The sequence below is a fragment of the Lonchura striata genome, chromosome W, assembly GCF_050655825.1.
Source record: "Lonchura striata isolate lonStrDom1 chromosome W, ASM5065582v1, whole genome shotgun sequence".
Lineage (NCBI taxonomy): Eukaryota > Metazoa > Chordata > Aves > Passeriformes > Estrildidae > Lonchura > Lonchura striata.
The window spans coordinates 36,449,185-37,565,682 of record NC_140743.1 but is presented as its reverse complement, the minus strand read 5'-3'; the positions used below and the strand labels follow the sequence as shown (position 1 = coordinate 37,565,682).

At 56.3% G+C, this 1,116,498-nt stretch overlaps 2 long non-coding RNA genes across 2 annotated transcripts; both read right to left on the bottom strand.

Moving 5' to 3' along the window:
- Positions 1 to 308,222: 308,222 nt before the first annotated feature.
- On the bottom strand, positions 308,223 to 311,135 carry LOC146763169 (uncharacterized). Its single transcript, XR_014952566.1, has 2 exons — positions 309,290 to 311,135; positions 308,223 to 308,862 (listed from the first exon to the last, which is right to left on the bottom strand). It is a non-coding gene; the product is annotated as an uncharacterized LOC146763169 (long non-coding RNA).
- Positions 311,136 to 327,212: 16,077 nt separating this feature from the next.
- LOC146763168 (uncharacterized) lies at positions 327,213 to 328,478 on the bottom strand. Its single transcript, XR_014952565.1, has 2 exons — positions 328,280 to 328,478; positions 327,213 to 327,852 (listed from the first exon to the last, which is right to left on the bottom strand). It is a non-coding gene; the product is annotated as an uncharacterized LOC146763168 (long non-coding RNA).
- Between the last annotated feature and the right edge of the window lie 788,020 nt (positions 328,479 to 1,116,498).

Sequence of the window (1,116,498 nt, the reverse complement as noted above, 5' to 3'; positions counted from 1 at the left end):
TAAAGCAGAACGTCCTCCCGAGCCTTACATTCGAACTTCGGCCAAGTCCCCTCGCCTGACTCTACTACTAGGCTTGGGAAGCTTGGTCTCCCTGGTGAGGTAAGGTCGAACGTCCTGCTGAGCCTTACACTCAAACTCCGGACAAGTCCCCTCGCCTGACTCCTACTAGGCTTAGGAAGCTTGGTCTCCCTGCCAAGGTAAGGCTGAATGTCCTGCCGAGCCTTACACTCGAATCCCAGCCAAGTCCCCTCGCCTGACTCTCCTACTAGGCATAGGAAGCTTGGTCTCCCTGCCGAGGTAAGGTGGAACATCCTTCCAAGTCTTACACTCAAACTCCGGCCAAGTCCCCTCGCCTGAGTCTCCTACTCGGCTTAGGAAGCTTGGTCTCCCTGCCAAGGTAAGGTCGAATGTCCTGCCGAGCCTTACACTCGAACTCCGGCCAAGTCCCCTCGCATGACTCCCCTACTAGGCTTAGAAAGCTTGGTCTCCTTGCCGAGATAAGGTCAAATGTCATGCCGAGCCTTACACTCGAACTCCGGCCAAGCCCCTTTGCCTGACTCTCCTTGTTGGCTTAGGAAGCAGGGTCTCCCTGCCTAGGTAAGGTCGAACGTCCTGCCGAGCCTTACACTCGAACTCGAGCAAAGTCCATTCGCTTGACCCCTAATAGGCTTAGGAAGCTTGGTCTCCTTGCTGAGATAAGGTCGAAGGTCCTGCTGAGTCTTACACTCGAACTCGAGCCATGTCCCCTCGCCTGACTCTCCTGCTAGGCTTAGGAAGCTTTGTCTCCCTGCCGAGGTAAGGCCGAACGTCCTGCCGAGCCTTACACTCGAACTTCGACCAAGTCCCCTCGCCTGATTCTCCTACTAGGCTTAGGAAGCTTGGTCTCCTTGGCGACGTAAGGTCGAAAGTCCTGCCGAGCCTTAAACTCGAACTCTGACCAAGTCCCCTCGCCTGACTCTCCTACGAGGCTTAGGAAGCTTGGTCTCCCTGCCGAGGTAATGTCGAACGTCCTGCCGAGCCTTACACTGATACTCCGTCACAGTCCCCTCGCCTAACTCCTACTAGGCTTAGGAACCTTGGTCTCTTTGCCGAGTTAAGGTCGAACGTCCTGCCGAGACTTACACTCGAACCCCGGCCATGTCCCTTCGCCTGACTCCTACTAGGCTTAGGAAGCTTGGTCTCCCTGCCGAGGTTAGGTCGAACGTCCTGTCGAGCCTTACACTTGATCTCTGGCCAAGTCCCCTCGCCTGATTCTCCTACTAGGCTTAGGAAGCTTGGTCTCCTTGCCGAAGTAAGGTCGAATGTCCTGCTGAGCCTTACACTCGAACTCCGGCCAAGGCCCTTTGCCTGACTCTCCTTCTTGGCTTAGGAAGCTTTGTCTCCCTGCCGAGGTAAGGTCGAACGTCCTGCCGAGCCTTACACTCGAACTCTGACCAAGTCCCCTCGCCTGACCCCTACTAGGCTTAGGAAGCTTGGTCTCTTTGCCGAGGTAAGGTCTAACGTCCTGCCGAGCCCTACACTCGAATCCCAGCCAAGTCCCCTCACCTGACTCTCCTAGTAGGCTTGGGAAGCTTGGTCTCCCTGGTGAGGTAAGGTCGATCGTCCTGCTGAGCCTTACACTCAAACTCCGGACAAGTCCCCTCGCCTGACTCCTACTAGGCTTAGGAAGCTTGGTCTCCCTGCCGAGGAAAAGCAGAACGTCCTCCCGAGCCTTACTTTCGAACTTCGGCCAAGTCCCCTCCCCTGATTCTCCTACTAGGCTTAGGAAGCTTGGTCTCCCTGCCGAGTTAAAGTCGAAAGTCCTGCCGAGCCTTACACTCGAACCCCTGCCTAGTTCCTTCGCATGACTCCTACTCGGCTTAGGAAGCTTGGTCTCCCTGCCGAGGTAAGGTCGAACAGTCTGCCGAGCCTTACACTTGATCTCTGGCCAAGTCCCCTCGCCTGATTCTCCTACTAGGCTTAGGAAGCTTGGTCTCCCTGCCAAGGTAAGGTCGAACGTCCTGCCGAGCCTTACACTCGAACTCGAGCCAAGTCCATTCGCCTGACCCCTACTCGGCTTAGGAAGCTTGGTCTCTTTGCCGAATTAAAGGCGAACGCCCTGCTGAGCCTTACACTCGAACTCCGGCCAAGTCCCTTCGCCTGACTCCTACTGGACTTAGGAAGCTTGGTCTCCCTCGCGAGGTAAGGTCGAATGTCCTGCCAAGACTTACACTCAAACTCAGGCCAAGTCCCCTCGCCTGACTCTCCTACTAGGCTTAGGAAGCTTGGTCTCCCTGCTGAGTTAAGGTCGAACGTCCTGCTGAGACTTACACTCAAACTCCGGACAAGTCCCCTCGCCTGACTCCTACTAGGCTTAGGAAGCTTGGTCTCCCTGCCAAGGTAAGGCTGAATGTCCTACCGAGCCTTACACTCGAATCCCAGCCAAGTCCCTTTGCCTGACCCCTACTCGGCTTAGGAAGCTTGGTCTCCCTGCCGAATTAAGGGCGAACGCCCTGCTGAGCCTTACACTCGAACTCCGGCCAAGTCCCTTCGCCTGACTCCTAGTGGACTTAGGAAGCTTGGTCTCCCTCGCAAGGTAAGGTCGAATGTCCTGCCAAGACTTACACTCAAACTCCGGCCAAGTCCCCTCGCCTGACTCTCCTACTAGGCTTAGGAAGCTTGGTCTCCCTGCCGAGGTAAGGTCGAACGTCCTGCTGAGACTTACACTCAAACTCTGGACAAGTCCCAACGCCTGACCCCTAATAGGCTTAGGAAGCTTGGTCTCCTTGCTGAGATAAGGTCGAAGGTCCTGCTGAGTCTTACACTCGAACTCGAGCCATGTCCCCTCGCCTGACTCTCCTGCTAGGCTTAGGAAGCTTTGTCTCCCTGCCGAGGTAAGGCCGAACGTCCTGCCGAGCCTTACACTCGAACTTCGACCAAGTCCCCTCGCCTGATTCTCCTACTAGGCTTAGGAAGCTTGGTCTCCTTGGCGACGTAAGGTCGAAAGTCCTGCCGAGCCTTAAACTCGAACTCTGACCAAGTCCCCTCGCCTGACTCTCCTACGAGGCTTAGGAAGCTTGGTCTCCCTGCCGAGGTAATGTCGAACGTCCTGCCGAGCCTTACACTGATACTCCGTCACAGTCCCCTCGCCTAACTCCTACTAGGCTTAGGAACCTTGGTCTCTTTGCCGAGTTAAGGTCGAACGTCCTGCCGAGACTTACACTCGAACCCCGGCCATGTCCCTTCGCCTGACTCCTACTAGGCTTAGGAAGCTTGGTCTCCCTGCCGAGGTTAGGTCGAACGTCCTGTCGAGCCTTACACTTGATCTCTGGCCAAGTCCCCTCGCCTGATTCTCCTACTAGGCTTAGGAAGCTTGGTCTCCTTGCCGAAGTAAGGTCGAATGTCCTGCTGAGCCTTACACTCGAACTCCGGCCAAGGCCCTTTGCCTGACTCTCCTTCTTGGCTTAGGAAGCTTTGTCTCCCTGCCGAGGTAAGGTCGAACGTCCTGCCGAGCCTTACACTCGAACTCTGACCAAGTCCCCTCGCCTGACCCCTACTAGGCTTAGGAAGCTTGGTCTCTTTGCCGAGGTAAGGTCTAACGTCCTGCCGAGCCCTACACTCGAATCCCAGCCAAGTCCCCTCACCTGACTCTCCTAGTAGGCTTGGGAAGCTTGGTCTCCCTGGTGAGGTAAGGTCGATCGTCCTGCTGAGCCTTACACTCAAACTCCGGACAAGTCCCCTCGCCTGACTCCTACTAGGCTTAGGAAGCTTGGTCTCCCTGCCGAGGAAAAGCAGAACGTCCTCCCGAGCCTTACTTTCGAACTTCGGCCAAGTCCCCTCCCCTGATTCTCCTACTAGGCTTAGGAAGCTTGGTCTCCCTGCCGAGTTAAAGTCGAAAGTCCTGCCGAGCCTTACACTCGAACCCCTGCCTAGTTCCTTCGCATGACTCCTACTCGGCTTAGGAAGCTTGGTCTCCCTGCCGAGGTAAGGTCGAACAGTCTGCCGAGCCTTACACTTGATCTCTGGCCAAGTCCCCTCGCCTGATTCTCCTACTAGGCTTAGGAAGCTTGGTCTCCCTGCCAAGGTAAGGTCGAACGTCCTGCCGAGCCTTACACTCGAACTCGAGCCAAGTCCATTCGCCTGACCCCTACTCGGCTTAGGAAGCTTGGTCTCTTTGCCGAATTAAAGGCGAACGCCCTGCTGAGCCTTACACTCGAACTCCGGCCAAGTCCCTTCGCCTGACTCCTACTGGACTTAGGAAGCTTGGTCTCCCTCGCGAGGTAAGGTCGAATGTCCTGCCAAGACTTACACTCAAACTCAGGCCAAGTCCCCTCGCCTGACTCTCCTACTAGGCTTAGGAAGCTTGGTCTCCCTGCTGAGGTAAGGTCGAACGTCCTGCTGAGACTTACACTCAAACTCCGGACAAGTCCCCTCGCCTGACTCCTACTAGGCTTAGGAAGCTTGGTCTCCCTGCCAAGGTAAGGCTGAATGTCCTACCGAGCCTTACACTCGAATCCCAGCCAAGTCCCTTTGCCTGACCCCTACTCGGCTTAGGAAGCTTGGTCTCCCTGCCGAATTAAGGGCGAACGCCCTGCTGAGCCTTACACTCGAACTCCGGCCAAGTCCCTTCGCCTGACTCCTAGTGGACTTAGGAAGCTTGGTCTCCCTCGCAAGGTAAGGTCGAATGTCCTGCCAAGACTTACACTCAAACTCCGGCCAAGTCCCCTCGCCTGACTCTCCTACTAGGCTTAGGAAGCTTGGTCTCCCTGCCGAGGTAAGGTCGAACGTCCTGCTGAGACTTACACTCAAACTCTGGACAAGTCCCAACGCCTGACTCCTACTAGGCTTAGGAAGCTTGGTCTCCTTGCTGAGATAAGGTCGAAGGTCCTGCTGAGTCTTACACTCGAACTCGAGCCATCTCCCCTCGCCTGACTCTCCTGCTAGGCTTCGGAAGCTTTGTCTCCCTGCCGAGGTAAGGCCGAACGTCCTACCGAGCCTTACACTCGAACTTCGACCAAGTCCCCTCGCCTGATTCTCCTACTAGGCTTAGGAAGCTTGGTCTCCCTGGCGAGGTAAGGTCGAAAGTCCTGCCGAGCCTTAAACTCGAACTCTGACCAAGTCCCCTCGCCTGACTCTCCTACGAGGCTTAGGAAGCTTGGTCTCCCTGCCGAGGTTAGGTCGAACGTCCTGCCGAGCCTTACACTTGATCTCTGGCCAAGTCCCCTCGCCTGATTCTCCTACTAGGCTTAGGAAGCTTGGTCTCCTTGCCGAAGTAAGGTCGAATGTCCTGCTGAGCCTTACACTCGAACTCCGGCCAAGGCCGTTTGCCTGACTCTCCTTCTTGGCTTAGGAAGCTTGGTCTCCCTGCCAAGGTAAGGTCGAAGATCCTGCCGAGCCTTACACTCGAACTCCGACCAAGTCCCCTCGCCTGACTCTCCTATTAGGCTTAGGAAGCTTTGTCTCCCTGCCGAGGTAAGATCGAACGTCCTGCCGAGCCTTACACTCGAACTCTGACCAAGTCCCCTCGCCTGACCTCTACTAGGCTTAGGAAGCTTGGTCTCTTTGCCGAGTTAAGGTCTAACGTCCTGCCGAGCCCTACACTCGAATCCCAGCCAAGTCCCCTCACCTGACTCTCCTACTAGGCTTGGGAAGCTTGGTCTCCCTGGTGAGGTAAGGTCGAACGTCCTGCTGAGCCTTACACTCAAACTCAGGACAAGTCCCCTTGCCTGACTCCTACTAGGCTTAGGAAGCTTGGTCTCCCTGCCGAGGTAAAGCAGAACGTCCTCCCGAGCCTTACATTCGAACTTCGGCCAAGTCCCCTCCCCTGATTCTCCTACTAGGCTTAGGAAGCTTGGTCTCCCTGCCGAGTTTAGGTCGAAAGTCCTGCCGAGCCTTACACTCAAACTCCGGACAAGTCCCCTCGCCTGACTCCTACTAGGCTTAGGAAGCTTGGTCTCCCTGCCAAGGTAAGGCTGAATGTCCTGCCGAGCCTTACACTCGAATCCCAGCCAAGTCCCCTCGCCTGACTCTCCTACTAGGCATAGGAAGCTTGGTCTCCCTGCCGAGGTAAGGTGGAACATCCTTCCAAGTCTTACACTCAAACTCCGGCCAAGTCCCCTCGCCTGAGTCTCCTATTAGGCTTAGAAATCTTAATCTCCCTGCCGAGGTAAGGTCCAACGTCCTGCCGAGCCTTACACTCGAACCCCTGCCTAGTTCCTTCGCCTGACTCCTACTCGGCTTAGGAAGCTTGTTCTCCCTGCCGAGGTAAGGTCGAACAGTCTGCAGAGCCTTACACTTGATCTCTGGCCAAGTCCCCGCGCCTGATTCTCCTACTAGGCTTAGGAAGCTTGGTCTCCTTGCCGAGGTAAGGTCGAATGTCCTGCTGAGCCTTACACTCGAACCCCGGCCATGTCCCTTCGCCTGACTCCTACTCGGCTTAGAAGCTTGGTCTCCTTGCCGAAGTAAGGTCGAACGTCCTGTTGAGCCTTACACTCGAACTCCGGCCAAGGCCCTTTGCCTGACTCTCCTTCTTGGTTTAGGAAGCTTGGTCTCCCTGCCAAGGTAAGGTCGAAGATCCTGCCGAGCCTTACACTAGAACTCGAGCCAAGTCCCCTCGCCTGACTCTCCTACTAGGCTTGGGAAGCTTTGTCTCCCTGCCGAGGTAAGGCTGAACTTCCTGCCGAGCCTTACACTCGAACTCCGGCCAAGTCCCCTCGCCTGATTCTCCTACTAGGCTTAGGAAGCTTAGTCTCCCTCCCGAGGTAAGGTCGAACGTCCTGCCGAGACTTACACTCGAACTCCGACCAAGTCCCCTCACCTGACTCTCCTATTAGGCTTAGGAAGCTTTGTCTCCCTGCCGAGGTAAGGTCGAACGTCCTGCCGAGCCTTACACTCGAACTCTGACCAAGTCCCCTCGCCTGACCCCTACTAGGCTTAGGAAGCTTGGTCTCTTTGCCGAGTTAAGGTCTAACGTCCTGCCGAGCCCTACACTCGAATCCCAGTCAAGTCCCCTCACCTGACTCTCCTACTAGGCTTGGGAAGCTTGGTCTCCCTGGTGAGGTAAGGTCGAACGTCCTGCTGAGCCTTACACTCAAACTCCGGCCAAGTCCCCTCGCCTGACTCTCCTACTAGGCTTAGGAAGCTTGGTCTCCCTGCCGAGGTAAGGTCGAACGTCCTGCTGAGACTTACACTCAAACTCTGGACAAGTCCCAACGCCTGACTCCTACTAGGCTTAGGAAGCTTGGTCTCCTTGCTGAGATAAGGTCGAAGGTCCTGCTGAGTCTTACACTCGAACTCGAGCCATCTCCCCTCGCCTGACTCTCCTGCTAGGCTTCGGAAGCTTTGTCTCCCTGCCGAGGTAAGGCCGAACGTCCTACCGAGCCTTACACTCGAACTTCGACCAAGTCCCCTCGCCTGATTCTCCTACTAGGCTTAGGAAGCTTGGTCTCCCTGGCGAGGTAAGGTCGAAAGTCCTGCCGAGCCTTAAACTCGAACTCTGACCAAGTCCCCTCGCCTGACTCTCCTACGAGGCTTAGGAAGCTTGGTCTCCCTGCCGAGGTTAGGTCGAACGTCCTGCCGAGCCTTACACTTGATCTCTGGCCAAGTCCCCTCGCCTGATTCTCCTACTAGGCTTAGGAAGCTTGGTCTCCTTGCCGAAGTAAGGTCGAATGTCCTGCTGAGCCTTACACTCGAACTCCGGCCAAGGCCGTTTGCCTGACTCTCCTTCTTGGCTTAGGAAGCTTGGTCTCCCTGCCAAGGTAAGGTCGAAGATCCTGCCGAGCCTTACACTCGAACTCCGACCAAGTCCCCTCGCCTGACTCTCCTATTAGGCTTAGGAAGCTTTGTCTCCCTGCCGAGGTAAGATCGAACGTCCTGCCGAGCCTTACACTCGAACTCTGACCAAGTCCCCTCGCCTGACCTCTACTAGGCTTAGGAAGCTTGGTCTCTTTGCCGAGTTAAGGTCTAACGTCCTGCCGAGCCCTACACTCGAATCCCAGCCAAGTCCCCTCACCTGACTCTCCTACTAGGCTTGGGAAGCTTGGTCTCCCTGGTGAGGTAAGGTCGAACGTCCTGCTGAGCCTTACACTCAAACTCAGGACAAGTCCCCTTGCCTGACTCCTACTAGGCTTAGGAAGCTTGGTCTCCCTGCCGAGGTAAAGCAGAACGTCCTCCCGAGCCTTACATTCGAACTTCGGCCAAGTCCCCTCCCCTGATTCTCCTACTAGGCTTAGGAAGCTTGGTCTCCCTGCCGAGTTTAGGTCGAAAGTCCTGCCGAGCCTTACACTCAAACTCCGGACAAGTCCCCTCGCCTGACTCCTACTAGGCTTAGGAAGCTTGGTCTCCCTGCCAAGGTAAGGCTGAATGTCCTGCCGAGCCTTACACTCGAATCCCAGCCAAGTCCCCTCGCCTGACTCTCCTACTAGGCATAGGAAGCTTGGTCTCCCTGCCGAGGTAAGGTGGAACATCCTTCCAAGTCTTACACTCAAACTCCGGCCAAGTCCCCTCGCCTGAGTCTCCTATTAGGCTTAGAAATCTTAATCTCCCTGCCGAGGTAAGGTCCAACGTCCTGCCGAGCCTTACACTCGAACCCCTGCCTAGTTCCTTCGCCTGACTCCTACTCGGCTTAGGAAGCTTGTTCTCCCTGCCGAGGTAAGGTCGAACAGTCTGCAGAGCCTTACACTTGATCTCTGGCCAAGTCCCCGCGCCTGATTCTCCTACTAGGCTTAGGAAGCTTGGTCTCCTTGCCGAGGTAAGGTCGAATGTCCTGCTGAGCCTTACACTCGAACCCCGGCCATGTCCCTTCGCCTGACTCCTACTCGGCTTAGAAGCTTGGTCTCCTTGCCGAAGTAAGGTCGAACGTCCTGTTGAGCCTTACACTCGAACTCCGGCCAAGGCCTTTTGCCTGACTCTCCTTCTTGGTTTAGGAAGCTTGGTCTCCCTGCCAAGGTAAGGTCGAAGATCCTGCCGAGCCTTACACTAGAACTCGAGCCAAGTCCCCTCGCCTGACTCTCCTACTAGGCTTGGGAAGCTTTGTCTCCCTGCCGAGGTAAGGCTGAACTTCCTGCCGAGCCTTACACTCGAACTCCGGCCAAGTCCCCTCGCCTGATTCTCCTACTAGGCTTAGGAAGCTTAGTCTCCCTCCCGAGGTAAGGTCGAACGTCCTGCCGAGACTTACACTCGAACTCCGACCAAGTCCCCTCACCTGACTCTCCTATTAGGCTTAGGAAGCTTTGTCTCCCTGCCGAGGTAAGGTCGAACGTCCTGCCGAGCCTTACACTCGAACTCTGACCAAGTCCCCTCGCCTGACCCCTACTAGGCTTAGGAAGCTTGGTCTCTTTGCCGAGTTAAGGTCTAACGTCCTGCCGAGCCCTACACTCGAATCCCAGTCAAGTCCCCTCACCTGACTCTCCTACTAGGCTTGGGAAGCTTGGTCTCCCTGGTGAGGTAAGGTCGAACGTCCTGCTGAGCCTTACACTCAAACTCCGGCCAAGTCCCCTCCCCTGATTCTCCTACTAGGCTTAGGAAGCTTGGTCTCCCTGCCGAGTTAAGGTCGAAAGTCCTGCCGAGCCTTACACTCAAACTCCGGACAAGTCCCCTCGCCTGACTCTCCTACTAGGCATAGGAAGCTTGGTCTCCCTGCCGAGGTAAGGTGGAACATCCTTCCAAGTCTTACACTCAAACTCCAGCCAAGTCCCCTCGCCTGAGTCTCCTATTTGGCTTAGAAATCTTGGTCTCCCTGCGGAGGTAAGGTCCAATGTCCTGCCGAGCCTTACACTCGAACTCCGAACAAGTCGCCTCGCCTGACTCTCCTGCTAGGCTTAGGAAACTTGGTCTCCCTGCTGAGGTAAGGTCGAACGTCCTGCCGAGCCTTACATTCGAATTCTGGCAAAGTCCCTATTCCTGACTCTCCTACTAGACTTAGGAAGCTTGGTCACACTGCCGAGGTAAGGTCGAACGTCCTGCCGAGCCTTCCACTCGAACTCCGGCCAAGTCCCCTCGCATGACTCCCCTACTAGGTTTAGAAAGCTTGGTCTCCTTGCCGAGATAAGGTCAAATGTCATGCCGAGCCTTACACTCGAACTCCGGCCAAGTCCCTTTGCCTGACTCTCCTTGTTGGCTTAGGAAGCAGGGTCTCCCTGCCAAGGTAAGGTCGAACGTCCTGCCGAGCCTTACACTCGAACGTGAGCAAAGTCCATTCGCCTGACCCCTAATAGGCTTAGGAAGCTTGGTCTCCTTGCTGAGATAAGGTCGAAGATCCTGCTGAGTCTTACACTCGAACTCGAGCCATGTCCCCTCGCCTGACTCTCCTGCTAGGCTTAGGAAGCTTTGTCTCCCTGCCGAGGTAAGGCCGAACGTCCTGCCGAGCCTTACACTCGAACTTCGACCAAGTCCCCTCGCCTGATTCTCCTACTAGGCTTAGGAAGCTTGGTCTCCCGGGCGAGGTAAGGTCGAAAGTCCTGCCGAGCCTTAAACTCGAACTCTGACCAAGTCCCCTCGCCTGACTCTCCTACGAGGCTTAGGAAGCTTGGTCTCCCTGCCGAGGTAATGTCGAACATCCTGCCGAGCCTTACACTGATACTCCGTCACAGTCCCCTCGCCTAACTCCTACTAGGCTTAGGAAGCTTGGACTCTTTGCCGAGTTAAGGTCGAACGTCCTGCCGAGCCTTACACTCGAATTCGACCCAAGTCCATTCGCCCGACCCTCCTACGAGGCTTAGGAAGCTTGGACTCTTTGCCGAGTTAAGGTCGAACGTCCTGCCGAGACTTACACTCGAACCCCGGCCATGTCCCTTCGCCTGACTCCTACTAGGCTTAGGAAGCTTGGTCTCCCTGCCGAGGTTAGGTCGAACGTCCTGTCGAGCCTTACACTTGATCTCTGGCCAAGTCCCCTCGCCTGATTCTCCTGCTAGGCTTAGGAAGCTTGGTCTCCTTGCCGAAGTAAGGTCGAATGTCCTGCTGAGCCTTACACTCGAACTCCGGCCAAGGCCCTTTGCCTGACTCTCCTTCTTGGCTTAGGAAGCTTGGTCTCCCTGCCAAGGTAAGGTCGAAGATCCTGCCGAGCCTTACACTAGAACTCGAGCCAAGTCCCCTCGCCTGACTCTCCTATTAGGCTTAGGAAGCTTTGTCTCCCTGCCGAGGTAAGGTCGAACGTCCTGCCGAGCCTTACACTCGAACTCTGACCAAGTCCCCTCGCCTGACCCCTACTAGGCTTAGGAAGCTTGGTCTCTTTGCCGAGGTAAGGTCTAACGTCCTGCCGAGCCCTACACTCGAATCCCAGCCAAGTCCCCTCACCTGACTCTCCTAGTAGGCTTGGGAAGCTTGGTCTCCCTGGTGAGGTAAGGTCGATCGTCCTGCTGAGCCTTACACTCAAACTCCGGACAAGTCCCCTCGCCTGACTCCTACTAGGCTTAGGAAGCTTGGTCTCCCTGCCGAGGAAAAGCAGAACGTCCTCCCGAGCCTTACTTTCGAACTTCGGCCAAGTCCCCTCCCCTGATTCTCCTACTAGGCTTAGGAAGCTTGGTCTCCCTGCCGAGTTAAAGTCGAAAGTCCTGCCGAGCCTTACACTCGAACCCCTGCCTAGTTCCTTCGCATGACTCCTACTCGGCTTAGGAAGCTTGGTCTCCCTGCCGAGGTAAGGTCGAACAGTCTGCCGAGCCTTACACTTGATCTCTGGCCAAGTCCCCTCGCCTGATTCTCCTACTAGGCTTAGGAAGCTTGGTCTCCCTGCCAAGGTAAGGTCGAACGTCCTGCCGAGCCTTACACTCGAACTCGAGCCAAGTCCATTCGCCTGACCCCTACTCGGCTTAGGAAGCTTGGTCTCTTTGCCGAATTAAAGGCGAACGCCCTGCTGAGCCTTACACTCGAACTCCGGCCAAGTCCCTTCGCCTGACTCCTACTGGACTTAGGAAGCTTGGTCTCCCTCGCGAGGTAAGGTCGAATGTCCTGCCAAGACTTACACTCAAACTCAGGCCAAGTCCCCTCGCCTGACTCTCCTACTAGGCTTAGGAAGCTTGGTCTCCCTGGCGAGGTAAGGTCGAAAGTCCTGCCGAGCCTTAAACTCGAACTCTGACCAAGTCCCCTCGCCTGACTCTCCTACGAGGCTTAGGAAGCTTGGTCTCCCTGCCGAGGTAATGTCGAACATCCTGCCGAGCCTTACACTGATACTCCGTCACAGTCCCCTCGCCTAACTCCTACTAGGCTTAGGAAGCTTGGACTCTTTGCCGAGTTAAGGTCGAACGTCCTGCCGAGCCTTACACTCGAACTCGACCCAAGTCCATTCGCCCGACCCTCCTACGAGGCTTAGGAAGCTTGGACTCTTTGCCGAGTTAAGGTCGAACGTCCTGCCGAGACTTACACTCGAACCCCGGCCATGTCCCTTCGCCTGACTCCTACTAGGCTTAGGAAGCTTGGTCTCCCTGGTGAGGTAAGGTCGAACGTCCTGTCGAGCCTTACACTTGATCTCTGGCCAAGTCCCCTCGCCTGATTCTCCTACTAGGCTTAGGAAGCTTGGTCTCCTTGCCGAAGTAAGGTCGAATGTCCTGCTGAGCCTTACACTCGAACTCCGGCCAAGGCCCTTTGCCTGACTCTCCTTCTTGGCTTAGGAAGCTTGGTCTCCCTGCCAAGGTAAGGTCGAAGATCCTGCCGAGCCTTACACTAGAACTCGAGCCAAGTCCCCTCGCCTGACTCTCCTATTAGGCTTAGGAAGCTTTGTCTCCCTGCCGAGGTAAGGTCGAACGTCCTGCCGAGCCTTACACTCGAACTCTGACCAAGTCCCCTCGCCTGACCCCTACTAGGCTTAGGAAGCTTGGTCTCTTTGCCGAGGTAAGGTCTAACGTCCTGCCGAGCCCTACACTCGAATCCCAGCCAAGTCCCCTCACCTGACTCTCCTAGTAGGCTTGGGAAGCTTGGTCTCCCTGGTGAGGTAAGGTCGATCGTCCTGCTGAGCCTTACACTCAAACTCCGGACAAGTCCCCTCGCCTGACTCCTACTAGGCTTAGGAAGCTTGGTCTCCCTGCCGAGGAAAAGCAGAACGTCCTCCCGAGCCTTACTTTCGAACTTCGGCCAAGTCCCCTCCCCTGATTCTCCTACTAGGCTTAGGAAGCTTGGTCTCCCTGCCGAGTTAAAGTCGAAAGTCCTGCCGAGCCTTACACTCGAACCCCTGCCTAGTTCCTTCGCATGACTCCTACTCGGCTTAGGAAGCTTGGTCTCCCTGCCGAGGTAAGGTCGAACAGTCTGCCGAGCCTTACACTTGATCTCTGGCCAAGTCCCCTCGCCTGATTCTCCTACTAGGCTTAGGAAGCTTGGTCTCCCTGCCAAGGTAAGGTCGAACGTCCTGCCGAGCCTTACACTCGAACTCGAGCCAAGTCCATTCGCCTGACCCCTACTCGGCTTAGGAAGCTTGGTCTCTTTGCCGAATTAAAGGCGAACGCCCTGCTGAGCCTTACACTCGAACTCCGGCCAAGTCCCTTCGCCTGACTCCTACTGGACTTAGGAAGCTTGGTCTCCCTCGCGAGGTAAGGTCGAATGTCCTGCCAAGACTTACACTCAAACTCAGGCCAAGTCCCCTCGCCTGACTCTCCTACTAGGCTTAGGAAGCTTGGTCTCCCTGCTGAGGTAAGGTCGAACGTCCTGCTGAGACTTACACTCAAACTCCGGACAAGTCCCCTCGCCTGACTCCTACTAGGCTTAGGAAGCTTGGTCTCCCTGCCAAGGTAAGGCTGAATGTCCTACCGAGCCTTACACTCGAATCCCAGCCAAGTCCCCTCGCCTGACTCGCCTACTAGGCATAGGAAGCTTGGTCTCCCTGCCGAGGTAAGGTCGAACGTCCTGCCGAGCCTTACACTCAAACTCCGGACAAGTCCCCTCGCCTGACTCCTACTAGGCTTAGGAAGCTTGGTCTCCCTGCCGAGGTAAGGCTGAATGTCCTGCCGAGCCTTACACTCGAATCCCAGCCAAGTCCCCTCGCCTGACTCTCCTACTAGGCATAGGAAGCTTGGTCTCCCTGCCGAGGTAAGGTGGAACATCCTTCCAAGTCTTACACTCAAACTCCGGCCAAGTCCCCTCGCCTGAGTCTCCTACTCGGCTTAGGAAGCTTGGTCTCCCTCGCGAGGTAAGGTCGAATGTCCTGCCAAGACTTACACTCAAACTCAGTCCAAGTCCCCTCGCCTGACACTCCTACTAGGCTTAGGAAGCTTGGTCTCCCTGCTGAGGTAAGGTCGAACGTCCTGCTGAGACTTACACTCAAACTCTGGACAAGTCCCAACGCCTGACTCCTACTAGGCTTAGGAAGCTTGGTCTCCCTGCCAAGGTAAGGTCGAATGTCCTGCCGAGCCTTACACTCGAACTCCGACCAAGTCCCCTCGCCTGACTCTCCTATTAGGCTTAGGAAGCTTTGTCTCCCTGCCGAGGTAAGATCGAACGTCCTGCCGAGCCTTACACTCGAACTCTGACCAAGTCCCCTCGCCTGACCTCTACTAGGCTTAGGAAGCTTGGTCTCTTTGCCGAGTTAAGGTCTAACGTCCTGCCGAGCCCTACACTCGAATCCCAGCCAAGTCCCCTCACCTGACTCTCCTACTAGGCTTGGGAAGCTTGGTCTCCCTGGTGAGGTAAGGTCGAACGTCCTGCTGAGCCTTACACTCAAACTCAGGACAAGTCCCCTTGCCTGACTCCTACTAGGCTTAGGAAGCTTGGTCTCCCTGCCGAGGTAAAGCAGAACGTCCTCCCGAGCCTTACATTCGAACTTCGGCCAAGTCCCCTCCCCTGATTCTCCTACTAGGCTTAGGAAGCTTGGTCTCCCTGCCGAGTTTAGGTCGAAAGTCCTGCCGAGCCTTACACTCAAACTCCGGACAAGTCCCCTCGCCTGACTCCTACTAGGCTTAGGAAGCTTGGTCTCCCTGCCAAGGTAAGGCTGAATGTCCTGCCGAGCCTTACACTCGAATCCCAGCCAAGTCCCCTCGCCTGACTCTCCTACTAGGCATAGGAAGCTTGGTCTCCCTGCCGAGGTAAGGTGGAACATCCTTCCAAGTCTTACACTCAAACTCCGGCCAAGTCCCCTCGCCTGAGTCTCCTATTAGGCTTAGAAATCTTAATCTCCCTGCCGAGGTAAGGTCCAACGTCCTGCCGAGCCTTACACTCGAACCCCTGCCTAGTTCCTTCGCCTGACTCCTACTCGGCTTAGGAAGCTTGTTCTCCCTGCCGAGGTAAGGTCGAACAGTCTGCAGAGCCTTACACTTGATCTCTGGCCAAGTCCCCGCGCCTGATTCTCCTACTAGGCTTAGGAAGCTTGGTCTCCTTGCCGAGGTAAGGTCGAATGTCCTGCTGAGCCTTACACTCGAACCCCGGCCATGTCCCTTCGCCTGACTCCTACTCGGCTTAGAAGCTTGGTCTCCTTGCCGAAGTAAGGTCGAACGTCCTGTTGAGCCTTACACTCGAACTCCGGCCAAGGCCCTTTGCCTGACTCTCCTTCTTGGTTTAGGAAGCTTGGTCTCCCTGCCAAGGTAAGGTCGAAGATCCTGCCGAGCCTTACACTAGAACTCGAGCCAAGTCCCCTCGCCTGACTCTCCTACTAGGCTTGGGAAGCTTTGTCTCCCTGCCGAGGTAAGGCTGAACTTCCTGCCGAGCCTTACACTCGAACTCCGGCCAAGTCCCCTCGCCTGATTCTCCTACTAGGCTTAGGAAGCTTAGTCTCCCTCCCGAGGTAAGGTCGAACGTCCTGCCGAGACTTACACTCGAACTCCGACCAAGTCCCCTCACCTGACTCTCCTATTAGGCTTAGGAAGCTTTGTCTCCCTGCCGAGGTAAGGTCGAACGTCCTGCCGAGCCTTACACTCGAACTCTGACCAAGTCCCCTCGCCTGACCCCTACTAGGCTTAGGAAGCTTGGTCTCTTTGCCGAGTTAAGGTCTAACGTCCTGCCGAGCCCTACACTCGAATCCCAGTCAAGTCCCCTCACCTGACTCTCCTACTAGGCTTGGGAAGCTTGGTCTCCCTGGTGAGGTAAGGTCGAACGTCCTGCTGAGCCTTACACTCAAACTCCGGCCAAGTCCCCTCGCCTGACTCTCCTACTAGGCTTAGGAAGCTTGGTCTCCCTGCCGAGGTAAGGTCGAACGTCCTGCTGAGACTTACACTCAAACTCTGGACAAGTCCCAACGCCTGACTCCTACTAGGCTTAGGAAGCTTGGTCTCCTTGCTGAGATAAGGTCGAAGGTCCTGCTGAGTCTTACACTCGAACTCGAGCCATCTCCCCTCGCCTGACTCTCCTGCTAGGCTTCGGAAGCTTTTTCTCCCTGCCGAGGTAAGGCCGAACGTCCTACCGAGCCTTACACTCGAACTTCGACCAAGTCCCCTCGCCTGATTCTCCTACTAGGCTTAGGAAGCTTGGTCTCCCTGGCGAGGTAAGGTCGAAAGTCCTGCCGAGCCTTAAACTCGAACTCTGACCAAGTCCCCTCGCCTGACTCTCCTACGAGGCTTAGGAAGCTTGGTCTCCCTGCCGAGGTTAGGTCGAACGTCCTGCCGAGCCTTACACTTGATCTCTGGCCAAGTCCCCTCGCCTGATTCTCCTACTAGGCTTAGGAAGCTTGGTCTCCTTGCCGAAGTAAGGTCGAATGTCCTGCTGAGCCTTACACTCGAACTCCGGCCAAGGCCGTTTGCCTGACTCTCCTTCTTGGCTTAGGAAGCTTGGTCTCCCTGCCAAGGTAAGGTCGAAGATCCTGCCGAGCCTTACACTCGAACTCCGACCAAGTCCCCTCGCCTGACTCTCCTATTAGGCTTAGGAAGCTTTGTCTCCCTGCCGAGGTAAGATCGAACGTCCTGCCGAGCCTTACACTCGAACTCTGACCAAGTCCCCTCGCCTGACCTCTACTAGGCTTAGGAAGCTTGGTCTCTTTGCCGAGTTAAGGTCTAACGTCCTGCCGAGCCCTACACTCGAATCCCAGCCAAGTCCCTTCACCTGACTCTCCTACTAGGCTTGGGAAGCTTGGTCTCCCTGGTGAGGTAAGGTCGAACGTCCTGCTGAGCCTTACACTCAAACTCAGGACAAGTCCCCTTGCCTGACTCCTACTAGGCTTAGGAAGCTTGGTCTCCCTGCCGAGGTAAAGCAGAACGTCCTCCCGAGCCTTACATTCGAACTTCGGCCAAGTCCCCTCCCCTGATTCTCCTACTAGGCTTAGGAAGCTTGGTCTCCCTGCCGAGTTTAGGTCGAAAGTCCTGCCGAGCCTTACACTCAAACTCCGGACAAGTCCCCTCGCCTGACTCCTACTAGGCTTAGGAAGCTTGGTCTCCCTGCCAAGGTAAGGCTGAATGTCCTGCCGAGCCTTACACTCGAATCCCAGCCAAGTCCCCTCGCCTGACTCTCCTACTAGGCATAGGAAGCTTGGTCTCCCTGCCGAGGTAAGGTGGAACATCCTTCCAAGTCTTACACTCAAACTCCGGCCAAGTCCCCTCGCCTGAGTCTCCTATTAGGCTTAGAAATCTTAATCTCCCTGCCGAGGTAAGGTCCAACGTCCTGCCGAGCCTTACACTCGAACCCCTGCCTAGTTCCTTCGCCTGACTCCTACTCGGCTTAGGAAGCTTGTTCTCCCTGCCGAGGTAAGGTCGAACAGTCTGCAGAGCCTTACACTTGATCTCTGGCCAAGTCCCCGCGCCTGATTCTCCTACTAGGCTTAGGAAGCTTGGTCTCCTTGCCGAGGTAAGGTCGAATGTCCTGCTGAGCCTTACACTCGAACCCCGGCCATGTCCCTTCGCCTGACTCCTACTCGGCTTAGAAGCTTGGTCTCCTTGCCGAAGTAAGGTCGAACGTCCTGTTGAGCCTTACACTCGAACTCCGGCCAAGGCCCTTTGCCTGACTCTCCTTCTTGGTTTAGGAAGCTTGGTCTCCCTGCCAAGGTAAGGTCGAAGATCCTGCCGAGCCTTACACTAGAACTCGAGCCAAGTCCCCTCGCCTGACTCTCCTACTAGGCTTGGGAAGCTTTGTCTCCCTGCCGAGGTAAGGCTGAACTTCCTGCCGAGCCTTACACTCGAACTCCGGCCAAGTCCCCTCGCCTGATTCTCCTACTAGGCTTAGGAAGCTTAGTCTCCCTCCCGAGGTAAGGTCGAACGTCCTGCCGAGACTTACACTCGAACTCCGACCAAGTCCCCTCACCTGACTCTCCTATTAGGCTTAGGAAGCTTTGTCTCCCTGCCGAGGTAAGGTCGAACGTCCTGCCGAGCCTTACACTCGAACTCTGACCAAGTCCCCTCGCCTGACCCCTACTAGGCTTAGGAAGCTTGGTCTCTTTGCCGAGTTAAGGTCTAACGTCCTGCCGAGCCCTACACTCGAATCCCAGTCAAGTCCCCTCACCTGACTCTCCTACTAGGCTTGGGAAGCTTGGTCTCCCTGGTGAGGTAAGGTCGAACGTCCTGCTGAGCCTTACACTCAAACTCCGGCCAAGTCCCCTCCCCTGATTCTCCTACTAGGCTTAGGAAGCTTGGTCTCCCTGCCGAGTTAAGGTCGAAAGTCCTGCCGAGCCTTACACTCAAACTCCGGACAAGTCCCCTCGCCTGACTCTCCTACTAGGCATAGGAAGCTTGGTCTCCCTGCCGAGGTAAGGTGGAACATCCTTCCAAGTCTTACACTCAAACTCCAGCCAAGTCCCCTCGCCTGAGTCTCCTATTTGGCTTAGAAATCTTGGTCTCCCTGCGGAGGTAAGGTCCAATGTCCTGCCGAGCCTTACACTCGAACTCCGAACAAGTCGCCTCGCCTGACTCTCCTGCTAGGCTTAGGAAACTTGGTCTCCCTGCTGAGGTAAGGTCGAACGTCCTGCCGAGCCTTACATTCGAATTCTGGCAAAGTCCCTATTCCTGACTCTCCTACTAGACTTAGGAAGCTTGGTCACACTGCCGAGGTAAGGTCGAACGTCCTGCCGAGCCTTCCACTCGAACTCCGGCCAAGTCCCCTCGCATGACTCCCCTACTAGGCTTAGAAAGCTTGGTCTCCTTGCCGAGATAAGGTCAAATGTCATGCCGAGCCTTACACTCGAACTCCGGCCAAGTCCCTTTGCCTGACTCTCCTTGTTGGCTTAGGAAGCAGGGTCTCCCTGCCAAGGTAAGGTCGAACGTCCTGCCGAGCCTTACACTCGAACTTGAGCAAAGTCCATTCGCCTGACCCCTAATAGGCTTAGGAAGCTTGGTCTCCTTGCTGAGATAAGGTCGAAGATCCTGCTGAGTCTTACACTCGAACTCGAGCCATGTCCCCTCGCCTGACTCTCCTGCTAGGCTTAGGAAGCTTTGTCTCCCTGCCGAGGTAAGGCCGAACGTCCTGCCGAGCCTTACACTCGAACTTCGACCAAGTCCCCTCGCCTGATTCTCCTACTAGGCTTAGGAAGCTTGGTCTCCCGGGCGAGGTAAGGTCGAAAGTCCTGCCGAGCCTTAAACTCGAACTCTGACCAAGTCCCCTCGCCTGACTCTCCTACGAGGCTTAGGAAGCTTGGTCTCCCTGCCGAGGTAATGTCGAACATCCTGCCGAGCCTTACACTGATACTCCGTCACAGTCCCCTCGCCTAACTCCTACTAGGCTTAGGAAGCTTGGACTCTTTGCCGAGTTAAGGTCGAACGTCCTGCCGAGCCTTACACTCGAATTCGACCCAAGTCCATTCGCCCGACCCTCCTACGAGGCTTAGGAAGCTTGGACTCTTTGCCGAGTTAAGGTCGAACGTCCTGCCGAGACTTACACTCGAACCCCGGCCATGTCCCTTCGCCTGACTCCTACTAGGCTTAGGAAGCTTGGTCTCCCTGCCGAGGTTAGGTCGAACGTCCTGTCGAGCCTTACACTTGATCTCTGGCCAAGTCCCCTCGCCTGATTCTCCTGCTAGGCTTAGGAAGCTTGGTCTCCTTGCCGAAGTAAGGTCGAATGTCCTGCTGAGCCTTACACTCGAACTCCGGCCAAGGCCCTTTGCCTGACTCTCCTTCTTGGCTTAGGAAGCTTGGTCTCCCTGCCAAGGTAAGGTCGAAGATCCTGCCGAGCCTTACACTAGAACTCGAGCCAAGTCCCCTCGCCTGACTCTCCTATTAGGCTTAGGAAGCTTTGTCTCCCTGCCGAGGTAAGGTCGAACGTCCTGCCGAGCCTTACACTCGAACTCTGACCAAGTCCCCTCGCCTGACCCCTACTAGGCTTAGGAAGCTTGGTCTCTTTGCCGAGGTAAGGTCTAACGTCCTGCCGAGCCCTACACTCGAATCCCAGCCAAGTCCCCTCACCTGACTCTCCTAGTAGGCTTGGGAAGCTTGGTCTCCCTGGTGAGGTAAGGTCGATCGTCCTGCTGAGCCTTACACTCAAACTCCGGACAAGTCCCCTCGCCTGACTCCTACTAGGCTTAGGAAGCTTGGTCTCCCTGCCGAGGAAAAGCAGAACGTCCTCCCGAGCCTTACTTTCGAACTTCGGCCAAGTCCCCTCCCCTGATTCTCCTACTAGGCTTAGGAAGCTTGGTCTCCCTGCCGAGTTAAAGTCGAAAGTCCTGCCGAGCCTTACACTCGAACCCCTGCCTAGTTCCTTCGCATGACTCCTACTCGGCTTAGGAAGCTTGGTCTCCCTGCCGAGGTAAGGTCGAACAGTCTGCCGAGCCTTACACTTGATCTCTGGCCAAGTCCCCTCGCCTGATTCTCCTACTAGGCTTAGGAAGCTTGGTCTCCCTGCCAAGGTAAGGTCGAACGTCCTGCCGAGCCTTACACTCGAACTCGAGCCAAGTCCATTCGCCTGACCCCTACTCGGCTTAGGAAGCTTGGTCTCTTTGCCGAATTAAAGGCGAACGCCCTGCTGAGCCTTACACTCGAACTCCGGCCAAGTCCCTTCGCCTGACTCCTACTGGACTTAGGAAGCTTGGTCTCCCTCGCGAGGTAAGGTCGAATGTCCTGCCAAGACTTACACTCAAACTCAGGCCAAGTCCCCTCGCCTGACTCTCCTACTAGGCTTAGGAAGCTTGGTCTCCCTGGCGAGGTAAGGTCGAAAGTCCTGCCGAGCCTTAAACTCGAACTCTGACCAAGTCCCCTCGCCTGACTCTCCTACGAGGCTTAGGAAGCTTGGTCTCCCTGCCGAGGTAATGTCGAACATCCTGCCGAGCCTTACACTGATACTCCGTCACAGTCCCCTCGCCTAACTCCTACTAGGCTTAGGAAGCTTGGACTCTTTGCCGAGTTAAGGTCGAACGTCCTGCCGAGCCTTACACTCGAACTCGACCCAAGTCCATTCGCCCGACCCTCCTACGAGGCTTAGGAAGCTTGGACTCTTTGCCGAGTTAAGGTCGAACGTCCTGCCGAGACTTACACTCGAACCCCGGCCATGTCCCTTCGCCTGACTCCTACTAGGCTTAGGAAGCTTGGTCTCCCTGGTGAGGTAAGGTCGAACGTCCTGTCGAGCCTTACACTTGATCTCTGGCCAAGTCCCCTCGCCTGATTCTCCTACTAGGCTTAGGAAGCTTGGTCTCCTTGCCGAAGTAAGGTCGAATGTCCTGCTGAGCCTTACACTCGAACTCCGGCCAAGGCCCTTTGCCTGACTCTCCTTCTTGGCTTAGGAAGCTTGGTCTCCCTGCCAAGGTAAGGTCGAAGATCCTGCCGAGCCTTACACTAGAACTCGAGCCAAGTCCCCTCGCCTGACTCTCCTATTAGGCTTAGGAAGCTTTGTCTCCCTGCCGAGGTAAGGTCGAACGTCCTGCCGAGCCTTACACTCGAACTCTGACCAAGTCCCCTCGCCTGACCCCTACTATGCTTAGGAAGCTTGGTCTCTTTGCCGAGGTAAGGTCTAACGTCCTGCCGAGCCCTACACTCGAATCCCAGCCAAGTCCCCTCACCTGACTCTCCTAGTAGGCTTGGGAAGCTTGGTCTCCCTGGTGAGGTAAGGTCGATCGTCCTGCTGAGCCTTACACTCAAACTCCGGACAAGTCCCCTCGCCTGACTCCTACTAGGCTTAGGAAGCTTGGTCTCCCTGCCGAGGAAAAGCAGAACGTCCTCCCGAGCCTTACTTTCGAACTTCGGCCAAGTCCCCTCCCCTGATTCTCCTACTAGGCTTAGGAAGCTTGGTCTCCCTGCCGAGTTAAAGTCGAAAGTCCTGCCGAGCCTTACACTCGAACCCCTGCCTAGTTCCTTCGCATGACTCCTACTCGGCTTAGGAAGCTTGGTCTCCCTGCCGAGGTAAGGTCGAACAGTCTGCCGAGCCTTACACTTGATCTCTGGCCAAGTCCCCTCGCCTGATTCTCCTACTAGGCTTAGGAAGCTTGGTCTCCCTGCCAAGGTAAGGTCGAACGTCCTGCCGAGCCTTACACTCGAACTCGAGCCAAGTCCATTCGCCTGACCCCTACTCGGCTTAGGAAGCTTGGTCTCTTTGCCGAATTAAAGGCGAACGCCCTGCTGAGCCTTACACTCGAACTCCGGCCAAGTCCCTTCGCCTGACTCCTACTGGACTTAGGAAGCTTGGTCTCCCTCGCGAGGTAAGGTCGAATGTCCTGCCAAGACTTACACTCAAACTCAGGCCAAGTCCCCTCGCCTGACTCTCCTACTAGGCTTAGGAAGCTTGGTCTCCCTGGCGAGGTAAGGTCGAAAGTCCTGCCGAGCCTTAAACTCGAACTCTGACCAAGTCCCCTCGCCTGACTCTCCTACGAGGCTTAGGAAGCTTGGTCTCCCTGCCGAGGTAATGTCGAACATCCTGCCGAGCCTTACACTGATACTCCGTCACAGTCCCCTCGCCTAACTCCTACTAGGCTTAGGAAGCTTGGACTCTTTGCCGAGTTAAGGTCGAACGTCCTGCCGAGCCTTACACTCGAACTCGACCCAAGTCCATTCGCCCGACCCTCCTACGAGGCTTAGGAAGCTTGGACTCTTTGCCGAGTTAAGGTCGAACGTCCTGCCGAGACTTACACTCGAACCCCGGCCATGTCCCTTCGCCTGACTCCTACTAGGCTTAGGAAGCTTGGTCTCCCTGGTGAGGTAAGGTCGAACGTCCTGTCGAGCCTTACACTTGATCTCTGGCCAAGTCCCCTCGCCTGATTCTCCTACTAGGCTTAGGAAGCTTGGTCTCCTTGCCGAAGTAAGGTCGAATGTCCTGCTGAGCCTTACACTCGAACTCCGGCCAAGGCCCTTTGCCTGACTCTCCTTCTTGGCTTAGGAAGCTTGGTCTCCCTGCCAAGGTAAGGTCGAAGATCCTGCCGAGCCTTACACTAGAACTCGAGCCAAGTCCCCTCGCCTGACTCTCCTATTAGGCTTAGGAAGCTTTGTCTCCCTGCCGAGGTAAGGTCGAACGTCCTGCCGAGCCTTACACTCGAACTCTGACCAAGTCCCCTCGCCTGACCCCTACTATGCTTAGGAAGCTTGGTCTCTTTGCCGAGGTAAGGTCTAACGTCCTGCCGAGCCCTACACTCGAATCCCAGCCAAGTCCCCTCACCTGACTCTCCTAGTAGGCTTGGGAAGCTTGGTCTCCCTGGTGAGGTAAGGTCGATCGTCCTGCTGAGCCTTACACTCAAACTCCGGACAAGTCCCCTCGCCTGACTCCTACTAGGCTTAGGAAGCTTGGTCTCCCTGCCGAGGAAAAGCAGAACGTCCTCCCGAGCCTTACTTTCGAACTTCGGCCAAGTCCCCTCCCCTGATTCTCCTACTAGGCTTAGGAAGCTTGGTCTCCCTGCCGAGTTAAAGTCGAAAGTCCTGCCGAGCCTTACACTCGAACCCCTGCCTAGTTCCTTCGCATGACTCCTACTCGGCTTAGGAAGCTTGGTCTCCCTGCCGAGGTAAGGTCGAACAGTCTGCCGAGCCTTACACTTGATCTCTGGCCAAGTCCCCTCGCCTGATTCTCCTACTAGGCTTAGGAAGCTTGGTCTCCCTGCCAAGGTAAGGTCGAACGTCCTGCCGAGCCTTACACTCGAACTCGAGCCAAGTCCATTCGCCTGACCCCTACTCGGCTTAGGAAGCTTGGTCTCTTTGCCGAATTAAAGGCGAACGCCCTGCTGAGCCTTACACTCGAACTCCGGCCAAGTCCCTTCGCCTGACTCCTACTGGACTTAGGAAGCTTGGTCTCCCTCGCGAGGTAAGGTCGAATGTCCTGCCAAGACTTACACTCAAACTCAGGCCAAGTCCCCTCGCCTGACTCTCCTACTAGGCTTAGGAAGCTTGGTCTCCCTGCTGAGGTAAGGTCGAACGTCCTGCTGAGACTTACACTCAAACTCCGGACAAGTCCCCTCGCCTGACTCCTACTAGGCTTAGGAAGCTTGGTCTCCCTGCCAAGGTAAGGCTGAATGTCCTACCGAGCCTTACACTCGAATCCCAGCCAAGTCCCCTCGCCTGACTCGCCTACTAGGCATAGGAAGCTTGGTCTCCCTGCCGAGGTAAGTTGGAACATCCTTCCAATTCTTACACTCAAACTCCGGCCAAGTCCCCTCGCCTGAGTCTCCTATTAGGATTAGAAATCTTGGTCTCCCTGCCGAGGTAAGGTCCAACGTCCTGCCGAGCCTTACACTCGAACCCCTGCCTAGTTCCTTCGCCTGACTCCTACTCGGCTTAGGAAGCTTGGTCTCCCTGCCGAGGTAAGGTCGAACGTCCTGCCGAGCCTTACACTCAAACTCCGGACAAGTCCCCTCGCCTGACTCCTACTAGGCTTAGGAAGCTTGGTCTCCCTGCCGAGGTAAGGCTGAATGTCCTGCCGAGCCTTACACTCGAATCCCAGCCAAGTCCCCTCGCCTGACTCTCCTACTAGGCATAGGAAGCTTGGTCTCCCTGCCGAGGTAAGGTGGAACATCCTTCCAAGTCTTACACTCAAACTCCGGCCAAGTCCCCTCGCCTGAGTCTCCTACTCGGCTTAGGAAGCTTGGTCTCCCTCGCGAGGTAAGGTCGAATGTCCTGCCAAGACTTACACTCAAACTCAGTCCAAGTCCCCTCGCCTGACACTCCTACTAGGCTTAGGAAGCTTGGTCTCCCTGCTGAGGTAAGGTCGAACGTCCTGCTGAGACTTACACTCAAACTCTGGACAAGTCCCAACGCCTGACTCCTACTAGGCTTAGGAAGCTTGGTCTCCCTGCCAAGGTAAGGTCGAATGTCCTGCCGAGCCTTACACTCGAACTCCGAACAAATCGCCTCGCCTGACTCTCCTGCTAGGCTTAGTAAACTTGGTCTCCCTGCCGAGGTAAGGTCCAACGTCCTGCCGAGCCTTACATTCGAATTCTGGCAAAGTCCCTATTCCTGACTACTCTACTAGGCTTAGGAAGCTTGGTCACACTGCCGAGGTAAGGTCGAATATCCTGCCGAGCCGTACACTCGAACTCCGGCCAAGTCCCCTTGCATGACTCCCCTACTAGGCTTAGAAAGCTTGGTCTCCTTGCCGAGTTAAGGTCGAACGTCCTGCCGAGACTCACACTCGAACCCCGGCCATGTCCCTTCGCCTGACTCCTCCTTGGCTTAGAAGCTTGGTCTCCCTGCCAAAGTAAGGTCGAACGTCCTGCCGAGCCTTACACTCGAACTCCGGACAAGTCCCCTCGCCTGACTCTCCTACTAGGCTTAGGAAGCTTGGTCTCCCTGCCAAGGTAAGGTCGAAAGTCCTGCCGAGCCTTACACTTGATCTCTGGCCAAGTCCCCTCGCCTGATTCTCCTACTAGGCTTAGGAAGCTTGGTCTCCCTGCCGAGGTAAGGTCGAACGTCCTGCCGAGCCTTACACTGAAACCCCTGCCAAGTCCCTTCGCCTGACTCCTACTCGGCTTAGGAAGCTTGGTCTCCCTGCCAAGGTTAGGTCGAACGTCCTGCAGAGCCCTACACTCGAATCCCAGCCAAGTCCCCTCGCCTGACTCTCCTACTAGGCTTGGGAAGCTTGGTCTCCCTGGTGAGGTAAGGTCGAACGTCCTGCCGAGCCTTACACTCAAACTACGGACAAGTCCCCTCGCCTGACACCTACTAGGCTTAGGAAGCTTGGTCTCCCTGCCGAGGTAAGGCTGAATGTCCTGCCGAGCCTTACACTCGAACTCGAGCCAAGTCCATTCGCCTGACCCATACTAGGCTTAGGAAGCTTGGTCTCCTTGCTGAGATAAGGTCGAAGGTCCTGCTGAGTCTTCCACTCGAACTCGAGCCAAGTCCCCTCGCCTGACTCTCCTACTAGGCTTAGGAAGCTTTGTCTCCCTGCCGAGGTAAGGTCGAAAGTCCTGCCGAGCCTTACACTCGAACTCTGACCACGTCCCCTCGCCTGACTCTCCTACGAGGCTTAGGAAGCTTGGTCTCCCTGCCGAGGTAATGTCGAACATCCTGCCGAGCCTTACACTCAAACTCCCTCACAGTCCCCTCGCCTAACTCCTACTAGGCTTAGGAAGCTTGGTCACTTTGTCGAGTTAAGGTCGAACGTCCTGCCGAGACTTACACTCGAACCTCGGCCATGTCCCTTCGCCTGACTCCTTCTTGGCTTAGAAGCTTGGTCTCCCTGCCGAAGTAAGGTCGAACGTCCTGCCGAGCCTTACACTTGATCTCTGGCCAAGTCCCCTCGCCTGATTCTCCTACTAGGCTTAGGAAGCTTGGTCTCCTTGCCGAGGTAAGGTCGAACGTCCTGCCGAGCGTTACACTCGAACTCGAGCCAAGTCCATTCGCCTGACCCCTACTAGGCTTAGGAAGCTTGGTCTCCCTGCAGAGGTTAGGTCGAATGTCCTGCCGAGCCTTACACTTGAACTCCGGCCAAGGCCCTTTGCCTGACTCTCCTTCTTGGCTTAGGAAGCTTGGTCTCCCTGCCAAGGTAAGGTCGAACGTCCTGCCGAGCGTTACACTCGAACTCGAGCCAAGTCCATTCGCCTGACCCCTACTAGGCTTAGGAAGCTTGGTCTCCTTGCCGACATAAGGTCGAAGGTCCTGCCGAGCCTTACACTCGAACTCTGACCAAGTCCCCTCGCCTGACTCTCCTACGAGGCTTAGGAAGCTTGGTCTCCCTGCCGAGGTAAGGCTGAACTTCCTGCCAAGTCTTACACTCTAACCCTGGCCAAGTCCCTTCGCCTGACTGCTACTCGGGTTAGGAAGCTTGGTCTCCCTGCCGAATTAACGGCGAACGCCCTGCTGAGCCTTACACTCGAACTCCGGCCAAGTCCCTTCGCCTGACTCCTTCTGGACTTAGGAAGCTTGGTCTCCCTCGCGAGGTAAGGTCGTATGTCCTGCCAAGACTTACACACAAACTCAGGCCAAGTCCCCTCGCCTGACTCTCCTACTAGGCTTAGGAAGCTTGGTCTCCCTGCTGAGGTAAGGTCGAACGTCCTGCTGAGACTTACACTCAAACTCCGGACAAGTCCCAACGCCTGACTCCTACTAGGCTTAGGAAGCTTGGTCTCCCTGCCAAGGTAAGGTCGAATGTCCTGCCGAGCCTTACACTCGAACTCCGAACAAGTCGCCTCGCCTGACTCTCCTGCTAGGATTAGGAAACTTGGTCTCCCTGCTGAGGTAAGGTCGAACGTCCTGCCGAGCCTTACATTCGAATTCTGGCGAAGTCCCTATTCCTGACTACTCTACTAGGCTTAGGAAGCTTGGTCACACTGCCGAGGTAAGGTCGAACGTCCTGCCGAGTCTTACACTCGAACTCTGACCAAGCCCCTTTGCCTGACTCTCCTTGTTGGCTTAGGAAGCAGGGTCTCCCTGCCAAGGTAAGGTCGAACGTCCTGCCGAGCCTTACACTCGAACTCGAGCAAAGTCCATTCGCCTGATCCCTAATAGGCTTAGGAAGCTTGGACTCCTTGCTGACATAAGGTCGAAGGTCCTGCTGAGTCTTACACTTGAACTCGAGCCATGTCCCCTCGCCTGACTCTCCTGCTAGGCTTAGGAAGCTTTGTCTCCCTGCCGAGGTAAGGCCGAATGTCCTGCCGAGCCTTACACTCGAACTCCGGCCAAGTCCCCTTGCATGACTCCCCTACTAGGCTTAGAAAGCTTGGTCTCCTTGCCGAGATAAGGTCAAATGTCCTGCCGAGCCTTACACTCGAACTCCGGCCAAGCCCCTTTGCCTGACTCTCCTTCTTGGCTTAGGAAGCAGGGTCTCCCTGCCAAGGTAAGGTCGAACGTCCTGCCGAGCCTTACACTCGAACTCGAGCAAAGTCCATTCGCCTGACCCCTAATAGGCTTAGGAAGCTTGGTCTCCTTGCTTAGATATGGTCGAAGTTCCTGCTGAGTCTTACACTCGAACTCGAGCCAAGTCCCCTCGCCTCACTCTCCTACTAGGCTTAGGAAGCTTTGTCTCCCTGCCGAGGTAAGGCCGAACGTCCTGCCGAGCCTTACACTCGAACTTCAACCAAGTCCCCTCGCCTGATTCTCCTACTAGGCTTAGGAAGCTTGGTCTCCCTGGCGAGGTAAGGTCGAAACTCCTGCCGAGCCTTACACTCGAACTCTGACCAAGTCCCCTCGCCTGACTCTCCTACTAGGCTTAGGAAGCTTGGTCTCTTTGCCGAGTTAAGGTCGAACGTCCTGCCGAGACTCACACTTGAACCCCGGCCATGTCCCCTCGCCTGACTCTCCTACTAGGCTTAGGAAGCTTGGTCTCCCTGCCGAGGTTAGGTCGAAAGTCCTGCCGAGCCTTACACTTGATCTCTGGCCAAGTTCCCTCGCCTGATTTTCCTACTAGGCTTAGAAAGCTTGGTCTCCCTGCCGAGGTGAGGTCGAACGTCCTGCCGAGCCTTACACTTGATCTCTGGCCAAGTCCCCTCGCCTGATTCTCCTACTAGGCTTAGGAAGCTTGGTCTCCTTGCCGAGGTAAGGTCGAACGTCCTGCCGAGCGTTACACTCGAACTCGAGCCAAGTCCATTCGCCTGACCCCTACTAGGCTTAGGAAGCTTGGTCTCCCTGCAGAGGTTAGGTCGAATGTCCTGCCGAGCCTTACACTTGAACTCCGGCCAAGGCCCTTTGCCTGACTCTCCTTCTTGGCTTAGGAAGCTTGGTCTCCCTGCCAAGGTAAGGTCGAACGTCCTGCCGAGCGTTACACTCGAACTCGAGCCAAGTCCATTCGCCTGACCCCTACTAGGCTTAGGAAGCTTGGTCTCCTTGCCGACATAAGGTTGAAGGTCCTGCCGAGCCTTACACTCGAACTCTGACCAAGTCCCCTCGCCTGACTCTCCTACGAGGCTTAGGAAGCTTGGTCTCCCTGCCGAGGTAAGGCTGAACTTCCTGCCGAGTCTTACACTCGAACCCTGGCCAAGTCCCTTCGCCTGACTGCTACTCGGGTTAGGAAGCTTGGTCTCCCTGCCGAATTAACGGCGAACGCCCTGCTGAGCCTTACACTCGAACTCCGGCCAAGTCCCTTCGCCTGACTCCTTCTGGACTTAGGAAGCTTGGTCTCCCTCGCGAGGTAAGGTCGTATGTCCTGCCAAGACTTACACACAAACTCAGGCCAAGTCCCCTCGCCTGACTCTCCTACTAGGCTTAGGAAGCTTGGTCTCCCTGCTGAGGTAAGGTCGAACGTCCTGCTGAGACTTACACTCAAACTCCGGACAAGTCCCAACGCCTGACTCCTACTAGGCTTAGGAAGCTTGGTCTCCCTGCCAAGGTAAGGTCGAATGTCCTGCCGAGCCTTACACTCGAACTCCGAACAAGTCGCCTCGCCTGACTCTCCTGCTAGGATTAGGAAACTTGGTCTCCCTGCTGAGGTAAGGTCGAACGTCCTGCCGAGCCTTACATTCGAATTCTGGCGAAGTCCCTATTCCTGACTACTCTACTAGGCTTAGGAAGCTTGGTCACACTGCCGAGGTAAGGTCGAACGTCCTGCCGAGTCTTACACTCGAACTCCGACCAAGCCCCTTTGCCTGACTCTCCTTGTTGGCTTAGGAAGCAGGGTCTCCCTGCCAAGGTAAGGTCGAACGTCCTGCCGAGCCTTACACTCGAACTCGAGCAAAGTCCATTCGCCTGATCCCTAATAGGCTTAGGAAGCTTGGACTCCTTGCTGACATAAGGTGGAAGGTCCTGCTGAGTCTTACACTTGAACTCGAGCCATGTCCCCTCGCCGGACTCTCCTGCTAGGCTTAGGAAGCTTTGTCTCCCTGCCGAGGTAAGGCCGAATGTCCTGCCGAGCCTTACACTCGAACTTCGACCAAGTCCCCTCGCCTGATTCTCCTACTAGGCTTAGGAACCTTGGTCTCCCTGGCGAGGTAAGGTCGAATATCCTGCCGAGCCTTGCACTCGAACTCCGGCCAAGTCCCCTTGCATGACTCCCCTACTAGGCTTAGAAAGCTTGGTCTCCTTGCCGAGATAAGGTCAAATGTCCTGCCGAGCCTTACACTCGAACTCCGGCCAAGCCCCTTTGCCTGACTCTCCTTCTTGGCTTAGGAAGCAGGGTCTCCCTGCCAAGGTAAGGTCGAACGTCCTGCCGAGCCTTACACTCGAACTCGAGCAAAGTCCATTCGCCTGACCCCTAATAGGCTTAGGAAGCTTGGTCTCCTTGCTTAGATATGGTCGAAGTTCCTGCTGAGTCTTACACTCGAACTCGAGCCAAGTCCCCTCGCCTGATTCTCCTACTAGGCTTAGGAAGCTTGGTCTCCCTGGCGAGGTAAGGTCGAAACTCCTGCCGAGCCTTACACTCGAACTCTGACCAAGTCCCCTCGCCTGACTCTCCTACTAGGCTTAGGAAGCTTGGTCTCTTTGCCGAGTTAAGGTCGAACGTCCTGCCGAGACTCACACTCGAACCCCGGCCATGTCCCTTCGCCTGACTCCTACTCGGCTTAGAAGCTTGGTCTCCCTGCCGAAGTAACGTCGAACGTCCTGCCTAGACTTACACTCGAACTCCGACCAAGTCCCCTCGCCATACTCTCCTACTAGGCTTAGGAAGCTTGGTCTCCCTGCCGAGGTTAGGTCGAAAGTCCTGCCGAGCCTTACACTTGATCTCTGGCCAAGTCCCCTCGCCTGATTTTCCTACTAGGCTTAGAAAGCTTGGTCTCCCTGCCGAGGTGAGGTCGAACGTCCTGCCGAGCCTTACACTTGATCTCTGGCCAAGTCCCCTCGCCTGATTCTCCTACTAGGCTTAGGAAGCTTGGTCTCCTTGCCGAGGTAAGGTCGAACGTCCTGCCGAGCGTTACACTCGAACTCGAGCCAAGTCCATTCGCCTGACCCCTACTAGGCTTAGGAAGCTTGGTCTCCCTGCAGAGGTTAGGTCGAATGTCCTGCCGAGCCTTACACTTGAACTCCGGCCAAGGCCCTTTGCCTGACTCTCCTTCTTGGCTTAGGAAGCTTGGTCTCCCTGCCAAGGTAAGGTCGAACGTCCTGCCGAGCGTTACACTCGAACTCGAGCCAAGTCCATTCGCCTGACCCCTACTAGGCTTAGGAAGCTTGGTCTCCTTGCCGACATAAGGTCGAAGGTCCTGCCGAGCCTTACACTCGAACTCTGACCAAGTCCCCTCGCCTGACTCTCCTACGAGGCTTAGGAAGCTTGGTCTCCCTGCCGAGGTAAGGCTGAACTTCCTGCCGAGTCTTACACTCGAACCCTGGCCAAGTCCCTTCGCCTGACTGCTACTCGGGTTAGGAAGCTTGGTCTCCCTGCCGAATTAACGGCGAACGCCCTGCTGAGCCTTACACTCGAACTCCGGCCAAGTCCCTTCGCCTGACTCCTTCTGGACTTAGGAAGCTTGGTCTCCCTCGCGAGGTAAGGTCGTATGTCCTGCCAAGACTTACACACAAACTCAGGCCAAGTCCCCTCGCCTGACTCTCCTACTAGGCTTAGGAAGCTTGGTCTCCCTGCTGAGGTAAGGTCGAACGTCCTGCTGAGACTTACACTCAAACTCCGGACAAGTCCCAACGCCTGACTCCTACTAGGCTTAGGAAGCTTGGTCTCCCTGCCAAGGTAAGGTCGAATGTCCTGCCGAGCCTTACACTCGAACTCCGAACAAGTCGCCTCGCCTGACTCTCCTGCTAGGATTAGGAAACTTGGTCTCCCTGCTGAGGTAAGGTCGAACGTCCTGCCGAGCCTTACATTCGAATTCTGGCGAAGTCCCTATTCCTGACTACTCTACTAGGCTTAGGAAGCTTGGTCACACTGCCGAGGTAAGGTCGAACGTCCTGCCGAGTCTTACACTCGAACTCCGACCAAGCCCCTTTGCCTGACTCTCCTTGTTGGCTTAGGAAGCAGGGTCTCCCTGCCAAGGTAAGGTCGAACGTCCTGCCGAGCCTTACACTCGAACTCGAGCAAAGTCCATTCGCCTGATCCCTAATAGGCTTAGGAAGCTTGGACTCCTTGCTGACATAAGGTGGAAGGTCCTGCTGAGTCTTACACTTGAACTCGAGCCATGTCCCCTCGCCGGACTCTCCTGCTAGGCTTAGGAAGCTTTGTCTCCCTGCCGAGGTAAGGCCGAATGTCCTGCCGAGCCTTACACTCGAACTTCGACCAAGTCCCCTCGCCTGATTCTCCTACTAGGCTTAGGAACCTTGGTCTCCCTGGCAAGGTAAGGTCGAATATCCTGCCGAGCCTTGCACTCGAACTCCGGCCAAGTCCCCTTGCATGACTCCCCTACTAGGCTTAGAAAGCTTGGTCTCCTTGCCGAGATAAGGTCAAATGTCCTGCCGAGCCTTACACTCGAACTCCGGCCAAGCCCCTTTGCCTGACTCTCCTTCTTGGCTTAGGAAGCAGGGTCTCCCTGCCAAGGTAAGGTCGAACGTCCTGCCGAGCCTTACACTCGAACTCGAGCAAAGTCCATTCGCCTGACCCCTAATAGGCTTAGGAAGCTTGGTCTCCTTGCTTAGATATGGTCGAAGTTTTTGCTGAGTCTTACACTCGAACTCGAGCCAAGTCCCCTCGCCTGACTCTCCTACTAGGCTTAGGAAGCTTTGTCTCCCTGCCGAGGTAAGGCCGAACGTCCTGCCGAGCCTTACACTCGAACTTCAACCAAGTCCCCTCGCCTGATTCTCCTACTAGGCTTAGGAAGCTTGGTCTCCCTGGCGAGGTAAGGTCGAAACTCCTGCCGAGCCTTACACTCGAACTCTGACCAAGTCCCCTCGCCTGACTCTCCTACTAGGCTTAGGAAGCTTGGTCTCTTTGCCGAGTTAAGGTCGAACGTCCTGCCGAGACTCACACTCGAACCCCGGCCATGTCCCCTCGCCTGACTCTCCTACTAGGCTTAGGAAGCTTGGTCTCCCTGCCGAGGTTAGGTCGAAAGTCCTGCCGAGCCTTACACTTGATCTCTGGCCAAGTCCCCTCGCCTGATTTTCCTACTAGGCTTAGAAAGCTTGGTCTCCCTGCCGAGGTGAGGTCGAACGTCCTGCCGAGCCTTACACTTGATCTCTGGCCAAGTCCCCTCGCCTGATTCTCCTACTAGGCTTAGGAAGCTTGGTCTCCTTGCCGAGGTAAGGTCGAACGTCCTGCCGAGCGTTACACTCGAACTCGAGCCAAGTCCATTCGCCTGACCCCTACTAGGCTTAGGAAGCTTGGTCTCCCTGCAGAGGTTAGGTCGAATGTCCTGCCGAGCCTTACACTTGAACTCCGGCCAAGGCCCTTTGCCTGACTCTCCTTCTTGGCTTAGGAAGCTTGGTCTCCCTGCCAAGGTAAGGTCGAACGTCCTGCCGAGCGTTACACTCGAACTCGAGCCAAGTCCATTCGCCTGACCCCTACTAGGCTTAGGAAGCTTGGTCTCCTTGCCGACATAAGGTCGAAGGTCCTGCCGAGCCTTACACTCGAACTCTGACCAAGTCCCCTCGCCTGACTCTCCTACGAGGCTTAGGAAGCTTGGTCTCCCTGCCGAATTAACGGCGAACGCCCTGCTGAGCCTTACACTCGAACTCCGGCCAAGTCCCTTCGCCTGACTCCTTCTGGACTTAGGAAGCTTGGTCTCCCTCGCGAGGTAAGGTCGTATGTCCTGCCAAGACTTACACACAAACTCAGGCCAAGTCCCCTCGCCTGACTCTCCTACTAGGCTTAGGAAGCTTGGTCTCCCTGCTGAGGTAAGGTCGAACGTCCTGCTGAGACTTACACTCAAACTCCGGACAAGTCCCAACGCCTGACTCCTACTAGGCTTAGGAAGCTTGGTCTCCCTGCCAAGGTAAGGTCGAATGTCCTGCCGAGCCTTACACTCGAACTCCGAACAAGTCGCCTCGCCTGACTCTCCTGCTAGGATTAGGAAACTTGGTCTCCCTGCTGAGGTAAGGTCGAACGTCCTGCCGAGCCTTACATTCGAATTCTGGCGAAGTCCCTATTCCTGACTACTCTACTAGGCTTAGGAAGCTTGGTCACACTGCCGAGGTAAGGTCGAACGTCCTGCCGAGTCTTACACTCGAACTCCGACCAAGCCCCTTTGCCTGACTCTCCTTGTTGGCTTAGGAAGCAGGGTCTCCCTGCCAAGGTAAGGTCGAACGTCCTGCCGAGCCTTACACTCGAACTCGAGCAAAGTCCATTCGCCTGATCCCTAATAGGCTTAGGAAGCTTGGACTCCTTGCTGACATAAGGTGGAAGGTCCTGCTGAGTCTTACACTTGAACTCGAGCCATGTCCCCTCGCCTGACTCTCCTGCTAGGCTTAGGAAGCTTTGTCTCCCTGCCGAGGTAAGGCCGAATGTCCTGCCGAGCCTTACACTCGAACTTCGACCAAGTCCCCTCGCCTGATTCTCCTACTAGGCTTAGGAACCTTGGTCTCCCTGGCGAGGTAAGGTCGAATATCCTGCCGAGCCTTGCACTCGAACTCCGGCCAAGTCCCCTTGCATGACTCCCCTACTAGGCTTAGAAAGCTTGGTCTCCTTGCCGAGATAAGGTCAAATGTCCTGCCGAGCCTTACACTCGAACTCCGGCCAAGCCCCTTTGCCTGACTCTCCTTCTTGGCTTAGGAAGCAGGGTCTCCCTGCCAAGGTAAGGTCGAACGTCCTGCCGAGCCTTACACTCGAACTCGAGCAAAGTCCATTCGCCTGACCCCTAATAGGCTTAGGAAGCTTGGTCTCCTTGCTTAGATATGGTCGAAGTTCCTGCTGAGTCTTACACTCGAACTCGAGCCAAGTCCCCTCGCCTGATTCTCCTACTAGGCTTAGGAAGCTTGGTCTCCCTGGCGAGGTAAGGTCGAAACTCCTGCCGAGCCTTACACTCGAACTCTGACCAAGTCCCCTCGCCTGACTCTCCTACTAGGCTTAGGAAGCTTGGTCTCTTTGCCGAGTTAAGGTCGAACGTCCTGCCGAGACTCACACTCGAACCCCGGCCATGTCCCTTCGCCTGACTCCTACTCGGCTTAGAAGCTTGGTCTCCCTGCCGAAGTAACGTCGAACGTCCTGCCTAGACTTACACTCGAACTCCGACCAAGTCCCCTCGCCATACTCTCCTACTAGGCTTAGGAAGCTTGGTCTCCCTGCCGAGGTTAGGTCGAAAGTCCTGCCGAACCTTACACTTGATCTCTGGCCAAGTCCCCTCGCCTGATTTTCCTACTAGGCTTAGAAAGCTTGGTCTCCCTGCCGAGGTAAGGTCGAACGTCCTGCCGAGCCTTACACTGAAACCCCTGCCAAGTCCCTTCGCCTGACTCCTACTCGGCTTAGGAAGCTTGGTCTCCCTGCCAAGGTAAGGTCGAACGTCCTGCCAAGACTTACGCTCGAACTCCGGCCAAGTCCCCTCGCCTGACTCTCCTACTAGACTTAGGAAGCTTGGTCTCTTTGCCGAGTTAAGGTCGAACATCCTGCAGAGCCCTACACTCGAATCCCAGCCAAGTCCCATCGCCTGACTCTCCTACTAGGCTTGGGAAGCTTGGTCTCCCTGGTGAGGTAAGGTCGAACGTCCTGCCGAGCCTTACACTCAAACTCCGGACAAGTCCCCTCGCCTGACTCCTACTAGGCTTAGGAAGCTTGGTCTCCCTGCCGAGGTAAGGCTGAATGTCCTGCCGAGCCTTACACTCGAATCCCAGCCAAGTCCCCTCGCCTGACTCTCCTACTAGGCATAGGAAGCTTGGTCTCTTTGCCGAGTTAAGGTCGAACGTCCTGCCGAGATTCACACTCGAACCCCGGCCATGTCCCTTCGCCTGACTCCTACTCGGCTTAGAAGCTTGGTCTCCCTGCCGAAGCAAGGTCGAACGTCCTGCCTAGACTTACACTCGAACTCCGGCCAATTCCCTTCGCCTGACTCCTACTGCACTTAGGAAGCTTGGTCTCCCTCGCGAGGTAAGGCCGAATGCCCTGCCAAGACTTACACTCAAACTCAGTCCAAGTCCCCTCGCCTGACACTCCTACTAGGCTTAGGAAGCTTGGTCTCCCTGCTGAGGTAAGGTCGAACGTCCTGCTGAGACTTACACTCAAACTCTGGACAAGTCCCAACGCCTGACTCCTACTAGGCTTAGGAAGCTTGGTCTCCCTGCCAAGGTAAGGTCGAATGTCCTGCCGAGCCTTACACTCGAACTCCGAACAAATCGCCTCGCCTGACTCTCCTGCTAGGCTTAGTAAACTTGGTCTCCCTGCTGAGGTAAGGTCGAACGTCCTGCCGAGCCTTACATTCGAATTCTGGCAAAGTCCCTATTCCTGACTACTCTACTAGGCTTAGGAAGCTTGGTCACACTGCCGAGGTAAGGTCGAATATCCTGCCGAGCCTTGCACTCGAACTCCGGCCAAGTCCCCTTGCATGACTCCCCTACTAGGCTTAGAAAGCTTGGTCTCCTTGCCGAGATAAGGTCAAATGTCCTGCCGAGCCTTACACTCGAACTCCGGCCAAGCCCCTTTGCCTGACTCTCCTTCTTGGCTTAGGAAGCAGGGTCTCCCTGCCAAGGTAAGGTCGAACGTCCTGCCGAGCCTTACACTCGAACTCGAGCAAAGTCCATTCGCCTGACCCCTAATAGGCTTAGGAAGCTTGGTCTCCTTGCTTAGTTATGGTCGAAGTTCCTGCTGAGTCTTACACTCGAACTCGAGCCAAGTCCCCTCGCCTGACTCTCCTACTAGGCTTAGGAAGATATGTCTCCCTGCCGAGGTAAGGCCGAACGTCCTGCCGAGCCTTACACTCGAACTTCAACCAAGTCCCCTCGCCTGATTCTCCTACTAGGCTTAGGAAGCTTGGTCTCCCTGCAGAGGTTAGGTCGAATGTCCTGCCGAGCCTTACACTTGAACTCCGGCCAAGGCCCTTTGCCTGACTCTCCTTCTTGGCTTAGGAAGCTTGGTCTCCCTGCCAAGGTAAGGTCGAACGTCCTGCCGAGCGTTACACTCGAACTCGAGCCAAGTCCATTCGCCTGACTCCTACTCGGCTTAGAAGCTTGGTCTCCCTGCCGAAGTAAGGTCGAACGTCCTACCGAGACTTACACTCGAACTCCGACCAAGTCCCCTCGCCTGACTCTCCTACTAGGCTTAGGAAGCTTGGTCTCTTTGCCGAGTTAAGGTCGAACGTCCTGCCGAGACTCACACTCGAACCCCGGCCATGTCCCTTCGCCTGACTCCTACTCGGCTTAGAAGCTTGGTCTCCCTGCCGAAGCAAGGTCGAACGTCCTGCCTAGACTTACACTCGAACTCCGGCCAATTCCCTTCGCCTGACTCCTACTGCACTTAGGAAGCTTGGTCTCCCTCGCGAGGTAAGGTCGAATGCCCTGCCAAGACTTACACTCAAACTCAGTCCAAGTCCCCTCGCCTGACACTCCTACTAGGCTTAGGAAGCTTGGTCTCCCTGCTGAGGTAAGGTCGAACGTCCTGCTGAGACTTACACTCAAACTCTGGACAAGTCCCAACGCCTGACTCCTACTAGGCTTAGGAAGCTTGGTCTCCCTGCCAAGGTAAGGTCGAATGTCCTGCCGAGCCTTACACTCGAACTCCGAACAAATCGCCTCGCCTGACTCTCCTGCTAGGCTTACTAAACTTGGTCTCCCTGCTGAGGTAAGGTCGAACGTCCTGCCGAGCCTTACATTCGAATTCTGGCAAAGTCCCTATTCCTGACTACTCTACTAGGCTTAGGAAGCTTGGTCACACTGCCGAGGTAAGGTCGAATATCCTGCCGAGCCTTGCACTCGAACTCCGGCCAAGTCCCCTTGCATGACTCCCCTACTAGGCTTAGAAAGCTTGGTCTCCTTGCCGAGATAAGGTCAAATGTCCTGCCGAGCCTTACACTCGAACTCCGGCCAAGCCCCTTTGCCTGACTCTCCTTCTTGGCTTAGGAAGCAGGGTCTCCCTGCCAAGGTAAGGTCGAACGTCCTGCCGAGCCTTACACTCGAACTCGAGCAAAGTCCATTCGCCTGACCCCTAATAGGCTTAGGAAGCTTGGTCTCCTTGCTTAGTTATGGTCGAAGTTCCTGCTGAGTCTTACACTCGAACTCGAGCCAAGTCCCCTCGCCTGACTCTCCTACTAGGCTTAGGAAGATATGTCTCCCTGCCGAGGTAAGGCCGAACGTCCTGCCGAGCCTTACACTCGAACTTCAACCAAGTCCCCTCGCCTGATTCTCCTACTAGGCTTAGGAAGCTTGGTCTCCCTGGCGAGGTAAGGTCGAAACTCCTGTTGAGCCTTACACTCGAACTCTGACCAAGTCCCCTCGCCTGACTCTCCTACTAGGCTTAGGAAGCTTGGTCTCTTTGCCGAGTTAAGGTCGAACGTCCTGCCGAGACTCACACTCGAACCCCGGCCATGTCCCTTCGCCTGACTCCTACTCGGCTTAGAAGCTTGGTCTCCCTGCCGAAGTAAGGTCGAACGTCCTACCGAGACTTACACTCGAACTCCGACCAAGTCCCCTCGCCTGACTCTCCTACTAGGCTTAGGAAGCTTGGTCTCCCTGCCGAGGTTAGGTCGAAAGTCCTGCCGAGCCTTACACTTGATCTCTGGCCAAGTCCCCTCGCCTGATTTTCCTACTAGGCTTAGAAAGCTTGGTCTCCCTGCCGAGGTAAGGTCGAACGTCCTGGCGAGCCTTACACTGAAACCCCTGCCAAGTCCCTTTGCCTGACTCCTACTCGGCTTAGGAAGCTTGGTCTCCCTGCCAAGGTAAGGTCGAACGTCCTGCCAAGACTTACGCTCGAACTCCGGCCAAGTCCCCTCGCCTGACTCTCCTACTAGACTTAGGAAGCTTGGTCTCTTTGCCGAGTTAAGGTCGAACATCCTGCAGAGCCCTACACTCGAATCCCAGCCAAGTCCCATCGCCTGACTCTCCTACTAGGCTTGGGAAGCTTGGTCTCCCTGGTGAGGTAAGGTCGAACGTCCTGCCAAGACTTGCGCTCGAACTCCGGACAAGTCCCCTCGCCTGACTCCTACTAGGCTTAGGAAGCTTGGTCTCCCTGCCGAGGTAAGGCTGAATGTCCTGCCGAGCCTTACACTCGAATCCCAGCCAAGTCCCCTCGCCTGACTCTCCTGCTAGGCTTAGGAAGCTTTGCCTCCCTGCCGAGGTAAGGCCGAACGTCCTGCCGAGCCTTACACTCAAACTTCGACCAAGTCCCCTCGCCTGATTCTCCTACTAGGCTTAGGAAGCTTGGTCTCCCTGGCGAGGTAAGGTCGAAAGTCCTGCCGAGCCTTAAACTCGAACTCTGACCAAGTCCCCTCGCCTGACTCTCCTACGAGGCTTAGGAAGCTTGGTCTCCCTGCCGAGGTAATGTCGAACGTCCTGCCGAGCCTTACACTGATACTCCGTCACAGTCCCCTCGCCTAACTCCTACTAGGCTTAGGAAGCTTGGTCTCCCTGCCGAGGTAAGGTTGAACGTCCTGCCGAGCCTTACACTTGATCTCTGGCCAAGTCTGCTCGCCTGATTCTCCTACTAGGCTTAGGAAGCTTGGTCTCCTTGCCGAAGTAAGGTCGAATGTCCTGCTGAGCCTTACACTCGAACTCCGGCCAAGGCCCTTTGCCTGACTCCCCTTCTTGGCTTAGGAAGCTTGGTCTCCCTGCCAAGGTAAGGTCGAAGATCCTGCCGAGCCTTACACTAGAACTCGAGTCAAGTCCCCTCGCCTGACTCTCCTACTAGGCTTGGGAAGCTTTGTCTCCCTGCCGAGGTAAGGCTGAACGTCCTGCCGAGCCTTACACTGATACTCCGTCACAGTCCCCTCGCCTAACTCCTACTAGGCTTAGGAAGCTTGGTCTCTTTGCCGAGTTAAGGTCGAAAGTCCTGCCGAGCCTTACACTCGAACCCCGGCCATGTCCCTTCGCCTGACTCCTACTCGGCTTAGAAGCTTGGTCTCCCTGCCGAAGTAAGGTCGAACGTCCTGCCGAGACTTACACTCGAACTCCGGCCAAGTCCCCTCGCCTGACTCTCCTACTAGGCTTAGGAAGCTTGGTCTCCCTGCCGAGGTAAGGTCGAACGTCCTGCCGAGCCTTACACTTGATCTCTGGCCAAGTCCCCTCGCCTGATTCTCCTACTAGGCTTAGGAAGCTTGGTCTCCTTGCCGAAGTAAGGTCGAATGTCCTGCTGAGCCTTACACTCGAACTCCGGCCAAGGCCCTTTGCCTGACTCTCCTTCTTGGCTTAGGAAGCTTGGTCTCCCTGCCAAGGTAAGGTCGAAGATCCTGCCGAGCCTTACACTAGAACTCGAGCCAAGTCCCCTCGCCTGACTCTCCTACTAGGCTTGGGAAGCTTTGTCTCCCTGCCGAGGTAAGGCTGAAATTCCTGCCGATCCGTACACTCGAACTCCGGCCAAGTCCCCTCGCCTGATTCTCCTGCTAGGCTTAGGAAGCTTAGTCTCCCTCCCGAGGTAAGGTCGAACGTCCTGCCGAGACTTACACTCGAACTCCGACCAAGTCCCCTCGCCTGACTCTCCTATTAGGCTTAGGAATCTTGGTCTCCCTGCCGAGGTAAGGTCGAACGTCCTGCCGAGCCTTACACTCGAACTCGACCCAAGTCCATTCGCCTGACCCCTACTAGGCTTAGGAAGCTTGGTCTCTTTGCCGAGGTAAGGTCTAACGTCCTGCCGAGCCCTACACTCGAATCCCAGCCAAGTCCCCTCGCCTGACTCTCCTACTCGGCTTGGGAAGCTTGGTCTCCCTGGTGAGGTAAGGTCGAACGTCCTGCTGAGCCTTACACTCAAACTCCGGACAAGTCCCCTCGCCTGACTCCTACTAGGCTTAGGAAGCTTGGTCTCCCTGCCGAGGTAAAGCAGAACGTCCTCCCGAGCCTTACATTCGAACTTCGGCCAAGTCCCCTCGCCTGACTCTACTACTAGGCTTGGGAAGCTTGGTCTCCCTGCCGAGGTAAAGCAGAACGTCCTCCCGAGCCTTACATTCGAACTTCGGCCAAGTCCCCTCGCCTGACTCTACTACTAGGCTTGGGAAGCTTGGTCTCCCTGATGAGGTAAGGTCGAACGTCCTGCTGAGCCTTACACTCAAACTCCGGACAAGTCCCCTCGCCTGACTCCTACTAGGCTTAGGAAGCTTGGTCTCTTTGCCGAGTTAAGGTCGAACGTCCTGCCGAGACTCACACTCGAACCCCGGCCATGTCCCTTCGCCTGACTCCTACTCGGCTTAGAAGCTTGGTCTCCCTGCCGAAGTAAGGTCGAACGTCCTACCGAGACTTACACTCGAACTCCGACCAAGTCCCCTCGCCTGACTCTCCTACTAGGCTTAGGAAGCTTGGTCTCCCTGCCGAGGTTAGGTCGAAAGTCCTGCCGAGCCTTACACTTGATCTCTGGCCAAGTCCCCTCGCCTGATTTTCCTACTAGGCTTAGAAAGCTTGGTCTCCCTGCCGAGGTAAGGTCGAACGTCCTGGCGAGCCTTACACTGAAACCCCTGCCAAGTCCCTTTGCCTGACTCCTACTCGGCTTAGGAAGCTTGGTCTCCCTGCCAAGGTAAGGTCGAACGTCCTGCCAAGACTTACGCTCGAACTCCGGCCAAGTCCCCTCGCCTGACTCTCCTACTAGACTTAGGAAGCTTGGTCTCTTTGCCGAGTTAAGGTCGAACATCCTGCAGAGCCCTACACTCGAATCCCAGCCAAGTCCCATCGCCTGACTCTCCTACTAGGCTTGGGAAGCTTGGTCTCCCTGCCAAGGTAAGGTCGAACGTCCTGCCAAGACTTACGCTCGAACTCCGGCCAAGTCCCCTCGCCTGACTCTCCTACTAGACTTAGGAAGCTTGGTCTCTTTGCCGAGTTAAGGTCGAACATCCTGCAGAGCCCTACACTCGAATCCCAGCCAAGTCCCATCGCCTGACTCTCCTACTAGGCTTGGGAAGCTTGGTCTCCCTGGTGAGGTAAGGTCGAACGTCCTGCCAAGACTTACGCTCGAACTCCGGACAAGTCCCCTCGCCTGACTCCTACTAGGCTTAGGAAGCTTGGTCTCCCTGCCGAGGTAAGGCTGAATGTCCTGCCGAGCCTTACACTCGAATCCCAGCCAAGTCCCCTCGCCTGACTCTCCTGCTAGGCTTAGGAAGCTTTGCCTCCCTGCCGAGGTAAGGCCGAACGTCCTGCCGAGCCTTACACTCAAACTTCGACCAAGTCCCCTCGCCTGATTCTCCTACTAGGCTTAGGAAGCTTGGTCTCCCTGGCGAGGTAAGGTCGAAAGTCCTGCCGAGCCTTAAACTCGAACTCTGACCAAGTCCCCTCGCCTGACTCTCCTACGAGGCTTAGGAAGCTTGGTCTCCCTGCCGAGGTAATGTCGAACGTCCTGCCGAGCCTTACACTGATACTCCGTCACAGTCCCCTCGCCTAACTCCTACTAGGCTTAGGAAGCTTGGTCTCCCTGCCGAGGTAAGGTTGAACGTCCTGCCGAGCCTTACACTTGATCTCTGGCCAAGTCTGCTCGCCTGATTCTCCTACTAGGCTTAGGAAGCTTGGTCTCCTTGCCGAAGTAAGGTCGAATGTCCTGCTGAGCCTTACACTCGAACTCCGGCCAAGGCCCTTTGCCTGACTCCCCTTCTTGGCTTAGGAAGCTTGGTCTCCCTGCCAACGTAAGGTCGAAGATCCTGCCGAGCCTTACACTAGAACTCGAGTCAAGTCCCCTCGCCTGACTCTCCTACTAGGCTTGGGAAGCTTTGTCTCCCTGCCGAGGTAAGGCTGAACGTCCTGCCGAGCCTTACACTGATACTCCGTCACAGTCCCCTCGCCTAACTCCTACTAGGCTTAGGAAGCTTGGTCTCTTTGCCGAGTTAAGGTCGAAAGTCCTGCCGAGCCTTACACTCGAACCCCGGCCATGTCCCTTCGCCTGACTCCTACTCGGCTTAGAAGCTTGGTCTCCCTGCCGAAGTAAGGTCGAACGTCCTGCCGAGACTTACACTCGAACTCCGGCCAAGTCCCCTCGCCTGACTCTCCTACTAGGCTTAGGAAGCTTGGTCTCCCTGCCGAGGTAAGGTCGAACGTCCTGCCGAGCCTTACACTTGATCTCTGGCCAAGTCCCCTCGCCTGATTCTCCTACTAGGCTTAGGAAGCTTGGTCTCCTTGCCGAAGTAAGGTCGAATGTCCTGCTGAGCCTTACACTCGAACTCCGGCCAAGGCCCTTTGCCTGACTCTCCTTCTTGGCTTAGGAAGCTTGGTCTCCCTGCCAAGGTAAGGTCGAAGATCCTGCCGAGCCTTACACTAGAACTCGAGCCAAGTCCCCTCGCCTGACTCTCCTACTAGGCTTGGGAAGCTTTGTCTCCCTGCCGAGGTAAGGCTGAAATTCCTGCCGATCCGTACACTTGAACTCCGGCCAAGTCCCCTCGCCTGATTCTCCTGCTAGGCTTAGGAAGCTTAGTCTCCCTCCCGAGGTAAGGTCGAACGTCCTGCCGAGACTTACACTCGAACTCCGACCAAGTCCCCTCGCCTGACTCTCCTATTAGGCTTAGGAATCTTGGTCTCCCTGCCGAGGTAAGGTCGAACGTCCTGCCGAGCCTTACACTCGAACTCGACCCAAGTCCATTCGCCTGACCCCTACTAGGCTTAGGAAGCTTGGTCTCTTTGCCGAGGTAAGGTCTAACGTCCTGCCGAGCCCTACACTCGAATCCCAGCCAAGTCCCCTCGCCTGACTCTCCTACTCGGCTTGGGAAGCTTGGTCTCCCTGGTGAGGTAAGGTCGAACGTCCTGCTGAGCCTTACACTCAAACTCCGGACAAGTCCCCTCGCCTGACTCCTACTAGGCTTAGGAAGCTTGGTCTCCCTGCCGAGGTAAAGCAGAACGTCCTCCCGAGCCTTACATTCGAACTTCGGCCAAGTCCCCTCGCCTGACTCTACTACTAGGCTTGGGAAGCTTGGTCTCCCTGCCGAGGTAAAGCAGAACGTCCTCCCGAGCCTTACATTCGAACTTCGGCCAAGTCCCCTCGCCTGACTCTACTACTAGGCTTGGGAAGCTTGGTCTCCCTGGTGAGGTAAGGTCGAACGTCCTGCTGAGCCTTACACTCAAACTCCGGACAAGTCCCCTCGCCTGACTCCTACTAGGCTTAGGAAGCTTGGTCTCCCTGCCAAGGTAAGGCTGAATGTCCTGCCGAGCCTTACACTCGAATCCCAGCCAAGTCCCCTCGCCTGACTCTCCTACTAGGCATAGGAAGCTTGGTCTCCCTGCCGAGGTAAGGTGGAACATCCTTCCAAGTCTTACACTCAAACTCCGGCCAAGTCCCCTCGCCTGAGTCTCCTACTCGGCTTAGGAAGCTTGGTCTCCCTGCCAAGGTAAGGTCGAATGTCCTGCCGAGCCTTACACTCGAACTCCGGCCAAGTCCCCTCGCATGACTCCCCTACTAGGCTTAGAAAGCTTGGTCTCCTTGCCGAGATAAGGTCAAATGTCATGCCGAGCCTTACACTCGAACTCCGGCCAAGCCCCTTTGCCTGACTCTCCTTGTTGGCTTAGGAAGCAGGGTCTCCCTGCCTAGGTAAGGTCGAACGTCCTGCCGAGCCTTACACTCGAACTCGAGCAAAGTCCATTCGCTTGACCCCTAATAGGCTTAGGAAGCTTGGTCTCCTTGCTGAGATAAGGTCGAAGGTCCTGCTGAGTCTTACACTCGAACTCGAGCCATGTCCCCTCGCCTGACTCTCCTGCTAGGCTTAGGAAGCTTTGTCTCCCTGCCGAGGTAAGGCCGAACGTCCTGCCGAGCCTTACACTCGAACTTCGACCAAGTCCCCTCGCCTGATTCTCCTACTAGGCTTAGGAAGCTTGGTCTCCTTGGCGACGTAAGGTCGAAAGTCCTGCCGAGCCTTAAACTCGAACTCTGACCAAGTCCCCTCGCCTGACTCTCCTACGAGGCTTAGGAAGCTTGGTCTCCCTGCCGAGGTAATGTCGAACGTCCTGCCGAGCCTTACACTGATACTCCGTCACAGTCCCCTCGCCTAACTCCTACTAGGCTTAGGAACCTTGGTCTCTTTGCCGAGTTAAGGTCGAACGTCCTGCCGAGACTTACACTCGAACCCCGGCCATGTCCCTTCGCCTGACTCCTACTAGGCTTAGGAAGCTTGGTCTCCCTGCCGAGGTTAGGTCGAACGTCCTGTCGAGCCTTACACTTGATCTCTGGCCAAGTCCCCTCGCCTGATTCTCCTACTAGGCTTAGGAAGCTTGGTCTCCTTGCCGAAGTAAGGTCGAATGTCCTGCTGAGCCTTACACTCGAACTCCGGCCAAGGCCCTTTGCCTGACTCTCCTTCTTGGCTTAGGAAGCTTGGTCTCCCTGCCAAGGTAAGGTCGAAGATCCTGCCGAGCCTTACACTCGAACTCTGACCAAGTCCCCTCGCCTGACCCCTACTAGGCTTAGGAAGCTTGGTCTCTTTGCCGAGGTAAGGTCTAACGTCCTGCCGAGCCCTACACTCGAATCCCAGCCAAGTCCCCTCACCTGACTCTCCTACTAGGCTTGGGAAGCTTGGTCTCCCTGGTGAGGTAAGGTCGATCGTCCTGCTGAGCCTTACACTCAAACTCCGGACAAGTCCCCTCGCCTGACTCCTACTAGGCTTAGGAAGCTTGGTCTCCCTGCCGAGGAAAAGCAGAACGTCCTCCCGAGCCTTACTTTCGAACTTCGGCCAAGTCCCCTCCCCTGATTCTCCTACTAGGCTTAGGAAGCTTGGTCTCCCTGCCGAGTTAAAGTCGAAAGTCCTGCCGAGCCTTACACTCGAACCCCTGCCTAGTTCCTTCGCATGACTCCTACTCGGCTTAGGAAGCTTGGTCTCCCTGCCGAGGTAAGGTCGAACAGTCTGCCGAGCCTTACACTTGATCTCTGGCCAAGTCCCCTCGCCTGATTCTCCTACTAGGCTTAGGAAGCTTGGTCTCCCTGCCAAGGTAAGGTCGAACGTCCTGCCGAGCCTTACACTCGAACTCGAGCCAAGTCCATTCGCCTGACCCCTACTCGGCTTAGGAAGCTTGGTCTCTTTGCCGAATTAAAGGCGAACGCCCTGCTGAGCCTTACACTCGAACTCCGGCCAAGTCCCTTCGCCTGACTCCTACTGGACTTAGGAAGCTTGGTCTCCCTCGCGAGGTAAGGTCGAATGTCCTGCCAAGACTTACACTCAAACTCAGGCCAAGTCCCCTCGCCTGACTCTCCTACTAGGCTTAGGAAGCTTGGTCTCCCTGGCGAGGTAAGGTCGAAAGTCCTGCCGAGCCTTAAACTCGAACTCTGACCAAGTCCCCTCGCCTGACTCTCCTACGAGGCTTAGGAAGCTTGGTCTCCCTGCCGAGGTAATGTCGAACATCCTGCCGAGCCTTACACTGATACTCCGTCACAGTCCCCTCGCCTAACTCCTACTAGGCTTAGGAAGCTTGGACTCTTTGCCGAGTTAAGGTCGAACGTCCTGCCGAGCCTTACACTCGAACTCGACCCAAGTCCATTCGCCCGACCCTCCTACGAGGCTTAGGAAGCTTGGACTCTTTGCCGAGTTAAGGTCGAACGTCCTGCCGAGACTTACACTCGAACCCCGGCCATGTCCCTTCGCCTGACTCCTACTAGGCTTAGGAAGCTTGGTCTCCCTGGTGAGGTAAGGTCGAATGTCCTGCTGAGCCTTACACTCGAACTCCGGCCAAGGCCCTTTGCCTGACTCCCCTTCTTGGCTTAGGAAGCTTGGTCTCCCTGCCAAGGTAAGGTCGAAGATCTTGCCGAGCCTTACACTAGAACTCGAGTCAAGTCCCCTCGCCTGACTCTCCTACTAGGCTTGGGAAGCTTTGTCTCCCTGCCGAGGTAAGGCTGAACGTCCTGCCGAGCCTTACACTGATACTCCGTCACAGTCCCCTCGCCTAACTCCTACTAGGCTTAGGAAGCTTGGTCTCTTTGCCGAGTTAAGGTCGAAAGTCCTGCCGAGCCTTACACTCGAACCCCGGCCATGTCCCTTCGCCTGACTCCTACTCGGCTTAGAAGCTTGGTCTCCCTGCCGAAGTAAGGTCGAACGTCCTGCCGAGACTTACACTCGAACTCCGGCCAAGTCCCCTCGCCTGACTCTCCTACTAGGCTTAGGAAGCTTGGTCTCCCTGCCGAGGTAAGGTCGAACGTCCTGCCGAGCCTTACACTTGATCTCTGGCCAAGTCCCCTCGCCTGATTCTCCTACTAGGCTTAGGAAGCTTGGTCTCCTTGCCGAAGTAAGGTCGAATGTCCTGCTGAGCCTTACACTCGAACTCCGGCCAAGGCCCTTTGCCTGACTCTCCTTCTTGGCTTAGGAAGCTTGGTCTCCCTGCCAAGGTAAGGTCGAAGATCCTGCCGAGCCTTACACTAGAACTCGAGCCAAGTCCCCTCGCCTGACTCTCCTACTAGGCTTGGGAAGCTTTGTCTCCCTGCCGAGGTAAGGCTGAAATTCCTGCCGATCCGTACACTTGAACTCCGGCCAAGTCCCCTCGCCTGATTCTCCTGCTAGGCTTAGGAAGCTTAGTCTCCCTCCCGAGGTAAGGTCGAACGTCCTGCCGAGACTTACACTCGAACTCCGACCAAGTCCCCTCGCCTGACTCTCCTATTAGGCTTAGGAATCTTGGTCTCCCTGCCGAGGTAAGGTCGAACGTCCTGCCGAGCCTTACACTCGAACTCGACCCAAGTCCATTCGCCTGACCCCTACTAGGCTTAGGAAGCTTGGTCTCTTTGCCGAGGTAAGGTCTAACGTCCTGCCGAGCCCTACACTCGAATCCCAGCCAAGTCCCCTCGCCTGACTCTCCTACTCGGCTTGGGAAGCTTGGTCTCCCTGGTGAGGTAAGGTCGAACGTCCTGCTGAGCCTTACACTCAAACTCCGGACAAGTCCCCTCGCCTGACTCCTACTAGGCTTAGGAAGCTTGGTCTCCCTGCCGAGGTAAAGCAGAACGTCCTCCCGAGCCTTACATTCGAACTTCGGCCAAGTCCCCTCGCCTGACTCTACTACTAGGCTTGGGAAGCTTGGTCTCCCTGCCGAGGTAAAGCAGAACGTCCTCCCGAGCCTTACATTCGAACTTCGGCCAAGTCCCCTCGCCTGACTCTACTACTAGGCTTGGGAAGCTTGGTCTCCCTGGTGAGGTAAGGTCGAACGTCCTGCTGAGCCTTACACTCAAACTCCGGACAAGTCCCCTCGCCTGACTCCTACTAGGCTTAGGAAGCTTGGTCTCCCTGCCAAGGTAAGGCTGAATGTCCTGCCGAGCCTTACACTCGAATCCCAGCCAAGTCCCCTCGCCTGACTCTCCTACTAGGCATAGGAAGCTTGGTCTCCCTGCCGAGGTAAGGTGGAACATCCTTCCAAGTCTTACACTCAAACTCCGGCCAAGTCCCCTCGCCTGAGTCTCCTACTCGGCTTAGGAAGCTTGGTCTCCCTGCCAAGGTAAGGTCGAATGTCCTGCCGAGCCTTACACTCGAACTCCGGCCAAGTCCCCTCGCATGACTCCCCTACTAGGCTTAGAAAGCTTGGTCTCCTTGCCGAGATAAGGTCAAATGTCATGCCGAGCCTTACACTCGAACTCCGGCCAAGCCCCTTTGCCTGACTCTCCTTGTTGGCTTAGGAAGCAGGGTCTCCCTGCCTAGGTAAGGTCGAACGTCCTGCCGAGCCTTACACTCGAACTCGAGCAAAGTCCATTCGCTTGACCCCTAATAGGCTTAGGAAGCTTGGTCTCCTTGCTGAGATAAGGTCGAAGGTCCTGCTGAGTCTTACACTCGAACTCGAGCCATGTCCCCTCGCCTGACTCTCCTGCTAGGCTTAGGAAGCTTTGTCTCCCTGCCGAGGTAAGGCCGAACGTCCTGCCGAGCCTTACACTCGAACTTCGACCAAGTCCCCTCGCCTGATTCTCCTACTAGGCTTAGGAAGCTTGGTCTCCTTGGCGACGTAAGGTCGAAAGTCCTGCCGAGCCTTAAACTCGAACTCTGACCAAGTCCCCTAACCTGACTCTCCTACGAGGCTTAGGAAGCTTGGTCTCCCTGCCGAGGTAATGTCGAACGTCCTGCCGAGCCTTACACTGATACTCCGTCACAGTCCCCTCGCCTAACTCCTACTAGGCTTAGGAACCTTGGTCTCTTTGCCGAGTTAAGGTCGAACGTCCTGCCGAGACTTACACTCGAACCCCGGCCATGTCCCTTCGCCTGACTCCTACTAGGCTTAGGAAGCTTGGTCTCCCTGCCGAGGTTAGGTCGAACGTCCTGTCGAGCCTTACACTTGATCTCTGGCCAAGTCCCCTCGCCTGATTCTCCTACTAGGCTTAGGAAGCTTGGTCTCCTTGCCGAAGTAAGGTCGAATGTCCTGCTGAGCCTTACACTCGAACTCCGGCCAAGGCCCTTTGCCTGACTCTCCTTCTTGGCTTAGGAAGCTTGGTCTCCCTGCCAAGGTAAGGTCGAAGATCCTGCCGAGCCTTACACTCGAACTCTGACCAAGTCCCCTCGCCTGACCCCTACTAGGCTTAGGAAGCTTGGTCTCTTTGCCGAGGTAAGGTCTAACGTCCTGCCGAGCCCTACACTCGAATCCCAGCCAAGTCCCCTCACCTGACTCTCCTACTAGGCTTGGGAAGCTTGGTCTCCCTGGTGAGGTAAGGTCGATCGTCCTGCTGAGCCTTACACTCAAACTCCGGACAAGTCCCCTCGCCTGACTCCTACTAGGCTTAGGAAGCTTGGTCTCCCTGCCGAGGAAAAGCAGAACGTCCTCCCGAGCCTTACTTTCGAACTTCGGCCAAGTCCCCTCCCCTGATTCTCCTACTAGGCTTAGGAAGCTTGGTCTCCCTGCCGAGTTAAAGTCGAAAGTCCTGCCGAGCCTTACACTCGAACCCCTGCCTAGTTCCTTCGCATGACTCCTACTCGGCTTAGGAAGCTTGGTCTCCCTGCCGAGGTAAGGTCGAACAGTCTGCCGAGCCTTACACTTGATCTCTGGCCAAGTCCCCTCGCCTGATTCTCCTACTAGGCTTAGGAAGCTTGGTCTCCCTGCCAAGGTAAGGTCGAACGTCCTGCCGAGCCTTACACTCGAACTCGAGCCAAGTCCATTCGCCTGACCCCTACTCGGCTTAGGAAGCTTGGTCTCTTTGCCGAATTAAAGGCGAACGCCCTGCTGAGCCTTACACTCGAACTCCGGCCAAGTCCCTTCGCCTGACTCCTACTGGACTTAGGAAGCTTGGTCTCCCTCGCGAGGTAAGGTCGAATGTCCTGCCAAGACTTACACTCAAACTCAGGCCAAGTCCCCTCGCCTGACTCTCCTACTAGGCTTAGGAAGCTTGGTCTCCCTGCTGAGGTAAGGTCGAACGTCCTGCTGAGACTTACACTCAAACTCCGGACAAGTCCCCTCGCCTGACTCCTACTAGGCTTAGGAAGCTTGGTCTCCCTGCCAAGGTAAGGCTGAATGTCCTACCGAGCCTTACACTCGAATCCCAGCCAAGTCCCTTTGCCTGACCCCTACTCGGCTTAGGAAGCTTGGTCTCCCTGCCGAATTAAGGGCGAACGCCCTGCTGAGCCTTACACTCGAACTCCGGCCAAGTCCCTTCGCCTGACTCCTAGTGGACTTAGGAAGCTTGGTCTCCCTCGCAAGGTAAGGTCGAATGTCCTGCCAAGACTTACACTCAAACTCCGGCCAAGTCCCCTCGCCTGACTCTCCTACTAGGCTTAGGAAGCTTGGTCTCCCTGCCGAGGTAAGGTCGAACGTCCTGCTGAGACTTACACTCAAACTCTGGACAAGTCCCAACGCCTGACTCCTACTAGGCTTAGGAAGCTTGGTCTCCTTGCTGAGATAAGGTCGAAGGTCCTGCTGAGTCTTACACTCGAACTCGAGCCATCTCCCCTCGCCTGACTCTCCTGCTAGGCTTCGGAAGCTTTGTCTCCCTGCCGAGGTAAGGCCGAACGTCCTACCGAGCCTTACACTCGAACTTCGACCAAGTCCCCTCGCCTGATTCTCCTACTAGGCTTAGGAAGCTTGGTCTCCCTGGCGAGGTAAGGTCGAAAGTCCTGCCGAGCCTTAAACTCGAACTCTGACCAAGTCCCCTCGCCTGACTCTCCTACGAGGCTTAGGAAGCTTGGTCTCCCTGCCGAGGTTAGGTCGAACGTCCTGCCGAGCCTTACACTTGATCTCTGGCCAAGTCCCCTCGCCTGATTCTCCTACTAGGCTTAGGAAGCTTGGTCTCCTTGCCGAAGTAAGGTCGAATGTCCTGCTGAGCCTTACACTCGAACTCCGGCCAAGGCCGTTGGCCTGACTCTCCTTCTTGGCTTAGGAAGCTTGGTCTCCCTGCCAAGGTAAGGTCGAAGATCCTGCCGAGCCTTACACTCGAACTCCGACCAAGTCCCCTCGCCTGACTCTCCTATTAGGCTTAGGAAGCTTTGTCTCCCTGCCGAGGTAAGATCGAACGTCCTGCCGAGCCTTACACTCGAACTCTGACCAAGTCCCCTCGCCTGACCTCTACTAGGCTTAGGAAGCTTGGTCTCTTTGCCGAGTTAAGGTCTAACGTCCTGCCGAGCCCTACACTCGAATCCCAGCCAAGTCCCCTCACCTGACTCTCCTACTAGGCTTGGGAAGCTTGGTCTCCCTGGTGAGGTAAGGTCGAACGTCCTGCTGAGCCTTACACTCAAACTCAGGACAAGTCCCCTTGCCTGACTCCTACTAGGCTTAGGAAGCTTGGTCTCCCTGCCGAGGTAAAGCAGAACGTCCTCCCGAGCCTTACATTCGAACTTCGGCCAAGTCCCCTCCCCTGATTCTCCTACTAGGCTTAGGAAGCTTGGTCTCCCTGCCGAGTTTAGGTCGAAAGTCCTGCCGAGCCTTACACTCAAACTCCGGACAAGTCCCCTCGCCTGACTCCTACTAGGCTTAGGAAGCTTGGTCTCCCTGCCAAGGTAAGGCTGAATGTCCTGCCGAGCCTTACACTCGAATCCCAGCCAAGTCCCCTCGCCTGACTCTCCTACTAGGCATAGGAAGCTTGGTCTCCCTGCCGAGGTAAGGTGGAACATCCTTCCAAGTCTTACACTCAAACTCCGGCCAAGTCCCCTCGCCTGAGTCTCCTATTAGGCTTAGAAATCTTAATCTCCCTGCCGAGGTAAGGTCCAACGTCCTGCCGAGCCTTACACTCGAACCCCTGCCTAGTTCCTTCGCCTGACTCCTACTCGGCTTAGGAAGCTTGTTCTCCCTGCCGAGGTAAGGTCGAACAGTCTGCAGAGCCTTACACTTGATCTCTGGCCAAGTCCCCGCGCCTGATTCTCCTACTAGGCTTAGGAAGCTTGGTCTCCTTGCCGAGGTAAGGTCGAATGTCCTGCTGAGCCTTACACTCGAACCCCGGCCATGTCCCTTCGCCTGACTCCTACTCGGCTTAGAAGCTTGGTCTCCTTGCCGAAGTAAGGTCGAACGTCCTGTTGAGCCTTACACTCGAACTCCGGCCAAGGCCCTTTGCCTGACTCTCCTTCTTGGTTTAGGAAGCTTGGTCTCCCTGCCAAGGTAAGGTCGAAGATCCTGCCGAGCCTTACACTAGAACTCGAGCCAAGTCCCCTCGCCTGACTCTCCTACTAGGCTTGGGAAGCTTTGTCTCCCTGCCGAGGTAAGGCTGAACTTCCTGCCGAGCCTTACACTCGAACTCCGGCCAAGTCCCCTCGCCTGATTCTCCTACTAGGCTTAGGAAGCTTAGTCTCCCTCCCGAGGTAAGGTCGAACGTCCTGCCGAGACTTACACTCGAACTCCGACCAAGTCCCCTCACCTGACTCTCCTATTAGGCTTAGGAAGCTTTGTCTCCCTGCCGAGGTAAGGTCGAACGTCCTGCCGAGCCTTACAATCGAACTCTGACCAAGTCCCCTCGCCTGACCCCTACTAGGCTTAGGAAGCTTGGTCTCTTTGCCGAGTTAAGGTCTAACGTCCTGCCGAGCCCTACACTCGAATCCCAGTCAAGTCCCCTCACCTGACTCTCCTACTAGGCTTGGGAAGCTTGGTCTCCCTGGTGAGGTAAGGTCGAACGTCCTGCTGAGCCTTACACTCAAACTCCGGCCAAGTCCCCTCCCCTGATTCTCCTACTAGGCTTAGGAAGCTTGGTCTCCCTGCCGAGTTAAGGTCGAAAGTCCTGCCGAGCCTTACACTCAAACTCCGGACAAGTCCCCTCGCCTGACTCTCCTACTAGGCATAGGAAGCTTGGTCTCCCTGCCGAAGTAAGGTGGAACATCCTTCCAAGTCTTACACTCAAACTCCAGCCAAGTCCCCTCGCCTGAGTCTCCTATTTGGCTTAGAAATCTTGGTCTCCCTGCGGAGGTAAGGTCCAATGTCCTGCCGAGCCTTACACTCGAACTCCGAACAAGTCGCCTCGCCTGACTCTCCTGCTAGGCTTAGGAAACTTGGTCTCCCTGCTGAGGTAAGGTCGAACGTCCTGCCGAGCCTTACATTCGAATTCTGGCAAAGTCCCTATTCCTGACTCTCCTACTAGACTTAGGAAGCTTGGTCACACTGCCGAGGTAAGGTCGAACGTCCTGCCGAGCCTTCCACTCGAACTCCGGCCAAGTCCCCTCGCATGACTCCCCTACTAGGCTTAGAAAGCTTGGTCTCCTTGCCGAGATAAGGTCAAATGTCATGCCGAGCCTTACACTCGAACTCCGGCCAAGTCCCTTTGCCTGACTCTCCTTGTTGGCTTAGGAAGCAGGGTCTCCCTGCCAAGGTAAGGTCGAACGTCCTGCCGAGCCTTACACTCGAACTTGAGCAAAGTCCATTCGCCTGACCCCTAATAGGCTTAGGAAGCTTGGTCTCCTTGCTGAGATAAGGTCGAAGATCCTGCTGAGTCTTACACTCGAACTCGAGCCATGTCCCCTCGCCTGACTCTCCTGCTAGGCTTAGGAAGCTTTGTCTCCCTGCCGAGGTAAGGCCGAACGTCCTGCCGAGCCTTACACTCGAACTTCGACCAAGTCCCCTCGCCTGATTCTCCTACTAGGCTTAGGAAGCTTGGTCTCCCGGGCGAGGTAAGGTCGAAAGTCCTGCCGAGCCTTAAACTCGAACTCTGACCAAGTCCCCTCGCCTGACTCTCCTACGAGGCTTAGGAAGCTTGGTCTCCCTGCCGAGGTAATGTCGAACATCCTGCCGAGCCTTACACTGATACTCCGTCACAGTCCCCTCGCCTAACTCCTACTAGGCTTAGGAAGCTTGGACTCTTTGCCGAGTTAAGGTCGAACGTCCTGCCGAGCCTTACACTCGAATTCGACCCAAGTCCATTCGCCCGACCCTCCTACGAGGCTTAGGAAGCTTGGACTCTTTGCCGAGTTAAGGTCGAACGTCCTGCCGAGACTTACACTCGAACCCCGGCCATGTCCCTTCGCCTGACTCCTACTAGGCTTAGGAAGCTTGGTCTCCCTGCCGAGGTTAGGTCGAACGTCCTGTCGAGCCTTACACTTGATCTCTGGCCAAGTCCCCTCGCCTGATTCTCCTGCTAGGCTTAGGAAGCTTGGTCTCCTTGCCGAAGTAAGGTCGAATGTCCTGCTGAGCCTTACACTCGAACTCCGGCCAAGGCCCTTTGCCTGACTCTCCTTCTTGGCTTAGGAAGCTTGGTCTCCCTGCCAAGGTAAGGTCGAAGATCCTGCCGAGCCTTACACTAGAACTCGAGCCAAGTCCCCTCGCCTGACTCTCCTATTAGGCTTAGGAAGCTTTGTCTCCCTGCCGAGGTAAGGTCGAACGTCCTGCCGAGCCTTACACTCGAACTCTGACCAAGTCCCCTCGCCTGACCCCTACTAGGCTTAGGAAGCTTGGTCTCTTTGCCGAGGTAAGGTCTAACGTCCTGCCGAGCCCTACACTCGAATCCCAGCCAAGTCCCCTCACCTGACTCTCCTAGTAGGCTTGGGAAGCTTGGTCTCCCTGGTGAGGTAAGGTCGATCGTCCTGCTGAGCCTTACACTCAAACTCCGGACAAGTCCCCTCGCCTGACTCCTACTAGGCTTAGGAAGCTTGGTCTCCCTGCCGAGGAAAAGCAGAACGTCCTCCCGAGCCTTACTTTCGAACTTCGGCCAAGTCCCCTCCCCTGATTCTCCTACTAGGCTTAGGAAGCTTGGTCTCCCTGCCGAGTTAAAGTCGAAAGTCCTGCCGAGCCTTACACTCGAACCCCTGCCTAGTTCCTTCGCATGACTCCTACTCGGCTTAGGAAGCTTGGTCTCCCTGCCGAGGTAAGGTCGAACAGTCTGCCGAGCCTTACACTTGATCTCTGGCCAAGTCCCTTCGCCTGATTCTCCTACTAGGCTTAGGAAGCTTGGTCTCCCTGCCAAGGTAAGGTCGAACGTCCTGCCGAGCCTTACACTCGAACTCGAGCCAAGTCCATTCGCCTGACCCCTACTCGGCTTAGGAAGCTTGGTCTCTTTGCCGAATTAAAGGCGAACGCCCTGCTGAGCCTTACACTCGAACTCCGGCCAAGTCCCTTCGCCTGACTCCTACTGGACTTAGGAAGCTTGGTCTCCCTCGCGAGGTAAGGTCGAATGTCCTGCCAAGACTTACACTCAAACTCAGGCCAAGTCCCCTCGCCTGACTCTCCTACTAGGCTTAGGAAGCTTGGTCTCCCTGGCGAGGTAAGGTCGAAAGTCCTGCCGAGCCTTAAACTCGAACTCTGACCAAGTCCCCTCGCCGGACTCTCCTACGAGGCTTAGGAAGCTTGGTCTCCCTGCCGAGGTAATGTCGAACATCCTGCCGAGCCTTACACTGATACTCCGTCACAGTCCCCTCGCCTAACTCCTACTAGGCTTAGGAAGCTTGGACTCTTTGCCGAGTTAAGGTCGAACGTCCTGCCGAGCCTTACACTCGAACTCGACCCAAGTCCGTTCGCCCGACCCTCCTACGAGGCTTAGGAAGCTTGGACTCTTTGCCGAGTTAAGGTCGAACGTCCTGCCGAGACTTACACTCGAACCCCGGCCATGTCCCTTCGCCTGACTCCTACTAGGCTTAGGAAGCTTGGTCTCCCTGGTGAGGTAAGGTCGAACGTCCTGTCGAGCCTTACACTTGATCTCTGGCCAAGTCCCCTCGCCTGATTCTCCTACTAGGCTTAGGAAGCTTGGTCTCCTTGCCGAAGTAAGGTCGAATGTCCTGCTGAGCCTTACACTCGAACTCCGGCCAAGGCCCTTTGCCTGACTCTCCTTCTTGGCTTAGGAAGCTTGGTCTCCCTGCCAAGGTAAGGTCGAAGATCCTGCCGAGCCTTACACTAGAACTCGAGCCAAGTCCCCTCGCCTGACTCTCCTATTAGGCTTAGGAAGCTTTGTCTCCCTGCCGAGGTAAGGTCGAACGTCCTGCCGAGCCTTACACTCGAACTCTGACCAAGTCCCCTCGCCTGACCCCTACTAGGCTTAGGAAGCTTGGTCTCTTTGCCGAGGTAAGGTCTAACGTCCTGCCGAGCCCTACACTCGAATCCCAGCCAAGTCCCCTCACCTGACTCTCCTAGTAGGCTTGGGAAGCTTGGTCTCCCTGGTGAGGTAAGGTCGATCGTCCTGCTGAGCCTTACACTCAAACTCCGGACAAGTCCCCTCGCCTGACTCCTACTAGGCTTAGGAAGCTTGGTCTCCCTGCCGAGGAAAAGCAGAACGTCCTCCCGAGCCTTACTTTCGAACTTCGGCCAAGTCCCCTCCCCTGATTCTCCTACTAGGCTTAGGAAGCTTGGTCTCCCTGCCGAGTTAAAGTCGAAAGTCCTGCCGAGCCTTACACTCGAACCCCTGCCTAGTTCCTTCGCATGACTCCTACTCGGCTTAGGAAGCTTGGTCTCCCTGCCGAGGTAAGGTCGAACAGTCTGCCGAGCCTTACACTTGATCTCTGGCCAAGTCCCCTCGCCTGATTCTCCTACTAGGCTTAGGAAGCTTGGTCTCCCTGCCAAGGTAAGGTCGAACGTCCTGCCGAGCCTTACACTTGAACTCGAGCCAAGTCCATTCGCCTGACCCCTACTCGGCTTAGGAAGCTTGGTCTCTTTGCCGAATTAAAGGCGAACGCCCTGCTGAGCCTTACACTCGAACTCCGGCCAAGTCCCTTCGCCTGACTACTACTGGACTTAGGAAGCTTGGTCTCCCTCGCGAGGTAAGGTCGAATGTCCTGCCAAGACTTACACTCAAACTCAGGCCAAGTCCCCTCGCCTGACTCTCCTACTAGGCTTAGGAAGCTTGGTCTCCCTGCTGAGGTAAGGTCGAACGTCCTGCTGAGACTTACACTCAAACTCCGGACAAGTCCCCTCGCCTGACTCCTACTAGGCTTAGGAAGCTTGGTCTCCCTGCCAAGGTAAGGCTGAATGTCCTACCGAGCCTTACACTCGAATCCCAGCCAAGTCCCCTCGCCTGACTCGCCTACTAGGCATAGGAAGCCTGGTCTCCCTGCCGAGGTAAGGTGGAACATCCTTCCAATTCTTACACTCAAACTCCGGCCAAGTCCCCTCGCCTGAGTCTCCTATTAGGATTAGAAATCTTGGTCTCCCTGCCGAGGTAAGGTCCAACGTCCTGCCGAGCCTTACACTCGAACCCCTGCCTAGTTCCTTCGCCTGACTCCTACTCGGCTTAGGAAGCTTGGTCTCCCTGCCGAGGTAAGGTCGAACAGTCTGCCGAGCCTTACACTTGATCTCTGGCCAAGTCCCCTCGCCTGATTTACCTACTAGGCTTAGGAAGCTTGGTCTCCTTGCCGAGGTAAGGTCGAATGTCCTGCTGAGCCTTACACTCGAACTCCGGCCAAGGCCCTTTGCCTGACTCTCCTTCTTGGCTTAGGAGGCTTGGTCTCCCTGCCAAGGTAAGGTCGAACGTCCTGCAGAGCCTTACACTCGAACTCGAGCCAAGTCCATTCGCCTGACCCCTACTCGGCTTAGGAAGCTTGGTCTCCCTGCCGAATTAAGGGCGAACGCCCTGCTGAGCCTTACACTTGAACTCCGGCCAAGTCCCTTCGCCTGACTCCTAGTGGACTTAGGAAGCTTGGTCTCCCTCGCAAGGTAAGGTCGAATGTCCTGCCAAGACTTACAGCCAAACTCCGGCCAAGTCCCCTCGCCTGACTCTCCTACTAGGCTTAGGAAGCTTGGTCTCCCTGCTGAGGTAAGGTCGAACGTCCTGCTGAGACTTACACTCAAACTCTGGACAAGTCCCAACGCCTGACTCCTACTAGGCTTAGGAAGCTTGGTCTCCTTGCTGAGATAAGGTCGAAGGTCCTGCTGAGTCTTACACTCGAACTCGAGCCATCTCCCCTCGCCTGACTCTCCTGCTAGGCTTAGGAAGCTTTGTCTCCCTGCCGAGGTAAGGCCGAAGGTCCTACCGAGCCTTACACTCGAACTTCGACCAAGTCCCCTCGCCTGATTCTCCTACTAGGCTTAGGAAGCTTGGTCTCCCTGGCAAGGTAAGGTTGAAAGTCCTGCCGAGCCTTAAACTCGAACTCTGACCAAGTCCCCTCGCCTGACTCTCCTACGAGGCTTAGGAAGCTTGGTCTCCCTGCCGAGGTTAGGTCGAACGTCCTGCCGAGCCTTACACTTGATCTCTGGCCAAGTCCCCTCGCCTGATTCTCCTACTAGGCTTAGGAAGCTTGGTCTCCTTGCCGAAGTAAGGTCGAATGTCCTGCTGAGCCTTACACTCGAACTCCGGCCAAGGCCGTTTGCCTGACTCTCCTTCTTGGCTTAGGAAGCTTGGTCTCCCTGCCAAGGTAAGGTCGAAGATCCTGCCGAGCCTTACACTCGAACTCCGACCAAGTCCCCTCGCCTGACTCTCCTATTAGGCTTAGGAAGCTTTGTCTCCCTGCCGAGGTAAGGTCGAACGTCCTGCCGAGCCTTACACTCGAACTCTGACCAAGTCCCCTCGCCTGACCTCTACTAGGCTTAGGAAGCTTGGTCTCTTTGCCGAGTTAAGGTCTAACGTCCTGCCGAGCCCTACACTCGAATCCCAGCCAAGTCCCCTCACCTGACTCTCCTACTAGGCTTGGGAAGCTTGGTCTCCCTGGTGAGGTAAGGTCGAACGTCCTGCTGAGCCTTACACTCAAACTCAGGACAAGTCCCCTTGCCTGACTCCTACTAGGCTTAGGAAGCTTGGTCTCCCTGCCGAGGTAAAGCAGAACGTCCTCCCGAGCCTTACATTCGAACTTCGGCCAAGTCCCCTCCCCTGATTCTCCTACTAGGCTTAGGAAGCTTGGTCTCCCTGCCGAGTTTAGGTCGAAAGTCCTGCCGAGCCTTACACTCAAACTCCGGACAAGTCCCCTCGCCTGACTCCTACTAGGCTTAGGAAGCTTGGTCTCCCTGCCAAGGTAAGGCTGAATGTCCTGCCGAGCCTTACACTCGAATCCCAGCCAAGTCCCCTCGCCTGACTCTCCTACTAGGCATAGGAAGCTTGGTCTCCCTGCCGAGGTAAGGTGGAACATCCTTCCAAGTCTTACACTCAAACTCCGGCCAAGTCCCCTCGCCTGAGTCTCCTATTAGGCTTAGAAATCTTAATCTCCCTGCCGAGGTAAGGTCCAACGTCCTGCCGAGCCTTACACTCGAACCCCTGCCTAGTTCCTTCGCCTGACTCCTACTCGGCTTAGGAAGCTTGTTCTCCCTGCCGAGGTAAGGTCGAACAGTCTGCAGAGCCTTACACTTGATCTCTGGCCAAGTCCCCGCACCTGATTCTCCTACTAGGCTTAGGAAGCTTGGTCTCCTTGCCGAGGTAAGGTCGAATGTCCTGCTGAGCCTTACACTCGAACCCCGGCCATGTCCCTTCGCCTGACTCCTACTCGGCTTAGAAGCTTGGTCTCCTTGCCGAAGTAAGGTGGAACGTCCTGTTCAGCCTTACACTCGAACTCCGGCCAAGGCCCTTTGCCTGACTCTCCTTCTTGGTTTAGGAAGCTTGGTCTCCCTGCCAAGGTAAGGTCGAAGATCCTGCCGAGCCTTACACTAGAACTCGAGCCAAGTCCCCTCGCCTGACTCTCCTACTAGGCTTGGGAAGCTTTGTCTCCCTGCCGAGGTAAGGCTGAACTTCCTGCCGAGCCTTACACTCGAACTCCGGCCAAGTCCCCTCGCCTGATTCTCCTACTAGGCTTAGGAAGCTTAGTCTCCTTCCCGAGGTAAGGTCGAACGTCCTGCCGAGACTTACACTCGAACTCCGACCAAGTCCCCTCACCTGACTCTCCTATTAGGCTTAGGAAGCTTTGTCTCCCTGCCGAGGTAAGGTCGAACGTCCTGCCGAGCCTTACACTCGAACTCTGACCAAGTCCCCTCGCCTGACCCCTACTAGGCTTAGGAAGCTTGGTCTCTTTGCCGAGTTAAGGTCTAACGTCCTGCCGAGCCCTACACTCGAATCCCAGTCAAGTCCCCTCACCTGACTCTCCTACTAGGCTTGGGAAGCTTGGTCTCCCTGGTGAGGTAAGGTCGAACGTCCTGCTGAGCCTTACACTCAAACTCCGGCCAAGTCCCCTCCCCTGATTCTCCTACTAGGCTTAGGAAGCTTGGTCTCCCTGCCGAGTTAAGGTCGAAAGTCCTGCCGAGCCTTACACTCAAACTCCGGACAAGTCCCCTCGCCTGACTCTCCTACTAGGCATAGGAAGCTTGGTCTCCCTGCCGAGGTAAGGTGGAACATCCTTCCAAGTCTTACACTCAAACTCCGGCCAAGTCCCCTCGCCTGAGTCTCCTATTTGGCTTAGAAATCTTGGTCTCCCTGCGGAGGTAAGGTCCAATGTCCTGCCGAGCCTTACACTCGAACTCCGAACAAGTCGCCTCGCCTGACTCTCCTGCTAGGCTTAGGAAACTTGGTCTCCCTGCTGAGGTAAGGTCGAACGTCCTGCCGAGCCTTACATTCGAATTCTGGCAAAGTCCCTATTCCTGACTCTCCTACTAGACTTAGGAAGCTTGGTCACACTGCCGAGGTAAGGTCGAACGTCCTGCCGAGCCTTCCACTCGAACTCCGGCCAAGTCCCCTCGCATGACTCCCCTACTAGGCTTAGAAAGCTTGGTCTCCTTGCCGAGATAAGGTCAAATGTCATGCCGAGCCTTACACTCGAACTCCGGCCAAGTCCCTTTGCCTGACTCTCCTTGTTGGCTTAGGAAGCAGGGTCTCCCTGCCAAGGTAAGGTCGAACGTCCTGCCGAGCCTTAGACTCGAACTTGAGCAAAGTCCATTCGCCTGACCCCTAATAGGCTTAGGAAGCTTGGTCTCCTTGCTGAGATAAGGTCGAAGATCCTGCTGAGTCTTACACTCGAACTCGAGCCATGTCCCCTCGCCTGACTCTCCTGCTAGGCTTAGGAAGCTTTGTCTCCCTGCCGAGGTAAGGCCGAACGTCCTGCCGAGCCTTACACTCGAACTTCGACCAAGTCCCCTCGCCTGATTCTCCTACTAGGCTTAGGAAGCTTGGTCTCCCTGGCGAGGTAAGGTCGAAAGTCCTGCCGAGCCTTAAACTCGAACTCTGACCAAGTCCCCTCGCCTGACTCTCCTACGAGGCTTAGGAAGCTTGGTCTCCCTGCCGAGGTAATGTCGAACATCCTGCCGAGCCTTACACTGATACTCCGTCACAGTCCCCTCGCCTAACTCCTACTAGGCTTAGGAAGCTTGGACTCTTTGCCGAGTTAAGGTCGAACGTCCTGCCGAGCCTTACACTCGAACTCGACCCAAGTCCATTCGCCCGACCCTCCTACGAGGCTTAGGAAGCTTGGTCTCTTTGCCGAGTTAAGGTCTAACGTCCTGCCGAGCCCTACACTCGAATCCCAGCCAAGTCCCCTCGCCTGAATCTCCTACTAGGCTTGGGAAGCTTGGTCTCCCTGGTGAGGTAAGGTCGAACGTCCTGCTGAGCCTTACACTCAAACTCCGGACAAGTCCCCTCGCCTGACTCCTACTAGGCTTAGGAAGCTTGGTCTCCCTGCCGAGGTAAAGCAGAACGTCCTCCCGAGCCTTACATTCGAACTTCGGCCAAGTCCCTTCGCCTGACTCTCCTACTAGGCTTGGGAAGCTTGGTCTCCCTGGTGAGGTAAGGTCGAACGTCCTGCTGAGCCTTACACTCAAACTCCGGACAAGTCCTTTCGCCTGACTCCTACTAGGCTTAGGAAGCTTGGTCTCCCTGCCAAGGTAAGGCTGAATGTCCTGCCGAGCCTTACACTCGAATCCCAGCCAAGTCCCCTCGCCTGACTCTCCTACTAGGCATAGGAAGCTTGGTTTCCCTGCCGAGGTAAGGTGGAACATCCTTCCAAGTCTTACACTCAAACTCCGGCCAAGTCCCCTCGCCTGAGTCTCCTATTAGGCTTAGAAATCTTAATCTCCCTGCCGAGGTAAGGTCCAACGTCCTGCCGAGCCTTACACTCGAACCCCTGCCTAGTTCCTTCGCCTGACTCCTACTCGGCTTAGGAAGCTTGTTCTCCCTGCCGAGGTAAGGTCGAATGTCCTGCTGAGCCTTACACTCGAACTCCGGCCAAGGCCCTTTGCCTGACTTTCCTTCTTGGCTTAGGAAGCTTGGTCTCCCTGCCAAGGTAAGGTCGAACGTCCTGCCGAGCCTTACACTCGAACTCGAGCCAAGTCCATTCGCCTGACCCCTACTCGGCTTAGGAAGCTTGGTCTCCCTGCCGAATTAAGGGCGAACGCCCTGCTGAGCCTTACACTCGAACTCCGGCCAAGTCCCTTCGCCTGACTCCTACTGGACTTAGGAAGCTTGGACTCCCTCGCGAGGTAAGGTCGAATGTCCTGCCAAGGCTTACACTCAAACTCAGGCCAAGTCCCCTCGCCTGACTCTCCTACTAGGCTTAGGAAGCTTGGTCTCCCTGCTGAGGTAAGGTCGAACGTCCTGCTGAGACTTACACTCAAACTCCGGACAAGTCCCCTCGCCTGACTCCTACTAGGCTTAGGAAGCTTGGTCTCCCTGCCAAGGTAAGGCTGAATGTCCTGCCGAGCCTTACACTCGAATCCCAGCCAAGTCCCCTCGCCTGACTCTCCTATTAGGCTTAGAAATCTTGGTCTCCCTGCCGAGGTAAGGTGGAACATCCTTCCAAGTCTTACACTCAAACTCCGGCCAAGTCCCCTCGCCTGAGTCTCCTATTAGGCTTAGAAATCTTGGTCTCCCTGCCGAGGTAAGGTCCAACGTCCTGCCGAACCTTACACTCGAACCCCTGCCTAGTTCCTTCGCCTGACTCCTACTCGGCTTAGGAAGCTTGGTCTCCCTGCCGAGGTAAGGTCGAACAGTCTGCCGAGCCTTACACTTGATCTCTGGCCAAGTCCCCTCGCCTGTTTCTCCTACTAGGCTTATGAAGCTTGGTCTCTTTGCCGAGTTAAGGTCGAACGTCCTGCCGAGCCTTACACTCGAACCCCGGCCATGTCCCTTCGCCTGACTCCTACTCGGCTTAGAAGCTTGGTCTCCCTGCAGAAGTAAGTTCGAACGTCCTGCCGAGACTTTCACTCGAACTCCGGACAAGTCCCCTTGCCTTACTCTCCTACTAGGCTTAGGAAGCTTGGTCTCCCTGCCGAGGTAAGGTCGAACGTCCTGCCGAGCCTTACACTTGATCTCTGGCCAAGTCCCCTCGCCTGATTCTCCTACTAGGCTTAGGAAGCTTGGTCTCCTTGCCGAAGTAAGGTCGAATGTCCTGCTGAGCCTTACACTCGAATCCCAGCCAAGTCCCCTCGCCTGACTCTCCTACTAGGCTTGGGAAGCTTGGTCTCCTTGGTGAGGTAAGGTCGAACGTCCTGCTGAGCCTTACACTCAAACTCCGGACAAGTCCCCTCGCCTGACTCCTACTAGGCTTAGGAAGCTTGGTCTCCCTGCCGAGGTAAAGCAGAACGTCCTCCCGAGCCTTACATTCGAACTTCGGCCAAGTCCCCTCGCCTGACTCTCCTACTAGGCTTGGGAAGCTTGGTCTCCCTGGTGAGGTAAGGTCGAACGTCCTGCTGAGCCTTACACTCAAACTCCGGACAAGTCCCCTCGCCTGACTCCTACTAGGCTTAGGAAGCTTGGTCTCCCTGCCAAGGTAAGTCTGAATGTCCTGCCGAGCCTTACACTCGAATCCCAGCCAAGTCCCCTCGCCTGACTCTCCTACTAGGCATAGGAAGCTTGGTCTCCCTGCCGAGGTAAGGTGGAACATCCTTCCAAGTCTTACACTCAAACTCCGGCCAAGTCCCCTCGCCTGAGTCTCCTATTAGGCTTAGAAATCTTGGTCTCCCTGCCGAGGTAAGGTCGAATGTCCTGCTGAGCCTTACACTCGAACCCCTGCCTAGTTCCTTCGCCTGACTCCTACTCGGCTTAGGAAGCTTGGTCTCCCTGCCGAGGTAAGGTCGAACAGTCTGCCGAGCCTTACACTTGATCTCTGGCCAAGTCCCCGCTCCTGATTCTCCTACTAGGCTTAGGAAGCTTGGTCTCCTTGCCGAGGTAAGGTCGAATGTCCTGCTGAGCCTTACACTCGAACTCCGGCCAAGGCCCTTTGCCTGACTCTCCTTCTTGGCTTAGGAAGCTTGGTCTCCCTGCCAAGGTAAGGTCGAACGTCCAGCCGAGCCTTACACTCGAACTCGAGCCAAGTCCATTCGCCTGACCCCTACTCGGCTTAGGAAGCTTGGTCTCCCTGCCGAATTAAGGGCGAACGCCCTGCTGAGCCTTACACTCGAACTCCGGCCAAGTCCCTTCGCCTGATTCCTACTGGACTTAGGAAGCTTGGTCTCCCTCGCGAGGTAAGGTCGAATGTCCTGCCAAGACTTACACTCAAACTCAGGCCAAGTCCCCTCGCCTGACTCTCCTACTAGGCTTAGGAAGCTTGGTCTCCCTGCTGAGGTAAGGTCGAACGTCCTGCTGAGACTTACACTCAAACTCTGGACAAGTCCCAACGCCTGACTCCTACTAGGCTTAGGAAGCTTGGTCTCCCTGCCAAGGTAAGGTCGAATGCCCTGCCGAGCCTTACACTCGAACTCCGAACAAGTCGCCTCGCCTGACTCTCCTGCTAGGCTTAGGAAACTTGGTCTCCCTGCTGAGGTAAGGTCGAACGTCCTGCCGAGCCTTACATTCGAATTCTGGCAAAGTCCCTATTCCTGACTCTCCTACTAGACTTAGGAAGCTTGGTCACACTGCCGAGGTAAGGTCGAACGTCCTGCCGAGCCTTACACTGTTACTCCGTCACAGTACCCTCGCCTAACTCCTACTAGGCTTAGGAAGCTTGGTCTCTTTGCCGAGTTAAGGTCGAACGTCCTGCCGAGTCTTACACTCGAACCCCGGCCATGTCCCTTCGCCTGACTCCTACTAGGCTTAGGAAGCTTGGTCTCCCTGCCGAGGTTAGGTCGAACGTCCTGTCGAGCCTTACACTTGATCTCTGGACAAGTCCCCTCGCCTGATTCTCCTACTAGGCTTAGGAAGCTTGGTCTCCTTGCCGAAGTAAGGTCGAATGTCCTGCTGAGCCTTACACTCGAACTCCGGCCAAGGCCCTTTGCCTGACTCTCCTTCTTGGCTTAGGAAGCTTTGTCTCCCTGCCAAGGTAAGGTCGAAGATCCTGCCGAGCCTTACACTAGAACTCGAGCCAAGTCCCCTCGCCTGACTCTCCTATTAGGCTTAGGAAGCTTTGTCTCCCTGCCGAGGTAAGGTCGAACGTCCTGCCGAGCCTTACACTCGAACTCTGACCAAGTCCCCTCGCCTGACCCCTACTAGGCTTAGGAAGCTTGGTCTCTTTGCCGAGGTAAGGTCTAACGTCCTGCCGAGCCCTACACTCGAATCCCAGCCAAGTCCCCTCACCTGACTCTCCTACTAGGCTTGGGAAGCTTGGTCTCCCTGGTGAGGTAAGGTCGAACGTCCTGCTGAGCCTTACACTCAAACTCCGGACAAGTCCCCTCGCCTGACTCCTACTAGGCTTAGGAAGCTTGGTCTCCCTGCCGAGGAAAAGCAGAACGTCCTCCCGAGCCTTACTTTCGAACTTCGGCCAAGTCCCCTCCCCTGATTCTCCTACTAGGCTTAGGAAGCTTGGTCTCCCTGCCGAGTTAAAGTCGAAAGTCCTGCCAAGCCTTACACTCGAACCCCTGCCTAGTTCCTTCGCCTGACTCCTACTCGGCTTAGGAAGCTTGGTCTCCCTGCCGAGGTAAGGTCGAACAGTCTGCCGAGCCTTACACTTGATCTCTGGCCAAGTCCCCTCGCCTGATTCTCCTACTAGGCTTAGGAAGCTTGGTCTCCCTGCCAAGGTAAGGTCGAACGTCCTGCCGAGCCTTACACTCGAACTCGAGCCAAGTCCATTCGCCTGACCCCTACTCGGCTTAGGAAGCTTGGTCTCTTTGCCGAATTAAGGGCGAACGCCCTGCTGAGCCTTACACTCGAACTCCGGCCAAGTCCCTTCGCCTGACTCCTACTGGACTTAGGAAGCTTGGTCTCCCTCGCGAGGTAAGGTCGAATGTCCTGCCAAGACTTACACTCAAACTCAGGCCAAGTCCCCTCGCCTGACTCTCCTACTAGGCTTAGGAAGCTTGGTCTCCCTGCTGAGGTAAGGTCGAACGTCCTGCTGAGACTTACACTCAAACTCTGGACAAGTCCCAACGCCTGACTCCTACTAGGCTTAGGAAGCTTGGTCTCCTTGCTGAGATAAGGTCGAAGGTCCTGCTGAGTCTTACACTCGAACTCGAGCCATCTCCCCTCGCCTGACTCTCCTGCTAGGCTTAGGAAGCTTTGTCTCACTGCCGAGGTAAGGCCGAACGTCCTACCGAGCCTTACACTCGAACTTCGACCAAGTCCCCTCGCCTGATTCTCCTACTAGGCTTAGGAAGCTTGGTCTCCCTGGCGAGGTAAGGTCGAAAGTCCTGCCGAGCCTTAAACTCGAACTCTGACCAAGTCCCCTCGCCTGACTCTCCTACGAGGCTTAGGAAGCTTGGTCTCCCTGCTGAGGTAAGGTCGAACGTCCTGCTGAGACTTACACTCAAACTCTGGACAAGTCCCAACGCCTGACTCCTACTAGGCTTAGGAAGCTTGGTCTCCTTGCTGAGATAAGGTCGAAGGTCCTGCTGAGTCTTACACTCGAACTCGAGCCATCTCCCCTCGCCTGACTCTCCTGCTAGGCTTAGGAAGCTTTGTCTCCCTGCCGAGTTAAGGTCGAACGTCCTGCCGAGCCTTACACTCGAACCCCGGCCATGTCCCTTCGCCTGACTCCTACTAGGCTTAGGAAGCTTGGTCTCCCTGCCGAGGTTAGGTCGAACAGTCTGCCGAGCCTTACACTTGATCTCTGGCCAAGTCCCCTCGCCTGATTCTCCTCCTAGGCTTAGGAAGCTTGGTCTCCTTGCCGAAGTAAGGTCGAATGTCCTGCTGAGCCTTACACTCGAACTCCGGCCAAGGCCCTTTGCCTGACTCTCCTTCTTGGCTTAGGAAGCTTGGTCTCCCTGCCAAGGTAAGGTCGAAGATCCTGCCGAGCCTTACACTAGAACTCGAGCCAAGTCCCCTCGCCTGACTCTCCTACTAGGCTTGGGAAGCTTTGTCTCCCTGCCGAGGTAAGGCTCAACTTCCTGCCGAGCCTTACACTCGAACTCCGGCCAAGTCCCCTCGCCTGATTCTCCTACTAGGCTTAGGAAGCTTAGTCTCCCTCCCGAGGTAAGGTCGAACGTCCTGCCGAGACTTACACTCGAACTCCGACCAAGTCCCCTCGCCTGACTCTCCTATTAGGCTTAGGAAGCTTTGTCTCCCTGCCGAGGTAAGGTCGAACGTCCTGCCGAGCCTTACACTCGAACTCTGACCAAGTCCCCTCGCCTGACCTCTACTAGGCTTAGGAAGCTTGGTCTCTTTGCCGAGTTAATGTCTAACGTCCTGCCGAGCCCTACACTCGAATCCCAGCCATGTCCCCTCACCTGACTCTCCTACTAGGCTTGGGAAGCTTGGTCTCCCTGGTGAGGTAAGGTCGAACGTCCTGCTGAGCCTTGCACTCAAACTCAGGACAAGTCCCCTTGCCTGACTCCTACTAGGCTTAGGAAGCTTGGTCGCCCTGCCGAGGTAAAGCAGAACGTCCTCCCGAGCCTTACATTCGAACTTCGGCCAAGTCCCCTCCCCTGATTCTCCTACTAGGCTTAGGAAGCTTGCTCTCCCTGCCGAGTTTAGGTCGAAAGTCCTGCCGAGCCTTACACTCAAACTCCGGACAAGTCCCCTCGCCTGACTCCTACTAGGCTTAGGAAGCTTGGTCTCCCTGCCGAGGTAAGGCTGAATGTCCTGCCGAGCCTTACACTCGAATCCCAGCCAAGTCCCCTCGCCTGACTCTCCTACTAGGCATAGGAAGCTTGGTCTCCCTGCCGAGGTAAGGTGGAACATCCTTCCAAGTCTTACACTCAAACTCCGGCCAAGTCCCCTCGCCTGAGTCTCCTATTAGGCTTAGAAATCTTGGTCTCCCTGCCGAGGTAAGGTCCAACGTCCTGTCGAGCCTTACACTCGAACCCCTGCCTAGTTCCTTCGCCTGACTCCTACTCGGCTTAGGAAGCTTGGTCTCCCTGCCGAGGTAAGGTCGAACAGTCTGCCGAGCCTTACACTTGATCTCTGGCCAAGTCCCCTCGCCTGATTCTCCTACTAGGCTTAGGAAACTTGGTCTCCTTGCCGAGGTAAGGTCGAATGTCCTGCTGAGCCTTACACTCGAACTCCGGCCAAGGCCCTTTGCCTGACTTTCCTTCTTGGCTTAGGAAGCTTGGTCTCCCTGCCAAGGTAAGGTCGAACGTCCTGCCGAGCCTTACACTCGAACTCGAGCCAAGTCCATTCGCCTGACCCCTACTCGGCTTAGGAAGCTTGGTCTCCCTGCCGAATTAAGGGCGAACGCCCTGCTGAGCCTTACACTCGAACTCCGGCCAAGTCCCTTCGCCTGACTCCTACTGGACTTAGGAAGCTTGGTCTCCCTCGCGAGGTAAGGTCGAATGTCCTGCCAAGACTTACACTCAAACTCAGGCCAAGTCCCCTCGCCTGACTCTCCTACTAGGCTTAGGAAGCTTGGTCTCCCTGCTGAGGTAAGGTCGAACGTCCTGCTGAGACTTACACTCAAACTCCGGACAAGTCCCCTCGCCTGACTCCTACTAGGCTTAGGAAGCTTCGTCTCCCTGCCAAGGTAAGGCTGAATGTCCTGCCGAGCCTTACACTCGAATCCCAGCCAAGTCCCCTCGCCTGACTCTCCTACTAGGCATAGGAAGCTTGGTCTCCCTGCCGAGGTAAGGTGGAACATCCTTCCAAGTCTTACACTCAAACTCCGGCCAAGTCCCCTCGCCTGAGTCTCCTATTAGGCTTAGAAATCTTGGTCTCCCTGCCGAGGTAAGGTCCAACGTCCTGCCGAACCTTACACTCGAACCCCTGCCTAGTTCCTTCGCCTGACTCCTACTCGGCTTAGGAAGCTTGGTCTCCCTGCCGAGGTAAGGTCGAACAGTCTGCCGAGCCTTACACTTGATCTCTGGCCAAGTCCCCTCGCCTGATTCTCCTACTAGGCTTATGAAGCTTGGTCTCTTTGCCAAGTTAAGGTCGAACGTCCTGCCGAGCCTTACACTCGAACCCCGGCCATGTCCCTTCGCCTGACTCCTACTCGGCTTAGAAGCTTGGTCTCCTTGCCGAAGTAAGGTCGAATGTCCTGCTGAGCCTTACACTCGAATCCCAGCCAAGTCCCCTCGCCTGACTCTCCTACTAGGCTTGGGAAGCTTGGTCTCCTTGGTGAGGTAAGGTCGAACGTCCTGCTGAGCCTTACACTCTAACTCCGGACAAGTCCCCTCGCCTGACTCCTACTAGGCTTAGGAAGCTTGGTCTCCCTGCCGAGGTAAAGCAGAACGTCCTCCCGAGCCTTACATTCGAACTTCGGCCAAGTCCCCTCGCCTGACTCTCCTACTAGGCTTGGGAAGCTTGGTCTCCCTGGTGAGGTAAGGTCGAACGTCCTGCTGAGCCTTACACTCAAACTCCGGACAAGTCCCCTCGCCTGACTCCTACTAGGCTTAGGAAGCTTGGTCTCCCTGCCAAGGTAAGTCTGAATGTCCTTCCGAGCCTTACACTCGAATCCCAGCCAAGTCCCCTCGCCTGACTCTCCTACTAGGCATAGGAAGCTTGGTCTCCCTGCCGAGGTAAGGTGGAACATCCTTCCAAGTCTTACACTCAAACTCCGGCCAAGTCCCCTCGCCTGAGTCTCCTATTAGGCTTAGAAATCTTGGTCTCCCTGCCGAGGTAAGGTCCAACGTCCTGCCGAGCCTTACACTCGAACCCCTGCCTAGTTCCTTCGCCTGACTCCTACTCGGCTTAGGAAGCTTGGTCTCCCGGCCGAGGTAAGGTCGAACAGTCTGCCGAGCCTTACACTTGATCTCTGGCCAAGTCCCCGCGCCTGATTCTCCTACTAGGCTTAGGAAGCTTGGTCTCCTTGCCGAGGTAAGGTCGAATGTCCTGCTGAGCCTTACACTCGAACTCCGGCCAAGGCCCTTTGCCTGACTCTCCTTCTTGGCTTAGGAAGCTTGGTCTCCCTGCCGAAGTAAGGTCGAACGTCCAGCCGAGCCTTACACTCGAACTCGAGCCAAGTCCATTCGCCTGACCCCTACTCGGCTTAGGAAGCTTGGTCTCCCTGCCGAATTAAGGGCGAACGCCCTGCTGAGCCTTACACTCGAACTCCGGCCAAGTCCCTTCGCCTGATTCCTACTGGACTTAGGAAGCTTGGTCTCCCTCGCGAGGTAAGGTCGAATGTCCTGCCAAGACTTACACTCAAACTCAGGCCAAGTCCCCTCGCCTGACTCTCCTACTAGGCTTAGGAAGCTTGGTCTCCCTGCTGAGGTAAGGTCGAACGTCCTGCTGAGACTTACACTCAAACTCTGGACAAGTCCCAACGCCTGACTCCTACTAGGCTTAGGAAGCTTGGTCACCCTGCCAAGGTAAGGTCGAATGTCCTGCCGAGCCTTACACTCGAACTCCGAACAAGTCGCCTCGCCTGACTCTCCTGCTAGGCTTAGGAAACTTGGTCTCCCTGCTGAGGTAAGATCGAACGTCCTGCCGAGCCTTACATTCGAATTCTGGCAAAGTCCCTATTCCTGACTCTCCTACTAGACTTAGGAAGCTTGGTCACACTGCCGAGGTAAGGTCGAACGTCCTGCCGAGCCTTACACTCGAACTCCTGCCAAGTCCCCTCGCATGACTCCCCTACTAGGCTTAGAAAGCTTGGTCTCCTTGCCGAGATAAGGTCAAATGTCATGCCGAGCCTTACACTCGAACTCCGGCCAAGTCCCTTTGCCTGACTCTCCTTGTTGGCTTAGGAAGCAGGGTCTCCCTGCCAAGGTAAGGTCGAACGTCCTGCCGAGCCTTACACTCGAACTTGAGCAAAGTCCATTCGCCTGACCCCGAATAGGCTTAGGAAGCTTGGTCTCCTTGCTGAGATAAGGTCGAAGGTCCTGCTGAGTCTTACACTCGAACTCGAGCAATGTCCCCTCGCCTGACTCTCCTGCTAGGCTTAGGAAGCTTTGTCTCCCTGCCGAGGTAAGGCCGAACGTCCTGCCGAGCCTTACACTCGAACTTCGACCAAGTCCCCTCGCCTGATTCTCCTACTAGGCTTAGGAATCTTGGTCTCCCTGGCGAGGTAAGGTCGAAAGTCCTGCCGAGCCTTAAACTCGAACTCTGACCAAGTACCCTCGCCTGACTCTCCTACGAGGCTTAGGAAGCTTGGTCTCCCTGCCGAGGTAATGTCGAACATCCTGCCGAGCCTTACACTGATACTCCGTCACAGTCCCCTCGCCTAACTCCTACTAGGCTTAGGAAGCTTGGTCTCTTTGCCGAGTTAAGGTCGAACGTCCTGCCGAGCCTTACACTCGAACTCGACCCAAGTCCATTCGCCCGACCCTCCTACGAGGCTTAGGAAGCTTGGTCTCTTTGCCGAGTTAAGGTCTAACGTCCTGCCGAGCCCTACACTCGAATCCCAGCCAAGTCCCCTCGCCTGAATCTCCTACTAGGCTTGGGAAGCTTGGTCTCCCTGGTGAGGTAAGGTCGAACGTCCTGCTGAGCCTTACACTCAAACTCCGGACAAGTCCCCTCGCCTGACTCCTACTAGGCTTAGGAAGCTTGGTCTCCCTGCCGAGGTAAAGCAGAACGTCCTCCCGAGCCTTACACTCAAACTCCGGACAAGTCCCCTCGCCTGAGTCTCCTATTAGGCTTAGAAATCTTGGTCTCCCTGCCGAGGTAAGGTCCAACGTCCTGCCGAGCCTTACACTCGAACCCCTGCCTAGTTCCTTCGCCTGACTCCTACTCGGCTTAGGAAGCTTGGTCTCCCTGCCGAGGTAAGGTCGAACAGTCTGCAGAGCCTTACACTTGATCTCTGGCCAAGTCCCTGCGCCTGATTCTCCTACTAGGCTTAGGAAGCTTGGTCTCCTTGCAGAGGTAAGGTCGAATGTCCTGCTGAGCCTTACACTCGAACTCCGGCCAAGGCCCTTTGCCTGACTTTCCTTCTTGGCTTAGGAAGCTTGGTCTCCCTGCCAAGGTAAGGTCGAACGTCCTGCCGAGCCTTACACTCGAACTCGAGCCAAGTCCATTCGCCTGACCCCTACTCGGCTTAGGAAGCTTGGTCTCCCTGCCGAATTAAGGGCGAACGCCCTGCTGAGCCTTACACTCGAACTCCGGCCAAGTCCCTTCACCTGATTCCTACTGGACTTAGGAAGCTTGGTGTCCCTCGCGAGGTAAGGTCGAATGTCCTGCCAAGACTTACACTCAAACTCAGGCCAAGTCCCCTCGCCTGACTCTCCTACTAGGCTTAGGAAGCTTGGTCTCCCTGCTGAGGTAAGGTCGAACATCCTGCTGAGACTTACACTCAAACTCTGGACAAGTCCCAACGCCTGACTCCTACTAGGCTTAGGAAACTTGGTCTCCCTGCTGAGGTAAGGTCGAACGTCCTGCCGAGCCTTACATTCGAATTCTGGCAAAGTCCCTATTCCTGACTCTCCTACTAGACTTAGGAAGCTTGGTCACACTGCCGAGGTAAGGTCGAACGTCCTGCCGAGCCTTACACTCGAACTCCGGCCAAGTCCCCTCGCATGACTCCCCTACTAGGCTTAGAAAGCTTGGTCTCCTTGCCGAGATAAGGTCAAATGTCATGCCGAGCCTTACACTCGAACTCCGGCCAAGCCCCTTTGCCTGACTCTCCTTGTTGGCTTAGGAAGCAGGGTCTCCCTGCCAAGGTAAGGTCGAACGTCCTGCCGAGCCTTACACTCGAACTTGAGCAAAGTCCATTCGCCTGACCCCTAATAGGCTTAGGAAGCTTGGTCTCCTTGCTGAGATAAGGTCGAAGGTCCTGCTGAGTCTTACACTCAAACTCGAGCCATGTCCCCTCGCCTGGCTCTCCTGCTAGGCTTAGGAAGCTTTGTCTCCCTGGCGAGGTAAGGTCGAAAGTCCTGCCGAGCCTTAAACTCGAACTCTGACCAAGTCCCCTCGCCTGACTCTCCTACGAGGTTTAGGATGGTTGGTCTCCCTGCCGAGGTAATGTCGAACATCCTGCCGAGCCTTACACTGATACTCCGTCACAGTCCCCTCGCCTAACTCCTACTAGGCTTAGGAAGCTTGGTCTCTTTGCCGAGTTAAGGTCGAACGTCCTGCCGAGCCTTACACTCGAACCCCGGCCATGTCCCTTCGCCCGACTCCTACTCGGCTTAGAAGCTTGGTCTCCCTGCCGAAGTAAGGTCGAATGTCCTGCCGAGACTTACACTCGAACTCCGGCCAAGTCCCCTCGCCTGACTCTCCTACTAGGCTTAGGAAGCTTGGTCTCCCTGCCGAGGTTAGTTCGAACGTCCTGCCGAGCCTTACACTTGATCTCTGGCCAAGTCCCTTCGCCCGATTCTCCTACTAGGCTTAGGAAGCTTGGTCTCCTTGCCGAAGTAAGGTCGAATGTCCTGCTGAGCCTTACACTCGAACTCCGGCCAAGGCCCTTTGCCTGACTCTCCTTCTTGGCTTAGGAAGCTTGGTCTCCCTGCCAAGGTAAGGTCGAAGATCCTGCCGAGCCTTACACTAGAACTCGAGCCAAGTCCCCTCGCCTGACTCTCCTACTAGGCTTGGGAAGCTTTGTCTCCCTGCCGAGGTAAGGCTGAACTTCCTGCCGAGCCTTACACTTGAACTCCGGCCAAGTCCCCTCGCCTGATTCTCCTACTAGGCTTGGGAAGCTTAGTCTCCCTCCCGAGGTAAGGTCGAACGTCCTGCCGAGACTTACACTCGAACTCCGACCAAGTCCCCTCGCCTGACTCTCCTATTAGGCTTAGGAAGCTTTATCTCCCTGCCGAGGTAAGGTCGAACGTCCTGCCGAGCCTTACACTCGAACTCTGACCAAGTCCCCTCGCCTGACCCCTACTAGGCTTAGGAAGCTTGGTCTCTTTGCCGAGTTAAGGTCTAACGTCCTGCCGAGCTCTACACTCGAATCCCAGCCAAGTCCCCTCGCCTGACTCTCCTACGAGGCTTAGGATGCTTGGTCTCTCTGCCGAGGTAATGTCGAACATCCTGCCGAGCCTTACACTGATACTCCGTCACAGTCCCCTCGCCTAACTCCTACTAGGCTTAGGAAGCTTGGTCTCTTTGCCGAGTTAAGGTCGAACGTCCTGCCGAGACTTACACTCGAACCCCGGCCATGTCCCTTCGCCCGACTCCTACTCGGCTTAGAAGCTTGGTCTCCCTGCCGAAGTAAGGTCGAATGTCCTGCCGAGACTTACACTCGAACTCCGGCCAAGTCCCCTCGCCTGACTCTCCTACTAGGCTTAGGAAGCTTGGTCTCCCTGCCGAGGTTAGTTCGAACGTCCTGCCGAGCCTTACACTTGATCTCTGGCCAAGTCCCCTCGCCCGATTCTCCTACTAGGCTTAGGAAGCTTGGTCTCCTTGCCGAAGTAAGGTCGAATGTCCTGCTGAGCCTTACACTCGAACTCCGGCCAAGGCCCTTTGCCTGACTCTCCTTCTTGGCTTAGGAAGCTTGGTCTCCCTGCCAAGGTAAGGTCGAAGATCCTGCCGAGCCTTACACTAGAACTCGAGCCAAGTCCCCTCGTCTGACTCTCCTACTAGGCTTGGGAAGCTTTGTCTCCCTGCCGAGGTAAGGCTGAACTTCCTGCCGAGCCTTACACTCGCACTCCGGCCAAGTCCCCTCGCCTGATTCTCCTACTAGGCTTAGGAAGCTTAGTCTCCCTCCCGAGGTAAGGTCGAACGTCCTGCCGAGACTTACACTCGAACTCCGACCAAGTCCCCTCGCCTGACTCTCCTATTACGCTTAGGAAGCTTTATCTCCCTGCCGAGGTAAGGTCGAACGTCCTGCCGAGCCTTACACTCGAACTCTGACCAAGTCCCCTCGCCTGACCCCTACTAGGCTTAGGAAGCTTGGTCTCTTTGCCGAGTTAAGGTCTAACGTCCTGCCGAGCCCTACACTCGAATCCCAGCCAAGTCCCCTCGCCTGACTCTCCTACTAGGCTTGGGAAGCTTGGTCTCCCTGGTGAGGTAAGGTCGAACGTCCTGCTGAGCCTTACACTCAAACTCCGGACAAGTCCCCTCGCCTGACTCCTACTAGGCTTAGGAAGCTTGGTCTCCCTGCCGAGGTAAAGCAGAACGTCCTCCCGAGCCTTACATTCGAACTTCGGCCAAGTCCCCTCCCCTGATTCTCCTACTAGGCTTAGGAAGCTTGGTCTCCCTGCCGAGTTAAGGTCGAAAGTCCTGCCGAGCCTTACACTCAAACTCCGGACAAGTCCCCTCGCCTGACTCCTACTAGGCTTAGGAAGCTTGGTCTCCCTGCCGAGGTAAGGCTGAATGTCCTGCCGAGCCTTACACTCAAATCCCAGCCAAGTCCCCTCGCCTGACTCTCCTACTAGGCATAGGAAGCTTGGTCTCCCTGCCGAGGTAAGGTGGAACATCCTTCCAAGTCTTACACTCAAACTCCGGCCAAGTCCCCTCGCCTGAGTCTCCTATTAGGCTTAGAAATCTTGGTCTCCCTGCCGAGGTAAGGTCCAACGTCCTGCCGAGCCTTACACTCGAACCCCTGCCTAGTTCCTTCGCCTGACTCCTACTTGGCCTAGGAAGCTTGGTTTCCCTGCCGAGGTAAGGTCGAACAGTCTGCCGAGCCTTACACTTGATCTCTGGCCAAGTCCCCTCGCCTGATTCTCCTACTAGGCTTAGGAAGCTTGGTCTCCTTGCCGAGGTAAGGTCGAATGTCCTGCTGAGCCTTACACTCGAACTCCGGCCAACGCCCTTTGCCTGACTTTCCTTCTTGGCTTAGGAAGCTTGGTCTCCCTGCCAAGGTAAGGTCGAACGTCCTGCCGAGCCTTACACTCGAACTCGAGCCAAGTCCATTCACCTGACCCCTACTCGGCTTAGGAAGCTTGGTCTCCCTGCCGAATTAAGGGCGAACGCCCTGCTGAGCCTTACACTCGAACTCCGGCCAAGTCCCTTCGCCTGACTCCTACTGTACTTAGGAAGCTTGGTCTCCCTCGCGAGGTAAGGTCGAATGTCCTGCCAAGACTTACACTCAAACTCAGGCCAAGTCCCCTCGCCTGACTCTCCTACTAGGCTTAGGAAGCTTGGTCTCCCTGCTGAGGTAAGGTCGAACGTCCTGCTGAGACTTACACTCAAACTCTGGACAAGTCCCAACGCCTGACTCCTACTAGGCTTAGGAAGCTTGGTCTCCCTGCCAAGGTAAGGTCGAATGTCCTGCCGAAACTTACACTCGAAGTCCGAACAAGTCGCCTCGCCTGACTCTCCTGCTAGGCTTAGGAAACTTGGTCTCCCTGCCGAGGTAAGGTGGAACATCCTTCCAAGTCTTACACTCAAACTCCGGCCAAGTCCCCTCGCCTGAGTCTCCTATTAGGCTTAGAAATCTTGGTCTCCCTGCCGAGGTAAGGTCCAACGTCCTGCCGAGCCTTACACTCGAACCCCTGCCTAGTTCCTTCGCCTGACTCCTACTCGGCTTAGGAAGCTTGGTCTCCCTACCGAGGTAAGGTCGAACAGTCTGCCGAGCCTTACACTTGATCTCTGGCCAAGTCCCCTCGCCTGATTCTCCGACTAGGCTTAGGAAGCTTGGTCTCCTTGCCGAGGTAAGGTCGAATGTCCTGCTGATCCTTACACTCGAACTCCGGCCAAGGCCCTTTGCCTGACTCTCCTTCTTGGCTTAGGAAGCTTGGTCTCCCTGCCAAGGTAAGGTCGAACGTCCTGCCGAGCCTTACACTCGAACTCGAGCCAAGTCCATTCGCCTGACCCCTACTCGGCTTAGGAAGCTTGGTCTCCCTGCCGAATTAAGGGCGAACGCCCTGCTGAGCCTTACACTCAAACTCCGGCCAAGTCCCTTCGCCTGACTCCTACTGGACTTAGGAAGCTTGGTCTCCCTCGCAAGGTAAGGTCGAATGTCCTGCCAAGACTTACACTCAAACTCAGGCCAAGTCCCCTCGCCTGACTCTCCTACTAGGCTTAGGAAGCTTGGTCTCCCTGCTGAGGTAAGGTCGAACGTCCTGCTGAGACTTACGCTCAAACTCTGGACAAGTCCCAACCCCTGACTCCTACTAGGCTTAGGAAGCTTGGTCTCCTTGCTGAGATAAGGTCGAAGGTCCTGCTGAGTCTTACACTCGAACTCGAGCCATGTCCCCTCGCCTGACTCTCCTGCTAGGCTTAGGAAGCTTAGTCTCCCTCCCGAGGTAAGGTCGAACGTCCTGCCGAGACTTACACTCGAACTCCGACCAAGTCCCCTCGCCTGACTCTCCTACGAGGCTTAGGAAGCTTGGTCTCCCTGCCGAGGTAATGTCGAACGTCCTGCCGAGCCTTACACTGATACTCCGTCACAGTCCCCTCGCCTAACTCCTACTAGGCTTAGGAAGCTTGGTCTCCTTGCCGAAGTAAGGTCGAACGTCCTGCTGAGCCTTACACTCGAACTCCGGCCAAGGCCCTTTGCCTGACTCTCCTTCTTGGCTTAGGAAGCTTGGTCTCCCTGCCAAGGTAAGGTCGAAGATCCTGCCGAGCCTTACACTAGAACTCGAGCCAAGTCCCCTCGCCTGACTCCCCTACTAGGCTTGGGAAGCTTGGTCTCCCTGCCGAGGTAAGGCTGAACTTCCTGCCGGTCCGTACACTCGAACTCCGGCAAAGTCCCCTCGCCTGATTCTCCTGCTAGGCTTAGGAAGCTTAGTCTCCCTCCCGAGGTAAGGTCGAACGTCCTGCCGAGACTTACACTCGAACTCCGACCAAGTCCCCTCGCCTGACTCTCCTATTAGGCTTAGGAATCTTGGTCTCCCTGCCGAGGTAAGGTCCAACGTCCTGCCGAGCCTTACACTCGAACTCGACCCAAGTCCATTCGCCTGACCCCTACTAGGCTTAGGAAGCTTGGTCTCTTTGCCGAGTTAAGGTCTAACGTCCTGCCTAGCCCTACACTCGAATCCCAGCCAAGTCCCCTCGCCTGACTCTCCTTCTAGGCTTGGGAAGCTTGGTCTCCCTGGTGAGGTAAGGTCGAACGTCCTGCTGAGCCTTACACTCAAACTCCGGACAAGTCCCCTCGCCTGACTCCTACTAGGCTTAGGAAGCTTGGTCTCCCTGCCGAGGTAAAGCAGAACGTCCTCCCGAGCCTTACATTCGAACTTCGGCCAAGTCCCCTCGCCTGACTCTCCTACTAGGCTTGGGAAGCTTGGTCTCCCTGGTGAGGTAAGGTCGAACGTCCTGCTGAGCCTTACACTCAAACTTCGGACAAGTCCCCTCGCCTGACTCCTACTAGGCTTAGGAAGCTTGGTCTCCCTGCCAAGGTAAGGCTGAATGTCCTGCCGAGCCTTACACTCGAATCCCAGCCAAGTCCCCTCGCCTGACTCTCCTACTAGGCATAGGAAGCTTGGTCTCCCTGCCGAGGTAAGGTGGAACATCCTTCCAAGTCTTACACTCAAACTCCGGCCAAGTCCCCTCGCCTGAGTCTCCTATTAGGCTTAGAAATCTTGGTCTCCCTGCCGAGGTAAGGTCCAACGTCCTGCCGAGCCTTACACTCGAACCCCTGCCTAGTTCCTTCGCCTGACTCCTACTCGGCTTAGGAAGCTTGGTCTCCCTGCCGAGGTAATGTCCAACGTCCTGCCGAGCCTTATACTTGATCTCTGGCCAAGTCCCCTCGCCTGATTCTCCTACTAGGCTTAGGAAGCTTGGTCTCCTTGCCGAGGTAAGGTCGAATGTCCTGCTGAGCCTTACACTCGAACTCCGGCCAAGGCCCTTTGCCTGACTTTCCTTCTTGGCTTAGGAAGCTTGGTCTCCCTGCCAAGGTAAGGTCAAACGTCCTGCCGAGCCTTACACTCGAACTCGAGCCAAGTCCATTCGCCTGACCCCTACTCGGCTTAGGAAGCTTGGTCTCCCTGCCGAATTAAGGGCGAACGCCCTGCTGAGCCTTACACTCGAACTCCGGCCAAGTCCCTTCGCCTGATTCCTACTGGACTTAGGAAGCTTGGTCTCCCTCGCGAGGTAAGGTCGAATGTCCTGCCAAGACTTACACTCAAACTCAGGCCAAGTCCCCTCGCCTGACTCTCCTACTAGGCTTAGGAAGCTTGGTCTCCCTGCTGAGGTAAGGTCGAACGTCCTGCTGAGACTTACACTCAAACTCTGGACAAGTCCCAACGCCTGACTCCTACAAGGCTTAGGAAGCTTGGTCTCCCTGCCAAGGTAAGGTCGAATGTCCTGCCGAGCCTTACACTCGAACTCCGAACAAGTCGCCTCGCCTGACTCTCCTGCTAGGCTTAGGAAACTTGGTCTCCCTGCTGAGGTAAGGTCGAACGTCCTGCCGAGCCTTACATTTGAATTCTGGCAAAGTCCCTATTCCTGACTCTCCTACTAGACTTAGGAAGCTTGGTCACACTGCCGAGGTAAGGTCGAACGTCCTGCCGAGCCTTCCACTCGAACTCCGGCCAAGTCCCCTCGCATGACTCCCCTACTAGGCTTAGAAAGCTTGGTCTCCTTGCCGAGATAAGGTCAAATGTCATGCCGAGCCTTACACTCGAACTCCGGCCAAGCCCCTTTGCCTGACTCTCCTTGTTGGCTTAGGAAGCAGGGTCTCCCTGCCAAGGTAAGGTCGAACGTCCTGCCGAGCCTTACACTCGAACTTGAGCAAAGTCCATTCGCCTGACCCCTAATAGGCTTAGGAAGCTTGGTCTCCTTGCTGAGATAAGGTCGAAGATCCTGCTGAGTCTTACACTCGAACTCGAGCCATGTCCCCTCGCCTGACTCTCCTGCTAGGCTTAGGAAGCTTTGTCTCCCTGCCGAGGTAAGGCCGAACGTCCTGCCGAGCCTTACACTCGAACTTCGACCAAGTCCCCTCGCCTGATTCTCCTACTAGGCTTAGGAAGCTTGGTCTCCCTGGCGAGGTAAGGTCAAAAGTCCTGCCGAGCCTTAAACTCGAACTCTGACCAAGTCCCCTCGCCTGACTCTCCTACGAGGCTTAGGAAGCTTTGTCTCCCTGCCGAGGTAATGTCGAACATCCTGCCGAGCCTTACACTGATACTCCGTCACAGTCCCTTCGCCTAACTCCTACTAGGCTTAGGAAGCTTGGTCTCTTTACCGAGTTAAGGTCGAACGTCCTGCCGAGCCTTACACTCGAACTCGACCCAAGTCCATTCGCCCGACCCTCCTACGAGGCTTAGCAAGCTTGGTCTCTTTGCCGAGTTAAGGTCGAACGTCCTGCTGAGCCTTACACTCAAACTCCGGACAAGTCCCCTCGCCTGACTCCTACTCGGCTTAGGAAGCTTGGTCTCCCTGCCGAGGTAAAGCAGAACCTCCTCCCGAGCCTTACATTCGAACTTCGGCCAAGTCCCCTTGCCTGACTCTCCTACTAGGCTTGGAAGCTTGGTCTCCCTGGTGAGGTAAGGTCGAACGTCCTGCTGAGCCTTACACTCAAACTCCGGACAAGTCCATTCGCCTGACTCCTACTAGGCTTAGGAAGCTTGGTCTCCCTGCCAAGGTAAGGCTGAATGTCCTGCCGAGCCTTACACTCGAATCCCAGCCAAGTCCCCTCGCCTGACTCCTACTAGGCTTAGGAAGCTTGGTCTCCCTGCCAAGGTAAGGCTGAATGTCCTGCCGAGCCTTACACTCTAATCCCAGCCAAGTCCCCTCGCCTGACTCTCCTACTAGGCATAGGAAGCTTGGTCTCCCTGCCGAGGTAAGGTGGAACATCCTTCCAAGTCTTACACTCAAACTCCGGCCAAGTCCCCTCGCCTGACTCTCCTACTAGGCTTGGGAATCTTTGTCTCCCTGCCGAGGTAAGGCTGAACTTCCTGCCGAGCCTTACACTCGAACTCCGGCCAAGTCCCCTCGCCTGATTCTCCTACTAGGCTTAGGAAGCTTAGTCTCCCTCCCGAGGTAAGGTCGAACGTCCTGCCGAGACTTACACTCGAACTCCGGCCAAGTCCCCTCGCCTGACTCTCCTATTAGGCTTAGGAAGCTTTATCTCCCTGCCGAGGTAAGGTCGAACGTCCTCCCGAGCCTTACACTCGAACTCTGACCAAGTCCCCTCGCCTGACCCCTACTAGGCTTAGGAAGCTTGGTCTCTTTGCCGAGTTAAGGTCTAACGTCCTGCCGAGCCCTACACTCGAATCCCAGCCAAGTCCCCTCGCCTGACTCTCCTACGAGGCTTAGGATGCTTGGTCTCCCTGCCGAGGTAATGTCGAACATCCTGCCGAGCCTTAAACTGATACTCCGTCACAGTCCCCTCGCCTAACTCCTACTAGGCTTAGGAAGCTTGGTCTCTTTGCCGAGTTAAGGTCGAACGTCCTGCCGAGACTTACACTCGAACCCCGGCCATGTCCCTTCGCCCGACTCCTACTCGGGTTAGAAGCTTGGTCTCCCTGCCGAAGTAAGGTCGAATGTCCTGCCGAGACTTACACTCGAACTCCGGCCAAGTCCCCTCGCCTGACTCTCCTACTAGGCTTAGGAAGCTTGGTCTCCCTGCCGAGGTTAGTTCGAACGTCCTGCCGAGCCTTACACTTGATCTCTGGCCAAGTCCCCTCGCCCGATTCTCCTACTAGGCTTAGGAAGCTTGGTCTCCTTGCCGAAGTAAGGTCGAATGTCCTGCTGAGCCTTACACTCGAACTCCGGCCAAGGCCCTTTGCCTGACTCTCCTTCTTGGCTTAGGACGCTTGGTCTCCCTGCCAAGGTAAGGTCGAAGATCCTGCCGAGCCTTACACTAGAACTCGAGCCAAGTCCCCTCGCCTGACTCTCCTACTAGGCTTGGGAAGCTTTGTCTCCCTGCCGAGGTAAGGCTGAACTTCCTGCCGAGCCTTACACTCGCACTCCGGCCAAGTCCCCTCGCCTGATTCTCCTACTAGGCTTAGGAAGCTTAGTCTCCCTCCCGAGGTAAGGTTGAACGTCCTGCCGAGACTTACACTCGAACTCCGACCAAGTCCCCTCGCCTGACTCTCCTATTAGGCTTAGGAAGCTTTATCTCCCTGCCGAGGTAAGGTCGAACGTCCTGCCGAGCCTTACACTCGAACTCTGACCAAGTCCCCTCGCCTGACCCCTACTAGGCTTAGGAAGCTTGGTCTCTTTGCCGAGTTAAGGTCTAACGTCCTGCCGAGCCCTACACTCGAATCCCAGCCAAATCCCCTCGCCTGACTCTCCTACTAGGCTTGGGAAGCTTGGTCTCCCTGGTGAGGTAAGGTCGAACGTCCTGCTGAGCCTTACACTCAAACTCCGGACAAGTCCCCTCGCCTGACTCCTACTAGGCTTAGGAAGCTTGGTCTCCCTGCCGAGGTAAAGCAGAACGTCCTCCCGAGCCTTACATTCGAACTTCGGCCAAGTCCCCTCCCCTGATTCTCCTACTAGGCTTAGGAAGCTTGGTCTCCCTGCCGAGTTAAGGTCGAACGTCCTGCCGAGCCTTACACTCAAACTCCGGACAAGTCCCCTCGCCTGACTCCTACTAGGCTTAGGAAGCTTGGTCTCCCTGCCGAGGTAAGGCTGAATGTCCTGCCGAGCCTTACACTCGAATCCCAGCCAAGTCCCCTCGCCTGACTCTCCTACTAGGCATAGGAAGCTTGGTCTCCCTGTCGAGGTAAAGTGGAACATCCTTCCAAGTCTTACACTCAAACTCCGGCCAAGTCCCCTCGCCTGAGTCTCCTATTAGGCTTAGAAATCTTGGTCTCCCTGCCGAGGTAAGGTCCAACGTCCTGCCGAGCCTTACACTCGAACCCCTGCCTAGTTCCTTCGCCTGACTCCTACTTGGCCTAGGAAGCTTGGTTTCCCTGCCGAGGTAAGGTCGAACAGTCTGCCGAGCCTTACACTTGATCTCTGGCCAAGTCCCCTCGCCTGATTCTCCTACTAGGCTTAGGAAGCTTGGTCTCCTTGCCGAGGTAAGGTCGAATGTCCTGCTGAGCCTTACACTCGAACTCCGGCCAAGGCCCTTTGCCTGACTTTCCTTCTTGGCTTAGGAAGCTTGGTCTCCCTGCCAAGGTAAGGTCGAACGTCCTGCCGAGCCTTACACTCGAACTCGAGCCAAGTCCATTCGCCTGACCCCTACTCGGCTTAGGAAGCTTGGTCTCCCTGCCGAATTAAGGGCGAACGCCCTGCTGAGCCTTACACTCGAACTCCGGCCAAGTCCCTTCGCCTGACTCCTACTGTACTTAGGAAGCTTGGTCTCCCTCGCGAGGTAAGGTCGAATGTCCTGCCAAGACTTACACTCAAACTCAGGCCAAGTCCCCTCGCCTGACTCTCCTACTAGGCTTAGGAAGCTTGGTCTCCCTGCTGAGGTAAGGTCGAACGTCCTGCTGAGACTTACACTCAAACTCTGGACAAGTCCCAACGCCTGACTCCTACTAGGCTTAGGAAGCTTGGTCTCCCTGCCAAGGTAAGGTTGAATGTCCTGCCGAAACTTACACTCGAACTCCGAACAAGTCGCCTCGCCTGACTCTCCTGCTAGGCTTAGGAAACTTGGTCTCCCTGCCGAGGTAAGGTGGAACATCCTTCCAAGTCTTACACTCAAACTCCGGCCAAGTCCCCTCGCCTGAGTCTCCTATTAGGCTTAAAAATCTTGGTCTCCCTGCCGAGGTAAGGTCCAACGTCCTGCCGAGCCTTACACTCGAACTCCTGCCTAGTTCCTTCGCCTGACTCCTACTCGGCTTAGGAAGCTTGGTCTCCCTGCCGAGGTAAGGTCGAACAGTCTGCCGAGCCTTACCCTTGATCTCTGGCCAAGTCCCCTCGCCTGATTCTCCTACTAGGCTTAGGAAGCTTGGTCTCCTTGCCGAGGTAAGGTCGAATGTCCTGCTGAGCCTTACACTCGAACTCCGGCCAAGGCCCTTTGCCTGACTTTCCTTCTTGGCTTAGGAAGCTTGGTCTCCCTTTCAAGGTAAGGTCGAACGTCCTGCCGAGCCTTACACTCGAACTCGAGCCAAGTCCATTCGCCTGACCCCTACTCGGCTTAGGAAGCTTGGTCTCCCTGCCGAATTAAGGGCGAACGCCCTGCTCAGCCTTACACTCGAACTCCGGCCAAGTCCCTTCGCCTGACTCCTACTGGACTTAGGAAGCTTGGTCTCCCTCGCGAGGTAAGGTCGAATGTCCTGCCAAGACTTACACTCAAACTCAGGCCAAGTCCCCTCGCCTGACTCTCCTACTAGGCTTAGGAAGCTTGGTCTCCCTGCTGAGGTAAGGTCGAACGTCCTGCTGAGACTTACACTGAAACTCCGGACAAGTCCCCTCGCCTGACTCCTACTAGGCTTAGGAAGCTTGGTCTCCCTGCCGAGGTAAGGCTGAATGTCCTGCCGAGCCTTACGCTCGAATCCCAGCCAAGTCCCCTCGCCTGACTCTCCTACTAGGCATAGGAAGCTTGGTCTCCCTGCCGAGGTAAGGTGGAACATCCTTCCAAGTCTTACACTCAAACTCCGGCCAAGTCCCCTCGCCTGAGTCTCCTATTAGGCTTAGAAATCTTGGTCTCCCTGCCGAGGTAAGGTCCAACGTCCTGTTGAGCCTTACACTCGAACCCCTGCCTAGTTCCTTCGCCTGACTCCTACTCGGCTTAGGAAGCTTGGTCTCCCTACCGAGGTAAGGTCGAACAGTCTGCCGAGCCTTACACTTGATCTCTGGCCAAGTCCCCTCGCCTGATTCTCCGACTAGGCTTAGGAAGCTTGGTCTCCTTGCCGAGGTAAGGTCGAATGTCCTGCTGAGCCTTACACTCGAACTCCGGCCAAGGCCCTTTGCCTGACTCTCCTTCTTGGCTTAGGAAGCTTGGTCTCCCTGCCAAGGTAAGGTCGAACGTCCTGCCGAGCCTTACACTCGAACTCGAGCCAAGTCCCTTCGCCTCACTCCTACTGGACTTAGGAAGCTTGGTCTCCCTCGCAAGGTAAGGTCGAATGTCCTGCCAAGACTTACACTCAAACTCAGGCCAAGTCCCCTCGCCTGACTCTCCTACTAGGCTTAGGAAGCTTGGTCTCCCTGCTGAGGTAAGGTCGAACGTCCTGCTGAGACTTACACTCAAACTCTGGACAAGTCCCAACGCCTGACTCCTACTAGGCTTAGGAAGCTTGGTCTCCTTGCTGAGATAAGGTCGAAGGTCCTGCTGAGTCTTACACTCGAACTCGAGCCATGTCCCCTCGCCTGACTCTCCTGCTAGGCTTAGGAAGCTTTGTCTCCCTGCCGAGGTAAGGCCGAACGTCCTGCCGAGCCTTACACTCGAACTTCGACCGAGTCCCCTCGCCTGATTCTCCTACTAGGCTTAGGAAGCTTGGTCTCCCTGGCGAGGTAAGGTCGAAAGTCCTGCCGAGCCTTAAACTCGAACTCTGACCAAGTCCCCTCGCCTGACTCTCCTACGAGGCTTAGGAAGCTTGGTCTCCCTGCCGAGGTAATGTCGAACGTCCTGCCGAGCCTTACATTTGAATTCTGGCAAAGTCCCTATTCCTGACTCTCCTACTAGACTTAGGAAGCTTGGTCACACTGCCGAGGTAAGGTGGAACATCCTTCCAAGTCTTACACTCAAACTCCGGCCAAGTCCCCTCGCCTGAGTCTCCTATTAGGCTTAAAAATCTTGGTCTCCCTGCCGAGGTAAGGTCCAACGTCCTGCCGAGCCTTACACTTGATCTCTGGCCAAGTCCCCGCGCCTGATTCTCCTACTAGGCTTAGGAAGCTTGGTCTCCTTGCCGAGGTAAGGTCGAATGTCCTGCTGAGCCTTACACTCGAACTCCGGCCAAGGCCCTTTGCCTGACTCTCCTTCTTGGCTTAGGAAGCTTGGTCTCCCTGCCAAGGTAAGGTCGAAGATCCTGCCGAGCCTTACACTAGAACTCGAGCCAAGTCCCCTCGCCTGACTCCCCTACTAGGCTTGGGAAGCTTTGTCTCCCTGCCGAGGTAAGGCTGAACTTCCTGCCGGTCCGTACACTCGAACTCCGGCCAAGTCCCCTCGCCTGATTCTCCTGCTAGGCTTAGGAAGCTTAGTCTCCCTCCCGAGGTAAGGTCGAACGTCCTGCCGAGACTTACACTCGAACTCCGACCAAGTCCCCTCGCCTGACTCTCCTATTAGGCTTAGGAATCTTGGTCTCCCTGCCGAGGTAAGGTCCAACGTCCTGCCGAGCCTTACACTCAAACTCCGGCCAAGTCCCCTCGCCTGACTCTCCTACTAGGCTTGGGAATCTTTGTCTCCCTGCCGAGGTAAGGCTGAACTTCCTGCCGAGCCCTACACTCGAATCCCAGCCAAGTCCCCTCGCCTGACTCTCCTACTAGGCTTGGGAAGCTTGGTCTCCCTGGTGAGGTAAGGTCGAACGTCCTGCTGAGCCTTACACTCAAACTCCGGACAAGTCCCCTCGCCTGACTCCTACTAGGCTTAGGAAGCTTGGTCTCCCTGCCGAGGTAAAGCAGAACATCCTCCCGAGCCTTACATTCGAACTTCGGCCAAGTCCCCTCGCCTGACTCTCCTACTAGGCTTGGGAAGCTTGGTCTCCCTGGTGAGGTAAGGTCGAACGTCCTGCTGAGCCTTACACTCAAACTCCGGACAAGTCGCCTCGCCTGACTCCTACTAGGCTTAGGAAGCTTGGTCTCCCTGCCAAGGTAAGGCTGAATGTCCTGCCGAGCCTTACACTCGAATCCCAGACAAGTCCCCTCGCCTGACTCTCCTACTAGGCATAGGAAGCTTGGTCTCCCTGCCGAGGTAAGGTGGAACATCCTTCCAAGTCTTACACTCAAACTCCGGCCAAGTCCCCTCGCCTGAGTCTCCTATTAGGCTTAGAAATCTTGGTCTCCCTGCGGAGGTAAGGTCCAACGTCCTGCCGAGCCTTACACTCGAACCCCTGCCTAGTTCCTTCGCCTGACTCCTACTCGGCTTAGGAAGCTTGGTCTCCCTGCCGAGGTAAGGTCGAACAGTCTGCCGAGCCTTACACTTGATCTCTGGCCAAGTCCCCTCGCCTGATTCTCCTACTAGGCTTAGGAAGCTTGGTCTCCTTGCCGAGGTAAGGTCGAATGTCCTGCTGAGCCTTACACTCGAACTCCGGCCAAGGCCCTTTGCCTGACTTTCCTTCTTGGCTTAGGAAGCTTGGTCTCCCTGCCAAGGTAAGGTCAAACGTCCTGCCGAGCCTTACACTCGAACTCGAGCCAAGTCCATTCGCCTGACCCCTACTCGGCTTAGGAAGCTTGGTCTCCCTGCCGAATTAAGGGCGAACGCCCTGCTGAGCCTTACACTCGAACTCCGGCCAAGTCCCTTCGCCTGACTACTATTGGACTTAGGAAGCTTGGTCTCCCTCGCGAGGTAAGGTCGAATGTCCTGCCAAGACTTACACTCAAACTCAGGCCAAGTCCCCTCGCCTGACTCTCCTACTAGGCTTAGGAAGCTTGGTCTCCCTGCTGAGGTAAGGTCGAACGTCCTGCTGAGACTTACACTCAAACTCCGGACAAGTCCCCTCGCCTGACTCCTACTAGGCTTAGGAAGCTTGGTCTCCCTGCCAAGGTAAGGCTGAATGTCCTGCCGAACCTTACACTCGAATCCCAGCCAAGTCCCCTCGCCTGACTCTCCTACTAGGCATAGGAAGCTTGGTCTCCCTGCCGAGGTAAGGTGGAACATCCTTCCAAGTCTTACACTCAAACTCCGGCCAAGTCCCCTCGCCTGAGTCTCCTATTAGGCTTAAAAATCTTGGTCTCCCTGCCGAGGTAAGGTCCAACGTCCTGCCGAGCCTTACACTTGATCTCTGGCCAAGTCCCCGCGCCTGATTCTCCTACTAGGCTTAGGAAGCTTGGTCTCCTTGCCGAGGTAAGGTCGAATGTCCTGCTGAGCCTTACACTCGAACTCCGGCCAAGGCCCTTTGCCTGACTCTCCTTCTTGGCTTAGGAAGCTTGGTCTCCCTGCCAAGGTGAGGTCGAACGTCCAGCCGAGCCTTACACTCGAACTCGAGCCAAGTCCATTCGCCTGACCCCTACTCGGCTTAGGAAGCTTGGTCTCCCTGCCGAATTAAGGGCGAACGCCCTGCTGAGCCTTACACTCAAACTCCGGACAAGTCCCTTCGCCTGATTCCTACTGGACTTAGGAGGCTTGGTCTCCCTCGCGAGGTAAGGTCGAATGTCCTGCCAAGACTTACACTCAAACTCAGGCCAAGTCCCCTCGCCTGACTCTCCTACTAGGCTTAGGAAGCTTGGTCTCCCTGCTGAGGTAAGGTCGAACGTCCTGCTGAGACTTACACTCAAACTCTGGACAAGTCCCAACGCCTGACTCCTACTAGGCTTAGTAAGCTTGGTCTCCCTGCCAAGGTAAGGTCGAATGTCCTGCCGAGCCTTACACTCGAACTCCGAACAAGTCGCCTCGCCTGACTCTCCTGCTAGGCTTAGGAAACTTGGTCTCCCTGCTGAGGTAAGGTCGAACGTCCTGCCGAGCCTTACATTTGAATTCTGGCAAAGTCCCTATTCCTGACTCTCCTACTAGACTTAGGAAGCTTGGTCACACTGCCGAGGTAAGGTCGAACGTCCTGCCGAGCCTTACACTCGAACTTGACCCAAGTCCATTCGCCCGACCCTCCTACGAGGCTTAGGAAGCTTGGTCTCTTTGCCGAGTTAAGGTCGAACGTCCTGCCGAGCCCTACACTCGAATCCCAGCCAAGTCCCCTCGCCTGAATCTCCTACTAGGCTTGGGAAGCTTGGTCTCCCTGGTGAGGTAAGGTCGAACGTCCTGCTGAGCCTTACACTCAAACTCCGGACAAGTCCCCTCGCCTGACTCCTACTAGGCTTAGGAAGCTTGGTCTCCCTGCCGAGGTAAAGCAGAACGTCCTCCCGAGCCTTACATTCGAACTTCGGCCAAGTCCCCTCGCCTGACTCTCCTACTAGGCTTGGAAGCTTGGTCTCCCTGGTGAGGTAAGGTCGAACGTCCTGCTGAGCCTTACACTCAAACTCCGGACAAGTCCCCTCGCCTGACTCCTACTAGGCTTAGGAAGCTTGGTCTCCCTGCCAAGGTAAGGCTGAATGTCCTGCCGAGCCTTACACTCGAATCCCAGCCAAGTCCCCTCGCCTGACTCTCCTACTAGGCATAGGAAGCTTGGTCTCCCTGCCGAGGTAAGGTGGAACATCCTTCCAAGTCTTACACTCAAACTCCGGCCAAGTCCCCTCGCCTGAGTCTCCTATTAGGCTTAGAAATCTTGGTCTCCCGGCCGAGGTAAGGTCCAACGTCCTGCCGAGCCTTACACTCGAACCCCTGCCTAGTTCCTTCGCCTGACTCCTACTCGGCTTAGGAAGCTTGGTCTCCCTGCCGAGGTAAGGTCGAACAGTCTGCAGAGCCTTACACTTGATCTCTGGCCAAGTCCCCGCGCCTGATTCTCCTACTAGGCTTAGGAAGCTTGGTCTCCTTGCCGAGGTAAGGTCGAATGTCCTGCTGAGCCTTACACTCGAACTCCGGCCAAGGCCCTTTGCCTGACTTTCCTTCTTGGCTTAGGAAGCTTGGTCTCCCTTCCAAGGTAAGGTCGAACGTCCTGCCGAGCCTTACACTCGAACTCGAGCCAAGTCCATTCGCCTGACCCCTACTCGGCTTAGGAAGCTTGGTCTCCCTGCCGAATTAAGGGCGAACGCCCTGCTGAGCCTTACACTCGAACTCCGGCCAAGTCCCTTCGCCTGACTCCTACTGGACTTAGGAAGCTTGGTGTCCCTCGCGAGTTAAGGTCGAATGTCCTGCTGAGACTTACACTCAAACTCCGGACAAGTCCCAACGCCTGACTCCTACTAGGCTTAGGAAGCTTGGTCTCCCTGCCAAGGTAAGGTCGAATGTCCTGCCGAGCCTTACACTCGAACTCCGAACAAGTCGCCTCGCCTGACTCTCCTACTAGGCTTAGAAAGCTTGGTCTCCTTGCCGAGATAAGGTCAAATGTCATGCCGAGCCTTACACTCGAACTCCGGCCAAGCCCCTTTGCCTGACTCTCCTTGTTGGCTTAGGAAGCAGGGTCTCCCTGCCAAGGTAAGGTCGAACGTCCTGCCGAGCCTCACACTTGAACTTGAGCAAAGTCCATTCGCCTGACCCCTAATAGGCTTAGGAAGCTTGGTCTCCTTGCTGAGATAAGGTCGAAGATCCTGCTGAGTCTTACACTCGAACTCGAGCCATGTCCCCTCGCCTGACTCTCCTGCTAGGCTTAGGAAGCTTTGTCTCCCTGCCGAGGTAAGGCCGAACGTCCTGCCGAGCCTTACACTCGAATCCCAGCCAAGTCCCCTCGCCTGACTCTCCTACTAGGCATAGGAAGCTTGGTCTCCCTGCCGAGGTAAGGTGGAACATCCTTCCAAGTCTTACACTCAAACTCCGGCCAAGTCCCCTCGCCTGAGTCTCCTATTAGGCTTAAAAATCTTGGTCTCCCTGCCGAGGTAAGGTCCAACGTCCTGCCGAGCCTTACACTTGATCTCTGGCCAAGTCCCCGCGCCTGATTCTCCTACTAGGCTTAGGAAGCTTGGTCTCCTTGCCGAGGTAAGGTCGAATGTCCTGCTGAGCCTTACACTCGAACTCCGGCCAAGGCCCTTTGCCTGACTCTCCTTCTTGGCTTAGGAAGCTTGGTCTCCCTGCCAAGGTGAGGTCGAACGTCCAGCCGAGCCTTACACTCGAACTCGAGCCAAGTCCATTCGCCTGACCCCTACTCGGCTTAGGAAGCTTGGTCTCCCTGCCGAATTAAGGGCGAACGCCCTGCTGAGCCTTACACTCAAACTCCGGACAAGTCCCTTCGCCTGATTCCTACTGGACTTAGGAGGCTTGGTCTCCCTCGCGAGGTAAGGTCGAATGTCCTGCCAAGACTTACACTCAAACTCAGGCCAAGTCCCCTCGCCTGACTCTCCTACTAGGCTTAGGAAGCTTGGTCTCCCTGCTGAGGTAAGGTCGAACGTCCTGCTGAGACTTACACTCAAACTCTGGACAAGTCCCAACGCCTGACTCCTACTAGGCTTAGTAAGCTTGGTCTCCCTGCCAAGGTAAGGTCGAATGTCCTGCCGAGCCTTACACTCGAACTCCGAACAAGTCGCCTCGCCTGACTCTCCTGCTAGGCTTAGGAAACTTGGTCTCCCTGCTGAGGTAAGGTCGAACGTCCTGCCGAGCCTTACATTTGAATTCTGGCAAAGTCCCTATTCCTGACTCTCCTACTAGACTTAGGAAGCTTGGTCACACTGCCGAGGTAAGGTCGAACGTCCTGCCGAGCCTTACACTCGAACTTGACCCAAGTCCATTCGCCCGACCCTCCTACGAGGCTTAGGAAGCTTGGTCTCTTTGCCGAGTTAAGGTCGAACGTCCTGCCGAGCCCTACACTCGAATCCCAGCCAAGTCCCCTCGCCTGAATCTCCTACTAGGCTTGGGAAGCTTGGTCTCCCTGGTGAGGTAAGGTCGAACGTCCTGCTGAGCCTTACACTCAAACTCCGGACAAGTCCCCTCGCCTGACTCCTACTAGGCTTAGGAAGCTTGGTCTCCCTGCCGAGGTAAAGCAGAACGTCCTCCCGAGCCTTACATTCGAACTTCGGCCAAGTCCCCTCGCCTGACTCTCCTACTAGGCTTGGAAGCTTGGTCTCCCTGGTGAGGTAAGGTCGAACGTCCTGCTGAGCCTTACACTCAAACTCCGGACAAGTCCCCTCGCCTGACTCCTACTAGGCTTAGGAAGCTTGGTCTCCCTGCCAAGGTAAGGCTGAATGTCCTGCCGAGCCTTACACTCGAATCCCAGCCAAGTCCCCTCGCCTGACTCTCCTACTAGGCATAGGAAGCTTGGTCTCCCTGCCGAGGTAAGGTGGAACATCCTTCCAAGTCTTACACTCAAACTCCGGCCAAGTCCCCTCGCCTGAGTCTCCTATTAGGCTTAGAAATCTTGGTCTCCCGGCCGAGGTAAGGTCCAACGTCCTGCCGAGCCTTACACTCGAACCCCTGCCTAGTTCCTTCGCCTGACTCCTACTCGGCTTAGGAAGCTTGGTCTCCCTGACGAGGTAAGGTCGAACAGTCTGCAGAGCCTTACACTTGATCTCTGGCCAAGTCCCCGCGCCTGATTCTCCTACTAGGCTTAGGAAGCTTGGTCTCCTTGCCGAGGTAAGGTCGAATGTCCTGCTGAGCCTTACACTCGAACTCGGGCCAAGGCCCTTTGCCTGAATCTCCTTCTTGGCTTAGGAAGCTTGGTCACCCTGCCAAGGTAAGGTCGAACGTCCAGCCGAGCCTTACACTCGAACTCGAGCCAAGTCCATTCGCCTGACCCCTACTCGGCTTAGGAAGCTTGGTCTCCCTGCCGAATTAAGGGCGAACGCCCTGCTGAGCCTTACACTCAAACTCCGGCCAAGTCCCTTCGCCTGATTCCTACTGGACTTAGGAAGCTTGGTGTCCCTCGCGAGTTAAGGTCGAATGTCCTGCCAAGACTTACACTCAAACTCAGGCCAAGTCCCCTCGCCTGACTCTCCTACTAGGCTTAGGAAGCTTGGTCTCCCTGCTGAGGTAAGGTCGAACGTCCTGCTGAGACTTACACTCAAACTCCGGACAAGTCCCAACGCCTGACTCCTACTAGGCTTAGGAAGCTTGGTCTCCCTGCCAAGGTAAGGTCGAATGTCCTGCCGAGCCTTACACTCGAACTCCGAACAAGTCGCCTCGCCTGACTCTCCTACTAGGCTTAGAAAGCTTGGTCTCCTTGCCGAGATAAGGTCAAATGTCATGCCGAGCCTTACACTCGAACTCCGGCCAAGCCCCTTTGCCTGACTCTCCTTGTTGGCTTAGGAAGCAGGGTCTCCCTGCCAAGGTAAGGTCGAACTTCCTGCCGAGTCTCACACTCGAACTTGAGCAAAGTCCATTCGCCTGACCCCTAATAGGCTTAGGAAGCTTGGTCTCCTTGCTGAGATAAGGTCGAAGATCCTGCTGAGTCTTACACTCGAACTCGAGCCATGTCCCCTCGCCTGACTCTCCTGCTAGGCTTAGGAAGCTTTGTCTCCCTGCCGAGGTAAGGCCGAACGTCCTGCCGAGCCTTACACTCGAACTTCGACCAAGTCCCCTCGCCTGATTCTCCTACTAGGCTTAGGAAGCTTGGTCTCCCTGGCGAGGTAAGGTCGAAAGTCCTGCCGAGCCTTAAACTCGAACTCTGACCAAGTCCCCTCGCCTGACTCTCCTACGAGGCTTAGGAAGCTTGGTCTCCCTGCCGAGGTAATGTCGAACATCCTGCCGAGCCTTACACTGATACTCCGTCACAGTCCCCTCGCCTAACTCCTACTAGGCTTAGGAAGCTTGGTCTCTTTGCCGAGTTAAGGTCGAACGTCCTGCTGAGCCTTACACTCGAACTCGACCCAAGTCCATTCGCCCGACCCTCCTACGAGGCTTAGGAAGCTTGGTCTCTTTGCCGAGTTAAGGTCTAACATCCTGCCGAGCCCTACACTCGAATCCCAGCCAAGTCCCCTCGCCTGAATCTCCTACTAGGCTTGGGAAGCTTGGTCTCCCTGGTGAGGTAAGGTCGAACGTCCTGCTGAGCCTTACACTCAAACTCCGGACAAGTCCCCTCGCCTGACTCCTACTAGGTTTAGGAAGCTTGGTCTCCCTGCCGAGGTAAAGCAGAACGTCCTCCCGAGCCTTACATTCGAACTTCGGCCAAGTCCCCTCGCCTGACTCTCCTACTAGGCATAGGAAGCTTGGTCTCCCTGCCGAGGTAAGGTGGAACATCCTTCCAAGTCTTACACTCAAACTCCGGCCAAGTCCCCTCGCCTGACTCTCCTACTAGGCTTGGGAAGCTTTGTCTCCCTGCCGAGGTAAGGTCGAACGTCCTGCAGAGACTTACACTCGAACTCCGACCAAGTCCCCTCGCCTGACTCTCCTATTAGGCTTAGGAAGTTTTATCTCCCTGCCGAGGTAAGGTCGAACGTCCTGCCGAGCCTTACACTCGAACTCTGACCAAGTCCCCTCGCCTGACCCCTACTAGGCTTAGGAAGCTTGGTCTCTTTGCCGAGTTAAGGTCTAACGTCCTGCCGAGCCCTACACTCGAATCCCAGCCAAGTCCCCTCGCCTGACTCTCCTACGAGGCTTAGGATGCTTGGTCTCCCTGCCGAGGTAATGTCGAACATCCTGCCGAGCCTTACACTGATACTCCGTCACAGTCCCCTCGCCTAACTCCTACTCGGCTTAGAAGCTTGGTCTCCCTGCCGAAGTAAGGTCGAATGTCCTGCCGAGACTTACACTCGAACTCCGGCCAAGTCCCCTCGCCTGACTCTCCTACTAGGCTTAGGAAGCTTGGTCTCCCTGCCGAGGTTAGTTCGAACGTCCTGCCGAGCCTTACACTTGATCTATGGCCAAGTCCCCTCGCCCGATTCTCCTACTAGGCTTAGGAAGCTTGGTCTCCTTGCCGAAGTAAGGTCGAATGTCCTGCTGAGCCTTACACTCGAACTCCGGCCAAGGCCCTTTGCCTGACTCTCCTTCTTGGCTTAGGAAGCTTGGTCTCCCTGCCAAGGTAAGGTCGAAGATCCTGCCGAGCCTTACACTAGAACTCGAGCCAAGTCCCCTCGCCTGACTCTCCTACTAGGCTTGGGAAGCTTTGTCTCCCTGCCGAGGTAAGGCTGAACTTCCTGCCGAGCCTTACACTCGCACTCCGGCCAAGTCCCCTCGCCTGACCCCTACTAGGCTTAGGAAGCTTGGTCTCTTTGCCGAGTTAAGGTCTAACGTCCTGCCGAGCCCTACACTCGAATCCCAGCCAAATCCCCTCGCCTGACTCTCCTACTAGGCTTGGGAAGCTTGGTCTCCCTGGTGAGGTAAGGTCGAACGTCCTGCTGAGCCTTACACTCAAACTCCGGACAAGTCCCCTCGCCTGACTCCTACTAGGCTTAGGAAGCTTGGTCTCCCTGCCGAGGTAAAGCAGAACGTCCTCCCGAGCCTTACATTCGAACTTCGGCCAAGTCCCCTCCCCTGATTCTCCTACTAGGCTTAGGAAGCTTGGTCTCCCTGCCGAGTTAAGGTCGAAAGTCCTGCCGAGCCTTACACTCAAACTCCGGACAAGTCCCCTCGCCTGACTCCTACTAGGCTTAGGAAGCTTGGTCTCCCTGCCGAGGTAAGGCTGAATGTCCTGCCGAGCCTTACACTCAAATCCCAGCCAAGTCCCCTCGCCTGACTCTCCTACTAGGCATAGGAAGCTTGGTCTCCCTGCCGAGGTAAGGTGGAACATCCTTCCAAGTCTTACACTCAAACTCCGGCCAAGTCCCCTCGCCTGAGTCTCCTATTAGGCTTAGAAATCTTGGTCTCCCTGCCGAGGTAAGTTCCAACGTCCTGCCGAGCTTTACACTCGAACCCCTGCCTAGTTCCTTCGCCTGACTCCTACTTGGCCTAGGAAGCTTGGTTTCCCTGCCGAGGTAAGGTCGAACAGACTGCCGAGCCTTACACTTGATCTCTGGCCAAGTCCCCTCGCCTGATTCTCCTACTAGGCTTAGGAAGCTTGGTCTCCTTGCCGAGGTAAGGTCGAATGTCCTTCTGAGCCTTACACTCGAACTCCGGCCAAGGCCCTTTGCCTGACTTTCCTTCTTGGCTTAGGAAGCTTGGTCTCCCTGCCAAGGTAAGGTCGAACGTCCTGCCGAGCCTTACACTCGAACTCGAGCCAAGTCCATTTGCCTGACCCCTACTCGGCTTAGGAAGCTTGGTCTCCCTGCCGAATTAAGGGCGAACGCCCTGCTGAGCCTTACACTCGAACTCCGGCCAAGTCCCTTCGCCTGACTCCTACTGTACTTAGGAAGCTTGGTCCCCCTCGCGAGGTAAGGTCGAATGTCCTGCCAAGACTTACACTCAAACTCAGGCCAAGTCCCCTCGCCTGACTCTCCTACTAGGCTTAGGAAGCTTGGTCTCCCTGGTGAGGTAAGGTCGAACGTCCTGCTGAGACTTACACTCAAACTCTGGACAAGTCCCAACGCCTGACTCCTACTAGGCTTAGGAAGCTTGGTCTCCCTGCCAAGGTAAGGTCGAATGTCCTGCCGAAACTTACACTCGAACTCCGAACAAGTCGCCTCGCCTGACTCTCCTGCTAGGCTTAGGAAACTTGGTCTCCCTGCCGAGGTAAGGTGGAACATCCTTCCAAGTCTTACACTCAAACTCCGGCCAAGTCCCCTCGCCTGAGTCTCCTATTAGGCTTAGAAATCTTGGTCTCCCTGCCGAGGTAAGGTCCAACGTCCTGCCGAGCCTTACACTCGAACCCCTGCCTAGTTCCTTCGCCTGACTCCTACTCGGCTTAGGAAGCTTGGTCTCCCTGCCGAGGTAAGGTCGAACAGTCTGCCGAGCCTTACACTTGATCTCTGGCCAAGTCCCCTCGCCTGATTCTCCTACTAGGCTTAGGAAGCTTGGTCTCCTTGCCGAGGTAAGGTCGAATGTCCTGCTGAGCCTTACACTCGAACTCCGGCCAAGGCCCTTTGCCTGACTTTCCTTCTTGGCTTAGGAAGCTTGGTCTCCCTGCCAAGGCAAGGTCGAACGTCCTGCCGAGCTTTACACTCGAACTCGAGCCAAGTCCATTTGCCTGACCCCTACTCGGCTTAGGAAGCTTGGTCTCCCTGCCGAATTAAGGGCGAACGCCCTGCTGAGCCTTACACTCGAACTCCGGCCAAGTCCCTTCGCCTGACTCCTACTGGACTTAGGAAGCTTGGTCTCCCTCGCGAGGTAAGGTCGAATGTCCTGCCAAGACTTACATTCAAACTCAGGCCAAGTCCCCTCGCCTGACTCTCCTACTAGGCTTAGGAAGCTTGGTCTCCCTGCTGAGGTAAGGTCGAACGTCCTGCTGAGACTTACACTGAAACTCGGGACAAGTCCCCTCGCCTGACTCCTACTAGGCTTAGGAAGCTTGGTCTCCCTGCCAAGGTAAGGCTGAATGTCCTGCCGAGCCTTACACTCGAATCCCAGCCAAGTCCCCTCGCCTGACTCTCCTACTAGGCATAGGAAGCTTGGTCTCCCTGCCGAGGTAAGGTGGAACATCCTTCCAAGTCTTACACTCAAACTCCAGCCAAGTCCCCTCGCCTGAGTCTCCTATTAGGCTTAGAAATCTTGGTCTCCCTGCCGAGGTAAGGTCCAACGTCCTGCCGAGCCTTACACTCGAACCCCTACCTAGTTCCTTCGCCTGACTCCTACTCGGCTTAGGAAGCTTGGTCTCCCTGCCGAGGTAAGGTCGAACAGTCTGCCGAGCCTTACACTTGATCTCTGGCCAAGTCCCCTCGCCTGATTCTCCGACTAGGCTTAGGAAGCTTGGTCTCCTTGCCGAGGTAAGGTCGAATGTCCTGCTGATCCTTACACTCGAACTCCGGCCAAGGCCCTTTGCCTGACTCTCCTTCTTGGCTTAGGAAGCTTGGTCTCCCTGCCAAGGTAAGGTCGAACGTCCTGCCGAGCCTTACACTCGAACTCGAGCCAAGTCCATTCGCCTGACCCCTACTCGGCTTAGGAAGCTTGGTCTCCTTGCCGAATTAAGGGCGAACGCCCTGCTGAGCCTTACACTCGAACTCCGGCCAAGTCCCTTCGCCTGACTCCTACTGGACTTAGGAAGCTTGGTCTCCCTCGCGAGGTAAGGTCGAATGTCCTGCCAAGACTTACACTCAAACTCAGGCCAAGTCCCCTCGCCTGACTCTCCTACTAGGCTTAGGAAGCTTGGTCTCCCTGCTGAGGTAAGGTCGAACGTCCTGCTGAGACTTACACTCAAACTCTGGACAAGTCCCAACGCCTGACTCCTACTAGGCTTAGGAAGCTTGGTCTCCTTGCTGAGATAAGGTCGAAGGTCCTGCTGAGTCTTACACTCGAACTCGAGCCATGTCCCCTCGCCTGACTCTCCTGCTAGGCTTAGGAAGCTTTGTCTCCCTGACGAGGTAAGGCCGAACCTCCTGCCGAGCCTTACACTCGAACTTCGACCAAGTCCCCTCGCCTGATTCTCCTACGAGGCTTAGGAAGCTTGGTCTCCCTGCCGAGGTAATGTCGAACGTCCTGCCGAGCCTTACACTGATACTCCGTCACAGTCCCCTCGCGTAACTCCTACTAGGCTTAGGAAGCTTGGTCTCTTTGCCGAGTTAAGGTCGAACGTCCTGCCGAGCCTTACACTCGAACCCCGGCCATGTCCCTTCGCCTGACTCTCCTACTAGGCTTAGGAAGCTTGGTCTCCCTGCCGAGGTAAGGTCGAACGTCCTGCCGAGCCTTACACTTGATCTCTGTCCAAGTCCCCTCGCCTGATTCTCCTACTAGGCTTAGGAAGCTTGGTCTCCTTGCCGAAGTAAGGTCGAATGTCCTGCTGAGCCTTACACTCGAACTCCGGCTAAGGCCCTTTGCCTGACTCTCCTTCTTGGCTTAGGAAGCTTGGTCTCCCTGCCAAGGTAAGGTCGAAGATCCTGCCGAGCCTTACACTAGAACTCGAGCCAAGTCCCCTCGCCTGACTCCCCTACTAGGCTTGGGAAGCTTTGTCTCCCTGCCGAGGTAAGGCTGAACTTCCTGCCGGTCCGTACACTCGAACTCCGGCCAAGTCCCCTCGCCTGATTCTCCTGCTAGGCTTAGGAAGCTTAGTCTCCCTCCCGAGGTAAGGTCGAACGTCCTGCCGAGACTTACACTCGAACTCCGACCAAGTCCCCTCGCCTGACTCTCCTATTAGGCTTAGGAATCTTGGTCTCCCTGCCGAGGTAAGGTCGAACGTCCTGCCGAGCCTTACACTCGAACTCGACCCAAGTCCATTCGCCTGACCCCTACTAGGCTTAGGAAGCTTGGTCTCTTTGCCGAGTTAAGGTCTAACGTCCTGCCGAGCCCTACACTCGAATCCCAGCCAAGTCCCCTCGCCTGACTCTCCGACTAGGCTTGGGAAGCTTGGTCTCCCTGGTGAGGTAAGGTCGAACGTCCTGCTGAGCCTTACACTCAAACTCCGGACAAGTCCCCTCGCCTGACTCCTACTAGGCTTAGGAAGCTTGGTCTCCCTGCCGAGGTAAAGCAGAACGTCCTCCCGAGCCTTACATTCGAACTTCGGCCAAGTCCCCTCGCCTGACTCTCCTACTAGGCTTGGGAAGCTTGGTCTCCCTGGTGAGGTAAGGTCAAACGTCCTGCTGAGCCTTACACTCAAACTCCGGACAAGTCCCCTCGCCTGACTCCTACTAGGCTTAGGAAGCTTGGTCTCCCTGCCAAGGTAAGGCTGAATGTCCTGCCGAGCCTTACACTCGAATCCCAGCCAAGTCCCCTCGCCTGACTCTCCTACTAGGCATAGGAAGCTTGGTCTCCCTGCCGAGGTAAGGTGGAACATCCTTCCAAGTCTTACACTCAAACTCCGGCCAAGTCCCCTCGCCTGACTCTCCTACTAGGCATAGGAAGCTTTGTCTCCCTGCCGAGGTAAGGTGGAACATCCTTCCAAGTCTTACACTCAAACTCCGGCCAAGTCCCCTCGCCTGAGTCTCCTATTAGGCTTAAAAATCTTGGTCTCCCTGCCGAGGTAAGGTCCAACGTCCTGCCGAGCCTGACACTTGATCTCTGGCCAAGTCCCCGCGCCTGATTCTCCTACTAGGCTTAGGAAGCTTGGTCTCCTTGCCGAGGTAAGGTCGAATGTCCTGCTGAGCCTTACACTCGAACTCCGGCCAAGGCCCTTTGCCTGACTCTCCTTCTTGGCTTAGGAAGCTTGGTCTCCCTGCCAAGGTGAGGTCGAACGTCCAGCCGAGCCTTACACTCGAACTCGAGCCAAGTCCATTCGCCTGACCCCTACTCGGCTTAGGAAGCTTGGTCTCCCTGCCGAATTAAGGGTGAACGCCTTGCTGAGCCTAACACTCGAACTCCGGCCAAGTCCCTTCGCCTGATTCCTACTGGACTTAGGAAGCTTGGTCTCCCTCGCGAGGTAAGGTCGAATGTCCTGCCAAGACTTACACTCAAACTCAGGCCAAGTCCCCTCGCCTGACTCTCCTACTAGGCTTAGGAAGCTTGGTCTCCCTGCTGAGGTAAGGTCGAACGTCCTGCTGAGACTTACACTCAAACTCTGGACAAGTCCCAACGCCTGACTCCTACTAGGCTTAGGAAGCTTGGTCTCCCTGCCAAGGTAAGGTCGAATGTCCTGCTGAGCCTTACACTCGAACTCCGAACAAGTCGCCTCGCCTGACTCTCCTGCTAGGCTTAGGAAACTTGGTCTCCCTGCTGAGGTAAGGTCGAACGTCCTGCCGAGCCTTACATTTGAATTCTGGCAAAGTCCCTATTCCTGACTCTCCTACTAGACTTAGGAAGCTTGGTCTCCCTGCCGAGGTAAGGTCGAATGTCCTGCCGAGCCTTACACTCGAACTCCGGCCAAGTCCCCTCGCATGACTCCCCTACTAGGCTTAGAAAGCTTGGTCTCCTTGCCGAGATAAGGTCAAATGTCATGCCGAGCCTTACACTCGAACTCCGGCCAAGCCCCTTTGCCTGACTCTCCTTGTTGGCTTAGGAAGCAGGGTCTCCCTGCCAAGGTAAGGTCGAACGTCCTGCCGAGCCTTACACTCGAACTTGAGCAAAGTCCATTCGCCTGACCCCTAATAGGCTTAGGAAGCTTGGTCTCCTTGCTGAGATAAGGTCGAAGATCCTGCTGAGTCTTACACTCGAACTCGAGCCATGTCCCCTCGCCTGACTCTCCTGCTAGGCTTAGGAAGCTTTGTCTCCCTGCCGAGGCAAGGCCGAACGTCCTGCCGAGCCTTACACTCGAACTTCGACCAAGTCCCCTCGCCTGATTCTCCTACTAGGCTTAGGAAGCCTGGTCTCCCTGGCGAGGTAAGGTCGAAAGTCCTGCCGAGCCTTAAACTCGAACTCTGACCAAGTCCCCTCGCCTGACTCTCCTACGAGGCTTAGGAAGCTTGGTCTCCCTGCCGAGGTAATGTCGAACATCCTGCCGAGCCTTACACTGATACTCCGTCACAGTCCCCTCGCCTAACTCCTACTAGGCTTAGGAAGCTTGGTCTCTTTGCCGAGTTAAGGTCGAACGTCCTGCCGAGCCTTACACTCGAACTCGACCCAAGTCCATTCGCCCGACCCTCCTACGAGGCTTAGGAAGCTTGGTCTCTTTGCCGAGTTAAGGTCTAACGTCCTGCCGAGCCCTACCCTCGAATCCCAGCCTAGTCCCCTCGCCTGAATCTCCTACTAGGCTTGGGAAGCTTGGTCTCCCTGGTGAGGTAAGGTCGAACGTCCTGCTGAGCCTTACACTCAAACTCCGGACAAGTCCCCTCGCCTGACTCCTACTAGGCTTAGGAAGCTTGGTCTCCCTGCCGAGGTAAAGCAGAACGTCCTCCCAAGCCTTACATTCGAACTTCGGCCAAGTCCCCTCGCCTGACTCCTTCTAGGCTTAGGAATCTTGGTCTCCCTGCCAAGGTAAGGCTGAATGTCCTGCCGAGCCTTACACTCGAATCCCAGCCAAGTCCCCTCGCCTGACTCTCCTACTAGGCATAGGAAGCTTGGTCTCCCTGCCGAGGTAAGGTGGAACATCCTTCCAAGTCTTACACTCAAACTCCGGCCAAGTCCCCTCGCCTGAGTCTCCTATTAGGCTTAGAAATCTTGGTCTCCCGGCCGAGGTAAGGTCCAACGTCCTGCCGAGCCTTACACTCGAACCCCTGCCTAGTTCCTTCGCCTGACTCCTACTCGGCTTAGGAAGCTTGGTCTCCCTGCCGAGGTAAGGTCGAACAGTCTGCAGAGCCTTACACTTGATCTCTGGCCAAGTCCCCGCGCCTGATTCTCCTACTAGGCTTAGGAAGCTTGGTCTCCTTGCCGAGGTAAGGTCGAATGTCCTGCTGAGCCTTACACTCGAACTCCGGCCAAGGCCCTTTGCCTGAATCTCCTTCTTGGCTTAGGAAGCTTGGTCTCCCTGCCAAGGTAAGGTCGAACGTCCAGCCGAGCCTTACACTCGAACTCGAGCCAAGTCCATTCGCCTGACCCCTACTCGGCTTAGGAAGCTTGGTCTCCCTGCCGAATTAAGGGCGAACGCCCTGCTGAGCCTTACACTCGAACTCCGGCCAAGTCCCTTCGCCTGATTCCTACTGGACTTAGGAAGCTTGGTGTCCCTCGCGAGTTAAGGTCGAATGTCCTGCCAAGACTTACACTCAAACTCAGGCCAAGTCCCCTCGCCTGACTCTCCTACTAGGCTTAGGAAGCTTGGTCTCCCTGCTGAGGTAAGGTCGAACGTCCTGCTGGGACTTACACTCAAACTCTGGACAAGTCCCACTGCCTGACTCCTACTAGGCTTAGGAAGCTTGGTCTCCCTGCCAAGGTAAGGTCGAATGTCCTGCCGAGCCTTACACTCGAACTCCGAACAAGTCGCCGCGCCTGACTCTCCTGCTAGGCTTAGGAAACTTGGTCTCCCTGCTGAGGTAAGGTCGAACGTCCTGCCGAGCCTTACATTCGAATTCTGGCAAAGTCCCTATTCCTGACTCTCCTACTAGACTTAGGAAGCTTGGTCACACTGCCGAGGTAAGGTCGAACGTCCTGCCGAGCCTTAAACTCGAACTCCGGCCAAGTCCCCTCGCATGACTCCCCTACTAGGCTTAGAAAGCTTGGTCTCCTTGCCGAGATAAGGTCAAATGTCATGCCGAGCCTTACACTCGAACTCCGGCCAAGCCCCTTTGCCTGACTCTCCTTGTTGGCTTAGGAAGCAGGGTCTCCCTGCCAAGGTAAGGTCGAACGTCCTGCCGAGCCTTACACTCGAACTCGAGCAAAGTCCATTCGCCTGACCCCTAATAGGCTTAGGAAGCTTGGTCTCCTTGCTGAGATAAGGTCGAAGGTCCTGCTGAGTCTTACACACAAACTCGAGCCATGTCCCCTCGCCTGACTCTCCTGCTAGGCTTAGGAAGCTTTGTCTCCCTGCCGAGGTAAGGCCGAACGTCCTGCCGAGCCTTACACTCGAACTTCGACCAAGTCCCCTCGCCTGATTCTCCTACTAGGCTTCGGTAGCTTGGTCTCCCTGGCGAGGTAAGGTCGAAAGTCCTGCCGAGCCTTAAACTCGAACTCTGACCAAGTCCCCTCGCCTGACTCTCCTACGAGGCTTAGGAAGCTTGGTCTCCCTGCCGACGTAATGTCGAACATCCTGCCGAGCCTTACACTGATACTCCGTCATAGTCCCCTCGCCTAACTCCTACTAGGCTTAGGAAGCTTGGTCTCTTTGCCGAGTTAAGGTCGAACGTCCTGCCGAGACTTACACTCGAACCCCGGCCATGTCCATTCGCCTGACTCCTACTCGGCTTAGAAGCTTGGTCTCCCTGCCGAAGTAAGGTCGAACGTCCTGCCGAGACTTACACTCGAACTCCGGCCAAGTCCCCTCGCCTGATTCTCCTACTAGGCTTAGGAAGCTTGGTCTCCTTGCCGAAGTAAGGTCGAACATCCTGCTGAGCCTTACACTCGAACTCCGGCCAAGGCCCTTTGCCTGACTCTCCTTCTTGGTTTAGGAAGCTTGGTCTCCCTGCCAAGGTAAGGTCGAAGATCCTGCCGAGCCTTACACTAGAACTCGAGCCAAGTCCCCTCGCCTGACTCTCCTACTAGGCTTGGGAAGCTTTGTCTCCCTGCCGAGGTAAGGCTGAACTTCCTGCCGGTCCGTACACTCGAACTCCGGCCAAGTCCCCTCGCCTGATTCTCCTGCTAGGCTTAGGAAGCTTAGTCTCCCTCCCGAGGTAAGGTCGAACGTCCTGCCGAGACTTACACTCGAACTCCGACCAAGTCCCCTCGCCTGACTCTCCTATTAGGCTTAGGAATCTTGGTCTCCCTGCCGAGGTAAGGTCGAACGTCCTGCCGAGCCTTACACTCGAACTCGACCCAAGTCCATTCGCCTGACCCCTACTAGGCTTAGGAAGCTTGGTCTCTTTGCCGAGTTAAGGTCTAACGTCCTGCCGAGCCCTACACTCGAATCCCAGCCAAGTCCCCTCGCCTGACTCTCCGACTAGGCTTGGGAAGCTTGGTCTCCCTGGTGAGGTAAGGTCGAACGTCCTGCTGAGCCTTACACTCAAACTCCGGACAAGTCCCCTCGCCTGACTCCTACTAGGCTTAGGAAGCTTGGTCTCCCTGCCGAGGTAAAGCAGAACGTCCTCCCGAGCCTTACATTCGAACTTCGGCCAAGTCCCCTCGCCTGACTCTCCTACTAGGCTTGGGAAGCTTGGTCTCCCTGGTGAGGTAAGGTCAAACGTCCTGCTGAGCCTTACACTCAAACTCCGGACAAGTCCCCTCGCCTGACTCCTACTAGGCTTAGGAAGCTTGGTCTCCCTGCCAAGGTAAGGCTGAATGTCCTGCCGAGCCTTACACTCGAATCCCAGCCAAGTCCCCTCGCCTGACTCTCCTACTAGGCATAGGAAGCTTGGTCTCCCTGCCGAGGTAAGGTGGAACATCCTTCCAAGTCTTACACTCAAACTCCGGCCAAGTCCCCTCGCCTGACTCTCCTACTAGGCATAGGAAGCTTTGTCTCCCTGCCGAGGTAAGGTGGAACATCCTTCCAAGTCTTACACTCAAACTCCGGCCAAGTCCCCTCGCCTGAGTCTCCTATTAGGCTTAAAAATCTTGGTCTCCCTGCCGAGGTAAGGTCCAACGTCCTGCCGAGCCTGACACTTGATCTCTGGCCAAGTCCCCGCGCCTGATTCTCCTACTAGGCTTAGGAAGCTTGGTCTCCTTGCCGAGGTAAGGTCGAATGTCCTGCTGAGCCTTACACTCGAACTCCGGCCAAGGCCCTTTGCCTGACTCTCCTTCTTGGCTTAGGAAGCTTGGTCTCCCTGCCAAGGTGAGGTCGAACGTCCAGCCGAGCCTTACACTCGAACTCGAGCCAAGTCCATTCGCCTGACCCCTACTCGGCTTAGGAAGCTTGGTCTCCCTGCCGAATTAAGGGTGAACGCCTTGCTGAGCCTAACACTCGAACTCCGGCCAAGTCCCTTCGCCTGATTCCTACTGGACTTAGGAAGCTTGGTCTCCCTCGCGAGGTAAGGTCGAATGTCCTGCCAAGACTTACACTCAAACTCAGGCCAAGTCCCCTCGCCTGACTCTCCTACTAGGCTTAGGAAGCTTGGTCTCCCTGCTGAGGTAAGGTCGAACGTCCTGCTGAGACTTACACTCAAACTCTGGACAAGTCCCAACGCCTGACTCCTACTAGGCTTAGGAAGCTTGGTCTCCCTGCCAAGGTAAGGTCGAATGTCCTGCTGAGCCTTACACTCGAACTCCGAACAAGTCGCCTCGCCTGACTCTCCTGCTAGGCTTAGGAAACTTGGTCTCCCTGCTGAGGTAAGGTCGAACGTCCTGCCGAGCCTTACATTTGAATTCTGGCAAAGTCCCTATTCCTGACTCTCCTACTAGACTTAGGAAGCTTGGTCTCCCTGCCGAGGTAAGGTCGAATGTCCTGCCGAGCCTTACACTCGAACTCCGGCCAAGTCCCCTCGCATGACTCCCCTACTAGGCTTAGAAAGCTTGGTCTCCTTGCCGAGATAAGGTCAAATGTCATGCCGAGCCTTACACTCGAACTCCGGCCAAGCCCCTTTGCCTGACTCTCCTTGTTGGCTTAGGAAGCAGGGTCTCCCTGCCAAGGTAAGGTCGAACGTCCTGCCGAGCCTTACACTCGAACTTGAGCAAAGTCCATTCGCCTGACCCCTAATAGGCTTAGGAAGCTTGGTCTCCTTGCTGAGATAAGGTCGAAGATCCTGCTGAGTCTTACACTCGAACTCGAGCCATGTCCCCTCGCCTGACTCTCCTGCTAGGCTTAGGAAGCTTTGTCTCCCTGCCGAGGCAAGGCCGAACGTCCTGCCGAGCCTTACACTCGAACTTCGACCAAGTCCCCTCGCCTGATTCTCCTACTAGGCTTAGGAAGCCTGGTCTCCCTGGCGAGGTAAGGTCGAAAGTCCTGCCGAGCCTTAAACTCGAACTCTGACCAAGTCCCCTCGCCTGACTCTCCTACGAGGCTTAGGAAGCTTGGTCTCCCTGCCGAGGTAATGTCGAACATCCTGCCGAGCCTTACACTGATACTCCGTCACAGTCCCCTCGCCTAACTCCTACTAGGCTTAGGAAGCTTGGTCTCTTTGCCGAGTTAAGGTCGAACGTCCTGCCGAGCCTTACACTCGAACTCGACCCAAGTCCATTCGCCCGACCCTCCTACGAGGCTTAGGAAGCTTGGTCTCTTTGCCGAGTTAAGGTCTAACGTCCTGCCGAGCCCTACCCTCGAATCCCAGCCTAGTCCCCTCGCCTGAATCTCCTACTAGGCTTGGGAAGCTTGGTCTCCCTGGTGAGGTAAGGTCGAACGTCCTGCTGAGCCTTACACTCAAACTCCGGACAAGTCCCCTCGCCTGACTCCTACTAGGCTTAGGAAGCTTGGTCTCCCTGCCGAGGTAAAGCAGAACGTCCTCCCAAGCCTTACATTCGAACTTCGGCCAAGTCCCCTCGCCTGACTCCTTCTAGGCTTAGGAATCTTGGTCTCCCTGCCAAGGTAAGGCTGAATGTCCTGCCGAGCCTTACACTCGAATCCCAGCCAAGTCCCCTCGCCTGACTCTCCTACTAGGCATAGGAAGCTTGGTCTCCCTGCCGAGGTAAGGTGGAACATCCTTCCAAGTCTTACACTCAAACTCCGGCCAAGTCCCCTCGCCTGAGTCTCCTATTAGGCTTAGAAATCTTGGTCTCCCGGCCGAGGTAAGGTCCAACGTCCTGCCGAGCCTTACACTCGAACCCCTGCCTAGTTCCTTCGCCTGACTCCTACTCGGCTTAGGAAGCTTGGTCTCCCTGCCGAGGTAAGGTCGAACAGTCTGCAGAGCCTTACACTTGATCTCTGGCCAAGTCCCCGCGCCTGATTCTCCTACTAGGCTTAGGAAGCTTGGTCTCCTTGCCGAGGTAAGGTCGAATGTCCTGCTGAGCCTTACACTCGAACTCCGGCCAAGGCCCTTTGCCTGAATCTCCTTCTTGGCTTAGGAAGCTTGGTCTCCCTGCCAAGGTAAGGTCGAACGTCCAGCCGAGCCTTACACTCGAACTCGAGCCAAGTCCATTCGCCTGACCCCTACTCGGCTTAGGAAGCTTGGTCTCCCTGCCGAATTAAGGGCGAACGCCCTGCTGAGCCTTACACTCGAACTCCGGCCAAGTCCCTTCGCCTGATTCCTACTGGACTTAGGAAGCTTGGTGTCCCTCGCGAGTTAAGGTCGAATGTCCTGCCAAGACTTACACTCAAACTCAGGCCAAGTCCCCTCGCCTGACTCTCCTACTAGGCTTAGGAAGCTTGGTCTCCCTGCTGAGGTAAGGTCGAACGTCCTGCTGGGACTTACACTCAAACTCTGGACAAGTCCCACTGCCTGACTCCTACTAGGCTTAGGAAGCTTGGTCTCCCTGCCAAGGTAAGGTCGAATGTCCTGCCGAGCCTTACACTCGAACTCCGAACAAGTCGCCGCGCCTGACTCTCCTGCTAGGCTTAGGAAACTTGGTCTCCCTGCTGAGGTAAGGTCGAACGTCCTGCCGAGCCTTACATTCGAATTCTGGCAAAGTCCCTATTCCTGACTCTCCTACTAGACTTAGGAAGCTTGGTCACACTGCCGAGGTAAGGTCGAACGTCCTGCCGAGCCTTAAACTCGAACTCCGGCCAAGTCCCCTCGCATGACTCCCCTACTAGGCTTAGAAAGCTTGGTCTCCTTGCCGAGATAAGGTCAAATGTCATGCCGAGCCTTACACTCGAACTCCGGCCAAGCCCCTTTGCCTGACTCTCCTTGTTGGCTTAGGAAGCAGGGTCTCCCTGCCAAGGTAAGGTCGAACGTCCTGCCGAGCCTTACACTCGAACTCGAGCAAAGTCCATTCGCCTGACCCCTAATAGGCTTAGGAAGCTTGGTCTCCTTGCTGAGATAAGGTCGAAGGTCCTGCTGAGTCTTACACACAAACTCGAGCCATGTCCCCTCGCCTGACTCTCCTGCTAGGCTTAGGAAGCTTTGTCTCCCTGCCGAGGTAAGGCCGAACGTCCTGCCGAGCCTTACACTCGAACTTCGACCAAGTCCCCTCGCCTGATTCTCCTACTAGGCTTCGGTAGCTTGGTCTCCCTGGCGAGGTAAGGTCGAAAGTCCTGCCGAGCCTTAAACTCGAACTCTGACCAAGTCCCCTCGCCTGACTCTCCTACGAGGCTTAGGAAGCTTGGTCTCCCTGCCGACGTAATGTCGAACATCCTGCCGAGCCTTACACTGATACTCCGTCATAGTCCCCTCGCCTAACTCCTACTAGGCTTAGGAAGCTTGGTCTCTTTGCCGAGTTAAGGTCGAACGTCCTGCCGAGACTTACACTCGAACCCCGGCCATGTCCATTCGCCTGACTCCTACTCGGCTTAGAAGCTTGGTCTCCCTGCCGAAGTAAGGTCGAACGTCCTGCCGAGACTTACACTCGAACTCCGGCCAAGTCCCCTCGCCTGATTCTCCTACTAGGCTTAGGAAGCTTGGTCTCCTTGCCGAAGTAAGGTCGAACATCCTGCTGAGCCTTACACTCGAACTCCGGCCAAGGCCCTTTGCCTGACTCTCCTTCTTGGTTTAGGAAGCTTGGTCTCCCTGCCAAGGTAAGGTCGAAGATCCTGCCGAGCCTTACACTAGAACTCGAGCCAAGTCCCCTCGCCTGACTCTCCTACTAGGCTTGGGAAGCTTTGTCTCCCTGCCGAGGTAAGGCTGAACTTCCTGCCGAGCCTTACACTCGAACTCCGGCCAAGTCCCCTCGCCTGATTCTCCTACTACGCTTAGGAAGCTTAGTCTCCCTCCCGAGGTAAGGTCGAACGTCCTGCCGAGACTTACACTCGAACTCCGACCAAGTCCCCTCGCCTGACTCTCCTATTAGGCTTAGGAAGCTTTGTCTCCCTGCCGAGGTAAGGTCGAACGTCATGCCGAGCCTTACACTCGAACTCTGACCAAGTCCCCTCGCCTGACCCCTACTAGGCTTAGGAAGCTTGGTCTCTTTGCCGAGTTAAGGTCTAACGTCCTGCCGAGCCCTACACTCGAATCCCAGCCAAGTCCCCTCACCTGACTCTCCTACTAGGCTTGGGAAGCATGGTCTCCCTGGTGAGGTAAGGTCGAACGTCCTGCTGAGCCTTACACTCAAACTCCGGACAAGTCCCCTCGCCTGACTCCTACTAGGCTTAGGAAGCTTGGTCTCCCTTCCGAGGTAAAGCAGAACGTCCTCCCGAGCCTTACATTCGAACTTCGGCCAAGTCCCCTCCCCTGATTCTCCTACTAGGCTTAGGAAGCTTGGTCTCCTTGCCGAGGTAAGGTCGAATGTCCTGCTGAGCCTTACACTCGAACTCCGGCCAAGGCCCTTTGCCTGACTTTCCTTCTTGGCTTAGGAAGCTTGGTCTCCCTGCCAAGGTAAGGTCGAACGTCCTGCCGAGCCTTACACTCGAACTCGAGCCAAGTCCATTCGCCTGACCCCTACTCGGCTTAGGAAGCTTGGTCTCCCTGCCGAATTAAGGGCGAACGCCCTGCTGAGCCTTACACTCGAACTCCGGCCAAGTCCCTTCGCCTGACTCCTACTGGACTTAGGAAGCTTGGTCTCCCTCGCGAGGTAAGGTCGAATGTCCTGCCAAGACTTACACTCAAACTCAGGCCAAGTCCCCTCGCCTGACTCTCCTACTAGGCTTAGGAAGCTTGGTCTCCCTGGTGAGGTAAGGTCGAACGTCCTGCTGAGCCTTACACTCAAACTCCGGACAAGTCCCCTCGCCTGACTCCTACTAGGCTTAGGAAGCTTGGTCTCCCTGCCAAGGTAAGGCTGAATGTCCTACCGAACCTTACACTCGAATCCCAGCCAAGTCCCCTCGCCTGACTCTCCTACTAGGCATAGGAAGATTGGTCTCCCTGCCGAGGTAAGGTGGAACATCCTTCCAAGTCTTACACTCAAACTCCGGCCAAGTCCCCTCGCCTGAGACTCCTATTAGGCTTAAAAATCTTGGTCTCTCTGCCGAGGTAAGGTCCAAGGTCCTGCCGAGCCTTACACTTGATCTCTGGCCAAGTCCCCACGCCTGATTCTCCTACTAGGCTTAGGAAGCTTGGTCTTCTTGCCGAGGTAAGGTCGAATGTCCTGCTGAGCCTTACACTCGAACTCCGGCCAAGGCCCTTTGCCTGACTCTCCTTCTTGGCTTAGGAAGCTTGGTCTCCCTGCCAAGGTAAGGTCGAACGTCCAGCCGAGCCTTACACTCGAACTCGAGCCAAGTCCATTCGCCTGACCCCTACTCGGCTTAGGAAGCTTGGTCTCCCTGCCGAATTAAGGGCGAACACCCTGCTGAGCCTTACACTCGAACTCCGGCCAAGTCCCTTCGCCTGATTCCTACTGGACTTAGGAAGCTTGGTGTCCCTCGCGAGTTAAGGTCGAATGTCCTGCCAAGACTTACACTCAAACTCAGGCCAAGTCCCCTCGCCTGACTCTCCTACTAGGCTTAGGAATCTTGGTCTCCCTGCTGAGGTAAGGTCGAACGTCCTGCTGAGACTTACACTCAAACTCTGGACAAGTCCCAACGCCTGACTCCTACTAGGCTTAGGAAGCTTGGTCTCCCTGCCAAGGTAAGGTCGAATGTCCTGCCGAGCCTTACACTCGAACTCCGAACAAGTCGCCTCGCCTGACTCTCCTGCTAGGCTTAGGAAACATGGTCTCCCTGCTGAGGTAAGGTCGAACGTCCTGCCGAGCCTTACATTCGAATTCTGGCAAAGTCCCTATTCCTGACTCTCCTACTAGACTTAGGAAGCTTGGTCACACTGCCGAGGTAAGGTCGAACGTCCTGCCGAGCCTTACACTCGAACTCCGGCCAAGTCCCCTCGCATGACTCCCCTACTAGGCTTAGAAAGCTTGGTCTCCTTGCCGAGATAAGGTCAAATGTCATGCCGAGCCTTACACTCGAACTCCGGCCAAGCCCCTTTGCCTGACTCTCCTTGTTGGCTTAGGAAGCAGGGTCTCCCTGCCAAGGTAAGGTCGAACGTCCTGCCGAGCCTTACACTCGAACTTCGACCAAGTCCCCTCGCCTGATTCTCCTACTAGGCTTAGGAAGCTTGGTCTCCCTGGCGAGGTAAGGTCGAAAGTCCTGCCGAGCCTTAAACTCGAACTCTGACCAAGTCCCCTCGCCTGATTCTCCTACTAGGCTTAGGAAGCTTGGTCTCCTTGCCGAGGTAAGGTCGAATGTCCTGTTGAGCCTTACACTCGAACTCCGGCCAAGGCCCTTTGCCTGACTTTCCTTCTTGGCTTAGGAAGCTTGGTCTCCCTGCCAAGGTAAGGTCGAACGTCCTGCCGAGCCTTACACTCGAACTCGAGCCAAGTCCATTCGCCTGACCCCTACTCGGCTTAGGAAGCTTGGTCTCCCTGCCGAATTAAGGGCGAACGCCCTGCTGAGCCTTACACTCGAACTCCGGCCAAGTCCCTTCGCCTGACTCCTACTGGACTTAGGAAGCTTGGTCTCCCTCGCGAGGTAAGGTCGAATGTCCTGCCAAGACTTACACTCAAACTCAGGCCAAGTCCCCTCGCCTGACTCTCCTACTAGGCTTAGGAAGCTTGGTCTCCCTGGTGAGGTAAGGTCGAACGTCCTGCTGAGCCTTACACTCAAACTCCGGACAAGTCCCCTCGCCTGACTCCTACTAGGCTTAGAAAGCTTGGTCTCCCTGCCAAGGTAAGGCTGAATGTCCTGCCGAGCCTTACACTCGAATCCCAGCCAAGTCCCCTCGCCTGACTCTCCTACTAGGCATAGGAATCTTGGTCTCCCTGCCGAGGTAAGGTGGAACATCCTTCCAAGTCTTACACTCAAACTCCGGCCAAGTCCCCTCGCCTGAGTCTCCTATTAGGCTTAGAAATCTTGGTCTCCCTGCCGAGGTAAGGTCCAACGTCCTGCCGAGCCTTACACTCGAACCCCTGCCTAGTTCCTTCGCCTGACTCCTACTCGGCTTAGGAAGCTTGGTCACACTGCCGAGGTAAGGTCGAACGTCCTGCCGAGCCTTACACTCGAACTCCGGCCAAGTCCCCTCGCATGACTCCCCTACTAGGCTTAGAAAGCTTGGTCTCCTTGCCGAGATAAGGTCAAATGTCATGCCGAGCCTTACACTCGAACTCCGGCCAAGCCCCTTTGCCTGACTCTCCTTGTTGGCTTAGGAAGCAGGGTCTCCCTGCCAAGGTAAGGTCGAACGTCCTGCCGAGCCTTACACTCGAACTTGAGCAAAGTCCATTCGTCTGACCCCTAATAGGCTTAGGAAGCTTGGTCTCCTTGCTGAGATAAGGTCGAAGGTCCTGCTGAGTCTTACACTCAAACTCGAGCCATGTCCCCTCGCCTGGCTCTCCTGCTAGGCTTAGGAAGCTTTCTCTCCCTGCCGAGGTAAGGCCGAACGTCCTGCCGAGCCTTACACTCGAACTTCGACCAAGTCCCCTCGCCTGATTCTCCTACTAGGCTTAGGAAGCTTGGTCTCCCTGGCGAGGTAAGGTCGAAAGTCCTGCCGAGCCTTAAACTCGAACTCTGACCAAGTCCCCTCGCCTGACTCTCCTACGAGGCTTAGGATGCTTGGTCTCCCTGCCGAGGTAATGTCGAACATCCTGCCGAGCCTTACACTGATACTCCGTCACAGTCCCCTCGCCTAACTCCTACTAGGCTTAGGAAGCTTGGTCTCTTTGCCGAGTTAAGGTCGAACGTCCTGCCGAGCCTTACACTCGAACTCGACCCAAGTCCATTCGCCCGACCCTCCTACGAGGCTTAGGAAGCTTGGTCTCTTTGCCGAGTTAAGGTCTAACGTCCTGCCGAGCCCTACACTCGAATCCCAGCCAAGTCCCCTCGCCTGAATCTCCTACTAGGCTTGGGAAGCTTGGTCTCCCTGGTGAGGTAAGGTCGAACGTCCTGCTGAGCCTTACACTCAAACTCCGGACAAGTCCCCTCGCCTGACTCCTACTAGGCTTAGGAAGCTTGGTCTCCCTGCCGAGGTAAAGCAGAACGTCCTCCCGAGCCTTACATTCGAACTTCGGCCAAGTCCCCTCGCCTGACTCTCCTACTAGGCTTGGGAAGCTTGGTCTCCCTGGTGAGGTAAGGTCGAACGTCCTGCTGAGCCTTACACTCAAACTCCAGACAAGTCCCCTCGCCTGACTCCTACTAGGCTTAGGAAGCTTGGTCTCCCTGCCAAGGTAAGGCTGAATGTCCTGCCGAGCCTTACACTCGAATCCCAGCCAAGTCCCCTCGCCTGACTCTCCTACTAGGCATAGGAAGCTTGGTCTCCCTGCCGAGGTAAGGTGGAACATCCTTCCAAGTCTTACACTCAAACTCCGGCCAAGTCCCCTCGCCTGAGTCTCCTATTAGGCTTAGAAATCTTGGTCTCCCTGCCGAGGTAAGGTCCAACGTCCTGCCGAGCCTTACACTCGAACCCCTGCCTAGTTCCTTCGCCTGACTCCTACTCGGCTTAGGAAGCTTGGTCTCCCTGCCGAGGTAAGGTCGAACAGTCTGCAGAGCCTTTCACTTGATCTCTGGCCAAGTCCCTGCGCCTGATTCTCCTACTAGGCTTAGGAAGCTTGGTCTCCTTGCCGAGGTAAGGTCGAATGTCCTGCTGAGCCTTACACTCGAACTCCGGCCAAGGCCCTTTGCCTGAATCTCCTTCTTGGCTTAGGAAGCTTGGTCTCCCTGCCAAGGTAAGGTCGAACGTCCAGCCGAGCCTTACACTCGAACTCGAGCCAAGTCCATTCGCCTGACCCCTACTCGGCTTAGGAAGCTTGGTCTCCCTGCCGAATTAAGGGCGAACGCCCTGCTGAGCCTTACACTCGAACTCCGGCCAAGTCCCTTCGCCTGATTCCTACTGGACTTAGGAAGCTTGGTGTCCCTCGCGAGTTAAGGTCGAATGTCCTGCCAAGACTTACACTCAAACTCAGTCCAAGTCCCCTCGCCTGACTTTCCTACTAGGCTTAGGAAGCTTGGTCTCCCTGCTGAGGTAAGGTCGAACGTCCTGCTGAGACTTACACTCAAACTCTGGACAAGTCCCAACGCCTGACTCCTACTAGGCTTAGGAGGCTTGGTCTCCCTGCCAAGGTAAGGTCGAATGTCCTGCCGAGCCTTACACTCGAACTCCGAACAAGTCGCCTCGCCTGACTCTCCTGCTAGGCTTAGGAAACTTGGTCTCCCTGCTGAGGTAAGGTCAAACGTCCTGCCGAGCCTTACATTCGAATTCTGGCAAAGTCCCTATTCCTGACTCTCCTACTAGACTTAGGAAGCTTGGTCACACTGCCGAGGTAAGGTCGAACGTCCTGCCGAGCCTTACACTCGAAATCCGGCCAAGTCCCCTCGCATGACTCCCCTACTAGGCTTAGAAAGCTTGGTCTCCTTGCCGAGATAAGGTCAAATGTCATGCCGAGCCTTACACTCGAACTCCGGCCAAGCCCCTTTGCCTGACTCTCCTTGTTGGCTTAGGAAGCAGGGTCTCCCTGCCAAGGTAAGGTCGAACGTCCTGCCGAGCCTTACACTCGAACTTCGACCAAGTCCCCTCGCCTGATTCTCCTACTAGGCTTAGGAAGCTTGGTCTCCCTGGCGAGGTAAGGTCGAAAGTCCTGCCGAGCCTTAAACTCGAACTCTGACCAAGTCCCCTCGCCTGATTCTCCTACTAGGCTTAGGAAGATTGGTCTCCTTGCCGAGGTAAGGTCGAATGTCCTGCTGAGCCTTACACTCGAACTCCGGCCAAGGCCCTTTGCCTGACTTTCCTTCTTGGCTTAGGAAGCTTGGTCTCCCTGCCAAGGTAAGGCCGAACGTCCTGCCGAGCCTTACACTCGAACTTCGACCAAGTCCCCTCGCCTGATTCTCCTACTAGGCTTAAGAAGCTTGGTCTCCCTGGCGAGGTAAGGTCGAAAGTCCTGCCGAGCCTTAAACTCGAACACTGACCAAGTCCCCTCGCCTGACTCTCCTACGAGGCTTAGGATGCTTGGTCTCCCTGCCGAGGTAATGTCGAACATCCTGCCGAGCCTTACACTGATACTCCGTCACAGTCCCCTCGCCTAACTCCTACTAGGCTTAGGAAGCTTGGTCTCTTTGCCGAGTTAAGGTCGAACGTCCTGCCGAGCCTTACACTCGAACTCGACCCAAGTCCATTCGCCCGACACTCCTACGAGGCTTAGGAAGCTTGGTCTCTTTGCCGAGTTAAGGTCTAACGTCCTGCCGAGCCCTACACTCGAATCCCAGCCAAGTCCCCTCGCCTGAATCTCCTACTAGGCTTGGGAAGCTTGGTCTCCCTGGTGAGGTAAGGTCGAACGTCCTGCTGAGCCTTACACTCAAACTCCGGACAAGTCCCCTCGCCTGACTCCTACTAGGCTTAGGAAGCTTGGTCTCCCTGCCGAGGTAAAGCAGAACGTCCTCCCGAGCCTTACATTCGAACTTCGGCCAAGTCCCCTCGCCTGACTCTCCTACTAGGCTTGGGAAGCTTGGTCTCCCTGGTGAGGTAAGGTCGAACGTCCTGCTGAGCCTTACACTCAAACTCCGGACAAGTCCCCTCGCCTGACTCCTACTAGGCTTAGGAAGCTTGGTCTCCCTGCCAAGGTAAGGCTGAATGTCCTGCTGAGCCTTACACTCGAATCCCAGCCAAGTCCCCTCGCCTGACTCTCCTACTAGGCATAGGAAGCTTGGTCTCCCTGCCGAGGTAAGGTGGAACATCCTTCCAAGTCTTACACTCAAACTCCGGCCAAGTCCCCTCGCCTGAGTCTCCTATTAGGCTTAGAAATCTTGGTCTCCCTGCCGAGGTAAGGTCCAACGTCCTGCCGAGCCTTACACTCGAACCCCTGCCTAGTTCCTTCGCCTGACTCCTACTCGGCTTAGGAAGCTTGGTCTCCCTGTCGAGGTAAGGTCGAACAGTCTGCCGAGCCTTACACTTGATCTCTGGCCAAGTCCCTGCGCCTGATTCTCCTACTAGGCTTAGGAAGCTTGGTCTCCTTGCCGAGGTAAGGTCGAATGTCCTGCTGAGCCTTACACTCGAACTCCGGCCAAGGCCCTTTGCCTGAATCTCCTTCTTGGCTTAGGAAGCTTGGTCTCCCTGCCAAGGTAAGGTCGAACGTCCAGCCGAGCCTTACACTCGAACTCGAGCCAAGTCCATTCGCCTGACCCCTACTCGGCTTAGGAAGCTTGGTCTCCCTGCCGAATTAAGGGCGAACGCCCTGCTGAGCCTTACACTCGAACTCCGGCCAAGTCCCTTCGCCTGATTCCTACTGGACTTAGGAAGCTTGGTGTCCCTCGCGAGTTAAGGTCGAATGTCCTGCCAAGACTTACACTCAAACTCCGAACAAGTCGCCTCGCCTGACTCTCCTGCTAGGCTTAGGAAACTTGGTCTCCCTGCTGAGGTAAGGTCAAACGTCCTGCCGAGCCTTACATTCGAATTCTGGCAAAGTCCCTATTCCTGACTCTCCTACTAGACTTAGGAAGCTTGGTCACACTGCCGAGGTAAGGTCGAACGTCCTGCCGAGCCTTACACTCGAACTCCGGCCAAGTCCCCTCGCATGACTCCCCTACTAGGCTTAGAAAGCTTGGTCTCCTTGCCGAGATAAGGTCAAATGTCATGCCGAGCCTTACACTCGAACTCCGGCCAAGCCCCTTTGCCTGACTCTCCTTGTTGGCTTAGGAAGCAGGGTCTCCCTGCCAAGGTAAGGTCGAACGTCCTGCCGAGCCTTACACTCGAACTTCGACCAAGTCCCCTCGCCTGATTCTCCTACTAGGCTTAGGAAGCTTGGTCTCCCTGGCGAGGTAAGGTCGAAAGTCCTGCCGAGCCTTAAACTCGAACTCTGACCAAGTCCCCTCGCCTGATTCTCCTACTAGGCTTAGGAAGCTTGGTCTCCTTGCCGAGGTAAGGTCGAATGTCCTGCTGAGCCTTACACTCGAACTCCGGCCAAGGCCCTTTGCCTGACTTTCCTTCTTGGCTTAGGAAGCTTGGTCTCCCTTCCAAGGTAAGGTCGAACGTCCTGCCGAGCCTTACACTCGAACTCGAGCCAAGTCCATTCGCCTGACCCCTACTCGGCTTAGGAAGCTTGGTCTCCCTGCCGAATTAAGGGCGAACGCCCTGCTGAGCCTTACACTCGAACTCCGGCCAAGTCCCTTCGCCTGACTCCTACTGGACTTAGGAAGCTTGGTGTCCCTCGCGAGTTAAGGTCGAATGTCCTGCCAAGACTTACACTCTAACTCAGGCCAAGTCCCCTCGCCTGACTCTCCTACTAGGCTTAGGAAGCTTGGTCTCCCTGGTGAGGTAAGGTCGAACGTCCTGCTGAGCCTTACACTCAAACTCCGGACAAGTCCCCTCGCCTGACTCCTACTAGGCTTAGGAAGCTTGGTCTCCCTGCCAAGGTAAGGCTGAATGTCCTGCCGAGCCTTACACTCGAATCCCAGCCAAGTCCCCTCGCCTGACTCTCCTACTAGGCATAGGAAGCTTGGTCTCCCTGCCGAGGTAAGGTGGAACATCCTTCCAAGTCTTACACTCAAACTCCGGCCAAGTCCCCTCGCCTGAGTCTCCTATTAGGCTTAGAAATCTTGGTCTCCCTGCCGAGGTAAGGTCCAACGTCCTGCCGAGCCTTACACACGAACCCCTGCCTAGTTCCTTCGCCTGACTCCTACTCGGCTTAGGAAGCTTGGTCTCCCTGCCGAGGTAAGGTCGAACAGTCTGCAGAGCCTTACACTTGATCTCTGGCCAAGTCCCTGCGCCTGATTCTCCTACTAGGCTTAGGAAGCTTGGTCTCCTTGCCGAGGTAAGGTCGAATGTCCTGCTGAGCCTTACACTCGAACTCCAGCCAAGGCCCTTTGCCTGAATCTCCTTCTTGGCTTAGGAAGCTTGGTCTCCCTGCCAAGGTAAGGTCGAACGTCCAGCCGAGCCTTACACTCGAACTCGAGCCAAGTCCATTCGCCTGATCCCTACTCGGCTTAGGAAGCTTGGTCTCCCTGCCGAATTAAGGGCGAACGCCCTGCTGAGCCTTACACTCGAACTCCGGCCAAGTCCCTTCGCCTGATTCCTACTGGACTTAGGAAGCTTGGTGTCCCTCGCGAGTTAATGTCGAATGTCCTGCTAAGACTTACACTCAAACTCAGGCCAAGTCCCCTCGCCTGACTCTCCTACTAGGCTTAGGAAGCTTGGTCACACTGCCGAGGTAAGGTCGAACGTCCTGCTGAGACTTACACTCGAACTCCGGCCAAGTCCCCTCGCATGACTCCCCTACTAGGCTTAGAAAGCTTGGTCTCCTTGCCGAGATAAGGTCAAATGTCATGCCGAGCCTTACACTCGAACTCCGGCCAAGCCCCTTTGCCTGACTCTCCTTGTTGGCTTAGGAAGCAGGGTCTCCCTGCCAAGGTAAGGTCGAACGTCCTGCCGAGCCTTACACTCGAACTTGAGCAAAGTCCATTCGCCTGAACCCTAATAGGCTTAGGAAGCTTGGTCTCCTTGCTGAGATAAGGTCGAAGGTCCTGCTGAGTCTTACACTCAAACTCGAGCCATGTCCCCTCGCCTGGCTCTCCTGCTAGGCTTAGGAAGCTTTGTCTCCCTGCCGAGGTAAGGTCAAACGTCCTGCCGAGCCTTACACTCGAACTCCGGCCAAGTCCCCTCGCCTAACTCCTACTAGGCTTAGGAAGCTTGGTCTCTTTGCCGAGTTAAGGTCGAACGTCCTGCCGAGCTTTACACTCGAACTCGACCCAAGTCCATTCGCCCGACCCTCCTACGAGGCTTAGGAAGCTTGGTCTCTTTGCCGAGTTAAGGTCTAACGTCCTGCCGAGCCCTACACTCGAATCCCAGCCAAGTCCCCTCGCCTGAATCTCCTACTAGGCTTGGGAAGCTTGGTCTCCCTGGTGAGGTAAGGTCGAACGTCCTGCTGAGCCTTACACTCAAACTCCGGACAAGTCCCCTCGCCTGACTCCTACTAGGCTTAGGAAGCTTGGTCTCCCTGCCGAGGTAAAGCAGAACGTCCTCCCGAGCCTTACATTCGAACTTCGGCCAAGTCCCCTCGCCTGACTCTCCTACTAGGCTTGGGAAGCTTGGTCTCCCTGGTGAGGTAAGGTCGAACGTCCTGCTGAGCCTTACACTCAAACTCCGGACAAGTCCCCTCGCCTGACTCCTACTAGGCTTAGGAAGCTTGGTCTCCCTGCCAAGGTAAGTCTGAATGTCCTGCCGAGCCTTACACTCGAATCCCAGCCAAGTCCCCTCGCCTGACTCTCCTACTAGGCTTAGGAAGCTTGGTCACACTGCCGAGGTAAGGTCGAACGTCCTGCTGAGACTTACACTCGAACTCCGGCCAAGTCCCCTCGCATGACTCCCCTACTAGGCTTAGAAAGCTTGGTCTCCTTGCCGAGATAAGGTCAAATGTCATGCCGAGCCTTACACTCGAACTCCGGCCAAGCCCCTTTGCCTGACTCTCCTTGTTGGCTTAGGAAGCAGGGTCTCCCTGCCAAGGTAAGGTCGAACGTCCTGCCGAGCCTTACACTCGAACTTGAGCAAAGTCCATTCGCCTGACCCCTAATAGGCTTAGGAAGCTTGGTCTCCTTGCTGAGATAAGGTCGAAGGTCCTGCTGAGTCTTACACTCAAACTCGAGCCATGTCCCCTCGCCTGGCTCTCCTGCTAGGCTTAGGAAGCTTTGTCTCCCTGCCGAGGTAAGGCCGAACGTCCTGCCGAGCCTTACACTCGAACTTCGACCAAGTCCCCTCGCCTGATTCTCCTACTAGGCTTAGGAAGCTTGGTCTCCCTGGCGAGGTAAGGTCGAAAGTCCTGCCGAGCCTTAAACTCGAACTCTGACCAAGTCCCCTCGCCTGACTCTCCTACGAGGCTTAGGATGCTTGGTCTCCCTGCCGAGGTAATGTCGAACATCCTGCCGAGCCTTACACTGATACTCCGTCACAGTCCCCTCGCCTAACTCCTACTAGGCTTAGGAAGCTTGGTCTCTTTGCCGAGTTAAGGTCGAACGTCCTGCCGAGCTTTACACTCGAACTCGACCCAAGTCCATTCGCCCGACCCTCCTACGAGGCTTAGGAAGCTTGGTCTCTTTGCCGAGTTAAGGTCTAACGTCCTGCCGAGCCCTACACTCGAATCCCAGCCAAGTCCCCTCGCCTGAATCTCCTACTAGGCTTGGGAAGCTTGGTCTCCCTGGTGAGGTAAGGTCGAACGTCCTGCTGAGCCTTACACTCAAACTCCGGACAAGTCCCCTCGCCTGACTCCTACTAGGCTTAGGAAGCTTGGTCTCCCTGCCGAGGTAAAGCAGAACGTCCTCCCGAGCCTTACATTCGAACTTCGGCCAAGTCCCCTCGCCTGACTCTCCTACTAGGCTTGGGAAGCTTGGTCTCCCTGGTGAGGTAAGGTCGAACGTCCTGCTGAGCCTTACACTCAAACTCCAGACAAGTCCCCTCGCCTGATTCCTACTAGGCTTAGGAAGCTTGGTCTCCCTGCCAAGGAAAGGCTGAATGTCCTGCCGAGCCTTACACTCGAATCCCAGCCAAGTCCCCTCGCCTGACTCTCCTACTAGGCATAGGAAGCTTGGTCTCCCTGCCGAGGTAAGGTGGAACATCCTTCCAAGTCTTACACTCAAACTCCGGCCAAGTCCCCTCGCCTGAGTCTCCTATTAGGCTTAGAAATCTTGGTCTCCCTGCCGAGGTAAGGTCCAACGTCCTGCCGAGCCTTACACTCGAACCCCTGCCTAGTTCCTTCGCCTGACTCCTACTCGGCTTAGGAAGCTTGGTCTCCCTGCCGAGGTAAGGTCGAACAGTCTGCCGAGCCTTACACTTGATCTCTGGCCAAGTCCCTGCGCCTGATTCTCCTACTAGGCTTAGGAAGCTGGGTCTCCTTGCCGAGGTAAGGTCGAATGTCCTGCTGAGCCTTACACTCGAACTCCGGCCAAGGCCCTTTGCCTGAATCTCCTTCTTGGCTTAGGAAGCTTGGTCTCCCTGCCAAGGTAAGGTCGAACGTCCAGCCGAGCCTTACACTCGAACTCGAGCCAAGTCCATTCGCCTGACCCCTACTCGGCTTAGGAAGCTTGGTCTCCCTGCCGAATTAAGGGCGAACGCCCTGCTGAGCCTTACACTCGAACTCCGGCCAAGTCCCTTCGCCTGATTCCTACTGGACTTAGGAAGCTTGGTGTCCCTCGCGAGTTAAGGTCGAATGTCCTGCCAAGACTTACACTCAAACTCAGGCCAAGTCCCCTCGCCTGACTTTCCTACTAGGCTTAGGAAGCTTGGTCTCCCTGCTGAGGTAAGGTCGAACGTCCTGCTGAGACTTACACTCAAACTCTGGACAAGTCCCAACGGCTGACTCCTACTAGGCTTAGGAGGCTTGGTCTCCCTGCCAAGGTAAGGTCGAATGTCCTGCCGAGCCTTACACTCGAACTCCGAACAAGTCGCCTCGCCTGACTCTCCTGCTAGGCTTAGGAAACTTGGTCTCCCTGCTGAGGTAAGGTCGAACGTCCTGCCGAGCCTTACATTCGAATTCTGGCAAAGTCCCTATTCCTGACTCTCCTACTAGACTTAGGAAGCTTGGTCACACTGCCGAGGTAAGGTCGAACGTCCTGCCGAGCCGTACACTCGAACTCCGGCCAAGTCCCCTCGCATGACTCCCCTACTAGGCTTAGAAAGCTTGGTCTCCTTGCCGAGATAAGGTCAAATGTCATGCCGAGCCTTACACTCGAACTCCGGCCAAGCCCCTTTGCCTGACTCTCCTTGTTGGCTTAGGAAGCAGGGTCTCCCTGCCAAGGTAAGGTCGAACGTCCTGCCGAGCCTTACACTCGAACTCGAGCAAAGTCCATTCGCCTGACCCCTAATAGGCTTAGGAAGCTTGGTCTCCTTGCTGAGATAAGGTCGAAGGTCCTGCTGAGTCTTACACACAAACTCGAGCCATGTCCCCTCGCCTGACTCTCCTGCTAGGCTTAGGAAGCTTTGTCTCCCTGCCGAGGTAAGGCCGAACGTCCTGCCGAGCCTTACACTCGAACTTCGACCAAGTCCCCTCGCCTGATTCTCCTACTAGGCTTCGGTAGCTTGGTCTCCCTGGCGAGGTAAGGTCGAAAGTCCTGCCGAGCCTTAAACTCGAACTCTGACCAAGTCCCCTCGCCTGACTCTCCTACGAGGCTTAGGAAGCTTGGTCTCCCTGCCGACGTAATGTCGAACATCCTGCCGAGCCTTACACTGATACTCCGTCATAGTCCCCTCGCCTAACTCCTACTAGGCTTAGGAAGCTTGGTCTCTTTGCCGAGTTAAGGTCGAACGTCCTGCCGAGACTTACACTCGAACCCCGGCCATGTCCATTCGCCTGACTCCTACTCGGCTTAGAAGCTTGGTCTCCCTGCCGAAGTAAGGTCGAACGTCCTGCCGAGACTTACACTCGAACTCCGGCCAAGTCCCCTCGCCTGATTCTCCTACTAGGCTTAGGAAGCTTGGTCTCCTTGCCGAAGTAAGGTCGAACATCCTGCTGAGCCTTACACTCGAACTCCGGCCAAGGCCCTTTGCCTGACTCTCCTTCTTGGTTTAGGAAGCTTGGTCTCCCTGCCAAGGTAAGGTCGAAGATCCTGCCGAGCCTTACACTAGAACTCGAGCCAAGTCCCCTCGCCTGACTCTCCTACTAGGCTTGGGAAGCTTTGTCTCCCTGCCGAGGTAAGGCTGAACTTCCTGCCGAGCCTTACACTCGAACTCCGGCCAAGTCCCCTCGCCTGATTCTCCTACTACGCTTAGGAAGCTTAGTCTCCCTCCCGAGGTAAGGTCGAACGTCCTGCCGAGACTTACACTCGAACTCCGACCAAGTCCCCTCGCCTGACTCTCCTATTAGGCTTAGGAAGCTTTGTCTCCCTGCCGAGGTAAGGTCGAACGTCATGCCGAGCCTTACACTCGAACTCTGACCAAGTCCCCTCGCCTGACCCCTACTAGGCTTAGGAAGCTTGGTCTCTTTGCCGAGTTAAGGTCTAACGTCCTGCCGAGCCCTACACTCGAATCCCAGCCAAGTCCCCTCACCTGACTCTCCTACTAGGCTTGGGAAGCATGGTCTCCCTGGTGAGGTAAGGTCGAACGTCCTGCTGAGCCTTACACTCAAACTCCGGACAAGTCCCCTCGCCTGACTCCTACTAGGCTTAGGAAGCTTGGTCTCCCTTCCGAGGTAAAGCAGAACGTCCTCCCGAGCCTTACATTCGAACTTCGGCCAAGTCCCCTCCCCTGATTCTCCTACTAGGCTTAGGAAGCTTGGTCTCCTTGCCGAGGTAAGGTCGAATGTCCTGCTGAGCCTTACACTCGAACTCCGGCCAAGGCCCTTTGCCTGACTTTCCTTCTTGGCTTAGGAAGCTTGGTCTCCCTGCCAAGGTAAGGTCGAACGTCCTGCCGAGCCTTACACTCGAACTCGAGCCAAGTCCATTCGCCTGACCCCTACTCGGCTTAGGAAGCTTGGTCTCCCTGCCGAATTAAGGGCGAACGCCCTGCTGAGCCTTACACTCGAACTCCGGCCAAGTCCCTTCGCCTGACTCCTACTGGACTTAGGAAGCTTGGTCTCCCTCGCGAGGTAAGGTCGAATGTCCTGCCAAGACTTACACTCAAACTCAGGCCAAGTCCCCTCGCCTGACTCTCCTACTAGGCTTAGGAAGCTTGGTCTCCCTGGTGAGGTAAGGTCGAACGTCCTGCTGAGCCTTACACTCAAACTCCGGACAAGTCCCCTCGCCTGACTCCTACTAGGCTTAGGAAGCTTGGTCTCCCTGCCAAGGTAAGGCTGAATGTCCTACCGAACCTTACACTCGAATCCCAGCCAAGTCCCCTCGCCTGACTCTCCTACTAGGCATAGGAAGATTGGTCTCCCTGCCGAGGTAAGGTGGAACATCCTTCCAAGTCTTACACTCAAACTCCGGCCAAGTCCCCTCGCCTGAGACTCCTATTAGGCTTAAAAATCTTGGTCTCTCTGCCGAGGTAAGGTCCAAGGTCCTGCCGAGCCTTACACTTGATCTCTGGCCAAGTCCCCACGCCTGATTCTCCTACTAGGCTTAGGAAGCTTGGTCTTCTTGCCGAGGTAAGGTCGAATGTCCTGCTGAGCCTTACACTCGAACTCCGGCCAAGGCCCTTTGCCTGACTCTCCTTCTTGGCTTAGGAAGCTTGGTCTCCCTGCCAAGGTAAGGTCGAACGTCCAGCCGAGCCTTACACTCGAACTCGAGCCAAGTCCATTCGCCTGACCCCTACTCGGCTTAGGAAGCTTGGTCTCCCTGCCGAATTAAGGGCGAACACCCTGCTGAGCCTTACACTCGAACTCCGGCCAAGTCCCTTCGCCTGATTCCTACTGGACTTAGGAAGCTTGGTGTCCCTCGCGAGTTAAGGTCGAATGTCCTGCCAAGACTTACACTCAAACTCAGGCCAAGTCCCCTCGCCTGACTCTCCTACTAGGCTTAGGAATCTTGGTCTCCCTGCTGAGGTAAGGTCGAACGTCCTGCTGAGACTTACACTCAAACTCTGGACAAGTCCCAACGCCTGACTCCTACTAGGCTTAGGAAGCTTGGTCTCCCTGCCAAGGTAAGGTCGAATGTCCTGCCGAGCCTTACACTCGAACTCCGAACAAGTCGCCTCGCCTGACTCTCCTGCTAGGCTTAGGAAACATGGTCTCCCTGCTGAGGTAAGGTCGAACGTCCTGCCGAGCCTTACATTCGAATTCTGGCAAAGTCCCTATTCCTGACTCTCCTACTAGACTTAGGAAGCTTGGTCACACTGCCGAGGTAAGGTCGAACGTCCTGCCGAGCCTTACACTCGAACTCCGGCCAAGTCCCCTCGCATGACTCCCCTACTAGGCTTAGAAAGCTTGGTCTCCTTGCCGAGATAAGGTCAAATGTCATGCCGAGCCTTACACTCGAACTCCGGCCAAGCCCCTTTGCCTGACTCTCCTTGTTGGCTTAGGAAGCAGGGTCTCCCTGCCAAGGTAAGGTCGAACGTCCTGCCGAGCCTTACACTCGAACTTCGACCAAGTCCCCTCGCCTGATTCTCCTACTAGGCTTAGGAAGCTTGGTCTCCCTGGCGAGGTAAGGTCGAAAGTCCTGCCGAGCCTTAAACTCGAACTCTGACCAAGTCCCCTCGCCTGATTCTCCTACTAGGCTTAGGAAGCTTGGTCTCCTTGCCGAGGTAAGGTCGAATGTCCTGTTGAGCCTTACACTCGAACTCCGGCCAAGGCCCTTTGCCTGACTTTCCTTCTTGGCTTAGGAAGCTTGGTCTCCCTGCCAAGGTAAGGTCGAACGTCCTGCCGAGCCTTACACTCGAACTCGAGCCAAGTCCATTCGCCTGACCCCTACTCGGCTTAGGAAGCTTGGTCTCCCTGCCGAATTAAGGGCGAACGCCCTGCTGAGCCTTACACTCGAACTCCGGCCAAGTCCCTTCGCCTGACTCCTACTGGACTTAGGAAGCTTGGTCTCCCTCGCGAGGTAAGGTCGAATGTCCTGCCAAGACTTACACTCAAACTCAGGCCAAGTCCCCTCGCCTGACTCTCCTACTAGGCTTAGGAAGCTTGGTCTCCCTGGTGAGGTAAGGTCGAACGTCCTGCTGAGCCTTACACTCAAACTCCGGACAAGTCCCCTCGCCTGACTCCTACTAGGCTTAGAAAGCTTGGTCTCCCTGCCAAGGTAAGGCTGAATGTCCTGCCGAGCCTTACACTCGAATCCCAGCCAAGTCCCCTCGCCTGACTCTCCTACTAGGCATAGGAATCTTGGTCTCCCTGCCGAGGTAAGGTGGAACATCCTTCCAAGTCTTACACTCAAACTCCGGCCAAGTCCCCTCGCCTGAGTCTCCTATTAGGCTTAGAAATCTTGGTCTCCCTGCCGAGGTAAGGTCCAACGTCCTGCCGAGCCTTACACTCGAACCCCTGCCTAGTTCCTTCGCCTGACTCCTACTCGGCTTAGGAAGCTTGGTCACACTGCCGAGGTAAGGTCGAACGTCCTGCCGAGCCTTACACTCGAACTCCGGCCAAGTCCCCTCGCATGACTCCCCTACTAGGCTTAGAAAGCTTGGTCTCCTTGCCGAGATAAGGTCAAATGTCATGCCGAGCCTTACACTCGAACTCCGGCCAAGCCCCTTTGCCTGACTCTCCTTGTTGGCTTAGGAAGCAGGGTCTCCCTGCCAAGGTAAGGTCGAACGTCCTGCCGAGCCTTACACTCGAACTTGAGCAAAGTCCATTCGTCTGACCCCTAATAGGCTTAGGAAGCTTGGTCTCCTTGCTGAGATAAGGTCGAAGGTCCTGCTGAGTCTTACACTCAAACTCGAGCCATGTCCCCTCGCCTGGCTCTCCTGCTAGGCTTAGGAAGCTTTCTCTCCCTGCCGAGGTAAGGCCGAACGTCCTGCCGAGCCTTACACTCGAACTTCGACCAAGTCCCCTCGCCTGATTCTCCTACTAGGCTTAGGAAGCTTGGTCTCCCTGGCGAGGTAAGGTCGAAAGTCCTGCCGAGCCTTAAACTCGAACTCTGACCAAGTCCCCTCGCCTGACTCTCCTACGAGGCTTAGGATGCTTGGTCTCCCTGCCGAGGTAATGTCGAACATCCTGCCGAGCCTTACACTGATACTCCGTCACAGTCCCCTCGCCTAACTCCTACTAGGCTTAGGAAGCTTGGTCTCTTTGCCGAGTTAAGGTCGAACGTCCTGCCGAGCCTTACACTCGAACTCGACCCAAGTCCATTCGCCCGACCCTCCTACGAGGCTTAGGAAGCTTGGTCTCTTTGCCGAGTTAAGGTCTAACGTCCTGCCGAGCCCTACACTCGAATCCCAGCCAAGTCCCCTCGCCTGAATCTCCTACTAGGCTTGGGAAGCTTGGTCTCCCTGGTGAGGTAAGGTCGAACGTCCTGCTGAGCCTTACACTCAAACTCCGGACAAGTCCCCTCGCCTGACTCCTACTAGGCTTAGGAAGCTTGGTCTCCCTGCCGAGGTAAAGCAGAACGTCCTCCCGAGCCTTACATTCGAACTTCGGCCAAGTCCCCTCGCCTGACTCTCCTACTAGGCTTGGGAAGCTTGGTCTCCCTGGTGAGGTAAGGTCGAACGTCCTGCTGAGCCTTACACTCAAACTCCAGACAAGTCCCCTCGCCTGACTCCTACTAGGCTTAGGAAGCTTGGTCTCCCTGCCAAGGTAAGGCTGAATGTCCTGCCGAGCCTTACACTCGAATCCCAGCCAAGTCCCCTCGCCTGACTCTCCTACTAGGCATAGGAAGCTTGGTCTCCCTGCCGAGGTAAGGTGGAACATCCTTCCAAGTCTTACACTCAAACTCCGGCCAAGTCCCCTCGCCTGAGTCTCCTATTAGGCTTAGAAATCTTGGTCTCCCTGCCGAGGTAAGGTCCAACGTCCTGCCGAGCCTTACACTCGAACCCCTGCCTAGTTCCTTCGCCTGACTCCTACTCGGCTTAGGAAGCTTGGTCTCCCTGCCGAGGTAAGGTCGAACAGTCTGCAGAGCCTTTCACTTGATCTCTGGCCAAGTCCCTGCGCCTGATTCTCCTACTAGGCTTAGGAAGCTTGGTCTCCTTGCCGAGGTAAGGTCGAATGTCCTGCTGAGCCTTACACTCGAACTCCGGCCAAGGCCCTTTGCCTGAATCTCCTTCTTGGCTTAGGAAGCTTGGTCTCCCTGCCAAGGTAAGGTCGAACGTCCAGCCGAGCCTTACACTCGAACTCGAGCCAAGTCCATTCGCCTGACCCCTACTCGGCTTAGGAAGCTTGGTCTCCCTGCCGAATTAAGGGCGAACGCCCTGCTGAGCCTTACACTCGAACTCCGGCCAAGTCCCTTCGCCTGATTCCTACTGGACTTAGGAAGCTTGGTGTCCCTCGCGAGTTAAGGTCGAATGTCCTGCCAAGACTTACACTCAAACTCAGTCCAAGTCCCCTCGCCTGACTTTCCTACTAGGCTTAGGAAGCTTGGTCTCCCTGCTGAGGTAAGGTCGAACGTCCTGCTGAGACTTACACTCAAACTCTGGACAAGTCCCAACGCCTGACTCCTACTAGGCTTAGGAGGCTTGGTCTCCCTGCCAAGGTAAGGTCGAATGTCCTGCCGAGCCTTACACTCGAACTCCGAACAAGTCGCCTCGCCTGACTCTCCTGCTAGGCTTAGGAAACTTGGTCTCCCTGCTGAGGTAAGGTCAAACGTCCTGCCGAGCCTTACATTCGAATTCTGGCAAAGTCCCTATTCCTGACTCTCCTACTAGACTTAGGAAGCTTGGTCACACTGCCGAGGTAAGGTCGAACGTCCTGCCGAGCCTTACACTCGAAATCCGGCCAAGTCCCCTCGCATGACTCCCCTACTAGGCTTAGAAAGCTTGGTCTCCTTGCCGAGATAAGGTCAAATGTCATGCCGAGCCTTACACTCGAACTCCGGCCAAGCCCCTTTGCCTGACTCTCCTTGTTGGCTTAGGAAGCAGGGTCTCCCTGCCAAGGTAAGGTCGAACGTCCTGCCGAGCCTTACACTCGAACTTCGACCAAGTCCCCTCGCCTGATTCTCCTACTAGGCTTAGGAAGCTTGGTCTCCCTGGCGAGGTAAGGTCGAAAGTCCTGCCGAGCCTTAAACTCGAACTCTGACCAAGTCCCCTCGCCTGATTCTCCTACTAGGCTTAGGAAGATTGGTCTCCTTGCCGAGGTAAGGTCGAATGTCCTGCTGAGCCTTACACTCGAACTCCGGCCAAGGCCCTTTGCCTGACTTTCCTTCTTGGCTTAGGAAGCTTGGTCTCCCTGCCAAGGTAAGGCCGAACGTCCTGCCGAGCCTTACACTCGAACTTCGACCAAGTCCCCTCGCCTGATTCTCCTACTAGGCTTAAGAAGCTTGGTCTCCCTGGCGAGGTAAGGTCGAAAGTCCTGCCGAGCCTTAAACTCGAACACTGACCAAGTCCCCTCGCCTGACTCTCCTACGAGGCTTAGGATGCTTGGTCTCCCTGCCGAGGTAATGTCGAACATCCTGCCGAGCCTTACACTGATACTCCGTCACAGTCCCCTCGCCTAACTCCTACTAGGCTTAGGAAGCTTGGTCTCTTTGCCGAGTTAAGGTCGAACGTCCTGCCGAGCCTTACACTCGAACTCGACCCAAGTCCATTCGCCCGACACTCCTACGAGGCTTAGGAAGCTTGGTCTCTTTGCCGAGTTAAGGTCTAACGTCCTGCCGAGCCCTACACTCGAATCCCAGCCAAGTCCCCTCGCCTGAATCTCCTACTAGGCTTGGGAAGCTTGGTCTCCCTGGTGAGGTAAGGTCGAACGTCCTGCTGAGCCTTACACTCAAACTCCGGACAAGTCCCCTCGCCTGACTCCTACTAGGCTTAGGAAGCTTGGTCTCCCTGCCGAGGTAAAGCAGAACGTCCTCCCGAGCCTTACATTCGAACTTCGGCCAAGTCCCCTCGCCTGACTCTCCTACTAGGCTTGGGAAGCTTGGTCTCCCTGGTGAGGTAAGGTCGAACGTCCTGCTGAGCCTTACACTCAAACTCCGGACAAGTCCCCTCGCCTGACTCCTACTAGGCTTAGGAAGCTTGGTCTCCCTGCCAAGGTAAGGCTGAATGTCCTGCTGAGCCTTACACTCGAATCCCAGCCAAGTCCCCTCGCCTGACTCTCCTACTAGGCATAGGAAGCTTGGTCTCCCTGCCGAGGTAAGGTGGAACATCCTTCCAAGTCTTACACTCAAACTCCGGCCAAGTCCCCTCGCCTGAGTCTCCTATTAGGCTTAGAAATCTTGGTCTCCCTGCCGAGGTAAGGTCCAACGTCCTGCCGAGCCTTACACTCGAACCCCTGCCTAGTTCCTTCGCCTGACTCCTACTCGGCTTAGGAAGCTTGGTCTCCCTGTCGAGGTAAGGTCGAACAGTCTGCCGAGCCTTACACTTGATCTCTGGCCAAGTCCCTGCGCCTGATTCTCCTACTAGGCTTAGGAAGCTTGGTCTCCTTGCCGAGGTAAGGTCGAATGTCCTGCTGAGCCTTACACTCGAACTCCGGCCAAGGCCCTTTGCCTGAATCTCCTTCTTGGCTTAGGAAGCTTGGTCTCCCTGCCAAGGTAAGGTCGAACGTCCAGCCGAGCCTTACACTCGAACTCGAGCCAAGTCCATTCGCCTGACCCCTACTCGGCTTAGGAAGCTTGGTCTCCCTGCCGAATTAAGGGCGAACGCCCTGCTGAGCCTTACACTCGAACTCCGGCCAAGTCCCTTCGCCTGATTCCTACTGGACTTAGGAAGCTTGGTGTCCCTCGCGAGTTAAGGTCGAATGTCCTGCCAAGACTTACACTCAAACTCCGAACAAGTCGCCTCGCCTGACTCTCCTGCTAGGCTTAGGAAACTTGGTCTCCCTGCTGAGGTAAGGTCAAACGTCCTGCCGAGCCTTACATTCGAATTCTGGCAAAGTCCCTATTCCTGACTCTCCTACTAGACTTAGGAAGCTTGGTCACACTGCCGAGGTAAGGTCGAACGTCCTGCCGAGCCTTACACTCGAACTCCGGCCAAGTCCCCTCGCATGACTCCCCTACTAGGCTTAGAAAGCTTGGTCTCCTTGCCGAGATAAGGTCAAATGTCATGCCGAGCCTTACACTCGAACTCCGGCCAAGCCCCTTTGCCTGACTCTCCTTGTTGGCTTAGGAAGCAGGGTCTCCCTGCCAAGGTAAGGTCGAACGTCCTGCCGAGCCTTACACTCGAACTTCGACCAAGTCCCCTCGCCTGATTCTCCTACTAGGCTTAGGAAGCTTGGTCTCCCTGGCGAGGTAAGGTCGAAAGTCCTGCCGAGCCTTAAACTCGAACTCTGACCAAGTCCCCTCGCCTGATTCTCCTACTAGGCTTAGGAAGCTTGGTCTCCTTGCCGAGGTAAGGTCGAATGTCCTGCTGAGCCTTACACTCGAACTCCGGCCAAGGCCCTTTGCCTGACTTTCCTTCTTGGCTTAGGAAGCTTGGTCTCCCTTCCAAGGTAAGGTCGAACGTCCTGCCGAGCCTTACACTCGAACTCGAGCCAAGTCCATTCGCCTGACCCCTACTCGGCTTAGGAAGCTTGGTCTCCCTGCCGAATTAAGGGCGAACGCCCTGCTGAGCCTTACACTCGAACTCCGGCCAAGTCCCTTCGCCTGACTCCTACTGGACTTAGGAAGCTTGGTGTCCCTCGCGAGTTAAGGTCGAATGTCCTGCCAAGACTTACACTCTAACTCAGGCCAAGTCCCCTCGCCTGACTCTCCTACTAGGCTTAGGAAGCTTGGTCTCCCTGGTGAGGTAAGGTCGAACGTCCTGCTGAGCCTTACACTCAAACTCCGGACAAGTCCCCTCGCCTGACTCCTACTAGGCTTAGGAAGCTTGGTCTCCCTGCCAAGGTAAGGCTGAATGTCCTGCCGAGCCTTACACTCGAATCCCAGCCAAGTCCCCTCGCCTGACTCTCCTACTAGGCATAGGAAGCTTGGTCTCCCTGCCGAGGTAAGGTGGAACATCCTTCCAAGTCTTACACTCAAACTCCGGCCAAGTCCCCTCGCCTGAGTCTCCTATTAGGCTTAGAAATCTTGGTCTCCCTGCCGAGGTAAGGTCCAACGTCCTGCCGAGCCTTACACACGAACCCCTGCCTAGTTCCTTCGCCTGACTCCTACTCGGCTTAGGAAGCTTGGTCTCCCTGCCGAGGTAAGGTCGAACAGTCTGCAGAGCCTTACACTTGATCTCTGGCCAAGTCCCTGCGCCTGATTCTCCTACTAGGCTTAGGAAGCTTGGTCTCCTTGCCGAGGTAAGGTCGAATGTCCTGCTGAGCCTTACACTCGAACTCCAGCCAAGGCCCTTTGCCTGAATCTCCTTCTTGGCTTAGGAAGCTTGGTCTCCCTGCCAAGGTAAGGTCGAACGTCCAGCCGAGCCTTACACTCGAACTCGAGCCAAGTCCATTCGCCTGATCCCTACTCGGCTTAGGAAGCTTGGTCTCCCTGCCGAATTAAGGGCGAACGCCCTGCTGAGCCTTACACTCGAACTCCGGCCAAGTCCCTTCGCCTGATTCCTACTGGACTTAGGAAGCTTGGTGTCCCTCGCGAGTTAATGTCGAATGTCCTGCTAAGACTTACACTCAAACTCAGGCCAAGTCCCCTCGCCTGACTCTCCTACTAGGCTTAGGAAGCTTGGTCACACTGCCGAGGTAAGGTCGAACGTCCTGCTGAGACTTACACTCGAACTCCGGCCAAGTCCCCTCGCATGACTCCCCTACTAGGCTTAGAAAGCTTGGTCTCCTTGCCGAGATAAGGTCAAATGTCATGCCGAGCCTTACACTCGAACTCCGGCCAAGCCCCTTTGCCTGACTCTCCTTGTTGGCTTAGGAAGCAGGGTCTCCCTGCCAAGGTAAGGTCGAACGTCCTGCCGAGCCTTACACTCGAACTTGAGCAAAGTCCATTCGCCTGAACCCTAATAGGCTTAGGAAGCTTGGTCTCCTTGCTGAGATAAGGTCGAAGGTCCTGCTGAGTCTTACACTCAAACTCGAGCCATGTCCCCTCGCCTGGCTCTCCTGCTAGGCTTAGGAAGCTTTGTCTCCCTGCCGAGGTAAGGTCAAACGTCCTGCCGAGCCTTACACTCGAACTCCGGCCAAGTCCCCTCGCCTAACTCCTACTAGGCTTAGGAAGCTTGGTCTCTTTGCCGAGTTAAGGTCGAACGTCCTGCCGAGCTTTACACTCGAACTCGACCCAAGTCCATTCGCCCGACCCTCCTACGAGGCTTAGGAAGCTTGGTCTCTTTGCCGAGTTAAGGTCTAACGTCCTGCCGAGCCCTACACTCGAATCCCAGCCAAGTCCCCTCGCCTGAATCTCCTACTAGGCTTGGGAAGCTTGGTCTCCCTGGTGAGGTAAGGTCGAACGTCCTGCTGAGCCTTACACTCAAACTCCGGACAAGTCCCCTCGCCTGACTCCTACTAGGCTTAGGAAGCTTGGTCTCCCTGCCGAGGTAAAGCAGAACGTCCTCCCGAGCCTTACATTCGAACTTCGGCCAAGTCCCCTCGCCTGACTCTCCTACTAGGCTTGGGAAGCTTGGTCTCCCTGGTGAGGTAAGGTCGAACGTCCTGCTGAGCCTTACACTCAAACTCCGGACAAGTCCCCTCGCCTGACTCCTACTAGGCTTAGGAAGCTTGGTCTCCCTGCCAAGGTAAGTCTGAATGTCCTGCCGAGCCTTACACTCGAATCCCAGCCAAGTCCCCTCGCCTGACTCTCCTACTAGGCTTAGGAAGCTTGGTCACACTGCCGAGGTAAGGTCGAACGTCCTGCTGAGACTTACACTCGAACTCCGGCCAAGTCCCCTCGCATGACTCCCCTACTAGGCTTAGAAAGCTTGGTCTCCTTGCCGAGATAAGGTCAAATGTCATGCCGAGCCTTACACTCGAACTCCGGCCAAGCCCCTTTGCCTGACTCTCCTTGTTGGCTTAGGAAGCAGGGTCTCCCTGCCAAGGTAAGGTCGAACGTCCTGCCGAGCCTTACACTCGAACTTGAGCAAAGTCCATTCGCCTGACCCCTAATAGGCTTAGGAAGCTTGGTCTCCTTGCTGAGATAAGGTCGAAGGTCCTGCTGAGTCTTACACTCAAACTCGAGCCATGTCCCCTCGCCTGGCTCTCCTGCTAGGCTTAGGAAGCTTTGTCTCCCTGCCGAGGTAAGGCCGAACGTCCTGCCGAGCCTTACACTCGAACTTCGACCAAGTCCCCTCGCCTGATTCTCCTACTAGGCTTAGGAAGCTTGGTCTCCCTGGCGAGGTAAGGTCGAAAGTCCTGCCGAGCCTTAAACTCGAACTCTGACCAAGTCCCCTCGCCTGACTCTCCTACGAGGCTTAGGATGCTTGGTCTCCCTGCCGAGGTAATGTCGAACATCCTGCCGAGCCTTACACTGATACTCCGTCACAGTCCCCTCGCCTAACTCCTACTAGGCTTAGGAAGCTTGGTCTCTTTGCCGAGTTAAGGTCGAACGTCCTGCCGAGCTTTACACTCGAACTCGACCCAAGTCCATTCGCCCGACCCTCCTACGAGGCTTAGGAAGCTTGGTCTCTTTGCCGAGTTAAGGTCTAACGTCCTGCCGAGCCCTACACTCGAATCCCAGCCAAGTCCCCTCGCCTGAATCTCCTACTAGGCTTGGGAAGCTTGGTCTCCCTGGTGAGGTAAGGTCGAACGTCCTGCTGAGCCTTACACTCAAACTCCGGACAAGTCCCCTCGCCTGACTCCTACTAGGCTTAGGAAGCTTGGTCTCCCTGCCGAGGTAAAGCAGAACGTCCTCCCGAGCCTTACATTCGAACTTCGGCCAAGTCCCCTCGCCTGACTCTCCTACTAGGCTTGGGAAGCTTGGTCTCCCTGGTGAGGTAAGGTCGAACGTCCTGCTGAGCCTTACACTCAAACTCCAGACAAGTCCCCTCGCCTGATTCCTACTAGGCTTAGGAAGCTTGGTCTCCCTGCCAAGGAAAGGCTGAATGTCCTGCCGAGCCTTACACTCGAATCCCAGCCAAGTCCCCTCGCCTGACTCTCCTACTAGGCATAGGAAGCTTGGTCTCCCTGCCGAGGTAAGGTGGAACATCCTTCCAAGTCTTACACTCAAACTCCGGCCAAGTCCCCTCGCCTGAGTCTCCTATTAGGCTTAGAAATCTTGGTCTCCCTGCCGAGGTAAGGTCCAACGTCCTGCCGAGCCTTACACTCGAACCCCTGCCTAGTTCCTTCGCCTGACTCCTACTCGGCTTAGGAAGCTTGGTCTCCCTGCCGAGGTAAGGTCGAACAGTCTGCCGAGCCTTACACTTGATCTCTGGCCAAGTCCCTGCGCCTGATTCTCCTACTAGGCTTAGGAAGCTGGGTCTCCTTGCCGAGGTAAGGTCGAATGTCCTGCTGAGCCTTACACTCGAACTCCGGCCAAGGCCCTTTGCCTGAATCTCCTTCTTGGCTTAGGAAGCTTGGTCTCCCTGCCAAGGTAAGGTCGAACGTCCAGCCGAGCCTTACACTCGAACTCGAGCCAAGTCCATTCGCCTGACCCCTACTCGGCTTAGGAAGCTTGGTCTCCCTGCCGAATTAAGGGCGAACGCCCTGCTGAGCCTTACACTCGAACTCCGGCCAAGTCCCTTCGCCTGATTCCTACTGGACTTAGGAAGCTTGGTGTCCCTCGCGAGTTAAGGTCGAATGTCCTGCCAAGACTTACACTCAAACTCAGGCCAAGTCCCCTCGCCTGACTTTCCTACTAGGCTTAGGAAGCTTGGTCTCCCTGCTGAGGTAAGGTCGAACGTCCTGCTGAGACTTACACTCAAACTCTGGACAAGTCCCAACGGCTGACTCCTACTAGGCTTAGGAGGCTTGGTCTCCCTGCCAAGGTAAGGTCGAATGTCCTGCCGAGCCTTACACTCGAACTCCGAACAAGTCGCCTCGCCTGACTCTCCTGCTAGGCTTAGGAAACTTGGTCTCCCTGCTGAGGTAAGGTCGAACGTCCTGCCGAGCCTTACATTCGAATTCTGGCAAAGTCCCTATTCCTGACTCTCCTACTAGACTTAGGAAGCTTGGTCACACTGCCGAGGTAAGGTCGAACGTCCTGCCGAGCCGTACACTCGAACTCCGGCCAAGTCCCCTCGCATGACTCCCCTACTAGGCTTAGAAAGCTTGGTCTCCTTGCCGAGATAAGGTCAAATGTCATGCCGAGCCTTACACTCGAACTCCGGCCAAGCCCCTTTGCCTGACTCTCCTTGTTGGCTTAGGAAGCAGGGTCTCCCTGCCAAGGTAAGGTCGAACGTCCTGCCGAGCCTTACACTCGAACTTCGACCAAGTCCCCTCGCCTGATTCTCCTACTAGGCTTAGGAAGCTTGGTCTCCCTGGCGAGGTAAGGTCGAAAGTCCTGCCGAGCCTTAAACTCGAACTCTGACCAAGTCCCCTCGCCTGATTCTCCTACTAGGCTTAGGAAGCTTGGTCTCCCTGCCGAGGTAAAGCAGAATGTCCTCCCGAGCCTTACATTCGAACTTCGGCCAAGTCCCCTCGCCTGACTCTCCTACTAGGCTTGGGAAGCTTGGTCTCCCTGGTGAGGTAAGGTCGAACGTCCTGCTGAGCCTTACACTCAAACTCCGGACAAGTCCCCTCGCCTGATTCCTACTAGGCTTAGGAAGCTTGGTCTCCCTGCCAAGGTAAGGCTGAATGTCCTGCCGAGCCTTACACTCGAATCCCAGCCAAGTCCCCTCGCCTGACTCTCCTACTAGGCATAGGAAGCTTGGTCTCCCTGCCGAGGTAAGGTGGAACATCCTTCCAAGTCTTACACTCAAACTCCGGCCAAGTCCCCTCGCCTGAGTCTCCTATTAGGCTTAGAAATCTTGGTCTCCCTGCCGAGGTAAGGTCCAACGTCCTGCCGAGCCTTACACTCGAACCCCTGCCTAGTTCCTTCGCCTGACTCCTACTCGGCTTAGGAAGCTTGGTCTCCCTGCCGAGGTAAGGTCGAACAGTCTGCCGAGCCTTACACTTGATCTCTGGCCAAGTCCCTGCGCCTGATTCTCCTACTAGGCTTAGGAAGCTGGGTCTCCTTGCCGAGGTAAGGTCGAATGTCCTGCTGAGCCTTACACTCGAACTCCGGCCAAGGCCCTTTGCCTGAATCTCCTTCTTGGCTTAGGAAGCTTGGTCTCCCTGCCAAGGTAAGGTCGAACGTCCAGCCGAGCCTTACACTCGAACTCGAGCCAAGTCCATTCGCCTGACCCCTACTCGGCTTAGGAAGCTTGGTCTCCCTGCCGAATTAAGGGCGAACGCCCTGCTGAGCCTTACACTCGAACTCCGGCCAAGTCCCTTCGCCTGATTCCTACTGGACTTAGGAAGCTTGGTGTCCCTCGCGAGTTAAGGTCGAATGTCCTGCCAAGACTTACACTCAAACTCAGGCCAAGTCCCCTCGCCTGACTTTCCTACTAGGCTTAGGAAGCTTGGTCTCCCTGCTGAGGTAAGGTCGAACGTCCTGCTGAGACTTACACTCAAACTCTGGACAAGTCCCAACGCCTGACTCCTACTAGGCTTAGGAGGCTTGGTCTCCCTGCCAAGGTAAGGTCGAATGTCCTGCCGAGCCTTACACTCGAACTCCGAACAAGTCGCCTCGCCTGACTCTCCTGCTAGGCTTAGGAAACTTGGTCTCCCTGCTGAGGTAAGGTCGAACGTCCTGCCGAGCCTTACATTCGAATTCTGGCAAAGTCCCTATTCCTGACTCTCCTACTAGACTTAGGAAGCTTGGTCACACTGCCGAGGTAAGGTCGAACGTCCTGCCGAGCCGTACACTCGAACTCCGGCCAAGTCCCCTCGCATGACTCCCCTACTAGGTTTAGAAAGCTTGGTCTCCTTGCCGAGATAAGGTCAAATGTCATGCCGAGCCTTACACTCGAACTCCGGCCAAGCCCCTTTGCCTGACTCTCCTTGTTGGCTTAGGAAGCAGGGTCTCCCTGCCAAGGTAAGGTCGAACGTCCTGCCGAGCCTTACACTCGAACTTCGACCAAGTCCCCTCGCCTGATTCTCCTACTAGGCTTAGGAAGCTTGGTCTCCCTGGCGAGGTAAGGTCGAAAGTCCTGCCGAGCCTTAAACTCGAACTCTGACCAAGTCCCCTCGCCTGATTCTCCTACTAGGCTTAGGAAGCTTGGTCTCCCTGCCGAGGTAAAGCAGAATGTCCTCCCGAGCCTTACATTCGAACTTCGGCCAAGTCCCCTCGCCTGACTCTCCTACTAGGCTTGGGAAGCTTGGTCTCCCTGGTGAGGTAAGGTCGAACGTCCTGCTGAGCCTTACACTCAAACTCCGGACAAGTCCCCTCGCCTGATTCCTACTAGGCTTAGGAAGCTTGGTCTCCCTGCCAAGGTAAGGCTGAATGTCCTGCCGAGCCTTACACTCGAATCCCAGCCAAGTCCCCTCGCCTGACTCTCCTACTAGGCATAGGAAGCTTGGTCTCCCTGCCGAGGTAAGGTGGAACATCCTTCCAAGTCTTACACTCAAACTCCGGCCAAGTCCCCTCGCCTGAGTCTCCTATTAGGCTTAGAAATCTTGGTCTCCCTGCCGAGGTAAGGTCCAACGTCCTGCCGAGCCTTACACTCGAACCCCTGCCTAGTTCCTTCGCCTGACTCCTACTCGGCTTAGGAAGCTTGGTCTCCCTGCCGAGGTAAGGTCGAACAGTCTGCCGAGCCTTACACTTGATCTCTGGCCAAGTCCCTGCGCCTGATTCTCCTACTAGGCTTAGGAAGCTGGGTCTCCTTGCCGAGGTAAGGTCGAATGTCCTGCTGAGCCTTACACTCGAACTCCGGCCAAGGCCCTTTGCCTGAATCTCCTTCTTGGCTTAGGAAGCTTGGTCTCCCTGCCAAGGTAAGGTCGAACGTCCAGCCGAGCCTTACACTCGAACTCGAGCCAAGTCCATTCGCCTGACCCCTACTCGGCTTAGGAAGCTTGGTCTCCCTGCCGAATTAAGGGCGAACGCCCTGCTGAGCCTTACACTCGAACTCCGGCCAAGTCCCTTCGCCTGATTCCTACTGGACTTAGGAAGCTTGGTGTCCCTCGCGAGTTAAGGTCGAATGTCCTGCCAAGACTTAAACTCAGGCCAAGTCCCCTCGCCTGACTTTCCTACTAGGCTTAGGAAGCTTGGTCTCCCTGCTGAGGTAAGGTCGAACGTCCTGCTGAGACTTACACTCAAACTCTGGACAAGTCCCAACGCCTGACTCCTACTAGGCTTAGGAGGCTTGGTCTCCCTGCCAAGGTAAGGTCGAATGTCCTGCCGAGCCTTACACTCGAACTCCGAACAAGTCGCCTCGCCTGACTCTCCTGCTAGGCTTAGGAAACTTGGTCTCCCTGCTGAGGTAAGGTCGAACGTCCTGCCGAGCCTTACATTCGAATTCTGGCAAAGTCCCTATTCCTGACTCTCCTACTAGACTTAGGAAGCTTGGTCACACTGCCGAGGTAAGGTCGAACGTCCTGCCGAGCCTTACACTCGAACTCCGGCCAAGTCCCCTCGCATGACTCCCCTACTAGGCTTAGAAAGCTTGGTCTCCTTGCCGAGATAAGGTCAAATGTCATGCCGAGCCTTACACTCGAACTCCGGCCAAGCCCCTTTGCCTGACTCTCCTTGTTGGCTTAGGAAGCAGGGTCTCCCTGCCAAGGTAAGGTCGAACGTCCTGCCGAGCCTTACACTCGAACTTCGACCAAGTCCCCTCGCCTGATTCTCCTACTAGGCTTAGGAAGCTTGGTCTCCCTGGCGAGGTAAGGTCGAAAGTCCTGCCGAGCCTTAAACTCGAACTCTGACCAAGTCCCCTCGCCTGATTCTCCTACTAGGCTTAGGAAGCTTGGTCTCCTTGCCGAGGTAAGGTCGAATGTCCTGCTGAGCCTTACACTCGAACTCCGGCCAAGGCCCTTTGCCTGACTTTCCTTCTTGGCTTAGGAAGCTTGGTCTCCCTGCCAAGGTAAGGTCGAACGTCCTGCCGAGCCTTACACTCGAACTCCGGCCAAGTCCCTTCGCCTGACTCCTACTGGACTTAGGAAGCTTGGTCTCCCTCGCGAGGTAAGGTCGAATGTCCTGCCAAGACTTACACTCAAACTCAGGCCAAGTCCCCTCGCCTGACTCTCCTACTAGGCTTAGGAAGCTTGGTCTCCCTGGTGAGGTAAGGTCGAACGTCCTGCTGAGCCTTACACTCAAACTCCGGACAAGTCCCCTCGCCTGACTCCTACTAGGCTTAGGAAGCTTGGTCTCCCTGCCAAGGTAAGGCTGAATGTCCTGCCGAGCCTTACACTCGAATCCCAGCCAAGTCCCCTCGCCTGACTCTCCTACTAGGCATAGGAAGCTTGGTCTCCCTGCCGAGGTAAGGTGGAACATCCTTCCAAGTCTTACACTCAAACTCCGGCCAAGTCCCCTCGCCTGAGTCTCCTATTAGGCTTAGAAATCTTGGTCTCCCTGCCGAGGTAAGGTCCAACGTCCTGCCGAGCCTTACACTCGAACCCCTGCCTAGTTCCTTCGCCTGACTCCTACTCGGCTTAGGAAGCTTGGTCTCCCTGCCGAGGTAAGGTCGAACAGTCTGCAGAGCCTTACACTTGATCTCTGGCCAAGTCCCTGCGCCTGATTCTCCTACTAGGCTTAGGAAGCTTGGTCTCCTTGCCGAGGTAAGGTCGAATGTCCTGCTGAGCCTTACACTCGAACTCCGGCCAAGGCCCTTTGCCTGAATCTCCTTCTTGGCTTAGGAAGCTTGGTCTCCCTGCCAAGGTAAGGTCGAACGTCCAGCCGAGCCTTACACTCGAACTCGAGCCAAGTCCATTCGCCTGACCCCTACTCGGCTTAGGAAGCTTGGTCTCCCTGCCGAATTAAGGGCGAACGCCCTGCTGAGCCTTACACTCGAACTCCGGCCAAGTCCCTTCGCCTGATTCCTACTGGACTTAGGAAGCTTGGTGTCCCTCGCGAGTTAAGGTCGAATGTCCTGCCGAGCTTTACACTCGAACTCCGAACAAGTCGCCTCGCCTGACTCTCCTGCTAGGCTTAGGAAACTTGGTCTCCCTGCTGAGGTAAGGTCGAACGTCCTGCCGAGCCTTACATTCGAATTCTGGCAAAGTCCCTATTCCTGACTCTCTTACTAGACTTAGGAAGCTTGGTCACACTGCCGAGGTAAGGTCGAACGTCCTGCCGAGCCTTACACTCGAACTCCGCCCAAGTCCCCTCGCATGACTCCCCTACTAGGCTTAGAAAGCTTGGTCTCCTTGCCGAGATAAGGTCAAATGTCATGCCGAGCCTTACACTCGAACTCCGGCCAAGCCCCTTTGCCTGACTCTCCTTGTTGGCTTAGGAAGCAGGGTGTCCCTGCCCAGGTAAGGTCGAACGTCCTGCCGAGACTTACACTCGAACTCCGACCAAGTCCCCTCGCCTGACTCTCCTATTAGGCTTAGGAAGCTTTGTCTCCCTGCCGAGGTAAGGTCGAACGTCCTGCCGAGCCTTACATTGAAACCCTTGCCAAGTCCCTTCGCCTGACTCCTACTCGGCTTAGGAAGCTTGGTCTCCCTGCCAAGGTAAGGTCGAACGTCCTGCCAAGACTTACGCTCGAACTCCGGCCAAGTCCCCTCGCCTGACTCTCCTACTAGACTTAGGAAGCTTGGTCTCTTTGACGAGTTAAGGTCCAACATCCTGCAGAGCCCTACACTCGAATCCCAGCCAAGTCCCCTCGCCTGACTCTCCTACTAGGCTTGGGAAGCTTGGTCTCCCTGGTGAGGTAAGGTCGAACGTCCTGCCGAGCCTTACACTCAAACTCCGGACAAGTCCCCTCGCCTGACTCCTACTAGGCTTAGGAAGCTTGGTCTCCCTGCCGAAGTAAAGCAGAACGTCCTCCCGAGCCTTACATTCGAACTTCGGCCAAGTCCCCTCCCCTGATTCTCCTACTAGGCTTAGGAAGCTTGGTCTCCCTGCCGAGTTAAGGTCGAAAGTCCTGCCGAGCCTTACACTCAAACTCCGGACAAGTCCCCACGCCTGACTCCTACTAGGCATAGGAAGCTTGGTCTCCCTGCCGAGGTAAGGTGGAACATCCTTCCAAGTCTTACACTCAAACTCCGGCCAAGTCCCCTCGCCTGAGTCTCCTATTAGGCTTAGAAATCTTGGTCTCCCTGCCGAGGTAAGGTCCAACGTCCTGCCGAGCCTTACACTCGAACCCCTGCCTAGTTCCTTCACCTGACTCCTACTCGGCTTAGGAAGCTTGGTCTCCCTGCCGAGGTAAGGTCGAACAGTCTGCCGAGCCTTACACTTGATCTCTGGCCAAGTCCCCTCGCCTGATTCTCCTACTAGGCTTAGGAAGCTTGGTCTCCTTGCCGAGGTAAGGTCGAATGTCCCGCTGAGCCTTACACTCGAACTCCGGCCAAGGCCCTTTGCCTGACTTTCCTTCTTGGCTTAGGAAGCTTGGTCTCCCTGCCAAGGTAAGGTCAAACGTCCTGCCGAGCCTTACACTCGAACTCGAGCCAAGTCCATTCGCCTGACCCCTACTCGGCTTAGGAAGCTTGGTCTCCCTGCCGAATTAAGGGCGAACGCCCTGCTGAGCCTTACACTCGAACTCCGGCCAAGTCCCTTCGCCTGACTCCTACTGGACTTAGGAAGCTTGGTCTCCCTCGCGAGGTAAGGTCGAATGTCCTGCCAAGACTTACACTCAAACTCAGGCCAAGTCCCCTCGCCTAACTCCTACTAGGCTTAGGAAGCTTGGTCTCCCTGCCGAGGTAAGGTCGAACGTCCTGCCGAGACTTACACTCGAACCCCGGCCATGTCCCTTCGCCTGACTCCTACTCGGCTTAGAAGCTTGGTCTCCCTGCCGAAGTAAGGTTGAAGGTCCTGCCGAGACTTACACTCGAACTCCGGAGGAGTCCCTCGCCTGACTCTCCTACTAGGCTTAGGAAGATTGGTCTCCCTGCCGAGGTAAGGTCGAATGTCCTGCCGAGACTTACACTCGAACCCCGGCCATGTCCCTTCGCCTGACTCCTACTCGGCTTAGAAGCTTGGTCTCCCTGCCGAAGTAAGGTCGAACGTCCTGCCGAAACTTACACTCGAACTCCGGACAAGTCCCCTTGCCTGACTCTCCTACTAGGCTTAGAAAGCTTGGTCTCCCTGCCGAGGTAAGGTCGAACGTCCTGCCAAGCCTTACACTGAAACCCCTGCCAAGTCCCTTTGCCTGACTCCTACTCTGCTTAGGAAGCTTTGTCTCTCTGCCAAGGTAAGGTCGAACGTCCTGCCAAGACTTACACTCGAACTCCGGCCAAGTCCCCTCGCCCGACTCTCCTACTAGGCTTAGGAAGCTTGGTCTTTCTGCCGAGTTAAGGTCAAACGTCCTGCCGAGCCTTACACTCGAACTCCGGCCAAGTCCCCTCGCCTAACTCCTACTAGGCTTAGGAAGCTTCGTCTCCCTGCCGAGGTAAGGTCGAACGTCCTGCCGAGACTTACACTCGAACCCCGGCCATGTCCCTTCGCCTGACTCCTACTCGGCTTAGAAGCTTTGTCTCCCTGCTGAAGTAAGGTCGAACGTCCTGCCGAGCCTTACACTCGAACTCCGGACAAGTCCCCTCGCCTTATTCTCCTACTAGGCTTAGGAAGCTTGGTCTCCCTGCCGAGGTAAGGTCAAACGTCCTGCCGAGCCTTACACTCGAACTCCGGCCAAGTCCCCTCGCCTAACTCCTACTAGGCTTAGGAAGCTTGGTCTCCCTGCCGAGGTAAGGTCGAACGTCCTGCCGAGACTTACACTCGAACCCCGGCCATGTCCCTTCGCCTGATTCCTACTCGGCTTAGAAGCTTTGTCTCCCTGCCGAAGTAAGGTTGAACGTCCTGCCGAGACTTACACTCGAACTCCGGACAAGTCCCCTCGCCTCATTCTCCTACTAGGCTTAGGAAGTTTGGTCTCCCTGCCGAGGTAAGGTCGAACGTCCTGCCGAGCCTTAGACTCGAACTCCGGCCAAGTCCCCTCGCGTGACTGTCCTACTAGGATTAGAAAGCTTGGTCTCCCTGCCGAGGTAAGGTCGAACGTCCTGCCAAGACTTACACTCGAACTCCGGCCATGTCCCCTCGCCTGACTCTCCTACTAGACTTAGGAAGCTTGGTCTCTCTGCCGAGGTATGGTCGAACGTCCTGCTGAGCCTTACACTCAAACTCCTGACAAGTCCCCTCGCCTGACTCCTACTAGGCTTAGGAAGCTTGGTCTCCCTGCCGAGGTAAGGTTGAATGTCCTGCCGAGCCTTACACTCGAACTTCGACCAAGTCCCCTCGCCTGACTACTCTACTAGGCTTAGGAAGCTTGGTCAAGCTACCGAGGTAAGATCGAACGTCCTGCCGAGCCTTACTTTCAAACTTCGGCCAAGTCCTCTTTCCTGACTCTCCTACTAGGCTTTGGAAGCTGGTTCTCCCTGCCGAGGTAAGGTCGAACGTCCTGCCGAGCCTTACACTCGAACTCCGGCCAAGTCCCCTCGCGTGACTCTCCTACTAGGCTTAGAAAGCTTGGTCTCCCTGCCGAGGTAAGGTCGAACGTCCTGCCGAGCCTTACACTGAAACCGCTGCCAAGTCCCTTTGCCTGACTCCTACTCGGCTTAGGAAGCTTTGTCTCCCTGCCAAGGTAAGGTCGAACGTCCTGCCAAGACTTACACTCGAACTCCGGCCAAGTCCCCTCGCCTGACTCTCCTACTAGGCTTAGGAAGCTTGGTCTCCCTGCCGAGGTAAGGTCAAACGTCCTGCCGAGCCTTACACTCGAACTCCGGCCAAGTCCCCTCGCCTAACTCCTACTAGGCTTAGGAAGCTTGGTCTCCCTTCCGAGGTAAGGTCGAACGTCCTGCCGAGACTTACACTCGAACCCCGGCCATGTCCCTTCGCCTGACTCCTACTCGGCTTAGAAGCTTTGTCTCCCTGCCGAAGTAAGGTCGAACGTCCTGCCGAGCCTTACACTCGAACTCCGGACAAGTCCCCTCGCCTTATTCTCCTACTAGGCTTAGGAAGCTTGGTCTCCCTGCCGAGGTAAGGTCAAACGTCCTGCCGAGCCTTACACTCGAACTCCGGCCAAGTCCCCTCGCCTAACTGCTACTCGGCTTAGGAAGCTTGGTCTCCCTGCCGAGTTAAGGTCGAACGTCCTGCCGAGACTTACACTCGAACTCCAGCCAAGTCCCCTCGCCTGACTCTCCTATTAGGCTTAGGAAGCTTGGTCTCCCTGCCGAGGTAAGGCCGAACGTCCTGCCGAGCCTTACACTCGAACTCTGGCCAAGTCCCCTCGCCTGACTCTCCTACTAGACTTAGGAAGCTTGGTCTCTCTGCCGAGGTATGGTCGAACGTCCTGCTGAGCCTTACACTCAAACTCCTGACAAGTCCCCTCGCCTGACTCCTACTAGGCTTAGGAAGCTTGGTCTCCCTGCCGAGGTAAGGTTGAATGTCCTGCCGAGCCTTACACTCGAACTTCGACCAAGTCCCCTCGCCTGACTACTCTACTAGGCTTAGGAAGCTTGGTCAAGCTACCGAGGTAAGATCGAACGTCCTGCCGAGCCTTACTTTCAAACTTCGGCCAAGTCCTCTTTCCTGACTCTCCTACTAGGCTTTGGAAGCTGGTTCTCCCTGCCGAGGTAAGGTCGAACGTCCTGCCGAGCCTTACACTCGAACTCCGGCCAAGTCCCCTCGCGTGACTCTCCTACTAGGCTTAGAACGCTTGGTCTCCCTGCCGAGGTAAGGTCGAACGTCCTGCCGAGCCTTACACTGAAACCCCTGCCAAGTCCATTTGCCTGACTCCTACTCGGCTTACGAAGCTTTGTCTCCCTGCCAAGGTAAGGTCGAACGTCCTGCCAAGACTTACACTCGAACTCCGGCCATGTCCCCTCGCCTGACTCTCCTACTAGACTTAGGAATCTTGGTCTCACTGCCGAGGTAAGGTCGAATGTCCTGCCGAGTCTTACACTCGAACTCCGGCCAAGTCCCCTCGCCTGACTCTCCTACTAGGCTTAGGAAGCTTGGTCTCCCTGCCGAAGTAAGGTCAAACGTCCTGCCGAGACTTACACTCGAACCCCGGCCATGTCCCTTCGCCTGACTCCTACTCGGCTTAGAAGCTTGGTCTCCCAGCCGAAGTAAGGCCGAACGTCCTGCCGAGACTTACACTCGCACTCCGGCCAAGTCCCCTCGCCTGACTCTCCTACTAGGCTTAGAAAGCTTGGTCTCCCTGCCGAGGTAAGGTCGAACGTCCTGCCAAGACTTACACTCGAACTCCGGCCAAGTCCCCTCGCCTGACTCTCCTACTAGGCTTAGGAAGCTTGGTCTCCCTGCCGAGGTAAGGTCAAACGTCCTGCCGAGCCTTACACTCGAACTCCGGCCAAGTCCCCTCGCCTAACTCCTACTAGGCTTAGGAAGCTTGGTCTCCCTTCCGAGGTAAGGTCGAACGTCCTGCCGAGACTTACACTCGAACCCCGGCCATGTCCCTTCGCCTGACTCCTACTCGGCTTAGAAGCTTTGTCTCCCTGCCGAAGTAAGGTCGAACGTCCTGCCGAGCCTTACACTCGAACTCCGGACAAGTCCCCTCGCCTTATTCTCCTACTAGGCTTAGGAAGCTTGGTCTCCCTGCCGAGGTAAGGTCAAACGTCCTGCCGAGCCTTACACTCGAACTCCGGCCAAGTCCCCTCGCCTAACTCCTACTAGGCTTAGGAAGCTTGGTCTCCCTGCCGAGGTAAGGTCGAACGTCCTGCCGAGACTTACACTCGAACTCCGGCCAAGTCCCCTCGCCTGACTCTCCTATTAGGCTTAGGAAGCTTGGTCTCCCTGCCGAGGTAAGGCCGAACGTCCTGCCGAGCCTTACACTCGAACTCTGGCCAAGTCCCCTCGCCTGACTCTCCTACTAGACTTAGGAAGCTTGGTCTCTCTGCCGAGGTATGGTCGAACGTCCTGCTGAGCCTTACACTCAAACTCCTGACAAGTCCCCTCGCCTGACTCCTACTAGGCTTAGGAAGCTTGGTCTCCCTGCCGAGGTAAGGTTGAATGTCCTGCCGAGCCTTACACTCGAACTTCGACCAAGTCCCCTCGCCTGACTACTCTACTAGGCTTAGGAAGCTTGGTCAAGCTACCGAGGTAAGATCGAACGTCCTGCCGAGCCTTACTTTCAAACTTCGGCCAAGTCCTCTTTCCTGACTCTCCTACTAGGCTTTGGAAGCTGGTTCTCCCTGCCGAGGTAAGGTCGAACGTCCTGCCGAGCCTTACACTCGAACTCCGGCCAAGTCCCCTCGCGTGACTCTCCTACTAGGCTTAGAACGCTTGGTCTCCCTGCCGAGGTAAGGTCGAACGTCCTGCCGAGCCTTACACTGAAACCCCTGCCAAGTCCATTTGCCTGACTCCTACTCGGCTTACGAAGCTTTGTCTCCCTGCCAAGGTAAGGTCGAACGTCCTGCCAAGACTTACACTCGAACTCCGGCCATGTCCCCTCGCCTGACTCTCCTACTAGACTTAGGAATCTTGGTCTCACTGCCGAGGTAAGGTCGAATGTCCTGCCGAGTCTTACACTCGAACTCCGGCCAAGTCCCCTCGCCTGACTCTCCTACTAGGCTTAGGAAGCTTGGTCTCCCTGCCGAAGTAAGGTCAAACGTCCTGCCGAGACTTACACTCGAACCCCGGCCATGTCCCTTCGCCTGACTCCTACTCGGCTTAGAAGCTTGGTCTCCCAGCCGAAGTAAGGCCGAACGTCCTGCCGAGACTTACACTCGCACTCCGGCCAAGTCCCCTCGCCTGACTCTCCTACTAGGCTTAGAAAGCTTGGTCTCCCTGCCGAGGTAAGGTCGAACGTCCTGCCAAGACTTACACTCGAACTCCGGCCAAGTCCCCTCGCCTGACTCTCCTACTAGGCTTAGGAAGCTTGGTCTCCCTGCCGAGGTAAGGTCAAACGTCCTGCCGAGCCTTACACTCGAACTCCGGCCAAGTCCCCTCGCCTAACTCCTACTAGGCTTAGGAAGCTTGGTCTCCCTTCCGAGGTAAGGTCGAACGTCCTGCCGAGACTTACACTCGAACCCCGGCCATGTCCCTTCGCCTGACTCCTACTCGGCTTAGAAGCTTTGTCTCCCTGCCGAAGTAAGGTCGAACGTCCTGCCGAGCCTTACACTCGAACTCCGGACAAGTCCCCTCGCCTTATTCTCCTACTAGGCTTAGGAAGCTTGGTCTCCCTGCCGAGGTAAGGTCAAACGTCCTGCCGAGCCTTACACTCGAACTCCGGCCAAGTCCCCTCGCCTAACTCCTACTAGGCTTAGGAAGCTTGGTCTCCCTGCCGAGGTAAGGTCGAACGTCCTGCCGAGACTTACACTCGAACTCCGGCCAAGTCCCCTCGCCTGACTCTCCTATTAGGCTTAGGAAGCTTGGTCTCCCTGCCGAGGTAAGGCCGAACGTCCTGCCGAGCCTTACACTCGAACTCTGGCCAAGTCCCCTCGCCTGACTCTCCTACTAGACTTAGGAAGCTTGGTCTCTCTGCCGAGGTATGGTCGAACGTCCTGCTGAGCCTTACACTCAAACTCCTGACAAGTCCCCTCGCCTGACTCCTACTAGGCTTAGGAAGCTTGGTCTCCCTGCCGAGGTAAGGTTGAATGTCCTGTCGAGCCTTACACTCGAACTTCGACCAAGTCCCCTCGCCTGACTACTCTACTAGGCTTAGGAAGCTTGGTCAAGCTACGGAGGTAAGATCGAACGTCCTGCCGAGCCTTACTTTCAACCTTCGGCCAAGTCCTCTTTCCTGACTCTCCTACTAGGCTTTGGAAGCTGGTTCTCCCTGCCGAGGTAAGGTCGAACGTCCTGCCGAGCCTTACACTCGAACTCCGGCCAAGTCCCCTCGCGTGACTCTCCTACTAGGCTTAGAACGCTTGGTCTCCCTGCCGAGGTAAGGTCGGACGTCCTGCCGAGCCTTACACTGAAACCCCTGCCAAGTCCATTTGCCTGACTCCTACTCGGCTTACGAAGCTTTGTCTCCCTGCCAAGGTAAGGTCGAACGTCCTGCCAAGACTTACACTCGAACTCCGGCCATGTCCCCTCGCCTGACTCTCCTACTAGACTTAGGAATCTTGGTCTCACTGCCGAGGTAAGGTCGAATGTCCTGCCGAGTCTTACACTCGAACTCCGGCCAAGTCCCCTCGCCTGACTCTCCTACTAGGCTTAGGAAGCTTGGTCTCCCTGCCGAAGTAAGGTCAAACGTCCTGCCGAGACTTACACTCGAACCCCGGCCATGTCCCTTCGCCTGACTCCTACTCGGCTTAGAAGCTTGGTCTCCCAGCCGAAGTAAGGCCGAACGTCCTGCCGAGACTTACACTCGCACTCCGGCCAAGTCCCCTCGCCTGACTCTCCTACTAGGCTTAGAAAGCTTGGTCTCCCTGCCGAGGTAAGGTCGAACGTCCTGCCAAGCCTTACTCTGAAACCCCTGCCAAGTCCCTTTGCCTGACTCCTACTCTGCTTAGAAAGCTTGGTCTCCCTGCCAAGGTAAGGTCGAACGTCTTGCCAAGACTTACACTCGAACTCCGGCCAAGTCCCCTCGCCTGACTCTCCTACTAGGCTTAGGAAGCTTGGTCTCCCTGCCGAGGTAAGGTCAAACGTCCTGCCGAGCCTTACACTCGAACTCCGGCCAAGTCCCCTCGCCTAACTCCTACTAGGCTTAGGAAGCTTGGTCTCCCTGCCGAGGTAAGGTCGAACGTCCTGCCGAGACTTACACTCGAACCCCGGCCATGTCCCTTCGCCTGACTCCTACTCGGCTTAGAAGCTTTGTCTCCCTGCCGAAGTAAGGTCGAACGTCCTGCCGAGACTTACACTCGAACTCCGGACAAGTCCCCTCGCCTTATTCTCCTACTAGGCTTAGGAAGTTTGGTCTCCCTGCCGAGGTAAGGTCTAACGTCCTGCCGAGCCTTACACTCGAACTCCGGCCAAGTCCCCTCGCGTGACTCTCCTACTAGGCTTAGAAAGCTTGGTCTCCCTGCCGAGGTAAGGTCGAACGTCCTGCCAAGCCTTACACTGAAACCCCTGCCAAGTCCCTTTGCCTGACTCCTACTCTGCTTAGGAAGCTTGGTCTCCCTGCCAAGGTAAGGTCGGACGTCCTGCCAAGACTTACACTCGAACTCCGGCCAAGTCCCCTCCCCTGACTCTCCTACTAGGCTTAGGAAGCTTGGTCTCCCTGCCGAGGTAAGGTCAAACGTCCTGCCGAGCCTTACACTCGAACTCCGGCCAAGTCCCCTCGCCTAACTCCTACTAGGCTTAGGAAGCTTGGTCTCCCTGCCGAGGTAAGGTCGAACGTCCTGCCGAGACTTACACTCGAACCCCGGCCATGTCCCTTCGCCTGACTCCTACTCGGCTTAGAAGCTTTGTCTCCCTGCCGAAGTAAGGTCGAACGTCCTGCCGAGACTTACACTCAAACTCCTGACAAGTCCCCTCGCCTGACTCCTACTAGGCTTAGGAAGCTTGGTCTCCCTGCCGAGGTAAGGTTGAATGTCCTGCCGAGACTTACACTCGAACCTTGGCCATGACCCTTCGCCTGACTCCTACTCGGCTTAGAAGCTTGGTCTCCCTGCCGAAGTAAGGTCGAATGTCCTGCCGAAACTTACACTCGAACTCCGGACAAGTCCCCTCGCCTGACTCTCCTACTAGGCTCAGAAAGCTTGGTCTCCCTGCCGAGGTAAGGTCGAACGTCCTGCCAAGCCTTACACTTAAACCCCTGCCAAGTCCCTTTGCCTGACTCCTACTCTGCTTAGGAAGCTTTGTCTCTCTGCCAAGGTAAGGTCGAACGTCCTGCCAAGACTTACACTCGAACTCCGGCCAAGTCCCCTCGCCTGACTCTCCTACTAGGCTTAGGAAGCTTGGTCTTCCTGCCGAGGTAAGGTCAAACGTCCTGCCGAGCCTTACACTCGAACTCCGGCCAAGTCCCCTCGCCTAACTCCTACTAGGCTTAGGAAGCTTCGTCTCCCTGCCGAGGTAAGGTCGAACGTCCTGCCGAGACTTACACTCGAACCCCGGCCATGTCCCTTCGCCTGACTCCTACTCGGCTTAGAAGCTTTGACTCCCTGCCGAAGTAAGGTCGAACGTCCTGCCGAGCCTTACACTCGAACTCCGGACAAGTCCCCTCGCCTTATTCTCCTACTAGGCTTAGGAAGCTTGGTCTCCCTGCCGAGGTAAGGTCAAACGTCCTGCCGAGCCTTACACTCGAACTCCGGCCAAGTCCCCTCGCCTAACTCCTACTAGGCTTAGGAAGCTTGGTCTCCCTGCCGAGGTAAGGTCGAACGTCCTGCTGAGACTTACACTCGAACCCCGGCCATGTCCCTTCTCCTGACTCCTACTCGGCTTAGAAGCTTTGTCTCCCTGCCGAAGTAAGGTTGAAAGTCCTGCCGAGACTTACACTCGAACTCCGGACAAGTCCCCTCGCCTCATTCTCCTACTAGGCTTAGGAAGTTTGGTCTCCCTGCCGAGGTAAGGTAGAACGTCCTGCCGAGCCTTACACTCGAACTTCGGCCAAGTCCCCTCGCGTGACTGTCCTACTAGGATTAGAAAGCTTGGTCTCCCTGCCGAGGTAAGGTCGAACGTCCTGCCAAGACTTACACTCGAACTCCGGCCATGTCCCCTCGCCAGACTCTCCTACTAGACTTAGGAAGCTTGGTCTCTCTGCCGAGGTAAGGTCGAACGTCCTGCCGAGCCTTACACTCGAACTCCGGCCAAGTCCCCTCGCCTGACTCTCCTATTAGGCTTAGGAAGCTTGGTCTCCCTGCCGAGGTAAGGCCGAACGTCCTGCCGAGCCTTACACTCGAACTCTGGCCAAGTCCCCTCGCCTGACTCTCCTACTAGACTTAGGAAGCTTGGTCTCTCTGCCGAGGTATGGTCGAACGTCCTGCTGAGCCTTACACTCAAACTCCTGACAAGTCCCCTCGCCTGACTCCTACTAGGCTTAGGAAGCTTGGTCTCCCTGCCGAGGTAAGGTTGAATGTCCTGCCGAGCCTTACACTCGAACTTCGACCAAGTCCCCTCGCCTGACTACTCTACTAGGCTTAGGAAGCTTGGTCAAGCTACCGAGGTAAGATCGAACGTCCTGCCGAGCCTTACTTTCAAACTTCGGCCAAGTCCTCTTTCCTGACTCTCCTACTAGGCTTTGGAAGCTGGTTCTCCCTGCCGAGGTAAGGTCGAACGTCCTGCCGAGCCTTACACTCGAACTCCGGCCAAGTCCCCTCGCGTGACTCTCCTACTAGGCTTAGAAAGCTTGGTCTCCCTGCCGAGGTAAGGTCGAACGTCCTGCCGAGCCTTACACTGAAACCCCTGCCAAGTCCCTTTGCCTGACTCCTTCTCGGCTTAGGAAGCTTTGTCTCCCTGCCAAGGTAAGGACGAACGTCCTGCCAAGACTTACACTCAAACTCCGGCCATGTCCCCTCGCCTGACTCTCCTACTAGACTTAGGAATCTTGGTCTCACTGCCGAGGTAAGGTCGAATGTCCTGCCGAGTCTTACACTCGAACTCCTGACAAGTCCCCTCGCCTGACTCTCCAACTAGGCTTAGGAAGCTTGGTCTCCCTGCCGAGGTAAGGTCGAACGTCCTGCCGAGCCTTACACTCGAACTTCGACCAAGTCCCCTCGCCTGACTACTCTACTAGGCTTAGGAAGCTTGGTCAAGGTACCGAGGTAAGATCGAACGTCCTGCCGAGCCTTACTTTCAAACTTCGGCCAAGTCCTCTTTCCTGACTCTCCTACTAGGCTTTGGAAGCTGGTTCTCCCTGCCGAGGTAAGGTCGAATGTCCTGCCGAGCCTTACACTCGAACTCCGGCCAAGTCCCCTCGCGTGACTCTCCTACTAGGCTTAGAAAGCTTGGTCTCCCTGCCGAGGTAAGGTCGAACGTCCTGCCGAGCCTTACACTGAAACCCCTGCCAAGTCCCTTTGCCTGACTCCTACTCGGCTTAGGAAGCTTCGCCTCCGTGCCGAGGTAAGGTCGAACGTCCTGCCAAGACTTACACTCGAACTCCGGCCATGTCCCCTCGCCTGACTCTCCTACTAGACTTAGGAATCTTGGTCTCACTGCCGAGGTAAGGTCGAATGTCCTGCCGAGTCTTACACTCGAACTCCGGCCAAGTCCCCTCGCCTGACTCTCCTACTAGGCTTAGGAAGCTTAGTCTCCCTGCCGAAGTAAGGTCAAACGTCCTGCCGAGTCTTACACTCGAACCCCGGCCATGTCCCGTCGCCTGACTCCTACTCGGCTTAGAAGCTTGATCTCCCTGCCGAAGTAAGGTCGAACGTCCTGCCGAGACTTACACTCCCACTCCGGCCAAGTCCCCTCGCCTGACTCTCCTACTAGGCTTAGAAAGCTTGGTCTCCCTGCCGAGGTAAGGTCGAACGTCCTGCCAAGACTTACACTCGAACTCCGGCCATGTCCCCTTGCCAGACTCTCCTACTAGACTTAGGAAGCTTGGTCTCTCTGCCGAGGTAAGGTCGAACGTCCTGCCGAGCCTTACACTCGAACTCCGGCCAAGTCCCCTCGCCTGACTCTCCTATTAGGCTTAGGAAGCTTGGTCTCCCTGCCGAGGTAAGGCCGAACGTCCTGCCGAGCCTTACACTCGAACTCTGGCCAAGTCCCCTCGCCTGACTCTCCTACTAGACTTAGGAAGCTTGGTCTCTCTGCCGAGGTATGGTCGAACGTCCTGCTGAGCCTTACACTCAAACTCCTGACAAGTCCCCTCGCCTGACTCCTACTAGGCTTAGGAAGCTTGGTCTCCCTGCCGAGGTAAGGTTGAATGTCCTGCCGAGCCTTACACTCGAACTTCGACCAAGTCCCCTCGCCTGACTACTCTACTAGGCTTAGGAAGCTTGGTCAAGCTACCGAGGTAAGATCGAACGTCCTGCCGAGCCTTACTTTCAAACTTCGGCCAAGTCCTCTTTCCTGACTCTCCTACTAGGCTTTGGAAGCTGGTTCTCCCTGCCGAGGTAAGGTCGAACGTCCTGCCGAGCCTTACACTCGAACTCCGGCCAAGTCCCCTCGCGTGACTCTCCTACTAGGCTTAGAAAGCTTGGTCTCCCTGCCGAGGTAAGGTCGAACGTCCTGCCGAGCCTTACACTGAAACCCCTGCCAAGTCCCTTTGCCTGACTCCTTCTCGGCTTAGGAAGCTTTGTCTCCCTGCCAAGGTAAGGACGAACGTCCTGCCAAGACTTACACTCAAACTCCGGCCATGTCCCCTCGCCTGACTCTCCTACTAGACTTAGGAATCTTGGTCTCACTGCCGAGGTAAGGTCGAATGTCCTGCCGAGTCTTACACTCGAACTCCTGACAAGTCCCCTCGCCTGACTCTCCAACTAGGCTTAGGAAGCTTGGTCTCCCTGCCGAGGTAAGGTCGAACGTCCTGCCGAGCCTTACACTCGAACTTCGACCAAGTCCCCTCGCCTGACTACTCTACTAGGCTTAGGAAGCTTGGTCAAGCTACCGAGGTAAGATCGAACGTCCTGCCGAGCCTTACTTTCAAACTTCGGCCAAGTCCTCTTTCCTGACTCTCCTACTAGGCTTTGGAAGCTGGTTCTCCCTGCCGAGGTAAGGTCGAATGTCCTGCCGAGCCTTACACTCGAACTCCGGCCAAGTCCCCTCGCGTGACTCTCCTACTAGGCTTAGAAAGCTTGGTCTCCCTGCCGAGGTAAGGTCGAACGTCCTGCCGAGCCTTACACTGAAACCCCTGCCAAGTCCCTTTGCCTGACTCCTACTCGGCTTAGGAAGCTTCGCCTCCGTGCCGAGGTAAGGTCGAACGTCCTGCCAAGACTTACACTCGAACTCCGGCCATGTCCCCTCGCCTGACTCTCCTACTAGACTTAGGAATCTTGGTCTCACTGCCGAGGTAAGGTCGAATGTCCTGCCGAGTCTTACACTCGAACTCCGGCCAAGTCCCCTCGCCTGACTCTCCTACTAGGCTTAGGAAGCTTAGTCTCCCTGCCGAAGTAAGGTCAAACGTCCTGCCGAGTCTTACACTCGAACCCCGGCCATGTCCCGTCGCCTGACTCCTACTCGGCTTAGAAGCTTGATCTCCCTGCCGAAGTAAGGTCGAACGTCCTGCCGAGACTTACACTCCCACTCCGGCCAAGTCCCCTCGCCTGACTCTCCTACTAGGCTTAGAAAGCTTGGTCTCCCTGCCGAGGTAAGGTCGAACGTCCTGCCAAGCCTTACACTGAAACCCCTGCCAAGTCCCTTTGCCTGACTCCTACTCTGCTTAGGAAGCTTGGTCTCCCTGCCAAGGTAAGGTCGAACGTCCTGCCAAGACTTACACTCGAACTCCGGCCAAGTCCCCTCGCCTGACTCTCCTACTAGGCTTAGGAAGCTTGGTCTCCCTGCCGAGGTAAGGTCAAACGTCCTGCCGAGCCTTACACTCGAACTCCGGCCAAGTCCCCTCGCATAACTCCTACTAGGCTTAGGAAGCTTGGTCTCCCTGCCGAGGTAAGGTCGAACGTCCTGCCGAGACTTACACTCGAACCCCGGCCATGTCCCTTCGCCTGACTCCTACTCGGCTTAGAAGCTTTGTCTCCCTGCCGAAGTAAGGTCGAACGTCCTGCCGAGACTTACACTCGAACTCCGGAGGAGACCCTCGCCTGACTCTCCTACTAGGCTTAGGAAGATTGGTCTCCCTGCCGAGGTAAGGTCGAATGTCCTGCCGAGACTTACACTCGAACCTTGGCCATGACCCTTCGCCTGACTCCTACTCGGCTTAGAAGCTTGGTCTCCCTGCCGAAGTAAGGTCGAATGTCCTGCCGAAACTTACACTCGAACTCCGGACAAGTCCCCTCGCCTGACTCTCCTACTAGGCTCAGAAAGCTTGGTCTCCCTGCCGAGGTAAGGTCGAACGTCCTGCCAAGCCTTACACTTAAACCCCTGCCAAGTCCCTTTGCCTGACTCCTACTCTGCTTAGGAAGCTTTGTCTCTCTGCCAAGGTAAGGTCGAACGTCCTGCCAAGACTTACACTCGAACTCCGGCCAAGTCCCCTCGCCTGACTCTCCTACTAGGCTTAGGAAGCTTGGTCTTCCTGCCGAGGTAAGGTCAAACGTCCTGCCGAGCCTTACACTCGAACTCCGGCCAAGTCCCCTCGCCTAACTCCTACTAGGCTTAGGAAGCTTCGTCTCCCTGCCGAGGTAAGGTCGAACGTCCTGCCGAGACTTACACTCGAACCCCGGCCATGTCCCTTCGCCTGACTCCTACTCAGCTTAGAAGCTTTGTCTCCCTGCCGAAGTAAGGTCGAACGTCCTGCCGAGCCTTACACTCGAACTCCGGACAAGTCCCCTCGCCTTATTCTCCTACTAGGCTTAGGAAGCTTGGTCTCCCTGCCGAGGTAAGGTCAAACGTCCTGCCGAGCCTTACACTCGAACTCCGGCCAAGTCCCCTCGCCTAACTCCTACTAGGCTTAGGAAGCTTGGTCTCCCTGCCGAGGTAAGGTCGAACGTCCTGCCGAGACTTACACTCGAACCCCGGCCATGTCCCTTCGCCTGACTCCTACTCGGCTTAGAAGCTTTGTCTCCCTGCCGAAGTAAGGTCGAACGTCCTGCCGAGCCTTACACTCGAACTCCGGCCAAGTCCCCTCGCCTGACTCTCCTACTAGGCTTAGGAAGCTTGGTCTTCCTGCCGAGGTAAGGTCAAACGTCCTGCCGAGCCTTACACTCGAACTCCGGCCAAGTCCCCTCGCCTAACTCCTACTAGGCTTAGGAAGCTTGGTCTCCCTGCCGAGGTAAGGTCGAACGTCCTGCTGAGACTTACACTCGAACCCCGGCCATGTCCCTTCTCCTGACTCCTACTCGGCTTAGAAGCTTTGTCTCCCTGCCGAAGTAAGGTTGAAAGTCCTGCCGAGACTTACACTCGAACTCCGGACAAGTCCCCTCGCCTCATTCTCCTACTAGGCTTAGGAAGTTTGGTCTCCCTGCCGAGGTAAGGTAGAACGTCCTGCCGAGCCTTACACTCGAACTTCGGCCAAGTCCCCTCGCGTGACTGTCCTACTAGGATTAGAAAGCTTGGTCTCCCTGCCGAGGTAAGGTCGAACGTCCTGCCAAGACTTACACTCGAACTCCGGCCATGTCCCCTCGCCTGACTCTCCTACTAGACTTAGGAAGCTTGGTCTCTCTGCCGAGGTAAGGTCGAACGTCCTGCCGAGCCTTACACTCGAACTCCGGCCAAGTCCCCTCGCCTGACTCTCCTATTAGGCTTAGGAAGCTTGGTCTCCCTGCCGAGGTAAGGCCGAACGTCCTGCCGAGCCTTACACTCGAACTCTGGCCAAGTCCCCTCGCCTGACTCTCCTACTAGACTTAGGAAGCTTGGTCTCTCTGCCGAGGTATGGTCGAACGTCCTGCTGAGCCTTACACTCAAACTCCTGACAAGTCCCCTCGCCTGACTCCTACTAGGCTTAGGAAGCTTGGTCTCCCTGCCGAGGTAAGGTTGAATGTCCTGCCGAGCCTTACACTCGAACTTCGACCAAGTCCCCTCGCCTGACTACTCTACTAGGCTTAGGAAGCTTGGTCAAGCTACCGAGGTAAGATCGAACGTCCTGCCGAGCCTTACTTTCAAACTTCGGCCAAGTCCTCTTTCCTGACTCTCCTACTAGGCTTTGGAAGCTGGTTCTCCCTGCCGAGGTAAGGTCGAACGTCCTGCCGAGCCTTACACTCGAACTCCGGCCAAGTCCCCTCGCGTGACTCTCCTACTAGGCTTAGAAAGCTTGGTCTCCCTGCCGAGGTAAGGTCGAACGTCCTGCCGAGCCTTACACTGAAACCCCTGCCAAGTCCCTTTGCCTGACTCCTTCTCGGCTTAGGAAGCTTTGTCTCCCTGCCAAGGTAAGGACGAACGTCCTGCCAAGACTTACACTCAAACTCCGGCCATGTCCCCTCGCCTGACTCTCCTACTAGACTTAGGAATCTTGGTCTCACTGCCGAGGTAAGGTCGAATGTCCTGCCGAGTCTTACACTCGAACTCCTGACAAGTCCCCTCGCCTGACTCTCCAACTAGGCTTAGGAAGCTTGGTCTCCCTGCCGAGGTAAGGTCGAACGTCCTGCCGAGCCTTACACTCGAACTTCGACCAAGTCCCCTCGCCTGACTACTCTACTAGGCTTAGGAAGCTTGGTCAAGCTACCGAGGTAAGATCGAACGTCCTGCCGAGCCTTACTTTCAAACTTCGGCCAAGTCCTCTTTCCTGACTCTCCTACTAGGCTTTGGAAGCTGGTTCTCCCTGCCGAGGTAAGGTCGAATGTCCTGCCGAGCCTTACACTCGAACTCCGGCCAAGTCCCCTCGCGTGACTCTCCTACTAGGCTTAGAAAGCTTGGTCTCCCTGCCGAGGTAAGGTCGAACGTCCTGCCGAGCCTTACACTGAAACCCCTGCCAAGTCCCTTTGCCTGACTCCTACTCGGCTTAGGAAGCTTCGCCTCCCTGCCGAGGTAAGGTCGAACGTCCTGCCAAGACTTACACTCGAACTCCGGCCATGTCCCCTCGCCTGACTCTCCTACTAGACTTAGGAATCTTGGTCTCACTGCCGAGGTAAGGTCGAATGTCCTGCCGAGTCTTACACTCGAACTCCGGCCAAGTCCCCTCGCCTGACTCTCCTACTAGGCTTAGGAAGCTTAGTCTCCCTGCCGAAGTAAGGTCAAACGTCCTGCCGAGTCTTACACTCGAACCCCGGCCATGTCCCGTCGCCTGACTCCTACTCGGCTTAGAAGCTTGATCTCCCTGCCGAAGTAAGGTCGAACGTCCTGCCGAGACTTACACTCCCACTCCGGCCAAGTCCCCTCGCCTGACTCTCCTACTAGGCTTAGAAAGCTTGGTCTCCCTGCCGAGGTAAGGTCGAACGTCCTGCCAAGCCTTACACTGAAACCCCTGCCAAGTCCCTTTGCCTGACTCCTACTCTGCTTAGGAAGCTTGGTCTCCCTGCCAAGGTAAGGTCGAACGTCCTGCCAAGACTTACACTCGAACTCCGGCCAAGTCCCCTCGCATAACTCCTACTAGGCTTAGGAAGCTTGGTCTCCCTGCCGAGGTAAGGTCGAACGTCCTGCCGAGACTTACACTCGAACCCCGGCCATGTCCCTTCGCCTGACTCCTACTCGGCTTAGAAGCTTTGTCTCCCTGCCGAAGTAAGGTCGAACGTCCTGCCGAGACTTACACTCGAACTCCGGAGGAGACCCTCGCCTGACTCTCCTACTAGGCTTAGGAAGATTGGTCTCCCTGCCGAGGTAAGGTCGAATGTCCTGCCGAGACTTACACTCGAACCTTGGCCATGACCCTTCGCCTGACTCCTACTCGGCTTAGAAGCTTGGTCTCCCTGCCGAAGTAAGGTCGAATGTCCTGCCGAAACTTACACTCGAACTCCGGACAAGTCCCCTCGCCTGACTCTCCTACTAGGCTCAGAAAGCTTGGTCTCCCTGCCGAGGTAAGGTCGAACGTCCTGCCAAGCCTTACACTTAAACCCCTGCCAAGTCCCTTTGCCTGACTCCTACTCTGCTTAGGAAGCTTTGTCTCTCTGCCAAGGTAAGGTCGAACGTCCTGCCAAGACTTACACTCGAACTCCGGCCAAGTCCCCTCGCCTGACTCTCCTACTAGGCTTAGGAAGCTTGGTCTTCCTGCCGAGGTAAGGTCAAACGTCCTGCCGAGCCTTACACTCGAACTCCGGCCAAGTCCCCTCGCCTAACTCCTACTAGGCTTAGGAAGCTTCGTCTCCCTGCCGAGGTAAGGTCGAACGTCCTGCCGAGACTTACACTCGAACCCCGGCCATGTCCCTTCGCCTGACTCCTACTCAGCTTAGAAGCTTTGTCTCCCTGCCGAAGTAAGGTCGAACGTCCTGCCGAGCCTTACACTCGAACTCCGGACAAGTCCCCTCGCCTTATTCTCCTACTAGGCTTAGGAAGCTTGGTCTCCCTGCCGAGGTAAGGTCAAACGTCCTGCCGAGCCTTACACTCGAACTCCGGCCAAGTCCCCTCGCCTAACTCCTACTAGGCTTAGGAAGCTTGGTCTCCCTGCCGAGGTAAGGTCGAACGTCCTGCTGAGACTTACACTCGAACCCCGGCCATGTCCCTTCTCCTGACTCCTACTCGGCTTAGAAGCTTTGTCTCCCTGCCGAAGTAAGGTTGAAAGTCCTGCCGAGACTTACACTCGAACTCCGGACAAGTCCCCTCGCCTCATTCTCCTACTAGGCTTAGGAAGTTTGGTCTCCCTGCCGAGGTAAGGTCGAACGTCCTGCCGAGCCTTACACTCGAACTTCGGCCAAGTCCCCTCGCGTGACTGTCCTACTAGGATTAGAAAGCTTGGTCTCCCTGCCGAGGTAAGGTCGAACGTCCTGCCAAGACTTACACTCGAACTCCGGCCATGTCCCCTCGCCTGACTCTTTTACTAGACTTAGGAAGCTTGGTCTCTCTGCCGAGGTAAGGTCGAACGTCCTGCCGAGCCTTACACTCGAACTCCGGCCAAGTCCCCTCGCCTGACTCTCCTATTAGGCTTAGGAAGCTTGGTCTCCCTGCCGAGGTAAGGCCGAACGTCCTGCCGAGCCTTACACTCGAACTCTGGCCAAGTCCCCTCGCCTGACTCTCCTACTAGACTTAGGAAGCTTGGTCTCTCTGCCGAGGTATGGTCGAACGTCCTGCTGAGCCTTACACTCAAACTCCTGACAAGTCCCCTCGCCTGACTCCTACTAGGCTTAGGAAGCTTGGTCTCCCTGCCGAGGTAAGGTTGAATGTCCTGCCGAGCCTTACACTCGAACTTCGACCAAGTCCCCTCGCCTGACTACTCTACTAGGCTTAGAAAGCTTGGTCAAGCTACCGAGGTAAGATCGAACGTCCTGCCGAGCCTTACTTTCAAACTTCGGCCAAGTCCTCTTTCCTGACTCTCCTACTAGGCTTTGGAAGCTGGTTCTCCCTGCCGAGGTAAGGTCGAACGTCCTGCCGAGCCTTACACTCGAACTCCGGCCAAGTCCCCTCGCGTGACTCTCCTACTAGGCTTAGAAAGCTTGGTCTCCCTGCCGAGGTAAGGTTGAACGTCCTGCCGAGCCTTACTCTGAAACCCCTGCCAAGTCCCTTTGCCTGACTCCTACTCGGCTTAGGAAGCTTTGTCTCCCTGCCAAGGTAAGGACGAACGTCCTGCCAAGACTTACACTCAAACTCCGGCCATGTCCCCTCGCCTGACTCTCCTACTAGACTTAGGAATCTTGGTCTCACTGCCGAGGTAAGGTCGAATGTCCTGCCGAGTCTTACACTCGAACTCCTGACAAGTCCCCTCGCCTGACTCTCCAACTAGGCTTAGGAAGCTTGGTCTCCCTGACGAGGTAAGGTTGAATGTCCTGCCGAGCCTTACACTCGAACTTCGACCAAGTCCCCTCGCCTGACTACTCTACTAGGCTTAGGAAGCTTGGTCAAGCTACCGAGGTAAGATCGAACGTCCTGCCGAGCCTTACTTTCAAACTTCGGCCAAGTCCTCTTTCCTGACTCTCCTACTAGGCTTTGGAAGCTGGTTCTCCCTGCCGAGGTAAGGTCGAATGTCCTGCCGAGCCTTACACTCGAACTCCGGCCAAGTCCCCTCGCGTGACTCTCCTACTAGGCTTAGAAAGCTTGGTCTCCCTGCCGAGGTAAGGTCGAACGTCCTGCCGAGCCTTACACTGAAACCCCTGCCAAGTCCCTTTGCCTGACTCCTACTCGGCTTAGGAAGCTTCGCCTCCCTGCCGAGGTAAGGTCGAACGTCCTGCCAAGACTTACACTCGAACTCCGGCCATGTCCCCTCGCCTGACTCTCCTACTAGACTTAGGAATCTTGGTCTCACTGCCGAGGTAAGGTCGAATGTCCTGCCGAGTCTTACACTCGAACTCCGGCCAAGTCCCCTCGCCTGACTCTCCTACTAGGCTTAGGAAGCTTAGTCTCCCTGCCGAAGTAAGGTCAAACGTCCTGCCGAGTCTTACACTCGAACCCCGGCCATGTCCCTTCGCCTGACTCCTACTCGGCTTAGAAGCTTGATCTCCCTGCCGAAGTAAGGTCGAACGTCCTGCCGAGACTTACACTCCCACTCCGGCCAAGTCCCCTCGCCTGACTCTCCTACTAGGCTTAGAAAGCTTGGTCTCCCTGCCGAGGTAAGGTCGAACGTCCTGCCAAGCCTTACACTGAAACCCCTGCCAAGTCCCTTTGCCTGACTCCTACTCTGCTTAGGAAGCTTGGTCTCCCTGCCAAGGTAAGGTCGAACGTCCTGCCAAGACTTACACTCGAACTCCGGCCAAGTCCCCTCGCCTGACTCTCCTACTAGGCTTAGGAAGCTTGGTCTCCCTGCCGAGGTAAGGTCAAACGTCCTGCCGAGCCTTACACTCGAACTCCGGCCAAGTCCCCTCGCCTAACTCCTACTAGGCTTAGGAAGCTTGGTCTCCCTGCCGAGGTAAGGTCGAACGTCCTGCCGAGACTTACACTCGAACCCCGGCCATGTCCCTTCGCCTGACTCCTACTCGGCTTAGAAGCTTGGTCTCCCTGCCGAAGTAAGGTCGAACGTCCTGCCGAGACTTACACTCGAACTCCGGAGGAGTCCCTCGCCTGACTCTCCTACTAGGCTTAGGAAGATTGGTCTCCCTGCCGAGGTAAGGTCGAATGTCTTGCCGAGACTTACACTCGAACCCCGGCCATGTCCCTTCGCCTGACTCCTACTCGGCTTAGAAGCTTGGTCTCCCTGCCGAAGTAAGGTCGAACGTCCTGCCGAAACTTACACTCGAACTCCTGCCAAGTCCCCTCGCGTGACTCTCCTACTAGGCTTAGAAAGCTTGGTCTCCCTGCCGAGGTAAGGTCGAACGTCCTGCCGAGACTTACAGTCGAACCCCGGCCATGTCCCTTCGCCTGACTCCTACTCGGCTTAGAAGCTTTGTCTCCCTGCCGAAGTAAGGTTGAACGTCCTGCCGAGACTTACACTCGAACTCCGGACAAGTCCCCTCGCCTCATTCTCCTACTAGGCTTAGGAAGTTTGGTCTCCCTGCCGAGGTAAGGTCGAACGTCCTGCCGAGCCTTACACTCGAACTCCGGCCAAGTCCCCTCGCGTGACTCTCCTACTAGACTTAGGAAGCTTGGTCTCTCTGCCGAGGTATGGTCGAACGTCCTGCTGAGCCTTACACTCAAACTCCTGACAAGTCCCCTCGCCTGACTCTCCTATTAGGCTTAGGAAGCTTGGTCTCCCTGCCGAGGTAAGGTTGAATGTCCTGCCGAGCCTTACACTCGAACTTCGACCAAGTCCCCTCGCCTGACTACTCTACTAGGCTTAGGAAGCTTGGTCAAGCTAGCGAGGTATGATCGAACGTCCTGCCGAGCCTTACTTTCAAACTTCGGCCAAGTCCTCTTTCCTGACTCTCCTACTAGGCTTTGGAAGCTGGTTCTCCCTGCCGAGGTAAGGTCGAACGTCCTGCCGAGCCTTACACTCGAACTCCGGCCAAGTCCCCTCGCGTGACTCTCCTACTAGGCTTAGAAAGCTTGGTCTCCCTGCCGAGGTAAGGTCAAACGTCCTGCCGAGCCTTACACTGAAACCGCTGCCAAGTCCCTTTGCCTGACTCCTACTCGGCTTAGGAAGCTTTGTCTCCCTGCCAAGGTAAGGTCGAACGTCCTGCCAAGACTTACACTCGAACTCCGGCCAAGTCCCCTCGCCTGACTGTCCTACTAGGCTTAGGAAGCTTGGTCTCCCTGCCGAGGTAAGGTCAAACGTCCTGCCGAGCCTTACACTCGAACTCCGGCCAAGTCCCCTCGCCTAACTCCTACTAGGCTTAGGAAGCTTGGTCTCCCTGCCGAGGTAAGGTCGAACGTCCTGCCGAGACTTACACTCGAACTCCGGCCAAGTCCCCTTGCCTGACTCTCCTATTAGGCTTAGGAAGCTTGGTCTCCCTGCCGAGGTAAGGCCGAACGTCCTGCCGAGCCTTACACTCGAACTCTGGCCAAGTCCCCTCGCCTGACTCTCCTACTAGACTTAGGAAGCTTGGTCTCTCTGCCGAGGTATGGTCGAACGTCCTGCTGAGCCTTACACTCAAACTCCTGACAAGTCCCCTCGCCTGACTCCTACTAGGCTTAGGAAGCTTGGTCTCCCTGCCGAGGTAAGGTTGAATGTCCTGCCGAGACTTACACTCGAACCTTGGCCATGACCCTTCGCCTGACTCCTACTCGGCTTAGAAGCTTGGTCTCCCTGCCGAAGTAAGGTCGAATGTCCTGCCGAAACTTACACTCGAACTCCGGACAAGTCCCCTCGCCTGACTCTCCTACTAGGCTCAGAAAGCTTGGTCTCCCTGCCGAGGTAAGGTCGAACGTCCTGCCAAGCCTTACACTTAAACCCCTGCCAAGTCCCTTTGCCTGACTCCTACTCTGCTTAGGAAGCTTTGTCTCTCTGCCAAGGTAAGGTCGAACGTCCTGCCAAGACTTACACTCGAACTCCGGCCAAGTCCCCTCGCCTGACTCTCCTACTAGGCTTAGGAAGCTTGGTCTTCCTGCCGAGGTAAGGTCAAACGTCCTGCCGAGCCTTACACTCGAACTCCGGCCAAGTCCCCTCGCCTAACTCCTACTAGGCTTAGGAAGCTTCGTCTCCCTGCCGAGGTAAGGTCGAACGTCCTGCCGAGACTTACACTCGAACCCCGGCCATGTCCCTTCGCCTGACTCCTACTCGGCTTAGAAGCTTTGTCTCCCTGCCGAAGTAAGGTCGAACGTCCTGCCGAGCCTTACACTCGAACTCCGGACAAGTCCCCTCGCCTTATTCTCCTACTAGGCTTAGGAAGCTTGGTCTCCCTGCCGAGGTAAGGTCAAACGTCCTGCCGAGCCTTACACTCGAACTCCGGCCAAGTCCCCTCGCCTAACTCCTACTAGGCTTAGGAAGCTTGGTCTCCCTGCCGAGGTAAGGTCGAACGTCCTGCTGAGACTTACACTCGAACCCCGGCCATGTCCCTTCTCCTGACTCCTACTCGGCTTAGAAGCTTTGTCTCCCTGCCGAAGTAAGGTTGAAAGTCCTGCCGAGACTTACACTCGAACTCCGGACAAGTCCCCTCGCCTCATTCTCCTACTAGGCTTAGGAAGTTTGGTCTCCCTGCCGAGGTAAGGTCGAACGTCCTGCCGAGCCTTACACTCGAACTTCGGCCAAGTCCCCTCGCGTGACTGTCCTACTAGGATTAGAAAGCTTGGTCTCCCTGCCGAGGTAAGGTCGAACGTCCTGCCAAGACTTACACTCAATCTCCGGCCATGTCGCCTCGCCTGACTCTCCTACTAGACTTAGGAAGCTTGGTCTCTCTGCCGAGGTAAGGTCGAACGTCCTGCCGAGACTTACACTCGCACTCCGGCCAAGTCCCCTCGCCTGACTCTCCTACTAGGCTTAGAAAGCTTGGTCTCCCTGCCGAGGTAAGGTCGAACGTCCTGCCAAGCCTTACACTGAAACCCCTGCCAAGTCCCTTTGCCTGACTCCTACTCTGCTTAGGAAGCTTGGTCTCCCTGCCAAGGTAAGGTCGAACGTCCTGCCAAGACTTACACTCGAACTCCGGCCAAGTCCCCTCGCCTGACTCTCCTACTAGGCTTAGGAAGCTTGGTCTCCCTGCCGAGGTAAGGTCAAACGTCCTGCCGAGCCTTACACTCGAACTCCGGGCAAGTCCCCTCGCCTAACTCCTACTAGGCTTAGGAAGCTTGGTCTCCCTGCCGAGGTAAGGTCGAACGTCCTGCCGAGACTTACACTCGAACCCCGGCCATGTCCCTTCGCCTGACTCCTACTCGGCTTAGAAGCTTTGTCTCCCTGCCGAAGTAAGGTCGAACGTCCTGCCGAGACTTACACTCGAACTCCGGACAAGTCCCCTCGCCTTATTCTCCTACTAGGCTTAGGAAGTTTGGTCTCCCTGCCGAGGTAAGGTCGAACGTCCTGCCGAGCCTTACACTCGAACTCCGGCCAAGTCCCCTCGCGTGACTCTCCTACTAGGCTTAGAAAGCTTGGTCTCCCTGCCGAGGTAAGGTCGAACGTCCTGCCAAGCCTTACACTGAAACCCCTGCCAAGTCCCTTTGCCTGACTCCTACTCTGCTTAGGAAGCTTGGTCTCCCTGCCAAGGTAAGGTCGAACGTCCTGCCAAGACTTACACTCGAACTCCGGCCAAGTCCCCTCGCCTGACTCTCCTACTAGGCTTAGGAAGCTTGGTTTCCCTGCCGAGGTAAGGTCGAACGTCCTGCCGAGCCTTACACTCGAACTCCGGCCAAGTCCCCTCGCCTAACTCCTACTAGGCTTAGGAAGCTTGGTCTCCCTGCCGAGGTAAGGTCAAACGTCCTGCCGAGCCTTACACTCGAACTCCGGCCAAGTCCCCTCGCCTAACTCCTACTAGGCTTAGGAAGCTTGGTCTCCCTGCCGAGGTAAGGTCGAACGTCCTGCCGAGACTTACACTCGAACCCCGGCCATGTCCCTTCGCCTGACTCCTACTCGGCTTAGAAGCTTTGTCTCCCTGCCGAAGTAAGGTCGAACGTCCTGCCGAGACTTACACTCGAACTCCGGACAAGTCCCCTCGCCTTATTCTCCTACTAGGCTTAGGAAGTTTGGTCTCCCTGCCGAGGTAAGGTCGAACGTCCTGCCGAGCCTTACACTCGAACTCCGGCCAAGTCCCCTCGCGTGATTCTCCTACTAGGCTTAGAAAGCTTGGTCTCCCTGCCGAGGTAAGGTCGAACGTCCTGCCAAGCCTTACACTGAAACCCCTGCCAAGTCCCTTTGCCTGACTCCTACTCTGCTTAGGAAGCTTGGTCTCCCTGCCAAGGTAAGGTCGAACGTCCTGCCAAGACTTAAACTCGAACTCCGGCCAAGTCCCCTCGCCTGACTCTCCTACTAGGCTTAGGAAGCTTGGTCTCCCTGCCGAGGTAAGGTCCAACGTCCTGCCGAGCCTTACACTCGAACTCCGGCCAAGTCCCCTCGCCTAACTCCTACTAGGCTTAGGAAGCTTGGTCTCCCTGCCGAGGTAAGGTCGAACGTCCTGCCGAGACTTACACTCGAACTCCGGACAAGTCCCCTCGCCTTATACTCCTACTAGGCTTAGGAAGTTTGGTCTCCCTGCCGAGGTAAGGTCGAACGTCCTGCCGAGCCTTACACTCGAACTCCGGCCAAGTCCCCTCGCGTGACTGTCCTACTAGGCTTAGAAAGCTTGGTCTCCCTGCCGAGGTAAGATCGAACGCCCTGCCGAGCCTCACTTTCAAACTTCGGCCAAGTCCCCTCGCCTGACTCTCCTACTAGGCTTAGGAAGCTTGGTCTCCCTGCCGAGGTAAGGTCGAACGTCCTGCCGAGACTTACACTCGAACCCCGGCCATGTCCCTTCGCCTGACTCCTACTCGGCTTAGAAGCTTGGTCTCCCTGCCGAAGTAAGGTCGAACGTCCTGCCGAGACTTACACTCGAACTCCGGAGAAGTCCCCTCGCCTTATTCTCCTACTAGGCTTCGGAAGATTGGTCTCTCTGCCGAGGTAAGGTCGAACGTCCTGCCGAGCCTTACACTCGAACTCCGGCCAAGTCCCCTCGCCTAACTCCTACTAGGCTTAGGAAGTTTGGTCTCCCTGCCGAGGTAAGGTCGAACGTCCTGCCGAGCCTTACACTCGAACTTCGGCCAAGTCCCCTCGCGTGACTGTCCTACTAGGATTAGAAAGCTTGGTCTCCCTGCCGAGGTAAGGTCGAACGTCCTGCCAAGACTTACACTCGAAGTCCGGCCATGTCCCCTCGCCTGACTCTCCTACTAGACTTAGGAAGCTTGGTCTCTCTGCCGAGGTAAGGTCGAACGTCCTGCCGAGCTTTACACTCGAACTCCGGCCAAGTCCCCTCGCCTGACTCTCCTATTAGGCTTAGGAAGCTTGGTCTCCCTGCCGAGGTAAGGCCGAACGTCCTGCCGAGCCTTACACTCGAACTCTGGCCAAGTCCCCTCGCCTGACTCTCCTACTAGACTTAGGAAGCTTGGTCTCTCTGCCGAGGTATGGTCGAACGTCCTGCTGAGCCTTACACTCAAACTCCTGACAAGTCCCCTCGCCTGACTCCTACTAGGCTTAGGAAGCTTGGTCTCCCTGCCGAGGTAAGGTTGAATGTCCTGCCGAGCCTTACACTCGAACTTCGACCAAGTCCCCTCGCCTGACTACTCTACTAGGCTTAGGAAGCTTGGTCAAGCTACCGAGGTAAGATCGAACGTCCTGCCGAGCCTTACTTTCAAACTTCGGCCAAGTCCTCTTTCCTGACTCTCCTACTAGGCTTTGGAAGCTGGTTCTCCCTGCCGAGGTAAGGTCGAACGTCCTGCCGAGCCTTACACTCGAACTCCGGCCAAGTCCCCTCGCGTGACTCTCCTACTAGGCTTAGAAAGCTTGGTCTCCCTGCCGAGGTAAGGTCGAACGTCCTGCCGAGCCTTACACTGAAACCCCTGCCAAGTCCCTTTGCCTGACTCCTACTCGGCTTAGGAAGCTTTGTCTCCCTGCCAAGGTAAGGACGAACGTCCTGCCAAGACTTACACTCAAACTCCGGCCATGTCCCCTCGCCTGACTCTCCTACTAGACTTAGGAATCTTGGTCTCACTGCCGAGGTAAGGTCGAATGTCCTGCCGAGTCTTACACTCGAACTCCGGCCAAGTCCCCTCGCGTGACTCTCCTACTAGGCTTAGAAAGCTTGGTCTCCCTGCCGAGGTAAGGTCGAACGTCCTGCCGAGCCTTACACTGAAACCCCTGCCAAGTCCCTTTGCCTGACTCCTACTCGGCTTAGGAAGCTTCGCCTCCCTGCCGAGGTAAGGTCGAACGTCCTGCCAAGACTTACACTCGAACTCCGGCCATGTCCCCTCGCCTGACTCTCCTACTAGACTTAGGAATCTTGGTCTCACTGCCGAGGTAAGGTCGAATGTCCTGCCGAGTCTTACACTCGAACTCCGGCCAAGTCCCCTCGCCTGACTCTCCTACTAGGCTTAGGAAGCTTAGTCTCCCTGCCGAAGTAAGGTCAAACGTCCTGCCGAGTCTTACACTCGAACCCCGGCCATGTCCCTTCGCCTGACTCCTACTCGGCTTAGAAGCTTGATCTCCCTGCCGAAGTAAGGTCGAACGTCCTGCCGAGACTTACACTCCCACTCCGGCCAAGTCCCCTCGCCTGACTCTCCTACTAGGCTTAGAAAGCTTGGTCTCCCTGCCGAGGTAAGGTCGAACGTCCTGCCAAGCCTTACACTGAAACCCCTGCCAAGTCCCTTTGCCTGACTCCTACTCTGCTTAGGAAGCTTGGTCTCCCTGCCAAGGTAAGGTCGAACGTCCTGCCAAGACTTACACTCGAACTCCGGCCAAGTCCCCTCGCCTGACTCTCCTACTAGGCTTAGGAAGCTTGGTCTCCCTGCCGAGGTAAGGTCAAACGTCCTGCCGAGCCTTACACTCGAACTCCGGCCAAGTCCCCTCGCCTAACTCCTACTAGGCTTAGGAAGCTTGGTCTCCCTGCCGAGGTAAGGTCGAACGTCCTGCCGAGACTTACACTCGAACCCCGGCCATGTCCCTTCGCCTGACTCCTACTCGGCTTAGAAGCTTGGTCTCCCTGCCGAAGTAAGGTCGAACGTCCTGCCGAGACTTACACTCGAACTCCGGAGGAGTCCCTCGCCTGACTCTCCTACTAGGCTTAGGAAGATTGGTCTCCCTGCCGAGGTAAGGTCGAATGTCTTGCCGAGACTTACACTCGAACCCCGGCCATGTCCCTTCGCCTGACTCCTACTCGGCTTAGAAGCTTGGTCTCCCTGCCGAAGTAAGGTCGAACGTCCTGCCGAAACTTACACTCGAACTCCGGAAAAGTCCCCTCGCGTGACTCTCCTACTAGGCTTAGAAAGCTTGGTCTCCCTGCCGAGGTAAGGTCGAACGTCCTGCCGAGACTTACAGTCGAACCCCGGCCATGTCCCTTCGCCTGACTCCTACTCGGCTTAGAAGCTTTGTCTCCCTGCCGAAGTAAGGTTGAACGTCCTGCCGAGACTTACACTCGAACTCCGGACAAGTCCCCTCGCCTCATTCTCCTACTAGGCTTAGGAAGTTTGGTCTCCCTGCCGAGGTAAGGTCGAACGTCCTGCCGAGCCTTACACTCGAACTCCGGCCAAGTCCCCTCGCGTGACTGTCCTACTAGGATTAGAAAGCTTGGTCTCCCTGCCGAGGTAAGGTCGAACGTCCTGCCAAGACTTACACTCGAACTCCGGCCATGTCCCCTCGCCTGACTCTCCTACTAGACTTAGGAAGCTTGGTCTCTCTGCCGAGGTATGGTCGAACGTCCTGCTGAGCCTTACACTCAAACTCCTGACAAGTCCCCTCGCCTGACTCCTACTAGGCTTAGGAAGCTTGGTCTCCCTGCCGAGGTAAGGTTGAATGTCCTGCCGAGCCTTACACTCGAACTTCGACCAAGTCCCCTCGCCTGACTACTCTACTAGGCTTAGGAAGCTTGGTCAAGCTAGCGAGGTATGATCGAACGTCCTGCCGAGCCTTACTTTCAAACTTCGGCCAAGTCCTCTTTCCTGACTCTCCTACTAGGCTTTGGAAGCTGGTTCTCCCTGCCGAGGTAAGGTCGAACGTCCTGCCGAGCCTTACACTCGAACTCCGGCCAAGTCCCCTCGCGTGACTCTCCTACTAGGCTTAGAAAGCTTGGTCTCCCTGCCGAGGTAAGGTCGAACGTCCTGCCGAGCCTTACACTGAAACCGCTGCCAAGTCCCTTTGCCTGACTCCTACTCGGCTTAGGAAGCTTTGTCTCCCTGCCAAGGTAAGGTCGAACGTCCTGCCAAGACTTACACTCGAACTCCGGCCAAGTCCCCTCGCCTGACTCTCCTACTAGGCTTAGGAAGCTTGGTCTCCCTGCCGAGGTAAGGTCAAACGTCCTGCCGAGCCTTACACTCGAACTCCGGCCAAGTCCCCTCGCCTAACTCCTACTAGGCTTAGGAAGCTTGGTCTCCCTGCCGAGGTAAGGTCGAACGTCCTGCCGAGACTTACACTCGAACTCCGGCCAAGTCCCCTTGCCTGACTCTCCTATTAGGCTTAGGAAGCTTGGTCTCCCTGCCGAGGTAAGGCCGAACGTCCTGCCGAGCCTTACACTCGAACTCTGGCCAAGTCCCCTCGCCTGACTCTCCTACTAGACTTAGGAAGCTTGGTCTCTCTGCCGAGGTATGGTCGAACGTCCTGCTGAGCCTTACACTCAAACTCCTGACAAGTCCCCTCGCCTGACTCCTACTAGGCTTAGGAAGCTTGGTCTCCCTGCCGAGGTAAGGTTGAATGTCCTGCCGAGACTTACACTCGAACCTTGGCCATGACCCTTCGCCTGACTCCTACTCGGCTTAGAAGCTTGGTCTCCCTGCCGAAGTAAGGTCGAATGTCCTGCCGAAACTTACACTCGAACTCCGGACAAGTCCCCTCGCCTGACTCTCCTACTAGGCTCAGAAAGCTTGGTCTCCCTGCCGAGGTAAGGTCGAACGTCCTGCCAAGCCTTACACTTAAACCCCTGCCAAGTCCCTTTGCCTGACTCCTACTCTGCTTAGGAAGCTTTGTCTCTCTGCCAAGGTAAGGTCGAACGTCCTGCCAAGACTTACACTCGAACTCCGGCCAAGTCCCCTCGCCTGACTCTCCTACTAGGCTTAGGAAGCTTGGTCTTCCTGCCGAGGTAAGGTCAAACGTCCTGCCGAGCCTTACACTCGAACTCCGGCCAAGTCCCCTCGCCTAACTCCTACTAGGCTTAGGAAGCTTCGTCTCCCTGCCGAGGTAAGGTCGAACGTCCTGCCGAGACTTACACTCGAACCCCGGCCATGTCCCTTCGCCTGACTCCTACTCGGCTTAGAAGCTTTGTCTCCCTGCCGAAGTAAGGTCGAACGTCCTGCCGAGCCTTACACTCGAACTCCGGACAAGTCCCCTCGCCTTATTCTCCTACTAGGCTTAGGAAGCTTGGTCTCCCTGCCGAGGTAAGGTCAAACGTCCTGCCGAGCCTTACACTCGAACTCCGGCCAAGTCCCCTCGCCTAACTCCTACTAGGCTTAGGAAGCTTGGTCTCCCTGCCGAGGTAAGGTCGAACGTCCTGCTGAGACTTACACTCGAACCCCGGCCATGTCCCTTCTCCTGACTCCTACTCGGCTTAGAAGCTTTGTCTCCCTGCCGAAGTAAGGTTGAAAGTCCTGCCGAGACTTACACTCGAACTCCGGACAAGTCCCCTCGCCTCATTCTCCTACTAGGCTTAGGAAGTTTGGTCTCCCTGCCGAGGTAAGGTCGAACGTCCTTCCAAGCCTTACACTGAAACCCCTGCCAAGTCCCTTTGCCTGACTCCTACTCTGCTTAGGAAGCTTGGTCTCCCTGCCAAGGTAAGGTCGAACGTCCTGCCAAGACTTACACTCGAACTCCGGCCAAGTCCCCTCGCCTGACTCTCCTACTAGGCTTAGGAAGCTTGGTCTCCCTGCCGAGGTAAGGTCAAACGTCCTGCCGAGCCTTACACTCGAACTCCGGCCAAGTCCCCTCGCCTAACTCCTACTAGGCTTAGGAAGCTTGGTCTCCCTGCCGAGGTAAGGTCGAACGTCCTGCCGAGACTTACACTCGAACCCCGGCCATGTCCCTTCGCCTGACTCCTACTCGGCTTAGAAGCTTGGTCTCCCTGCCGAAGTAAGGTCGAACGTCCTGCCGAGACTTACACTCGAACTCCGGAGGAGTCCCTCGCCTGACTCTCCTACTAGGCTTAGGAAGATTGGTCTCCCTGCCGAGGTAAGGTCGAATGTCTTGCCGAGACTTACACTCGAACCCCGGCCATGTCCCTTCGCCTGACTCCTACTCGGCTTAGAAGCTTGGTCTCCCTGCCGAAGTAAGGTCGAACGTCCTGCCGAAACTTACACTCGAACTCCGGACAAGTCCCCTCGCGTGACTCTCCTACTAGGCTTAGAAAGCTTGGTCTCCCTGCCGAGGTAAGGTCGAACGTCCTGCCGAGACTTACAGTCGAACCCCGGCCATGTCCCTTCGCCTGACTCCTACTCGGCTTAGAAGCTTTGTCTCCCTGCCGAAGTAAGGTTGAACGTCCTGCCGAGACTTACACTCGAACTCCGGACAAGTCCCCTCGCCTCATTCTCCTACTAGGCTTAGGAAGTTTGGTCTCCCTGCCGAGGTAAGGTCGAACGTCCTGCCGAGCCTTACACTCGAACTCCGGCCAAGTCCCCTCGCGTGACTGTCCTACTAGGATTAGAAAGCTTGGTCTCCCTGCCGAGGTAAGGTCGAACGTCCTGCCAAGACTTACACTCGAACTCCGGCCATGTCCCCTCGCCTGACTCTCCTACTAGACTTAGGAAGCTTGGTCTCTCTGCCGAGGTATGGTCGAACGTCCTGCTGAGCCTTACACTCAAACTCCTGACAAGTCCCCTCGCCTGACTCCTACTAGGCTTAGGAAGCTTGGTCTCCCTGCCGAGGTAAGGTTGAATGTCCTGCCGAGCCTTACACTCGAACTTCGACCAAGTCCCCTCGCCTGACTACTCTACTAGGCTTAGGAAGCTTGGTCAAGCTAGCGAGGTATGATCGAACGTCCTGCCGAGCCTTACTTTCAAACTTCGGCCAAGTCCTCTTTCCTGACTCTCCTACTAGGCTTTGGAAGCTGGTTCTCCCTGCCGAGGTAAGGTCGAACGTCCTGCCGAGCCTTACACTCGAACTCCGGCCAAGTCCCCTCGCGTGACTCTCCTACTAGGCTTAGAAAGCTTGGTCTCCCTGCCGAGGTAAGGTCGAACGTCCTGCCGAGCCTTACACTGAAACCGCTGCCAAGTCCCTTTGCCTGACTCCTACTCGGCTTAGGAAGCTTTGTCTCCCTGCCAAGGTAAGGTCGAACGTCCTGCCGAGACTTACACTCGAACTCCGGCCAAGTCCCCTTGCCTGACTCTCCTATTAGGCTTAGGAAGCTTGGTCTCCCTGCCGAGGTAAGGCCGAACGTCCTGCCGAGCCTTACACTCGAACTCTGGCCAAGTCCCCTCGCCTGACTCTCCTACTAGACTTAGGAAGCTTGGTCTCTCTGCCGAGGTATGGTCGAACGTCCTGCTGAGCCTTACACTCAAACTCCTGACAAGTCCCCTCGCCTGACTCCTACTAGACTTAGGAAGCTTGGTCTCCCTGCCGAGGTAAGGTTGAATGTCCTGCCGAGCCTTACACTCGAACTTCGACCAAGTCCCCTCGCCTGACTACTCTTCTAGGCTTAGGAAGCTTGGTCAAGCTACCGAGGTAAGATCGAACGTCCTGCTGAGCCTTACTTTCAAACTTCGGCCAAGTCCTCTTTCCTGACTCTCCTACTAGGCTTTGGAAGCTGGTTCTCCCTGCCGAGGTAAGGTCGAACGTCCTGCCGAGCCTTACACTCGAACTCCGGCCAAGTCCCCTCGCGTGACTCTCCTACTAGGCTTAGAAAGCTTGGTCTCCCTGCCGAGGTAAGGTCGAACGTCCTGCCGAGCCTTACACTGAAACCCCTGCCAAGTCCCTTTGCCTGACTCCTACTCGGCTTAGGAAGCTTTGTCTCCCTGCCAAGGTAAGGACGAACGTCCTGCCAAGACTTACACTCAAACTCCGGCCATGTCCCCTCGCCTGACTCTCCTACTAGACTTAGGAATCTTGGTCTCACTGCCGAGGTAAGGTCGAATGTCCTGCCGAGTCTTACACTCGAACTCCTGACAAGTCCCCTCGCCTGACTCTCCAACTAGGCTTAGGAAGCTTGGTCTCCCTGCCGAGGTAAGGTTGAATGTCCTCCCGAGCCTTACACTCGAACTTCGACCAAGTCCCCTCGCCTGACTACTCTACTAGGCTTAGGAAGCTTGGTCAAGCTACCGAGGTAAGATCGAACGTCCTGCCGAGCCTTACTTTCAAACTTCGGCCAAGTCCTCTTTCCTGACTCTCCTACTAGGCTTTGGAAGCTGGTTCTCCCTGCCGAGGTAAGGTCGAATGTCCTGCCGAGCCTTACACTCGAACTCCGGCCAAGTCCCCTCGCGTGACTCTCCTACTAGGCTTAGAAAGCTTGGTCTCCCTGCCGAGGTAAGGTCGAACGTCCTGCCGAGCCTTACACTGAAACCCCTGCCAAGTCCCTTTGCCTGACTCCTACTCGGCTTAGGAAGCTTCGCCTCCCTGCCGAGGTAAGGTCGAACGTCCTGCCAAGACTTACACTCGAACTCCGGCCATGTCCCCTCGCCTGACTCTCCTACTAGACTTAGGAATCTTGGTCTCACTGCCGAGGTAAGGTCGAATGTCCTGCCGAGTCTTACACTCGAACTCCGGCCAAGTCCCCTCGCCTGACTCTCCTACTAGGCTTAGGAAGCTTAGTCTCCCTGCCGAAGTAAGGTCAAACGTCCTGCCGAGTCTTACACTCGAACCCCGGCCATGTCCCTTCGCCTGACTCCTACTCGGCTTAGAAGCTTGATCTCCCTGCCGAAGTAAGGTCGAACGTCCTGCCGAGACTTACACTCCCACTCCGGCCAAGTCCCCTCGCCTGACTCTCCTACTAGGCTTAGAAAGCTTGGTCTCCCTGCCGAGGTAAGGTCGAACGTCCTGCCAAGCCTTACACTGAAACCCCTGCCAAGTCCCTTTGCCTGACTCCTACTCTGCTTAGGAAGCTTGGTCTCCCTGCCAAGGTAAGGTCGAACGTCCTGCCAAGACTTACACTCGAACTCCGGCCAAGTCCCCTCGCCTGACTCTCCTACTAGGCTTAGGAAGCTTGGTCTCCCTGCCGAGGTAAGGTCAAACGTCCTGCCGAGCCTTACACTCGAACTCCGGCCAAGTCCCCTCGCCTAACTCCTACTAGGCTTAGGAAGCTTGGTCTCCCTGCCGAGGTAAGGTCGAACGTCCTGCCGAGACTTACACTCGAACCCCGGCCATGTCCCTTCGCCTGACTCCTACTCGGCTTAGAAGCTTGGTCTCCCTGCCGAAGTAAGGTCGAACGTCCTGCCGAGACTTACACTCGAACTCCGGAGGAGTCCCTCGCCTGACTCTCCTACTAGGCTTAGGAAGATTGGTCTCCCTGCCGAGGTAAGGTCGAATGTCTTGCCGAGACTTACACTCGAACCCCGGCCATGTCCCTTCGCCTGACTCCTACTCGGCTTAGAAGCTTGGTCTCCCTGCCGAAGTAAGGTCGAACGTCCTGCCGAAACTTACACTCGAACTCCGGAAAAGTCCCCTCGCGTGACTCTCCTACTAGGCTTAGAAAGCTTGGTCTCCCTGCCGAGGTAAGGTCGAACGTCCTGCCGAGACTTACAGTCGAACCCCGGCCATGTCCCTTCGCCTGACTCCTACTCGGCTTAGAAGCTTTGTCTCCCTGCCGAAGTAAGGTTGAACGTCCTGCCGAGACTTACACTCGAACTCCGGACAAGTCCCCTCGCCTCATTCTCCTACTAGGCTTAGGAAGTTTGGTCTCCCTGCCGAGGTAAGGTCGAACGTCCTGCCGAGCCTTACACTCGAACTCCGGCCAAGTCCCCTCGCGTGACTGTCCTACTAGGATTAGAAAGCTTGGTCTCCCTGCCGAGGTAAGGTCGAACGTCCTGCCAAGACTTACACTCGAACTCCGGCCATGTCCCCTCGCCTGACTCTCCTACTAGACTTAGGAAGCTTGGTCTCTCTGCCGAGGTATGGTCGAACGTCCTGCTGAGCCTTACACTCAAACTCCTGACAAGTCCCCTCGCCTGACTCCTACTAGGCTTAGGAAGCTTGGTCTCCCTGCCGAGGTAAGGTTGAATGTCCTGCCGAGCCTTACACTCGAACTTCGACCAAGTCCCCTCGCCTGACTACTCTACTAGGCTTAGGAAGCTTGGTCAAGCTAGCGAGGTATGATCGAACGTCCTGCCGAGCCTTACTTTCAAACTTCGGCCAAGTCCTCTTTCCTGACTCTCCTACTAGGCTTTGGAAGCTGGTTCTCCCTGCCGAGGTAAGGTCGAACGTCCTGCCGAGCCTTACACTCGAACTCCGGCCAAGTCCCCTCGCGTGACTCTCCTACTAGGCTTAGAAAGCTTGGTCTCCCTGCCGAGGTAAGGTCGAACGTCCTGCCGAGCCTTACACTGAAACCGCTGCCAAGTCCCTTTGCCTGACTCCTACTCGGCTTAGGAAGCTTTGTCTCCCTGCCAAGGTAAGGTCGAACGTCCTGCCGAGCCTTACACTCGAACTCTGGCCAAGTCCCCTCGCCTGACTCTCCTACTAGACTTAGGAAGCTTGGTCTCTCTGCCGAGGTATGGTCGAACGTCCTGCTGAGCCTTACACTCAAACTCCTGACAAGTCCCCTCGCCTGACTCCTACTAGACTTAGGAAGCTTGGTCTCCCTGCCGAGGTAAGGTTGAATGTCCTGCCGAGCCTTACACTCGAACTTCGACCAAGTCCCCTCGCCTGACTACTCTTCTAGGCTTAGGAAGCTTGGTCAAGCTACCGAGGTAAGATCGAACGTCCTGCTGAGCCTTACTTTCAAACTTCGGCCAAGTCCTCTTTCCTGACTCTCCTACTAGGCTTTGGAAGCTGGTTCTCCCTGCCGAGGTAAGGTCGAACGTCCTGCCGAGCCTTACACTCGAACTCCGGCCAAGTCCCCTCGCGTGACTCTCCTACTAGGCTTAGAAAGCTTGGTCTCCCTGCCGAGGTAAGGTCGAACGTCCTGCCGAGCCTTACACTGAAACCCCTGCCAAGTCCCTTTGCCTGACTCCTACTCGGCTTAGGAAGCTTTGTCTCCCTGCCAAGGTAAGGACGAACGTCCGGCCAAGACTTACACTCAAACTCCGGCCATGTCCCCTCGCCTGACTCTCCTACTAGACTTAGGAATCTTGGTCTCACTGCCGAGGTAAGGTCGAATGTCCTGCCGAGTCTTACACTCGAACTCCTGACAAGTCCCCTCGCCTGACTCTCCAACTAGGCTTAGGAAGCTTGGTCTCCCTGCCGAGGTAAGGTTGAATGTCCTGCCGAGCCTTACACTCGAACTTCGACCAAGTCCCCTCGCCTGACTACTCTACTAGGCTTAGGAAGCTTGGTCAAGCTACCGAGGTAAGATCGAACGTCCTGCCGAGCCTTACTTTCAAACTTCGGCCAAGTCCTCTTTCCTGACTCTCCTACTAGGCTTTGGAAGCTGGTTCTCCCTGCCGAGGTAAGGTCGAATGTCCTGCCGAGCCTTACACTCGAACTCCGGCCAAGTCCCCTCGCGTGACTCTCCTACTAGGCTTAGAAAGCTTGGTCTCCCTGCCGAGGTAAGGTCGAACGTCCTGCCGAGCCTTACACTGAAACCCCTGCCAAGTCCCTTTGCCTGACTCCTACTCGGCTTAGGAAGCTTCGCCTCCCTGCCGAGGTAAGGTCGAACGTCCTGCCAAGACTTACACTCGAACTCCGGCCATGTCCCCTCGCCTGACTCTCCTACTAGACTTAGGAATCTTGGTCTCACTGCCGAGGTAAGGTCGAATGTCCTGCCGAGTCTTACACTCGAACTCCGGCCAAGTCCCCTCGCCTGACTCTCCTACTAGGCTTAGGAAGCTTAGTCTCCCTGCCGAAGTAAGGTCAAACGTCCTGCCGAGTCTTACACTCGAACCCCGGCCATGTCCCTTCGCCTGACTCCTACTCGGCTTAGAAGCTTGATCTCCCTGCCGAAGTAAGGTCGAACGTCCTGCCGAGACTTACACTCCCACTCCGGCCAAGTCCCCTCGCCTGACTCTCCTACTAGGCTTAGAAAGCTTGGTCTCCCTGCCGAGGTAAGGTCGAACGTCCTGCCAAGCCTTACACTGAAACCCCTGCCAAGTCCCTTTGCCTGACTCCTACTCTGCTTAGGAAGCTTGGTCTCCCTGCCAAGGTAAGGTCGAACGTCCTGCCAAGACTTACACTCGAACTCCGGCCAAGTCCCCTCGCCTGACTCTCCTACTAGGCTTAGGAAGCTTGGTCTCCCTGCCGAGGTAAGGTCAAACGTCCTGCCGAGCCTTACACTCGAACTCCGGCCAAGTCCCCTCGCCTAACTCCTACTAGGCTTAGGAAGCTTGGTCTCCCTGCCGAGGTAAGGTCGAACGTCCTGCCGAGACTTACACTCGAACCCCGGCCATGTCCCTTCGCCTGACTCCTACTCGGCTTAGAAGCTTGGTCTCCCTGCCGAAGTAAGGTCGAACGTCCTGCCGAGACTTACACTCGAACTCCGGAGGAGTCCCTCGCCTGACTCTCCTACTAGGCTTAGGAAGATTGGTCTCCCTGCCGAGGTAAGGTCGAATGTCTTGCCGAGACTTACACTCGAACCCCGGCCATGTCCCTTCGCCTGACTCCTACTCGGCTTAGAAGCTTTGTCTCCCTGCCGAAGTAAGGTCGAACGTCCTGCCGAGCCTTACACTCGAACTCCGGACAAGTCCCCTCGCGTGACTCTCCTACTAGGCTTAGAAAGCTTGGTCTCCCTGCCGAGGTAAGGTCGAACGTCCTGCCGAGACTTACAGTCGAACCCCGGCCATGTCCCTTCGCCTGACTCCTACTCGGCTTAGAAGCTTTGTCTCCCTTCCGAAGTAAGGTTGAACGTCCTGCCGAGACTTACACTCGAACTCCGGACAAGTCCCCTCGCCTCATTCTCCTACTAGGCTTAGGAAGTTTGGTCTCCCTGCCGAGGTAAGGTCGAATGTCCTGCCGAGCCTTACACTCGAACTCCGGCCAAGTCCCCTCGCGTGACTGTCCTACTAGGATTAGAAAGCTTGGTCTCCCTGCCGAGGTAAGGTCGAACGTCCTGCCAAGACTTACACTCGAACTCCGGCCATGTCCCCTCGCCTGACTCTCCTACTAGACTTAGGAAGCTTGGTCTCTCTGCCGAGGTATGGTCGAACGTCCTGCTGAGCCTTACACTCAAACTCCTGACAAGTCCCCTCGCCTGACTCCTACTAGGCTTAGGAAGCTTGGTCTCCCTGCCGAGGTAAGGTTGAATGTCCTGCCGAGCCTTACACTCGAACTTCGACCAAGTCCCCTCGCCTGACTACTCTACTAGGCTTAGGAAGCTTGGTCAAGCTAGCGAGGTATGATCGAACGTCCTGCCGAGCCTTACTTTCAAACTTCGGCCAAGTCCTCTTTCCTGACTCTCCTACTAGGCTTTGGAAGCTGGTTCTCCCTGCCGAGGTAAGGTCGAACGTCCTGCCGAGCCTTACACTCGAACTCCGGCCAAGTCCCCTCGCGTGACTCTCCTACTAGGCTTAGAAAGCTTGGTCTCCCTGCCGAGGTAAGGTCGAACGTCCTGCCGAGCCTTACACTGAAACCGCTGCCAAGTCCCTTTGCCTGACTCCTACTCGGCTTAGGAAGCTTTGTCTCCCTGCCAAGGTAAGGTCGAACGTCCTGCCAAGACTTACACTCGAACTCCGGCCAAGTCCCCTCGCCTGACTCTCCTACTAGGCTTAGGAAGCTTGGTCTCCCTGCCGAGGTAAGGTCAAACGTCCTGCCGAGCCTTACACTCGAACTCCGGCCAAGTCCCCTCGCCTAACTCCTACTAGGCTTAGGAAGCTTGGTCTCCCTGCCGAGGTAAGGTCGAACGTCCTGCCGAGACTTACACTCGAACTCCGGCCAAGTCCCCTTGCCTGACTCTCCTATTAGGCTTAGGAAGCTTGGTCTCCCTGCCGAGGTAAGGCCGAACGTCCTGCCGAGCCTTACACTCGAACTCTGGCCAAGTCCCCTCGCCTGACTCTCCTACTAGACTTAGGAAGCTTGGTCTCTCTGCCGAGGTATGGTCGAACGTCCTGCTGAGCCTTACACTCAAACTCCTGACAAGTCCCCTCGCCTGACTCCTACTAGGCTTAGGAAGCTTGGTCTCCCTGCCGAGGTAAGGTTGAATGTCCTGCCGAGACTTACACTCGAACCTTGGCCATGACCCTTCGCCTGACTCCTACTCGGCTTAGAAGCTTGGTCTCCCTGCCGAAGTAAGGTCGAATGTCCTGCCGAAACTTACACTCGAACTCCGGACAAGTCCCCTCGCCTGACTCTCCTACTAGGCTCAGAAAGCTTGGTCTCCCTGCCGAGGTAAGGTCGAACGTCCTGCCAAGCCTTACACTTAAACCCCTGCCAAGTCCCTTTGCCTGACTCCTACTCTGCTTAGGAAGCTTTGTCTCTCTGCCAAGGTAAGGTCGAACGTCCTGCCAAGACTTACACTCGAACTCCGGCCAAGTCCCCTCGCCTGACTCTCCTACTAGGCTTAGGAAGCTTGGTCTTCCTGCCGAGGTAAGGTCAAACGTCCTGCCGAGCCTTACACTCGAACTCCGGCCAAGTCCCCTCGCCTAACTCCTACTAGGCTTAGGAAGCTTCGTCTCCCTGCCGAGGTAAGGTCGAACGTCCTGCCGAGACTTACACTCGAACCCCGGCCATGTCCCTTCGCCTGACTCCTACTCGGCTTAGAAGCTTTGTCTCCCTGCCGAAGTAAGGTCGAACGTCCTGCCGAGCCTTACACTCGAACTCCGGACAAGTCCCCTCGCGTGACTCTCCTACTAGGCTTAGAAAGCTTGGTCTCCCTGCCGAGGTAAGGTCGAACGTCCTGCCGAGACTTACAGTCGAACCCCGGCCATGTCCCTTCGCCTGACTCCTACTCGGCTTAGAAGCTTGGTCTCCCTGCCGAAGTAAGGTTGAACGTCCTGCCGAGACTTACACTCGAACTCCGGACAAGTCCCCTCGCCTCATTCTCCTACTAGGCTTAGGAAGTTTGGTCTCCCTGCCGAGGTAAGGTCGAACGTCCTGCCGAGCCTTACACTCGAACTCCGGCCAAGTCCCCTCGCGTGACTGTCCTACTAGGATTAGAAAGCTTGGTCTCCCTGCCGAGGTAAGGTCGAACGTCCTGCCAAGACTTACACTCGAACTCCGGCCATGTCCCCTCGCCTGACTCTCCTACTAGACTTAGGAAGCTTGGTCTCTCTGCCGAGGTATGGTCGAACGTCCTGCTGAGCCTTACACTCAAACTCCTGACAAGTCCCCTCGCCTGACTCCTACTAGGCTTAGGAAGCTTGGTCTCCCTGCCGAGGTAAGGTTGAATGTCCTGCCGAGCCTTACACTCGAACTTCGACCAAGTCCCCTCGCCTGACTACTCTACTAGGCTTAGGAAGCTTGGTCAAGCTAGCGAGGTATGATCGAACGTCCTGCCGAGCCTTACTTTCAAACTTCGGCCAAGTCCTCTTTCCTGACTCTCCTACTAGGCTTTGGAAGCTGGTTCTCCCTGCCGAGGTAAGGTCGAACGTCCTGCCGAGCCTTACACTCGAACTCCGGCCAAGTCCCCTCGCGTGACTCTCCTACTAGGCTTAGAAAGCTTGGTCTCCCTGCCGAGGTAAGGTCGAACGTCCTGCCGAGCCTTACACTGAAACCGCTGCCAAGTCCCTTTGCCTGACTCCTACTCGGCTTAGGAAGCTTTGTCTCCCTGCCAAGGTAAGGTCGAACGTCCTGCCGAGACTTACACTCGAACTCCGGCCAAGTCCCCTTGCCTGACTCTCCTATTAGGCTTAGGAAGCTTGGTCTCCCTGCCGAGGTAAGGCCGAACGTCCTGCCGAGCCTTACACTCGAACTCTGGCCAAGTCCCCTCGCCTGACTCTCCTACTAGACTTAGGAAGCTTGGTCTCTCTGCCGAGGTATGGTCGAACGTCCTGCTGAGCCTTACACTCAAACTCCTGACAAGTCCCCTCGCCTGACTCCTACTAGACTTAGGAAGCTTGGTCTCCCTGCCGAGGTAAGGTTGAATGTCCTGCCGAGCCTTACACTCGAACTTCGACCAAGTCCCCTCGCCTGACTACTCTTCTAGGCTTAGGAAGCTTGGTCAAGCTACCGAGGTAAGATCGAACGTCCTGCTGAGCCTTACTTTCAAACTTCGGCCAAGTCCTCTTTCCTGACTCTCCTACTAGGCTTTGGAAGCTGGTTCTCCCTGCCGAGGTAAGGTCGAACGTCCTGCCGAGCCTTACACTCGAACTCCGGCCAAGTCCCCTCGCGTGACTCTCCTACTAGGCTTAGAAAGCTTGGTCTCCCTGCCGAGGTAAGGTCGAACGTCCTGCCGAGCCTTACACTGAAACCCCTGCCAAGTCCCTTTGCCTGACTCCTACTCGGCTTAGGAAGCTTTGTCTCCCTGCCAAGGTAAGGACGAACGTCCTGCCAAGACTTACACTCAAACTCCGGCCATGTCCCCTCGCCTGACTCTCCTACTAGACTTAGGAATCTTGGTCTCACTGCCGAGGTAAGGTCGAATGTCCTGCCGAGTCTTACACTCGAACTCCTGACAAGTCCCCTCGCCTGACTCTCCAACTAGGCTTAGGAAGCTTGGTCTCCCTGCCGAGGTAAGGTTGAATGTCCTCCCGAGCCTTACACTCGAACTTCGACCAAGTCCCCTCGCCTGACTACTCTACTAGGCTTAGGAAGCTTGGTCAAGCTACCGAGGTAAGATCGAACGTCCTGCCGAGCCTTACTTTCAAACTTCGGCCAAGTCCTCTTTCCTGACTCTCCTACTAGGCTTTGGAAGCTGGTTCTCCCTGCCGAGGTAAGGTCGAATGTCCTGCCGAGCCTTACACTCGAACTCCGGCCAAGTCCCCTCGCGTGACTCTCCTACTAGGCTTAGAAAGCTTGGTCTCCCTGCCGAGGTAAGGTTGAATGTCCTGCCGAGCCTTACACTGAAACCCCTGCCAAGTCCCTTTGCCTGACTCCTACTCGGCTTAGGAAGCTTCGCCTCCCTGCCGAGGTAAGGTCGAACGTCCTGCCAAGACTTACACTCGAACTCCGGCCATGTCCCCTCGCCTGACTCTCCTACTAGACTTAGGAATCTTGGTCTCACTGCCGAGGTAAGGTCGAATGTCCTGCCGAGTCTTACACTCGAACTCCGGCCAAGTCCCCTCGCCTGACTCTCCTACTAGGCTTAGGAAGCTTAGTCTCCCTGCCGAAGTAAGGTCAAACGTCCTGCCGAGTCTTACACTCGAACCCCGGCCATGTCCCTTCGCCTGACTCCTACTCGGCTTAGAAGCTTGATCTCCCTGCCGAAGTAAGGTCGAACGTCCTGCCGAGACTTACACTCCCACTCCGGCCAAGTCCCCTCGCCTGACTCTCCTACTAGGCTTAGAAAGCTTGGTCTCCCTGCCGAGGTAAGGTCGAACGTCCTGCCAAGCCTTACACTGAAACCCCTGCCAAGTCCCTTTGCCTGACTCCTACTCTGCTTAGGAAGCTTGGTCTCCCTGCCAAGGTAAGGTCGAACGTCCTGCCAAGACTTACACTCGAACTCCGGCCAAGTCCCCTCGCCTGACTCTCCTACTAGGCTTAGGAAGCTTGGTCTCCCTGCCGAGGTAAGGTCAAACGTCCTGCCGAGCCTTACACTCGAACTCCGGCCAAGTCCCCTCGCCTAACTCCTACTAGGCTTAGGAAGCTTGGTCTCCCTGCCGAGGTAAGGTCGAACGTCCTGCCGAGACTTACACTCGAACCCCGGCCATGTCCCTTCGCCTGACTCCTACTCGGCTTAGAAGCGTGGTCTCCCTGCCGAAGTAAGGTCGAACGTCCTGCCGAGACTTACACTCGAACTCCGGAGGAGTCCCTCGCCTGACTCTCCTACTAGGCTTAGGAAGATTGGTCTCCCTGCCGAGGTAAGGTCGAATGTCTTGCCGAGACTTACACTCGAACCCCGGCCATGTCCCTTCGCCTGACTCCTACTCGGCTTAGAAGCTTGGTCTCCCTGCCGAAGTAAGGTCGAACGTCCTGCCGAAACTTACACTCGAACTCCGGACAAGTCCCCTCGCGTGACTCTCCTACTAGGCTTAGAAAGCTTGGTCTCCCTGCCGAGGTAAGGTCGAACGTCCTGCCGAGACTTACAGTCGAACCCCGGCCATGTCCCTTCGCCTGACTCCTACTCGGCTTAGAAGCTTTGTCTCCCTGCCGAAGTAAGGTTGAACGTCCTGCCGAGACTTACACTCGAACTCCGGACAAGTCCCCTCGCCTCATTCTCCTACTAGGCTTAGGAAGTTTGGTCTCCCTGCCGAGGTAAGGTCGAACGTCCTGCCGAGCCTTACACTCGAACTCCGGCCAAGTCCCCTCGCGTGACTGTCCTACTAGGATTAGAAAGCTTGGTCTCCCTGCCGAGGTAAGGTCGAACGTCCTGCCAAGACTTACACTCGAACTCCGGCCATGTCCCCTCGCCTGACTCTCCTACTAGACTTAGGAAGCTTGGTCTCTCTGCCGAGGTATGGTCGAACGTCCTGCTGAGCCTTACACTCAAACTCCTGACAAGTCCCCTCGCCTGACTCCTACTAGGCTTAGGAAGCTTGGTCTCCCTGCCGAGGTAAGGTTGAATGTCCTGCCGAGCCTTACACTCGAACTTCGACCAAGTCCCCTCGCCTGACTACTCTACTAGGCTTAGGAAGCTTGGTCAAGCTAGCGAGGTATGATCGAACGTCCTGCCGAGCCTTACTTTCAAACTTCGGCCAAGTCCTCTTTCCTGACTCTCCTACTAGGCTTTGGAAGCTGGTTCTCCCTGCCGAGGTAAGGTCGAACGTCCTGCCGAGCCTTACACTCGAACTCCGGCCAAGTCCCCTCGCGTGACTGTCCTACTAGGCTTAGAAAGCTTGGTCTCCCTGCCGAGGTAAGGTCGAACGTCCTGCCGAGCCTTACACTGAAGCCGCTGCCAAGTCCCTTTGCCTGACTCCTACTCGGCTTAGGAAGCTTTGTCTCCCTGCCAAGGTAAGGTCGAACGTCCTGCCGAGCCTTACACTCGAACTCTGGCCAAGTCCCCTCGCCTGACTCTCCTACTAGACTTAGGAAGCTTGGTCTCTCTGCCGAGGTATGGTCGAACGTCCTGCTGAGCCTTACACTCAAACTCCTGACAAGTCCCCTCGCCTGACTCCTACTAGACTTAGGAAGCTTGGTCTCCCTGCCGAGGTAAGGTTGAATGTCCTGCCGAGCCTTACACTCGAACTTCGACCAAGTCCCCTCGCCTGACTACTCTTCTAGGCTTAGGAAGCTTGGTCAAGCTACCGAGGTAAGATCGAACGTCCTGCTGAGCCTTACTTTCAAACTTCGGCCAAGTCCTCTTTCCTGACTCTCCTACTAGGCTTTGGAAGCTGGTTCTCCCTGCCGAGGTAAGGTCGAACGTCCTGCCGAGCCTTACACTCGAACTCCGGCCAAGTCCCCTCGCGTGACTCTCCTACTAGGCTTAGAAAGCTTGGTCTCCCTGCCGAGGTAAGGTCGAACGTCCTGCCGAGCCTTACACTGAAACCCCTGCCAAGTCCCTTTGCCTGACTCCTACTCGGCTTAGGAAGCTTTGTCTCCCTGCCAAGGTAAGGACGAACGTCCGGCCAAGACTTACACTCAAACTCCGGCCATGTCCCCTCGCCTGACTCTCCTACTAGACTTAGGAATCTTGGTCTCACTGCCGAGGTAAGGTCGAATGTCCTGCCGAGTCTTACACTCGAACTCCTGACAAGTCCCCTCGCCTGACTCTCCAACTAGGCTTAGGAAGCTTGGTCTCCCTGCCGAGGTAAGGTTGAATGTCCTGCCGAGCCTTACACTCGAACTTCGACCAAGTCCCCTCGCCTGACTACTCTACTAGGCTTAGGAAGCTTGGTCAAGCTACCGAGGTAAGATCGAACGTCCTGCCGAGCCTTACTTTCAAACTTCGGCCAAGTCCTCTTTCCTGACTCTCCTACTAGGCTTTGGAAGCTGGTTCTCCCTGCCGAGGTAAGGTCGAATGTCCTGCCGAGCCTTACACTCGAACTCCGGCCAAGTCCCCTCGCGTGACTCTCCTACTAGGCTTAGAAAGCTTGGTCTCCCTGCCGAGGTAAGGTCGAACGTCCTGCCGAGCCTTACACTGAAACCCCTGCCAAGTCCCTTTGCCTGACTCCTACTCGGCTTAGGAAGCTTCGCCTCCCTGCCGAGGTAAGGTCGAACGTCCTGCCAAGACTTACACTCGAACTCCGGCCATGTCCCCTCGCCTGACTCTCCTACTAGACTTAGGAATCTTGGTCTCACTGCCGAGGTAAGGTCGAATGTCCTGCCGAGTCTTACACTCGAACTCCGGCCAAGTCCCCTCGCCTGACTCTCCTACTAGGCTTAGGAAGCTTAGTCTCCCTGCCGAAGTAAGGTCAAACGTCCTGCCGAGTCTTACACTCGAACCCCGGCCATGTCCCTTCGCCTGACTCCTACTCGGCTTAGAAGCTTGATCTCCCTGCCGAAGTAAGGTCGAACGTCCTGCCGAGACTTACACTCCCACTCCGGCCAAGTCCCCTCGCCTGACTCTCCTACTAGGCTTAGAAAGCTTGGTCTCCCTGCCGAGGTAAGGTCGAACGTCCTGCCAAGCCTTACACTGAAACCCCTGCCAAGTCCCTTTGCCTGACTCCTACTCGGCTTAGAAGCTTGGTCTCCCTGCCGAAGTAAGGTCGAACGTCCTGCCGAAACTTACACTCGAACTCCGGAAAAGTCCCCTCGCGTGACTCTCCTACTAGGCTTAGAAAGCTTGGTCTCCCTGCCGAGGTAAGGTCGAACGTCCTGCCGAGACTTACACTCGAACCCCGGCCATGTCCCTTCGCCTGACTCCTACTCGGCTTAGAAGCTTTGTCTCCCTTCCGAAGTAAGGTTGAACGTCCTGCCGAGACTTACACTCGAACTCCGGACAAGTCCCCTCGCCTCATTCTCCTACTAGGCTTAGGAAGTTTGGTCTCCCTGCCGAGGTAAGGTCGAACGTCCTGCCGAGCCTTACACTCGAACTCCGGCCAAGTCCCCTCGCGTGACTGTCCTACTAGGATTAGAAAGCTTGGTCTCCCTGCCGAGGTAAGGTCGAACGTCCTGCCAAGACTTACACTCGAACTCCGGCCATGTCCCCTCGCCTGACTCTCCTACTAGACTTAGGAAGCTTGGTCTCTCTGCCGAGGTATGGTCGAACGTCCTGCTGAGCCTTACACTCAAACTCCTGACAAGTCCCCTCGCCTGACTCCTACTAGGCTTAGGAAGCTTGGTCTCCCTGCCGAGGTAAGGTTGAATGTCCTGCCGAGCCTTACACTCGAACTTCGACCAAGTCCCCTCGCCTGACTACTCTACTAGGCTTAGGAAGCTTGGTCAAGCTAGCGAGGTATGATCGAACGTCCTGCCGAGCCTTACTTTCAAACTTCGGCCAAGTCCTCTTTCCTGACTCTCCTACTAGGCTTTGGAAGCTGGTTCTCCCTGCCGAGGTAAGGTCGAACGTCCTGCCGAGCCTTACACTCGAACTCCGGCCAAGTCCCCTCGCGTGACTCTCCTACTAGGCTTAGAAAGCTTGGTCTCCCTGCCGAGGTAAGGTCGAACGTCCTGCCGAGCCTTACACTGAAACCGCTGCCAAGTCCCTTTGCCTGACTCCTACTCGGCTTAGGAAGCTTTGTCTCCCTGCCAAGGTAAGGTCGAACGTCCTGCCAAGACTTACACTCGAACTCCGGCCAAGTCCCCTCGCCTGACTCTCCTACTAGGCTTAGGAAGCTTGGTCTCCCTGCCGAGGTAAGGTCAAACGTCCTGCCGAGCCTTACACTCGAACTCCGGCCAAGTCCCCTCGCCTAACTCCTACTAGGCTTAGGAAGCTTGGTCTCCCTGCCGAGGTAAGGTCGAACGTCCTGCCGAGACTTACACTCGAACTCCGGCCAAGTCCCCTTGCCTGACTCTCCTATTAGGCTTAGGAAGCTTGGTCTCCCTGCCGAGGTAAGGCCGAACGTCCTGCCGAGCCTTACACTCGAACTCTGGCCAAGTCCCCTCGCCTGACTCTCCTACTAGACTTAGGAAGCTTGGTCTCTCTGCCGAGGTATGGTCGAACGTCCTGCTGAGCCTTACACTCAAACTCCAGACAAGTCCCCTCGCCTGACTCCTACTAGGCTTAGGAAGCTTGGTCTCCCTGCCGAGGTAAGGTTGAATGTCCTGCCGAGACTTACACTCGAACCTTGGCCATGACCCTTCGCCTGACTCCTACTCGGCTTAGAAGCTTGGTCTCCCTGCCGAAGTAAGGTCGAATGTCCTGCCGAAACTTACACTCGAACTCCGGACAAGTCCCCTCGCCTGACTCTCCTACTAGGCTCAGAAAGCTTGGTCTCCCTGCCGAGGTAAGGTCGAACGTCCTGCCAAGCCTTACACTTAAACCCCTGCCAAGTCCCTTTGCCTGACTCCTACTCTGCTTAGGAAGCTTTGTCTCTCTGCCAAGGTAAGGTCGAACGTCCTGCCAAGACTTACACTCGAACTCCGGCCAAGTCCCCTCGCCTGACTCTCCTACTAGGCTTAGGAAGCTTGGTCTTCCTGCCGAGGTAAGGTCAAACGTCCTGCCGAGCCTTACACTCGAACTCCGGCCAAGTCCCCTCGCCTAACTCCTACTAGGCTTAGGAAGCTTCGTCTCCCTGCCGAGGTAAGGTCGAACGTCCTGCTGAGACTTACACTCGAACCCCGGCCATGTCCCTTCGCCTGACTCCTACTCGGCTTAGAAGCTTTGTCTCCCTGCCGAAGTAAGGTCGAACGTCCTGCCGAGCCTTACACTCGAACTCCGGACAAGTCCCCTCGCCTTATTCTCCTACTAGGCTTAGGAAGCTTGGTCTCCCTGCCGAGGTAAGGTCAAACGTCCTGCCGAGCCTTACACTCGAACTCCGGCCAAGTCCCCTCGCCTAACTCCTACTAGGCTTAGGAAGCTTGGTCTCCCTGCCGAGGTAAGGTCGAACGTCCTGCTGAGACTTACACTCGAACCCCGGCCATGTCCCTTCTCCTGACTCCTACTCGGCTTAGAAGCTTTGTCTCCCTGCCGAAGTAAGGTTGAAAGTCCTGCCGAGACTTACACTCGAACTCCGGACAAGTCCCCTCGCCTCATTCTCCTACTAGGCTTAGGAAGTTTGGTCTCCCTGCCGAGGTAAGGTCGAACGTCCTGCCAAGCCTTACACTGAAACCCCTGCCAAGTCCCTTTGCCTGACTCCTACTCTGCTTAGGAAGCTTGGTCTCCCTGCCAAGGTAAGGTCGAACGTCCTGCCAAGACTTACACTCGAACTCCGGCCAAGTCCCCTCGCCTGACTCTCCTACTAGGCTTAGGAAGCTTGGTCTCCCTGCCGAGGTAAGGTCAAACGTCCTGCCGAGCCTTACACTCGAACTCCGGCCAAGTCCCCTCGCCTAACTCCTACTAGGCTTAGGAAGCTTGGTCTCCCTGCCGAGGTAAGGTCGAACGTCCTGCCGAGACTTACACTCGAACCCCGGCCATGTCCCTTCGCCTGACTCCTACTCGGCTTAGAAACTTGGTCTCCCTGCCGAAGTAAGGTCGAACGTCCTGCCGAGACTTACACTCGAACTCCGGAGGAGTCCCTCGCCTGACTCTCCTACTAGGCTTAGGAAGATTGGTCTCCCTGCCGAGGTAAGGTCGAATGTCTTGCCGAGACTTACACTCGAACCCCGGCCATGTCCCTTCGCCTGACTCCTACTCGGTTTAGAAGCTTGGTCTCCCTGCCGAAGTAAGGTCGAACGTCCTGCCGAAACTTACACTCGAACTCCGGACAAGTCCCCTCGCGTGACTCTCCTACTAGGCTTAGAAAGCTTGGTCTCCCTGCCGAGGTAAGGTCGAACGTCCTGCCGAGACTTACAGTCGAACCCCGGCCATGTCCCTTCGCCTGACTCCTACTCGGCTTAGAAGCTTTGTCTCCCTGCCGAAGTAAGGTTGAACGTCCTGCCGAGACTTACACTCGAACTCCGGACAAGTCCCCTCGCCTCATTCTCCTACTAGGCTTAGGAAGTTTGGTCTCCCTGCCGAGGTAAGGTCGAACGTCCTGCCGAGCCTTACACTCGAACTCCGGCCAAGTCCCCTCGCGTGACTGTCCTACTAGGATTAGAAAGCTTGGTCTCCCTGCCGAGGTAAGGTCGAACGTCCTGCCAAGACTTACACTCGAACTCCGGCCATGTCCCCTCGCCTGACTCTCCTACTAGACTTAGGAAGCTTGGTCTCTCTGCCGAGGTATGGTCGAACGTCCTGCTGAGCCTTACACTCAAACTCCTGACAAGTCCCCTCGCCTGACTCCTACTAGGCTTAGGAAGCTTGGTCTCCCTGCCGAGGTAAGGTTGAATGTCCTGCCGAGCCTTACACTCGAACTTCGACCAAGTCCCCTCGCCTGACTACTCTACTAGGCTTAGGAAGCTTGGTCAAGCTAGCGAGGTATGATCGAACGTCCTGCCGAGCCTTACTTTCAAACTTCGGCCAAGTCCTCTTTCCTGACTCTCCTACTAGGCTTTGGAAGCTGGTTCTCCCTGCCGAGGTAAGGTCGAACGTCCTGCCGAGCCTTACACTCGAACTCCGGCCAAGTCCCCTCGCGTGACTCTCCTACTAGGCTTAGAAAGCTTGGTCTCCCTGCCGAGGTAAGGTCGAACGTCCTGCCGAGCCTTACACTGAAACCGCTGCCAAGTCCCTTTGCCTGACTCCTACTCGGCTTAGGAAGCTTTGTCTCCCTGCCGAGGTAAGGCCGAACGTCCTGCCGAGCCTTACACTCGAACTCTGGCCAAGTCCCCTCGCCTGACTCTCCTACTAGACTTAGGAAGCTTGGTCTCTCTGCCGAGGTATGGTCGAACGTCCTGCTGAGCCTTACACTCAAACTCCTGACAAGTCCCCTCGCCTGACTCCTACTAGACTTAGGAAGCTTGGTCTCCCTGCCGAGGTAAGGTTGAATGTCCTGCCGAGCCTTACACTCGAACTTCGACCAAGTCCCCTCGCCTGACTACTCTTCTAGGCTTAGGAAGCTTGGTCAAGCTACCGAGGTAAGATCGAACGTCCTGCTGAGCCTTACTTTCAAACTTCGGCCAAGTCCTCTTTCCTGACTCTCCTACTAGGCTTTGGAAGCTGGTTCTCCCTGCCGAGGTAAGGTCGAACGTCCTGCCGAGCCTTACACTCGAACTCCGGCCAAGTCCCCTCGCGTGACTCTCCTACTAGGCTTAGAACGCTTGGTCTCCCTGCCGAGGTAAGGTCGAACGTCCTGCCGAGCCTTACACTGAAACCCTTGCCAAGTCCATTTGCCTGACTCCTACTCGGCTTACGAAGCTTTGTCTCCCTGCCAAGGTAAGGTCGAACGTCCTGCCAAGACTTACACTCGAACTCCGGCCATGTCCCCTCGCCTGACTCTCCTACTAGACTTAGGAATCTTGGTCTCACTGCCGAGGTAAGGTCGAATGTCCTGCCGAGTCTTACACTCGAACTCCGGCCAAGTCCCCTCGCCTGACTCTCCTACTAGGCTTAGGAAGCTTGGTCTCCCTGCCGAGGTAAGGTCAAACGTCCTGCCGAGCCTTACACTCGAACTCCGGCCAAGTCCCCTCGCCTAACTCCTACTAGGCTTAGGAAGCTTGGTCTCCCTGCCGAGGTAAGGTCGAACGTCCTGCCGAGACTTACACTCGAACTCCGGCCAAGTCCCCTTGCCTGACTCTCCTATTAGGCTTAGGAAGCTTGGTCTCCCTGCCGAGGTAAGGCCGAACGTCCTGCCGAGCCTTACACTCGAACTCTGGCCAAGTCCCCTCGCCTGACTCTCCTACTAGACTTAGGAAGCTTGGTCTCTCTGCCGAGGTATGGTCGAACGTCCTGCTGAGCCTTACACTCAAACTCCTGACAAGTCCCCTCGCCTGACTCCTACTAGGCTTAGGAAGCTTGGTCTCCCTGCCGAGGTAAGGTTGAATGTCCTGCCGAGACTTACACTCGAACCTTGGCCATGACCCTTCGCCTGACTCCTACTCGGCTTAGAAGCTTGGTCTCCCTGCCGAAGTAAGGTCGAATGTCCTGCCGAAACTTACACTCGAACTCCGGACAAGTCCCCTCGCCTGACTCTCCTACTAGGCTCAGAAAGCTTGGTCTCCCTGCCGAGGTAAGGTCGAACGTCCTGCCAAGCCTTACACTTAAACCCCTGCCAAGTCCCTTTGCCTGACTCCTACTCTGCTTAGGAAGCTTTGTCTCTCTGCCAAGGTAAGGTCGAACGTCCTGCCAAGACTTACACTCGAACTCCGGCCAAGTCCCCTCGCCTGACTCTCCTACTAGACTTAGGAAGCTTGGTCTCTCTGCCGAGGTATGGTCGAACGTCCTGCTGAGCCTTACACTCAAACTCCTGACAAGTCCCCTCGCCTGACTCCAACTAGGCTTAGGAAGCTTGGTCTCCCTGCCGAGGAAAGGTTGAATGTCCTGCCGAGACTTACACTCGAACCTTGGCCATGACCCTTCGCCTGACTCCTACTCGGCTTAGAAGCTTGGTCTCCCTGCCGAAGTAAGGTCGAATGTCCTGCCGAAACTTACACTCGAACTCCGGACAAGTCCCCTCGCCTGACTCTCCTACTAGGCTCAGAAAGCTTGGTCTCCCTGCCGAGGTAAGGTCGAACGTCCTGCCAAGCCTTACACTTAAACCCCTGCCAAGTCCCTTTGCCTGACTCCTACTCTGCTTAGGAAGCTTTGTCTCTCTGCCAAGGTAAGGTCGAACGTCCTGCCAAGACTTACACTCGAACTCCGGCCAAGTCCCCTCGCCTGACTCTCCTACTAGGCTTAGGAAGCTTGGTCTTCCTGCCGAGGTAAGGTCAAACGTCCTGCCGAGCCTTACACTCGAACTCCGGCCAAGTCCCCTCGCCTAACTCCTACTAGGCTTAGGAAGCTTCGTCTCCCTGCCGAGGTAAGGTCGAACGTCCTGCCGAGACTTACACTCGAACCCCGGCCATGTCCCTTCGCCTGACTCCTACTCGGCTTAGAAGCTTTGTCTCCCTGCCGAAGTAAGGTCGAACGTCCTGCCGAGCCTTACACTCGAACTCCGGACAAGTCCCCTCGCCTTATTCTCCTACTAGGCTTAGGAAGCTTGGTCTCCCTGCCGAGGTAAGGTCAAACGTCCTGCCGAGCCTTACACTCGAACTCCGGCCAAGTCCCCTCGCCTAACTCCTACTAGGCTTAGGAAGCTTGGTCTCCCTGCCGAGGTAAGGTCGAACGTCCTGCTGAGACTTACACTCGAACCCCGGCCATGTCCCTTCTCCTGACTCCTACTCGGCTTAGAAGCTTTGTCTCCCTGCCGAAGTAAGGTTGAAAGTCCTGCCGAGACTTACACTCGAACTCCGGACAAGTCCCCTCGCCTCATTCTCCTACTAGGCTTAGGAAGTTTGGTCTCCCTGCCGAGGTAAGGTCGAACGTCCTGCCAAGCCTTACACTGAAACCCCTGCCAAGTCCCTTTGCCTGACTCCTACTCTGCTTAGGAAGCTTGGTCTCCCTGCCAAGGTAAGGTCGAACGTCCTGCCAAGACTTACACTCGAACTCCGGCCAAGTCCCCTCGCCTGACTCTCCTACTAGGCTTAGGAAGCTTGGTCTCCCTGCCGAGGTAAGGTCAAACGTCCTGCCGAGCCTTACACTCGAACTCCGGCCAAGTCCCCTCGCCTAACTCCTACTAGGCTTAGGAAGCTTGGTCTCCCTGCCGAGGTAAGGTCGAACGTCCTGCCGAGACTTACACTCGAACCCCGGCCATGTCCCTTCGCCTGACTCCTACTCGGCTTAGAAGCTTGGTCTCCCTGCCGAAGTAAGGTCGAACGTCCTGCCGAGACTTACACTCGAACTCCGGAGGAGTCCCTCGCCTGACTCTCCTACTAGGCTTAGGAAGATTGGTCTCCCTGCCGAGGTAAGGTCGAATGTCTTGCCGAGACTTACACTCGAACCCCGGCCATGTCCCTTCGCCTGACTCCTACTCGGCTTAGAAGCTTGGTCTCCCTGCCGAAGTAAGGTCGAACGTCCTGCCGAAACTTACACTCGAACTCCGGACAAGTCCCCTCGCGTGACTCTCCTACTAGGCTTAGAAAGCTTGGTCTCCCTGCCGAGGTAAGGTCGAACGTCCTGCCGAGACTTACAGTCGAACCCCGGCCATGTCCCTTCGCCTGACTCCTACTCGGCTTAGAAGCTTTGTCTCCCTGCCGAAGTAAGGTTGAACGTCCTGCCGAGACTTACACTCGAACTCCGGACAAGTCCCCTCGCCTCATTCTCCTACTAGGCTTAGGAAGTTTGGTCTCCCTGCCGAGGTAAGGTCGAACGTCCTGCCGAGCCTTACACTCGAACTCCGGCCAAGTCCCCTCGCGTGACTGTCCTACTAGGATTAGAAAGCTTGGTCTCCCTGCCGAGGTAAGGTCGAACGTCCTGCCAAGACTTACACTCGAACTCCGGCCATGTCCCCTCGCCTGACTCTCCTACTAGACTTAGGAAACTTGGTCTCTCTGCCGAGGTATGGTCGAACGTCCTGCTGAGCCTTACACTCAAACTCCTGACAAGTCCCCTCGCCTGACTCCTACTAGGCTTAGGAAGCTTGGTCTCCCTGCCGAGGTAAGGTTGAATGTCCTGCCGAGCCTTACACTCGAACTTCGACCAAGTCCCCTCGCCTGACTACTCTACTAGGCTTAGGAAGCTTGGTCAAGCTAGCGAGGTATGATCGAACGTCCTGCCGAGCCTTACTTTCAAACTTCGGCCAAGTCCTCTTTCCTGACTCTCCTACTAGGCTTTGGAAGCTGGTTCTCCCTGCCGAGGTAAGGTCGAACGTCCTGCCGAGCCTTACACTCGAACTCCGGCCAAGTCCCCTCGCGTGACTCTCCTACTAGGCTTAGAAAGCTTGGTCTCCCTGCCGAGGTAAGGTCGAACGTCCTGCCGAGCCTTACACTGAAACAGCTGCCAAGTCCCTTTGCCTGACTCCTACTCGGCTTAGGAAGCTTTGTCTCCCTGCCAAGGTAAGGTCGAACGTCCTGCCGAGACTTACACTCGAACTCCGGCCAAGTCCCCTTGCCTGACTCTCCTATTAGGCTTAGGAAGCTTGGTCTCCCTGCCGAGGTAAGGCCGAACGTCCTGCCGAGCCTTACACTCGAACTCTGGCCAAGTCCCCTCGCCTGACTCTCCTACTAGACTTAGGAAGCTTGGTCTCTCTGCCGAGGTACGGTCGAACGTCCTGCTGAGCCTTACACTCAAACTCCTGACAAGTCCCCTCGCCTGACTCCTACTAGACTTAGGAAGCTTGGTCTCCCTGCCGAGGTAAGGTTGAATGTCCTGCCGAGCCTTACACTCGAACTTCGACCAAGTCCCCTCGCCTGACTACTCTTCTAGGCTTAGGAAGCTTGGTCAAGCTACCGAGGTAAGATCGAACGTCCTGCTGAGCCTTACTTTCAAACTTCGGCCAAGTCCTCTTTCCTGACTCTCCTACTAGGCTTTGGAAGCTGGTTCTCCCTGCCGAGGTAAGGTCGAACGTCCTGCCGAGCCTTACACTCGAACTCCGGCCAAGTCCCCTCGCGTGACTCTCCTACTAGGCTTAGAACGCTTGGTCTCCCTGCCGAGGTAAGGTCGAACGTCCTGCCGAGCCTTACACTGAAACCCTTGCCAAGTCCATTTGCCTGACTCCTACTCGGCTTACGAAGCTTTGTCTCCCTGCCAAGGTAAGGTCGAACGTCCTGCCAAGACTTACACTCGAACTCCGGCCATGTCCCCTCGCCTGACTCTCCTACTAGACTTAGGAATCTTGGTCTCACTGCCGAGGTAAGGTCGAATGTCCTGCCGAGTCTTACACTCGAACTCCGGCCAAGTCCCCTCGCCTGACTCTCCTACTAGGCTTAGGAAGCTTGGTCTCCCTGCCGAAGTAAGGTCAAACGTCCTGCCGAGACTTACACTCGAACCCCGGCCATGTCCCTTCGCCTGACTCCTACTCGGCTTAGAAGCTTGGTCTCCCAGCCGAAGTAAGGCCGAACGTCCTGCCGAGACTTACACTCGCACTCCGGCCAAGTCCCCTCGCCTGACTCTCCTACTAGGCTTAGAAAGCTTGGTCTCCCTGCCGAGGTAAGGTCGAACGTCCTGCCAAGCCTTTCACTGAAACCCCTGCCAAGTCCCTTTGCCTGACTCCTACTCTGCTTAGGAAGCTTGGTCTCCCTGCCAAGGTAAGGTCGAACGTCCTGCCAAGACTTACACTCGAACTCCGGCCAAGTCCCCTTGCCTGACTCTCCTATTAGGCTTAGGAAGCTTGGTCTCCCTGCCGAGGTAAGGCCGAACGTCCTGCCGAGCCTTACACTCGAACTCTGGCCAAGTCCCCTCGCCTGACTCTCCTACTAGACTTAGGAAGCTTGGTCTCTCTGCCGAGGTATGGTCGAACGTCCTGCTGAGCCTTACACTCAAACTCCTGACAAGTCCCCTCGCCTGACTCCTACTAGGCTTAGGAAGCTTGGTCTCCCTGCCGAGGTAAGGTTGAATGTCCTGCCGAGACTTACACTCGAACCTTGGCCATGACCCTTCGCCTGACTCCTACTCGGCTTAGAAGCTTGGTCTCCCTGCCGAAGTAAGGTCGAATGTCCTGCCGAAACTTACACTCGAACTCCGGACAAGTCCCCTCGCCTGACTCTCCTACTAGGCTCAGAAAGCTTGGTCTCCCTGCCGAGGTAAGGTCGAACGTCCTGCCAAGCCTTACACTTAAACCCCTGCCAAGTCCCTTTGCCTGACTCCTACTCTGCTTAGGAAGCTTTGTCTCTCTGCCAAGGTAAGGTCGAACGTCCTGCCAAGACTTACACTCGAACTCCGGCCAAGTCCCCTCGCCTGACTCTCCTACTAGACTTAGGAAGCTTGGTCTCTCTGCCGAGGTATGGTCGAACGTCCTGCTGAGCCTTACACTCAAACTCCTGACAAGTCCCCTCGCCTGACTCCAACTAGGCTTAGGAAGCTTGGTCTCCCTGCCGAGGAAAGGTTGAATGTCCTGCCGAGACTTACACTCGAACCTTGGCCATGACCCTTCGCCTGACTCCTACTCGGCTTAGAAGCTTGGTCTCCCTGCCGAAGTAAGGTCGAATGTCCTGCCGAAACTTACACTCGAACTCCGGACAAGTCCCCTCGCCTGACTCTCCTACTAGGCTCAGAAAGCTTGGTCTCCCTGCCGAGGTAAGGTCGAACGTCCTGCCAAGCCTTACACTTAAACCCCTGCCAAGTCCCTTTGCCTGACTCCTACTCTGCTTAGGAAGCTTTGTCTCTCTGCCAAGGTAAGGTCGAACGTCCTGCCAAGACTTACACTCGAACTCCGGCCAAGTCCCCTCGCCTGACTCTCCTACTAGGCTTAGGAAGCTTGGTCTTCCTGCCGAGGTAAGGTCAAACGTCCTGCCGAGCCTTACACTCGAACTCCGGCCAAGTCCCCTCGCCTAACTCCTACTAGGCTTAGGAAGCTTCGTCTCCCTGCCGAGGTAAGGTCGAACGTCCTGCCGAGACTTACACTCGAACCCCGGCCATGTCCCTTCGCCTGACTCCTACTCGGCTTAGAAGCTTTGTCTCCCTGCCGAAGTAAGGTCGAACGTCCTGCCGAGCCTTACACTCGAACTCCGGACAAGTCCCCTCGCCTTATTCTCCTACTAGGCTTAGGAAGCTTGGTCTCCCTGCCGAGGTAAGGTCAAACGTCCTGCCGAGCCTTACACTCGAACTCCGGCCAAGTCCCCTCGCCTAACTCCTACTAGGCTTAGGAAGCTTGGTCTCCCTGCCGAGGTAAGGTCGAACGTCCTGCTGAGACTTACACTCGAACCCCGGCCATGTCCCTTCTCCTGACTCCTACTCGGCTTAGAAGCTTTGTCTCCCTGCCGAAGTAAGGTTGAAAGTCCTGCCGAGACTTACACTCGAACTCCGGACAAGTCCCCTCGCCTCATTCTCCTACTAGGCTTAGGAAGTTTGGTCTCCCTGCCGAGGTAAGGTCGAACGTCCTGCCAAGCCTTACACTGAAACCCCTGCCAAGTCCCTTTGCCTGACTCCTACTCTGCTTAGGAAGCTTGGTCTCCCTGCCAAGGTAAGGTCGAACGTCCTGCCAAGACTTACACTCGAACTCCGGCCAAGTCCCCTCGCCTGACTCTCCTACTAGGCTTAGGAAGCTTGGTCTCCCTGCCGAGGTAAGGTCAAACGTCCTGCCGAGCCTTACACTCGAACTCCGGCCAAGTCCCCTCGCCTAACTCCTACTAGGCTTAGGAAGCTTGGTCTCCCTGCCGAGGTAAGGTCGAACGTCCTGCCGAGACTTACACTCGAACCCCGGCCATGTCCCTTCGCCTGACTCCTACTCGGCTTAGAAGCTTGGTCTCCCTGCCGAAGTAAGGTCGAACGTCCTGCCGAGACTTACACTCGAACTCCGGAGGAGTCCCTCGCCTGACTCTCCTACTAGGCTTAGGAAGATTGGTCTCCCTGCCGAGGTAAGGTCGAATGTCTTGCCGAGACTTACACTCGAACCCCGGCCATGTCCCTTCGCCTGACTCCTACTCGGCTTAGAAGCTTGGTCTCCCTGCCGAAGTAAGGTCGAACGTCCTGCCGAAACTTACACTCGAACTCCGGACAAGTCCCCTCGCGTGACTCTCCTACTAGGCTTAGAAAGCTTGGTCTCCCTGCCGAGGTAAGGTCGAACGTCCTGCCGAGACTTACAGTCGAACCCCGGCCATGTCCCTTCGCCTGACTCCTACTCGGCTTAGAAGCTTTGTCTCCCTGCCGAAGTAAGGTTGAACGTCCTGCCGAGACTTACACTCGAACTCCGGACAAGTCCCCTCGCCTCATTCTCCTACTAGGCTTAGGAAGTTTGGTCTCCCTGCCGAGGTAAGGTCGAACGTCCTGCCGAGCCTTACACTCGAACTCCGGCCAAGTCCCCTCGCGTGACTGTCCTACTAGGATTAGAAAGCTTGGTCTCCCTGCCGAGGTAAGGTCGAACGTCCTGCCAAGACTTACACTCGAACTCCGGCCATGTCCCCTCGCCTGACTCTCCTACTAGACTTAGGAAACTTGGTCTCTCTGCCGAGGTATGGTCGAACGTCCTGCTGAGCCTTACACTCAAACTCCTGACAAGTCCCCTCGCCTGACTCCTACTAGGCTTAGGAAGCTTGGTCTCCCTGCCGAGGTAAGGTTGAATGTCCTGCCGAGCCTTACACTCGAACTTCGACCAAGTCCCCTCGCCTGACTACTCTACTAGGCTTAGGAAGCTTGGTCAAGCTAGCGAGGTATGATCGAACGTCCTGCCGAGCCTTACTTTCAAACTTCGGCCAAGTCCTCTTTCCTGACTCTCCTACTAGGCTTTGGAAGCTGGTTCTCCCTGCCGAGGTAAGGTCGAACGTCCTGCCGAGCCTTACACTCGAACTCCGGCCAAGTCCCCTCGCGTGACTCTCCTACTAGGCTTAGAAAGCTTGGTCTCCCTGCCGAGGTAAGGTCGAACGTCCTGCCGAGCCTTACACTGAAACAGCTGCCAAGTCCCTTTGCCTGACTCCTACTCGGCTTAGGAAGCTTTGTCTCCCTGCCAAGGTAAGGTCGAACGTCCTGCCGAGACTTACACTCGAACTCCGGCCAAGTCCCCTTGCCTGACTCTCCTATTAGGCTTAGGAAGCTTGGTCTCCCTGCCGAGGTAAGGCCGAACGTCCTGCCGAGCCTTACACTCGAACTCTGGCCAAGTCCCCTCGCCTGACTCTCCTACTAGACTTAGGAAGCTTGGTCTCTCTGCCGAGGTACGGTCGAACGTCCTGCTGAGCCTTACACTCAAACTCCTGACAAGTCCCCTCGCCTGACTCCTACTAGACTTAGGAAGCTTGGTCTCCCTGCCGAGGTAAGGTTGAATGTCCTGCCGAGCCTTACACTCGAACTTCGACCAAGTCCCCTCGCCTGACTACTCTTCTAGGCTTAGGAAGCTTGGTCAAGCTACCGAGGTAAGATCGAACGTCCTGCTGAGCCTTACTTTCAAACTTCGGCCAAGTCCTCTTTCCTGACTCTCCTACTAGGCTTTGGAAGCTGGTTCTCCCTGCCGAGGTAAGGTCGAACGTCCTGCCGAGCCTTACACTCGAACTCCGGCCAAGTCCCCTCGCGTGACTCTCCTACTAGGCTTAGAACGCTTGGTCTCCCTGCCGAGGTAAGGTCGAACGTCCTGCCGAGCCTTACACTGAAACCCTTGCCAAGTCCATTTGCCTGACTCCTACTCGGCTTACGAAGCTTTGTCTCCCTGCCAAGGTAAGGTCGAACGTCCTGCCAAGACTTACACTCGAACTCCGGCCATGTCCCCTCGCCTGACTCTCCTACTAGACTTAGGAATCTTGGTCTCACTGCCGAGGTAAGGTCGAATGTCCTGCCGAGTCTTACACTCGAACTCCGGCCAAGTCCCCTCGCCTGACTCTCCTACTAGGCTTAGGAAGCTTGGTCTCCCTGCCGAAGTAAGGTCAAACGTCCTGCCGAGACTTACACTCGAACCCCGGCCATGTCCCTTCGCCTGACTCCTACTCGGCTTAGAAGCTTGGTCTCCCAGCCGAAGTAAGGCCGAACGTCCTGCCGAGACTTACACTCGCACTCCGGCCAAGTCCCCTCGCCTGACTCTCCTACTAGGCTTAGAAAGCTTGGTCTCCCTGCCGAGGTAAGGTCGAACGTCCTGCCAAGCCTTTCACTGAAACCCCTGCCAAGTCCCTTTGCCTGACTCCTACTCTGCTTAGGAAGCTTGGTCTCCCTGCCAAGGTAAGGTCGAACGTCCTGCCAAGACTTACACTCGAACTCCGGCCAAGTCCCCTCGCCTGACTCTCCTACTAGGCTTAGGAAGCTTGGTCTCCCTGCCGAGGTAAGGTCAAACGTCCTGCCGAGCCTTACACTCGAACTCCGGCCAAGTCCCCTCGCCTAACTCCTACTAGGCTTAGGAAGCTTGGTCTCCCTGCCGAGGTAAGGTCGAACGTCCTGCCGAGACTTACACTCGAACCCCGGCCATGTCCCTTCGCCTGACTCCTACTCGGCTTAGAAGCTTTGTCTCCCTGCCGAAGTAAGTTCGAACGTCCTGCCGAGACTTACACTCGAACTCCGGCCAAGTCCCCTCGCGTGACTGTCCTACTAGGATTAGAAAGCTTGGTCTCCCTGCCGAGGTAAGGTCGAACGTCCTGCCAAGACTTACACTCGAACTCCGGCCATGTCCCCTCGCCTGACTCTCCTACTAGACTTAGGAAGCTTGGTCTCTCTGCCGAGGTATGGTCGAACGTCCTGCTGAGCCTTACACTCAAACTCCTGACAAGTCCCCTCGCCTGACTCCTACTAGGCTTAGGAAGCTTGGTCTCCCTGCCGAGGTAAGGTTGAATGTCCTGCCGAGCCTTACACTCGAACTTCGACCAAGTCCCCTCGCCTGACTACTCTACTAGGCTTAGGAAGCTTGGTCAAGCTACCGAGGTATGATCGAACGTCCTGCCGAGCCTTACTTTCAAACTTCGGCCAAGTCCTCTTTCCTGACTCTCCTACTAGGCTTTGGAAGCTGGTTCTCCCTGCCGAGGTAAGGTCGAACGTCCTGCCGAGCCTTACACTCGAACTCCGGCCAAGTCCCCTCGCGTGACTCTCCTACTAGGCTTAGAAAGCTTGGTCTCCCTGCCGAGGTAAGGTCGAACGTCCTGCCGAGCCTTACACTGAAACCGCTGCCAAGTCCCTTTGCCTGACTCCTACTCGGCTTAGGAAGCTTTGTCTCCCTGCCAAGGTAAGGTCGAACGTCCTGCCAAGACTTACACTCGAACTCCGGCCATGTCCCCTCGCCTGACTCTCCTACTAGACTTAGGAATCTTGGTCTCACTGCCGAGGTAAGGTCGAATGTCCTGCCGAGTCTTACACTCGAACTCCGGCCAAGTCCCCTCGCCTGACTCTCCTACTAGGCTTAGGAAGCTTGGTCTCCCTGCCGAAGTAAGGTCAAACGTCCTGCCGAGACTTACACTCGAACCCCGGCCATGTCCCTTCGCCTGACTCCTACTCGGCTTAGAAGCTTGGTCTCCCAGCCGAAGTAAGGCCGAACGTCCTGCCGAGACTTACACTCGCACTCCGGCCAAGTCCCCTCGCCTGACTCTCCTACTAGGCTTAGAAAGCTTGGTCCCCTGCCGAGGTAAGGTCGAACGTCCTGCCAAGCCTTTCACTGAAACCCCTGCCAAGTCCCTTTGCCTGACTCCTACTCTGCTTAGGAAGCTTGGTCTCCCTGCCAAGGTAAGGTCGAACGTCCTGCCAAGACTTACACTCGAACTCCGGCCAAGTCCCCTCGCCTGACTCTCCTACTAGGCTTAGGAAGCTTGGTCTCCCTGCCGAGGTAAGGTCAAACGTCCTGCCGAGCCTTACACTCGAACTCCGGCCAAGTCCCCTCGCCTAACTCCTACTAGGCTTAGGAAGCTTGGTCTCCCTGCCGAGGTAAGGTCGAACGTCCTGCCGAGACTTACACTCGAACCCCGGCCATGTCCCTTCGCCTGACTCCTACTCGGCTTAGAAGCTTTGTCTCCCTGCCGAAGTAAGTTCGAACGTCCTGCCGAGACTTACACTCGAACTCCGGCCAAGTCCCCTCGCGTGACTGTCCTACTAGGATTAGAAAGCTTGGTCTCCCTGCCGAGGTAAGGTCGAACGTCCTGCCAAGACTTACACTCGAACTCCGGCCATGTCCCCTCGCCTGACTCTCCTACTAGACTTAGGAAGCTTGGTCTCTCTGCCGAGGTATGGTCGAACGTCCTGCTGAGCCTTACACTCAAACTCCTGACAAGTCCCCTCGCCTGACTCCTACTAGGCTTAGGAAGCTTGGTCTCCCTGCCGAGGTAAGGTTGAATGTCCTGCCGAGCCTTACACTCGAACTTCGACCAAGTCCCCTCGCCTGACTACTCTACTAGGCTTAGGAAGCTTGGTCAAGCTACCGAGGTATGATCGAACGTCCTGCCGAGCCTTACTTTCAAACTTCGGCCAAGTCCTCTTTCCTGACTCTCCTACTAGGCTTTGGAAGCTGGTTCTCCCTGCCGAGGTAAGGTCGAACGTCCTGCCGAGCCTTACACTCGAACTCCGGCCAAGTCCCCTCGCGTGACTCTCCTACTAGGCTTAGAAAGCTTGGTCTCCCTGCCGAGGTAAGGTCGAACGTCCTGCCGAGCCTTACACTGAAACCGCTGCCAAGTCCCTTTGCCTGACTCCTACTCGGCTTAGGAAGCTTTGTCTCCCTGCCAAGGTAAGGTCGAACGTCCTGCCAAGACTTACACTCGAACTCCGGCCAAGTCCCCTCGCCTGACTCTCCTACTAGGCTTAGGAAGCTTGGTCTCCCTGCCGAGGTAAGGTCAAACGTCCTGCCGAGCCTTACACTCGAACTCCGGCCAAGTCCCCTCGCCTAACTCCTACTAGACTTAGGAAGCTTGGTCTCCCTGCCGAGGTAAGGTCGAACGTCCTGCCGAGACTTACACTCGAACTCCGGCCAAGTCCCCTTGCCTGACTCTCCTATTAGGCTTAGGAAGCTTGGTCTCCCTGCCGAGGTAAGGCCGAACGTCCTGCCGAGCCTTACACTCGAACTCTGGCCAAGTCCCCTCGCCTGACTCTCCTACTAGACTTAGGAAGCTTGGTCTCTCTGCCGAGGTATGGTCGAACGTCCTGCTGAGCCTTACACTCAAACTCCTGACAAGTCCCCTCGCCTGACTCTCCAACTAGGCTTAGGAAGATTGGTCTCCCTGCCGAGGTAAGGTTGAATGTCCTGCCGAGCCTTACACTCGAACTTCGACCAAGTCCCCTCGCCTGACTACTCTACTAGGCTTAGGAAGCTTGGTCAAGCTACCGAGGTAAGATCGAACGTCCTGCCGAGCCTTACTTTCAAACTTCGACCAAGTCCTCTTTCCTGACTCTCCTACTAGGCTTTGGAAGCTGGTTCTCCCTGCCGAGGTAAGGTCGAACGTCCTGCCGAGCCTTACACTCGAACTCCGGCCAAGTCCCCTCGCCTGACTCTCCTACTAGGCTTAGAAAGCTTGGTCTCCCTGCCGAGGTAAGGTCGAACGTCCTGCCGAGCCTTACACTGAAACCCCTGCCAAGTCCCTTTGCCTGACTCCTACTCGGCTTAGGAAGCTTCGCCTCCCTGCCGAGGTAAGGTCGAACGTCCTGCCAAGACTTACACTCGAACTCCGGCCAAGTCCCCTCGCCTGACTCTCCTACTAGGCTTAGGAAGCTTGGTCTCCCTGCCGAGGTAAGGTCAAACGTCCTGCCGAGCCTTACACTCGAACTCCGGCCAAGTCCCCTCGCCTAACTCCTACTAGGCTTAGGAAGCTTGGTCTCCCTGCCGAGGTAAGGTCGAACGTCCTGCCGAGACTTACACTCGAACCCCGGCCATGTCCCTTCGCCTGACTCCTACTCGGCTTAGAAGCTTGGTCTCCCTGCCGAAGTAAGGTCGAACGTCCTGCCGAGACTTACACTCGAACTCCGGAGGAGTCCCTCGCCTGACTCTCCTACTAGGCTTAGGAAGATTGGTCTCCCTGCCGAGGTAAGGTCGAATGTCCTGCCGAGACTTACACTCGAACCCCGGCCATGTCCCTTCGCCTGACTCCTACTCGGCTTAGAAGCTTGGTCTCCCTGCCGAAGTAAGGTCGAACGTCCTGCCGAAACTTACACTCGAACTCCGGACAAGTCCCCTCGCCTGACTCTCCTACTACGCTTAGAAAGCTTGGTCTCCCTGCCGAGGTAAGGTCGAACGTCCTGCCAAGCCTTACACTGAAACCCCTGCCAAGTCCCTTTGCCTGACTCCTACTCTGCTTAGGAAGCTTTGTCTCTCTGCCAAGGTAAGGTCGAACGTCCTGCCAAGACTTACACTCGAACTCCGGCCAAGTCCCCTCGCCTGACTCTCCTACTAGGCTTAGGAAGCTTGGTATTTCTGCCAAGTTAAGGTCAAACGTCCTGCCGAGCCTTACACTCGAACTCCGGCCAAGTCCCCTCGCCTAACTCCTACTAGGCTTAGGAAGCTTCGTCTCCCTGCCGAGGTAAGGTCGAACGTCCTGCCGAGACTTACACTCGAACCCCGGCCATGTCCCTTCGCCTGACTCCTACTCGGCTTAGAAGCTTTGTCTCCCTGCCGAAGTAAGGTCGAACGTCCTGCCGAGCCTTACACTCGAACTCCGGACAAGTCCCCTCGCCTTATTCTCCTACTAGGCTTAGGAAGCTTGGTCTCCCTGCCGAGGTAAGGTCAAACGTCCTGCCGAGCCTTACACTCGAACTCCGGCCAAGTCCCCTCGCCTAATTCCTACTAGGCTTAGGAAGCTTGGTCTCCCTGCCGAGGTAAGGTCGAACGTCCTGCCGAGACTTACACTCGAACCCCGGCCATGTCCCTTCGCCTGACTCCTACTCGGCTTAGAAGCTTTGTCTCCCTGCCGAAGTAAGGTTGAACGTCCTGCCGAGACTTACACTCGAACTCCGGACAAGTCCCCTCGCCTCGTTCTCCTACTAGGCTTAGGAAGTTTGGTCTCCCTGCCGAGGTAAGGTCGATTGTCCTGCCGAGCCTTACACTCGAACTCCGGCCAAGTCCCCTCGCGTGACTGTCCTACTAGGATTAGAAAGCTTGGTCTCCCTGCCGAGGTAAGGTCGAACGTCCTGCCAAGACTTACACTCGAACTCCGGCCATGTCCCCTCGCCTGACTCTCCTACTAGACTTAGGAAGCTTGGTCTCTCTGCCGAGGTATGGTCGAACGTCCTGCTGAGCCTTACACTCAAACTCCTGACAAGTCCCCTCGCCTGACTCCTACTAGGCTTAGGAAGCTTGGTCTCCCTGCCGAGGTAAGGTTGAATGTCCTGCCGAGCCTTACACTCGAACTTCGACCAAGTCCCCTCGCCTGACTACTCTACTAGGCTTAGGAAGCTTGGTCAAGCTAGCGAGGTATGATCGAACGTCCTGCCGAGCCTTACTTTCAAACTTCGGCCAAGTCCTCTTTCCTGACTCTCCTACTAGGCTTTGGAAGCTGGTTCTCCCTGCCGAGGTAAGGTCGAACGTCCTGCCGAGCCTTACACTCGAACTCCGGCCAAGTCCCCTCGCGTGACTCTCCTACTAGGCTTAGAAAGCTTGGTCTCCCTGCCGAGGTAAGGTCGAACGTCCTGCCGAGCCTTACACTGAAACCGCTGCCAAGTCCCTTTGCCTGACTCCTACTCGGCTTAGGAAGCTTTGTCTCCCTGCCAAGGTAAGGTCGAACGTCCTGCCGAGACTTACACTCGAACTCCGGCCAAGTCCCCTTGCCTGACTCTCCTATTAGGCTTAGGAAGCTTGGTCTCCCTGCCGAGGTAAGGCCGAACGTCCTGCCGAGCCTTACACTCGAACTCTGGCCAAGTCCCCTCGCCTGACTCTCCTACTAGACTTAGGAAGCTTGGTCTCTCTGCCGAGGTATGGTCGAACGTCCTGCTGAGCCTTACACTCAAACTCCTGACAAGTCCCCTCGCCTGACTCCTACTAGACTTAGGAAGCTTGGTCTCCCTGCCGAGGTAAGGTTGAATGTCCTGCCGAGCCTTACACTCGAACTTCGACCAAGTCCCCTCGCCTGACTACTCTTCTAGGCTTAGGAAGCTTGGTCAAGCTACCGAGGTAAGATCGAACGTCCTGCTGAGCCTTACTTTCAAACTTCGGCCAAGTCCTCTTTCCTGACTCTCCTACTAGGCTTTGGAAGCTGGTTCTCCCTGCCGAGGTAAGGTCGAACGTCCTGCCGAGCCTTACACTCGAACTCCGGCCAAGTCCCCTCGCGTGACTCTCCTACTAGGCTTAGAACGCTTGGTCTCCCTGCCGAGGTAAGGTCGAACGTCCTGCCGAGCCTTACACTGAAACCCTTGCCAAGTCCATTTGCCTGACTCCTACTCGGCTTACGAAGCTTTGTCTCCCTGCCAAGGTAAGGTCGAACGTCCTGCCAAGACTTACACTCGAACTCCGGCCATGTCCCCTCGCCTGACTCTCCTACTAGACTTAGGAATCTTGGTCTCACTGCCGAGGTAAGGTCGAATGTCCTGCCGAGTCTTACACTCGAACTCCGGCCAAGTCCCCTCGCCTGACTCTCCTACTAGGCTTAGGAAGCTTGGTCTCCCTGCCGAGGTAAGGTCAAACGTCCTGCCGAGCCTTACACTCGAACTCCGGCCAAGTCCCCTCGCCTAACTCCTACTAGGCTTAGGAAGCTTGGTCTCCCTGCCGAGGTAAGGTCGAACGTCCTGCCGAGACTTACACTCGAACTCCGGCCAAGTCCCCTTGCCTGACTCTCCTATTAGGCTTAGGAAGCTTGGTCTCCCTGCCGAGGTAAGGCCGAACGTCCTGCCGAGCCTTACACTCGAACTCTGGCCAAGTCCCCTCGCCTGACTCTCCTACTAGACTTAGGAAGCTTGGTCTCTCTGCCGAGGTATGGTCGAACGTCCTGCTGAGCCTTACACTCAAACTCCTGACAAGTCCCCTCGCCTGACTCCTACTAGGCTTAGGAAGCTTGGTCTCCCTGCCGAGGTAAGGTTGAATGTCCTGCCGAGACTTACACTCGAACCTTGGCCATGACCCTTCGCCTGACTCCTACTCGGCTTAGAAGCTTGGTCTCCCTGCCGAAGTAAGGTCGAATGTCCTGCCGAAACTTACACTCGAACTCCGGACAAGTCCCCTCGCCTGACTCTCCTACTAGGCTCAGAAAGCTTGGTCTCCCTGCCGAGGTAAGGTCGAACGTCCTGCCAAGCCTTACACTTAAACCCCTGCCAAGTCCCTTTGCCTGACTCCTACTCTGCTTAGGAAGCTTTGTCTCTCTGCCAAGGTAAGGTCGAACGTCCTGCCAAGACTTACACTCGAACTCCGGCCAAGTCCCCTCGCCTGACTCTCCTACTAGACTTAGGAAGCTTGGTCTCTCTGCCGAGGTATGGTCGAACGTCCTGCTGAGCCTTACACTCAAACTCCTGACAAGTCCCCTCGCCTGACTCCAACTAGGCTTAGGAAGCTTGGTCTCCCTGCCGAGGTAAGGTTGAATGTCCTGCCGAGACTTACACTCGAACCTTGGCCATGACCCTTCGCCTGACTCCTACTCGGCTTAGAAGCTTGGTCTCCCTGCCGAAGTAAGGTCGAATGTCCTGCCGAAACTTACACTCGAACTCCGGACAAGTCCCCTCGCCTGACTCTCCTACTAGGCTCAGAAAGCTTGGTCTCCCTGCCGAGGTAAGGTCGAACGTCCTGCCAAGCCTTACACTTAAACCCCTGCCAAGTCCCTTTGCCTGACTCCTACTCTGCTTAGGAAGCTTTGTCTCTCTGCCAAGGTAAGGTCGAACGTCCTGCCAAGACTTACACTCGAACTCCGGCCAAGTCCCCTCGCCTGACTCTCCTACTAGGCTTAGGAAGCTTGGTCTTCCTGCCGAGGTAAGGTCAAACGTCCTGCCGAGCCTTACACTCGAACTCCGGCCAAGTCCCCTCGCCTAACTCCTACTAGGCTTAGGAAGCTTCGTCTCCCTGCCGAGGTAAGGTCGAACGTCCTGCCGAGACTTACACTCGAACCCCGGCCATGTCCCTTCGCCTGACTCCTACTCGGCTTAGAAGCTTTGTCTCCCTGCCGAAGTAAGGTCGAACGTCCTGCCGAGCCTTACACTCGAACTCCGGACAAGTCCCCTCGCCTTATTCTCCTACTAGGCTTAGGGAGCTTGGTCTCCCTGCCGAGGTAAGGTCAAACGTCCTGCCGAGCCTTACACTCGAACTCCGGCCAAGTCCCCTCGCCTAACTCCTACTAGGCTTAGGAAGCTTGGTCTCCCTGCCGAGGTAAGGTCGAACGTCCTGCTGAGACTTACACTCGAACCCCGGCCATGTCCCTTCTCCTGACTCCTACTCGGCTTAGAAGCTTTGTCTCCCTGCCGAAGTAAGGTTGAAAGTCCTGCCGAGACTTACACTCGAACTCCGGACAAGTCCCCTCGCCTCATTCTCCTACTAGGCTTAGGAAGTTTGGTCTCCCTGCCGAGGTAAGGTCGAACGTCCTGCCAAGCCTTACACTGAAACCCCTGCCAAGTCCCTTTGCCTGACTCCTACTCTGCTTAGGAAGCTTGGTCTCCCTGCCAAGGTAAGGTCGAACGTCCTGCCAAGACTTACACTCGAACTCCGGCCAAGTCCCCTCGCCTGACTCTCCTACTAGGCTTAGGAAGCTTGGTCTCCCTGCCGAGGTAAGGTCAAACGTCCTGCCGAGCCTTACACTCGAACTCCGGCCAAGTCCCCTCGCCTAACTCCTACTAGGCTTAGGAAGCTTGGTCTCCCTGCCGAGGTAAGGTCGAACGTCCTGCCGAGACTTACACTCGAACCCCGGCCATGTCCCTTCGCCTGACTCCTACTCGGCTTAGAAGCTTGGTCTCCCTGCCGAAGTAAGGTCGAACGTCCTGCCGAGACTTACACTCGAACTCCGGAGGAGTCCCTCGCCTGACTCTCCTACTAGGCTTAGGAAGATTGGTCTCCCTGCCGAGGTAAGGTCGAATGTCTTGCCGAGACTTACACTCGAACCCCGGCCATGTCCCTTCGCCTGACTCCTACTCGGCTTAGAAGCTTGGTCTCCCTGCCGAAGTAAGGTCGAACGTCCTGCCGAAACTTACACTCGAACTCCGGACAAGTCCCCTCGCGTGACTCTCCTACTAGGCTTAGAAAGCTTGGTCTCCCTGCCGAGGTAAGGTCGAACGTCCTGCCGAGACTTACAGTCGAACCCCGGCCATGTCCCTTCGCCTGACTCCTACTCGGCTTAGAAGCTTTGTCTCCCTGCCGAAGTAAGGTTGAACGTCCTGCCGAGACTTACACTCGAACTCCGGACAAGTCCCCTCGCCTCATTCTCCTACTAGGCTTAGGAAGTTTGGTCTCCCTGCCGAGGTAAGGTCGAACGTCCTGCCGAGCCTTACACTCGAACTCCGGCCAAGTCCCCTCGCGTGACTGTCCTACTAGGATTAGAAAGCTTGGTCTCCCTGCCGAGGTAAGGTCGAACGTCCTGCCAAGACTTACACTCGAACTCCGGCCATGTCCCCTCGCCTGACTCTCCTACTAGACTTAGGAAGCTTGGTCTCTCTGCCGAGGTATGGTCGAACGTCCTGCTGAGCCTTACACTCAAACTCCTGACAAGTCCCCTCGCCTGACTCCTACTAGGCTTAGGAAGCTTGGTCTCCCTGCCGAGGTAAGGTTGAATGTCCTGCCGAGCCTTACACTCGAACTTCGACCAAGTCCCCTCGCCTGACTACTCTACTAGGCTTAGGAAGCTTGGTCAAGCTAGCGAGGTATGATCGAACGTCCTGCCGAGCCTTACTTTCAAACTTCGGCCAAGTCCTCTTTCCTGACTCTCCTACTAGGCTTTGGAAGCTGGTTCTCCCTGCCGAGGTAAGGTCGAACGTCCTGCCGAGCCTTACACTCGAACTCCGGCCAAGTCCCCTCGCGTGACTCTCCTACTAGGCTTAGAAAGCTTGGTCTCCCTGCCGAGGTAAGGTCGAACGTCCTGCCGAGCCTTACACTGAAACAGCTGCCAAGTCCCTTTGCCTGACTCCTACTCGGCTTAGGAAGCTTTGTCTCCCTGCCAAGGTAAGGTCGAACGTCCTGCCGAGACTTACACTCGAACTCCGGCCAAGTCCCCTTGCCTGACTCTCCTATTAGGCTTAGGAAGCTTGGTCTCCCTGCCGAGGTAAGGCCGAACGTCCTGCCGAGCCTTACACTCGAACTCTGGCCAAGTCCCCTCGCCTGACTCTCCTACTAGACTTAGGAAGCTTGGTCTCTCTGCCGAGGTACGGTCGAACGTCCTGCTGAGCCTTACACTCAAACTCCTGACAAGTCCCCTCGCCTGACTCCTACTAGACTTAGGAAGCTTGGTCTCCCTGCCGAGGTAAGGTTGAATGTCCTGCCGAGCCTTACACTCGAACTTCGACCAAGTCCCCTCGCCTGACTACTCTTCTAGGCTTAGGAAGCTTGGTCAAGCTACCGAGGTAAGATCGAACGTCCTGCTGAGCCTTACTTTCAAACTTCGGCCAAGTCCTCTTTCCTGACTCTCCTACTAGGCTTTGGAAGCTGGTTCTCCCTGCCGAGGTAAGGTCGAACGTCCTGCCGAGCCTTACACTCGAACTCCGGCCAAGTCCCCTCGCGTGACTCTCCTACTAGGCTTAGAACGCTTGGTCTCCCTGCCGAGGTAAGGTCGAACGTCCTGCCGAGCCTTACACTGAAACCCTTGCCAAGTCCATTTGCCTGACTCCTACTCGGCTTACGAAGCTTTGTCTCCCTGCCAAGGTAAGGTCGAACGTCCTGCCAAGACTTACACTCGAACTCCGGCCATGTCCCCTCGCCTGACTCTCCTACTAGACTTAGGAATCTTGGTCTCACTGCCGAGGTAAGGTCGAATGTCCTGCCGAGTCTTACACTCGAACTCCGGCCAAGTCCCCTCGCCTGACTCTCCTACTAGGCTTAGGAAGCTTGGTCTCCCTGCCGAAGTAAGGTCAAACGTCCTGCCGAGACTTACACTCGAACCCCGGCCATGTCCCTTCGCCTGACTCCTACTCGGCTTAGAAGCTTGGTCTCCCAGCCGAAGTAAGGCCGAACGTCCTGCCGAGACTTACACTCGCACTCCGGCCAAGTCCCCTCGCCTGACTCTCCTACTAGGCTTAGAAAGCTTGGTCTCCCTGCCGAGGTAAGGTCGAACGTCCTGCCAAGCCTTTCACTGAAACCCCTGCCAAGTCCCTTTGCCTGACTCCTACTCTGCTTAGGAAGCTTGGTCTCCCTGCCAAGGTAAGGTCGAACGTCCTGCCAAGACTTACACTCGAACTCCGGCCAAGTCCCCTCGCCTGACTCTCCTACTAGGCTTAGGAAGCTTGGTCTCCCTGCCGAGGTAAGGTCAAACGTCCTGCCGAGCCTTACACTCGAACTCCGGCCAAGTCCCCTCGCCTAACTCCTACTAGGCTTAGGAAGCTTGGTCTCCCTGCCGAGGTAAGGTCGAACGTCCTGCCGAGACTTACACTCGAACCCCGGCCATGTCCCTTCGCCTGACTCCTACTCGGCTTAGAAGCTTTGTCTCCCTGCCGAAGTAAGTTCGAACGTCCTGCCGAGACTTACACTCGAACTCCGGCCAAGTCCCCTCGCGTGACTGTCCTACTAGGATTAGAAAGCTTGGTCTCCCTGCCGAGGTAAGGTCGAACGTCCTGCCAAGACTTACACTCGAACTCCGGCCATGTCCCCTCGCCTGACTCTCCTACTAGACTTAGGAAGCTTGGTCTCTCTGCCGAGGTATGGTCGAACGTCCTGCTGAGCCTTACACTCAAACTCCTGACAAGTCCCCTCGCCTGACTCCTACTAGGCTTAGGAAGCTTGGTCTCCCTGCCGAGGTAAGGTTGAATGTCCTGCCGAGCCTTACACTCGAACTTCGACCAAGTCCCCTCGCCTGACTACTCTACTAGGCTTAGGAAGCTTGGTCAAGCTACCGAGGTATGATCGAACGTCCTGCCGAGCCTTACTTTCAAACTTCGGCCAAGTCCTCTTTCCTGACTCTCCTACTAGGCTTTGCAAGCTGGTTCTCCCTGCCGAGGTAAGGTCGAACGTCCTGCCGAGCCTTACACTCGAACTCCGGCCAAGTCCCCTCGCGTGACTCTCCTACTAGGCTTAGAAAGCTTGGTCTCCCTGCCGAGGTAAGGTCGAACGTCCTGCCGAGCCTTACACTGAAACCGCTGCCAAGTCCCTTTGCCTGACTCCTACTCGGCTTAGGAAGCTTTGTCTCCCTGCCAAGGTAAGGTCGAACGTCCTGCCAAGACTTACACTCGAACTCCGGCCATGTCCCCTCGCCTGACTCTCCTACTAGACTTAGGAATCTTGGTCTCACTGCCGAGGTAAGGTCGAATGTCCTGCCGAGTCTTACACTCGAACTCCGGCCAAGTCCCCTCGCCTGACTCTCCTACTAGGCTTAGGAAGCTTGGTCTCCCTGCCGAAGTAAGGTCAAACGTCCTGCCGAGACTTACACTCGAACCCCGGCCATGTCCCTTCGCCTGACTCCTACTCGGCTTAGAAGCTTGGTCTCCCAGCCGAAGTAAGGCCGAACGTCCTGCCGAGACTTACACTCGCACTCCGGCCAAGTCCCCTCGCCTGACTCTCCTACTAGGCTTAGAAAGCTTGGTCTCCCTGCCGAGGTAAGGTCGAACGTCCTGCCAAGCCTTTCACTGAAACCCCTGCCAAGTCCCTTTGCCTGACTCCTACTCTGCTTAGGAAGCTTGGTCTCCCTGCCAAGGTAAGGTCGAACGTCCTGCCAAGACTTACACTCGAACTCCGGCCAAGTCCCCTCGCCTGACTCTCCTACTAGGCTTAGGAAGCTTGGTCTCCCTGCCGAGGTAAGGTCAAACGTCCTGCCGAGCCTTACACTCGAACTCCGGCCAAGTCCCCTCGCCTAACTCCTACTAGGCTTAGGAAGCTTGGTCTCCCTGCCGAGGTAAGGTCGAACGTCCTGCCGAGACTTACACTCGAACCCCGGCCATGTCCCTTCGCCTGACTCCTACTCGGCTTAGAAGCTTTGTCTCCCTGCCGAAGTAAGTTCGAACGTCCTGCCGAGACTTACACTCGAACTCCGGCCAAGTCCCCTCGCGTGACTGTCCTACTAGGATTAGAAAGCTTGGTCTCCCTGCCGAGGTAAGGTCGAACGTCCTGCCAAGACTTACACTCGAACTCCGGCCATGTCCCCTCGCCTGACTCTCCTACTAGACTTAGGAAGCTTGGTCTCTCTGCCGAGGTATGGTCGAACGTCCTGCTGAGCCTTACACTCAAACTCCTGACAAGTCCCCTCGCCTGACTCCTACTAGGCTTAGGAAGCTTGGTCTCCCTGCCGAGGTAAGGTTGAATGTCCTGCCGAGCCTTACACTCGAACTTCGACCAAGTCCCCTCGCCTGACTACTCTACTAGGCTTAGGAAGCTTGGTCAAGCTACCGAGGTATGATCGAACGTCCTGCCGAGCCTTACTTTCAAACTTCGGCCAAGTCCTCTTTCCTGACTCTCCTACTAGGCTTTGGAAGCTGGTTCTCCCTGCCGAGGTAAGGTCGAACGTCCTGCCGAGCCTTACACTCGAACTCCGGCCAAGTCCCCTCGCGTGACTCTCCTACTAGGCTTAGAAAGCTTGGTCTCCCTGCCGAGGTAAGGTCGAACGTCCTGCCGAGCCTTACACTGAAACCGCTGCCAAGTCCCTTTGCCTGACTCCTACTCGGCTTAGGAAGCTTTGTCTCCCTGCCAAGGTAAGGTCGAACGTCCTGCCAAGACTTACACTCGAACTCCGGCCAAGTCCCCTCGCCTGACTCTCCTACTAGGCTTAGGAAGCTTGGTCTCCCTGCCGAGGTAAGGTCAAACGTCCTGCCGAGCCTTACACTCGAACTCCGGCCAAGTCCCCTCGCCTAACTCCTACTAGGCTTAGGAAGCTTGGTCTCCCTGCCGAGGTAAGGTCGAACGTCCTGCCGAGACTTACACTCGAACTCCGGCCAAGTCCCCTTGCCTGACTCTCCTATTAGGCTTAGGAAGCTTGGTCTCCCTGCCGAGGTAAGGCCGAACGTCCTGCCGAGCCTTACACTCGAACTCTGGCCAAGTCCCCTCGCCTGACTCTCCTACTAGACTTAGGAAGCTTGGTCTCTCTGCCGAGGTATGGTCGAACGTCCTGCTGAGCCTTACACTCAAACTCCTGACAAGTCCCCTCGCCTGACTCTCCAACTAGGCTTAGGAAGATTGGTCTCCCTGCCGAGGTAAGGTTGAATGTCCTGCCGAGCCTTACACTCGAACTTCGACCAAGTCCCCTCGCCTGACTACTCTACTAGGCTTAGGAAGCTTGGTCAAGCTACCGAGGTAAGATCGAACGTCCTGCCGAGCCTTACTTTCAAACTTCGACCAAGTCCTCTTTCCTGACTCTCCTACTAGGCTTTGGAAGCTGGTTCTCCCTGCCGAGGTAAGGTCGAACGTCCTGCCGAGCCTTACACTCGAACTCCGGCCAAGTCCCCTCGCCTGACTCTCCTACTAGGCTTAGAAAGCTTGGTCTCCCTGCCGAGGTAAGGTCGAACGTCCTGCCGAGCCTTACACTGAAACCCCTGCCAAGTCCCTTTGCCTGACTCCTACTCGGCTTAGGAAGCTTCGCCTCCCTGCCGAGGTAAGGTCGAACGTCCTGCCAAGACTTACACTCGAACTCCGGCCAAGTCCCCTCGCCTGACTCTCCTACTAGGCTTAGGAAGCTTGGTCTCCCTGCCGAGGTAAGGTCAAACGTCCTGCCGAGCCTTACACTCGAACTCCGGCCAAGTCCCCTCGCCTAACTCCTACTAGGCTTAGGAAGCTTGGTCTCCCTGCCGAGGTAAGGTCGAACGTCCTGCCGAGACTTACACTCGAACCCCGGCCATGTCCCTTCGCCTGACTCCTACTCGGCTTAGAAGCTTGGTCTCCCTGCCGAAGTAAGGTCGAACGTCCTGCCGAGACTTACACTCGAACTCCGGAGGAGTCCCTCGCCTGACTCTCCTACTAGGCTTAGGAAGATTGGTCTCCCTGCCGAGGTAAGGTCGAATGTCCTGCCGAGACTTACACTCGAACCCCGGCCATGTCCCTTCGCCTGACTCCTACTCGGCTTAGAAGCTTGGTCTCCCTGCCGAAGTAAGGTCGAACGTCCTGCCGAAACTTACACTCGAACTCCGGACAAGTCCCCTCGCCTGACTCTCCTACTACGCTTAGAAAGCTTGGTCTCCCTGCCGAGGTAAGGTCGAACGTCCTGCCAAGCCTTACACTGAAACCCCTGCCAAGTCCCTTTGCCTGACTCCTACTCTGCTTAGGAAGCTTTGTCTCTCTGCCAAGGTAAGGTCGAACGTCCTGCCAAGACTTACACTCGAACTCCGGCCAAGTCCCCTCGCCTGACTCTCCTACTAGGCTTAGGAAGCTTGGTATTTCTGCCAAGTTAAGGTCAAACGTCCTGCCGAGCCTTACACTCGAACTCCGGCCAAGTCCCCTCGCCTAACTCCTACTAGGCTTAGGAAGCTTCGTCTCCCTGCCGAGGTAAGGTCGAACGTCCTGCCGAGACTTACACTCGAACCCCGGCCATGTCCCTTCGCCTGACTCCTACTCGGCTTAGAAGCTTTGTCTCCCTGCCGAAGTAAGGTCGAACGTCCTGCCGAGCCTTACACTCGAACTCCGGACAAGTCCCCTCGCCTTATTCTCCTACTAGGCTTAGGAAGCTTGGTCTCCCTGCCGAGGTAAGGTCAAACGTCCTGCCGAGCCTTACACTCGAACTCCGGCCAAGTCCCCTCGCCTAATTCCTACTAGGCTTAGGAAGCTTGGTCTCCCTGCCGAGGTAAGGTCGAACGTCCTGCCGAGACTTACACTCGAACCCCGGCCATGTCCCTTCGCCTGACTCCTACTCGGCTTAGAAGCTTTGTCTCCCTGCCGAAGTAAGGTTGAACGTCCTGCCGAGACTTACACTCGAACTCCGGACAAGTCCCCTCGCCTCGTTCTCCTACTAGGCTTAGGAAGTTTGGTCTCCCTGCCGAGGTAAGGTCGATTGTCCTGCCGAGCCTTACACTCGAACTCCGGCCAAGTCCCCTCGCGTGACTGTCCTACTAGGATTAGAAAGCTTGGTCTCCCTGCCGAGGTAAGGTCGAACGTCCTGCCAAGACTTACACTCGAACTCCGGCCATGTCCCCTCGCCTGACTCTCCTACTAGACTTAGGAAGCTTGGTCTCTCTGCCGAGGTATGGTCGAACGTCCTGCTGAGCCTTACACTCAAACTCCTGACAAGTCCCCTCGCCTGACTCCTACTAGGCTTAGGAAGCTTGGTCTCCCTGCCGAGGTAAGGTTGAATGTCCTGCCGAGCCTTACACTCGAACTTCGACCAAGTCCCCTCGCCTGACTACTCTACTAGGCTTAGGAAGCTTGGTCAAGCTACCGAGGTAAGATCGAACGTCCTGCCGAGCCTTACTTTCAAACTTCGGCCAAGTCCTCTTTCCTGACTCTCCTACTAGGCTTTGGAAGCTGGTTCTCCCTGCCGAGGTAAGGTCGAACGTCCTGCCGAGCCTTACACTCGAACTCCGGCCAAGTCCCCTCGCGTGACTCTCCTACTAGGCTTAGAAAGCTTGGTCTCCCTGCCAAGGTAAGGTCGAACGTCCTGCCGAGCCTTACACTGAAACTGCTGCCAAGTCCCTTTGCCTGACTCCTACTCGGCTTAGGAAGCTTTGTCTCCCTGCCAAGGTAAGGTCGAACGTCCTGCCAAGACTTACACTCGAACTCCGGCCATGTCCCCTCGCCTGACTCTCCTACTAGACTTAGGAATCTTGGTCTCACTGCCGAGGTAAGGTCGAATGTCCTGCCGAGTCTTACACTCGAACTACGGCCAAGTCCCCTCCCCTGACTCTCCTACTAGGCTTATGAAGCTTAGTCTCCCTGCCGAAGTAAGGTCAAACGTCCTGCCGAGTCTTACACTCGAACCCCGGCCATGTCCCTTCGCCTGACTCCTACTCGGCTTAGAAGCTTGGTCTCCCTGCCGAAGTAAGGTCGAACGTCCTGCCGAGACTTACACTCGCACTCCGGCCAAGTCCCCTCGCCTGACTCTCCTACTAGGCTTAGAAAGCTTGGTCTCCCTGCCAAGGTAAGGTCGAACGTCCTGCCAAGCCTTACACTGAAACCCCTGCCAAGTCCCTTTGCCTGACTCCTACTCTGCTTAGGAAGCTTGGTCTCCCTGCCAAGGTAAGGTCGAACGTCCTGCCAAGACTTACACTCGAACTCCGGCCAAGTCCCCTCACCTGACTCTCCTACTAGGCTTAGGAAGCTTGGTCTCCCTGCCGAGGTAAGGTCAAACGTCCTGCCGAGCCTTACACTCGAACTCCGGCCAAGTCCCCTCGCCTAACTCCTACTAGGCTTAGGAAGCTTGGTCTCCCTGCCGAGGTAAGGTCGAACGTCCTGCCGAGACTTACACTCGAACCCCGGCCATGTCCCTTCGCCTGACTCCTACTCGGCTTAGAAGCTTTGTCTCCCTGCCGAAGTAAGGTCGAACGTCCTGCCGAGACTTACACTCGAACTCCGGACAAGTCCCCTCGCCTTATTCTCCTACTAGGCTTAGGAAGTTTGGTCTCCCTGCCGAGGTAAGGTCGAACGTCCTGCCGAGCCTTACACTCGAACTCCGGCCAAGTCCCCTTGCGTGACTCTCCTACTAGGCTTAGAAAGCTTGGTCTCCCTGCCGAGGTAAGGTCGAACGTCCTGCCAAGCCTTACACTTAAACCCCTGCCAAGTCCCTTTGCCTGACTCCTACTCTGCTTAGGAAGCTTGGTCTCCCTGCCAAGGTAAGGTCGAACGTCCTGCCAAGACTTACACTCGAACTCCGGCCAAGTCCCCTCGCCTGACTCTCCTACTAGGCTTAGGAAGCTTGGTCTCCCTGCCGAGGTAAGGTCAAACGTCCTGCCGAGCCTTACACTCGAACTCCGGCCAAGTCCCCTCGCCTAACTCCTACTAGGCTTAGGAAGCTTGGTCTCCCTGCCGAGGTAAGGTCGAACGTCCTGCCGAGACTTACACTCGAACCCCGGCCATGTCCCTTCGCCTGACTCTCCTACTAGACTTAGGAAGCTTGGTCTCTCTGCCGAGGTAAGATCGAACGCTCTGCCGAGCCTCACTTTCAAACTTCGGCCAAGTCCCCTCGCCTGACTCTCCTATTAGGCTTTGGAAGCTTGGTCTCCCTGCCGAGGTAAGGTCGAACGTCCTGCCGAGCCTTACACAGAAACCCCTGCCAAGTCCCTTTGCCTGACTCCTACTCGGCTTAGGAAGCTTGGTCTCCCTGCCAAGGTAAGGTCGAACGTCCTGCCAAGACTTACACTCGAACTTCGTCCATGTCCCCTCGCCTGACTCTCCTACTAGACTTAGGAAGCTTGGTCTCTCTGCCGAGGTAAGGTCGAACGTCCTGCCGAGCCTTACACTCGAACCCTGGCCAAGTCCCCTCACCTGACTCTCCTACTAGGCTTAGTATGCTTGGTCTCCCTGCTGAGGTATGGTCGAACGTCCTGCTGAGCCTTACACTCAAACTCCTGACAAGTCCCCTCGCCTGACTCCTACTAGGCTTAGGAAGCTTGGTCTCCCTGCCGAGGTAAGGTTGAATGTCCTGCCGAGCCTTACACTCGAACTTCGACCAAGTCCCCTCGCCTGACTACTCTACTAGGCTTAGGAAGCTTGGTCAAGCTACCGAGGTAAGATCGAACGTCCTGCCGAGCCTTACTTTCAAACTTCGGCCAAGTCCTCTTTCCTGACTCTCCTACTAGGCTTTGGAAGCTGGGTCTCCCTGCCGAGGTAAGGTCGAACGTCCTCCCAAGACTTACACTCGAACTCCGGCCAAGTCCCCTCGCGTGACTCTCCTACTAGGCTTAGAAAGCTTGGTCTCCCTGCCGAGGTAAGGTCGAACGTCCTGCCGAGCCTTACACTGAAACCCCTGCGAAGTCCCTATGCCTGACTCCTACTCGGCTTAGGAAGCTTTGTCTCCCTGCCAAGGTAAGGTCGAACGTCCTGCCAAGACTTACACTCGAACTCCGGCCATGTCCCCTCGCCTGACTCTCCTACTAGACTTAGGAATCTTGGTCTCTCTGCCGAGGTAAGGTCGAATGTCCTGCCGAGTCTTACACTCGAAGTCCGGCCAAGTCCCCTCGCCTGACTCTCCTACTACGCTTAGGAAGCTTGGTCTCCCTGCCGAAGTAAGGTCAAACGTCCTGCCGAGACTTACACTCGAACCCCGGCCATGTCCCTTCGCCTGACTTCTACTCGGCTTAGAAGCTTGGTCTCCCTGCCGAAGTAAGGTCAAACGTCCTGCCGAGACTTACACTCGCACTCCCGACAAGTCCCCTCGCCTGACTCTCCTATTAGGCTTAGGAAGCTTGGTCTGCCTGCCGACGTAAGGTCAAACGTCCTGCCGAGCCTTACACTCGAACTCCGGCCAAGTCCCCTCACCTGACTCTCCTACAAGGCTTAGGATGCTTGGTCTCCCTGCCGAGGTAAGGTCGAACGTCCTGCCGAGCCTTACACAGAAACCCCTGCCAAGTCCCTTTGCCTGACTCCTACTCGGCTTAGGAAGCTTGGTCTCCCTGCCAAGGTAAGGTCGAACGTCCTGCCAAGCCTTACACTGAAACCCCTGCCAAGTCCCTTTGCCTGTCTCCTACTCGGCTTAGGAAGCTTGGTCTCCCTGCCAAGGTAAGGTCGAACGTCCTGCCAAGACTTACACTCGAACTCCGGCCAAGTCCCCTCGCCTAACTCCTACTAGGCTTAGGAAGCTTCGTCTCCCTGCCGAGGTAAGGTCGAACGTCCTGCCGAGACTTACACTCAAACCCCGGCCATGTCCCTTCGCCTGACTCCTACTCGGCTTAGAAGCTTTGTCTCCCTGCCGAAGTAAGGTCGAACGTCCTGCCGAGCCTTACACTCGAACTCCGGACAAGTCCCCTCGCCTTATTCTCCTACTAGGCTTAGGAAGCTTGGTCTCCCTGCCGAGGTAAGGTCAAACGTCCTGCCGAGCCTTACACTCGAACTCCGGCCAAGTCCCCTCGCCTAATTCCTACTAGGCTTAGGAAGCTTGGTCTCCCTGCCAAGGTAAGGTCGAACGTCCTGCCGAGACTTACACTCGAACCCCGGCCATGTCCCTTCGCCTGACTCCTACTCGGCTTAGAAGCTTTGTCTCCCTGCCGAAGTAAGGTTGAACGTCCTGCCGAGACTTACACTCGAACTCCGGACAAGTCCCCTCGCCTCATTCTCCTACTAGGCTTAGGAAGTTTGGTCTCCCTGCCGAGGTAAGGTCGATTGTCCTGCCGAGCCTTACACTCAAACTCCGGCCAAGTCCCCTTGCGTGACTGTCCTACTAGGATTAGAAAGCTTGGTCTCCCTGCCGAGGTAAGGCCGAACGTCCTGCCGAGCCTTACACTCGAACTTCGACCAAGTCCCCTCGCCTGATTCTCCTACGAGGCTTAGGAAGCTTGGTCTCCCTGCCGAGGTAATGTCGAACGTCCTGCCGAGCCTTACACTGATACTCCGTCACAGTCCCCTCGCGTAACTCCTACTAGGCTTAGGAAGCTTGGTCTCCCTGCCGAGGTAAGGTCAAACGTCCTGCCGAGCCTTACACTCGAACTCCGGCCAAGTCCCCTCGCCTAACTCCTACTAGGCTTAGGAAGCTTGGTCTCCCTGCCGAGGTAAGGTCGAACGTCCTGCCGAGACTTACACTCGAACCCCGGCCATGTCCCTTCGCCTGACTCTCCTACTAGACTTAGGAAGCTTGGTCTCTCTGCCGAGGTAAGATCGAACGCTCTGCCGAGCCTCACTTTCAAACTTCGGCCAAGTCCCCTCGCCTGACTCTCCTATTAGGCTTTGGAAGCTTGGTCTCCCTGCCGAGGTAAGGTCGAACGTCCTGCCGAGCCTTACACAGAAACCCCTGCCAAGTCCCTTTGCCTGACTCCTACTCGGCTTAGGAAGCTTGGTCTCCCTGCCAAGGTAAGGTCGAACGTCCTGCCAAGACTTACACTCGAACTCCGGCCATGTCCCCTCGCCTGACTCTCCTACTAGACTTAGGAAGCTAGGTCTCTCTGCCGAGGTAAAGTCGAACGTCCTGCCGAGCCTTACACTCGAACTCCGGCCAAGTCCCCTCGCCTGACTCTCCTATTAGGCTTAGGAAGCTTGGTCTCCCTGCCGACGTAAGGTCGAACGTCCTGCCGAGCCTTACACTCGAACCCCGGCCAAGTCCCGTCACCTGACTCTCCTACTAGGCTTAGGATGCTTGGTCTCCCTGCTGAGGTATGGTCGAACGTCCTGCTGAGCCTTACACTCAAACTCCTGACAAGTCCCCTCGCCTGACTCCTACTAGGCTTAGGAAGCTTGGTCTCCCTGCCGAGGTAAGGTTGAATGTCCTGCCGAGCCTTACACTCGAACTTCGACCAAGTCCCCTCGCCTGACTACTCTACTAGGCTTAGGAAGCTTGGTCAAGCTACCGAGGTAAGATCGAACGTCCTGCCGAGCCTTACTTTCAAACTTCGGCCAAGTCCTCTTTCCTGACTCTCCTACTAGGCTTTGGAAGCTGGGTCTCCCTGCCGAGGTAAGGTCGAACGTCCTCCCAAGACTTACACTCGAACTCCGGCCAAGTCCCCTCGCGTGACTCTCCTACTAGGCTTAGAAAGCTTGGTCTCCCTGCCGAGGTAAGGTCGAACGTCCTGCCGAGCCTTACACTGAAACCCCTGCCAAGTCCCTATGCCTGACTCCTACTCGGCTTAGGAAGCTTTGTCTCCCTGCCAAGGTAAGGTCGAACGTCCTGCCAAGACTTACACTCGAACTCCGGCCAAGTCCCCTCACCTGACTCTCCTACTAGGCTTAGGAAGCTTGGTCTCCCTGCCGAGGTAAGGTCAAACGTCCTGCCGAGCCTTACACTCGAACTCCGGCCAAGTCCCCTCGCCTAACTCCTACTAGGCTTAGGAAGCTTGGTCTCCCTGCCGAGGTAAGGTCGAACGTCCTGCCGAGACTTACACTCGAACCCCGGCCATGTCCCTTCGCCTGACTCCTACTCGGCTTAGAAGCTTTGTCTCCCTGCCGAAGTAAGGTCGAACGTCCTGCCGAGACTTACACTCGAACTCCGGACAAGTCCCCTACCCTTATTCTCCTACTAGGCTTAGGAAGTTTGGTCTCCCTGCCGAGGTAAGGTCGAACGTCCTGCCGAGCCTTACACTCGAACTCCGGCCAAGTCCCCTTGCGTGACTCTCCTACTAGGCTTAGAAAGCTTGGTCTCCCTGCCGAGGTAAGGTCGAACGTCCTGCCAAGCCTTACACTGAAACCCCTGCCAAGTCCCTTTGCCTGACTCCTACTCTGCTTAGGAAGCTTGGTCTCCCTGCCAAGGTAAGGTCGAACGTCCTGCCAAGACTTACACTCGAACTCCGGCCAAGTCCCCTCGCCTGACTCTCCTACTAGGCTTAGGAAGCGTGGTCTCCCTGCCGAGGTAAGGTCAAACGTCCTGCCGAGCCTTACACTCGAACTCCGGCCAAGTCCCCTCGCCTAACTCCTACTAGGCTTAGGAAGCTTGGTCTCCCTGCCGAGGTAAGGTCGAACGTCCTGCCGAGACTTACACTCGAACCCCGGCCATGTCCCTTCGCCTGACTCTCCTACTAGACTTAGGAAGCTTGGTCTCTCTGCCGAGGTAAGATCGAACGCTCTGCCGAGCCTCACTTTCAAACTTCGGCCAAGTCCCCTCGCCTGACTCTCCTATTAGGCTTTGGAAGCTTGGTCTCCCTGCCGAAGTAAGGTCGAACGTCCTGCCGAGCCTTACACAGAAACCCCTGCCAAGTCCCTTTGCCTGACTCCTACTCGGCTTAGGAAGCTTGGTCTCCCTGCCAAGGTAAGGTCGAACGTCCTGCCAAGACTTACACTCGAACCCCGGCCAAGTCCCCTCACCTGACTCTCCTACTAGGCTTAGTATGCTTGGTCTCCCTGCTGAGGTATGGTCGAACGTCCTGCTGAGCCTTACACTCAAACTCCTGACAAGTCCCCTCGCCTGACTCCTACTAGGCTTAGGAAGCTTGGTCTCCCTGCCGAGGTAAGGTTGAATGTCCTGCCGAGCCTTACACTCGAACTTCGACCAAGTCCCCTCGCCTGACTACTCTACTAGGCTTAGGAAGCTTGGTCAAGCTACCGAGGTAAGATCGAACGTCCTGCCGAGCCTTACTTTCAAACTTCGGCCAAGTCCTCTTTCCTGACTCTCCTACTAGGCTTTGGAAGCTGGGTCTCCCTGCCGAGGTAAGGTCGAACGTCCTCCCAAGACTTACACTCGAACTCCGGCCAAGTCCCCTCGCGTGACTCTCCTACTAGGCTTAGAAAGCTTGGTCTCCCTGCCGAGGTAAGGTCGAACGTCCTGCCGAGCCTTACACTGAAACCCCTGCCAAGTCCCTATGCCTGACTCCTACTCGGCTTAGGAAGCTTTGTCTCCCTGCCAAGGTAAGGTCGAACGTCCTGCCAAGACTTACACTCGAACTCCGGCCATGTCCCCTCGCCTGACTCTCCTACTAGACTTAGGAATCTTGGTCTCTCTGCCGAGGTAAGGTCGAATGTCCTGCCGAGTCTTACACTCGAAGTCCGGCCAAGTCCCCTCGCCTGACTCTCCTACTACGCTTAGGAAGCTTGGTCTCCCTGCCGAAGTAAGGTCAAACGTCCTGCCGAGACTTACACTCGAACCCCGGCCATGTCCCTTCGCCTGACTTCTACTCGGCTTAGAAGCTTGGTCTCCCTGCCGAAGTAAGGTCAAACGTCCTGCCGAGACTTACACTCGCACTCCCGACAAGTCCCCTCGCCTGACTCTCCTATTAGGCTTAGGAAGCTTGGTCTGCCTGCCGACGTAAGGTCAAACGTCCTGCCGAGCCTTACACTCGAACTCCGGCCAAGTCCCCTCACCTGACTCTCCTACAAGGCTTAGGATGCTTGGTCTCCCTGCCGAGGTAAGGTCGAACGTCCTGCCGAGCCTTACACAGAAACCCCTGCCAAGTCCCTTTGCCTGACTCCTACTCGGCTTAGGAAGCTTGGTCTCCCTGCCAAGGTAAGGTCGAACGTCCTGCCAAGCCTTACACTGAAACCCCTGCCAAGTCCCTTTGCCTGTCTCCTACTCGGCTTAGGAAGCTTGGTCTCCCTGCCAAGGTAAGGTCGAACGTCCTGCCAAGACTTACACTCGAACTCCGGCCAAGTCCCCTCGCCTAACTCCTACTAGGCTTAGGAAGCTTCGTCTCCCTGCCGAGGTAAGGTCGAACGTCCTGCCGAGACTTACACTCAAACCCCGGCCATGTCCCTTCGCCTGACTCCTACTCGGCTTAGAAGCTTTGTCTCCCTGCCGAAGTAAGGTCGAACGTCCTGCCGAGCCTTACACTCGAACTCCGGACAAGTCCCCTCGCCTTATTCTCCTACTAGGCTTAGGAAGCTTGGTCTCCCTGCCGAGGTAAGGTCAAACGTCCTGCCGAGCCTTACACTCGAACTCCGGCCAAGTCCCCTCGCCTAATTCCTACTAGGCTTAGGAAGCTTGGTCTCCCTGCCGAGGTAAGGTCGAACGTCCTGCCGAGACTTACACTCGAACCCCGGCCATGTCCCTTCGCCTGACTCCTACTCGGCTTAGAAGCTTTGTCTCCCTGCCGAAGTAAGGTTGAACGTCCTGCCGAGACTTACACTCGAACTCCGGACAAGTCCCCTCGCCTCATTCTCCTACTAGGCTTAGGAAGTTTGGTCTCCCTGCCGAGGTAAGGTCGATTGTCCTGCCGAGCCTTACACTCGAACTCCGGCCAAGTCCCCTCGCGTGACTGTCCTACTAGGATTAGAAAGCTTGGTCTCCCTGCCGAGGTAAGGCCGAACGTCCTGCCGAGCCTTACACTCGAACTTCGACCAAGTCCCCTCGCCTGATTCTCCTACGAGGCTTAGGAAGCTTGGTCTCCCTGCCGAGGTAATGTCGAACGTCCTGCCGAGCCTTACACTGATACTCCGTCACAGTCCCCTCGCGTAACTCCTACTAGGCTTAGGAAGCTTGGTCTCCCTGCCGAGGTAAGGTCAAACGTCCTGCCGAGCCTTACACTCGAACTCCGGCCAAGTCCCCTCGCCTAACTCCTACTAGGCTTAGGAAGCTTGGTCTCCCTGCCGAGGTAAGGTCGAACGTCCTGCCGAGACTTACACTCGAACCCCGGCCATGTCCCTTCGCCTGACTCTCCTACTAGACTTAGGAAGCTTGGTCTCTCTGCCGAGGTAAGATCGAACGCTCTGCCGAGCCTCACTTTCAAACTTCGGCCAAGTCCCCTCGCCTGACTCTCCTATTAGGCTTTGGAAGCTTGGTCTCCCTGCCGAGGTAAGTTCGAACGTCCTGCCGAGCCTTACACAGAAACCCCTGCCAAGTCCCTTTGCCTGACTCCTACTCGGCTTAGGAAGCTTGGTCTCCCTGCCAAGGTAAGGTCGAACGTCCTCCCAAGACTTACACTCGAACTCCGGCCATGTCCCCTCGCCTGACTCTCCTACTAGACTTAGGAAGCTTGGTCTCTCTGCCGAGGTAAGGTCGAACGTCCTGCCGAGCCTTACACTCGAACTCCGGCCAAGTCCCCTCGCCTGACTCTCCTATTAGGCTTAGGAAGCTTGGTCTCCCTGCCGACGTAAGGTCGAACGTCCTGCCGAGCCTTACACTCGAACCCCGGCCAAGTCCCGTCACCTGACTCTCCTACTAGGCTTAGGATGCTTGGTCTCCCTGCTGAGGTATGGTCGAACGTCCTGCTGAGCCTTACACTCAAACTCCTGACAAGTCCCCTCGCCTGACTCCTACTAGGCTTAGGAAGCTTGGTCTCCCTGCCGAGGTAAGGTTGAATGTCCTGCCGAGCCTTACACTCGAACTTCGACCAAGTCCCCTCGCCTGACTACTCTACTAGGCTTAGGAAGCTTGGTCAAGCTACCGAGGTAAGATCGAACGTCCTGCCGAGCCTTACTTTCAAACTTCGGCCAAGTCCTCTTTCCTGACTCTCCTACTAGGCTTTGGAAGCTGGGTCTCCCTGCCGAGGTAAGGTCGAACGTCCTCCCAAGACTTACACTCGAACTCCGGCCAAGTCCCCTCGCGTGACTCTCCTACTAGGCTTAGAAAGCTTGGTCTCCCTGCCGAGGTAAGGTCGAACGTCCTGCCGAGCCTTACACTGAAACCCCTGCCAAGTCCCTATGCCTGACTCCTACTCGGCTTAGGAAGCTTTGTCTCCCTGCCAAGGTAAGGTCGAACGTCCTGCCAAGACTTACACTCGAACTCCGGCCATGTCCCCTCGCCTGACTCTCCTACTAGACTTAGGAATCTTGGTCTCTCTGCCGAGGTAAGGTCGAATGTCCTGCCGAGTCTTACACTCGAAGTCCGGCCAAGTCCCCTCGCCTGACTCTCCTACTACACTTAGGAAGCTTGGTCTCCCTGCCGAAGTAAGGTCAAACGTCCTGCCGAGACTTACACTCGAACCCCGGCCATGTCCCTTCGCCTGACTTCTACTCGGCTTAGAAGCTTGGTCTCCCTGCCGAAGTAAGGTCAAACGTCCTGCCGAGACTTACACTCGAACTCTGGCCAAGTCCCCTCGCCTGACTCTCCTATTAGGCTTAGGAAGCTTGGTCTGCCTGCCGACGTAAGGTCAAACGTCCTGCCGAGCCTTACACTCGAACTCCGGACAAGTCCCCTCACCTGACTCTCCTACAAGGCTTAGGATGCTTGGTCTCCCTGCCGAGGTAAGGTCGAACGTCCTGCCGAGCCTTACACAGAAACCCCTGCCAAGTCCCTTTGCCTGACTCCTACTCGGCTTAGGAAGCTTGGTCTCCCTGCCAAGGTAAGGTCGAACGTCCTGCCAAGCCTTACACTGAAACCCCTCCCAAGTCTCTTTGCCTGTCTCCTACTCGGCTTAGGAAGCTTGGTCTCCCTGCCAAGGTAAGGTCGAACGTCCTGCCGAGCCTTACACTCGAACTCCGGCCAAGTCCCCTCGCCTAATTCCTACTAGGCTTAGGAAGCTTGGTCTCCCTGCCGAGGTAAGGTCGAACGTCCTGCCGAGACTTACACTCGAACCCCGGCCATGTCCCTTCGCCTGACTCCTACTCGGCTTAGAAGCTTTGTCTCCCTGCCGAAGTAAGGTTGAACGTCCTGCCGAGACTTACACTCGAACTCCGGACAAGTCCCCTCGCCTCATTCTCCTACTAGGCTTAGGAAGTTTGGTCTCCCTGCCGAGGTAAGGTCGATTGTCCTGCCGAGCCTTACACTCGAACTCCGGCCAAGTCCCCTCGCGTGACTGTCCTACTAGGATTAGAAAGCTTGGTCTCCCTGCCGAGGTAAGGTCGAACGTCCTGCCAAGACTTACACTCGAACTCCGGCCATGTCCCCTCGCCTGACTCTCCTACTAGACTTAGGAAGCTTGGTCTCTCTGCCGAGGTATGGTCGAACGTCCTGCTGAGCCTTACACTCAAACTCCTGACAAGTCCCCTCGCCTGACTCCTACTAGGCTTAGGAAGCTTGGTCTCCCTGCCGAGGTAAGGTTGAATGTCCTGCCGAGCCTTACACTTGAACTTCGACCAAGTCCCCTCGCCTGACTACTCTACTAGGCTTAGGAAGCTTGGTCAAGCTACCGAGGTAAGATCGAACGTCCTGCCGAGCCTTACTTTCAAACTTCGGCCAAGTTCTCTTTCCTGACTCTCCTACTAGGCTTTGGAAGCTGGTTCTCCCTGCCGAGGTAAGGTCGAACGTCCTGCCGAGCCTTACACTCGAACTCCGGCCAAGTCCCCTCGCGTGACTCTCCTACTAGGCTTAGAAAGCTTGGTCTCCCTGCCGAGGTAAGGTCGAACGTCCTGCCGAGCCTTACACTGAAACCCCTGCCAAGTCCCTTTGCCTGACTCCTACTCGGCTTAGGAAGCTTTGTCTCCCTGCCAAGGTAAGGTCGAACGTCCTGCCAAGACTTACACTCGAACTCCGGCCATGTCCCCTCGCCTGACTCTCCTACTAGACTTAGGAAACTTGGTCTCACTGCCGAGGTAAGGTTGAATGTCCTGCCGAGTCTTACACTCGAACTACGGCCAAGTCCCCTCGCCTGACTCTCCTACTAGGCTTATGAAGCTTAGTCTCCCTGCCGAAGTAAGGTCAAACGTCCTGCCGAGTCTTACACGCGAACCCCGGCCATGTCCCCTCGCCTGACTCCTACTCGGCTTAGAAGCTTGGTCTCCCTGCCGAGGTAAGGTCGAACGTCCTGCCGAGACTTACACTCAAACCCCGGCCATGTCCCTTCGCCTGACTTCTACTCGGCTTAGAAGCTTGGTCTCCCTGCCGAAGTAAGGTCAAACGTCCTGCCGAGACTTACACTCGAACTCTGGCCAAGTCCCCTCGCCTGACTCTCCTATTAGGCTTAGGAAGCTTGGTCTCCCTGCCGAGGTAAGGTCAAACGTCCTGCCGAGCCTTACACTCGAACTCCGGCCAAGTCCCCTCGCCTAATTCCTACTAGGCTTAGGAAGCTTGGTCTCCCTGCCGAGGTAAGGTCGAACGTCCTGCCGAGACTTACACTCGAACCCCGGCCATGTCCCTTCGCCTGACTCCTACTCGGCTTAGAAGCTTTGTCTCCCTGCCGAAGTAAGGTTGAACGTCCTGCCGAGACTTACACTCGAACTCCGGACAAGTCCCCTCGCCTCATTCTCCTACTAGGCTTAGGAAGTTTGGTCTCCCTGCCGAGGTAAGGTCGATTGTCCTGCCGAGCCTTACACTCGAACTCCGGCCAAGTCCCCTCGCGTGACTGTCCTACTAGGATTAGAAAGCTTGGTCTCCCTGCCGAGGTAAGGCCGAACGTCCTGCCGTGCCTTACACTCGAACTTCGACCAAGTCCCCTCGCCTGATTCTCCTACGAGGCTTAGGAAGCTTGGTCTCCCTGCCGAGGTAATGTCGAACGTCCTGCCGAGCCTTACACTGATACTCCGTCACAGTCCCCTCGCGTAACTCCTACTAGGCTTAGGAAGCTTGGTCTCCCTGCCGAGGTAAGGTCAAACGTCCTGCCGAGCCTTACACTCGAACTCCGGCCAAGTCCCCTCGCCTAACTCCTACTAGGCTTAGGAAGCTTGGTCTCCCTGCCGAGGTAAGGTCGAAAGTCCTGCCGAGACTTACACTCGAACCCCGGCCATGTCCCTTCGCCTGACTCTCCTACTAGACTTAGGAAGCTTGGTCTCTCTGCCGAGGTAAGATCGAACGCTCTGCCGAGCCTCACTTTCAAACTTCGGCCAAGTCCCCTCGCCTGACTCTCCTATTAGGCTTTGGAAGCTTGGTCTCCCTGCCGAGGTAAGGTCGAACGTCCTGCCGAGCCTTACACAGAAACCCCTGCCAAGTCCCTTTGCCTGACTCCTACTCGGCTTAGGAAGCTTGGTCTCCCTGCCAAGGTAAGGTCGAACGTCCTCCCAAGACTTACACTCGAACTCCGGCCATGTCCCCTCGCCTGACTCTCCTACTAGACTTAGGAAGCTTGGTCTCTCTGCCGAGGTAAGGTCGAACGTCCTGCCGAGCCTTACACTCGAACTCCGGCCAAGTCCCCTCGCCTGACTCTCCTATTAGGCTTAGGAAGCTTTGTCTCCCTGCCGACGTAAGGTCGAACGTCCTGCCGAGCCTTACACTCGAACCCCGGCCAAGTCCCCTCACCTGACTCTCCTACTAGGCTTAGGATGCTTGGTCTCCCTGCTGAGGTATGGTCGAACGTCCTGCTGAGCCTTACACTCAAACTCCTGACAAGTCCCCTCGCCTGACTCCTACTAGGCTTAGGAAGCTTGGTCTCCCTGCCGAGGTAAGGTTGAATGTCCTGCCGAGCCTTACACTCGAACTTCGACCAAGTCCCCTCGCCTGACTACTCTACTAGGCTTAGGAAGCTTGGTCAAGCTACCGAGGTAAGATCGAACGTCCTGCCGAGCCTTACTTTCAAACTTCGGCCAAGTCCTCTTTCCTGACTCTCCTACTAGGCTTTGGAAGCTGGGTCTCCCTGCCGAGGTAAGGTCGAACGTCCTCCCAAGACTTACACTCGAACTCCGGCCAAGTCCCCTCGCGTGACTCTCCTACTAGGCTTAGAAAGCTTGGTCTCCCTGCCGAGGTAAGGTCGAACGTCCTGCCGAGCCTTACACTGAAACCCCTGCCAAGTCCCTATGCCTGACTCCTACTCGGCTTAGGAAGCTTTGTCTCCCTGCCAAGGTAAGGTCGAACGTCCTGCCAAGACTTACACTCGAACTCCGGCCATGTCCCCTCGCCTGACTCTCCTACTAGACTTAGGAATCTTGGTCTCTCTGCCGAGGTAAGGTCGAATGTCCTGCCGAGTCTTACACTCGAAGTCCGGCCAAGTCCCCTCGCCTGACTCTCCTACTACGCTTAGGAAGCTTGGTCTCCCTGCCGAAGTAAGGTCAAACGTCCTGCCGAGACTTACACTCGAACCCCGGCCATGTCCCTTCGCCTGACTTCTACTCGGCTTAGAAGCTTGGTCTCCCTGCCGAAGTAAGGTCAAACGTCCTGCCGAGACTTACACTCGCACTCCCGACAAGTCCCCTCGCCTGACTCTCCTATTAGGCTTAGGAAGCTTGGTCTGCCTGCCGACGTAAGGTCAAACGTCCTGCCGAGCCTTACACTCGAACTCCGGCCAAGTCCCCTCACCTGACTCTCCTACAAGGCTTAGGATGCTTGGTCTCCCTGCCGAGGTAAGGTCGAACGTCCTGCCGAGCCTTACACAGAAACCCCTGCCAAGTCCCTTTGCCTGACTCCTACTCGGCTTAGGAAGCTTGGTCTCCCTGCCAAGGTAAGGTCGAACGTCCTGCCAAGCCTTACACTGAAACCCCTGCCAAGTCTCTTTGCCTGTCTCCTACTCGGCTTAGGAAGCTTGGTCTCCCTGCCAAGGTAAGGTCGAACGTCCTGCCAAGACTTACACTCGAACTCCGGCCAAGTCCCCTCGCCTAACTCCTACTAGGCTTAGGAAGCTTCGTCTCCCTGCCGAGGTAAGGTCGAATGTCCTGCCGAGACTTACACTCAAACCCCGGCCATGTCCCTTCGCCTGACTCCTACTCGGCTTAGAAGCTTTGTCTCCCTGCCGAAGTAAGGTCGAACGTCCTGCCGAGCCTTACACTCGAACTCCGGACAAGTCCCCTCGCCTTATTCTCCTACTAGGCTTAGGAAGCTTGGTCTCCCTGCCGAGGTAAGGTCAAACGTCCTGCCGAGCCTTACACTCGAACTCCGGCCAAGTCCCCTCGCCTAATTCCTACTAGGCTTAGGAAGCTTGGTCTCCCTGCCGAGGTAAGGTCGAACGTCCTGCCGAGACTTACACTCGAACCCCGGCCATGTCCCTTCGCCTGACTCCTACTCGGCTTAGAAGCTTTGTCTCCCTGCCGAAGTAAGGTTGAACGTCCTGCCGAGACTTACACTCGAACTCCGGACAAGTCCCCTCGCCTCATTCTCCTACTAGGCTTAGGAAGTTTGGTCTCCCTGCCGAGGTAAGGTCGATTGTCCTGCCGAGCCTTACACTCGAACTCCGGCCAAGTCCCCTCGCGTGACTGTCCTACTAGGATTAGAAAGCTTGGTCTCCCTGCCGAGGTAAGGTCGAACGTCCTGCCAAGACTTACACTCGAACTCCGGCCAAGTCCCCTCGCCTGACTCTCCTACTAGACTTAGGAAGCTTGGTCTCTCTGCCGAGGTATGGTCGAACGTCCTGCTGAGCCTTACACTCAAACTCCTGACAAGTCCCCTCGCCTGACTCCTACTAGGCTTAGGAAGCTTGGTCTCCCTGCCGAGGTAAGGTTGAATGTCCTGCCGAGCCTTACACTCGAACTTCGACCAAGTCCCCTCGCCTGACTACTCTACTAGGCTTAGGAAGCTTGGTCAAGCTACCGAGGTAAGATCGAACGTCCTGCCGAGCCTTACTTTCAAACTTCGGCCAAGTTCTCTTTCCTGACTCTCCTACTAGGCTTTGGAAGCTGGTTCTCCCTGCCGAGGTAAGGTCGAACGTCCTGCCGAGCCTTACACTCGAACTCCGGCCAAGTCCCCTCGCGTGACTCTCCTACTAGGCTTAGAAAGCTTGGTCTCCCTGCCGAGGTAAGGTCGAACGTCCTGCCGAGCCTTACACTGAAACCCCTGCCAAGTCCCTTTGCCTGACTCCTACTCCGCTTAGGAAGCTTTGTCTCCCTGCCAAGGTAAGGTCGAACGTCCTGCCAAGACTTACACTCGAACTCCGGCCATGTCCCCTCGCCTGACTCTCCTACTAGACTTAGGAATCTTGGTCTCACTGCCGAGGTAAGGTTGAATGTCCTGCCGAGTCTTACACTCGAACTACGGCCAAGTCCCCTCCCCTGACTCTCCTACTAGGCTTATGAAGCTTAGTCTCCCTGCCGAAGTAAGGTCAAACGTCCTGCCGAGTCTTACACGCGAACCCCGGCCATGTCCCCTCGCCTGACTCCTACTCGGCTTAGAAGCTTGGTCTCCCTGCCGAAGTAAGGTCGAACGTCCTGCCGAGACTTACACTCGCACTCCGGCCAAGTCCCCTCGCCTGACTCTCCTACTAGGCTTAGAAAGCTTGGTCTCCCTGCCGAGGTAAGGTCGAACGTCCTGCCAAGCCTTACACTGAAACCCCTGCCAAGTCCCTTTGCCTGACTCCTACTCTGCTTAGGAAGCTTGGTCTCCCTGCCAAGGTAAGGTCGAACGTCCTGCCAAGACTTACACTCGAACTCCGGCCAAGTCCCCTCGCCTGACTCTCCTACTAGGCTTAGGAAGCTTGGTCTCCCTGCCGAGGTAAGGTCAAACGTCCTGCCGAGCCTTACACTCGAACTCCGGCCAAGTCCCCTCGCCTAACTCCTACTAGGCTTAGGAAGCTTGGTCTCCCTGCCGAGGTAAGGTCGAACGTCCTGCCGAGACTTACACTCGAACCCCGGCCATGTCCCTTCGCCTGACTCCTACTCGGCTTAGAAGCTTTGTCTCCCTGCCGAAGTAAGGTCGAACGTCCTGCCGAGACTTACACTCGAACTCCGGACAAGTCCCCTCGCCTTATTCTCCTACTAGGCTTAGGAAGTTTGGTCTCCCTGCCGAGGTATGGTCGAACGTCCTGCCGAGGCTTACACTCGAACTCCGGCCAAGTCCCCTTGCGTGACTCTCCTACTAGGCTTAGAAAGCTTGGTCTCCCTGCCGAGGTAAGGTCGAACGTCCTGCCAAGCCTTACACTGAAACCCCTGCCAAGTCCCTTTGCCTGACTCCTACTCTGCTTAGGAAGCTTGGTCTCCCTGCCAAGGTAAGGTCGAACGTCCTGCCAAGACTTACACTCGAACTCCGGCCAAGTCCCCTCACCTGACTCTCCTACTAGGCTTAGGAAGCTTGGTCTCTCTGCCGAGGTAAGGTCAAACGTCCTGCCGAGCCTTACACTCGAACTCCGGCCAAGTCCCCTCGCCTGACTCTCCTATTAGGCTTAGGAAGCTTTGTCTCCCTGCCGACGTAAGGTCGAACGTCCTGCCGAGCCTTACACTCGAACCCCGGCCAAGTCCCCTCACCTGACTACTCTACTAGGCTTAGGAAGCTTGGTCAAGCTACCGAGGTAAGATCGAACGTCCTGCCGAGCCTTACTTTCAAACTTCGGCCAAGTCCTCTTTCCTGACTCTCCTACTAGGCTTTGGAAGCTGGGTCTCCCTGCCGAGGTAAGGTCGAACGTCCTCCCAAGACTTACACTCGAACTCCGGCCAAGTCCCCTCGCGTGACTCTCCTACTAGGCTTAGAAAGCTTGGTCTCCCTGCCGAGGTAAGGTCGAACGTCCTGCCGAGCCTTACACTGAAACCCCTGCCAAGTCCCTATGCCTGACTCCTACTCGGCTTAGGAAGCTTTGTCTCCCTGCCAAGGTAAGGTCGAACGTCCTGCCAAGACTTACACTCGAACTCCGGCCATGTCCCCTCGCCTGACTCTCCTACTAGACTTAGGAATCTTGGTCTCTCTGCCGAGGTAAGGTCGAATGTCCTGCCAAGTCTTACACTCGAAGTCCGGCCAAGTCCCCTCGCCTGACTCTCCTACTACGCTTAGGAAGCTTGGTCTCCCTGCCGAAGTAAGGTCAAACGTCCTGCCGAGACTTACACTCGAACCCCGGCCATGTCCCTTCGCCTGACTTCTACTCGGCTTAGAAGCTTGGTCTCCCTGCCGAAGTAAGGTCAAACGTCCTGCCGAGACTTACACTCGCACTCCCGACAAGTCCCCTCGCCTGACTCTCCTATTAGGCTTAGGAAGCTTGGTCTGCCTGCCGACGTAAGGTCAAACGTCCTGCCGAGCCTTACACTCGAACTCCGGCCAAGTCCCCTCACCTGACTCTCCTACAAGGCTTAGGATGCTTGGTCTCCCTGCCGAGGTAAGGTCGAACGTCCTGCCGAGCCTTACACAGAAACCCCTGCCAAGTCCCTTTGCCTGACTCCTACTCGGCTTAGGAAGCTTGGTCTCCCTGCCAAGGTAAGGTCGAACGTCCTGCCAAGCCTTACACTGAAACCCCTGCCAAGTCTCTTTGCCTGTCTCCTACTCGGCTTAGGAAGCTTGGTCTCCCTGCCAAGGTAAGGTCGAACGTCCTGCCAAGACTTACACTCGAACTCCGGCCAAGTCCCCTCGCCTAACTCCTACTAGGCTTAGGAAGCTTCGTCTCCCTGCCGAGGTAAGGTCGAATGTCCTGCCGAGACTTACACTCAAACCCCGGCCATGTCCCTTCGCCTGACTCCTACTCGGCTTAGAAGCTTTGTCTCCCTGCCGAAGTAAGGTCGAACGTCCTGCCGAGCCTTACACTCGAACTCCGGACAAGTCCCCTCGCCTTATTCTCCTACTAGGCTTAGGAAGCTTGGTCTCCCTGCCGAGGTAAGGTCGAACGTCCTGCCGAGCCTTACACTCGAACTCCGGCCAAGTCCCCTCGCGTGACTCTCCTACTAGGCTTAGAAAGCTTGGTCTCCCTGCCGAGGTAAGGTCGAACGTCCTGCCGAGCCTTACACTGAAACCCCTGCCAAGTCCCTTTGCCTGACTCCTACTCCGCTTAGGAAGCTTTGTCTCCCTGCCAAGGTAAGGTCGAACGTCCTGCCAAGACTTACACTCGAACTCCGGCCATGTCCCCTCGCCTGACTCTCCTACTAGACTTAGGAATCTTGGTCTCACTGCCGAGGTAAGGTTGAATGTCCTGCCGAGTCTTACACTCGAACTACGGCCAAGTCCCCTCCCCTGACTCTCCTACTAGGCTTATGAAGCTTAGTCTCCCTGCCGAAGTAAGGTCAAACGTCCTGCCGAGTCTTACACGCGAACCCCGGCCATGTCCCCTCGCCTGACTCCTACTCGGCTTAGAAGCTTGGTCTCCCTGCCGAAGTAAGGTCGAACGTCCTGCCGAGACTTACACTCGCACTCCGGCCAAGTCCCCTCGCCTGACTCTCCTACTAGGCTTAGAAAGCTTGGTCTCCCTGCCGAGGTAAGGTCGAACGTCCTGCCAAGCCTTACACTGAAACCCCTGCCAAGTCCCTTTGCCTGACTCCTACTCTGCTTAGGAAGCTTGGTCTCCCTGCCAAGGTAAGGTCGAACGTCCTGCCAAGACTTACACTCGAACTCCGGCCAAGTCCCCTCGCCTGACTCTCCTACTAGGCTTAGGAAGCTTGGTCTCCCTGCCGAGGTAAGGTCAAACGTCCTGCCGAGCCTTACACTCGAACTCCGGCCAAGTCCCCTCGCCTGACTCCTACTAGGCTTAGGAAGCTTGGTCTCCCTGCCGAGGTAAGGTCGAACGTCCTGCCGAGACTTACACTCGAACCCCGGCCATGTCCCTTCGCCTGACTCCTACTCGGCTTAGAAGCTTTGTCTCCCTGCCGAAGTAAGGTCGAACGTCCTGCCGAGACTTACACTCGAACTCCGGACAAGTCCCCTCGCCTTATTCTCCTACTAGGCTTAGGAAGTTTGGTCTCCCTGCCGAGGTATGGTCGAACGTCCTGCCGAGGCTTACACTCGAACTCCGGCCAAGTCCCCTTGCGTGACTCTCCTACTAGGCTTAGAAAGCTTGGTCTCCCTGCCGAGGTAAGGTCGAACGTCCTGCCAAGCCTTACACTGAAACCCCTGCCAAGTCCCTTTGCCTGACTCCTACTCTGCTTAGGAAGCTTGGTCTCCCTGCCAAGGTAAGGTCGAACGTCCTGCCAAGACTTACACTCGAACTCCGGCCAAGTCCCCTCACCTGACTCTCCTACTAGGCTTAGGAAGCTTGGTCTCCCTGCCGAGGTAAGGTCAAACGTCCTGCCGAGCCTTACACTCGAACTCCGGCCAAGTCCCCTCGCCTAACTCCTACTAGGCTTAGGAAGCTTGGTCTCCCTGCCGAGGTAAGGTCGAACGTCCTGCCGAGACTTACACTCGAACCCCGGCCATGTCCCTTCGCCTGACTATCCTACTAAACTTAGGAAGCTTGGTCTCTCTGCCGAGGTAAGATCGAACGCTCTGCCGAGCCTCACTTTCAAACTTCGGCCAAGTCCCCTCGCCTGACTCTCCTATTAGGCTTTGGAAGCTTGGTCTCCCTGCCGAGGTAAGGTCGAACGTCCTGCCGAGCCTTACACAGAAACCCCTGCCAAGTCCCTTTGCCTGACTCCTACTCGGCTTAGGAAGCTTGGTCTCCCTGCCAAGGTAAGGTCGAACGTCCTCCCAAGACTTACACTCGAACTCCGGCCATGTCCCCTCGCCTGACTCTCCTACTAGACTTAGGAAGCTTGGTCTCTCTGCCGAGGTAAGGTCGAACGTCCTGCCGAGCCTTACACTCGAACTCCGGCCAAGTCCCCTCGCCTGACTCTCCTATTAGGCTTAGGAAGCTTGGTCTCCCTGCCGTCGTAAGGTCGAACGTCCTGCCGAGCCTTATACTCGAACCCCGGCCAAGTCCCTTCACCTGACTCTCCTACTAGGCTTAGGATGCTTGGTCTCCCTGCTGAGGTATGGTCGAACGTCCTGCTGAGCCTTACACTCAAACTCCTGACAAGTCCCCTCGCCTGACTCCTACTAGGCTTAGGAAGCTTGGTCTCCCTGCCGAGGTAAGGTTGAATGTCCTGCCGAGCCTTACACTCGAACTTCGACCAAGTCCCCTAGCCTGACTACTCTACTAGGCTTAGGAAGCTTGGTCAAGCTACCGAGGTAAGATCGAACGTCCTGCCGAGCCTTACTTTCAAACTTCGGCCAAGTCCTCTTTCCTGACTCTCCTACTAGGCTTTGGAAGCTGGGTCTCCCTGCCGAGGTAAGGTCGAACGTCCTCCCAAGACTTACACTCGAACTCCGGCCAAGTCCCCTCGCGTGACTCTCCTACTAGGCTTAGAAAGCTTGGTCTCCCTGCCGAGGTAAGGTCGAACGTCCTGCCGAGCCTTACACTGAAACCCCTGCCAAGTCCCTATGCCTGACTCCTACTCGGCTTAGGAAGCTTTGTCTCCCTGCCAAGGTAAGGTCGAACGTCCTGCCAAGACTTACACTCGAACTCCGGCCATGTCCCCTCGCCTGACTCTCCTACTAGACTTAGGAATCTTGGTCTCTCTGCCGAGGTAAGGTCGAATGTCCTGCCGAGTCTTACACTCGAAGTCCGGCCAAGTCCCCTCGCCTGACTCTCCTACTACGCTTAGGAAGCTTGGTCTCCCTGCCGAAGTAAGGTCAAACGTCCTGCCGAGACTTACACTCGAACCCCGGCCATGTCCCTTCGCCTGACTTCTACTCGGCTTAGAAGCTTGGTCTCCCTGCCGAAGTAAGGTCAAACGTCCTGCCGAGACTTACACTCGCACTCCCGACAAGTCCCCTCGCCTGACTCTCCTATTAGGCTTAGGAAGCTTGGTCTCCCTGCCGACGTAAGGTCAAACGTCCTGCCGAGCCTTACACTCGAACTCCGGCCAAGTCCCCTCACCTGACTCTCCTACAAGGCTTAGGATGCTTGGTCTCCCTGCCGAGGTAAGGTCGAACGTCCTGCCGAGCCTTACACAGAAACCCCTGCCAAGTCCCTTTGCCTGACTCCTACTCGGCTTAGGAAGCTTGGTCTCCCTGCCAAGGTAAGGTCGAACGTACTGCCAAGACTTACACTCAAACTCCGGCCATGTCCCCTCGCCTGACTCTCCTACTAGACTTAGGAAGCTTGGTCTCTCTGCCGAGGTATGGTCGAACGTCCTGCTGAGCCTTACACTCAAACTCCTGACAAGTCCCTTCGCCTGACTCCTACTAGGCTTAGGAAGCTTGGTCTCCCTGCCAAGGTAAGGTCGAATGTCCTGCCGAAACTTACACTCGAACTCCGAACAAGTCGCCTCGCCTGACTCTCCTGCTAGGCTTAGGAAACTTGGTCTCCCTGCCGAGGTAAGGTGGAACATCCTTCCAAGTCTTACACTCAAACTCCGGCCAAGTCCCCTCGCCTGAGTCTCCTATTAGGCTTAGAAATCTTGGTCTCCCTGCCGAGGTAAGGTCCAACGTCCTGCCGAGCCTTACACTCGAACCCCTGCCTAGTTCCTTCGCCTGACTCCTACTCGGCTTAGGAAGCTTGGTCTCCCTGCCGAGGTAAGGTCGAACAGTCTGCCGAGCCTTACACTTGATCTCTGGCCAAGTCCCCTCGCCTGATTCTCCTACTAGGCTTAGGAAGCTTGGTCTCCTTGCCGAGGTAAGGTCGAATGTCCTGCTGAGCCTTACACTCGAACTCCGGCCAAGGCCCTTTGCCTGACTTTCCTTCTTGGCTTAGGAAGCTTGGTCTCCCTGCCAAGGCAAGGTCGAACGTCCTGCCGAGCTTTACACTCGAACTCGAGCCAAGTCCATTCGCCTGACCCCTACTCGGCTTAGGAAGCTTGGTCTCCCTGCCGAATTAAGGGCGAACGCCCTGCTGAGCCTTACACTCGAACTCCGGCCAAGTCCCTTCGCCTGACTCCTACTGGACTTAGGAAGCTTGGTCTCCCTCGCGAGGTAAGGTCGAATGTCCTGCCAAGACTTACATTCAAACTCAGGCCAAGTCCCCTCGCCTGACTCTCCTACTAGGCTTAGGAAGCTTGGTCTCCCTGCTGAGGTAAGGTCGAACGTCCTGCTGAGACTTACACTGAAACTCGGGACAAGTCCCCTCGCCTGACTCCTACTAGGCTTAGGAAGCTTGGTCTCCCTGCCAAGGTAAGGCTGAATGTCCTGCCGAGCCTTACACTCGAATCCCAGCCAAGTCCCCTCGCCTGACTCTCCTACTAGGCATAGGAAGCTTGGTCTCCCTGCCGAGGTAAGGTGGAACATCCTTCCAAGTCTTACACTCAAACTCCAGCCAAGTCCCCTCGCCTGAGTCTCCTATTAGGCTTAGAAATCTTGGTCTCCCTGCCGAGGTAAGGTCCAACGTCCTGCCGAGCCTTACACTCGAACCCCTACCTAGTTCCTTCGCCTGACTCCTACTCGGCTTAGGAAGCTTGGTCTCCCTGCCGAGGTAAGGTTGAATGTCCTGCCGAGCCTTACACTTGAACTTCGACCAAGTCCCCTCGCCTGACTACTCTACTAGGCTTAGGATGCTTGGTCAAGCTACCGAGGTAAGATCGAACGTCCTGCCGAGCCTTACTTTCAAACTTCGGCCAAGTTCTCTTTCCTGACTCTCCTACTAGGCTTTGGAAGCTGGTTCTCCCTGCCGAGGTAAGGTCGAACGTCCTGCCGAGCCTTACACTCGAACTCCGGCCAAGTCCCCTCGCGTGACTCTCCTACTAGGCTTAGAAAGCTTGGTCTCCCTGCCGAGGTAAGGTCGAACGTCCTGCCAAGACTTACACTGAAACCCCTGCCAAGTCCCTTTGCCTGACTCCTACTCGGCTTAGGAAGCTTTGTCTCCCTGCCAAGGTAAGGTCGAACGTCCTGCCAAGACTTACACTCGAACTCCGGCCATGTCCCCTCGCCTGACTCTCCTACTAGACTTAGGAAACTTGGTCTCACTGCCGAGGTAAGGTTGAATGTCCTGCCGAGTCTTACACTCGAACTACGGCCAAGTCCCCTCGCCTGACTCTCCTACTAGGCTTATGAAGCTTAGTCTCCCTGCCGAAGTAAGGTCAAACGTCCTGCCGAGTCTTACACGCGAACCCCGGCCATGTCCCCTCGCCTGACTCCTACTCGGCTTAGAAGCTTGGTCTCCCTGCCGAGGTAAGGTCGAACGTCCTGCCGAGACTTACACTCAAACCCCGGCCATGTCCCTTCGCCTGACTCCTACTCGGCTTAGAAGCTTTGTCTCCCTGCCGAAGTAAGGTCGAACGTCCTGCCGAGCCTTACACTCGAACTTCGGACAAGTCCCCTCGCCTTATTCTCCTACTAGGCTTAGGAAGCTTGGTCTCCCTGCCGAGGTAAGGTCAAACGTCCTGCCGAGCCTTACACTCGAACTCCGGCCAAGTCCCCTCGCCTAATTCCTACTAGGCTTAGGAAGCTTGGTCTCCCTGCCGAGGTAAGGTCGAACGTCCTGCCGAGACTTACACTCGAACCCCGGCCATGTCCCTTCGCCTGACTCCTACTCGGCTTAGAAGCTTTGTCTCCCTGCCGAAGTAAGGTTGAACGTCCTGCCGAGACTTACACTCGAACTCCGGACAAGTCCCCTCGCCTCATTCTCCTACTAGGCTTAGGAAGTTTGGTCTCCCTGCCGAGGTAAGGTCGATTGTCCTGCCGAGCCTTACACTCGAACTCCGGCCAAGTCCCCTCGCGTGACTGTCCTACTAGGATTAGAAAGCTTGGTCTCCCTGCCGAGGTAAGGCCGAACGTCCTGCCGAGCCTTACACTCGAACTTCGACCAAGTCCCCTCGCCTGATTCTCCTACGAGGCTTAGGAAGCTTGGTCTCCCTGCCGAGGTAATGTCGAACGTCCTGCCGAGCCTTACACTGATACTCCGTCACAGTCCCCTCGCGTAACTCCTACTAGGCTTAGGAAGCTTGGTCTCCCTGCCGAGGTAAGGTCAAACGTCCTGCCGAGCCTTACACTCGAACTCCGGCCAAGTCCCCTCGCCTAACTCCTACTAGGCTTAGGAAGCTTGGTCTCCCTGCCGAGGTAAGGTCGAACGTCCTGCCGAGACTTACACTCGAACCCCGGCCATGTCCCTTCGCCTGACTCTCCTACTAGACTTAGGAAGCTTGGTCTCTCTGCCGAGGTAAGATCGAACGCTCTGCCGAGCCTCACTTTCAAACTTCGGCCAAGTCCCCTCGCCTGACTCTCCTATTAGGCTTTGGAAGCTTGGTCTCCCTGCCGAGGTAAGGTCGAACGTCCTGCCGAGCCTTACACAGAAACCCCTGCCAAGTCCCTTTGCCTGACTCCTACTCGGCTTAGGAAGCTTGGTCTCCCTGCCAAGGTAAGGTCGAACGTCCTCCCAAGACTTACACTCGAACTCCGGCCATGTCCCCTCGCCTGACTCTCCTACTAGACTTAGGAAGCTTGGTCTCTCTGCCGAGGTAAGGTCGAACATCCTGCCGAGCCTTACACTCGAACTCCGGCCAAGTCCCCTCGCCTGACTCTCCTATTAGGCTTAGGAAGCTTGGTCTCCCTGCCGACGTAAGGTCGAACGTCCTGCCGAGCCTTACACTCGAACCCCGGCCAAGTCCCCTCACCTGACTCTCCTACTAGGCTTAGGATGCTTGGTCTCCCTGCTGAGGTATGGTCGAACGTCCTGCTGAGCCTTACACTCAAACTCCTGACAAGTCCCCTCGCCTGACTCCTACTAGGCTTAGGAAGCTTGGTCTCCCTGCCGAGGTAAGGTTTAATGTCCTGCCGAGCCTTACACTCGAACTTCGACCAAGTCCCCTCGCCTGACTACTCTACTAGGCTTAGGAAGCTTGGTCAAGCTACCGAGGTAAGATCGAACGTCCTGCCGAGCCTTACTTTCAAACTTCGGCCAAGTCCTCTTTCCTGACTCTCCTACTAGGCTTTGGAAGCTGGGTCTCCCTGCCGAGGTAAGGTCGAACGTCCTCCCAAGACTTACACTCGAACTCCGGCCAAGTCCCCTCGCGTGACTCTCCTACTAGGCTTAGAAAGCTTGGTCTCCCTGCCGAGGTAAGGTCGAACGTCCTGCCGAGCCTTACACTGAAACCCCTGCCAAGTCCCTATGCCTGACTCCTACTCGGCTTAGGAAGCTTTGTCTCCCTGCCAAGGTAAGGTCGAACGTCCTGCCAAGACTTACACTCGAACTCCGGCCATGTCCCCTCGCCTGACTCTCCTACTAGACTTAGGAATCTTGGTCTCTCTGCCGAGGTAAGGTCGAATGTCCTGCCGAGTCTTACACTCGAAGTCCGGCCAAGTCCCCTCGCCTGACTCTCCTACTACGCTTAGGAAGCTTGGTCTCCCTGCCGAAGTAAGGTCAAACGTCCTGCCGAGACTTACACTCGAACCCCGGCCATGTCCCTTCGCCTGACTTCTACTCGGCTTAGAAGCTTGGTCTCCCTGCCGAAGTAAGGTCAAACGTCCTGCCGAGACTTACACTCGCACTCCCGACAAGTCCCCTCGCCTGACTCTCCTATTAGGCTTAGGAAGCTTGGTCTGCCTGCCGACGTAAGGTCAAACGTCCTGCCGAGCCTTACACTCGAACTCCGGCCAAGTCCCCTCACCTGACTCTCCTACAAGGCTTAGGATGCTTGGTCTCCCTGCCGAGGTAAGGTCGAACGTCCTGCCGAGCCTTACACAGAAACCCCTGCCAAGTCCCTTTGCCTGACTCCTACTCGGCTTAGGAAGCTTGGTCTCCCTGCCAAGGTAAGGTCGAACGTCCTGCCAAGCCTTACACTGAAACCCCTGCCAAGTCTCTTTGCCTGTCTCCTACTCGGCTTAGGAAGCTTGGTCTCCCTGCCAAGGTAAGGTCGAACGTCCTGCCAAGACTTACACTCGAACTCCGGCCAAGTCCCCTCGCCTAACTCCTACTAGGCTTAGGAAGCTTCGTCTCCCTGCCGAGGTAAGGTCGAATGTCCTGCCGAGACTTACACTCAAACCCCGGCCATGTCCCTTCGCCTGACTCCTACTCGGCTTAGAAGCTTTGTCTCCCTGCCGAAGTAAGGTCGAACGTCCTGCCGAGCCTTACACTCGAACTCCGGACAAGTCCCCTCGCCTTATTCTCCTACTAGGCTTAGGAAGCTTGGTCTCCCTGCCGAGGTAAGGTCAAACGTCCTGCCGAGCCTTACACTCGAACTCCGGCCAAGTCCCCTCGCCTAATTCCTACTAGGCTTAGGAAGCTTGGTCTCCCTGCCGAGGTAAGGTCGAACGTCCTGCCGAGACTTACACTCGAACCCCGGCCATGTCCCTTCGCCTGACTCCTACTCGGCTTAGAAGCTTTGTCTCCCTGCCGAAGTAAGGTTGAACGTCCTGCCGAGACTTACACTCGAACTCCGGACAAGTCCCCTCGCCTCATTCTCCTACTAGGCTTAGGAAGTTTGGTCTCCCTGCCGAGGTAAGGTCGATTGTCCTGCCGAGCCTTACACTCGAACTCCGGCCAAGTCCCCTCGCGTGACTGTCCTACTAGGATTAGAAAGCTTGGTCTCCCTGCCGAGGTAAGGTCGAACGTCCTGCCAAGAATTACACTCGAACTCCGGCCAAGTCCCCTCGCCTGACTCTCCTACTAGACTTAGGAAGCTTGGTCTCTCTGCCGAGGTATGGTCGAACGTCCTGCTGAGCCTTACACTCAAACTCCTGACAAGTCCCCTCGCCTGACTCCTACTAGGCTTAGGAAGCTTGGTCTCCCTGCCGAGGTAAGGTTGAATGTCCTGCCGAGCCTTACACTCGAACTTCGACCAAGTCCCCTCGCCTGACTACTCTACTAGGCTTAGGAAGCTTGGTCAAGCTACCGAGGTAAGATCGAACGTCCTGCCGAGCCTTACTTTCAAACTTCGGCCAAGTTCTCTTTCCTGACTCTCCTACTAGGCTTTGGAAGCTGGTTCTCCCTGCCGAGGTAAGGTCGAACGTCCTGCCGAGCCTTACACTCGAACTCCGGCCAAGTCCCCTCGCGTGACTCTCCTACTAGGCTTAGAAAGCTTGGTCTCCCTGCCGAGGTAAGGTCGAACGTCCTGCCGAGCCTTACACTGAAACCCCTGCCAAGTCCCTTTGCCTGACTCCTACTCCGCTTAGGAAGCTTTGTCTCCCTGCCAAGGTAAGGTCGAACGTCCTGCCAAGACTTACACTCGAACTCCGGCCATGTCCCCTCGCCTGACTCTCCTACTAGACTTAGGAATCTTGGTCTCACTGCCGAGGTAAGGTTGAATGTCCTGCCGAGTCTTACACTCGAACTACGGCCAAGTCCCCTCCCCTGACTCTCCTACTAGGCTTATGAAGCTTAGTCTCCCTGCCGAAGTAAGGTCAAACGTCCTGCCGAGTCTTACACGCGAACCCCGGCCATGTCCCCTCGCCTGACTCCTACTCGGCTTAGAAGCTTGGTCTCCCTGCCGAAGTAAGGTCGAACGTCCTGCCGAGACTTACACTCGCACTCCGGCCAAGTCCCCTCGCCTGACTCTCCTACTAGGCTTAGAAAGCTTGGTCTCCCTGCCGAGGTAAGGTCGAACGTCCTGCCAAGCCTTACACTGAAACCCCTGCCAAGTCCCTTTGCCTGACTCCTACTCTGCTTAGGAAGCTTGGTCTCCCTGCCAAGGTAAGGTCGAACGTCCTGCCAAGACTTACACTCGAACTCCGGCCAAGTCCCCTCACCTGACTCTCCTACTAGGCTTAGGAAGCTTGGTCTCCCTGCCGAGGTAAGGTCAAACGTCCTGCCGAGCCTTACACTCGAACTCCGGCCAAGTCCCCTCGCCTAACTCCTACTAGGCTTAGGAAGCTTGGTCTCCCTGCCGAGGTAAGGTCGAACGTCCTGCCGAGACTTACACTCGAACCCCGGCCATGTCCCTTCGCCTGACTATCCTACTAAACTTAGGAAGCTTGGTCTCTCTGCCGAGGTAAGATCGAACGCTCTGCCGAGCCTCACTTTCAAACTTCGGCCAAGTCCCCTCGCCTGACTCTCCTATTAGGCTTTGGAAGCTTGGTCTCCCTGCCGAGGTAAGGTCGAACGTCCTGCCGAGCCTTACACAGAAACCCCTGCCAAGTCCCTTTGCCTGACTCCTACTCGGCTTAGGAAGCAGGGTCTCCCTGCCAAGGTAAGGTCGAACGTCCTCCCAAGACTTACACTCGAACTCCGGCCATGTCCCCTCGCCTGACTCTCCTACTAGACTTAGGAAGCTTGGTCTCTCTGCCGAGGTAAGGTCGAACGTCCTGCCGAGCCTTACACTCGAACTCCGGCCAAGTCCCCTCGCCTGACTCTCCTATTAGGCTTAGGAAGCTTGGTCTCCCTGCCGACGTAAGGTCGAACGTCCTGCCGAGCCTTATACTCGAACCCCGGCCAAGTCCCTTCACCTGACTCTCCTACTAGGCTTAGGATGCTTGGTCTCCCTGCTGAGGTATGGTCGAACGTCCTGCTGAGCCTTACACTCAAACTCCTGACAAGTCCCCTCGCCTGACTCCTACTAGGCTTAGGAAGCTTGGGCTCCCTGCCGAGGTAAGGTTGAATGTCCTGCCGAGCCTTACACTCGAACTTCGACCAAGTCCCCTAGCCTGACTACTCTACTAGGCTTAGGAAGCTTGGTCAAGCTACCGAGGTAAGATCGAACGTCCTGCCGAGCCTTACTTTCAAACTTCGGCCAAGTCCTCTTTCCTGTCTCTCCTACTAGGCTTTGGAAGCTGGGTCTCCCTGCCGAGGTAAGGTCGAACGTCCTGCCAAGACTTACACTCGAACTCCGGCCATGTCCCCTCGCCTGACTCTCCTACTAGACTTAGGAATCTTGGTCTCTCTGCCGAGGTAAGGTCGAATGTCCTGCCGAGTCTTACACTCGAAGTCCGGCCAAGTCCCCTCGCCTGACTCTCCTACTACGCTTAGGAAGCTTGGTCTCCCTGCCGAAGTAAGGTCAAACGTCCTGCCGAGACTTACACTCGAACCCCGGCCATGTCCCTTCGCCTGACTTCTACTCGGCTTAGAAGCTTGGTCTCCCTGCCGAAGTAAGGTCAAACGTCCTGCCGAGACTTACACTCGCACTCCCGACAAGTCCCCTCGCCTGACTCTCCTATTAGGCTTAGGAAGCTTGGTCTCCCTGCCGACGTAAGGTCAAACGTCCTGCCGAGCCTTACACTCGAACTCCGGCCAAGTCCCCTCACCTGACTCTCCTTCAAGGCTTAGGATGCTTGGTCTCCCTGCCGAGGTAAGGTCGAACGTCCTGCCGAGCCTTACACAGAAACCCCTGCCAAGTCCCTTTGCCTGACTCCTACTCGGCTTAGGAAGCTTGGTCTCCCTGCCAAGGTAAGGTCGAACGTACTGCCAAGACTTACACTCAAACTCCGGCCATGTCCCCTCGCCTGACTCTCCTACTAGACTTAGGAAGCTTGGTCTCTCTGCCGAGGTATGGTCGAACGTCCTGTTGAGCCTTACACTCAAACTCCTGACAAGTCCCTTCGCCTGACTCCTACTAGGCTTAGGAAGCTTGGTCTCCCTGCCGAGGTAAGGTTGAATGTCCTGCCGAGCCTTACACTCGAACTTCGACCAAGTCCCCTCGCCTGACTACTCTCCTAGCCTTAGGAAGCTTGGTCAAGCTACCGAGGTAAGATCGAACGTCCTGCCGAGCCTTACTTTCAAACTTCGGCCACGTCCTCTTTCCTGACTCTCCTACCAGGCTTTGGAAGCTGGGTCTCCCTGCCGAGGTAAGGTCGAACGTCCTGCCGAGCCTTACACTCGAACTCCGGCCAAGTCCCCTCGCGTGACTCTCCTACTAGGCTTAGAAACCTTGGTCTCCCTCCCGAGGTAAGGTCGAACGTCCTGCCGAGCCTTACACTGAAACCCCTGCCAAGTCCCTATGCCTGACTCCTACTCGGCTTAGGAAGCTTTGTCTCCCTGCCAAGGTAAGGTCGAACGTCCTGCCAAGACTTACACTCGAACTCCGGCCATGTCCCCTCGCCTGACTCTCCTACTAGACTTAGGAATCTTGGTCTCTCTGCCGAGGTAAGGTCGAATGTCCTGCCGAGTCTTACACTCGTACTCCGGCCAAGTCCCCTCGCCTGACTCTCCTACTAGGCTTAGAAGCTTGGTCTCCCTGCCGAAGTAAGGTCGAACGTCCTGACGAGACTTACACTCGCACTCCGGACAAGTCCCCTCGCGTGACTCTCCTACTAGGCTTAGAAAGCTTGGTCTCCCTGCCGAGGTAAGGTCGAACGTCCTGCCAAGCCTTACACTGAAACCCCTGCCAAGTCCCTTTGCCTGTCTCCTACTCGGCTTAGGAAGCTTGGTCTCCCTGCCAAGGTAAGGTCGAACGTCCTGCCAAGACTTACACTCAATCTCCGGCCATGTCGCCTCGCCTGACTCTCCTACTAGACTTAGGAAGCTTGGTCTCTCTGCCGAGGTAAGGTCGAACGTCCTGCCGAGACTTACACTCGCACTCCGGCCAAGTCCCCTCGCCTGACTCTCCTCCTAGGCTTAGAAAGCTTGGTCTCCCTGCCGAGGTAAGGTCGAACGTCCTACCAAGCCTTACACTGAAACCCCTGCCAAGTCCCTTTGCCTGACTCCTACTCTGCTTAGGAAGCTTGGTCTCCCTGCCAAGGTAAGGTCGAACGTCCTGCCAAGACTTACACTCGAACTCCGGCCAAGTCCCCTCGCCTGACTCTCCTACTAGGCTTAGGAAGCTTGGTCTCCCTGCCGAGGTAAGGTCAAACGTCCTGCCGAGCCTTACACTCGAACTCCGGCCAAGTCCCCTCGCCTAACTCCTACTAGGCTTAGGAAGCTTGGTCTCCCTGCCGAGGTAAGGTCGAACGTCCTGCCGAGACTTACACTCGAACCCCGGCCATGTCCCTTCGCCTGACTCCTACTCGGCTTAGAAGCTTTGTCTCCCTGCCGAAGTAAGGTCGAACGTCCTGCCGAGACTTACACTCGAACTCCGGACAAGTCCCCTCGCCTTATTCTCCTACTAGGCTTAGGAAGTTTGGTCTCCCTGCCGAGGTAAGGTCGAACGTCCTGCCGAGCCTTACACTCGAACTCCGGCCAAGTCCCCTCGCGTGACTCTCCTACTAGGCTTAGAAAGCTTGGTCTCCCTGCCGAGGTAAGGTCGAACGTCCTGCCAAGCCTTACACTGAAACCCCTGCCAAGTCCCTTTGCCTGACTCCTACTCTGCTTAGGAAGCTTGGTCTCCCTGCCAAGGTAAGGTCGAACGTCCTGCCAAGACTTACACTCGAACTCCGGCCAAGTCCCCTCGCCTGACTCTCCTACTAGGCTTAGGAAGCTTGGTTTCCCTGCCGAGGTAAGGTCCAACGTCCTGCCGAGCCTTACACTCGAACTCCGGCCAAGTCCCCTCGCCTAACTCCTACTAGGCTTAGGAAGCTTGGTCTCCCTGCCGAGGTAAGGTCAAACGTCCTGCCGAGCCTTACACTCGAACTCCGGCCAAGTCCCCTCGCCTAACTCCTACTAGGCTTAGGAAGCTTGGTCTCCCTGCCGAGGTAAGGTCGAACGTCCTGCCGAGACTTACACTCGAACCCCGGCCATGTCCCTTCGCCTGACTCCTACTCGGCTTAGAAGCTTTGTCTCCCTGCCGAAGTAAGGTCGAACGTCCTGCCGAGACTTACACTCGAACTCCGGACAAGTCCCCTCGCCTTATTCTCCTACTAGGCTTAGGAAGTTTGGTCTCCCTGCCGAGGTAAGGTCGAACGTCCTGCCGAGACTTACACTCGAACCCCGGCCATGTCCCTTCGCCTGACTCCTACTCCGCTTAGAAGCTTTGTCTCCCTGCCGAAGTAAGGTCGAACGTCCTGCCGAGACTTACACTCGAACTCCGGACAAGTCCCCTCGCCTTATTCTCCTACTAGGCTTAGGAAGTTTGGTCTCCCTGCCGAGGTAAGGTCGAACGTCCTGCCGAGCCTTACACTCGAACTCCGGCCAAGTCCCCTCGCGTGACTGTCCTACTAGGCTTAGAAAGCTTGGTCTCCCTGCCGAGGTAAGGTCGAACGTCCTGCCAAGACTTACACTCGAACTCCGGCCAAGTCCCCTCGCCTGACTCTCCTACTAGGCTTAGGATGCTTGGTCACCCTGCTGAGGTAAGGTCGAACGTCCTGCTGAGCCTTACACTCAAACTCCTGACAAGTCCCCTCGCCTGACTCCTACTAGGCTTAGGAAGCTTGGTCTCCCTGCCGAGGTAAGGTTGAATGTCCTGCCGAGCCTTACACTCGAACTTCGACCAAGTCCCCTCGCCTGACTACTCTACTAGGCTTAGGAAGCTTGATCACCCTACCGAGGTAAGATCGAACGCCCCGCCGAGCCTCACTTTCAAACTTCGGCCAAGTCCTCTTGCCTGACTCTCCTACTAGGCTTTGGAAGCTGGGTCTCCCTGCCGAGGTAAGGTCAAACGTCCTCCCGAGACTTACACTCGAACCCCGGCCATGTCCCTTCGCCTGACTCCTACTCGGCTTAGAAGCTTGGTCTCCCTGCCGAAGTAAGGTCGAACGTCCTGCCGAGACTTACACTCGAACTCCGGAGAAGTCCCCTCCCCTGACTCTCCTACTAGGCTTAGGAAGATTGGTCTCCCTGCCGAGGTAAGGTCGAACGTCCTGCCGAGACTTACACTCGAACCCCGGCCATGTCCCTTCGCCTGACTCCTACTCGGCTTAGAAGCTTGGTCTCCCTGCCGAAGTAACTTCGAACGTCCTGCCGAAACTTACACTCGAACTCCGGACAAGTCCCCTCGCCTTATTCTCCTACTAGGCTTAGGAACCTTGGTCTCCCTGCCGACGTAAGGTCGAACGTCCTGCCGAGCCTTACACTCGAACCCCGGCCATGTCCCCTCACCTGACTCTCCTACTAGGCTTAGGAAGCTTGGTCTCCCTGCCGACGTAAGGTTGAATGTCCTGCCGAGCCTTACACTCGAACTTCGACCAAGTCCCCTCGCCTGACTACTCTACTAGGCTTAGGAAGCTTGGTCAAGCTACCGAGGTAAGATCGAACGTCCTGCCGAGCCTTACTTTCAAACTTCGGCCAAGTCCTCTTTCCTGACTCTCCTACTAGGCTTTGGAAGCTTGGTCTCCCTGCCGAGGTAAGGTCGAACGTCCTGCCGAGCCTTACACTGAAACCCCTGCCAAGTCCCTTTGCCTGACTCCTACTCGGCTTAGGAAGCTTTGTCTCCCTGCCAAGGTAAGGTCGAACGTCCTGCCAAGACTTACACACAAACTCCGGCCATGTCCCCTCGCCTGACTCTCCTACTAGACTTAGGAATCTTGGTCTCTCTGCCGAGGTAAGGTCGAATGTCCTGCCGAGTCTTACACTCGAACTCCGGCCAAGTCCCCTCGCCTGACTCTCCTACTAGGCTTAGGAAGCTTGGTCTCCCTGCCGAAGTAAGGTCAAACGTCCTGCCGAGACTTACACTCGAACCCCGGCCATGTCCCTTCGCCTGACTCTTTTACTAGGCTTAGAAGCTTGGTCTCCCTGCCGAAGTAAGGTCGAACGTCCTGCCGAGACTTACACTCGCACTCCGGACAAGTCCCCTCGCCTGACTCTCCTACTAGGCTTAGGAAACTTGGTCTCCCTGCCGAGGTAAGGTCGAACGTCCTGCCGAGCCTTACACTCGAACTCCGGCCAAGTCCCCTCGCCTAACTCCTACTAGGCTTAGGAAGCTTGGTCTCCCTGCCGAGGTAAGGTCGAACGTCCTGCCGAGACTTACACTCGAACTCCGGACAAGTCCCCTCGCCTTATTCTCCTACTAGGCTTAGGAAGTTTGGTCTCCCTGCCGAGGTAAGGTCGAACGTCCTGCCGAGCCTTACACTCGAACTCCGGCCAAGTCCCCTCGCGTGACTCTCCTACTAGGCTTAGAAAGCTTGGTCTCCCTGCAGAGGTAAGGTCGAACGTCCTGCCAAGACTTACACTCGAACTCCGGCCATGTCCCCTCGCCTGACTCTCCTACTAGACTTAGGAAGCTTGGTCTCTCTGCCGAGGTAAGGTCGAAAGTCCTGCCGAGCCTTACACTCGAACTCCGGCCAAGTCCCCTCGCCTGACTCTCCTATTAGGCTTAGGAAGCTTGGTCTCCCTGCCGAGGTAAGGCCGAACGTCCTGCCAAGACTTACACTCGAACTCTGGCCAAGTCCCCTCACCTGACTCTCCTACTAGGCTTAGGATGCTTGGTCACCCTGCTGAGGTAAGGTCGAACGTCCTGCTGAGCCTTACACTCAAACTCCTGCCAAGTCCCCTCGCCTGACTCCTACTAGGCTTAGGAAGCTTGGTCTCCCTGCCGAGGTAAGGTTGAATGTCCTGCCGAGCCTTACACTCGAACTTTGACCAAGTCCCCTCGCCTGACTACTCTATTAGGCTTAGGAAGCTTGATCACCCTAACGAGGTAAGATCGAACGCCCCGCTGAGCCTCACTTTCAAACTTCGGCCAAGTCCTCTTGCCTGACTCTCCTACTAGGCTTTGGAAGCTGGGTCTCCCTGCCGAGGTAAGGTCGAACGTCCTGACGAGACTTACACTCGAACCCCGGCCATGTCCCTTCGCCTGACTCCTACTCGGCTTAGAAGCTTGGTCTCCCTGCCGAAGTAAGGTCGAACGTCCTGCCGAGACTTACACTCGAACTCCGGAGAAGTCCCCTCGCCTGACTCTCCTACTAGGCTTAGGAAGATTGGTCTCCCTGCCGAGGTAAGGTCGAACGTCCTGCCGAGACTTACACTCGAACCCCGGCCATGTCCCTTCGCCTGACTCCTACTCGGCTTAGAAGCTTGGTCTCCCTGCCGAAGTAACTTCGAACGTCCTGCCGAAACTTAAACTCGAACTCCGGACAAGTCCCCTCGCCTCACTCTCCTACTAGGCTTAGGAAGCTTGGTCTCCCTGCCGAGGTAAGGTCGAACGTCCTGCCGAGACTTACAGTCGAACCCCGGCCATGTCCCTTCGCCTGACTCCTACTCGGCTTAGAAGCTTGGTCTCCCTGCCGAAGTAACTTCGAACGTCCTGCCGAAACTTACACTCGAACTCCGGACAAGTCCCTTTGCCTGACTCCTACTCGGCTTAGGAAGCTTGGTCTCCCTGCCAAGGTAAGGTCGAACGTCCTGCTAAGACTTACACTCAAACTCCGGCCATGTCCCCTCGCCTGACTCTCTTACTAGGCTTAGGAAGCTTGGTCTCCCTGCCGAAGTAAGGTCAAACGTCCTGCCGAGACTTACACTCGAACCCCGGCCATGTCCCTTCGCCTGACTCCTACTCGGCTTAGAAGCTTGTTCTCTGTGCCGAAGTAAGGTCGAACGTCCTGCCGAGACTTACACTCGCACTCCAGACAAGTCCCCTCGCCTGACTCTCCTACTAAGCTTAGGAAGCTTGGTCTCCCTGCCGAGGTAAGGTCGAAAGTCCTGCCGAGCCTTACACTCGAACTCCGGCCAAGTCCCCTCGCCTGACTCTCCTACTAGGCTTAGAAAGCTTGGTCTCCCTGCCGAGGTAAGGTCTAACGTCCTGCCGAGCCTTACACTGAAACCCCTGCCAAGTCCCTTTGCCTGACTCCTACTCGGCTTAGGAAGCTTGGTCACCCTGCCAAGGTAAGGTCGAACGTCCTGCCAAGACTTACACTCGAACCCCGGCCAAGTCCCCTCACCTGACTCTCCTACTAGGCTTAGGATGCTTGGTCTCCCTGCCGAGGTAAGGTTGAATGTCCTGCCGAGCCTTGCACTCGAACTTCGACCAAGTCCCCTCGCCTGACTACTCTACTAGGCTTAGGAAGCTTGGTCACCCTACCGACGTAAGATCGAACGCCCTGCCGAGCCTCACTTTCAAACTTCGGCCAAGTCCTCTTGCCTGACTCTCCTACTAGGCTTTGGAAGCTGGGTCTCCCTGCCGAGGTAAGGTCGAACGTCCTGCCGAGCCTTACACTCGAACTCCGGCCATGTCCCCTCGCCTGACTCTCCTACTAGGCTTAGGAAGCTTGGTCTCCCTGCCGAGGTAAGGTCGAACGTCCTGCCGAGCCTTACACTGAAACCCCTGCCAAGTCCCTTTGCCTGACTCCTACTCGGCTTAGGAAGCATTGTCTCCCTGCCAAGGTAAGGTCGAACGTCCTGCCAAGACTTACACTCGAACTCCGGCCATGTCCCCTCGCCTGACTCTCCTACTAGACTTAGGAAGCTTGGTCTCCCTGCCAAGGTAAGGTCGAACGTCCTGCTAAGACTTACACTCAAACTCCGGCCATGTCCCCTCGCCTGACTCTCTTACTAGGCTTAGGAAGCTTGGTCTCCCTGCCGAAGTAAGGTCAAACGTCCTGCCGAGACTTACACTCGAACCCCGGCCATGTCCCTTCGCCTGACTCCTACTCGGCTTAGAAGCTTGGTCTCCCTGCCGAAGTAAGGTCGAACGTCCTGCCGAGACTTACACTCGCACTCCAGACAAGTCCCCTCGCCTGACTCTCCTACTAAGCTTAGGAAGCTTGGTCTCCCTGCCAAGGTAAGGTCGAACGTCCTGCCGAGCCTTACACTCGAACTCCGGCCAAGTCCCCTCGCGTGACTCTCCTACTAGGCTTAGAAAGCTTGGTCTCCCTGCCGAGGTAAGGTCTAACGTCCTGCCGAGCCTTACACTGAAACCCCTGCCAAGTCCCTTTGCCTGACTCCTACTCGGCTTAGGAAGCTTGGTCACCCTGCCAAGGTAAGGTCGAACGTCCTGCCAAGACTTACACTCGAACCCCGGCCAAGTCCCCTCACCTGACTCTCCTACTAGGCTTAGGATGCTTGGTCTCCCTGCCGAGGTAAGGTCGAACGTCCTGCTGAGCCTTACACTCAAACTCCGGCCAAGTCCCCTCGCCTGACTCCTACTAGGCTTAGGAAGCTTGGTCTCCCTGCCGAGGTAAGGTCGAACGTCCTGCCGAGCCTTACACAGAAACCCCTGCCAAGTCCCTTTGCCTGACTCCTACTCGGCTTAGGAAGATTGGTCTCCTTGCCAAGGTAAGGTCGAACGTCCTGCCAAGACTTACACTCGAACTCCGGCCATGTCCCCTCGCCTGACTCTCCTACTAGACTTAGGAAGCTTGGTCTCTCTGCCGAGGTAAGGTCGAATGTCCTGCCGAGTCTTACACTCGAACTCCGGCCAAGTCCCCTCGCCTGTGTCTTCTACTAGGCTTAGGATGCTTGGTCTCCCTGCCGAAGTAAGGTCGAACGTCCTGCCGAGACTTACACTCGAACTCCGGACAAGTCCCCTCGCCTGACTCTCCTACTAGGCTTAGGAAGCTTGGTCTCCCTGCCGAGGTAAGGTCGAACGTCCTGCCGAGCCTTACACTCGAACTCCGGCCAAGTCCCATCGCGTGACTGTCCTCCTAGGCTTAGAAAGCTTGGTCTCCCTGCCGAGGTAAGGTCGAACGTCCTGCCGAGCCTTACACAGAAACCCCTGCCAAGTCCCTTTGCCTGACTCCTACTCGGCTTAGGAAGCTTGGTCTCCCTGCCAAGGTAAGGTCGAACGTCCTGCCAAGACTTACACTCGAACTCCGGCCATGTCCCCTCGCCTGACTCTCCTACTAGTCTTAGGAAGCTTGGTCTCTCTGCCGAGGTAAGGTCGAACGTCCTGCCGAGCCTTACACTCGAACTCCGGCCAAGTCCCCTCGCGTGACTCTCCTACTAGGCTTAGAAAGCTTGGTCTCCCTGCCGAGGTAAGGTCGAACGTCCTGCCATGCCTTACACTGCAACCCCTGCCAAGTCCCTTTGCCTGACTCCTACTCTGCTTAGGAAGCTTGGTCTCCCTGCCAAGGTAAGGTCGAACGTCCTGCCGAGCCTTACACTCGAACTCCGGCCACGTCCCCTCGCCTAACTCCTACTAGGCTTAGGAAGCTTGGTCTCCCTGCCGTGGTAAGGTCGAACGTCCTGCCGAGCCTTACACTCGAACTCCGGCCAAGTCCCCTCGCCTAACTCCTACTAGGCTTAGGAAGCTTGGTCTCCCTGCCGTGGTAAGGTCGAACGTCCTGCCGAGACTTACACTCGAACTCCGGACAAGTCTGCTCGCCTTATTCTCCTACTAGACTTAGGAAGTTTGGTCTCCCTGCCGAGGTAAAGTCGAACGTCCTGCCGAGCCTTACACTCGAACTCCGGCCAAGTCCCCTCGCGTGACTGTCCTACTAGGCTTAGAAAGCTTGGTCTCCCTGCCGAGGTAAGGTCGAATGTCCTGCCAAGACTTACACTCGAACTCCGGCCATGTCCCCTCGCCTGACTCTCCTACTAGACTTAGGAAGCTTGGTCTCCCTGCCGAGGTAAGGTCGAATGTCCTGCCGAGCCTTACACTCGAACTCCGGCCAAGTCCCCTCGCCTGACTCTCCTATTAGGCTTAGGAAGCTTGGTCTCCCTGCCGAGGTAAGGCCGAACGTCCTGCCGAGCCTTACACTCGAACTCTGGCCAAGTCCCCTCACCTGACTCTCCTACTAGGCTTAGGATGCTTGGTCACCCTGCTGAGGTAAGGTCGAACGTCCTGCTGAGCCTTACACTCAAACTCCTGACAAGACCCCTCGCCTGACTCCTACTAGGCTTAGGAAGCTTGGTCTCCCTGCCGAGGTAAGGTTGAATGTCCTGCCGAGCCTTACACTCGAACTTCGACCAAGTCCCCTCGCCTGACTACTCTACTAGGCTTAGGAAGCTTGATCACCTTACCGAGGTAAGATCCAACGCCCTGCCGAGCCTCACTTTCTAACTTCGGCCAAGTCCTCTTGCCTGACTCTCCTACTAGGCTTTGGAAGCTGGGTCTCCCTGCCGAGGTAAGGTCGAACGTCTTGCCGAGACTTACACTCGAACCCCGGCCATGTCCCTTCGCCTGACTCCTACTCGGCTTAGAAGCTTGGTCTCCCTGCCGAAGTAAGGTCGAACGTCCTGCTGAGACTTACACTCGAACTCCGGACAAGTCCCCTCGCCTGACTCTCCTACTAGGCTTAGGAAGCTTGGTTTCCCTGCCGAGGTAAGGTCGAACGTCCTGCCGAGCCTTACACTCGAACTCCGGCCAAGTCCCCTCGCGTGACTGTCCTACTAGGCTTAGGATGCTTGGTCTCCCTGCCGAGGAAAGGTCGAACGTCCTGCCGAGCCTTACAAAGAAACCCCTGCAAAGTCCCTTTGCCTGACTCCTACTCGGCTTAGGAAGCTTGGTCTCCCTGCCAAGGTAAGGTCGAACGTCCTGCCAAGACTTACACTCGAACTCCGGCCATGTCCCCTCGCCTGACTCTCCTACTAGACTTAGGAAGCTTGGTCTCTCTGCCGAGGTAAGGTCGAATGTCCTGCCGAGTCTTACACTCGAACTCCGGCCAAGTCCCCTCTCCTGACTCTCCTACTAGGCTTAGGAAGCTTGGTCTCCCTGCCGAAGTAAGGTGGAACGTCCTGCCGAGACTTACACTCGAAGTCCGGACAAGTCCCCTCGCCTGACTCTCCTACTAGGCTTAGGAAGCTTGGTCTCCCTGCCGAGGTAAGGTCGAACGTCCTGCCGAGCCTTACACTCGAACTCCTGCCTAGTCCCCTCGCGTGACTCTCCTACTAGGCTTAGAAAGCTTGGTCTCCATGCCGAGGTAAGGTCGAACGTCCTGCCGAGCCTTACACAGAAACCCCTGCCAAGTCCCTTTGCCTGACTCCTACTCGGCTTAGGAAGCTTGGTCTCCCTGCCAAGGTAAGGTCGAACGTCCTGCCAAGACTTACACTCGAACTTCGGCCATGTCCCCTCGCCTGACTCTCCTACTAGACTTAGGAAGCTTGGTCTCTCTGCCGAGGTAAGGTCGAACGTCCTGCCGAGCCTTACACTCGAACTCCGGCCAAGTCCCCTTGCCTGACTCTCCTATTAGGCTTAGGAAGCTTGGTCTCCCTGCCGACGTAAGGTCAAACGTCCTGCCGAGCCTTACACTCGAACTCCGGCCAAGTCCCCTCGCGTGACTCTCCTTCTAGGCTTAGAAAGCTTGGTCTCCCTGCCGAGGTAAGGTCGAACGTCCTGCCAAGCCTTACACTGAAACCCCTGCCAAGTCCCTTTGCCTGACTCCTACTCTGCTTAGGAAGCTTGGTCTCCCTGCCAAGGTAAGGTCGAACGTCCTGCCAAGACTTACACTCGAACTCCGGCCAAGTCCCCTCGCCTGACTCTCCTACTAGGCTTAGGAAGCTTGGTCTCCCTGCCGAGGTAAGGTCAAACGTCCTGCCGAGCCTTACACTCGAACTCCGGCCAAGTCCCCTCGCCTAACTCCTACTAGGCTTAGGAAGCTTGGTCTCCCTGCCGAGGAAAGGTCGAACTTCCTGCCGAGACTTACACTCGGACTCCGGACAAGTCTGCTCGCCTTATTCTCCTACTAGGCTTAGGAAGTTTGGTCTCCCTGCCGAGGTAAGGTCGAACGTCCTGCCGAGCCTTACACTCGAACTCCGGCCAAGTCCCCTCGCGTGACTGTCCTACTAGGCTTAGAAAGCTTGGTCTCCCTGCCGAGGTAAGGTCGAACGTCCTGCCAAGACTTACACTCGAACTCCGGCCATGTCCCCTCGCCTGACTCTCCTACTAGACTTAGGAAGCTTGGTCTCTCTGCCGAGGTAAGGTCGAACGTCCTGCCGAGCCTTACACTCGAACTCCGGCCAAGTCCCCTCGCCTGACTCTCCTATTAGGCTTAGGAAGCTTGGTCTCCCAGCCGAGGTAAGGCCGAACGTCCTGCCGAGCCTTACACTCGAACTCTGGCCAAGTCCCCTCACCTGACTCTCCTACTAGGCTTAGGATGCTTGGTCACCCTGCTGAGGTAAGGTCGAACGTCCTGCTGAGCCTTACACTCAAACTCCTGACAAGTCCCCTCGCCTGACTCCTACTAGGCTTAGGAAGCTTGGTCTCCCTGCCGAGGTAAGGTTGAATGTCCTGCCGAGCCTTACACTCGAACTTCGACCAAGTCCCCTCGCCTGACTACTCTACTAGGCTTAGGAAGCTTGATCACCCTACCGAGGTAAGATCGAACGCCCTGCCGAGCCTCACTTTCAAACTTCGGCCAAGTCCTCTTGCCTGACTCTCCTACTAGGCTTTGGATGCTGGGTCTCCCTGCCGAGGTAAGGTCGAACGTCCTGCCGAGACTAACACTCGAACCCCGGCCATGTCCCTTCGCCTGACTCCTACTCGGCTTAGAAGCTTGGTCTCCCTGCCGAAGTAAGGTCGAACGTCCTGCTGAGACTTACACTCGAACTCCGGACAAGTCCCCTCGCCTGACTCTCCTACTAGGCTTAGGAAGCTTGGTCTCCCTGCCGAGGTAAGGTCGAACGTCCTGCCGAGCCTTACACTAGAACTCCGGCAAAGTCCCCTCGCGTGACTGTCCTACTAGGCTTAGAAAGCTTGGTCTCCCTGCCGAGGTAAGGTCGAACGTCCTGCCGAGCCTTACACAGAAACCCCTGCCAAGTCCCTTTGCCTGACTCCTACTCGGCTTAGGAAGCTTGGTCTCCCTGCCAAGGTAAGGTCGAACGTCCTGCCAAGACTTACACTCGAACTCCGGCCATGTCCCCTCGCCTGACTCTCCTACTAGACTTAGGAAGTTTGGTCTCTCTGCCGAGGTAAGGTCGAACGTCCTGCCGAGCCTTACACTCGAACTCCGGCCAAGTCCCCACGCCTGACTCTCCTATTAGGCTTAGGAAGCTTGGTCTCCCTGCCGACGTAAGGTCGAACGTCCTGCCGAGCCTTACACTCGAACCCCGGCCAAGTCCCCTCACCTGACTCTCCTACTAGGCTTAGGATGCTTGGTCTCCCTGCTGAGGTATGGTCGAACGTCCTGCTGAGCCTTACACTCAAACTCCTGACAAGTCCCCTCGCCTGACTCCTACTAAGCTTAGGAAGCTTGGTCTCCCTGCCGAGGTAAGGCTGAATGTCCTGCCGAGCCTTACACTCGAACTTCGACCAAGTCCCCTCGCCTGACTTCTCTACTAGGCTTAGGAAGCTTGGTCAAGCGACCGAGGTAAGATCGAACGTCCTGCCGAGCCTTACTTTCAAACTTCGGCCAAGTCCTCTTTCCTGACTCTCCTACTAGGCTTTGGAAGCTGGGTCTCCCTGCCGAGGTAAGGTCGAACGTCCTGCCGAGCCTTACACTCGAACTCCGGCCAAGTCCCCTCGCGTGACTCTCCTACTAGGCTTAGAAAGCTTGGTCTCCCTGCCGAGGTAAGGTCGAACGTCCTGCCGAGCCTTACACTGAAACCCCTGCCAAGTCCCTTTGCCTGACTCCTACTTGGCTTAGGAAGCTTTGTCTCCCTGCCAAGGTAAGGTCGAACGTCCTGCCAAGACTTACACTGGAACTCCGGCCATGTCCCATCGCCTGACTCTCCTACTTGACTTAGGAATCTTGGTCTCTCTGGGGAGGTAAGGTCGAATGTCCTGCCGAGACTTACACTCGAACCCCGGCCATGTCCCTTCGCCTGACTCCTACTAGGCTTAGGAAGCTTGGTCTCCCTGCCGAGGTACAGTCGAACGTCCTGCCGAGCCTTACACTCGCACTCCGGACAAGTCCCCTCGCCTGACTCTCCTACTAGGCTTAGGAAGCTTGGTCTCCCTGCCGAGCCTTACACTCGAACTTCGGCCAAGTCCCCTCGCGTGACTCTCCTACTAGGCTTAGGAAGCTTGGTCTCCCTGCCGAGGTAAGGTCAAACGTCCTGCCGAGCCTTACACTCGAACTCCGGCCAAGTCCCCTCGCCTAACTCCTACTAGGCTTAGGAAGCTTGGTCTCCCTGCCGAGGTAAGGTCGAACGTCCTGCCGAGCCTTACACTCGAACCCCGGCCATGTCCCTTCGCCTGACTCCTACTCGGCTTAGAAGCTTTGTCTCCCTGCCGAAGTAAGGTCGAACGTCCTGCCGAGACTTACACTCGAACTCCGGACAAGTCCCCTCGCCTTATTCTCCTACTAGGCTTAGGAAGTTTGGTCTCCCTGCCGAGGTAAGGTCGAACGTCCTGCCGAGCCTTACACTCGAACTCCGGCCAAGTCCCCTCGCGTGACTGTCCTACTAGGCTTAGAAAGCTTGGTCTCCCTGCCGAGGTAAGGTGGAACGTCCTGCCGAGCCTTACACTCGAACTCCGGCCATGTCCCCTCGCCTGACTCTCCTACTAGACTTAGGAAGCTTGGTCTCTCTGCCGAGGTAAGGTTGAATGTCCTGCCGAGCCTTACACTCGAACTTCGACCAAGTCCCCTCGCCTGACTACTCTACTAGGCTTAGGAAGCTTGGTCAAGCTACCGAGGTAAGATCGAACGTCCTGCCGAGCCTTACACAGAAACCCCTGCCAAGTCCCTTTGCCTGACTCCTACTCGGCTTAGGAAGCTTGGTCTCCCTGCCAAGGTAAAGTTGAACGTCCTGCCAAGACTTACACTCAAACTCCGGCCATGTCCCCTCGCCTGACTCTCCTACTACACTTAGGAAACTTGGTCTCTCTGCCGAGGTAAGGTCGAACGTCCTGCCGAGCCTTACACTCGAACTCCGGCCAAGTCCCCTCGCCTGACTCTCCTATTAGGCTTAGGAAGCTTGGTCTCCCTGCCGACGTAAGGTCGAACGTCCTGCCGAGCCTTACACTCGAAGCCCGGCCAAGTCCCCTCACCTGACTCTCCTACTAGGCTTAGGATGCTTGGTCTCCCTGCTGAGGTAAGGTCGAACGTCCTGCTGAGCCTTACACTCAAACTCCTGACAAGTCCCCTCGCCTGACTCCTACTAGGCTTAGGAAGCTTGGTCTCCCTGCCGAGGTAAGGTTGAATGTCCTGCCGAGCCTTGCACTCGAACTTCGACCAAGTCCCCTCGCCTGACTACTCTACTAGGCTTAGGAAGCTTGGCCACCCTACCGACGTAAGATCGAACGCCCTGCCGAGCCTCACTTTCAAACTTCGGCCAAGTCCTCTTGCCTGACTCTCCTACTAGGCTTTGGAAGCTTGGTCTCCCAGCCGAAGTAAGGTCGAACGTCCTGCTGAGACTTACACTCGAACTCCGGACAAGTCCCCTCGCCTGACTCTCCTACTAGGCTTAGGAAGCTTGGTCTCCCTGCCGAGGTAAGGTCGAACGTCCTGCCGAGCCTTACACTCGAACTCCGGCCAAGTCCCCTCGCGTGACTGTCCTACTAGGCTTAGGATGCTTGGTCTCCCTGCCGAGGAAAGGTCGAACGTCCTGCCGAGCCTTACACAGAAACCCCTGCCAAGTCCCTTTGCCTGACTCCTACTCGGCTTAGGAAGCTTGGTCTCCCTGCCAAGGTAAGGTCGAACGTCCTGCCAAGACTTACACTCGAACTCCGGCCATGTCCCCTCGCCTGACTCTCCTACTAGACTTAGGAAGCTTGGTCTCTCTGCCGAGGTAAGGTCGAATGTCCTGCCGAGTCTTACACTCGAACTCCGGCCAAGTCCCCTCGCCTGACTCTCCTACTAGGCTTAGGAAGCTTGGTCTCTCTGCCGAAGTAAGGTCGAACGTCCTGCCGAGACTTACACTCGAAGTCCGGACAAGTCCCCTCGCCTGAATCTCCTACTAGGCTTAGGAAGCTTGGTCTCCCTGCCGAGGTAAGGTCGAACGTCCTGCCGAGCCTTACACTCGAACTCCTGCCTAGTCCCCTCGCGTGACTCTCCTACTAGGCTTAGAAAGCTTGGTCTCCCTGCCGAGGTAAGGTCGAACGTCCTGCCGAGCCTTACACAGAAACCCCTGCCAAGTCCCTTTGCCTGACTCCTACTCGGCTTAGGAAGCTTGGTCTCCCTGCCAAGGTAAGGTCGAACGTCCTGCCAAGACTTACACTCGAACTCCGGCCATGTCCCCTCGCCTGACTCTCCTACTAGACTTAGGAAGCTTGGTCTCTCTGCCGAGGTAAGGTCGAACGTCCTGCCGAGCCTTACACTCGAACTCCGGCCAAGTCCCCTCGCCTGACTCTCCTATTAGGCTTAGGAAGCTTGGTCTCCCTGCCGACGTAAGGTCGAACGTCCTGCCGAGCCTTACACTCGAACCCCGGCCAAGTCCCCTCACCTGACTCTCCTACTAGGCTTAGGATGCTTGGTCTCCCTGCTGAGGTAAGGTCGAACGTCCTCCTGAGCCTTACACTCAAACTCCTGACAAGTCCCCTCGCCTGACTCCTACTAGGCTTAGGAAGCTTGGTCTCCCTGCCGAGGTAAGGTTGAATGTCCTGCCGAGCCTTGTACTCGAACTTCGACCAAGTCCCCTCGCCTGACTACTCTACTAGGCTTAGGAAGCTTGGCCACCCTACCGACGTAAGATCCAACGCCCTGCCGAGCCTCACTTTCAAACTTCGGCCAAGTCCTCTTGCCTGACTCTCCTACTAGGCTTTGGAAGCTTGGTCTCCCTGCCGAAGTAAGGTCAAACGTCCTGCTGAGACTTACACTCGAACTCCGGACAAGTCCCCTCGCCTGACTCTCCTACTAGGCTTAGGAAGCTTGGTCTCCCTGCCGAGGTAAGGTCGAACGTCCTGCCGAGCCTTACACTCGAACTCCGGCCAAGTCCCCTCGCGTGACTGTCCTACTAGGCTTAGGATGCTTGGTCTCCCTGCCGAGGAAAGGTCGAACGTCCTGCTGAGCCTTACACAGAAACCCCTGCCTAGTCCCTTTGCCTGACTCCTACTCGGCTTAGGAAGCTTGGTCTCCCTGCCAAGGTAAGGTCGAACGTCCTGCCAAGACTTACACTCGAACTCCGGCCATGTCCCCTCGCCTGACTCTCCTACTAGACTTAGGAAGCTTGGTCTCTCTGCCGAGGTAAGGTCGAATGTCCTGCCGAGTCTTACACTCGAACTCCGGCCAAGTCCCCTCGCCTGACTCTCCTACTAGGCTTAGGAAGCTTGGTCTCTCTGCCGAAGTTATGTCGAACGTCCTGCCGAGACTTACACTCGAAGTCCGGACAAGTCCCCTCGCCTGAATCTCCTACTAGGCTTAGGAAGCTTGGTCTCCCTGCCGAGGTAAGGTCGAACGTCCTGCCGAGCCTTACACTCGAACTCCTGCCTAGTCCCCTCGCGTGACTCTCCTACTAGGCTTAGAAAGCTTGGTCTCCCTGCCGAGGTAAGGTCGAACGTCCTGCCGAGCCTTACACAGAAACCCCTGCCAAGTCCCTTTGCCTGACTCCTACTCGGCTTAGGAAGCTTGGTCTCCCTGCCAAGGTAAGGTCGAACGTCCTGCCAAGACTTACACTCGAACTCCGGCCATGTCCCCTCGCCTGACTCTCCTACTAGACTTAGGAAGCTTGGTCTCTCTGCCGAGGTAAGGTCGAACGTCCTGCCGAGCCTTACACTCGAACTCCGGCCAAGTCCCCTCGCCTGACTCTCCTATTAGGCTTAGGAAGCTTGGTCTCCCTGCCGACGTAAGGTCAAACGTCCTGCCGAGCCTTACACTCGAACTCCGGCCAAGTCCCCTCGCCTGACTCTCCTACTAGGCTTAGGAAGCTTGGTCTCCCTGCCGAGGTAAGGTCAAACGTCCTGCCGAGCCTTACACTCGAACTCCGGCCAAGTCCCCTCGCCTAACTCCTACTAGGCTTAGGAAGCTTGGTCTCCCTGCCGAAGTAAGGTCGAACGTCCTGCCGAGACTTACACTCGGACTCCGGACAAGTCTGCTCGCCTTATTCTCCTACTAGGCTTAGGAACTTTGGTCTCCCTGCCGAGGTAAGGTCGAACGTCCTGCCGAGCCTTACACTCGAACTCCGGCCAAGTCCCCTCGCGTGACTGGCCTACTAGGCTTAGAAAGCTTGGTCTCCCTGCCGAGGTAAGGTCGAACGTCCTGCCAAGACTTACACTCGAACTCCGGCCATGTCCCCTCGCCTGACTCTCCTACTAGACTTAGGAAGCTTGGTCTCTCTGCCGAGGTAAGGTCGAACGTCCTGCCGAGCCTTACACTCGAACTCCGGCCAAGTCCCCTCGCCTGACTCTCCTATTAGGCTTAGGAAGCTTGGTCTCCCTGCCGAGGTAAGGCCGAACGTCCTGCCGAGCCTTACACTCGAACCCCGGCCAAGTCCCCTCACCTGACTCTCCTACTAGGCTTAGGATGCTTGGTCACCCTGCTGAGGTAAGGTCGAACGTCCTGCTGAGCCTTACACTCAAACTCCTGACAAGTCCCCTCGCCTGACTCCTACTAGGCTTAGGAAGCTTGATCACCCTACCGAGGTAAGATCGAACGCCCTGCCGAGCCTCACTTTCAAACTTCGGCCAAGTCCTCTTGCCTGACTCTCCTACTAGGCTTTGGATGCTGGGTCTCCCTGCTGAGGTAAGGTCGAACGTCCTGCCGAGACTAACACTCGAACCCCGGCCATGTCCCTTCGCCTGACTCCTACTCGGCTTAGAAGCTTGGTCTCCCTGCCGAAGTAAGGTCGAACGTCCTGCCAAGACTTACACTCGAACTCCGGCCATGTCCCCTCGCCTGACTCTCCTACTAGACTTAGGAAGTTTGGTCTCTCTGCCGAGGTAAGGTCGAACGTCCTGCCGAGCCTTACACTCGAACTCCGGCCAAGTCCCCACGCCTGACTCTCCTATTAGGCTTAGGAAGCTTGGTCTCCCTGCCGACGTAAGGTCGAACGTCCTGCCGAGCCTTACACTCGAACCCCGGCCAAGTCCCCTCACCTGACTCTCCTACTAGGCTTAGGATGCTTGGTCTCCCTGCTGAGGTATGGTCGAACGTCCTGCTGAGCCTTACACTCAAACTCCTGACAAGTCCCCTCGCCTGACTCCTACTAAGCTTAGGAAGCTTGGTCTCCCTGCCGAGGTAAGGTTGAATGTCCTGCCGAGCCTTACACTCGAACTTCGACCGAGTCCCCTCGCCTGACTTCTCTACTAGGCTTAGGAAGCTTGGTCAAGCGACCGAGGTAAGATCGAACGTCCTGCCGAGCCTTACTTTCAAACTTCGGCCAAGTCCTCTTTCCTGACTCTCCTACTAGGCTTTGGAAGCTTGGTCTCCCTGCCGAGGTAAGGTCGAACGTCCTGCCGAGCCTTACACTCGAACTCCGGCCAAGTCCCCTCGCGTGACTCTCCTACTAGGCTTAGAAAGCTTGGTCTCCCTGCCGAGGTAAGGTCGAACGTCCTGCCGAGCCTTACACTGAAACCCCTGCCAAGTCCCTTTGCCTGACTCCTACTTGGCTTAGGAAGCTTTGTCTCCCTGCCAAGGTAAGGTCGAACGTCCTGCCAAGACTTACACTGGAACTCCGGCCATGTCCCATCGCCTGACTCTCCTACTTGACTTAGGAATCTTGGTCTCTCTGGGGAGGTAAGGTCGAATGTCCTGCCGAGACTTACACTCGAACCCCGGCCATGTCCCTTCGCCTGACTCCTACTAGGCTTAGGAAGCTTGGTCTCCCTGCCGAGGTACAGTCGAACGTCCTGCCGAGCCTTACACTCGCACTCCGGACAAGTCCCCTCGCCTGACTCTCCTACTAGGCTTAGGAAGCTTGGTCTCCCTGCCGAGCCTTACACTCGAACTCCGGCCAAGTCCCCTCGCGTGACTCTCCTACTAGGCTTAGGAAGCTTGGTCTCCCTGCCGAGGTAAGGTCAAACGTCCTGCCGAGCCTTACACTCGAACTCCGGCCAAGTCCCCTCGCCTAACTCCTACTAGGCTTAGGAAGCTTGGTCTCCCTGCCGAGGTAAGGTCGAACGTCCTGCCGAGACTTACACTCGAACCCCGGCCATGTCCCTTCGCCTGACTCCTACTCGGCTTAGAAGCTTTGTCTCCCTGCCGAAGTAAGGTCGAACGTCCTGCCGAGACTTACACTCGAACTCCGGACAAGTCCCCTCGCCTTATTCTCCTACTAGGCTTAGGAAGTTTGGTCTCCCTGCCGAGGTAAGGTCGAACGTCCTGCCGAGCCTTACACTCGAACTCCGGCCAAGTCCCCTCGCGTGACTGTCCTACTAGGCTTAGAAAGCTTGGTCTCCCTGCCGAGGTAAGGTCGAACGTCCTGCCAAGACTTACACTCGAACTCCGGCCATGTCCCCTCGCCTGACTCTCCTACTAGACTTAGGAAGCTTGGTCTCTCTGCCGAGGTAAGGTGGAACGTCCTGCCGAGCCTTACACTCGAACTCCGGCCATGTCCCCTCGCCTGACTCTCCTACTAGACTTAGGAAGCTTGGTCTCTCTGCCGAGGTAAGGTTGAATGTCCTGCCGAGCCTTACACTCGAACTTCGACCAAGTCCCCTCGCCTGACTACTCTACTAGGCTTAGGAAGCTTGGTCAAGCTACCGAGGTAAGATCGAACGTCCTGCCGAGCCTTACACAGAAACCCCTGCCAAGTCCCTTTGCCTGACTCCTACTCGGCTTAGGAAGCTTGGTCTCCCTGCCAAGGTAAAGTTGAACGTCCTGCCAAGACTTACACTCAAACTCCGGCCATGTCCCCTCGCCTGACTCTCCTACTAGACTTAGGAAGCTTGGTCTCTCTGCCGAGGTAAGGTTGAACGTCCTGCCGAGCCTTACACTCGAACTCCGGCCAAGTCCCCTTGCCTGACTCTCCTATTAGGCTTAGGAAGCTTGGTCTCCCTGCCGACGTAAGGTCAAACGTCCTGCCGAGCCTTACACTCGAACTCCGGCCAAGTCCCCTCGCGTGACTCTCCTTCTAGGCTTAGAAAGCTTGGTCTCCCTGCCAAGGTAAGGTCGAACGTCCTGCCAAGCCTTACACTGAAACCCCTGCCAAGTCCCTTTGCCTGACTCCTACTCTGCTTAGGAAGCTTGGTCTCCCTGCCAAGGTAAGGTCGAACGTCCTGCCAAGACTTACACTCGAACTCCGGCCAAGTCCCCTCGCCTGACTCTCCTACTAGGCTTAGGAAGCTTGGTCTCCCTGCCGAGGTAAGGTCAAACGTCCTGCCGAGCCTTACACTCGAACTCCGGCCAAGTCCCCTCGCCTAACTCCTACTAGGCTTAGGAAGCTTGGTCTCCCTGCCGAGGAAAGGTCGAACTTCCTGCCGAGACTTACACTCGGACTCCGGACAAGTCTGCTCGCCTTATTCTCCTACTAGGCTTAGGAAGTTTGGTCTCCCTGCCGAGGTAAGGTCGAACGTCCTGCCGAGCCTTACACTCGAACTCCGGCCAAGTCCCCTCGCGTGACTGTCCTACTAGGCTTAGAAAGCTTGGTCTCCCTGCCGAGGTAAGGTCGAACGTCCTGCCAAGACTTACACTCGAACTCCGGCCATGTCCCCTCGCCTGACTCTCCTACTAGACTTAGGAAGCTTGGTCTCTCTGCCGAGGTAAGGTCGAACGTCCTGCCGAGCCTTACACTCGAACTCCGGCCAAGTCCCCTCGCCTGACTCTCCTATTAGGCTTAGGAAGCTTGGTCTCCCAGCCGAGGTAAGGCCGAACGTCCTGCCGAGCCTTACACTCGAACTCTGGCCAAGTCCCCTCACCTGACTCTCCTACTAGGCTTAGGATGCTTGGTCACCCTGCTGAGGTAAGGTCGAACGTCCTGCTGAGCCTTACACTCAAACTCCTGACAAGTCCCCTCGCCTGACTCCTACTAGGCTTAGGAAGCTTGGTCTCCCTGCCGAGGTAAGGTTGAATGTCCTGCCGAGCCTTACACTCGAACTTCGACCAAGTCCCCTCGCCTGACTACTCTACTAGGCTTAGGAAGCTTGATCACCCTACCGAGGTAAGATCGAACGCCCTGCCGAGCCTCACTTTCAAACTTCGGCCAAGTCCTCTTGCCTGACTCTCCTACTAGGCTTTGGATGCTGGGTCTCCCTGCCGAGGTAAGGTCGAACGTCCTGCCGAGACTAACACTCGAACCCCGGCCATGTCCCTTCGCCTGACTCCTACTCGGCTTAGAAGCTTGGTCTCCCTGCCGAAGTAAGGTCGAACGTCCTGCTGAGACTTACACTCGAACTCCGGACAAGTCCCCTCGCCTGACTCTCCTACTAGGCTTAGGAAGCTTGGTCTCCCTGCCGAGGTAAGGTCGAACGTCCTGCCGAGCCTTACACTAGAACTCCGGCAAAGTCCCCTCGCGTGACTGTCCTACTAGGCTTAGAAAGCTTGGTCTCCCTGCCGAGGTAAGGTCGAACGTCCTGCCGAGCCTTACACAGAAACCCCTGCCAAGTCCCTTTGCCTGACTCCTACTCGGCTTAGGAAGCTTGGTCTCCCTGCCAAGGTAAGGTCGAACGTCCTGCCAAGACTTACACTCGAACTCCGGCCATGTCCCCTCGCCTGACTCTCCTACTAGACTTAGGAAGTTTGGTCTCTCTGCCGAGGTAAGGTCGAACGTCCTGCCGAGCCTTACACTCGAACTCCGGCCAAGTCCCCACGCCTGACTCTCCTATTAGGCTTAGGAAGCTTGGTCTCCCTGCCGACGTAAGGTCGAACGTCCTGCCGAGCCTTACACTCGAACCCCGGCCAAGTCCCCTCACCTGACTCTCCTACTAGGCTTAGGATGCTTGGTCTCCCTGCTGAGGTATGGTCGAACGTCCTGCTGAGCCTTACACTCAAACTCCTGACAAGTCCCCTCGCCTGACTCCTACTAAGCTTAGGAAGCTTGGTCTCCCTGCCGAGGTAAGGCTGAATGTCCTGCCGAGCCTTACACTCGAACTTCGACCAAGTCCCCTCGCCTGACTTCTCTACTAGGCTTAGGAAGCTTTGTCAAGCGACCGAGGTAAGATCGAACGTCCTGCCGAGCCTTACTTTCAAACTTCGGCCAAGTCCTCTTTCCTGACTCTCCTACTAGGCTTTGGAAGCTGGGTCTCCCTGCCGAGGTAAGGTCGAACGTCCTGCCGAGCCTTACACTCGAACTCCGGCCAAGTCCCCTCGCGTGACTCTCCTACTAGGCTTAGAAAGCTTGGTCTCCCTGCCGAGGTAAGGTCGAACGTCCTGCCGAGCCTTACACTGAAACCCCTGCCAAGTCCCTTTGCCTGACTCCTACTTGGCTTAGGAAGCTTTGTCTCCCTGCCAAGGTAAGGTCGAACGTCCTGCCAAGACTTACACTGGAACTCCGGCCATGTCCCATCGCCTGACTCTCCTACTTGACTTAGGAATCTTGGTCTCTCTGGGGAGGTAAGGTCGAATGTCCTGCCGAGACTTACACTCGAACCCCGGCCATGTCCCTTCGCCTGACTCCTACTAGGCTTAGGAAGCTTGGTCTCCCTGCCGAGGTACAGTCGAACGTCCTGCCGAGCCTTACACTCGCACTCCGGACAAGTCCCCTCGCCTGACTCTCCTACTAGGCTTAGGAAGCTTGGTCTCCCTGCCGAGCCTTACACTCGAACTCCGGCCAAGTCCCCTCGCGTGACTCTCCTACTAGGCTTAGGAAGCTTGGTCTCCCTGCCGAGGTAAGGTCAAACGTCCTGCCGAGCCTTACACTCGAACTCCGGCCAAGTCCCCTCGCCTAACTCCTACTAGGCTTAGGAAGCTTGGTCTCCCTGCCGAGGTAAGGTCGAACGTCCTGCCGAGCCTTACACTCGAACCCCGGCCATGTCCCTTCGCCTGACTCCTACTCGGCTTAGAAGCTTTGTCTCCCTGCCGAAGTAAGGTCGAACGTCCTGCCGAGACTTACACTCGAACTCCGGACAAGTCCCCTCGCCTTATTCTCCTACTAGGCTTAGGAAGTTTGGTCTCCCTGCCGAGGTAAGGTCGAACGTCCTGCCGAGCCTTACACTCGAACTCCGGCCAAGTCCCCTCGCGTGACTGTCCTACTAGGCTTAGAAAGCTTGGTCTCCCTGCCGAGGTAAGGTGGAACGTCCTGCCGAGCCTTACACTCGAACTCCGGCCATGTCCCCTCGCCTGACTCTCCTACTAGACTTAGGAAGCTTGGTCTCTCTGCCGAGGTAAGGTTGAATGTCCTGCCGAGCCTTACACTCGAACTTCGACCAAGTCCCCTCGCCTGACTACTCTACTAGGCTTAGGAAGCTTGGTCAAGCTACCGAGGTAAGATCGAACGTCCTGCCGAGCCTTACACAGAAACCCCTGCCAAGTCCCTTTGCCTGACTCCTACTCGGCTTAGGAAGCTTGGTCTCCCTGCCAAGGTAAAGTTGAACGTCCTGCCAAGACTTACACTCAAACTCCGGCCATGTCCCCTCGCCTGACTCTCCTACTACACTTAGGAAACTTGGTCTCTCTGCCGAGGTAAGGTCGAACGTCCTGCCGAGCCTTACACTCGAACTCCGGCCAAGTCCCCTCGCCTGACTCTCCTATTAGGCTTAGGAAGCTTGGTCTCCCTGCCGACGTAAGGTCGAACGTCCTGCCGAGCCTTACACTCGAACCCCGGCCAAGTCCCCTCACCTGACTCTCCTACTAGGCTTAGGATGCTTGGTCTCCCTGCTGAGGTAAGGTCGAACGTCCTGCTGAGCCTTACACTCAAACTCCTGACAAGTCCCCTCGCCTGACTCCTACTAGGCTTAGGAAGCTTGGTCTCCCTGCCGAGGTAAGGTTGAATGTCCTGCCGAGCCTTGCACTCGAACTTCGACCAAGTCCCCTCGCCTGACTACTCTACTAGGCTTAGGAAGCTTGGCCACCCTACCGACGTAAGATCGAACGCCCTGCCGAGCCTCACTTTCAAACTTCGGCCAAGTCCTCTTGCCTGACTCTCCTACTAGGCTTTGGAAGCTTGGTCTCCCTGCCGAAGTAAGGTCGAACGTCCTGCTGAGACTTACACTCGAACTCCGGACAAGTCCCCTCGCCTGACTCTCCTACTAGGCTTAGGAAGCTTGGTCTCCCTGCCGAGGTAAGGTCGAACGTCCTGCCGAGCCTTACAGTCGAACTCCGGCCAAGTCCCCTCGCGTGACTGTCCTACTAGGCTTAGGATGCTTGGTCTCCCTGCCGAGGAAAGGTCGAACGTCCTGCCGAGCCTTACACAGAAACCCCTGCCAAGTCCCTTTGCCTGACTCCTACTCGGCTTAGGAAGCTTGGTCTCCCTGCCAAGGTAAGGTCGAACGTCCTGCCAAGACTTACACTCGAACTCCGGCCATGTCCCCTCGCCTGACTCTCCTACTAGACTTAGGAAGCTTGGTCTCTCTGCCGAGGTAAGGTCGAATGTCCTGCCGAGTCTTACACTCGAACTCCGGCCAAGTCCCCTCGCCTGACTCTCCTACTAGGCTTAGGAAGCTTGGTCTCTCTGCCGAAGTAAGGTCGAACGTCCTGCCGAGACTTACACTCGAAGTCCGGACAAGTCCCCTCGCCTGAATCTCCTACTAGGCTTAGGAAGCTTGGTCTCCCTGCCGAGGTAAGGTCGAACGTCCTGCCGAGCCTTACACTCGAACTCCTGCCTAGTCCCCTCGCGTGACTCTCCTACTAGGCTTAGAAAGCTTGGTCTCCCTGCCGAGGTAAGGTCGAACGTCCTGCCGAGCCTTACACAGAAACCCCTGCCAAGTCCCTTTGCCTGACTCCTACTCGGCTTAGGAAGCTTGGTCTCCCTGCCAAGGTAAGGTCGAACGTCCTGCCAAGACTTACACTCGAACTCCGGCCATGTCCCCTCGCCTGACTCTCCTACTAGACTTAGGAAGCTTGGTCTCTCTGCCGAGGTAAGGTCGAACGTCCTGCCGAGCCTTACACTCGAACTCCGGCCAAGTCCCCTCGCCTGACTCTCCTATTAGGCTTAGGAAGCTTGGTCTCCCTGCCGACGTAAGGTCGAACGTCCTGCCGAGCCTTACACTCGAACCCCGGCCAAGTCCCCTCACCTGACTCTCCTACTAGGCTTAGGATGCTTGGTCTCCCTGCTGAGGTAAGGTCGAACGTCCTCCTGAGCCTTACACTCAAACTCCTGACAAGTCCCCTCGCCTGACTCCTACTAGGCTTAGGAAGCTTGGTCTCCCTGCCGAGGTAAGGTTGAATGTCCTGCCGAGCCTTGTACTCGAACTTCGACCAAGTCCCCTCGCCTGACTACTCTACTAGGCTTAGGAAGCTTGGCCACCCTACCGACGTAAGATCCAATGCCCTGCCGAGCCTCACTTTCAAACTTCGGCCAAGTCCTCTTGCCTGACTCTCCTACTAGGCTTTGGAAGCTTGGTCTCCCTGCCGAAGTAAGGTCAAACGTCCTGCTGAGACTTACACTCGAACTCCGGACAAGTCCCCTCGCCTGACTCTCCTACTAGGCTTAGGAAGCTTGGTCTCCCTGCCGAGGTAAGGTCGAACGTCCTGCCGAGCCTTACACTCGAACTCCGGCCAAGTCCCCTCGCGTGACTGTCCTACTAGGCTTAGGATGCTTGGTCTCCCTGCCGAGGAAAGGTCGAACGTCCTGCTGAGCCTTACACAGAAACCCCTGCCAAGTCCCTTTGCCTGACTCCTACTCGGCTTAGGAAGCTTGGTCTCCCTGCCAAGGTAAGGTCGAACGTCCTGCCAAGACTTACACTCGAACTCCGGCCATGTCCCCTCGCCTGACTCTCCTACTAGACTTAGGAAGCTTGGTCTCTCTGCCGAGGTAAGGTCGAATGTCCTGCCGAGTCTTACACTCGAACTCCGGCCAAGTCCCCTCGCCTGACTCTCCTACTAGGCTTAGGAAGCTTGGTCTCTCTGCCGAAGTAAGGTCGAACGTCCTGCCGAGACTTACACTCGAAGTCCGGACAAGTCCCCTCGCCTGAATCTCCTACTAGGCTTAGGAAGCTTGGTCTCCCTGCCGAGGTAAGGTCGAACGTCCTGCCGAGCCTTACACTCGAACTCCTGCCTAGTCCCCTCGCGTGACTCTCCTACTAGGCTTAGAAAGCTTGGTCTCCCTGCCGAGGTAAGGTCGAACGTCCTGCCGAGCCTTACACAGAAACCCCTGCCAAGTCCCTTTGCCTGACTCCTACTCGGCTTAGGAAGCTTGGTCTCCCTGCCAAGGTAAGGTCGAACGTCCTGCCAAGACTTACACTCGAACTCCGGCCATGTCCCCTCGCCTGACTCTCCTACTAGACTTAGGAAGCTTGGTCTCTCTGCCGAGGTAAGGTCGAACGTCCTGCCGAGCCTTACACTCGAACTCCGGCCAAGTCCCCTCGCCTGACTCTCCTATTAGGCTTAGGAAGCTTGGTCTCCCTGCCGACGTAAGGTCAAACGTCCTGCCGAGCCTTACACTCGAACTCCGGCCAAGTCCCCTCGCCTGACTCTCCTACTAGGCTTAGGAAGCTTGGTCTCCCTGCCGAGGTAAGGTCAAACGTCCTGCCGAGCCTTACACTCGAACTCCGGCCAAGTCCCCTCGCCTAACTCCTACTAGGCTTAGGAAGCTTGGTCTCCCTGCCGAAGTAAGGTCGAACGTCCTGCCGAGACTTACACTCGGACTCCGGACAAGTCTGCTCGCCTTATTCTCCTACTAGGCTTAGGAACTTTGGTCTCCCTGCCGAGGTAAGGTCGAACGTCCTGCCGAGCCTTACACTCGAACTCCGGCCAAGTCCCCTCGCGTGACTGGCCTACTAGGCTTAGAAAGCTTGGTCTCCCTGCCGAGGTAAGGTCGAACGTCCTGCCAAGACTTACACTCGAACTCCGGCCATGTCCCCTCGCCTGACTCTCCTACTAGACTTAGGAAGCTTGGTCTCCCTGCCGAGGTAAGGTCGAACGTCCTGCCGAGCCTTACACTCGAACTCCGGCCAAGTCCCCTCGCCTGACTCTCCTATTAGGCTTAGGAAGCTTGGTCTCCCTGCCGAGGTAAGGCCGAACGTCCTGCCGAGCCTTACACTCGAACTCTGGCCAAGTCCCCTCACCTGACTCTCCTACTAGGCTTAGGATGCTTGGTCACCCTGCTGAGGTAAGGTCGAACGTCCTGCTGAGCCTTACACTCAAACTCCTGACAAGTCCCCTCGCCTGACTCCTACTAGGCTTAGGAAGCTTGATCACCCTACCGAGGTAAGATCGAACGCCCTGCCGAGCCTCACTTTCAAACTTCGGCCAAGTCCTCTTGCCTGACTCTCCTACTAGGCTTTGGATGCTGGGTCTCCCTGCTGAGGTAAGGTCGAACGTCCTGCCGAGACTAACACTCGAACCCCGGCCATGTCCCTTCGCCTGACTCCTACTCGGCTTAGAAGCTTGGTCTCCCTGCCGAAGTAAGGTCGAACGTCCTGCCAAGACTTACACTCGAACTCCGGCCATGTCCCCTCGCCTGACTCTCCTACTAGACTTAGGAAGTTTGGTCTCTCTGCCGAGGTAAGGTCGAACGTCCTGCCGAGCCTTACACTCGAACTCCGGCCAAGTCCCCACGCCTGACTCTCCTATTAGGCTTAGGAAGCTTGGTCTCCCTGCCGACGTAAGGTCGAACGTCCTGCCGAGCCTTACACTCGAACCCCGGCCAAGTCCCCTCACCTGACTCTCCTACTAGGCTTAGGATGCTTGGTCTCCCTGCTGAGGTATGGTCGAACGTCCTGCTGAGCCTTACACTCAAACTCCTGACAAGTCCCCTCGCCTGACTCCTACTAAGCTTAGGAAGCTTGGTCTCCCTGCCGAGGTAAGGTTGAATGTCCTGCCGAGCCTTACACTCGAACTTCGACCGAGTCCCCTCGCCTGACTTCTCTACTAGGCTTAGGAAGCTTGGTCAAGCGACCGAGGTAAGATCGAACGTCCTGCCGAGCCTTACTTTCAAACTTCGGCCAAGTCCTCTTTCCTGACTCTCCTACTAGGCTTTGGAAGCTTGGTCTCCCTGCCGAGGTAAGGTCGAACGTCCTGCCGAGCCTTACACTCGAACTCCGGCCAAGTCCCCTCGCGTGACTCTCCTACTAGGCTTAGAAAGCTTGGTCTCCCTGCCGAGGTAAGGTCGAACGTCCTGCCGAGCCTTACACTGAAACCCCTGCCAAGTCCCTTTGCCTGACTCCTACTTGGCTTAGGAAGCTTTGTCTCCCTGCCAAGGTAAGGTCGAACGTCCTGCCAAGACTTACACTGGAACTCCGGCCATGTCCCATCGCCTGACTCTCCTACTTGACTTAGGAATCTTGGTCTCTCTGGGGAGGTAAGGTCGAATGTCCTGCCGAGACTTACACTCGAACCCCGGCCATGTCCCTTCGCCTGACTCCTACTAGGCTTAGGAAGCTTGGTCTCCCTGCCGAGGTACAGTCGAACGTCCTGCCGAGCCTTACACTCGCACTCCGGACAAGTCCCCTCGCCTGACTCTCCTACTAGGCTTAGGAAGCTTGGTCTCCCTGCCGAGCCTTACACTCGAACTCCGGCCAAGTCCCCTCGCGTGACTCTCCTACTAGGCTTAGGAAGCTTGGTCTCCCTGCCGAGGTAAGGTCAAACGTCCTGCCGAGCCTTACACTCGAACTCCGGCCAAGTCCCCTCGCCTAACTCCTACTAGGCTTAGGAAGCTTGGTCTCCCTGCCGAGGTAAGGTCGAACGTCCTGCCGAGACTTACACTCGAACCCCGGCCATGTCCCTTCGCCTGACTCCTACTCGGCTTAGAAGCTTTGTCTCCCTGCCGAAGTAAGGTCGAACGTCCTGCCGAGACTTACACTCGAACTCCGGACAAGTCCCCTCGCCTTATTCTCCTACTAGGCTTAGGAAGTTTGGTCTCCCTGCCGAGGTAAGGTCGAACGTCCTGCCGAGCCTTACACTCGAACTCCGGCCAAGTCCCCTCGCGTGACTGTCCTACTAGGCTTAGAAAGCTTGGTCTCCCTGCCGAGGTAAGGTCGAACGTCCTGCCAAGACTTACACTCGAACTCCGGCCATGTCCCCTCGCCTGACTCTCCTACTAGACTTAGGAAGCTTGGTCTCTCTGCCGAGGTAAGGTGGAACGTCCTGCCGAGCCTTACACTCGAACTCCGGCCATGTCCCCTCGCCTGACTCTCCTACTAGACTTAGGAAGCTTGGTCTCTCTGCCGAGGTAAGGTTGAATGTCCTGCCGAGCCTTACACTCGAACTTCGACCAAGTCCCCTCGCCTGACTACTCTACTAGGCTTAGGAAGCTTGGTCAAGCTACCGAGGTAAGATCGAACGTCCTGCCGAGCCTTACACAGAAACCCCTGCCAAGTCCCTTTGCCTGACTCCTACTCGGCTTAGGAAGCTTGGTCTCCCTGCCAAGGTAAAGTTGAACGTCCTGCCAAGACTTACACTCAAACTCCGGCCATGTCCCCTCGCCTGACTCTCCTACTACACTTAGGAAACTTGGTCTCTCTGCCGAGGTAAGGTCGAACGTCCTGCCGAGCCTTACACTCGAACTCCGGCCAAGTCCCCTCGCCTGACTCTCCTATTAGGCTTAGGAAGCTTGGTCTCCCTGCCGACGTAAGGTCGAACGTCCTGCCGAGCCTTGCACTCGAACTTCGACCAAGTCCCCTCGCCTGACTACTCTACTAGGCTTAGGAAGCTTGGCCACCCTACCGACGTAAGATCCAACGCCCTGCCGAGCCTCACTTTCAAACTTCGGCCAAGTCCTCTTGCCTGACTCTCCTACTAGGCTTTGGAAGCTTGGTCTCCCTGCCGAAGTAAGGTCGAACGTCCTGCTGAGACTTACACTCGAACTCCGGACAAGTCCCCTCGCCTGACTCTCCTACTAGGCTTAGGAAGCTTGGTCTCCCTGCCGAGGTAAGGTCGAACGTCCTGCCGAGCCTTACACTCGAACTCTGGCCAAGTCCCCTCGCGTGACTGTCCTACTAGGCTTAGGATGCTTGGTCTTCCTGCCGAGGAAAGGTCGAACGTCCTGCCGAGCCTTACACAGAAACCCCTGCCAAGTCCCTTTGCCTGACTCCTACTCGGCTTAGGAAGCTTGGTCTCCCTGCCAAGGTAAGGTCGAACGTCCTGCCAAGACTTACACTCGAACTCCGGCCATGTCCCCTCGCCTGACTCTCCTACTAGACTTAGGAAGCTTGGTCTCTCTGCCGAGGTAAGGTCGAATGTCCTGCCGAGTCTTACACTCGAACTCCGGCCAAGTCCCCTCGCCTGACTCTCCTACTAGGCTTAGGAAGCTTGGTCTCTCTACCGAAGTAAGGTCGAACGTCCTGCCGAGACTTACACTCGAAGTCCGGACAAGTCCCCTCGCCTGAATCTCCTACTAGGCTTAGGAAGCTTGGTCTCCCTGCCGAGGTAAGGTCGAACGTCCTGCCGAGCCTTACACTCGAACTCCTGCCTAGTCCCCTCGCGTGACTCTCCTACTAGGCTTAGAAAGCTTGGTCTCCCTGCCGAGGTAAGGTCGAACGTCCTGCCGAGCCTTACACAGAAACCCCTGCCAAGTCCCTTTGCCTGACTCCTACTCGGCTTAGGAAGCTTGGTCTCCCTGCCAAGGTAAGGTCGAACGTCCTGCCAAGACTTACACTCGAACTCCGGCCATGTCCCCTCGCCTGACTCTCCTACTAGACTTAGGAAGCTTGGTCTCTCTGCCGAGGTAAGGTCGAACGTCCTGCCGAGCCTTACACTCGAACTCCGGCCAAGTCCCCTCGCCTGACTCTCCTATTAGGCTTAGGAAGCTTGGTCTCCCTGCCGACGTAAGGTCGAACGTCCTGCCGAGCCTTACACTCGAACCCCGGCCAAGTCCCCTCACCTGACTCTCCTACTAGGCTTAGGATGCTTGGTCTCCCTGCTGAGGTAAGGTCGAACGTCCTGCTGAGCCTTACACTCAAACTCCTGACAAGTCCCCTCGCCTGACTCCTACTAGGCTTAGGAAGCTTGGTCTCCCTGCCGAGGTAAGGTTGAATGTCCTGCCGAGCCTTGCACTCGAACTTCGACCAAGTCCCCTCGCCTGACTACTCTACTAGGCTTAGGAAGCTTGGCCACCCTACCGACGTAAGATCCAACGCCCTGCCGAGCCTCACTTTCAAACTTCGGCCAAGTCCTCTTGCCTGACTCTCCTACTAGGCTTTGGAAGCTTGGTCTCCCTGCCGAAGTAAGGTCGAACGTCCTGCTGAGACTTACACTCGAACTCCGGACAAGTCCCCTCGCCTGACTCTCCTACTAGGCTTAGGAAGCTTGGTCTCCCTGCCGAGGTAAGGTCGAACGTCCTGCCGAGCCTTACACTCGAACTCCGGCCAAGTCCCCTCGCGTGACTGTCCTACTAGGCTTAGGATGCTTGGTCTCCCTGCCGAGGAAAGGTCGAACGTCCTGCCGAGCCTTACACAGAAACCCCTGCCAAGTCCCTTTGCCTGACTCCTACTCGGCTTAGGAAGCTTGGTCTCCCTGCCAAGGTAAGGTCGAACGTCCTGCCAAGACTTACACTCGAACTCCGGCCATGTCCCCTCGCCTGACTCTCCTACTAGACTTAGGAAGCTTGGTCTCTCTGCCGAGGTAAGGTCGAATGTCCTGCCGAGTCTTACACTCGAACTCCGGCCAAGTCCCCTCGCCTGACTCTCCTACTAGGCTTAGGAAGCTTGGTCTCTCTACCGAAGTAAGGTCGAACGTCCTGCCGAGACTTACACTCGAAGTCCGGACAAGTCCCCTCGCCTGAATCTCCTACTAGGCTTAGGAAGCTTGGTCTCCCTGCCGAGGTAAGGTCGAACGTCCTGCCGAGCCTTACACTCGAACTCCTGCCTAGTCCCCTCGCGTGACTCTCCTACTAGGCTTAGAAAGCTTGGTCTCCCTGCCGAGGTAAGGTCGAACGTCCTGCCGAGCCTTACACAGAAACCCCTGCCAAGTCCCTTTGCCTGACTCCTACTCGGCTTAGGAAGCTTGGTCTCCCTGCCAAGGTAAGGTCGAACGTCCTGCCAAGACTTACACTCGAACTCCGGCCATGTCCCCTCGCCTGACTCTCCTACTAGACTTAGGAAGCTTGGTCTCTCTGCCGAGGTAAGGTCGAACGTCCTGCCGAGCCTTACACTCGAACTCCGGCCAAGTCCCCTCGCCTGACTCTCCTATTAGGCTTAGGAAGCTTGGTCTCCCTGCCGACGTAAGGTCGAACGTCCTGCCGAGCCTTACACTCGAACCCCGGCCAAGTCCCCTCACCTGACTCTCCTACTAGGCTTAGGATGCTTGGTCTCCCTGCTGAGGTAAGGTCGAAAGTCCTGCTGAGCCTTACACTCAAACTCCTGACAAGTCCCCTCGCCTGACTCCTACTAGGCTTAGGAAGCTTGGTCTCCCTGCCGAGGTAAGGTTGAATGTCCTGCCGAGCCTTGCACTCGAACTTCGACCAAGTCCCCTCGCCTGACTACTCTACTAGGCTTAGGAAGCTTGGCCACCCTACCGACGTAAGATCCAACGCCCTGCCGAGCCTCACTTTCAAACTTCGGCCAAGTCCTCTTGCCTGACTCTCCTACTAGGCTTTGGAAGCTTGGTCTCCCTGCCGAAGTAAGGTCGAACGTCCTGCTGAGACTTACACTCGAACTCCGGACAAGTCCCCTCGCCTGACTCTCCTACTAGGCTTAGGAAGCTTGGTCTCCCTGCCGAGGTAAGGTCGAACGTCCTGCCGAGCCTTACACTCGAACTCCGGCCAAGTCCCCTCGCGTGACTGTCCTACTAGGCTTAGGATGCTTGGTCTCCCTGCCGAGGAAAGGTCGAACGTCCTGCCGAGCCTTACACAGAAACCCCTGCCAAGTCCCTTTGCCTGACTCCTACTCGGCTTAGGAAGCTTGGTCTCCCTGCCAAGGTAAGGTCGAACGTCCTGCCAAGACTTACACTCGAACTCCGGCCATGTCCCCTCGCCTGACTCTCCTACTAGACTTAGGAAGCTTGGTCTCTCTGCCGAGGTAAGGTCGAATGTCCTGCCGAGTCTTACACTCGAACTCCGGCCAAGTCCCCTCGCCTGACTCTCCTACTAGGCTTAGGAAGCTTGGTCTCTCTGCCGAAGTAAGGTCGAACGTCCTGCCGAGACTTACACTCGAAGTCCGGACAAGTCCCCTCGCCTGAATCTCCTACTAGGCTTAGGAAGCTTGGTCTCCCTGCCGAGGTAAGGTCGAACGTCCTGCCGAGCCTTACACTCGAACTCCTGCCTAGTCCCCTCGCGTGACTCTCCTACTAGGCTTAGAAAGCTTGGTCTCCCTGCCGAGGTAAGGTCGAACGTCCTGCCGAGCCTTACACAGAAACCCCTGCCAAGTCCCTTTGCCTGACTCCTACTCGGCTTAGGAAGCTTGGTCTCCCTGCCAAGGTAAGGTCGAACGTCCTGCCAAGACTTACACTCGAACTCCGGCCATGTCCCCTCGCCTGACTCTCCTACTAGACTTAGGAAGTTTGGTCTCTCTGCCGAGGTAAGGTCGAACGTCCTGCCGAGCCTTACACTCGAACTCCGGCCAAGTCCCCTCGCCTGACTCTCCTATTAGGCTTAGGAAGCTTGGTCTCCCTGCCGACGTAAGGTCGAACGTCCTGCCGAGCCTTACACTCGAACCCCGGCCAAGTCCCCTCACCTGACTCTCCTACTAGGCTTAGGATGCTTGGTCTCCCTGCTGAGGTATGGTCGAACGTCCTGCTGAGCCTTACACTCAAACTCCTGACAAGTCCCCTCGCCTGACTCCTACTAGGCTTAGGAAGCTTGGTCTCCCTGCCGAGGTAAGGTTGAATGTCCTGCCGAGCCTTGCACTCGAACTTCGACCAAGTCCCCTCGCCTGACTACTCTACTAGGCTTAGGAAGCTTGGCCACCCTACCGACGTAAGATCCAACGCCCTGCCGAGCCTCACTTTCAAACTTCGGCCAAGTCCTCTTGCCTGACTCTCCTACTAGGCTTTGGAAGCTTGGTCTCCCTGCCGAAGTAAGGTCGAACGTCCTGCTGAGACTTACACTCGAACTCCGGCCAAGTCCCCTCGCCTGACTCTCCTACTAGGCTTAGGAAGCTTGGTCTCTCTGCCGAAGTAAGGTCGAACGTCCTGCCGAGACTTACACTCGAAGTCCGGACAAGTCCCCTCGCCTGAATCTCCTACTAGGCTTAGGAAGCTTGGTCTCCCTGCCGAGGTAAGGTCGAACGTCCTGCCGAGCCTTACACTCGAACTCCTGCCTAGTCCCCTCGCGTGACTCTCCTACTAGGCTTAGAAAGCTTGGTCTCCCTGCCGAGGTAAGGTCGAACGTCCTGCCGAGCCTTACACAGAAACCCCTGCCAAGTCCCTTTGCCTGACTCCTACTCGGCTTAGGAAGCTTGGTCTCCCCGCCAAGGTAAGGTCGAACGTCCTGCCAAGACTTACACTCGAACTCCGGCCATGTCCCCTCGCCTGACTCTCCTACTAGACTTAGGAAGCTTGGTCTCTCTGCCGAGGTAAGGTCGAACGTCCTGCCGAGCCTTACACTCGAACTCCGGCCAAGTCCCCTCGCCTGACTCTCCTATTAGGCTTAGGAAGCTTGGTCTCCCTGCCGACGTAAGGTCAAACGTCCTGCCGAGCCTTACACTCGAACTCCGGCCAAGTCCCCTCGCGTGACTCTCCTTCTAGGCTTAGAAAGCTTGGTCTCCCTGCTGAGGTAAGGTCGAACGTCCTGCCAAGCCTTACACTGAAACCCCTGCCAAGTCCCTTTGCCTGACTCCTACTCTGCTTAGGAGGCTTGGTCTCCCTGCCAAGGTAAGGTCGAACGTCCTGCCAAGACTTACACTCGAACTCCGGCCAAGTCCCCTCGCCTGACTCTCCTACTAGGCTTAGGAAGCTTGGTCTCCCTGCCGAGGTAAGGTCAAACGTCCTGCCGAGCCTTACACTCGAACTCCGGCCAAGTCCCCTCGCCTAACTCCTACTAGGCTTAGGAAGCTTGGTCTCCCTGCCGAAGTAAGGTCGAACGTCCTGCCGAGACTTACACTCGGACTCCGGACAAGTCTGCTCGCCTTATTCTCCTACTAGGCTTAGGAAGTTTGGTCTCCCTGCCGAGGTAAGGTCGAACGTCCTGCCGAGCCTTACACTCGAACTCCGGCCAAGTCCCCTCGCGTGACTGTCCTACTAGCCTTAGAAAGCTTGGTCTCCCTGCCGAGGTAAGGTCGAACGTCCTGCCAAGACTTACACTCGAACTCCGGCCATGTCCCCTCGCCTGACTCTCCTACTAGACTTAGGAAGCTTGGTCTCTCTGCCGAGGTAAGGTCGAACGTCCTGCCGAGCCTTACACTCGAACTCCGGCCAAGTCCCCTCGCCTGACTCTCCTATTAGGCTTAGGAAGCTTGGTCTCCCTGCCGAGGTAAGGCCGAACGTCCTGCCGAGCCTTACACTCGAACTCTGGCCAAGTCCCCTCACCTGACTCTCCTACTAGGCTTAGGATGCTTGGTCACCCTGCTGAGGTAAGGTCGAACGTCCTGCTGAGCCTTACACTCAAACTCCTGACAAGTCCCCTCGCCTGACTCCTACTAGGCTTAGGAAGCTTGATCACCCTACCGAGGTAAGATCGAACCCCCTGCCGAGCCTCACTTTCAAACTTCGGCCAAGTCCTCTTGCCTGACTCTCCTACTAGGCTTTGGATGCTGGGTCTCCCTGCTGAGGTAAGGTCGAACGTCCTGCCGAGACTAACACTCGAACCCCGGCCATGTCCCTTCGCCTGACTCCTACTCGGCTTAGAAGCTTGGTCTCCCTGCCGAAGTAAGGTCGAACGTCCTGCTGAGACTTACACTCGAACTCCGGACAAGTCCCCTCGCCTGACTCTCCTACTAGGCTTAGGAAGCTTGGTCTCCCTGCCGAGGTAAGGTCGAACGTCCTGCCGAGCCTTACACTCGAACTCCGGCCAAGTCCCCTCGCGTGACTGTCCTACTAGGCTTAGAAAGCTTGGTCTCCCTGCCGAGGTAAGGTCGAACGTCCTGCCGAGCCTTACACAGAAACCCCTGCCAAGTCCCTTTGCCTGACTCCTACTCGGCTTAGGAAGCTTGGTCTCCCTGCCAAGGTAAGGTCGAACGTCCTGCCAAGACTTACACTCGAACTCCGGCCATGTCCCCTCGCCTGACTCTCCTACTAGACTTAGGAAGTTTGGTCTCTCTGCCGAGGTAAGGTCGAACGTCCTGCCGAGCCTTACACTCGAACTCCGGCCAAGTCCCCTCGCCTGACTCTCCTATTAGGCTTAGGAAGCTTGGTCTCCCTGCCGACGTAAGGTCGAACGTCCTGCCGAGCCTTACACTCGAACCCCGGCCAAGTCCCCTCACCTGACTCTCCTACTAGGCTTAGGATGCTTGGTCTCCCTGCTGAGGTATGGTCGAACGTCCTGCTGAGCCTTACACTCAAACTCCTGACAAGTCCCCTCGCCTGACTCCTACTAGGCTTAGGAAGTTTGGTCTCCCTGCCGAGGTAAGGTTGAATGTCCTGCCGAGCCTTACACTCGAACTTCGACCAAGTCCCCTCGCCTGACTTCTCTACTAGGCTTAGGAAGCTTGGTCAAGCGACCGAGGTAAGATCGAACGTCCTGCCGAGCCTTACTTTCAAACTTCGGCCAAGTCCTCTTTCCTGACTCTCCTACTAGGCTTTGGAAGCTGGGTCTCCCTGCCGAGGTAAGGTCGAACGTCCTGCCGAGCCTTACACTGAAACCCCTGCCAAGTCCCTTTGCCTGACTCCTACTCGGCTTAGGAAGCTTGGTCTCCCTGCCAAGGTAAGGTCGAACGTCCTGCCAAGACTTACACTCGAACTCCGGCCATGTCCCCTCGCCTGACTCTCCTACTAGACTTAGGAAGCTTGGTCTCTCTGCCGAGGTAAGGTCGAATGTCCTGCCGAGTCTTACACTCGAACTCCGGCCAAGTCCCCTCGCCTGACTCTCCTACTAGGCTTAGGAAGCTTGGTCTCTCTGCCGAAGTAAGGTCGAACGTCCTGCTGAGACTTACACTCGAAGTCCGGACAAGTCCCCTCGCCTGAATCTCCTACTAGGCTTAGGAAGCTTGGTCTCCCTGCCGAGGTAAGGTCGAACGTCCTGCCGAGCCTTACACTCGAACTCCTGCCTAGTCCCCTCGCGTGACTCTCCTACTAGGCTTAGAAAGCTTGGTCTCCCTGCCGAGGTAAGGTCGAACGTCCTGCCGAGCCTTACACAGAAACCCCTGCCAAGTCCCTTTGCCTGACTCCTACTCGGCTTAGGAAGCTTGGTCTCCCTGCCAAGGTAAGGTCGAACGTCCTGCCAAGACTTACACTCGAACTCCGGCCATGTCCCCTCGCCTGACTCTCCTACTAGACTTAGGAAGCTTGGTCTCCCTGCCGAGGTAAGGTCGAACGTCCTGCCGAGCCTTACACTCGAACTCCGGCCAAGTCCCCTCGCCTGACTCTCCTATTAGGCTTAGGAAGCTTGGTCTCCCTGCCGACGTAAGGTCAAACGTCCTGCCGAGCCTTACACTCGAACTCCGGCCAAGTCCCCTCGCGTGACTCTCCTTCTAGGCTTAGAAAGCTTGGTCTCCCTGCCGAGGTAAGGTCGAACGTCCTGCCAAGCCTTACACTGAAACCCCTGCCAAGTCCCTTTGCCTGACTCCTACTCTGCTTAGGAGGCTTGGTCTCCCTGCCAAGGTAAGGTCGAACGTCCTGCCAAGACTTACACTCGAACTCCGGCCAAGTCCCCTCGCCTGACTCTCCTACTAGGCTTAGGAAGCTTGGTCTCCCTGCCGAGGTAAGGTCAAACGTCCTGCCGAGCCTTACACTCGAACTCCGGCCAAGTCCCCTCGCCTAACTCCTACTAGGCTTAGGAAGCTTGGTCTCCCTGCCGAAGTAAGGTCGAACGTCCTGCCGAGACTTACACTCGGACTCCGGACAAGTCTGCTCGCCTTATTCTCCTACTAGGCTTAGGAAGTTTGGTCTCCCTGCCGAGGTAAGGTCGAACGTCCTGCCGAGCCTTACACTCGAACTCCGGCCAAGTCCCCTCGCGTGACTGACCTACTAGGCTTAGAAAGCTTGGTCTCCCTGCCGAGGTAAGGTCGAACGTCCTGCCAAGACTTACACTCGAACTCCGGCCATGTCCCCTCGCCTGACTCTCCTACTAGACTTAGGAAGCTTGGTCTCTCTGCCGAGGTAAGGTCGAACGTCCTGCCGAGCCTTACACTCGAACTCCGGCCAAGTCCCCTCGCCTGACTCTCCTATTAGGCTTAGGAAGCTTGGTCTCCCTGCCGAGGTAAGGCCGAACGTCCTGCCGAGCCTTACACTCGAACTCTGGCCAAGTCCCCTCACCTGACTCTCCTACTAGGCTTAGGATGCTTGGTCACCCTGCTGAGGTAAGGTCGAACGTCCTGCTGAGCCTTACACTCAAACTCCTGACAAGTCCCCTCGCCTGACTCCTACTAGGCTTAGGAAGCTTGATCACCCTACCGAGGTAAGATCGAACGCCCTGCCGAGCCTCACTTTCAAACTTCGGCCAAGTCCTCTTGCCTGACTCTCCTACTAGGCTTTGGATGCTGGGTCTCCCTGCTGAGGTAAGGTCGAACGTCCTGCCGAGACTAACACTCGAACCCCGGCCATGTCCCTTCGCCTGACTCCTACTCGGCTTAGAAGCTTGGTCTCCCTGCCGAAGTAAGGTCGAACGTCCTGCTGAGACTTACACTCGAACTCCGGACAAGTCCCCTCGCCTGACTCTCCTACTAGGCTTAGGAAGCTTGGTCTCCCTGCCGAGGTAAGGTCGAACGTCCTGCCGAGCCTTACACTCGAACTCCGGCCAAGTCCCCTCGCGTGACTGTCCTACTAGGCTTAGAAAGCTTGGTCTCCCTGCCGAGGTAAGGTCGAACGTCCTGCCGAGCCTTACACAGAAACCCCTGCCAAGTCCCTTTGCCTGACTCCTACTCGGCTTAGGAAGCTTGGTCTCCCTGCCAAGGTAAGGTCGAATGTCCTGCCAAGACTTACACTCGAACTCCGGCCATGTCCCCTCGCCTGACTCTCCTACTAGACTTAGGAAGTTTGGTCTCTCTGCCGAGGTAAGGTCGAACGTCCTGCCGAGCCTTACACTCGAACTCCGGCCAAGTCCCCTCGCCTGACTCTCCTATTAGGCTTAGGAATCTTGGTCTCCCTGCCGACGTAAGGTCGAACGTCCTGCCGAGCCTTACACTCGAACCCCGGCCAAGTCCCCTCACCTGACTCTCCTACTAGGCTTAGGATGCTTGGTCTCCCTGCTGAGGTATGGTCGAACGTCCTGCTGAGCCTTACACTCAAACTCCTGACAAGTCCCCTCGCCTGACTTCTCTACTAGGCTTAGGAAGCTTGGTCAAGCGACCGAGGTAAGATCGAACGTCCTGCCGAGCCTTACTTTCAAACTTCGGCCAAGTCCTCTTTCCTGACTCTCCTACTAGGCTTTGGAAGCTGGGTCTCCCTGCCGAGGTAAGGTCGAACGTCCTGCCGAGCCTTACACTCGAACTCCGGCCAAGTCCCCTCGCGTGACTCTCCTACTAGGCTTAGGAAGATTGGTCTCCCTGCCGAGGTAAGGTCGAAAGTCCTGCCGAGCCTTACACTGAAACCCCTGCCAAGTCCCTTTGCCTGACTCCTACTCGGCTTAGGAAGCTTTGTCTCCCTGCCAAGGTAAGGTCGAACGTCCTGCCAAGACTTACACTCGAACTCCGGCCATGTCCCATCGCCTGACTCTCCTACTTGACTTAGGAATCTTGGTCTCTCTGGGGAGGTAAGGTCGAATGTCCTCCCGAGACTTACACTCGAACCCCGGCCATGCCCCTTCGCCTGACTCCTACTCGGCTTAGAAGCTTGGTCTCCCTGCCGAAGTAAGGTTGAACGTCCTGCCGAGACTTACACTCGCGCTCCGGACAAGTCCCCTCGCCTGACTCTCCTACTAGGCTTAGAAAGCTTGGTCTCCCTGCCGAGGTAAGGTCTAACGTCCGGCCGAGCCTTACACTGAAACCCCTGCCAAGTCCCTTTGCCTGACTCCTACTCGGCTTAGGAAGCTTGGTCTCCCTGCCAAGGTAAGGTTGAACGTCCTGCCAAGACTTACACTCGAACTCCGGCCATGTCCCCTCGCCTGACTCTCCTACTAGACTTAGGAAGCTTGGTCTCTCTGCCGAGGTAAGGTCGAACGTCCTGCCGAGACTTACACTCGAACTCCGGACAAGTCTGCTCGCCTTATTCTCCTACTAGGCTTAGGAAGTTTGGTCTCCCTGCCGAGGTAAGGTCGAACGTCCTGCCGAGCCTTACACTCGAACTCCGGCCAAGTCCCCTCGCCTGACTCTCCTATTAGGCTTAGGAAGCTTGGTCTCCCAGCCGAGGTAAGGCCGAACGTCCTGCCGAGCCTTACACTCGAACTCTGGCCAAGTCCCCTCACCTGACTCTCCTACTAGGCTTAGGATGCTTGGTCACCCTGCTGAGGTAAGGTCGAACGTCCTGCTGAGCCTTACACTCAAACTCCTGACAAGTCCCCTCGCCTGACTCCTACTAGGCTTAGGAAGCTTGGTCTCCCTGCCGAGGTAAGGTTGAATGTCCTGCCGAGCCTTACACTCGAACTTCGACCAAGTCCCCTCGCCTGACTACTCTACTAGGCTTAGGAAGCTTGATCACCCTACCGAGGTAAGATCGAACGCCCTGCCGAGCCTCACTTTCAAACTTCGGCCAAGTCCTCTTGCCTGACTCTCCTACTAGGCTTTGGATGCTGGGTCTCCCTGCCGAGGTAAGGTCGAACGTCCTGCCGAGACTAACACTCGAACCCCGGCCATGTCCCTTCGCCTGACTCCTACTCGGCTTAGAAGCTTGGTCTCCCTGCCGAAGTAAGGTCGAACGTCCTGCTGAGACTTACACTCGAACTCCGGACAAGTCCCCTCGCCTGACTCTCCTACTAGGCTTAGGAAGCTTGGTCTCCCTGCCGAGGTAAGGTCGAACGTCCTGCCGAGCCTTACACTAGAACTCCGGCAAAGTCCCCTCGCGTGACTGTCCTACTAGGCTTAGAAAGCTTGGTCTCCCTGCCGAGGTAAGGTCGAACGTCCTGCCGAGCCTTACACAGAAACCCCTGCCAAGTCCCTTTGCCTGACTCCTACTCGGCTTAGGAAGCTTGGTCTCCCTGCCAAGGTAAGGTCGAACGTCCTGCCAAGACTTACACTCGAACTCCGGCCATGTCCCCTCGCCTGACTCTCCTACTAGACTTAGGAAGTTTGGTCTCTCTGCCGAGGTAAGGTCGAACGTCCTGCCGAGCCTTACACTCGAACTCCGGCCAAGTCCCCACGCCTGACTCTCCTATTAGGCTTAGGAAGCTTGGTCTCCCTGCCGACGTAAGGTCGAACGTCCTGCCGAGCCTTACACTCGAACCCCGGCCAAGTCCCCTCACCTGACTCTCCTACTAGGCTTAGGATGCTTGGTCTCCCTGCTGAGGTATGGTCGAACGTCCTGCTGAGCCTTACACTCAAACTCCTGACAAGTCCCCTCGCCTGACTCCTACTAAGCTTAGGAAGCTTGGTCTCCCTGCCGAGGTAAGGCTGAATGTCCTGCCGAGCCTTACACTCGAACTTCGACCAAGTCCCCTCGCCTGACTTCTCTACTAGGCTTAGGAAGCTTGGTCAAGCGACCGAGGTAAGATCGAACGTCCTGCCGAGCCTTACTTTCAAACTTCGGCCAAGTCCTCTTTCCTGACTCTCCTACTAGGCTTTGGAAGCTGGGTCTCCCTGCCGAGGTAAGGTCGAACGTCCTGCCGAGCCTTACACTCGAACTCCGGCCAAGTCCCCTCGCGTGACTCTCCTACTAGGCTTAGAAAGCTTGGTCTCCCTGCCGAGGTAAGGTCGAACGTCCTGCCGAGCCTTACACTGAAACCCCTGCCAAGTCCCTTTGCCTGACTCCTACTTGGCTTAGGAAGCTTTGTCTCCCTGCCAAGGTAAGGTCGAACGTCCTGCCAAGACTTACACTGGAACTCCGGCCATGTCCCATCGCCTGACTCTCCTACTTGACTTAGGAATCTTGGTCTCTCTGGGGAGGTAAGGTCGAATGTCCTGCCGAGACTTACACTCGAACCCCGGCCATGTCCCTTCGCCTGACTCCTACTAGGCTTAGGAAGCTTGGTCTCCCTGCCGAGGTACAGTCGAACGTCCTGCCGAGCCTTACACTCGCACTCCGGACAAGTCCCCTCGCCTGACTCTCCTACTAGGCTTAGGAAGCTTGGTCTCCCTGCCGAGCCTTACACTCGAACTCCGGCCAAGTCCCCTCGCGTGACTCTCCTACTAGGCTTAGGAAGCTTGGTCTCCCTGCCGAGGTAAGGTCAAACGTCCTGCCGAGCCTTACACTCGAACTCCGGCCAAGTCCCCTCGCCTAACTCCTACTAGGCTTAGGAAGCTTGGTCTCCCTGCCGAGGTAAGGTCGAACGTCCTGCCGAGCCTTACACTCGAACCCCGGCCATGTCCCTTCGCCTGACTCCTACTCGGCTTAGAAGCTTTGTCTCCCTGCCGAAGTAAGGTCGAACGTCCTGCCGAGACTTACACTCGAACTCCGGACAAGTCCCCTCGCCTTATTCTCCTACTAGGCTTAGGAAGTTTGGTCTCCCTGCCGAGGTAAGGTCGAACGTCCTGCCGAGCCTTACACTCGAACTCCGGCCAAGTCCCCTCGCGTGACTGTCCTACTAGGCTTAGAAAGCTTGGTCTCCCTGCCGAGGTAAGGTGGAACGTCCTGCCGAGCCTTACACTCGAACTCCGGCCATGTCCCCTCGCCTGACTCTCCTACTAGACTTAGGAAGCTTGGTCTCTCTGCCGAGGTAAGGTTGAATGTCCTGCCGAGCCTTACACTCGAACTTCGACCAAGTCCCCTCGCCTGACTACTCTACTAGGCTTAGGAAGCTTGGTCAAGCTACCGAGGTAAGATCGAACGTCCTGCCGAGCCTTACACAGAAACCCCTGCCAAGTCCCTTTGCCTGACTCCTACTCGGCTTAGGAAGCTTGGTCTCCCTGCCAAGGTAAAGTTGAACGTCCTGCCAAGACTTACACTCAAACTCCGGCCATGTCCCCTCGCCTGACTCTCCTACTACACTTAGGAAACTTGGTCTCTCTGCCGAGGTAAGGTCGAACGTCCTGCCGAGCCTTACACTCGAACTCCGGCCAAGTCCCCTCGCCTGACTCTCCTATTAGGCTTAGGAAGCTTGGTCTCCCTGCCGACGTAAGGTCGAACGTCCTGCCGAGCCTTACACTCGAACCCCGGCCAAGTCCCCTCACCTGACTCTCCTACTAGGCTTAGGATGCTTGGTCTCCCTGCTGAGGTAAGGTCGAACGTCCTGCTGAGCCTTACACTCAAACTCCTGACAAGTCCCCTCGCCTGACTCCTACTAGGCTTAGGAAGCTTGGTCTCCCTACCGACGTAAGATCGAACGCCCTGCCGAGCCTCACTTTCAAACTTCGGCCAAGTCCTCTTGCCTGACTCTCCTACTAGGCTTTGGAAGCTTGGTCTCCCTGCCGAAGTAAGGTCGAACGTCCTGCTGAGACTTACACTCGAACTCCGGACAAGTCCCCTCGCCTGACTCTCCTACTAGGCTTAGGAAGCTTGGTCTCCCTGCCGAGGTAAGGTCGAACGTCCTGCCGAGCCTTACACTCGAACTCCGGCCAAGTCCCCTCGCGTGACTGTCCTACTAGGCTTAGGATGCTTGGTCTCCCTGCCGAGGAAAGGTCGAACGTCCTGCCGAGCCTTACACAGAAACCCCTGCCAAGTCCCTTTGCCTGACTCCTACTCGGCTTAGGAAGCTTGGTCTCCCTGCCAAGGTAAGGTCGAACGTCCTGCCAAGACTTACACTCGAACTCCGGCCATGTCCCCTCGCCTGACTCTCCTACTAGACTTAGGAAGCTTGGTCTCTCTGCCGAGGTAAGGTCGAATGTCCTGCCGAGTCTTACACTCGAACTCCGGCCAAGTCCCCTCGCCTGACTCTCCTACTAGGCTTAGGAAGCTTGGTCTCTCTGCCGAAGTAAGGTCGAACGTCCTGCCGAGACTTACACTCGAAGTCCGGACAAGTCCCCTCGCCTGAATCTCCTACTAGGCTTAGGAAGCTTGGTCTCCCTGCCGAGGTAAGGTCGAACGTCCTGCCGAGCCTTACACTCGAACTCCTGCCTAGTCCCCTCGCGTGACTCTCCTACTAGGCTTAGAAAGCTTGGTCTCCCTGCCGAGGTAAGGTCGAACGTCCTGCCGAGCCTTACACAGAAACCCCTGCCAAGTCCCTTTGCCTGACTCCTACTCGGCTTAGGAAGCTTGGTCTCCCTGCCAAGGTAAGGTCGAACGTCCTGCCAAGACTTACACTCGAACTCCGGCCATGTCCCCTCGCCTGACTCTCCTACTAGACTTAGGAAGCTTGGTCTCTCTGCCGAGGTAAGGTCGAACGTCCTGCCGAGCCTTACACTCGAACTCCGGCCAAGTCCCCTCGCCTGACTCTCCTATTAGGCTTAGGAAGCTTGGTCTCCCTGCCGACGTAAGGTCGAACGTCCTGCCGAGCCTTACACTCGAACCCCGGCCAAGTCCCCTCACCTGACTCTCCTACTAGGCTTAGGATGCTTGGTCTCCCTGCTGAGGTAAGGTCGAACGTCCTCCTGAGCCTTACACTCAAACTCCTGACAAGTCCCCTCGCCTGACTCCTACTAGGCTTAGGAAGCTTGGTCTCCCTGCCGAGGTAAGGTTGAATGTCCTGCCGAGCCTTGTACTCGAACTTCGACCAAGTCCCCTCGCCTGACTACTCTACTAGGCTTAGGAAGCTTGGCCACCCTACCGACGTAAGATCCAATGCCCTGCCGAGCCTCACTTTCAAACTTCGGCCAAGTCCTCTTGCCTGACTCTCCTACTAGGCTTTGGAAGCTTGGTCTCCCTGCCGAAGTAAGGTCAAACGTCCTGCTGAGACTTACACTCGAACTCCGGACAAGTCCCCTCGCCTGACTCTCCTACTAGGCTTAGGAAGCTTGGTCTCCCTGCCGAGGTAAGGTCGAACGTCCTGCCGAGCCTTACACTCGAACTCCGGCCAAGTCCCCTCGCGTGACTGTCCTACTAGGCTTAGGATGCTTGGTCTCCCTGCCGAGGAAAGGTCAAACGTCCTGCTGAGCCTTACACAGAAACCCCTGCCAAGTCCCTTTGCCTGACTCCTACTCGGCTTAGGAAGCTTGGTCTCCCTGCCAAGGTAAGGTCGAACGTCCTGCCAAGACTTACACTCGAACTCCGGCCATGTCCCCTCGCCTGACTCTCCTACTAGACTTAGGAAGCTTGGTCTCTCTGCCGAGGTAAGGTCGAATGTCCTGCCGAGTCTTACACTCGAACTCCGGCCAAGTCCCCTCGCCTGACTCTCCTACTAGGCTTAGGAAGCTTGGTCTCTCTGCCGAAGTTATGTCGAACGTCCTGCCGAGACTTACACTCGAAGTCCGGACAAGTCCCCTCGCCTGAATCTCCTACTAGGCTTAGGAAGCTTGGTCTCCCTGCCGAGGTAAGGTCGAACGTCCTGCCGAGCCTTACACTCGAACTCCTGCCTAGTCCCCTCGCGTGACTCTCCTACTAGGCTTAGAAAGCTTGGTCTCCCTGCCGAGGTAAGGTCGAACGTCCTGCCGAGCCTTACACAGAAACCCCTGCCAAGTCCCTTTGCCTGACTCCTACTCGGCTTAGGAAGCTTGGTCTCCCTGCCAAGGTAAGGTCGAACGTCCTGCCAAGACTTACACTCGAACTCCGGCCATGTCCCCTCGCCTGACTCTCCTACTAGACTTAGGAAGCTTGGTCTCTCTGCCGAGGTAAGGTCGAACGTCCTGCCGAGCCTTACACTCGAACTCCGGCCAAGTCCCCTCGCCTGACTCTCCTATTAGGCTTAGGAAGCTTGGTCTCCCTGCCGACGTAAGGTCAAACGTCCTGCCGAGCCTTACACTCGAACTCCGGCCAAGTCCCCTCGCCTGACTCTCCTACTAGGCTTAGGAAGCTTGGTCTCCCTGCCGAGGTAAGGTCAAACGTCCTGCCGAGCCTTACACTCGAACTCCGGCCAAGTCCCCTCGCCTAACTCCTACTAGGCTTAGGAAGCTTGGTCTCCCTGCCGAAGTAAGGTCGAACGTCCTGCCGAGACTTACACTCGGACTCCGGACAAGTCTGCTCGCCTTATTCTCCTACTAGGCTTAGGAACTTTGGTCTCCCTGCCGAGGTAAGGTCGAACGTCCTGCCGAGCCTTACACTCGAACTCCGGCCAAGTCCCCTCGCGTGACTGGCCTACTAGGCTTAGAAAGCTTGGTCTCCCTGCCGAGGTAAGGTCGAACGTCCTGCCAAGACTTACACTCGAACTCCGGCCATGTCCCCTCGCCTGACTCTCCTACTAGACTTAGGAAGCTTGGTCTCCCTGCCGAGGTAAGGTCGAACGTCCTGCCGAGCCTTACACTCGAACTCCGGCCAAGTCCCCTCGCCTGACTCTCCTATTAGGCTTAGGAAGCTTGGTCTCCCTGCCGAGGTAAGGCCGAACGTCCTGCCGAGCCTTACACTCGAACTCTGGCCAAGTCCCCTCACCTGACTCTCCTACTAGGCTTAGGATGCTTGGTCACCCTGCTGAGGTAAGGTCGAACGTCCTGCTGAGCCTTACACTCAAACTCCTGACAAGTCCCCTCGCCTGACTCCTACTAGGCTTAGGAAGCTTGATCACCCTACCGAGGTAAGATCGAACGCCCTGCCGAGCCTCACTTTCAAACTTCGGCCAAGTCCTCTTGCCTGACTCTCCTACTAGGCTTTGGATGCTGGGTCTCCCTGCTGAGGTAAGGTCGAACGTCCTGCCGAGACTAACACTCGAACCCCGGCCATGTCCCTTCGCCTGACTCCTACTCGGCTTAGAAGCTTGGTCTCCCTGCCGAAGTAAGGTCGAACGTCCTGCCAAGACTTACACTCGAACTCCGGCCATGTCCCCTCGCCTGACTCTCCTACTAGACTTAGGAAGTTTGGTCTCTCTGCCGAGGTAAGGTCGAATGTCCTGCCGAGCCTTACACTCGAACTCCGGCCAAGTCCCCACGCCTGACTCTCCTATTAGGCTTAGGAAGCTTGGTCTCCCTGCCGACGTAAGGTCGAACGTCCTGCCGAGCCTTACACTCGAACCCCGGCCAAGTCCCCTCACCTGACTCTCCTACTAGGCTTAGGATGCTTGGTCTCCCTGCTGAGGTATGGTCGAACGTCCTGCTGAGCCTTACACTCAAACTCCTGACAAGTCCCCTCGCCTGACTCCTACTAAGCTTAGGAAGCTTGGTCTCCCTGCCGAGGTAAGGTTGAATGTCCTGCCGAGCCTTACACTCGAACTTCGACCGAGTCCCCTCGCCTGACTTCTCTACTAGGCTTAGGAAGCTTGGTCAAGCGACCGAGGTAAGATCGAACGTCCTGCCGAGCCTTACTTTCAAACTTCGGCCAAGTCCTCTTTCCTGACTCTCCTACTAGGCTTTGGAAGCTTGGTCTCCCTGCCGAGGTAAGGTCGAACGTCCTGCCGAGCCTTACACTCGAACTCCGGCCAAGTCCCCTCGCGTGACTCTCCTACTAGGCTTAGAAAGCTTGGTCTCCCTGCCGAGGTAAGGTCGAACGTCCTGCCGAGCCTTACACTGAAACCCCTGCCAAGTCCCTTTGCCTGACTCCTACTTGGCTTAGGAAGCTTTGTCTCCCTGCCAAGGTAAGGTCGAACGTCCTGCCAAGACTTACACTGGAACTCCGGCCATGTCCCATCGCCTGACTCTCCTACTTGACTTAGGAATCTTGGTCTCTCTGGGGAGGTAAGGTCGAATGTCCTGCCGAGACTTACACTCGAACCCCGGCCATGTCCCTTCGCCTGACTCCTACTAGGCTTAGGAAGCTTGGTCTCCCTGCCGAGGTACAGTCGAACGTCCTGCCGAGCCTTACACTCGCACTCCGGACAAGTCCCCTCGCCTGACTCTCCTACTAGGCTTAGGAAGCTTGGTCTCCCTGCCGAGCCTTACACTCGAACTCCGGCCAAGTCCCCTCGCGTGACTCTCCTACTAGGCTTAGGAAGCTTGGTCTCCCTGCCGAGGTAAGGTCAAACGTCCTGCCGAGCCTTACACTCGAACTCCGGCCAAGTCCCCTCGCCTAACTCCTACTAGGCTTAGGAAGCTTGGTCTCCCTGCCGAGGTAAGGTCGAACGTCCTGCCGAGACTTACACTCGAACCCCGGCCATGTCCCTTCGCCTGACTCCTACTCGGCTTAGAAGCTTTGTCTCCCTGCCGAAGTAAGGTCGAACGTCCTGCCGAGACTTACACTCGAACTCCGGACAAGTCCCCTCGCCTTATTCTCCTACTAGGCTTAGGAAGTTTGGTCTCCCTGCCGAGGTAAGGTCGAACGTCCTGCCGAGCCTTACACTCGAACTCCGGCCAAGTCCCCTCGCGTGACTGTCCTACTAGGCTTAGAAAGCTTGGTCTCCCTGCCGAGGTAAGGTCGAACGTCCTGCCAAGACTTACACTCGAACTCCGGCCATGTCCCCTCGCCTGACTCTCCTACTAGACTTAGGAAGCTTGGTCTCTCTGCCGAGGTAAGGTGGAACGTCCTGCCGAGCCTTACACTCGAACTCCGGCCATGTCCCCTCGCCTGACTCTCCTACTAGACTTAGGAAGCTTGGTCTCTCTGCCGAGGTAAGGTTGAATGTCCTGCCGAGCCTTACACTCGAACTTCGACCAAGTCCCCTCGCCTGACTACTCTACTAGGCTTAGGAAGCTTGGTCAAGCTACCGAGGTAAGATCGAACGTCCTGCCGAGCCTTACACAGAAACCCCTGCCAAGTCCCTTTGCCTGACTCCTACTCGGCTTAGGAAGCTTGGTCTCCCTGCCAAGGTAAAGTTGAACGTCCTGCCAAGACTTACACTCAAACTCCGGCCATGTCCCCTCGCCTGACTCTCCTACTACACTTAGGAAACTTGGTCTCTCTGCCGAGGTAAGGTCGAACGTCCTGCCGAGCCTTACACTCGAACTCCGGCCAAGTCCCCTCGCCTGACTCTCCTATTAGGCTTAGGAAGCTTGGTCTCCCTGCCGACGTAAGGTCGAACGTCCTGCCGAGCCTTGCACTCGAACTTCGACCAAGTCCCCTCGCCTGACTACTCTACTAGGCTTAGGAAGCTTGGCCACCCTACCGACGTAAGATCCAACGCCCTGCCGAGCCTCACTTTCAAACTTCGGCCAAGTCCTCTTGCCTGACTCTTCTACTAGGCTTTGGAAGCTTGGTCTCCCTGCCGAAGTAAGGTCGAACGTCCTGCTGAGACTTACACTCGAACTCCGGACAAGTCCCCTCGCCTGACTCTCCTACTAGGCTTAGGAAGCTTGGTCTCCCTGCCGAGGTAAGGTCGAACGTCCTGCCGAGCCTTACACTCGAACTCTGGCCAAGTCCCCTCGCGTGACTGTCCTACTAGGCTTAGGATGCTTGGTCTCCCTGCCGAGGAAAGGTCGAACGTCCTGCCGAGCCTTACACAGAAACCCCTGCCAAGTCCCTTTGCCTGACTCCTACTCGGCTTAGGAAGCTTGGTCTCCCTGCCAAGGTAAGGTCGAACGTCCTGCCAAGACTTACACTCGAACTCCGGCCATGTCCCCTCGCCTGACTCTCCTACTAGACTTAGGAAGCTTGGTCTCTCTGCCGAGGTAAGGTCGAATGTCCTGCCGAGTCTTACACTCGAACTCCGGCCAAGTCCCCTCGCCTGACTCTCCTACTAGGCTTAGGAAGCTTGGTCTCTCTACCGAAGTAAGGTCGAACGTCCTGCCGAGACTTACACTCGAAGTCCGGACAAGTCCCCTCGCCTGAATCTCCTACTAGGCTTAGGAAGCTTGGTCTCCCTGCCGAGGTAAGGTCGAACGTCCTGCCGAGCCTTACACTCGAACTCCTGCCTAGTCCCCTCGCGTGACTCTCCTACTAGGCTTAGAAAGCTTGGTCTCCCTGCCGAGGTAAGGTCGAACGTCCTGCCGAGCCTTACACAGAAACCCCTGCCAAGTCCCTTTGCCTGACTCCTACTCGGCTTAGGAAGCTTGGTCTCCCTGCCAAGGTAAGGTCGAACGTCCTGCCAAGACTTACACTCGAACTCCGGCCATGTCCCCTCGCCTGACTCTCCTACTAGACTTAGGAAGCTTGGTCTCTCTGCCGAGGTAAGGTCGAACGTCCTGCCGAGCCTTACACTCGAACTCCGGCCAAGTCCCCTCGCCTGACTCTCCTATTAGGCTTAGGAAGCTTGGTCTCCCTGCCGACGTAAGGTCGAACGTCCTGCCGAGCCTTACACTCGAACCCCGGCCAAGTCCCCTCACCTGACTCTCCTACTAGGCTTAGGATGCTTGGTCTCCCTGCTGAGGTAAGGTCGAACGTCCTGCTGAGCCTTACACTCAAACTCCTGACAAGTCCCCTCGCCTGACTCCTACTAGGCTTAGGAAGCTTGGTCTCCCTGCCGAGGTAAGGTTGAATGTCCTGCCGAGCCTTGCACTCGAACTTCGACCAAGTCCCCTCGCCTGACTACTCTACTAGGCTTAGGAAGCTTGGCCACCCTACCGATGTAAGATCCAACGCCCTGCCGAGCCTCACTTTCAAACTTCGGCCAAGTCCTCTTGCCTGACTCTCCTACTAGGCTTTGGAAGCTTGGTCTCCCTGCCGAAGTAAGGTCGAACGTCCTGCTGAGACTTACACTCGAACTCCGGACAAGTCCCCTCGCCTGACTCTCCTACTAGGCTTAGGAAGCTTGGTCTCCCTGCCGAGGTAAGGTCGAACGTCCTGCCGAGCCTTACACTCGAACTCCGGCCAAGTCCCCTCGCGTGACTGTCCTACTAGGCTTAGGATGCTTGGTCTCCCTGCCGAGGAAAGGTCGAACGTCCTGCCGAGCCTTACACAGAAACCCCTGCCAAGTCCCTTTGCCTGACTCCTACTCGGCTTAGGAAGCTTGGTCTCCCTGCCAAGGTAAGGTCGAACGTCCTGCCAAGACTTACACTCGAACTCCGGCCATGTCCCCTCGCCTGACTCTCCTACTAGACTTAGGAAGCTTGGTCTCTCTGCCGAGGTAAGGTCGAATGTCCTGCCGAGTCTTACACTCGAACTCCGGCCAAGTCCCCTCGCCTGACTCTCCTACTAGGCTTAGGAAGCTTGGTCTCTCTACCGAAGTAAGGTCGAACGTCCTGCCGAGACTTACACTCGAAGTCCGGACAAGTCCCCTCGCCTGAATCTCCTACTAGGCTTAGGAAGCTTGGTCTCCCTGCCGAGGTAAGGTCGAACGTCCTGCCGAGCCTTACACTCGAACTCCTGCCTAGTCCCCTCGCGTGACTCTCCTACTAGGCTTAGAAAGCTTGGTCTCCCTGCCGAGGTAAGGTCGAACGTCCTGCCGAGCCTTACACAGAAACCCCTGCCAAGTCCCTTTGCCTGACTCCTACTCGGCTTAGGAAGCTTGGTCTCCCTGCCAAGGTAAGGTCGAACGTCCTGCCAAGACTTACACTCGAACTCCGGCCATGTCCCCTCGCCTGACTCTCCTACTAGACTTAGGAAGCTTGGTCTCTCTGCCGAGGTAAGGTCGAACGTCCTGCCGAGCCTTACACTCGAACTCCGGCCAAGTCCCCTCGCCTGACTCTCCTATTAGGCTTAGGAAGCTTGGTCTCCCTGCCGACGTAAGGTCGAACGTCCTGCCGAGCCTTACACTCGAACCCCGGCCAAGTCCCCTCACCTGACTCTCCTACTAGGCTTAGGATGCTTGGTCTCCCTGCTGAGGTAAGGTCGAAAGTCCTGCTGAGCCTTACACTCAAACTCCTGACAAGTCCCCTCGCCTGACTCCTACTAGGCTTAGGAAGCTTGGTCTCCCTGCCGAGGTAAGGTTGAATGTCCTGCCGAGCCTTGCACTCGAACTTCGACCAAGTCCCCTCGCCTGACTACTCTACTAGGCTTAGGAAGCTTGGCCACCCTACCGACGTAAGATCCAACGCCCTGCCGAGCCTCACTTTCAAACTTCGGCCAAGTCCTCTTGCCTGACTCTCCTACTAGGCTTTGGAAGCTTGGTCTCCCTGCCGAAGTAAGGTCGAACGTCCTGCTGAGACTTACACTCGAACTCCGGACAAGTCCCCTCGCCTGACTCTCCTACTAGGCTTAGGAAGCTTGGTCTCCCTGCCGAGGTAAGGTCGAACGTCCTGCCGAGCCTTACACTCGAACTCCGGCCAAGTCCCCTCGCGTGACTGTCCTACTAGGCTTAGGATGCTTGGTCTCCCTGCCGAGGAAAGGTCGAACGTCCTGCCGAGCCTTACACAGAAACCCCTGCCAAGTCCCTTTGCCTGACTCCTACTCGGCTTAGGAAGCTTGGTCTCCCTGCCAAGGTAAGGTCGAACGTCCTGCCAAGACTTACACTCGAACTCCGGCCATGTCCCCTCGCCTGACTCTCCTACTAGACTTAGGAAGCTTGGTCTCTCTGCCGAGGTAAGGTCGAATGTCCTGCCGAGTCTTACACTCGAACTCCGGCCAAGTCCCCTCGCCTGACTCTCCTACTAGGCTTAGGAAGCTTGGTCTCTCTGCCGAAGTAAGGTCGAACGTCCTGCCGAGACTTACACTCGAAGTCCGGACAAGTCCCCTCGCCTGAATCTCCTACTAGGCTTAGGAAGCTTGGTCTCCCTGCCGAGGTAAGGTCGAACGTCCTGCCGAGCCTTACACTCGAACTCCTGCCTAGTCCCCTCGCGTGACTCTCCTACTAGGCTTAGAAAGCTTGGTCTCCCTGCCGAGGTAAGGTCGAACGTCCTGCCGAGCCTTACACAGAAACCCCTGCCAAGTCCCTTTGCCTGACTCCTACTCGGCTTAGGAAGCTTGGTCTCCCTGCCAAGGTAAGGTCGAACGTCCTGCCAAGACTTACACTCGAACTCCGGCCATGTCCCCTCGCCTGACTCTCCTACTAGACTTAGGAAGTTTGGTCTCTCTGCCGAGGTAAGGTCGAACGTCCTGCCGAGCCTTACACTCGAACTCCGGCCAAGTCCCCTCGCCTGACTCTCCTATTAGGCTTAGGAAGCTTGGTCTCCCTGCCGACGTAAGGTCGAACGTCCTGCCGAGCCTTACACTCGAACCCCGGCCAAGTCCCCTCACCTGACTCTCCTACTAGGCTTAGGATGCTTGGTCTCCCTGCTGAGGTATGGTCGAACGTCCTGCTGAGCCTTACACTCAAACTCCTGACAAGTCCCCTCGCCTGACTCCTACTAGGCTTAGGAAGCTTGGTCTCCCTGCCGAGGTAAGGTTGAATGTCCTGCCGAGCCTTGCACTCGAACTTCGACCAAGTCCCCTCGCCTGACTACTCTACTAGGCTTAGGAAGCTTGGCCACCCTACCGACGTAAGATCCAACGCCCTGCCGAGCCTCACTTTCAAACTTCGGCCAAGTCCTCTTGCCTGACTCTCCTACTAGGCTTTGGAAGCTTGGTCTCCCTGCCGAAGTAAGGTCGAACGTCCTGCTGAGACTTACACTCGAACTCCGGCCAAGTCCCCTCGCCTGACTCTCCTACTAGGCTTAGGAAGCTTGGTCTCTCTGCCGAAGTAAGGTCGAACGTCCTGCCGAGACTTACACTCGAAGTCCGGACAAGTCCCCTCGCCTGAATCTCCTACTAGGCTTAGGAAGCTTGGTCTCCCTGCCGAGGTAAGGTCGAACGTCCTGCCGAGCCTTACACTCGAACTCCTGCCTAGTCCCCTCGCGTGACTCTCCTACTAGGCTTAGAAAGCTTGGTCTCCCTGCCGAGGTAAGGTCGAACGTCCTGCCGAGCCTTACACAGAAACCCCTGCCAAGTCCCTTTGCCTGACTCCTACTCGGCTTAGGAAGCTTGGTCTCCCTGCCAAGGTAAGGTCGAATGTCCTGCCAAGACTTACACTCGAACTCCGGCCATGTCCCCTCGCCTGACTCTCCTACTAGACTTAGGAAGCTTGGTCTCTCTGCCGAGGTAAGGTCGAACGTCCTGCCGAGCCTTACACTCGAACTCCGGCCAAGTCCCCTCGCCTGACTCTCTTATTAGGCTTAGGAAGCTTGGTCTCCCTGCCGACGTAAGGTCAAACGTCCTGCCGAGCCTTACACTCGAACTCCGGCCAAGTCCCCTCGCGTGACTCTCCTTCTAGGCTTAGAAAGCTTGGTCTCCCTGCTGAGGTAAGGTCGAACGTCCTGCCAAGCCTTACACTGAAACCCCTGCCAAGTCCCTTTGCCTGACTCCTACTCTGCTTAGGAGGCTTGGTCTCCCTGCCAAGGTAAGGTCGAACGTCCTGCCAAGACTTACACTCGAACTCCGGCCAAGTCCCCTCGCCTGACTCTCCTACTAGGCTTAGGAAGCTTGGTCTCCCTGCCGAGGTAAGGTCAAACGTCCTGCCGAGCCTTACACTCGAACTCCGGCCAAGTCCCCTCGCCTAACTCCTACTAGGCTTAGGAAGCTTGGTCTCCCTGCCGAAGTAAGGTCGAACGTCCTGCCGAGACTTACACTCGGACTCCGGACAAGTCTGCTCGCCTTATTCTCCTACTAGGCTTAGGAAGTTTGGTCTCCCTGCCGAGGTAAGGTCGAACGTCCTGCCGAGCCTTACACTCGAACTCCGGCCAAGTCCCCTCGCGTGACTGTCCTACTAGCCTTAGAAAGCTTGGTCTCCCTGCCGAGGTAAGGTCGAACGTCCTGCCAAGACTTACACTCGAACTCCGGCCATGTCCCCTCGCCTGACTCTCCTACTAGACTTAGGAAGCTTGGTCTCTCTGCCGAGGTAAGGTCGAACGTCCTGCCGAGCCTTACACTCGAACTCCGGCCAAGTCCCCTCGCCTGACTCTCCTATTAGGCTTAGGAAGCTTGGTCTCCCTGCCGAGGTAAGGCCGAACGTCCTGCCGAGCCTTACACTCGAACTCTGGCCAAGTCCCCTCACCTGACTCTCCTACTAGGCTTAGGATGCTTGGTCACCCTGCTGAGGTAAGGTCGAACGTCCTGCTGAGCCTTACACTCAAACTCCTGACAAGTCCCCTCGCCTGACTCCTACTAGGCTTAGGAAGCTTGATCACCCTACCGAGGTAAGATCGAACCCCCTGCCGAGCCTCACTTTCAAACTTCGGCCAAGTCCTCTTGCCTGACTCTCCTACTAGGCTTTGGATGCTGGGTCTCCCTGCTGAGGTAAGGTCGAACGTCCTGCCGAGACTAACACTCGAACCCCGGCCATGTCCCTTCGCCTGACTCCTACTCGGCTTAGAAGCTTGGTCTCCCTGCCGAAGTAAGGTCGAACGTCCTGCTGAGACTTACACTCGAACTCCGGACAAGTCCCCTCGCCTGACTCTCCTACTAGGCTTAGGAAGCTTGGTCTCCCTGCCGAGGTAAGGTCGAACGTCCTGCCAAGCCTTACACTCGAACTCCGGCCAAGTCCCCTCGCGTGACTGTCCTACTAGGCTTAGAAAGCTTGGTCTCCCTGCCGAGGTAAGGTCGAACGTCCTGCCGAGCCTTACACAGAAACCCCTGCCAAGTCCCTTTGCCTGACTCCTACTCGGCTTAGGAAGCTTGGTCTCCCTGCCAAGGTAAGGTCGAACGTCCTGCCAAGACTTACACTCGAACTCCGGCCATGTCCCCTCGCCTGACTCTCCTACTAGACTTAGGAAGTTTGGTCTCTCTGCCGAGGTAAGGTCGAACGTCCTGCCGAGCCTTACACTCGAACTCCGGCCAAGTCCCCTCGCCTGACTCTCCTATTAGGCTTAGGAAGCTTGGTCTCCCTGCCGACGTAAGGTCGAACGTCCTGCCGAGCCTTACACTCGAACCCCGGCCAAGTCCCCTCACCTGACTCTCCTACTAGGCTTAGGATGCTTGGTCTCCCTGCTGAGGTATGGTCGAACGTCCTGCTGAGCCTTACACTCAAACTCCTGACAAGTCCCCTCGCCTGACTCCTACTAGGCTTAGGAAGTTTGGTCTCCCTGCCGAGGTAAGGTTGAATGTCCTGCCGAGCCTTACACTCGAACTTCGACCAAGTCCCCTCGCCTGACTTCTCTACTAGGCTTAGGAAGCTTGGTCAAGCGACCGAGGTAAGATCGAACGTCCTGCCGAGCCTTACTTTCAAACTTCGGCCAAGTCCTCTTTCCTGACTCTCCTACTAGGCTTTGGAAGCTGGGTCTCCCTGCCGAGGTAAGGTCGAACGTCCTGCCGAGCCTTACACTGAAACCCCTGCCAAGTCCCTTTGCCTGACTCCTACTCGGCTTAGGAAGCTTGGTCTCCCTGCCAAGGTAAGGTCGAACGTCCTGCCAAGACTTACACTCGAACTCCGGCCATGTCCCCTCGCCTGACTCTCCTACTAGACTTAGGAAGCTTGGTCTCTCTGCCGAGGTAAGGTCGAATGTCCTGCCGAGTCTTACACTCGAACTCCGGCCAAGTCCCCTCGCCTGACTCTCCTACTAGGCTTAGGAAGCTTGGTCTCTCTGCCGAAGTAAGGTCGAACGTCCTGCTGAGACTTACACTCGAAGTCCGGACAAGTCCCCTCGCCTGAATCTCCTACTAGGCTTAGGAAGCTTGGTCTCCCTGCCGAGGTAAGGTCGAACGTCCTGCCGAGCCTTACACTCGAACTCCTGCCTAGTCCCCTCGCGTGACTCTCCTACTAGGCTTAGAAAGCTTGGTCTCCCTGCCGAGGTAAGGTCGAACGTCCTGCCGAGCCTTACACAGAAACCCCTGCCAAGTCCCTTTGCCTGACTCCTACTCGGCTTAGGAAGCTTGGTCTCCCTGCCAAGGTAAGGTCGAACGTCCTGCCAAGACTTACACTCGAACTCCGGCCATGTCCCCTCGCCTGACTCTCCTACTAGACTTAGGAAGCTTGGTCTCCCTGCCGAGGTAAGGTCGAACGTCCTGCCGAGCCTTACACTCGAACTCCGGCCAAGTCCCCTCGCCTGACTCTCCTATTAGGCTTAGGAAGCTTGGTCTCCCTGCCGACGTAAGGTCAAACGTCCTGCCGAGCCTTACACTCGAACTCCGGCCAAGTCCCCTCGCGTGACTCTCCTTCTAGGCTTAGAAAGCTTGGTCTCCCTGCCGAGGTAAGGTCGAACGTCCTGCCAAGCCTTACACTGAAACCCCTGCCAAGTCCCTTTGCCTGACTCCTACTCTGCTTAGGAGGCTTGGTCTCCCTGCCAAGGTAAGGTCGAACGTCCTGCCAAGACTTACACTCGAACTCCGGCCAAGTCCCCTCGCCTGACTCTCCTACTAGGCTTAGGAAGCTTGGTCTCCCTGCCGAGGTAAGGTCAAACGTCCTGCCGAGCCTTACACTCGAACTCCGGCCAAGTCCCCTCGCCTAACTCCTACTAGGCTTAGGAAGCTTGGTCTCCCTGCCGAAGTAAGGTCGAACGTCCTGCCGAGACTTACACTCGGACTCCGGACAAGTCTGCTCGCCTTATTCTCCTACTAGGCTTAGGAAGTTTGGTCTCCCTGCCGAGGTAAGGTCGAACGTCCTGCCGAGCCTTACACTCGAACTCCGGCCAAGTCCCCTCGCGTGACTGACCTACTAGGCTTAGAAAGCTTGGTCTCCCTGCCGAGGTAAGGTCGAACGTCCTGCCAAGACTTACACTCGAACTCCGGCCATGTCCCCTCGCCTGACTCTCCTACTAGACTTAGGAAGCTTGGTCTCTCTGCCGAGGTAAGGTCGAACGTCCTGCCGAGCCTTACACTCGAACTCCGGCCAAGTCCCCTCGCCTGACTCTCCTATTAGGCTTAGGAAGCTTGGTCTCCCTGCCGAGGTAAGGCCGAACGTCCTGCCGAGCCTTACACTCGAACTCTGGCCAAGTCCCCTCACCTGACTCTCCTACTAGGCTTAGGATGCTTGGTCACCCTGCTGAGGTAAGGTCGAACGTCCTGCTGAGCCTTACACTCAAACTCCTGACAAGTCCCCTCGCCTGACTCCTACTAGGCTTAGGAAGCTTGATCACCCTACCGAGGTAAGATCGAACGCCCTGCCGAGCCTCACTTTCAAACTTCGGCCAAGTCCTCTTGCCTGACTCTCCTACTAGGCTTTGGATGCTGGGTCTCCCTGCTGAGGTAAGGTCGAACGTCCTGCCGAGACTAACACTCGAACCCCGGCCATGTCCCTTCGCCTGACTCCTACTCGGCTTAGAAGCTTGGTCTCCCTGCCGAAGTAAGGTCGAACGTCCTGCTGAGACTTACACTCGAACTCCGGACAAGTCCCCTCGCCTGACTCTCCTACTAGGCTTAGGAAGCTTGGTCTCCCTGCCGAGGTAAGGTCGAACGTCCTGCCGAGCCTTACACTCGAACTCCGGCCAAGTCCCCTCGCGTGACTGTCCTACTAGGCTTAGAAAGCTTGGTCTCCCTGCCGAGGTAAGGTCGAACGTCCTGCCGAGCCTTACACAGAAACCCCTGCCAAGTCCCTTTGCCTGACTCCTACTCGGCTTAGGAAGCTTGGTCTCCCTGCCAAGGTAAGGTCGAACGTCCTGCCAAGACTTACACTCGAACTCCGGCCATGTCCCCTCGCCTGACTCTCCTACTAGACTTAGGAAGTTTGGTCTCTCTGCCGAGGTAAGGTCGAACGTCCTGCCGAGCCTTACACTCGAACTCCGGCCAAGTCCCCTCGCCTGACTCTCCTATTAGGCTTAGGAAGCTTGGTCTCCCTGCCGACGTAAGGTCGAACGTCCTGCCGAGCCTTACACTCGAACCCCGGCCAAGTCCCCTCACCTGACTCTCCTACTAGGCTTAGGATGCTTGGTCTCCCTGCTGAGGTATGGTCGAACGTCCTGCTGAGCCTTACACTCAAACTCCTGACAAGTCCCCTCGCCTGACTCCTACTAGGCTTAGGAAGTTTGGTCTCCCTGCCGAGGTAAGGTTGAATGTCCTGCCGAGCCTTACACTCGAACTTCGACCAAGTCCCCTCGCCTGACTTCTCTACTAGGCTTAGGAAGCTTGGTCAAGCGACCGAGGTAAGATCGAACGTCCTGCCGAGCCTTACTTTCAAACTTCGGCCAAGTCCTCTTTCCTGACTCTCCTACTAGGCTTTGGAAGCTGGGTCTCCCTGCCGAGGTAAGGTCGAACGTCCTGCCGAGCCTTACACTCGAACTCCGGCCAAGTCCCCTCGCGTGACTCTCCTACTAGGCTTAGGAAGATTGGTCTCCCTGCCGAGGTAAGGTCGAAAGTCCTGCCGAGCCTTACACTGAAACCCCTGCCAAGTCCCTTTGCCTGACTCCTACTCGGCTTAGGAAGCTTTGTCTCCCTGCCAAGGTAAGGTCGAACGTCCTGCCAAGACTTACACTCGAACTCCGGCCATGTCACATCGCCTGACTCTCCTACTTGACTTAGGAATCTTGGTCTCTCTGGGGAGGTAAGGTCGAATGTCCTCCCGAGACTTACACTCGAACCCCGGCCATGCCCCTTCGCCTGACTCCTACTCGGCTTAGAAGCTTGGTCTCCCTGCCGAAGTAAGGTTGAACGTCCTGCCGAGACTTACACTCGCGCTCCGGACAAGTCCCCTCGCCTGACTCTCCTACTAGGCTTAGAAAGCTTGGTCTCCCTGCCGAGGTAAGGTCTAACGTCCGGCCGAGCCTTACACTGAAACCCCTGCCAAGTCCCTTTGCCTGACTCCTACTCGGCTTAGGAAGCTTGGTCTCCCTGCCAAGGTAAGGTTGAACGTCCTGCCAAGACTTACACTCGAACTCCGGCCATGTCCCCTCGCCTGACTCTCCTACTAGACTTAGGAAGCTTGGTCTCTCTGCCGAGGTAAGGTCGAACGTCCTGCCGAGACTTACACTCGAACTCCGGACAAGTCTGCTCGCCTTATTCTCCTACTAGGCTTAGGAAGTTTGGTCTCCCTGCCGAGGTAAGGTCGAACGTCCTGCCGAGCCTTACACTCGAACTCCGGCCAAGTCCCCTCGCGTGACTGACCTACTAGGCTTTGAAAGCTTGGTCTCCCTGCCGAGGTAAGGTCGAACGTCCTGCCAAGACTTACACTCGAACTCCGGCCATGTCCCCTCGCCTGACTCTCCTACTAGGCTTAGGATGCTTGGTCTCCCTGCCGAGGAAAGGTCGAACGTCCTGCCGAGCCTTACACAGAAACCCCTGCCAAGTCCCTTTGCCTGACTCCTACTCGGCTTAGGAAGCTTGGTCTCCCTGCCAAGGTAAGGTCGAACGTCCTGCCAAGACTTACACTCGAACTCCGGCCATGTCCCCTCGCCTGACTCTCCTACTAGGCTTAGGAAGCTTGGTCTCCCTGCCGAGGTAAGGTCAAACGTCCTGCCTCACCTTACACTCGAACTCCGGCCAAGTCCCCTCGCCTAACTCCTACTAGGCTTAGGAAGCTTGGTCTCCCTGCCGAGGTAAGGTCGAACGTCCTGCCGAGACTTACACTCGGACTCCGGACAAGTCTGCTCGCCTTATTCTCCTACTAGGCTTAGGAAGTTTGGTCTCCCTGCCGAGGTAAGGTCGAACGTCCTGCCGAGCCTTACACTCGAACTCTGGCCAAATCCCCTCGCGTGACTGTCCTACTAGGCTTAGAAAGCTTGGTCTCCCTGCCGAGGTAAGGTCGAACGTCCTGCCAAGACTTACACTCGAACTCCGGCCATGTCCCCTCGCCTGACTCTCCTACTAGACTTAGGAAGCTTGGTCTCTCTGCTGAGGTAAGGTCGAACGTCCTGCCGAGCCTTACACTCGAACTCCGGCCAAGTCCCCTCGCGTGACTCTCCTACTAGGCTTAGAAAGCTTGGTCTCCCTGCCGAGGTAAGGTCGAACGTCCTGCCGAGCCTTACACTGAAACCCCTGCCAAGTCCCTTTGCCTGACTCCTACTCGGCTTAGGAAGCCTTGTCTCCCTGTCAAGGTAAGGTCGAACGTCCTGCCAAGACTTACACTCGAACTCCGGCCATGTCCCCTCGCCTGACTCTCCTACTAGACTTAGGAAGCTTGGTCTCTCTGCCGAGGTAAGGTCGAATGTCCTGCCGAGTCTTACACTCGAACTCCGGCCAAGTCCCCTCGCCTGACTCTCCTACTAGGCTTAGGAAGCTTGGTCTCCCTGCCGAGCCTTACACTCGAACTCCGGCCAAGTCCCCTCGCGTGACTCTCCTACTAGGCTTAGAAAGCTTGGTCTCCCTGCTGAGGTAAGGTCGAACGTCCTGCCGAGCCTTACACTCGAACTCCGGCCAAGTCCCCTCGCGTGACTCTTTTACTAGGCTTAGAAAGCTTGGTCTCCCTGCCGAGGTAAGGTCGAACGTCCTGCCGAGCCTTACACTGAAACCCCTGCCAAGTCCCTTTGCCTGACTCCTACTCGGCTTAGGAAGCTTTGTCTCCCTGCCAAGGTAAGGTCGAACGTCCTGCCGAGCCTTACACTCGAACTCCGGCCAAGTCCCCTCGCGTGACTCTCCTACTAGGCTTAGGAAGATTGGTCTCCCTGCCGAGGTGTCATGGTTTGACACTGGCACAATGCCAGTGCCCCCATGAAAATGTGATCCCTACCTTGAATGCTGTGAAGTGGAATCTAGATTAGAGTAAAGCAGGCCCAAGCTTAATAACAGGAAAAAACTTTATTAAACTACTACTACTAAAGAAAAGAGAAAACTAAAGAAGGGGGGAAAAAAACCACACAAAGATCAAATGAAAACCTTGCAAAACATTCCTCCCCCCACCACCCAACTCCAACAAACCACAGTGAGACACAATCTGGACTCCAATCAGGTTTCCACCCTCCAAGCAATCGATACTCAGTCTATCGAGGGAACAGAGTCTCTCCTGTGCCACAGACCCCCCCAAGAAACACAGCTCCACATTCTGTGTTTCCATGTCACACATGGCACCGCCCGGAGAAAAAGTTTGTCATGGTGACCCTTCTCCTTTCCATGCACAGTGCTCTCACCACCAATGCATGGATGGTCAGACTGCCTTTAGGATTTTTCCTTTCAAGGATGCCCTGCCAAGAGGGGAGAAAACAACAGTTCAGTTTTTCATTGTTTGGGACCACAGTCCCCCCCATTTTCCCCTGGGGCCGAGGGCTCAAGAACAGAGATCTTCTTCTCTTCTCTTTCCTTTCCAGGGCAAGGGGGCGCCACCACAAACCCCCTAACCTTTTCTCTGTTCACTCCACTTTTGTCTTTTTCTCAGCTGAAGCAGGTCTCTTGACTCACTGGCATCCTCCCAAAACACAGTCCCTCTTGACGGAGAAGATTTGGTTCAAGTTGTGGCTAACACGGAAAAGTCCAGCCAAAAGCCACTCCTTGTCCCCCTCCCATCCAGAATTCCTCCTTCCAACATCCCATCCCAGGGTCCAAGGTGTCCCTCTTCCTCTCTTTCAAACCGAGGAGGGGAAAGGAAAATTCACAAAGCTTTCATTTTCTCAAGAAAGGGTTAAAAGTCCGAACTCTCAGGATGGCTCGATGCCCGGACATCCAGCAACTCCCACACAACTGGGCACCTTGGAGCTCCCCCCGCTCCTCCTTCCTTGCGGCTTTCTCTCTCCCTCTCGGGAGAGGAACTCTGGGGGGGGAAATGGAGACATCCCAGATTTCTTCCACCCTTCCATCTGCAGGGGCCAGCCCGGTTCCAGTCCTTTCACCACCCTTCGGGCTTTCGGCCTACCTTTCTCAGGCCATGGGCTTCCCCTCCCCCACCCAGCTCGTGGCTGGGCAGGGGAAGGTCTGCACTGCACGCTGACCGGAACCAAAGAGAGCGAGTTCCCCTGGGAATTCTGCTTTCAACCCCTCTGTGTTCTCAGAGGCGTGTCTACTTTCAATTGGTCAATATCTAAATTGACCCCTTCCTTCCGGAAAAAATTATCTTTCCGTGTCAAACCACGACATTCCACCCTTCGCCTCTGAGAACACAGACTACAAAAAAATCATTATCAAAATTACATTCAACATATTCTACATAAAACAGAAACTTACACTAAATCTCCACCCCAATTCATCTCAAAACCCAACACATGCTTTGCTCTTATTCCTCCTGATCCCATTTCACAACATTCACCTTATCACCATCTTATCTTATCTTATCTTATCTGATCTTATCTTATCTTTTCCCGGTCAGGGAACCAAATGTCATGGTTTGACACTGGCACAATGCCAGTGCCCCCATGAAAATGTGATCCCTACCTTGAATGCTGTGAAGTGGAATCTAGAATAGAGTAAAGCAGGCCCGAGCTTAATAACAGGAAAAAACTTTATTAAACTACTACTACTAAAGAAAAGAGAAAACTAAAGAAGGGGGGAAAAAAACCACACAAAGATCAAATGAAAACCTTGCAAAACATTCCTCCCCCCACCACCCAACTCCAACAAACCACAGTGAGACACAATCTGGACTCCAATCAGGTTTCCACCCTCCAAGCAATCGATACTCAGTCTATCGAGGGAACAGAGTCTCTCCTGTGCCACAGACCCCCCCAAGAAACACAGCTCCACATTCTGTGTTTCCATGTCACACATGGCACCGCCCGGAGAAAAAGTTTGTCATGGTGACCCTTCTCCTTTCCATGCACAGTGCTCTCACCACCAATGCATGGATGGTCAGACTGCCTTTAGGATTTTTCCTTTCAAGGATGCCCTGCCAAGAGGGGAGAAAACAACAGTTCAGTTTTTCATTGTTTGGGACCACAGTCCCCCCCATTTTCCCCTGGGGCCGAGGGCTCAAGAACAGAGATCTTCTTCTCTTCTCTTTCCTTTCCAGGGCAAGGGGGCGCCACCACAAACCCCCTAACCTTTTCTCTGTTCACTCCACTTTTGTCTTTTTCTCAGCTGAAGCAGGTCTCTTGACTCACTGGCATCCTCCCAAAACACAGTCCCTCTTGACGGAGAAGATTTGGTTCAAGTTGTGGCTAACACGGAAAAGTCCAGCCAAAAGCCACTCCTTGTCCCCCTCCCATCCAGAATTCCTCCTTCCAACATCCCATCCCAGGGTCCAAGGTGTCCCTCTTCCTCTCTTTCAAACCGAGGAGGGGAAAGGAAAATTCACAAAGCTTTCATTTTCTCAAGAAAGGGTTAAAAGTCCGAACTCTCAGGATGGCTCGATGCCCGGACATCCAGCAACTCCCACACAACTGGGCACCTTGGAGCTCCCCCCGCTCCTCCTTCCTTGCGGCTTTCTCTCTCCCTCTCGGGAGAGGAACTCTGGGGGGGGAAATGGAGACATCCCAGATTTCTTCCACCCTTCCATCTGCAGGGGCCAGCCCGGTTCCAGTCCTTTCACCACCCTTCGGGCTTTCGGCCTACCTTTCTCAGGCCATGGGCTTCCCCTCCCCCACCCAGCTCGTGGCTGGGCAGGGGAAGGTCTGCACTGCACGCTGACCGGAACCAAAGAGAGCGAGTTCCCCTGGGAATTCTGCTTTCAACCCCTCTGTGTTCTCAGAGGCGTGTCTACTTTCAATTGGTCAATATCTAAATTGACCCCTTCCTTCCGGAAAAAATTATCTTTCCGTGTCAAACCACGACACGAGGTAAGGTCGAAAGTCCTGCCGAGCCTTACACTGAAACCCCTGCCAAGTCCCTTTGCCTGACTCCTACTCGGCTTAGGAAGCTTTGTCTCCCTGCCAAGGTAAGGTCGAACGTCCTGCCAAGACTTACACTCGAACTCCGGCCATGTCCCATCGCCTGACTCTCCTACTTGACTTAGGAATCTTGGTCTCTCTGGGGAGGTAAGGTCGAATGTCCTCCCGAGACTTACACTCGAACCCCGGCCATGCCCCTTCGCCTGACTCCTACTCGGCTTAGAAGCTTGGTCTCCCTGCCGAAGTAAGGTTGAACGTCCTGCCGAGACTTACACTCGCGCTCCGGACAAGTCCCCTCGCCTGACTCTCCTACTAGGCTTAGGAAGCTTGGTCTCCCTGCCGAGGTACAGTCGAACGTCCTGCCGAGCCTTACACTCGAACTCCGGCGAAGTCCCCTCGCGTGACTCTCCTACTAGGCTTAGAAAGCTTGGTCTCCCTGCCGAGGTAAGGTCTAACGTCCGGCCGAGCCTTACACTGAAACCCCTGCCAAGTCCCTTTGCCTGACTCCTACTCGGCTTAGGAAGCTTGGTCTCCCTGCCAAGGTAAGGTTGAACGTCCTGCCAAGACTTACACTCGAACTCCGGCCATGTCCCCTCGCCTGACTCTCCTACTAGACTTAGGAAGCTTGGTCTCTCTGCCGAGGTAAGGTCGAACGTCCTGCCGAGACTTACACTCGAACTCCGGACAAGTCCCCTCGCCTGACTCTCCTACTAGGCTTAGGAAGCTTGGTCTCCCTGCCGAGGTAAGGTTGAATGTCCTGCCGAGCCTTACACTCGAACTTCGACCAAGTCCCCTCGCCTGAGTACTCTACTAGGCTTAGGAAGCTTGGTCAAGCTACCGAGGTAAGATCGAACGTCCTGCCGAGCCTTACACAGAAACCCCTGCCAAGTCCCTTTGCCTGACTCCTTCTCGGCTTAGGGAGATTGGTCTCCCTGCCAAGGTAAAGTCGAACGTCCTGCCAAGACTTACACTCAAACTCCGGCCATGTCCCCTCGCCTGACTCTCCTACTACACTTAGGAAGCTTGGTCTCTCTGCCGAGGTAAGGTCGAACGTCCTGCCGAGCCTTACACTCGAACTCCGGCCAAGTCCCCTCGCCTGACTCTCCTATTAGGCTTAGGAAGCTTGGTCTCCCTGCCGACGTAAGGTCGAACGTCCTGCCGAGCCTTACACTCGAACCCCGGCCAAGTCCCCTCACCTGACTCTCCTACTAGGCTTAGGATGCTTGGTCTCCCTGCTGAGGTAAGGTCGAACGTCCTGCTGAGCCTTACACTCAAACTCCTGACAAGTCCCCTCGCCTGACTCCTACTAGGCTTAGGAAGCTTGGTCTCCCTGCCGAGGTAAGGTTGAATGTCCTGCCGAGCCTTGCACTCGAACTTCGACCAAGTCCCCTCGCCTGACTACTCTACTAGGCTTAGGAAGCTTGGCCACCCTACCGACGTAAGATCGAACGCCCTGCCGAGCCTCACTTTCAAACTTCGGCCAAGTCCTCTTGCCTGACTCTCCTACTAGGCTTTGGAAGCTGGGTCTCCCTGCCGAGGTAAGGTCGAACGTCCTGCCCAGCCTTACACTCGAACTCCGACCAAGTCCCCTCGCCTGACTCTCCTACTAGGCTTAGGAAGCTTGGTCTCCCTGCCGAAGTAAGGTCGAACGTCCTGCCGAGCCTTACACTCGAACTCCGGCCAAGTCCCCTCGCGTGACTCTCCTACTAGGCTTAGAAAGCTTGGTCTCCCTGCCGAGGTAAGGTCGAACGTCCTGCCGAGCCTTACACTGAAACCCCTGCCAAGTCCCTTTGCCTGACTCCTACTCGGCTTAGGAAGCTTGGTCTCCCTGCCAAGGTAAGGTCGAACGTCCTGCCAAGACTTACACTCGAACTCCGGCCAAGTCCCCTCGCCTGACTCTCCTACTAGGCTTAGGAAGTTTGGTCTCCCTGCCGAGGTAAGGTCGAACGTCCTGCCGAGCCTTACACTCGAACTCCGGCCAAGTCCCCTCGCGTGACTGTCCTACTCGGCTTAGGAAGCTTGGTCTCCCTGCCAAGGTAAGGTCGAACGTCCTGCCAAGACTTACACTCGAACTCCGGCCATGTCCCCTCGCCTGACTCTCCTACTAGACTTAGGAAGCTTGGTCTCTCTGCTGAGGTAAGGTCGAATGTCCTGCCGAGTCTTACACTCGCACTCCGGACAAGTCCCCTCGCCTGACTCTCCTACTAGGCTTAGGAAGCTTGGTCTCCCTGCCGAAGTAAGGTCAAACGTCCTGCCGAGAGTTACACTCGCACTCCGGACAAGTCCCCTCGCCTGACTCTCCTACTAGGCTTAGGAAGCTTGGTCTCCCTGCCGCGCCTTACACTCGAACTCCGGCCAAGTCCCCTCGCGTGACTCTCCTACTAGGCTTAGAAAGCTTGGTCTCCCTGCTGAGGTAAGGCCTAACGTCCTGCCGAGCCTTACACTGAAACCCCTGCCAAGTCCCTTTGCCTGACTCCTACTCTGCTTAGGAAGCTTGGTCTCCCTGCCAAGGTAAGGTCGAACGTCCTGCCAAGACTTACACTCGAACTCCGGCCAAGTCCCCTCGCCTGACTCTCCTACTAGGCTTAGGAAGCTTGGTCTCCCTGCCGAGGTAAGGTCAAACGTCCTGCCGAGCCTTACACTCGAACTCCGGCCAAGTCCCCTCGCCTAACTCCTACTAGGCTTAGGAAGCTTGGTCTCCCTGCCGAGGTAAGGTCGAACGTCCTGCCGAGCCTTACACTCGAACCCCGGCCATGTCCCTTCGCCTGACTCCTACTCGGCTTAGAAGCTTTGTCTCCCTGCCGAAGTAAGGTCGAACGTCCTGCCGAGACTTACACTCGAACTCCGGACAAGTCCCCTCGCCTTATTCTCCTACTAGGCTTAGGAAGTTTGGTCTCCCTGCCGAGGTAAGGTCGAACGTCCTGCCGAGCCTTACACTCGAACTCCGGCCAAGTCCCCTCGCGTGACTGTCCTACTAGGCTTAGAAAGCTTGGTCTCCCTGCCGAGGTAAGGTCGAACGTCCTGCCAAGACTTACACTCGAACTCCGGCCATGTCCCCTCGCCTGACTCTCCTACTAGACTTAGGAAGCTTGGTCTCTCTGCCGAGGTAAGGTCGAACGTCCTGCCGAGCCTTACACTCGAACTCCGGCCATGTCCCCTCGCCTGACTCTCCTACTAGACTTAGGAAGCTTGGTCTCCCTGCCGAGGTAAGGTTGAATGTCCTGCCGAGCCTTGCACTCGAACTTCGACCAAGTCCCCTCGCCTGACTACTCTACTAGGCTTAGGAAGCTTGGCCACCCTACCGACGTAAGATCGAACGCCCTGCCGAGCCTCACTTTCAAACTTCGGCCAAGTCCTCTTGCCTGACTCTCCTACTAGGCTTTGGAAGCTGGGTCTCCCTGCCGAGGTAAGGTCGAACGTCCTGCCGAGCCTTACACTCGAACTCCGACCAAGTCCCCTCGCCTGACTCTCCTACTAGGCTTAGAAAGCTTGGTCTCCCTGCCGAGGTAAGGTCGAACGTCCTGCCGAGCCTTACACTGAAACCCCTGCCAAGTCCCTTTGCCTGACTCCTACTCGGCTTAGGAAGCTTTGTCTCCCTGCCAAGGTAAGGTCGAACGTCCTGCCAAGACTTACACTCGAACTCCGGCCATGTCCCCTCGCCTGACTCTCCTACTAGACTTAGGAAGCTTGGTCTCTCTGCCGAGGTAAGGTCGAATGTCCTGCCGAGTCTTACACTCGAACTCCGGCCAAGTCCCATCGCCTGACTCTCCTACTAGGCTTAGGAAGCTTGGTCTCCCTGCCGAGCCTTACACTCGAACTCCGGCCAAGTCCCCTCGCGTGACTCTCCTACTAGGCTTAGAAAGCTTGGTCTCCCTGCTGAGGTAAGGTCTAACGTCCTGCCGAGCCTTACACTGAAACCCCTGCCAAGTCCCTTTGCCTGACTCCTACTCGGCTTAGGAAGCTTGGTCTCCCTGCCAAGGTAAGGTCGAACGTCCTGCCAAGACTTACACTCGAACTCCGGCCATGTCCCCTCGCCTGACTCTCCTACTAGACTTAGGAAGCTTGGTCTCTCTGCCGCGGTAAGGTCGAATGTCCTGCCGAGTCTTACACTCGAACTCCGGCCAAGTCCCCTCGCCTGACTCTCCTACTAGGCTTATGAAGCTTGGTCTCCCTGCCGAGCCTTACACTCGAACTCCGGCCAAGTCCCCTCGCGTGACTCTCCTACTAGGCTTAGAAAGCTTGGTCTCCCTGCTGAGGTAAGGTCGAACGTCCTGCCGAGCCTTACACTCGAACTCCGGCCAAGTCCCCTCGCGTGACTCTCCTACTAGGCTTAGAAAGCTTGGTCTCCCTGCCGAGGTAAGGTCGAACGTCCTGCCGAGCCTTACACTGAAACCCCTGCCAAGTCCCTTTGCCTGACTCCTACTCGGCTTAGGAAGCTTTGTCTCCCTGCCAAGGTAAGGTCGAACGTCCTGCCGAGCCTTACACTCGAACTCCGGCCAAGTCCCCTCGCCTGACTCTCCTATTAGGCTTAGGAAGCTTGGTCTCCCTGCCGAGGTAAGGCCGAACGTCCTGCTGAGCCTTACACTCGAACTCCGGCCAAGTCCCCTCGCGTCACTGTCCTACTAGGCTTAGAAAGCTTGGTCTCCCTGCCGAGGTAAGGTCGAACGTCCTGCCAAGACTTACACTCGAACTCCGGCCATGTCCCCTCGCCTGACTCTCCTACTAGACTTAGGAAGCTTGGTCTCTCTGCCGAGGTAAGGTCGAACGTCCTGCCGAGCCTTACACTCGAACTCCGGCCATGTCCCCTCGCCTGACTCTCCTACTAGACTTAGGAAGCTTGGTCTCCCTGCCGAGGTAAGGTTGAATGTCCTGCCGAGCCTTGCACTCGAACTTCGACCAAGTCCCCTCGCCTGACTACTCTACTAGGCTTAGGAAGCTTGGCCACCCTACCGACGTAAGATCGAACGCCCTGCCGAGCCTCACTTTCAAACTTCGGCCAAGTCCTCTTGCCTGACTCTCCTACTAGGCTTTGGAAGCTGGTTCTCCCTGCCGAGGTAAGGTCGAACGTCCTGCCGAGCCTTACACTCGAACTCCGACCAAGTCCCCTCGCCTGACTCTCCTACTAGGCTTAGAAAGCTTGGTCTCCCTGCCGAGGTAAGGTCGAACGTCCTGCCGAGCCTTACACTGAAACCCCTGCCAAGTCCCTTTGCCTGACTCCTACTCGGCTTAGGAAGCTTTGTCTCCCTGCCAAGGTAAGGTCGAACGTCCTGCCAAGACTTACACTCGAACTCCGGCCATGTCCCCTCGCCTGACTCTCCTACTAGACTTAGGAAGCTTGGTCTCTCTGCCGAGGTAAGGTCGAATGTCCTGCCGAGTCTTACACTCGAACTCCGGCCAAGTCCCATCGCCTGACTCTCCTACTAGGCTTAGGAAGCTTGGTCTCCCTGCCGAGCCTTACACTCGAACTCCGGCCAAGTCCCCTCGCGTGACTCTCCTACTAGGCTTAGAAAGCTTGGTCTCCCTGCTGAGGTAAGGTCTAACGTCCTGCCGAGCCTTACACTGAAACCCCTGCCAAGTCCCTTTGCCTGACTCCTACTCGGCTTAGGAAGCTTGGTCTCCCTGCCAAGGTAAGGTCGAACGTCCTGCCAAGACTTACACTCGAACTCCGGCCATGTCCCCTCGCCTGACTCTCCTACTAGACTTAGGAAGCTTGGTCTCTCTGCCGAGGTAAGGTCGAATGTCCTGCCGAGTCTTACACTCGAACTCCGGCCAAGTCCCCTCGCCTGACTCTCCTACTAGGCTTATGAAGCTTGGTCTCCCTGCCGAGCCTTACACTCGAACTCCGGCCAAGTCCCCTCGCGTGACTCTCCTACTAGGCTTAGAAAGCTTGGTCTCCCTGCTGAGGTAAGGTCGAACGTCCTGCCGAGCCTTGCACTCGAACTCCGGCCAAGTCCCCTCGCGTGACTCTCCTACTAGGCTTAGAAAGCTTGGTCTCCCTGCCGAGGGAAGGTCGAACGTCCTGCCGAGCCTTACACTGAAACCCCTGCCAAGTCCCTTTGCCTGACTCCTACTCGGCTTAGGAAGCTTTGTCTCCCTGCCAAGGTAAGGTCGAACGTCCTGCCGAGCCTTACACTCGAACTCCGGCCAAGTCCCCTCGCCTGACTCTCCTATTAGGCTTAGGAAGCTTGGTCTCCCTGCCGAGGTAAGGCCGAACGTCCTGCTGAGCCTTACACTCGAACTCCGGCCAAGTCCCCTCGCGTCACTGTCCTACTAGGCTTAGAAAGCTTGGTCTCCCTGCCGAGGTAAGGTCGAACGTCCTGCCAAGACTTACACTCGAACTCCGGCCATGTCCCCTCGCCTGACTCTCCTACTAGACTTAGGAAGCTTGGTCTCTCCGCCGAGGTAAGGTCGAATGTCCTGCCGAGCCTTACACTCGAACTCCGGCCAAGTCCCCTCGCCTGACTCTCCTATTAGGCTTAGGAAGCTTGGTCTCCCTGCCGAGGTAAGGCCGAACGTCCTGCTGAGCCTTACACTCGAACTCTGGCCAAGTCCCCTCACCTGACTCTCCTACTAGGCTTAGGATGCTTGGTCACCCTGCTGAGGTAAGGTCGAACGTCCTGCTGAGCCTTACACTCAAACTCCTGACAAGTCCCCTCGCCTGACTCCTACTAGGTTTAGGAAGCTTGGTCTCCCTGCCGAGGTAAGGTTGAATGTCCTGCCGAGCCTTACACTCGAACTTCGACCAAGTCCCCTCGCCTGACTACTCTACTAGGCTTAGGAAGCTTGATCACCCTACCGAGGTAAGATCCAACGCCCTGCCGAGCCTCACTTTCTAACTTCGGCCAAGTCCTCTTGCCTGACTCTCCTACTAGGCTTTGGAAGCTGGGTCTCCCTGCCGAGGTAAGGTCGAACGTCCTGCCGAGACTTACACTCGAACCCCGGCCATGTCCCTTCGCCTGACTCCTACTCGGCTTAGAAGCTTGGTCTCCCTGCCGAAGTAAGGTCGAACGTCCTGCTGAGACTTACACTCGAACTCCGGACAAGTCCCCTCGCCTGACTCTCCTACTAGGCTTAGGAAGCTTGGTCTCCCTGCCGAGGTAAGGTCGAACGTCCTGCCGAGCCTTACACTCGAACTCCAGCCATGTCCCCTCGCGTGACTGTCCTACTAGGCTTAGGATGCTTGGTCTCCCTGCCGAGGAAAGGTCGAACGTCCTGCCGAGCCTTACACAGAAACCCCTGCCAAGTCCCTTTGCCTGACTCCTACTCGGCTTAGGAAGCTTGGTCTCCCTGCCAAGGTAAGGTCGAACGTCCTGCCAAGACTTACACTCGAACTCCGGCCATGTCCCCTCGCCTGACTCTCCTACTAGACTTAGGAAGCTTGGTCTCCCTGCCGAGGTAAGGTCGAATGTCCTGCCGAGTCTTACACTCGAACTCCGGCCAAGTCCCCTCTCCTGACTCTCCTACTAGGCTTAGGAAGCTTGGTCTCCCTGCCGAAGTAAGGTCGAACGTCCTGCCGAGACTTACACAGAAACCCCTGCCAAGTCCCTTTGCCTGACTCCTACTCGGCTTAGGAAGCTTGGTCTCCCTGCCAAGGTAAGGTCGAACGTCCTGCCAAGACTTACACTCGAACTCCGGCCATGTCCCCTCGCCTGACTCTCCTGCTAGACTTAGGAAGCTTGGTCTCTCTGCCGAGGTAAGGTCGAACGTCCTGCCGAGCCTTACACTCGAACTCCGGCCAAGTCCCCTCGCCTGACTCTCCTATTAGGCTTAGGAAGCTTGGTCTCCCTGCCGACGTGAGGTCGAACGTCCTGCCGAGCCTTACACTCGAACCCCGGCCAAGTCCCCTCACCTGACTCTCCTACTAGGCTTAGGATGCTTGGTCTCCTTGCTGAGGTATGGTCGAACGTCCTGTTGAGCCTTACACTCAAACTCCTGACAAGTACCCTCGCCTGACTCCTACTAGGCTTAGGAAGCTTGGTCTCCCTGCCGAGGTAAGGTTGAATGTCCTGCCGAGCCTTACACACGAACTTCGACCAAGTCCCCTCGCCTGACTTCTCTACTAGGCTTAGGAAGCTTGGTCAAGCGACCGAGGTAAGATCGAACGTCCTGCCGAGCCTTACTTTCAAACTTCGGCCAAGTCCTCTTTCCTGACTCTCCTACTAGGCTTTGGAAGCTGGGTCTCCCTGCCGAGGTAAGGTCGAACGTCCTGCCGAGCCTTACACTCGAACTCCGGCCAAGTCCCCTCGCGTGACTCTCCTACTAGGCTTAGAAAGCTTGGTCTCCCTGCCGAGGTAAGGTCGAACGTCCTGCCGAGCCTTCCACTGAACCCCCTGCCAAGTCCCTTTGCCTGACTCCTACTCGGCTTAGGAAGCTTTGTCTCCCTGCCAAGGTAAGGTCGAACGTCCTGCCAAGACTTACACTCGAACTCCGGCCATGTCCCATCGCCTGACTCTCCTACTTGACTTAGGAATCTTGGTCTCTCTGGGGAGGTAAGGTCGAATGTCCTGCCGAGACTTACACTCGAACCCCGGCCATGTCCCTTCGCCTGACTCCTACTAGGCTTAGGAAGCTTGGTCTCCCTGCCGAGGTAACGTCGAACGTCCTGCCGAGCCTTACACTCGAACTCCGGCCAAGTCCCCTCGCCTGACTCTCCTATTAGGCTTAGGAAGCTTGGTCTCCCTGCCGAGCCTTACACTCGAACTCCGGCCAAGTCCCCTCGCGTGACTCTCCTACTAGGCTTAGAAAGCTTGGTCTCCCTGCTGAGGTAAGGTCTAACGTCCTGCCGAGCCTTACACTGAAACCCCTGCCAAGTCCCTTTGCCTGACTCCTACTCGGCTTAGGAAGCTTGGTCTCCCTGCCAAGGTAAGGTCGAACGTCCTGCCAAGACTTACACTCGAACTCCGGCCATGTCCCCTCGCCTGACTCTCCTACTAGACTTAGGAAGCTTGGTCTCTCTGCCGAGGTAAGGTCGAATGTCCTGCCGAGTCTTACACTCGAACTCCGGCCAAGTCCCCTCGCCTGACTCTCCTACTAGGCTTAGGAAGCTTGGTCTCCCTGCCGAGCCTTACACTCGAACTCCGGCCAAGTCCCCTCGCGTGACTCTCCTACTAGGCTTAGAAAGCTTGGTCTCCCTGCTGAGGTAAGGTCGAACATCCTGCCGAGCCTTACACTCGAACTCCGGCCAAGTCCCCTCGCGTGACTCTCCTACTAGGCTTAGAAAGCTTGGTCTCCCTGCCGAGGTAAGGTCGAACGTCCTGCCGAGCCTTACACTGAAACCCCTGCCAAGTCCCGTTGCCTGACTCCTACTCGGCTTAGGAAGCCTTGTCTCCCTGTCAAGGTAAGGTCGAACGTCCTGCCAAGACTTACACTCGAACTCCGGCCATGTCCCCTCGCCTGACTCTCCTACTAGACTTAGGAAGCTTGGTCTCTCTGCCGAGGTAAGGTCGAATGTCCTGCCGAGTCTTACACTCGAACTCCGGCCAAGTCCCCTCGCCTGACTCTCCTACTAGGCTTAGGAAGCTTGGTCTCCCTGCCGAGCCTTACACTCGAACTCCGGCCAAGTCCCCTCGCGTGACTCTCCTACTAGGCTTAGAAAGCTTGGTCTCCCTGCTGAGGTAAGGTCTAACGTCCTGCCGAGCCTTACACTGAAACCCCTGCCAAGTCCCTTTGCCTGACTCCTACTCGGCTTAGGAAGCTTGGTCTCCCTGCCAAGGTAAGGTCGAACGTCCTGCCAAGACTTACACTCGAACTCCGGCCATGTCCCCTCGCCTGACTCTCCTACTAGACTTAGGAAGCTTGGTCTCTCTGCCGAGGTAAGGTCGAATGTCCTGCCGAGTCTTACACTCGAACTCCGGCCAAGTCCCCTCGCCTGACTCTCCTACTAGGCTTATGAAGCTTGGTCTCCCTGCCGAGCCTTACACTCGAACTCCGGCCAAGTCCCCTCGCGTGACTCTCCTACTAGGCTTAGAAAGCTTGGTCTCCCTGCTGAGGTAAGGTCGAACGTCCTGCCGAGCCTTACACTCGAACTCCGGCCAAGTCCCCTCGCGTGACTCTCCTACTAGGCTTAGAAAGCTTGGTCTCCCTGCCGAGGGAAGGTCGAACGTCCTGCCGAGCCTTACACTGAAACCCCTGCCAAGTCCCTTTGCCTGACTCCTACTCGGCTTAGGAAGCTTTGTCTCCCTGCCAAGGTAAGGTCGAACGTCCCGCCGAGCCTTACACTCGAACTCCGGCCAAGTCCCCTCGCCTGACTCTCCTATTAGGCTTAGGAAGCTTGGTCTCCCTGCCGAGGTAAGGCCGAACGTCCTGCTGAGCCTTACACTCGAACTCCGGCCAAGTCCCCTCGCGTCACTGTCCTACTAGGCTTAGAAAGCTTGGTCTCCCTGCCGAGGTAAGGTCGAACGTCCTGCCAAGACTTACACTCGAACTCCGGCCATGTCCCCTCGCCTGACTCTCCTACTAGACTTAGGAAGCTTGGTCTCTCCGCCGAGGTAAGGTCGAATGTCCTGCCGAGCCTTACACTCGAACTCCGGCCAAGTCCCCTCGCCTGACTCTCCTATTAGGCTTAGGAAGCTTGGTCTCCCTGCCGAGGTAAGGCCGAACGTCCTGCTGAGCCTTACACTCGAACTCTGGCCAAGTCCCCTCACCTGACTCTCCTACTAGGCTTAGGATGCTTGGTCACCCTGCTGAGGTAAGGTCGAACGTCCTGCTGAGCCTTACACTCAAACTCCTGACAAGTCCCCTCGCCTGACTCCTACTAGGCTTAGGAAGCTTGGTCTCCCTGCCGAGGTAAGGTTGAATGTCCTGCCGAGCCTTACACTCGAACTTCGACCAAGTCCCCTCGCCTGACTACTCTACTAGGCTTAGGAAGCTTGATCACCCTACCGAGGTAAGATCCAAAGCCCTGCCGAGCCTCACTTTCTAACTTCGGCCAAGTCCTCTTGCCTGACTCTCCTACTAGGCTTTGGAAGCTGGGTCTCCCTGCCGAGGTAAGGTCGAACGTCCTGCCGAGACTTACACTCGAACCCCGGCCATGTCCCTTCGCCTGACTCCTACTCGGCTTAGAAGCTTGGTCTCCCTGCCGAAGTAAGGTCGAACGTCCTGCTGAGACTTACACTCGAACTCCGGACAAGTCCCCTCGCCTGACTCTCCTACTAGGCTTAGGAAGCTTGGTCTCCCTGCCGAGGTAAGGTCGAACGTCCTGCCGAGCCTTACACTCGAACTCCAGCCAAGTCCCCTCGCGTGACTGTCCTACTAGGCTTAGGATGCTTGGTCTCCCTGCCGAGGAAAGGTCGAACGTCCTGCCGAGCCTTACACAGAAACCCCTGCCAAGTCCCTTTGCCTGACTCCTACTCGGCTTAGGAAGCTTGGTCTCCCTGCCAAGGTAAGGTCGAACGTCCTGCCAAGACTTACACTCGAACTCCGGCCATGTCCCCTCGCCTGACTCTCCTACTAGACTTAGGAAGCTTGGTCTCTCTGCCGAGGTAAGGTCGAATGTCCTGCCGAGTCTTACACTCGAACTCCGGCCAAGTCCCCTCTCCTGACTCTCCTACTAGGCTTAGGAAGCTTGGTCTCCCTGCCGAAGTAAGGTCGAACGTCCTGCCGAGACTTACACTCGAAGTCCGGACAAGTCCCCTCGCCTGACTCTCCTACTAGGCTTAGGAAGCTTGGTCTCCCTGCCGAGGTAAGGTCGAACGTCCTGCCGAGCCTTACACTCGAACTCCTGCCTAGTCCCCTCGCGTGACTCTCCTACTAGGCTTAGAAAGCTTGGTCTCCCTGCCGAGGTAAGGTCGAACGTCCTGCCGAGCCTTACACAGAAACCCCTGCCAAGTCCCTTTGCCTGACTCCTACTCGGCTTAGGAAGCTTGGTCTCCCTGCCAAGGTAAGGTCGAACGTCCTGCCAAGACTTACACTCGAACTCCGGCCATGTCCCCTCGCCTGACTCTCCTACTAGACTTAGGAAGCTTGGTCTCTCTGCCGAGGTAAGGTCGAACGTCCTGCCGAGCCTTACACTCGAACTCCGGCCAAGTCCCCTCGCCTGACTCTCCTATTAGGCTTAGGAAGCTTGGTCTCCCTGCCGACGTAAGGTCAAACGTCCTGCCGAGCCTTACACTCGAACTCCGGCCAAGTCCCCTCGCGTGACTCTCCTTCTAGGCTTAGAAAGCTTGGTCTCCCTGCCGAGGTAAGGTCGAACGTCCTGCCAAGCCTTACACTGAAACCCCTGCCAAGTCCCTTTGCCTGACTCCTACTCTGCTTAGGAAGCTTGGTCTCCCTGCCAAGGTAAGGTCGAACGTCCTGCCAAGACTTACACTCGAACTCCGGCCAAGTCCCCTCGCCTGACTCTCCTACTAGGCTTAGGAAGCTTGGTCTCCCTGCCGAGGTAAGGTCAAACGTCCTGCCTCACCTTACACTCGAACTCCGGCCAAGTCCCCTCGCCTAACTCCTACTAGGCTTAGGAAGCTTGGTCTCCCTGCCGAGGTAAGGTCGAACGTCCTGCCGAGACTTACACTCGGACTCCGGACAAGTCTGCTCGCCTTATTCTCCTACTAGGCTTAGGAAGTTTGGTCTCCCTGCCGAGGTAAGGTCGAACGTCCTGCCGAGCCTTACACTCGAACTCCGGCCAAGTCCCCTCGCGTGACTGTCCTACTAGGCTTAGAAAGCTTGGTCTCCCTGCCGAGGTAAGGTCGAACGTCCTGCCAAGACTTACACTTGAACTCCGGCCATGTCCCCTCGCCTGACTCTCCTACTAGACTTAGGAAGCTTGGTCTCTCTGCTGAGGTAAGGTCGAACGTCCTGCCGAGCCTTACACTCGAACTCCGGCCAAGTCCCCTCGCGTGACTCTCCTACTAGGCTTAGAAAGCTTGGTCTCCCTGCCGAGGTAAGGTCGAACGTCCTGCCGAGCCTTACACTGAAACCCCTGCCAAGTCCCTTTGCCTGACTCCTACTCGGCTTAGGAAGCCTTGTCTCCCTGTCAAGGTAAGGTCGAACGTCCTGCCAAGACTTACACTCGAACTCCGGCCATGCCCCCTCGCCTGACTCTCCTACTAGACTCAGGAAGCTTGGTCTCTCTGCCGAGGTAAGGTCGAATGTCCTGCCGAGTCTTACACTCGAACTCCGGACAAGTCCCCTCGCCTGACTCTCCTACTAGGCTTAGGAAGCTTGGTCTCCCTGCCGAGTCTTACACTCGAACTCCGGCCAAGTCCCCTCGCGTGACTCTCCTACTAGGCTTAGAAAGCTTGGTCTCCCTGCTGAGGTAAGGTCGAACGTCCTGCCGAGCCTTACACTCGAACTCCGGCCAAGTCCCCTCGCGTGACTCTTTTACTAGGCTTAGAAAGCTTGGTCTCCCTGCCGAGGTAAGGTCGAACGTCCTGCCGAGCCTTACACTGAAACCCCTGCCAAGTCCCTTTGCCTGACTCCTACTCGGCTTAGGAAGCTTTGTCTCCCTGCCAAGGTAAGGTCGAACGTCCTGCCGAGCCTTACACTCGAACTCCGGCCAAGTCCCCTCGCGTCACTGTCCTACTAGGCTTAGAAAGCTTGGTCTCCCTGCCGAGGTAAGGCCGAACGTCCTGCTGAGCCTTACACTCGAACTCCGGCCAAGTCCCCTCGCGTCACTGTCCTACTAGGCTTAGAAAGCTTGGTCTCCCTGCCGAGGTAAGGTCGAACGTCCTGCCAAGACTTACACTCGAACTCCGGCCATGTCCCCTCGCCTGACTCTCCTACTAGACTTAGGAAGCTTGGTCTCTCCGCCGAGGTAAGGTCGAATGTCCTGCCGAGCCTTACACTCGAACTCCGGCCAAGTCCCCTCGCCTGACTCTCCTATTAGGCTTAGGAAGCTTGGTCTCCCTGCCGAGGTAAGGCCGAACGTCCTGCTGAGCCTTACACTCGAACTCTGGCCAAGTCCCCTCACCTGACTCTCCTACTAGGCTTAGGATGCTTGGTCACCCTGCTGAGGTAAGGTCGAACGTCCTGCTGAGCCTTACACTCAAACTCCTGACAAGTCCCCTCGCCTGACTCCTACTAGGCTTAGGAAGCTTGGTCTCCCTGCCGAGGTAAGGTTGAATGTCCTGCCGAGCCTTACACTCGAACTTCGACCAAGTCCCCTCGCCTGACTACTCTACTAGGCTTAGGAAGCTTGATCACCCTACCGAGGTAAGATCCAACGCCCTGCCGAGCCTCACTTTCTAACTTCGGCCAAGTCCTCTTGCCTGACTCTCCTACTAGGCTTTGGAAGCTGGGTCTCCCTGCCGAGGTAAGGTCGAACGTCCTGCCGAGACTTACACTCGAACCCCGGCCATGTCCCTTCGCCTGACTCCTACTCGGCTTAGAAGCTTGGTCTCCCTGCCGAAGTAAGGTCGAACGTCCTGCTGAGACTTACACTCGAACTCCGGACAAGTCCCCTCGCCTGACTCTCCTACTAGGCTTAGGAAGCTTGGTCTCCCTGCCGAGGTAAGGTCGAACGTCCTGCCGAGCCTTACACTCGAACTCCAGCCAAGTCCCCTCGCGTGACTGTCCTACTAGGCTTAGGATGCTTGGTCTCCCTGCCGAGGAAAGGTCGAACGTCCTGCCGAGCCTTACACAGAAACCCCTGCCAAGTCCCTTTGCCTGACTCCTACTCGGCTTAGGAAGCTTGGTCTCCCTGCCAAGGTAAGGTCGAACGTCCTGCCAAGACTTACACTCGAACTCCGGCCATGTCCCCTCGCCTGACTCTCCTACTAGGCTTAGGAAGCTTGGTCTCCCTGCCGAGGTAAGGTCAAACGTCCTGCCTCACCTTACACTCGAACTCCGGCCAAGTCCCCTCGCCTAACTCCTACTAGGCTTAGGAAGCTTGGTCTCCCTGCCGAGGTAAGGTCGAACGTCCTGCCGAGACTTACACTCGGACTCCGGACAAGTCTGCTCGCCTTATTCTCCTACTAGGCTTAGGAAGTTTGGTCTCCCTGCCGAGGTAAGGTCGAACGTCCTGCCGAGCCTTACACTCGAACTCTGGCCAAATCCCCTCGCGTGACTGTCCTACTAGGCTTAGAAAGCTTGGTCTCCCTGCCGAGGTAAGGTCGAACGTCCTGCCAAGACTTACACTCGAACTCCGGCCATGTCCCCTCGCCTGACTCTCCTACTAGACTTAGGAAGCTTGGTCTCTCTGCTGAGGTAAGGTCGAACGTCCTGCCGAGCCTTACACTCGAACTCCGGCCAAGTCCCCTCGCGTGACTCTCCTACTAGGCTTAGAAAGCTTGGTCTCCCTGCCGAGGTAAGGTCGAACGTCCTGCCGAGCCTTACACTGAAACCCCTGCCAAGTCCCTTTGCCTGACTCCTACTCGGCTTAGGAAGCCTTGTCTCCCTGTCAAGGTAAGGTCGAACGTCCTGCCAAGACTTACACTCGAACTCCGGCCATGTCCCCTCGCCTGACTCTCCTACTAGACTTAGGAAGCTTGGTCTCTCTGCCGAGGTAAGGTCGAATGTCCTGCCGAGTCTTACACTCGAACTCCGGCCAAGTCCCCTCGCCTGACTCTCCTACTAGGCTTAGGAAGCTTGGTCTCCCTGCCGAGCCTTACACTCGAACTCCGGCCAAGTCCCCTCGCGTGACTCTCCTACTAGGCTTAGAAAGCTTGGTCTCCCTGCTGAGGTAAGGTCGAACGTCCTGCCGAGCCTTACACTCGAACTCCGGCCAAGTCCCCTCGCGTGACTCTTTTACTAGGCTTAGAAAGCTTGGTCTCCCTGCCGAGGTAAGGTCGAACGTCCTGCCGAGCCTTACACTGAAACCCCTGCCAAGTCCCTTTGCCTGACTCCTACTCGGCTTAGGAAGCTTTGTCTCCCTGCCAAGGTAAGGTCGAACGTCCTGCCGAGCCTTACACTCGAACTCCGGCCAAGTCCCCTCGCGTGACTCTCCTACTAGGCTTAGGAAGATTGGTCTCCCTGCCGAGGTGTCATGGTTTGACACTGGCACAATGCCAGTGCCCCCATGAAAATGTGATCCCTACCTTGAATGCTGTGAAGTGGAATCTAGAATAGAGTAAAGCAGGCCCAAGCTTAATAACAGGAAAAAACTTTATTAAACTACTACTACTAAAGAAAAGAGAAAACTAAAGAAGGGGGGAAAAAAACCACACAAAGATCAAATGAAAACCTTGCAAAACATTCCTCCCCCCACCACCCAACTCCAACAAACCACAGTGAGACACAATCTGGACTCCAATCAGGTTTCCACCCTCCAAGCAATCGATACTCAGTCTATCGAGGGAACAGAGTCTCTCCTGTGCCACAGACCCCCCCAAGAAACACAGCTCCACATTCTGTGTTTCCATGTCACACATGGCACCGCCCGGAGAAAAAGTTTGTCATGGTGACCCTTCTCCTTTCCATGCACAGTGCTCTCACCACCAATGCATGGATGGTCAGACTGCCTTTAGGATTTTTCCTTTCAAGGATGCCCTGCCAAGAGGGGAGAAAACAACAGTTCAGTTTTTCATTGTTTGGGACCACAGTCCCCCCCATTTTCCCCTGGGGCCGAGGGCTCAAGAACAGAGATCTTCTTCTCTTCTCTTTCCTTTCCAGGGCAAGGGGGCGCCACCACAAACCCCCTAACCTTTTCTCTGTTCACTCCACTTTTGTCTTTTTCTCAGCTGAAGCAGGTCTCTTGACTCACTGGCATCCTCCCAAAACACAGTCCCTCTTGACGGAGAAGATTTGGTTCAAGTTGTGGCTAACACGGAAAAGTCCAGCCAAAAGCCACTCCTTGTCCCCCTCCCATCCAGAATTCCTCCTTCCAACATCCCATCCCAGGGTCCAAGGTGTCCCTCTTCCTCTCTTTCAAACCGAGGAGGGGAAAGGAAAATTCACAAAGCTTTCATTTTCTCAAGAAAGGGTTAAAAGTCCGAACTCTCAGGATGGCTCGATGCCCGGACATCCAGCAACTCCCACACAACTGGGCACCTTGGAGCTCCCCCCGCTCCTCCTTCCTTGCGGCTTTCTCTCTCCCTCTCGGGAGAGGAACTCTGGGGGGGGAAATGGAGACATCCCAGATTTCTTCCACCCTTCCATCTGCAGGGGCCAGCCCGGTTCCAGTCCTTTCACCACCCTTCGGGCTTTCGGCCTACCTTTCTCAGGCCATGGGCTTCCCCTCCCCCACCCAGCTCGTGGCTGGGCAGGGGAAGGTCTGCACTGCACGCTGACCGGAACCAAAGAGAGCGAGTTCCCCTGGGAATTCTGCTTTCAACCCCTCTGTGTTCTCAGAGGCGTGTCTACTTTCAATTGGTCAATATCTAAATTGACCCCTTCCTTCCGGAAAAAATTATCTTTCCGTGTAAAACCACGACACGAGGTAAGGTCGAAAGTCCTGCCGAGCCTTACACTGAAACCCCTGCCAAGTCCCTTTGCCTGACTCCTACTCGGCTTAGGAAGCTTTGTCTCCCTGCCAAGGTAAGGTCGAACGTCCTGCCAAGACTTACACTCGAACTCCGGCCATGTCCCATCGCCTGACTCTCCTACTTGACTTAGGAATCTTGGTCTCTCTGGGGAGGTAAGGTCGAATGTCCTCCCGAGACTTACACTCGAACCCCGGCCATGCCCCTTCGCCTGACTCCTACTCGGCTTAGAAGCTTGGTCTCCCTGCCGAAGTAAGGTTGAACGTCCTGCCGAGACTTACACTCGCGCTCCGGACAAGTCCCCTCGCCTGACTCTCCTACTAGGCTTAGGAAGCTTGGTCTCCCTGCCGAGGTACAGTCGAACGTCCTGCCGAGCCTTACACTCGAACTCCGGCGAAGTCCCCTCGCGTGACTCTCCTATTAGGCTTAGAAAGCTTGGTCTCCCTGCCGAGGTAAGGTCTAACGTCCGGCCGAGCCTTACACTGAAACCCCTGCCAAGTCCCTTTGCCTGACTCCTACTCGGCTTAGGAAGCTTGGTCTCCCTGCCAAGGTAAGGTTGAACGTCCTGCCAAGACTTACACTCGAACTCCGGCCATGTCCCCTCGCCTGACTCTCCTACTAGACTTAGGAAGCTTGGTCTCTCTGCCGAGGTAAGGTCGAACGTCCTGCCGAGACTTACACTCGAACTCCGGACAAGTCCCCTCGCCTGACTCTCCTACTAGGCTTAGGAAGCTTGGTCTCCCTGCCGAGGTAAGGTTGAATGTCCTGCCGAGCCTTACACTCGAACTTCGACCAAGTCCCCTCGCCTGACTACTCTACTAGGCTTAGGAAGCTTGGTCAAGCTACCGAGGTAAGATCGAACGTCCTGCCGAGCCTTACACAGAAACCCCTGCCAAGTCCCTTTGCCTGACTCCTTCTCGGCTTAGGGAGATTGGTCTCCCTGCCAAGGTAAAGTCGAACGTCCTGCCAAGACTTACACTCAAACTCCGGCCATGTCCCCTCGCCTGACTCTCCTACTACACTTAGGAAGCTTGGTCTCTCTGCCGAGGTAAGGTCGAACGTCCTGCCGAGCCTTACACTCGAACTCCGGCCAAGTCCCCTCGCCTGACTCTCCTATTAGGCTTAGGAAGCTTGGTCTCCCTGCCGACGTAAGGTCGAACGTCCTGCCGAGCCTTACACTCGAACCCCGGCCAAGTCCCCTCACCTGACTCTCCTACTAGGCTTAGGATGCTTGGTCTCCCTGCTGAGGTAAGGTCGAACGTCCTGCTGAGCCTTACACTCAAACTCCTGACAAGTCCCCTCGCCTGACTCCTACTAGGCTTAGGAAGCTTGGTCTCCCTGCCGAGGTAAGGTTGAATGTCCTGCCGAGCCTTGCACTCGAACTTCGACCAAGTCCCCTCGCCTGACTACTCTACTAGGCTTAGGAAGCTTGGCCACCCTACCGACGTAAGATCGAACGCCCTGCCAAGCCTCACTTTCAAACTTCGGCCAAGTCCTCTTGCCTGACTCTCCTACTAGGCTTTGGAAGCTGGGTCTCCCTGCCGAGGTAAGGTCGAACGTCCTGCCCAGCCTTACACTCGAACTCCGACCAAGTCCCCTCGCCTGACTCTCCTACTAGGCTTAGGAAGCTTGGTCTCCCTGCCGAAGTAAGGTCGAACGTCCTGCCGAGCCTTACACTCGAACTCCGGCCAAGTCCCCTCGCGTGACTCTCCTACTAGGCTTAGAAAGCTTGGTCTCCCTGCCGAGGTAAGGTCGAACGTCCTGCCGAGCCTTACACTGAAACCCCTGCCAAGTCCCTTTGCCTGACTCCTACTCGGCTTAGGAAGCTTGGTCTCCCTGCCAAGGTAAGGTCGAACGTCCTGCCAAGACTTACACTCGAACTCCGGCCAAGTCCCCTCGCCTGACTCTCCTACTAGGCTTAGGAAGTTTGGTCTCCCTGCCGAGGTAAGGTCGAACGTCCTGCCGAGCCTTACACTCGAACTCCGGCCAAGTCCCCTCGCGTGACTGTCCTACTCGGCTTAGGAAGCTTGGTCTCCCTGCCAAGGTAAGGTCGAACGTCCTGCCAAGACTTACACTCGAACTCCGGCCATGTCCCCTCGCCTGACTCTCCTACTAGACTTAGGAAGCTTGGTCTCTCTGCTGAGGTAAGGTCGAATGTCCTGCCGAGTCTTACACTCGCACTCCGGACAAGTCCCCTCGCCTGACTCTCCTACTAGGCTTAGGAAGCTTGGTCTCCCTGCCGAAGTAAGGTCAAACGTCCTGCCGAGAGTTACACTCGCACTCCGGACAAGTCCCCTCGCCTGACTCTCCTACTAGGCTTAGGAAGCTTGGTCTCCCTGCCGCGCCTTACACTCGAACTCCGGCCAAGTCCCCTCGCGTGACTCTCCTACTAGGCTTAGAAAGCTTGGTCTCCCTGCTGAGGTAAGGCCTAACGTCCTGCCGAGCCTTACACTGAAACCCCTGCCAAGTCCCTTTGCCTGACTCCTACTCTGCTTAGGAAGCTTGGTCTCCCTGCCAAGGTAAGGTCGAACGTCCTGCCAAGACTTACACTCGAACTCCGGCCAAGTCCCCTCGCCTGACTCTCCTACTAGGCTTAGGAAGCTTGGTCTCCCTGCCGAGGTAAGGTCAAACGTCCTGCCGAGCCTTACACTCGAACTCCGGCCAAGTCCCCTCGCCTAACTCCTACTAGGCTTAGGAAGCTTGGTCTCCCTGCCGAGGTAAGGTCGAACGTCCTGCCGAGCCTTACACTCGAACCCCGGCCATGTCCCTTCGCCTGACTCCTACTCGGCTTAGAAGCTTTGTCTCCCTGCCGAAGTAAGGTCGAACGTCCTGCCGAGACTTACACTCGAACTCCGGACAAGTCCCCTCGCCTTATTCTCCTACTAGGCTTAGGAAGTTTGGTCTCCCTGCCGAGGTACGGTCGAACGTCCTGCCGAGCCTTACACTCGAACTCCGGCCAAGTCCCCTCGCGTGACTGTCCTACTAGGCTTAGAAAGCTTGGTCTCCCTGCCGAGGTAAGGTCGAACGTCCTGCCAAGACTTACACTCGAACTCCGGCCATGTCCCCTCGCCTGACTCTCCTACTAGACTTAGGAGGCTTGGTCTCTCTGCCGCGGTAAGGTCGAACGTCCTGCCGAGCCTTACACTCGAACTCCGGCCATGTCCCCTCGCCTGACTCTCCTACTAGACTTAGGAAGCTTGGTCTCCCTGCCGAGGTAAGGTTGAATGTCCTGCCGAGCCTTGCACTCGAACTTCGACCAAGTCCCCTCGCCTGACTACTCTACTAGGCTTAGGAAGCTTGGCCACCCTACCGACGTAAGATCGAACGCCCTGCCGAGCCTCACTTTCAAACTTCGGCCAAGTCCTCTTGCCTGACTCTCCTACTAGGCTTTGGAAGCTGGGTCTCCCTGCCGAGGTAAGGTCGAACGTCCTGCCGAGCCTTACACTCGAACTCCGACCAAGTCCCCTCGCCTGACTCTCCTACTAGGCTTAGAAAGCTTGGTCTCCCTGCCGAGGTAAGGTCGAACGTCCTGCCGAGCCTTACACTGAAACCCCTGCCAAGTCCCTTTGCCTGACTCCTACTCGGCTTAGGAAGCTTTGTCTCCCTGCCAAGGTAAGGTCGAACGTCCTGCCAAGACTTACACTCGAACTCCGGCCATGTCCCCTCGCCTGACTCTCCTACTAGACTTAGGAAGCTTGGTCTCTCTGCCGAGGTAAGGTCGAATGTCCTGCCGAGTCTTACACTCGAACTCCGGCCAAGTCCCATCGCCTGACTCTCCTACTAGGCTTAGGAAGCTTGGTATCCCTGCCGAGCCTTACACTCGAACTCCGGCCAAGTCCCCTCGCGTGACTCTCCTACTAGGCTTAGAAAGCTTGGTCTCCCTGCTGAGGTAAGGTCTAACGTCCTGACGAGCCTTACACTGAAACCCCTGCCAAGTCCCTTTGCCTGACTCCTACTCGGCTTAGGAAGCTTGGTCTCCCTGCCAAGGTAAGGTCGAACGTCCTGCCAAGACTTACACTCGAACTCCGGCCATGTCCCCTCGCCTGACTCTCCTACTAGACTTAGGAAGCTTGGTCTCTCTGCCGAGGTAAGGTCGAATGTCCTGCCGAGTCTTACACTCGAACTCCGGCCAAGTCCCCTCGCCTGACTCTCCTACTAGGCTTATGAAGCTTGGTCTCCCTGCCGAGCCTTACACTCGAACTCCGGCCAAGTCCCCTCGCGTGACTCTCCTACTAGGCTTAGAAAGCTTGGTCTCCCTGCCGAGGTAAGGTCGAACGTCCTGCCGAGCCTTACACTGAAACCCCTGCCAAGTCCCTTTGCCTGACTCCTACTCGGCTTAGGAAGCTTTGTCTCCCTGCCAAGGTAAGGTCGAACGTCCTGCCGAGCCTTACACTCGAACTCCGGCCAAGTCCCCTCGCCTGACTCTCCTATTAGGCTTAGGAAGCTTGGTCTCCCTGCCGAGGTAAGGCCGAACGTCCTGCTGAGCCTTACACTCGAACTCCGGCCAAGTCCCCTCGCGTCACTGTCCTACTAGGCTTAGAAAGCTTGGTCTCCCTGCCGAGGTAAGGTCGAACGTCCTGCCAAGACTTACACTCGAACTCCGGCCATGTCCCCTCGCCTGACTCTCCTACTAGACTTAGGAAGCTTGGTCTCTCTGCCGAGGTAAGGTCGAACGTCCTGCCGAGCCTTACACTCGAACTCCGGCCATGTCCCCTCGCCTGACTCTCCTACTAGACTTAGGAAGCTTGGTCTCCCTGCCGAGGTAAGGTTGAATGTCCTGCCGAGCCTTGCACTCGAACTTCGACCAAGTCCCCTCGCCTGACTACTCTACTAGGCTTAGGAAGCTTGGCCACCCTACCGACGTAAGATCGAACGCCCTGCCGAGCCTCACTTTCAAACTTCGGCCAAGTCCTCTTGCCTGACTCTCCTACTAGGCTTTGGAAGCTGGGTCTCCCTGCCGAGGTAAGGTCGAACGTCCTGCCAAGACTTACACTCGAACTCCGGCCATGTCCCCTCGCCTGACTCTCCTACTAGACTTAGGAAGCTTGGTCTCTCTGCCGAGGTAAGGTCGAATGTCCTGCCGAGTCTTACACTCGAACTCCGGCCAAGTCCCCTCGCCTGACTCTCCTACTAGGCTTATGAAGCTTGGTCTCCCTGCCGAGCCTTACACTCGAACTCCGGCCAAGTCCCCTCGCGTGACTCTCCTACTAGGCTTAGAAAGCTTGGTCTCCCTGCCGAGGTAAGGTCGAACGTCCTGCCGAGCCTTACACTGAAACCCCTGCCAAGTCCCTTTGCCTGACTCCTACTCGGCTTAGGAAGCTTTGTCTCCCTGCCAAGGTAAGGTCGAACGTCCTGCCGAGCCTTACACTCGAACTCCGGCCAAGTCCCCTCGCCTGACTCTCCTATTAGGCTTAGGAAGCTTGGTCTCCCTGCCGAGGTAAGGCCGAACGTCCTGCTGAGCCTTACACTCGAACTCCGGCCAAGTCCCCTCGCGTCACTGTCCTACTAGGCTTAGAAAGCTTGGTCTCCCTGCCGAGGTAAGGTCGAACGTCCTGCCAAGACTTACACTCGAACTCCGGCCATGTCCCCTCGCCTGACTCTCCTACTAGACTTAGGAAGCTTGGTCTCTCTGCCGAGGTAAGGTCGAACGTCCTGCCGAGCCTTACACTCGAACTCCGGCCATGTCCCCTCGCCTGACTCTCCTACTAGACTTAGGAAGCTTGGTCTCCCTGCCGAGGTAAGGTTGAATGTCCTGCCGAGCCTTGCACTCGAACTTCGACCAAGTCCCCTCGCCTGACTACTCTACTAGGCTTAGGAAGCTTGGCCACCCTACCGACGTAAGATCGAACGCCCTGCCGAGCCTCACTTTCAAACTTCGGCCAAGTCCTCTTGCCTGACTCTCCTACTAGGCTTTGGAAGCTGGGTCTCCCTGCCGAGGTAAGGTCGAACGTCCTGCCGAGCCTTACACTCGAACTCCGACCAAGTCCCCTCGCCTGACTCTCCTACTAGGCTTAGAAAGCTTGGTCTCCCTGCCGAGGTAAGGTCGAACGTCCTGCCGAGCCTTACACTGAAACCCCTGCCAAGTCCCTTTGCCTGACTCCTACTCGGCTTAGGAAGCTTTGTCTCCCTGCCAAGGTAAGGTCGAACGTCCTGCCAAGACTTACACTCGAACTCCGGCCATGTCCCCTCGCCTGACTCTCCTACTAGACTTAGGAAGCTTGGTCTCTCTGCCGAGGTAAGGTCGAATGTCCTGCCGAGTCTTACACTCGAACTCCGGCCAAGTCCCATCGCCTGACTCTCCTACTAGGCTTAGGAAGCTTGGTCTCCCTGCCGAGCCTTACACTCGAACTCCGGCCAAGTCCCCTCGCGTGACTCTCCTACTAGGCTTAGAAAGCTTGGTCTCCCTGCTGAGGTAAGGTCTAACGTCCTGCCGAGCCTTACACTGAAACCCCTGCCAAGTCCCTTTGCCTGACTCCTACTCGGCTTAGGAAGCTTGGTCTCCCTGCCAAGGTAAGGTCGAACGTCCTGCCAAGACTTACACTCGAACTCCGGCCATGTCCCCTCGCCTGACTCTCCTACTAGACTTAGGAAGCTTGGTCTCTCTGCCGAGGTAAGGTCGAATGTCCTGCCGAGTCTTACACTCGAACTCCGGCCAAGTCCCCTCGCCCGACTCTCCTACTAGGCTTATGAAGCTTGGTCTCCCTGCCGAGCCTTACACTCGAACTCCGGCCAAGTCCCCTCGCGTGACTCTCCTACTAGGCTTAGAAAGCTTGGTCTCCCTGCTGAGGTAAGGTCGAACGTCCTGCCGAGCCTTACACTCGAACTCCGGCCAAGTCCCCTCGCGTGACTCTCCTACTAGGCTTAGAAAGCTTGGTCTCCCTGCCGAGGTAAGGTCGAACGTCCTGCCGAGCCTTACACTGAAACCCCTGCCAAGTCCCTTTGCCTGACTCCTACTCGGCTTAGGAAGCTTTGTCTCCCTGCCAAGGTAAGGTCGAACGTCCTGCCGAGCCTTACACTCGAACTCCGGCCAAGTCCCCTCGCCTGACTCTCCTATTAGGCTTAGGAAGCTTGGTCTCCCTGCCGAGGTAAGGCCGAACGTCCTGCTGAGCCTTACACTCGAACTCCGGCCAAGTCCCCTCGCGTCACTGTCCTACTAGGCTTAGAAAGCTTGGTCTCCCTGCCGAGGTAAGGTCGAACGTCCTGCCAAGACTTACACTCGAACTCCGGCCATGTCCCCTCGCCTGACTCTCCTACTAGACTTAGGAAGCTTGGTCTCTCCGCCGAGGTAAGGTCGAATGTCCTGCCGAGCCTTACACTCGAACTCCGGCCAAGTCCCCTCGCCTGACTCTCCTATTAGGCTTAGGAAGCTTGGTCTCCCTGCCGAGGTAAGGCCGAACGTCCTGCTGAGCCTTACACTCGAACTCTGGCCAAGTCCCCTCACCTGACTCTCCTACTAGGCTTAGGATGCTTGGTCACCCTGCTGAGGTAAGGTCGAACGTCCTGCTGAGCCTTACACTCAAACTCCTGACAAGTCCCCTCGCCTGACTCCTACTAGGTTTAGGAAGCTTGGTCTCCCTGCCGAGGTAAGGTTGAATGTCCTGCCGAGCCTTACACTCGAACTTCGACCAAGTCCCCTCGCCTGACTACTCTACTAGGCTTAGGAAGCTTGATCACCCTACCGAGGTAAGATCCAACGCCCTGCCGAGCCTCACTTTCTAACTTCGGCCAAGTCCTCTTGCCTGACTCTCCTACTAGGCTTTGGAAGCTGGGTCTCCCTGCCGAGGTAAGGTCGAACGTCCTGCCGAGACTTACACTCGAACCCCGGCCATGTCCCTTCGCCTGACTCCTACTCGGCTTAGAAGCTTGGTCTCCCTGCCGAAGTAAGGTCGAACGTCCTGCTGAGACTTACACTCGAACTCCGGACAAGTCCCCTCGCCTGACTCTCCTACTAGGCTTAGGAAGCTTGGTCTCCCTGCCGAGGTAAGGTCGAACGTCCTGCCGAGCCTTACACTCGAACTCCAGCCATGTCCCCTCGCGTGACTGTCCTACTAGGCTTAGGATGCTTGGTCTCCCTGCCGAGGAAAGGTCGAACGTCCTGCCGAGCCTTACACAGAAACCCCAGCCAAGTCCCTTTGCCTGACTCCTACTCGGCTTAGGAAGCTTGGTCTCCCTGCCAAGGTAAGGTCGAACGTCCTGCCAAGACTTACACTCGAACTCCGGCCATGTCCCCTCGCCTGACTCTCCTACTAGACTTAGGAAGCTTGGTCTCTCTGCCGAGGTAAGGTCGAAGGTCCTGCCGAGTCTTACACTCGAACTCCGGCCAAGTCCCCTCTCCTGACTCTCCTACTAGGCTTAGGAAGCTTGGTCTCCCTGCCGAAGTAAGGTCGAACGTCCTGCCGAGACTTACACAGAAACCCCTGCCAAGTCCCTTTGCCTGACTCCTACTCGGCTTAGGAAGCTTGGTCTCCCTGCCAAGGTAAGGTCGAACGTCCTGCCAAGACTTACACTCGAACTCCGGCCATGTCCCCTCGCCTGACTCTCCTGCTAGACTTAGGAAGCTTGGTCTCTCTGCCGAGGTAAGGTCGAACGTCCTGCCGAGCCTTACACTCGAACTCCGGCCAAGTCCCCTCGCCTGACTCTCCTATTAGGCTTAGGAAGCTTGGTCTCCCTGCCGACGTGAGGTCGAACGTCCTGCCGAGCCTTACACTCGAACCCCGGCCAAGTCCCCTCACCTGACTCTCCTACTAGGCTTAGGATGCTTGGTCTCCTTGCTGAGGTATGGTCGAACGTCCTGTTGAGCCTTACACTCAAACTCCTGACAAGTACCCTCGCCTGAATCCTACTAGGCTTAGGAAGCTTGGTCTCCCTGCCGAGGTAAGGTTGAATGTCCTGCCGAGCCTTACACACGAACTTCGACCAAGTCCCCTCGCCTGACTTCTCTACTAGGCTTAGGAAGCTTGGTCAAGCGACCGAGGTAAGATCGAACGTCCTGCCGAGCCTTACTTTCAAACTTCGGCCAAGTCCTCTTTCCTGACTCTCCTACTAGGCTTTGGAAGCTGGGTCTCCCTGCCGAGGTAAGGTCGAACGTCCTGCCGAGCCTTACACTCGGACTCCGGCCAAGTCCCCTCGCGTGACTCTCCTAGTAGGCTTAGAAAGCTTGGTCTCCCTGCCGAGGTAAGGTCGAACGTCCTGCCGAGCCTTACACTGAACCCCCTGCCAAGTCCCTTTGCCTGACTCCTACTCGGCTTAGGAAGCTTTGTCTCCCTGCCAAGGTAAGGTCGAACGTCCTGCCAAGACTTACACTCGAACTCCGGCCATGTCCCATCGCCTGACTCTCCTACTTGACTTAGGAATCTTGGTCTCTCTGGGGAGGTAAGGTCGAATGTCCTGCCGAGACTTACACTCGAACCCCGGCCATGTCCCTTCGCCTGACTCCTACTAGGCTTAGGAAGCTTGGTCTCCCTGCCGAGGTAACGTCGAACGTCCTGCCGAGCCTTACACTCGAACTCCGGCCAAGTCCCCTCGCCTGACTCTCCTATTAGGCTTAGGAAGCTTGGTCTCCCTGCCGACGTAAGGTCGAACGTCCTGCCGAGCCTTACACTCGAACCCCGGCCAAGTCCCCTCACCTGACTCTCCTACTAGGCTTAAGATGCTTGGTCTCCCTGCTGAGGTAAGGTTGAACGTCCTGCTGAGCCTTACACTCAAACTCCTGACAAGTCCCCTCGCCTGACTCCTACTAGGCTTAGGAAGCTTGGTCTCCCTGCCGAGGTAAGGTTGAATGTCCTGCCGAGCCTTGCACTCGAACTTCGACCAAGTCCCCTCGCCTGACTACTCTACTAGGCTTAGGAAGCTTGGCCACCCTACCGACGTAAGATCGAACGCCCTGCCGAGCCTCACTTTCAAACTTCGGCCAAGTCCTCTTGCCTGACTCTCCTACTAGGCTTTGGAAGCTGGGTCTCCCTGCCGAGGTAAGGTCGAACGTCCTGCCGAGCCTTACACTCGAACTCCGACCAAGTCCCCTCGCCTGACTCTCCTACTAGGCTTAGGAAGCTTGGTCTCCCTGCCGAAGTAAGGTCGAACGTCCTGCCGAGCCTTACACTCGAACTCCGGCCAAGTCCCCTCGCGTGACTCTCCTACTAGGCTTAGAAAGCTTGGTCTCCCTGCCGAGGTAAGGTCGAACGTCCTGCCGAGCCTTACACTGAAACCCCTGCCAAGTCCCTTTGCCTGACTCCTACTCGGCTTAGGAAGCTTTGTCTCCCTGCCAAGGTAAGGTCGAACGTCCTGCCAAGACTTACACTCGAACTCCGGCCATGTCCCCTCGCCTGACTCTCCTACTAGACTTAGGAAGCTTGGTCTCTCTGCCGAGGTAAGGTCGAATGTCCTGCCGAGTCTTACACTCGAACTCCGGCCAAGTCCCCTCGCCTGACTCTCCTACTAGGCTTAGGAAGCTTGGTCTCCCTGCCGAGCCTTACACTCGAACTCCGGCCAAGTCCCCTCGCGTGACTCTCCTACTAGGCTTAGAAAGCTTGGTCTCCCTGCTGAGGTAAGGTCTAACGTCCTGCCGAGCCTTACACTGAAACCCCTGCCAAGTCCCTTTGCCTGACTCCTACTCGGCTTAGGAAGCTTGGTCTCCCTGCCAAGGTAAGGTCGAACGTCCTGCCAAGACTTACACTCGAACTCCGGCCATGTCCCCTCGCCTGACTCTCCTACTAGACTTAGGAAGCTTGGTCTCTCTGCCGAGGTAAGGTCGAATGTCCTGCCGAGTCTTACACTCGAACTCCGGCCAAGTCCCCTCGCCTGACTCTCCTACTAGGCTTAGGAAGCTTGGTCTCCCTGCCGAGCCTTACACTCGAACTCCGGCCAAGTCCCCTCGCGTGACTCTCCTACTAGGCTTAGAAAGCTTGGTCTCCCTGCTGAGGTAAGGTCGAACATCCTGCCGAGCCTTACACTCGAACTCCGGCCAAGTCCCCTCGCGTGACTCTCCTACTAGGCTTAGAAAGCTTGGTCTCCCTGCCGAGGTAAGGTCGAACGTCCTGCCGAGCCTTACACTGAAACCCCTGCCAAGTCCCGTTGCCTGACTCCTACTCGGCTTAGGAAGCCTTGTCTCCCTGTCAAGGTAAGGTCGAACGTCCTGCCAAGACTTACACTCGAACTCCGGCCATGTCCCCTCGCCTGACTCTCCTACTAGACTTAGGAAGCTTGGTCTCTCTGCCGAGGTAAGGTCGAATGTCCTGCCGAGTCTTACACTCGAACTCCGGCCAAGTCCCCTCGCCTGACTCTCCTACTAGGCTTAGGAAGCTTGGTCTCCCTGCCGAGCCTTACACTCGAACTCCGGCCAAGTCCCCTCGCGTGACTCTCCTACTAGGCTTAGAAAGCTTGGTCTCCCTGCTGAGGTAAGGTCTAACGTCCTGCCGAGCCTTACACTGAAACCCCTGCCAAGTCCCTTTGCCTGACTCCTACTCGGCTTAGGAAGCTTGGTCTCCCTGCCAAGGTAAGGTCGAACGTCCTGCCAAGACTTACACTCGAACTCCGGCCATGTCCCCTCGCCTGACTCTCCTACTAGACTTAGGAAGCTTGGTCTCTCTGCCGAGGTAAGGTCGAATGTCCTGCCGAGTCTTACACTCGAACTCCGGCCAAGTCCCCTCGCCTGACTCTCCTACTAGGCTTATGAAGCTTGGTCTCCCTGCCGAGCCTTACACTCGAACTCCGGCCAAGTCCCCTCGCGTGACTCTCCTACTAGGCTTAGAAAGCTTGGTCTCCCTGCTGAGGTAAGGTCGAACGTCCTGCCGAGCCTTACACTCGAACTCCGGCCAAGTCCCCTCGCGTGACTCTCCTACTAGGCTTAGAAAGCTTGGTCTCCCTGCCGAGGTAAGGTCGAACGTCCTGCCGAGCCTTACACTGAAACCCCTGCCAAGTCCCTTTGCCTGACTCCTACTCGGCTTAGGAAGCTTTGTCTCCCTGCCAAGGTAAGGTCGAACGTCCTGCCGAGCCTTACACTCGAACTCCGGCCAAGTCCCCTCGCCTGACTCTCCTATTAGGCTTAGGAAGCTTGGTCTCCCTGCCGAGGTAAGGCCGAACGTCCTGCTGAGCCTTACACTCGAACTCCGGCCAAGTCCCCTCGCGTCACTGTCCTACTAGGCTTAGAAAGCTTGGTCTCCCTGCCGAGGTAAGGTCGAACGTCCTGCCAAGACTTACACTCGAACTCCGGCCATGTCCCCTCGCCTGACTCTCCTACTAGACTTAGGAAGCTTGGTCTCTCCGCCGAGGTAAGGTCGAATGTCCTGCCGAGCCTTACACTCGAACTCCGGCCAAGTCCCCTCGCCTGACTCTCCTATTAGGCTTAGGAAGCTTGGTCTCCCTGCCGAGGTAAGGCCGAACGTCCTGCTGAGCCTTACACTCGAACTCTGGCCAAGTCCCCTCACCTGACTCTCCTACTAGGCTTAGGATGCTTGGTCACCCTGCTGAGGTAAGGTCGAACGTCCTGCTGAGCCTTACACTCAAACTCCTGACAAGTCCCCTCGCCTGACTCCTACTAGGCTTAGGAAGCTTGGTCTCCCTGCCGAGGTAAGGTTGAATGTCCTGCCGAGCCTTACACTCGAACTTCGACCAAGTCCCCTCGCCTGACTACTCTACTAGGCTTAGGAAGCTTGATCACCCTACCGAGGTAAGATCCAACGCCCTGCCGAGACTCACTTTCTAACTTCGGCCAAGTCCTCTTGCCTGACTCTCCTACTAGGCTTTGGAAGCTGGGTCTCCCTGCCGAGGTAAGGTCGAACGTCCTGCCGAGACTTACACTCGAACCCCGGCCATGTCCCTTCGCCTGACTCCTACTCGGCTTAGAAGCTTGGTCTCCCTGCCGAAGTAAGGTCGAACGTCCTGCTGAGACTTACACTCGAACTCCGGACAAGTCCCCTCGCCTGACTCTCCTACTAGGCTTAGGAAGCTTGGTCTCCCTGCCGAGGTAAGGTCGAACGTCCTGCCGAGCCTTACACTCGAACTCCAGCCAAGTCCCCTCGCGTGACTGTCCTACTAGGCTTAGGATGCTTGGTCTCCCTGCCGAGGAAAGGTCGAACGTCCTGCCGAGCCTTACACAGAAACCCCTGCCAAGTCCCTTTGCCTGACTCCTACTCGGCTTAGGAAGCTTGGTCTCCCTGCCAAGGTAAGGTCGAACGTCCTGCCAAGACTTACACTCGAACTCCGGCCATGTCCCCTCGCCTGACTCTCCTACTAGACTTAGGAAGCTTGGTCTCTCTGCCGAGGTAAGGTCGAATGTCCTGCCGAGTCTTACACTCGAACTCCGGCCAAGTCCCCTCTCCTGACTCTCCTACTAGGCTTAGGAAGCTTGGTCTCCCTGCCGAAGTAAGGTCGAACGTCCTGCCGAGACTTACACTCGAAGTCCGGACAAGTCCCCTCGCCTGACTCTCCTACTAGGCTTAGGAAGCTTGGTCTCCCTGCCGAGGTAAGGTCGAACGTCCTGCCGAGCCTTACACTCGAACTCCTGCCTAGTCCCCTCGCGTGACTCTCCTACTAGGCTTAGAAAGCTTGGTCTCCCTGCCGAGGTAAGGTCGAACGTCCTGCCGAGCCTTACACAGAAACCCCTGCCAAGTCCCTTTGCCTGACTCCTACTCGGCTTAGGAAGCTTGGTCTCCCTGCCAAGGTAAGGTCGAACGTCCTGCCAAGACTTACACTCGAACTCCGGCCATGTCCCCTCGCCTGACTCTCCTACTAGACTTAGGAAGCTTGGTCTCTCTGCCGAGGTAAGGTCGAACGTCCTGCCGAGCCTTACACTCGAACTCCGGCCAAGTCCCCTCGCCTGACTCTCCTATTAGGCTTAGGAAGCTTGGTCTCCCTGCCGACGTAAGGTCAAACGTCCTGCCGAGCCTTACACTCGAACTCCGGCCAAGTCCCCTCGCGTGACTCTCCTTCTAGGCTTAGAAAGCTTGGTCTCCCTGCCGAGGTAAGGTCGAACGTCCTGCCAAGCCTTACACTGAAACCCCTGCCAAGTCCCTTTGCCTGACTCCTACTCTGCTTAGGAAGCTTGGTCTCCCTGCCAAGGTAAGGTCGAACGTCCTGCCAAGACTTACACTCGAACTCCGGCCAAGTCCCCTCGCCTGACTCTCCTACTAGGCTTAGGAAGCTTGGTCTCCCTGCCGAGGTAAGGTCAAACGTCCTGCCTCACCTTACACTCGAACTCCGGCCAAGTCCCCTCGCCTAACTCCTACTAGGCTTAGGAAGCTTGGTCTCCCTGCCGAGGTAAGGTCGAACGTCCTGCCGAGACTTACACTCGGACTCCGGACAAGTCTGCTCGCCTTATTCTCCTACTAGGCTTAGGAAGTTTGGTCTCCCTGCCGAGGTAAGGTCGAACGTCCTGCCGAGCCTTACACTCGAACTCCGGCCAAGTCCCCTCGCGTGACTGTCCTACTAGGCTTAGAAAGCTTGGTCTCCCTGCCGAGGTAAGGTCGAACGTCCTGCCAAGACTTACACTCGAACTCCGGCCATGTCCCCTCGCCTGACTCTCCTACTAGACTTAGGAAGCTTGGTCTCTCTGCTGAGGTAAGGTCGAACGTCCTGCCGAGCCTTACACTCGAACTCCGGCCAAGTCCCCTCGCGTGACTCTCCTACTAGGCTTAGAAAGCTTGGTCTCCCTGCCGAGGTAAGGTCGAACGTCCTGCCGAGCCTTACACTGAAACCCCTGCCAAGTCCCTTTGCCTGACTCCTACTCGGCTTAGGAAGCCTTGTCTCCCTGTCAAGGTAAGGTCGAACGTCCTGCCAAGACTTACACTCGAACTCCGGCCATGTCCCCTCGCCTGACTCTCCTACTAGACTCAGGAAGCTTGGTCTCTCTGCCGAGGTAAGGTCGAATGTCCTGCCGAGTCTTACACTCGAACTCCGGACAAGTCCCCTCGCCTGACTCTCCTACTAGGCTTAGGAAGCTTGGTCTCCCTGCCGAGTCTTACACTCGAACTCCGGCCAAGTCCCCTCGCGTGACTCTCCTACTAGGCTTAGAAAGCTTGGTCTCCCTGCTGAGGTAAGGTCGAACGTCCTGCCGAGCCTTACACTCGAACTCCGGCCAAGTCCCCTCGCGTGACTCTTTTACTAGGCTTAGAAAGCTTGGTCTCCCTGCCGAGGTAAGGTCGAACGTCCTGCCGAGCCTTACACTGAAACCCCTGCCAAGTCCCTTTGCCTGACTCCTACTCGGCTTAGGAAGCTTTGTCTCCCTGCCAAGGTAAGGTCGAACGTCCTGCCGAGCCTTACACTCGAACTCCGGCCAAGTCCCCTCGCCTGACTCTCCTATTAGGCTTAGGAAGCTTGGTCTCCCTGCCGAGGTAAGGCCGAACGTCCTGCTGAGCCTTACACTCGAACTCCGGCCAAGTCCCCTCGCGTCACTGTCCTACTAGGCTTAGAAAGCTTGGTCTCCCTGCCGAGGTAAGGTCGAACGTCCTGCCAAGACTTACACTCGAACTCCGGCCATGTCCCCTCGCCTGACTCTCCTACTAGACTTAGGAAGCTTGGTCTCTCCGCCGAGGTAAGGTCGAATGTCCTGCCGAGCCTTACACTCGAACTCCGGCCAAGTCCCCTCGCCTGACTCTCCTATTAGGCTTAGGAAGCTTGGTCTCCCTGCCGAGGTAAGGCCGAACGTCCTGCTGAGCCTTACACTCGAACTCTGGCCAAGTCCCCTCACCTGACTCTCCTACTAGGCTTAGGATGCTTGGTCACCCTGCTGAGGTAAGGTCGAACGTCCTGCTGAGCCTTACACTCAAACTCCTGACAAGTCCCCTCGCCTGACTCCTACTAGGCTTAGGAAGCTTGGTCTCCCTGCCGAGGTAAGGTTGAATGTCCTGCCGAGCCTTACACTCGAACTTCGACCAAGTCCCCTCGCCTGACTACTCTACTAGGCTTAGGAAGCTTGATCACCCTACCGAGGTAAGATCCAACGCCCTGCCGAGCCTCACTTTCTAACTTCGGCCAAGTCCTCTTGCCTGACTCTCCTACTAGGCTTTGGAAGCTGGGTCTCCCTGCCGAGGTAAGGTCGAACGTCCTGCCGAGACTTACACTCGAACCCCGGCCATGTCCCTTCGCCTGACTCCTACTCGGCTTAGAAGCTTGGTCTCCCTGCCGAAGTAAGGTCGAACGTCCTGCTGAGACTTACACTCGAACTCCGGACAAGTCCCCTCGCCTGACTCTCCTACTAGGCTTAGGAAGCTTGGTCTCCCTGCCGAGGTAAGGTCGAACGTCCTGCCGAGCCTTACACTCGAACTCCAGCCAAGTCCCCTCGCGTGACTGTCCTACTAGGCTTAGGATGCTTGGTCTCCCTGCCGAGGAAAGGTCGAACGTCCTGCCGAGCCTTACACAGAAACCCCTGCCAAGTCCCTTTGCCTGACTCCTACTCGGCTTAGGAAGCTTGGTCTCCCTGCCAAGGTAAGGTCGAACGTCCTGCCAAGACTTACACTCGAACTCCGGCCATGTCCCCTCGCCTGACTCTCCTACTAGGCTTAGGAAGCTTGGTCTCCCTGCCGAGGTAAGGTCAAACGTCCTGCCTCACCTTACACTCGAACTCCGGCCAAGTCCCCTCGCCTAACTCCTACTAGGCTTAGGAAGCTTGGTCTCCCTGCCGAGGTAAGGTCGAACGTCCTGCCGAGACTTACACTCGGACTCCGGACAAGTCTGCTCGCCTTATTCTCCTACTAGGCTTAGGAAGTTTGGTCTCCCTGCCGAGGTAAGGTCGAACGTCCTGCCGAGCCTTACACTCGAACTCTGGCCAAGTCCCCTCGCGTGACTGTCCTACTAGGCTTAGAAAGCTTGGTCTCCCTGCCGAGGTAAGGTCGAACGTCCTGCCAAGACTTACACTCGAACTCCGGCCATGTCCCCTCGCCTGACTCTCCTACTAGACTTAGAAAGCTTGGTCTCTCTGCTGAGGTAAGGTCGAACGTCCTGCCGAGCCTTACACTCGAACTCCGGCCAAGTCCCCTCGCGTGACTCTCCTACTAGGCTTAGAAAGCTTGGTCTCCCTGCCGAGGTAAGGTCGAACGTCCTGCCGAGCCTTACACTGAAACCCCTGCCAAGTCCCTTTGCCTGACTCCTACTCGGCTTAGGAAGCCTTGTCTCCCTGTCAAGGTAAGGTCGAACGTCCTGCCAAGACTTACACTCGAACTCCGGCCATGTCCCCTCGCCTGACTCTCCTACTAGACTTAGGAAGCTTGGTCTCTCTGCCGAGGTAAGGTCGAATGTCCTGCCGAGTCTTACACTCGAACTCCGGCCAAGTCCCCTCGCCTGACTCTCCTACTAGGCTTAGGAAGCTTGGTCTCCCTGCCGAGCCTTACACTCGAACTCCGGCCAAGTCCCCTCGCGTGACTTTCCTACTAGGCTTAGAAAGCTTGGTCTCCCTGCTGAGGTAAGGTCGAACGTCCTGCCGAGCCTTACACTCGAACTCCGGCCAAGTCCCCTCGCGTGACTCTTTTACTAGGCTTAGAAAGCTTGGTCTCCCTGCCGAGGTAAGGTCGAACGTCCTGCCGAGCCTTACACTGAAACCCCTGCCAAGTCCCTTTGCCTGACTCCTACTCGGCTTAGGAAGCTTTGTCTCCCTGCCAAGGTAAGGTCGAACGTCCTGCCGAGCCTTACACTCGAACTCCGGCCAAGTCCCCTCGCCTGACTCTCCTATTAGGCTTAGGAAGCTTGGTCTCCCTGCCGAGGTAAGGCCGAACGTCCTGCTGAGCCTTACACTCGAACTCCGGCCAAGTCCCCTCGCGTCACTGTCCTACTAGGCTTAGGATGCTTGGTCACCCTGCTGAGGTAAGGTCGAACGTCCTGCTGAGCCTTACACTCAAACTCCTGACAAGTCCCCTCGCCTGACTCCTACTAGGCTTAGGAAGCTTGGTCTCCCTGCCGAGGTAAGGTTGAATGTCCTGCCGAGCCTTACACTCGAACTTCGACCAAGTCCCCTCGCCTGACTACTCTACTAGGCTTAGAAAGCTTGATCACCCTACCGAGGTAAGATCCAACGCCCTGCCGAGCCTCACTTTCTAACTTCGGCCAAGTCCTCTTGCCTGACTCTCCTACTAGGCTTTGGAAGCTGGGTCTCCCTGCCGAGGTAAGGTCGAACGTCCTGCCGAGACTTACACTCGAACCCCGGCCATGTCCCTTCGCCTGACTCCTACTCGGCTTAGAAGCTTGGTCTCCCTGCCGAAGTAAGGTCGAACGTCCTGCTGAGACTTACACTCGAACTCCGGACAAGTCCCCTCGCGTGACTGTCCTACTAGGCTTAGAATGCTTGGTCTCCCTGCCGAGGAAAGGTCGAACGTCCTGCCGAGCCTTACACAGAAACCCCTGCCAAGTCCCTTTGCCTGACTCCTACTCGGCTTAGGAAGCTTGGTCTCCCTGCCAAGGTAAGGTCGAACGTCCTGCAAAGACTTACACTCGAACTCCGGCCATGTCCCCTCGCCTGACTCTCCTACTAGGCTTAGGAAGCTTGGTCTCCCTGCCGAGGTAAGGTCAAACGTCCTGCCTCACCTTACACTCGAACTCCGGCCAAGTCCCCTCGCCTAACTCCTACTAGGCTTAGGAAGCTTGGTCTCCCTGCCGAGGTAAGGTCGAACGTCCTGCCGAGACTTACACTCGGACTCCAGACAAGTCTGCTCGCCTTATTCTCCTACTAGGCTTAGGAAGTTTGGTCTCCCTGCCGAGGTAAGGTCGAACGTCCTGCCGAGCCTTACACTCGAACTCCGGCCAAGTCCCCTCGTGTGACTGTCCTACTAGGCTTAGAAAGCTTGGTCTCCCTGCCGAGGTAAGGTCGAACGTCCTGCCAAGACTTACACTCGAACTCCGGCCATGTCCCCTCGCCTGACTCTCCTACTAGACTTAGGAAGCTTGGTCTCTCTGCTGAGGTAAGGTCGAACGTCCTGCCGAGCCTTACACTCGAACTCCGGCCAAGTCCCCTCGCGTGACTCTCCTACTAGGCTTAGAAAGCTTGGTCTCCCTGCCGAGGTAAGGTCGAACGTCCTGCCGAGCCTTACACTGAAACCCCTGCCAAGTCCCTTTGCCTGACTCCTACTCGGCTTAGGAAGCCTTGTCTCCCTGTCAAGGTAAGGTCGAACGTCCTGCCAAGACTTACACTCGAACTCCGGCCATGTCCCCTCGCCTGACTCTCCTACTAGACTTAGGAAGCTTGGTCTCTCTGCCGAGGTAAGGTCGAATGTCCTGCCGAGTCTTACACTCGAACTCCGGCCAAGTCCCCTCGCCTGACTCTCCTACTAGGCTTAGGAAGCTTGGTCTCCCTGCCGAGACTTACACTCGAACCCCGGCCATGTCCCTTCGCCTGACTCCTACTCGGCTTAGAAGCTTGGTCTCCCTGCCGAAGTAAGGTCGAACGTCCTGCTGAGACTTACACTCGAACTCCGGACAAGTCCCCTCGCCTGACTCTCCTACTAGGCTTAGGAAGCTTGGTCTCCCTGCCGAGGTAAGGTCGAACGTCCTGCCGAGCCTTACACTCGAACTCCAGCCAAGTCCCCTCGCGTGACTGTCCTACTAGGCTTAGAATGCTTGGTCTCCCTGCCGAGGAAAGGTCGAACGTCCTGCCGAGCCTTACACAGAAACCCCTGCCAAGTCCCTTTGCCTGACTCCTACTCGGCTTAGGAAGCTTGGTCTCCCTGCCAAGGTAAGGTCGAACGTCCTGCCAAGACTTACACTCGAACTCCGGCCATGTCCCCTCGCCTGACTCTCCTACTAGGCTTAGGAAGCTTGGTCTCCCTGCCGAGGTAAGGTCAAACGTCCTGCCTCACCTTACACTCGAACTCCGGCCAAGTCCCCTCGCGTAACTCCTACTAGGCTTAGGAAGCTTGGTCTCCCTGCCGAGGTAAGGTCGAACGTCCTGCCGAGACTTACACTCGGACTCCGGACAAGTCTGCTCGCCTTATTCTCCTACTAGGCTTAGGAAGTTTGGTCTCCCTGCCGAGGTAAGGTCGAACGTCCTGCCGAGCCTTACACTCGAACTCCGGCCAAGTCCCCTCGCGTGACTGTCCTACTAGGCTTAGAAAGCTTGGTCTCCCTGCCGAGGTAAGGTCGAACGTCCTGCCAAGACTTACACTCGAACTCCGGCCATGTCCCCTCGCCTGACTCTCCTACTAGACTTAGGAAGCTTGGTCTCTCTGCTGAGGTAAGGTCGAACGTCCTGCCGAGCCTTACACTCGAACTCCGGCCAAGTCCCCTCGCGTGACTCTCCTACTAGGCTTAGAAAGCTTGGTCTCCCTGCCGAGGTAAGGTCGAACGTCCTGCCGAGCCTTACACTGAAACCCCTGCCAAGTCCCTTTGCCTGACTCCTACTCGGCTTAGGAAGCCTTGTCTCCCTGTCAAGGTAAGGTCGAACGTCCTGCCAAGACTTACACTCGAACTCCGGCCATGTCCCCTCGCCTGACTCTCCTACTAGGCTTAGGAAGCTTGGTCTCCCTGCCGAGGTAAGGTCAAACGTCCTGCCTCACCTTACACTCGAACTCCGGCCAAGTCCCCTCGCCTAACTCCTACTAGGCTTAGGAAGCTTGGTCTCCCTGCCGAGGTAAGGTCGAACGTCCTGCCGAGACTTACACTCGGACTCCGGACAAGTCTGCTCGCCTTATTCTCCTACTAGGCTTAGGAAGTTTGGTCTCCCTGCCGAGGTAAGGTCGAACGTCCTGCCGAGCCTTACACTCGAACTCCGGCCAAGTCCCCTCGCGTGACTGTCCTACTAGGCTTAGAAAGCTTGGTCTCCCTGCCGAGGTAAGGTCGAACGTCCTGCCAAGACTTACACTCGAACTCCGGCCATGTCCCCTCGCCTGACTCTCCTACTAGACTTAGGAAGCTTGGTCTCTCTGCTGAGGTAAGGTCGAACGTCCTGCCGAGCCTTACACTCGAACTCCGGCCAAGTCCCCTCGCGTGACTCTCCTACTAGGCTTAGAAAGCTTGGTCTCCCTGCCGAGGTAAGGTCGAACGTCCTGCCGAGCCTTACACTGAAACCCCTGCCAAGTCCCTTTGCCTGACTCCTACTCGGCTTAGGAAGCCTTGTCTCCCTGTCAAGGTAAGGTCGAACGTCCTGCCAAGACTTACACTCGAACTCCGGCCATGTCCCCTCGCCTGACTCTCCTACTAGACTTAGGAAGCTTGGTCTCTCTGCCGAGGTAAGGTCGAATGTCCTGCCGAGTCTTACACTCGAACTCCGGCCAAGTCCCCTCGCCTGACTCTCCTACTAGGCTTAGGAAGCTTGGTCTCCCTGCCGAGCCTTACACTCGAACTCCGGCCAAGTCCCCTCGCCTGACTCTCCTACTAGGCTTAGGAAGCTTGGTCTCCCTGCCGAGGTAAGGTCGAACGTCCTGCCGAGCCTTACACTCGAACTCCAGCCAAGTCCCCTCGCGTGACTGTCCTACTAGGCTTAGGATGCTTGGTCTCCCTGCCGAGGAAAGGTCGAACGTCCTGCCGAGCCTTACACAGAAACCCCTGCCAAGTCCCTTTGCCTGACTCCTACTCGGCTTAGGAAGCTTGGTCTCCCTGCCAAGGTAAGGTCGAATGTCCTGCCGAGTCTTACACTCGAACTCCGGCCAAGTCCCCTCTCCTGACTCTCCTACTAGGCTTAGGAAGCTTGGTCTCCCTGCCGAAGTAAGGTCGAACGTCCTGCCGAGACTTACACTCGAAGTCCGGACAAGTCCCCTCGCCTGACTCTGCTACTAGGCTTAGGAAGTTTGGTCTCCCTGCCGAGGTAAGGTCGAACGTCCTGCCGAGCCTTACACTCGAACTCCTGCCTAGTCCCCTCGCGTGACTCTCCTACTAGGCTTAGAAAGCTTGGTCTCCCTGCCGAGGTAAGGTCGAACGTCCTGCCGAGCCTTACACAGAAACCCCTGCCAAGTCCCTTTGCCTGACTCCTACTCTGCTTAGGAAGCTTGGTCTCCCTGCCAAGGTAAGGTCGAACGTCCTGCCAAGACTTACACTCGAACTCCGGCCAAGTCCCCTCGCCTGACTCTCCTACTAGGCTTAGGAAGCTTGGTCTCCCTGCCGAGGTAAGGTCAAACGTCCTGCCGAGCCTTACACTCGAACTCCGGCCAAGTCCCCTCGCCTAACTCCTACTAGGCTTAGGAAGCTTGGTCTCCCTGCCGAGGTAAGGTCGAACGTCCTGCCGAGACTTACACTCGGACTCCGGACAAGTCTGCTCGCCTTATTCTCCTACTAGGCTTAGGAAGTTTGGTCTCCCTGCCGAGGTAAGGTCGAACGTCCTGCCGAGCCTTACACTCGAACTCCGGCCAAGTCCCCTCGCGTGACTGTCCTACTAGGCTTAGAAAGCTTGGTCTCCCTGCCGAGGTAAGGTCGAACGTCCTGCCAAGACTTACACTCGAACTCCGGCCATGTCCCCTCGCCTGACTCTCCTACTAGACTTAGGAAGCTTGGTCTCTCTGCCGAGGTAAGGTCGAACGTCCTGCCGAGCCTTACACTCGAACTCCGGCCAAGTCCCCTCGCCTGACTCTCCTATTAGGCTTAGGAAGCTTGGTCTCCCTGCCGAGGTAAGGCCGAACGTCCTTCCGAGCCTTACACTCGAACTCTGGCCAAGTCCCCTCACCTGACTCTCCTACTAGGCTTAGGATGCTTGGTCACCCTGCTGAGGTAAGGTCGAACGTCCTTCTGAGCCTTACACTCAAACTCCTGACAAGTCCCCTCGCCTGACTCCTACTAGGCTTAGGAAGCTTGGTCTCCCTGCCGAGGTAAGGTTGAATGTCCTGCCGAGCCTTACACTCGAACTTCGACCAAGTCCCCTCGCCTGACTACTCTACTAGGCTTAGGAAGCTTGATCACCCTACCGAGGTAAGATCGAACGCCCTGCCGAGCCTCACTTTCAAACTTCGGCCAAGTCCTCTTGCCTGACTCCTACTCGGCTTAGAAGCTTGGTCTCCCTGCCGAAGTAAGGTCGAACGTCCTGCTGAGACTTACACTCGAGCTCCGGACAAGTCCCCTCGCCTGACTCTCCTACTAGGCTTAGGAAGCTTGGTCTCCCTGCCGAGGTAAGGTCGAATGTCCTGCCGAGCCTTACACTCGAAATCCGGCCAAGTCCCCTCGCGTGACTGTCCTACTAGGCTTAGAAAGCTTGGTCTCCCTGCCGAGGTAAGGTCGAACGTCCTGCCGAGCCTTACACAGAAACCCCTGCCAAGTCCCTTTGCCTGACTCCTACTCGGCTTAGGAAGCTTGGTCTCCCTGCCAAGGTAAGGTCGAACGTCCTGCCAAGACTTACACTCGAACTCCGGCCATGTCCCCTCGCCTGACTCTCCTACTAGACTTAGGAAGTTTGGTCTCTCTGCCGAGGTAAGGTCGAACGTCCTGCCGAGCCTTACACTCGAACTCCGGCCAAGTCCCCTCGCCTGACTCTCCTATTAGGCTTAGGAAGCTTGGTCTCCCTGCCGAGGTAAGGTCGAACGTCCTGCCGAGACTTACACTCGGACTCCGGACAAGTCTGCTCGCCTTATTCTCCTACTAGGCTTAGGAAGTTTGGTCTCCCTGCCGAGGTAAGGTCGAACGTCCTGCCGAGCCTTACACTCGAACTCCGGCCAAGTCCCCTCGCGTGACTGTCCTACTAGGCTTAGAAAGCTTGGTCTCCCTGCCGAGGTAAGGTCGAACGTCCTGCCAAGACTTACACTCGAACTCCGGCCATGTCCCCTCGCCTGACTCTCCTACTAGACTTAGGAAGCTTGGTCTCTCTGCCGAGGTAAGGTCGAACGTCCTGCCGAGCCTTACACTCGAACTCCGGCCAAGTCCCCTCGCCTGACTCTCCTATTAGGCTTAGGAAGCTTGGTCTCCCTGCCGAGGTAAGGCCGAACGTCCTTCCGAGCCTTACACTCGAACTCTGGCCAAGTCCCCTCACCTGACTCTCCTACTAGGCTTAGGATGCTTGGTCACCCTGCTGAGGTAAGGTCGAACGTCCTTCTGAGCCTTACACTCAAACTCCTGACAAGTCCCCTCGCCTGACTCCTACTAGGCTTAGGAAGCTTGGTCTCCCTGCCGAGGTAAGGTTGAATGTCCTGCCGAGCCTTACACTCGAACTTCGACCAATTCCCCTCGCCTGACTACTCTACTAGGCTTAGGAAGCTTGATCACCCTACCGAGGTAAGATCGAACGCCCTGCCGAGCCTCACTTTCAAACTTCGGCCAAGTCCTCTTGCCTGACTCCTACTCGGCTTAGAAGCTTGGTCTCCCTGCCGAAGTAAGGTCGAACGTCCTGCTGAGACTTACACTCGAGCTCCGGACAAGTCCCCTCGCCTGACTCTCCTACTAGGCTTAGGAAGCTTGGTCTCCCTGCCGAGGTAAGGTCGAACGTCCTGCCGAGCCTTACACTCGAAATCCGGCCAAGTCCCCTCGCGTGACTGTCCTACTAGGCTTAGAAAGCTTGGTCTCCCTGCCGAGGTAAGGTCGAACGTCCTGCCGAGCCTTACACAGAAACCCCTGCCAAGTCCCTTTGCCTGACTCCTACTCGGCTTAGGAAGCTTGGTCTCCCTGCCAAGGTAAGGTCGAACGTCCTGCCAAGACTTACACTCGAACTCCGGCCATGTCCCCTCGCCTGACTCTCCTACTAGACTTAGGAAGTTTGGTCTCTCTGCCGAGGTAAGGTCGAACGTCCTGCCGAGCCTTACACTCGAACTCCGGCCAAGTCCCCTCGCCTGACTCTCCTATTAGGCTTAGGAAGCTTGGTCTCCCTGCCGACGTAAGGTCAAACGTCCTGCCGAGCCTTACACTCAAACCCCGGCCAAGTCCCCTCACCTGACTCTCCTACTAGGCTTAGGATGCTTGGTCTCCTTGCTGAGGTATGGTCGAACGTCCTGTTGAGCCTTACACTCAAACTCCTGACAAGTACCCTCGCCTGACTCCTACTAGGCTTAGGAAGCTTGGTCTCCCTGCCGAGGTAAGGTTGAATGTCCTGCCGAGCCTTACACACGAACTTCGACCAAGTCCCCTCGCCTGACTTCTCTACTAGGCTTAGGAATCTTGGTCAAGCGACCGAGGTAAGATCGAACGTCCTGCCGAGACTTACACTCGGACTCCGGACAAGTCTGCTCGCCTTATTCTCCTACTAGGCTTAGGAAGTTTGGTCTCCCTGCCGAGGTAAGGTCGAACGTCCTGCCGAGCCTTACACTCGAACTCCGGCCAAGTCCCCTCGCGTGACTGTCCTACTAGGCTTAGAAAGCTTGGTCTCCCTGCCGAGGTAAGGTCGAACGTCCTGCCAAGACTTACACTCGAACTCCGGCCATGTCCCCTCGCCTGACTCTCCTACTAGACTTAGGAAGCTTGGTCTCTCTGCCGAGGTAAGGTCGAACGTCCTGCCGAGCCTTACACTCGAACTCCGGCCAAGTCCCCTCGCCTGACTCTCCTATTAGGCTTAGGAAGCTTGGTCTCCCTGCCGAGGTAAGGCCGAACGTCCTTCCGAGCCTTACACTCGAACTCTGGCCAAGTCCCCTCACCTGACTCTCCTACTAGGCTTAGGATGCTTGGTCACCCTGCTGAGGTAAGGTCGAACGTCCTGCTGAGCCTTACACTCAAACTCCTGACAAGTCCCCTCGCCTGACTCCTACTAGGCTTAGGAAGCTTGGTCTCCCTGCCGAGGTAAGGTTGAATGTCCTGCCGAGCCTTACACTCGAACTTCGACCAAGTCCCCTCGCCTGACTACTCTACTAGGCTTAGGAAGCTTGATCACCCTACCGAGGTAAGATCGAACGCCCTGCCGAGCCTCACTTTCAAACTTCGGCCAAGTCCTCTTGCCTGACTCCTACTCGGCTTAGAAGCTTGGTCTCCCTGCCGAAGTAAGGTCGAACGTCCTGCTGAGACTTACACTCGAGCTCCGGACAAGTCCCCTCGCCTGACTCTCCTACTAGGCTTAGGAAGCTTGGTCTCCCTGCCGAGGTAAGGTCGAACGTCCTGCCGAGCCTTACACTCGAAATCCGGCCAAGTCCCCTCGCGTGACTGTCCTACTAGGCTTAGAAAGCTTGGTCTCTCTGCCGAGGAAAGGTCGAACGTCCTGCCGAGCCTTACACAGAAACCCCTGCCAAGTCCCTTTGCCTGACTCCTACTCGGCTTAGGAAGCTTGGTCTCCCTGCCAAGGTAAGGTCGAATGTCCTGCCGAGTCTTACACTCGAACTCCGGCCAAGTCCCCTCTCCTGACTCTCCTACTAGGCTTAGGAAGCTTGGTCTCCCTGCCGAAGTAAGGTCGAACGTCCTGCCGAGACTTACACTCGAAGTCCGGACAAGTCCCCTCGCCTGACTCTCCTACTAGGCTTAGGAAGTTTGGTCTCCCTGCCGAGGTAAGGTCGAACGTCCTGCCGAGCCTTACACTCAAACTCCTGCCTAGTCCCCTCGCGTGACTCTCCTACTAGGCTTAGAAAGCTTGGTCTCCCTGCCGAGGTAAGGTCGAACATCCTGCCGAGCCTTACACAGAAACCCCTGCCAAGTCCCTTTGCCTGACTCCTACTAGGCTTAGGAAGCTTGGTCTCCCTGCCGAGGTAAGGTCAAACGTCCTGCCGAGCCTTACACTCGAACTCTGGCCAAGTCCCCTCGCCTAACTCCTACTAGGCTTAGGAAGCTTGGTCTCCCTGCCGAGGTAAGGTCGAACGTCCTGCCGAGACTTACACTCGGACTCCGGACAAGTCTGCTCGCCTTATTCTCCTACTAGGCTTAGGAAGTTTGGTCTCCCTGCCGAGGTAAGGTCGAACGTCCTGCCGAGCCTTACACTCGAACTCCGGCCAAGTCCCCTCGCGTGACTGTCCTACTAGGCTTAGAAAGCTTGGTCTCCCTGCCGAGGTAAGGTCGAACGTCCTGCCGAGCCTTACACTCGAACTCCGGCCAAGTCCCCTCGCGTGACTGTCCTACTAGGCTTAGAAAGCTTGGTCTCTCTGCCGAGGTAAGGTCGAACGTCCTGCCGAGCCTTACACTCGAACTCCGGCCAAGTCCCCTCGCCTGACTCTCCTATTAGGCTTAGGAAGCTTGGTCTCCCTGCCGAGGTAAGGCCGAACGTCCTTCCGAGCCTTACACTCGAACTCTGGCCAAGTCCCCTCACCTGACTCTCCTACTAGGCTTAGGATGCTTGGTCACCCTGCTGAGGTAAGGTCGAACGTCCTTCTGAGCCTTACACTCAAACTCCTGACAAGTCCCCTCGCCTGACTCCTACTAGGCTTAGGAAGCTTGGTCTCCCTGCCGAGGTAAGGTTGAATGTCCTGCCGAGCCTTACACTCGAACTTCGACCAAGTCCCCTCGCCTGACTACTCTACTAGGCTTAGGAAGCTTGATCACCCTACCGAGGTAAGATCGAACGCCCTGCCGAGCCTCACTTTCAAACTTCGGCCAAGTCCTCTTGCCTGACTGCTACTCGGCTTAGAAGCTTGGTCTCCCTGCCGAAGTAAGGTCGAACGTCCTGCTGAGACTTACACTCGAGCTCCGGCCAAGTCCCCTCGCCTGACTCTCCTACTAGGCTTAGGAAGCTTGGTCTCCCTGCCGAGGTAAGGTCGAACGTCCTGCCGAGCCTTACACTCGAAATCCGGCCAAGTCCCCTCGCGTGACTGTCCTACTAGGCTTAGAAAGCTTGGTCTCCCTGCCGAGGTAAGGTCGAACGTCCTGCCGAGCCTTACACAGAAACCCCTGCCAAGTCCCTTTGCCTGACTCCTACTCGGCTTAGGAAGCTTGGTCTCCCTGCCAAGGTAAGGTCGAACGTCCTGCCAAGACTTACACTCGAACTCCGGCCATGTCCCCTCGCCTGACTCTCCTACTAGACTTAGGAAGTTTGGTCTCTCTGCCGAGGTAAGGTCGAACGTCCTGCCGAGCCTTACACTCGAACTCCGGCCAAGTCCCCTCGCCTGACTCTCCTATTAGGCTTAGGAAGCTTGGTCTCCCTGCCGACGTAAGGTCAAACGTCCTGCCGAGCCTTACACTCAAACCCCGGCCAAGTCCCCTCACCTGACTCTCCTACTAGGCTTAGGATGCTTGGTCTCCCTGCTGAGGTATGGTCGAACGTCCTGTTGAGCCTTACACTCAAACTCCTGACAAGTACCCTCGCCTGACTCCTACTAGGCTTAGGAAGCTTGGTCTCCCTGCCGAGGTAAGGTTGAATGTCCTGCCGAGCCTTACACACGAACTTCGACCAAGTCCCCTCGCCTGACTTCTCTACTAGGCTTAGGAATCTTGGTCAAGCGACCGAGGTAAGATCGAACGTCCTGCCGAGACTTACACTCGGACTCCGGACAAGTCTGCTCGCCTTATTCTCCTACTAGGCTTAGGAAGCTGGGTCTCCCTGCCGAGGTAAGGTCGAACGTCCTGCCGAGCCTTACACTCGAACTCCGGCCAAGTCCCCTCGCGTGACTCTCCTACTAGGCTTAGAAAGCTTGGTCTCCCTGCCGAGGTAAGGTCGAACGTCCTGCCGAGCCTTACACTGAAACCCCTGCCAAGTCCCTTTGCCTGACTCCTACTCGGCTTAGGAAGCTTTGTCTCCCTGCCAAGGTAAGGTCGAACGTCCTGCCAAGACTTACACTCGAACTCCGGCCATGTCCCATCGCCTGACTCTCCTACTTGACTTAGGAATCTTGGTCTCTCTGGGGAGGTAAGGTCGAATGTCCTGCCGAGACTTACACTCGAACCCCGGCCATGTCCCTTCGCCTGACTCCTACTAGGCTTAGGAAGCTTGGTCTCCCTGCCGAGGTAACGTCGAACGTCCTGCCGAGCCTTACACTCGAACTCCGGCCAAGTCTCCTCGCCTGACTCTCCTATTAGGCTTAGGAAGCTTGGTCTCCCTGCCGACGTAAGGTCGAACGTCCTGCCGAGCCTTACACTCGAACCCCGGCCAAGTCCCCTCACCTGACTCTCCTACTAGGCTTAAGATGCTTGGTCTCCCTGCTGAGGTAAGGTCGAACGTCCTGCTGAGCCTTACACTCAAACTCCTGACAAGTCCCCTCGCCTGACTCCTACTAGGCTTAGGAAGCTTGGTCTCCCTGCCGAGGTAAGGTTGAATGTCCTGCCGAGCCTTGCACTCGAACTTCGACCAAGTCCCCTCGCCTGACTACTCTACTAGGCTTAGGAAGCTTGGCCACCCTACCGACGTAAGATCGAACGCCCTGCCGAGCCTCACTTTCAAACTTCGGCCAAGTCCTCTTGCCTGACTCTCCTACTAGGCTTTGGAAGCTGGGTCTCCCTGCCGAGGTAAGGTCGAACGTCCTGCCGAGCCTTACACTCGAACTCCGACCAAGTCCCCTCGCCTGACTCTCCTACTAGGCTTAGGAAGCTTGGTCTCCCTGCCGAAGTAAGGTCGAACGTCCTGCCGAGCCTTACACTCGAACTCCGGCCAAGTCCCCTCGCGTGACTCTCCTACTAGGCTTAGAAAGCTTGGTCTCCCTGCCGAGGTAAGGTCGAACGTCCTGCCGAGCCTTACACTGAAACCCCTGCCAAGTCCCTTTGCCTGACTCCTACTCGGCTTAGGAAGCTTTGTCTCCCTGCCAAGGTAAGGTCGAACGTCCTGCCAAGACTTACACTCGAACTCCGGCCATGTCCCCTCGCCTGACTCTCCTACTAGACTTAGGAAGCTTGGTCTCTCTGCCGAGGTAAGGTCGAATGTCCTGCCGAGTCTTACACTCGAACTCCGGCCAAGTCCCCTCGCCTGACTCTCCTACTAGGCTTAGGAAGCTTGGTCTCCCTGCCGAGCCTTACACTCGAACTCCGGCCAAGTCCCCTCGCGTGACTCTCCTACTAGGCTTAGAAAACTTGGTCTCCCTGCTGAGGTAAGGTCTAACGTCCTGCCGAGCCTTACACTGAAACCCCTGCCAAGTCCCTTTGCCTGACTCCTACTCGGCTTAGGAAGCTTGGTCTCCCTGCCAAGGTAAGGTCGAACGTCCTGCCAAGACTTACACTCGAACTCCGGCCATGTCCCCTCGCCTGACTCTCCTACTAGACTTAGGAAGCTTGGTCTCTCTGCCGAGGTAAGGTCGAATGTCCTGCCGAGTCTTACACTCGAACTCCGGCCAAGTCCCCTCGCCTGACTCTCCTACTAGGCTTAGGAAGCTTGGTCTCCCTGCCGAGCCTTACACTCGAACTCCGGCCAAGTCCCCTCGCGTGACTCTCCTACTAGGCTTAGAAAGCTTGGTCTCCCTGCTGAGGTAAGGTCGAACGTCCTGCCGAGCCTTACACTCGAACTCCGGCCAAGTCCCCTCGCGTGACTCTCCTACTAGGCTTAGAAAGCTTGGTCTCCCTGCCGAGGTAAGGTCGAACGTCCTGCCGAGCCTTACACTGAAACCCCTGCCAAGTCCCTTTGCCTGACTCCTACTCGGCTTAGGAAGCTTGGTCTCCCTGTCAAGGTAAGGTCGAACGTCCTGCCAAGACTTACACTCGAACTCCGGCCATGTCCCCTCGCCTGACTCTCCTACTGGACTTAGGAAGCTTGGTCTCTCTGCCGAGGTAAGGTCGAATGTCCTGCCGAGTCTTACACTCGAACTCCGGCCAAGTCCCCTCGCCTGACTCTCCTACTAGGCTTAGGAAGCTTGGTCTCCCTGCCGAGCCTTACACTCGAACTCCGGCCAAGTCCCCTCGCGTGACTGTCCTACTAGGCTTAGAAAGCTTGGTCTCCCTGCCGAGGTAAGGTCGAACGTCCTGCCAAGACTTACACTCGAACTCCGGCCATGTCCCCTCGCCTGACTCTCCTACTAGACTTAGGAAGCTTGGTCTCTCTGCCGAGGTAAGGTCGAATGTCCTGCCGAGCCTTACACTCGAACTCAGGCCAAGTCCCCTCGCCTGACTCTCCTATTAGGCTTAGGAAGCTTGGTCTCCCTGCCGAGGTAAGGCCGAACGTCCTGCCGAGCCTTACACTCGAACTCTGGCCAAGTCCCCTCACCTGACGCTCCTACTAGGCTTAGGATGCTTGGTCACCCTGCTGAGGTAAGGTCGAACGTCCTGCTGAGCCTTACACTCAAACTCCTGACAAGTCCCCTCGCCTGACTCCTACTAGGCTTAGGAAGCTTGGTCTCCCTGCCGAGGTAAGGTTGAATGTCCTGCCGAGCCTCACTTTCTAACTTCGGCCAAGTCCTCTTGCCTGACTCTCCTACTAGGCTTTGGAAGCTGGGTCTCCCTGCCGAGGTAAGGTCGAACGTCCTGCCGAGACTTACACTCGAACCCCGGCCATGTCCCTTCGCCTGACTCCTACTCGGCTTAGAAGCTTGGTCTCCCTGCCGAAGTAAGGTCGAACGTCCTGCTGAGACTTACACTGGAACTCCGGCCAAGTCCCCTCGCCTGACTCTCCTACTAGGCTTAGGAAGCTTGGTCTCCCTGCCGAGCCTTACACTCGAACTCCGTCCAAGTCCCCTCGCGTGACTCTCCTACTAGGCTTAGAAAGCTTGGTCTCCCTGCTGAGGTAAGGTCGAACGTCCTGCCGAGCCTTACACTCGAACTCCGGCCAAGTCCCCTCGCGTGACTCTCCTACTAGGCTTAGAAAGCTTGGTCTCCCTGCCGAGGTAAGGTCGAACGTCCTGCCGAGCCTTACACTGAAACCCCTGCCAAGTCCCTTTGCCTGACTCCTACTCGGCATAGGAAGCTTTGTCTCCCTGTCAAGGTAAGGTCGAACGTCCTGCCAAGACTTACACTCGAACTCCGGCCATGTCCCCTCGCCTGACTCTCCTACTAGACTTAGGAAGCTTGGTCTCTCTGCCGAGGTAAGGTCGAATGTCCTGCCGAGTCTTACACTCGAACTCCGGCCAAGTCACCTCGCCTGACTCTCCTACTAGGCTTAGGAAGCTTGGTCTCCCTGCCGAGCCTTACACTCGAACTCCGGCCAAGTCCCCTCGCGTGACTCTCCTACTAGGCTTAGAAAGCTTGGTCTCCGTGCCGTGGTAAGGTCGAACGTCCTGCCGAGACTTACACTCGAACTCCGGACAAGTCTGCTCGCCTTATTCTCCTACTAGGCTTAGGAAGTTTGGTCTCCCTGCCGAGGTAAGGTCGAACGTCCTGCCGAGCCTTACACTCGAACTCCGGCCAAGTCCCCTCGCGTGACTGTCCTACTAGGCTTAGAAAGCTTGGTCTCCCTGCCGAGGTAAGGTCGAACGTCCTGCCAAGACTTACACTCGAACTCCGGCCATGTCCCCTCGCCTGACTCTCCTACTAGACTTAGGAAGCTTGGTCTCTCTGCCGAGGTAAGGTCGAATGTCCTGCCGAGCCTTACACTCGAACTCCGGCCAAGTCCCCTCGCCTGACTCTCCTATTAGGCTTAGGAAGCTTGGTCTCCCTGCCGAGGTAAGGCCGAACGTCCTGCCGAGCCTTACACTCGAACTCTGGCCAAGTCCCCTCACCTGACTCTCCTACTAGGCTTAGGATGCTTGGTCACCCTGCTGAGGTAAGGTCGAACGTCCTGCTGAGCCTTACACTCAAACTCCTGACAAGTCCCCTCGCCTGACTCCTACTAGGCTTAGGAAGCTTGGTCTCCCTGCCGAGGTAAGGTTGAATGTCCTGCCGAGCCTCACTTTCTAACTTCGGCCAAGTCCTCTTGCCTGACTCTCCTACTAGGCTTTGGAAGCTGGGTCTCCCTGCCGAGGTAGGGTCGAACGTCCTGCCGAGACTTACACTCGAACCCCGGCCATGTCCCTTCGCCTGACTCCTACTCGGCTTAGAAGCTTGGTCTCCCTGCCGAAGTAAGGTCGAACGTCCTGCTGAGACTTACACTCGAACTCCGGACAAGTCCCCTCGCCTGACTCTCCTACTAGGCTTAGGAAGCTTGGTCTCCCTGCCGAGGTAAGGTCGAACGTCCTGCCGAGCCTTACACTCGAACTCCGGCCAAGTCCCCTCGCGTGACTGTCCTACTAGGCTTAGGATGCTTGGTCTCCCTGCCGAGGAAAGGTCGAACGTCCTGCCGAGCATTACACAGAAACCCCTGCCAAGTCCCTTTGCCTGACTCCTACTCGGCTTAGGAAGCTTGGTCTCCCTGCCAAGGTAAGGTCGAACGTCCTGCCAAGACTTACACTCGAACTCCGGCCATGTCCCCTCGCCTGACTCTCCTACTAGACTTAGGAAGCTTGGTCTCTCTGCCGAGGTAAGGTCGAATGTCCTGCCGAGTCTTACACTCGAACTCCGGCCAAGTCCCCTCTCCTGACTCTCCTACTAGGCTTAGGAAGCTTGGTCTCCCTGCCGAAGTAAGGTCGAACGTCCTGCCGAGACTTACACTCGAAGTCCGGACAAGTCCCCTCGCCTGACTCTCCTACTAGGCTTAGGAAGCTTGGTCTCCCTGCCGAGGTAAGGTCGAACGTCCTGCCGAGCCTTACACTCGAACTCCTGCCTAGTCCCTTCGCGTGACTCTCCTACTAGGCTTAGAAAGCTTGGTCTCCCTGCCGAGGTAAGGTCGAACGTCCTGCCGAGCCTTACACAGAAACCCCTGCCAAGTCCCTTTGCCTGACTCCTACTCGGCTTAGGAAGCTTGGTCTCCCTGCCAAGGTAAGGTCGAACGTCCTGCCAAGACTTACACTCGAACTCCGGCCATGTCCCCTCGCCTGACTCTCCTACTAGACTTAGGAAGCTTGGTCTCTCTGCCGAGGTAAGGTCGAACGTCCTGCCGAGCCTTACACTCGAACTCCGGCCAAGTCCCCTCGCCTGACTCTCCTATTAGGCTTAGGAAGCTTGGTCTCCCTGCCGACGTAAGGTCAAACGTCCTGCCGAGCCTTACACTCGAACTCCGGCCAAGTCCCCTCGCGTGACTCTCCTTCTAGGCTTAGAAAGCTTGGTCTCCCTGCCGAGGTAAGGTCGAACGTCCTGCCAAGCCTTACACTGAAACCCCTGCCAAGTCCCTTTGCCTGACTCCTACTCTGCTTAGGAAGCTTGGTCTCCCTGCCAAGGTAAGGTCGAACGTCCTGCCAAGACTTACACTCGAACTCCGGCCAAGTCCCCTCGCCTGACTCTCCTACTAGGCTTAGGAAGCTTGGTCTCCCTGCCGAGGTAAGGTCGAACGTCCTGCCGAGCCTTACACTCGAACTCCGGCCAAGTCCCCTCGCCTGACTCTCCTACTAGGCTTAGGAAGCTTGGTCTCCCTGCCGAGGTAAGGTCGAACGTCCTGCTGAGCCTTACACTCAAACTCCTGACAAGTCCCCTCGCCTGACTCCTACTAGGCTTAGGAAGCTTGGTCTCCCTGCCGAGGTAAGGTTGAATGTCCTGCCGAGCCTTACACTCGAACTTCGACCAAGTCCCCTCGCCTGACTACTCTACTAGGCTTAGGAAGCTTGATCACCCTACCGAGGTAAGATCGAACGCCCTGCCGAGCCTCACTTTCAAACTTCGGCCAAGTCCTCTTGCCTGACTCTCCTACTAGGCTTTGGATGCTGGGTCTCCCTCCCGAGGTAAGGTCGAACGTCCTGCCGAGACTAACACTCGAACCCCGGCCATGTCCCTTCGCCTGACTCCTACTCGGCTTAGAAGCTTGGTCTCCCTGCCGAAGTAAGGTCGAACGTCCTGCTTAGACTTACACTCGAACTCCGGACAAGTCCCCTCGCCTTATTCTCCTACTAGGCTTAGGAAGCTTGGTCTCCCTGCCGAGGTAAGGTCGAACGTCCTGCCGAGCCTTACAATCGAACTCCGGCCAAGTCACCTCGCGTGACTGTCCTACTAGGCTTAGAAAGCTTGGTCTCCCTGCCGAGGTAAGGTCGAACGTCCTGCCGAGCCTTACACAGAAACCCCTGCCAAGTCCCTTTGCCTGACTCCTACTCGGCTTAGGAAGCTTGGTCTCCCTGCCAAGGTAAGGTCGAACGTCCTGCCAAGACTTACACTCGAACTCCGGCCATGTCCCCTCGCCTGACTCTCCTACTAGACTTAGGAAGTTTGGTCTCTCTGCCGAGGTAAGGTCGAACGTCCTGCCGAGCCTTACACTCGAACTCCGGCCAAGTCCCCTCGCCTGACTCTCCTATTAGGCTTAGCAAGCTTGGTCTCCCTGCCGACGTAAGGTCGAACGTCCTGCCGAGCCTTACACTCGAACCCCGGCCAAGTCCCCTCACCTGACTCTCCTACTAGGCTTAGGATGCTTGGTCTCCCTGCTGAGGTATGGTCGAACGTCCTGCTGAGCCTTACACTCAAACTCCTGACAAGTACCCTTGCCTGACTCCTACTAGGCTTAGGAAGCTTGGTCTCCCTGCCGAGGTAAGGTTGAATGTCCTGCCGAGCCTTACACTCGAACTTCGACCAAGTCCCCTCGCCTGACTTCTCTACTAGGCTTAGGAAGCTTGGTCAAGCGACCGAGGTAAGATCGAACGTCCTGCCGAGCCTTACTTTCAAACTTTGGCCAAGTCCTCTTTCCTGACTCTCCTACTAGGCTTTGGAAGCTGGGTCTCCCTGCCGAGGTAAGGTCGAACGTCCTGCCGAGCCTTACACTCGAACTCCGGCCAAGTCCCCTCGCGTGACTCTCCTACTAGGCTTAGAAAGCTTGGTCTCCCTGCCGAGGTAAGGTTGAACGTCCTGCCGAGCCTTACACTGAAACCCCTGCCAAGTCCCTTTGCCTGACTCCTACTCGGCTTAGGAAGCTTTGTCTCCCCGCCAAGGTAAGGTCGAACGTCCTGCCAAGACTTACACTCGAACTCCGGCCATGTCCCATCGCCTGACTCTCCTACTTGACTTAGGAATCTTGGTCTCTCTGGGGAGGTAAGGTCGAATGTCCTGCCGAGACTTACACTCGAACCCCGGCCATGTCCCTTCGCCTGACTCCTACTAGGCTTAGGAAGCTTGGTCTCCCTGCCGAGGTACAGTCGAACGTCCTGCCGAGCCTTACACTCGAACTCCGGCCAAGTCCCCTCGCGTGACTCTCCTACTAGGCTTAGAAAGCTTGGTCTCCCTGCCGAGGTAAGGTCTAACGTCCGGCCGAGCCTTACACTGAAACCCCTGCCAAGTCCCTTTGCCTGACTCCTACTCGGCTTAGGAAGCTTGGTCTCCCTGCCAAGGTAAGGTTGAACGTCCTGCCAAGACTTACACTCGAACTCCTGCCTAGTCCCCTCGCGTGACTCTCCTACTAGGCTTAGAAAGCTTGGTCTCGTTGCCGAGGTAAGGTCGAACGTCCTGCCAAGCCTTACACTGAAACCCCTGCCAAGTCCCTTTGCCTGACTCCTACTCTGCTTAGGAAGCTTGGTCTCCCTGCCAAGGTAAGGTCGAACGTCCTGCCAAGACTTACACTCGAACTCCGGCCATGTCCCCTCGCCTGACTCTCCTACTAGACTTAGGAAGCTTGGTCTCTCTGCCGAGGTAAGGTCGAACGTCCTGCCGAGCCTTACACTCGAACTCCGGCCAAGTCCCCTCGCCTGACTCTCCTATTAGGCTTAGGAAGCTTGGTCTCCCTGCCGACGTAAGGTCAAACGTCCTGCCGAGCCTTACACTCGAACTCCGGCCAAGTCCCCTCGCGTGACTCTCCTTCTAGGCTTAGAAAGCTTGGTCTCCCTGCCGAGGTAAGGTCGAACGTCCTGCCAAGCCTTACACTGAAACCCCTGCCAAGTCCCTTTGCCTGACTCCTACTCTGCTTAGGAAGCTTGGTCTCCCTGCCAAGGTAAGGTCGAACGTCCTGCCAAGACTTACACTCGAACTCCGGCCAAGTCCCCTCGCCTGACTCTCCTACTAGGCTTAGGAAGCTTGGTCTCCCTGCCGAGGTAAGGTCAAACGTCCTGCCGAGCCTTACACTCGAACTCCGGCCAAGTCCCCTCGCCTAACTGCTACTAGGCTTAGGAAGCTTGGTCTCCCTGCCGAGGTAAGGTCGAACGTCCTGCCGAGACTTACACTCGGACTCCGGACAAGTCTGCTCGCCTTATTCTCCTACTAGGCTTAGGAAGTTTGGTCTCCCTGCCGAGGTAAGGTCGAACGTCCTGCCGAGCCTTACACTCGAACTCCGGCCAAGTCCCCTCGCGTGACTGTCCTACTAGGCTTAGAAAGCTTGGTCTCCCTGCCAAGGTAAGGTCGAACGTCCTGCCAAGACTTACACTCGAACTCCGGCCATGTCCCCTCGCCTGACTCTCCTACTAGACTTAGGAAGCTTGGTCTCTCTGCGGAGGTAAGGTCGAACGTCCTGCCGAGCCTTACACTCGAACTCCGGCCAAGTCCCCTCGCCTGACTCTCCTATTAGGCTAAGGAAGCTTGGTCTCCCTGCCGAGGTAAGGCCGAACGTCCTGCCGAGCCTTACACTCGAACTCTGGCCAAGTCCCTTCACCTGACTCTCCTACTAGGCTTAGGATGCTTGGTCACCCTGCTGAGGTAAGGTCGAACGTCCTTCTGAGCCTTACACTCAAACTCCTGACAAGTCCCCTCGCCTGACTCCTACTAGGCTTAGGAAGCTTGGTCTCCCTGCCGAGGTAAGGTTGAATGTCCTCCCGAGCCTTACACTCGAACTTCGACCAAGTCCCCTCGCCTGACTACTCTACTAGGCTTAGGAAGCTTGATCACCCTACCGAGGTAAGATCGAATGCCCTGCCGAGCCTCACTTTCAAACTTCGGCCAAGTCCTCTTGCCTGACTCTCCTACTAGGCTTTGGATGCTGGGTCTCCCTGCCGAGGTAAGGTCGAACGTCCTGCCGAGACTAACACTCGAACCCCGGCCATGTCCCTTCGCCTGACTCCTACTCGGCTTAGAAGCTTGGTCTCCCTGCCGAAGTAAGGTCGAACGTCCTGCTGAGACTTACACTCGAACTCCGGACAAGTCCCCTCGCCTGACTCTCCTACTAGGCTTAGGAAGCTTGGTCTCCCTGCCGAGGTAAGGTCGAACGTCCTGCCGAGCCTTACACTCGAACTCCGGCCAAGTCCCCTCGCGTGACTGTCCTACTAGGCTTAGAAAGCTTGGTCTCCCTGCCGAGGTAAGGTCGAACGTCCTGCCGAGCCTTACACAGAAACCCCTGCCAAGTCCCTTTGCCTGACTCCTACTCGGCTTAGGAAGCTTGGTCTCCCTGCCAAGGTAAGGTCGAACGTCCTGCCAAGACTTACACTCGAACTCCGGCCATGTCCCCTCGCCTGACTCTCCTACTAGACTTAGGAAGTTTGGTCTCTCTGCCGAGGTAAGGTCGAACGTCCTGCCGAGCCTTACACTCGAAATCCGGCCAAGTCCCCTCGCCTGACTCTCCTATTAGGCTTAGGAAGCTTGGTCTCCCTGCCGACGTAAGGTCGAACGTCCTGCCGAGCCTTACACTCGAACCCCGGCCAAGTCCCCTCACCTGACTCTCCTACTAGGCTTAGGAAGCTTGGTCTCCCTGCCGAGGTAAGGTTGAATGTCCTGCCGAGCCTTACACTCGAACTTCGACCAAGTCCCCTCGCCTGACTTCTCTACTAGGCTTAGGAAGCTTGGTCAAGCGACCGAGGTAAGATCGAACGTCCTGCCGAGCCTTACTTTCAAACTTTGGCCAAGTCCTCTTTCCTGACTCTCCTACTAGGCTTTGGAAGCTGGGTCTCCCTGCCGAGGTAAGGTCGAACGTCCTGCCGAGCCTTACACTCGAACTCCGGCCAAGTCCCCTCGCGTGACTCTCCTACTAGGCTTAGAAAGCTTGGTCTCCCTGCCGAGGTAAGGTCGAACGTCCTGCCGAGCCTTACACTGAAACCCCTGCCAAGTCCCTTTGCCTGACTCCTACTCGGCTTAGGAAGCTTTGTCTCCCTGCCAAGGTAAGGTCGAACGTCCTGCCAAGACTTACACTCGAACTCCGGCCATGTCCCATCGCCTGACTCTCCTACTTGACTTAGGAATCTTGGTCTCTCTGGGGAGGTAAGGTCGAATGTCCTGCCGAGCCTTACACTCGAACTCCGGCCAAGTCCCCTCGCGTGACTCTCCTACTAGGCTTAGAAAGCTTGGTCTCCTTGCCGAGATAAGGTCTAACGTCCGGCCGAGCCTTACACTGAAACCCCTGCCAAGTCCCTTTGCCTGACTCCTACTCGGCTTAGGAAGCTTGGTCTCCCTGCCAAGGTAAGGTTGAACGTCCTGCCAAGACTTACACTCGAACTCCTGCCTAGTCCCCTCGCGTGACTCTCCTACTAGGCTTAGAAAGCTTGGTCTCGTTGCCGAGGTAAGGTCGAACGTCCTGCCGAGCCTTACACAGAAACCCCTGCCAAGTCCCTTTGCCTGACTCCTACTCGGCTTAGGAAGCTTGGTCTCCCTGCCAAGGTAAGGTCGAACGTCCTGCCAAGACTTACACTCGAACTCCGGCCATGTCCCCTCGCCTGACTCTCCTACTAGACTTAGGAAGCTTGGTCTCTCTGCCGAGGTAAGGTCGAACGTCCTGCCGAGCCTTACACTCGAACTCCGGCCAAGTCCCCTCGCCCGACTCTCCTATTAGGCTTAGGAAGCTTGGTCTCCCTGCCGACGTAAGGTCAAACGTCCTGCCGAGCCTTACACTCGAACTCCGGCCAAGTCCCCTCGCGTGACTCTCCTTCTAGGCTTAGAAAGCTTGGTCTCCCTGCCGAGGTAAGGTCGAACGTCCTGCCAAGCCTTACACTGAAACCTCTGCCAAGTCCCTTTGCCTGACTCCTACTCTGCTTAGGCAGCTTGGTCTCCCTGCCAAGGTAAGGTCGAACGTCCTGCCAAGACTTACACTCGAACTCCGGCCAAGTCCCCTCGCCTGACTCTCCTACTAGGCTTAGGAAGCTTGGTCTCCCTGCCGAGGTAAGGTCAAACGTCCTGCCGAGCCTTACACTCGAACTCCGGCCAAGTCCCCTCGCCTAACTCCTACTAGGCTTAGGAAGCTTGGTCTCCCTGCCGAGGTAAGGTCGAACGTCCTGCCGAGACTTACACTCGGACTCCGGACAAGTCTGCTCGCCTTATTCTCCTACTAGGCTTAGGAAGTTTGGTCTCCCTGCCGAGGTAAGGTCGAACGTCCTGCCGAGCCTTACACTCGAACTCCGGCCAAGTCCCCTCGCGTGACTGTCCTACTAGGCTTAGAAAGCTTGGTCTCCCTGCCGAGGTAAGGTCGAACGTCCTGCCAAGACTTACACTCGAACTCCGGCCATGTCCCCTCGCCTGACTCTCCTACTAGACTTAGGAAGCTTGGTCTCTCTGCCGAGGTAAGGTCGAACGTCCTGCCGAGCCTTACACTCGAACTCCGGCCAAGTCCCCTCGCCTGACTCTCCTATTAGGCTAAGGAAGCTTGGTCTCCCTGCCGAGGTAAGGCCGAACGTCCTGCCGAGCCTTACACTCGAACTCTGGCCAAGTCCCCTCACCTGACTCTCCTACTAGGCTTAGGATGCTTGGTCACCCTGCTGAGGTAAGGTCGAACGTCCTGCTGAGCCTTACACTCAAACTCCTGACAAGTCCCCTCGCCTGACTCCTACTAGGCTTAGGAAGCTTGGTCTCCCTGCCGAGGTAAGGTTGAATGTCCTGCCGAGCCTTACACTCGAACTTCGACCAAGTCCCCTCGCCTGACTACTCTACTAGGCTTAGGAAGCTTGATCACCCTACCGAGGTAAGATCGAACGCCCTGCCGAGCCTCACTTTCAAACTTCGGCCAAGTCCTCTTGCCTGACTCTCCTACTAGGCTTTGGATGCTGGGTCTCCCTGCCGAGGTAAGGTCGAACGTCCTGCCGAGACTAACACTCGAACCCCGGCCATGTCCCTTCGCCTGACTCCTACTCGGCTTAGAAGCTTGGTCTCCCTGCCGAAGTAAGGTCGAACGTCCTGCTGAGACTTACACTCGAACTCCGGACAAGTCCCCTCGCCTGACTCTCCTACTAGGCTTAGGAAGCTTGGTCTCCCTGCCGAGGTAAGGTCGAACGTCCTGCCGAGCCTTACACTCGAACTCCGGCCAAGTCCCCTCGCGTGACTGTCCTACTAGGCTTAGAAAGCTTGGTCTCCCTGCCGAGGTAAGGTCGAACGTCCTGCCGAGCCTTACACAGAAACCCCTGCCAAGTCCCTTTGCCTGACTCCTACTCGGCTTAGGAAGCTTGGTCTCCCTGCCAAGGTAAGGTCGAACGTCCTGCCAAGACTTACACTCGAACTCCGGCCATGTCCCCTCGCCTGACTCTCCTACTAGACTTAGGAAGTTTGGTCTCTCTGCCGAGGTAAGGTCGAACGTCCTGCCGAGCCTTACACTCGAACTCCGGCCAAGTCCCCTCGCCTGACTCTCCTATTAGGCTTAGGAAGCTTGGTCTCCCTGCCGACGTAAGGTCGAACGTCCTGCCGAGCCTTACACTCGAACCCCGGCCAAGTCCCCTCACCTGACTCTCCTACTAGGCTTAGGATGCTTGGTCTCCCTGCTGAGGTATGGTCGAACGTCCTGCTGAGCCTTACACTCAAACTCCTGACAAGTACCCTCGCCTGACTCCTACTAGGCTTAGGAAGCTTGGTCTCCCTGCCGAGGTAAGGTTGAATGTCCTGCCGAGCCTTACACTCGAACTTCGACCAAGTCCCCTCGCCTGACTTCTCTACTAGGCTTAGGAAGCTTGGTCAAGCGACCGAGGTAAGATCGAACGTCCTGCCGAGCCTTACTTTCAAACTTTGGCCAAGTGCTCTTTCCTGACTCTCCTACTAGGCTTTGGAAGCTGGGTCTCCCTGCCGAGGTAAGGTCGAACGTCCTGCCGAGCCTTACACTCGAACTCCGGCCAAGTCCCCTCGCGTGACTCTCCTACTAGGCTTAGAAAGCTTGGTCTCCCTGCCGAGGTAAGGTCTAACGTCCGGCCGAGCCTTACACTGAAACCCCTGCCAAGTCCCTTTGCCTGACTCCTACTCGGCTTAGGAAGCTTGGTCTCCCTGCCAAGGTAAGGTTGAACGTCCTGCCAAGACTTACACTCGAACTCCTGCCTAGTCCCCTCGCGTGACTCTCCTACTAGGCTTAGAAAGCTTGGTCTCGTTGCCGAGGTAAGGTCGAACGTCCTGCCGAGCCTTACACAGAAACCCCTGCCAAGTCCCTTTGCCTGACTCCTACTCGGCTTAGGAAGATTGGTCTCCCTGCCAAGGTAAGGTCGAACGTCCTGCCAAGACTTACACTCGAACTCCGGCCATGTCCCCTCGCCTGACTCTCCTACTAGACTTAGGAAGCTTGGTCTCTCTGCCGAGGTAAGGTCGAACGTCCTGCCGAGCCTTACACTCGAACTCCGGCCAAGTCCCCTCGCCTGACTCTCCTATTAGGCTTAGGAAGCTTGGTCTCCCTGCCGACGTAAGGTCAAACGTCCTGCCGAGCCTTACACTCGAACCCCGGCCATGTCCCTTCGCCTGACTCCTACTAGGCTTAGGAAGCTTGGTCTCCCTGCCGAGGTACAGTCGAACGTCCTGCCGAGCCTTACACTCGAACTCCGGCCAAGTCCCCTCGCGTGACTCTCCTACTAGGCTTAGAAAGCTTGGTCTCCCTGCCGAGGTAAGGTCTAACGTCCGGCCGAGCCTTACACTGAAACCCCTGCCAAGTCCCTTTGCCTGACTCCTACTCGGCTTAGGAAGCTCGGTCTCCCTGCCAAGGTAAGGTTGAACGTCCTGCCAAGACTTACACTCGAACTCCTGCCTAGTCCCCTCGCGTGACTCTCCTACTAGGCTTAGAAAGCTTGGTCTCGTTGCCGAGGTAAGGTCGAACGTCCTGCCGAGCCTTACACAGAAACCCCTGCCAAGTCCCTTTGCCTGACTCCTACTCGGCTTAGGAAGCCTGGTCTCCCTGCCAAGGTAAGGTCGAACGTCCTGCCAAGACTTACACTCGAACTCCGGCCATGTCCCCTCGCCTGACTCTCCTACTAGACTTAGGAAGCTTGGTCTCTCTGCCGAGGTAAGGTCGAACGTCCTGCCGAGCCTTACACTCGAACTCCGGCCAAGTCCCCTCGCCTGACTCTCCTATTAGGCTTAGGAAGCTTGGTCTCCCTGCCGACGTAAGGTCAAACGTCCTGCCGAGCCTTACACTCGAACTCCGGCCAAGTCCCCTCGCGTGACTCTCCTTCTAGGCTTAGAAAGCTTGGTCTCCCTGCCGAGGTAAGGTCGAACGTCCTGCCAAGCCTTACACTGAAACCCCTGCCAAGTCCCTTTGCCTGACTCCTACTCTGCTTAGGAAGCTTGGTCTCCCTGCCAAGGTAAGGTCGAACGTCCTGCCAAGACTTACACTCGAACTCCGGCCAAGTCCCCTCGCCTGACTCTCCTACTAGGCTTAGGAAGCTTGGTCTCCCTGCCGAGGTAAGGTCAAACGTCCTGCCGAGCCTTACACTCGAACTCCGGCCAAGTCCCCTCGCCTAACTCCTACTAGGCTTAGGAAGCTTGGTCTCCCTGCCGAGGTAAGGTCGAACGTCCTGCCGAGACTTACACTCGGACTCCGGACAAGTCTGCTCGCCTTATTCTCCTACTAGGCTTAGGAAGTTTGGTCTCCCTGCCGAGGTAAGGTCGAACGTCCTGCCGAGCCTTACACTCGAACTCCGGCCAAGTCCCCTCGCGTGACTGTCCTACTAGGCTTAGAAAGCTTGGTCTCCCTGCCGAGGTAAGGTCGAACGTCCTGCCGAGCCTTACACAGAAACCCCTGCCAAGTCCCTTTGCCTGACTCCTACTCGGCTTAGGAAGCTTGGTCTCCCTGCCAAGGTAAGGTCGAACGTCCTGCCAAGACTTACACTCGAACTCCGGCCATGTCCCCTCGCCTGACTCTCCTACTAGACTTAGGAAGTTTGGTCTCTCTGCCGAGGTAAGGTCGAACGTCCTGCCGAGCCTTACACTCGAACTCCGGCCAAGTCCCCTCGCCTGACTCTCCTATTAGGCTTAGGAAGCTTGGTCTCCCTGCCGACGTAAGGTCGAACGTCCTGCCGAGCCTTACACTCGAACCCCGGCCAAGTCCCCTCACCTGACTCTCCTACTAGGCTTAGGATGCTTGGTCTCCCTGCTGAGGTATGGTCGAACGTCCTGCTGAGCCTTACACTCAAACTCCTGACAAGTACCCTCGCCTGACTCCTACTAGGCTTAGGAAGCTTGGTCTCCCTGCCGAGGTAAGGTTGAATGTCCTGCCGAGCCTTACACTCGAACTTCGACCAAGTCCCCTCGCCTGACTTCTCTACTAGGCTTAGGAAGCTTGGTCAAGCGACCGAGGTAAGATCGAACGTCCTGCCGAGCCTTACTTTCAAACTTTGGCCAAGTGCTCTTTCCTGACTCTCCTACTAGGCTTTGGAAGCTGGGTCTCCCTGCCGAGGTAAGGTCGAACGTCCTGCCGAGCCTTACACTCGAACTCCGGCCAAGTCCCCTCGCGTGACTCTCCTACTAGGCTTAGAAAGCTTGGTCTCCCTGCCGAGGTAAGGTCTAACGTCCGGCCGAGCCTTACACTGAAACCCCTGCCAAGTCCCTTTGCCTGACTCCTACTCGGCTTAGGAAGCTTGGTCTCCCTGCCAAGGTAAGGTTGAACGTCCTGCCAAGACTTACACTCGAACTCCTGCCTAGTCCCCTCGCGTGACTCTCCTACTAGGCTTAGAAAGCTTGGTCTCGTTGCCGAGGTAAGGTCGAACGTCCTGCCGAGCCTTACACAGAAACCCCTGCCAAGTCCCTTTGCCTGACTCCTACTCGGCTTAGGAAGATTGGTCTCCCTGCCAAGGTAAGGTCGAACGTCCTGCCAAGACTTACACTCGAACTCCGGCCATGTCCCCTCGCCTGACTCTCCTACTAGACTTAGGAAGCTTGGTCTCTCTGCCGAGGTAAGGTCGAACGTCCTGCCGAGCCTTACACTCGAACTCCGGCCAAGTCCCCTCGCCTGACTCTCCTATTAGGCTTAGGAAGCTTGGTCTCCCTGCCGACGTAAGGTCAAACGTCCTGCCGAGCCTTACACTCGAACCCCGGCCATGTCCCTTCGCCTGACTCCTACTAGGCTTAGGAAGCTTGGTCTCCCTGCCGAGGTACAGTCGAACGTCCTGCCGAGCCTTACACTCGAACTCCGGCCAAGTCCCCTCGCGTGACTCTCCTACTAGGCTTAGAAAGCTTGGTCTCCCTGCCGAGGTAAGGTCTAACGTCCGGCCGAGCCTTACACTGAAACCCCTGCCAAGTCCCTTTGCCTGACTCCTACTCGGCTTAGGAAGCTCGGTCTCCCTGCCAAGGTAAGGTTGAACGTCCTGCCAAGACTTACACTCGAACTCCTGCCTAGTCCCCTCGCGTGACTCTCCTACTAGGCTTAGAAAGCTTGGTCTCGTTGCCGAGGTAAGGTCGAACGTCCTGCCGAGCCTTACACAGAAACCCCTGCCAAGTCCCTTTGCCTGACTCCTACTCGGCTTAGGAAGCCTGGTCTCCCTGCCAAGGTAAGGTCGAACGTCCTGCCAAGACTTACACTCGAACTCCGGCCATGTCCCCTCGCCTGACTCTCCTACTAGACTTAGGAAGCTTGGTCTCTCTGCCGAGGTAAGGTCGAACGTCCTGCCGAGCCTTACACTCGAACTCCGGCCAAGTCCCCTCGCCTGACTCTCCTATTAGGCTTAGGAAGCTTGGTCTCCCTGCCGACGTAAGGTCAAACGTCCTGCCGAGCCTTACACTCGAACTCCGGCCAAGTCCCCTCGCGTGACTCTCCTTCTAGGCTTAGAAAGCTTGGTCTCCCTGCCGAGGTAAGGTCGAACGTCCTGCCAAGCCTTACACTGAAACCCCTGCCAAGTCCCTTTGCCTGACTCCTACTCTGCTTAGGAAGCTTGGTCTCCCTGCCAAGGTAAGGTCGAACGTCCTGCCAAGACTTACACTCGAACTCCGGCCAAGTCCCCTCGCCTGACTCTCCTACTAGGCTTAGGAAGCTTGGTCTCCCTGCCGAGGTAAGGTCAAACGTCCTGCCGAGCCTTACACTCGAACTCCGGCCAAGTCCCCTCGCCTAACTCCTACTAGGCTTAGGAAGCTTGGTCTCCCTGCCGAGGTAAGGTCGAACGTCCTGCCGAGACTTACACTCGGACTCCGGACAAGTCTGCTCGCCTTATTCTCCTACTAGGCTTAGGAAGTTTGGTCTCCCTGCCGAGGTAAGGTCGAACGTCCTGCCGAGCCTTACACTCGAACTCCGGCCAAGTCCCCTCGCGTGACTGTCCTACTAGGCTTAGAAAGCTTGGTCTCCCTGCCGAGGTAAGGTCGAACGTCCTGCCGAGCCTTACACAGAAACCCCTGCCAAGTCCCTTTGCCTGACTCCTACTCGGCTTAGGAAGCTTGGTCTCCCTGCCAAGGTAAGGTCGAACGTCCTGCCAAGACTTACACTCGAACTCCGGCCATGTCCCCTCGCCTGACTCTCCTACTAGACTTAGGAAGTTTGGTCTCTCTGCCGAGGTAAGGTCGAACGTCCTGCCGAGCCTTACACTCGAACTCCGGCCAAGTCCCCTCGCCTGACTCTCCTATTAGGCTTAGGAAGCTTGGTCTCCCTGCCGACGTAAGGTCGAACGTCCTGCCGAGCCTTACACTCGAACCCCGGCCAAGTCCCCTCACCTGACTCTCCTACTAGGCTTAGGATGCTTGGTCTCCCTGCTGAGGTATGGTCGAACGTCCTGCTGAGCCTTACACTCAAACTCCTGACAAGTACCCTCGCCTGACTCCTACTAGGCTTAGGAAGCTTGGTCTCCCTGCCGAGGTAAGGTTGAATGTCCTGCCGAGCCTTACACTCGAACTTCGACCAAGTCCCCTCGCCTGACTTCTCTACTAGGCTTAGGAAGCTTGGTCAAGCGACCGAGGTAAGATCGAACGTCCTGCCGAGCCTTACTTTCAAACTTTGGCCAAGTCCTCTTTCCTGACTCTCCTACTAGGCTTTGGAAGCTGGGTCTCCCTGCCGAGGTAAGGTCGAACGTCCTGCCGAGCCTTACACTCGAACTCCGGCCAAGTCCCTTTGCCTGACTCCTACTCGGCTTAGGAAGCTTTGTCTCCCTGCCAAGGTAAGGTCGAACGTCCTGCCAAGACTTACACTCGAACTCCGGCCATGTCCCATCGCCTGACTCTCCTACTTGACTTAGGAATCTTGGTCTCTCTGGGGAGGTAAGGTCGAATGTCCTGCCGAGACTTACACTCGAACCCCGGCCATGTCCCTTCGCCTGACTCCTACTAGGCTTAGGAAGCTTGGTCTCCCTGCCGAGGTACAGTCGAACGTCCTGCCGAGCCTTACACTCGAACTCCGGCCAAGTCCCCTCGCGTGACTCTCCTACTAGGCTTAGAAAGCTTGGTCTCCCTGCCGAGGTAAGGTCTAACGTCCGGCCGAGCCTTACACTGAAACCCCTGCCAAGTCCCTTTGCCTGACTCCTACTCGGCTTAGAAAGCTTGGTCTCCCTGCCAAGGTAAGGTTGAACGTCCTGCCAAGACTTACACTCGAACTCCTGCCTAGTCCCCTCGCGTGACTCTCCTACTAGGCTTAGAAAGCTTGGTCTCGTTGCCGAGGTAAGGTCGAACGTCCTGCCGAGCCTTACACAGAAACCCCTGCCAAGTCCCTTTGCCTGACTCCTACTCGGCTTAGGAAGCTTGGTCTCCCTGCCAAGGTAAGGTCGAACGTCCTGCCAAGACTTACACTCGAACTCCGGCCATGTCCCCTCGCCTGACTCTCCTACTAGACTTAGGAAGCTTGGTCTCTCTGCCGAGGTAAGGTCGAACGTCCTGCCGAGCCTTACACTCGAACTCCGGCCAAGTCCCCTCGCCTGACTCTCCTATTAGGCTTAGGAAGCTTGGTCTCCCTGCCGACGTAAGGTCAAACGTCCTGCCGAGCCTTACACTCGAACTCCGGCCAAGTCCCCTCGCGTGACTCTCCTTCTAGGCTTAGAAAGCTTGGTCTCCCTGCCGAGGTAAGGTCGAACGTCCTGCCAAGCCTTACACTGAAACCCCTGCCAAGTCCCTTTGCCTGACTCCTACTCTGCTTAGGAAGCTTGGTCTCCCTGCCAAGGTAAGGTCGAACGTCCTGCCAAGACTTACACTCGAACTCCGGCCAAGTCCCCTCGCCTGACTCTCCTACTAGGCTTAGGAAGCTTGGTCTCCCTGCCGAGGTAAGGTCAAACGTCCTGCCGAGCCTTACACTCGAACTCCGGCCAAGTCCCCTCGCCTAACTCCTACTAGGCTTAGGAAGCTTGGTCTCCCTGCCGAGGTAAGGTCGAACGTCCTGCCGAGACTTACACTCGGACTCCGGACAAGTCTGCTCGCCTTATTCTCCTACTAGGCTTAGGAAGTTTGGTCTCCCTGCCGAGGTAAGGTCGAACGTCCTGCCGAGCCTTACACTCGAACTCCGGCCAAGTCCCCTCGCGTGACTGTCCTACTAGGCTTAGAAAGCTTGGTCTCCCTGCCGAGGTAAGGTCGAACGTCCTGCCGAGCCTTACACAGAAACCCCTGCCAAGTCCCTTTGCCTGACTCCTACTCGGCTTAGGAAGCTTGGTCTCCCTGCCAAGGTAAGGTCGAACGTCCTGCCAAGACTTACACTCGAACTCCGGCCATGTCCCCTCGCCTGACTCTCCTACTAGACTTAGGAAGTTTGGTCTCTCTGCCGAGGTAAGGTCGAACGTCCTGCCGAGCCTTACACTCGAACTCCGGCCAAGTCCCCTCGCCTGACTCTCCTATTAGGCTTAGGAAGCTTGGTCTCCCTGCCGACGTAAGGTCGAACGTCCTGCCGAGCCTTACACTCGAACCCCGGCCAAGTCCCCTCACCTGACTCTCCTACTAGGCTTAGGATGCTTGGTCTCCCTGCTGAGGTATGGTCGAACGTCCTGCTGAGCCTTACACTCAAACTCCTGACAAGTACCCTCGCCTGACTCCTACTAGGCTTAGGAAGCTTGGTCTCCCTGCCGAGGTAAGGTTGAATGTCCTGCCGAGCCTTACACTCGAACTTCGACCAAGTCCCCTCGCCTGACTTCTCTACTAGGCTTAGGAAGCTTGGTCAAGCGACCGAGGTAAGATCGAACGTCCTGCCGAGCCTTACTTTCAAACTTTGGCCAAGTCCTCTTTCCTGACTCTCCTACTAGGCTTTGGAAGCTGGGTCTCCCTGCCGAGGTAAGGTCGAACGTCCTGCCGAGACTTACACTCGGACTCCGGACAAGTCTGCTCGCCTTATTCTCCTACTAGGCTTAGGAAGTTTGGTCTCCCTGCCGAGGTAAGGTCGAACGTCCTGCCGAGCCTTACACTCGAACTCCGGCCAAGTCCCCTCGCGTGACTGTCCTACTAGGCTTAGAAAGCTTGGTCTCCCTGCCGAGGTAAGGTCGAACGTCCTGCCGAGCCTTACACAGAAACCCCTGCCAAGTCCCTTTGCCTGACTCCTACTCGGCTTAGGAAGCTTGGTCTCCCTGCCAAGGTAAGGTCGAACGTCCTGCCAAGACTTACACTCGAACTCCGGCCATGTCCCCTCGCCTGACTCTCCTACTAGACTTAGGAAGTTTGGTCTCTCTGCCGAGGTAAGGTCGAACGTCCTGCCGAGCCTTACACTCGAACTCCGGCCAAGTCCCCTCGCCTGACTCTCCTATTAGGCTTAGGAAGCTTGGTCTCCCTGCCGACGTAAGGTCGAACGTCCTGCCGAGCCTTACACTCGAACCCCGGCCAAGTCCCCTCACCTGACTCTCCTACTAGGCTTAGGATGCTTGGTCTCCCTGCTGAGGTATGGTCGAACGTCCTGCTGAGCCTTACACTCAAACTCCTGACAAGTACCCTCGCCTGACTCCTACTAGGCTTAGGAAGCTTGGTCTCCCTGCCGAGGTAAGGTTGAATGTCCTGCCGAGCCTTACACTCGAACTTCGACCAAGTCCCCTCGCCTGACTTCTCTACTAGGCTTAGGAAGCTTGGTCAAGCGACCGAGGTAAGATCGAACGTCCTGCCGAGCCTTACTTTCAAACTTTGGCCAAGTCCTCTTTCCTGACTCTCCTACTAGGCTTTGGAAGCTGGGTCTCCCTGCCGAGGTAAGGTCGAACGTCCTGCCGAGCCTTACACTCGAACTCCGGCCAAGTCCCCTCGCGTGACTCTCCTACTAGGCTTAGAAAGCTTGGTCTCCCTGCCGAGGTAAGGTCGAACGTCCTGCCGAGCCTTACACTGAAACCCCTGCCAAGTCCCTTTGCCTGACTCCTACTCGGCTTAGGAAGCTTTGTCTCCCTGCCAAGGTAAGGTCGAACGTCCTGCCAAGACTTACACTCGAACTCCGGCCATGTCCCATCGCCTGACTCTCCTACTTGACTTAGGAATCTTGGTCTCTCTGGGGAGGTAAGGTCGAATGTCCTGCCGAGACTTACACTCGAACCCCGGCCATGTCCCTTCGCCTGACTCCTACTAGGCTTAGGAAGCTTGGTCTCCCTGCCGAGGTACAGTCGAACGTCCTGCCGAGCCTTACACTCGAACTCCGGCCAAGTCCCCTCGCGTGACTCTCCTACTAGGCTTAGAAAGCTTGGTCTCCCTGCCGAGGTAAGGTCTAACGTCCGGCCGAGCCTTACACTGAAACCCCTGCCAAGTCCCTTTGCCTGACTCCTACTCGGCTTAGAAAGCTTGGTCTCCCTGCCAAGGTAAGGTTGAACGTCCTGCCAAGACTTACACTCGAACTCCTGCCTAGTCCCCTCGCGTGACTCTCCTACTAGGCTTAGAAAGCTTGGTCTCGTTGCCGAGGTAAGGTCGAACGTCCTGCCGAGCCTTACACAGAAACCCCTGCCAAGTCCCTTTGCCTGACTCCTACTCGGCTTAGGAAGCTTGGTCTCCCTGCCAAGGTAAGGTCGAACGTCCTGCCAAGACTTACACTCGAACTCCGGCCATGTCCCCTCGCCTGACTCTCCTACTAGACTTAGGAAGCTTGGTCTCTCTGCCGAGGTAAGGTCGAACGTCCTGCCGAGCCTTACACTCGAACTCCGGCCAAGTCCCCTCGCCTGACTCTCCTATTAGGCTTAGGAAGCTTGGTCTCCCTGCCGACGTAAGGTCAAACGTCCTGCCGAGCCTTACACTCGAACTCCGGCCAAGTCCCCTCGCGTGACTCTCCTTCTAGGCTTAGAAAGCTTGGTCTCCCTGCCGAGGTAAGGTCGAAGGTCCTGCCAAGCCTTACACTGAAACCCCTGCCAAGTCCCTTTGCCTGACTCCTACTCTGCTTAGGAAGCTTGGTCTCCCTGCCAAGGTAAGGTCGAACGTCCTGCCAAGACTTACACTCGAACTCCGGCCAAGTCCCCTCGCCTGACTCTCCTACTAGGCTTAGGAAGCTTGGTCTCCCTGCCGAGGTAAGGTCAAACGTCCTGCCGAGCCTTACACTCGAACTCCGGCCAAGTCCCCTCGCCTAACTCCTACTAGGCTTAGGAAGCTTGGTCTCCCTGCCGAGGTAAGGTCGAACGTCCTGCCGAGACTTACACTCGGACTCCGGACAAGTCTGCTCGCCTTATTCTCCTACTAGGCTTAGGAAGTTTGGTCTCCCTGCCGAGGTAAGGTCGAACGTCCTGCCGAGCCTTACACTCGAACTCCGGCCAAGTCCCCTCGCGTGACTGTCCTACTAGGCTTAGAAAGCTTGGTCTCCCTGCCGAGGTAAGGTCGAACGTCCTGCCAAGACTTACACTCGAACTCCGGCCATGTCCCCTCGCCTGACTCTCCTACTAGACTTAGGAAGCTTGGTCTCTCTGCCGAGGTAAGGTCGAACGTCCTGCCGAGCCTTACACTCGAACTCCGGCCAAGTCCCCTCGCCTGACTCTCCTATTAGGCTAAGGAAGCTTGGTCTCCCTGCCGAGGTAAGGCCGAACGTCCTGCCGAGCCTTACACTCGAACTCTGGCCAAGTCCCCTCACCTGACTCTCCTACTAGGCTTAGGATGCTTGGTCACCCTGCTGAGGTAAGGTCGAACGTCCTGCTGAGCCTTACACTCAAACTCCTGACAAGTCCCCTCGCCTGACTCCTACTAGGCTTAGGAAGCTTGGTCTCCCTGCCGAGGTAAGGTTGAATGTCCTGCCGAGCCTTACACTCGAACTTCGACCAAGTCCCCTCGCCTGACTACTCTACTAGGCTTAGGAAGCTTGATCACCCTACCGAGGTAAGATCGAACGCCCTGCCGAGCCTCACTTTCAAACTTCGGCCAAGTCCTCTTGCCTGACTCTCCTACTAGGCTTTGGATGCTGGGTCTCCCTGCCGAGGTAAGGTCGAACGTCCTGCCGAGACTAACACTCGAACCCCGGCCATGTCCCTTCGCCTGACTCCTACTCGGCTTAGAAGCTTGGTCTCCCTGCCGAAGTAAGGTCGAACGTCCTGCTGAGACTTACACTCGAACTCCGGACAAGTCCCCTCGCCTGACTCTCCTACTAGGCTTAGGAAGCTTGGTCTCCCTGCCGAGGTAAGGTCGAACGTCCTGCCGAGCCTTACACTCGAACTCCGGCCAAGTCCCCTCGCGTGACTGTCCTACTCGGTTTTGGAAGCTTGGTCTCCCTGCCGAGGTAAGGTCGAACGTCCTGCCGAGCCTTACACAGAAACCCCTGCCAAGTCCCTTTGCCTGACTCCTACTCGGCTTAGGAAGCTTGGTCTCCCTGCCAAGGTAAGGTCGAACGTCCTGCCAAGACTTACACTCGAACTCCGGCCATGTCCCCTCGCCTGACTCTCCTACTAGACTTAGGAAGTTTGGTCTCTCTGCCGAGGTAAGGTCGAACGTCCTGCCGAGCCTTACACTCGAACTCCGGCCAAGTCCCCTCGCCTGACTCTCCTATTAGGCTTAGGAAGCTTGGTCTCCCTGCCGACGTAAGGTCGAACGTCCTGCCGAGCCTTACACTCGAACCCCGGCCAAGTCCCCTCGCCTGACTACTCTACTAGGCTTAGGAAGCTTGATCACCCTACCGAGGTAAGATCGAACGCCCTGCCGAGCCTCACTTTCAAACTTCGGCCAAGTCCTCTTGCCTGACTCTCCTACTAGGCTTTGGATGCTGGGTCTCCCTGCCGAGGTAAGGTCGAACGTCCTGCCGAGACTAACACTCGAACCCCGGCCATGTCCCTTCGCCTGACTCCTACTCGGCTTAGAAGCTTGGTCTCCCTGCCGAAGTAAGGTCGAACGTCCTGCTGAGACTTACACTCGAACTCCGGACAAGTCCCCTCGCCTGACTCTCCTACTAGGCTTAGGAAGCTTGGTCTCCCTGCCGAGGTAAGGTCGAACGTCCTGCCGAGCCTTACACTCGAACTCCGGCCAAGTCCCCTCGCGTGACTGTCCTACTAGGCTTAGAAAGCTTGGTCTCCCTGCCGAGGTAAGGTCGAACGTCCTGCCGAGCCTTACACAGAAACCCCTGCCAAGTCCCTTTGCCTGACTCCTACTCGGCTTAGGAAGCTTGGTCTCCCTGCCAAGGTAAGGTCGAACGTCCTGCCAAGACTTACACTCGAACTCCGGCCATGTCCCCTCGCCTGACTCTCCTACTAGACTTAGGAAGTTTGGTCTCTCTGCCGAGGTAAGGTCGAACGTCCTGCCGAGCCTTACACTCGAACTCCGGCCAAGTCCCCTCGCCTGACTCTCCTATTAGGCTTAGGAAGCTTGGTCTCCCTGCCGACGTAAGGTCGAACGTCCTGCCGAGCCTTACACTCGAACTTCGACCAAGTCCCCTCGCCTGACTTCTCTACTAGGCTTAGGAAGCTTGGTCAAGCGACCGAGGTAAGATCGAACGTCCTGCCGAGCCTTACTTTCAAACTTTGGCCAAGTCCTCTTTCCTGACTCTCCTACTAGGCTTTGGAAGCTGGGTCTCCCTGCCGAGGTAAGGTCGAACGTCCTGCCGAGCCTTACACTCGAACTCCGGCCAAGTCCCCTCGCGTGACTCTCCTACTAGGCTTAGAAAGCTTGGTCTCCCTGCCGAGGTAAGGTCGAACGTCCTGCCGAGCCTTACACTGAAACCCCTGCCAAGTCCCTTTGCCTGACTCCTACTCGGCTTCGGAAGCTTTGTCTCCCTGCCAAGGTAAGGTCGAACGTCCTGCCAAGACTTACACTCGAACTCCGGCCATGTCCCATCGCCTGACTCTCCTACTTGACTTAGGAATCTTGGTCTCTCTGGGGAGGTAAGGTCGAATGTCCTGCCGAGACTTACACTCGAACCCCGGCCATGTCCCTTCGCCTGACTCCTACTAGGCTTAGGAAGCTTGGTCTCCCTGCCGAGGTACAGTCGAACGTCCTGCCGAGCCTTACACTCGAACTCCGGCCAAGTCCCCTCGCGTGACTCTCCTACTAGGCTTAGAAAGCTTGGTCTCCCTGCCGAGGTAAGGTCTAACGTCCGGCCGAGCCTTACACTGAAACCCCTGCCAAGTCCCTTTGCCTGACTCCTACTCGGCTTAGGAAGCTTGGTCTCCCTGCCAAGGTAAGGTTGAACGTCCTGCCAAGACTTACACTCGAACTCCTGCCTAGTCCCCTCGCGTGACTCTCCTATTAGGCTAAGGAAGCTTGGTCTCCCTGCCGAGGTAAGGCCGAACGTCCTGCCGAGCCTTACACTCGAACTCTGGCCAAGTCCCCTCACCTGACTCTCCTACTAGGCTTAGGATGCTTGGTCACCCTGCTGAGGTAAGGTCGAACGTCCTGCTGAGCCTTACACTCAAACTCCTGACAAGTCCCCTCGCCTGACTCCTACTAGGCTTAGGAAGCTTGGTCTCCCTGCCGAGGTAAGGTTGAATGTCCTGCCGAGCCTTACACTCGAACTTCGACCAAGTCCCCTCGCCTGACTACTCTACTAGGCTTAGGAAGCTTGATCACCCTACCGAGGTAAGATCGAACGCCCTGCCGAGCCTCACTTTCAAACTTCGGCCAAGTCCTCTTGCCTGACTCTCCTACTAGGCTTTGGATGCTGGGTCTCCCTGCCGAGGTAGGGTCGAACGTCCTGCCGAGACTTACACTCGAACCCCGGCCATGTCCCTTCGCCTGACTCCTACTCGGCTTAGAAGCTTGGTCTCCCTGCCGAAGTAAGGTCGAACGTCCTGCTGAGACTTACACTCGAACTCCGGACAAGTCCCCTCGCCTGACTCTCCTACTAGGCTTAGGAAGCTTGGTCTCCCTGCCGAGGTAAGGTCGAACGTCCTGCCGAGCCTTACACTCGAACTCCGGCCAAGTCCCCTCGCGTGACTGTCCTACTAGGCTTAGAAAGCTTGGTCTCCCTGCCGAGGTAAGGTCGAACGTCCTGCCGAGCCTTACACAGAAACCCCTGCCAAGTCCCTTTGCCTGACTCCTACTCGGCTTAGGAAGCTTGGTCTCCCTGCCAAGGTAAGGTTGAACGTCCTGCCAAGACTTACACTCGAACTCCGGCCATGTCCCCTCGCCTGACTCTCCTACTAGACTTAGGAAGTTTGGTCTCTCTGCCGAGGTAAGGTCGAACGTCCTGCCGAGCCTTACACTCGAACTCCGGCCAAGTCCCCTCGCCTGACTCTCCTATTAGGCTTAGGAAGCTTGGTCTCCCTGCCGACGTAAGGTCGAACGTCCTGCCGAGCCTTACACTCGAACCCCGGCCAAGTCCCCTCACCTGACTCTCCTACTAGGCTTAGGATGCTTGGTCTCCCTGCTGAGGTATGGTCGAACGTCCTGCTGAGCCTTACACTCAAACTCCTGACAAGTACCCTCGCCTGACTCCTACTAGGCTTAGGAAGCTTGGTCTCCCTGCCGAGGTAAGGTTGAATGTCCTGCCGAGCCTTACACTCGAACTTCGACCAAGTCCCCTCGCCTGACTTCTCTACTAGGCTTAGGAAGCTTGGTCAAGCGACCGAGGTAAGATCGAACGTCCTGCCGAGCCTTACTTTCAAACTTTGGCCAAGTCCTCTTTCCTGACTCTCCTACTAGGCTTTGGAAGCTGGGTCTCCCTGCCGAGGTAAGGTCGAACGTCCTGCCGAGCCTTACACTGAAACCCCTGCCAAGTCCCTTTGCCTGACTCCTACTCGGCTTCGGAAGCTTTGTCTCCCTGCCAAGGTAAGGTCGAACGTCCTGCCAAGACTTACACTCGAACTCCGGCCATGTCCCATCGCCTGACTCTCCTACTTGACTTAGGAATCTTGGTCTCTCTGGGGAGGTAAGGTCGAATGTCCTGCCGAGACTTACACTCGGACTCCGGACAAGTCTGCTCGCCTTATTCTCCTACTAGGCTTAGGAAGTTTGGTCTCCCTGCCGAGGTAAGGTCGAACGTCCTGCCGAGCCTTACACTCGAACTCCGGCCAAGTCCCCTCGCGTGACTGTCCTACTAGGCTTAGAAAGCTTGGTCTCCCTGCCGAGGTAAGGTCGAACGTCCTGCCAAGACTTACACTCGAACTCCGGACAAGACCCCTCGCCTGACTCTCCTACTAGGCTTAGGAAGCTTGGTCTCCCTGCCGAGGTAAGGTTGAATGTCCTGCCGAGCCTTACACTCGAACTTCGACCAAGTCCCCTCGCCTGACTACTCTACTAGGCTTAGGAAGCTTGGTCAAGCTACCGAGGTAAGATCGAACGTCCTGCCGAGCCTTACACAGAAACCCCTGCCAAGTCCCTTTGCCTGACTCCTACTCGGCTTAGGAAGCTTGGTCTCCCTGCCAAGGTAAAGTCGAACGTCCTGCCAAGACTTACACTCAAACTCCGGCCATGTCCCCTCGCCTGACTCTCCTACCACACTTAGGAAGCTTGGTCTCTCTGCCGAGGTAAGGTCGAACGTCCTGCCGAGCCTTACACTCGAACTCCGGCCAAGTCCCCTCGCCTGACTCTCCTATTAGGCTTAGGAAGCTTGGTCTCCCTGCCGACGTAAGGTCGAACGTCCTGCCGAGCCTTACACTCGAACTCCTGCCTAGTCCCCTCGCGTGACTCTCCTACTAGGCTTAGAAAGCTTGGTCTCGTTGCCGAGGTAAGGTCGAACGTCCTGCCGAGCCTTACACAGAAACCCCTGCCAAGTCCCTTTGCCTGACTCCTACTCGGCTTAGGAAGCTTGGTCTCCCTGCCAAGGTAAGGTCGAACGTCCTGCCAAGACTTACACTCGAACTCCGGCCATGTCCCCTCGCCTGACTCTCCTACTAGACTTAGGAAGCTTGGTCTCTCTGCCGAGGTAAGGTCGAACGTCCTGCCGAGCCTTACACTCGAACTCCGGCCAAGTCCCCTCGCCTGACTCTCCTATTAGGCTTAGGAAGCTTGGTCTCCCTGCCGACGTAAGGTCAAACGTCCTGCCGAGCCTTACACTCGAACTCCGGCCAAGTCCCCTCGCGTGACTCTCCTTCTAGGCTTAGAAAGCTTGGTCTCCCTGCCGAGGTATGGTCGAACGTCCTGCCAAGCCTTACACTGAAACCCCTGCCAAGTCCCTTTGCCTGACGCCTACTCTGCTTAGGAAGCTTGGTCTCCCTGCCAAGGTAAGGTCGAACGTCCTGCCAAGACTTACACTCGAACTCCGGCCAAGTCCCCTCGCCTGACTCTCCTACTAGGCTTAGGAAGCTTGGTCTCCCTGCCGAGGTAAGGTCAAACGTCCTGCCGAGCCTTACACTCGAACTCCGGCCAAGTCCCCTCGCCTAACTCCTACTAGGCTTAGGAAGCTTGGTCTCCCTGCCGAGGTAAGGTCGAACGTCCTGCCGAGACTTACACTCGGACTCCGGACAAGTCTGCTCGCCTTATTCTCCTACTAGGCTTAGGAAGTTTGGTCTCCCTGCCGAGGTAAGGTCGAACGTCCTGCCGAGCCTTACACTCGAACTCCGGCCAAGTCCCCTCGCGTGACTGTCCTACTAGGCTTAGAAAGCTTGGTCTCCCTGCCGAGGTAAGGTCGAACGTCCTGCCAAGACTTACACTCGAACTCCGGCCATGTCCCCTCGCCTGACTCTCCTACTAGACTTAGGAAGCTTGGTCTCTCTGCCGAGGTAAGGTCGAACGTCCTGCCGAGCCTTACACTCGAACTCCGGCCAAGTCCCCTCGCCTGACTCTCCTATTAGGCTTAGGAAGCTTGGTCTCCCTGCCGAGGTAAGGCCGAACGTCCTGCCGAGCCTTACACTCGAACTCTGGCCAAGTCCCCTCACCTGACTCTCCTACTAGGCTTAGGATGCTTGGTCACCCTGCTGAGGTAAGGTCGAACGTCCTGCTGAGCCTTACACTCAAACTCCTGACAAGTCCCCTCGCCTGACTCCTACTAGGCTTAGGAAGCTTGGTCTCCCTGCCGAGGTAAGGTTGAATGTCCTGCCGAGCCTTACACTCGAACTTCGACCAAGTCCCCTCGCCTGACTACTCTACTAGGCTTAGGAAGCTTGATCACCCTACCGAGGTAAGATCGAACGCCCTGCCGAGCCTCACTTTCAAACTTCGGCCAAGTCCTCTTGACTGACTCTCCTACTAGGCTTTGGATGCTGGGTCTCCCTGCCGAGGTAAGGTCGAACGTCCTGCCGAGACTAACACTCGAACCCCGGCCATGTCCCTTCGCCTGACTCCTACTCGGCTTAGAAGCTTGGTCTCCCTGCCGAAGTAAGGTCGAACGTCCTGCTGAGACTTACACTCGAACTCCGGACAAGTCCCCTCGCCTGACTCTCCTACTAGGCTTAGGAAGCTTGGTCTCCCTGCCGAGGTAAGGTCGAACGTCCTGCCGAGCCTTACACTCGAACTCCGGCCAAGTCCCCTCGCGTGACTGTCCTACTAGGCTTAGAAAGCTTGGTCTCCCTGCCGAGGTAAGGTCGAACGTCCTGCCGAGCCTTACACAGAAACCCCTGCCAAGTCCCTTTGCCTGACTCCTACTCGGCTTAGGAAGCTTGGTCTCCCTGCCAAGGTAAGGTCGAACGTCCTGCCAAGACTTACACTCGAACTCCGGCCATGTCCCCTCGCCTGACTCTCCTACTAGACTTAGGAAGTTTGGTCTCTCTGCCGAGGTAAGGTCGAACGTCCTGCCGAGCCTTACACTCGAACTTCGACCAAGTCCCCTCGCCTGACTTCTCTACTAGGCTTAGGAAGCTTGGTCAAGCGACCGAGGTAAGATCGAACGTCCTGCCGAGCCTTACTTTCAAACTTTGGCCAAGTCCTCTTTCCTGACTCTCCTACTAGGCTTTGGAAGCTGGGTCTCCCTGCCGAGGTAAGGTCGAACGTCCTGCCGAGCCTTACACTGAAACCCCTGCCAAGTCCCTTTGCCTGACTCCTACTCGGCTTCGGAAGCTTTGTCTCCCTGCCAAGGTAAGGTCGAACGTCCTGCCAAGACTTACACTCGAACTCCGGCCATGTCCCATCGCCTGACTCTCCTACTTGACTTAGGAATCTTGGTCTCTCTGGGGAGGTAAGGTCGAATGTCCTGCCGAGACTTACACTCGAACCCCGGCCATGTCCCTTCGCCTGACTCCTACTAGGCTTAGGAAGCTTGGTCTCCCTGCCGAGGTACAGTCGAACGTCCTGCCGAGCCTTACACTCGAACTCCGGCCAAGTCCCCTCGCGTGACTCTCCTACTAGGCTTAGAAAGCTTGGTCTCCCTGCCGAGGTAAGGTCTAACGTCCGGCCGAGCCTTACACTGAAACCCCTGCCAAGTCCCTTTGCCTGACTCCTACTCGGCTTAGGAAGCTTGGTCTCCCTGCCAAGGTAAGGTTGAACGTCCTGCCAAGACTTACACTCGAACTCCGGCCATGTCCCCTCGCCTGACTCTCCTACTAGACTTAGGAAGCTTGGTCTCTCTGCTGAGGTAAGGTCGAACGTCCTGCCGAGACTTACACTCGAACTCCGGACAAGACCCCTCGCCTGACTCTCCTACTAGGCTTAGGAAGCTTGGTCTCCCTGCCGAGGTAAGGTTGAATGTCCTGCCGAGCCTTACACTCGAACTTCGACCAAGTCCCCTCGCCTGACTACTCTACTAGGCTTAGGAAGCTTGGTCAAGCTACCGAGGTAAGATCGAACGTCCTGCCGAGCCTTACACAGAAACCCCTGCCAAGTCCTTTTGCCTGACTCCTACTCGGCTTAGGAAGCTTGGTCTCCCTGCCAAGGTAAAGTCGAACGTCCTGCCAAGACTTACACTCAAACTCCGGCCATGTCCCCTCGCCTGACTCTCCTACCACACTTAGGAAGCTTGGTCTCTCTGCCGAGGTAAGGTCGAACGTCCTGCCGAGCCTTACACTCGAACTCCGGCCAAGTCCCCTCGCCTGACTCTCCTATTAGGCTTAGGAAGCTTGGTCTCCCTGCCGACGTAAGGTCGAACGTCCTGCCGAGCCTTACACTCGAACCCCGGCCAAGTCCCCTCACCTGACTCTCCTACTAGGCTTAGGATGCTTGGTCTCCCTGCCGAGGTAAGGTCGAACGTCCTGCTGAGCCTTACACTCAAACTCCTGACAAGTCCCCTCGCCTGACTACTCTACTAGGCTTAGGAAGCTTGGTCTCCCTGCCGAGGTAAGGTTGAATGTCCTGCCGAGCCTTGCACTCGAACTTCGACCAAGTCCCCTCGCCTGACTACTCTACTAGGCTTAGGAAGCTTGGCCACCCTACCGACGTAAGATCGAACGCCCTGCCGAGCCTCACTTTCAAACTTCGGCCAAGTCCTCTTGCCTGACTCTCCTACTAGGCTTTGGAAGCTGGGTCTCCCTGCCGAGGTAAGGTCGAACGTCCTGCCGAGCCTTACACTCGAACTCCGACCAAGTCCCCTCGCCTGACTCTCCTACTAGGCTTAGGAAGCTTGGTCTCCCTGCCGAAGTAAGGTCGAACGTCCTGCCGAGCCTTACACTCGAACTCCGGCCAAGTCCCCTCGCCTGACTCTCCTACTAGGCTTAGAAAGCTTGGTAACCCTGCCGAGGTAAGGTCGAACGTCCTGCCGAGCCTTACACTGAAACCCCTGCCATGTCCCTTTGCCTGACTCCTACTCGGCTTAGGAAGCTTTGTCTCCCTGCCAAGGTAAGGTCGAACGTCCTGCCAAGACTTACACTCGAACTCCGGCCATGTCCCCTCGCCTGACTCTCCTACTAGACTTAGGAAGCTTGGTCTCTCTGCCGAGGTAAGGTCGAATGTCCTGCCGAGTCTTACACTCGAACTCCGGCCAAGTCCCTTCGCCTGACTCTCCTACTAGGCTTAGTTAGCTTGGTCTCCCTGCCGAAGTAAGGTCAAACGTCCTGCCGAGACTTACACTCGCACTCCGGACAAGTCCCCTCGCCTGACTCTCCTACTAGGCTTAGGAAGCTTGGTCTCCCTGCCGAGCCTTACACTCGAACTCCGGCCAAGTCCCCTCGCGTGACTATCCTACTAGGCTTAGGAAGCTTGGTCTCCCTGCCGAGGTAAGGTCAAACGTCCTGCCGAGCCTTACACTCGAACTCCGGCCAAGTCCCCTCGCCTAACTCCTACTAGGCTTAGGAAGCTTGGTCTCCCTGCCGAGGTAAGGTCGAACGTCCTGCCGAGCCTTACACTCGAACCCCGGCCATGTCCCTTCGCCTGACTCCTACTCGGCTTAGAAGATTTGTCTCCCTGCCGAAGTAAGGTCGAACGTCCTGCCGAGACTTAAACTCGAACTCCGGACAAGTCCCCTCGCCTTATTCTCCTACTAGGCTTAGGAAGTTTGGTCTCACTGCCGAGGTAAGGTCGAACGTCCTGCCGAGCCTTACACTCGTACTCCGGCCAAGTCCCCTCGCGTGACTGTCCTACTAGGCTTAGAAAGCTTGGTCTCCCTGCCGAGGTAAGGTCGAACGTCCTGCCGAGCCTTACACTCGAACTCCGGCCAAGTCCCCTCGCGTGACTGTCCTACTAGGCTTAGAAAGCTTGGTCTCCCTGCCGAGGTAAGGTCGAACGTCCTGCCAAGACTTACACTCGAACTCCGGCCATGTCCCCTCGCCTGACTCTCCTACTAGACTTAGGAAGCTTGGTCTCTCTGCCGAGGTAAGGTTGAATGTCCTGCCGAGCCTTACACTCGAACTCCGGCCAAGTCCCCTCGCCTGACTCTCCTATTAGGCTAAGGAAGCTTGGTCTCCCTGCCGAGGTAAGGCCGAACGTCCTGCCGAGCCTTACACTCGAACTCTGGCCAAGTCCCCTCACCTGACTCTCCTACTAGGCTTAGGATGCTTGGTCACCCTGCTGAGGTAAGGTCGAACGTCCTTCTGAGCCTTACACTCAAACTCCTGACAAGTCCCCTCGCCTGACTCCTACTAGGCTTAGGAAGCTTGGTCTCCCTGCCGAGGTAAGGTTGAATGTCCTGCCGAGCCTTACACTCGAACTTCGACCAAGTCCCCTCGCCTGACTACTCTACTAGGCTTAGGAAGCTTGATCACCCTACCGAGGTAAGATCGAACGTCCTGCCGAGCCTCACTTTCAAACTTCGGCCAAGTCCTCTTGCCTGACTCTCCTACTAGGCTTTGGATGCTGGGTCTCCCTGCCGAGGTAAGGTCGAACGTCCTGCCGAGACTAACACTCGAACCCCGGCCATGTCCCTTCGCCTGACTCCTACTCGGCTTAGAAGCTTGGTCTCCCTGCCGAAGTAAGGTCGAACGTCCTGCTGAGACTTACACTCGAACTCCGGACAAGTCCCCTCGCCTGACTCTCCTACTAGGCTTAGGAAGCTTGGTCTCCCTGCCGAGGTAAGGTCGAACGTCCTGCCGAGCCTTACACTCGAACTCCGGCCAAGTCCCCTCGCGTGACTGTCCTACTAGGCTTAGAAAGCTTGGTCTCCCTGCCGAGGTAAGGTCGAACGTCCTGCCGAGCCTTACACAGAAACCCCTGCCAAGTCCCTTTGCCTGACTCCTACTCGGCTTAGGAAGCTTGGTCTCCCTGCCAAGGTAAGGTCGAACGTCCTGCCAAGACTTACACTCGAACTCCGGCCATGTCCCCTCGCCTGACTCTCCTATTAGGCTTAGGAAGCTTGGTCTCCCTGCCGACGTAAGGTCGAACGTCCTGCCGAGCCTTACACTCGAACCCCGGCCAAGTCCCCTCACCTGACTCTCCTACTAGGCTTAGGATGCTTGGTCTCCCTGCTGAGGTATGGTCGAACGTCCTGCTGAGCCTTACACTCAAACTCCTGACAAGTACCCTCGCCTGACTCCTACTAGGCTTAGGAAGCTTGGTCTCCCTGCCGAGGTAAGGTTGAATGTCCTGCCGAGCCTTACACTCGAACTTCGACCAAGTCCCCTCGCCTGACTTCTCTACTAGGCTTAGGAAGCTTGGTCAAGCGACCGAGGTAAGATCGAACGTCCTGCCGAGCCTTACTTTCAAACTTTGGCCAAGTCCTCTTTCCTGACTCTCCTACTAGGCTTTGGAAGCTGGGTCTCCCTGCCGAGGTAAGGTCGAACGTCCTGCCGAGCCTTACACTGAAACCCCTGCCAAGTCCCTTTGCCTGACTCCTACTCGGCTTCGGAAGCTTTGTCTCCCTGCCAAGGTAAGGTCGAACGTCCTGCCAAGACTTACACTCGAACTCCGGCCATGTCCCATCGCCTGACTCTCCTACTTGACTTAGGAATCTTGGTCTCTCTGGGGAGGTAAGGTCGAATGTCCTGCCGAGACTTACACTCGAACCCCGGCCATGTCCCTTCGCCTGACTCCTACTAGGCTTAGGAAGCTTGGTCTCCCTGCCGAGGTACAGTCGAACGTCCTGCCGAGCCTTACACTCGAACTCCGGCCAAGTCCCCTCGCGTGACTCTCCTACTAGGCTTAGAAAGCTTGGTCTCCCTGCCGAGGTAAGGTCTAACGTCCGGCCGAGCCTTACACTGAAACCCCTGCCAAGTCCCTTTGCCTGACTCCTACTCGGCTTAGGAAGCTTGGTCTCCCTGCCAAGGTAAGGTTGAACGTCCTGCCAAGACTTACACTCGAACTCCGGCCATGTCCCCTCGCCTGACTCTCCTACTAGACTTAGGAAGCTTGGTCTCTCTGCCGAGGTAAGGTCGAACGTCCTGCCGAGACTTACACTCGAACTTTGGACAAGACCCCTCGCCTGACTCTCCTACTAGGCTTAGGAAGCTTGGTCTCCCTGCCGAGGTAAGGTTGAATGTCCTGCCGAGCCTTACACTCGAACTTCGACCAAGTCCCCTCGCCTGACTACTCTACTAGGCTTAGGAAGCTTGGTCAAGCTACCGAGGTAAGATCGAACGTCCTGCCGAGCCTTACACAGAAACCCCTGCCAAGTCCCTTTGCCTGACTCCTACTCGGCTTAGGAAGCTTGGTCTCCCTGCCAAGGTAAAGTCGAACGTCCTGCCAAGACTTACACTCAAACTCCGGCCATGTCCCCTCGCCTGACTCTCCTACCACACTTAGGAAGCTTGGTCTCTCTGCCGAGGTAAGGTCGAACGTCCTGCCGAGCCTTACACTCGAACTCCGGCCAAGTCCCCTCGCCTGACTCTCCTATTAGGCTTAGGAAGCTTGGTCTCCCTGCCGACGTAAGGTCGAACGTCCTGCCGAGCCTTACACTCGAACCCCGGCCAAGTCCCCTCACCTGACTCTCCTACTAGGCTTAGGAAGCTTGGTCTCCCTGCCGAGGTAAGGTCAAACGTCCTGCCGAGCCTTACACTCGAACTCCGGCCAAGTCCCCTCGCCTAACTCCTACTAGGCTTAGGAAGCTTGGTCTCCCTGCCGAGGTAAGGTCGAACGTCCTGCCGAGCCTTACACTCGAACCCCGGCCATGTCCCTTCGCCTGACTCCTACTCGGCTTAGAAGCTTTGTCTCCCTGCCGAAGTAAGGTCGAACGTCCTGCCGAGACTTAAACTCGAACTCCGGACAAGTCCCCTCGCCTTATTCTCCTACTAGGCTTAGGAAGTTTGGTCTCACTGCCGAGGTAAGGTCGAACGTCCTGCCGAGCCTTACACTCGTACTCCGGCCAAGTCCCCTCGCGTGACTGTCCTACTAGGCTTAGAAAGCTTGGTCTCCCTGCCGAGGTAAGGTCGAACGTCCTGCCAAGACTTACACTCGAACTCCGGCCATGTCCCCTCGCCTGACTCTCCTACTAGACTTAGGAAGCTTGGTCTCTCTGCCGAGGTAAGGTGGAACGTCCTGCCGAGCCTTACACTCGAACTCCGGCCATGTCCCCTCGCCTGACTCTCCTACTAGACTTAGGAAGCTTGGTCTCTCTGCCGAGGTAAGGTGGAACGTCCTGCCGAGCCTTACACTCGAACTCCGGCCATGTCCCCTCGCCTGACTCTCCTACTAGACTTAGGAAGCTTGGTCTCTCTGCCGAGGTAAGGTCGAACGTCCTGCCGAGACTTACACTCGAACTCCGGACAAGTCCCCTCGCCTGACTCTACTACTAGGCTTAGGAAGCTTGGTCTCCCTGCCGAGGTAAGGTTGAATGTCCTGCCGAGCCTTACACTCGAACTTCGACCAAGTCCCCTCGCCTGACTACTCTACTAGGCTTAGGAAGCTTGGTCAAGCTACCGAGGTAAGATCGAACGTCCTGCCGAGACTTACACAGAAACCCCTGCCAAGTCCCTTTGCCTGACTCCTACTCGGCTTAGGAAGCTTTGTCTCCCTGCCAAGGTAAAGTCGAACGTCCTGCCAAGACTTACACTCAAACTCCGGCCATGTCCCCTCGCCTGACTCTCCTACTACACTTAGGAAGCTTGGTCTCTCTGCCGAGGTAAGGTCGAACGTCCTGCCGAGCCTTACACTCGAACTCCGGCCAAGTCCCCTCGCCTGACTCTCCTATTAGGCTTAGGAAGCTTGGTCTCCCTGCCGACGTAAGGTCGAACGTCCTGCCGAGCCTTACACTCGAACCCCGGCCAAGTCCCCTCACCTGACTCTCCTACTAGGCTTAGGATGCTTGGTCTCCCTGCTGAGGTAAGGTCGAACGTCCTGCTGAGCCTTACACTCAAACTCCTGACAAGTCCCCTCGCCTGACTCCTACTAGGCTTAGGAAGCTTGGTCTCCCTGCCGAGGTAAGGTTGAATGTCCTGCCGAGCCTTACACTCGAACTTCGACCAAGTCCCCTCGCCTGACTACTCTACTAGGCTTAGGAAGCTTGATCACCCTACCGAGGTAAGATCGAACGCCCTGCCGAGCCTCACTTTCAAACTTCGGCCAAGTTCTCTTGCCTGACTCTCCTACTAGGCTTTGGAAGCTTGGTCTCCCTGCCGAAGTAAGGTCGAACGTCCTGCTGAGACTTACACTCGAATCCCAGCCAAGTCCCCTCGCCTGACTCTCCTACTAGGCTTAGGAAGCTTGGTCTCCCTGCTGAGGTAAGGTCGAACGTCCTGCCGAGCCTTACACTCGAACTCCGGCCAAGTCCCCTCGCGTGACTGTACTACTAGGCTTAGGATGCTTGGTCTCCCTGCCGAGGAAAGGTCGAACGTCCTGCCGAGCCTTACACTGAAACCCCTGCCAAGTCCCTTTGCCTGACTCCTACTCGGCTTAGGAAGCTTGGTCTCCCTGCCAAGGTAAGGTCGAACGTCCTGCCAAGACTTACACTCGAACTCCGGCCATGTCCCCTCGCCTGACTCTCCTACTAGACTTAGGAAGCTTGGTCTCTCTGCCGAGGTAAGGTCGAATGTCCTGCCGAGTCTTACACTCGAACTCCGGCCAAGTCCCCTCTCCTGACTCTCCTACTAGGCTTAGGAAGCTTGGTCTCCCTGCCAAAGTAAGGTCGAACGTCCTGCCGAGACTTACACTCGAAGTCCGGACAAGTCCCCTCGCCTGACTCTCCTACTAGGCTTAGGAAGCTTGGTCTCCCTGCCGAGGTAAGGTCGAACGTCCTGCCGAGCCTTACACTCGAACTCCTGCCTAGTCCCCTCGCGTGACTCTCCTACTAGGCTTAGAAAGCTTGGTCTCCCTGCCGAGGTAAGGTCGAACGTCCTGCCAAGCCATACACAGAAACCCCTGCCAAGTCCCTTTGCCTGACTCCTACTCGGCTTAGGAAGCTTGGTCTCCCTGCCAAGGTAAGGTCGAACGTCCTGCCAAGACTTACACTCGAAGTCCGGACAAGTCCCCTCGCCTGACTCTCCTACTAGGCTTAGGAAGCTTGGTCTCCCTGCCGAGGTTAGGTCGAACGTCCTGCCGAGCCTTACACTCGAACTCCTGCCTCGTCCCTTCGCGTGACTCTCCTACTAGGCTTAGAAAGCTTGGTCTCCCTGCCGAGGTAAGGTCGAACGTCCTGCCGAGCCTTACACTCGAACTCCTGCCATGTCCCCTCGCCTGACTCTCCTACTAGACTTAGGAAGCTTGGTCTCTCTGCCGAGGTAAGGTCGAACGTCCTGCCGAGCCTTACACTCGAACTCCGGCCAAGTCCCCTCGCCTGACTCTCCTATTAGGCTTAGGAAGCTTGGTCTCCCTGCCGAGGTAAGGTCGAACGTCCTGTCAAACCTTACACTGAAACCCCTGCCAAGTCCCTTTGCCTGACTCCTACTCTGCTTAGGAAGCTTGGCCTCCCTGCCAAGGTAAGGTCGAACGTCCTGCCAAGACTTACACTCGAACTCCGGCCAAGTCCCCTCGCCTGACTCTCCTACTAGGCTTAGGAAGCTTGGTCTCCCTGCCGAGGTAAGGTCAAACGTCCTGCCGAGCCTTACACTCGAACTCCGGCCAAGTCCCCTCGCCTAACTCCTACTAGGCTTAGGAAGCTTGGTCTCCCTGCCGAAGTAAGGTCGAACGTCCTGCCGAGACTTACACTCGGACTCCGGACAAGTCTGCTCGCCTTATTCTCCTACTAGGCTTAGGAAGTTTGGTCTCCCTGCCGAGGTAAGGTCGAACGTCCTGCCGAGCCTTACACTCGAACTCCGGCCAAGTCCCCTCGCGTGACTGTCCTACTAGGCTTAGAAAGCTTGGTCTCCCTGCCGAGGTAAGGTCGAACGTCCTGCCAAGACTTACACTCGAACTCCGGCCATGTCCCCTCGCCTGACTCTCCTACTAGACTTAGGAAGCTTGGTCTCTCTGCCGAGGTAAGGTCGAACGTCCTGCCGAGCCTTACACTCGAACTCCGGCCAAGTCCCCTCGCCTGACTCTCCTATTAGGCTTAGGAAGCTTGGTCTCCCTGCCGAGGTAAGGCCGAACGTCCTGCCGAGCCTTACACTCGAACTCTGGCCAAGTCCCCTCACCTGACTCTCCTACTAGGCTTAGTATGCTTGGTCTCCCTGCTGAGGTATGGTCGAACGTCCTGCTGAGCCTTACACTCAAACTCCTGACAAGTCCCCTCGCCTGACTCCTACTAGGCTTAGGAAGCTTGGTCTCCCTGCCGAGGTAAGGTTGAATGTCCTGCCGAGCCTTACACTCGAACTTCGACCAAGTCCCCTCGCCTGACTTCTCTACTAGACTTAGGAAGCTTGGTCAAGCGACCGAGGTAAGATCGAACGTCCTGCCGAGCCTTACTTTCAAACTTCGGCCAAGTCCTCTTTCCTGACTCTCCTACTAGGCTTTGGAAGCTGGGTCTCCCTGCCGAGGTAAGGTCGAACGTCCTGCCGAGCCTTACACTCGAACTCCGGCCAAGTCCCCTCGCGTGACTCTCCTACTAGGCTTAGAAAGCTTGGTCTCCCTGCCGAGGTAAGGTCGAACGTCCTGCCGAGCCTTACACTGAAACCCCTGCCAAGTCCCTTTTCCTGACTCCTACTCGGCTTAGGAAGCTTTGTCTCCCTGCCAAGGTAAGGTCGAACGTCCTGCCAAGACTTACACTCGAACTCCGGCCATGTCCCATCGCCTGACTCTCCTACTTGACTTAGGAATCTTGGTCTCTCTGGGGAGGTAAGGTCGAATGTCCTGCCGAGACTTACACTCGAACCCCGGCCATGTCCCTTCGCGTGACTCTCCTACTAGGCTTAGAAAGCTTGGTCTCCCTGCCGAGGTAAGGTCTAACGTCCGGCCGAGCCTTACACTGAAACCCCTGCCAAGTCCCTTTGCCTGACTCCTACTCGGCTTAGGAAGCTTGGTCTCCCTGCCAAGGTAAGGTTGAACGTCCTGCCAAGACTTACACTCGAACTCCGGCCATGTCCCCTCGCCTGACTCTCCTACTAGACTTAGGAAGCTTGGTCTCTCTGCCGAGGTAAGGTCGAACGTCCTGCCGAGACTTACACTCGAACTCCGGACAAGTCCCCTCGCCTGACTCTCCTACTAGGCTTAGGAAGCTTGGTCTCCCTGCCGAGGTAAGGTTGAATGTCCTGCCGAGCCTTACACTCGAACTTCGACCAAGTCCCCTCGCCTGACCACTCTACTAGGCTTAGGAAGCTTGGTCAAGCTACCGAGGTAAGATCGAACGTCCTGCCGAGCCTTACACAGAAACCCCTGCCAAGTCCCTTTGCCTGACTCCTTCTCGGCTTAGGAAGCTTGGTCTCCCTGCCAAGGTAAAGTCGAACGTCCTGCCAAGACTTACACTCAAACTCCGGCCATGTCCCCTCGCCTGACTCTCCTACTACACTTAGGAAGCTTGGTCTCTCTGCCGAGGTGAGGTCGAACGTCCTGCCGAGCCTTACACTCGAACTCCGGCCAAGTCCCCTCGCCTGACTCTCCTATTAGGCTTAGGAAGCTTGGTCTCCCTGCCAACGTAAGGTCGAACGTCCTGCTGAGCCTTACACTCAAACTCCTGACAAGTCCCCTCGCCTGACTCCTACTAGGCTTAGGAAGCTTGGTCTCCCTGCCGAGGTAAGGTTGAATGTCCTGCCGAGCCTTGCACTCGAACTTCGACCAAGTCCCCTCGCCTGACTACTCTACTAGGCTTAGGAAGCTTGGCCACCCTACCGACGTAAGATCGAACGCCCTGCCGAGCCTCACTTTCAAACTTCGGCCAAGTCCTCTTGCCTGACTCTCCTACTAGGCTTTGGAAGCTGGGTCTCCCTGCCGAGGTAAGGTCGAACGTCCTGCCGAGCCTTACACTCGAACTCCGACCAAGTCCCCTCGCCTGACTCTCCTACTAGGCTTAGGAAGCTTGGTCTCCCTGCCGAGCCTTACACTCGAACTCCGGCCAAGTCCCCTCGCGTGACTCTCCTACTAGGCTTAGAAAGCTTGGTCTCCCTGCCGAGGTAAGGTCTAACGTCCTGCCGAGCCTTACACTGAAACCCCTGCCAAGTCCCTTTGCCTGACTCCTACTCTGCTTAGGAAGCTTGGTCTCCCTGCCAAGGTAAGGTCGAACGTCCTGCCAAGACTTACACTCGAACTCCGGCCAAGTCCCCTCGCCTGACTCTCCTACTAGGCTTAGGAAGCTTGGTCTCCCTGCCGAGGTAAGGTCAAACGTCCTGCCGAGCCTTACACTCGAACTCCGGCCAAGTCCCCTCGCCTAACTCCTACTAGGCTTAGGAAGCTTGGTCTCCCTGCCGAGGTAAGGTCGAACGTCCTGCCGAGCCTTACACTCGAACCCCGGCCATGTCCCTTCGCCTGACTCCTACTCGGCTTAGAAGCTTTGTCTCCCTGCCGAAGTAAGGTCGAATGTCCTGCCGAGACTTACACTCGAACTCCGGACAAGTCCCCTCGCCTTATTCTCCTACTAGGCTTAGGAAGTTTGGTCTCCCTGCCGAGGTAAGGTCGAACGTCCTGCCGAGCCTTACACTCGAACTCCGGCCAAGTCCCCTCGCGTGACTGTCCTACTAGGCTTAGAAAGCTTGGTCTCCCTGCCGAGGTAAGATCGAACGTCCTGCCAAGACTTACACTCGAACTCCGGCCATGTACCCTCGCCTGACTCTCCTACTAGACTTAGGAAGCTTGGTCTCTCTGCCGAGGTAAGGTGGAACGTCCTGCCGAGCCTTACACTCGAACTCCGGCCATGTCCCCTCGCCTGACTCTCCTACTAGACTTAGGAAGCTTGGTCTCCCTGCTGACGTAAGGTCGAACGTCCTGCCGAGCCTTACACTCGAACCCCGGCCAAGTCCCCTCACCTGACTCTCCTACTAGGCTTAGGATGCTTGGTCTCCCTGCCGAAGTAAGGTCGAACGTCCTGCCGAGCCTTACACTCGATCTCCGGCCAAGTCCCCTCGCGTGACTCTCCTACTAGGCTTAGAAAGCTTGGTCTCCCTGCCGAGGTAAGGTCGAACGTCCTGCCGAGCCTTACACAGAAACCCCTGCCAAGTCCCTTTGCCTGACTCCTACTCGGCTTAGGAAGCTTGGTCTCCCTGCCAAGGTAAAGTCGAACGTCCTGCCAAGACTTACACTCGAACTCCGGCCATGTCCCCTCGCCTGACTCTCCTACTAGACTTAGGAAGCTTGGTCTCTCTGCTGAGGTAAGGTCGAATGTCCTGCCGAGCCTTACACTCGAACTCCGGCCAAGTCCCCTCGCCTGACTCTCCTACTAGGCTTAGGAAGCTTGGTCTCCCTGCCGAGCCTTACACTCGAACTCCGGCCAAGTCCCCTCGCGTGACTCTCCTACTAGGCTTAGAAAGCTTGGTCTCCCTGCCGAGGTAAGGTCTAACGTCCTGCCGAGCCTTACACTGAAACCCCTGCCAAGTCCCTTTGCCTGACTCCTACTCTGCTTAGGAAGCTTGGTCTCCCTGCCAAGGTAAGGTCGAACGTCCTGCCAAGACTTACACTCGAACTCCGGCCAAGTCCCCTCGCCTGACTCTCCTACTAGGCTTAGGAAGCTTGGTCTCCCTGCCGAGGTAAGGTCAAACGTCCTGCCGAGCCTTACACTCGAACTCCGGCCAAGTCCCCTCGCCTAACTCCTACTAGGCTTAGGAAGCTTGGTCTCCCTGCCGAGGTAAGGTCGAACGTCCTGCCGAGCCTTACACTCGAACCCCGGCCATGTCCCTTCGCCTGACTCCTACTCGGCTTAGAAGCTTTGTCTCCCTGCCGAAGTAAGGTCGAACGTCCTGCCGAGACTTACACTCGAACTCCGGACAAGTCCCTTCGCCTTATTCTCCTACTAGGCTTAGGAAGTTTGGTCTCCCTGCCGAGGTAAGGTCGAACGTCCTGCCGAGCCTTACACTCGAACTCCGGCCAAGTCCCCTCGCGTGACTGTCCTACTAGGCTTAGGAAGCTTGGTCTCCCTGCCGAGGTAAGATCGACCGTCCTGCCAAGACTTACACTCGAACTCCGGCCATGTCCCCTCGCCTGACTCTCCTACTAGACTTAGGAAGCTTGGTCTCTCTGCCGAGGTAAGGTGGAACGTCCTGCCGAGCCTTACACTCGAACTCCGGCCATGTCCCCTCGCCTGACTCTCCTACTAGACTTAGGAAGCTTGGTCTCTCTGCCGAGGTAAGGTCGAACGTCCTGCCGAGACTTACACTCGAACTCCGGACAAGTCCCCTCGCCTGACTCTCCTACTAGGCTTAGGAAGCTTGGTCTCCCTGCCGAGGTAAGGTTGAATGTCCTGCCGAGCCTTACACTCGAACTTCGACCAAGTCCCCTCGCCTGACTACTCTACTAGGCTTAGGAAGCTTGGTCAAGCTACCGAGGTAAGATCGAACGTCCTGCCGAGCCTTACACAGAAACCCCTGCCAAGTCCCTTTGCCTGACTCCTACTCGGCTTAGGAAGCTTGGTCTCCCTGCCAAGGTAAAGTCGAACGTCCTGCCGAGCCTTACACTCGAACTCCGGCCAAGTCCCCTCGCCTGACTCTCCTATTAGGCTTAGGAAGCTTGGTCTCCCTGCCGACGTAAGGCCGAACGTCCTGCCGAGCCTTACACTCGAACCCCGTTCAAGTCCCCTCACCTGACTCTCCTACTAGGCTTAGGATGCTTGGTCTCCCTGCCGAAGTAAGGTCGAACGTCCTGCCGAGCCTTACACTCGAACTCCGGCCAAGTCCCCTCGCGTGACTCTCCTACTAGGCTTAGAAAGCTTGGTCTCCCTGCCGAGGAAAGGTCGAACGTCCTGCCGAGCCTTACACAGAAACCCCTGCCAAGTCCCTTTGCCTGACTCCTACTCGGCTTAGGAAGCTTGGTCTCCCTGCCAAGGTAAAGTCGAACGTCCTGCCAAGACTTACACTCGAACTCCGGCCATGTCCCCTCGCCTGACTCTCCTACTACACTTAGGAAGCTTGGTCTCTCTGCTGAGGTAAGGTCGAATGTCCTGCCGAGTCTTACACTCGAACTCCGGCCAAGTCCCCTCGCCTGACTCTCCTACTAGGCTTAGGAAGCTTGGTCTCCCTGCCGAAGTAAGGTCAAACGTCCTGCCGAGCCTTACACTCGAACTCCGGCCAAGTCCCCTCGCCTGACTCTCCTATTAGGCTTAGGAAGCTTGGTCTCCCTGCCGAGGTAAGGTCAAACGTCCTGCCGAGCCTTACACTCGAACTCCGGCCAAGTCCCCTCGCGTGACTCTCCTTCTAGGCTTAGAAAGCTTGGTCTCCCTGCCGAGGTAATGTCGAACGTCCTGCCAAGCCTTACACTGAAACCCCTGCCAAGTCCCTTTGCCTGACTCCTACTCTGCTTAGGAAGCTTGGTCTCCCTGCCAAGGTAAGGTCGAACGTCCTGCCGAGCCTTACACTCGAACTCCGGCCAAGTCCCCTCGCCTAACTCCTACTAGGCTTAGGAAGCTTGGTCTCCCTGCCGAAGTAAGGTCGAACGTCCTGCCGAGACTTACACTCGGACTCCGGACAAGTCTGCTCGCCTTATTCTCCTACTAGGCTTAGGAAGTTTGGTCTCCCTGCCGAGGTAAGGTCGAACGTCCTGCCGAGCCTTACACTCGAACTCCGGCCAAGTCCCCTCGCGTGACTGTCCTACTAGGCTTAGAAAGCTTGGTCTCCCTGCCGAGGTAAGGTCGAACGTCCTGCCAAGACTTACACTCGAACTCCGGCCATGTCCCCTCACCTGACTCTCCTACTAGACTTAGGAAGTTTAGTCTCCCTGCCGAGGTAAGGTCGAACGTCCTGCCGAGCCTTACACTCGAACTCCGGCCAAGTCCCCTCGCGTGACTGTCCTACTAGGCTTAGAAAGCTTGGTCTCCCTGCCGAGGTAAGGCCGAACGTCCTGCCGAGCCTTACACTCGAACTCTGGCCAAGTCCCCTCACCTGACTCTCCTACTAGGCTTAGGATGCTTGGTCACCCTGCTGAGGTAAGGTCGAACGTCCTGCTGAGCCTTACACTCAAACTCCTGACAAGTCCCCTCGCCTGACTCCTACTAGGCTTAGGAAGCTTGATCACCCTACCGAGTTAAGATCGAACGCCCTGCCGAGCCTCACTTTCAAACTTCGGCAAAGTCCTCTTGCCTGACTCTCCTACTAGGCTTTGGATGCTGGGTCTCCCTGCCGAGGTAAGGTCGAACGTCCTGCCGAGACTAACACTCGAACCCCGGCCATGTCCCTTCGCCTGACTCCTACTCGGCTTAGAAGCTTGGTCTCCCTGCCGAAGTAAGGTCGAACGTCCTGCTGAGACTTACACTCGAACTCCGGACAAGTCCCCTCACCTGACTCTCCTACTAGGCTTAGGAAGCTTGGTCTCCCTGCCGAGGTAAGGTCGAACGTCCTGCCGAGCCTTACACTCGAACTCCGGCCAAGTCCCCTCGCGTGACTGTCCTACTAGGCTTAGAAAGCTTGGTCTCCCTGCCGAGGTAAGGTCGAACGTCCTGCCGAGCCTTACACAGAAACCTCTGCCAAGTCCCTTTGCCTGACTCCTACTCGGCTTAGGAAGCTTGGTCTCCCTGCCAAGGTAAGGTCGAACGTCCTGCCAAGACTTACACTCGAACTCCGGCCATGTCCCCTCGCCTGACTCTCCTACTAGACTTAGGAAGTTTGGTCTCTCTGCCGAGGTAAGGTCGAACGTCCTGCCGAGCCTTACACTCGAACTCCGGCCAAGTCCCCTCGCCTGACTCTCCTATTAGGCTTAGGAAGCTTGGTCTCCCTGCCGACGTAAGGTCGAACGTCCTGCCGAGCCTTACACTCGAACCCTGGCCAAGTCCCCTCACCTGACTCTCCTACTAGGCTTAGGATGCTTGGTCTCCCTGCTGAGGTATGGTCGAACGTCCTGCTGAGTCTTACACTCAAACTCCTGACAAGTCCCCTCGCCTGACTCCTACTAGGCTTAGGAAGCTTGGTCTCCCTGCCGAGGTAAGGTTGAATGTCCTGCCGAGCCTTACACTCGAACTTCGACCAAGTCCCCTCGCCTGACTTCTCTACTAGGCTTAGGAAGCTTGGTCAAGCGACCGAGGTAAGATCGAACGTCCTGCCGAGCCTTACTTTCAAACTTCGGCCAAGTCCTCTTTCCTGACTCTCCTACTAGGCTTTGGAAGCTGGGTCTCCCTGCCGAAGTAAGGTCGAACGTCCTGCCGAGCCTTACACTCGAACTCCGGCCAAGTCCCCTCGCGTGACTCTCCTACTAGGCTTAGAAAGCTTGGTCTCCCTGCCGAGGTAAGGTCGAACGTCCTGCCGAGCCTTACACTGAAACCCCTGCCAAGTCCCTTTGCCTGACTCCTACTCGGCTTAGGAAGCTTTGTCTCCCTGCCAAGGTAAGGTCGAACGTCCTGCCAAGACTTACACTCGAACTCCGGCCATGTCCCATCGCCTGACTCTCCTACTTGACTTAGGAATCTTGGTCTCTCTGGGGAGGTAAGGTCGAATGTCCTGCCGAGACTTACACTCGAACCCCGGCCATGTCCCTTCGCCTGACTCCTACTCGGCTTAGAAGCTTGGTCTCCCTGCCGAAGTAAGGTTGAACGTCCTGCCGAGACTTACACTCGCACTCCGGACAAGTCCCCTCGCCTGACTCTCCTACTAGGCTTAGGAAGCTTGGTGTCCCTGCCGAGGTACAGTCGAACGTCCTGCCGAGCCTTACACTCGAACTCCGGCCAAGTCCCCTCGCGTGACTCTCCTACTAGGCTTAGAAAGCTTGGTCTCCATGCCGAGGTAAGGTCTAACGTCCGGCCGAGCCTTACACTGAAACCCCTGCCAAGTCCCTTTGCCTGACTCCTACTCGGCTTAGGAAGCTTGGTCTCCCTGCCAAGGTAAGGTTGAACGTCCTGCCAAGACTTACACTCGAACTCCGGCCATGTCCCCTCGCCTGACTCTCCTACTAGACTTAGGAAGCTTGGTCTCTCTGCCGAGGTAAGGTCGAACGTCCTGCCGAGACTTACACTCGAACTCCGGACAAGTCCCCTCGCCTGACTCTCCTACTAGGCTTAGGAAGCTTGGTCTCCCTGCCGAGGTAAGGTTGAATGTCCTGCCGAGCCTTACACTCGAACTTCGACCAAGTCTGCTCGCCTGACTACTCTACTAGGCTTAGGAAGCTTGGTCAAGCTACCGAGGTAAGATCGAACGTCCTGCCGAGCCTTACACAGAAACCCCTGCCAAGTCCCTTTGCCTGACTCCTTCTCGGCTTAGGAAGCTTGGTCTCCCTGCCAAGGTAAAGTCGAACGTCCTGCCAAGACTTACACTCAAACTCCGGCCATGTCCCCTCGCCTGACTCTCCTACTACACTTAGGAAGCTTGGTCTCTCTGCCGAGGTAAGGTCGAACGTCCTGCCGAGCCTTACACTCGAACTCCGGCCAAGTCCCCTCGCCTGACTCTCCTATTAGGCTTAGGAAGCTTGGTCTCCCTGCCGACGTAAGGTCGAACGTCCTGCCGAGCCTTACACTCGAACCCCGGCCAAGTCCCCTCACCTGACTCTCCTACTAGGCTTAGGATGCTTGGTCTCCCTGCTGAGGTAAGGTCGAACGTCCTGCTGAGCCTTACACTCAAACTCCTGACAAGTCCCCTCGCCTGACTCCTACTAGGCTTAGGAAGCTTGGTCTCCCTGCCGAGGTAAGGTTGAATGTCCTGCCGAGCCTTGCACTCGAACTTCGACCAAGTCCCCTCGCCTGACTACTCTACTAGGCTTAGGAAGCTTGGCCACCCTACCGACGTAAGATCGAACACCCTGCCGAGCCTCACTTTCAAACTTCGGCCAAGTCCTCTTGCCTGACTCTCCTACTAGGCTTTGGAAGCTGGGTCTCCCTGCCGAGGTAAGGTCGAACGTCCTGCCGAGCCTTACACTCGAACTCCGACCAAGTCCCCTCGCCTGACTCTCCTACTAGGCTTAGGAAGCTTGGTCTCCCTGCCGAAGTAAGGTCGAACGTCCTGCCGAGCCTTACACTCGAACTCCGGCCAAGTCCCCTCGCGTGACTCTCCTACTCTGCTTAGAAAGCTTGGTCTCCCTGCCGAGGTAAGGTCGAACGTCCTGCCGAGCCTTACACTGAAACCCCTGCCAAGTCCCTTTGCCTGACTCCTACTCGGCTTAGGAAGCTTTGTCTCCCTGCCAAGGTAAGGTCGAACGTCCTGCCAAGACTTACACTCGAACTCCGGCCATGTCCCCTCGCCTGACTCTCCTACTAGACTTAGGAAGCTTGGTCTCTCTGCCGAGGTAAGGTCGAATGTCCTGCCGAGTCTTACACTCGAACTCCGGCCAAGTCCCCTCGCCTGACTCTCCTACTAGGCTTAGGAAGCTTGGTCTCCCTGCCGAAGTAAGGTCAAACGTCCTGCCGAGACTTACACTCGCACTCCGGACAAGTCCCCTCGCCTGACTCTCCTACTAGGCTTAGGAAGCTTGGTCTCCCTGCCGAGCCTTACACTCGAACTCCGGCCAAGTCCCCTCGCGTGACTCTTCTACTAGGCTTAGAAAGCTTGGTCTCCCTGCTGAGGTAAGGTCTAACGTCCTGCCGAGCCTTACACTGAAACCCCTGCCAAGTCCCTTTGCCTGACTCCTACTCTGCTTAGGAAGCTTGGTCTCCCTGCCAAGGTAAGGTCGAACGTCCTGCCAAGACTTACACTCGAACTCCGGCCAAGTCCCCTCGCCTGACTCTCCTACTAGGCTTAGGAAGCTTGGTCTCCCTGCCGAGGTAAGGTCAAACGTCCTGCCGAGCCTTACACTCGAACTCCGGCCAAGTCCCCTCGCCTAACTCCTACTAGGCTTAGGAAGCTTGGTCTCCCTGCCAAGGTAAGGTCGAACGTCCTGCCGAGCCTTACACTCGAACCCCGGCCATGTCCCTTCGCCTGACTCCTACTCGGCTTAGAAGCTTTGTCTCCCTGCCGAAGTAAGGTCGAACGTCCTGCCGAGACTTACACTGGAACTCCGGACAAGTCCCCTCGCCTTATTCTCCTACTAGGCTTAGGAAGTTTGGTCTCCCTGCCGAGGTAAGGTCGAACGTCCTGCCGAGCCTTACACTCGAACTCCGGCCAAGTCCCCTCGCGTGACTGTCCTACTAGGCTTAGAAAGCTTGGTCTCCCTGCCGAGGTAGGATCGACCATCCTGCCAAGACTTACACTCGAACTCCGGCCATGTCCCCTCGCCTGACTCTCCTACTAGACTTAGGAAGCTTGGTCTCTCTGCCGAGGTAAGGTGGAACGTCCTGCCGAGCCTTACACTCGAACTCCGGCCATGTCCCCTCGCCTGACTCTCCTACTAGACTTAGGAAGCTTGGTCTCTCTGCCGAGGTAAGGTCGAACGTCCTGCCGAGACTTACACTCGAACTCCGGACAAGTCCCCTCGCCTGACTCTCCTACTAGGCTTAGGAAGCTTGGTCTCCCTGCCGAGGTAAGGTTGAATGTCCTGCCGAGCCTTACACTCGAACTTCGACCAAGTCCCCTCGCCTGACTACTCTACTAGGCTTAGGAAGCTTGGTCAAGCTACCGAGGTAAGATCGAACGTCCTGCCGAGTTTTACACAGAAACCCCTGCCAAGTCCCTTTGCCTGACTCCTACTCGGCTTAGGAAGCTTGGTCTCCCTGCCAAGGTAAAGTCGAACGTCCTGCCAAGACTTACACTCAAACTCCGGCCATGTCCCCTCGCCTGACTCTCCTACTACACTTAGGAAGCTTGGTCTCTCTGCCGAGGTAAGGTCGAACGTCCTGCCGAGCCTTACACTCGAACTCCGGCCATGTCCCCTCGCCTGACTCTCCTATTAGGCTTAGGAAGCTTGGTCTCCCTGCCGACGTAAGGTCGAACGTCCTGCCGAGCCTTACACTCGAACCCCGGCCAAGTCCCCTCACCTGACTCTCCTACTAGGCTTAGGATGCTTGGTCTCCCTGCTGAGGTAAGGTCGAACGTCCTGCTGAGCCTTACACTCAAACTCCTGACAAGTCCCCTCGCCTGACTCCTACTAGGCTTAGGAAGCTTGGTCTCCCTGCCGAGGTAAGGTTGAATGTCCTGCCGAGCCTTGCACTCGAACTCCGACCAAGTCCCCTCGCCTGACTCTCCTACTAGGCTTAGGAAGCTTGGTCTCCCTGCCGAAGTAAGGTCGAACGTCCTGCCGAGCCTTACACTCGAACTCCGGCCAAGTCCCCTCGCGTGACTCTCCTACTAGGCTTAGAAAGCTTGGTCTCCCTGCCGAGGTAAGGTCGAACGTCCTGCCGAGCCTTACACTGAAACCCCTGCCAAGTCCCTTTGCCTGAGTCCTACTCGGCTTAGGAAGCTTTGTCTCCCTGCCAAGGTAAGGTCGAACGTCCTGCCAAGACTTACACTCGAACTCCGGCCATGTCCCCTCGCCTGACTCTCCTACTAGACTTAGGAAGCTTGGTCTCCCTGCCGAAGTAAGGTCAAACGTCCTGCCGAGACTTACAATCGCACTCCGGACAAGTCCCCTCGCCTGACTCTCCTACTAGGCTTAGGAAGCTTGGTCTCCCGGCCGAGCCTTACACTCGAACTCCGGCCAAGTCCCCTCGCGTGACTCTCCTACTAGGCTTAGAAAGCTTGGTCTCCCTGCTGAGGTAAGGTCTAACGTCCTGCCGAGCCTTACACTGAAACCCCTGCCAAGTCCCTTTGCCTGACTCCTACTCTGCTTAGGAAGCTTGGTCTCCCTGCCAAGGTAAGGTCGAACGTCCTGCCAAGACTTACACTCGAACTCCGGCCAAGTCCCCTCGCCTGACTCTCCTACTAGGCTTAGGAAGCTTGGTCTCCCTGCCGAGGTAAGGTCAAACGTCCTGCCAAGCCTTACACTCGAACTCCGGCCAAGTCCCCTCGCCTAACTCCTACTAGGCTTATGAAGCTTGGTCTCCCTGCCGAGGTAAGGTCGAACGTCCTGCCGAGCCTTACACTCGAACCCCGGCCATGTCGCTTCGCCTGACTCCTACTCGGCTTAGAAGCTTTGTCTCCCTGCCGAAGTAAGGTCGAACGTCCTGCCGAGACTTACACTCGAACTCCGGACAAGTCCCCTCGCCTTATTCTCCTACTAGGCTTAGGAAGTTTGGTCTCCCTGCCGAGGTAAGGTCGAACGTCCTGCCAAGCCTTACACTCGAACTCCGGCCAAGTCCCCTCGCGTGACTGTCCTACTAGGCTTAGAAAGCTTGGTCTCCCTGCCGAGGTAAGGTCGAACGTCCTGCCAAGACTCACACTCGAACTCCGGCCATGTCCCCTCGCCTGACTCTCCTACTAGACTTAGGAAGCTTGGTCTCTCTGCCGAGGTAAGGTGGAACGTCCTGCCGAGCCTTACACTCGAACTCCGGCCATGTCCCCTCGCCTGACTCTCCTACTAGACTTAGGAAGCTTGGTCTCTCTGCCGAGGTAAGGTCGAACGTCCTGCCGAGCCTTACACTCGAACTCCGGCCAAGTCCCCTCACCTGACTCTCCTATTAGGCTTAGGAAGCTTGGTCTCCCTGCCGACGTAAGGTCGAACGTCCTGCCGAGCCTTACACTCGAACCTTGGCCAAGTCCCATCACCTGACTCTCCTACTAGGCTTAAGATGCTTGGTCTCCCTGCTGAGGTAAGGTCGAACATCCTGCTGAGCCTTACACTCAAACTCCTGACAAGTCCCCTCGCCTGACTCCTACTAGGCTTAGGAAGCTTGGTCTCCCTGCCGAGGTAAGGTTGAATGTCCTGCCGAGCCTTGCACTCGAACTTCGACCAAGTCCCCTCGCCTGACTACTCTACTAGGCTTAGGAAGCTTGCCCACCCTACCGACGTAAGATCGAACGCTCTGCCGAGCCTCACTTTCAAACTTCGGCCAAGTCCTCTTGCCTGACTCTCCTACTAGGCTTTGGAAGCTGGGTCTCCCTGCCGAGGTAAGGTCGAACGTCCTGCCGAGCCTTACACTCGAACTCCGACCAAGTCCCCTCGCCTGACTCTCCTACTAGGCTTAGGAAGCTTGGTCTCCCTGCCGAAGTAAGGTCGAACGTCCTGCCGAGCCTTACACTCGAACTCCGGCCAAGTCCCCTCGCGTGACTCTCCTACTAGGCTTAGAAAGCTTGGTCTCCCTGCCGAGGTAAGGTCGAACGTCCTGCCGAGCCTTACACTGAAACCCCTGCCAAGTCCCTTTGCCTGACTCCTACTCGGCTTAGGAAGCTTTGTCTCCCTGCCAAGGTAAGGTCGACCGTCCTGCCAAGACTTACACTCGAACTCCGGCCATGTCCCCTCGCCTGACTCTCCTACTAGACTTAGGAAGCTTGGTCTCTCTGCCGAGGTAAGGTCGAATGTCCTGCCGAGTCTTACACTCGAACTCCGGCCAAGTCCCCTCGCCTGACTCTCCTACTAGGCTTAGGAAGCTTGGTCTCCCTGCCGAGCCTTACACTCGAACTCCGGCCAAGTCCCCTCGCGTGACTCTCCTACTAGGCTTAGAAAGCTTGGTCTCCCTGCTGAGGTAAGGTCTAACGTCCTGCCGAGCCTTACACTGAAACAACTGCCAAGTCCCCTCGCCTGACTCCTACTCGGCTTAGGAAGCTTGGTCTCCCTGCCAAGGTAAGGTCGAACGTCCTGCCAAGACTTACACTCGAACTCCGGCCATGTCCCATCGCCTGACTCTCCTACTTGACTTAGGAATCTTGGTCTCTCTGGGGAGGTAAGGTCGAATGTCCTGCCGAGACTTACACTCGAACCCCGGCCATGTCCCTTCGCCTGACTCCTACTCGGCTTAGAAGCTTGGTCTCCCTGCCGAAGTAAGGTTGAACGTCCTGCCGAGACTTACACTCGCACTCCGGACAAGTCCCCTCGCCTGACTCTCCTACTAGGCTTAGGAAGCTTGGTGTCCCTGCCGAGGTACAGTCGAACGTCCTGCCGAGCCTTACACTCGAACTCCGGCCAAGTCCCCTCGCGTGACTCTCCTACTAGGCTTAGAAAGCTTGGTCTCCATGCCGAGGTAAGGTCTAACGTCCGGCCGAGCCTTACACTGAAACCCCTGCCATGTCCCTTTGCCTGACTCCTACTCGGCTTAGGAAGCTTGGTCTCCCTGCCAAGGTAAGGTTGAACGTCCTGCCAAGACTTACACTCGAACTCCGTCCATGTCCCCTCGCCTGACTCTCCTACTAGACTTAGGAAGCTTGGTCTCTCTGCCGAGGTAAGGACGAACGTCCTGCCGAGACTTACACTCGAACTCCGGACAAGTCCCCTCGCCTGACTCTCCTACTAGGCTTAGGAAGCTTGGTCTCCCTGCCGAGGTAAGGTTGAATGTCCTGCCGAGCCTTACACTCGAACTTCGACCAAGTCTGCTCGCCTGACTACTCTACTAGGCTTAGGAAGCTTGGTCAAGCTACCGAGGTAAGATCGAACGTCCTGCCGAGCCTTACACAGAAACCCCTGCCAAGTCCCTTTGCCTGACTCCTTCTCGGCTTAGGAAGCTTGGTCTCCCTGCCAAGGTAAAGTCGAACGTCCTGCCAAGACTTACACTCAAACTCCGGCCATGTCCCCTCGCCTGACTCTCCTACTACACTTAGGAAGCTTGGTCTCTCTGCCGAGGTAAGGTCGAACGTCCTGCCGAGCCTTACACTCGAACTCCGGCCAAGTCCCCTCGCCTGACTCTCCTACTAGGCTTAGGATGCTTGGTCTCCCTGCTGAGGTAAGGTCGAACGTCCTGCTGAGCCTTACACTCAAACTCCTGACAAGTCCCCTCGCCTGACTCCTACTAGGCTTAGGAAGCTTGGTCTCCCTGCCGAGGTAAGGTTGAATGTCCTGCCGAGCCTTGCACTCGAACTTCGACCAAGTCCCCTCGCCTGACTACTCTACTAGGCTTAGGAAGCTTGGCCACCCTACCGACGTAAGATCGAACACCCTGCCGAGCCTCACTTTCAAACTTCGGCCAAGTCCTCTTGCCTGACTCTCCTACTAGGCTTTGGAAGCTGGGTCTCCCTGCCGAGGTAAGGTCGAACGTCCTGCCGAGCCTTACACTCGAACTCCGACCAAGTCCCCTCGCCTGACTCTCCTACTAGGCTTAGGAAGCTTGGTCTCCCTGCCGAAGTAAGGTCGAACGTCCTGCCGAGCCTTACACTCGAACTCCGGCCAAGTCCCCTCGCGTGACTCTCCTACTCTGCTTAGAAAGCTTGGTCTCCCTGCCGAGGTAAGGTCGAACGTCCTGCCGAGCCTTACACTGAAACCCCTGCCAAGTCCCTTTGCCTGACTCCTACTCGGCTTAGGAAGCTTTGTCTCCCTGCCAAGGTAAGGTCGAACGTCCTGCCAAGACTTACACTCGAACTCCGGCCATGTCCCCTCGCCTGACTCTCCTACTAGACTTAGGAAGCTTGGTCTCTCTGCCGAGGTAAGGTCGAATGTCCTGCCGAGTCTTACACTCGAACTCCGGCCAAGTCCCCTCGCCTGACTCTCCTACTAGGCTTAGGAAGCTTGGTCTCCCTGCCGAAGTAAGGTCAAACGTCCTGCCGAGACTTACACTCGCACTCCGGACAAGTCCCCTCGCCTGACTCTCCTACTAGGCTTAGGAAGCTTGGTCTCCCTGCCGAGCCTTACACTCGAACTCCGGCCAAGTCCCCTCGCGTGACTCTCCTACTAGGCTTAGAAAGCTTGGTCTCCCTGCTGAGGTAAGGTCTAACGTCCTGCCGAGCCTTACACTGAAACCCCTGCCAAGTCCCTTTGCCTGACTCCTACTCTGCTTAGGAAGCTTGGTCTCCCTGCCAAGGTAAGGTCGAACGTCCTGCCAAGACTTACACTCGAACTCCAGCCAAGTCCCCTCGCCTGACTCTCCTACTAGGCTTAGGAAGCTTGGTCTCCCTGCCGAGGTAAGGTCAAACGTCCTGCCGAGCCTTACACTCGAACTCCGGCCAAGTCCCCTCGCCTAACTCCTACTAGGCTTAGGAAGCTTGGTCTCCCTGCCAAGGTAAGGTCGAACGTCCTGCCGAGCCTTACACTCGAACCCCGGCCATGTCCCTTCGCCTGACTCTCCTACTAGACTTAGGAAGCTTGGTCTCTCTGCCGAGGTAAGGCGGAACGTCCTGCCGAGCCTTACACTCGAACTCCGGCCATGTCCCCTCGCCTGACTCTCCCACTAGACTTAGGAAGCTTGGTCTCTCTGCCGAGGTAAGGTCGAACGTCCTGCCGAGACTTACACTCGAACTCCGGACAAGTCCCCTCGCCTGACTCTCCTACTAGGCTTAGGAAGCTTGGTCTCCCTGCCGAGGTAAGGTTGAATGTCCTGCCGAGCCTTACACTCGAACTTCGACCAAGTCCCCTCGCCTGACTACTCTACTAGGCTTAGGAAGCTTGGTCAAGCTACCGAGGTAAGATCGAACGTCCTGCCGAGCTTTACACAGAAACCCCTGCCAAGTCCCTTTGCCTGACTCCTACTCGGCTTAGGAAGCTTGGTCTCCCTGCCAAGGTAAAGTCGAACGTCCTGCCAAGACTTACACTCAAACTCCGGCCATGTCCCCTCGCCTGACTCTCCTACTACACTTAGGAAGCTTGGTCTCTCTGCCGAGGTAAGGTCGAACGTCCTGCCGAGCCTTACACTCGAACTCCGGCCAAGTCCCCTCGCCTGACTCTCCTATTAGGCTTAGGAAGCTTGGTCTCCCTGCCGACGTAAGGTCGAACGTCCTGCCGAGCCTTACACTCGAACCCCGGCCAAGTCCCCTCACCTGACTCTCCTACTAGGCTTAGGATGCTTGGTCTCCCTGCTGAGGTAAGGTCGAACGTCCTGCTGAGCCTTACACTCAAACTCCTGACAAGTCCCCTCGCCTGACTCCTACTAGGCTTAGGAAGCTTGGTCTCCCTGCCGAGGTAAGGTTGAATGTCCTGCCGAGCCTTGCACTCGAACTCCGACCAAGTCCCCTCGCCTGACTCTCCTACTAGGCTTAGGAAGCTTGGTCTCCCTGCCGAAGTAAGGTCGAACGTCCTGCCGAGCCTTACACTCGAACTCCGGCCAAGTCCCCTCGCGTGACTCTCCTACTAGGCTTAGAAAGCTTGGTCTCCCTGCCGAGGTAAGGTCGAACGTCCTGCCGAGCCTTACACTGAAACCCCTGCCAAGTCCCTTTGCCTGACTCCTACTCGGCTTAGGAAGCTTTGTCTCCCTGCCAAGGTAAGGTCGAACGTCCTGCCAAGACTTACACTCGAACTCCGGCCATGTCCCCTCGCCTGACTCTCCTACTAGACTTAGGAAGCTTGGTCTCTCTGCTGAGGTAAGGTCGAATGTCCTGCCGAGTCTTACACTCGAACTCCGGCCAAGTCCCCTCGCCTGACTCTCCTACTAGGCTTAGGAAGCTTGGTCTCCCTGCCGAAGTAAGGTCAAACGTCCTGCCGAGACTTACAATCGCACTCCGGACAAGTCCCCTCGCCTGACTCTCCTACTAGGCTTAGGAAGCTTGGTCTCCCGGCCGAGCCTTACACTCGAACTCCGGCCAAGTCCCCTCGCGTGACTCTCCTACTAGGCTTAGGAAGCTTGGTCTCCCTGCCGAGGTAAGGTCAAACGTCCTGCCAAGCCTTACACTCGAACTCCGGCCAAGTCCCCTCGCCTGACTCTCCTACTAGGCTTATGAAGCTTGGTCTCCCTGCCGAGGTAAGGTCGAACGTCCTGCCGAGCCTTACACTCGAACCCCGGCCATGTCGCTTCGCCTGACTCCTACTCGGCTTAGAAGCTTTGTCTCCCTGCCGAAGTAAGGTCGAACGTCCTGCCGAGACTTACACTCGAACTCCGGACAAGTCCCCTCGCCTTATTCTCCTACTAGGCTTAGGAAGTTTGGTCTCCCTGCCGAGGTAAGGTCGAACGTCCTGCCGAGCCTTACACTCGAACTCCGGCCAAGTCCCCTCGCGTGACTGTCCTACTAGGCTTAGAAAGCTTGGTCTCCCTGCCGAGGTAAGGTCGAACGTCCTGCCAAGACTCACACTCGAACTCCGGCCATGTCCCCTCGCCTGACTCTCCTACTAGACTTAGGAAGCTTGGTCTCTCTGCCGAGGTAAGGTCGAACGTCCTGCCGAGCCTTACACTCGAACTCCGGCCAAGTCCCCTCACCTGACTCTCCTATTAGGCTTAGGAAGCTTGGTCTCCCTGCCGACGTAAGGTCGAACGTCCTGCCGAGCCTTACACTCGAACCTTGGCCAAGTCCCCTCACCTGACTCTCCTACTAGGCTTAAGATGCTTGGTCTCCCTGCTGAGGTAAGGTCGAACGTCCTGCTGAGCCTTACACTCAAACTCCTGACAAGTCCCCTCGCCTGACTCCTACTAGGCTTAGGAAGCTTGGTCTCCCTGCCGAGGTAAGGTTGAATGTCCTGCCGAGCCTTGCACTCGAACTTCGACCAAGTCCCCTCGCCTGACTACTCTACTAGGCTTAGGAAGCTTGCCCACCCTACCGACGTAAGATCGAACGCTCTGCCGAGCCTCACTTTCAAACTTCGGCCAAGTCCTCTTGCCTGACTCTCCTACTAGGCTTTGGAAGCTGGGTCTCCCTGCCGAGGTAAGGTCGAACGTCCTGCCGAGCCTTACACTCGAACTCCGACCAAGTCCCCTCGCCTGACTCTCCTACTAGGCTTAGGAAGCTTGGTCTCCCTGCCGAAGTAAGGTCGAACGTCCTGCCGAGCCTTACACTCGAACTCCGGCCAAGTCCCCTCGCGTGACTCTCCTACTAGGCTTAGAAAGCTTGGTCTCCCTGCCGAGGTAAGGTCGAACGTCCTGCCGAGCCTTACACTGAAACCCCTGCCAAGTCCCTTTGCCTGACTCCTACTCGGCTTAGGAAGCTTTGTCTCCCTGCCAAGGTAAGGTCGACCGTCCTGCCAAGACTTACACTCGAACTCCGGCCATGTCCCCTCGCCTGACTCTCCTACTAGACTTAGGAAGCTTGGTCTCTCTGCCGAGGTAAGGTCGAATGTCCTGCCGAGTCTTACACTCGAACTCCGGCCAAGTCCCCTCGCCTGACTCTCCTACTAGGCTTAGGAAGCTTGGTCTCCCTGCCGAGCCTTACACTCGAACTCCGGCCAAGTCCCCTCGCGTGACTCTCCTACTAGGCTTAGAAAGCTTGGTCTCCCTGCTGAGGTAAGGTCTAACGTCCTGCCGAGCCTTACACTGAAACAACTGCCAAGTCCCCTCGCCTGACTCCTACTCGGCTTAGGAAGCTTGGTCTCCCTGCCAAGGTAAGGTCGAACGTCCTGCCAAGACTTACACTCGAACTCCGGCCATGTCCCCTCGCCTGACTCTCCTACTAGACTTAGGAAGCTTGGTCTCTCTGCCGAGGTAAGGTCGAATGTCCTGCCGAGTCCTACACTCGAACTCCGGCCAAGTCCCCTCGCCTGACTCTCCTACTAGGCTTAGGAAGCTTGGTCTCCCTGCCGAGCCTTACACTCGAACTCCGGCCAAGTCCCCTCGCGTGACTCTCCTACTAGGCTTAGAAAGCTTGGTCTCCCTGCTGAGGTAAGGTCGAACGTCCTGCCAAGCCTTACACTCGAACTCCGGCCAAGTCCCCTCGCGTGACTCTCCTACTAGGCTTAGAAAGCTTGGTCTCCCTGCCGAGGTAAGGTCGAACGTCCTGCCGAGCCTTACACTGAAACCCCTGCCAAGTCCCTTTGCCTGACTCCTACTCGGCTTAGGAAGCTTTGTCTCCCTGCCAAGGTAAGGTCGAACGTCCTGCCAAGACTTACACTCGAACTCCGGCCATGTCCCCTCGCCTGACTCTCCTACTAGACTTAGGAAGCTTGGTCTCTCTGCCGAGGTAAGGTCGAATGTCCTGCCGAGTCTTACACTCGAACTCCGGCCAAGTCCCCTCGCCTGACTCTCCTACTAGGCTTAGGAAGCTTGGTCTCCCTGCCGAGCCTTACACTCGAACTCCGGCCAAGTCCCCTCGCGTGACTCTCCTACTAGGCTTAGAAAGCTTGGTCTCCCTGCCGAGGTAAGGTCGAACGTCCTGCCGAGCCTTACACTCGAACTCCGACCAAGTCCCCTCGCCTGACTCTCCTACTAGGCTTAGGAAGCTTGGTCTCCCTGCCGAAGTAAGGTCGAACGTCCTGCCGAGCCTTACACTCGAACTCCGGCCAAGTCCCCTCGCGTGACTCTCCTACTAGGCTTAGAAAGCTTGGTCTCCCTGCCGAGGTAAGGTCGAACGTGCTGCCGAGCCTTACACTGAAACCCCTGCCAAGTCCCTTTGCCTGACTCCTACTCGGCTTAGGAAGCTTTGTCTCCCTGCCAAGGTAAGGTCGAACGTCCTGCCAAGACTTACACTCGAACTCCGGCCATGTCCCCTCGCCTGACTCTCCTACTAGACTTAGGAAGCTTGGTCTCTCTGCCGATGTAATGTCGAATGTCCTGCCGAGCCTTACACTCGAACTCCGGCCAAGTCCCCTCGCCTGACTCTCCTACTAGGCTTAGGAAGCTTGGTCTCCCTGCCGAAGTAAGGTCAAACGTCTTGCCGAGACTTACACTCGCACTCCGGACAAGTCCCCTCGCCTGACTGTCCTACTAGGCTTAGGAAGCTTGGTCTCCCTGCCGAGCCTTACACTCGAACTCCGGCCAAATCCCCTCGCGTGACTCTCCTACTAGGCTTAGAAAGCTTGGTCTCTCTGCCGAGGTAAGGTCTAACGTCCTGCCGAGCCTTACACTGAAACCCCTGCCAAGTCCCTTTGCCTGACTCTCCTATTAGGCTTAGGAAGCTTGGTCTCCCTGCCGAGGTAAGGCCGAACGTCCTGCCGAGCCTTACACTCGAACTCTGGCCAAGTCCCCTCACCTGACTCTCCTACTAGGCTTAGAAAGCTTGGTCTCCCTTCCGAGGTAAGGTCGAACGTCCTGCCAAGCCTTACACTGAAACCCCTGCCAAGTCCCTTTGCCTGACTCCTACTCTGCTTAGGAAGCTTGGTCTCCCTGCCAAGGTTAGGTCGAACGTCCTGCCAAGACTTACAATCGAACTCCGGCCAAGTCCCCTCGCCTAACTCCTACTAGGCATAGGAAGCTTGGTCTCCCTGCCGAGGTAAGGTCGAACGTCCTGCTGAGACTTACACTCGAACCCCGGCCATGTCCCTTCGCCTGACTCCTACTCGGCTTAGAAGCTTTGTCTCCCTGCCGAAGTAAGGTCGAACGTCCTGCCGAGACTTACACTCGAACTCCGGACAAGTCCCCTCGCCTTATTCTCCGACTCTGCTTAGGAAGTTTGGTTTCCCTGCCGAGGTAAGGTCGAACGTCCTGCCGAGCCTTACACTCGAACTCCGGCCAAGTCCCCTCGCGTGACTGTCCTACTAGGCTTAGAAAGCTTGGTCTCCCTGCCGAGGTAAGGTCGAACGTCCTGCCAAGACTTACACTCGAACTCCGGACAAGTCCCCTCGCCTGACTCTCCTACTAGACTTAGGAAGCTTGGTCTCTCTGCCGAGGTAAGGTGGAACGTCCTGCCGAGCCTTACACTCGAACTCCGGCCAAGTCCCCTCGCCTGACTCTCCTACTAGACTTAGGAAGCTTGGTCTCCCTGCCGAGGTAAGGTTGAATGTCCTGCCGAGCCTTACACTCGAACTTCGACGAAGTCCCCTCGCCTGACTACTCTACTAGGCTTAGGAAGCTTGATCACCCTACCGAGGTAAGATCGAACGCCCTGCCGAGCCTCACTTTCAAACTTCGGCCAAGTCCTCTTGCCTGACTCTCCTACTAGGCTTTGGAAGCTGGGTCTCCCTGCCGAGGTAAGGTCGAACGTCCTGCCGAGACTTACACTCGAACCCCGGAGAAGTCCCCTCGCCTGACTCTCCTACTAGGCTTAGAAAGCTTGGTCTCCCTGCCGAGGTAAGGTCGAACGTCCTGCCAAGTCTTACACTGAAACCCCTGCCAAGTCCCTTTGCCTGACTCCTACTCTGCTTAGGAAGCTTGGTCTCCCTGCCAAGGTAAGGTCGAACGTCCTGCCAAGACTTACACTCGAACTCCGGCCAAGTCCCCTCGCGTGACTCTCCTACTAGGCTTAGGAAGCTTGATCACCCTACCGAGGTAAGATCGAACGCCCTGCCGAGCCTCACTTTCAAACTTCGGCCAAGTCCTCTTGCCTGACTCTCCTACTAGGCTTTGGATGCTGGGTCTCCCTGCCGAGGTAAGGTCGAATGTCCTGCCGAGCCTTACACTCGAACTCCGGCCAAGTCCCCTCGCCTGACTCTCCTACTAGACTTAGGAAGCTTGGTCTCCCTGCCGAGGTAAGGTTGAATGTCCTGCCGAGCCTTACACTCGAACTTCGACGAAGTCCCCTCGCCTGACTACTCTACTAGGCTTAGGAAGCTTGATCACCCTACCGAGGTAAGATCGAACGCCCTGCCGAGCCTCACTTTCAAACTTCGGCCAAGTCGTCTTGCCTGACTCTCCTACTAGGCTTTGGAAGCTGGGTCTCCCTGCCGAGGTAAGGTCGAACGTCCTGCCGAGACTTACACTCGAACCCCGGAGAAGTCCCCTCGCCTGACTCTCCTACTAGGCTTAGAAAGCTTGGTCTCCCTGCCGAGGTAAGGTCGAACGTCCTGCCAAGTCTTACACTGAAACCCCTGCCAAGTCCCTTTGCCTGACTCCTACTCTGCTTAGGAAGCTTGGTCTCCCTGCCAAGGTAAGGTCGAACGTCCTGCCAAGACTTACACTCGAACTCCGGCCAAGTCCCCTCGCGTGACTCTCCTACTAGGCTTAGGAAGCTTGATCACCCTACCGAGGTAAGATCGAACGCCCTGCCGAGCCTCACTTTCAAACTTCGGCCAAGTCCTCTTGCCTGACTCTCCTACTAGGCTTTGGATGCTGGGTCTCCCTGCCGAGGTAAGGTCGAACGTCCTGCCGAGACTTACACTCGAACCCCGGCCATGTCCCTTCGCCTGACTCCTACTCGGCTTAGAAGCTTGGTCTCCCTGCCGAAGTAAGGTCGAACGTCCTGCCGAGACTTACACTCGAACTCCGGCCAAGTCCCCTCGCGTGACTCTCCTACTAGGCTTAGAAAGCTTGGTCTCCCTGCCGAGGTAAGGTCGAACGTCCTGCCGAGCCTTACACTGAAACCCCTGCCAAGTCCCTTTGCCTGACTCCTACTCGGCTTAGGAAGCTTTGTCTCCCTGCCAAGGTAAGGTCGACCGTCCTGCCAAGACTTACACTCGAACTCCGGCCATGTCCCCTCGCCTGACTCTCCTACTAGACTTAGGAAGCTTGGTCTCTCTGCCGAGGTAAGGTCGAATGTCCTGCCGAGTCTTACACTCGAACTCCGGCCAAGTCCCCTCGCCTGACTCTCCTACTAGGCTTAGGAAGCTTGGTCTCCCTGCCGAGCCTTACACTCGAACTCCGGCCAAGTCCCCTCGCGTGACTCTCCTACTAGGCTTAGAAAGCTTGGTCTCCCTGCCGAGGTAAGGTCGAACGTCCTGCCGAGCCTTACACTGAAACCCCTGCCAAGTCCCTTTGCCTGACTCCTACTCGGCTTAGGAAGCTTTGTCTCCCTGCCAAGGTAAGGTCGAACGTCCTGCCAAGACTTACAATCGAACTCCGGCCATGTCCCCTCGCCTGACTCTCCTACTAGACTTAGGAAGCTTGGTCTCTCTGCCGAGGTAAGGTCGAATGTCCTGCCGAGTCTTACACTCGAACTCCGGCCAAGTCCCCTCGCCTGACTCTCCTACTAGGCTTAGGAAGCTTGGTCTCCCTGCCGAGCCTTACACTCGAACTCCGGCCAAGTCCCCTCGCGTGACTCTCCTACTAGGCTTAGAAAGCTTGGTCTCCCTGCCGAGGTAAGGTCGAACGTCCTGCCGAGCCTTACACTCGAACTCCGACCAAGTCCCCTCGCCTGACTCTCCTACTAGGCTTAGGAAGCTTGGTCTCCCTGCCGAAGTAAGGTCGAACGTCCTGCCGAGCCTTACACTCGAACTCCGGCCAAGTCCCCTCGCGTGACTCTCCTACTAGGCTTAGAAAGCTTGGTCTCCTTGCCGAGGTAAGGTCGAACGTCCTGCCGAGCCTTACACTGAAACCCCTGCCAAGTCCCTTTGCCTGACTCCTACTCGGCTTAGGAAGCTTTGTCTCCCTGCCAAGGTAAAGTCGAACGTCCTGCCAAGACTTACACTCGAACTCCGGCCATGTCCCCTCGCCTGACTCTCCTACTAGACTTAGGAAGCTTGGTCTCTCTGCCGATGTAAGGTCGAATGTCCTGCCGAGCCTTACACTCGAACTCCGGCCAAGTCCCCTCGCCTGACTCTCCTACTAGGCTTAGGAAGCTTGGTCTCCCTGCCGAAGTAAGGTCAAACGTCTTGCCGAGACTTACACTCGCACTCCGGACAAGTCCCCTCGCCTGACTCTCCTACTAGGCTTAGGAAGCTTGGTCTCCCTGCCGAGCCTTACACTCGAACTCCGGCCAAATCCCCTCGCGTGACTCTCCTACTAGGCTTAGAAAGCTTGGTCTCCCTGCTGAGGTAAGGTCTAACGTCCTGCCGAGCCTTACACTGAAACCCCTGCCAAGTCCCTTTGCCTGACTCCTACTCTGCTTAGGAAGCTTGGTCTCCCTGCCAAGGTAAGGTCGAACGTCCTGCCGAGACTTACACTCGAACTCCGGACAAGTCCCCTCGCCTTATTCTCCTACTAGGCTTAGGAAGTTTGTCTCCCTGCCAAGGTAAGGTCGAACGTCCTGCCGAGCCTTACACTCGAACTCCGGCCAAGTCCCCTCGCGTGACTGTCCTACTAGGCTTAGAAAGCTTGGTCTCCCTGCCGAGGTAAGGTCGAACGTCCTGCCAAGACTTACACTCGAACTCCGGCCATGTCCCCTCGCCTGACTCTCCTACTAGACTTAGGAAGCTTGGTCTCTCTGCCGAGGTACGGTGGAACGTCCTGCCGAGCCTTACACTCGAACTCCGGCCACGTCCCCTCGCCTGACTACTCTATTAGTCTTAGGAAGCTTGATCACCCTACCGAGGTAAGATCGAACGCCCTGCCGAGACTCACTTTCAAACTTCGGCCATGTCCCCTCGCCTGACTCTCCTACTAGGCTTTGGAAGCTGGGTCTCCCTGCCGAGGTAAGGTCGAACGTCCTGCCGAGACTTACACTCGAACCCCGGAGAAGTCCCCTCGCCTGACTCTCCTACTAGGCTTAGAAAGCTTGGTCTCCCTTCCGAGGTAAGGTCGAACGTCCTGCCAAGCCTTACACTGAAACCCCTGCCAAGTCCCTTTGCCTGACTCCTACTCTGCTTAAAAAGCTTGGTCTCCCTGCCAAGGTTAGGTCGAACGTCCTGCCAAGACTTACAATCGAACTCCGGCCAAGTCCCCTCGCCTGACTCTCCTACTAGGCTTAGGAAGCTTGGTCTCCCTGCCGAGGTAAGGTCAAACGTCCTGCCGAGCCTTACACTCGAACTCCGGCCAAGTCCCTTCGCCTAACTCCTACTAGGCATAGGAAGCTTGGTCTCCCTGCCGAGGTAAGGTCGAACGTCCTGCTGAGACTTACACTCGAACCCCGGCCATGTCCCTTCGCCTGACTCCTACTCGGCTTAGAAGCTTTGTCTCCCTGCCGAAGTAAGGTCGAACGTCCTGCCGAGACTTACACTCGAACTCCGGACAAGTCCCCTCGCCTTATTCTCCTACTCTGCTTAGGAAGTTTGGTTTCCCTGCCGAGGTAAGGTCGAACGTCCTGCCGAGCCTTACACTCGAACTCCGGCCAAGTCCCCTCGCGTGACTGTCCTACTAGGCTTAGAAACCTTGGTCTCCCTGCCGAGGTAAGGTCGAACGTCCTGCCAAGACTTACACTCGAACTCCGGCCATGTCCCCTCGCCTGACTCTCCTACTAGACTTAGGAAGCTTGGTCTCTCTGCCGAGGTAAGGTGGAACGTCCTGCCGAGCCTTACACTCGAACTCCGGCCAAGTCCCCTCGCCTGACTCTCCTACTAGACTTAGGAAGCTTGGTCTCCCTGCCGAGGTAAGGTTGAATGTCCTGCCGAGCCTTACACTCGAACTTCGACGAAGTCCCCTCGCCTGACTACTCTACTAGGCTTAGGAAGCTTGATCACCCTACCGAGGTAAGATCGAACGCCCTGCCGAGCCTCACTTTCAAACTTCGGCCAAGTCCTCTTGCCTGACTCTCCTACTAGGCTTTGGAAGCTGGGTCTCCCTGCCGAGGTAAGGTCGAACGTCCTGCCGAGACTTACACTCGAACCCCGGAGAAGTCCCCTCGCCTGACTCTCCTACTAGGCTTAGAAAGCTTGGTCTCCCTGCCGAGGTAAGGTCGAACGTCCTGCCAAGTCTTACACTGAAACCCCTGCCAAGTCCCTTTGCCTGACTCCTACTCTGCTTAGGAAGCTTGGTCTCCCTGCCAAGGTAAGGTCGAACGTCCTGCCAAGACTTACACTCGAACTCCGGCCAAGTCCCCTCGCCTGACTCTCCTACTAGGCTTAGGAAGCTTGGTCTCCCTGCCGAGGTAAGGTCAAACGTCCTGCCGAGCCTTACACTCGAACTCCGGCCAAGTCCCCTCGCCTAACTCCTACTAGGCTTAGGAAGCTTGGTCTCCCTGCCGAGGTAAGGTCGAACGTCCTGCCGAGACTTACACACGAACCCCGGCCATGTCCCTTCGCCTGACTCCTACTCGGCTTAGAAGCTTTGTCTCCCTGCCGGAGTAAGGTCGAACGTCCTGCCGAGACTTACACTCGAACTCCGGACAAGTCCCCTCGCCTGACTCTCCTACTAGACTTAGGAAGCTTGGTGTCTCTGCCGAGGTAAGGTCGAACGTCCTGCCGAGCCTTACACTCGAACTCCGGCCAAGTCCCCTCGCCAGATTCTCCTATTAGGCTTAGGAAGCTTGGTCTCCCTGCCGACGTAAGGTCGAACGTCCTGCCGAGCCTTACACTCGAACCCCGGCCAAGTCCCCTCACCTGACTCTCCTACTAGGCTTAGGATGCTTGGTCACCCTGCTGAGGTAAGGTCGAACGTCCTGCCGAGACTTACACTCAAACTCCTGACAAGTCCCCTCGCCTGACTCCTACTAGGCTTAGGAAGCTTGGTCTCCCTGCCGAGGTAAGGTTGAATGTCCTGCCGAGCCTTACACTCGAACTTCGACCAAGTGCCCTCGCCTGACTACTCTACTAGGCTTAGGAAGCTTGATCACCCTACCGAGGTAAGATCGAACGCCCTGCCGAGCCTCACTTTCAAACTTCGGCCAAGTCCTCTTGCCTGACTCTCCTACTAGGCTTTGGATGCTGGGTCTCCCTGCCGAGGTAAGGTCGAACGTCCTGCCGAGACTTACACTCGAACCCCGGCCATGTCCCTTCGCCTGACTCCTATTCGGCTTAGAAGCTTGGTCTCCCTGCCGAAGTAAGGTCGAACGTCCTGCCGAGACTTACACTCGAACCCCGGACAAGTCCCCTCGCCTGACTCTCCTACTAGGCTTAGGAAGCTTGGTCTCCCTGCCGAGGTAAGGTCGAACGTCCTGCCGAGCCTTACACTCGAACTCCGGCCAAGTCCCCTCGCGTGACTGTCCTACTAGGCTTAGAAAGCTTGGTCTCCCTGCCGAGGTAAGGTCGAACGTCCTGCCGAGCCTTACACAGAAACCCCTGCCAAGTCCCTTTGCCTGACTCCTACTCGGCTTAGGAAGCTTGGTCTCCCTGCCAAGGTAAGGTCGAACGTCCTGCCAAGACTTACACTCGAACTCTGGCCAAGTCCCCTCACCTGACTCTCCTACTAGGCTTAGTATGCTTGGTCACCCTGCTGAGGTAAGGTCGAACGTCCTGCTGAGCCTTACACTCAAACTCCTGACAAGTCCCCTCGCCTGACTCCTACTAGGCTTAGGAAGCTTGGTCTCCCTGCCGAGGTAAGGTTGAATGTCCTGCCGAGCCTTACACTCGAACTTCGACCAAGTCCCCTCGCCTGACTACTCTACTAGTCTTAGGAAGCTTGATCACCCTACCGAGGTAAGATCGAACGCCCTGCCGAGACTCACTTTCAAACTTCGGCCAAGTCCTCTTGCCTGACTCTCCTACTAGGCTTTGGAAGCTGGGTCTCCCTGCCGAGGTAAGGTCGAACGTCCTGCCGAGCCTTACACTCGAACCTTGGCCAAGTCCCCTCACCTGACTCTCCTACTAGGCTTAAGATGCTTGGTCTCCCTACTGAGGTAAGGTCGAACGTCCTGCTGAGCCTTACACTCAAACTCCTGACAAGTCCCCTCGCCTGACTCCTACTAGGCTTAGGAAGCTTGCCCACCCTACCGACGTAAGATCGAACGCTCTGCCGAGCCTCACTTTCAAACTTCGGCCAAGTCCTCTTGCCTGACTCTCCTACTAGGCTTTGGAAGCTGGGTCTCCCTGCCGAGGTAAGGTCGAACGTCCTGCCGAGCCTTACACTCGAACTCCGGCCAAGTCCCCTCGCGTGACTCTCCTACTAGGCTTAGGAAGCTTGGTCTCCCTGCCGAAGTAAGGTCGAACGTCCTGCCGAGCCTTACACTCGAACTCCGGCCAAGTCCCCTCGCGTGACTCTCCTACTAGGCTTAGAAAGCTTGGTCTCCCTGCCGAGGTAAGGTCGAACGTCCTGCCGAGCCTTACACTGAAACCCCTGCCAAGTCCCTTTGCCTGACTCCTACTCGGCTTAGGAAGCTTTGTCTCCCTGCCAAGGTAAGGTCGACCGTCCTGCCAAGACTTACACTCGAACTCCGGCCATGTCCCCTCGCCTGACTCTCCTACTAGACTTAGGAAGCTTGGTGTCTCTGCCGAGGTAAGGTCGAATGTCCTGCCGAGTCTTACACTCGAACTCCGGCCAAGTCCCCTCGCCTGACTCTCCTACTAGGCTTAGGAAGCTTGGTCTCCCTGCCGAGCCTTACACTCGAACTCCGGCCAAGTCCCCTCGCGTGACTCTCCTACTAGGCTTAGAAAGCTTGGTCTCCCTGCTGAGGTAAGGTCTAACGTCCTGCCGAGCCTTACACTGAAACAACTGCCAAGTCCCCTCGCCTGACTCCTACTCGGCTTAGGAAGCTTGGTCTCCCTGCCAAGGTAAGGTCGAACGTCCTGCCAAGACTTACACTCGAACTCCGGCCATGTCCCCTCGCCTGACTCTCCTACTAGACTTAGGAAGCTTGGTCTCTCTGCCGAGGTAAGGTCGAATGTCCTGCCGAGTCTTACACTCGAACTCCGGCCAAGTCCCCTCGCCTGACTCTCCTACTAGGCTTAGGAAGCTTGGTCTCCCTGCCGAGCCTTACACTCGAACTCCGGCCAAGTCCCCTCGCGTGACTCTCCTACTAGGCTTAGAAAGCTTGGTCTCCCTGCTGAGGTAAGGTCGAACGTCCTGCCAAGCCTTACACTCGAACTCCGGCCAAGTCCCCTCGCGTGACTCTCCTACTAGGCTTAGAAAGCTTGGTCTCCCTGCCGAGGTAAGGTCGAACGTCCTGCCGAGCCTTACACTGAAACCCCTGCCAAGTCCCTTTGCCTGACTCCTACTCGGCTTAGGAAGCTCTGTCTCCCTGCCAAGGTAAGGTCGAACGTCCTGCCAAGACTTACACTCGAACTCCGGCCATGTCCCCTCGCCTGACTCTCCTACTAGACTTAGGAAGCTTGGTCTCTCTGCCGAGGTAAGGTCGAATGTCCTGCCGAGTCTTACACTCGAACTCCGGCCAAGTCCCCTCGCCTGACTCTCCTACTAGGCTTAGGAAGCTTGGTCTCCCTGCCGAGCCTTACACTCGAACTCCGGCCAAGTCCCCTCGCGTGACTCTCCTACTAGGCTTAGAAAGCTTGGTCTCCCTGCCGAGGTAAGGTCGAACGTCCTGCCGAGCCTTACACTCGAACTCCGACCAAGTCCCCTCGCCTGACTCCCCTACTAGGCTTAGGAAGCTTGGTCTCCCTGCCGAAGTAAGGTCGAACGTCCTGCCGAGCCTTACACTCGAACTCCGGCCAAGTCCCCTCGCGTGACTCTCCTACTAGGCTTAGAAAGCTTGGTCTCCCTGCCGAGGTAAGGTCGAACGTGCTGCCGAGCCTTACACTGAAACCCCTGCCAAGTCCCTTTGCCTGACTCCTACTCGGCTTAGGAAGCTTTGTCTCCCTGCCAAAATAAGGTCGAACGTCCTGCCAAGACTTACACTCGAACTCCGGCCATGTCCCCTCGCCTGACTCTCCTACTAGACTTAGGAAGCTTGGTCTCTCTGCCGATGTAAGGTCGAATGTCCTGCCGAGCCTTACACTCGAACTCCGGCCAAGTCCCCTCGCCTGACTCTCCTACTAGGCTTAGGAAGCTTGGTCTCCCTGCCGAAGTAAGGTCAAACGTCTTGCCGAGACTTACACTCGCACTCCGGACAAGTCCCCTCGCCTGACTCTCCTACTAGGCTTAGGAAGCTTGGTCTCCCTGCCGAGCCTTACACTCGAACTCCGGCCAAATCCCCTCGCGTGACTCTCCTACTAGGCTTAGAAAGCTTGGTCTCCCTGCCGAGGTAAGGTCGAACGTGCTGCCGAGCCTTACACTGAAACCCCTGCCAAGTCCCTTTGCCTGACTCTCCTATTAGGCTTAGGAAGCTTGGTCTCCCTGCCGAGGTAAGGCCGAACGTCCTGCCGAGCCTTACACTCGAACTCTGGCCAAGTCCCCTCACCTGACTCTCCTACTAGGCTTAGGATGCTTGGTCACCCTGCTGAGGTAAGGTCGAACGTCCTGCTGAGCCTTACACTCAAACTCCTGACAAGTCCCCTCGCCTGACTCCTGCTAGGCTTAGGAAGCTTGGTCTCCCTGCCGAGGTAAGGTTGAATGTCCTGCCGAGCCTTACACTCGAACTTCGACCAAGTCCCCTCGCCTGACTACTCTACTAGTCTTAGGAAGCTTGATCACCCTACCGAGGTAAGATCGAACGTCCTGCCGAGACTCACTTTCAAACTTCGGCCATGTCCCCTCGCCTGACTCTCCTACTAGGCTTTGGAAGCTGGGTCTCCCTGCCGAGGTAAGGTCGAAGGTCCTGCCGAGACTTACACTCGAACCCCGGAGAAGTCCCCTCGCCTGACTCTCCTACTAGGCTTAGAAAGCTTGGTCTCCCTTCCGAGGTAAGGTCGAACGTCCTGCCAAGCCTTACACTGAAACCCCTGCCAAGTCCCTTTGCCTGACTCCTACTCTGCTTAGGAAGCTTGGTCTCCCTGCCAAGGTTAGGTCGAACGTCCTGCCAAGACTTACAATCGAACTCCGGCCAAGTCCCCTCGCCTGACTCTCCTACTAGGCTTAGGAAGCTTGGTCTCCCTGCCGAGGTAAGGTCAAACGTCCTGCCGAGCCTTACACTCGAACTCCGGCCAAGTCCCCTCGCCTAACTCCTACTAGGCATAGGAAGCTTGGTCTCCCTGCCGAGGTAAGGTCGAACGTCCTGCTGAGACTTACACTCGAACCCCGGCCATGTCCCTTCGCCTGACTCCTACTCGGCTTAGAAGCTTTGTCTCCCTGCCGAAGTAAGGTCGAACGTCCTGCCGAGACTTACACTCGAACTCCGGACAAGTCCCCTCGCCTTATTCTCCTACTCTGCTTAGGAAGTTTGGTTTCCCTGCCGAGGTAAGGTCGAACGTCCTGCCGAGCCTTACACTCGAACTCCGGCCAAGTCCCCTCGCGTGACTGTCCTACTAGGCTTAGAAAGCTTGGTCTCCCTGCCGAGGTAAGGTCGAATGTCCTGCCAAGACTTACACTCGAACTCCGGCCATGTCCCCTCGCCTGACTCTCCTACTAGACTTAGGAAGCTTGGTCTCTCTGCCGAGGTAAGGTGGAACGTCCTGCCGAGCCTTACACTCGAACTCCGGCCAAGTCCCCTCGCCTGACTCTCCTACTAGACTTAGGAAGCTTGGTCTCCCTGCCGAGGTAAGGTTGAATGTCCTGCCGAGCCTTACACTCGAACTTCGACGAAGTCCCCTCGCCTGACTACTCTACTATGCTTAGGAAGCTTGATCACCCTACCGAGGTAAGATCGAACGCCCTGCCGAGCCTCACTTTCAAACTTCGGCCAAGTCCTCTTGCCTGACTCTCCTACTAGGCTTTGGAAGCTGGGTCTCCCTGCCGAGGTAAGGTCGAACGTCCTGCCGAGACTTACACTCGAACCCCGGAGAAGTCCCCTCGCCTGACTCTCCTACTAGGCTTAGAAAGCTTGGTCTCCCTGCCGAGGTAAGGTCGAACGTCCTGCCAAGTCTTACACTGAAACCCCTGCCAAGTCCCTTTGCCTGACTCCTACTCTGCTTAGGAAGCTTGGTCTCCCTGCCAAGGTAAGGTCGAACGTCCTGCCAAGACTTACACTCGAACTCCGGCCAAGTCCCCTCGCGTGACTCTCCTACTAGGCTTAGGAAGCTTGGTCTCCCTGCCGAGGTAAGGTCAAACGTCCTGCCGAGCCTTACACTCGAACTCCGGCCAAGTCCCCTCGCCTAACTCCTACTAGGCTTAGGAAGCTTGGTCTCCCTGCCGAGGTAAGGTCGAACGTCCTGCCGAGACTTACACACGAACCCCGGCCATGTCCCTTCGCCTGACTCCTACTCGGCTTAGAAGCTTTGTCTCCCTGCCGGAGTAAGGTCGAACGTCCTGCCGAGACTTACACTCGAACTCCGGCCATGTCCCCTCGCCTGACTCTCCTACTAGACTTAGGAAGCTTGGTCTCTCTGCCGAGGTAAGGTCGAACGTCCTGCCGAGCCTTACACTCGAACTCCGGCCAAGTCCCCTCGCCAGACTCTCCTATTAGGCTTAGGAAGCTTGGTCTCCCTGCCGACGTAAGGTCGAACGTCCTGCCGAGCCTTACACTCGAACCCCGGCCAAGTCCCCTCACCTGACTCTCCTACTAGGCTTAGGATGCTTGGTCACCCTGCTGAGGTAAGGTCGAACGTCCTGCCGAGACTTACACTCAAACTCCTGACAAGTCCCCTCGCCTGACTCCTACTAGGCTTAGGAAGCTTGGTCTCCCTGCCGAGGTAAGGTTGAATGTCCTGCCGAGCCTTACACTCGAACTTCGACCAAGTGCCCTCGCCTGACTACTCTACTAGGCTTAGGAAGCTTGATCACCCTACCGAGGTAAGATCGAACGCCCTGCCGAGCCTCACTTTCAAACTTCGGCCAAGTCCTCTTGCCTGACTCTCCTACTAGGCTTTGGATGCTGGGTCTCCCTGCCGAGGTAAGGTCGAACGTCCTGCCGAGACTTACACTCGAACCCCGGCCATGTCCCTTCGCCTGACTCCTACTCGGCTTAGAAGCTTGGTCTCCCTGCCGAAGTAAGGTCGAACGTCCTGCCGAGACTTACACTCGAACTCCGGCCAAGTCCCTTCGCGTGACTCTCCTACTAGGCTTAGAAAGCTTGGTCTCCCTGCCGAGGTAAGGTCGAACGTCCTGCCGAGCCTTACACTGAAACCCCTGCCAAGTCCCTTTGCCTGACTCCTACTCGGCTTAGGAAGCTTTGTCTCCCTGCCAAGGTAAGGTCGACCGTCCTGCCAAGACTTACACTCGAACTCCGGCCATGTCCCCTCGCCTGACTCTCCTACTAGACTTAGGAAGCTTGGTCTCTCTGCCGAGGTAAGGTCGAATGTCCTGCCGAGTCTTACACTCGAACTCCGGCCAAGTCCCCTCGCCTGACTCTCCTACTAGGCTTAGGAAGCTTGGTCTCCCTGCCGAGTCTTACACTCGAACTCCGGCCAAGTCCCCTCGCGTGACTCTCCTACTAGGCTTAGAAAGCTTGGTCTCCCTGCCGAGGTAAGGTCGAACGTCCTGCCGAGCCTTACACTGAAACCCCTGCCAAGTCCCTTTGCCTGACTCCTACTCGGCTTAGGAAGCTTTGTCTCCCTGCCAAGGTAAGGTCGAACGTCCTGCCAAGACTTACACTCGAACTCCGGCCATGTCCCCTCGCCTGACTCTCCTACTAGACTTAGGAAGCTTGGTCTCTCTGCCGAGGTAAGGTCGAATGTCCTGCCGAGTCTTACACTCGAACTCCGGCCAAGTCCCCTCGCCTGACTCTCCTACTAGGCTTAGGAAGCTTGGTCTCCCTGCCGAGCCTTACACTCGAACTCCGGCCAAGTCCCCTCGCGTGACTCTCCTACTAGGCTTAGAAAGCTTGGTCTCCCTGCCGAGGTAAGGTCGAACGTCCTGCCGAGCCTTACACTCGAACTCCGACCAAGTCCCCTCGCCTGACTCTCCTACTAGGCTTAGGAAGCTTGGTCTCCCTGCCGAAGTAAGGTCGAACGTCCTGCCGAGCCTTACACTCGAACTCCGGCCAAGTCCCCTCGCGTGACTCTCCTACTAGGCTTAGAAAGCTTGGTCTCCCTGCCGAGGTAAGGTCGAACGTCCTGCCGAGCCTTACACTGAAACCCCTGCCAAGTCCCTTTGCCTGACTCCTACTCGGCTTAGGAAGCTTTGTCTCCCTGCCAAGGTAAGGTCGAACGTCCTGCCAAGACTTACACTCGAACTCCGGCCATGTCCCCTCGCCTGACTCTCCTACTAGACTTAGGAAGCTTGGTCTCTCTGCCGATGTAAGGTCGAATGTCCTGCCGAGCCTTACACTCGAACTCCGGCCAAGTCCCCTCGCCTGACTCTCCTACTAGGCTTAGGAAGCTTGGTCTCCCTGCCGAAGTAAGGTCAAACGTCTTGCCGAGACTTACACTCGCACTCCGGACAAGTCCCCTCGCCTGACTCTCCTACTAGGCTTAGGAAGCTTGGTCTCCCTGCCGAGCCTTACACTCGAACTCCGGCCAAATCCCCTCGCGTGACTCTCCTACTAGGCTTAGAAAGCTTGGTCTCCCTGCTGAGGTAAGGTCTAACGTCCTGCCGAGCCTTACACTGAAACCCCTGCCAAGTCCCTTTGCCTGACTCCTACTCTGCTTAGGAAGCTTGGTCTCCCTGCCAAGGTAAGGTCGAACGTCCTGCCGAGACTTACACTCGAACTCCGGACAAGTCCCCTCGCCTTATTCTCCTACTAGGCTTAGGAAGTTTGTCTCCCTGCCAAGGTAAGGTCGAACGTCCTGCCGAGCCTTACACTCGAACTCCGGCCAAGTCCCCTCGCGTGACTGTCCTACTAGGCTTAGAAAGCTTGGTCTCCCTGCCGAGGTAAGGTCGAACGTCCTGCCAAGACTTACACTCGAACTCCGGCCATGTCCCCTCGCCTGACTCTCCTACTAGACTTAGGAAGCTTGGTCTCTCTGCCGAGGTACGGTGGAACGTCCTGCCGAGCCTTACACTCGAACTCCGGCCAAGTCCCCTCGCCTGACTCTCCTATTAGGCTTAGGAAGCTTGGTCTCCCTGCCGAGGTAAGGCCGAACGTCCTGCCGAGCCTTACACTCGAACTCTGGCCAAGTCCCCTCACCTGACTCTCCTACTAGGCTTAGGATGCTTGGTCACCCTGCTGAGGTAAGGTCGAACGTCCTGCTGAGCCTTACACTCAAACTCCTGACAAGTCCCCTCGCCTGACTCCTACTAGGCTTAGGAAGCTTGGTCTCCCTGCCGAGGTAAGGTTGAATGTCCTGCCGAGCCTTACACTCGAACTTCGACCAAGTCCCCTCGCCTGACTACTCTACTAGTCTTAGGAAGCTTGATCACCCTACCGAGGTAAGATCGAACGCCCTGCCGAGACTCACTTTCAAACTTCGGCCATGTCCCCTCGCCTGACTCTCCTACTAGGCTTAGAAAGCTTGGTCTCCCTTCCGAGGTAAGGTCGAACGTCCTGCCAAGCCTTACACTGAAACCCCTGCCAAGTCCCTTTGCCTGACTCCTACTCTGCTTAGGAAGCTTGGTCTCCCTGCCAAGGTTAGGTCGAACATCCTGCCAAGACTTACAATCGAACTCCGGCCAAGTCCCCTCGCCTGACTCTCCTACTAGGCTTAGGAAGCTTGGTCTCCCTGCCGAGGTAAGGTCAAACGTCCTGCCGAGCCTTACACTCGAACTCCGGCCAAGTCCCCTCGCCTAACTCCTACTAGGCATAGGAAGCTTGGTCTCCCTGCCGAGGTAAGGTCGAACGTCCTGCTGAGACTTACACTCGAACCCCGGCCATGTCCCTTCGCCTGACTCCTACTCGGCTTAGAAGCTTTGTCTCCCTGCCGAAGTAAGGTCGAACGTCCTGCCGAGACTTACACTCGAACTCCGGACAAGTCCCCTCGCCTTATTCTCCTACTCTGCTTAGGAAGTTTGGTTTCCCTGCCGAGGTAAGGTCGAACGTCCTGCCGAGCCTTACACTCGAACTCCGGCCAAGTCCCCTCGCGTGACTGTCCTACTAGGCTTAGAAAGCTTGGTCTCCCTGCCGAGGTAAGGTCGAACGTCCTGCCAAGACTTACACTCGAACTCCGGCCATGTCCCCTCGCCTGACTCTCCTACTAGACTTAGGAAGCTTGGTCTCTCTGCCGAGGTAAGGTGGAACGTCCTGCCGAGCCTTACACTCGAACTCCGGCCAAGTCCCCTCGCCTGACTCTCCTACTAGACTTAGGAAGCTTGGTCTCCCTGCCGAGGTAAGGTTGAATGTCCTGCCGAGCCTTACACTCGAACTTCGACGAAGTCCCCTCGCCTGACTACTCTACTAGGCTTAGGAAGCTTGATCACCCTACCGAGGTAAGATCGAACGCCCTGCCGAGCCTCACTTTCAAACTTCGGCCAAGTCCTCTTGCCTGACTCTCCTACTAGGCTTTGGAAGCTGGGTCTCCCTGCCGAGGTAAGGTCGAACGTCCTGCCGAGACTTACACTCGAACCCCGGAGAAGTCCCCTCGCCTGACTCTCCTACTAGGCTTAGGAAGCTTGGTCTCCCTGCCAAGGTAAGGTCGAACGTCCTGCCAAGACTTACACTCGAACTCCGGCCAAGTCCCCTCGCCTGACTCTCCTACTAGGCTTAGGAAGCTTGGTCTCCCTGCCGAGGTAAGGTCAAACGTCCTGCCGAGCCTTACACTCGAACTCCGGCCAAGTCCCCTCGCCTAACTCCTACTAGGCTTAGGAAGCTTGGTCTCTCTGCCGATGTAAGGTCGAATGTCCTGCCGAGCCTTACACTCGAACTCCGGCCAAGTCCCCTCGCCTGACTCTCCTACTAGGCTTAGGAAGCTTGGTCTCCCTGCCGAAGTAAGGTCAAACGTCTTGCCGAGACTTACACTCGAACTCCGGACAAGTCCCCTCGCCTGACTCTCCTACTAGACTTAGGAAGCTTGGTCTCTCTGCCGAGGTAAGGTCAAACGTCCTGCCGAGCCTTACACTCGAACTCCGGCCAAGTCCCCTCGCCTGACTCTCCTATTAGGCTTAGGAAGCTTGGTCTCCCTGCCGACGTAAGGTCGAACGTCCTGCCGAGCCTTACACTCGAACCCCGGCCAAGTCCCCTCACCTGACTCTCCTACTAGGCTTAGGATGCTTGGTCACCCTGCTGAGGTAAGGTCGAACGTCCTGCCGAGACTTACACTCAAACTCCTGACAAGTCCCCTCGCCTGACTCCTACTAGGCTTAGGAAGCTTGGTCTCCCTGCCGAGGTAAGGTTGAATGTCCTGCCGAGCCTTACACTCGAACTTCGACCAAGTGCCCTCGCCTGACTACTCTACTAGGCTTAGGAAGCTTGATCACCCTACCGAGGTAAGATCGAACGCCCTGCCGAGCCTCACTTTCAAACTTCGGCCAAGTCCTCTTGCCTGACTCTCCTACTAGGCTTTGGATGCTGGGTCTCCCTGCCGAGGTAAGGTCGAACGTCCTGCCGAGACTTACACTCGAACCCCGGCCATGTCCCTTCGCCTGACTCCTATTCGGCTTAGAAGCTTGGTCTCCCTGCCGAAGTAAGGTCGAACGTCCTGCCGAGACTTACACTCGAACCCCGGACAAGTCCCCTCGCCTGACTCTCCTACTAGGCTTAGGAAGCTTGGTCTCCCTGCCGAAGTAAGGTCGAACGTCCTGCCGAGACTTACACTCGAACTCCGGCCAAGTCCCCTCGCGTGACTCTCCTACTAGGCTTAGAAAGCTTGGTCTCCCTGCCGAGGTAAGGTCGAACGTCCTGCCGAGCCTTACACTGAAACCCCTGCCAAGTCCCTTTGCCTGACTCCTACTCGGCTTAGGAAGCTTTGTCTCCCTGCCAAGGTAAGGTCGACCGTCCTGCCAAGACTTACACTCGAACTCCGGCCATGTCCCCTCGCCTGACTCTCCTACTAGACTTAGGAAGCTTGGTCTCTCTGCCGAGGTAAGGTCGAATGTCCTGCCGAGTCTTACACTCGAACTCCGGCCAAGTCCCCTCGCCTGACTCTCCTACTAGGCTTAGGAAGCTTGGTCTCCCTGCCGAGCCTTACACTCGAACTCCGGCCAAGTCCCCTCGCGTGACTCTCCTACTAGGCTTAGAAAGCTTGGTCTCCCTGCCGAGGTAAGGTCGAACGTCCTGCCGAGCCTTACACTGAAACCCCTGCCAAGTCCCTTTGCCTGACTCCTACTCGGCTTAGGAAGCTTTGTCTCCCTGCCAAGGTGAGGTCGAACGTCCTGCCAAGACTTACACTCGAACTCCGGCCATGTCCCCTCGCCTGACTCTCCTACTAGACTTAGGAAGCTTGGTCTCTCTGCCGAGGTAAGGTCGAATGTCCTGCCGAGTCTTACACTCGAACTCCGGCCAAGTCCCCTCGCCTGACTCTCCTACTAGGCTTAGGAAGCTTGGTCTCCCTGCCGAGCCTTACACTCGAACTCCGGCCAAGTCCCCTCGCCTGACTCTCCTACTAGGCTTAGGAAGCTTGGTCTCCCTGCCGAAGTAAGGTCGAACGTCCTGCCGAGCCTTACACTCGAACTCCGGCCAAGTCCCCTCGCGTGACTCTCCTACTAGGCTTAGAAAGCTTGGTCTCCCTGCCGAGGTAAGGTCGAACGTCCTGCCGAGCCTTACACTGAAACCCCTGCCAAGTCCCTTTCCCTGACTCCTACTCGGCTTAGGAAGCTTTGTCTCCCTGCCAAGGTAAGGTCGAACGTCCTGCCAAGACTTACACTCGAACTCCGGCCATGTCCCCTCGCCTGACTCTCCTACTAGACTTAGGAAGCTTGGTCTCTCTGCCGATGTAAGGTCGAATGTCCTGCCGAGCCTTACACTCGAACTCCGGCCAAGTCCCCTCGCCTGACTCTCCTACTAGGCTTAGGAAGCTTGGTCTCCCTGCCGAAGTAAGGTCAAACGTCTTGCCGAGACTTACACTCGCACTCCGGACAAGTCCCCTCGCCTGACTCTCCTACTAGGCTTAGGAAGCTTGGTCTCCCTGCCGAGCCTTACACTCGAACTCCGGCCAAATCCCCTCGCGTGACTCTCCTACTAGGCTTAGAAAGCTTGGTCTCCCTGCTGAGGTAAGGTCTAACGTCCTGCCGAGCCTTACACTGAAACCCCTGCCAAGTCCCTTTGCCTGACTCCTACTCTGCTTAGGAAGCTTGGTCTCCCTGCCAAGGTAAGGTCGAACGTCCTGCCGAGACTTACACTCGAACTCCGGACAAGTCCCCTCGCCTTATTCTCCTACTAGGCTTAGGAAGTTTGTCTCCCTGCCAAGGTAAGGTCGAACGTCCTGCCGAGCCTTACACTCGAACTCCGGCCAAGTCCCCTCGCGTGACTGTCCTACTAGGCTTAGAAAGCTTGGTCTCCCTGCCGAGGTAAGGTCGAACGTCCTGCCAAGACTTACACTCGAACTCCGGCCATGTCCCCTCGCCTGACTCTCCTACTAGACTTAGGAAGCTTGGTCTCTCTGCCGAGGTACGGTGGAACGTCCTGCCGAGCCTTACACTCGAACTCCGGCCAAGTCCCCTCGCCTGACTCTCCTATTAGGCTTAGGAAGCTTGGTCTCCCTGCCGAGGTAAGGCCGAACGTCCTGCCGAGCCTTACACTCGAACTCTGGCCAAGTCCCCTCACCTGACTCTCCTACTAGGCTTAGGATGCTTGGTCACCCTGCTGAGGTAAGGTCGAACGTCCTGCTGAGCCTTACACTCAAACTCCTGACAAGTCCCCTCGCCTGACTCCTACTAGGCTTAGGAAGCTTGGTCTCCCTGCCGAGGTAAGGTTGAATGTCCTGCCGAGCCTTACACTCGAACTTCGACCAAGTCCCATCGCCTGACTACTCTACTAGTCTTAGGAAGCTTGATCACCCTACCGAGGTAAGATCGAACGCCCTGCCGAGACTCACTTTCAAACTTCGGCCATGTCCCCTCGCCTGACTCTCCTACTCGGCTTTGGAAGCTGGGTCTCCCTGCCGAGGTAAGGTCGAACGTCCTGCCGAGACTTACACTCGAACCCCGGAGAAGTCCCCTCGCCTGACTCTCCTACTAGGCTTAGAAAGCTTGGTCTCCCTTCCGAGGTAAGGTCGAACGTCCTGCCAAGCCTTACACTGAAACCCCTGCCAAGTCCCTTTGCCTGACTCCTACTCTGCTTAGGAAGCTTGGTCTCCCTGCCAAGGTTAGGTCGAACGTCCTGCCAAGACTTACAATCGAACTCCGGCCAAGTCCCCTCGCCTGACTCTCCTACTAGGCTTAGGAAGCTTGGTCTCCCTGCCGAGGTAAGGTCAAACGTCCTGCCGAGCCTTACACTCGAACTCCGGCCAAGTCCCCTCGCCTAACTCCTACTAGGCATAGGAAGCTTGGTCTCCCTGCCGAGGTAAGGTCGAACGTCCTGCTGAGACTTACACTCGAACCCCGGCCATGTCCCTTCGCCTGACTCCTACTCGGCTTAGAAGCTTTGTCTCCCTGCCGAAGTAAGGTCGAACGTCCTGCCGAGACTTACACTCGAACTCCTGCCAAGTCCCCTCGCCTTATTCTCCTACTCTGCTTAGGAAGTTTGGTTTCCCTGCCGAGGTAAGGTCGAACGTCCTGCCGAGCCTTACACTCGAACTCCGGCCAAGTCCCCTCGCGTGACTGTCCTACTAGGCTTAGAAAGCTTGGTCTCCCTGCCGAGGTAAGGTCGAACGTCCTGCCAAGACTTACACTCGAACTCCGGCCATGTCCCCTCGCCTGACTCTCCTACTAGACTTAGGAAGCTTGGTCTCTCTGCCGAGGTAAGGTGGAACGTCCTGCCGAGCCTTACACTCGAACTCCGGCCAAGTCCCCTCGCCTGACTCTCCTACTAGACTTAGGAAGCTTGGTCTCCCTGCCGAGGTAAGGTTGAATGTCCTGCCGAGCCTTACACTCGAACTTCGACGAAGTCCCCTCGCCTGACTACTCTACTAGGCTTAGGAAGCTTGATCACCCTACCGAGGTAAGATCGAACGCCCTGCCGAGCCTCACTTTCAAACTTCGGCCAAGTCCTCTTGCCTGACTCTCCTACTAGGCTTTGGAAGCTGGGTCTCCCTGCCGAGGTAAGGTCGAACGTCCTGCCGAGACTTACACTCGAACCCCGGAGAAGTCCCCTCGCCTGACTCTCCTACTAGGCTTAGAAAGCTTGGTCTCCCTGCCGAGGTAAGGTCGAACGTCCTGCCAAGTCTTACACTGAAACCCCTGCCAAGTCCCTTTGCCTGACTCCTACTCTGCTTAGGAAGCTTGGTCTCCCTGCCAAGGTAAGGTCGAACGTCCTGCCAAGACTTACACTCGAACTCCGGCCAAGTCCCCTCGCCTGACTCTCCTACTAGGCTTAGGAAGCTTGGTCTCCCTGCCGAGGTAAGGTCAAACGTCCTGCCGAGCCTTACACTCGAACTCCGGCCAAGTCCCCTCGCCTAACTCCTACTAGGCTTAGGAAGCTTGGTCTCCCTGCCGAGGTAAGGTCGAACGTCCTGCCGAGACTTACACACGAACCCCGGCCATGTCCCTTCGCCTGACTCCTACTCGGCTTAGAAGCTTTGTCTCCCTGCCGGAGTAAGGTCGAACGTCCTGCCGAGACTTACACTCGAACTCCGGACAAGTCCCCTCGCCTGACTCTCCTACTAGACTTAGGAAGCTTGGTCTCTCTGCCGAGGTAAGGTCGAACGTACTGCCGAGCCTTACACTCGAACTCCGGCCAAGTCCCCTCGCCAGACTCTCCTATTAGGCTTAGGAAGCTTGGTCTCCCTGCCGACGTAAGGTCGAACGTCCTGCCGAGCCTTACACTCGAACCCCGGCCAAGTCCCCTCACCTGACTCTCCTACTAGGCTTAGGATGCTTGGTCACCCTGCTGAGGTAAGGTCGAACGTCCTGCCGAGACTTACACTCAAACTCCTGACAAGTCCCCTCGCCTGACTCCTACTAGGCTTAGGAAGCTTGGTCTCCCTGCCGAGGTAAGGTTGAATGTCCTGCCGAGCCTTACACTCGAACTTCGACCAAGTGCCCTCGCCTGACTACTCTACTAGGCTTAGGAAGCTTGATCACCCTACCGAGGTAAGATCGAACGCCCTGCCGAGCCTCACTTTCAAACTTCGGCCAAGTCCTCTTGCCTGACTCTCCTACTAGGCTTTGGATGCTGGGTCTCCCTGCCGAGGTAAGGTCGAACGTCCTGCCGAGACTTACACTCGAACCCCGGCCATGTCCCTTCGCCTGACTCCTATTCGGCTTAGAAGCTTGGTCTCCCTGCCGAAGTAAGGTCGAACGTCCTGCCGAGACTTACACTCGAACCCCGGACAAGTACCCTCGCCTGACTCTCCTACTAGGCTTAGGAAGCTTGGTCTCCCTGCCGAAGTAAGGTCGAACGTCCTGCCGAGACTTACACTCGAACTCCGGAGAAGTCCCCTCGCCTGACTCTCCTACTAGGCTTAGGAAGATTGGTTTCCTTGCCGAGGTAAGGTCGAACGTCCTGCCGAGACTTACATTCGAACCTCGGCCATGTCCCTTCGCCTGACTCCTATTCGGCTTAGAAGCTTGGTCTCCCTGCCGAAGTAAGGTCGAACGTCCTGCCGAGACTTACACTCGAACCCCGGACAAGTCCCCTCGCCTGACTCTCCTACTAGGCTTAGGAAGCTTGGTCTCCCTGCCGAGGTAAGGTCGAACGTCCTGCCGAGCCTTACACTCGAACTCCGGCCAAGTCCCCTCGCGTGACTGTCCTACTAGGCTTAGAAAGCTTGGTCTCCCTGCCGAGGTAAGGTCGAACGTCCTGCCAAGACTTACACTCGAACTCTGGCCAAGTCCCCTCACCTGATTCTCCTACTAGGCTTAGGATGCTTGGTCACCCTGCTGAGGTAAGGTCGAACGTCCTGCTGAGCCTTACACTCAAACTCCTGACAAGTCCCCTCGCCTGACTCCTACTAGGCTTAGGAAGCTTGGTCTCCCTGCCGAGGTAAGGTTGAATGTCCTGCCGAGCCTTACACTCGAACTTCGACCAAGTCCCCTCGCCTGACTACTCTACTAGTCTTAGGAAGCTTGATCACCCTACCGAGGTAAGATCGAACGCCCTGCCGAGACTCACTTTCAAACTTCGGCCAAGTCCTCTTGCCTGACTCTCCTACTAGGCTTTGGAAGCTGGGTCTCCCTGCCGAGGTAAGGTCGAACGTCCTGCCGAGACTTACACTCGAACCCCGGAGAAGTCCCCTCGCCTGACTCTCCTACTAGGCTTAGAAAGCTTGGTCTCCCTTCCGAGGTAAGGTCGAACGTCCTGCCGAGACTTACACTCGAACCCCGGAGAAGTCCCCTCGCCTTATTCTCCTACTCTGCTTAGGAAGTTTGGTTTCCCTGCCGAGGTAAGGTCGAACGTCCTGCCGAGCCTTACACTCGAACTCCGGCCAAGTCCCCTCGCCTAACTCCTACTAGGCTTAGGAAGCTTGGTCTCCCTGCCGAGGTAAGGTCAAACGTCCTGCCGAGCCTTACACTCGAACTCCGGCCAAGTCCTTTCGCGTGACTCTCCTACTAGGCTTAGAAAGCTTGGTCTCCCTGCCGAGGTAAGGTCGAACGTCCTGCCAAGACTTACACTCGAACCCCGGCCAAGTCCCCTCACCTGACTCTCCTACTAGGCTTAGGATGCTTGGTCACCCTGCTGAGGTAAGGTCGAACGTCCTGCCGAGACTTACACTCAAACTCCTGACAAGTCCCCTCGCCTGATTCCTACTAGGCTTAGGAAGCTTGGTCTCCCTGCCGAGGTAAGGTTGAATGTCCTGCCGAGCCTTACACTCGAACTTCGACCAAGTGCCCTCGCCTGACTACTCTACTAGGCTTAGGAAGCTTGATCACCCTACCGAGGTAAGATCGAACGCCCTGCCGAGCCTCACTTTCAAACTTCGGCCAAGTCCTCTTGCCTGACTCTCCTACTAGGCTTTGGAGTCTGGGTCTCCCTGCCGAGGTAAGGTCGAACGTCCTGCCGAGACTTACACTCGAACCCCGGCCATGTCCCTTCGCCTGACTCCTATTCGGCTTAGAAGCTTGGTCTCCCTGCCGAAGTAAGGTCGAACGTCCTGCCGAGACTTACACTCGAACCCCGGCCATGTCCCTTCGCCTGACTCCTACTCGGCTTAGAAGCTTGGTCTCCCTGCCGAAGTAAGGTCGAACGTCCTGCCGAGACTTACACTCGAACTCCGGAGAAGTCCCCTCGCCTGACTCTCCTACTAGGCTTAGGAAGATTGGTTTCCTTGCCGAGGTAAGGTCGAACGTCCTGCCGAGACTTACACTCGAACTCCGGCCATGTCCCTTCGCCTGACTCCTATTCGGCTTAGAAGCTTGGTCTCCCTGCCAAAGTAAGGTCGAACGTCCTGCCGAGACTTACACTCGAACCCCGGACAAGTCCCCTCGCCTGACTCTCCTACTAGGCTTAGGAAGCTTGGTCTCCCTGCCGAGGTAAGGTCGAACGTCCTGCCGAGCCTTACACTCGAACTCCGGCCAAGTCCCCTCGCGTGACTGTCCTACTAGGCTTAGAAAGCTTGGTCTCCCTGCCAAAGTAAGGTCGAACGCCCTGCCGAGACTCACTTTCAAACTTCGGCCAAGTCCTCTTGCCTGACTCTCCTACTAGGCTTAGGAAGCTTGGTCTCCCTGCCGAGGTAAGGTCGAACGTCCTGCCGAGCCTTACACTCGAACTCCGGCCAAGTCCCCTCGCCTGACTCTCCTACTAGGCTTAGGAAGCTTGGTCTCCCTGCCGAGGTAAGGTCAAACGTCCTGCCGAGCCTTACACTCGAACTCCGGCCAAGTCCCCTCGCCTAACTCCTACTAGGCTTAGGAAGCTTGGTCTCCCTGCCGAGGTAAGGTCGAACGTCCTGCCGAGCCTTACACTCGAACCCCGGCCATGTCCCTTCGCCTGACTCCTACTCAGCTTAGAAGCTTTGTCTCCCTGCCGAAGTAAGGTCGAACGTCCTGCCGAGCCTTACACTCGAACTCCGGCCAAGTCCCCTCGCCAGACTCTCCTATTAGGCTTAGGAAGCTTGGTCTCCCTGCCGACGTAAGGTCGAACGTCCTGCCGAGCCTTACACTCGAACCCCGGCCAAGTCCCCTCACCTGACTCTCCTACTAGGCTTAGGATGCTTGGTCACCCTGCTGAGGTAAGGTCGAACGTCCTGCCGAGACTTACACTCAAACTCCTGACAAGTCCCCTCGCCTGACTCCTACTAGGCTTAGGAAGCTTGGTCTCCCTGCCGAGGTAAGGTTGAATGTCCTGCCGAGCCTTACACTCGAACTTCGACCAAGTGCCCTCGCCTGACTACTCTACTAGGCTTAGGAAGCTTGATCACCCTACCGAGGTAAGATCGAACGCCCTGCCGAGCCTCACTTTCAAACTTCGGCCAAGTCCTCTTGCCTGACTCTCCTACTAGGCTTTGGATGCTGGGTCTCCCTGCCGAGGTAAGGTCGAACGTCCTGCCGAGACTTACACTCGAACCCCGGCCATGTCCCTTCGCCTGACTCCTATTCGGCTTAGAAGCTTGGTCTCCCTGCCGAAGTAAGGTCGAACGTCCTGCCGAGACTTACACTCGAACCCCGGACAAGTCCCCTCGCCTGACTCTCCTACTAGGCTTAGGAAGCTTGGTCTCCCTGCCGAAGTAAGGTCGAACGTCCTGCCGAGACTTACACTCGAACTCCGGAGAAGTCCCCTCGCCTGACTCTCCTACTAGGCTTAGGAAGATTGGTTTCCTTGCCGAGGTAAGGTCGAACGTCCTGCCGAGACTTACATTCGAACCTCGGCCATGTCCCTTCGCCTGACTCCTATTCGGCTTAGAAGCTTGGTCTCCCTGCCGAAGTAAGGTCGAACGTCCTGCCGAGACTTACACTCGAACCCCGGACAAGTCCCCTCGCCTGACTCTCCTACTAGGCTTAGGAAGCTTGGTCTCCCTGCCGAGGTAAGGTCGAACGTCCTGCCGAGCCTTACACTCGAACTCCGGCCAAGTCCCCTCGCGTGACTGTCCTACTAGGCTTAGAAAGCTTGGTCTCCCTGCCGAGGTAAGGTCGAACGTCCTGCCAAGACTTACACTCGAACTCTGGCCAAGTCCCCTCACCTGATTCTCCTACTAGGCTTAGGATGCTTGGTCACCCTGCTGAGGTAAGGTCGAACGTCCTGCTGAGCCTTACACTCAAACTCCTGACAAGTCCCCTCGCCTGACTCCTACTAGGCTTAGGAAGCTTGGTCTCCCTGCCGAGGTAAGGTTGAATGTCCTGCCGAGCCTTACACTCGAACTTCGACCAAGTCCCCTCGCCTGACTACTCTACTAGTCTTAGGAAGCTTGATCACCCTACCGAGGTAAGATCGAACGCCCTGCCGAGACTCACTTTCAAACTTCGGCCAAGTCCTCTTGCCTGACTCTCCTACTAGGCTTTGGAAGCTGGGTCTCCCTGCCGAGGTAAGGTCGAACGTCCTGCCGAGACTTACACTCGAACCCCGGAGAAGTCCCCTCGCCTGACTCTCCTACTAGGCTTAGAAAGCTTGGTCTCCCTTCCGAGGTAAGGTCGAACGTCCTGCCGAGACTTACACTCGAACCCCGGAGAAGTCCCCTCGCCTTATTCTCCTACTCTGCTTAGGAAGTTTGGTTTCCCTGCCGAGGTAAGGTCGAACGTCCTGCCGAGCCTTACACTCGAACTCCGGCCAAGTCCCCTCGCCTAACTCCTACTAGGCTTAGGAAGCTTGGTCTCCCTGCCGAGGTAAGGTCAAACGTCCTGCCGAGCCTTACACTCGAACTCCGGCCAAGTCCTTTCGCGTGACTCTCCTACTAGGCTTAGAAAGCTTGGTCTCCCTGCCGAGGTAAGGTCGAACGTCCTGCCAAGACTTACACTCGAACCCCGGCCAAGTCCCCTCACCTGACTCTCCTACTAGGCTTAGGATGCTTGGTCACCCTGCTGAGGTAAGGTCGAACGTCCTGCCGAGACTTACACTCAAACTCCTGACAAGTCCCCTCGCCTGATTCCTACTAGGCTTAGGAAGCTTGGTCTCCCTGCCGAGGTAAGGTTGAATGTCCTGCCGAGCCTTACACTCGAACTTCGACCAAGTGCCCTCGCCTGACTACTCTACTAGGCTTAGGAAGCTTGATCACCCTACCGAGGTAAGATCGAACGCCCTGCCGAGCCTCACTTTCAAACTTCGGCCAAGTCCTCTTGCCTGACTCTCCTACTAGGCTTTGGATGCTGGGTCTCCCTGCCGAGGTAAGGTCGAACGTCCTGCCGAGACTTACACTCGAACCCCGGCCATGTCCCTTCGCCTGACTCCTATTCGGCTTAGAAGCTTGGTCTCCCTGCCGAAGTAAGGTCGAACGTCCTGCCGAGACTTACACTCGAACCCCGGCCATGTCCCTTCGCCTGACTCCTACTCGGCTTAGAAGCTTGGTCTCCCTGCCGAAGTAAGGTCGAACGTCCTGCCGAGACTTACACTCGAACTCCGGAGAAGTCCCCTCGCCTGACTCTCCTACTAGGCTTAGGAAGATTGGTTTCCTTGCCGAGGTAAGGTCGAACGTCCTGCCGAGACTTACACTCGAACTCCGGCCATGTCCCTTCGCCTGACTCCTATTCGGCTTAGAAGCTTGGTCTCCCTGCCAAAGTAAGGTCGAACGTCCTGCCGAGACTTACACTCGAACCCCGGACAAGTCCCCTCGCCTGACTCTCCTACTAGGCTTAGGAAGCTTGGTCTCCCTGCCGAGGTAAGGTCGAACGTCCTGCCGAGCCTTACACTCGAACTCCGGCCAAGTCCCCTCGCGTGACTGTCCTACTAGGCTTAGAAAGCTTGGTCTCCCTGCCAAAGTAAGGTCGAACGTCCTTCCGAGACTTACACTCTAACCCCGGACAAGTCCCCTCGCCTGACTCTCCTACTAGGCTTAGGAAGCTTGGTCTCCCTGCCGAGGTAAGGTCGAACGTCCTGCCGAGCCTTACACTCGAACTCCGGCCAAGTCCCCTCGCCTGACTCTCCTACTAGGCTTAGGAAGCTTGGTCTCCCTGCCGAGGTAAGGTCAAACGTCCTGCCGAGCCTTACACTCGAACTCCGGCCAAGTCCCCTCGCCTAACTCCTACTAGGCTTAGGAAGCTTGGTCTCCCTGCCGAGGTAAGGTCGAACGTCCTGCCGAGCCTTACACTCGAACCCCGGCCATGTCCCTTCGCCTGACTCCTACTCAGCTTAGAAGCTTTGTCTCCCTGCCGAAGTAAGGTCGAACGTCCTGCCGAGACTTACACTCGAACTCCGGACAAGTCCCCTCGCCTTATTCTCCTACTAGGCTTAGGAAGTTTGGTCTCCCTGCCGAGGTAAGGTCGAACGTCCTGCCGAGCCTTACACTCGAACTCCGGCCAAGTCCCCTCGCGTGACTGTCCTACTAGGCTTAGAAAGCTTGGTCTCCCTGCCGAGGTAAGGTCGAACGTCCTGCCAAGACTTACACTCGAACTCCGGCCATGTCCCCTCGCCTGACTCTCCTACTAGACTTAGGAAGCTTGGTCTCTCTGCCGAGGTAAGGTGGAACGCCCTGCCGAGCCTTACACTCGAACTCCGGCCATGTCCCCTCGCCTGACTCTCCTACTAGACTTAGGAAGCTTGGTCTCTCTGCCGAGGTAAGGTCGAACGTCCTGCCGAGCCTTACACTCGAACTCCGGCCAAGTCCCCTCGCCTGACTCTCCTATTAGGCTTAGGAAGCTTGGTCTCCCTGCCGACGTAAGGTCGAACGTCCTGCCGAGCCTTACACTCGAACCCCGGCCAAGTCCCCTCACCTGACTCTCCTACTAGGCTTAGGATGCTTGGTCACCCTGCTGAGGTAAGGTCGAACGTCCTGCCGAGACTTACACTCAAACTCCTGACAAGTCCCCTCGCCTGACTCCTACTAGGCTTAGGAAGCTTGGTCTCCCTGCCGAGGTAAGGTTGAATGTCCTGCCGAGCCTTACACTCGAACTTCGACCAAGTGCCCTCGCCTGACTACTCTACTAGGCTTAGGAAGCTTGATCACCCTACCGAGGTAAGATCGAACGCCCTGCCGAGCCTCACTTTCAAACTTCGGCCAAGTCCTCTTGCCTGACTCTCCTACTAGGCTTAGGAAGATTGGTTTCCTTGCCGAGGTAAGGTCGAACGTCTTGCCGAGACTTACACTCGAACCCCGGCCATGTCCCTTCGCCTGACTCCTATTCGGCTTAGAAGCTTGGTCTCCCTGCCAAAGTAAGGTCGAACGTCCTGCCGAGACTTACACTCGAACCCCGGACAAGTCCCCTCGCCTGACTCTCCTACTAGGCTTAGGAAGCTTGGTCTCCCTGCCGAGGTAAGGTCGAACGTCCTGCCGAGCCTTACACTCGAACTCCTGCCAAGTCCCCTCGCGTGACTGTCCTACTAGGCTTAGAAAGCTTGGTCTCCCTGCCGAGGTAAGGTCGAACGTCCTGCCGAGCCTTACACAGAAACCCCTGCCAAGTCCCTTTGCCTGACTCCTACTCGGCTTAGGAAGCTTGGTCTCCCTGCCAAGGTAAGGTCGAACGTCCTGCCGAGCCTTACACTCGAACTCCGGCCAAGTCCCCTCGCCTGACTCTCCTACTAGGCTTAGGAAGCTTGGTCTCCCTGCCGAGGTAAGGTCAAACGTCCTGCCGAGCCTTACACTCGAACTCCGGCCAAGTCCCCTCGCCTAACTCCTACTAGGCTTAGGAAGCTTGGTCTCCCTGCCGAGGTAAGGTCGAACGTCCTGCCGAGCCTTACACTCGAACCCCGGCCATGTCCCTTCGCCTGACTCCTACTCGGCTTAGAAGCTTTGTCTCCCTGCCGAAGTAAGGTCGAACGTCCTGCCGAGCCTTACACTCGAACTCCGGCCAAGTCCCCTCGCGTGACTGTCCTACTAGGCTTAGAAAGCTTGGTCTCCCTGCCGAGGTAAGGTCGAACGTCCTGCCAAGACTTACACTCGAACTCCGGCCATGTCCCCTCGCCTGACTCTCCTACTAGACTTAGGAAGCTTGGTCTCTCTGCCGAGGTAAGGTGGAACGTCCTGCCGAGCCTTACACTCGAACTCCGGCCATGTCCCCTCGCCTGACTCTCCTACTAGACTTAGGAAGCTTGGTCTCTCTGCCGAGGTAAGGTTGAATGTCCTGCCGAGCCTTGCACTCGAACTTCGACCAAGTCCCCTCGCCAGAGTACTCTACTAGGCTTAGGAAGCTTGGCCACCCTACCGACGGAAGATCGAACGCTCTGCCGAGCCTCACTTTCAAACTTCGGCCAAGTCCTCTTGCCTGACTCTCCTACTAGGCTTTGGAAGCTGGGTCTCCCTGCCAAGGTAAGGTCGAACGTCCTGCCGAGCCTTACACTCGAACTCCGACCAAGTCCCCTCGCCTGACTCTCCTACTAGGCTTAGGAAGCTTGGTCTCCCTGCCGAAGTAAGGTCGAACGTCCTGCCGAGCCTTACACTCGAACTCCGGCCAAGTCCCCTCGCGTGACTCTCCTACTAGGCTTAGAAAGCTTGGTCTCCCTGCCGAGGTAAGGTCGAACGTCCTGCCGAGCCTTACACTGAAACCCCTGCCAAGTCCCTTTGCCTGACTCCTACTCGGCTTAGGAAGCTTTGTCTCCCTGCCAAGGTAAGGTCGACCGTCCTGCCAAGACTTACACTCGAACTCCGGCCATGTCCCCTCGCCTGACTCTCCTACTAGACTTAGGAAGCTTGGTCTCTCTGCCGAGGTAAGGTCGAATGTCCTGCCGAGTCTTACACTCGAACTCCGGCCAAGTCCCCTCGCCTGACTCTCCTACTAGGCTTAGGAAGCTTGGTCTCCCTGCCGAGCCTTACACTCGAACTCCGGCCAAGTCCCCTCGCGTGACTCTCCTACTAGGCTTAGAAAGCTTGGTCTCCCTGCTGAGGTAAGGTCTAACGTCCTGCCGAGCCTTACACTGAAACAACTGCCAAGTCCCTTTGCCTGACTCCTACTCGGCTTAGGAAGCTTGGTCTCCCTGCCAAGGTAAGGTCGAACGTCCTGCCAAGACTTACACTCGAACTCCGGCCATGTCCCCTCGCCTGACTCTCCTACTAGACTTAGGAAGCTTGGTCTCTCTGCCGAGGTAAGGTCGAATGTCCTGCCGAGTCTTACACTCGAACTCCGGCCAAGTCCCCTCGCCTGACTCTCCTACTAGGCTTAGGAAGCTTGGTCTCCCTGCCGAGCCTTACACTCGAACTCCGGCCAAGTCCCCTCGCGTGACTCTCCTACTAGGCTTAGAAAGCTTGGTCTCCCTGCTGAGGTAAGGTCGAACGTCCTGCCAAGCCTTACACTCGAACTCCGGCCAAGTCCCCTCGCGTGACTCTCCTACTAGGCTTAGAAAGCTTGGTCTCCCTGCCGAGGTAAGGTCGAACGTCCTGCTGAGCCTTACACTGAAACCCCTGCCAAGTCCCTTTGCCTGACTCCTACTCGGCTTAGGAAGCTTTGTCTCCCTGCCAAGGTAAGGTCGAACGTCCTGCCAAGACTTACACTCGAACTCCGGCCATGTCCCCTCGCCTGATTCTCCTACTAGACTTAGGAAGCTTGGTCTCTCTGCCGAGGTAAGGTCGAATGTCCTGCCGAGTCTTACACTCGAACTCCGGCCAAGTCCCCTCACCTGACTCTCCTACTAGGCTTAGGAAGCTTGGTCTCCCTGCCGAGCCTTACACTCGAACTCCAGCCAAGTCCCCTCGCGTGACTCTCCTACTAGGCTTAGAAAGCTTGGTCTCCCTGCCGAGGTAAGGTCGAACGTCCTGCCGAGCCTTACACTCGAACTCCGACCAAGTCCCCTCGCCTGACTCTCCTACTAGGCTTAGGAAGCTTGGTCTCCCTGCCGAAGTAAGGTCGAACGTCCTGCCGAGCCTTACACTCGAACTCCGGCCAAGTCCCCTCGCGTGACTCTCCTACTAGGCTTAGAAAGCTTGGTCTCCCTGCCGAGGTAAGGTCGAACGTCCTGCCGAGCCTTACACTGAAACCCCTGCCAAGTCCCTTTGCCTGACTCCTACTCGGCTTAGGAAGCTTTGTCTCCCTGCCAAGGTAAGGTCGAACGTCCTGCCAAGACTTACACTCGAACTCCGGCCATGTCCCCTCGCCTGACTCTCCTACTAGACTTAGGAAGCTTGGTCTCTCTGCCGATGTAAGGTCGAATGTCCTGCCGAGTCTTACACTCGAACTCCGGCCAAGTCCCCTCGCCTGACTCTCCTACTAGGCTTAGGAAGCTTGGTCTCCCTGCCGAAGTAAGGTCAAACGTCTTGCCGAGACTTACACTCGCACTCTGGACAAGTCCCCTCGCCTGACTCTCCTACTAGGCTTAGGAAGCTTGGTCTCCCTGCCGAGCCTTACACTCGAACTCCGGCCAAGTCCCCTCGCGTGACTCTCCTACTAGGCTTAGAAAGCTTGGTCTCCCTGCTGAGGTAAGGTCTAACGTCCTGCCGAGCCTTACACTGAAACCCCTGCCAAGTCCCTTTGCCTGACTCCTACTCTGCTTAGGAAGCTTGGTCTCCCTACCAAGGTAAGGTCGAACGTACTGCCGAGACTTACACTCGAACTCCGGACAAGTCCCCTCGCCTTATTCTTTTACTAGGCTTAGGAAGTTTGGTCTCCCTGCCGTGGTAAGGTCGAACGTCCTGCCGAGCCTTACACTCGAACTCCGGCCAAGTCCCCTCGCCTGACTCTCCTATTAGGCTTAGGAAGCTTGGTCTCCCTGCCGAGGTAAGGTCGAACGTCCTGCCGAGCCTTACACTCGAACCCCGGCCAAGTCCCCTCACCTGACTCTCCTACTAGGCTTAGGATGCTTGGTCACCCTGCTGAGGTAAGGTCGAACGTCCTGCCGAGACTTACACTCAAACTCCTGACAAGTCCCCTCGCCTGACTCCTACTAGGCTTAGGAAGCTTGGTCTCCCTGCCGAGGTAAGGTTGAATGTCCTGCCGAGCCTTACACTCGAACTTCGACCAAGTGCCCTCGCCTGACTACTCTACTAGGCTTAGGAAGCTTGATCACCCTACCGAGGTAAGATCGAACGCCCTGCCGAGCCTCACTTTCAAACTTCGGCCAAGTCCTCTTGCCTGACAATCCTACTAGGCTTAGGAAGATTGGTTTCCTTGCCGAGGTAAGGTCGAACGTCCTGCCGAGACTTACACTCAAACCCGGCCATGTCCCTTCGCCTGACTCCTATTCGGATTAGAAGCTTGGTCTCCCTGCCAAAGTAAGGTCGAACGTCCTGCCGAGACTTACACTCGAACCCCGGACAAGTCCCCTCGCCTGACTCTCCTACTAGGCTTAGGAAGCTTGGTCTCCCTGCCGAGGTAAGGTCGAACGTCCTGCCGAGCCTTACACTCGAACTCCTGCCAAGTCCCCTCGCGTGACTGTCCTACTAGGCTTAGAAAGCTTGGTCTCCCTGCCGAGGTAAGGTCGAACGTCCTGCCGAGCCTTACACAGAAACCCCTGCCAAGTCCCTTTGCCTGACTCCTACTCGGCTTAGGAAGCTTGGTCTCCCTGCCAAGGTAAGGTCGAACGTCCTGCCAAGACTTACACTCGAACTCCGGCCAAGTCCCCTCGCCTGACTCTCCTACTAGGCTTAGGAAGCTTGGTCTCCCTGCCGAGGTAAGGTCAAACGTCCTGCCGAGCCTTACACTCGAACTCCGGCCAAGTCCCCTCGCCTAACTCCTACTAGGCTTAGGAAGCTTGGTCTCCCTGCCGAGGTAAGGTCGAACGTCCTGCCGAGCCTTACACTCGAACCCCGGCCATGTCCCTTCGCCTGACTCCTACTCGGCTTAGAAGCTTTGTCGCCCTGCCGAAGTAAGGTCGAACGTCCTGCCGAGCCTCACTTTCAAACTTCGGCCAAGTCCTCTTGCCTGACTCTCCTACTAGGCTTTGGAAGCTGGGTCTCCCTGCCGAGGTAAGGTCGAACGTCCTGCCGAGCCTTACACTCGAACTCCGACCAAGTCCCCTCGCCTGACTCTCCTACTAGGCTTAGGAAGCTTGGTCTCCCTGCCGAAGTAAGGTCGAACGTCCTGCCGAGCCTTACACTCGAACTCCGGCCAAGTCCCCTCGCGTGACTCTCCTACTAGGCTTAGAAAGCTTGGTCTCCCTGCCGAGGTAAGGTCGAACGTCCTGCCGAGCCTTACACTGAAACCCCTGCCAAGTCCCTTTGCCTGACTCCTACTCGGCTTAGAAAGCTTTGTCTCCCTGCCAAGGTAAGGTCGACCGTCCTGCCAAGACTTACACTCGAACTCCGGCCATGTCCCCTCGCCTGACTCTCCTACTAGACTTAGGAAGCTTGGTCTCTCTGCCGAGGTAAGGTCGAATGTCCTGCCGAGTCTTACACTCGAACTCCGGCCAAGTCCCCTCGCCTGACTCTCCTACTAGGCTTAGGAAGCTTGGTCTCCCTGCCGAGCCTTACACTCGAACTCCGGCCAAGTCCCCTCGCGTGACTCTCCTACTAGGCTTAGAAAGCTTGGTCTCCCTGCTGAGGTAAGGTCTAACGTCCTGCCGAGCCTTACACTGAAACAACTGCCAAGTCCCTTTGCCTGACTCCTACTCGGCTTAGGAAGCTTGGTCTCCCTGCCAAGGTAAGGTCGAACGTCCTGCCAAGACTTACACTCGAACTCCGGCCATGTCCCCTCGCCTGACTCTCCTACTAGACTTAGGAAGCTTGGTCTCTCTGCCGAGGTAAGGTCGAATGTCCTGCCGAGTCTTACACTCGAACTCCGGCCAAGTCCCCTCGCCTGACTCTCCTACTAGGCTTAGGAAGCTTGGTCTCCCTGCCGAGCCTTACACTCGAACTCCGGCCAAGTCCCCTCGCGTGACTCTCCTACTAGGCTTAGAAAGCTTGGTCTCCCTGCTGAGGTAAGGTCGAACGTCCTGCCAAGCCTTACACTCGAACTCCGGGCAAGTCCCCTCGCGTGACTCTCCTACTAGGCTTAGAAAGCTTGGTCTCCCTGCCGAGGTAAGGTCGAACGTCCTGCTGAGCCTTACACTGAAACCCCTGCCAAGTCCCTTTGCCTGACTCCTACTCGGCTTAGGAAGCTTTGTCTCCCTGCCAAGGTAAGGTCGAACGTCCTGCCAAGACTTACACTCGAACTCCGGCCATGTCCCCTCGCCTGATTCTCCTACTAGACTTAGGAAGCTTGGTCTCTCTGCCGAGGTAAGGTCGAATGTCCTGCCGAGTCTTACACTCGAACTCCGGCCAAGTCCCCTCGCCTGACTCTCCTACTAGGCTTAGGAAGCTTGGTCTCCCTGCCGAGCCTTACACTCGAACTCCGGCCAAGTCCCCTCGCGTGACTCTCCTACTAGGCTTAGAAAGCGTGGTCTCCCTGCCGAGGTAAGGTCGAACGTCCTGCCGAGCCTTACACTCGAACTCCGACCAAGTCCCCTCGCCTGACTCTCCTACTAGGCTTAGGAAGCTTGGTCTCCCTGCCGAAGTAAGGTCGAACGTCCTGCCGAGCCTTACACTCGAACTCCGGCCAAGTCCCCTCGCGTGACTCTCCTATTAGGCTTAGAAAGCTTGGTCTCCCTGCCGAGGTAAGGTCGAACGTCCTGCCGAGCCTTACACTGAAACCCCTGCCAAGTCCCTTTGCCTGACTCCTACTCGGCTTAGGAAGCTTTGTCTCCCTGCCAAGGTAAGGTCGAACGTCCTGCCAAGACTTACACTCGAACTCCGGCCATGTCCCCTCGCCTGACTCTCCTACTAGACTTAGGAAGCTTGGTCTCTCTGCCGATGTAAGGTCGAATGTCCTGCCGAGTCTTACACTCGAACTCCGGCCAAGTCCCCTCGCCTGACTCTCCTACTAGGCTTAGGAAGCTTGGTCTCCCTGCCGAAGTAAGGTCAAACGTCTTGCCGAGACTTACACTCGCACTCCGGACAAGTCCCCTCGCCTGACTCTCCTACTAGGCTTAGGAAGCTTGGTCTCCCTGCCGAGCCTTACACTCGAACTCCGGACAAGTCCCCTCGCCTTATTCTCCTACTAGGCTTAGGAAGTTTGGTCTCCCTGCCGTGGTAAGGTCGAACGTCCTGCCGAGCCTTACACTCGAACTCCGGCCAAGTCCCCTCGCGTGACTGTCCTACTAGGCTTAGAAAGCTTGGTCTCCCTGCCGAGGTAAGGTTGAACGTCCTGCCAAGACTTACACTCGAACTCCGGCCATGTCCCCTCGCCTGACGCTCCTACTAGACTTAGGAAGCTTGGTCTCTCTGCCGAGTTACGGTGGAACGTCCTGCCGAGCCTTACACTCGAACTCCGGCCAAGTCCCCTCGCCTGACTCTCCTATTAGGCTTAGGAAGCTTGGTCTCCCTGCCGAGGTAAGGCCGAACGTCCTGCCGAGCCTTACACTCGAACTCTGGCCAAGTCCCCTCACCTGACTCTCCTACTAGGCTTAGGATGCTTGGTCACCCTGCTGAGGTAAGGTCGAACGTCCTGCTGAGCCTTACACTCAAACTCCTGACAAGTCCCCTCGCCTGACTCCTACTAGGCTTAGGAAGCTTGGTCTCCCTGCCGAAGTAAGGTCGAATGTCCTGCCGAGTCTTACACTCGAACTCCGGCCAAGTCCCCTCGCCTGACTCTCCTACTAGGCTTAGGAAGCTTGGTCTCCCTGCCGAGCCTTACACTCGAACTCCGGCCAAGTCCCCTCGCGTGACTCTCCTACTAGGCTTAGAAAGCTTGGTCTCCCTGCTGAGGTAAGGTCTAACGTCCTGCCGAGCCTTACACTTAAACAACTGCCAAGTCCCTTTGCCTGACTCCTACTCGGCTTAGGAAGCTTGGTCTCCCTGCCAAAATAAGGTCGAACGTCCTGCCAAGACTTACACTCGAACTCCGGCCATGTCCCCTCGCCTGACTCTCCTACTAGACTTAGGAAGCTTGGTCTCTCTGCCGAGGTAAGGTCGAATGTCCTGCCGAGTCTTACACTCGAACTCTGGCCAAGTCCCCTCGCCTGACTCTCCTACTAGGCTTAGGAAGCTTGGTCTCCCTGCCGAGCCTTACACTCGAACTCCGGCCAAGTCCCCTCGCGTGACTCTCCTACTAGGCTTAGAAAGCTTGGTCTCCCTGCTGAGGTAAGGTCGAACGTCCTGCCAAGCCTTACACTCGAACTCCGGCCAAGTCCCCTCGCGTGACTCTCCTACTAGGCTTAGAAAGCTTGGTCTCCCTGCCGAGGTAAGGTCGAACGTCCTGCTGAGCCTTACACTGAAACCCCTGCCAAGTCCCTTTGCCTGACTCCTACTCGGCTTAGGAAGCTTTGTCTCCCTGCCAAGGTAAGGTCGAACGTCCTGCCAAGACTTACACTCGAACTCCGGCCATGTCCCCTCGCCTGATTCTCCTACTAGACTTAGGAAGCTTGGTCTCTCTGCCGAGGTAAGGTCGAATGTCCTGCCGAGTCTTACACTCGAACTCCGGCCAAGTCCCCTCGCCTGACTCTCCTACTAGGCTTAGGAAGCTTGGTCTCCCTGCCGAGCCTTACACTCGAACTCCGGCCAAGTCCCCTCGCGTGACTCTCCTACTAGGCTTAGAAAGCTTGGTCTCCCTGCCGAGGTAAGGTCGAACGTCCTGCCGAGCCTTACACTGAAACCCCTGCCAAGTCCCTTTGCCTGACTCCTACTCGGCTTAGGAAGCTTTGTCTCCCTGCCAAGGTAAGGTCGAACGTCCTGCCAAGACTTACACTCGAACTCCGGCCATGTCCCCTCGCCTGACTCTCCTACTAGACATAGGAAGCTTGGTCTCTCTGCCGATGTAAGGTCGAATGTCCTGCCGAGTCTTACACTCGAACTCCGGCCAAGTCCCCTCGCCTGACTCTCCTACTAGGCTTAGGAAGCTTGGTCTCCCTGCCGAAGTAAGGTCAAACGTCTTGCCGAGACTTACACTCGCACTCCGGACAAGTCCCCTCGCCTGACTCTCCTACTAGGCTTAGGAAGCTTGGTCTCCCTGCCGAGCCTTACACTCGAACTCCAGCCAAGTCCCCTCGCGTGACTCTCCTACTAGGCTTAGAAAGCTTGGTCTCCCTGCTGAGGTAAGGTCTAACGTCCTGCCGAGCCTTACACTGAAACCCCTGCCAAGTCCCTTTGCCTGACTCCTACTCTGCTTAGGAAGCTTGGTCTCCCTGCCAAGGTAAGGTCGAACGTCCTGCCGAGACTTACACTCGAACTCCGGACAAGTCCCCTCGCCTTATTCTCCTACTAGGCTTAGGAAGTTTGGTCTCCCTGCCGTGGTAAGGTCGAACGTCCTGCCGAGCCTTACACTCGAACTCCGGCCAAGTCCCCTCGCGTGACTGTCCTACTAGGCTTAGAAAGCTTGGTCTCCCTGCCGAGGTAAGGTCGAACGTCCTGCCAAGACTTACACTCGAACTCCGGCCATGTCCCCTCGCCTGACTCTCCTACTAGACTTAGGAAGCTTGGTCTCTCTGCCGAGGTACGGTGGAACGTCCTGCCGAGCCTTACACTCGAACTCCGGCCAAGTCCCCTCGCCTGACTCTCCTATTAGGCTTAGGAAGCTTGGTCTCCCTGCCGAGGTAAGGCCGAACGTCCTGCCGAGCCTTACACTCGAACTCTGGCCAAGTCCCCTCACCTGACTCTCCTACTAGGCTTAGGATGCTTGGTCACCCTGCTGAGGTAAGGTCGAACGTCCTGCTGAGCCTTACACTCAAACTCCTGACAAGTCCCCTCGCCTGACTCCTACTAGGCTTAGGAAGCTTGGTCTCCCTGCCGAGGTAAGGTTGAATGTCCTGCCGAGCCTTACACTCGAACTTCAACCAAGTCCCCTCGCCTGACTACTCTACTAGTCTTAGGAAGCTTGATCACCCTACCGAGGTAAGATCGAACGCCCTGCCGAGACTCACTTTCAAACTTCGGCCATGTCCCCTCGCCTGACTCTCCTACTAGGCTTTGGAAGCTGGGTCTCCCTGCCGAGGTAAGGTCGAACGTCCTGCCGAGACTTACACTCGAACCCCGGAGAAGTCCCCTCGCCTGACTCTCCTACTAGGCTTAGAAAGCTTGGTCTCCCTTCCGAGGTAAGGTCGAATGTCCTGCCAAGCCTTACACTGAAACCCCTGCCAAGTCCCTTTGCCTGACTCCTACTCTGCTTAGGAAGCTTGGTCTCCCTGCCAAGGTTAGGTCGAACGTCCTGCCAAGACTTACAATCGAACTCCGGCCAAGTCCCCTCGCCTGACTCTCCTACTAGGCTTAGGAAGCTTGGTCTCCCTGCCGAGGTAAGGTCAAACGTCCTGCCGAGCCTTACACTCGAACTCCGGCCAAGTCCCCTCGCCTAACTCCTACTAGGCATAGGAAGCTTGGTCTCCCTGCCGAGGTAAGGTCGAACGTCCTGCTGAGACTTACACTCGAACCCCGGCCATGTCCCTTCGCCTGACTCCTACTCGGCTTAGAAGCTTTGTCTCCCTGCCGAAGTAAGGTCGAACGTCCTGCCGAGACTTACACTCGAACTCCGGACAAGTCCCCTCGCCTTATTCTCCTACTCTGCTTAGGAAGTTTGGTTTCCCTGCCGAGGTAAGGTCGAACGTCCTGCCGAGCCTTACACTCGAACTCCGGCCAAGTCCCCTCGCGTGACTGTCCTACTAGGCTTAGAAAGCTTGGTCTCCCTGCCGAGGTAAGGTCGAACGTCCTGCCAAGACTTACACTCGAACTCCGGCCATGTCCCCTCGCCTGACTCTCCTACTAGACTTAGGAAGCTTGGTCTCTCTGCCGAGGTAAGGTGGAACGTCCTGCCGAGCCTTACACTCGAACTCCGGCCAAGTCCCCTCGCCTGACTCTCCTGCTAGGCTTAGGAAGCTTGGTCTCCCTGCCGAGGTAAGGCCGAACGTCCTGCCGAGCCTTACACTCGAACTCTGGCCAAGTCTCCTCACCTGACTCTCCTACTAGACTTAGGAAGCTTGGTCTCCCTGCCGAGGTAAGGTTGAATGTCCTGCCGAGCCTTACACTCGAACTTCGACGATGTCCCCTCGCCTGACTACTCTACTAGGCTTAGGAAGCTTGATCACCCTACCGAGGTAAGATCGAACGCCCTGCCGAGCCTCACTTTCAAACTTCGGCCAAGTCCTCTTGCCTGACTCTCCTACTAGGCTTTGGAAGCTGGGTCTCCCTGCCGAGGTAAGGTCGAACGTCCTGCCGAGACTTGCACTCGAACCCCGGAGAAGTCCCCTCGCCTGACTCTCCTACTAGGCTTAGAAAGCTTGGTCTCCCTGCCGAGGTAAGGTCGAACGTCCTGCCAAGTCTTACACTGAAACCCCTGCCAAGTCCCTTTGCCTGACTCCTACTCTGCTTAGGAAGCTTGGTCTCCCTGCCAAGGTAAGGTCGAACGTCCTGCCAAGACTTACACTCGAACTCCGGCCAAGTCCCCTCGCCTGACTCTCCTACTAGGCTTAGGAAGCTTGGTCTCTCTGCCGAGGTAAGGTCGAACGTCCTGCCGAGCCTTACACTCGAACTCCGGCCAAGTCCCCTCGCCAGACTCTCCTATTAGGCTTAGGAAGCTTGGTCTCCCTGCCGACGTACGGTCGAACGTCCTGCCGAGCCTTACACTCGAACCCCGGCCAAGTCCCCTCACCTGACTCTTCTACTAGGCTTAGGATGCTTGGTCACCCTGCTGAGGTAAGGTCGAACGTCCTGCCGAGACTTACACTCAAACTCCTGACAAGTCCCCTCGCCTGACTCCTACTAGGCTTAGGAAGCTTGGTCTCCCTGCCGAGGTAAGGTTGAATGTCCTGCCGAGCCTTACACTCGAACTTCGACCAAGTGCCCTCGCCTGACTACTCTACTAGGCTTAGGAAGCTTGATCACCCTACCGAGGTAAGATCGAACGCCCTGCCGAGCCTCACTTTCAAACTTCGGCCAAGTCCTCTTGCCTGACTCTCCTACTAGGCTTTGGATGCTGGGTCTCCCTGCCGAGGTAAGGTCGAACGTCCTGCCGAGACTTACACTCGAACCCCGGCCATGTCCCTTCGCCTGACTCCTACTCGGCTTAGAAGCTTGGTCTCCCTGCCGAAGTAAGGTCGAACGTCCTGCCGAGACTTACACTCGAACTCCGGAGAAGTCCCCTCGCCTGACTCTCCTACTAGGCTTAGGAAGATTGGTTTCCTTGCCGAGGTAAGGTCGAACGTCCTGCCGAGACTTACACTCGAACCTCGGCCATGTCCCTTCGCCTGACTCCTATTCGGCTTAGAAGCTTGGTCTCCCTGCCGAAGTAAGGTCGAACGTCCTGCCGAGACTTACACTCGAACCCCGGACAAGTCCCCTCGCCTGACTCTTCTACTAGGCTTAGGAAGCTTGGTCTCCCTGCCGAGGTAAGGTCGAACGTCCTGCCGAGCCTTACACTCGAACTCCGGCCAAGTCCCCTCGCGTGACTGTCCTACTAGGCTTAGAAAGCTTGGTCTCCCTGCCGAGGTAAGGTCGAACGTCCTGCCGAGCCTTACACAGAAACCCCTGCCAAGTCCCTTTGCCTGACTCCTACTCGGCTTAGGAAGCTTGGTCTCCCTGCCAAGGTAAGGTCGAACGTCCTGCCAAGACTTACACTCGAACTCTGGCCAAGTCCCCTCACCTGACTCTCCTACTAGGCTTAGGATGCTTGGTCACCCTGCTGAGGTAAGGTCGAACGTCCTGCTGAGCCTTACACTCAAACTCCTGACAAGTCCCCTTGCCTGACTCCTACTAGGCTTAGGAAGCTTGGTCTCCCTGCCGAGGTAAGGTTGAATGTCCTGCCGAGCCTTACACTCGAACTTCGACCAAGTCCCCTCGCCTGACTACTCTACTAGTCTTAGGAAGCTTGATCACCCTACCGAGGTAAGATCGAACGCCCTGCCGAGACTCACTTTCAAACTTCGGCCAAGTCCTCTTGCCTGACTCTCCTACTAGGCTTTGGAAGCTGGGTCTCTCTGCCGAGGTAAGGTCGAACGTCCTGCCGAGACTTACACTCGAACCCCGGAGAAGTCCCCTCGCCTGACTCTCCTACTAGGCTTAGAAAGCTTGGTCTCCCTTCCGAGGTAAGGTCGAACGTCCTGCCAAGCCTTACACTGAAACCCCTGCCAAGTCCCTTTGCCTGACTCCTACTCTGCTTAGGAAGCTTGGTCTCCCTGCCAAGGTTAGGTCGAACGTCCTGCCAAGACTTACAATCGAACTCCGGCCAAGTCCCCTCGCCTGACTCTCCTACTAGGCTTAGGAAGCTTGGTCTCCCTGCCAAGGTAAGGTCAAACGTCCTGCCGAGCCTTACACTCGAACTCCGGCCAAGTCCCCTCGCCTAACTCCTACTAGGCTTAGGAAGCTTGGTCTCCCTGCCGAGGTAAGGTCGAACGTCCTGCTGAGACTTACACTCGAACCCCGGCCATGTCCCTTCGCCTGACTCCTACTCGGCTTAGAAGCTTTGTCTCCCTGCCGAAGTAAGGTCGAACGTCCTGCCGAGACTTACACTCGAACTTCGGACAAGTCCCCTCGCCTTATTCTCCTACTCTGCTTAGGAAGTTTGGTTTCCCTGCCGAGGTAAGGTCGAACGTCCTGCCGAGCCTTACACTCGAACTCCGGCCAAGTCCCCTCGCCTAACTCCTACTAGGCTTAGGAAGCTTGGTCTCCCTGCCGAGGTAAGGTCAAACGTCCTGCCGATCCTTACACTCGAACTCCGGCCAAGTCCTTTCGCGTGACTGTCCTACTAGGCTTAGAAAGCTTGGTCTCCCTGCCGAGGTAAGGTCGAACGTCCTGCCAAGACTTACACTCGAACTCCGGCCATGTCCCCTCGCCTGACTCTCCTACTAGACTTAGGAAGCTTGGTCTCTCTGCCGAGGTAAGGTGGAACGTCCTGCCGAGCCTTACACTCGAACTCCGGCCAAGTCCCCTCGCCTGACTCTCCTATTAGGCTTAGGAAGCTTGGTCTCCCTGCCGAGGTAAGGCCGAACGTCCTGCCGAGCCTTACACTCGAACTCTGGCCAAGTCTCCTCACCTGACTCTCCTACTAGACTTAGGAAGCTTGGTCTCCCTGCCGAGGTAAGGTTGAATGTCCTGCCGAGCCTTACACTCGAACTTCGACCAAGTCCCCTCGCCTGACTACTCTACTAGGCTTAGGAAGCTTGATCACCCTACCGAGGTAAGATCGAACGCCCTGCCGAGCCTCACATTCAAACTTCGGCCAAGTCCTCTTGCCTGACTCTCCTACTAGGCTTTGGAAGCTGGGTCTCCCTGCCGAGGTAAGGTCGAACGTCCTGCCAAGCCTTACACTGAAACCCCTCTCAAGTCCCTTTGCCTGACTCCTACTCTGCTTAGGAAGCTTGGTCTCCCTGCCAAGGTAAGGTCGAACGTCCTGCCAAGACTTACACTCGAACTCCGGCCAAGTCCCCTCGCCTGACTCTCCTACTAAGCTTAGGAAGCTTGGTCTCCCTGCCGAGGTAAAGTCAAACGTCCTGCCGAGCCTTACACTCGAACTCCGGCCAAGTCCCCTCGCCTAACTCCTACTAGGCATAGGAAGCTTGGTCTCCCTGCCGAGGTAAGGTCGAACGTCCTGCCGAGCCTTACACTCGAACTCCGGCCATGTCCCCTCGCCTGACTCTCCTACTAGACTTAGGAAGCTTGGTCTCTCTGCCGAGGTAAGGTCGAACGTCCTGCCGAGCCTTACACTCGAACTCCGGCCAAGTCCCCTCGCCTGACTCTCCTATTAGGCTTAGGAAGCTTGGTCTCCCTGCCGACGTAAGGTCGAACGTCCTGCCGAGCCTTACACTCGAACCCCGGCCAAGTCCCCTCACCTGACTCTCCTACTAGGCTTAGGATACTTGGTCACCCTGCTGAGGTAAGGTCGAACGTCCTGCCGAGACTTACACTCAAACTCCTGACAAGTCCCCTCGCCTGACTACTCTACTAGGCTTAGGAAGCTTGATCACCCTACCGAGGTAAGATCGAACGCCCTGCCGAGCCTCACTTTCAAACTTCGGCCAAGTCCTCTTGCCTGACTCTCCTACTAGGCTTTGGATGCTGGGTCTCCCTGCCGAGGTAAGGTCGAACGTCCTGCCGAGACTTACACTCGAACCCCGGCCATGTCCCTTCGCCTGACTCCTACTCGGCTTAGAAGCTTGGTCTCCCTGCCGAAGTAAGGTCGAACGTCCTGCCGAGACTTACACTCGAACTCCGGAGAAGTCCCCTCGCCTGACTCTCCTACTAGGCTTAGGAAGATTGGTTTCCTTGCCGAGGTAAGGTCGAACGTCCTGCCGAGACTTACACTCGAACCGGGGCCATGTCCCTTCGCCTGACTCCTATTCGGCTTAGAAGCTTGGTCTCCCTGCCAAAGTAAGGTCGAACGTCCTGCCGAGACTTACACTCGAACCCCGGACAAGTCCCCTCGCCTGACTCTCCTACTAGGCTTAGGAAGCTTGGTCTCCCTGCCGAGGTAAGGTCGAACGTCCTGCCGAGCCTTACACTCGAACTCCGGCCAAGTCCCCTCGCGTGACTGTCCTACTAGGCTTAGAAAGCTTGGTCTCCCTGCCGAGGTAAGGTCGAACGTCCTGCCGAGCCTTACACAGAAACCCCTGCCAAGTCCCTTTGCCTGACTCCTACTCGGCTTAGGAAGCTTGGTCTCCCTGCCAAGGTAAGGTCGAACGTCCTGCCAAGACTTACACTCGAACTACGGCCATGTCCCCTCGCCTGACTCTCCTACTAGACTTAGGAAGCTTGGTCTCTCTGCCGAGGTAAGGTCGAACGTCCTACCGAGCCTTACACTCGAACTCCGGCCAAGTCCCCTCGCCTGACTCTCCTATTAGGCTTAGGAAGATTGGTCTCCCTGCCGACGTAAGGTCGAACGTCCTGCCGAGCCTTACACTCGAACTCCGGCCAAGTCCCCTCGCGTGACTCTCCTACTAGGCTTAGAAAGCTTGGTCTCCCTGCCGAGGAAAGGTCGAACGTCCTGCCAAGCCTTACACTGAAACCCCTGCCAAGTCCCTTTGCCTGACTCTCCTACTCTGCTTAGGAAGCTTGGTCTCCCTGCCAAGGTAAGGTCGAACGTCCTGCCAAGACTTACACTCGAACTCCGGCCATGTCCCCTCGCCTGACTCTTCTACTAGACTTAGGAAGCTTGGTCTCTCTGCCGAGGTAAGGTCGAACGTCCTGCCGAGCCTTACACTCGAACTCCGGCCAAGTCCCCTCGCCTGACTCTCCTATTAGGCTTAGGAAGTTTGGTCTCCCTGCCGACGTAAGGTCGAACGTCCTGCCAAGACTTACACTCGAACTCCGGCCATGTCCCCTCGCCTGACTCTCCTACTAGACTTAGGAAGCTTGGTCTCTCTGCCGAGGTAAGGTGGAACGTCCTGCCGAGCCTTACACTCGAACTCCGGCCAAGTCCCCTCGCCTGACTCTCCTATTAGGCTTAGGAAGCTTGGTCTCCCTGCCGAGGTAAGGCCGAACGTCCTGCCGAGCCTTACACTCGAACTCTGGCCAAGTCTCCTCACCTGACTCTCCTACTAGACTTAGGAAGCTTGGTCTCCCTGCCGAGGTAAGGTTGAATGTCCTGCCGAGCCTTACACTCGAACTTTGACCAAGCCCCCTCGCCTGACTACTCTACTAGGCTTAGGAAGCTTGATCACCCTACCGAGGTAAGATCGAACGCCCTGCCGAGCCTCACTTTCAAACTTCGGCCAAGTCCTCTTGCCTGACTCTCCTACTAGGCTTTGGAAGCTGGGTCTCCCTGCCGAGGTAAGGTCGAACGTCCTGCCGAGACTTACACTCGAACCCCGGAGAAGTCCCCTCGCCTGACTCTCCTACTAGGCTTAGAAAGCTTGGTCTCCCTGCCGAGGTAAGGTCGAACGTCCTGCCAAGCCTTACACTGAAACCCCTGCCAAGTCCCTTTGCCTGACTCCTACTCTGCTTAGGAAGCTTGGTCTCCCTGCCAAGGTAAGGTCGAACGTCCTGCCAAGACTTACAATCGAACTCCGGCCAAGTCCCCTCGCCTGACTCTCCTACTAGGCTTAGGAAGCTTGGTCTCCCTGCCGAGGTAAGGTCAAACGTCCTGCCGAGCCTTACACTCGAACTCCGGCCAAGTCCCCTCGCCTAACTCCTACTAGGCTTAGGAAGCTTGGTCTCCCTGCCGAGGTAAGGTCGAACGTCCTGCTGAGACTTACACTCGAACCCCGGCCATGTCCCTTCGCCTGACTCCTACTCGGCTTAGAAGCTTTGTCTCACTGCCGAAGTAAGGTCGAACGTCCTGCTGAGACTTACACTCGAACTCCGGACAAGTCTGCTCGCCTGACTCTCCTACTAGACTTAGGAATCTTGGTCTCTCTGCCGAGGTAAGGTCGAACGTCCTGCCGAGCCTTACACTCGAACTCCGGCCAAGTCCCCTCGCCTGACTCTCCTATTAGGCTTAGGAAGCTTGGTCTCCCTGCCGACGTAAGGTCAACCTCCTGCCGAGCCTTACACTCGAACTCCGGCCTAGTCCCCTCGCGTGACTCTCCTACTAGGCTTAGAAAGCTTGGTCTCCCTGCCGAGGTAAGGTCGAACGTCCTGCCAAGCCTTACACTGAAACCCCTGCCAAGTCCCTTTGCCTGACTCCTACTCTGCTTAGGAAGCTTGGTCTCCCTGCCAAGGTAAGGTCGAACGTCCTGCCAAGACTTACACTCGAACTCCGGCCAAGTCCCCTCGCCTGACTCTCCTACTCGGCTTAGGAAGCTTGGTCTCCCTGCCGAGGTAAGGTCAAACGTCCTGCCGAGCCTTACACTCGAACTCCGGCCAAGTCCCCTCGCCTAACTCCTACTAGGGTTAGGAAGCTTGGTCTCCCTGCCGAGGTAAGGTCGAACGTCCTGCCGAGACTTACACACGAACCCCGGCCATGTCCCTTCGCCTGACTCCTACTCGGCTTAGAAGCTTTGTCTCCCTGCCGAAGTAAGGTCGAACGTCCTGCCGAGACTTACACTCGAACTCCCGACAAGTCTGCTCGCCTTATTCTCCTACTAGGCTTAGGAAGTTTGGTCTCCCTGCCGAGGTAAGGTCGAACGTCCTGCCGAGCCTTACACTCGAACTCCGGCCATGTCCCCTCGCCTGACTCTCCTACTAGACTTAGGAAGCTTGGTCTCTCTGCCGAGGTAAGGTCGAACGTCCTGCCGAGCCTTACACTCGAACTCCGGCCAAGTCCCCTCGCCTGACTCTCCTATTAGGCTTAGGAAGCTTGGTCTCCCTGCCGACGTAAGGTCGAACGTCCTGCCGAGCCTTACACTCGAACCCCGGCCAAGTCCCCTCACCTGACTCTCCTACTAGGCTTAGGATGCTTGGTCACCCTGCTGAGGTAAGGTCGAACGTCCTGCCGAGACTTACACTCAAACTCCTGACAAGTCCCCTCGCCTGACTCCTACTAGGCTTAGGAAGCTTGGTCTCCCTGCCGAGGTAAGGTTGAATGTCCTGCCGAGCCTTACACTCGAACTTCGACCAAGTGCCCTCACCTGACTACTCTACTAGGCTTAGGAAGCTTGATCACCCTACCGAGGTAAGATCGAACGCCCTGCCGAGCCTCACTTTCAAACTTCGGCCAAGTCCTCTTGCCTGACTCTCCTACTAGGCTTTGGATGCTGGGTCTCCCTGCCGAGGTAAGGTCGAACGTCCTGCCGAGACTTACACTCGAACCCCGGCCATGTCCCTTCGCCTGACTCCTACTCGGCTTAGAAGCTTGGTCTCCCTGCCGAAGTAAGGTCGAACGTCCTGCCGAGACTTACACTCGAACTCCGGAGAAGTCCCCTCGCCTGACTCTCCTACTAGGCTTAGGAAGCTTGGTCTCCCTGCCGAGGTAAGGTCAAACGTCCTGCCGAGCCTTACACTCGAACCCCGGCCATGTCCCTTCGCCTGACTCCTACTCGGCTTAGAAGCTTGGTCTCCCTGCCGAGGTAAGGTCGAACGTCCTGCCGAGCCTTACACAGAAACCCCTGCCAAGTCCCTTTGCCTGACTCCTACTCGGCTTAGGAAGCGTGGTCTCCCTGCCAAGGTAAGGTCGAACGTCCTGCCAAGACTTACACTCGAACTACGGCCATGTCCCCTCGCCTGACTCTCCTACTAGACTTAGGAAGCTTGGTCTCTCTGCCGAGGTAAGGTCAAACGTCCTACCGAGCCTTACACTCGAACTCCGGCCAAGTCCCCTCGCCTGACTCTCCTATTAGGCTTAGGATGATTGGTCTCCCTGCCGACGTAAGGTCGAACGTCCTGCCGAGCCTTACACTCGAACTCCGGCCAAGTCCCCTCGCGTGACTCTCCTACTAGGCTTAGAAAGCTTGGTCTCCCTGCCGAGGAAAGGTCGAACGTCCTGCCAAGCCTTACACTGAAACCCCTGCCAAGTCTCTTTGCCTGACTCCTACTCTGCTTAGGAAGCTTGGTCTCCCTGCCAAGGTAAGGTCGAACGTCCTGCCAAGACTTACAATCGAACTCCGGCCAAGTCCCCTCGCCTGACTCTCCTACTAGGCTTAGGAAGCTTGGTCTCCCTGCCGAGGTAAGGTCGAACGTCCTGCCGAGCCTTACACTCGAACTCCGGCCAAGTGCCCTCACCTGACTACTCTACTAGGCTTAGGAAGCTTGATCACCCTACCGAGGTAAGATCGAACGCCCTGCCGAGCCTCACTTTCAAACTTCGGCCAAGTCCTCTTGCCTGACTCTCCTACTAGGCTTTGGAAGCTTGGTCTCCCTGCCGAGGTAAGGTCGAACGTCCTGCCGAGCCTTACACTCGAACTCCGGCCAAGTCCCCTCGCCTGACTCTCCTACTAGGCTTAGGAAGCTTGGTCTCCCTGCCGAGGTAAGGTCGAACGTCCTGCCGAGCCTTACACTCGAACTCCGGCCAAGTCCCCTCGCGTGACTCTCCTACTAGGCTTAGAAAGCTTGGTCTCCCTGCCGAGGTAAGGTCGAACGTCCTGCCGAGCCTTACACTGCAACCCCTGCCAAGTCCCTTTCCCTGACTCCTACTCGGCTTAGGAAGCTTGGTCTCCCTGCCAAGGTAAGGTCGAACGTCCTGCCAAGACTTACACTCGAACTCCGGCCAAGTCCCCTCGCCTGACTATCCTACTGGACTTAGGAAGCTTGGTCTCTCTGCCGAGGTAAGGTCGAACGTCCTGCCAAGCCTTACACTCGAATCCCAGACAAGTCCCCTCGCCTGACTCTCCTATTAGGCTTAGGAAGCTTGGTCTCCATGCCGAGGTAAGGTCGAATGTCCTGCCGAGTCTTGCACTCGAACTCCGGCCAAGTCCCCTCGCCTGACTCCCCTACTAGGCTTAGGAAGCTTGGTCTCCCTGCCGAGGTAAGGTCAAACGTCCTGCCGAGCCTTACACTCGAACCCCGGCCATGTCCCTTCGCCTGACTCCTACTCGGCTTAGAAGCTTGGTCTCCCTGCCGCAGTAAGGTCGAACGTCCTGCCGAGACTTACACTCGAACTCCGGACAAGTCCCCTCGCCTGACTCTCCTACTAGGCTTAGGAAGCTTGGTCTCGCTGCCGAGGTAAGGTCGAACGTCCTGCCGAGCCTTACACTCGAACTCCGGCCAAGTCCCCTCGCGTGACTGTCCTACTAGGCTTAGAAAGCTTGGTCTCCCTGCCGACGTAAGGTCAACCTCCTGCCGAGCCTTACACTCGAACTCCGGCCTAGTCCCCTCGCGTGACTCTCCTACTAGGCTTAGAAAGCTTGGTCTTCCTGCCGAGGTAAGGTCGAACGTCCTGCCAAGCTTTACACTGAAACCCCTGCCAAGTCCCTTTGCCTGACTCCTACTCTGCTTAGGAAGCTTGGTCTCCCTGCCAAGGTAAGGTCGAACGTCCTGCCAAGACTTACACTCGAACTACGGCCATGTCCCCTCGCCTGACTCTCCTACTAGACTTAGGAAGCTTGGTCTCTCTGCCGAGGTAAGGTCGAACGTCCTACCGAGCCTTACACTCGAACTCCGGCCAAGTCCCCTCGCCTGACTCTCCTATTAGGCTTAGGAAGATTGGTCTCCCTGCCGACGTAAGGTCGAACGTCCTGCCGAGCCTTACACTCGAACTCCGGCCAAGTCCCCTCGCGTGACTCTCCTACTAGGCTTAGAAAGCTTGGTCTCCCTGCCGAGGAAAGGTCGAACGTCCTGCCAAGCCTTACACTGAAACCCCTGCCAAGTCCCTTTGCCTGACTCCTACTCTGCTTAGGAAGCTTGGTCTCCCTGCCAAGGTAAGGTCGAACGTCCTGCCAAGACTTACAATCGAACTCCGGCCAAGTCCCCTCGCCTGACTCTCCTACTAGGCTTTGGAAGCTTGGTCTCCCTGCCGAGGTAAGGTCGAACGTCCTGCCGAGCCTTACACTCGAACTCCGGCCAAGTCCCCTCGCGTGACTTTCCTACTAGGCTTAGAAAGCTTGGTCTCCCTGCCGAGGTAAGGTCGAACGTCCTGCCAAGACTTACACTCGAACTCCGGCCATGTCCCCTCGCCTGACTCTCCTACTAGACTTAGGAAGCTTGGTCTCTCTGCCGAGGTAAGGTGGAACGTCCTGCCGAGCCTTACACTCGAACTCCGGCCAAGTCCCCTCGCCTGACTCTCCTATTAGGCTTAGGAAGCTTGGTCTCCCTGCCGAGGTAAGGCCGAACATCCTGCCGAGCCTTACACTCGAACTCTGGCCAAGTCTCCTCACCTGACTCTCCTACTAGACTTAGGAAGCTTGGTCTCCCTGCCGAGGTAAGGTGGAATGTCCTGCCGAGCCTTACACTCGAACTTCGACCAAGTCCCCTTGCCTGACTACTCTACTAGGCTTAGGAAGCTTGATCACCCTACCGAGGTAAGATCGAACGCCCTGCCGAGCCTCACTTTCAAACTTCGGCCAAGTCCTCTTGCCTGACTCTCCTACTAGGCTTTGGAAGCTGGGTCTCCCTGCCGAAGTAAGGTCAAACGTCCTGCCGAGACTTACACTCGAACCCCGGAGAAGTCCCCTCGCCTGACTCTCCTACTAGGCTTAGAAAGCTTGGTCTCCCTGCCGAGGTAAGGTCGAACGTCCTGCCAAGCCTTACACTGAAACCCCTGCCAAGTCCCTTTGCCTGACTCCTACTCTGCTTAGGAAGCTTGGTCTCCCTGCCAAGGTAAGGTCGAACGTCCTGCCAAGACTTACAATCGAACTCCGGCCAAGTCCCCTCGCCTGACTCTCCTACTAGGCTTAGGAAGCTTGGTCTCCCTGCCGAGGTAAGGTCAAACGTCCTGCCGAGCCTTACACTCGAACTCCGGCCAAGTCCCCTCGCCTAACTCCTACTAGGCTTAGGAAGCTTGGTCTCCCTGCCGAGGTAAGGTCGAACGTCCTGCCGAGACTTACACTCGAACCCCGGCCATGTCCCTTCGCCTGACTCCTACTCGGCTTAGAAGCTTTGTCTCCCTGCCGAAGTAAGGTCGAACGTCCTGCCGAGACTTACACTCGAACTCCGGACAAGTCTGCTCGCCTGACTCTCCTACTAGACTTAGGAATCTTGGTCTCTCTGCCGAGGTAAGGTCGAACGTCCTGCCGAGCCTTACACTCGAACTCCGGCCAAGTCCCCTTGCCTGACTCTCCTATTAGGCTTAGGAAGCTTGGTCTCCCTGCCGACGTAAGGTCAACCTCCTGCCGAGCCTTACACTCGAACTCCGGCCTAGTCCCCTCGCGTGACTCTCCTACTAGGCTTAGAAAGCTTGGTCTTCCTGCCGAGGTAAGGTCGAACGTCCTGCCAAGCCTTACACTGAAACCCCTGCCAAGTCCCTTTGCCTGACTCCTACTCTGCTTAGGAAGCTTGGTCTCCCTGCCAAGGAAAGGTCGAACGTCCTGCCAAGACTTACACTCGAACTCCGGCCAAGTCCCCTCGCCTGACTCTCCTACTAGGCTTAGGAAGCTTGGTCTCCCTGCCGAGGTAAGGTCAAACGTCCTGCCGAGCCTTACACTCGAACTCCGGCCAAGTCCCCTCGCCTAACTCCTACTAGGGTTAGGAAGCTTGGTCTCCCTGCCGAGGTAAGGTCGAACGTCCTGCCGAGACTTACACACGAACCCCGGCCATGTCCCTTCGCCTGACTCCTACTCGGCTTAGAAGCTTTGTCTCCCTGCCGAAGTAAGGTCGAACGTCCTGCCGAGCCTTACACTCGAACTCCGGCCAAGTCCCCGCGCGTGACTGTCCTACTAGGCTTAGAAAGCTTGGTCTCCCTGCCGAGGTAAGGTCGAACATCCTGCCAAGACTTACACTCGAACTCCGGCCATGTCCCCTCGCCTGACTCTCCTACTAGACTTAGGAAGCTTGGTCTCTCTGCCGAGGTAAGGTCGAACGTCCTGCCGAGCCTTACACTCGAACTCCGGCCAAGTCCCCTCGCCTGACTCTCCTATTAGGCTTAGGAAGCTTGGTCTCCCTGCCGACGTAAGGTCGAACGTCCTGCCGAGCCTTACACTCGAACCCCGGCCAAGTCCCCTCACCTGACTCTCCTACTAGGCTTAGGATGCTTGGTCACCCTGCTGAGGTAAGGTCGAACGTCCTGCCGAGACTTACACTCAAACTCCTGACAAGTCCCCTCGCCTGACTCCTACTAGGCTTAGGAAGCTTGGTCTCCCTGCCGAGGTAAGGTTGAATGTCCTGCCGAGCCTTACACTCGAACTTCGACCAAGTGCCCTCGCCTGACTACTCTACTAGGCTTAGGAAGCTTGATCACCCTACCGAGGTAAGATCGAACGCCCTGCCGAGCCTCACTTTCAAACTTCGGCCAAGTCCTCTTGCCTGACTCTCCTACTAGGCTTTGGATGCTGGGTCTCCCTGCCGAGGTAAGGTCGAACGTCCTGCCGAGACTTACACTCGAACCTCGGCCATGTCCCTTCGCCTGACTCCTACTCGGCTTAGAAGCTTGGTCTCCCTGCCGAAGTAAGGTCGAACGTCCTGCCGAGACTTACACTCGAACTCCGGAGAAGTCCCCTCGCCTGACTCTCCTACTAGGCTTAGGAAGATTGGTTTCCTTGCCGAGGTAAGGTCGAACGTCCTGCCGAGACTTACACTCGAACCCCGGCCATGTCCCTTCGCCTGACTCCTATTCGGCTTAGAAGCTTGGTCTCCCTGCCGAAGTAAGGTCGAACGTCCTGCCGAGACTTACACTCGAACCCCGGACAAGTCCCCTCGCCTGACTCTCCTACTAGGCTTAGGAAGCTTGGTCTCCCTGCCGAGGTAAGGTCGAACGTCCTGCCGAGCCGTACACTCGAACTCCGGCCAAGTCCCCTCGCGTGACTGTCCTACTAGGCTTAGAAAGCTTGGTCTCCCTGCCGAGGTAAGGTCGAACGTCCTGCCGAGCCTTACACAGAAATCCCTGCCAAGTCCCTTTGCCTGACTCCTACTCGGCTTAGGAAGCTTGGTCTCCCTGCCAAGGTAAGGTCGAACGTCCTGCCAAGACTTACACTCGAACTACGGCCATGTCCCCTCGCCTGACTCTCCTACTAGACTTAGGAAGCTTGGTCTCTCTGCCGAGGTAAGGTCGAACGTCCTACCGAGCCTTACACTCGAACTCCGGCCAAGTCCCCTCGCCTGACTCTCCTATTAGGCTTAGGAAGATTGGTCTCCCTGCCGAAGTAAGGTCGAACGTCCTGCCGAGCCTTACACTCGAACTCCGGCCAAGTCCCCTCGCGTGACTCTCCTACTAGGCTTAGAAAGCTTGGTCTCCCTGCCGAGGAAAGGTCGAACGTCCTGCCAAGCCTTACACTGAAACCCCTGCCAAGTCCCTTTGCCTGACTCCTACTCTGCTTAGGAAGCTTGGTCTCCCTGCCAAGGTAAGGTCGAACGTCCTGCCAAGACTTACACTCGAACTCCGGCCATTTCCCCTCGCCTGACTCTTCTACTAGACTTAGGAATCTTGGTCTCTCTGCCGAGGTAAGGTCGAACGTCCTGCCGAGCCTTACACTCGAACTCCGGCCAAGTCCCCTCGCCTGACTCTCCTATTAGGCTTAGGAAGCTTGGTCTCCCTGCCGACGTAAGGTCGAACGTCCTGCCGAGCCTTACACTCGAACCCCGGCCAAGTCCCCTCACCTGACTCTCCTACTAGGCTTAGGATGCTTGGTCACCCTGCTGAGGTAAGGTCGAACGTCCTGCTGAGCATTACACTCAAACTCCTGACAAGTCCCCTCGCCTGACTCCTACTAGGCTTAGGAAGCTTGGTCTCCCTGCCGAGGTAAGGTTGAATGTCCTGCCGAGCCTTACACTCGAACTTCGACCAAGTCCCCTCGCCTGACTACTCTACTAGGCTTAGGAAGCTTGGTCACCCTACCGAGGTAAGATCGAACGCCCTGCCGAGCCTCACTTTCAAACTTCGGCCAAATCCTCTTGCCTGACTCTCCTACTAGGCTTTGGAAGCTTGGTCTCCCTGCCGAGGTAAGGTCGAACGTCCTGCCGAGCCTTACACTCGAACTCCGGCCAAGTCCCCTCGCGTGACTCTCCTACTAGGCTTAGAAAGCTTGGTCTCCCTGCCGAGGTAAGGTCGAACGTCCTGCCGAGCCTTACACTGCAACCCCTGCCAAGTCCCTTTTCCTGACTCCTACTCGGCTTAGGAAGCTTGGTCTCCCTGCCAAGGTAAGGTCGAACGTCCTGCCAAGACTTACACTCGAACTCCGGCCAAGTCCCCTCGCCTGACTATCCTACTGGACTTAGGAAGCTTGGTCTCTCTGCCGAGGTAAGGTCGAACGTCCTGCCAAGCCTTACACTCGAATCCCAGACAAGTCCCCTCGCCTGACTCTCCTATTAGGCTTAGGAAGCTTGGTCTCCATGCCGAGGTAAGGTCGAATGTCCTGCCGAGTCTTGCACTCGAACTCCGGCCAAGTCCCCTCGCCTGACTGCCCTACTAGGCTTAGGAAGCTTGGTCTCCCTGCCGAGGTAAGGTCAAACGTCCTGCCGAGCCTTACACTGAAACCCCTGCCAAGTCCCTTTGCCTGACTCCTACTCGGCTTAGGAAGCTTTGTCTCCCTTCCAAGGTAAGGTCGAACGTCCTGCCAAGACTTACACTCGAACTCCGGCCATGTCCCCTCGCCTGACTCTCCTACTAGACTTAGGAAGCTTGGTCTCTCTGCCGAGGTAAGGTCGAATGTCCTGCCGAGTCTTACACTCGAACTCCGGCCAAGTCCCCTCGCCTGACTCTCCTACTAGGCTTAGGAAGCTTGGTCTCCCTGCCGAAGTAAGGTCAAACGTCCTGCCGGGACTTACACTCGAACCCCGGCCATGTCCTATCGCCTGACTCCTACTCGGCTTAGAAGCTTGGTCTCCCTGCCGAAGTAAGGGCGAACGTCCTGCCGAGACTTACACTCGAACTCCGGCCAAGTCCCCCCACGTGACTGTCCTACTAGGCTTAGAAAGCTTGGTCTCCCTGCCGAGGTAAGGTCGAACGTCCTGCCGAGCCTTACAAAGAAACCCCTGCCAAGTCCCTTTGCCTGACTCCTACTAGGCTTAGGAAGCTTGGTCTCCCTGCCGAGGTAAGGTTGAATGTCCTGCCGAGCCTTGCACTCGAACTTCGACCAAGTCCCCTCGCCTGACTACTCTACTAGGCTTAGGAAGCTTGGTCACCCTACCGACGTAAGATGAAACGCCCTGCCGAGCCTCACTTTCAAACTTCGGCCAAGTCCTCTTGCCTGACTCTCCTACTAGGCTTTGGAAGCTGGGTCTCCCTGCGGAGGTAAGGTCGAACGTCCTGCCGAGCCTTACACTCGAACTCCGACCAAGTCCCCTCGCCTGACTCTCCTACTAGGCTTAGAAAGCTTGGTCTCCCTGCCGAGGTAAGGTCGAACGTCCTGCCGAGCCTTACACTGAAACCCCTGCCAAGTCCCTTTGCCTGACTCCTACTCGGCTTAGGAAGCTTTGTCTCCCTTCCAAGGTAAGGTCGAACGTCCTGCCAAGACTTACACTCGAACTCCGGCCATGTCCCCTCGCCTGACTCTCCTACTAGACTTAGGAAGCTTGGTCTCTCTGCCGAGGTAAGGTCGAATGTCCTGCAGAGTCTTACACTCGAACTCCGGCCAAGTCCCCTCGTTTGACTCTCCTACTAGGCTTAGGAAGCTTGGTCTACCTGCCGAAGTAAGGTCAAACGTCCTGCCGAGACTTACACTCGAACCCCGGCCATGTCCCTTCGCCTGACTCCTACTCGGTTTAGAAGCTTGGTCTCCCTGCCGAAGTAAGGTCGAACGTCCTGCCGAGACTTACACTCGCACTCCAGACAAGTCCCCTCGCCTGAGTCTCCTACTAGGCTTAGGAAGCTTGGTCTCCCTGCCGATGTAAGGTCGAACGTCCTGCCGAGCCTTACACTCGAACTCCGGCCAAGTCCCCTCGCGTGACTCTCCTACTGGGCTTAGAAAGCTTGGTCTCCCTGCCGAGGTAACGTCGAACGTCCTGCCGTGCCTTACACTGAAACCCCTGCCAAGTCCCTTTGCCTGACTCCTACTCGGCTTAGGAAGCTTGGTCTCCCTGCCAAGGTAAGGTCGAACGTCCTGCCAAGACTTACACTCGAACTCCGGCCATGTCCCCTCGCCTGACTCTCCTACTAGACTTAGGAAGATTGGTCTTTCTGCCGAGGTAAGGTCGAACGTCCTGCCCAGCCTTACACTCGAACTCCGGCCAAGTCCCCTCGCGTGACTGTCCTACTAGGCTTAGAAATCTTGGTCTCCCTGCCGAGATAAGGTCGAACGTCCTGCCGAGCCTTACACAGAAACCCCTGCCAAGTCCCTTTGCCTGACTCCTACTCGGCTTAGGAAGATTGGTCTCCCTGCCAAGGTAAGGTCGAACGTCCTGCCAAGACTTACACTCAACATCCGGCCATGTCCCCTCGCCTGACTCTCCTACTACACTTAGGAAGCTTGGTCTCTCTGCCGAGGTAAGGTCGAACGTCCTGCCGAGCCTTACACTCGAACTCCGGCCAAGTCCCCTCGCCTGACTCCTACTAGGCTTAGGAAGCTTGGTCTCCCTGCCGAGGTAAGGTTGAATGTCCTGCCGAGCCTTGCACTCGAACTTCGACCAAGTCCCCTCGCCTGACTACTCTACTAGGCTTAGGAAGCTTGGTCACCCTACCGACGTAAGATCCAACGCCCTGCCGAGCCTCACTTTCAAACTTCGGCCAAGTCCTCTTGCCTGACTCTCCTACGAGGCTTAGGAAGCTTGGTCTCCCTGCCGAGGTAATGTCGAACGTCCTGCCGAGCCTTACACTCAAACTCCGTCATAGTCCCCTCGCCTAACTCCTACTAGGCTTGGGAAGCTTGGTCTCCCTGCTGAGGTAAGGTCGAACGTCCTGCTGAGCCTTACACTCAAACTCCAGCCAAGTCCCCCCGCCTGACTCTCCTACTCGGCTTAGAAGCTTGGTCTCCCTGCCAAGGTAAGGTCGAACGTCCTGCCGAGCCTTACACTCGAACTCGAGCCAAGTCCATTCGCCTGACCCCTACTAGGCTTAGGAAGCTTGGTCTCCTTGCCGAGATAAGGTCGAAGGTCCTGCCGAGCCTTGCACTCGAACTCGAGCCAAGTCCTCTCGCCTGACTCTCCTACTAAGCTTAGGAAGCTTTGTCTCCCTGCCGACGTAAGGCTGAACTTCCTGCCAAGCCTTACACTCGAACTCCGGCCAAGTCCCCTCGCCTGATTCTCCTACTAGGCTTAGGAAGCTTAGTCTCCCTCCCGAGGTAAGGTTGAACATCCTGGCGAGCCTTGCACTCGAACCCTGGCCAAGTCCCTTCGCCTGACTCCTACTCGGCTTAGGAAGCTTGGTCTCCCTGCCGAAGTAAAGGCGAACGCCCTGCTGAGCCTTACACTCGAACTCCGGACAAGTCCCCTCGCCTGACTCTCCTACTAGGCTTAGGAGGCTTGGTCTCCTTGCCGAGATAAGGTTGAATGTCCTGTCGCGCCTTACACTCGAACCCTGGCCAAGCCCCTTTGCCTGACTCTCCTTCTTGGCTTAGGAAGCTTGGTCTCCCTGCCGAGGTAAGGTCGAACGTCATGCCGAGACTTACACTCGAACTCGAGCCAAGTCCCCTCGCCTGACTCTCCTACGAGGCTTAGGAAGCTTGGTCTCCCTGCCGAGGTAATGTCAAACGTCCTGCCGAGCCTTACACTCAAACTCCGTCACGGTCCCCACGCCTAACACCTACTAGGCTTAGGAAGCTTGGTATCTTTGCCGAGTTAAGGTCGAACGTCCTGCCGAGTCTTACACTCGAACTCGAGCCAAGTCCATTCGCCTTAGCCCTACTAGGCTTAGGAAGCTCGGTCTCCTTGCCGAGATAAGGTCGAAGGTCCTGCCGAGCCTTACACTCGAACTCGAGCCAAGTCCTCTCGCCTGACTCTCCTACTAAGCTTAGGAAGCTATGTCTCCCTGCCGAGGTAAGGCTGAACTTCCTGCCAAGCCTTACACTCGAACTCCGGCCAAGTCCCCTCGCCTGATTCTCCTACTAGGCTTAGGAAACTTAGTCTCCCTCCGGAGGTAAGGTTGAACATCCTGGCGAGCCTTGCACTCGAACCCTGGCCAAGTCCCTTCGCCTGACTCCTACTCGGCTTAGGAAGCTTGGTCTCCCTCCCGAGGTAAGGTTGAATGTCCTGCCGAGCCTTACACTCGAGCCCCGGCCCCGTCCCTTCGCCTGACTCCTACTCGGCTTAGGAAGCTTGCTCTCCCTGCCGAGGTACGGTCGAACGCCCTGCCGAGCCTTACACTCGAACTCCGGACAAGTCCCCTCGCCCGACTCTCCTACTAGGCTTAGGAAGCTTGGTCTCCCTGCCGAGGTAAGGTCGAACGTCCTGCCAAGAGTTACACTCTAACTCCGGCCAAGTCCCCTCGCCTGACTCTCCTACTAGGCTTAGGAAGCTTGGTCTCCCTGCCGAGGTAAGGTCGAACGTCCTGCCGAGCCTTACACTCGAACTCCGCTACAGTCCCCTCGCCTGACTCTGCTACTAGGCTTAGGAAGCTTGGTCTCCCTGCCGAATTAAGGGCGAACGCCCTGCTGAGCCTTTCACTCGAACTCCGGCCAAGTCCCTTCGCCTGACTCCTACTGGACATAGGAAGCTTGGTCTCCCTCCCGAGGTAAGGTTGAATGTCCTGCCGAGCCTTACACTCGAGCCCCGGCCATGTCCCTTCGCCTGACTCCTACTCGGCTTAGGAAGCTTGCTCTCCCTGCCGAGGTACGGTCGAACGCCCTGCCGAGCCTTACACTCGAACTCCGCTACAGTCCCCTCGCCTGATTCTCCTACTAGGCTTAGGAAGCTTGGTCTTTTTGCCGAGATAAGATCGAATGTCCTGCCAAGCCTTACACTCGAACTCCCAGCCAAGCCCCTTTGCCTGACTCTCCTTCTTGGCTTAGGAAGCTTGGTCTCCCTGCCAAGGTAAGGTCGAACGTCCTGCCGAGCCTTACACTCGGACTCGAGCCAAGTCCATTCGCCTGACCCCTACTAGGCTTAGGCAGCTTGGTCTCCTTGCCGAGATAAGGTCGAAGGTCCTGCCGAGCCTTGCACTCGAACTCGAGCCAAGTCCTCTCGCCTGACTCTCCTACTAAGCTTAGGAAGCTTTGTCTCCCTGCCGACGTAAGGCTGAACTTCCTGCCAAGCCTTACACTCGAACTCCGGCCAAGTCCCCTCGCCTAATTCTCCTACTAGGCTTAGGAAGCTTAGTCTCCTTCCCGAGGTAAGGTTGAACATCCTGGCGAGCCTTGCACTCGAACCCTGGCCAAGTCCCTTCGCCTGACTCCTACTCGGCTTAGGAAGCTTGGTCTCCTTACCGAGATAAGGTTGAATGTCCTGTCGCGCCTTACACTCGAACCCTGGCCAAGCCCCTTTGCCTGACTCTCCTTCTTGGCTTAGGAAGCTTGGTCTCCCTGCCAAGGTAAGGTCGAACGTCCTGCCGAGCCTTACACTCGAACTCTGACCAAGTCCCCTCGCCTGACTCTCCGACGAGGCTTAGGAAGCTTGGTCCCCCTGTCGAGGTAAGGTAGAACGTCCTGCCAAGACTTACACTCGAACTCTGACCAAGTCCCCTCGCCTGACTCTCCTACGAGGCTTAGGAAGCTTGGTCTCCCTGCCGAGGTAATGTCGAATGTCCTGCCGAGCCTTACAGTCAAACTCCGTCATAGTCCCCTCGCCTAAATCCTACGAGGCTTAGGAAGCTTGGTATCTTTGCCGAGTTAAGGTCGAACGTCCTGCCGAGCCTTACACTCGAACCCCGGCCATGTCCCTTCGCCTGACTCCTACTCGGCTTAGAAGCTTGGTCTCCCAGCCGAAGTAAGGTCGAACGTCCTGCCGAGCCTTACACTCGAACTCCGGCCAATTCCATTTGCCTGACTCCTACTAGGCTTAGGAAGCTTGGTCTCTTTGCCGAGTTAAGGTCGAACGTCCTGCCGAGCCTTACACTAGAATCCCAGCCAAGTCCCCTCGCCTGACTTTCCTACTAGGCTTGGGAAGCTTGGCCTCCCTGCTGAGGTAAGGTCGAACGTCCTGCTGAGCCTTACACTCAAACTCCAGCCAAGTCCCCCCGCCTGACTCTCCTATTAGGTTTATGAAGCTTGGTCTCCCTGCCGAGGTATGGTCGAACGTCCTGCCGAGCCTTACACTCCAACCCCGGCCATGTCCCTTCGCGTGCCTCCTACTAGGCTTAGGAAGCTTGGTCTCCCTGCCAAGGTAAGGTCGAACGTCCTGCCGAGCCTTACACTTGAAATCTGACCAAGTCTCCTCGCCTGACTCTCCTATTAGGCTTATGAAGCTTGGTCATCCTGCCGAGGTAAGGTCGAACGTCATGCCGAGACTTACACTCGAACTCTGACCAAGTCCCCTCGCCTGACTCTCCTACGAGGCTTAGGAAGCTTGGTCTCCCTGCCGAGGTAATGTCGAACGTCCTGCCGAGCCTTACACTCAAACTCCGTCACGGTCCCCACGCCTAACTCCTACGAGGCTTAGGAAGCTTGGTATCTTTGCCGAGTTAAGGTCGAACGTCCTGCCGAGCCTTACACTCGAACTCGAGCCAAGTCCATTCGCCTTAGCCCTACTAGGCTTAGGAAGCTTGGTCTTGCAAAGATAAGGTCGAAGGTCCTGCCGAGCCTTACACTCGAACTCTAGCCAAGTCCTCTCGCCTGACTCTCCTACTAAGCTTAGGAAGCTATGTCTCCCTGCCAAGGTAAGGCTGAACTTCCTGCCAAGCCTTACACTCGAACTCCGGCCAAGTCCCCTCGCCTGATTCTCCTACTAGGCTTAGGAAGCTTAGTCTCCCTCCCGAGGTAAGGTTGAACATCCTGGCGAGCCTTGCACTCGAACTCGAGCCAAGTCCCTTCGCCTGCCACCTACTCGGCTTAGGAAGCTTGGTCTCCCTGCCGAAGTAAGGGCGAACGCCCTGCTGAGCCTTACACTCGAACTCCGGACAAGTCCCCTCGCCTGACTCTGCTACTAGGCTTAGGAAGCTTGGTCTCCCTGCCGAATTAAGGGCGAACGCCCTGATGAGCCTTTCACTCGAACTCTGGCCAAGTCCCTTCGCCTGACTCCTACTGGACATAGGAAGCTTGGTCTCCCTCCCGAGGTAAGGTTGAATGTCCTGCCGAGCCTTACACTCGAGCCCCGGCCATGTCCCTTCGCCTGACTCCTACTCGGCTTAGGAAGCTTGCTCTCCCTGCCGAGGTACGGTCGAACGCCCTGCCGAGCCTTACACTCGAACTCCGGACAAGTCCCCTCGCCCGACTCTCCTACTAGGCTTAGGAAGCTTGGTCTCCCTGCCGAGGTAAGGTCGAACGTCCTGCCAAGAGTTACACACTAACTCCGGCCAAGTCCCCTCGCCTGACTCTCCTACTAGGCTTTGGAAGCTTGGTCTCCCTGCCGAAGTAAGGTCGAACGTCCTGCCGAGCTTTACACTCGAACTCCGCCACAGTCCCCTCGCCTGATTCTCCTACTAGGCTTAGGAAGCTTGGTCTTTTTGCCGAGATAAGATCGAATGTCCTGCCAAGCCTTACAGTCGAACTCCCAGCCAAGCCCCTTTGCCTGACTCTCCTTCTTGGCTTAGGAAGCTTGGTATCTTTGCCGAGTTAAGGTCGAACGTCCTGCCGAGCCTTACACTCGAACTCTAGCCAAGTCCATTCGCCTTAGCCCTACTAGGCTTAGGAAGCTTGGTCTCCCTGCCGAGGTAAGGCCGAACGTCTTGCCGAGCCTTACACTCGAACTCTGACCAAGTCCCCTCGCCTGACTCTCCTACGAGGCTTAGGAAGCTTGGTCTCCCTGCCGAGGTAAGGTCGAACGTCCTGCCAAGACTTACACTCGAACTCTGACCAAGTCCCCTCGCCTGACTCTCCTACGAGGCTTAGGAAGCTTGGTCTCCCTGCCGAGGTAAGGTCGAACGTCCTGCCAAGACTTACACTCGAACTCTGACCAAGTCCCCTCGCCTGACTCTCCTACTCGGCTTAGAAGCTTGGTCTCCCTGCCAAGGTAAGGTCGAACGTCCTGCCGAGCCTTACACTCGAACTCGAGCCAAGTCCATTCGCCTGACCCCTACTAGGCTTAGGAAGCTTGGTCTCCTTGCCGAGATAAGGTCGAAGGTCCTGCCGAGCCTTGCACTCGAACTCGAGCCAAGTCCTCTCGCCTGACTCTCCTACTAAGCTTAGGAAGCTTTGTCTCCCTGCCGACGTAAGGCTGAACTTCCTGCCAAGCCTTACACTCGAACTCCGGCCAAGTCCCCTCGCCTGATTCTCCTACTAGGCTTAGGAAGCTTAGTCTCCCTCCCGAGGTAAGGTTGAACATCCTGGCGAGCCTTGCACTCGAACCCTGGCCAAGTCCCTTCGCCTGACTCCTACTCGGCTTAGGAAGCTTGGTCTCCCTGCCGAAGTAAAGGCGAACGCCCTGCTGAGCCTTACACTCGAACTCCGGACAAGTCCCCTCGCCTGACTCTCCTACTAGGCTTAGGAGGCTTGGTCTCCTTGCTGAGATAAGGTTGAATGTCCTGTCGCGCCTTACACTCGAACCCTGGTCAAGCCCCTTTGCCTGACTCTCCTTCTTGGCTTAGGAAGCTTGGTCTCCCTGCCGAGGTAAGGTCGAACGTCATGCCGAGACTTACACTCGAACTCGAGCCAAGTCCCCTCGCCTGACTCTCCTACGAGGCTTAGGAAGCTTGGTCTCCCTGCCGAGGTAATGTCAAACGTCCTGCCGAGCCTTACACTCAAACTCCGTCACGGTCCCCACGCCTAACACCTACTAGGCTTAGGAAGCTTGGTATCTTTGCCGAGTTAAGGTCGAACGTCCTGCCGAGTCTTACACTCGAACTCGAGCCAAGTCCATTCGCCTTAGCCCTACTAGGCTTAGGAAGCTCGGTCTCCTTGCCGAGATAAGGTCGAACGTCCTGCCGAGCCTTACACTCGAACTCCGCTACAGTCCCCTCGCCTGACTCTGCTACTAGGCTTAGGAAGCTTGGTCTCCCTGCCGAATTAAGGGCGAACGCCCTGCTGAGCCTTTCACTCGAACTCCGGCCAAGTCCCTTCGCCTGACTCCTACTGGACATAGGAAGCTTGGTCTCCCTCCCGAGGTAAGGTTGAATGTCCTGCCGAGCCTTACACTCGAGCCCCGGCCATGTCCCTTCGCCTGACTCCTACTCGGCTTAGGAAGCTTGCTCTCCCTGCCGAGGTACGGTCGAACGCCCTGCCGAGCCTTACACTCGAACTCCGGACAAGTCCCCTCGCCCGACTCTCCTACTAGGCTTAGGAAGCTTGGTCTCCCTGCCGAGGTAAGGTCGAACGTCCTGCCAAGAGTTACACACTAACTCCGGCCAAGTCCCCTCGCCTGACTCTCCTACTAGGCTTTGGAAGCTTGGTCTCCCTGCCGAAGTAAGGTCGAACGTCCTGCCGAGCCTTACACTCGAACTCCGCCACAGTCCCCTCGCCTGATTCTCCTACTAGGCTTAGGAAGCTTGGTCTTTTTGCCGAGATAAGATCGAATGTCCTGCCAAGCCTTACAGTCGAACTCCCAGCCAAGCCCCTTTGCCTGACTCTCCTTCTTGGCTTAGGAAGCTTGGTATCTTTGCCGAGTTAAGGTCGAACGTCCTGCCGAGCCTTACACTCGAACTCTAGCCAAGTCCATTCGCCTTAGCCCTACTAGGCTTAGGAAGCTTGGTCTCCCTGCCGAGGTAAGGCCGAACGTCTTGCCGAGCCTTACACTCGAACTCTGACCAAGTCCCCTCGCCTGACTCTCCTACGAGGCTTAGGAAGCTTGGTCTCCCTGCCGAGGTAAGGTCGAACGTCCTGCCAAGACTTACACTCGAACTCTGACCAAGTCCCCTCGCCTGACTCTCCTACGAGGCTTAGGAAGCTTGGTCTCCCTGCCGAGGTAATGTCGAACGTCCTGCCGAGCCTTACACTCAAACTCCGTCATAGTCCCCTCGCCTAACTCCTACTAGGCTTAGGAAGCTTGGTATCTTTGCCGAGTTAAGGTCGAACGTCCTGCCGAGCCTTACACTCGAACCCCGGCCATGTCCCTTCGCCTGACTCCTACTCGGCTTAGAAGCTTGGTCTCCCTGCCGAAGTAAGGTCGAACGTCCTGCCGAGCCTTACACTCGAACTCCGGCCAATTCCATTTGCCTGACTCCTACTAGGCTTAGGAAGCTTGGTCTCTTTGCCGAGTTAAGGTCGACTGTCCTGCCGAGCCTTACACTAGAATCCCAGCCAAGTCCCCTCGCCTGACTTTCCTACTAGGCTTGGGAAGCTTGGTCTCCCTGCTGAGGTAAGGTCGAACGTCCTGCTGAGCCTTACACTCAAACTCCAGCCAAGTCCCCCCGCCTGACTCTCCTACTCGGCTTAGAAGCTTGGTCTCCCTGCCAAGGTAAGGTCGAAAGTCCTGCCGAGCCTTACACTCGAACTCGAGCCAAGTCCATTCGCCTGACCCCTACTAGGCTTAGGAAGCTTGGTCTCCTTGCCGAGATAAGGTCGAAGGTCCTGCCGAGCCTTGCACTCGAACTCGAGCCAAGTCCTCTCGCCTGACTCTCCTACTAAGCTTAGGAAGCTTTGTCTCCCTGCCGACGTAAGGCTGAACTTCCTGCCAAGCCTTACACTCGAACTCCGGCCAAGTCCCCTCGCCTGATTCTCCTACTAGGCTTAGGAAGCTTAGTCTCCCTCCCGAGGTAAGGTTGAACATCCTGGCGAGCCTTGCACTCGAACCCTGGCCAAGTCCCTTCGCCTGACTCCTACTCGGCTTAGGAAGCTTGGTCTCCCTGCCGAAGTAAAGGCGAACGCCCTGCTGAGCCTTACACTCGAACTCCGGACAAGTCCCCTCGCCTGACTCTCCTACTAGGCTTAGGAGGCTTGGTCTCCTTGCCGAGATAAGGTTGAATGTCCTGTCGCGCCTTACACTCGAACCCTGGCCAAGCCCCTTTGCCTGACTCTCCTTCTTGGCTTAGGAAGCTTGGTCTCCCTGCCGAGGTAAGGTCGAACGTCATGCCGAGACTTACACTCGAACTCGAGCCAAGTCCCCTCGCCTGACTCTCCTACGAGGCTTAGGAAGCTTGGTCTCCCTGCCGAGGTAATGTCAAACGTCCTGCCGAGCCTTACACTCAAACTCCGTCACGGTCCCCACGCCTAACACCTATTAGGCTTAGGAAGCTTGGTATCTTTGCCGAGTTAAGGTCGAACGTCCTGCCGAGTCTTACACTCGAACTCGAGCCAAGTCCATTCGCCTTAGCCCTACTAGGCTTAGGAAGCTCGGTCTCCTTGCCGAGATAAGGTCGAAGGTCCTGCCGAGCCTTACACTCGAACTCGAGCCAAGTCCTCTCGCCTGACTCTCCTACTAAGCTTAGGAAGCTATGTCTCCCTGCCGAGGTAAGGCTGAACTTCCTGCCAAGCCTTACACTCGAACTCCGGCCAAGTCCCCTCGCCTGATTCTCCTACTAGGCTTAGGAAACTTAGTCTCCCTCCGGAGGTAAGGTTGAACATCCTGGCGAGCCTTGCACTCGAACCCTGGCCAAGTCCCTTCGCCTGACTCCTACTCGGCTTAGGAAGCTTGGTCTCCCTCCCGAGGTAAGGTTGAATGTCCTGCCGAGCCTTACACTCGAGCCCCGGCCCCGTCCCTTCGCCGGACTCCTACTCGGCTTAGGAAGCTTGCTCTCCCTGCCGAGGTACGGTCGAACGCCCTGCCGAGCCTTACACTCGAACTCCGGACAAGTCCCCTCGCCCGACTCTCCTACTAGGCTTAGGAAGCTTGGTCTCCCTGCCGAGGTAAGGTCGAACGTCCTGCCAAGAGTTACACTCTAACTCCGGCCAAGTCCCCTCGCCTGACTCTCCTACTAGGCTTAGGAAGCTTGGTCTCCCTGCCGAGGTAAGGTCGAACGTCCTGCCGAGCCTTACACTCGAACTCCGCTACAGTCCCCTCGCCTGATTCTCCTACTAGGCTTAGGAAGCTTGGTCTTTTTGCCGAGATAAGATCGAATGTCCTGCCAAGCCTTACACTCGAACTCCCAGCCAAGCCCCTTTGCCTGACTCTCCTTCTTGGCTTAGGAAGCTTGGTCTCCCTGCCAAGGTAAGGTCGAACGTCCTGCCGAGCCTTACACTCGGACTCGAGCCAAGTCCATTCGCCTGACCCCTACTAGGCTTAGGCAGCTTGGTCTCCTTGCCGCGATAAGGTCGAAGGTCCTGCCGAGCCTTGCACTCGAACTCGAGCCAAGTCCTCTCGCCTGACTCTCCTACTAAGCTTAGGAAGCTTTGTCTCCCTGCCGACGTAAGGCTGAACTTCCTGCCAAGCCTTACACTCGAACTCCGGCCAAGTCCCCTCGCCTGATTCTCCTACTAGGCTTAGGAAGCTTAGTCTCCCTCCCGAGGTAAGGTTGAACATCCTGGCGAGCCTTGCACTCGAACCCTGGCCAAGTCCTTTCGCCTGACTCCTACTCGGCTTAGGAAGCTTGGTCTCCTTACCGAGATAAGGTTGAATGTCCTGTCGCGCCTTACACTCGAACCCTGGCCAAGCCCCTTTGCCTGACTCTCCTTCTTGGCTTAGGAAGCTTGGTCTCCCTGCCAAGGTAAGGTCGAACGTCCTGCCGAGCCTTACACTCGAACTCTGACCAAGTCCCCTCGCCTGACTCTCCGACGAGGCTTAGGAAGCTTGGTCCCCCTGTCGAGGTAAGGTCGAACGTCCTGCCAAGACTTACACTCGAACTCTGACCAAGTCCCCTCGCCTGACTCTCCTACGAGGCTTAGGAAGCTTGGTCTCCCTGCCGAGGTAATGTCGAATGTCCTGCCGAGCCTTACAGTCAAACTCCGTCATAGTCCCCTCGCCTAAATCCTACGAGGCTTAGGAAGCTTGGTATCTTTGCCGATGTCCTGGGTTGTAAGATAAGCTTGTATTCCATTTGCCATCTGTCGAAGGCGAACCGGTTGGACAGGTTTTTGTTATCTCTCTCAGAGACAATGGTTTGTCCTGTAGAGGCAATGGTCTGTTTATACACCATTGACTGATTTAATGAAGGGCTGAAAAAATGTAACACCGTGAGGGGTCCCACCCAGAGGGGGGAAGCAGCTCTCTCTCTTCTTCGCGGGACTCCGAGAGAAGCAGCTCTCTCTCTCTGCGCGGGATTCCCGGGGAAAGCAGCTCTCTCTCTCGCTCTCTCTTCGGCGGCTCTCGCAGCGAAGCAGCCGGCGCGCAGAGGCGACGGCAGCGGAGCTCAGAGGCAACCCCGGCGCAGAGGAAGACCGGCCCCCACTGCCACCAGATCTTCAGAGGAAAATTATACCCTTCTAAAGATCACCACTTCAGCTGCAACTCATCAACTATTGCAAGAGAAAGCAATTATTCCAGCAAAACTGTACTGGCATTCCTCAGGTTCTAGACTTTTTCTTTCACTGGTTTTGTTTGTACCGATTGCATTTGCCTTTTTTTTTAAATTGTTGTCCAGTTTTCTCCTAGTAAAGAATTGTTACTCCCACTCCCATATCTTTGCCTGAGAGCCTTTTAATTTAAAGATCCTGATAATTCAGGGGGAGGGGGGTTTGCCGTTCTCCATTGTACAGGAGGCTTTGCCCTCTTTCACAGACTCCTGTCTTGTCTAACCAGGACAGAATTTGGCGCCCAACGTGGGGCCCGAGGGCATTGAGAGGGAAAAAGGATTAACAGTTCTTAAGTAATTTGGTTTTGTTGTGTGTAAAAACATCTTCAGCATCACCATGTGGTCTAGTTTACCTTGGTTTGGGTGGCATGTGATCGTAGCTATACTTTTCCCATTTGCAGACCCTTATCTAAAAATGGGTCCTATAACTAAGGCTACGGTGTCTGTTATCAAGTTTGGCTTCTGGGTTAATTGGGTGAGGAATTCATGGATCTTTAATTTCCTCTGGAAGGCAGGTACATGGATTCATAGCTATCACACGTTAACTGTATGTTTTTGGGGTTACTTTAATAACGGTACCTACTGCGAGGAAATAGCACCTGGGCAAACTTTCTCTCAACCTTTTAACCATCTTTTTGGGTCTGCTCCACCAGTTCTCAAAGGGTTAAGATCCTTTATAAGTGCTAATGATACCATACAATGGGTGGTGTTGCTGATAGTCCTGTTATATTTAGCATTCAGAGATAAGGGAAGATTAACCTGGATAACTACCCTCACACCTACACCACAGACTCGAGATGCTGCTGCTCCAGAGCCTGACCCTGCCCCACAGCCCACCTCAGAAATGAACCGCCCAGATTGGGTGAGGGTTCTGGTTAAGGAGATACGAGAGATGCTGAAGGAGTGCATTTCCCCAGCTGGTGAGAAACCGGCCCTTTGCCTTGAGGAGGGACAGTCTAATAGTACAGCTGTGGAACCCACTAATGTTACAACTGTCCAGGTTCCAGCTGAACCACAAAGGCAGTCACGGTCAGCAGCAGTGGCCCCGGTAGAAACAAGGAAGTCTAAGGTGAAAGCAGAGCACCCTGCAGATAGGGACAGGAATGGAGGAACCTCACAACCCACAGGGGAGCCAGAGATTGCTATCATCACCGAGTCCCTGACGTACGAAAGTCTTCGCAATCTGCATAAAGACATTGTGCGACGAGGGCGTGAGGCTTATGCTACCTGGCTACTCCGGGTTTGGGATCTTATGGGTACAGGCGTGCAGCTGGACGGTGGTGAGGCAAGGAACTTGGGACCCTTGACCCAGGACTCGGGTATAAATCAGGTTTTTGTAAGGGAACCAGGGTCCCTTTCTCTCTGGGAGCGGCTCTTAATGAGTGTCAGGGAGAGGTTTATCCACAGAGAGAGAATGCAAGAGCACCATCATAGAATGCGCTGGAAGACCCTCGAGGAAGGGATCCAACAGCTGAGAGAAGTGGCAGTATTGGAGGTACTCTTTGGGAGGGATGGACGACACAATAATGATCCTGACAAGGTCAGGTGTACGGGACAAATGCTGTGGAGTCTGGCAAATCTTGGGCCATCTCAATACGCCACCTTCATTGCAACGATCAATGCTGACACCCACCGGGAGACAATAGGTTCTGTTGCCAACAAACTTAGGAATTATGAGAGTATGATTAATGGCCCAATGCAGGCTCATATCTCAGCTGTGATTAAGGAGTTTAAAGAGGAGATGAGGGAGGAGATAAGGAAGGTTAATACAGCACCCGTGAGAGTCACAGGCCCCAGAATCAGCACCCAACAATCCCCAGCTAGAGAGAGAGGGTACACCCCAAGGGCTAATCTGTGGTTCTTCCTGCGTGACCATGGGGAAGACATGGGGAGGTGGGATGGGAAACCCACTTCTGTCCTGGCAGCACGGGTCCGTCAACTCAAGGAGGGAAACTCTAACCGGGGGAGTTCCACCAAAGTGAAGGTAGCCTCAACCTCCCGTGACCAAGCTTGTGGGTACGATCTGTCAGACCCCCTTGAAGGGACCTCTAGTATGTATGCCCAGGGAAGGAATGATAACCAGTGTTAGAGGGGCCCTGTCTCTAGCCAGGGAGAGGCACGGGAAAACCGGATCTTCTGGACAGTGTGGATCCGATGGCCTGGCACATCAGAGCCACAAAAATATGATGCTTTAGTTGATACTGGTGCACAGTGTACTCTGATACCATCGGGACATGTGGGGGCAGAGCCTGTTTCCATTGCTGGTGTGACAGGGGGATCACAACAATTGACTCTGGTGGAAGCTGAGGTGAGCCTGACTGGGAAGGAGTGGAAGAAACACCCTATAGTGACTGGCCCAGATGCTCCGTGTATCCTAGGCATAGACTTCCTCCGGAACGGATATTACAAAGACCCAAAGGGACTCAGGTGGGCTTTTGGAATAGCCGCTGTAGAGGCAGAAGACATTAAGCAATTGAACACCTTGCCTGGACTGTCAGAAAACCCCTCTGCAGTAGGACTCCTAAGGGTGGAAGAACAACGCGTGCCAATTGCGACCTCGACAGTGCACCGCCGGCAGTATCGGACGGATCGAGATGCCGTGATCCCCATCCACAAAATGATTCGGGAGCTGGAGAGCCAAGGGGTGGTCAGCAAAACCCACTCACCCTTCAACAGCCCCATCTGGCCTGTGCGCAAATCTGACAAAGAATGGAGATTGACTGTGGACTATCGTGGCTTAAATGAAGTGACTCCACCGCTGAGCGCTGCTGTGCCGGACATGCTGGAACTCCAGTACGAGCTGGAGTCCAAGGCAGCAAAGTGGTATGCCACCATTGATATTGCTAATGCGTTTTTCTCCATTCCTCTGGCAGCAGAATGCAGGCCTCAGTTCGCTTTCACCTGGAGGGGCGTGCAGTACACCTGGAACCGACTGCCCCAGGGGTGGAAACACAGCCCCACCATCTGCCATGGACTGATCCAGGCTGCACTAGAAAAGGGTGAGGCTCCAGAACACCTGCAATACATTGATGACATCATTGTGTGGGGGAGCACAGCGGCAGAAGTGTTTGAGAAAGGTGAGAGGATCATCCAGATACTACTAGAAGCTGGCTTTGCCATCAAGAAGAGCAAAGTCAAGGGACCTGCCCAAGAGATCCAGTTCCTGGGAGTGAAATGGCAAGATGGACGGCGCCAGATTCCCACTGAGGTCATCAACAAGATCACAGCTATGTCCCCACCAACCAGCAAAAAGGAAACACAAGCTTTCCTGGGTGCCATAGGTTTCTGGAGAATGCACATTCCTGAGTATAGCCAGATTGTGAGCCCTCTTTATCTGGTTACCCGAAAGAAGAATGATTTCCACTGGGGCCCTGAGCAGCAACAAGCCTTCACCCAGATCAAGCAGGAGATCGCTCATGCTGTAGCCCTTGGCCCAGTCAGAACGGGACCAGAGGTCAAGAATGTGCTCTACTCTGCAGCCGGGAACCATGGGTTGTCTTGGAGCCTTTGGCAGAAAGTGCCTGGGGAGACTCGAGGCCGACCACTGGGATTCTGGAGCCGAAGTTACAGAGGGTCTGAAGCCAACTACACTCCCACAGAAAAGGAAATCTTGGCTGCCTTTGAAGGAGTTCAAGCCGCCTCGGAGGTAATTGGCACAGAAACACAACTCCTCCTGGCACCCCGACTACCGGTGCTGGGGTGGATGTTTAAAGGAAAGGTTCCCTCTACCCACCATGCCACTGACGCCACATGGAGCAAATGGATTGCCCTCATCACTCAACGCGCCCGTATTGGAAACCTGAATCGCCCTGGGATTTTGGAGATAATTACGAACTGGCCAGAAGGTGAAAACTTTGGTCTCACTGATGATGAGGAGCAAGTACAAGTGGCAAGGGCTGAAGAAGCTCCACCATACAACCAACTACCAGCAGAGGAGACCTGCTACGCTCTTTTCACTGACGGTTCCTGTCGCATCGTAGGGATGAACCGGAAGTGGAAAGCAGCCGTATGGAGCCCCACACGCCAAGTTGCACAAGCTACCGAAGGAGAAGGTGGATCGAGCCAACTCGCTGAACTCAAGGCCGTTCAGCTGGCTCTGGACATTGCTGAAAGGGAGAAGTGGCCAAAGCTCTACCTTTATACTGATTCATGGATGGTAGCCAATGCTCTGTGGGGCTGGCTGGGAAGGTGGAAGAAGGCCAACTGGCAACGTAGAGGAAAGCCAATCTGGGCTGCTGATATATGGAAAGACATTGCCTCTCGGGTGGAAAAGCTGACGGTGAAAGTCCGTCATGTAGATGCCCATGTCCCCAAAAGTCGGGCTAATGAGGAGCACCGGAACAACGAGCAGGTAGATCAGGCAGCAAAAATAGAAGTGTCAAAGATAGACTTAGATTGGCACCATAAGGGGGAGTTGTTCCTGGCTCGATGGGCTCATGATGCCTCAGGTCATCAGGGCAGAGATGCCACCTACAAGTGGGCACGAGACCGAGGGGTGGATCTAACCATGGACAGTGTTTCCCAGGTTATCCATGACTGTGAGACGTGTGCTGCCATCAAACAGGCCAAGAGAGTGAAGCCCCTATGGTATGGTGGGCGGTGGTCCAAGTACAAGTATGGGGAGGCCTGGCAGATTGACTACATCACACTGCCCCAGACACGCCAAGGCAAGCGCTACGTGCTGACCATGGTAGAAGCCACCACTGGATGGCTGGAGACTTTCCCTGTACCTCATGCCACTGCCCGGAACACCATCTTAGGCTTGGAAAAACAAGTCCTGTGGAGACACGGCACCCCTGAGAGAATTGAGTCTGACAACGGCACCCATTTCAAGAACAGCCTTATCAACACCTGGGCCAGAGAACATGGTATCGAATGGATATATCATATTCCCTATCATGCTCCAGCTGCCGGCAAAGTTGAACGGTGCAACGGACTCCTTAAGACTACCCTGAAGGCACTCGGTGGGGGAACATTTAGAAACTGGGAAATTAACCTGGCAAAAGCAACCTGGATGGTCAACACCCGGGGGTCTGTCAATCGAGCTGGCCCTGCTCAGTCAGAACTCTTACACGCAGTAGATGGAGATAAGGTCCCTGTAGTACATATGAAAGGTATTTTAGGGAAAACTGTTTGGATTAATCCCACCTCAGGCAAAGACCAACCCATTCGTGGGATTGTCTTTGCTCAAGGACCTGGTTACACTTGGTGGGTAATGCAGGAAGATGGGGAGACCCGCTGTGTACCACAGGGAAACTTGGTCTTAAGAGAGAACTGGGTGTAAAATTTCATGGTGTGCAGATGGAAATAGAATAAGGGGTGGATAATGTCCTGGGTTGTAAGATAAGCTTGTATTCCATTTGCCATCTGTCGAAGGCGAACCGGTTGGACAGGTTTTTGTTATCTCTCTCAGAGACAATGGTTTGTCCTGTAGAGGCAATGGTCTGTTTATACACCATTGACTGATTTAATGAAGGGCTGAAAAAATGTAACACCGTGAGGGGTCCCACCCAGAGGGGGGAAGCAGCTCTCTCTCTTCTTCGCGGGACTCCGAGAGAAGCAGCTCTCTCTCTCTGCGCGGGATTCCCGGGGAAAGCAGCTCTCTCTCTCGCTCTCTCTTCGGCGGCTCTCGCAGCGAAGCAGCCGGCGCGCAGAGGCGACGGCAGCGGAGCTCAGAGGCAACCCCGGCGCAGAGGAAGACCGGCCCCCACTGCCACCAGATCTTCAGAGGAAAATTATACCCTTCTAAAGATCACCACTTCAGCTGCAACTCATCAACTATTGCAAGAGAAAGCAATTATTCCAGCAAAACTGTACTGGCATTCCTCAGGTTCTAGACTTTTTCTTTCACTGGTTTTGTTTGTACCGATTGCATTTGCCTTTTTTTTTAAATTGTTGTCCAGTTTTCTCCTAGTAAAGAATTGTTACTCCCACTCCCATATCTTTGCCTGAGAGCCTTTTAATTTAAAGATCCTGATAATTCAGGGGGAGGGGGGTTTGCCGTTCTCCATTGTACAGGAGGCTTTGCCCTCTTTCACAGACTCCTGTCTTGTCTAACCAGGACAGCCGAGTTAAGGTCGAACGTCCTGCCGAGCCTTACACTCGAACCCCGGCCATGTCCCTTCGCCTGACTCCTACTCGGCTTAGAAGCTTGGTCTCCCAGCCGAAGTAAGGTCGAACGTCCTGCCGAGCCTTACACTCGAACTCCGGCCAAGTCCCCTCGTGTGACTCTCCTACTAGGCTTAGAAAGCTTGGTCTCTTTGCCGAGTTAAGGTCGAACGTCCTGCCGAGCCTTACACTAGAATCCCAGCCAAGTCCCCTCGCCTGACTTTCCTACTAGGCTTGGGAAGCTTGGCCTCCCTGCTGAGGTAAGGTCGAACGTCCTGCTGAGCCTTACACTCAAACTCCAGCCAAGTCCCCCCGCCTGACTCTCCTATTAGGCTTATGAAGCTTGGTCTCCCTGCCGAGGTATGGTCGAACGTCCTGCCGAGCCTTACACTCCAACCCCGGCCATGTCCCTTCGCGTGACTCTTACTAGGCTTAGGAAGCTTGGTCTCCCTGCCAAGGTAAGGTCGAACGTCCTGCCGAGCCTTACACTTGAAATCTGACCAAGTCTCCTCGCCTGACTCTCCTATTAGGCTTATGAAGCCTGGTCATCCTGCCGAGGTAAGGTCGAACGTCATGCCGAGACTTACACTCGAACTCTGACCAAGTCCCCTCGCCTGACTCTCCTACGAGGCTTAGGAAGCTTGGTCTCCCTGCCGAGGTAATGTCGAACGTCCTGCCGAGCCTTACACTCAAACTCCGTCATGGTCCCCACGCCTAACTCCTACTAGGCTTAGGAAGCTTGGTATCTTTGCCGAGTTAAGGTCGAACGTCCTGCCGAGCCTTACACTCGAACTCGAGCCAAGTCCATTCGCCTTAGCCCTACTAGGCTTAGGAAGCTTGGTCTTGCAAAGATAAGGTCGAAGGTCCTGCCGAGCCTTACACTCGAACTCGAGCCAAGTCCTCTCGCCTGACTCTCCTACTAAGCTTAGGAAGCTATGTCTCCCTGCCGAGGTAAGGCTGAACTTCCTGCCAAGCCTTACACTCGAACTCCGGCCAAGTCCCCTCGCCTGATTCTCCTACTAGGCTTAGGAAGCTTAGTCTCCCTCCCGAGGTAAGGTTGAACATCCTGGCGAGCCTTGCAGTCGAACTCGAGCCAAGTCCCTTCGCCTGACACCTACTCGGCTTAGGAAGCTTGGTCTCCCTGCCGAAGTAAGGGCGAACGCCCTGCTGAGCCTTACACTCGAACTCCGGACAAGTCCCCTCGCCTGACTCTGCTACTAGGCTTAGGAAGCTTGGTCTCCCTGCCGAATTAAGGGCGAACGCCCTGCTGAGCCTTTCACTCGAACTCCGGCCAAGTCCCTTCGCCTGACTCCTACTGGACATAGGAAGCTTGGTCTCCCTCCCGAGGTAAGGTTGAATGTCCTGCCGAGCCTTACACTCGAGCCCCGGCCATGTCCCTTCGCCTGACTCCTACTCGGCTTAGGAAGCTTGCTCTCCCTGCCGAGGTACGGTCGAACGCCCTGCCGAGCCTTACACTCGAACTCCGGACAAGTCCCCTCGCCCGACTCTCCTACTAGGCTTAGGAAGCTTGGTCTCCCTGCCGAGGTAAGGTCGAACGTCCTGCCAAGAGTTACACACTAACTCCGGCCAAGTCCCCTCGCCTGACTCTCCTACTAGGCTTTGGAAGCTTGGTCTCCCTGCCGAAGTAAGGTCGAACGTCCTGCCGAGCCTTACACTCGAACTCCGCCACAGTCCCCTCGCCTGATTCTCCTACTAGGCTTAGGAAGCTTGGTCTTTTTGCCGAGATAAGATCGAATGTCCTGCCAAGCCTTACAGTCGAACTCCCAGCCAAGCCCCTTTGCCTGACTCTCCTTCTTGGCTTAGGAAGCTTGGTATCTTTGCCGAGTTAAGGTCGAACGTCCTGCCGAGCCTTACACTCGAACTCTAGCCAAGTCCATTCGCCTTAGCCCTACTAGGCTTAGGAAGCTTGGTCTCCCTGCCGAGGTAAGGCCGAACGTCTTGCCGAGCCTTACACTCGAACTCTGACCAAGTCCCCTCGCCTGACTCTCCTACGAGGCTTAGGAAGCTTGGTCTCCCTGCCGAGGTAAGGTCGAACGTCCTGCCAAGACTTACACTCGAACTCTGACCAAGTCCCCTCGCCTGACTCTCCTACGAGGCTTAGGAAGCTTGGTCTCCCTGCCGAGGTAATGTCGAACGTCCTGCCGAGCCTTACACTCAAACTCCGTCATAGTCCCCTCGCCTAACTCCTACTAGGCTTAGGAAGCTTGGTATCTTTGCCGAGTTAAGGTCGAACGTCCTGCCGAGCCTTACACTCGAACCCCGGCCATGTCCCTTCGCCTGACTCCTACTCGGCTTAGAAGCTTGGTCTCCCTGCCGAAGTAAGGTCGAACGTCCTGCCGAGCCTTACACTCGAACTCCGGCCAATTCCATTTGCCTGACTCCTACTAGGGTTAGAAAGCTTGGTCTCTTTGCCGAGTTAAGGTCGACTGTCCTGCCGAGCCTTACACTAGAATCCCAGCCAAGTCCCCTCGCCTGACTTTCCTACTAGGCTTGGGAAGCTTGGTCTCCCTGCTGAGGTAAGGTCGAACGTCCTGCTGAGCCTTACACTCAAACTCCAGCCAAGTCCCCCCGCCTGACTCTCCTACTCGGCTTAGAAGCTTGGTCTCCCTGCCAAGGTAAGGTCGAACGTCCTGCCGAGCCTTACACTCGAACTCGAGCCAAGTCCATTCGCCTGACCCCTACTAGGCTTAGGAAGCTTGGTCTCCTTGCCGAGATAAGGTCGAAGGTCCTGCCGAGCCTTGCACTCGAACTCGAGCCAAGTCCTCTCGCCTGACTCTCCTACTAAGCTTAGGAAGCTTTGTCTCCCTGCCGACGTAAGGCTGAACTTCCTGCCAAGCCTTACACTCGAACTCCGGCCAAGTCCCCTCGCCTGATTCTCCTACTAGGCTTAGGAAGCTTAGTCTCCCTCCCGAGGTAAGGTTGAACATCCTGGCGAGCCTTGCACTCGAACCCTGGCCAAGTCCCTTCGCCTGACTCCTACTCGGCTTAGGAAGCTTGGTCTCCCTGCCGAAGTAAAGGCGAACGCCCTGCTGAGTCTTACACTCGAACTCCGGACAAGTCCCCTCGCCTGACTCTCCTACTAGGCTTAGGAGGCTTGGTCTCCTTGCCGAGATAAGGTTGAATGTCCTGTCGCGCCTTACACTCGAACCCTGGCCAAGCCCCTTTGTTTGACTCTCCTTCTTGGCTTAGGAAGCTTGGTCTCCCTGCCGAGGTAAGGTCGAACGTCATGCCGAGACTTACACTCGAACTCGAGCCAAGTCCCCTCGCCTGACTCTCCTACGAGGCTTAGGAAGCTTGGTCTCCCTGCCGAGGTAATGTCAAACGTCCTGCCGAGCCTTACACTCAAACTCCGTCACGGTCCCCACGCCTAACTCCTACTAGGCTTAGGAAGCTTGGTATCTTTGCCGAGTTAAGGTCGAACGTCCTGCCGAGTCTTACACTCGAACTCGAGCCAAGTCCATTCGCCTTAGCCCTACTAGGCTTAGGAAGCTCGGTCTCCTTGCCGAGATAAGGTCGAAGGTCCTGCCGAGCCTTACACTCGAACTCGAGCCAAGTCCTCTCGCCTGACTCTCCTACTAAGCTTAGGAAGCTATGTCTTTCTGCCGAGGTAAGGCTGAACTTCCTGCCAAGCCTTACACTCGAACTCCGGCCAAGTCCCCTCGCCTGATTCTCCTACTAGACTTAGGAAACTTAGTCTCCCTCCGGAGGTAAGGTTGAACATCCTGGCGAGCCTTGCACTCGAACCCTGGCCAAGTCCCTTCGCCTGACTCCTACTCGGCTTAGGAAGCTTGGTCTCCCTCCCGAGGTAAGGTTGCATGTCCTGCCGAGCCTTACACTCGAGCCCCGGCCCCGTCCCTTCGCCTGACTCCTACTCGGCTTAGGAAGCTTGCTCTCCCTGCCGAGGTACGGTCGAACGCCCTGCCGAGCCTTACACTCGAACTCCGCTACAGTCCCCTCGCCTGATTCTCCTACTAGGCTTAGGAAGCTTGGTCTTTTTGCCGAGATAAGATCGAATGTCCTGCCAAGCCTTACACTCGAACTCCCAGCCAAGCACCTTTGCCTGACTCTCCTTCTTGGCTTAGGAAGCTTGGTCTCCCTGCCAAGGTAAGGTCGAACGTCCTGCCGAGCCTTACACTCGGACTCGAGCCAAGTCCATTCGCCTGACCCCTACTAGGCTTAGGCAGCTTGGTCTCCTTGCCGAGATAAGGTCGAAGGTCCTGCCGAGCCTTGCACTCGAACTCGAGCCAAGTCCTCTCGCCTGACTCTCCTACTAAGCTTAGGAAGCTTTGTCTCCCTGCCGACGTAAGGCTGAACTTCCTGCCAAGCCTTACACTCGAACTCCGGCCAAGTCCCCTCGCCTGATTCTCCTACTAGGCTTAGGAAGCTTAGTCTCCCTCCCGAGGTAAGGTTGAACATCCTGGCGAGCCTTGCACTCGAACCCTTGCCAAGTCCCTTCGCCTGACACCTACTCGGCTTAGGAAGCTTGGTCTCCTTGCCGAGATAAGGTTGAATGTCCTGTCGCGCCTTACACTCGAACCCTGGCCAAGCCCCTTTGCCTGACTCTCCTTCTTGGCTTAGGAAGCTTGGTCTCCCTGCCAAGGTAAGGTCAAACGTCCTGCCGAGCCTTACACTCGAACTCTGACCAAGTCCCCTCGCCTGACTCTCCGACGAGGCTTAGGAAGCTTGGTCCCCCTGTCGAGGTAAGGTCGAACGTCCTGCCAAGACTTACACTCGAACTCTGACCAAGTCCCCTTGCCTGACTCTCCTACGAGGCTTAGGAAGCTTGGTCTCCCTGCCGATGTAATGTCGAATGTCCTGCCGAGCCTTACACTCAAACTCCGTCATAGTCCCCTCGCCTAAATCCTACGAGGCTTAGGAAGCTTGGTATCTTTGCCGAGTTAAGGTCGAACGTCCTGCCGAGCCTTACACTCGAACCCCGGCCATGTCCCTTCGCCTGACTCCTACTCGGCTTAGAAGCTTGGTCTCCCAGCCGAAGTAAGGTCGAACGTCCTGCCGAGCCTTACACTCGAACTCCGGCCAATTCCATTTGCCTGACTCCTACTAGGCTTAGGAAGCTTGGTCTCTTTGCCGAGTTAAGGTCGAACGTCCTGCCGAGCCTTACACTAGAATCCCAGCCAAGTCCCCTCGCCTGACTTTCCTACTAGGCTTGGGAAGCTTGGCCTCCCTGCTGAGGTAAGGTCGAACGTCCTGCTGAGCCTTACACTCAAACTCCAGCCAAGTCCCCCCGCCTGACTCTCCTATTAGGCTTATGAAGCTTGGTCTCCCTGCCGAGGTATGGTCGAACGTCCTGCCGAGCCTTACACTCCAACCCCGGCCATGTCCCTTCGCGTGACTCCTACTAGGCTTAGGAAGCTTGGTCTCCCTGCCAAGGTAAGGTCGAACGTCCTGCCGAGCCTTACACTTGAAATCTGACCAAGTCTCCTCGCCTGACTCTCCTATTAGGCTTATGAAGCTTGGTCATCCTGCCGAGGTAAGGTCGAACGTCATGCCGAGACTTACACTCGAACTCTGACCAAGTCCCCTCGCCTGACTCTCCTACGAGGCTTAGGAAGCTTGGTCTCCCTGCCGAGGTAATGTCGAACGTCCTGCCGAGCCTTACACTCAAACTCCGTCACGGTCCCCACGCCTAACTCCTACTAGGCTTAGGAAGCTTGGTATCTTTGCCGAGTTAAGGTCGAACGTCCTGCCGAGCCTTACACTCGAACTCGAGCCAAGTCCATTCGCCTTAGCCCTACTAGGCTTAGGAAGCTTGGTCTTGCAAAGATAAGGTCGAAGGTCCTGCCGAGCCTTACACTCGAACTCGAGCCAAGTCCTCTCGCCTGACTCTCCTACTAAGCTTAGGAAGCTATGTCTCCCTGCCGAGGTAAGGCTGAACTTCCTGCCAAGCCTTACACTCGAACTCCGGCCAAGTCCCCTCGCCTGATTCTCCTACTAGGCTTAGGAAGCTTAGTCTCCCTCCCGAGGTAAGGTTGAACATCCTGGCGAGCCTTGCACTTGAACTCGAGCCAAGTCCCTTCGCCTGACACCTACTCGGCTTAGGAAGCTTGGTCTCCCTGCCGAAGTAAGGGTGAACGCCCTGCTGAGCCTTACACTCGAACTCCGGACAAGTCCCCTCGCCTGACTCTGCTACTAGGCTTAGGAAGCTTGGTCTCCCTGCCGAATTAAGGGCGAACGCCCTGCTGAGCCTTTCACTCGAACTCCGGCCAAGTCCCTTCGCCTGACTCCTACTGGACATAGGAAGCTTGGTCTCCCTCCCGAGGTAAGGTTGAATGTCCTGCCGAGCCTTACACTCGAGCCCCGGCCATGTCCCTTCGCCTGACTCCTACTCAGCTTAGGAAGCTTGGTCTCCTTGCCGAGATAAGGTTGAATGTCCTGTCGCGCCTTACACTCGAACCCTGGCCAAGCCCCTTTGCCTGACTCTCCTGCTAGGCTTAGGAAGCTTGGTCTCCCTGCCGAGGTAAGGTCGAACGTCCTGCCAAGAGTTACACACTAACTCCGGCCAAGTCCCCTCGCCTGACTCTCCTACTAGGCTTTGGAAGCTTGGTCTCCCTGCCGAAGTAAGGTCGAACGTCCTGCCGTGCCTTACACTCGAACTCCGCCACAGTCCCCTCGCCTGATTCTCCTACTAGGCTTAGGAAGCTTGGTCTTTTTGCCGAGATAAGATCGAATGTCCTGCCAAGCCTTACAGTCGAACTCCCAGCCAAGCCCCTTTGCCTGACTCTCCTTCTTGGCTTAGGAAGCTTGGTATCTTTGCCGAGTTAAGGTCGAACGTCCTGCCGAGCCTTACACTCGAACTCTAGCCAAGTCCATTCGCCTTAGCCCTACTAGGCTTAGGAAGCTTGGTCTCCCTGCCGAGGTAAGGCCGAACGTCTTGCCGAGCCTTACACTCGAACTCTGACCAAGTCCCCTCGCCTGACTCTCCTACGAGGCTTAGGAAGCTTGGTCTCCCTGCCGAGGTAAGGTCGAACGTCCTGCCAAGACTTACACTCGAACTCTGACCAAGTCCCCTCGCCTGACTCTCCTACGAGGCTTAGGAAGCTTGGTCTCCCTGCCGAGGTAATGTCGAACGTCCTGCCGAGCCTTACACTCAAACTCCGTCATAGTCCCCTCGCCTAACTCCTACTAGGCTTAGGAAGCTTGGTATCTTTGCCGAGTTAAGGTCGAACGTCCTGCCGAGCCTTACACTCGAACCCCGGCCATGTCCCTTCACCTGACTCCTACTCGGCTTAGAAGCTTGGTCTCCCTGCCGAAGTAAGGTCGAACGTCCTGCCGAGCCTTACACTCGAACTCCGGCCAATTCCATTTGCCTGACTCCTACTAGGCTTAGGAAGCTTGGTCTCTTTGCCGAGTTAAGGTCGACTGTCCTGCCGAGCCTTACACTAGAATCCCAGCCAAGTCCCCTCGCCTGACTTTCCTACTAGGCTTGGGAAGCTTGGTCTCCCTGCTGAGGTAAGGTCGAACGTCCTGCTGAGCCTTACACTCAAACTCCAGCCAAGTCCCCCCGCCTGACTCTCCTACTCGGCTTAGAAGCTTGGTCTCCCTGCCAAGGTAAGGTCGAACGTCCTGCCGAGCCTTACACTCGAACTCGAGCCAAGTCCATTCGCCTGACCCCTACTAGGCTTAGGAAGTATGGTCTACTTGCCGAGATAAGGTCGAAGGCCCTGCCGAGCCTTGCACTCGAACTCGAGCCAAGTCCTCTCGCCTGACTCTCCTACTAAGCTTAGGAAGCTTTGTCTCCCTGCCGACGTAAGGCTGAACTTCCTGCCAAGCCTTACACTCGAACTCCGGCCAAGTCCCCTCGCCTGATTCTCCTACTAGGCTTAGGAAGCTTAGTCTCCCTCCCGAGGTAAGGTTGAACATCCTGGCGAGCCTTGCACTCGAACCCTGGCCAAGTCCCTTCGCCTGACTCCTACTCGGCTTAGGAAGCTTGGTCTCCCTGCCGAAGTAAAGGCGAACGCCCTGCTGAGCCTTACACTCGAACTCCGGACAAGTCCCCTCGCCTGACTCTCCTACTAGGCTTAGGAGGCTTGGTCTCCTTGCCGAGATAAGGTTGAATGTCCTGTCGCGCCTTACACTCGAACCCTGGCCAAGCCCCTTTGCCTGACTCTCCTTCTTGGCTTAGGAAGCTTGGTCTCCCTGCCGAGGTAAGGTCGAACGTCATGCCGAGACTTACACTCGAACTCGAGCCAAGTCCCCTCGCCTGACTCTCCTACGAGGCTTAGGAAGCTTGGTCTCCCTGCCGAGGTAATGTCAAACGTCCTGCCGAGCCTTACACTCAAACTCCGTCACGGTCCCCACGCCTAACTCCTACTAGGCTTAGGAAGCTTGGTATCTTTGCCGAGTTAAGGTCGAACGTCCTGCCGAGTCTTACACTCGAACTCGAGCCAAGTCCATTCGCCTTAGCCCTACTAGGCTTAGGAAGCTTGGTCTCCTTGCCGAGATAAGGTCGAAGGTCCTGCCGAGCCTTACACTCGAACTCGAGCCAAGTCCTCTCGCCTGACTCTCCTACTAAGCTTAGGAAGCTATGTCTCCCTGCCGAGGTAAGGCTGAACTTCCTGCCAAGCCTTACACTCGAACTCCGGCCAAGTCCCCTCGCCTGATTCTCCTACTAGGCTTAGGAAACTTAGCCTCCCTCCCGAGGTAAGGTTGAACATCCTGGCGAGCCTTGCACTCGAACCCTGGCCAAGTCCCTTCGCCTGACTCCTACTCGGCTTAGGAAGCTTGGTCTCCCTCTCGAGGTAAGGTTGAATGTCCTGCCGAGCCTTACACTCGAGCCCCGGCCCCGTCCCTTCGCCTGACTCCTACTCGGCTTAGGAAGCTTGCTCTCCCTGCCGAGGTACGGTCGAAAGCCCTGCCGAGCCTTACACTCGAACTCCGGACAAGTCCCCTCGCCCGACTCTCCTACTAGGCTTAGGAAGCTTGTTCTCCCTGCCAAGGTAAGGTCGAAAGTCCTGCCAAGCTTTACACTCGAACTCCGACCAAGTCCCCTCTCCTGACTCTCCTACTAGGCTTAGGAAGCTCAGTCTCTCTGCCGAGGTAAGTTCGAACGTCCTGCCGAGCCTTACACTCGAACCCTGGCCAAGTCCCTTAACTGACTCCTACTCGGCTTAAGAAGCTTGGTCTCCCTGCCGATGTAAGGTCGAATGTTCTGCCGAGCCTTACACTCGAATTCGGGCCAAGTCCCTTCGCGTGACTCCTACTAGGCTTAGGAAGCTTGGTCTCCCTGCCGAGGTAAGGTCGAACGTCCGGCCGAGCCTTACAGATGAGCTCCGGCCAAGTCCCCTTGCCTGACTCTCCTACCAAGCTTAGGAACCTTGGTCTCCCTTCCGCTGTAAGGTCGAACATCCTGCCGAGCTTTACACTCGAACCCCGGCTAAGTCTCCTCGCCTGACTATTCTATTACGCTTAGGAAGCTTGTTCTCCCTGCTGAGGTAAGGTCGAACGTCCTGCCATGCTTTACACTCGAACTCTGGCCACGTCCTCTCACCTGACTCTCTTACTAGGCTAAGGAAGCTTGGTCTCCCTTACGCGATAAGGTCGAACGTCCTGCCGAGCCTTACACTTGAACTCCGGACAATTACCTTCGCCTGACTCCTCCTAGGCTTAGGAAGCTTGGTCTCCCTGCTGAGGTAAGGTCAAATGTCTTGCCAAGACTTACACTTGAACCCCGGCCAAGTCCCCTCGCCTGACTATCCTATTAGGCTTAGGAAGCTTGTTCTCCCTGCCGAGGTAAGGTCCAACGTCCTGCCGAGCTTTACACTCGAACTCCGACCAAGTCCCCTCGCCTGACTCTCCTACTAGGCTTAGCAAGCTCCGTCTCCCTGCCGAGGTAAGTTTGAATGTCCTGCCGAGCCTTACACTCGAACCCCGGCCAAGTCCCTTCGCCTGACTCCTACTCGGCTTAAGAAACTTGGTCTCCCTGCCGAGGTAAGGTCGAACGTTCTGCCGAGCCTTACACTCGAACTCGGGCCAAGTCCCTTCGCGTGACTCCTACTAGGCTTAGGAAGCTTGGTCTCCCTGCCGAGGTAAGGTCGAACGTCCGGCCGAGCCTTACACATGAGCTCCGGCTAAGTCCTTTTGCCTGACTTTCCTACTAGGCTTGGGAAGCTTGGTCTCCTTGCTGACGTAAGGTCAAACATCCTGCCGAGCCTTACACTCGAACTCCGGCCAATTCCCTTCGCCTGACTCCTCCTAGGCTTAGGAAGCTCAGTCTCTCTGCCGAGGTAAGTTCGAACGTCCTGCCGAGCCTTACACTCGAACCCTGGCCAAGTCCCTTCGCCTGACTCCTACTCGGCTTAAGAAGCTTGGTCTCCCTGCCGATGTAAGGTCGAACGTTCTGCCGAGCCTTACACTCGAACTCCGGCCAAGTCCCTTCGCGTGACTCCTACTAGGCTTAGCAAGCTCCGTCTCCCTGACGAGGTAAGGTCGAACGTCCGGCCGAGCTTTACAGATGAGCTCCGGACAAGTCCCCTTGCCTGACTCTCCTACCAAGCTTAGGAACCTTGGTCTCCCTGCCAAGGTAAGGCCGAACGTCCTGCCGAGCCTTACACTCGAACCCCGGCCAAGTCCCTTCGCCTGACTCTCCTACTAGGCTTAGGAAGCTTGGTCTCCCTGCCGAGGTAAGGTCGAACGTCCGGCCGAGCTTTACACTCGAACTCGGGCCAAGTTCTCTCGCCTGACTCTCCTACTAGGCTTAGGAAGCTTGGTCTCCCTGCCGAGGTAATGTCGAACGTCCTGTCGAGCCTTACACTCAAACTCGGGCAAGTTCCTTCGCCTGACTCATACTCGGTTTAGGAAGCTTGGTCCCCCTACCGAGGTAAGGTCGAACGTCCTGCCGAGCCTTACAGATGAGCTCCGGACAAGTCCCCTTGCCTGACTCTCCTACTAGGCTTAGGAAGCTTGGTCTCCCTGCCGAGGTAAGGCCGAACGTCCTGCCATGCTTTACACTCGAACTCCGGCCAAGTCCTCTCACCTGACTCTCTTAATAGGCTTACGAAGCTTGGTCTCCCTTCTGTGATAAGGTCGAACGTCCTGCCGAGCCTTACACTCGAACTCCGGACAATTACCTTCGCCTGACTCCTCCTAGGCTTAGGAAGCTTGGTCTCCCTGCTGAGGTAAGGTCAAATGTCTTGCCAAGACTTACACTTGAACCCCGGTCAAGTCCCCTCGCCTGACTATCCTATGCGGCTTAGGAAGCTTGTTCTCCCTGCCGAGGTAAGGTCGAACGTCCTGCCGAGCCTTGCACTCGAACTTCGACCAAGTCCCCTCGCCTGACTACTCTACTAGGCTTAGGAAGCTTGGTCACCTCACCGACGTAAGATCGAACGCCCTGCCGAGCCTCACTTTCAAACTTCGGCCAAGTCCTCTTGCCTGACTCTCCTACTAGGCTTTGGAAGCTGGGTCTCCCTGCCGAGGTAAGGTCGAACGTCCTGCCGAGCCTTACACTCGAACTCCGACCAAGTCCCCTCGCCTGACTCTCCTACTAGGCTTAGGAAGCTTGGTCTCCCTGCCGAAGTAAGGTCGAACGTCCTGCCGAGCCTTACACTCGAACTCCGGCCAAGTCCTCTCGCGTGACTCTCCTACTAGGCTTAGAAAGCTTGGTCTCCCTGCCGAGGTAAGGTCGAATGTCCTGCCGAGCCTTACACTCGAACTCCGGCCAAGCCCCTTTGCCTGACTCTCCTTCTTGGCTTAGGAAGCTTGGTCTCCCTGCCAAAGTAAGGTCGAATGTCCTGCCGAGCCTTACACTCGAACTCCGGCCAAGCCCCTTTGCCTGACTCTCCTTCTTGGCTTAGGAAGCTTGGTCTCCCTGCCAAAGTAAGGTCGAACGTCCTGCCGAGCCTTACACTCGGACTCGAGCCAAGTCCATTCGCCTGACCCTTACTAGGCTTAGGAAGCTTGGTCTCCTTGCCGAGATAAGGTCAAAGGTCCTGCCGAGCCTTGCACTCGAACCCTGGCCAAGTCCCTTCGCCTGACTCCTACTCGGCTTAGGAAGCTTGGACTCCCTGCCGAAGTAAGTGCGAACGCCCTGCTGAGCCTTACACTCGAACTCCGGCCAAGTCCCCTCGCCTGACTCCTACGAGGCTTAGGAAGCTTGCTCTCCCTGCCGAGGTAAGGTCGAACGTCCTGCCAAAACTTACACTCGAACTCTGACCAAGTCCCCTCGCCTGACTCTCCTACGAGGCTTAGGAAGCTTGGTCTCCCTGCCGAAGTAAGGTTGAACGTCCTGCCGAGACTTACACACGAACTCGAGCCAAGTCCATTCGCCTTAGCCCTACTAGGCTTAGGAAGCTTGGTCTCCCTCCCGAGGTAAGGTTGAACGTCCTGGCGAGTCTTACACTCGAACCCTGGCCAAGTCCCTTCGCCTGACTCCTACTCAGGTTAGGAAGCTTGGTCTCCCTGCCGAATTAAGGGCGAACGCCCTGCTGAGCCTTACACTCGAACACCGGCCTAGTCCCTTCGCCTGACTCCTACTGGACTTAGGAAGCTTGGTCTCCCTCCCGAGGTAAGGTTGAATGTCCTGCCGAGCCTTACACTCGAGCCCCGGCAATGTCCCTTCGCCTGACTCCTACTCCGCTTAGGAAGCTTGCTCTCCCTGCCGAGGTACGGTCGAATGCCCTGCCGAGCCTTACACTCGAACTCCGGACAAGTCCCCTCGCCCGACTCTCCTACTAGGCTTAGGAAGCTTGGTCTCCCTGCCGAGGTAAGGTCGAACGTCCTGCCAAGCCTTATACTCGAACTCCGGCCAAGTCCCCTCGCCTGACTCTCCTACTAGGCTTAGGAAGCTTGGTCTCCCTGCCGAGGCAAGGTCGAACGTCCTGCCGAGCCTTACACTCAAACTCCGGCCAAGTCCCCCCCCTGACTCTCCTATTAAGATAAGGAAGCTTGGTCTTTTTGCCGAGATAAGATCGAATGTCCTGCCGAGCCTTACACTCGAACTCCCAGCCAAGCCCCTTTGCCTGACTCTCCTTCTTGGCTTAGGAAGCTTGGTCTCCCTGCCAAGGTAAGGTCGAAGGTCCTGCCGAGCCTTACACTCGAACTCGAGCCAAGTCCTCTCGCCTGACTCTCCTACTAAGCTTAGGAAGCTTTGTCTCCCTGCCGAGGTAAGGTTGAATGTCCTGTCGCGCCTTACACTCGATCCCTGGCCAAGCCCCTTTGCCTGACTCTCCTTCTTGGCTTAGGAAGCTTGGTCTCCCTGCCAAGGTAAGGTCGAACGTCCTGCCGAGCCTTACACTCGAACTCTGACCAAGTCCCCTCGCCTGACTCTCCTACGAGGCTTAGGAAGCTTGGTCTCCTTGCCGAGGTAAGGTCAAACATCCTGCCGAGCCTTACACTCGAACTCTGACCAAGTCCCCTCGCCTGACTCTCCTACTAGGCTTTGGAAGCTTGGTCTCCCTACCGAGGTAATGTCGAACGTCCTGTCGAGCCTTACACTCAAACTCCGTCACGGTCCCCACGCCTAACTCCTACTAGGCTTAGGAAGCTTGGTATCTTTGCCGAGTTAAGGTCGAACGTCCTGCCGAGCCTTACACTCGAACTCGAGCCAAGTCCATTCGCCTTAGCCCTACTAGGCTTAGGAAGCTTGGTCTCTTTGCCGAGTTAAGGTCGAAAGTCCTGCCGAGACTTACACTTGAACCCCGGCGATGTCCCTTCGCCTGACTCCGACTCGGCTTAGAAGCTTGGTCTCCCTGCCGAAGTAAGGTCGAACGTCCTGCCGAGACTTACACTCGAACTCCGTCCGAGTCCCCTTGCCTGATTCTCCTACTAGGCTTAGGAAGCTTGGTCTCTTTGCCGAGGTAAGGTCGAATGTCCTGCTGAGTCTTACACTCGAACTCCGGCCAACCCCCTTTGCCTGACTCTCCTTCTTGGCTTAGGTAGCTTGGTCTCCCTGCCAAGGTAAGGTCGAACGTCCTGCCGAGCCTTACACTCGAACTCGAGCCAAGTCCACTCGCCTGACCCCTACTAGGCTTAGGAAGCTTGGTCTCCTTGCCGAGATAAGGTCGAAGGTCCTGCCGAGCCTTACACTCGAATCCCAGCCAAGTCCCCTCGCCTGACTCTCCTATTAGGCTTAGGAAGCTTGGTCTCCCTGCCGAGGTAAGGTCGAATGTCCTGCCGAGCCTTACACACGAACCCCGGCCAAGTCCCCTCACCTGACTCTCCTACTAGGCTTAGGATGCTTGGTCTCCCTCCTGAGGTATGGTCGAACGTCCTGCTGAGCCTTACACTGAAACTCCTGACAAGTCCCCTCGCCTGACTCCTACTAGGCTTAGGAAGCTTGGTCTCCCTGCCGAGGTAAGGTTGAATGTCCTGCCGAGCCTTACACTCGAACTTCGACCAAGTCCCCTCGCCTGACTACTCTACTAGGCTTAGGAAGCTTGGTCACCCTACCGAGGTAAGATCGAACGTCCTGCCGAGCCTCACTTTCAAACTTCGGCCAAGTCCTCTTGCCTGACTCTCCTACTAGGCTTAGGAAGCTGGGTCTCCCTGCCGATGTAAGGTCGAACGTCCTGCCAAGACTTACACTCGAACTCTGGCCAAGTCCCCTCGCGTGACTCTCCTACTAGACTTAGGAAGCTTGGTCTCCCTGCCGAGGTAAGGTCGAACGTCCTGCCGAGCCTTACACTCGAACTCCGGCCAAGTCCCCTCGCGTGACTCTCCTACTAGGCTTAGAAAGCTTGGTCTCCCTGCCGAGGTAAGGTCGAACGTCCTGCCGAGCCTTACACTGAAACCCCTGCCAAGTCCCTTTGCCTGACTCCTACTCGGCTTAGGAAGCTTTGTCTCCCTGCCGAAGTAAGGTCGAACGTCCTGCCAAGACTTACACTCGAACTCTGGCCATGTCCCCTCGCCTGACTCTCCTACTAGGCTTAGGAAGCTTGGTCTCCCTGCCGAAGTAAGGTCAAACGTCCTGCCGAGACTTACACTCGAACACCGGCCATGTCCCTTCGCCTGACTCCTACTCGGTTTAGAAGCTTGGTCTCCTTGCCGAAGTAAGGTCGAACGTCCTGCCGAGACTTACACTCGCACTCCGGACAAGTCCCCTCGCCTGACTCTCCTACTAGGCTTAGAAAGCTTGGTCTCCCTGCCGAGGTAAGGTCTAACGTCCTGCCGAGCCTTACAATGAAACCCCTGCCAAGTCCCTTTGCCTGACTCCTACTCGGCTTAGGAAACTTGGTCTCCCTGCCAAGGTAAGGTCGAACGTCCTGCCAAGACTTACACTCGAACTCCGGCCATGTCCCCTCGCCTGACTCTCCTACTAGACTTAGGAAGCTTGGTCTCTCTGCCGAGGTAAGGTCGAACGTCCTGCCAAGCCTTAAATTCGAACTCCGGCCAAGTCCCCTCGCCTGACTCTCCTATTAGGCTTAAGAAGCTTTGTCTCCCTGCCGAGGTAAGGTCGAATGTCCTGCCGAGCCTTACACTCGAACCCTGGCCAAGTCCCCTCACCTGACTCTCCTACTAGGCTTAGGATGCTTGGTCTCCCTGCTGAGGTATGGTCGAACGTCCTGCTGAGCCTTACACTCAAATTCCTGACACGTCCCCTCGCCTGACTCCTACTAGGCTTAGGAAGCTTGGTCTCCCTGCCGAGGTAAGGTTGAATGTCCTGCCGAGCCTCACACTCGAACTTCGACCAAGTCCCCTCGCCTGACTACTCTACTAGGCTTAGGAATCTTGGTCAAGCTACCGAGGTAAGATCGAACATCCTGACGAGCCTTACTTTCAAACTTCGGCCAAGTCCTCTTGCCTGACTCTCCTACTAGGCTTTGGAAGCTGGGTCTCCCTGCCGAGGTAAGGTCGAACGTCCTGCCGAGCCTTACACTCGAACTCCGGCCAAGTCCCCTCGCGTGACTCTCCTACTAGGCTTAGAAAGCTTGGTCTCCCTGCCGAGGTAAGGTCGAACGTCCTGCCGAGCCTTACACTGAAACCCCTGCCAAGTCCCTTTTCCTGACTATTACTCGGCTTAGGAAGCTTTGTCTCCCTGCCAAGGTAAGTTCGAAGGTCCTGCCAAGACTTACACTCGAACTCCGGCCATGTCCCCTCGCCTGACTCTCCTACTAGACTTAGGAATCTTGGTCTCTCTGCCGAGGTAAGGTCGAATGTCCTGCCGAGTCTTACACTCGAACTCCGGCCAAGTCCCCTCGCCTGACTCTCCTACTAGGTTTAGGAAGCTTGGTCTCCCTGCCGAAGTAAGGTCAAACATCCTGCCGAGACTTACACTCGAACCCCGGCCATGTCCCTTCGCCTGACTCCTTCTCGGCTTAGGAAGCTTGGTCTCCCTGCCGAGGTAAGGTTGAATGTCCTGCCGAGCCTTACACTCGAACTTCGACCAAGTCCCCTCGCCTGACTACTCTACTAGGCTTAGGAAGCTTGGTCACCCTACCGAGGTAAGATCGAACGTCCTGCCGAGCCTCACTTTCAAACTTCGGCCAAGTCCTCTTGCCTGACTCTCCTACTAGGCTTAGGAAGCTGGGTCTCCCTGCCGATGTAAGGTCGAACGTCCTGCCAAGACTTACACTCGAACTCTGGCCAAGTCCCCTCGCGTGACTCTCCTACTAGACTTAGGAAGCTTGGTCTCCCTGCCGAGGTAAGGTCGAACGTCCTGCCGAGCCTTACACTCGAACTCCGGCCAAGTCCCCTCGCGTGACTCTCCTACTAGGCTTAGAAAGCTTGGTCTCCCTGCCGAGGTAAGGTCGAACGTCCTGCCGAGCCTTACACTGAAACCCCTGCCAAGTCCCTTTGCCTGACTCCTACTCGGCTTAGGAAGCTTTGTCTCCCTGCCGAAGTAAGGTCGAACGTCCTGCCAAGACTTACACTCGAACTCTGGCCATGTCCCCTCGCCTGACTCTCCTACTAGGCTTAGGAAGCTTGGTCTCCCTGCCGAAGTAAGGTCAAACGTCCTGCCGAGACTTACACTCGAACACCGGCCATGTCCCTTCGCCTGACTCCTACTCGGTTTAGAAGCTTGGTCTCCTTGCCGAAGTAAGGTCGAACGTCCTGCCGAGACTTACACTCGCACTCCGGACAAGTCCCCTCGCCTGACTCTCCTACTAGGCTTAGAAAGCTTGGTCTCCCTGCCGAGGTAAGGTCTAACGTCCTGCCGAGCCTTACAATGAAACCCCTGCCAAGTCCCTTTGCCTGACTCCTACTCGGCTTAGGAAACTTGGTCTCCCTGCCAAGGTAAGGTCGAACGTCCTGCCAAGACTTACACTCGAACTCCGGCCATGTCCCCTCGCCTGACTCTCCTACTAGACTTAGGAAGCTTGGTCTCTCTGCCGAGGTAAGGTCGAACGTCCTGCCAAGCCTTAAATTCGAACTCCGGCCAAGTCCCCTCGCCTGACTCTCCTATTAGGCTTAAGAAGCTTTGTCTCCCTGCCGAGGTAAGGTCGAATGTCCTGCCGAGCCTTACACTCGAACCCTGGCCAAGTCCCCTCACCTGACTCTCCTACTAGGCTTAGGATGCTTGGTCTCCCTGCTGAGGTATGGTCGAACGTCCTGCTGAGCCTTACACTCAAATTCCTGACACGTCCCCTCGCCTGACTCCTACTAGGCTTAGGAAGCTTGGTCTCCCTGCCGAGGTAAGGTTGAATGTCCTGCCGAGCCTCACACTCGAACTTCGACCAAGTCCCCTCGCCTGACTACTCTACTAGGCTTAGGAATCTTGGTCAAGCTACCGAGGTAAGATCGAACGTCCTGCCGAGCCTTACTTTCAAACTTCGGCCAAGTCCTCTTGCCTGACTCTCCTACTAGGCTTTGGAAGCTGGGTCTCCCTGCCGAGGTAAGGTCGAACGTCCTGCCGAGCCTTACACTCGAACTCCGGCCAAGTCCCCTCGCGTGACTCTCCTACTAGGCTTAGAAAGCTTGGTCTCCCTGCCGAGGTAAGGTCGAACGTCCTGCCGAGCCTTACACTGAAACCCCTGCCAAGTCCCTTTTCCTGACTATTACTCGGCTTAGGAAGCTTTGTCTCCCTGCCAAGGTAAGTTCGAAGGTCCTGCCAAGACTTACACTCGAACTCCGGCCATGTCCCCTCGCCTGACTCTCCTACTAGACTTAGGAATCTTGGTCTCTCTGCCGAGGTAAGGTCGAATGTCCTGCCGAGTCTTACACTCGAACTCCGGCCAAGTCCCCTCGCCTGACTCTCCTACTAGGTTTAGGAAGCTTGGTCTCCCTGCCGAAGTAAGGTCAAACATCCTGCCGAGACTTACACTCGCACTCCGGACAAGTCCCCTCGCCTGACTCTCCTACTAGGCTTAGGAAGCTTGGTCTCCCTGCCGAGGTAAGGTCGAACGTCCTGCCGAGCCTTACACTCGAACTCCGGCCAAGTCCCCTCGCGTGACTCTCCTACTAGGCTTAGAAAGCTTGGTCTCCCTGCCGAGGTAAGGTCTAACGTCCTGCCGTGCCTTACACTGAAACCCCTGCCAAGTCCCTTTGCCTGACTCCTGCTCGGCTTAGGAAGCTTGGTCTCCCTGCCAAGGTAAGGTCGAACGTCCTGCCAAGACTTACACTCGAACTCCGGCCATGTCCCCTCGCCTGACTCTCCTACTAGACTTAGGAAGCTTGGTCTCTCTGCCGAGGTAAGGTCGAACGTCCTGCCAAGCCTTACACTCGAATCCCAGCCAAGTCCCCTCGCCTGACTCTCCTATTAGGCTTAGGAAGCTTGGGCTCCATGCCGAGGTAAGGTCGAATGTCCTGCCGAGTCTTACACTCGAACTCCGGCCAAGTCCCCTCCCCTGACTCTCCTACTAGGCTTAGGAAGCTTGGTCTCCCTGCCGAAGTAAGGTCGAACGTCCTGCCGAGACTTACACTCGAACTCCGGACAAGTCCCCTCGCCTGACTCTCCTACTAGGCTTAGGAAGCTTGGTCTCCCTGCCAAGGTAAGGTCGAACGTCCTGCCGAGCCTTACACTCGAACTCCGGCCAAGTCCCCTCGCGTGACTGTCCTACTAGGCTTAGAAAGCTTGGTCTCCCTGCCGAGGTAAGGTCGAACGTCCTGCCGAGCCCTACACAGAAACCCCTGCCAAGTCCCTTTGCCTGACTCCTACTCGGCTTAGGAAGCTTGGTCTCCCTGCCAAGGTAAGGTCGAACGTCCTGCCAAGACTTACACTCAAACTCCGGCCATGTCCCCTCGCCTGACTCTCCTACTACACTTAGGAAGCTTGGTCTCTCTGCCGAGGTAAGGTCGAACGTCCTGCCGAGCCTTACACTCGAACTCCGGCCAAGTCCCCTCGCCTGACTCTCCTATTAGGCTTAGGAAGCTTTGTCTCCCAGCCGAAGTAAGGTCGAACGTCCTGCCGAGCCTTACTCTCGAACCCCGGCCAAGTCCTCTCACCTGACTCTCCTACTAGGCTTAGGATGCTTGGTCTCCCTGCTGAGGTAAGGTCGAACGTCCTGCTGAGCCTTACACTCAAACTCCTGACAAGTCCCCTCGCCTGACTCCGACTAGGCTTAGGAAGCTTGGTCTCCCTGCTGAGGTAAGGTTGAATGTCCTGCCGAGCCTTGCACTCGAACTTCGACCAAGTCCCCTCGCCTGACTACTCTACTAGGCTTAGGAAGCTTGGTCACCTCACCGACGTAAGATCGAACGCCCTGCCGAGCCTCACTTTCAAACTTCGGCCAAGTCCTCTTGCCTGACTCTCCTACTAGGCTTTGGAAGCTGGGTCTCCCTGCCGAGGTAAGGTCGAACGTCCTGCCGAGCCTTACACTCGAACTCCGACCAAATCCCCTCGCCTGACTCTCCTACTAGGCTTAGGAAGCTTGGTCTCCCTGCCGAAGTAAGGTCGAACGTCCTGCCGAGCCTTACACTCGAACTCCGGCCAAGTCCTCTCGCGTGACTCTCCTACTAGGCTTAGAAAGCTTGGTCTCCCTGCCGAGGTAAGGTCGAACGTCCTGCCGAGCCTTACACTGAAACCCCTGCCAAGTCCCTTTGCCTGACTCCTACTCGGCTTAGGAAGCTTTGTCTCCCTGCCAAGGTAAGGTCAAACGTCCTGCCGAGACTTACACTCGCACTCCGGACAAGTCCCCTCGCCTGACTCTCCTACTAGGCTTAGGAAGCTTGATCTCTCTGCCGAGGTAAGGTCGAACGTCCTGCCGAGCCTTACACTCGAACTCCGGCCAAGTCCCCTCACGTGACTCTCCTACTAGGCTTAGAAATCTTGGTCTCCCTGCTGAGGTAAGGTCTAACGTCCTGCCGAGCCTTACACTGAAACCCCTGCCAAGTCCCTTTGCCTGACTCCTACTCGGCTTAGGATGCTTGGTCTCCCTGCTGAGGTATGGTCGAACGTCCTGCTGAGCCTTACACTCAAACTCCTGACAAGTCCCTTCGCCTGACTCCTACTAGGCTTAGGAAGCTTGGTCTCCCTGCCGAGGTAAGGTTGAATGTCCTGCCGAGCCTTACACTCCAACTTCGACCAAGTCCCCTCGCCTGACTACTCTACTAGGCTTAGGAAGCTTGGTCACCCTATCGAGGTAAGATCGAACGCCCTGCCGAGCCTCACTTTCAAACTTCGGCCAAGTCCTCTTGCCTGACTCTCCTACTAGGCTTTGGAAGCTGGGTCTCCCTGCCGAGGTAAGGTCGAACGTCCTGCCGAGACTTACACTCGAACTCCGTCCGAGTCCCCTTGCCTGATTCTCCTACTAGGCTTAGGAAGCTTGGTCTCTTTGCCGAGGTAAGGTCGAATGTCCTGCTGAGTCTTACACTCGAACTCCGGCCAACCCCCTTTGCCTGACTCTCCTTCTTGGCTTAGGAAGCTTGGTCTCCCTGCCAAGGTAAGGTCGAACGTCCTGCCGAGCCTTACACTCGAACTCGAGCCAAGTCCACTCGCCTGACCCCTACTAGGCTTAGGAAGCTTGGTCTCCTTGCCGAGATAAGGTCGAAATTCCTGCCGAGCCTTACACTCGAATCCCAGCAAAGTCCCCTCGCCTGACTCTCCTATTAGGCTTAGGAAGCTTGGTCTCCCTGCCGAGGTAAGGTCGAATGTCCTGCCGAGCCTTACACACGAACCCCGGCCAAGTCCCCTCACCTGACTCTCCTACTAGGCTTAGGATGCTTGGTCTCCCTCCTGAGGTATGGTCGAACGTCCTGCTGAGCCTTACACTCAAACTCCTGACAAGTCCCCTCGCCTGACTCCTACTAGGCTTAGGAAGCTTGGTCTCCCTGCCGAGGTAAGGTTGAATGTCCTGCCGAGCCTTACACTCGAACTTCGACCAATTCCCCTCGCCTGACTACTCTACTAGGCTTAGGAAGCTTGGTCACCCTACCGAGGTAAGATCGAACGTCCTGCCGAGCCTCACTTTCAAACTTCGGCCAAGTCCTCTTGCCTGACTCTCCTACTAGGCTTAGGAAGCTGGGTCTCCCTGCCGATGTAAGGTCGAACGTCCTGCCAAGACTTACACTCGAACTCTGGCCAAGTCCCCTCGCGTGACTCTCCTACTAGACTTAGGACGCTTGGTCTCCCTGCCGAGGTAAGGTCGAACGTCCTGCCGAGCCTTACACTCGAACTCCGGCCAAGTCCCCTCGCGTGACTCTCCTACTAGGCTTAGAAAGCTTGGTCTCCCTGCCGAGGTAAGGTCGAACGTCCTGCCGAGCCTTACACTGAAACCCCTGCCAAGTCCCTTTGCCAGACTCCTACTCGGCTTAGGAAGCTTTGTCTCCCTGCCAAGGTAAGGTCGAACGTCCTGCCAAGACTTACACTCGAACTCTGGCCATGTCCCCTCGCCTGACTCTCCTACTAGGCTTAGGAAGCTTGGTCTCCCTGCCGAAGTAAGGTCAAACGTCCTGCCGAGACTTACACTCGAACACCGGCCATGTCCCTTCGCCTGACTCCTACTCGGTTTAGAAGCTTGGTCTCCCTGCCGAATTAAGGTCGAACGTCCTGCCGAGACGTACACTCGCACTCCGGACAAGTCCCCTCGCCTGACTCTCCTACTAGGCTTAGAAAGCTTGGTCTCCCTGCCGAGGTAAGGTCTAACGTCCTGCCGAGCCTTACACTGAAACCCCTGCCAAGTCCCTTTGCCTGACTCCTACTCGGCTTAGGAAGCTTGGTCTCCCTGCCAAGGTAAGGTCGAACGTCCTGCCGAGACTTACACTCGAACTCCGGCCATGTCCCCTCGCCTGACTCTCCTACTAGACTTAGGAAGCTTGGTCTCTCTGCCGAGGTAAGGTCGAACGTCCTGCCAAGCCTTAAATTCGAACTCCGGCCAAGTCCCCTCGCCTGACTCTCCTATTAGGCTTAAGAAGCTTTGTCTCCCTGCCGAGGAAAGGTCGAATGTCCTGCCGAGCCTTACACTCGAACCCTGGCCAAGTCCCCTCACCTGACTCTCCTACTAGGCTTAGGATGCTTGGTCTCCCTGCTGAGGTATGGTCGAACGTCCTGCTGAGCCTTACACTCAAACTCCTGACACGTCCCCTCGCCTGACTCCTACTAGGCTTAGGAAGCTTGGTCTCCCTGCCGAGGTAAGGTTGAATGTCCTGCCGAGCCTCACACTCGAACTTCGACCAAGTCCCCTCGCCTGACTACTCTACTAGGCTTAGGAATCTTGGTCAAGCTACCGAGGTAAGATCGAACGTCCTGCCGAGCCTTACTTTCAAACTTCGGCCAAGTCCTCTTGCCTGACTCTCCTACTAGGCTTTGGAAGCTGGGTCTCCCTGCCGAGGTAAGGTCGAACGTCCTGTCGAGCCTTACACTCGAACTCCGGCCAAGTCCCCTCGCGTGACTCTCCTACTAGGCTTAGAAAGCTTGGTCTCCCTGCCGAGGTAAGGTCGAACGTCCTGCCGAGCCTTACACTGAAACCCCTGCCAAGTCCCTTTGCCTGACTATTACTCGGCTTAGGAAGCTTTGTCTCCCTGCCAAGGTAAGGTCGAAGGTCCTGCCAAGACTTACACTCGAACTCCGGCCATGTCCCCTCGCCTGACTCTCCTACTAGACTTAGGAATCTTGGTCTCTCTGCCGCGGTAAGGTCGAATGTCCTGCCGAGTCTTACACTCGAACTCCGGCCAAGTCCCCTCGCCTGACTCTCCTACTAGGTTTAGGAAGCTTGGTCTCCCTGCCGAAGTAAGGTCAAACGTCCTGCCGAGACTTACACTCGAACCCCGGCCATGTCCCTTCGCCTGACTCCTTCTCGGCTTAGAAGCTTGGTCTCCCTGCCGAAGTAAGGTCGAACGTCCTGCCGAGACTTACACTCGCACTCCGGACAAGTCCCCTCGCCTGACTCTCCTACTAGGCTTAGGAAGCTTGGTCTCCCTGCCGAGGTAAGGTCGAACGTCCTGCCGAGCCTTACACTCGAACTCCGGCCAAGTCCCCTCGCGTGACTCTCCTACTAGGCTTAGAAAGCTTGGTCTCCCTGCCGAGGTAAGGTCGAACGTCCTGCCAAGACTTACACTCGAACTCCGGCCATGTCCCCTCGCCTGACTCTCCTACTAGACTTAGGAAGCTTGGTCTCTCTGCCGAGGTAAGGTCGAACGTCCTGCCAAGCCTTACACTCGAATCCCAGCCAAGTCCCCTCGCCTGACTCTCCTATTAGGCTTAGGAAGCTTGGTCTCCATGCCGAGGTAAGGTCGAATGTCCTGCCGAGTCTTACACTCGAACTCCGGCCAAGTCCCCTCCCCTGACTCTCCTACTAGGCTTAGAAAGCTTGGTCTTCCTGCCGAAGTAAGGTCGAACGTCCTGCCGAGACTTACACTCGAACTCCGGGCAAGTCCCCTCGCCTGACTCTCCTACTAGGCTTAGGAAGCTTGGTCTCCCTGCCGAGGTAAGGTCGAACGTCCTGCCGAGCCTTACACTCGAACTCCGGCCAAGTCCCCTCGCGTGACTGTCCTACTAGGCTTAGAAAGCTTGGTCTCCCTGCCGAGGTAAGGTCGAACGTCCTGCCGAGCCTTACACAGAAACCCCTGCCAAGTCCCTTTGCCTGACTCCTACTCGGCTTAGGAAGCTGGGTCTCCCTGCCAAGGTAAGGTCGAACGTCCTGCCAAGACTTACACTCAAACTCCGGCCATGTCCCCTCGCCTGACTCTCCTACTACACTTAGGAAGCTTGGTCTCTCTGCCGAGGTAAGGTCGAATGTCCTGCCGAGCCTTACACTCGAACTCCGGCCAAGTCCCCTCGCCTGACTCTCCTATTAGGCTTAGGAAGCTTTGTCTCCCAGCCGAAGTAAGGTCGAACGTCCTGCCGAGCCTTACTCTCGAACCCCGGCCAAGTCCTCTCACCTGACTCTCCTACTAGGCTTAGGATGCTTGGTCTCCCTGCTGAGGTAAGGTCGAACGTCCTGCTGAGCCTTACACTCAAACTCCTGACAAGTCCCCTCGCCTGACTCCTACTAGGCTTAGGAAGCTTGGTCTCCCTGCCGAGGTAAGGTTGAATGTCCTGCCGAGCCTTGCACTCGAACTTCGACCAAGTCCCCTCGCCTGACTACTCTACTAGGCTTAGGAAGCTTGGTCACCTCACCGACGTAAGATCCAACGCCCTGCCGAGCCTCACTTTCAAACTTCGGCCAAGTCCTCTTGCCTGACTCTCCTACTAGGCTTTGGAAGCTGGGTCTCCCTGCCGAGGTAAGGTCGAACGTCCTGCCGAGCCTTACACTCGAACTCCGGCCAAGTCCCCTCGCCTGACTCTCCTACTAGGCTTAGGAAGCTTGGTCTCCCTGCCGAAGTAAGGTCGAACGTCCTGCCGAGCCTTACACGCGAACTCCGGCCAAGTCCTCTCGCGTGACTCTCCTACTAGGCTTAGAAAGCTTGGTCTCCCTGCCGAGGTAAGGTCGAACGTCCTGCCGAGCCTTACACTGAAACCCCTGCCAAGTCCCTTTGCCTGACTCCTACTCGGCTTAGGAAGCTTTGTCTCCTTGCCAAGGTAAGGTCGAACGTCCTGCCAAGACTTACACTCGAACTCCGGCCATGTCCCCTCGCCTGACTCTCCTACTAGACTTAGGAAGCTTGGTCTCTCTGCCGAGGTAAGTTCGAATGTCCTGCCGAGCCTTACACTGAAACCCCTGCCAAGTCCCCTCGCCTGACTCTCCTATTAGGCTTAGGAAGCTTGGTCTCCCTGCCGAGGTAAGGTCGAATGTCCTGCCGAGCCTTACACTCAAACTCCTGACAAGTCCCCTCGCCTGACTCCTACTAGGCTTAGGAAGCTTGGTCTCTCTGTCGAGGTAAGGTCGAATGTCCTGCCGAGTCTTACACTTGAACTCCGGACAAGTCCCCTCGTTTGACTCTCCTACTAGGCTTAGGAAGCTTGGTCTCCCTGCCGAAGTAAGGTCAAACGTCCTGCCGAGACTTACACTCGAACCCCGGCCATGTCCCTTCGCCTGACTCCTACTCGGTTTAGAAGCTTGGTCTCCCTCCCGAAGTAAGGTCGAACGTCCTGCCGAGACTTACACTCGCACTCCGGACAAGTCCCCTCGCCTGACTCTCCTACTAGGCTTAGGAAGCTTGGTCTCCCTGCCGAGGTAAGGTCGAACGTCCTGCCGAGCCTTACACTCGAACTCCGGCCAAGTCCCCTCGTGTGACTCTCCTACTAGGCTTAGAAAGCTTGGTCTCCCTGCCGAGGTAAGGTCTAACGTCCTGCCGAGCCTTACATTGAAACCCCTGCCAGGTCCCTTTGCCTGACTCCTACTCGGCTTAGGAAGCTTGGTCTCCCTGCCAAGGTAAGGTCGAACGTCCTGCCAAGCCTTACATTCGAACTCCGGCCAAGTCCCCTCGCCTGACTCTCCTATTAGGCTTAGGAAGCTTGGTCTCCCTGCCGAGGTAAGGTCGAATGTCCTGCCGAGCCTTACACTCGAACCCCGGCCAAGTCCCCTCACCTGACTCTCCTACTAGGCTTAGGATGCTTGGTCTCCCTGCTGAGGTATGGTCGAACGTCCTGCTGAGCCTTACACTCAAACTCCTGACAAGTCCCCTCGCCTGACTCCTACTAGGCTTAGGAAGCTTGGTCTCCCTGCCGAGGTAAGGTTGAATGTCCTGCCGAGCCTCACACTCGAAGTTCGACCAAGTCCCCTCGCCTGACTACACTACTAGGCTTAGGAAGCTTGGTCTCCCTGCCGAGGTAAGGTCGAACGTCCTGCCGAGCCTTACACTGAAACCCCTGCCAAGTCCCTTTGCCTGACTATTACTCGGCTTAGGAAGCTTTGTCTCCCTGCCAAGGTAAGGTCGAATGTCCTGCCGAGTCTTACACTCGAACTCCGGCCAAGTCCCCTTGCGTGACTCTCCTACTAGGCTTAGAAAGCTTGGTCTCCCTGCTGAGGTAAGGTCTAACGTCCTGCCGAGCCTTACACTGAAACCCCTGCCAAGTCCCTTTGCCTGACTCCTACTCGGCTTAGGAAGCTTGGTCTCCCTGCCGAGGTAAGGTTGAATGTCCTGCCGAGCCTTACACTCCAACTTCGACCAAGTCCCCTCGCCTGACTACTCTACTAGGCTTAGGAAGCTTGGTCACCCTACCGAGGTAAGATCGAACGCCCTGCCGAGCCTCACTTTCAAACTTCGGCCAAGTCCTCTTGCCTGACTCTCCTACTAGGCTTTGGAAGCTGGGTCTCCCTGCCGATGTAAGGTCGAACGTCCTGCCAAGACTTACACTCGAACTTCGGCCATGTCCCCTCGCCTCACTCTCCTACTAGACTTAGGAAGCTTGGTCTCTCTGCCGAGGTAAGTTCGAATGTCCTGCCGAGTCTTACACTCGAACTCCGGCCAAGTCCCCTCGCCTGACTCTCCTATTAGGCTTAGGAAGCTTGGTCTCCCTGCCGAGGTAAGGTCGAATGTCCTGCCGAGCCTTACACTCAAACTCCTGACAAGTCCCCTCGCCTGACTCCTACTAGGCTTAGGAAGCTTGGTCTCCCTGCCGAGGTAAGGTTGAATGTCCTGCCGAGCCTTGCATTCGAACTTCGACCAAGTCCCCTCGCCTGACTACTCTACTAGGCTTAGGAAGCTTGGTCACCCTACCGAGGTAAGATCGAAGGCTCTGCCGAGCCTCACTTTCAAACTTCGGCCAAGTCCTCTTGCCTGACTCTCCTACTAGGATTTGGAAGCTGGGTCTCCCTGCCGATGTAAGGTCGAACGTCCTGCCAAGACTTACACTCGAACTCTGGCCAAGTCCCCTCGCGTGACTCTCCTACTAGACTTAGGAAGCTTGGTCTCCCTGCCGAAGTAAGGTCGAACGTCCTGCCGAACCTTACACTCGAACTCCGGCCAAGTCCCCTCGCGTGACTCTCCTACTAGGCTTAGAAAGCTTGGTCTCCCTGCCGAGGTAAGGTCGAACGTCCTGCCGAGCCTTACACTGAAACCCCTGCCAAGTCCCTTTGCCTGACTCCTACTCGGCTTAGGAAGCTTTGTCTCCCTGCCAAGGTAAGGTCAAACGTCCTGCCAAGACTTACACTCGAACTCCGGTCATGTCCCCTCGCCTGACTCTCCTACTAGACTTAGGAAGCTTGGTCTCTCTGTCGAGGTAAGGTCGAATGTCCTGCCGAGTCTTACACTTGAACTCCGGACAAGTCCCCTCGTTTGACTCTCCTACTAGGCTTAGGAAGCTTGGTCTCCCTGCCGAAGTAAGGTCAAACGTCCTGCCGAGACTTACACTCGAACCCCGGCCATGTCCCTTCGCCTGACTCCTACTCGGTTTAGAAGCTTGGTCTCCCTGCCGAAGTAAGGTCGAACGTCCTGCCGAGACTTACACTCGAACTCCGGACAAGTCCCCTCGCCTGACTCTCCTACTAGGCTTAGGAAGCTTGGTCTCCCTGCCGAGGTAAGGTCGAACGTCCTGCCGAGCCTTACACTCGAACTCCGGCCAAGTCCCCTCGTGTGACTCTCCTACTAGGCTTAGAAAGCTTGGTCTCCCTGCCGAGGTAAGGTCTAACGTCCTGCCGAGCCTTACACTGAAACCCCTGCCAAGTCCCTTTGCCTGACTCCTACTCGGCTTAGGAAGCTTGGTCTCCCTGCCAAGGTAAGGTCGAACGTCCTGCCAAGACTTACACTCGAACTCCGGCCATGTCCCCTCGCCTGACTCTCCTACTAGACTTAGGAAGCTTGGTCTCTCTGCCGAGGTAAGGTCGAACGTCCTGCCAAGCCTTACATTCGAACTCCGGCCAAGTCCCCTCGCCTGACTCTCCTATTAGGCTTAGGAAGCTTGGTCTCCCTGCCGAGGTAAGGTCGAATGTCCTGCCGAGCCTTACACTCGAACCCCGGCCAAGTCCCCTCACCTGACTCTCCTACTAGGCTTAGGAAGCTTGGTCTCCCTGCCGAAGTAAGGTCGAACGTCCTGCCGAGACTTACACTCGAACTCCGGGCAAGTCCCCTCGCCTGACTCTCCTACTAGGCTTAGGAAGCTTGGTCTCCCTGCCGAGGTAAGGTCGAACGTCCTGCCGAGCCTTACACTCGAACTCCGGCCAAGTCCCCTCGCGTGACTGTCCTACTAGGCTTAGAAAGCTTGGTCTCCCTGCCGAGGTAAGGTCGAACGTCCTGCCGAGCCTTACACTGAAACCCCTGCCAAGTCCCTTTGCCTGACTCCTACTCGGCTTAGGAAGCTTGGTCTCCCTGCCAAGGTAAGGTCGAACGTCCTGCCAAGACTTACACTCAAACTCCGGCCATGTCCCCTCGCCTGACTCTCCTACCACACTTAGGAAGCTTGGTCTCTCTGCCGAGGTAAGGTCGAACGTCCTGCCAAGCCTTACATTCGAACTCCGGGCAAGTCCCCTCGCCTGACTCTCCTACTAGGCTTAGGAAGCTTGGTCTCCCTGCCGAGGTAAGGTCGAACGTCCTGCCGAGCCTTACTCTCGAACCCCGGCCAAGTCCTCTCACCTGACTCTCCTACTAGGCTTAGGATGCTTGGTCTCCCTGCTGAGGTAAGGTCGAACGTCCTGCTGAGCCTTACACTCAAACTCCTGACAAGTCCCCTCGCCTGACTCCTACTAGGCTTAGGAAGCTTGGTCTCCCTGCCGAGGTAAGGTTGAATGTCCTGCCGAGCCTTGCACTCGAACTTCGACCAAGTCCCCTCGCCTGACTACTCTACTAGGCTTAGGAAGCTTGGTCACCTCACCGACGTAAGATCGAACGCCCTGCCGAGCCTCACTTTCAAACTTCGGCCAAGTCCTCTTGCCTGACTCTCCTACTAGGCTTTGGAAGCTGGGTCTCCCTGCCGAGGTAAGGTCGAACGTCCTGCCGAGCCTTACACTCGAACTCCGACCAAGTCCCCTCGCCTGACTCTCCTACTAGGCTTAGGAAGCTTGGTCTCCCTGCCGAAGTAAGGTCGAACGTCCTGCCGAGCCTTACACGCGAACTCCGGCCAAGTCCTCTCGCGTGACTCTCCTACTAGGCTTAGAAAGCTTGGTCTCCCTGCCGAGGTAAGGTCGAACGTCCTGCCGAGCCTTACACTGAAACCCCTGCCAAGTCCCTTTGCCTGACTCCTACTCGGCTTAGGAAGCTTTGTCTCCCTGCCAAGGTAAGGTCGAACGTCCTGCCAAGACTTACACTCGAACTCCGGCCATGTCCCCTCGCCTGACTCTCCTACTAGACTTAGGAAGCTTGGTCTCTCTGCCGAGGTAAGTTCGAATGTCCTGCCGAGCCTTACACTGAAACCCCTGCCAAGTCCCCTCGCATGACTCTCCTATTAGGCTTAGGAAGCTTGGTCTCCCTGCCGAGGTAAGGTCGAATGTCCTGCCGAGCCTTACACTCAAACTCCTGACAAGTCCCCTCGCCTGACTCCTACTAGGCTTAGGAAGCTTGGTCTCCCTGCCGAGGTAAGGTTGAATGTCCTGCCGAGCCTTACATTCGAACTTCGACCAAGTCCCCTCGCCTGACTACTCTACTAGGCTCAGGAAGCTTGGTCACCCTACCGAGGTAAGATCGAACGCTCTGCCGAGCCTCACTTTCAAACTCCGGCCAAGTCCTCTTGCCTGACTCTCCTACTAGGATTTGGAAGCTGGGTCTCCCTGCCGATGTAAGGTCGAACGTCCTGCCAAGACTTACACTCGAACTCTGGCCAAGTCCCCTCGCGTGACTGTCCTACTAGACTTAGGAAGCTTGGTCTCCCTGCCGAAGTAAGGTCGAACGTCCTGCCGAACCTTACACTCGAACTCCGGCCAAGTCCCCTCGCGTGACTCTCCTACTAGGCTTAGAAAGCTTGGTCTCCCTGCCGAGGTAAGGTCGAACGTCCTGCCGAGCCTTACACTGAAACCCCTGCCAAGTCCCTTTGCCTGACTCCTACTCGGCTTAGGAAGCTTTGTCTCCCTGCCAAGGTAAGGTCGAACGTCCTGCCAAGACTTACACTCGAACTCCGGCCATGTCCCCTCGCCTGACTCTCCTACTAGGCTTAGGAAGCTTGCTCTCTCTGTCGAGGTAAGGTCGAATGTCCTGCCGAGTCTTACACTTGAACTCCGGACAAGTCCCCTCGTTTGACTCTCCTACTAGGCTTAGGAAGCTTGGTCTCCCTGCCGAAGTAAGGTCAAACGTCCTGCCGAGACTTACACTCGAACCCCGGCCATTTCCCTTCGCCTGACTCCTACTCGGTTTAGAAGCTTGGTCTCCCTGCCGAAGTAAGGTCGAACGTCCTGCCGAGACTTACACACGCACTCCGGACAAGTCCCCTCGCCTGACTCTCCTACTAGGCTTAGGAAGCTTGGTCTCCCTGCCGAGGTAAGGTCGAACGTCCTGCCGAGCCTTACACTCGAACTCCGGCCAAGTCCCTTTGCCTGACTCCTACTCGGCTTAGGAAGCTTGGTCTCCCTGCCAAGGTAAGGTCGAACGTCCTGCCAAGACTTACACTCGAACTCCGGCCATGTCCCCTCGCCTGACTCTCCTACTAGACTTAGGAAGCTTGGTCTCTCTGCCGAGGTAAGGTCGAACGTCCTGCCAAGCCTTACATTCGAACTCCGGCCAAGTCCCCTCGCCTGACTCTCCTATTAGGCTTAGGAAGCTTGGTCTCCCTGCTGAGGTATGGTCGAACGTCCTGCTGAGCCTTACACTCAAACTCCTGACAAGTCCCCTCGCCTGACTCCTACTAGGCTTAGGAAGCTTGGTCTCCCTGCCGAGGTAAGGTTGAATGTCCTGCCGAGCCTCACACTCGAAGTTCGACCAAGTCCCCTCGCCTGACCACTCTACTAGGCTTAGGAAGCTTGGTCTCCCTGCCGAGGTAAGGTCAAACCTCCTGCCGAGCCTTACACTCGAACTCCGGCCAAGTCCCCTCGCGTGACTCTCCTACTAGGCTTAGAAAGCTTGGTCTCCCTGCCGAGGTAAGGTCGAACGTCCTGCCGAGCCTTACACTGAAACCCCTGCCAAGTCCCTTTGCCTGACTATTACTCGGCTTAGGAAGCTTTGTCTCCCTGCCAAGGTAAGGTCGAATGTCCTGCCGAGTCTTACACTCGAACTCCGGCCAAGTCCCCTCGCCTGACTCTCCTACTAGGCTTAGGAAGCTTGATCTCCCTGCTGAGGTAAGGTCGAATGTCCTGCCGAGTCTTACACTTGAACTCCGGACAAGTCCCCTCGTTTGACTCTCCTACTAGGCTTAGGAAGCTTGGTCTCCCTGCCGAAGTAAGGTCAAACGTCCTGCCGAGACTTACACTCGAACCCCGGCCATGTCCCTTCGCCTGACTCCTACTCGGCTTAGGATGCTTGGTCTCCCTGCTGAGGTATGGTCGAACGTCCTGCTGAGCCTTACACTCAAACTCCTGACAAGTCCCCTCGCCTGACTCCTACTAGGCGTAGGAAGCTTGGTCTCCCTGCCGAGGTAAGGTTGAATGTCCTGCCGAGCCTTACACTCCAACTTCGACCAAGTCCCCTCACCTGACTACTCTACTAGGCTTAGGAAGCTTGGTCACCCTACCGAGGTAAGATCGAACGCTCTGCCGAGCCTCACTTTCAAACTTCGGCCAAGTCCTCTTGCCTGACTCTCCTACTAGGATTTGGAAGCTGGGTCTCCCTGCCGATGTAAGGTCGAACGTCCTGCCAAGACTTACACTCGAACTCTGGCCAAGTCCCCTCGCGTGACTCTCCTCCTAGACTTAGGAAGCTTGGTCTCTCTGCCGAGGTAAGGTCGAACGTCCTGCCGGGCCTTACACTCAAACTCCTGACAAGTCCCCTCGCCTGACTCCTACTAGGCTTAGGAAGCTTGGTCTCCCTGCCGAGGTAAGGTCGAACGTCCTGCCGAGCCTTACACTCGAACTCCGGCCAAGTCCCCTCGCCTGACTCTCCTATTAGGCTTAGGAAGCTTGGTCTCCCTGCCAAGGTAAGGTCGAACGTCCTGCCGAGCCTTACACTCGAACCCCGGCCAAGTCCCCTCACCAGACTCTCCTACTAGGCTTAGGATGCTTGGTCACCCTGCTGAGGTAAGGTCGAACGTCCTGCTGAGCCTTACACTCAAACTCCTGACAAGTCCCCTCGCCTGACTCCTACTAGGCTTAGGAAGCTTGGTCTCCCTGTCGAGGTAAGGTTGAATGTCCTGCCGAGCCTTACACTCGAACTTCGACCAAGTCCCCTCGCCTGACTACTCTACTAGGCTTAGGAAGCTTGGTCACCCTACCGAGGTAAGATCGAACGCCCTGCCGAGCCTCACTTTCAAACTTCGGCCAAGTCCTCTTGCCTGATTCTCCTACTAGGCTTTGGAAGCTGGGTCTCCCTGCCGAGGTAAGGTCAAACGTCCTGCCGAGCCTTACACTCGAACTCCAGCCTAGTCCCCTCGCCTGACTCTCCTACTAGGCTTAGGAAGCTTGGTCTCCCTGCCGAGGTAAGGTCGAACGTCCTGCCGAGCCTTACACTGAAACCCCTGCCAAGTCCCTTTCCCTGACTCCTACTCGGCTTAGGAAGCTAAGTCTCCCTGCCAAGGTAAGGTCGAACGTCCTGCCAAGACTTACACTCGAACTCCGGCCAAGTCCCCTCGCCTGAGTATCCTACTGGACTTAGGAAGCTTGATCTTTCTGCCGAGGTAAGGTCGAACGTCCTGCCAAGCCTAACACTCGAATCCCAGCCAAGTCCCCTCGCCTGACTTTCCTATTAGGCTTAGGAAGCTTGGTCTCCATGCCGAGGTAAGGTCTAATGTCCTGCCGAGTCTTACACGCGAACTCCGGCCAAGTCCCCTCGCCTGACTCTCCTACTAGGCTTAGGAAGCTTGGTCTCCCTGCCGAGGTAAGGTCGAACGTCCTTCCGAGCCTTACACTTGAACTCCGGCCAAGTCCCTTCGCGTGACTGTCCTACTAGGCTTAGAAAGCTTGGTCTCCCTGCCGAGGTAAGGTCGAACGTCTGGCCGAGCCTTACACAGAAACTCCTGCCACGTCCCTTTGCCTGACTCCTACTCGGCTTAGGGAGCTTGGTCTCCCTGCCAAGATAAGGTCGAACGTCCTGCCAAGACTTACAATCGGACTCCGGCCATGTCCCCTCGCCTGACTCTCCTACTAGACTTAGGAAGCTTGGTCTCTCTGCCGAGGTAAGGTCGAATGTCCTGCCGAGACTTACACTCGAACCCCGGCCATGTCCCTTCGCCTGACTCCTACTCGGTTTAGAAGCTTGGTCTCCCTGCCGAAGTAAGGTCGAACGTCCTGCCGAGACTTACACTCAAACTCCTGACAAGTCCCCTCGCCTGACTCCTACTAGGCTTAGGAAGCTTGGTCTCCCTGCCGAGGTAAGGTTGAATGTCCTGCCGAGCCTTGCACTCGAACTTCGACCAAGTCCCCTCGCCTGACTACTCTACTAGGCTTAGGAAGCTTGGTCACCTCACCGACGTAAGATCGAACGCCCTGCCGAGCCTCACTTTCAAACTTCGGCGAAGTCCTCTTGCCTGACTCTCCTACTAGGCTTTGGAAGCTGGGTCTCCCTGCCGAGGTAAGGTCGAACGTCCTGCCGAGCCTTACACTCGAACTCCGACCAAGTCCCCTCGCCTGACTCTCCTACTAGGCTTAGGAAGCTTGGTCTCCCTGCCGAAGTAAGGTCGAACGTCCTGCCGAGCCTTACACGCGAACTCCGGCCAAGTCCTCTCGCGTGACTCTCCTACTAGGCTTAGAAAGCTTGGTCTCCCTGCCGAGGTAAGGTCGAACGTCCTGCCGAGCCTTACACTGAAACCCCTGCCAAGTCCCTTTGCCTGACTCCTACTCGGCTTAGGAAGCTTTGTCTCCCTGCCAAGGTAAGGTCGAACGTCCTGCCAAGACTTACACTCGAACTCCGGCCATGTCCCCTCGCCTGACTCTCCTACTAGACTTAGGAAGCTTGGTCTCTCTGCCGAGGTAAGTTCGAATGTCCTGCCGAGCCTTACACTGAAACCCCTGCCAAGTCCCCTCGCCTGACTCTCCTATTAGGCTTAGGAAGCTTGGTCTCCCTGCCGAGGTAAGGTCGAATGTCCTGCCGAGCCTTACACTCAAACTCCTGACAAGTCCCCTCGCCTGACTCCTACTAGGCTTAGGAAGCTTGGTCTCCCTGCCGAGGTAAGGTTGAATGTCCTGCCGAGCCTTACATTCGAACTTCGACCAAGTCCCCTCGCCTGACTACTCTACTAGGCTTAGGAAGCTTGGTCACCCTACCGAGGTAAGATCGAACGCTCTGCCGAGCCTCACTTTCAAACTTCGGCCAAGTCCTCTTGCCTGACTCTCCTACTAGGATTTGGAAGCTGGGTCTCCCTGCCGATGTAAGGTCGAACGTCCTGCCAAGACTTACACTCGAACTCTGGCCAAGTCCCCTCGCGTGACTCTCCTACTAGACTTAGGAAGCTTGGTCTCCCTGCCGAAGTAAGGTCGAACGTCCTGCCGAACCTTACACTCGAACTCCGGCCAAGTCCCCTCGCGTGACTCTCCTACTAGGCTTAGAAAGCTTGGTCTCCCTGCCGAGGTAAGGTCGAACGTCCTGCCGAGCCTTACACTGAAACCCCTGCCAAGTCCCTTTGCCTGACTCCTACTCGGCTTAGGAAGCTTTGTCTCCCTGCCAAGGTAAGGTCGAACGTCCTGCCAAGACTTACACTCGAATCCCAGCCAAGTCCCCTCGCCTGACTTTCCTATTAGGCTTAGGAAGCTTGGTCTCCATGCCGAGGTAAGGTCGAATGTCCTGCCGAGTCTTACACTCGAACTCCGGCCAAGTCCCCTCGCCTGACTCTCCTACTAGGCTTAGGAAGCTTGGTCTCCCTGCCGAGGTAAGGTCGAACGTCCTTCCGAGCCTTACACTTGAACTCCGGCCAAGTCCCCTCGCGTGACTGTCCTACTAGGCTTAGAAAGCTTGGTCTCCCTGCCGAGGTAAGGTCGAACGTCTGGCCGAGCCTTACACAGAAACTCCTGCCACGTCCCTTTGCCTGACTCCTACTCGGCTTAGGGAGCTTGGTCTCCCTGCCAAGGTAAGGTCGAACGTCCTGCCAAGACTTACAATCGGACTCCGGCCATGTCCCCTCGCCTGACTCTCCTACTAGACTTAGGAAGCTTGGTCTCTCTGCCGAGGTAAGGTCGAATGTCCTGCCGAGACTTACACTCGAACCCCGGCCATGTCCCTTCGCCTGACTCCTACTCGGTTTAGAAGCTTGGTCTCCCTGCCGAAGTAAGGTCGAACGTCCTGCCGAGCCTTACACTCGAACTCCGGCCAAGTCCCCTCGCGTGACTCTCCTACTAGGCTTAGAAAGCTTGGTCTCCCTGCCGAGGTAAGGTCTAACGTCCTGCCGAGCCTTACACTGAAACCCCTGCCAAGTCCCTTTGCCTGACTCCTACTCGGCTTAGGAAGCTTGGACTCCCTGCCAAGGTAAGTTCGAACGTCCTGCCAAGACTTACACTCGAACTCCGGCCATGTCCCCTCGCCTGACTCTCCTACTAGGCTTTGGAAGCTGGGTCTCCCTGCCGAGGTAAGGTCAAACGTCCTGCCGAGACTTACACTCGAACTCCGGCCTAGTCCCCTCGCCTGACTCTCCTACTAGGCTTAGGAAGCTTGGTCTCCCTGCCGAGGTAAGGTCGAACGTCCTGCCGAGCCTTACACTGAAACCCCTGCCAAGTCCCTTTCCCTGACTCCTACTCGGCTTAGGAAGCTAAGTCTCCCTGCCAAGGTAAGGTCGAACGTCCTGCCAAGACTTACACTCGAACTCTGGCCAAGTCCCCTCGCCTGAGTATCCTACTGGACTTAGGAAGCTTGATCTTTCTTCCGAGGTAAGGTCGAACGTCCTGCCAAGCCTAACACTCGAATCCCAGCCAAGTCCCCTCGCCTGACTTTCCTATTAGGCTTAGGAAGCTTGGTCTCCATGCCGAGGTAAGGTCGAATGTCCTGCCGAGTCTTACACTCGAACTCCGGCCAAGTCCCCTCGCCTGACTCTCCTACTAGGCTTAGGAAGCTTGGTCTCCCTGCCGAGGTAAGGTCGAACGTCCTTCCGAGCCTTACACTTGAACTCCGGCCAAGTCCCCTCGCGTGACTGTCCTACTAGGCTTAGGAAGCTTTGTCTCCCTGCCGAGGTAAGGTCGAACGTCCTTCCGAGCCTTACACTTGAACTCCGGCCAAGTCCCCTCGCGTGACTGTCCTACTAGGCTTAGAAAGCTTGGTCTCCCTGCCGAGGTAAGGTCGAACGTCTGGCCGAGCCTTACACAGAAACTCCTGCCACGTCCCTTTGCCTGACTCCTACTCGGCTTAGGGAGCTTGGTCTCCCTGCCAAGGTAAGGTCGAACGTCCTGCCAAGACTTACAATCGGACTCCGGCCATGTCCCCTCGCCTGACTCTCCTACTAGACTTAGGAAGCTTGGTCTCTCTGCCGAGGTAAGGTCGAATGTCCTGCCGAGACTTACACTCGAACCCCGGCCATGTCCCTTCGCCTGACTCCTACTCGGTTTAGAAGCTTGGTCTCCCTGCCGAAGTAAGGTCGAACGTCCTGCCGAGACTTACACTCGCACTCCGGACAAGTCCCCTCGCCTGACTCTCCTACTAGGCTTAGGAAGCTTGGTCTCCCTGCCGAGGTAAGGTCGAACGTCCTGCCGAGCCTTACACTCGAACTCCGGCCAAGTCCCCTCGCGTGACTCTCCTACTAGGCTTAGAAAGCTTGGTCTCCCTGCCGAGGTAAGGTCTAACGTCCTGCCGAGCCTTACACTGAAACCCCTGCCAAGTCCGTTTGCCTGACTCCTACTCGGCTTAGGAAGCTTGGACTCCCTGCCAAGGTAAGTTCGAACGTCCTGCCAAGACTTACACTCGAACTCCGGCCATGTCCCCTCGCCTGACTCTCCTACTAGACTTAGGAAGCTTGGTCTCTCTGCCGAGGTAAGGTCGAACGTCCTGCCAAGCCTTACATTCGAACTCCGGCCAAGTCCCCTCGCCTGACTCTCCTATTAGGCTTAGGAAGCTTGGTCTCCCTGCCGAGCCTTACACTCGAACTTCGACCAAGTCCCCTCGCCTGACTACTCTACTAGGCTTAGGAAGCTTGGTCAAGCTACCGAGGTAAGATCGAACGTCCTGCCGAGCCTTACTTTCAAACTTCGGCCAAGTCCTCTTGCCTGAGTCTCCTACTAGGCTTTGGAAGCTGGGTCTCCCTGCCGAGGTAAGGTCAAACCTCCTGCCGAGCCTTACACTCGAACTCCGGCCAAGTCCCCTCGCGTGACTCTCCTACTAGGCTTAGAAAGCTTGGTCTCCCTGCCGAGGTAAGGTCGAACGTCCTGCCGAGCCTTACACTGAAACCCCTGCCAAGTCCATTTGCCTGACTCCTACTCGGCTTAGGAAGCTTCGTCTCCCTGCCAAGGTAAGGTCGAACGTCCTGCCAAGACTTACACTCGAACTCTGGCCATGTCCCCTCGCCTGACTCTCCTACTAGACTTAGGAATCTTGGTCTCTCTGCCGAGGTAAGGTCAAATGTCCTGCCGAGTCTTACACTCGAACTCCGGCCAAGTCCCCTCGCCTGACTCTCCTACTAGGCTTAGGAAGCTTGGTCTCCCTGCCGAAGTAAGGTCAAACGTCCTGCCGAGACTTACACTCGAACCCCGGCCATGTCCCTTCGCCTGACTCCTTCTCGGCTTAGAAGCTTGGTCTCCCTGCCGAAGTAAGGTCGAACGTCCTGCCGAGACTTACACTCGCACTCCGGACAAGTCCCCTCGCCTGACTCTCCTACTAGGCTTAGGAAGCTTGGTCTCCCTGCCGAGGTAAGGTCGAATGTCCTGCCGAGCCTTACACTCGAACTCCGGCCAAGTCCCCTCGCGTGACTCTCCTACTAGGCTTAGAAAGCTTGGTCTCCCTGCCGAGGTAAGGTCGAATGTCCTGCCGAGCCTTACACTGAAACCCCTGCCAAGTCCCTTTGCCTGACTCCTACTCGGCTTAGGAAGCTTGGTCTCCCTGCCAAGGTAAGGTCGAACGTCCTGCCAAGACTTACACTCGAACTCCGGCCATGTCCCCTCGCCTGACTCTCCTACTAGACTTAGGAAGCTTGATCTCTCTGCCGAGGTAAGGTCGAACGTCCTGCCAAGCCTTACACTCGAATCCCAGCCAAGTCCCCTCGCCTGACTCTCCTATTAGGCTTAGGAAGCTTGGTCTCCATGCCGAGGTAAGGTCGAATGTCCTGCCGAGTCTTACACTCGAACTCCGGCCATGTCCCTTCGCCTGACTCCTACTCGGTTTAGAAGCTTGGTCTCCCTGCCGAAGTAAGGTCGAACGTCCTGCCGAGACTTACACTCGCACTCCGGACAAGTCCCCTCGCCTGACTCTCCTACTAGGCTTAGGAAGCTTGGTCTCCCTGCCGAGGTAAGGTCGAACGTCCTGCCGAGCCTTACACTCGAACTCCGGCCAAGTCCCCTCGCGTGACTCTCCTACTAGGCTTAGGAAGCTTTGTCTCCCTGTCGAGGTAAGGCTGAACTTCCTGCCGTGCCTTACACTCGAACTCCGGCCAAGTCCCCTCGCCTGATTCTCCTAATAGGCTTATGAAGCTTGGTCTCCCTGCCGAGGTAAGGTCGAACGTCATGCCGACACTTACACTCGAACTCTGACCAAGTCCCCTCGCCTGACTCTCCTACGAGGCTTAGGAAGCTTGGTCTCCCTGCCGAAGTGAAGGCGAACGCCCTGCTGAGCCTTACACTCGAACTCCGGACAAGTCCCCTCTCCTGACTCTCCTACTAGGCTTAGGAAGTTTTGTCTCCTTGCCGAGATAAGGTTGAATGTCCTGTCGCGCCTTACACTCGAACCCTGGCCAAGCCCCTTTGCCTGACTCTCCTTCTTGGCTTAGGAAGCTTGGTCTCCCTGCCAAGGTAAGGTCGAACGTCCTGCCGAGCCTTACACTCGAACTCTGACCAAGTCTCCTCGCCTGACTCTCCTATTAGGCTTATGAAGCTTGGTCTCCCTGCCGAGGTAAGGTCGAACGTCATGCCGAGACTTACACTCGAACTCTGACCAAGTCCCCTCACCTGACTCTCCTACGAGGCTTAGGAAGCTTGGTCTCCCTGCCGAGGTAAGGTCGAACGTCCTGCCAAGACTTACACTCGAACTCTGACCAAGTCCCCTCGCCTGACTCTCCTACGAGGCTTAGGAAGCTTGGTCTCCCTACCGAGGTATGGTCGAACGTCCTGCCGAGCCTTACACTCGAACTCCGGCCAAGTCCCCTCGCCTGATTATCCTACTAGGCTTAGGAAGCTTGGTCTTTTTGCCGAGTTAAGGTCGAACGTCCTGCCGAGCCTTACACTCCAACCCCGGCCATGTCCCTTCGCCTGACTCCTACTCGTCTTAGAAGCTTGGTCTCCCTGCCAAGGTAAGGTCGAACGTCCTGCCGAGCCTTACACTCGAACTCGAGCCAAGTCCATTCGCCTTACCCCTACTAGGCTTAGGAAGCTTGGTCTCCTTGCCGAGATAAGGTCGAAGGTCCTGCCGAGCCTTACACTCGAAACCCAGCCAAGTCCCCTCGCCTGACTCTCCTACTAGGCTTAGGAAGCTTTGTCTCCCTGCCGAGGTAAGGCTGAACTTCCTGCCGTGCCTTACACTCGAACTCCGGTCAAGTCCCCTCGCCTGATTCTCCTACTAGGCTTAGGAAGCTTGGTCTCCCTGCCGAGGTAAGGTCGAACGTCATGCCGAGACTTACACTCGAACTCTGACCAAGTCCCCTCGCCTGACTCTCCTACGAGGCTTAGGAAGCTTGGTCTCCCTGCCGAGGTAAGGTCGAACGTCCTGCCGAGCCTTACACTCGAACTCTGACCAAGTCTCCTCGCCTGACTCTCCCATTAGGCTTATGAAGCTTGGTCTCCCTGCCGAGGTAAGGTCGAACGTCATGCCGAGACTTACACTCGAACTCTGACCAAGTCCCCTCGCCTGACTCTCCTACGAGGCTTAGGAAGCTTGGTCTCCCTGCCGAGGTAAGGTCGAACGTCCTGCCCAGACTTACACTCGAACTCTGACCAAGTCCCCTCGCCTGACTCTCCTACGAGGCTTAGGAAGCTTGGTCTCCCTGCTGAGGTAATGTCGAACGTCCTGCCGAGCCTTACACTCAAACTCCGTCATAGTCCCCTCGCCTAACTCCTACTAGGCTTAGGAAGCTTGGTATCTTTGCCGAGTTAAGGTCGAACGTCCTGCCGAGCCTTACACTCGAACCCCGGCCATGTCCCTTCGCCTGACTCCTACTCGGCTTAGAAGCTTGGTCTCCCTGCCGAAGTAAGGTCGAACGTCCTGCCGAGCCTTACACTCGAACTCCGGCCAATTCCATTTGCCTGACTCCTACTAGGCTTAGGAAGCTTGGTCTCCCAGCCGAGTTGAGGTCCAACGTCCTGCCGAGCCTTACACTAGAATCTCAGCCAAGTCCCCTCGCCTGACTTTCCTACTAGGCTTGGGAAGCTTGGTCTCCGTGCTGAGGTAAGGTCGAACGTCCTGCTGAGCCTTACACTCAAACTCCAGCCAATTCCCACTGCCTGACTCTCCTATTAGGCTTATGAAGCTTGGTCTCCCTACCGAGGTAAGGTCGAACGTCCTGCCGAGCCTTACACTCGAACTCCGGCCAAGTCCCCTCGCCTGATTCTCCTACTAGGCTTAGGAAGCTTGGTCTTTTTGCCGAGTTAAGGTCGAACGTCCTGCCGAGCCTTACACTCCAACCCCGGCCATGTCCCTTCGCCTGACTCCTACTCGGCTTAGAAGCTTGGTCTCCCTGCCGAAGTAAGGTCGAACGTCCTGCCGAGACTTACACTCAAACTCTGGCCAAGTCCCCTCGCCTGACTCTCCTACTAGGCTTAGGAAGCATGGTCTCCCTGCCGAGGTTAGGTCGAACGTCCTGCCGAGCCTTACACTTGATCTCTCGCAAAGTCCCCTCGCCTGATTCTCCTACTAGGCTTAGGAAGCTTGGTCTCCCTGCCAAGGTAAGGTCGAACGTCATGCCGAGACTTACACTCGAACTCTGACCAAGTCCCCTCGCCTGACTCTCCTACGAGGCTTAGGAAGCTTGGTCTCCCTGCCGAGGTAAGGTCGAACGTCCTGCCAAGACTTACACTCGAACTCTGACCAAGTCCCCTCGCCTGACTCTCCTACGAGGCTTAGGAAGCTTGGTCTCCCTGCCGAGGTAATGTAGAACGTCCTGCCGAGCCTTACACTCGAACCCCGGCCATGTCCCTTCGCCTGACTCCTACTCGGCTTAGAAGCTTGGTCTCCCTGCCGAAGTAAGGTCGAACGTCCTGCCGAGCCTTACACTCGAACTCTGACCAAGTCTCTTCGCCTAACTCTCCTATTAGGCTTATGAAGCTTGGTCTCCCTGCCGAGGAAAGGTCGAACGTCATGCCGAGACTTACACTCGAAATCTGACCAAGTCCCCTCGCCTGACTCTCCTACGAGGCTTAGGAAGCTTGGTCTCCCTGCCGAGGTAAGGTCGAACGTCCTGCCAAGACTTACACTCGAACTCTGACCAAGTCCCCTCGCCTGACTCTCCCACGAGGCTTAGGAAGCTTGGTCTCCCTGCCGAGGTAATGTCGAACGTCCTGCCGAGCCTTACACTCGAACCCCGGCCATGTCCCTTCGCCTGACTCCTACTCGGCTTAGAAGCTTGGTCTCCCTGCCGAAGTAAGGTCGAACGTCCTGCCGAGCCTTACACTGAAACCCCTGCCAAGTCCCTTTGCCTGACTCCTACTCGGCTTAGGAAGCTTTGTCTCCCTGCCAAGGTAAGGTCGAACGTCCTGCCAAGACTTACACTCGAACTCCGGCCATGTCCCCTCGCCTGACTCTCCTACTAGACTTAGGAAGCTTGGTCTCTCTGCCGAGGTAAGGTCGAACGTCCTGCCGAGCCTTACACTCGAACTCTGGCCAAGTCCCCTCGCGTGACTGTCCTACTAGGCTTAGAAAGCTTGGTCTCCCTGCCGAGGTAAGGTCGAAAGTCCTGCCGAGCCTTACACAGAAACCCCTGCCAAGTCCCTTTGCCTGACTCCTACTCGGCTTAGGAAGCTTGGTCTCCCTGCCAAGGTAAGGTCGAACGTCCTGCCAAGAGTTACACTCGAACTCCGGCCATGTCCCCTCGACTGACTCTCCTATTAGGCTTAGGAAGCTTGGTCTCCCTGCCGAGCCTTACACTCGAACTTCGACCAAGTCCCCTCGCCTGACTACTCTACTAGGCTTAGGAAGCTTGGTCAAGCTACCGAGGTAAGATCGAACGTCCTGCCGAGCCTTACTTTCAAACTTCGGCCAAGTCCTCTTGCCTGAGTCTCCTACTAGGCTTTGGAAGCTGGGTCTCCCTGCCGAGGTAAGGTCAAACCTCCTGCCGAGCCTTACACTCGAACTCCGGCCAAGTCCCCTCGCGTGACTCTCCTACTAGGCTTAGAAAGCTTGGTCTCCCTGCCGAGGTAAGGTCGAACGTCCTGCCGAGCCTTACACTGAAACCCCTGCCAAGTCCATTTGCCTGACTCCTACTCGGCTTAGGAAGCTTCGTCTCCCTGCCAAGGTAAGGTCGAACGTCCTGCCAAGACTTACACTCGAACTCTGGCCATGTCCCCTCGCCTGACTCTCCTACTAGACTTAGGAATCTAGGTCTCTCTGCCGAGGTAAGGTCAAATGTCCTGCCGAGTCTTACACTCGAACTCCGGCCAAGTCCCCTCGCCTGACTCTCCTACTAGGCTTAGGAAGCTTGGTCTCCCTGCCGAAGTAAGGTCAAACGTCCTGCCGAGACTTACACTCGAACCCCGGCCATGTCCCTTCGCCTGACTCCTTCTCGGCTTAGAAGCTTGGTCTCCCTGCCGAAGTAAGGTCGAACGTCCTGCCGAGACTTACACTCGCACTCCGGACAAGTCCCCTCGCCTGACTCTCCTACTAGGCTTAGGAAGCTTGGTCTCCCTGCCGAGGTAAGGTCGAATGTCCTGCCGAGCCTTACACTCGAACTCCGGCCAAGTCCCCTCGCGTGACTCTCCTACTAGGCTTAGAAAGCTTGGTCTCCCTGCCGAGGTAAGGTCGAATGTCCTGCCGAGCCTTACACTGAAACCCCTGCCAAGTCCCTTTGCCTGACTCCTACTCGGCTTAGGAAGCTTGGTCTCCCTGCCAAGGTAAGGTCGAACGTCCTGCCAAGACTTACACTCGAACTCCGGCCATGTCCCCTCGCCTGACTCTCCTACTAGACTTAGGAAGCTTGATCTCTCTGCCGAGGTAAGGTCGAACGTCCTGCCAAGCCTTACACTCGAATCCCAGCCAAGTCCCCTCGCCTGACTCTCCTATTAGGCTTAGGAAGCTTGGTCTCCATGCCGAGGTAAGGTCGAATGTCCTGCCGAGTCTTACACTCGAACTCCGGCCATGTCCCTTCGCCTGACTCCTACTCGGTTTAGAAGCTTGGTCTCCCTGCCGAAGTAAGGTCGAACGTCCTGCCGAGACTTACACTCGCACTCCGGACAAGTCCCCTCGCCTGACTCTCCTACTAGGCTTAGGAAGCTTGGTCTCCCTGCCGAGGTAAGGTCGAACGTCCTGCCGAGCCTTACACTCGAACTCCGGCCAAGTCCCCTCGCGTGACTCTCCTACTAGGCTTAGGAAGCTTTGTCTCCCTGTCGAGGTAAGGCTGAACTTCCTGCCGTGCCTTACACTCGAACTCCGGCCAAGTCCCCTCGCCTGATTCTCCTAATAGGCTTATGAAGCTTGGTCTCCCTGCCGAGGTAAGGTCGAACGTCATGCCGACACTTACACTCGAACTCTGACCAAGTCCCCTCGCCTGACTCTCCTACGAGGCTTAGGAAGCTTGGTCTCCCTGCCGAAGTGAAGGCGAACGCCCTGCTGAGCCTTACACTCGAACTCCGGACAAGTCCCCTCTCCTGACTCTCCTACTAGGCTTAGGAAGTTTTGTCTCCTTGCCGAGATAAGGTTGAATGTCCTGTCGCGCCTTACACTCGAACCCTGGCCAAGCCCCTTTGCCTGACTCTCCTTCTTGGCTTAGGAAGCTTGGTCTCCCTGCCAAGGTAAGGTCGAACGTCCTGCCGAGCCTTACACTCGAACTCTGACCAAGTCTCCTCGCCTGACTCTCCTATTAGGCTTATGAAGCTTGGTCTCCCTGCCGAGGTAAGGTCGAACGTCATGCCGAGACTTACACTCGAACTCTGACCAAGTCCCCTCACCTGACTCTCCTACGAGGCTTAGGAAGCTTGGTCTCCCTGCCGAGGTAAGGTCGAACGTCCTGCCAAGACTTACACTCGAACTCTGACCAAGTCCCCTCGCCTGACTCTCCTACGAGGCTTAGGAAGCTTGGTCTCCCTACCGAGGTATGGTCGAACGTCCTGCCGAGCCTTACACTCGAACTCCGGCCAAGTCCCCTCGCCTGATTATCCTACTAGGCTTAGGAAGCTTGGTCTTTTTGCCGAGTTAAGGTCGAACGTCCTGCCGAGCCTTACACTCCAACCCCGGCCATGTCCCTTCGCCTGACTCCTACTCGTCTTAGAAGCTTGGTCTCCCTGCCAAGGTAAGGTCGAACGTCCTGCCGAGCCTTACACTCGAACTCGAGCCAAGTCCATTCGCCTTACCCCTACTAGGCTTAGGAAGCTTGGTCTCCTTGTCGAGATAAGGTCGAAGGTCCTGCCGAGCCTTACACTCGAAACCCAGCCAAGTCCCCTCGCCTGACTCTCCTACTAGGCTTAGGAAGCTTTGTCTCCCTGCCGAGGTAAGGCTGAACTTCCTGCCGTGCCTTACACTCGAACTCCGGTCAAGTCCCCTCGCCTGATTCTCCTACTAGGCTTAGGAAGCTTGGTCTCCCTGCCGAGGTAAGGTCGAACGTCATGCCGAGACTTACACTCGAACTCTGACCAAGTCCCCTCGCCTGACTCTCCTACGAGGCTTAGGAAGCTTGGTCTCCCTGCCGAGGTAAGGTCGAACGTCCTGCCGAGCCTTACACTCGAACTCTGACCAAGTCTCCTCGCCTGACTCTCCCATTAGGCTTATGAAGCTTGGTCTCCCTGCCGAGGTAAGGTCGAACGTCATGCCGAGACTTACACTCGAACTCTGACCAAGTCCCCTCGCCTGACTCTCCTACGAGGCTTAGGAAGCTTGGTCTCCCTGCCGAGGTAAGGTCGAACGTCCTGCCCAGACTTACACTCGAACTCTGACCAAGTCCCCTCGCCTGACTCTCCTACGAGGCTTAGGAAGCTTGGTCTCCCTGCTGAGGTAATGTCGAACGTCCTGCCGAGCCTTACACTCAAACTCCGTCATAGTCCCCTCGCCTAACTCCTACTAGGCTTAGGAAGCTTGGTATCTTTGCCGAGTTAAGGTCGAACGTCCTGCCGAGCCTTACACTCGAACCCCGGCCATGTCCCTTCGCCTGACTGCTACTCGGCTTAGAAGCTTGGTCTCCCTGCCAAAGTAAGGTCAAACGTCCTGCCGAGCCTTACACTCGAACTCCGGCCAATTCCATTTGCCTGACTCCTACTAGGCTTAGGAAGCTTGGTCTCCCAGCCGAGTTGAGGTCCAACGTCCTGCCGAGCCTTACACTAGAATCTCAGCCAAGTCCCCTCGCCTGACTTTCCTACTAGGCTTGGGAAGCTTGGTCTCCGTGCTGAGGTAAGGTCGAACGTCCTGCTGAGCCTTACACTCAAACTCCAGCCAAGTCCCACTGCCTGACTCTCCTATTAGGCTTATGAAGCTTGGTCTCCCTACCGAGGTAAGGTCGAACGTCCTGCCGAGCCTTACACTCGAACTCCGGCCAAGTCCCCTCGCCTGATTCTCCTACTAGGCTTAGGAAGCTTGGTCTTTTTGCCGAGTTAAGGTCGAACGTCCTGCCGAGCCTTACACTCCAACCCCGGCCATGTCCCTTCGCCTGACTCCTACTCGGCTTAGAAGCTTGGTCTCCCTGCCGAAGTAAGGTCGAACGTCCTGCCGAGACTTACACTCAAACTCTGGCCAAGTCCCCTCGCCTGACTCTCCTACTAGGCTTAGGAAGCATGGTCTCCCTGCCGGGGTTAGGTCGAACGTCCTGCCGAGCCTTACACTTGATCTCTCGCAAAGTCCCCTCGCCTGATTCTCCTACTAGGCTTAGGAAGCTTGGTCTCCCTGCCAAGGTAAGGTCGAACGTCATGCCGAGACTTACACTCGAACTCTGACCAAGTCCCCTCGCCTGACTCTCCTACGAGGCTTAGGAAGCTTGGTCTCCCTGCCGAGGTAAGGTCGAACGTCCTGCCAAGACTTACACTCGAACTCTGACCAAGTCCCCTCGCCTGACTCTCCTACGAGGCTTAGGAAGCTTGGTCTCCCTGCCGAGGTAATGTAGAACGTCCTGCCGAGCCTTACACTCGAACCCCGGCCATGTCCCTTCGCCTGACTCCTACTCGGCTTAGAAGCTTGGTCTCCCTGCCGAAGTAAGGTCGAACGTCCTGCCGAGCCTTACACTCGAACTCTGACCAAGTCTCTTCGCCTAACTCTCCTATTAGGCTTATGAAGCTTGGTCTCCCTGCCGAGGAAAGGTCGAACGTCATGCCGAGACTTACACTCGAAATCTGACCAAGTCCCCTCGCCTGACTCTCCTACGAGGCTTAGGAAGCTTGGTCTCCCTGCCGAGGTAAGGTCGAACGTCCTGCCAAGACTTACACTCGAACTCTGACCAAGTCCCCTCGCCTGACTCTCCTACGAGGCTTAGGAAGCTTGGTCTCCCTGCCGAGGTAATGTCGAACGTCCTGCCGAGCCTTACACTCGAACCCCGGCCATGTCCCTTCGCCTGACTCCTACTCGGCTTAGAAGCTTGGTCTCCCTGCCGAAGTAAGGTCGAACGTCCTGCCGAGCCTTACACTGAAACCCCTGCCAAGTCCCTTTGCCTGACTCCTACTCGGCTTAGGAAGCTTTGTCTCCCTGCCAAGGTAAGGTCGAACGTCCTGCCAAGACTTACACTCGAACTCCGGCCATGTCCCCTCGCCTGACTCTCCTACTAGACTTAGGAAGCTTGGTCTCTCTGCCGAGGTAAGGTCGAACGTCCTGCCGAGCCTTACACTCGAACTCTGGCCAAGTCCCCTCGCGTGACTCTCCTACTAGGCTTAGAAAGCTTGGTCTCCCTGCCGAGGTAAGGTCGAATGTCCTGCCGAGCCTTACACTGAAACCCCTGCCAAGTCCCTTTGCCTGACTCCTACTCGGCTTAGGAAGCTTGGTCTCCCTGCCAAGGTAAGGTCGAACGTCCTGCCAAGACTTACACTCGAACTCCGGCCATGTCCCCTCGCCTGACTCTCCTACTAGACTTAGGAAGCTTGATCTCTCTGCCGAGGTAAGGTCGAACGTCCTGCCAAGCCTTACACTCGAATCCCAGCCAAGTCCCCTCGCCTGACTCTCCTATTAGGCTTAGGAAGCTTGGTCTCCATGCCGAGGTAAGGTCGAATGTCCTGCCGAGTCTTACACTCGAACTCCGGCCATGTCCCTTCGCCTGACTCCTACTCGGTTTAGAAGCTTGGTCTCCCTACCGAAGTAAGGTCGAACGTCCTGCCGAGACTTACACTCGCACTCCGGACAAGTCCCCTCGCCTGACTCTCCTACTAGGCTTAGGAAGCTTGGTCTCCCTGCCGAGGTAAGGTCGAACGTCCTGCCGAGCCTTACACTCGAACTCCGGCCAAGTCCCCTCGCGTGACTCTCCTACTAGGCTTAGGAAGCTTTGTCTCCCTGTCGAGGTAAGGCTGAACTTCCTGCCGTGCCTTACACTCGAACTCCGGCCAAGTCCCCTCGCCTGATTCTCCTAATAGGCTTATGAAGCTTGGTCTCCCTGCCGAGGTAAGGTCGAACGTCATGCCGACACTTACACTCGAACTCTGACCAAGTCCCCTCGCCTGACTCTCCTACGAGGCTTAGGAAGCTTGGTCTCCCTGCCGAAGTGAAGGCGAACGCCCTGCTGAGCCTTACACTCGAACTCCGGACAAGTCCCCTCTCCTGACTCTCCTACTAGGCTTAGGAAGTTTTGTCTCCTTGCCGAGATAAGGTTGAATGTCCTGTCGCGCCTTACACTCGAACCCTGGCCAAGCCCCTTTGCCTGACTCTCCTTCTTGGCTTAGGAAGCTTGGTCTCCCTGCCAAGGTAAGGTCGAACGTCCTGCCGAGCCTTACACTCGAACTCTGACCAAGTCTCCTCGCCTGACTCTCCTATTAGGCTTATGAAGCTTGGTCTCCCTGCCGAGGTAAGGTCGAACGTCATGCCGAGACTTACACTCGAACTCTGACCAAGTCCCCTCACCTGACTCTCCTACGAGGCTTAGGAAGCTTGGTCTCCCTGCCGAGGTAAGGTCGAACGTCCTGCCAAGACTTACACTCGAACTCTGACCAAGTCCCCTCGCCTGACTCTCCTACGAGGCTTAGGAAGCTTGGTCTCCCTACCGAGGTATGGTCGAACGTCCTGCCGAGCCTTACACTCGAACTCCGGCCAAGTCCCCTCGCCTGATTATCCTACTAGGCTTAGGAAGCTTGGTCTTTTTGCCGAGTTAAGGTCGAACGTCCTGCCGAGCCTTACACTCCAACCCCGGCCATGTCCCTTCGCCTGACTCCTACTCGTCTTAGAAGCTTGGTCTCCCTGCCAAGGTAAGGTCGAACGTCCTGCCGAGCCTTACACTCGAACTCGAGCCAAGTCCATTCGCCTTACCCCTACTAGGCTTAGGAAGCTTGGTCTCCTTGTCGAGATAAGGTCGAAGGTCCTGCCGAGCCTTACACTCGAAACCCAGCCAAGTCCCCTCGCCTGACTCTCCTACTAGGCTTAGGAAGCTTTGTCTCCCTGCCGAGGTAAGGCTGAACTTCCTGCCGTGCCTTACACTCGAACTCCGGTCAAGTCCCCTCGCCTGATTCTCCTACTAGGCTTAGGAAGCTTGGTCTCCCTGCCGAGGTAAGGTCGAACGTCATGCCGAGACTTACACTCGAACTCTGACCAAGTCCCCTCGCCTGACTCTCCTACGAGGCTTAGGAAGCTTGGTCTCCCTGCCGAGGTAAGGTCGAACGTCCTGCCGAGCCTTACACTCGAACTCTGACCAAGTCTCCTCGCCTGACTCTCCCATTAGGCTTATGAAGCTTGGTCTCCCTGCCGAGGTAAGGTCGAACGTCATGCCGAGACTTACACTCGAACTCTGACCAAGTCCCCTCGCCTGACTCTCCTACGAGGCTTAGGAAGCTTGGTCTCCCTGCCGAGGTAAGGTCGAACGTCCTGCCCAGACTTACACTCGAACTCTGACCAAGTCCCCTCGCCAGACTCTCCTACGAGGCTTAGGAAGCTTGGTCTCCCTGCTGAGGTAATGTCGAACGTCCTGCCGAGCCTTACACTCAAACTCCGTCATAGTCCCCTCGCCTAACTCCTACTAGGCTTAGGAAGCTTGGTATCTTTGCCGAGTTAAGGTCGAACGTCCTGCCGAGCCTTACACTCGAACCCCGGCCATGTCCCTTTGCCTGACTGCTACTCGGCTTAGAAGCTTGGTCTCCCTGCCAAAGTAAGGTCAAACGTCCTGCCGAGCCTTACACTCGAACTCCGGCCAATTCCATTTGCCTGACTCCTACTAGGCTTAGGAAGCTTGGTCTCCCAGCCGAGTTGAGGTCCAACGTCCTGCCGAGCCTTACACTAGAATCTCAGCCAAGTCCCCTCGCCTGACTTTCCTACTAGGCTTGGGAAGCTTGGTCTCCGTGCTGAGGTAAGGTCGAACGTCCTGCTGAGCCTTACACTCAAACTCCAGCCAAGTCCCACTGCCTGACTCTCCTATTAGGCTTATGAAGCTTGGTCTCCCTACCGAGGTAAGGTCGAACGTCCTGCCGAGCCTTACACTCGAACTCCGGCCAAGTCCCCTCGCCTGATTCTCCTACTAGGCTTAGGAAGCTTGGTCTTTTTGCCGAGTTAAGGTCGAACGTCCTGCCGAGCCTTACACTCCAACCCCGGCCATGTCCCTTCGCCTGACTCCTACTCGGCTTAGAAGCTTGGTCTCCCTGCCGAAGTAAGGTCGAACGTCCTGCCGAGACTTACACTCAAACTCTGGCCAAGTCCCCTCGCCTGACTCTCCTACTAGGCTTAGGAAGCATGGTCTCCCTGCCGGGGTTAGGTCGAACGTCCTGCCGAGCCTTACACTTGATCTCTCGCAAAGTCCCCTCGCCTGATTCTCCTACTAGGCTTAGGAAGCTTGGTCTCCCTGCCAAGGTAAGGTCGAACGTCATGCCGAGACTTACACTCGAACTCTGACCAAGTCCCCTCGCCTGACTCTCCTACGAGGCTTAGGAAGCTTGGTCTCCCTGCCGAGGTAAGGTCGAACGTCCTGCCAAGACTTACACTCGAACTCTGACCAAGTCCCCTCGCCTGACTCTCCTACGAGGCTTAGGAAGCTTGGTCTCCCTGCCGAGGTAATGTAGAACGTCCTGCCGAGCCTTACACTCGAACCCCGGCCATGTCCCTTCGCCTGACTCCTACTCGGCTTAGAAGCTTGGTCTCCCTGCCGAAGTAAGGTCGAACGTCCTGCCGAGCCTTACACTCGAACTCTGACCAAGTCTCTTCGCCTAACTCTCCTATTAGGCTTATGAAGCTTGGTCTCCCTGCCGAGGAAAGGTCGAACGTCATGCCGAGACTTACACTCGAAATCTGACCAAGTCCCCTCGCCTGACTCTCCTACGAGGCTTAGGAAGCTTGGTCTCCCTGCCGAGGTAAGGTCGAACGTCCTGCCAAGACTTACACTCGAACTCTGACCAAGTCCCCTCGCCTGACTCTCCTACGAGGCTTAGGAAGCTTGGTCTCCCTGCCGAGGTAATGTCGAACGTCCTGCCGAGCCTTACACTCGAACCCCGGCCATGTCCCTTCGCCTGACTCCTACTCGGCTTAGAAGCTTGGTCTCCCTGCCGAAGTAAGGTCGAACGTCCTGCCGAGCCTTACACTGAAACCCCTGCCAAGTCCCTTTGCCTGACTCCTACTCGGCTTAGGAAGCTTTGTCTCCCTGCCAAGGTAAGGTCGAACGTCCTGCCAAGACTTACACTCGAACTCCGGCCATGTCCCCTCGCCTGACTCTCCTACTAGACTTAGGAAGCTTGGTCTCTCTGCCGAGGTAAGGTCGAACGTCCTGCCGAGCCTTACACTCGAACTCTGGCCAAGTCCCCTCGCGTGACTGTCCTACTAGGCTTAGAAAGCTTGGTCTCCCTGCCGAGGTAAGGTCGAAAGTCCTGCCGAGCCTTACACAGAAACCCCTGCCAAGTCCCTTTGCCTGACTCCTACTCGGCTTAGGAAGCTTGGTCTCCCTGCCAAGGTAAGGTCGAACGTCCTGCCAAGAGTTACACTCGAACTCCGGCCATGTCCCCTCGACTGACTCTCCTACTAGACTTACGAAGCTTGGTCTCTCTGCCGAGGTAAGGTCGAACGTCCTGCCGAGCCTTACATTCGAACTCAGGCCAAGTCCCCTCGCCTGACTCTCCTATTAGGCTTAGGAAGCTTGGTCTCCCTGCCGAGGTAAGGTCGAATGTCCTGCCGAGCCTTACACTCGAACCCCGGCCAAGTCCCCTCACCTGACTCTCCTACTAGGCTTAGGATGCTTGGTCTCCCTGCAGAGGTATGGTCGAACGTCCTGCTGAGCCTTACACTCAAACTCCTGACAAGTCCCCTCGCCTGACTCCTACTAGGCTTAGGAAGCTTGGTCTCCCTGCCGAGGTAAGGTTGAATGTCCTGCCGAGCCTTACACTCGAACTTCGACCAAGTCCCCTCGCCTGACTACTCTACTAGGCTTAGGAAGCTTGGTCAAGCTACCAAGGTAAGATCAAACGTCCTGCCGAGCCTTACTTTCAAACTTCGGCCAAGTCCTCTTGCCTGACTCTCCTACTAGGCTTTGGAAGCCGGGTCTCCCTGCCGAGGTAAGGTCGAACGTCCTGCCGAGCCTTACACTCGAACTCTGGCCAAGTCCCCTCGCGTGACTGTCCTACTAGGCTTAGAAAGCTTGGTCTCCCTGCCGAGGTAAGGTCGAAAGTCCTGCCGAGCCTTACACAGAAACCCCTGCCAAGTCCCTTTGCCTGACTCCTACTCGGCTTAGGAAGCTTGGTCTCCCTGCCAAGGTAAGGTCGAACGTCCTGCCAAGACATACACTCGAACTCCGGCCATGTCCCCTCGCCTGACTCTCCTACTAGACTTAGGAAGTTTGGTCTCTCTGCCGAGGTAAGGTCGAACGTCCTGCCGAGCCTTACACTCGAACCCCGGCCATGTCCCTTCGCCTGACTCCTTCTCGGCTTAGAAGCTTGGTCTCCCTGCCGAAGTAAGGTCGAACGTCCTGCCGAGACTTACACTCGCACTCCGGACAAGTCCCCTCGCCTGACTCTCCTACTAGGCTTAGGAAGCTTGGTCTCCCTGCCGAGGTAAGGTCGAACGTCCTGCCGAGACTTACACTCGAACTCCGGCCAAGTCCCCTCGCGTGACTGTCCTACTAGGCTTAGAAAGCTTGGTCTCCCTGCCGAGGTAAGGTCGAACGTCCTGCCGAGCCTTACACAGAAACCCCTGCCAAGTCCCTTTGCCTGACTCCTACTCAGCTTAGGAAGCTTGGTCTCCCTGCCAAGGTAAGGTCGAACGTCCTGCCAAGACTTACACTCAAACTCCGGCCATGTCCCCTCGCCTGACTCTCCCACTACACTTAGGAAGCTTGGTCTCTCTGCCGAGGTAAGGTCGAACGTCCTGCCGAGCCTTACACTCGAACTCCGGCCAAGTCCCCTCGCCTGACTCTCCTATTAGGCTTAGGAAGCTTTGTCTCCCAGCCGAAGTAAGGTCGAACGTCCTGCCGAGCCTTACACTCGAACCCCGGCCAAGTCCCCTCGCCTGACTCCTACTAGGCTTAGGAAGCTTGGTCTCCCTGCCGAGGTAAGGTTGAATGTCCTGCCGAGCCTTGCACTCGAACTTCGACCAAGTGCCCTCGCCTGACTACTCTACTAGGCTTAGGAAGCTTGGTCACCCTACCGACGTAAGATCGAATGCCTTGCCGAGCCTCACTTTCAAACTTCGGCCAAGTCCTCTTGCCTGACTCTCGTACTAGGCTTTGGAAGCTGGGTCTCCCTGCCGAGGTAAGGTCGAACGTCCTGCCGAGCCTTACACTCGCACTCCGGACAAGTCCCCTCGCCTGACTCTCCTACTAGGCTTAGGAAGCTTGGTCTCCCTGCCGAGGTAAGGTCGAACGTCCTGCCGAGCCTTACACTCGAACTCCTGCCAAGTCCCCTCGCGTGACTCTCCTACTAGGCTTAGAAAGCTTGGTCTCCCTGCCGAGGTAAGGTCGAACGTCCTGCCGAGCCTTACACTGAAACCCCTGCCAAGTCCCTTTGCCTGACTCCTACTCGGCTTAGGAAGCTTTGTCTCCCTGCCAAGGTAAGGTCGAACGTCCTGCCAAGACTTACACTCGAACTCCGGCCATGTCCCCTCGCCTGACTCTCCTACTAGACTTAGGAAGCTTGGTCTCTCTGCCGAGGTAAGGTCGAATGTCCTGCTGAGTCTTACACTCGAACTCCGGCCAAGTCCCCTCGCCTGACTCTCCTACTAGGCTTAGGAAGCTTGGTCTCCCTGCCGAAGTAAGGTCAAACGTCCTGCCGAGACTTACACTCGCACTCCGGACAAGTCCCCTCGCCTGACTCTCCTACTAGGCTTAGGAAGCTTGGTCTCCCTGCCGAGGTAAGGTCGAACGTCCTGCCGAGCCTTACACTCGAACTCCGGCCAAGTCCCCTCGCGTGACTGTCCTACTAGGCTTAGAAAGCTTGGTCTCCCTGCCGAGGTAAGGTCGAAAGTCCTGCCGAGCCTTACACAGAAACCCCTGCCAAGTCCCTTTGCCTGACTCCTACTCGGCTTAGGAAGCTTGGTCTCCCTGCCAAGGTAAGGTCGAATGTCCTGCCGAGCCTTACACTCGAACCCCGGCCAAGTCCCCTCACCTGACTCTCCTACTAGGCTTAGGATGCTTGGTCTCCCTGCTGAGGTATGGTCGAACGTCCTGCTGCGCCTTACACTCAAACTCCTGACAAGTCCCCTCGCCTGACTCCTACTAGGCTTAGGAAGCTTGGTCTCCCTGCCGAGGTAAGGTTGAATGTCCTGCCGAGCCTTACACTCGAACTTCGACCAAGTCCCCTCGCCTGACTACTCTACTAGGCTTAGGAAGGTTGGTCAAGCTACCAAGGTAAGATCGAACGTCCTGCCGAGCCCTACTTTCAAACTTCGGCCAAGTCCTCTTGCCTGACTCTCCTACTAGGCTTTGGAAGCCGGGTCTCCCTGCCGAGGTAAGGTCGAACGTCCTGCCGAGCCTTACACTCGAACTCTGGCCAAGTCCCCTCGCGTGACTGTCCTACTAGGCTTAGAAAGCTTGGTCTCCCTGCCGAGGTAAGGTCGAAAGTCCTGCCGAGCCTTACACAGAAACCCCTGCCAAGTCCCTTTGCCTGACTCCTACTCGGCTTAGGAAGCTTGGTCTCCCTGCCAAGGTAAGGTCGAACGTCCTGCCAAGACATACACTCGAACTCCGGCCATGTCCCCTCGCCTGACTCTCCTACTAGGCTTAGGAAGCTTGGTCTCCCTGCCGACGAAAGGTCGAACGTCCTGCCGAGCCTTACACTCGAACCCCGGCCAAGTCCCCTCACCTGACTCTCCTACGAGGCTTAGGATGCTTGGTCTCCCTGCCGAGGTAAGGCTGAACTTCTTGCCGAGCCTTACACTCGAACTCCGGCCAAGTCCCCACGCCTGATTCTCCTACTAGGCTTAGGAAGCTTAGTCTCCCTCCCGAGGTAAGGTTGAACGTCCTGTCGAGGCTTACCCTCGAACCCTGGCCAAGTCCCTCCGCCTGACTCCTACTCGGCTTAGGAAGCTTGGTATCCCTGCCGAATTAAGGGCGAACGCCCTGCTGAGCCTTACACTCGAACTCCGGCCATGTCCCCTCGCCTGACTCTGCTACTAGGCTTAGAAAGCTTGGTCTCCCTGCCGAGGTATGGTCGAACGTCCTGCCGAGCCTTACACTCGAACTCTGACCAAGTCCCCTCGCCTGACACTCCTACGAGGCTTAGGAAGCTTGGTCTCCCTGCCGAGGTAATATCGAACGCCCTGCCGAGCCTTACTTTCAAACTTCGGCCAAGTCCTCTTGCCTGACTCTTCTATTAGGCTTAGGAAGCTGGGTCTCCCTGCCGAGGTAAGGTCGAACGTCCTGCCGAGCCTTGCACTCTAACTCCATCCCAGCCCCCTCGCCTAACTCCTACTAGGCTTAGGAAGCTTGGTCTCCTTTCTGTGGTAAAGGTCGGACGTCCTGCCAAGACTTACATTCGAACTCCAGGCATGTCCCCTCGCCTGACTCTCCTACTAGGCTTAGGAAGCTTGGTCTCCCTGCCGAGGTAAGGTCGAACGTCCTGCCAAGCCTTACACTCGAACTCAGGCCAAGTCCCCTCGCGTGACACTCCTATTAGGCTTAGAAAACTTGGTCTCCCTGCCTAGGTAAGGTCGAACGTCCTGCCGAGCCTTACACTCGACCTCCGGCCGAGTCCCCTCGCCTGACTCTCCTACTAGGCTTTGGAAGCTTGGTCTCCCTGCCGAGGCAAGGTCGAACGTCCTGCCGAGCCTTACACTCGAACTCCGGCCAAGTCCCCTCGCCTGGTTCTCCTACTGGGCTTAGGAAGCTTGGTCCTTTTGCCGAGATAAGATCGAATGTCCTGCCGAGCCTTACACTCGAACTCCGGCCAAGCCCCTTTGCCTGACTCGCCTTCTTGGCTTAGGAAGCTTGGTCTCCCTGCCAAAGTAAGGCCGAACGTCCTGCCGAGCCTTACACTCGGACTCGAGCCAAGTCCATTCGCCTGATCATTACTAGGCTTAGGAAGCTTGGTCTCCTTGCCGAGATAAGGTCGAAGGTCCTGCCGAGCCTTACACTCGAACCCTGGCCAAGTCCCTTCGCCTGACTCCTACTCGGCTTAGGAAGCTTGGTCTCCCTGCCGAAGTAAGTGCGAACGCCCTGCTGAGCCTTACACTCGAACTCCGGCCAAGTCCCCTCGCCTGACTCTCCTACGAGGCTTAGGAAGCTTGGTCTCCCTGCCGAAGGAAGGTTGAACGTCCTGCCGAGACTTACACTCGAACTCGAGCCAAGTCCATTCGCCTTAGCCCTACTAGGCTTAGGAAGCTTGGTCTCCTTGCCGAGATAAGGTCGAAGGTCCTGACGAGCCTTACACTCGAGTCCCAGCCAAGTCCCCTCACCTTACTCTCCTACTTGGCTTAGGAAGCTTTGTCTCCCTGCCGAGGTAAGGCTGAACTTCCTGCCGAGCCTTACACTCGAACTCCGGCCAAGTCCCCTCGCGTGACACTCCTATTAGGCTTCGAAAGATTGGTCTCCCTGCCTAGGTAAGGTCGAACGTCCTGCCGAGCCTTACACTCGACCTCCGGCCGAGTCCCCTCGCCTGACTCTCCTACTAGGCTTTGGAAGCTTGGTCTCCCTGCCGAGGCAAGGTCGAACGGCCTGCCGAGCCTTACACTCGAACTCCGGCCAAGTCCCCCCGCCTGACTCTCTTATTAAGCTTAGGAAGCTTGGTCTCCCTGCCGAGGTAAGGTCGAACGTCCTGCCGAGCCTTACACTCGAACTCCGGCCAAGTCCCCTCGCCTGATTCTCCTACTGGGCTTAGGAAGCTTGGTCTTTTTGCCGAGATAAGATCGAATGTCCTGCTGAGCCTTACACTCGAACTCCGGCCAAGCCCCTTTGCCTGACTCTCCTTCTTGGCTTAGGAAGCTTGGTCTCCCTGCCAAAGTAAGGTCGAACGTCCTGCCGAGCCTTACACTCGGACTCGAGCCAAGTCCATTCGCCTGACCCTTACTAGGCTTAGGAAGCTAGGTCTCCTTGCCGAGATAAGGTCGAAGGTCCTGCCGAGCCTTGCACTCGAACCCTGGCCAAGTCCCTTCGACTGACTCCTACTCGGCTTAGAAAGCTTGGACTCCCTGCCGAAGTAAGTGCAAACGCCCTGCTGAGCCTTACACTCGAACTCCGGCCAAGTCCCCTCGCCTGACTCTCCTACGAGGCTTAGGAAGCTTAGTCTCCCTCCCGAGGTAAGGTTGAACGTCCTGGCGAGTCTTACACTCGAACCCTGGCCAAGTCCCTTCACCTGACTCCTACTCAGGTTAGGAAGCTTGGTCTCCCTGCCGAATTAAGGGCGAACGCCCTGCTGAGCCTTACACTCGAACACCGGCCAAGTCCCTTCGCCTGACTCCTACTGGACTTAGGAAGCTTGGTCTCCCTCCCGAGGTAAGGTTGAATGTCCTGCCGAGCCTTACACTCGAGCCCCGGCCATGTCCCTTCGCCTGACTCCTACTCCGCTTAGGAAGCTTGCTCTCCCTGCCGAGGTACGGTCGAATGCCCTGCCGAGCCTTACACTCGAACTCCGGACAAGTCCCCCCGCCCGACTCTCCTACTAGGCTTCGGAAGCTTGGTCTCCCTGCCGAGGCAAGGTCGAATGTCCTGCCGAGCATTACACTCGAACTCCCAGCCAAGCCCCTTTGCCTGACTCTCCTTCTTGGCTTAGGAAGCTTGGTCTCCCTGCCAAGGTAAGGTCGAAGGTCCTGCCGAGCCTTACACGCTTACTCGAGCCAAGTCCATTCGCCTGACCCCTACTAGGCTTAGGAAGCTTGGTCTCCTTGCCGAGGTAAGGTCGAAGGTCCTGCCGAGCCTTACACTCGAACTCGAGCCAAGTCCTCTCGCCTGACTCTCCTACTAAGCTTAGGAAGCTTTGTCTCCCTGCCGAGGTAAGGTCTAACTTCCTGCCAAGCCTTACACTCGAACTCCGGCCAAGTCCCCTCGCCCAATTCTTCTACTAGGCGTAGGAAGCTTAGTCTCCCTCCCGAGGTAAGGTTGAATATCCTGGCGAGCCTTGCACTCGAACCCTGGCCAAGTCCCTTCGCCTGACTCCTACTCGGCTTATGAAGCTTGGTCTCCCCGCCGAAGGAAGGGCGAACGCCCTGCTGAGCCTTACACTCGAACTCCGGACAAGTCCCCTCGCCTGACTCTGCTACTAGGCTTAGGAAGCTTGGTCTCCTTGCCGAGATAAGGTTGAATGTCCTGTCGCGCCTTACACTCGATCCCTGGCCAAGCCCCTTTGCCTGACTCTCCTTCTTGGCTTAGGAAGCTTGGTCTCCCTGCCAAGGTAAGGTCGAACGTCCTGCCGAGCCTTACACTCGAACTCTGACCAAGTCCCCTCGCCTGACTCTCCTACGAGGCTTAGGAAGCTTGGTCTCCCTGCCGAGGTAAGGTCGAACGTCCTGCCGAGACTTACACTCGAACTCTGACCAAGTCCCCTCGCCTGACTCTCCTACTAGGCTTTGGAAGCTTGGTCTCCCTGCCGAGGTAATGTCGAACGTCCTGCCGAGCCTTACACTCAAACTCCGTCACGGTCCCCACGCCTAACTCCTACTAGGCTTAGGAAGCTTGGTATCTTTGCCGAGTTAAGGTCGAACGTCCTGCCGAGCCTTACACTCAAACTCGAGCCAAGTCCATTCGCCTTAGCCCTACTAGGCTTAGGAAGCTTGGTCTCTTTGCCGAGTTAAGGTCGAACGTCCTTCCGAGCCTTACACTCGAGTCCCAGCCAAGTCCCCTCGCCTGACTCTCCTACTAGGCTTAGGAAGCTTAGTCTCCCTCCCGAGGTAAGGTTGAACGTCCTGGCGAGTCTTACACTCGAACCCAGGCCAAGTCCCTTCGCCTGACTCCTACTCAGCTTAGGAAGCTTGCTCTCCCTGCCGAGGTACGGTCGAATGCCCTGCCGAGCCTTACACTCGAACTCCGGACAAGTCCCCTCGCCCGAATCTCCTACTAGGCTTAGGAAGCTTGGCCTCCCTGCCGAGGCAAGGTCGAACGTCCTGCCGAGCCTTACACTCAAACTCCGGCCAAGTCCCCCCGCCTGACTCTCCTATTAAGCTTAGGAAGCTTGATCTTTTTGCCGAGATAAGATCGAATGTCCTGCCGAGCCTTACACTCGAACTCCCAGCCAAGCCCCTTTGCCTGACTCTCCTTCTTGGCTTAGGAAGCTTGGTCTCCCTGCCAAGGTAAGGTCGAACGTCCTGCCGAGCCTTACACTCGGACTCGAGCCAAGTCCATTCGCCTGACCTCTACTAGGCTTAGGAAGCTTGGTCTCCTTGCCGAGGTAAGGTCGAAGGTCCTGCCGAGCCTTACACTCGAACTCGAGCCAAGTCCTCTCGCCTGACTCTCCTACTAAGCTTAGGAAGCTTTGTCTCCCTGCCGAGGTAAGGCTGAACTTCCTGCCAAGCCTTACACTCGAACTCCGGCCAAGTCCCCTCGCCTAATTCTCCTACTAGGCTTAGGAAGCTTAGTCTCCCTCCCGAGGTAAGGTTGAACATCCTGGCGAGCCTTGCACTCGAACCCTGGCCAAGTCCCTTCGCCTGACTCCTACTCGGCTTAGGAAGCTTGGTCTCCCTGCCGAGATAAGGTTGAATGTCCTGTCGCACCTTACACTCGAACCCTGGCCAAGGCCCTTTGCCTGACTCTCCTTCTTGGCTTAGGAAGCTTGGTCTCCCTGCCAAGGTAAGGTCGAACGTCCTGCCGAGCCTTACACTCGAACTCAAGCCAAGTCCATTCACCTTAGCCCTACTAGGCTTAGGAAGCGTGGTCTCCTTGCCGAGATAAGGTCGAAGGTCCTGCCGAGCCTTGCACTCGAACTCGAGCCAAGTCCTCTCGCCTGACTCTCCTACTAAGCTTAGGAAGCTATGTCTCCCTGCCGAGGTAAGGCTGAACTTCCTGCCCAGCCTTACACTCGAATTCCGGCCAAGTCCCCTCGCCTGATTCTCCTACTAGGCTTAGGAAGCTTAGTATCCCTCCCGAGGTAAGGTTGAACATCCTGGCGAGCCTTGCACTCGAACCCTGGCCAAGTCCCTTCGCCTGACTCCTACTTGGCTTAGGAAGATTGGTCTCCCTGCCGAATTAAGGTCGAACGCCCTGCTGAGCCTTACACTCGAACTCCGGCCAAGTCCCCTCGCCTGACTCTCCTACGAGGCTTAGGAAGCTTGGTCTCCCTGCCGAACGAAGGTTGAACGTCCTGCCTAGACTTACACTCGAACTCGAGCCAAGTCCATTCGCCTTAGCCCTACTAGGCTTAGGAAGCTTGGTCTCCTTGCCGAGATAAGGTCGAAGGTCCTGCCGAGCCTTACACTCGAGTCCCAGCCAAGTCCCCTCACCTGACTCTCCTACTAGGCTTAGGAAGCTTTGTCTCCCTGCCGAGGTAAGGCTGAACTTCCTGCCGAGCCTTATACTCGAACTCCGGCCAAGTCCCCTCGCGTGACACTCCTATTAGGCTTCGAAAGATTGGTCTCCCTGCCTAGGTAAGGTCGAACGTCCTGCCGAGCCTTACACTCGACCTCCTGCCGAGTCCCCTCGCCTGACTCTCCTACTAGGCTTTGGAAGCTTGGTCTCCCTGCCGAGGCAAGGTCGAACGGCCTGCCGAGCCTTACACTCGAACTCCGGCCAAGTCCCCTCGCCTGATTCTCCTACTGGGCTTAGGAAGCTTGGTCTTTTTGCCGAGATAAGATCGAATGTCCTGCTGAGCCTTACACTCGAACTCCGGACAAGTCCCCTCGCCCGAATCTCCTACTAGGCTTAGGAAGCTTGGCCTCCCTGCCGAGGCAAGGTCGAACGTCCTGCCGAGCCTTACACTCAAACTCCGGCCAAGTCCCCCCGCCTGACTCTCCTATTAAGCTTAGGAAGCTTGATCTTTTTGCCGAGATAAGATCGAATGTCCTGCCGAGCCTTACACTCGAACTCCCAGCCAAGCCCCTTTGCCTGACTCTCCTTCTTGGCTTAGGAAGCTTGGTCTCCCTGCCAAGGTAAGGTCGAACGTCCTGCCGAGCCTTACACTCGGACTCGAGCCAAGTCCATTCGCCTGACCTCTACTAGGCTTAGGAAGCTTAGTCTCCTTGCCGAGGTAAGGTCGAAGGTCCTGCCGAGCCTTACACTCGAACTCGAGCCAAGTCCTCTCGCCTGACTCTCCTACTAAGCTTAGGAAGCTTTGTCTCCCTGCCGAGGTAAGCCTGAACTTCCTGCCAAGCCTTACACTCGAACTCCGGCCAAGTCCCCTCGCCTAATTCTCCTACTAGGCTTAGGAAGCTTAGTCTCCCTCCCGAGGTAAGGTTGAACATCCTGGCGAGCCTTGCACTCGAACCCTGGCCAAGTCCCTTCGCCTGACTCCTACTCGGCTTAGGAAGCTTGGTCTCCCTGCCGAAGTAATGGCGAACGCCCTGCTGAGCCTTACACTTGAACTCCGGACAAGTCCCCTCGCCTGACTCTGCTACTAGGCTTAGGAAGCTTGGTCTCCTTGCCGAGATAAGGTTGAATGTCCTGTCGCACCTTACACTCGAACCCTGGCCAAGGCCCTTTGCCTGACTCTCCTTCTTGGCTTAGGAAGCTTGGTCTCCCTGCCAAGGTAAGGTCGAACGTCCTGCCGAGCCTTACACTCGAACTCAAGCCAAGTCCATTCACCTTAGCCCTACTAGGCTTAGGAAGCGTGGTCTCCTTGCCGAGATAAGGTCGAAGGTCCTGCCGAGCCTTGCACTCGAACTCGAGCCAAGTCCTCTCGCCTGACTCTCCTACTAAGCTTAGGAAGCTATGTCTCCCTGCCGAGGTAAGGCTGAACTTCCTGCCCAGCCTTACACTCGAATTCCGGCCAAGTCCCCTCGCCTGATTCTCCTACTAGGCTTAGGAAGCTTAGTATCCCTGCCGAGGTAAGGTTGAACATCCTGGCGAGCCTTGCACTCGAACCCTGGCCAAGTCCCTTCGCCTGACTCCTACTTGGCTTAGGAAGATTGGTCTCCCTGCCGAATTAAGGTCGAACGCCCTGCTGAGCCTTACACTCGAACTCCGGCCAAGTCCCCTCGCCTGACTCTCCTACGAGGCTTAGGAAGCTTGGTCTCCCTGCCGAACGAAGGTTGAACGTCCTGCCGAGACTTACACTCGAACTCGAGCCAAGTCCATTCGCCTTAGCCCTACTACGCTTAGGAAGCTTGGTCTCCTTGCCGAGATAAGGTCGAAGGTCCTGCCGAGCCTTACACTCGAGTCCCAGCCAAGTCCCCTCACCTGACTCTCCTACTAGGCTTAGGAAGCTTTGTCTCCCTGCCGAGGTAAGGCTGAACTTCCTGCCGAGCCTTACACTCGAACTCCGGCCAAGTCCCCTCGCGTGACACTCCTATTAGGCTTCGAAAGATTGGTCTCCCTGCCTAGGTAAGGTCGAACGTCCTGCCGAGCCTTACACTCGACCTCCGGCCGAGTCCCCTCGCCTGACTCTCCTACTAGGCTTTGGAAGCTTGGTCTCCCTGCCGAGGCAAGGTCGAACGGCCTGCCGAGCCTTACACTCGAACTCCGGCCAAGTCCCCTCGCCTGATTCTCCTACTGGGCTTAGGAAGCTTGGTCTTTTTGCCGAGATAAGATCGAATGTCCTGCTGAGCCTTACACTCGAACTCCGGCCAAGCCCCTTTGCCTGACTCTCCTTCTTGGCTTAGGAAGCTTGGTCTCCCTGCCAAAGTAAGGTCGAACGTCCTGCCGAGCCTTACACTCGGACTCGAGCCAAGTCCATTCGCCTGACCCTTACTAGGCTTAGGAAGCTAGGTCTCCTTGCCGAGATAAGGTCGAAGGTCCTGCCGAGCCTTGCACTCGAACCCTGGCCAAGTCCCTTCGCCTGACTCCTACTCGGCTTAGGAAGCTTGGACTCCCTGCCGAAGTAAGTGCGAACGCCCTGCTGAGCCTTACACTCGAACTCCGGCCAAGTCCCCTCGCCTGACTCTCCTACGAGGCTTAGGAAGCTTAGTCTCCCTCCCGAGGTAAGGTTGAACGTCCTGGCGAGTCTTACACTCGAACCCTGGCCAAGTCCCTTCACCTGACTCCTACTCAGGCTAGGAAGCTTGGTCTCCCTGCCGAATTAAGGGCGAACGCCCTGCTGAGCCTTACACTCGAACACCGGCCAAGTCCCTTCGCCTGACTCCTACTGGACTTAGGAAGCTTGGTCTCCCTGCCAAGGTAAGGTCGAAGGTCCTGCCGAGCCTTACACGCGGACTCGAGCCAAGTCCATTCGCCTGACCCCTACTAGGCTTAGGAAGCTTGGTCTCCTTGCCGAGGTAAGGTCGAAGGTCCTGCCGAGCCTTACACTCGAACTCGAGCCAAGTCCTCTCGCCTGACTCTCCTACTAAGCTTAGGAAGCTTTGTCTCCCTGCCGAGGTAAGGTCTAACTTCCTGCCAAGCCTTACACTCGAACTCCGGCCAAGTCCCCTCGCCTAATTCTCCTACTAGGCGTAGGAAGCTTTGTCTCCCTCCCGAGGTAAGGTTGAATATCCTGGCGAGCCTTGCACTCGAACCCTGGCCAAGTCCCTTCGCCTGACTCCTACTCGGCTTAGGAAGCTTGGTCTCCCTGCCGAAGGAAGGGCGAACGCCCTGCTGAGCCTTACACTCGAACTCCGGACAAGTCCCCTCGCCTGACTCTGCTACTAGGCTTAGGAAGCTTGGTCTCCTTGCCGAGATAAGGTTGAATGTCCTGTCGCGCCTTACACTCGATCCCTGGCCAAGCCCCTTTGCCTGACTCTCCTTCTTGGCTTAGGAAGCTTGGTCTCCCTGCCAAGGTAAGGTCGAACGTCCTGCCGAGCCTTACACTCGAACTCTGACCAAGTCCCCTCGCCTGACTCTCCTACGAGGCTTAGGAAGCTTGGTCTCCCTGCCGAGGTAAGGTCGAACGTCCTGCCGAGACTTACACTCGAACTCTGACCAAGTCCCCTCGCCTGACTCTCCTACTAGGCTTTGGAAGCTTGGTCTCCCTGCCGAGGTAATGTCGAACGTCCTGCCGAGCCTTACACTCAAACTCCGTCACGGTCCCCACGCCTAACTCCTACTAGGCTTAGGAAGCTTGGTATCTTTGCCGAGTTAAGGTCGAACGTCCTGCCGAGCCTTACACTCAAACTCGAGCCAAGTCCATTCGCCTTAGCCCTACTAGGCTTAGGAAGCTTGGTCTCTTTGCCGAGTTAAGGTCGAACGTCCTGCCGAGCCTTACACTCGAGTCCCAGCCAAGTCCCCTCGCCTGACTCTCCTACTAGGCTTAGGAAGCTTAGTCTCCCTCCCGAGGTAAGGTTGAACGTCCTGGCGAGTCTTACACTCGAACCCAGGCCAAGTCCCTTCGCCTGACTCCTACTCAGCTTAGGAAGCTTGCTCTCCCTGCCGAGGTACGGTCGAATGCCCTGCCGAGCCTTACACTCGAACTCCGGACAAGTCCCCTCGCCCGACTCTCCTACTAGGCTTAGGAAGCTTGGCCTCCCTGCCGAGGCAAGGTCGAACGTCCTGCCGAGCCTTACACTCAAACTCCGGCCAAGTCCCCCCGCCTGACTCTCCTATTAAGCTTAGGAAGCTTGGTCTTTTTGCCGAGATAAGATCGAATGTCCTGCCGAGCCTTACACTCGAACTCCCAGCCAAGCCCCTTTGCCTGACTCTCCTTCTTGGCTTAGGAAGCTTGGTCTCCCTGCCAAGGTAAGGTCGAACGTCCTGCCGAGCCTTACACTCGGACTCGAGCCAAGTCCATTCGCCTGACCTCTACTAGGCTTAGGAAGCTTGGTCTCCTTGCCGAGGTAAGGTCGAAGGTCCTGCCGAGCCTTACACTCGAACTCGAGCCAAGTCCTCTCGCCTGACTCTCCTACTAAGCTTAGGAAGCTTTGTCTCCCTGCCGAGGTAAGGCTGAACTTCCTGCCAAGCCTTACACTCGAACTCCGGCCAAGTCCCCTCGCCTAATTCTCCTACTAGGCTTAGGAAGCTTAGTCTCCCTCCCGAGGTAAGGTTGAACATCCTGGCCAGCCTTGCACTCGAACCCTGGCCAAGTCCCTTCGCCTGACTCCTACTCGGCTTAGGAAGCTTGGTCTCCCTGCCGAAGTAAGAGCGAACGCCCTGCTGAGCCTTACACTTGAACTCCGGACAAGTCCCCTCGCCTGACTCTGCTACTAGGCTTAGGAAGCTTGGTCTCCTTGCCGAGATAAGGTTGAATGTCCTGTCGCACCTTACACTCGAACCCTGGCCAAGGCCCTTTGCCTGACTCTCCTTCTTGGCTTAGGAAGCTTGGTCTCCCTGCCAAGGTAAGGTCGAACTTCCTGCCGAGCCTTACACTCGAACTGTCACCATGTCCCCTCGCCTGACTCTCCTACGAGGCTTAGGAAGCTTGGTCTCCCTGCCGAGGTAAGGTCGAACGTCCTGCCGAGACTTACACTCGAACTCTGACCAAGTCCCCTCGCCTGACTCTCCTACGAGGCTTAGGAAGCTTGGTCTCCCTGCCGAGGTAAGGTCGAACATCCTGCCGAGTCTTACACTCGAACTCTGACCAAGTCCCCTCGCCTGACTCTCCTACGAGGCTTAGGAAGCTTGGTCTCCCTGCCGAGGAAATGTCGAACGTCCTGCCGAGCCTTACACTCAAACTCCGTCACGGTCCCCACGCCTAACTCCTACTAGGCTTAGGAAGCTTGGTATCTTTGCCGAGTTAAGGTCGAAAGTCCTGCCGAGCCTTACACTCGAACTCAAGCCAATTCCATTCACCTTAGCCCTACTAGGCTTAGGAAGCGTGGTCTCCTTGCCGAGATAAGGTCGAAGGTCCTGCCGAGCCTTGCACTCGAACTCGAGCCAAGTCCTTTCGCCTGACTCTCCTACTAAGCTTAGGAAGCTATGTCTCCCTGCCGAGGTAAGGCTGAACTTCCTGATCTGCCTTACACTCGAATTCCGGCCAAGTCCCCTCGCCTGATTCCCCTACTAGGCTTAGGAAGCTTAGTCTCCCTCCCGAGGTAAGGTTGAACATCCTGGCGAGCCTTGCACTCGAACCCTGGCCAAGTCCCTTCGCCTGACTCCTACTTGGCTTAGGAAGATTGGTCTCCCTGCCGAATTAAGGTCGAACGCCCTGCTGAGCCTTACACTCGAATTCCGGACAAGTCCCCTCGCCTGACTCTGCTACTAGGCTTAGGAAGCTTGGTCTCCCAGCCGAATTAAGGGCGAACGCCCTGCTGAGCCTTTCACTCGAACTCCGGCCAAGTCCCTTCGCCTGACTCCTACTGGAATTAGGAAGCTCGGTCTCCCTCCCGAGGTAAGGTTGAATGTCCTGCCGAGCCTTACACTCGAGCCCCGGCCATGTCCCTTCGCCTGATTCCTACTCGGCTTAGGAAGCTTGCTCTCCCTGCCGAGGTACGGTCGAACGTCCTGCCGAGCCTTACACTCGAACTCTGACCAAGTCTCCTCGCCTGACTCTCCTATTAGGCTTATGAAGCTTGGTCTCCCTGCCGAGGTAAGGTCGAACGTCATGCCGAGACTTACACTCGAACTCTGACCAGGTCCCCTCGCCTGACTCTCCTACGAGGCTTAGGAAGCTTGGTCTCCCTGCCGAGGTAATGTCGAACGTCCTGCCGAGCCTTACACTCAAACTCCGTCACGGTCCCCACGCCTAACTCCTACTAGGCTTAGGAAGCTTGGTATCTTTGCCGAGTTAAGGTCGAACGTCCTGCCGAGCCTTACACTCGAACTCGAGCCAAGTCCATTCGCCTTAGCCCTACTAGGCTTAGGAAGCTTGGTCTCCTTGCCGAGATAAGGTCGAAGGTCCTGCCGAGCCTTACGCTCGAACTCGAGCCAAGTCCTCTCGCCTGACTCTCCGACTAAGTTTAGGAAGCTATGTCTCCCTGCCGAGGTAAGGCTGAACTTCCTGCCAAGCCTTACACTCGAACTCCGGCCAAGTCCCCTCGCCTGATTCTCCTACTAGGCTTAGGAAGCTTAGTCTCCCTCCCGAGGTAAGGTTGAACATCCTGGCGAGCCTTGCACTCGAACCCTGGGCAAGTCCCTTCGCCTGACTCCTACTCGGCTTAGGAAGCTTGGTCTCCCTGCCGAAGTAAGGGCGAACGCCCTGCTGAGCCTTACACTCGAACTCCGGACATGTCCCCTCGCCTGACTCTGCTACTAGGCTTAGGAAGCTTGGTCTCCCTGCCGAATTAAGGGCGAACGCCCTGCTGAGCCTTTCACTCGAACTCCGGCCAAGTCCCTTCGCCTGACTCCTACTGGACATAGGAAGCTTGGTCTTTCTTCCCGAGGTAAGGTTGAATGTCCTGCCGAGCCTTACACTCGAGCCCCGGCCATGTCCCTTCGCCTGACTCCTACTCGGCTTGGGAAGCTTGCTCTCCCTGCCGAGGTACGGTCGAACGCCCTGCCGAGCCTTACACTCGAACTCCGGACAAGTCCCCTCGCCCGACTCTCCTACTAGGCTTAGGAAGCTTGGTCTCCCTGCCGAGGTAAGGTCGAACGTCCTGCCAAGAGTTACACTCTAACTCCGGCCAAGTCCCCTCGCCTGACTCTCCTACTAGGCTTAGGAAGCTTGGTCTCCCTGCCGAGGTAAGGTCGAACGTCCTGCCGAGCCTTACACTCGAACTCCTGCCATGACCCCTCGCCTAACTCTCCTACTAGGCTTAGGAAGCTTGGTCTTTTTGCCGAGATAAGATCGAATGTCCTGCCAAGCCTTACACTCGAACTCCCAGCCAAGCCCCTTTGCCTGACTCTCCTTCTTGGCTTAGGAAGCTTGGTCTCCCTGCCAAGGTAAGGTCGAACGTCCTGCCGAGCCTTACACTCGGACTCGAGCCAAGTCCATTCGCCTGACCCCTACTAGGCTTAGGAAGCTTGGTCTCCTTGCCGAGATAAGGTCGAAGGTCCTGCTGAGCCTTGCACTCGAACTCGAGCCAAGTCCTCTCGCCTGACTCTCCTACTAAGCTTAGGAATCCTTGTCTCCCTGCCGAGGTAAGGCTGAACCTCCTGCCAAGCCTTACACTCGAACTCCGGCCAAGTCCCCTCGCCTGATTCTCCTACTAGGCTTAGGAAGCTTAGTCTCCCTCCCGAGGTAAGGTTGAACATCCTGGCGAGCCTTGCACTCGAACCCTGGCCAAGTCCCTTCGCCTGACTCCTACTCGGCTTAGGAAGCTTGGTCTCCCTGCCGAAGTAAAGGCGAACGCCCTGCTGAGCTTTACACTCGAACACCGGACAAGTCCCCTCGCCTGACTCTCCTACTACGCTTAGGAAGCTTGGTCTCCTTGCCGAGATAAGGTTGAATGTCCTGTCGCGCCTTACACTCGAACCCTGGCCAAGCCCCTTTGCCTGACTCTCCTTCTTGGCTTAGGAAGCTTGGTCTCCCTGCCAAGGTAAGGTCGAACGTCCTGGCAAGCCTTACACTCGAACTCTGACCAAGTCTCCTCGCCTGACTCTCCTATTAGGCTTATGAATCTTGGTCTCCCTGCCGAGGTAAGGTCGAACGTCCTGCCGAGCCTTACACTCAAACTCCGTCATAGTCCCCTCGCCTAATTCCTACTAGGCTTAGGAAGCTTGGTATCTTTGCCGAGTTAAGGTCGAACGTCCTGCCGAGCCTTACACTCGAACCCCGGCCATGTCCCTTCGCCTGACTCCTACTCGGCTTAGAAGCTTGGTCTCCCTGCCGAAGTAAGGTCGAACGTCCTGCCGAGCCTTACACTCGAACTCTGGCCAATTCCATTTGCCTGACTCCTACTAGGCTTAGGAAGCTTGGTCTCTTTGCCGAGTTGAGGTCGAACGTCCTGCCGAGCCTTACACTAGAATCCCAGCCAAGTCCCCTCGCCTGACTTTCCTACTAGGCTTGGGAAGCTTGGTCTCCGTGCTGAGGTAAGGTCGAACATCCTGCTGAGCCTTACACTCAAACTCCAGCCAAGACCCCTCGCCTGATTCTCCTACTAGGCTTAGGAAGCTTGGTCTTTTTGCCGAGTTAAGGTCGAACGTCCTGCCGAGCCTTACACTCCAACCCCGGCCATATCCCTTCGCCTGACTCCTACTCGGCTTAGAAGCTTGGTCTCCCTGCCGAAGTAAGGTCGAACGTCCTGCCGAGACTTACACTCGAACTCTGGCCAAGTCCCCTCGCCTGACTCTCCTACTAGGCTTAGGAAGCTTGGTCTCCCTGCCGAGGTTAGGTCGAACGTCCTGCCGAGCCTTACACTTGATCTCTCGCCAAGTCCCCTCGCCTGATTCTCCTACTAGGCTTAGGAAGCTTGGTCTCCCTGCCAAGGTAAGGTCGAACGTCCTGCCGAGCCTTACACTCAAACTCTGACCAAGTCCCCTCGCCTGACTCTCCTACGAGGCTTAGGAAGCTTGGTCTCCTAGCCGAGGTAATGTCGAACGTCCTGCCGAGCCTTACACTCAAACTCCGTCATAGTCCCCTCGCCTAATTCCTACTAGGCTTAGGAAGCTTGGTATCTTTGCCAAGTTAAGGTCGAACGTCCTGCCGAGCCTTACACTCGAACCCCGGCCATGTCCCTTCGCCTGACTCCTACTCGGCTTAGAAGCTTGGTCTCCCTGCCGAAGTAAGGTCGAACGTCCTGCCGAGCCTTACACTCGAACTCCGGCCAATTCCATTTGCCTGACTCCTACTAGGCTTAGGAAGCTTGGTCTCCCAGCCGAGTTGAGGTCCAACGTCCTGCCGAGCCTTACACTAGAATCCCAGCCAAGTCCCCTCGCCTGACTCTCCTACTAGGCTTGGGAAGCTTGGTCTCCGTGCTGAGGTAAGGTCGAACATCCTGCTGAGCCTTACACTCAAACTCCAGCCAAGTCCCCTCACCTGATTCTCCTACTAGGCTTAGGAAGCTTGGTCTTTTTGCCGAGTTAAGGTCGAACGTCCTGCCGAGCCTTACACTCCAACCCCGGCCATATCCCTTCGCCTGACTCCTACTCGGCTTAGAAGCTTGGTCTCCCTGCCGAAGTAAGGTCGAACGTCCTGCCGAGACTTACACTCGAACTCTGGCCAAGTCCCCTCGCCTGACTCTCCTACGAGGCTTAGGGAGCTTGGTCTCCCTGCCGAGGTTAGGTCGAACGTCCTGCCGAGCCTTACACTTGATCTCTCGCCATGTCCCCTCGCCTGATTCTCCTACTAGGCTTAGGAAGCTTGGTCTCCCTGCCAAGGTAAGGTCGAACGTCCTGCCGAGCCTTACACTCGAACTCGAGCCAAGTCCATTCGCCTTACCCCTACTAGGCTTAGGAAGCTTGGTCTCCTTGCCGAGATAAGGTCGAAGGTCCTGCCGAGCCTTACACTCGAAACCCAGCCAAGTCCCCTCGCCTGACTCTCCTACTAGGCTTAGGAAGCTTTGTCTCCCTGTCGAGGTAAGGCTGAACTTCCTGCCGTGCCTTACACTCGAATTCCGGCCAAGTCCCCTCGCCTGATTCTCCTACTAGGCTTAGGAAGCTTAGTCTCCCTCCCGAGGTAAGGTTGAACATCCTGGCGAGCCTTGCACTCGAACCCTGGCCAAGTCCCTTCGCCTGACTCTCCTACTAGGCTTAGGAAGCTTTGTCTCCCTGTCGAGGTAAGGCTGAACTTCCTGCCGTGCCTTACACTCGAACTCCGGCCAAGTCCCCTCGCCTGATTCTCCTAATAGGCTTATGAAGCTTGGTCTCCCTGCCGAGGTAAGGTCGAACGTCATGCCGAGACTTACACTCGAACTCTGACCAAGTCCCCTCGCCTGACTCTCCTACGAGGCTTAGGAAGCTTGGTCTCCCTGCCAAAGTGAAGGCGAACGCCCTGCTGAGCCTTACACTCGAACTCCGGACAAGTCCCCTCTCCTGACTCTCCTACTAGGCTTAGGAAGCTTTGTCTCCTTGCCGAGATAAGGTTGAATGTCCTGTCGCGCCTTACACTCGAACCCTGGCCAAGCCCCTTTGCCTGACTCTCCTTCTTGGCTTAGGAAGCTTGGTCTCCCTGCCAAGGTAAGGTCGAACGTCCTGCCGAGCCTTACACTCGAACTGTGACCAAGTCTCCTCGCCTGACTCTCCTATTAGGCTTATGAAGCTTGGTCTCCCTGCCGAGGTAAGGTCGAACGTCATGCCGAGACTTACACTCGAACTCTGACCAAGTCCCCTCACCTGACTCTCCTACGAGGCTTAGGAAGCTTGGTCCCCCTTCCGAGGTAAGGTCGAACGTCCTGCCAAGACTTACACTCGAACTCTGACCAAGTCCCGTCGCCTGACTCTCCTACGAGGCTTAGGAAGCTTGGTCTCCCTACCGAGGTATGGTCGAACGTCCTGCCGAGCCTTACACTCGAACTCCGGCCAAGTCCCCTCGCCTGATTATCCTACTAGGCTTAGGAAGCTTGGTCTTTTTGCCGAGTTAAGGTCGAACGTCCTGCCGAGCCTTACACTCCAACCCCGGCCATGTCCCTTCGCCTGACTCCTACTCGTCTTAGAAGCTTGGTCTCCCTGCCAAGGTAAGGTCGAACGTCCTGCCGAGCCTTACACTCGAACTCGAGCCAAGTCCATTCGCCTTATCCCTACTAGGCTTAGGAAGCTTGGTCTCCTTGCCGAGATAAGGTCGAAGGTCCTGCCGAGCCTTACACTCGAAACCCAGCCAAGTCCCCTCGCCTGACTCTCCTACTAGGCTTAGGAAGCTTTGTCTCCCTGCCGAGGTAAGGCTGAACTTCCTGCCGTGCCTTACACTCGAACTCCGGTCAAGTCCCCTCGCCTGATTCTCCTACTAGGCTTAGGAAGCTTGGTCTCCCTGCCGAGGTAAGGTCGAACGTCATGCCGAGACTTACACTCGAACTCTGACCAAGTCCCCTCGCCTGACTCTCCTACGAGGCTTAGGAAGCTTGGTCTCCCTGCCGAGGTAAGGTCGAACGTCCTGCCGAGCCTTACACTCGAACTCTGACCAAGTCTCCTCGCCTGACTCTCCTATTAGGCTTATGAAGCTTGGTCTCCCTGCCGAGGTAAGGTCGAACGTCATGCCGAGACTTACACTCGAACTCTGACCAAGTCCCCTCGCCTGACTCTCCTACGAGGCTTAGGAAGCTTGGTCTCCCTGCCGAGGTAAGGTCGAACGTCCTGCCCAGACTTACACTCGAACTCTGACCAAGTCCCCTCGCCTGACTCTCCTACGAGGCTTAGGAAGCTTGGTCTCCCTGCTGAGGTAATGTCGAACGTCCTGCCGAGCCTTACACTCAAACTCCGTCATAGTCCCCTCGCCTAACTCCTACTAGGCTTAGGAAGCTTGGTATCTTTGCCGAGTTAAGGTCGAACGTCCTGCCGAGCCTTACACTCGAACCCCGGCCATGTCCCTTCGCCTGACTCCTACTCGGCTTAGAAGCTTGGTCTCCCTGCCGAAGTAAGGTCGAACGTCCTGCCGAGCCTTACACTCGAACTCCGGCCAATTCCATTTGCCTGACTCCTACTAGGCTTAGGAAGCTTGGTCTCCCAGCCGAGTTGAGGTCCAACGTCCTGCCGAGCCTTACACTAGAATCCCAGCCAAGTCCCCTCGCCTGACTTTCCTACTAGGCTTGGGAAGCTTGGTCTCCGTGCTGAGGTAAGGTCGAACATCCTGCTGAGCCTTACACTCAAACTCCAGCCAAGTCCCCTCGCCTGATTCTCCTACTAGGCTTAGGAAGCTTGGTCTTTTTGCCGAGTTAAGGTCGAACGTCCTGCCGAGCCTTACACTCCAACCCCGGCCATATCCCTTCGCCTGACTCCTACTCGGCTTAGAAGCTTGGTCTCCCTGCCGAAGTAAGGTCGAACGTCCTGCCGAGACTTACACTCGAACTCTGGCCAAGTCCCCTCGCCTGACTCTCCTACGAGGCTTAGGGAGCTTGGTCTCCCTGCCGAGGTTAGGTCAAACGTCCTGCCGAGCCTTACACTTGATCTCTCGCCATGTCCCCTCGCCTGATTCTCCTACTAGGCTTAGGAAGCTTGGTCTCCCTGCCAAGGTAAGGTCGAACGTCCTGCCGAGCCTTACACTCGAACTCGAGCCAAGTCCATTCGCCTTACCCCTACTAGGCTTAGGAAGCTTGGTCTCCTTGCCGAGATAAGGTCGAAGGTCCTGCCGAGCCTTACACTCGAAACCCAGCCAAGTCCCCTCGCCTGACTCTCCTACTAGGCTTAGGAAGCTTTGTCTCCCTGTCGAGGTAAGGCTGAACTTCCTGCCGTGCCTTACACTCGAATTCCGGCCAAGTCCCCTCGCCTGATTCTCCTACTAGGCTTAGGAAGCTTAGTCTCCCTCCCGAGGTAAGGTTGAACATCCTGGCGAGCCTTGCACTCGAACCCTGGCCAAGTCCCTTCGCCTGACTCTCCTACTAGGCTTAGGAAGCTTTGTCTCCCTGTCGAGGTAAGGCTGAACTTCCTGCCGTGCCTTACACTCGAACTCCGGCCAAGTCCCCTCGCCTGATTCTCCTAATAGGCTTATGAAGCTTGGTCTCCCTGCCGAGGTAAGGTCGAACGTCATGCCGAGACTTACACTCGAACTCTGACCAAGTCCCCTCGCCTGACTCTCCTACGAGGCTTAGGAAGCTTGGTCTCCCTGCCAAAGTGAAGGCGAACGCCCTGCTGAGCCTTACACTCGAACTCCGGACAAGTCCCCTCTCCTGATTCTCCTACTAGGCTTAGGAAGCTTTGTCTCCTTGCCGAGATAAGGTTGAATGTCCTGTCGCGCCTTACACTCGAACCCTGGCCAAGCCCCTTTGCCTGACTCTCCTTCTTGGCTTAGGAAGCTTGGTCTCCCTGCCAAGGTAAGGTCGAACGTCCTGCCGAGCCTTACACTCGAACTCTGACCAAGTCTCCTCGCCTGACTCTCCTATTAGGCTTATGAAGCTTGGTCTCCCTGCCGAGGTAAGGTCGAACGTCATGCCGAGACTTACACTCGAACTCTGACCAAGTCCCCTCACCTGACTCTCCTACGAGGCTTAGGAAGCTTGGTCCCCCTTCCGAGGTAAGGTCGAACGTCCTGCCAAGACTTACACTCGAACTCTGACCAAGTCCCCTCGCCTGACTCTCCTACGAGGCTTAGGAAGCTTGGTCTCCCTACCGAGGTATGGTCGAACGTCCTGCCGAGCCTTACACTCGAACTCCGGCCAAGTCCCCTCGCCTGATTATCCTACTAGGCTTAGGAAGCTTGGTCTTTTTGCCGAGTTAAGGTCGAACGTCCTGCCGAGCCTTACACTCCAACCCCGGCCATGTCCCTTCGCCTGACTCCTACTCGTCTTAGAAGCTTGGTCTCCCTGCCAAGGTAAGGTCGAACGTCCTGCCGAGCCTTACACTCGAACTCGAGCCAAGTCCATTCGCCTTACCCCTACTAGGCTTAGGAAGCTTGGTCTCCTTGCCGAGATAAGGTCGAAGGTCCTGCCGAGCCTTACACTCGAAACCCAGCCAAGTCCCCTCGCCTGACTCTCCTACTAGGCTTAGGAAGCTTTGTCTCCCTGCCGAGGTAAGGCTGAACTTCCTGCCGTGCCTTACACTCGAACTCCGGTCAAGTCCCCTCGCCTGATTCTCCTACTAGGCTTAGGAAGCTTGGTCTCCCTGCCGAGGTAAGGTCGAACGTCATGCCGAGACTTACACTCGAACTCTGACCAAGTCCCCTCGCCTGACTCTCCTACGAGGCTTAGGAAGCTTGGTCTCCCTGCCGAGGTAAGGTCGAACGTCCTGCCGAGCCTTACACTCGAACTCTGACCAAGTCTCCTCGCCTGACTCTCCTATTAGGCTTATGAAGCTTGGTCTCCCTGCCGAGGTAAGGTCGAACGTCATGCCGAGACTTACACTCGAACTCTGACCAAGTCCCCTCGCCTGACTCTCCTACGAGGCTTAGGAAGCTTGGTCTCCCTGCCGAGGTAAGGTCGAACGTCCTGCCCAGACTTACACTCGAACTCTGACCAAGTCCCCTCGCCTGACTCTCCTACGAGGCTTAGGAAGCTTGGTCTCCCTGCTGAGGTAATGTCGAACGTCCTGCCGAGCCTTACACTCAAACTCCGTCATAGTCCCCTCGCCTAACTCCTACTAGGCTTAGGAAGCTTGGTATCTTTGCCGAGTTAAGGTCGAACGTCCTGCCGAGCCTTACACTCGAACCCCGGCCATGTCCCTTCGCCTGACTCCTACTCGGCTTAGAAGCTTGGTCTCCCTGCCGAAGTAAGGTCGAACGTCCTGCCGAGCCTTACACTCGAACTCCGGCCAATTCCATTTGCCTGACTCCTACTAGGCTTAGGAAGCTTGGTCTCCCAGCCGAGTTGAGGTCCAACGTCCTGCCGAGCCTTACACTAGAATCTCAGCCAAGTCCCCTCGCCTGACTTTCCTACTAGGCTTGGGAAGCTTGGTCTCCGTGCTGAGGTAAGGTCGAACGTCCTGCTGAGCCTTACACTCAAACTCCAGCCAAGTCCCACTGCCTGACTCTCCTATTAGGCTTATGAAGCTTGGTCTCCCTACCGAGGTATGGTCGAACGTCCTGCCGAGCCTTACACTCGAACTCCGGCCAAGTCCCCTCGCCTGATTCTCCTACTAGGCTTAGGAAGCTTGGTCTTTTTGCCGAGTTAAGGTCGAACGTCCTGCCGAGCCTTACACTCCAACCCCGGCCATGTCCCTTCGCCTGACTCCTACTCGGCTTAGAAGCTTGGTCTCCCTGCCGAAGTAAGGTCGAACGTCCTGCCGAGACTTACACTCGAACTCCGGCCAAGTCCCCTCGCCTGATTCTCCTACTAGGCTTAGGAAGCTTAGTCTCCCTCCCGAGGTAAGGTTGAACATCCTGGCGAGCCTTGCACTCGAACCCTGGCCAAGTCCCTTCGCCTGACTCCTACTCGGCTTAGGAAGCTTGGTCTCCCTGCCGAAGTAAAGGCGAACGCCCTGCTGAGCTTTGCACTCGAACACCGGACAAGTCCCCTCGCCTGACTCTCCTACTACGCTTAGGAAGCTTGGTCTCCTTGCCGAGATAAGGTTGAATGTCCTGTCGCGCCTTACACTCGAACCCTGGCCAAGCCCCTTTGCCTGACTCTCCTTCTTGGCTTAGGAAGCTTGGTCTCCCTGCCAAGGTAAGGTCGAACGTCCTGGCAAGCCTTACACTCGAACTCTGACCAAGTCTCCTCGCCTGACTCTCCTATTAGGCTTATGAATCTTGGTCTCCCTGCCGAGGTAAGGTCGAACGTCCTGCCGAGCCTTACACTCAAACTCCGTCATAGTCCCCTCGCCTAATTCCTACTAGGCTTAGGAAGCTTGGTATCTTTGCCGAGTTAAGGTCGAACGTCCTGCCGAGCCTTACACTCGAACCCCGGCCATGTCCCTTCGCCTGACTCCTACTCGGCTTAGAAGCTTGGTCTCCCTGCCGAAGTAAGGTCGAACGTCCTGCCGAGCCTTACACTCGAACTCTGGCCAATTCCATTTGCCTGACTCCTACTAGGCTTAGGAAGCTTGGTCTCTTTGCCGAGTTGAGGTCGAACGTCCTGCCGAGCCTTACACTAGAATCCCAGCCAAGTCCCCTCGCCTGACTTTCCTACTAGGCTTGGGAAGCTTGGTCTCCGTGCTGAGGTAAGGTCGAACATCCTGCTGAGCCTTACACTCAAACTCCAGCCAAGACCCCTCGCCTGATTCTCCTACTAGGCTTAGGAAGCTTGGTCTTTTTGCCGAGTTAAGGTCGAACGTCCTGCCGAGCCTTACACTCCAACCCCGGCCATATCCCTTCGCCTGACTCCTACTCGGCTTAGAAGCTTGGTCTCCCTGCCGAAGTAAGGTCGAACGTCCTGCCGAGACTTACACTCGAACTCTGGCCAAGTCCCCTCGCCTGACTCTCCTACTAGGCTTAGGAAGCTTGGTCTCCCTGCCGAGGTTAGGTCGAACGTCCTGCCGAGCCTTACACTTGATCTCTCGCCAAGTCCCCTCGCCTGATTCTCCTTCTTGGCTTAGGAAGCTTGGTCTCCCTGCCAAGGTAAGGTCGAACGTCCTGCCGAGCCTTACACTCAAACTCTGACCAAGTCCCCTCGCCTGACTCTCCTACGAGGCTTAGGAAGCTTGGTCTCCCTGCCGAGGTAATGTCGAACGTCCTGCCGAGCCTTACACTCAAACTCCGTCATAGTCCCCTCGCCTAATTCCTACTAGGCTTAGGAAGCTTGGTATCTTTGCCGAGTTAAGGTCGAACGTCCTGCCGAGCCTTACACTCGAACCCCGGCCATGTCCCTTCGCCTGACTCCTACTCGGCTTAGAAGCTTGGTCTCCCTGCCGAAGTAAGGTCGAACGTCCTGCCGAGCCTTACACTCGAACTCCGGCCAATTCCATTTGCCTGACTCCTACTAGGCTTAGGAAGCTTGGTCTCCCAGCCGAGTTGAGGTCCAACGTCCTGCCGAGCCTTACACTAGAATCCCAGCCAAGTCCCCTCGCCTGACTTTCCTACTAGGCTTGGGAAGCTTGGTCTCCGTGCTGAGGTAAGGTCGAACATCCTGCTGAGCCTTACACTCAAACTCCAGCCAAGTCCCCTCGCCTGATTCTCCTACTAGGCTTAGGAAGCTTGGTCTTTTTGCCGAGTTAAGGTCGAACGTCCTGCCGAGCCTTACACTCCAACCCCGGCCATATCCCTTCGCCTGACTCCTACTCGGCTTAGAAGCTTGGTCTCCCTGCCGAAGTAAGGTCGAACGTCCTGCCGAGACTTACACTCGAACTCTGGCCAAGTCCCCTCGCCTGACTCTCCTACGAGGCTTAGGGAGCTTGGTCTCCCTGCCGAGGTTAGGTCGAACGTCCTGCCGAGCCTTACACTTGATCTCTCGCCATGTCCCCTCGCCTGATTCTCCTACTAGGCTTAGGAAGCTTGGTCTCCCTGCCAAGGTAAGGTCGAACGTCCTGCCGAGCCTTACACTCGAACTCGAGCCAAGTCCATTCGCCTTACCCCTACTAGGCTTAGGAAGCTTGGTCTCCTTGCCGAGATAAGGTCGAAGGTCCTGCCGAGCCTTACACTCGAAACCCAGCCAAGTCCCCTCGCCTGACTCTCCTACTAGGCTTAGGAAGCTTTGTCTCCCTGTCGAGGTAAGGCTGAACTTCCTGCCGTGCCTTACACTCGAATTCCGGCCAAGTCCCCTCGCCTGATTCTCCTACTAGGCTTAGGAAGCTTAGTCTCCCTCCCGAGGTAAGGTTGAACATCCTGGCGAGCCTTGCACTCGAACCCTGGCCAAGTCCCTTCGCCTGACTCTCCTACTAGGCTTAGGAAGCTTTGTCTCCCTGTCGAGGTAAGGCTGAACTTCCTGCCGTGCCTTACACTCGAACTCCGGCCAAGTCCCCTCGCCTGATTCTCCTAATAGGCTTATGAAGCTTGGTCTCCCTGCCGAGGTAAGGTCGAACGTCATGCCGAGACTTACACTCGAACTCTGACCAAGTCCCCTCGCCTGACTCTCCTACGAGGCTTAGGAAGCTTGGTCTCCCTGCCAAAGTGAAGGCGAACGCCCTGCTGAGCCTTACACTCGAACTCCGGACAAGTCCCCTCTCCTGACTCTCCTACTAGGCTTAGGAAGCTTTGTCTCCTTGCCGAGATAAGGTTGAATGTCCTGTCGCGCCTTACACTCGAACCCTGGCCAAGCCCCTTTGCCTGACTCTCCTTCTTGGCTTAGGAAGCTTGGTCTCCCTGCCAAGGTAAGGTCGAACGTCCTGCCGAGCCTTACACTCGAACTCTGACCAAGTCTCCTCGCCTGACTCTCCTATTAGGCTTATGAAGCTTGGTGTCCCTGCCGAGGTAAGGTCGAACGTCATGCCGAGACTTACACTCGAACTCTGACCAAGTCCCCTCGCCTGACTCTCCTACGAGGCTTAGGAAGCTTGGTCTCCCTACCGAGGTATGGTCGAACGTCCTGCCGAGCCTTACACTCGAACTCCGGCCAAGTCCCCTCGCCTGATTATCCTACTAGGCTTAGGAAGCTTGGTCTTTTTGCCGAGTTAAGGTCGAACGTCCTGCCGAGCCTTACACTCCAACCCCGGCCATGTCCCTTCGCCTGACTCCTACTCGTCTTAGAAGCTTGGTCTCCCTGCCAAGGTAAGGTCGAACGTCCTGCCGAGCCTTACACTCGAACTCGAGCCAAGTCCATTCGCCTTACCCCTACTAGGCTTAGGAAGCTTGGTCTCCTTGCCGAGATAAGGTCGAAGGTCCTGCCGAGCCTTACACTCGAAACCCAGCCAAGTCCCCTCGCCTGACTCTCCTACTAGGCTTAGGAAGCTTTGTCTCCCTGCCGAGGTAAGGCTGAACTTCCTGCCGTGCCTTACACTCGAACTCCGGTCAAGTCCCCTCGCCTGATTCTCCTACTAGGCTTAGGAAGCTTGGTCTCCCTGCCGAGGTAAGGTCGAACGTCATGCCGAGACTTACACTCGAACTCTGACCAAGTCCCCTCGCCTGACTCTCCTACGAGGCTTAGGAAGCTTGGTCTCCCTGCCGAGGTAAGGTCGAACGTCCTGCCGAGCCTTACACTCGAACTCTGACCAAGTCTCCTCGCCTGACGCTCCTATTAGGCTTATGAAGCTTGGTCTCCCTGCCGAGGTAAGGTCGAACGTCATGCCGAGACTTACACTCGAACTCTGACCAAGTCCCCTCGCCTGACTCTCCTACGAGGCTTAGGAAGCTTGGTCTCCCTGCCGAGGTAAGGTCGAACGTCCTGCCCAGACTTACACTCGAACTCTGACCAAGTCCCCTCGCCTGACTCTCCTACGAGGCTTAGGAAGCTTGGTCTCCCTGCTGAGGTAATGTCGAACGTCCTGCCGAGCCTTACACTCAAACTCCGTCATAGTCCCCTCGCCTAACTCCTACTAGGCTTAGGAAGCTTGGTATCTTTGCCGAGTTAAGGTCGAACGTCCTGCCGAGCCTTACACTCGAACCCCGGCCATGTCCCTTCGCCTGACTCCTACTCGGCTTAGAAGCTTGGTCTCCCTGCCGAAGTAAGGTCGAACGTCCTGCCGAGCCTTACACTCGAACTCCGGCCAATTCCATTTGCCTGACTCCTACTAGGCTTAGGAAGCTTGGTCTCCCAGCCGAGTTGAGGTCCAACGTCCTGCCGAGCCTTACACTAGAATCTAAGCCAAGTCCCCTCGCCTGACTTTCCTACTAGGCTTGGGAAGCTTGGTCTCCGTGCTGAGGTAAGGTCGAACGTCCTGCTGAGCCTTACTCTCAAACTCCAGCCAAGTCCCACTGCCTGACTCTCCTATTAGGCTTATGAAGCTTGGTCTCCCTACCGAGGTATGGTCGAACGTCCTGCCGAGCCTTACACTCGAACTCCGGCCAAGTCCCCTCGCCTGATTCTCCTACTAGGCTTAGGAAGCTTGGTCTTTTTGCCGAGTTAAGGTCGAACGTCCTGCCGAGCCTTACACTCCAACCCCGGCCATGTCCCTTCGCCTGACTCCTACTCGGCTTAGAAGCTTGGTCTCCCTGCCGAAGTAAGGTCGAACGTCCTGCCGAGACTTACACTCAAACTCTGGCCAAGTCCCCTCGCCTGACTCTCCTACTAGGCTTAGGAAGCATGGTCTCCCTGCCGAGGTTAGGTCGAACGTCCTGCCGAGCCTTACACTTGATCTCTCGCAAAGTCCCCTCGCCTGATTCTCCTACTAGGCTTAGGAAGCTTGGTCTCCCTGCCGAGGTAAGGTCGAACGTCATGCCGAGACTTACACTCGAACTCTGACCAAGTCCCCTCGCCTGACTCTCCTACGAGGCTTAGGAAGCTTGGTCTCCCTGCCGAGGTAAGGTCGAACGTCCTGCCAAGACTTACACTCGAACTCTGACCAAGTCCCCTCGCCTGACTCTCCTACGAGGCTTAGGAAGCTTGGTCTCCCTGCCGAGGTAATGTAGAACGTCCTGCCGAGCCTTTCACTCGAACCCCGGCCATGTCCCTTCGCCTGACTCCTACTCGGCTTAGAAGCTTGGTCTCCCTGCCGAAGTAAGGTCGAACGTCCTGCCGAGCCTTACACTCGAACTCTGACCAAGTCTCTTCGCCTAACTCTCCTATTAGGCTTATGAAGCTTGGTCTCCCTGCCGAGGAAAGGTCGAACGTCATGCCGAGACTTACACTCGAAATCTGACCAAGTCCCCTCGCCTGACTCTCCTACGAGGCTTAGGAAGCTTGGTCTCCCTGCCGAGGTAAGGTCGAACGTCCTGCCAAGACTTACACTCGAACTCTGACCAAGTCCCCTCGCCTGACTCTCCTACGAGGCTTAGGAAGCTTGGTCTCCCTGCCGAGGTAATGTCGAACGTCCTGCCGAGCCTTACACTCGAACCCCGGCCATGTCCCTTCGCCTGACTCCTACTCGGCTTAGAAGCTTGGTCTCCCTGCCGAAGTAAGGTCGAACGTCCTGCCGAGCCTTACACTCGAACTCTGACCAAGTCTCTTCGCCTAACTCTCCTATTAGGCTTATGAAGCTTGGTCTCCCTGCCGAGGAAAGGTCGAACGTCATGCCGAGACTTACACTCGAAATCTGACCAAGTCCCCTCGCCTGACTCTCCTACGAGGCTTAGGAAGCTTGGTCTCCCTGCCGAGGTAAGGTCGAACGTCCTGCCAAGACTTACACTCGAACTCTGACCAAGTCCCCTCGCCTGACTCTCCTACGAGGCTTAGGAAGCTTGGTCTCCCTGCCGAGGTAATGTCGAACGTCCTGCCGAGCCTTACACTCAAACTCCGTCATAGTCCCCTCGCCTAACTCCTACTAGGCTTAGGAAGCTTGGTATCTTTGCCGAGTTAAGGTCGAACGTCCTGCCGAGCCTTACACTCGAACCCCGGCCATGTCCCTTCGCCTGACTCCTACTCGGCTTAGAAGCTTGGTCTCCCTGCCGAAGTAAGGTCGAACGTCCTGCCGAGCCTTACACTCGAACTCTCAGCCAAGCCCCTTTGCCTGACTCTCCTTCTTGGCTTAGGAAGCTTGGTCTCCCTGCCAAGGTAAGGTCGAACGTCCTGCCGAGCCTTACACTCGGACTCGAGCCAAGTCCATTCGCCTGACCCCTACTAGGCTTATGAAGCTTGGTCTCCTTGCCGAGATAAGGTCGAAGGTCCTGCCGAGCCTTGCACTCGAACTCCGGCCAAGTCCCCTCGCCTGATTCTCCTACTAGGCTTAGGAAGCTTAGTCTCCCTCCCGAGGTAAGGTTGAACATCCTGGCGAGCCTTGCACTCGAACCCTGGCCAAGTCCCTTCGCCTGACTCCTACTCGGTTTAGGAAGCTTGGTCTCCCTGCCGAAGTAAAGGCGAACGCCCGGCTGAGCCCTACACTCGAACTCCGGACAAGTCCCCTCGCCTGACTCTCCTACTAGGCTTAGGAAGCTTGGTCTCCTTGCCGAGATAAGGTTGAATGTCCTGTTGCGCCTTACACTCGAACCCTGGCCAAGCCCCTTTGCCTGACTCTCCTTCTTGGCTTAGGAAGCTTGGACTCCCTGCCAAGGTAAGGTCGAACGTCCTGCCGAGCCTTACACTCGAACTCTGACCAAGTCCCCTCGCCTGACTCTCCTATTAGGCTTATGAAGCTTGGTCTCCCTGCCGAGGTAAGGTCGAACGTCCTGCCAAGACTTACACTCGAACTCTGACCAAGTCCCCTCGCCTGACTCTCTTTCGAGGCTTAGGAAGCTTGGTCTCCCTGCCGAGGTAATGTCGAACGTCCTGCCGAGCCTTACACTCAAACTCCGTCATAGTCCCCTCGCCTAACTCCTACTAGGCTTAGGAAGCTTGGTATCTTTGCCGAGTTAAGGTCGAACGTCCTGCCTAGCCTTACAGTCGAACCCTGGCCATGTCCCTTCGCCTGACTCCTACTCGGCTTAGAAGCTTGGTCTTCCTGCCGAAGTAAGGTCGAACGTCCTGCCGAGCCTTACACTCGAACTCCGGCCAATTCCATTTGCCTGACTCCTACTAGGCTTAGGAAGCTTGGTCTCTTTGCCAAGTTAAGGTCGAACGTCCTGCCGAGCCTTACACTAGAATCCCAGCCAAGTCCCCTCGCCTGACTTTCCTACTAGGCTTGGGAAGCTTGGTCTCCCTGCTGAGGTAAGGTCGAACGTCCTGCTGAGCCTTACACTCAAACTCCAGCCAAGTCCCCCCGCCTGACTCTCCTATTAGGCTTATGAAGCTTGGTCTCCCTGCGAAGGTAAGGTCGAACGTCCTGCCGAGCCTTACACTCGGACTCGAGCCAAGTCCATTCGCCTGACCCCTACTAGGCTTATGAAGCTTGGTCTCCTTGCCGAGATAAGGTCGAAGGTCCTGCCGAGCCTTGCACTCGAACTCGAGCCAAGTCCTCTCGCCTGACTCTCCTACTAAGCTTAGGAAGCTTTGTCTCCCTGCCGACGTAAGGCTGAACTTCCTGCCAAGCCTTACACTTGAACTCCGTCCAAGTCCCCTCGCCTGATTCTCCTACTAGGCTTAGGAAGCTTAGTCTCCCTCCCGAGGTAAGGTTGAACATCCTGGCGAGCCTTGCACTCGAACCCTGGCCAAGTCCCTTCGCCTGACTCCTACTCGGCTTAGGAAGCTTGGTATCCCTGCCGAAGTAAAGGCGAACGCCCTGCTGAGCCTTACACTCGAACTCCGGACAAGTCCCCTCGCCTGACTCTCCTACTAGGCTTAGGAAGCTTGGTCTCCTTGCCGAGATAAGGTTGAATGTCCTGTTGCGCCTTACACTCGAACCCTGGCCAAGCCCCTTTGCCTGACTCTCCTTCTTGGCTTAGGAAGCTTGGTCTCCCTGCCAAGGTAAGGTCGAACGTCCTGCCGAGCCTTACACTCGAACTCTGACCAAGTCTCCTCGCCTGACTCTCCTATTAGGCTTATGAAGCTTGGTCTCCCTGCCGAGGTAAGGTCGAACGTCATGCCGAGACTTACACTCGAACTCCGGACAAGTCCCCTCGCCTGACTCTCCTATTAGGCTTATGAAGCTTGGTCTCCCTGCCGAGGTAAGGTCGAACGTCCTGCCGAGCCTTACACTTGATCTCTCGCCAAGTCCCCTCGCCTGATTCTCCTACTAGGCTTAGGAAGCTTGGTCTCCCTGCCAAGGTAAGGTCGAACGTCCTGCCGAGCCTTACACTCGAACTCGAGCCAAGTCCATTCGCCTTACCCCTACTAGGCTTAGGAAGCTTGGTCTCCTTGCCGAGATAAGGTCGAAGGTCCTGAAGAGCCTAACACTCGAAACCCAGCCAAGTCCCCTCGCCTGACTCTCCTACTAGGCTTAGGAAGCTTTGTCTCCCTGCCGAGGTAAGGCTGAACTTCCTGCCGTGTCTTACACTCGAACTCCGGCCAAGTCCCCTCGCCTGATTCTCCTACTAGGCTTAGGAACCTTGGTCTCCCTCCCGAGGTAAGGTTGAATGTCCTGCCGAGCCTTACACTCGAACTCCCAGCCAAGCCCCTTTGCCTGACTCTCCTTCTTGGCTTATGAAGCTTGGTCTCCTTGCCGAGATAAGGTCGAAGGTCCTGCCGAGCCTTGCACTCGAACTCGAGCCAAGTCCTCTCGCCTGACTCTCCTACTAAGCTTAGGAAGCTTTGTCTCCCTGCCGAGGTAAGGCTGAACTTCCTGCCAAGCCTTACACTCGAACTCCGGCCAAGTCCCCTCTCCTGATTCTCCTACTAGGCTTAGGAAGCTTGGTCTCCTTGCGGAGTTAAGGTCGAACGTCCTGCCGAGCCTTACACTAGAATCCCAGCCAAGTCCCCTCGCCTGACTCTCCTACTAAGCTTAGGAAGCTTTGTCTCCCTGCCGACGTAAGGCTGAACTTCCTGCCAAGCCTTACACTCGAACTCCGGCCAAGTCCCCTCGCCTGATTCTCCTACTAGGCTTAGGAAGCTTAGTCTCCCACCCGAGGTAAGGTTGAACATCCTGGCGAGCCTTGCACTCGAACCCTGGCCAAGTCCCTTCGCCTGACTCCTACTCGGCTTAGGAAGCTTGGTCTCCCTGCCGAAGTAAAGGCGAACGCCCTGCTGAGCCTTACACTCGAACTCCAGACAAGTCCCCTCGCTTGACTCTCCTACTAGGCTTAGGAAGCTTGGATTCCTTGCCGAGATAAGGTTGAATGTCCTGTCGCGCCTTACACTCGAACCCTGGCCAAGCCCCTTTGCCTGACTCTCCTTCTTGGCTTAGGAAGCTTGGTCTCCCTGCCAAGGTAAGGTCGAACGTCCTGCCGAGCCTTACACTCGAACTCTGACCAAGTCTCGTCGCCTGACTCTCCTATTAGGCTTATGAAGCTTGGTCTCCCTGCCGAGGTAAGGTCGAACGTCATGCCGAGACTTACACTCGAACTCTGACCAAGTCCCCTCGCCTGACTCTCCTACGAGGCTTAGGAAGCTTGGTCTCCCTGCCGAGGTAATGTCGAACGTCCTGCCGAGCCTTACACTCAAACTCCGCCACAGTCCCCTCGCCTGATTTTCCTACTAGGCTTAGGAAGCTTGGTCTTTTTGCCGAGATAAGATCGAATGTCCTGCCAAGCCTTACACTCGAACTCCCAGCCAAGCCCCTTTGCCTGACTCTCCTTCTTGGCTTAGGAAGCTTGGCCTCCCTGCCAAGGTAAGGTCGAACGTCCTGCCGAGCCTTACACTCGGACTCGAGCCAAGTCCATTCGCCTGACCCCTACTAGGCTTAGGAAGCTTGGTCTCCTTGCCGAGATAAGGTCGAAGGTCCTGCCGAGCCTTGCACTCGAACTCGAGCCAAGTCCTCTCGCCTGACTCTCCTACTAAGCTTAGGAAGCTTTGTCTCCCTGCCGAGGAAAGGCTGAACTTCCTGCCAAGCCTTACACTCGAACTCCGGCCAAGTCCTCTCACCTGATTCTCCTACTAGGCTTAGGAAGCTTAGTCTCCCTCCCGAGGTAAGGTTGAACATCCTGGCGAGCCTTGCACTCGAACCCTGGCCAAGTCCCTTCGCCTGACTCCTACTCGGCTTAGGAAGCTTGGTCTCCCTGCCGAAGTAAAGGCGAACGCCCTGCTGAGCCTTACACTCGAACTCCGGACAAGTCCCCTCGCCTGACTCTCCTACTAGGCTTAGGAAGCTTGGTCTCCTTGCCGAGATAAGGTTGAATGTCCTGTCGCGCCTTACACTCGAACCCTGGCCAAGTCCCTTCGCCTGACTCTCCTTCTTGGCTTAGGAAGCTTGGTCTCCCTGCCAAGGTAAGGTCGAACGTCCTGCCGAGCCTTACACTCGAACTCTGAACAAGTCTCCTCGCCTGACTCTCCTATTAGGCTTATGAAGCTTGGTCTCCCTGCCGAAGTAAGGTCGAACGTCCTGCCGAGACTTACACTCGAACTCTGGCCAAGTCCCCTCGCCTGACTCTCCTACTAGGCTTAGGAAGCTTGGTCTCCCTGACAAGGTAAGGTCGAACGTCCTGCCGAGCCTTACACTCGAACTCGAGCCAAGTCCATTCGCCTTACCCCTACTAGGCTTAGGAAGCTTGGTCTCCTTGCCGAGATAAGGTCGAAGGTCCTGAAGAGCCTAACACTCGAAACCCAGCCAAGTCCCCTCGCCTGACTCTCCTACTAGGCTTAGGAAGCTTTGTCTCCCTGCCGAGGTAAGGCTGAACTTCCTGCCGTGCCTTACACTCGAACTCCGGCCAAGTCCCCTCGCCTGATTCACCTACTAGGCTTAGGAAGCTTGGTCTCCCTCCCGAGGCAAGGTTGAATGTCCTGCCGAGCCTTACACTCGAGCCCCGGCCATGTCCCTTCGCCTGACTCCTACTCGGCTTAGGATGCTTGCTCTCCCTGCCGAGGTACGGTCGAACGCCCTGCCGAGCCTTACACTCGAACTCCGGCCAAGTCCCCTCGCCCGACTCTCCTACTAGGCTTAGGAAGCTTGGTCTTTTTGTCCGAGATAAGATCGAATGTCCTGCCAAGCCTTACACTCGAACTCCCAGCCAAGCCCCTTTGCCTGACTCTCCTTCTTGGCTTAGGAAGCTTGGTCTCCCTGCCAAGGTAAGGTCGAACGTCCTGCCGAGCCTTACACTCGGACTCGAGCCAAGTCCATTCGCCTGACCCCTACTAGGCTTATGAAGCTTGGTCTCCTTGCCGAGATAAGTTCGAAGGTCCTGCCGAGCCTTGCACTCGAACTCGAGCCAAGTCCTCTCGCCTGACTCTCCTACTAAGCTTAGGAAGCTTTGTCTCCCTGCCGAGGTAAGGCTGAACTTCCTGCCGTGCCTTACACTCGAACTCCGGCCAAGTCCCCTCGCCTGATTCTCCTGCTAGGCTTAGGAAGCTTGGTCTCCTTGCCGAGTTAAGGTCGAACGTCCTGCCGAGCCTTACACTCGAACTCTGACCAAGTCCCCTCGCCTGACTCTCCTACGAGGCTTAGGAAGCTTGGTCTCCCTGCCGAGGTAAGGTCGAACGTCCTGCCCAGACTTACACTCGAACTCTGACCAAGTCCCCTCGCCTGACTCTCCTACGAGGCTTAGGAAGCTTGGTCTCCCTGCTGAGGTAATGTCGAACGTCCTGCCGAGCCTTACACTCAAACTCCGTCATAGTCCCCTCGCCTAACTCCTACTAGGCTTAGGAAGCTTGGTATCTTTGCCGAGTTAAGGTCGAACGTCCTGCCGAGCCTTACACTCGAACCCCGGCCATGTCCCTTCGCCTGACTCCTACTCGGCTTAGAAGCTTGGTCTCCCTGCCGAAGTAAGGTCGAACGTCCTGCCGAGCCTTACACTCGAACTCCGGCCAATTCCATTTGCCTGACTCCTACTAGGCTTAGGAAGCTTGGTCTCCCAGCCGAGTTGAGGTCCAACGTCCTGCCGAGCCTTACACTAGAATCTAAGCCAAGTCCCCTCGCCTGACTTTCCTACTAGGCTTGGGAAGCTTGGTCTCCGTGCTGAGGTAAGGTCGAACGTCCTGCTGAGCCTTACACTCAAACTCCAGCCAAGTCCCACTGCCTGACTCTCCTATTAGGCTTATGAAGCTTGGTCTCCCTACCGAGGTATGGTCGAACGTCCTGCCGAGCCTTACACTCGAACTCCGGCCAAGTCCCCTCGCCTGATTCTCCTACTAGGCTTAGGAAGCTTGGTCTTTTTGCCGAGTTAAGGTCGAACGTCCTGCCGAGCCTTACACTCCAACCCCGGCCATGTCCCTTCGCCTGACTCCTACTCGGCTTAGAAGCTTGGTCTCCCTGCCGAAGTAAGGTCGAACGTCCTGCCGAGACTTACACTCAAACTCTGGCCAAGTCCCCTCGCCTGACTCTCCTACTAGGCTTAGGAAGCATGGTCTCCCTGCCGAGGTTAGGTCGAACGTCCTGCCGAGCCTTACACTTGATCTCTCGCAAAGTCCCCTCGCCTGATTCTCCTACTAGGCTTAGGAAGCTTGGTCTCCCTGCCGAGGTAAGGTCGAACGTCATGCCGAGACTTACACTCGAACTCTGACCAAGTCCCCTCGCCTGACTCTCCTACGAGGCTTAGGAAGCTTGGTCTCCCTGCCGAGGTAAGGTCGAACGTCCTGCCAAGACTTACACTCGAACTCTGACCAAGTCCCCTCGCCTGACTCTCCTACGAGGCTTAGGAAGCTTGGTCTCCCTGCCGAGGTAATGTAGAACGTCCTGCCGAGCCTTTCACTCGAACCCCGGCCATGTCCCTTCGCCTGACTCCTACTCGGCTTAGAAGCTTGGTCTCCCTGCCGAAGTAAGGTCGAACGTCCTGCCGAGCCTTACACTCGAACTCTGACCAAGTCTCTTCGCCTAACTCTCCTATTAGGCTTATGAAGCTTGGTCTCCCTGCCGAGGAAAGGTCGAACGTCATGCCGAGACTTACACTCGAAATCTGACCAAGTCCCCTCGCCTGACTCTCCTACGAGGCTTAGGAAGCTTGGTCTCCCTGCCGAGGTAAGGTCGAACGTCCTGCCAAGACTTACACTCGAACTCTGACCAAGTCCCCTCGCCTGACTCTCCTACGAGGCTTAGGAAGCTTGGTCTCCCTGCCGAGGTAATGTCGAACGTCCTGCCGAGCCTTACACTCGAACCCCGGCCATGTCCCTTCGCCTGACTCCTACTCGGCTTAGAAGCTTGGTCTCCCTGCCGAAGTAAGGTCGAACGTCCTGCCGAGCCTTACACTCGAACTCTGACCAAGTCTCTTCGCCTAACTCTCCTATTAGGCTTATGAAGCTTGGTCTCCCTGCCGAGGAAAGGTCGAACGTCATGCCGAGACTTACACTCGAAATCTGACCAAGTCCCCTCGCCTGACTCTCCTACGAGGCTTAGGAAGCTTGGTCTCCCTGCCGAGGTAAGGTCGAACGTCCTGCCAAGACTTACACTCGAACTCTGACCAAGTCCCCTCGCCTGACTCTCCTACGAGGCTTAGGAAGCTTGGTCTCCCTGCCGAGGTAATGTCGAACGTCCTGCCGAGCCTTACACTCAAACTCCGTCATAGTCCCCTCGCCTAACTCCTACTAGGCTTAGGAAGCTTGGTATCTTTGCCGAGTTAAGGTCGAACGTCCTGCCGAGCCTTACACTCGAACCCCGGCCATGTCCCTTCGCCTGACTCCTACTCGGCTTAGAAGCTTGGTCTCCCTGCCGAAGTAAGGTCGAACGTCCTGCCGAGCCTTACACTCGAACTCTCAGCCAAGCCCCTTTGCCTGACTCTCCTTCTTGGCTTAGGAAGCTTGGTCTCCCTGCCAAGGTAAGGTCGAACGTCCTGCCGAGCCTTACACTCGGACTCGAGCCAAGTCCATTCGCCTGACCCCTACTAGGCTTATGAAGCTTGGTCTCCTTGCCGAGATAAGGTCGAAGGTCCTGCCGAGCCTTGCACTCGAACTCCGGCCAAGTCCCCTCGCCTGATTCTCCTACTAGGCTTAGGAAGCTTAGTCTCCCTCCCGAGGTAAGGTTGAACATCCTGGCGAGCCTTGCACTCGAACCCTGGCCAAGTCCCTTCGCCTGACTCCTACTCGGTTTAGGAAGCTTGGTCTCCCTGCCGAAGTAAAGGCGAACGCCCTGCTGAGCCCTACACTCGAACTCCGGACAAGTCCCCTCGCCTGACTCTCCTACTAGGCTTATGAAGCTTGGTCTCCTTGCCGAGATAAGGTTGAATGTCCTGTTGCGCCTTACACTCGAACCCTGGCCAAGCCCCTTTGCCTGACTCTCCTTCTTGGCTTAGGAAGCTTGGACTCCCTGCCAAGGTAAGGTCGAACGTCCTGCCGAGCCTTACACTCGAACTCTGACCAAGTCCCCTCGCCTGACTCTCCTATTAGGCTTATGAAGCTTGGTCTCCCTGCCGAGGTAAGGTCGAACGTCCTGCCAAGACTTACACTCGAACTCTGACCAAGTCCCCTCGCCTGACTCTCTTTCGAGGCTTAGGAAGCTTGGTCTCCCTGCCGAGGTAATGTCGAACGTCCTGCCGAGCCTTACACTCAAACTCCGTCATAGTCCCCTCGCCTAACTCCTACTAGGCTTAGGAAGCTTGGTATCTTTGCCGAGTTAAGGTCGAACGTCCTGCCTAGCCTTACAGTCGAACCCTGGCCATGTCCCTTCGCCTGACTCCTACTCGGCTTAGAAGCTTGGTCTTCCTGCCGAAGTAAGGTCGAACGTCCTGCCGAGCCTTACACTCGAACTCCGGCCAATTCCATTTGCCTGACTCCTACTAGGCTTAGGAAGCTTGGTCTCTTTGCCGAGTTAAGGTCGAACGTCCTGCCGAGCCTTACACTAGAATCCCAGCCAAGTCCCCTCGCCTGACTTTCCTACTAGGCTTGGGAAGCTTGGTCTCCCTGCTGAGGTAAGGTCGAACGTCCTGCTGAGCCTTACACTCAAACTCCAGCCAAGTCCCCCCGCCTGACTCTCCTATTAGGCTTATGAAGCTTGGTCTCCCTGCGAAGGTAAGGTCGAACGTCCTGCCGAGCCTTACACTCGGACTCGAGCCAAGTCCATTCGCCTGACCCCTACTAGGCTTATGAAGCTTGGTCTCCTTGCCGAGATAAGGTCGAAGGTCCTGCCGAGCCTTGCACTCGAACTCGAGCCAAGTCCTCTCGCCTGACTCTCCTACTAAGCTTAGGAAGCTTTGTCTCCCTGCCGACGTAAGGCTGAACTTCCTGCCAAGCCTTACACTTGAACTCCGTCCAAGTCCCCTCGCCTGATTCTCCTACTAGGCTTAGGAAGCTTAGTCTCCCTCCCGAGGTAAGGTTGAACATCCTGGCGAGCCTTGCACTCGAACCCTGGCCAAGTCCCTTCGCCTGACTCCTACTCGGCTTAGGAAGCTTGGTATCCCTGCCGAAGTAAAGGCGAACGCCCTGCTGAGCCTTACACTCGAACTCCGGACAAGTCCCCTCGCCTGACTCTCCTACTAGGCTTAGGAAGCTTGGTCTCCTTGCCGAGATAAGGTTGAATGTCCTGTTGCGCCTTACACTCGAACCCTGGCCAAGCCCCTTTGCCTGACTCTCCTTCTTGGCTTAGGAAGCTTGGTCTCCCTGCCAAGGTAAGGTCGAACGTCCTGCCGAGCCTTACACTCGAACTCTGACCAAGTCTCCTCGCCTGACTCTCCTATTAGGCTTATGAAGCTTGGTCTCCCTGCCGAGGTAAGGTCGAACGTCATGCCGAGACTTACACTCGAACTCCGGACAAGTCCCCTCGCCTGACTCTCCTATTAGGCTTATGAAGCTTGGTCTCCCTGCCGAGGTAAGGTCGAACGTCCTGCCGAGCCTTACACTTGATCTCTCGCCAAGTCCCCTCGCCTGATTCTCCTACTAGGCTTAGGAAGCTTGGTCTCCCTGCCAAGGTAAGGTCGAACGTCCTGCCGAGCCTTACACTCGAACTCGAGCCAAGTCCATTCGCCTTACCCCTACTAGGCTTAGGAAGCTTGGTCTCCTTGCCGAGATAAGGTCGAAGGTCCTGAAGAGCCTAACACTCGAAACCCAGCCAAGTCCCCTCGCCTGACTCTCCTACTAGGCTTAGGAAGCTTTGTCTCCCTGCCGAGGTAAGGCTGAACTTCCTGCCGTGTCTTACACTCGAACTCCGGCCAAGTCCCCTCGCCTGATTCTCCTACTAGGCTTAGGAACCTTGGTCTCCCTCCCGAGGTAAGGTTGAATGTCCTGCCGAGCCTTACACTCGAACTCCCAGCCAAGCCCCTTTGCCTGACTCTCCTTCTTGGCTTATGAAGCTTGGTCTCCTTGCCGAGATAAGGTCGAAGGTCCTGCCGAGCCTTGCACTCGAACTCGAGCCAAGTCCTCTCGCCTGACTCTCCTACTAAGCTTAGGAAGCTTTGTCTCCCTGCCGAGGTAAGGCTGAACTTCCTGCCAAGCCTTACACTCGAACTCCGGCCAAGTCCCCTCTCCTGATTCTCCTACTAGGCTTAGGAAGCTTGGTCTCCTTGCGGAGTTAAGGTCGAACGTCCTGCCGAGCCTTACACTAGAATCCCAGCCAAGTCCCCTCGCCTGACTCTCCTACTAAGCTTAGGAAGCTTTGTCTCCCTGCCGACGTAAGGCTGAACTTCCTGCCAAGCCTTACACTCGAACTCCGGCCAAGTCCCCTCGCCTGATTCTCCTACTAGGCTTAGGAAGCTTAGTCTCCCACCCGAGGTAAGGTTGAACATCCTGGCGAGCCTTGCACTCGAACCCTGGCCAAGTCCCTTCGCCTGACTCCTACTCGGCTTAGGAAGCTTGGTCTCCCTGCCGAAGTAAAGGCGAACGCCCTGCTGAGCCTTACACTCGAACTCCAGACAAGTCCCCTCGCTTGACTCTCCTACTAGGCTTAGGAAGCTTGGATTCCTTGCCGAGATAAGGTTGAATGTCCTGTCGCGCCTTACACTCGAACCCTGGCCAAGCCCCTTTGCCTGACTCTCCTTCTTGGCTTAGGAAGCTTGGTCTCCCTGCCAAGGTAAGGTCGAACGTCCTGCCGAGCCTTACACTCGAACTCTGACCAAGTCTCGTCGCCTGACTCTCCTATTAGGCTTATGAAGCTTGGTCTCCCTGCCGAGGTAAGGTCGAACGTCATGCCGAGACTTACACTCGAACTCTGACCAAGTCCCCTCGCCTGACTCTCCTACGAGGCTTAGGAAGCTTGGTCTCCCTGCCGAGGTAATGTCGAACGTCCTGCCGAGCCTTACACTCAAACTCCGCCACAGTCCCCTCGCCTGATTTTCCTACTAGGCTTAGGAAGCTTGGTCTTTTTGCCGAGATAAGATCGAATGTCCTGCCAAGCCTTACACTCGAACTCCCAGCCAAGCCCCTTTGCCTGACTCTCCTTCTTGGCTTAGGAAGCTTGGCCTCCCTGCCAAGGTAAGGTCGAACGTCCTGCCGAGCCTTACACTCGGACTCGAGCCAAGTCCATTCGCCTGACCCCTACTAGGCTTAGGAAGCTTGGTCTCCTTGCCGAGATAAGGTCGAAGGTCCTGCCGAGCCTTGCACTCGAACTCGAGCCAAGTCCTCTCGCCTGACTCTCCTACTAAGCTTAGGAAGCTTTGTCTCCCTGCCGAGGAAAGGCTGAACTTCCTGCCAAGCCTTACACTCGAACTCCGGCCAAGTCCTCTCACCTGATTCTCCTACTAGGCTTAGGAAGCTTAGTCTCCCTCCCGAGGTAAGGTTGAACATCCTGGCGAGCCTTGCACTCGAACCCTGGCCAAGTCCCTTCGCCTGACTCCTACTCGGCTTAGGAAGCTTGGTCTCCCTGCCGAAGTAAAGGCGAACGCCCTGCTGAGCCTTACACTCGAACTCCGGACAAGTCCCCTCGCCTGACTCTCCTACTAGGCTTAGGAAGCTTGGTCTCCTTGCCGAGATAAGGTTGAATGTCCTGTCGCGCCTTACACTCGAACCCTGGCCAAGTCCCTTCGCCTGACTCTCCTTCTTGGCTTAGGAAGCTTGGTCTCCCTGCCAAGGTAAGGTCGAACGTCCTGCCGAGCCTTACACTCGAACTCTGAACAAGTCTCCTCGCCTGACTCTCCTATTAGGCTTATGAAGCTTGGTCTCCCTGCCGAAGTAAGGTCGAACGTCCTGCCGAGACTTACACTCGAACTCTGGCCAAGTCCCCTCGCCTGACTCTCCTACTAGGCTTAGGAAGCTTGGTCTCCCTGACAAGGTAAGGTCGAACGTCCTGCCGAGCCTTACACTCGAACTCGAGCCAAGTCCATTCGCCTTACCCCTACTAGGCTTAGGAAGCTTGGTCTCCTTGCCGAGATAAGGTCGAAGGTCCTGAAGAGCCTAACACTCGAAACCCAGCCAAGTCCCCTCGCCTGACTCTCCTACTAGGCTTAGGAAGCTTTGTCTCCCTGCCGAGGTAAGGCTGAACTTCCTGCCGTGCCTTACACTCGAACTCCGGCCAAGTCCCCTCGCCTGATTCACCTACTAGGCTTAGGAAGCTTGGTCTCCCTCCCGAGGCAAGGTTGAATGTCCTGCCGAGCCTTACACTCGAGCCCCGGCCATGTCCCTTCGCCTGACTCCTACTCGGCTTAGGATGCTTGCTCTCCCTGCCGAGGTACGGTCGAACGCCCTGCCGAGCCTTACACTCGAACTCCGGCCAAGTCCCCTCGCCCGACTCTCCTACTAGGCTTAGGAAGCTTGGTCTTTTTGTCCGAGATAAGATCGAATGTCCTGCCAAGCCTTACACTCGAACTCCCAGCCAAGCCCCTTTGCCTGACTCTCCTTCTTGGCTTAGGAAGCTTGGTCTCCCTGCCAAGGTAAGGTCGAACGTCCTGCCGAGCCTTACACTCGGACTCGAGCCAAGTCCATTCGCCTGACCCCTACTAGGCTTATGAAGCTTGGTCTCCTTGCCGAGATAAGTTCGAAGGTCCTGCCGAGCCTTGCACTCGAACTCGAGCCAAGTCCTCTCGCCTGACTCTCCTACTAAGCTTAGGAAGCTTTGTCTCCCTGCCGAGGTAAGGCTGAACTTCCTGCCAAGCCTTACACTCCAACTCCGGCCAAGTCCCCTCGCCTGATTCTCCTGCTAGGCTTAGGAAGCTTGGTCTCCTTGCCGAGTTAAGGTCGAACGTCCTGCCGAGCCTTACACTAGAATCCCAGCCAAGTCCCTTCGCCTGACTCTCCTACTAGGCTTAGGAAGCTTGGACTCCTTGCCGAGATAAGGTTGAATGTCCTGTCGCGCCTTACACTCGAACCCTGGCCAAGCCCCTTTGCCTGACTCTCCTTCTTGGCTTAGGAAGCTTGGTCTCCCTGCCAAGGTAAGGTCGAACGTCCTGCCGAGCCTTACACTCGAACTCTGACCAAGTCCCCTCGCCTGACTCTCCTTCTTGGCTTAGGAAGCTTGGCCTCCCTGCCAAGGTAAGGTCGAACGTCCTGCCGAGCCTTACACTCGGACTCGAGCCAAGTCCATTCGCCTGACCCCTACTAGGCTTATGAAGCTTGGTCTCCTTGCCGAGATAAGGTCGAAGGTCCTGCCGAGCCTTGCACTCGAACTCGAGCCAAGTCCTCTCGCCTGACTCTCCTACTAAGCTTAGGAAGCTTTGTCTCCCTGCCGACGTAAGGCTGAACTTCCTGCCAAGCCTTACACTTGAACTCCGTCCAAGTCCCCTCGCCTGATTCTCCTACTAGGCTTAGGAAGCTTAGTCTCCCTCCCGAGGTAAGGTTGAACATCCTGGCGAGCCTTGCACTCGAACCCTGGCCAAGTCCCTTCGCCTGACTCCTACTCGGCTTAGGAAGCTTGGTATCCCTGCCGAAGTAAAGGCGAACGCCCTGCTGAGCCTTACACTCGAACTCCGGACAAGTCCCCTCGCCTGACTCTCCTACTAGGCTTAGGAAGCTTGGTCTCCTTGCCGAGATAAGGTTGAATGTCCTGTTGCGCCTTACACTCGAACCCTGGCCAAGCCCCTTTGCCTGACTCTCCTTCTTGGCTTAGGAAGCTTGGTCTCCCTGCCAAGGTAAGGTCGAACGTCCTGCCGAGCCTTACACTCGAACTCTGACCAAGTCTCCTCGCCTGACTCTCCTATTAGGCTTATGAAGCTTGGTCTCCCTGCCGAGGTAAGGTCGAACGTCATGCCGAGACTTACACTCGAACTCCGGACAAGTCCCCTCGCCTGACTCTCCTATTAGGCTTATGAAGCTTGGTCTCCCTGCCGAGGTAAGGTCGAACGTCCTGCCGAGCCTTACACTTGATCTCTCGCCAAGTCCCCTCGCCTGATTCTCCTACTAGGCTTAGGAAGCTTGGTCTCCCTGCCAAGGTAAGGTCGAACGTCCTGCCGAGCCTTACACTCGAACTCGAGCCAAGTCCATTCGCCTTACCCCTACTAGGCTTAGGAAGCTTGGTCTCCTTGCCGAGATAAGGTCGAAGGTCCTGAAGAGCCTAACACTCGAAACCCAGCCAAGTCCCCTCGCCTGACTCTCCTACTAGGCTTAGGAAGCTTTGTCTCCCTGCCGAGGTAAGGCTGAACTTCCTGCCGTGTCTTACACTCGAACTCCGGCCAAGTCCCCTCGCCTGATTCTCCTACTAGGCTTAGGAACCTTGGTCTCCCTCCCGAGGTAAGGTTGAATGTCCTGCCGAGCCTTACACTCGAACTCCCAGCCAAGCCCCTTTGCCTGACTCTCCTTCTTGGCTTATGAAGCTTGGTCTCCTTGCCGAGATAAGGTCGAAGGTCCTGCCGAGCCTTGCACTCGAACTCGAGCCAAGTCCTCTCGCCTGACTCTCCTACTAAGCTTAGGAAGCTTTGTCTCCCTGCCGAGGTAAGGCTGAACTTCCTGCCAAGCCTTACACTCGAACTCCGGCCAAGTCCCCTCTCCTGATTCTCCTACTAGGCTTAGGAAGCTTGGTCTCCTTGCGGAGTTAAGGTCGAACGTCCTGCCGAGCCTTACACTAGAATCCCAGCCAAGTCCCCTCGCCTGACTCTCCTACTAAGCTTAGGAAGCTTTGTCTCCCTGCCGACGTAAGGCTGAACTTCCTGCCAAGCCTTACACTCGAACTCCGGCCAAGTCCCCTCGCCTGATTCTCCTACTAGGCTTAGGAAGCTTAGTCTCCCACCCGAGGTAAGGTTGAACATCCTGGCGAGCCTTGCACTCGAACCCTGGCCAAGTCCCTTCGCCTGACTCCTACTCGGCTTAGGAAGCTTGGTCTCCCTGCCGAAGTAAAGGCGAACGCCCTGCTGAGCCTTACACTCGAACTCCAGACAAGTCCCCTCGCTTGACTCTCCTACTAGGCTTAGGAAGCTTGGATTCCTTGCCGAGATAAGGTTGAATGTCCTGTCGCGCCTTACACTCGAACCCTGGCCAAGCCCCTTTGCCTGACTCTCCTTCTTGGCTTAGGAAGCTTGGTCTCCCTGCCAAGGTAAGGTCGAACGTCCTGCCGAGCCTTACACTCGAACTCTGACCAAGTCTCGTCGCCTGACTCTCCTATTAGGCTTATGAAGCTTGGTCTCCCTGCCGAGGTAAGGTCGAACGTCATGCCGAGACTTACACTCGAACTCTGACCAAGTCCCCTCGCCTGACTCTCCTACGAGGCTTAGGAAGCTTGGTCTCCCTGCCGAGGTAATGTCGAACGTCCTGCCGAGCCTTACACTCAAACTCCGCCACAGTCCCCTCGCCTGATTTTCCTACTAGGCTTAGGAAGCTTGGTCTTTTTGCCGAGATAAGATCGAATGTCCTGCCAAGCCTTACACTCGAACTCCCAGCCAAGCCCCTTTGCCTGACTCTCCTTCTTGGCTTAGGAAGCTTGGCCTCCCTGCCAAGGTAAGGTCGAACGTCCTGCCGAGCCTTACACTCGGACTCGAGCCAAGTCCATTCGCCTGACCCCTACTAGGCTTAGGAAGCTTGGTCTCCTTGCCGAGATAAGGTCGAAGGTCCTGCCGAGCCTTGCACTCGAACTCTGACCAAGTCTCCTCGCCTGACTCTCCTATTAGGCTTATGAAGCTTGGTCTCCCTGCCGAGGTAAGGTCGAACGTCCTGCCGAGCCTTACACTTGATCTCTCGCCAAGTCCCCTCGCCTGATTCTCCTACTAGGCTTAGGAAGCTTGGTCTCCCTGCCAAGGTAAGGTCGAACGTCCTGCCGAGCCTTACACTCGAACTCTGACCAAGTCTCCTCGCCTGACTCTCCTATTAGGCTTATGAAGCTTGGTCTCCCTGCCGAGGTAAGGTCGAACGTCATGCCGAGACTTACACTCGAACTCCGGACAAGTCCCCTCGCCTGACTCTCCTATTAGGCTTATGAAGCTTGGTCTCCCTGCCGAGGTAAGGTCGAACGTCCTGCCGAGCCTTACACTTGATCTCTCGCCAAGTCCCCTCGCCTGATTCTCCTACTAGGCTTAGGAAGCTTGGTCTCCCTGCCAAGGTAAGGTCGAACGTCCTGCCGAGCCTTACACTCGAACTCGAGCCAAGTCCATTCGCCTTACCCCTACTAGGCTTAGGAAGCTTGGTCTCCTTGCCGAGATAAGGTCGAAGGTCCTGAAGAGCCTAACACTCGAAACCCAGCCAAGTCCCCTCGCCTGACTCTCCTACTAGGCTTAGGAAGCTTTGTCTCCCTGCCGAGGTAAGGCTGAACTTCCTGCCGTGTCTTACACTCGAACTCCGGCCAAGTCCCCTCGCCTGATTCTCCTACTAGGCTTAGGAACCTTGGTCTCCCTCCCGAGGTAAGGTTGAATGTCCTGCCGAGCCTTACACTCGAACTCCCAGCCAAGCCCCTTTGCCTGACTCTCCTTCTTGGCTTATGAAGCTTGGTCTCCTTGCCGAGATAAGGTCGAAGGTCCTGCCGAGCCTTGCACTCGAACTCGAGCCAAGTCCTCTCGCCTGACTCTCCTACTAAGCTTAGGAAGCTTTGTCTCCCTGCCGAGGTAAGGCTGAACTTCCTGCCAAGCCTTACACTCGAACTCCGGCCAAGTCCCCTCTCCTGATTCTCCTACTAGGCTTAGGAAGCTTGGTCTCCTTGCGGAGTTAAGGTCGAACGTCCTGCCGAGCCTTACACTAGAATCCCAGCCAAGTCCCCTCGCCTGACTCTCCTACTAAGCTTAGGAAGCTTTGTCTCCCTGCCGACGTAAGGCTGAACTTCCTGCCAAGCCTTACACTCGAACTCCGGCCAAGTCCCCTCGCCTGATTCTCCTACTAGGCTTAGGAAGCTTAGTCTCCCACCCGAGGTAAGGTTGAACATCCTGGCGAGCCTTGCACTCGAACCCTGGCCAAGTCCCTTCGCCTGACTCCTACTCGGCTTAGGAAGCTTGGTCTCCCTGCCGAAGTAAAGGCGAACGCCCTGCTGAGCCTTACACTCGAACTCCAGACAAGTCCCCTCGCTTGACTCTCCTACTAGGCTTAGGAAGCTTGGATTCCTTGCCGAGATAAGGTTGAATGTCCTGTCGCGCCTTACACTCGAACCCTGGCCAAGCCCCTTTGCCTGACTCTCCTTCTTGGCTTAGGAAGCTTGGTCTCCCTGCCAAGGTAAGGTCGAACGTCCTGCCGAGCCTTACACTCGAACTCTGACCAAGTCTCGTCGCCTGACTCTCCTATTAGGCTTATGAAGCTTGGTCTCCCTGCCGAGGTAAGGTCGAACGTCATGCCGAGACTTACACTCGAACTCTGACCAAGTCCCCTCGCCTGACTCTCCTACGAGGCTTAGGAAGCTTGGTCTCCCTGCCGAGGTAATGTCGAACGTCCTGCCGAGCCTTACACTCAAACTCCGCCACAGTCCCCTCGCCTGATTTTCCTACTAGGCTTAGGAAGCTTGGTCTTTTTGCCGAGATAAGATCGAATGTCCTGCCAAGCCTTACACTCGAACTCCCAGCCAAGCCCCTTTGCCTGACTCTCCTTCTTGGCTTAGGAAGCTTGGCCTCCCTGCCAAGGTAAGGTCGAACGTCCTGCCGAGCCTTACACTCGGACTCGAGCCAAGTCCATTCGCCTGACCCCTACTAGGCTTAGGAAGCTTGGTCTCCTTGCCGAGATAAGGTCGAAGGTCCTGCCGAGCCTTGCACTCGAACTCGAGCCAAGTCCTCTCGCCTGACTCTCCTACTAAGCTTAGGAAGCTTTGTCTCCCTGCCGAGGAAAGGCTGAACTTCCTGCCAAGCCTTACACTCGAACTCCGGCCAAGTCCTCTCACCTGATTCTCCTACTAGGCTTAGGAAGCTTAGTCTCCCTCCCGAGGTAAGGTTGAACATCCTGGCGAGCCTTGCACTCGAACCCTGGCCAAGTCCCTTCGCCTGACTCCTACTCGGCTTAGGAAGCTTGGTCTCCCTGCCGAAGTAAAGGCGAACGCCCTGCTGAGCCTTACACTCGAACTCCGGACAAGTCCCCTCGCCTGACTCTCCTACTAGGCTTAGGAAGCTTGGTCTCCTTGCCGAGATAAGGTTGAATGTCCTGTCGCGCCTTACACTCGAACCCTGGCCAAGTCCCTTCGCCTGACTCTCCTTCTTGGCTTAGGAAGCTTGGTCTCCCTGCCAAGGTAAGGTCGAACGTCCTGCCGAGCCTTACACTCGAACTCTGAACAAGTCTCCTCGCCTGACTCTCCTATTAGGCTTATGAAGCTTGGTCTCCCTGCCGAAGTAAGGTCGAACGTCCTGCCGAGACTTACACTCGAACTCTGGCCAAGTCCCCTCGCCTGACTCTCCTACTAGGCTTAGGAAGCTTGGTCTCCCTGACAAGGTAAGGTCGAACGTCCTGCCGAGCCTTACACTCGAACTCGAGCCAAGTCCATTCGCCTTACCCCTACTAGGCTTAGGAAGCTTGGTCTCCTTGCCGAGATAAGGTCGAAGGTCCTGAAGAGCCTAACACTCGAAACCCAGCCAAGTCCCCTCGCCTGACACTCCTACTAGGCTTAGGAAGCTTTGTCTCCCTGCCGAGGTAAGGCTGAACTTCCTGCCGTGCCTTACACTCGAACTCCGGCCAAGTCCCCTCGCCTGATTCACCTACTAGGCTTAGGAAGCTTGGTCTCCCTCCCGAGGCAAGGTTGAATGTCCTGCCGAGCCTTACACTCGAGCCCCGGCCATGTCCCTTCGCCTGACTCCTACTCGGCTTAGGATGCTTGCTCTCCCTGCCGAGGTACGGTCGAACGCCCTGCCGAGCCTTACACTCGAACTCCGGCCAAGTCCCCTCGCCCGACTCTCCTACTAGGCTTAGGAAGCTTGGTCTTTTTGTCCGAGATAAGATCGAATGTCTTGCCAAGCCTTACACTCGAACTCCCAGCCAAGCCCCTTTGCCTGACTCTCCTTCTTGGCTTAGGAAGCTTGGTCTCCCTGCCAAGGTGAGGTCGAACGTCCTGCCGAGCCTTACACTCGGACTCGAGCCAAGTCCATTCGCCTGACCCCTACTAGGCTTATGAAGCTTGGTCTCCTTGCCGAGATAAGTTCGAAGGTCCTGCCGAGCCTTGCACTCGAACTCGAGCCAAGTCCTCTCGCCTGACTCTCCTACTAAGCTTAGGAAGCTTTGTCTCCCTGCCGAGGTAAGGCTGAACTTCCTGCCAAGCCTTACACTCCAACTCCGGCCAAGTCCCCTCGCCTGATTCTCCTGCTAGGCTTAGGAAGCTTGGTCTCCTTGCCGAGTTAAGGTCGAACGTCCTGCCGAGCCTTACACTAGAATCCCAGCCAAGTCCCTTCGCCTGACTCTCCTACTAGGCTTAGGAAGCTTGGACTCCTTGCCGAGATAAGGTTGAATGTCCTGTCGCGCCTTACACTCGAACCCTGGCCAAGCCCCTTTGCCTGACTCTCCTTCTTGGCTTAGGAAGCTTGGTCTCCCTGCCAAGGTAAGGTCGAACGTCCTGCCGAGCCTTACACTCGAACTCTGACCAAGTCCCCTCGCCTGACTCTCCTTCTTGGCTTAGGAAGCTTGGCCTCCCTGCCAAGGTAAGGTCGAACGTCCTGCCGAGCCTTACACTCGGACTCGAGCCAAGTCCATTCGCCTGACCCCTACTAGGCTTAGGAAGCTTGGTCTCCTTGCCGAGATAAGGTCGAAGGTCCTGCCGAGCCTTGCACTCGAACTCGAGCCAAGTCCTCTCGCCTGAGTCTCCTACTAAGCTTAGGAAGCTTTGTCTCCCTGCCGAGGTAAGGCTGAACTTCCTGCCAAGCCTTACACTCGAACTCCGGCCATGTCCCTTCGCCTGACTCCTACTCGGCTTAGAAGCTTGGTCTCCCTGCCGAAGTAAGGTCGAACGTCCTGCCGAGCCTTACACTCGAACTCCGGCCAATTCCATTTGCCTGGCTCCTACTAGGCTTAGGAAGCTTGGTCTCTTTGCCGAGTTAAGGTCGAACGTCCTGCCGAGCCTTACACTAGAATCCCAGGCAAGTCCCCTCGCCTGACTTTCCTACTAGGCTTGGGAAGCTTGGTCTCCCTGCTGAGGTAAGGTCGAACGTCCTGCTGAGCCTTACAGTCAAACTCCAGCCAAGTCCCCCCACCTGACTCTCCTATTAGGCTTATGAAGATTGGCCTCCCTACCGAGGTATGGTCGAACGTCCTGCCGAGCCTTACACTCGAACTCCGGCCAAGTCCCCTCGCCTGATTCTCCTACTAGGCTTAGGAAGCTTGGTCTTTTTGCCGAGTTAAGGTCGAACGTCCTGCCGAGCCTTACACTCCAAGCCCGGCCATGTCCCTTCGCCTGACTCCTACTCGGCTTAGAAGCTTGGTCTCCCTGCCGAAGTAAGGTCGAACGTCCTGCCGAGACTTACACTCGAACTCTGACCAAGTCCCCTCGCCTGACTCTCCTACTAGGCTTAGGAAGCTTGGTCTCCCTGCCGAGGTTAGGTCGAACGTCCTGCCGAGCCTTACACTTGATCTCTCGCCAAGTCCCCTCGCCTGATTCTCCTACTAGGCTTAGGAAGCTTGGTCTCCCTGCCAAGGTAAGGGCGAACGCCCTGCTGAGCCTTACACGCGAACTCCGGCCAAGTCCCTTCGCCTGACTCCTACTGGACTTAGGAAGCTTGGTCTCCCTCCCGAGGTAAGGTTGAATGTCCTGCCGAGCCTTACACTCGAGCCCCGGCCATGTCCCTTCGCCTGACTCCTACTCGGCTTAGGAAGCTTGCTCTCCCTGCCGAGGTACGGTCGAATGCCCTGCCGAGCCTTACACTCGAACTCCGGACAAGTCCTCTCGCCTGACTCTCCTACTAAGCTTAGGAAGCTATGTCTCCCTGCCGAGGTAAGGCTGAACTTCCTGCCAAGCCTTACACTCGAACTCCGGCCAAGTCCCCTCGCCTGATTCTCCTACTAGGCTTAGGAAGCTTAGTCTCCCTCCCGAGGTAAGGTTGAACATCCTGGCGAGCCTTGCACTCGAACCCTGGCCAAGTCCCTTCGCCTGACACCTACTCGGCTTAGGAAGCTTGGTCTCCCTGCCGAAGTAAGGGCGAACGCCCTGCTGAGCCTTACACTCGAACTCCGGACAAGTCCCCTCGCCTGACTCTGCTACTAGGCTTAGGAAGCTTGGTCTCCCTGCCGAATTAAGGGCGAACGCCCTGCTGAGCCTTTCACTCGAACGCCGGCCAAGTCCCTTCGCCTGACTCCTACTGGACATAGGATGCTTGGTCTCCCTCTCGAGGTAAGGTTGAATGTCCTGCCGAGCCTTACACTCGAGCCCCGGCCATGTCCCTTCGCCTGACTCCTACTCGGCTTAGGAAGCTTGCTCTCCCTGCCGAGGTACGGTCGAACGCCCTGCCGAGCCTTACACTCGAACTCCGGACAAGTCCCCTCGCCCGACTCTCCTACTAGGCTTAGGAAGCTTGGTCTCCCTGCCGAGGTAAGGTCGAACGTCCTGCCAAGAGTTACACACTAACTCCGGCCAAGTCCCCTCGCCTGACTCTCCTACTAGGCTTTGGAAGCTTGGTCTCCCTGCCGAAGTAAGGTCGAACGTCCTGCCGAGCCTTACACTCGAACTCCGCCACAGTCCCCTCGCCTGATTCTCCTTCTTGGCTTAGGAAGCTCGGTCTTTTTGCCGAGATAAGATCGAATGTCCTGCCGAGCCTTACACTCGAACTCTCAGCCAAGCCCCTTTGCCTGACTCTCCTTCTTGGCTTAGGAAGCTTGGTCTCCCTGCCAAGGTAAGGTCGAACGTCCTGCCGAGCCTTACACTCGGACTCGAGCCAAGTCCATTCGCCTGACCCCTACTAGGCTTATGAAGCTTGGTCTCCTTGCCGAGATAAGGTCGAAGGTCCTGCCGAGCCTTGCACTCGAACTCCGGCCAAGTCCCCTCGCCTGATTCTCCTACTAGGCTTAGGAAGCTTAGTCTCCCTCCCGAGGTAAGGTTGAACATCCTGGCGAGCCTTGCACTCGAACCCTGGCCAAGTCCCTTCGCCTGACTCCTACTCGGCTTAGGAAGCTTGGTCTCCCTGCCGAAGTAAATGCGAACGCCCTGCTGAGCCTTACACTCGAACTCCGGACAAGTCCCCTCGCCTGACTCTCCTACTAGGCTTAGGAAGCTTGGTCTCCTTGCCGAGATAAGGTTGAATGTCCTGTTGCGCCTTACACTCGAACCCTGGCCAAGCCCCTTTGCCTGACTCTCCTTCTTGGCTTAGGAAGCTTGGTCTCCCTGCCAAGGTAAGGTCGAACGTCCTGCCGAGCCTTACACTCGAACTCTGACCAAGTCTCCTCGCCTGACTCTCCTATTAGGCTTATGAAGCTTGGTCTCCCTGCCGAGGTAAGGTCGAACGTCATGCCGAGACTTACACTCGAACTCTGACCAAGTCCCCTCGCCTGACTCTCCTATTAGGCTTATGAAGCTTGGTCTCCCTGCCGAGGTAAGGTCGAACGTCCTGCCAAGACTTACACTCGAACTCCGTCATAGTCCCCTCGCCTAACTCCTACTAGGCTTAGGAAGCTTGGTATCTTTGCCGAGTTAAGGTCGAACGTCCTGCCGAGCCTTACAGTCGAACCCTGGCCATGTCCCTTCGCCTGACTCCTACTCGGCTTAGAAGCTTGGTCTCCCTGCCGAAGTAAGGTCGAACGTCCTGCCGAGCCTTACACTCGAACTCCGGCCAATTCCATTTGCCTGACTCCTACTAGGCTTAGGAAGCTTGGTCTCTTTGCCGAGTTAAGGTCGAACGTCCTGCCGAGCCTTACACTAGAATCCCAGACAAGTCCCCTCGCCTGACTTTCCTACTAGGCTTGGGAAGCTTGGTCTCCCTGCTGAGGTAAGGTCGAACGTCCTGCTGAGCCTTACACTCAAACTCCAGCCAAGTCCCCCCGCCTGACTCTCCTATTAGGCTTATGAAGCTTGGTCTCCCTGCCAAGGTAAGGTCGAACGTCCTGCCGAGCTTTGCACTCGAACTCGAGCCAAGTCCTCTCGCCTGACTCTCCTACTAAGCTTAGGAAGCTTTGTCTCCCTGCCGAGGTAAGGCTGAACTTCCTGCCAAGCCTTACACTCGAACTCCGGCCAAGTCCCCTCGCCTGATTCTCCTACTAGGCTTAGGAAGCTTAGTCTCCCTCCCGAAATAAGGTTGAACATCCTGGCGAGCCTTGCACTCGAACCCTGGCCAAGTCCCTTCGCCTGGCTCCTACTCGGCTTAGGAAGCTTGGTCTCCCTGCCGAAGTAAAGGCGAACGTCCTGCCGAGCCTTACACTCAAACTCCGCCACAGTCCCCTCGCCTGATTCTCCTACTAGGCTTAGGAAGCTTGGTCTTTTTGCCGAGATAAGATCGAATGTCCTGCCAAGCCTTACACTCGAACTCCCAGCCAAGCCCCTTTGCCTGACTCTCCTTCTTGGCTTAGGAAGCTTGATCTCCCTGCCAAGGTAAGGTCGAACGTCCTGCCGAGCCTTACACTCGGACTCGAGCCAAGTCCATTCGCCTGACCCCTACTAGGCTTAGGAAGCTTGGTCTCCTTGCCGAGATAAGGTCGAAGGTCCTGCCGAGCCTTGCACTCGAACTCGAGCCAAGTCCTCTCGCCTGACTCTCCTACTAAGCTTAGGAAGCTTTGTCTCCCTGCCGAGGTAAGGCTGAACTTCCTGCCAAGCCTTACATTCGTACTCCGGCCAAGTCCCCTCGCCTGATTCTCCTACTAGGCTTAGGAAGCTTAGTCTCCCTCCCGAGGTAAGGCTGAACATCCTGGCGAGCCTTGAACTCGAACCCTGGCCAAGTCCCTTCGCCTGACTCCTACTCGGCTTAGGAAGCTTGGTCTCCCTGCCGAAGTAAAGGCGAACCCCCTGCTGAGCCTTACACTCGAACTCCGGACAAGTCCCCTCGCCTGACTCTCCTACTAGGCTTAGGAAGCTTGGTCTCCTTGCCGAGATAAGGTTGAATGTCCTGTCGCGCCTTACACTCGAACCCTGGCCAAGTCCCTTCGCCTGACTCCTACTCGGCTTAGGAAGCTTAATCTACCTGCCGAAGTAAAGGCGAACGCCCTGCTGAGCCTTACACTCGAACTCCGGACAAGTCCCCTCGCCTGACTCTCCTACTAGGCTTAGGAAGCTTGGTCTCCTTGCCGAGATAAGGTTGAATGTCCTGTCGCGCCTTACACTCGAACCCTGGCCAAGCCCCTTTGCCTGACTCTCCTTCTTGGCTTAGGAAGCTTGGTCTCCCTGCCAAGGTAAGGTCGAACCTCCTGCCGAGCCTTACACTCGAACTCTGACCAAGTCTCCTAGCCTGACTCTCCTATTAGGCTTATGAAGCGTGGTCTCCCTGCCGAAGTAAGGTCGAACTTCCTGCCGAGACTTACACTCGAACTCTGGCCAAGTCCCCTCGCCTGACTCTCCTACTAGGCTTAGGAAGCTTGGTCTCCCTGCCGAGGTCAGGTCGAACGTCCTGCCGAGCCTTACACTTGATCTCTCGCCAAGTCCCCTCGCCTGATTCTCCTACTAGGCTTAGGAAGCTTGGTCTCCCTGCCAAGGTAAGGTCGAACGTCCTGCCGAGCCTTACACTCGAACTCGAGCCAAGTCCATTCGCCTTACCCCTACTAGGCTTAGGAAGCTTGGTCTCCTTGCCGAGATAAGGTCGAAGGTCCTGCCGAGCCTTGCACTCGAACTCGAGCCAAGTCCTCTCGCCTGACTCTCCTACTAAGCTTAGGAAGCTTTGTCTCCCTGCCGAGGTAAGGCTGAACTTCCTGCCAAGCCTTACACTCGAACTCCGGCCAAGTCCCCTCGCCTGATTCTCCTACTAGGCTTAGGAAGCTTAGTCTCCCTCCCGAGGTAAGGTTGAACATCCTGGCGAGCCTTACATTCAAACTCCGTCATAGTCCCCTCGCCTAACTCCTACTAGGCTTAGGAAGCTTGGTATCTTTGCCGAGTTAAGGTCGAACGTCCTGCCGAGCCTTACACTCGAACCCCGGCCATGTCCCTTCGCCTGACTCCTACTCGGCTTAGAAGCTTGGTCTCCCTGCCGAAGTAATGTCGAACGTCCTGCCGAGGCTTACACTCGAACTCCGGCCAATTCCATTTGCCTGACTCCTACTAGGCTTAGGAAGCTTGGTCTCTTTGCCGAGTTAAGGTCGAACGTCCTGCCGAGCCTTACACTAGAATCCCAGGCAAGTCCCCTCGCCTGATTCTCCTACTAGGCTTAGGAAGATTGGTCTCCCTGCCAAGGTAAGGGCGAACGCCCTGCTGAGCCTTACACGCGAACTCCGGCCAAGTCCCTTCGCCTGACTCCTACTGGACTTAGGAAGCTTGGTCTCCCTCCCGAGGTAAGGTTGAATGTCCTGCCGAGCCTTACACTCGAGCCCCGGCCATGTCCCTTCGCCTGACTCCTACTCGGCTTAGGAAGCTTGCTCTCCCTGCCGAGGTACGGTCGAATGCCCTGCCGAGCCTTACACTCGAACTCCGGACAAGTCCCCTCGCCCGACTCTCCTACTAGGCTTAGGAAGCTTGGTCTCCCTGCCGAGGTAAGGTCGAACGTCCTGCCAAGAGTTACACTCTAACTCCGGCCAAGTCCCCTCGCCTGACTCTCCTACTATGCTTAGGAAGCTTGGTCTCCCTGCCGAGGTAAGGTCGAACGTCCTGCCGAGCCTTACACTCGAACTCCGCCACAGTCCCCTCGCCTGATTCTCCTACTAGGCTTAGGAAGCTTGGTCTTTTTGCCGAGATAAGATCGAATGTCCTGCCAAGCCTTACAGTCGAACTTCCAGCCAAGCCCCTTTGCCTGACTCTCCTTCTTGGCTTAGGAAGCTTGGTCTCCCTGCCAAGGTAAGGTCGAACGTCCTGCCGAGCCTTACACTCGGACTCGAGCCAAGTCCTCTCGCCTGACCCCTACTAGGCTTAGGAAGCTTGGTGTCCTTGCCGAGATAAGGTCGAAGGTCCTGCCGAGCCTTACACTCGAACTCCGGCCAAGTCCCCTCGCCTGATTCTCCTACTAGGCTCAGGAAGCTTAGTCTCCCTCCCGAGGTAAGGTTGAACATCCTGGCGAGCTTTGCACTCGAACCCTGGCCAAGTCCCTTCGCCTGACTCCTACTCGGCTTAGGAAGCTTGGTCTCCCTGCCGAAGTAAAGGCGAACGCCCTGCTGAGCCTTACACTCGAACTCCAGACAAGTCCCCTCGCCTGACTCTCCTACTAGGCTTAGGAAGCTTGGTCTCCTTGCCGAGATAAGGTTGAATGTCCTGTCGCGCCTTACACTCGAACCCTGGCCAAGCCCCTTTGCCTGACTCTCCTTCTTGGCTTAGGAAGCTTGGTCTCCCTGCCAAGGTAAGGTCGAACGTCCTGCCGAGCCTTACACTTGAAATCTGACCAAGTCTCCTCGCCTGACTCTCCTATTAGGCTTATGAAGCTTGGTCATCCTGCCGAGGTAAGGTCGAACGTCATGCCGAGACTTACACTCGAACTCTTACCAAGTCCCCTCGCCTGACTCTCCTACGAGGCTTAGGAAGCTTGGTCTCCCTGCCGAGGTAATGTCGAACGTCCTGCCGAGCCTTACACTCAAACTCCGTCACGGTCCCCACGCCTAACTCCTACTAGGCTTAGGAAGCTTGGTATCTTTGCCGAGTTAAGGTCGAACGTCCTGCCGAGCCTTACACTCGAACTCGAGCCAAGTCCATTCGCCTTAGCCCTACTAGGCTTAGGAAGCTTGGTCTTGCCGAGATAAGGTCGAAGGTCCTGCCGAGCCTTACACTCGAACTCGAGCCAAGTCCTCTCGCCTGACTCTCCTACTAAGCTTAGGAAGCTATGTCTCCCTGCCGAGGTAAGGCTGAACTTCCTGCCAAGCCTTACACTCGAACTCCGGCCAAGTCCCCTCGCCTGATTCTCCTACTAGGCTTAGGAAGCTTAGTCTCCCTCCCGAGGTAAGGTTGAACATCCTGGCGAGCCTTGCACTCGAACCCTGGCCAAGTCCCTTCGCCTGACACCTACTCGGCTTAGGAAGCTTGGTCTCCCTGCCGAAGTAAGGGCGAACGCCCTGCTGAGCCTTACACTCGAACTCCGGACAAGTCCCCTCGCCTGACTCTGCTACTAGGCTTAGGAAGCTTGGTCTGCCTGCCGAATTAAGGGCGAACGCCCTGCTGAGCCTTTCACTCGAACTCCGGCCAAGTCCCTTCGCCTGACTCCTACTGGACATAGGATGCTTGGTCTCCCTCCCGAGGTAAGGTTGAATGTCCTGCCGAGCCTTACACTCGAGCCCCGGCCATGTCCCTTCGCCTGACTCCTACTCGGCTTAGGAAGCTTGCTCTCCCTGCCGAGGTACGGTCGAACGCCCTGCCGAGCCTTACACTCGAACTCCGGACAAGTCCCCTCGCCCGACTCTCCTACTAGGCTTAGGAAGCTTGGTCTCCCTGCCGAGGTAAGGTCGAACGTCCTGCCAAGAGTTACACACTAACTCCGGCCAAGTCCCCTCGCCTGACTCTCCTACTAGGCTTTGGAAGCTTGGTCTCCCTGCCGAAGTAAGGTCGAACGTCCTGCCGAGCCTTACACTCGAACTCCGCCACAGTCCCCTCGCCTGATTCTCCTTCTTGGCTTAGGAAGCTTGGTCTTTTTGCCGAGATAAGATCGAATGTCCTGCCGAGCCTTACACTCGAACTCTCAGCCAAGCCCCTTTGCCTGACTCTCCTTCTTGGCTTAGGAAGCTTGGTCTCCCTGCCAAGGTAAGGTCGAACGTCCTGCCGAGCCTTACACTCGGACTCGAGCCATGTCCATTCGCCTGACCCCTACTAGGCTTATGAAGCTTGGTCTCCTTGCCGAGATAAGGTCGAAGGTCCTGCCGAGCCTTGCACTCGAACTCCGGCCAAGTCCCCTCGCCTGATTCTCCTACTAGGCTTAGGAAGCTTAGTCTCCCTCCCGAGGTAAGGTTGAACATCCTGGCGAGCCTTGCACTCGAACCCTGGCCAAGTCCCTTCGCCTGACTCCTACTCGGCTTAGGAAGCTTGGTCTCCCTGCCGAAGTAAAGGCGAACGCCCTGCTGAGCCTTACACTCGAACTCCGGACAAGTCCCCTCGCCTGACTCTCCTACTAGGCTTAGGAAGCTTGGTCTCCTTGCCGAGATAAGGTTGAATGTCCTGTTGCGCCTTACACTCGAACCCTGGCCAAGCCCCTTTGCCTGACTCTCCTTCTTCGCTTAGGAAGCTTGGTCTCCCTGCCAAGGTAAGGTCGAACGTCCTGCCGAGCCTTACACTCGAACTCTGACCAAGTCTCCTCGCCTGACTCTCCTATTAGGCTTATGAAGCTTGGTCTCCCTGCCGAGGTAAGGTCGAACGTCATGCCGAGACTTACACTCGAACTCTGACCAAGTCCCCTCGCCTGACTCTCCTATTAGGCTTATGAAGCTTGGTCTCCCTGCCGAGGTAAGGTCGAACGTCCTGCCAAGACTTACACTCGAACTCTGACCAAGTCCCCTCGCCTGACTCTCTTTCGAGGCTTAGGAAGCTTGGTCTCCATGCCGAGGTAATGTTGAACGTCCTGCCGAGCCTTACACTCAAACTCCGTCATAGTCCCCTCGCCTAACTCCTACTAGGCTTAGGAAGCTTGGTATCTTTGCCGAGTTAAGGTCGAACGTCCTGCCGAGCCTTACAGTCGAACCCTGGCCATGTCCCTTCGCCTGACTCCTACTCGGCTTAGAAGCTTGGTCTCCCTGCCGAAGTAAGGTCGAACGTCCTGCCGAGCCTTACACTCGAACTCCGGCCAATTCCATTTGCCTGACTCCTACTAGGCTTAGGAAGCTTGGTCTCTTTGCCGAGTTAAGGTCGAACGTCCTGCCGAGCCTTACACTAGAATCCCAGCCAAGTCCCCTCGCCTGACTTTCCTACTAGGCTTGGGAAGCTTGGTCTCCCTGCTGAGGTAAGGTCGAACGTCCTGCTGAGCCTTACACTCAAACTCCAGCCAAGTCCCCCCGCCTGACTCTCCTATTAGGCTTATGAAGCTTGGTCTCCCTGCCAAGGTAAGGTCGAACGTCCTGCCGAGCTTTGCACTCGAACTCGAGCCAAGTCCTCTCGCCTGACTCTCCTACTAAGCTTAGGAAGCTTTGTCTCCCTGCCGAGGTAAGGCTGAACTTCCTGCCAAGCCTTACACTCGATCTCCGGCCAAGTCCCCTCGCCTGATTCTCCTACTAGGCTTAGGAAGCTTAGTCTCCCTCCCGAAATAAGGTTGAACATCCTGGCGAGCCTTGCACTCGAACCCTGGCCAAGTCCCTTCGCCTGACTCCTACTCGGCTTAGGAAGCTTGGTCTCCCTGCCGAAGTAAAGGCGAACGTCCTGCCGAGCCTTACACTCAAACTCCGCCACAGTCCCCTCGCCTGATTCTCCTACTAGGCTTAGGAAGCTTGGTCTTTTTGCCGAGATAAGATCGAATGTCCTGCCAAGCCTTACACTCGAACTCCCAGCCAAGCCCCTTTGCCTGACTCTCCTTCTTGGCTTAGGAAGCTTGATCTCCCTGCCAAGGTAAGGTCGAACGTCCTGCCGAGCCTTACACTCGGACTCGAGCCAAGTCCATTCGCCTGACCCCTACTAGGCTTAGGAAGCTTGGTCTCCTTGCCGAGATAAGGTCGAAGGTCCTGCCGAGCCTTGCACTCGAACTCGAGCCAAGTCCTCTCGCCTGACTCTCCTACTAAGCTTAGGAAGCTTTGTCTCCCTGCCGACGTAAGGCTGAACTTCCTGCCAAGCCTTACACTCGAACTCCGGCCAAGTCCCCTCGCCTGATTCTCCTACTAGGCTTAGGAAGCTTAGTCTCCCTCCCGAGGTAAGGTTGAACATCCTGGCGAGCCGTGCACTCGAACCCTGGCCAAGTCCCTTCGCCTGACTCCTACTCGGCTTAGGAAGCTTGGTCTCCCTGCCAAGGTAAGGTCGAACGTCCTGCCGAGCCTTACACTCGAACTCTGACCAAGTCCCCTCGCCTGACTCTCCGACGAGGCTTAGGAAGCTTGGTCCCCCTGCCGAGGTAAGGTCGAACGTCCTGCCAAGACTTACACTCGAACTCTGACCAAGTCCCCTCGCCTGACTCTCCTACGAGGCTTAGGAAGCTTGGTCTCCCTGCCGAGGTAATGTCGAATGTCCTGCCGAGCCTTACACTCAAACTCCGTCATAGTCCCCTCGCCTAAATCCTACGAGGCTTAGGAACCTTGGTATCTTTGCCGAGTTAAGGTCGAACGTCCTGCCGAGCCTTACACTCGAACCCCGGCCATGTCCCTTCGCCTGACTCCTACTCGGCTTAGAAGCTTGGTCTCCCTGCCGAAGTAAGGTCGAACGTCCTGCCGAGCCTTACACTCGAACTCCGGCCAATTCCATTTGCCTGACTCCTACTAGGCTTAGGAAGCTTGGTCTCTTTGCCGAGTTAAGGTCGAACGTCCTGCCGAGCCTTACACTAGAATCCCAGCCAAGTCCCCTCGCCTGACTTTCCTACTAGGCTTGGGAAGCTTGGCCTCCCTGCTGAGGTAAGGTCGAACGTCCTGCTGAGCCTTACACTCAAACTCCAGCCAAGTCCCCCCGCCTGACTCTCCTATTAGGCTTATGAAGCTTGGTCTCCCTGCCGAGGTATGGTCGAACATCCTGCCGAACCTTACACTCCAACCCCGGCCATGTCCCTTCGCGTGACTCCTACTAGGCTTAGGAAGCTTGGTCTCCCTGCCGAGGTAAGGTCGAACGTCCTGCCGAGCCTTACACTTGATCTCTGGCCAAGTCCCCTCGCCTGATTCTCCTACTAGGCTTAGGAAGCTTGGTCTCCCTGCCAAGGCAATATCGAACGTCCTGCCGAGCCTTACACTCGAACTCAAGCCAAGTCCATTTGCCTTAACCCTACTAGGCTTAGGAAGCTTGGTCTCCTTGCCGAGATAAGGTCGAAAATCCTGCCGAGCCTTACACTAGAATCCCAGCCAAGTCCCCTCGCCTGACTCTCCTACTAGGCTTAGGAAGCTTGGTCTCCCTGCTGAGGTATGGTCGAACGACCTGCCGTGCCTTACACTGGAACTCCGGCCAAGTCCCCTCGCCTGATTCTCCTACTAGGCTTAGGAAGCTTGGTCTCCCTGCCGAGGTAAGGTCGAACGTCCTGCCGAGCCTTACACTCAAACTCCGCCACAGTCCCCTCGCCTAACTCCTACTAGGCTTAGGAAGCTTGGTCTCTTTGCCGAGTTAAGGTCGAACGTCCTGTCGAGACTTACACTCGAACTCCGGCCAAGTCCCCTCGCCTGATTCTCCTACTAGGATTAGGAAGCTTAGTCTCCCTGCCGAATTAAGGGCGAACGCCCTGCTGAGCCTTACACTCGAACTCCGGCCAAGTCCCTTCGCCTGACTCCTACTGGACTTAGGAAGCTTGGTCTCCCTCCCGCGGTAAGGTTGAATGTCCTGCCGAGCCTTACACTCGAGCCCCGGTCATGTCCCTTCGCCTGACTCCTACTCGGCTTAGGAAGCTTGCTCTCCCTGCCGAGGTACGGTCGAACGCCCTGCCGAGCCTTACACTCGAACTCCGGACAAGTCCCCTCGCCCGACTCTCCTACTAGGCTTAGGAAGCTTGGTCTCCCTGCCGAGGTAAGGTCGAACGTCCTGCCAAGAGTTACACTCGAACACCGGCCAAGTCCCCTCGCCTGATTCTCCTACTAGGCTTAGGAAGCTTGGTCTTTTTGCCAAGATAAGATTGAATGTCCTGCCGAGCCTTACACTCGAACTCCCAGCCGAGCCCCTTAGCCTGACTCTCCTTCTTGGCTTAGGAAGCTTGGTCTCCCTGCCGAGGTTAGGTCGAACGTCCTGCCGAGCCTTACACTTGATCTCTGATCAAGTCCCCTCGCCTGATTCTCCTACTAGGATTAGGAAGCTTGATCTCCCTGCCAAGGTAAGGTCGAACGTCCTGCCGAGCCTTACACTCGAACTCGAGCCAAGTCCATTCGCCTTACCCCTACCAGGATTAGGAAGCTTGGTCTCCTAGCCGAGATAAGGTCGAAGGTCCTGCCGAGTCTTACACTCAAATCCCAGCCAAGTCCCCTCGCCTGACTCTCCTACTAGGCTTAGGAAGCTTGGTCTCCCTTCCGAGGTAAGGTTGAATGTCCTGCCGAGCCTTACACTTGATCTCTGGCCAAGTCCCCTCGCCTGATTCTCCTACAAGGCTTAGGAAGCTTGGTCTCCCTGCCGAGGTAAAATCGAACGTCCTGCCAAGAGTTAAACTCTAACTCCGGCCAAGTCCCCTCGCCTGACTCTCCTACTAGGCTTAGGAAGCTTGGTCTCCCTGCCGAGGTAAGGTCAAACGTCCTGCTGAGCCTTACACTCGAACTCCGGCCAAGTCCCCTCGCCTAACTCCGACTAGGCTTAGGAAGCTTGGTCTCCCTGTCGAGGTAATGTCGAACGTCCTGCCGAGACTTACACTCGAACCTCGGCCATGTCCCTTCGCCTGACTCCTACTCGGCTTAGAAGCTTGGTCTCCCTGCCAAAGTAAGGTCGAACGTCCTGCCGAGACTTACACTCGAACTACGGCCAAGTCCCCTCGCGTGACTCTCCTACTAGGCTTAGAAAGCTTGGTCTCCCTGCCAAGGTAAGGTCGAACGTCCTGCCGAGCCTTATTCTCGAACTCCGGCCAATTCCCTTCGCCTGACTCCTCCTAGGCTTAGGAAGATTGGTCTCCCTGCCGAGGTAATGTCAGATGTCTTGCCAAGATTTACACTTGAACCCCGGCCAAGTCCCCTCTCCTGACTATCCTATTAGGCTTAGGAAGCTTGTTCTCCCTGCCGAGGTAAGGTCGAAAGTCCTGCCAAGCTTTATACTCGAACTCCGACCAAGTCCCCTCTCCTGACTCTCCTACTAGGCTTAGGAAGCTCAGTCTCTCTGCCGAGGTAAGTTCGAACGTCCTGCCGAGCCTTACACTCGAACCCTGGCCAAGTCCCTTCGCCTGACTCTCCTACTCGGCTTAAGAAGCTTGGTCTCCCTGCCGAGGTAATGTCGAACGTTCTGCCGAGCCTTACACTCGAACTCGGGCCAAGTCCCTTCGCGTGACTCCTACTAGGCTTAGGAAGCTGTGTCTCCCTGCCGAGGTAAGGTCGAACGTCCGGCCGAGCCTTACACATGAGCTCCGGCTAAGTCCTTTTGCCTGACTTTCCTACTAGGCTTGGGAAGCTTGGTCTCCTTGCTGATGTAAGGTCAAACATCCTGCTGAGCCTTACACTCGAACTCCGGCAAAGTCCCTTCGCCAGACTCCTACTCGTCTTAGGAAGCTTGGTCTCCCTGCCGAGGTAAGGCCGAACGTCCTGCCGAGCCTTACACTCGAACTCCGGCCAATTCCCTTCGCCTGACTCCTCCTAGGCTTAGGTAGCTTGGTCTCCCTGCCGAGGTAAGGCCGGACGTCCTGCCGAGCCTTACAGATGAGCTCCGCCCAAGTCCCCTTTCCTGACTCGCCTACCAAGCTTAGGAACCTTGGTCTCCCTGCCGAGGTAAGGTCAAACGTCCTGCCGAGCCTTACACTCGAACCCCAACCAAGTCCCTTCGCCTGACTGTCCTACTAGACTTAGGAAGCTTGGTCTCCCTGCCGAGGCAAGGTCGAACGTCCTGCCAAGCTTTACACTCGAACTCCGACCAAGTCCCCTCTCCTGACTCTCCTACTAGGCTTAGGAATCTCAGTCTCTCTGCCGAGGTAAGTTCGAACGTCCTGCCGAGCCTTACACTCGAACCCTGGCCAAGTCCCTTAACTGACTCCTACTCGGCTTAAGAAGCTTGGTCTCCCTGCCGATGTAAGGTCGAATGTTCTGCCGAGCCTTACACTCGAATTCGGGCCAAGTCTCTTCGCGTGACTCCAACTAGGCTTAGGAAGCTTGGTCTCTCTGCCGAGGTAAGTTCGAACGTCCGGCCGAGCCTTACAGATGAGCTCTGGCCAAGTCCCCTTGCCTGACTCTCCTACCAAGCTTAGGAACCTTGGTCTCCCTTCCGCTGTAAGGTCGAACATCCTGCCGAGCTTTACACTCGAACCCCGGCCAAGTCTCCTCGCCTGACTATTCTATTACGCTTAGGAAGCTTGTTCTCCCTGCCGAGGTAAGGTCGAACGTCCTGCCGAGCCTTACACTCGAACCCCGGCCAAGTCCCTCCGCCTGACTCTCCTACTAGGCTTAGGAAGCATGGTCTCCCTGACGACGTAAGGTCAAACAGTCTGCTGAGCCTTACACTCGAACTCCGGACAAGTCCCCTCGCCTGACTCTCCTACTAGGCTTAGGAAGCTTGGTCTCCTTGCCGAGATAAGGTTGAATGTCCTGTCGCGCCTTACACTCGAACCCTGGCCAAGCCCCTTTGCCTGACTCTCCTTCTTGGCTTAGGAAGCTTGGTCTCCCTGCCAAGGTAAGGTCGAACCTCCTGCCGAGCCTTACACTCGAACTCTGAACAAGTCTCCTCGCCTGACTCTCCTATTAGGCTTATGAAGCTTGGTCTCCCTGCTGAAGTAAGGTCGAACGTCCTGCCGAGACTTACACTCGAACTCTGGCCAAGTCCCCTCGCCTGACTCTCCTACTAGGCTTAGGAAGCTTGGTCTCCCTGCCGAGGTCAGGTCGAACGTCCTGCCGAGCCTTACACTTGATCTCTCGCCAAGTCCCCTCGCCTGATTCTCCTACTAGGCTTAGGAAGCTTGGTCTCCCTGCCAAGGTAAGGTCGAACGTCCTGCCGAGCCTTACACTCGAACTTGAGCCAAGGTCATTCGCCTTACCCCTACTAGGCTTAGGAAGATTGGTCTCCTTGCCGAGATAAGGTCGAAGGTCCTGAAGAGCCTAACACTCGAAACCCAGCCAAGTCCCCTCGCCTGACTCTCCTACTAGGCTTAGGAAGCTTGGTCTCCCTGCCGAGGTAATGTCGAATGTCCTGCCGAGCCTTACACTCAAACTCCGTCATAGTCCCCTCGCCTAAATCCTACGAGGCTTAGGAACCTTGGTATCTTTGCCGAGTTAAGGTCGAACGTCCTGCCGAGCCTTACACTCGAACCCCGGCCATGTCCCTTCGCCTGACTCCTACTCGGCTTAGAAGCTTGGTCTCCCTGCCGAAGTAAGGTCGAACGTCCTGCCGAGCCTTACACTCGAACTCCGGCCAATTCCATTTGCCTGACTCCTACTAGGCTTAGGAAGCTTGGTCTCTTTGCCGAGTTAAGGTCGAACGTCCTGCCGAGCCTTACACTAGAATCCCAGCCAAGTCCCCTCGCCTGACTTTCCTACTAGGCTTGGGAAGCTTGGCCTCCCTGCTGAGGTAAGGTCGAACGTCCTGCTGAGCCTTACACTCAAACTCCAGCCAAGTCCCCCCGCCTGACTCTCCTATTAGGCTTATGAAGCTTGGTCTCCCTGCCGAGGTATGGTCGAACATCCTGCCGAACCTTACACTCCAACCCCGGCCATGTCCCTTCGCGTGACTCCTACTAGGCTTAGGAAGCTTGGTCTCCCTGCCGAGGTAAGGTCGAACGTCCTGCCCAGCCTTACACTTGATCTCTGGCCAAGTCCCCTCGCCTGATTCTCCTACTAGGCTTAGGAAGCTTGGTCTCCCTGCCAAGGCAATGTCGAACGTCCTGCCGAGCCTTACACTCGAACTCAAGCCAAGTCCATTTGCCTTAACCCTACTAGGCTTAGGAAGCTTGGTCTCCTTGCCGAGATAAGGTCGAAAATCCTGCCGAGCCTTACACTAGAATCCCAGCCAAGTCCCCTCGCCTGACTCTCCTACTAGGCTTAGGAAGCTTGGTCTCCCTGCTGAGGTATGGTCGAACGACCTGCCGTGCCTTACACTGGAACTCCGGCCAAGTCCCCTCGCCTGATTCTCCTACTAGGCTTAGGAAGCTTGGTCTCCCTGCCGAGGTAAGGTCGAACGTCCTGCCGAGCCTTACACTCAAACTCCGCCACAGTCCCCTCGCCTAACTCCTACTAGGCTTAGGAAGCTTGGTCTCTTTGCCGAGTTAAGGTCGAACGTCCTGTCGAGACTTACACTCGAACTCCGGCCAAGTCCCCTCGCCTGATTCTCCTACTAGGATTAGGAAGCTTAGTCTCCCTGCCGAATTAAGGGCGAACGCCCTGCTGAGCCTTACACTCGAACTCCGGCCAAGTCCCTTCGCCTGACTCCTACTGGACTTAGGAAGCTTGGTCTCCCTCCCGCGGTAAGGTTGAATGTCCTGCCGAGCCTTACACTCGAGCCCCGGTCATGTCCCTTCGCCTGACTCCTACTCGGCTTAGGAAGCTTGCTCTCCCTGCCGAGGTACGGTCGAACGCCCTGCCGAGCCTTACACTCGAACTCCGGACAAGTCCCCTCGCCCGACTCTCCTACTAGGCTTAGGAAGCTTGGTCTCCCTGCCGAGGTAAGGTCGAACGTCCTGCCAAGAGTTACACTCGAACTCCGGCCAAGTCCCCTCGCCTGATTCTCCTACTAGGCTTAGGAAGCTTGGTCTTTTTGCCAAGATAAGATTGAATGTCCTGCCGAGCCTTACACTCGAACTCCCAGCCGAGCCCCTTAGCCTGACTCTCCTTCTTGGCTTAGGAAGCTTGGTCTCCCTGCCGAGGTTAGGTCGAACGTCCTGCCGAGCCTTACACTTGATCTCTGATCAAGTCCCCTCGCCTGATTCTCCTACTAGGATTAGGAAGCTTGATCTCCCTGCCAAGGTAAGGTCGAACGTCCTGCCGAGCCTTACACTCGAACTCGAGCCAAGTCCATTCGCCTTACCCCTACCAGGATTAGGAAGCTTGGTCTCCTAGCCGAGATAAGGTCGAAGGTCCTGCCGAGTCTTACACTCAAATCCCAGCCAAGTCCCCTCGCCTGACTCTCCTACTAGGCTTAGGAAGCTTGGTCTCCCTTCCGAGGTAAGGTTGAATGTCCTGCCGAGCCTTACACTTGATCTCTGGCCAAGTCCCCTCGCCTGATTCTCCTACAAGGCTTAGGAAGCTTGGTCTCCCTGCCGAGGTAAAATCGAACGTCCTGTCAAGAGTTAAACTCTAACTCCGGCCAAGTCCCCTCGCCTGACTCTCCTACTAGGCTTAGGAAGCTTGGTCTCCCTGCCGAGGTAAGGTCAAACGTCCTGCTGAGCCTTACACTCGAACTCCGGCCAAGTCCCCTCGCCTAACTCCGACTAGGCTTAGGAAGCTTGGTCTCCCTGTCGAGGTAATGTCGAACGTCCTGCCGAGACTTACACTCGAACCTCGGCCATGTCCCTTCGCCTGACTCCTACTCGGCTTAGAAGCTTGGTCTCCCTGCCAAAGTAAGGTCGAACGTCCTGCCGAGACTTACACTCGAACTCCGGCCAAGTCCCCTCGCGTGACTCTCCTACTAGGCTTAGAAAGCTTGGTCTCCCTGCCAAGGTAAGGTCGAACGTCCTGCCGAGCCTTACTCTCGAACTCCGGCCAATTCCCTTCGCCTGACTCCTCCTAGGCTTAGGAAGATTGGTCTCCCTGCCGAGGTAATGTCAGATGTCTTGCCAAGATTTACACTTGAACCCCGGCCAAGTCCCCTCTCCTGACTATCCTATTAGGCTTAGGAAGCTTGTTCTCCCTGCCGAGGTAAGGTCGAAAGTCCTGCCAAGCTTTATACTCGAACTCCGACCAAGTCCCCTCTCCTGACTCTCCTACTAGGCTTAGGAAGCTCAGTCTCTCTGCCGAGGTAAGTTCGAACGTCCTGCCGAGCCTTACACTCGAACCCTGGCCAAGTCCCTTCGCCTGACTCTCCTACTCGGCTTAAGAAGCTTGGTCTCCCTGCCGAGGTAATGTCGAACGTTCTGCCGAGCCTTACACTCGAACTCGGGCCAAGTCCCTTCGCGTGACTCCTACTAGGCTTAGGAAGCTGTGTCTCCCTGCCGAGGTAAGGTCGAACGTCCGGCCGAGCCTTACACATGAGCTCCGGCTAAGTCCTTTTGCCTGACTTTCCTACTAGGCTTGGGAAGCTTGGTCTCCTTGCTGATGTAAGGTCAAACATCCTGCTGAGCCTTACACTCGAACTCCGGCAAAGTCCCTTCGCCAGACTCCTACTCGTCTTAGGAAGCTTGGTCTCCCTGCCGAGGTAAGGCCGAACGTCCTGCCGAGCCTTACACTCGAACTCCGGCCAATTCCCTTCGCCTGACTCCTCCTAGGCTTAGGTAGCTTGGTCTCCCTGCCGAGGTAAGGCCGGACGTCCTGCCGAGCCTTACAGATGAGCTCCGCCCAAGTCCCCTTTCCTGACTCGCCTACCAAGCTTAGGAACCTTGGTCTCCCTGCCGAGGTAAGGTCAAACGTCCTGCCGAGCCTTACACTCGAACCCCAACCAAGTCCCTTCGCCTGACTGTCCTACTAGACTTAGGAAGCTTGGTCTCCCTGCCGAGGCAAGGTCGAACGTCCTGCCAAGCTTTACACTCGAACTCCGACCAAGTCCCCTCTCCTGACTCTCCTACTAGGCTTAGGAATCTCAGTCTCTCTGCCGAGGTAAGTTCGAACGTCCTGCCGAGCCTTACACTCGAACCCTGGCCAAGTCCCTTAACTGACTCCTACTCGGCTTAAGAAGCTTGGTCTCCCTGCCGATGTAAGGTCGAATGTTCTGCCGAGCCTTACACTCGAATTCGGGCCAAGTCTCTTCGCGTGACTCCAACTAGGCTTAGGAAGCTTGGTCTCTCTGCCGAGGTAAGTTCGAACGTCCGGCCGAGCCTTACAGATGAGCTCTGGCCAAGTCCCCTTGCCTGACTCTCCTACCAAGCTTAGGAACCTTGGTCTCCCTTCCGCTGTAAGGTCGAACATCCTGCCGAGCTTTACACTCGAACCCCGGCCAAGTCTCCTCGCCTGACTATTCTATTACGCTTAGGAAGCTTGTTCTCCCTGCCGAGGTAAGGTCGAACGTCCTGCCGAGCCTTACACTCGAACCCCGGCCAAGTCCCTCCACCTGACTCTCCTACTAGGCTTAGGAAGCATGGTCTCCCTGACGACGTAAGGTCAAACAGTCTGCTGAGCCTTACACTCGAACTCCGGACAAGTCCCCTCGCCTGACTCTCCTACTAGGCTTAGGAAGCTTGGTCTCCTTGCCGAGATAAGGTTGAATGTCCTGTCGCGCCTTACACTCGAACCCTGGCCAAGCCCCTTTGCCTGACTCTCCTTCTTGGCTTAGGAAGCTTGGTCTCCCTGCCAAGGTAAGGTCGAACCTCCTGCCGAGCCTTACACTCGAACTCTGAACAAGTCTCCTCGCCTGACTCTCCTATTAGGCTTATGAAGCTTGGTCTCCCTGCCGAAGTAAGGTCGAACGTCCTGCCGAGACTTACACTCGAACTCTGGCCAAGTCCCCTCGCCTGACTCTCCTACTAGGCTTAGGAAGCTTGGTCTCCCTGCCGAGGTCAGGTCGAACGTCCTGCCGAGCCTTACACTTGATCTCTCGCCAAGTCCCCTCGCCTGATTCTCCTACTAGGCTTAGGAAGCTTGGTCTCCCTGCCAAGGTAAGGTCGAACGTCCTGCCGAGCCTTACACTCGAACTTGAGCCAAGGTCATTCGCCTTACCCCTACTAGGCTTAGGAAGATTGGTCTCCTTGCCGAGATAAGGTCGAAGGTCCTGAAGAGCCTAACACTCGAAACCCAGCCAAGTCCCCTCGCCTGACTCTCCTACTAGGCTTAGGAAGCTTTGTCTCCCTGCCGAGGTAAGGCTGAACTTCCTGCCGTGCCTTAAACTCGAACTCCGGCCAAGTCCCCTCGCCTGATTCTCCTACTAGGCTTAGGAAGCTTGGTCTCCCTGACGACGTAAGGTCAAACAGTCTGCTGAGCCTTACACTCCAACTCCGGACAAGTCCCCTCGCCTGACTCTCCTACTAGGCTTAGGAAGCTTGGTCTCCTTGCCGAGATAAGGTTGAATGTCCTGTCGCGCCTTACACTCGAACCCTGGCCAAGCCCCTTTGCCTGACTCTCCTTCTTGGCTTAGGAAGCTTGGTCTCCCTGCCAAGGTAAGGTCGAACCTCCTGCCGAGCCTTACACTCGAACTCTGAACAAGTCTCCTCGCCTGACTCTCCTATTAGGCTTATGAAGCTTGGTCTCCCTGCTGAAGTAAGGTCGAACGTCCTGCCGAGACTTACACTCGAACTCTGGCCAAGTCCCCTCGCCTGACTCTCCTACTAGGCTTAGGAAGCTTGGTCTCCCTGCCGAGGTCAGGTCGAACGTCCTGCCGAGCCTTACACTTGATCTCTCGCCAAGTCCCCTCGCCTGATTCTCCTACTAGGCTTAGGAAGCTTGGTCTCCCTGCCAAGGTAAGGTCGAACGTCCTGCCGAGCCTTACACTCGAACTTGAGCCAAGGTCATTCGCCTTACCCCTACTAGGCTTAGGAAGATTGGTCTCCTTGCCGAGATAAGGTCGAAGGTCCTGAAGAGCCTAACACTCGAAACCCAGCCAAGTGCCCTCGCCTGACTCTCCTACTAGGCTTAGGAAGCTTGGTCTCCCTGCCGAGGTAATGTCGAATGTCCTGCCGAGCCTTACACTCAAACTCCGTCATAGTCCCCTCGCCTAAATCCTACGAGGCTTAGGAACCTTGGTATCTTTGCCGAGTTAAGGTCGAACGTCCTGCCGAGCCTTACACTCGAACCCCGGCCATGTCCCTTCGCCTGACTCCTACTCGGCTTAGAAGCTTGGTCTCCCTGCCGAAGTAAGGTCGAACGTCCTGCCGAGCCTTACACTCGAACTCCGGCCAATTCCATTTGCCTGACTCCTACTAGGCTTAGGAAGCTTGGTCTCTTTGCCGAGTTAAGGTCGAACGTCCTGCCGAGCCTTACACTAGAATCCCAGCCAAGTCCCCTCGCCTGACTTTCCTACTAGGCTGGGGAAGCTTGGCCTCCCTGCTGAGGTAAGGTCGAACGTCCTGCTGAGCCTTACACTCAAACTCCAGCCAAGTCCCCCCGCCTGACTCTCCTATTAGGCTTATGAAGCTTGGTCTCCCTGCCGAGGTATGGTCGAACATCCTGCCGAACCTTACACTCCAACCCCGGCCATGTCCCTTCGCGTGACTCCTACTAGGCTTAGGAAGCTTGGTCTCCCTGCCGAGGTAAGGTCGAACGTCCTGCCGAGCCTTACACTTGATCTCTGGCCAAGTCCCCTCGCCTGATTCTCCTACTAGGCTTAGGAAGCTTGGTCTCCCTGCCAAGGCAATGTCGAACGTCCTGCCGAGCCTTACACTCGAACTCAAGCCAAGTCCATTTGCCTTAACCCTACTAGGCTTAGGAAGCTTGGTCTCCTTGCCGAGATAAGGTCGAAAATCCTGCCGAGCCTTACACTAGAATCCCAGCCAAGTCCCCTCGCCTGACTCTCCTACTAGGCTTAGGAAGCTTGGTCTCCCTGCCGAGGTAAGGTCGAACGTCCTGCCGAGCCTTACACTCAAACTCCGCCACAGTCCCCTCGCCTAACTCCTACTAGGCTTAGGAAGCTTGGTCTCTTTGCCGAGTTAAGGTCGAACGTCCTGTCGAGACTTACACTCGAACTCCGGCCAAGTCCCCTCGCCTGATTCTCCTACTAGGATTAGGAAGCTTAGTCTCCCTGCCGAATTAAGGGCGAACGCCCTGCTGAGCCTTACACTCGAACTCCGGCCAAGTCCCTTCGCCTGACTCCTACTGGACTTAGGAAGCTTGGTCTCCCTCCCGCGGTAAGGTTGAATGTCCTGCCGAGCCTTACACTCGAGCCCCGGTCATGTCCCTTCGCCTGACTCCTACTCGGCTTAGGAAGCTTGCTCTCCCTGCCGAGGTACGGTCGAACGCCCTGCCGAGCCTTACACTCGAACTCCGGACAAGTCCCCTCGCCCGACTCTCCTACTAGGCTTAGGAAGCTTGGTCTCCCTGCCGAGGTAAGGTCGAACGTCCTGCCAAGAGTTACACTCGAACTCCGGCCAAGTCCCCTCGCCTGATTCTCCTACTAGGCTTAGGAAGCTTGGTCTTTTTGCCAAGATAAGATTGAATGTCCTGCCGAGCCTTACACTCGAACTCCCAGCCGAGCCCCTTAGCCTGACTCTCCTTCTTGGCTTAGGAAGCTTGGTCTCCCTGCCGAGGTTAGGTCGAACGTCCTGCCGAGCCTTACACTTGATCTCTGATCAAGTCCCCTCGCCTGATTCTCCTACTAGGATTAGGAAGCTTGATCTCCCTGCCAAGGTAAGGTCGAACGTCCTGCCGAGCCTTACACTCGAACTCGAGCCAAGTCCATTCGCCTTACCCCTACCAGGATTAGGAAGCTTGGTCTCCTAGCCGAGATAAGGTCGAAGGTCCTGCCGAGTCTTACACTCAAATCCCAGCCAAGTCCCCTCGCCTGACTCTCCTACTAGGCTTAGGAAGCTTGGTCTCCCTTCCGAGGTAAGGTTGAATGTCCTGCCGAGCCTTACACTTGATCTCTGGCCAAGTCCCCTCGCCTGATTCTCCTACAAGGCTTAGGAAGCTTGGTCTCCCTGCCGAGGTAAAATCGAACGTCCTGTCAAGAGTTAAACTCTAACTCCGGCCAAGTCCCCTCGCCTGACTCTCCTACTAGGCTTAGGAAGCTTGGTCTCCCTGCCGAGGTAAGGTCAAACGTCCTGCTGAGCCTTACACTCGAACTCCGGCCAAGTCCCCTCGCCTAACTCCGACTAGGCTTAGGAAGCTTGGTCTCCCTGTCGAGGTAATGTCGAACGTCCTGCCGAGACTTACACTCGAACCTCGGCCATGTCCCTTCGCCTGACTCCTACTCGGCTTAGAAGCTTGGTCTCCCTGCCAAAGTAAGGTCGAACGTCCTGCCGAGACTTACACTCGAACTCCGGCCAAGTCCCCTCGCGTGACTCTCCTACTAGGCTTAGAAAGCTTGGTCTCCCTGCCAAGGTAAGGTCGAACGTCCTGCCGAGCCTTACTCTCGAACTCCGGCCAATTCCCTTCGCCTGACTCCTCCTAGGCTTAGGAAGATTGGTCTCCCTGCCGAGGTAATGTCAGATGTCTTGCCAAGATTTACACTTGAACCCCGGCCAAGTCCCCTCTCCTGACTATCCTATTAGGCTTAGGAAGCTTGTTCTCCCTGCCGAGGTAAGGTCGAAAGTCCTGCCAAGCTTTATACTCGAACTCCGACCAAGTCCCCTCTCCTGACTCTCCTACTAGGCTTAGGAAGCTCAGTCTCTCTGCCGAGGTAAGTTCGAACGTCCTGCCGAGCCTTACACTCGAACCCTGGCCAAGTCCCTTCGCCTGACTCTCCTACTCGGCTTAAGAAGCTTGGTCTCCCTGCCGAGGTAATGTCGAACGTTCTGCCGAGCCTTACACTCGAACTCGGGCCAAGTCCCTTCGCGTGACTCCTACTAGGCTTAGGAAGCTGTGTCTCCCTGCCGAGGTAAGGTCGAACGTCCGGCCGAGCCTTACACATGAGCTCCGGCTAAGTCCTTTTGCCTGACTTTCCTACTAGGCTTGGGAAGCTTGGTCTCCTTGCTGATGTAAGGTCAAACATCCTGCTGAGCCTTACACTCGAACTCCGGCAAAGTCCCTTCGCCAGACTCCTACTCGTCTTAGGAAGCTTGGTCTCCCTGCCGAGGTAAGGCCGAACGTCCTGCCGAGCCTTACACTCGAACTCCGGCCAATTCCCTTCGCCTGACTCCTCCTAGGCTTAGGTAGCTTGGTCTCCCTGCCGAGGTAAGGCCGGACGTCCTGCCGAGCCTTACAGATGAGCTCCGCCCAAGTCCCCTTTCCTGACTCGCCTACCAAGCTTAGGAACCTTGGTCTCCCTGCCGAGGTAAGGTCAAACGTCCTGCCGAGCCTTACACTCGAACCCCAACCAAGTCCCTTCGCCTGACTGTCCTACTAGACTTAGGAAGCTTGGTCTCCCTGCCGAGGCAAGGTCGAACGTCCTGCCAAGCTTTACACTCGAACTCCGACCAAGTCCCCTCTCCTGACTCTCCTACTAGGCTTAGGAATCTCAGTCTCTCTGCCGAGGTAAGTTCGAACGTCCTGCCGAGCCTTACACTCGAACCCTGGCCAAGTCCCTTAACTGACTCCTACTCGGCTTAAGAAGCTTGGTCTCCCTGCCGATGTAAGGTCGAATGTTCTGCCGAGCCTTACACTCGAATTCGGGCCAAGTCTCTTCGCGTGACTCCAACTAGGCTTAGGAAGCTTGGTCTCTCTGCCGAGGTAAGTTCGAACGTCCGGCCGAGCCTTACAGATGAGCTCTGGCCAAGTCCCCTTGCCTGACTCTCCTACCAAGCTTAGGAACCTTGGTCTCCCTTCCGCTGTAAGGTCGAACATCCTGCCGAGCTTTACACTCGAACCCCGGCCAAGTCTCCTCGCCTGACTATTCTATTACGCTTAGGAAGCTTGTTCTCCCTGCCGAGGTAAGGTCGAACGTCCTGCCGAGCCTTACACTCGAACCCCGGCCAAGTCCCTCCACCTGACTCTCCTACTAGGCTTAGGAAGCATGGTGTCCCTGACGACGTAAGGTCAAACAGTCTGCTGAGCCTTACACTCGAACTCCGGACAAGTCCCCTCGCCTGACTCTCCTACTAGGCTTAGGAAGCTTGGTCTCCTTGCCGAGATAAGGTTGAATGTCCTGTCGCGCCTTACACTCGAACCCTGGCCAAGCCCCTTTGCCTGACTCTCCTTCTTGGCTTAGGAAGCTTGGTCTCCCTGCCAAGGTAAGGTCGAACCTCCTGCCGAGCCTTACACTCGAACTCTGAACAAGTCTCCTCGCCTGACTCTCCTATTAGGCTTATGAAGCTTGGTCTCCCTGCCGAAGTAAGGTCGAACGTCCTGCCGAGACTTACACTCGAACTCTGGCCAAGTCCCCTCGCCTGACTCTCCTACTAGGCTTAGGAAGCTTGGTCTCCCTGCCGAGGTCAGGTCGAACGTCCTGCCGAGCCTTACACTTGATCTCTCGCCAAGTCCCCTCGCCTGATTCTCCTACTAGGCTTAGGAAGCTTGGTCTCCCTGCCAAGGTAAGGTCGAACGTCCTGCCGAGCCTTACACTCGAACTTGAGCCAAGGTCATTCGCCTTACCCCTACTAGGCTTAGGAAGATTGGTCTCCTTGCCGAGATAAGGTCGAAGGTCCTGAAGAGCCTAACACTCGAAACCCAGCCAAGTCCCCTCGCCTGACTCTCCTACTAGGCTTAGGAAGCTTTGTCTCCCTGCCGAGGTAAGGCTGAACTTCCTGCCGTGCCTTAAACTCGAACTCCGGCCAAGTCCCCTCGCCTGATTCTCCTACTAGGCTTAGGAAGCTTGGTCTTCCTCCCGAGGTAAGGTTGAATGTCCTGCCAAGCTTTACACTCGAACTCCGGCCAAGTCCCCTCTCCTGACTATCCTATTAGGCTTAGGAAGCTTGTTCTCCCTGCCGAGGTAAGGTCGAAAGTCCTGCCAAGCTTTATACTCGAACTCCGACCAAGTCCCCTCTCCTGACTCTCCTACTAGGCTTAGGAAGCTCAGTCTCTCTGCCGAGGTAAGTTCGAACGTCCTGCCGAGCCTTACACTCGAACCCTGGCCAAGTCCCTTCGCCTGACTCTCCTACTCGGCTTAAGAAGCTTGGTCTCCCTGCCGAGGTAATGTCGAACGTTCTGCCGAGCCTTACACTCGAACTCGGGCCAAGTCCCTTCGCGTGACTCCTACTAGGCTTAGGAAGCTGTGTCTCCCTGCCGAGGTAAGGTCGAACGTCCGGCCGAGCCTTACACATGAGCTCCGGCTAAGTCCTTTTGCCTGACTTTCCTACTAGGCTTGGGAAGCTTGGTCTCCTTGCTGATGTAAGGTCAAACATCCTGCTGAGCCTTACACTCGAACTCCGGCAAAGTCCCTTCGCCAGACTCCTACTCGTCTTAGGAAGCTTGGTCTCCCTGCCGAGGTAAGGCCGAACGTCCTGCCGAGCCTTACACTCGAACTCCGGCCAATTCCCTTCGCCTGACTCCTCCTAGGCTTAGGTAGCTTGGTCTCCCTGCCGAGGTAAGGCCGGACGTCCTGCCGAGCCTTACAGATGAGCTCCGCCCAAGTCCCCTTTCCTGACTCGCCTACCAAGCTTAGGAACCTTGGTCTCCCTGCCGAGGTAAGGTCAAACGTCCTGCCGAGCCTTACACTCGAACCCCAACCAAGTCCCTTCGCCTGACTGTCCTACTAGACTTAGGAAGCTTGGTCTCCCTGCCGAGGCAAGGTCGAACGTCCTGCCAAGCTTTACACTCGAACTCCGACCAAGTCCCCTCTCCTGACTCTCCTACTAGGCTTAGGAATCTCAGTCTCTCTGCCGAGGTAAGTTCGAACGTCCTGCCGAGCCTTACACTCGAACCCTGGCCAAGTCCCTTAACTGACTCCTACTCGGCTTAAGAAGCTTGGTCTCCCTGCCGATGTAAGGTCGAATGTTCTGCCGAGCCTTACACTCGAATTCGGGCCAAGTCTCTTCGCGTGACTCCAACTAGGCTTAGGAAGCTTGGTCTCTCTGCCGAGGTAAGTTTGAACGTCCGGCCGAGCCTTACAGATGAGCTCTGGCCAAGTCCCCTTGCCTGACTCTCCTACCAAGCTTAGGAACCTTGGTCTCCCTTCCGCTGTAAGGTCGAACATCCTGCCGAGCTTTACACTCGAACCCCGGCCAAGTCTCCTCGCCTGACTATTCTATTACGCTTAGGAAGCTTGTTCTCCCTGCCGAGGTAAGGTCGAACGTCCTGCCGAGCCTTACACTCGAACCCCGGCCAAGTCCCTCCACCTGACTCTCCTACTAGGCTTAGGAAGCATGGTGTCCCTGACGACGTAAGGTCAAACAGTCTGCTGAGCCTTACACTCGAACTCCGGACAAGTCCCCTCGCCTGACTCTCCTACTAGGCTTAGGAAGCTTGGTCTCCTTGCCGAGATAAGGTTGAATGTCCTGTCGCGCCTTACACTCGAACCCTGGCCAAGCCCCTTTGCCTGACTCTCCTTCTTGGCTTAGGAAGCTTGGTCTCCCTGCCAAGGTAAGGTCGAACCTCCTGCCGAGCCTTACACTCGAACTCTGAACAAGTCTCCTCGCCTGACTCTCCTATTAGGCTTATGAAGCTTGGTCTCCCTGCCGAAGTAAGGTCGAACGTCCTGCCGAGACTTACACTCGAACTCTGGCCAAGTCCCCTCGCCTGACTCTCCTACTAGGCTTAGGAAGCTTGGTCTCCCTGCCGAGGTCAGGTCGAACGTCCTGCCGAGCCTTACACTTGATCTCTCGCCAAGTCCCCTCGCCTGATTCTCCTACTAGGCTTAGGAAGCTTGGTCTCCCTGCCAAGGTAAGGTCGAACGTCCTGCCGAGCCTTACACTCGAACTTGAGCCAAGGTCATTCGCCTTACCCCTACTAGGCTTAGGAAGATTGGTCTCCTTGCCGAGATAAGGTCGAAGGTCCTGAAGAGCCTAACACTCGAAACCCAGCCAAGTCCCCTCGCCTGACTCTCCTACTAGGCTTAGGAAGCTTTGTCTCCCTGCCGAGGTAAGGCTGAACTTCCTGCCGTGCCTTAAACTCGAACTCCGGCCAAGTCCCCTCGCCTGATTCTCCTACTAGGCTTAGGAAGCTTGGTCTTCCTCCCGAGGTAAGGTTGAATGTCCTGCCAAGCTTTACACTCGAACTCCGGCCAAGTCCCCTCTCCTGACTATCCTATTAGGCTTAGGAAGCTTGTTCTCCCTGCCGAGGTAAGGTCGAAAGTCCTGCCAAGCTTTATACTCGAACTCCGACCAAGTCCCCTCTCCTGACTCTCCTACTAGGCTTAGGAAGCTCAGTCTCTCTGCCGAGGTAAGTTCGAACGTCCTGCCGAGCCTTACACTCGAATCCTGGCCAAGTCCCTTCGCCTGACTCTCCTACTCGGCTTAAGAATCTTGGTCTCCGTGCCGAGGTAATGTCGAACGTTCTGCCGAGCCTTACACTCGAACTCGGGCAAAGTTCCTTCGCGTGACTCCTACTAGGCTTAGGAAGCTTGGTCTCCCTGCCGAGGTAAGGTCGAACGTCCGGCCGAGCCTTACACATGAGCTCCGGCTAAGTCCTTTTGCCTGACTTTCCTACTAGGCTTGGGAAGCTTGGTCTCCTTGCTGATGTAAGGTCAAACATCCTGCTGAGCCTTACACTCGAACTCCGGCCAAGTCCCTTCGCCAGACTCCTACTCGTCTTAGGAAGCTTGGTCTCCCTGCCGAGGTAAGGCCGAACGTCCTGCCGAGCCTTACACTCGAACTCCGGCCAATTCCCTTCGCCTGACTCCTCCTAGGCTTAGGAAGCTTGGTCTCCCTGCCGAGGTAAGGCCGGACGTCCTGCCGAGCCTTACACTCGAACTCCGGCCAATTCCCTTCGCCTGACTCCTCCTAGGCTTAGGAAGATTGGTCTCCCTGCTGAGGTAAGGTCAAATGTCTTGCCCAGACTTACACTTGAACCCCGGCCAAGTCCCTTCGCCTGACAATCCTATTAGGCTTAGGAAGCTTGTTCTCCCTGCCAAGGTAAGGTCGAAAGTCCTGCCAAGCTTTACACTCGAACTCCGACCAAGTCCCCTCTCCTGACTCTCCTACTAGGCTTAGGAAGCTCAGTCTCTCTGCCGAGGTAAGTTCGAACGTCCTGCCGAGCCTTACACTCGAACCCTGGCCAAGTCCCTTAACTGACTCCTACTCGGCTTAAGAAGCTTGGTCTCCCTGCCGATGTAAGGTCGAATGTTCTGCCGAGCCTTACACTCGAATTCGGGCCAAGTCCCTTCGCGTGACTCCTACTAGGCTTAGGAAGCTTGGTCTCCCTGCCGAGGTAAGGTCGAACGTCCGGCCGAGCCTTACAGATGAGCTCCGGCCAAGTCCCCTTGCCTGACTCTCCTACCAAGCTTAGGAACCTTGGTCTCCCTTCCGCTGTAAGGTCGAACATCCTGCCGAGCTTTACACTCGAACCCCGGCCAAGTCTCCTCGCCTGACTATTCTATTACGCAAGGAAGCTTGTTCTCCCTGCCGAGGTAAGGTCGAACGTCCTGCCGAGCCTTACACTCGAACCCCGGCCAAGTCCCTTCGCCTGACTCTCCTACTAGGCTTTGGAAGCATGGTCTCCCTGACGACGTAAGGTCAAACAGTCTGCTGAGCCTTACACTCGAACTCGGGCCAAGTCCCTTTGCGTGACTCCTACTAGGCTTAGGAAGCTTGGTCTCCCTGCCGAGGTAAGGTCGAACGTCCTGGCGAGCTTTACACTCGAACTCGGGCCAAGTCCTCTCGCCTGACTCTCCTACTAGGCTTAGGAAGCTTGGTCTCCCTGCCGAGGTAAGGCCGAACGTCCTGCCGAGCCTTACATTCGAACTCGGGCCAAGTCCTCTCGGCTGACTCTCCTACTAGGCTTAGGAAGCTTGGTCTCCCTGCCGAGGTAAGGTCAAACGTTCTGCTGAGCCTTACACTCCAACTCGGGCAAGTCCCTTCGCCTGACTCATACTCGGTTTAGGAAGCTTGGTCTCCCTGCCGAGGTAAGGTTGAACGTCCTGCCGAGCCTTACAGATGAGCTCCGGCAAAGTCCCCTTGCCTGACTCTCCTACTAGGCTTAGGAACCTTAGTCTCCCTGCCGAGTTAAGGTCGAACGTCCTGCCGAGCCTTACACTCGAACCCCGGCCATGTCCCTTCGCCTGACTCCTACTCGGCTTAGAAGCTTGGTCTCCCTCCCGAGGTAAGGTTGAATGTCCTGCCGAGCCTTACACTCGAGCCCCGGCCATGTCCCTTCGCCTGACTCCTACTCGGCTTAGGAAGCTTGCTCTCCCTGCCGAGGTACGGTCGAACGCCCTGCCGAGCCTTACACTCGAACTCCGGACAAGTCCCCTCGCCCGACTCTCCTACTAGGCTTAGGAAGCTTGGTCTCCCTGCCGAGGTAAGGTCGAACATCCTGCCAAGAGTTACACTCTAACTCCGGCCAAGTCCCTTAGCCTGACTCTCCTTCTTGGCTTAGGAAGCTTGGTCTCCCTGCCGAGGTCAGGTCGAACGTCCTGCCGAGCCTTACACTTGATCTCTGATCAAGTCCCCTCGCCTGATTCTCCTACTAGGCTTAGGAAGCTTGATCTCCCTGCCAAGGTAAGGTCGAACGTCCTGCCGAGCCTTACACTCGAACTCGAGCCAAGTCCATTCGCCTTACCCCTACCAGGCTTAGGAAGCTTGGTCTCCTAGCCGAGATAAGGTCGAAGGTCCTGCCGAGTCTTACACTCAAATCCCAGCCAATTCCCCTCGCCTGACTCTCCTACTAGGCTTAGGAAGCTTGGTCTCCCTTCCGAGGTAAGATTGAATGTCCTGCCGAGCCTTACACTCGAACTCCGACCAAGTCCGCTCGCCTGACTCTCCTACAAGGCTTAGGAAGCTTGGTCTCCCTGCCGAGGTAAAATCGAACGTCCTGCCAAGAGTTAAACTCTAACTCCGGCCAAGTCCCCTCGCCTGACTCTCCTACTAGGCTTAGGAAGCTTGGTCTCCCTGCCGAGGTAAGGTCAAACGTCCTGCTGAGCCTTACACTCGAACTCCGGCCAAGTCCCCTCGCCTAACTCCTACTAGGCTTAGGAAGCTTGGTCTCCCTGTCGAGGTAATGTCGAACGTCCTGCCGAGACTTACACTCGAACCTCGGCCATGTATCTTCGCCTGACTCCTACTCGGCTTAGAAGCTTGGTCTCCCTGCCAAAGTAAGGTCGAACGTCCTGCCGAGACTTACACTCGAACTCCGGCCAAGTCCCCTCGCGTGACTGTCCTACTAGGCTTAGAAAGCTTGGTCTCCCTGCCGAGGTAAGGTCGAACGTCCTGCCGAGCCTTACACTGAAACCCCTGCCAAGTCCCTTTCCCTGACTCCTACTCGGCTTAGGAAGCTAAGTCTCCCTGCCAAGGTAAGGTCGAACGTCCTGCCAAGACTTACACTCGAACTCCGGCCATGTCCCCTCGCCTGAGTATCCTACTGGACTTAGGAAGCTTGATCTTTCTGCCGAGGTAAGGTCGAACGTCCTGCCAAGCCTAACACTCAAATCCCAGCCAAGTCCCCTCTCCTGACTTTCCTATTAGGCTTAGGAAGCTTGGTCTCCATGCCGAGGTAAGGTCGAATGTCCTGCCGAGTCTTACACTCGAACTCCGGCCAAGTCCCCTCGCCTGACTCTCCTACTAGGCTTAGGAAGCTTGGTCTCCCTGCCGAGGTAAGGTCGAACGTCCTTCCGAGCCTTACACTTGAACTCCGGCCAAGTCCCCTCGCGTGACTGTCCTACTAGGCTTAGAAAGCTTGGTCTCCCTGCCGAGGTAAGTTCGAACGTCTGGCCGAGCCTTACACAGAAACTCCTGCCACGTCCCTTTGCCTGACTCCTACTCGGCTTAGGAAGCTTGGTCTCCCTGCCAAGGTAAGGTCGAACGTCCTGCCAAGACTTACAATCGGACTCCGGCCATGTCCCCTCGCCTGACTCTCCTACTAGACTTAGGAACCTTGGTCTCTCTGCCGAGGTAAGGTCGAATGTCCTGCCGAGACTTACACTCGAACCCCGGCCATGTCCCTTCGCCTGACTCCTACTCGGTTTAGAAGCTTGGTCTCCCTGCCGAAGTAAGGTCGAACGTCCTGCCGAGACTTACACTCGCACTCCGGACAAGTCCCCTCGCCTGACTCTCCTACTAGGCTTAGGAAGCTTGGTCTCCCTGCCGAGGTAAGGTCGAACGTCCTGCCGAGCCTTACACTCGAACTCCGGCCAAGTCCCCTCGCGTGACTCTCCTACTAGGCTTAGAAAGCTTGGTCTCCCTGCCGAGGTAAGGTCTAACGTCCTGCCGAGCCTTACACTGAAACCCCTGCCAAGTCCCTTTGCCTGACTCCTACTCGGCTTAGGAAGCTTGGTCTCCCTGCCAAGGTAAGGTCGAACGTCCTGCCAAGACTTACACTCGAACTCCGGCCATGTCCCCTCGCCTGACTCTCCTACTAGACTTAGGAAGCTTGGTCTCTCTGCCGAGGTAAGGTCGAACGTCCTGCCAAGCCTTACATTCGAACTCCGGCCAAGTCCCCTCGCCTGACTCTCCTATTAGGCTTAGGAAGCTTGGTCTCCCTGCCGAGCCTTACACTCGAACTTCGACCAAGTCCCCTCGCCTGACTACTCTACTAGGCTTAGGAAGCTTGGTCAAGCTACCGAGGTAAGATCGAACGTCCTGCCGAGCCTTACTTTCAAACTTCGGCCAAGTCCTCTTGCCTGAGTCTCCTACTAGGCTTTGGAAGCTGGGTCTCCCTGCCGAGGTAAGGTCAAACCTCCTGCCGAGCCTTACACTCGAACTCCGGCCAAGTCCCCTCGCGTGACTCTCCTACTAGGCTTAGAAAGCTTGGTCTCCCTGCCGAGGTAAGGTCGAACGTCCTGCCGAGCCTTACACTGAAGCCCCTGCCAAGTCCCTTTGCCTGACTCCTACTCGGCTTAGGAAGCTTCGTCTCCCTGCCAAGGTAAGGTCGAACGTCCTGCCAAGACTTAGACTCGAACTCCGGCCATGTCCCCTCGCCTGACTCTCCTACTAGACTTAGGAATCTTGGTCTCTCTGCCGAGGTAAGGTCAAATGTCCTGCCGAGTCTTACACTCGAACTCCGGCCAAGTCCCCTCGCCTGACTCTCCTACTAGGCTTAGGAAGCTTGGTCTCCCTGCCGAAGTAAGGTCAAACGTCCTGCCGAGACTTACACTCGAACCCCGGCCATGTCCCTTCGCCTGACTCCTTCTCGGCTTAGAAGCTTGGTCTCCCTGCCGAAGTAAGGTCGAACGTCCTGCCGAGACTTACACTCGCACTCCGGACAAGTCCCCTCGCCTGACTCTCCTACTAGGCTTAGGAAGCTTGGTCTCCCTGCCGAGGTAAGGTCGAATGTCCTGCCGAGCCTTACACTCGAACTCCGGCCAAGTCCCCTCGCGTGACTCTCCTACTAGGCTTAGAAAGCTTGGTCTCCCTGCCGAGGTAAGGTCGAATGTCCTGCCGAGCCTTACACTGAAACCCCTGCCAAGTCCCTTTGCCTGACTCCTACTCGGCTTAGGAAGCTTGGTCTCCCTGCCAAGGTAAGGTCGAACGTCCTGCCAAGACTTACACTCGAACTCCGGCCATGTCCCCTCGCCTGACTCTCCTACTAGGCTTAGGAAGCTTGGTCTCCCTGCCGAAGTAAGGTCGAACGTCCTGCCGAGCCTTACACTCGAACTCCGGCCAAGTCCCCTCGCGTGACTGTCCTACTAGGCTTAGAAAGCTTGGTCTCCCTGCCGAGGTAAGGTCGAACGTCCTGCCGAGCCTTACACAGAAACCCCTGCCAAGTCCCTTTGCCTGACTCCTACTCAGCTTAGGAAGCTTGGTCTCCCTGCCAAGGTAAGGTCGAACGTCCTGCCAAGACTTACACTCAAACTCCGGCCATGTCCCCTCGCCTGACTCTCCCACTACACTTAGGAAGCTTGGTCTCTCTGCCGAGGTAAGGTCGAACGTCCTGCCGAGCCTTACACTCGAACTCCGGCCAAGTCCCCTCGCCTGACTCTCCTATTAGGCTTAGGAAGCTTTGTCTCCCAGCCGAAGTAAGGTCGAACGTCCTGCCGAGCCTTACACTCGAACCCCGGCCAAGTCCTCCCACCTGACTCTCCTACTAGGCTTAGGATGCTTGGTCTCCCTGCTGAGGTAAGGTCGAACGTCCTGCTGAGCCTTACACTCAAACTCCTGACAAGTCCCCTTGCCTGACTCCTACTAGGCTTAGGAAGCTTGGTCTCCCTGCCGAGGTAAGGTTGAATGTCCTGCCGAGCCTTGCACTCGAACTTCGACCAAGTGCCCTCGCCTGACTACTCTACTAGGCTTAGGAAGCTTGGTCACCCTACCGACATAAGATCGAACGCCTTGCCGAGCCTCACTTTCAAACTTCGGCCAAGTCCTCTTGCCTGACTCTCCTACTAGGCTTTGGAAGCTGGGTCTCCCTGCCGAGGTAAGGTCGAACGTCCTGCCGAGCCTTACACTCGAACTCCGACCAAGTCCCCTCGCCTGACTCTCCTATTAGGCTTAGGAAGCTTGGTCTCCCTGCCGAGGTAAGGTCGAACGTCCTGCCGAGCCTTACACTCGAACTCCGGCCAAGTCCCCTCGCGTGACTCTCCTACTAGGCTTAGAAAGCTTGGTCTCCCTGCCGAGGTAAGGTCGAACGTCCTGCCGAGCCTTACACTGAAACCCCTGCCAAGTCGCTTTGCCTGACTCCTACTCGGCTTAGGAAGCTTTGTCTCCCTGCCAAGGTAAGGTCAAACGTCCTGCCAAGACTTACACTCGAACTCCGGCCATGTCCCCTCGCCTGACTCTCCTACTAGACTTAGGAAGCTTGGTCTCTCTGCCGAGGTAAGGTCGAATGTCCTGCCGAGTCTTACACTCGAAATCCGGCCAAGTCCCCTCGCCTGACTCTCCTACTAGGCTTAGGAAGCTTGGTCTCCCTGCCGAAGTAAGGTCAAACGTCCTGCCGAGACTTACACTCGCACTCCGGACAAGTCCCCTCGCCTGACTCTCCTACTAGGCTTAGGAAGCTTGGTCTCCCTGCCGAGGTAAGGTCGAACGTCCTGCCGAGCCTTACACTCGAACTCCGGCCAAGTCCCCTTGCGTGACTCTCCTACTAGGCTTAGAAAGCTTGGTCTCCCTGCTGAGGTAAGGTCTAACGTCCTGCCGAGCCTTACACTGAAACCCCTGCCAAGTCCCTTTGCCTGTCTCCTACTCGGCTTAGGAAGCTTGGTCTCCCTGCCAAGGTAAGGTCGAACGTCCTGCCAAGACTTACACTCGAACTCCGGCCATGTCCCCTCGACTGACTCTCCTACTAGACTTACGAAGCTTGGTCTCTCTGCCGAGGTAAGGTCGAACGTCCTGCCGAGCCTTACATTCGAACTCGGGCCAAGTCCCCTCGCCTGACTCTCCTATTAGGCTTAGGAAGCTTGGTCTCCCTGCCGAGGTAAGGTCGAATGTCCTGCCGAGCCTTACACTCGAACCCCGGCCAAGTCCCCTCACCTGACTCTCCTACTAGGCTTAGGATGCTTGGTCTCCCTGCTGAGGTATGGTCGAACGTCCTGCTGAGCCTTACACTCAAACTCCTGACAAGTCCCCTCGCCTGACTCCTACTAGGCTTAGGAAGCTTGGTCTCCCTGCCGAGGTAAGGTTGAATGTCCTGCCGAGCCTTGCACTCGAACTTCGACCAAGTCCCCTCGCCTGACTACTCTACTAGGCTTAGGAAGCTTGGTCAAGCTACCAAGGTAAGATCGAACGTCCTGCCGAGCCTTACTTTCAAACTTCGGCCAAGTCCTCTTGCCTGACTCTCCTACTAGGCTTTGGAAGCTGGGTCTCCCTGCCGAGGTAAGGTCGAACGTCCTGCCGAGCCTTACACTCGAACTCTGGCCAAGTCCCCTCGCGTGACTGTCCCACTAGGCTTAGAAAGCTTGGTCTCCCTGCCGAGGTAAGGTCGAAAGTCCTGCCGAGCCTTACACAGAAACCCCTGCCAAGTCCCTTTGCCTGACTCCTACTCGGCTTAGGAAGCTTGGTCTCCCTGCCAAGGTAAGGTCGAACGTCCTGCCAAGACTTACACTCGAACTCCGGCCATGTCCCCTCGACTGACTCTCCTACTAGACTTACGAAGCTTGGTCTCTCTGCCGAGGTAAGGTCGAACGTCCTGCCGAGCCTTACATTCGAACTCGGGCCAAGTCCCCTCGCCTGACTCTCCTTTTAGGCTTAGGAAGCTTGGTCTCCCTGCCGAGGTAAGGTCGAATGTCCTGCCGAGCCGTACACTCGAACCCCGGCCAAGTCCCCTCACCTGACTCTCCTACTAGGCTTAGGATGCTTGGTCTCCCTGCTGAGGTATGGTCGAACGTCCTGCTGAGCCTTACACTCAAACTCCTGACAAGTCCCCTCGCCTGACTCCTACTAGGCTTAGGAAGCTTGGTCTCCCTGCCGAGGTAAGGTTGAATGTCCTGCCGAGCCTTACACTCGAACTTCGACCAAGTCCCCTCGCCTGACTACTCTACTAGGCTTAGGAAGCTTGGTCAAGCTACCAAGGTAAGATCGAACGTCCTGCCGAGCCTTACTTTCAAACTTCGGCCAAGTCCTCTTGCCTGACTCTCCTACTAGGCTTTGGAAGCCGGGTCTCCCTGCCGAGGTAAGGTCGAACGTCCTGCCGAGCCTTACACTCGAACTCTGGCCAAGTCCCCTCGCGTGACTGTCCTACTAGGCTTAGAAAGCTTGGTCTCCCTGCCGAGGTAAGGTCGAAAGTCCTGCCGAGCCTTACACAGAAACCCCTGCCAAGTCCCTTTGCCTGACTCCTACTCGGCTTAGGAAGCTTGGTCTCCCTGCCAAGGTAAGGTCGAACGTCCTGCCAAGACATGCACTCGAACTCCGGCCATGTCCCCTCGCCTGACTCTCCTACTAGACTTAGGAAGTTTGGTCTCTCTGCCGAGGTAAGGTCGAACGTCCTGCCGAGCCTTACACTCGAACCCCGGCCATGTCCCTTCGCCTGTCTCCTTCTCGGCTTAGAAGCTTGGTCTCCCTGCCGAAGTAAGGTCGAACGTCCTGCCGAGACTTACACTCGCACTCCGGACAAGTCCCCTCGCCTGACTCTCCTACTAGGCTTAGGAAGCTTGATCTCTCTGCCGAGGTAAGGTCGAACGTCCTGCCAAGCCTTACACTCGAATCCCAGCCAAGTCCCCTCGCCTGACTCTCCTATTAGGCTTAGGAAGCTTGGTCTCCATGCCGAGGTAAGGTCGAATGTCCTGCCGAGTCTTACACTCGAACTCCGGCCAAGTCCCCTCGCCTGACTCTCCTATTAGGCTTAGGAAGCTTGGTCTCCCTGCCGAGCCTTACACTCGAACTTCGACCAAGTCCCCTCGCCTGACTACTCTACTAGGCTTAGGAAGCTTGGTCAAGCTACCGAGGTAAGATCGAACGTCCTGCCGAGCCTTACTTTCAAACTTCGGCCAAGTCCTCTTGCCTGACTCTCCTACTAGGCTTTGGAAGCTGGGTCTCCCTGCCGAGGTAAGGTCAAACCTCCTGCCGAGCCTTACACTCGAACTCCGGCCAAGTCCCCTCGCGTGACTCTCCTACTAGGCTTAGAAAGCTTGGTCTCCCTGCCGAGGTAAGGTCGAACGTCCTGCCGAGCCTTACACTGAAACCCCTGCCAAGTCCCTTTGCCTGACTCCTACTCGGCTTAGGAAGCTTCGTCTCCCTGCCAAGGTAAGGTCGAACGTCCTGCCAAGACTTACACTCGAACTCCGGCCATGTCCCCTCGCCTGACTCTCCTACTAGACTTAGGAATCTTGGTCTCTCTGCCGAGGTAAGGTCAAATGTCCTGCCGAGTCTTACACTCGAACTCCGGCCAAGTCCCCTCGCCTGACTCTCCTACTAGGCTTAGGAAGCTTGGTCTCCCTGCCGAAGTAAGGTCAAACGTCCTGCCGAGACTTACACTCGAACCCCGGCCATGTCCCTTCGCCTGACTCCTTCTCGGCTTAGAAGCTTGGTCTCCCAGCCGAAGTAAGGTCTAACGTCCTGCCGAGACTTACACTCGCACTCCGGACAAGTCCCCTCGCCTGACTCTCCTACTAGGCTTAGGAAGCTTGGTCTCCCTGCCGAGGTAAGGTCGAATGTCCTGCCGAGCCTTACACTCGAACTCCGGCCAAGTCCCCTCGCGTGACTCTCCTACTAGGCTTAGAAAGCTTGGTCTCCCTGCCGAGGTAAGGTCGAATGTCCTGCCGAGCCTTACACTGAAACCCCTGCCAAGTCCCTTTGCCTGACTCCTACTCGGCTTAGGAAGCTTGGTCTCCCTGCCAAGGTAAGGTCGAACGTCCTGCCAAGACTTACACTCGAACTCCGGCCATGTCCCCTCGCCTGACTCTCCTACTAGACGTAGGAAGCTTGATCTCTCTGCCGAGGTAAGGTCGAACGTCCTGCCAAGCCTTACACTCGAATCCCAGCCAAGTCCCCTCGCCTGACTCTCCTATTAGGCTTAGGAAGCTTGGTCTCCATGCCGAGGTAAGGTCGAATGTCCTGCCGAGTCTTACACTCGAACTCCGGCCAAGTCCCCTCGCCTGACTCTCCTACTAGGCTTAGGAAGCTTGGTCTCCCTGCCGAAGTAAGGTCGAACGTCCTGCCGAGACTTACACTCGAACTCCGGACAAGTCCCCTCGCCTGACTCTCCTACTAGGCTTAGGAAGCTTGGTCTCCCTGCCGAGGTAAGGTCGAACGTCCTGCCGAGCCTTACACTCGAACTCCGGCCAAGTCCCCTCGCGTGACTGTCCTACTAGGCTTAGAAAGCTTGGTCTCCCTGCCGAGGTAAGGTCGAACGTCCTGCCGAGCCTTACACAGAAACCCCTGCCAAGTCCCTTTGCCTGACTCCTACTCAGCTTAGGAAGCTTGGTCTCCCTGCCAAGGTAAGGTCGAACGTCCTGCCAAGACTTACACTCAAACTCCGGCCATGTCCCCTCGCCTGACTCTCCCACTACACTTAGGAAGCTTGGTCTCTCTGCCGAGGTAAGGTCGAACGTCCTGCGGAGCCTTACACTCGAACCCCGGCCAAGTCCTCTCACCTGACTCTCCTACTAGGCTTAGGATGCTTGGTCTCCCTGCTGAGGTAAGGTCGAACGTCCTGCTGAGCCTTACACTCAAACTCCTGACAAGTCCCCTCGCCTGACTCCTACTAGGCTTAGGAAGCTTGGTCTCCCTGCCGAGGTAAGGTTGAATGTCCTGCCGAGCCTTGCACTCGAACTTCGACCAAGTGCCCTCGCCTGACTACTCTACTAGGCTTAGGAAGCTTGGTCACCCTACCGACGTAAGATCGAACGCCTTGCCGAGCCTCACTTTCAAACTTCGGCCAAGTCCTCTTGCCTGACTCTCCTACTAGGCTTTGGAAGCTGGGTCTCCCTGCCGAGGTAAGGTCGAACGTCCTGCCGAGCCTTACACTCGAACTCCGACCAAGTCCCCTCGCCTGACTCTCCTATTAGGCTTAGGAAGCTTGGTCTCCCTGCCGAGGTAAGGTCGAACGTCCTGCCGAGCCTTACACACGAACTCCGGCCAAGTCCCCTCGCGTGACTCTCCTACTAGGCTTAGAAAGCTTGGTCTCCCTGCCGAGGTAAGGTCGAACGTCCTGCCGAGCCTTACACTGAAACCCCTGCCAAGTCGCTTTGCCTGACTCCTACTCGGCTTAGGAAGCTTTGTCTCCCTGCCGAGGTAAGGTCAAACGTCCTGCCAAGACTTACACTCGAACTCCGGCCATGTCCCCTCGCCTGACTCTCCTACTAGACTTAGGAAGCTTGGTCTCTCTGCCGAGGTAAGGTCGAATGTCCTGCCGAGTCTTACACTCGAAATCCGGCCAAGTCCCCTCGCCTGACTCTCCTACTAGGCTTAGGAAGCTTGGTCTCCCTGCCGAAGTAAGGTCAAACGTCCTGCCGAGACTTACACTCGCACTCCGGACAAGTCCCCTCGCCTGACTCTCCTACTAGGCTTAGGAAGCTTGGTCTCCCTGCCGAGGTAAGGTCGAACGTCCTGCCGAGCCTTACACTCGAACTCCGGCCAAGTCCCCTCGCGTGACTCTCCTACTAGGCTTAGAAAGCTTGGTCTCCCTGCTGAGGTAAGGTCTAACGTCCTGCCGAGCCTTACACTGAAACCCCTGCCAAGTCCCTTTGCCTGTCTCCTACTCGGCTTAGGAAGCTTGGTCTCCCTGCCAAGGTAAGGTCGAACGTCCTGCCAAGACTTACACTCGAACTCCGGCCATGTCCCCTCGACTGACTCTCCTACTAGACTTACGAAGCTTGGTCTCTCTGCCGAGGTAAGGTCGAACGTCCTGCCGAGCCTTACATTCGAACTCGGGCCAAGTCCCCTCGCCTGACTCTCCTATTAGGCTTAGGAAGCTTGGTCTCCCTGCCGAGGTAAGGTCGAATGTCCTGCCGAGCCTTACACTCGAACCCCGGCCAAGTCCCCTCACCTGACTCTCCTACTAGGCTTAGGATGCTTGGTCTCCCTGCTGAGGTATGGTCGAACGTCCTGCTGAGCCTTACACTCAAACTCCTGACAAGTCCCCTCGCCTGACTCCTACTAGGCTTAGGAAGCTTGGTCTCCCTGCCGAGGTAAGGTTGAATGTCCTGCCGAGCCTTGCACTCGAACTTCGACCAAGTCCCCTCGCCTGACTACTCTACTAGGCTTAGGAAGCTTGGTCAAGCTACCAAGGTAAGATCGAACGTCCTGCCGAGCCTTACTTTCAAACTTCGGCCAAGTCCTCTTGCCTGACTCTCCTACTAGGCTTTGGAAGCTGGGTCTCCCTGCCGAGGTAAGGTCGAACGTCCTGCCGAGCCTTACACTCGAACTCTGGCCAAGTCCCCTCGCGTGACTGTCCTACTAGGCTTAGAAAGCTTGGTCTCCCTGCCGAGGTAAGGTCGAAAGTCCTGCCGAGCCTTACACAGAAACCCCTGCCAAGTCCCTTTGCCTGACTCCTACTCGGCTTAGGAAGCTTGGTCTCCCTGCCAAGGTAAGGTCGAACGTCCTGCCAAGACATGCACTCGAACTCCGGCCATGTCCCCTCGCCTGACTCTCCTACTAGACTTAGGAAGTTTGGTCTCTCTGCCGAGGTAAGGTCGAACGTCCTGCCGAGCCTTACACTCGAACCCCGGCCATGTCCCTTCGCCTGTCTCCTTCTCGGCTTAGAAGCTTGGTCTCCCTGCCGAAGTAAGGTCGAACGTCCTGCCGAGACTTACACTCGCACTCCGGACAAGTCCCCTCGCCTGACTCTCCTACTAGGCTTAGGAAGCTTGATCTCTCTGCCGAGGTAAGGTCGAACGTCCTGCCAAGCCTTACACTCGAATCCCAGCCAAGTCCCCTCGCCTGACTCTCCTATTAGGCTTAGGAAGCTTGGTCTCCATGCCGAGGTAAGGTCGAATGTCCTGCCGAGTCTTACACTCGAACTCCGGCCAAGTCCCCTCGCCTGACTCTCCTATTAGGCTTAGGAAGCTTGGTCTCCCTGCCGAGCCTTACACTCGAACTTCGACCAAGTCCCCTCGCCTGACTACTCTACTAGGCTTAGGAAGCTTGGTCAAGCTACCGAGGTAAGATCGAACGTCCTGCCGAGCCTTACTTTCAAACTTCGGCCAAGTCCTCTTGCCTGACTCTCCTACTAGGCTTTGGAAGCTGGGTCTCCCTGCCGAGGTAAGGTCAAACCTCCTGCCGAGCCTTACACTCGAACTCCGGCCAAGTCCCCTCGCGTGACTCTCCTACTAGGCTTAGAAAGCTTGGTCTCCCTGCCGAGGTAAGGTCGAACGTCCTGCCGAGCCTTACACTGAAACCCCTGCCAAGTCCCTTTGCCTGACTCCTACTCGGCTTAGGAAGCTTCGTCTCCCTGCCAAGGTAAGGTCGAACGTCCTGCCAAGACTTACACTCGAACTCCGGCCATGTCCCCTCGCCTGACTCTCCTACTAGACTTAGGAATCTTGGTCTCTCTGCCGAGGTAAGGTCGAATGTCCTGCTGAGTCTTACACTCGAACTCCGGCCAAGTCCCCTCGCCTGACTCTCCTACTAGGCTTAGGAAGCTTGGTCTCCCTGCCGAGGTAAGGTCAAACGTCCTGCCGAGACTTACACTCGAACCCCGGCCATGTCCCTTCGCCTGACTCCTTCTCGGCTTAGAAGCTTGGTCTCCCAGCCGAAGTAAGGTCGAACGTCCTGCCGAGACTTACACTCGCACTCCGGACAAGTCCCCTCGCCTGACTCTCCTACTAGGCTTAGGAAGCTTGGTCTCCCTGCCGAGGTAAGGTCGAATGTCCTGCCGAGCCTTACACTCGAACTCCGGCCAAGTCCCCTCGCGTGACTCTCCTACTAGGCTTAGAAAGCTTGGTCTCCCTGCCGAGGTAAGGTCGAATGTCCTGCCGAGCCTTACACTGAAACCCCTGCCAAGTCCCTTTGCCTGACTCCTACTCGGCTTAAGAAGCTTGGTCTCCCTGCCAAGGTAAGGTCGAACGTCCTGCCAAGACTTACACTCGAACTCCGGCCATGTCCCCTCGCCTGACTCTCCTACTAGACTTAGGAAGCTTGATCTCTCTGCCGAGGTAAGGTCGAACGTCCTGCCAAGCCTTACACTCGAATCCCAGCCAAGTCCCCTCGCCTGACTCTCCTATTAGGCTTAGGAAGCTTGGTCTCCCTGCCGAGGTAAGGTCGAACGTCCTGCCGAGCCTTACACAGAAACCCCTGCCAAGTCCCTTTGCCTGACTCCTACTCAGCTTAGGAAGCTTGGTCTCCCTGCCAAGGTAAGGTCGAACGTCCTGCCAAGACTTACACTCAAACTCCGGCCATGTCCCCTCGCCTGACTCTCCCACTACACTTAGGAAGCTTGGTCTCTCTGCCGAGGTAAGGTCGAACGTCCTGCCGAGCCTTACACTCGAACCCCGGCCAAGTCCTCTCACCTGACTCTCCTACTAGGCTTAGGATGCTTGGTCTCCCTGCTGAGGTAAGGTCGAACGTCCTGCTGAGCCTTACACTCAAACTCCTGACAAGTCCCCTCGCCTGACTCCTACTAGGCTTAGGAAGCTTGGTCTCCCTGCCGAGGTAAGGTTGAATGTCCTGCCGAGCCTTGCACTCGAACTTCGACCAAGTGCCCTCGCCTGACTACTCTACTAGGCTTAGGAAGCTTGGTCACCCTACCGACGTAAGATCGAACGCCTTGCCGAGCCTCACTTTCAAACTTCGGCCAAGTCCTCTTGCCTGACTCTCCTACTAGGCTTTGGAAGCTGGGTCTCCCTGCCGAGGTAAGGTCGAACGTCCTGCCGAGCCTTACACTCGAACTCCGACCAAGTCCCCTCGCCTGACTCTCCTATTAGGCTTAGGAAGCTTGGTCTCCCTGCCGAGGTAAGGTCGAACGTCCTGCCGAGCCTTACACACGAACTCCGGCCAAGTCCCCTCGCGTGACTCTCCTACTAGGCTTAGAAAGCTTGGTCTCCCTGCCGAGGTAAGGTCGAACGTCCTGCCGAGCCTTACACTGAAACCCCTGCCAAGTCGCTTTGCCTGACTCCTACTCGGCTTAGGAAGCTTTGTCTCCCTGCCAAGGTAAGGTCAAACGTCCTGCCAAGACTTACACTCGAACTCCGGCCATGTCCCCTCGCCTGACTCTCCTACTAGACTTAGGAAGCTTGGTCTCTCTGCCGAGGTAAGGTCGAATGTCCTGCCGAGTCTTACACTCGAAATCCGGCCAAGTCCCCTCGCCTGACTCTCCTACTAGGCTTAGGAAGCTTGGTCTCCCTGCCGAAGTAAGGTCAAACGTCCTGCCGAGACTTACACTCGCACTCCGGACAAGTCCCCTCGCCTGACTCTCCTACTAGGCTTAGGAAGCTTGGTCTCCCTGCCGAGGTAAGGTCGAACGTCCTGCCGAGCCTTACACTCGAACTCCGGCCAAGTCCCCTAGCGTGACTCTCCTGCTAGGCTTAGAAAGCTTGGTCTCCCTGCTGAGGTAAGGTCTAACGTCCTGCCGAGCCTTACACTGAAACCCCTGCCAAGTCCCTTTGCCTGTCTCCTACTCGGCTTAGGAAGCTTGGTCTCCCTGCCAAGGTAAGGTCGAACGTCCTGCCAAGACTTACACTCGAACTCCGGCCATGTCCCCTCGACTGACTCTCCTACTAGACTTACGAAGCTTGGTCTCTCTGCCGAGGTAAGGTCGAACGTCCTGCCGAGCCTTACATTCGAACTCGGGCCAAGTCCCCTCGCCTGACTCTCCTATTAGGCTTAGGAAGCTTGGTCTCCCTGCCGAGGTAAGGTCGAATGTCCTGCCGAGCCTTACACTCGAACCCCGGCCAAGTCCCCTCACCTGACTCTCCTACTAGGCTTAGGATGCTTGGTCTCCCTGCTGAGGTATGGTCGAACGTCCTGCTGAGCCTTACACTCAAACTCCTGACAAGTCCCCTCGCCTGACTCCTACTAGGCTTAGGAAGCTTGGTCTCCCTGCCGAGGTAAGGTTGAATGTCCTGCCGAGCCTTGCACTCGAACTTCGACCAAGTCCCCTCGCCTGACTACTCTACTAGGCTTAGGAAGCTTGGTCAAGCTACCAAGGTAAGATCGAACGTCCTGCCGAGCCTTACTTTCAAACTTCGGCCAAGTCCTCTTGCCTGACTCTCCTACTAGGCTTTGGAAGCTGGGTCTCCCTGCCGAGGTAAGGTCGAACGTCCTGCCGAGCCTTACACTCGAACTCTGGCCAAGTCCCCTCGCGTGACTGTCCTACTAGGCTTAGAAAGCTTGGTCTCCCTGCCGAGGTAAGGTCGAAAGTCCTGCCGAGCCTTACACAGAAACCCCTGCCAAGTCCCTTTGCCTGACTCCTACTCGGCTTAGGAAGCTTGGTCTCCCTGCCAAGGTAAGGTCGAACGTCCTGCCAAGACTTACACTCGAACTCCGGCCATGTCCCCTCGACTGACTCTCCTACTAGACTTACGAAGCTTGGTCTCTCTGCCGAGGTAAGGTCGAACGTCCTGCCGAGCCTTACATTCGAACTCGGGCCAAGTCCCCTCGCCTGACTCTCCTTTTAGGCTTAGGAAGCTTGGTCTCCCTGCCGAGGTAAGGTCGAATGTCCTGCCGAGCCTTACACTCGAACCCCGGCCAAGTCCCCTCACCTGACTCTCCTACTAGGCTTAGGATGCTTGGTCTCCCTGCTGAGGTATGGTCGAACGTCCTGCTGAGCCTTACACTCAAACTCCTGACAAGTCCCCTCGCCTGACTCCTACTAGGCTTAGGAAGCTTGGTCTCCCTGCCGAGGTAAGGTTGAATGTCCTGCCGAGCCTTACACTCGAACTTCGACCAAGTCCCCTCGCCTGACTACTCTACTAGGCTTAGGAAGCTTGGTCAAGCTACCAAGGTAAGATCGAATGTCCTGCCGAGCCTTACTTTCAAACTTCGGCCAAGTCCTCTTGCCTGACTCTCCTACTAGGCTTTGGAAGCCGGGTCTCCCTGCCGAGGTAAGGTCGAACGTCCTGCCGAGCCTTACACTCGAACTCTGGCCAAGTCCCCTCGCGTGACTGTCCTACTAGGCTTAGAAAGCTTGGTCTCCCTGCCGAGGTAAGGTCGAAAGTCCTGCCGAGCCTTACACAGAAACCCCTGCCAAGTCCCTTTGCCTGACTCCTACTCGGCTTAGGAAGCTTGGTCTCCCTGCCAAGGTAAGGTCGAACGTCCTGCCAAGACATGCACTCGAACTCCGGCCATGTCCCCTCGCCTGACTCTCCTACTAGACTTAGGAAGTTTGGTCTCTCTGCCGAGGTAAGGTCGAACGTCCTGCCGAGCCTTACACTCGAACCCCGGCCATGTCCCTTCGCCTGTCTCCTTCTCGGCTTAGAAGCTTGGTCTCCCTGCCGAAGTAAGGTCGAACGTCCTGCCGAGACTTACACTCGCACTCCGGACAAGTCCCCTCGCCTGACTCTCCTACTAGGCTTAGGAAGCTTGATCTCTCTGCCGAGGTAAGGTCGAACGTCCTGCCAAGCCTTACACTCGAATCCCAGCCAAGTCCCCTCGCCTGACTCTCCTATTAGGCTTAGGAAGCTTGGTCTCCCTGCCAAGGTAAGGTCGAACGTCCTGCCAAGACTTACACTCGAACTCCGGCCATGTCCCCTCGACTGACTCTCCTACTAGACTTACGAAGCTTGGTCTCTCTGCCGAGGTAAGGTCGAACGTCCTGCCGAGCCTTACATTCGAACTCGGGCCAAGTCCCCTCGCCTGACTCTCCTTTTAGGCTTAGGAAGCTTGGTCTCCCTGCCGAGGTAAGGTCGAATGTCCTGCCGAGCCTTACACTCGAACCCCGGCCAAGTCCCCTCACCTGACTCTCCTACTAGGCTTAGGATGCTTGGTCTCCCTGCTGAGGTATGGTCGAACGTCCTGCTGAGCCTTACACTCAAACTCCTGACAAGTCCCCTCGCCTGACTCCTACTAGGCTTAGGAAGCTTGGTCTCCCTGCCGAGGTAAGGTTGAATGTCCTGCCGAGCCTTACACTCGAACTTCGACCAAGTCTCCTCGCCTGACTACTCTACTAGGCTTAGGAAGCTTGGTCAAGCTACCAAGGTAAGATCGAACGTCCTGCCGAGCCTTACTTTCAAACTTCGGCCAAGTCCTCTTGCCTGACTCTCCTACTAGGCTTTGGAAGCCGGGTCTCCCTGCCGAGGTAAGGTCGAACGTCCTGCCGAGCCTTACACTCGAACTCTGGCCAAGTCCCCTCGCGTGACTGTCCTACTAGGCTTAGAAAGCTTGGTCTCCCTGCCGAGGTAAGGTCGAAAGTCCTGCCGAGCCTTACACAGAAACCCCTGCCAAGTCCCTTTGCCTGACTCCTACTCGGCTTAGGAAGCTTGGTCTCCCTGCCAAGGTAAGGTCGAACGTCCTGCCAAGACATGCACTCGAACTCCGGCCATGTCCCCTCGCCTGACTCTCCTACTAGACTTAGGAAGTTTGGTCTCTCTGCCGAGGTAAGGTCGAACGTCCTGCCGAGCCTTACACTCGAACCCCGGCCATGTCCCTTCGCCTGACTCCTTCTCGGCTTAGAAGCTTGGTCTCCCTGCCGAAGTAAGGTCGAACGTCCTGCCGAGACTTACACTCGCACTCCGGACAAGTCCCCTCGCCAGACTCTCCTACTAGGCTTAGGAAGCTTGATCTCTCTGCCGAGGTAAGGTCGAACGTCCTGCCAAGCCTTACACTCGAATCCCAGCCAAGTCCCCTCGCCTGACTCTCCTATTAGGCTTAGGAAGCTTGGTCTCCCTGCCAAGGTAAGGTCGAACGTCCTGCCAAGACTTACACTCGAACTCCGGCCATGTCCCCTCGACTGACTCTCCTACTAGACTTACGAAGCTTGGTCTCTCTGCCGAGGTAAGGTCGAACGTCCTGCCGAGCCTTACATTCGAACTCGGGCCAAGTCCCCTCGCCTGACTCTCCTTTTAGGCTTAGGAAGCTTGGTCTCCCTGCCGAGGTAAGGTCGAATGTCCTGCCGAGCCTTACACTCGAACCCCGGCCAAGTCCCCTCACCTGACTCTCCTACTAGGCTTAGGATGCTTGGTCTCCCTGCTGAGGTATGGTCGAACGTCCTGCTGAGCCTTACACTCAAACTCCTGACAAGTCCCCTCGCCTGACTCCTACTAGGCTTAGGAAGCTTGGTCTCCCTGCCGAGGTAAGGTTGAATGTCCTGCCGAGCCTTACACTCGAACTTCGACCAAGTCCCCTCGCCTGACTACTCTACTAGGCTTAGGAAGCTTGGTCAAGCTACCAAGGTAAGATCGAACGTCCTGCCGAGCCTTACTTTCAAACTTCGGCCAAGTCCTCTTGCCTGACTCTCCTACTAGGCTTTGGAAGCCGGGTCTCCCTGCCGAGGTAAGGTCGAACGTCCTGCCGAGCCTTACACTCGAACTCTGGCCAAGTCCCCTCGCGTGACTGTCCTACTAGGCTTAGAAAGCTTGGTCTCCCTGCCGAGGTAAGGTCGAAAGTCCTGCCGAGCCTTACACAGAAACCCCTGCCAAGTCCCTTTGCCTGACTCCTACTCGGCTTAGGAAGCTTGGTCTCCCTGCCAAGGTAAGGTCGAACGTCCTGCCAAGACATGCACTCGAACTCCGGCCATGTCCCCTCGCCTGACTCTCCTACTAGACTTAGGAAGTTTGGTCTCTCTGCCGAGGTAAGGTCGAACGTCCTGCCGAGCCTTACACTCGAACCCCGGCCATGTCCCTTCGCCTGTCTCCTTCTCGGCTTAGAAGCTTGGTCTCCCTGCCGAAGTAAGGTCGAACGTCCTGCCGAGACTTACACTCGCACTCCGGACAAGTCCCCTCGCCTGACTCTCCTACTAGGCTTAGGAAGCTTGATCTCTCTGCCGAGGTAAGGTCGAACGTCCTGCCAAGCCTTACACTCGAATCCCAGCCAAGTCCCCTCGCCTGACTCTCCTATTAGGCTTAGGAAGCTTGGTCTCCATGCCGAGGTAAGGTCGAATGTCCTGCCGAGTCTTACACTCGAACTCCGGCCAAGTCCCCTCGCCTGACTCTCCTATTAGGCTTAGGAAGCTTGGTCTCCCTGCCGAGCCTTACACTCGAACTTCGACCAAGTCCCCTCGCCTGACTACTCTACTAGGCTTAGGAAGCTTGGTCAAGCTACCGAGGTAAGATCGAACGTCCTGCCGAGCCTTACTTTCAAACTTCGGCCAAGTCCTCTTGCCTGACTCTCCTACTAGGCTTTGGAAGCTGGGTCTCCCTGCCGAGGTAAGGTCAAACCTCCTGCCGAGCCTTACACTCGAACTCCGGCCAAGTCCCCTCGCGTGACTCTCCTACTAGGCCTAGAAAGCTTGGTCTCCCTGCCGAGGTAAGGTCGAACGTCCTGCCGAGCCTTACACTGAAACCCCTGCCAAGTCCCTTTGCCTGACTCCTACTCGGCTTAGGAAGCTTCGTCTCCCTGCTGAGGTAAGGTCGAACGTCCTGCTGAGCCTTACACTCAAACTCCTGACAAGTCCCCTCGCCTGACTCCTACTAGGCTTAGGAAGCTTGGTCTCCCTGCCGAGGTAAGGTTGAATGTCCTGCCGAGCCTTGCACTCGAACTTCGACCAAGTGCCCTCGCCTGACTACTCTACTAGGCTTAGGAAGCTTGGTCACCCTACCGACGTAAGATCGAACGCCTTGCCGAGCCTCACTTTCAAACTTCGGCCAAGTCCTCTTGCCTGACTCTCCTACTAGGCTTTGGAAGCTGGGTCTCCCTGCCGAGGTAAGGTCGAACGTCCTGCCGAGCCTTACACTCGAACTCCGACCAAGTCCCCTCGCCTGACTCTCCTATTAGGCTTAGGAAGCTTGGTCTCCCTGCCGAGGTAAGGTCGAACGTCCTGCCGAGCCTTACACACGAACTCCGGCCAAGTCCCCTCGCGTGACTCTCCTACTAGGCTTAGAAAGCTTGGTCTCCCTGCCGAGGTAAGGTCGAACGTCCTGCCGAGCCTTACACTGAAACCCCTGCCAAGTCGCTTTGCCTGACTCCTACTCGGCGTAGGAAGCTTTGTCTCCCTGCCAAGGTAAGGTCAAACGTCCTGCCAAGACTTACACTCGAACTCCGGCCATGTCCCCTCGCCTGACTCTCCTACTAGACTTAGGAAGCTTGGTCTCTCTGCCGAGGTAAGGTCGAATGTCCTGCCGAGTCTTACACTCGAAATCCGGCCAAGTCCCCTCGCCTGACTCTCCTACTAGGCTTAGGAAGCTTGGTCTCCCTGCCGAAGTAAGGTCAAACGTCCTGCCGAGACTTACACTCGCACTCCGGACAAGTCCCCTCGCCTGACTCTCCTACTAGGCTTAGGAAGCTTGGTCTCCCTGCCGAGGTAAGGTCGAACGTCCTGCCGAGCCTTACACTCGAACTCCGGCCAAGTCCCCTCGCGTGACTCTCCTACTAGGCTTAGAAAGCTTGGTCTCCCTGCTGAGGTAAGGTCTAACGTCCTGCCGAGCCTTACACTGAAACCCCTGCCAAGTCCCTTTGCCTGTCTCCTACTCGGCTTAGGAAGCTTGGTCTCCCTGCCAAGGTAAGGTCGAACGTCCTGCCAAGACTTACACTCGAACTCCGGCCATGTCCCCTCGACTGACTCTCCTACTAGACTTACGAAGCTTGGTCTCTCTGCCGAGGTAAGGTCGAACGTCCTGCCGAGCCTTACATTCGAACTCGGGCCAAGTCCCCTCGCCTGACTCTCCTATTAGGCTTAGGAAGCTTGGTCTCCCTGCCGAGGTAAGGTCGAATGTCCTGCCGAGCCTTACACTCGAACCCCGGCCAAGTCCCCTCACCTGACTCTCCTACTAGGCTTAGGATGCTTGGTCTCCCTGCTGAGGTATGGTCGAACGTCCTGCTGAGCCTTACACTCAAACTCCTGACAAGTCCCCTCGCCTGACTCCTACTAGGCTTAGGAAGCTTGGTCTCCCTGCCGAGGTAAGGTTGAATGTCCTGCCGAGCCTTGCACTCGAACTTCGACCAAGTCCCCTCGCCTGACTACTCTACTAGGCTTAGGAAGCTTGGTCAAGCTACCAAGGTAAGATCGAACGTCCTGCCGAGCCTTACTTTCAAACTTCGGCCAAGTCCTCTTGCCTGACTCTCCTACTAGGCTTTGGAAGCTGGGTCTCCCTGCCGAGGTAAGGTCGAACGTCCTGCCGAGCCTTACACTCGAACTCTGGCCAAGTCCCCTCGCGTGACTGTCCTACTAGGCTTAGAAAGCTTGGTCTCCCTGCCGAGGTAAGGTCGAAAGTCCTGCCGAGCCTTACACAGAAACCCCTGCCAAGTCCCTTTGCCTGACTCCTACTCGGCTTAGGAAGCTTGGTCTCCCTGCCAAGGTAAGGTCGAACGTCCTGCCAAGACTTACACTCGAACTCCGGCCATGTCCCCTCGACTGACTCTCCTACTAGACTTACGAAGCTTGGTCTCTCTGCCGAGGTAAGGTCGAACGTCCTGCCGAGCCTTACATTCGAACTCGGGCCAAGTCCCCTCGCCTGACTCTCCTTTTAGGCTTAGGAAGCTTGGTCTCCCTGCCGAGGTAAGGTCGAATGTCCTGCCGAGCCTTACACTCGAACCCCGGCCAAGTCCCCTCACCTGACTCTCCTACTAGGCTTAGGATGCTTGGTCTCCCTGCTGAGGTATGGTCGAACGTCCTGCTGAGCCTTACACTCAAACTCCTGACAAGTCCCCTCGCCTGACTCCTACTAGGCTTAGGAAGCTTGGTCTCCCTGCCGAGGTAAGGTTGAATGTCCTGCCGAGCCTTACACTCGAACTTCGACCAAGTCCCCTCGCCTGACTACTCTACTAGGCTTAGGAAGCTTGGTCAAGCTACCAAGGTAAGATCGAATGTCCTGCCGAGCCTTACTTTCAAACTTCGGCCAAGTCCTCTTGCCTGACTCTCCTACTAGGCTTTGGAAGCCGGGTCTCCCTGCCGAGGTAAGGTCGAACGTCCTGCCGAGCCTTACACTCGAACTCTGGCCAAGTCCCCTCGCGTGACTGTCCTACTAGGCTTAGAAAGCTTGGTCTCCCTGCCGAGGTAAGGTCGAAAGTCCTGCCGAGCCTTACACAGAAACCCCTGCCAAGTCCCTTTGCCTGACTCCTACTCGGCTTAGGAAGCTTGGTCTCCCTGCCAAGGTAAGGTCGAACGTCCTGCCAAGACATGCACTCGAACTCCGGCCATGTCCCCTCGCCTGACTCTCCTACTAGACTTAGGAAGTTTGGTCTCTCTGCCGAGGTAAGGTCGAACGTCCTGCCGAGCCTTACACTCGAACCCCGGCCATGTCCCTTCGCCTGTCTCCTTCTCGGCTTAGAAGCTTGGTCTCCCTGCCGAAGTAAGGTCGAACGTCCTGCCGAGACTTACACTCGCACTCCGGACAAGTCCCCTCGCCTGACTCTCCTACTAGGCTTAGGAAGCTTGGTCTCCCTGCCGAGGTAAGGTCGAATGTCCTGCCGAGCCTTACACTCGAACTCCGGCCAAGTCCCCTCGCGTGACTCTCCTACTAGGCTTAGAAAGCTTGGTCTCCCTGCCGAGGTAAGGTCGAATGTCCTGCCGAGCCTTACACTGAAACCCCTGCCAAGTCCCTTTGCCTGACTCCTACTCGGCTTAGGAAGCTTGGTCTCCCTGCCAAGGTAAGGTCGAACGTCCTGCCGAGACTTACACTCGAACTCCGGCCATGTCCCCTCGCCTGACTCTCCTACTAGACTTAGGAAGCTTGATCTCTCTGCCGAGGTAAGGTCGAACGTCCTGCCAAGCCTTACACTCGAATCCCAGCCAAGTCCCCTCGCCTGACTCTCCTATTAGGCTTAGGAAGCTTGGTCTCCATGCCGAGGTAAGGTCGAATGTCCTGCCGAGTCTTACACTCGAACTCCGGCCAAGTCCCCTCGCCTGACTCTCCTACTAGGCTTAGGAAGCTTAGTCTCCCTGCCGAAGTAAGGTCGAACGTCCTGCCGAGACTTACACTCGAACTCCGGACAAGTCCCCTCGCCTGACTCTCCTACTAGGCTTAGGAAGCTTGGTCTCCCTGCCGAGGTAAGGTCGAACGTCCTGCCGAGCCTTACACTCGAACTCCGGCCAAGTGCCCTCGCCTGACTACTCTACTAGGCTTAGGAAGCTTGGTCACCCTACCGACGTAAGATCGAACGCCTTGCCGAGCCTCACTTTCAAACTTCGGCCAAGTCCTCTTGCCTGACTCTCCTACTAGGCTTTGGAAGCTTGGTCTCCCTGCCGAGGTAAGGTCGAACGTCCTGCCGAGCCTTACACTCGAACTCCGACCAAGTCCCCTCGCCTGACTCTCCTATTAGGCTTAGGAAGCTTGGTCTCCCTGCCGAGGTAAGGTCGAACGTCCTGCCGAGCCTTACACACGAACTCCGGCCAAGTCCCCTCGCGTGACTCTCCTACTAGGCTTAGAAAGCTTGGTCTCCCTGCCGAGGTAAGGTCGAACGTCCTGCCGAGCCTTACACTGAAACCCCTGCCAAGTCGCTTTGCCTGACTCCTACTCGGCGTAGGAAGCTTTGTCTCCCTGCCAAGGTAAGGTCAAACGTCCTGCCAAGACTTACACTCGAACTCCGGCCATGTCCCCTCGCCTGACTCTCCTACTAGACTTAGGAAGCTTGGTCTCTCTGCCGAGGTAAGGTCGAATGTCCTGCCGAGTCTTACACTCGAAATCCGGCCAAGTCCCCTCGCCTGACTCTCCTACTAGGCTTAGGAAGCTTGGTCTCCCTGCCGAAGTAAGGTCAAACGTCCTGCCGAGACTTACACTCGCACTCCGGACAAGTCCCCTCGCCTGACTCTCCTACTAGGCTTAGGAAGCTTGGTCTCCCTGCCAAGGCAATGTCGAACGTCCTGCCGAGCCTTACACTCGAACTCAAGCCAAGTCCATTTGCCTTAACCCTACTAGGCTTAGGAAGCTTGGTCTCCTTGCCGAGATAAGGTCGAAAATCCTGCCGAGCCTTACACTAGAATCCCAGCCAAGTCCCCTCGCCTGACTCTCCTACTAGGCTTAGGAAGCTTGGTCTCCCTGCCGAGGTAAGGTCGAACGTCCTGCCGAGCCTTACACTCAAACTCCGCCACAGTCCCCTCGCCTAACTCCTACTAGGCTTAGGAAGCTTGGTCTCTTTGCCGAGTTAAGGTCGAACGTCCTGTCGAGACTTACACTCGAACTCCGGCCAAGTCCCCTCGCCTGATTCTCCTACTAGGATTAGGAAGCTTAGTCTCCCTGCCGAATTAAGGGCGAACGCCCTGCTGAGCCTTACACTCGAACTCCGGCCAAGTCCCTTCGCCTGACTCCTACTGGACTTAGGAAGCTTGGTCTCCCTCCCGCGGTAAGGTTGAATGTCCTGCCGAGCCTTACACTCGAGCCCCGGTCATGTCCCTTCGCCTGACTCCTACTCGGCTTAGGAAGCTTGCTCTCCCTGCCGAGGTACGGTCGAACGCCCTGCCGAGCCTTACACTCGAACTCCGGACAAGTCCCCTCGCCCGACTCTCCTACTAGGCTTAGGAAGCTTGGTCTCCCTGCCGAGGTAAGGTCGAACGTCCTGCCAAGAGTTACACTCGAACTCCGGCCAAGTCCCCTCGCCTGATTCTCCTACTAGGCTTAGGAAGCTTGGTCTTTTTGCCAAGATAAGATTGAATGTCCTGCCGAGCCTTACACTCGAACTCCCAGCCGAGCCCCTTAGCCTGACTCTCCTTCTTGGCTTAGGAAGCTTGGTCTCCCTGCCGAGGTTAGGTCGAACGTCCTGCCGAGCCTTACACTTGATCTCTGATCAAGTCCCCTCGCCTGATTCTCCTACTAGGATTAGGAAGCTTGATCTCCCTGCCAAGGTAAGGTCGAACGTCCTGCCGAGCCTTACACTCGAACTCGAGCCAAGTCCATTCGCCTTACCCCTACCAGGATTAGGAAGCTTGGTCTCCTAGCCGAGATAAGGTCGAAGGTCCTGCCGAGTCTTACACTCAAATCCCAGCCAAGTCCCCTCGCCTGACTCTCCTACTAGGCTTAGGAAGCTTGGTCTCCCTTCCGAGGTAAGGTTGAATGTCCTGCCGAGCCTTACACTTGATCTCTGGCCAAGTCCCCTCGCCTGATTCTCCTACAAGGCTTAGGAAGCTTGGTCTCCCTGCCGAGGTAAAATCGAACGTCCTGTCAAGAGTTAAACTCTAACTCCGGCCAAGTCCCCTCGCCTGACTCTCCTACTAGGCTTAGGAAGCTTGGTCTCCCTGCCGAGGTAAGGTCAAACGTCCTGCTGAGCCTTACACTCGAACTCCGGCCAAGTCCCCTCGCCTAACTCCGACTAGGCTTAGGAAGCTTGGTCTCCCTGTCGAGGTAATGTCGAACGTCCTGCCGAGACTTACACTCGAACCTCGGCCATGTCCCTTCGCCTGACTCCTACTCGGCTTAGAAGCTTGGTCTCCCTGCCAAAGTAAGGTCGAACGTCCTGCCGAGACTTACACTCGAACTCCGGCCAAGTCCCCTCGCGTGACTCTCCTACTAGGCTTAGAAAGCTTGGTCTCCCTGCCAAGGTAAGGTCGAACGTCCTGCCGAGCCTTACTCTCGAACTCCGGCCAATTCCCTTCGCCTGACTCCTCCTAGGCTTAGGAAGATTGGTCTCCCTGCCGAGGTAATGTCAGATGTCTTGCCAAGATTTACACTTGAACCCCGGCCAAGTCCCCTCTCCTGACTATCCTATTAGGCTTAGGAAGCTTGTTCTCCCTGCCGAGGTAAGGTCGAAAGTCCTGCCAAGCTTTATACTCGAACTCCGACCAAGTCCCCTCTCCTGACTCTCCTACTAGGCTTAGGAAGCTCAGTCTCTCTGCCGAGGTAAGTTCGAACGTCCTGCCGAGCCTTACACTCGAACCCTGGCCAAGTCCCTTCGCCTGACTCTCCTACTCGGCTTAAGAAGCTTGGTCTCCCTGCCGAGGTAATGTCGAACGTTCTGCCGAGCCTTACACTCGAACTCGGGCCAAGTCCCTTCGCGTGACTCCTACTAGGCTTAGGAAGCTGTGTCTCCCTGCCGAGGTAAGGTCGAACGTCCGGCCGAGCCTTACACATGAGCTCCGGCTAAGTCCTTTTGCCTGACTTTCCTACTAGGCTTGGGAAGCTTGGTCTCCTTGCTGATGTAAGGTCAAACATCCTGCTGAGCCTTACACTCGAACTCCGGCAAAGTCCCTTCGCCAGACTCCTACTCGTCTTAGGAAGCTTGGTCTCCCTGCCGAGGTAAGGCCGAACGTCCTGCCGAGCCTTACACTCGAACTCCGGCCAATTCCCTTCGCCTGACTCCTCCTAGGCTTAGGTAGCTTGGTCTCCCTGCCGAGGTAAGGCCGGACGTCCTGCCGAGCCTTACAGATGAGCTCCGCCCAAGTCCCCTTTCCTGACTCGCCTACCAAGCTTAGGAACCTTGGTCTCCCTGCCGAGGTAAGGTCAAACGTCCTGCCGAGCCTTACACTCGAACCCCAACCAAGTCCCTTCGCCTGACTGTCCTACTAGACTTAGGAAGCTTGGTCTCCCTGCCGAGGCAAGGTCGAACGTCCTGCCAAGCTTTACACTCGAACTCCGACCAAGTCCCCTCTCCTGACTCTCCTACTAGGCTTAGGAATCTCAGTCTCTCTGCCGAGGTAAGTTCGAACGTCCTGCCGAGCCTTACACTCGAACCCTGGCCAAGTCCCTTAACTGACTCCTACTCGGCTTAAGAAGCTTGGTCTCCCTGCCGATGTAAGGTCGAATGTTCTGCCGAGCCTTACACTCGAATTCGGGCCAAGTCTCTTCGCGTGACTCCAACTAGGCTTAGGAAGCTTGGTCTCTCTGCCGAGGTAAGTTCGAACGTCCGGCCGAGCCTTACAGATGAGCTCTGGCCAAGTCCCCTTGCCTGACTCTCCTACCAAGCTTAGGAACCTTGGTCTCCCTTCCGCTGTAAGGTCGAACATCCTGCCGAGCTTTACACTCGAACCCCGGCCAAGTCTCCTCGCCTGACTATTCTATTACGCTTAGGAAGCTTGTTCTCCCTGCCGAGGTAAGGTCGAACGTCCTGCCGAGCCTTACACTCGAACCCCGGCCAAGTCCCTCCACCTGACTCTCCTACTAGGCTTAGGAAGCATGGTGTCCCTGACGACGTAAGGTCAAACAGTCTGCTGAGCCTTACACTCGAACTCCGGACAAGTCCCCTCGCCTGACTCTCCTACTAGGCTTAGGAAGCTTGGTCTCCTTGCCGAGATAAGGTTGAATGTCCTGTCGCGCCTTACACTCGAACCCTGGCCAAGCCCCTTTGCCTGACTCTCCTTCTTGGCTTAGGAAGCTTGGTCTCCCTGCCAAGGTAAGGTCGAACCTCCTGCCGAGCCTTACACTCGAACTCTGAACAAGTCTCCTCGCCTGACTCTCCTATTAGGCTTATGAAGCTTGGTCTCCCTGCCGAAGTAAGGTCGAACGTCCTGCCGAGACTTACACTCGAACTCTGGCCAAGTCCCCTCGCCTGACTCTCCTACTAGGCTTAGGAAGCTTGGTCTCCCTGCCGAGGTCAGGTCGAACGTCCTGCCGAGCCTTACACTTGATCTCTCGCCAAGTCCCCTCGCCTGATTCTCCTACTAGGCTTAGGAAGCTTGGTCTCCCTGCCAAGGTAAGGTCGAACGTCCTGCCGAGCCTTACACTCGAACTTGAGCCAAGGTCATTCGCCTTACCCCTACTAGGCTTAGGAAGATTGGTCTCCTTGCCGAGATAAGGTCGAAGGTCCTGAAGAGCCTAACACTCGAAACCCAGCCAAGTCCCCTCGCCTGACTCTCCTACTAGGCTTAGGAAGCTTTGTCTCCCTGCCGAGGTAAGGCTGAACTTCCTGCCGTGCCTTAAACTCGAACTCCGGCCAAGTCCCCTCGCCTGATTCTCCTACTAGGCTTAGGAAGCTTGGTCTTCCTCCCGAGGTAAGGTTGAATGTCCTGCCAAGCTTTACACTCGAACTCCGGCCAAGTCCCCTCTCCTGACTATCCTATTAGGCTTAGGAAGCTTGTTCTCCCTGCCGAGGTAAGGTCGAAAGTCCTGCCAAGCTTTATACTCGAACTCCGACCAAGTCCCCTCTCCTGACTCTCCTACTAGGCTTAGGAAGCTCAGTCTCTCTGCCGAGGTAAGTTCGAACGTCCTGCCGAGCCTTACACTCGAACCCTGGCCAAGTCCCTTCGCCTGACTCTCCTACTCGGCTTAAGAAGCTTGGTCTCCCTGCCGAGGTAATGTCGAACGTTCTGCCGAGCCTTACACTCGAACTCGGGCCAAGTCCCTTCGCGTGACTCCTACTAGGCTTAGGAAGCTGTGTCTCCCTGCCGAGGTAAGGTCGAACGTCCGGCCGAGCCTTACACATGAGCTCCGGCTAAGTCCTTTTGCCTGACTTTCCTACTAGGCTTGGGAAGCTTGGTCTCCTTGCTGATGTAAGGTCAAACATCCTGCTGAGCCTTACACTCGAACTCCGGCAAAGTCCCTTCGCCAGACTCCTACTCGTCTTAGGAAGCTTGGTCTCCCTGCCGAGGTAAGGCCGAACGTCCTGCCGAGCCTTACACTCGAACTCCGGCCAATTCCCTTCGCCTGACTCCTCCTAGGCTTAGGTAGCTTGGTCTCCCTGCCGAGGTAAGGCCGGACGTCCTGCCGAGCCTTACAGATGAGCTCCGCCCAAGTCCCCTTTCCTGACTCGCCTACCAAGCTTAGGAACCTTGGTCTCCCTGCCGAGGTAAGGTCAAACGTCCTGCCGAGCCTTACACTCGAACCCCAACCAAGTCCCTTCGCCTGACTGTCCTACTAGACTTAGGAAGCTTGGTCTCCCTGCCGAGGCAAGGTCGAACGTCCTGCCAAGCTTTACACTCGAACTCCGACCAAGTCCCCTCTCCTGACTCTCCTACTAGGCTTAGGAATCTCAGTCTCTCTGCCGAGGTAAGTTCGAACGTCCTGCCGAGCCTTACACTCGAACCCTGGCCAAGTCCCTTAACTGACTCCTACTCGGCTTAAGAAGCTTGGTCTCCCTGCCGATGTAAGGTCGAATGTTCTGCCGAGCCTTACACTCGAATTCGGGCCAAGTCTCTTCGCGTGACTCCAACTAGGCTTAGGAAGCTTGGTCTCTCTGCCGAGGTAAGTTTGAACGTCCGGCCGAGCCTTACAGATGAGCTCTGGCCAAGTCCCCTTGCCTGACTCTCCTACCAAGCTTAGGAACCTTGGTCTCCCTTCCGCTGTAAGGTCGAACATCCTGCCGAGCTTTACACTCGAACCCCGGCCAAGTCTCCTCGCCTGACTATTCTATTACGCTTAGGAAGCTTGTTCTCCCTGCCGAGGTAAGGTCGAACGTCCTGCCGAGCCTTACACTCGAACCCCGGCCAAGTCCCTCCACCTGACTCTCCTACTAGGCTTAGGAAGCATGGTGTCCCTGACGACGTAAGGTCAAACAGTCTGCTGAGCCTTACACTCGAACTCCGGACAAGTCCCCTCGCCTGACTCTCCTACTAGGCTTAGGAAGCTTGGTCTCCTTGCCGAGATAAGGTTGAATGTCCTGTCGCGCCTTACACTCGAACCCTGGCCAAGCCCCTTTGCCTGACTCTCCTTCTTGGCTTAGGAAGCTTGGTCTCCCTGCCAAGGTAAGGTCGAACCTCCTGCCGAGCCTTACACTCGAACTCTGAACAAGTCTCCTCGCCTGACTCTCCTATTAGGCTTATGAAGCTTGGTCTCCCTGCCGAAGTAAGGTCGAACGTCCTGCCGAGACTTACACTCGAACTCTGGCCAAGTCCCCTCGCCTGACTCTCCTACTAGGCTTAGGAAGCTTGGTCTCCCTGCCGAGGTCAGGTCGAACGTCCTGCCGAGCCTTACACTTGATCTCTCGCCAAGTCCCCTCGCCTGATTCTCCTACTAGGCTTAGGAAGCTTGGTCTCCCTGCCAAGGTAAGGTCGAACGTCCTGCCGAGCCTTACACTCGAACTTGAGCCAAGGTCATTCGCCTTACCCCTACTAGGCTTAGGAAGATTGGTCTCCTTGCCGAGATAAGGTCGAAGGTCCTGAAGAGCCTAACACTCGAAACCCAGCCAAGTCCCCTCGCCTGACTCTCCTACTAGGCTTAGGAAGCTTTGTCTCCCTGCCGAGGTAAGGCTGAACTTCCTGCCGTGCCTTAAACTCGAACTCCGGCCAAGTCCCCTCGCCTGATTCTCCTACTAGGCTTAGGAAGCTTGGTCTTCCTCCCGAGGTAAGGTTGAATGTCCTGCCAAGCTTTACACTCGAACTCCGGCCAAGTCCCCTCTCCTGACTATCCTATTAGGCTTAGGAAGCTTGTTCTCCCTGCCGAGGTAAGGTCGAAAGTCCTGCCAAGCTTTATACTCGAACTCCGACCAAGTCCCCTCTCCTGACTCTCCTACTAGGCTTAGGAAGCTCAGTCTCTCTGCCGAGGTAAGTTCGAACGTCCTGCCGAGCCTTACACTCGAATCCTGGCCAAGTCCCTTCGCCTGACTCTCCTACTCGGCTTAAGAATCTTGGTCTCCGTGCCGAGGTAATGTCGAACGTTCTGCCGAGCCTTACACTCGAACTCGGGCAAAGTTCCTTCGCGTGACTCCTACTAGGCTTAGGAAGCTTGGTCTCCCTGCCGAGGTAAGGTCGAACGTCCGGCCGAGCCTTACACATGAGCTCCGGCTAAGTCCTTTTGCCTGACTTTCCTACTAGGCTTGGGAAGCTTGGTCTCCTTGCTGATGTAAGGTCAAACATCCTGCTGAGCCTTACACTCGAACTCCGGCCAAGTCCCTTCGCCAGACTCCTACTCGTCTTAGGAAGCTTGGTCTCCCTGCCGAGGTAAGGCCGAACGTCCTGCCGAGCCTTACACTCGAACTCCGGCCAATTCCCTTCGCCTGACTCCTCCTAGGCTTAGGAAGCTTGGTCTCCCTGCCGAGGTAAGGCCGGACGTCCTGCCGAGCCTTACACTCGAACTCCGGCCAATTCCCTTCGCCTGACTCCTCCTAGGCTTAGGAAGATTGGTCTCCCTGCTGAGGTAAGGTCAAATGTCTTGCCCAGACTTACACTTGAACCCCGGCCAAGTCCCTTCGCCTGACAATCCTATTAGGCTTAGGAAGCTTGTTCTCCCTGCCAAGGTAAGGTCGAAAGTCCTGCCAAGCTTTACACTCGAACTCCGACCAAGTCCCCTCTCCTGACTCTCCTACTAGGCTTAGGAAGCTCAGTCTCTCTGCCGAGGTAAGTTCGAACGTCCTGCCGAGCCTTACACTCGAACCCTGGCCAAGTCCCTTAACTGACTCCTACTCGGCTTAAGAAGCTTGGTCTCCCTGCCGATGTAAGGTCGAATGTTCTGCCGAGCCTTACACTCGAATTCGGGCCAAGTCCCTTCGCGTGACTCCTACTAGGCTTAGGAAGCTTGGTCTCCCTGCCGAGGTAAGGTCGAACGTCCGGCCGAGCCTTACAGATGAGCTCCGGCCAAGTCCCCTTGCCTGACTCTCCTACCAAGCTTAGGAACCTTGGTCTCCCTTCCGCTGTAAGGTCGAACATCCTGCCGAGCTTTACACTCGAACCCCGGCCAAGTCTCCTCGCCTGACTATTCTATTACGCAAGGAAGCTTGTTCTCCCTGCCGAGGTAAGGTCGAACGTCCTGCCGAGCCTTACACTCGAACCCCGGCCAAGTCCCTTCGCCTGACTCTCCTACTAGGCTTTGGAAGCATGGTCTCCCTGACGACGTAAGGTCAAACAGTCTGCTGAGCCTTACACTCGAACTCGGGCCAAGTCCCTTTGCGTGACTCCTACTAGGCTTAGGAAGCTTGGTCTCCCTGCCGAGGTAAGGTCGAACGTCCTGGCGAGCTTTACACTCGAACTCGGGCCAAGTCCTCTCGCCTGACTCTCCTACTAGGCTTAGGAAGCTTGGTCTCCCTGCCGAGGTAAGGCCGAACGTCCTGCCGAGCCTTACATTCGAACTCGGGCCAAGTCCTCTCGGCTGACTCTCCTACTAGGCTTAGGAAGCTTGGTCTCCCTGCCGAGGTAAGGTCAAACGTTCTGCTGAGCCTTACACTCCAACTCGGGCAAGTCCCTTCGCCTGACTCATACTCGGTTTAGGAAGCTTGGTCTCCCTGCCGAGGTAAGGTTGAACGTCCTGCCGAGCCTTACAGATGAGCTCCGGCAAAGTCCCCTTGCCTGACTCTCCTACTAGGCTTAGGAACCTTAGTCTCCCTGCCGAGTTAAGGTCGAACGTCCTGCCGAGCCTCACACTCGAACCCCGGCCATGTCCCTTCGCCTGACTCCTACTCGGCTTAGAAGCTTGGTCTCCCTCCCGAGGTAAGGTTGAATGTCCTGCCGAGCCTTACACTCGAGCCCCGGCCATGTCCCTTCGCCTGACTCCTACTCGGCTTAGGAAGCTTGCTCTCCCTGCCGAGGTACGGTCGAACGCCCTGCCGAGCCTTACACTCGAACTCCGGACAAGTCCCCTCGCCCGACTCTCCTACTAGGCTTAGGAAGCTTGGTCTCCCTGCCGAGGTAAGGTCGAACATCCTGCCAAGAGTTACACTCTAACTCCGGCCAAGTCCCTTAGCCTGACTCTCCTTCTTGGCTTAGGAAGCTTGGTCTCCCTGCCGAGGTCAGGTCGAACGTCCTGCCGAGCCTTACACTTGATCTCTGATCAAGTCCCCTCGCCTGATTCTCCTACTAGGCTTAGGAAGCTTGATCTCCCTGCCAAGGTAAGGTCGAACGTCCTGCCGAGCCTTACACTCGAACTCGAGCCAAGTCCATTCGCCTTACCCCTACCAGGCTTAGGAAGCTTGGTCTCCTAGCCGAGATAAGGTCGAAGGTCCTGCCGAGTCTTACACTCAAATCCCAGCCAATTCCCCTCGCCTGACTCTCCTACTAGGCTTAGGAAGCTTGGTCTCCCTTCCGAGGTAAGATTGAATGTCCTGCCGAGCCTTACACTCGAACTCCGACCAAGTCCGCTCGCCTGACTCTCCTACAAGGCTTAGGAAGCTTGGTCTCCCTGCCGAGGTAAAATCGAACGTCCTGCCAAGAGTTAAACTCTAACTCCGGCCAAGTCCCCTCGCCTGACTCTCCTACTAGGCTTAGGAAGCTTGGTCTCCCTGCCGAGGTAAGGTCAAACGTCCTGCTGAGCCTTACACTCGAACTCCGGCCAAGTCCCCTCGCCTAACTCCTACTAGGCTTAGGAAGCTTGGTCTCCCTGTCGAGGTAATGTCGAACGTCCTGCCGAGACTTACACTCGAACCTCGGCCATGTATCTTCGCCTGACTCCTACTCGGCTTAGAAGCTTGGTCTCCCTGCCAAAGTAAGGTCGAACGTCCTGCCGAGACTTACACTCGAACTCCGGCCAAGTCCCCTCGCGTGACTGTCCTACTAGGCTTAGAAAGCTTGGTCTCCCTGCCGAGGTAAGGTCGAACGTCCTGCCGAGCCTTACACTGAAACCCCTGCCAAGTCCCTTTCCCTGACTCCTACTCGGCTTAGGAAGCTAAGTCTCCCTGCCAAGGTAAGGTCGAACGTCCTGCCAAGACTTACACTCGAACTCCGGCCATGTCCCCTCGCCTGAGTATCCTACTGGACTTAGGAAGCTTGATCTTTCTGCCGAGGTAAGGTCGAACGTCCTGCCAAGCCTAACACTCAAATCCCAGCCAAGTCCCCTCTCCTGACTTTCCTATTAGGCTTAGGAAGCTTGGTCTCCATGCCGAGGTAAGGTCGAATGTCCTGCCGAGTCTTACACTCGAACTCCGGCCAAGTCCCCTCGCCTGACTCTCCTACTAGGCTTAGGAAGCTTGGTCTCCCTGCCGAGGTAAGGTCGAACGTCCTTCCGAGCCTTACACTTGAACTCCGGCCAAGTCCCCTCGCGTGACTGTCCTACTAGGCTTAGAAAGCTTGGTCTCCCTGCCGAGGTAAGTTCGAACGTCTGGCCGAGCCTTACACAGAAACTCCTGCCACGTCCCTTTGCCTGACTCCTACTCGGCTTAGGAAGCTTGGTCTCCCTGCCAAGGTAAGGTCGAACGTCCTGCCAAGACTTACAATCGGACTCCGGCCATGTCCCCTCGCCTGACTCTCCTACTAGACTTAGGAACCTTGGTCTCTCTGCCGAGGTAAGGTCGAATGTCCTGCCGAGACTTACACTCGAACCCCGGCCATGTCCCTTCGCCTGACTCCTACTCGGTTTAGAAGCTTGGTCTCCCTGCCGAAGTAAGGTCGAACGTCCTGCCGAGACTTACACTCGCACTCCGGACAAGTCCCCTCGCCTGACTCTCCTACTAGGCTTAGGAAGCTTGGTCTCCCTGCCGAGGTAAGGTCGAACGTCCTGCCGAGCCTTACACTCGAACTCCGGCCAAGTCCCCTCGCGTGACTCTCCTACTAGGCTTAGAAAGCTTGGTCTCCCTGCCGAGGTAAGGTCTAACGTCCTGCCGAGCCTTACACTGAAACCCCTGCCAAGTCCCTTTGCCTGACTCCTACTCGGCTTAGGAAGCTTGGTCTCCCTGCCAAGGTAAGGTCGAACGTCCTGCCAAGACTTACACTCGAACTCCGGCCATGTCCCCTCGCCTGACTCTCCTACTAGACTTAGGAAGCTTGGTCTCTCTGCCGAGGTAAGGTCGAACGTCCTGCCAAGCCTTACATTCGAACTCCGGCCAAGTCCCCTCGCCTGACTCTCCTATTAGGCTTAGGAAGCTTGGTCTCCCTGCCGAGCCTTACACTCGAACTTCGACCAAGTCCCCTCGCCTGACTACTCTACTAGGCTTAGGAAGCTTGGTCAAGCTACCGAGGTAAGATCGAACGTCCTGCCGAGCCTTACTTTCAAACTTCGGCCAAGTCCTCTTGCCTGAGTCTCCTACTAGGCTTTGGAAGCTGGGTCTCCCTGCCGAGGTAAGGTCAAACCTCCTGCCGAGCCTTACACTCGAACTCCGGCCAAGTCCCCTCGCGTGACTCTCCTACTAGGCTTAGAAAGCTTGGTCTCCCTGCCGAGGTAAGGTCGAACGTCCTGCCGAGCCTTACACTGAAGCCCCTGCCAAGTCCCTTTGCCTGACTCCTACTCGGCTTAGGAAGCTTCGTCTCCCTGCCAAGGTAAGGTCGAACGTCCTGCCAAGACTTAGACTCGAACTCCGGCCATGTCCCCTCGCCTGACTCTCCTACTAGACTTAGGAATCTTGGTCTCTCTGCCGAGGTAAGGTCAAATGTCCTGCCGAGTCTTACACTCGAACTCCGGCCAAGTCCCCTCGCCTGACTCTCCTACTAGGCTTAGGAAGCTTGGTCTCCCTGCCGAAGTAAGGTCAAACGTCCTGCCGAGACTTACACTCGAACCCCGGCCATGTCCCTTCGCCTGACTCCTTCTCGGCTTAGAAGCTTGGTCTCCCTGCCGAAGTAAGGTCGAACGTCCTGCCGAGACTTACACTCGCACTCCGGACAAGTCCCCTCGCCTGACTCTCCTACTAGGCTTAGGAAGCTTGGTCTCCCTGCCGAGGTAAGGTCGAATGTCCTGCCGAGCCTTACACTCGAACTCCGGCCAAGTCCCCTCGCGTGACTCTCCTACTAGGCTTAGAAAGCTTGGTCTCCCTGCCGAGGTAAGGTCGAATGTCCTGCCGAGCCTTACACTGAAACCCCTGCCAAGTCCCTTTGCCTGACTCCTACTCGGCTTAGGAAGCTTGGTCTCCCTGCCAAGGTAAGGTCGAACGTCCTGCCAAGACTTACACTCGAACTCCGGCCATGTCCCCTCGCCTGACTCTCCTACTAGGCTTAGGAAGCTTGGTCTCCCTGCCGAAGTAAGGTCGAACGTCCTGCCGAGCCTTACACTCGAACTCCGGCCAAGTCCCCTCGCGTGACTGTCCTACTAGGCTTAGAAAGCTTGGTCTCCCTGCCGAGGTAAGGTCGAACGTCCTGCCGAGCCTTACACAGAAACCCCTGCCAAGTCCCTTTGCCTGACTCCTACTCAGCTTAGGAAGCTTGGTCTCCCTGCCAAGGTAAGGTCGAACGTCCTGCCAAGACTTACACTCAAACTCCGGCCATGTCCCCTCGCCTGACTCTCCCACTACACTTAGGAAGCTTGGTCTCTCTGCCGAGGTAAGGTCGAACGTCCTGCCGAGCCTTACACTCGAACTCCGGCCAAGTCCCCTCGCCTGACTCTCCTATTAGGCTTAGGAAGCTTTGTCTCCCAGCCGAAGTAAGGTCGAACGTCCTGCCGAGCCTTACACTCGAACCCCGGCCAAGTCCTCCCACCTGACTCTCCTACTAGGCTTAGGATGCTTGGTCTCCCTGCTGAGGTAAGGTCGAACGTCCTGCTGAGCCTTACACTCAAACTCCTGACAAGTCCCCTTGCCTGACTCCTACTAGGCTTAGGAAGCTTGGTCTCCCTGCCGAGGTAAGGTTGAATGTCCTGCCGAGCCTTGCACTCGAACTTCGACCAAGTGCCCTCGCCTGACTACTCTACTAGGCTTAGGAAGCTTGGTCACCCTACCGACATAAGATCGAACGCCTTGCCGAGCCTCACTTTCAAACTTCGGCCAAGTCCTCTTGCCTGACTCTCCTACTAGGCTTTGGAAGCTGGGTCTCCCTGCCGAGGTAAGGTCGAACGTCCTGCCGAGCCTTACACTCGAACTCCGACCAAGTCCCCTCGCCTGACTCTCCTATTAGGCTTAGGAAGCTTGGTCTCCCTGCCGAGGTAAGGTCGAACGTCCTGCCGAGCCTTACACTCGAACTCCGGCCAAGTCCCCTCGCGTGACTCTCCTACTAGGCTTAGAAAGCTTGGTCTCCCTGCCGAGGTAAGGTCGAACGTCCTGCCGAGCCTTACACTGAAACCCCTGCCAAGTCGCTTTGCCTGACTCCTACTCGGCTTAGGAAGCTTTGTCTCCCTGCCAAGGTAAGGTCAAACGTCCTGCCAAGACTTACACTCGAACTCCGGCCATGTCCCCTCGCCTGACTCTCCTACTAGACTTAGGAAGCTTGGTCTCTCTGCCGAGGTAAGGTCGAATGTCCTGCCGAGTCTTACACTCGAAATCCGGCCAAGTCCCCTCGCCTGACTCTCCTACTAGGCTTAGGAAGCTTGGTCTCCCTGCCGAAGTAAGGTCAAACGTCCTGCCGAGACTTACACTCGCACTCCGGACAAGTCCCCTCGCCTGACTCTCCTACTAGGCTTAGGAAGCTTGGTCTCCCTGCCGAGGTAAGGTCGAACGTCCTGCCGAGCCTTACACTCGAACTCCGGCCAAGTCCCCTTGCGTGACTCTCCTACTAGGCTTAGAAAGCTTGGTCTCCCTGCTGAGGTAAGGTCTAACGTCCTGCCGAGCCTTACACTGAAACCCCTGCCAAGTCCCTTTGCCTGTCTCCTACTCGGCTTAGGAAGCTTGGTCTCCCTGCCAAGGTAAGGTCGAACGTCCTGCCAAGACTTACACTCGAACTCCGGCCATGTCCCCTCGACTGACTCTCCTACTAGACTTACGAAGCTTGGTCTCTCTGCCGAGGTAAGGTCGAACGTCCTGCCGAGCCTTACATTCGAACTCGGGCCAAGTCCCCTCGCCTGACTCTCCTATTAGGCTTAGGAAGCTTGGTCTCCCTGCCGAGGTAAGGTCGAATGTCCTGCCGAGCCTTACACTCGAACCCCGGCCAAGTCCCCTCACCTGACTCTCCTACTAGGCTTAGGATGCTTGGTCTCCCTGCTGAGGTATGGTCGAACGTCCTGCTGAGCCTTACACTCAAACTCCTGACAAGTCCCCTCGCCTGACTCCTACTAGGCTTAGGAAGCTTGGTCTCCCTGCCGAGGTAAGGTTGAATGTCCTGCCGAGCCTTGCACTCGAACTTCGACCAAGTCCCCTCGCCTGACTACTCTACTAGGCTTAGGAAGCTTGGTCAAGCTACCAAGGTAAGATCGAACGTCCTGCCGAGCCTTACTTTCAAACTTCGGCCAAGTCCTCTTGCCTGACTCTCCTACTAGGCTTTGGAAGCTGGGTCTCCCTGCCGAGGTAAGGTCGAACGTCCTGCCGAGCCTTACACTCGAACTCTGGCCAAGTCCCCTCGCGTGACTGTCCCACTAGGCTTAGAAAGCTTGGTCTCCCTGCCGAGGTAAGGTCGAAAGTCCTGCCGAGCCTTACACAGAAACCCCTGCCAAGTCCCTTTGCCTGACTCCTACTCGGCTTAGGAAGCTTGGTCTCCCTGCCAAGGTAAGGTCGAACGTCCTGCCAAGACTTACACTCGAACTCCGGCCATGTCCCCTCGACTGACTCTCCTACTAGACTTACGAAGCTTGGTCTCTCTGCCGAGGTAAGGTCGAACGTCCTGCCGAGCCTTACATTCGAACTCGGGCCAAGTCCCCTCGCCTGACTCTCCTTTTAGGCTTAGGAAGCTTGGTCTCCCTGCCGAGGTAAGGTCGAATGTCCTGCCGAGCCGTACACTCGAACCCCGGCCAAGTCCCCTCACCTGACTCTCCTACTAGGCTTAGGATGCTTGGTCTCCCTGCTGAGGTATGGTCGAACGTCCTGCTGAGCCTTACACTCAAACTCCTGACAAGTCCCCTCGCCTGACTCCTACTAGGCTTAGGAAGCTTGGTCTCCCTGCCGAGGTAAGGTTGAATGTCCTGCCGAGCCTTACACTCGAACTTCGACCAAGTCCCCTCGCCTGACTACTCTACTAGGCTTAGGAAGCTTGGTCAAGCTACCAAGGTAAGATCGAACGTCCTGCCGAGCCTTACTTTCAAACTTCGGCCAAGTCCTCTAGCCTGACTCTCCTACTAGGCTTTGGAAGCCGGGTCTCCCTGCCGAGGTAAGGTCGAACGTCCTGCCGAGCCTTACACTCGAACTCTGGCCAAGTCCCCTCGCGTGACTGTCCTACTAGGCTTAGAAAGCTTGGTCTCCCTGCCGAGGTAAGGTCGAAAGTCCTGCCGAGCCTTACACAGAAACCCCTGCCAAGTCCCTTTGCCTGACTCCTACTCGGCTTAGGAAGCTTGGTCTCCCTGCCAAGGTAAGGTCGAACGTCCTGCCAAGACATGCACTCGAACTCCGGCCATGTCCCCTCGCCTGACTCTCCTACTAGACTTAGGAAGTTTGGTCTCTCTGCCGAGGTAAGGTCGAACGTCCTGCCGAGCCTTACACTCGAACCCCGGCCATGTCCCTTCGCCTGTCTCCTTCTCGGCTTAGAAGCTTGGTCTCCCTGCCGAAGTAAGGTCGAACGTCCTGCCGAGACTTACACTCGCACTCCGGACAAGTCCCCTCGCCTGACTCTCCTACTAGGCTTAGGAAGCTTGATCTCTCTGCCGAGGTAAGGTCGAACGTCCTGCCAAGCCTTACACTCGAATCCCAGCCAAGTCCCCTCGCCTGACTCTCCTATTAGGCTTAGGAAGCTTGGTCTCCATGCCGAGGTAAGGTCGAATGTCCTGCCGAGTCTTACACTCGAACTCCGGCCAAGTCCCCTCGCCTGACTCTCCTATTAGGCTTAGGAAGCTTGGTCTCCCTGCCGAGCCTTACACTCGAACTTCGACCAAGTCCCCTCGCCTGACTACTCTACTAGGCTTAGGAAGCTTGGTCAAGCTACCGAGGTAAGATCGAACGTCCTGCCGAGCCTTACTTTCAAACTTCGGCCAAGTCCTCTTGCCTGACTCTCCTACTAGGCTTTGGAAGCTGGGTCTCCCTGCCGAGGTAAGGTCAAACCTCCTGCCGAGCCTTACACTCGAACTCCGGCCAAGTCCCCTCGCGTGACTCTCCTACTAGGCTTAGAAAGCTTGGTCTCCCTGCCGAGGTAAGGTCGAACGTCCTGCCGAGCCTTACACTGAAACCCCTGCCAAGTCCCTTTGCCTGACTCCTACTCGGCTTAGGAAGCTTCGTCTCCCTGCCAAGGTAAGGTCGAACGTCCTGCCAAGACTTACACTCGAACTCCGGCCATGTCCCCTCGCCTGACTCTCCTACTAGACTTAGGAATCTTGGTCTCTCTGCCGAGGTAAGGTCAAATGTCCTGCCGAGTCTTACACTCGAACTCCGGCCAAGTCCCCTCGCCTGACTCTCCTACTAGGCTTAGGAAGCTTGGTCTCCCTGCCGAAGTAAGGTCAAACGTCCTGCCGAGACTTACACTCGAACCCCGGCCATGTCCCTTCGCCTGACTCCTTCTCGGCTTAGAAGCTTGGTCTCCCAGCCGAAGTAAGGTCTAACGTCCTGCCGAGACTTACACTCGCACTCCGGACAAGTCCCCTCGCCTGACTCTCCTACTAGGCTTAGGAAGCTTGGTCTCCCTGCCGAGGTAAGGTCGAATGTCCTGCCGAGCCTTACACTCGAACTCCGGCCAAGTCCCCTCGCGTGACTCTCCTACTAGGCTTAGAAAGCTTGGTCTCCCTGCCGAGGTAAGGTCGAATGTCCTGCCGAGCCTTACACTGAAACCCCTGCCAAGTCCCTTTGCCTGACTCCTACTCGGCTTAGGAAGCTTGGTCTCCCTGCCAAGGTAAGGTCGAACGTCCTGCCAAGACTTACACTCGAACTCCGGCCATGTCCCCTCGCCTGACTCTCCTACTAGACGTAGGAAGCTTGATCTCTCTGCCGAGGTAAGGTCGAACGTCCTGCCAAGCCTTACACTCGAATCCCAGCCAAGTCCCCTCGCCTGACTCTCCTATTAGGCTTAGGAAGCTTGGTCTCCATGCCGAGGTAAGGTCGAATGTCCTGCCGAGTCTTACACTCGAACTCCGGCCAAGTCCCCTCGCCTGACTCTCCTACTAGGCTTAGGAAGCTTGGTCTCCCTGCCGAAGTAAGGTCGAACGTCCTGCCGAGACTTACACTCGAACTCCGGACAAGTCCCCTCGCCTGACTCTCCTACTAGGCTTAGGAAGCTTGGTCTCCCTGCCGAGGTAAGGTCGAACGTCCTGCCGAGCCTTACACTCGAACTCCGGCCAAGTCCCCTCGCGTGACTGTCCTACTAGGCTTAGAAAGCTTGGTCTCCCTGCCGAGGTAAGGTCGAACGTCCTGCCGAGCCTTACACAGAAACCCCTGCCAAGTCCCTTTGCCTGACTCCTACTCAGCTTAGGAAGCTTGGTCTCCCTGCCAAGGTAAGGTCGAACGTCCTGCCAAGACTTACACTCAAACTCCGGCCATGTCCCCTCGCCTGACTCTCCCACTACACTTAGGAAGCTTGGTCTCTCTGCCGAGGTAAGGTCGAACGTCCTGCGGAGCCTTACACTCGAACCCCGGCCAAGTCCTCTCACCTGACTCTCCTACTAGGCTTAGGATGCTTGGTCTCCCTGCTGAGGTAAGGTCGAACGTCCTGCTGAGCCTTACACTCAAACTCCTGACAAGTCCCCTCGCCTGACTCCTACTAGGCTTAGGAAGCTTGGTCTCCCTGCCGAGGTAAGGTTGAATGTCCTGCCGAGCCTTGCACTCGAACTTCGACCAAGTGCCCTCGCCTGACTACTCTACTAGGCTTAGGAAGCTTGGTCACCCTACCGACGTAAGATCGAACGCCTTGCCGAGCCTCACTTTCAAACTTCGGCCAAGTCCTCTTGCCTGACTCTCCTACTAGGCTTTGGAAGCTGGGTCTCCCTGCCGAGGTAAGGTCGAACGTCCTGCCGAGCCTTACACTCGAACTCCGACCAAGTCCCCTCGCCTGACTCTCCTATTAGGCTTAGGAAGCTTGGTCTCCCTGCCGAGGTAAGGTCGAACGTCCTGCCGAGCCTTACACACGAACTCCGGCCAAGTCCCCTCGCGTGACTCTCCTACTAGGCTTAGAAAGCTTGGTCTCCCTGCCGAGGTAAGGTCGAACGTCCTGCCGAGCCTTACACTGAAACCCCTGCCAAGTCGCTTTGCCTGACTCCTACTCGGCTTAGGAAGCTTTGTCTCCCTGCCGAGGTAAGGTCAAACGTCCTGCCAAGACTTACACTCGAACTCCGGCCATGTCCCCTCGCCTGACTCTCCTACTAGACTTAGGAAGCTTGGTCTCTCTGCCGAGGTAAGGTCGAATGTCCTGCCGAGTCTTACACTCGAAATCCGGCCAAGTCCCCTCGCCTGACTCTCCTACTAGGCTTAGGAAGCTTGGTCTCCCTGCCGAAGTAAGGTCAAACGTCCTGCCGAGACTTACACTCGCACTCCGGACAAGTCCCCTCGCCTGACTCTCCTACTAGGCTTAGGAAGCTTGGTCTCCCTGCCGAGGTAAGGTCGAACGTCCTGCCGAGCCTTACACTCGAACTCCGGCCAAGTCCCCTCGCGTGACTCTCCTACTAGGCTTAGAAAGCTTGGTCTCCCTGCTGAGGTAAGGTCTAACGTCCTGCCGAGCCTTACACTGAAACCCCTGCCAAGTCCCTTTGCCTGTCTCCTACTCGGCTTAGGAAGCTTGGTCTCCCTGCCAAGGTAAGGTCGAACGTCCTGCCAAGACTTACACTCGAACTCCGGCCATGTCCCCTCGACTGACTCTCCTACTAGACTTACGAAGCTTGGTCTCTCTGCCGAGGTAAGGTCGAACGTCCTGCCGAGCCTTACATTCGAACTCGGGCCAAGTCCCCTCGCCTGACTCTCCTATTAGGCTTAGGAAGCTTGGTCTCCCTGCCGAGGTAAGGTCGAATGTCCTGCCGAGCCTTACACTCGAACCCCGGCCAAGTCCCCTCACCTGACTCTCCTACTAGGCTTAGGATGCTTGGTCTCCCTGCTGAGGTATGGTCGAACGTCCTGCTGAGCCTTACACTCAAACTCCTGACAAGTCCCCTCGCCTGACTCCTACTAGGCTTAGGAAGCTTGGTCTCCCTGCCGAGGTAAGGTTGAATGTCCTGCCGAGCCTTGCACTCGAACTTCGACCAAGTCCCCTCGCCTGACTACTCTACTAGGCTTAGGAAGCTTGGTCAAGCTACCAAGGTAAGATCGAACGTCCTGCCGAGCCTTACTTTCAAACTTCGGCCAAGTCCTCTTGCCTGACTCTCCTACTAGGCTTTGGAAGCTGGGTCTCCCTGCCGAGGTAAGGTCGAACGTCCTGCCGAGCCTTACACTCGAACTCTGGCCAAGTCCCCTCGCGTGACTGTCCTACTAGGCTTAGAAAGCTTGGTCTCCCTGCCGAGGTAAGGTCGAAAGTCCTGCCGAGCCTTACACAGAAACCCCTGCCAAGTCCCTTTGCCTGACTCCTACTCGGCTTAGGAAGCTTGGTCTCCCTGCCAAGGTAAGGTCGAACGTCCTGCCAAGACATGCACTCGAACTCCGGCCATGTCCCCTCGCCTGACTCTCCTACTAGACTTAGGAAGTTTGGTCTCTCTGCCGAGGTAAGGTCGAACGTCCTGCCGAGCCTTACACTCGAACCCCGGCCATGTCCCTTCGCCTGTCTCCTTCTCGGCTTAGAAGCTTGGTCTCCCTGCCGAAGTAAGGTCGAACGTCCTGCCGAGACTTACACTCGCACTCCGGACAAGTCCCCTCGCCTGACTCTCCTACTAGGCTTAGGAAGCTTGATCTCTCTGCCGAGGTAAGGTCGAACGTCCTGCCAAGCCTTACACTCGAATCCCAGCCAAGTCCCCTCGCCTGACTCTCCTATTAGGCTTAGGAAGCTTGGTCTCCATGCCGAGGTAAGGTCGAATGTCCTGCCGAGTCTTACACTCGAACTCCGGCCAAGTCCCCTCGCCTGACTCTCCTATTAGGCTTAGGAAGCTTGGTCTCCCTGCCGAGCCTTACACTCGAACTTCGACCAAGTCCCCTCGCCTGACTACTCTACTAGGCTTAGGAAGCTTGGTCAAGCTACCGAGGTAAGATCGAACGTCCTGCCGAGCCTTACTTTCAAACTTCGGCCAAGTCCTCTTGCCTGACTCTCCTACTAGGCTTTGGAAGCTGGGTCTCCCTGCCGAGGTAAGGTCAAACCTCCTGCCGAGCCTTACACTCGAACTCCGGCCAAGTCCCCTCGCGTGACTCTCCTACTAGGCTTAGAAAGCTTGGTCTCCCTGCCGAGGTAAGGTCGAACGTCCTGCCGAGCCTTACACTGAAACCCCTGCCAAGTCCCTTTGCCTGACTCCTACTCGGCTTAGGAAGCTTCGTCTCCCTGCCAAGGTAAGGTCGAACGTCCTGCCAAGACTTACACTCGAACTCCGGCCATGTCCCCTCGCCTGACTCTCCTACTAGACTTAGGAATCTTGGTCTCTCTGCCGAGGTAAGGTCGAATGTCCTGCTGAGTCTTACACTCGAACTCCGGCCAAGTCCCCTCGCCTGACTCTCCTACTAGGCTTAGGAAGCTTGGTCTCCCTGCCGAGGTAAGGTCAAACGTCCTGCCGAGACTTACACTCGAACCCCGGCCATGTCCCTTCGCCTGACTCCTTCTCGGCTTAGAAGCTTGGTCTCCCAGCCGAAGTAAGGTCGAACGTCCTGCCGAGACTTACACTCGCACTCCGGACAAGTCCCCTCGCCTGACTCTCCTACTAGGCTTAGGAAGCTTGGTCTCCCTGCCGAGGTAAGGTCGAATGTCCTGCCGAGCCTTACACTCGAACTCCGGCCAAGTCCCCTCGCGTGACTCTCCTACTAGGCTTAGAAAGCTTGGTCTCCCTGCCGAGGTAAGGTCGAATGTCCTGCCGAGCCTTACACTGAAACCCCTGCCAAGTCCCTTTGCCTGACTCCTACTCGGCTTAAGAAGCTTGGTCTCCCTGCCAAGGTAAGGTCGAACGTCCTGCCAAGACTTACACTCGAACTCCGGCCATGTCCCCTCGCCTGACTCTCCTACTAGACTTAGGAAGCTTGATCTCTCTGCCGAGGTAAGGTCGAACGTCCTGCCAAGCCTTACACTCGAATCCCAGCCAAGTCCCCTCGCCTGACTCTCCTATTAGGCTTAGGAAGCTTGGTCTCCCTGCCGAGGTAAGGTCGAACGTCCTGCCGAGCCTTACACAGAAACCCCTGCCAAGTCCCTTTGCCTGACTCCTACTCAGCTTAGGAAGCTTGGTCTCCCTGCCAAGGTAAGGTCGAACGTCCTGCCAAGACTTACACTCAAACTCCGGCCATGTCCCCTCGCCTGACTCTCCCACTACACTTAGGAAGCTTGGTCTCTCTGCCGAGGTAAGGTCGAACGTCCTGCCGAGCCTTACACTCGAACCCCGGCCAAGTCCTCTCACCTGACTCTCCTACTAGGCTTAGGATGCTTGGTCTCCCTGCTGAGGTAAGGTCGAACGTCCTGCTGAGCCTTACACTCAAACTCCTGACAAGTCCCCTCGCCTGACTCCTACTAGGCTTAGGAAGCTTGGTCTCCCTGCCGAGGTAAGGTTGAATGTCCTGCCGAGCCTTGCACTCGAACTTCGACCAAGTGCCCTCGCCTGACTACTCTACTAGGCTTAGGAAGCTTGGTCACCCTACCGACGTAAGATCGAACGCCTTGCCGAGCCTCACTTTCAAACTTCGGCCAAGTCCTCTTGCCTGACTCTCCTACTAGGCTTTGGAAGCTGGGTCTCCCTGCCGAGGTAAGGTCGAACGTCCTGCCGAGCCTTACACTCGAACTCCGACCAAGTCCCCTCGCCTGACTCTCCTATTAGGCTTAGGAAGCTTGGTCTCCCTGCCGAGGTAAGGTCGAACGTCCTGCCGAGCCTTACACACGAACTCCGGCCAAGTCCCCTCGCGTGACTCTCCTACTAGGCTTAGAAAGCTTGGTCTCCCTGCCGAGGTAAGGTCGAACGTCCTGCCGAGCCTTACACTGAAACCCCTGCCAAGTCGCTTTGCCTGACTCCTACTCGGCTTAGGAAGCTTTGTCTCCCTGCCAAGGTAAGGTCAAACGTCCTGCCAAGACTTACACTCGAACTCCGGCCATGTCCCCTCGCCTGACTCTCCTACTAGACTTAGGAAGCTTGGTCTCTCTGCCGAGGTAAGGTCGAATGTCCTGCCGAGTCTTACACTCGAAATCCGGCCAAGTCCCCTCGCCTGACTCTCCTACTAGGCTTAGGAAGCTTGGTCTCCCTGCCGAAGTAAGGTCAAACGTCCTGCCGAGACTTACACTCGCACTCCGGACAAGTCCCCTCGCCTGACTCTCCTACTAGGCTTAGGAAGCTTGGTCTCCCTGCCGAGGTAAGGTCGAACGTCCTGCCGAGCCTTACACTCGAACTCCGGCCAAGTCCCCTAGCGTGACTCTCCTGCTAGGCTTAGAAAGCTTGGTCTCCCTGCTGAGGTAAGGTCTAACGTCCTGCCGAGCCTTACACTGAAACCCCTGCCAAGTCCCTTTGCCTGTCTCCTACTCGGCTTAGGAAGCTTGGTCTCCCTGCCAAGGTAAGGTCGAACGTCCTGCCAAGACTTACACTCGAACTCCGGCCATGTCCCCTCGACTGACTCTCCTACTAGACTTACGAAGCTTGGTCTCTCTGCCGAGGTAAGGTCGAACGTCCTGCCGAGCCTTACATTCGAACTCGGGCCAAGTCCCCTCGCCTGACTCTCCTATTAGGCTTAGGAAGCTTGGTCTCCCTGCCGAGGTAAGGTCGAATGTCCTGCCGAGCCTTACACTCGAACCCCGGCCAAGTCCCCTCACCTGACTCTCCTACTAGGCTTAGGATGCTTGGTCTCCCTGCTGAGGTATGGTCGAACGTCCTGCTGAGCCTTACACTCAAACTCCTGACAAGTCCCCTCGCCTGACTCCTACTAGGCTTAGGAAGCTTGGTCTCCCTGCCGAGGTAAGGTTGAATGTCCTGCCGAGCCTTGCACTCGAACTTCGACCAAGTCCCCTCGCCTGACTACTCTACTAGGCTTAGGAAGCTTGGTCAAGCTACCAAGGTAAGATCGAACGTCCTGCCGAGCCTTACTTTCAAACTTCGGCCAAGTCCTCTTGCCTGACTCTCCTACTAGGCTTTGGAAGCTGGGTCTCCCTGCCGAGGTAAGGTCGAACGTCCTGCCGAGCCTTACACTCGAACTCTGGCCAAGTCCCCTCGCGTGACTGTCCTACTAGGCTTAGAAAGCTTGGTCTCCCTGCCGAGGTAAGGTCGAAAGTCCTGCCGAGCCTTACACAGAAACCCCTGCCAAGTCCCTTTGCCTGACTCCTACTCGGCTTAGGAAGCTTGGTCTCCCTGCCAAGGTAAGGTCGAACGTCCTGCCAAGACTTACACTCGAACTCCGGCCATGTCCCCTCGACTGACTCTCCTACTAGACTTACGAAGCTTGGTCTCTCTGCCGAGGTAAGGTCGAACGTCCTGCCGAGCCTTACATTCGAACTCGGGCCAAGTCCCCTCGCCTGACTCTCCTTTTAGGCTTAGGAAGCTTGGTCTCCCTGCCGAGGTAAGGTCGAATGTCCTGCCGAGCCTTACACTCGAACCCCGGCCAAGTCCCCTCACCTGACTCTCCTACTAGGCTTAGGATGCTTGGTCTCCCTGCTGAGGTATGGTCGAACGTCCTGCTGAGCCTTACACTCAAACTCCTGACAAGTCCCCTCGCCTGACTCCTACTAGGCTTAGGAAGCTTGGTCTCCCTGCCGAGGTAAGGTTGAATGTCCTGCCGAGCCTTACACTCGAACTTCGACCAAGTCCCCTCGCCTGACTACTCTACTAGGCTTAGGAAGCTTGGTCAAGCTACCAAGGTAAGATCGAATGTCCTGCCGAGCCTTACTTTCAAACTTCGGCCAAGTCCTCTTGCCTGACTCTCCTACTAGGCTTTGGAAGCCGGGTCTCCCTGCCGAGGTAAGGTCGAACGTCCTGCCGAGCCTTACACTCGAACTCTGGCCAAGTCCCCTCGCGTGACTGTCCTACTAGGCTTAGAAAGCTTGGTCTCCCTGCCGAGGTAAGGTCGAAAGTCCTGCCGAGCCTTACACAGAAACCCCTGCCAAGTCCCTTTGCCTGACTCCTACTCGGCTTAGGAAGCTTGGTCTCCCTGCCAAGGTAAGGTCGAACGTCCTGCCAAGACATGCACTCGAACTCCGGCCATGTCCCCTCGCCTGACTCTCCTACTAGACTTAGGAAGTTTGGTCTCTCTGCCGAGGTAAGGTCGAACGTCCTGCCGAGCCTTACACTCGAACCCCGGCCATGTCCCTTCGCCTGTCTCCTTCTCGGCTTAGAAGCTTGGTCTCCCTGCCGAAGTAAGGTCGAACGTCCTGCCGAGACTTACACTCGCACTCCGGACAAGTCCCCTCGCCTGACTCTCCTACTAGGCTTAGGAAGCTTGATCTCTCTGCCGAGGTAAGGTCGAACGTCCTGCCAAGCCTTACACTCGAATCCCAGCCAAGTCCCCTCGCCTGACTCTCCTATTAGGCTTAGGAAGCTTGGTCTCCCTGCCAAGGTAAGGTCGAACGTCCTGCCAAGACTTACACTCGAACTCCGGCCATGTCCCCTCGACTGACTCTCCTACTAGACTTACGAAGCTTGGTCTCTCTGCCGAGGTAAGGTCGAACGTCCTGCCGAGCCTTACATTCGAACTCGGGCCAAGTCCCCTCGCCTGACTCTCCTTTTAGGCTTAGGAAGCTTGGTCTCCCTGCCGAGGTAAGGTCGAATGTCCTGCCGAGCCTTACACTCGAACCCCGGCCAAGTCCCCTCACCTGACTCTCCTACTAGGCTTAGGATGCTTGGTCTCCCTGCTGAGGTATGGTCGAACGTCCTGCTGAGCCTTACACTCAAACTCCTGACAAGTCCCCTCGCCTGACTCCTACTAGGCTTAGGAAGCTTGGTCTCCCTGCCGAGGTAAGGTTGAATGTCCTGCCGAGCCTTACACTCGAACTTCGACCAAGTCTCCTCGCCTGACTACTCTACTAGGCTTAGGAAGCTTGGTCAAGCTACCAAGGTAAGATCGAACGTCCTGCCGAGCCTTACTTTCAAACTTCGGCCAAGTCCTCTTGCCTGACTCTCCTACTAGGCTTTGGAAGCCGGGTCTCCCTGCCGAGGTAAGGTCGAACGTCCTGCCGAGCCTTACACTCGAACTCTGGCCAAGTCCCCTCGCGTGACTGTCCTACTAGGCTTAGAAAGCTTGGTCTCCCTGCCGAGGTAAGGTCGAAAGTCCTGCCGAGCCTTACACAGAAACCCCTGCCAAGTCCCTTTGCCTGACTCCTACTCGGCTTAGGAAGCTTGGTCTCCCTGCCAAGGTAAGGTCGAACGTCCTGCCAAGACATGCACTCGAACTCCGGCCATGTCCCCTCGCCTGACTCTCCTACTAGACTTAGGAAGTTTGGTCTCTCTGCCGAGGTAAGGTCGAACGTCCTGCCGAGCCTTACACTCGAACCCCGGCCATGTCCCTTCGCCTGACTCCTTCTCGGCTTAGAAGCTTGGTCTCCCTGCCGAAGTAAGGTCGAACGTCCTGCCGAGACTTACACTCGCACTCCGGACAAGTCCCCTCGCCAGACTCTCCTACTAGGCTTAGGAAGCTTGATCTCTCTGCCGAGGTAAGGTCGAACGTCCTGCCAAGCCTTACACTCGAATCCCAGCCAAGTCCCCTCGCCTGACTCTCCTATTAGGCTTAGGAAGCTTGGTCTCCCTGCCAAGGTAAGGTCGAACGTCCTGCCAAGACTTACACTCGAACTCCGGCCATGTCCCCTCGACTGACTCTCCTACTAGACTTACGAAGCTTGGTCTCTCTGCCGAGGTAAGGTCGAACGTCCTGCCGAGCCTTACATTCGAACTCGGGCCAAGTCCCCTCGCCTGACTCTCCTTTTAGGCTTAGGAAGCTTGGTCTCCCTGCCGAGGTAAGGTCGAATGTCCTGCCGAGCCTTACACTCGAACCCCGGCCAAGTCCCCTCACCTGACTCTCCTACTAGGCTTAGGATGCTTGGTCTCCCTGCTGAGGTATGGTCGAACGTCCTGCTGAGCCTTACACTCAAACTCCTGACAAGTCCCCTCGCCTGACTCCTACTAGGCTTAGGAAGCTTGGTCTCCCTGCCGAGGTAAGGTTGAATGTCCTGCCGAGCCTTACACTCGAACTTCGACCAAGTCCCCTCGCCTGACTACTCTACTAGGCTTAGGAAGCTTGGTCAAGCTACCAAGGTAAGATCGAACGTCCTGCCGAGCCTTACTTTCAAACTTCGGCCAAGTCCTCTTGCCTGACTCTCCTACTAGGCTTTGGAAGCCGGGTCTCCCTGCCGAGGTAAGGTCGAACGTCCTGCCGAGCCTTACACTCGAACTCTGGCCAAGTCCCCTCGCGTGACTGTCCTACTAGGCTTAGAAAGCTTGGTCTCCCTGCCGAGGTAAGGTCGAAAGTCCTGCCGAGCCTTACACAGAAACCCCTGCCAAGTCCCTTTGCCTGACTCCTACTCGGCTTAGGAAGCTTGGTCTCCCTGCCAAGGTAAGGTCGAACGTCCTGCCAAGACATGCACTCGAACTCCGGCCATGTCCCCTCGCCTGACTCTCCTACTAGACTTAGGAAGTTTGGTCTCTCTGCCGAGGTAAGGTCGAACGTCCTGCCGAGCCTTACACTCGAACCCCGGCCATGTCCCTTCGCCTGTCTCCTTCTCGGCTTAGAAGCTTGGTCTCCCTGCCGAAGTAAGGTCGAACGTCCTGCCGAGACTTACACTCGCACTCCGGACAAGTCCCCTCGCCTGACTCTCCTACTAGGCTTAGGAAGCTTGATCTCTCTGCCGAGGTAAGGTCGAACGTCCTGCCAAGCCTTACACTCGAATCCCAGCCAAGTCCCCTCGCCTGACTCTCCTATTAGGCTTAGGAAGCTTGGTCTCCATGCCGAGGTAAGGTCGAATGTCCTGCCGAGTCTTACACTCGAACTCCGGCCAAGTCCCCTCGCCTGACTCTCCTATTAGGCTTAGGAAGCTTGGTCTCCCTGCCGAGCCTTACACTCGAACTTCGACCAAGTCCCCTCGCCTGACTACTCTACTAGGCTTAGGAAGCTTGGTCAAGCTACCGAGGTAAGATCGAACGTCCTGCCGAGCCTTACTTTCAAACTTCGGCCAAGTCCTCTTGCCTGACTCTCCTACTAGGCTTTGGAAGCTGGGTCTCCCTGCCGAGGTAAGGTCAAACCTCCTGCCGAGCCTTACACTCGAACTCCGGCCAAGTCCCCTCGCGTGACTCTCCTACTAGGCCTAGAAAGCTTGGTCTCCCTGCCGAGGTAAGGTCGAACGTCCTGCCGAGCCTTACACTGAAACCCCTGCCAAGTCCCTTTGCCTGACTCCTACTCGGCTTAGGAAGCTTCGTCTCCCTGCTGAGGTAAGGTCGAACGTCCTGCTGAGCCTTACACTCAAACTCCTGACAAGTCCCCTCGCCTGACTCCTACTAGGCTTAGGAAGCTTGGTCTCCCTGCCGAGGTAAGGTTGAATGTCCTGCCGAGCCTTGCACTCGAACTTCGACCAAGTGCCCTCGCCTGACTACTCTACTAGGCTTAGGAAGCTTGGTCACCCTACCGACGTAAGATCGAACGCCTTGCCGAGCCTCACTTTCAAACTTCGGCCAAGTCCTCTTGCCTGACTCTCCTACTAGGCTTTGGAAGCTGGGTCTCCCTGCCGAGGTAAGGTCGAACGTCCTGCCGAGCCTTACACTCGAACTCCGACCAAGTCCCCTCGCCTGACTCTCCTATTAGGCTTAGGAAGCTTGGTCTCCCTGCCGAGGTAAGGTCGAACGTCCTGCCGAGCCTTACACACGAACTCCGGCCAAGTCCCCTCGCGTGACTCTCCTACTAGGCTTAGAAAGCTTGGTCTCCCTGCCGAGGTAAGGTCGAACGTCCTGCCGAGCCTTACACTGAAACCCCTGCCAAGTCGCTTTGCCTGACTCCTACTCGGCGTAGGAAGCTTTGTCTCCCTGCCAAGGTAAGGTCAAACGTCCTGCCAAGACTTACACTCGAACTCCGGCCATGTCCCCTCGCCTGACTCTCCTACTAGACTTAGGAAGCTTGGTCTCTCTGCCGAGGTAAGGTCGAATGTCCTGCCGAGTCTTACACTCGAAATCCGGCCAAGTCCCCTCGCCTGACTCTCCTACTAGGCTTAGGAAGCTTGGTCTCCCTGCCGAAGTAAGGTCAAACGTCCTGCCGAGACTTACACTCGCACTCCGGACAAGTCCCCTCGCCTGACTCTCCTACTAGGCTTAGGAAGCTTGGTCTCCCTGCCGAGGTAAGGTCGAACGTCCTGCCGAGCCTTACACTCGAACTCCGGCCAAGTCCCCTCGCGTGACTCTCCTACTAGGCTTAGAAAGCTTGGTCTCCCTGCTGAGGTAAGGTCTAACGTCCTGCCGAGCCTTACACTGAAACCCCTGCCAAGTCCCTTTGCCTGTCTCCTACTCGGCTTAGGAAGCTTGGTCTCCCTGCCAAGGTAAGGTCGAACGTCCTGCCAAGACTTACACTCGAACTCCGGCCATGTCCCCTCGACTGACTCTCCTACTAGACTTACGAAGCTTGGTCTCTCTGCCGAGGTAAGGTCGAACGTCCTGCCGAGCCTTACATTCGAACTCGGGCCAAGTCCCCTCGCCTGACTCTCCTATTAGGCTTAGGAAGCTTGGTCTCCCTGCCGAGGTAAGGTCGAATGTCCTGCCGAGCCTTACACTCGAACCCCGGCCAAGTCCCCTCACCTGACTCTCCTACTAGGCTTAGGATGCTTGGTCTCCCTGCTGAGGTATGGTCGAACGTCCTGCTGAGCCTTACACTCAAACTCCTGACAAGTCCCCTCGCCTGACTCCTACTAGGCTTAGGAAGCTTGGTCTCCCTGCCGAGGTAAGGTTGAATGTCCTGCCGAGCCTTGCACTCGAACTTCGACCAAGTCCCCTCGCCTGACTACTCTACTAGGCTTAGGAAGCTTGGTCAAGCTACCAAGGTAAGATCGAACGTCCTGCCGAGCCTTACTTTCAAACTTCGGCCAAGTCCTCTTGCCTGACTCTCCTACTAGGCTTTGGAAGCTGGGTCTCCCTGCCGAGGTAAGGTCGAACGTCCTGCCGAGCCTTACACTCGAACTCTGGCCAAGTCCCCTCGCGTGACTGTCCTACTAGGCTTAGAAAGCTTGGTCTCCCTGCCGAGGTAAGGTCGAAAGTCCTGCCGAGCCTTACACAGAAACCCCTGCCAAGTCCCTTTGCCTGACTCCTACTCGGCTTAGGAAGCTTGGTCTCCCTGCCAAGGTAAGGTCGAACGTCCTGCCAAGACTTACACTCGAACTCCGGCCATGTCCCCTCGACTGACTCTCCTACTAGACTTACGAAGCTTGGTCTCTCTGCCGAGGTAAGGTCGAACGTCCTGCCGAGCCTTACATTCGAACTCGGGCCAAGTCCCCTCGCCTGACTCTCCTTTTAGGCTTAGGAAGCTTGGTCTCCCTGCCGAGGTAAGGTCGAATGTCCTGCCGAGCCTTACACTCGAACCCCGGCCAAGTCCCCTCACCTGACTCTCCTACTAGGCTTAGGATGCTTGGTCTCCCTGCTGAGGTATGGTCGAACGTCCTGCTGAGCCTTACACTCAAACTCCTGACAAGTCCCCTCGCCTGACTCCTACTAGGCTTAGGAAGCTTGGTCTCCCTGCCGAGGTAAGGTTGAATGTCCTGCCGAGCCTTACACTCGAACTTCGACCAAGTCCCCTCGCCTGACTACTCTACTAGGCTTAGGAAGCTTGGTCAAGCTACCAAGGTAAGATCGAATGTCCTGCCGAGCCTTACTTTCAAACTTCGGCCAAGTCCTCTTGCCTGACTCTCCTACTAGGCTTTGGAAGCCGGGTCTCCCTGCCGAGGTAAGGTCGAACGTCCTGCCGAGCCTTACACTCGAACTCTGGCCAAGTCCCCTCGCGTGACTGTCCTACTAGGCTTAGAAAGCTTGGTCTCCCTGCCGAGGTAAGGTCGAAAGTCCTGCCGAGCCTTACACAGAAACCCCTGCCAAGTCCCTTTGCCTGACTCCTACTCGGCTTAGGAAGCTTGGTCTCCCTGCCAAGGTAAGGTCGAACGTCCTGCCAAGACATGCACTCGAACTCCGGCCATGTCCCCTCGCCTGACTCTCCTACTAGACTTAGGAAGTTTGGTCTCTCTGCCGAGGTAAGGTCGAACGTCCTGCCGAGCCTTACACTCGAACCCCGGCCATGTCCCTTCGCCTGTCTCCTTCTCGGCTTAGAAGCTTGGTCTCCCTGCCGAAGTAAGGTCGAACGTCCTGCCGAGACTTACACTCGCACTCCGGACAAGTCCCCTCGCCTGACTCTCCTACTAGGCTTAGGAAGCTTGGTCTCCCTGCCGAGGTAAGGTCGAATGTCCTGCCGAGCCTTACACTCGAACTCCGGCCAAGTCCCCTCGCGTGACTCTCCTACTAGGCTTAGAAAGCTTGGTCTCCCTGCCGAGGTAAGGTCGAATGTCCTGCCGAGCCTTACACTGAAACCCCTGCCAAGTCCCTTTGCCTGACTCCTACTCGGCTTAGGAAGCTTGGTCTCCCTGCCAAGGTAAGGTCGAACGTCCTGCCGAGACTTACACTCGAACTCCGGCCATGTCCCCTCGCCTGACTCTCCTACTAGACTTAGGAAGCTTGATCTCTCTGCCGAGGTAAGGTCGAACGTCCTGCCAAGCCTTACACTCGAATCCCAGCCAAGTCCCCTCGCCTGACTCTCCTATTAGGCTTAGGAAGCTTGGTCTCCATGCCGAGGTAAGGTCGAATGTCCTGCCGAGTCTTACACTCGAACTCCGGCCAAGTCCCCTCGCCTGACTCTCCTACTAGGCTTAGGAAGCTTAGTCTCCCTGCCGAAGTAAGGTCGAACGTCCTGCCGAGACTTACACTCGAACTCCGGACAAGTCCCCTCGCCTGACTCTCCTACTAGGCTTAGGAAGCTTGGTCTCCCTGCCGAGGTAAGGTCGAACGTCCTGCCGAGCCTTACACTCGAACTCCGGCCAAGTGCCCTCGCCTGACTACTCTACTAGGCTTAGGAAGCTTGGTCACCCTACCGACGTAAGATCGAACGCCTTGCCGAGCCTCACTTTCAAACTTCGGCCAAGTCCTCTTGCCTGACTCTCCTACTAGGCTTTGGAAGCTTGGTCTCCCTGCCGAGGTAAGGTCGAACGTCCTGCCGAGCCTTACACTCGAACTCCGACCAAGTCCCCTCGCCTGACTCTCCTATTAGGCTTAGGAAGCTTGGTCTCCCTGCCGAGGTAAGGTCGAACGTCCTGCCGAGCCTTACACACGAACTCCGGCCAAGTCCCCTCGCGTGACTCTCCTACTAGGCTTAGAAAGCTTGGTCTCCCTGCCGAGGTAAGGTCGAACGTCCTGCCGAGCCTTACACTGAAACCCCTGCCAAGTCGCTTTGCCTGACTCCTACTCGGCGTAGGAAGCTTTGTCTCCCTGCCAAGGTAAGGTCAAACGTCCTGCCAAGACTTACACTCGAACTCCGGCCATGTCCCCTCGCCTGACTCTCCTACTAGACTTAGGAAGCTTGGTCTCTCTGCCGAGGTAAGGTCGAATGTCCTGCCGAGTCTTACACTCGAAATCCGGCCAAGTCCCCTCGCCTGACTCTCCTACTAGGCTTAGGAAGCTTGGTCTCCCTGCCGAAGTAAGGTCAAACGTCCTGCCGAGACTTACACTCGCACTCCGGACAAGTCCCCTCGCCTGACTCTCCTACTAGGCTTAGGAAGCTTGGTCTCCCTGCCGAGGTAAGGTCGAACGTCCTGCCGAGCCTTACACTCGAACTCCGGCCAAGTCCCCTCGCGTGACTCTCCTACTAGGCTTAGAAAGCTTGGTCTCCCTGCTGAGGTAAGGTCTAACGTCCTGCCGAGCCTTACACTGAAACCCCTGCCAAGTCCCTTTGCCTGTCTCCTACTCGGCTTAGGAAGCTTGGTCTCCCTGCCAAGGTAAGGTCGAACGTCCTGCCAAGACTTACACTCGAACTCCGGCCATGTCCCCTCGACTGACTCTCCTACTAGACTTACGAAGCTTGGTCTCTCTGCCGAGGTAAGGTCGAACGTCCTGCCGAGCCTTACATTCGAACTCGGGCCAAGTCCCCTCGCCTGACTCTCCTATTAGGCTTAGGAAGCTTGGTCTCCCTGCCGAGGTAAGGTCGAATGTCCTGCCGAGCCTTACACTCGAACCCCGGCCAAGTCCCCTCACCTGACTCTCCTACTAGGCTTAGGATGCTTGGTCTCCCTGCTGAGGTATGGTCGAACGTCCTGCTGAGCCTTACACTCAAACTCCTGACAAGTCCCCTCGCCTGACTCCTACTAGGCTTAGGAAGCTTGGTCTCCCTGCCGAGGTAAGGTTGAATGTCCTGCCGAGCCTTGCACTCGAACTTCGACCAAGTCCCCTCGCCTGACTACTCTACTAGGCTTAGGAAGCTTGGTCAAGCTACCAAGGTAAGATCGAACGTCCTGCCGAGCCTTACTTTCAAACTTCGGCCAAGTCCTCTTGCCTGACTCTCCTACTAGGCTTTGGAAGCTGGGTCTCCCTGCCGAGGTAAGGTCGAACGTCCTGCCGAGCCTTACACTCGAACTCTGGCCAAGTCCCCTCGCGTGACTGTCCTACTAGGCTTAGAAAGCTTGGTCTCCCTGCCGAGGTAAGGTCGAAAGTCCTGCCGAGCCTTACACAGAAACCCCTGCCAAGTCCCTTTGCCTGACTCCTACTCGGCTTAGGAAGCTTGGTCTCCCTGCCAAGGTAAGGTCGAACGTCCTGCCAAGACTTACACTCGAACTCCGGCCATGTCCCCTCGACTGACTCTCCTACTAGACTTACGAAGCTTGGTCTCTCTGCCGAGGTAAGGTCGAACGTCCTGCCGAGCCTTACATTCGAACTCGGGCCAAGTCCCCTCGCCTGACTCTCCTTTTAGGCTTAGGAAGCTTGGTCTCCCTGCCGAGGTAAGGTCGAATGTCCTGCCGAGCCTTACACTCGAACCCCGGCCAAGTCCCCTCACCTGACTCTCCTACTAGGCTTAGGATGCTTGGTCTCCCTGCTGAGGTATGGTCGAACGTCCTGCTGAGCCTTACACTCAAACTCCTGACAAGTCCCCTCGCCTGACTCCTACTAGGCTTAGGAAGCTTGGTCTCCCTGCCGAGGTAAGGTTGAATGTCCTGCCGAGCCTTACACTCGAACTTCGACCAAGTCCCCTCGCCTGACTACTCTACTAGGCTTAGGAAGCTTGGTCAAGCTACCAAGGTAAGATCGAATGTCCTGCCGAGCCTTACTTTCAAACTTCGGCCAAGTCCTCTTGCCTGACTCTCCTACTAGGCTTTGGAAGCCGGGTCTCCCTGCCGAGGTAAGGTCGAACGTCCTGCCGAGCCTTACACTCGAACTCTGGCCAAGTCCCCTCGCGTGACTGTCCTACTAGGCTTAGAAAGCTTGGTCTCCCTGCCGAGGTAAGGTCGAAAGTCCTGCCGAGCCTTACACAGAAACCCCTGCCAAGTCCCTTTGCCTGACTCCTACTCGGCTTAGGAAGCTTGGTCTCCCTGCCAAGGTAAGGTCGAACGTCCTGCCAAGACATGCACTCGAACTCCGGCCATGTCCCCTCGCCTGACTCTCCTACTAGACTTAGGAAGTTTGGTCTCTCTGCCGAGGTAAGGTCGAACGTCCTGCCGAGCCTTACACTCGAACCCCGGCCATGTCCCTTCGCCTGTCTCCTTCTCGGCTTAGAAGCTTGGTCTCCCTGCCGAAGTAAGGTCGAACGTCCTGCCGAGACTTACACTCGCACTCCGGACAAGTCCCCTCGCCTGACTCTCCTACTAGGCTTAGGAAGCTTGGTCTCCCTGCCGAGGTAAGGTCGAATGTCCTGCCGAGCCTTACACTCGAACTCCGGCCAAGTCCCCTCGCGTGACTCTCCTACTAGGCTTAGAAAGCTTGGTCTCCCTGCCGAGGTAAGGTCGAATGTCCTGCCGAGCCTTACACTGAAACCCCTGCCAAGTCCCTTTGCCTGACTCCTACTCGGCTTAGGAAGCTTGGTCTCCCTGCCAAGGTAAGGTCGAACGTCCTGCCGAGACTTACACTCGAACTCCGGCCATGTCCCCTCGCCTGACTCTCCTACTAGACTTAGGAAGCTTGATCTCTCTGCCGAGGTAAGGTCGAACGTCCTGCCAAGCCTTACACTCGAATCCCAGCCAAGTCCCCTCGCCTGACTCTCCTATTAGGCTTAGGAAGCTTGGTCTCCATGCCGAGGTAAGGTCGAATGTCCTGCCGAGTCTTACACTCGAACTCCGGCCAAGTCCCCTCGCCTGACTCTCCTACTAGGCTTAGGAAGCTTAGTCTCCCTGCCGAAGTAAGGTCGAACGTCCTGCCGAGACTTACACTCGAACTCCGGACAAGTCCCCTCGCCTGACTCTCCTACTAGGCTTAGGAAGCTTGGTCTCCCTGCCGAGGTAAGGTCGAACGTCCTGCCGAGCCTTACACTCGAACTCCGGCCAAGTCCCCTCGCGTGACTGTCCTACTAGGCTTAGAAAGCTTGGTCTCCCTGCCGAGGTAAGGTCGAACGTCCTGCCGAGCCTTACACAGAAACCCCTGCCAAGTCCCTTTGCCTGACTCCTACTCAGCTTAGGAAGCTTGGTCTCCCTGCCAAGGTAAGGTCGAACGTCCTGCCAAGACTTACACTCAAACTCCGGCCATGTCCCCTCGCCTGACTCTCCCACTACACTTAGGAAGCTTGGTCTCTCTGCCGAGGTAAGGTCGAACGTCCTGCCGAGCCTTACACTCGAACCCCGGCCAAGTCCTCTCACCTGACTCTCCTACTAGGCTTAGGATGCTTGGTCTCCCTGCTGAGGTAAGGTCGAACGTCCTGCTGAGCCTTACACTCAAACTCCTGACAAGTCCCCTCGCCTGACTCCTACTAGGCTTAGGAAGCTTGGTCTCCCTGCCGAGGTAAGGTTGAATGTCCTGCCGAGCCTTGCACTCGAACTTCGACCAAGTGCCCTCGCCTGACTACTCTACTAGGCTTAGGAAGCTTGGTCACCCTACCGACGTAAGATCGAACGCCTTGCCGAGCCTCACTTTCAAACTTCGGCCAAGTCCTCTTGCCTGACTCTCCTACTAGGCTTTGGAAGATGGGTCTCCCTGCCGAGGTAAGGTCGAACGTCCTGCCGAGCCTTACACTCGAACTCCGACCAAGTCCCCTCGCCTGACTCTCCTACTAGGCTTAGGAAGCTTGGTCTCCCTGCCGAGGTAAGGTCGAACGTCCTGCCGAGCCTTACACTCGAACTCCGGCCAAGTCCCCTCGCGTGACTCTCCTACTAGGCTTAGAAAGCTTGGTCTCCCTGCCGAGGTAAGGTCGAACGTCCTGCCGAGCCTTACACTGAAACCCCTGCCAAGTCCCTTTGCCTGATTCCTACTCGGCTTAGGAAGCTTTGTCTCCCTGCCAAGGTAAGGTCGAACGTCCTGCCAAGACTTACACTCGAACTCCGGCCATGTCCCCTCGCCTGACTCTCCTACTAGACTTAGGAAGTTTGGTCTCTCTGCCGAGGTAAGGTCGAACGTCCTGCCGAGCCTTACACTCGAACCCCGGCCATGTCCCTTCGCCTGTCTCCTTCTCGGCTTAGAAGCTTGGTCTCCCTGCCGAAGTAAGGTCGAACGTCCTGCCGAGACTTACACTCGCACTCCGGACAAGTCCCCTCGCCTGACTCTCCTACTAGGCTTAGGAAGCTTGGTCTCCCTGCCGAGGTAAGGTCGAATGTCCTGCCGAGCCTTACACTCGAACTCCGGACAAGTCCCCTCGCGTGACTCTCCTACTAGGCTTAGAAAGCTTGGTCTCCCTGCCGAGGTAAGGTCGAATGTCCTGCCGAGCCTTACACTGAAACCCCTGCCAAGTCCCTTTGCCTGACTCCTACTCGGCTTAGGAAGCTTGGTCTCCCTGCCAAGGTAAGGTCGAACGTCCTGCCAAGACTTACACTCGAACTCCGGCCATGTCCCCTCGCCTGACTCTCCTACTAGACTTAGGAAGCTTGATCTCTCTGCCGAGGTAAGGTCGAACGTCCTGCCAAGCCTTACACTCGAATCCCAGCCAAGTCCCCTCGCCTGACTCTCCTATTAGGCTTAGGAAGCTTGGTCTCCATGCCGAGGTAAGGTCGAATGTCCTGCCGAGTCTTACACTCGAACTCCGGCCAAGTCCCCTCGCCTGACTCTCCTACTAGGCTTAGGAAGCTTAGTCTCCCTGCCGAAGTAAGGTCGAACGTCCTGCCGAGACTTACACTCGAACTCCGGACAAGTCCCCTCGCCTGACTCTCCTACTAGGCTTAGGAAGCTTGGTCTCCCTGCCGAGGTAAGGTCGAACGTCCTGCCGAGCCTTACACTCGAACTCCGGCCAAGTCCCCTCGCGTGACTGTCCTACTAGGCTTAGAAAGCTTGGTCTCCCTGCCGAGGTAAGGTCGAACGTCCTGCCGAGCCTTACACAGAAACCCCTGCCAAGTCCCTTTGCCTGACTCCTACTCAGCTTAGGAAGCTTGGTCTCCCTGCCAAGGTAAGGTCGAACGTCCTGCCAAGACTTACACTCAAACTCCGGCCATGTCCCCTCGCCTGACTCTCCCACTACACTTAGGAAGCTTGGTCTCTCTGCCGAGGTAAGGTCGAACGTCCTGCCGAGCCTTACACTCGAACCCCGGCCAAGTCCTCTCACCTGACTCTCCTACTAGGCTTAGGAAGCTTGGTCTCCCTGCTGAGGTAAGGTCGAACGTCCTGCTGAGCCTTACACTCAAACTCCTGACAAGTCCCCTCGCCTGACTCCTACTAGGCTTAGGAAGCTTGGTCTCCCTGCCGAGGTAAGGTTGAATGTCCTGCCGAGCCTTGCACTCGAACTTCGACCAAGTGCCCTCGCCTGACTACTCTACTAGGCTTAGGAAGCTTGGTCACCCTACCGACGTAAGATCGAACGCCTTGCCGAGCCTCACTTTCAAACTTCGGCCAAGTCCTCTTGCCTGACTCTCCTACTAGGCTTTGGAAGATGGGTCTCCCTGCCGAGGTAAGGTCGAACGTCCTGCCGAGCCTTACACTCGAACTCCGACCAAGTCCCCTCGCCTGACTCTCCTACTAGGCTTAGGAAGCTTGGTCTCCCTGCCGAGGTAAGGTCGAACGTCCTGCCGAGCCTTACACTCGAACTCCGGCCAAGTCCCCTCGCGTGACTCTCCTACTAGGCTTAGAAAGCTTGGTCTCCCTGCCGAGGTAAGGTCGAACGTCCTGCCGAGCCTTACACTGAAACCCCTGCCAAGTCCCTTTGCCTGACTCCTACTCGGCTTAGGAAGCTTTGTCTCCCTGCCAAGGTAAGGTCGAACGTCCTGCCAAGACTTACACTCGAACTCCGGCCATGTCCCCTCGCCTGACTCTCCTACTAGACTTAGGAAGCTTGGTCTCTCTGCCGAGGTAAGGTCGAATGTCCTGCCGAGTCTTACACTCGAACTCCGGCCAAGTCCCCTCGCCTGACTCTCCTACTAGGCTTAGGAAGCTTGGTCTCCCTGCCGAAGTAAGGTCAAACGTCCTGCCGAGACTTACACTCGCACTCCGGACAAGTCCCCTCACCTGACTCTCCTACTAGGCTTAGGAAGCTTGGTCTCCCTGCCGAGGTAAGGTCGAACGTCCTGCCGAGCCTTACACTCGAACTCCGGCCAAGTCCCCTCGCGTGACTCTCCTACTAGGCTTAGAAAGCTTGGTCTCCCTGCCGAGGTAAGGTCGAACGTCCTGCCGAGCCTTACACTCAAACTCCTGACAAGTCCCCTCGCCTGACTCCTACTAGGCTTAGGAAGCTTGGTCTCCCTGCCGAGGTAAGGTTGAATGTCCTGCCGAGCCTTGCACTCGAACTTCGACCAAGTCCCCTCGCCTGACTACTCTACTAGGCTTAGGAAGCTTGGTCAAGCTACCAAGGTAAGATCGAACGTCCTGCCGAGCCTTACTTTCAAACTTAGGCCAAGTCCTTTTGCCTGACTCTCCTACTAGGCTTTGGAAGCTGGGTCTCCCTGCCGAGGTAAGGTCGAACGTCCTGCCGAGCCTTACACTCGAACTCTGGCCAAGTCCCCTCGCGTGACTGTCCTACTAGGCTTAGAAAGCTTGGTCTCCCTGCCGAGGTAAGGTCGAAAGTCCTGCCGAGCCTTACACAGAAACCCCTGCCAAGTCCCTTTGCCTGACTCCTACTCGGCTTAGGAAGCTTGGTCTCCCTGCCAAGGTAAGGTCGAACGTCCTGCCAAGACTTACACTCGAACTCCGGCCATGTCCCCTCGACTGACTCTCCTACTAGACTTACGAAGCTTGGTCTCTCTGCCGAGGTAAGGTCGAACGTCCTGCCAAGCCTTACACTCGAATCCCAGCCAAGTCCCCTCGCCTGACTCTCCTATTAGGCTTAGGAAGCTTGGTCTCCATGCCGAGGTAAGGTCGAATGTCCTGCCGAGTCTTACACTCGAACTCCGGCCAAGTCCCCTCGCCTGACTCTCCTACTAGGCTTAGGAAGCTTGGTCTCCCTGCCGAAGTAAGGTCGAACGTCCTGCCGAGACTTACACTCGAACTCCGGACAAGTCCCCTCGCCTGACTCTCCTACTAGGCTTAGGAAGCTTGGTCTCCCTGCCGAGGTAAGGTCGAACGTCCTGCCGAGCCTTACACTCGAACTCCGGCCAAGTCCCCTCGCGTGACTGTCCTACTAGGCTTAGAAAGCTTGGTCTCCCTGCCGAGGTAAGGTCGAACGTCCTGCTGAGCCTTACACAGAAACCACTGCCAAGTCCCTTTGCCTGACTCCTACTCAGCTTAGGAAGCTTGGTCTCCCTGCCAAGGTAAGGTCGAACGTCCTGCCAAGACTTACACTCAAACTCCGGCCATGTCCCCTCGCCTGACTCTCCCACTACACTTAGGAAGCTTGGTCTCTCTGCCGAGGTAAGGTCGGACGTCCTGCCGAGCCTTACACTCGAACCCCGGCCAAGTCCTCTCACCTGACTCTCCTACTAGGCTTAGGATGCTTGGTCTCCCTGCTGAGGTAAGGTCGAACGTCCTGCTGAGCCTTACACTCAAACTCCTGACAAGTCCCCTCGCCTGACTCCTACTAGGCTTAGGAAGCTTGGTCTCCCTGCCGAGGTAAGGTTGAATGTCCTGCCGAGCCTTGCACTCGAACTTCGACCAAGTGCCCTCGCCTGACTACTCTACTAGGCTTAGGAAGCTTGGTCACCCTACCGACGTAAGATCGAACGCCTTGCCGAGCCTCACTTTCAAACTTCGTCCAAGTCCTCTTGCCTGACTCTCCTACTAGGCTTTGGAAGCTGGGTCTCCCTGCCGAGGTAAGGTCGAACGTCCTGCCGAGCCTTACACTCGAACTCCGACCAAGTCCCCTCGCCTGACTCTCCTATTAGGCTTAGGAAGCTTGGTCTCCCTGCCGAGGTAAGGTCGAACGTCCTGCCGAGCCTTACACTCGAACTCCGGCCAAGTCCCCTCGCGTGACTCTCCTACTAGGCTTAGAAAGCTTGGTCTCCCTGCCGAGGTAAGGTCGAACGTCCTGCCGAGCCTTACACTGAAACCCCTGCCAAGTCGCTTTGCCTGACTCCTACTCGGCTTAGGAAGCTTTGTCTCCCTGCCAAGGTAAGGTCAAACGTCCTGCCAAGACTTACACTCGAACTCCGGCCATGTCCCCTCGCCTGACTCTCCTACTAGACTTAGGAAGCTTGGTCTCTCTGCCGAGGTAAGGTTGAATGTCCTGCCGAGTCTTACACTCGAAATCCGGCCAAGTCCCCTCGCCTGACTCTCCTACTAGGCTTAGGAAGCTTGGTCTCCCTGCCGAAGTAAGGTCAAACGTCCTGCCGAGACTTACACTCGCACTCCGGACAAGTCCCCTCGACTGACTCTCCTACTAGGCTTAGGAAGCTTGGTCTCCCTGCCGAGGTAAGGTCGAACGTCCTGCCGAGCCTTACACTCGAACTCTGGCCAAGTCCCCTCGCGTGACTGTCCTACTAGGCTTAGAAAGCTTGGTCTCCCTGCCGAGGTAAGGTCGAAAGTCCTGCCGAGCCTTACACAGAAACCCCTGCCAAGTCCCTTTGCCTGACTCCTACTCGGCTTAGGAAGCTTGGTCTCCCTGCCAAGGTAAGGTCGAACGTCCTGCCAAGACTTACACTCGAACTCCGGCCATGACCCCTCGACTGACTCTCCTACTAGACTTACGAAGCTTGGTCTCTCTGCCGAGGTAAGGTCGAACGTCCTGCCGAGCCTTACATTCGAACTCGGGCCAAGTCCCCTCGCCTGACTCTCCTTTTAGGCTTAGGAAGCTTGGTCTCCCTGCCGAGGTAAGGTCGAATGTCCTGCCGAGCCTTACACTCGAACCCCGGCCAAGTCCCCTCACCTGGCTCTCCTACTAGGCTTAGGATGCTTGGTCTCCCTGCTGAGGTATGGTCGAACGTCCTGCTGAGCCTTACACTCAAACTCCTGACAAGTCCCCTCGCCTGACTCCTACTAGGCTTAGGAAGCTTGGTCTCCCTGCCGAGGTAAGGTTGAATGTCCTGCCGAGCCTTACACTCGAACTTCGACCAAGTCCACTCGCCTGACTACTCTACTAGGCTTAGGAAGCTTGGTCAAGCTACCAAGGTAAGATCGAACGTCCTGCCGAGCCTTACTTTCAAACTTCGGCCAAGTCCTCTTGCCTGACTCTCCTACTAGGCTTTGGAAGCCGGGTCTCCCTGCCGAGGCAAGGTCGAACGTCCTGCCGAGCCTTACACTCGAACTCTGGCCAAGTCCCCTCGCGTGACTGTCCTACTAGGCTTAGAAAGCTTGGTCTCCCTGCCGAGGTAAGGTCGAAAGTCCTGCCGAGCCTTACACAGAAACCCCTGCCAAGTCCCTTTGCCTGACTCCTACTCGGCTTAGGAAGCTTGGTCTCCCTGCCAAGGTAAGGTCGAACGTCCTGCCAAGACATGCACTCGAACTCCGGCCATGTCCCCTCGCCTGACTCTCCTACTAGACTTAGGAAGTTTGGTCTCTCTGCCGAGGTAAGGTCGAACGTCCTGCCGAGCCTTACACTCGAACCCCGGCCATGTCCCTTCGCCTGTCTCCTTCTCGGCTTAGAAGCTTGGTCTCCCTGCCGAAGTAAGGTCGAACGTCCTGCCGAGACTTACACTCGCACTCCGGACAAGTCCCCTCGCCTGACTCTCCTACTAGGCTTAGGAAGCTTGATCTCTCTGCCGAGGTATGGTCGAACGTCCTGCCAAGCCTTACACTCGAATCCCAGCCAAGTCCCCTCGCCTGACTCTCCTATTAGGCTTAGGAAGCTTGGTCTCCATGCCGAGGTAAGGTCGAATGTCCTGCCGAATCTTACACTCGAACTCCGGCCAAGTCCCCTCGCCTGACTCTCCTATTAGGCTTAGGAAGCTTGGTCTCCCTGCCGAGCCTTACACTCGAACTTCGACCAAGTCCCCTCGCCTGACTACTCTACTAGGCTTAGGAAGCTTGGTCAAGCTACCGAGGTAAGATCGAACGTCCTGCCGAGCCTTACTTTCAAACTTCGGCCAAGTCCTCTTGCCTGACTCTCCTACTAGGCTTTGGAAGCTGGGTCTCCCTGCCGAGGTAAGGTCAAACCTCCTGCCGAGCCTTACACTCGAACTCCGGCCAAGTCCCCTCGCGTGACTCTCCTACTAGGCTTAGAAAGCTTGGTCTCCCTGCCGAGGTAAGGTCGAACGTCCTGCCGAGCCTTACACTCGACCTCCGGCCGAGTCCCCTCGCCTGACTCTCCTACTAGGCTTTGGAAGCTTGGTCTCCCTGCCGAGGTAAGGTCGAACGTCCTGCCGAGCCTTACACTCGAACTCCGGCCAAGTCCCCTCGCCTGACTCTCATACTAGACTTAGGAATCTTGGTCTCTCTGCCGAGGTAAGGTCAAATGTCCTGCCAAGTCTTACACTCGAACTCCGGCCAAGTCCCCTCGCCTGACTCTCCTACTAGGCTTAGGAAGCTTGGTCTCCCTGCCGAAGTAAGGTCAAACGTCCTGCCGAGACTTACACTCGAAGCCCGGCCATGTCCCTTCGCCTGACTCCTTCTCGGCTTAGAAGCTTGGTCTCCCAGCCGAAGTAAGGTCGAACGTCCTGCCGAGACTTACACTCGCACTCCGGACAAGTCCCCTCGCCTGACTCTCCTACTAGGCTTAGGAAGCTTGGTCTCCCTGCCGAGGTAAGGTCGAATGTCCTGCCGAGCCTTACACTCGAACTCCGGCCAAGTCCCCTCGCGTGACTCTCCTACTAGGCTTAGAAAGCTTGGTCTCCCTGCCGAGGTAAGGTCGAATGTCCTGCCGAGCCTTACACTGAAACCCCTGCCAAGTCCCTTTGCCTGACTCCTACTCGGCTTAGGAAGCTTGGTCTCCCTGCCAAGGTAAGGTCGAACGTCCTGCCAAGACTTACACTCGAACTCCGGCCATGTCCCCTCGCCTGACTCTCCTACTAGACTTAGGAAGCTTGATCTCTCTGCCGAGGTAAGGTCGAACGTCCTGCCAAGCCTTACACTCGAATCCCAGCCAAGTCCCCTCGCCTGACTCTCCTATTAGGCTTAGGAAGCTTGGTCTCCATGCCGAGGTAAGGTCGAATGTCCTGCCGAGTCTTACACTCGAACTCCGGCCAAGTCCCCTCGCCTGACTCTCCTACTAGGCTTAGGAAGCTTGGTCTCCCTGCTGAGGTAAGGTCAAACGTCCTGCTGAGCCTTACACTCAAACTCCTGACAAGTCCCCTCGCCTGACTCCTACTAGGCTTAGGAAGCTTGGTCTCCCTGCCGAGGTAAGGTTGAATGTCCTGCCGAGCCTTGCACTCGAACTTCGACCAAGTGCCCTCGCCTGACTACTCTACTAGGCTTAGGAAGCTTGGTCACCCTACCGACGTAAGATCGAACGCCTTGCCGAGCCTCACTTTCAAACTTCGGCCAAGTCCTCTTGCCTGACTCTCCTACTAGGCTTTGGAAGCTGGGTCTCCCTGCCGAGGTAAGGTCGAACGTCCTGCCGAGCCTTACACTCGAACTCCGACCAAGTCCCCTCGCCTGACTCTCCTACTAGGCTTAGGAAGCTTGGTCTCCCTGCCGAGGTAAGGTCGAACGTCCTGCCGAGCCTTACACTCGAACTCCGGCCAAGTCCCCTCGCGTGACTCTCCTACTAGGCTTAGAAAGCTTGGTCTCCCTGCCGAGGTAAGGTCGAACGTCCTGCCGAGCCTTACACTGAAACCCCTGCCAAGTCCCTTTGCCTGACTCCTACTCGGCTTAGGAAGCTTTGTCTCCCTGCCAAGGTAAGGTCGAACGTCCTGCCAAGACTTACACTCGAACTCCGGCCATGTCCCTTCGCCTGACTCTCCTACTAGACTTAGGAAGCTTGGTCTCTCTGCCGAGGTAAGGTCGAATGTCCTGCCGAGTCTTACACTCGAACTCCGGCCAAGTCCCCTCGCCTGACTCTCCTACTAGGCTTAGGAAGTTTGGTCTCTCTGCCGAGGTAAGGTCGAACGTCCTGCCGAGCCTTACACTCGAACCCCGGCCATGTCCCTTCGCCTGACTCCTTCTCGGCTTAGAAGCTTGGTCTCCCTGCCGAAGTAAGGTCGAACGTCCTGCCGAGACTTACACTCGCACTCCGGACAAGTCCCCTCGCCTGACTCCTACTAGGCTTAGGAAGCTTGGTCTCCCTGCCGAGGTAAGGTTGAATGTCCTGCCGAGCCTTGCACTCGAACTTCGACCAAGTGCCCTCGCCTGACTACTCTACTAGGCTTAGGAAGCTTGGTCACCCTACCGACGTAAGATCGAACGCCTTGCCGAGCCTCACTTTCAAACTTCGGCCAAGTCCTCTTGCCTGACTCTCCTACTAGGCTTTGGAAGCTGGGTCTCCCTGCCGAGGTAAGGTCGAACGTCCTGCCGAGCCTTACACTCGAACTCCGACCAAGTCCCCTCGCCTGACTCTCCTACTAGGCTTAGGAAGCTTGGTCTCCCTGCCGAGGTAAGGTCGAACGTCCTGCCGAGCCTTACACTCGAACTCCGGCCAAGTCCCCTCGCGTGACTCTCCTACTAGGCTTAGAAAGCTTGGTCTCCCTGCCGAGGTAAGGTCGAACGTCCTGCCGAGCCTTACACTGAAACCCCTGCCAAGTCCCTTTGCCTGACTCCTACTCGGCTTAGGAAGCTTTGTCTCCCTGCCAAGGTAAGGTCGAACGTCCTGCCAAGACTTACACTCGAACTCCGGCCATGTCCCTTCGCCTGACTCTCCTACTAGACTTAGGAAGCTTAGTCTCTCTGCCGAGGTAAGGTCGAATGTCCTGCCGAGTCTTACACTCGAACTCCGGCCAAGTCCCCTCGCCTGACTCTCCTACTAGGCTTAGGAAGCTTGGTCTCCCTGCCGAAGTAAGGTCAAACGTCCTGCCGAGACTTACACTCGCACTCCGGACAAGTCCCCTCACCTGACTCTCCTACTAGGCTTAGGAAGCTTGGTCTCCCTGCCGAGGTAAGGTCGAACGTCCTGCCGAGCCTTACACTCGAACTCCGGCCAAGTCCCCTCGCGTGACTCTCCTACTAGGCTTAGAAAGCTTGGTCTCCCTGCCGAGGTAAGGTCGAACGTCCTGCCGAGCCTTACACTCAAACTCCTGACAAGTCCCCTCGCCTGACTCCTACTAGGCTTAGGAAGCTTGGTCTCCCTGCCGAGGTAAGGTTGAATGTCCTGCCGAGCCTTGCACTCGAACTTCGACCAAGTCCCCTCGCCTGACTACTCTACTAGGCTTAGGAAGCTTGGTCAAGCTACCAAGGTAAGATCGAACGTCCTGCCGAGCCTTACTTTCAAACTTAGGCCAAGTCCTCTTGCCTGACTCTCCTACTAGGCTTTGGAAGCTGGGTCTCCCTGCCGAGGTAAGGTCGAACGTCCTGCCGAGCCTTACACTCGAACTCTGGCCAAGTCCCCTCGCGTGACTGTCCTACTAGGCTTAGAAAGCTTGGTCTCCCTGCCGAGGTAAGGTCGAAAGTCCTGCCGAGCCTTACACAGAAACCCCTGCCAAGTCCCTTTGCCTGACTCCTACTCGGCTTAGGAAGCTTGGTCTCCCTGCCAAGGTAAGGTCGAACGTCCTGCCAAGACTTACACTCGAACTCCGGCCATGTCCCCTCGACTGACTCTCCTACTAGACTTACGAAGCTTGGTCTCTCTGCCGAGGTAAGGTCGAACGTCCTGCCGAGCCTTACATTCGAACTCAGGCCAAGTCCCCTCGCCTGACTCTCCTATTAGGCTTAGGAAGCTTGGTCTCCCTGCCGAGGTAAGGTTGAATGTCCTGCCGAGCCTTACACTCGAACCCCGGCCAAGTCCCCTCACCTGACTCTCCTACTAGGCTTAGGATGCTTGGTCTCCCTGCTGAGGTATGGTCGAACGTCCTGCTGAGCCTTACACTCAAACTCCTGACAAGTCCCCTCGCCTGACTCCTACTAGGCTTAGGAAGCTTGGTCTCCCTGCCGAGGTAAGGTTGAATGTCCTGCCGAGCCTTACACTCGAACTTCAACCAAGTCCCCTCGCCTGACTACTCTACTAGGCTTAGGAAGCTTGGTCAAGCTACCAAGGTAAGATCGAACGTCCTGCCGAGCCTTACTTTCAAACTTCGGCCAAGTCCTCTTGCCTGACTCTCCTACTAGGCTTTGGAAGCCGGGTCTCCCTGCCGAGGTAAGGTCGAACGTCCTGCCGAGCCTTACACTCGAACTCTGGCCAAGTCCCCTCACGTGACTGTCCTACTAGGCTTAGAAAGCTTGGTCTCCCTGCCGAGGTAAGGTCGAAAGTCCTGCCGAGCCTTACACAGAAACCCCTGCCAAGTCCCTTTGCCTGACTCCTACTCGGCTTAGGAAGCTTGGTCTCCCTGCCAAGGTAAGGTCGAACGTCCTGCCAAGACATACACTCGAACTCCGGCCATGTCCCCTCGCCTGACTCTCCTACTAGACTTAGGAAGTTTGGTCTCTCTGCCGAGGTAAGGTCGAACGTCCTGCCGAGCCTTACACTCGAACCCCGGCCATGTCCCTTCGCCTGACTCCTTCTCGGCTTAGAAGCTTGGTCTCCCTGCCGAAGTAAGGTCGAACGTCCTGCCGAGACTTACACTCGCACTCCGGACAAGCCCCTTCGCCTGACTCTCCTACTAGGCTTAGGAAGCTTGGTCTCCCTGCCGAGGTAAGGTCGAATGTCCTGCCGAGCCTTACACTCGAACTCCGGCCAAGTCCCCTCGCGTGACTCTCCTACTAGGCTTAGAAAGCTTGGTCTCCCTGCCGAGGTAAGGTCGAATGTCCTGCCGAGCCTTACACTGAAACCCCTGCCAAGTCCCTTTGCCTGACTCCTACTCGGCTTAGGAAGCTTGGTCTCCCTGCCAAGGTAAGGTCGAACGTCCTGCCAAGACTTACACTCGAACTCCGGCCATGTCCCCTCGCCTGACTCTCCTACTAGACTTAGGAAGCTTGATCTCTCTGCCGAGGTAAGGTCTAACGTCCTGCCAAGCCTTACACTCGAATCCCAGCCAAGTCCCCTCGCCTGACTCTCCTATTAGGCTTAGGAAGCTTGGTCTCCATGCCGAGGTAAGGTCGAATGTCCTGCCAAGTCTTACACTCGAACTCCGGCCAAGTCCCCTCGCCTGACTCTCCTACTAGGCTTAGGAAGCTTGGTCTCCCTGCCGAAGTAAGGTCGAACGTCCTGCCGAGCCTTACACTCGAACTCCGGACAAGTCCCCTCGCCTGACTCTCCTACTAGGCTTAGGAAGCTTGGTCTCCCTGCCGAGGTAAGGTCGAACGTCCTGCCGAGCCTTACACTCGAACTCCGGCCAAGTCCCCTCGCGTGACTGTCCTACTAGGCTTAGAAAGCTTGGTCTCCCTGCCGAGGTAAGGTCGAACGTCCTGCCGAGCCTTACACAGAAACCCCTGCCAAGTCCCTTTGCCTGACTCCTACTCAGCTTAGGAAGCTTGGTCTCCCTGCCAAGGTAAGGTCGAACGTCCTGCCAAGACTTACACTCAAACTCCGGCCATGTCCCCTCGCCTGACTCTCCCACTACACTTAGGAAGCTTGGTCTCTCTGCCGAGGTAAGGTCGAACGTCCTGCCGAGCCTTACACTCGAACTCCGGCCAAGTCCCCTCGCCTGACTCTCCTATTAGGCTTAGGAAGCTTTGTCTCCCAGCCGAAGTAAGGTCGAACGTCCTGCCGAGCCTTACACTCGAACCCCGGCCAAGTCCCCTCGCCTGACTCCTACTAGGCTTAGGAAGCTTGGTCTCCCTGCCGAGGTAAGGTTGAATGTCCTGCCGAGCCTTGCACTCGAACTTCGACCAAGTGCCCTCGCCTGACTACTCTACTAGGCTTAGGAAGCTTGGTCACCCTACCGACGTAAGATCGAATGCCTTGCCGAGCCTCACTTTCAAACTTCGGCCAAGTCCTCTTGCCTGACTCTCGTACTAGGCTTTGGAAGCTGGGTCTCCCTGCCGAGGTAAGGTCGAACGTCCTGCCGAGCCTTACACTCGCACTCCGGACAAGTCCCCTCGCCTGACTCTCCTACTAGGCTTAGGAAGCTTGGTCTCCCTGCCGAGGTAAGGTCGAACGTCCTGCCGAGCCTTACACTCGAACTCCTGCCAAGTCCCCTCGCGTGACTCTCCTACTAGGCTTAGAAAGCTTGGTCTCCCTGCCGAGGTAAGGTCGAACGTCCTGCCGAGCCTTACACTGAAACCCCTGCCAAGTCCCTTTGCCTGACTCCTACTCGGCTTAGGAAGCTTTGTCTCCCTGCCAAGGTAAGGTCGAACGTCCTGCCAAGACTTACACTCGAACTCCGGCCATGTCCCCTCGCCTGACTCTCCTACTAGACTTAGGAAGCTTGGTCTCTCTGCCGAGGTAAGGTCGAATGTCCTGCTGAGTCTTACACTCGAACTCCGGCCAAGTCCCCTCGCCTGACTCTCCTACTAGGCTTAGGAAGCTTGGTCTCCCTGCCGAAGTAAGGTCAAACGTCCTGCCGAGACTTACACTCGCACTCCGGACAAGTCCCCTCGCCTGACTCTCCTACTAGGCTTAGGAAGCTTGGTCTCCCTGCCGAGGTAAGGTCGAACGTCCTGCCGAGCCTTACACTCGAACTCCGGCCAAGTCCCCTCGCGTGACTGTCCTACTAGGCTTAGAAAGCTTGGTCTCCCTGCCGAGGTAAGGTCGAAAGTCCTGCCGAGCCTTACACAGAAACCCCTGCCAAGTCCCTTTGCCTGACTCCTACTCGGCTTAGGAAGCTTGGTCTCCCTGCCAAGGTAAGGTCGAATGTCCTGCCGAGCCTTACACTCGAACCCCGGCCAAGTCCCCTCACCTGACTCTCCTACTAGGCTTAGGATGCTTGGTCTCCCTGCTGAGGTATGGTCGAACGTCCTGCTGCGCCTTACACTCAAACTCCTGACAAGTCCCCTCGCCTGACTCCTACTAGGCTTAGGAAGCTTGGTCTCCCTGCCGAGGTAAGGTTGAATGTCCTGCCGAGCCTTACACTCGAACTTCGACCAAGTCCCCTCGCCTGACTACTCTACTAGGCTTAGGAAGGTTGGTCAAGCTACCAAGGTAAGATCGAACGTCCTGCCGAGCCCTACTTTCAAACTTCGGCCAAGTCCTCTTGCCTGACTCTCCTACTAGGCTTTGGAAGCCGGGTCTCCCTGCCGAGGTAAGGTCGAACGTCCTGCCGAGCCTTACACTCGAACTCTGGCCAAGTCCCCTCGCGTGACTGTCCTACTAGGCTTAGAAAGCTTGGTCTCCCTGCCGAGGTAAGGTCGAACGTCCTGCCGAGCCTTACACAGAAACCCCTGCCAAGTCCCTTTGCCTGACTCCTACTCAGCTTAGGAAGCTTGGTCTCCCTGCCAAGGTAAGGTCGAACGTCCTGCCAAGACTTACACTCAAACTCCGGCCATGTCCCCTCGCCTGACTCTCCCACTACACTTAGGAAGCTTGGTCTCTCTGCCGAGGTAAGGTCGAACGTCCTGCCGAGCCTTACACTCGAACTCCGGCCAAGTCCCCTCGCCTGACTCTCCTATTAGGCTTAGGAAGCTTTGTCTCCCAGCCGAAGTAAGGTCGAACGTCCTGCCGAGCCTTACACTCGAACCCCGGCCAAGTCCCCTCGCCTGACTCCTACTAGGCTTAGGAAGCTTGGTCTCCCTGCCGAGGTAAGGTTGAATGTCCTGCCGAGCCTTGCACTCGAACTTCGACCAAGTGCCCTCGCCTGACTACTCTACTAGGCTTAGGAAGCTTGGTCACCCTACCGACGTAAGATCGAATGCCTTGCCGAGCCTCACTTTCAAACTTCGGCCAAGTCCTCTTGCCTGACTCTCGTACTAGGCTTTGGAAGCTGGGTCTCCCTGCCGAGGTAAGGTCGAACGTCCTGCCGAGCCTTACACTCGCACTCCGGACAAGTCCCCTCGCCTGACTCTCCTACTAGGCTTAGGAAGCTTGGTCTCCCTGCCGAGGTAAGGTCGAACGTCCTGCCGAGCCTTACACTCGAACTCCTGCCAAGTCCCCTCGCGTGACTCTCCTACTAGGCTTAGAAAGCTTGGTCTCCCTGCCGAGGTAAGGTCGAACGTCCTGCCGAGCCTTACACTGAAACCCCTGCCAAGTCCCTTTGCCTGACTCCTACTCGGCTTAGGAAGCTTTGTCTCCCTGCCAAGGTAAGGTCGAACGTCCTGCCAAGACTTACACTCGAACTCCGGCCATGTCCCCTCGCCTGACTCTCCTACTAGACTTAGGAAGCTTGGTCTCTCTGCCGAGGTAAGGTCGAATGTCCTGCTGAGTCTTACACTCGAACTCCGGCCAAGTCCCCTCGCCTGACTCTCCTACTAGGCTTAGGAAGCTTGGTCTCCCTGCCGAAGTAAGGTCAAACGTCCTGCCGAGACTTACACTCGCACTCCGGACAAGTCCCCTCGCCTGACTCTCCTACTAGGCTTAGGAAGCTTGGTCTCCCTGCCGAGGTAAGGTCGAACGTCCTGCCGAGCCTTACACTCGAACTCCGGCCAAGTCCCCTCGCGTGACTGTCCTACTAGGCTTAGAAAGCTTGGTCTCCCTGCCGAGGTAAGGTCGAAAGTCCTGCCGAGCCTTACACAGAAACCCCTGCCAAGTCCCTTTGCCTGACTCCTACTCGGCTTAGGAAGCTTGGTCTCCCTGCCAAGGTAAGGTCGAATGTCCTGCCGAGCCTTACACTCGAACCCCGGCCAAGTCCCCTCACCTGACTCTCCTACTAGGCTTAGGATGCTTGGTCTCCCTGCTGAGGTATGGTCGAACGTCCTGCTGCGCCTTACACTCAAACTCCTGACAAGTCCCCTCGCCTGACTCCTACTAGGCTTAGGAAGCTTGGTCTCCCTGCCGAGGTAAGGTTGAATGTCCTGCCGAGCCTTACACTCGAACTTCGACCAAGTCCCCTCGCCTGACTACTCTACTAGGCTTAGGAAGGTTGGTCAAGCTACCAAGGTAAGATCGAACGTCCTGCCGAGCCCTACTTTCAAACTTCGGCCAAGTCCTCTTGCCTGACTCTCCTACTAGGCTTTGGAAGCCGGGTCTCCCTGCCGAGGTAAGGTCGAACGTCCTGCCGAGCCTTACACTCGAACTCTGGCCAAGTCCCCTCGCGTGACTGTCCTACTAGGCTTAGAAAGCTTGGTCTCCCTGCCGAGGTAAGGTCGAAAGTCCTGCCGAGCCTTACACAGAAACCCCTGCCAAGTCCCTTTGCCTGACTCCTACTCGGCTTAGGAAGCTTGGTCTCCCTGCCAAGGTAAGGTCGAACGTCCTGCCAAGACATACACTCGAACTCCGGCCATGTCCCATCGCCTGACTCTCCTACTAGGCTTAGGAAGCTTGGTCTCCCTGCCGACGAAAGGTCGAACGTCCTGCCGAGCCTTACACTCGAACCCCGGCCAAGTCCCCTCACCTGACTCTCCTACGAGGCTTAGGATGCTTGGTCTCCCTGCCGAGGTAAGGCTGAACTTCTTGCCGAGCCTTACACTCGAACTCCGGCCAAGTCCCCACGCCTGATTCTCCTACTAGGCTTAGGAAGCTTAGTCTCCCTCCCGAGGTAAGGTTGAACGTCCTGTCGAGGCTTACCCTCGAACCCTGGCCAAGTCCCTCCGCCTGACTCCTACTCGGCTTAGGAAGCTTGGTATCCCTGCCGAATTAAGGGCGAACGCCCTGCTGAGCCTTACACTCGAACTCCGGCCATGTCCCCTCGCCTGACTCTGCTACTAGGCTTAGAAAGCTTGGTCTCCCTGCCGAGGTATGGTCGAACGTCCTGCCGAGCCTTACACTCGAACTCTGACCAAGTCCCCTCGCCTGACACTCCTACGAGGCTTAGGAAGCTTGGTCTCCCTGCCGAGGTAATATCGAACGCCCTGCCGAGCCTTACTTTCAAACTTCGGCCAAGTCCTCTTGCCTGACTCTTCTATTAGGCTTAGGAAGCTGGGTCTCCCTGCCGAGGTAAGGTCGAACGTCCTGCCGAGCCTTGCACTCTAACTCCATCCCAGCCCCCTCGCCTAACTCCTACTAGGCTTAGGAAGCTTGGTCTCCTTTCTGTGGTAAAGGTCGGACGTCCTGCCAAGACTTACATTCGAACTCCAGGCATGTCCCCTCGCCTGACTCTCCTACTAGGCTTAGGAAGCTTGGTCTCCCTGCCGAGGTAAGGTCGAACGTCCTGCCAAGCCTTACACTCGAACTCAGGCCAAGTCCCCTCGCGTGACACTCCTATTAGGCTTAGAAAACTTGGTCTCCCTGCCTAGGTAAGGTCGAACGTCCTGCCGAGCCTTACACTCGACCTCCGGCCGAGTCCCCTCGCCTGACTCTCCTACTAGGCTTTGGAAGCTTGGTCTCCCTGCCGAGGTAAGGTCGAACGTCCTGCCGAGCCTTACACTCGAACTCCGGCCAAGTCCCCTCGCCTGGTTCTCCTACTGGGCTTAGGAAGCTTGGTCCTTTTGCCGAGATAAGATCGAATGTCCTGCCGAGCCTTACACTCGAACTCCGGCCAAGCCCCTTTGCCTGACTCGCCTTCTTGGCTTAGGAAGCTTGGTCTCCCTGCCAAAGTAAGGCCGAACGTCCTGCCGAGCCTTACACTCGGACTCGAGCCAAGTCCATTCGCCTGATCATTACTAGGTTTAGGAAGCTTGGTCTCCTTGCCGAGATAAGGTCGAAGGTCCTGCCGAGCCTTACACTCGAACCCTGGCCAAGTCCCTTCGCCTGACTCCTACTCGGCTTAGGAAGCTTGGTCTCCCTGCCGAAGTAAGTGCGAACGCCCTGCTGAGCCTTACACTCGAACTCCGGCCAAGTCCCCTCGCCTGACTCTCCTACGAGGCTTAGGAAGCTTGGTCTCCCTCCCGAAGGAAGGTTGAACGTCCTGCCGAGACTTACACTCGAACTCGAGCCAAGTCCATTCGCCTTAGCCCTACTAGGCTTAGGAAGCTTGGTCTCCTTGCCGAGATAAGGTCGAAGGTCCTGCCGAGCCTTACACTCGAGTCCCAGCCAAGTCCCCTCACCTGACTCTCCTACTTGGCTTAGGAAGCTTTGTCTCCCTGCCGAGGTAAGGCTGAACTTCCTGCCGAGCCTTACACTCGAACTCCGGCCAAGTCCCCTCGCGTGACACTCCTATTAGGCTTCGAAAGATTGGTCTCCCTGCCTAGGTAAGGTCGAACGTCCTGCCGAGCCTTACACTCGACCTCCGGCCGAGTCCCCTCGCCTGACTCTCCTACTAGGCTTTGGAAGCTTAGGCTCCCTGCCGAGGCAAGGTCGAACGGCCTGCCGAGCCTTACACTCAAACTCCGGCCAAGTCCCCCCGCCTGACTCTCCTATTAAGCTTAGGAAGCTTGGTCTCCCTGCCGAGGTAAGGTCGAACGTCCTGCCGAGCCTTACACTCGAACTCCGGCCAAGTCCCCTCGCCTGATTCTCCTACTGGGCTTAGGAAGCTTGGTCTTTTTGCCGAGATAAGATCGAATGTCCTGCTGAGCCTTACACTCGAACTCCGGCCAAGCCCCTTTGCCTGACTCTCCTTCTTGGCTTAGGAAGCTTGGTCTCCCTGCCAAAGTAAGGTCGAACGTCCTGCCGAGCCTTACACTCGGACTCGAGCCAAGTCCATTCGCCTGACCCTTACTAGGCTTAGGAAGCTAGGTCTCCTTGCCGAGATAAGGTCGAAGGTCCTGCCGAGCCTTGCACTCGAACCCTGGCCAAGTCCCTTCACCTGACTCCTACTCGGCTTAGAAAGCTTGGACTCCCTGCCGAAGTAAGTGCGAACGCCCTGCTGAGCCTTACACTCGAACTCCGGCCAAGTCCCCTCGCCTGACTCTCCTACGAGGCTTAGGAAGCTTAGTCTCCCTCCCGAGGCAAGGTTGAACGTCCTGGCGAGTCTTACACTCGAACCCTGGCCAAGTCCCTTCACCTGACTCCTACTCAGGTTAGGAAGCTTGGTCTCCCTGCCGAATTAAGGGCGAACGCCCTGCTGAGCCTTACACTCGAACACCGGCCAAGTCCCTTCGCCTGACTCCTACTGGACTTAGGAAGCTTGGTCTCCCTCCCGAGGTAAGGTTGAATGTCCTGCCGAGCCTTACAGTCGAGCCCCGGCCATGTCCCTTCGCCTGACTCCTACTCCGCTTAGGAAGCTTGCTCTCCCTGCCGAGGTACGGTCGAATGCCCTGCCGAGCCTTACACTCGAACTCTGGACAAGTCCCCCCGCCCGACTCTCCTACTAGGCTTCGGAAGCTTGGCCTCCCTACCGAGGCAAGGTCGAATGTCCTGCCGAGCCTTACACTCGAACTCCCAGCCAAGCCCCTTTGCCTGACTCTCCTTCTTGGCTTAGGAAGCTTGGTCTCCCTGCCAAGGTAAGGTCGAAGGTCCTGCCGAGCCTTACACGCTTACTCGAGCCAAGTCCATTCGCCTGACCCCTACTAGGCTTAGGAAGCTTGGTCTCCTTGCCGAGGTAAGGTCGAAGGTCCTGCCGAGCCTTACACTCGAACTCGAGCCAAGTCCTCTCGCCTGACTCTCCTACTAAGCTTAGGAAGCTTTGTCTCCCTGCCGAGGTAAGGTCTAACTTCCTGCCAAGCCTTACACTCGAACTCCGGCCAAGTCCCCTCGCCCAATTCTTCTACTAGGCGTAGGAAGCTTAGTCTCCCTCCCGAGGTAAGGTTGAATATCCTGGCGAGCCTTGCACTCGAACCCTGGCCAAGTCCCTTCGCCTGACTCCTACTCGGCTTAGGAAGCTTGGTCTCCCTGCCGAAGGAAGGGCGAACGCCCTGCTGAGCCTTACACTCGAACTCCGGACAAGTCCCCTCGCCTGACTCTGCTACTAGGCTTAGGAAGCTTGGTCTCCTTGCCGAGATAAGGTTGAATGTCCTGTCGCGCCTTACACTCGATCCCTGGCCAAGCCCCTTTGCCTGACTCTCCTTCTTGGCTTAGGAAGCTTGGTCTCCCTGCCAAGGTAAGGTCGAACGTCCTGAAGAGCCTTACACTCGAACTCTGACCAAGTCCCCTCGCCTGACTCTCCTACGAGGCTTAGGAAGCTTGGTCTCCCTGCCGAGGTAAGGTCGAACATCCTGCCGAGACTTACACTCGAACTCTGACCAAGTCCCCTCGCCTGACTCTCCTACTAGGCTTTGGAAGCTTGGTCTCCCTGCCGAGGTAATGTCGAACGTCCTGCCGAGCCTTACACTCAAACTCCGTCACGGTCCCCACGCCTAACTCCTACTAGGCTTAGGAAGCTTGGTATCTTTGCCGAGTTAAGGTCGAACGTCCTGCCGAGCCTTACACTCGAGTCCCAGCCAAGTCCCCTCGCCTGACTCTCCTACTAGGCTTAGGAAGCTTAGTCTCCCTCCCGAGGTAAGGTTGAACGTCCTGGCGAGTCTTACACTCGAACCCAGGCCAAGTCCCTTCGCCTGACTCCTACTCAGCTTAGGAAGCTTGCTCTCCCTGCCGAGGTACGGTCGAATGCCCTGCCGAGCCTTACACTCGAACTCCGGACAAGTCCCCTCGCCCGAATCTCCTACTAGGCTTAGGAAGCTTGGCCTCCCTGCCGAGGCAAGGTCGAACGTCCTGCCGAGCCTTACACTCAAACTCCGGCCAAGTCCCCCCGCCTGACTCTCCTATTAAGCTTAGGAAGCTTGATCTTTTTGCCGAGATAAGATCGAATGTCCTGCCGAGCCTTACACTCGAACTCCCAGCCAAGCCCCTTTGCCTGACTCTCCTTCTTGGCTTAGGAAGCTTGGTCTCCCTGCCAAGGTAAGGTCGAACGTCCTGCCGAGCCTTACACTCGGACTCGAGCCAAGTCCATTCGCCTGACCTCTACTAGGCTTAGGAAGCTTGGTCTCCTTGCCGAGGTAAGGTCGAAGGTCCTGCCGAGCCTTACACTCGAACTCGAGCCAAGTCCTCTCGCCTGACTCTCCTACTAAGCTTAGGAAGCTTTGTCTCCCTGCCGAGGTAAGGCTGAACTTCCTGCCAAGCCTTACACTCGAACTCCGGCCAAGTCCCCTCGCCTAATTCTCCTACTAGGCTTAGGAAGCTTAGTCTCCCTCCCGAGGTAAGGTTGAACATCCTGGCGAGCCTTGCACTCGAACCCTGGCCAAGTCCCTTCGCCTGACTCCTACTCGGCTTAGGAAGCTTGGTCTCCCTGCCGAAGTAATGGCGAACGCCCTGCTGAGCCTTACACTTGAACTCCGGACAAGTCCCCTCGCCTGACTCTGCTACTAGGCTTAGGAAGCTTGGTCTCCCTGCCGAACGAAGGTTGAACGTCCTGCCGAGACTTACACTCGAACTCGAGCCAAGTCCATTCGCCTTAGCCCTACTACGCTTAGGAAGCTTGGTCTCCTTGCCGAGATAAGGTCGAAGGTCCTGCCGAGCCTTACACTCGAGTCCCAGCCAAGTCCCCTCACCTGACTCTCCTACTAGGCTTAGGAAGCTTTGTCTCCCTGCCGAGGTAAGGCTGAACTTCCTGCCGAGCCTTACACTCGAACTCCGGCCAAGTCCCCTCGCGTGACACTCCTATTAGGCTTCGAAAGATTGGTCTCCCTGCCTAGGTAAGGTCGAACGTCCTGCCGAGCCTTACACTCGACCTCCGGCCGAGTCCCCTCGCCTGACTCTCCTACTAGGCTTTGGAAGCTTGGTCTCCCTGCCGAGGCAAGGTCGAACGGCCTGCCGAGCCTTACACTCGAACTCCGGCCAAGTCCCCTCGCCTGATTCTCCTACTGGGCTTAGGAAGCTTGGTCTTTTTGCCGAGATAAGATCGAATGTCCTGCTGAGCCTTACACTCGAACTCCGGCCAAGCCCCTTTGCCTGACTCTCCTTCTTGGCTTAGGAAGCTTGGTCTCCCTGCCAAAGTAAGGTCGAACGTCCTGCCGAGCCTTACACTCGGACTCGAGCCAAGTCCATTCGCCTGACCCTTACTAGGCTTAGGAAGCTAGGTCTCCTTGCCGAGATAAGGTCGAAGGTCCTGCCGAGCCTTGCACTCGAACCCTGGCCAAGTCCCTTCGCCTGACTCCTACTCGGCTTAGGAAGCTTGGACTCCCTGCCGAAGTAAGTGCGAACGCCCTGCTGAGCCTTACACTCGAACTCCGGCCAAGTCCCCTCGCCTGACTCTCCTACGAGGCTTAGGAAGCTTAGTCTCCCTCCCGAGGTAAGGTTGAACGTCCTGGCGAGTCTTACACTCGAACCCTGGCCAAGTCCCTTCACCTGACTCCTACTCAGGCTAGGAAGCTTGGTCTCCCTGCCGAATTAAGGGCGAACGCCCTGCTGAGCCTTACACTCGAACACCGGCCAAGTCCCTTCGCCTGACTCCTACTGGACTTAGGAAGCTTGGTCTCCCTCCCGAGGTAAGGTTGAATGTCCTGCCGAGCCTTACACTCGAGCCCCGGCCATGTCCCTTCGCCTGACTCCTACTCCGCTTAGGAAGCTTGCTCTCCCTGCCGAGGTACGGTCGAATGCCCTGCCGAGCCTTACACTCGAACTCCGGACAAGTCCCCCCGCCCGACTCTCCTACTAGGCTTCGGAAGCTTGGCCTCCCTGCCGAGGCAAGGTCGAATGTCCTGCCGAGCCTTACACTCGAACTCCCAGCCAAGCCCCTTTGCCTGACTCTCCTTCTTGGCTTAGGAAGCTTGGTCTCCCTGCCAAGGTAAGGTCGAAGGTCCTGCCGAGCCTTACACGCGGACTCGAGCCAAGTCCATTCGCCTGACCCCTACTAGGCTTAGGAAGCTTGGTCTCCTTGCCGAGGTAAGGTCGAAGGTCCTGCCGAGCCTTACACTCGAACTCGAGCCAAGTCCTCTCGCCTGACTCTCCTACTAAGCTTAGGAAGCTTTGTCTCCCTGCCGAGGTAAGGTCTAACTTCCTGCCAAGCCTTACACTCGAACTCCGGCCAAGTCCCCTCGCCTAATTCTCCTACTAGGCGTAGGAAGCTTAGTCTCCCTCCCGAGGTAAGGTTGAATATCCTGGCGAGCCTTGCACTCGAACCCTGGCCAAGTCCCTTCGCCTGACTCCTACTCGGCTTAGGAAGCTTGGTCTCCCTGCCGAAGGAAGGGCGAACGCCCTGCTGAGCCTTACACTCGAACTCCGGACAAGTCCCCTCGCCTGACTCTGCTACTAGGCTTAGGAAGCTTGGTCTCCTTGCCGAGATAAGGTTGAATGTCCTGTCGCGCCTTACACTCGATCCCTGGCCAAGCCCCTTTGCCTGACTCTCCTTTTTGGCTTAGGAAGCTTCGTCTCCCTGCCAAGGTAAGGTCGAACGTCCTGCCGAGCCTTACACTCGAACTCTGACCAAGTCCCCTCGCCTGACTCTCCTACGAGGCTTAGGAAGCTTGGTCTCCCTGCCGAGGTAAGGTCGAACGTCCTGCCGAGACTTACACTCGAACTCTGACCAAGTCCCCTCGCCTGACTCTCCTACTAGGCTTTGGAATCTTGGTCTCCCTGCCGAGGTAATGTCGAACGTCCTGCCGAGCCTTACACTCAAACTCCGTCACGGTCCCCACGCCTAACTCCTACTAGGCTTAGGAAGCTTGGTATCTTTGCCGAGTTAAGGTCGAACGTCCTGCCGAGCCTTACACTCAAACTCGAGCCAAGTCCATTCGCCTTAGCCCTACTAGGCTTAGGAAGCTTGGTCTCTTTGCCGAGTTAAGGTCGAAGGTCCTGCCGAGCCTTACACTCGAGTCCCAGCCAAGTCCCCTCGCCTGACTCTCCTACTAGGCTTAGGAAGCTTAGTCTCCCTCCCGAGGTAAGGTTGAACGTCCTGGCGAGTCTTACACTCGAACCCAGGCCAAGTCCCTTCGCCTGACTCCTACTCAGCTTAGGAAGCTTGCTCTCCCTGCCGAGGTACGGTCGAATGCCCTGCCGAGCCTTACACTCGAACTCCGGACAAGTCCCCTCGCCCGACTCTCCTACTAGGCTTAGGAAGCTTGGCCTCCCTGCCGAGGCAAGGTCGAACGTCCTGCCGAGCCTTACACTCAAACTCCGTCACGGTGCCCACGCCTAACTCCTACTAGGCTTAGGAAGCTTGGTATCTTTGCCGAGTTAAGGTCGAACGTCCTGCCGAGCCTTACACTCGAACTCGAGCCAAGTCCATTCGCCTTAGCCCTACTAGGCTTAGGAAGCTTGGTCTCCTTGCCGAGATAAGGTCGAAGGTCCTGCCGAGCCTTACGCTCGAACTCGAGCCAAGTCCTCTCGCCTGACTCTCCGACTAAGCTTAGGAAGCTATGTCTCCCTGCCGAGGTAAGGCTGAACTTCCTGCCAAGCCTTACACTCGAACTCCGGCCAAGTCCCCTCGCCTGATTCTCCTACTAGGCTTAGGAAGCTTAGTCTCCCTCCCGAGGTAAGGTTGAACATCCTGGCGAGCCTTGCACTCGAACCCTGGGCAAGTCCCTTCGCCTGACTCCTACTCGGCTTAGGAAGCTTGGTCTACCTGCCGAAGTAAGGGCGAACGCCCTGCTGAGCCTTACACTCGAACTCCGGACATGTCCCCTCGCCTGACACTCCTACGAGGCTTAGGAAGCTTGGTCTCCCTGCCGAATTAAGGGCGAACGCCCTGCTGAGCCTTTCACTCGAACTCCAGCCAAGTCCCTTCGCCTGACTCCTACTGGACATAGGAAGCTTGGTCTTTCTTCCCGAGGTAAGGTTGAATGTCCTGCCGAGCCTTACACTCGAGCCCCGGCCATGTCCCTTCGCCTGACTCCTACTCGGCTTGGGAAGCTTGCTCTCCCTGCCGAGGTACGGTCGAACGCCCTGCCGAGCCTTACACTCGAACTCCGGACAAGTCCCCTCGCCCGACTCTCCTACTAGGCTTAGGAAGCTTGGTCTCCCTGCCGAGGTAAGGTCGAACGTCCTGCCAAGAGTTACACTCTAACTCCGGCCAAGTCCCCTCGCCTGACTCTCCTACTAGGCTTAGGAAGCTTGGTCTCCCTGCCGAGGTAAGGTCGAACGTCCTGCCGAGCCTTACACTCGAACTCCTGCCATGACCCCTCGCCTAACTCTCCTACTAGGCTTAGGAAGCTTGGTCTTTTTGCCGAGATAAGATCGAATGTCCTGCCAAGCCTTACACTCGAACTCCCAGCCAAGCCCCTTTGCCTGACTCTCCTTCTTGGCTTAGGAAGCTTGGTCTCCCTGCCAAGGTAAGGTCGAACGTCCTGCCGAGCCTTACACTCGGACTCGAGCCAAGTCCATTCGCCTGACCCCTACTAGGCTTAGGAAGCTTGGTCTCCTTGCCGAGATAAGGTCGAAGGTCCTGCTGAGCCTTGCACTCGAACTCGAGCCAAGTCCTCTCGCCTGACTCTCCTACTAAGCTTAGGAATCTTTGTCTCCCTGCCGAGGTAAGGCTGAACCTCCTGCCAAGCCTTACACTCGAACTCCGGCCAAGTCCCCTCGCCTGATTCTCCTACTAGGCTTAGGAAGCTTAGTCTCCCTCCCGAGGTAAGGTTGAACATCCTGGCGAGCCTTGCACTCGAACCCTGGCCAAGTCCCTTCGCCTGACTCCTACTCGGCTTAGGAAGCTTGGTCTCCCTGCCGAAGTAAAGGCGAACGCCCTGCTGAGCTTTACACTCGAACTCCGGACAAGTCCCCTCGCCTGACTCTCCTACTACGCTTAGGAAGCTTGGTCTCCTTGCCGAGATAAGGTTGAATGTCCTGTCGCGCCTTACACTCGAACCCTGGCCAAGCCCCTTTGCCTGACTCTCCTTCTTGGCTTAGGAAGCTTGGTCTCCCTGCCAAGGTAGGGTCGAACGTCCTGGCAAGCCTTACACTCGAACTCTGACCAAGTCTCCTCGCCTGACTCTCCTATTAGGCTTATGAAGCTTGGTCTCCCTGCCGAGGTAAGGTCGAACGTCCTGCCGAGCCTTACACTCAAACTCCGTCATAGTCCCCTCGCCTAATTCCTACTAGGCTTAGGAAGCTTGGTATCTTTGCCGAGTTAAGGTCGAACGTCCTGCCGAGCCTTACACTCGAACCCCGGCCATGTCCCTTCGCCTGACTCCTACTCGGCTTAGAAGCTTGGTCTCCCTGCCGAAGTAAGGTCGAACGTCCTGCCGAGCCTTACACTCGAACTCTGGCCAATTCCATTTGCCTGACTCCTACTAGGCTTAGGAAGCTTGGTCTCTTTGCCGAGTTGAGGTCGAACGTCCTGCCGAGCCTTACACTAGAATCCCAGCCAAGTCCCCTCGCCTGACTTTCCTACTAGGCTTGGGAAGCTTGGTCTCCGTGCTGAGGTAAGGTCGAACATCCTGCTGAGCCTTACACTCAAACTCCAGCCAAGACCCCTCGCCTGATTCTCCTACTAGGCTTAGGAAGCTTGGTCTTTTTGCCGAGTTAAGGTCGAACGTCCTGCCGAGCCTTACACTCCAACCCCGGCCATATCCCTTCGCCTGACTCCTACTCGGCTTAGAAGCTTGGTCTCCCTGCCGAAGTAAGGTCGAACGTCCTGCCGAGACTTACACTCGAACTCTGGCCAAGTCCCCTCGCCTGACTCTCCTACTAGGCTTAGGAAGCTTGGTCTCCCTGCCGAGGTTAGGTCGAACGTCCTGCCGAGCCTTACACTTGATCTCTCGCCAAGTCCCCTCGCCTGATTCTCCTACTAGGCTTAGGAAGCTTGGTCTCCCTGCCAAGGTAAGGTCGAACGTCCTGCCGAGCCTTACACTCGAACTCTGACCAAGTCCCCTCGCCTGACTCTCCTACGAGGCTTAGGAAGCTTGGTCTCCCTGCCGAGGTAATGTCGAACGTCCTGCCGAGCCTTACACTCAAACTCCGTCATAGTCCCCTCGCCTAATTCCTACTAGGCTTAGGAAGCTTGGTATCTTTGCCGAGTTAAGGTCGAACGTCCTGCCGAGCCTTACACTCGAACCCCGGCCATGTCCCTTCGCCTGACTCCTACTCGGCTTAGAAGCTTGGTCTCCCTGCCGAAGTAAGGTCGAACGTCCTGCCGAGCCTTACACTCGAACTCCGGCCAATTCCATTTGCCTGACTCCTACTAGGCTAAGGAAGCTTGGTCTCCCAGCCGAGTTGAGGTCCAACGTCCTGCCGAGCCTTACACTAGAATCCCAGCCAAGTCCCCTCGCCTGACTTTCCTACTAGGCTTGGGAAGCTTGGTCTCCGTGCTGAGGTAAGGTCGAACATCCTGCTGAGCCTTACACTCAAACTCCGGACAAGTCCCCTCGCCTGATTCTCCTACTAGGCTTAGGAAGCTTGGTCTTTTTGCCGAGTTAAGGTCGAACGTCCTGCCGAGCCTTACACTCCAACCCCGGCCATATCCCTTCGCCTGACTCCTACTCGGCTTAGAAGCTTGGTCTCCCTGCCGAAGTAAGGTCGAACGTCCTGCCGAGACTTACACTCGAACTCTGGCCAAGTCCCCTCGCCTGACTCTCCTACTAGGCTTAGGGAGCTTGGTCTCCCTGCCGAGGTTAGGTCGAACGTCCTGCCGAGCCTTACACTTGATCTCTCGCCATGTCCCCTCGCCTGATTCTCCTACTAGGCTTAGGAAGCTTGGTCTCCCTGCCAAGGTAAGGTCGAACGTCCTGCCGAGCCTTACACTCGAACTCGAGCCAAGTCCATTCGCCTTACCCCTACTAGGCTTAGGAAGCTTGGTCTCCTTGCCGAGATAAGGTCGAAGGTCCTGCCGAGCCTTACACTCGAACTCCGGCCAAGTCCCCTCGCGTGACTCTCCTACTAGGCTTAGAAAGCTTGGTCTCCCTGCCGAGGTAAGGTCGAACGTCCTGCCGAGCCTTACACTGAAACCCCTGCCAAGTCCCTTTGCCTGACTCCTACTCGGCTTAGGAAGCTTTGTCTCCCTGCCAAGGTAAGGTCGAACGTCCTGCCAAGACTTACACTCGAACTCCGGCCATGTCCCCTCGCCTGACTCTCCTACTAGACTTAGGAAGCTTGGTCTCTCTGCCGAGGTAAGGTCGAATGTCCTGCCGAGTCTTACACTCGAACTCCGGCCAAGTCACCTCGCCTGACTCTCCTACTAGGCTTAGGAAGCTTGGTCTCCCTGCCGAAGTAAGGTCAAACGTCCTGCCGAGACTTACACTCGCACTCCGGACAAGTCCCCTCACCTGACTCTCCTACTAGGCTTAGGAAGCTTGGTCTCCCTGCCGAGGTAAGGTCGAACGTCCTGCCGAGCCTTACACTCGAACTCCGGCCAAGTCCCCTCGCGTGACTCTCCTACTAGGCTTAGAAAGCTTGGTCTCCCTGCCGAGGTAAGGTCGAACGTCCTGCCGAGCCTTACACTCAAACTCCTGACAAGTCCCCTCGCCTGACTCCTACTAGGCTTATGAAGCTTGGTCTCCCTGCCGAGGTAAGGTTGAATGTCCTGCCGAGCCTTGCACTCGAACTTCGACCAAGTCCCCTCGCCTGACTACTCTACTAGGCTTAGGAAGCTTGGTCAAGCTACCAAGGTAAGATCGAACGTCCTGCCGAGCCTTACACTCGAACTCTGGCCAAGTCCCCTCGCGTGACTGTCCTACTAGGCTTAGAAAGCTTGGTCTCCCTGCCGAGGTAAGGTCGAAAGTCCTGCCGAGCCTTACACAGAAACCCCTGCCAAGTCCCTTTGCCTGACTCCTACTCGGCTTAGGAAGCTTGGTCTCCCTGCCAAGGTAAGGTCGAACGTCCTGCCAAGACTTACACTCGAACTCCGGCCATGTCCCCTCGACTGACTCTCCTACTAGACTTACGAAGCTTGGTCTCTCTGCCGAGGTAAGGTCGAACGTCCTGCCGAGCCTTACATTCGAACTCAGGCCAAGTCCCCTCGCCTGACTCTCCTATTAGGCTTAGGAAGCTTGGTCTCCCTGCCGAGGTAAGGTCGAATGTCCTGCCGAGCCTTACACTCGAACCCCGGCCAAGTCCCCTCACCTGACTCTCCTACTAGGCTTAGGATGCTTGGTCTCCCTGCTGAGGTATGGTCGAACGTCCTGCTGAGCCTTACACTCAAACTCCGGACAAGTCCCCTCGCCTGACTCCTACTAGGCTTAGGAAGCTTGGTCTCCCTGCCGAGGTAAGGTTGAATGTCCTGCCGAGCCTTACACTCGAACTTCGACCAAGTCCCCTCGCCTGACTACTCTACTAGGCTTAGGAAGCTTGGTCAAGCTACCAAGGTAAGATCGAACGTCCTGCCGAGCCTTACTTTCAAACTTCGGCCAAGTCCTCTTGCCTGACTCTCCTACTAGGCTTTGGAAGCCGGGTCTCCCTGCCGAGGTAAGGTCGAACGTCCTGCCGAGCCTTACACTCGAACTCTGGCCAAGTCCCCTCACGTGACTGTCCTACTAGGCTTAGAAAGCTTGGTCTCCCTGCCGAGGTAAGGTCGAAAGTCCTGCCGAGCCTTACACAGAAACCCCTGCCAAGTCCCTTTGCCTGACTCCTACTCGGCTTAGGAAGCTTGGTCTCCCTGCCAAGGTAAGGTCGAACGTCCTGCCAAGACATACACTCGAACTCCGGCCATGTCCCCTCGCCTGACTCTCCTACTAGACTTAGGAAGTTTGGTCTCTCTGCCGAGGTAAGGTCGAACGTCCTGCCGAGCCTTACACTCGAACCCCGGCCATGTCCCTTCGCCTGACTCCTTCTCGGCTTAGAAGCTTGGTCTCCCTGCCGAAGTAAGGTCGAACGTCCTGCCGAGACTTACACTCGCACTCCGGACAAGTCCCCTCGCCTGACTCTCCTACTAGGCTTAGGAAGCTTGGTCTCCCTGCCGAGGTAAGGTCGAATGTCCTGCCGAGCCTTACACTCGAACTCCGGCCAAGTCCCCTCGCGTGACTCTCCTACTAGGCTTAGAAAGCTTGGTCTCCCTGCCGAGGTAAGGTCGAATGTCCTGCCGAGCCTTACACTGAAACCCCTGCCAAGTCCCTTTGCCTGACTCCTACTCGGCTTAGGAAGCTTGGTCTCCCTGCCAAGGTAAGGTCGAACGTCCTGCCAAGACTTACACTCGAACTCCGGCCATGTCCCCTCGCCTGACTCTCCTACTAGACTTAGGAAGCTTGATCTCTCTGCCGAGGTAAGGTCTAACGTCCTGCCAAGCCTTACACTCGAATCCCAGCCAAGTCCCCTCGCCTGACTCTCCTATTAGGCTTAGGAAGCTTGGTCTCCATGCCGAGGTAAGGTCGAATGTCCTGCCAAGTCTTACACTCGAACTCCGGCCAAGTCCCCTCGCCTGACTCTCCTACTAGGCTTAGGAAGCTTGGTCTCCCTGCCGAAGTAAGGTCGAACGTCCTGCCGAGACTTACACTCGAACTCCGGACAAGTCCCCTCGCCTGACTCTCCTACTAGGCTTAGGAAGCTTGGTCTCCCTGCCGAGGTAAGGTCGAACGTCCTGCCGAGCCTTACACTCGAACTCCGGCCAAGTCCCCTCGCGTGACTGTCCTACTAGGCTTAGAAAGCTTGGTCTCCCTGCCGAGGTAAGGTCGAACGTCCTGCCGAGCCTTACACAGAAACCCCTGCCAAGTCCCTTTGCCTGACTCCTACTCAGCTTAGGAAGCTTGGACTCCCTGCCAAGGTAAGGTCGAACGTCCTGCCAAGACTTACACTCAAACTCCGGCCATGTCCCCTCGCCTGACTCTCCCACTACACTTAGGAAGCTTGGTCTCTCTGCCGAGGTAAGGTCGAACGTCCTGCCGAGCCTTACACTCGAACTCCGGCCAAGTCCCCTCGCCTGACTCTCCTATTAGGCTTAGGAAGCTTTGTCTCCCAGCCGAAGTAAGGTCGAACGTCCTGCCGAGCCTTACACTCGAACCCCGGCCAAGTCCCCTCGCCTGACTCCTACTAGGCTTAGGAAGCTTGGTCTCCCTGCCGAGGTAAGGTTGAATGTCCTGCCGAGCCTTGCACTCGAACTTCGACCAAGTGCCCTCGCCTGACTACTCTACTAGGCTTAGGAAGCTTGGTCACCCTACCGACGTAAGATCGAATGCCTTGCCGAGCCTCACTTTCAAACTTCGGCCAAGTCCTCTTGCCTGACTCTCGTACTAGGCTTTGGAAGCTGGGTCTCCCTGCCGAGGTAAGGTCGAACGTCCTGCCGAGCCTTACACTCGCACTCCGGACAAGTCCCCTCGCCTGACTCTCCTACTAGGCTTAGGAAGCTTGGTCTCCCTGCCGAGGTAAGGTCGAACGTCCTGCCGAGCCTTACACTCGAACTCCTGCCAAGTCCCCTCGCGTGACTCTCCTACTAGGCTTAGAAAGCTTGGTCTCCCTGCCGAGGTAAGGTCGAACGTCCTGCCGAGCCTTACACTGAAACCCCTGCCAAGTCCCTTTGCCTGACTCCTACTCGGCTTAGGAAGCTTTGTCTCCCTGCCAAGGTAAGGTCGAACGTCCTGCCAAGACTTACACTCGAACTCCGGCCATGTCCCCTCGCCTGACTCTCCTACTAGACTTAGGAAGCTTGGTCTCTCTGCCGAGGTAAGGTCGAATGTCCTGCTGAGTCTTACACTCGAACTCCGGCCAAGTCCCCTCGCCTGACTCTCCTACTAGGCTTAGGAAGCTTGGTCTCCCTGCCGAAGTAAGGTCAAACGTCCTGCCGAGACTTACACTCGCACTCCGGACAAGTCCCCTCGCCTGACTCTCCTACTAGGCTTAGGAAGCTTGGTCTCCCTGCCGAGGTAAGGTCGAACGTCCTGCCGAGCCTTACACTCGAACTCCGGCCAAGTCCCCTCGCGTGACTGTCCTACTAGGCTTAGAAATCTTGGTCTCCCTGCCGAGGTAAGGTCGAAAGTCCTGCCGAGCCTTACACAGAAACCCCTGCCAAGTCCCTTTGCCTGACTCCTACTCGGCTTAGGAAGCTTGGTCTCCCTGCCAAGGTAAGGTCGAATGTCCTGCCGAGCCTTACACTCGAACCCCGGCCAAGTCCCCTCACCTGACTCTCCTACTAGGCTTAGGATGCTTGGTCTCCCTGCTGAGGTATGGTCGAACGTCCTGCTGCGCCTTACACTCAAACTCCTGACAAGTCCCCTCGCCTGACTCCTACTAGGCTTAGGAAGCTTGGTCTCCCTGCCGAGGTAAGGTTGAATGTCCTGCCGAGCCTTACACTCGAACTTCGACCAAGTCCCCTCGCCTGACTACTCTACTAGGCTTAGGAAGGTTGGTCAAGCTACCAAGGTAAGATCGAACGTCCTGCCGAGCCCTACTTTCAAACTTCGGCCAAGTCCTCTTGCCTGACTCTCCTACTAGGCTTTGGAAGCCGGGTCTCCCTGCCGAGGTAAGGTCGAACGTCCTGCCGAGCCTTACACTCGAACTCTGGCCAAGTCCCCTCGCGTGACTGTCCTACTAGGCTTAGAAAGCTTGGTCTCCCTGCCGAGGTAAGGTCGAAAGTCCTGCCGAGCCTTACACAGAAACCCCTGCCAAGTCCCTTTGCCTGACTCCTACTCGGCTTAGGAAGCTTGGTCTCCCTGCCAAGGTAAGGTCGAACGTCCTGCCAAGACATACACTCGAACTCCGGCCATGTCCCCTCGCCTGAGTCTCCTACTAGGCTTAGGAAGCTTGGTCTCCCTGCCGACGAAAGGTCGAACGTCCTGCCGAGCCTTACACTCGAACCCCGGCCAAGTCCCCTCACCTGACTCTCCTACGAGGCTTAGGATGCTTGGTCTCCCTGCCGAGGTAAGGCTGAACTTCTTGCCGAGCCTTACACTCGAACTCCGGCCAAGTCCCCACGCCTGATTCTCCTACTAGGCTTAGGAAGCTTAGTCTCCCTCCCGAGGTAAGGTTGAACGTCCTGTCGAGGCTTACCCTCGAACCCTGGCCAAGTCCCTCCGCCTGACTCCTACTCGGCTTAGGAAGCTTGGTATCCCTGCCGAATTAAGGGCGAACGCCCTGCTGAGCCTTACACTCGAACTCCGGCCATGTCCCCTCACGTGACTGTCCTACTAGGCTTAGAAAGCTTGGTCTCCCTGCCGAGGTAAGGTCGAAAGTCCTGCCGAGCCTTACACAGAAACCCCTGCCAAGTCCCTTTGCCTGACTCCTACTCGGCTTAGGAAGCTTGGTCTCCCTGCCAAGGTAAGGTCGAACGTCCTGCCAAGACATACACTCGAACTCCGGCCATGTCCCCTCGCCTGACTCTCCTACTAGACTTAGGAAGTTTGGTCTCTCTGCCGAGGTAAGGTCGAACGTCCTGCCGAGCCTTACACTCGAACCCCGGCCATGTCCCTTCGCCTGACTCCTTCTCGGCTTAGAAGCTTGGTCTCCCTGCCGAAGTAAGGTCGAACGTCCTGCCGAGACTTACACTCGCACTCCGGACAAGTCCCCTCGCCTGACTCTCCTACTAGGCTTAGGAAGCTTGGTCTCCCTGCCGAGGTAAGGTCGAATGTCCTGCCGAGCCTTACACTCGAACTCCGGCCAAGTCCCCTCGCGTGACTCTCCTACTAGGCTTAGAAAGCTTGGTCTCCCTGCCGAGGTAAGGTCGAATGTCCTGCCGAGCCTTACACTGAAACCCCTGCCAAGTCCCTTTGCCTGACTCCTACTCGGCTTAGGAAGCTTGGTCTCCCTGCCAAGGTAAGGTCGAACGTCCTGCCAAGACTTACACTCGAACTCCGGCCATGTCCCCTCGCCTGACTCTCCTACTAGACTTAGGAAGCTTGATCTCTCTGCCGAGGTAAGGTCTAACGTCCTGCCAAGCCTTACACTCGAATCCCAGCCAAGTCCCCTCGCCTGACTCTCCTATTAGGCTTAGGAAGCTTGGTCTCCATGCCGAGGTAAGGTCGAATGTCCTGCCAAGTCTTACACTCGAACTCCGGCCAAGTCCCCTCGCCTGACTCTCCTACTAGGCTTAGGAAGCTTGGTCTCCCTGCCGAAGTAAGGTCGAACGTCCTGCCGAGACTTACACTCGAACTCCGGACAAGTCCCCTCGCCTGACTCTCCTACTAGGCTTAGGAAGCTTGGTCTCCCTGCCGAGGTAAGGTCGAACGTCCTGCCGAGCCTTACACTCGAACTCCGGCCAAGTCCCCTCGCGTGACTGTCCTACTAGGCTTAGAAAGCTTGGTCTCCCTGCCGAGGTAAGGTCGAACGTCCTGCCGAGCCTTACACAGAAACCCCTGCCAAGTCCCTTTGCCTGACTCCTACTCAGCTTAGGAAGCTTGGACTCCCTGCCAAGGTAAGGTCGAACGTCCTGCCAAGACTTACACTCAAACTCCGGCCATGTCCCCTCGCCTGACTCTCCCACTACACTTAGGAAGCTTGGTCTCTCTGCCGAGGTAAGGTCGAACGTCCTGCCGAGCCTTACACTCGAACTCCGGCCAAGTCCCCTCGCCTGACTCTCCTATTAGGCTTAGGAAGCTTTGTCTCCCAGCCGAAGTAAGGTCGAACGTCCTGCCGAGCCTTACACTCGAACCCCGGCCAAGTCCCCTCGCCTGACTCCTACTAGGCTTAGGAAGCTTGGTCTCCCTGCCGAGGTAAGGTTGAATGTCCTGCCGAGCCTTGCACTCGAACTTCGACCAAGTGCCCTCGCCTGACTACTCTACTAGGCTTAGGAAGCTTGGTCACCCTACCGACGTAAGATCGAATGCCTTGCCGAGCCTCACTTTCAAACTTCGGCCAAGTCCTCTTGCCTGACTCTCGTACTAGGCTTTGGAAGCTGGGTCTCCCTGCCGAGGTAAGGTCGAACGTCCTGCCGAGCCTTACACTCGCACTCCGGACAAGTCCCCTCGCCTGACTCTCCTACTAGGCTTAGGAAGCTTGGTCTCCCTGCCGAGGTAAGGTCGAACGTCCTGCCGAGCCTTACACTCGAACTCCTGCCAAGTCCCCTCGCGTGACTCTCCTACTAGGCTTAGAAAGCTTGGTCTCCCTGCCGAGGTAAGGTCGAACGTCCTGCCGAGCCTTACACTGAAACCCCTGCCAAGTCCCTTTGCCTGACTCCTACTCGGCTTAGGAAGCTTTGTCTCCCTGCCAAGGTAAGGTCGAACGTCCTGCCAAGACTTACACTCGAACTCCGGCCATGTCCCCTCGCCTGACTCTCCTACTAGACTTAGGAAGCTTGGTCTCTCTGCCGAGGTAAGGTCGAATGTCCTGCTGAGTCTTACACTCGAACTCCGGCCAAGTCCCCTCGCCTGACTCTCCTACTAGGCTTAGGAAGCTTGGTCTCCCTGCCGAAGTAAGGTCAAACGTCCTGCCGAGACTTACACTCGCACTCCGGACAAGTCCCCTCGCCTGACTCTCCTACTAGGCTTAGGAAGCTTGGTCTCCCTGCCGAGGTAAGGTCGAACGTCCTGCCGAGCCTTACACTCGAACTCCGGCCAAGTCCCCTCGCGTGACTGTCCTACTAGGCTTAGAAAGCTTGGTCTCCCTGCCGAGGTAAGGTCGAAAGTCCTGCCGAGCCTTACACAGAAACCCCTGCCAAGTCCCTTTGCCTGACTCCTACTCGGCTTAGGAAGCTTGGTCTCCCTGCCAAGGTAAGGTCGAATGTCCTGCCGAGCCTTACACTCGAACCCCGGCCAAGTCCCCTCACCTGACTCTCCTACTAGGCTTAGGATGCTTGGTCTCCCTGCTGAGGTATGGTCGAACGTCCTGCTGCGCCTTACACTCAAACTCCTGACAAGTCCCCTCGCCTGACTCCTACTAGGCTTAGGAAGCTTGGTCTCCCTGCCGAGGTAAGGTTGAATGTCCTGCCGAGCCTTACACTCGAACTTCGACCAAGTCCCCTCGCCTGACTACTCTACTAGGCTTAGGAAGGTTGGTCAAGCTACCAAGGTAAGATCGAACGTCCTGCCGAGCCCTACTTTCAAACTTCGGCCAAGTCCTCTTGCCTGACTCTCCTACTAGGCTTTGGAAGCCGGGTCTCCCTGCCGAGGTAAGGTCGAACGTCCTGCCGAGCCTTACACTCGAACTCTGGCCAAGTCCCCTCGCGTGACTGTCCTACTAGGCTTAGAAAGCTTGGTCTCCCTGCCGAGGTAAGGTCGAAAGTCCTGCCGAGCCTTACACAGAAACCCCTGCCAAGTCCCTTTGCCTGACTCCTACTCGGCTTAGGAAGCTTGGTCTCCCTGCCAAGGTAAGGTCGAACGTCCTGCCAAGACATACACTCGAACTCCGGCCATGTCCCCTCGCCTGACTCTCCTACTAGGCTTAGGAAGCTTGGTCTCCCTGCCGACGAAAGGTCGAACGTCCTGCCGAGCCTTACACTCGAACCCCGGCCAAGTCCCCTCACCTGACTCTCCTACGAGGCTTAGGATGCTTGGTCTCCCTGCCGAGGTAAGGCTGAACTTCTTGCCGAGCCTTACACTCGAACTCCGGCCAAGTCCCCACGCCTGATTCTCCTACTAGGCTTAGGAAGCTTAGTCTCCCTCCCGAGGTAAGGTTGAACGTCCTGTCGAGGCTTACCCTCGAACCCTGGCCAAGTCCCTCCGCCTGACTCCTACTCGGCTTAGGAAGCTTGGTATCCCTGCCGAATTAAGGGCGAACGCCCTGCTGAGCCTTACACTCGAACTCCGGCCATGTCCCCTCGCCTGACTCTGCTACTAGGCTTAGAAAGCTTGGTCTCCCTGCCGAGGTATGGTCGAACGTCCTGCCGAGCCTTACACTCGAACTCTGACCAAGTCCCCTCGCCTGACACTCCTACGAGGCTTAGGAAGCTTGGTCTCCCTGCCGAGGTAATATCGAACGCCCTGCCGAGCCTTACTTTCAAACTTCGGCCAAGTCCTCTTGCCTGACTCTTCTATTAGGCTTAGGAAGCTGGGTCTCCCTGCCGAGGTAAGGTCGAACGTCCTGCCGAGCCTTGCACTCTAACTCCATCCCAGCCCCCTCGCCTAACTCCTACTAGGCTTAGGAAGCTTGGTCTCCTTTCTGTGGTAAAGGTCGGACGTCCTGCCAAGACTTACATTCGAACTCCAGGCATGTCCCCTCGCCTGACTCTCCTACTAGGCTTAGGAAGCTTGGTCTCCCTGCCGAGGTAAGGTCGAACGTCCTGCCAAGCCTTACACTCGAACTCAGGCCAAGTCCCGTCGCGTGACACTTCTATTAGGCTTAGAAAACTTGGTCTCCCTGCCTAGGTAAGGTCGAACGTCCTGCCGAGCCTTACACTCGACCTCCGGCCGATTCCCCTCGCCTGACTCTCCTACTAGGCTTTGGAAGCTTGGTCTCCCTGCCGAGGTAAGGTCGAACGTCCTGCCGAGCCTTACACTCGAACTCCGGCCAAGTCCCCTCGCCTGGTTCTCCTACTGGGCTTAGGAAGCTTGGTCCTTTTGCCGAGATAAGATCGAATGTCCTGCCGAGCCTTACACTCGAACTCCGGCCAAGCCCCTTTGCCTGACTCGCCTTCTTGGCTTAGGAAGCTTGGTCTCCCTGCCAAAGTAAGGCCGAACGTCCTGCCGAGCCTTACACTCGGACTCGAGCCAAGTCCATTCGCCTGATCATTACTAGGCTTAGGAAGCTTGGTCTCCTTGCCGAGATAAGGTCGAAGGTCCTGCCGAGCCTTACACTCGAACCCTGGCCAAGTCCCTTCGCCTGACTCCTACTCGGCTTAGGAAGCTTGGTCTCCCTGCCGAAGTAAGTGCGAACGCCCTGCTGAGCCTTACACTCGAACTCCGGCCAAGTCCCCTCGCCTGACTCTCCTACGAGGCTTAGGAAGCTTGGTCTCCCTCCCGAAGGAAGGTTGAACGTCCTGCCGAGACTTACACTCGAACTCGAGCCAAGTCCATTCGCCTTAGCCCTACTAGGCTTAGGAAGCTTGGTCTCCTTGCCGAGATAAGGTCGAAGGTCCTGCCGAGCCTTACACTCGAGTCCCAGCCAAGTCCCCTCACCTGACTCTCCTACTTGGCTTAGGAAGCTTTGTCTCCCTGCCGAGGTAAGGCTGAACTTCCTGCCGAGCCTTACACTCGAACTCCGGCCAAGTCCCCTCGCGTGACACTCCTATTAGGCTTCGAAAGATTGGTCTCCCTGCCTAGGTAAGGTCGAACGTCCTGCCGAGCCTTACACTCGACCTCCGGCCGAGTCCCCTCGCCTGACGCTCCTACTAGGCTTTGGAAGCTTAGGCTCCCTGCCGAGGCAAGGTCGAACGGCCTGCCGAGCCTTACACTCGAACTCCGGCCAAGTCCCCCCGCCTGACTCTCCTATTAAGCTTAGGAAGCTTGGTCTCCCTGCCGAGGTAAGGTCGAACGTCCTGCCGAGCCTTACACTCGAACTCCGGCCAAGTCCCCTCGCCTGATTCTCCTACTGGGCTTAGGAAGCTTGGTCTTTTTGCCGAGATAAGATCGAATGTCCTGCTGAGCCTTACACTCGAACTCCGGCCAAGCCCCTTTGCCTGACTCTCCTTCTTGGCTTAGGAAGCTTGGTCTCCCTGCCAAAGTAAGGTCGAACGTCCTGCCGAGCCTTACACTCGGACTCGAGCCAAGTCCATTCGCCTGACCCTTACTAGGCTTAGGAAGCTAGGTCTCCTTGCCGAGATAAGGTCGAAGGTCCTGCCGAGCCTTGCACTCGAACCCTGGCCAAGTCCCTTCACCTGACTCCTACTCGGCTTAGAAAGCTTGGACTCCCTGCCGAAGTAAATGCGAACGCCCTGCTGAGCCTTACACTCGAACTCCGGCCAAGTCCCCTCGCCTGACTCTCCTACGAGGCTTAGGAAGCTTAGTCTCCCTCCCGAGGCAAGGTTGAACGTCCTGGCGAGTCTTACACTCGAACCCTGGCCAAGTCCCTTCACCTGACTCCTACTCAGGTTAGGAAGCTTGGTCTCCCTGCCGAATTAAGGGCGAACGCCCTGCTGAGCCTTACACTCGAACACCGGCCAAGTCCCTTCGCCTGCCTCCTACTGGACTTAGGAAGCTTGGTCTCCCTCCCGAGGTAAGGTTGAATGTCCTGCCGAGCCTTACACTCGAGCCCCGGCCATGTCCCTTCGCCTGACTCCTACTCCGCTTAGGAAGCTTGCTCTCCCTGCCGAGGTACGGTCGAATGCCCTGCCGAGCCTTACACTCGAACTCTGGACAAGTCCCCCCGCCCGACTCTCCTACTAGGCTTCGGAAGCTTGGCCTCCCTGCCGAGGCAAGGTCGAATGTCCTGCCGAGCCTTACACTCGAACTCCCAGCCAAGCCCCTTTGCCTGACTCTCCTTCTTGGCTTAGGAAGCTTGGTCTCCCTGCCAAGGTAAGGTCGAAGGTCCTGCCGAGCCTTACACGCTTACTCGAGCCAAGTCCATTCGCCTGACCCCTACTAGGCTTAGGAAGCTTGGTCTCCTTGCCGAGGTAAGGTCGAAGGTCCTGCCGAGCCTTACACTCGAACTCGAGCCAAGTCCTCTCGCCTGACTCTCCTACTAAGCTTAGGAAGCTTTGTCTCCCTGCCGAGGTAAGGTCTAACTTCCTGCCAAGCCTTACACTCGAACTCCGGCCAAGTCCCCTCGCCCAATTCTTCTACTAGGCGTAGGAAGCTTAGTCTCCCTCCCGAGGTAAGGTTGAATATCCTGGCGAGCCTTGCACTCGAACCCTGGCCAAGTCCCTTCGCCTGACTCCTACTCGGCTTAGGAAGCTTGGTCTCCCTGCCGAAGGAAGGGCGAACGCCCTGCTGAGCCTTACACTCGAACTCCGGACAAGTCCCCTCGCCTGACTCTGCTACTAGGCTTAGGAAGCTTGGTCTCCTTGCCGAGATAAGGTTGAATGTCCTGTCGCGCCTTACACTCGATCCCTGGCCAAGCCCCTTTGCCTGACTCTCCTTCTTGGCTTAGGAAGCTTGGTCTCCCTGCCAAGGTAAGGTCGAACGTCCTGAAGAGCCTTACACTCGAACTCTGACCAAGTCCCCTCGCCTGACTCTCCTACGAGGCTTAGGAAGCTTGGTCTCCCTGCCGAGGTAAGGTCGAACGTCCTGCCGAGACTTACACTCGAACTCTGACCAAGTCCCCTCGCCTGACTCTCCTACTAGGCTTTGGAAGCTTGGTCTCCCTGCCGAGGTAATGTCGAACGTCCTGCCGAGCCTTACACTCAAACTCCGTCACGGTCCCCACGCCTAACTCCTACTAGGCTTAGGAAGCTTGGTATCTTTGCCGAGTTAAGGTCGAACGTCCTGCCGAGCCTTACACTCGAGTCCCAGCCAAGTCCCCTCGCCTGACTCTCCTACTAGGCTTAGGAAGCTTAGTCTCCCTCCCGAGGTAAGGTTGAACGTCCTGGCGAGTCTTACACTCGAACCCAGGCCAAGTCCCTTCGCCTGACTCCTACTCAGCTTAGGAAGCTTGCTCTCCCTGCCGAGGTACGGTCGAATGCCCTGCCGAGCCTTACACTCGAACTCCGGACAAGTCCCCTCGCCCGAATCTCCTACTAGGCTTAGGAAGCTTGGCCTCCCTGCCGAGGCAAGGTCGAACGTCCTGCCGAGCCTTACACTCAAACTCCGGCCAAGTCCCCCCGCCTGACTCTCCTATTAAGCTTAGGAAGCTTGATCTTTTTGCCGAGATAAGATCGAATGTCCTGCCGAGCCTTACACTCGAACTCCCAGCCAAGCCCCTTTGCCTGACTCTCCTTCTTGGCTTAGGAAGCTTGGTCTCCCTGCCAAGGTAAGGTCGAACGTCCTGCCGAGCCTTACACTCGGACTCGAGCCAAGTCCATTCGCCTGACCTCTACTAGGCTTAGGAAGCTTGGTCTCCTTGCCGAGGTAAGGTCGAAGGTCCTGCCGAGCCTTACACTCGAACTCGAGCCAAGTCCTCTCGCCTGACTCTCCTACTAAGCTTAGGAAGCTTTGTCTCCCTGCCGAGGTAAGGCTGAACTTCCTGCCAAGCCTTACACTCGAACTCCGGCCAAGTCCCCTCGCCTAATTCTCCTACTAGGCTTAGGAAGCTTAGTCTCCCTCCCGAGGTAAGGTTGAACATCCTGGCGAGCCTTGCACTCGAACCCTGGCCAAGTCCCTTCGCCTGACTCCTACTCGGCTTAGGAAGCTTGGTCTCCCTGCCGAAGTAATGGCGAACGCCCTGCTGAGCCTTACACTTGAACTCCGGACAAGTCCCCTCGCCTGACTCTGCTACTAGGCTTAGGAAGCTTGGTCTCCCTGCCGAACGAAGGTTGAACGTCCTGCCGAGACTTACACTCGAACTCGAGCCAAGTCCATTCGCCTTAGCCCTACTACGCTTAGGAAGCTTGGTCTCCTTGCCGAGATAAGGTCGAAGGTCCTGCCGAGCCTTACACTCGAGTCCCAGCCAAGTCCCCTCACCTGACTCTCCTACTAGGCTTAGGAAGCTTTGTCTCCCTGCCGAGGTAAGGCTGAACTTCCTGCCGAGCCTTACACTCGAACTCCGGCCAAGTCCCCTCGCGTGACACTCCTATTAGGCTTCGAAAGATTGGTCTCCCTGCCTAGGTAAGGTCGAACGTCCTGCCGAGCCTTACACTCGACCTCCGGCCGAGTCCCCTCGCCTGACTCTCCTACTAGGCTTTGGAAGCTTGGTCTCCCTGCCGAGGCAAGGTCGAACGGCCTGCCGAGCCTTACACTCGAACTCCGGCCAAGCCCCTTTGCCTGACTCTCCTTCTTGGCTTAGGAAGCTTGGTCTCCCTGCCAAAGTAAGGTCGAACGTCCTGCCGAGCCTTACACTCGGACTCGAGCCAAGTCCATTCGCCTGACCCTTACTAGGCTTAGGAAGCTAGGTCTCCTTGCCGAGATAAGGTCGAAGGTCCTGCCGAGCCTTGCACTCGAACCCTGGCCAAGTCCCTTCGCCTGACTCCTACTCGGCTTAGGAAGCTTGGACTCCCTGCCGAAGTAAGTGCGAACGCCCTGCTGAGCCTTACACTCGAACACCGGCCAAGTCCCTTCGCCTGACTCCTACTGGACTTAGGAAGCTTGGTCTCCCTCCCGAGGTAAGGTTGAATGTCCTGCCGAGCCTTACACTCGAGCCCCGGCCATGTCCCTTCGCCTGACTCCTACTCCGCTTAGGAAGCTTGCTCTCCCTGCCGAGGTACGGTCGAATGCCCTGCCGAGCCTTACACTCGAACTCCGGACAAGTCCCCCCGCCCGACTCTCCTACTAGGCTTCGGAAGCTTGGCCTCCCTGCCGAGGCAAGGTCGAATGTCCTGCCGAGCCTTACACTCGAACTCCCAGCCAAGCCCCTTTGCCTGACTCTCCTTCTTGGCTTAGGAAGCTTGGTCTCCCTGCCAAGGTAAGGTCGAAGGTCCTGCCGAGCCTTACACGCGGACTCGAGCCAAGTCCATTCGCCTGACCCCTACTAGGCTTAGGAAGCTTGGTCTCCTTGCCGAGGTAAGGTCGAAGGTCCTGCCGAGCCTTACACTCGAACTCGAGCCAAGTCCTCTCGCCTGACTCTCCTACTAAGCTTAGGAAGCTTTGTCTCCCTGCCGAGGTAAGGTCTAACTTCCTGCCAAGCCTTACACTCGAACTCCGGCCAAGTCCCCTCGCCTAATTCTCCTACTAGGCGTAGGAAGTTTAGTCTCCCTCCCGAGGTAAGGTTGAATATCCTGGCGAGCCTTGCACTCGAACCCTGGCCAAGTCCCTTCGCCTGACTCCTACTCGGCTTAGGAAGCTTGGTCTCCCTGCCGAAGGAAGGGCGAACGCCCTGCTGAGCCTTACACTCGAACTCCGGACAAGTCCCCTCGCCTGACTCTGCTACTAGGCTTAGGAAGCTTGGTCTCCTTGCCGAGATAAGGTTGAATGTCCTGTCGCGCCTTACACTCGATCCCTGGCCAAGCCCCTTTGCCTGACTCTCCTTCTTGGCTTAGGAAGCTTCGTCTCCCTGCCAAGGTAAGGTCGAACGTCCTGCCGAGCCTTACACTCGAACTCTGACCAAGTCCCCTCGCCTGACTCTCCTACGAGGCTTAGGAAGCTTGGTCTCCCTGCCGAGGTAAGGTCGAACGTCCTGCCGAGACTTACACTCGAACTCTGACCAAGTCCCCTCGCCTGACTCTCCTACCAGGCTTTGGAATCTTGGTCTCCCTGCCGAGGTAATGTCGAACGTCCTGCCGAGCCTTACACTCAAACTCCGTCATGGTCCCCACGCCTAACTCCTACTAGGCTTAGGAAGCTTGGTATCTTTGCCGAGTTAAGGTCGAACGTCCTGCCGAGCCTTACACTCAAACTCGAGCCAAGTCCATTCGCCTTAGCCCTACTAGGCTTAGGAAGCTTGGTCTCTTTGCCGAGTTAAGGTCGAACGTCCTGCCGAGCCTTACACTCGAGTCCCAGCCAAGTCCCCTCGCCTGACTCTCCTACTAGGCTTAGGAAGCTTAGTCTCCCTCCCGAGGTAAGGTTGAACGTCCTGGCGAGTCTTACACTCGAACCCAGGCCAAGTCCCTTCGCCTGACTCCTACTCAGCTTAGGAAGCTTGCTCTCCCTGCCGAGGTACGGTCGAATGCCCTGCCGAGCCTTACACTCGAACTCCGGACAAGTCCCCTCGCCCGACTCTCCTACTAGGCTTAGGAAGCTTGGCCTCCCTGCCGAGGCAAGGTCGAACGTCCTGCCGAGCCTTACACTCAAACTCCGGCCAAGTCCCCCCGCCTGACTCTCCTATTAAGCTTAGGAAGCTTGGTCTTTTTGCCGAGATAAGATCGAATGTCCTGCCGAGCCTTACACTCGAACTCCCAGCCAAGCCCCTTTGCCTGACTCTCCTTCTTGGCTTAGGAAGCTTGGTCTCCCTGCCAAGGTAAGGTCGAACGTCCTGCCGAGCCTTACACTCGGACTCGAGCCAAGTCCATTCGCCTGACCTCTACTAGGCTTAGGAAGCTTGGTCTCCTTGCCGAGGTAAGGTCGAAGGTCCTGCCGAGCCTTACACTCGAACTCGAGCCAAGTCCTCTCGCCTGACTCTCCTACTAAGCTTAGGAAGCTTTGTCTCCCTGCCGAGGTAAGGCTGAACTTCCTGCCAAGCCTTACACTCGAACTCCGGCCAAGTCCCCTCGCCTAATTCTCCTACTAGGCTTAGGAAGCTTAGTCTCCCTCCCGAGGTAAGGTTGAACATCCTGGCGAGCCTTGCACTCGAACCCTGGCCAAGTCCCTTCGCCTGACTCCTACTCGGCTTAGGAAGCTTGGTCTCCCTGCCGAAGTAAGAGCGAACGCCCTGCTGAGCCTTACACTTGAACTCCGGACAAGTCCCCTCGCCTGACTCTGCTACTAGGCTTAGGAAGCTTGGTCTCCTTGCCGAGATAAGGTTGAATGTCCTGTCGCACCTTACACTCGAACCCTGGCCAAGGCCCTTTGCCTGACTCTCCTTCTTGGCTCAGGAAGCTTGGTCTCCCTGCCAAGGTAAGGTCGAACTTCCTGCCGAGCCTTACACTCGAACTGTCACCATGTCCCCTCGCCTGACTCTCCTACGAGGCTTAGGAAGCTTGGTCTCCCTGCCGAGGTAAGGTCGAACGTCCTGCCGAGACTTACACTCGAACTCTGACCAAGTCCCCTCGCCTGACTCTCCTACGAGGCTTAGGAAGCTTGGTCTCCCTGCCGAGGTAAGGTCGAACATCCTGCCGAGTCTTACACTCGAACTCTGACCAAGTCCCCTCGCCTGACTCTCCTACGAGGCTTAGGAAGCTTGGTCTCCCTGCCGAGGAAATGTCGAACGTCCTGCCGAGCCTTACACTCAAACTCCGTCACGGTCCCCACGCCTAACTCCTACTAGGCTTAGGAAGCTTGGTATCTTTGCCGAGTTAAGGTCGAACGTCCTGCCGAGCCTTACACTCGGACTCGAGCCAAGTCCATTCGCCTGACCCTTACTAGGCTTAGGAAGCTAGGTCTCCTTGCCGAGATAAGGTCGAAGGTCCTGCCGAGCCTTGCACTCGAACCCTGGCCAAGTCCCTTCGCCTGACTCCTACTCGGCTTAGGAAGCTTGGACTCCCTGCCGAAGTAAGTGCGAACGCCCTGCTGAGCCTTACACTCGAACACCGGCCAAGTCCCTTCGCCTGACTCCTACTGGACTTAGGAAGCTTGGTCTCCCTCCCGAGGTAAGGTTGAATGTCCTGCCGAGCCTTACACTCGAGCCCCGGCCATGTCCCTTCGCCTGACTCCTACTCCGCTTAGGAAGCTTGCTCTCCCTGCCGAGGTACGGTCGAATGCCCTGCCGAGCCTTACACTCGAACTCCGGACAAGTCCCCCCGCCCGACTCTCCTACTAGGCTTCGGAAGCTTGGCCTCCCTGCCGAGGCAAGGTCGAATGTCCTGCCGAGCCTTACACTCGAACTCCCAGCCAAGCCCCTTTGCCTGACTCTCCTTCTTGGCTTAGGAAGCTTGGTCTCCCTGCCAAGGTAAGGTCGAAGGTCCTGCCGAGCCTTACACGCGGACTCGAGCCAAGTCCATTCGCCTGACCCCTACTAGGCTTAGGAAGCTTGGTCTCCTTGCCGAGGTAAGGTCGAAGGTCCTGCCGAGCCTTACACTCGAACTCGAGCCAAGTCCTCTCGCCTGACTCTCCTACTAAGCTTAGGAAGCTTTGTCTCCCTGCCGAGGTAAGGTCTAACTTCCTGCCAAGCCTTACACTCGAACTCCGGCCAAGTCCCCTCGCCTAATTCTCCTACTAGGCGTAGGAAGCTTAGTCTCCCTCCCGAGGTAAGGTTGAATATCCTGGCGAGCCTTGCACTCGAACCCTGGCCAAGTCCCTTCGCCTGACTCCTACTCGGCTTAGGAAGCTTGGTCTCCCTGCCGAAGGAAGGGCGAACGCCCTGCTGAGCCTTACACTCGAACTCCGGACAAGTCCCCTCGCCTGACTCTGCTACTAGGCTTAGGAAGCTTGGTCTCCTTGCCGAGATAAGGTTGAATGTCCTGTCGCGCCTTACACTCGATCCCTGGCCAAGCCCCTTTGCCTGACTCTCCTTCTTGGCTTAGGAAGCTTCGTCTCCCTGCCAAGGTAAGGTCGAACGTCCTGCCGAGCCTTACACTCGAACTCTGACCAAGTCCCCTCGCCTGACTCTCCTACGAGGCTTAGGAAGCTTGGTCTCCCTGCCGAGGTAAGGTCGAACGTCCTGCCGAGACTTACACTCGAACTCTGACCAAGTCCCCTCGCCTGACTCTCCTACCAGGCTTTGGAATCTTGGTCTCCCTGCCGAGGTAATGTCGAACGTCCTGCCGAGCCTTACACTCAAACTCCGTCATGGTCCCCACGCCTAACTCCTACTAGGCTTAGGAAGCTTGGTATCTTTGCCGAGTTAAGGTCGAACGTCCTGCCGAGCCTTACACTCAAACTCGAGCCAAGTCCATTCGCCTTAGCCCTACTAGGCTTAGGAAGCTTGGTCTCTTTGCCGAGTTAAGGTCGAACGTCCTGCCGAGCCTTACACTCGAGTCCCAGCCAAGTCCCCTCGCCTGACTCTCCTACTAGGCTTAGGAAGCTTAGTCTCCCTCCCGAGGTAAGGTTGAACGTCCTGGCGAGTCTTACACTCGAACCCAGGCCAAGTCCCTTCGCCTGACTCCTACTCAGCTTAGGAAGCTTGCTCTCCCTGCCGAGGTACGGTCGAATGCCCTGCCGAGCCTTACACTCGAACTCCGGACAAGTCCCCTCGCCCGACTCTCCTACTAGGCTTAGGAAGCTTGGCCTCCCTGCCGAGGCAAGGTCGAACGTCCTGCCGAGCCTTACACTCAAACTCCGGCCAAGTCCCCCCGCCTGACTCTCCTATTAAGCTTAGGAAGCTTGGTCTTTTTGCCGAGATAAGATCGAATGTCCTGCCGAGCCTTACACTCGAACTCCCAGCCAAGCCCCTTTGCCTGACTCTCCTTCTTGGCTTAGGAAGCTTGGTCTCCCTGCCAAGGTAAGGTCGAACGTCCTGCCGAGCCTTACACTCGGACTCGAGCCAAGTCCATTCGCCTGACCTCTACTAGGCTTAGGAAGCTTGGTCTCCTTGCCGAGGTAAGGTCGAAGGTCCTGCCGAGCCTTACACTCGAACTCGAGCCAAGTCCTCTCGCCTGACTCTCCTACTAAGCTTAGGAAGCTTTGTCTCCCTGCCGAGGTAAGGCTGAACTTCCTGCCAAGCCTTACACTCGAACTCCGGCCAAGTCCCCTCGCCTAATTCTCCTACTAGGCTTAGGAAGCTTAGTCTCCCTCCCGAGGTAAGGTTGAACATCCTGGCGAGCCTTGCACTCGAACCCTGGCCAAGTCCCTTCGCCTGACTCCTACTCGGCTTAGGAAGCTTGGTCTCCCTGCCGAAGTAAGAGCGAACGCCCTGCTGAGCCTTACACTTGAACTCCGGACAAGTCCCCTCGCCTGACTCTGCTACTAGGCTTAGGAAGCTTGGTCTCCTTGCCGAGATAAGGTTGAATGTCCTGTCGCACCTTACACTCGAACCCTGGCCAAGGCCCTTTGCCTGACTCTCCTTCTTGGCTCAGGAAGCTTGGTCTCCCTGCCAAGGTAAGGTCGAACTTCCTGCCGAGCCTTACACTCGAACTGTCACCATGTCCCCTCGCCTGACTCTCCTACGAGGCTTAGGAAGCTTGGTCTCCCTGCCGAGGTAAGGTCGAACGTCCTGCCGAGACTTACACTCGAACTCTGACCAAGTCCCCTCGCCTGACTCTCCTACGAGGCTTAGGAAGCTTGGTCTCCCTGCCGAGGTAAGGTCGAACATCCTGCCGAGTCTTACACTCGAACTCTGACCAAGTCCCCTCGCCTGACTCTCCTACGAGGCTTAGGAAGCTTGGTCTCCCTGCCGAGGAAATGTCGAACGTCCTGCCGAGCCTTACACTCAAACTCCGTCACGGTCCCCACGCCTAACTCCTACTAGGCTTAGGAAGCTTGGTATCTTTGCCGAGTTAAGGTCGAACGTCCTGCCGAGCCTTACACTCGAACTCAAGCCAAGTCCATTCACCTTAGCCCTACTAGGCTTAGGAAGCTTGGTCTCCTTGCCGAGATAAGGTCGAAGGTCCTGCCGAGCCTTGCACTCGAACTCGAGCCAAGTCCTTTCGCCTGACTCTCCTACTAAGCTTAGGAAGCTATGTCTCCCTGCCGAGGTAAGGCTGAACTTCCTGCCCAGCCTTACACTCGAATTCCGGCCAAGTCCCCTCGCCTGATTCCCCTACTAGGCTTAGGAAGCTTAGTCTCCCTCCCGAGGTAAGGTTGAACATCCTGGCGAGCCTTGAACTCGAACCCTGGCCAAGTCCCTTCGCCTGACTCCTACTTGGCTTAGGAAGATTGGTCTCCCTGCCGAATTAAGGTCGAACGCCCTGCTGAGCCTTACACTCGAATTCCGGACAAGTCCCCTCGCCTGACTCTCCTACTAGGCTTAGGAAGCTTGGTCTCCCAGCCGAATTAAGGGCGAACGCCCTGCTGAGCCTTTCACTCGAACTCCGGCCAAGTCCCTTCGCCTGACTCCTACTGGAATTAGGAAGCTTGGTCTCCCTCCCGAGGTAAGGTTGAATGTCCTGCCGAGCCTTACACTCGAGCCCCGGCCATGTCCCTTCGCCTGATTCCTACTCGGCTTAGGAAGCTTGCTCTCCCTGCCGAGGTACGGTCGAACGTCCTGCCGAGCCTTACACTCGAACTCTGACCAAGTCTCCTCGCCTGACTCTCCTATTAGGCTTATGAAGCTTGGTCTCCCTGCCGAGGTAAGGTCGAACGTCATGCCGAGACTTACACTCGAACTCTGACCAGGTCCCCTCGCCTGACTCTCCTACGAGGCTTAGGAAGCTTGGTCTCCCTGCCGAGGTAATGTCGAACGTCCTGCCGAGCCTTACACTCAAACTCGGTCACGGTGCCCACGCCTAACTCCTACTAGGCTTAGGAAGCTTGGTATCTTTGCCGAGTTAAGGTCGAACGTCCTGCCGAGCCTTACACTCGAACTCCTGCCATGACCCCTCGCCTAACTCTCCTACTAGGCTTAGGAAGCTTGGTCTTTTTGCCGAGATAAGATCGAATGTCCTGCCAAGCCTTACACTCGAACTCCCAGCCAAGCCCCTTTGCCTGACTCTCCTTCTTGGCTTAGGAAGCTTGGTCTCCCTGCCAAGGTAAGGTCGAACGTCCTGCCGAGCCTTACACTCGGACTCGAGCCAAGTCCATTCGCCTGACCCCTACTAGGCTTAGGAAGCTTGGTCTCCTTGCCGAGATAAGGTCGAAGGTCCTGCTGAGCCTTGCACTCGAACTCGAGCCAAGTCCTCTCGCCTGACTCTCCTACTAAGCTTAGGAATCTTTGTCTCCCTGCCGAGGTAAGGCTGAACCTCCTGCCAAGCCTTACACTCGAACTCCGGCCAAGTCCCCTCGCCTGATTCTCCTACTAGGCTTAGGAAGCTTAGTCTCCCTCCCGAGGTAAGGTTGAATATCCTGGCGAGCCTTGCACTCGAACCCTGGCCAAGCCTCTTTGCCTGACTCTCCTTCTTGGCTTAGGAAGCTTGGTCTCCCTGCCAAGGTAGGGTCGAACGTCCTGGCAAGCCTTACACTCGAACTCTGACCAAGTCTCCTCGCCTGACTCTCCTATTAGGCTTATGAAGCTTGGTCTCCCTGCCGAGGTAAGGTCGAACGTCCTGCCGAGCCTTACACTCAAACTCCGTCATAGTCCCCTCGCCTAATTCCTACTAGGCTTAGGAAGCTTGGTATCTTTGCCGAGTTAAGGTCGAACGTCCTGCCGAGCCTTACACTCGAACCCCGGCCATGTCCCTTCGCCTGACTCCTACTCGGCTTAGAAGCTTGGTCTCCCTGCCGAAGTAAGGTCGAACGTCCTGCCGAGCCTTACACTCGAACTCTGGCCAATTCCATTTGCCTGACTCCTACTAGGCTTAGGAAGCTTGGTCTCTTTGCCGAGTTGAGGTCGAACGTCCTGCCGAGCCTTACACTAGAATCCCAGCCAAGTCCCCTCGCCTGACTTTCCTACTAGGCTTGGGAAGCTTGGTCTCCGTGCTGAGGTAAGGTCGAACATCCTGCTGAGCCTTACACTCAAACTCCAGCCAAGACCCCTCGCCTGATTCTCCTACTAGGCTTAGGAAGCTTGGTCTTTTTGCCGAGTTAAGGTCGAACGTCCTGCCGAGCCTTACACTCCAACCCCGGCCATATCCCTTCGCCTGACTCCTACTCGGCTTAGAAGCTTGGTCTCCCTGCCGAAGTAAGGTCGAACGTCCTGCCGAGACTTACACTCGAACTCTGGCCAAGTCCCCTCGCCTGACTCTCCTACTAGGCTTAGGAAGCTTGGTCTCCCTGCCGAGGTTAGGTCGAACGTCCTGCCGAGCCTTACACTTGATCTCTCGCCAAGTCCCCTCGCCTGATTCTCCTACTAGGCTTAGGAAGCTTGGTCTCCCTGCCAAGGTAAGGTCGAACGTCCTGCCGAGCCTTACACTCGAACTCTGACCAAGTCCCCTCGCCTGACTCTCCTACGAGGCTTAGGAAGCTTGGTCTCCCTGCCGAGGTAATGTCGAACGTCCTGCCGAGCCTTACACTCAAACTCCGTCATAGTCCCCTCGCCTAATTCCTACTAGGCTTAGGAAGCTTGGTATCTTTGCCGAGTTAAGGTCGAACGTCCTGCCGAGCCTTACACTCGAACCCCGGCCATGTCCCTTCGCCTGACTCCTACTCGGCTTAGAAGCTTGGTCTCCCTGCCGAAGTAAGGTCGAACGTCCTGCCGAGCCTTACACTCGAACTCCGGCCAATTCCATTTGCCTGACTCCTACTAGGCTTAGGAAGCTTGGTCTCCCAGCCGAGTTGAGGTCCAACGTCCTGCCGAGCCTTACACTAGAATCCCAGCCAAGTCCCCTCGCCTGACTTTCCTACTAGGCTTGGGAAGCTTGGTCTCCGTGCTGAGGTAAGGTCGAACATCCTGCTGAGCCTTACACTCAAACTCCGGACAAGTCCCCTCGCCTGATTCTCCTACTAGGCTTAGGAAGCTTGGTCTTTTTGCCGAGTTAAGGTCGAACGTCCTGCCGAGCCTTACACTCCAACCCCGGCCATATCCCTTCGCCTGACTCCTACTCGGCTTAGAAGCTTGGTCTCCCTGCCGAAGTAAGGTCGAACGTCCTGCCGAGACTTACACTCGAACTCTGGCCAAGTCCCCTCGCCTGACTCTCCTACTAGGCTTAGGGAGCTTGGTCTCCCTGCCGAGGTTAGGTCGAACGTCCTGCCGAGCCTTACACTTGATCTCTCGCCATGTCCCCTCGCCTGATTCTCCTACTAGGCTTAGGAAGCTTGGTCTCCCTGCCAAGGTAAGGTCGAACGTCCTGCCGAGCCTTACACTCGAACTCGAGCCAAGTCCATTCGCCTTACCCCTACTAGGCTTAGGAAGCTTGGTCTCCTTGCCGAGATAAGGTCGAAGGTCCTGCCGAGCCTTACACTCGAAACCCAGCCAAGTCCCCTCGCCTGACTCTCCTACTAGGCTTAGGAAGCTTTGTCTCCCTGTCGAGGTAAGGCTGAACTTCCTGCCGTGCCTTACACTCGAACTCCGGCCAAGTCCCCTCGCCTGATTCTCCTAATAGGCTTAGGAAGCTTGGTCTCCCTGCCGAGGTAAGGTCGAACGTCATGCCGAGACTTACACTCGAACTCCGGCCAAGTCCCCTCGCCTGATTCTCCTACTAGGCTTAGGAAGCTTAGTCTCCCTCCCGAGGTAAGGTTGAACATCCTGGCGAGCCTTGCACTCGAACCCTGGCCAAGTCCCTTCGCCTGACTCTCCTACTAGGCTTAGGAAGCTTTGTCTCCCTGTCGAGGTAAGGCTGAACTTCCTGCCGTGCCTTACACTCGAACTCCGGCCAAGTCCCCTCGCCTGATTCTCCTACTAGGCTTAGGAAGCTTGGTCTCCCTGCCGAGGTAAGGTCGAACGTCATGCCGAGACTTACACTCGAACTCTGACTAAGTCCCCTCGCCTGACTCTCCTACAAGGCTTAGGAAGCTTGGTCTCCCTGCCGAGGTAAGGTCGAACGTCCTGCCGAGCCTTACACTCGAACTCTGACCAAGTCTCCTCGCCTGACTCTCCTATTAGGCTTATGAAGCTTGGTCTCCCTGCCGAGGTAAGGTCGAACGTCATGCCGAGACTTACACTCGAACTCTGACCAAGTCCCCTGGCCTGACTCTCCTACGAGGCTTAGGAAGCTTGGTCTCCCTGCCGAGGTAAGGTCGAACGTCCTGCCCAGACTTACACTCGAACTCTGACCAAGTCCCCTCGCCTGACTCTCCTACGAGGCTTAGGAAGCTTGGTCTCCCTGCTGAGGTAATGTCGAACGTCCTGCCGAGCCTTACACTCAAACTCCGTCATAGTCCCCTCGCCTAACTCCTACTAGGCTTAGGAAGCTTGGTATCTTTGCCGAGTTAAGGTCGAACGTCCTGCCGAGCCTTACACTCGAACCCCGGCCATGTCCCTTCGCCTGACTCCTACTCGGCTTAGAAGCTTGGTCTCCCTGCCGAAGTAAGGTCGAAAGTCCTGCCGAGCCTTACACTCGAACTCCGGCCAATTCCATTTGCCTGACTCCTACTAGGCTTAGGAAGCTTGGTCTCCCAGCCGAGTTGAGGTCCAACGTCCTGCCGAGCCTTACACTAGAATCTCAGCCAAGTCCCCTCGCCTGACTTTCCTACTAGGCTTGGGAAGCTTGGTCTCCGTGCTGAGGTAAGGTCGAACGTCCTGCTGAGCCTTACACTCAAACTCCAGCCAAGTCCCACTGCCTGACTCTCCTATTAGGCTTAGAAGCTTGGTCTCCCTGCCAAAGTAAGGTCGAACGTCCTGCCGAGCCTTACACTCGAACTCCGGCCAAGTCCCCTCGCCTGATTCTCCTACTAGGCTTAGGAAGCTTGGTCTTTTTGCCGAGTTAAGGTCGAACGTCCTGCCGAGCCTTACACTCCAACCCCGGCCATGTCCCTTCGCCTGACTCCTACTCGGCTTAGAAGCTTGGTCTCCCTGCCGAAGTAAGGTCGAACGTCCTGCCGAGACTTACACTCAAACTCTGGCCAAGTCCCCTCGCCTGACTCTCCTACTAGGCTTAGGAAGCATGGTCTCCCTGCCGAGGTTAGGTCGAACGTCCTGCCGAGCCTTACACTTGATCTCTCGCCAAGTCCCCTCGCCTGATTCTCCTACTAGGCTTAGGAAGCTTGGTCTCCCTGCCGAGGTAAGGTCGAACGTCATGCCGAGACTTACACTCGAACTCTGACCAAGTCCCCTCGCCTGACTCTCCTACGAGGCTTAGGAAGCTTGGTCTCCCTGCCGAGGTAAGGTCGAACGTCCTGCCAAGACTTACACTCGAACTCTGACCAAGTCCCCTCGCCTGACTCTCCTACGAGGCTTAGGAAGCTTGGTCTCCCTGCCGAGGTAATGTAGAACGTCCTGCCGAGCCTTACACTCAAACTCCGTCATAGTCCCCTCGCCTAACTCCTACTAGGCTTAGGAAGCTTGGTATCTTTGCCGAGTTAAGGTCGAACGTCCTGCCGAGCCTTACACTCGAACCCCGGCCATGTCCCTTCGCCTGACTCCTACTCGGCTTAGAAGCTTGGTCTCCCTGCCGAAGTAAGGTCGAACGTCCTGCCGAGCCTTACACTCGAACTCTGACCCAGTCTCTTCGCCTAACTCTCCTATTAGGCTTATGAAGCTTGGTCTCCCTGCCGAGGAAAGGTCGAACGTCATGCCGAGACTTACACTCGAAATCTGACCAAGTCCCCTCGCCTGACTCTCCTACGAGGCTTAGGAAGCTTGGTCTCCCTGCCGAGGTAAGGTCGAACGTCCTGCCAAGACTTACACTCGAACTCTGACCAAGTCCCCTCGCCTGACTCTCCTACGAGGCTTAGGAAGCTTGGTCTCCCTGCCGAGGTAATGTCGAACGTCCTGCCGAGCCTTACACTCAAACTCCGTCATAGTCCCCTCGCCTAACTCCTACTAGGCTTAGGAAGCTTGGTATCTTTGCCGAGTTAAGGTCGAACGTCCTGCCGAGCCTTACACTCGAACCCCGGCCATGTCCCTTCGCCTGACTCCTACTCGGCTTAGAAGATTGGTCTCCCTGCCGAAGTAAGGTCGAACGTCCTGCCGAGCCTTACACTCGAACTCTCAGCCAAGCCCCTTTGCCTGACTCTCCTTCTTGGCTTAGGAAGCTTGGTCTCCCTGCCGAAGTAAAGGCGAACGCCCTGCTGAGCCTTACACACGAACTCCGGACAAGTCCCCTCGCCTGACTCTCCTACTAGGCTTAGGAAGCTTGGTCTCCTCGCCGAGATAAGGTTGAATGTCCTGTCGCGCCTTACACTCGAACCCTGGCCAAGCCCCTTTGCCTGACTCTCCTTCTTGGCTTAGGAAGCTTGGTCTCCCTGCCGAGGTTAGGTCGAACGTCCTGCCGAGCCTTACACTTGATCTCTCGCCAAGTCCCCTCGCCTGATTCTCCTACTAGGCTTAGGAAGCTTGGTCTCCCTGCCAAGGTAAGGTCGAACGTCCTGCCGAGCCTTACACTCGAACTCGAGCCAAGTCCATTCGCCTTACCCCTACTAGGCTTAGGAAGCTTGGTCTCCTTGCCGAGATAAGGTCGAAGGTCCTGCCGAGCCCTACACTCGAAACCCAGCCAAGTCCCCTCGCCTGACTCTCCTACTAGGCTTAGGAAGCTTGGTCTCCCTGCCAAGGTAAGGTTGAATGTCCTGCCGAGCCTTACACTCCAGCCCCGGCCATGTCCCTTCGCCTGACTCCTACTCGGCTTAGTATGCTTGCTCTCCCTGCCGAGGTACGGTCGAACGCCCTGCCGAGCCTTACACTCGAACTCCGGACAAGTCCCCTCGCCCGACTCTCCTACTAGGCTTAGGAAGCTTGGTCTCCCTGCCGAGGTAAGGTCGAACGTCCTGCCAAGAGTTACACTCTAACTCCGGCCAAGTCCCCTCGCCTGACTCTCCTACTAGGCTTAGGAAGCTTGGTCTCCCTGCCGAGGTAAGGTCAAACGTCCTGCCGAGCCTTACACTCGAACTCCTGCCATGACCCCTCGCCTAACTCTCCTACTAGGCTTAGGAAGCTTGGTCTTTTTGCCGAGATAAGATCGAATGTCCTGCCAAGACTTACACTCGAACTCTCAGCCAAGCCCCTTTGCCTGACTCTCCTTCTTGGCTTAGGAAGCTTGGTCTCCCTGCCAAGGTAAGGTCGAACGTCTTGCCGAGCCTTACACTCGGACTCGAGCCAAGTCCATTCGCCTGACCCCTACTAGGCTTATGAAGCTTGGTCTCCTTGCCGAGATAAGGTCGAAGGTCCTGCCGAGCCTTGCACTCGAACTCGAGCCAAGTCCTCTCGCCTGACTCTCCTACTAAGCTTAGGAAGCTTTGTCTCCCTGCCGACGTAAGGCTGAACTTCCTGCCAAGCCTTACACTTGAACTCCGTCCAAGTCCCCTCGCCTGATTCTCCTACTAGGCTTAGGAAGCTTAGTCTCCCTCCCGAGGTAAGGTTGAACATCCTGGCGAGCCTTGCACTCGAACCCTGGCCAAGTCCCTTCGCCTGACTCCTACTCGGCTTAGGAAGCTTGGTCTCCCTGCCGAAGTAAAGGCGAACGCCCTGCTGAGCCTTACACTCGAACTCCGGACAAGTCCCCTCGCCTGACTCTCCTACTAGGCTTAGGAAGCTTGGTCTCCTTGCCGAGATAAGGTTGAATGTCCTGTTGCGCCTTACACTCGAACCCTGGCCAAGCCCCTTTGCCTGACTCTCCTTCTTGGCTTAGGAAGCTTGGTCTCCCTGCCAAGGTAAGGTCGAACGTCCTGCCGAGCCTTACACTCGAACTCTGACCAAGTCTCCTCGCCTGACTCTCCTATTAGGCTTATGAAGCTTGGTCTCCCTGCCGAGGTAAGGTCGAACGTCATGCCGAGACTTACACTCGAACTCCGGACAAGTCCCCTCGCCTGACTCTCCTATTAGGCTTATGAAGCTTGGTCTCCCTGCCGAGGTAAGGTCGAACGTCCTGCCGAGCCTTACACTTGATCTCTCGCCAAGTCCCCTCGCCTGATTCTCCTACTAGGCTTAGGAAGCTTGGTCTCCCTGCCAAGGTAAGGTCGAACGTCCTGCCGAGCCTTACACTCGAACTCGAGCCAAGTCCATTCGCCTTACCCCTACTAGGCTTAGGAAGCTTGGTCTCCTTGCCGAGATAAGGTCGAAGGTCCTGAAGAGCCTAACACTCGAAACCCAGCCAAGTCCCCTCGCCTGACTCTCCTACTAGGCTTAGGAAGCTTGGACTCCTTGCCGAGATAAGGTTGAATGTCCTGTCGCGCCTTACACTCGAACCCTGGCCAAGCCCCTTTGCGTGACTCTCCTTCTTGGCTTAGGAAGCTTGGTCTCCCTGCCAAGGTAAGGTCGAACGTCCTGCCGAGCCTTACACTCGAACTCTGACCAAGTCTCCTCGCCTGACTCTCCTATTAGGTTTATGAAGCTTGGTCTCCCTGCCGAGGTAAGGTCGAACGTCATGCCGAGACTTACACTCGAACTCTGACCAAGTCCCCTCGCCTGACTCTCCTACGAGGCTTAGGAAGCTTGGTCTCCCTGCCGAGGTAATGTCGAACGTCCTGCCGAGCCTTACACTCAAACTCCGCCACAGTCCCCTCGCCTGATTTTCCTACTAGGCTTAGGAAGCTTGGTCTTTTTGCCGAGATAAGATCGAATGTCCTGCCAAGCCTTACACTCGAACTCCCAGCCAAGCCCCTTTGCCTGACTCTCCTACTAGGCTTAGGAAGCTTGGCCTCCCTGCCAAGGTAAGGTCGAACGTCCTGCCGAGCCTTACACTCGGACTCGAGCCAAGTCCATTCGCCTGACCCCTACTAGGCTTAGGAAGCTTGGTCTCCTTGCCGAGATAAGGTCGAAGGTCCTGCCGAGCCTTGCACTCGAACTCGAGCCAAGTCCTCTCGCCTGACTCTCCTACTAAGCTTAGGAAGCTTTGTCTCCCTGCCGAGGTAAGGCTGAACTTCCTGCCAAGCCTTACACTCGAACTCCGGCCAAGTCCCCTCGCCTGATTCTCCTACTAGGCTTAGGAAGCTTAGTCTCCCTCCCGAGGTAAGGTTGAACATCCTGGCGAGCCTTGCACTCGAACCCTGGCCAAGTCCCTTCGCCTGACTCCTACTCGGCTTAGGAAGCTTGGTCTCCCTGCCGAAGTAAAGGCGAACGCCCTGCTGAGCCTTACACTCGAACTCCGGACAAGTCCCCTCGCCTGACTCTCCTACTAGGCTTAGGAAGCTTGGTCTCCTTGCCGAGATAAGGTTGAATGTCCTGTCGCGCCTTACACTCGAACCCTGGCCAAGTCCCTTCGCCTGACTCTCCTTCTTGGCTTAGGAAGCTTGGTCTCCCTGCCAAGGTAAGGTCGAACGTCCTGCCGAGCCTTACACTCGAACTCTGACCAAGTCTCCTCGCCTGACTCTCCTATTAGGCTTATGAAGCTTGGTCTCCCTGCCGAAGTAAGGTCGAACGTCCTGCCGAGACTTACACTCGAACTCTGGCCAAGTCCCCTCGCCTGACTCTCCTACTAGACTTAGGAAGCTTGGTCTCCCTGACAAGGTAAGGTCGAACGTCCTGCCGAGCCTTACACTCGAACTCGAGCCAAGTCCATTCGCCTTACCCCTACTAGGCTTAGGAAGCTTGGTCTCCTTGCCGAGATAAGGTCGAAGGTCCTGAAGAGCCTAACACTCGAAACCCAGCCAAGTCCCCTCGCCTGACTCTCCTACTAGGCTTAGGAAGCTTTGTCTCCCTGCCGAGGTAAGGCTGAACTTCCTGCCGTGCCTTACACTCGAACTCCGGCCAAGTCCCCTCGCCTGATTCACCTACTAGGCTTAGGAAGCTTGGTCTCCCTCCCGAGGCAAGGTTGAATGTCCTGCCGAGCCTTACACTCGAGCCCCGGCCATGTCCCTTCGCCTGACTCCTACTCGGCTTAGGATGCTTGCTCTCCCTGCCGAGGTACGGTCGAACGCCCTGCCGAGCCTTACACTCGAACTCCGGACAAGTCCCCTCGCCCGACTCTCCTACTAGGCTTAGGAAGCTTGGTCTCCCTGCCGAGGTAAGGTCGAACGTCCTGCCGAGCCTTACACTCGAACTCCTGCCATGACCCCTCGCCTAACTCTCCTACTAGGCTTAGGAAGCTTGGTCTTTTTGTCCGAGATAAGATCGAATGTCCTGCCAAGCCTTACACTCGAACTCCCAGCCAAGCCCCTTTGCCTGACTCTCCTTCTTGGCTTAGGAAGCTTAGTCTCCCTGCCAAGGTAAGGTCGAACGTCCTGCCGAGCCTTACACTCGGACTCGAGCCAAGTCCATTCGCCTGACCCCTATTAGGCTTATGAAGCTTGGTCTCCTTGCCGAGATAAGGTCGAAGGTCCTGCCGAGCCTTGCACTCGAACTCGAGCCAAGTCCTCTCGCCTGACTCTCCTACTAAGCTTAGGAAGCTTTGTCTCCCTGCCGAGGTAAGGCTGAACTTCCTGCCAAGCCTTACACTCCAACTCCGGCCAAGTCCCCTCGCCTGATTCTCCTGCTAGGCTTAGGAAGCTTGGTCTCCTTGCCGAGTTAAGGTCGAACGTCCTGCCGAGCCTTACACTAGAATCCCAGCCAAGTCCCTTCGCCTGACTCCTACTCGTCTTAGGAAGCTTGGTCTCCCTGCCGAAGTAAAGGCGAACGCCCTGCTGAGCCTTACACTCGAACTCCAGACACGTCCCCTCGCCTGACTCTCCTACTAGGCTTAGGAAGCTTGGACTCCTTGCCGAGATAAGGTTGAATGTCCTGTCGCGCCTTACACTCGAACCCTGGCCAAGCCCCTTTGCCTGACTCTCCTTCTTGGCTTAGGAAGCTTGGTCTCCCTGCCAAGGTAAGGTCGAACGTCCTGCCGAGCCTTACACTCGAACTCTGACCAAGTCTCCTCGCCTGACTCTCCTATTAGGCTTATGAAGCTTGGTCTCCCTGCCGAGGTAAGGTCGAACGTCATGCCGAGACTTACACTCGAACTCTGACCAAGTCCCCTCGCCTGACTCTCCTTCTTGGCTTAGGAAGCTTGGCCTCCCTGCCAAGGTAAGGTCGAACGTCCTGCCGAGCCTTACACTCGGACTCGAGCCAAGTCCATTCGCCTGACCCCTACTAGGCTTAGGAAGCTTGGTCTCCTTGCCGAGATAAGGTCGAAAGTCCTGCCGAGCCTTGCACTCGAACTCGAGCCAAGTCCTCTCGCCTGACTCTCCTACTAAGCTTAGGAAGCTTTGTCTCCCTGCCGAGGTAAGGCTGAACTTCCTGCCAAGCCTTACACTCGAACTCCGGCCAAGTCCCCTCGCCTGATTCTCCTACTAGGCTTAGGAAGCTTAGTCTCCCTCCCGAGGTAAGGTTGAACATCCTGGCGAGCCTTACATTCAAACTCCGCCACAGTCCCCTCGCCTAACTCTTACTAGGCTTAGGAAGCTTGGTATCCCTGCCGAGGTAAGGTCTAACTTCCTGCCAAGCCTTACACTCGAACTCCGGCCATGTCCCTTCGCCTGACTCCTACTCGGCTTAGAAGCTTGGTCTCCCTGCCGAAGTAAGGTCGAACGTCCTGCCGAGCCTTACACTCGAACTCCGGCCAATTCCATTTGTCTGGCTCCTACTAGGCTTAGGAAGCTTGGTCTCTTTGCCGAGTTAAGGTCGAACGTCCTGCCGAGCCTTACACTAGAATCCCAGGCAAGTCCCCTCGCCTGACTTTCCTACTAGGCTTGGGAAGCTTGGTCTCCCTGCTGAGGTAAGGTCGAACGTCCTGCTGAGCCTTACAGTCAAACTCCAGCCAAGTCCCTTTGCCTGACTCTCCTATTAGGCTTATGAAGATTGGTCTCCCTACCGAGGTATGGTCGAACGTCCTGCCGAGCCTTACACTCGAACTCCGGCCAAGTCCCCTCGCCTGATTCTCCTACTAGGCTTAGGAAGCTTGGTCTTTTTGCCGAGTTAAGGTCGAACGTCCTGCCGAGCCTTACACTCCAAGCCCGGCCATGTCCCTTCGCCTGACTCCTACTCGGCTTAGAAGCTTGGTCTCCCTGCCGAAGTAAGGTCGAACGTCCTGCCGAGACTTACACTCGAACTCTGACCAAGTCCCCTCGCCTGACTCTCCTACTAGGCTTAGGAAGCTTGGTCTCCCTGCCGAGGTTAGGTCGAACGTCCTGCCGAGCCTTACACTTGATCTCTCGCCAAGTCCCCTCGCCTGATTCTCCTACTAGGCTTAGGAAGCTTGGTCTCCCTGCCAAGGTAAGGGCGAACGCCCTGCTGAGCCTTACACGCGAACTCCGGCCAAGTCCCTTCGCCTGACTCCTACTGGACTTAGGAAGCTTGGTCTCCCTTCCGAGGTAAGGTTGAATGTCCTGCCGAGCCTTACACTCGAGCCCCGGCCATGTCCCTTCGCCTGACTCCTACTCGGCTTAGGAAGCTTGCTCTCCCTGCCGAGGTACGGTCGAATGCCCTGCCGAGCCTTACACTCGAACTCCGGACAAGTCCCCTCGCCCGACTCTCCTACTATGCTTAGGAAGCTTGGTCTCCCTGCCGAGGTAAGGTCGAACGTCCTGCCGAGCCTTACACTCGAACTCCGCCACAGTCCCCTCGCCTGATTCTCCTACTAGGCTTAGGAAGCTTGGTCTCCCTGCCGAGGTAAGGTCGAACGTCCTGCCAAGAGTTACACTCTAACTCCGGCCAAGTCCCCTCGCCTGACTCTCCTACTATGCTTAGGAAGCTTGGTCTCCCTGCCGAGGTAAGGTCGAACGTCCTGCCGAGCCTTACACTCGAACTCCGCCACAGTCCCCTCGCCTGATTCTCCTACTAGGCTTAGGAAGCTTGGTCTTTTTGCCGAGATAAGATCGAATGTCCTGCCAAGCCTTACAGTCGAACTTCCAGCCAACCCCTTTGCCTGACTCTCCTTCTTGGCTTAGGAAGCTTGGTCTCCCTGCCAAGGTAAGGTCGAACGTCCTGCCGAGCCTTACACTCGGACTCGAGCCAAGTCCTCTCGCCTGACCCCTACTAGGCTTAGGAAGCTTGGTGTCCTTGCCGAGATAAGGTCGAAGGTCCTGCCGAGCCTTACACTCGAACTCCGGCCAAGTCCCCTCGCCTGATTCTCCTACTAGGCTTAGGAAGCTTAGTCTCCCTCCCGAGGTAAGGTTGAACATCCTGGCGAGCCTTGCACTCGAACCCTGGCCAAGTCCCTTTGCCTGACTCCTACTCGGCTTAGGAAGCTTGGTCTCCCTGCCGAAGTAAAGGCGAACGCCCTGCTGAGCCTTACACTCGAACTCCAGACAAGTCCTCTCGCCTGACTCTCCTACTAGGCTTAGGAAGCTTGGTCTCCTTGCCGAGATTAGGTTGAATGTCCTGTCGCGCCTTACACTCGAACCCTGGCCAAGCCCCTTTGCCTGACTCTCCTTCTTGGCTTAGGAAGCTTGGTCTCCCTTCCAAGGTAAGGTCGAACGTCCTGCCGAGCCTTACACTTGAAATCTGACCAAGTCTCCTCGCCTGACTCTCCTATTAGGCTTATGAAGCTTGGTCATCCTGCCGAGGTAAGGTCGAACGTCATGCCGAGACTTACACTCGAACTCTTACCAAGTCCCCTCGCCTGACTCTCCTACGAGGCTTAGGAAGCTTGGTCTCCCTGCCGAGGTAATGTCGAACGTCCTGCCGAGCCTTACACTCAAACTCCGTCACGGTCCCCACGCCTAACTCCTACTAGGCTTAGGAAGCTTGGTATCTTTGCCGAGTTAAGGTCGAACGTCCTGCCGAGCCTTACACTCGAACTCGAGCCAAGTCCATTCGCCTTAGCCCTACTAGGCTTAGGAAGCTTGGTCTTGCCGAGATAAGGTCGAAGGTCCTGCCGAGCCTTACACTCGAACTCGAGCCAAGTCCTCTCGCCTGACTCTCCTACTAAGCTTAGGAAGCTATGTCTCCCTGCCGAGGTAAGGCTGAACTTCCTGCCAAGCCTTACACTCGAACTCCGGCCAAGTCCCCTCGCCTGATTCTCCTACTAGGCTTAGGAAGCTTAGTCTCCCTCCCGAGGTAAGGTTGAACATCCTGGCGAGCCTTGCACTCGAACCCTGGCCAAGTCCCTTCGCCTGACACCTACTCGGCTTAGGAAGCTTGGTCTCCCTGCCGAAGTAAGGGCGAACGCCCTGCTGAGCCTTACACTCGAACTCCGGACAAGTCCCCTCGCCTGACTCTGCTACTAGGCTTAGGAAACTTGGTCTCCCTGCCGAATTAAGGGCGAACGCCCTGCTGAGCCTTTCACTCGAACTCCGGCCAAGTCCCTTCGCCTGACTCCTACTGGACATAGGATGCTTGGTCTCCCTCCTGAGGTAAGGTTGAATGTCCTGCCGAGCCTTACACTCGAGCCCCGGCCATGTCCCTTCGCCTGACTCCTACTCGGCTTAGGAAGCTTGCTCTCCCTGCCGAGGTACGGTCGAACGCCCTGCCGAGCCTTACACTCGAACTCCGGACAAGTCCCCTCGCCCGACTCTCCTACTAGGCTTAGGAAGCTTGGTCTCCCTGCCGAGGTAAGGTCGAACGTCCTGCCAAGAGTTACACACTAACTCCGGCCAAGTCCCCTCGCCTGACTCTCCTACTAGGCTTTGGAAGCTTGGTCTCCCTGCCGAAGTAAGGTCGAACGTCCTGCCGAGCCTTACACTCGAACTCCGCCACAGTCCCCTCGCCTGATTCTCCTTCTTGGCTTAGGAAGCTTGGTCTTTTTGCCGAGATAAGATCGAATGTCCTGCCGAGCCTTACACTCGAACTCTCAGCCAAGCCCCTTTGCCTGACTCTCCTTCTTGGCTTAGGAAGCTTGGTCTCCCTGCCAAGGTAAGGTCGAACGTCCTGCCGAGCCTTACACTCGGACTCGAGCCAAGTCCATTCGCCTGACCCCTACTAGGCTTATGAAGCTTGGTCTCCTTGCCGAGATAAGGTCGAAGGTCCTGCCGAGCCTTGCACTCGAACTCCGGCCAAGTCCCCTCGCCTGATTCTCCTACTAGGCTAAGGAAGCTTAGTCTCCCTCCCGAGGTAAGGTTGAACATCCTGGCGAGCCTTGCACTCGAACCCTGGCCAAGTCCCTTCGCCTGACTCCTACTCGGCTTAGGAAGCTTGGTCTCCCTGCCGAAGTAAAGGCGAACGTCCTGCCGAGCCTTACACTCGAACTCTGACCAAGTCTCCTCGCCTGACTCTCCTATTAGGCTTATGAAGCTTGGTCTCCCTGCCGAGGTAAGGTCGAACGTCATGCCGAGACTTACACTCGAACTCTGACCAAGTCCCCTCGCCTGACTCTCCTATTAGGCTTATGAAGCTTGGTCTCCCTGCCGAGGTAAGGTCGAACGTCCTGCCAAGACTTACACTCGAACTCTGACCAAGTCCCCTCGCCTGACTCTCTTTCGAGGCTTAGGAAGCTTGGTCTCCCTGCCGAGGTAATGTCGAACGTCCTGCCGAGCCTTACACTCAAACTCCGTCATAGTCCCCTCGCCTAACTCCTACTAGGCTTAGGAAGCTTGGTATCTTTGCCGAGTTAAGGTCGAACGTCCTGCCGAGCCTTACAGTCGAACCCTGGCCATGTCCCTTCGCCTGACTCCTACTCGGCTTAGAAGCTTGGTCTCCCTGCCGAAGTAAGGTCGAACGTCCTGCCGAGCCTTACACTCGAACTCTGGCCAATTCCATTTGCCTGACTCCTACTAGGCTTAGGAAGCTTGGTCTCTTTGCCGAGTTAAGGTCGAACGTCCTGCCGAGCCTTACACTAGAATCCCAGCCAAGTCCCCTCGCCTGACTTTCCTACTAGGCTTGGGAAGCTTGGTCTCCCTGCTGAGGTAAGGTCGAACGTCCTGCTGAGCCTTACACTCAAACTCCAGCCAAGTCCCCCCGCCTGACTCTCCTATTAGGCTTATGAAGCGTGGTCTCCCTGCCAAGGTAAGGTCGAACGTCCTGCCGGGCTTTGCACTCGAACTCGAGCCAAGTCCTCTCGCCTGACTCTCCTACTAAGCTTAGGAAGCTTTGTCTCCCTGCCGAGGTAAGGCTGAACTTCCTGCCAAGCCTTACACTCGAACTCCGGCCAAGTCCCCTCGCCTGATTCTCCTACTAGGCTTAGGAAGCTTAGTCTCCCTCCCGAAATAAGGTTGAACATCCTGGCAAGCCTTGCACTCGAACCCTGGCCAAGTCCCTTCGCCTGACTCCTATTCGGCTTAGGAAGCTTGGTCTCCCTGCCGAAGTAAAGGCGAACGTCCTGCCGAGCCTTACACTCAAACTCCGCCACAGTCCCCTCGCCTGATTCTCCTACTAGGCTTAGGAAGCTTGGTCTTTTTGCCGAGATTAGATCGAATGTCCTGCCAAGCCTTACACTCGAACTCCCAGCCAAGCCCCTTTGCCTGACTCTCCTTCTTGGCTTAGGAAGCTTGATCTCCCTGCCAAGGTAAGGTCGAACGTCTTGCCGAGCCTTACACTCGGACTCGAGCCAAGTCCATTCGCCTGACCCCTACTAGGCTTAGGAAGCTTGGTCTCCTTGCCGAGATAAGGTCGAAGGTCCTGCCGAGCCTTGCACTCGAACTCGAGCCAAGTCCTCTCGCCTGACTCTCCTACTAAGCTTAGGAAGCTTTGTATCCCTGCCGAGGTAAGGCTGAACTTCCTGCCAAGCCTTACATTCGTACTCCGGCCAAGTCCCCTCGCCTGATTCTCCTACTAGGCTTAGGAAGCTTAGTCTCCCTCCCGAGGTAAGGCTGAACATCCTGGCGAGCCTTGAACTCGAACCCTGGCCAAGTCCCTTCGCCTGACTCCTACTCGGCTTAGGAAGCTTGGTCTCCCTGCCGAAGTAAAGGCGAACGCCCTGCTGAGCCTTACACTCGAACTCCGGACAAGTCCCCTCGCCTGACTCTCCTACTAGGCTTAGGAAGCTTGGTCTCCTTGCCGAGATAAGGTTGAATGTCCTGTCGCGCCTTACACTCGAACCCTGGCCAAGTCCCTTCGCCTGACTCCTACTCGGCTTAGGAAGCTTAATCTACCTGCCGAAGTAAAGGCGAACGCCCTGCTGAGCCTTACACTCGAACTCCGGACAAGTCCCCTCGCCTGACTCTCCTACTAGGCTTAGGAAGCTTGGTCTCCTTGCCGAGATAAGGTTGAATGTCCTGTCGCGCCTTACACTCGAACCCTGGCCAAGCCCCTTTGCCTGACTCTCCTTCTTGGCTTAGGAAGCTTGGTCTCCCTGCCAAGGTAAGGTCGAACCTCCTGCCGAGCCTTACACTCGAACTCTGACCAAGTCTCCTCGCCTGACTCTCCTATTAGGCTTATGAAGCGTGGTCTCCCTGCCGAAGTAAGGTCGAACGTCCTGCCGAGACTTACACTCGAACTCTGGCCAAGTCCCCTCGCCTGACTCTCCTACTAGGCTTAGGAAGCTTGGTCTCCCTGCCGAGGTCAGGTCGAACGTCCTGCCGAGCCTTACACTTGATCTCTCGCCAAGTCCCCTCGCCTGATTCTCCTACTAGGCTTAGGAAGCTTGGTCTCCCTGCCAAGGTAAGGTCGAACGTCCTGCCGAGCCTTACACTCGAACTCGAGCCAAGTCCATTCGCCTTACCCCTACTAGGCTTAGGAAGCTTGGTCTCCTTGCCGAGATAAGGTCGAAGGTCCTGCCGAGCCTTGCACTCGAACTCGAGCCAAGTCCTCTCGCCTGACTCTCCTTCTAAGCTTAGGAAGCTTTGTCTCCCTGCCGAGGTAAGGCTGAACTTCCTGCCAAGCCTTACACTCGAACTCCGGCCAAGTCCCCTCGCCTGATTCTCCTACTAGGCTTAGGAAGCTTAGTCTCCCTCCCGAGGTAAGGTTGAACATCCTGGCGAGCCTTACATTCAAACTCCGTCATAGTCCCCTCGCCTAACTCCTACTAGGCTTAGGAAGCTTGGTATCTTTGCCGAGTTAAGGTCGAACGTCCTGCCGAGCCTTACACTCGAACCCCGGCCATGTCCCTTCGCCTGACTCCTACTCGGTTAGAAGCTTGGTCTCCCTGCCGAAGTAAGGTCGAACGTCCTGCCGAGCCTTACACTCGAACTCCGGCCAATTCCATTTGCCTGACTCCTACTAGGCTTAGGAAGCTTGGTCTCTTTGCCGAGTTAAGGTCGAACGTCCTGCCGAGCCTTACACTAGAATCCCAGGCAAGTCCCCTCGCCTGACTTTCCTACTAGGCTTGGGAAGCTTGGTCTCCCTGCTGAGGTAAGGTCGAACGTCCTGCTGAGCCTTACACTCAAACTCTAGCCAAGTCCCCCCGCCTGACTCTCCTATTAGGCTTATGAAGATTGGTCTCCCTACCGAGGTATGGTCGAACGTCATGCCGAGCCTTACACTCGAACTCCGGCCAAGTCCCCTCGCCTGATTCTCCTACTAGGCTTAGGAAGCTTGGTCTTTTTGCCGAGTTAAGGTCGAACGTCCTGCCGAGCCTTACACTCCAAGCCCGGCCATGTCCCTTCGCCTGACTCCTACTCGGCTTAGAAGCTTGGTCTCCCTGCCGAAGTAAGGTCAAACGTCCTGCCGAGACTTACACTCGAACTCTGACCAAGTCCCCTTGCCTGACTCTCCTACTAGGATTAGGAAGCTTGGTCTCCCTGCCGAGGTTAGGTCGAACGTCCTGCCGAGCCTTACACTTGATCTCTCGCCAAGTCCCCTCGCCTGATTCTCCTACTAGGCTTAGGAAGCTTGGTCTCCCTGCCAAGGTAAGGGCGAACGCCCTGCTGAGCCTTACACTCGAACTCCGGCCAAGTCCCTTCGCCTGACTCCTACTGGACTTAGGAAGCTTGGTCTCCCTCCCGAGGTAAGGTTGAATGTCCTGCCGAGCCTTACACTCGAGCCCCGGCCATGTCCCTTCGCCTGACTCCTACTCGGCTTAGGAAGCTTGCTCTCCCTGCCGAGGTACGGTCGAATGCCCTGCCGAGCCTTACACTCGAACTCCGGACAAGTCCCCTCGCCCGACTCTCCTACTAGGCTTAGGAAGCTTGGTCTCCCTGCCGAGGTAAGGTCGAACGTCCTGCCAAGAGTTACACTCTAACTCCGGCCAAGTCCCCTCGCCTGACTCTCCTACTATGCTTAGGAAGCTTGGTCTCCCTGCCGAGGTAAGGTCGAACGTCCTGCCGAGCCTTACACTCGAACTCCGCCACAGTCCCCTCGCCTGATTCTCCTACAAGGCTTAGGAAGCTTGGTCTTTTTGCCGAGATAAGATCGAATGTCCTGCCAAGCCTTACAGTCGAACTTCCAGCCAAGCCCCTTTGCCTGACTCCCCTTCTTGGCTTAGGAAGCTTGGTCTCCCTGCCAAGGTAAGGTCGAACGTCCTGCCGAGCCTTACACTCGGACTCGAGCCAAGTCCTCTCGCCTGACGCCTACTAGGCTTAGGAAGCTTGGTGTCCTTGCCGAGATAAGGTCGAAGGTCCTGCCGAGCCTTACACTCGAACTCCGGCCAAGTCCCCTCGCCTGATTCTCCTACTAGGCTTAGGAAGCTTAGTCTCCCTCCCGAGGTAAGGTTGAACATCCTGGCGAGCCTTGCACTCGAACCCTGGCCAAGTCCCTTCGCCTGACTCCTACTCGGCTTAGGAAGCTTGGTCTCCCTGCCGAAGTAAAGGCGAACGCCCTGCTGAGCCTTACACTCGAACTCCAGACAAGTCCCCTCGCCTGACTCTCCTACTAGGCTTAGGAAGCTTGGTCTCCTTGCCGAGATAAGGTTGAATGTCCTGTCGCGCCTTACACTCGAACCCTGGCCAAGCCCCTTTGCCTGACTCTCCTTCTTGGCTTAGGAAGCTTGGTCTCCCTGCCAAGGTAAGGTCGAACGTCCTGCCGAGCCTTACACTTGAAATCTGACCAAGTCTCCTCGCCTGACTCTCCTATTAGGCTTATGAAGCTTGGTCATCCTGCCGAGGTAAGGTCGAACGTCATGCCGAGACTTACACTCGAACTCTGACCAAGTCCCCTCGCCTGACTCTCCTACGAGGCTTAGGAAGCTTGGTCTCCCTGCCGAGGTAATGTCGAAAGTCCTGCCGAGCCTTACACTCAAACTCCGTCACGGTCCCCACGCCTAACTCCTACTAGGCTTAGGAAGCTTGGTATCTTTGCCGAGTTAAGGTCGAACGTCCTGCCGAGCCTTACACTCGAACTCGAGCCAAGTCCATTCGCCTTAGCCCTACTAGGCTTAGGAAGCTTGGTCTTGCCGAGATAAGGTCGAAGGTCCTGCCGAGCCTTACACTCGAACTCGAGCCAAGTCCTCTCGCCTGACTCTCCTACTAAGCTTAGGAAGCTATGTCTCCCTGCCGAGCTAAGGCTGAACTTCCTGCCAAGCCTTACACTCGAACTCCGGCCAAGTCCCCTCGCCTGATTCTCCTACTAGGCTTAGGAAGCTTAGTCTCCCTCCCGAGGTAAGGTTGAACATCCTGGCGAGCCTTGCACTCGAACCCTGGCCAAGTCCCTTCGCCTGACACCTACTCGGCTTAGGAAGCTTGGTCTCCCTGCCGAAGTAAGGGCGAACGCCCTGCTGAGCCTTACACTCGAACTCCGGACAAGTCCCGTCGCCTGACTCTGCTACTAGGCTTAGGAAGCTTGGTCTCCCTGCCGAATTAAGGGCGAACGCCCTGCTGAGCCTTTCACTCGAACTCCGGCCAAGTCCCTTCGCCTGACTCCTACTGGACATAGGATGCTTGGTCTCCCTCCCGAGGTAAGGTTGAATGTCCTGCCGAGCCTTACACTCGAGCCCCGGCCATGTCCCTTCGCCTGACTCCTACTCGGCTTAGGAAGCTTGCTCTCCCTGCCGAGGTACGGTCGAACGCCCTGCCGAGCCTTACACTCGAACTCCGGACAAGTCCCCTCGCCCGACTCTCCTACTAGGCTTAGGAAGCTTGGTCTCCCTGCCGAGGTAAGGTCGAACGTCCTGCCAAGAGTTACAAACTAACTCCGGCCAAGTCCCCTCGCCTGACTCTCCTACTAGGCTTTGGAAGCTTGGTCTCCCTGCCGAAGTAAGGTCGAACGTCCTGCCGAGCCTTACACTCGAACTCCGCCACAGTCCCCTCGCCTGATTCTCCTACTAGGCTTAGGAAGCTTGGTCTTTTTGCCGAGATAAGATCGAATGTCCTGCCAAGCCTTACAGTCGAACTCCCAGCCAAGCCCCTTTGCCTGACTCTCCTTCTTGGCTTAGGAAGCTTGGTATCTTTGCCGAGTTAAGGTCGAACGTCCTGCCGAGCCTTACACTCGAACTCTAGCCAAGTCGATTCGCCTTAGCCCTACTAGGCTTAGGAAGCTTGGTCTCCCTGCCGAGGTAAGGTCGAACGTCCTGCCAAGACTTACACTCGAACTCTGACCAAGTCCCCTCGCCTGACTCTCCTACGAGGCTTAGGAAGCTTGGTCTCCCTGCCGAGGTAATGTCGAACGTCCTGCCGAGCCTTACACTCAAACTCCGTCATAGTCCCCTCGCCTAACTCCTACTAGGCATAGGAAGCTTGGTATCTTTGCCGAGTTAAGGTCGAACGTCCTGCCGAGCCTTACACTCGAACCCCGGCCATGTCCCTTCGCCTGACTCCTACTCGGCTTAGAAGCTTGGTCTCCCTGCCGAAGTAAGGTCGAACGTCCTGCCAAGCCTTACACTCGAACTCCGGCCAATTCCATTTGCCTGACTCCTACTAGGCTTAGGAAGCTTGGTCTCTTTGCCGAGTTAAGGTCGAACGTCCTGCCGAGCCTTACACTAGAATCCCAGCCAAGTCCCCTCGCCTGACTTTCCTACTAGGCTTGGGAAGCTTGGTCTCCCTGCTGAGGTAAGGTCGAACGTCCTGCTGAGCCTTACACTCAAACTCCAGCCAAGTCCCCCCGCCTGACTCTCCTACTCGGCTTAGAAGCTTGGTCTCCCTGCCAAGGTAAGGTCGAACGTCCTGCCGAGCCTTACACTCGAACTCGAGCCAAGTCCATTCGCCTGACCCCTACTAGGCTTAGGAAGCTTGGTCTCCTTGCCGAGATAAGGTCGAAGGTCCTGCCGAGCCTTGCACTCGAACTCGAGCCAAGTCCTCTCGCCTGACTCTCCTACTAAGCTTAGGAAGCTTTGTCTCCCTGCCGACGTAAGGCTGAACTTCCTGCCAAGCCTTACACTCGAACTCCGGCCAAGTCCCCTCGCCTGATTCTCCTACTAGGCTTAGGAAGCTTAGTCTCCCTCCCGAGGTAAGGTTGAACATCCTGGCGAGCCTTGCACTCGAACCCTGGCCAAGTCCCTTCGCCTGACTCCTACTCGGCTTAGGAAGCTTGGTCTCCCTCCCGAGGTAAGGTTGAATGTCCTGCCGAGCCTTACACTCGAGCCCCGGCCCTTTCCCTTCGCCTGACTCCTACTCGGCTTAGGAAGCTTGCTCTCCCTGCCGAGGTACGGTCGAACGCCCTGCCGAGCCTTACACTCGAACTCCGGACAAGTCCCCTCGCCCGACTCTCCTACTAGGCTTAGGAAGCTTGTTCTCCCTGCCGAGGTAAGGTCGAACGTCCTGCCAAGAGTTACACTCTAACTCCGGCCAAGTCCCCTCGCCTGACTCTCCTACTAGGCTTAGGAAGCTTGGTCTCCCTGCCGAGGTAAGGTCGAACGTCCTGCCGAGCCTTACACTCGAACTCCGCTACAGTCCCCTCGCCTGATTCTCCTACTAGGCTTAGGAAGCTTGGTCTTTTTGCCGAGATAAGATCGAATGTCCTGCCAAGCCTTACACTCGAACTCCCAGCCAAGCCCCTTTGCCTGACTCTCCTTCTTGGCTTAGGAAGCTTGGTCTCCCTGCCAAGGTAAGGTCGAACGTCCTGCCGAGCCTTACACTCGGACTCGAGCCAAGTCCATTCGCCTGACCCCTACTAGGCTTAGGCAGCTTGGTCTCCTTGCCGAGATAAGGTCGAAGGTCCTGCCGAGCCTTGCACTCGAACTCGAGCCAAGTCCTCTCGCCTGACCCTCCTACTAAGCTTAGGAAGCTTTGTCTCCCTGCCGACGTAAGGCTGAACTTCCTGCCAAGCCTTACACTCGAACTCCGGCCAAGTCCCCTCGCCTGATTCTCCTACTAGGCTTAGGAAGCTTAGTCTCCCTCCCGAGGTAAGGTTGAACATCCTGGCGAGCCGTGCACTCGAACCCTGGCCAAGTCCCTTCGCCTGACTCCTACTCGGCTTAGGAAGCTTGGTCTCCCTGCCGAATTAAGGGCGAACGCCCTGCTGAGCCTTTCACTCGAACTCCGGCCAAGTCCCTTCGCCTGACTCCTACTGGACATAGGATGCTTGGTCTCCCTCCCGAGGTAAGGTTGAATGTCCTGCCGAGCCTTACACTCGAGCCCCGGCCATGTCCCTTCGCCTGACTCCTACTCGGCTTAGGAAGCTTGCTCTCCCTGCCGAGGTACGGTCGAACGCCCTGCCGAGCCTTACACTCGAACTCCGGACAAGTCCCCTCGCCCGACTCTCCTACTAGGCTTAGGAAGCTTGGTCTCCCTGCCGAGGTAAGGTCGAACGTCCTGCCAAGAGTTACACACTAACTCCGGCCAAGTCCCCTCGTCTGACTCTCCTACTAGGCTTTGGAAGCTTGGTCTCCCTGCCGAAGTAAGGTCGAACGTCCTGCCGAGCCTTACACTCGAACTCCGCCACAGTCCCCTCGCCTGATTCTCCTACTAGGCTTAGGAAGCTTGGTCTTTTTGCCGAGATAAGATCGAATGTCCTGCCAAGCCTTACAGTCGAACTCCCAGCCAAGCCCCTTTGCCTGACTCTCCTTCTTGGCTTAGGAAGCTTGGTATCTTTGCCGAGTTAAGGTCGAACGTCCTGCCGAGCCTTACACTCGAACTCTAGCCAAGTCGATTCGCCTTAGCCCTACTAGGCTTAGGAAGCTTGGTCTCCCTGCCGAGGTAAGGCCGAACGTCCTGCCGAGCCTTACACTCGAACTCTGACCAAGTCCCCTCGCCTGACTCTCCTACTAAGCTTAGGAAGCTTGGTCTCCCTGCCGAGGTAAGGTCGAACGTCCTGCCAAGACTTACACTCGAACTCTGACCAAGTCCCCTCGCCTGACTCTCCTACGAGGCTTAGGAAGCTTGGTCTCCCTGCCGAGGTAATGTCGAACGTCCTGCCGAGCCTTACACTCAAACTCCGTCATAGTCCCCTCGCCTAACTCCTACTAGGCATAGGAAGCTTGGTATCTTTGCCGAGTTAAGGTCGAACGTCCTGCCGAGCCTTACACTCGAACCCCGGCCATGTCCCTTCGCCTGACTCCTACTCGGCTTAGAAGCTTGGTCTCCCTGCCGAAGTAAGGTCGAACGTCCTGCCGAGCCTTACACTCGAACTCCGGCCAATTCCATTTGCCTGACTCCTACTAGGCTTAGGAAGCTTGGTCTCTTTGCCGAGTTAAGGTCGAACGTCCTGCCGAGCCTTACACTAGAATCCCAGCCAAGTCCCCTCGCCTGACTTTCCTACTAGGCTTGGGAAGCTTGGTCTCCCTGCTGAGGTAAGGTCGAACGTCCTGCTGAGCCTTACACTCAAACTCCAGCCAAGTCCCCCCGCCTGACTCTCCTACTCGGCTTAGAAGCTTGGTCTCCCTGCCAAGGTAAGGTCGAACGTCCTGCCGAGCCTTACACTCGAACTCGAGCCAAGTCCATTCGCCTGACCCCTACTAGGCTTAGGAAGCTTGGTCTCCTTGCCGAGATAAGGTCGAAGGTCCTGCCGAGCCTTGCACTCGAACTCGAGCCAAGTCCTCTCGCCTGACTCTCCTACTCGGCTTAGGAAGCTTGGTCTCCCTGCCGACGTAAGGCTGAACTTCCTGCCAAGCCTTACACTCGAACTCCGGCCAAGTCCCCTCGCCTGATTCTCCTACTAGGCTTAGGAAGCTTAGTCTCCCTCCCGAGGTAAGGTTGAACATCCTGGCGAGCCTTGCACTCGAACCCTGGCCAAGTCCCTTCGCCTGACTCCTACTCGGCTTAGGAAGCTTGGTCTCCCTCCCGAGGTAAGGTTGAATGTCCTGCCGAGCCTTACACTCGAGCCCCGGCCCTGTCCCTTCGCCTGACTCCTAATCGGCTTAGGAAGCTTGCTCTCCCTGCCGAGGTACGGTCGAACGCCCTGCTGAGCCTTACACTCGAACTCCGGACAAGTCCCCTCGCCTGACTCTCCTACTAGGCTTAGGAAGCTTGGTCTCCTTGCCGAGATAAGGTTGAATGTCCTGTCGCGCCTTACACTCGAACCCTGGCCAAGCCCCTTTGCCTGACTCTCCTTCTTGGCTTAGGAAGCTTGGTCTCCCTGCCAAGGTAAGGTCGAACGTCCTGCCGAGCCTTACACTCGAACTCTGACCAAGTCCCCTCGCCTGACTCTCCGACGAGGCTTAGGAAGCTTGGTCCCCCTGCCGAGGTAAGGTCGAACGTCCTGCCAAGACTTACACTCGAACTCTGACCAAGTCCCCTCGCCTGACTCTCCTACGAGGCTTAGGAAGCTTGGTCTCCCTGCCGAGGTAATGTCGAATGTCCTGCCGAGCCTTACACTCAAACTCCGTCATAGTCCCCTCGCCTAAATCCTACGAGGCTTAGGAAGCTTGGTATCTTTGCCGAGTTAAGGTCGAACGTCCTGCCGAGCCTTACACTCGAACCCCGGCCATGTCCCTTCGCCTGACTCCTACTCGGCTTAGAAGCTTGGTCTCCCTGCCGAAGTAAGGTCGAACGTCCTGCCGAGCCTTACACTCGAACTCCGGCCAATTCCATTTGCCTGACTCCTACTAGGCTTAGGAAGCTTGGTCTCTTTGCCGAGTTAAGGTCGAACGTCCTGCCGAGCCTTACACTAGAATCCCAGCCAAGTCCCCTCGCCTGACTTTCCTACTAGGCTTGGGAAGCTTGGCCTCCCTGCTGAGGTAAGGTCGAACGTCCTGCTGAGCCTTACACTCAAACTCCAGCCAAGTCCCCCCGCCTGACTCTCCTATTAGGCTTATGAAGCTTGGTCTCCCTGCCGAGGTATGGTCGAACATCCTGCCGAGCCTTACACTCCAACCCCGGCCATGTCCCTTCGCGTGACTCCTACTAGGCTTAGGAAGCTTGGTCTCCCTGCCGAGGTAAGGTCGAACGTCCTGCCGAGCCTTACACTTGATCTCTGGCCAAGTCCCCTCGCCTGATTCTCCTACTAGGCTTAGGAAGCTTGGTCTCCCTGCCAAGGTAAGGTCGAACGTCCTGCCGAGCCTTACACTCGAACTCAAGCCAAGTCCATTTGCCTTAACCCTACTAGCCTTAGGAAGCTTGGTCTCCTTGCCGAGATAAGGTCGAAAATCCTGCCGAGCCTTACACTAGAATCCCAGCCAAGTCCCCTCGCCTGACTCTCCTACTAGGCTTAGGAAGCTTGGTCTCCCTGCTGAGGTATGGTCGAACGACCTGCCGTGCCTTACACTGGAACTCCGGCCAAGTCCCCTCGCCTGATTCTCCTACTAGGCTTAGGAAGCTTGGTCTCCCTGCCGAGGTAAGGTCGAACGTCCTGCCGAGCCTTACACTCAAACTCCGCCACAGTCCCCTCGCCTAACTCCTACTAGGCTTAGGAAGCTTGGTCTCTTTGCCGAGTTAAGGTCGAACGTCCTGTCGAGACTTACACTCGAACTCCGGCCAAGTCCCCTCGCCTGATTCTCCTACTAGGATTAGGAAGCTTAGTCTCCCTGCCGAATTAAGGGCGAACGCCCTGCTGAGCCTTACACTCGAACTCCGGCCAAGTCCCTTCGCCTGACTCCTACTGGACTTAGGAAGCTTGGTCTCCCTCCCGCGGTAAGGTTGAATGTCCTGCCGAGCCTTACACTCGAGCCCCGGTCATGTCCCTTCGCCTGACTCCTACTCGGCTTAGGAAGCTTGCTCTCCCTGCCGAGGTACGGTCGAACGCCCTGCCGAGCCTTACACTCGAACTCCGGACAAGTCCCCTCGCCCGACTCTCCTACTAGGCTTAGGAAGCTTGGTCTCCCTGCCGAGGTAAGGTCGAACGTCCTGCCAAGAGTTACACTCGAACTCCGGCCAAGTCCCCTCGCCTGATTCTCCTACTAGGCTTAGGAAGCTTGGTCTTTTTGCCAAGATAAGATTGAATGTCCTGCCGAGCCTTACACTCGAACTCCCAGCCGAGCCCCTTAGCCTGACTCTCCTTCTTGGCTTAGGAAGCTTGGTCTCCCTGCCGAGGTTAGGTCGAACGTCCTGCCGAGCCTTACACTTGATCTCTGATCAAGTCCCCTCGCCTGATTCTCCTACTAGGATTAGGAAGCTTGATCTCCCTGCCAAGGTAAGGTCGAACGTCCTGCCGAGCCTTACACTCGAACTCGAGCCAAGTCCATTCGCCTTACCCCTACCAGGATTAGGAAGCTTGGTCTCCTAGCCGAGATAAGGTCGAAGGTCCTGCCGAGTCTTACACTCAAATCCCAGCCAAGTCCCCTCGCCTGACTCTCCTACTAGGCTTAGGAAGCTTGGTCTCCCTTCCGAGGTAAGGTTGAATGTCCTGCCGAGCCTTACACTTGATCTCTGGCCAAGTCCCCTCGCCTGATTCTCCTACAAGGCTTAGGAAGCTTGGTCTCCCTGCCGAGGTAAAATCGAACGTCCTGCCAAGAGTTAAACTCTAACTCCGGCCAAGTCCCCTCGCCTGACTCTCCTACTAGGCTTAGGAAGCTTGGTCTCCCTGCCGAGGTAAGGTCAAACGTCCTGCTGAGCCTTACACTCGAACTCCGGCCAAGTCCCCTCGCCTAACTCCGACTAGGCTTAGGAAGCTTGGTCTCCCTGTCGAGGTAATGTCGAACGTCCTGCCGAGACTTACACTCGAACCTCGGCCATGTATCTTCGCCTGACTCCTACTCGGCTTAGAAGCTTGGTCTCCCTGCCAAAGTAAGGTCGAACGTCCTGCCGAGACTTACACTCGAACTCCGGCCAAGTCCCCTCGCGTGACTCTCCTACTAGGCTTAGAAAGCTTGGTCTCCCTGCCAAGGTAAGGTCGAACGTCCTGCCGAGCCTTACTCTCGAACTCCGGCCAATTCCCTTCGCCTGACTCCTCCTAGGCTTAGGAAGATTGGTCTCCCTGCCGAGGTAATGTCAGATGTCTTGCCAAGATTTACACTTGAACCCCGGCCAAGTCCCCTCTCCTGACTATCCTATTAGGCTTAGGAAGCTTGTTCTCCCTGCCGAGGTAAGGTCGAAAGTCCTGCCAAGCTTTATACTCGAACTCCGACCAAGTCCCCTCTCCTGACTCTCCTACTAGGCTTAGGAAGCTCAGTCTCTCTGCCGAGGTAAGTTCGAACGTCCTGCCGAGCCTTACACTCGAACCCTGGCCAAGTCCCTTCGCCTGACTCTCCTACTCGGCTTAAGAAGCTTGGTCTCCCTGCCGAGGTAATGTCGAACGTTCTGCCGAGCCTTACACATGAGCTCCGGCTAAGTCCTTTTGCCTGACTTTCCTACTAGGCTTGGGAAGCTTGGTCTCCTTGCTGATGTAAGGTCAAACATCCTGCTGAGCCTTACACTCGAACTCCGGCAAAGTCCCTTCGCCAGACTCCTACTCGTCTTAGGAAGCTTGGTCTCCCTGCCGAGGTAAGGCCGAACGTCCTGCCGAGCCTTACACTCGAACTCCGGCCAATTCCCTTCGCCTGACTCCTCCTAGGCTTAGGAAGCTTGGTCTCCCTGCCGAGGTAAGGCCGGACGTCCTGCCGAGCCTTACAGATGAGCTCCGCCCAAGTCCCCTTTCCTGACTCGCCTACCAAGCTTAGGAACCTTGGTCTCCCTGCCGAGGTAAGGTCAAACGTCCTGCCGAGCCTTACACTCGAACCCCAACCAAGTCCCTTCGCCTGACTGTCCTACTAGACTTAGGAAGCTTGGTCTCCCTGCCGAGGCAAGGTCGAACGTCCTGCCAAGCTTTACACTCGAACTCCGACCAAGTCCCCTCTCCTGACTCTCCTACTAGGCTTAGGAATCTCAGTCTCTCTGCCGAGGTAAGTTCGAACGTCCTGCCGAGCCTTACACTCGAACCCTGGCCAAGTCCCTTAACTGACTCCTACTCGGCTTAAGAAGCTTGGTCTCCCTGCCGATGTAAGGTCGAATGTTCTGCCGAGCCTTACACTCGAATTCGGGCCAAGTCTCTTCGCGTGACTCCTACTAGGCTTAGGAAGCTTGGTCTCCCTGCCGAGGTAAGTTCGAACGTCCGGCCGAGCCTTACAGATGAGCTCTGGCCAAGTCCCCTTGCCTGACTCTCCTACCAAGCTTAGGAACCTTGGTCTCCCTTCCGCTGTAAGGTCGAACATCCTGCCGAGCTTTACACTCGAACCCCGGCCAAGTCTCCTCGCCTGACTATTCTATTACGCTTAGGAAGCTTGTTCTCCCTGCCGAGGTAAGGTCGAACGTCCTGCCGAGCCTTACACTCGAACCCCGGCCAAGTCCCTCCGCCTGACTCTCCTACTAGGCTTAGGAAGCATGGTCTCCCTGACGACGTAAGGTCAAACAGTCTGCTGAGCCTTACACTCGAACTCCGGACAAGTCCCCTCGCCTGACTCTCCTACTAGGCTTAGGAAGCTTGGTCTCCTTGCCGAGATAAGGTTGAATGTCCTGTCGCGCCTTACACTCGAACCCTGGCCAAGCCCCTTTGCCTGACTCTCCTTCTTGGCTTAGGAAGCTTGGTCTCCCTGCCAAGGTAAGGTCGAACCTCCTGCCGAGCCTTACACTCGAACTCTGAAGAAGTCTCCTCGCCTGACTCTCCTATTAGGCTTAGGAAGCTTGGTCTCCCTGCCGAAGTAAGGTCGAACGTCCTGCCGAGACTTACACTCGAACTCTGGCCAAGTCCCCTCGCCTGACTCTCCTACTAGGCTTAGGAAGCTTGGTCTCCCTGCCGAGGTCAGGTCGAACGTCCTGCCGAGCCTTACACTTGATCTCTCGCCAAGTCCCCTCGCCTGATTCTCCTACTAGGCTTAGGAAGCTTGGTCTCCCTGCCAAGGTAAGGTCGAACGTCCTGCCGAGCCTTACACTCGAACTTGAGCCAAGGTCATTCGCCTTACCCCTACTAGGCTTAGGAAGATTGGTCTCCTTGCCGAGATAAGGTCGAAGGTCCTGAAGAGCCTAACACTCGAAACCCAGCCAAGTCCCCTCGCCTGACTCTCCTACTAGGCTTAGGAAGCTTTGTCTCCCTGCCGAGGTAAGGCTGAACTTCCTGCCGTGCCTTAAACTCGAACTCCGGCCAAGTCCCCTCGCCTGATTCTCCTACTAGGCTTAGGAAGCTTGGTCTCCCTGCCGAGGTAAGGTCGAACGTCCTGCCAAACTTTACACTCGAACTCCGGCCAAGTCCCCTCTCCTGACTATCCTATTAGGCTTAGGAAGCTTGTTCTCCCTGCCGAGGTAAGGTCGAAAGTCCTGCCAAGCTTTATACTCGAACTCCGACCAAGTCCCCTCTCCTGACTCTCCTACTAGGCTTAGGAAACTCAGTCTCTCTGCCGAGGTAAGTTCGAACGTCCTGCCGAGCCTTACACTCGAACCCTGGCCAAGTCCCTTCGCCTGACTCTCCTACTCGGCTTAAGAATCTTGGTCTCCCTGCCGAGGTAATGTCGAACGTTCTGCCGAGCCTTACACTCGAACTCGGGCAAAGTTCCTTCGCGTGACTCCTACTAGGCTTAGGAAGCTTGGTCTCCCTGCCGAGGTAAGGTCGAACGTCCGGCCGAGCCTTACACATGAGCTCCGGCTAAGTCCTTTTGCCTGACTTTCCTACTAGGCTTGGGAAGCTTGGTCTCCTTGCTGATGTAAGGTCAAACATCCTGCTGAGCCTTACACTCGAGCCCCGGCCATGTCCCTTCGCCTGACTCCTACTCGGCTTAGGAAGCTTGCTCTCCCTGCCGAGGTACGGTCGAACGCCCTGCCGATCCTTACACTCGAACTCCGGACAAGTCCCCTCGCCCGACTCTCCTACTAGGCTTAGGAAGCTTGGTCTCCCTGCCGAGGTAAGGTCGAACGTCCTGCCAAGAGTTACAAACTAACTCCGGCCAAGTCCCCTCGCCTGACTCTCCTACTAGGCTTTGGAAGCTTGGTCTCCCTGCCGAAGTAAGGTCGAACGTCCTGCCGAGCCTTACACTCGAACTCCGCCACAGTCCCCTCGCCTGATTCTCCTACTAGGCTTAGGAAGCTTGGTCTTTTTGCCGAGATAAGATCGAATGTCCTGCCAAGCCTTACAGTCGAACTCCCAGCCAAGCCCCTTTGCCTGACTCTCCTTCTTGGCTTAGGAAGCTTGGTATCTTTGCCGAGTTAAGGTCGAACGTCCTGCCGAGCCTTACACTCGAACTCTAGCCAAGTCGATTCGCCTTAGCCCTACTAGGCTTAGGAAGCTTGGTCTCCCTGCCGAGGTAAGGCCGAACGTCCTGCCGAGCCTTACACTCGAACTCTGACCAAGTCCCCTCGCCTGACTCTCCTACTAAGCTTAGGAAGCTTGGTCTCCCTGCCGAGGTAAGGTCGAACGTCCTGCCAAGACTTACACTCGAACTCTGACCAAGTCCCCTCGCCTGACTCTCCTACGAGGCTTAGGAAGCTTGGTCTCCCTGCCGAGGTAATGTCGAACGTCCTGCCGAGCCTTACACTCAAACTCCGTCATAGTCCCCTCGCCTAACTCCTACTAGGCATAGGAAGCTTGGTATCTTTGCCGAGTTAAGGTCGAACGTCCTGCCGAGCCTTACACTCGAACCCCGGCCATGTCCCTTCGCCTGACTCCTACTCGGCTTAGAAGCTTGGTCTCCCTGCCGAAGTAAGGTCGAACGTCCTGCCAAGCCTTACACTCGAACTCCGGCCAATTCCATTTGCCTGACTCCTACTAGGCTTAGGAAGCTTGGTCTCTTTGCCGAGTTAAGGTCGAACGTCCTGCCGAGCCTTACACTAGAATCCCAGCCAAGTCCCCTCGCCTGACTTTCCTACTAGGCTTGGGAAGCTTGGTCTCCCTGCTGAGGTAAGGTCGAACGTCCTGCTGAGCCTTACACTCAAACTCCAGCCAAGTCCCCCCGCCTGACTCTCCTACTCGGCTTAGAAGCTTGGTCTCCCTGCCAAGGTAAGGTCGAACGTCCTGCCGAGCCTTACACTCGAACTCGAGCCAAGTCCATTCGCCTGACCCCTACTAGGCTTAGGAAGCTTGGTCTCCTTGCCGAGATAAGGTCGAAGGTCCTGCCGAGCCTTGCACTCGAACTCGAGCCAAGTCCTCTCGCCTGACTCTCCTACTAAGCTTAGGAAGCTTTGTCTCCCTGCCGACGTAAGGCTGAACTTCCTGCCAAGCCTTACACTCGAACTCCGGCCAAGTCCCCTCGCCTGATTCTCCTACTAGGCTTAGGAAGCTTAGTCTCCCTCCCGAGGTAAGGTTGAACATCCTGGCGAGCCTTGCACTCGAACCCTGGCCAAGTCCCTTCGCCTGACTCCTACTCGGCTTAGGAAGCTTGGTCTCCCTCCCGAGGTAAGGTTGAATGTCCTGCCGAGCCTTACACTCGAGCCCCGGCCCTGTCCCTTCGCCTGACTCCTACTCGGCTTAGGAAGCTTGCTCTCCCTGCCGAGGTACGGTCGAACGCCCTGCCGAGCCTTACACTCGAACTCCGGACAAGTCCCCTCGCCCGACTCTCCTACTAGGCTTAGGAAGCTTGTTCTCCCTGCCGAGGTAAGGTCGAACGTCCTGCCAAGAGTTACACTCTAACTCCGGCCAAGTCCCCTCGCCTGACTCTCCTACTAGGCTTAGGAAGCTTGGTCTCCCTGCCGAGGTAAGGTCGAACGTCCTGCCGAGCCTTACACTCGAACTCCGCTACAGTCCCCTCGCCTGATTCTCCTACTAGGCTTAGGAAGCTTGGTCTTTTTGCCGAGATAAGATCGAATGTCCTGCCAAGCCTTACACTCGAACTCCCAGCCAAGCCCCTTTGCCTGACTCTCCTTCTTGGCTTAGGAAGCTTGGTCTCCCTGCCAAGGTAAGGTCGAACGTCCTGCCGAGCCTTACACTCGGACTCGAGCCAAGTCCATTCGCCTGACCCCTACTAGGCTTAGGCAGCTTGGTCTCCTTGCCGAGATAAGGTCGAAGGTCCTGCCGAGCCTTGCACTCGAACTCGAGCCAAGTCCTCTCGCCTGACCCTCCTACTAAGCTTAGGAAGCTTTGTCTCCCTGCCGACGTAAGGCTGAACTTCCTGCCAAGCCTTACACTCGAACTCCGGCCAAGTCCCCTCGCCTGATTCTCCTACTAGGCTTAGGAAGCTTAGTCTCCCTCCCGAGGTAAGGTTGAACATCCTGGCGAGCCGTGCACTCGAACCCTGGCCAAGTCCCTTCGCCTGACTCCTACTCGGCTTAGGAAGCTTGGTCTCCCTGCCGAATTAAGGGCGAACGCCCTGCTGAGCCTTTCACTCGAACTCCGGCCAAGTCCCTTCGCCTGACTCCTACTGGACATAGGATGCTTGGTCTCCCTCCCGAGGTAAGGTTGAATGTCCTGCCGAGCCTTACACTCGAGCCCCGGCCATGTCCCTTCGCCTGACTCCTACTCGGCTTAGGAAGCTTGCTCTCCCTGCCGAGGTACGGTCGAACGCCCTGCCGAGCCTTACACTCGAACTCCGGACAAGTCCCCTCGCCCGACTCTCCTACTAGGCTTAGGAAGCTTGGTCTCCCTGCCGAGGTAAGGTCGAACGTCCTGCCAAGAGTTACACACTAACTCCGGCCAAGTCCCCTCGTCTGACTCTCCTACTAGGCTTTGGAAGCTTGGTCTCCCTGCCGAAGTAAGGTCGAACGTCCTGCCGAGCCTTACACTCGAACTCCGCCACAGTCCCCTCGCCTGATTCTCCTACTAGGCTTAGGAAGCTTGGTCTTTTTGCCGAGATAAGATCGAATGTCCTGCCAAGCCTTACAGTCGAACTCCCAGCCAAGCCCCTTTGCCTGACTCTCCTTCTTGGCTTAGGAAGCTTGGTATCTTTGCCGAGTTAAGGTCGAACGTCCTGCCGAGCCTTACACTCGAACTCTAGCCAAGTCGATTCGCCTTAGCCCTACTAGGCTTAGGAAGCTTGGTCTCCCTGCCGAGGTAAGGCCGAACGTCCTGCCGAGCCTTACACTCGAACTCTGACCAAGTCCCCTCGCCTGACTCTCCTACTAAGCTTAGGAAGCTTGGTCTCCCTGCCGAGGTAAGGTCGAACGTCCTGCCAAGACTTACACTCGAACTCTGACCAAGTCCCCTCGCCTGACTCTCCTACGAGGCTTAGGAAGCTTGGTCTCCCTGCCGAGGTAATGTCGAACGTCCTGCCGAGCCTTACACTCAAACTCCGTCATAGTCCCCTCGCCTAACTCCTACTAGGCATAGGAAGCTTGGTATCTTTGCCGAGTTAAGGTCGAACGTCCTGCCGAGCCTTACACTCGAACCCCGGCCATGTCCCTTCGCCTGACTCCTACTCGGCTTAGAAGCTTGGTCTCCCTGCCGAAGTAAGGTCGAACGTCCTGCCGAGCCTTACACTCGAACTCCGGCCAATTCCATTTGCCTGACTCCTACTAGGCTTAGGAAGCTTGGTCTCTTTGCCGAGTTAAGGTCGAACGTCCTGCCGAGCCTTACACTAGAATCCCAGCCAAGTCCCCTCGCCTGACTTTCCTACTAGGCTTGGGAAGCTTGGTCTCCCTGCTGAGGTAAGGTCGAACGTCCTGCTGAGCCTTACACTCAAACTCCAGCCAAGTCCCCCCGCCTGACTCTCCTACTCGGCTTAGAAGCTTGGTCTCCCTGCCAAGGTAAGGTCGAACGTCCTGCCGAGCCTTACACTCGAACTCGAGCCAAGTCCATTCGCCTGACCCCTACTAGGCTTAGGAAGCTTGGTCTCCTTGCCGAGATAAGGTCGAAGGTCCTGCCGAGCCTTGCACTCGAACTCGAGCCAAGTCCTCTCGCCTGACTCTCCTACTCGGCTTAGGAAGCTTGGTCTCCCTGCCGACGTAAGGCTGAACTTCCTGCCAAGCCTTACACTCGAACTCCGGCCAAGTCCCCTCGCCTGATTCTCCTACTAGGCTTAGGAAGCTTAGTCTCCCTCCCGAGGTAAGGTTGAACATCCTGGCGAGCCTTGCACTCGAACCCTGGCCAAGTCCCTTCGCCTGACTCCTACTCGGCTTAGGAAGCTTGGTCTCCCTCCCGAGGTAAGGTTGAATGTCCTGCCGAGCCTTACACTCGAGCCCCGGCCCTGTCCCTTCGCCTGACTCCTAATCGGCTTAGGAAGCTTGCTCTCCCTGCCGAGGTACGGTCGAACGCCCTGCCGAGCCTTACACTCGAACTCAGGACAAGTCCCCTCGCCCGACTCTCCTACTAGGCTTAGGAAGCTTGGTCTCCCTGCCGAGGTAAGGTCGAACGTCCTGCCAAGAGTTACACTCTAACTCCGGCCAAGTCCCCTCGCCTGACTCTCCTACTAGGCTTAGGAAGCTTGGTCTCCCTGCCGAGGTAAGGTCGAACGTCCTGCCGAGCCTTACACTCGAACTCCGCTACAGTCCCCTCGCCTGATTCTCCTACTAGGCTTAGGAAGCTTGGTCTTTTTGCCGAGATAAGATCGAATGTCCTGCCAAGCCTTACACTCGAACTCCCAGCCAAGCCCCTTTGCCTGACTCTCCTTCTTGGCTTAGGAAGCTTGGTCTCCCTGCCAAGGTAAGGTCGAACGTCCTGCCGAGCCTTACACTCGGACTCGAGCCAAGTCCATTCGCCTGACCCCTACTAGGCTTAGGCAGCTTGGTCTCCTTGCCGAGATAAGGTCGAAGGTCCTGCCGAGCCTTGCACTCGAACTCGAGCCAAGTCCTCTCGCCTGACCCTCCTACTAAGCTTAGGAAGCTTTGTCTCCCTGCCGACGTAAGGCTGAACTTCCTGCCAAGCCTTACACTCGAACTCCGGCCAAGTCCCCTCGCCTGATTCTCCTACTAGGCTTAGGAAGCTTAGTCTCCCTCCCGAGGTAAGGTTGAACATCCTGGCGAGCCGTGCACTCGAACCCTGGCCAAGTCCCTTCGCCTGACTCCTACTCGGCTTAGGAAGCTTGGTCTCCCTGCCGAAGTAAAGGCGAACGCCCTGCTGAGCCTTACACTCGAACTCCGGACAAGTCCCCTCGCCTGACTCTCCTACTAGGCTTAGGAAGCTTGGTCTCCTTGCCGAGATAAGGTTGAATGTCCTGTCGCGCCTTACACTCGAACCCTGGCCAAGCCCCTTTGCCTGACTCTCCTTCTTGGCTTAGGAAGCTTGGTCTCCCTGCCAAGGTAAGGTCGAACGTCCTGCCGAGCCTTACACTCGAACTCTGACCAAGTCCCCTCGCCTGACTCTCCGACGAGGCTTAGGAAGCTTGGTCCCCCTGCCGAGGTAAGGTCGAACGTCCTGCCAAGACTTACACTCGAACTCTGACCAAGTCCCCTCGCCTGACTCTCCTACGAGGCTTAGGAAGCTTGGTCTCCCTGCCGAGGTAATGTCGAATGTCCTGCCGAGCCTTACACTCAAACTCCGTCATAGTCCCCTCGCCTAAATCCTACGAGGCTTAGGAAGCTTGGTATCTTTGCCGAGTTAAGGTCGAACGTCCTGCCGAGCCTTACACTCGAACCCCGGCCATGTCCCTTCGCCTGACTCCTACTCGGCTTAGAAGCTTGGTCTCCCTGCCGAAGTAAGGTCGAACGTCCTGCCGAGCCTTACACTCGAACTCCGGCCAATTCCATTTGCCTGACTCCTACTAGGCTTAGGAAGCTTGGTCTCTTTGCCGAGTTAAGGTCGAACGTCCTGCCGAGCCTTACACTAGAATCCCAGCCAAGTCCCCTCGCCTGACTTTCCTACTAGGCTTGGGAAGCTTGGCCTCCCTGCTGAGGTAAGGTCGAACGTCCTGCTGAGCCTTACACTCAAACTCCAGCCAAGTCCCCCCGCCTGACTCTCCTATTAGGCTTATGAAGCTTGGTCTCCCTGCCGAGGTATGGTCGAACATCCTGCCGAGCCTTACACTCCAACCCCGGCCATGTCCCTTCGCGTGACTCCTACTAGGCTTAGGAAGCTTGGTCTCCCTGCCGAGGTAAGGTCGAACGTCCTGCCGAGCCTTACACTTGATCTCTGGCCAAGTCCCCTCGCCTGATTCTCCTACTAGGCTTAGGAAGCTTGGTCTCCCTGCCAAGGTAAGGTCGAACGTCCTGCCGAGCCTTACACTCGAACTCAAGCCAAGTCCATTTGCCTTAACCCTACTAGCCTTAGGAAGCTTGGTCTCCTTGCCGAGATAAGGTCGAAAATCCTGCCGAGCCTTACACTAGAATCCCAGCCAAGTCCCCTCGCCTGACTCTCCTACTAGGCTTAGGAAGCTTGGTCTCCCTGCTGAGGTATGGTCGAACGACCTGCCGTGCCTTACACTGGAACTCCGGCCAAGTCCCCTCGCCTGATTCTCCTACTAGGCTTAGGAAGCTTGGTCTCCCTGCCGAGGTAAGGTCGAACGTCCTGCCGAGCCTTACACTCAAACTCCGCCACAGTCCCCTCGCCTAACTCCTACTAGGCTTAGGAAGCTTGGTCTCTTTGCCGAGTTAAGGTCGAACGTCCTGTCGAGACTTACACTCGAACTCCGGCCAAGTCCCCTCGCCTGATTCTCCTACTAGGATTAGGAAGCTTAGTCTCCCTGCCGAATTAAGGGCGAACGCCCTGCTGAGCCTTACACTCGAACTCCGGCCAAGTCCCTTCGCCTGACTCCTACTGGACTTAGGAAGCTTGGTCTCCCTCCCGCGGTAAGGTTGAATGTCCTGCCGAGCCTTACACTCGAGCCCCGGTCATGTCCCTTCGCCTGACTCCTACTCGGCTTAGGAAGCTTGCTCTCCCTGCCGAGGTACGGTCGAACGCCCTGCCGAGCCTTACACTCGAACTCCGGACAAGTCCCCTCGCCCGACTCTCCTACTAGGCTTAGGAAGCTTGGTCTCCCTGCCGAGGTAAGGTCGAACGTCCTGCCAAGAGTTACACTCGAACTCCGGCCAAGTCCCCTCGCCTGATTCTCCTACTAGGCTTAGGAAGCTTGGTCTTTTTGCCAAGATAAGATTGAATGTCCTGCCGAGCCTTACACTCGAACTCCCAGCCGAGCCCCTTAGCCTGACTCTCCTTCTTGGCTTAGGAAGCTTGGTCTCCCTGCCGAGGTTAGGTCGAACGTCCTGCCGAGCCTTACACTTGATCTCTGATCAAGTCCCCTCGCCTGATTCTCCTACTAGGATTAGGAAGCTTGATCTCCCTGCCAAGGTAAGGTCGAACGTCCTGCCGAGCCTTACACTCGAACTCGAGCCAAGTCCATTCGCCTTACCCCTACCAGGCTTAGGAAGCTTGGTCTCCTAGCCGAGATAAGGTCGAAGGTCCTGCCGAGTCTTACACTCAAATCCCAGCCAATTCCCCTCGCCTGACTCTCCTACTAGGCTTAGGAAGCTTGGTCTCCCTTCCGAGGTAAGGTTGAATGTCCTGCCGAGCCTTACACTTGATCTCTGGCCAAGTCCCCTCGCCTGATTCTCCTACAAGGCTTAGGAAGCTTGGTCTCCCTGCCGAGGTAAAATCGAACGTCCTGCCAAGAGTTAAACTCTAACTCCGGCCAAGTCCCCTCGCCTGACTCTCCTACTAGGCTTAGGAAGCTTGGTCTCCCTGCCGAGGTAAGGTCAAACGTCCTGCTGAGCCTTACACTCGAACTCCGGCCAAGTCCCCTCGCCTAACTGCGACTAGGCTTAGGAAGCTTGGTCTCCCTGTCGAGGTAATGTCGAACGTCCTGCCGAGACTTACACTCGAACCTCGGCCATGTATCTTCGCCTGACTCCTACTCGGCTTAGAAGCTTGGTCTCCCTGCCAAAGTAAGGTCGAACGTCCTGCCGAGACTTACACTCGAACTCCGGCCAAGTCCCCTCGCGTGACTCTCCTACTAGGCTTAGAAAGCTTGGTCTCCCTGCCAAGGTAAGGTCGAACGTCCTGCCGAGCCTTACTCTCGAACTCCGGCCAATTCCCTTCGCCTGACTCCTCCTAGGCTTAGGAAGATTGGTCTCCCTGCCGAGGTAATGTCAGATGTCTTGCCAAGATTTACACTTGAACCCCGGCCAAGTCCCCTCTCCTGACTATCCTATTAGGCTTAGGAAGCTTGTTCTCCCTGCCGAGGTAAGGTCGAAAGTCCTGCCAAGCTTTATACTCGAACTCCGACCAAGTCCCCTCTCCTGACTCTCCTACTAGGCTTAGGAAGCTCAGTCTCTCTGCCGAGGTAAGTTCGAACGTCCTGCCGAGCCTTACACTCGAACCCTGGCCAAGTCCCTTCGCCTGACTCTCCTACTCGGCTTAAGAAGCTTGGTCTCCCTGCCGAGGTAATGTCGAACGTTCTGCCGAGCCTTACACTCGAACTCGGGCCAAGTCCCTTCGCGTGACTCCTACTAGGCTTAGGAAGCTGTGTCTCCCTGCCGAGGTAAGGTCGAACGTCCGGCCGAGCCTTACACATGAGCTCCGGCTAAGTCCTTTTGCCTGACTTTCCTACTAGGCTTGGGAAGCTTGGTCTCCTTGCTGATGTAAGGTCAAACATCCTGCTGAGCCTTACACTCGAACTCCGGCAAAGTCCCTTCGCCAGACTCCTACTCGTCTTAGGAAGCTTGGTCTCCCTGCCGAGGTAAGGCCGAACGTCCTGCCGAGCCTTACACTCGAACTCCGGCCAATTCCCTTCGCCTGACTCCTCCTAGGCTTAGGAAGCTTGGTCTCCCTGCCGAGGTAAGGCCGGACGTCCTGCCGAGCCTTACAGATGAGCTCCGCCCAAGTCCCCTTTCCTGACTCGCCTACCAAGCTTAGGAATCTTGGTCTCCCTGCCGAGGTAAGGTCAAACGTCCTGCCGAGCCTTACACTCGAACCCCAACCAAGTCCCTTCGCCTGACTGTCCTACTAGACTTAGGAAGCTTGGTCTCCCTGCCGAGGCAAGGTCGAACGTCCTGCCAAGCTTTACACTCGAACTCCGACCAAGTCCCCTCTCCTGACTCTCCTACTAGGCTTAGGAATCTCAGTCTCTCTGCCGAGGTAAGTTCGAACGTCCTGCCGAGCCTTACACTCGAACCCTGGCCAAGTCCCTTAACTGACTCCTACTCGGCTTAAGAAGCTTGGTCTCCCTGCCGATGTAAGGTCGAATGTTCTGCCGAGCCTTACACTCGAATTCGGGCCAAGTCTCTTCGCGTGACTCCTACTAGGCTTAGGAAGCTTGGTCTCCCTGCCGAGGTAAGTTCGAACGTCCGGCCGAGCCTTACAGATGAGCTCTGGCCAAGTCCCCTTGCCTGACTCTCCTACCAAGCTTAGGAACCTTGGTCTCCCTTCCGCTGTAAGGTCGAACATCCTGCCGAGCTTTACACTCGAACCCCGGCCAAGTCTCCTCGCCTGACTATTCTATTACGCTTAGGAAGCTTGTTCTCCCTGCCGAGGTAAGGTCGAACGTCCTGCCGAGCCTTACACTCGAACCCCGGCCAAGTCCCTCCGCCTGACTCTCCTACTAGGCTTAGGAAGCATGGTCTCCCTGACGACGTAAGGTCAAACAGTCTGCTGAGCCTTACACTCGAACTCCGGCCAAGTCCCCTTGCCTGACTCTCCTACTAGGCTTGGGAAGCGTGGTCTCCCTGCCGAGGTAAGGTTGAACGTCCTGCCGAGCCTTACACTCGAACTCCGAACAAGTCCCCTCGCCTGACTCTTACTAGGCTGAGGAAGCTTGGTCTCCCTGCCGAGTTAGGGTCGAACATCCTGCCGAGCCTTACACTCGAACTCCGGCCAAGTCCCTTTGCCTGACTCTTACTAGGCTTAGGAACCTTGATCTCCCTGCCGAGGTAAGGTCGAACATCCTGCCGAGCCTTACACTCGAACTCCGAACAAGTCCCCTCGCCTGACTCTTACTAGGCTGAGGAAGCTTGGTCTCCCTGCCGAGTTAGGGTCGAACATCCTGCCGAGCCTTACACTCGAACTCCGGCCAAGTCCCTTTGCCTGACTCTTACTAGGCTTAGGAACCTTGATCTCCCTGCCGAGGTAAGGTCGAACATCCTGCCGAGCCATACACTCGAACTCCGGCCATGTCCCCTCGCCTGACTCCTACTAGGCTCAGGAAGCGTGGTCTCCCTGCCGAGGTAAGGTCGAACATCCTGCTGAGACTTACACTCAAACTCCGGCCAAGTCCCCTCGCCTGACTCCTACTAGGCTTGGGAAGCGTGGTCTCCCTGCCGAGTTATGGTCGAACATCCTGCCGAGACTTACACTCGAACTCCGAACAAGTCCCCTCGCCTAACTCTCCTACTAGGCTCAGGAAGCGTGGTCTCCCTGCCGAGGTAAGGTTGAACGTCCTGCCGAGCCTTACACTCGATCTCCGGCCAAGTCCCTTTGCCTGACACTTACTAGGCTTAGGAAGCTTGGTCTCCCTGCCGAGGTAGCGTCGAACATCCTGCCGAGCCTTACACTCGAACTCCTGCCAAGTCCGTTCGCCTGATTCTCCTACTAGGCTTAGGAATCTTCGTCTCCGTTCCGAGGTAAGGTCGAATGTCCTGCCGGGCCTTACACTCGAACTCCGAACAAGTCCCCTCGCCTAACTCTCATACTAGGCCCAGGAAGTGTGGTCTCCCTGCCGAGCCTTACACTCGAACTCCGGCCAAGTTTCTTTGGCTGACATTTACTAGGCTTAGGAAGCTTGGTCTCCCTGCCGAGGCAGCGTCGAACATCCTGCCGAGCCTTACATTTGAACTCCGAACAAGTCCCCTCGCCTAACTCTCCTACTAAGCTTAGGAAGCTTGGTCTCTATGCCGAGGTAAGGTTGAAGATCCTGCCGAGTCTTACACTCGAACTCCGAACAAGTCCCCTCACCTAACTCTCCTACTAGGCTTCGGAAGCTTGGTCTCCCTGCCAAGGTAAGGTCGAACGTCCTGCTGAGCCATACACTCGAACTCCGGCCATGTCCCCTCGCCTGACTCCTACTAGGCTCAGGAAGCTTGGTCTCCCTGCCGAGGTAAGGTCGAACATCCTGCTGAGACTTACACTCAAACTCCGGCCAAGTCCCCTCGCCTGACTCCTACTAGGCTTGGGAAGTGTGGTCTCCCTGCCGAGGTAAGGTCGAACGTCCTGCCGAGCCTTACACTCGAACTCCGAACAAGTCCCCTCGCCTAACTCTCCTACTAGGCTTAGGAATCTTGGCCTCCCTGCCGAGGTAAGGTTGAACATCCTGCCGAGCCTTACACTCGAACTCCGGCCAAGTCCCTTTGCCTGACTCTTTCAAGGCTTAGGAAGCTTGATCGCCCTGCCTAGGTAAGGTCGAACATCCTGCCGAGCCTTACACTCGAACTCCGAACAAGTCCCCTCGCCTAACTCTCCTACTAGGCTCAGGAAGCGTGGTCTCCCTGCCGAGGTAAGGTTGAACGTCCTGCCGAGCCTTACACTCGATCTTCGGCCAAGTCCCTTTGCCTGACACTTACTAGGCTTAGGAAGCTTGGTCTCCCTGCCGAGGTAGCGTCGAACATCCTGCCGAGCCTTACACTCGAACTTTGGCCAAGTCCCTTTGCCTGACTCCTACTAGGCTTCGGAAGCTTGGTCTCTCTGTTGAGGTAAGGTCGAACGTCCTGCTGAGGCTTACACTCTAATTCCAGCCAAGTCCCCTCGCCTGACTCTCCTACTAGGCTTAGGAAGCTTGGTCTTCCTGCCGAGATAAGGTCGAACGTCCTGCCGAGCCTTATACTCGAACTCCGGCCAAGACCCCTCGCCTGACTCTCCTACTAGGCTTAAGAAGCTTGGTCTCTCTGTTGATGTAAGGTCGAACGTCCTGCCGAGCTTTACACTCGAACTCCGAAAAAGTCCCCTCGCCTGTCTCCGCCTAGGCTTGGGAAGCGTGGTCTCCCTGCCGAGTTACGGTTGAACCTTCTGCCGAGCCTTACACTCGAACTCCGGCCAAGTCCCCTTGCCTTACTCTTACTAGGCTTATGAAGCTTGGTCTCCCTGCCGAGGTAAGGTTGAACATCCTGCCGAGTCTTACACTCGAACTCCGGCCATGTCCCCTCGCCTGACTCCTACTAGGCTCAGGAAGCTTGGTCTCCCTGCCGAGGTAATGTCGAACATCCTGCCGAGACTTACACTCAAACTCCGGCCAAGTCCCCTCGCCTGACTCCTACTAGGCTTGGGAAGCGTGGTCTCCCTGCAGAGTTAAGGTCGAACGTCCTGCCGAGCCTTACACTCGAACTCCAGCCAAGTCGCCTAGCTTGACTCCTACTGGGCTTAGGAAGCTTGGTCTCCCTGCCGAGTTATGGTCGAACATCCTGCCGAGACTTACACTCGAACTCCGGCCAAGTCCCCTCGCCTAATTCTCCGACTAGGCTTAGGAAGCTTCGTCTCCCTGCCGAGGGAAGGTCGTAAGTCCTGCTGAGCCTTACACTCGAACTCCGGCCAAGTCCCTTTGCCTGACTCTTACTAGGCTTATGAAGGTTGGTCTCCCTGCCGAGGTAAGGTCGAACGTCCTGCCGAGCCTTACACTCGAACTCCGAACAAGTCCCCTCGCCTAACTCTCCTACTAGGCTTAGGAATCTTGGCCTCCCTGCCGAGGTAAGGTCGAACATCCTGCTGAGCCTTACACTCGAACTCCGGCCAAGTCCCTTTGCCTGACTCTTTCTAGGCTTAGGAAGCTTGATCGCCCTGCCTAGGTAAGGTCGAACATCCTGCCGAGCCTTACACTCGAACTCCGAACAAGTTCCCTCGCCTAACTCTCCTACTAGTCTCAGGAAGCGTGGTCTCCCTGCCGAGGTAAGGTTGAACGTCCTGCCGAGCCTTACACTCGATCTCCGGCCAAGTCCCTTTGCCTGACACTTACTAGGCTTAGGAAGCTTGGTCTCCCTGCCGAGGTAGCGTCGAACATCCTGCCGAGCCTTACACTCGAACTCCTGCCAAGTCCCTTTGCCTGACTCCTACTAGGCTTCGGAAGCTTGGTCTCTCTGTTGAGGTAAGGTCGAACGTCCTGCTGAGGCTTACACTCTAATTCCAGCCAAGTCCCCTCGCCTGACTCTCCTACTAGGCTTATGAAGCTTGGTCTTCCTGCCGAGGTAAGGTCGAACATCCTGCCGAGCCTTACACTCGAACTCCGGCCACGTCCCTTTCCCTGACTCCTAATAGGCTTGGGAAGTGTGGTCTCCCTGCCGAGTTAAGGTTGAACCTCCTGCCGAGCCTTTCACTCGAACTCCGGCCAAGTCCGTTTGCCTGATTCTCCTACTAGGCTTAGGAATCTTCGTCTCCCTGCCGAGGTAAGGTCGAATGTCCTGCCGAGCCTTACACTCGAACGCCGAACAAGTCCCCTCGCCTCACTCTCCCACTAGGCTTAGGAAGCTTGGTCTTCCTGCCGAGGTAAGGTCGAACATCCTGCCGAGCCTTACACTCGAACTCCGGCCACGTCCCTTTGCCTGACTCTTAACAGGCTTAGGAAGCTTGATCTCCCTGCCGAGGTAAGGTCGAACATCCTGCCGAGCCTTACACTCGAACTCCGGCCAAGTCCCTTTGCCTGACTCTTCTACTAGGCTTAGGAAGCTTGGTCTCTCTGTTGAGGCAAGGTCGAACGTCCTGCCGAGGCTTACACTCGAATTCCGGCCAAGTCCCCTCGCCTGACTCTCCTACTAGGCTTAGGAAGCTTGGTCTCCCTGCCGAGGTAAGGTCGAACATCCTGTTGAGCCTTACACTCGAACTCCGGCCAAGTCCCCTCGCCTAACTCTCCTACTAGGCTTAGGAAGCTTGGTCACTATGCCGAGGTAAGGTCGAACGTCCTGCAGAGCCTTACACTCGAACTCCGGCCAAGCCCCTTTGCCAGACTCATACTAGGCTTAGGAAGCTTGGTCTCCCTGCCGAGTTAAGGTCGAACGTCCTGCCGAGCCTTACACTTGAACTTCCGACAAGTCCCCTCGCCTGACTCTCCTACTAGGCTTAGGAAGCTTGGTCTCTCTGTTGATGTAAGGTCGAACGTCCTGCCGAGCTTTACACTCGAACTCCGAAAAAGTCCCCTCGCCTGACTCCGCCTAGGCTTGGGAAGCGTGGTCTCCCTGCCGAGTTACGGTTGAACCTCCTGCCGAGGCTTACACTCGAATTCCGGCCAAGTCCCCTTGCCTGACTCTCCTACTAGGCTTAGGAAGCTTGGTCTCCCTGCCGAGGTAAGGTCGAACATCCTGCCGAGCCTTACACTCGAACTCCAGCCACGTCCCTTTGCCTGATTTCTACTAGGCTTGGGAAGTGTGGTCTCCCTGCCGAGTTAAGGTTGAACCTCCTGCCGAGCCTTACACTCGAACTCCGGCCAAGTCCCTTTTCCTGAATCTTACTAGGCTTATGAAGCTTGGTCTCCCTTCCGAGGTAAGGTCGAACGTCCTGCCGAGCCTTACACTCGAACTCCGGCCAAGTCCGTTCGCCTGATTCTCCTACTAGGCTTAGGAATCTTCGTCTCCCTGCCGAGGTAAGGTCGAATGTCCTGCCGAGCCTTACACTCGAACGCCGAACAAGTCCCCTCGCCTCACTCTCCTACTAGGCTTAGGAAGCTTGGTCTTCCTGCCGAGGTAAGGTCGAACATCCTGCCGAGCCTTACACTCGAACTCCGGCCACGTCCCTTTGCCTGACTCTTAACAGGCTTAGGAAGCTTGATCACCCTGCCGAGGTAAAGGTCGAACATCCTGCCGAGCCTTACACTCGAACTCCGGCCAAGTCCCTTTGCCTGACTCTTCTACTAGGCTTAGGAAGCTTGGTCTCTCTGTTGAGGCAAGGTCGAACGTCCTGCCGAGGCTTACACTCGAATTCCGGCCAAGTCCCCTCGCCTGACTCTCCTACTAGGCTTAGGAAGCTTGGTCTCCCTGCCGAGGTAAGGTCGAACATCCTGTTGAGCCTTACACTCGAACTCCGGCCAAGTCCCCTCGCCTAACTCTCCTACTAGGCTTAGGAAGCTTGGTCACTATGCCGAGGTAAGGTCGAACGTCCTGCAGAGCCTTACACTCGAACTCCGGCCAAGCCCCTTTGCCAGACTCATACTAGGCTTAGGAAGCTTGGTCTCCCTGCCGAGTTAAGGTCGAACGTCCTGCCGAGCCTTACACTTGAACTTCCGACAAGTCCCCTCGCCTGACTCTCCTACTAGGCTTAGGAAGCTTGGTCTCTCTGTTGAAGTAAGGTCGAACGTCCTGCCGAGCCTTATACTCGAACTCCGGCCAAGACCCCTCGCCTGACTCTCCTACTAGGCTTAAGAAGCTTGGTCTCTCTGTTGATGTAAGGTCGAACGTCCTGCCGAGCTTTACACTCGAACTCCGAAAAAGTCCCCTCGCCTGACTCCGCCTAGGCTTGGGAAGCGTGGTCTCCCTGCCGAGCTACGGTTGAACCTTCTGCCGAGTCTTACACTCAAACTCCGGCCAAGTCCCCTCGCCTGACTCCTACTAGGCTTGGGAAGCGTGGTCTCCCTGCAGAGTTAAGGTCGAACGTCCTGCCGAGCCTTACACTCGAACTCCAGCCAAGTCGCCTAGCTTGACTCCTACTGGGCTTAGGAAGCTTGGTCTCCCTGCCGAGGTAAGGTCGAACGTCCTGCTGAGCCTTACACTCGAACTTTGGCCAAGTCCCCTTGCCTGACTCCTACTAGGCTTGGGAAGCGTGGTCTCCCTGCCGAGGTAAGGTTGAACGTCCTGCCGAGCCTTACACTCGAACTCCGAACAAGTCCCCTCGCCTGACTCTTACTAGGCTGAGGAAGCTTGGTCTCCCTGCCGAGTTAGGGTCGAACATCCTGCCGAGCCTTACACTCGAACTCCGGCCAAGTCCCTTTGCCTGACTCTTACTAGGCTTAGGAACCTTGATCTCCCTGCCGAGGTAAGGTCGAACATCCTGCCGAGCCTTACACTCGAACTCCGAACAAGTCCCCTCGCCTAACTCTCATACTAGGCCCAGGAAGTGTGGTCTCCCTGCCGAGGTAAGGTTGAACGTCCTGCCGAGCCTTACACTCGAACTCCGGCCAAGTTTCTTTGGCTGACATTTACTAGGCTTAGGAAGCTTGGTCTCCCTGCCTAGGTAAGGTCGAACATCCTGCCGAGCCATACACTCGAACTTCGGCCATGTCCCCTCGCCTGACTCCTACTAGGCTCAGGAAGCGTGGTCTCCCTGCCGAGGTAAGGTCGAACATCCTGCCGAGCCTTACACTCGAACTCCGGCCAAGCCCCTTAGCCTGACTCCAACTAGGCTTAGGAAGCTTGGTCTCTCTGTTGACATAACGTCGAACGTCTTGCCGAGCCTTAAACTCGAATTCCAGCCAAGTCCCCTCGCCTGACTCTCCTACTAGGCTTAGGCAGCTTGGTCTCTTTGTTGAGGGAAGGTCGAACCTCCTGCCGAGGCTTACACTCGAATTCCGGCCAAGTCCCCTTGCCTGACTCTCCTACTAGGCTTAGGAAGCTTGGTCTCCCTGCCGAGGTAAGGTCGAACATCCTGCCGAGCCTTACACTCGAACTCCAGCCACGTCCCTTTGCCTGACTTCTACTAGGCTTGGGAAGTGTGGTCTCCCTGCCGAGTTAAGGTTGAACCTCCTGCCGAGCCTTACACTCGAACTCCGGCCAAGTCCCTTTTCCTGAATCTTACTAGGCTTATGAAGCTTGGTCTCCCTTCCGAGGTAAGGTCGAACGTCCTGCCGAGCCTTACACTCGAACTCCGGCCAAGTCCCCTCGCCTAACTCTTCTACTAGGCTTAGGAAGCTTGGTCTCCCTGCCGAGGTAAGGTCGAACGTCCTGCCGAGCCTTACACTCGAACTCCGGCCAAGTCCCTTTGCCTGACTCTTACTAGGCTTAGGAAGCTTGATCTCCCTGCCGAGGTAAGGTCGAACATCCTGCCGAGCCTTACACTCGAACTACGAACAAGTCCCCTCGCGTAACTCTCCTACTAGGCTCAGGAAGCGTGGTCTCGCTGCCAAGGTAAGGTTGAAAGTCCTGCCGAGCCTTACACTCGAACTCCGAACAAGTCCCCTCGCCTAACTCTCCTACTAGGCTTAGGAAGCTTGGTCTCTATGTCGAGGTAAGGTCGAACGTCCTGTTGAGCCTTACACTCGAACTCCGGCCAAGCCCCTTTGCCTGACTCCACCTAGGCTTAGGAAGCTTGGTCTCCCTGCCGAGTTAAGGTCGAACGTCCTGCCGAGCCTTACACTTGAACTCTGGCCAAGTCCCCTCGCCTGACTCTCCTACTAGGTTTAGGAAGCTTGGTCTCTCTGTTGACATAACGTCGAACGTCTTGCCGAGCCTTAAACTCGAACTCCGGCCAAGTCCCCTCGCCTGACTCTCCTACTAGGCTTAGGCAGCTTGGTCTCTTTGTTGAGGGAAGGTCGAACCTCCTGCCGAGGCTTACACTCGAATTCCGGCCAAGTCCCCTTGCCTGACTCTCCTACTAGGCTTAGGAAGCTTGGTCTCCCTGCCGAGGTAAGGTCGAACATCCTGCCGAGCCTTACACTCGAACTCCAGCCACGTCCCTTTGCCTGATTTCTACTAGGCTTGGGAAGTGTGGTCTCCCTGCCGAGTTAAGGTTGAACCTCCTGCCGAGCCTTACACTCGAACTCCGGCCAAGTCCCTTTTCCTGAATCTTACTAGGCTTATGAAGCTTGGTCTCCCTTCCGAGGTAAGGTCGAACGTCCTGCCGAGCCTTACACTCGAACTCCGGCCAAGTCCGTTCGCCTGATTCTCCTACTAGGCTTAGGAATCTTCGTCTCCCTGCCGAGGTAAGGTCGAATGTCCTGCCGAGCCTTACACTCGAACGCCGAACAAGTCCCCTCGCCTCACTCTCCTACTAGGCTTAGGAAGCTTGGTCTTCCTGCCGAGGTAAGGTCGAACATCCTGCCGAGCCTTACACTCGAACTCCGGCCACGTCCCTTTGCCTGACTCTTAACAGGCTTAGGAAGCTTGATCACCCTGCCGAGGTAAAGGTCGAACATCCTGCCGAGCCTTACACTCGAACTCCGGCCAAGTCCCTTTGCCTGACTCTTCTACTAGGCTTAGGAAGCTTGGTCTCTCTGTTGAGGCAAGGTCGAACGTCCTGCCGAGGCTTACACTCGAATTCCGGCCAAGTCCCCTCGCCTGACTCTCCTACTAGGCTTAGGAAGCTTGGTCTCCCTGCCGAGGTAAGGTCGAACATCCTGTTGAGCCTTACACTCGAACTCCGGCCAAGTCCCCTCGCCTAACTCTCCTACTAGGCTTAGGAAGCTTGGTCACTATGCCGAGGTAAGGTCGAACGTCCTGCAGAGCCTTACACTCGAACTCCGGCCAAGCCCCTTTGCCAGACTCATACTGGGCTTAGGAAGCTTGGTCTCCCTGCCGAGTTAAGGTCGAACGTCCTGCCGAGCCTTACACTTGAACTTCCGACAAGTCCCCTCGCCTGACTCTCCTACTAGGCTTAGGAAGCTTGGTCTCTCTGTTGAAGTAAGGTCGAACGTCCTGCCGAGCCTTATACTCGAACTCCGGCCAAGACCCCTCGCCTGACTCTCCTACTAGGCTTAAGAAGCTTGGTCTCTCTGTTGATGTAAGGTCGAACGTCCTGCCGAGCTTTACACTCGAACTCCGAAAAAGTCCCCTCGCCTGACTCCGCCTAGGCTTGGGAAGCGTGGTCTCCCTGCCGAGCTACGGTTGAACCTTCTGCCGAGTCTTACACTCAAACTCCGGCCAAGTCCCCTCGCCTGACTCCTACTAGGCTTGGGAAGCGTGGTCTCCCTGCAGAGTTAAGGTCGAACGTCCTGCCGAGCCTTACACTCGAACTCCAGCCAAGTCGCCTAGCTTGACTCCTACTGGGCTTAGGAAGCTTGGTCTCCCTGCCGAGGTAAGGTCGAACGTCCTGCTGAGCCTTACACTCGAACTTTGGCCAAGTCCCCTTGCCTGACTCCTACTAGGCTTGGGAAGCGTGGTCTCCCTGCCGAGGTAAGGTTGAACGTCCTGCCGAGCCTTACACTCGAACTCCGAACGAGTCCCCTCGCCTGACTCTTACTAGGCTGAGGAAGCTTGGTCTCCCTGCCGAGTTAGGGTCGAACATCCTGCCGAGCCTTACACTCGAACTCCGGCCAAGTCCCTTTGCCTGACTCTTACTAGGCTTAGGAACCTTGATCTCCCTGCCGAGGTAAGGTCGAACATCCTGCCGAGCCTTACACTCGAACTCCGAACAAGTCCCCTCGCCTAACTCTCATACTAGGCCCAGGAAGTGTGGTCTCCCTGCCGAGGTAAGGTTGAACGTCCTGCCGAGCCTTACACTCGAACTCCGGCCAAGTTTCTTTGGCTGACATTTACTAGGCTTAGGAATCTTGGTCTCCCTGCCGAGGTAGCGTCGAACATCCTGCCGAGCCTTACATTTGAACTCCGAACAAGACCCCTCGCCTAACTCTCCTACTAAGCTTAGGAAGATTGGTCTCTATGCCGAGGTAATGTCGAACGTCCTGCCGAGCCTTACACTCGAACTCCGGCCAAGCCCCTTAGCCTGACTCCAACTAGGCTTAGGAAGCTTGGTCTCTCTGTTGACATAACGTCGAACGTCTTGCCGAGCCTTAAACTCGAACTCCAGCCAAGTCCCCTCGCCTGACTCTCCTACTAGGCTTAGGCAGCTTGGTCTCTTTGTTGAGGGAAGGTCGAACCTCCTGCCGAGGCTTACACTCGAATTCCGGCCAAGTCCCCTTGCCTGACTCTCCTACTAGGCTTAGGAAGCTTGGTCTCCCTGCCGAGGTAAGGTCGAACATCCTGCCGAGCCTTACACTCGAACTCCAGCCACGTCCCTTTGCCTGACTTCTACTAGGCTTGGGAAGTGTGGTCTCCCTGCCGAGTTAAGGTTGAACCTCCTGCCGAGCCTTACACTCGAACTCCGGCCAAGTCCCTTTTCCTGAATCTTACTAGGCTTATGAAGCTTGGTCTCCCTTCCGAGGTAAGGTCGAACGTCCTGCCGAGCCTTACACTCGAACTCCGGCCAAGTCCCCTCGCCTAACTCTCCTACTAGGCTTAGGAAGCTTGGTCTCCCTGCCGAGGTAAGGTCGAACGTCCTGCCGAGCCTTACACTCGAACTCCGGCCAAGTCCCTTTGCCTGACTCTTACTAGGCTTAGTAAGCTTGATCTCCCTGCCGAGGTAAGGTCGAACATCCTGCCGAGCCTTACACTCGAACTACGAACAAGTCCCCTCGCGTAACTCTCCTACTAGGCTCAGGAAGCGTGGTCTCGCTGCCAAGGTAAGGTTGAAAGTCCTGCCGAGCCTTACACTCGAACTCCGAACAAGTCCCCTCGCCTAACTCTCCTACTAGGCTTAGGAAGCTTCGTCTCTATGTCGAGGTAAGGTCGAACGTCCTGTTGAGCCTTACACTCGAACTCCGGCCAAGCCCCTTTGCCTGACTCCACCTAGGCTTAGGAAGCTTGGTCTCCCTGCCGAGTTAAGGTCGAACGTCCTGCCGAGCCTTACACTTGAACTCCGGCCAAGTCCCCTCGCCTGACTCTCCTACTAGGTTTAGGAAGCTTGGTCTCTCTGTTGACATAACGTCGAACGTCTTGCCGAGCCTTAAACTCGAACTCCAGCCAAGTCCCCTCGCCTGACTCTCCTACTAGGCTTAGGCAGCTTGGTCTCTTTGTTGAGGGAAGGTCGAACCTCCTGCCGAGGCTTACACTCGAATTCCGGCCAAGTCCCCTTGCCTGACTCTCCTACTAGGCTTAGGAAGCTTGGTCTCCCTGCCGAGGTAAGGTCGAACATCCTGCCGAGCCTTACACTCGAACTCCAGCCACGTCCCTTTGCCTGACTTCTACTAGGCTTGGGAAGTGTGGTCTCCCTGCCGAGTTAAGGTTGAACCTCCTGCCGAGCCTTACACTCGAACTCCGAAAAAGTCCCTTTTCCTGAATCTTACTAGGCTTATGAAGCTTGGTCTCCCTTCCGAGGTAAGGTCGAACGTCCTGCCGAGCCTTACACTCGGACTCGAGCCAAGTCCATTCGCCTGACCCCTACTAGGCTTAGGAAGCTTGGTCTCCTTGCCGAGATAAGGTCGAAGGTCCTGCCGAGCCTTGCACTCGAACTCGAGCCAAGTCCTCTCGCCTGACTCTCCTACTAAGCTTAGGAAGCTTTGTCTCCCTGCCGAGGTAAGGCTGAACTTCCTGCCAAGCCTTACACTCGAACTCCGGCCAAGTCCCCTCGCCTGATTCTCCTACTAGGCTTAGGAAGCTTAGTCTCCCTCCCGAGGTAAGGTTGAACATCCTGGCGAGCCTTGCACTCGAACCCTGGCCAAGTCCCTTCGCCTGACTCCTACTCGGCTTAGGAAGCTTGGTCTCCCTGCCGAAGTAAAGGCGAACGCCCTGCTGAGCCTTACACTCGAACTCCGGACAAGTCCCCTCGCCTGACTCTCCTACTAGGCTTAGGAAGCTTGGTCTCCTTGCCGAGATAAGGTTGAATGTCCTGTCGCGCCTTACACTCGAACCCTGGCCAAGTCCCTTCGCCTGACTCTCCTTCTTGGCTTAGGAAGCTTGGTCTCCCTGCCAAGGTAAGGTCGAACGTCCTGCCGAGCCTTACACTCGAACTCTGACCAAGTCTCCTCGCCTGACTCTCCTATTAGGCTTATGAAGCTTGGTCTCCCTGCCGAAGTAAGGTCGAACGTCCTGCCGAGACTTACACTCGAACTCTGGCCAAGTCCCCTCGCCTGACTCTCCTACTAGACTTAGGAAGCTTGGTCTCCCTGACAAGGTAAGGTCGAACGTCCTGCCGAGCCTTACACTCGAACTCGAGCCAAGTCCATTCGCCTTACCCCTACTAGGCTTAGGAAGCTTGGTCTCCTTGCCGAGATAAGGTCGAAGGTCCTGAAGAGCCTAACACTCGAAACCCAGCCAAGTCCCCTCGCCTGACTCTCCTACTAGGCTTAGGAAGCTTTGTCTCCCTGCCGAGGTAAGGCTGAACTTCCTGCCGTGCCTTACACTCGAACTCCGGCCAAGTCCCCTCGCCTGATTCACCTACTAGGCTTAGGAAGCTTGGTCTCCCTCCCGAGGCAAGGTTGAATGTCCTGCCGAGCCTTACACTCGAGCCCCGGCCATGTCCCTTCGCCTGACTCCTACTCGGCTTAGGATGCTTGCTCTCCCTGCCGAGGTACGGTCGAACGCCCTGCCGAGCCTTACACTCGAACTCCGGACAAGTCCCCTCGCCCGACTCTCCTACTAGGCTTAGGAAGCTTGGTCTCCCTGCCGAGGTAAGGTCGAACGTCCTGCCGAGCCTTACACTCGGACTCGAGCCAAGTCCATTCGCCTGACCCCTATTAGGCTTATGAAGCTTGGTCTCCTTGCCGAGATAAGGTCGAAGGTCCTGCCGAGCCTTGCACTCGAACTCGAGCCAAGTCCTCTCGCCTGACTCTCCTACTAAGCTTAGGAAGCTTTGTCTCCCTGCCGAGGTAAGGCTGAACTTCCTGCCAAGCCTTACACTCCAACTCCGGCCAAGTCCCCTCGCCTGATTCTCCTGCTAGGCTTAGGAAGCTTGGTCTCCTTGCCGAGTTAAGGTCGAACGTCCTGCCGAGCCTTACACTAGAATCCCAGCCAAGTCCCTTCGCCTGACTCCTACTCGTCTTAGGAAGCTTGGTCTCCCTGCCGAAGTAAAGGCGAACGCCCTGCTGAGCCTTACACTCGAACTCCAGACACGTCCCCTCGCCTGACTCTCCTACTAGGCTTAGGAAGCTTGGACTCCTTGCCGAGATAAGGTTGAATGTCCTGTCGCGCCTTACACTCGAACCCTGGCCAAGCCCCTTTGCCTGACTCTCCTTCTTGGCTTAGGAAGCTTGGTCTCCCTGCCAAGGTAAGGTCGAACGTCCTGCCGAGCCTTACACTCGAACTCTGACCAAGTCTCCTCGCCTGACTCTCCTATTAGGCTTATGAAGCTTGGTCTCCCTGCCGAGGTAAGGTCGAACGTCATGCCGAGACTTACACTCGAACTCTGACCAAGTCCCCTCGCCTGACTCTCCTTCTTGGCTTAGGAAGCTTGGCCTCCCTGCCAAGGTAAGGTCGAACGTCCTGCCGAGCCTTACACTCGGACTCGAGCCAAGTCCATTCGCCTGACCCCTACTAGGCTTAGGAAGCTTGGTCTCCTTGCCGAGATAAGGTCGAAAGTCCTGCCGAGCCTTGCACTCGAACTCGAGCCAAGTCCTCTCGCCTGACTCTCCTACTAAGCTTAGGAAGCTTTGTCTCCCTGCCGAGGTAAGGCTGAACTTCCTGCCAAGCCTTACACTCGAACTCCGGCCAAGTCCCCTCGCCTGATTCTCCTACTAGGCTTAGGAAGCTTAGTCTCCCTCCCGAGGTAAGGTTGAACATCCTGGCGAGCCTTACATTCAAACTCCGCCACAGTCCCCTCGCCTAACTCTTACTAGGCTTAGGAAGCTTGGTATCCCTGCCGAGGTAAGGTCTAACTTCCTGCCAAGCCTTACACTCGAACTCCGGCCATGTCCCTTCGCCTGACTCCTACTCGGCTTAGAAGCTTGGTCTCCCTGCCGAAGTAAGGTCGAACGTCCTGCCGAGCCTTACACTCGAACTCCGGCCAATTCCATTTGTCTGGCTCCTACTAGGCTTAGGAAGCTTGGTCTCTTTGCCGAGTTAAGGTCGAACGTCCTGCCGAGCCTTACACTAGAATCCCAGGCAAGTCCCCTCGCCTGACTTTCCTACTAGGCTTGGGAAGCTTGGTCTCCCTGCCGAGGTAAGGTCGAACGTCCTGCTGAGCCTTACAGTCAAACTCCAGCCAAGTCCCTTTGCCTGACTCTCCTATTAGGCTTATGAAGATTGGTCTCCCTACCGAGGTATGGTCGAACGTCCTGCCGAGCCTTACACTCGAACTCCGGCCAAGTCCCCTCGCCTGATTCTCCTACTAGGCTTAGGAAGCTTGGTCTTTTTGCCGAGTTAAGGTCGAACGTCCTGCCGAGCCTTACACTCCAAGCCCGGCCATGTCCCTTCGCCTGACTCCTACTCGGCTTAGAAGCTTGGTCTCCCTGCCGAAGTAAGGTCGAACGTCCTGCCGAGACTTACACTCGAACTCTGACCAAGTCCCCTCGCCTGACTCTCCTACTAGGCTTAGGAAGCTTGGTCTCCCTGCCGAGGTTAGGTCGAACGTCCTGCCGAGCCTTACACTTGATCTCTCGCCAAGTCCCCTCGCCTGATTCTCCTACTAGGCTTAGGAAGCTTGGTCTCCCTGCCAAGGTAAGGGCGAAAGCCCTGCTGAGCCTTACACGCGAACTCCGGCCAAGTCCCTTCGCCTGACTCCTACTGGACTTAGGAAGCTTGGTCTCCCTCCCGAGGTAAGGTTGAATGTCCTGCCGAGCCTTACACTCGAGCCCCGGCCATGTCCCTTCGCCTGACTCCTACTCGGCTTAGGAAGCTTGCTCTCCCTGCCGAGGTACGGTCGAATGCCCTGCCGAGACTTACACTCGAACTCCGGACAAGTCCCCTCGCCCGACTCTCCTACTATGCTTAGGAAGCTTGGTCTCCCTGCCGAGGTAAGGTCGAACGTCCTGCCGAGCCTTACACTCGAACTCCGCCACAGTCCCCTCGCCTGATTCTCCTACTAGGCTTAGGAAGCTTGGTCTCCCTGCCGAGGTAAGGTCGAACGTCCTGCCAAGAGTTACACTCTAACTCCGGCCAAGTCCCCTCGCCTGACTCTCCTACTATGCTTAGGAAGCTTGGTCTCCCTGCCGAGGTAAGGTCGAACGTCCTGCCGAGCCTTACACTCGAACTCCGCCACAGTCCCCTCGCCTGATTCTCCTACTAGGCTTAGGAAGCTTGGTCTTTTTGCCGAGATAAGATCGAATGTCCTGCCAAGCCTTACAGTCGAACTTCCAGCCAACCCCTTTGCCTGACTCTCCTTCTTGGCTTAGGAAGCTTGGTCTCCCTGCCAAGGTAAGGTCGAACGTCCTGCCGAGCCTTACACTCGGACTCGAGCCAAGTCCTCTCGCCTGACCCCTACTAGGCTTAGGAAGCTTGGTGTCCTTGCCGAGATAAGGTCGAAGGTCCTGCCGAGCCTTACACTCGAACTCCGGCCAAGTCCCCTCGCCTGATTCTCCTACTAGGCTTAGGAAGCTTAGTCTCCCTCCCGAGGTAAGGTTGAACATCCTGGCGAGCCTTGCACTCGAACCCTGGCCAAGTCCCTTCGCCTGACTCCTACTCGGCTTAGGAAGCTTGGTCTCCCTGCCGAAGTAAAGGCGAACGCCCTGCTGAGCCTTACACTCGAACTCCAGACAAGTCCTCTCGCCTGACTCTCCTACTAGGCTTAGGAAGCTTGGTCTCCTTGCCGAGATTAGGTTGAATGTCCTGTCGCGCCTTACACTCGAACCCTGGCCAAGCCCCTTTGCCTGACTCTCCTTCTTGGCTTAGGAAGCTTGGTCTCCCTTCCAAGGTAAGGTCGAACGTCCTGCCGAGCCTTACACTTGAAATCTGACCAAGTCTCCTCGCCTGACTCTCCTATTAGGCTTATGAAGCTTGGTCATCCTGCCGAGGTAAGGTCGAACGTCATGCCGAGACTTACACTCGAACTCTTACCAAGTCCCCTCGCCTGACTCTCCTACGAGGCTTAGGAAGCTTGGTCTCCCTGCCGAGGTAATGTCGAACGTCCTGCCGAGCCTTACACTCAAACTCCGTCACGGTCCCCACGCCTAACTCCTACTAGGCTTAGGAAGCTTGGTATCTTTGCCGAGTTAAGGTCGAACGTCCTGCCGAGCCTTACACTCGAACTCGAGCCAAGTCCATTCGCCTTAGCCCTACTAGGCTTAGGAAGCTTGGTCTTGCCGAGATAAGGTCGAAGGTCCTGCCGAGCCTTACACTCGAACTCGAGCCAAGTCCTCTCGCCTGACTCTCCTACTAAGCTTAGGAAGCTATGTCTCCCTGCCGAGGTAAGGCTGAACTTCCTGCCAAGCCTTACACTCGAACTCCGGCCAAGTCCCCTCGCCTGATTCTCCTACTAGGCTTAGGAAGCTTAGTCTCCCTCCCGAGGTAAGGTTGAACATCCTGGCGAGCCTTGCACTCGAACCCTGGCCAAGTCCCTTCGCCTGACACCTACTCGGCTTAGGAAGCTTGGTCTCCCTGCCGAAGTAAGGGCGAACGCCCTGCTGAGCCTTACACTCGAACTCCGGACAAGTCCCCTCGCCTGACTCTGCTACTAGGCTTAGGAAACTTGGTCTCCCTGCCGAATTAAGGGCGAACGCCCTGCTGAGCCTTTCACTCGAACTCCGGCCAAGTCCCTTCGCCTGACTCCTACTGGACATAGGATGCTTGGTCTCCCTCCTGAGGTAAGGTTGAATGTCCTGCCGAGCCTTACACTCGAGCCCCGGCCATGTCCCTTCGCCTGACTCCTACTCGGCTTAGGAAGCTTGCTCTCCCTGCCGAGGTACGGTCGAACGCCCTGCCGAGCCTTACACTCGAACTCCGGACAAGTCCCCTCGCCCGACTCTCCTACTAGGCTTAGGAAGCTTGGTCTCCCTGCCGAGGTAAGGTCGAACGTCCTGCCAAGAGTTACACACTAACTCCGGCCAAGTCCCCTCGCCTGACTCTCCTACTAGGCTTTGGAAGCTTGGTCTCCCTGCCGAAGTACGGTCGAACGTCCTGCCGAGCCTTACACTCGAACTCCGCCACAGTCCCCTCGCCTGATTCTCCTTCTTGGCTTAGGAAGCTTGGTCTTTTTGCCGAGATAAGATCGAATGTCCTGCCGAGCCTTACACTCGAACTCTCAGCCAAGCCCCTTTGCCTGACTCTCCTTCTTGGCTTAGGAAGCTTGGTCTCCCTGCCAAGGTAAGGTCGAACGTCCTGCCGAGCCTTACACTCGGACTCGAGCCAAGTCCATTCGCCTGACCCCTACTAGGCTTATGAAGCTTGGTCTCCTTGCCGAGATAAGGTCGAAGGTCCTGCCGAGCCTTGCACTCGAACTCCGGCCAAGTCCCCTCGCCTGATTCTCCTACTAGGCTAAGGAAGCTTAGTCTCCCTCCCGAGGTAAGGTTGAACATCCTGGCGAGCCTTGCACTCGAACCCTGGCCAAGTCCCTTCGCCTGACTCCTACTCGGCTTAGGAAGCTTGGTCTCCCTGCCGAAGTAAAGGCGAACGTCCTGCCGAGCCTTACACTCGAACTCTGACCAAGTCTCCTCGCCTGACTCTCCTATTAGGCTTATGAAGCTTGGTCTCCCTGCCGAGTTAAGGTCGAACGTCCTGCCGAGCCTTACACTTGAACTCCGGCCAAGTCCCCTCGCCTGACTCTCCTACTAGGTTTAGGAAGCTTGGTCTCTCTGTTGACATAACGTCGAACGTCTTGCCGAGCCTTAAACTCGAACTCCAGCCAAGTCCCCTCGCCTGACTCTCCTACTAGGCTTAGGCAGCTTGGTCTCTTTGTTGAGGGAAGGTCGAACCTCCTGCCGAGGCTTACACTCGAATTCCGGCCAAGTCCCCTTGCCTGACTCTCCTACTAGGCTTAGGAAGCTTGGTCTCCCTGCCGAGGTAAGGTCGAACATCCTGCCGAGCCTTACACTCGAACTCCAGCCACGTCCCTTTGCCTGACTTCTACTAGGCTTGGGAAGTGTGGTCTCCCTGCCGAGTTAAGGTTGAACCTCCTGCCGAGCCTTACACTCGAACTCCGAAAAAGTCCCTTTTCCTGAATCTTACTAGGCTTATGAAGCTTGGTCTCCCTTCCGAGGTAAGGTCGAACGTCCTGCCGAGCCTTACACTCGGACTCGAGCCAAGTCCATTCGCCTGACCCCTACTAGGCTTAGGAAGCTTGGTCTCCTTGCCGAGATAAGGTCGAAGGTCCTGCCGAGCCTTGCACTCGAACTCGAGCCAAGTCCTCTCGCCTGACTCTCCTACTAAGCTTAGGAAGCTTTGTCTCCCTGCCGAGGTAAGGCTGAACTTCCTGCCAAGCCTTACACTCGAACTCCGGCCAAGTCCCCTCGCCTGATTCTCCTACTAGGCTTAGGAAGCTTAGTCTCCCTCCCGAGGTAAGGTTGAACATCCTGGCGAGCCTTGCACTCGAACCCTGGCCAAGTCCCTTCGCCTGACTCCTACTCGGCTTAGGAAGCTTGGTCTCCCTGCCGAAGTAAAGGCGAACGCCCTGCTGAGCCTTACACTCGAACTCCGGACAAGTCCCCTCGCCTGACTCTCCTACTAGGCTTAGGAAGCTTGGTCTCCTTGCCGAGATAAGGTTGAATGTCCTGTCGCGCCTTACACTCGAACCCTGGCCAAGTCCCTTCGCCTGACTCTCCTTCTTGGCTTAGGAAGCTTGGTCTCCCTGCCGAAGTAAGGTCGAACGTCCTGCCGAGCCTTACACTCGAACTCGAGCCAAGTCCATTCGCCTTACCCCTACTAGGCTTAGGAAGCTTGGTCTCCTTGCCGAGATAAGGTCGAAGGTCCTGAAGAGCCTAACACTCGAAACCCAGCCAAGTCCCCTCGCCTGACTCTCCTACTAGGCTTAGGAAGCTTTGTCTCCCTGCCGAGGTAAGGCTGAACTTCCTGCCGTGCCTTACACTCGAACTCCGGCCAAGTCCCCTCGCCTGATTCACCTACTAGGCTTAGGAAGCTTGGTCTCCCTCCCGAGGCAAGGTTGAATGTCCTGCCGAGCCTTACACTCGAGCCCCGGCCATGTCCCTTCGCCTGACTCCTACTCGGCTTAGGATGCTTGCTCTCCCTGCCGAGGTACGGTCGAACGCCCTGCCGAGCCTTACACTCGAACTCCGGACAAGTCCCCTCGCCCGACTCTCCTACTAGGCTTAGGAAGCTTGGTCTCCCTGCCGAGGTAAGGTCGAACGTCCTGCCGAGCCTTACACTCGAACTCCTGCCATGACCCCTCGCCTAACTCTCCTACTAGGCTTAGGAAGCTTGGTCTTTATGTCCGAGATAAGATCGAATGTCCTGCCAAGCCTTACACTCGAACTCCCAGCCAAGCCCCTTTGCCTGACTCTCCTTCTTGGCTTAGGAAGCTTAGTCTCCCTGCCAAGGTAAGGTCGAACGTCCTGCCGAGCCTTACACTCGGACTCGAGCCAAGTCCATTCGCCTGACCCCTATTAGGCTTATGAAGCTTGGTCTCCTTGCCGAGATAAGGTCGAAGGTCCTGCCGAGCCTTGCACTCGAACTCGAGCCAAGTCCTCTCGCCTGACTCTCCTACTAAGCTTAGGAAGCTTTGTCTCCCTGCCGAGGTAAGGCTGAACTTCCTGCCAAGCCTTACACTCCAACTCCGGCCAAGTCCCCTCGCCTGATTCTCCTGCTAGGCTTAGGAAGCTTGGTCTCCTTGCCGAGTTAAGGTCGAACGTCCTGCCGAGCCTTACACTAGAATCCCAGCCAAGTCCCTTCGCCTGACTCCTACTCGTCTTAGGAAGCTTGGTCTCCCTGCCGAAGTAAAGGCGAACGCCCTGCTGAGCCTTACACTCGAACTCCAGACACGTCCCCTCGCCTGACTCTCCTACTAGGCTTAGGAAGCTTGGACTCCTTGCCGAGATAAGGTTGAATGTCCTGTCGCGCCTTACACTCGAACCCTGGCCAAGCCCCTTTGCCTGACTCTCCTTCTTGGCTTAGGAAGCTTGGTCTCCCTGCCAAGGTAAGGTCGAACGTCCTGCCGAGCCTTACACTCGAACTCTGACCAAGTCTCCTCGCCTGACTCTCCTATTAGGCTTATGAAGCTTGGTCTCCCTGCCGAGGTAAGGTCGAACGTCATGCCGAGACTTACACTCGAACTCTGACCAAGTCCCCTCGCCTGACTCTCCTTCTTGGCTTAGGAAGCTTGGCCTCCCTGCCAAGGTAAGGTCGAACGTCCTGCCGAGCCTTACACTCGGACTCGAGCCAAGTCCATTCGCCTGACCCCTACTAGGCTTAGGAAGCTTGGTCTCCTTGCCGAGATAAGGTCGAAAGTCCTGCCGAGCCTTGCACTCGAACTCGAGCCAAGTCCTCTCGCCTGACTCTCCTACTAAGCTTAGGAAGCTTTGTCTCCCTGCCGAGGTAAGGCTGAACTTCCTGCCAAGCCTTACACTCGAACTCCGGCCAAGTCCCCTCGCCTGATTCTCCTACTAGGCTTAGGAAGCTTAGTCTCCCTCCCGAGGTAAGGTTGAACATCCTGGCGAGCCTTACATTCAAACTCCGCCACAGTCCCCTCGCCTAACTCTTACTAGGCTTAGGAAGCTTGGTATCCCTGCCGAGGTAAGGTCTAACTTCCTGCCAAGCCTTACACTCGAACTCCGGCCATGTCCCTTCGCCTGACTCCTACTCGGCTTAGAAGCTTGGTCTCCCTGCCGAAGTAAGGTCGAACGTCCTGCCGAGCCTTACACTCGAACTCCGGCCAATTCCATTTGTCTGGCTCCTACTAGGCTTAGGAAGCTTGGTCTCTTTGCCGAGTTAAGGTCGAACGTCCTGCCGAGCCTTACACTAGAATCCCAGGCAAGTCCCCTCGCCTGACTTTCCTACTAGGCTTGGGAAGCTTGGTCTCCCTGCTGAGGTAAGGTCGAACGTCCTGCTGAGCCTTACAGTCAAACTCCAGCCAAGTCCCTTTGCCTGACTCTCCTATTAGGCTTATGAAGATTGGTCTCCCTACCGAGGTATGGTCGAACGTCCTGCCGAGCCTTACACTCGAACTCCGGCCAAGTCCCCTCGCCTGATTCTCCTACTAGGCTTAGGAAGCTTGGTCTTTTTGCCGAGTTAAGGTCGAACGTCCTGCCGAGCCTTACACTCCAAGCCCGGCCATGTCCCTTCGCCTGACTCCTACTCGGCTTAGAAGCTTGGTCTCCCTGCCGAAGTAAGGTCGAACGTCCTGCCGAGACTTACACTCGAACTCTGACCAAGTCCCCTCGCCTGACTCTCCTACTAGGCTTAGGAAGCTTGGTCTCCCTGCCGAGGTTAGGTCGAACGTCCTGCCGAGCCTTACACTTGATCTCTCGCCAAGTCCCCTCGCCTGATTCTCCTACTAGGCTTAGGAAGCTTGGTCTCCCTGCCAAGGTAAGGGCGAACGCCCTGCTGAGCCTTACACGCGAACTCCGGCCAAGTCCCTTCGCCTGACTCCTACTGGACTTAGGAAGCTTGGTCTCCCTCCCGAGGTAAGGTTGAATGTCCTGCCGAGCCTTACACTCGAGCCCCGGCCATGTCCCTTCGCCTGACTCCTACTCGGCTTAGGAAGCTTGCTCTCCCTGCCGAGGTACGGTCGAATGCCCTGCCGAGACTTACACTCGAACTCCGGACAAGTCCCCTCGCCCGACTCTCCTACTATGCTTAGGAAGCTTGGTCTCCCTGCCGAGGTAAGGTCGAACGTCCTGCCGAGCCTTACACTCGAACTCCGCCACAGTCCCCTCGCCTGATTCTCCTACTAGGCTTAGGAAGCTTGGTCTCCCTGCCGAGGTAAGGTCGAACGTCCTGCCAAGAGTTACACTCTAACTCCGGCCAAGTCCCCTCGCCTGACTCTCCTACTATGCTTAGGAAGCTTGGTCTCCCTGCCGAGGTAAGGTCGAACGTCCTGCCGAGCCTTACACTCGAACTCCGCCACAGTCCCCTCGCCTGATTCTCCTACTAGGCTTAGGAAGCTTGGTCTTTTTGCCGAGATAAGATCGAATGTCCTGCCAAGCCTTACAGTCGAACTTCCAGCCAACCCCTTTGCCTGACTCTCCTTCTTGGCTTAGGAAGCTTGGTCTCCCTGCCAAGGTAAGGTCGAACGTCCTGCCGAGCCTTACACTCGGACTCGAGCCAAGTCCTCTCGCCTGACCCCTACTAGGCTTAGGAAGCTTGGTGTCCTTGCCGAGATAAGGTCGAAGGTCCTGCCGAGCCTTACACTCGAACTCCGGCCAAGTCCCCTCGCCTGATTCTCCTACTAGGCTTAGGAAGCTTAGTCTCCCTCCCGAGGTAAGGTTGAACATCCTGGCGAGCCTTGCACTCGAACCCTGGCCAAGTCCCTTCGCCTGACTCCTACTCGGCTTAGGAAGCTTGGTCTCCCTGCCGAAGTAAAGGCGAACGCCCTGCTGAGCCTTACACTCGAACTCCAGACAAGTCCTCTCGCCTGACTCTCCTACTAGGCTTAGGAAGCTTGGTCTCCTTGCCGAGATTAGGTTGAATGTCCTGTCGCGCCTTACACTCGAACCCTGGCCAAGCCCCTTTGCCTGACTCTCCTTCTTGGCTTAGGAAGCTTGGTCTCCCTTCCAAGGTAAGGTCGAACGTCCTGCCGAGCCTTACACTTGAAATCTGACCAAGTCTCCTCGCCTGACTCTCCTATTAGGCTTATGAAGCTTGGTCATCCTGCCGAGGTAAGGTCGAACGTCATGCCGAGACTTACACTCGAACTCTTACCAAGTCCCCTCGCCTGACTCTCCTACGAGGCTTAGGAAGCTTGGTCTCCCTGCCGAGGTAATGTCGAACGTCCTGCCGAGCCTTACACTCAAACTCCGTCACGGTCCCCACGCCTAACTCCTACTAGGCTTAGGAAGCTTGGTATCTTTGCCGAGTTAAGGTCGAACGTCCTGCCGAGCCTTACACTCGAACTCGAGCCAAGTCCATTCGCCTTAGCCCTACTAGGCTTAGGAAGCTTGGTCTTGCCGAGATAAGGTCGAAGGTCCTGCCGAGCCTTACACTCGAACTCGAGCCAAGTCCTCTCGCCTGACTCTCCTACTAAGCTTAGGAAGCTATGTCTCCCTGCCGAGGTAAGGCTGAACTTCCTGCCAAGCCTTACACTCGAACTCCGGCCAAGTCCCCTCGCCTGATTCTCCTACTAGGCTTAGGAAGCTTAGTCTCCCTCCCGAGGTAAGGTTGAACATCCTGGCGAGCCTTGCACTCGAACCCTGGCCAAGTCCCTTCGCCTGACACCTACTCGGCTTAGGAAGCTTGGTCTCCCTGCCGAAGTAAGGGCGAACGCCCTGCTGAGCCTTACACTCGAACTCCGGACAAGTCCCCTCGCCTGACTCTGCTACTAGGCTTAGGAAACTTGGTCTCCCTGCCGAATTAAGGGCGAACGCCCTGCTGAGCCTTTCACTCGAACTCCGGCCAAGTCCCTTCGCCTGACTCCTACTGGACATAGGATGCTTGGTCTCCCTCCTGAGGTAAGGTTGAATGTCCTGCCGAGCCTTACACTCGAGCCCCGGCCATGTCCCTTCGCCTGACTCCTACTCGGCTTAGGAAGCTTGCTCTCCCTGCCGAGGTACGGTCGAACGCCCTGCCGAGCCTTACACTCGAACTCCGGACAAGTCCCCTCGCCCGACTCTCCTACTAGGCTTAGGAAGCTTGGTCTCCCTGCCGAGGTAAGGTCGAACGTCCTGCCAAGAGTTACACACTAACTCCGGCCAAGTCCCCTCGCCTGACTCTCCTACTAGGCTTTGGAAGCTTGGTCTCCCTGCCGAAGTAAGGTCGAACGTCCTGCCGAGCCTTACACTCGAACTCCGCCACAGTCCCCTCGCCTGATTCTCCTTCTTGGCTTAGGAAGCTTGGTCTTTTTGCCGAGATAAGATCGAATGTCCTGCCGAGCCTTACACTCGAACTCTCAGCCAAGCCCCTTTGCCTGACTCTCCTTCTTGGCTTAGGAAGCTTGGTCTCCCTGCCAAGGTAAGGTCGAACGTCCTGCCGAGCCTTACACTCGGACTCGAGCCAAGTCCATTCGCCTGACCCCTACTAGGCTTATGAAGCTTGGTCTCCTTGCCGAGATAAGGTCGAAGGTCCTGCCGAGCCTTGCACTCGAACTCCGGCCAAGTCCCCTCGCCTGATTCTCCTACTAGGCTAAGGAAGCTTAGTCTCCCTCCCGAGGTAAGGTTGAACATCCTGGCGAGCCTTGCACTCGAACCCTGGCCAAGTCCCTTCGCCTGACTCCTACTCGGCTTAGGAAGCTTGGTCTCCCTGCCGAAGTAAAGGCGAACGTCCTGCCGAGCCTTACACTCGAACTCTGACCAAGTCTCCTCGCCTGACTCTCCTATTAGGCTTATGAAGCTTGGTCTCCCTGCCGAGGTAAGGTCGAACGTCATGCCGAGACTTACACTCGAACTCTGACCAAGTCCCCTCGCCTGACTCTCCTATTAGGCTTATGAAGCTTGGTCTCCCTGCCGAGGTAAGGTCGAACGTCCTGCCAAGACTTACACTCGAACTCTGACCAAGTCCCCTCGCCTGACTCTCTTTCGAGGCTTAGGAAGCTTGGTCTCCCTGCCGAGGTAATGTCGAACGTCCTGCCGAGCCTTACACTCAAACTCCGTCATAGTCCCCTCGCCTAACTCCTACTAGGCTTAGGAAGCTTGGTATCTTTGCCGAGTTAAGGTCGAACGTCCTGCCGAGCCTTACAGTCGAACCCTGGCCATGTCCCTTCGCCTGACTCCTACTCGGCTTAGAAGCTTGGTCTCCCTGCCGAAGTAAGGTCGAACGTCCTGCCGAGCCTTACACTCGAACTCTGGCCAATTCCATTTGCCTGACTCCTACTAGGCTTAGGAAGCTTGGTCTCTTTGCCGAGTTAAGGTCGAACGTCCTGCCGAGCCTTACACTAGAATCCCAGCCAAGTCCCCTCGCCTGACTTTCCTACTAGGCTTGGGAAGCTTGGTCTCCCTGCTGAGGTAAGGTCGAACGTCCTGCTGAGCCTTACACTCAAACTCCAGCCAAGTCCCCCCGCCTGACTCTCCTATTAGGCTTATGAAGCGTGGTCTCCCTGCCAAGGTAAGGTCGAACGTCCTGCCGGGCTTTGCACTCGAACTCGAGCCAAGTCCTCTCGCCTGACTCTCCTACTAAGCTTAGGAAGCTTTGTCTCCCTGCCGAGGTAAGGCTGAACTTCCTGCCAAGCCTTACACTCGAACTCCGGCCAAGTCCCCTCGCCTGATTCTCCTACTAGGCTTAGGAAGCTTAGTCTCCCTCCCGAAATAAGGTTGAACATCCTGGCGAGCCTTGCACTCGAACCCTGGCCAAGTCCCTTCGCCTGACTCCTACTCGGCTTAGGAAGCTTGGTCTCCCTGCCGAAGTAAAGGCGAACGTCCTGCCGAGCCTTACACTCAAACTCCGCCACAGTCCCCTCGCCTGATTCTCCTACTAGGCTTAGGAAGCTTGGTCTTTTTGCCGAGATTAGATCGAATGTCCTGCCAAGCCTTACACTCGAACTCCCAGCCAAGCCCCTTTGCCTGACTCTCCTTCTTGGCTTAGGAAGCTTGATCTCCCTGCCAAGGTAAGGTCGAACGTCTTGCCGAGCCTTACACTCGGACTCGAGCCAAGTCCATTCGCCTGACCCCTACTAGGCTTAGGAAGCTTGGTCTCCTTGCCGAGATAAGGTCGAAGGTCCTGCCGAGCCTTGCACTCGAACTCGAGCCAAGTCCTCTCGCCTGACTCTCCTACTAAGCTTAGGAAGCTTTGTATCCCTGCCGAGGTAAGGCTGAACTTCCTGCCAAGCCTTACATTCGTACTCCGGCCAAGTCCCCTCGCCTGATTCTCCTACTAGGCTTAGGAAGCTTAGTCTCCCTCCCGAGGTAAGGCTGAACATCCTGGCGAGCCTTGAACTCGAACCCTGGCCAAGTCCCTTCGCCTGACTCCTACTCGGCTTAGGAAGCTTGGTCTCCCTGCCGAAGTAAAGGCGAACGCCCTGCTGAGCCTTACACTCGAACTCCGGACAAGTCCCCTCGCCTGACTCTCCTACTAGGCTTAGGAAGCTTGGTCTCCTTGCCGAGATAAGGTTGAATGTCCTGTCGCGCCTTACACTCGAACCCTGGCCAAGTCCCTTCGCCTGACTCCTACTCGGCTTAGGAAGCTTAATCTACCTGCCGAAGTAAAGGCGAACGCCCTGCTGAGCCTTACACTCGAACTCCGGACAAGTCCCCTCGCCTGACTCTCCTACTAGGCTTAGGAAGCTTGGTCTCCTTGCCGAGATAAGGTTGAATGTCCTGTCGCGCCTTACACTCGAACCCTGGCCAAGCCCCTTTGCCTGACTCTCCTTCTTGGCTTAGGAAGCTTGGTCTCCCTGCCAAGGTAAGGTCGAACCTCCTGCCGAGCCTTACACTCGAACTCTGACCAAGTCTCCTCGCCTGACTCTCCTATTAGGCTTATGAAGCGTGGTCTCCCTGCCGAAGTAAGGTCGAACGTCCTGCCGAGACTTACACTCGAACTCTGGCCAAGTCCCCTCGCCTGACTCTCCTACTAGGCTTAGGAAGCTTGGTCTCCCTGCCGAGGTCAGGTCGAACGTCCTGCCGAGCCTTACACTTGATCTCTCGCCAAGTCCCCTCGCCTGATTCTCCTACTAGGCTTAGGAAGCTTGGTCTCCCTGCCAAGGTAAGGTCGAACGTCCTGCCGAGCCTTACACTCGAACTCGAGCCAAGTCCATTCGCCTTACCCCTACTAGGCTTAGGAAGCTTGGTCTCCTTGCCGAGATAAGGTCGAAGGTCCTGCCGAGCCTTGCACTCGAACTCGAGCCAAGTCCTCTCGCCTGACTCTCCTTCTAAGCTTAGGAAGCTTTGTCTCCCTGCCGAGGTAAGGCTGAACTTCCTGCCAAGCCTTACACTCGAACTCCGGCCAAGTCCCCTCGCCTGATTCTCCTACTAGGCTTAGGAAGCTTAGTCTCCCTCCCGAGGTAAGGTTGAACATCCTGGCGAGCCTTACATTCAAACTCCGTCATAGTCCCCTCGCCTAACTCCTACTAGGCTTAGGAAGCTTGGTATCTTTGCCGAGTTAAGGTCGAACGTCCTGCCGAGCCTTACACTCGAACCCCGGCCATGTCCCTTCGCCTGACTCCTACTCGGTTAGAAGCTTGGTCTCCCTGCCGAAGTAAGGTCGAACGTCCTGCCGAGCCTTACACTCGAACTCCGGCCAATTCCATTTGCCTGACTCCTACTAGGCTTAGGAAGCTTGGTCTCTTTGCCGAGTTAAGGTCGAACGTCCTGCCGAGCCTTACACTAGAATCCCAGGCAAGTCCCCTCGCCTGACTTTCCTACTAGGCTTGGGAAGCTTGGTCTCCCTGCTGAGGTAAGGTCGAACGTCCTGCTGAGCCTTACACTCAAACTCTAGCCAAGTCCCCCCGCCTGACTCTCCTATTAGGCTTATGAAGATTGGTCTCCCTACCGAGGTATGGTCGAACGTCATGCCGAGCCTTACACTCGAACTCCGGCCAAGTCCCCTCGCCTGATTCTCCTACTAGGCTTAGGAAGCTTGGTCTTTTTGCCGAGTTAAGGTCGAACGTCCTGCCGAGCCTTACACTCCAAGCCCGGCCATGTCCCTTCGCCTGACTCCTACTCGGCTTAGAAGCTTGGTCTCCCTGCCGAAGTAAGGTCAAACGTCCTGCCGAGACTTACACTCGAACTCTGACCAAGTCCCCTTGCCTGACTCTCCTACTAGGATTAGGAAGCTTGGTCTCCCTGCCGAGGTTAGGTCGAACGTCCTGCCGAGCCTTACACTTGATCTCTCGCCAAGTCCCCTCGCCTGATTCTCCTACTAGGCTTAGGAAGCTTGGTCTCCCTGCCAAGGTAAGGGCGAACGCCCTGCTGAGCCTTACACTCGAACTCCGGCCAAGTCCCTTCGCCTGACTCCTACTGGACTTAGGAAGCTTGGTCTCCCTCCCGAGGTAAGGTTGAATGTCCTGCCGAGCCTTACACTCGAGCCCCGGCCATGTCCCTTCGCCTGACTCCTACTCGGCTTAGGAAGCTTGCTCTCCCTGCCGAGGTACGGTCGAATGCCCTGCCGAGCCTTACACTCGAACTCCGGACAAGTCCCCTCGCCCGACTCTCCTACTAGGCTTAGGAAGCTTGGTCTCCCTGCCGAGGTAAGGTCGAACGTCCTGCCAAGAGTTACACTCTAACTCCGGCCAAGTCCCCTCGCCTGACTCTCCTACTATGCTTAGGAAGCTTGGTCTCCCTGCCGAGGTAAGGTCGAACGTCCTGCCGAGCCTTACACTCGAACTCCGCCACAGTCCCCTCGCCTGATTCTCCTACAAGGCTTAGGAAGCTTGGTCTTTTTGCCGAGATAAGATCGAATGTCCTGCCAAGCCTTACAGTCGAACTTCCAGCCAAGCCCCTTTGCCTGACTCCCCTTCTTGGCTTAGGAAGCTTGGTCTCCCTGCCAAGGTAAGGTCGAACGTCCTGCCGAGCCTTACACTCGGACTCGAGCCAAGTCCTCTCGCCTGACGCCTACTAGGCTTAGGAAGCTTGGTGTCCTTGCCGAGATAAGGTCGAAGGTCCTGCCGAGCCTTACACTCGAACTCCGGCCAAGTCCCCTCGCCTGATTCTCCTACTAGGCTTAGGAAGCTTAGTCTCCCTCCCGAGGTAAGGTTGAACATCCTGGCGAGCCTTGCACTCGAACCCTGGCCAAGTCCCTTCGCCTGACTCCTACTCGGCTTAGGAAGCTTGGTCTCCCTGCCGAAGTAAAGGCGAACGCCCTGCTGAGCCTTACACTCGAACTCCAGACAAGTCCCCTCGCCTGACTCTCCTACTAGGCTTAGGAAGCTTGGTCTCCTTGCCGAGATAAGGTTGAATGTCCTGTCGCGCCTTACACTCGAACCCTGGCCAAGCCCCTTTGCCTGACTCTCCTTCTTGGCTTAGGAAGCTTGGTCTCCCTGCCAAGGTAAGGTCGAACGTCCTGCCGAGCCTTACACTTGAAATCTGACCAAGTCTCCTCGCCTGACTCTCCTATTAGGCTTATGAAGCTTGGTCATCCTGCCGAGGTAAGGTCGAACGTCATGCCGAGACTTACACTCGAACTCTGACCAAGTCCCCTCGCCTGACTCTCCTACGAGGCTTAGGAAGCTTGGTCTCCCTGCCGAGGTAATGTCGAAAGTCCTGCCGAGCCTTACACTCAAACTCCGTCACGGTCCCCACGCCTAACTCCTACTAGGCTTAGGAAGCTTGGTATCTTTGCCGAGTTAAGGTCGAACGTCCTGCCGAGCCTTACACTCGAACTCGAGCCAAGTCCATTCGCCTTAGCCCTACTAGGCTTAGGAAGCTTGGTCTTGCCGAGATAAGGTCGAAGGTCCTGCCGAGCCTTACACTCGAACTCGAGCCAAGTCCTCTCGCCTGACTCTCCTACTAAGCTTAGGAAGCTATGTCTCCCTGCCGAGCTAAGGCTGAACTTCCTGCCAAGCCTTACACTCGAACTCCGGCCAAGTCCCCTCGCCTGATTCTCCTACTAGGCTTAGGAAGCTTAGTCTCCCTCCCGAGGTAAGGTTGAACATCCTGGCGAGCCTTGCACTCGAACCCTGGCCAAGTCCCTTCGCCTGACACCTACTCGGCTTAGGAAGCTTGGTCTCCCTGCCGAAGTAAGGGCGAACGCCCTGCTGAGCCTTACACTCGAACTCCGGACAAGTCCCCTCGCCTGACTCTGCTACTAGGCTTAGGAAGCTTGGTCTCCCTGCCGAATTAAGGGCGAACGCCCTGCTGAGCCTTTCACTCGAACTCCGGCCAAGTCCCTTCGCCTGACTCCTACTGGACATAGGATGCTTGGTCTCCCTCCCGAGGTAAGGTTGAATGTCCTGCCGAGCCTTACACTCGAGCCCCGGCCATGTCCCTTCGCCTGACTCCTACTCGGCTTAGGAAGCTTGCTCTCCCTGCCGAGGTACGGTCGAACGCCCTGCCGAGCCTTACACTCGAACTCCGGACAAGTCCCCTCGCCCGACTCTCCTACTAGGCTTAGGAAGCTTGGTCTCCCTGCCGAGGTAAGGTCGAACGTCCTGCCAAGAGTTACAAACTAACTCCGGCCAAGTCCCCTCGCCTGACTCTCCTACTAGGCTTTGGAAGCTTGGTCTCCCTGCCGAAGTAAGGTCGAACGTCCTGCCGAGCCTTACACTCGAACTCCGCCACAGTCCCCTCGCTTGATTCTCCTACTAGGCTTAGGAAGCTTGGTCTTTTTGCCGAGATAAGATCGAATGTCCTGCCAAGCCTTACAGTCGAACTCCCAGCCAAGCCCCTTTGCCTGACTCTCCTTCTTGGCTTAGGAAGCTTGGTATCTTTGCCGAGTTAAGGTCGAACGTCCTGCCGAGCCTTACACTCGAACTCTAGCCAAGTCGATTCGCCTTAGCCCTACTAGGCTTAGGAAGCTTGGTCTCCCTGCCGAGGTAAGGCCGAACGTCCTGCCGAGCCTTACACTCGAACTCTGACCAAGTCCCCTCGCCTGACTCTCCTACTAAGCTTAGGAAGCTTGGTCTCCCTGCCGAGGTAAGGTCGAACGTCCTGCCAAGACTTACACTCGAACTCTGACCAAGTCCCCTCGCCTGACTCTCCTACGAGGCTTAGGAAGCTTGGTCTCCCTGCCGAGGTAATGTCGAACGTCCTGCCGAGCCTTACACTCAAACTCCGTCATAGTCCCCTCGCCTAACTCCTACTAGGCATAGGAAGCTTGGTATCTTTGCCGAGTTAAGGTCGAACGTCCTGCCGAGCCTTACACTCGAACCCCGGCCATGTCCCTTCGCCTGACTCCTACTCGGCTTAGAAGCTTGGTCTCCCTGCCGAAGTAAGGTCGAACGTCCTGCCAAGCCTTACACTCGAACTCCGGCCAATTCCATTTGCCCGACTCCTACTAGGCTTAGGAAGCTTGGTCTCTTTGCCGAGTTAAGGTCGAACGTCCTGCCGAGCCTTACACTAGAATCCCAGCCAAGTCCCCTCGCCTGACTTTCCTACTAGGCTTGGGAAGCTTGGTCTCCCTGCTGAGGTAAGGTCGAACGTCCTGCTGAGCCTTACACTCAAACTCCAGCCAAGTCCCCCCGCCTGACTCTCCTACTCGGCTTAGAAGCTTGGTCTCCCTGCCAAGGTAAGGTCGAACGTCCTGCCGAGCCTTACACTCGAACTCGAGCCAAGTCCATTCGCCTGACCCCTACTAGGCTTAGGAAGCTTGGTCTCCTTGCCGAGATAAGGTCGAAGGTCCTGCCGAGCCTTGCACTCGAACTCGAGCCAAGTCCTCTCGCCTGACTCTCCTACTAAGCTTAGGAAGCTTTGTCTCCCTGCCGACGTAAGGCTGAACTTCCTGCCAAGCCTTACACTCGAACTCCGGCCAAGTCCCCTCGCCTGATTCTCCTACTAGGCTTAGGAAGCTTAGTCTCCCTCCCGAGGTAAGGTTGAACATCCTGGCGAGCCTTGCACTCGAACCCTGGCCAAGTCCCTTCGCCTGACTCCTACTCGGCTTAGGAAGCTTGGTCTCCCTCCCGAGGTAAGGTTGAATGTCCTGCCGAGCCTTACACTCGAGCCCCGGCCCTGTCCCTTCGCCTGACTCCTACTCGGCTTAGGAAGCTTGCTCTCCCTGCCGAGGTACGGTCGAACGCCCTGCCGAGCCTTACACTCGAACTCCGGACAAGTCCCCTCGCCCGACTCTCCTACTAGGCTTAGGAAGCTTGTTCTCCCTGCCGAGGTAAGGTCGAACGTCCTGCCAAGAGTTACACTCTAACTCCGGCCAAGTCCCCTCGCCTGACTCTCCTACTAGGCTTAGGAAGCTTGGTCTCCCTGCCGAGGTAAGGTCGAACGTCCTGCCGAGCCTTACACTCGAACTCCGCTACAGTCCCCTCGCCTGATTCTCCTACTAGGCTTAGGAAGCTTGGTCTTTTTGCCGAGATAAGATCGAATGTCCTGCCAAGCCTTACACTCGAACTCCCAGCCAAGCCCCTTTGCCTGACTCTCCTTCTTGGCTTAGGAAGCTTGGTCTCCCTGCCAAGGTAAGGTCGAACGTCCTGCCGAGCCTTACACTCGGACTCGAGCCAAGTCCATTCGCCTGACCCCTACTAGGCTTAGGCAGCTTGGTCTCCTTGCCGAGATAAGGTCGAAGGTCCTGCCGAGCCTTGCACTCGAACTCGAGCCAAGTCCTCTCGCCTGACCCTCCTACTAAGCTTAGGAAGCTTTGTCTCCCTGCCGACGTAAGGCTGAACTTCCTGCCAAGCCTTACACTCGAACTCCGGCCAAGTCCCCTCGCCTGATTCTCCTACTAGGCTTAGGAAGCTTAGTCTCCCTCCCGAGGTAAGGTTGAACATCCTGGCGAGCCGTGCACTCGAACCCTGGCCAAGTCCCTTCGCCTGACTCCTACTCGGCTTAGGAAGCTTGGTCTCCCTGCCGAATTAAGGGCGAACGCCCTGCTGAGCCTTTCACTCGAACTCCGGCCAAGTCCCTTCGCCTGACTCCTACTGGACATAGGATGCTTGGTCTCCCTCCCGAGGTAAGGTTGAATGTCCTGCCGAGCCTTACACTCGAGCCCCGGCCATGTCCCTTCGCCTGACTCCTACTCGGCTTAGGAAGCTTGCTCTCCCTGCCGAGGTACGGTCGAACGCCCTGCCGAGCCTTACACTCGAACTCCGGACAAGTCCCCTCGCCCGACTCTCCTACTAGGCTTAGGAAGCTTGGTCTCCCTGCCGAGGTAAGGTCGAACGTCCTGCCAAGAGTTACACACTAACTCCGGCCAAGTCCCCTCGTCTGACTCTCCTACTAGGCTTTGGAAGCTTGGTCTCCCTGCCGAAGTAAGGTCGAACGTCCTGCCGAGCCTTACACTCGAACTCCGCCACAGTCCCCTCGCCTGATTCTCCTACTAGGCTTAGGAAGCTTGGTCTTTTTGCCGAGATAAGATCGAATGTCCTGCCAAGCCTTACAGTCGAACTCCCAGCCAAGCCCCTTTGCCTGACTCTCCTTCTTGGCTTAGGAAGCTTGGTATCTTTGCCGAGTTAAGGTCGAACGTCCTGCCGAGCCTTACACTCGAACTCTAGCCAAGTCGATTCGCCTTAGCCCTACTAGGCTTAGGAAGCTTGGTCTCCCTGCCGAGGTAAGGCCGAACGTCCTGCCGAGCCTTACACTCGAACTCTGACCAAGTCCCCTCGCCTGACTCTCCTACTAAGCTTAGGAAGCTTGGTCTCCCTGCCGAGGTAAGGTCGAACGTCCTGCCAAGACTTACACTCGAACTCTGACCAAGTCCCCTCGCCTGACTCTCCTACGAGGCTTAGGAAGCTTGGTCTCCCTGCCGAGGTAATGTCGAACGTCCTGCCGAGCCTTACACTCAAACTCCGTCATAGTCCCCTCGCCTAACTCCTACTAGGCATAGGAAGCTTGGTATCTTTGCCGAGTTAAGGTCGAACGTCCTGCCGAGCCTTACACTCGAACCCCGGCCATGTCCCTTCGCCTGACTCCTACTCGGCTTAGAAGCTTGGTCTCCCTGCCGAAGTAAGGTCGAACGTCCTGCCGAGCCTTACACTTGAACTTCGGCCAATTCCATTTGCCTGACTCCTACTAGGCTTAGGAAGCTTGGTCTCTTTGCCGAGTTAAGGTCGAACGTCCTGCCGAGCCTTACACTAGAATCCCAGCCAAGTCCCCTCGCCTGACTTTCCTACTAGGCTTGGGAAGCTTGGTCTCCCTGCTGAGGTAAGGTCGAACGTCCTGCTGAGCCTTACACTCAAACTCCAGCCAAGTCCCCCCGCCTGACTCTCCTACTCGGCTTAGAAGCTTGGTCTCCCTGCCAAGGTAAGGTCGAACGTCCTGCCGAGCCTTACACTCGAACTCGAGCCAAGTCCATTCGCCTGACCCCTACTAGGCTTAGGAAGCTTGGTCTCCTTGCCGAGATAAGGTCGAAGGTCCTGCCGAGCCTTGCACTCGAACTCGAGCCAAGTCCTCTCGCCTGACTCTCCTACTCGGCTTAGGAAGCTTGGTCTCCCTGCCGACGTAAGGCTGAACTTCCTGCCAAGCCTTACACTCGAACTCCGGCCAAGTCCCCTCGCCTGATTCTCCTACTAGGCTTAGGAAGCTTAGTCTCCCTCCCGAGGTAAGGTTGAACATCCTGGCGAGCCTTGCACTCGAACCCTGGCCAAGTCCCTTCGCCTGACTCCTACTCGGCTTAGGAAGCTTGGTCTCCCTCCCGAGGTAAGGTTGAATGTCCTGCCGAGCCTTACACTCGAGCCCCGGCCCTGTCCCTTCGCCTGACTCCTAATCGGCTTAGGAAGCTTGCTCTCCCTGCCGAGGTACGGTCGAACGCCCTGCCGAGCCTTACACTCGAACTCAGGACAAGTCCCCTCGCCCGACTCTCCTACTAGGCTTAGGAAGCTTGGTCTCCCTGCCGAGGTAAGGTCGAACGTCCTGCCAAGAGTTACACTCTAACTCCGGCCAAGTCCCCTCGCCTGACTCTCCTACTAGGCTTAGGAAGCTTGGTCTCCCTGCCGAGGTAAGGTCGAACGTCCTGCCGAGCCTTACACTCGAACTCCGCTACAGTCCCCTCGCCTGATTCTCCTACTAGGCTTAGGAAGCTTGGTCTTTTTGCCGAGATAAGATCGAATGTCCTGCCAAGCCTTACACTCGAACTCCCAGCCAAGCCCCTTTGCCTGACTCTCCTTCTTGGCTTAGGAAGCTTGGTCTCCCTGCCAAGGTAAGGTCGAACGTCCTGCCGAGCCTTACACTCGGACTCGAGCCAAGTCCATTCGCCTGACCCCTACTAGGCTTAGGCAGCTTGGTCTCCTTGCCGAGATAAGGTCGAAGGTCCTGCCGAGCCTTGCACTCGAACTCGAGCCAAGTCCTCTCGCCTGACCCTCCTACTAAGCTTAGGAAGCTTTGTCTCCCTGCCGACGTAAGGCTGAACTTCCTGCCAAGCCTTACACTCGAACTCCGGCCAAGTCCCCTCGCCTGATTCTCCTACTAGGCTTAGGAAGCTTAGTCTCCCTCCCGAGGTAAGGTTGAACATCCTGGCGAGCCGTGCACTCGAACCCTGGCCAAGTCCCTTCGCCTGACTCCTACTCGGCTTAGGAAGCTTGGTCTCCCTGCCGAAGTAAAGGCGAACGCCCTGCTGAGCCTTACACTCGAACTCCGGACAAGTCCCCTCGCCTGACTCTCCTACTAGGCTTAGGAAGCTTGGTCTCCTTGCCGAGATAAGGTTGAATGTCCTGTCGCGCCTTACACTCGAACCCTGGCCAAGCCCCTTTGCCTGACTCTCCTTCTTGGCTTAGGAAGCTTGGTCTCCCTGCCAAGGTAAGGTCGAACGTCCTGCCGAGCCTTACACTCGAACTCTGACCAAGTCCCCTCGCCTGACTCTCCGACGAGGCTTAGGAAGCTTGGTCCCCCTGCCGAGGTAAGGTCGAACGTCCTGCCAAGACTTACACTCGAACTCTGACCAAGTCCCCTCGCCTGACTCTCCTACGAGGCTTAGGAAGCTTGGTCTCCCTGCCGAGGTAATGTCGAATGTCCTGCCGAGCCTTACACTCAAACTCCGTCATAGTCCCCTCGCCTAAATCCTACGAGGCTTAGGAAGCTTGGTATCTTTGCCGAGTTAAGGTCGAACGTCCTGCCGAGCCTTACACTCGAACCCCGGCCATGTCCCTTCGCCTGACTCCTACTCGGCTTAGAAGCTTGGTCTCCCTGCCGAAGTAAGGTCGAACGTCCTGCCGAGCCTTACACTCGAACTCCGGCCAATTCCATTTGCCTGACTCCTACTAGGCTTAGGAAGCTTGGTCTCTTTGCCGAGTTAAGGTCGAACGTCCTGCCGAGCCTTACACTAGAATCCCAGCCAAGTCCCCTCGCCTGACTTTCCTACTAGGCTTGGGAAGCTTGGCCTCCCTGCTGAGGTAAGGTCGAACGTCCTGCTGAGCCTTACACTCAAACTCCAGCCAAGTCCCCCCGCCTGACTCTCCTATTAGGCTTATGAAGCTTGGTCTCCCTGCCGAGGTATGGTCGAACATCCTGCCGAGCCTTACACTCCAACCCCGGCCATGTCCCTTCGCGTGACTCCTACTAGGCTTAGGAAGCTTGGTCTCCCTGCCGAGGTAAGGTCGAACGTCCTGCCGAGCCTTACACTTGATCTCTGGCCAAGTCCCCTCGCCTGATTCTCCTACTAGGCTTAGGAAGCTTGGTCTCCCTGCCAAGGTAAGGTCGAACGTCCTGCCGAGCCTTACACTCGAACTCAAGCCAAGTCCATTTGCCTTAACCCTACTAGCCTTAGGAAGCTTGGTCTCCTTGCCGAGATAAGGTCGAAAATCCTGCCGAGCCTTACACTAGAATCCCAGCCAAGTCCCCTCGCCTGACTCTCCTACTAGGCTTAGGAAGCTTGGTCTCCCTGCTGAGGTATGGTCGAACGACCTGCCGTGCCTTACACTGGAACTCCGGCCAAGTCCCCTCGCCTGATTCTCCTACTAGGCTTAGGAAGCTTGGTCTCCCTGCCGAGGTAAGGTCGAACGTCCTGCCGAGCCTTACACTCAAACTCCGCCACAGTCCCCTCGCCTAACTCCTACTAGGCTTAGGAAGCTTGGTCTCTTTGCCGAGTTAAGGTCGAACGTCCTGTCGAGACTTACACTCGAACTCCGGCCAAGTCCCCTCGCCTGATTCTCCTACTAGGATTAGGAAGCTTAGTCTCCCTGCCGAATTAAGGGCGAACGCCCTGCTGAGCCTTACACTCGAACTCCGGCCAAGTCCCTTCGCCTGACTCCTACTGGACTTAGGAAGCTTGGTCTCCCTCCCGCGGTAAGGTTGAATGTCCTGCCGAGCCTTACACTCGAGCCCCGGTCATGTCCCTTCGCCTGACTCCTACTCGGCTTAGGAAGCTTGCTCTCCCTGCCGAGGTACGGTCGAACGCCCTGCCGAGCCTTACACTCGAACTCCGGACAAGTCCCCTCGCCCGACTCTCCTACTAGGCTTAGGAAGCTTGGTCTCCCTGCCGAGGTAAGGTCGAACGTCCTGCCAAGAGTTACACTCGAACTCCGGCCAAGTCCCCTCGCCTGATTCTCCTACTAGGCTTAGGAAGCTTGGTCTTTTTGCCAAGATAAGATTGAATGTCCTGCCGAGCCTTACACTCGAACTCCCAGCCGAGCCCCTTAGCCTGACTCTCCTTCTTGGCTTAGGAAGCTTGGTCTCCCTGCCGAGGTTAGGTCGAACGTCCTGCCGAGCCTTACACTTGATCTCTGATCAAGTCCCCTCGCCTGATTCTCCTACTAGGATTAGGAAGCTTGATCTCCCTGCCAAGGTAAGGTCGAACGTCCTGCCGAGCCTTACACTCGAACTCGAGCCAAGTCCATTCGCCTTACCCCTACCAGGATTAGGAAGCTTGGTCTCCTAGCCGAGATAAGGTCGAAGGTCCTGCCGAGTCTTACACTCAAATCCCAGCCAAGTCCCCTCGCCTGACTCTCCTACTAGGCTTAGGAAGCTTGGTCTCCCTTCCGAGGTAAGGTTGAATGTCCTGCCGAGCCTTACACTTGATCTCTGGCCAAGTCCCCTCGCCTGATTCTCCTACAAGGCTTAGGAAGCTTGGTCTCCCTGCCGAGGTAAAATCGAACGTCCTGCCAAGAGTTAAACTCTAACTCCGGCCAAGTCCCCTCGCCTGACTCTCCTACTAGGCTTAGGAAGCTTGGTCTCCCTGCCGAGGTAAGGTCAAACGTCCTGCTGAGCCTTACACTCGAACTCCGGCCAAGTCCCCTCGCCTAACTCCGACTAGGCTTAGGAAGCTTGGTCTCCCTGTCGAGGTAATGTCGAACGTCCTGCCGAGACTTACACTCGAACCTCGGCCATGTATCTTCGCCTGACTCCTACTCGGCTTAGAAGCTTGGTCTCCCTGCCAAAGTAAGGTCGAACGTCCTGCCGAGACTTACACTCGAACTCCGGCCAAGTCCCCTCGCGTGACTCTCCTACTAGGCTTAGAAAGCTTGGTCTCCCTGCCAAGGTAAGGTCGAACGTCCTGCCGAGCCTTACTCTCGAACTCCGGCCAATTCCCTTCGCCTGACTCCTCCTAGGCTTAGGAAGATTGGTCTCCCTGCCGAGGTAATGTCAGATGTCTTGCCAAGATTTACACTTGAACCCCGGCCAAGTCCCCTCTCCTGACTATCCTATTAGGCTTAGGAAGCTTGTTCTCCCTGCCGAGGTAAGGTCGAAAGTCCTGCCAAGCTTTATACTCGAACTCCGACCAAGTCCCCTCTCCTGACTCTCCTACTAGGCTTAGGAAGCTCAGTCTCTCTGCCGAGGTAAGTTCGAACGTCCTGCCGAGCCTTACACTCGAACCCTGGCCAAGTCCCTTCGCCTGACTCTCCTACTCGGCTTAAGAAGCTTGGTCTCCCTGCCGAGGTAATGTCGAACGTTCTGCCGAGCCTTACACTCGAACTCGGGCCAAGTCCCTTCGCGTGACTCCTACTAGGCTTAGGAAGCTGTGTCTCCCTGCCGAGGTAAGGTCGAACGTCCGGCCGAGCCTTACACATGAGCTCCGGCTAAGTCCTTTTGCCTGACTTTCCTACTAGGCTTGGGAAGCTTGGTCTCCTTGCTGATGTAAGGTCAAACATCCTGCTGAGCCTTACACTCGAACTCCGGCAAAGTCCCTTCGCCAGACTCCTACTCGTCTTAGGAAGCTTGGTCTCCCTGCCGAGGTAAGGCCGAACGTCCTGCCGAGCCTTACACTCGAACTCCGGCCAATTCCCTTCGCCTGACTCCTCCTAGGCTTAGGAAGCTTGGTCTCCCTGCCGAGGTAAGGCCGGACGTCCTGCCGAGCCTTACAGATGAGCTCCGCCCAAGTCCCCTTTCCTGACTCGCCTACCAAGCTTAGGAACCTTGGTCTCCCTGCCGAGGTAAGGTCAAACGTCCTGCCGAGCCTTACACTCGAACCCCAACCAAGTCCCTTCGCCTGACTGTCCTACTAGACTTAGGAAGCTTGGTCTCCCTGCCGAGGCAAGGTCGAACGTCCTGCCAAGCTTTACACTCGAACTCCGACCAAGTCCCCTCTCCTGACTCTCCTACTAGGCTTAGGAATCTCAGTCTCTCTGCCGAGGTAAGTTCGAACGTCCTGCCGAGCCTTACACTCGAACCCTGGCCAAGTCCCTTAACTGACTCCTACTCGGCTTAAGAAGCTTGGTCTCCCTGCCGATGTAAGGTCGAATGTTCTGCCGAGCCTTACACTCGAATTCGGGCCAAGTCTCTTCGCGTGACTCCTACTAGGCTTAGGAAGCTTGGTCTCCCTGCCGAGGTAAGTTCGAACGTCCGGCCGAGCCTTACAGATGAGCTCTGGCCAAGTCCCCTTGCCTGACTCTCCTACCAAGCTTAGGAACCTTGGTCTCCCTTCCGCTGTAAGGTCGAACATCCTGCCGAGCTTTACACTCGAACCCCGGCCAAGTCTCCTCGCCTGACTATTCTATTACGCTTAGGAAGCTTGTTCTCCCTGCCGAGGTAAGGTCGAACGTCCTGCCGAGCCTTACACTCGAACCCCGGCCAAGTCCCTCCGCCTGACACTCCTACTAGGCTTAGGAAGCATGGTCTCCCTGACGACGTAAGGTCAAACAGTCTGCTGAGCCTTACACTCGAACTTTGGACAAGTCCCCTCGCCTGACTCTCCTACTAGGCTTAGGAAGCTTGGTCTCCTTGCCGAGATAAGGTTGAATGTCCTGTCGCGCCTTACACTCGAACCCTGGCCAAGCCCCTTTGCCTGACTCTCCTTCTTGGCTTAGGAAGCTTGGTCTCCCTGCCAAGGTAAGGTCGAACCTCCTGCCGAGCCTTACACTCGAACTCTGAAGAAGTCTCCTCGCCTGACTCTCCTATTAGGCTTATGAAGCTTGGTCTCCCTGCCGAAGTAAGGTCGAACGTCCTGCCGAGACTTACACTCGAACTCTGGCCAAGTCCCCTCGCCTGACTCTCCTACTAGGCTTAGGAAGCTTGGTCTCCCTGCCGAGGTCAGGTCGAACGTCCTGCCGAGCCTTACACTTGATCTCTCGCCAAGTCCCCTCGCCTGATTCTCCTACTAGGCTTAGGAAGCTTGGTCTCCCTGCCAAGGTAAGGTCGAACGTCCTGCCGAGCCTTACACTCGAACTTGAGCCAAGGTCATTCGCCTTACCCCTACTAGGCTTAGGAAGATTGGTCTCCTTGCCGAGATAAGGTCGAAGGTCCTGAAGAGCCTAACACTCGAAACCCAGCCAAGTCCCCTCGCCTGACTCTCCTACTAGGCTTAGGAAGCTTTGTCTCCCTGCCGAGGTAAGGCTGAACTTCCTGCCGTGCCTTAAACTCGAACTCCGGCCAAGTCCCCTCGCCTGATTCTCCTACTAGGCTTAGGAAGCTTGGTCTCCCTGCCGAGGTAAGGTCGAACGTCCTGCCAAACTTTACACTCGAACTCCGGCCAAGTCCCCTCTCCTGACTATCCTATTAGGCTTAGGAAGCTTGTTCTCCCTGCCGAGGTAAGGTCGAAAGTCCTGCCAAGCTTTATACTCGAACTCCGACCAAGTCCCCTCTCCTGACTCTCCTACTAGGCTTAGGAAACTCAGTCTCTCTGCCGAGGTAAGTTCGAACGTCCTGCCGAGCCTTACACTCGAACCCTGGCCAAGTCCCTTCGCCTGACTCTCCTACTCGGCTTAAGAATCTTGGTCTCCCTGCCGAGGTAATGTCGAACGTTCTGCCGAGCCTTACACTCGAACTCGGGCAAAGTTCCTTCGCGTGACTCCTACTAGGCTTAGGAAGCTTGGTCTCCCTGCCGAGGTAAGGTCGAACGTCCGGCCGAGCCTTACACATGAGCTCCGGCTAAGTCCTTTTGCCTGACTTTCCTACTAGGCTTGGGAAGCTTGGTCTCCTTGCTGATGTAAGGTCAAACATCCTGCTGAGCCTTACACTCGAGCCCCGGCCATGTCCCTTCGCCTGACTCCTACTCGGCTTAGGAAGCTTGCTCTCCCTGCCGAGGTACGGTCGAACGCCCTGCCGAGCCTTACACTCGAACTCCGGACAAGTCCCCTCGCCCGACTCTCCTACTAGGCTTAGGAAGCTTGGTCTCCCTGCCGAGGTAAGGTCGAACGTCCTGCCAAGAGTTACAAACTAACTCCGGCCAAGTCCCCTCGCCTGACTCTCCTACTAGGCTTTGGAAGCTTGGTCTCCCTGCCGAAGTAAGGTCGAACGTCCTGCCGAGCCTTACACTCGAACTCCGCCACAGTCCCCTCGCCTGATTCTCCTACTAGGCTTAGGAAGCTTGGTCTTTTTGCCGAGATAAGATCGAATGTCCTGCCAAGCCTTACAGTCGAACTCCCAGCCAAGCCCCTTTGCCTGACTCTCCTTCTTGGCTTAGGAAGCTTGGTATCTTTGCCGAGTTAAGGTCGAACGTCCTGCCGAGCCTTACACTCGAACTCTAGCCAAGTCGATTCGCCTTAGCCCTACTAGGCTTAGGAAGCTTGGTCTCCCTGCCGAGGTAAGGCCGAACGTCCTGCCGAGCCTTACACTCGAACTCTGACCAAGTCCCCTCGCCTGACTCTCCTACTAAGCTTAGGAAGCTTGGTCTCCCTGCCGAGGTAAGGTCGAACGTCCTGCCAAGACTTACACTCGAACTCTGACCAAGTCCCCTCGCCTGACTCTCCTACGAGGCTTAGGAAGCTTGGTCTCCCTGCCGAGGTAATGTCGAACGTCCTGCCGAGCCTTACACTCAAACTCCGTCATAGTCCCCTCGCCTAACTCCTACTAGGCATAGGAAGCTTGGTATCTTTGCCGAGTTAAGGTCGAACGTCCTGCCGAGCCTTACACTCGAACCCCGGCCATGTCCCTTCGCCTGACTCCTACTCGGCTTAGAAGCTTGGTCTCCCTGCCGAAGTAAGGTCGAACGTCCTGCCAAGCCTTACACTCGAACTCCGGCCAATTCCATTTGCCTGACTCCTACTAGGCTTAGGAAGCTTGGTCTCTTTGCCGAGTTAAGGTCGAACGTCCTGCCGAGCCTTACACTAGAATCCCAGCCAAGTCCCCTCGCCTGACTTTCCTACTAGGCTTGGGAAGCTTGGTCTCCCTGCTGAGGTAAGGTCGAACGTCCTGCTGAGCCTTACACTCAAACTCCAGCCAAGTCCCCCCGCCTGACTCTCCTACTCGGCTTAGAAGCTTGGTCTCCCTGCCAAGGTAAGGTCGAACGTCCTGCCGAGCCTTACACTCGAACTCGAGCCAAGTCCATTCGCCTGACCCCTACTAGGCTTAGGAAGCTTGGTCTCCTTGCCGAGATAAGGTCGAAGGTCCTGCCGAGCCTTGCACTCGAACTCGAGCCAAGTCCTCTCGCCTGACTCTCCTACTAAGCTTAGGAAGCTTTGTCTCCCTGCCGACGTAAGGCTGAACTTCCTGCCAAGCCTTACACTCGAACTCCGGCCAAGTCCCCTCGCCTGATTCTCCTACTAGGCTTAGGAAGCTTAGTCTCCCTCCCGAGGTAAGGTTGAACATCCTGGCGAGCCTTGCACTCGAACCCTGGCCAAGTCCCTTCGCCTGACTCCTACTCGGCTTAGGAAGCTTGGTCTCCCTCCCGAGGTAAGGTTGAATGTCCTGCCGAGCCTTACACTCGAGCCCCGGCCCTGTCCCTTCGCCTGACTCCTACTCGGCTTAGGAAGCTTGCTCTCCCTGCCGAGGTACGGTCGAACGCCCTGCCGAGCCTTACACTCGAACTCCGGACAAGTCCCCTCGCCCGACTCTCCTACTAGGCTTAGGAAGCTTGTTCTCCCTGCCGAGGTAAGGTCGAACGTCCTGCCAAGAGTTACACTCTAACTCCGGCCAAGTCCCCTCGCCTGACTCTCCTACTAGGCTTAGGAAGCTTGGTCTCCCTGCCGAGGTAAGGTCGAACTTCCTGCCAAGCCTTACACTCGAACTCCGGCCAAGTCCCCTCGCCTGATTCTCCTACTAGGCTTAGGAAGCTTAGTCTCCCTCCCGAGGTAAGGTTGAACATCCTGGCGAGCCTTGCACTCGAACCCTGGCCAAGTCCCTTCGCCTGACTCCTACTCGGCTTAGGAAGCTTGGTCTCCCTCCCGAGGTAAGGTTGAATGTCCTGCCGAGCCTTACACTCGAGCCCCGGCCCTGTCCCTTCGCCTGACTCCTACTCGGCTTAGGAAGCTTGCTCTCCCTGCCGAGGTACGGTCGAACGCCCTGCCGAGCCTTACACTCGAACTCCGGACAAGTCCCCTCGCCCGACTCTCCTACTAGGCTTAGGAAGCTTGTTCTCCCTGCCGAGGTAAGGTCGAACGTCCTGCCAAGAGTTACACTCTAACTCCGGCCAAGTCCCCTCGCCTGACTCTCCTACTAGGCTTAGGAAGCTTGGTCTCCCTGCCGAGGTAAGGTCGAACGTCCTGCCGAGCCTTACACTCGAACTCCGCTACAGTCCCCTCGCCTGATTCTCCTACTAGGCTTAGGAAGCTTGGTCTTTTTGCCGAGATAAGATCGAATGTCCTGCCAAGCCTTACACTCGAACTCCCAGCCAAGCCCCTTTGCCTGACTCTCCTTCTTGGCTTAGGAAGCTTGGTCTCCCTGCCAAGGTAAGGTCGAACGTCCTGCCGAGCCTTACACTCGGACTCGAGCCAAGTCCATTCGCCTGACCCCTACTAGGCTTAGGCAGCTTGGTCTCCTTGCCGAGATAAGGTCGAAGGTCCTGCCGAGCCTTGCACTCGAACTCGAGCCAAGTCCTCTCGCCTGACCCTCCTACTAAGCTTAGGAAGCTTTGTCTCCCTGCCGACGTAAGGCTGAACTTCCTGCCAAGCCTTACACTCGAACTCCGGCCAAGTCCCCTCGCCTGATTCTCCTACTAGGCTTAGGAAGCTTAGTCTCCCTCCCGAGGTAAGGTTGAACATCCTGGCGAGCCGTGCACTCGAACCCTGGCCAAGTCCCTTCGCCTGACTCCTACTCGGCTTAGGAAGCTTGGTCTCCCTGCCGAATTAAGGGCGAACGCCCTGCTGAGCCTTTCACTCGAACTCCGGCCAAGTCCCTTCGCCTGACTCCTACTGGACATAGGATGCTTGGTCTCCCTCCCGAGGTAAGGTTGAATGTCCTGCCGAGCCTTACACTCGAGCCCCGGCCATGTCCCTTCGCCTGACTCCTACTCGGCTTAGGAAGCTTGCTCTCCCTGCCGAGGTACGGTCGAACGCCCTGCCGAGCCTTACACTCGAACTCCGGACAAGTCCCCTCGCCCGACTCTCCTACTAGGCTTAGGAAGCTTGGTCTCCCTGCCGAGGTAAGGTCGAACGTCCTGCCAAGAGTTACACACTAACTCCGGCCAAGTCCCCTCGTCTGACTCTCCTACTAGGCTTTGGAAGCTTGGTCTCCCTGCCGAAGTAAGGTCGAACGTCCTGCCGAGCCTTACACTCGAACTCCGCCACAGTCCCCTCGCCTGATTCTCCTACTAGGCTTAGGAAGCTTGGTCTTTTTGCCGAGATAAGATCGAATGTCCTGCCAAGCCTTACAGTCGAACTCCCAGCCAAGCCCCTTTGCCTGACTCTCCTTCTTGGCTTAGGAAGCTTGGTATCTTTGCCGAGTTAAGGTCGAACGTCCTGCCGAGCCTTACACTCGAACTCTAGCCAAGTCGATTCGCCTTAGCCCTACTAGGCTTAGGAAGCTTGGTCTCCCTGCCGAGGTAAGGCCGAACGTCCTGCCGAGCCTTACACTCGAACTCTGACCAAGTCCCCTCGCCTGACTCTCCTACTAAGCTTAGGAAGCTTGGTCTCCCTGCCGAGGTAAGGTCGAACGTCCTGCCAAGACTTACACTCGAACTCTGACCAAGTCCCCTCGCCTGACTCTCCTACGAGGCTTAGGAAGCTTGGTCTCCCTGCCGAGGTAATGTCGAACGTCCTGCCGAGCCTTACACTCAAACTCCGTCATAGTCCCCTCGCCTAACTCCTACTAGGCATAGGAAGCTTGGTATCTTTGCCGAGTTAAGGTCGAACGTCCTGCCGAGCCTTACACTCGAACCCCGGCCATGTCCCTTCGCCTGACTCCTACTCGGCTTAGAAGCTTGGTCTCCCTGCCGAAGTAAGGTCGAACGTCCTGCCGAGCCTTACACTCGAACTCCGGCCAATTCCATTTGCCTGACTCCTACTAGGCTTAGGAAGCTTGGTCTCTTTGCCGAGTTAAGGTCGAACGTCCTGCCGAGCCTTACACTAGAATCCCAGCCAAGTCCCCTCGCCTGACTTTCCTACTAGGCTTGGGAAGCTTGGTCTCCCTGCTGAGGTAAGGTCGAACGTCCTGCTGAGCCTTACACTCAAACTCCAGCCAAGTCCCCCCGCCTGACTCTCCTACTCGGCTTAGAAGCTTGGTCTCCCTGCCAAGGTAAGGTCGAACGTCCTGCCGAGCCTTACACTCGAACTCGAGCCAAGTCCATTCGCCTGACCCCTACTAGGCTTAGGAAGCTTGGTCTCCTTGCCGAGATAAGGTCGAAGGTCCTGCCGAGCCTTGCACTCGAACTCGAGCCAAGTCCTCTCGCCTGACTCTCCTACTCGGCTTAGGAAGCTTGGTCTCCCTGCCGACGTAAGGCTGAACTTCCTGCCAAGCCTTACACTCGAACTCCGGCCAAGTCCCCTCGCCTGATTCTCCTACTAGGCTTAGGAAGCTTAGTCTCCCTCCCGAGGTAAGGTTGAACATCCTGGCGAGCCTTGCACTCGAACCCTGGCCAAGTCCCTTCGCCTGACTCCTACTCGGCTTAGGAAGCTTGGTCTCCCTCCCGAGGTAAGGTTGAATGTCCTGCCGAGCCTTACACTCGAGCCCCGGCCCTGTCCCTTCGCCTGACTCCTAATCGGCTTAGGAAGCTTGCTCTCCCTGCCGAGGTACGGTCGAACGCCCTGCCGAGCCTTACACTCGAACTCAGGACAAGTCCCCTCGCCCGACTCTCCTACTAGGCTTAGGAAGCTTGGTCTCCCTGCCGAGGTAAGGTCGAACGTCCTGCCAAGAGTTACACTCTAACTCCGGCCAAGTCCCCTCGCCTGACTCTCCTACTAGGCTTAGGAAGCTTGGTCTCCCTGCCGAGGTAAGGTCGAACGTCCTGCCGAGCCTTACACTCGAACTCCGCTACAGTCCCCTCGCCTGATTCTCCTACTAGGCTTAGGAAGCTTGGTCTTTTTGCCGAGATAAGATCGAATGTCCTGCCAAGCCTTACACTCGAACTCCCAGCCAAGCCCCTTTGCCTGACTCTCCTTCTTGGCTTAGGAAGCTTGGTCTCCCTGCCAAGGTAAGGTCGAACGTCCTGCCGAGCCTTACACTCGGACTCGAGCCAAGTCCATTCGCCTGACCCCTACTAGGCTTAGGCAGCTTGGTCTCCTTGCCGAGATAAGGTCGAAGGTCCTGCCGAGCCTTGCACTCGAACTCGAGCCAAGTCCTCTCGCCTGACCCTCCTACTAAGCTTAGGAAGCTTTGTCTCCCTGCCGACGTAAGGCTGAACTTCCTGCCAAGCCTTACACTCGAACTCCGGCCAAGTCCCCTCGCCTGATTCTCCTACTAGGCTTAGGAAGCTTAGTCTCCCTCCCGAGGTAAGGTTGAACATCCTGGCGAGCCGTGCACTCGAACCCTGGCCAAGTCCCTTCGCCTGACTCCTACTCGGCTTAGGAAGCTTGGTCTCCCTGCCGAAGTAAAGGCGAACGCCCTGCTGAGCCTTACACTCGAACTCCGGACAAGTCCCCTCGCCTGACTCTCCTACTAGGCTTAGGAAGCTTGGTCTCCTTGCCGAGATAAGGTTGAATGTCCTGTCGCGCCTTACACTCGAACCCTGGCCAAGCCCCTTTGCCTGACTCTCCTTCTTGGCTTAGGAAGCTTGGTCTCCCTGCCAAGGTAAGGTCGAACGTCCTGCCGAGCCTTACACTCGAACTCTGACCAAGTCCCCTCGCCTGACTCTCCGACGAGGCTTAGGAAGCTTGGTCCCCCTGCCGAGGTAAGGTCGAACGTCCTGCCAAGACTTACACTCGAACTCTGACCAAGTCCCCTCGCCTGACTCTCCTACGAGGCTTAGGAAGCTTGGTCTCCCTGCCGAGGTAATGTCGAATGTCCTGCCGAGCCTTACACTCAAACTCCGTCATAGTCCCCTCGCCTAAATCCTACGAGGCTTAGGAAGCTTGGTATCTTTGCCGAGTTAAGGTCGAACGTCCTGCCGAGCCTTACACTCGAACCCCGGCCATGTCCCTTCGCCTGACTCCTACTCGGCTTAGAAGCTTGGTCTCCCTGCCGAAGTAAGGTCGAACGTCCTGCCGAGCCTTACACTCGAACTCCGGCCAATTCCATTTGCCTGACTCCTACTAGGCTTAGGAAGCTTGGTCTCTTTGCCGAGTTAAGGTCGAACGTCCTGCCGAGCCTTACACTAGAATCCCAGCCAAGTCCCCTCGCCTGACTTTCCTACTAGGCTTGGGAAGCTTGGCCTCCCTGCTGAGGTAAGGTCGAACGTCCTGCTGAGCCTTACACTCAAACTCCAGCCAAGTCCCCCCGCCTGACTCTCCTATTAGGCTTATGAAGCTTGGTCTCCCTGCCGAGGTATGGTCGAACATCCTGCCGAGCCTTACACTCCAACCCCGGCCATGTCCCTTCGCGTGACTCCTACTAGGCTTAGGAAGCTTGGTCTCCCTGCCGAGGTAAGGTCGAACGTCCTGCCGAGCCTTACACTTGATCTCTGGCCAAGTCCCCTCGCCTGATTCTCCTACTAGGCTTAGGAAGCTTGGTCTCCCTGCCAAGGTAAGGTCGAACGTCCTGCCGAGCCTTACACTCGAACTCAAGCCAAGTCCATTTGCCTTAACCCTACTAGCCTTAGGAAGCTTGGTCTCCTTGCCGAGATAAGGTCGAAAATCCTGCCGAGCCTTACACTAGAATCCCAGCCAAGTCCCCTCGCCTGACTCTCCTACTAGGCTTAGGAAGCTTGGTCTCCCTGCTGAGGTATGGTCGAACGACCTGCCGTGCCTTACACTGGAACTCCGGCCAAGTCCCCTCGCCTGATTCTCCTACTAGGCTTAGGAAGCTTGGTCTCCCTGCCGAGGTAAGGTCGAACGTCCTGCCGAGCCTTACACTCAAACTCCGCCACAGTCCCCTCGCCTAACTCCTACTAGGCTTAGGAAGCTTGGTCTCTTTGCCGAGTTAAGGTCGAACGTCCTGTCGAGACTTACACTCGAACTCCGGCCAAGTCCCCTCGCCTGATTCTCCTACTAGGATTAGGAAGCTTAGTCTCCCTGCCGAATTAAGGGCGAACGCCCTGCTGAGCCTTACACTCGAACTCCGGCCAAGTCCCTTCGCCTGACTCCTACTGGACTTAGGAAGCTTGGTCTCCCTCCCGCGGTAAGGTTGAATGTCCTGCCGAGCCTTACACTCGAGCCCCGGTCATGTCCCTTCGCCTGACTCCTACTCGGCTTAGGAAGCTTGCTCTCCCTGCCGAGGTACGGTCGAACGCCCTGCCGAGCCTTACACTCGAACTCCGGACAAGTCCCCTCGCCCGACTCTCCTACTAGGCTTAGGAAGCTTGGTCTCCCTGCCGAGGTAAGGTCGAACGTCCTGCCAAGAGTTACACTCGAACTCCGGCCAAGTCCCCTCGCCTGATTCTCCTACTAGGCTTAGGAAGCTTGGTCTTTTTGCCAAGATAAGATTGAATGTCCTGCCGAGCCTTACACTCGAACTCCCAGCCGAGCCCCTTAGCCTGACTCTCCTTCTTGGCTTAGGAAGCTTGGTCTCCCTGCCGAGGTTAGGTCGAACGTCCTGCCGAGCCTTACACTTGATCTCTGATCAAGTCCCCTCGCCTGATTCTCCTACTAGGATTAGGAAGCTTGATCTCCCTGCCAAGGTAAGGTCGAACGTCCTGCCGAGCCTTACACTCGAACTCGAGCCAAGTCCATTCGCCTTACCCCTACCAGGCTTAGGAAGCTTGGTCTCCTAGCCGAGATAAGGTCGAAGGTCCTGCCGAGTCTTACACTCAAATCCCAGCCAATTCCCCTCGCCTGACTCTCCTACTAGGCTTAGGAAGCTTGGTCTCCCTTCCGAGGTAAGGTTGAATGTCCTGCCGAGCCTTACACTTGATCTCTGGCCAAGTCCCCTCGCCTGATTCTCCTACAAGGCTTAGGAAGCTTGGTCTCCCTGCCGAGGTAAAATCGAACGTCCTGCCAAGAGTTAAACTCTAACTCCGGCCAAGTCCCCTCGCCTGACTCTCCTACTAGGCTTAGGAAGCTTGGTCTCCCTGCCGAGGTAAGGTCAAACGTCCTGCTGAGCCTTACACTCGAACTCCGGCCAAGTCCCCTCGCCTAACTGCGACTAGGCTTAGGAAGCTTGGTCTCCCTGTCGAGGTAATGTCGAACGTCCTGCCGAGACTTACACTCGAACCTCGGCCATGTATCTTCGCCTGACTCCTACTCGGCTTAGAAGCTTGGTCTCCCTGCCAAAGTAAGGTCGAACGTCCTGCCGAGACTTACACTCGAACTCCGGCCAAGTCCCCTCGCGTGACTCTCCTACTAGGCTTAGAAAGCTTGGTCTCCCTGCCAAGGTAAGGTCGAACGTCCTGCCGAGCCTTACTCTCGAACTCCGGCCAATTCCCTTCGCCTGACTCCTCCTAGGCTTAGGAAGATTGGTCTCCCTGCCGAGGTAATGTCAGATGTCTTGCCAAGATTTACACTTGAACCCCGGCCAAGTCCCCTCTCCTGACTATCCTATTAGGCTTAGGAAGCTTGTTCTCCCTGCCGAGGTAAGGTCGAAAGTCCTGCCAAGCTTTATACTCGAACTCCGACCAAGTCCCCTCTCCTGACTCTCCTACTAGGCTTAGGAAGCTCAGTCTCTCTGCCGAGGTAAGTTCGAACGTCCTGCCGAGCCTTACACTCGAACCCTGGCCAAGTCCCTTCGCCTGACTCTCCTACTCGGCTTAAGAAGCTTGGTCTCCCTGCCGAGGTAATGTCGAACGTTCTGCCGAGCCTTACACTCGAACTCGGGCCAAGTCCCTTCGCGTGACTCCTACTAGGCTTAGGAAGCTGTGTCTCCCTGCCGAGGTAAGGTCGAACGTCCGGCCGAGCCTTACACATGAGCTCCGGCTAAGTCCTTTTGCCTGACTTTCCTACTAGGCTTGGGAAGCTTGGTCTCCTTGCTGATGTAAGGTCAAACATCCTGCTGAGCCTTACACTCGAACTCCGGCAAAGTCCCTTCGCCAGACTCCTACTCGTCTTAGGAAGCTTGGTCTCCCTGCCGAGGTAAGGCCGAACGTCCTGCCGAGCCTTACACTCGAACTCCGGCCAATTCCCTTCGCCTGACTCCTCCTAGGCTTAGGAAGCTTGGTCTCCCTGCCGAGGTAAGGCCGGACGTCCTGCCGAGCCTTACAGATGAGCTCCGCCCAAGTCCCCTTTCCTGACTCGCCTACCAAGCTTAGGAACCTTGGTCTCCCTGCCGAGGTAAGGTCAAACGTCCTGCCGAGCCTTACACTCGAACCCCAACCAAGTCCCTTCGCCTGACTGTCCTACTAGACTTAGGAAGCTTGGTCTCCCTGCCGAGGCAAGGTCGAACGTCCTGCCAAGCTTTACACTCGAACTCCGACCAAGTCCCCTCTCCTGACTCTCCTACTAGGCTTAGGAATCTCAGTCTCTCTGCCGAGGTAAGTTCGAACGTCCTGCCGAGCCTTACACTCGAACCCTGGCCAAGTCCCTTAACTGACTCCTACTCGGCTTAAGAAGCTTGGTCTCCCTGCCGATGTAAGGTCGAATGTTCTGCCGAGCCTTACACTCGAATTCGGGCCAAGTCTCTTCGCGTGACTCCTACTAGGCTTAGGAAGCTTGGTCTCCCTGCCGAGGTAAGTTCGAACGTCCGGCCGAGCCTTACAGATGAGCTCTGGCCAAGTCCCCTTGCCTGACTCTCCTACCAAGCTTAGGAACCTTGGTCTCCCTTCCGCTGTAAGGTCGAACATCCTGCCGAGCTTTACACTCGAACCCCGGCCAAGTCTCCTCGCCTGACTATTCTATTACGCTTAGGAAGCTTGTTCTCCCTGCCGAGGTAAGGTCGAACGTCCTGCCGAGCCTTACACTCGAACCCCGGCCAAGTCCCTCCGCCTGACTCTCCTACTAGGCTTAGGAAGCATGGTCTCCCTGACGACGTAAGGTCAAACAGTCTGCTGAGCCTTACACTCGAACTCCGGACAAGTCCCCTCGCCTGACTCTCCTACTAGGCTTAGGAAGCTTGGTCTCCTTGCCGAGATAAGGTTGAATGTCCTGTCGCGCCTTACACTCGAACCCTGGCCAAGCCCCTTTGCCTGACTCTCCTTCTTGGCTTAGGAAGCTTGGTCTCCCTGCCAAGGTAAGGTCGAACCTCCTGCCGAGCCTTACACTCGAACTCTGAAGAAGTCTCCTCGCCTGACTCTCCTATTAGGCTTATGAAGCTTGGTCTCCCTGCCGAAGTAAGGTCGAACGTCCTGCCGAGACTTACACTCGAACTCTGGCCAAGTCCCCTCGCCTGACTCTCCTACTAGGCTTAGGAAGCTTGGTCTCCCTGCCGAGGTCAGGTCGAACGTCCTGCCGAGCCTTACACTTGATCTCTCGCCAAGTCCCCTCGCCTGATTCTCCTACTAGGCTTAGGAAGCTTGGTCTCCCTGCTAAGGTAAGGTCGAACGTCCTGCCGAGCCTTACACTCGAACTTGAGCCAAGGTCATTCGCCTTACCCCTACTAGGCTTAGGAAGATTGGTCTCCTTGCCGAGATAAGGTCGAAGGTCCTGAAGAGCCTAACACTCGAAACCCAGCCAAGTCCCCTCGCCTGACTCTCCTACTAGGCTTAGGAAGCTTTGTCTCCCTGCCGAGGTAAGGCTGAACTTCCTGCCGTGCCTTAAACTCGAACTCCGGCCAAGTCCCCTCGCCTGATTCTCCTACTAGGCTTAGGAAGCTTGGTCTCCCTGCCGAGGTAAGGTCGAACGTCCTGCCAAACTTTACACTCGAACTCCGGCCAAGTCCCCTCTCCTGACTATCCTATTAGGCTTAGGAAGCTTGTTCTCCCTGCCGAGGTAAGGTCGAAAGTCCTGCCAAGCTTTATACTCGAACTCCGACCAAGTCCCCTCTCCTGACTCTCCTACTAGGCTTAGGAAACTCAGTCTCTCTGCCGAGGTAAGTTCGAACGTCCTGCCGAGCCTTACACTCGAACCCTGGCCAAGTCCCTTCGCCTGACTCTCCTACTCGGCTTAAGAATCTTGGTCTCCCTGCCGAGGTAATGTCGAACGTTCTGCCGAGCCTTACACTCGAACTCGGGCAAAGTTCCTTCGCGTGACTCCTACTAGGCTTAGGAAGCTTGGTCTCCCTGCCGAGGTAAGGTCGAACGTCCGGCCGAGCCTTACACATGAGCTCCGGCTAAGTCCTTTTGCCTGACTTTCCTACTAGGCTTGGGAAGCTTGGTCTCCTTGCTGATGTAAGGTCAAACATCCTGCTGAGCCTTACACTCGAACTCCGGCCAAGTCCCTTCGCCAGACTCCTACTCGTCTTAGGAAGCTTGGTCTCCCTGCCGAGGTAAGGCCGAACGTCCTGCCGAGCCTTACACTCGAACTCCGGCCAATTCCCTTCGCCTGACTCCTCCTAGGCTTAGGAAGCTTGGTCTCCCTGCCGAGGTAAGGCCGGACGTCCTGCCGAGCCTTACACTCGAACTCCGGCCAATTCCCTTCGCCTGACTCCTCCTAGGCTTAGGAAGATTGGTCTCCCTGCTGAGGTAAGGTCAAATGTCTTGCCCAGACTTACACTTGAACCCCGGCCAAGTCCCTTCGCCTGACAATCCTATTAGGCTTAGGAAGCTTGTTCTCCCTGCCAAGGTAAGGTCGAAAGTCCTGCCAAGCTTTACACTCGAACTCCGACCAAGTCCCCTCTCCTGACTCTCCTACTAGGCTTAGGAAGCTCAGTCTCTCTGCCGAGGTAAGTTCGAACGTCCTGCCGAGCCTTACACTCGAACCCTGGCCAAGTCCCTTAACTGACTCCTACTCGGCTTAAGAAGCTTGGTCTCCCTGCCGATCTAAGGTCGAATGTTCTGCCGAGCCTTACACTCGAATTCGGGCCAAGTCCCTTCGCGTGACTCCTACTAGGCTTAGGAAGCTTGGTCTCCCTGCCGAGGTAAGGTCGAACGTCCGGCCGAGCCTTACAGATGAGCTCCGGCCAAGTCCCCTTGCCTGACTCTCCTACCAAGCTTAGGAACCTTGGTCTCCCTTCCGCTGTAAGGTCGAACATCCTGCCAAGCTTTACACTCGAACCCCGGCCAAGTCTCCTCGCCTGACTATTCTATTACGCAAGGAAGCTTGTTCTCCCTGCCGAGGTAAGGTCGAACGTCCTGCCGAGCCTTACACTCGAACCCCGGCCAAGTCCCTCCGCCTGACTCTCCTACTAGGCTTAGGAAGCATGGTCTCCCTGACGACGTAAGGTCAAACAGTCTGCTGAGCCTTACACTCGAACTCGGGCCAAGTCCCTTTGCGTGACTCCTACTAGGCTTAGGAAGCTTTGTCTCCCAGCCGAGGTAAGGTCGAACGTCCTGGCGAGCTTTACACTCGAACTCGGGCCAAGTCCTCTCGCCTGACTCTCCTACTAGGCTTAGGAAGCTTGGTCTCCCTGCCGAGGTAAGGCCGAACGTCCTGCCGAGCCTTACATTCGAACTCGGGCCAAGTCCTCTCGGCTGACTCTCCTACTAGGCTTAGGAAGCTTGGTCTCCCTGCCGAGGTAAGGTCAAACGTTCTGCTGAGCCTTACACTCCAACTCGGGCAAGTCCCTTCGCCTGACTCATACTCGGTTTAGGAAGCTTGGTCTCCCTGCCGAGGTAAGGTTGAACGTCCTGCCGAGCCTTACAGATGAGCTCCGGCAAAGTCCCCTTGCCTGACTCTCCTACTAGGCTTAGGAACCTTAGTCTCCCTGCCGAGTTAAGGTCGAACGTCCTGCCGAGCCTTACACTCGAACCCCGGCCATGTCCCTTCGCCTGACTCCTACTCGGCTTAGAAGCTTGGTCTCCCTGCCGAAGTAAGGTCGAACGTCCTGCCGAGCCTTACACTCGAACCCCGGCCATGTCCCTTCGCCTGACTCCTACTCGGATTAGAAGCTTGCTCTCCCTGCCGAGGTACGGTCGAACGCCCTGCCGAGCCTTACACTCGAACTCCGGACAAGTCCCCTCGCCCGACTCTCCTACTAGGCTTAGGAAGCTTGGTCTCCCTGCCGAGGTAAGGTCGAACATCCTGCCAAGAGTTACACTCTAACTCCGGCCAAATCCCCTCGCCTGACTCTCCTACTAGGCTTAGGAAGCTTGGTCTCCCTGCCGAGGCAAGGTCGGACGTCCTGCCGAGCCTTACACTCGAACTCCGGCCAAGTCCCCTCGCCTGATTCTCCTACTAGGCTTAGGAAGCTTGGTCTTTTTGCCAAGATAAGATTGAATGTCCTGCCGAGCCTTACACTCGAACTCCCAGCCGAGCCCCTTAGCCTGACTCTCCTTCTTGGCTTAGGAAGCTTGGTCTCCCTGCCGAGGTCAGGTCGAACGTCCTGCCGAGCCTTACACTTGATCTCTGATCAAGTCCCCTCGCCTGATTCTCCTACTAGGCTTAGGAAGCTTGATCTCCCTGCCAAGGTAAGGTCGAACGTCCTGCCGAGCCTTACACTCGAACTCGAGCCAAGTCCATTCGCCTTACCCCTACCAGGCTTAGGAAGCTTGGTCTCCTAGCCGAGATAAGGTCGAAGGTCCTGCCGAGTCTTACACTCAAATCCCAGCCAATTCCCCTCGCCTGACTCTCCTACTAGGCTTAGGAAGCTTGGTCTCCCTTCCGAGGTAAGATTGAATGTCCTGCCGAGCCTTACACTCGAACTCCGACCAAGTCCCCTCGCCTGACTCTCCTACAAGGCTTAGGAAGCTTGGTCTCCCTGCCGAGGTAAAATCGAACGTCCTGCCAAGAGTTAAACTCTAACTCCGGCCAAGTCCCCTCGCCTGACTCTCCTACTAGGCTTAGGAAGCTTGGTCTCCCTGCCGAGGTAAGGTCAAACGTCCTGCTGAGCCTTACACTCGAACTCCGGCCAAGTCCCCTCGCCTAACTCCTACTAGGCTTAGGAAGCTTGGTCTCCCTGTCGAGGTAATGTCGAACGTCCTGCCGAGACTTACACTCGAACCTCGGCCATGTATCTTCGCCTGACTCCTACTCGGCTTAGAAGCTTGGTCTCCCTGCCAAAGTAAGGTCGAACGTCCTGCCGAGACTTACACTCGAACTCCGGCCAAGTCCCCTCGCGTGACTGTCCTACTAGGCTTAGAAAGCTTGGTCTCCCTGCCGAGGTAAGGTCGAACGTCCTGCCGAGCCTTACACTGAAACCCCTGCCAAGTCCCTTTGCCTGACTCCTACTCGGCTTAGGAAGCTTGGTCTCCCTGCCAAGGTAAGGTCGAACGTCCTGCCGAGCCTTACACTCGAACCCTGGCCAAGTCCCTTCGCCTGACTCTCCTACTCGGCTTAAGAAGCTTGGTCTCCCTGCCGAGGTAATGTCGAACGTTCTGCCGAGCCTTACACTCGAACTCGGGCCAAGTCCCTTCGCGTGACTCCTCCTAGGCTTAGGAAGATTGGTCTCCCTGCCGAGGTAAGGTCAGATGTCTTGCCAAGATGTACACTTGAACCCCAGCCAAGTCCCCTCTCCTGACTATCCTATTAGGCTTAGGAAGCTTGTTCTCCCTGCCGAGGTAAGGTCGAAAGTCCTGCCAAGCTTTATACTCGAACTCCGACCAAGTCCCCTCTCCTGACTCTCCTACTAGGCTTAGGAAGCTCAGTCTCTCTGCCGAGGTAAGTTCGAACGTCCTGCCGAGCCTTACACTCGAACCCTGGCCAAGTCCCTTCGCCTGACTCTCCTACTCGGCTTAAGAAGCTTGGTCTCCCTGCCGAGGTAATGTCGAACGTTCTGCCGAGCCTTACACTCGAACTCGGGCCAAGTCCCTTCGCGTGACTCCTACTAGGCTTAGGAAGATTGGTCTCCCTGCCGAGGTAAGGTCGAACGTCCGGCCGAGCCTTACACATGAGCTCCGGCTAAGTCCTTTTGCCTGACTTTCCTACTAGGCTTGGGAAGCTTGGTCTCCTTGCTGATGTAAGGTCAAACATCCTGCTGAGCCTTACACTCGAACTCCGGCCAAGTCCCTTCGCCAGACTCCTACTCGTCTTAGGAAGCTTGGTCTCCCTGCCGAGGTAAGGCCGAACGTCCTGCCGAGCCTTACACTCGAACTCCGGCCAATTCCCTTCGCCTGACTCCTCCTAGGCTTAGGAAGCTTGGTCTCCCTGCCGAGGTAAGGCCGGACGTCCTGCCGAGCCTTACAGATGAGCTCCGCCCAAGTCCCCTTTCCTGACTCACCTACCAAGCTTAGGAACCTTGGCCTCCCTGCCGAGGTAAGGTCAAACGTCCTGCCGAGCCTTACACTCGAACCCCAACCAAGTCCCTTCGCCTGACTCTCCTACTAGGCTTAGGAAGCTTGGTCTCCCTGCCGAGGTATGGCCGAACGTCCTGCCAAGCTTTACACTCAAACTCCGGCGAAGTCCCCTCACCTGACTCTCCTACTAGGCTTAGGAAGCTTGGTCTCCCTTCCGTGGTAAGGTCGAACGTCCTGCCAAGCCTTACACTCGAACTCCGGCCAATTCCCTTCGCCTGACTCCTCCTAGGCTTAGGAAGATTGGTCTCCCTGCTGAGGTAAGGTCAAATGTCTTGCCCAGACTTACACTTGAACCCCGGCCAAGTCCCTTCGCCTGACAATCCTATTAGGCTTAGGAAGCTTGTTCTCCCTGCCAAGGTAAGGTCGAAAGTCCTGCCAAGCTTTACACTCGAACTCCGACCAAGTCCCCTCTCCTGACTCTCCTACTAGGCTTAGGAAGCTCAGTCTCTCTGCCAAGGTAAGTTCGAACGTCCTGCCGAGCCTTACACTCGAACCCTGGCCAAGTCCCTTAACTGACTCCTACTCGGCTTAAGAAGCTTGGTCTCCCTGCCGATGTAAGGTCGAATGTTCTGCCGAGCCTTACACTCGAATTCGGGCCAAGTCCCTTCGCGTGACTCCTACTAGGCTTAGGAAGCTTGGTCTCCCTGCCGAGGTAAGGTCGAACGTCCGGCCGAGCCTTACAGATGAGCTCCGGCCAAGTCCCCTTGCCTGACTCTCCTACCAAGCTTAGGAACCTTGGTCTCCCTTCCGCTGTAAGGTCGAACATCCTGCCGAGGTTTACACTCGAACCCCGGCCAAGTCTCCTCGCCTGACTATTCTATTACGCTTAGGAAGCTTGTTCTCCCTGCCGAGGTAAGGTCGAACGTCCTGCCGAGCCTTACACTCGAACCCCGGCCAAGTCCCTTCGCCTGACTCTCCTACTAGGCTTAGGAAGCATGGTCTCCCTGACGACGTAAGGTCAAACAGTCTGCTGAGCCTTACACTCGAACTCGGGCCAAGTCCCTTTGCGTGACTCCTACTAGGCTTAGGAAGCTTGGTCTCCCTGCCGAGGTAAGGACGAACGTCCTGGCGAGCTTTACACTCGAACTCGGGCCAAGTCCTCTCGCCTGACTCTCCTACTAGGCTTAGGAAGCTTGGTCTCCCTGCCGAGGTAAGGCCGAACGTCCTGCCGAGCCTTACATTCGAACTCGGGCCAAGTCCTCTCGGCTGACTCTCCTACTAGGCTTAGGAAGCTTGGTCTCCCTGCCGAGGTAAGGTCTAACGTTCTGCTGAGCCTTACACTCCAACTCGGGCAAGTCCCTTCGCCTGACTCATACTCGGTTTAGGAAGCTTGGTCTCCCTGCCGAGGTAAGGTCGAACGTCCTGCCGAGCCTTACAGATGAGGTCCGGCAAAGTCCCCTTGCCTGACTCTCCTACTAGGCTTAGGAACCTTAGTCTCCCTGCCGAGGTAAGGTCAAACGTCCTGCCGAGCCTTACACTCGAACCCCAAACAAGTCCCTTCGCCTGACTCCCCTACTAGGCTTAGGAAGCTTGGTCTCCCTGCCGAGGTCAGGCCGAACGTCCTGCCATGCTTTACACTCGAACTCTGGCCAAGTCCTCTCACCTGACTCTCTTACTAGGCTAAGGAAGCTTGGCCTCCCTTCCGCGATAAGGTCGAACGTCCTGCCGAGCCTTACACTTGAACTCCGGACAATTACCTTCGCCTGACTCCTCCTAGGCTTAGGAAGCTTGTTCTCCCTGCCGAGGTAAGGTCGTACGTCCTGCCGAGCTTTACACTCGAACTCCGACCAAGTCCCCTCGCCTGACTCTCCTACTAGGCTTAGCAAGCTCCGTCTCCCTGCCGAGGTAAGTTCGAATGTCCTGCCGAGCCTTACACTCGAACTCCGGCCAAGTCCCTTCGCCTGACTCCTACTCGGCTTAAGAAACTTGGTCTCCCTGCCGAGGTAAGGTCGAACGTTCTGCCGAGCCTTACACTCGAACTCGGGCCAAGTCCCTTCGCGTGACTCCTACTAGGCTTAGGAAGCTTGGTCTCCCTGCCGAGGTAAGGTCGAACGTCCGGCCGAGCCTTACAGATGAGCTCCGGCTAAGTCCTTTTGCCTGACTTTCCTACTAGGCTTGGGAAGCTTGGTCTCCTTGCTGACGTAAGGTCAAACATCCTGCTGAGCCTTACACTCGAACTCCGGCCAAGTCCCTTCGCCAGACTCCTACTCGTCTTAGGAAGCTTGGTCTCTCTGCCGAGGTAAGTTTGAACGTCCTGCCGAGCCTTACACTTGAACCCTGGCCAAGTCCCTTCGCCTGACTCCTACTCGGCTTAAGAAGCTTAGTCTCCCTGCCGATGTAAGGTCGAACGTCCTGCCGAGCCTTACACTCGAATTCGGGCCAAGTCCCTTCGCGTGACTCCTACTAGGCTTAGCAAGCTCCGTCTCCCTGCCGAGGTAAGGTCGAACGTCCGGCCGAGCTTTACAGATGAGCTCCGGCCAAGTCCCCTTGCCTGACTCTCCTACCAAGCTTAGGAACCTTGGTCTCCCTGCCGAGGTAAGGCCGAACGTCCTGCCGAGCCTTACACTCGAACCCCGGCCAAGTCCCCTCGCCTGACTATTCTATTACGCTTAGGAAGCTTGTTCTCCCTGCCGAGGTAAGGTCGAACGTCCTGCCGAGCCTTACACTCGAACCCTGGCCAAGTCCCTTCGCCTGACTCCTACTCGGCTTAAGAAGCTTGGTCTCCCTGCCGATGTAAGGTCGAACGTTCTGCCGAGCCTTACACTCGAACTCAGGCCAAGTCCTCTCGCCTGACTCTCCTACTAGGCTTAGGAAGCTTGGTCTCCCTGCCGAGGTAAGGTCGAACTTTCTGCCGAGCCTTACACTCCAACTCGGGCAAGTCCCTTCGCCTGACTCATACTCGGTTTAGGAAGCTTGGTCTCCCTGCTGAGGTAAGGTCAAATGTCTTGCCAAGACTTACACTTGAACCCCGGCCAAGTCCCCTCGCCTGAGTATCGTATTAGGCTTAGGAAGCTTGTTCTCCCTGCCGAGGTAAGGTCGAAAGTCCTGCCAAGCTTTACACTCGAACTCCGACCAAGTCCCCTCTCCTGACTCTCCTACTAGACTTAGGAAGCTCAGTCTCTCTGCCGAGGTAAGTTCGAACGTCCTGCCGAGCCTTACACTCGAAATCGGGCCAAGTCCCTTTGCGGGACTCCTACTAGGCTTAGGAAGCTTTGTCTCCCTGCTGAGGTAAGGTCGAACGTCCGGCCGAGCCTTACAGATGAGCTCCGGCCAAGTCCCCTTGCCTGACTCTCCGACCAAGCTTAGAAACCTTGGTCTCCCTGCCGAGGTAAGGTCAAATGTCCTGCTGAGCCTTACACTCGAACCCCGGCCAAGTCTCCTCGCCTGACTATTCTATTTTTCTTAGGAAGCTTGTTCTCCCTGCCGAGGTAAGGTCGAACGTCCTGCCAAGCCTTACACTCGAACCCCGGCCAAGTCCCTTCGCTGACTCTCCTACTAGGCTTAGGAAGCATGGTCTCCCTGCCGACGTAAGTTCAAAAAGTCTGCCGAGCTTTACACTCGAACTCCGGCCAAGTCCTCTCACCTGACTCTCTTACTAGGCTTAGGAAGTTTGGTCTCCCTTCCGCGATAAGGTCGAATGTCCTGCCGAGCCTTACACTCGAACTCCGGACAATTACCTTCCCCTGACTCCTCCCAGGCTTAGGAAGCTTGTTCTCCCTGCCGAAGTAAGGTCGAACGTTCTGCCGTGCTTTACACTCGAACTCCGACCAAGTCCCCTCGCCTGACTCTCCTACTAGGCTTAGCAAGCTCAGTCTCCCTGCCGAGGTAAGTTCGAATGTCCTGCCGAGCCTTACACTCGAACCCCGGCGAAGTCCCTTCGCCTGACTCCTACTCGGCTTAAGAAACTTGGTCTCCCTGCCGAGGTAAGGCCGAACGTCCTGCCGAGCCTTACACTCGAACTCGGGCCAAGTCCCTTCGCGTGACTCCTACTAGGCTTAGGAAGCTTCGTCTCCCTGCTGAGGTAAGGTCGAATGTCCTGCCGAGCCTTACACATGAGCTTCGGGTAAGTCCCCTTGCCTGACTCTCCTACTAGGCTCAGGAAGCTTGGTCTCCCTGCCGAGGTAAGGTCAAACGTCCTGCCGAGCCTTACACGCGAACTCTGGCCAAGTCCCTTCGCGTGACTCCTATTAGGCTTAGGAAGCATGGACTCCCTGCCGAGGAAAGGTCGAACGTCCTGCCGAGCCTTACACATGAGCTCCGGCCAAGTCCCCTTGCCTGACTATCCTACTAGGCTTAGGAAGCTTGGTCTACTGGCCAAGGTAAGGTCAAATGTCTTTCCAAGACTTACACTTGAACTCTGGCCAAGTCCCCTCGCCTGACTCTCCTACTAGGCTTAGGAAGATTGGTCTCCCTGCCGAGGAAAGACCGAACGTCCTGCCAAGCCTTACACTCGAACCCCGGCCAAGTCCCTTCGCCTGAGTCCTACTCGGCTTAGGAAGCTTGGTCTCCCTGCCGAGGTAAGGTCGAGCAGTCTGCCGAGCCTTACACTCGAACCCCGGCCAAGTCCCTTCGCGTGACTCCTACTCGGCTTAAGAAACTTGGTCTCCCTCCCGAGGTAAGGTCGAACCTCCTGCCGAGCCTTACACTCGAACTCCGGCCAATTCCCTTCGCCTGACTCCTCCTAGGCTTAGGAAGCTTGGTCTCCCTGCCAAGGTAAGGCCGAACGTCCTGCCGAGCCTTACACTCGAACTCCGGCCAATTCCCTTCGCCTGACTTCTCCTAGGCTTAGGAAGCTTGGTCTCCCTGCCGAGGTAAGTCCGGACGTCCTGCCGAGCCTTACACTCGACTCCGGCCAAGTCCCTTCGCCTGACTTCTCGTCTTAGGAAGCTTGGTCTCCCTGCCGAGGTAACGTCGAACAATCTGCCGAGCCTTACTCTCGAACTCGGGCCAAGTCCCTTCGCGTGACTCCTACTAGGCTTAGGAAGCTTGGTCTCCCTGCCGAGGTTAGGTCAAACGTCCCGCCGAGCCTTACACTCGAACCCAGGCAAGTCCCTTCGCCTGACTCATACTCGGTTTAGGAAGATTGGTCTCCCTGCCGAGCATTACAGATGAGCTCCGGCGTACTCCCCTTTCCTGACACTTATACCAAGATTAGGAACCTTGGTCTCCCTGCCGAGGTAAGGTCAAACGTCCTGCAGATCCTTACACTCGAACCCCAACCAAGTCCCTTCGCCTGACTCTCCTAATAGGCTTAGGAAGCTTGGTCTCCCTGCCGAGGTAAGGCCGAACGTCCTGCCAAGCTTTACACTCAAACTCCGGCCAAGTCCCCTCACCTGACTCTCCTACTAGGCTTAGGAAGCTTGGTCTCCCTTCCGTGGTAAGGTCGAACGTCCTGCCGAGCCTTACACTCGAACTCCGGCCAATTCCCTTCGCCTGACTCCTCCTAGGCTTAGGAAGCTTGGTCTCCCTGCTGAGGTAAGGTCAAATGTCTTGCCAAGACTTACACTTGAACCCCGGCCAAGTCCCCTCGCCTGAGTATCGTATTAGGCTTAGGAAGCTTGTTCTCCCTGCCGAGGTAAGGTCGAAAGTCCTGCCAAGCTTTACACTCGAACTCCGACCATGTCCCCTCTCCTGACTCTCCTACTAGACTTAGGAAGCTCAGTCTCTCTGCCGAGGTAAGTTCGAACGTCCTGCCGAGCCTTACACTCGAAATCGGGCCAAGTCCCTTTGCGGGACTCCTACTAGGCTTAGGAAGCTTTGTCTCCCTTCTGAGGTAAGGTCGAACGTCCGGCCGAGCCTTACAGATGAGCTCCGGCCAAGTCCCCTTGCCTGACTCTCCGACCAAGCTTAGAAACCTTGGTCTCCCTGCCGAGGTAAGGTCAAATGTCCTGCTGAGCCTTACACTCGAACCCCGGCCAAGTCTCCTCGCCTGACTATTCTATTTTTCTTAGGAAGCTTGTTCTCCCTGCCGAGGTAAGGTCGAACGTCCTGCCAAGCCTTACACTCGAACCCCGGCCAAGTCCCTTCGCTGACTCTCCTACTAGGCTTAGGAAGCATGGTCTCCCTGCCGACGTAAGTTCAAAAAGTCTGCCGAGCTTTACACTCGAACTCCGGCCAAGTCCTCTCACCTGACTCTCTTACTAGGCTTAGGAAGTTTGGTCTCCCTTCCGCGATAAGGTCGAATGTCCTGCCGAGCCTTACACTCGAACTCTGGACAATTACCTTCCCCTGACTCCTCCCAGGCTTAGGAAGCTTGTTCTCCCTGCCGAAGTAAGGTCGAACGTTCTGCCGTGCTTTACACTCGAACTCCGACCAAGTCCCCTCGCCTGACTCTCCTACTAGGCTTAGCAAGCTCAGTCTCCCTGCCGAGGTAAGTTCGAATGTCCTGCCGAGCCTTACACTCGAACCCCGGCGAAGTCCCTTCGCCTGACTCCTACTCGGCTTAAGAAACTTGGTCTCCCTGCCGAGGTAAGGCCGAACGTCCTGCCGAGCCTTACACTCGAACTCGGGCCAAGTCCCTTCGCGTGACTCCTACTAGGCTTAGGAAGCTTCGTCTCCCTGCTGAGGTAAGGTCGAATGTCCTGCCGAGCCTTACACATGAGCTTCGGGTAAGTCCCCTTGCCTGACTCTCCTACTAGGCTCAGGAAGCTTGGTCTCCCTGCCGAGGTAAGGTCAAACGTCCTGCCGAGCCTTACACGCGAACTCTGGCCAAGTCCCTTCGCGTGACTCCTATTAGGCTTAGGAAGCATGGACTCCCTGCCGAGGAAAGGTCGAACGTCCTGCCGAGCCTTACACATGAGCTCCGGCCAAGTCCCCTTGCCTGACTATCCTACTAGGCTTAGGAAGCTTGGTCTACTGGCCAAGGTAAGGTCAAATGTCTTTCCAAGACTTACACTTGAACTCTGGCCAAGTCCCCTCGCCTGACTCTCCTACTAGGCTTAGGAAGATTGGTCTCCATACCGAGGTAAGGTCAAACTTCCTGCCGAGCCTTACACTCGAACTCTGGCCAAGTCCCTTCGCCTGACTATCCTACTAGGCTTAGGAAGCTTGGTCTCCCGGCCAAGGTAAGGTCAAATGTCTTGCCAAGACTTACACTTGAACTCTGGCCAAGTCACCTCGCCTGACTATCCTATTAGGCTTATGAAGCTTGGTCTCCCTTCCGTGGTAAGGTCGAACGTCCTGCCAAGCCTTACACTCGAACTCCGGCCAATTCCCTTCGCCTGACTCCTCCTAGGCTTAGGAAGATTGGTCTCCCTGCTGAGGTAAGGTCAAATGTCTTGCCCAGACTTACACTTGAACCCCGGCCAAGTCCCTTCGCCTGACAATCCTATTAGGCTTAGGAAGCTTGTTCTCCCTGCCAAGGTAAGGTCGAAAGTCCTGCCAAGCTTTACACTCGAACTCCGACCAAGTCCCCTCTCCTGACTCTCCTACTAGGCTTAGGAAGCTCAGTCTCTCTGCCAAGGTAAGTTCGAACGTCCTGCCGAGCCTTACACTCGAACCCTGGCCAAGTCCCTTAACTGACTCCTACTCGGCTTAAGAAGCTTGGTCTCCCTGCCGATGTAAGGTCGAATGTTCTGCCGAGCCTTACACTCGAATTCGGGCCAAGTCCCTTCGCGTGACTCCTACTAGGCTTAGGAAGCTTGGTCTCCCTGCCGAGGTAAGGTCGAACGTCCGGCCGAGCCTTACAGATGAGCTCCGGCCAAGTCCCCTTGCCTGACTCTCCTACCAAGCTTAGGAACCTTGGTCTCCCTTCCGCTGTAAGGTCGAACATCCTGCCGAGGTTTACACTCGAACCCCGGCCAAGTCTCCTCGCCTGACTATTCTATTACGCTTAGGAAGCTTGTTCTCCCTGCCGAGGTAAGGTCGAACGTCCTGCCGAGCCTTACACTCGAACCCCGGCCAAGTCCCTTCGCCTGACTCTCCTACTAGGCTTAGGAAGCATGGTCTCCCTGACGACGTAAGGTCAAACAGTCTGCTGAGCCTTACACTCGAACTCGGGCCAAGTCCCTTTGCGTGACTCCTACTAGGCTTAGGAAGCTTGGTCTCCCTGCCGAGGTAAGGACGAACGTCCTGGCGAGCTTTACACTCGAACTCGGGCCAAGTCCTCTCGCCTGACTCTCCTACTAGGCTTAGGAAGCTTGGTCTCCCTGCCGAGGTAAGGCCGAACGTCCTGCCGAGCCTTACATTCGAACTCGGGCCAAGTCCTCTCGGCTGACTCTCCTACTAGGCTTAGGAAGCTTGGTCTCCCTGCCGAGGTAAGGTCTAACGTTCTGCTGAGCCTTACACTCCAACTCGGGCAAGTCCCTTCGCCTGACTCATACTCGGTTTAGGAAGCTTGGTCTCCCTGCCGAGGTAAGGTCGAACGTCCTGCCGAGCCTTACAGATGAGGTCCGGCAAAGTCCCCTTGCCTGACTCTCCTACTAGGCTTAGGAACCTTAGTCTCCCTGCCGAGGTAAGGTCAAACGTCCTGCCGAGCCTTACACTCGAACCCCAAACAAGTCCCTTCGCCTGACTCCCCTACTAGGCTTAGGAAGCTTGGTCTCCCTGCCGAGGTCAGGCCGAACGTCCTGCCATGCTTTACACTCGAACTCTGGCCAAGTCCTCTCACCTGACTCTCTTACTAGGCTAAGGAAGCTTGGCCTCCCTTCCGCGATAAGGTCGAACGTCCTGCCGAGCCTTACACTTGAACTCCGGACAATTACCTTCGCCTGACTCCTCCTAGGCTTAGGAAGCTTGTTCTCCCTGCCGAGGTAAGGTCGTACGTCCTGCCGAGCTTTACACTCGAACTCCGACCAAGTCCCCTCGCCTGACTCTCCTACTAGGCTTAGCAAGCTCCGTCTCCCTGCCGAGGTAAGTTCGAATGTCCTGCCGAGCCTTACACTCGAACTCCGGCCAAGTCCCTTCGCCTGACTCCTACTCGGCTTAAGAAACTTGGTCTCCCTGCCGAGGTAAGGTCGAACGTTCTGCCGAGCCTTACACTCGAACTCGGGCCAAGTCCCTTCGCGTGACTCCTACTAGGCTTAGGAAGCTTGGTCTCCCTGCCGAGGTAAGGTCGAACGTCCGGCCGAGCCTTACAGATGAGCTCCGGCTAAGTCCTTTTGCCTGACTTTCCTACTAGGCTTGGGAAGCTTGGTCTCCTTGCTGACGTAAGGTCAAACATCCTGCTGAGCCTTACACTCGAACTCCGGCCAAGTCCCTTCGCCAGACTCCTACTCGTCTTAGGAAGCTTGGTCTCTCTGCCGAGGTAAGTTTGAACGTCCTGCCGAGCCTTACACTTGAACCCTGGCCAAGTCCCTTCGCCTGACTCCTACTCGGCTTAAGAAGCTTAGTCTCCCTGCCGATGTAAGGTCGAACGTCCTGCCGAGCCTTACACTCGAATTCGGGCCAAGTCCCTTCGCGTGACTCCTACTAGGCTTAGCAAGCTCCGTCTCCCTGCCGAGGTAAGGTCGAACGTCCGGCCGAGCTTTACAGATGAGCTCCGGCCAAGTCCCCTTGCCTGACTCTCCTACCAAGCTTAGGAACCTTGGTCTCCCTGCCGAGGTAAGGCCGAACGTCCTGCCGAGCCTTACACTCGAACCCCGGCCAAGTCCCCTCGCCTGACTATTCTATTACGCTTAGGAAGCTTGTTCTCCCTGCCGAGGTAAGGTCGAACGTCCTGCCGAGCCTTACACTCGAACCCCGGCCAATTCCCTTCGCCTGACTCCTCCTAGGCTTAGGAAGCTCAGTCTCTCTGCCGAGGTAAGTTCGAACGTCCTGCCGAGCCTTACACTCGAACCCTGGCCAAGTCCCTTCGCCTGACTCCTACTCGGCTTAAGAAGCTTGGTCTCCCTGCCGATGTAAGGTCGAACGTTCTGCCGAGCCTTACACTCGAACTCAGGCCAAGTCCTCTCGCCTGACTCTCCTACTAGGCTTAGGAAGCTTGGTCTCCCTGCCGAGGTAAGGTCGAACTTTCTGCCGAGCCTTACACTCCAACTCGGGCAAGTCCCTTCGCCTGACTCATACTCGGTTTAGGAAGCTTGGTCTCCCTACCGAGGTAAGGTCGAACGTCCTGCCGAGCCTTACAGATGAGCTCCGGACAAGTCCCCTTGCCTGACTCTCCTACTAGGCTTAGGAAGCTTGGTCTCCCTGCCGAGGTAAGGCCGAACGTCCTGCCATGCTTTACACTCGAACTCCGGCCAAGTCCTCTCACCTGACTCTCTTAATAGGCTTACGAAGCTTGGTCTCCCTTCTGCGATAAGGTCGAACGTCCTGCCGAGCCTTACACTCGAACTCCGGACAATTACCTTCGCCTGACTCCTCCTAGGCTTAGGAAGCTTGGTCTCCCTGCTGAGGTAAGGTCAAATGTCTTGCCAAGACTTACACTTGAACCCCGGTCAAGTCCCCTTGCCTGACTATCCTATGCGGCTTAGGAAGCTTGTTCTCCCTGCCGAGGTAAGGTCGAACGTCCTGCCGAGCTTTACACTCGAACTCCGACCAAGTCCCCTCGCCTGACTCTCCTACTAGGCTTAGCAAGCTCCGTCTCCCTGCCGAGGTAAGTTCGAATGTCCTGCCGAGACTTACACTCGAACCCCGGCCAAGTCCCTTCGCGTGACTCCTACTCGGCTTAAGAAACTTGGTCTCCCTCCCGAGGTAAGGTCGAACCTCCTGCCGAGCCTTACACTCGAACTCCGGCCAATTCCCTTCGCCTGACTCCTCCTAGGCTTAGGAAGCTTGGTCTCCCTGCCAAGGTAAGGCCGAACGTCCTGCCGAGCCTTACACTCGAACTCCGGCCAATTCCCTTCGCCTGACTTCTCCTAGGCTTAGGAAGCTTGGTCTCCCTGCCGAGGTAAGTCCGGACGTCCTGCCGAGCCTTACACTCGACTCCGGCCAAGTCCCTTCGCCTGACTTCTCGTCTTAGGAAGCTTGGTCTCCCTGCCGAGGTAACGTCGAACAATCTGCCGAGCCTTACTCTCGAACTCGGGCCAAGTCCCTTCGCGTGACTCCTACTAGGCTTAGGAAGCTTGGTCTCCCTGCCGAGGTTAGGTCAAACGTCCCGCCGAGCCTTACACTCGAACCCAGGCAAGTCCCTTCGCCTGACTCATACTCGGTTTAGGAAGATTGGTCTCCCTGCCGAGCATTACAGATGAGCTCCGGCGTACTCCCCTTTCCTGACACTTATACCAAGATTAGGAACCTTGGTCTCCCTGCCGAGGTAAGGTCAAACGTCCTGCAGATCCTTACACTCGAACCCCAACCAAGTCCCTTCGCCTGACTCTCCTAATAGGCTTAGGAAGCTTGGTCTCCCTGCCGAGGTAAGGCCGAACGTCCTGCCAAGCTTTACACTCAAACTCCGGCCAAGTCCCCTCACCTGACTCTCCTACTAGGCTTAGGAAGCTTGGTCTCCCTTCCGTGGTAAGGTCGAACGTCCTGCCGAGCCTTACACTCGAACTCCGGCCAATTCCCTTCGCCTGACTCCTCCTAGGCTTAGGAAGCTTGGTCTCCCTGCTGAGGTAAGGTCAAATGTCTTGCCAAGACTTACACTTGAACCCCGGCCAAGTCCCCTCGCCTGAGTATCGTATTAGGCTTAGGAAGCTTGTTCTCCCTGCCGAGGTAAGGTCGAAAGTCCTGCCAAGCTTTACACTCGAACTCCGACCAAGTCCCCTCTCCTGACTCTCCTACTAGACTTAGGAAGCTCAGTCTCTCTGCCGAGGTAAGTTCGAACGTCCTGCCGAGCCTTACACTCGAAATCGGGCCAAGTCCCTTTGCGGGACTCCTACTAGGCTTAGGAAGCTTTGTCTCCCTGCTGAGGTAAGGTCGAACGTCCGGCCGAGCCTTACAGATGAGCTCCGGCCAAGTCCCCTTGCCTGACTCTCCGACCAAGCTTAGAAACCTTGGTCTCCCTGCCGAGGTAAGGTCAAATGTCCTGCTGAGCCTTACACTCGAACCCCGGCCAAGTCTCCTCGCCTGACTATTCTATTTTTCTTAGGAAGCTTGTTCTCCCTGCCGAGGTAAGGTCGAACGTCCTGCCAAGCCTTACACTCGAACCCCGGCCAAGTCCCTTCGCTGACTCTCCTACTAGGCTTAGGAAGCATGGTCTCCCTGCCGACGTAAGTTCAAAAAGTCTGCCGAGCTTTACACTCGAACTCCGGCCAAGTCCTCTCACCTGACTCTCTTACTAGGCTTAGGAAGTTTGGTCTCCCTTCCGCGATAAGGTCGAATGTCCTGCCGAGCCTTACACTCGAACTCCGGACAATTACCTTCCCCTGACTCCTCCCAGGCTTAGGAAGCTTGTTCTCCCTGCCGAAGTAAGGTCGAACGTTCTGCCGTGCTTTACACTCGAACTCCGACCAAGTCCCCTCGCCTGACTCTCCTACTAGGCTTAGCAAGCTCAGTCTCCCTGCCGAGGTAAGTTCGAATGTCCTGCCGAGCCTTACACTCGAACCCCGGCGAAGTCCCTTCGCCTGACTCCTACTCGGCTTAAGAAACTTGGTCTCCCTGCCGAGGTAAGGCCGAACGTCCTGCCGAGCCTTACACTCGAACTCGGGCCAAGTCCCTTCGCGTGACTCCTACTAGGCTTAGGAAGCTTCGTCTCCCTGCTGAGGTAAGGTCGAATGTCCTGCCGAGCCTTACACATGAGCTTCGGGTAAGTCCCCTTGCCTGACTCTCCTACTAGGCTCAGGAAGCTTGGTCTCCCTGCCGAGGTAAGGTCAAACGTCCTGCCGAGCCTTACACGCGAACTCTGGCCAAGTCCCTTCGCGTGACTCCTATTAGGCTTAGGAAGCATGGACTCCCTGCCGAGGAAAGGTCGAACGTCCTGCCGAGCCTTACACATGAGCTCCGGCCAAGTCCCTTCGCTGACTCTCCTACTAGGCTTAGGAAGCATGGTCTCCCTGCCGACGTAAGTTCAAAAAGTCTGCCGAGCTTTACACTCGAACTCCGGCCAAGTCCTCTCACCTGACTCTCTTACTAGGCTTAGGAAGTTTGGTCTCCCTTCCGCGATAAGGTCGAATGTCCTGCCGAGCCTTACACTCGAACTCCGGACAATTACCTTCCCCTGACTCCTCCCAGGCTTAGGAAGCTTGTTCTCCCTGCCGAAGTAAGGTCGAACGTTCTGCCGTGCCTTACACTCGAACTCCGACCAAGTCCCCTCGCCTGACTCTCCTACTAGGCTTAGCAAGCTCAGTCTCCCTGCCGAGGTAAGTTCGAATGTCCTGCCGAGCCTTACACTCGAACCCCGGCGAAGTCCCTTCGCCTGACTCCTACTCGGCTTAAGAAACTTGGTCTCCCTGCCGAGGTAAGGCCGAACGTCCTGCCGAGCCTTACACTCGAACTCGGGCCAAGTCCCTTCGCGTGACTCCTACTAGGCTTAGGAAGCTTCGTCTCCCTGCTGAGGTAAGGTCGAATGTCCTGCCGAGCCTTACACATGAGCTTCGGGTAAGTCCCCTTGCCTGACTCTCCTACTAGGCTCAGGAAGCTTGGTCTCCCTGCCGAGGTAAGGTCAAACGTCCTGCCGAGCCTTACACGCGAACTCTGGCCAAGTCCCTTCGCGTGACTCCTATTAGGCTTAGGAAGCATGGACTCCCTGCCGAGGAAAGGTCGAACGTCCTGCCGAGCCTTACACATGAGCTCCGGCCAAGTCCCCTTGCCTGACTATCCTACTAGGCTTAGGAAGCTTGGTCTACTGGCCAAGGTAAGGTCAAATGTCTTTCCAAGACTTACACTTGAACTCTGGCCAAGTCCCCTCGCCTGACTCTCCTACTAGGCTTAGGAAGATTGGTCTCCATACCGAGGTAAGGTCAAACTTCCTGCCGAGCCTTACACTCGAACTCTGGCCAAGTCCCTTCGCCTGACTATCCTACTAGGCTTAGGAAGCTTGGTCTCCCGGCCAAGGTAAGGTCAAATGTCTTGCCAAGACTTACACTTGAACTCTGGCCAAGTCACCTCGCCTGACTATCCTATTAGGCTTATGAAGCTTGGTCTCCCTGCCGAGGAAAGGCCGAACGTCCTGCCAAGCCTTACACTTGAACCCCGGCCAAGTCCCTTCGCCTGACTCCTACTCGGCTTAGGAAGCTTGGTCTCCCTGCCGAGGTAAGGTCGAGCAGTCTGCCGAGCCTTACACTCGAACTCGGGCCAAGTCCCTTCGCGTGACTCCTACTAGGATTAGGAAGCTTGGTCTCCATGCCGAGGTAAGGTCAAACGTCCTGCCGAGACTTACACGCGAACTCGGGCCAAGTCCCTTCGCGTGACTCCTATTAGGCTTAGGAAGCTCGGTCTCCATGCCGAGGTAAGGTCAAACGTCCTGCCGAGACTTACACGCGAACTCGGGCCAAGTCCCTTCGCGTGACTCCTATTAGGCTTAGGAAGCTCGGTCTCCCTGCCGAGGTAAGGTCGAACGTCCTGCCGAGCCTTACACTCGAACCCCGGCCAAGTCCCTTCGCCTGACTCTCCTACTAGGCTTAGGAAGCTTGGTCTCCCTGCCGAGGTAAGGTCAAATGTCTTGCCAAGACTTACACTTGAACTCCGGCCAAGTCACCTCGCCTGACTCTCCTATTAGGCCTAGGAAGCTTGGTCTCCCTGCCGAGGAAAGGTCGAACGTCCTGCCAAGCCTTACACTCGAACTCGGGCCAAGTCCCTTCGCGTGACTCCTAGTAGGCTTAAGAGGCTTGGTCTCCCTGTCGAGGTAAGGTCAAACGTCCGGCCGAGCCTTTCACTCGAACCCCGGCCAAGTCCCTTCGCCTGACTCCTACTCGGCTTAGGAAGCTTGGTCTCCCTGCCGAGGTAAGGTCGAACAGTCTGCCGAGCCTTACACTCGAACTCGGGCCAAGTCCCTTCGCGTGACTCCTACTAGGCTTAGGAAGCTTGGTCTCCCGGCCAATTTAAGGTCAAACGTCTTTCCAAGACTTACACTTGAACTCCGGCCAAGTCACCTCGCCTGACTATCCTATTAGGCTTAGGAAGCTTGGTCTCCCTGCCGAGGTAAGGCCGAAGGTCCTGCCAAATTTTACACTCAAAATCCGGCCAAGTCCCCTCGCCTGACTCTCCTACTAGGATTAGGAAGCTTGGTCTCCCTTCCGCGGTAAGGTCGAACGTCCTGCCGAGCCTTACACTCGAACTCCGGCCAATTCCCATCGCCTGACTCCTCCTAGGCTTAGGAAGCTTGGTCTCCCTGCCGAGGTAAGGTCAAATGTCTTGCCAAGACTTACACTTGAACTCCGGCCAAGTCACCTCGCCTGACTATCCTATTAGGCTTAGGAAGCTTGGTCTCCCTGCCGCGGAAAGGCCAAACGTCCTGCCAAGCCTTACACTCGTACACGGGCCAAGTCCCTTCGCGTGACTCCTAGTAGGCTTAAGAGGCTTGGTCTCCCTGTCGAGGTAAGGTCAAACGTCCGGCCGAGCCTTACACATGAGTTCCGGCCAAGTCCTTTTGCCTGACTCTCCTACTAGGCATAGGAAGCTTGTTCTCCCTGCCGAGGTAAGGTCAAACGTCCTGCCGAGCCTTACACGCGAACTCTGGCCAAGTCCCTTCGCCTGACTCTCCTACTAGGCTTAGGAAGCTTGGTCTCCCTGCCGAGGTAAGGCCGAACGTCCTGACGAGCCTTACACTCGAACTCGGGCCAAGTCCCTTCGCCTGACTCCTACTCGGCTTAGGAAGCTTGGTCTCCCTGCCGAGGTAAGGTCGAACAGTCTGCCAAGCTTTACACTCGAACTCGGGACAAGTCCCTTCGCGTGACTCCTACTAGGCTTAGGAAGCTTGGTCTCCCTGTCGAGGTTAGGTCGAACGTCCCGCCGAGCCTTACACTCGAACCCCGGCAAGTCCCTTCGCCTGACTCATACTCGGTTTAGGAAGATTGGTCTCCCTGCCGAGCATTACAGATGAGCTCCGGCCAACTCCCCTTTCCTGACACTCCTACCAAGATTAGGAACCTTGGTCTCCCTGCCGAGGTAAGGTCAAACGTCCTGCAGAGCCTTACACTCGAACCCCGGCCAAGTCCCCTCGCCTGACTATTCTATTACGCTTAGGAAGCTTGTTCTCCCTGCCGAGGTAAGGTCGAACGTCTTCCAAGCCTTAAACTCGAACCCCGGCCAAGTCCCTTCGCTGACTCTCCTACTAGGCTTAGGAAGAATGGTCTCCCTGCCGACGTAAGTTCAAACAGTCTGCCGAGATTTACACTCGAACTCCGGCCAAGTCCTCTCACCTGATTCTCTTACTAGGCTTAGGAAGTTTGGTCTCCCTTCCGCGATAAGGTCGAATGTCCTGCCGAGCCTTACACTCGAACTCCGGACAATTACCTTCCCCTGACTCCTCCCAGGCTTAGGAAGCTTGGTCTCCCTGCTGAGGTAAGGTCAAATGACTTGCCAAGACTTACACTTGAACACCGGCCAAGTCCCCTCGCCTGACTATCCTATGAGGCTTAGGAAGCTTGTTCTCCCTGCCGAGGTAAGGTCGAAAGTTCTGCCGAGCTTTACACTCGAACTCCGACCAAGTCCCCTCGCCTGACTCTCCTACTAGGCTTAGCAAGCTCAGTCTCCCTGCCGAGGTAAGTTCGAATGTCCTGCCGAGCCTTACACTCGAACTCGGGCCAAGTCCCTTCGCGTGACTCCTACTAGGCTTAGGAAGCTTGGTCTCCCTGCCGAGGTAAGGTCAAACATCCTGCCGAGCCTTACACTCGAACTCCGGCCAATTCCCTTCGCCAGACTCCTACTCGTCTTAGGAAGCTTGGTCTCCCTGCCGAGGTAACATCGAACAATCTGCCGAGCCTTACACTCGAACTCGGGCCAAGTCCCTTCGCGTGACTCCTACTAGGCTTAGGAAGCTTGGTCTCCCTGCCGAGGTAAGGTCGAACGTCCTGCCGAGCTTTACACTCGAACGCCGGCCAAGTCCCCTTGCCTGACTCTCCTACTAGGCTTAGGAAGCTTGGTCTCCCTGCCGAGGTATGGTCAAATGTCCTGCCGAGCCTTACACTCGAACCCCGGCCAAGTTCCTTCGCCTGACACTCCTACTAAGCTTAGGAAGCTTGGTCTCCATGCCGAGGTAAGGCCGAACGTCCTGCTGAGCCTTACACTCAAACTCGGGCCAAGTCCCCTCGCCTAACTATCCTATTAGGCTTAGGAAGCTTGTTCTCCCAGCCGAGGTAAGGTCGAACGTCCTGCCGAGCTTTACACTCGAACTCCGACCAAGTCCCCTCGCCTGAGTCTCCTACTAGGCTTAGGAAGCTCAGTCTCCCTGCCGAGGTAAGGTCGAACGTCCTGCCGAGCTTTACACTCGAACCCCAACCAAGTCCCTTCGCCTGACTCTCCTACTAGGCTTAGGAAGCATGGTCTCCCTGCCGAGGTAGGGCCGAACGTCCTGCCGAGCCTTACACTCGAACTCCGACCAAGTCCCTTCGCCTGACTCCTACTCGGCTTAGGAAGCTTGGTCTCCCTGCCGAGGTAAGGTCGAACAGTCTGCCAAGCTTTACACTCGAACTCGGGACAAGTCCCTTTGCCTGACTCCTACTAGGCTTAGGAAGCTTGGTCTCCCTGCCGAGGTTAGGTCAAACGTCCTGCCGAGCCTTACACGCGAACTCTGGCCAAGTCCCTTCGCCTGACTCATACTCGGTTTAGGAAGATTGGTCTCCCTGCCGAGGTAAGGTCGAACGTCCTGCCAAGCATTACAGATGTGCTCCGGCCAAGTCCCCTTCCCTGACTATCCTACTAGGCTTAGAAAGCTCAGTCTCCCTGCCGAGATAAGGTCGAACGTCCTGCCGAGCCTTACACATGAGCTCTGGCCAAGTCCCCTTGCCTGACTCTCCTACTAGGCTTAGGAACCTTGGTCTCCCTGCCTAGGTAAGGTCAAACGTCCTGCCGAGCCTTACACTCGAACCCCGGCCAAGTCCCTTCGCCTGACTCTCCTACTAGGCTTAGGAAGCTTGGTCTCCCTGCCGAGGTAGGGTCAAATGTCTTGCCAAGACTTACACTTGAACTCCGGCCAAGTCACCTCGCCTGACTATCCTATTAGGCTTAAGAAGCTTGGTCTCCCTGTCGAGGTAAGGTCAAACGTCCGGCCGAGCCTTACACATGAGTTCCGGCCAAGTCCTTATGCCTGAATCTCCTGCTAGGCATAGGAAGCTTGTTCTCCCTGCCGAGGTAAGGTCAAACGTCCTGCCGAGCCTTACACGCGAACTCTGGCCAAGTCCCTTCGCCTGACTCTCCTACTAGGCTTAGGAAGCTTGGTCTCCCTGCCGAGGTAAGGCCGAACGTCCTGCCGAGCCTTACACTCGAACTCGGGCCAAGTCCCTTCGCCTGACTCTCCTACTAGGCTTAGGAAGCTTGGTCTCCCTGCCGAGGAAAGGTCAAACGTCCTGCCGAGCCTTACACGCGAACTCTGGCCAAGTCCCTTCGCGTGACTCCTATTAGGCTTAGGAAGCATGGACTCCCTGCCGAGGAAAGGTGGAACGTCCTGCCGAGCCTTACACATGAGCTCCGGGCAAGTCCCCTTGCCTGACTATCCTACTAGGCTTAGGAAGCTTGGTCTCCTGGCCAAGGTAAGGTCAAACGTCCTGCCGAGCCTTACACTCGAACCCCGGCCAAGTCCCTTTGCCTGACTCTCCTACTAGGCTTAGGAAGCTTGGTCTCCCTGCCGAGGTAAGGTCAAATGTCTTGCCAAGACTTACACTTGAACTCCGGCCAAGTCACCTCGCCTGACTATCCTATTAGGCTTAGGAAGCTTGGTCTCCCTGCCGAGGAAAGGTCGAACGTCCTGCCAAGCCTTACACTCGAACTCGGGCCAACTCCCTTCGCGTGACTCCTAGTAGGCTTAAGAGGCTTGGTCTCCCTGTCGAGGTAAGGTCAAACGTCCGGCCGAGCCTTTCACTCGAACCCCGGCCAAGTCCCTTCGCCTGACTCCTACTCGGCTTAGGAAGCTTGGTCTCCCTGCCGAGGTAAGGTCAAACGTCCTGCCGAGCCTTACACGCGAACTCTGGCCAAGTCCCTTCGCGTGACTCCTATTAGGCTTAGGAAGCATGGACTCCCTGCCGAGGAAAGGTGGAACGTCCTGCCGAGCCTTACACATGAGCTCCGGGCAAGTCCCCTTGCCTGACTATCCTACTAGGCTTAGGAAGCTTGGTCTCCTGGCCAAGGTAAGGTCAAATGTCTTGCCAAGACTTACACTTGAACTCTGGCCAAGTCACCTCGCCTGACTATCCTATTAGGCTTAGGAAGCTTGGTCTCCCTGCCGAGGAAAGGCCGAACGTCCTGCCAAGCCTTACACTCGAACCCCGGCCAAGTCCCTTCGCCTGAGTCCTACTCGGCTTAGGAAGCTTGGTCTCCCTGCCGAGGTAAGGTCGAGCAGTCTGCCGAGACTTACACTCGAACCCCGGCCAAGTCCCCTCGCCTGACTATTCTATTACGCTTAGGAAGCTTGTTCTCCCTGCCGAGGTAAGGTCGAATGTCCTGCCGAGACTTACACTCGAACCCCGGCCAAGTTCCTTTCGCGTGACTCCTACTCGGCTTAAGAAACTTGGTCTCCCTCCCGAGGTAAGGTCGAACCTCCTGCCGAGCCTTACACTCGAACTCCGGCCAATTCCCTTCGCCTGACTCCTCCTAGGCTTAGGAAGCTTGGTCTCCCTGCCAAGGTACGGCCGAACGTCCTGCCGAGCCTTACACTCGAACTCCGGCCAATTCCCTTCGCCTGACTTCTCCTAGGCTTAGGAAGCTTGGTCTCCCTGCCGAGGTAAGTCCGGACGTCCTGCCGAGCCTTACACTCGACTCCGGCCAAGTCCCTTCGCCTGACTTCTCGTCTTAGGAAGCTTGGTCTCCCTGCCGAGGTAACGTCGAACAATCTGCCGAGCCTTACACTCGAACTCGGGCCAAGTCCCTTCGCGTGACTCCTACTAGGCTTAGGAAGCTTGGTCTCCCTGCCGAGGTTAGGTGAAACGTCCCGCCGAGCCTTACACTCGAACCCAGGCAAGTCCCTTCGCCTGACTCATACTCGGTTTAGGAAGATTGGTCTCCCTGCCGAGCATTACAGATGAGCTCCGGCGTACTCCCCTTTCCTGACACTCCTACCAAGATTAGGAACCTTGGTCTCCCTGCCGAGGTAAGGTCAAACGTCCTGCAGATCCTTACACTCGAACCCCAACCAAGTCCCTTCGCCTGACTCTCCTAATAGGCTTAGGAAGCTTGGTCTCCCTGCCGAGGTAAGGCCGAACGTCCTGCCGAGCTTTACACTCAAACTCCGGCCAAGTCCCCTCACCTGACTCTCCTGCTAGGCTTAGGAAGCTTGGTCTCCCTTCCGTGGTAAGGTCGAACGTCCTGCCGAGCCTTACACTCGAACTCCGGCCAATTCCCTTCGCCTGACTCCTCCTAGGCTTAGGAAGCTTGGTCTCCCTGCTGAGGTAAGGTCAAATGTCTTGCCAAGACTTACACTTGAACCCCGGCCAAGTCCCCTCGCCTGAGTATCGTATTAGGCTTAGGAAGCTTGTTCTCCCTGCCGAGGTAAGGTCGAAAGTCCTGCCAAGCTTTACACTCGAACTCCGACCAAGTCCCCTCTCCTGACTCTCCTACTAGGCTTAGGAAGCTCAGTCTCTCTGCCGAGGTAAGTTCGAACGTCCTGCCGAGCCTTACACTCGAAATCGGGCCAAGTCCCTTTGCGGGACTCCTACTAGGCTTAGGAAGCTTTGTCTCCCTGCTGAGGTAAGGTCGAACGTCCGGCCGAGCCTTACAGATGAGCTCCGGCCACGTCCCCTTGCCTGACTCTCCGACCAAGCTTAGAAACCTTGGTCTCCCTGCCGAGGTAAGGTCGAATGTCCTGCCAAGCCTTACACTCGAACCCCGGCCAAGTCCCTTCGCTGACTCTCCTACTAGGCTTAGGAAGCATGGTCTCCCTGCCGACGTAAGTTCAAACAGTCTGCCGAGCTTTACACTCGAACTCCGGCCAAGTCCTCTCACCTGACTCTCTTACTAGGCTTAGGAAGTTTGGTCTCCCTTCCGCGATAAGGTCGAATGTCCTGCCGAGCCTTACACTCGAACTCCGGACAATTACCTTCCCCTGACTCCTCCCAGGCTTAGGAAGCTTGTTCTCCCTGCCGAGGTAAGGTCGAACGTTCTGCCGTGCTTTACACTCGAACTCCGACCAAGTCCCCTCGCCTGACTCTCCTACTAGGCTTAGCAAGCTCAGTCTCCCTGCCGAGGTAAGTTCGAATGTCCTGCCGAGCCTTACACTCGAACCCCGGCCAAGTCCCTTCGCCTGACTCCTACTCGGCTTAAGAAACTTGGTCTCCCTGCCGAGGTAAGGCCGAACGTCCTGCCGAGCCTTACACTCGAACTCGGGCCAAGTCCCTTCGCGTGACTCCTACTAGGCTTAGGAAGCTTCGTCTCCCTGCTGAGGTAAGGTCGAATGTCCTGCCGAGCCTTACACATGAGCTTCGGGTAAGTCCCCTTGCCTGACTCTCCTACTAGGCTCAGGAAGCTTGGTCTCCCTGCCGAGGTAAGGTCAAACGTCCTGCCGAGCCTTACACGCGAACTCTGGCCAAGTCCCTTCGCGTGACTCCTATTAGGCTTAGGAAGCATGGACTCCCTGCCGAGGAAAGGTCGAACGTCCTGCCGAGCCTTACACATGAGCTCCGGCCAAGTCCCCTTGCCTGACTATCCTACTAGGCTTAGGAAGCTTGGTCTACTGGCCAAGGTAAGGTCAAATGTCTTTCCAAGACTTACACTTGAACTCTGGCCAAGTCCCCTCGCCTGACTCTCCTACTAGGCTTAGAAAGATTGGTCTCCATACCGAGGTAAGGTCAAACTTCCTGCCGAGCCTTACACTCGAACTCTGGCCAAGTCCCTTCGCCTGACTATCCTACTAGGCTTAGGAAGCTTGGTCTCCTGGCCAAGGTAAGGTCAAATGTCTTGCGAAGACTTACACTTGAACTCTGGCCAAGTCACCTCGCCTGACTATCCTATTAGGCTTATGAAGCTTGGTCTCCCTGCCGAGGAAAGGCCGAACGTCCTGCCAAGCCTTACACTTGAACCCCGGCCAAGTCCCTTCGCCTGACTCCTGCTAGGATTAGGAAGCTTGGTCTCCATGCCGAGGTAAGGTCAAACGTCCTGCCGAGACTTACACGCGAACTCGGGCCAAGTCCCTTCGCGTGACTCCTATTAGGCTTAGGAAGCTCGGTCTCCATGCCGAGGTAAGGTCAAACGTCCTGCCGAGACTTACACGCGAACTCGGGCCAAGTCCCTTCGCGTGACTCCTATTAGGCTTAGGAAGCTCGGTCTCCCTGCCGAGGTAAGGTCGAACGTCCTGCCGAGCCTTACACATGAGCTCTGGCCAAGTCCCCTTGCCTGACTCTCCTACTAGGCTTAGGAACCTTGGTCCCCCTGCCTAGGTAAGGTCAAACGTCCTGCCGAGCCTTACACTCGAACCCCGGCCAAGTCCCTTCGCCTGACTCTCCTACTAGGCTTAGGAAGCTTGGTCTCCCTGCCGAGGTAAGGTCAAATGTCTTGCCAAGACTTACACTTGAACTCCGGCCAAGTCACCTCGCCTGACTATCCTATTAGGCTTAGGAAGCTTGGTCTCCCAGCCGAGGAAAGGTCGAACGTCCTGCCAAGCCTTACACTCGAACTCGGGCCAAGTCCCTTCGCGTGACTCCTAGTAGGCTTAAGAGGCTTGGTCTCCCTGTCGAGGTAAGGTCAAACGTCCGGCCGAGCCTTTCACTCGAACCCCGGCCAAGTCCCTTCGCCTGACTCCTACTCGGCTTAGGAAGCTTGGTCTCCCTGCCGAGGTAAGGTCGAACAGTCTGCCGAGCCTTACACTCGAACTCGGGCCAAGTCCCTTCGCGTGACTCCTACTAGGCTTAGGAAGCTTGGTCTCCCGGCCAAGGTAAGGTCAAACGTCTTTCCAAGACTTACACTTGAACTCCGGCCAAGTCACCTCGCCTGACTATCCTATTAGGCTTAGGAAGCTTGGTCTCCCTGCCGAGGTAAGGCCGAAGGTCCTGCCAAATTTTACACTCAAACTCCGGCCAAGTCCCCTCGCCTGACTCTCCTACTAGGATTAGGAAGCTTGGTCTCCCTTCCGCGGTAAGGTCGAACGTCCTGCCGAGCCTTACACTCGAACTCCGGCCAATTCCCATCGCCTGACTCCTCCTAGGCTTAGGAAGCTTCGTCTCCCTGCCGAGGTAAGGTCAAATGTCTTGCCAAGACTTACACTTGAACTCCGGCCAAGTCACCTCGCCTGACTATCCTATTAGGCTTAGGAAGCTTGGTCTCCCTGCCGCGGAAAGGCCAAACGTCCTGCCAAGCCTTACACTCGTACACGGGCCAAGTCCCTTCGCGTGACTCCTAGTAGGCTTAAGAGGCTTGGTCTCCCTGTCAAGGTAAGGTCAAACGTCCGGCCGAGCCTTACACATGAGTTCCGGCCAAGTCCTTTTGCCTGACTCTCCTACTAGGCATAGGAAGCTTGTTCTCCCTGCCGAGGTAAGGTCAAACGTCCTGCCGAGCCTTACACGCGAATTCTGGCCAAGTCCCTTCGCCTGACTCTCCTACTAGGCTTAGGAAGCTTGGTCTCCCTGCCGAGGTAAGGCCGAACGTCCTGCCGAGCCTTACACTCGAACTCGGGCCAAGTCCCTTCGCCTGACTCCTACTCGGCTTAGGAAGCTTGGTCTCCCTGCCGAGGTAAGGTCGAACAGTCTGCCAAGCTTTACACTCGAACTCGGGACAAGTCCCTTCGCGTGACTCCTACTAGGCTTAGGAAGCTTGGTCTCCCTGCCGAGGTTAGGTCGAACGTCCCGCCGAGCCTTACACTCGAACCCAGGCAAGTCCCTTCGCCTGACTCATACTCGGTTTAGGAAGATTGGTCTCCCTGCCGAGCATTACAGATGAGCTCCGGCCAACTCCCCTTTCCTGACACTCCTACCAAGATTAGGAACCTTGGTCTCCCTGCCGAGGTAAGGTCAAACGTCCTGCAGAGCCTTACACTCGAACCCCGGCCAAGTCCCCTCGCCTGACTATTCTATTACGCTTAGGAAGCTTGTTCTCCCCGCCGAGGTAAGGTCGAACGTCTTCCAAGCCTTAAACTCGAACCCCGGCCAAGTCCCTTCGCTGACTCTCCTACTAGGCTTAGGAAGAATGGTCTCCCTGCCGACGTAAGTTCAAACAGTCTGCCGAGTTTTACACTCGAACTCCGGCCAAGTCCTCTCACCTGATTCTCTTACTAGGCTTAGGAAGTTTGGTCTCCCTTCCGCGATAAGGTCGAATGTCCTGCCGAGCCTTACACTCGAACTCCGGACAATTACCTTCCCCGGACTCCTCCCAGGCTTAGGAAGCTTGGTCTCCCTGCTGAGGTAAGGTCAAATGACTTGCCAAGACTTACACTTGAACACCGGCCAAGTCCCCTCGCCTGACTATCCTATGAGGCTTAGGAAGCTTGTTCTCCCTGCCGAGGTAAGGTCGAAAGTTCTGCCGAGCTTTACACTCGAACTCCGACCAAGTCCCCTCGCCTGACTCTCCTACTAGGCTTAGCAAGCTCAGTCTCCCTGCCGAGGTAAGTTCGAATGTCCTGCCGAGCCTTACACTCGAACCCCGGCCAAGTCCCTTCGCCTGACTCCTACTCGGCTTAAGAAACTTGGTCTCCCTGCCGAGGTAAGGTCGAACGTTCTGCCGAGCCTTACACTCGAACTCGGGCCAAGTCCCTTCGCGTGACTCCTACTAGGCTTAGGAAGCTTGGTCTCCCTGCCGAGGTAAGGTCGAACGTCCGGCCGAGCCTTACGCATGAGCTCCGGCCAAGTCCTTTTGCCTGACTTTCCTACTAGGCTTGGGAAGCTTGGTCTCCTTGCTGATGTAAGGTCAAACATCCTGCCGAGCCTTACACTCGAACTCCGGCCAATTCCCTTCGCCAGACTCCTACTCGTCTTAGGAAGCTTGGTCTCCCTGCCGAGGTAACATCGAACAATCTGCCGAGCCTTACACTCGAACTCGGGCCAAGTCCCTTCGCGTGACTCCTACTAGGCTTAGGAAGCTTGGTCTCCCTGCCGAGGTAAGGTCGAACGTCCTGCCGAGCTTTACACTCGAACGCCGGCCAAGTCCCCTTGCCTGACTCTCCTACTAGGCTTAGGAAGCTTGGTCTCCCTGCCGAGGTATGGTCAAATGTCCTGCCGAGCCTTACACTCGAACCCCGGCCAAGTTCCTTCGCCTGACACTCCTACTAAGCTTAGGAAGCTTGGTCTCCATGCCGAGGTAAGGCCGAACGTCCTGCTGAGCCTTACACTCAAACTCGGGCCAAGTCCCCTCGCCTAACTATCCTATTAGGCTTAGGAAGCTTGTTCTCCCAGCCGAGGTAAGGTCGAACGTCCTGCCAAGCTTTACACTCGAACTCCGACCAAGTCCCCTCGCCTGAGTCTCCTACTAGGCTTAGGAAGCTCAGTCTCCCTGCCGAGGTAAGGTCGAACGTCCTGCCGAGCTTTACACTCGAACCCCAACCAAGTCCCTTCGCCTGACTCTCCTACTAGGCTTAGGAAGCATGGTCTCCCTGCCGAGGTAGGGCCGAACGTCCTGCCGAGCCTTACACTCGAACTCCGACCAAGTCCCTTCGCCTGACTCCTACTCGGCTTAGGAAGCTTGGTCTCCCTGCCGAGGTAAGGTCGAACAGTCTGCCAAGCTTTACACTCGAACTCGGGACAAGTCCCTTTGCCTGACTCCTACTAGGCTTAGGAAGCTTGGTCTCCCTGCCGAGGTTAGGTCAAACGTCCTGCCGAGCCTTACACGCGAACTCTGGCCAAGTCCCTTCGCCTGACTCATACTCGGTTTAGGAAGATTGGTCTCCCTGCCGAGGTAAGGTCGAACGTCCTGCCAAGCATTACAGATGTGCTCCGGCCAAGTCCCCTTCCCTGACTATCCTACTAGGCTTAGAAAGCTCAGTCTCCCTGCCGAGATAAGGTCGAACGTCCTGCCGAGCCTTACACATGAGCTCTGGCCAAGTCCCCTTGCCTGACTCTCCTAGTAGGCTTAGGAACCTTGGTCTCCCTGCCTAGGTAAGGTCAAACGTCCTGCCGAGCCTTACACTCGAACCCCGGCCAAGTCCCTTCGCCTGACTCTCCTACTAGGCTTAGGAAGCTTTGTCTCCCTGCCGAGGTAAGGTCAAATGTCTTGCCAAGACTTACACTTGAACTCCGGCCAAGTCACCTCGCCTGACTATCCTATTAGGCTTAGGAAGCTTGGTCTCCCTGCCGAGGAAAGGCCGAACGTCCTGCCAAGCCTTACACTCGAACTCGGGCCAAGTCCCATCGCGTGACTCCTAGTAGGCTTAAGAGGCTTGGTCTCCCTGTCGAGGTAAGGTCAAACGTCCGGCCGAGCCTTTCACTCGAACCCCGGCCAAGTCCCTTCGCCTGACTCCTACTCGGCTTAGGAAGCTTGGTCTGCCTGCCGAGGTAAGGCCGAACGTCCTGCCAAATTTTACACTCAAACTCCGGCCAAGTCCCCTCGCCTGACTCTCCTACTAGGATTAGGAAGCTTGGTCTCCCTTCCGCGGTAAGGTCGAACGTCCTGCCGAGCCTTACACTCGAACTCCGGCCAATTCCCATCGCCTGACTCCTCCTAGGCTTAGGAAGCTTGGTCTCCCTGCCGAGGTAGGGTCAAATGTCTTGCCAAGACTTACACTTGAACTCCGGCCAAGTCACCTCGCCTGACTATCCTATTAGGCTTAGGAAGCTTGGTCTCCCTGTCGAGGTAAGGTCAAACGTCCGGCCGAGCCTTACACATGAGTTCCGGCCAAGTCCTTTTGCCTGAATCTCCTGCTAGGCATAGGAAGCTTGTTCTCCCTGCCGAGGTAAGGTCAAACGTCCTGCCGAGCCTTACACGCGAACTCTGGCCAAGTCCCTTCGCCTGACTCTCCTACTAGGCTTAGGAAGCTTGGTCTCCCTGCCGAGGTAAGGCCGAACGTCCTGCCGAGCCTTACACTCGAACTCGGGCCAAGTCCCTTCGCCTGACTCTCCTACTAGGCTTAGGAAGCTTCGTCTCCCTGCTGAGGTAAGGTCGAACGTCCTGCCGAGCCTTACACATGAGCTCTGGCCAAGTCCCCTTGCCTGACTCTCCTACTAGGCTCAGGAAGCTTGGTCTCCCTGCCGAGGAAAGGTCAAACGTCCTGCCGAGCCTTACACGCGAACTCTGGCCAAGTCCCTTCGCGTGACTCCTATTAGGCTTAGGAAGCATGGACTCCCTGCCGAGGAAAGGTGGAACGTCCTGCCGAGCCTTACACATGAGCTCCGGGCAAGTCCCCTTGCCTGACTATCCTACTAGGCTTAGGAAGCTTGGTCTCCTGGCCAAGGTAAGGTCAAATGTCTTGCCAAGACTTACACTTGAACTCTGGCCAAGTCACCTCGCCTGACTATCCTATTAGGCTTAGGAAGCTTGGTCTCCCTGCCGAGGAAAGGCCGAACGTCCTGCCAAGCCTTACACTCGAACCCCGGCCAAGTCCCTTTGCCTGAGTCCTACTCGGCTTAGGAAGCTTGGTCTCCCTGCCGAGGTAAGGTCGAGCAGTCTGCCGAGCCTTACACTCGAACTCGGGCCAAGTCCCTTCGCGTGACTCCTAGTAGGCTTAGGAAGCTTGGTCTCCATGCCGAGGTAAGGTCAAACTTCCTGCCGAGACTTACACGCGAACTCGGGCCAAGTCCCTTCGCGTGACTCCTATTAGGCTTAGGAAGCTCGGTCTCCCTGCCGAGGTAAGGTCGAACGTCCTGCCGAGCCTTACACATGAGCTCTGGCCAAGTCCCCTTGCCTGACTCTCCTACTAGGCTTAGGAACCTTGGTCCCCCTGCCTAGGTAAGGTCAAACGTCCTGCCGAGCCTTACACTCGAACCCCGGCCAAGTCCCTTCGCCTGACTCTCCTACTAGGCTTAGGAAGCTTGGTCTCCCTGCCGAGGTAAGGTCAAATGTCTTGCCAAGACTTACACTTGAACTCCGGCCAAGTCACCTCGCCTGACTATCCTATTAGGCTTAGGAAGCTTGGTCTCCCTGCCGAGGAAAGGCCGAACGTCCTGCCAAGCCTTACACTCGAACTCGGGCCAAGTCCCTTCGCGTGACTCCTAGTAGGCTTAAGAGGCTTGGTCTCCCTGTCGAGGTAAGGTCAAACGTCCGGCCGAGCCTTTCACTCGAACCCCGGCCAAGTCCCTTCGCCTGACTCCTACTCGGCTTAGGAAGCTTGGTCTCCCTGCCGAGGTAAGGTCGAACAGTCTGCCGAGCCTTACACTCGAACTCGGGCCAAGTCCCTTCGCGTGACTCCTAGTAGGCTTAGGAAGCTTGGTCTCCCGGCCAAGGTAAGGTCAAACGTCTTTCCAAGACTTACACTTGAACTCCGGCCAAGTCACCTCGCCTGACTATCCTATTAGGCTTAGGAAGCTTGGTCTCCCTGCCGAGGTAAGGCCGAACGTCCTGCCATATTTTACACTCAAACTCCGGCCAAGTCCCCTCGCCCGATTCTCTTACTAGGATTAGGAAGCTTGGTCTCCCTTCCGCGGTAAGGTCGAACGTCCTGCCGAGCCTTACACTCGAACTCCGGCCAATTCCCATCGCCTGACTCCTCCTAGGCTTAGGAAGCTTGGTCTCCCTGCCGAGGTAAGGTCAAATGTCTTGCCAAGACTTACACTTGAACTCCGGCCAAGTCACCTCGCCTGACTATCCTATTAGGCTTAGGAAGCTTGGTCTCCCTGCCGCGGAAAGGCCAAACGTCCTGCCAAGCCTTACACTCGTACACGGGCCAAGTCCCTTCGCGTGACTCCTAGTAGGCTTAAGAGGCTTGGTCTCCCTGTCGAGGTAAGGTCAAACGTCCGGCCGAGCCTTACACATGAGTTCCGGCCAAGTCCTTTTGCCTGACTCTCCTACTAGGCATAGGAAGCTTGTTCTCCCTGCCGAGGTAAGGTCAAACGTCCTGCCGAGCCTTACACGCGAACTCTGGCCAAGTCCCTTCGCGTGACTCCTATTAGGCTTAGGAAGCATGGACTCCCTGCCGAGGAAAGGTGGAACGTCCTGCCGAGCCTTACACATGAGCTCCGGGCAAGTCCCCTTGCCTGACTATCCTACTAGGCTTAGGAAGCTTGGTCTCCTGGCCAAGGTAAGGTCAAATGTCTTGCCAAGACTTACACTTGAACTCTGGCCAAGTCACCTCGCCTGACTATCCTATTAGGCTTAGGAAGCTTGGTCTCCCTGCCGAGGAAAGACCGAACGTCCTGCCAAGCCTTACACTCGAACCCCGGCCAAGTCCCTTCGCCTGAGTCCTACTCGGCTTAGGAAGCTTGGTCTCCCTGCCGAGGTAAGGTCGAGCAGTCTGCCGAGCCTTACACTCGAACCCCGGCCAAGTCCCCTCGCCTGACTATTCTATTACGCTTAGGAAGCTTGTTCTCCCTGCCGAGGTAAGGTCGAACGTCCTGCCGAGCCTTACACTCCAACCCCGGCCAAGTCCCTTCGCCTGACTCTCGTACTAGGCTTAGGAAGCTTGGTCTCCCTGCCGAGGTAAGGTCGAACGTCCGGCCGAGCTTTACACTCGAACTCGGGCCAAGTCCTCTCGCCTGACTCTCCTACTAGGCTTAGGAAGCTTGGTCTCCCTGCCGAGGTAAGGTCGAACGTCCTGCCGAGCCTTACATTCGAACTCGGGCCAAGTCCTCTCGCCTGACTCTCCTACTAGGCTTAGGAAGCTTGGTCTCCCTGCCGAGGTAAGGTCGAACTTTCTGCCGAGCCTTACACTCCAACTCGGGCAAGTCCCTTCGCCTGACTCATACTCGGTTTAGGAAGCTTGGTCTCCCTACCGAGGTAAGGTCGAACGTCCTGCCGAGCCTTACAGATGAGCTCCGGACAAGTCCCCTTGCCTGACTCTCCTACTAGGCTTAGGAAGCTTGGTCTCCCTGCCGAGGTAAGGCCGAACGTCCTGCCATGCTTTCCACTCGAACTCCGGCCAAGTCCTCTCACCTGACTCTCTTAATAGGCTTACGAAGCTTGGTCTCCCTTCTGCGATAAGGTCGAACGTCCTGCCGAGCCTTACACTCGAACTCCGGACAATTACCTTCGCCTGACTCCTCCTAGGCTTAGGAAGCTTGGTCTCCCTGCTGAGGTAAGGTCAAATGTCTTGCCAAGACTTACACTTGAACCCCGGTCAAGTCCCCTCGCCTGACTATCCTATGCGGCTTAGGAAGCTTGTTCTCCCTGCCGAGGTAAGGTCGAACGTCCTGCCGAGCTTTACACTCGAACTCCGACCAAGTCCCCTCGCCTGACTCTCCTACTAGGCTTAGCAAGCTCAGTCTCCCTGCCGAGGTAAGTTCGAATGTCCTGCCGAGACTTACACTCGAACCCCGGCCAAGTCCCTTCGCGTGACTCCTACTCGGCTTAAGAAACTTGGTCTCCCTCCCGAGGTAAGGTCGAACCTCCTGCCGAGCCTTACACTCGAACTCCGGCCAATTCCCTTCGCCTGACTCCTCCTAGGCTTAGGAAGCTTGGTCTCCCTGCCAAGGTAAGGCCGAACGTCCTGCCGAGCCTTGCACTCGAACTCCGGCCAATTCCCTTCGCCTGACTTCTCCTAGGCTTAGGAAGCTTGGTCTCCCTGCCGAGGTAAGTCCGGACGTCCTGCCGAGCCTTACACTCGAACTCAGGCCAAGTCCCTTCGCGTGACTCCTACTAGGCTTAGGAAGCTTGGTCTCCCTGCCGAGGTTAGGTCAAACGTCCCGCCGAGCCTTACACTCGAACCCAGGCAAGTCCCTTCGCCTGACTCATACTCGGTTTAAGAAGATTGGTCTCCCTGCCGAGCATTACAGATGAGCTCCGGCGTACTCCCCTTTCCTGACACTCCTACCAAGATTAGGAACCTTGGTCTCCCTGCCGAGGTAAGGTCAAACGTCCTGCAGATCCTTACACTCGAACCCCAACCAAGTCCCTACGCCTGACTCTCCTAATAGGCTTAGGAAGCTTGGTCTCCCTGCCGAGGTAAGGCCGAACGTCCTGCCAAGCTTTACACTCAAACTCCGGCCAAGTCCCCTCACCTGACTCTCCTACTAGGCTTAGGAAGCTTGGTCTCCCTTCCGTGGTAAGGTCGAACGTCCCGCCGAGCCTTACACTCGAACTCCGGCCAATTCCCTTCGCCTGACTCCTCCTAGGCTTAGGAAGCTTGGTCTCCCTGCTGAGGTAAGGTCAAATGTCTTGCCAAGACTTAGACTTGAACCCCGGCCAAGTCCCCTCGCCTGAGTATCGTATTAGGCTTAGGAAGCTTGTTCTCCCTGCCGAGGTAAGGTCGAAAGTCCTGCCAAGCTTTACACTCGAACTCCGACCAAGTCCCCTCTCCTGACTCTCCTACTAGGCTTAGGAAGCTCAGTCTCTCTGCCGAGGTAAGGTCGAACGTCCTGCCGAGCCTTACACTCGAAATCGGGCCAAGTCCCTTTGCGGGACTCCTACTAGGCTTAGGAAGCTTTGTCTCCCTGCTGAGGGAAGGTCGAACGTCCGGCCGAGCCTTACAGATGAGCTCCGGCCAAGTCCCCTTGCCTGACTCTCCGACCAAGCTTAGAAACCTTGGTCTCCCTGCCGAGGTAAGGTCAAATGTCCTGCTGAGCCTTACACTCGAACCCCGGCCAAGCCTCCTCGCCTGACTATTCTATTTTTCTTAGGAAGCTTGTTCTCCCTGCCGAGGTAAGGTCGAACGTCCTGCCAAGCCTTACACTCGAACCCCGGCCAAGTCCCTTCGCTGACTCTCCTACTAGGCTTAGGAAGCATGGTCTCCCTGCCGACGTAAGTTCAAACAGTCTGCCGAGCTTTACACTCGAACTCCGGCCAAGTCCTCTCACCTGACTCTCTTACTAGGCTTAGGAAGTTTGGTCTCCCTTCCGCGATAAGGTCGAATGTCCTGCCGAGCCTTACACTCGAACTCCGGACAATTACCTTCCCCTGACTCCTCCCAGGCTTAGGAAGCTTGTTCTCCCTGCCGAGGTAAGGTCGAACGTTCTGCCGTGCTTTACACTCGAACTCCGACCAAGTCCCCTCGCCTGACTCTCCTACTAGGCTTAGCAAGCTCAGTCTCCCTGCCGAGGTAAGTTCGAATGTCCTGCCGAGCCTTACACTCGAACCCCGGCCAAGTCCCTTCGCCTGACTCCTACTCGGCTTAAGAAACTTGGTCTCCCTGCCGAGGTAAGGCCGAACGTCCTGCCGAGCCTTACACTCGAACTCGGGCCAAGTCCCTTCGCGTGACTCCTACTAGGCTTAGGAAGCTTCGTCTCCCTGCTGAGGTAAGGTCGAATGTCCTGCCGAGCCTTACACATGAGCTTCGGGTAAGTCCCCTTGCCTGACTCTCCTACTAGGCTCAGGAAGCTTGGTCTCCCTGCCGAGGTAAGGTCAAACGTCCTGCCGAGCCTTACACGCGAACTCTGGCCAAGTCCCTTCGCGTGACTCCTATTAGGCTTAGGAAGCATGGACTCCCTGCCGAGGAAAGGTCGAACGTCCTGCCGAGCCTTACACATGAGCTCCGGCCAAGTCCCCTTGCCTGACTATCCTACTAGGCTTAGGAAGCTTGGTCTACTGGCCAAGGTAAGGTCAAATGTCTTTCCAAGACTTACACTTGAACTCTGGCCAAGTCCCCTCGCCTGACTCTCCTACTAGGCTTAGGAAGATTGGTCTCCATACCGAGGTAAGGTCAAACTTCCTGCCGAGCCTTACACTCGAACTCTGGCCAAGTCCCTTCGCCTGACTATCCTACTAGGCTTAGGAAGCTTGGTCTCCTGGCCAAGGTAAGGTCAAATGTCTTGCCAAGACTTACACTTGAACTCTGGCCAAGTCACCTCGCCTGACTATCCTATTAGGCTTATGAAGCTTGGTCTCCCTGCCGAGGAAAGGCCGAACGTCCTGCCAAGCCTTACACTTGAACCCCGGCCAAGTCCCTTCGCGTGACTCCTACTCGGCTTAGAAAGCTCAGTCTCCCTGCCGAGATAAGGTCGAACGTCCTGCCGAGCCTTACACATGAGCTCTGGCCAAGTCCCCTTGCCTGACTCTCCTACTAGGCTTAGGAACCTTGGTCTCCCTGCCTAGGTAAGGTCAAACGTCCTGCCGAGCCTTACACTCGAACCCCGGCCAAGTCCCTTCGTCTGACTCTCCTACTAGGCTTAGGAAGCTTGGTCTCCCTGCCGAGGTAAGGTCAAATGTCTTGCCAAGACTTACACTTGAACTCCGGCCAAGTCACCTCGCCTGACTATCCTATTAGGCTTAGGAAGCTTGGTCTCCCTGCCGAGGAAAGGCCGAACGTCCTGCCAAGCCTTACACTCGAACTCCGACCAAGTCCCCTCTCCTGACTCTCCTACTAGACTTAGGAAGCTCAGTCTCTCTGCCGAGGTAAGTTCGAACGTCCTGCCGAGCCTTACACTCGAAATCGGGCCAAGTCCCTTTGCGGGACTCCTACTAGGCTTAGGAAGCTTTGTCTCCCTGCTGAGGTAAGGTCGAACGTCCGGCCGAGCCTTACAGATGAGCTCCGGCCAAGTCCCCTTGCCTGACTCTCCGACCAAGCTTAGAAACCTTGGTCTCCCTGCCGAGGTAAGGTCAAATGTCCTGCTGAGCCTTACACTCGAACCCCGGCCAAGTCTCCTCGCCTGACTATTCTATTTTTCTTAGGAAGCTTGTTCTCCCTGCCGAGGTAAGGTCGAACGTCCTGCCAAGCCTTACACTCGAACCCCGGCCAAGTCCCTTCGCTGACTCTCCTACTAGGCTTAGGAAGCATGGTCTCCCTGCCGACGTAAGTTCAAAAAGTCTGCCGAGCTTTACACTCGAACTCCGGCCAAGTCCTCTCACCTGACTCTCTTACTAGGCTTAGGAAGTTTGGTCTCCCTTCCGCGATAAGGTCGAATGTCCTGCCGAGCCTTACACTCGAACTCCGGACAATTACCTTCCCCTGACTCCTCCCAGGCTTAGGAAGCTTGTTCTCCCTGCCGAAGTAAGGTCGAACGTTCTGCCGTGCCTTACACTCGAACTCCGACCAAGTCCCCTCGCCTGACTCTCCTACTAGGCTTAGCAAGCTCAGTCTCCCTGCCGAGGTAAGTTCGAATGTCCTGCCGAGCCTTACACTCGAACCCCGGCGAAGTCCCTTCGCCTGACTCCTACTCGGCTTAAGAAACTTGGTCTCCCTGCCGAGGTAAGGCCGAACGTCCTGCCGAGCCTTACACTCGAACTCGGGCCAAGTCCCTTCGCGTGACTCCTACTAGGCTTAGGAAGCTTCGTCTCCCTGCTGAGGTAAGGTCGAATGTCCTGCCGAGCCTTACACATGAGCTTCGGGTAAGTCCCCTTGCCTGACTCTCCTACTAGGCTCAGGAAGCTTGGTCTCCCTGCCGAGGTAAGGTCAAACGTCCTGCCGAGCCTTACACGCGAACTCTGGCCAAGTCCCTTCGCGTGACTCCTATTAGGCTTAGGAAGCATGGACTCCCTGCCGAGGAAAGGTCGAACGTCCTGCCGAGCCTTACACATGAGCTCCGGCCAAGTCCCCTTGCCTGACTATCCTACTAGGCTTAGGAAGCTTGGTCTACTGGCCAAGGTAAGGTCAAATGTCTTTCCAAGACTTACACTTGAACTCTGGCCAAGTCCCCTCGCCTGACTCTCCTACTAGGCTTAGGAAGATTGGTCTCCATACCGAGGTAAGGTCAAACTTCCTGCCGAGCCTTACACTCGAACTCTGGCCAAGTCCCTTCGCCTGACTATCCTACTAGGCTTAGGAAGCTTGGTCTCCCGGCCAAGGTAAGGTCAAATGTCTTGCCAAGACTTACACTTGAACTCTGGCCAAGTCACCTCGCCTGACTATCCTATTAGGCTTATGAAGCTTGGTCTCCCTGCCGAGGAAAGGCCGAACGTCCTGCCAAGCCTTACACTTGAACCCCGGCCAAGTCCCTTCGCCTGACTCCTACTCGGCTTAGGAAGCTTGGTCTCCCTGCCGAGGTAAGGTCGAGCAGTCTGCCGAGCCTTACACTCGAACTCGGGCCAAGTCCCTTCGCGTGACTCCTACTAGGATTAGGAAGCTTGGTCTCCATGCCGAGGTAAGGTCAAACGTCCTGCCGAGACTTACACGCGAACTCGGGCCAAGTCCCTTCGCGTGACTCCTATTAGGCTTAGGAAGCTCGGTCTCCATGCCGAGGTAAGGTCAAACGTCCTGCCGAGACTTACACGCGAACTCGGGCCAAGTCCCTTCGCGTGACTCCTATTAGGCTTAGGAAGCTCGGTCTCCCTGCCGAGGTAAGGTCGAACGTCCTGCCGAGCCTTACACTCGAACCCCGGCCAAGTCCCTTCGCCTGACTCTCCTACTAGGCTTAGGAAGCTTGGTCTCCCTGCCGAGGTAAGGTCAAATGTCTTGCCAAGACTTACACTTGAACTCCGGCCAAGTCACCTCGCCTGACTCTCCTATTAGGCCTAGGAAGCTTGGTCTCCCTGCCGAGGAAAGGTCGAACGTCCTGCCAAGCCTTACACTCGAACTCGGGCCAAGTCCCTTCGCGTGACTCCTAGTAGGCTTAAGAGGCTTGGTCTCCCTGTCGAGGTAAGGTCAAACGTCCGGCCGAGCCTTTCACTCGAACCCCGGCCAAGTCCCTTCGCCTGACTCCTACTCGGCTTAGGAAGCTTGGTCTCCCTGCCGAGGTAAGGTCGAACAGTCTGCCGAGCCTTACACTCGAACTCGGGCCAAGTCCCTTCGCGTGACTCCTACTAGGCTTAGGAAGCTTGGTCTCCCGGCCAATTTAAGGTCAAACGTCTTTCCAAGACTTACACTTGAACTCCGGCCAAGTCACCTCGCCTGACTATCCTATTAGGCTTAGGAAGCTTGGTCTCCCTGCCGAGGTAAGGCCGAAGGTCCTGCCAAATTTTACACTCAAAATCCGGCCAAGTCCCCTCGCCTGACTCTCCTACTAGGATTAGGAAGCTTGGTCTCCCTTCCGCGGTAAGGTCGAACGTCCTGCCGAGCCTTACACTCGAACTCCGGCCAATTCCCATCGCCTGACTCCTCCTAGGCTTAGGAAGCTTGGTCTCCCTGCCGAGGTAAGGTCAAATGTCTTGCCAAGACTTACACTTGAACTCCGGCCAAGTCACCTCGCCTGACTATCCTATTAGGCTTAGGAAGCTTGGTCTCCCTGCCGCGGAAAGGCCAAACGTCCTGCCAAGCCTTACACTCGTACACGGGCCAAGTCCCTTCGCGTGACTCCTAGTAGGCTTAAGAGGCTTGGTCTCCCTGTCGAGGTAAGGTCAAACGTCCGGCCGAGCCTTACACATGAGTTCCGGCCAAGTCCTTTTGCCTGACTCTCCTACTAGGCATAGGAAACTTGTTCTCCCTGCCGAGGTAAGGTCAAACGTCCTGCCGAGCCTTACACGCGAACTCTGGCCAAGTCCCTTCGCCTGACTCTCCTACTAGGCTTAGGAAGCTTGGTCTCCCTGCCGAGGTAAGGCCGAACGTCCTGACGAGCCTTACACTCGAACTCGGGCCAAGTCCCTTCGCCTGACTCCTACTCGGCTTAGGAAGCTTGGTCTCCCTGCCGAGGTAAGGTCGAACAGTCTGCCAAGCTTTACACTCGAACTCGGGACAAGTCCCTTCGCGTGACTCCTACTAGGCTTAGGAAGCTTGGTCTCCCTGCCGAGGTTAGGTCGAACGTCCCGCCGAGCCTTACACTCGAACCCCGGCAAGTCCCTTCGCCTGACTCATACTCGGTTTAGGAAGATTGGTCTCCCTGCCGAGCATTACAGATGAGCTCCGGCCAACTCCCCTTTCCTGACACTCCTACCAAGATTAGGAACCTTGGTCTCCCTGCCGAGGTAAGGTCAAACGTCCTGCAGAGCCTTACACTCGAACCCCGGCCAAGTCCCCTCGCCTGACTATTCTATTACGCTTAGGAAGCTTGTTCTCCCTGCCGAGGTAAGGTCGAACGTCTTCCAAGCCTTAAACTCGAACCCCGGCCAAGTCCCTTCGCTGACTCTCCTACTAGGCTTAGGAAGAATGGTCTCCCTGCCGACGTAAGTTCAAACAGTCTGCCGAGATTTACACTCGAACTCCGGCCAAGTCCTCTCACCTGATTCTCTTACTAGGCTTAGGAAGTTTGGTCTCCCTTCCGCGATAAGGTCGAATGTCCTGCCGAGCCTTACACTCGAACTCCGGACAATTACCTTCCCCTGACTCCTCCCAGGCTTAGGAAGCTTGGTCTCCCTGCTGAGGTAAGGTCAAATGACTTGCCAAGACTTACACTTGAACACCGGCCAAGTCCCCTCGCCTGACTATCCTATGAGGCTTAGGAAGCTTGTTCTCCCTGCCGAGGTAAGGTCGAAAGTTCTGCCGAGCTTTACACTCGAACTCCGACCAAGTCCCCTCGCCTGACTCTCCTACTAGGCTTAGCAAGCTCAGTCTCCCTGCCGAGGTAAGTTCGAATGTCCTGCCGAGCCTTACACTCGAACTCGGGCCAAGTCCCTTCGCGTGACTCCTACTAGGCTTAGGAAGCTTGGTCTCCCTGCCGAGGTAAGGTCAAACATCCTGCCGAGCCTTACACTCGAACTCCGGCCAATTCCCTTCGCCAGACTCCTACTCGTCTTAGGAAGCTTGGTCTCCCTGCCGAGGTAACATCGAACAATCTGCCGAGCCTTACACTCGAACTCGGGCCAAGTCCCTTCGCGTGACTCCTACTAGGCTTAGGAAGCTTGGTCTCCCTGCCGAGGTAAGGTCGAACGTCCTGCCGAGCTTTACACTCGAACGCCGGCCAAGTCCCCTTGCCTGACTCTCCTACTAGGCTTAGGAAGCTTGGTCTCCCTGCCGAGGTATGGTCAAATGTCCTGCCGAGCCTTACACTCGAACCCCGGCCAAGTTCCTTCGCCTGACACTCCTACTAAGCTTAGGAAGCTTGGTCTCCATGCCGAGGTAAGGCCGAACGTCCTGCTGAGCCTTACACTCAAACTCGGGCCAAGTCCCCTCGCCTAACTATCCTATTAGGCTTAGGAAGCTTGTTCTCCCAGCCGAGGTAAGGTCGAACGTCCTGCCGAGCTTTACACTCGAACTCCGACCAAGTCCCCTCGCCTGAGTCTCCTACTAGGCTTAGGAAGCTCAGTCTCCCTGCCGAGGTAAGGTCGAACGTCCTGCCGAGCTTTACACTCGAACCCCAACCAAGTCCCTTCGCCTGACTCTCCTACTAGGCTTAGGAAGCATGGTCTCCCTGCCGAGGTAGGGCCGAACGTCCTGCCGAGCCTTACACTCGAACTCCGACCAAGTCCCTTCGCCTGACTCCTACTCGGCTTAGGAAGCTTGGTCTCCCTGCCGAGGTAAGGTCGAACAGTCTGCCAAGCTTTACACTCGAACTCGGGACAAGTCCCTTTGCCTGACTCCTACTAGGCTTAGGAAGCTTGGTCTCCCTGCCGAGGTTAGGTCAAACGTCCTGCCGAGCCTTACACGCGAACTCTGGCCAAGTCCCTTCGCCTGACTCATACTCGGTTTAGGAAGATTGGTCTCCCTGCCGAGGTAAGGTCGAACGTCCTGCCAAGCATTACAGATGTGCTCCGGCCAAGTCCCCTTCCCTGACTATCCTACTAGGCTTAGAAAGCTCAGTCTCCCTGCCGAGATAAGGTCGAACGTCCTGCCGAGCCTTACACATGAGCTCTGGCCAAGTCCCCTTGCCTGACTCTCCTACTAGGCTTAGGAACCTTGGTCTCCCTGCCTAGGTAAGGTCAAACGTCCTGCCGAGCCTTACACTCGAACCCCGGCCAAGTCCCTTCGCCTGACTCTCCTACTAGGCTTAGGAAGCTTGGTCTCCCTGCCGAGGTAGGGTCAAATGTCTTGCCAAGACTTACACTTGAACTCCGGCCAAGTCACCTCGCCTGACTATCCTATTAGGCTTAAGAAGCTTGGTCTCCCTGTCGAGGTAAGGCCAAACGTCCGGCCGAGCCTTACACATGAGTTCCGGCCAAGTCCTTATGCCTGAATCTCCTGCTAGGCATAGGAAGCTTGTTCTCCCTGCCGAGGTAAGGTCAAACGTCCTGCCGAGCCTTACACGCGAACTCTGGCCAAGTCCCTTCGCCTGACTCTCCTACTAGGCTTAGGAAGCTTGGTCTCCCTGCCGAGGTAAGGCCGAACGTCCTGCCGAGCCTTACACTCGAACTCGGGCCAAGTCCCTTCGCCTGACTCTCCTACTAGGCTTAGGAAGCTTGGTCTCCCTGCCGAGGAAAGGTCAAACGTCCTGCCGAGCCTTACACGCGAACTCTGGCCAAGTCCCTTCGCGTGACTCCTATTAGGCTTAGGAAGCATGGACTCCCTGCCGAGGAAAGGTGGAACGTCCTGCCGAGCCTTACACATGAGCTCCGGGCAAGTCCCCTTGCCTGACTATCCTACTAGGCTTAGGAAGCTTGGTCTCCTGGCCAAGGTAAGGTCAAACGTCCTGCCGAGCCTTACACTCGAACCCCGGCCAAGTCCCTTTGCCTGACTCTCCTACTAGGCTTAGGAAGCTTGGTCTCCCTGCCGAGGTAAGGTCAAATGTCTTGCCAAGACTTACACTTGAACTCCGGCCAAGTCACCTCGCCTGACTATCCTATTAGGCTTAGGAAGCTTGGTCTCCCTGCCGAGGAAAGGTCGAACGTCCTGCCAAGCCTTACACTCGAACTCGGGCCAAGTCCCTTCGCGTGACTCCTAGTAGGCTTAAGAGGCTTGGTCTCCCTGTCGAGGTAAGGTCAAACGTCCGGCCGAGCCTTTCACTCGAACCCCGGCCAAGTCCCTTCGCCTGACTCCTACTCGGCTTAGGAAGCTTGGTCTCCCTGCCGAGGTAAGGTCAAACGTCCTGCCGAGCCTTACACGCGAACTCTGGCCAAGTCCCTTCGCGTGACTCCTATTAGGCTTAGGAAGCATGGACTCCCTGCCGAGGAAAGGTGGAACGTCCTGCCGAGCCTTACACATGAGCTCCGGGCAAGTCCCCTTGCCTGACTATCCTACTAGGCTTAGGAAGCTTGGTCTCCTGGCCAAGGTAAGGTCAAATGTCTTGCCAAGACTTACACTTGAACTCTGGCCAAGTCACCTCGCCTGACTATCCTATTAGGCTTAGGAAGCTTGGTCTCCCTGCCGAGGAAAGGCCGAACGTCCTGCCAAGCCTTACACTCGAACCCCGGCCAAGTCCCTTCGCCTGAGTCCTACTCGGCTTAGGAAGCTTGGTCTCCCTGCCGAGGTAAGGTCGAGCAGTCTGCCGAGACTTACACTCGAACCCCGGCCAAGTCCCCTCGCCTGACTATTCTATTACGCTTAGGAAGCTTGTTCTCCCTGCCGAGGTAAGGTCGAACGTCCTGCCGAGCCTTACACTCGAACCCCGGCCAAGTCCCTTCGCCTGACTCTCGTACTAGGCTTAGGAAGCTTGTTCTCCCTGCCGAGGTAAGGTCGAATGTCCTGCCGAGACTTACACTCGAACCCCGGCCAAGTTCCTTTCGCGTGACTCCTACTCGGCTTAAGAAACTTGGTCTCCCTCCCGAGGTAAGGTCGAACCTCCTGCCGAGCCTTACACTCGAACTCCGGCCAATTCCCTTCGCCTGACTCCTCCTAGGCTTAGGAAGCTTGGTCTCCCTGCCAAGGTACGGCCGAACGTCCTGCCGAGCCTTACACTCGAACTCCGGCCAATTCCCTTCGCCTGACTTCTCCTAGGCTTAGGAAGCTTGGTCTCCCTGCCGAGGTAAGTCCGGACGTCCTGCCGAGCCTTACACTCGACTCCGGCCAAGTCCCTTCGCCTGACTTCTCGTCTTAGGAAGCTTGGTCTCCCTGCCGAGGTAACGTCGAACAATCTGCCGAGCCTTACACTCGAACTCGGGCCAAGTCCCTTCGCGTGACTCCTACTAGGCTTAGGAAGCTTGGTCTCCCTGCCGAGGTTAGGTGAAACGTCCCGCCGAGCCTTACACTCGAACCCAGGCAAGTCCCTTCGCCTGACTCATACTCGGTTTAGGAAGATTGGTCTCCCTGCCGAGCATTACAGATGAGCTCCGGCGTACTCCCCTTTCCTGACACTCCTACCAAGATTAGGAACCTTGGTCTCCCTGCCGAGGTAAGGTCAAACGTCCTGCAGATCCTTACACTCGAACCCCAACCAAGTCCCTTCGCCTGACTCTCCTAATAGGCTTAGGAAGCTTGGTCTCCCTGCCGAGGTAAGGCCGAACGTCCTGCCGAGCTTTACACTCAAACTCCGGCCAAGTCCCCTCACCTGACTCTCCTGCTAGGCTTAGGAAGCTTGGTCTCCCTTCCGTGGTAAGGTCGAACGTCCTGCCGAGCCTTACACTCGAACTCCGGCCAATTCCCTTCGCCTGACTCCTCCTAGGCTTAGGAAGCTTGGTCTCCCTGCTGAGGTAAGGTCAAATGTCTTGCCAAGACTTACACTTGAACCCCGGCCAAGTCCCCTCGCCTGAGTATCGTATTAGGCTTAGGAAGCTTGTTCTCCCTGCCGAGGTAAGGTCGAAAGTCCTGCCAAGCTTTACACTCGAACTCCGACCAAGTCCCCTCTCCTGACTCTCCTACTAGGCTTAGGAAGCTCAGTCTCTCTGCCGAGGTAAGTTCGAACGTCCTGCCGAGCCTTACACTCGAAATCGGGCCAAGTCCCTTTGCGGGACTCCTACTAGGCTTAGGAAGCTTTGTCTCCCTGCTGAGGTAAGGTCGAACGTCCGGCCGAGCCTTACAGATGAGCTCCGGCCACGTCCCCTTGCCTGACTCTCCGACCAAGCTTAGAAACCTTGGTCTCCCTGCCGAGGTAAGGTCGAATGTCCTGCCAAGCCTTACACTCGAACCCCGGCCAAGTCCCTTCGCTGACTCTCCTACTAGGCTTAGGAAGCATGGTCTCCCTGCCGACGTAAGTTCAAACAGTCTGCCGAGCTTTACACTCGAACTCCGGCCAAGTCCTCTCACCTGACTCTCTTACTAGGCTTAGGAAGTTTGGTCTCCCTTCCGCGATAAGGTCGAATGTCCTGCCGAGCCTTACACTCGAACTCCGGACAATTACCTTCCCCTGACTCCTCCCAGGCTTAGGAAGCTTGTTCTCCCTGCCGAGGTAAGGTCGAACGTTCTGCCGTGCTTTACACTCGAACTCCGACCAAGTCCCCTCGCCTGACTCTCCTACTAGGCTTAGCAAGCTCAGTCTCCCTGCCGAGGTAAGTTCGAATGTCCTGCCGAGCCTTACACTCGAACCCCGGCCAAGTCCCTTCGCCTGACTCCTACTCGGCTTAAGAAACTTGGTCTCCCTGCCGAGGTAAGGCCGAACGTCCTGCCGAGCCTTACACTCGAACTCGGGCCAAGTCCCTTCGCGTGACTCCTACTAGGCTTAGGAAGCTTCGTCTCCCTGCTGAGGTAAGGTCGAATGTCCTGCCGAGCCTTACACATGAGCTTCGGGTAAGTCCCCTTGCCTGACTCTCCTACTAGGCTCAGGAAGCTTGGTCTCCCTGCCGAGGTAAGGTCAAACGTCCTGCCGAGCCTTACACGCGAACTCTGGCCAAGTCCCTTCGCGTGACTCCTATTAGGCTTAGGAAGCATGGACTCCCTGCCGAGGAAAGGTCGAACGTCCTGCCGAGCCTTACACATGAGCTCCGGCCAAGTCCCCTTGCCTGACTATCCTACTAGGCTTAGGAAGCTTGGTCTACTGGCCAAGGTAAGGTCAAATGTCTTTCCAAGACTTACACTTGAACTCTGGCCAAGTCCCCTCGCCTGACTCTCCTACTAGGCTTAGAAAGATTGGTCTCCATACCGAGGTAAGGTCAAACTTCCTGCCGAGCCTTACACTCGAACTCTGGCCAAGTCCCTTCGCCTGACTATCCTACTAGGCTTAGGAAGCTTGGTCTCCTGGCCAAGGTAAGGTCAAATGTCTTGCGAAGACTTACACTTGAACTCTGGCCAAGTCACCTCGCCTGACTATCCTATTAGGCTTATGAAGCTTGGTCTCCCTGCCGAGGAAAGGCCGAACGTCCTGCCAAGCCTTACACTTGAACCCCGGCCAAGTCCCTTCGCCTGACTCCTACTAGGATTAGGAAGCTTGGTCTCCATGCCGAGGTAAGGTCAAACGTCCTGCCGAGACTTACACGCGAACTCGGGCCAAGTCCCTTCGCGTGACTCCTATTAGGCTTAGGAAGCTCGGTCTCCATGCCGAGGTAAGGTCAAACGTCCTGCCGAGACTTACACGCGAACTCGGGCCAAGTCCCTTCGCGTGACTCCTATTAGGCTTAGGAAGCTCGGTCTCCCTGCCGAGGTAAGGTCGAACGTCCTGCCGAGCCTTACACATGAGCTCTGGCCAAGTCCCCTTGCCTGACTCTCCTACTAGGCTTAGGAACCTTGGTCCCCCTGCCTAGGTAAGGTCAAACGTCCTGCCGAGCCTTACACTCGAACCCCGGCCAAGTCCCTTCGCCTGACTCTCCTACTAGGCTTAGGAAGCTTGGTCTCCCTGCCGAGGTAAGGTCAAATGTCTTGCCAAGACTTACACTTGAACTCCGGCCAAGTCACCTCGCCTGACTATCCTATTAGGCTTAGGAAGCTTGGTCTCCCTGCCGAGGAAAGGTCGAACGTCCTGCCAAGCCTTACACTCGAACTCGGGCCAAGTCCCTTCGCGTGACTCCTAGTAGGCTTAAGAGGCTTGGTCTCCCTGTCGAGGTAAGGTCAAACGTCCGGCCGAGCCTTTCACTCGAACCCCGGCCAAGTCCCTTCGCCTGACTCCTACTCGGCTTAGGAAGCTTGGTCACCCTGCCGAGGTAAGGTCGAACAGTCTGCCGAGCCTTACACTCGAACTCGGGCCAAGTCCCTTCGCGTGACTCCTAGTAGGCTTAGGAAGCTTGGTCTCCCGGCCAAGGTAAGGTCAAACGTCTTTCCAAGACTTACACTTGAACTCCGGCCAAGTCACCTCGCCTGACTATCCTATTAGGCTTAGGAAGCTTGGTCTCCCTGCCGAGGTAAGGCCGAAGGTCCTGCCAAATTTTACACTCAAACTCCGGCCAAGTCCCCTCGCCTGACTCTCCTACTAGGATTAGGAAGCTTGGTCTCCCTTCCGCGGTAAGGTCGAACGTCCTGCCGAGCCTTACACTCGAACTCCGGCCAATTCCCATCGCCTGACTCCTCCTAGGCTTAGGAAGCTTCGTCTCCCTGCCGAGGTAAGGTCAAATGTCTTGCCAAGACTTACACTTGAACTCCGGCCAAGTCACCTCGCCTGACTATCCTATTAGGCTTAGGAAGCTTGGTCTCCCTGCCGCGGAAAGGCCAAACGTCCTGCCAAGCCTTACACTCGTACACGGGCCAAGTCCCTTCGCGTGACTCCTAGTAGGCTTAAGAGGCTTGGTCTCCCTGTCAAGGTAAGGTCAAACGTCCGGCCGAGCCTTACACATGAGTTCCGGCCAAGTCCTTTTGCCTGACTCTCCTACTAGGCATAGGAAGCTTGTTCTCCCTGCCGAGGTAAGGTCAAACGTCCTGCCGAGCCTTACACGCGAATTCTGGCCAAGTCCCTTCGCCTGACTCTCCTACTAGGCTTAGGAAGCTTGGTCTCCCTGCCGAGGTAAGGCCGAACGTCCTGCCGAGCCTTACACTCGAACTCGGGCCAAGTCCCTTCGCCTGACTCCTACTCGGCTTAGGAAGCTTGGTCTCCCTGCCGAGGTAAGGTCGAACAGTCTGCCAAGCTTTACACTCGAACTCGGGACAAGTCCCTTCGCGTGACTCCTACTAGGCTTAGGAAGCTTGGTCTCCCTGCCGAGGTTAGGTCAAACGTCCCGCCGAGCCTTACACTCGAACCCAGGCAAGTCCCTTCGCCTGACTCATACTCGGTTTAGGAAGATTGGTCTCCCTGCCGAGCATTACAGATGAGCTCCGGCCAACTCCCCTTTCCTGACACTCCTACCAAGATTAGGAACCTTGGTCTCCCTGCCGAGGTAAGGTCAAACGTCCTGCAGAGCCTTACACTCGAACCCCGGCCAAGTCCCCTCGCCTGACTATTCTATTACGCTTAGGAAGCTTGTTCTCCCCGCCGAGGTAAGGTCGAACGTCTTCCAAGCCTTAAACTCGAACCCCGGCCAAGTCCCTTCGCTGACTCTCCTACTAGGCTTAGGAAGAATGGTCTCCCTGCCGACGTAAGTTCAAACAGTCTGCCGAGTTTTACACTCGAACTCCGGCCAAGTCCTCTCACCTGATTCTCTTACTAGGCTTAGGAAGTTTGGTCTCCCTTCCGCGATAAGGTCGAATGTCCTGCCGAGCCTTACACTCGAACTCCGGACAATTACCTTCCCCGGACTCCTCCCAGGCTTAGGAAGCTTGGTCTCCCTGCTGAGGTAAGGTCAAATGACTTGCCAAGACTTACACTTGAACACCGGCCAAGTCCCCTCGCCTGACTATCCTATGAGGCTTAGGAAGCTTGTTCTCCCTGCCGAGGTAAGGTCGAAAGTTCTGCCGAGCTTTACACTCGAACTCCGACCAAGTCCCCTCGCCTGACTCTCCTACTAGGCTTAGCAAGCTCAGTCTCCCTGCCGAGGTAAGTTCGAATGTCCTGCCGAGCCTTACACTCGAACCCCGGCCAAGTCCCTTCGCCTGACTCCTACTCGGCTTAAGAAACTTGGTCTCCCTGCCGAGGTAAGGTCGAACGTTCTGCCGAGCCTTACACTCGAACTCGGGCCAAGTCCCTTCGCGTGACTCCTACTAGGCTTAGGAAGCTTGGTCTCCCTGCCGAGGTAAGGTCGAACGTCCGGCCGAGCCTTACGCATGAGCTCCGGCCAAGTCCTTTTGCCTGACTTTCCTACTAGGCTTGGGAAGCTTGGTCTCCTTGCTGATGTAAGGTCAAACATCCTGCCGAGCCTTACACTCGAACTCCGGCCAATTCCCTTCGCCTGACACTCCTACTAAGCTTAGGAAGCTTGGTCTCCATGCCGAGGTAAGGCCGAACGTCCTGCTGAGCCTTACACTCAAACTCGGGCCAAGTCCCCTCGCCTAACTATCCTATTAGGCTTAGGAAGCTTGTTCTCCCAGCCGAGGTAAGGTCGAACGTCCTGCCAAGCTTTACACTCGAACTCCGACCAAGTCCCCTCGCCTGAGTCTCCTACTAGGCTTAGGAAGCTCAGTCTCCCTGCCGAGGTAAGGTCGAACGTCCTGCCGAGCTTTACACTCGAACCCCAACCAAGTCCCTTCGCCTGACTCTCCTACTAGGCTTAGGAAGCATGGTCTCCCTGCCGAGGTAGGGCCGAACGTCCTGCCGAGCCTTACACTCGAACTCCGACCAAGTCCCTTCGCCTGACTCCTACTCGGCTTAGGAAGCTTGGTCTCCCTGCCGAGGTAAGGTCGAACAGTCTGCCAAGCTTTACACTCGAACTCGGGACAAGTCCCTTTGCCTGACTCCTACTAGGCTTAGGAAGCTTGGTCTCCCTGCCGAGGTTAGGTCAAACGTCCTGCCGAGCCTTACACGCGAACTCTGGCCAAGTCCCTTCGCCTGACTCATACTCGGTTTAGGAAGATTGGTCTCCCTGCCGAGGTAAGGTCGAACGTCCTGCCAAGCATTACAGATGTGCTCCGGCCAAGTCCCCTTCCCTGACTATCCTACTAGGCTTAGAAAGCTCAGTCTCCCTGCCGAGATAAGGTCGAACGTCCTGCCGAGCCTTACACATGAGCTCTGGCCAAGTCCCCTTGCCTGACTCTCCTAGTAGGCTTAGGAACCTTGGTCTCCCTGCCTAGGTAAGGTCAAACGTCCTGCCGAGCCTTACACTCGAACCCCGGCCAAGTCCCTTCGCCTGACTCTCCTACTAGGCTTAGGAAGCTTTGTCTCCCTGCCGAGGTAAGGTCAAATGTCTTGCCAAGACTTACACTTGAACTCCGGCCAAGTCACCTCGCCTGACTATCCTATTAGGCTTAGGAAGCTTGGTCTCCCTGCCGAGGAAAGGCCGAACGTCCTGCCAAGCCTTACACTCGAACTCGGGCCAAGTCCCATCGCGTGACTCCTAGTAGGCTTAAGAGGCTTGGTCTCCCTGTCGAGGTAAGGTCAAACGTCCGGCCGAGCCTTTCACTCGAACCCCGGCCAAGTCCCTTCGCCTGACTCCTACTCGGCTTAGGAAGCTTGGTCTGCCTGCCGAGGTAAGGCCGAACGTCCTGCCAAATTTTACACTCAAACTCCGGCCAAGTCCCCTCGCCTGACTCTCCTACTGGGATTAGGAAGCTTGGTCTCCCTTCCGCGGTAAGGTCGAACGTCCTGCCGAGCCTTACACTCGAACTCCGGCCAATTCCCATCGCCTGACTCCTCCTAGGCTTAGGAAGCTTGGTCTCCCTGCCGAGGTAGGGTCAAATGTCTTGCCAAGACTTACACTTGAACTCCGGCCAAGTCACCTCGCCTGACTATCCTATTAGGCTTAGGAAGCTTGGTCTCCCTGTCGAGGTAAGGTCAAACGTCCGGCCGAGCCTTACACATGAGTTCCGGCCAAGTCCTTTTGCCTGAATCTCCTGCTAGGCATAGGAAGCTTGTTCTCCCTGCCGAGGTAAGGTCAAACGTCCTGCCGAGCCTTACACGCGAACTCTGGCCAAGTCCCTTCGCCTGACTCTCCTACTAGGCTTAGGAAGCTTGGTCTCCCTGCCGAGGTAAGGCCGAACGTCCTGCCGAGCCTTACACTCGAACTCGGGCCAAGTCCCTTCGCCTGACTCTCCTACTAGGCTTAGGAAGCTTCGTCTCCCTGCTGAGGTAAGGTCGAACGTCCTGCCGAGCCTTACACATGAGCTCTGGCCAAGTCCCCTTGCCTGACTCTCCTACTAGGCTCAGGAAGCTTGGTCTCCCTGCCGAGGAAAGGTCAAACGTCCTGCCGAGCCTTACACGCGAACTCTGGCCAAGTCCCTTCGCGTGACTCCTATTAGGCTTAGGAAGCATGGACTCCCTGCCGAGGAAAGGTGGAACGTCCTGCCGAGCCTTACACATGAGCTCCGGGCAAGTCCCCTTGCCTGACTATCCTACTAGGCTTAGGAAGCTTGGTCTCCTGGCCAAGGTAAGGTCAAATGTCTTGCCAAGACTTACACTTGAACTCTGGCCAAGTCACCTCGCCTGACTATCCTATTAGGCTTAGGAAGCTTGGTCTCCCTGCCGAGGAAAGGCCGAACGTCCTGCCAAGCCTTACACTCGAACCCCGGCCAAGTCCCTTCGCCTGAGTCCTACTCGGCTTAGGAAGCTTGGTCTCCCTGCCGAGGTAAGGTCGAGCAGTCTGCCGAGCCTTACACTCGAACTCGGGCCAAGTCCCTTCGCGTGACTCCTACTAGGCTTAGGAAGCTTGGTCTCCATGCCGAGGTAAGGTCAAACTTCCTGCCGAGACTTACACGCGAACTCGGGCCAAGTCCCTTCGCGTGACTCCTATTAGGCTTAGGAAGCTCGGTCTCCCTGCCGAGGTAAGGTCGAACGTCCTGCCGAGCCTTACACATGAGCTCTGGCCAAGTCCCCTTGCCTGACTCTCCTACTAGGCTTAGGAACCTTGGTCCCCCTGCCTAGGTAAGGTCAAACGTCCTGCCGAGCCTTACACTCGAACCCCGGCCAAGTCCCTTCGCCTGACTCTCCTACTAGGCTTAGGAAGCTTGGTCTCCCTGCCGAGGTAAGGTCAAATGTCTTGCCAAGACTTACACTTGAACTCCGGCCAAGTCACCTCGCCTGACTATCCTATTAGGCTTAGGAAGCTTGGTCTCCCTGCCGAGGAAAGGCCGAACGTCCTGCCAAGCCTTACACTCGAACTCGGGCCAAGTCCCTTCGCGTGACTCCTAGTAGGCTTAAGAGGCTTGGTCTCCCTGTCGAGGTAAGGTCAAACGTCCGGCCGAGCCTTTCACTCGAACCCCGGCCAAGTCCCTTCGCCTGACTCCTACTCGGCTTAGGAAGCTTGGTCTCCCTGCCGAGGTAAGGTCGAACAGTCTGCCGAGCCTTACACTCGAACTCGGGCCAAGTCCCTTCGCGTGACTCCTAGTAGGCTTAGGAAGCTTGGTCTCCCGGCCAAGGTAAGGTCAAACGTCTTTCCAAGACTTACACTTGAACTCCGGCCAAGTCACCTCGCCTGACTATCCTATTAGGCTTAGGAAGCTTGGTCTCCCTGCCGAGGTAAGGCCGAACGTCCTGCCATATTTTACACTCAAACTCCGGCCAAGTCCCCTCGCCCGATTCTCCTACTAGGATTAGGAAGCTTGGTCTCCCTTCCGCGGTAAGGTCGAACGTCCTGCCGAGCCTTACACTCGAACTCCGGCCAATTCCCATCGCCTGACTCCTCCTAGGCTTAGGAAGCTTGGTCTCCCTGCCGAGGTAAGGTCAAATGTCTTGCCAAGACTTACACTTGAACTCCGGCCAAGTCACCTCGCCTGACTATCCTATTAGGCTTAGGAAGCTTGGTCTCCCTGCCGCGGAAAGGCCAAACGTCCTGCCAAGCCTTACACTCGTACACGGGCCAAGTCCCTTCGCGTGACTCCTAGTAGGCTTAAGAGGCTTGGTCTCCCTGTCGAGGTAAGGTCAAACGTCCGGCCGAGCCTTACACATGAGTTCCGGCCAAGTCCTTTTGCCTGACTCTCCTACTAGGCATAGGAAGCTTGTTCTCCCTGCCGAGGTAAGGTCAAACGTCCTGCCGAGCCTTACACGCGAACTCTGGCCAAGTCCCTTCGCGTGACTCCTATTAGGCTTAGGAAGCATGGACTCCCTGCCGAGGAAAGGTGGAACGTCCTGCCGAGCCTTACACATGAGCTCCGGGCAAGTCCCCTTGCCTGACTATCCTACTAGGCTTAGGAAGCTTGGTCTCCTGGCCAAGGTAAGGTCAAATGTCTTGCCAAGACTTACACTTGAACTCTGGCCAAGTCACCTCGCCTGACTATCCTATTAGGCTTAGGAAGCTTGGTCTCCCTGCCGAGGAAAGACCGAACGTCCTGCCAAGCCTTACACTCGAACCCCGGCCAAGTCCCTTCGCCTGAGTCCTACTCGGCTTAGGAAGCTTGGTCTCCCTGCCGAGGTAAGGTCGAGCAGTCTGCCGAGCCTTACACTCGAACCCCGGCCAAGTCCCCTCGCCTGACTATTCTATTACGCTTATGTCTTGGTTCGACAAGACAGGAGTCTGTGAAAGAGGGCAAAGCCTCCTGTGCAATGGAGAACGGCAAACCCCCCTCCCTCTGAATTACGAGGATCTTTAAATTAAAAGGCTCTCAGGCAAAGATATGGGAGTGGGAGTAACAATTCTTTACTAGGAGAAAACTAGACAACAATTTAAAAAGGCAAATGCAATCGGTACAAACAAAACCAGTGAAAGGAAAAAAAAGTCCAGAACCTGCGGGGTGCCAGTATCAGTTCTACTGGGACAATTTGCTTCCCTTGCAGTGGCTGGTGAATTGTAGCTGCAGTGGTGATCTCTAGAAGGGTATAGTTTCCCTCTGAAGATCTGGTGGCAGTGGGGTCGGTCTTCCTCTGCGCCGGGGTTGCCTCTGAGCTCCGCTGCCGTCGCCTCTGCGCGCCGGCTGCTTTCGCTGCGAGTGCCGCCGAAGAGAGAGAGAGCGAGAGCTGCTTTTCTGGGAATCCCGCGAAGAGAGAGAGAGAGAGCTGCTTTCCCCGGGAATCCCGCGCAGAGAGAGAGAGAGAGCTGCTTCTCTCGGAGTCCCGCGAAGAAGAGGGAGAGAGCTGCTTCTCTCGGAGTCCCGCGAAGAAAAGGGAGAGAGCTGCTTCTCTCGGAGTCCCGCGAAGAAAAGGGAGAGAGCTGCTTCTCCCCTCTGGGTGGGACCCCCTTCATTGAATCAGTCGAAGGTGTATACACAAACCATTGTCTCTGAGAGAGATAACAAAAACCTGTCCAACCGGTTCGCCTTCGACAGATGGCAAATGGAATACAAGCTTATCTTACAACCCAGGACAGCTTAGGAAGCTTGTTCTCCCTGCCGAGGTAAGGTCGAACGTCCTGCCGAGCCTTACACTCCAACCCCGGCCAAGTCCCTTCGCCTGACTCTCGTACTAGGCTTAGGAAGCTTGGTCTCCCTGCCGAGGTAAGGTCGAACGTCCGGCCGAGCTTTACACTCGAACTCGGGCCAAGTCCTCTCGCCTGACTCTCCTACTAGGCTTAGGAAGCTTGGTCTCCCTGCCGAGGTAAGGTCGAACGTCCTGCCGAGCCTTACATTCGAACTCGGGCCAAGTCCTCTCGCCTGACTCTCCTACTAGGCTTAGGAAGCTTGGTCTCCCTGCCGAGGTAAGGTCGAACTTTCTGCCGAGCCTTACACTCCAACTCGGGCAAGTCCCTTCGCCTGACTCATACTCGGTTTAGGAAGCTTGGTCTCCCTACCGAGGTAAGGTCGAACGTCCTGCCGAGCCTTACAGATGAGCTCCGGACAAGTCCCCTTGCCTGACTCTCCTACTAGGCTTAGGAAGCTTGGTCTCCCTGCCGAGGTAAGGCCGAACGTCCTGCCATGCTTTCCACTCGAACTCCGGCCAAGTCCTCTCACCTGACTCTCTTAATAGGCTTACGAAGCTTGGTCTCCCTTCTGCGATAAGGTCGAACGTCCTGCCGAGCCTTACACTCGAACTCCGGACAATTACCTTCGCCTGACTCCTCCTAGGCTTAGGAAGCTTGGTCTCCCTGCTGAGGTAAGGTCAAATGTCTTGCCAAGACTTACACTTGAACCCCGGTCAAGTCCCCTCGCCTGACTATCCTATGCGGCTTAGGAAGCTTGTTCTCCCTGCCGAGGTAAGGTCGAACGTCCTGCCGAGCTTTACACTCGAACTCCGACCAAGTCCCCTCGCCTGACTCTCCTACTAGGCTTAGCAAGCTCAGTCTCCCTGCCGAGGTAAGTTCGAATGTCCTGCCGAGACTTACACTCGAACCCCGGCCAAGTCCCTTCGCGTGACTCCTACTCGGCTTAAGAAACTTGGTCTCCCTCCCGAGGTAAGGTCGAACCTCCTGCCGAGCCTTACACTCGAACTCCGGCCAATTCCCTTCGCCTGACTCCTCCTAGGCTTAGGAAGCTTGGTCTCCCTGCCAAGGTAAGGCCGAACGTCCTGCCGAGCCTTGCACTCGAACTCCGGCCAATTCCCTTCGCCTGACTTCTCCTAGGCTTAGGAAGCTTGGTCTCCCTGCCGAGGTAAGTCCGGACGTCCTGCCGAGCCTTACACTCGAACTCAGGCCAAGTCCCTTCGCGTGACTCCTACTAGGCTTAGGAAGCTTGGTCTCCCTGCCGAGGTTAGGTCAAACGTCCCGCCGAGCCTTACACTCGAACCCAGGCAAGTCCCTTCGCCTGACTCATACTCGGTTTAAGAAGATTGGTCTCCCTGCCGAGCATTACAGATGAGCTCCGGCGTACTCCCCTTTCCTGACACTCCTACCAAGATTAGGAACCTTGGTCTCCCTGCCGAGGTAAGGTCAAACGTCCTGCAGATCCTTACACTCGAACCCCAACCAAGTCCCTACGCCTGACTCTCCTAATAGGCTTAGGAAGCTTGGTCTCCCTGCCGAGGTAAGGCCGAACGTCCTGCCAAGCTTTACACTCAAACTCCGGCCAAGTCCCCTCACCTGACTCTCCTACTAGGCTTAGGAAGCTTGGTCTCCCTTCCGTGGTAAGGTCGAACGTCCCGCCGAGCCTTACACTCGAACTCCGGCCAATTCCCTTCGCCTGACTCCTCCTAGGCTTAGGAAGCTTGGTCTCCCTGCTGAGGTAAGGTCAAATGTCTTGCCAAGACTTAGACTTGAACCCCGGCCAAGTCCCCTCGCCTGAGTATCGTATTAGGCTTAGGAAGCTTGTTCTCCCTGCCGAGGTAAGGTCGAAAGTCCTGCCAAGCTTTACACTCGAACTCCGACCAAGTCCCCTCTCCTGACTCTCCTACTAGGCTTAGGAAGCTCAGTCTCTCTGCCGAGGTAAGGTCGAACGTCCTGCCGAGCCTTACACTCGAAATCGGGCCAAGTCCCTTTGCGGGACTCCTACTAGGCTTAGGAAGCTTTGTCTCCCTGCTGAGGGAAGGTCGAACGTCCGGCCGAGCCTTACAGATGAGCTCCGGCCAAGTCCCCTTGCCTGACTCTCCGACCAAGCTTAGAAACCTTGGTCTCCCTGCCGAGGTAAGGTCAAATGTCCTGCTGAGCCTTACACTCGAACCCCGGCCAAGCCTCCTCGCCTGACTATTCTATTTTTCTTAGGAAGCTTGTTCTCCCTGCCGAGGTAAGGTCGAACGTCCTGCCAAGCCTTACACTCGAACCCCGGCCAAGTCCCTTCGCTGACTCTCCTACTAGGCTTAGGAAGCATGGTCTCCCTGCCGACGTAAGTTCAAACAGTCTGCCGAGCTTTACACTCGAACTCCGGCCAAGTCCTCTCACCTGACTCTCTTACTAGGCTTAGGAAGTTTGGTCTCCCTTCCGCGATAAGGTCGAATGTCCTGCCGAGCCTTACACTCGAACTCCGGACAATTACCTTCCCCTGACTCCTCCCAGGCTTAGGAAGCTTGTTCTCCCTGCCGAGGTAAGGTCGAACGTTCTGCCGTGCTTTACACTCGAACTCCGACCAAGTCCCCTCGCCTGACTCTCCTACTAGGCTTAGCAAGCTCAGTCTCCCTGCCGAGGTAAGTTCGAATGTCCTGCCGAGCCTTACACTCGAACCCCGGCCAAGTCCCTTCGCCTGACTCCTACTCGGCTTAAGAAACTTGGTCTCCCTGCCGAGGTAAGGCCGAACGTCCTGCCGAGCCTTACACTCGAACTCGGGCCAAGTCCCTTCGCGTGACTCCTACTAGGCTTAGGAAGCTTCGTCTCCCTGCTGAGGTAAGGTCGAATGTCCTGCCGAGCCTTACACATGAGCTTCGGGTAAGTCCCCTTGCCTGACTCTCCTACTAGGCTCAGGAAGCTTGGTCTCCCTGCCGAGGTAAGGTCAAACGTCCTGCCGAGCCTTACACGCGAACTCTGGCCAAGTCCCTTCGCGTGACTCCTATTAGGCTTAGGAAGCATGGACTCCCTGCCGAGGAAAGGTCGAACGTCCTGCCGAGCCTTACACATGAGCTCCGGCCAAGTCCCCTTGCCTGACTATCCTACTAGGCTTAGGAAGCTTGGTCTACTGGCCAAGGTAAGGTCAAATGTCTTTCCAAGACTTACACTTGAACTCTGGCCAAGTCCCCTCGCCTGACTCTCCTACTAGGCTTAGGAAGATTGGTCTCCATACCGAGGTAAGGTCAAACTTCCTGCCGAGCCTTACACTCGAACTCTGGCCAAGTCCCTTCGCCTGACTATCCTACTAGGCTTAGGAAGCTTGGTCTCCTGGCCAAGGTAAGGTCAAATGTCTTGCCAAGACTTACACTTGAACTCTGGCCAAGTCACCTCGCCTGACTATCCTATTAGGCTTATGAAGCTTGGTCTCCCTGCCGAGGAAAGGCCGAACGTCCTGCCAAGCCTTACACTTGAACCCCGGCCAAGTCCCTTCGCGTGACTCCTACTCGGCTTAGAAAGCTCAGTCTCCCTGCCGAGATAAGGTCGAACGTCCTGCCGAGCCTTACACATGAGCTCTGGCCAAGTCCCCTTGCCTGACTCTCCTACTAGGCTTAGGAACCTTGGTCTCCCTGCCTAGGTAAGGTCAAACGTCCTGCCGAGCCTTACACTCGAACCCCGGCCAAGTCCCTTCGTCTGACTCTCCTACTAGGCTTAGGAAGCTTGGTCTGCCTGCCGAGGTAAGGCCGAACGTCCTGCCAAATTTTACACTCAAACTCCGGCCAAGTCCCCTCGCCTGACTCTCCTACTAGGATTAGGAAGCTTGGTCTCCCTTCCGCGGTAAGGTCGAACGTCCTGCCGAGCCTTACACTCGAACTCCGGCCAATTCCCATCGCCTGACTCCTCCTAGGCTTAGGAAGCTTGGTCTCCCTGCCGAGGTAGGGTCAAATGTCTTGCCAAGACTTACACTTGAACTCCGGCCAAGTCACCTCGCCTGACTATCCTATTAGGCTTCGGAAGCTTGGTCTCCCTGTCGAGGTAAGGTCAAACGTCCGGCCGAGCCTTACACATGAGTTCCGGCCAAGTCCTTTTGCCTGAATCTCCTGCTAGGCATAGGAAGCTTGTTCTCCCTGCCGAGGTAAGGTCAAACGTCCTGCCGAGCCTTACACGCGAACTCTGGCCAAGTCCCTTCGCCTGACTCTCCTACTAGGCTTAGGAAGCTTGGTCTCCCTGCCGAGGTAAGGCCGAACGTCCTGCCGAGCCTTACACTCGAACTCGGGCCAAGTCCCTTTGCCTGACTCTCCTACTAGGCTTAGGAAGCTTCATCTCCCTGCTGAGGTAAGGTCGAACGTCCTGCCGAGCCTTACACATGAGCTCTGGCCAAGTCCCCTTGCCTGACTCTCCTACTAGGCTCAGGAAGCTTGGTCTCCCTGCCGAGGAAAGGTCAAACGTCCTGCCAAGCCTTACACGCGAACTCTGGCCAAGTCCCTTCGCGTGACTCCTATTAGGCTTAGGAAGCATGGACTCCCTGCCGAGGAAAGGTGGAACGTCCTGCCGAGCCTTACACATGAGCTCCGGGCAAGTCCCCTTGCCTGACTATCCTACTAGGCTTAGGAAGCTTGGTCTCCTGGCCAAGGTAAGGTCAAATGTCTTGCCAAGACTTACACTTGAACTCTGGCCAAGTCACCTCGCCTGACTATCCTATTAGGCTTAGGAAGCTTGGTCTCCCTGCCGAGGAAAGGCCGAACGTCCTGCCAAGCCTTACACTCGAACCCCGGCCAAGTCCCTTCGCCTGAGTCCTGCTCGGCTTAGGAAGCTTGGTCTCCCTGCCGAGGTAAGGTCGAGCAGTCTGCCGAGCCTTACACTCGAACTCGGGCCAAGTCCCTTCGCGTGACTCCTACTAGGCTTAGGAAGCTTGGTCTCCATGCCGAGGTAAGGTCAAACTTCCTGCCGAGACTTACACGCGAACTCGGGCCAAGTCCCTTCGCGTGACTCCTATTAGGCTTAGGAAGCTCGGTCTCCCTGCCGAGGTAAGGTCGAACGTCCTGCCGAGCCTTACACATGAGCTCTGGCCAAGTCCCCTTGCCTGACTCTCCTACTAGGCTTAGGAACCTTGGTCCCCCTGCCTAGGTAAGGTCAAACGTCCTGCCGAGCCTTACACTCGAACCCCGGCCAAGTCCCTTCGCCTGACTCTCCTACTAGGCTTAGGAAGCTTGGTCTCCCTGCCGAGGTAAGGTCAAATGTCTTGCCAAGACTTACACTTGAACTCCGGCCAAGTCACCTCGCCTGACTATCCTATTAGGCTTAGGAAGCTTGGTCTCCCTGCCGAGGAAAGGCCGAACGTCCTGCCAAGCCTTACACTCGAACTCGGGCCAAGTCCCTTCGCGTGACTCCTAGTAGGCTTAAGAGGCTTGGTCTCCCTGTCGAGGTAAGGTCAAACGTCCGGCCGAGCCTTTCACTCGAACCCCGGCCAAGTCCCTTCGCCTGACTCCTACTCGGCTTAGGAAGCTTGGTCTCCCTGCCGAGGTAAGGTCGAACAGTCTGCCGAGCCTTACACTCGAACTCGGGCCAAGTCCCTTCGCGTGACTCCTAGTAGGCTTAGGAAGCTTGGTCTCCCGGCCAAGGTAAGGTCAAACGTCTTTCCAAGACTTACACTTGAACTCCGGCCAAGTCACCTCGCCTGACTATCCTATTAGGCTTAGGAAGCTTGGTCTCCCTGCCGAGGTAAGGCCGAACGTCCTGCCATATTTTACACTCAAACTCCGGCCAAGTCCCCTCGCCCGATTCTCCTACTAGGATTAGGAAGCTTGGTCTCCCTTCCGCGGTAAGGTCGAACGTCCTGCCGAGCCTTACACTCGAACTCCGGCCAATTCCCATCGCCTGACTCCTCCTAGGCTTAGGAAGCTTGGTCTCCCTGCCGAGGTAAGGTCAAATGTCTTGCCAAGACTTACACTTGAACTCCGGCCAAGTCACCTCGCCTGACTATCCTATTAGGCTTAGGAAGCTTGGTCTCCCTGCCGCGGAAAGGCCAAACGTCCTGCCAAGCCTTACACTCGTACACGGGCCAAGTCCCTTCGCGTGACTCCTAGTAGGCTTAAGAGGCTTGGTCTCCCTGTCGAGGTAAGGTCAAACGTCCGGCCGAGCCTTACACATGAGTTCCGGCCAAGTCCTTTTGCCTGACTCTCCTACTAGGCATAGGAAGCTTGTTCTCCCTGCCGAGGTAAGGTCAAACGTCCTGCCGAGCCTTACACGCGAACTCTGGCCAAGTCCCTTCGCGTGACTCCTATTAGGCTTAGGAAGCATGGACTCCCTGCCGAGGAAAGGTGGAACGTCCTGCCGAGCCTTACACATGAGCTCCGGGCAAGTCCCCTTGCCTGACTATCCTACTAGGCTTAGGAAGCTTGGTCTCCTGGCCAAGGTAAGGTCAAATGTCTTGCCAAGACTTACACTTGAACTCTGGCCAAGTCACCTCGCCTGACTATCCTATTAGGCTTAGGAAGCTTGGTCTCCCTGCCGCGGAAAGGCCAAACGTCCTGCCAAGCCTTACACTCGAACCCCGGCCAAGTCCCTTCGCCTGAGTCCTGCTCGGCTTAGGAAGCTTGGTCTCCCTGCCGAGGTAAGGTCGAGCAGTCTGCCGAGCCTTACACTCGAACTCGGGCCAAGTCCCTTCGCGTGACTCCTACTAGGCTTCGGAAGCTTGGTCTCCATGCCGAGGTAAGGTCAAACTTCCTGCCGAGACTTACACGCGAACTCGGGCCAAGTCCCTTCGCGTGACTCCTATTAGGCTTAGGAAGCTCGGTCTCCCTGCCGAGGTAAGGTCGAACGTCCTGCCGAGCCTTACACATGAGCTCTGGCCAAGTCCCCTTGCCTGACTCTCCTACTAGGCTTAGGAACCTTGGTCCCCCTGCCTAGGTAAGGTCAAACGTCCTGCCGAGCCTTACACTCGAACCCCGGCCAAGTCCCTTCGCCTGACTCTCCTACTAGGCTTAGGAAGCTTGGTCTCCCTGCCGAGGTAAGGTCAAATGTCTTGCCAAGACTTACACTTGAACTCCGGCCAAGTCACCTCGCCTGACTATCCTATTAGGCTTAGGAAGCTTGGTCTCCCTGCCGAGGAAAGGCCGAACGTCCTGCCAAGCCTTACACTCGAACTCGGGCCAAGTCCCTTCGCGTGACTCCTAGTAGGCTTAAGAGGCTTGGTCTCCCTGTCGAGGTAAGGTCAAACGTCCGGCCGAGCCTTTCACTCGAACCCCGGCCAAGTCCCTTCGCCTGACTCCTACTCGGCTTAGGAAGCTTGGTCTCCCTGCCGAGGTAAGGTCGAACAGTCTGCCGAGCCTTACACTCGAACTCGGGCCAAGTCCCTTCGCGTGACTCCTAGTAGGCTTAGGAAGCTTGGTCTCCCGGCCAAGGTAAGGTCAAACGTCTTTCCAAGACTTACACTTGAACTCCGGCCAAGTCACCTCGCCTGACTATCCTATTAGGCTTAGGAAGCTTGGTCTCCCTGCCGAGGTAAGGCCGAACGTCCTGCCATATTTTACACTCAAACTCCGGCCAAGTCCCCTCGCCCGATTCTCCTACTAGGATTAGGAAGCTTGGTCTCCCTTCCGCGGTAAGGTCGAACGTCCTGCCGAGCCTTACACTCGAACTCCGGCCAATTCCCATCGCCTGACTCCTCCTAGGCTTAGGAAGCTTGGTCTCCCTGCCGAGGTAAGGTCAAATGTCTTGCCAAGACTTACACTTGAACTCCGGCCAAGTCACCTCGCCTGACTATCCTATTAGGCTTAGGAAGCTTGGTCTCCCTGCCGCGGAAAGGCCAAACGTCCTGCCAAGCCTTACACTCGTACACGGGCCAAGTCCCTTCGCGTGACTCCTAGTAGGCTTAAGAGGCTTGGTCTCCCTGTCGAGGTAAGGTCAAACGTCCGGCCGAGCCTTACACATGAGTTCCGGCCAAGTCCTTTTGCCTGACTCTCCTACTAGGCATAGGAAGCTTGTTCTCCCTGCCGAGGTAAGGTCAAACGTCCTGCCGAGCCTTACACGCGAACTCTGGCCAAGTCCCTTCGCCTGACTCTCCTACTAGGCTTAGGAAGCTTGGTCTCCCTGCCGAGGTAAGGCCGAACGTCCTGCCGAGCCTTACACTCGAACTCGGGCCAAGTCCCTTCGCCTGACTCCTACTCTGCTTAGGAAGCTTGGTCTCCCTGCCGAGGTAAGGTCGAACAGTCTGCCAAGCTTTACACTCGAACTCGGGACAAGTCCCTTCGCGTGACTCCTACTAGGCTTAGGAAGCTTGGTCTCCCTGCCGAGGTTACGTCGAACGTCCCGCCGAGCCTTACACTCGAACCCAGGCAAGTCCCTTCGCCTGACTCATACTCGGTTTAGGAAGATTGGTCTCCCTGCCGAGCATTACAGATGAGCTCCGGCCAACTCCCCTTTCCTGACACTCCTACCAAGATTAGGAACCTTGGTCTCCCTGCCGAGGTAAGGTCAAACGTCCTGCAGAGCCTTACACTCAAACTCCGGCCAAGTCCCCTCACCTGACTCTCCTACTAGGCTTAGGAAGCTTGGCCTCCCTTCCGTGGTAAGGTCGAACGTCCTGCCGAGCCTTACACTCGAACTCCGGCCAATTCCCTTCGCCTGACTCCTCCTAGGCTTAGGAAGCTTGGTCTCCCTGCTGAGGTAAGGTCAAATGTCTTGCCAAGACTTACACTTTAACCCCGGTCAAGTCCCCTCGCCTGAGTATCGTATTAGGCTTAGGAAGCTTGTTCTCCCTGCCGAGGTAAGGTCGAAGGTCCTGCCAAGCTTTACACTCGAACTCCGACCAATTCCCTTCGCCTGACTCCTCCTAGGCTTAGGAAGCTTGGTCTCCCTGCTGAGGTAAGGTCAAATGTCTTGACAAGACTTACACTTGAACCCCGGCCAAGTCCCCTCGCCTGACTATCCTATGAGGCTTAGGAAGCTTGTTCTCCCTGCCGAGGTAAGGTCGAACGTTCTGCCGAGCTTTACACTCGAACTCCGACCAAGTCCCCTCGCCTGACTCTCCTACTAGGCTTAGCAAGCTCAGTCTCCCTGCCGAGGTAAGTTCGAATGTCCTGCCGAGCCTTACACTCGAACCCCGGCCAAGTCCCTTCGCCTGACTCCTACTCGGCTTAAGAAACTTGGTCTCCCTGCCGAGGTAAGGTCGAACGTTCTGCCGAGCCTTACACTCGAACTCGGGCCAAGTCCCTTCGCGTGACTCCTACTAGGCTTAGGAAGCTTGGTCTCCCTGCCGAGGTAAGGTCGAACGTCCTGCCGAGCTTTACACTCGAACTCCGGCAAAGTCCCCTTCCCTGACTCTCCTACTAGGCTTACGAAGCTCAGTCTCCCTGCCTAGGTAAGCTCGAACGTCCTGCCAAGCCTTACACTCGAACTCGGGCCAAGTCCCATCGCGTGACTCCTACTCGGCTTAGGAAGCTTGGTCTCCCTGCCGAGGTAAGGCCGAACGTCCTGCCAAATTTTACACTCAAACTCCGGCCAAGTCCCCTCGCCTGACTCTCCTACTCGGATTAGGAAGCTTGGTCTCCCTTCCGCGGTAAGGTCGAACGTCCTGCCGAGCCTTACACTCGAACTCCGGCCAATTCCCATCGCCTGACTCCTCCTAGGCTTAGGAAGCTTGGTCTCCCTGCCGAGGTAAGGTCAAATGTCTTGCCAAGACTTACACTTGAACTCCGGCCAAGTCACCTCGCCTGACTATCCTATTAGGCTTAGGAAGCTTGGTCTCCCTGCCGCGGAAAGGCCAAACGTCCTGCCAAGCCTTACACTCGTACACGGGCCAAGTCCCTTCGCGTGACTCCTAGTAGGCTTAAGAGGCTTGGTCTCCCTGTCGAGGTAAGGTCAAACGTCCGGCCGAGCCTTACACATGAGTTCCGGCCAAGTCCTTTTGCCTGACTCTCCTACTAGGCATAGGAAGCTTGTTCTCCCTGCCGAGGTAAGGTGAAACGTCCTGCCGAGCCTTACACGCGAACTCTGGCCAAGTCCCTTCGCCTGACTCTCCTAATAGGCTTAGGAAGCTTGGTCTCCCTGCCGAGGTATGGCCGAACGTCCTGCCGAGCCTTACACTCGAACTCGGGCCAAGTCCCTTCGCCTGACTCTCCTACTAGGCTTAGGAAGCTTTGTCTCCCTGCTGAGGTAAGGTCGAACGTCCTGCCGAGCCTTACACATGAGCTCTGGCCAAGTCCCCTTGCCTGACTCTCCTACTAGGCTCAGGAAGTTTGGTCTCCCTGCCGAGGTAAGGTCAAACGTCCTGCCGAGCCTTACACTCGAACTCGGGCCAAGTCCCTTCGCGTGACTCCTATTAGGCTTAGGAAGCATGGACTCCCTGCCGAGGAAAGGTGGAAGGTCCTGCCGAGACTTACACATGAGCTCTGGGCAAGTCCCCTTGCCTGACTATCCTACTAGGCTTAGGAAGCTTGGTCTCCTGGCCAAGGTAACTTCAAATGTCTTTCCAAGACTTACACTTGAACTCTGGCCAAGTCCCCTCGCCTGACTCTCCTACTAGGCTTAGGAAGATTGGTCTTCATACCGAGGTAAGGTCAAAATTCCTGCCGAGCCTTACACTCGAACTCTGGCCAAGTCCCTTCGCCTGACTATCCTACTAGGCTTAGGAAGCTTGGTCTCCTGGCCAAGGTAAGGTCAAATGTCTTGCCAAGATTTACACTTGAACTCTGGCCAAGTCACCTCGCCTGACTATCCTATTAGGCTTAGGAAGCTTGGTCTCCCTGCCGAGGAAAGGCCGAACGTCCTGCCAAGCCTTACACTCGAACCCCGGCCAAGTCCCTTCGCCTGAATCCTACTCGGCTTAGGAAGCTTGGTCTCCCTGCCGAGGTAAGGTCGAGCAGTCTGCCGAGCCTTACACTCGAACTCGGGCCAAGTCCCTTCGCGTGACTCCTACTAGGCTTACGAAGCTCAGTCTCCCTGCCTAGGTAAGCTCGAACGTCCTGCCAAGCCTTACACTCGAACTCGGGCCAAGTCCCATCGCGTGACTCCTACTCGGCTTAGGAAGCTTGGTCTCCCTGCCGAGGTAAGGCCGAACGTCCTGCCAAATTTTACACTCAAACTCCGGCCAAGTCCCCTCGCCTGACTCTCCTACTCGGATTAGGAAGCTTGGTCTCCCTTCCGCGGTAAGGTCGAACGTCCTGCCGAGCCTTACACTCGAACTCCGGCCAATTCCCATCGCCTGACTCCTCCTAGGCTTAGGAAGCTTGGTCTCCCTGCCGAGGTAAGGTCAAATGTCTTGCCAAGACTTACACTTGAACTCCGGCCAAGTCACCTCGCCTGACTATCCTATTAGGCTTAGGAAGCTTGGTCTCCCTGCCGCGGAAAGGCCAAACGTCCTGCCAAGCCTTACACTCGTACACGGGCCAAGTCCCTTCGCGTGACTCCTAGTAGGCTTAAGAGGCTTGGTCTCCCTGTCGAGGTAAGGTCAAACGTCCGGCCGAGCCTTACACATGAGTTCCGGCCAAGTCCTTTTGCCTGACTCTCCTACTAGGCATAGGAAGCTTGTTCTCCCTGCCGAGGTAAGGTCAAACGTCCTGCCGAGCCTTACACGCGAACTCTGGCCAAGTCCCTTCGCCTGACTCTCCTAATAGGCTTAGGAAGCTTGGTCTCCCTGCCGAGGTATGGCCGAACGTCCTGCCGAGCCTTACACTCGAACTCGGGCCAAGTCCCTTCGCCTGACTCTCCTACTAGGCTTAGGAAGCTTTGTCTCCCTGCTGAGGTAAGGTCGAACGTCCTGCCGAGCCTTACACATGAGCTCTGGCCAAGTCCCCTTGCCTGACTCTCCTACTAGGCTCAGGAAGTTTGGTCTCCCTGCCGAGGTAAGGTCAAACGTCCTGCCGAGCCTTACACTCGAACTCGGGCCAAGTCCCTTCGCGTGACTCCTATTAGGCTTAGGAAGCATGGACTCCCTGCCGAGGAAAGGTGGAAGGTCCTGCCGAGACTTACACATGAGCTCTGGGCAAGTCCCCTTGCCTGACTATCCTACTAGGCTTAGGAAGCTTGGTCTCCTGGCCAAGGTAACTTCAAATGTCTTTCCAAGACTTACACTTGAACTCTGGCCAAGTCCCCTCGCCTGACTCTCCTACTAGGCTTAGGAAGATTGGTCTTCATACCGAGGTAAGGTCAAAATTCCTGCCGAGCCTTACACTCGAACTCTGGCCAAGTCCCTTCGCCTGACTATCCTACTAGGCTTAGGAAGCTTGGTCTCCTGGCCAAGGTAAGGTCAAATGTCTTGCCAAGATTTACACTTGAACTCTGGCCAAGTCACCTCGCCTGACTATCCTATTAGGCTTAGGAAGCTTGGTCTCCCTGCCGAGGAAAGGCCGAACGTCCTGCCAAGCCTTACACTCGAACCCCGGCCAAGTCCCTTCACCTGAATCCTACTCGGCTTAGGAAGCTTGGTCTCCCTGCCGAGGTAAGGTCGAGCAGTCTGCCGAGCCTTACACTCGAACTCGGGCCAAGTCCCTTCGCGTGACTCCTACTAGGCTTAGGAAGCTTGGTCTCCATGCCGAGGTAAGGTCAAACGTCCTGCCGAGACTTACACGCGAACTCGGACCAAGTCCCTTCTCGTGACTCCTATTAGGCTTAGGAAGCTCGGTCTCCCTGCCGAGGTAAGGTCGAACGTCCTGCCGAGCCTTACACATGAGCTCCGGCCAAGTCCACTTGCCTGACTCTCCTACTAGGCTTAGGAAGCTTGGTCTCCCTGCCGAGGTAAGGTCGAAAGTCCTGCCAAGCTTTACACTCAAACTCTGGCCAAGTCCCCTCGCCTGACTCTCCTACTAGGATTAGGAACCTTGGTCTCTCTTCCGCGGTAAGGTCGAACGTCCTGCCGAGCCTTACACTCGACCTCCGGCCCATTCCATTCGCCTGACTTCTCCTAGGCTTAGGAAGCTTGGTCTCCCTGCCGAGGTAAGATCGAACGTCCTGCCGAGCCTTACACATGAGCTCCGGCCAAGTCCCTTTGCCTGACTCTCCTACTAGGCTTAGGAAGCTTGGTCTCCCTGCCGAGGTAAGGCCGAACGTCCTGCCAAGCTTTACACTCAAACTCCGGCCAAGTCCCCTCACCTGACTCTCCTACTAGGCTTAGGAAGCTTGGTCTCCCTTCCGTGGTAAGGTCGAACGTCCTGCCGAGCCTTACACTCGAACTCCGGCCAATTCCCTTCCCCTGACTCCTCCTAGGCTTAGGAAGCTTGGTCTCCCTGCTGAGGTAAGGTCAAATGTCTTGCCAAGACTTACACTTGAACCCCGGCCAAGTCCCCTTGCCTGAGTATCGTATTAGGCTTAGGAAGCTTGATCTCCCTGCCGAGGTAAGGTCGAAAGTCCTGCCAAGCTTTACACTCGAACTCCGACCAATTCCCTTCGCCTGACTCCTCCTAGGCTTAGGAAGATTGGTCTCCCTGCTGAGGTAAGGTCAAATGTCTTGCCAAGACTTACACTTGAACCCCGGCCAAGTCCCCTCGCCTGAGTATCCTATTAGGCTTAGGAAGCATGGTCTCCCTGCCGAGGAAAGGCCGAACGTCCTGCCAAGCCTTACACTCGAACCCCGGCCAAGTCCCTTCGCCTGACTCCTACTCGGCTTAGGAAGCTTGGTCTCCCTGCCGAGGTAAGGTCGAGCAGTCTGGCGAGCCTTACACTCGAACTCCGACCAAGTCCCCTTGCCTGACTCTCCTACTAGGCTTAGCAAGCTCAGTCTCCCTGCCGAGGTAAGTTCGAATGTCCTGCCGAGCCTTACACTCGAACCCCGGCCAAGTCCGTTCGCCTGACTCCTACTCGGTTTAAGAAACTTGGTCTCCCTGCCGAGGTTAGGCCGAACGTCCTGCCGAGCCTTACACTCGAACTCGGGCCAAGTCCCTTCGCGTGACTCCTACTAGGCTTAGGAAGCTTCGTCTCCCTGCTGAGGTAAGGTTGAATGTCCTGCCGAGCCTTACACATGAGCTCCGGGCAAGTCCCCTTGCCTGACTCTCCTACTAGACTCAGGAAGCTTGGTCTCCCTGCCGAGGTAAGGTCAAACGTCCTGCCGAGCCTTACACGCGAACTCTGGCCAAGTCCCTTCGCGTGACTCCTATTAGGCTTAGGAAGCATGGACTCCCTGCCGAGGAAAGGTCGAACGTCCTGCCGAGACTTACACATGAGCTCCGGCCAAGTCCCCTTGCCTGACTATCCTACTAGGATTAGGAAGCTTGGTCTTCTGGCCAAGGTAAGGTCAAATGTCTTGCCAAGACTTACACTTGAACTCTGGCCAAGTCACCTCGCCTGACTATCCTATTAGGCTTAGGAAGCTTGGTCTCCCTGCCGAGGAAAGGCTGAACGTCCTGCCAAGCCTTACACTCGAACCCCGGCCAAGTCCCTTCGCCTGACTCCTACTCGGCTTAGGAATCTTGGTCTCCCTTCCGAGGTAAGGTCGAGCAGTCTGCCAAGCCTTACACTCGAACTCGGGCCAAGTCCCTTCGCGTGACTCCTACTAGGCTTAGGAAGCTTGGTCTCCATGCCGAGGTAAGGTCAAACGTCCTGCCGAGACTTACACGCGAACTCGGGCCAAGTCCCTTCGCGTGACTCCTATTAGGCTTAGGAAGCTCGGTCTCCATGCCGAGGTAAGGTCAAACGTCCTGCCGAGACTTACACGCGAACTCGGGCCAAGTCCCTTTGCGTGACTCCTATTAGGCTTAGGAAGCTCGGTCTCCCTGCCGAGGTAAGGTCGAACGTCCTGCCGAGCCTTACACATGAGCTCTGGCCAAGTCCCCTTGCCTGACTCTCCTACTAGGCTTAGGAACCTTGGTCCCCCTGCCTAGGTAAGGTCAAACGTCCTGCCGAGCCTTACACTCGAACCCTGGCCAAGTCCCTTCGCCTGACTCTCCTACTAGGCTTAGGAAGCTTGGTCTCCCTGCCGAGGTAAGGTCAAATGTCTTGCCAAGACTTACACTTGAACTCCGGCCAAGTCCCCTCGCCTGACTCTCCTACTAGGCTTAGGAAGATTGGTCTCCATACCGAGGTAAGGTCAAACTTCCTGCCGAGCCTTACACTCGAACTCTGGCCAAGTCCTTTTGCCTGACTATCCTACTAGGCTTGGGAAGCTTGGTCTCCTTGCCGAGGTAAGGTCAAATGTCTTGCCAAGACTTACACTTGAACTCTGGCCAAGTCACCTCGCCTGACTATCCTATTAGGCTTAGGAAGCTTGGTCTCCCTGCCGAGGAAAGGCCGAACGTCCTGCCAAGCCTTACACTCGAACCCCGGCCAAGTCCCTTCGCCTGACTCCTACTCGGCTTAGGAAGCTTGGTCTCCCGGCCAAGGTAAGGTCGAGCAGTCTGCCGAGCCTTACACTCGTACACGGGCCAAGTCCCTTCGCGTGACTCCTAGTAGGCTTAAGAGGCTTGGTCTCCCTGTCGAGGTAAGGTCAAACGTCCCGCCGAGCCTTACACTCGAACCCAGGCAAGTCCCTTCGCCTTACTCATACTCGGTTTAGGAAGATTGGTCTCCCTGCAGAGCATTACAGATGAGCTCCGGCCAACTCCCCTTTCCTGACACTCCTACCAAGATTAGGAACCTTGGTCTCCCTGCCGAGGTAAGGTCAAACGTCCTGCAGAGCCTTATACTCGAACCCCAACCAAGTCCCTTCGCCTGACTCTCCTAATAGGCTTAGGAAGCTTGGTCTCCCTGCCGAGGTAAGGCCGAACGTCCTGCCAAGCTTTACACTCAAACTCCGGCCAAGTCCCCTCACCTGACTCTCCTACTAGGCTTAGGAAGCTTGGTCTCCCTTCCGTGGTAAGGTCGAACGTCCTGCCGAGCCTTACACTCGAACTCCGGCCAATTCCCTTCGCCTGACTCCTCCTAGGCTTAGGAAGCTTGGTCTCCCTGCTGAGGTAAGGTCAAATGTCTTGCCAAGACTTACACTTGAACCCCGGCCAAGTCCCCTCGCCTGAGTATCGTATTAGGCTTAGGAAGCTTGTTCTCCCTGCCGAGGTAAGGTCGAAAGTCCTGCCAAGCTTTACACTCGAACTCCGACCAATTCCCTTCGCCTGACTCCTCCTAGGCTTAGGAAGCTTGGTCTCCCTGCTGAGGTAAGGTCAAATGTCTTGCCAAGACTTACACTTGAACCCCGGCCAAGTCCCCTCGCCTGAGTATCCTATTAGGCTTAGGAAACTTGTTCTCCCTGCCGAGGTAAGGTCGAAAGTCCTGCCAAGCTTTACACTCGAACTCCGACCAAGTCCCCTCTCCTGACTCTCCTACTAGGCTTAGGAAGCTCAGTCTCTCTGCCGAGGTAAGTTCGAACGTCCTGCCGAGCCTTACACTCGAACTCGGGCCAAGTCCCTTAGCGGGACTCCTACTAGGCTTAGGAAGCTTTGTCTCCCTGCTGAGGTAAGGTCGAACGTCCGGCCGAGCCTTACACTCGAACTCGGGCCAAGTCCCCTTGCCTGACTCTCCGACCAAGCTTAGGAACCTTGGTCTCCCTGCCGAGGTAAGTTCAAATGTCCTGCTGAGCCTTACATTCGAACCCCGGCCAAGTCCCCTCGCCTGACTATTCTATTACGCTTAGGAAGCTTGTTCTCCCTGCCGAGGTAAGGTCGAACGTCTTCCAAGCCTTACACTCGAACCCCGGCCAAGTCCCTTCGCTGACTCTCCTACTAGGCTTAGGAAGCATGGTCTCCCTGCCGACGTAAGTTCAAACAGTCTGCTGAGTTTTACACTCGAACTCCGGCCAAGTCCTCTCACCTGACTCTCTTACTAGGCTTAGGAATTTGGTCTCCCTTCCACGATAAGGTCGAATGTCCTGCCGAGCCTTACACTCGAACTCCGGACAATTACCTTCCCCTGACTCCTCCCAGGCTTAGGAAGCTTGGTCTCCCTGCCGAGGTAAGGCCGAACGTCCTGCCAAGCTTTACACTCAAACTCCGGCCAAGTCCCCTCACCTGACTCTCCTACTAGGCTTAGGAAGCTTGTTCTCCCTGCCGAGGTAAGGTCGAACGTTCTGCCGAGCTTTACACTCGAACTCCGACCAAGTCCCCTCGCCTGACTCTCCTACTAGGCTTAGCAAGCTCAGTCTCCCTGCCGAGGTAAGTTCGAATGTCCTGCCGAGCCTTACACTCGAACCCCGGCCAAGTCCCTTCGCCTGACTCCTATTCGGCTTAAGAAACTTGGTCTCCCTGCCGAGGTAAGGTCGAACGTTCTGCCGAGCCTTACACTCGAACTCGGGCCAAGTCCCTTCGCGTGACTCCTACTAGGCTTAGGAAGCTTGGTCTCCCTGCCGGGGTAAGGTCGAACGTCCGGCCGAGCCTTACGCATGAGCTCCGGCCAAGTCCTTTTGCCTGACTTTCCTACTAGGCTTGGGAAGCTTGGTCTCCTTGCCGAGGTAAGGTCAAACATGCTGCCGAGCCTTACACTCGAACTCCGGCCAATTCCCTTCGCCAGGCTCCTACTCGTCTTAGGAAGCTTGGTCTCCCTGCCGAGGTAACATCGAACAGTCTGCCGAGCCTTACACTCGAACTCGGGCCAAGTCCCTTCGCTGACTCTCCTACTAGGCTTAGGAAGCATGGTCTCCCTGCCGACGTAAGTTCAAACAGTCTGCTGAGTTTTACACTCGAACTCCGGCCAAGTCGTCTCACCTGACTCTCTTACTAGGCTTAGGAATTTGGTCTCCCTTCCACGATAAGGTCGAATGTCCTGCCGAGCCTTACATTCGAACTCCGGACAATTACCTTCCCCTGACTCCTCCCAGGCTTAGGAAGCTTGGTCTCCCTGCCGAGGTAAGGCCGAACGTCCTGCCAAGCTTTACACTCAAACTCCGGCCAAGTCCCCTCACCTGACTCTCCTACTAGGCTTAGGAAGCTTGTTCTCCCTGCCGAGGTAAGGTCGAACGTTCTGCCGAGCTTTACACTCGAACTCCGACCAAGTCCCCTCGCCTGACTCTCCTACTAGGCTTAGCAAGCTCAGTCTCCCTGCCGAGGTAAGTTCGAATGTCCTGCCGAGCCTTACACTCGAACCCCGGCCAAGTCCCTTCGCCTGACTCCTACTCGGCTTAAGAAACTTGGTCTCCCTGCCGAGGTAAGGTCGAACGTTCTGCCGAGCCTTACACTCGAACTCGGGCCAAGTCCCTTCGCGTGACTCCTACTAGGCTTAGGAAGCTTGGTCTCCCTGCCGGGGTAAGGTCGAACGTCCGGCCGAGCCTTACGCATGAGCTCCGGCCAAGTCCTTTTGCCTGACTTTCCTACTAGGCTTGGGAAGCTTGGTCTCCTTGCCGAGGTAAGGTCAAACATGCTGCCGAGCCTTACACTCGAACTCCGGCCAATTCCCTTCGCCAGGCTCCTACTCGTCTTAGGAAGCTTGGTCTCCCTGCCGAGGTAACATCGAACAGTCTGCCGAGCCTTACACTCGAACTCGGGCCAAGTCCCTTCGCGTGACTCCTACTAGGCTTCGGAAGCTTGGTCTCCCTGCCGAGGTAAGGTCGAACGTCCTGCCGAGCTTTACACTCGAACTCCGGCCAAGTCCCCTTGCCTGACTCTCCTACTAGGCTTAGGAAGCTTGGTCTCCCTGCCGAGGAATGGTCAAATGTCCTGCCGAGCCTTACACTTGAACCCCGGCCAAGTTCCTTCGCCTGACACTCCTACTAAGCTTAGGAAGCTTGGTCTCCCTGCCGAGGTAAGGCCGAACGTCCTGCTGAGCCTTACACTCGAACTCGGGCCAAGTCCCCTCGCCTGACTATCCTATTAGGCTTAGGAAGCTTGTTCTCCCGGCCGAGGTAAGGTCGAACGTCCTGCCGAGCTTTACACTCGAACTCCGACCAAGTCCCCTCGCCTGAGTCTCCTACTAGGCTTAGGAAGCTCAGTCTCCCTGCCGAGGTAAGGTCGAACGTCCTGCCGAGCCTTACACGCGAACTCGGGCCAAGTCCCTTCGCGTGACTCCTATTAGGCTTAGGAAGCTCGGTCTCCCTGCCGAGGTAAGGTCGAACGTCCTGCCGAGCCTTCCACATGAGCTCCGGCCAAGTCCACTTGCCTGACTCTCCTACTAGGCTTAGGAACCTTGGTCTCCCTGCCGAGGTAAGGTCAAACGTCCTGCCGAGCCCTACATTCGAACCCCGGCTAAGTCCCTTCGCCTTACTCTCCTACTAGGCTTAGGAAGCTTGGTCTCCCTGCCGAGGTAAGGCCGAAAGTCCTGCCAAGCTTTACACTCAAACTCTGGCCAAGTCCCCTCGCCTGACTCTCCTACTAGGATTAGGAACCTTGGTCTCTCTTCCGCGGTAAGGTCGAACGTCCTGCCGAGCCTTACACTCGACCTCCGGCCAATTCCCTTCGCCTGACATCTCCTAGGCTTAGGAAGCTTGGTCTCCCTGCTGAGGTAAGGTCAAATGTCTTGCCAAGACTTACACTTGAACCCCGGCCAAGTCCCCTCGCCTGAGTATGGTATTAGGCTTAGGAAGCTTGTTCTCCCTGCCGAGGTAAGGTCGAAAGTCCTGCCAAGCTTCACACTCGAACTCCGACCAATTCCCTTCACCTGACTCCTCCTAGGCTTAGGAAGCTTGGTCTCCCTGCTGAGGTAAGGTCAAATGTCTTGCCAAGACTTACACTTGAACCCCGGCCAAGTCTCCTCGCCTGAGTATCCTATTAGGCTTAGGAAGCTTGTTCTCCCTGCCGAGGTAAGGTCGAAAGTCCTGCCAAGCTTTACACTCGAACTCCGACCAAGTCACCTCTCCTGACTCTCCTACTAGGCTTAGGAAGCTAAGTCTCCATGCCGAGGAAAGGCCGAACGTCCTGCCAAGCCTTACACTCGAACTCGGGCCAAGTCCCTTCGCGTGACTCCTAGTAGGCTTAATAGGCTTGGTCTCCCTCTCGAGGTAAGGTCAAACGTCCGGCCGAGCCTTTCACTCGAACCCCGGCCAAGTCCCTTCGCCTGACTCCTACTCGGCTTAGGAAGCTTGGTCTCCCTGCCGAGGTAAGGCCGAACGTCCTGCCAAATTTTACACTCAAACTCCGGCCAAGTCCCCTCGCCTGACTCTCCTACTAGGATTAGGAAGCTTGGTCCCCCTTCCGCGGTAAGGTCGAACGTCCTGCCGAGCCTTACACTCGAACTCTGGCCAATTCCCATCGCCTGACTCCTCCTAGGCTTAGGAAGCTTGGTGTCCCTGCCGAGGTAAGGTCAAATGTCTTGCCAAGACTTACACTTCAACTCCGGCCAAGTCCCCTCGCCTGACTCCCCTATTAGGCTTAGGAAGCTTGGTCTCCCTGCCGAGGTAAGGTCGAACGTTCTGCCGAGCCTTACACTCGAACATGGGCCAAGTCCCTTTGCGTGACTCCTAGTAGGCTTAAGAGGCTTGGTCTTTCTGCCGAGGTAAGATCGAAAGTCCTGCCGAGCCTTACACATGAGCTCCGGCCAAGTCCCTTCGCCTGACTCTCCTACTAGGCTTAGGAAGCTTGGTCTCCCTTCCGTGGTAAGGTCGAACGTCCTGCCGAGCCTTACACTCGAACTCCGGCCAATTCCCTTCGCCTGACTCCTCCTAGGCTTAGGAAGCTTGGGCTCCCTGCTGAGGTAAGGTCAAATGTCTTGCCAAGACTTACACTTGAACCCCGGCCAAGTCCCCTCGCCTGAGTATCGTATTAGGCTTAGGAAGCTTGTTCTCCCTGCCGAGGTAAGGTCAAACGTCCTGCCGAGCCTTACACTCGAACTCGGGCCAAGTCCGTTCGCCTGACTCTCCTACTAGGCTTAGGAACCTTGGTCTCCCGGCCGAGGTAAGGCCGAACGTCCTGCCGAGCCTTACACTCGAACTCGGGACAAGTCCCTTAGCCTGACTCTCTTACTAGGCTTTGGAAGCTTCGTCTCCCTGCTGAGGTAAGGTCGAACGTCCTGCCGAGCCTTACACATGAGCTCTGGCCAAGTCCCCTTGCCTGACTCTCCTACTAGGCTCAGGAAGCTTGGTCTCCCTGCCGAGGTAAGGTCAAACGTCCTGCCGAGCCTTACACGCGAACTCTGGCCAAGTCCCCTCGCCAGACTCCTACTAGGCTTAGGAAGCATGGACTCCCTGCCGAGGAAAGGTGGAACGTCCTGCCGAGCCTTACACATGAGCTCCGGGCAAGTCCCCTTGCCTGACTATCCTACTAGGCTTAGGAAGCTTGGTCTCCTGGCCAAGGTAAGGTCAAATGTCTTTCCAAGACTTACACTTGAACTGTGGCCAAGTCCCCTCGCCTGACTCTCCTACTAGGCTTAGGAAGATTGGTCTTCATACCGAGGTAAGGTCAAACTTCCTGCCGAGCCTTACACTCGAACTCTGGCCATGTCCCTTCGCCTTACTATCCTACTAGGCTTAGGAAGCTTGGTCTCCTGGCCAAGGTAAGGTCAAATGTCTTGCCAAGACTTACACTTGAACTCTGGCCAAGTCACCTCGCCTGACTATCCTATTAGGCTTAGGAAGCTTGGTCTCCCTGCCGAGGAAAGGCCGAACGTCCTGCCAAGCCTTACACTCGAACCCCGGCCAAGTCCCTTCGCCTGACTCCTACTTGGCTTAGGAAGCCTGGTCTCCCTGCCGAGGTAAGGTCGAGCAGTCTGCCGAGCCTTACACTCGAACTCGGGCCAAGTCCCTTCGCGTGACTCCTACTAGGCTTAGGAAGCTTGGTCTCCATGCCGAGGTAAGGTCAAACGTCCTGCCGAGACTTACACGCGAACTCGGGCCAAGTCCCTTCGCGTGACTCCTATTAGGCTAGAGAAGCTCGGTCTCCCTGCCGAGGTAAGGTCGAACGTCCTGCCGAGCCTTACACATGAGCTCCGGCCAAGTCCACTTGCCTGACTCTCCTACTAGGCTTAGGAACCTTGGTCTCCCTGCCGAGGTAAGGTCAAACGTCCTGCCGAGCCCTACATTCGAACCCCGGCCAAGTCCCTTCGCCTGACTCTCCTACTAGGATTAGGAACCTTGGTCTCTCTTCCGCGGTAAGGTCGAACGTCCTGCCGAGCCTTACACTCGACCTCCGGCCAATTCCCTTCGCCTGACTTCTCCTAGGCTTAGGAAGCTTGGTCTCCCTGCCGAGGTAACGTCAAATGTCTTGCCAAGACTTACACTCGAACTCCGGGCAAGTCACCTCGCCTGACTATCCTATTAGTCTTAGGAAGCTTGGTCTCCCTGCCGAGGTAAGGCCGAACGTCCTGCCGAAACTTACACTCGAACCCCGGCCAAGTCCCCTCGCCTGACTCCTACTCGGCTTAGGAAGCTTGGTCTCCCTGCCGAGGTAAGGTCGAACGTCCTGCCGAGCCTTACACATGAGCTCCGGCCAAGTCCCCTTGCCTGACTATCCTACTAGGCATAGGAAGCTTGGTCTCCCGGCCAAGGTAAGGTCAAACGTCTTTCCAAGACTTACACTTGAACTCCGGCCAAGTCCCCTCGCCTGACTCTCCTACTAGGCTTAGGAAGCATGGTCTCCCTGCCGAGGTAAGGTCGAACGTCCTGCCGAGCCTTACACTCGAACCCCGGCCAAGTTCCTTCGCCTGACTCTCCTACTAGGCTTAGGAAGCTTGGTCTCCCTGCCGAGGTAAGGTCGAACGTCCTGCCGAGCCTTACACATCAGCTCCGGCCAAGTCCACTTGCCTGACTCCCCTACTAGGCTTAGGAAGCTTGGTCTCCCTGCCGAGGTAAGGTCAAACGTCCTGCCGAGCCTTACACTTGAACTCTGGCCAAGTCCCTTCGCGTGACTCCTATTAGGCTTAGGAAGCTCGGTCTCCCTGCCGAGGTAAGGTCGAACGTCCTGCCGAGCCTTACACATGAGCTCTGGCCAAGTCCCCTTGCCTGACTCTCCTACTAGGCTTAGAAACCTTGGTCTCCCTTCCGAGGTAAGGTCAAACGTCCTGCCGAGCCTTACACTCGAACTCCGGCCAAGTCCCTTCACCTGACTCTCCTACTAGGCTTAGGAAGCTTGGTCTCCCTGCCGAGGTAAGGCCGAACGTCCTGCCAAGCTTTACACTCAAACTCCGGCCAAGTCCCCTCGCCTGACTCTGCCACCAGGATTAGGAAGCTTGGTCTCCCTTCCGCGGTAAGGTCGAACGTCCTGCCAAGCCTTACACTCCAACACGGGCCAAGTCCCTTCGCCTGACTCCTAGTAGGCTTAAGAGGCTTGGTCTCCCTGTCGAGGTAAGGTCAAACGTCCGGCCGAGCCTTACACATGAGTTCCGGCCAAGTCCTTTTGCCTGACTCTCCTACTAGGCCTAGGAAGTTTGTTCTCCCTGCCGACGTAAGGTCAAACGTCCTGCCGAGCTTTACACGCGAACTCTGGCCAAGTCCCCTCGCCTGACTATCCTATTAGGCTTAGGAATCTCAGTCTCCCTGCCGAGGTAAGGTTGAACGTTCTGCCGAGCCTTACACTTGAACTCGGGCCAAGTCCCTTCGCCTGACACCTTCTCGGCATAGGAAGCTTGGTCTCCCTGCCGAGGTAAGGCCGAACATCCTGCCGAGCCTTACGCGCGAACTCCGGCCAAGTCCCTTCGCGTGACTCCTAGTAGGCTTAAGAGGCTTGGTCTCCCTGTCGAGGTAAGGTCAAACGTCCGGCCGAGCCTTTCACATGAGTTCCGGCCAAGTCCTTTTGCCTGACTCCTACTCGGCTTAGGAAGCTTGGTCTCCCTGCCGAGGTAAGGTCAAACGTCCTACCGAGCCTTACGCTCAAACCCCGGCCAAGTCCCTTCGCAAGACTGCTATTAGGCTTAGGAAGCTCAGTCTCCCTGACGAGATAAGGTCGAACGTCCTGCCGAGCCTTACACATGAGCTCTGGCCAAGTCCCCTTGCCTGACTCTCCTACTAGGATTAGGAACCTTGGTCTCCCTGCCGAGGTAAGGTCAAACGTCCTGCCGAGCCTTACACTCGAACCCCGGCCAAGTCCCTTCGCCTGACTCCTACTCGGCTTAGGAAGCTTGGTCTCCCTGCCGAGGTAAGGTCGAACAGTCTACCGAGCCTTACACTCGAACTCGGGCCAAGTCCCTTCGCGTGACTCCTACTAGGCTTAGGAAGCTTGGTCTCCCGGCCAAGGTAAGGTCAAACGTCTTTCCAAGACTTACACTTGAACTCCGGCCAAGTCACCTCGCCTGACTATACTATTAGGCTTAGGAAGCTTGGTCTCCCTGCCGAGGTAAGGCCGAACGTCCTGCCGAACCTTACACTAGAACCCCGGCCAAGTCCCCTCGCCTGACTCCTACTCGGCTTTGGAATCTTGGTCTCCCTGCCGAGGTAAGGTCGAACGTCCTGCCGAGCCTTACACATGACCTCCGGCCAAGTCCACTTGCCTGACTCTCCTACTAGGCTTAGGAAGCTTGGTCTTCCGGCCAAGGTAAGGTCGAACGTCCGGCCGAGCCTTACACTCGAACCCCGGCCAAGTTCCTTCGCCTGACTCTCCTACTAGGCTTAGGAAGCTTGGTATCCCTGCCGAGGTGAGGTCAAACATCTTGCCAATACTTACACTCGAACTCTGGCCAAGTCCCCTCGCCTGACTATCCTATTAGGCTTAGGAATATCAGTCTCCCTGCCGAGGTAAGGTTGAACGTTCTGCCGAGCCTTACACTCGAACCCCGGCCAAGTCCCTTCGCGTGACTCCTATTAGGCTTAGGAAGCTCGGTCTCCCTGCAGAGGTAAGGTCGAACGTCCTGCCGAGCCTTACACATGAGCTCCGGCCAAGTCCCCTTGCCTGACTATCCTACTAGGCTTAGGAAGCTTGGTCTCCCGGCCAAGGTAAGGTCAAACGTCTTTCCAAGACTTACACTTGAACTGCGGACAAGTCCCCTCGCCTGACTCTCCTACTAGGCTTAGGAAGATTGGTCTCCATACCGATGTAAGGTCAAACTTCCTGCCGAGCCTTACACTCGAACTCTGGCCAAGTCCCTTCGCCTGACTCTCCTACTAGGCTTAGGAACCTTGGTCTCCCTGCCGAGGTAAGGTCAAATATCTTGCCAAGACTTACACTTGAACTCCGGCCAAGTCACCTCGCCTGACTATCCTATTAGGCTTAGGAAGCTTGGTCTCCCTGCCGAGGAAAGGCCGAACGTCCTGCCAAGCCTTACACTCGAACTCGGGCCAAGTCCCTTCGCGTGACTCCTAGTAGGCTTAAGAGGCTTGGTCTCCCTGTCGAGCTAAGGTCAAACGTCCGGCCGAGCCTTTCACATGAGTTCCGGCCAAGTCCTTTTGCCTGACTCCTACTCGGCTTAGGAAGCTTGGTCTCCCTGCCGAGGTAAGGTCGAACAGTCTGCCGAGCCTTACACTCGAACTCGGGCCAAGTCCCTTCGCGTGACTCCTACTAGGCTTAGGAAGCTTGGTCTCCATGCCGAGGTAAGGTCAAACGTCCCGCCGAGACTTACACGCGAACTCGGGCCAAGTCCCTTCGCGTGACTCCTATTAGGCTTAGGAAGCTCGGTCTCCCTGCCGAGGTAAGGTCAAACGTCCTGCCGAGCCCTACATTCGAACCCCGGCCAAGTCCCTTCGCCTTACTCTCCTACTAGGCTTAGGAAGCTTGGTCTCCCTGCCGAGGTAAGGCCGAAAGTCCTGCCAAGCTTTACACTCAAACTCTGGCCAAGTCCCCTCGCCTGACTCTCCTACTAGGATTAGGAACCTTGGTCTCTCTTCCGCGGTAAGGTCGAACGTCCTGCCGAGCCTTACACTCGAACTCCGGCCAATTCCCTTCGCCTGACTTCTCCTAGGCTTAGGAAGCTTGGTCTCCCTGCCGAGGTAACGTCAAATGTCTTGCCAAGACTTACACTCGAACTCCGGGCAAGTCACCTCGCCTGACTATCCTATTAGTCTTAGGAAGCTTGGTCTCCCTGCCGAGGTAAGGCCGAACGTCCTGCCGAACCTTACACTCGAACCCCGGCCAAGTCCCCTCGCCTGACTCCTACTCGGCTTAGGAAGCGTGGTCTCCCTGCCGAGGTAAGGCCGAACGTCCTGCCGAACCTTACACTAGAACCCCGGCCAAGTCCCCTCGCCTGACTCCTACTCGGCTTTGGAATCTTGGTCTCCCTGCCGAGGTGAGGTCGAACGTCCTGCCGAGCCCTACACATGACCTCCGGCCAAGTCCACTTGCCTGACTCTCCGACTAGGCTTAGGAAGCTTGGTCTCCCGGCCAAGGTAAGGTCGAACGTCCAGCCGAGCCTTACACTCGAACCCCGGCCAAGTTCCTTCGCCTGACTCTCCTACTAGGCTTAGGAAGCTTGGTATCCCTGCCGAGGTGAGGTCAAACATCTTGCCAATACTTACACTCGAACTCTGGCCAAGTCCCCTCGCCTGACTATCCTATTAGGCTTAGGAATCTCAGTCTCCCTGCCGAGGTAAGGTTGAACGTTCTGCCGACCCTTACACTCGAACTCGGGCCAAGTCCCTTCGCCTGACTCCTACTCGGCTTAGGAAGCTTGGTCTCCCTGCCGAGGTAAGGTCAAACGTCCTGCCGAGCCTTACGCGCGAACTCCGGCCAAGTCCCTTCACGTGACTCCTATTAGGCTTAGGAAGCTCGGTCTCCCTGCAGAGGTAAGGTCGAACGTCCTGCCGAGCCTTACACATGAGCTCCGGCCAAGTCCCCTTGCCTGACTATCCTACTAGGCTTAGGAAGCTTGGTCTCCCTGCCGAGGTAAGGTCAAACGTCTTTCCAAGACTTACACTTGAACTCCGGTCAAGTCACCTCGCCTGACTATCCTATTAGGCTTAGGAAGCTTGGTCTCCCTGCCGAGGAAAGGCCGAACGTCCTGCCAAGCCTTACACTCGAACTCGGGCCAAGTCCCTTCGCGTGACTCCTAGTAGGCTTAAGAGGCTTGGTCTCCCTGTCGAGGTAAGGTCAAACGTCCGGCCGAGCCTTTCACATGAGTTCCGGCCAAGTCCTTTTGCCTGACTCCTACTCGGCTTAGGAAGCTTGGTCTCCCTGCCGAGGTAAGGTCGAACAGTCTGCCGAGCCTTACACTCGAACTCGGGCCAAGTCCCTTCGCGTGACTCCTATTAGGCTTAGGAAGCTCGGTCTCCCTGCCGAGGTAAGGTCGAACGTCCTGCCGAGTTTTACACATGAGCTCCGGCCAAGTCCACTTGCCTGACTCTCCTACTAGGCTTAGGAACCTTGGTCTCCCTGCCGAGGTAAGGTCAAACGTCCTGCCGAGCCCTACATTCGAACCCCGGCCAAGTCCCTTCGCCTTACTCTCCTACTAGGCTTAGGAAGCTTGGTCTCCCTGCCGAGGTAAGGCCGAAAGTCCTGCCAAGCTTTACACTCAAACTCTGGCCAAGTCCCCTCGCCTGACTCTCCTACTAGGATTAGGAACCTTGGTCTCTCTTCCGCGGTAAGGTCGAACGTCCTGCCGAGCCTTACACTCGAACTCCGGCCAATTCCCTTCGCCTGACTTCTCCTAGGCTTAGGAAGCTTGGTCTCCCTGCCGAGGTAACGTCAAATGTCTTGCCAAGACTTACACTCGAACTCCGGGCAAGTCACCTCGCCTGACTATCCTATTAGTCTTAGGAAGCTTGGTCTCCCTGCCGAGGTAAGGCCGAACGTCCTGCCGAACCTTACACTCGAACCCCGGCCAAGTCCCCTCGCCTGACTCCTACTCGGCTTAGGAAGCTTGGTCTCCCTGCCGAGGTAAGGTCGAACGTCCTGCCGAGCCTTACACATGAGCTCCGGCCAAGTCCCCTTGCCTGACTATCCTACTAGGCATAGGAAGCTTGGTCTCCCGGCCAAGGTAAGGTCAAACGTCTTTCCAAGACTTACACTTGAACTCCGGCCAAGTCCCCTCGCCTGACTATCCTATTAGGCTTAGGAAGCTTGGTCTCCCTGCCGAGGTAAGGTCGAACAGTCTGCCGAGCCTTACACTCGAACTCGGGCCAAGTCCCTTCGCGTGACTCCTACTAGGCTTAGGAAGCTTGGTCTTCATGCCGAGGTAAGGTCGAACGTCCTGCCGAGCCTTACACTAGAACCCCGGCCAAGTCCCCTCGCCTGACTCCTACTCGGCTTTGGAATCTTGGTCTCCCTGCCGAGGTAAGGTCGAACGTCCTGCCGAGCCTTACACATGACCTCCGGCCAAGTCCACTTGCCTGACTCTCCTCCTAGGCCTAGGAAGTTTGTTCTCCCTGCCGAGGTAAGGTCAAACGTCCTGCCGAGCCTTACACGCAAACTCTGGCCAAGTCCCCTCACCTGACTATCCTATTAGGCTTAGGAAGCTTGGTCTCCCTGCCGAGGTAAGGTCGAACAGTCTGCCGAGCCTTACACTCGAACTCGGGCCAAGTCCCTTCGCGTGACTCCTACTAGGCTTAGGAAGCTTGGTCTTCATGCCGAGGTAAGGTCGAACGTCCTGCCGAGCCTTATACTCGAACCCCGGCCAAGTCCCTTCGCGTGACTCCTACTCGGCTTAGGAAGCTTGGTCTCCCTGCTGAGGTAAGGTCAAACGTCCTGCCGAGCCTTACACGCGAACTCTGGCCAAGTCCCTTTGCGTGACTCCTATTAGACTTAGGAAGCTCGGTCTCCCTGCACAGGTAAGGTCGAACGTCCTGCCGAGCCTTACACATGAGCTCCGGCCAAGTCCCCTTGCCTGACTATCCTACTAGGCTTAGGAAGCTTGGTCTCCCGGCCAAGGTAAGGTCAAACGTCTTTCCAAGACTTACACTTGAACTGCGGCCAAGTCCCCTCGCCTGACTCTCCTACTAGGCTTAGGAAGATTGGTCTCCATACCGATGTAAGGTCAAACTTCCTGCCGAGTCTTACACTCGAACTCTGGCCAAGTCCTTTCGCCTGACTCTCCTACTAGGCTTAGGAAGCTTGGTCTCCCTGCCGAGGTAAGGTCAAACGTCCTACCGAGCCTTGCGCTCAAACCCCGGCCAAGTCCCTTCGCAAGACTGCTATTAGGCTTAGGAAGCTCAGTCTCCCTGACGAGATAAGGTCGAACGTCCTGCCGAGCCTTACACTAGAACCCCGGCCAAGTCCCCTCGCCTGACTCCTACTCGGCTTTGGAATCTTGGTCTCCCTGCCGAGGTAAGGTCGAACGTCCTGCCGAGCCTTACACATGACCTCCGGCCAAGTCCACTTGCCTGACTCTCCTCCTAGGCCTAGGAAGTTTGTTCTCCCTGCCGAGGTAAGGTCAAACGTCCTGCCGAGCCTTACACGCGAACTCTGGCCAAGTCCCCTCACCTGACTATCCTATTAGGCTTAGGAAGCTTGGTCTCCCTGCCGAGGTAAGGTCGAACGTCCTGCCGAGCCTTATACTCGAACCCCTGCCAAGTCCCTTCGCGTGACTCCTACTCGGCTTAGGAAGCTTGGTCTCCCTGCTGAGGTAAGGTCAAACGTCCTGCCGAGCCTTACACGCAAACTCTGGCCAAGTCCCTTTGCGTGACTCCTATTAGACTTAGGAAGCTCGGTCTCCCTGCACAGGTAAGGTCGAACGTCCTGCCGAGCCTTACACATGAGCTCCGGCCAAGTCCCCTTGCCTGACTATCCTACTAGGCTTAGGAAGCTTGGTCTCCCTGCAGAGGTAAGGTCAAACGTCTTTCCAAGACTTACACTTGAACTGCGGCCAAGTCCCCTCGCCTGACTCTCCTACTAGGCTTAGGAAGCTTGGTCTCCCTGCCGAGGTAAGGTCAAACGTCCTACCGAGCCTTGCGCTCAAACCCCGGCCAAGTCCCTTCGCAAGACTGCTATTAGGCTTAGGAAGCTCAGTCTCCCTGACGAGATAAGGTCGAACGTCCTGCCGAGCCTTACACATGAGCTCTGGCCAAGTCCCCTTGCCTGACTATCCTATTAGGCTTAGGAAGCTTGGTCTCCCTGCCGAGGTAAGGCCGAACGTCCTTCCGAACCTTACACTAGAACCCCGGCCAAGTCCCCTCGCCTGACTCCTACTCGGCTTTGGAATCTTGGTCTCCCTGCCGAGGTAAGGTCGAACGTCCTGCCGAGCCTTACACATGACCTCCGGCCAAGTCCACTTGCCTGACTCTCCTACTAGGCTTAGGAAGCTTGGTCTCCCGGCCAAGGTAAGGTCGAACGTCCGGCCGAGCCTTACACTCGAACCCCGGCCAAGTTCCTTCGCCTGACTCTCCTACTAGGCTTAGGAAGCTTGGTATCCCTGCCGAGGTGAGGTCAAACATCTTGCCAATACTTACACTCGAACTCTGGCCAAGTCCCCTCGCCTGACTCTCCTATTAGGCTTAGGAATCTCAGTCTCCCTGCCGAGGTAAGGTTGAACGTTCTGCCGAGCCTTACACTCGAACCCCGGCCAAGTCCCTTCGCCTGACACCTTCTCGGCATAGGAAGCTTGGTCTCCCTGCCGAGGTAAGGCCGAACATCCTGCCGAGCCTTACACTCGAACCTCGGCCAAGTCCCTTCGCCTGACTCCTACTCGGCTTAGGAAGCTTGGTCTCCCTGCCGAGGTAAGGTCAAACGTCCTGCCGAGCCTTACGCGCGAACTCCGGCCAAGTCCGTTCGCATGACTCCTATTAGGCTTAGGAAGCTCGGTCTCCCTGCAGAGGTAAGGTCGAACGTCCTGCCGAGCCTTACACATGAGCTCCGGCCAAGTCCCCTTGCCTGACTATCCTACTAGGCTTAGGAAGCTTGGTCTCCCGGCCAAGGTAAGGTCAAACGTCTTTCCAAGACTTACACTTGAACTGCGGCCAAGTCCCCTCGCCTGACTCTCCTACTAGGCTTAGGAAGATTGGTCTCCATACCGATGTAAGGTCAAACTTCCTGCCGAGTCTTACACTCGAACTCTGGCCAAGTCCTTTCGCCTGACTCTCCTACTAGGCTTAGGAAGCTTGGTCTCCCTGCCGAGGTAAGGTCAAACGTCCTACCGAGCCTTGCGCTCAAACCCCGGCCAAGTCCCTTCGCAAGACTGCTATTAGGCTTAGGAAGCTCAGTCTCCCTGACGAGATAAGGTCGAACGTCCTGCCGAGCCTTACACATGAGCTCTGGCCAAGTCCCCTTGCCTGACTATCCTATTAGGCTTAGGAAGCTTGGTCTCCCTGCCGAGGTAAGGCCGAACGTCCTTCCGAACCTTACACTAGAACCCCGGCCAAGTCCCCTCGCCTGACTCCTACTCGGCTTTGGAATCTTGGTCTCCCTGCCGAGGTAAGGTCGAACGTCCTGCCGAGCCTTACACATGACCTCCGGCCAAGTCCACTTGCCTGACTCTCCTACTAGGCTTAGGAAGCTTGGTCTCCCGGCCAAGGTAAGGTCGAACGTCCGGCCGAGCCTTACACTCGAACCCCGGCCAAGTTCCTTCGCCTGACTCTCCTACTAGGCTTAGGAAGCTTGGTATCCCTGCCGAGGTGAGGTCAAACATCTTGCCAATACTTACACTCGAACTCTGGCCAAGTCCCCTCGCCTGACTCTCCTATTAGGCTTAGGAATCTCAGTCTCCCTGCCGAGGTAAGGTTGAACGTTCTGCCGAGCCTTACACTCGAACCCCGGCCAAGTCCCTTCGCCTGACACCTTCTCGGCATAGGAAGCTTGGTCTCCCTGCCGAGGTAAGGCCGAACATCCTGCCGAGCCTTACACTCGAACCTCGGCCAAGTCCCTTCGCCTGACTCCTACTCGGCTTAGGAAGCTTGGTCTCCCTGCCGAGGTAAGGTCAAACGTCCTGCCGAGCCTTACGCGCGAACTCCGGCCAAGTCCGTTCGCATGACTCCTATTAGGCTTAGGAAGCTCGGTCTCCCTGCAGAGGTAAGGTCGAACGTCCTGCCGAGCCTTACACATGAGCTCCGGCCAAGTCCCCTTGCCTGACTATCCTACTAGGCTTAGGAAGCTTGGTCTCCCGGCCATGGTAAGGTCAAACGTCTTTCCAAGACTTACACTTCAACTGCGGACAAGTCCCCTCGCCTGACTCTCCTACTAGGCTTAGGAAGATTGGTCTCCATACCGATGTAAGGTCAAACTTCCTGCCGAGCCTTACACTCGAACTCTGGCCAAGTCCCTTCGCCTGACTCTCCTATTAGGCTTAGGAAGCTTGGTCTCCCTGCCGAGGAAAGGCCGAACGTCCTGCCAAGCCTTACACTCGAACCTCGGCCAAGTCCCTTCGCGTGACTCCTAGTAGGCTTAAGAGGCTTGGTCTCCCTGTCGAGGTAAGGTCAAACGTCCGGCCGAGCCTTTCACATGAGTTCCGGCCAAGTCCTTTTGCCTGACTCCTACTCGGCTTAGGAAGCTTGGTCTCCCTGCCGAGGTAAGGTCAAACGTCCTACCGAGCCTTACGCTCAAACCCCGGCCAAGTCCCTTCGCAAGACTGCTATTAGGCTTAGGAAGCTCAGTCTCCCTGACGAGATAAGGTCGAACGTCCTGCCGAGCCTTACACATGAGCTCTGGCCAAGTCCCCTTGCCTGACTCTCCTACTAGGCTTAGGAACCTTGGTCTCCCTGCCGAGGTAAGGTCAAACGTCCTGCCGAGCCTTACACTCGAACCCCGGCCAAGTCCCTTCGCGTGACTCCTACTCGGCTTAGGAAGCTTGGTCTCCCTGCCGAGGTAAGGTCGAACAGTCTACCGAGCCTTACACTCGAACTCGGGCCAAGTCCCTTCGCGTGACTCCTACTAGGCTTAGGAAGCTTGGTCTCCCGGCCAAGGTAAGGTCAAACGTCTTTCCAAGACTTACACTTGAACTCCGGCCAAGTCACCTCGCCTGACTATCCTATTAGGCTTAGGAAGCTTGGTCTCCCTGCCGAGGTAAGGCCGAACGTCCTGCCGAACCTTACACTAGAACCCCGGCCAAGTCCCCTCGCCTGACTCCTACTCGGCTTTGGAATCTTGGTCTCCCTGCCGAGGTAAGGTCGAACGTCCTGCCGAGCCTTACACATGACCTCCGGCCAAGTCCACTTGCCTGACTCTCCTACTAGGCTTAGGAAGCTTGGTCTCCCGGCCAAGGTAAGGTCGAACGTCCGGCCGAGCCTTACACTCGAACTCGGGCCAAGTCCATTCGCCTGACACCTTCTCGGCATAGGAAGCTTGGTCTCCCTGCCGAGGTAAGGCCGAACATCCTGCCGAGCCTTACACTCGAACCCCGGCCAAGTCCCTTCGCCTGACTCCTATTAGGCTTAGGAAGCTCGGTCTCCCTGCAGAGGTTAGGTCGAACGTCCTGCCGAGCCTTACACATGAGCTCCGGCCAAGTCCCCTTGCCTGACTATCCTACTAGGCTTAGGAAGCTTGGTCTCCCGGCCAAGGTAAGGTCAAACGTTATTCCAAGACTTACACTTGAACTGCGGACAAGTCCCCTCGCCTGACTCTCCTACTAGGCTTAGGAAGATTGGTCTCCATACCGATGTAAGGTCAAACTTCCTGCCGAGCCTTACACTCGAACTCTGGCCAAGTCCCTTCGCCTGACTCTCCTACTAGGCTTAGGAACCTTGGTCTCCCTGCCGAGGTAAGGTCAAATATCTTGCCAAGACTTACACTTGAACTCCGGCCAAGTCACCTCGCCTGACTATCCTATTAGGCTTAGGAAGCTTGGTCTCCCTGCCGAGGAAAGGCCGAACGTCCTGCCAAGCCTTACACTCGAACTCGGGCCAAGTCCCTTCGCGTGACTCCTAGTAGGCTTAAGAGGCTTGGTCTCCCTGTCGAGGTAAGGTCAAACGTCCGGCCGAGCCTTTCACATGAGTTCCGGCCAAGTCCTTTTGCCTGACTCCTACTCGGCTTAGGAAGCTTGGTCTCCCTGCCGAGGTAAGGTCGAACAGTCTGCCGAGCCTTACACTCGAACTCGGGCCAAGTCCCTTCGCGTGACTCCTACTAGGCTTAGGAAGCTTGGTCTCCATGCCGAGGTAAGGTCAAACGTCCCGCCGAGACTTACACGCGAACTCGGGCCAAGTCCCTTCGCGTGACTCCTATTAGGCTTAGGAAGCTCGGTCTCCCTGCCGAGGTAAGGTCGAACGTCCTGCCGAGCCTTACACATGAGCTCCGGCCAAGTCCACTTGCCTGACTCTCCTACTAGGCTTAGGAACCTTGGTCTCCCTGCCGAGGTAAGGTCAAACGTCCTGCCGAGCCCTACATTCGAACCCCGGCCAAGTCCCTTCGCCTTACTCTCCTACTAGGCTTAGGAAGCTTGGTCTCCCTGCCGAGGTAAGGCCGAAAGTCCTGCCAAGCTTTACACTCAAACTCTGGCCAAGTCCCCTCGCCTGACTCTCCTACTAGGATTAGGAACCTTGGTCTCTCTTCCGCTGTAAGGTCGAACGTCCTGCCGAGCCTTACACTCGAACTCCGGCCAATTCCCTTCGCCTGACTTCTCCTAGGCTTAGGAAGCTTGGTCTCCCTGCCGAGGTAACGTCAAATGTCTTGCCAAGACTTACACTCGAACTCCGGGCAAGTCACCTCGCCTGACTATCCTATTAGTCTTAGGAAGCTTGGTCTCCCTGCCGAGGTAAGGCCGAACGTCCTGCCGAACCTTACACTCGAACCCCGGCCAAGTCCCCTCGCCTGACTCCTACTCGGCTTAGGAAGCTTGGTCTCCCTGCCGAGGTAAGGTCGAACGTCCTGCCGAGCCTTACACATGAGCTCCGGCCAAGTCCCCTTGCCTGACTATCCTACTAGGCATAGGAAGCTTGGTCTCCCGGCCAAGGTAAGGTCAAACGTCTTTCCAAGACTTACACTTGAACTCCGGCCAAGTCCCCTCGCCTGACTCTCCTACTAGGCTTAGGAAGCTTGGTCTCCCTGCCGAGGTAAGGCCGAACGTCCTGCCGAGCCTTACACTCGAACCCCGGCCAAGTCCCTTCGCCTGACTCCTACTCGGCTTAGGAAGCTTGGTCTCCCTGCCGAGGTAAGGTCGAACAGTCTACCGAGCCTTACACTCGAACTCGGGCCAAGTCCCTTCGCGTGTCTCCGACTAGGCTTAGGAAGCTTGGTCTCCCGGCCAAGGTAAGGTCAAACGTCTTTCCAAGACTTACACTTGAACTCCGGCCAAGTCACCTCGCCTGACTATCCTATTAGGCTTAGGAAGCTTGGTCTCCCTGCCGAGGTAAGGCCGAACGGCCTGCCGAACCTTACACTAGAACCCCGGCCAAGTCCCCTCGCCTGACTCCTACTCGGCTTTGGAATCTTGGTCTCCCTGCCGAGGTAAGGTCGAACGTCCTGCCGAGCCTTACACATGACCTCCGGCCAAGTCCACTTGCCTGACTCTCCTACTAGGCTTAGGAAGCTTGGTCTCCCGGCCAAGGTAAGGTCGAACGTCCGGCCGAGCCTTACACTCAAACCCCGGCCAAGTTCCTTCGCCTGACTCTCCTACTAGGCTTAGGAAGCTTGGTATCCCTGCCGAGGTGAGGTCAAACATCTTGCCAATACTTACACTCGAACTCTGGCCAAGTCCCCTCGCCTGACTATCCTATTAGGCTTAGGAATCTCAGTCTCCCTGCCGAGGTAAGGTTGAACGTTCTGCCGAGCCTTACACTCGAACTCGGGCCAAGTCCCTTCGCCTGACACCTTCTCGGCATAGGAAGCTTGGTCTCCCTGCCGAGGTAAGGCCGAACATCCTGCCGAGCCTTACACTCGAACCCCGGCCAAGTCCCTTCGCCTGACTCCTACTCGGCTTAGGAAGCTTGGTCTCCCTGCCGAGGTAAGGTCAAATGTCCTGCCGAGCCTTACGCGCGAACTCCGGCCAAGTCCTTTCGCGTGACTCCTATTAGGCTTAGGAAGCTCGGTCTCCCTGCAGAGGTAAGGTCGAACGTCCTGCCGAGCCTTACACATGAGCTCCGGCCAAGTCCCCTTGCCTGACTATCCTACTAGGCTTAGGAAGCTTGGTCTCCCGGCCAAGGTAAGGTCAAACGTCTTTCCAAGACTTACACTTGAACTGCGGCCAAGTCCCCTCGCCTGACTCTCCTACTAGGCTTAGGAAGATTGGTCTCCATACCGATGTAAGGTCAAACTTCCTGCCGAGCCTTAAACTCGAACTCGGGCCAAGTCCCTTCGCCTGATTCTCCTACTAGGCTTAGGAACCTTGGTCTCCCTGCCGAGGTAAGGTCAAATATCTTGCCAAGACTTACACTTGAACTCCGGCCAAGTCACCTCGCCTGACTATCCTATTAGGCTTAGGAAGCTTGGTCTCCCTGCCGAGGAAAGGCCGAACGTCCTGCCAAGCCTTACACTCGAACTCGGGCCAAGTCCCTTCGCGTGACTCCTAGTAGGCTTAAGAGGCTTGGTCTCCCTGTCGAGGTAAGGTCAAACGTCCGGCCGAGCCTTTCACATGATTTCCGGCCAAGTCCTTTTGCCTGACTCCTACTCGGCTTAGGAAGCTTGGTCTCCCTGCCGAGGTAAGGTCGAACAGTCTGCCGAGCCTTACACTCGAACTCGGGCCAAGTCCCTTCGCGTGACTCCTACTAGGCTTAGGAAGCTTGGTCTCCATGCCGAGGTAAGGTCAAACGTCCCGCCGAGACTTACACGCGAACTCGGGCCAAGTCCCTTCGCGTGACTCCTATTAGGCTTAGGAAGCTCGGTCTCCCTGCCGAGGTAAGGTCGAACGTCCTGCCGAGCCTTACACATGAGCTCCGGCCAAGTCCACTTGCCTGACTCTCCTACTAGGCTTAGGAACCTTGGTCTCCCTGCCGAGGTAAGGTCAAACGTCCTGCCGAGCCCTACATTCGAACCCCGGCCAAGTCCCTTCGCCTTACTCTCCTACTAGGCTTAGGAAGCTTGGTCTCCCTGCCGAGGTAAGGCCGAAAGTCCTGCCAAGCTTTACACTCAAACTCTGGCCAAGTCCCCTCGCCTGACTCTCCTACTAGGATTAGGAACCTTGGTCTCTCTTCCGCGGTAAGGTCGAACGTCCTGCCGAGCCTTACACTCGAACTCCGGCCAATTCCCTTCGCCTGACTTCTCCTAGGCTTAGGAAGCTTGGTCTCCCTGCCGAGGTAACGTCAAATGTCTTGCCAAGACTTACACTCGAACTCCGGGCAAGTCACCTCGCCTGACTATCCTATTAGTCTTAGGAAGCTTGGTCTCCCTGCCGAGGTAAGGCCGAACGTCCTGCCGAACCTTACACTCGAACCCCGGCCAAGTCCCCTCGCCTGACTCCTACTCGGCTTAGGAAGCTTGGTCTCCCTGCCGAGGTAAGGTCGAACGTCCTGACGAGCCTTACACATGAGCTCCGGCCAAGTCCCCTTGCCTGACTATCCTACTAGGCATAGGAAGCTTGCTCTCACTGCCGAGGTAAGGTCAAACGTCCTGCCGAGCCTTACACCCGAACCCCGGCCAATTCCCCTCGCCTGACTCTCCTACTAGGCTTAGGAAGCTCAGTCTCCCTGCCGAGGTAAGGTCGAACGTCCTGCCGAGCCTTACACATGAGCTCTGGCCAAGTCCCCTTGCCTGACTCTCCTACTAGGCTTAGAAACGTTGGTCTCCCTTCCGAGGTAAGGCCAAACGTCCTGCCGAGCCTTACACTCGAACTCTGGCCAAGTCCCTTCACCTGACTCTCCTACTAGGCTTAGGAAGCTTGGTCTCCCTGCCGAGGTAAGGCCGAACGTCCTGCCAAGCTTTACACTCAAACTCCGGCCAAGTCCCCTCGCCTGACTCTGCCACCAGGATTAGGAAGCTTGGTCTCCCTTCCGCGGTAAGGTCGAACGTCCTGCCAAGCCTTACACTCCAACACGGGCCAAGTCCCTTCGCCTGACTCCTAGTAGGCTTAGGAAGCTTGGTCTCCCTGCTGAGGTAAGGTCAAACGTCGTGCCGAGCCTTACACGCGAACTCTGGCCAAGTCCCTTTGCGTGACTCCTATTAGACTTAGGAAGCTCGGTCTCCCTGCACAGGTAAGGTCGAATGTCCTGCCGAGCCTTACACATGAGCTCCGGCCAAGTCCCCTTGCCTGACTATCCTACTAGGCTTAGGAAGCTTGGTCTCCCGGCCAAGGTAAGGTCAAACGTCTTTCCAAGACTTACACTTGAACTGCGGCCAAGTCCCCTCGCCTGACTCTCCTACTAGGCTTAGGAAGCTTGGTCTCCATACCGATGTAAGGTCAAACTTCCTGCCGAGTCTTACACTCGAACTCTGGCCAAGTCCTTTCGCCTGACTCTCCTACTAGGCTTAGGAAGCTTGGTCGCATTGCCGAGGTAAGGTCAAACGTCCTACCGAGCCTTACACTCAAACCCCGGCCAAGTCCCTTCGCATGACTGCTATTAGGCTTAGGAAGCTCAGTCTCCCTGACGAGATAAGGTCAAACGTCCTGCCGAGCCTTACACATGAGCTCTGGCCAAGTCCCCTTGCCTGACTCTCCTACTAGGCTTAGGAACCTTGGTCTCCCTGCCGAGGTAAGGTCAAACGTCCTGCCGAGCCTTACACTCGAACCCCGGCCAAGTCCCTTCGCCTGACTCCTACTCGGCTTAGGAAGCTTGGTCTCCCTGCCGAGGTAAGGTCGAACAGTCTGCCGAGCCTTACACTCGAACTCGGGCCAAGTCCCTTCGCGTGACTCCTACTAGGCTTAGGAAGCTTGGTCTCCCGGCCAAGGTAAGGTCAAACGTCTTTCCAAGACTTACACTTGAACTCCGGCCAAGTCACCTCGCCTGACTATCCTATTAGGCTTAGGAATCTTGGTCTCCCTGCCGAGGTAAGGCCGAACGACCTGCCGAACCTTACACTCGAACCCTGGCCAAGTCCCCTCGCCTGACTCCTACTCGGCTTTGGAATCTTGGTCTCCCTGCCGAGGTAAGGTCGAACGTCCTGCCGAGCCTTACACATGACCTCCGGCCAAGTCCACTTGCCTGACTCTCCTACTAGGCTTAGGAAGCTTGGTCTCCCGGCCAAGGTAAGGTCGAACGTCCGGCCGAGCCTTACACTCGAACCCCGGCCAAGTTCCTTCGCCTGACTCTCCTACTAGGCTTAGGAAGCTTGGTATCCCTGCCGAGGTGAGGTCAAACATCTTGCCAATACTTACACTCGAACTCTGGCCAAGTCCCCTCGCCTGACTATCCTATAAGGCTTAGGAAGCTCAGTCTCCCTGCCGAGGTAAGGTTGAACGTTCTGCCGAGCCTTACACTCGAACTCGGGCCAAGTCCCTTCGCCTGACACCTTCTCGGCATAGGAAGCTTGGTCTCCCTGCCGAGGTAAGGCCGAACATCCTGCCGAGCCTTACACTCGAACCCCGGCCAAGTCCCTTCGCCTGACTCCTACTCGGCTTAGGAAGCTTGGTCTCCCTGCCGAGGTAAGGTCAAACGTCCTGCCGAGCCTTACGCGCGAACTCCGGCCAAGTCCCTTCGCGTGACTCCTATTAGGCTTAGGAAGCTCGGTCTCCCTGCAGAGGTAAGGTCGAACGTCCTGCCGAGCCTTACACATGAGCTCCGGCCAAGTCCCCTTGCCTGACTATCCTACTAGGCTTAGGAAGCTTGGTCTCCCGGCCAAGGTAAGGTCAAACGTCTTTCCAAGACTTACACTTGAACTGCGGCCAAGTCCCCTCGCCTGACTCTCCTACTAGGCTTAGGAAGATTGGTCTCCATACCGATGTAAGGTCAAACTTCCTGCCGAGCCTTAAACTCGAACTCTGGCCAAGTCCCTTCGCCTTACTCTCCTACTAGGCTTAGGAAGCTTGGTCTCCCTGCCGAGGTAAGGTCAAATATCTTGCCAAGACTTACACTTGAACTCCGGCCAAGTCACCTCGCCTGACTATCCTATTAGGCTTAGGAAGCTTGGTCTCCCTGCCGAGGAAAGGCCGAACGTCCTGCCAAGCCTTACACTCGAACTCGGGCCAAGTCCCTTCGCGTGGCTCCTAGTAGGCTTAAGAGGCTTGGTCTCCCTGTCGAGGTAAGGTCAAACGTCCGGCCGAGCCTTTCACATTCTGCCAAGTCCTTTTGCCTGACTGCTACTCGGCTTAGGAAGCTTGGTCTCCCTGCCGAGGTAAGGTCGAACGTCCGGCCGAGCCTTACACATGTGCTCCGGGCCAGTCCTTTTGCCTCACTCTCCTACTAGGCTTAGGAAGCTTGGTCTCCCTGCCGAGGTAAGGTCAAACGTCCTACCGAGCCTTACACTCGAACTCTGGCCAAGTCCCTTCGGCTGACTCTCCTACTAGGCTTAGGAAGCTTGGTCTCCCTGCCGAGGTAAGGCCGAACGTCCTGCCGAGCCTTACACTCGAACCCCGGCCAACTCCCTTCGCCTGACTCCTACTCGGCTTAGGAAGCTTGGTTTCCGTGCCGAGGTAAGGTCGAACGTGTGCCAAGCTTTACACTCAAACTTCGGCCAAGTCCCCTCGCCAGACTCCTACTAGGCTTCGGAAGCTTGGTCTCCCTGCCGAGGTAAGCTCGAACGTCCTGCCGAGCCTTACACATGAGCTCCGGCCAATTCCCCTCGCCTGACTCTCCTACTAGGCTTAGGAAGCTCAGTCTCCCTGCCGAGGTAAGGTTGAACGTCCTGCCGAGCCTTACACATGAGCACCGGCCAAGTCCCCTTGCCTGACCATCCTACTAGGCTTAGGAAGCTTGGTCTCCCGGCCAAGGTAAGGTCAAACGTCTTTCCAAGACTTACACTTGAACTCCGGCCAAGTCCCCTCACCTGACTATCCTATTAGGCTTAGGAAGCTTGGTCTCCATACCGAGGTAAGGTCAAACTTCCTGCCGAGCCTTACACTCGAACCCCGGCCAAGTCCCTTCGCCTGACTCCTACTCGGCTTAGGAAGCTCGGTCTCCCTGCCGAGGTAAGGTCGAACGTCCTGCCGAGCCTTACACATGAGCTCCGGCCAAGTCCACTTGCCTGACTCTCCTACTAGGCTTAGGAAGCTTGGTCTCCCTGCCGAGGTAAGGTCGAACGTCCTGCCGAGCCTTACACTCGAACCCCGGCCAAGTCCCTTCGCGTGACTCCTATTCGGCTTAGGAAGCTTGGTCTCCCTGCCGAGGTAAGGTCGAACGTCCGTCTGAGCCTTACACAAGAGCTCCGGCCAAGTTCTTTTGCCTGATAATCCTACTAGGCTTAGGAAGCTTGGTCTCCCTGCCGAGGTAAGGTCAAACGTCCTGCCGAGCCTTACAGTCGAACTCTGGCCAAGTCCCTTCGCCTGACACTCCTACTAGGCTTAGGAAGCTTGGTCTCCCTGCCGAGGTAAGGCCGAACGTCCTGCCGAGCCTTACACTCGAACCCCGGCCAAGTCCTTTCGCCTGACTCCTACTCGGCTTAGGAAGCTTGGTCTCCCTGCTGAGGTAACGTCGAACATCCTGCCGAGCCTTACATTTGAACACCGTCCAAGTCCCCTCGCCTGATTCTCCTATTAGGCTTAGGAAGCTCAGTCTCCCTGCCGAGGAAAGGTCGAACGTTCTGCCGAGCCTTACACTCGAACTTGGGCCAAGTCCCTTCACGTGACTCCTAGTAGGCTTAAGAGGCTTGGTCTCCCTGCCGAGGTAAGGTCGAACGTCCGGCCGAGCCTTACACATGTGCTCCGGGCCAGTCCTTTTGCCTCACTCTCCTACTAGGCTTAGGAAGCTTGGTCTCCCTGCCGAGGTAAGGTCAAACGTCCTACCGAGCCTTACACTCGAACTCTGGCCAAGTCCCTTCGGCTGACTCTCCTACTAGGCTTAGGAAGCTTGGTCTCCCTGCCGAGGTAAGGCCGAACGTCCTGCCGAGCCTTACACTCGAACCCCGGCCAAGTCCCTTCGCCTGACTCCTACTCGGCTTAGGAAGCTTGGTTTCCGTGCCGAGGTAAGGTCGAACGTGTGCCAAGCTTTACACTCAAACTTCGGCCAAGTCCCCTCGCCAGACTCCTACTAGGCTTAGGAAGCTTGGTCTCCCTGCCGAGGTAAGCTCGAACGTCCTGCCGAGCCTTACACATGAGCTCCGGCCAATTCCCCTCGCCTGACTCTCCTACTAGGCTTAGGAAGCTCAGTCTCCCTGCCGAGGTAAGGTTGAACGTCCTGCCGAGCCTTACACATGAGCACCGGCCAAGTCCCCTTGCCTGACTATCCTACTAGGCTTAGGAAGCTTGGTCTCCCGGCCAAGGTAAGGTCAAACGTCTTTCCAAGACTTACACTTGAACTCCGGCCAAGTCCCCTCACCTGACTATCCTATTAGGCTTAGGAAGCTTGGTCTCCATACCGAGGTAAGGTCAAACTTCCTGCCGAGCCTTACACTCGAACCCCGGCCAAGTCCCTTCGCCTGACTCCTACTCGGCTTAGGAAGCTCGGTCTCCCTGCCGAGGTAAGGTCGAACGTCCTGCCGAGCCTTACACATGAGCTCCGGCCAAGTCCACTTGCCTGACTCTCCTACTAGGCTTAGGAAGCTTGGTCTCCCTGCCGAGGTAAGGTCGAACGTCCTGCCGAGCCTTACACTCGAACCCCGGCCAAGTCCCTTCGCCTGACTCCTACTCAACTTAGGAAGCTTGGTCTCCCTGCCGAGGTAAGGTCGAACGTCCTGCCGAGCCTTACACATGAGCTCCGGCCAAGTCCCCTTGCCTGACTCTCCTACTAGGCTTAGGAAGCTTGGTCTCCCTGCCGAGGTAAGGTCAAACGTCCTGCCGAGCCTTACACGCGAACTCTGGCCAAGTCCCTTCGCGTGACTCCTATTAGGCTTAGGAAGCTCGGTCCCCCTGCAGAGGTAAGGTCGAACGTCCTGCCGAGCCTTACACATGAGCTCCGGCCAAGTCCCCTTGCCTGACTATCCTACTAGGCTTAAAAAGCTTGGTCTCCCGGCCAAGGTAAGGTCAAACGTCTTTCCAAGACTTACACTTGAACTGCGGCCAAGTCCCCTCGCCTGACTCTCCTACTAGGCTTAGGAAGATTGGTCCCCATACCGATGTAAGGTCAAACTTCCTGCCGAGCCTTACACTCGAACTCTGGCCGAGTCCCCTTGCCTGACTCTCCTACTAGGCTTAGGAACCTTGGTCTCCCTGCCGAGGTAAGGTCAAACGTCCTGCCGAGCCTTACACTCGAACCCCGGCCAAGTCCCTTCACCTGACTCTCCTACTAGGCTTAGGAAGCTTGGTCTCCCTGCCGAGGTAAGGTCAAATGTCTTGCCAAGACTTACACTTGAACTCCAGCCAAGTCACCTCGCCTGACTATCCTATTAGGCTTAGGAAGCTTGGTCTCCCTGCCGAGGAAAGGCCAAACGTCCTGCCTAGCCTTACACTCGAACTCGGGCCAAGTCCCTTCGCGTGACTCCTAGTAGGCTTAAGAGGCTTGGTCTCCCTCTCGAGGTAAGGTCAAACGTCCGGCCGAGCCTTACACATGAGTTCCGGCCAAGTCCTTTTGCCTGACTCTCCTACTTGGCTTAGGAACCTTGGTCTCCCTGCCGAGGTAAGGTCAAACGTCCTGCCGAACCTTACACGCGAACTCTGGCCAAGTCCCTTCGCCTGACTCTCATACTAGGCTTAGGAAGCTTGGTCTCCCTGCCGAGGTAAGGCCGAACGTCCTGCCGAGCCTTAGACTCGAACCCCGGCCAAGTCCCTTCGCCTGACTCCTACTCAGCTTAGGAAGCTTGGTCTCCCTGCCGAGGTAAGGTCGAACAGTCTGCCGAGCCTTACACTCGAACTCGGGCCAAGTCCCTTCGCGTGACTCCTACTAGGCTTAGGAAGCTTGGTCTCCCAGCCAAGGTAAGGTCAAACGTCTTTCCAAGACTTACACTTGAACTCCGGCCAAGTCACCTCGCCTGACTATCCTATTAGGCTTAGGAAGCTTGGTCTCCCTGCCGAGGTAAGGCCGAACGTCCTGCCGAACCTTACACTCGAACCCCAGCCAAGTCCCCTCGCCTGACTCCTACTCGGCTTAGGAATCTTGGTATCCCTGCCAAGGTGATGTCAAACATCTTGCCAATACTTACACTCGAACTCTGGCCAAGTCCCCTCGCCTGACTATCCTATTAGGCTTAGGAAGTTTGGCCTCCCTGCCGAGGTAAGGTCGAACGTCTTGCCGAGCTTTACACTCGACCTCCGACGAAGTCCCATCGCCTGACTCTCCTACTAGGCTTAGGAAGCTCAGTCTCCCTGCCGAGGTAAGTTCGTATGTCCTGCCGAGCCTTACACTCGGACCCTGGACAAGTCCCCTCGCCTGACTCTCCTGCTAGGCTTAGGAAGCTCAGTCTCCCTGCCGAGGTAAGGTTGAACGTTCTGCCGAGCCTTACACTCGAACTCGGGCCAAGTCCCTTCGCGTGACTCCTACTCGGCTTAGGAAGCCTGGTCTCCCTGCCGAGGTAAGGTCGAACGTCCGGCTGAGCCTTCCACATGATCTCCGGCCAAGTTCTTTTGCCTGATAATTCTACTAGGCTTAGGAAGCTTGGTCACCCTGCCGAGGTAAGGTCAAACGTCCTGCCGAGCCTTACACTCGAACTCTGGCCAAGTCCCTTCGCCTGACTCTCCTACTAGGCTTAGGAAGCCTGGTCTCCCTGCCGAGGTAAGGTCGAAAGTCCGGCTGAGCCTTACACATGATCTCCGGCCAAGTTCTTTTGCCTGATAATCCTACTAGGCTTAGGAAGCTTGGTTTCCGTGCCGAGGTAAGGTCGAACGTCCTGCCAAGATTTACACTCAAACTTCGGCCAAGTCCCCTCGCCAGACTCCTACTAGGCTTAGGAAGCTTGGTCTCCCTGCCGAGGTAAGGTCGAACGTCCTGCCGAGCCTTACACATGAGCTCCGGCCAAATACCCTTGCCTGACTATCCTACTAGGCTTAGGAAGCTTGCTCTCACTGCCGAGGTAAGGTCAAACGTCCTGCCGAGCCTTACACCCGAACCCCGGCCAATTCCCCTCGCCTGACTATCCTACTAGGCTTAGGAAGCTCAGTCTCCCTGCCGAGGTAAGGTTGAACGTCCTGCCGAGCCTTACACATGAGCTCCGGCCAAATCCCATTGCCTGACTATCCTACTAGGCTTAGGAAGCTTGTTCTCCCGGCCAAGGTAAGGTCAAACGTCTTTCCAAGACTTACACTTGAACTCCAGCCAAGTCCCCTCACCTGACTATCCTATTAGGCTTAGGAAGCTTGGTCTCCATACCGAGGTAAGGTCAAACTTCCTGCCGAGCCTTACGCTCGAACCCCGGCCAAGTCCCTTCGCGTGAGTCCTATTAGGCTTAGGAAGCTCGGTCTCCCTGCCGAGGTAAGGTCGAACGTCCTGCCGAGCCTTACACATGAGCTCCGGCCAAGTCCACTTGCCTGACTCTCCTACTAGGCTTAGGAAGCTTGGTCTCCCTGCCGAGGTAAGGTCGAACGTCCTGCCGAGCCTTACACTCGAACCCCGACCAAGTTCCTTCGCCTGACTCCTACTCGGCTTAGGAAGCTTGGTCTCCCTGCAGAGGTAAGGTCGAACGTCCTGCCGAGCCTTACACATGAGCTCCAGCCAAGTCCCCTTGGCTGACTATCCTACTAGGCTTAGGAAGCTTGGTCTCCCGGCCAAGGTAAGGTCAAACGTCTTTCCAAGACTTACACTTGAACTGCGGCCAAGTACCCTCGCCTGACTCTCCCACTAGGCTTAGGATTATTGGTCTCCATACCGATGTAAGGTCAAACTTCCTGCCGAGCCTTACACTCGAACTCTGGCCAAGTCCCCTTGCCTGACTCTCCTACTAGGCTTAGGAACCTTGGTCTCCCTGCCGAGGTAAGGTCAAACGTCCTGCCGAGCCTTACACATGAGCTCCGGCCAAGTCCCCTTGCCTGACTATCCTACTAGGCTTAGGAAGCTTGGTCTCCCAGACAAGGTAAGGTCAAACGTCTTTCCAAGACTTACACTTGAACTCCGGCCAAGTCCCCTCACCTGACTATCCTATTAGGCTTAGGAAGCTTGGTCTCCATACCGAGGTAAGGTCAAACTTCCTGCCGAGCCTTACACTCCAACTCTGGCAAAGTCCCTTCGCCTGACTCTCCTACTAGGCTTAGGAAGCTTGGTCTCCCTGCCGAGGTAAGGCCGAACGTCCTGCCGAGCCTTACACTCGAACCCTGGCCAAGTCCCTTCGCGTGACTCCTATTAGGCTTAGGAAGCTCGGTCTCCCTGCCGAGGTAAGGTTGAACGCCCTGCCGAGCCTTACACATGAGCTCCGGCCAAGTCCACTTGCCTGACTCTCCTACTAGGCTTAGGAAGCTTGGTCTCCCTGCCGAGGTAAGGTCGAACGTCCTGCCGAGCCTTACACTTGAGCCCCGGCCAAGTTCCTTCGCCTGACTCTCCTACTAGGCTTAGGAAGCTTGGTATCCCTGCCGAGGTGAGGTCAAACTTCTTGCCAATACTTACACACGAACTCTGGCCAAGTCCCCTCACCTGACTATCCTATTAGGCTTAGGAAGCTTGGTCTCCCTGCCGAGGTAAGGTCGAACGTCCTGCCGAGCTTTACACTCGACCTCTGAAGAAGTCCCATCGCCTGACTCTCCTACTAGGCTTAGGAAGCTCAGTCTCCCTGCCGAGGTAAGGTCAAACGTTCTGCCGAGCCTTACACTCGAACTCGGGCCATGTCCCTTCGCGTGACTCCTACTCGGCTTAGGAAGCTTGGTCTCCCTGCCGAGGTAAGGTCGAACGTCCGGCCGAGCCTTACACATGAGCTCCGGCCAAGTTCCTTTGCCTGATAATCCTACTAGGCTTAGGAAGCTTGGTCTCCCTGCCGAGGTAAGGTCAAACGTCCTGCCGAGCCTTACACTCGAACTCTGGCCAAGTCCCTTCGCCTGACTCTCCTGCTAGGCTTAGGAAGCTTGGTCTCCCTGCCGAGGTAAGGTCGAACATCCTGCCGAGCCTTACATTTGAACTCCGTCCAAGTCCCCTCGCCTGATTGTCCTGCTAGGCTTAGGAAGCTCGGTCTCCCTGCCGAGGTAAGGTCGAACGTTCTGCCGAGCCTTACACTCGAACTTGAGCCAAGCCCCTTTGCGTGACTCCTAGTAGGCTTAAGAGGCTTGGTCTCCCTGCCGAGGTAAGGTCGAACGTCCGGCCGTGCCTTACACATGTGCTCCGGGCCAGTCCTTTTGCCTCACTCTCCTACTAGGCTTAGGAAGCTCAGTCTCTCTGCCAAGGTAAGGTCAAACGTCCTGCCGAGCCTTACACTCGAACTGTGGCCAAGTCCCTTCGGCTGACTCTCCTACTAGGCTTAGGAAGCTTGGTCTCCCAGCCGAGGTAAGGCCGAACGTCCTGCCGAGCCTTACACTCGAACCCCGGCCAAGTCCCTTCCCCTGACTCCTACTCAACTTAGGAAGCTTGGTCTCCCTGCCGAGGTAAGGTCGAACGTCCTGCCGAGCCTTACACATGAGCTCCGGCCAAGTCCCCTTGCCTGACTCTCCTACTAGGCTTAGGAAGCTTGGTCTCCCTGCCGAGGTAAGGTCAAACGTCCTGCCGAGCCTTACACGCGAACTCTGGCCAAGTCCCTTCGCGTGACTCCTATTAGGCTTAGGAAGCTCGGTCCCCCTGCAGAGGTAAGGTCGAACGTCCTGCCGAGCCTTACACATGAGCTCCGGCCAAGTCCCCTTGCCTGACTATCCTACTAGGCTTAAAAAGCTTGGTCTCCCGGCCAAGGTAAGGTCAAACGTCTTTCCAAGACTTACACTTGAACTGCGGCCAAGTCCCCTCGCCTGACTCTCCTACTAGGCTTAGGAAGATTGGTCCCCATACCGATGTAAGGTCAAACTTCCTGCCGAGCCTTACACTCGAACTCTGGCCGAGTCCCCTTGCCTGACTCTCCTACTAGGCTTAGGAACCTTGGTCTCCCTGCCGAGGTAAGGTCAAACGTCCTGCCGAGCCTTACACTCGAACCCCGGCCAAGTCCCTTCACCTGACTCTCCTACTAGGCTTAGGAAGCTTGGTCTCCCTGCCGAGGTAAGGTCAAATGTCTTGCCAAGACTTACACTTGAACTCCAGCCAAGTCACCTCGCCTGACTATCCTATTAGGCTTAGGAAGCTTGGTCTCCCTGCCGAGGAAAGGCCAAACGTCCTGCCTAGCCTTACACTCGAACTCGGGCCAAGTCCCTTCGCGTGACTCCTAGTAGGCTTAAGAGGCTTGGTCTCCCTCTCGAGGTAAGGTCAAACGTCCGGCCGAGCCTTACACATGAGTTCCGGCCAAGTCCTTTTGCCTGACTCTCCTACTTGGCTTAGGAACCTTGGTCTCCCTGCCGAGGTAAGGTCAAACGTCCTGCCGAACCTTACACGCGAACTCTGGCCAAGTCCCTTCGCCTGACTCTCATACTAGGCTTAGGAAGCTTGGTCTCCCTGCCGAGGTAAGGCCGAACGTCCTGCCGAGCCTTAGACTCGAACCCCGGCCAAGTCCCTTCGCCTGACTCCTACTCAGCTTAGGAAGCTTGGTCTCCCTGCCGAGGTAAGGTCGAACAGTCTGCCGAGCCTTACACTCGAACTCGGGCCAAGTCCCTTCGCGTGACTCCTACTAGGCTTAGGAAGCTTGGTCTCCCAGCCAAGGTAAGGTCAAACGTCTTTCCAAGACTTACACTTGAACTCCGGCCAAGTCACCTCGCCTGACTATCCTATTAGGCTTAGGAAGCTTGGTCTCCCTGCCGAGGTAAGGCCGAACGTCCTGCCGAACCTTACACTCGAACCCCAGCCAAGTCCCCTCGCCTGACTCCTACTCGGCTTAGGAATCTTGGTATCCCTGCCAAGGTGATGTCAAACATCTTGCCAATACTTACACTCGAACTCTGGCCAAGTCCCCTCGCCTGACTATCCTATTAGGCTTAGGAAGTTTGGCCTCCCTGCCGAGGTAAGGTCGAACGTCTTGCCGAGCTTTACACTCGACCTCCGACGAAGTCCCATCGCCTGACTCTCCTACTAGGCTTAGGAAGCTCAGTCTCCCTGCCGAGGTAAGTTCGTATGTCCTGCCGAGCCTTACACTCGGACCCTGGACAAGTCCCCTCGCCTGACTCTCCTGCTAGGCTTAGGAAGCTCAGTCTCCCTGCCGAGGTAAGGTTGAACGTTCTGCCGAGCCTTACACTCGAACTCGGGCCAAGTCCCTTCGCGTGACTCCTACTCGGCTTAGGAAGCCTGGTCTCCCTGCCGAGGTAAGGTCGAACGTCCGGCTGAGCCTTCCACATGATCTCCGGCCAAGTTCTTTTGCCTGATAATTCTACTAGGCTTAGGAAGCTTGGTCACCCTGCCGAGGTAAGGTCAAACGTCCTGCCGAGCCTTACACTCGAACTCTGGCCAAGTCCCTTCGCCTGACTCTCCTACTAGGCTTAGGAAGCCTGGTCTCCCTGCCGAGGTAAGGTCGAAAGTCCGGCTGAGCCTTACACATGATCTCCGGCCAAGTTCTTTTGCCTGATAATCCTACTAGGCTTAGGAAGCTTGGTTTCCGTGCCGAGGTAAGGTCGAACGTCCTGCCAAGATTTACACTCAAACTTCGGCCAAGTCCCCTCGCCAGACTCCTACTAGGCTTAGGAAGCTTGGTCTCCCTGCCGAGGTAAGGTCGAACGTCCTGCCGAGCCTTACACATGAGCTCCGGCCAAATACCCTTGCCTGACTATCCTACTAGGCTTAGGAAGCTTGCTCTCACTGCCGAGGTAAGGTCAAACGTCCTGCCGAGCCTTACACCCGAACCCCGGCCAATTCCCCTCGCCTGACTATCCTACTAGGCTTAGGAAGCTCAGTCTCCCTGCCGAGGTAAGGTTGAACGTCCTGCCGAGCCTTACACATGAGCTCCGGCCAAATCCCATTGCCTGACTATCCTACTAGGCTTAGGAAGCTTGTTCTCCCGGCCAAGGTAAGGTCAAACGTCTTTCCAAGACTTACACTTGAACTCCAGCCAAGTCCCCTCACCTGACTATCCTATTAGGCTTAGGAAGCTTGGTCTCCATACCGAGGTAAGGTCAAACTTCCTGCCGAGCCTTACGCTCGAACCCCGGCCAAGTCCCTTCGCGTGAGTCCTATTAGGCTTAGGAAGCTCGGTCTCCCTGCCGAGGTAAGGTCGAACGTCCTGCCGAGCCTTACACATGAGCTCCGGCCAAGTCCACTTGCCTGACTCTCCTACTAGGCTTAGGAAGCTTGGTCTCCCTGCCGAGGTAAGGTCGAACGTCCTGCCGAGCCTTACACTCGAACCCCGACCAAGTTCCTTCGCCTGACTCCTACTCGGCTTAGGAAGCTTGGTCTCCCTGCAGAGGTAAGGTCGAACGTCCTGCCGAGCCTTACACATGAGCTCCAGCCAAGTCCCCTTGGCTGACTATCCTACTAGGCTTAGGAAGCTTGGTCTCCCGGCCAAGGTAAGGTCAAACGTCTTTCCAAGACTTACACTTGAACTGCGGCCAAGTACCCTCGCCTGACTCTCCCACTAGGCTTAGGATTATTGGTCTCCATACCGATGTAAGGTCAAACTTCCTGCCGAGCCTTACACTCGAACTCTGGCCAAGTCCCCTTGCCTGACTCTCCTACTAGGCTTAGGAACCTTGGTCTCCCTGCCGAGGTAAGGTCAAACGTCCTGCCGAGCCTTACACATGAGCTCCGGCCAAGTCCCCTTGCCTGACTATCCTACTAGGCTTAGGAAGCTTGGTCTCCCAGACAAGGTAAGGTCAAACGTCTTTCCAAGACTTACACTTGAACTCCGGCCAAGTCCCCTCACCTGACTATCCTATTAGGCTTAGGAAGCTTGGTCTCCATACCGAGGTAAGGTCAAACTTCCTGCCGAGCCTTACACTCCAACTCTGGCAAAGTCCCTTCGCCTGACTCTCCTACTAGGCTTAGGAAGCTTGGTCTCCCTGCCGAGGTAAGGCCGAACGTCCTGCCGAGCCTTACACTCGAACCCTGGCCAAGTCCCTTCGCGTGACTCCTATTAGGCTTAGGAAGCTCGGTCTCCCTGCCGAGGTAAGGTTGAACGCCCTGCCGAGCCTTACACATGAGCTCCGGCCAAGTCCACTTGCCTGACTCTCCTACTAGGCTTAGGAAGCTTGGTCTCCCTGCCGAGGTAAGGTCGAACGTCCTGCCGAGCCTTACACTTGAGCCCCGGCCAAGTTCCTTCGCCTGACTCTCCTACTAGGCTTAGGAAGCTTGGTATCCCTGCCGAGGTGAGGTCAAACTTCTTGCCAATACTTACACACGAACTCTGGCCAAGTCCCCTCACCTGACTATCCTATTAGGCTTAGGAAGCTTGGTCTCCCTGCCGAGGTAAGGTCGAACGTCCTGCCGAGCTTTACACTCGACCTCTGAAGAAGTCCCATCGCCTGACTCTCCTACTAGGCTTAGGAAGCTCAGTCTCCCTGCCGAGGTAAGGTCAAACGTTCTGCCGAGCCTTACACTCGAACTCGGGCCATGTCCCTTCGCGTGACTCCTACTCGGCTTAGGAAGCTTGGTCTCCCTGCCGAGGTAAGGTCGAACGTCCGGCCGAGCCTTACACATGAGCTCCGGCCAAGTTCCTTTGCCTGATAATCCTACTAGGCTTAGGAAGCTTGGTCTCCCTGCCGAGGTAAGGTCAAACGTCCTGCCGAGCCTTACACTCGAACTCTGGCCAAGTCCCTTCGCCTGACTCTCCTGCTAGGCTTAGGAAGCTTGGTCTCCCTGCCGAGGTAAGGTCGAACATCCTGCCGAGCCTTACATTTGAACTCCGTCCAAGTCCCCTCGCCTGATTGTCCTGCTAGGCTTAGGAAGCTCGGTCTCCCTGCCGAGGTAAGGTCGAACGTTCTGCCGAGCCTTACACTCGAACTTGAGCCAAGCCCCTTTGCGTGACTCCTAGTAGGCTTAAGAGGCTTGGTCTCCCTGCCGAGGTAAGGTCGAACGTCCGGCCGTGCCTTACACATGTGCTCCGGGCCAGTCCTTTTGCCTCACTCTCCTACTAGGCTTAGGAAGCTCAGTCTCTCTGCCAAGGTAAGGTCAAACGTCCTGCCGAGCCTTACACTCGAACTGTGGCCAAGTCCCTTCGGCTGACTCTCCTACTAGGCTTAGGAAGCTTGGTCTCCCAGCCGAGGTAAGGCCGAACGTCCTGCCGAGCCTTACACTCGAACCCCGGCCAAGTCCCTTCCCCTGACTCCTACTCAACTTAGGAAGCTTGGTCTCCCTGCCGAGGTAAGGTCGAACGTCCTGCCGAGCCTTACACATGAGCTCCGGCCAAGTCCCCTTGCCTGACTCTCCTACTAGGCTTAGGAAGCTTGGTCTCCCTGCCGAGGTAAGGTCAAACGTCCTGCCGAGCCTTACACGCGAACTCTGGCCAAGTCCCTTCGCGTGACTCCTATTAGGCTTAGGAAGCTCGGTCCCCCTGCAGAGGTAAGGTCGAACGTCCTGCCGAGCCTTACACATGAGCTCCGGCCAAGTCCCCTTGCCTGACTATCCTACTAGGCTTAAAAAGCTTGGTCTCCCGGCCAAGGTAAGGTCAAACGTCTTTCCAAGACTTACACTTGAACTGCGGCCAAGTCCCCTCGCCTGACTCTCCTACTAGGCTTAGGAAGATTGGTCTCCATACCGATGTAAGGTCAAACTTCCTGCCGAGCCTTACACTCGAACTCTGGCCAAGTCCCCTTGCCTGACTCTCCTACTAGGCTTAGGAACCTTGGTCTCCCTGCCGAGGTAAGGTCAAACGTCCTGCCGAGCCTTACACTCGAACCCCGGCCAAGTCCCTTCACCTGACTCTCCTACTAGGCTTAGGAAGCTTGGTCTCCCTGCCGAGGTAAGGTCAAATGTCTTGCCAAGACTTACACTTGAACTCCGGCCAAGTCACCTCGCCTGACTATCCTATTAGGCTTAGGAAGCTTGGTCTCCCTGCCGAGGAAAGGCCGAACGTCCTGCCTAGCCTTACACTCGAACTCGGGCCAAGTCCCTTCGCGTGACTCCTAGTAGGCTTAAGAGGCTTGGTCTCCCTGTCGAGGTAAGGTCAAACGTCCAGCCGAGCCTTACACATGAGTTCCGGCCAAGTCCTTTTGCCTGACTCTCCTACTTGGCTTAGGAACCTTGGTCTCCCTGCCGAGGTAAGGTCAAACGTCCTGCCGAACCTTACACGCGAACTCTGGCCAAGTCCCTTCGCCTGACTCTCATACTAGGCTTAGGAAGCTTGGTCTCCCTGCCGAGGTAAGGCCGAACATCCTGCCGAGCCTTAGACTCGAACCCCGGCCAAGTCCCTTCGCCTGACTCCTACTCAGCTTAGGAAGCTTGGTCTCCCTGCCGAGGTAAGGTCGAACAGTCTGCCGAGCCTTACACTCGAACTCGGGCCAAGTCCCTTCGCGTGACTCCTACTAGGCTTAGGAAGCTTGGTCTCCCAGCCAAGGTAAGCTCAAACGTCTTTCCAAGACTTACACTTGAACTCCGGCCAATTCACCTTGCCTGACTATCCTATTAGGCTTAGGAAGCTTGGTCTCCCGGCCGAGGTAAGGCCGAACGTCCTGCCGAACCTTACACTCGAACCCCGGCCAAGTCCCCTCGCCTGACTCCTACTCGGCTTAGGAATCTTGGTCTCCCTGCCGAGGTAAGGTCGAACGTCCTGCCGAGCCTTACACATGAGCTCCGGCCAAGTCCACTTGCCTGACTCTCCTACTAGGCTTAGGAAGCTTGGTCGCCCGGCCAAGGTAAGGTCGAACGTCCAGCCGAGCCTTACACTCGAACCCCGGCCAAGTTCCTTCGCCTGACTCTCCTACTAGGCTTAGGAAGCTTGGTATCCCTGCCGAGGTGATGTCAAACATCTTGCCAATACTTACACTCGAACTCTGGCCAAGTCCCCTCGCCTGACTATCCTATTAGGCTTAGGAAGCTTGGCCTCCCTGCCGAGGTAAGGTCGAACGTCTTGCCGAGCTTTACACTCGACCTCCGACGAAGTCCCATCGCCTGACTCTCCTACTAGGCTTAGGGAGCTCAGTCTCCCTGCCGAGGTAAGTTCGTATGTCCTGCCGAGCCTTACACTCGGACCCTGGACAAGTCCCCTCGCCTGACTCTCCTGCTAGGCTTAGGAAGCTCAGTCTCCCTGCCGAGGTAAGGTTGAACGTTCTGCCGAGCCTTACACTCGAACTCGGGCCAAGTCCCTTCGCGTGACTCCTACTCGGCTTAGGAAGCCTGGTCTCCCTGCCGAGGTAAGGTCGAACGTCCGGCTGAGCCTTCCACATGATCTCCGGCCAAGTTCTTTTGCCTGATAATTCTACTAGGCGTAGGAAGCTTGGTCACCCTGCCGAGGTAAGGTCAAACGTCCTGCCGAGCCTTACACTCGAACTCTGGCCAAGTCCCTTCGCCTGACTCTCCTACTAGGCTTAGGAAGCCTGGTCTCCCTGCCGAGGTAAGGTCGAAAGTCCGGCTGAGCCCTACACATGATCTCCGGCCAAGTTCTTTTGCCTGATAATCCTACTAGGCTTAGGAAGCTTGGTTTCCGTGCCGAGGTAAGGTCGAACGTCCTGCCAAGATTTACACTCAAACTTCGGCCAAGTCCCCTCGCCAGACTCCTACTAGGCTTAGGAAGCTTGGTCTCCCTGCCGAGGTAAGGTCGAACGTCCTGCCGAGCCTTACACATGAGCTCCGGCCAAATACCCTTGCCTGACTATCCTACTAGGCTTAGGAAGCTTGCTCTCACTGCCGAGGTAAGGTCAAACGTCCTGCCGAGCCTTACACCCGAACCCCGGCCAATTCCCCTCGCCTGACTCTCCGACTAGGCTTAGGAAGCTCAGTCTCCCTGCCGAGGTAAGGTTGAACGTCCTGCCGAGCCTTACACATGAGCTCCGGCCAAGTCCCATTGCCTGACTATCCTACTAGGCTTAGGAAGCTTGGTCTCCCGGCCAAGGTAAGGTCAAACGTCTTTCCAAGACTTACACTTGAACTCCGGCCAAGTCCCCTCACCTGACTATCCTATTAGGCTTAGGAAGCTTGGTCTCCATACCGAGGTAAGGTCAAACTTCCTGCCGAGCCTTACACTCGAACCCCGGCCAAGTCCCTTCGCGTGACTCCTATTAGGCTTAGGAAGCTCGGTCTCCCTGCCGAGGTAAGGTCGAACGTCCTGCCGAGCCTTACACATGAGCTCCGGCCAAGTCCACTTGCCTGACTCTCCTACTAGGCTTAGGAAGCTTGGTCTCCCTGCCGAGGTAAGGTCGAACGTCCTGCCGAGCCTTACACTCGAACCCCGACCAAGTTCCTTCGCCTGACTCCTACTCGGCTTAGGAAGCTTGGTCTCCCTGCAGAGGTAAGGTCGAACGTCCTGCCGAGCCTTACACATGAGCTCCAGCCAAGTCCCCTTGCCTGACTATCCTACTAGGCTTAGGAAGCTTGGTCTCCCGGCCAAGGTAAGGTCAAACGTCTTTCCAAGACTTACACTTGAACTGCGGCCAAGTCCCCTCGCCTGACTCTCCCACTAGGCTTAGGAATATTGGTCTCCATACCGATGTAAGGTCAAACTTCCTGCCGAGCCTTACACTCGAACTCTGGCAAAGTCCCCTTGCCCGACTCTCCTACTAGGCTTAGGAACCTTGGTCTCCCTGCCGAGGTAAGGTCAAACGTCCTGCCGAGCCTTACACATGAGCTCCGGCCAAGTCCCCTTGCCTGACTATCCTACTAGGCTTAGGAAGCTTGGTCTCCCGGCCAAGGTAAGGTCAAACGTCTTTCCAAGACTTACACTTGAACTCCGGCCAAGTCCCCTCACCTGACTATCCTATTAGGCTTAGGAAGCTTGGTCTCCATACCGAGGTAAGGTCAAACTTCCTGCCGAGCCTTACACTCCAACTCTGGCAAAGTCCCTTCGCCTGACTCTCCTACTAGGCTTAGGAAGCTTGGTCTCCCTGCCGAGGTAAGGCCGAACGTCCTGGCGAGCCTTACACTCGAACCCTGGCCAAGTCCCTTCGCGTGACTCCTATTAGGCTTAGGAAGCTCGGTCTCCCTGCCGAGGTAAGGTTGAACGCCCTGCCGAGCCTTACACATGAGCTCCGGCCAAGTCCACTTGCCTGACTCTCCCACTAGGCTTAGGAAGCTTGGTCTCCCTGCCGAGGTAAGGTCGAACGTCCTGCCGAGCCTTACACTCGAACCCCGACCAAGTTCCTTCGCCTGACTCCTACTCGGCTTAGGAAGCTTGGTCTCCCTGCAGAGGTAAGGTCGAACGTCCTGCCGAGCCTTACACATGAGCTCCAGCCAAGTCCCCTTGCCTGACTATCCTACTAGGCTTAGGAAGCTTGGTCTCCCGGCCAAGGTAAGGTCAAACGTCTTTCCAAGACTTACACTTGAACTGCGGCCAAGTCCCCTCGCCTGACTCTCCCACTAGGCTTAAGAATATTGGTCTCCATACCGATGTAAGGTCAAACTTCCTGCCGAGCCTTACACTCGAACTCTGGCCAAGTCCCCTTGCCTGACTCTCCTACTAGGCTTAGGAACCTTGGTCTCCCTGCCGAGGTAAGGTCAAACGTCCTGCCGAGCCTTACACATGAGCTCCGGCCAAGTACCCTTGCCTGACTATCCTACTAGGCTTAGGAAGCTTGGTCTCCCGGCCAAGGTAAGGTCAAACGTCTTTCCAAGACTTACACTTGAACTCCGGCCAAGTCCCCTCACCTGACTATCCTATTAGGCTTAGGAAGCTTGGTCTCCATACCGAGGTAAGGTCAAACTTCCTGCCGAGCCTTACACTCCAACTCTGGCAAAGTCCCTTCGCCTGACTCTCCTACTAGGCTTAGGAAGCTTGGTCTCCCTGCCGAGGTAAGGCCGAACGTCCTGCCGAGCCTTACACTCGAACCCTGGCCAAGTCCCTTCGCGTGACTCCTATTAGGCTTAGGAAGCTCGGTCTCCCTGCCGAGGTAAGGTTGAACGCCCTGCCGAGCCTTACACATGAGCTCCGGCCAAGTCCACTTGCCTGACTCTCCTACTAGGCTTAGGAAGCTTGGTCTCCCTGCCGAGGTAAGGTCGAACGTCCTGCCGAGCCTTACACTCGAACCCCGACCAAGTTCCTTCGCCTGACTCCTACTCGGCTTAGGAAGCTTGGTCTCCCTGCAGAGGTAAGGTCGAACGTCCTGCCGAGCCTTACACATGAGCTCCAGCCAAGTCCCCTTGCCTGACTATCCTACTAGGCTTAGGAAGCTTGGTCTCCCGGCCAAGGTAAGGTCAAACGTCTTTCCAAGACTTACACTTGAACTGCGGCCAAGTCCCCTCGCCTGACTCTCCCACTAGGCTTAGGAATATTGGTCTCCATACCGATGTAAGGTCAAACTTCCTGCCGAGCCTTACACTCGAACTCTGGCCAAGTCCCCTTGCCTGACTCTCCTACTAGGCTTAGGAACCTTGGTCTCCCTGCCGAGGTAAGGTCAAACGTCCTGCCGAGCCTTACACATGAGCTCCGGCCAAGTCCCCTTGCCTGACTATCCTACTAGGCTTAGGAAGCTTGGTCTCCCGGCCAAGGTAAGGTCAAACGTCTTTCCAAGACTTACACTTGAACTCCGGCCAAGTCCCCTCACCTGACTATCCTATTAGGCTTAGGAAGCTTGGTCTCCATACCGAGGTAAGGTCAAACTTCCTGCCGAGCCTTACACTCCAACTCTGGCAAAGTCCCTTCGCCTGACTCTCCTACTAGGCTTAGGAAGCTTGGTCTCCCTGCCGAGGTAAGGCCGAACGTCCTGCCGAGCCTTACACTCGAACCCTGGCCAAGTCCCTTCGCGTGACTCCTATTAGGCTTAGGAAGCTCGGTCTCCCTGCCGAGGTAAGGTTGAACGCCCTGCCGAGCCTTACACATGAGCTCCGGCCAAGTCCACTTGCCTGACTCTCCTACTAGGCTTCGGAAGCTTGGTCTCCCTGCCGAGGTAAGGTCGAACGTCCTGCCGAGCCTTACACTTGAGCCCCGGCCAAGTTCCTTCGCCTGACTCTCCTACTAGGCTTAGGAAGCTTGGTATCCCTGCCGAGGTGAGGTCAAACTTCTTGCCAATACTTACACACGAACTCTGGCCAAGTCCCCTCACCTGACTATCCTATTAGGCTTAGGAAGCTTGGTCTCCCTGCCGAGGTAAGGTCGAACGTCCTGCCGAGCTTTACACTCGACCTCCGAAGAAGTCCCATCGCCTCACTCTCCTACTAGGCTTAGGAAGCTCAGTCTCCCTGCCGAGGTAAGGTCAAACGTTCTGCCGAGCCTTACACTCGAACTCGGGCCAAGTCCCTTCGCGTGACTCCTACTCGGCTTAGGAAGCTCGGTCTCCCTGCCGAGGTAAGGTTGAACGCCCTGCCGAGCCTTACACATGAGCTCCGGCCAAGTCCACTTGCCTGACTCTCCTACTAGGCTTAGGAAGCTTGGTCTCCCTGCCGAGGTAAGGTCGAACGTCCTGCCGAGCCTTACACTCGAACCCCGACCAAGTTCCTTCGCCTGACTCCTACTCGGCTTAGGAAGCTTGGTCTCCCTGCAGAGGTAAGGTCGAACGTCCTGCCGAGCCTTACACATGAGCTCCAGCCAAGTCCCCTTGCCTGACTATCCTACTAGGCTTAGGAAGCTTGGTCTCCCGGCCAAGGTAAGGTCAAACGTCTTTCCAAGACTTACACTTGAACTGCGGCCAAGTCCCCTCGCCTGACTCTCCCACTAGGCTTAGGAATATTGGTCTCCATACCGATGTAAGGTCAAACTTCCTGCCGAGCCTTACACTCGAACTCTGGCCAAGTCCCCTTGCCTGACTCTCCTACTAGGCTTAGGAACCTTGGTCTCCCTGCCGAGGTAAGGTCAAACGTCCTGCCGAGCCTTACACATGAGCTCCGGCCAAGTCCCCTTGCCTGACTATCCTACTAGGCTTAGGAAGCTCGGTCTCCCGGCCAAGGTAAGGTCAAACGTCTTTCCAAGACTTACACTTGAACTCCGGCCAAGTCCCCTCACCTGACTATCCTATTAGGCTTAGGAAGCTTGGTCTCAATACCGAGGTAAGGTCAAACTTCCTGCCGAGCCTTACACTCCAACTCTGGCAAAGTCCCTTCGCCTGACTCTCCTACTAGGCTTAGGAAGCTTGGTCTCCCTGCCGAGGTAAGGCCGAACGTCCTGCCGAGCCTTACACTCGAACCCTGGCCAAGTCCCTTCGCGTGACTCCTATTAGGCTTAGGAAGCTCGGTCTCCCTGCCGAAGTAAGGTTGAACGCCCTGCCGAGCCTTACACATGAGCTCCGGCCAAGTCCACTTGCCTGACTCTCCTACTAGGCTTAGGAAGCTTGGTCTCCCTGCCGAGGTAAGGTCGAACGTCCTGCCGAGCCTTACACTCGAACCCCGACCAAGTTCCTTCGCCTGACTCCTACTCGGCTTAGGAAGCTTGGTCTCCCTGCAGAGGTAAGGTCGAACGTCCTGCCGAGCCTTACACATGAGCTCCAGCCAAGTCCCCTTGCCTGACTATCCTACTAGGCTTAGGAAGCTTGGTCTCCCGGCCAAGGTAAGGTCAAACGTCTTTCCAAGACTTACACTTGAACTGCGGCCAAGTCCCCTCGCCTGACTCTCCCACTAGGCTTAGGAATATTGGTCTCCATACCGATGTAAGGTCAAACTTCCTGCCGAGCCTTACACTCGAACTCTGGCCAAGTCCCCTTGCCTGACTCTCCTACTAGGCTTAGGAACCTTGGTCTCCCTGCCGAGGTAAGGTCAAACGTCCTGCCGAGCCTTACACATGAGCTCCGGCCAAGTCCCCTCGCCTGACTCTCCCACTAGGCTTAGGAATATTGGTCTCCCTGCCGAGGTAAGGTCGAACATCCTGCCGAGCCTTACATTTGAACTCCGTCCAAGTCCCCTCGCCTGATTGTCCTGCTAGGCTTAGGAAGCTTGGTCTCCCTGCCGAGGTAAGGCCGAACGTCCTGCCGAGCCTTACACTCGAACCCTGGCCAAGTCCCTTCGCGTGACTCCTATTAGGCTTAGGAAGCTCGGTCTCCCTGCCGAGGTAAGGTTGAACGCCCTGCCGAGCCTTACACATGAGCTCCGGCCAAGTCCACTTGCCTGACTCTCCTACTAGGCTTCGGAAGCTTGGTCTCCCTGCCGAGGTAAGGTCGAACGTCCTGCCGAGCCTTACACTTGAGCCCCGGCCAAGTTCCTTCGCCTGACTCTCCTACTAGGCTTAGGAAGCTTGGTATCCCTGCCGAGGTGAGGTCAAACTTCTTGCCAATACTTACACACGAACTCTGGCCAAGTCCCCTCACCTGACTATCCTATTAGGCTTAGGAAGCTTGGTCTCCCTGCCGAGGTAAGGTCGAACGTCCTGCCGAGCTTTACACTCGACCTCCGAAGAAGTCCCATCGCCTCACTCTCCTACTAGGCTTAGGAAGCTCAGTCTCCCTGCCGAGGTAAGGTCAAACGTTCTGCCGAGCCTTACACTCGAACTCGGGCCAAGTCCCTTCGCGTGACTCCTACTCGGCTTAGGAAGCTTGGTCTCCCTGCCGAGGTAAGGTCGAACGTCCGGCCGAGCCTTACACATGAGCTCCGGCCAAGTTCTTTTGCCTGATAATCCTACTAGGCTTAGGAAGCTTGGTCTCCCTGCCGAGGTAAGGTCAAACGTCCTGCCGAGCCTTACACTCGAACTCTGGCCAAGTCCCTTCGCCTGACTCTCCTACTAGGCTTAGGAAGCTTGGTCTCCCTGCCGAGGTAAGGTCGAACATCCTGCCGAGCCTTACATTTGAACTCCGTCCAAGTCCCCTCGCCTGATTGTCCTGCTAGGCTTAGGAAGCTCGGTCTCCCTGCCGAGGTAAGGTCGAACGTTCTGCCGAGCCTTACACTCGAACTTGAGCCAAGCCCCTTTGCGTGACTCCTAGTAGGCTTAAGAGGCTTGGTCTCCCTGCCGAGGTAAGGTCGAACGTCCGGCCGTGCCTTACACATGTGCTCCGGGCCAGTCCTTTTGCCTCACTCTCCTACTAGGCTTAGGAAGCTCAGTCTCCCTGCCAAGGTAAGGTCAAACGTCCTGCCGAGCCTTACACTCGAACTGTGGCCAAGTCCCTTCGGCTGACTCTCCTACTAGGCTTAGGAAGCTTGGTCTCCCTGCCGAGGTAAGGCCGAACGTCCTGCCGAGCCTTACACTCGAACCCCGGCCAAGTCCCTTCGCCTGACTCCTACTCGGCTTAGGAAGCTTGGTTTCCGTGCCGAGGTAAGGTCGAACATCCTGCCAAGCTTTACACTCAAACTTCGGCCAAGTCCCCTCGCCAGACTCCTACTAGGCTTAGGAAACTTGGTCTCCCTGCCGAGGTAAGGTCGAACGTCCTGCCGAGCCTTACACATGAGCTCCGGCCGAGTCCACTTGCCTGACTCTCCTGCTAGGCTTAGGAAGCTTGGTCTCCCTGCCGAGGTAAGGTCGAACGTCCTGCCGAGCCTTACACTCGAACCCCGGCCAAGTTCCTTCGCCTGACTCTCCTACTAGGCTTAGGAAGCTTGGTCTCCTTGCCGAGGTAAGGCCGAACGTCCTGCCGAGCCTTACACTCGAACTCTGGCCAAGTCCCCTTGCCTGACTATCCTACTAGGCTTAGGAAGCTTGGTCTCCCGGCCAAGGTAAGGTCAAACGTCTTTCCAAGACTTACACTTGAAGTCCGGCCAAGTCCCCTCACCTGACTATCCTATTAGGCTTAGGAAGCTTGGTCTCCATACCGAGGTAAGGTCAAACTTCCTGCCGAGCCTTACACTCGGACCCTGGACAAGTCCCCTCGCCTGACTCTCCTGCTAGGCTTAGGAAGCTCAGTCTCCCTGCCGAGGTAAGGTTGAACGTTCTGCCGAGCCTTACACTCGAACTCGGGCCAAGTCCCTTCGCGTGACTCCTACTCGGCTTAGGAAGCCTGGTCTCCCTGCCGAGGTAAGGTCGAACGTCCGGCTGAGCCTTCCACATGATCTCCGGCCAAGTTCTTTTGCCTGATAATTCTACTAGGCGTAGGAAGCTTGGTCACCCTGCTGAGGTAAGGTCAAACGTCCTGCCGAGCCTTACACTCGAACTCTGGCCAAGTCCCTTCGCCTGACTCTCCTACTAGGCTTAGGAAGCCTGGTCTCCCTGCCGAGGTAAGGTCGAAAGTCCGGCTGAGCCTTACACATGATCTCCGGCCAAGTTCTTTTGCCTGATAATCCTACTAGGCTTAGGAAGCTTGGTTTCCGTGCCGAGGTAAGGTCGAACGTCCTGCCAAGATTTACACTCAAACTTCGGCCAAGGCCCCTCGCCAGACTCCTACTAGGCTTAGGAAGCTTGGTCTCCCTGCCGAGGTAAGGTCGAACGTCCTGCCGAGCCTTACACATGAGCTCCGGCCAAATACCCTTGCCTGACTATCCTACTAGGCTTAGGAAGCTTGCTCTCACTGCCGAGGTAAGGTCAAACGTCCTGCCGAGCCTTACACATGAGCTCCGGCCAAGTCCCCTTGCCTGACTATCCTACTAGGCTTAGGAAGCTTGGTCTCCCGGCCAAGGTAAGGTCAAACGTCTTTCCAAGACTTACACTTGAACTCCGGCCAAGTCCCCTCACCTGACTATCCTATTAGGCTTAGGAAGCTTGGTCTCCATACCGAGGTAAGGTCAAACTTCCTGCCGAGCCTTACACTCCAACTCTGGCAAAGTCCCTTCGCCTGACTCTCCTACTAGGCTTAGGAAGCTTGGTCTCCCTGCCGAGGTAAGGCCGAACGTCCTGCCGAGCCTTACACTCGAACCCTGGTCAAGTCCCTTCGCGTGACTCCTATTAGGCTTAGGAAGCTCGGTCTCCCTGCCGAGGTAAGGTTGAACGCCCTGCCGAGCCTTACACATGAGCTCCGGCCAAGTCCACTTGCCTGACTCTCCTACTAGGCTTAGGAAGCTTGGTCTCCCTGCCGAGGTAAGGTCGAACGTCCTGCCGAGCCTTACACTCGAACCCCGACCAAGTTCCTTCGCCTGACTCCTACTCGGCTTAGGAAGCTTGGTCTCCCTGCAGAGGTAAGGTCGAACGTCCTGCCGAGCCTTACACATGAGCTCCAGCCAAGTCCCCTTGCCTGACTATCCTACTAGGCTTAGGAAGCTTGGTCTCCCGGCCAAGGTAAGGTCAAACGTCTTTCCAAGACTTACACTTGAACTGCGGCCAAGTCCCCTCGCCTGACTCTCCCACTAGGCTTAGGAATATTGGTCTCCATACCGATGTAAGGTCAAACTTCCTGCCGAGCCTTACACTCGAACTCTGGCCAAGTCCCCTTGCCTGACTCTCCTACTAGGCTTAGGAACCTTGGTCTCCCTGCCGAGGTAAGGTCAAACGTCCTGCCGAGCCTTACACATGAGCTCCGGCCAAGTCCCCTTGCCTGACTATCCTACTAGGCTTAGGAAGCTTGGTCTCCCGGCCAAGGTAAGGTCAAACGTCTTTCCAAGACTTACACTTGAACTCCGGCCAAGTCCCCTCACCTGACTATCCTATTAGGCTTAGGAAGCTTGGTCTCCATACCGAGGTAAGGTCAAACTTCCTGCCGAGCCTTACACTCCAACTCTGGCAAAGTCCCTTCGCCTGACTCTCCTACTAGGCTTAGGAAGCTTGGTCTCCCTGCCGAGGTAAGGCCGAACGTCCTGCCGAGCCTTACACTCGAACCCTGGCCAAGTCCCTTCGCGTGACTCCTATTAGGCTTAGGAAGCTCGGTCTCCCTGCCGAGGTAAGGTTGAACGCCCTGCCGAGCCTTACACATGAGCTCCGGCCAAGTCCACTTGCCTGACTCTCCTACTAGGCTTAGGAAGCTTGGTCTCCCTGCCGAGGTAAGGTCGAACGTCCTGCCGAGCCTTACACTCGAACCCCGACCAAGTTCCTTCGCCTGACTCCTACTCGGCTTAGGAAGCTTGGTCTCCCTGCAGAGGTAAGGTCGAACGTCCTGCCGAGCCTTACACATGAGCTCCAGCCAAGTCCCCTTGCCTGACTATCCTACTAGGCTTAGGAAGCTTGGTCTCCCGGCCAAGGTAAGGTCAAACGTCTTTCCAAGACTTACACTTGAACTGCGGCCAAGTCCCCTCGCCTGACTCTCCCACTAGGCTTAGGAATATTGGTCTCCATACCGATGTAAGGTCAAACTTCCTGCCGAGCCTTACACTCGAACTCTGGCCAAGTCCCCTTGCCTGACTCTCCTACTAGGCTTAGGAACCTTGGTCTCCCTGCCGAGGTAAGGTCAAACGTCCTGCCGAGCCTTACACATGAGCTCCGGCCAAGTCCCCTTGCCTGACTATCCTACTAGGCTTAGGAAGCTTGGTCTCCCGGCCAAGGTAAGGTCAAACGTCTTTCCAAGACTTACACTTGAACTCCGGCCAAGTCCCCTCACCTGACTATCCTATTAGGCTTAGGAAGCTTGGTCTCCATACCGAGGTAAGGTCAAACTTCCTGCCGAGCCTTACACTCCAACTCTGGCAAAGTCCCTTCGCCTGACTCTCCTACTAGGCTTAGGAAGCTTGGTCTCCCTGCCGAGGTAAGGCCGAACGTCCTGCCGAGCCTTACACTCGAACCCTGGCCAAGTCCCTTCGCGTGACTCCTATTAGGCTTAGGAAGCTCGGTCTCCCTGCCGAGGTAAGGTTGAACGCCCTGCCGAGCCTTACACATGAGCTCCGGCCAAGTCCACTTGCCTGACTCTCCTACTAGGCTTCGGAAGCTTGGTCTCCCTGCCGAGGTAAGGTCGAACGTCCTGCCGAGCCTTACACTTGAGCCCCAGCCAAGTTCCTTCGCCTGACTCTCCTACTAGGCTTAGGAAGCTTGGTATCCCTGCCGAGGTGAGGTCAAACTCCTTGCCAATACTTACACACGAACTCTGGCCAAGTCCCCTCACCTGACTATCCTATTAGGCTTAGGAAGCTTGGTCTCCATACCGAGGTAAGGTCAAACTTCCTGCCGAGCCTTACACTCCAACTCTGGCAAAGTCCCTTCGCCTGACTCTCCTACTAGGCTTAGGAAGCTTGGTCTCCCTGCCGAGGTAAGGCCGAACGTCCTGCCGAGCCTTACACTCGAACCCTGGCCAAGTCCCTTCGCGTGACTCCTATTAGGCTTAGGAAGCTCGGTCTCCCTGCCGAGGTAAGGTTGAACGCCCTGCCGAGCCTTACACATGAGCTCCGGCCAAGTCCACTTGCCTGACTCTCCTACTAGGCTTAGGAAGCTTGGTCTCCCTGCCGAGGTAAGGTCGAACGTCCTGCCGAGCCTTACACTCGAACCCCGACCAAGTTCCTTCGCCTGACTCCTACTCGGCTTAGGAAGCTTGGTCTCCCTGCAGAGGTAAGGTCGAACGTCCTGCCGAGCCTTACACATGAGCTCCAGCCAAGTCCCCTTGCCTGACTATCCTACTAGGCTTAGGAAGCTTGGTCTCCCGGCCAAGGTAAGGTCAAACGTCTTTCCAAGACTTACACTTGAACTGCGGCCAAGTCCCCTCGCCTGACTCTCCCACTAGGCTTAGGAATATTGGTCTCCATACCGATGTAAGGTCAAACTTCCTGCCGAGCCTTACACTCGAACTCTGGCCAAGTCCCCTTGCCTGACTCTCCTACTAGGCTTAGGAACCTTGGTCTCCCTGCCGAGGTAAGGTCAAACGTCCTGCCGAGCCTTACACATGAGCTCCGGCCAAGTCCCCTTGCCTGACTATCCTACTAGGCTTAGGAAGCTTGGTCTCCCGGCCAAGGTAAGCTCAAACGTCTTTCCAAGACTTACACTTGAACTCCGGCCAAGTCCCCTCACCTGACTATCCTATTAGGCTTAGGAAGCTTGGTCTCCATACCGAGGTAAGGTCAAACTTCCTGCCGAGCCTTACACTCCAACTCTGGCAAAGTCCCTTCGCCTGACTCTCCTACTAGGCTTAGGAAGCTTGGTCTCCCTGCCGAGGTAAGGCCGAACGTCCTGCCGAGCCTTACACTCGAACCCTGGCCAAGTCCCTTCGCGTGACTCCTATTAGGCTTAGGAAGCTCGGTCTCCCTGCCGAGGTAAGGTTGAACGCCCTGCCGAGCCTTACACATGAGCTCCGGCCAAGTCCACTTGCCTGACTCTCCTACTAGGCTTAGGAAGCTTGGTCTCCCTGCCGAGGTAAGGTCGAACGTCCTGCCGAGCCTTACACTCGAACCCCGACCAAGTTCCTTCGCCTGACTCCTACTCGGCTTAGGAAGCTTGGTCTCCCTGCAGAGGTAAGGTCGAACGTCCTGCCGAGCCTTACACATGAGCTCCAGCCAAGTCCCCTTGCCTGACTATCCTACTAGGCTTAGGAAGCTTGGTCTCCCGGCCAAGGTAAGGTCAAACGTCTTTCCAAGACTTACACTTGAACTGCGGCCAAGTCCCCTCGCCTGACTCTCCCACTAGGCTTAGGAATATTGGTCTCCATACCGATGTAAGGTCAAACTTCCTGCCGAGCCTTACACTCGAACTCTGGCCAAGTCCCCTTGCCTGACTCTCCTACTAGGCTTAGGAACCTTGGTCTCCCTGCCGAGGTAAGGTCAAACGTCCTGCCGAGCCTTACACATGAGCTCCGGCCAAGTCCCCTTGCCTGACTATCCTACTAGGCTTAGGAAGCTTGGTCTGCCGGCCAAGGTGAGGTCAAACGTCTTTCCAAGACTTACACTTGAACTCCGGCCAAGTCCCCTCACCTGACTATCCTATTAGGCTTAGGAAGCTTGGTCTCCCTGCCGAGGTAAGGTCGAACATCCTGCCGAGCCTTACATTTGAACTCCGTCCAAGTCCCCTCGCCTGATTGTCCTGCTAGGCTTAGGAAGCTTGGTCTCCCTGCCGAGGTAAGGCCGAACGTCCTGCCGAGCCTTACACTCGAACCCTGGCCAAGTCCCTTTGCGTGACTCCTATTAGGCTTAGGAAGCTCGGTCTCCCTGCCGAGGTAAGGTTGAACGCCCTGCCGAGCCTTACACATGAGCTCCGGCCAAGTCCACTTGCCTGACTCTCCTACTAGGCTTCGGAAGCTTGGTCTCCCTGCCGAGGTAAGGTCGAACGTCCTGCCGAGCCTTACACTTGAGCCCCGGCCAAGTTCCTTCGCCTGACTCTCCTACTAGGCTTAGGAAGCTTGGTATCCCTGCCGAGGTGAGGTCAAACTTCTTGCCAATACTTACACACGAAATCTGGCCAAGTCCCCTCACCTGACTATCCTATTAGGCTTAGGAAGCTTGGTCTCCCTGCCGAGGTAAGGTCGAACGTCCTGCCGAGCTTTACACTCGACCTCCGAAGAAGTCCCATCGCCTCACTCTCCTACTAGGCTTAGGAAGCTCAGTCTCCCTGCCGAGGTAAGGTCAAACGTTCTGCCGAGCCTTACACTCGAACTCGGGCCAAGTCCCTTCGCGTGACTCCTACTCGGCTTAGGAAGCTTGGTCTCCCTGCCGAGGTAAGGTCGAACGTCCGGCCGAGCCTTACACATGAGCTCCGGCCAAGTTCTTTTGCCTGATAATCCTACTAGGCTTAGGAAGCTTGGTCTCCCTGCCGAGGTAAGGTCAAACGTCCTGCCGAGCCTTACACTCGAACTCTGGCCAAGTCCCTTCGCCTGACTCTCCTACTAGGCTTAGGAAGCTTGGTCTCCCTGCCGAGGTAAGGTCGAACATCCTGCCGAGCCTTACATTTGAACTCCGTCCAAGTCCCCTCGCCTGATTGTCCTGCTAGGCTTAGGAAGCTCGGTCTCCCTGCCGAGGTAAGGTCGAACGTTCTGCCGAGCCTTACACTCGAACTTGAGCCAAGCCCCTTTGCGTGACTCCTAGTAGGCTTAAGAGGCTTGGTCTCCCTGCCGAGGTAAGGTCGAACGTCCGGCCGTGCCTTACACATGTGCTCCGGGCCAGTCCTTTTGCCTCACTCTCCTACTAGGCTTAGGAAGCTCAGTCTCCCTGCTAAGGTAAGGTCAAACGTCCTGCCGAGCCTTACACTCGAACTGTGGCCAAGTCCCTTCGGCTGACTCTCCTACTAGGCTTAGGAAACTTGGTCTCCCTGCCGAGGTAAGGCCGAACGTCCTGCCGAGCCTTACACTCGAACCCCGGCCAAGTCCCTTCGCCTGACTCCTACTCGGCTTAGGAAGCTTGGTTTCCGTGCCGAGGTAAGGTCGAACGTCCTGCCAAGCTTTACACTCAAACTTCGGCCAAGTCCCCTCGCCAGACTCCTACTAGGCTTAGGAAACTTGGTCTCCCTGCCGAGGTAAGGTCGAACGTCCTGCCGAGCCTTACACATGAGCTCCGGCCGAGTCCACTTGCCTGACTCTCCTACTAGGCTTAGGAAGCTTGGTCTCCCTGCCGAGGTAAGGTCGAACGTCCTGCCGAGCCTTACACTCGAACCCCGGCCAAGTTCCTTCGCCTGACTCTCCTACTAGGCTTAGGAAGCTTGGTCTCCTTGCCGAGGTAAGGCCGAACGTCCTGCCGAGCCTTACACTCGAACTCTGGCCAAGTCCCCTTGCCTGACTATCCTACTAGGCTTAGGAAGCTTGGTCTCCCGGCCAAGGTAAGGTCAAACGTCTTTCCAAGACTTACACTTGAAGTCCGGCCAAGTCCCCTCACCTGACTATCCTATTAGGCTTAGGAAGCTTGGTCTCCATACCGAGGTAAGGTCAAACTTCCTGCCGAGCCTTACACTCGAACTCTGGCCAAGTCCCTTCGCCTGACTCTCCTACTAGGCTTAGGAAGCTTTGTCTCCCTGCCGAGGTAAGGCCGAACGTCCTGCCGAGCCCTACACTCGAACCTTGGCCAAGCCCCTTCGCGTGAGTCCTATTAGGCTTAGGAAGCTCCGTCTCCCTGCCGAGGTAAAGTCGAACATCCTGCCGAGCCTTACACATGAGCTCCGGCCAAGTCCACTTGCCTGACTCTCCTACTAGGCTTAGGAAGCTTGGTCTCCCTGCCGAGGTAAGGTCGAACATCCTGACGAGCCTTACACTCGAACCCCGGCCAAGTTCCTTGGCCTGACTCTCCTACTTGGCTTAGGAAGCTTGGTATCCCTGCTGAGGTGAGGTCAAACATCTTGCCAATACTTACACTCGGACTCTGGCCAAGTCCCCTCGCCTGACTATCCTATTAGGCTTAGGAAGCTTGGTCTCCCTGCCGAGGTAAGGTCGAACGTCCTGCCGAGCTTTACACTCGACCTCCGACGAAGTCCCATTGCCTGATTCTCCTACTAGGCTTAGGAAGCTTGTTCTCCCTGCCGAGGTAAGTTCGTATGTCCTGCCGAGCCTTACACTCGGACCCTGGACAAGTCCCCTCGCCTGACTCTCCTACTAGGCTTAAAGAGCTTGGTATCCCGGCCGAGGGAAGGTCGAACGTCCTGCCGAGCCTTACACTAGAACTCCGGCCAAGTCCCCTCGTCTAACTCTCCTACTAGGCTTAGGAAGCTTGGACTCCCTGCCGAGGAAAGGTCGAACGACCTGCTGAACCTTACACTCGAACTCCGGCCAAGTCCCCTCGCCTAACTCTCCTACTAGGCTTAGGAACATTGGTCTCCCTGCCGAGGTAAGGTCGAACGTCCTGCTGAGCCTTACACTTGAACTCCTGCCAAGTCCCCTCGCCTAACTCTCCTAGCCTTAGGGAGCTTGGTCTCCCTGCCAAGGTAAGGTCGAACGTCCTACCGAGACTTACACTCGAACTTCGGCCAAGTCCCCTCGCCAAACTCTCCTACTACGCTTAGGGAGCTTGGCCTCCCTGCCGAGACGAGGTCAAACGTCCTGCCGAGCCTTACACTCGAACACCAGCCAAGACCCTTCGCCTACCTCTCCTACTAGGCTTAGGAAGCTTGGTCTCCCTTCCGAGGTAAGGTCGAACGTCCTGCCGAGCCTTACACTCGAACTCTGGCCAAGTCCCCTCGCCTAACTCTCCTACTAGGCTTAGGAAGCTTGGTCTTGCTGCCGAGACAAGGACGAATTTCCTGCTGACCCTAACACTTTAACTCCGGCTAAGTACTTCGCCTAACTCTCCTACTAGGCTTAGGGAGCTTGGTCTCCTTGCCGAGGTAAGGTCGAACGTCCTGACGAGCCTTACACTCAAACTCCGGCCAAGTCCCCTCGCCTAACTCTCCTACTAGGCTTAGGAAGCTTGGTCTCCCTGCTGAGGTAAGGTTGAACGTCCTGCCGAGCCTTACACTCGAACTCTGGCCATGTCCCCTCGCCTAACTCTCCTACTAGGCTTAGGAAGCTTGGTCGCTCTGCCGAGGTAAGGTCGAACGTCCTGCCGAGCCTTACACTAGAACTCCGGCCAAGTCCCCTCGCCTAACTCTCCTACTAGGCTTAGGGAGCTTGGTCTCCCTGCCGAGGTAAGGTCGAACGTCCTGCTGAGCGTTACACTCGAACTTTGGCCAAGTCCCCTGGCCTAACTCTTCTACTAGGCTTAGGGAGCTTGGTCTCCCTGCCGAGACAAGGTCGAGCGTCCTGCCGAGCCTTACACTCGAACTCCAGCCAAGTCCTCTCGCCTAAATCTCCTACTAGGCTTAGGAAGCTTGGTCTCCCTGCCGAGACAAGGACGAACTTCCTGCCGAGCCTAACACTTGAACTCCGGCCAAGTACTTCGCCTAACTCTCCTACTAGGCTTAGGGAGCTTGGCCTCCCTGCCGAGGTAAGGTCAAACGTCCTGCCGAGCCTTACACTCGAACTCTGGCCATGTCCCCTCGCCTAACTCTCCTACTAGGCTTAGGAAGCTTGGTCTCCCTGCCGAGGTAAGGTCGAACATCTTGCCGAGCCTTACACTCGAACTCTTGCCATGTCCCCTCGCCTAACCCTCCTACTAGGCTTAAAGAGCTTGGTATCCCGGCCGAGGGAAGGTTGAACGTCCTGCCGAGCCTTACACTAGAACTCCGGCCATGTCCCCTCGCCTAACTCTCCTACTAGGCTTAGGAAGCTTGGTCTCCCTGCCGAGGTAAGGTCGAACATCTTGCCGAGCCTTACACTCGAACTGTGTCCAAGTCCCATTGCCTAACTCTCCTACTAGGCTTAGGAAGCTTGGTCACCCTGCCGAGGTAAGGTCGAACGTCCTGCCGAGCCTTACACTCGAACTCTTGCCATGTCCCCTCGCCTAACCCTCCTACTAGGCTTAAAGAGCTTGGTATCCCGGCCGAGGGAAGGTCGAACGTCCTGCCGAGCCTTACACTAGAACTCCGGCCAAGTCCCCTCGTCTAACTCTCCTACTAGGCTTAGGAAGCTTGGTTTCCGTGCCGAGGTAAGGTCGAACGTCCTGCCAAGCTTTACACTCGAACCCCGGCCAAGTTCCTTCGCCTGACTCTCCTACTAGGCTTAGGAAGCTTGGTCTCCTTGCCGAGGTAAGGCCGAACGTCCTGCCGAGCCTTACACTCGAACCCCGGCCAAGTCCCCTTGCCTGACTATCCTACTAGGCTTAGGAAGCTTGGTCTCCCGGCCAAGGTAAGGTCAAACGTCTTTCCAAGACTTACACTTGAAGTCCGGCCAAGTCCCCTCACCTGACTATCCTATTAGGCTTAGGAAGCTTGGTCTCCATACCGAGGTAAGGTCAAACTTCCTGCCGAGCCTTACACTCGAACTCTGGCCAAGTCCCTTCGCCTGACTCTCCTACTAGGCTTAGGAAGCTTTGTCTCCCTGCCGAGGTAAGGCCGAACGTCCTGCCGAGCCCTACACTCGAACCTTGGCCAAGCCCTTTCGCGTGACTCCTATTAGGCTTAGGAAGCTCCGTCTCCCTGCCGAGGTAAGGTCGAACATCCTGCCGAGCCTTACACATGAGCTCCGGCCAAGTCCACTTGCCTGACTCTCCTACTAGGCTTAGGAAGCTTGGTCTCCCTGCCGAGGTAAGGTCGAACATCCTGACGAGCCTTACACTCGAACCCCGGCCAAGTTCCTTGGCCTGACTCTCCTACTAGGCTTAGGAAGCTTGGTATCCCTGCTGAGGTGAGGTCAAACATCTTGCCAATACTTACACTCGGACTCTGGCCAAGTCCCCTTTCCTGACTATCCTATTAGGCTTAGGAAGCTTAGTCTCCCTGCCGAGGTAAGGTCGAACGTCCTGCCGAGCTTTACACTCGACCTCCGACGAAGTCCCCTCGCCTGACTCTCCTACTAGGCTTAAAGAGCTTGGTATCCCGGCCGAGGGAAGGTCGAACGTCCTGCCGAGCCTTACACTAGAACTCCGGCCAAGTCCCCTCGTCTAACTCTCCTACTAGGCTTAGGAAGCTTGGACTCCCTGCCGAGGAAAGGTCGAACGACCTGCTGAACCTTACACTCGAACTCCGGCCAAGTCCCCTCGCCTAACTCTCCTACTAGGCTTAGGAACATTGGTCTCCCTGCCGAGGTAAGGTCGAACGTCCTGCTGAGCCTTACACTTGAACACCAGCCAAGACCCTTCGCCTACCTCTCCTACTAGGCTTAGGAAGCTTGGTCTCCCTTCCGAGGTAAGGTCGAACGGCCTGCCGAGCCTTACACTCGAACTCTGGCCAAGTCCCCTCGCCTAACTCTCCTACTAGGCTTAGGAAGCTTGGTCTTGCTGCCGAGACAAGGACGAACTTCCTGCTGACCCTAACACTTTAACTCCGGCCAAGTACTTCGCCTAACTCTCCTACTAGGCTTAGGGAGCTTGGTCTCCTTGCCGAGGTAAGGTCGAACGTCCTGACGAGCCTTACACTCAAACTCCGGCCAAGTCCCCTCGCCTAACTCTCCTACTAGGCTTAGGAAGCTTGGTCTCCCTGCCGAGACAAGGTCGAGCGTCCTGCCGAGCCTTACACTCGAACTCCAGCCAAGTCCTCTCGCCTAAATCTCCTACTAGGCTTAGGAAGCTTGGTCTCCCTGCCGAGGTAAGGTCGAACATCTTGCCGAGCCTTACACTCGAACTCTTGCCATGTCCCCTCGCCTAACCCTCCTACTAGGCTTAAAGAGCTTGGTATCCCGGCCGAGGGAAGGTTGAACGTCCTGCCGAGCCTTACACTAGAACTCCGGCCATGTCCCCTCGCCTAACTCTCCTACTAGGCTTAGGAAGCTTGGTCTCCCTGCCGAGGTAAGGTCGAACATCTTGCCGAGACTTACACTCGAACTGTGTCCGAGTCCCATTGCCTAACTCTCCTACTAGGCTTAGGAAGCTTGGTCACCCTGCCGAGGTAAGGTCGAATGTCCTGCCGAGCCTTACACTCGAACTCTTGCCATGTCCCCTCGCCTAACCCTCCTACTAGGCTTAAAGAGCTTGGTATCCCGGCCGAGGGAAGGTCGAACGTCCTGCCGAGCCTTACACTAGAACTCCGGCCAAGTCCCCTCGTCTAACTCTCCTACTAGGCTTAGGAAGCTTGGTCTCCCTGCCGAGGAAAGGTCGAACGTCCAGCCGAGCCTTACACTCGAACCCCGGCCAAGTTCCTTCGCCTGACTCTCCTACTAGGCTTAGGAATCTTGGTATCCCTGCCGAGGTGATGTCAAACATCTTGCCAATACTTACACTCGAACTCTGGCCAAGTCCCCTCGCCTGACTATCCTATTAGGCTTAGGAAGCTTGGCCTCCCTGCCGAGGTAAGGTCGAACGTCTTGCCGAGCCTTACACTCGAACTCTTGCCATGTCCCCTCGCCTAACCCTCCTACTAGGCTTAAAGAGCTTGGTATCCCGGCCGAGGGAAGGTCAAACGTCCTGCCGAGCCTTACACTCGAACACCAGCCAAGACCCTTCGCCTACCTCTCCTACTAGGCTTAGGAAGCTTGGTCTCCCTTCCGAGGTAAGGTCGAACGTCCTGCCGAGCCTTACACTCGAACTCTGGCCAAGTCCCCTCGCCTAACTCTCCTACTAGGCTTAGGAAGCTTGGTCTCCCTGCTGAGGTAAGGTCGAACGTCCTGCCGAGCCTTACACTCGAACTCTGGCCATGTCCCCTCGCCTAACTCTCCTACTAGGCTTAGGAAGCTTGGTCTTGCTGCCGAGACAAGGACGAACTTCCTGCTGACCCTAACACTTTAACTCCGGCCAAGTACTTCGCCTAACTCTCCTACTAGGCTTAGGGAGCTTGGTCTCCTTGCCGAGGTAAGGTCGAACGTCCTGACGAGCCTTACACATGAGCTCCGGCCAAGTCCCCTTGCCTGACTCTCCTACTAGGCTTAGGGAGCTTGGTCTCCCGGCCAAGGTAAGGTCAAACGTCTTTCCAAGACTTACACTTGAACTGCGGCCAAGTCCCCTCGCCTGACTCTCCTACTAGGCTTAGGAAGATTGGTCTCCATACCGATGTAAGGTCAAACTTCCTGCCGAGCCTTACACTCGAACTCTGGCCAAGTCCCCTTGCCTGACTCTCCTACTAGGCTTAGGAACCTTGGTCTCCCTGCCGAGGTAAGGTCAAACGTCCTGCCGAGCCTTACACTCGAACCCCGGCCAAGTCCCTTCACCTGACTCTCCTACTAGGCTTAGGAAGCTTGGTCTCCCTGCCGAGGTAAGGTCAAATGTCTTGCCAAGACTTACACTTGAACTCCGGCCAAGTCACCTCGCCTGACTATCCTATTAGGCTTAGGAAGCTTGGTCTCCCTGCCGAGGAAAGGCCGAACGTCCTGCCTAGCCTTACACTCGAACTCGGGCCAAGTCCCTTCGCGTGGCTCCTAGTAGGCTTAAGAGGCTTGGTCTCCCTGTCGAGGTAAGGTCAAAAGTCCGGCCGAGCCTTACACATGAGTTCCGGCCAAATCCTTTTGCCTGACTCTCCTACTTGGCTTAGGAACCTTGCTCTCCCTGCCGAGGTAAGGTCAAACGTCCTGCCGAACCTTACACGCGAACTCTGGCCAAGTCCCTTCGCCTGACTCTCCTACTAGGCTTAGGAAGCTTGGTCTCCCTGCCGAGGCAAGGCCGAACGTCCTGCCGAGCCTTAGACTCGAACCCCGGCCAAGTCCCTTCGGCTGACTCCTACTCAGCTTAGGAAGCTTTGTCTCCCTGCCGAGGAAAGGTCGAACAGTCTGCCGAGCCTTACACTCGAACTCGGGCCAAGTCCCTTCGCGTGACTCCTACTCGGCTTAGGAAGCTTGGTCTCCCTGCCGAGGTAAGGTCGAACGTCCGGCCGAGCCTTACACATGAGCTCCGGCCAAGTTCTTTTGCCTGATAATCCTACTAGGCTTAGGAAGCTTGGTCTCCATACCGAGGTAAGGTCAAACTTCCTGCCGAGCCTTACACTCGAACTCTGGCCAAGTCCCTTCGCGTGACTCCTACTAGGCTTAGGAAGCTTGGTCTCCCAGCCAAGGTAAGGTCAAACGTCTTTCCAAGACTTATACTTGAACTCCGGCCAAGTCACCTCGCCTGACTATCCTATTAGGCTTAGGAAGCTTGGTCTCCCTGCCGAGGTAAGGCCGAACGTCCTGCCGAGCCTTACACATGAGCTCCGGCCAAGTCCACTTGCCTGACTCTCCTACTAGGCTTAGGAAGCTTGGTCTCCCTGCCGAGGTAAGGCCGAACGTCCTGCCGAGCCTTACACATGAGCTCCGGCCAAATACCCTTGCCTGACTATCCTACTAGGCTTAGGAAGCTTGCTCTCACTGCCGAGGTAAGGTCAAACGTCCTGCCGAGCCTTACACCCGAACCCCGGCCAATTCCCCTCGCCTGACTCTCCTACTAGGCTTAGGAAGCTCAGTCTCCCTGCCGAGGTAAGGTTGAACGTCCTGCCGAGCCTTACACATGAGCTCCGGCCAAGTCCCATTGCCTGACTATCCTACTAGGCTTAGGAAGCTTGGTCTCCCGGCCAAGGTAAGGTCAAACGTCTTTCCAAGACTTACACTTGAACTCCGGCCAAGTCCCCTCACCTGACTATCCTATTAGGCTTAGGAAGCTTGGTCTCCATACCGAGGTAAGGTCAAACTTCCTGCCGAGCCTTACACTCGAACCCCGGCCAAGTCCCTTCGCGTGAGTCCTATTAGGCTTAGGAAGCTCGGTCTCCCTGCCGAGGTAAGGTCGAACGTCCTGCCGAGCCTTACACATGAGCTCCGGCCAAGTCCACTTGCCTGACTCTCCTACTAGGCTTAGGAAGCTTGGTCTCCCTGCCGAGGTAAGGTCGAACGTCCTGCCGAGCCTTACACTCGAACCCCGACCAAGTTCCATCGCCTGACTCCTACTCGGCTTAGGAAGCTTGGTCTCCCTGCAGAGGTAAGGTCGAACGTCCTGCCGAGCCTTACACATGAGCTCCAGCCAAGTCCCCTTGCCTGACTATCCTACTAGGCTTAGGAAGCTTGGTCTCCCGGCCAAGGTAAGGTCAAACGACTTTCCAAGACTTACACTTGAACTGCGGCCAAGTCCCCTCGCCTGACTCTCCCACTAGGCTTAAGAATATTGGTCTCCATACCGATGTAAGGTCAAACTTCCTGCCGAGCCTTACACTCGAACTCTGGCCAAGTCCCCTTGCCTGACTCTCCTACTAGGCTTAGGAACCTTGGTCTCCCTGCCGAGGTAAAGTCAAACGTCCTGCCGAGCCTTACACATGAGCTCCGGCCAAGTCCCCTTGCCTGACTATCCTATTAGGCTTAGGAAGCTTGGTCTCCATACCGAGGTAAGGTCAAACTTCCTGCCGAGCCTTACACTCCAACTCTGGCAAAGTCCCTTCGCCTGACTCTCCTACTAGGCTTAGGAAGCTTGGTCTCCCTGCCGAGGTAAGGCCGAACGTCCTGCCGAGCCTTACACTCGAACCCTGGCCAAGTCCCTTCACGTGACTCCTATTAGGCTTAGGAAGCTCGGTCTCCCTGCCGAGGTAAGGTTGAACGCCCTGCCGAGCCTTACACATGAGCTCCGGCCAAGTCCACTTGCCTGACTCTCCTACTAGGCTTAGGAAGCTTGGTCTCCCTGCCGAGGTAAGGTCGAACGTCCTGCCGAGCCTTACACTTGAGCCCCGGCCAAGTTCCTTCGCCTGACTCTCCTACTAGGCTTAGGAAGCTTGGTATCCCTGCCGAGGTGAGGTCAAACTTCTTGCCAATACTTACACACGAACTCTGGCCAAGTCCCCTCACCTGACTATCCTATTAGGCTTAGGAAGCTTGGTCTCCCTGCCGAGGTAAGGTCGAATGTCCTGCCGAGCTTTACACTCGACCTCCGAAGAAGTCCCATCGCCTGACTCTCCTACTAGGCTTAGGAAGCTCAGTCTCCCTGCCGAGGTAAGGTCAAACGTTCTGCCGAGCCTTACACTCGAACTCGGGCCAAGTCCCTTCGCTTGACTCCTACTCGGCTTAGGAAGCTTGGTCTCCCTGCCGAGGTAAGGTCGAACGTCCGGCCGAGCCTTACACATGAGCTCCGGCCAAGTTCTTTTGCCTGATAATCCTACTAGGCTTAGGAAGCTTGGTCTCCCTGCCGAGGTAAGGTCAAACGTCCTGCCGAGCCTTACACTCGAACTCTGGCCAAGTCCCTTCGCCTGACTCTCCTACTAGGCTTAGGAAGCTTGGTCTCCCTGCCGAGCTAAGGTCGAACATCCTGCCGAGCCTTACATTTGAACTCCGTCCAAGTCCCCTCGCCTGATTGTCCTGCTAGGCTTAGGAAGCTCGGTCTCCCTGCCGAGGTAAGGTCGAACGTTCTGCCGAGCCTTACACTCGAACTTGAGCCAAGCCCCTTTGCGTGACTCCTAGTAGGCTTAAGAGGCTTGGTCTCCCTGCCGAGGTAAGGTCGAACGTCCGGCCGTGCCTTACACATGTGCTCCGGGCCAGTCCTTTTGCCTCACTCTCCTACTAGGCTTAGGAAGCTCAGTCTCCCTGCCAAGGTAAGGTCAAACGTCCTGCCGAGCCTTACACTCGAACTGTGGCCAAGTCCCTTCGGCTGACTCTCCTACTAGGCTTAGGAAGCTTGGTCTCCCTGCCGAGGTAAGGCCGAACGTCCTGCCGAGCCTTACACTCGAACCCCGGCCAAGTCCCTTCGCCTGACTCCTAATCGGCTTAGGAAGCTTGGTTTCCGTGCCGAGGTAAGGTCGAACGTCCTGCCAAGCTTTACACTCAAACTTCGGCCAAGTCCCCTCGCCAGACTCCTACTAGGCTTAGGAAACTTGGTCTCCCGGCCAAGGTAAGGTCAAACGTCTTTCCAAGACTTACACTTGAACTCCGGCCAAGTCCCCTCACCTGACTATCCTATTAGGCTTAGGAAGCTTGGTCTCCATACCGAGGTAAGGTCAAACTTCCTGCCGAGCCTTACACATGAGCTCCGGCCAAGTCCACTTGCCTGACTCTCCTACTAGGCTTAGGAAGCTTGGTCTCCCTGCCGAGGTAAGGTCGAACATCCTGACGAGCCTTACACTCGAACCCCGGCCAAGTTCCTTGGCCTGACTCTCCTACTAGGCTTAGGAAGCTTGGTATCCCTGCTGAGGTGAGGTCAAACATCTTGCCAATACTTACACTCGAACTCTGGCCAAGTCCCCTCGCCTGACTATCCTATTAGGCTTAGGAAGCTTGGTCTCCCTGCCGAGGTAAGGTCGAACGTCCTGCCGAGCTTTACACTCGACCTCCGACGAAGTCCCATTGCCTGATTCTCCTACTAGGCTTAGGAAGCTTGTTCTCCCTGCCGAGGTAAGTTCGTATGTCCTGCCGAGCCTTACACTCGGACCCTGGACAAGTCCCCTCGCCTGACTCTCCTACTAGGCTTAAAGAGCTTGGTATCCCGGCCGAGGGAAGGTCGAACGTCCTGCCGAGCCTTACACTAGAACTCCGGCCAAGTCCCCTCGCCTGACTCTCCTGCTAGGCTTAGGAAGCTCAGTCTCCCTGCCGAGGTAAGGTTGAACGTTCTGCCGAGCCTTACACTCGAACTCGGGCCAAGTCCCTTCGCGTCACTCCTACTCGGCTCAGGAAGCCTGGTCTCCCTGCCGAGGTAAGGTCGAACGTCCGGCTGAGCCTTCCACATGATCTCCGGCCAAGTTCTTTTGCCTGATAATTCTACTAGGCTTAGGAAGCTTGGTCACCCTGCCGAGGTAAGGTCAAACGTCCTGCCGAGCCTTACACTCGAACTCTGGCCAAGTCCCTTCGCCTGACTCTCCTACTAGGCTTAGGAAGCTTGGTCTCCCTGCCGAGGTAAGGCCGAACGTCCTGCCGAGCCTTACACTCGAACCCCGGCCAAGTCCTTTCGCCTGACTCCTACTCGGCTTAGGAAGCTTGGTCTCCCTGCTGAGGTAACGTCGAACATCCTGCCGAGCCTTACATTTGAACTCAGTCCAAGTCCCCTCGCCTGATTCTCCTATTAGGCTTAGGAAGCTCAGTCTCCCTGCCGAGGTAAGGTTGAACGTTCTGCCGAGCCTTACACTCGAACTCGGGCCAAGTCCCTTCGCGTGACTCCTACTCGGCTTAGGAAGCCTGGTCTCCCTGCCGAGGTAAGGTCGAAAGTCCGGCTGAGCCTTACATATGATCTCCGGCCAAGTTCTTTTGCCTGATAATCCTACTAGGCTTAGGAAGCTTGGTTTCCGTGCCGAGGTAAGGTCGAACGTCCTGCCAAGATTTACACTCAAACTTCGGCCAAGTCCCCTCGCCAGACTCCTACTAGGCTTAGGAAGCTTGGTCTCCCTGCCGAGGTAAGGTCGAACGTCCTGCCGAGCCTTACACATGAGCTCCGGCCAAATACCCTTGCCTGACTATCCTACTAGGCTTAGGAAGCTTGCTCTCACTGCCGAGGTAAGGTCAAACGTCCTGCCGAGCCTTACACCCGAACCCCGGCCAATTCCCCTCGCCTGACTCTCCTACTAGGCTTAGGAAGCTCAGTCTCCCTGCCGAGGTAAGGTTGAACGTCCTGCCGAGCCTTACACATGAGCTCCGGCCAAGTCCCCTTGCCTGACTATCCTACTAGGCTTAGGAAGCTTGGTCTCCCGGCCAAGGTAAGGTCAAACGACTTTCCAAGACTTACACTTGAACTGCGGCCAAGTCCCCTCGCCTGACTCTCCCACTAGGCTTAAGAATATTGGTCTCCATACCGATGTAAGGTCAAACTTCCTGCCGAGCCTTACACTCGAACTCTGACCAAGTCCCCTTGCCTGACTCTCCTACTAGGCTTAGGAACCTTGGTCTCCCTGCCGAGGTAAAGTCAAACGTCCTGCCGAGCCTTACACATGAGCTCCGGCCAAGTCCCCTTGCCTGACTATCCTATTAGGCTTAGGAAGCTTGGTCTCCATACCGAGGTAAGGTCAAACTTCCTGCCGAGCCTTACACTCCAACTCTGGCAAAGTCCCTTCGCCTGACTCTCCTACTAGGCTTAGGAAGCTTGGTCTCCCTGCCGAGGTAAGGCCGAACGTCCTGCCGAGCCTTACACTCGAACCCTGGCCAAGTCCCTTCACGTGACTCCTATTAGGCTTAGGAAGCTCGGTCTCCCTGCCGAGGTAAGGTTGAACGCCCTGCCGAGCCTTACACATGAGCTCCGGCCAAGTCCACTTGCCTGACTCTCCTACTAGGCTTAGGAAGCTTGGTCTCCCTGCCGAGGTAAGGTCGAACGTCCTGCCGAGCCTTACACTTGAGCCCCGGCCAAGTTCCTTCGCCTGACTCTCCTACTAGGCTTAGGAAGCTTGGTATCCCTGCCGAGGTGAGGTCAAACTTCTTGCCAATACTTACACACGAACTCTGGCCAAGTCCCCTCACCTGACTATCCTATTAGGCTTAGGAAGCTTGGTCTCCCTGCCGAGGTAAGGTCGAACGTCCTGCCGAGCTTTACACTCGACCTCCGAAGAAGTCCCATCGCCTGACTCTCCTACTAGGCTTAGGAAGCTCAGTCTCCCTGCCGAGGTAAGGTCAAACGTTCTGCCGAGCCTTACACTCGAACTCGGGCCAAGTCCCTTCGCTTGACTCCTACTCGGCTTAGGAAGCTTGGTCTCCCTGCCGAGGTAAGGTCGAACGTCCGGCCGAGCCTTACACATGAGCTCCGGCCAAGTTCTTTTGCCTGATAATCCTACTAGGCTTAGGAAGCTTGGTCTCCCTGCCGAGGTAAGGTCAAACGTCCTGCCGAGCCTTACACTCGAACTCTGGCCAAGTCCCTTCGCCTGACTCTCCTACTAGGCTTAGGAAGCTTGGTCTCCCTGCCGAGCTAAGGTCGAACATCCTGCCGAGCCTTACATTTGAACTCCGTCCAAGTCCCCTCGCCTGATTGTCCTGCTAGGCTTAGGAAGCTCGGTCTCCCTGCCGAGGTAAGGTCGAACGTTCTGCCGAGCCTTACACTCGAACTTGAGCCAAGCCCCTTTGCGTGACTCCTAGTAGGCTTAAGAGGCTTGGTCTCCCTGCCGAGGTAAGGTCGAACGTCCGGCCGTGCCTTACACATGTGCTCCGGGCCAGTCCTTTTGCCTCACTCTCCTACTAGGCTTAGGAAGCTCAGTCTCCCTGCCAAGGTAAGGTCAAACGTCCTGCCGAGCCTTACACTCGAACTGTGGCCAAGTCCCTTCGGCTGACTCTCCTACTAGGCTTAGGAAGCTTGGTCTCCCTGCCGAGGTAAGGCCGAACGTCCTGCCGAGCCTTACACTCGAACCCCGGCCAAGTCCCTTCGCCTGACTCCTAATCGGCTTAGGAAGCTTGGTTTCCGTGCCGAGGTAAGGTCGAACGTCCTGCCAAGCTTTACACTCAAACTTCGGCCAAGTCCCCTCGCCAGACTCCTACTAGGCTTAGGAAACTTGGTCTCCCGGCCAAGGTAAGGTCAAACGTCTTTCCAAGACTTACACTTGAACTCCGGCCAAGTCCCCTCACCTGACTATCCTATTAGGCTTAGGAAGCTTGGTCTCCATACCGAGGTAAGGTCAAACTTCCTGCCGAGCCTTACACATGAGCTCCGGCCAAATCCACTTGCCTGACTCTCCTACTAGGCTTAGGAAGCTTGGTCTCCCTGCCGAGGTAAGGTCGAACATCCTGACGAGCCTTACACTCGAACCCCGGCCAAGTTCCTTGGCCTGACTCTCCTACTAGGCTTAGGAAGCTTGGTATCCCTGCTGAGGTGAGGTCAAACATCTTGCCAATACTTACACTCGAACTCTGGCCAAGTCCCCTCGCCTGACTATCCTATTAGGCTTAGGAAGCTTGGTCTCCCTGCCGAGGTAAGGTCAAACGTCCTGCCGAGCCTTACACCCGAACCCCGGCCAATTCCCCTTGCCTGACTCTCCTACTAGGCTTAGGAAGCTCAGTCTCCCTGCCGAGGTAAGGTTGAACGTCCTGCCGAGCCTTACACATGAGCTCCGGCCAAGTCCCATTGCCTGACTATCCTACTAGGCTTAGGAAGCTTGGTCTCCCGGCCAAGGTAAGGTCAAACGTCTTTCCAAGACTTACACTTGAACTCCGGCCAAGTCCCCTCACCTGACTATCCTATTAGGCTTAGGAAGCTTGGTCTCCATACCGAGGTAAGGTCAAACTTCCTGCCGAGCCTTACACTCGAACCCCGGCCAAGTCCCTTCGCGTGAGTCCTATTAGGCTTAGGAAGCTCGCTCTCCCTGCCGAGGTAAGGTCGAACGTCCTGCCGAGCCTTACACATGAGCTCCGGCCAAGTCCACTTGCCTGACTCTCCTACTAGGCTTAGGAAGCTTGGTCTCCCTGCCGAGGTAAGGTCGAACGTCCTGCCGAGCCTTACACTCGAACCCCGACCAAGTTCCTTCGCCTGACTCCTACTCGGCTTAGGAAGCTTGGTCTCCCTGCAGAGGTAAGGTCGAACGTCCTGCCGAGCCTTACACATGAGCTCCAGCCAAGTCCCCTTGCCTGACTATCCTACTAGGCTTAGGAAGCTTGGTCTCCCGGCCAAGGTAAGGTCAAACGACTTTCCAAGACTTACACTTGAACTGCGGCCAAGTCCCCTCGCCTGACTCTCCCACTAGGCTTAGGAGTATTGGTCTCCATACCGATGTAAGGTCAAACTTCCTGCCGAGCCTTACACTCGAACTCTGGCCAAGTCCCCTTGCCTGACTCTACTACTAGGCTTAGGAACCTTGGTCTCCCTGCCGAGGTAAAGTCAAACGTCCTGCCGAGCCTTACACATGAGCTCCGGCCAAGTCCCCTTGCCTGACTATCCTATTGGCTTAGGAAGCTTGGTCTCCATACCGAGGTAAGGTCAAACTTCCTGCCGAGCCTTACACTCCAACTCTGGCAAAGTCCCTTCGCCTGACTCTCCTACTAGGCTTAGGAAGCTTGGTCTCCCTGCCGAGGTAAGGCCGAACGTCCTGCCGAGCCTTACACTCGAACCCTGGCCAAGTCCCTTCACGTGACTCCTATTAGGCTTAGGAAGCTCGGTCTCCCTGCCGAGGTAAGGTTGAACGCCCTGCCGAGCCTTACACATGAGCTCCGGCCAAGTCCACTTGCCTGACTCTCCTACTAGGCTTAGGAAGCTTGGTCTCCCTGCCGAGGTAAGGTCGAACGTCCTGCCGAGCCTTACACTTGAGCCCCGGCCAAGTTCCTTCGCCTGACTCTCCTACTAGGCTTAGGAAGCTTGGTATACCTGCCGAGGTGAGGTCAAACTTCTTGCCAATACTTACACACGAACTCTTCTCAAGTCCCCTCACCTGACTATCCTATTAGGCTTAGGAAGCTTGGTCTCCCTGCCGAGGTAAGGTCGAACGTCCTGCCGAGCTTTACACTCGACCTCCGAAGAAGTCCCATCGCCTGACTCTCCTACTAGGCTTAGGAAGCTTGGTCTCCCTGCCGAGGTAAGGCCGAACGTCCTGCCGAGCCTTACACTCGAACCCCGGCCAAGTCCTTTCGCCTGACTCCTACTCGGCTTAGGAAGCTTGGTCTCCCTGCTGAGGTAACGTCGAACATCCTGCCGAGCCTTACATTTGAACTAAGTCCAAGTCCCCTCGCCTGATTCTCCTATTAGGCTTAGGAAGCTCAGTCTCCCTGCCGAGGTAAGGTTGAACGTTCTGCCGAGCCTTACACTCGAACTCGGGCCAAGTCCCTTCGCGTGACTCCTACTCGGCTTAGGAAGCCTGGTCTCCCTGCCGAGGTAAGGTCGAAAGTCCGGCTGAGCCTTACATATGATCTCCGGCCAAGTTCTTTTGCCTGATAATCCTACTAGTCTTAGGAAGCTTGGTTTCCATGCCGAGGTAAGGTCGAACGTCCTGCCAAGATTTACACTCAAACTTCGGCCAAGTCCCCTCGCCAGACTCCTACTAGGCTTAGGAAGCTTGGTCTCCCTGCCGAGGTAAGGTCGAACGTCCTGCCGAGCCTTACATATGAGCTCCGGCCAAATACCCTTGCCTGACTATCCTACTAGGCTTAGGAATCTTGCTCTCACTGCCGAGGTAAGGTCAAACGTCCTGCCGAGCCTTACACCCGAACCCCGGCCAATTCCCCTTGCCTGACTCTCCTACTAGGCTTAGGAAGCTCAGTCTCCCTGCCGAGGTAAGGTTGAACGTCCTGCCGAGCCTTACACATGAGCTCCGGCCAAGTCCCATTGCCTGACTATCCTACTAGGCTTAGGAAGCTTGGTCTCCCGGCCAAGGTAAGGTCAAACGTCTTTCCAAGACTTACACTTGAACTCCGGCCAAGTCCCCTCACCTGACTATCCTATTAGGCTTAGGAAGCTTGGTCTCCATACCGAGGTAAGGTCAAACTTCCTGCCGAGCCTTACACTCCAACTCTGGCAAAGTCCCTTCGCCTGACTCTCCTACTAGGCTTAGGAAGCTTGGTCTCCCTGCCGAGGTAAGGCCGAACGTCCTGCCGAGCCTTACACTCGAACCCTGGCCAAGTCCCTTCACGTGACTCCTATTAGGCTTAGGAAGCTCGGTCTCCCTGCCGAGGTAAGGTTGAACGCCCTGCCGAGCCTTACACATGAGCTCCGGCCAAGTCCACTTGCCTGACTCTCCTACTAGGCTTAGGAAGCTTGGTCTCCCTGCCGAGGTAAGGTCGAACGTCCTGCCGAGCCTTACACTTGAGCCCCGGCCAAGTTCCTTCGCCTGACTCTCCTACTAGGCTTAGGAAGCTTGGTATCCCTGCCGAGGTGAGGTCAAACTTCTTGCCAATACTTACACACGAACTCTGGCCAAGTCCCCTCACCTGACTATCCTATTAGGCTTAGGAAGCTTGGTCTCCCTGCCGAGGTAAGGTCGAACGTCCTGCCGAGCTTTACACTCGACCTCCGAAGAAGTCCCATCGCCTGACTCTCCTACTAGGCTTAGGAAGCTCAGTCTCCCTGCCGAGGTAAGGTCAAACGTTCTGCCGAGCCTTACACTCGAACTCGGGCCAAGTCCCTTCGCTTGACTCCTACTCGGCTTAGGAAGCTTGGTCTCCCTGCCGAGGTAAGGTCGAACGTCCGGCCGAGCCTTACACATGAGCTCCGGCCAAGTTCTTTTGCCTGATAATCCTACTAGGCTTAGGAAGCTTGGTCTCCCTGCCGAGGTAAGGTCAAACGTCCTGCCGAGCCTTACACTCGAACTCTGGCCAAGTCCCTTCGCCTGACTCTCCTACTAGGCTTAGGAAGCTTGGTCTCCCTGCCGAGCTAAGGTCGAGCATCCTGCCGAGCCTTACATTTGAACTCCATCCAAGTCCCCTCGCCTGATTGTCCTGCTAGGCTTAGGAAGCTCGGTCTCCCTGCCGAGGTAAGGTCAAACGTCCTGCCGAGCCTTACACTCGAACTTGAGCCAAGCCCCTTTGCGTGACTCCTAGTAGGCTTAAGAGGCTTGGTCTCCCTGCCGAGGTAAGGTCGAACGTCCGGCCGTGCCTTACACATGTGCTCCGGGCCAGTCCTTTTGCCTCACTCTCCTACTAGGCTTAGGAAGCTCAGTCTCCCTGCCAAGGTAAGGTCAAACGTCCTGCCGAGCCTTACACTTGAACTGTGGCCAAGTCCCTTCGGCTGACTCTCCTACTAGGCTTAGGAAGCTTGGTCTCCCTGCCGAGGTAAGGCCGAACGTCCTGCCGAGCCTTACACTCGAACCCCGGCCAAGTCCCTTCGCCTGACTCCTACTCGGCTTAGGAAGCTTGGTTTCCGTGCCGAGGTAAGGTCGAACGTCCTGCCAAGCTTTACACTCAAACTTCGGCCAAGTCCCCTCGCCAGACTCCTACTAGGCTTAGGAAACTTGGTCTCCCTGCCGAGGTAAGGTCGAACGTCCTGCCGAGCCTTACACTCGAACCCCGGCCAAGTTCCTTCGCCTGACTCTCCTACTAGGCTTAGGAAGCTTGGTCTCCTTGCCGAGGTAAGGCCGAACGTCCTGCCGAGCCTTACACTCGAACTCTGGCCAAGTCCCCTTGCCTGACTATCCTACTAGGCTTAGGAAGCTTGGTCTCCCGGCCAAGGTAAGGTCAAACGTCTTTCCAAGACTTACACTTGAACTCCGGCCAAGTCCCCTCACCTGACTATCCTATTAGGCTTAGGAAGCTTGGTCTCCATACCGAGGTAAGGTCAAACTTCCTGCCGAGCCTTACACATGAGCTCCGGCCAAGTCCACTTGCCTGACTCTCCTACTAGGCTTAGGAAGCTTGGTCTCCCTGCCGAGGTAAGGTCGAACATCCTGACGAGCCTTACACTCGAACCCCGGCCAAGTTCCTTGGCCTGACTCTCCTACTAGGCTTAGGAAGCTTGGTATCCCTGCTGAGGTGAGGTCAAACATCTTGCCAATACTTACACTCGAACTCTGGCCAAGTCCCCTCGCCTGACTATCCTATTAGGCTTAGGAAGCTTGGTCTCCCTGCCGAGGTAAGGTCGAACGTCCTGCCGAGCTTTACACTCGACCTCCGACGAAGTCCCATTGCCTGACTCTCCTACTAGGCTTAGGAAGCTTGTTCTCCCTGCCGAGGTAAGTTCGTATGTCCTGCCGAGCCTTACACTCGGACCCTGGACAAGTCCCCTCGCCTGACTCTCCTACTAGGCTTAAAGAGCTTGGTATCCCGGCCGAGGGAAGGTCGAACGTCCTGCCGAGCCTTACACTCGAACTCCGGCCAAGTCCCCTCGTCTAACTCTCCTACTAGGCTTAGGAAGCTTGGACTCCCTGCCGAGGAAAGGTCGAACGACCTGCTGAACCTTACACTCGAACTCCGGCCAAGTCCCCTCGCCTAACTCTCCGACTAGGCTTAGGAACATTGGTCTCCCTGCCGAGGTAAGGTCGAACGTCCTGCTGAGCCTTACACTTGAACTCCTGCCAAGTCCCCTCGCCTAACTCTCCTAGGCTTAGGGAGCTTGGTCTCCCTGCCAAGGTAAGGTCGAACGTCCTACCGAGACTTACACTCGAACTTCGGCCAAGTCCCCTCGCCAAACTCTCCTACTACGCTTAGGGAGCTTGGCCTCCCTGCCGAGACGAGGTCAAACGTCCTGCCGAGCCTTACACTCGAACACCAGCCAAGACCCTTCGCCTACCTCTCCTACTAGGCTTAGGAAGCTTGGTCTCCCTTCCGAGGTAAGGTCGAACGTCCTGCCGAGCCTTACACTCGAACTCTGGCCAAGTCCCCTCGCCTAACTCTCCTACTAGGCTTAGGAAGCTTGGTCTTGCTGCCGAGACAAGGACGAACTTCCTGCTGACCCTAACACTTTAACTCCGGCCAAGTACTTCGCCTAACTCTCCTACTAGGCTTAGGGAGCTTGGTCTCCTTGCCGAGGTAAGGTCGAACGTCCTGACGAGCCTTACACTCAAACTCCGGCCAAGTCCCCTCGCCTAACTCTCCTACTAGGCTTAGGAAGCTTGGTCTCCCTGCTGAGGTAAGGTCGAACGTCCTGCCGAGCCTTACACTCGAACTCTGGCCATGTCCCCTCGCCTAACTCTCCTACTAGGCTTAGGAAGCTTGGTCTCTCTGCCGAGGTAAGGTCGAACGTCCTGCCGAGCCTTACACTAGAACTCCGGCCAAGTCCCCTCGCCTAAATCTCCTACTAGGCTTAGGAAGCTTGGTCTCCCTGCCGAGGTAAGGTCGAACATCTTGCCGAGCCTTACACTCGAACTGTGTCCAAGTCCCATTGCCTAACTCTCCTACTAGGCTTAGGAAGCTTGGTCACCCTGCCGAGGTAAGGTCGAACGTCCTGACGAGCCTTACACTCAAACTCCGGCCAAGTCCCCTCGCCTAACTCTCCTACTAGGCTTAGGAAGCTTGGTCTCCCTGCTGAGGTAAGGTCGAACGTCCTGCCGAGCCTTACACTAGAACTCCGGCCAAGTCCCCTCGTCTAACTCTCCTACTAGGCTTAGGAAGCTTGGTCTCCCTGCCGAGGAAAGGTCGAACGACCTGCTGAGCCTTACACTCGAACTCCGGCCAAGTCCCCTCGCCTAACTCTCCTACTAGGCTTAGGAACATTGGTCTCCCTGCCGAGGTAAGGTCGAACGTCCTGCTGAGCCTTACACTTGAACTCCTGCCAAGTCCCCTCGCCTAACTCTCCTAGGCTTAGGGAGCTTGGTCTCCCTGCCAAGGTAAGGTCGAACGTCCTACCGAGACTTACACTCGAACTTCGGCCAAGTCCCCTAGCCAAACTCTCCTACTACGCTTAGGGAGCTTGGCCTCCCTGCCGAGACGAGGTCAAACGTCCTGCCGAGCCTTACACTCGAACACCAGCCAAGACCCTTCGCCTACCTCTCCTACTAGGCTTAGGAAGCTTGGTCTCCCTTCCGAGGTAAGGTCGAACGTCCTGCCGAGCCTTACACTCGAACTCTGGCCATGTCCCCTCGCCTAACTCTCCTACTAGGCTTAGGAAGCTTGGTCTTGCTGCCGAGACAAGGACGAACTTCCTGCTGACCCTAACACTTTAACTCCGGCCAAGTACTTCGCCTAACTCTCCTACTAGGCTTAGGGAGCTTGGTCTCCTTGCCGAGGTAAGGTCGAACGTCCTGACGAGCCTTACACTCAAACTCCGGCCAAGTCCCCTCGCCTAACTCTCCTACTAGGCTTAGGAAGCTTGGTCTCCCTGCTGAGGTAAGGTCGAACGTCCTGCCGAGCCTTACACTCGAACTCTGGCCATGTCCCCTCGCCTAACTCTCCTACTAGGCTTAGGAAGCTTGGTCTCCCTGCCTAGGTAAGGTCGAACGTCCTGCCGAGCCTTACACAGGAACTCTGGCCAAGTCCCCTTGCCTAACTCTCCTACTACGCTTAGGGAGCTTGGTCTCCTTGCCAAGGTAAGGTCGAACGTCCTGCCGAGCCTTACACTAGAACTCCGGCCAAGTCCCCTCGCCTAACTCTCCTACTAGGCTTAGGGAGCTTGGTCTCCCTGCCGAGGTAAGGTCGAACGTCCTGCTGAGCGTTACACTCGAACTTTGGCCAAGTCCCCTGGCCTAACTCTTCTACTAGGCTTAGGGAGCTTGGTCTCCCTGCCGAGACAAGGACGAACTTCCTGCTGACCCTAACACTTTAACTCCGGCCAAGTACTTCGCCTAACTCTCCTACTAGGCTTAGGGAGCTTGGCCTCCCTGCCGAGGTAAGGTCGAACATCCTGCTGAGCCTTACACTCGAACTGTGGCCAAGTCCCCTTGCCTAACTCTCCTACTAGGCTTAGGAAGCTTGGTCTCCCTGCCAAGGTAAGGTCGAACGTCCTGCCGAGCCTTACACTCAAACTTTGGCCAAGTCCCCTCTCCCAACCCTCCTACTAGGCTTAAAGAGCTTGGTATCCCGGCCGAGGGAAGGTCGAACGTCCTGCCGAGCCTTACACGAGAACTCCGGCCAAGTCCCCTCGCCTAGCTCTCCTACTAGGTTTAGGAAGCTTGGTCTCCCTGCTGAGGTAAGGTCGAACGTCCTGCTGAGCCTTACACTCAAAATCCGGCCAAGTCCCCTCGCCTAACTGTCCTACTAGACTTAGGGAGCTTGGCCTCCCTGCCGAGGTAAGGTCGAACGTCCTGACGAGCCTTACACTCGAACTCTGGACATGTCCCCTCGCCTAACTCTCCTACTAGGCTTAGGAAGCTTGGTCTCCCTGCCGAGGTAAGGTCGAACGTCCTGCAGAGCCTTACACAGGAACTCTGGCCAAGTCCCCTCGCCTAACTCTCCTACTAGGCTTAGGAACATTGGTCTCCCTGCCGAGGTAAGGTCGAACGTCCTGCCGAGCCTTACACTCGAACTCCGGCCAAGTCCTCTCGCCTAACTCTCCTACTAGACTTAGGAAGCTTGGTCTCCCTGCCGAGGTAAGGTCGAACGTCCTGCCGAGCCTTACACTCGAACTCTTGACATGTCCCCTCGCCTAACCTTCCTACTAGGCTTAAAGAGCTTGGTATCCCGGCCGAGGGAAGGTCGAACGTCCTGCCGAGCCTTACACTAGAACTCCGGCGAAGTCCCCTCGCCTAACTCTCCTACTAGGCTTAGGAAGCTTGGTCTCCCTGTCGCGGTAAGGTCGAACGTCCTGCTGAGCCTTACACTCGAACTCCGGCCAAGTCCCCTCGCCTAACTCTCCTAGGCTTAGGGAGCTTGGTCTCCCTGCCAAGGTAAGGTCGAACGTCCTACCGAGACTTACACTCGAACTCCGGCCAAGTCCCTTCGCCTAACTCTCTTACTAGGCTTAGGAAGCTTGGTCTCCCAGCCGACGTAAGGTCGAACGTCCTGCTGAGCCTTACACTCGAACTCCGGCCAAGTCCCCTCACCAAACTCTCCTACTACGCTTAGGGAGCTTGGCCTCCCTGCCGAGACGAGGTCAAACGTCCTGCCGAGCCTTACACTCGAACACCTGCCAAGACCCTTCGCCTAACTCTCCTACTAGGCTTAGGAAGCTTGGTCTCCCAGCCGACGTAAGGTTGAACGTCCTGCCGAGCCTTACACAGGAACTCTGGCCAAGTCCCCTTGCCTAACTCTCCTACTACGCTTAGGGAGCTTGGTCTCCATGCCGAGGTAAGGTCGAAAGTCCTGCCGAGCCTTACACTCGAATTCCGGCCAAGTCCCTTCGCCTAACTCTCCTACTAGGCTTAGGAAGCTCGGTCTCCCTGCCAAGGTAAGGTCGAACGTCCTGCCGAGCCTTACACTCGAACTCTGGCCATGTCCCCTCACCTAACTCTCCTACTAGGCTTAGGGAGCTTGGTCTCCCTACCAAGGTAAGGTCGAACATCCTACCGAGACTTACACTCGAACTCCGGCCGAGTCCCTTCGCCTAACTATCCTACTAGGCTTAGGAAGCTTGGTCTCCTTGCCGAGGTAAGGTCAAATGTCCTGCCGAGCCTTACACTCGAACTCTGGACATGTCCCCTCGCCTAACTCTCTTACTAGGCTTAGGAAGCTTGGTCTCCCTGCCAAGGTAAGGTCGAACATCTTGCCGAGCCTTACACTCGAACTCTTGCCATGTCCCCTCGCCTAACCCTCCTACTAGGCTTAAAGAGCTTGGTATCTCGGCCGAGGGAAGGTCGAACGTCCTGCCGAGCCTTACACTAGAACTCCGGCCAAGTCCCCTCGTCTAACTCTCCTACTAGGCTTAGGAAGCTTGGTCTCCTTGCCGAGGTAAGGTCAAAAGTCCTGCCGAGCCTTACACTCGAACTCTGGCCATGTCCCCTCGCCTAACTCTCCTACTAGGCTTAGGAAGCTTGGTCTCCCTGCCGAGGTAAGGTCGAACATCTTGCCGAGCCTTACACTCGAACTGTGTCCAAGTCCCCTTGCCTAACTCTCCTACTAGGCTTAGGAAGCTTGGTCACCCTGCCGAGGTAAGGTCGAACGTCCTGCCGAGCCTTACACTCGAACTCTTGCCATGTCCCCTCGCCTAACCCTCCTACTAGGCTTAAAGAGCTTGGTATCCCGGCCGAGGGAAGGTCGAACGTCCTGCCGAGCCTTACACTAGAACTCCGTCCAAGTCCCCTCGCCTAACTCTCCTAGGCTTAGGGAGCTTGGTCTCCCTGCCAAGGTAAGGTCGAACGTCCTACCGACACTTACACTCGAACTTCGGCCAAGTCCCCTCGCCAAACTCTCCTACTACGCTTCGGGAGCTTGGCCTCCCTGCCGAGACGAGGTCAAACGTCCTGCCGAGCCTTACACTCGAACACCAGCCAAGACCCTTCGCCTACCTCTCCTACTAGGCTTAGGAAGCTTGGTCTCCCTTCCGAGGTAAGGTCGAACGTCCAGCCGAGCCTTACACTCGAACTCTGGCCAAGTCCCCTCGCCTAACTCTCCTACTAGGCTTAGGAAGCTTGGTCTCCCTGCTGAGGAAAGGTCGAACGTCCTGCCGAGCCTTACACTCGAACTCTGGCCATGTCCCCTCGCTTAACTCTCCTAGGCTTAGGGAGCTTGGTCTCCCTGCCAAGGTAAGGTCGAACGTCCTGCCGACACTTACACTCGAACTTCGGCCAAGTCCCCTCGCCAAACTCTCCTACTACGCTTAGGGAGCTTGGCCTCCCTGCCGAGACGAGGTCAAACGTCCTGCCGAGCCTTACACTCGAACACCAGCCAAGACCCTTCGCCTACCTCTCCTACTAGGCTTAGGAAGCTTGGTCTCCCTTCCGAGGTAAGGTCGAACGTCCTGCCGAGCCTTACACTCGAACTCTGGCCAAGTCCCCGCGCCTAACTCTCCTACTAGGCTTAGGAAGCTTGGTCTCCCTGCTGAGGTAAGGTCGAACGTCCTGCCGAGACTTACACTCGAACTCTGGCCATGTCCCCTCGCCTAACTCTCCTACTAGGCTTAGGAAGCTTGGTCTTGCTGCCGAGTCAAGGACGAACTTCCTGCTGACCCTAACACTTTAACTCCGGCCAAGTACTTCGCCTAACTCTCCTACTAGGCTTAGGGAGCTTGGTCTCCTTGCCGAGGTAAGGTCGAACGTCCTGACGAGCCTTACACTCAAACTCCGGCCAAGTCCCCTCGCCTGACTATCCTATTAGGCTTAGGAAGCTTGGTCTCCCTGCCGAGGTAAGGTCGAACGTCCTGCCGAGCTTTACACTCGACCTCCGACGAAGTCCCATTGCCTGATTCTCCTACTAGGCTTAGGAAGCTTGTTCTCCCTGCCGAGGTAAGTTCGTATGTCCTGCCGAGCCTTACACTCGGACCCTGGACAAGTCCCCTCGCCTGACTCTCCTACTAGGCTTAAAGAGCTTGGTATCCCGGCCGAGGGAAGGTCGAACGTCCTGCCGAGCCTTACACTAGAACTCCGGCCAAGTCCCCTCGTCTAACTCTCCTACTAGGCTTAGGAAGCTTGGACTCCCTGCCGAGGAAAGGTCGAACGACCTGCTGAACCTTACACTCGAACTCCGGCCAAGTCCCCTCGCCTAACTCTCCTACTAGGCTTAGGAACATTGGTCTCCCTGCCGAGGTAAGGTCGAACGTCCTGCTGAGCCTTACACTTGAACTCCTGCCAAGTCCCCTCGCCTAACTCTCCTAGGCTTAGGGAGCTTGGTCTCCCTGCCAAGGTAAGGTCGAACGTCCTACCGAGACTTACACTCGAACTTCGGCCAAGTCCCCTCGCCAAACTCTCCTACTACGCTTAGGGAGATTGGCCTCCCTGCCGAGACGAGGTCGAACGTCCTGCCGAGCCTTACACTCGAACTCTGGCCAAGTCCCCTCGCCTAACTCTCCTACTAGGCTTAGGAAGCTTGGTCTCCCTGCTGAGGTAAGGTCGAACGTCCTGCCGAGCCTTACACTCGAACTCTGGCCATGTCCCCTCGCCTAACTCTCCTAATAGGCTTAGGAAGCTTGGTCTTGCTGCCGAGACAAGGACGAACTTCCTGCTGACCCTAACACTTTAACTCCGGCCAAGTACTTCGCCTAACTCTCCTACTAGGCTTAGGGAGCTTGGTCTCCTTGCCGAGGAAAGGTCGAACGTCCTGACGAGCCTTACACTCAAACTCCGGCCAAGTCCCCTCGCCTAACTCTCCTACTAGGCTTAGGAAGCTTGGTCACCCTGCCGAGGTAAGGTCGAACGTCCTGCCGAGCCTTACACTCAAACTCCGGCCAAGTCCCCTCGCCTAACTCTCCTACTAGGCTTAGGAAGCTTGGTCTCCCTGCCGAGGTAAGGTCGAACATCTTGCCGAGCCTTACACTCGAACTCTTGCCATGTCCCCTCGCCTAACCCTCCTACTAGGCTTAAAGAGCTTGGTATCCCGGCCGAGGGAAGGTCGAACGTCCTGCCGAGCCTTACACTAGAACTCCGGCCAAGTCCCCTCGTCTAACTCTCCTACTAGGCTTAGGAAGCTTGGTCTCCTTGCCGAGGTAAGGTCAAACGTCCTGCCGAGCCTTACACTCGAACTCTGGCCATGTCCCCTCGCCTAACTCTCCTACTAGGCTTAGGAAGCTTGGTCTCCCTGCCGAGGTAAGGTCGAACATCTTGCCGAGCCTTACACTCGAACTGTGTCCAAGTCCCCTTGCCTAACTCTCCTACTAGGCTTAGGAAGCTTGGTCACCCTGCCGAGGTAAGGTCGAACGTCCTGCCGAGCCTTACACTCGAACTCTTGCCATGTCCCCTCGCCTAACCCTCCTACTAGGCTTAAAGAGCTTGGTATCCCGGCCGAGAGAAGGTCGAACGTCCTGCCGAGCCTTACACTAGAACTCCGTCCAAGTCCCCTCGCCTGACTCTCCTAGGCTTAGGGAGCTTGGTCTCCCTGCCAAGGTAAGGTCGAACGTCCTACCGACACTTACACTCGAACTTCGGCCAAGTCCCCTCGCCAAACTCTCCTACTACGCTTAGGGAGCTTGGCCTCCCTGCCGAGACGAGGTCAAACGTCCTGCCGAGCCTTACACTCGAACACCAGCCAAGACCCTTCGCCTACCTCTCCTACTAGGCTTAGGAAGCTTGGTCTCCCTTCCGAGGTAAGGTCGAACGTCCTGCCGAGCCTTACACTCGAACTCTGGCCAAGTCCCCTCGCCTAACTCTCCTACTAGGCTTAGGAAGCTTGGTCTCCCTGCTGAGGTAAGGTCAAACGTCCTGCCGAGCCTTACACTCGAACTCTGGCCATGTCCCCTCGCCTAACTCTCCTAGGCTTAGGGAGCTTGGTCTCCCTGCCAAGGTAAGGTCGAACGTCCTACCGACACTTACACTCGAACTCTGGCCATGTCCCCTCGCCTAACTCTCCTACTAGGCTTAGGAAGCTTGGTCTTGCTGCCGAGTCAAGGACGAACTTCCTGCTGACCCTAACACTTTAACTCCGGCCAAGTACTTCGCCTAACTCTCCTACTAGGCTTAGGGAGCTTGGTCTCCTTGCCGAGGTAAGGTCGAACGTCCTGACGAGCCTTACACTCAAACTCCGGCCAAGTCCCCTCGCCTGACTATCCTATTAGGCTTAGGAAGCTTGGTCTCCCTGCCGAGGTAAGGTCGAACGTCCTGCCGAGCTTTACACTCGACCTCCGACGAAGTCCCATTGCCTGATTCTCCTACTAGGCTTAGGAAGCTTGTTCTCCCTGCCGAGGTAAGTTCGTATGTCCTGCCGAGCCTTACACTCGGACCCTGGACAAGTCCCCTCGCCTGACTCTCCTACTAGGCTTAAAGAGCTTGGTATCCCGGCCGAGGGAAGGTCGAACGTCCTGCCGAGCCTTACACTAGAACTCCGGCCAAGTCCCCTCGTCTAACTCTCCTACTAGGCTTAGGAAGCTTGGACTCCCTGCCGAGGAAAGGTCGAACGACCTGCTGAACCTTACACTCGAACTCCGGCCAAGTCCCCTCGCCTAACTCTCCTACTAGGCTTAGGAACATTGGTCTCCCTGCCGAGGTAAGGTCGAACGTCCTGCTGAGCCTTACACTTGAACTCCTGCCAAGTCCCCTCGCCTAACTCTCCTAGGCTTAGGGAGCTTGGTCTCCCTGCCAAGGTAAGGTCGAACGTCCTACCGAGACTTACACTCGAACTTCGGCCAAGTCCCCTCGCCAAACTCTCCTACTACGCTTAGGGAGATTGGCCTCCCTGCCGAGACGAGGTCGAACGTCCTGCCGAGCCTTACACTCGAACTCTGGCCAAGTCCCCTCGCCTAACTCTCCTACTAGGCTTAGGAAGCTTGGTCTCCCTGCTGAGGTAAGGTCGAACGTCCTGCCGAGCCTTACACTCGAACTCTGGCCATGTCCCCTCGCCTAACTCTCCTAATAGGCTTAGGAAGCTTGGTCTTGCTGCCGAGACAAGGACGAACTTCCTGCTGACCCTAACACTTTAACTCCGGCCAAGTACTTCGCCTAACTCTCCTACTAGGCTTAGGGAGCTTGGTCTCCTTGCCGAGGAAAGGTCGAACGTCCTGACGAGCCTTACACTCAAACTCCGGCCAAGTCCCCTCGCCTAACTCTCCTACTAGGCTTAGGAAGCTTGGTCACCCTGCCGAGGTAAGGTCGAACGTCCTGCCGAGCCTTACACTCAAACTCCGGCCAAGTCCCCTCGCCTAACTCTCCTACTAGGCTTAGGAAGCTTGGTCTCCCTGCCAAGGTAAGGTCGAACATCTTGCCGAGCCTTACACTCGAACTCTTGCCATGTCCCCTGGCCTAACCCTCCTACTAGGCTTAAAGAGCTTGGTATCCCGGCCGAGGGAAGGTCGAACGTCCTGCCGAGCCTTACACTAGAACTCCGGCCAAGTCCCCTCGTCTAACTCTCCTACTAGGCTTAGGAAGCTTGGTCTCCTTGCCGAGGTAAGGTCAAACGTCCTGCCGAGCCTTACACTCGAACTCTGGCCATGTCCCCTCGCCTAACTCTCCTACTAGGCTTAGGAAGCTTGGTCTCCCTGCCGAGGTAAGGTCGAACATCTTGCCGAGCCTTACACTCGAACTGTGTCCAAGTCCCCTTGCCTAACTCTCCTACTAGGCTTAGGAAGCTTGGTCACCCTGCCGAGGTAAGGTCGAACGTCCTGCCGAGCCTTACACTCGAACTCTTGTCATGTCCCCTCGCCTAACCCTCCTACTAGGCTTAAAGAGCTTGGTATCCCGGCCGAGAGAAGGTCGAACGTCCTGCCGAGCCTTACACTAGAACTCCGTCCAAGTCCCCTCGCCTGACTCTCCTAGGCTTAGGGAGCTTGGTCTCCCTGCCAAGGTAAGGTCGAACGTCCTACCGACACTTACACTCGAACTTCGGCCAAGTCCCCTCGCCAAACTCTCCTACTACGCTTAGGGAGCTTGGCCTCCCTGCCGAGACGAGGTCAAACGTCCTGCCGAGCCTTACACTCGAACACCAGCCAAGACCCTTCGCCTACCTCTCCTACTAGGCTTAGGAAGCTTGGTCTCCCTTCCGAGGTAAGGTCGAACGTCCTGCCGAGCCTTACACTCGAACTCTGGCCAAGTCCCCTCGCCTAACTCTCCTACTAGGCTTAGGAAGCTTGGTCTCCCTGCTGAGGTAAGGTCAAACGTCCTACCGACACTTACACTCGAACTTCGGCCAAGTCCCCTCGCCAAACTCTCCTACTACGCTTAGGGAGCTTGGCCTCCCTGCCGAGACGAGGTCAAACGTCCTGCCGAGCCTTACACTCGAACACCAGCCAAGACCCTTCGCCTACCTCTCCTACTAGGCTTAGGAAGCTTGGTCTCCCTTCCGAGGTAAGGTCGAACGTCCTGCCGAGCCTTACACTCGAACTCTGGCCAAGTCCCCTCGCCTAACTCTCCTACTAGGCTTAGGAAGCTTGGTCTCCCTGCTGAGGTAAGGTCGAACGTCCTGCCGAGCCTTACACTCGAACTCTGGCCATGTCCCCTCGCCTAACTCTCCTAGGCTTAGGGAGCTTGGTCTCCCTGCCAAGGTAAGGTCGAACGTCCTACCGACACTTACACAGGAACTCTGGCCATGTCCCCTCGCCTAACTCTCCTACTAGGCTTAGGAAGCTTGGTCTTGCTGCCGAGTCAAGGACGAACTTCCTGCTGACCCTAACACTTTAACTCCGGCCAAGTACTTCGCCTAACTCTCCTACTAGGCTTAGGGAGCTTGGTCTCCTTGCCGAGGTAAGGTCGAACGTCCTGACGAGCCTTACACTCAAACTCCGGCCAAGTCCCCTCGCCTGACTATCCTATTAGGCTTAGGAAGCTTGGTCTCCCTGCCGAGGTAAGGTCGAACGTCCTGCCGAGCTTTACACTCGACCTCCGACGAAGTCCCATTGCCTGATTCTCCTACTAGGCTTAGGAAGCTTGTTTTCCCTGCCGAGGTAAGTTCGTATGTCCTGCCGAGCCTTACACTCGGACCCTGGACAAGTCCCCTCGCCTGACTCTCCTACTAGGCTTAAAGAGCTTGGTATCCCGGCCGAGGGAAGGTCGAACGTCCTGCCGAGCCTTACACTAGAACTCCGGCCAAGTCCCCTCGTCTAACTCTCCTACTAGGCTTAGGAAGCTTGGACTCCCTGCCGAGGAAAGGTCGAACGACCTGCTGAACCTTACACTCGAACTCCGGCCAAGTCCCCTCGCCTAACTCTCCTACTAGGCTTAGGAAGCTTGGTCTCCCTGCCGAGGTAAGGTCGAACGTCCTGCTGAGCCTTACACTTGAACTCCTGCCAAGTCCCCTCGCCTAACTCTCCTAGGCTTAGGGAGCTTGGTCTCCCTGCCAAGGTAAGGTCGAACGTCCTACCGAGACTTACACTCGAACTTCGGCCAAGTCCCCTCGCCAAGCTCTCCTACTACGCTTAGGGAGATTGGCCTCCCTGCCGAGACGAGGTCAAACGTCCTGCCGAGCCTTACACTCGAACACCAGCCAAGACCCTTCGCCTACCTCTCCTACTAGGCTTAGGAAGCTTGGTCTCCCTTCCGAGGTAAGGTCGAACGTCCTGCCGAGCCTTACACTCGAACTCTGGCCAAGTCCCCTCGCCTAACTCTCCTACTAGGCTTAGGAAGCTTGGTCTCCCTGCTGAGGTAAGGTCGAACGTCCTGCCGAGCCTTACACTCGAACTCTGGCCATGTCCCCTCGCCTAACTCTCCTAATAGGCTTAGGAAGCTTGGTCTTGCTGCCGAGACAAGGACGAACTTCCTGCTGACCCTAACACTTTAACTCCGGCCAAGTACTTCGCCTAACTCTCCTACTAGGCTTAGGGAGCTTGGTCTCCTTGCCGAGGAAAGGTCGAACGTCCTGACGAGCCTTACACTCAAACTCCGGCCAAGTCCCCTCGCCTAACTCTCCTACTAGGCTTAGGAAGCTTGGTCTCCCTGCTGAGGTAAGGTCGAACGTCCTGCCGAGCCTTACACTCGAACTCTGGCCATGTCCCCTCGCCTAACTCTCCTCCTAGGCTTAGGAAGCTTGGTCTCCCTGCCTAGGTAAGGTCGAACGTCCTGCCGAGCCTTACACAGGAACTCTGGCCAAGTCCCCTTGCCTAACTCTCCTACTACGCTTAGGGAGCTTGGTCTCCTTGCCAAGGTAAGGTCGAACGTCCTGCCGAGCCTTACACTAGAACTCCGGCCAAGTCCCCTCGCCTAACTCTCCTACTAGGCTTAGGGAGCTTGGTCTCCCTGCCGAGGTAAGGTCGAACGTCCTGCTGAGAGTTACACTCGAACTTTGGCCAAGTCCCCTGGCCTAACTCTTCTACTAGGCTTAGGGAGCTTGGTCTCCCTGCCGAGACAAGGTCGAGCGTCCTGCCGAGCCTTACACTCGAACTCCAGCCAAGTCCTCTCGCCTAAATCTCCTACTAGGCTTAGGAAGCTTGGTCTCCCTGCCAAGACAAGGACGAACTTCCTGCTGACCCTAACACTTTAACTCCGGCCAAGTACTTCGCCTAACTCTCCTACTAGGCTTAGGGAGCTTGGCCTCCCTGCCGAGGTAAGGTCGAACATCCTGCTGAGCCTTACACTCGAACTGTGGCCAAGTCCCCTTGCCTAACTCTCCTACTAGGCTTAGGAAGCTTGGTCTCCCTGCCAAGGTAAGGTCGAACGTCCTGCCGAGCCTTACACTCAAACTTTGGCCAAGTCCCCTCTCCCAACCCTCCTACTAGGCTTAAAGAGCTTGGTATCCCGGCCGAGGGAAGGTCGAACGTCCTGCCGAGCCTTACACGAGAACTCCGGCCAAGTCCCCTCGCCTAGCTCTCCTACTAGGTTTAGGAAGCTTGGTCTCCCTGCTGAGGTAAGGTCGAACGTCCTGCTGAGCCTTACACTCAAAATCCGGCCAAGTCCCCTCGCCTAACTGTCCTACTAGACTTAGGGAGCTTGGCCTCCCTGCCGAGGTAAGGTCGAACGTCCTGACGAGCCTTACACTCGAACTCTGGACATGTCCCCTCGCCTAACTCTCCTACTAGGCTTAGGAAGCTTGGTCTCCCTGCCGAGGTAAGGTCGAACGTCCTGCAGAGCCTTACACTCGAACTCTGGCCATGTCCCCTCGCCTAACTCTCCTACTAGGCTTAGGAAGCTTGGTCTCCCTGCCGAGGTAAGGTCGAACGTCCTGCCGAGCCTTACACTCGAACTCCGGCCAAGTCCTCTCGCCTAACTCTCCTACTAGACTTAGGAAGCTTGGTCTCCCTGCCGAGGTAAGGTCGAACGTCCTGCCGAGCCTTACACTCGAACTCTTGACATGTCCCCTCGCCTAACCTTCCTACTAGGCTTAAAGAGCTTGGTATCCCGGCCGAGGGAAGGTCGAACGTCCTGCCGAGCCTTACACTAGAACTCCGGCAAAGTCCCCTCGCCTAACTCTCCTACTAGGCTTAGGAAGCTTGGTCTCCCTGTCGCGGTAAGGTCGAACGTCCTGCTGAGCCTTACACTCGAACTCCGGCCAAGTCCCCTCGCCTAACTCTCCTAGGCTTAGGGAGCTTGGTCTCCCTGCCAAGGTAAGGTCGAACGTCCTACCGAGACTTACACTCGAACTCCGGCCAAGTCCCTTCGCCTAACTCTCTTACTAGGCTTAGGAAGCTTGGTCTCCCAGCCGACGTAAGGTCGAACGTCCTGCTGAGCCTTACACTCGAACTCCGGCCAAGTCCCCTCACCAAACTCTCCTACTACGCTTAGGGAGCTTGGCCTCCCTGCCGAGACGAGGTCAAACGTCCTGCCGAGCCTTACACTCGAACACCTGCCAAGACCCTTCGCCTAACTCTCCTACTAGGCTTAGGAAGCTTGGTCTCCCTGCCGAGGTAAGGTCGAACGTCCTGCCGAGCCTTACACTCGACCTCTGGCCATGTCCCCTCGCCTAACTCTCCTACTAGGCTTAGGAAGCTTGGTCTCCCTGCTGAGGTAAGGTCAAACGTCCTGCCGAGCCTTACACTCGAACTCTGGCCATGTCCCCTCGCATAACTCTCCTACTAGGCTTAGGAAGCTTGGTCTCCCAGCCGACGTAAGGTTGAACGTCCTGCCGAGCCTTACACAGGAACTCTGGCCAAGTCCCCTTGCCTAACTCTCCTACTACGCTTAGGGAGCTTGGTCTCCATGCCGAGGTAAGGTCGAAAGTCCTGCCGAGCCTTACACTCGAATTCCGGCCAAGTCCCTTCGCCTAACTCTCCTACTAGGCTTAGGAAGCTCGGTCTCCCTGCCAAGGTAAGGTCGAACGTCCTGCCGAGCCTTACACTCGAACTCTGGCCATGTCCCCTCACCTAACTCTCCTACTAGGCCTAGGGAGCTTGGTCTCCCTACCAAGGTAAGGTCGAACATCCTACCGAGACTTACACTCGAACTCCGGCCGAGTCCCTTCGCCTAACTATCCTACTAGGCTTAGGAAGCTTGGTCTCCTTGCCGAGGTAAGGTCAAATGTCCTGCCGAGCCTTACACTCGAACTCTGGACATGTCCCCTCGCCTAACTCTCTTACTAGGCTTAGGAAGCTTGGTCTCCCTGCCGAGGTAAGGTCGAACATCTTGCCGAGCCTTACACTCGAACTCTTGCCATGTCCCCTCGCCTAACCCTCCTACTAGGCTTAAAGAGCTTGGTATCTCGGCCGAGGGAAGGTCGAACGTCCTGCCGAGCCTTAAACTAGAACTCCGGCCAAGTCCCCTCGTCTAACTCTCCTACTAGGCTTAGGAAGCTTGGTCTCCTTGCCGAGGTAAGGTCAAAAGTCCTGCCGAGCCTTACACTCGAACTCTGGCCATGTCCCCTCGCCTAACTCTCCTACTAGGCTTAGGAAGCTTGGTCTCCCTGCCGAGGTAAGGTCGAACATCTTGCCGAGCCTTACACTCGAACTGTGTCCAAGTCCCCTTGCCTAACTCTCCTACTAGGCTTAGGAAGCTTGGTCACCCTGCCGAGGTAAGGTCGAACGTCCTGCCGAGCCTTACACTCGAACTCTTGCCATGTCCCCTCGCCTAACCCTCCTACTAGGCTTAAAGAGCTTGGTATCCCGGCCGAGGGAAGGTCGAACGTCCTGCCGAGCCTTACACTAGAACTCCGTCCAAGTCCCCTCGCCTAACTCTCCTAGGCTTAGGGAGCTTGGTCTCCCTGCCAAGGTAAGGTCGAACGTCCTACCGACACTTACACTCGAACTTCGGCCAAGTCCCCTCGCCAAACTCTCCTACTACGCTTAGGGAGCTTGGCCTCCCTGCCGAGACGAGGTCAAACGTCCTGCCGAGCCTTACACTCGAACACCAGCCAAGACCCTTCGCCTACCTCTCCTACTAGGCTTAGGAAGCTTGGTCTCCCTTCCGAGGTAAGGTCGAACGTCCAGCCGAGCCTTACACTCGAACTCTGGCCAAGTCCCCTCGCCTAACTCTCCTACTAGGCTTAGGAAGCTTGGTCTCCCTGCTGAGGAAAGGTCGAACGTCCTGCCGAGCCTTACACTCGAACTCTGGCCATGTCCCCTCGCTTAACTCTCCTAGGCTTAGGGAGCTTGGTCTCCCTGCCAAGGTAAGGTCGAACGTCCTACCGACACTTACACTCGAACTTCGGCCAAGTCCCCTCGCCAAACTCTCCTACTACGCTTAGGGAGCTTGGCCTCCCTGCCGAGACGAGGTCAAACGTCCTGCCGAGCCTTACACTCGAACACCAGCCAAGACCCTTCGCCTACCTCTCCTACTAGGCTTAGGAAGCTTGGTCTCCCTTCCGAGGTAAGGTCGAACGTCCTGCCGAGCCTTACACTCGAACTCTGGCCAAGTCCCCGCGCCTAACTCTCCTACTAGGCTTAGGAAGCTTGGTCTCCCTGCTGAGGTAAGGTCGAACGTCCTGCCGAGACTTACACTCGAACTCTGGCCATGTCCCCTCGCCTAACTCTCCTACTAGGCTTAGGAAGCTTGGTCTTGCTGCCGAGTCAAGGACGAACTTCCTGCTGACCCTAACACTTTAACTCCGGCCAAGTACTTCGCCTAACTCTCCTACTAGGCTTAGGGAGCTTGGTCTCCTTGCCGAGGTAAGGTCGAACGTCCTGACGAGCCTTACACTCAAACTCCGGCCAAGTCCCCTCGCCTGACTATCCTATTAGGCTTAGGAAGCTTGGTCTCCCTGCCGAGGTAAGTTCGTATGTCCTGCCGAGCCTTACACTCGGACCCTGGACTAGTCCCCTCGCCTGACTCTCCTACTAGGCTTAAAGAGCTTGGTATCCCGGCCGAGGGAAGGTCGAACGTCCTGCCGAGCCTTACACTAGAACTCCGGCCAAGTCCCCTCGTCTAACTCTCCTACTAGGCTTAGGAAGCTTGGACTCCCTGCCGAGGAAAGGTCGAACGACCTGCTGAACCTTACACTCGAACTCCGGCCAAGTCCCCTCGCCTAACTCTCCTACTAGGCTTAGGAACATTGGTCTCCCTGCCGAGGTAAGGTCGAACGTCCTGCTGAGCCTTACACTTGAACTCCTGCCAAGTCCCCTCGCCTAACTCTCCTAGGCTTTGGGAGCTTGGTCTCCCTGCCAAGGTAAGGTCGAACGTCCTACCGAGACTTACACTCGAACTTCGGCCAAGTCCCCTCGCCAAACTCTCCTACTACGCTTAGGGAGATTGGCCTCCCTGCCGAGACGAGGTCAAACGTCCTGCCGAGCCTTACACTCGAACACCAGCCAAGACCCTTCGCCTACCTCTCCTACTAGGCTTAGGAAGCTTGGTCTCCCTTCCGAGGTAAGGTCGAACGTCCTGCCGAGCCTTACACTCGAACTCTGGCCAAGTCCCCTCGCCTAACTCTCCTACTAGGCTTAGGAAGCTTGGTCTCCCTGCTGAGGTAAGGTCGAACGTCCTGCCGAGCCTTACACTCGAACTCTGGCCATGTCCCCTCGCCTAACTCTCCTAATAGGCTTAGGAAGCTTGGTCTTGCTGCCGAGACAAGGAAGAACTTCCTGCTGACCCTAACACTTTAACTCCGGCCAAGTACTTCGCCTAACTCTCCTACTAGGCTTAGGGAGCTTGGTCTCCTTGCCGAGGAAAGGTCGAACGTCCTGACGAGCCTTACACTCAAACTCCGGCCAAGTCCCCTCGCCTAACTCTCCTACTAGGCTTAGGAAGCTTGGTCTCCCTGCTGAGGTAAGGTCAAACGTCCTGCCGAGCCTTACACTCGAACTCTGGCCATGTCCCCTCGCCTAACTCTCCTACTAGGCTTAGGAAGCTTGGTCTCCCTGCCTAGGTAAGGTCGAACGTCCTGCCGAGCCTTACACAGGAACTCTGGCCAAGTCCCCTTGCCTAACTCTCCTACTACGCTTAGGGAGCTTGGTCTCCTTGCCGAGGTAAGGTCGAACGTCCTGCCGAGCCTTACACTAGAACTCCGGCCAAGTCCCCTCGCCTAACTCTCCTACTAGGCTTAGGGAGCTTGGTCTCCCTGCCGAGGTAAGGTCGAACGTCCTGCTGAGCGTTACACTCGAACTTTGGCCAAGTCCCCTGGCCTAACTCTTCTACTAGGCTTAGGGAGCTTGGTCTCCCTGCCGAGACAAGGTCGAGCGTCCTGCCGAGCCTTACACTCGAACTCCAGCCAAGTCCTCTCGCCTAAATCTCCTACTAGGCTTAGGAAGCTTGGTCTCCCTGCCGAGACAAGGACGAACTTCCTGCTGACCCTAACACTTTAACTCCGGCCAAGTACTTCGCCTAACTCTCCTACTAGGCTTAGGGAGCTTGGCCTCCCTGCCGAGGTAAGGTCGAACATCCTGCTGAGCCTTACACTCGAACTGTGGCCAAGTCCCCTTGCCTAACTCTCCTACTAGGCTTAGGAAGCTTGGTCTCCCTGCCAAGGTAAGGTCGAACGTCCTGCCGAGCCTTACACTCAAACTTTGGCCAAGTCCCCTCTCCTAACCCTCCTACTAGGCTTAAAGAGCTTGGTATCCCGGCCGAGGGAAGGTCGAACGTCCTGCCGAGCCTTACACGAGAACTCCGGCCAAGTCCCCTCGCCTAGCTCTCCTACTAGGTTTAGGAAGCTTGGTCTCCCTGCTGAGGTAAGGTCGAACGTCCTGCTGAGCCTTACACTCGAAATCCGGCCAAGTCCCCTCGCCTAACTGTCCTACTAGACTTAGGGAGCTTGGCCTCCCTGCCGAGGTAAGGTCGAACGTCCTGACGAGCCTTACACTCGAACTCTGGACATGTCCCCTCGCCTAACTCTCCTACTAGGCTTAGGAAGCTTGGTCTCCCTGCCGAGGTAAGGTCGAACGTCCTGCAGAGCCTTACACAGGAACTCTGGCCAAGTCCCCTCGCCTAACTCTCCTACTAGGCTTAGGAACATTGGTCTCCCTGCCGAGGTAAGATCGAACGTCCTGCCGAGCCTTACACTCGAACTCCGGCCAAGTCCTCTCGCCTAACTCTCCTACTAGACTTAGGAAGCTTGGTCTCCCTGCCGAGGTAAGGTCGAACGTCCTGCCGAGCCTTACACTCGAACTCTTGACATGTCCCCTCGCCTAACCTTCCTACTAGGCTTAAAGAGCTTGGTATCCCGGCCGAGGGAAGGTCGAACGTCCTGCCGAGCCTTACACTAGAACTCCGGCCAAGTCCCCTCGCCTAACTCTCCTACTAGGCTTAGGAAGCTTGGTCTCCCTGCCGAGGTAAGGTCGAACGTCCTGCCGAGCCTTACACTCGAACTCTGGCCATGTCCCCTCGCCTAACTCTCCTACTAGGCTTAGGAAGCTTGGTCTCCCTGCTGAGGTAAGGTCGAACGTCCTGCCGAGCCTTACACTCGAACTCTGGCCATGTCCCCTCGCCTAACTCTCCTACTAGGCTTAGGAAGCTTGGTCTCCCAGCCGACGTAAGGTCGAACGTCCTGCCGAGCCTTACACAGGAACTCTGGCCAAGTCCCCTTGCCTAACTCTCCTACTACGCTTAGGGAGCTTGGTCTCCATGCCGAGGTAAGGTCGAAAGTCCTGCCGAGCCTTACACTCGAATTCCGGCCAAGTCCCTTCGCCTAACTCTCCTACTAGGCTTAGGAACCTCGGTCTCCCTGCCGAGACGAGGTCAAACGTCCTGCCGAGCCTTACACTCGAACTCTGGCCATGTCCCCTCACCTAACTCTCCTACTAGGCTTAGGGAGCTTGGTCTACCTGCCAAGGTAAGGTCGAACATCCTACCGAGACTTACACTCGAACTCCGGCCGAGTCCCTTCGCCTAACTATCCTTCTAGTCTTAGGAAGCTTGGTCTCCTTGCCGAGGTAAGGTCAAAGGTCCTGCCGAGCCTTACACTCGAACTCTGGACATGTCCCCTCGCCTAACTCTCTTACTAGGCTTAGGAAGCTTGGTCTCCCTGCCGAGGTAAGGTCGAACATCTTGCCGAGCCTTACACTCGAACTCTTGCCATGTCCCCTCGCCTAACCCTCCTACTAGGCTTAAAGAGCTTGGTATCCCGGCCGAGGGAAGGTCGAACGTCCTGCCGAGCCTTACACTAGAACTCCGGCCAAGTCCCCTCGTCTAACTCTCCTACTAGGCTTAGGAAGCTTGGTCTCCTTGCCGAGGAAAGGTCAAACGTCCTGCCGAGCCTTACACTCGAACTCTGGCCATGTCCCCTCGCCTAACTCTCCTACTAGGCTTAGGAAGCTTGGTCTCCCTGCCGAGGTAAGGTCGAACATCTTGCCGAGCCTTACACTCGAACTGTGTCCAAGTCCCCTTGCCTAACTCTCCTATTAGGCTTAGGAAGCTTGGTCACCCTGCCGAGGTAAGGTCGAACGTCCTGCCGAGCCTTACACTCGAACTCTTGCCATGTCCCCTCGCCTAACCCTCCTACTAGGCTTAAAGAGCTTGGTATCCCGGCCGAGAGAAGGTAGAACGTCCTGCCGAGCCTTACACTAGAACTCCGTCCAAGTCCCCTCGCCTGACTCTCCTAGGCTTAGGGAGCTTGGTCTCCCTTCCGAGGTAAGGTCGAACGTCCTGCCGAGCCTTACACTCGAACTCTGGCCAAGTCCCCTCGCCTAACTCTCCTACTAGGCTTAGGAAGCTTGGTCTCCCTGCTGAGGTAAGGTCGAACGTCCTGCCGAGCCTTACACTCGAACTCTGGCCATGTCCCCTCGCCTAACTCTCCTAGGCTTAGGGAGCTTGGTCTCCCTGCCAAGGTAAGGTCGAACGTCCTACCGACACTTACACTCGAACTTCGGCCAAGTCCCCTCGCCAAACTCTCCTACTACGCTTAGGGAGCTTGGCCTCCCTGCCGAGACGAGGTCAAACGTCCTGCCGAGCCTTACACTCGAACACCAGCCAAGACCCTTCGCCTACCTCTCCTACTAGGCTTAGGAAGCTTGGTCTCCCTTCCGAGGTAAGGTCGAACGTCCTGCCGAGCCTTACACTCGAACTCTGGCCAAGTCCCCTCGCCTAACTCTCCTACTAGGCTTAGGAAGCTTGGTCTCCCTGCTGAGGTAAGGTCGAACGTCCTGCCGAGCCTTACACTCGAACTCTGGCCATGTCCCCTCGCCTAACTCTCCTAGGCTTAGGGAGCTTGGTCTCCCTGCCAAGGTAAGGTCGAACGTCCTACCGACACTTACACTCGAACTCTGGCCATGTCCCCTCGCCTAACTCTCCTACTAGGCTTAGGAAGCTTGGTCTTGCTGCCGAGTCAAGGACGAACTTCCTGCTGACCCTAACACTTTAACTCCGGCCAAGTACTTCGCCTAACTCTCCTACTAGGCTTAGGGAGCTTGGTCTCCTTGCCGAGGTAAGGTCGAACGTCCTGACGAGCCTTACACTCAAACTCCGGCCAAGTCCCCTCGCCTGACTATCCTATTAGGCTTAGGAAGCTTGGTCTCCCTGCCGAGGTAAGGTCGAACGTCCTGCCGAGCTTTACACTCGACCTCCGACGAAGTCCCATTGCCTGATTCTCCTACTAGGCTTAGGAAGCTTGTTCTCCCTGCCGAGGTAAGTTCGTATGTCCTGCCGAGCCTTACACTCGGACCCTGGACAAGTCCCCTCGCCTGACTCTCCTACTAGGCTTAAAGAGCTTGGTATCCCGGCCGAGGGAAGGTCGAACGTCCTGCCGAGCCTTACACTAGAACTCCGGCCAAGTCCCCTCGTCTAACTCTCCTACTAGGCTTAGGAAGCTTGGACTCCCTGCCGAGGAAAGGTCGAACGACCTGCTGAACCTTACACTCGAACTCCGGCCAAGTCCCCTCGCCTAACTCTCCTACTAGGCTTAGGAACATTGGTCTCCCTGCCGAGGTAAGGTCGAACGTCCTGCTGAGCCTTACACTTGAACTCCTGCCAAGTCCCCTCGCCTAACTCTCCTAGGCTTAGGGAGCTTGGTCTCCCTGCCAAGGTAAGGTCGAACGTCCTACCGAGACTTACACTCGAACTTCGGCCAAGTCCCCTCGCCAAACTCTCCTACTACGCTTAGGGAGATTGGCCTCCCTGCCGAGACGAGGTCGAACGTCCTGCCGAGCCTTACACTCGAACTCTGGCCAAGTCCCCTCGCCTAACTCTCCTACTAGGCTTAGGAAGCTTGGTCTCCCTGCTGAGGTAAGGTCGAACGTCCTGCCGAGCCTTACACTCGAACTCTGGCCATGTCCCCTCGCCTAACTCTCCTAATAGGCTTAGGAAGCTTGGTCTTGCTGCCGAGACAAGGACGAACTTCCTGCTGACCCTAACACTTTAACTCCGGCCAAGTACTTCGCCTAACTCTCCTACTAGGCTTAGAGAGCTTGGTCTCCTTGCCGAGGAAAGGTCGAACGTCCTGACGAGCCTTACACTCAAACTCCGGCCAAGTCCCCTCGCCTAACTCTCCTACTAGGCTTAGGAAGCTTGGTCACCCTGCCGAGGTAAGGTCGAACGTCCTGCCGAGCCTTACACTCAAACTCCGGCCAAGTCCCCTCGCCTAACTCTCCTACTAGGCTTAGGAAGCTTGGTCTCCCTGCCGAGGTAAGGTCGAACATCTTGCCGAGCCTTACACTCGAACTCTTGCCATGTCCCCTCGCCTAACCCTCCTACTAGGCTTAAAGAGCTTGGTATCCCGGCCGAGGGAAGGTCAAACGTCCTGCCGAGCCTTACACTCGAACTCTGGCCATGTCCCCTCGCCTAACTCTCCTACTAGGCTTAGGAAGCTTGGTCTCCCTGCCGAGGTAAGGTCGAACATCTTGCCGAGCCTTACACTCGAACTGTGTCCAAGTCCCCTTGCCTAACTCTCCTACTAGGCTTAGGAAGCTTGGTCACCCTGCCGAGGTAAGGTCGAACGTCCTGCCGAGCCTTACACTCGAACTCTTGCCATGTCCCCTCGCCTAACCCTCCTACTAGGCTTAAAGAGCTTGGTATCCCGGCCGAGAGAAGGTCGAACGTCCTGCCGAGCCTTACACTCGAACTCCGTCCAAGTCCCCTCGCCTGACTCTCCTAGGCTTAGGGAGCTTGGTCTCCCTGCCAAGGTAAGGTCGAACGTCCTACCGACACTTACACTCGAACTTCGGCCAAGTCCCCTCGCCAAACTCTCCTACTACGCTTAGGGAGCTTGGCCTCCCTGCCGAGACGAGGTCAAACGTCCTGCCGAGCCTTACACTCGAACACCAGCCAAGACCCTTCGCCTACCTCTCCTACTAGGCTTAGGAAGCTTGGTCTCCCTTCCGAGGTAAGGTCGAACGTCCTGCCGAGCCTTACACTCGAACTCTGGCCAAGTCCCCTCGCCTAACTCTCCTACTAGGCTTAGGAAGCTTGGTCTCCCTGCTGAGGTAAGGTCAAACGTCCTGCCGAGCCTTACACTCGAACTCTGGCCATGTCCCCTCGCCTAACTCTCCTAGGCTTAGGGAGCTTGGTCTCCCTGCCAAGGTAAGGTCGAACGTCCTACCGACACTTACACTCGAACTCTGGCCATGTCCCCTCGCCTAACTCTCCTACTAGGCTTAGGAAGCTTGGTCTTGCTGCCGAGTCAAGGACGAACTTCCTGCTGACCCTAACACTTTAACTCCGGCCAAGTACTTCGCCTAACTCTCCTACTAGGCTTAGGGAGCTTGGTCTCCTTGCCGAGGTAAGGTCGAACGTCCTGACGAGCCTTACACTCAAACTCCGGCCAAGTCCCCTCGCCTGACTATCCTATTAGGCTTAGGAAGCTTGGTCTCCCTGCCGAGGTAAGGTCGAACGTCCTGCCGAGCTTTACACTCGACCTCCGACGAAGTCCCATTGCCTGATTCTCCTACTAGGCTTAGGAAGCTTGTTCTCCCTGCCGAGGTAAGTTCGTATGTCCTGCCGAGCCTTACACTCGGACCCTGGACAAGTCCCCTCGCCTGACTCTCCTACTAGGCTTAAAGAGCTTGGTATCCCGGCCGAGGGAAGGTCGAACGTCCTGCCGAGCCTTACACTAGAACTCCGGCCAAGTCCCCTCGTCTAACTCTCCTACTAGGCTTAGGAAGCTTGGACTCCCTGCCGAGGAAAGGTCGAACGACCTGCTGAACCTTACACTCGAACTCCGGCCAAGTCCCCTCGCCTAACTCTCCTACTAGGCTTAGGAACATTGGTCTCCCTGCCGAGGTAAGGTCGAACGTCCTGCTGAGCCTTACACTTGAACTCCTGCCAAGTCCCCTCGCCTAACTCTCCTAGGCTTAGGGAGCTTGGTCTCCCTGCCAAGGTAAGGTCGAACGTCCTACCGAGACTTACACTCGAACTTCGGCCAAGTCCCCTCGCCAAACTCTCCTACTACGCTTAGGGAGATTGGCCTCCCTGCCGAGACGAGGTCGAACGTCCTGCCGAGCCTTACACTCGAACTCTGGCCAAGTCCCCTCGCCTAACTCTCCTACTAGGCTTAGGAAGCTTGGTCTCCCTGCTGAGGTAAGGTCGAACGTCCTGCCGAGCCTTACACTCGAACTCTGGCCATGTCCCCTCGCCTAACTCTCCTAATAGGCTTAGGAAGCTTGGTCTTGCTGCCGAGACAAGGACGAACTTCCTGCTGACCCTAACACTTTAACTCCGGCCAAGTACTTCGCCTAACTCTCCTACTAGGCTTAGGGAGCTTGGTCTCCTTGCCGAGGAAAGGTCGAACGTCCTGACGAGCCTTACACTCAAACTCCGGCCAAGTCCCCTCGCCTAACTCTCCTACTAGGCTTAGGAAGCTTGGTCACCCTGCCGAGGTAAGGTCGAACGTCCTGCCGAGCCTTACACTCAAACTCCGGCCAAGTCCCCTCGCCTAACTCTCCTACTAGGCTTAGGAAGCTTGGTCTCCCTGCCAAGGTAAGGTCGAACATCTTGCCGAGCCTTACACTCGAACTCTTGCCATGTCCCCTCGCCTAACCCTCCTACTAGGCTTAAAGAGCTTGGTATCCCGGCCGAGGGAAGGTCGAACGTCCTGCCGAGCCTTACACTAGAACTCCGGCCAAGTCCCCTCGTCTAACTCTCCTACTAGGCTTAGGAAGCTTGGTCTCCTTGCCGAGGTAAGGTCAAACGTCCTGCCGAGCCTTACACTCGAACTCTGGCCATGTCCCCTCGCCTAACTCTCCTACTAGGCTTAGGAAGCTTGGTCTCCCTGCCGAGGTAAGGTCGAACATCTTGCCGAGCCTTACACTCGAACTGTGTCCAAGTCCCCTTGCCTAACTCTCCTACTAGGCTTAGGAAGCTTGGTCACCCTGCCGAGGTAAGGTCGAACGTCCTGCCGAGCCTTACACTCGAACTCTTGCCATGTCCCCTCGCCTAACCCTCCTACTAGGCTTAAAGAGCTTGGTATCCGGGCCGAGAGAAGGTCGAACGTCCTGCCGAGCCTTACACTAGAACTCCGTCCAAGTCCCCTCGCCTGACTCTCCTAGGCTTAGGGAGCTTGGTCTCCCTGCCAAGGTAAGGTCGAACGTCCTACCGACACTTACACTCGAACTTCGGCCAAGTCCCCTCGCCAAACTCTCCTACTACGCTTAGGGAGCTTGGCCTCCCTGCCGAGACGAGGTCAAACGTCCTGCCGAGCCTTACACTCGAACACCAGCCAAGACCCTTCGCCTACCTCTCCTACTAGGCTTAGGAAGCTTGGTCTCCCTTCCGAGGTAAGGTCGAACGTCCTGCCGAGCCTTACACTCGAACTCTGGCCAAGTCCCCTCGCCTAACTCTCCTACTAGGCTTAGGAAGCTTGGTCTCCCTGCTGAGGTAAGGTCAAACGTCCTACCGACACTTACACTCGAACTTCGGCCAAGTCCCCTCGCCAAACTCTCCTACTACGCTTAGGGAGCTTGGCCTCCCTGCCGAGACGAGGTCAAACGTCCTGCCGAGCCTTACACTCGAACACCAGCCAAGACCCTTCGCCTACCTCTCCTACTAGGCTTAGGAAGCTTGGTCTCCCTTCCGAGGTAAGGTCGAACGTCCTGCCGAGCCTTACACTCGAACTCTGGCCAAGTCCCCTCGCCTAACTCTCCTACTAGGCTTAGGAAGCTTGGTCTCCCTGCTGAGGTAAGGTCGAACGTCCTGCCGAGCCTTACACTCGAACTCTGGCCATGTCCCCTCGCCTAACTCTCCTAGGCTTAGGGAGCTTGGTCTCCCTGCCAAGGTAAGGTCGAACGTCCTACCGACACTTACACAGGAACTCTGGCCATGTCCCCTCGCCTAACTCTCCTACTAGGCTTAGGAAGCTTGGTCTTGCTGCCGAGTCAAGGACGAACTTCCTGCTGACCCTAACACTTTAACTCCGGCCAAGTACTTCGCCTAACTCTCCTACTAGGCTTAGGGAGCTTGGTCTCCTTGCCGAGGTAAGGTCGAACGTCCTGACGAGCCTTACACTCAAACTCCGGCCAAGTCCCCTCGCCTGACTATCCTATTAGGCTTAGGAAGCTTGGTCTCCCTGCCGAGGTAAGGTCGAACGTCCTGCCGAGCTTTACACTCGACCTCCGACGAAGTCCCATTGCCTGATTCTCCTACTAGGCTTAGGAAGCTTGTTTTCCCTGCCGAGGTAAGTTCGTATGTCCTGCCGAGCCTTACACTCGGACCCTGGACAAGTCCCCTCGCCTGACTCTCCTACTAGGCTTAAAGAGCTTGGTATCCCGGCCGAGGGAAGGTCGAACGTCCTGCCGAGCCTTACACTAGAACTCCGGCCAAGTCCCCTCGTCTAACTCTCCTACTAGGCTTAGGAAGCTTGGACTCCCTGCCGAGGAAAGGTCGAACGACCTGCTGAACCTTACACTCGAACTCCGGCCAAGTCCCCTCGCCTAACTCTCCTACTAGGCTTAGGAAGCTTGGTCTCCCTGCCGAGGTAAGGTCGAACGTCCTGCTGAGCCTTACACTTGAACTCCTGCCAAGTCCCCTCGCCTAACTCTCCTAGGCTTAGGGAGCTTGGTCTCCCTGCCAAGGTAAGGTCGAACGTCCTACCGAGACTTACACTCGAACTTCGGCCAAGTCCCCTCGCCAAGCTCTCCTACTACGCTTAGGGAGATTGGCCTCCCTGCCGAGACGAGGTCAAACGTCCTGCCGAGCCTTACACTCGAACACCAGCCAAGACCCTTCGCCTACCTCTCCTACTAGGCTTAGGAAGCTTGGTCTCCCTTCCGAGGTAAGGTCGAACGTCCTGCCGAGCCTTACACTCGAACTCTGGCCAAGTCCCCTCGCCTAACTCTCCTACTAGGCTTAGGAAGCTTGGTCTCCCTGCTGAGGTAAGGTCGAACGTCCTGCCGAGCCTTACACTCGAACTCTGGCCATGTCCCCTCGCCTAACTCTCCTAATAGGCTTAGGAAGCTTGGTCTTGCTGCCGAGACAAGGACGAACTTCCTGCTGACCCTAACACTTTAACTCCGGCCAAGTACTTCGCCTAACTCTCCTACTAGGCTTAGGGAGCTTGGTCTCCTTGCCGAGGAAAGGTCGAACGTCCTGACGAGCCTTACACTCAAACTCCGGCCAAGTCCCCTCGCCTAACTCTCCTACTAGGCTTAGGAAGCTTGGTCACCCTGCCGAGGTAAGGTCGAACGTCCTGCCGAGCCTTACACTCGAACTCTGGCCATGTCCCCTCGCCTAACTCTCCTCCTAGGCTTAGGAAGCTTGGTCTCCCTGCCTAGGTAAGGTCGAATGTCCTGCCGAGCCTTACACAGGAACTCTGGCCAAGTCCCCTTGCCTAACTCTCCTACTACGCTTAGGGAGCTTGGTCTCCTTGCCGAGGTAAGGTCGAACATCCTGCCGAGCCTTACACTAGAACTCCGGCCAAGTCCCCTCGCCTAACTCTCCTACTAGGCTTAGGGAACTTGGTCTCCCTGCCGAGGTAAGGTCGAACGTCCTGCTGAGCGTTACACTCGAACTTCGGCCAAGTCCCCTGGCCTAACTCTTCTACTAGGCTTAGGGAGCTTGGTCTCCCTGCCGAGACAAGGTCGAGCGTCCTGCCGAGCCTTACACTCGAACTCCAGCCAAGTCCTCTCGCCTTCCTCTCCTACTAGGCTTAGGAAGCTTGGTCTCCCTGCCGAGACAAGGACGAACTTCCTGCTGACCCTAACACTTTAACTCCGGCCAAGTACTTCGCCTAACTCTCCTACTAGGCTTAGGGAGCTTGGCCTCCCTGCCGAGGTAAGGTCGAACATCCTGCTGAGCCTTACACTCGAACTGTGGCCAAGTCCCCTTGCCTAACTCTCCTACTAGGCTTAGGAAGCTTGGTCTCCCTGCCAAGGTAAGGTCGAACGTCCTGCCGAGCCTTACACTCAAACTTTGGCCAAGTCCCCTCTCCTAACCCTCCTACTAGGCTTAAAGAGCTTGGTATCCCGGCCGAGGGAAGGTCGAACGTCCTGCCGAGCCTTACACGAGAACTCCGGCCAAGTCCCCTCGCCTAGCTCTCCTACTAGGTTTAGGAAGCTTGGTCTCCCTGCTGAGGTAAGGTCGAACGTCCTGCTGAGCCTTACACTCGAAATCCGGCCAAGTCCCCTCGCCTAACTGTCCTACTAGACTTAGGGAGCTTGGCCTCCCTGCCGAGGTAAGGTCGAACGTCCTGACGAGCCTTACACTCGAACTCTGGACATGTCCCCTCGCCTAACTCTCCTACTAGGCTTAGGAACATTGGTCTCCCTGCCGAGGTAAGATCGAACGTCCTGCCGAGCCTTACACTCGAACTCCGGCCAAGTCCTCTCGCCTAACTCTCCTACTAGACTTAGGAAGCTTGGTCTCCCTGCCGAGGTAAGGTCGAACGTCCTGCCGAGCCTTACACTCGAACTCTTGACATGTCCCCTCGCCTAACCTTCCTACTAGGCTTAAAGAGCTTGGTATCCCGGCCGAGGGAAGGTCGAACGTCCTGCCGAGCCTTACACTAGAACTCCGGCCAAGTCCCCTCGCCTAACTCTCCTACTAGGCTTAGGAAGCTTGGTCTCCCTGTCGAGGTAAGGTCGAACGTCCTGCTGAGCCTTACACTCGAACTCCGGCCAAGTCCCTTCGCCTAACTCTCTTACTAGGCTTAGGAAGCTTGGTCTCCCAGCCGACGTAAGGTCGAACGTCCTGCTGAGCCTTACACTCGAACTCCGGCCAAGTCCCCTCACCAAACTCTCCTACTACGCTTAGGGAGCTTGGCCTCCCTGCCGAGACGAGGTCAAACGTCCTGCCGAGCCTTACACTCGAACACCTGCCAAGACCCTTCGCCTAACTCTCCTACTAGGCTTAGGAAGCTTGGTCTCCCTGCCGAGGTAAGGTCGAACGTCCTGCCGAGCCTTACACTCGAACTCTGGCCATGTCCCCTCGCCTAACTCTCCTACTAGGCTTAGGAAGCTTGGTCTCCCTGCTGAGGTAAGGTCGAACGTCCTGCCGAGCCTTACACTCGAACTCTGGCCATGTCCCCTCGCCTAACTCTCCTACTAGGCTTAGGAAGCTTGGTCTCCCAGCCGACGTAAGGTCGAACGTCCTGCCGAGCCTTACACAGGAACTCTGGCCAAGTCCCCTTGCCTAACTCTCCTACTACGCTTAGGGAGCTTGGTCTCCATGCCGAGGTAAGGTCGAAAGTCCTGCCGAGCCTTACACTCGAATTCCGGCCAAGTCCCTTCGCCTAACTCTCCTACTAGGCTTAGGAAGCTCGGTCTCCCTGCCGAGGTAAGGTCGAACGTCCTGCCGAGCCTTACACTCGAACTCTGGCCATGTCCCCTCACCTAACTCTCCTACTAGGCTTAGGGAGCTTGGTCTCCCTGCCAAGGTAAGGTCGAACATCCTACCGAGACTTACACTCGAACTCCGGCCGAGTCCCTTCGCCTAACTATCCTACTAGGCTTAGGAATCTTGGTCTCCTTGCCGAGGTAAGGTCAAAGGTCCTGCCGAGCCTTACACTCGAACTCTGGACATGTCCCCTCGCCTAACTCTCTTACTAGGCTTAGGAAGCTTGGTCTCCCTGCCGAGGTAAGGTCGAACATCTTGCCGAGCCTTACACTCGAACTCTTGCCATGTCCCCTCGCCTAACCCTCCTACTAGGCTTAAAGAGCTTGGTATCCCGGCCGAGGGAAGGTCGAACGTCCTGCCGAGCCTTACACTAGAACTCCGGCCAAGTCCCCTCGTCTAACTCTCCTACTAGGCTTAGGAAGCTTGGTCTCCTTGCCGAGGTAAGGTCAAACGTCCTGCCGAGCCTTACACTCGAACTCTGGCCATGTCCCCTCGCCTAACTCTCCTACTAGGCTTAGGAAGCTTGGTCTCCCTGCCGAGGTAAGGTCAAACATCTTGCCGAGCCTTACACTCGAACTGTGTCCAAGTCCCCTTGCCTAACTCTCCTACTAGGCTTAGGAAGCTTGGTCACCCTGCCGAGGTAAGGTCGAACGTCCTGCCGAGCCTTACACTCGAACTCTTGCCATGTCCCCTCGCCTAACCCTCCTACTAGGCTTAAAGAGCTTGGTATCCCGGCCGAGGGAAGGTCGAACGTCCTGCCGAGCCTTACACTAGAACTCTGGCCATGTCCCCTCGCCTAACTCTCCTAGGCTTAGGGAGCTTGGTCTCCCTGCCAAGGTAAGGTCGAACGTCCTACCGACACTTACACTCGAACTTCGGCCAAGTTCCCTCGCCAAACTCTCCTACTACGCTTAGGGAGCTTGGCCTCCCTGCCGAGACGAGGTCAAACGTCCTGCCGAGCCTTACACTCGAACTCTGGACATGTCCCCTCGCCTAACTCTCCTACTAGGCTTAGGAAGCTTGGTCTCCCTGCCGAGGTAAGGTCGAACGTCCTGCAGAGCCTTACACTCGAACTCTGGCCATGTCCCCTCGCCTAACTCTCCTACTAGGCTTAGGAACATTGGTCTCCCTGCCGAGGTAAGGTCGAACGTCCTGCCGAGCCTTACACTCGAACTCCGGCCAAGTCCTCTCGCCTAACTCTCCTACTAGACTTAGGAAGCTTGGTCTCCCTGCCGAGGTAAGGTCGAACGTCCTGCCGAGCCTTACACTCGAACTCTTGACATGTCCCCTCGCCTAACCTTCCTACTAGGCTTAAAGAGCTTGGTATCCCGGCCGAGGGAAGGTCGAATGTCCTGCCGAGCCTTACACTAGAACTCCGGCGAAGTCCCCTCGCCTAACTCTCCTACTAGGCTTAGGAAGCTTGGTCTCCCTGTCGCGGTAAGGTCGAACGTCCTGCTGAGCCTTACACTCGAACTCCGGCCAAGTCCCCTCGCCTAACTCTCCTAGGCTTAGGGAGCTTGGTCTCCCTGCCAAGGTAAGGTCGAACGTCCTACCGAGACTTACACTCGAACTCCGGCCAAGTCCCTTCGCCTAACTCTCTTACTAGGCTTAGGAAGCTTGGTCTCCCAGCCGACGTAAGGTCGAACGTCCTGCTGAGCCTTACACTCGAACTCCGGCCAAGTCCCCTCACCAAACTCTCCTACTACGCTTAGGGAGCTTGGCCTCCCTGCCGAGACGAGGTCAAACGTCCTGCCGAGCCTTACACTCGAACACCTGCCAAGACCCTTCGCCTAACTCTCCTACTAGGCTTAGGAAGCTTGGTCTCCCTGCCGAGGTAAGGTCGAACGTCCTGCCGAGCCTTACACTCGACCTCTGGCCATGTCCCCTCGCCTAACTCTCCTACTAGGCTTAGGAAGCTTGGTCTCCCTGCTGAGGTAAGGTCAAACGTCCTGCCGAGCCTTACACTCGAACTCTGGCCATGTCCCCTCGCATAACTCTCCTACTAGGCTTAGGAAGCTTGGTCTCCCAGCCGACGTAAGGTTGAACGTCCTGCCGAGCCTTACACAGGAACTCTGGCCAAGTCCCCTTGCCTAACTCTCCTACTACGCTTAGGGAGCTTGGTCTCCATGCCGAGGTAAGGTCGAAAGTCCTGCCGAGCCTTACACTCGAATTCCGGCCAAGTCCCTTCGCCTAACTCTCCTACTAGGCTTAGGAAGCTCGGTCTCCCTGCCAAGGTAAGGTCGAACGTCCTGCCGAGCCTTACACTCGAACTCTGGCCATGTCCCCTCACCTAACTCTCCTACTAGGCTTAGGGAGCTTGGTCTCCCTACCAAGGTAAGGTCGAACATCCTACCGAGACTTACACTCGAACTCCGGCCGAGTCCCTTCGCCTAACTATCCTACTAGGCTTAGGAAGCTTGGTCTCCTTGCCGAGGTAAGGTCAAATGTCCTGCCGAGCCTTACACTCGAACTCTGGACATGTCCCCTCGCCTAACTCTCTTACTAGGCTTAGGAAGCTTGGTCTCCCTGCCGTGGTAAGGTCGAACATCTTGCCGAGCCTTACACTCGAACTCTTGCCATGTCCCCTCGCCTAACCCTCCTACTAGGCTTAAAGAGCTTGGTATCTCGGCCGAGGGAAGGTCGAACGTCCTGCCGAGCCTTAAACTAGAACTCCGGCCAAGTCCCCTCGTCTAACTCTCCTACTAGGCTTAGGAAGCTTGGTCTCCTTGCCGAGGTAAGGTCAAAAGTCCTGCCGAGCCTTACACTCGAACTCTGGCCATGTCCCCTCGCCTAACTCTCCTACTAGGCTTAGGAAGCTTGGTCTCCCTGCCGAGGTAAGGTCGAACATCTTGCCGAGCCTTACACTCGAACTGTGTCCAAGTCCCCTTGCCTAACTCTCCTACTAGGCTTAGGAAGCTTGGTCACCCTGCCGAGGTAAGGTCGAACGTCCTGCCGAGCCTTACACTCGAACTCTTGCCATGTCCCCTCGCCTAACCCTCCTACTAGGCTTAAAGAGCTTGGTATCCCGGCCGAGGGAAGGTCGAACGTCCTGCCGAGCCTTACACTAGAACTCCGTCCAAGTCCCCTCGCCTAACTCTCCTAGGCTTAGGAAGCTTGGTCTCCCTTCCGAGGTAAGGTCGAACGTCCAGCCGAGCCTTACACTCGAACTCTGGCCAAGTCCCCTCGCCTAACTCTCCTACTAGGCTTAGGAAGCTTGGTCTCCCTGCTGAGGAAAGGTCGAACGTCCTGCCGAGCCTTACACTCGAACTCTGGCCATGTCCCCTCGCTTAACTCTCCTAGGCTTAGGGAGCTTGGTCCCCCTGCCAAGGTAAGGTCGAACGTCCTACCGACACTTACACTCGAACTTCGGCCAAGTCCCCTCGCCAAACTCTCCTACTACGCTTAGGGAGCTTGGCCTCCCTGCCGAGACGAGGTCAAACGTCCTGCCGAGCCTTACACTCGAACACCAGCCAAGACCCTTCGCCTACCTCTCCTACTAGGCTTAGGAAGCTTGGTCTCCCTTCCGAGGTAAGGTCGAACGTCCTGCCGAGCCTTACACTCGAACTCTGGCCAAGTCCCCGCGCCTAACTCTCCTACTAGGCTTAGGAAGCTTGGTCTCCCTGCTGAGGTAAGGTCGAACGTCCTGCCGAGACTTACACTCGAACTCTGGCCATGTCCCCTCGCCTAACTCTCCTACTAGGCTTAGGAAGCTTGGTCTTGCTGCCGAGTCAAGGACGAACTTCCTGCTGACCCTAACACTTTAACTCCGGCCAAGTACTTCGCCTAACTCTCCTACTAGGCTTAGGGAGCTTGGTCTCCTTGCCGAGGTAAGGTCGAACGTCCTGACGAGCCTTACACTCAAACTCCGGCCAAGTCCCCTCGCCTGACTATCCTATTAGGCTTAGGAAGCTTGGTCTCCCTGCCGAGGTAAGTTCGTATGTCCTGCCGAGCCTTACACTCGGACCCTGGACTAGTCCCCTCGCCTGACTCTCCTACTAGGCTTAAAGAGCTTGGTATCCCGGCCGAGGGAAGGTCGAACGTCCTGCCGAGCCTTACACTAGAACTCCGGCCAAGTCCCCTCGCCTAACTCTCCTACTAGGCTTAGGAACATTGGTCTCCCTGCCGAGGTAAGGTCGAACGTCCTGCTGAGCCTTACACTTGAACTCCTGCCAAGTCCCCTCGCCTAACTCTCCTAGGCTTTGGGAGCTTGGTCTCCCTGCCAAGGTAAGGTCGAACGTCCTACCGAGACTTACACTCGAACTTCGGCCAAGTCCCCTCGCCAAACTCTCCTACTACGCTTAGGGAGATTGGCCTCCCTGCCGAGACGAGGTCAAACGTCCTGCCGAGCCTTACACTCGAACACCAGCCAAGACCCTTCGCCTACCTCTCCTACTAGGCTTAGGAAGCTTGGTCTCCCTTCCGAGGTAAGGTCGAACGTCCTGCCGAGCCTTACACTCGAACTCTGGCCAAGTCCCCTCGCCTAACTCTCCTACTAGGCTTAGGAAGCTTGGTCTCCCTGCTGAGGTAAGGTCGAACGTCCTGCCGAGCCTTACACTCGAACTCTGGCCATGTCCCCTCGCCTAACTCTCCTAATAGGCTTAGGAAGCTTGGTCTTGCTGCCGAGACAAGGAAGAACTTCCTGCTGACCCTAACACTTTAACTCCGGCCAAGTACTTCGCCTAACTCTCCTACTAGGCTTAGGGAGCTTGGTCTCCTTGCCGAGGAAAGGTCGAACGTCCTGACGAGCCTTACACTCAAACTCCGGCCAAGTCCCCTCGCCTAACTCTCCTACTAGGCTTAGGAAGCTTGGTCTCCCTGCTGAGGTAAGGTCGAACGTCCTGCCGAGCCTTACACTCGAACTCTGGCCATGTCCCCTCGCCTAACTCTCCTACTAGGCTTAGGAAGCTTGGTCTCCCTGCCTAGGTAAGGTCGAACGTCCTGCCGAGCCTTACACAGGAACTCTGGCCAAGTCCCCTTGCCTAACTCTCCTACTACGCTTAGGGAGCTTGGTCTCCTTGCCGAGGTAAGGTCGAACGTCCTGCCGAGCCTTACACTAGAACTCCGGCCAAGTCCCCTCGCCTAACTCTCCTACTAGGCTTAGGGAGCTTGGTCTCCCTGCCGAGGTAAGGTCGAACGTCCTGCTGAGCGTTACACTCGAACTTTGGCCAAGTCCCCTGGCCTAACTCTTCTACTAGGCTTAGGGAGCTTGGTCTCCCTGCCGAGACAAGGTCGAGCGTCCTGCCGAGCCTTACACTCGAACTCCAGCCAAGTCCTCTCGCCTAAATCTCCTACTAGGCTTAGGAAGCTTGGTCTCCCTGCCGAGACAAGGACGAACTTCCTGCTGACCCTAACACTTTAACTCCGGCCAAGTACTTCGCCTAACTCTCCTACTAGGCTTAGGGAGCTTGGCCTCCCTGCCGAGGTAAGGTCGAACATCCTGCTGAGCCTTACACTCGAACTGTGGCCAAGTCCCCTTGCCTAACTCTCCTACTAGGCTTAGGAAGCTTGGTCTCCCTGCCAAGGTAAGGTCGAACGTCCTGCCGAGCCTTACACTCAAACTTTGGCCAAGTCCCCTCTCCTAACCCTCCTACTAGGCTTAAAGAGCTTGGTATCCCGGCCGAGGGAAGGTCGAACGTCCTGCCGAGCCTTACACGAGAACTCCGGCCAAGTCCCCTCGCCTAGCTCTCCTACTAGGTTTAGGAAGCTTGGTCTCCCTGCTGAGGTAAGGTCGAACGTCCTGCTGAGCCTTACACTCGAAATCCGGCCAAGTCCCCTCGCCTAACTGTCCTACTAGACTTAGGGAGCTTGGCCTCCCTGCCGAGGTAAGGTCGAACGTCCTGACGAGCCTTACACTCGAACTCTGGACATGTCCCCTCGCCTAACTCTCCTACTAGGCTTAGGAAGCTTGGTCTCCCTGCCGAGGTAAGGTCGAACGTCCTGCAGAGCCTTACACAGGAACTCTGGCCAAGTCCCCTCGCCTAACTCTCCTACTAGGCTTAGGAACATTGGTCTCCCTGCCGAGGTAAGATCGAACGTCCTGCCGAGCCTTACACTCGAACTCCGGCCAAGTCCTCTCGCCTAACTCTCCTACTAGACTTAGGAAGCTTGGTCTCCCTGCCGAGGTAAGGTCGAACGTCCTGCCGAGCCTTACACTCGAACTCTTGACATGTCCCCTCGCCTAACCTTCCTACTAGGCTTAAAGAGCTTGGTATCCCGGCCGAGGGAAGGTCGAACGTCCTGCCGAGCCTTACACTAGAACTCCGGCCAAGTCCCCTCGCCTAACTCTCCTACTAGGCTTAGGAAGCTTGGTCTCCCTGCCGAGGTAAGGTCGAACGTCCTGCCGAGCCTTACACTCGAACTCTGGCCATGTCCCCTCGCCTAACTCTCCTACTAGGCTTAGGAAGCTTGGTCTCCCTGCTGAGGTAAGGTCGAACGTCCTGCCGAGCCTTACACTCGAACTCTGGCCATGTCCCCTCGCCTAACTCTCCTACTAGGCTTAGGAAGCTTGGTCTCCCAGCCGACGTAAGGTCGAACGTCCTGCCGAGCCTTACACAGGAACTCTGGCCAAGTCCCCTTGCCTAACTCTCCTACTACGCTTAGGGAGCTTGGTCTCCATGCCGAGGTAAGGTCGAAAGTCCTGCCGAGCCTTACACTCGAATTCCGGCCAAGTCCCTTCGCCTAACTCTCCTACTAGGCTTAGGAACCTCGGTCTCCCTGCCGAGACGAGGTCAAACGTCCTGCCGAGCCTTACACTCGAACTCTGGCCATGTCCCCTCACCTAACTCTCCTACTAGGCTTAGGGAGCTTGGTCTACCTGCCAAGGTAAGGTCGAACATCCTACCGAGACTTACACTCGAACTCCGGCCGAGTCCCTTCGCCTAACTATCCTTCTAGTCTTAGGAAGCTTGGTCTCCTTGCCGAGGTAAGGTCAAAGGTCCTGCCGAGCCTTACACTCGAACTCTGGACATGTCCCCTCGCCTAACTCTCTTACTAGGCTTAGGAAGCTTGGTCTCCCTGCCGAGGTAAGGTCGAACATCTTGCCGAGCCTTACACTCGAACTCTTGCCATGTCCCCTCGCCTAACCCTCCTACTAGGCTTAAAGAGCTTGGTATCCCGGCCGAGGGAAGGTCGAACGTCCTGCCGAGCCTTACACTAGAACTCCGGCCAAGTCCCCTCGTCTAACTCTCCTACTAGGCTTAGGAAGCTTGGTCTCCTTGCCGAGGAAAGGTCAAACGTCCTGCCGAGCCTTACACTCGAACTCTGGCCATGTCCCCTCGCCTAACTCTCCTACTAGGCTTAGGAAGCTTGGTCTCCCTGCCGAGGTAAGGTCGAACATCTTGCCGAGCCTTACACTCGAACTGTGTCCAAGTCCCCTTGCCTAACTCTCCTATTAGGCTTAGGAAGCTTGGTCACCCTGCCGAGGTAAGGTCGAACGTCCTGCCGAGCCTTACACTCGAACTCTTGCCATGTCCCCTCGCCTAACCCTCCTACTAGGCTTAAAGAGCTTGGTATCCCGGCCGAGAGAAGGTAGAACGTCCTGCCGAGCCTTACACTAGAACTCCGTCCAAGTCCCCTCGCCTGACTCTCCTAGGCTTAGGGAGCTTGGTCTCCCTTCCGAGGTAAGGTCGAACGTCCTGCCGAGCCTTACACTCGAACTCTGGCCAAGTCCCCTCGCCTAACTCTCCTACTAGGCTTAGGAAGCTTGGTCTCCCTGCTGAGGTAAGGTCGAACGTCCTGCCGAGCCTTACACTCGAACTCTGGCCATGTCCCCTCGCCTAACTCTCCTAGGCTTAGGGAGCTTGGTCTCCCTGCCAAGGTAAGGTCGAACGTCCTACCGACACTTACACTCGAACTTCGGCCAAGTCCCCTCGCCAAACTCTCCTACTACGCTTAGGGAGCTTGGCCTCCCTGCCGAGACGAGGTCAAACGTCCTGCCGAGCCTTACACTCGAACACCAGCCAAGACCCTTCGCCTACCTCTCCTACTAGGCTTAGGAAGCTTGGTCTCCCTTCCGAGGTAAGGTCGAACGTCCTGCCGAGCCTTACACTCGAACTCTGGCCAAGTCCCCTCGCCTAACTCTCCTACTAGGCTTAGGAAGCTTGGTCTCCCTGCTGAGGTAAGGTCGAACGTCCTGCCGAGCCTTACACTCGAACTCTGGCCATGTCCCCTCGCCTAACTCTCCTAGGCTTAGGGAGCTTGGTCTCCCTGCCAAGGTAAGGTCGAACGTCCTACCGACACTTACACTCGAACTCTGGCCATGTCCCCTCGCCTAACTCTCCTACTAGGCTTAGGAAGCTTGGTCTTGCTGCCGAGTCAAGGACGAACTTCCTGCTGACCCTAACACTTTAACTCCGGCCAAGTACTTCGCCTAACTCTCCTACTAGGCTTAGGGAGCTTGGTCTCCTTGCCGAGGTAAGGTCGAACGTCCTGACGAGCCTTACACTCAAACTCCGGCCAAGTCCCCTCGCCTGACTATCCTATTAGGCTTAGGAAGCTTGGTCTCCCTGCCGAGGTAAGGTCGAACGTCCTGCCGAGCTTTACACTCGACCTCCGACGAAGTCCCATTGCCTGATTCTCTTACTAGGCTTAGGAAGCTTGTTCTCCCTGCCGAGGTAAGTTCGTATGTCCTGCCGAGCCTTACACTCGGACCCTGGACAAGTCCCCTCGCCTGACTCTCCTACTAGGCTTAAAGAGCTTGGTATCCCGGCCGAGGGAAGGTCGAACGTCCTGCCGAGCCTTACACTAGAACTCCGGCCAAGTCCCCTCGTCTAACTCTCCTACTAGGCTTAGGAAGCTTGGACTCCCTGCCGAGGAAAGGTCGAACGACCTGCTGAACCTTACACTCGAACTCCGGCCAAGTCCCCTCGCCTAACTCTCCTACTAGGCTTAGGAACATTGGTCTCCCTGCCGAGGTAAGGTCGAACGTCCTGCTGAGCCTTACACTTGAACTCCTGCCAAGTCCCCTCGCCTAACTCTCCTAGGCTTAGGGAGCTTGGTCTCCCTGCCAAGGTAAGGTCGAACGTCCTACCGAGACTTACACTCGAACTTCGGCCAAGTCCCCTCGCCAAACTCTCCTACTACGCTTAGGGAGATTGGCCTCCCTGCCGAGACGAGGTCGAACGTCCTGCCGAGCCTTACACTCGAACTCTGGCCAAGTCCCCTCGCCTAACTCTCCTACTAGGCTTAGGAAGCTTGGTCTCCCTGCTGAGGTAAGGTCGAACGTCCTGCCGAGCCTTACACTCGAACTCTGGCCATGTCCCCTCGCCTAACTCTCCTAATAGGCTTAGGAAGCTTGGTCTTGCTGCCGAGACAAGGACGAACTTCCTGCTGACCCTAACACTTTAACTCCGGCCAAGTACTTCGCCTAACTCTCCTACTAGGCTTAGGGAGCTTGGTCTCCTTGCCGAGGAAAGGTCGAACGTCCTGACGAGCCTTACACTCAAACTCCGGCCAAGTCCCCTCGCCTAACTCTCCTACTAGGCTTAGGAAGCTTGGTCACCCTGCCGAGGTAAGGTCGAACGTCCTGCCGAGCCTTACACTCAAACTCCGGCCAAGTCCCCTCGCCTAACTCTCCTACTAGGCTTAGGAAGCTTGGTCTCCCTGCCGAGGTAAGGTCGAACATCTTGCCGAGCCTTACACTCGAACTCTTGCCATGTCCCCTCGCCTAACCCTCCTACTAGGCTTAAAGAGCTTGGTATCCCGGCCGAGGGAAGGTCAAACGTCCTGCCGAGCCTTACACTCGAACTCTGGCCATGTCCCCTCGCCTAACTCTCCTACTAGGCTTAGGAAGCTTGGTCTCCCTGCCGAGGTAAGGTCGAACATCTTGCCGAGCCTTACACTCGAACTGTGTCCAAGTCCCCTTGCCTAACTCTCCTACTAGGCTTAGGAAGCTTGGTCACCCTGCCGAGGTAAGGTCGAACGTCCTGCCGAGCCTTACACTCGAACTCTTGCCATGTCCCCTCGCCTAACCCTCCTACTAGGCTTAAAGAGCTTGGTATCCCGGCCGAGAGAAGGTCGAACGTCCTGCCGAGCCTTACACTCGAACTCCGTCCAAGTCCCCTCGCCTGACTCTCCTAGGCTTAGGGAGCTTGGTCTCCCTGCCAAGGTAAGGTCGAACGTCCTACCGACACTTACACTCGAACTTCGGCCAAGTCCCCTCGCCAAACTCTCCTACTACGCTTACGGAGCTTGGCCTCCCTGCCGAGACGAGGTCAAACGTCCTGCCGAGCCTTACACTCGAACACCAGCCAAGACCCTTCGCCTACCTCTCCTACTAGGCTTAGGAAGCTTGGTCTCCCTTCCGAGGTAAGGTCGAACGTCCTGCCGAGCCTTACACTCGAACTCTGGCCAAGTCCCCTCGCCTAACTCTCCTACTAGGCTTAGGAAGCTTGGTCTCCCTGCTGAGGTAAGGTCAAACGTCCTGCCGAGCCTTACACTCGAACTCTGGCCATGTCCCCTCGCCTAACTCTCCTAGGCTTAGGGAGCTTGGTCTCCCTGCCAAGGTAAGGTCGAACGTCCTACCGACACTTACACTCGAACTCTGGCCATGTCCCCTCGCCTAACTCTCCTACTAGGCTTAGGAAGCTTGGTCTTGCTGCCGAGTCAAGGACGAACTTCCTGCTGACCCTAACACTTTAACTCCGGCCAAGTACTTCGCCTAACTCTCCTACTAGGCTTAGGGAGCTTGGTCTCCTTGCCGAGGTAAGGTCGAACGTCCTGACGAGCCTTACACTCAAACTCCGGCCAAGTCCCCTCGCCTGACTATCCTATTAGGCTTAGGAAGCTTGGTCTCCCTGCCGAGGTAAGGTCGAACGTCCTGCCGAGCTTTACACTCGACCTCCGACGAAGTCCCATTGCCTGATTCTCCTACTAGGCTTAGGAAGCTTGTTCTCCCTGCCGAGGTAAGTTCGTATGTCCTGCCGAGCCTTACACTCGGACCCTGGACAAGTCCCCTCGCCTGACTCTCCTACTAGGCTTAAAGAGCTTGGTATCCCGGCCGAGGGAAGGTCGAACGTCCTGCCGAGCCTTACACTAGAACTCCGGCCAAGTCCCCTCGTCTAACTCTCCTACTAGGCTTAGGAAGCTTGGACTCCCTGCCGAGGAAAGGTCGAACGACCTGCTGAACCTTACACTCGAACTCCGGCCAAGTCCCCTCGCCTAACTCTCCTACTAGGCTTAGGAACATTGGTCTCCCTGCCGAGGTAAGGTCGAACGTCCTGCTGAGCCTTACACTTGAACTCCTGCCAAGTCCCCTCGCCTAACTCTCCTAGGCTTAGGGAGCTTGGTCTCCCTGCCAAGGTAAGGTCGAACGTCCTACCGAGACTTACACTCGAACTTCGGCCAAGTCCCCTCGCCAAACTCTCCTACTACGCTTAGGGAGATTGGCCTCCCTGCCGAGACGAGGTCGAACGTCCTGCCGAGCCTTACACTCGAACTCTGGCCAAGTCCCCTCGCCTAACTCTCCTACTAGGCTTAGGAAGCTTGGTCTCCCTGCTGAGGTAAGGTCGAACGTCCTGCCGAGCCTTACACTCGAACTCTGGCCATGTCCCCTCGCCTAACTCTCCTAATAGGCTTAGGAAGCTTGGTCTTGCTGCCGAGACAAGGACGAACTTCCTGCTGACCCTAACACTTTAACTCCGGCCAAGTACTTCGCCTAACTCTCCTACTAGGCTTAGGGAGCTTGGTCTCCTTGCCGAGGAAAGGTTGAACGTCCTGACGAGCCTTACACTCAAACTCCGGCCAAGTCCCCTCGCCTAACTCTCCTACTAGGCTTAGGAAGCTTGGTCACCCTGCCGAGGTAAGGTCGAACGTCCTGCCGAGCCTTACACTCAAACTCCGGCCAAGTCCCCTCGCCTAACTCTCCTACTAGGCTTAGGAAGCTTGGTCTCCCTGCCAAGGTAAGGTCGAACATCTTGCCGAGCCTTACACTCGAACTCTTGCCATGTCCCCTCGCCTAACCCTCCTACTAGGCTTAAAGAGCTTGGTATCCCGGCCGAGGGAAGGTCGAACGTCCTGCCGAGCCTTACACTAGAACTCCGGCCAAGTCCCCTCGTCTAACTCTCCTACTAGGCTTAGGAAGCTTGGTCTCCTTGCCGAGGTAAGGTCAAACGTCCTGCCGAGCCTTACACTCGAACTCTGGCCATGTCCCCTCGCCTAACTCTCCTACTAGGCTTAGGAAGCTTGGTCTCCCTGCCGAGGTAAGGTCGAACATCTTGCCGAGCCTTACACTCGAACTGTGTCCAAGTCCCCTTGCCTAACTCTCCTACTAGGCTTAGGAAGCTTGGTCACCCTGCCGAGGTAAGGTCGAACGTCCTGCCGAGCCTTACACTCGAACTCTTGCCATGTCCCCTCGCCTAACCCTCCTACTAGGCTTAAAGAGCTTGGTATCCGGGCCGAGAGAAGGTCGAACGTCCTGCCGAGCCTTACACTAGAACTCCGTCCAAGTCCCCTCGCCTGACTCTCCTAGGCTTAGGGAGCTTGGTCTCCCTGCCAAGGTAAGGTCGAACGTCCTACCGACACTTACACTCGAACTTCGGCCAAGTCCCCTCGCCAAACTCTCCTACTACGCTTAGGGAGCTTGGCCTCCCTGCCGAGACGAGGTCAAACGTCCTGCCGAGCCTTACACTCGAACACCAGCCAAGACCCTTCGCCTACCTCTCCTACTAGGCTTAGGAAGCTTGGTCTCCCTTCCGAGGTAAGGTCGAACGTCCTGCCGAGCCTTACACTCGAACTCTGGCCAAGTCCCCTCGCCTAACTCTCCTACTAGGCTTAGGAAGCTTGGTCTCCCTGCTGAGGTAAGGTCAAACGTCCTACCGACACTTACACTCGAACTTCGGCCAAGTCCCCTCGCCAAACTCTCCTACTACGCTTAGGGAGCTTGGCCTCCCTGCCGAGACGAGGTCAAACGTCCTGCCGAGCCTTACACTCGAACACCAGCCAAGACCCTTCGCCTACCTCTCCTACTAGGCTTAGGAAGCTTGGTCTCCCTTCCGAGGTAAGGTCGAACGTCCTGCCGAGCCTTACACTCGAACTCTGGCCAAGTCCCCTCGCCTAACTCTCCTACTAGGCTTAGGAAGCTTGGTCTCCCTGCTGAGGTAAGGTCGAACGTCCTGCCGAGCCTTACACTCGAACTCTGGCCATGTCCCCTCGCCTAACTCTCCTACTAGGCTTAGGAAGCTTGGTCTTGCTGCCGAGTCAAGGACGAACTTCCTGCTGACCCTAACACTTTAACTCCGGCCAAGTACTTCGCCTAACTCTCCTACTAGGCTTAGGGAGCTTGGTCTCCTTGCCGAGGTAAGGTCGAACGTCCTGACGAGCCTTACACTCAAACTCCGGCCAAGTCCCCTCGCCTGACTATCCTATTAGGCTTAGGAAGCTTGGTCTCCCTGCCGAGGTAAGGTCGAACGTCCTGCCGAGCTTTACACTCGACCTCCGACGAAGTCCCATTGCCTGATTCTCCTACTAGGCTTAGGAAGCTTGTTCTCCCTGCCGAGGTAAGTTCGTATGTCCTGCCGAGCCTTACACTCGGACCCTGGACAAGTCCCCTCGCCTGACTCTCCTACTAGGCTTAAAGAGCTTGGTATCCCGGCCGAGGGAAGGTCGAACGTCCTGCCGAGCCTTACACTAGAACTCCGGCCAAGTCCCCTCGTCTAACTCTCCTACTAGGCTTAGGAAGCTTGGACTCCCTGCCGAGGAAAGGTCGAACGACCTGCTGAACCTTACACTCGAACTCCGGCCAAGTCCCCTCGCCTAACTCTCCTACTAGGCTTAGGAACATTGGTCTCCCTGCCGAGGTAAGGTCGAACGTCCTGCTGAGCCTTACACTTGAACTCCTGCCAAGTCCCCTCGCCTAACTCTCCTAGGCTTAGGGAGCTTGGTCTCCCTGCCAAGGTAAGGTCGAACGTCCTACCGAGACTTACACTCGAACTTCGGCCAAGTCCCCTCGCCAAACTCTCCTACTACGCTTAGGGAGATTGGCCTCCCTGCCGAGACGAGGTCGAACGTCCTGCCGAGCCTTACACTCGAACTCTGGCCAAGTCCCCTCGCCTAACTCTCCTACTAGGCTTAGGAAGCTTGGTCTCCCTGCTGAGGTAAGGTCGAACGTCCTGCCGAGCCTTACACTCGAACTCTGGCCATGTCCCCTCGCCTAACTCTCCTAATAGGCTTAGGAAGCTTGGTCTTGCTGCCGAGACAAGGACGAACTTCCTGCTGACCCTAACACTTTAACTCCGGCCAAGTACTTCGCCTAACTCTCCTACTAGGCTTAGGGAGCTTGGTCTCCTTGCCGAGGAAAGGTTGAACGTCCTGACGAGCCTTACACTCAAACTCCGGCCAAGTCCCCTCGCCTAACTCTCCTACTAGGCTTAGGAAGCTTGGTCACCCTGCCGAGGTAAGGTCGAACGTCCTGCCGAGCCTTACACTCAAACTCCGGCCAAGTCCCCTCGCCTAACTCTCCTACTAGGCTTAGGAAGCTTGGTCTCCCTGCCAAGGTAAGGTCGAACATCTTGCCGAGCCTTACACTCGAACTCTTGCCATGTCCCCTCGCCTAACCCTCCTACTAGGCTTAAAGAGCTTGGTATCCCGGCCGAGGGAAGGTCGAACGTCCTGCCGAGCCTTACACTAGAACTCCGGCCAAGTCCCCTCGTCTAACTCTCCTACTAGGCTTAGGAAGCTTGGTCTCCTTGCCGAGGTAAGGTCAAACGTCCTGCCGAGCCTTACACTCGAACTCTGGCCATGTCCCCTCGCCTAACTCTCCTACTAGGCTTAGGAAGCTTGGTCTCCCTGCCGAGGTAAGGTCGAACATCTTGCCGAGCCTTACACTCGAACTGTGTCCAAGTCCCCTTGCCTAACTCTCCTACTAGGCTTAGGAAGCTTGGTCACCCTGCCGAGGTAAGGTCGAACGTCCTGCCGAGCCTTACACTCGAACTCTTGCCATGTCCCCTCGCCTAACCCTCCTACTAGGCTTAAAGAGCTTGGTATCCGGGCCGAGAGAAGGTCGAACGTCCTGCCGAGCCTTACACTAGAACTCCGTCCAAGTCCCCTCGCCTGACTCTCCTAGGCTTAGGGAGCTTGGTCTCCCTGCCAAGGTAAGGTCGAACGTCCTACCGACACTTACACTCGAACTTCGGCCAAGTCCCCTCGCCAAACTCTCCTACTACGCTTAGGGAGCTTGGCCTCCCTGCCGAGACGAGGTCAAACGTCCTGCCGAGCCTTACACTCGAACACCAGCCAAGACCCTTCGCCTACCTCTCCTACTAGGCTTAGGAAGCTTGGTCTCCCTTCCGAGGTAAGGTCGAACGTCCTGCCGAGCCTTACACTCGAACTCTGGCCAAGTCCCCTCGCCTAACTCTCCTACTAGGCTTAGGAAGCTTGGTCTCCCTGCTGAGGTAAGGTCAAACGTCCTACCGACACTTACACTCGAACTTCGGCCAAGTCCCCTCGCCAAACTCTCCTACTACGCTTAGGGAGCTTGGCCTCCCTGCCGAGACGAGGTCAAACGTCCTGCCGAGCCTTACACTCGAACACCAGCCAAGACCCTTCGCCTACCTCTCCTACTAGGCTTAGGAAGCTTGGTCTCCCTTCCGAGGTAAGGTCGAACGTCCTGCCGAGCCTTACACTCGAACTCTGGCCAAGTCCCCTCGCCTAACTCTCCTACTAGGCTTAGGAAGCTTGGTCTCCCTGCTGAGGTAAGGTCGAACGTCCTGCCGAGCCTTACACTCGAACTCTGGCCATGTCCCCTCGCCTAACTCTCCTAGGCTTAGGGAGCTTGGTCTCCCTGCCAAGGTAAGGTCGAACGTCCTAGCGACACTTACACAGGAACTCTGGCCATGTCCCCTCGCCTAACTCTCCTACTAGGCTTAGGAAGCTTGGTCTTGCTGCCGAGTCAAGGACGAACTTCCTGCTGACCCTAACACTTTAACTCCGGCCAAGTACTTCGCCTAACTCTCCTACTAGGCTTAGGGAGCTTGGTCTCCTTGCCGAGGTAAGGTCGAACGTCCTGACGAGCCTTACACTCAAACTCCGGCCAAGTCCCCTCGCCTGACTATCCTATTAGGCTTAGGAAGCTTGGTCTCCCTGCCGAGGTAAGGTCGAACGTCCTGCCGAGCTTTACACTCGACCTCCGACGAAGTCCCATTGCCTGATTCTCCTACTAGGCTTAGGAAGCTTGTTTTCCCTGCCGAGGTAAGTTCGTATGTCCTGCCGAGCCTTACACTCGGACCCTGGACAAGTCCCCTCGCCTGACTCTCCTACTAGGCTTAAAGAGCTTGGTATCCCGGCCGAGGGAAGGTCGAACGTCCTGCCGAGCCTTACACTAGAACTCCGGCCAAGTCCCCTCGTCTAACTCTCCTACTAGGCTTAGGAAGCTTGGACTCCCTGCCGAGGAAAGGTCGAACGACCTGCTGAACCTTACACTCGAACTCCGGCCAAGTCCCCTCGCCTAACTCTCCTACTAGGCTTAGGAAGCTTGGTCTCCCTGCCGAGGTAAGGTCGAACGTCCTGCTGAGCCTTACACTTGAACTCCTGCCAAGTCCCCTCGCCTAACTCTCCTAGGCTTAGGGAGCTTGGTCTCCCTGCCAAGGTAAGGTCGAACGTCCTACCGAGACTTACACTCGAACTTCGGCCAAGTCCCCTCGCCAAGCTCTCCTACTACGCTTAGGGAGATTGGCCTCCCTGCCGAGACGAGGTCAAACGTCCTGCCGAGCCTTACACTCGAACACCAGCCAAGACCCTTCGCCTACCTCTCCTACTAGGCTTAGGAAGCTTGGTCTCCCTTCCGAGGTAAGGTCGAACGTCCTGCCGAGCCTTACACTCGAACTCTGGCCAAGTCCCCTCGCCTAACTCTCCTACTAGGCTTAGGAAGCTTGGTCTCCCTGCTGAGGTAAGGTCGAACGTCCTGCCGAGCCTTACACTCGAACTCTGGCCATGTCCCCTCGCCTAACTCTCCTAATAGGCTTAGGAAGCTTGGTCTTGCTGCCGAGACAAGGACGAACTTCCTGCTGACCCTAACACTTTAACTCCGGCCAAGTACTTCGCCTAACTCTCCTACTAGGCTTAGGGAGCTTGGTCTCCTTGCCGAGGAAAGGTCGAACGTCCTGACGAGCCTTACACTCAAACTCCGGCCAAGTCCCCTCGCCTAACTCTCCTACTAGGCTTAGGAAGCTTGGTCACCCTGCCGAGGTAAGGTCGAACGTCCTGCCGAGCCTTACACTCGAACTCTGGCCATGTCCCCTCGCCTAACTCTCCTCCTAGGCTTAGGAAGCTTGGTCTCCCTGCCTAGGTAAGGTCGAATGTCCTGCCGAGCCTTACACAGGAACTCTGGCCAAGTCCCCTTGCCAAACTCTCCTACTACGCTTAGGGAGCTTGGTCTCCTTGCCGAGGTAAGGTCGAACGTCCTGCCGAGCCTTACACTAGAACTCCGGCCAAGTCCCCTCGCCTAACTCTCCTACTAGGCTTAGGGAACTTGGTCTCCCTGCCGAGGTAAGGTCGAACGTCCTGCTGAGCGTTACACTCGAACTTCGGCCAAGTCCCCTGGCCTAACTCTTCTACTAGGCTTAGGGAGCTTGGTCTCCCTGCCGAGACAAGATCGAGCGTCCTGCCGAGCCTTACACTCGAACTCCAGCCAAGTCCTCTCGCCTTCCTCTCCTACTAGGCTTAGGAAGCTTGGTCTCCCTGCCGAGACAAGGACGAACTTCCTGCTGACCCTAACACTTTAACTCCGGCCAAGTACTTCGCCTAACTCTCCTACTAGGCTTAGGGAGCTTGGCCTCCCTGCCGAGGTAAGGTCGAACATCCTGCTGAGCCTTACACTCGAACTGTGGCCAAGTCCCCTTGCCTAACTCTCCTACTAGGCTTAGGAAGCTTGGTCTCCCTGCCAAGGTAAGGTCGAACGTCCTGCCGAGCCTTACACTCAAACTTTGGCCAAGTCCCCTCTCCTAACCCTCCTACTAGGCTAAAAGAGCTTGGTATCCCGGCCGAGGGAAGGTCGAACGTCCTGCCGAGCCTTACACGAGAACTCCGGCCAAGTCCCCTCGCCTAGCTCTCCTACTAGGTTTAGGAAGCTTGGTCTCCCTGCTGAGGTAAGGTCGAACGTCCTGCTGAGCCTTACACTCGAAATCCGGCCAAGTCCCCTCGCCTAACTGTCCTACTAGACTTAGGGAGCTTGGCCTCCCTGCCGAGGTAAGGTCGAACGTCCTGACGAGCCTTACACTCGAACTCTGGACATGTCCCCTCGCCTAACTCTCCTACTAGGCTTAGGAACATTGGTCTCCCTGCCGAGGTAAGATCGAACGTCCTGCCGAGCCTTACACTCGAACTCCGGCCAAGTCCTCTCGCCTAACTCTCCTACTAGACTTAGGAAGCTTGGTCTCCCTGCCGAGGTAAGGTCGAACGTCCTGCCGAGCCTTACACTCGAACTCTTGACATGTCCCCTCGCCTAACCTTCCTACTAGGCTTAAAGAGCTTGGTATCCCGGCCGAGGGAAGGTCGAACGTCCTGCCGAGCCTTACACTAGAACTCCGGCCAAGTCCCCTCGCCTAACTCTCCTACTAGGCTTAGGAAGCTTGGTCTCCCTGTCGAGGTAAGGTCGAACGTCCTGCTGAGCCTTACACTCGAACTCCGGCCAAGTCCCTTCGCCTAACTCTCTTACTAGGCTTAGGAAGCTTGGTCTCCCAGCCGACGTAAGGTCGAACGTCCTGCTGAGCCTTACACTCGAACTCCGGCCAAGTCCCCTCACCAAACTCTCCTACTACGCTTAGGGAGCTTGGCCTCCCTGCCGAGACGAGGTCAAACGTCCTGCCGAGCCTTACACTCGAACACCTGCCAAGACCCTTCGCCTAACTCTCCTACTAGGCTTAGGAAGCTTGGTCTCCCTGCCGAGGTAAGGTCGAACGTCCTGCCGAGCCTTACACTCGAACTCTGGCCATGTCCCCTCGCCTAACTCTCCTACTAGGCTTAGGAAGCTTGGTCTCCCTGCTGAGGTAAGGTCGAACGTCCTGCCGAGCCTTACACTCGAACTCTGGCCATGTCCCCTCGCCTAACTCTCCTACTAGGCTTAGGAAGCTTGGTCTCCCAGCCGACGTAAGGTCGAACGTCCTGCCGAGCCTTACACAGGAACTCTGGCCAAGTCCCCTTGCCTAACTCTCCTACTACGCTTAGGGAGCTTGGTCTCCATGCCGAGGTAAGGTCGAAAGTCCTGCCGAGCCTTACACTCGAATTCCGGCCAAGTCCCTTCGCCTAACTCTCCTACTAGGCTTAGGAAGCTCGGTCTCCCTGCCGAGGTAAGGTCGAACGTCCTGCCGAGCCTTACACTCGAACTCTGGCCATGTCCCCTCACCTAACTCTCCTACTAGGCTTAGGGAGCTTGGTCTCCCTGCCAAGGTAAGGTCGAACATCCTACCGAGACTTACACTCGAACTCCGGCCGAGTCCCTTCGCCTAACTATCCTACTAGGCTTAGGAATCTTGGTCTCCTTGCCGAGGTAAGGTCAAAGGTCCTGCCGAGCCTTACACTCGAACTCTGGACATGTCCCCTCGCCTAACTCTCTTACTAGGCTTAGGAAGCTTGGTCTCCCTGCCGAGGTAAGGTCGAACATCTTGCCGAGCCTTACACTCGAACTCTTGCCATGTCCCCTCGCCTAACCCTCCTACTAGGCTTAAAGAGCTTGGTATCCCGGCCGAGGGAAGGTCGAACGTCCTGCCGAGCCTTACACTAGAACTCCGGCCAAGTCCCCTCGTCTAACTCTCCTACTAGGCTTAGGAAGCTTGGTCTCCTTGCCGAGGTAAGGTCAAACGTCCTGCCGAGCCTTACACTCGAACTCTGGCCATGTCCCCTCGCCTAACTCTCCTACTAGGCTTAGGAAGCTTGGTCTCCCTGCCGAGGTAAGGTCAAACATCTTGCCGAGCCTTACACTCGAACTGTGTCCAAGTCCCCTTGCCTAACTCTCCTACTAGGCTTAGGAAGCTTGGTCACCCTGCCGAGGTAAGGTCGAACGTCCTGCCGAGCCTTACACTCGAACTCTTGCCATGTCCCCTCGCCTAACCCTCCTACTAGGCTTAAAGAGCTTGGTATCCCGGCCGAGGGAAGGTCGAACGTCCTGCCGAGCCTTACACTAGAACTCTGGCCATGTCCCCTCGCCTAACTCTCCTAGGCTTAGGGAGCTTGGTCTCCCTGCCAAGGTAAGGTCGAACGTCCTACCGACACTTACACTCGAACTTCGGCCAAGTTCCCTCGCCAAACTCTCCTACTACGCTTAGGGAGCTTGGCCTCCCTGCCGAGACGAGGTCAAATGTCCTGCCGAGCCTTACACTCGAACACCAGCCAAGACCCTTCGCCTACCTCTCCTACTAGGCTTAGGAAGCTTGGTCTCCCTTCCGAGGTAAGGTCGAACGTCCTGCCGAGCCTTACACTCGAACTCTGGCCAAGTCCCCTCGCCTAACTCTCCTACTAGGCTTAGGAAGCTTGGTCTCCCTGCTGAGGTAAGGTCGAACGTCCTGCCGAGCCTTACACTCGAACTCTGGCCATGTCCCCTCGCCTAACTCTCCTACTAGGCTTAGGAAGCTTGGTCTTGCTGCCGAGTCAAGGACGAACTTCCTGCTGACCCTAACACTTTAACTCCGGCCAAGTACTTCGCCTAACTCTCCTACTAGGCTTAGGGAGCTTGGTCTCCTTGCCGAGGTAAGGTCGAACGTCCTGACGAGCCTTACACTCAAACTCCGGCCAAGTCCCTTCGCCTAACTCTCCTACTAGGCTTAGGAAGCTTGGTCTCCCTGCTGAGGTAAGGTCGAACGTCCTGCCGAGCCTTACACTCAAACTCTGGCCATGTCCCCTCGCCTAACTCTCCTACTAGGCTTAGGAAGCTTGGTCTCCCTGCCTAGGTAAGGTCGAACGTCCTGCCGAGCCTTACACAGGAACTCTGGCCAAGTCCCCTTGCCTAACTCTCCTACTACGCTTAGGGAGCTTGGTCTCCTTGCCGAGGTAAGGTCGAACGTCCTGCCGAGTCTTACACTAGAACTCCGGCCAAGTCCCCTCGCCTAACTCTCCTACTAGGCTTAGGGAGCTTGGTCTCCCTGCCGAGGTAAGGTCAAACGTCCTGCTGAGCGTTACACTCGAACTTTGGCCAAGTCCCCTGGCCTAACTCTTCTACTAGGCTTAGGGAGCTTGGTCTCCCTGCCGAGACAAGGACGAGCGTCCTGCCGAGCCTTACACTCGAACTCCAGCCAAGTCCTCTCGCCTAAATCTCCTACTAGGCTTAGGAAGCTTGTTCTCCCTGCCGAGACAAGGACGAACTTCCTGCCGAGCCTAACACTTGAACTCCGGCCAAGTACTTCGCCTAACTCTCCTACTAGGCTTAGGGAGCTTGGCCTCCCTGCCGAGGTAAGGTCGAACGTCCTGCTGAGCCTTACACTCGAACTGTGGCCAAGTCCCCTTGCCTAACTCTACTACTAGGCTTAGGAAGCTTGGTCTCCCTGCCAAGGTAAGGTCGAACGTCCTGCCGAGCCTTACACTCGAACTTTGGCCAAGTCCCCTCTCCTAACCCTCTTACTAGGCTTAAAGAGCTTGGTATCCCGGCCGAGGGAAGGTCGAACGTCCTGCCGAGCCTTACACGAGAACTCCGGCCAAGTCCCCTCGCCTAGCTCTCCTACTAGGTTTAGGAAGCTTGGCCTCCCTGCCGAGGTAAGGTCGAACGTCCTGCTGAGCCTTACACTCGAAATCCGGCCAAGTCCCCTCGCCTAACTCTCCTACTAGACTTAGGGAGCTTGGCCTCCCTGCCGAGGTAAGGTCGAACGTCCTGACGAGCCTTACACTCGAACACCAGCCACGTCCCTTCGCCTAACTCTCCTACTAAGCTTAGGAAGCTCGGTCTCCCTGCCGAGGTAAGGTCGAACGTCCTGCCGAGCATTACACTCGAACTCTGGACATGTCCCCTCGCCTAACTCTCCTACTAGGCTTAGGAAGCTTGGTCTCCCTGCCGAGGTAAGGTCGAACGTCCTGCAGAGCCTTACACAGGAACTCTGGCCAAGTCCCCTCGCCTAACTCTCCTACTAGGCTTAGGAACATTGGTCTCACTGCCGAGGTAAGGTCGAACGTCCTGCCGAGCCTTACACTCGAACTCCGGACAAGTCCTCTCGCCTAACTCTCCTACTAGGCTTAGGAAGCTTGGTCTCCCTGCCGAGGTAAGGTCGAACGTCCTGCCGAGCCTTACACTCGAACTCTTGACATGTCCCCTCGCCTAACCTTCCTACTAGGCTTAAAGAGCTTGGTATCCCGGCCGAGGGAAGGTCGAAAGTCCTGCCGAGCCTTACACTAGAACTCCGGCCAAGTCCCCTCGCCTAACTCTCCTAGGCTTAGGGAGCTTGGTCTCCCTGCCAAGGTAAGGTCGAACGTCCTACCGAGACTTACACTCGAACTCCGGCCAAGTCCCTTCGCCTAACTCTCCTACTAGGCTTAGGAAGCTTGGTCTCCCTGCCGAGGTAAGGTCGAACGTCCTGCTGAGCCTTACACTCGAACTCCGGCCAAGTCCCCTCGCCTAACTCTCCTAGGCTTAGGGAGCTTGGTCTCCCTGCCAAGGTAAGGTCGAACGTCCTACCGAGACTTACACTCGAACTCCGGCCAAGTCCCTTCGCCTAACTCTCCTACTAGGCTTAGGAAGCTTGGTCTCCCAGCCGACGTAAGGTCGAACGTCCTGCTGAGCCTTACACTCGAACTCCGGCCAAGTCCCCTCACCAAACTCTCCTACTACGCTTAGGGAGCTTGGCCTCCCTGCCGAGACGAGGTCAAACGTCCTGCCGAGCCTTACACTCGAACACCTGCCAAGACCCTTCGCCTAACTCTCCTACTACGCTTAGGAAGCTTGGTCTCCCTGCCGAGGTAAGGTCGAACGTCCTGCCGAGCCTTACACTCGAACTCTGGCCATGTCCCCTCGCCTAACTCTCCTACTAGGCTTAGGAAGCTTGGTCTCCCTGCTGAGGTAAGGTCGAACGTCCTGCCGAGCCTTACACTCGAACTCTGGCCATGTCCCCTCGCCTAACTCTCCTACTAGGCTTAGGAAGCTTGGTCTCCCAGCCGACGTAAGGTCGAACGTCCTGCCGAGCCTTACACAGGAACTCTGGCCAAGTCCCCTTGCCTAACTCTCCTACTACGCTTAGGGAGCTTGGTCTCCATGCCGAGGTAAGGTCGAAAGTCCTGCCGAGCCTTACACTCGAATTCCGGCCAAGTCCCCTTGCCTAACTCTCCTACAAGGCTTAGGGAGCTTGGCCTCGCTGCCGAGGTAAGGTCGAACGTCCTGACGAGCCTTACACTCGAACACCAGCCAAGTCCCTTCGCCTAACTCTCCTACTAGGCTTAGGAAGCTCGGTCTCCCTGCCGAGGTAAGGTCGAACGTCCTGACGAGCCTTACACTCGAACACCAGCCAAGTCCCTTCGCCTAACTCTCCTGCTCGGCTTAGGAAGCTCGGTCTCCCTGCCGAGGTAAGGTCGAACGTCCTGCCGAGCCTTACACTCGAACTCTGGCCATGTCCCCTCACCTAACTCTCCTACTAGGCTTAGGGAGCCTGGTCTCCCTGCCAAAGTAAGGTCGAACATCCTATCGAGACTTACACTCGAACTTCGGCCGAGTCCCTTCGCCTAACTATCCTACTAGGCTTAGGGAGCTTGGTCTCCTTGCCGAGGTAAGGTCAAAGGTCCTGCCGAGCCTTACACTCGAACTCTGGACATGTCCCCTCGCCTAACTCTCCTACTAGGCTTAGGAAGCTTGGTCTCCCTGCCGAGGTAAGGTCGAACATCTTGCCGAGCCTTACACTCGAACTGTGTCCAAGTCCCCTTGCCTAACTCTCCTACAAGGCTTAGGAAGCCTGGTCAGCCTGCCGAGGTAAGGTCGAACGTCCTGCCGAGCCTTACACTCGAACTCTTGCCATGTCCCCTCGCCTAACCCTCCTACTAGGCTTAAAGAGCTTGGTATCCCGGCCGAGGGAAGGTCGAACGTCCTGCCGAGCCTTACACTAGAACTCCGGCCAAGTCCCCTCGTCTAACTCTCCTACTAGGCTTAGGAAGCTTGGTCTCCCTGCCGAGGAAAGGTCAAACGACCTGCTGAGCCTTACACTCGAACTCCGGCCAAGTCCCCTCGCCTAACTCTCCTACTAGCTTAGGAACATTGGTCTCCCTGCCGAGGTAAGGTCGAACGTCCTGCTGAGCCTTACACTTGAACTCCTGCCAAGTCTCCTCGCCTAACTCTCCTAGGCTTAGGGAGCTTGGTCTCCCTGCCAAGGTAAGGTCGAACGTCCTACCGAGACTTACACTCGAACTTCGGCCAAGTCCCCTCGCCAAACTCTCCTACTACGCTTAGGGAGCTTGGCCTCCCTGCCGAGACGAGGTCAAACGTCCTGCCGAGCCTTACACTCGAACACCTGCCAAGACCGTTCGCCTAACTCTCCTACTAGGCTTAGGAAGCTTGGTCTCCCTTCCGAGGTAAGGTCGAACGTCCTGCCGAGCCTTACACTCGAACTCTGGCCAAGACCCGTCGCCTAACTCTCCTACTAGGCTTAGGAAGCTTGATCTCCCTGCTGAGGTAAGGTCGAACGTCCTGCCGAGCCTTACACTCGAACTCTGGCCATGTCCCCTCGCCTAACTCTCCTACTAGGCTTAGGAAGCTTGGTCTTGCTGCCGAGACAAGGACGAACTTCCTGCTGACCCTAACACTTTAACTCCGGCCAAGTACTTCGCCTAACTCTCCTACTAGGCTTAGGGAGCTTGGTCTCCTTGCCGAGGTAAGGTCGAACGTCCTGACGAGCCTTACACTCAAACTCCGGCCAAGTCCCCTCGCCTAACTCTCCTACTAGGCTTAGGAAGCTTGGTCTCCCTGCTGAGGTAAGGTCGAACGTCCTGCCGAGCCTTACACTCGAACTCTGGCCATGTCCTCTCGCCTAACTCTCCTACTAGGCTTAGGAAGCTTGGTCTCCCTGCCTAGGTAAGGTCGAACGTCCTGCCGAGCCTTACACAGGAACTCTGGCCAAGTCCCCTTGCCTAACTCTCCTACTACGCTTAGGGAGCTTGGTCTCCTTGCCGAGGTAAGGTCGAACGTCCTGCCGAGCCTTACACTCGAACTCCGGCCAAGTCCCCTCGCCAAACTCTCCTACTACACTTAGGGAGCTTGGCCTCCCTGCCGAGACGAGATCAAACGTCCTGCCGAGCCCTACACTCGAACACCAGCCAAGACCCTTCGCCTAACTCTCCAACTAGGCTTAGGAAGCTTGGTCTCCCTGCCGAGGTAAGGTCGAACGTCCTGCCTAGCCTTACACGAGAACTCCGGCCAAGTCCCCTCGCCTAGCTCTCCTACTAGGTTTAGGAAGCTTGGTCTCCCTGCTGAGGTACGGTCGAACGTCCTGCTGAGCCTTACACACGAAATCCGGCCAAGTCCCCTCGCCTAACTCTCCTACTAGACTTAGGGAGCTTGGCCTCCCTGCCGAGGTAAGGTCGAACGTCCTGACGAGCCTTACACTCGAACACCAGCCACGTCCCTTCGCCTAACTCTCCTACTAGGCTTAGGAAGCTCGGTCTCCCTGCCGAGGTAAGGTCGAACGTCCTGCCGAGCCTTACACTCGAACTCTGGACATGTCCCCTCGCCTAACTCTCCTACTAGGCTTAGGAAGCTTGGTCTCCCTGCCGAGGTAAGGTCGAACGTCCTGCAGAGCCTTACACCGGAACTCTGGCCAAGTCCCCTCGCCTAACTCTCCTACTAGGCTTAGGAACATTGGTCTCCCGGCCGAGGTAAGGTCGAACGTCCTGCCGAGCCTTACACTCGAACTCCGGCCAAGTCCTCTCGCCTAACTCTCCTACTAGGCTTAGGAAGCTTGGTCTCCCTGCCGAGGTAAGGTCGAACGTCCTGCTGAGCCTTACACTCGAACTGTGGCCAAGTCCCCTTGCCTAACTCTCCTACTAGGCTTAGGAAGCTTGGTCTCCCTGCCAAGGTAAGGTCGAACGTCCTGCCGAGCCTTACACTCAAACTTTGGCCGAGTCCCCTCTCCTAACCCTCCTACTAGGCTTAAAGAGCTTGGTATCCCGGCCGAGGGAAGGTCGAACGTCCTGCCGAGCCTTACACGAGAACTCCGGCCAAGTCCCCTCGCCTAGCTCTCCTACTAGGTTTAGGAAGCTTGGTCTCCCTGCTGAGGTAAGGTCGAACGTCCTGCCGAGCCTTACACTCGAACTCCGACCAAGTCCTCTCGCCTAACTCTCCTTCTAGACTTAGGAAGCTTGGTCTCCCTGCCGAGGTAAGGTCGAACGTCCTGCCGAGCCTTACACTCGAACTCTTGACATGTCCCCTCGCCTAACCTTCCTACTAGGCTTAAAGAGCTTGGTATCCCGGCCGAGGGAAGGTCGAACGTCCTGCCGAGCCTTACACTAGAACTCCGGCCAAGTCCCCTCGCCTAACTCTCCTACTAGGCTTAGGAAGCTTGGTCTCCCTGTCGAGGTAAGGTCGAACGTCCTGCTGAGCCTTACACTCGAACTCCAGCCAAGTCCCCTCGCCTAACTCTCCTAGGCTTAGGGAGCTTGGTCTCCCTGCCAAGGTAAGGTCGAACGTCCTACCGAGACTTACACTCGAACTCCGGCCAAGTCCCTTCGCCTAACTCTCTTACTAGGCTTAGGAAGCTTGGTCTCCCAGCCGACGTAAGGTCGAACGTCCTGCTGAGCCTTACACTCGAACTCCGGCCAAGTCCCCTCACCAAACTCTCCTACTACGCTTAGGCAGCTTGGCCTCCCTGCCGAGACGAGGTCAAACGTCCTGCCGAGCCTTACACTCGAACACCTGCCAAGACCCTTCGCCTAACTCTCCTACTAGGCTTAGGAAGCTTGGTCTCCCTGCCGAGGTAAGGTCGAACGTCCTGCCGAGCCTTACACTCGAACTCTGGCCATGTCCCCTCGCTTAACTCTCCTACTAGGCTTAGGAAGCTTGGTCTCCCTGCTGAGGTAAGGTCGAACGTCCTGCCGAGCCTTACACTCGAACTCTGGCCATGTCCCCTCGCCTAACTCTCCTACTAGGCTTAGGAAGCTTGGTCTCCCAGCCGACGTAAGGTCGAACGTCCTGCCGAGCCTTACACAGGAACTCTGGCCAAGTCCCCTTGCCTAACTCTCCTACTGCGCTTAGGGAGCTTGGTCTCCATGCCGAGGTAATGTCGAAAGTCCTGCCGAGCCTTACACTCGAATTCCGGCCAAGTCCCTTCGCCTAACTCTCCTACTAGGCTTAGGAAGCTCGGTCTCCCTGCCGAGGTAAGGTCGAACGTCCTGCCGAGCCTTACACTCGAACTCTGGCCATGTCCCCTCACCTAACTCTCCTACTAGGCTTAGGGAGCTTGGTCTCCCCGCCAAGGTAAGGTCGAACATCCTACCGAGAATTACACTCGAACTCCGGCCGAGTCCCTTCGCCTAACTATCCTACTAGGCTTAGGAAGCTTGGTCTCCTTGCCGAGGTAAGGTCGAACATCTTGCCGAGCCTTACACTCGAACTCTTGCCATGTCCCCTCGCCTAACCCTCCTACTAGGCTTAAAGAGCTTGGTATCCCGGCCGAGGGAAGGTCGAACGTCCTGCCGAGCCTTACACTAGAACTCCGGCCAAGTTCCCTCGTCTAACTCTCCTACTAGGCTTAGGAAGCTTGGTCTCCTTGCCGAGGTAAGGTCAAACGTCCTGCCGAGCCTTACACTCGAACTCTGGCCATGTCCCCTCGCCTAACTCTCCTACTAGGCTTAGGAAGCTTGGTCTCCCTGCCGAGGTAAGGTCGAACATCTTGCCGAGCCTTACACTCGAACTGTGTCCAAGTCCCCTTGCCTAACTCTCCTACTAGGCTTAGGAAGCTTGGTCACCCTGCCGAGGTAAGGTCGAACGTCCTGCCGAGCCTTACACTCGAACTCTTGCCATGTCCCCTCGCCTAACCCTCCTACTAGGCTTAAAGAGCTTGGTATTTCGGCCGAGGGAAGGTCGAACGTCCTGCCGAGCCTTACACTAGAACTCCGTCCAAGTCCCCTCGCCTAACTCTCCTAGGCTTAGGGAGCTTGGTCTCCCTGCCAAGGTAAGGTCGAACGTCCTACCGACACTTACACTCGAACTTCGGCCAAGTCCCCTCGCCAAACTCTCCTACTACGCTTAGGGAGCTTGGCCTCCCTGCCGAGACGAGGTCAAACGTCCTGCCGAGCCTTACACTCGAACACCAGCCAAGACCCTTCGCCTACCTCTCCTACTAGGCTTAGGAAGCTTGGTCTCCCTTCCGAGGTAAGGTCGAACGTCCTGCCGAGCCTTACACTCGAACTCTGGCCAAGTCCCCTCGCCTAACTCTCCTACTAGGCTTAGGAAGCTTGGTCTCCCTGCTGAGGTAAGGTCGAACGTCCTGCCGAGCCTTACACTCGAACTCTGGCCATGTCCCCTCGCCTAACTCTCCTAGGCTTAGGGAGCTTGGTCTCCCTGCCAAGGTAAGGTCGAACGTCCTACCGACACTTACACTCGAACTTCGGCCAAGTCCCCTCGCCAAACTCTCCTGCTACGCTTAGGGAGCTTGGCCTCCCTGCCGAGACGAGGTCAAACGTCCTGCCGAGCCTTACACTCGAACACCAGCCAAGACCCTTCGCCTACCTCTCCTACTAGGCTTAGGAAGCTTGGTCTCCCTTCCGAGGTAAGGTCGAACGTCCTGCCGAGCCTTACACTCGAACTCTGGCCAAGTCCCCTCGCCTAACTCTCCTACTAGGCTTAGGAAGCTTGGTCTCCCTGCTGAGGTAAGGTCGAACGTCCTGCCGAGCCTTACACTCGAACTCTGGCCATGTCCCCTCGCCTAACTCTCCTACTAGGCTTAGGAAGCTTGGTCTTGCTGCCGAGTCAAGGACGAACTTCCTGCTGACCCTAACACTTTAACTCCGGCCAAGTACTTCGCCTAACTCTCCTACTAGGCTTAGGGAGCTTGGTCTCCTTGCCGAGGTAAGGTCGAACGTCCTGACGAGCCTTACACTCAAACTCCGGCCAAGTCCCCTCGCCTAACTCTCCTACTAGGCTTAGGAAGCTTGGTCTCCCTGCTGAGGTAAGGTCGAACGTCCTGCCGAGCCTTACACTCGAACTCTGGCCATGTCCCCTCGCCTAACTCTCCTACTAGGCTTAGGAAGCTTGGTCTCCCTGCCTAGGTAAGGTCGAACGTCCTGCCGAGCCTTACACAGGAACTCTGGCCAAGTCCCCTTGCCTAACTCTCCTACTACGCTTAGGGAGCTTGGTCTCCTTGCCGAGGTAAGGTCGAACGTCCTGCCAAGCCTTACACTAGAACTCCGGCCAAGTCCCCTCGCCTAACTCTCCTACTAGGCTTAGGGAGCTTGGTCTCCCTGCCGAGGTAAGGTCAAACGTCCTGCTGAGCGTTACACTCGAACTTTGGCCAAGTCCCCTGGCCTAACTCTTCTACTAGGCTTAGGGAGCTTGGTCTCCCTGCCGAGGTAAGGTTGAGCGTCCTGCCGAGCCTTACACTCGAACTCCAGCCAAGTCCTCTCGCCTAAATCTCCTACTAGGCTTAGGAAGCTTGTTCTCCCTGCCGAGACAAGGACGAACTTCCTGCCGAGCCTAACACTTGAACTCCGGCCAAGTACTTCGCCTAACTCTCCTACTAGGCTTAGGGAGCTTGGCCTCCCTGCCGAGGTAAGGTCAAACGTCCTGCTGAGCCTTACACTCGAACTGTGGCCAAGTCCCCTTGCCTAACTCTCCTACTAGGCTTAGGAAGCTTGGTCTCCCTGCCAAGGTAAGGTCGAACGTCCTGCCGAGCCTTACACTGGAACTTTGGCCAAGTCCCCTCTCCTAACCCTCTTACTAGGCTTAAAGAGCTTGGTATCCCGGCCGAGGTAAGGTCGAACGTCCTGCCGAGCCTTACACGAGAACTCCGGCCAAGTCCCCTCGCCTAGCTCTCCTACTAGGTTTAGGAAGCTTGGCCTCCCTGCCGAGGTAAGGTCGAACGTCCTGACGAGCCTTACACTCGAACACCAGCCACGTCCCTTCGCCTAACTCTCCTACTAGGCTTAGGAAGCTCGGTCTCCCTGCCGAGGTAAGGTCGAACGTCCTGCCGAGCCTTACACTCGAACTCTGGACATGTCCCCTCGCCTAACTCTCCTACTAGGCTTAGGAAGCTTGGTCTCCCTGCCGAGGTAAGGTCGAACGTCCTGCAGAGCCTTACACAGGAACTCTGGCCAAGTCCCCTCGCCTAACTCTCCTACTAGGCTTACGAACATTGGTCTCACTGCCGAGGTAAGGTCGAACGTCCTGCCGAGCCTTACACTCGAACTCCGGCCAAGTCCTCTCGCCTAACTCTCCTACTAGGCTTAGGAAGCTTGGTCTCCCTGCCGAGGTAAGGTCGAACGTCCTGCCGAGCCTTACACTCGAACTCTTGACATGTCCCCTCGCCTAACCTTCCTACTAGGCTTAAAGAGCTTGGTATCCCGGCCAAGGGAAGGTCGAACGTCCTGCCGAGCCTTACACTAGAACTCCGGCCAAGTCCCCCCGCCTAACTCTCCTACTAGGCTTAGGAAGCTTGGTCTCCCTGCCGAGGTAAGGTCGAACGTCCTGCTGAGCCTTACACTCGAACTCCGGCCAAGTCCCCTCGCCTAACTCTCCTAGGCTTAGGGAGCTTGGTCTCCCTGCCAAGGTAAGGTCGAACGTCCTACCGAGACTTACACTCGAACTCCGGCCAAGTCCCTTCGCCTAACTCTCCTACTAGGCTTAGGAAGCTTGGTCTCCCAGCCGACGTAAGGTCGAACGTCCTGCTGAGCCTTACACTCGAACTCCGGCCAAGTCCCCTCACCAAACTCTCCTACTACGCTTAGGGAGCTTGGCCTCCCTGCCGAGACGAGGTCAAACGTCCAGCCGAGCCTTACACTCGAACACCTGCCAAGACCCTTCGCCTAACTCTCCTACTACGCTTAGGAAGCTTGGTCTCCCTGCCGAGGTAAGGTCGAACGTCCTGCCGAGCCTTACACTCGAACTCTGGCCATGTCCCCTCGCCTAACTCTCCTACTAGGCTTAGGAAGCTTGGTCTCCCTGCTGAGGTAAGGTCGAACGTCCTGCCGAGCCTTACACTCGAACTCTGGCCATGTCCCCTCGCCTAACTCTCCTACTAGGCTTAGGAAGCTTGGTCTCCCAGCCGACGTAAGGTCGAACGTCCTGCCGAGCCTTACACAGGAACTCTGGCCAAGTCCCCTTGCCTAACTCTCCTACTACGCTTAGGGAGCTTGGTCTCCATGCCGAGGTAAGGTCGAAAGTCCTGCCGAGCCTTACACTCGAATTCCGGCCAAGTCCCCTTGCCTGACTCTCCTACAAGGCTTAGGGAGCTTGGCCTCGCTGCCGAGGTAAGGTCGAACGTCCTGACGAGCCTTAGACTCGAACACCAGCCAAGTCCCTTCGCCTAACTCTCCTACTAGGCTTAGGAAGCTCGGTCTCCCTGCCGAGGTAAGGTCAAACGTCCTGCCGAGCCTTACACTCGAACTCTGGCCATGTCCCCTCGCCTAACTCTCCTACTAGGCTTAGGAAGCTTGGTCTCCCTGCCGAGGTAAGGTCGAACATCTTGCCGAGCCTTACACTCGAACTGTGTCCAAGTCCCCTTGCCTAACTCTCCTACTAGGCTTAGGAAGCTTGGTCACCCTGCCGAGGTAAGGTCGAACGTCCTGCCGAGCCTTACACTCGAACTCTTGCCATGTCCCCTCGCCTAACCCTCCTACTAGGCTTAAAGAGCTTGGTATTTCGGCCGAGGGAAGGTCGAACGTCCTGCCGAGCCTTACACTAGAACTCCGTCCAAGTCCCCTCGCCTAACTCTCCTAGGCTTAGGGAGCTTGGTCTCCCTGCCAAGGTAAGGTCGAACGTCCTACCGACACTTACACTCGAACTTCGGCCAAGTCCCCTCGCCAAACTCTCCTACTACGCTTAGGGAGCTTGGCCTCCCTGCCGAGACGAGGTCAAACGTCCTGCCGAGCCTTACACTCGAACACCAGCCAAGACCCTTCGCCTACCTCTCCTACTAGGCTTAGGAAGCTTGGTCTCCCTTCCGAGGTAAGGTCGAACGTCCTGCCGAGCCTTACACTCGAACTCTGGCCAAGTCCCCTCGCCTAACTCTCCTACTAGGCTTAGGAAGCTTGGTCTCCTTGCTGAGGTAAGGTCGAACGTCCTGCCGAGCCTTACACTCGAACTCTGGCCATGTCCCCTCGCCTAACTCTCCTAGGCTTAGGGAGCTTGGTCTCCCTGCCAAGGTAAGGTCGAACGTCCTACCGACACTTACACTCGAACTTCGGCCAAGTCCCCTCGCCAAACTCTCCTGCTACGCTTAGGGAGCTTGGCCTCCCTGCCGAGACGAGGTCGAACGTCCTGCCGAGCCTTACACTCGAACTCTGGCCAAGTCCCCTCGCCTAACTCTCCTACTAGGCTTAGGAAGCTTGGTCTCCCTGCTGAGGTAAGGTCGAACGTCCTGCCGAGCCTTACACTCGAACTCTGGCCATGTCCCCTCGCCTAACTCTCCTACTAGGCTTAGGAAGCTTGGTCTTGCTGCCGAGTCAAGGACGAACTTCCTGCTGACCCTAACACTTTAACTCCGGCCAAGTACTTCGCCTAACTCTCCTACTAGGCTTAGGGAGCTTGGTCTCCTTGCCGAGGTAAGGTCGAACGTCCTGACGAGCCTTACACTCAAACTCCGGCCAAGTCCCCTCGCCTAACTCTCCTACTAGGCTTAGGAAGCTTGGTCTCCCTGCTGAGGTAAGGTCGAACGTCCTGCCGAGCCTTACACTCGAACTCTGGCCATGTCCCCTCGCCTAACTCTCCTACTAGGCTTAGGAAGCTTGGTCTCCCTGCCTAGGTAAGGTCGAACGTCCTGCCGAGCCTTACACAGGAACTCTGGCCAAGTCCCCTTGCCTAACTCTCCTACTACGCTTAGGGAGCTTGGTCTCCTTGCCGAGGTAAGGTCGAACGTCCTGCCAAGCCTTACACTAGAACTCCGGCCAAGTCCCCTCGCCTAACTCTCCTACTAGGCTTAGGGAGCTTGGTCTCCCTGCCGAGGTAAGGTCAAACGTCCTGCTGAGCGTTACACTCGAACTTTGGCCAAGTCCCCTGGCCTAACTCTTCTACTAGGCTTAGGGAGCTTGGTCTCCCTGCCGAGGTAAGGTTGAGCGTCCTGCCGAGCCTTACACTCGAACTCCAGCCAAGTCCTCTCGCCTAAATCTCCTACTAGGATTAGGAAGCTTGTTCTCCCTGCCGAGACAAGGACGAACTTCCTGCCGAGCCTAACACTTGAACTCCGGCCAAGTACTTCGCCTAACTCTCCTACTAGGCTTAGGGAGCTTGGCCTCCCTGCCGAGGTAAGGTCAAACGTCCTGCTGAGCCTTACACTCGAACTGTGGCCAAGTCCCCTTGCCTAACTCTCCTACTAGGCTTAGGAAGCTTGGTCTCCCTGCCAAGGTAAGGTCGAACGTCCTGCCGAGCCTTACACTGGAACTTTGGCCAAGTCCCCTCTCCTAACCCTCTTACTAGGCTTAAAGAGCTTGGTATCCCGGCCGAGGTAAGGTCGAACGTCCTGCCGAGCCTTACACGAGAACTCCGGCCAAGTCCCCTCGCCTAGCTCTCCTACTAGGTTTAGGAAGCTTGGCCTCCCTGCCGAGGTAAGGTCGAACGTCCTGACGAGCCTTACACTCGAACACCAGCCACGTCCCTTCGCCTAACTCTCCTACTAGGCTTAGGAAGCTCGGTCTCCCTGCCGAGGTAAGGTCGAACGTCCTGCCGAGCCTTACACTCGAACTCTGGACATGTCCCCTCGCCTAACTCTCCTACTAGGCTTAGGAAGCTTGGTCTCCCTGCCGAGGTAAGGTCGAACGTCCTGCAGAGCCTTACACAGGAACTCTGGCCAAGTCCCCTCGCCTAACTCTCCTACTAGGCTTACGAACATTGGTCTCACTGCCGAGGTAAGGTCGAACGTCCTGCCGAGCCTTACACTCAAACTCCGGCCAAGTCCTCTCGCCTAACTCTCCTACTAGGCTTAGGAAGCTTGGTCTCCCTGCCGAGGTAAGGTCGAACGTCCTGCCGAGCCTTACACTCGAACTCTTGACATGTCCCCTCGCCTAACCTTCCTACTAGGCTTAAAGAGCTTGGTATCCCGGCCAAGGGAAGGTCGAACGTCCTGCCGAGCCTTACACTAGAACTCCGGCCAAGTCCCCCCGCCTAACTCTCCTACTAGGCTTAGGAAGCTTGGTCTCCCTGCCGAGGTAAGGTCGAACGTCCTGCTGAGCCTTACACTCGAACTCCGGCCAAGTCCCCTCGCCTAACTCTCCTAGGCTTAGGGAGCTTGGTCTCCCTGCCAAGGTAAGGTCGAACGTCCTACCGAGACTTACACTCGAACTCCGGCCAAGTCCCTTCGCCTAACTCTCCTACTAGGCTTAGGAAGCTTGGTCTCCCAGCCGACGTAAGGTCGAACGTCCTGCTGAGCCTTACACTCGAACTCCGGCCAAGTCCCCTCACCAAACTCTCCTACTACGCTTAGGGAGCTTGGCCTCCCTGCCGAGACGAGGTCAAACGTCCAGCCGAGCCTTACACTCGAACACCTGCCAAGACCCTTCGCCTAACTCTCCTACTACGCTTAGGAAGCTTGGTCTCCCTGCCGAGGTAAGGTCGAACGTCCTGCCGAGCCTTACACTCGAACTCTGGCCATGTCCCCTCGCCTAACTCTCCTACTAGGCTTAGGAAGCTTGGTCTCCCTGCTGAGGTAAGGTCGAACGTCCTGCCGAGCCTTACACTCGAACTCTGGCCATGTCCCCTCGCCTAACTCTCCGACTAGGCTTAGGAAGCTTGGTCTCCCAGCCGACGTAAGGTCGAACGTCCTGCCGAGCCTTACACAGGAACTCTGGCCAAGTCCCCTTGCCTAACTCTCCTACTACGCTTAGGGAGCTTGGTCTCCATGCCGAGGTAAGGTCGAAAGTCCTGCCGAGCCTTACACTCGAATTCCGGCCAAGTCCCCTTGCCTAACTCTCCTACAAGGCTTAGGGAGCTTGGCCTCGCTGCCGAGGTAAGGTCGAACGTCCTGACGAGCCTTAGACTCGAACACCAGCCAAGTCCCTTCGCCTAACTCTCCTACTAGGCTTAGGAAGCTCGGTCTCCCTGCCGAGGTAAGGTCGAACGTCCTGCTGAGCCTTACACTCGAACAGCAGCCAAGTCCCTTCGCCTAACTCTCCTGCTAGGCTTAGGAAGCTCGGTCTCCCTGCCGAGGTAAGGTCGAACGTCCTGCCGAGCCTTACACTCGAACTCTGGCCATGTCCCCTCACCTAACTCTCCTACTAGGCTTAGGGAGCCTGGTCTCCCTGCCAAAGTAAGGTCGAACATCCTACCGAGACTTACACTCGAACTTCGGCCGAGTCCCTTCGCCTAACTATCATACTAGGCTTAGGGAGCTTGGTCTCCTTGCCGAGGTAAGGTCAAAGGTCCTGCCGAGCCTTACACTCGAACTCTGGACATGTCCCCTCGCCTAACTCTCCTACTAGGCTTAGGAAGCTTGGTCTCCCTGCCGAGGTAAGGTCGAACATCTTGCCGAGCCTTACACTCGAACTGTGTCCAAGTCCCCTTGCCTAACTCTCCTACAAGGCTTAGGAAGCCTGGTCAGCTTGCCGAGGTAAGGTCGAACGTCCTGCCGAGCCTTACACTCGAACTCTTGCCATGTCCCCTCGCCTAACCCTCCTACTAGGCTTAAAGAGCTTGGTATCCCGGCCGAGGGAAGGTCGAACGTCCTGCCGAGCCTTACACTAGAACTCCGGCCAAGTCCCCTCGTCTAACTCTCCTACTAGGCTTAGGAAGCTTGGTCTCCCTGCCGAGGAAAGGTCGAACGACCTGCTGAGCCTTACACTCGAACTCCGGCCAAGTCCCCTCGCCTAACTCTCCTACTAGGCTTAGGAACATTGGTCTCCCTGCCGAGGTAAGGTCGAACGTCCTGCTGAGCCTTACACTTGAACTCCTGCCAAGTCTCCTCGCCTAACTCTCCTAGGCTTAGGGAGCTTGGTCTCCCTGCCAAGGTAAGGTCGAACGTCCTACCGAGACTTACACTCGAACTTCGGCCAAGTCCCCTCGCCAAACTCTCCTACTACGCTTAGGGAGCTTGGCCTCCCTGCCGAGACGAGGTCAAACGTCCTGCCGAGCCTTACACTCGAACACCTGCCAAGACCGTTCGCCTAACTCTCCTACTAGGCTTAGGAAGCTTGGTCTCCCTGCCGAGGTAAGGTCGAACGTCCTGCCGAGCCTTACACTCGAACTCTGGCCAAGTCCCGTCGCCTAACTCTCCTACTAGGCTTAGGAAGCTTGGTCTCCCTGCTGAGGTAAGGTCGAACGTCCTGCCGAGCCTTACACTCGAACTCTGGCCATGTCCCCTCGCCTAACTCTCCTACTAGGCTTAGGAAGCTTGGTCTTGCTGCCGAGACAAGGACGAACTTCCTGCTGACCCTAACACTTTAACTCCGGCCAAGTACTTTGCCTAACTCTCCTACTAGGCTTAGGGAGCTTGGTCTCCTTGCCGAGGTAAGGTCGAACGTCCTGACGAGCCTTACACTCAAACTCCGGCCAAGTCCCCTCGCCTAACTCTCCTACTAGGCTTAGGAAGCTTGGTCTCCCTGCTGAGGTAAGGTCGAACGTCCTGCCGAGCCTTACACTCGAACTCTGGCCATGTCCCCTCGCCTAACTCTCCTACTAGGCTTAGGAAGCTTGGTCTCCCTGCCGAGGTAAGGTCGAACGTCCTGCCGAGCCTTACACTAGAACTCTGGCCAAGTCCCCTTGCCTAACTCTCCTACTACGCTTAGGGAGCTTGGTCTCCTTGCCGAGGTAAGGTCGAACGTCCTGCCGAGCCTTACACTCGAACTCCGGCCAAGTCCCCTCGCCAAACTCTCCTACTACACTTAGGGAGCTTGGCCTCCCTGCCGAGACGAGATCAAACGTCCTGCCGAGCCTTACACTCGAACACCAGCCAAGACCCTTCGCCTAACTCTCCTACTAGGCTTAGGAAGCTTGGTCTCCCTGCCGAGGTAAGGTCGAACGTCCTGCCTAGCCTTACACTCGAACTCTGGCCATGTCCCCTCTCCTAACCCTCCTACTAGGCTTAAAGAGCTTGGTATCCCGGCCGAGGGAAGGTCGAACGTCCTGCCGAGCCTTACACGAGAACTCCGGCCAAGTCCCCTCGCCTAGCTCTCCTACTAGGTTTAGGAAGCTTGGTCTCCCTGCTGAGGTACGGTCGAACGTCCTGCTGAGCCTTACACACGAAATCCGGCCAAGTCCCTTCGCCTAACTCTCTTACTAGGCTTAGGAAGCTTGGTCTCCCAGCCGACGTAAGGTCGAACGTCCTGCCGAGCCTTACACAGGAACTCTGGCCAAGTCCCCTTGCCTAACTCTCCTACTACGCTTAGGGAACTTGGTCTCCATGCCGAGGTAAGGTCGAAAGTCCTGCCGAGCCTTACACTCGAATTCCGGCCAAGTCCCCTTGCCTAACTCTCCTACAAGGCTTAGGGAGCTTGGCCTCGCTGCCGAGGTAAGGTCGAACGTCCTGACGAGCCTTACACTCGAACACCAGCCAAGTCCCTTCGCCTAACTCTCCTACTAGGCTTAGGAAGCTCGGTCTCCCTGCCGAGGTAAGGTCGAACGTCCTGACGAGCCTTACACTCGAACACCAGCCAAGTCCCTTCGCCTAACTCTCCTGCTAGGCTTAGGAAGCTCGGTCTCCCTGCCGAAGTAAGGTCGAACGTCCTGCCGAGCCTTACACTCGAACTCTGGCCATGTCCCCTCACCTAACTCTCCTACTAGGCTTAGGGAGCTTGGTGTCCATGCCAAAGTAAGGTCGAACATCCTACCGAGACTTACACTCGAACTCCGGCCGAGTCCCTTCGCCTAACTATCCTACTAGGCTTAGGAAGCTTGGTCTCCTTGCCGAGGTAAGGTCAAAGGTCCTGCCGAGCCTTACAATCGAACTCTGGACATGTCCCCTCGCCTAATTCTCCTACTAGGCTTAGGAAGCTTGGTCTCCCTGCCGAGGTAAGGTCGAACATCTTGCCGAGCCTTACACTCGAACTGTGTCCAAGTCCCCTTGCCGAACTCTCCTACTCGGCTTTGGAAGCTTGGTCTCCCTGCTGAGGTAGGGTCGAACGTCCTGCCGAGCCTTACACTCGAACTCTTGCCATGCCCCCTCGCCTAACCCTCCTACTAGGCTTAAAGAGCCTGGTATCCCGGCCGAGGGAAGGTCGAACGTCCTGCCGAGCCTTACACTAGAACTCCGGCCAAGTCCCCTCGTCTAACTCTCCTACTAGGCTTAGGAAGCTTGGTCTCCCTGCCGAGGAAAGGTCGAACGTCCTGCTGAGCCTTACACTCGAACTCCGGCCAAGTCCCCTCGCCTAACTCTCCTACTAGGCTTAGGAACATTGGTCTCCCTGCCGAGGTAAGGTCGAACGTCCTGCTGAGCCTTACACTTGAACTCCTGCCAAGTCTCCTCGCCTAACTCTCCTAGGCTTAGGGAGCTTGGTCTCCCTGCCAAGGTAAGGTCGAACGTCCTACCGAGACTTACACTCGAACTTCGGCCAAGTCCCCTCGCCAAACTCTCCTACTACGCTTAGGGAGCTTGGCCTCCCTGCCGAGACGAGGTCAAACGTCCTGCCGAGCCTTACACTCGAACACCTGCCAAGACCCTTCGCCTAACTCTCCTACTAGGCTTAGGAAGCTTGGTCTCCCTTCCGAGGTAAGGTCGAACGTCCTGCCGAGCCTTAGACTCGAACTCTGGCCAAGTCCCCTCGCCTAACTCTCCTACTAGGCTTAGGAAGCTTGGTCTCCCTGCTGAGGTAAGGTCGAACGTCCTGCCGAGCCTTAAACTCGAACTCTGGCCATGTCCCCTCGCCTAACTCTCCTACTAGGCTTAGGAAGCTTGGTCTTGCTGCCGAGACAAGGACGAACTTCCTGCTGGCCCTAACACTTTAACTCCGGCCAAGTACTTCGCCTAACTCTCCTACTAGGCTTAGGGAGCTTGGTCTCCTTGCCGAGGTAAGGTCGAACGTCCTTATGAGCCTTACACTCAAACTCCAGCCAAGTCCCCTCGCCTAACTCTCCTACTAGGCTTAGGAAGCTTGGTCTCCCTGCTGAGGTAAGGTCGAACGTCCTGCCGAGCCTTACACTCGAACTCTGGCCATGTCCCCTCGCCTAACTCTCCTACTAGGCTTAGGAAGCTTGGTCTCCCTGCCGAGGTAAGGTCGAACGTCCTGCCGAGCCTTACACAGGAACTCTGGCCAAGTCCCCTTGCCTAACTCTCCTACTACGCTTAGGGAGCTTGGTCTCCTTGCCGAGGTAAGGTCGAACGTCCTGCCGAGCCTTACACTCGAACTCCGGCCAAGTCCCCTCGCCAAACTCTCCTACTGCACTTAGGGAGCTTGGCCTCCCTGCCGAGACGAGATCAAACGTCCTGCCGAGCCTTACACTCGAACACCAGCCAAGACCCTTCGCCTAACTCTCCTAATAGGCTTAGGAAGCTTGGTCTCCCTGCCGAGGTAAGGTTGAACGTCCTGCCTAGCCTTACACTCGAACTCTGGCCATGTACCCTCGCCTAACTCTCCTACTAGGCTTAGGAAGATCGGTCTCCCTGCTTAGGTAAGGTCGAACGTCCTGCCGAGCCTTACACTCGAACTCTGGCCATGTCCCCTCGCCTAACTCTCCTACTAGGCTTAGGAAGCTTGGTCTCCCTGCCGAGGTAAGGTCGAACGTCCTGCTGAGCCTTACACAGGAACTCTGGCCAAGTCCCCATGCCTAACTCTCCTACTAGGCTTAGGGAGCTCGGTCTCCTTGCCGAGGCAAGGTCGAACGTCCTGCCGAGCCTTACACTCGAACTCCGGGCAAGTCCTCTCGCCTAAATCTCCTACTAGGCTTAGGAAGCTTGGTCTCCCTGCCGAGGTAAGGTCGAACGTCCTGCCGAGCCTTACACTAGAACTCCGGCCAAGTCCCCTCGCCTAACTCTCCTAGGCTTAGGGAGCTTTGTCTCCCTGCCAAGGTAAGGTCGAACGTCCTACCGACACTTACACTCGAACTTCGGCCAAGTCCCCTCGCCAAACTCTCCTACTACGCTTAGGGAGCTTGGCCTCCCTGCCGAGACGAGGTCAAACGTCCTGCCGAGCCTTACACTCGAACACCTGCCAAGACCCTTCGCCTAACTCTCCTACTAGGCTTAGGAAGTTTGGTCTCCCTTCCGAGGTAAGGTCTAACGTCCTGCCGAGCCTTAGACTCGAACTCTGGCCAAGTCCCCTCGCCTAACTCTCCTACTAGGCTTAGGAAGCTTGGTCTCCCTGCTGAGGTAAGGTCGAACGTCCTGCCGAGCCTTAAACTCGAACTCTGGGCATGTCCCCTCGCCTAACTCTCCTACTAGGCTTAGGAAGCTTGGTCTTGCTGCCGAGACAAGGACGAACTTCCTGCTGGCCCTAACACTTTAACTCCGGCCAAGTACTTCGCCTAACTCTCCTACTAGGCTTAGGGAGCTTGGTCTCCTTGCCGAGGTAAGGTCGAACGTCCTGACGAGCCTTACACTCAAACTCCGGCCAAGTCCCCTCGCCTAACTCTCCTACTAGGCTTAGGAAGCTTGGTCTCCCTGCTGAGGTAAGGTCGAACGTCCTGCCGAGCCTTACACTCGAACTCTGGCCATGTCCCCTCGCCTAACTCTCCTACTAGGCTTAGGAAGCTTGGTCTCCCTGCCGAGGTAAGGTCGAACGTCCTGCCGAGCCTTACACAGGAACTCTGGCCAAGTCCCCTTGCCTAACTCTCCTACTACGCTTAGGGAGCTTGGTCTCCTTGCCGAGGTAAGGTCGAACGTCCTGCCGAGCCTTACACTCGAACTCCGGCCAAGTCCCCTCGCCAAACTCTCCTACTGCACTTAGGGAGCTTGGCCTCCCTGCCGAGACGAGATCAAACGTCCTGCCGAGCCTTACACTCGAACACCAGCCAAGACCCTTCGCCTAACTCTCCTAATAGGCTTAGGAAGCTTGGTCTCCCTGCCGAGGTAAGGTCGAACGTCCTGCCTAGCCTTACACTCGAACTCTGGCCATGTACCCTCGCCTAACTCTCCTACTAGGCTTAGGAAGATCGGTCTCCCTGCTGAGGTAAGGTCGAACGTCCTGCCGAGCCTTACACTCGAACTCTGGCCATGTCCCCTCGCCTAACTCTCCTACTAGGCTTAGGAAGCTTGGTCTCCCTGCCGAGGTAAGGTCGAACGTCCTGCTGAGCCTTACACAGGAACTCTGGCCAAGTCCCCATGCCTAACTCTCCTACTAGGCTTAGGGAGCTCGGTCTCCTTGCCGAGGCAAGGTCGAACGTCCTGCCGAGCCTTACACTCGAACTCCGGGCAAGTCCTCTCGCCTAAATCTCCTACTAGGCTTAGGAAGCTTGGTCTCCCTGCCGAGGTAAGGTCAAACGTCCTGCCGAGCCTTACACTAGAACTCCGGCCAAGTCCCCTCGCCTACCTCTCCTACTAGGCTTAGGGAGCTTGGTCTCCCTGCCGAGACAAGGTCGAACATCCTGCTGAGCCTTACACTCGAACTCTGGCCAAGTCCTCTCGCCTAAATCTCCTACTAGGCTTAGGAAGCTTGGTCTCCCTGCCGAGACAGGGACGAACGTCCTGCCGAGCCTAGCACTTGAACTCCGGCCAAGTACTTCGCCTAACTCTCCTACTAGGCTTGAGGGAGCTTGGTCTCCTTGCCGAGGTAAGGTCGAACGCCCTGACGAGCCTTACACTCAAACTCCGGCCAAGTCCCCTCGCCTAACTCTCCTACTAGGCTTAGGAAGCTTGGTCTCCCTGCTGAGGTAAGGTCGAACGTCCTGCCGAGCCTTACACTCGAACTCTGGCCATGTCCCCTCGCCTAACTCTCCTACTAGGCTTAGGAAGCTTGGTCTCCCTGCCTAGGTAAGGTCGAATGTCCTGCCGAGCCTTACACAGGAACTCTGGCCAAGTCCCCTTGCCTAACTCTCCTACTACGCTTAGGGAGCTTGGTCTCTTTGCCGAGGTAAGGTCGAACGTCCTGCCGAGCCTTACACTCGAACTCCGGCCAAGACCCCTCGCTAAACTCTCCTACTACACTTAGGGAGCTTGGCCTCCCTGCCGAGACGAGATCAAACGTCCTGCCGAGCCTTACACTCGAACACCAGCCAAGACCCTTCGCCTAACTCTCCTACTAGGCTTAGGAAGCTTGGTCTCCCTGCCGAGGTAAGGTCGAACGTCCTGCCGAGCCTTACACTCGAACTCTGGCCATGTCCCCTCGCCTAACTCTCCTACTAGGCTTAGGAAGATTGGTCTCCCTGCTGAGGTAAGGTCGAACGTCCTGCCGAGCCTTACACTCGAACTCTGGCCATGTCCCCTCGCCTAACTCTCCTACTAGGCTTAGGAAGCTTGGTCTCCCTGCCGAAATAAGGTCGAACGTCCTGCTGAGCCTTACACAGGAACTCTGGCCAAGTCCCCATGCCTAACTCTCCTACTAGGCTTAGGGAGCTTGGTCTCCCTGCCGAGACAAGGTCGAACGTCCTGCTGAGCCTTACACTCGAACTTCAGCCAAGTCCTCTCGCCTAAATCTCCTACTAGGCTTAGGAAGCTTGGTCTCCCTTCCGAGGTAAGGTCGAACGTCCTGCCGAGCCTTACACAGGAACTCTGGCCAAGTCCCCATGCCTAACTCTCCTACTAGGCTTAGGGAGCTCGGTCTCCTTGCCGAGGCAAGGTCGAACGTCCTGCCGAGCCTTACACTCGAACTCCGGCCAAGTCCTCTCGCCTAAAACTCCTACTAGGCTTAGGAAGCTTGGTCTCCCTGCCGAGGTAAGGTCGAACGTCCTGCCGAGCCTTACACTAGAACTCCGGCCAAGTCCCCTCGCCTTCCTCTCCTACTAGGCTTAGGGAGCTTGGTCTCCCTGCCGAGACAAGGTCGAACGTCCTGCTGAGCCTTACACTCGAACTCCAGCCAAGTCCTCTCGCCTAAATCTCCTACTAGGCTTAGGAAGCTTGGTCTCCCTGCCGAGACAAGGACGAACGTCCTGCCGAGCCTAGCACTTGAACTCCGGCCAAGTACTTCGCCTAACTCTCCTACTAGGCTTAGGGAGCTTGGTCTCCTTCCCGACGTAAGGTCGAACGTCTTGCCGAGCCTTACACTCGAACTCTGGCCATGTCCCCTTGCCTAACTCTCCTACTAGGCTTCAAAAGCTTGGTCTCCCTGCCGAGGTAAGGTCGAACGTCCTGCCGAGCCTTACACTCGAACTCCGGCCAAGTCCCTTCGCCTGACTCTTCTGCTAGGCTTAGGAAGCTTGGTCTCCCTGCCGAGGTAAGGTCGAACGTCCTGCCGAGCCTTACACTCGAACTCCGGCCAAGTCCCCTCGCCTAACTCTTCTACTAGGCTTAGGTAGATTTGTCTCCCTTCCGAGGTAAGGTCAAACGTACTGCCGAGCCTTACACTCGAAGTCCGGCCAAGTCCCCTCGCCTGACTCCTGCTAGGCTTAGGAAGCTTGGTCTCCCTGCCGAGGTAAGGTCAAACGTCGTACCGAGCCTTGCACTCGAACTCTGGCCATGTCCCATCGCCTAACTCTCCTACTAGGCTTAGGAAGCTTGGTCTCCCTGCCGAGGTAATATCGAACATCCTGACGAGCCTTACACTCGAACTCTGGCCATGTCCCCTCGCCTAACTCTCCTACTAGGCTTAGGAAGCTTGGTCTTGCTGCCGAGACAAGGACGAACTTCCTGCTGACCCTAACACTTTAACTCCGGCCAAGTACTTCGCCTAAGTCTCCTACTAGGCTTAGGGAGCTTGGTTTCCTTGCCGAGGGAAGGTCGAACGTCCTGACGAGCCTTACACTCAAACTCCGGCCAAGTCCCCTCGCCTAACTCTCCTACTAGGCTTAGGAAGCTTGGTCTCCCTGCTGAGGTAAGGTCGAACGTCCTGCCGAGCCTTACACTCGAACTCTGGCCATGTCCCCTCGCCTAACTCTCCTACTAGGCTTAGGAAGCTTGGTCTCCCTGCCTAGGTAAGGTCGAACGTCCTGCCGAGCCTTACACAGGAACTCTGGCCAAGTCCCCTTGCCTAACTCTCCTACTACGCTTAGGGAGCTTGGTCTCTTTGCCGAGGTAAGGTCGAACGTCCTGCCGAGCCTTACACTCGAACTCCGGCCAAGACCCCTCGCTAAACTCTCCTACTACACTTAGGGAGCTTGGCCTCCCTGCCGAGACGAGATCAAACGTCCTGCCGAGCCTTACACTCGAACACCAGCCAAGACCCTTCGCCTAACTCTCCTACTAGGCTTAGGAAGCTTGGTCTCCCTGCCGAGGTAAGGTCGAACATCCTGCCGAGCCTTACACTCGAACTCTGGCCATGTCCCCTCGCCTAACTCTCCTACTAGGCTTAGAAAGATTGGTCTCCCTGCTGAGGTAAGGTCGAACGTCCTGCCGAGCCTTACACTCGAACTCTGGCCATGTCCCCTCGCCTAACTCTCCTACTAGGCTTAGGAAGCTTGGTCTCCCTGCCGAGGTAAGGTCGAACGTCCTGCTGAGCCTTACACAGGAACTCTGGCCAAGTCCCCATGCCTAACTCTCCTACTAGGCTTAGGGAGCTCGGTCTCCTTGCCGAGGCAAGGTCGAACGTCCTGCCGAGCCTTACACTCGAACTCCGGCCAAGTCCTCTCGCCTAAAACTCCTACTAGGCTTAGGAAGCTTGGTCTCCCTGCCGAGGTAAGGTCGAACGTCCTGCCGAGCCTTACACTAGAACTCCGGCCAAGTCCCCTCGCCTTCCTCTCCTACTAGGCTTAGGGAGCTTGGTCTCCCTGCCGAGACAAGGTCGAACGTCCTGCTGAGCCTTACACTCGAACTCCAGCCAAGTCCTCTCGCCTAAATCTCCTACTAGGCTTAGGAAGCTTGGTCTCCCTGCCGAGACAAGGACGAACGTCCTGCCGAGCCTAGCACTTGAACTCCGGCCAAGTACTTCGCCTAACTCTCCAACTAGGCTTAGGGAGCTTGGTCTCCTTCCCGACGTAAGGTCGAACGTCTTGCCGAGCCTTACACTCGAACTCTGGCCATGTCCCCTTGCCTAACTCTCCTACTAGGCTTCAAAAGCTTGGTCTCCCTGCCGAGGTAAGGTCGAACGTCCTGCCGAGCCTTACACTCGAACTCCGGCCAAGTCCCTTCGCCTGACTCTCCTGCTAGGCTTAGGAAGCTTGGTCTCCCTGCCGAGGTAAGGTCGAACGTCCTGCCGAGCCTTACACTCGAACTCCGGCCAAGTCCCCTCGCCTAACTCTTCTACTAGGCTTAGGTAGATTTGTCTCCCTTCCGAGGTAAGGTCAAACGTACTGCCGAGCCTTACACTCGAAGTCCGGCCAAGTCCCCTCGCCTGACTCCTGCTAGGCTTAGGAAGCTTGGTCTCCCTGCCGAGGTAAGGTCAAACGTCGTACCGAGCCTTGCACTCGAACTCTGGCCATGACCCATCGCCTAACTCTCCTACTAGGCTTAGGAAGCTTGGTCTCCCTGCCGAGGTAATATCGAACATCCTGACGAGCCTTACACTCGAACTCTGGCCATGTCCCCTCGCCTAACTCTCCTACTAGGCTTAGGAAGCTTGGTCTTGCTGCCGAGACAAGGACGAACTTCCTGCTGACCCTAACACTTTAACTCCGGCCAAGTACTTCGCCTAAGTCTCCTACTAGGCTTAGGGAGCTTGGTTTCCTTGCCGAGGGAAGGTCGAACGTCCTGACGAGCCTTACACTCAAACTCCGGCCAAGTCCCCTCGCCTAACTCTCCTACTAGGCTTAGGAAGCTTGGTCTCCCTGCTGAGGTAAGGTCGAACGTCCTGCCGAGCCTTACACTCGAACTCTGGCCATGTCCCCTCGCCTAACTCTCCTACTAGGCTTAGGAAGCTTGGTCTCCCTGCCTAGGTAAGGTCGAACGTCCTGCCGAGCCTTACACAGGAACTCTGGCCAAGTCCCCTTGCCTAACTCTCCTACTACGCTTAGGGAGCTTGGTCTCCTTGCCAAGGTAAGGTCGAACGTCCTGCCGAGCCTTACACTCGAACTCCGGCCAAATCCCCTCGCCAAACTCTCCTACTACACTTAGGGAGCTTGGCCTCCCTGCCGAGACGAGATCAAACGTCCTGCCGAGCCTTACACTCGAACACCAGCCAAGACCCTTCGCCTAACTCTCCTACTAGGCTTAGGAAGCTTGGTCTCCCTGCCGAGGTAAGGTCGAACGTCCTGCCTAGCCTTACACTCGAACTCTGGCCATGTCCCCTCGCCTAACTCTCCTACTAGGCTTAGGAAGATTGGTCTCCCTGCTGAGGTAAGGTCGAACGTCCTGCCGAGCCTTACACTCGAACTCTGGCCATGTCCCCTCGCCTAACTCTCCTACTAGGCTTAGGGAGCTCGGTCTCCTTGCCGAGGGAAGGTCGAACGTCCTGCCGAGCCTTACACTCGAACTCCGGCCAAGTCCTCTCGCCTAAATCTCCTACTAGGCTTAGGAAGCTTGGTCTCCCTGCCGAGGTAAGGTCGAACGTCCTGCCGAGCCTTACACTAGAACTCCGGCCAAGTCCCCTCGCCTACCTCTCCTACTAGGCTTAGGGAGCTTGGTCTCCCTGCCGAGACAAGGTCGAACATCCTGCTGAGCCTTACACTCGAACTCCAGCCAAGTCCTCTCGCCTAAATCTCCTACTAGGCTTAGGAAGCTTGGTCTCCCTGCCGAGACAAGGACGAACGTCCTGCCGAGCCTAGCACTTGAATTCCGGCCAAGTACTTCGCCTAACTCTCCTACTAGGCTTAGGGAGCTTGGTCTCCTTGCCGAGGTAAGGTCGAACGCCCTGACGAGCCTTACACTCAAACTCCGGCCAAGTCCCCTCGCCTAACTCTCCTACTAGGCTTAGGAAGCTTGGTCTCCCTGCTGAGGTAAGGTCGAACGTCCTGCCGAGCCATACACTCGAACTCTGGCCATGTCCCCTCGCCTAACTCTCCTACTAGGCTTAGGAAGCTTGGTCTCCCTGCCTAGGTAAGGTCGAACGTCCTGCCGAGCCTTACACAGGAAGTCTGGCCAAGTCCCCTTGCCTAACTCTCCTACTACGCTTAGGGAGCTTGGTCTCTTTGCCGAGGTAAGGTCGAACGTCCTGCCGAGCCTTACACTCGAACTCCGGCCAAGACCCCTCGCTAAACTCTCCTACTACACTTAGGGAGCTTGGCCTCCCTGCCGAGACGAGATCAAACGTCCTGCCGAGCCTTACACTCGAACACCAGCCAAGACCCTTCGCCTAACTCTCCTACTAGGCTTAGGAAGCTTGGTCTCCCTGCCGAGGTAAGGTCGAACGTCCTGCCGAGCCTTACACTCTAACTCTGGCCATGTCTCCTCGCCTAACTCTCCTACTAGGCTTAGGAAGATTGGTCTCCCTGCTGAGGTAAGGTCGAACGTCCTGCCGAGCCTTACACTCGAACTCTGGCCATGTCCCCTCGCCTAACTCTCCTACTAGGCTTAGGAAGCTTGGTCTCCCTGCCGAGGTAAGGTCGAACGTCCTGCTGAGCCTTACACAGGAACTCTGGCCAAGTCCGCATGCCTAACTCTCCTACTAGGCTTAGGGAGCTCGGTCTCCTTGCCGAGGCAAGGTCGAACGTCCTGCCGAGCCTTACACTCGAACTCCGGCCAAGTCCTCTCGCCTAAATCTCCTACTAGGCTTAGGAAGCTTGGTCTCCCTGCCGAGGTAAGGTCGAACGTCCTGCCGAGCCTTAGACTCGAACTCTGGCCAAGTCCCCTCGCCTTCCTCTCCTACAAGGCTTAGGGAGCTTGGTCTCCCTGCCGAGACAAGGTCGAACGCCCTGCTGAGCCTTACACTCGAACTCCAGCCAAGTCCTCTCGCCTAAATCTCCTACTAGGCCTAGGAAGCTTGGTCTCCCTGCCGAGACAAGGACGAACGTCCTGCCGAGCCTAGCACTTGAACTCCGGCCAAGTACTTCGCCTAACTCTCCTACTAGGCTTAGGGAGCTTGGTCTACTTCCCGACGTAAGGTCGAACGTCTTGCCGAGCCTTACACTCGAACTCTGGCCATGTCCCCTTGCCTAACTCTCCTACTAGGCTTCGGAAGCTTGGTCTCCCTGCCGAGGTAAGGTCGAACGTCCTGCCGAGCCTTACACTCAAACTCCGGCCAAGTCCCCTCGCCTAACTCTCCTACTAGGCTTAGGAAGCTTGGTCTCCCTGCTGAGGTAAGGTCGAACGACCTGCCGAGCCTTACACTCGAACTCTGGCCATGTCCCCTCGCCTAACTCTCCTACTAGGCTTAGGAAGCTTGGTCTCCCTGCCGAGGTAAGGTCGAACGTCCTGCCGAGCCTTACACAGGAACTCTGGCCATGTCCCCTCGCCTAACTCTCCTACTAGGCTTAGGAAGCTTGGTCTCCCTGCCGAGGTAAGGTCGAACGTCCTGCTGAGCCTTACACAGGAACTCTGGCCAAGTCCCCATGCCTAACTCTCCTACTAGGCTTAGGGAGCTCGGTCTCCTTGCCGAGGCAAGGTCGAACGTCCTGCCGAGCCTTACACTCGAACTCCGGCCAAGTCCTCTCGCCTAAATCTCCTACTAGGCTTAGGAAGCTTGGTCTCCCTGCCGAGGTAAGGTCGAACGTCCTGCCGAGCCTTACACTAGAACTCCGGCCAAGTCCCCTCGCCTACCTCTCCTACTAGGCTTAGGGAGCTTGGTCTCCCTGCCGAGACAAGGTCGAACATCCTGCTGAGCCTTACACTCGAACTCCAGCCAAGTCCTCTCGCCTAAATCTCCTACTAGGCTTAGGAAGCTTGGTCTCCCTGCCGAGACAAGGACGAACGTCCTGCCGAGCCTAGCACTTGAACTCCGGCCAAGTACTTCGCCTAACTCTCCTACTAGGCTTAGGGAGCTTGGTCTCCTTGCCGAGGTAAGGTCGAACGCCCTGACGAGCCTTACACTCAAACTCCGGCCAAGTCCCCTCGCCTAACTCTCCTACTAGGCTTAGGAAGCTTGGTCTCCCTGCTGAGGTAAGGTCGAACGTCCTGCCGAGCCTTACACTCGAACTCTGGCCATGTCCCCTCGCCTAACTCTCCTACTAGGCTTAGGAAGCTTGGTCTCCCTGCCTAGGTAAGGTCGAACGTCCTGCCGAGCCTTACACAGGAAGTCTGGCCAAGTCCCCTTGCCTAACTCTCCTACTACGCTTAGGGAGCTTGGTCTCTTTGCCGAGGTAAGGTCGAACGTCCTGCCGAGCCTTACACTCGAACTCCGGCCAAGACCCCTCGCTAAACTCTCCTACTACACTTAGGGAGCTTGGCCTCCCTGCCGAGACGAGATCAAACGTCCTGCCGAGCCTTACACTCGAACACCAGCCAAGACCCTTCGCCTAACTCTCCTACTAGGCTTAGGAAGCTTGGTCTCCCTGCCGAGGTAAGGTCGAACGTCCTGCCGAGCCTTACACTCTAACTCTGGCCATGTCTCCTCGCCTAACTCTCCTACTAGGCTTAGGAAGATTGGTCTCCCTGCTGAGGTAAGGTCGAACGTCCTGCCGAGCCTTACACTCGAACTCTGGCCATGTCCCCTCGCCTAACTCTCCTACTAGGCTTAGGAAGCTTGGTCTCCCTGCCGAGGTAAGGTCGAACGTCCTGCTGAGCCTTACACAGGAACTCTGGCCAAGTCCGCATGCCTAACTCTCCTACTAGGCTTAGGGAGCTCGGTCTCCTTGCCGAGGCAAGGTCGAACGTCCTGCCGAGCCTTACACTCGAACTCCGGCCAAGTCCTCTCGCCTAAATCTCCTACTAGGCTTAGGAAGCTTGGTCTCCCTGCCGAGGTAAGGTCGAACGTCCTGCCGAGCCTTACACTAGAACTCCGGCCAAGTCGCCTCGCCTTCCTCTCCTACAAGGCTTAGGGAGCTTGGTCTCCCTGCCGAGACAAGGTCGAACGCCCTGCTGAGCCTTACACTCGAACTCCAGCCAAGTCCTCTCGCCTAAATCTCCTACTAGGCCTAGGAAGCTTGGTCTCCCTGCCGAGACAAGGACGAACGTCCTGCCGAGCCTAGCACTTGAACTCCGGCCAAGTACTTCGCCTAACTCTCCTACTAGGCTTAGGGAGCTTGGTCTCCTTCCCGACGTAAGGTCGAACGTCTTGCCGAGCCTTACACTCGAACTCTGGCCATGTCCCCTTGCCTAACTCTCCTACTAGGCTTTGGAAGCTTGGTCTCCCTGCCGAGGTAAGGTCGAACGTCCTGCCGAGCCTTACACTCAAACTCCGGCCAAGTCCCCTCGCCTAACTCTCCTACTAGGCTTAGGAAGCTTGGTCTCCCTGCTGAGGTAAGGTCGAACGTCCTGCCGAGCCTTACACTCGAACTCTGGCCATGTCCCCTCGCCTAACTCTCCTACTAGGCTTAGGAAGCTTGGTCTCCCTGCCGAGGTAAGGTCGAACGTCCTGCCGAGCCTTACACAGGAACTCTGGCCAAGTCCCCTTGCCTAACTCTCCTACTATGCTTAGGGAGCTTGGTCTCCTTGCCGAGGTAAGGTCGAACGTGCTGCCGAGCCTTACACTCGAACTCCGGCCAAGTCCCCTCGCCAAACTCTCCTACTACACTTAGGGAGCTTGGCCTCCCTGCCGAGACGAGATCAAACGTCCTGCCGAGCCTTACACTCGAACACCAGCCAAGACCCTTCGCCTAACTCTCCTACTAGGCTTAGGAAGCTTGGTCTCCCTGCCGAGGTAAGGTCGAACGTCCTGCCTAGCCTTACACTCGAACTCTGGCCATGTACCCTCGCCTAACTCTCCTACTAGGCTTAGGAAGATTGGTCTCCCTGCTGAGGTAAGGTCGAACGTCCTGCCGAGCCTTACACTCGAACTCTGGCCATGTCCCCTCGCCTAACTCTCCTACTAGGCTTAGGAAGCTTGGTCTCCCTGCCGAGGTAAGGTCGAACGTCCTGCTGAGCCTTACACAGGAACTCTGGCCAAGTCCCCATGCCTAACTCTCCTACTAGGCTTAGGGAGCTCGGTCTCCTTGCCGAGGCAAGGTCGAACGTCCTGCCGAGCCTTACACTCGAACTCCGGCCAAGTCCTCTCGCCTAAATCTCCTACTAGGCTTAGGAAGCTTGGTCTCCCTGCCGAGGTAAGGTCGAACGTCCTGCCGAGCCTTACACTAGAACTCCGGCCAAGTCCTCTCGCCTACCTCTCCTACTAGGCTTAGGGAGCTTGGTCTCCCTGCCGAGACAAGGTCGAACATCCTGCTGAGCCTTACACTCGAACTCCAGCCAAGTCCGCTCGCCTAAATCTCCTACTAGGCTTAGGAAGCTTGGTCTCCCTGCCGAGACAAGGACGAACGTCCTGCCGAGCCTAGCACTTGAACTCCGGCCAAGTATTTCGCCTAACTCTCCTACTAGGCTTAGGGAGCTTGGTCTCCTTGCCGAGGTAAGGTCGAACGCCCTGACGAGCCTTACACTCAAACTCCGGCCAAGTCCCCTCGCCTAACTCTCCTACTAGGCTTAGGAAGCTTGGTCTCCCTGCTGAGGTAAGGTCGAACGTCCTGCCGAGCCTTACACTCGAACTCTGGCCATGTCCCCTCGCCTAACTCTCCTACTAGGCTTAGGAAGCTTGGTCTCCCTGCCTAGGTAAGGTCGAACGTCCTGCCGAGCCTTACACAGGAACTCTGGCCAAGTCCCCTTGCCTAACTCTCCTACTACGCTTAGGGAGCTTGGTCTCTTTGCCGAGGTAAGGTCGAACGTCCTGCCGAGCCTTACACTCGAACTCCGGCCAAGACCCCTCGCTAAACTCTCCTACTACACTTAGGGAGCTTGGCCTCCCTGCCGAGACGAGATCAAACGTCCTGCCGAGCCTTACACTCGAACACCAGCCAAGACCCTTCGCCTAACTCTCCTACTAGGCTTAGGAAGCTTGGTCTCCCTGCCGAGGTAAGGTCGAACGTCCTGCCGAGCCTTACACTCGAACTCTGGCCATGTCCCCTCGCCTAACTCTCCTACTAGGCTTAGGAAGATTGGTCTCCCTGCTGAGGTAAGGTCGAACGTCCTGCCGAGCCTTACACTCGAACTCTGGCCATGTCCCCTCGCCTAACTCTCCTACTAGGCTTAGGAAGCTTGGTCTCCCTGCCGAGGTAAGGTCGAACGTCCTGCTGAGCCTTACACAGGAACTCTGGCCAAGTCTCCTCGCCTAACTCTCCTAGGCTTAGGGAGCTTGGTCTCCCTGCCAAGGTAAGGTCGAACGTCCTACCGAGACTTACACTCGAACTTCGGCCAAGTCCCCTCGCCAAACTCTCCTACTACGCTTAGGGAGCTTGGCCTCCCTGCCGAGACGAGATCAAACGTCCTGCCGAGCCTTACACTCGAACACCAGCCAAGACCCTTCGCCTAACTCTCCTACTAGGCTTAGGAAGCTTGGTCTCCCTGCCGAGGTAAGGTCGAACGTCCTGCCGAGCCTTACACTCGAACTCTGGCCATGTCCCCTCGCCTAACTCTCCTACTAGGCTTAGGAAGATTGGTCTCCCTGCTGAGGTAAGGTCGAACGTCCTGCCGAGCCTTACACTCGAACTCTGGCCATGTCCCCTCGCCTAACTCTCCTACTAGGCTTAGGAAGCTTGGTCTCCCTGCCGAGGTAAGGTCGAACGTCCTGCTGAGCCTTACACAGGAACTCTGGCCAAGTCTCCTCGCCTAACTCTCCTAGGCTTAGGGAGCTTGGTCTCCCTGCCAAGGTAAGGTCGAACGTCCTACCGAGACTTACACTCGAACACCTGCCAAGACCCTTCGCCTAACTCTCCTACTAGGCTTAGGAAGCTTGGTCTCCCTTCCGAGGTAAGGTCGAACGTCCTGCCGAGCCTTACACAGGAACTCTGGCCAAGTCCGCATGCCTAACTCTCCTACTAGGCTTAGGGAGCTCGGTCTCCTTGCCGAGGCAAGGTCGAACGTCCTGCCGAGCCTTACACTCGAACTCCGGCCAAGTCCTCTCGCCTAAATCTCCTACTAGGCTTAGGAAGCTTGGTCTCCCTGCCGAGGTAAGGTCGAACGTCCTGCCGAGCCTTACACTAGAACTCCGGCCAAGTCCCCTCGCCTTCCTCTCCTACAAGGCTTAGGGAGCTTGGTCTCCCTGCCGAGACAAGGTCGAACGCCCTGCTGAGCCTTACACTCGAACTCCAGCCAAGTCCTCTCGCCTAAATCTCCTACTAGGCCTAGGAAGCTTGGTCTCCCTGCCGAGACAAGGACGAACGTCCTGCCGAGCCTAGCACTTGAACTCCGGCCAAGTACTTCGCCTAACTCTCCTACTAGGCTTAGGGAGCTTGGTCTCCTTCCCGACGTAAGGTCGAACGTCTTGCCGAGCCTTACACTCGAACTCTGGCCATGTCCCCTTGCCTAACTCTCCTACTAGGCTTCGGAAGCTTGGTCTCCCTGCCAAGGTAAGGTCGAACGTCCTGCCGAGCCTTACACTCAAACTCTGGCCAAGTCCCCTCGCCTAACTCTCCTACTAGGCTTAGGAAGCTTGGTCTCCCTGCTGAGGTAAGGTCGAACGTCCTGCCGAGCCTTACACTCGAACTCTGGCCATGTCCCGTCGCCTAACTCTCCTACTAGGCTTAGGAAGCTTGGTCTCCCTGCCGAGGTAAGGTCGAACGTCCTGCCGAGCCTTACACAGGAACTCTGGCCAAGTCCCCTTGCCTAACTCTCCTACTATGCTTAGGGAGCTTGGTCTCCTTGCCGAGGTAAGGTCGAACGTCCTGCCGAGCCTTACACTCGAACTCCGGCCAAGTCCCCTCGCCAAACTCTCCTACTACACTTAGGGAGCTTGGCCTCCCTGCCGAGACGAGATCAAACGTCCTGCCGAGCCTTACACTCGAACACCAGCCAAGACCCTTCGCCTAACTCTCCTACTAGGCTTAGGAAGCTTGGTCTCCCTGCCGAGGTAAGGTCGAACGTCCTGCCTAGCCTTACACTCGAACTCTGGCCATGTACCCTCGCCTAACTCTCCTACTAGGCTTAGGAAGATTGGTCTCCCTGCTGAGGTAAGGTCGAACGTCCTGCCGAGCCTTACACTCGAACTCTGGCCATGTCCCCTCGCCTAACTCTCCTACTAGGCTTAGGAAGCTTGGTCTCCCTGCCGAGGTAAGGTCGAACGTCCTGCTGAGCCTTACACAGGAACTCTGGCCAAGTCCCCATGCCTAACTCTCCTACTAGGCTTAGGGAGCTCGGTCTCCTTGCCGAGGCAAGGTCGAACGTCCTGCCGAGCCTTACACTCGAACTCCGGCCAAGTCCTCTCGCCTAAATCTCCTACTAGGCTTAGGAAGCTTGGTCTCCCTGCCGAGGTAAGGTCGAACGTCCTGCCGAGCCTTACACTAGAACTCCGGCCAAGTCCCCTCGCCTACCTCTCCTACTAGGCTTAGGGAGCTTGGTCTCCCTGCCGAGACAAGGTCGAACATCCTGCTGAGCCTTACACTCGAACTCCAGCCAAGTCCTCTCGCCTAAATCTCCTACTAGGCTTAGGAAGCTTGGTCTCCCTGCCGAGACAAGGACGAACGTCCTGCTGACCCTAACACTTTAACTCCGGCCAAGTACTTCGCCTAACTCTCCTACTAGGCTTAGGGAGCTTGGTCTCCTTGCCGAGGTAAGGTCGAACGCCCTGACGAGCCTTACACTCAAACTCCGGCCAAGTCCCCTCGCCTAACTCTCCTACTAGGCTTAGGAAGCTTGGTCTCCCTGCTGAGGTAAGGTCGAACGTCCTGCCGAGCCTTACACTCGAACTCTGGCCATGTCCCCTCGCCTAACTCTCCTACTAGGCTTAGGAAGCTTGGTCTCCCTGCCTAGGTAAGGTCGAACGTCCTGCCGAGCCTTACACAGGAACTCTGGCCAAGTCCCCTTGCCTAACTCTCCTACTACGCTTAGGGAGCTTGGTCTCTTTGCCGAGGTAAGGTCGAACGTCCTGCCGAGCCTTACACTCGAACTCCGGCCAAGACCCCTCGCTAAACTCTCCTACTACACTTAGGGAGCTTGGCCTCCCTGCCGAGACGAGATCAAACGTCCTGCCGAGCCTTACACTCGAACACCAGCCAAGACCCTTCGCCTAACTCTCCTACTAGGCTTAGGAAGCTTGGTCTCCCTGCCGAGGTAAGGTCGAACGTCCTGCCGAGCCTTACACTCGAACTCTGGCCATGTCCTCTCGCCTAACTCTCCTACTAGGCTTAGGAAGATTGGTCTCCCCGCTGAGGTAAGGTCGAACGTCCTGCCGAGCCTTACACTCGAACTCTGGCCATGTCCCCTCGCCTAACTCTCCTACTAGGCTTAGGAAGCTTGGTCTCCCTGCCGAAATAAGGTCGAACGTCCTGCTGAGCCTTACACAGGAACTCTGGCCAAGTCCCCATGCCTAACTCTCCTACTAGGCTTAGGGAGCTTGGTCTCCCTGCCGAGACAAGGTCGAACGTCCTGCTGAGCCTTACACTCGAACTTCAGCCAAGTCCTCTCGCCTAAATCTCCTACTAGGCTTAGGAAGCTTGGTCTCCCTGCCGAGACAAGGACGAACGTCCTGCCGAGCCTAGCACTTGAACTCCGGCCAAGTACTTCGCCTAACTCTCCTACTAGGCTTAGGGAGCTTGGTCTCCTTCCCGACGTAAGGTCGAACGTCTTGCCGAGCCTTACACTCGAACTCTGGCCATGTCCCCTTGCCTAACTCTCCTACTAGGCTTTGGAAGCTTGGTCTCCCTGCCGAGGTAAGGTCGAACGTCCTGCCGAGCCTTACACTCGAACTCCGGCCAAGTCCCTTCGCCTGACTCTCCTGCTAGGCTTAGGAAGCTTGGTCTCCCTGCCGAGGTAAGGTCGAACGTCCTGCCGAGCCTTACACTCGAACTCCGGCCAAGTCCCCTCGCCTAACTCTTCTACTAGGCTTAGTTAGATTTGTCTCCCTTCCGAGGTAAGGTCAAACGTACTGCCGAGCCTTACACTCGAAGTCCGGCCAAGTCCCCTCGCCTGACTCCTACTAGGCTTAAGAAGCTTGGTCTCCCTGCCGAGGTAAGGTCAAACGTCTTACCGAGCCTTGCACTCGAACTCTGGCCATGTCCCATCGCCTAACTCTCCTACTAGGCTTAGGAAGCTTGGTCTCCCTGCCGAGGTAAGATCGAACATCCTGACGAGCCTTACACTCGAACTCTGGCCATGTCCCCTCGCCTAACTCTCCTACTAGGCTTAGGAAGCTTGGTCTTGCTGCCGAGACAAGGACGAACTTCCTGCTGACCCTAACACTTTAACTCCGGCCAAGTACTTCGCCTAAGTCTCCTACTAGGCTTAGGGAGCTTGGTCTCCTTCCCGACGTAAGGTCGAACGTCTTGCCGAGCCTTACACTCGAACTCTGGCCATGTCCCCTTGCCTAACTCTCCTACTAGGCTTCGGAAGCTTGGTCTCCCTGCCGAGGTAAGGTCGAACGTCCTGCCGAGCCTTACACTCGAACTCCGGCCAAGTCCCTTCGCCTGACTCTCCTGCTAGGCTTAGGAAGCTTGGTCTCCCTGCCGAGGTAAGGTCGAACGTCCTGCCGAGCCTTACACTCGAACTCCGGCCAAGTCCCCTCGCCTAACTCTTCTACTAGGCTTAGGTAGATTTGTCTCCCTTCCGAGGTAAGGTCAAACGTACTGCCGAGCCTTGCACTCGAAGTCCGGCCAAGTCCCCTCGCCTGACTCCTACTAGGCTTAGGAAGCTTGGTCTCCCTGCCGAGGTAAGGTCAAACGTCGTACCGAGCCTTGCACTCGAACTCTAGCCATGTCCCATCGCCTAACTCTCCTACTAGGCTTAGGAAGCTTGGTCTCCCTGCCGAGGTAAGATCGAACATCCTGACGAGCCTTACACTCGAACTCTGGCCATGTCCCCTCGCCTAACTCTCCTACTAGGCTTAGGAAGCTTGGTCTTGCTGCCGAGACAAGGACGAACTTCCTGCTGACCCTAACACTTTAACTCCGGCCAAGTACTTCGCCTAAGTCTCCTACTAGGCTTAGGGAGCTTGGTTTCCTTGCCGAGGTAAGGTCGAACGTCCTGACGAGCCTTACACTCAAACTCCGGCCAAGTCCCCTCGCCTAACTCTCCTACTAGGCTTAGGAAGCTTGGTCTCCCTGCTGAGGTAAGGTCGAACGTCCTGCCGAGCCTTACACTCGAACTCTTGCCATGTCCCCTCGCCTAACCCTCCTACTAGGCTTAAAGAGCTTGGTATCCCGGCCGAGGGAAGGTCGAACGTCCTGCCGAGCCTTACACTAGAACTCCGGCCAAGTCCCCTCGCCTAACTCTCCTACTAGGCTTAGGAACATTGGTCTCCCTGCCGAGGTAAGATCGAACGTCCTGCTGAGCCTTACACTTGAACTCCTGCCAAGTCTCCTCGCCTAACTCTCCTAGGCTTAGGGAGCTTGGTCTCCCTGCCAAGGTAAGGTCGAACGTCCTACCGAGACTTACATTCGAACTTCGGCCAAGTCCCCTCGCCAAACTCTCCTACTACGCTTAGGGAGCTTGGCCTCCCTGCCGAGACGAGGTCAAACGTCCTGCCGAGCCTTACACTCGAACACCTGCCAAGACCCTTCGCCTAACTCTCCTACTAGGCTTAGGAAGCTTGGTCTCCCTTCCGAGGTAAGGTCGAACGTCCTGCCGAGCCTTACACTCGAACTCTGGCCAAGTCCCCTCGCCTAACTCTCCTACTAGGCTTAGGAAGCTTGGTCTCCCTGCTGAGGTAAGGTCGAACGTCCTGCCGAGCCTTAAACTCGAACTCTGGCCATGTCCCCTCGCCTAACTCTCCTACTAGGCTTAGGAAGCTTGGTCTCCCTGCTGAGGTAAGGTCGAACGTCCTGCCGAGCCTTACACTCGAACTCTGGCCATGTCCCCTCGCCTAACTCTCCTACTAGGCTTAGGAAGCTTGGTCTCCCTGCCGAGGTAAGGTCGAACGTCCTGCCGAGCCTTACACAGGAACTCTGGCCAAGTCCCCTTGCCTAACTCTCCTACTACGCTTAGGGAGCTTGGTCTCCTTGCCGAGGTAAGGTCGAACGTCCTGCCGAGCCTTACACTCGAACTCCGGCCAAGTCCCCTCGCCAAACTCTCCTACTACACTTAGGGAGCTTGGCCTCCCTGCCGAGACGAGATCAAACGTCCTGCCGAGCCTTACACTCGAACACCAGCCAAGACCCTTCGCCTAACTCTCCTACTAGGCTTAGGAAGCTTGGTCTCCCTGCTGAGGTAAGGTCGAACGTCCTGCCTAGCCTTACACTCGAACTCTGGCCATGTACCCTCGCCTAACTCTCCTACTAGGCTTAGGAAGATTGGTCTCCCTGCTGAGGTAAGGTCGAACGTCCTGCCGAGCCTTACACTCGAACTCTGGCCATGTCCCCTCGCCTAACTCTCCTACTAGGCTTAGGAAGCTTGGTCTCCCTGCCGAGGTAAGGTCGAACGTCCTGCTGAGCCTTACACAGGAACTCTGGCCAAGTCCCCATGCCTAACTCTCCTACTAGGCTTAGGGAGCTCGGTCTCCTTGCCGAGGCAAGGTCGAACGTCCTGCCGAGCCTTACACTCGAACTCCGGCCAAGTCCTCTCGCCTAAATCTCCTACTAGGCTTAGGAAGCTTGGTCTCCCTGCCGAGGTAAGGTCGAACGTCCTGCCGAGCCTTACACTAGAACTCCGGCCAAGTCCCCTCGCCTACCTCTCCTACTAGGCTTAGGGAGCTTGGTCTCCCTGCCGAGACAAGGTCGAACATCCTGCTGAGCCTTACACTCGAACTCCAGCCAAGTCCTCTCGCCTAAATCTCCTACTAGGCTTAGGAAGCTTGGTCTCCCTGCCGAGACAAGGACGAACGTCCTGCCGAGCCTAGCACTTGAACTCCGGCCAAGTACTTCGCCTAACTCTCCTACTAGGCTTAGGGAGCTTGGTCTCCTTGCCGAGGTAAGGTCGAACGCCCTGACGAGCCTTACACTCAAACTCCGGCCAAGTCCCCTCGCCTAACTCTCCTACTAGGCTTAGGAAGCTTGGTCTCCCTGCTGAGGTAAGGTCGAACGTCCTGCCGAGCCTTACACTCGAACTCTGGCCATGTCCCCTCGCCTAACTCTCCTACTAGGCTTAGGAAGCTTGGTCTCCCTGCCTAGGTAAGGTCGAACGTCCTGCCGAGCCTTACACAGGAACTCTGGCCAAGTCCCCTTGCCTAACTCTCCTACTACGCTTAGGGAGCTTGGTCTCTTTGCCGAGGTAAGGTCGAACGTCCTGCCGAGCCTTACACTCGAACTCCGGCCAAGACCCCTCGCTAAACTCTCCTACTACACTTAGGGAGTTTGGCCTCCCTGCCGAGACGAGATCAAACGTCTTGCCGAGCCTTACACTCGAACACCAGCCAAGACCCTTCGCCTAACTCTCCTACTAGGCTTAGGAAGCTTGGTCTCCCTGCCGAGGTAAGGTCGAACGTCCTGCCGAGCCTTACACTCGAACTCTGGCCATGTCCCCTCGCCTAACTCTCCTACTAGGCTTAGGAAGATTGGTCTCCCTGCTGAGGTAAGGTCGAACGTCCTGCCGAGCCTTACACTCGAACTCTGGCCATGTCCCCTCGCCTAACTCTCCTACTAGGCTTAGGAAGCTTGGTCTCCCTGCCGAGGTAAGGTCGAACGTCCTGCTGAGCCTTACACAGGAACTCTGGCCAAGTCCCCATGCCTAACTCTCCTACTAGGCTTAGGGAGCTCGGTCTCCTTGCCGAGGCAAGGTCGAACGTCCTGCCGAGCCTTACACTCGAACTCCGGCCAAGTCCTCTCGCCTAAATCTCCTACTAGGCTTAGGAAGCTTGGTCTCCCTGCCGAGGTAAGGTCGAACGTCCTGCCGAGCCTTACACTAGAACTCCAGCCAAGTCCCCTCGCCTTCCTCTCCTACTAGGCTTAGGAAGCTTGGTCTCCCTGCCGAGACAAGGTCGAACGTCCTGCTGAGCCTTACACTCGAACTCCAGCCAAGTCCTCTCGCCTAAATCTCCTACTAGGCTTAGGAAGCTTGGTCTCCCTGCCGAGACAAGGACGAACGTCCTGCCGAGCCTAGCACTTGAACTCCGGCCAAGTACTTCGCCTAACTCTCCTACTAGGCTTAGGGAGCTTGGTCTCCTTCCCGACGTAAGGTCGAACGTCTTGCCGAGCCTTACACTCGAACTCTGGCCATGTCCCCTTGCCTAACTCTCCTACTAGGCTTTGGAAGCTTGGTCTCCCTGCCGAGGTAAGATCGAACATCCTGACGAGCCTTACACTCGAACTCTGGCCATGTCCCCTCGCCTAACTCTCCTACTAGGCTTAGGAAGCTTGGTCTTGCTGCCGAGACAAGGACGAACTTCCTGCTGACCCTAACACTTTAACTCCGGCCAAGTACTTCGCCTAAGTCTCCTACTAGGCTTAGGGAGCTTGGTCTCCTTCCCGACGTAAGGTCGAACGTCTTGCCGAGCCTTACACTCGAACTCTGGCCATGTCCCCTTGCCTAACTCTCCTACTAGGCTTCGGAAGCTTGGTCTCCCTGCCGAGGTAAGGTCGAACGTCCTGCCGAGCCTTACACTCGAACTCCGGCCAAGTCCCTTCGCCTGACTCTCCTGCTAGGCTTAGGAAGCTTGGTCTCCCTGCCGAGGTAAGGTCGAACGTCCTGCCGAGCCTTACACTCGAACTCCGGCCAAGTCCCCTCGCCTAACTCTTCTACTAGGCTTAGGTAGATTTGTCTCCCTTCCGAGGTAAGGTCAAACGTACTGCCGAGCCTTACACTCGAAGTCCGGCCAAGTCCCCTCGCCTGACTCCTACTAGGCTTAGGAAGCTTGGTCTCCCTGCCGAGGTAAGGTCAAACGTCGTACCGAGCCTTGCACTCGAACTCTAGCCATGTCCCATCGCCTAACTCTCCTACTAGGCTTAGGAAGCTTGGTCTCCCTGCCGAGGTAAGATCGAACATCCTGACGAGCCTTACACTCGAACTCTGGCCATGTCCCCTCGCCTAACTCTCCTACTAGGCTTAGGAAGCTTGGTCTTGCTGCCGAGACAAGGACGAACTTCCTGCTGACCCTAACACTTTAACTCCGGCCAAGTACTTCGCCTAAGTCTCCTACTAGGCTTAGGGAGCTTGGTTTCCTTGCCGAGGTAATGTCGAACGTCCTGACGAGCCTTACACTCAAACTCCGGCCAAGTCCCCTCGCCTAACTCTCCTACTAGGCTTAGGAAGCTTGGTCTCCCTGCTGAGGTAAGGTCGAACGTCCTGCCGAGCCTTACACTCGAACTCTTGCCATGTCCCCTCGCCTAACCCTCCTACTAGGCTTAAAGAGCTTGGTATCCCGGCCGAGGGAAGGTCGAACGTCCTGCCGAGCCTTACACTAGAACTCCGGCCAAGTCCCCTCGCCTAACTCTCCTACTAGGCTTAGGAACATTGGTCTCCCTGCCGAGGTAAGGTCGAACGTCCTGCTGAGCCTTACACTTGAACTCCTGCCAAGTCTCCTCGCCTAACTCTCCTAGGCTTAGGGAGCTTGGTCTCCCTGCCAAGGTAAGGTCGAACGTCCTACCGAGACTTACACTCGAACTTCGGCCAAGTCCCCTCGCCAAACTCTCCTACTACGCTTAGGGAGCTTGGCCTCCCTGCCGAGACGAGGTCAAACGTCCTGCCGAGCCTTACACTCGAACACCTGCCAAGACCCTTCGCCTAACTCTCCTACTAGGCTTAGGAAGCTTGGTCTCCCTTCCGAGGTAAGGTCGAACGTCCTGCCGAGCCTTACACTCGAACTCTGGCCAAGTCCCCTCGCCTAACTCTCCTACTAGGCTTAGGAAGCTTGGTCTCCCTGCTGAGGTAAGGTCGAACGTCCTGCCGAGCCTTAAACTCGAACTCTGGCCATGTCCCCTCGCCTAACTCTCCTACTAGGCTTAGGAAGCTTGGTCTCCCTGCTGAGGTAAGGTCGAACGTCCTGCCGAGCCTTACACTCGAACTCTGGCCATGTCCCCTCGCCTAACTCTCCTACTAGGCTTAGGAAGCTTGGTCTCCCTGCCGAGGTAAGGTCGAACGTCCTGCCGAGCCTTACACAGGAACTCTGGCCAAGTCCCCTTGCCTAACTCTCCTACTACGCTTAGGGAGCTTGGTCTCCTTGCCGAGGTAAGGTCGAACGTCCTGCCGAGCCTTACACTCGAACTCCGGCCAAGTCCCCTCGCCAAACTCTCCTACTACACTTAGGGAGCTTGGCCTCCCTGCCGAGACGAGATCAAACGTCCTGCCGAGCCTTACACTCGAACACCAGCCAAGACCCTTCGCCTAACTCTCCTACTAGGCTTAGGAAGATTGGTCTCCCTGCTGAGGTAAGGTCGAACGTCCTGCCGAGCCTTACACTCGAACTCTGGCCATGTCCCCTCGCCTAACTCTCCTACTAGGCTTAGGAAGCTTGGTCTCCCTGCCGAGGTAAGGTCGAACGTCCTGCTGAGCCTTACACAGGAACTCTGGCCAAGTCCCCATGCCTAACTCTCCTACTAGGCTTAGGGAGCTCGGTCTCCTTGCCGAGGCAAGGTCGAACGTCCTGCCGAGCCTTACACTCGAACTCCGGCCAAGTCCTCTCGCCTAAATCTCCTACTAGGCTTAGGAAGCTTGGTCTCCCTGCCGAGGTAAGGTCGAACGTCCTGCCGAGCCTTACACTAGAACTCCGGCCAAGTCCCCACGCCTACCTCTCCTACTAGGCTTAGGAAGCTTGGTCTCCCTGCCGAGACAAGGACGAACGTCCTGCCGAGCCTAGCACTTGAACTCCGGCCAAGTACTTCGCCTAACTCTCCTACTAGGCTTAGGGAGCTTGGTCTCCTTGCCGAGGTAAGGTCGAACGCCCTGACGAGCCTTACACTCAAACTCCGGCCAAGTCCCCTCGCCTAACTCTCCTACTAGGCTTAGGAAGCTTGGTCTCCCTGCTGAGGTAAGGTCGAACGTCCTGCCGAGCCTTACACTCGAACTCTGGCCATGTCCCCTCGCCTAACTCTCCTGCTAGGCTTAGGAAGCTTGGTCTCCCTGCCTAGGTAAGGTCGAAGGTCCTGCCGAGCCTTACACAGGAACTCTGGCCAAGTCCCCTTGCCTAACTCTCCTACTACGCTTAGGGAGCTTGGTCTCTTTGCCGAGGTAAGGTCGAACGTCCTGCCGAGCCTTACACTCGAACTCCGGCCAAGTCCCTTCGCCTAATTCTCCTACTAGGCTTAGGAAGCTTGGTCTCCCTGCCGAGGTAAGGTCGAACGTCCTGCCGAGCCTTACACTCGAACTCTGGCCATGTCCCCTCGCCTAACTCTCCTACTAGGCTTAGGAAGATTGGTCTCCCTGCTGAGGTAAGGTCGAACGTCCTGCCGAGCCTTACACTCGAACTCTGGCCATGTCCCCTCGCCTAACTCTCCTACTAGGCTTAGGAAGCTTGGTCTCCCTGCCGAGGTAAGGTCGAACGTCCTGCTGAGCCTTACACAGGAACTCTGGCCAAGTCCCCATGCCTAACTCTCCTACTAGGCTTAGGGAGCTCGGTCTCCTTGCCGAGGCAAGGTCGAACGTCCTGCCGAGCCTTACACTCGAACTCCGGCCAAGTCCTCTCGCCTAAATCTCCTACTAGGCTTAGGAAGCTTGGTCTCCCTGCCGAGGTAAGGTCGAACGTCCTGCCGAGCCTTACACTAGAACTCCGGCCAAGTCCCCTCGCCTTCCTCTCCTACTAGGCTTAGGGAGCTTGGTCTCCCTGCCGAGACAAGGTCGAACGTCCTGCTGAGCCTTACACTCGAACTCCAGCCAAGTCCTCTCGCCTAAATCTCCTACTAGGCTTAGGAAGCTTGGTCTCCCTGCCGAGACAAGGACGAACGTCCTGCCGAGCCTAGCACTTGAACTCCGGCCAAGTACTTCGCCTAACTCTCCTACTAGGCTTAGGGAGCTTGGTCTCCTTCCCGACGTAAGGTCGAACGTCTTGCCGAGCCTTACACTCGAACTCTGGCCATGTCCCCTTGCCTAACTCTCCTACTAGGCTTCGGAAGCTTGGTCTCCCTGCCGAGGTAAGGTCGAACGTCCTGCCGAGCCTTACACTCGAACTCCGGCCAAGTCCCTTCGCCTGACTCTCCTGCTAGGCTTAGGAAGCTTGGTCTCCCTGCCGAGGTAAGGTCGAACGTCCTGCCGAGCCTTACACTCGAACTCCGGCCAAGTCCCCTCGCCTAACTCTTCTACTAGTCTTAGGTAGATTTGTCTCCCTTCCGAGGTAAGGTCAAACGTACTGCCGAGCCTTACACTCGAAGTCCGGCCAAGTCCCCTCGCCTGACTCCTACTAGGCTTAGGAAGCTTGGTCTCCCTGCCGAGGTAAGGTCAAACGTCGTACCGAGCCTTGCACTCGAACTCTGGCCATGTCCCATCGCCTAACTCTCCTACTAGGCTTAGGAAGCTTGGTCTCCCTGCCGAGGTAAGATCGAACATCCTGACGAGCCTTACACTCGAACTCTGGCCATGTCCCCTCGCCTAACTCTCCTACTAGGCTTAGGAAGCTTGGTCTTGCTGCCGAGACAAGGACGAACTTCCTGCTGACCCTAACACTTTAACTCCGGCCAAGTACTTCGCCTAAGTCTCCTACTAGGCTTAGGGAGCTTGGTTTCCTTGCCGAGGTAAGGTCGAACGTCCTGACGAGCCTTACACTCGAACTCCGGCCAAGTCCCCTCGCCAAACTCTCCTACTACACTTAGGGAGCTTGGCCTCCCTGCCGAGACGAGATCAAACGTCCTGCCGAGCCTTACACTCGAACACCAGCCAAGACCCTTCGCCTAACTCTCCTACTAGGCTTAGGAAGCTTGGTCTCCCTGCCGAGGTAAGGTCGAACGTCCTGCCTAGCCTTACACTCGAACTCTGGCCATGTCCCCTCGCCTAACTCTCCTACTAGGCTTAGGAAGATTGGTCTCCCTGCTGAGGCAAGGTCGAACGTCCTGCCGAGCCTTACACTCGAACTCTGGCCATGTCCCCTCGCCTAACTCTCCTACTAGGCTTAGGAAGCTTGGTCTCCCTGCCGAGGTAAGGTCGAACGTCCTGCTGAGCCTTACACAGGAACTCTGGCCAAGTCCCCATGCCTAACTCTCCTACTAGGCTTAGGGAGCTCGGTCTCCTTGCCGAGGCAAGGTCGAACGTCCTGCCGAGCCTTACACTCGAACTCCGGCCAAGTCCTCTCGCCTAAATCTCCTACTAGGCTTAGGAAGCTTGGTCTCCCTGCCGAGGTAAGGTCGAACGTCCTGCCGAGCCTTACACTAGAACTCCGGCCAAGTCCCCTCGCCTACCTCTCCTACTAGGCTTAGGGAGCTTGGTCTCCCTGCCGAGACAAGGTCGAACATCCTGCTGAGCCTTACACTCGAACTCCAGCCAAGTCCTCTCGCCTAAATCTCCTACTAGGCTTAGGAAGCTTGGTCTCCCTGCCGAGACAAGGACGAACGTCCTGCCGAGCCTAGCACTTGAACTCCGGCCAAGTACTTCGCCTAACTCTCCTACTAGGCTTAGGGAGCTTGGTCTCCTTGCCGAGGTAAGGTCGAACGCCCTGACGAGCCTTACACTCAAACTCCGGCCAAGTCCCCTCGCCTAACTCTCCTACTAGGCTTAGGAAGCTTGGTCTCCCTGCTGAGGTAAGGTCGAACGTCCTGCCGAGCCTTACACTCGAACTCTGGCCATGTCCCCTCGCCTAACTCTCCTACTAGGCTTAGGAAGCTTGGTCTCCCTGCCTAGGTAAGGTCGAACGTCCTGCCGAGCCTTACACAGGAACTCTGGCCAAGTCCCCTTGCCTAACTCTCCTACTACGCTTAGGGAGCTTGGTCTCTTTGCCGAGGTAAGGTCGAGCAGTCTGCCGAGCCTTACACTCGAACTCCGGCCAAGACCCCTCGCTAAACTCTCCTACTACACTTAGGGAGCTTGGCCTCCCTGCCGAGACGAGATCAAACGTCCTGCCGAGCCTTACACTCGAACACCAGCCAAGACCCTTCGCCTAACTCTCCTACTAGGCTTAGGAAGCTTGGTCTCCCTGCCGAGGTAAGGTCGAACGTCCTGCCGAGCCTTACACTCGAACTCTGGCCATGTCCCCTTGCCTAACTCTCCTACTAGGCTTTGGAAGCTTGGTCTCCCTGCCGAGGTAAGGTCGAACGTCCTGCCGAGCCTTACACTCGAACTCCGGCCAAGTCCCTTCGCCTGACTCTCCTGCTAGGCTTAGGAAGCTTGGTCTCCCTGCCGAGGTAAGGTCGAACGTCCTGCCGAGCCTTACACTCGAACTCCGGCCAAGTCCCCTCGCCTAACTCTTCTACTAGGCTTAGGTAGATTTGTCTCCCTTCCGAGGTAAGGTCAAACGTACTGCCGAGCCTTACACTCGAAGTCCGGCCAAGTCCCCTCGCCTGACTCCTACTAGGCTTAGGAAGCTTGGTCTCCCTGCCGAGGTAAGGTCAAACGTCTTACCGAGCCTTGCACTCGAACTCTGGCCATGTCCCATCGCCTAACTCTCCTACTAGGCTTAGGAAGCTTGGTCTCCCTGCCGAGGTAAGATCGAACATCCTGACGAGCCTTACACTCGAACTCTGGCCATGTCCCCTCGCCTAACTCTCCTACTAGGCTTAGGAAGCTTGGTCTTGCTGCCGAGACAAGGACGAACTTCCTGCTGACCCTAACACTTTAACTCCGGCCAAGTACTTCGCCTAAATCTCCTACTAGGCTTAGGGAGCTTGGTCTCCTTCCCGACGTAAGGTCGAACGTCTTGCCGAGCCTTACACTCGAACTCTGGCCATGTCCCCTTGCCTAACTCTCCTACTAGACTTCGGAAGCTTGGTCTCCCTGCCGAGGTAAGGTCGAACGTCCTGCCGAGCCTTACACTCGAACTCCGGCCAAGTCCCTTCGCCTGACTCTCCTGCTAGGCTTAGGAAGCTTGGTCTCCCTGCCGAGGTAAGGTCAAACGTCCTGCCGAGCCTTACACTCGAACTCCGGCCAAGTCCCCTCGCCTAACTCTTCTACTAGGCTTAGGTAGATTTGTCTCCCTTCCGAGGTAAGGTCAAACGTACTGCCGAGCCTTGCACTCGAAGTCCGGCCAAGTCCCCTCGCCTGACTCCTACTAGGCTTAGGAAGCTTGGTCTCCCTGCCGAGGTAAGGTCAAACGTCGTACCGAGCCTTGCACTCGAACTCTAGCCATGTCCCATCGCCTAACTCTCCTACTAGGCTTAGGAAGCTTGGTCTCCCTGCCGAGGTAAGATCGAACATCCTGACGAGCCTTACACTCGAACTCTGGCCATGTCCCCTCGCCTAACTCTCCTACTAGGCTTAGGAAGCTTGGTCTTGCTGCCGAGACAAGGACGAACTTCCTGCTGACCCTAACACTTTAACTCCGGCCAAGTACTTCGCCTAAGTCTCCTACTAGGCTTAGGGAGCTTGGTTTCCTTGCCGAGGTAAGGTCGAACGTCCTGACGAGCCTTACACTCAAACTCCGGCCAAGTCCCCTCGCCTAACTCTCCTACTAGGCTTAGGAAGCTTGGTCTCCCTGCTGAGGTAAGGTCGAACGTCCTGCCGAGCCTTACACTCGAACTCTTGCCATGTCCCCTCGCCTAACCCTCCTACTAGGCTTAAAGAGCTTGGTATCCCGGCCGAGGGAAGGTCGAACGTCCTGCCGAGCCTTACACTAGAACTCCGGCCAAGTCCCCTCGCCTAACTCTCCTACTAGGCTTAGGAACATTGGTCTCCCTGCCGAGGTAAGGTCGAACGTCCTGCTGAGCCTTACACTTGAACTCCTGCCAAGTCTCCTCGCCTAACTCTCCTAGGCTTAGGGAGCTTGGTCTCCCTGCCAAGGTAAGGTCGAACGTCCTACCGAGACTTACACTCGAACTTCGGCCAAGTCCCCTCGCCAAACTCTCCTACTACGCTTAGGGAGCTTGGCCTCCCTGCCGAGACGAGGTCAAACGTCCTGCCGAGCCTTACACTCGAACACCTGCCAAGACCCTTCGCCTACCTCTCCTACTAGGCTTAGGAAGCTTGGTCTCCCTTCCGAGGTAAGGTCGAACGTCCTGCCGAGCCTTACACTCGAACTCTGGCCAAGTCCCCTCGCCTAACTCTCCTACTAGGCTTAGGAAGCTTGGTCTCCCTGCTGAGGTAAGGTCGAACGTCCTGCCGAGCCTTAAACTCGAACTCTGGCCATGTCCCCTCGCCTAACTCTCCTACTAGGCTTAGGAAGCTTGGTCTCCCTGCTGAGGTAAGGTCGAACGTCCTGCCGAGCCTTACACTCGAACTCTGGCCATGTCCCCTCGCCTAACTCTCCTACTAGGCTTAGGAAGCTTGGTCTCCCTGCCGAGGTAAGGTCGAACGTCCTGCCGAGCCTTACACAGGAACTCTGGCCAAGTCCCCTTGCCTAACTCTCCTACTACGCTTAGGGAGCTTGGTCTCCTTGCCGAGGTAAGGTCGAACGTCCTGCCGAGCCTTACACTCGAACTCCGGCCAAGTCCCCTCGCCAAACTCTCCTACTACACTTAGGGAGCTTGGCCTCCCTGCCGAGACGAGATCAAACGTCCTGCCGAGCCTTACACTCGAACACCAGCCAAGACCCTTCGCCTAACTCTCCTACTAGGCTTAGGAAGCTTGGTCTCCCTGCTGAGGTAAGGTCGAACGTCCTGCCTAGCCTTACACTCGAACTCTGGCCATGTACCCTCGCCTAACTCTCCTACTAGGCTTAGGAAGATTGGTCTCCCTGCTGAGGTAAGGTCGAACGTCCTGCCGAGCCTTACACTCGAACTCTGGCCATGTCCCCTCGCCTAACTCTCCTACTAGGCTTAGGAAGCTTGGTCTCCCTGCCGAGGTAAGGTCGAACGTCCTGCTGAGCCTTACACAGGAACTCTGGCCAAGTCCCCATGCCTAACTCTCCTACTAGGCTTAGGGAGCTCGGTCTCCTTGCCGAGGCAAGGTCGAACGTCCTGCCGAGCCTTACACTCGAACTCTGGCCAAGTCCTCTCGCCTAAATCTCCTACTAGGCTTAGGAAGCTTGGTCTCCCTGCCGAGGTAAGGTCGAACGTCCTGCCGAGCCTTACACTAGAACTCCGGCCAAGTCCCCTCGCCTACCTCTCCTACTAGGCTTAGGGAGCTTGGTCTCCCTGCCGAGACAAGGTCGAACATCCTGCTGAGCCTTACACTCGAACTCCAGCCAAGTCCTCTCGCCTAAATCTCCTACTAGGCTTAGGAAGCTTGGTCTCCCTGCCGAGACAAGGACGAACGTCCTGCCGAGCCTAGCACTTGAACTCCGGCCAAGTACTTCGCCTAACTCTCCTACTAGGCTTAGGGAGCTTGGTCTCCTTGCCGAGGTAAGGTCGAACGCCCTGACGAGCCTTACACTCAAACTCCGGCCAAGTCCCCTCGCCTAACTCTCCTACTAGGCTTAGGAAGCTTGGTCTCCCTGCTGAGGTAAGGTCGAACGTCCTGCCGAGCCTTACACTCGAACTCTGGCCATGTCCCCTCGCCTAACTCTCCTACTAGGCTTAGGAAGCTTGGTCTCCCTGCCTAGGTAAGGTCGAACGCCCTGACGAGCCTTACACTCAAACTCCGGCCAAGTCCCCTCGCCTAACTCTCCTACTAGGCTTAGGAAGCTTGGTCTCCCTGCTGAGGTAAGGTCGAACGTCCTGCCGAGCCTTACACTCGAACTCTGGCCATGTCCCCTCGCCTAACTCTCCTACTAGGCTTAGGAAGCTTGGTCTCCCTGCCTAGGTAAGGTCGAACGTCCTGCCGAGCCTTACACAGGAACTCTGGCCAAGTCCCCTTGCCTAACTCTCCTACTACGCTTAGGGAGCTTGGTCTCTTTGCCGAGGTAAGGTCGAGCAGTCTGCCGAGCCTTACACTCGAACTCCGGCCAAGACCCCTCGCTAAACTCTCCTACTACACTTAGGGAGCTTGGCCTCCCTGCCGAGACGAGATCAAACGTCCTGCCGAGCCTTACACTCGAACACCAGCCAAGACCCTTCGCCTAACTCTCCTACTAGGCTTAGGAAGCTTGGTCTCCCTGCCGAGGTAAGGTCGAACGTCCTGCCGAGCCTTACACTCGAACTCTGGCCATGTCCCCTTGCCTAACTCTCCTACTAGGCTTTGGAAGCTTGGTCTCCCTGCCGAGGTAAGGTCGAACGTCCTGCCGAGCCTTACACTCGAACTCCGGCCAAGTCCCTTCGCCTGACTCTCCTGCTAGGCTTAGGAAGCTTGGTCTCCCTGCCGAGGTAAGGTCGAACGTCCTGCCGAGCCTTACACTCGAACTCCGGCCAAGTCCCCTCGCCTAACTCTTCTACTAGGCTTAGGTAGATTTGTCTCCCTTCCGAGGTAAGGTCAAACGTACTGCCGAGCCTTACACTCGAAGTCCGGCCAAGTCCCCTCGCCTGACTCCTACTAGGCTTAGGAAGCTTGGTCTCCCTGCCGAGGTAAGGTCAAACGTCTTACCGAGCCTTGCACTCGAACTCTGGCCATGTCCCATCGCCTAACTCTCCTACTAGGCTTAGGAAGCTTGGTCTCCCTGCCGAGGTAAGATCGAACATCCTGACGAGCCTTACACTCGAACTCTGGCCATGTCCCCTCGCCTAACTCTCCTACTAGGCTTAGGAAGCTTGGTCTTGCTGCCGAGACAAGGACGAACTTCCTGCTGACCCTAACACTTTAACTCCGGCCAAGTACTTCGCCTAAATCTCCTACTAGGCTTAGGGAGCTTGGTCTCCTTCCCGACGTAAGGTCGAACGTCTTGCCGAGCCTTACACTCGAACTCTGGCCATGTCCCCTTGCCTAACTCTCCTACTAGACTTCGGAAGCTTGGTCTCCCTGCCGAGGTAAGGTCGAACGTCCTGCCGAGCCTTACACTCGAACTCCGGCCAAGTCCCTTCGCCTGACTCTCCTGCTAGGCTTAGGAAGCTTGGTCTCCCTGCCGAGGTAAGGTCGAACGTCCTGCCGAGCCTTACACTCGAACTCCGGCCAAGTCCCCTCGCCTAACTCTTCTACTAGGCTTAGGTAGATTTGTCTCCCTTCCGAGGTAAGGTCAAACGTACTGCCGAGCCTTGCACTCGAAGTCCGGCCAAGTCCCCTCGCCTGACTCCTACTAGGCTTAGGAAGCTTGGTCTCCCTGCCGAGGTAAGGTCAAACGTCGTACCGAGCCTTGCACTCGAACTCTAGCCATGTCCCATCGCCTAACTCTCCTACTAGGCTTAGGAAGCTTGGTCTCCCTGCCGAGGTAAGATCGAACATCCTGACGAGCCTTACACTCGAACTCTGGCCATGTCCCCTCGCCTAACTCTCCTACTAGGCTTAGGAAGCTTGGTCTTGCTGCCGAGACAAGGACGAACTTCCTGCTGACCCTAACACTTTAACTCCGGCCAAGTACTTCGCCTAAGTCTCCTACTAGGCTTAGGGAGCTTGGTTTCCTTGCCGAGGTAAGGTCGAACGTCCTGACGAGCCTTACACTCAAACTCCGGCCAAGTCCCCTCGCCTAACTCTCCTACTAGGCTTAGGAAGCTTGGTCTCCCTGCTGAGGTAAGGTCGAACGTCCTGCCGAGCCTTACACTCGAACTCTTGCCATGTCCCCTCGCCTAACCCTCCTACTAGGCTTAAAGAGCTTGGTATCCCGGCCGAGGGAAGGTCGAACGTCCTGCCGAGCCTTACACTAGAACTCCGGCCAAGTCCCCTCGCCTAACTCTCCTACTAGGCTTAGGAACATTGGTCTCCCTGCCGAGGTAAGGTCGAACGTCCTGCTGAGCCTTACACTTGAACTCCTGCCAAGTCTCCTCGCCTAACTCTCCTAGGCTTAGGGAGCTTGGTCTCCCTGCCAAGGTAAGGTCGAACGTCCTACCGAGACTTACACTCGAACTTCGGCCAAGTCCCCTCGCCAAACTCTCCTACTACGCTTAGGGAGCTTGGCCTCCCTGCCGAGACGAGGTCAAACGTCCTGCCGAGCCTTACACTCGAACACCTGCCAAGACCCTTCGCCTACCTCTCCTACTAGGCTTAGGAAGCTTGGTCTCCCTTCCGAGGTAAGGTCGAACGTCCTGCCGAGCCTTACACTCGAACTCTGGCCAAGTCCCCTCGCCTAACTCTCCTACTAGGCTTAGGAAGCTTGGTCTCCCTGCTGAGGTAAGGTCGAACGTCCTGCCGAGCCTTAAACTCGAACTCTGGCCATGTCCCCTCGCCTAACTCTCCTACTAGGCTTAGGAAGCTTGGTCTCCCTGCTGAGGTAAGGTCGAACGTCCTGCCGAGCCTTACACTCGAACTCTGGCCATGTCCCCTCGCCTAACTCTCCTACTAGGCTTAGGAAGCTTGGTCTCCCTGCCGAGGTAAGGTCGAACGTCCTGCCGAGCCTTACACAGGAACTCTGGCCAAGTCCCCTTGCCTAACTCTCCTACTACGCTTAGGGAGCTTGGTCTCCTTGCCGAGGTAAGGTCGAACGTCCTGCCGAGCCTTACACTCGAACTCCGGCCAAGTCCCCTCGCCAAACTCTCCTACTACACTTAGGGAGCTTGGCCTCCCTGCCGAGACGAGATCAAACGTCCTGCCGAGCCTTACACTCGAACACCAGCCAAGACCCTTCGCCTAATTCTCCTACTAGGCTTAGGAAGCTTGGTCTCCCTGCTGAGGTAAGGTCGAACGTCCTGCCTAGCCTTACACTCGAACTCTGGCCATGTACCCTCGCCTAACTCTCCTACTAGGCTTAGGAAGATTGGTCTCCCTGCTGAGGTAAGGTCGAACGTCCTGCCGAGCCTTACACTCGAACTCTGGCCATGTCCCCTCGCCTAACTCTCCTACTAGGCTTAGGAAGCTTGGTCTCCCTGCCGAGGTAAGGTCGAACGTCCTGCTGAGCCTTACACAGGAACTCTGGCCAAGTCCCCATGCCTAACTCTCCTACTAGGCTTAGGGAGCTCGGTCTCCTTGCCGAGGCAAGGTCGAACGTCCTGCCGAGCCTTACACTCGAACTCCGGCCAAGTCCTCTCGCCTAAATCTCCTACTAGGCTTAGGAAGCTTGGTCTCCCTGCCGAGGTAAGGTCGAACGTCCTGCCGAGCCTTACACTAGAACTCCGGCCAAGTCCCCTCGCCTACCTCTCCTACTAGGCTTAGGGAGCTTGGTCTCCCTGCCGAGACAAGGTCGAACATCCTGCTGAGCCTTACACTCGAACTCCAGCCAAGTCCTCTCGCCTAAATCTCCTACTAGGCTTAGGAAGCTTGGTCTCCCTGCCGAGACAAGGACGAACGTCCTGCCGAGCCTAGCACTTGAACTCCGGCCAAGTACTTCGCCTAACTCTCCTACTAGGCTTAGGGAGCTTGGTCTCCTTGCCGAGGTAAGGTCGAACGCCCTGACGAGCCTTACACTCAAACTCCGGCCAAGTCCCCTCGCCTAACTCTCCTACTAGGCTTAGGAAGCTTGGTCTCCCTGCTGAGGTAAGGTCGAACGTCCTGCCGAGCCTTACACTCGAACTCTGGCCATGTCCCCTCGCCTAACTCTCCTACTAGGCTTAGGAAGCTTGGTCTCCCTGCCTAGGTAAGGTCGAACGTCCTGCCGAGCCTTACACAGGAACTCTGGCCAAGTCCCCTTGCCTAACTCTCCTACTACGCTTAGGGAGCTTGGTCTCTTTGCCGAGGTAAGGTCGAACGTCCTGCCGAGCCTTACACTCGAACTCCGGCCAAGACCCCTCGCTAAACTCTCCTACTACACTTAGGGAGCTTGGCCTCCCTGCCGAGACGAGATCAAACGTCCTGCCGAGCCTTACACTCGAACACCAGCCAAGACCCTTCGCCTAACTCTCCTACTAGGCTTAGGAAGCTTGGTCTCCCTGCCGAGACAAGGACGAACGTCCTGCCGAGCCTAGCACTTGAACTCCGGCCAAGTACTTCGCCTAACTCTCCTACTAGGCTTAGGGAGCTTGGTCTCCTTCCCGACGTAAGGTCGAACGTCTTGCCGAGCCTTACACTCGAACTCTGGCCATGTCCCCTTGCCTAACTCTCCTACTAGGCTTTGGAAGCTTGGTCTCCCTGCCGAGGTAAGGTCGAACGTCCTGCCGAGCCTTACACTCGAACTCCGGCCAAGTCCCTTCGCCTGACTCTCCTGCTAGGCTTAGGAAGCTTGGTCTCCCTGCCGAGGTAAGGTCGAACGTCCTGCCGAGCCTTACACTCGAACTCCGGCCAAGTCCTCTCGCCTAAATCTCCTACTAGGCTTAGGAAGCTTGGTCTCCCTGCCGAGGTAAGGTCGAACGTCCTGCCGAGCCTTACACTAGAACTCCAGCCAAGTCCCCTCGCCTTCCTCTCCTACTAGGCTTAGGAAGCTTGGTCTCCCTGCCGAGACAAGGTCGAACGTCCTGCTGAGCCTTACACTCGAACTCCAGCCAAGTCCTCTCGCCTAAATCTCCTACTAGGCTTAGGAAGCTTGGTCTCCCTGCCGAGACAAGGACGAACGTCCTGCCGAGCCTAGCACTTGAACTCCGGCCAAGTACTTCGCCTAACTCTCCTACTAGGCTTAGGGAGCTTGGTCTCCTTCCCGACGTAAGGTCGAACGTCTTGCCGAGCCTTACACTCGAACTCTGGCCATGTCCCCTTGCCTAACTCTCCTACTAGGCTTTGGAAGCTTGGTCTCCCTGCCGAGGTAAGGTCGAACGTCCTGCCGAGCCTTACACTCGAACTCCGGCCAAGTCCCTTCGCCTGACTCTCCTGCTAGGCTTAGGAAGCTTGGTCTCCCTGCCGAGGTAAGGTCGAATGTCCTGCCGAGCCTTACACTCGAACTCCGGCCAAGTCCCCTCGCCTAACTCTTCTACTAGGCTTAGGTAGATTTGTCTCCCTTCCGAGGTAAGGTCAAACGTACTGCCGAGCCTTACACTCGAAGTCCGGCCAAGTCCCCTCGCCTGACTCCTACTAGGCTTAGGAAGCTTGGTCTCCCTGCCGAGGTAAGGTCAAACGTCGTACCGAGCCTTGCACTCGAACTCTGGCCATGTCCCATCGCCTAACTCTCCTACTAGGCTTAGGAAGCTTGGTCTCCCTGCCGAGGTAAGATCGAACATCCTGACGAGCCTTACACTCGAACTCTGGCCATGTCCCCTCGCCTAACTCTCCTACTAGGCTTAGGAAGCTTGGTCTTGCTGCCGAGACAAGGACGAACTTCCTGCTGACCCTAACACTTTAACTCCGGCCAAGTACTTCGCCTAAGTCTCCTACTAGGCTTAGGGAGCTTGGTCTCCTTCCCGACGTAAGGTCGAACGTCTTGCCGAGCCTTACACTCGAACTCTGGCCATGTCCCCTTGCCTAACTCTCCTACTAGGCTTCGGAAGCTTGGTCTCCCTGCCGAGGTAAGGTCGAACGTCCTGCCGAGCCTTACACTCGAACTCCGGCCAAGTCCCTTCGCCTGACTCTCCTGCTAGGCTTAGGAAGCTTGGTCTCCCTGCCGAGGTAAGGTCGAACGTCCTGCCGAGCCTTACACTCGAACTCCGGCCAAGTCCCCTCGCCTAACTCTTCTACTAGGCTTAGGTAGATTTGTCTCCCTTCCGAGGTAAGGTCAAACGTACTGCCGAGCCTTACACTCGAAGTCCGGCCAAGTCCCCTCGCCTGACTCCTACTAGGCTTAGGAAGCTTGGTCTCCCTGCCGAGGTAAGGTCAAACGTCGTACCGAGCCTTGCACTCGAACTCTAGCCATGTCCCATCGCCTAACTCTCCTACTAGGCTTAGGAAGCTTGGTCTCCCTGCCGAGGTAAGATCGAACATCCTGACGAGCCTTACACTCGAACTCTGGCCATGTCCCCTCGCCTAACTCTCCTACTAGGCTTAGGAAGCTTGGTCTTGCTGCCGAGACAAGGACGAACTTCCTGCTGACCCTAACACTTTAACTCCGGCCAAGTACTTCGCCTAAGTCTCCTACTAGGCTTAGGGAGCTTGGTTTCCTTGCCGAGGTAATGTCGAACGTCCTGACGAGCCTTACACTCAAACTCCGGCCAAGTCCCCTCGCCTAACTCTCCTACTATGCTTAGGAAGCTTGGTCTCCCTGCTGAGGTAAGGTCGAACGTCCTGCCGAGCCTTACACTCGAACTCTTGCCATGTCCCCTCGCCTAACCCTCCTACTAGGCTTAAAGAGCTTGGTATCCCGGCCGAGGGAAGGTCGAACGTCCTGCCGAGCCTTACACTAGAACTCCGGCCAAGTCCCCTCGCCTAACTCTCCTACTAGGCTTAGGAACATTGGTCTCCCTGCCGAGGTAAGGTCGAACGTCCTGCTGAGCCTTACACTTGAACTCCTGCCAAGTCTCCTCGCCTAACTCTCCTAGGCTTAGGGAGCTTGGTCTCCCTGCCAAGGTAAGGTCGAACGTCCTACCGAGACTTACACTCGAACTTCGGCCAAGTCCCCTCGCCAAACTCTCCTACTACGCTTAGGGAGCTTGGCCTCCCTGCCGAGACGAGGTCAAACGTCCTGCCGAGCCTTACACTCGAACACCTGCCAAGACCCTTCGCCTAACTCTCCTACTAGGCTTAGGAAGCTTGGTCTCCCTTCCGAGGTAAGGTCGAACGTCCTGCCGAGCCTTACACTCGAACTCTGGCCAAGTCCCCTCGCCTAACTCTTCTACTAGGCTTAGGAAGCTTGGTCTCCCTGCTGAGGTAAGGTCGAACGTCCTGCCGAGCCTTAAACTCGAACTCTGGCCATGTCCCCTCGCCTAACTCTCCTACTACACTTAGGGAGCTTGGCCTCCCTGCCGAGACGAGATCTAACGTCCTGCCGAGCCTTACACTCGAACACCAGCCAAGACCCTTCGCCTAACTCTCCTACTAGGCTTAGGAAGCTTGGTCTCCCTGCTGAGGTAAGGTCGAACGTCCTGCCTAGCCTTACACTCGAACTCTGGCCATGTACCCTCGCCTAACTCTCCTACTAGGCTTAGGAAGATTGGTCTCCCTGCTGAGGTAAGGTCGAACGTCCTGCCGAGCCTTACACTCGAACTCTGGCCATGTCCCCTCGCCTAACTCTCCTACTAGGCTTAGGAAGCTTGGTCTCCCTGCCGAGGTAAGGTCGAACGTCCTGCTGAGCCTTACACAGGAACTCTGGCCAAGTCCCCATGCCTAACTCTCCTACTAGGCTTAGGGAGCTCGGTCTCCTTGCCGAGGCAAGGTCGAACGTCCTGCCGAGCCTTACACTCGAACTCCGGCCAAGTCCTCTCGCCTAAATCTCCTACTAGGCTTAGGAAGCTTGGTCTCCCTGCCGAGGTAAGGTCGAACGTCCTGCCGAGCCTTACACTAGAACTCCGGCCAAGTCCCCTCGCCTACCTCTCCTACTAGGCTTAGGGAGCTTGGTCTCCCTGCCGAGACAAGGTCGAACATCCTGCTGAGCCTTACACTCGAACTCCAGCCAAGTCCTCTCGCCTAAATCTCCTACTAGGCTTAGGAAGCTTGGTCTCCCTGCCGAGACAAGGACGAACGTCCTGCCGAGCCTAGCACTTGAACTCCGGCCAAGTACTTCGCCTAACTCTCCTACTAGGCTTAGGGAGCTTGGTCTCCTTGCCGAGGTAAGGTCGAACGCCCTGACGAGCCTTACACTCAAACTCCGGCCAAGTCCCCTCGCCTAACTCTCCTACTAGGCTTAGGAAGCTTGGTCTCCCTGCTGAGGTAAGGTCGAACGTCCTGCCGAGCCTTACTCTCGAACTCTGGCCATGTCCCCTCGCCTAACTCTCCTGCTAGGCTTAGGAAGCTTGGTCTCCCTGCCTAGGTAAGGTCGAAGGTCCTGCCGAGCCTTACACAGGAACTCTGGCCAAGTCCCCTTGCCTAACTCTCCTACTACGCTTAGGGAGCTTGGTCTCTTTGCCGAGGTAAGGTCGAACGTCCTGCCGAGCCTTACACTCGAACTCCGGCCAAGTCCCTTCGCCTAACTCTCCTACTAGGCTTAGGAAGCTTGGTCTCCCTGCCGAGGTAAGGTCGAACGTCCTGCCGAGCCTTACACTCGAACTCTGGCCATGTCCCCTCGCCTAACTCTCCTACTAGGCTTAGGAAGATTGGTCTCCCTGCTGAGGTAAGGTCGAACGTCCTGCCGAGCCTTACACTCGAACTCTGGCCATGTCCCCTCGCCTAACTCTCCTACTAGGCTTAGGAAGCTTGGTCTCCCTGCCGAGGTAAGGTCGAACGTCCTGCTGAGCCTTACACAGGAACTCTGGCCAAGTCCCCATGCCTAACTCTCCTACTAGGCTTAGGGAGCTCGGTCTCCTTGCCGAGGCAAGGTCGAACGTCCTGCCGAGCCTTACACTCGAACTCCGGCCAAGTCCTCTCGCCTAAATCTCCTACTAGGCTTAGGAAGCTTGGTCTCCCTGCCGAGGTAAGGTCGAACGTCCTGCCGAGCCTTACACTAGAACTCCGGCCAAGTCCCCTCGCCTTCCTCTCCTACTAGGCTTAGGGAGCTTGGTCTCCCTGCCGAGACAAGGTCGAACGTCCTGCTGAGCCTTACACTCGAACTCCAGCCAAGTCCTCTCGCCTAAATCTCCTACTAGGCTTAGGAAGCTTGGTCTCCCTGCCGAGACAAGGACGAACGTCCTGCCGAGCCTAGCACTTGAACTCCGGCCAAGTACTTCGCCTAACTCTCCTACTAGGCTTAGGGAGCTTGGTCTCCTTCCCGACGTAAGGTCGAACGTCTTGCCGAGCCTTACACTCGAACTCTGGCCATGTCCCCTTGCCTAACTCTCCTACTAGGCTTCGGAAGCTTGGTCTCCCTGCCGAGGTAAGGTCGAACGTCCTGCCGAGCCTTACACTCGAACTCCGGCCAAGTCCCTTCGCCTGACTCTCCTGCTAGGCTTAGGAAGCTTGGTCTCCCTGCCGAGGTAAGGTCGAACGTCCTGCCGAGCCTTACACAGGAACTCCGGCCAAGTCCCCTCGCCTAACTCTTCTACTAGTCTTAGGTAGATTTGTCTCCCTTCCGAGGTAAGGTCAAACGTACTGCCGAGCCTTACACTCGAAGTCCGGCCAAGTCCCCTCGCCTGACTCCTACTAGGCTTAGGAAGCTTGGTCTCCCTGCCGAGGTAAGGTCAAACGTCGTACCGAGCCTTGCACTCGAACTCTGGCCATGTCCCATCGCCTAACTCTCCTACTAGGCTTAGGAAGCTTGGTCTCCCTGCCGAGGTAAGATCGAACATCCTGACGAGCCTTACACTCGAACTCTGGCCATGTCCCCTCGCCTAACTCTCCTACTAGGCTTAGGAAGCTTGGTCTTGCTGCCGAGACAAGGACGAACTTCCTGCTGACCCTAACACTTTAACTCCGGCCAAGTACTTCGCCTAAGTCTCCTACTAGGCTTAGGGAGCTTGGTTTCCTTGCCGAGGTAAGGTCGAACGTCCTGACGAGCCTTACACTCGAACTCCGGCCAAGTCCCCTCGCCAAACTCTCCTACTACACTTAGGGAGCTTGGCCTCCCTGCCGAGACGAGATCAAACGTCCTGCCGAGCCTTACACTCGAACACCAGCCAAGACCCTTCGCCTAACTCTCCTACTAGGCTTAGGAAGCTTGGTCTCCCTGCCGAGGTAAGGTCGAACGTCCTGCCTAGCCTTACACTCGAACTCTGGCCATGTACCCTCGCCTAACTCTCCTACTAGGCTTAGGAAGTTTGGTCTCCCTGCTGAGGCAAGGTCGAACGTCCTGCCGAGCCTTACACTCGAACTCTGGCCATGTCCCCTCGCCTAACTCTCCTACTAGGCTTAGGAAGCTTGGTCTCCCTGCCGAGGTAAGGTCGAACGTCCTGCTGAGCCTTACACAGGAACTCTGGCCAAGTCCCCATGCCTAACTCTCCTACTAGGCTTAGGGAGCTCGGTCTCCTTGCCGAGGCAAGGTCGAACGTCCTGCCGAGCCTTACACTCGAACTCCGGCCAAGTCCTCTCGCCTAAATCTCCTACTAGGCTTAGGAAGCTTGGTCTCCCTGCCGAGGTAAGGTCGAACGTCCTGCCGAGCCTTACACTAGAACTCCGGCCAAGTCCCCTCGCCTACCTCTCCTACTAGGCTTAGGGAGCTTGGTCTCCCTGCCGAGACAAGGTCGAACATCCTGCTGAGCCTTACACTCGAACTCCAGCCAAGTCCTCTCGCCTAAATCTCCTACTAGGCTTAGGAAGCTTGGTCTCCCTGCCGAGACAAGGACGAACGTCCTGCCGAGCCTAGCACTTGAACTCCGGCCAAGTACTTCGCCTAACTCTCCTACTAGGCTTAGGGAGCTTGGTCTCCTTGCCGAGGTAAGGTCGAACGCCCTGACGAGCCTTACACTCAAACTCCGGCCAAGTCCCCTCGCCTAACTCTCCTACTAGGCTTAGGAAGCTTGGTCTCCCTGCCGAGGTAAGGTCGAGCAGTCTGCCGAGCCTTACACTCGAACTCCGGCCAAGACCCCTCGCTAAACTCTCCTACTACACTTAGGGAGCTTGGCCTCCCTGCCGAGACGAGATCAAACGTCCTGCCGAGCCTTACACTCGAACACCAGCCAAGACCCTTCGCCTAACTCTCCTACTAGGCTTAGGAAGCTTGGTCTCCCTGCCGAGGTAAGGTCGAACGTCCTGCCGAGCCGTACACTCGAACTCTGGCCATGTCCCCTTGCCTAACTCTCCTACTAGGCTTTGGAAGCTTGGTCTCCCTGCCGAGGTAAGGTCGAACGTCCTGCCGAGCCTTACACTCGAACTCCGGCCAAGTCCCTTCGCCTGACTCTCCTGCTAGGCTTAGGAAGCTTGGTCTCCCTGCCGAGGTAAGGTCGAACGTCCTGCCGAGCCTTACACTCGAACTCCGGCCAAGTCCCCTCGCCTAACTCTTCTACTAGGCTTAGGTAGATTTGTCTCCCTTCCGAGGTAAGGTCAAACGTACTGCCGAGCCTTACACTCGAAGTCCGGCCAAGTCCCCTCGCCTGACTCCTACTAGGCTTAGGAAGCTTGGTCTCCCTGCCGAGGTAAGGTCAAACGTCTTACCGAGCCTTGCACTCGAACTCTGGCCATGTCCCATCGCCTAACTCTCCTACTAGGCTTAGGAAGCTTGGTCTCCCTGCCGAGGTAAGATCGAACATCCTGACGAGCCTTACACTCGAACTCTGGCCATGTCCCCTCGCCTAACTCTCCTACTAGGCTTAGGAAGCTTGGTCTTGCTGCCGAGACAAGGACGAACTTCCTGCTGACCCTAACACTTTAACTCCGGCCAAGTACTTCGCCTAAGTCTCCTACTAGGCTTAGGGAGCTTGGTTTCCTTGCCGAGGTAAGGTCGAACGTCCTGACGAGCCTTACACTCGAACTCCGGCCAAGTCCCCTCGCCAAACTCTCCTACTACACTTAGGGAGCTTGGCCTCCCTGCCGAGACGAGATCAAACGTCCTGCCGAGCCTTACACTCGAACACCAGCCAAGACCCTTCGCCTAACTCTCCTACTAGGCTTAGGAAGCTTGGTCTCCCTGCCGAGGTAAGGTCGAACGTCCTGCCTAGCCTTACACTCGAACTCCGGCCAAGTCCCCTCGCCTAACTCTTCTACTAGGCTTAGGTAGATTTGTCTCCCTTCCGAGGTAAGGTCAAACGTACTGCCGAGCCTTGCACTCGAAGTCCGGCCAAGTCCCCTCGCCTGACTCCTACTAGGCTTAGGAAGCTTGGTCTCCCTGCCGAGGTAAGGTCAAACGTCGTACCGAGCCTTGCACTTGAACTCTAGCCATGTCCCATCGCCTAACTCTCCTACTAGGCTTAGGAAGCTTGGTCTCCCTGCCGAGGTAAGATCGAACATCCTGACGAGCCTTACACTCGAACTCTGGCCATGTCCCCTCGCCTAACTCTCCTACTAGGCTTAGGAAGCTTGGTCTTGCTGCCGAGACAAGGACGAACTTCCTGCTGACCCTAACACTTTAACTCCGGCCAAGTACTTCGCCTAAGTCTCCTACTAGGCTTAGGGAGCTTGGTTTCCTTGCCGAGGTAAGGTCGAACGTCCTGACGAGCCTTACACTCAAACTCCGGCCAAGTCCCCTCGCCTAACTCTCCTACTAGGCTTAGGAAGCTTGGTCTCCCTGCTGAGGTAAGGTCGAACGTCCTGCCGAGCCTTACACTCGAACTCTTGCCATGTCCCCTCGCCTAACCCTCCTACTAAGCTTAAAGAGCTTGGTATCCCGGCCGAGGGAAGGTCGAACGTCCTGCCGAGCCTTACACTAGAACTCCGGCCAAGTCCCCTCGCCTAACTCTCCTACTAGGCTTAGGAACATTGGTCTCCCTGCCGAGGTAAGGTCGAACGTCCTGCTGAGCCTTACACTTGAACTCCTGCCAAGTCTCCTCGCCTAACTCTCCTAGGCTTAGGGAGCTTGGTCTCCCTGCCAAGGTAAGGTCGAACGTCCTACCGAGACTTACACTCGAACTTCGGCCAAGTCCCCTCGCCAAACTCTCCTACTACGCTTAGGGAGCTTGGCCTCCCTGCCGAGACGAGGTCAAACGTCCTGCCGAGACTTACACTCGAACACCTGCCAAGACCCTTCGCCTACCTCTCCTACTAGGCTTAGGAAGCTTGGTCTCCCTTCCGAGGTAAGGTCGAACGTCCTGCCGAGCCTTACACTCGAACTCTGGCCAAGTCCCCTCGCCTAACTCTCCTACTAGGCTTAGGAACCTTGGTCTCCCTGCTGAGGTAAGGTCGAACGTCCTGCCGAGCCTTAAACTCGAACTCTGGCCATGTCCCCTCGCCTAACTCTCCTACTAGGCTTAGGAAGCTTGGTCTCCCTGCTGAGGTAAGGTCGAACGTCCTGCCGAGCCTTACACTCGAACTCTGGCCATGTCCCCTCGCCTAACTCTCCTACTAGGCTTAGGAAGCTTGGTCTCCCTGCCGAGGTAAGGTCGAACGTCCTGCCGAGCCTTACACAGGAACTCTGGCCAAGTCCCCTTGCCTAACTCTCCTACTACGCTTAGGGAGCTTGGTCTCCTTGCCGAGGTAAGGTCGAACGTCCTGCCGAGCCTTACACTCGAACTCCGGCCAAGTCCCCTCGCCAAACTCTCCTACTACACTTAGGGAGCTTGGCCTCCCTGCCGAGACGAGATCAAACGTCCTGCCGAGCCTTACACTCGAACACCAGCCAAGACCCTTCGCCTAACTCTCCTACTAGGCTTAGGAAGCTTGGTCTCCCTGCTGAGGTAAGGTCGAACGTCCTGCCTAGCCTTACACTCGAACTCTGGCCATGTACCCTCGCCTAACTCTCCTACTAGGCTTAGGAAGATTGGTCTCCCTGCTGAGGTAAGGTCGAACGTCCTGCCGAGCCTTACACTCGAACTCTGGCCATGTCCCCTCGCCTAACTCTCCTACTAGGCTTAGGAAGCTTGGTCTCCCTGCCGAGGTAAGGTCGAACGTCCTGCTGAGCCTTACACAGGAACTCTGGCCAAGTCCCCATGCCTAACTCTCCTACTAGGCTTAGGGAGCTCGGTCTCCTTGCCGAGGCAAGGTCGAACGTCCTGCCGAGCCTTACACTCGAACTCCGGCCAAGTCCTCTCGCCTAAATCTCCTACTAGGCTTAGGAAGCTTGGTCTCCCTGCCGAGGTAAGGTCGAACGTCCTGCCGAGCCTTACACTAGAACTCCGGCCAAGTCCCCTCGCCTACCTCTCCTACTAGGCTTAGGGAGCTTGGTCTCCCTGCCGAGACAAGGTCGAACATCCTGCTGAGCCTTACACTCGAACTCCAGCCAAGTCCTCTCGCCTAAATCTCCTACTAGGCTTAGGAAGCTTGGTCTCCCTGCCGAGACAAGGACGAACGTCCTGCCGAGCCTAGCACTTGAACTCCGGCCAAGTACTTCGCCTAACTCTCCTACTAGGCTTAGGGAGCTTGGTCTCCTTGCCGAGGTAAGGTCGAACGCCCTGACGAGCCTTACACTCAAACTCCGGCCAAGTCCCCTCGCCTAACTCTCCTACTAGGCTTAGGAAGCTTGGTCTCCCTGCTGAGGTAAGGTCGAACGTCCTGCCGAGCCTTACACTCGAACTCTGGCCATGTCCCCTCGCCTAACTCTCCTACTAGGCTTAGGAAGCTTGGTCTCCCTGCCTAGGTAAGGTCGAACGTCCTGCCGAGCCTTACACAGGAACTCTGGCCAAGTCCCCTTGCCTAACTCTCCTACTACGCTTAGGGAGCTTGGTCTCTTTGCCGAGGTAAGGTCGAACGTCCTGCCGAGCCTTACACTCGAACTCCGGCCAAGACCCCTCGCTAAACTCTCCTACTACACTTAGGGAGCTTGGCCTCCCTGCCGAGACGAGATCAAACGTCCTGCCGAATCTTACACTCGAACACCAGCCAAGACCCTTCGCCTAACTCTCCTACTAGGCTTAGGAAGCTTGGTCTCCCTGCCGAGGTAAGGTCGAACGTCCTGCCGAGCCTTACACTCGAACTCTGGCCATGTCCCCTCGCCTAACTCTCCTACTAGGCTTAGGAAGATTGGTCTCCCTGCTGAGGTAAGGTCGAACGTCCTGCCGAGCCTTACACTCGAACTCTGGCCATGTCCCCTCGCCTAACTCTCCTACTAGGCTTAGGAAGCTTGGTCTCCCTGCCGAGGTAAGGTCGAACGTCCTGCTGAGCCTTACACAGGAACTCTGGCCAAGTCCCCATGCCTAACTCTCCTACTAGGCTTAGGGAGCTCGGTCTCCTTGCCGAGGCAAGGTCGAACGTCCTGCCGAGCCTTACACTCGAACTCCGGCCAAGTCCTCTCGCCTAAATCTCCTACTAGGCTTAGGAAGCTTGGTCTCCCTGCCGAGGTAAGGTCGAACGTCCTGCCGAGCCTTACACTAGAACTCCGGCCAAGTCCCCTCGCCTACCTCTCCTACTAGGCTTAGGGAGCTTGGTCTCCCTGCCGAGACAAGGTCGAACATCCTGCTGAGCCTTACACTCGAACTCCAGCCAAGTCCTCTCGCCTAAATCTCCTACTAGGCTTAGGAAGCTTGGTCTCCCTGCCGAGACAAGGACGAACGTCCTGCCGAGCCTAGCACTTGAACTCCGGCCAAGTACTTCGCCTAACTCTCCTACTAGGCTTAGGGAGCTTGGTCTCCTTGCCGAGGTAAGGTCGAACGCCCTGACGAGCCTTACACTCAAACTCCGGCCAAGTCCCCTCGCCTAACTCTCCTACTAGGCTTAGGAAGCTTGGTCTCCCTGCTGAGGTAAGGTCGAACGTCCTGCCGAGCCTTACTCTCGAACTCTGGCCATGTCCCCTCGCCTAACTCTCCTGCTAGGCTTAGGAAGCTTGGTCTCCCTGCCTAGGTAAGGTCGAAGGTCCTGCCGAGCCTTACACAGGAACTCTGGCCAAGTCCCCTTGCCTAACTCTCCTACTACGCTTAGGGAGCTTGGTCTCTTTGCCGAGGTAAGGTCGAACGTCCTGCCGAGCCTTACACTCGAACTCCGGCCAAGTCCCTTCGCCTAACTCTCCTACTAGGCTTAGGAAGCTTGGTCTCCCTGCCGAGGTAAGGTCGAACGTCCTGCCGAGCCTTACACTCGAACTCTGGCCATGTCCCCTCGCCTAACTCTCCTACTAGGCTTAGGAAGATTGGTCTCCCTGCTGAGGTAAGGTCGAACGTCCTGCCGAGCCTTACACTCGAACTCTGGCCATGTCCCCTCGCCTAACTCTCCTACTAGGCTTAGGAAGCTTGGTCTCCCTGCCGAGGTAAGGTCGAACGTCCTGCTGAGCCTTACACAGGAACTCTGGCCAAGTCCCCATGCCTAACTCTCCTACTAGGCTTAGGGAGCTCGGTCTCCTTGCCGAGGCAAGGTCGAACGTCCTGCCGAGCCTTACACTCGAACTCCGGCCAAGTCCTCTCGCCTAAATCTCCTACTAGGCTTAGGAAGCTTGGTCTCCCTGCCGAGGTAAGGTCGAACGTCCTGCCGAGCCTTACACTAGAACTCCGGCCAAGTCCCCTCGCCTTCCTCTCCTACTAGGCTTAGGGAGCTTGGTCTCCCTGCCGAGACAAGGTCGAACGTCCTGCTGAGCCTTACACTCGAACTCCAGCCAAGTCCTCTCGCCTAAATCTCCTACTAGGCTTAGGAAGCTTGGTCTCCCTGCCGAGACAAGGACGAACGTCCTGCCGAGCCTAGCACTTGAACTCCGGCCAAGTACTTCGCCTAACTCTCCTACTAGGCTTAGGGAGCTTGGTCTCCTTCCCGACGTAAGGTCGAACGTCTTGCCGAGCCTTACACTCGAACTCTGGCCATGTCCCCTTGCCTAACTCTCCTACTAGGCTTCGGAAGCTTGGTCTCCCTGCCGAGGTAAGGTCGAACGTCCTGCCGAGCCTTACACTCGAACTCCGGCCAAGTCCCTTCGCCTGACTCTCCTGCTAGGCTTAGGAAGCTTGGTCTCCCTGCCGAGGTAAGGTCGAACGTCCTGCCGAGCCTTACACAGGAACTCCGGCCAAGTCCCCTCGCCTAACTCTTCTACTAGTCTTAGGTAGATTTGTCTCCCTTCCGAGGTAAGGTCAAACGTACTGCCGAGCCTTACACTCGAAGTCCGGCCAAGTCCCCTCGCCTGACTCCTACTAGGCTTAGGAAGCTTGGTCTCCCTGCCGAGGTAAGGTCAAACGTCGTACCGAGCCTTGCACTCGAACTCTGGCCATGTCCCATCGCCTAACTCTCCTACTAGGCTTAGGAAGCTTGGTCTCCCTGCCGAGGTAAGATCGAACATCCTGACGAGCCTTACACTCGAACTCTGGCCATGTCCCCTCGCCTAACTCTCCTACTAGGCTTAGGAAGCTTGGTCTTGCTGCCGAGACAAGGACGAACTTCCTGCTGACCCTAACACTTTAACTCCGGCCAAGTACTTCGCCTAAGTCTCCTACTAGGCTTAGGGAGCTTGGTTTCCTTGCCGAGGTAAGGTCGAACGTCCTGACGAGCCTTACACTCGAACTCCGGCCAAGTCCCCTCGCCAAACTCTCCTACTACACTTAGGGAGCTTGGCCTCCCTGCCGAGACGAGATCAAACGTCCTGCCGAGCCTTACACTCGAACACCAGCCAAGACCCTTCGCCTAACTCTCCTACTAGGCTTAGGAAGCTTGGTCTCCCTGCCGAGGTAAGGTCGAACGTCCTGCCTAGCCTTACACTCGAACTCTGGCCATGTACCCTCGCCTAACTCTCCTACTAGGCTTAGGAAGATTGGTCTCCCTGCTGAGGCAAGGTCGAACGTCCTGCCGAGCCTTACACTCGAACTCTGGCCATGTCCCCTCGCCTAACTCTCCTACTAGGCTTAGGAAGCTTGGTCTCCCTGCCGAGGTAAGGTCGAACGTCCTGCTGAGCCTTACACAGGAACTCTGGCCAAGTCCCCATGCCTAACTCTCCTACTAGGCTTAGGGAGCTCGGTCTCCTTGCCGAGGCAAGGTCGAACGTCCTGCCGAGCCTTACACTCGAACTCCGGCCAAGTCCTCTCGCCTAAATCTCCTACTAGGCTTAGGAAGCTTGGTCTCCCTGCCGAGGTAAGGTCGAACGTCCTGCCGAGCCTTACACTAGAACTCCGGCCAAGTCCCCTCGCCTACCTCTCCTACTAGGCTTAGGGAGCTTGGTCTCCCTGCCGAGACAAGGTCGAACATCCTGCTGAGCCTTACACTCGAACTCCAGCCAAGTCCTCTCGCCTAAATCTCCTACTAGGCTTAGGAAGCTTGGTCTCCCTGCCGAGACAAGGACGAACGTCCTGCCGAGCCTAGCACTTGAACTCCGGCCAAGTACTTCGCCTAACTCTCCTACTAGGCTTAGGGAGCTTGGTCTCCTTGCCGAGGTAAGGTCGAACGCCCTGACGAGCCTTACACTCAAACTCCGGCCAAGTCCCCTCGCCTAACTCTCCTACTAGGCTTAGGAAGCTTGGTCTCCCTGCCGAGGTAAGGTCGAGCAGTCTGCCGAGCCTTACACTCGAACTCCGGCCAAGACCCCTCGCTAAACTCTCCTACTACACTTAGGGAGCTTGGCCTCCCTGCCGAGACGAGATCAAACGTCCTGCCGAGCCTTACACTCGAACACCAGCCAAGACCCTTCGCCTAACTCTCCTACTAGGCTTAGGAAGCTTGGTCTCCCTGCCGAGGTAAGGTCGAACGTCCTGCCGAGCCTTACACTCGAACTCTGGCCATGTCCCCTTGCCTAACTCTCCTACTAGGCTTTGGAAGCTTGGTCTCCCTGCCGAGGTAAGGTCGAACGTCCTGCCGAGCCTTACACTCGAACTCCGGCCAAGTCCCTTCGCCTGACTCTCCTGCTAGGCTTAGGAAGCTTGGTCTCCCTGCCGAGGTAAGGTCGAACGTCCTGCCGAGCCTTACACTCGAACTCCGGCCAAGTCCCCTCGCCTAACTCTTCTACTAGGCTTAGGTAGATTTGTCTCCCTTCCGAGGTAAGGTCAAACGTACTGCCGAGCCTTACACTCGAAGTCCGGCCAAGTCCCCTCGCCTGACTCCTACTAGGCTTAGGAAGCTTGGTCTCCCTGCCGAGGTAAGGTCAAACGTCTTACCGAGCCTTGCACTCGAACTCTGGCCATGTCCCATCGCCTAACTCTCCTACTAGGCTTAGGAAGCTTGGTCTCCCTGCCGAGGTAAGATCGAACATCCTGACGAGCCTTACACTCGAACTCTGGCCATGTCCCCTCGCCTAACTCTCCTACTAGGCTTAGGAAGCTTGGTCTTGCTGCCGAGACAAGGACGAACTTCCTGCTGACCCTAACACTTTAACTCCGGCCAAGTACTTCGCCTAAGTCTCCTACTAGGCTTAGGGAGCTTGGTCTCCTTCCCGACGTAAGGTCGAACGTCTTGCCGAGCCTTACACTCGAACTCTGGCCATGTCCCCTTGCCTAACTCTCCTACTAGGCTTCGGAAGCTTGGTCTCCCTGCCGAGGTAAGGTCGAACGTCCTGCCGAGCCTTACACTCGAACTCCGGCCAAGTCCCTTCGCCTGACTCTCCTGCTAGGCTTAGGAAGCTTGGTCTCCCTGCCGAGGTAAGGTCGAACGTCCTGCCGAGCCTTACACTCGAACTCCGGCCAAGTCCCCTCGCCTAACTCTTCTACTAGGCTTAGGTAGATTTGTCTCCCTTCCGAGGTAAGGTCAAACGTACTGCCGAGCCTTGCACTCGAAGTCCGGCCAAGTCCCCTCGCCTGACTCCTACTAGGCTTAGGAAGCTTGGTCTCCCTGCCGAGGTAAGGTCAAACGTCGTACCGAGCCTTGCACTTGAACTCTAGCCATGTCCCATCGCCTAACTCTCCTACTAGGCTTAGGAAGCTTGGTCTCCCTGCCGAGGTAAGATCGAACATCCTGACGAGCCTTACACTCGAACTCTGGCCATGTCCCCTCGCCTAACTCTCCTACTAGGCTTAGGAAGCTTGGTCTTGCTGCCGAGACAAGGACGAACTTCCTGCTGACCCTAACACTTTAACTCCGGCCAAGTACTTCGCCTAAGTCTCCTACTAGGCTTAGGGAGCTTGGTTTCCTTGCCGAGGTAAGGTCGAACGTCCTGACGAGCCTTACACTCAAACTCCGGCCAAGTCCCCTCGCCTAACTCTCCTACTAGGCTTAGGAAGCTTGGTCTCCCTGCTGAGGTAAGGTCGAACGTCCTGCCGAGCCTTACACTCGAACTCTTGCCATGTCCCCTCGCCTAACCCTCCTACTAGGCTTAAAGAGCTTGGTATCCCGGCCGAGGGAAGGTCGAACGTCCTGCCGAGCCTTACACTAGAACTCCGGCCAAGTCCCCTCGCCTAACTCTCCTACTAGGCTTAGGAACATTGGTCTCCCTGCCGAGGTAAGGTCGAACGTCCTGCTGAGCCTTACACTTGAACTCCTGCCAAGTCTCCTCGCCTAACTCTCCTAGGCTTAGGGAGCTTGGTCTCCCTGCCAAGGTAAGGTCGAACGTCCTACCGAGACTTACACTCGAACTTCGGCCAAGTCCCCTCGCCAAACTCTCCTACTACGCTTAGGGAGCTTGGCCTCCCTGCCGAGACGAGGTCAAACGTCCTGCCGAGACTTACACTCGAACACCTGCCAAGACCCTTCGCCTACCTCTCCTACTAGGCTTAGGAAGCTTGGTCTCCCTTCCGAGGTAAGGTCGAACGTCCTGCCGAGCCTTACACTCGAACTCTGGCCAAGTCCCCTCGCCTAACTCTCCTACTAGGCTTAGGAACCTTGGTCTCCCTGCTGAGGTAAGGTCGAACGTCCTGCCGAGCCTTAAACTCGAACTCTGGCCATGTCCCCTCGCCTAACTCTCCTACTAGGCTTAGGAAGCTTGGTCTCCCTGCTGAGGTAAGGTCGAACGTCCTGCCGAGCCTTACACTCGAACTCTGGCCATGTCCCCTCGCCTAACTCTCCTACTAGGCTTAGGAAGCTTGGTCTCCCTGCCGAGGTAAGGTCGAACGTCCTGCCGAGCCTTACACAGGAACTCTGGCCAAGTCCCCTTGCCTAACTCTCCTACTACGCTTAGGGAGCTTGGTCTCCTTGCCGAGGTAAGGTCGAACGTCCTGCCGAGCCTTACACTCGAACTCCGGCCAAGTCCCCTCGCCAAACTCTCCTACTACACTTAGGGAGCTTGGCCTCCCTGCCGAGACGAGATCAAACGTCCTGCCGAGCCTTACACTCGAACACCAGCCAAGACCCTTCGCCTAACTCTCCTACTAGGCTTAGGAAGCTTGGTCTCCCTGCTGAGGTAAGGTCGAACGTCCTGCCTAGCCTTACACTCGAACTCTGGCCATGTACCCTCGCCTAACTCTCCTACTAGGCTTAGGAAGATTGGTCTCCCTGCTGAGGTAAGGTCGAACGTCCTGCCGAGCCTTACACTCGAACTCTGGCCATGTCCCCTCGCCTAACTCTCCTACTAGGCTTAGGAAGCTTGGTCTCCCTGCCGAGGTAAGGTCGAACGTCCTGCTGAGCCTTACACAGGAACTCTGGCCAAGTCCCCATGCCTAACTCTCCTACTAGGCTTAGGGAGCTCGGTCTCCTTGCCGAGGCAAGGTCGAACGTCCTGCCGAGCCTTACACTCGAACTCCGGCCAAGTCCTCTCGCCTAAATCTCCTACTAGGCTTAGGAAGCTTGGTCTCCCTGCCGAGGTAAGGTCGAACGTCCTGCCGAGCCTTACACTAGAACTCCGGCCAAGTCCCCTCGCCTACCTCTCCTACTAGGCTTAGGGAGCTTGGTCTCCCTGCCGAGACAAGGTCGAACATCCTGCTGAGCCTTACACTCGAACTCCAGCCAAGTCCTCTCGCCTAAATCTCCTACTAGGCTTAGGAAGCTTGGTCTCCCTGCCGAGACAAGGACGAACGTCCTGCCGAGCCTAGCACTTGAACTCCGGCCAAGTACTTCGCCTAACTCTCCTACTAGACTTAGGGAGCTTGGTCTCCTTGCCGAGGTAAGGTCGAACGCCCTGACGAGCCTTACACTCAAACTCCGGCCAAGTCCCCTCGCCTAACTCTCCTACTAGGCTTAGGAAGCTTGGTCTCCCTGCTGAGGTAAGGTCGAACGTCCTGCCGAGCCTTACACTCGAACTCTGGCCATGTCCCCTCGCCTAACTCTCCTACTAGGCTTAGGAAGCTTGGTCTCCCTGCCTAGGTAAGGTCGAACGTCCTGCCGAGCCTTACACAGGAACTCTGGCCAAGTCCCCTTGCCTAACTCTCCTACTACGCTTAGGGAGCTTGGTCTCTTTGCCGAGGTAAGGTCGAACGTCCTGCCGAGCCTTACACTCGAACTCCGGCCAAGACCCCTCGCTAAACTCTCCTACTACACTTAGGGAGCTTGGCCTCCCTGCCGAGACGAGATCAAACGTCCTGCCGAATCTTACACTCGAACACCAGCCAAGACCCTTCGCCTAACTCTCCTACTAGGCTTAGGAAGCTTGGTCTCCCTGCCGAGGTAAGGTCGAACGTCCTGCCGAGCCTTACACTCGAACTCTGGCCATGTCCCCTCGCCTAACTCTCCTACTAGGCTTAGGAAGATTGGTCTCCCTGCTGAGGTAAGGTCGAACGTCCTGCCGAGCCTTACACTCGAACTCTGGCCATGTCCCCTCGCCTAACTCTCCTACTAGGCTTAGGAAGCTTGGTCTCCCTGCCGAGGTAAGGTCGAACGTCCTGCTGAGCCTTACACAGGAACTCTGGCCAAGTCCCCATGCCTAACTCTCCTACTAGGCTTAGGGAGCTCGGTCTCCTTGCCGAGGCAAGGTCGAACGTCCTGCCGAGCCTTACACTCGAACTCCGGCCAAGTCCTCTCGCCTAAATCTCCTACTAGGCTTAGGAAGCTTGGTCTCCCTGCCGAGGTAAGGTCGAACGTCCTGCCGAGCCTTACACTAGAACTCCAGCCAAGTCCCCTCGCCTTCCTCTCCTACTAGGCTTAGGAAGCTTGGTCTCCCTGCCGAGACAAGGTCGAACGTCCTGCTGAGCCTTACACTCGAACTCCAGCCAAGTCCTCTCGCCTAAATCTCCTACTAGGCTTAGGAAGCTTGGTCTCCCTGCCGAGACAAGGACGAACGTCCTGCCGAGCCTAGCACTTGAACTCCGGCCAAGTACTTCGCCTAACTCTCCTACTAGGCTTAGGGAGCTTGGTCTCCTTCCCGACGTAAGGTCGAACGTCTTGCCGAGCCTTACACTCGAACTCTGGCCATGTCCCCTTGCCTAACTCTCCTACTAGGCTTTGGAAGCTTGGTCTCCCTGCCGAGGTAAGGTCGAACGTCCTGCCGAGCCTTACACTCGAACTCCGGCCAAGTCCCTTCGCCTGACTCTCCTGCTAGGCTTAGGAAGCTTGGTCTCCCTGCCGAGGTAAGGTCGAACGTCCTGCCGAGCCTTACACTCGAACTCCGGCCAAGTCCCCTCGCCTAACTCTTCTACTAGGCTTAGGTAGATTTGTCTCCCTTCCGAGGTAAGGTCAAACGTACTGCCGAGCCTTACACTCGAAGTCCGGCCAAGTCCCCTCGCCTGACTCCTACTAGGCTTAGGAAGCTTGGTCTCCCTGCCGAGGTAAGGTCAAACGTCGTACCGAGCCTTGCACTCGAACTCTGGCCATGTCCCATCGCCTAACTCTCCTACTAGGCTTAGGAAGCTTGGTCTCCCTGCCGAGGTAAGATCGAACATCCTGACGAGCCTTACACTCGAACTCTGGCCATGTCCCCTCGCCTAACTCTCCTACTAGGCTTAGGAAGCTTGGTCTTGCTGCCGAGACAAGGACGAACTTCCTGCTGACCCTAACACTTTAACTCCGGCCAAGTACTTCGCCTAAGTCTCCTACTAGGCTTAGGGAGCTTGGTCTCCTTCCCGACGTAAGGTCGAACGTCTTGCCGAGCCTTACACTCGAACTCTGGCCATGTCCCCTTGCCTAACTCTCCTACTAGGCTTCGGAAGCTTGGTCTCCCTGCCGAGGTAAGGTCGAACGTCCTGCCGAGCCTTACACTCGAACTCCGGCCAAGTCCCTTCGCCTGACTCTCCTGCTAGGCTTAGGAAGCTTGGTCTCCCTGCCGAGGTAAGGTCGAACGTCCTGCCGAGCCTTACACTCGAACTCCGGCCAAGTCCCCTCGCCTAACTCTTCTACTAGGCTTAGGTAGATTTGTCTCCCTTCCGAGGTAAGGTCAAACGTACTGCCGAGCCTTACACTCGAAGTCCGGCCAAGTCCCCTCGCCTGACTCCTACTAGGCTTAGGAAGCTTGGTCTCCCTGCCGAGGTAAGGTCAAACGTCGTACCGAGCCTTGCACTCGAACTCTAGCCATGTCCCATCGCCTAACTCTCCTACTAGGCTTAGGAAGCTTGGTCTCCCTGCCGAGGTAAGATCGAACATCCTGACGAGCCTTACACTCGAACTCTGGCCATGTCCCCTCGCCTAACTCTCCTACTAGGCTTAGGAAGCTTGGTCTTGCTGCCGAGACAAGGACGAACTTCCTGCTGACCCTAACACTTTAACTCCGGCCAAGTACTTCGCCTAAGTCTCCTACTAGGCTTAGGGAGCTTGGTTTCCTTGCCGAGGTAATGTCGAACGTCCTGACGAGCCTTACACTCAAACTCCGGCCAAGTCCCCTCGCCTAACTCTCCTACTATGCTTAGGAAGCTTGGTCTCCCTGCTGAGGTAAGGTCGAACGTCCTGCCGAGCCTTACACTCGAACTCTTGCCATGTCCCCTCGCCTAACCCTCCTACTAGGCTTAAAGAGCTTGGTATCCCGGCCGAGGGAAGGTCGAACGTCCTGCCGAGCCTTACACTAGAACTCCGGCCAAGTCCCCTCGCCTAACTCTCCTACTAGGCTTAGGAACATTGGTCTCCCTGCCGAGGTAAGGTCGAACGTCCTGCTGAGCCTTACACTTGAACTCCTGCCAAGTCTCCTCGCCTAACTCTCCTAGGCTTAGGGAGCTTGGTCTCCCTGCCAAGGTAAGGTCGAACGTCCTACCGAGACTTACACTCGAACTTCGGCCAAGTCCCCTCGCCAAACTCTCCTACTACGCTTAGGGAGCTTGGCCTCCCTGCTGAGGTAAGGTCGAACGTCCTGCCGAGCCTTAAACTCGAACTCTGGCCATGTCCCCTCGCCTAACTCTCCTACTACACTTAGGGAGCTTGGCCTCCCTGCCGAGACGAGATCAAACGTCCTGCCGAGCCTTACACTCGAACACCAGCCAAGACCCTTCGCCTAACTCTCCTACTAGGCTTAGGAAGCTTGGTCTCCCTGCTGAGGTAAGGTCGAACGTCCTGCCTAGCCTTACACTCGAACTCTGGCCATGTACCCTCGCCTAACTCTCCTACTAGGCTTAGGAAGATTGGTCTCCCTGCTGAGGTAAGGTCGAACGTCCTGCCGAGCCTTACACTCGAACTCTGGCCATGTCCCCTCGCCTAACTCTCCTACTAGGCTTAGGAAGCTTGGTCTCCCTGCCGAGGTAAGGTCGAACGTCCTGCTGAGCCTTACACAGGAACTCTGGCCAAGTCCCCATGCCTAACTCTCCTACTAGGCTTAGGGAGCTCGGTCTCCTTGCCGAGGCAAGGTCGAACGTCCTGCCGAGCCTTACACTCGAACTCCGGCCAAGTCCTCTCGCCTAAATCTCCTACTAGGCTTAGGAAGCTTGGTCTCCCTGCCGAGGTAAGGTCGAACGTCCTGCCGAGCCTTACACTAGAACTCCGGCCAAGTCCCCTCGCCTACCTCTCCTACTAGGCTTAGGGAGCTTGGTCTCCCTGCCGAGACAAGGTCGAACATCCTGCTGAGCCTTACACTCGAACTCCAGCCAAGTCCTCTCGCCTAAATCTCCTACTAGCCTTAGGAAGCTTGGTCTCCCTGCCGAGACAAGGACGAACGTCCTGCCGAGCCTAGCACTTGAACTCCGGCCAAGTACTTCGCCTAACTCTCCTACTAGGCTTAGGGAGCTTGGTCTCCTTGCCGAGGTAAGGTCGAACGCCCTGACGAGCCTTACACTCAAACTCCGGCCAAGTCCCCTCGCCTAACTCTCCTACTAGGCTTAGGAAGCTTGGTCTCCCTGCTGAGGTAAGGTCGAACGTCCTGCCGAGCCTTACACTCGAACTCTGGCCATGTCCCCTCGCCTAACTCTCCTGCTAGGCTTAGGAAGCTTGGTCTCCCTGCCTAGGTAAGGTCGAAGGTCCTGCCGAGCCTTACACAGGAACTCTGGCCAAGTCCCCTTGCCTAACTCTCCTACTACGCTTAGGGAGCTTGGTCTCTTTGCCGAGGTAAGGTCGAACGTCCTGCCGAGCCTTACACTCGAACTCCGGCCAAGTCCCTTCGCCTAACTCTCCTACTAGGCTTAGGAAGCTTGGTCTCCCTGCCGAGGTAAGGTCGAACGTCCTGCCGAGCCTTACACTCGAACTCTGGCCATGTCCCCTCGCCTAACTCTCCTACTAGGCTTAGGAAGATTGGTCTCCCTGCTGAGGTAAGGTCGAACGTCCTGCCGAGCCTTACACTCGAACTCTGGCCATGTCCCCTCGCCTAACTCTCCTACTAGGCTTAGGAAGCTTGGTCTCCCTGCCGAGGTAAGGTCGAACGTCCTGCTGAGCCTTACACAGGAACTCTGGCCAAGTCCCCATGCCTAACTCTCCTACTAGGCTTAGGGAGCTCGGTCTCCTTGCCGAGGCAAGGTCGAACGTCCTGCCGAGCCTTACACTCGAACTCCGGCCAAGTCCTCTCGCCTAAATCTCCTACTAGGCTTAGGAAGCTTGGTCTCCCTGCCGAGGTAAGGTCGAACGTCCTGCCGAGCCTTACACTAGAACTCCGGCCAAGTCCCCTCGCCTTCCTCTCCTACTAGGCTTAGGGAGCTTGGTCTCCCTGCCGAGACAAGGTCGAACGTCCTGCTGAGCCTTACACTCGAACTCCAGCCAAGTCCTCTCGCCTAAATCTCCTACTAGGCTTAGGAAGCTTGGTCTCCCTGCCGAGACAAGGACGAACGTCCTGCCGAGCCTAGCACTTGAACTCCGGCCAAGTACTTCGCCTAACTCTCCTACTAGGCTTAGGGAGCTTGGTCTCCTTCCCGACGTAAGGTCGAACGTCTTGCCGAGCCTTACACTCGAACTCTGGCCATGTCCCCTTGCCTAACTCTCCTACTAGGCTTCGGAAGCTTGGTCTCCCTGCCGAGGTAAGGTCGAACGTCCTGCCGAGCCTTACACTCGAACTCCGGCCAAGTCCCTTCGCCTGACTCTCCTGCTAGGCTTAGGAAGCTTGGTCTCCCTGCCGAGGTAAGGTCGAACGTCCTGCCGAGCCTTACACAGGAACTCCGGCCAAGTCCCCTCGCCTAACTCTTCTACTAGTCTTAGGTAGATTTGTCTCCCTTCCGAGGTAAGGTCAAACGTACTGCCGAGCCTTACACTCGAAGTCCGGCCAAGTCCCCTCGCCTGACTCCTACTAGGCTTAGGAAGCTTGGTCTCCCTGCCGAGGTAAGGTCAAACGTCGTACCGAGCCTTGCACTCGAACTCTGGCCATGTCCCATCGCCTAACTCTCCTACTAGGCTTAGGAAGCTTGGTCTCCCTGCCGAGGTAAGATCGAACATCCTGACGAGCCTTACACTCGAACTCTGGCCATGTCCCCTCGCCTAACTCTCCTACTAGGCTTAGGAAGCTTGGTCTTGCTGCCGAGACAAGGACGAACTTCCTGCTGACCCTAACACTTTAACTCCGGCCAAGTACTTCGCCTAAGTCTCCTACTAGGCTTAGGGAGCTTGGTTTCCTTGCCGAGGTAAGGTCGAACGTCCTGACGAGCCTTACACTCGAACCCCGGCCAAGTCCCCTCGCCAAACTCTCCTACTACACTTAGGGAGCTTGGCCTCCCTGCCGAGACGAGATCAAACGTCCTGCCGAGCCTTACACTCGAACACCAGCCAAGACCCTTCGCCTAACTCTCCTACTAGGCTTAGGAAGCTTGGTCTCCCTGCCGAGGTAAGGTCGAACGTCCTGCCTAGCCTTACACTCGAACTCTGGCCATGTACCCTCGCCTAACTCTCCTACTAGGCTTAGGAAGATTGGTCTCCCTGCTGAGGCAAGGTCGAACGTCCTGCCGAGCCTTACACTCGAACTCTGGCCATGTCCCCTCGCCTAACTCTCCTACTAGGCTTAGGAAGCTTGGTCTCCCTGCCGAGGTAAGGTCGAACGTCCTGCTGAGCCTTACACAGGAACTCTGGCCAAGTCCCCATGCCTAACTCTCCTACTAGGCTTAGGGAGCTCGGTCTCCTTGCCGAGGCAAGGTCGAACGTCCTGCCGAGCCTTACACTCGAACTCCGGCCAAGTCCTCTCGCCTAAATCTCCTACTAGGCTTAGGAAGCTTGGTCTCCCTGCCGAGGTAAGGTCGAACGTCCTGCCGAGCCTTACACTAGAACTCCGGCCAAGTCCCCTCGCCTACCTCTCCTACTAGGCTTAGGGAGCTTGGTCTCCCTGCCGAGACAAGGTCGAACATCCTGCTGAGCCTTACACTCGAACTCCAGCCAAGTCCTCTCGCCTAAATCTCCTACTAGGCTTAGGAAGCTTGGTCTCCCCTCCGAGACAAGGACGAACGTCCTGCCGAGCCTAGCACTTGAACTCCGGCCAAGTACTTCGCCTAACTCTCCTACTAGGCTTAGGGAGCTTGGTCTCCTTGCCGAGGTAAGGTCGAACGCCCTGACGAGCCTTACACTCAAACTCCGGCCAAGTCCCCTCGCCTAACTCTCCTACTAGGCTTAGGAAGCTTGGTCTCCCTGCTGAGGTAAGGTCGAACGTCCTGCCGAGCCTTACACTCGAACTCTGGCCATGTCCCCTCGCCTAACTCTCCTACTAGGCTTAGGAAGCTTGGTCTCCCTGCCTAGGTAAGGTCGAACGTCCTGCCGAGCCTTACACAGGAACTCTGGCCAAGTCCCCTTGCCTAACTCTCCTACTACGCTTAGGGAGCTTGGTCTCTTTGCCGAGGTAAGGTCGAGCAGTCTGCCGAGCCTTACACTCGAACTCCGGCCAAGACCCCTCGCTAAACTCTCCTACTACACTTAGGGAGCTTGGCCTCCCTGCCGAGACGAGATCAAACGTCCTGCCGAGCCTTACACTCGAACACCAGCCAAGACCCTTCGCCTAACTCTCCTACTAGGCTTAGGAAGCTTGGTCTCCCTGCCGAGGTAAGGTCGAACGTCCTGCCGAGCCTTACACTCGAACTCTGGCCATGTCCCCTCGCCTAACTCTCCTACTAGGCTTAGGAAGATTGGTCTCCCTGCTGAGGTAAGGTCGAACGTCCTGCCGATCCTTACACTCGAACTCTGGCCATGTCCCCTCGCCTAACTCTCCTACTAGGCTTAGGAAGCTTGGTCTCCCTGCCGAGGTAAAGTCGAACGTCCTGCCGAGCCTTACACTCGAACTCTGGCCAAGTCCCCATGCCTAACTCTCCTACTAGGCTTAGGGAGCTCGGTCTCCTTGCCGAGGCAAGGTCGAACGTCCTGCCGAGCCTTACACTCGAACTCCGGCCAAGTCCTCTCGCCTAAATCTCCTACTAGGCTTAGGAAGCTTGGTCTCCCTGCCGAGGTAAGGTCGAACGTCCTGCCGAGCCTTACACTAGAACTCCGGCCAAGTCCCCTCGCCTTCCTCTCCTACTAGGCTTAGGGAGCTTGGTCTCCCTGCCGAGACAAGGTCGAACGTCCTGCTGAGCCTTACACTCGAACTCCAGCCAAGTCCTCTCGCCTAAGTCTCCTACTAGGCTTAGGAAGCTTGGTCTCCCTGCCGAGACAAGGACGAACGCCCTGCCGAGCCTAGCACTTGAACTCCGGCCAAGTACTTCGCCTAACTCTCCTACTAGGCTTAGGGAGCTTGGTCTCCTTCCCGACGTAAGGTCGAACGTCTTGCCGAGCCTTACACTCGAACTCTGGCCATGTCCCCTTGCCTAACTCTCCTACTAGGCTTCGGAAGCTTGGTCTCCCTGCCGAGGTAAGGTCGAACGTCCTGCCGAGCCTTACACTCGAACTCCGGCCAAGTCCCTTCGCCTGACTCTCCTGCTAGGCTTAGGAAGCTTGGTCTCCCTGCCGAGGTAAGGTCGAACGTCCTGCCGAGCCTTACACTCGAACTCCGGCCAAGTCCCCTCGCCTAACTCTTCTACTAGTCTTAGGTAGATTTGTCTCCCTTCCGAGGTAAGGTCAAACGTACTGCCGAGCCTTACACTCGAAGTCCGGCCAAGTCCCCTCGCCTGACTCCTACTAGGCTTAGGAAGCTTGGTCTCCCTGCCGAGGTAAGGTCAAACGTCGTACCGAGCCTTGCACTCGAACTCTGGCCATGTCCCATCGCCTAACTCTCCTACTAGGCTTAGGAAGCTTGGTCTCCCTGCCGAGGTAAGATCGAACATCCTGACGAGCCTTACACTCGAACTCTGGCCATGTCCCCTCGCCTAACTCTCCTACTAGGCTTAGGAAGCTTGGTCTTGCTGCCGAGACAAGGACGAACTTCCTGCTGACCCTAACACTTTAACTCCGGCCAAGTACTTCGCCTAAGTCTCCTACTAGGCTTAGGGAGCTTGGTTTCCTTGCCGAGGTAAGGTCGAACGTCCTGACGAGCCTTACACTCAAACTCCGGCCAAGTCCCCTCGCCTAACTCTCCTACTAGGCTTAGGAAGCTTGGTCTCCCTGCTGAGGTAAGGTCGAACGTCCTGCCGAGCCTTACACTCGAACTCTGGCCATGTCCCCTCGCCTAACTCTCCTACTAGGCTTAGGAAGCTTGGTCTCCCTGCCGAGGTAAGGTCGAACGTCCTGCCGAGCCTTACACAGGAACTCTGGCCAAGTCCCCTTGCCTAACTCTCCTACTACGCTTAGGGAGCTTGGTCTCCTTGCCGAGGTAAGGTCGAACGTCCTGCCGAGCCTTACACTCGAACTCCGGCCAAGTCCCCTCGCCAAACTCTCCTACTACACTTAGGGAGCTTGGCCTCCCTGCCGAGACGAGATCAAACGTCCTGCCGAGCCTTACACTCGAACACCAGCCAAGACCCTTCGCCTAACTCTCCTACTAGGCTTAGGAAGCTTGGTCTCCCTGCCGAGGTAAGGTCGAACGTCCTGCCTAGCCTTACACTCGAACTCTGGCCATGTACCCTCGCCTAACTCTCCTAGTAGGCTTAGGAAGATTGGTCTCCCTGCTGAGGCAAGGTCGAACGTCCTGCCGAGCCTTACACTCGAACTCTGGCCATGTCCCCTCGCCTAACTCTCCTACTAGGCTTAGGAAGCTTGGTCTCCCTGCCGAGGTAAGGTCGAACGTCCTGCTGAGCCTTACACAGGAACTCTGGCCAAGTCCCCATGCCTAACTCTCCTACTAGGCTTAGGGAGCTCGGTCTCCTTGCCGAGGCAAGGTCGAACGTCCTGCCGAGCCTTACACTCGAACTCCGGCCAAGTCCTCTCGCCTAAATCTCCTACTAGGCTTAGGAAGCTTGGTCTCCCTGCCGAGGTAAGGTCGAACGTCCTGCCGAGCCTTACACTAGAACTCCGGCCAAGTCCCCTCGCCTTCCTCTTCTACTAGGCTTAGGGAGCTTGGTCTCCCTGCCGAGACAAGGTCGAACGTCCTGCTGAGCCTTACACTCGAACTCCAGCCAAGTCCTCTCGCCTAAATCTCCTACTAGGCTTAGGAAGCTTGGTCTCCCTGCCGAGACAAGGACGAACGTCCTGCCGAGCCTAGCACTTGAACTCCGGCCAAGTACTTCGCCTAACTCTCCTACTAGGCTTAGGGAGCTTGGTCTCCTTGCCGAGGTAAGGTCGAACGCCCTGACGAGCCTTACACTCAAACTCCGGCCAAGTCCCCTCGCCTAACTCTCCTACTAGGCTTAGGAAGCTTGGTCTCCCTGCTGAGGTAAGGTCGAACGTCCTGCCGAGCCTTACACTCGAACTCTGGCCATGTCCCCTCGCCTAACTCTCCTACTAGGCTTAGGAAGCTTGGTCTCCCTGCCTAGGTAAGGTCGAACGTCCTGCCGAGCCTTACACAGGAACTCTGGCCAAGTCCCCTTGCCTAACTCTCCTACTACGCTTAGGGAGCTTGGTCTCTTTGCCGAGGTAAGGTCGAGCAGTCCGCCGAGCCTTACACTCGAACTCCGGCCAAGACCCCTCGCTAAACTCTCCTACTACACTTAGGGAGCTTGGCCTCCCTGCCGAGACGAGATCAAACGTCCTGCCGAGCCTTACACTCGAACACCAGCCAAGACCCTTCGCCTAACTCTCCTACTAGGCTTAGGAAGCTTGGTCTCCCTGCCGAGGTAAGGTCGAACGTCCTGCCGAGCCTTACACTCGAACTCTGGCCATGTCCCCTCGCCTAACTCTCCTACTAGGCTTAGGAAGATTGGTCTCCCTGCTGAGGTAAGGTCGAACGTCCTGCCGATCCTTACACTCGAACTCTGGCCATGTCCCCTCGCCTAACTCTCCTACTAGGCTTAGGAAGCTTGGTCTCCCTGCCGAGGTAAGGTCGAACGTCCTGCTGAGCCTTACGCAGGAACTCTGGCCAAGTCCCCATGCCTAACTCTCCTACTAGGCTTAGGGAGCTCGGTCTCCTTGCCGAGGCAAGGTCGAACGTCCTGCCGAGCCTTACACTCGAACTCCGGCCAAGTCCTCTCGCCTAAATCTCCTACTAGGCTTAGGAAGCTTGGTCTCCCTGCCGAGGTAAGGTCGAACGTCCTGCCGAGCCTTACACTAGAACTCCGGCCAAGTCCCCTCGCCTTCCTCTTCTACTAGGCTTAGGGAGCTTGGTCTCCCTGCCGAGACAAGGTCGAACGTCCTGCTGAGCCTTACACTCGAACTCCAGCCAAGTCCTCTCGCCTAAATCTCCTACTAGGCTTCGGAAGCTTGGTCTCCCTGCCGAGGTAAGGTCGAACGTCCTGCCGAGCCTTACACTCGAACTCCGGCCAAGTCCCTTCGCCTGACTCTCCTGCTAGGCTTAGGAAGCTTGGTCTCCCTGCCGAGGTAAGGTCGAACGTCCTGCCGAGCCTTACACTCGAACTCCGGCCAAGTCCCCTCGCCTAACTCTTCTACTAGGCTTAGGTAGATTTGTCTCCCTTCCGAGGTAAGGTCAAACGTACTGCCGAGCCTTACACTCGAAGTCCGGCCAAGTCCCCTCGCCTGACTCCTACTAGGCTTAGGAAGCTTGGTCTCCCTGCCGAGGTAAGGTCAAACGTCGTACCGAGCCTTGCACTCGAACTCTGGCCATGTCCCATCGCCTAACTCTCCTACTAGGCTTAGGAAGCTTGGTCTCCCTGCCGAGGTAAGATCGAACATCCTGACGAGCCTTACACTCGAACTCTGGCCATGTCCCCTCGCCTAACTCTCCTACTAGGCTTAGGAAGCTTGGTCTTGCTGCCGAGACAAGGACGAACTTCCTGCTGACCCTAACACTTTAACTCCGGCCAAGTACTTCGCCTAAGTCTCCTACTAGGCTTAGGGAGCTTGGTCTCCTTCCCGACGTAAGGTCGAACGTCTTGCCGAGCCTTACACTCGAACTCTGGCCATGTCCCCTTGCCTAACTCTCCTACTAGGCTTCGGAAGCTTGGTCTCCCTGCCGAGGTAAGGTCGAACGTCCTGCCGAGCCTTACACTCGAACTCCGGCCAAGTCCCTTCGCCTGACTCTCCTGCTAGGCTTAGGAAGCTTGGTCTCCCTGCCGAGGTAAGGTCGAACGTCCTGCCGAGCCTTACACTCGAACTCCGGCCAAGTCCCCTCGCCTAACTCTTCTACTAGCCTTAGGTAGATTTGTCTCCCTTCCGAGGTAAGGTCAAACGTACTGCCGAGCCTTACACTCGAAGTCCGGCCAAGTCCCCTCGCCTGACTCCTACTAGGCTTAGGAAGCTTGGTCTCCCTGCCGAGGTAAGGTCAAACGTCGTACCGAGCCTTGCACTCGAACTCTGGCCATGTCCCATCGCCTAACTCTCCTACTAGGCTTAGGAAGCTTGGTCTCCCTGCCGAGGTAAGATCGAACATCCTGACGAGCCTTACACTCGAACTCTGGCCATGTCCCCTCGCCTAACTCTCCTACTAGGCTTAGGAAGCTTGGTCTTGCTGCCGAGACAAGGACGAACTTCCTGCTGACCCTAACACTTTAACTCCGGCCAAGTACTTCGCCTAAGTCTCCTACTAGGCTTAGGGAGCTTGGTTTCCTTGCCGAGGTAAGGTCGAACGTCCTGATGAGCCTTACACTCAAACTCCGGCCAAGTCCCCTCGCCTAACTCTCCTACTAGGCTTAGGAAGCTTGGTCTCCCTGCTGAGGTAAGGTCGAACGTCCTGCCGAGCCTTACACTCGAACTCTGGCCATGTCCCCTCGCCTAACTCTCCTACTAGGCTTAGGAAGCTTGGTCTCCCTGCCTAGGTAAGGTCGAACGTCCTGCCGAGCCTTACACAGGAACTCTGGCCAAGTCCCCTTGCCTGACTCTCCTGCTAGGCTTAGGAAGCTTGGTCTCCCTGCCGAGGTAAGGTCAAACGTCGTACCGAGCCTTGCACTCGAACTCTGGCCATGTCCCATCGCCTAACTCTCCTACTAGGCTTAGGAAGCTTGGTCTCCCTGCCGAGGTAAGATCGAACATCCTGACGAGCCTTACACTCGAACTCTGGCCATGTCCCCTCGCCTAACTCTCCAACTAGGCTTAGGAAGCTTGGTCTTGCTGCCGAGACAAGGACGAACTTCCTGCTGACCCTAACACTTTAACTCCGGCCAAGTACTTCGCCTAAGTCTCCTACTAGGCTTAGGGAGCTTGGTTTCCTTGCCGAGGTAAGGTCGAACGTCCTGACGAGCCTTACACTCAAACTCCGGCCAAGTCCCCTCGCCTAACTCTCCTACTAGGCTTAGGAAGCTTGGTCTCCCTGCTGAGGTAAGGTCGAACGTCCTGCCGAGTCTTACACTCGAACTCTGGCCATGTCCCCTCGCCTAACTCTCCTACTAGGCTTAGGAAGCTTGGTCTCCCTGCCGAGGTAAGGTCGAACGTCCTGCCGAGCCTTACACAGGAACTCTGGCCAAGTCCCCTTGCCTAACTCTCCTACTACGCTTAGGGAGCTTGGTCTCCTTGCCGAGGTAAGGTCGAACGTCCTGCCGAGCCTTACACTCGAACTCCGGCCAAGTCCCCTCGCCAAACTCTCCTACTACACTTAGGGAGCTTGGCCTCCCTGCCGAGACGAGATCAAACGTCCTGCCGAGCCTTACACTCGAACACCAGCCAAGACCCTTCGCCTAACTCTCCTACTAGGCTTAGGAAGCTTGGTCTCCCTGCCGAGGTAAGGTCGAACGTCCTGCCTAGCCTTACACTCGAACTCTGGCCATGTCCCCTCGCCTAACTCTCCTACTAGGCTTAGGAAGATTGGTCTCCATGCTGAGGTAAGGTCGAACGTCCTGCCGAGCCTTACACTCGAACTCTGGCCATGTCCCCTCGCCTAACTCTCCTAGTAGGCTTAGGAAGCTTGGTCTCCCTGCCGAGGTAAGGTCGAACGTCCTGCTGAGCCTTACACAGGAACTCTGGCCAAGTCCCCATGCCTAACTCTCTTACGAGGCTTAGGGAGCTCGGTCTCCTTGCCGAGGCAAGGTCGAACGTCCTGCCGAGCCTTACACTCGAACTCCGGCCAAGTCCTCTCGCCTAAATCTCCTACTAGGCTTAGGAAGCTTGGTCTCCCTGCCGAGGTAAGGTCGAACGTCCTGCCGAGCCTTACACTAGAACTCCGGCCAAGTCCCCTCGCCTACCTCTCCTACTAGGCTTAGGGAGCTTGGTCTCCCTGCCGAGACAAGGTCGAACATCCTGCTGAGCCTTACACTCAAACTCCAGCCAAGTCCTCTCGCCTAAATCTCCTACTAGGCTTAGGAAGCTTGGTCTCCCTGCCGAGACAAGGACGAACGTCCTGCCGAGCCTAGCACTTGAACTCCGGCCAAGTACTTCGCCTAACTCTCCTACTAGGCTTAGGGAGCTTGGTCTCCTTGCCGAGGTAAGGTCGAACGCCCTGACGAGCCTTACACTCAAACTCCGGCCAAGTCCCCTCGCCTAACTCTCCTACTAGGCTTAGGAAGCTTGGTCTCCCTGCTGAGGTAAGGTCGAACGTCCTGCCGAGCCTTACACTCGAACTCTGGCCATGTCCACTCGCCTAACTCTCCTACTAGGCTTAGGAAGCTTGGTCTCCCTGCCTAGGTAAGGTCGAACGTCCTGCCGAGCCTTACACAGGAACTCTGGCCAAGTCCCCTTGCCTAACTCTCCTACGACGCTTAGGGAGCTTGGTCTCTTTGCCGAGGTAAGGTCGAACGTCCTGCCGAGCCTTACACTCGAACTCCGGCCAAGACCCCTCGCTAAACTCTCCTACTACACTTAGGGAGCTTGGCCTCCCTGCCGAGACGAGATCAAACGTCCTGCCGAGCCTTACACTCGAACACCAGCCAAGACCCTTCGCCTAACTCTCCTACTAGGCTTAGGAAGCTTGGTCTCCCTGCTGAGGTAAGGTCGAACGTCCTGCCGAGCCTTACACTCGAACTCTGGCCATGTCCCCTCGCCTAACTCTCCTACTAGGCTTAGGAAGATTGGTCTCCCTGCTGAGGTAAGGTCGAACGTCCTGCCGATCCTTACACTCGAACTCTGGCCATGTCCCCTCGCCTAACTCTCCTACTAGGCTTAGGAAGCTTGGTCTCCCTGCCGAGGTAAGGTCGAACGTCCTGCTGAGCCTTACACAGGAACTCTGGCCAAGTCCCCATGCCTAACTCTCCTACTAGGCTTAGGGAGCTCGGTCTCCTTGCCGAGGCAAGGTCGAACGTCCTGCCGAGCCTTACACTCGAACTCCGGCCAAGTCCTCTCGCCTAAATCTCCTACTAGGCTTAGGAAGCTTGGTCTCCCTGCCGAGGTAAGGTCGAACGTCCTGCCGAGCCTTACACTAGAACTCCGGCCAAGTCCCCTCGCCTTCCTCTTCTACTAGGCTTAGGGAGCTTGGTCTCCCTGCCGAGACAAGGTCGAACGTCCTGCTGAGCCTTACACTCGAACTCCAGCCAAGTCCTCTCGCCTAAATCTCCTACTAGGCTTAGGAAGCTTGGTCTCCCTGCCGAGACAAGGACGAACGTCCTGCCGAGCCTAGCACTTGAACTCCGGCCAAGTACTTCGCCTAACTCTCCTACTAGGCTTAGGGAGCTTGGTCTCCTTCCCGACGTAAGGTCGAACGTCTTGCCGAGCCTTACACTCGAACTCTGGCCATGTCCCCTTGCCTAACTCTCCTACTAGGCTTCGGAAGCTTGGTCTCCCTGCCGAGGTAAGGTCGAACGTCCTGCCGAGCCTTACACTCGAACTCCGGCCAAGTCCCTTCGCCTGACTCTCCTGCTAGGCTTAGGAAGCTTGGTCTCCCTGCCGAGGTAAGGTCGAACGTCCTGCCGAGCCTTACACTCGAACTCCGGCCAAGTCCCCTCGCCTAACTCTTCTACTAGGCTTAGGTAGATTTGTCTCCCTTCCGAGGTAAGGTCAAACGTACTGCCGAGCCTTACACTCGAAGTCCGGCCAAGTCCCCTCGCCTGACTCCTACTAGGCTTAGGAAGCTTGGTCTCCCTGCCGAGGTAAGGTCAAACGTCGTACCGAGCCTTGCACTCGAACTCTGGCCATGTCCCATCGCCTAACTCTCCTACTAGGCTTAGGAAGCTTGGTCTCCCTGCCGAGGTAAGATCGAACATCCTGACGAGCCTTACACTCGAACTCTGGCCATGTCCCCTCGCCTAACTCTCCTACTAGGCTTAGGAAGCTTGGTCTTGCTGCCGAGACAAGGACGAACTTCCTGCTGACCCTAACACTTTAACTCCGGCCAAGTACTTCGCCTAAGTCTCCTACTAGGCTTAGGGAGCTTGGTTTCCTTGCCGAGGTAAGGTCGAACGTCCTGACGAGCCTTACACTCAAACTCCGGCCAAGTCCCCTCGCCTAACTCTCCTACTAGGCTTAGGAAGCTTGGTCTCCCTGCTGAGGTAAGGTCGAACGTCCTGCCGAGCCTTACACTCGAACTCTGGCCATGTCCCCTCGCCTAACTCTCCTACTAGGCTTAGGAAGCTTGGTCTCCCTGCCTAGGTAAGGTCGAACGTCCTGCCGAGCCTTACACAGGAACTCTGGCCAAGTCCCCTTGCCTGACTCTCCTGCTAGGCTTAGGAAGCTTGGTCTCCCTGCCGAGGTAAGGTCAAACGTCGTACCTAGCCTTGCACTCGAACTCTGGCCATGTCCCATCGCCTAACTCTCCTACTAGGCTTAGGAAGCTTGGTCTCCCTGCCGAGGTAAGATCGAACATCCTGACGAGCCTTACACTCGAACTCTGGCCATGTCCCCTCGCCTAACTCTCCAACTAGGCTTAGGAAGCTTGGTCTTGCTGCCGAGACAAGGACGAACTTCCTGCTGACCCTAACACTTTAACTCCGGCCAAGTACTTCGCCTAAGTCTCCTACTAGGCTTAGGGAGCTTGGTTTCCTTGCCGAGGTAAGGTCGAACGACCTGACGAGCCTTACACTCAAACTCCGGCCAAGTCCCCTCGCCTAACTCTCCTACTAGGCTTAGGAAGCTTGGTCTCCTTGCCGAGGTAAGGTCGAACGTCCTGCCGAGCCTTACACTCGAAATCCGGCCAAGTCCCCTCGCCAAACTCTCCTACTACACTTAGGGAGCTTGGCCTCCCTGCCGAGACGAGATCAAACGTCCTGCCGAGCCTTACACTCGAACACCAGCCAAGACCCTTCGCCTAACTCTCCTACTAGGCTTAGGAAGCTTGGTCTCCCTGCCGAGGTAAGGTCGAACGTCCTGCCTAGCCTTACACTCGAACTCTGGCCATGTCCCCTCGCCTAACTCTCCTACTAGGCTTAGGAAGATTGGTCTCCATGCTGAGGTAAGGTCGAACGTCCTGCCGAGCCTTACACTCGAACTCTGGCCATGTCCCCTCGCCTAACTCTCCTAGTAGGCTTAGGAAGCTTGGTCTCCCTGCCGAGGTAAGGTCGAACGTCCTGCTGAGCCTTACACAGGAACTCTGGCCAAGTCCCCATGCCTAACTCTCTTACGAGGCTTAGGGAGCTCGGTCTCCTTGCCGAGGCAAGGTCGAACGTCCTGCCGAGCCTTACACTCGAACTCCGGCCAAGTCCTCTCGCCTAAATCTCCTACTAGGCTTAGGAAGCTTGGTCTCCCTGCCGAGGTAAGGTCGAACGTCCTGCCGAGCCTTACACTAGAACTCCGGCCAAGTCCCCTCGCCTACCTCTCCTACTAGGCTTAGGGAGCTTGGTCTCCCTGCCGAGACAAGGTCGAACATCCTGCTGAGCCTTACACTCAAACTCCAGCCAAGTCCTCTCGCCTAAATCTCCTACTAGGCTTAGGAAGCTTGGTCTCCCTGCCGAGACAAGGACGAACGTCCTGCCGAGCCTAGCACTTGAACTCCGGCCAAGTACTTCGCCTAACTCTCCTACTAGGCTTAGGGAGCTTGGTCTCCTTGCCGAGGTAAGGTCGAACGCCCTGACGAGCCTTACACTCAAACTCCGGCCAAGTCCCCTCGCCTAACTCTCCTACTAGGCTTAGGAAGCTTGGTCTCCCTGCTGAGGTAAGGTCGAACGTCCTGCCGAGCCTTACACTCGAACTCTGGCCATGTCCACTCGCCTAACTCTCCTACTAGGCTTAGGAAGCTTGGTCTCCCTGCCTAGGTAAGGTCGAACGTCCTGCCGAGCCTTACACAGGAACTCTGGCCAAGTCCCCTTGCCTAACTCTCCTACGACGCTTAGGGAGCTTGGTCTCTTTGCCGAGGTAAGGTCGAACGTCCTGCCGAGCCTTACACTCGAACTCCGGCCAAGACCCCTCGCTAAACTCTCCTACTACACTTAGGGAGCTTGGCCTCCCTGCCGAGACGAGATCAAACGTCCTGCCGAGCCTTACACTCGAACACCAGCCAAGACCCTTCGCCTAACTCTCCTACTAGGCTTAGGAAGCTTGGTCTCCCTGCCGAGGTAAGGTCGAACGTCCTGCCGAGCCTTACACTCGAACTCTGGCCATGTCCCCTCGCCTAACTCTCCTACTAGGCTTAGGAATATTGGTCTCCCTGCTGAGGTAAGGTCGAACGTCCTGCCGAGCCTTACACTCGAACTCTGGCCATGTCCCCTCGCCTAACTCTCCTACTAGGCTTAGGAAGATTGGTCTCCCTGCTGAGGTAAGGTCGAACGTCCTGCCGATCCTTACACTCGAACTCTGGCCATGTCCCCTCGCCTAACTCTCCTACTAGGCTTAGGAAGCTTGGTCTCCCTGCCGAGGTAAGGTCGAACGTCCTGCTGAGCCTTACACAGGAACTCTGGCCAAGTCCCCATGCCTAACTCTCCTACTAGGCTTAGGGAGCTCGGTCTCCTTGCCGAGGCAAGGTCGAACGTCCTGCCGAGCCTTACACTCGAACTCCGGCCAAGTCCTCTCGCCTAAATCTCCTACTAGGCTTAGGAAGCTTGGTCTCCCTGCCGAGGTAAGGTCGAACGTCCTGCCGAGCCTTACACTAGAACTCCGGCCAAGTCCCCTCGCCTTCCTCTTCTACTAGGCTTAGGAAGCTTGGTCTCCCTGCCGAGACAAGGTCGAACGTCCTGCTGAGCCTTACACTCGAACTCCAGCCAAGTCCTCTCGCCTAAATCTCCTACTAGGCTTAGGAAGCTTGGTCTCCCTGCCGAGACAAGGACGAACGTCCTGCCGAGCCTAGCACTTGAACTCCGGCCAAGTACTTCGCCTAACTCTCCTACTAGGCTTAGGGAGCTTGGTCTCCTTCCCGACGTAAGGTCGAACGTCTTGCCGAGCCTTACACTCGAACTCTGGCCATGTCCCCTTGCCTAACTCTCCTACTAGGCTTCGGAAGCTTGGTCTCCCTGCCGAGGTAAGGTCGAACGTCCTGCCGAGCCTTACACTCGAACTCCGGCCAAGTCCCTTCGCCTGACTCTCCTGCTAGGCTTAGGAAGCTTGGTCTCCCTGCCGAGGTAAGGTCGAACGTCCTGCCGAGCCTTACACTCGAACTCCGGCCAAGTCCCCTCGCCTAACTCTTCTACTAGGCTTAGGTAGATTTGTCTCCCTTCCGAGGTAAGGTCAAACGTACTGCCGAGCCTTACACTCGAAGTCCGGCCAAGTCCCCTCGCCTGACTCCTACTAGGCTTAGGAAGCTTGGTCTCCCTGCCGAGGTAAGGTCAAACGTCGTACCGAGCCTTGCACTCGAACTCTGGCCATGTCCCATCGCCTAACTCTCCTACTAGGCTTAGGAAGCTTGGTCTCCCTGCCGAGGTAAGATCGAACATCCTGACGAGCCTTACACTCGAACTCTGGCCATGTCCCCTCGCCTAACTCTCCTACTAGGCTTAGGAAGCTTGGTCTTGCTGCCGAGACAAGGACGAACTTCCTGCTGACCCTAACACTTTAACTCCGGCCAAGTACTTCGCCTAAGTCTCCTACTAGGCTTAGGGAGCTTGGTCTCCTTCCCGACGTAAGGTCGAACGTCTTGCCGAGCCTTACACTCGAACTCTGGCCATGTCCCCTTGCCTAACTCTCCTACTAGGCTTCGGAAGCTTGGTCTCCCTGCCGAGGTAAGGTCGAACGTCCTGCCGAGCCTTACACTCGAACTCCGGCCAAGTCCCTTCGCCTGACTCTCCTGCTAGGCTTAGGAAGCTTGGTCTCCCTGCCGAGGTAAGGTCGAACGTCCTGCCGAGCCTTACACTCGAACTCCGGCCAAGTCCCCTCGCCTAACTCTTCTACTAGGCTTAGGTAGATTTGTCTCCCTTCCGAGGTAAGGTCAAACGTACTGCCGAGCCTTACACTCGAAGTCCGGCCAAGTCCCCTCGCCTGACTCCTACTAGGCTTAGGAAGCTTGGTCTCCCTGCCGAGGTAAGGTCAAACGTCGTACCGAGCCTTGCACTCGAACTCTGGCCATGTCCCATCGCCTAACTCTCCTACTAGGCTTAGGAAGCTTGGTCTCCCTGCCGAGGTAAGATCGAACATCCTGACGAGCCTTACACTCGAACTCTGGCCATGTCCCCTCGCCTAACTCTCCTACTAGGCTTAGGAAGCTTGGTCTTGCTGCCGAGACAAGGACGAACTTCCTGCTGACCCTAACACTTTAACTCCGGCCAAGTACTTCGCCTAAGTCTCCTACTAGGCTTAGGGAGCTTGGTTTCCTTGCCGAGGTAAGGTCGAACGTCCTGACGAGCCTTACACTCAAACTCCGGCCAAGTCCCCTCGCCTAACTCTCCTACTAGGCTTAGGAAGCTTGGTCTCCCTGCTGAGGTAAGGTCGAACGTCCTGCCGAGCCTTACACTCGAACTCTGGCCATGTCCCCTCGCCTAACTCTCCTACTAGGCTTAGGAAGCTTGGTCTCCCTGCCTAGGTAAGGTCGAACGTCCTGCCGAGCCTTACACAGGAACTCTGGCCAAGTCCCCTTGCCTGACTCTCCTGCTAGGCTTAGGAAGCTTGGTCTCCCTGCCGAGGTAAGGTCAAACGTCGTACCGAGCCTTGCACTCGAACTCTGGCCATGTCCCATCGCCTAACTCTCCTACTAGGCTTAGGAAGCTTGGTCTCCCTGCCGAGGTAAGATCGAACATCCTGACGAGCCTTACACTCGAACTCTGGCCATGTCCCCTCGCCTAACTCTCCAACTAGGCTTAGGAAGCTTGGTCTTGCTGCCGAGACAAGGACGAACTTCCTGCTGACCCTAACACTTTAACTCCGGCCAAGTACTTCGCCTAAGTCTCCTACTAGGCTTAGGGAGCTTGGTTTCCTTGCCGAGGTAAGGTCGAACGTCCTGACGAGCCTTACACTCAAACTCCGGCCAAGTCCCCTCGCCTAACTCTCCTACTAGGCTTAGGAAGCTTGGTCTCCTTGCCGAGGTAAGGTCGAACGTCCTGCCGAGCCTTACACTCGAAATCCGGCCAAGTCCCCTCGCCAAACTCTCCTACTACACTTAGGGAGCTTGGCCTCCCTGCCGAGACGAGATCAAACGTCCTGCCGAGCCTTACACTCGAACACCAGCCAAGACCCTTCGCCTAACTCTCCTACTAGGCTTAGGAAGCTTGGTCTCCCTGCCGAGGTAAGGTCGAACGTCCTGCCTAGCCTTACACTCGAACTCTGGCCATGTCCCCTCGCCTAACTCTCCTACTAGGCTTAGGAAGATTGGTCTCCCTGCTGAGGTAAGGTCGAACGTCCTGCCGAGCCTTACACTCGAACTCTGGCCATGTCCCCTCGCCTAACTCTCCTAGTAGGCTTAGGAAGCTTGGTCTCCCTGCCGAGGTAAGGTCGAACGTCCTGCTGAGCCTTACACAGGAACTCTGGCCAAGTCCTCTCGCCTAAATCTCCTACTAGGCTTAGGAAGCTTGGTCTCCCTGCCAGGTAAGGTCGAACGTCCTGCCGAGCCTTACACTAGAACTCCGGCCAAGTCCCCTCGCCTACCTCTCCTACTAGGCTTAGGGAGCTTGGTCTCCCTGCCGAGACAAGGTCGAACATCCTGCTGAGCCTTACACTCGAACTCCAGCCAAGTCCTCTCGCCTAAATCTCCTACTAGGCTTAGGAAGCTTGGTCTCCCTGCCGAGACAAGGACGAACGTCCTGCCGAGCCTAGCACTTGAACTCCGGCCAAGTACTTCGCCTAACTCTCCTACTAGGCTTAGGGAGCTTGGTCTCCTTGCCGAGGTAAGGTCGAACGCCCTGACGAGCCTTACACTCAAACTCCGGCCAAGTCCCCTCGCCTAACTCTCCTACTAGGCTTAGGAAGCTTGGTCTCCCTGCTGAGGTAAGGTCGAACGTCCTGCCGAGCCTTACACTCGAACTCTGGCCATGTCCACTCGCCTAACTCTCCTACTAGGCTTAGGAAGCTTGGTCTCCCTGCCTAGGTAAGGTCGAACGTCCTGCCGAGCCTTACACAGGAACTCTGGCCAAGTCCCCTTGCCTAACTCTCCTACTACGCTTAGGGAGCTTGGTCTCTTTGCCGAGGTAAGGTCGAACGTCCTGCCGAGCCTTACACTCGAACTCCGGCCAAGACCCCTCGCTAAACTCTCCTACTACACTTAGGGAGCTTGGCCTCCCTGCCGAGACGAGATCAAACGTCCTGCCGAGCCTTACACTCGAACACCAGCCAAGACCCTTCGCCTAACTCTCCTACTAGGCTTAGGAAGCTTGGTCTCCCTGCCGAGGTAAGGTCGAACGTCCTGCCGAGCCTTACACTCGAACTCTGGCCATGTCCCCTCGCCTAACTCTCCTACTAGGCTTAGGAAGATTGGTCTCCCTGCTGAGGTAAGGTCGAACGTCCTGCCGAGCCTTACACTCGAACTCTGGCCATGTCCCCTCGCCTAACTCTCCTACTAGGCTTAGGAAGCTTGGTCTCCCTGCCGAGGTAAGGTCGAACGTCCTGCTGAGCCTTACACAGGAACTCTGGCCAAGTCCCCATGCCTAACTCTCCTACTAGGCTTAGGGAGCTCGGTCTCCTTGCCGAGGCAAGGTCGAACGTCCTGCCGAGCCTTACACTCGAACTCCGGCCAAGTCCTCTCGCCTAAATCTCCTACTAGGCTTAGGAAGCTTGGTCTCCCTGCCGAGGTAAGGTCGAACGTCCTGCCGAGCCTTACACTAGAACTCCGGCCAAGTCCCCTCGCCTTCCTCTCCTACTAGGCTTAGGGAGCTTGGTCTCCCTGCCGAGACAAGGTCGAACATCCTGCTGAGCCTTACACTCGAACTCCAGCCAAGTCCTCTCGCCTAAATCTCCTACTAGGCTTAGGAAGCTTGGTGTCCCTGCCGAGACAAGGACGAACGTCCTGCCGAGCCTAGCACTTGAACTCCGGCCAAGTACTTCGCCTAACTCTCCTACTAGGCTTAGGGAGCTTGGTCTCCTTGCCGAGGTAAGGTCGAACGCCCTGACGAGCCTTACACTCAAACTCCGGCCAAGTCCCCTCGCCTAACTCTCCTACTAGGCTTAGGAAGCTTGGTCTCCCTGCTGAGGTAAGGTCGAACGTCCTGCCGAGCCTTACACTCGAACTCTGGCCATGTCCACTCGCCTAACTCTCCTACTAGGCTTAGGAAGCTTGGTCTCCCTGCCTAGGTAAGGTCGAACGTCCTGCCGAGCCTTACACAGGAACTCTGGCCAAGTCCCCTTGCCTAACTCTCCTACTACGCTTAGGGAGCTTGGTCTCTTTGCCGAGGTAAGGTCGAACGTCCTGCCGAGCCTTACACTCGAACTCCGGCCAAGACCCCTCGCTAAACTCTCCTACTACACTTAGGGAGCTTGGCCTCCCTGCCGAGACGAGATCAAACGTCCTGCCGAGCCTTACACTCGAACACCAGCCAAGACCCTTCGCCTAACTCTCCTACTAGGCTTAGGAAGCTTGGTCTCCCTGCCGAGGTAAGGTCGAACGTCCTGCCGAGCCTTACACTCGAACTCTGGCCATGTCCCCTCGCCTAACTCTCCTACTAGGCTTAGGAAGATTGGTCTCCCTGCTGAGGTAAGGTCGAACGTCCTGCCGAGCCTTACACTCGAACTCTGGCCATGTCCCCTCGCCTAACTCTCCTACTAGGCTTAGGAAGCTTGGTCTCCCTGCCGAGGTAAGGTCGAACGTCCTGCTGAGCCTTACACAGGAACTCTGGCCAAGTCCCCATGCCTAACTCTCCTACTAGGCTTAGGGAGCTCGGTCTCCTTGCCGAGGCAAGGTCGAACGTCCTGCCGAGCCTTACACTCGAACTCCGGCCAAGTCCTCTCGCCTAAATCTCCTACTAGGCTTAGGAAGCTTGGTCTCCCTGCCGAGGTAAGGTCGAACGTCCTGCCGAGCCTTACACTAGAACTCCGGCCAAGTCCCCTCGCCTTCCTCTCCTACTAGGCTTAGGGAGCTTGGTCTCCCTGCCGAGACAAGGTCGAACGTCCTGCTGAGCCTTACACTCGAACTCGAGCCAAGTCCTCTCGCCTAAATCTCCTACTAGGCTTAGGAAGCTTGGTCTCCCTGCCGAGACAAGGACGAACGTCCTGCCGAGCCTAGCACTTGAACTCCGGCCAAGTACTTCGCCTAACTCTCCTACTAGGCTTAGGGAGCTTGGTCTCCTTCCCGACGTAAGGTCGAACGTCTTGCCGAGCCTTACACTCGAACTCTGGCCATGTCCCCTTGCCTAACTCTCCTACTAGGCTTCGGAAGCTTGGTCTCCCTGCCGAGGTAAGGTCGAACGTCCTGCCGAGCCTTACACTCGAACTCCGGCCAAGTCCCTTCGCCTGACTCTCCTGCTAGGCTTAGGAAGCTTGGTCTCCCTGCCGAGGTAAGGTCGAACGTCCTGCCGAGCCTTACACTCGAACTCCGGCCAAGTCCCCTCGCCTAACTCTTCTACTAGGCTTAGGTAGATTTGTCTCCCTTCCGAGGTAAGGTCAAACGTACTGCCGAGCCTTACACTCGAAGTCCGGCCAAGTCCCCTCGCCTGACTCCTACTAGGCTTAGGAAGCTTGCTCTCCCTGCCGAGGTAAGGTCAAACGTCGTACCGAGCCTTGCACTCGAACTCTGGCCATGTCCCATCGCCTAACTCTCCTACTAGGCTTAGGAAGCTTGGTCTCCCTGCCGAGGTAAGATCGAACATCCTGACGAGCCTTACACTCGAACTCTGGCCATGTCCCCTCGCCTAAACTCTCCTACTAGGCTTAGGAAGCTTGGTCTTGCTGCCGAGACAAGGACGAACTTCCTGCTGACCCTAACACTTTAACTCCGGCCAAGTACTTCGCCTAAGTCTCCTACTAGGCTTAGGGAGCTTGGTCTCCTTCCCGACGTAAGGTCGAACGTCTTGCCGAGCCTTACACTCGAACTCTGGCCATGTCCCCTTGCCTAACTCTCCTACTAGGCTTCGGAAGCTTGGTCTCCCTGCCGAGGTAAGGTCGAACGTCCTGCCGAGCCTTACACTCGAACTCCGGCCAAGTCCCTTCGCCTGACTCTCCTGCTAGGCTTAGGAAGCTTGGTCTCCCTGCCGAGGTAAGGTCGAACGTCCTGCCGAGCCTTACACTCGAAGTCCGGCCAAGTCCCCTCGCCTGACTCCTACTAGGCTTAGGAAGCTTGGTCTCCCTGCCGAGGTAAGGTCAAACGTCGTACCGAGCCTTGCACTCGAACTCTGGCCATGTCCCATCGCCTAACTCTCCCACTACACTTAGGGAGCTTGGCCTCCCTGCCGAGACGAGATCAAACGTCCTGCCGAGCCTTACACTCGAACACCAGCCAAGACCCTTCGCCTAACTCTCCTACTAGGCTTAGGAAGCTTGGTCTCCCTGCCGAGGTAAGGTCGAACGTCCTGCCGAGCCTTACACTCGAACTCTGGCCATGTCCCCTCGCCTAACTCTCCTACTAGGCTTAGGAAGCTTGGTCTCCCTGCCGAGGTAAGGTCGAACGTCCTGCTGAGCCTTACACAGGAACTCTGGCCAAGTCCCCATGCCTAACTCTCCTACTAGGCTTAGGGAGCTCGGTCTCCTTGCCGAGGCAAGGTCGAACGTCCTGCCGAGCCTTACACTCGAACTCCGGCCAAGTCCTCTCGCCTAAATCTCCTACTAGGCTTAGGAAGCTTGGTCTCCCTGCCGAGGTAAGGTCGAACGTCCTGCCGAGCCTTACACTAGAACTCCGGCCAAGTCCCCTCGCCTTCCTCTCCTACTAGGCTTAGGGAGCTTGGTCTCCCTGCCGAGACAAGGTCGAACGTCCTGCTGAGCCTTACACTCGAACTCGAGCCAAGTCCTCTCGCCTAAATCTCCTACTAGGCTTAGGAAGCTTGGTCTCCCTGCCGAGACAAGGACGAACGTCCTGCCGAGCCTAGCACTTGAACTCCGGCCAAGTACTTCGCCTAACTCTCCTACTAGGCTTAGGGAGCTTGGTCTCCTTCCCGACGTAAGGTCGAACGTCTTGCCGAGCCTTACACTCGAACTCTGGCCATGTCCCCTTGCCTAACTCTCCTACTAGGCTTCGGAAGCTTGGTCTCCCTGCCGAGGTAAGGTCGAACGTCCTGCCGAGCCTTACACTCGAACTCCGGCCAAGTCCCTTCGCCTGACTCTCCTGCTAGGCTTAGGAAGCTTGGTCTCCCTGCCGAGGTAAGGTCGAACGTCCTGCCGAGCCTTACACTCGAACTCCGGCCAAGTCCCCTCGCCTAACTCTTCTACTAGGCTTAGGTAGATTTGTCTCCCTTCCGAGGTAAGGTCAAACGTACTGCCGAGCCTTACACTCGAAGTCCGGCCAAGTCCCCTCGCCTGACTCCTACTAGGCTTAGGAAGCTTGCTCTCCCTGCCGAGGTAAGGTCAAACGTCGTACCGAGCCTTGCACTCGAACTCTGGCCATGTCCCATCGCCTAACTCTCCTACTAGGCTTAGGAAGCTTGGTCTCCCTGCCGAGGTAAGATCGAACATCCTGACGAGCCTTACACTCGAACTCTGGCCATGTCCCCTCGCCTAAACTCTCCTACTAGGCTTAGGAAGCTTGGTCTTGCTGCCGAGACAAGGACGAACTTCCTGCTGACCCTAACACTTTAACTCCGGCCAAGTACTTCGCCTAAGTCTCCTACTAGGCTTAGGGAGCTTGGTCTCCTTCCCGACGTAAGGTCGAACGTCTTGCCGAGCCTTACACTCGAACTCTGGCCATGTCCCCTTGCCTAACTCTCCTACTAGGCTTCGGAAGCTTGGTCTCCCTGCCGAGGTAAGGTCGAACGTCCTGCCGAGCCTTACACTCGAACTCCGGCCAAGTCCCTTCGCCTGACTCTCCTGCTAGGCTTAGGAAGCTTGGTCTCCCTGCCGAGGTAAGGTCGAACGTCCTGCCGAGCCTTACACTCGAAGTCCGGCCAAGTCCCCTCGCCTGACTCCTACTAGGCTTAGGAAGCTTGGTCTCCCTGCCGAGGTAAGGTCAAACGTCGTACCGAGCCTTGCACTCGAACTCTGGCCATGTCCCATCGCCTAACTCTCCCACTATACTTAGGGAGCTTGGCCTCCCTGCCGAGACGAGATCAAACGTCCTGCCGAGCCTTACACTCGAACACCAGCCAAGACCCTTCGCCTAACTCTCCTACTAGGCTTAGGAAGCTTGGTCTCCCTGCCGAGGTAAGGTCGAACGTCCTGCCGAGCCTTACACTCGAACTCTGGCCATGTCCCCTCGCCTAACTCTCCTACTAGGCTTAGGAAGCTTGGTCTCCCTGCCGAGGTAAGGTCGAACGTCCTGCTGAGCCTTACACAGGAACTCTGGCCAAGTCCCCATGCCTAACTCTCCTACTAGGCTTAGGGAGCTCGGTCTCCTTGCCGAGGCAAGGTCGAACGTCCTGCCGAGCCTTACACTCGAACTCCGGCCAAGTCCTCTCGCCTAAATCTCCTACTAGGCTTAGGAAGCTTGGTCTCCCTGCCGAGGTAAGGTCGAACGTCCTGCCGAGCCTTACACTAGAACTCCGGCCAAGTCCCCTCGCCTTCCTCTCCTACTAGGCTTAGGGAGCTTGGTCTCCCTGCCGAGACAAGGTCGAACGTCCTGCTGAGCCTTACACTCGAACTCGAGCCAAGTCCTCTCGCCTAAATCTCCTACTAGGCTTAGGAAGCTTGGTCTCCCTGCCGAGACAAGGACGAACGTCCTGCCGAGCCTAGCACTTGAACTCCGGCCAAGTACTTCGCCTAACTCTCCTACTAGGCTTAGGGAGCTTGGTCTCCTTCCCGACGTAAGGTCGAACGTCTTGCCGAGCCTTACACTCGAACTCTGGCCATGTCCCCTTGCCTAACTCTCCTACTAGGCTTCGGAAGCTTGGTCTCCCTGCCGAGGTAAGGTCGAACGTCCTGCCGAGCCTTACACTCGAACTCCGGCCAAGTCCCTTCGCCTGACTCTCCTGCTAGGCTTAGGAAGCTTGGTCTCCCTGCCGAGGTAAGGTCGAACGTCCTGCCGAGCCTTACACTCGAACTCCGGCCAAGTCCCCTCGCCTAACTCTTCTACTAGGCTTAGGTAGATTTGTCTCCCTTCCGAGGTAAGGTCAAACGTACTGCCGAGCCTTACACTCGAAGTCCGGCCAAGTCCCCTCGCCTGACTCCTACTAGGCTTAGGAAGCTTGGTCTCCCTGCCGAGGTAAGGTCAAACGTCGTACCGAGCCTTGCACTCGAACTCTGGCCATGTCCCATCGCCTAACTCTCCTACTAGGCTTAGGAAGCTTGGTCTCCCTGCCGAGGTAAGATCGAACATCCTGACGAGCCTTACACTCGAACTCTTGCCATGTCCCCTCGCCTAAACTCTCCTACTAGGCTTAGGAAGCTTGGTCTTGCTGCCGAGACAAGGACGAACTTCCTGCTGACCCTAACACTTTAACTCCGGCCAAGTACTTCGCCTAAGTCTCCTACTAGGCTTAGGGAGCTTGGTCTCCTTCCCGACGTAAGGTCGAACGTCTTGCCGAGCCTTACACTCGAACTCTGGCCATGTCCCCTTGCCTAACTCTCCTACTAGGCTTCGGAAGCTTGGTCTCCCTGCCGAGGTAAGGTCGAACGTCCTGCCGAGCCTTACACTCGAACTCCGGCCAAGTCCCTTCGCCTGACTCTCCTGCTAGGCTTAGGAAGCTTGGTCTCCCTGCCGAGGTAAGGTCGAACGTCCTGCCGAGCCTTACACTCGAACTCCGGCCAAGTCCCCTCGCCTAACTCTTCTACTAGGCTTAGGTAGATTTGTCTCCCTTCCGAGGTAAGGTCAAACGTACTGCCGAGCCTTACACTCGAAGTCCGGCCAAGTCCCCTCGCCTGACTCCTACTAGGCTTAGGAAGCTTGGTCTCCCTGCCGAGGTAAGGTCAAACGTCGTACCGAGCCTTGCACTCGAACTCTGGCCATGTCCCATCGCCTAACTCTCCTACTAGGCTTAGGAAGCTTGGTCTCCCTGCCGAGGTAAGATCGAACATCCTGACGAGCCTTACACTCGAACTCTGGCCATGTCCCCTCGCCTAACTCTCCTACTAGGCTTAGGAAGCTTGGTCTTGCTGCCGAGACAAGGACGAACTTCCTGCTGACCCTAACACTTTAACTCCGGCCAAGTACTTCGCCTAAGTCTCCTACTAGGCTTAGGGAGCTTGGTTTCCTTGCCGAGGTAAGGTCGAACGTCCTGACGAGCCTTACACTCAAACTCCGGCCAAGTCCCCTCGCCTAACTCTCCTACTAGGCTTAGGAAGCTTGGTCTCCCTGCTGAGGTAAGGTCGAACGTCCTGCCGAGCCTTACACTCGAACTCTGGCCATGTCCCCTCGCCTAACTCTCCTACTAGGCTTAGGAAGCTTGGTCTCCCTGCCTAGGTAAGGTCGAACGTCCTGCCGAGCCTTACACAGGAACTCTGGCCAAGTCCCCTTGCCTGACTCTCCTGCTAGGCTTAGGAAGCTTGGTCTCCCTGCCGAGGTAAGGTCAAACGTCGTACCGAGCCTTGCACTCGAACTCTGGCCATGTCCCATCGCCTAACTCTCCTACTAGGCTTAGGAAGCTTGGTCTCCCTGCCGAGGTAAGATCGAACATCCTGACGAGCCTTACACTCGAACTCTGGCCATGTCCCCTCGCCTAACTCTCCAACTAGGCTTAGGAAGCTTGGTCTTGCTGCCGAGACAAGGACGAACTTCCTGCTGACCCTAACACTTTAACTCCGGCCAAGTACTTCGCCTAAGTCTCCTACTAGGCTTAGGGAGCTTGGTTTCCTTGCCGAGGTAAGGTCGAACGTCCTGACGAGCCTTACACTCAAACTCCGGCCAAGTCCCCTCGCCTAACTCTCCTACTAGGCTTAGGAAGCTTGGTCTCCTTGCCGAGGTAAGGTCGAACGTCCTGCCGAGCCTTACACTCGAAATCCGGCCAAGTCCCCTCGCCAAACTCTCCTACTACACTTAGGGAGCTTGGCCTCCCTGCCGAGACGAGATCAAACGTCCTGCCGAGCCTTACACTCGAACACCAGCCAAGACCCTTCGCCTAACTCTCCTACTAGGCTTAGGAAGCTTGGTCTCCCTGCCGAGGTAAGGTCGAACGTCCTGCCTAGCCTTACACTCGAACTCTGGCCATGTCCCCTCGCCTAACTCTCCTACTAGGCTTAGGAAGATTGGTCTCCCTGCTGAGGTAAGGTCGAACGTCCTGCCGAGCCTTACACTCGAACTCTGGCCATGTCCCCTCGCCTAACTCTCCTAGTAGGCTTAGGAAGCTTGGTCTCCCTGCCGAGGTAAGGTCGAACGTCCTGCTGAGCCTTACACAGGAACTCTGGCCAAGTCCTCTCGCCTAAATCTCCTACTAGGCTTAGGAAGCTTGGTCTCCCTGCCAGGTAAGGTCGAACGTCCTGCCGAGCCTTACACTAGAACTCCGGCCAAGTCCCCTCGCCTACCTCTCCTACTAGGCTTAGGGAGCTTGGTCTCCCTGCCGAGACAAGGTCGAACATCCTGCTGAGCCTTACACTCGAACTCCAGCCAAGTCCTCTCGCCTAAATCTCCTACTAGGCTTAGGAAGCTTGGTCTCCCTGCCGAGACAAGGACGAACGTCCTGCCGAGCCTAGCACTTGAACTCCGGCCAAGTACTTCGCCTAACTCTCCTACTAGGCTTAGGGAGCTTGGTCTCCTTGCCGAGGTAAGGTCGAACGCCCTGACGAGCCTTACACTCAAACTCCGGCCAAGTCCCCTCGCCTAACTCTCCTACTAGGCTTAGGAAGCTTGGTCTCCCTGCTGAGGTAAGGTCGAACGTCCTGCCGAGCCTTACACTCGAACTCTGGCCATGTCCACTCGCCTAACTCTCCTACTAGGCTTAGGAAGCTTGGTCTCCCTGCCTAGGTAAGGTCGAACGTCCTGCCGAGCCTTACACAGGAACTCTGGCCAAGTCCCCTTGCCTAACTCTCCTACTACGCTTAGGGAGCTTGGTCTCTTTGCCGAGGTAAGGTCGAACGTCCTGCCGAGCCTTACACTCGAACTCCGGCCAAGACCCCTCGCTAAACTCTCCTACTACACTTAGGGAGCTTGGCCTCCCTGCCGAGACGAGATCAAACGTCCTGCCGAGCCTTACACTCGAACACCAGCCAAGACCCTTCGCCTAACTCTCCTACTAGGCTTAGGAAGCTTGGTCTCCCTGCCGAGGTAAGGTCGAACGTCCTGCCGAGCCTTACACTCGAACTCTGGCCATGTCCCCTCGCCTAACTCTCCTACTAGGCTTAGGAAGATTGGTCTCCCTGCTGAGGTAAGGTCGAACGTCCTGCCGAGCCTTACACTCGAACTCTGGCCATGTCCCCTCGCCTAACTCTCCTACTAGGCTTAGGAAGCTTGGTCTCCCTGCCGAGGTAAGGTCGAACGTCCTGCTGAGCCTTACACAGGAACTCTGGCCAAGTCCCCATGCCTAACTCTCCTACTAGGCTTAGGGAGCTCGGTCTCCTTGCCGAGGCAAGGTCGAACGTCCTGCCGAGCCTTACACTCGAACTCCGGCCAAGTCCTCTCGCCTAAATCTCCTACTAGGCTTAGGAAGCTTGGTCTCCCTGCCGAGGTAAGGTCGAACGTCCTGCCGAGCCTTACACTAGAACTCCGGCCAAGTCCCCTCGCCTTCCTCTCCTACTAGGCTTAGGGAGCTTGGTCTCCCTGCCGAGACAAGGTCGAACATCCTGCTGAGCCTTACACTCGAACTCCAGCCAAGTCCTCTCGCCTAAATCTCCTACTAGGCTTAGGAAGCTTGGTGTCCCTGCCGAGACAAGGACGAACGTCCTGCCGAGCCTAGCACTTGAACTCCGGCCAAGTACTTCGCCTAACTCTCCTACTAGGCTTAGGGAGCTTGGTCTCCTTGCCGAGGTAAGGTCGAACGCCCTGACGAGCCTTACACTCAAACTCCGGCCAAGTCCCCTCGCCTAACTCTCCTACTAGGCTTAGGAAGCTTGGTCTCCCTGCTGAGGTAAGGTCGAACGTCCTGCCGAGCCTTACACTCGAACTCTGGCCATGTCCACTCGCCTAACTCTCCTACTAGGCTTAGGAAGCTTGGTCTCCCTGCCTAGGTAAGGTCGAACGTCCTGCCGAGCCTTACACAGGAACTCTGGCCAAGTCCCCTTGCCTAACTCTCCTACTACGCTTAGGGAGCTTGGTCTCTTTGCCGAGGTAAGGTCGAACGTCCTGCCGAGCCTTACACTCGAACTCCGGCCAAGACCCCTCGCTAAACTCTCCTACTACACTTAGGGAGCTTGGCCTCCCTGCCGAGACGAGATCAAACGTCCTGCCGAGCCTTACACTCGAACACCAGCCAAGACCCTTCGCCTAACTCTCCTACTAGGCTTAGGAAGCTTGGTCTCCCTGCCGAGGTAAGGTCGAACGTCCTGCCGAGCCTTACACTCGAACTCTGGCCATGTCCCCTCGCCTAACTCTCCTACTAGGCTTAGGAAGATTGGTCTCCCTGCTGAGGTAAGGTCGAACGTCCTGCCGAGCCTTACACTCGAACTCTGGCCATGTCCCCTCGCCTAACTCTCCTACTAGGCTTAGGAAGCTTGGTCTCCCTGCCGAGGTAAGGTCGAACGTCCTGCTGAGCCTTACACAGGAACTCTGGCCAAGTCCCCATGCCTAACTCTCCTACTAGGCTTAGGGAGCTCGGTCTCCTTGCCGAGGCAAGGTCGAACGTCCTGCCGAGCCTTACACTCGAACTCCGGCCAAGTCCTCTCGCCTAAATCTCCTACTAGGCTTAGGAAGCTTGGTCTCCCTGCCGAGGTAAGGTCGAACGTCCTGCCGAGCCTTACACTAGAACTCCGGCCAAGTCCCCTCGCCTTCCTCTCCTACTAGGCTTAGGGAGCTTGGTCTCCCTGCCGAGACAAGGTCGAACGTCCTGCTGAGCCTTACACTCGAACTCGAGCCAAGTCCTCTCGCCTAAATCTCCTACTAGGCTTAGGAAGCTTGGTCTCCCTGCCGAGACAAGGACGAACGTCCTGCCGAGCCTAGCACTTGAACTCCGGCCAAGTACTTCGCCTAACTCTCCTACTAGGCTTAGGGAGCTTGGTCTCCTTCCCGACGTAAGGTCGAACGTCTTGCCGAGCCTTACACTCGAACTCTGGCCATGTCCCCTTGCCTAACTCTCCTACTAGGCTTCGGAAGCTTGGTCTCCCTGCCGAGGTAAGGTCGAACGTCCTGCCGAGCCTTACACTCGAACTCCGGCCAAGTCCCTTCGCCTGACTCTCCTGCTAGGCTTAGGAAGCTTGGTCTCCCTGCCGAGGTAAGGTCGAACGTCCTGCCGAGCCTTACACTCGAACTCCGGCCAAGTCCCCTCGCCTAACTCTTCTACTAGGCTTAGGTAGATTTGTCTCCCTTCCGAGGTAAGGTCAAACGTACTGCCGAGCCTTACACTCGAAGTCCGGCCAAGTCCCCTCGCCTGACTCCTACTAGGCTTAGGAAGCTTGCTCTCCCTGCCGAGGTAAGGTCAAACGTCGTACCGAGCCTTGCACTCGAACTCTGGCCATGTCCCATCGCCTAACTCTCCTACTAGGCTTAGGAAGCTTGGTCTCCCTGCCGAGGTAAGATCGAACATCCTGACGAGCCTTACACTCGAACTCTGGCCATGTCCCCTCGCCTAAACTCTCCTACTAGGCTTAGGAAGCTTGGTCTTGCTGCCGAGACAAGGACGAACTTCCTGCTGACCCTAACACTTTAACTCCGGCCAAGTACTTCGCCTAAGTCTCCTACTAGGCTTAGGGAGCTTGGTCTCCTTCCCGACGTAAGGTCGAACGTCTTGCCGAGCCTTACACTCGAACTCTGGCCATGTCCCCTTGCCTAACTCTCCTACTAGGCTTCGGAAGCTTGGTCTCCCTGCCGAGGTAAGGTCGAACGTCCTGCCGAGCCTTACACTCGAACTCCGGCCAAGTCCCTTCGCCTGACTCTCCTGCTAGGCTTAGGAAGCTTGGTCTCCCTGCCGAGGTAAGGTCGAACGTCCTGCCGAGCCTTACACTCGAAGTCCGGCCAAGTCCCCTCGCCTGACTCCTACTAGGCTTAGGAAGCTTGGTCTCCCTGCCGAGGTAAGGTCAAACGTCGTACCGAGCCTTGCACTCGAACTCTGGCCATGTCCCATCGCCTAACTCTCCCACTACACTTAGGGAGCTTGGCCTCCCTGCCGAGACGAGATCAAACGTCCTGCCGAGCCTTACACTCGAACACCAGCCAAGACCCTTCGCCTAACTCTCCTACTAGGCTTAGGAAGCTTGGTCTCCCTGCCGAGGTAAGGTCGAACGTCCTGCCGAGCCTTACACTCGAACTCTGGCCATGTCCCCTCGCCTAACTCTCCTACTAGGCTTAGGAAGCTTGGTCTCCCTGCCGAGGTAAGGTCGAACGTCCTGCTGAGCCTTACACAGGAACTCTGGCCAAGTCCCCATGCCTAACTCTCCTACTAGGCTTAGGGAGCTCGGTCTCCTTGCCGAGGCAAGGTCGAACGTCCTGCCGAGCCTTACACTCGAACTCCGGCCAAGTCCTCTCGCCTAAATCTCCTACTAGGCTTAGGAAGCTTGGTCTCCCTGCCGAGGTAAGGTCGAACGTCCTGCCGAGCCTTACACTAGAACTCCGGCCAAGTCCCCTCGCCTTCCTCTCCTACTAGGCTTAGGGAGCTTGGTCTCCCTGCCGAGACAAGGTCGAACGTCCTGCTGAGCCTTACACTCGAACTCGAGCCAAGTCCTCTCGCCTAAATCTCCTACTAGGCTTAGGAAGCTTGGTCTCCCTGCCGAGACAAGGACGAACGTCCTGCCGAGCCTAGCACTTGAACTCCGGCCAAGTACTTCGCCTAACTCTCCTACTAGGCTTAGGGAGCTTGGTCTCCTTCCCGACGTAAGGTCGAACGTCTTGCCGAGCCTTACACTCGAACTCTGGCCATGTCCCCTTGCCTAACTCTCCTACTAGGCTTCGGAAGCTTGGTCTCCCTGCCGAGGTAAGGTCGAACGTCCTGCCGAGCCTTACACTCGAACTCCGGCCAAGTCCCTTCGCCTGACTCTCCTGCTAGGCTTAGGAAGCTTGGTCTCCCTGCCGAGGTAAGGTCGAACGTCCTGCCGAGCCTTACACTCGAACTCCGGCCAAGTCCCCTCGCCTAACTCTTCTACTAGGCTTAGGTAGATTTGTCTCCCTTCCGAGGTAAGGTCAAACGTACTGCCGAGCCTTACACTCGAAGTCCGGCCAAGTCCCCTCGCCTGACTCCTACTAGGCTTAGGAAGCTTGCTCTCCCTGCCGAGGTAAGGTCAAACGTCGTACCGAGCCTTGCACTCGAACTCTGGCCATGTCCCATCGCCTAACTCTCCTACTAGGCTTAGGAAGCTTGGTCTCCCTGCCGAGGTAAGATCGAACATCCTGACGAGCCTTACACTCGAACTCTGGCCATGTCCCCTCGCCTAAACTCTCCTACTAGGCTTAGGAAGCTTGGTCTTGCTGCCGAGACAAGGACGAACTTCCTGCTGACCCTAACACTTTAACTCCGGCCAAGTACTTCGCCTAAGTCTCCTACTAGGCTTAGGGAGCTTGGTCTCCTTCCCGACGTAAGGTCGAACGTCTTGCCGAGCCTTACACTCGAACTCTGGCCATGTCCCCTTGCCTAACTCTCCTACTAGGCTTCGGAAGCTTGGTCTCCCTGCCGAGGTAAGGTCGAACGTCCTGCCGAGCCTTACACTCGAACTCCGGCCAAGTCCCTTCGCCTGACTCTCCTGCTAGGCTTAGGAAGCTTGGTCTCCCTGCCGAGGTAAGGTCGAACGTCCTGCCGAGCCTTACACTCGAAGTCCGGCCAAGTCCCCTCGCCTGACTCCTACTAGGCTTAGGAAGCTTGGTCTCCCTGCCGAGGTAAGGTCAAACGTCGTACCGAGCCTTGCACTCGAACTCTGGCCATGTCCCATCGCCTAACTCTCCCACTATACTT